General features: G+C 37.2%; 4 protein-coding genes, 1 long non-coding RNA gene, 2 other non-coding genes and 1 pseudogene across 29 annotated transcripts; 3 read left to right on the forward strand and 5 right to left on the reverse strand.

The window, feature by feature from the left end:
- Positions 1-54939: 54939 nt before the first annotated feature.
- Positions 54940-62704, forward strand: OSR2 (odd-skipped related transciption factor 2). Of its 6 annotated transcripts, none has more exons than XM_013064790.2 (6): positions 54940-55343; positions 58016-58834; positions 59151-59314; positions 59425-60193; positions 61263-61362; positions 62129-62704. In XM_013064790.2, the coding sequence occupies exons 2-6, from the start codon at positions 58434-58436 to the stop codon at positions 62309-62311; spliced, it is 1617 nt and encodes a 538-aa protein (XP_012920244.1). In that variant the 5' UTR covers positions 54940-55343; positions 58016-58433; the 3' UTR covers positions 62312-62704. The 6 variants fall into 6 exon arrangements, with proteins under 6 accessions (XP_012920244.1, XP_012920246.1, XP_004768963.1 ...); XM_013064791.2 differs by lacking the exon at positions 54940-55343 and having other exon boundaries at positions 55350-58146; positions 58238-58834; XM_013064792.2 differs by lacking the exon at positions 58016-58834 and having other exon boundaries at positions 54942-55343.
- Positions 62705-85607: 22903 nt separating this feature from the next.
- On the forward strand, positions 85608-101500 carry LOC101693355. Of its 3 annotated transcripts, XR_200666.3 has the most exons (5): positions 85608-85969; positions 93456-93492; positions 95845-96094; positions 96521-96618; positions 100190-101500. It is a non-coding gene; the product is annotated as an uncharacterized LOC101693355 (long non-coding RNA). The 3 variants fall into 3 exon arrangements; XR_001182197.2 differs by lacking the exon at positions 95845-96094 and having other exon boundaries at positions 85610-85969; XR_001182196.2 differs by lacking the exons at positions 93456-93492; positions 95845-96094 and having other exon boundaries at positions 85613-85969.
- A 50623-nt stretch (positions 101501-152123) lies between these two features.
- VPS13B (vacuolar protein sorting 13 homolog B) lies at positions 152124-914646 on the forward strand. Of its 9 annotated transcripts, none has more exons than XM_004768902.3 (62): positions 152125-152407; positions 152842-153020; positions 168836-168979; positions 203904-204024; positions 214438-214605; positions 219431-219612; positions 222718-222892; positions 229153-229421; positions 243251-243346; positions 243817-243939; positions 244406-244543; positions 245459-245546; positions 254284-254475; positions 257094-257263; positions 260076-260270; positions 272411-272535; positions 297861-298042; positions 373785-373919; positions 374674-374847; positions 457862-457971; positions 465444-465591; positions 503197-503324; positions 510338-510572; positions 534294-534514; positions 545804-546007; positions 564506-564677; positions 565011-565125; positions 566903-566969; positions 570952-571360; positions 580990-581101; positions 625735-625938; positions 638077-638203; positions 639631-639774; positions 696483-697170; positions 717270-717407; positions 740970-741362; positions 758535-758737; positions 761581-761782; positions 762055-762239; positions 810519-810715; positions 820268-820449; positions 821719-822068; positions 827266-827427; positions 852921-853076; positions 861613-861876; positions 862749-862832; positions 863010-863185; positions 863659-863829; positions 864416-864617; positions 865745-865933; positions 868331-868477; positions 870476-870759; positions 873261-873388; positions 873633-873832; positions 888265-888383; positions 892712-893520; positions 897470-897646; positions 899690-899860; positions 905963-906139; positions 908323-908425; positions 908961-909210; positions 913049-914646. In XM_004768902.3, the coding sequence occupies exons 2-62, from the start codon at positions 152874-152876 to the stop codon at positions 913295-913297; spliced, it is 11976 nt and encodes a 3991-aa protein (XP_004768959.1). In that variant the 5' UTR covers positions 152125-152407; positions 152842-152873; the 3' UTR covers positions 913298-914646. The 9 variants fall into 9 exon arrangements, 8 of the variants coding, with proteins under 8 accessions (XP_044933915.1, XP_044933917.1, XP_004768959.1 ...); XM_004768901.3 differs by having other exon boundaries at positions 465447-465591; positions 740967-741362; XM_004768900.3 differs by having other exon boundaries at positions 152126-152407; positions 740967-741362.
- LOC106007448 (thymosin beta-4-like) lies at positions 164904-165124 on the reverse strand. Its single transcript, XM_045077984.1, has one exon. It carries the CDS (start codon positions 165051-165053, stop codon positions 164919-164921), a length of 135 nt encoding a protein of 44 aa, XP_044933919.1. The 5' UTR covers positions 165054-165124; the 3' UTR covers positions 164904-164918.
- Positions 389079-389193, reverse strand: LOC123391512 (annotated as a pseudogene).
- Positions 459303-459408, reverse strand: LOC123391510. The gene has a single exon (XR_006606221.1). It is a non-coding gene; the product is annotated as a U6 spliceosomal RNA (small nuclear RNA).
- A 778-nt stretch (positions 914647-915424) lies between the features above and the next one.
- LOC101693169 lies at positions 915425-936605 on the reverse strand. Of its 2 annotated transcripts, none has more exons than XR_006606126.1 (4): positions 936466-936605; positions 935277-935403; positions 927825-927953; positions 915425-915536 (listed from the first exon to the last, which is right to left on the reverse strand). It is a non-coding gene; the product is annotated as an uncharacterized LOC101693169 (transcript). The 2 variants fall into 2 exon arrangements; XR_006606125.1 differs by having other exon boundaries at positions 935277-935400; positions 936466-936596.
- A 35045-nt stretch (positions 936606-971650) lies between these two features.
- Positions 971651-1097978, reverse strand: RGS22 (regulator of G protein signaling 22). 7 transcript variants are annotated; one of them, XR_006606128.1, is made up of 28 exons: positions 1097813-1097978; positions 1097269-1097297; positions 1083907-1083969; positions 1071812-1072033; positions 1063209-1063294; positions 1062304-1062472; positions 1058866-1058995; positions 1055889-1056507; positions 1053709-1053870; positions 1049989-1050163; positions 1048982-1049115; positions 1042939-1043053; positions 1041392-1041514; positions 1040298-1040399; positions 1010722-1010916; positions 1008681-1008773; positions 1005898-1006070; positions 1004813-1004975; positions 995301-995459; positions 992910-992978; positions 989935-990096; positions 986257-986436; positions 982227-982385; positions 978981-979079; positions 976959-977052; positions 976774-976854; positions 975927-976056; positions 974873-975596 (listed from the first exon to the last, which is right to left on the reverse strand). XR_006606128.1 is itself a non-coding variant. In XM_045077986.1 (27 exons), the coding sequence occupies exons 1-27, from the start codon at positions 1097835-1097837 to the stop codon at positions 974804-974806; spliced, it is 3837 nt and encodes a 1278-aa protein (XP_044933921.1). In that variant the 5' UTR covers positions 1097838-1097970; the 3' UTR covers positions 971651-974803. The 7 variants fall into 7 exon arrangements, 4 of the variants coding, with proteins under 4 accessions (XP_044933921.1, XP_044933923.1, XP_044933922.1 ...); XM_045077986.1 differs by lacking the exons at positions 974873-975596; positions 975927-976056 and adding an exon at positions 971651-974859 and having other exon boundaries at positions 1097813-1097970; XR_006606127.1 differs by lacking the exon at positions 1053709-1053870 and having other exon boundaries at positions 974874-975596; positions 1097813-1097971.
- Positions 1097979-1111089: the final 13111 nt, after the last annotated feature.

The raw sequence follows: 1111089 nt of genomic DNA on the forward strand, positions 1-1111089 counted from the left end.
CCCATCCCCCCCAAATCTCCCCCCGTCTATTCTTATATTTAAGAGCCTGTTTTTCATCAGGGAGGTTCAAATCAAAACCACATTGAGATCCACCTTACACCAGTTAGAATGGCCAAAATCAACAAGAGAGTAAACAACAAGTGTTGGAGAAGATGTGGAGAAGGCAGAACCCTCTTACACTGTTGGTGGGAATGCAAATTGGTGTAGCTACTTTGGAAAACAGTGTGGAGATTCCTTAAGAAATTAAAAATAGAGCTATCTTATGACCCTGCAATTGCCCTACCGGGTATTTATCCCAAAGATACAGATGTAGTAAAAAGAAGAGCCATCTAGGAGCACCTAGGTGGCTCAGTGGGTTAAAGCCTCTGCCTTTGAGTCAGGCCAAGATCCCAGGGTCCTAGGATTGAGCCCTGCATCAGGCTTTCTGCTCAGCAGGGAGCCTGCTTCCTCTTCTCTCTCTGCCTGCCTCTCTGCCTACTTGTGATCTCTGTCTGTAAACTAAATAAATAAAATCTTAAAAAAAAAAAAGGGAAGGGCCTTCTGTACCCCAAAGATGCCCTTCAATGGACTAGTGGATAAGGAAGATGTGGTCCATATACACTATGGAGTATTATGCCTCTATCAGAAAGGATGAATACCCAACTTCTGTATCAACATGGATGGGACTGGAAGAGATTATGTTGAGTGAAATAAGTCAAGCAGAGAGAGTCAATTATCATATGGTTTCACTTACTTGTGGAGCATAAGGAATAACACAGAGGACGTTGGGTGAAGAAGAGAAGAAGTGAGTTGGGGGAAATTGGAGGGGGAGATGAACAATGAGAGACTGTGGACTCCGAGAAATAAAGGCTTCTCTGAGGGTTTTGGTGGTGGGGGGGGGGGGTTGGGAAAGCCTGATGGTGGGTATTAAGGAGGGCATGTATTGCATGGAGCACTGGGTGTGGTGCATAAACAATGAATCTTGGAATACTGAAAAAAATAAAATAAAATTTTTTTTTCAAAAGAGCCTGTTTTTCTGTTTGTTGTTCATTTGTTTTGCTTTTTAGATTTCACATACAAGTGAAATTGTATGGTATTTGTCTTTCTCTGTCTGACTTACTCCACTTAGCATCATATCCTCTAGGTCTATCCAAGTTGGCCTAGTCTTGGTTCAGTTAATTACTCAGGGATTTTACACTCTTGGCAAGATCAGGCTCTGGTATATTATGAAAAGTTTATTCAAGTCCCTAAGGTCATTCTCTATAATGATGTGGTCAGTTACAACTGCATTATAGATGATTTGTTCAACACATTTCTCATTGTTAATGGGATACTTCAATTGTTTGAAATTTATTTAATCTCCTTTATAAGGCCATGCCCAACCACATAGGGAACTTGGGAGATGGTATTGCAGTACTCTCTGTGGCTTTAGGCAAAACAATTGTTTTAACAGTGGATCCCAATACAAACATAGTGATTCAAAGGGCCACATGCACACCAGTGTTTGTAATAGCCATGTCCACGATAGCCAAAATATGGAAAGATCCCAGATGTCCTTTGTCAGATGAATGGATAAAGAAGATGTGGTGTATATATACAATGGAATACTACTCGGCCATCAAAAAAAAAAATGAGATCTTACCATTTGCAATTACGTGGATAGAACTAGAGAGGATTATGTTAAGCGAAATCAGTCCGTCAGAGAAAGACAAATACATGATTTCACTCATTGGTGGTAATTAAGAAACAAAACAGATGAACACAGGGGAAGGAGGGAAAAATAAAGTAAGACCAAATCAGAGAGGGAAACAATCCATAAGAGACTCTTAACAGTAGGGAACAAACAGGCTTTCCAGAGGGGAGGGGCATGGGGAAAATGGGGTAAGTAGGCCTTATGGAGGACATGTGATGGAATGAACCCTGGGTGTCACACGCAACTGATGAATCACTAAACTACCTCTGAAACTAAGATAGATAGATGATGGATAGATAGATAAATAGATAGATAGATAGATAGATAATAAATAAATAAATAGATAGATAGATAAATTGTGGTACCAAAATAAATGCTTTAAAGGAAAAACAAAGAAACAAATACACAATGGTTCCCAGCATCACAAAACTTCTTGAAAGGATTCATTCATTGAGGTTGTAACTTGTACTATTTTGATACTGAGAAAATAATGGTGACCCCCCTCAAAGAAAGACATGGTGACCACCTTCATGAAGCTGATATTCTTAAGGCAGAGTCAAGTGAATCAAATAGTCACAGAGAAATACGAAGTTAAAACTGGATGGGGTGCCTGGGTGGCTCAGTGGGTTAAGACGCTGCCTTCGGCTCGGGTCATGATCTCAGGGTCCTGGGATCGAGTCCCACATCAGGCTCTCTGCTCAGCAGGGCGCTTGCTTCCCTCTCTTTCTCTGCCTGCCTCTCTGTCTACTTGTGATCTCTCTCTGTCAAATAAATAAATAAAATCTTAAAAAAAAAAAAAACTGGAACAAGTTCTATTCTTGTTCCAGTGCTCTGAAATTGTATAATGAGAGATTTACTCTAGTTGCTGGAGGTTGCGGAAGGAGAAGGGGAGGTCAGGGAAGGCTTCCTTCCCCTGAAAAGTCAAAGTTGAGCTGAGATTCAAACAACAAATGGGGTTTAATTAGTCAGGGATCAGATAAGAAATCAAAACCCATACCTGGCAGTGCACTAGAGGAGACTTAGTTTAGGCGATGGGTTATGAATCACTAGGGCGTGAAGAGCAAACATGAGAGTGAAGTAACTGACAGATTAGCAAGGCAGGAAGCTGTGGCCACCTCAGGGCTGGGGTCACAAGGTATCCTGCCCAGGAACCAGGGCTGGGGTGGAGGTGTACTGTCGTCAGCTGCTGGAACCATACAGGCCATACAGGGCCCACTAAGAGTTGCTGCACGAGCTTAGCAGGGAGGGCTTACCTGGCTTTTCTCCTTCCTTCCGCCCTCTAATTGTCTGCCGGAGCATTCCAGTGTCCAAATACAGCAGAATTCGATGGGAAAGGAAGCCTGGAAAAATGAGGTTTGCAAGGGTCAGCCCCCTACAACACAGAGCAGAAGAGAGGGAGGAAATAGATCTGGGCAAATAACTGGGGCAAAGCCAGTGGGGGAAAGAGGCAGAGGGAACAGGCACGGGATAGCATTCTGGGCAGAGGGGTGACCTGCAGAGTCTCCATGGCTAGTGGGGACACTACACAACTGAGAAATATGACAGAAGGCAGAGAGCAAAATGAAGTTTGACAGGAGGTAGGGCAAGACCAGGTGGGGAAAGCAGGCATCTTAAATGGTGGGCTTGCCCTTTTTTTTGAGAGAGAGAGAGCAAATAAGTAGGGAGAAGGGCAGAGGGAAAGGGAGAAGCAGATGCCCCACTGAGCAAGGGCCCAACTCAGGGCTTGATCCCAGGACCCTGGAATCATAACCCGAGCTGAAGGCAGACATTTAACCAACTGAGCCCCCCAGGCACCCCAAACTGTGGACTTTAATGGAAAAGCAGTGAGATGCCAGTAGTGTTTTAAGCACGGAGTCATTGTAACTGGCAACTATACTTAAAGTGAAAAATAAAAAATCTCAGTTATCCTGCAGAGTCAAGTCTATATACGTTCAGCAGGAAGATGTTATGAACACTAAGGACTAGTAAGATAAAACAAAACTTCAGTGAGCCTCCTAATCACCATAGTGAGATATCAGATGGAGCTGGCATGTAGACGGAGAGTTGGGACCACAAAACGTGATTCTCCATATCTAACTAACCATATCTAAGGCCTCTGCAATGGTAGCTGTAGCACTTTTGAGCACCTACTATGTGCTATGGAAAGGGCTGAAGGAAAAAAGAAGAAAATCAATAAGGATCCTATGAGATAGTTACAGATGAGGAACCAGAGGCTCAGGAGGAGTGTTCGAGGTCACCAGCTAGGATGTGACAGAGTCGGGGTAAGAACTCAAGTCTTCCTGACTTCGAAGTCTGACTTTTGGCTGCGACACATTCAGTCTCTTAGGCATTCCATTGTTAGCTCTGAGGAACCATGCTTCATACCATCCAGGCTGAGGTGATAAAATATGGCTTCCTGCCCAAAAGCAGTGTTTCCTACTGTGCTATTTCCCCGGGCCAGGCACAGTGGGCAATAACAAACGGAAGCAGGACACCTGAGGGGTTGCCATTTCCTTCTTTAAAAGAAAACAACCAGGCACCTGGGTGGCTCAGTTGGTTAAGTGACTATCTCCAGCTCAGGCCATGATCTTGGAGTCTCAGAATAGAGTCCTGGCTTCAGGCTCCCTGCTCTGAGTGGAATCTGCTTCTCCCTCTGACCCTCCTCCCTCTCAACTCTCTCTCTCTCTCTCTCAAATAAATAAATAAAATCTTAAAAAATAAATAAAATAAAATGGGACAACCATGAAACTGATGGGGGGAAAAAACATACTAAGGACCTAATGACTCATTTCTGGTAGAAGGCTGGCAATCAGCTTCTCTAAAAATGTAGCAGTAGAGATGAGTCTAAGGCAAGGAGCTGCTGGCAGGGGTGACACCATTCTGGACAACAGCACTAAGAAAAACACCGTATTATGTAGGTCTGGACAAATTACCACAAAGTCAAGTCGCTTTGAGGAATTTATGGTTCAGGAGGCCTCCCTGTCTTTTTTTTTTTTTTTTTAAACATTTATTTACTTAAAGAGAGATTGAGTACACAAGCAGGGAGGGGGGGCAGAGGAAGAGGGAGAGGGGAAGCAGACTTCCCATTGAATGCAGAGCCTGACAACATGGGGCTCCATCATGGGACCCTGGGACCATGACCCCAAGACAATGACCCAAGCCAAAACCAAGAGTGGAATGCTTAACCAACTAGGCCATCCAGGGGCCCCTAGTCATCTCTGTCTTTGTGTGAGGTTCTTGACAATATGATGAGATGCCAAATGATTGGAGACCAGAGTGAGACAGGGCAAGACAAACAGAGTATTCACACACGGTGGGAGGGGGGGGGGTGATCCAGAGAGAGCGATGGCTGAATCTGGAGGTAGTGGTGGATTTGATGTCTGAGCTGGTGGGCAAAAACAAGTAGAGATGACCAAAGGTGGTCCCCAGGGCCTCCAGTGTTAGAGGCTTGTTTTGTGGAAATGCAAGTAGACTAACTTGATTTATAGGGCAAGCGCTGGGCTGGATGCTTCTAGTCTAAACCAGTGGTTTTCAAACTTTTAAGGGCAGTGAAGCATTTTCTCCACAGGTCTTAAGGGGAAGAGTAAATAACCAAAAACAAATAAAGTGGAGTTGCTCTGGTGGAAGCAGGCAGTGGCGACCCCAGGTCCTGCCAGGTTAGACTTGCTTCCCCCCTCTGAAACCCCCAGTGGTCATACCCCCAGATGTGGAAGCAAAAACGATTCATAAATGCAGCCAGAATCTTCTCTCCTGAGAAGTGAGATGAACCCAGTTCTTAAGCATGCAAATTAACTAGACTGTCTCAGGCCCCTGTTGGAGGGAATCCCAAAGGGAAGACAGAATTAGCACACCAATAATCCTTTTCAGCTCGCTCTCTCCACAGCCCCCAGGGCCCCTGTAATTTAGCTGGTTAAACCTCTTCCTCAGGGCGAACAGCTAGGCTCAAGTCAGGTGGGCTTACACGCATGAACCAGTTCAGAGCTTACTACCCAAAGATGAAAGAGAAAAGCCTGCCAGCGTCTTCTGCTCACCCACAGGAGATTTCCAGGAGCAGAGCTCAGCCCTCCTTCTTTCCGGCTCCAAACACACAGAGGAGAGACCAGCAGCCGCCCAGGGCTCTCCTGCAGCCTTCTCAGACAGATTACACCAAAGCAAGCCAACGCGAAAGCAACTTCTTTACCAGTTTCATAAAGGAATTGCCTGCGAACCATTCCTTTTCAGACCTAATTATAAAGTCAGTTTTGAATTACAGAACAAGATGGTATGAAAGCCAGTGTTCAACAAGCAGAACAAACAAACACGCCAAGATAAAATGCAGTGGGCTTTTACCCGAGGGTGGCTGCCAGCGACAGCACGAACAGCTCTCTTTCACCGAGTTGGGGGTGCCCTGGAAAACTTCAGACCTTGCCAGGAGACGGTTTTCAAAGCCTCCCTTTACAAAGCACCTCCACAATAAATAAATAAACTACATTTCCCAGAAGTCTCTTCGCTCAAGCCTGGGGCTACAGTTCCAACCGCTCTGTAATTGTCCAAAAAAAAAGGTAGAAAGTTTCAAAATGTTTCAACGTGACAACCTTTTGACATAGAGTTGACTCAGCTCATTTCAGATCTCATTTTATCACAAGTTCCCTTGGGCATGTTTTTAAAGATAAAAATACCAAAATTGTGGGGGCGCCTGTGTAGTTCAGTGGGTTAAAGCCTCTGCCTTCAGCTCAGGTCTTGATCCCAGGATCATGAGATGGAGCCCTGCATCCAGCCCCGCATCGGGCTCTCTGCTCGGCAGGGAGCCTGCTTCCCCCTCTCTCTCTGCCTGCCTCTCTGCCTACCTGCGATCTCTGTCAAATAAATAATTAAAATATTTTTTAAAAAATCAAAATTATGGGCTATGCCAGGATCAGCAGCACTTAACAGAGCAGCAGTCTGGTGCTTTTTACACTCACTCTACAAGTTATGCTTTGTTCAAACATTAGCATGCATCAGAATCTCCCGAATGGCTGGTTAAAACACAAGGTGCTGGACCCCACCCCTTGAGTCAGTGGTTCCAAAGGGGGTCCCAAGAATGGGAACATAGCAGATTCCCAAGTAATGCCAATGCTGCTGGTCCCCGATCACATGTTAAGAAGTACTGATCTGGATGATCTATGTGGCCTATGTCAAAACTTTGGGGGAGGGCGCCTGGGTGGCTCAGTCGGTTGAGCGTCTGCCTTCAGCTCAGGTCATGATCCTAGGGTCCTGGGATCTGGTCCTGTGTAGAGCTCCCTGCTCGGGGGGGAGTCTGTTTCTCCCTCTCCCTCTCCCCTGCTCATGCTCTCTCTTGTGTACTTGCTTTCTCAAATAAATAAATAAAATCTTTTAAAAAGTAAAAAACCTGGGCGTGGCGGGGAGCCGACACACGGTTACTGATTTCTACTTACTCTGATTTCTACACGTTTTGAACCAGCAGTCTCTGTGGAAATGAAGACCCTAGGTTTCCCTAGCAGTGTTGGGAAGGGTAAAAAGCAAAGCAACGAGTTCAGGAAGATCCAGAAACTGACCGTGTCTGGCTCTACGCTTTTCATTTTCATAGGAAACTCAGACTTAGAGAGAATCTGTTTATTCAAAGTATCTCAGCAGTCTGTGGTTGTGCCGACACAAAGAACCCGAGGTCATGCATAGCTCCCTCTCCAGTGCTCTTGCCAGCGCTGGAGTGAAAGAAGACCAAGCAAGGACCTGGGACGCCCCCGTGATTCTGATTCATACCAATTTCTTCACTGGCTCCTACTTTGTCGTTGCCTCTGCCCTAGCAGAGTTAGGATCACTCTGCTCAGATCCCCAACCCAGGAAGCCCTATCCTCCCTTCCTTCTTTATTTAGCTCCTTTATAGTCTAAGGCTGGCAAAGTCAGGCAGCCAAATAACCACAACAGCCTTGAGTTACAATGCTTAGGTGGGTGAATTAACGAATGTAGAGCCATTGATTTACTTTCCTATCTATCCTGTCTAAGTAAGAGCAAGCAACGAGAGAATCTTTGCAAACACCAACCAGACCCTACACATCAATCTGCTAACAGAAATTAGCCTTCAGGAAAGATTGTTCGGGTGCACCAATCACTCCCACCAGCCACCAGGGGTCACAGAAATAGAAGTTTTCACTAGACCTTTCTAATTCACAAACCTACCCTCTTCCTCCCCAGTCCTTGGTCATAACACATAATTCAGCAGCTAGAATCCCTGGAAAAGGAAAAGAAAACACCTATAATACTAGTTTTGTTGTTGCTTTTTTTTTTTTTTTTTTAATATTCCAGAGACACGAAACCATTTAGAAGTTTAGGCCAGGGTTCACAACAATCCATTATCTGAAAACTTAGATATTTCGATAGACCGTTATTTTGGTAAAGATAAATACCACTCAGCTAGGCACTGTGTTTGTCCTTGAATTGAAGTACGATCACATGTTATTGTCTTAGCCTTGAGCATGGTTATCAATGCCAGGAACTGAGAGGCTTCATTTGAAGGATGACCAGGCTGTCTCCCTTGCAAGTGCCTTTATTCAATGAGCAGGGACCGCGGGCTTATACACTGTTGCGCAAGCGGAAAACTTCCCAACACTTTTTAAAGGTGCCAGCTAAGAGAGGCTGGTCGGTGGGCGAGGGCTGGGACAGCAACCACAGCTGCAAGGAGCTTAGCCCTTTTGCTAAGCTTTGTGTGGTACAGCTGTAGTATTGGCCAGAGAAAGTGCTGGCAGCCCCAGGAAAAACAGACTAATTCACTTACAGGAACTTTCCTCAAAGAGTCTTTTAAAAGGCATTTAAGGCAGACCAGGTGCACTTATTTTCTTCTTAAATCTCATTGCTTTGTCAGGTATTCTCACTTATAGTTGTTAATACTCTCTATGTGCAACATTAACTTTTCTTCATTGCATTATAAATTATAATAGAAACCTATAAAACATATTTAACTTAATGATAATTAATGTTTCTAGATAGATTCCTTTAGATGTGTAACATCTAATATCTGTGCTACACAGTACTTTGGATACATATTTGGAGAGTTATACATATGGCTATTTAGGTTGCCTGGAACTTTGTTAGATTTTGGAAGCCATGCATATCTTTTCTTTACTATAGCAGTGTCTGTGTGTGTGTGTGTGTGTGTGTGTGTGAGGCAGAGAGATATACACATTGCTCAGACATAAAAGTAATAATTGATTAGTAATTGAACGGTAGTAACTTGTGCAATTCAGCATGTCATGCTGTTAAAAGACTTCCAGCTGTCAACGACCTCCACTATAAAAAACAAGGTGGGAAGATTGGAATCCAGAGGGAAAAGAAATTGCTTAAAGGTGAAACTTCATAATGTGAGAGTCAGGAGGTTGGACTCAAGTCATCATGCAGGTGAAAATTGCCAATAACGTGAATAATTCTAGGAAATACTCTGTAGTCCTCCCCCAGACTTTGAAAGCACTTGGGTCACAAGCTCTACAGTTCTAGCACGACAAAAGACCTCCCTATGCCAGTAAAGGAAAATGAGTGCCAGAGCCATCCTGAAAGGTAAATATTGGGAGTAGGCAGCTGTTTGCATAATGTGATTTTAAGTGTGACAAGCATGCACCCCACCCAAAAAACAGCTATGCCACAGACCAACCCAGGTCATGGATGCCTGCAATTCTGCCATTAAGGAGTATTTCCATCCAAGTCAAAACTCAGGAATCATCCTTGACTCCTCTCTCTAGTTCTCTGACCCCATTCAATCAATCACAAATTCCTCCTACATAGCTCTTGACTCTGCCCCTTTATCTTCATTCCCTCAGACAGCGTGATAACTCAGGTCTCCATCAACTTCTGCCAGGGTGACTGCATGGCCTCCTGACTTGTCTCCGTGCCTGTGCCTTCATTCTGTTCTCCGAACTGCAACTAATGTGATCTTTTAAGATGCAAATCTGATTATGACAATCAGCTTAAAAGCATTAGCTGGCTCCTCTGAGCCCTCAGGATGAAGTCCAGGTTCCTTAACGGGGTTTACAAGGCCCATGTGGTCTGGCCCTTGCTGACTGTTCCTGCCTCACCTCCTGCCACTGCCTCCCATCAACACACTCACCCTTTCTTGGTCCCTCCTTCTCGCCTCTAGGGCTTTGGACACAACATCCCCGTTGCTTAGGACACTCCCTCCCACTTTCTACTCGCTCTTCTCAAAGACTACGTCACCCTAAATGTATCCCTATTTTAGCACTTTCTTACCATGAAAGTTTTACCCATTTCACTGTCTGATTTTTTTCCCAATTAGCATATGTATTCCATGAACGCCAGAATGGTCACTGATGCACTACTGTATTTCCGGGACTCAGCACAATGTTGGCTCCATGATAGTCACTCAATAAATATTTGCAGAATAGAGGAACAAGTGAATTCTATTGAAGGTCTTGGGTTCTATTGCCATTCTAATTTAGGGAATTTACACTTTTGTGTGATTTCCCTTACTCTAGCTGTCCTAAGATATGTTTGGGAGGGTTAATGAAATAAAGCCAGAACTGGCTCTGAAAAATCAGGGGATAGTAGAAAGACAATGATCAGCCAAGAGGAAAAGGCATGGCAAGGAAGGAAAGGACTGGTACTAATGGAAGAGTTAGAAGGGCCCTTCATGGGTATAAAGAAAATGGCAACCAAAACTTGCGTTTGGCCCTTGATATCATCCCTGAGGCCACCCCTAATGAAAAATTGGTTCCATAGATGGGTTCACCATCAAGATACCTGCATTTGGCCCAGTGGTTTCACTCAAGGCCTATTGCCAGAACCATACCATGGAGAAATGACAAGAGCAAGTCATAGAGGACTGGTCAGACAGACTAGTTTCATTTAGGCCAATCTAACTGAACTTGTCTAGACAGAGATGGCTACTTATTCCTTATCACGGCCGTTCAAAGCAGTGTTCAAATTTCACCAACCCATACCTCATGTATTTCCATCCCCAACCACACTCTTTTATCTCTGATCAGTGTGGAAGAGGATAATATGTAACACCAGTTGGTTTATTTTCCTAGTGACCTCAATCAATCATTCAGTGATGTTTCTGGGCAAGGGAAATAATATCTTATTCTTCCCACACCACTATTAGGAGCATTCTCCAAGCCTCAGCCATGAGCTCTTGATTTTTTTCCCTCTGGATTCTTTCCTTAGTGAATTAGTTTTATATCATGGCTCTCAGTTTTGGAATTGGGTACCATACTAATGATTCCTCAGTCTTAAACTTCCACCCTGATCTTATAAGCAGACTTCAGGCCCACACTCTTCACTGTCTAAGGACCTTTTTTCTTTGTCTCACCAAGAGTTCCAACTAAACGTGTCCATAATCTTGCACCCTCAAAAACAAAAAACAAACAAAAAAAATTGACCCACAGCTGCAACGTTCTTATTTTCACCAGCAGTATCACCATTCTCCCAGTCATATGTCAGAATACTTCACTCTCCCCACCAGCACATCAACTGTCTTCTCCTCAATGAGTCCCACCTTGACTACTTCATGTAGAATTGTAGCTCTTGGGGCGCCTGGGTGGCTCAGTCGGTTGATGGCTGCCTTCAGCTCAGGTCATGATCCTGAAGTCCTGGCATATAGAGCAGGCTAAGTCTTCAAGACCCACATTGGGCTCCTTGCTTGGGGTTGGCGGGGAACCTTCTTCTTCCTCTCCCTCTGCCCCTCCTCCCTGCTCATACTTTCTCTCTCTCTCTCTCCCAAAAAAATAAATAAAATCATATAATGAAATTGCAACTCTATAGCCCCAGGATTCTTGATTCCCCCCCCCCCACCTACTCCATTTGCTTTCTAACACTTACTACTCTGTACAGTACTACGTAATTATCTATTTACTATTTATCAGTCTCTCCCCAGTATTCACTAGAATGTAAGCATCATGAAGCTAGGAATCATGCCTGTTTTTATTTACTGATGTCAACTTAATGCCTAGAACAGTCCCTAACATATAGTAGTGCTCAGTAAATATTTGTTGGGGGCACCTGGGTGGCTCAGTCGGTAGAGCATCCGACTCTTGGTTTTGGCTCAGTCACCATCTCAGGGTCGTGAGATAGGGCTCCATACCAGTGAGGAGCTTGTTTGAGATTTTCTCTATGTTTCTCTTGTTTGAGATTCCCCCCCCCCACTCGTGCTCCCTCTCTCTCTCAAATAGATAAATTTTTATTAAAATATTAAATAAATATTTGTTAAATTAATTAGTCCACTCCACAAGTATGTATAACAAAAAGTATATTATAAAATACCTCTCCTAGGAGCGCCTGGGTGGCTCAGTGGGTTAAAGCCTCTGCCTTCAGCTCTGGTCATGATCTCAGGGTCCCGGGATCAAGCCCTGCATCGGGTTCTCCGCTCAGTGGAGAGCTTGCTTCCCCTCCTCCATCTCTGCCTGCCTCTCTGCCTACTTGTGATCTCTATCAAATAAACAAATAAAATCTTTTTTAAAAAATACAAAACTTTAAAAAATAAAATAAAAATAAAATACCTCTCCTATAAGTAGAACTTAAGTTCCATGAAGTATGGGACTTTGTTTTGTTCATCACTGTCCTTCAAAATCTGGATAGTGTCAGGTATCACAGGTATTCAATAAAAATCTGCTGAATCGGGGCACCTGGGTGGCTCAGTCAGTTAAATGTCTGCCTTCAGTTCAGGTCATGATCTTGGGATCTCAGGATCTTGGGATTGAGCCCTACGTTCAACTCCCTGCTTCTCCCTCTCCTTCTCCCCTTCTTCCCTGCTCAAGCTCTCTCTCTCCCTCTCTCTCAAATAAATAAAGTCTTCTTAAAAAAAGAAAAATATGTTGAATAAATGAATGAATGAGTAGGAACTCATTGAGTTCCCAGTACTAAGCTAGGTGCTTAGAGATTCAAAGATAATTTAAACAACTAACTGTCATACCCTGGGAGGGAGATATGTGATAGAAGTAGGAACAAAACGCCGTGGAGGCTGAGGAGTAACAAACAGCACTGAGGTTAATGCTTCACACCTGGGTCTTAAAGACTTAGCCTTCTCTATATGCCAGAAAAAGCCCTGGAAGGGATTAAAGTGTATGATATGGGGCAATGCTTCTCAAATGTTACTTGCATACCAATCACCTGGCCCATCTTGTTAAAACACAGATTCCAGTTCAGTGGACCTGAGGTGAGCCCTAAGATTTTACATTTCTGATAAGGTCCCCGGTGAGGCTGGGCCTGCTCTTACTCAACCTCATATTAAAAGAGTAACAAGTGGGGGTGCCTGGGTGGCTCAGTGGGTTAGGCCTCTGCCTTCAGCTCAGGTCATGATCTCAGGGTCCTGGGATCGAGCCCCACATCAGACTCGCTGCTCAGCAGGGAACCTGCTTCCCCCTCTCTCTGCCTGCCTCTCTGCCTGCCTCTCTGCCTACCTCTCTGCCTACTTGTGATCTCTATATGTCAAATAAATAAATAAGATCTTTAAAAAAAAAAAAAAGAGTAACAAGTATACTCAAACAACTCAGCACCCATTCTCCCTTAGCAGACTCTGGCTTTTTCCATGTATCTAACCATCTCACCTCCAGAACTTAGAGGAAGTGATTCTAGTGTCAGCCCAGCGTTAGTGTCAGACAGGTTTGAACTCAAAGCTTCTTCTGACTGATTCATGGGTGAGAATAGGGATAGGAACTAAGGATGCAGAGTCTATGTTTAGAGGAAAGGTTTCTCTTTCCCTTCTGCTTTCCTTTAAGAAAGAAACATGTGGCTTAACCACTACTGGCGGCCACACTATGTGAAGAGCATCATCTTAAGAGAAAGCCAATGCCAAGGGCGCTGAGTGGAGAGGGGGAGAGAACTGGGGTTTTTAAGGCTATCACTTAGCTGCTGACTGCCCTGAACCTAGAAGGTACTCTACTTGAAACCTTATGGAATAAATGTCCTTACGGGTTAAGTCAACTTGAGGTCAAGACTTCTCTTATTTGCAGCAGCAATCATCCTAAGGGTTACATTGGCCTTTTTTTAAGGCAATAAATATTTATTGAACATCTACTATGTCCCAGGAGCCATCTTAAGAAAACAAGACAAATATAATCCTTAGCCTCATAAAGTTTTACAGAAGATAAGTTAATTTGATAGTCTGAGTTGATGAGATTAGCAAAATTTCATTTTATATATTATTTTCTTCGATGCAGATTACTTCTTCTCCCCTGGCTCTGGTTCTGAAATTGTTCTTATTAATCATCTATTGCCCTGAAATAACTGTCCTAATCTGAAATCAGAGCTTTGTCTCCTCACACTTGAAAATTGCAACAATACCCTGATACCTTCCTCAGATCTAATATACAAACTCGTACCACATCAATTTTCCTCAACCATTAAATTCACACGGCAAAAATCTCCAGAGATACTTTTTGCTTATAGCAGAGATGTTCAAGTTCATTTTATTAAAGCAAGAAACTATTTCTTCAAAAGCAAAAAGTTTCTTGCACAAAGTCTCAATGTCTAAAAGGAATAAGCAAGCCAGTGTGCTGTGGAAGGAGGGAAGGGGCAAGGGCAGCCACAGTCTCCCCATCTCCACCGCCCAGCAGCGTCACCCGCCCAACACACCCAGTCCCCTGAGTCATGAAGTTCAAGTGCTGCTTTCATTTCCCATGGTTTCACAAACACTGATCTTGTGGTAGGGTGAAATTCCATTTGATAGTAATCTGCTTCTATCATCTGCCCCTGTTCTTGATTCACATCCGTCAGTCTTCCCACAACACTTCAAACACATACACTTGTTCTCAATCTTTGCTCATGTTATTTCTTGCAACAAGAACATTGTGGGGGTGCCTGGGTGGCTCGGTGGGTTAAAGCCTCTATCTTCAGCTCGGGTCATGATCTCAGAGTCCTGGGATCGAGCCCCGCATGGGGCTCTCTGCTCAGCGGGGAGCCTGCTCCCCCACTCCTCTCTGCCTGCCTCTCTGCCTACTTGTGATCTCTGTCGGTCAAATAAATAAATAAAATCTTAAAAAAAAAAAAAAAAAGAACGTTGGGTATCCATCCACCTCGATGTAAAACTGATCCACCTTCACAAGGAACCTGACAACACATTATGTAAGCTGCCAACACCCACAGAGAGGGCATTACCCATCAATCCTGATCCACCAGGCATTCTTTCCTGAGTCTGGTAGCATCACAATCCTTTCCCGTTGACATCTGTCAACCACTGTCAACCAAAAAACACAAAAAAGCAGCAAAACAAACAAATAAAAAAGTTAATTAAAACATTTTTTTAATTTTTAAAAATATTTTTTAATTAAAAAAAATTTTATTTTAAGATTTTATTTATTTGACAGAGAGAGAGAAATCACAAGTGGGCAGAGAGGCAGGCAGAAAGAGAGGAGGAAGCAGGCTCCTTGCGCAGCAGAGAGCCCGACGTGGGGCTCGATCCCAGGACCCTGGGATCATGACCCAAGCTGAAGGCAGAGGCTTTAACCCACTGAGCCACCCAGGTGCCCCCCCAAAAAATCTTTTTTTTAAAGAAATGTCCTGTTTAGGGCACCCAGGTGGCTCAGTTGGTTAAGCGACTGCCTTCGGCTCAGGTCATGATCCTGGAGTTGATGCAGGATCGAGTCCCACATTGGGCTCCCTGCTTAGTGGGGAGTCTGCTTCTCCCTCTGACCTCTCCCCTCTCATGGTCCCTCTCTTTCATTCTCCTCTCTCTCTCTCAAATAAATAAGTAAACCCTTTTTAAAAAATGTCCTTTTTAGCCCCTGTCACAACAATAGCTCTCATTCCATTGTTCTCTAGGCTCAGATCATCACTTAACTATAAAAATAATTCAATTCATATGGCTCCTCAGCGAGATTATAAATGGCTGGAGAGTAAAGACTCTATTTTCTCTTTCTTTCCCTTGAATTCCTAGCTCAGCTCTAGCCTTCTACTAGGTGTTCAATGAATACATACTTGGTGAATAAATATTAAAGTAAATATTAATTTGTTTCTTGTAAAGCATGCTTATATGATCACCACAGAGTGTCAACCCATGAGCTTAAAGAACTACATTAACAATCAGGAAACCTGGGGTGCCTGGGTGGCTCAGTGGGTTAAGCCGCTGCCTTCGGCTCAGGTCATGATCTCAGGGTCCTGGGATCAAGTCCCACATCGGGCTCTCTGCTCAGCAGGGAGCCTGCTTCCCTTCCTCTCTCTCTGCCTGCCTCTCTGCCTACTTGTGATCTCTCTCTCTCTCTGTCAAATAAATAAATAAATCTTAAAAAAAAAAAATAAAAGAATCAGGAAACCTGAGCTCCTCTCCCATGAGCACTACTAAGTAACCACGTGCTATACTGTCTCCTGGGCCTCAGTCTTCCTCATCTATAAGAATGGAGTTGATTAAATTATTTATTTTCTTTCTTTTTTTTTTTTAAGATTTTATTTATTTATTTGACAGAGAGAGATCACAAGTAGGCAGAGAGGCAGGCAGAGAGAGAGGAAGGGAAGCAGGCTCTCCGCTGAGCAGAGAGCCCGATGTGGGACTCGATCCCAGGACCCTGAGATCATGACCTGAGCCGAAGGCAGCGGCTTAACCCACTGAGCCACCCAGGCGCCCCAAATTATTTCTGAGGAATGGTGTGACAGATGGTCTTCAAGTTTGCTGGGAGCAGAAGCACTCAGATTACCAGGCTGCCATCTGGAAGTGGGGTCCTCAGTAGGCAAAGAAGATTACACAATCCATGAGGAAGGATCTAGGGCCTTCTCCATGTCACCGGCTGTATTCTGGGTCCCTGGACTTCCAAGCCAGGGCCATTTGCCAGGCCTCACGGAGAGCTGGAACAACCGCTCCTGACACAGAGCATGACTGACTACCCCTTCCTTGTGTGAACTCATCATCAGTTTATCCCGATCCAACAGACTCTGCCGGGTCTCACAGCAAATGCTGTCAAAGGCAGTTAACCTCCCACATCTCCAGTTTACACATGATTGTCTTTGGCTTGGACACCAGTCCCTGGTGTAATCAGCTGGGGCCAAGGTTTCAGGGTTGGTTTCACTCAGGGAATACTCTAGCAACTTTATGTAGGAAAGAACTGGTTTGGGCCACTCTTTTCAGAAAGGAGGCTACAGGTATGGCATAAACCTTGGGCACTTCTCTCTCCTTTTCCAAGATATTTTATGTTGTTTGACCAAATACTGCCAACCCTGATAAAACGGTATAAAGAAATATGCATTATGAATAAAAGATCAGCAGAATGAAACTTAGCAGTAACTTAACCTCTCTGCTCAGTATACAAGTATGTAGAAGTAGATACAGAGAAGAGGGAAACTCTACAAATGCATAAAATCAACTCCCTTTAAGGCCTTCTGGGATTCAAAGACCTCAAACATAAGAGAGTATTCCGTCAGTATTCCAAAAAATGGCATTTTAAAGAGGACACGGAGTATGAAAGGGTTTTATAACCTTCTAATGCATAGCTATTCAAGCACGGCCTGAAATGTATGCTAATTACAAATAGAAAGAACATTTTTCTCTCCCTCATTGTCATTGAGGGGTATAGCACGGTGGCGAAAAGTTTGGACTCTATGAGGAAGAAACCTAGAACAGAACCCTCAGCTTCACCATTCTATCACCATGTGACTTTAGGAAACTTTCTTAGCTCTCTAAGCCTCTGTTTATTTATTTGCAAAATGGGGATGATCATTCCGCGTCATAGGATTATTGCAAGGATTAAGTGAGATAAAAAAAAATCAAGGAAGCCCCTATGCTTTTATTATTCAGCATAAGCTTTTATTACCAACTACAACTGTTCTTAACTCTGAGCTTCCTCTCCCTCCCCATTCACATTTTCAGTTAATCAATGGCTTTACAGAAATATGCTTGGGGATTACATAGGTTTAAGAGAGAGCGAGGAGAAAGGGGAGAGAGAGGAGAGAACACGGTGGCTGGGCGGCCCTGCCGGACTCTCCGCCAGCACATGGCTCCCGCCTCAGCCTCAGTGGGAGCAGCAGGGGTTCCCAGGCTGAAATTCCATTCCCAGGTAGCTCACAGGGCAGAGCTGGTGGCTGCCGGGACATGTGGGCTGTGCCCACCTGCTCCCTCACGGCAGCCTCATTCCATGCTAGCTCCCTCGGGATGCCCGAAGCCGCAGCGGCCTGGGAGGGAGGCAGCTGGGGAGGGCAGGGCAGCTTTATGTGTTCTGGGAGAGCTTCTCAGTTGTCTGAAATCCTCAGCTTTTCAAAGTAGGGCTGATCCCGCATAGAAATGTGAAACTGCTGAGAGTCAAATAAATCATTAATACGCGAGCTGGGAAAGAATGGGCAGTAAAGAGGACAAAGGGTCACTGCTAGGCCTTCTCAGGAGGATTGACTTCACATGTGCTGCTCTCCACTTCTTCATGCCATTCACCCCTCAACTCACAAGATGATTTTTTGCTCTTCCAAGGAAGCCCTGGGGCCGTGCCAGGAAAACTCCAGAAGCATTCCACCCAGTTGAGCACTCCCTGCTTCTTGAAACTCTATTCTCTTGGCTTCCATGACGACGTCATCCTCTCGTGGGCTTTGTCTTCCTTCTGCGGCTCACCCTCCTTGGTCAGCCGTTTCTCCTCTACTTGACCTCTAAACGTCACAGTTCCTTAGGGCCTGGCTCTGAGCCCTGTCCTCTTTCTGAGCCTTCGTGCTCCCTAGGTGACCTCATCCCTTTTTAATCTGAAGTATCTATCTATATCCTCGTGACTCCTAAATCTTTATCTCCAGCTCAGACCTCTCTTCTGATGGCCACACCTGTAGATCCACTACCTGGACATACAAATTTCCAATCATCTTCCATAAGTTAGTAAGTCCAACCATAACTCCTCCAAATGGCCCCTTCCTCCAGTGTTCCTCCGCCAGTAAATCTTAGGCACACCCACATCTGCCCAGTGGTTCATGCATCCCTGACACTTTGGAAGTCATCCTTGACACCCTCTTCCCACACTGCCCCATCCAGTTTATTACAAATCCCTGTCAATTCCTCCTCGAAAGTATTTCTTACACCTTCCCACTGTCACCATCCTAGTCCAAGCTTTCTCCTCTGCTAACCTGCTAGCTAATCTCCCTGAGCTCTTCCATGTGGCAACCAGGGATCATTTGGAAACATAATAGATGGGGTTGCGTCACTATCTTACACAAAACACAACAGCTTCCCATTGCATTTAATAGTAACTGAAGTATCAGGCGCTGTGCAAAGAACCCTGCGTGCATCATCTCAATTAATCCTCAGAACACTGCACTTTCCAGCTTGTTTCATAGACAAGGAAACTGAGGACCTGGGAGATGAAGTAATTTTCCCCATATCAGCAACTAGAATGAGTTAGGATTTGATTTAGGGATTCAAATTTAGTTAGTCTGACCCCCAAACCTAGGCTCCTTAATTACTACTATTCTGCCTTTCATTTAATCCAAACTCTCTGACACAGGCTAAAAGACCCTGTGTGACCAAGACTCTACCCACCTCTCCAGCACCATCTCCACCACCACCTCTGTCGCTCTTTGTGTTGTTCTTTCAGTGATTCTAATACCCTGAGCTCTCTCCTACCTCAGGGCGTTTGCACATGCAGGTCCCTCTATAACATTTTTCTCTGTGTATGGCCTAACTCCTCCTCAACCTTTAGGACTCAGTTTTGCCATAACTTTCTCACCAAGAAAATTTTCCCTAATTCCTTATTAAGCTGTTTTCTTATATTATGTTTTCTTATTGCAACCTGTATTTCTATCATAGTCCTTACCAAAATAGGTACACAATGTGTCATTGTATCATATATCATATATAGACAATGTATAACTGTTTAATGTTTATCTCTCCCATAAACATAAACTCCCTGAGAGCAGAGACTATGATCGTTTTTCTACCCTATATCCCCTGAGCTTAGCATAGTAGTAGATGCTTAATTAATATTAGTTAAATAAGTAAATTAATTTATTTTTATGGGATAATTTATTTATGCCCGTCAGTAAGAAAAACACTACATTCCCTAGTAGATAAATAGGTAAATGATACCAACTGACAATTAACAAAATTGAAATAAAACAAATAAATGGGGTGATGTTTTATCTTATTACATAATCAGGTAGCCTGAAATGGAAATAAGATATATGTTTTTCATCTATTTCAGTATCTAAAATGAAAAAAATAAATATAACTTCTTAATGTTGATGGCGAAATTGGCCCATTAATGTTTTCATGGTGAAAGTGTTCATTGATTTTAAAAAAGAAAAACAAAGAAGAGAATCTTACCAAAAATAGTTTGACAAGTAATATTTATATCCTTCATCCTATCATTCTACTTCAGGAACTTTTATTGTAAGAAAATAATATTAGGACAGAAATTGTTTCATATAAAAAGGTCTTATTTCACATTATTTATATAGTGAAAAACAAATTATGATCAAATGTCTAACAATAAACTCTAGTATATTTACTGTGTTGTGCAGCCATTAAAATTATGTTTATCACAACTTCATAAAATAGGAGAAATGACAAGACTGCAACACCGAGTGTATTGAAGGAAAATGCACAATTGCTTATATTATATATGCCTGAATATAAGACAACTGTGAATACTACACCCCAAATTATCCTAATGAAAATTTGAAAACAACTGAGTTTTAGGGGCAGGGAGCACAAAACTGGAATTTGTAAATTTTTAGCAATGAAAATGAAATATTTAAGTATCCTCTTATAATATTTAATATATTAACTTAGATTAACATACATATTTATCCAAAATCACATACAAAATATACTGTTGGGGCACCTGGGTGGCTCAGTCATTAAGCCTCTGCCTTTGGCTCAGGTCATGATCCCAGGGTCCTGGAATTGAGCTCTGCATCAGGCTCCTTGCTCAGTGGAGAACCTGCTTCTTCCTCCTCCCCTCCCCCCTGCTTGTGATCTCTCTCACTCATGCTCTCACTCCCTCTCTCTCAAATAAATAAATCTTAAAAAAATAAAAATAAAAGGAAGAAAATATACTGATAGAAAAATGCTTCCACCCTCATATTCAATGAAAAAATTTTATTCATTCTTCAGAAACGTAATTGACATCAGTGTCCTCATGATCTATAAGGAGAGACCTACTTTTTTAAAGGTTTACTTACAAATATAACCAACATTTGCCTTTGTGCAGTGTATTAGACAGGCTCCTCCAGAGAAACAGAACCAATAGGATATAAGAGGAGATTTATCCTAAGAAATTGGCTCATGTGATCATGGAGGCTAAAAGGTCCTATTTGCCATGGTGGTGGAAGCTGGAGCCCCAGAAAAACCAGTGATGTAATGAAGAGAATGAAGGCCTGGAAAACTGGGGAGCTGGGGGCAGGAGAAGATGAGAGAAGCTCAAGGAGAAAGGCACGGAAAACGGTGATTAGTTCTTCCTTCCTCCACTTTTTGATTTATTCAGGCCCTCAGTGGATTGGATGATGCCAGCCTACACTGGGGAGGGCAGTCTACTGAGTCTACAGTCCAAATGTTAATCTCATCCCAGAAACACCTTCACAGACACACCCGGAAACAATGTTGAATCTGGGCCCCCATGGCGGTCAAGTCAATACATAAAATTAACCATCACACTCAAATGAATTACTTACTTCGCATGAAGTTCTTTACGAACGGAAAGATTTCAACAGTTGACTTCAATAAATGCAGAAAACTATCATTGACTGAAGCGTGTTTTTTTTTTTTTAAGCTGACATGTCTTCCCCCAAAAGATAATTAAGGGAGGACACCTATGATAGATTTTGTAAAGACCTGAACGGCGACTCTCTTTTCTGAAGAATAATTTTCAGGAAACCTGTCTTTTATTGGATATACATAGTACCTAATTTACAACTATGTTTTTAAATAAAGCCTTACCCCTATACAGCCTGCATTACTGGAGGATTAATTGCTAGTCCCCTCCCTTGTTGCTGGGTTGTAGGAGATTTCAGTGTTAAATGATATTGAACAGAAAGTGTTCCCAAAATCTATGCCTTGCCTGTGAGAGTATCCTTCTTCGACTCAGACTCTAAAGGAAGCAAGTCTTTCCAGCAAAGGATATTTAAGATGTCCTTCCCATGGTAATAGTGCTCAAGAGAAATCCAACATGAGAGACTATGGACTCCAGGAAACATGCTGAGGGTTTCAGAGGGTGAGGAGGATGGGGGATGGGTGAGCCTGGTGATGGGTATTAAGGAGGCATGGAGCACTGGGTGTTGTGCACAAACGATGAATCATGGAGCACTACATCAAAAACTAATGATGTTCGGTGTGGTGACTAACATAAGATAATTTTTAAAAAGAGAGAGAGAGAGAAATCCAACAAGACAGAGACAATATAGCCCCAAAGAGAGCCTGAGTGGGCTCACCAGAAAGAGCTTAGTGGGGAGCCAGCACACTCAGCAAGGGAAATGGAACAGAGGCATCACAGGGCTTCTGTTGGTGCCCATACACAGCAAGGCGACAGGCAGCCAACAATTTTGCAGATAGCTAGAAGGAGCACACTCTAGAAAAGGTTGTCACTTGTTCTTGGAGAGAAGGAATTAGGGATCAGAGTTAGATGATGCTGTTCTTTTTTTTTTTTTTTTTTTTTGTAGACTGTTGCATATAATCTAGTATATAAACTCTAGTTTTCTTTTTTAAAGTTTTTTATTTTAATTCCAGTGTCATTGACATACAGTGCTATATTGGTTTCACGGGTACAATATAGTGATTCAACAATTCTCTACATTGCTTAGTGCTCATCGTGGTAAGTATACTCTTTAATCTTTAGTTCTCTTTACAAAGAGTGAGTATGGTCATTTTCAAAAAAATTATTTTGTTGATTTCCCTGAAGCTCTAAGTTAAAGAAGCTCTCTTGGTATAGACAAATTAGGGGGACCACAACTAATTATTGAGTCAGGATTCTGCCTTTGGAGTGATCGATAATCTATCAGCAGCCCCTTTACAGAGTGACTAAGACAAGGGTGTGTTACCCATAGAAAATATTCTTAAGAATATATTCCAAAACATTGGCTTCAGTATCTTTTGAGTGGCAGTCTTATAAGAGCAATTATCCTAGTTTTCTCTAGTTTCCAAACTGTATTTAATGGGCATGTACTTGTTAATGAAAATAAATGAAATAAAAAATAAAAATAGCAAAGTTTAATCCTAAATGACTCATAGTGGTTACAGTTGATAGCAGTGCTATCTAGCTTTGAAATACGGATTTTAAAAAATTACCCCCACTTATAGAAAAAAATTAAGTTTGCTTATATGACATCATATCTGTGAAAATTTTAGAGCACTAAGCACTTTTTTCCCTTCTTGAATTTAAAACTAACCAAGAGATAGACACAAGAGTGGGACAGTTAAAGAGCCAAACTTTTATCTCGATTCCTGCCAAAACTGGACTGAAGAATGTGGACTGTGGGTCTCTGACCACAGTGGACTTACCCACACTGCGCCCACAAATTAAACTTATCTTCCTGGTCATGGGAAGAGCTGGAGAAGCAAAGGCTTTCCTGACAATGGAACATGTCCTGTTAATGTTTCTACATGCAGAGCAACCAGAGAACATGCTATCTGCAGGCCGCTGAGCTGAGAGGAAAGTGAAGTCCAACCCAGCCATACATGCCCAGTTCTTACACCCAACCTTAGCCAGAGGTACAGCAGTAGAAGGAGACTATTACTTTAAAGACTATTACTTTAAAGAAAGTCTTCTGCATGGAACTATGAGCCCAGGGGTAAAGAAGAATCCAAACCTGCTTGCAGGCATTATAAATGGGGAAAAAGCTCATTCAGATAACCAAGACTCTGGGATCCTAAGAAACAGACTTGATTATTTTTAAAACTAAATAAATAAAAATGTTGGCGTTGAGTAAACACACACACACAAAAAGCCATTCAACAGAAGAATCTCTTGTATTTTGAAAAACAAATACAAGCTTTCTTTAAAATGTGCGACAATATATTTATTTGACTTACGCTTCTTTCGTAATTCCACAAATTAAAAGTGTCTTGCCAATTAAATCGAAAGTTAGAAAAACACTGTTGTGTCGAATAGAATTCTCTCTCTCTTCCCTTAAACACTCCTGAGCCAGAGACAAAGAAATAAATACTCCTGGAAAAAGAGAATAGAGAAACGGTTGTTTTTTAAAAAGTCCAGTGTGAGGAATGTCCTGGTGAGGAAAAGCCCATCCTCTTAGCTAGAGTTGCCTAATCTTCAAAGATTCATCCCTGGAGAGTCATAACCAGGTATGTTGACTCAACACCCACACTTGCTGGGCAAGACTCTGGCCTTCGTCCAGGCTCCTTGGGACAAGATGTCCACAGGAGTCCCAGTGCCTCCGAGGAGATGCCAGGTGAGAAGATTTTTCACATGAGTATTTCAGTGTTCAAGTCTCTTGCACCACATTTGCCTACTCAGGCATTAAACCAAATCCCTTTCCACACGGCTGTGTAACCGAACAGGAGGGAAAGAATCTTCCACAGCGGGCACAAAGGAGGATCTCCGCTTGGGGGGAGAACCAAGTTGGGAGGTGGAAACAGAGTCTCCGCAGTGATTGCTGTTTAAAGCCCCGGGCTGTTACCTCTCTTGACTGAGAGGCCCCCGCACTCCTTCAGCTTCTACTTCCTTATCTCAAAAATACCAAAGTTGGATTTATCCAGCTGGAACTGCCTTAAACTTCTGATCCCTCATCTTTCTAGCCCAATGTTCTTATGGTAATACAATGCATGAAGGTGAAAATTATTTTGGCAATTATTCTCAGTCAGTGGCAATTTTTAAAAAGTCTGTAAGGTAGGCAGTGCATGCTCCTGCACACACACACAGACACACACACACACCCCACTCACAAGGTAAGCAGCTTGAATTATTTCAATTGTTTGTTCACACAGGCCCAAATTACTCAACCTTGCCCTTCTCATCGCTGCTATTGACATATTAATTATGCCAGGTTGTTTTTAGTCCTTTCAAACTGTCCTCATCTCTCTTTAAGTGGAGTAGATTTCTAAATGTGGGTCCTCAAAACAGGGTGGTTGAGCCAACACCGTGTGCTCCGGGATATGTAAGAACTAAATGTACTGATAGGCTGAATGTGTTCTTGAAAGATGGATCTATGACACGAGGACAATAAAAGTGGTTGATTGAAGGAAAATGTCCTGAAAAACTGAAGATGAACAAATCTTTCATTAAATGGAATCACATTGTATGTGTTGTTGAACAATTCCCTAGCTAGGATGACATTTTTAAAAGAACACGGGATTTAGCTCCAAATTTATTTCTGCCACATACCATGTAACTTTAGGTAAGGTCCTTAAGCCCTCTCCCTGAGCTTTAGTTTCCCCTCAAAGAGTGTAGACAAAAGACATACCTCAAATATTGGTTGTGAAGACTGAGTAAAAGACTGGGCTTAAAAATGGCTGAAAAAGCACCTAAAATACTCAAAAGTTATTTGGATATTAAAATGTTTGTTTTATCATTTGAGAAATCCTTTTGAAATGCAAATCATAATCAGCACTGATTTTGTATGTGTGTGTGTGACTTTTAAAACAGGGTCTTGTTAAAAAATGTGCTCTTGTTAAAAAATGGGACGCCTGGGTGGCTCAGTTGGTTGGATGACTGCCTTCGGCTCAGGTCATGATCCCGGAGTCCCCGGGTCGAGTCCCGCATCCGGCTCCCAGCTCCATGGGGAGTCTGCTTCTCTCTCTGACCTTCTCCTCATTCATGCTCTCTCTCACTGTCTCTCTCTCAAGTAAATAAATAAAATCTTTAAAAAAAAAAATGTGCTCAGGTAAGGAGTATTTGTCATTTTGTAAAATGTACACCATAAGGAATACAGTCAATGATATTGTAATAGCCGTGTATGGGGACAGATGGTAGCTATGCTTGGGGGAACTAGAATAATGTATAAACTTGTCAAATCACTATGTTGCATACCTGAAACTAAGGTAGTATTAAACACTGTGTCAACTATACTCAAATTTTAAAAAGTATCTGTTCTCCCTTTCTCTCTCTCTCTCAAATAAATAAATAAATAAATCTTTAAAAAAAAAAGTTGGGGGTGCACCCGGGTGGCTCAGTCAGTTAAGAATCAGGCTCTTGGTTTCAGCTCAAATCATAATCTCATGGATTGTGGGATTAAGCCCTCCCTCTGGCTTCATGCTCAGCAGGTAGTCTACTTGAAGATTCTCTCCCTCTGCCCCTCCCCCCACTTATTCTCCCCCCCCCAAATAAATAAATAAAATCTTTAAAAATAAAATTAAAATTAAAAAGTATCTGTCAGGTGTCTGGGTGGCTCAGTCATTGGGTGTCTGCCTTCAGCTCAGGTCATAATCCCAGGGTCCTGCAATCCAGCCCCGCATCGGGCTCCCTGCTCAGTGGGGTGTCCGCTTTTCCCTCTGCCCCTGACCCTGCTCCAGCTCTCTTCTCTCAAATACATAAATCTATAAAAAAATAAATAAAATAATTTTTAAAATACAAATAAAAAAGTATCTGTCATTCTGTCACACAGAGAACACACTACGCTAGGAGATAACGTCCCCCATCCCCTACACACACAGCCAGTTCTACAAGGAGCAGTTCCCTCCCCATCTCCTCTACAACCTCTACCTCCACTCCTTTATCCTTCTCCACCCATCACCAGTGACAATATGGTATCTCCTACTTTCTTTTCTAGTGATGTAAGGACACTTTTATTGTTTGTACAGTTAGTAGGACAGTTAGGGAGTCAGGGCCAGGGTCCCCAACAAGAAAATACGGAGTCAGGACAGCTAAGATCAAACAGCAGCAACATCCCATTTTGCAGCTTAGATGGGACTGAACTAGCATTCTGCTTTGTAGCCTTTGCAGAAATGACTTCTGCAAAATGTCCTAAAATAAAATAATAGGCCACAAAGCATTTGTCACCATCACAGGCAAGGGGCAGTTAAGAAATCAGCCCCCAGATGTGAGCAAAAAAGACCATCCAGTACATAGACGTTAACCTAATAGGTAGACAGATACGTGACGAAAGCCCTGATTGGCATGACTCAGCACACCCTGATTGCTGAAGATCGTTCTGCAAAAGAGCTCATAAAATCCCCTAAACTTAGAAACTCCAAGGACAACCATCAAGGGTCCCCTCCTCTTTGGGAGCTTTGTACTAATGCCCAATAAACTTTGCTTTGCTGCCCACCATTCTTCATCTGGTCTACGTCTTCATTCTTCAAGGCAGCATGACCAAGAACCATGGACAGACACTAAAGGCAGAGAAATACCGCAAGAGTGACAGAAGCAGAGGATTAAAGGGTCGTTTTACCCCTCCTTCTAGGATAGCTTTTCCAGAAATCATTAAAGGTAAAAGAAAATTCTTCCTGTTTCAGAGACCTACAAAGGAGCAACAGATCAGCATCTCCTGCTGGAAGCTCTGCAGAGTCTTCATTTACTGTTTCAAATGCACTTTTTTTTTTTTTCCTGCTGTGGCATGAGCTTGTACAAGCTCCAGAGGACAAGTTTCCTCAAGATAAAGGGAGTGGTAAACCCCCAGCTTCCAGCCTCTTACAGAATGTGCAGGGAAGGATGCAAAAAATTTTAAAAAGGCAAGTGGGAAATAAGGACCACAACTAGAGTTGGTCTCTACAACTGACAGTCAGTTTCTTTTCTCTAACATAAGTGTAATTGTCCTCCATGTCTCCCCTGGATATTAGGAGGACCACATGACTACATATGGTAGCAAAACATTATCCACATAGAATGCATTATTATTAACCATCATGCACGCAACAAATATTAACTGAGATCGCTATTCTAGGCTTCAAGGATACAGCATTAAATTAGCAGACCATGATCTCCATTCCTTGTGCAGCTTAGAAACTGTAAGACAATTTCTATCAGGGCTTAGCAATGGGTAGGAAATAAATAGGACAATGTAATTTAAAAAAATCAGAGGTAGGGGTACTTGGGTGGCTCAGTTGGTTAAGGGTCTGACTCTTGATTTTGGCTCAGGTCGTTATCTCAGGGGCATGAGATTGAAACCCTAGTAGGGCTCCAAGCTTGGCGTGGAGGCTGCTTAAGATTCCCTCTCTCTCTCTCCCTCTCCCTCTGCCCCTTCACCCACTCGTGTGCATGTACACCCATGCTCATGTCTATAAATAAATAAATAAATAAATAAATAAACAAAATCTTATTAAAAAGTCAGAGGGGACACTAACTTAACTAGCTTAATTCTAAGTTAGTTAGCCATTCTTTGTGCTTGGAAACTGTTGTGGAAAACTGAGCTTTGGGAAAGAGCCAACCAAGAGTGGATATGGGGATCGAGCATTCCAGGCTGAGAAGAGCATCTGCACAGGTCCTGAAATGGACATAAGCTTGATGTGTCAACGGAATAGGAAGACAGCCAATGTTGCTGGAGCATGGTGAGCAAATGCAGGAGAGACAGAAGATTAAGTCAGAAAATCAATGGAAGCCAGGGCATCTAGGTCATAGTAAGGATTATTTCAGAGACTTGCTGAAATGCACACATTTCTGAGAACCTATTTAATTGCATCAGTACATAATAGGAACTTAATAAATATTTAGATTAATTGACTTCCTATGCATAAGGTTTTGGATAAGTCTGTGATTAATAGCCATCTAAGTGACCAGGACTCTGAACAACTGGGAGGAATACCAGCATAGCTTTTTCAAAGAGGATAGCAACGAAGATTGCATTCCAGGAAGCAGAATCCAGAGGCGGGCTTCTCATCCATCTTGGTGGAAACCTTTCCCATCTTGATGTAGCTTCCAGATTCTAGCAACCCCTTGCCAAATACTAAGAACTAAATCCTTGGCCCATGTCTTCTGGGTCTGAAGACTCAGAAATCACCCCTGGGGGATTACTGTAGAGGAAAGACTCTGAGCTTAAGACCCCTCCTTTGCTTCTTACTAGCTGTGCAACCTTGAGTAACTTATCTAATAATAATAGAGGTAAATGTTTATGTAGTGCTTTCAATGGGTCAGGCACTGTTCTAAGGACCTTATTGCATCAATTCATTTAGCCTTCAGTTCAGCAAAGGTGGTATAATAATAGTGCTTACTTCATAGACTGGGATGTCAAGTGTAAAATTGATATACAGTAAATGTTTCCTTCCCCTTTTCTTTTAAAGCCTCAAATGACTGCCTTTAAAAGCACTCGTAGAGATCAAGTATGTTAAGCGCTTGGCCCATAGTTCGTATGCAACATATCACAGCTATAATGATAGCAATGTTATCAAGTCTTCCCCCAGTAAAACCAAGCCCTAGTTTACCTGAAGGATCAAAGCGCCACTGAGTAAGTTACAGAAGCCAGCAATTTGGGGTATCTTAACTGCTAACTTATCCTAGAAGCTAATTGAGAACCTGGCACATAATAGCTACTCAATAAATATTCTTTCCTCTGTACTGAAGCACGTTTTACTGTCAAACCAGGAACTACATTAAAGATTGCTGTTCGGGCGCCTGGGTGGTTCAATGGGTTAAGCCTCTGCCTTTGGCTCAGGTCATGATCTCAGGGTCCTGGGATCAAGCCCTGTATAGGGCTCTCTGCTCAGCAGGGAGCCTGCGTCCCCCCCCCCTTCCTGCCTCTCTGCCTGCTTGTGATCTCTGTCTGCCAAATAAATAAATAAAATCTTTAAAAAAAAAAAAAACAAAAATAAAAAAATAAAAGGTCTCTGTCTTACCTCAGAGAACACTGTTATCAATGAACCATTGCAAGAGTATTATCAACTATAGGACAAAATCTAAATCTTTTATTTAGGTGGTGATCTCTAATGTTCAAATTCATGCCTCAGCAGAGAGGCTGACAACTGCGACATGAAGAGGGGGCCTGGAGCCTCTGTCAGCCATGTCAGGACTGGCCGCAGAATAAGAGAGAGTAGCAGTGCAATAGCCAAGCAAGAGGAAGGGTTAGGGGAGCTTGGCTCAGATAGATGGGCCCAAAACAGTGAGAATAAACCCTGGTAATGAGAGAAGACGTAGAGTTCACAAGCAAAGATTTCTCAGGCGAAATGCGACTGTATACAAATCCTATATCCTTCCCTGGTTAGTACCATACACACAAGGTCCTATGGGTATGAGCTGAGGGGCTCCTCCTAGGTCTCCCCTACCCCCGCTGGCCCTAAGACCTCACTTTGGAAGAGCAACCCTTTGCAACTCATGTCTGTATCTCCACAGATCTTTGTGAAACTGAGATTTGACTTGAAAGGGGTAACACATCCATCCATTAGCACCTACCCATAGATGAGAGTGTATTGTCTCAGCAGATAAGCTGACTCCTGTCTTAGGAAACTGAGAGTAGAGTTCAAAGATAAGGCACAGATCAGAAAACTCTTGGTCAGTTCTAAAACAGGCCAAAAAAAACCTGAAAAATCAGAACAATGGTTGCCTGAGGGGATTGACCAGCAAAGTGCATGAGAGAACTTTCTGGGGATATGAAAATTTTATACTGTGATGCAGTGTAGGTTACATGGGTGGTGTATCCATTTGTCAGACTTGTACAGCTAAGAGCTGTGGATTTCTTTTTTTTTTAAGACTTTTATTTATTTATTTGACAGAGAGAGACCATAAACAGGCAGAGAGAAAGGCAGAGAGAGAGGGGGAAGCAGGCTCCCTGCTGAGCAGAGAGCCCAATATGGGGCTTGATCCCAGGACCTTGAGATCATGACCTGAGCTGAAGGCAGAGGCTTAACCCACTGAGCCACCCAGGCGCCCTGGAGCTGTGCATTTCAATGTACATGAGTTTTGCCTTAGAAAGCTACAAGAAAAATAAGAATGAAGTGGGGAGGGAAAGTCAAAGTAGAGATGATTTAAGAATGGCAGCCTGTGACGGGTACATTAGGGTTTATTGTACTATACGATTTCTTTTAATATATATTTAGAATTTTTAAATTTAATACATATTTAGAATTTATATATATTTATATATATTTAGATTATATATTTTATATATATTTATTTTATATCTATTTATATATAAATATATTTATATTAAAATTTATATATATTAATTAAATATATATTTAGAATTTAATATATATTTAGAATAATTTTTAAAAACCTTAGTCAGGAGCAAAGGAACGTACAACCAGGGCTCAGGAAGGGTCTATGTGGGACCCTCATCCCAGTCAAAGGGCAGCATGGGGAATGGACTAAGCACTCAGGGAGAGATCCCTTTGTCTCCTGCTCATTTTGTGTCAAATTTAATTCCACGTGTACTTTTTCAGCGGGCGGGAGTCTTATAAATCTGATCCCTTTCCATTGGCTTTTCTAACTGTATCAGAGAGAGCTAATACTTTTATGTATTTGTGCAGCCGCTCTTTTAATAGTTACAAGCACACTAAAGGAAGGCGAAGAGTGCACACACAGATCACCAGGGAAACCTGGTTTAAATGTGTCCTAGGCCAGTCCTGTTCATATCCAGCGAGAGACTTCAGAGGAGAAGGACCCACAAGCCCAAAGTCAAATTGCTCAAGAAACTTCCACTGGAAGACTGTTGTATTCCCAGAAATGACTCTCTCATCAAACACAACATCGGGGGTGGGGATGGGTTAGTGAATAGGCTTCATGTGTACACGGATCTCCCCACCAGAGATGGGGTTGACAGAACAGGCCTGCAAACTCATGGAAATTAGCAGTAATGAGACATAAACAGTCAAACCTCAAAATAACATCTTTGGCTTTTAGAATCAACACAGCTCTCCTGTCAGCTTGCACCTGGCCTGTCCGGCTGGATCCGGGAGCCAGTGGGGTTTTAGGCCCCTTTTAACAGCTGCCAAGAGCACATTACTCATGGCCAGGATGTCGGCCTTTTATGTTGCCACAAGTGGCCCGGCCGTTGTTGGGGCCTGGCGAAGTCCATTGACAGTTTTTTTTTCCCCTCCAGGACTGGGTCTTTGCTCTCTGATTCTTCTAGCAGCTCCCATTTGTTCAAATGTTACCAATGTACACTGAGTGAAACCCCAGGCTCCTGTGCAGGCTTACAGCCAGGCTTGCTTCCTGGCCCCATCCTTGGGTCCCTGAAGAGATAGGGCAAGAGGCTGAAGTCAGAACAGCAAAGGGCTGCAACCTCCCCAGTCAAACGGTTTCATCTGCCTTGTCTGTGCCTGGATTCCTACCACAGTGTAAATAGTCAGGAGGTGCCAATTAAATACAAACGGTCTACAGGAGCATCCCTGCGAAACTGCAAAAAAGCCTAATTGTACTACCTGTGTTCTAAGTACATCTCGAAATGCGCTGGTCCGTGGCATGGGTGGGTGGGTATATCGAGTTAAAAGGGTCCCACTTCCATCAAATTAGTAAGGTGCCTCCTGGATCAGTAGGGCCTGGTGAGACTGGATTTGGGGTTAAATCCTGATGGGGTCATTAGTATCTGATGATATAAACTCATAATTACCATGGTTATTTGTTTACCACTTATTTTTCCTTCTAGACTTTATATTATTCAAGGTCAGGAGTCGTGTCTTTCATTCACTGCTCTATTTTCAGGGTCTGGCCCCTAGAAAATCATCACAAAAATCTTTACCGATTGAAGGAATATGTTGAACACTGAATCTGCAAGTTACCACCACCCAGGAGGGCCTGGAGGCGTTTCATTCTGCGCTTGGCTTCTTGTTGACAGACACTGTTAACAGGATAGGCAGAAGTCACTCCCAGCCTCTTTCTGCCTTTCTCCCTCCCACTGTGGAGGTTGGAAAGTCTCCCTTGTGGCTTTGGGTCTAGCCCATAAGGTGAAAGTGGGACTCCGCTGAGGTACTTCCGGGACAGATTTTGCTTCCTGATTAAAAAAAAAAAGACAAAAGAAGAGATGCTGGTGTTGCCCTTCCTCCCTTCATTTTGCTCTGACTGTAGACTGACCGTCATCTTGCAACCAGTAGTGACAAGCATGGGGAGGAAAATGCAACATTTAAGGATTATTGAACAGAAACACGAGAATAACCAGGGTCTTCGGGCTTCACTGAGTCATGGAATCATCCCTGGAGCCACCTGCCTCTAATCTTCTTGTTAAGTGAGATGATATGAACACCTACACTCTTCGAGCCACAGGTAGTCTCATTTTGTTTTCTATCACCTACATTCAAATTCTTGGTAGCTGGTAATTTCTCTGACCTCATCTTAGATAGGAGGATGGAGACTGTTTTATTCAATTTGTTATTCCCAAGCACACAGTTCAGGACATTGTGAAGAGCTCGAGAATGAATGAATGAATGAATGAATGAACGAACGAACAAATCAGGAAATGAACAAAAAGGGATTGCAGAATTCATTTTTTTTTTAGAGATTTTTATTTATTTATTTGACAGAGTCACAACTAGGCAGAGACGCAGGCGGGGTGCAAGGGGGAAGCGGGCTCCCTACTGAGCAGAGAACCAGATTTGGGGCTCAAGCCAAGGACCCTGAGATCATGACTAAGCCGCAGGCAGAGGCTTAACCCACTGAGCTACCCAGGTGCCCCTGCAGAATTCATTTATTGAGCTTCTACTATAAACTAAGCAATGCTGGTTTCTGAATGAGGGCTGTTGTTAGAATTATTATTTAGCTGAGTATTTTAGAACTCTTAATTATAAGGTTTTGGTTACAAACTATCATGATTCTTGGATCTTGCTCTCTGATTTGTATAAATTATGGTTTATCAAAGTGCATGCTGTTTGCTTATTTTCTTAATGCATACATACTCATTTGTTTTTAAAGCCTGAAGAAAAATAACTGTTCCCCTATAGTGTTTATTAATGGAACAGTTTCTGTAAAATATGGAAACTATTTTTCTTCTTTGAAATTAGCTACAATTGGTTCCATTGAGGATTGACAAACCCTGGCTGTTTGCTAACATCATTTCATTTAGAGCACTAAGATAGATACTATCCATGGGTTTTCAAAATGTTTGATGTTTGGAGCTTCTAATTAAAAAAAATGTGGAGCCTTGATCAAATGGAAAGGTTTTAAATATATCTGTTGCAAATTGTAATGAAGCAAAATTCATACTAGTTGACAACCAATGACCCATGTTAGAAGAAGTTCTAAAATAACAAAAAGAACAGAAAAAATGCAAATATTATGTTAATAAATCTGGGGATTCAGTTTGTGGGGATTACAATAAAATTTCTCTTTTCCTTTTGTGCTGTTCTCTAGCAAGGCCCAACTAAAACAAGTGTAATAAATTTTCCATCAACAGGTGACAACATTTGTTGTTTTTTTAGTGTGGATTTGACTGCATTTCAGAACAAATGCACTGATAGCTGGTGAAGATGAATATAGATTTTTTTTTTTAAGCCACCACATCCAGAAATAATTTCCGCATGCCAACAAAATAAGAACTATGACAGAAGAAATCATAAAAAAACAACAAACAAGACTACGGCCCAGCACTACTTGCCTGAGAAACCCCAGGGACATTTCCTCAAAATGGATCCTCTCTGGGTTGAAACTACTTAGAGTCTCACAGAAAGAAGATGAATGGTCATACAGCCTGAGCTGAAGAATGAGATGGACTACTCTATACCCATTAAAACTCTTAAGTCTGGAAAAGCAGCCAAGATGTGGAAATGGATACGTGGAATAAAGTGAAAAAAGCAGAACATAAAACTGTGTGCACACACAGATCACCACTCTGGAAAAACACATGTGTGTATGTTGACAGTGATGAGAGAGAATTTGGAGGCATGTCAATGGTTCTATGCCAAGCCGACCAGTTCTTCCTTTCTTTCTTTTTTTTTTTTTTCTCTTCCTTAAGAAGTTGTTTAGATTCTCGATATAAGAAAAAAGGAGAACACTAGCACTAAAGCTGTCCACAGTTCCCTGAAAGAGTTAGGCTTTCTTAAGGGGCTACTGCAGGTTTGAGGGCCCAGAGAGCTCATGTCAGGAAAATAAGGAAGTATGAATACAAGGATGCCATTGTTGCCCCTGAAAACTTCAAGGAGGGTGCCCAGGAAGGGGCAGGCCTCTTGTTTCTTCCAACTGCACTTTGGACAGCCGGGAGAACCCTTGTCTGTTTAATAAATTTGTGAACAAATGGTGGTTGCTTCCCTTGTCAATAAGCAAACATTATCTGCTTCTGTTTCTCTACTAAATTGAATTTCTCCTTACTCTAACTGGTTATATAAAGACTTTATATACACAGGAAAAAGAAATGACAAGGTTGTGTAAGCAGGCAGCCCTGGGGAGAGTTGTGAAGTCTGTACAGTTTATTTCTTGGGGATCCTTGCTTCTCTTTTATGGGTACTTTTCCCTCTTTTCAAGACCCAGAATGCTCACAAAGCTACTATTTCCATCGTGCATCAACCTATTAAGTGACCATTGGATTATTTCTGTCCAGGATTTTTTAAATTAAAAAAAAAAGGGGGGGGGGACCATGACAAAGGATGCAGACAAAGGAATGAATCACCATCGACTGAATTTGGGGCAAAGAGGTAGGGTTTATATTTGGGAATAAGAACTTTAAAACAATCCACATAGGCAACAGTCCTTACAAAAGCCAGAACTGAAGGTCAAAGAGTTTAATTAACTGGCTCAAGGTTGAATAACTGAAAAGAGGGAAAGTCAGGAGTGGAAGTCAGGTCTGCAGAAAGCAGTAGGTACAATGAGAGGCTGTGAGAGTTCCCAGCTTTCACTTTCCATAGGTGAGTGGAATCAGGGACAGTTCCCACCTCTCCCAAGGATGGGCCCTGCGGCCATAAAATGCATTGGGATTGGGGGCACTTGGGTGGCTCAGTGGGTTAAGCCACTGCCTTCGGCTTGGGTCGTGATATCAGGGTCCTGGGACAGAGTCCTGCGTGGGGCTCTCTGCTCAGCGGGGAGCCTGTTTCCCTCTCTCTCTCTGCCTGCCTCTCTGCCTACTTGTGATCTCTCTCTGTCAAGTAAATAAATCAAATCATTCAAAATAAATAAATTAAATAAATAAATAAATAAATAAATAAATAATGTGTTGGGATTGTTGCTGATGTGTGATATAGGAATTAGTATGCCAGTTAGAAGGGAGAAGACAGGGGTGCCTGGGGGGCTCAGTCAGTCAAGCATCTAACTCTGGATTTCGGCCCAGATCATAATCTCAGGGTCATGGGATCCAGCATGGAGCCTGCTTAGGATTCTCTCTCCCCCTCTGCCCCTCTCCTCTCCCTGAGGGCATTCCTGTTCTCTCCCCCTCATAAAAAAAAAAAAAAAAAAAATGGAGAAGGAAGAGGATAAAATTCTCTAATTTTGATACGGTGGGAAGGGACAAGGGAAGAGATCAGGAGAAAAATTACAAACTACTCATACTAATCATTCGAAGACAGATTCCCAGTGGAAGATTATCCTGTGATGAGAACAGTGTTGCCAAAATCCAAACCCTTTCCAGGGTAGCTATGAGAAGGCCAGATGGCCTGAGCAGAGTGGATGTTCTCCAAAGTCATCCCCAGATTCCGACTGGCCCCTCTCTTTGCATCAGGTTGCCAGAACTCTCCTGACAACCCCTAAGACAAAGCTGGCATCCAGTTTTGGGCTCAGTAATCCTAATTTTCCTGGTAGCCTTAGGGTTAGTAGTCATTTGGTGTTCACTGAAAAATGTCACAAAATAAGGTATCAGACTTGTGGTATCCCAAGGCATGAAAAGACACTCACTGAAAATTAAAGAGAGAGGTTGCCTGTGTGGCGAAGTCAATTAAGTGTCTCAGATCAGGTCGTGATCTCAGGGTCAGGATCTCAGGGCCGTGAGACTGAGCCTTGGGTCGGGCTTCACACTCAGTGCTTCACACTCAGAGTCACGCCTGGGACTCTCTCTCCACCCAACTGCCCCTCCCCTCCCCGCGCTCACTCGCTCTCTCTCTCTGTCTAAGATAAATAAATCAAACTTAAAAAAAAAAAGAGAGAGAGAGAGAGAGAGAGAAAGAAAGGAAGAAAGAAAGAAAGAAAGAAGAAAGAAATGAAATAAATTTAAAGAGAGATACATGAACCTTCTGCAAAAAAGTCATGAGCTCTTTCCAGGTCATAAAGCAGATTGGCAGGAGAACCGGAAAGGAAACTATTTTCTGTACTGTATGCTTCACTCACAGCATTTATCTGAGGAACCAGGGTTTTTAGGAAACAGTGATTTAAAAAAAAAAACACACACACACACAACAAACAAACCTTAGCACTTTACGGTATAGAAGGCAGCTCCACGTCAAAAATCTAAACTCATTCAAATGCCTGTAATTTTAATTTTTTTCAGTCTCTCCATCTGAAATTTGTATTGTTGTTGGCTCAAACACCACTTTTTGATTGTCCTTGCTGCTTGCTGAGAATGCGATCTCCAAAGCACTCTGTTTAATCTTTGAATCCGCTCAGGAAGATGGAATTACCATCTCTGGAAAACTGCAGTTTAGTTTCAAGGAACTTGCTGCAGCTGCAACAATGAGATGGAAATGTGGCTGGTTCGGAGGAGGCGAGGATAAAGGTATGGGATTAAGACAGCCTGCGTGCCCCAGTGAGCAGAATGATCACATAAATCACAGGCTAACCTTGGCTCCACTCAGCTCGTATTAAAGTATGTGGTGTCACTGCCTCCCCATAATTAGGATTTGTCATCTGGAGCATCAGGATGGGAGACACAGATGCCAAATAGGGGGCAGAGAGAGAACAGAGGCTGGGGAGGAAATGAATAATTTTGGTGACAGTGACTACTATTTTGATAGGAACCAGAATGTCTGCAATATTTCAAGAACCTTGTATAAGGGCAAGAGCTGTTGGAAAAGTGCCTTCCAACTTCAAAATGTGCCTGACCATAAGAACGCTGATAAGCATGGGGGGGGGGAGCAGCTGGAACTCTGCGGGCTGCTTGTGTTTCCTTTCTTGATATTTATGCCGAGATCGAATTTGCAGCTGCTTTTATCTGCTCTTTAGAAGTTCTTGTATTTGAGGAATCATTAATTGTAAAATAAATACCTACTCAGTGACATGGAAATGTAATTTATGAACCAGCTACAGAACTGGCTATTACGTATAGGGAGTATCTGGAACTTTCCACCCTGATCAAGATGCCATTTATGGAGGAGAGTCAAAGTTATCGTGCCTCATGTTGTGTCCTTATTAGTGCCCTGGGCTAAGACATTAAAAATAATGCTCGCTTCAAGAAAAAAAAAGTTAAAAATTACGTTACCCAGTAATATGGTTAGGGACCTGGGAAAAAGTTTTTGAATTAGAGCCAGAGCCCTAAGAGAATGACCAGCAAAGAAGAGAGTTCACAAACGCAATGTAAGAGCAAGGCTTTTGAGAAACAGTGCAGAGCCCATCTTGTAAAAATGGAACCAACACAGGTTGGGATTTGAAGCAACACAAGAGGAAGTTAGGATAGAGCAGAGGTGACGCCATGAGAAAACTGACCCCAGGTCATCTAAGGCACAATGTCTTCTTATATAGCAAGCTTAAGTGTGGTCAGTATCAGCTGGTCCCAACCAGTAGGTAGGGAAATCTCCCAAGAGTTTTGTAGCAGCAGCAGTGGGCAGTAGTGTGGGTGTCAGTTAGAACCACAGGGGTCATGGGATGAGAATCCAGACCAGGCTGTATAAAGGCCATGACCAAGCAAAACGGAGTTCACAATGTGTCCCAGTTATATATAGGGTCAAGCGTTGGAGGCTAGGTCAACAAGCAGCTATCGAGCTGGAATCCAAACATCTAGATGGGCCCAGTCTTAAGAGAGTGAGAAAGATAATGTAGGGCTCCATGAAGCCCAGGGCTCAGCCTCTGAATGTGAGATGATGCTGGCAATCCAACTTCATTCCAGATCATAGTAGAGGGCACGGCTGAGGCTACCTGTCTCTTTCCTGCCCTGATGAGGATCATTGCAGGTGTTGGCCTTGTGGTGGCCATTATGTTCTTTGTCTACCCAAAAGCCCTTCCTTTAGGAATGATGTTTCTATGATTAACTCTGATTTGGATATTGCCCTCCCAGTGCACAAAGGTGGGAGTGTGACTCAAGTTTGGCTGATCAGATTACTTCACTCCCCCTCCCACCTTGAATTATCTAGAGATAGGCATATTCACAAGCCCTGCCCAAGCTTCTATTCTTCTCCTACTACCAGCATTTACTGAGTGCTTACCAAGTGCCAGGAACTATTCTAAAAGCTTCAGATGCATTATCTTGTTTCATCCTCCTATCAATTCAATAAGTTAATGCTATTATTATCTTCCCTTTACAGATAAAGGAACCGAAGCAAAGATAGAATAATTTGTCTAACATCAGACTTCTAGGTGGTAAAGAAAGTCTGTGTAACTAGGCAGTTTTGTACCAAGGCTTAGGCTATGGACGTGCAAGGAGAGACACACTCGCTTCCTCTGGGATTGTAAACCATAAGGATTATGTAAACTGGATACGAACCACCAACACCCCTGGCCTCAGAGTGGGAGTTGTCTACAGTAGAGGAGAATGAAGCCATATAGTGTGAAAAGGAAAAGGGAAGAAAGAGAGACTGAGAGAGAGAGACCTTTAGAATATGGCTTGAGCTCCTGGATCCAGCTTTGCCTGAAGCTGTTCAACCCAGGGACTTGTCAGTTATGTGAATCAGTAAACTAGCTTAAACTAGTCAGACTCGGGTTTTTGTCCTTTGCAAATAAGAGTCCTGATTAATAGGGGCCTCCCTGTAGGATACTTCGGCTGACACAGGGGAGGGAGGGAGTTGGGGAAGATCAGAACAGGAGAAATGAGTAAGAATGTTAAGAACAGGTTTGCATCCTGTGACATGCATGCAATTATTGTGGCAAGTACACAGGTCCAGTTGTCCTAACATGACAAGTGTGCCCTGCTCCCTACTCAGTGGTGGTCTGGAGGCATACTGACTGTACCTCTGCAGACACAGGTTCCTAGTCCCTGGAGAGAAATCTGAAGATAAAGCAGGGCTGTCGCCTCACTAGGAGAAAATGTTTGATCTGCCTTATCAATGACTGGGTTTACAGCACACTGCAGATAACCTGCAGAATCCTGCTTGAACACACACACGCACACACACAGAACCTTGGAAGTTGTGAAAAGCAAGATAATTGCAATGCGTGTGCTTTGGAATACACCTTTTAAAAGATTGGGGGAATGAAGGATTGGTTGGTTGCTTGTTTGCTTGGTCCCTGAAGAACAGCTAGATAGAGTCAATATTTGTTCCACCTCTGACTAGTTAAAAGTGGCCTTTGTCGATTCCTGCACTTACAGAGCAGTGTGGGGTGGTGTGATTTGGCCTTGAGCTAGTAACACAAGTGAAGCTCTTCGAACAGTGTCTGGCATGCAGTAAGTACTCGTTAACCAAACACCATTCTTTTTTTTTCCTCTCCTTGGTTTTCCAACGATTTTTCAATAACTGGCACTATTTTTCCAATGAACAGATTCTGTAGAGGAATGAGTGAGGAAGGGTTTAATACCTGGATGAACTATTAGAAAAGAATTATAAGCCATATTCCTGCACACAGACAAGTGGTAGAGCCAGAGAAGATTTTTTAAGTCAAACATCAGAACTGGGGAGACTGAGGGGAAGTGAGTACCCAGGGTCACACAGTTCATGAGTAACACACCGTGGTTAAAAGATCAGGTTGGTACAGTTAAATTGTACTGGCCTTAGTTTGCGTAGACAATGAGAATAATCAAATATTATACTTGTCGAGCGTGTTAGAATCCTAGTTTGAAAGTCGGAATTAATTATCACAATTTCCCCTGCCATCCGATGGACTAGCTTAAAAAGTAGAAAGTGCTTGCTCAACAGGAACCTGTAGAACTTTGTAGCTGAAATAAAGGAACTTTAGAAATCAAGTAGAGGTGGGGAAGACCAGATTAAGCAGATGGGTTTAACTATAGGACTGGGGTTCGGAGCTCTGGCTGTGCTAATGGGAGTTTTGATTCTCTAGTAGGAGATCTAGCCTGCAACTTATCTCAAGCACACATGACAATGGAATCTTTTTTCCTCAGCAAAATTATTAAAATCTTGAGGTGTCCCAAACACTGTCTAGAAAATGGTAGAGTAAATCTCTAGAGTTCCTGCGTTGGCTCACATTTTATCCTATAAATCCTAATTATTTTCCTGCTAGCTGAGGCCCAGAGTGACAGACCCTTCATTTTTCTGCCTGGTGCACCTCAACTCCCCTCACTACTAGGGTTCCTGCTAGGGCCTCCAGGTCCCTGTTCTCTCTCCCGTGCCCTCAGCATATGAGAGAGAAGCCAGAAACTGCAGCTGCCGGCCTAGGCCCCCCAACTCCATTCCCGCCACTGCGGTTCTAAATTCCCCCTGCGTGTAATTATAAAGTATGTGTTCGGTTATTTACTTTCCCTGTTCCATGCAGTGTGTAACTGAATAATACAGCTCACAAGTAAGCCCGGCTTTTCTGCTGCAAGGTCTGAATTAAAAAGATTACAACTCTCTATCATTCTAGCTTAAAAAGAAACCACTACTTATGAAGCTTAAAAAATAAATAAATAAAAGAGTAGAAACAATGATTCTCTGTCCTCTCAGAGATGCAAGCAAAATTGTAGAATTAAGATGTTTACAGGGTTTTTGTTGTTTCTGACGACCCTAAACTGCCTCGTTTAGAAAGGTAGAAAATAAAAATGCCTTATATTTCTTGAATTTCCAGGAACCAAGGCTGGCAGCTGGTTTGCTGTTGTCTTTTAGAGTTTGAAGAAAGAAAAATTACGACCAAAGTGGTGTCAATTTGCTCTATTTATCTTGGGAATTAACTTTAAAGCTTAATTGTCAGAGACAGTGACCTCTATACTCATGAAAATCCCCAGGGAATTACAAAAGCAGACTTCTTGAGTGGAATGTGCATGTCATTCTGGGGTGAATCAGCCCATGCGTTGCCTGAAGGAAAACTCAGCCCAAGGGAAAAGGAGCTGACCCCACAAGTTTTTGTACTTCATTTCTCAACACCCAGATCTGGTTCCTAACCCACTGCTTCTGTCTGACCCGTGTTTATGCCGCTGAGCCAGTTACAGAATTGCCTGTATATGCGCCTTGTCACAGAGAGACTGGGTATCTTGCAATGAGCTGAGCCTAGGTCCCACCATTGACCCCATTCAACTCCTGAAGGCCCCCCGAGGAGATGGTGCAGTAGGTTGACAAAGTTCTGGTTGCTTCAGAAGGTTCCTGAGCAGGATTTTCCCTGGAAACTTCCCCTTCCTCTGGCAGCATTTGGAACAAATGTTTGGCTGAAACCATATACTATCAAATTAATAGAATAATTGTAGGATAGAGAACAATAAGTCAGAAAACAAAAATGCAAGCATACAGCTCATAAAGTCTACTTTATGGAAGTAGCACAAAGTTGAAAAAGTACACTTTGTACTCAGTAGACTCACACCCCCCATCCCAACCCTGCCCCAGCCTCCTCCATCTTACACACATTTAACTTAGGGAAAAAGAGAGGGGAGGAGGAGGGCAAAAGCATTTGAGCAAATAATGCTCAGGCCTCTGGTGTGGTCAGTGGTAAGCCCAGATACTCAGCAGATCACATCACCGTTGTAATGAAGTAACAGTGAACAGGCAGAGAGGCACAGGGTTTGGTAACAATCTTTTCTACATACAGAAAACTCTGTTGACTGGCCCTGCCCTTAAAGCATTGCCTTGTAAGAGAAGAGCCCTCAGAATAAAAACAGTAACACGGAAATAGATTATGCTCTAGTATATACAACAATCTCCTTTTCTGGAATCTGTTAGCCTAAGAGCTGGGAACCATGGTTAAGTGCTTTCTTTTCTGTAAAAGTTGGAGCTCTCTAATTGAGTTAGCCTTGACTCACTCAGAGAATGTTGTTCCTTTTGACCAAAGCACAGCTCCAGAAGGGACTTGAATGGAACGATGAACTAGGGGGAGACTTGCCTTTAGCAAACCAGATGGGCCACATCAATCCCAGGGATCACTGGGATAGCAGATAAAACAGCCAGACCAACCCATGACTGGATGTCAGACTGGGCCTCCAGGAGAATTCACTCATATTAGCAATGATTAACAAAGAATTGGGGGCGGCGGGGGCAAAAAATATGGTCAGAAGAGAAACAGTTTTTATGATTTGGCTTCTAAGAAAAATAAGGTAGCATAGGTAAGTGCTCGCGGGTTTCCAGGATTTTCCTATTCTAAGTTATGCTAAAGCAACATTTTGGATCAATCATTCCCAAACAGCCAATTTAAGGACCCATGAAGGCTAGTCACCTGGAAAGATGTTTAAATATCTAGATTCTCAGATCCATCTATAGAGAAAGTCTAGTATACGGCCAAGAAAACTGTACAAGACTGGACCTTTAAAACATTTGGCATAGAAACAGATAAGCAATAGGAAGTCGTTATTGGTTCCCCAGGGATCAGAGGAAAATGATCAAACAAGTCTTTAAGGACAATCTGGCAGTAGAGACATTTAACAGACATTTAAATTTTTTCCCAAATTTAATCTACAGGGAAATCACTTAGGGATCTTGTTAACATTCTCATTCAGTAGGTCAGGCTGCATGTCTAATCAGCCCCCAGGTGAGGCCAAGGCTGCCTGTCCTCCAACCACCCTTGGAACAGCTAAGTCTGGAGGTTGGCTAGGGCTGGAGTCCCGGGACTCAGAGACTCCTGACGTGGCACGGCAGGCTGCTGGGCTCAAGTCAACATTTTTTCCTTGAAGGGAAACTGCAGCTCCAACCTAGACGAGACTATGAAGTAAAACAGAAAGAAGCCCCTTCTGAAACCAGGAGTCCCAGCTCTAGGCCATGGAAAAGTCAGCTAGCTCGAGAAAATATCTTTCCTCCTGGGCCTCTGAGGCCCTGTGGGTAAAATGAAGTTGTCTCTAAAACAATTTCTCATCCATGGTCCTAAATCCTCTAACCCCAGCACAGAGATAGAAGAGGGTCAAACCGACTTAGGTGGCCTTTTCTAAATCTGCAGGTTATTAGTAACTGTATTGTAAAGAATCAACACGAGTCTCTTACATCCTTTTGGTATGTTTGCTATAAAACATACATGTCCTGCCTATATACCAATTGTGTACATACTATTTAGACATGTAATTACACCTAAAAAGGGGTAAATACATTTGTATGTGGGGGGTTGATAAAAGAAAATGCTATTGTATACAGAACCGAAAAACATTATACTTTATTTTTAAAATATTGTAAGGGCTGGTATAAACAAGTCATAGCTTACAGATGTGTGTGAAAGCTGCACGAATTGGGCACATTTACTATTTGGAGGGGAAAAAAACCTTGGTTTTAAAAATTGTTTGGACTGTATGTTCTTTTCCTTTTTAGCAGGGTGGGGAGCCAAAGGAATAGAATTACAGGGTAGAATAAAAAATACCTCCTTTAAGGAAATAAATGTGTAATAGGAACTATCTAGGCAGTGCTCTCAGGCATGGGAATCCCCTGAGGCTCGTGTAAATGTATATAAGTATGTCCTCGGTGTCACTCCAGATGTTCTGCAGAGAAAGAATCCTTCTCGCCACACACTGGTGTTAATGCTCCGCATGTAACCTCCATCCATGCCCAGACTTGCCCCAAGTCAAGCAGCATCCTGAAGGGAGACCCCAGGTCAAAATGGGGATCCAGAGTCCCCTCCCGCCCCCCTCCTCCCACACCCGGACAGCTGCATGTGATGGTAAGTATTCTCTTAGGCTTGGAGGGGAGAACCAGGCCTGGAAGCATTACCACAGGGTAAGGCTCAGAAGTAAAGTCCACTAGGCAGAGAGGTTCCCCCGGGACAATTTTAAATGGTAAGTAAGTCTCCCCACACTTCTCTTTGGAGATTGTCTGCAGGCTACAGCTGTGGAGGAACCTCTCTGTTGTATTGGCCGGAGGGGGCTGGGTGGTGGTGGTGGTGTCCGCTTGTAGTTTTCACTCTGAGCTACACATTTTTGCAGCAGCCTCTGGGTGCTCAGGCTGTTAGAAGCCAGATCCTGGCTTCTACAGTTGCCCCCACCCCCAACCCCAGGCCTGCTTTACAGGGTGACAGGGCCAAGAAGAATCCAAGGCTCCCACTTTTCCTCTAGTATGCTCTTCTCATTTCTCACTCCATGTTCCAATACAAAAAAAAAGAAGAAGAAGAAGAAGTATTCCTGTAAAGTCCCACTCCCATAGTCTGCCTGACCCCTCAGGACCTATCCCATAAAGAGAATGCTGCCATGGGGTCCCAGTGGTATTCATCACAATACACAGACAAGTCCTGACAATTTGTGTCTCCCACTGTCTTTGTTCACACCTCCCCACTCTAAGTAAAAGTCACACACCAATAGCCACAATTCAGAAAGTAGTGACCACGCTGAGCTGTTCCAAAACAGAATCTTGCCACCCCACATAATGCTAAAAACCAGAAAAGTGGCAAAGGGGAAAATGAACCCCGTTCAGAACCAATGGCAATATTTATGGTGCCAACACATAGAAAACAACATATATAATCAAATATCAGTCCTAGACATCCTGTGGCAATCCGCCCCAATATCTGTTCTCTTCTTCTTTAGTAGTAGAAGCCTGCATTTTCGCAGGGGCACACAGCCACCCAGAATAAAGATTTCATTTCCCAGCCTCCCTTGCAGCTGGGTTGGCTATGTGTCTAGGATTTGGTTTCTGTAGAATCTCCTTAAAGAAATGGTGCTTGACCTTCATGCCTCCCTCTTTGCTCCTGGCTGGAATGCAATGATTTTGGACTACAAGGTGAAAATCATTTCTTCAGGTTAATGGAACAACAAGATAGAAGGAGTCTAAATACCTGCTAATCAAGGAGCTAGCCACCATATTGACTCTGGCTTGCCTATGTTTATGTGGGAGATAAATTAACTTCTCTGTTGGTGGGGCATGTGGCTGGCTTGCTCAGTAGAGCATGAGACTCTTGATTTTGGGGTGGAGAATTCGAGCCCCACATTGGGTGTAGAGATTACTTTAAAAAAATTTTTTTAAGTTTTATTTATTTATTTCACACACACAGAGAGAGAGAGAGAAAGAGAGAACAAGCAGGCAAAGCAGCAGGCAGAGGGAAAGGGAGATACAGACTCCCTGCTGAGCTGAGAGCCCAATGTGGGGCTCCATCCCAGGATCTGGGATCATGACTTGAGCCAAAGGCAGACACTTAACTGACTCAGCTACCCAGGTGCTCCAAAAAATAAAATCTTTTGAAAAAATTTAACTTCTTGGGGTATCTGGGTGGCTCAGTGGGTTAAAGTCTCTGCCTTCAGCTCAGGTCACAATTCAGGGTCCTGGGATGGAGCCCCACATCAGGCTCTCTGCTCAGCGGGGAGAATTCTTCCCTCTCTCTCTCTCTGCCTGCCTCTCTCCCTACTTGTTATCTTTCTCTCTCTGTCAAATCAATCAATAAATAAATCTAAAAAAAAAATTAACTTCTCTGTTGTTTAAACCTCTGTTACTTTAGATTTTCACATCTCACAATTCAATTGTATCCTGATACCATTTCCTTCCCCTCAAGATTTCATGTCAATGACATCCCCGAATTAATTGCATCATTGTGTCACTAGTGAAAATCTCCAAAATAGTAGCTTTGAAGCCTAAAAAAATTTACTCCTTGTAGATCTACTGCATGTATTCTCTAATTGCAATGAAATGAAACAACAGAGTACAACAAAATGTAATAGGACAGTATTCCCTCTTTTCAGTAAACAGTGAAAATTTCTTTTGGTAAAATCTTCCTGTAAAGACAGATGACTTTTTCTCTTGAAATACTTGGGGCAGTGACTTAATTTTTGTACTCTTGACCACTGGATACTAGGCACTGGGTCAAATTTCTTCCCCTTGGTCTCCTTTCCAAGTCCTTGGAGGGGTTTGAAGAATAATTTGGGGCTGATGAGGTCAGTTCATGTTAATAGATAAGAGAGAATCACAACTTCTTGTAGCACTGAGAGATACCCTTGTCATTTTACCCCCAGAGTATTTTTAATTAGCAGATTCAGGAACTGAGGCTCCAACAAGCGGCAAGACTTCCCCAAGACAATAAACTATTAATTAGGGATCTTGGATCCAGGTTTTCTGATTAATACTATATCATAACTACCTGTTTAGTTGTCTGTCTCCTTATTCATTGATATATCCCCAGCACCAACCTCAGGTCCTACTATACTAAATATCCCCAATAAATAAAACGGGTTAAATGAACTAACAAGTCTAAAATCCCACTCTGCCATTGCTCCCTTGCTCTGCAAGGGTTCTACAATTCAGTGCTCCTAATATATTCCAGGTCACTCCCAGGCCATATGGCCTGTCAAAAGAATGTGGTCAAGGCTGAGACAGAGGGGAGCAGAACTGGTGAACACACCCATATGACACACTCGTGTTCTCTTCCACACTCTCCTGGGCCTGGGTGGGCCCACCACGTAGGGCATTTGGATGTGTGCCTCATGGCTTGGGAGACAACTTGCACTTTGTGTACTTTTCCAGGGAAAGGAAAAGGCAACCGTGGTCTAACACATGTTAGAAATGCTGCTGCCTGGTGTCCTGACATCATAGCATCCACCCAGACTGATTCCTGGAGGCAGGCCCGTTTGCCAGGCATGGGCTGCGGAGGACATAGGAAGAGGGGTTAGGCACTGTGAAATGGAGTATGCAGCTAAGACAGGCAGTGTGACAACTCATTGTGACACAAAGCATGGGATACGAATAGAATGGAGCCTCTCCACTTCTCACATCCACGTGTCTTCAGATCCATTGACGTTATCTAAATTTTGAGCTTAGAAGCAAAGATAATAGAGCTCATTGTTCCTTATGAGATTTGGATTCTCTGAAGCGAGCTGCATCTGAGCTGATACCACTTTAATTTCTCCCAAGAAACAAGGAGGTTGGGGCCAACCTAGCTGTCTGCCGCTTCCTTTACTCCTCCTTCCAACAAGGGTGCCAGAAGAAGTGTTTCATGGCTCCTTACAGAGTCAGGATGTGAAAACAGGCTTGAGTAAACCAATGGTCACCAATCATAAGGAATCTACAGCTAAATTATCACCTGATGGAAATAACATTATTGTAAAATGTTGTCATGATATTAAGGTCTTCCAATTGGAAAACCAAAAGTTAAGGCTGTGCTGGCATTCATTTTCCAATAAATGAGCTGGCTTAAATACTGATTTTCTCTCCTTGACTTGTAAAAGTGATCTAAAAATGTAAGAGAATGTTCAATAAATGTTTTAAAGATTGCTATTAAGTACAAATACTTTAACAATTTAGCAAACCAGAAGAAACCAACCTTAAAATCCCACCTTTCTTGTCTTTGCCCCACCTCTGGGTCAGGATGAAATTCAGGGTCTCAACCAGTAAAACAATTGCTTAGAACCCGGTCCATAGCAGACACTCAAAAGTATTTGGTGACAAGGAATTCTATGTGCCTTATGAGCTGGCACCTCACAGTCTTTTTAGAGTTTGCTGAATTGGATTAGATTTAAAAATAGTGCATTAATCCTCTGGGGAATATTCACAGAAACAGCTACAGGGATATACATTTTCCTTTGTTAAAACTTGTATCTGCATTCAAATATTGGCCTTGGCATTTCCTAACTAAGTACTGACTGCTTTGAATGTTACTATGTCAAGCCATCTGCACTGGAAAGCAAAATCCTGTTAAGAAATATGATCACAGGTTGTAAAGAGATTATCATGTTCCTGACCACTATACATTTTATACTTTGAAAATCCCCATAAGAAAAGGACACATTAAAATAGCAGACTTTGTCACAATGGAGCTGAGTACCCTTACAGAATTTATGACTTAGGTCAATATATGCATTTTTTTGTGTATTTTCAGTGGCTTCCCTGCATTGGCTTACTAAAATGAAACTTTTTTTCCTGAATCTAAAAATAGACAAGAGGCTTCTAGTTAGACCCAGTTTTTTAGAGACCTGCCACTGCCTGTAAGGCAAAGTGCCTTCTACTGTTCTCACAGACCGCAACCAGAAAATCTCCCGTAGGGGTGGGGAGGAGGAGGAAGATGGGGGAGTACAACAAATGCTCCAGTGGAGGTGGCTCTTTACCTGGCTAAGAACAGAAGTTCAAGTCAACGTTCTAGAGAGAAAGTGCGAAGTGAAAGTTTAAGGGAGGTTAATTTGGCATAAGAAAACTACAAAGTGCCGGCTTCATTCGGATTTTTAGAACCATGGGGGTGGGACCGGGGAATAGAAGATACTTATATTCCCAAGTGAAAGGTAATGGGATTTGACTCAGTCTTCAGGTGACAAATCCACAGGTTGAGGATCACTCTGTCAACGCCCCGGGGACACCTGCTCTTTGGAAGCTGGGCAGCTGGGGATCCCAGGAGGCAATAAGGCAACGAGTTAGAGTGCGTGCAGATTCCGTGAGCAGAACTTTCGTGTCTGTTTCAGCTGTCCTAAGAGCGTCCCATACAGCCTCCGGGAAATCCAAAGGCACAGAAACTTCCAGCCCAGGTCCAGACACGATCCTGCCGATTGTGACACTCCCTTATCTCTGCCCGCGTCAGGCACTCTGACCTAGTCCAGGCAGGACAAGGGAGGGTGTGGGCAGTGTGTCAAGGTGTGAGAGGAAGCGTATGCTGCAGACTCACGAATCACTAGGCAGTGGTGATAGTACAAAGAAAATACTATCTCAAGAATACTGGGCGAGGGAAAGAGTGGGGAGTCCCCAAAAGTGAGAAACTAAAATAAGGTGCAATGCTCCTGAGTGGTCTCTAACAGGGACATTTCTTGAAATCACATCAATTCCAGTATTAGTTATAATCACAATAACAATAAAAAATAAAACACAATAACAAAAAAATTTAAAAACTGGCCATGAAATGGGAAGACACCTGTACTACTTTTTCTCCCTCGCTTTGCCAATGTATCCAGACCCAACTCTTTGAAGGGAGGGTTCACGCCTAGATCAAGTGACTCATCACAACCCTGAGGACTCGGGAGGTAATGGATGAATGAGAGCCAATGAATGAATGAATGAATGATAGAATGAATGAATTAGCTGCCCTAGGTCCGTCTCTGATGGAAAGGGAAATGAAGGCAAGGAGAGAGAGAGGAAGAAGAGAAGGAAAGATAAATTCCCCATGCCTACGATACCCCCCAAATGTCAATTTGATCTAAGTCAGTTGTTCTCAAACTTCCACATGCATCAGCATTACCTGATGGGCTTGTCCAAACAGATCGCCAGACCCCACTCTCAGAGTTCCTGATTCAGTAAGTGGGGCCAGGGAATCTGCATTCTAACAAGTTTCCAGATGTTGCTGATGTTATTGGACCACACTTTAAGAATTGCTGTTCTTGACAGTCACCTAGACCGATCCCTAGAAACGACCTTTGCAGCGAGTATAGGAAACTCAAAGGCAATCCAAGACGTTTTAAAAAACAGACGATAGAGAACCGAGAACACAGCTGCTAGGCTCCAGCTCGCTCACTATCGCATAGGAATTAGAAATCAAGATTTTCATGTGAGTTTTCTTAATGTTAAAGCGTTGGCAGGTAAGTTTGCTTGTTTGTTTGCTTTTTAAGTCAAAGCCTAACAAGAATAGGTTTGCAGATTCTGTCCTAGTCTTTTCCATTCATGGATCTTTTTCGGACGGAATTTGAGGGCTGGGACAGTCCCACGTTAGGTGGGTGGAGATGTCCCACCCAGAGATGTCCCAGAGGAGCACCAGCCACAGGGTCTTCCCTCCTGGGAAGCTCCTGGGTCTTGTCCTCCGATGCTTACGTCCCTTTAGTCACGAACACCAACGGGCTCCGTTAGAAAATCACCTTGAAGTCAAAGCTGTCCTTCGGAAGCATACGACTTGACCTGGCTTTCTCTTTCGAGGCGAACTGCAGGAGATCTGCTTCCAGGGGATGCGGGGGTGGGGGCGTCCCCCAGAGCGGAGAGCGCCCTGTCCCCGCTATCCTGGGAGCCTAAGCCGGTGCCCTTGGCTGGAGGCGCCTGCCTCAGGGCCTTGGAGCTCCACTCGCGCCCAGCACGTGCCAGTGCCAGCACGCGCTGCTGCCGGCCTCTGCCAGCCACCGCCGCCTCCGCCTACGACACCTCTCCGGACTCCGCGCAGCCTGAAGACGCGGAGCAGTTCTCCAGCGCCAGGGCCTTCGCAATATCACGCGACTCTAGAGGGGCGGTGGATCGCGGGGCGGCCTGGACTCCGCGCTGGGCCTTGCTGCTTCGCCCCTCGGGAAAGCCAAACACCGAAGGGACCAAGGCTTCCAGGAGGGTCTGTCCCTTGGCTTGCCCACCTCAGCTGTGGCCCCAAGGCTAACCTTCCGACCCGGTCTAAGGCCTTCGCAGGCAGCTGCCCCCCGTGCTGCCACGCAAGTTGGTGGCTGGAAGGGCCCTGCGGCCTCCCGCTGAGAGAAGCCCAGCGGTGCACAGGCGCCAGGAGAGCGCCAGTGAGCCCAGTACGCATCCCTCGCCCTCCTGCCGCCAGAGAAGAGCCCCGCAAGGCTGGGCCGGCCTCTGGTGCCTGAGGCTGAGCCGCCTGGGTCCATTCAGGAGGTGGCTGGGCCCAGGGATTGGATGGCTGGAAGCGGCGAGGGGGTCCTCAGGTCCCCCCACCGCTCCGCCCCCGCAAGGCTCGCGCGCTATCCAGGCGCCTTGCCAGACGCCTCTTCTCGCTTTCGGGCTTAAGGAGAGCATGGCCGGTCCAGGAGACCCATTCCCGACAGGGCTTCAAATGATGGGGTAGGAGGAAGCGTAAGTAGTAGGGGGGGTGGGTCAGCTTTCCTAACACGGCCCCCAGAGAAACCTCTCTTGCCTCTCCCACAGGGACAGTGTCCGAGGCCTTGGAATCTACTGGAATCTGAGCTCATGAGCGCCGGACCGCTCTCGACCTCCCTGCGCCGGGGTCAGAACTGGGGTCTTTCCCTGCCCCGCAAAAGCCAGAGTCTCCCGGAACGGCGCGATGAGCCCGATAACTCGCCTTGGAAAATTCCGCCAGGCAAGCAGTCGCTGTGGGGGCGGGGGGGGGCACATCAAGGCCCCAACGGTGGAGGTAGAGGGGCTTGTTGGCCCTGACAGCAGGCCAAGGCCTTCTCTCCAGCAACCCTGCAGCGCTCAGGACTCTTCATCCGCAGCAAAGGGGCCCAGGTGGAGGTGAAGGAATCCAACCGCCCGCGGGGTAGCTGGATGGCTAAGCACCCACACCGCGAAGCCGGCTGCCTGTGACTGCCCCCGGCGCCTGCGCCGGGTAGTGCTCGGCACTTGCCTCCAGGGGGCGCTGCGGCTCTTCCCGCGGCCCGCGGAGCTCTGCCCGCGGCCGCGCTTTCCCATCCCATCCCAGCGTACCGCGCCCACTGGAACATACTTTTCTAAAAGATAAAATTCTTAGTCTTTTGGTTCCTGTTCCACACCCTCAGTTCTGAGACCAGTGCCCGCGATCCTCCTCTAGGTTTTCGCGGGCCTCGTCTCTACTTCGGGCCTGCAGCACACACACCCAGAGAAGAGCTGGGCTTCTAGCTCCTCCGGGATCTAGGAAAAGCGGCAAACCGTGCCGGAGGTTCAAATGCACAGGGTCCCCGCCCTAAAGAGCCTGAGGAAGGCTAGGGAAAAGGGAGGCAAGCCCTCAGAAAGAATGGCAGCTGAAATCCCTGGAGAAAAAGATGGGGTTTTCATCATTTGTGTCTGAAAGGGTAAACATTTTGGGGATAACCGCAGTGCGCAGTCAGAGTGGGAGAGATTCGGAATCATCTGCAAGAAGCCTGTTGTCTGACACCTGCTCGTTGCTCAACTGGCAGAGCCTCCTGGGTGGGCCAGGGCGCGGGCTGGAGGGGCCTACTCTGTCGGACCCCTCCTACTCCAGCTCTGCGTTTCCTCTCTCGGGCCTTCACCCCGTCCTCCGGGGGCGGAAACTTTCGGCAGTTCGGGTTGGAACAGCAACTGTTCCCGCGCCTCTCGTCAGTCTGTTAGCCATTTCCCTGGAAGTGTCCTTGGTGTCGAAAACCCAGAACTCAGAGCGAGGACAGCAGATGACCGTGGCCGCGGAAATGTCAGAGTGAAGCGGGGGCACAGCTCCCGAGGGTGCGCGGAGGGAGTGGGGCGGCTGCAGCAGAGATGCAGATCCCCGGCAGCAACTGGGCCGCTATAGGCTCCCAGGATTTCCCTCTCCACACACCCGGACCCCACAACTCGCCGTGGGCCGGGTGGCCTATCTTTCCAGCGGAGCGTTGTCTCTGGGGGAGTCTGGCGGGTGAGGCTGCTCCTGGGTGGGCGCCACAATGAGTGCGCTCTAGCCGCCGGGGTGAGCAAGGGGCTCGCGGGGCTGAGCCTGGAGAAACTCAAGGGCCCGCCCGAGGTGGGTGCGAAGGTGGCCGGAGAAAGCCCTGCGTGCAGTGCCGCGAGGATCTCAGCCTCAGGCTCCGTCCGGGCCTGAGGCGCGCACCTGCCGGGTGCGGGCCTGGAGGCTGCAGAGGTGCTACCCGCCCCAAAGCCCGAACCTGTGGACTCTTTCCTACCTTTGAACAGCAGCCCTCGGGCCAACGTAGCCCAGACTCCACTGTGGACCTTGGCAAGCGGGGGTGGGCGAGGCAAACACGTTTAGGAAAAAACCTGGGCTCAGAAGGTTTGCGGAAAGAGGTGCAGATCGTGCCTGGTTAGAAATTCTGTCCACCCCGCAGGAAAAGCAGACGGTTCCTCGCGCACACACGTACAGGGTGGGAAGGTGTGAAACCTGCCGCTGGGAAGTTGCTTCCACTTTGGAAGAGGAAATACGAAGCGTAGAAACACTCTTCAGGTCACCACCCCGCGAGTGTGTGTCCTAGGGATCTGAAAGAAGAGAAAGTTCCCTCCAAATTTTCCAAATTGAGAAAAGCTGCGGAAGGAATGAGGTGGTTAGAGAGAGGGGACCACAGGCATCCCGGTAGTTGGAGCTCAGGACTGAGCGCTGAAATGAAAGCACCCCTATAGAACCCACTAGGGAAAACCTGTTTTGTTTTGTTTTTTGAAACCCCTGAATTCTTAGGCATTCTGCTACTTCCATACTGTTTGTCAAATCTGCTTTTTAAGCATTTAAATACTGAAATATATTAAACACGAGGGTCTCCATCCCAAGCTCACTTTTTAACCTTCGAGAACTGAAATTGGAAAGAAAGGAAAAAAGGATCTACAATCCCTGGATTACCTTTTACCAAAGGAACGAAAAATTCTATCCATCTGGGCATACGTAAAATAGAAGGAATTGTATATTAATAAAATAATATCTCGTAGCTTCTGCTTGGCTCAGCAGTCACTGGTTAACCTTTTGACAAGTTTTAGTCTTCTGCTTATATTCATCCACTACCCCCGCATGATGAGATTATTTTAATTGTCCTTTGGGGCTGCACATCCAAAACCATCTTTTGACGGAACACTTATATTGTACAGCATTTTGGCTGGAAGATTTGCGCCCCTCAAAGTGTGAACTTGCCAGGGGTTAACGCAAATCCCCTCTAGTGACTCGTCTGGGACGAAGGGCGTTTTGCTCAATGTTGTTCTCTCAGTTCTCATCTGGAAAGAGGCTGTTAAATGAGTGTGTCTTTCCCTTTCTGTCACTTGATCACCCTACTTACAGCATAGCTGAAGTGCGTTCTGCAGTTAGACTCACACAGGACCAAGCCTTTAGAAGAACCTGTAAAATGTATCTACACCAAATTCGATTACCTTTCCTCGAGACTGAGCAATGAAGTGTTTCTTTTTTGTTTTTGTTTTTGTTTTTTGTTTTGGGCTGGGAATGGAGATGAACATGTTTGAGAAGCTACAAGAGAATTTTCCTAAAATTTTAAAATGACTGTTCTTCACCCATTCCAGATGGAGTCTTTATTGTTTGCCAATGGGTTGCAGATGCCCACCCTTTGACCAAGTTGGTTTACTGCTTATAAAATGTACCTTGACTGAATAAACCTTAAATGTTGGAAGAAATTTCTTCTGGGGGAATCCCAAGTATGTCTTTGCAGTAATTACGGAATTAGTCAATTGTCACCTCTAAAAACAAACTTCGTTTTGAAAACAGCAAACAAAAGCAGACTGCAGATATTGTCATAATTGACAAAAAGTATGTACAAAGCTGTATTTAAAATTGAGGGAAATGTGATACATTTTGGAGAATCCAGTCTAGCACTGATTGACTTTACTGTACGAAAAAGATGGTTATATTAAACGTGTTAAGATGTGGAAATTAAGCTGGCGAGAGCGTCAAATAAGACTACAAAATGCTCTTTGGGTTTCTCTGCAGGGTCTCAGGAAGCAGAGAACCCGCTGTTCAGTTTCTAACAGTATAAGGAAAAGTGGCACCGAGAAGGAAAAGGGGGTGGGCTTTGCTTATGTGTGAGTTTTGAACTGAGTCACCTTCGGCTCATCTCTGGAGCAGGGAAACCTCGAGGAAACCTGTGCCTTTAAGACTCAGTTGCTATCCAAACACAAGTAAACAGAGTGGACCATTAGCGGGCGCCGGGCGCGGAGGCGGAGCCAGGCTCCGTGGGCCCCGCGCTGCCGCTGGACGCCCGCGCGAAGGGGAGGCGGGGCTGCTACTAAAGCCCGGGACTCCTGGCCGCGAGCAGCCTGGGGAGGGACGCGGGCGGGACAGAGCTCGGAGCGCTCGCTGCTGGAGGGTGATGGCCCTGCGAGACTGCGGGCTCCGACCTTACCCGGAGTCGGCGGCGAGAGGCTCGCGGAGGCGCGGGGTTCCGGGCGAGCGCTGAGCTTCGGCTCCAACAACCCCCGAGCTTTACCAACTCCACGTCCAAGGACCCGGACGAAGGCTGGGATCCGCTCTCGCTTTTGCTGCTCGCCGTCCTCCAGATCATGTCCGCGGCTCCCGGGATTCCGCTCGGAAAAAGAAGTTTGCCCCGCGTGGACCCAATGACCTTTCCGAGCTCCGCGCCTCACCACCTGGGCCGGGTCTGATCGGCGCTGCCCGGGCGGACCCTTCAGAGGGAGGTGAGTGTCCGCTCTGAGAAGGAGCTGCAGCCGCCTTAAGGAAGAAAGGGTGCAGGGGGTGCAGGGGACACTCAGCTTCTCGGTCAGGCGTGCCGCACGTTCAGAAATTGTGAAAAGAAATCGTACGGATGCAACCTTGGGGCATTGTGTTTCTCACTGTATCGGATCCCCCGCGCTCCACTCCCGCCTAACACTTAAGGACACACACTTTTATGTACTGTTTTTAGTTTTGTTTTGCGACATTTAATCTAAGCATTCAGCAAGGCTTCTTATAAAAGCTGATCGACGTATGCTGAGATAAAACCCCCTGATCCCGTGGTGTTTCCGACGGGCCGTAGTATTCCTGGTCCACCCGTCCCGGGGCAGGCGTGGCAGCGCAGCGCAGCGCCAACGCGCCGGGGCTCACACTGCCTGCCTAGCCGGCGCGTTTCAAGAAGGAAGTAATAATAGTTCAGACCTAGGTAATTTCTTCAACCTTGTTGCTGGCCTTTTGATTTCCCCCTCCCACCCTCCAGACCTAGGGCGAGGGGGGGTGGGATGCAGAAGGCAAATTCCCCTGGGGTTTAAACTCTTAGATTCTCGAGTAAGTGCTACAGAGAAAGGACTGGTGTTTGCAGGAAGGAGGGAGAAAAAGGTGTTTGTGGAGGGAGCGCGAGATCTGTCTCCCTACCTGTTAGCAGAGAACAAAAGAGGGTTGGCGTTTCCCGCAGCGAAACGGCACAGACAGCTACTTTCTCTGCTGAACGAACTGCAGTCCCGAGCAGAACAAGAAAATTACTCACGCAGGGGGAGCGAGGGAGCTGAGAGAAACAGAACCCAGATTATGCGGAAGGCATCTTAATTTAATTAACTCCTTGGGAAGGCAGAGGCGCTGCGAAGGGGCAGGAACTTCGCGGCCGTTTTCCTCTGTTCACCTGATCCAAGCTGGCCATCATTATTACTTTTTAAATGATCTCCTTAGATCTACTAAGACTTTCGCTCGGATTTATGCAAAATTCCACTGTGGCTTGGGCTGAAATTCAGCGAGTCTATGGATCCATCAGTCATTTCTCTCACACCAACCACAGGTTTTAGCAGATGACCCCTGACTGTATATTATATTTAGATAACTCAGTGTAATAACAGCATTACCAAAGAGCAAGACTCTATCAAATTACCGCGTACCTTTTTTTCTTCAATGTTTTGAAAGCTTCACTGAACTGAAATTAGTTATGTACACTTTTTTTTTTTTTTTTTTTTTTTTTTTTTACTTGTTGACAACCAGTGAACTAAATTTTACAAAACTTCTGTATATGCCTGGAAATCCCTATGAAGAAGACTGATGAGAGAAAACTAGTCTCAGTTCCACTGAAATATTAATGTCTTCATTGGTTCCTTCCTTGTAAAATTAAAAGTAACCAATGGTCGGAAAAGGGGTAGTGGAGAATTGACAGCAAAGGATGATGACCGCTGTTATTGCCTGAAACTCAGTGTGGGAATTACATGCTCAACTCTAGACAAAACGAAAGTACTTTAGATCTTTTGCGTGGACTTAAAATATCTTTTGACATACATTTCCAGCAACTCAGTAGAAGAGTGGAAATCTAAATTCTGTAATTATTTATGGCAAAAGTGTTTGGTGAATATTTAGAGTTGTTCTATTTCTAAAAGGGTTGAAGTCACCAAGGATTTGCTGTTCCTCTATGAAGAAGATCTCTGTCCTGCAAATTACTATGAGATACACTTTTGTGCCACTTTGAGCTGAACTGTAATAGAGTTGCTAACTTTTGTGTTATAAACCATTTGAAGAAAAGGGAAGGGAGATGGCATTCAACTTTCTGCTGGCAGAATTAACATGTAACGTTTAGGGCAGATTTCACTTTGTGCACGTAAAATGGAAATCACAGGTGGGATATTCCTCCAATTGACACCCTCTCCCCCCAACCCCCCCATAACAGAGGTAGGAGTCATACTTTGCCTCCTGTATTTATTTCTAAGAAATCTAGTCTGGGAATATACCCAAATATTAATTTCAGTTTCCTCTCTATGGGGGAGACCACTTTTTAACTCTAGGGAGAAGATAATATTTTGACTCTCCGGAAAATCCTCATTACACAAAAAGAAGGAAATAAAAGCATAACTTACTATTTTGATGGAAGAGGGAATAATCAGATAGATTACCATGAATGTTGGTACCTTTTTTTTCCTGCCTTTCTAGGAGGGCTTGAGGGTTGCCACTGAACAAAAATGAATCGTGATTTGTGGTGGGAAAATTTATTACTAATGGAGGTTTACAGTTTCGGTTGAATGGTCTGACTGAGCCCCTCTGACTGTTACACACCTCTCATTAACTTCCAGTCTGAACTCCCAGACCAAATACCACGAGGCAGAAGCGGTTCATTAATAAATCCCTGTCTCTGAGCATTCCAAACAGAAGAGGAGGGGGAGAAGGTGTGAGCCTCACTGAGAGGACAAAATTCTGCCTTGTCAGAGCGCTGTGTCATTAGCGCGTCCCCCAGGTCAGCCCTAGGAGCCCCGGGCAACACTTCACAGCGCCCTATAGAAGATTCAGACAACTAAAGGGGTAGATGATGAGGGTTAGAGACTGGACAAACCTTCCCACCTTCCCGCTGGGTTCAAAAGCTAGGCTGAAAGGTCTTTGGCTCTAACCGGCCTGCCGGCCCCCTTTCCAGGGAAAGCACTTAACTGTGAGTCCCGCACCTGGGGAGCTGCCCTCAGAGGCAAGGCCCAGGTCCGCAGAGCTGGCAGAACCATTGCTAAAAGGCAGCTGAAGTGGGCAAAGGTGGGCCCACCCTGAATGCAGGTGAGGTGTCCTGGGGAACCTGAGTCTGAAATCAGACCTCTCTGTTGTTATTTGGGGGGCAGAGAGATGCGAGTGCTTGCACCCTGCTTAGGCCCCAGGCCGCCCACGTCTCGGAGCAGATCAACGACCCTCCTCCTGGCGGTCAAAGACGCACTGTACCTCCTCAAACGATCGATCGCTGTGGCTCCTTGGCTGCCCCTTTCCTGTGCCTCCTCAGGGCGCCTACTCGCCCCTCCACTCCTCTCTGTTCTTCCCCGGAGGCCTCGCCGGTGCAGGAGCGGCTCCTAATGCCAGGCTGGGAAGCCGCTCCGGCCTCCCGAGAGCTTGGCACTCAGTCTGGGAGAAGGGGTTCGGGCCTCAGGGAGGTTCTCCGCCCACCCGCCCCTATTCCACACCACCGCAACTCACCCCCTGGGAGCCTGAACCATCTGGAAGGGATCTTGGTGGGGGGTGGGAGGGAACGGCCCCTGGGAAGGAGGAGGGGGCAATTCCAGGCTGAACCCGGCCCCCGAGGTGTCACTTTTCTTTCCTGTGGCCCGTCACCGCTGATAAATGGGACTGAGGCAGAGGAAGGAAAAAGAAAACGTCCGAGGTCAGCGCGGGGCGAGACTGGCCCCTCCGAGGGCCCGAGGGCCCTGCAGCGCAGAACGCACGGGGGCTGCGCTGCGGCAATCGCGGCGCGGCGGGGGTAAGCGCGGGAAAGGCGACCGCGGGGAGGGGCAGCGGGCTGGGGGCGCTGCAGGAGGAGCAGCCACAGGGGGCTAGGAGGGACCCTCCACGTCATTCCCCTGGGAGCTCGGAAGCGCCCCGGCAACAGAGACTCGGCCGCAGGCCTGCGGGTGCTGGTGTCTCGGCTGGCCGTCGGGTTTGCCGGAGCTTCTCCGCACAGGGTGGGGTGGTTGGGGTGAAGTGGGTGCTGCCTCTGCTGCACGACTCCTCCCCGCCCCCCCCCCCACCTTTCTTTCTCCCGTTCCTTGCGTGCTGGCATTCCGACCTTCCTGTAGGCGCCCACATAAAGGCTGCTGGGGTGCGGGGCACCCGCTCGCCAGAAGGCCACTTCCTGCCGCGTCTGACACCCTGGCCCCGGGGCCGAGCTCCGTGCTGACTCGCCTGGCAGGCGCTCTGCTGTTCCCTCACCACTCCTTTTGGGGACCCCGGAGTAGAGTGGGTAGGAAGACTTTGAAGGAAGGTGTGGTAACCCTTGCTGGCGCCAAAGGGTGGGCCGAGGGGGCTTAGATAATAGTCACAATTCTCCCTCTCTTCCCCTGCCATTTTTAGGGTTCGCTCTGCGTGCTGTTGCCTCTCTGGGTTTTCACCGGAGCCCCACGCCCACCTGCCTCCGAGTCCTGGAAGAAAGGGGCGGTTCCCTCCGCCCCCCAACCACCGGGAGAATGGGGAGCAAGGCCCTGCCGGCGCCCATCCCGCTACACCCGTCGCTGCAGCTCACCAATTACTCCTTCCTGCAGGCCGTGAACACCTTTCCCGCCGCGGTGGACCACCTGCAGGGCCTGTACGGTCTCAGCGCCGTGCAGACCATGCACATGAACCACTGGACACTGGGGTACCCCAACGTGCACGAGATCACCCGCTCCACCATCACCGAGATGGCGGCGGCGCAGGGCCTCGTGGACGCGCGATTCCCTTTCCCGGCTCTGCCCTTTACCACCCACCTCTTCCACCCCAAGCAGGGAGCCATTGCCCACGTCCTCCCAGCCCTGCACAAGGATCGGCCCCGTTTTGACTTTGCCAACTTGGCGGTGGCCGCCACGCAAGAGGATCCCCCTAAGATGGGAGACCTGACCAAGCTGAGCCCGGGGCTGGGTAGCCCCATCTCAGGGCTCAGTAAATTGACTCCGGACAGAAAGCCTTCCCGAGGGAGGTTGCCCTCCAAAACGAAAAAAGAGTTTATCTGCAAGTTTTGCGGCAGACACTTTACCAAATCCTACAACTTGCTCATCCACGAGAGGACCCACACGGATGAGAGGCCATACACGTGTGACATCTGCCACAAGGCCTTCCGGAGGCAAGATCACCTGCGGGATCACAGGTGAGGTGGGGAAAGAGGTTGGCCTTGGAAGGGAAAACGACTTTGGCCAGAGTACTGAGTCCTGAGAGACATTCCAGGGTCACTAAAATCCCCTCTGAACTAGAATATATCCCCAAAGGCCCTCCCCGGCCAGCTACAACTAATCCCGAACATTTACCTTTTTTCTCCGCTGTCTCTTACCGGAGTCCTTGTTTGGAATGCGGGAGGGCCTTTTCTCATCCTTGGGCAGTTGCAATCTTGTGGGTTAGTCTTGGTCCTGGGATCTGTTTCCCAGTTTTCTCCCAGTTGCTGTTGGGGAGGTGGAGAGGGTACAGCCCAGGGACCCCAAAGACCTCCCCATGGTGGGTATTAGTCCAGGTTGCAGTCAGACCATTTCTAATGTTCTCAGGCCATCTTCACTGGGTTCCCTCCCTTCACTATCTCCCCACCCCCAGGTGCACCCCAGAGCCTGCCAAGGCAAACTTTATTTTATTTTATTTATGAGGGTCTTGAGATCACTGAATTTAGAAACAGCTCCCCACAACCCTTCCACGACCTTAAACTCTGCATTCCTAAACGGCAACTGAAGAAATACTATAACGTAAGTGTTTTCATTGGGTGAAAACCTCCCAGGAGAAGGGCTGGTTTATCTTCTCTCTGGACTCTGCCTGCTGTTCCACAGGGTTAGAACTTCGGTTGGGATCTTCCTTGGCTATTTAGGGATTTGCTAAAAATCAGTTGCCCTGAATTCCACCTTGCCTAACGTCCTGATTTGGCCAGTTTAAGTACCAAAGAAAGCCGAAGAGACCAGGAAGGACACATTTAGCAGGATTTTGAGCTCCAGAATACAGCCAGAGAGGGCGATCAAGTGTAGATAAAGCCAGCCTTCGGTGAATGTTTGGAAGAATCTGTTAGTTGAGGTTAACCATAAACAGAATTACACAGGGGGGAAAAAACACAATCTGAAAACATAAATAATGGGACTCCCGTTTCTTTTGTCTTTTCACGACTTCCTCTTGAGTAACTGTCAAAAGAAACTCCTCACCGTGGTCATAAAACCATTTCAATGAAACCTTATATTGATTTACAGGTATATCCATTCCAAAGAAAAACCTTTCAAATGTCAGGAGTGTGGGAAAGGATTTTGTCAGTCTAGAACTCTAGCAGTTCACAAAACTTTACATATGCAGGTAAGTTTGTTTTCTTGTTTAAAGACAATGGCTGGTTTCGTTTTATGATTTTTTTTCTCCTTACGAAGGTGTTTCATGGCAGACTCTTTCTCTTAAAAGGCTCTGTTTAGATTTAGTTTTCTAGGTGGGGAAAACAGCACTCAACTTTTTTATAATCCCCCCCCCAAATTTAATCTTACTTAACACAAAACATGATTATATTTTTCTTAAAGAAAAGACCATTCTCTGTATTCTAAATCCTAATTTTAGAATTAATTTTTCCCCCATCTGATCTGCCCTGCATTTAAAGCTTTTGGGAGGAAATAAAGGTAATTTTGATAATGGAGGCATGGTGAAATCCCATATGCTCTTTCTCCCAGGGGCCTCATAATTTGTAGTTTTCTGAACATTGAGGAATAGTTTAATTTTCCAGCAAAGAGAAGCCTTATTGCCCGGGAGAATGTCGTTCCTTAAGAGAGGATTAGAGTTTTTCCTTCCTCCTTTTCCTGCCTGTGACACGGTGATGAAATGTAAAGACCTGGAAATCACAAAGCCCACCGGGGTGGCCACCAGCAGTTATCAGTGTAATCGGGGGCCCCTATGTGTGCCTGCGCCTGTGTTTTCGCGATTGGAGGATTAGGAGCCAGATTTGTTCCTGCAAGTCCCCTCTTTTGTTGTCGTGCGCGTGTTATGTTAACGCTTGTGATACCGATAAGACAGAAACTATTGAGAAGGGTGCGGTGGTGGTGTGAAGGATTAATCCTTTGCTTGCTTCACATCTGAACAGGAATCTCCACACAAATGTCCCACATGTGGAAGAACCTTTAATCAGAGAAGTAATCTGAAAACTCACCTTCTCACCCATACAGACATCAAGCCCTACAGCTGCGAGCAGTGCGGCAAAGTGTTCAGGCGAAACTGTGATCTGCGGCGGCACAGCCTGACTCACACCCCGCGGCAGGACTTCTAGAGAAGCCCAGGATGTGTCCCATGCCGCCGCTGCTCCCCTCCCCAGACACCTCTCCACGCCTCTCACCCAGGGGTTGCACCCCCCAACCCCTTACAGACCCCAGCTCTTCCCCTGCTGCAGCCGTACCTGCAGCCCTGGGGAGTTAACCCTTCTTCTTGAGGACTGAGAACTGTAGAAAGCCACACAAGTACATCCCTTCACAAAGAGCATATGCTAGTTCTTGTAGATATTCACAGCTCATTTTAGAGCTCTGTACATAATGTCGTGGGTCTTTGTTTTGTTGTTTTGTTTGTTTTTGTATCTTGTTGGATGCACCTAGATATGGAAAATGGAAGCCAAATTTATCTCTAAAGAGTGTATTTCCAAAATAAAACTCCTTCTTGTTTGTTTCAATATTTCTGCAAAAGTGTCTTGCTATTTAACTGATGCTTCTCCTCTGGGTTCTGGAAGAATAGGATACCTCCAAAATATTCAGTATAGAGGGTGTTCTCTATCCCTAAGTTTTTAAAGTAAGACTTTTCACAATTCTTTTACTGAAGCTTCAGCTCTTCCCTCTCTGTATTGTGGCATTTTGGAATTAGATGGTTTGGAGTTGGAATTTTTGTTTTTCGAAGATATTAAAATTGATACCCTTAAGGTTTTATTCCCCTTTGTTTATTCTAATTCTTTGTGGATTATTCCTTCAGATAAAAACAATATAATGATCATTGTTAATAGCACCCAACTCCAAGACTGCCCTGCCTGAAAGCACAAGGTGAGAAAAGTCCCTGACCTAGTGTCAAAGTTTACGATGGACAACTTCTCTTACCATTAGACTTTGAACACTATGATTTAGCACTATAGACAGTGACTTTATCCTGGTTTCAGGAGAGAAGCCTAATAATCCTCCTATAGAAGAATGCAGGAAGGTACAACCTTCAGAAGATGGCAGTTAAGAGGAGAAAAGAGGAACTACTTAGCTGTGAAAATATTTTTTTCCTAGGATAGAGATGCTTTCTTCTAGAAGGTTCAGCTTTCTCTGCAAAGCAAAGTGAGTTGGGTCACTTGCAAAGTCTCTTGTCACTGGTTGGCCTTCGACCCCTGGGAAAATGCCAGAAGTATAGGTACTCTGTATAGAGCTCATGGCAAGCATATAATAATCTTCTGAGGCATTTCAACCTTTCCCAGATGGTTCCTGGGGAATGTGACACTAATATCATGACAGACAACCTGGATAGGATTTAGGTGGAAGGTTTTGGACACAGATAAACTGTAGTACTAGGCAGAGGCTGGAAGGGAAATAACTAGAATTAAAGGAAGAACATCAGAGGAACCCATGGCCCAGTAGCCTAGTAGGTACTCACAGGCTTAATACTGAACAAAAGGGTGAATTAGGTACTCTTGGATTTTTTTTTTTCATTTTTATATTTGTGTTGGATGGCATGTTTACGTTTAGGGTAACATGTTCTATGTTTGTACTTTAGAATTCTCCAGAACGGTACATGGGGATTTACTTTTTTTTTTCTTTTTTTAAGATTTTTATTTATTTATTTGACAGAGAGATCACAAGTAGGCAGAAAGGCTTCCAAAAAGAGAGAGAAAGAGAGAGAGAGAGGAGGAAGCAGGCTCCCCACTGAGCAGAAAGACCAATGTGGGGCTTGATCCCAGGACCCTGAGACCATGACCTGAGCCAAAGGCAGAGGCTTTAACCCACTGAGCTACCCAGGTGCCCCAGTAAATGGGGATTTAAGGACTAGACTCCAAATTTTCACCAGTGCCTTTTTCAGTACAGCTTACAAAGAGATTTCAAAAAGTGTTCCAGATTCAATGCTTACTCTGTTCTCAGGGGAGCTGGCTGGAAATCACTTCTGCTTCTCATGAGAGATGTATTCTTTCCAACAAAGTGTCCACTCACCAAGCCTGTGTGTCTAATGCTCACACAAATGCATTTCTCAACATGGGATGGGCCCAGACCTTCACCAAGGAGAGGGGGCAGGGAAGGAGTGTGAGGGTGCATGTGTGTGTGGTATTTAGAGGACTGAAATTCTTGTTTGTTTTCTTGTGTTTGTACAGAATTAACTCAGTGACCTCCCTACCTCTACTCTCTCAAGATCCTGCCCACCTTGGCACAGAAGATCTGAATACTTTAGGGCAGGGTTACACATTGACTGTCCCTAGAGCTCCCCTAATCCTGCAGGCATTTTCCATGTAGTCAGTCTCGCTTCCCCACCCACCCCAACTGACTGCAAGCTGCAGAGTTCCATTGCACAGGGTTCAGTCCAATTATCAAAGGCCCCTGCTCACTATCAAGCTCAGGCATATCCGTGAAGTCACTGTCACAAGGATATGTACATCAGAATATGGTTCCTCCGCATTTACTTTAGTTGAAAAAATGGGAATCCAAAGTGAATGAGGAAAAAATAAATTGGAGAAAGCAGTTCCTACTCCCAGATACACACTATTTCACAAGTTAACATGAATTTGTTTATACCGTCATTAATTTAACAAATACACCTTTTAGAATCTTGACTAGTTAGAAAACTTAAACATCTAGGGTTGCCTGGGTGGCTCAGTCAGTTAAGTGTGTCTGCCTTCAGCTCAGGTCATGATCCCAGGGTCCTGGGATGGAGCCCCACTTGGGGCTCCCTGATCAGCGGAGAGTCTGCTTCCTTCTCTCCCTCTATCCCTCCCCTCAACTGGTGCTCTCTCTCCCAAATAAAAAAATAAAATCTTCTAAAAAATCTATAACAGGGCTTAATTTAATAGCTCCCTTCAATCTGCACTCTTATAGCCAGCATCCATCTAGACTTAGAAAGTGATCTAAGTGAACACGCTCTTTCCACAAGTCGTCATGATCTCAGGGGAACTTTTGAACAGTGGGCTCCTTCCTCTGCAAATTCAGACTTTGTTTTCTTCTTTAGAATGTTCAAGTATGCAGGAAATGAATCTTAAGTGAGAAAACTTATAAGGTATCATAAGGGAAATGGTATTTGGTAGCTTATGAAATTAATCTACTGAGGGTTCTTTTGGTGGGTTTTTGTTTTGTTTTGGTTTGGTTTGGTTTAGAGAAGAGTCATTATTTGAGTTTTAGATTAGCCTGTGTTTTCCTTACACCATCTACCATGGTCAACTCATGAATCAATACTCCTGGCTGGAGACCAGGAATGGGAAATATCACGAGTCATAACCACAGTGCTGAAGAACTTCATGTACAGCAGTTAAGTATTGAGCTGTGACTTTAATCTTATTTTGCAATCCATGTGTGAGATTTTAAAAATAACATCTAAAATTTATTATATTGTAATCAATTATTAATGTGAAATTATGAATGTGTATTAGGAGCTCTTATTGATGCTAGTATTGAAATGTAGATCTTCAGAGTACTAGTGCTTTATAATTAATTGCAGTAATTAAAATTGCTATTTTGCACAGGCATATCCTCTTTTTACATGAGGAAGCTTTCCAAAATTTAACTCTAAGACAAGTAAATGTTTAAAAAGCAAACAAGTGTAAAATTTCCAATTATAAATAGGCCTGGTCACTACTAGCGATGAAATCTGAAACATATACTGGAAGTTTCTTCTACTGTTCATTTGTCAGATGTTAGCATAGATATTTGAACCTTTTCACTTAAGTCATGTTCGGTCAGGTACCCTTGCCCTAGTTTTGATTCTGAAGGCACTTAGGACATTACTTCTTGAATACTGTCAACATGATAGACTATATGCATTTGGATTAAACAGAAGAGAAACTACAGCAAATTTTAATACGAGAAAGGGTATTGCCATGGCATAACGGGCTAACTTTCCTATTTCCAAAGTAATTTTCATATTATTATAATAATAATAAAAGACAAAAAAGATTGATGAAACCATATAACATTGCAAACAGGAATAACTTCTGTATTTTGGAGAATTATTTATGTTCACCTTTATGAGTATATTATGTCGAGACTGTATTTCCCAATTTTTCCTTCAGAAATGTAACTTTCCACTGACAGCCACCTCTGCTGACAGCAATGAGCAATAAAGGGAGTGGAGATTCAGAATGATTCAGCTTTGATGACCTGAGCTATTTCAAGTTTATTCCTGTTTCTTTATTGCTTGTCCCCTTTAACACAAATTGTGTTATCATCTAAGCTATATAACTTTTTCTATATAACTATCCAAGGCAACAAATGATAGTGAAAAACTGTAAGTAACACAAATAGCCTACAATAGGAAACAGTTGGGTAAATTATAATGCTGTATTCATTATGTATAGCATTATACTAGTTATACACTAGGCATATACTCCACTATTAGGTATAACCTTCTATTGCAAACAGAGAGTCTGACTAAAGGGGGCTTACACAATAGGGGATTTATTTTCTGACATTACAAGGAATCTCAAGGACGGGTCCAGAGATGCATAATTAATTGGAGTGACAAGATCATCCAGAGCCCAGTTCTTACTTCTCTCGTCTTCCATCTTTGTGTGTAAACTGCCTTCCTTCATGGCCATGAGATAGTTCCAGCAGCTCCAACCACCCGTTCTGGTGCTTCCTTTTCACACATACTTCATAGGCAGAAAAAGGATTTATCTGTCCTTGTATTACTTTTTCAGAACTAAGGATCTGGCATAAATCCAACCTGTAGGGTTGCCTGGATGGCTCAGTAGGTTAAGCATCTGTCTTCCGCTCGGGTCATGATCCGGGGTCCTGGAATTGAGTCTCTATCTGTCTCCCCACTCAGTGTGTGTGTATGTGTGTCTGTCTGTCTGCTTCTTCTTCTCCCTCCACTCCTTCCCCTCACTCATTTTCTCTCTCTTGCTCTTTCTGTCTTTCAAAATAAATCAATAAAATATTTTTTAAAAATCCAACCTGTAGACTTGCCCTCACAGCTTATTGGTCAAAATTAGGTCAGCCTGCTCCTCCCTCAGCCGATCACTGACAAGGACAATAGAATTATCCTATGATTGACTTAGGCTAAGTAAAACTCATCTTCTAAGCATAGAAATGGAGCCAGCCTTCCCTGAAGCCCTTGACTGCCTGAAAAACAAACCAAACAAACCAAACAAAAAAAACCAACACCACACACACACACACACAAAACACCCTGAGTTCTGTTAGTAAGAATGGAGAACTGAGTATTGCGAATATTAAGCAGATGTTAAAAATGAAGTTTCTATTGATTATCTTATGTTAGCAGATGCTTATGTTATAACAGAAGGGTATTTGGTAGCATATACAATATTACCCAAACTGTATAAACAAAATCTTGAAAAATCTAAGCGGAAATAAAGACTAGCAGAAAATACACCAAATTGTTAATAACAGTTATTCATGAGTAAAAAACTAAGGGTGTAGTTTTCTTCTCCTTTTCAACTCTCCCACAATAGGCATGTGTTAATTTTCTAAAGGAAAGGGTCATAAACATTATTTTTTTAAATTCAAGATAAATTCTTTGTTTCCCCACTATTTTTTTCATCTTGCTTTATTGCCTCTGACCAGCCCCTTTGCTTGTCTCCTTTCACACACAACTGCATATACCCTCTTACTTCTCCTAAACCATTTCTTTACTTGATTCACATCCTTACTTTCTAGTTCCTTTTCTTTCTTCTTTGATTTCTATTCAAAACTCTTTTTCCTGTTGTTTCTCTTTTCTTCTTTAGGTTTCTGTACTCTGGTTGGTTGTTTTCTTCCTTGTAAGAGCGTTAATAATTCTGGCCCAATGTTCCTCCAGGTGTGATCATTAGAATTATCCAGGGTACTTGTTTCTGGGCTCTCCTAATCCAGTGGATGACTTGGAATTCCTGGTGATAAAGACTCAGGACTCTGTATTTTAAACAAAGCCTTCAGGTAGTTCTTATGTGTAACGTAGACTGAGAACTTCTGCCTTAGCCTTTGACACCATCATTCCCTTTATCTTATCCATCAGCCATTTACTGTGTGCCTACCGTAATAAACATTAAACAAATTTCAACCCACTTTACTTATTTACTCACTGTCCTTGAAGTGGTGAAATTCTCCTCTGCCTTGATTCTTATTACTCTTCCATGGTCTCTCTGTGTACTTTTCTTTTCTATTGTTGCTGTCTCCAAATTAGATTTTTCTTTTTCCCATTAATAGACATCTTTGGCTTTGGTATTTTATATCTTTGTTCTTCTTTGTTCTCTTAATCCACTTGCTAATTTAAAGAGGCAGGAGAATAAAGAGAATGAAATAATCCATTAAGATGAGAAAATCACCGAGAGGTAAAAATGATTCTCTTTTCCATTAGTAGATTGAAATATCGTCACTGAATGACTTGTTACTTCAGCTTCTGTACAAAGAACATTAATTTTCTATGAGTAATGCTTCTGCTGAGGTGTGTGTTTGTGCTGGTTTTAAGATCAGAGCTAAAGAAAGTAGTTTTTTAGATTATTTATATTATTATGACACTTCAATTTCAAAGCAGGTAGCCATTTTATGATGGAAAAAGCTATGGACACGAAGTCAGAAGATGGATTTAATTTTTTTAAGGTCTGGAATTGTTTTTGGACAAAACATTTAACATCTTCGAGACTCAGTTTCTTACCTGTAAAATGAGAGTTTGTACTACATAATAAGGTCTTCTCCAGCTTGTAAAATTTGTGTTTCTCATTGAGGTAAGCATAAATGCATTGATAGATAAATATTTTACTTCACAAAAGCTAGAAAATGCCAAGAAATCATATCATTTCTCTCCATTAAATGTTATTAACCAAGTAAAAATAATGTAGGTTTACAAATTAATTTTCTACTTCAAACTGTCACAGCATCTGTTTTCTAAAACTTCTGAAATTTTAGGGGCTCTTTGGGTGACTGTTGGTTGAAAGTAAAGTTTTTTCATTGAAAAGAAGATGTATTTCTTTATAATTTTCAGTTGATGAAAACAACCATGCTTTTTGTAAAAAATTCAAACAATATAGAAGTATAGAAAGCAGAAGTCTCTTATTCCCTCACGCCCACTAACGACCCTCTTGTTCCATTTCCCAGAGGGAATTTTTGGTATGTTTTTCTGGACATTCTGCTGTTGATATGCAAAGGCAAGTGTATATGTAAAAACATAATACTATTTTGCAAACTTCTCCCCACATACACTTAAAAATAAAACAATATATATTGGATCTTTTCTCCTATCAGCATAAGCAGATATTCCTCTAAGGTAAGGAAAAAAAAGTCTAAAGACTTCTAAGTCTGAGGATTAATTCTTTTCATTAGAATTTAACATAAGAAATAGGAAAACTATTCTATTACTGAAATTATTTACAAAATGCTAACTTTAACTGACAAAACTTTAGTCCCATATCTTCATGACAGCAGCTGAGAGAGTGCCTGAGGGTTTTGAAGATTCTTCAAGGTGTGTCATATTATGGTTCACATCAGTGCACACTGATATACCTCCCTGGCAAGAACTGAAAGATACAGTTCTTAAATCCCCTGGTGACCCATTATCCATGGATCATTGACAAGATAGAATGTAATAGCTCCTGTCTTTTTACCAAGGTAAACTTCCCAGTGAAACTGTACTGTTCTTGCCCTGTGTCCTTTATTTAAACAAACAAAAAAATAATCTAGAAAAAAGAAACTACATTAAGTAGGTAATACAAATGCTCTCATAATTTTTATTGTATTTTAATGTTGATTGAATGAGGAAATATCTGTTAAAATATAGTAGCTGTTTAATAAAAAGTCCAAGACAGAAGTTTTTCCCACAATTTGGCATTCCAAATAGATCATCTGAAATTCAAGGCTAAATGAATTGCACAAGATCCAGCATTTATTTATTTATTTATTCATTCATTTCCTTCTTTCTTTTTTGTAATTTGACAGAGAGAGAGAGAGCACAAGGAGGCAGAGCAGCTGGTAGAGGGACAGGAAGAAGCAGGCTCCCCGCTGAGCAAGGAGCCCGATGTGGGACTCAATCCCAGGACCCTGGGATCACGACCTGAGCCAAAGGCAACCGCTTAAACAACTGAGCCACCCAGGTACCCCAAGATCCAGCATTTGGAACATCAAGTTTCACTAATAGATGTTTTGCCTATTTAAGGCAAGTAAGCAATTGTTCAATTGGCACTATGGAACAAAATTGAACATTTCCCATTATTTTGCTAGGGTCTAAAAAGTCAGTACTTCTCTATCCAAAAAACTGTTTCACTTTTGAACTGGCCCATCGTCCTAAGCTCTCAGCGACCCATTCACAGACATCTGCAATGTTTACCATGTGGCACTGTGTTTTTGCAACATCACATATTGACAGTGATGTGTTATAAATATAATGTGATGACAGGACCTGTTCATGTTTTTATGTGGTTCTCATCTAGATCCTGTCTGAAAGTTCCTTATTTTATGTTAATCTTCTTGACTTCTATAAGGATTCTTCCCCAATTCTATGGGTTTAGAGTTAGAAAATGTTAGAAATAGAAAGATGATGCTCTTGACAACTTGATTTCCTGTCCAGGCCACAGAAACAAAGGAAAAGAAAAGGAAAAAAGGCAATAACTTAACCAAAAAAACAAGTTGCAGAATGGGCAAGTATGTATCATTCATGTAAAGTTTGAAAGCATGATACAAGGCTTATATAAATATAGTAAAAGTACAAACCATTCTTGGAAATAATAAACATTAAATTCTGGATAGTGGTTATCTTTGGGGAGAAAGACAAAAGAAATTAGAGAATGGTACACATGGAAGGGGGACTTCAATTGTATTTACATTTTATTGCTTAAAGACATCTGAAGCAAATATTGAGATAGTTAAGGCTTGACAAAGCTGAGTGATATGTGTAGGGGCTTATTATATTCATCTATATGCTTAGAAATTTTCATAATAAGCCTTTTTTTTCAAAAAAGAATCTTATTTTAGAGCTTAAAAGGACTTTAAGAACTATTTAAGATTGATATTTAATGAGCAGCTTCTCTGTGATGTTAGAAATATACTGGTTTACCAGAGAAACAAGTTCTCTACACCCTTGGAGATATATTCTACTTGGAAAGAGGCTACATTTTTTAAAAATGTGAATACACAAAAAAGGATATTGATTAGGACCCCAATTGAAGATGAGACCGTTGAGGTAAAGAAAAGTGAAGTGATTTGCCTGAGATTCAAGCCTGTTGTAGAGTCTTGTCTTCCCAAATACCTATATTTCTCCCTAACTTAATGTTATTCTAATTATTGATGGTGTTAGGCACAAACACATTGACATTGTCTCACACTTGTTTTGTAGCCATCTCTAATTAAGATATAAGATAAAAATTACAAATGTGTCAAATGCTAAAACTTAACTGAATAAGCTTTAAAATTATTGAGTATTTTTGATATGACATTAAATTTACACAATTTCTTATTAGGTAGGTCAGCATTTTCTTCATTTCATGGGTGAAGAAAGAGATGAATGGGGGAGTAGTCATGGAGTGAAGTAAATTGCCTGAAGCTCTATAGGAAATAAAATGACAGGTTCTGGATCAGAATTCACAAAGCTGACTAATCTAATGCAAAATCTTGAGTACCTTTCTTTCTGATCTTTCCTTTCAGATCACTGTGCCTTACTTCCACACATTCCTGTAAAGCCAACACAATTCTTGAAAATTGTAAGAGCCCATAACATTAATATCTTGTCAGACAAATTGAGTATTTTTTCACCTCAGAGTTGCAAAATCCTATGATATAATAAAAATGTTTAACATAAGTTTTTGTGACCATCTAAGTGTGCAAACCCTTCTCTCCAGATGGTCTCAAAGAATGTTCAGGGAAATAATTTCCCAGACTGCAACTATTCTATTCAGAGCTTTGAAGACAAATATCAGGTGAGCTTTTATCCACTGTTGGCAAACAAAGGGAGCAGAAGAACAGAATGATTATGGTGACCTAAGCTACTTAGATGGTGTTATGGTATCCATTTTACTTATAAAATCCTAGCATTTTAAAAATTTCTATTAAAGAAATTGTCTTCATTTCTATTAAAGTAATTGTTTTAATATTATGATAGACAAAAATGATTGTTTGAGCTTCTTTCTGTATTCATTTTTTTAAGCTGTCCTTTGAAGAAATGAGGTCCTTATGGAAAATTATTCTGAGCAGAATTTAAATATTAAACATCAGAAGATAGTATGGCCTAATACTATTCCTACAGGAATTTATCAATAGATTTTACCCCTGTGTACTACATGTTTACTTACAAAGTTGATTATAGGTTTATGTTGTAAGTGCTTGATATTGACTGGTACAGGAACACTCCAGAATTACTTATCATCTTCATTTTCCAATGAATTCTTTCTTCCCTTGGTTGATGTGTGAAGCAAGGCTTCTAAGGACTTCTTCAGTGTCCTTATTAAGAACATCTGTAAAGAGCATCAGAATGAAGTGTTGAATTTCACCCATTTGGATTTCATTAAAGTGTCTATAGTTGTCAAGCATTTAGAAAGTCAAGACACTAAGAGTTTGGGGTTTGACCCAAAGGAAATTGGTCCTCATTTTAAGGCTAAACAGGAGGGATAACTGAGCCAAAGTTTTTTAGGTTTTTTTTTTTTTTTTTTTTTTTTTTTTTTTATCATTCCTTTCAGATACATGCCCCTAAAGACTGAACATTTAAACAGTCCTACTTTCTAATGGGAAGTTTTCTATCTTGCCAGAGCAGAGTGTGGGTTTATTGCAGAGGATCTTAACCTAGGGTTCATGGACTTCTAGTGGACCCATAGACAGACCTCAGAGAGTTCATAAACTTTGTAAAATTGTAAGCAAAATTTCATGTGCATATCCACATTGGTTTGTTGTTGTTGTTGTTGTTTCTGCAAAAAAGAAGCTGTAGCTTTCATCAGAATTTCAGGGACATTTGTGATTCAAAAAGGTTAAGAAATGTTGGTTTATTTTTGTATGTATTTAGGTATCTTAAAAATTTCAAAGTATCTAAACAAGGAGAATTTTCATTTCCTCTTTTTACTAAGATTTCATAGTATACATAAATGTACATAACTTCTAAATGTTAATAAGGTAAACTAATTTTATTTTATTTTATTTTTTTAAAGATTTTATTTATTTATTTGACAGATGGAGATCACAAGCAGGCAGAGAAGCAGGCAGAGAGAGAGAGGAGGAAGCAGGCTCCCTGCTGAGCAGAGAGCCCGATGTGGGGCTGGATCCCAGCACCCTGGGATCATGACCTGAGCCGAAGGCAGAGGCTTTAACCCACTGAGCCCCCGGGTGCCCCATGGTAAACTAATTTTAAAATACTTTTTAATTTTTTAAATTTTATTTTATTTTAATTTTTTAAAATTTTTATTTATTTATTTGACAGAGAGAGAGATCACAAGTAGGCAGAGAGGCAGGCAGAGGTGGGGGGTTCAGGGAGGAAGTAGACTCCCTGCTGAATAGAGAGCCCCCAGGCAGGGCTTGATCCTAGGACCCTGAGATCATGACCTGAGCAGAAGGCAGAGGCTTAACCCACTGAGCCACCCAGGCACGCACTAATTTTAAAATATAAACAAATGAACAGAATTTTGGTAATTTGTGAAATCTCAATTATAACTAAATTGTCCATATAAACATTCTGATCTGATCAGGTTTAATAAAAGTAATCTGTCTGATTCTTTGGAAAAAATAATATAAAAGGAGTAATTTGGTTGAAAAGTGAAAATGCACTGTATTGGCAGTACAGAGTGGTAAAGAAAAAAAAAGGAGCTTGAAGGTTTCCCCCTACATTTGGTAGTAGTAGTAGTTGTTGTCATTTGGTTAATTAATTATGCTCTAATTATGGTAAAGTGGCATTATTAATTTATTTATATTGTGCTTAAATCCACTTTGAGTAAAATCAACAACTTCGTTTTGTAAAGAATGCTAAGTGAAATAAATTCTGATGTGAAAAATCCACTGGGGATTTTTAAGTTTTCTAAAGTTTAAAATGAATAGCAAATAATAGGATCATCATTACACTAATTCTAGCTACATTTTATGCTTGGAACAGTTGGTAAAATTCAAGAGATCATATTTTAAGTTCAAATACAATACCATATTTCTTCTCTGCATGTGATTTTTAGAAGCCTTACTTTAACTGGATCCTATAATTGTATTTGTCTTTAGAAGTAGATTATTTAGTATATGTTGAAGGAGCAACCTTTTTTCAGTGTGGTTTTCCTGGTGAATCATTCACTTCTGACTGGAATCAAAACACAGAATACAGAAATATAGCATGAATCTTTGATTAGTAGGGTATATGCCATTTGTCTTTGTTTTATATCACAAGAATATACCTCAAGTTATTGTTCCCCTTGAGTTAAACTTTGGATACCAGTCTATTTTGATTTATCTTTGCTTCTTATGCAGTACGCCTTCTTTGACCACCTTCTTAACTCACCTGTCCTCTTAGACAATTCTTTAGCTTATTACATGTAAACCTGTCTTGTTTCCAAATTAACTTAGCTAAGCTCTTAATCTTTCCCATCCTCTCTCAGAAGCCCCAATGAGCCCTGTTGATATTCACCAAAACAAACTTATAGGCTTCACACTCCCTTGTTTCCCCTGTACTCTCCTGCTCGCTCTATCTATCTTTATAATATATAATATAATATATTATATATATACATTATATTACATTACATATATATGTAATATATGTATTAGATGTCAGTATTTCTTTTATTATTTCTCAGATGCCTTTTCTCTCCTTAAACTTTGTCTTTCTAACTTTGCCTCAAAATGTTTTCTTCTTTTCAAATTTATCTCACAAACATAAATTTAGATATTAATGAAATATGGGCTCTTGAAGAGTTGTTTGCTTTAAAGTTAAGACTTTTTGAGGTACCTGGCTGGCTCAGTTGGTGGAACTTGCAACTCTTGATCTTGGGGTTGTTAAGTTTGAGCCCCAGTTTGGGTGTAGAGACTACTTAAAAAGTAAAACCTAAAGGGGCATCTGGGTGGCTCCGTCAGTTAAGCTCAGTTAGTTAACTCTTGATTTCAGCTTGGGTCGTGATCTCAGGGTCATGAGATCCAGCCCAGCCCTGCTTCCAGCCCCATGTGAGGCTTTGCACTAAGCTTGGAGCCAGGTTAAGATTCTCTCTCTCCTCATCCTTCTGTCCCTGCTCAGTCTTTCTGTCTCTCTCTCTAAAAAATAAATAAAATAAAATATTAAAAAATAAAATTGGGGTACAGTAAAGGTTATAGTATATGAATTATATCTCAATTAAGCTATTATTCAAAAAAACAGAAAAGAATGAAGTGGAGAAAAAATAAAGAAATTTACTTGAAAGTGTTTTGAAAGATATAAACTGCAATATGGACCTAAATATTTTTCATTATTATAATTACTATTACATAATTATTTAGCTTTACAAATTCTCTGAAGCCTTCCTATAAACTGATAATTTAAACTACTTTCTAGCTCACTGCTCTAGAACTATTTACACAAATGCAAATTATGTGAAAGCTTCTAGCATAGTGGCTGGCATAACATAGGTATTCAATAAACGTTAAAAAAAAAAGAAGAGTTAAGGTATAATTGATAAAGTCATATATATTAATATAGGGTTCAAAAACTTGAGGAATTTGGGACACCTGGGTGGCTCAGTTGGTTAAGCGACTGCCTTTGGCTCAGGTCATGATCCCAGCATCCTGGGATTGAGTCCCACACTGGGCTCCTTGCTCGGCAGGGAGCCTGCTTCTCCCTCTGCCTCTGCCTGCCACTCTGTCTGCCTGTGCTTGCTCTCACTCCTCTCTCTCTCTCTCTGACAAATAAATAAATTAATTTAAAAAAAACTTGAGGAATTTAACCTATGCCTAAAAAAGTCAGGAGTGAATTTGAAGTTATAAAAAACCTTATTCTTTGATATTATTAATGATATATACCATTACAAAAGTAACATGGCTGGAAACCACCAGATTAAAATTCATTTTTTAGGCCTTTCTTCAAAGACTGTTATTAAAAGACTTAATAAGGTTGAAATTTAGTTTTGTGGACTATTATGGTAATTCCCAATCAGCTTTCTTTTCATGATGGGGATTCTCACAGCTCTGGTGACCAAAGAATATTTATTCCAATATGGTTCCTCCTTTTGGAAATAGAGAACAACTTTTACATTTTCTGTTAAAATATCCAACAGTGAGTATGTATGAGTTCAAGATGTTTCAGCTGTTTGGGAGGTATAATGTTTTTTCTACATTTCAACCCCACCTCCCTCTCAGGTTCTCAGAACCAGCAAAGAAGAAAACATTATGAAAAGAAGGTAAGTATCAGAGCTGATGGGACACTGGTTTGCTAGTCAAGATAGCTAGCCTGTTTTCAAAGTTGTGGTCTTCATTATGCTTTAAGAATAGTAGAGTCTGGGATGCCTGGGTGGCTCAGTCGGTTAAGCTGCTGCTTTCGGCTCAAGTCCTGATCCCAGGGTCCTGGGATCGAGTCCTGGGATCGAGTTCCTTGCTTGACAGGGAGCCTGTTTCTCTCTCTGCCTCTGCCTGCCACTCTGCCTGCTTGTGCGCTCACTCTCTCTCTCTCTCTGAAAATTAAATAAATAAATACAATCTTAAAAAAAAAAAGAATAGTAGTGTCTTTGGATTGGAAGGAACTTTAGTGTCTTTCTCCATCTTTCATATATTGACTGGAGGAACACTCACTATTTTGTGAAATCCCAGGTTTCATTGTTAGATTACTGAATGTTAGAAAATTTTATGCTCAACCAAAACCCCACCTAGTTGCACCTTCCAATGATGGATCCTAGGTCTGCCCTATACTTTCTCTAAGTTGCAAACTTGGGAGAGGAGGAGGAGAGTTCTTATAGAAACAGATGAGACCTTTGAGTTGAACTTCTCAAAACGTTTAGAATTGTTAGAAAATCGTGTCACCATACCATCAGTTCCCCAGAAAAATACATTGCTTATTCCTTCTTCTTTTTTTTAAGGTTGTATTTATTTATCTGAGAGAGTGAGAAAGAGCACGAGAGTAGGGGGAGGGGCAGAGGGAGAGGGACTTGCAGACTCCCTGCTGAGCAGGGAGCCCCACATGGGGCTGATCCCGGGACCCTGAGATCTTGACCAAGATCTTGACCAACCAACTGAGCCACCCAGATAGCCCACTTATTATTTCTTTATGTAGATTCCACACTAGGAATTTTTCATTTCTCTCATCCAAATATGCCAGTGAAATTAGCAAATTTTCAGACTTTCTGGGAGATCTGCCAACACTTATCAATGTATCAATGTTAGCACCTCTTAATGGGAGGAGGGAGAAGGAATTAGAAACTTCATAGTCCTATTTCCTCCTCTGGTGGTATGGTAGGAAGGAGGATTAACTGGTTAGAGCTGAAGCCTTATTGGGTATGAGTCTTTTAAATCCTTGGCCCAGATTAACTGAATGATCCCAGCACTGAGCACACATGTTGTCAGGAGTATTTGTATCACTCTGATTTGCCTAATAACCTATCTGTTTGCAACCTCCTCCACATTTAATGAGGAGGTTTCATTGTCCTCCTCTTGCAGGCTTTAACATGCTATATACCTACGTTGATTCAAAAGGACCTGAATTGCATGCTAGTATTTCAAGGTGTCAAAGGCCACAGCTTCTTCACTTTAAAAAAAGGTGGGGGGATGATTACAGATCAGGCAGCAGGACTCTCAGAGTCTACACCTGGCTGGCCCAGGTTTGGCTCTTCCTCATCTATTTATTCCTCTGAATAAAAACTTCAAAAAAAAAGTAAGAAAAAAAATGAGTTACCCTGGTACTGAGCCTGAGATAATGTGTATCAGCTTTGATCACATGTTCTGAGGTTTGGGAAAATGAATTACTATAAACCGGGTGTCATCCTCAGCTCTTCCCTGGAAACACTTTTCTTAACTGTTGCTTTTGATCATATTTTTTTATGTAATTAAGGATTCCTTTCCCTAGTCATGTTTTCTTTCTTGAGCTAAAACCTTATGGAAACAATCCAATAGAATTATATAGCTATGGTTCCACTCACAGGAGCTCTTGGTAATGATTAAGGTTGCCTGGACAAAAGAATATGGAATAGGTGTTTGCCTAGTGGGTGTGTCAGTGGTGGGGGTGGGGGAGTCCGTTTTATCTTTCTACAACCTGAGGTCCTATGAAGAACCCTAAGGCATATCTGCAACAAAGAAATTACTCTGATTGAGTTTATCATTTTTCCCAATACTTCTCCCTCATTTCATAGCCATTCGACAAATATTTGAGTATCTTCATGTGTTAAGCACTGTATTAATCTGTATAAGAGACAGATAAGGAGAAAGAAAAACATAAATAAAGAAGTAAATATGACTTTGGGGACTTCATTAAGATCAAAAGTTTCAGCACTACAAAGGAAACAGTCAACAAAACAAAGAGGCAACCCACGGAATGGGAGAAGATATTCACAAATGACACTACAGACAAAGGGCTGATATCCAAGATCTATAAAGAACTCCTCAAACTCAACACCCAAAAAACAAATAATCGCATCAAATAAATGGGCAGAAGACATGAACAGACACTTCTCCAAAGAAGACATACAAATGGCTAACAGACACATGAAAAAATGTTCATCATCACTAGCCATCAGGGAGATTCAAATCAAAACCACATTAAGATACCACCTTATACCAGTTAGAATGGCCAAAATTAACAAGACAGTAAACAGCAAGTGTTGGAGAGGATGTGGAGAAAGGGAAACCCTCTTATGCTGTTGGTGGGAATGCAAGTTGGTGCAGCCACTTTGGAAAACAGTGGAGATTCCTTAAGAAATTAAAAATAGAGCTGCCCTATGACCCTGCAATTGCACTACTGAGTATTTACCCAGAAGATACAGATGTAGTGAAAAGAAGGGCCATCTGTACCCCAGTATTCATAGCAGCAATGTCCACAGTCGCCGAACTGTGGAAAGAGCCAAGATGCCCTTCAACAGACAAATGGATTAAAAAGATATGGTCCATATATACAATGGAGTATTGCGCCTCCATCAGAAAGGATGAATACCCAACTTTTGTATCAACATGGATGGGACTGGAGGAGATTACTCTGAGTGAAATAAGTCAAGCAGAGAGTCAATTATCATATGGTTTCACCTACTTGTGGAGAATAAGGAGTAACACCGAGGACACTGGGAGATGGAGAGGAGAAGTGAGTTGGGGGAAATCAGAGGGGGAGACAAACCACGAGAGACTGTGGACTCTGAGAAACAAACTGAGGGTTTTGGAGGGGAGTGGGGGGGGGGGTTGGGAGAGCCTGGTGGTAGGTATTAGGGAGGGCATGTATTGCATGGAGCACTGGGTGTGGTGCATTAACAATGAATTTTGGAACACACACAAAAAATAAAATTAAAGAAAAAATTTTTTAAAAGAAGTAAATATGTTATGACCCAGATACGTGTTGCCATCTATGGCAGTAAGTAGGTAGAAGTTTTCCTTGTCAGTGTGGGGGGTGGGGAAGGAAGGGGATAAGGAGGACTCACTGGTGGAGATAAATGTGATTTCAATGATGACAGTGAGTTCAAATGACTTTCTCCAATGGAAGTATGCTATCCCAGTATTGGTAGTTTTCTTCAAAGCATAATCTGTGACACAAAAGTCTCTTTAGACCCTCTGAGATCAAAGGATTTTGTAGTCAAACATATCTGAAACTTCACAAACACATTAACAGTTAATGTCTCTTAAAAAACCAGTGGTAAACAGACCTGATTAACAAACTCACGCAGCATCTCCCATATGGCCCTGACCACAACGATCTTTTTATTATTGTTGGGGGGAGATGTACAGTCTCCTGACAGACACCATTAAAATTCTTAACCTAAAGACGATAATTTCCCATGAAAAATGGATGCTGTGGGTCAGTGAAATACACTTTAGCTTTTCTAAGTTTCATAGGTAACTATTACCATAAAAATGGTTCCTGGCGGGGCACCTGGGTGGCTCAGTGGGTTAAGCTTCTGCCTTCAGCTCAGGTCATGATCTCAGGGTCCTGGGATTGAGCCCTGCATAGGGCACTCTGCTCAGCAGGGAACCTGCTTCCCCTCCCTCTCTGACTGCTTCTCTGCCTACTTGTGATCTCTCTGTCTGTCAAATAAATAAATAAAATCTTTAAAAAAATGGTTATTGGCTATTGCTTTTAGAGTGGGCAAATAGGGCCACAACTTGGAGTCTCTTGCTTACTGAAGCTCTGTGAGCCCTCAAAAAATCTGCATAAGATCCTCACCTTAGAGGTAAACCAACTGGAGCCCTGGGGCAGAATATGTCTCTACATTCCTTGAAACAAGTGTGAAGAAACAAATAGAAGAACTGCCATTATGAATTGTACTAAAGCCATGATCAAAAGTCTCTATACTTTGAAATACCTAATCATATTACAGGATTAAAAACACATGAGTGAACACTAACCAATAATTTATTCATTTCTATACCTACTTACATCTTTTAATTTTGAAAACATAAATTTGTGGTTCTTTCTCATTTACACTGACAAAATCTTTCTCTTACTTTCAGTCTGGTAGATCTCTTTTGCTATACGTCTTTTTTGTTGGATTTGGACTATGGTAAGTTTTTGGCTTTATCCAAATTCACTTTTCAGAGTAACTTCTGAGTAGAAGATGGCCTAAGGGTAAAGAAAGATTAAGAAGAGCTCATACAAAAAGTCTCACCTTTTCTAAGAATTATGAAATATATGTAACTTTTATATGAATGTTGGGCTTATTTTGTTGTGTTCTACTAAGGCTCAGCTGTTGAGACCATACTCCTAGAGACAGGCATGTCCCCTCTAAAGAAAGTGGCATCCCCCATCAATCATCTGGAAGGAGCAATTCCTCAGACAGGTAGCAGGGTCTTTTGGAAGGTGGGTCTTGGGCTTCAATGAGAACTCTTGACTCCCTGTGGGATCAGTCTTTTTGGACTTCGAAGTATATTAATTGTTTGATGATGCTCCCTGGTGGTTTAGGAAAGATGACTTCCCCAAGAAGTTAGGCAGGAAGGTGCTACCTCTGTAGGAGATCCTGAAATGAAGTGATTTACTTTCAGTTTATCTAGCTTTCTGTTGCTTTCTGTGTTCAGTCCTATCTGGCTATGTCCAAATCTTTAGTAAGGGTTTATCATAAATACATTAGCCTGGGTCAGGTCTCAGTTGTGCACTATGAACCTTAGGTGAAAATTTGGAGTTCATGTTTCAGCCGAAGAACTAAAGAAGAGACAGTAGCCACTCAAGTTTACATAGTGATATGTGGTTTTAGTTATTTATAAGGATAATAACTATCAGGTATCTAGCACCCACTTTGTGCCAGGCATGTTACATATGCTATCTTATCTAATCTTTACAATAATCCTCAGAAGAAGTTTCTATTTTAGTTCTATTTTGTGGATGAGGAAATCGAGACTGAGAGATTATATATTAGCACATATCCCGTAGTTATTGAGAGGTGGGATTTCAATATAGGTTTCATCTGCTCCAGGGGCTAAACATACTCTAGTCAAATTACTTCTCAGCCCTTGAGTTTTTCTATACGAAAACATCTACCTTCTAGGGTTGCTGTAAGGATTCAATGAAATGATGTATATAAAGATCCCAGGTCATTGATTAGAAGATAATGGGTATCCCCAAAATGATGCTTTCTGTTATGTTTTCCTTCTGCATTTCTGGCCGTTCCTTCTTAGTATCCTTCAAGGTTTTCTCTTGCTCTGATGGCCTGCTAAACTGGTGTTTCCTGAATATGTTATTTAAAAACACTTCTCTTGAGTAACCTCACCAAACCCAGGGCTTCAGCTACTGTTTTTATGCTGCTGACTTATAAATCTTTACCCTCAGCCCAGATGAATATGTAACTCCAGACCCAGATATCCATTCATCTAACATTCTGCCTGGACATCTCAAAGATACAACAAAATCAACATACCCCAAACTGATCACATCATCTTTCTGTTCCAATCTTGGCTTTTCTCTCAGTAGGTGGCATAATCAAATCTCTAGATCCCTAAGCTCAAAGCCTGGGAATCTTTATTCCTCATATCTCACTCATCCCTCACACTCAATTAGTCATCAGATTCTCTCAAGTCCCCTTTTATCTCTTATATCACTCCCTCCCTCTCCCTCTATTTCATTTTATAGCCACTCTCACTGTCTAAATTCGGATTCTCATCTCTTCTATCAACCATTACTGCAATAGTCTCCTAACTGGTTTCCCTACAATCTTCCCAACCCTCCTCTCTGTCCTCAACATTACTGTCAAAATGATCTTTCCAAAATGCAAATTTTATCATTTATTTTCCATTTAAAATTTTTTAAGAGCCTCCTAGCTTTCAGGATAAAGTGCAGATTCAGCCCATACATTTCTTCAAGAATTTCTTGCCTGCTTCTTTAGCTATATTTCCCAATATTCCTTTATTTTCATTTTTACCATTTGATTTGTTTTAGAAAACCACCTGAACTTCTCTAAAGGAAGCTATTTCTATCCTTGGGCTTTCAGGTGTCACCGGAATGCCTATGGATTGCCTCCACCCCACCCCCTTGCCCTTGCCCAACTGCCCCTTTCCTTAAACTCCTTCCTTAAAGTTCAGCTTAAGGGGCACTCCTCTGCAGAGCTTTTCCTTGATCTTGACTCTGGTGTTTTTCTTAATGTTCCCCTGATACACATGTTTCAGTAGGGTAATAGCGTTTTCATACTACTCATTTCTCTCACTAGCCTGTGAACTGGACCCCAAAGTTTCTTCAACACTCATCCCCAGCACCCAATCCCTAGCATCTAGCTCATAACAGATACAGACTATTTATTAACGAAAGAGTAAATTCATGAAGAGAGTTTTTAACTCTTGGGTATGCTATATGTAGACCTAAAGCCAAAGGCAGAGCTTTGAGTTAAGGTGGCATGTTATTGGAGATGCCTTAAATCACATTTCTCTCTTCTCCACCCAGTCCTTTCTTCTCCCATTTACTTTTGACCAGGTTCTACCACTCACGTTAAGAAGAGTAAGACACAATAGCTTTTAGACACACCTGTTGAAACAAGCAATGAAGATGGAGAGTATCCCATTTAACAACATAGGGAGATGAGAGTGTGACCGGGACCTAGGAAGACAACACACACACACTGCCTTCTACAAACTTGAGCTCCAGTGTTCTTTTGTAATCTTGAACCAGAGGCAGAACTCTAAAATCTAATCTGTTTAGTTTTATTTTCACTGGGGGAAACTGGGTACGTTTTTAAAAATTACATTAATTGATCATTTTCTTTCTTTTTCTCCATTTTTTTCCATACTTCTCTGAGTGTGTTCTCCTTTTCAAATTTTGGCTGTTTCCCAGCTTTCCTTCTGTGAAGGTAATAGCGATAAAAAGGGTTAAAAAGAAGAAAAGCAAACCCAACTAACTCAAAACCTAATCAGATTTTTTAAAAAGTCTCTTCGTGGGGGAGATTCTCTAGGTTGAAAAAACCCACACCTATCACATAGCTTACTCAACAACTCTATTTAGTAAAGGATGGCATGAAGGGAAAGAGGGAGTTAGTGACTTGCCCAAAGCCGCTTAACCAGTTAGATTGTGTCCCTACGTCTCTCCTGTTCCAGTCTTGGCGATCTCTTCTTCCTGACTCTCTCCCCTTGTGCCCACGGCTAACACACATCAGGTAATCGGTAAGAATGAATTTACTATATACAGTGTATGCTATACATAATTTTTAAACAAACAAGGTCAACACACTAACAGAGCCGAAAGAAGCCACGTGGGCGACGCTCAGGGCTCTCTGCAATTTGCCCCTGGGAGAATAAAAAAGATCGCCGAAGGACTCTAGGCTCTAGGACACCACGAGCCTCGAGAGACACTGTTTCTCCCCAAAGAATGAGTCGTCGCGTGGAGGGAAACCCTGGGCCGCTTCCTCCCGCACGGCAGAACGGTTCGAGTAACCAGGAGGTGTGCCCTGCTCCCTGCCTGGTGCGAGACCGCTTCCAGGACCTGGTCAGCCGTAGGAGTCTGCGGGGAGCTAAGCGGGCCTCCCCGACGGGCGTCAGCGCTCAGCTTTGGGGCCACAGCTTCCGGGCTCCGCCGGGCCTCTGCGCGCAGGGGACCGCCGGCGCGCGGCTCGTGGCTGGGGGCGTTTCACGAGCCCGGATCCCCGCAACCAGGTTCTCCCCGTCCCGCCCGCCACTCACACCTTCGTGGGCTGCTTCCGGTCCAGTCCTGTGGGTCTCTAGAACCGAGCAGTGCCCTGGCCAGAGATGTAAAAGAACCGGCGGTCTGACCCTACCACCCGTCTACGTAGAACTCTCCGGTAAACCCCTTGCGTGTGGGGCATCCGTTTCCCTCCATCCTAGGAGTTTGATCTTTATGCAGCGCCCCTTGTATACAGCAACTGTGTTATGTACCGTAGGTTAAAAAAAAAAAAAAAAAAAGATGGGATTAGTCTCACATCCAGAGACAGTTTATTTTCCACATAAACTAGGAAACAAGTCATGAGGTAGTGAGCAATCCAACAGACCCACGTAGAGAGCGGGGTGGGGAGTGGCGCGGGAGGGGTTGGGAAGGGTAGATCCAGGCTAGACGGGAGAGACTCAGAGCGAGCGGGCGAGGAGTTGACAGGAGAGGGAAGAGCGTGGGAGAGGAGTCGGTCCGAGAGGGGAGAGTGGGCAGGGGGTTAGGTGAGAAGAGGAAGGAGGAAGGAGAGCCTGGAGCGGGGGGACAAGAAGGAAAACTGGGCGGAGTGGGGGGAAGGTGGGCGGGCATAAGAAGGGGAGGGAGAGGCCTAGTTTGGGTCCTACGGGCCTCCGCTCACTGCCCTCTTGCGTGAGAGAAGTCTCACGAGCCCCCCGAATACGCCACCGGGCAGCCTCCCAGCCTCTGCGAGCGCCGTCTGGCCGCTCCCCCTCGGCCTCGGAAACCCGCGGCGCGCACACTGTCACGGTGCGGGGCCACGCTGACTCTGGGAGCCAGACGGCCTCGCGCCTAAAGCAAACGGCCCTCCTCGACTGCCTCCCTCCCGACGCGGAGGCCAGAATCCAGGTGGGCTCGACCCGAGCGAGGCCCAGCGCATCCGCCGGAGCACTCAGCCCCGCGCCTCAGGCGCCGCGTGCGGTGGGCCGGGCGGAAGGATTCTCGGCGGCGACTCTGGGGAACTTGAGGGAAATGTCTGGGGAACTTGGGGGAAATGTCTGGGGGAAATGTCCCAACCCTGCGGACAGGCCCGGCGTCGACGGGGCCGGGAGCCGGGGTCTCCTCTGTTAACACTTATTTGAGCTACTTTTGTCTGTTTACTCGTTGATAAGCGCATTGGGGGATTCAAAAGGGAACTTGACCGGCAGCGCTCCCGAGGTGGTGGCGGGAGTAGAGCTAAGGCTCCAACGGGACTGTCGACTGCTCGCGACAGCTGTGGCCGGCGCCGCACGCGGAAGCTGGCTGTGGCGCGCGGGAGCTGGGGGGCGGGGCAGCGCCCCTCACTCAGCTCGGGCTTCGCGACCAGCCCGGGAGCCGCCCCTCACTCAGCTCGGGAGGGAGGCGCGACGCCTGGCTTGGAGGGGTCGCCGAGCTGGGTGGGAGCGCAGGGCCCACCGCGGACGGCCCGCACGAGCGGATAGACCGCGGAGCGCCCCGGGCGAGGCGTTCGGCGTGGATTGGGTAGGAGCGACGGGCCTGACGCTGAGGAGCTACGCCGAGGCCGCCACATCCTCGACCCTTGCCCTAGACGGAGCGGAGGCCTCACGGGATAAATGGGGCGCGTTTAAGGCCCCGGCTCCTTCTCTAGGTAGGAACCGGCCGCGCGTCCCGTCGGCGGGCGCTGGCTCCCAGCACCCGGCGGCCGAGGCCGCTGGCGTTTTCCCGCCTTGCGCGCGCAGCCGGGTGGTGAGCGCTGGGTGCCGCTCGGCTGGAGGAGGGCCGCGAGGAGGCTGGTGGCCGAGTCCTGGCGCTGCCCTTCCCGGCCGCCTGCACCCCGCCGGCAAGCCGCGCCCTGGGGCCCGGCAGGAGGCGCTGTGCGGACGAATTGAAACACAATACAAAGGTTTTAGGGATGGCGTTTGCGCATACTAGGACCGGACCCTTTAGTTGAGTGACCCGATTCAGACCTTCTTCTCCACCTCCTCCCTGTCTTTAATGTGTGTGTGTGTTGGGTTAGTCAGAAGGGTAAGACGTCAGCGAAGGAGATTGAAAAGTATAAATTCTTAAAATTCAGGTTCGCTGTTTTAAAAGGCAGATGTAAGGCAGATATTCTAATTCTTGGCTATAAAGGGCTCGCTTAATACTGCTGTTAAAGATCCTACTCCATTTGAAGGGCTGGGTTTAAATTCTTTTACTGAAATAAAGGTTCATACAGACTTTCTGCTTATTGCTATCTGAAAGATGTCATCAGTAACAAGAGCAAGAGGTAATTTCAATATTGAATTTACCATATAACAATATTATATTTGTGGTGTTTTATCAAACTATAACAATGCTATTTGTGAATATTTAGTGGTCTGTGAATCATTAGTTAGTCCGCAGGAACTGGGGCAGTTATGCAAAAATGAAATGTATTATTTCATTTATTGTCCTCTTAAATGTAGGACTAAATTCATACCAGGGAGTAATCTTATGAAAACTCTGATCAGAAATAAAGGGGAGGGGAAGGAAAAGGAAATCTCTGAACCCATTGTATATATGGCCAATGTAGACACTCGAGCCTTGTATAAGTAAGTGGTGGAGCTATGAAGAGATTAAATGGCGCTGCCTCCATTTTATATGTGTTCTCAGCCTCAAAGGGATCTGCCTTAGAGAGACTGGCCTCCTAGTAGAAGCTGGCATTCTTGGACTTTGTTTTTGCAAATTGATTTGTGTCATTTTGGAAATTATTCAGAGTGATTATAAATGCAAATTACTAAATGCATGGCATATAAAGAGACATTTTATTCTGCTAATAATTAGTCTCATATATGGAAGAATTAATTTCCAAACAATACTTCCACTGGAAAAAAAACCCTATGATTTTATGATAGTGTGATTTGGAAGGGACACTGTTCTATCTAACAAGTAACTATTTCAGGACTTCAGGATATTAAAGTTAAAATCAGTATGAAATTTTGGTAAAAGGAAGAGTTTATGGTGTAAACAGGTGCTTATTGTGCCAGGATAGATATCTACAGTGTTGTTCAAATACAGTGCTTCAGTCTGAGTGCAAGTTTATGATAGGGTGCTTCTACCTCTTCTTTGAACAAGTTAACCCCAAAATAAGTATAAGGTAAACCCTGGTTAAATAAAATAGTTCTTTTTTATTGGTAAAGATTAGGTTAGGTAGTAAAATTATATAGGAAGTTAGATATGTAATAATCACATTAGCTTACCTTTATATAGGATTTTGTAACTCATTAAGTGCTTTAAGGTCTATGTATCTCACTTAATTCCCACAATAAATTTTTAAAATTTAAATTCAGTTAGCCAACATATAGTACATCATTAGTTTTTGATATGGGTTCAGTGATTCATTAGTTGCATATAACACCTAGTGCTCATCACTCTCACAGTAAACTTTTTGACATAGATACCATTTTGTTGGTTTTATAATTGGGGAAACAAGCTCACAGTGGTGGCCTCTTGAATTTAATTCAATTAACTCTGCTATGCAGCTGGAGTAACCAGCAACCACTAATACCTTGACTTTCAAATTGCATGGAAAATTTGGTGTTCCTGAACCAAATGAATGGATTTTTGAGCTAGATAATGCAGAACTGAGGTCGTGATACAGTTTTGAAATGAGTGCGTGTGGTGGTGGGGTAGATGGTGTTTGTAGTATAAGATTTAATATATAAAAATACAAATTGTGAGTCCTTAAAAAGCGGTAGTGTGATAGGTTTACAGTTAAAATGATACTTCTTTCTTAGAAAAGAAACTGTGAAGCTCAAAATTTCAAGTCACAATCCTGAAATGTCTTTTTCGGTTAACTTAACTAAAGAAAGCAACTTCTAACAGTTATTTCCTTAAAGTTTGAGATGTAATATATTTCAGCTAGGTGACTTGAAATAGAAAACAGATAAAGATGACTTACTGGTTAGTGAAATACCAGTCTGAAACAGCCAGCTTACTTTTTTTCCCCTCTTCATTTCCCCTGGACCAGCTGTTAATGTTTAACCTTCATTTACTACTTCAAGAGTCATATTTACACTTCTCCAGCAACACTTTATCCATATGTTCCTTGGCCTTATACATTATATAAGGCTCTTTTAGGGCAACTTCCTAATCTTCTCATTAAGAAAATGTCACACTCACCCAAATAACCCTATAGAAGACGTCAGATGATATCACCACTAAAATAACTCCATAGAAGATGTCATCTGATATCACTTATAGGCTTCATTTTTGTCTGTAATGGTCTTTGTCAGGTTGTTCTTCCCATTTAGACAACTGGGATGTTTCCTTTCCTTTATTCAGTTGATGGGGGGAAATCTAAAAACACTTCACAATTCACTTGATATCAGGTAATGAATTCAGCTTTCTTGAGAGGAGCATGCTGCAAAGTTATTTTTTCTTTGTTAATAATCAGTTGTCTTACCTAAAACAAGTGATCATCATTTGGATCATAAGTTTCATACTGGAATGTTACTGCTTTACTATGTAAGGGATATGACAAAAAAGGACAGCATGGACTTTACCTCTTGTCTGATAACTTGCTTTTTCCTACTTTTATAGGTTCCAGAATGAATTGACAAATAAGGCTTAGGTAGTGTTTTTATGAGCAAATCAATCTCATTATTTTTACTTTGGTAACTCCTATCAGGTGATTTTATATATAGGGGAAAAGGTCAATGAATTTTCAAACTAATTTGTCTAGGTTTTGTTATTGTTAGTGGTTAATTCAGTGAAGTTGGAGTTAAGTTTTTTGTATTTAAAACTTATTATAATGTACTGATTATGTAATTGACCTTTAGCCATGGAATATCACCAAGTTCAAGGTTTTTATCTGTAGAGTAGATATACTCCTGTTTATCACCTTTGAGGAATATTTCTGGTTTAAGAGAGGCCAGATAAGTTCTATCATAATAATACATTTAATATATTACAACCAATTGCTAGATCTCTTGTACCTTTAAAAATTTTTAGTGATTTACAAATAATGTGTGATCTGAGTAAATGTGTCTTCTTCTTTTTTTTTTAAAATTTTAGGATTTTATTTATTTATTTGACAGACAGAGATCACAAGTAGGCAGAGAGGCAGGCAGAGAGAGATGGGGAAGCAGGCTCCCTGATGAGCAGAGAGCCTGATGTGGGGCACGATCCCAGGACCCTGGGATCATGACCTGAGCTGAAGGCAGAGGCTTTAACCCACTGAGCCACCCAGGTGACCCTAAATGTGTCTTATTCTTATCTGATTTTTCTTGGCTCAAGAAGAGACTTTTAGCCAGAATCTACCACTCCTTTCAAAATAGGCCCAACTGAAAAAAAATGGAATTGAAACTTAATGTGTCAAAAATAATTTCCTTTTTGCACAGAATTTGTTTGTCTCATCTAGGGCACTTCTGTGTAGTACTACAGTGCTGATTCTCCATGGTCTTACACTCTTTCATTTTTAAGTCTGTGAGGTCATCCCTATGAATGTTCATTTCTGGAATCAGGGTGATTGAAACTCTGCTTGAAAATCTAAAAGTCTAAAGTCTAAAGCAAAAGCTATAGTGATTTTCTGTATAACCTTTTGTGACTAATAGAATTATCTTACCAAATTATACAGGACTTCCTCTCCAGATTATAAATCATTATGCTGGGCGCCTGGGTGGCTCAGTGGGTTAAGCCGCTGCCTTCGGCTCAGGTCATGATCTCAGGGTCCTGGGATCAAGGCCCGCATCGGGCTCTCTGCTCAGCAGGGAGCCTGCTTCCCTCTCTCTCTCTGCCTGCCTCTCCATCTACTTGTGATTTCTCTCTGTCAAATAAATAAATAAAATCTTTAAAAAAAAATCATTATGCCAACTTTGACTGTTGCAAGATATTGACAGCTCTTGTTAAACTGGATTACGATGTTCACATGTGAACTTGCTACTCCCATATCTGACATCCTTCTTGTCTGAATCAGTACTTTTGGCACTTAGTCACAGATTTATATTTTAACATTTGTTTAAGGCTTTGTTCCTTTGAGACTATAATGCCCTTGAGGGCAGGTTCTATGTGTTAGATTTTTTAATGCCTCACAACTCCTGAGTAAAAGTTTTGGCGTATGGTATGTACTCAGTGAAGAATTATTCAAATAAACATGAACTTTTTTTTTTTAAGATTTTATTTATTTATTTGACAGACAGAGATCACAAGTAGGCAGAGAGGCAGGCAGGGAGAGAGAGGGGGAAGCAGGCAGAGAGAGAGAGGGGGAAGCAGGCTCCCTGATGAGCAGAGAGCCCGATGCGGGGCTTGATCCCAGGACCCTGGGATCATGACCTGAACCGAAGGCAGAGGCTTTAACCCACTGAGCCACCCAGGTACCCCTAAACATGAACTGTTTTTTATTGAGTGTTGTGAAGAGCATTTTTTTAGAAATATGAAGAATTAAAATACGTGGTCTCTGTCCTTGTGGTACATGTAGTCCATCTGGGTTCCACATAATTTATTAGATTCATAATCCTTTATGTATAATAATGAAGTCCAAAAATCCCAGAAAACTTACAGTGTTATGTTTTTGGTAATATTTTGTAGTAAAATCTAACCCAAGAGTAAGTCATTTGGCATAAAAATATGACTTGAACTAATGTGAAGCTATTTATAGTATTCATTTATTCTACTTAAAAAGAATATTCAAATGTTTTACCTCAGAAATAATTGATCCTTTAATTATGATGTTGTTATATTACCACCATGGTATATATATTATATTACCTTTTAAAATCTGAAAAATTCTGACTTCTGAAATACATCCAACCTCAAGAGTTTTAGAGACTGTGGATCTCTATGGATACAAATACAACTTATACAAAAAGTTAAATGATAATTAGTCAAATAACTAATATAATAATGGTAGAAATATCCAAAACCTGTCTTAGTAAGCTACTTAAACAGTCATGGTGTATCTGCTGGGTGTTCCTGCAACTGGGCATGCACTCAGTCTTGGATCCCAGGGACCAGAGGCAGATGACGTGGGAGTTTCTTCCTGACATGTCCAGGCATATGAAGAGCCAGAGGATCTGTACAATCTAAGTCCTTTAGAGAGCACAGAGGATCAAAACCAGGGAAACTAAGTTCAGTCATCCAAGAGTAAGAGATGACCTGAAAAATGACCCAGAGAGGCACTGGAATGGGAGGAGGGATTAAGGGTAAGGTGAGAGTCCTGGGCAGTTGCCATAGCCATGGATGATAGAGCTGCAACCCTATGCTGAATAAGTGGTTGACTTTGGTGTAAAGGGTAGATTTGGAACGGGCTGGTACAAATATTGTTGCATGGATCTGAAAGGGACCCTTTATATAATAATTTATGGCTGTGTCCTCTCACTATTTAAAAATGAGTGATCTGAAGTTCAATAATTATTTTTCAAACATCTAGTTAGTGGTTGAGCCACAGCACAAATCCAGGTTTTATGTTGCCTATCTAGTGCTTTTTCTAATACCATAGGGAAATAGTATTTCAATCTGGAGTAGTCATGAATGACTTTTCAGAAGTTTGAATTGAATTATAGTAGTTTGCCAAAACTTGAATTGAATTATTTGAATTGAATTATTATCACAGTTCCACAACACTTAGATCTCCATAAATCTCTGGCTATACTTTTATGTATATTTTTTGCATTTTTAAGTACCTTGGTGTCAAGGATTGTCTTAACTTTTTAAATCCCCACAGTACTAAAGAAGTGTTTTGCACGTAGTATAGAATGAGGAAAAAAAAGGGTTGAAATGGAAGCAGACCAAAGAATAAGTGTGTCTTATAGTAGAAAGAATACCACTGAGAATTATAAAACCCAAGTTCTTTTCTAATCTGGCACAGATTAACTGGATAACCTTGTGCAAATCACTGAACTTCTCTGAGATTCAGTTTCCATTCCCACCCCCACCAAAAAGGTCAAGTGACCTTTAAACTCTTTTACTCTGTATTTTAGTTTTATGTCTATATTTGGTTGAACAATATAATTACCATTAACACCTACTGGATTTAATTGTCTAGGTTTTATAAAAAGATAGGTGATATGGGCTTAGGTTTTGCAGGGAGCCTCTCCATAGAGATCTCTGAATATATCTGGGATATTGATTAAACTATTTTGGTAAAATTGTAAAAATACAAAAAATATCAACAATACATTCAACAATAATCATTTCACATTCAAGGCATTGAATAAGATGTGTTCTCTGACCTAGGATTTAGGAACAATTTACTTTAAATAGTTAAAAATGTAAGTAAGTAAACAAAACAAGCTCTGTGGAACTTTGATATGTTTAGCTGTAATGAATCAGCCTCTGAAACTGTGGTATGACTGGCTATTCAGCCTTTCATTGGAACTGTTTAAATTATTTAGCATTTCATAATATAAATATTTTGATACTGTGCACTACTTGATTAACATGAAAGTGGTTTATCATCTTTGAAGAAAATTGTAACCCTTACAAATCAACTCAGAGTATAATGTTTCTAATTGATTATCATCTGGGATAATATAACTATATTCCCAAAGCCCCTTTTCTGAGTCCCAAACATGTTAGAGAAGCTATCACATTCATTTCACTTTATGTTGTATTAACTAATGGCAAAAATATTTGGTTGGAACTACATAGCATTGTGATTGACTGGTGAACATTTTAATAGAGGAGATCTAAATAAAGATAACATTTTTCAAAAGAAGGACATTGCTGGTGCTTGACTACCTGTTCTGTAACACATTTATTCAGTCTTGGCAGTTAATTTAGATTAGAACATTTAGTTTCCAGCCGGTGGCCATCTTTACAGAATAAACCATTTCATGAAAATTTCTTATAGGTTATTTTCCTAAACAAGGTTTTTAAAAATTTTATACTGTTATCCACAGTATAAAATAAATGTACATTGTGACCTGGTACCCACATACATATATAGTAACTGAAATAAACTTTCATGAAATAATACTTGGCTTACTATGTGTGATGCACAGTGAGTTTTTTTAAAATTATGTTCTAATTTATTTTATTCTTTTGAAATAGTTTGTCAGAAACCCACTAAATTGATTCCTAACTCTCTGAAATGTCATGACCTATCATTTGAAAAGCTTCAACTTAATCCTTTTTTGAGGGCAGTTAATATTTTCTATTTAATTTTTGTTCCACAGAGCCGAGATCTGAGCTCAGCACATAGATGCTACTCAGGTAATGTTTCTTGAGTGATTTGTTCTTGATCTAGTTTCAGAAATATTAAAGTATCAGTGACACTTCTCTATACCAGTTGCATGAAGCTGTTGAAAGAAATTAGGAGAAAATTATTAGTAATTAGAAGATGAAGGTAAAACATATATGAGAAGAAGCAAAAGTAACCACACATTTAAAAAAAAATAATAACAATGTGTTGTTTCTCTAAGAAGTTGTAGAATCAAGTGCTGACTTGTATTTTTTTTTCAAATGCCACTATTTTAAACTCGGTATTCATTTTTCTAATAATTTAATCTTAAAACTATCACCTCATGACTATCGAGTGACTTTCTCCTAACTGCTGCTTGTGTGTGTGTGTGTGTGTATGAAACTTAACTTTGATTAGGTGTTATTTTTCTAAGAAAGTAAGATTTACATCTTGCAAACTAACTTTATCACTATTCTTTGAACAATATTCTGAGCCAAATACTATTTGTGAATAAATTACATATTTTTGCCTTTTTTGCCTCCTAATCATGCAAGGTTTTTCCCCCTATAGTAATGTCTGCTTAATTTTCAAGTATGGTCATTAGTAACTTAAGCTTTTCCATTTATACCCATTAATAATTTTGGGGGGGAGGTTTTGACAAATATTTTGGTTCCTTATAGGTTCAACTCAAATAAAATTCTGTTACAAAAAATATATTAGAAGTTTCTAAAAGATTGCTTGGTATTTTCTAGCTGATGACCTTTCCCTTTGTAACAATAATTTGTATACTAGAGTTTCTGCTTAGCAAAGAATTAGGCTACTTCAGTGAAATTTTCTGGGATATGATTAACCCAAATAAATAGAATATACATATCTTTTTACCATATGATTTGAGCAGGGTAACATCAATATATCAGGAAGTTTTCGCTACTGCTATTTTACGTTTAGTAGTATTTTATAATTATTCTAAAAATTAATGTTTTCTTCTCATGCTAAATTCTTTAATGGAATTTTATCTTCTTTCCTTTCTTTTGTTTTTCCAATTTTTCCTTTTTTTCCCCTCCTTCTTTTTGTATCACACAAATACTTCTGTGCTTTATACAATACTGAAACTCATTGAATGCTTGCTGATTAACTTTAAGCTAAGTTATTCCCTAAAACATTTAAGATCACTAGGGCTCTCTAATATTAATGTTATCTAGTGGATAGCAAATTGGGCTTAGAAGTTAGAGAACTAAGTACATAATTGTGTTTTTTTTAATTAACTCAATGATTTAATCTCTGTCCTTTTATTTTTTTTAATCTATAATTTATATAGGGCTAATAATTGCTTTTCCCTTTTGTCTATTTTACAGAAAAATGTAAGATCATGAGATAGTTATAAGGATTTTTTTTTTGAAAATTTAAAAGTATTCTACATGTATAATGTTTAGTGAGGCCCCTGATCATGGTTGTGATTAAATGAAAAAATGTACATAAAATAACAAGCACAGTGCTTAACACAGAGTAAGTACTTAATAATTGTGCCTGTTCTGAATATTATTTAACTTGTATTTGTGCTTATAAATTTCAGTTACTTTATATTTCACATTTTAAAATAGAATAGAGTCTAAGAATACTAAACTTGTCAATTTGTTTTTCATGCTTCTCATTTTATGTGGCTTTCTTCATTGAAATTCTCTCCCTTCCCCCAAATCTGGTCTTTTTAAAAATATGTATTTATCACTTTATAAGTTTTTACATATAAATAGTTAAAATTTATAATTGGATAGTTGAAAATGAAAATTATAATTAGTTCTATGCGATTATTTTGAATTATAACAATTTGAATTATTCCATATATAACCATGTAATAAGACATTTGGCTACTTGAGTAATAGCAGTTACTTTGAGTTATATAATTTCAATTAACTACATTTTGCCCTGTAGCAGATAAGTAAAATTTATATTGCATTATTTTTTATATATAACAGGTATTTTGTCCACATAGAGCAATTTTAGCCAGTTGAAGATAAAAACGTTCAAAAGCAATTTAAACTTAACAATTTAGATCTCATATAGTTAGTTATTTCTTACCTATTTATAACTTACTATAGCTCTCTTCATATTTTTTTTTCAAATTATGTTTTAACTGTTTTTCTTACCAAAAAAAGTGATCCCATTATAGTGATTGGAGGCTTCCTTTTCTAAACATTAAAGATACGTCATGCTTTTGCAATTTAAAATTGTTTAAATGGAAGTTATTCAAGCGGTTTATTACCTCTTTCTAAAGAGAAAAAAAAAGGTGTCCCTCCGTGTGTGTGCGCGTATGTGTGTATGTGTGTGCGCACACATGTCTGCATGTGTGTGTGACTTAATTAAATTATTTCTCTTTTTCCGTTCAGGAACCTTTCCCAAAATGTTAGAAGAGGGATAGAAAAACATTTGCAACTTTTGTTTCACTTGGTGAACGAGTCAGGAACTGTTTGTGCACAATAATCCAACATCAGTTTAAGATTTTTGGCTGTGTTTTCTCAAGAGCAAGAAAAGATTTTGCTTCCAATTCCTGCACATTATTTTTTTATTGGTTGGATTTCCTATTCAGCACCACTTTACTTTCATTATTTTGGTTATTAATCTGTTCATTTTGGAAGAGTAAGTAATTAAAACAGTTTTGAAAAGTTGTGTGTGTATGTGATATTTTGTTGGAGCATCTACAAAAGCAATAAAAATCCTTGTCCAAATCCTCAAGATGCAGATGGTGTCATGAATGTTTTGAAGGCAGGAAACCATACAGTCCTATTTTAAGAAATTCTATTTATTTTTAAATCAAATAAAAATTTTTCCTGCTCTTTAAAGTACCTGACTGGCAAGAGAACATTTATGGCATCCATTTACAGAAAAAGAAAAAAAAAAAAAAGAACACACAATTCTTTTAGTAGGTTGAGGTTTGAATACCACAGCTCTTGGAGACATAGAGATCTAGAGCTTATTTGGAGATAATTTACATTTTTACCTACTTACTTGCTGTCTTCTTAAAGATGTTAATTTTTCATTCTGTTTTTCCTTTTTCTTTTTCAGTATAATTGCATCATCTTCATAACCAGGAGAATTGCTGTCTGCTCCTCAGCTCTGTATCATTAATGAAGATCTTTGTCTGTTGGGTTTCCTTAGTACAGGTTAGTACTTGACTTTTAGTTTGCTCAGACTCATTATCAGGATTTTTCTGACTGTACTATCAGTGCTTTCTTTCTTTATGGTTCATGTGATGATTTCTTTCCTAAAACTTTAGTATTGCACTTTCCCATCTCTGTTCCCTACTTTATCTTTCATAGAGGTTCTAATAAAAACCAAGCAACCAATCAAGCAAAACAAATGAAAAGCCCCAGCAGCTTCCTGAAAATCTTGACTCTCTCCATATCTATTTACCCTTTTATTTCATTCCTTAATTATTACTACTTTTTAAAAAAAGATTTTATTTATTTGACATAGAGAGACACAGAGAAAGAGGGAACACAAGCAGGAAGAGTGAGAGAGGGAGAAGCAGGCTTCCAGCAGAGCAGGGGGCTCTCGATGCAGGGCTCAATGTGGGACTTGATGCGGGGCTCGATCCCAGGACAATGGGATCATGCCCTGAGCTGCTGAAGGCAGACGCTTAATGACTGAGTCACCCGGCTCCCCTTACTACTTTCGAAAACTACTTGGCATCTCCTTTAATCTCACTGCATCATACTGTTTTCCTAACACTTCTCAAATCTGCCGCTTCTATATCGGTGTTGTTATACAAAGTGGTCTGTCTAAAACACACATGTGAACAGATCACTCATCCTAAGAAACCACTTAATAACTCTCCAACACCTATAAAAGAAAATGAATCTTAGCATGGAATACAATGATCTAGCCCCGGCCTACCTTCCTGACCCTTATTTTGGCATTATGAGATTTCATGTAATCCCCAGAATGTACTATGCTGTTTCTCATCTCTGTACCTTGGCTCATGCCTAAAACTTGCCTAAAACTTTTACTTACCCTGTCTTTCCCTAGCTAGGAAGAAGGCTTTTATCTTTCGAGACTCTGCTTAAAGATCATGACTTCCAGCAGATCTTACTGTCTGGTCACATGACCCTCTGTCCTCACTGTCGTTCCTTGATTCTCCTAGCTCTCATTTATCTATTGCTATCATTCACTAGAAAATGAGCTCCTTGAGGGCAGGGGCCAAATTGTAGTTGGTTTTGTTACTGAAAGGATTGTAAAAAAAATCTTTTTTTTTTTAAGATATTTTGAGATTTTTAAGGATTTTTTAGATATTCTGAGAATTGAGAAAAGTTTTCTCAATTCTGTGTAAAAAAGTGCTAATTCTGTGAAAAGAAAAACACATTGCAGGTTTCTGATAACTTTATTGATAGAAAGCAACTGATCCAATAGCCTAAATTTCTAACTTTTTCCTATTCTGAATCCATTCATAATGAGGGAATGAGCCACAGCATTACACCCTGAAAATTCTGGATCAAGACAGTTTTTTTTTTCTGTTTGCTTTGTGGAACTGTCTGACTTGGACAGCTTTTGGCATGAGTAATAAACTCTCAGATTATTTTAGAAATGATGAACTCTGTGTAGCAGGTGTATTTCCCAGTGTATGCTGACAACAGAAAGAAAAATATAGCTACCTGATTCCAGCTCCAGAACAACCTCAGTCTGTAGTTATTCTCCAAGAGCCTTTGGCAGGAGATATACTGGAATGCTCTGACTGTCCACGTTCTTGGAAAGATGGCAATAGAAAGAAGTTGCTTTCATCAGGCCAATTTTCTTCATTTCTACAGTTCAAGAAGTTTAAGCTCTCAAAGAATGTTTAGAAGACAATGGAACTTTAAACATATCCAAGAAAGTACATTAACGTTAGTCTCTGCTTCCACCTGTTCTCATAGAACTTAACTTATTCCCCATATATTTTGGGGATGATGTAAATGTTCTGTGTTGTCCAGTAGGATAGCTAATAACTACCTGTAGTTCTAAAGCATTTGAAATATGGCTGGTGTGACTGAGAAACTGAATTTATAATTTCATTTAATTTTAATTAAAATTTAAATTTAAGGGGTGCCTATGTGGGTCAGTGGGTTAAAGCCTTTGCCTTTGGCTCAGGTCATGATCCCAGGGTCCAGGGATCAAGCCCCACATCAGACTCTTTGCTCAGCAGGAAGCCTGCTTCCCCTCCTCTCTCTCTGCCTGCCTCTTTGCCTACTTGTGATCTCTGTCAATTAAATAAATAAAATATTTTTTAAAAATTTAAATATCCATGTAGAGCTACTAGCTACCATATTGGATAGTACTGTACTAGGCTATACAATGCCAGCAGTAAAGCTTTTTTTTAAACATTTTTTTTTTTTAAGATTTTATTTATTTAGTCAGAGAGAGAGAGAGTGAGCACAGGCAGACAGAGTGGCAGGCAGAGTCAGAGGGAGAAGCAGGCTCCCCGCGGAGCAAGGAGCCCAATGTGGGACTCGATCCCAGGACGCCGGGATCATGACCTGAGCCGAAGGCAGCTGCTCAACCAACTGAGCCACCCAGGCGTCCCAGTAAAGCTTTTTTTTTTTTAAATAAAACACTTGGGTGTCAGAAAAGTATCATCCCTAATCAGATGATCCATTCTTTCCAATGCTGATTATGTGTCTTCCTCTTAGTTCCCTAATGCAAATTTTTGTGTACCTTCATGGCCTGAAAAACTCTTTTTAAAAGTTTTTATTTAAAATCCAGTTAGTTAACATACAGTTTATGTTTCAGGCATACGATATAGTGATTCAACATTTCCATACATCACCTGGTGCTCATCACAAGAGTACTTCTTAATCCCCATCACCTATTTAACCCACCCCCCCTTCCATCCCCTCTGATAACCATCAGTTTGTTCTCTATAGTAAAGATTCCATTTCTTGGTTAGCCTCTCTCTTTCTCTTTTTTTTTCCCCATTGCTCATTTGCTTTGTTTCTTAAATTCCACATATGAATTAAATCATATGGCATTTGTCTTGCTTTGACTTATTTTACTTAGTGTAACACTCTCTAGCTCCATCCATGTAATTGCAAATGGCAAGATTTCAGTCTTTTTTATGGCTAAGTAATATTCCATTGTGTTTATATGTACCACATCTTTTTTATCTATTTATCAGTCCTTGGACACTTGGAATCTTCCCATAATTTGGCTATGCTGCTAGAAACATCAGGGTAGATGTATCCCTTTAAATTAGTATTTTTGTATTCTCTGGGTAAATACTTAGTAGTGCCATTGCTGTATGTATTTGATATATTTAAGACAACTGGACATTTTAAAACGATACTGACATTGTTCTCAATGGATCTATAACTTGGGTATGAAAAAGACCATGAATGGTGCTACTTCTGAATTAAGAATTTTATAGACTAAGTGGCATCTTTTATAAGGTTCTTTCATTATATTTGCAAAGAATCTCTAAGACCTGGTTGACGTTTTTGGAAAACTGAGAGCCAGAAACTTTATATGCTAATCACCATCTAAGAATTTCACCATCGTGATAATGTAGTCAAACAATGTTGTTAAACTGAAGTCTGCACATTGGACTTAAAAGGTAGAGGGAATTCCCAAAGGAAGAAAGTTAAAGGGCAAGGGCAAAGGAAGGAATGAGGTAAATAAACTGGTTTGACTTGGGAACTGTGACATGATCTAGAATATGTGTGCAGATTTTTAACTACTCTCCGTTGTGATCCCCAACTGCTTCAGAGTTCTGGAAAGATGGATATTAGGAAAGTGAGAAGACAAAGAAAAATTGCGTGGAAGATACTGTTGCTGAGTGGGAAGAATGAGATTGGTGGATAGCTAGAGCAGTCCATCGCTGTCATCATTACCATCATCATCATCATCATCATCATCAGAAGCATGGTCTAACCACACCTAGAGCTTCTGTTGAACTGGAATTAAAATCACTTGAATTGCTACCCATTCTTTATCTCAACTGGTTCTTCATTATCTCATTTTGTCGAAGATTACTGTCTTCAATGAAAGTATATGATACATTTGCTATATAACATTTTAATGTTTCTTGATTGGTGCCTGAAGAAATTTTGCTATGTGAAAAGCCACTATCACCCTTCTCTGTAGCATTCTCCTCCAAGAGCCATCAAATAAGAAAACCAATTACAGTAATTTTCTACCACACATAGAGGTGAGAGTTCCACCAATCTGAAACTAAGTTAGCTATTCCAAACAGCAGGATGCATTATTGTAGAGTAAATAAAAAATGATTGAAGTCTTTACCCTTAATTAAAATAAAACTCATTTAAGAGACAAAATGCTTAGGGAATATAGTCAATAATATTTTAGTAACTTTGTATGGTGACAGATGGTAACTAGGCTTATTATAGGGATCATTTCATGATGTATAAAAATATCCAATCACTATGACGTACACTTGAAACTAATAAGATATTGTGTGCCAATCATATTTCCATTGGGGAAAAAAAAGGATTTGATTCATTTTCTCTCTGAGTCACATTAAATTTTTAGTGATGTGCATGTACCTCTGGGCAGACAGGTTCTATTTCGATTCTCAAGTAAAAAAGCCAAATAAAATGTCTTAAGACGTTCTTGGAACAGTTAGAAGCATGAAGTGCCAAAATATTTCATGAGAAATAGACAACCTGTTTTCTCAAGATTTCTAGTCCAACTAAGGAAATTCAAGAAAGAGGAGATTCTTAACTCCTAACATTATCTTTAAAGAGTTTGTGAAAGAGAAAATAAAGACCAGACGTTAAGTAACAGAGAGCAGAGTGGTAAAATGTTGCCACCTGCTTCTTTGCTTGAGAGAAGAGAAAGATGAAGTGTGTGCATGTGGGCATGCGTGCTGGAGCACAGATAGAAAGTACAAGACTTCAAGGGCTCAGGGTCAAAATAATGAGTGTACAAGCTGGTTTGCTTTCAATTTTTAATTTGTTTCCACTTCTTAAAATGGCATAATGAGGGGGGGCGCAGTGCCTGGGCAGCTCACTTGTTAAATATCTGTCTTTGGCTCAGATCATGATCCCAGGGTCTGCTTCTCCTTCTCCCACTCCCCCTACTTGTGTTCCCTCTCTTGCTGTGTCCCTTTCTCTGGCAAATAAATAAATAAAATCTTTTTAAAAATGGCTTAATGAATATAAACTATTCCAAATCATAATCTTTTTATTCATCAACATCTTTCTTATATCTTTTCTTCAAACCATAACAAGGACTTTATTAAGCAGCAATACAAAGACAAAAAAATCCTCTGCAAATATTGAGTCAACATTTGATTTTTTAAGGTCTGTCATTCTTATTTTTTTAATCACATATTAATTCACTTCTCTCATCAGCAAATTTTCATTCCTCTCAAGCCACACACTTATCTGTGTTTTCTTTCTCTTCTTTATTTTATAATGTGACATCAGAATTTTATACAAAAGTAACAATTTGTGAAAAAGAACTTGATTTTCTTTAGATTGTGTTTTTCCAATATATTCAATTATTTATTAATTATTATTATTATTATTATTTTTAAAGATTTTATTTATTTGACAGATCACAAGTAGGCAAAGAGGCAGGCAGAGAGAGGAAGGGAAACAGGCTCCCTGCTGAGCAGACAGCCCCATGCAGGGCTAAATCCCAGGACCCTGGCATCATGACCTGAGCCAAAGGCAAAGGCTTTAACCCACTGAGCCACCCAGGTGACCCAAGTCACATAAAAGAAAACTAAGCTACATATTTAATTTAAAGAAAATGAATACCTCTGTATCTACCCCCAACTTATTAAAATGAACATTACCCCCCAAAATGAACATTATCAGTTTTTTAAAAATCTCCTTATATGACACTATCTGATGATAAGTGCAAAAAAGCATCTTAGAATATTGTAGAAATGATGGTGGTTTTCTTTCTTTTTTTTTTTTTAAGGGTTTTATTTATTTATTTGACAGAGAGAGATCACAAGTAGACAGAGAGGCAGGCAGAGAGAGAGAGAGAGAGAGAGAGAGAAGCAGGCTCCCTGCTGAGCAGAGAGCTCGATGTGGGACTCCATCCCAGGACCCTGAGATCATGACCTGAGCCAAAGGCAGTGGCTTAACCCACTGAGCCACCCAGGTGCTCTGATAGTGGTTTTTCAGTGTAACTTAATTCAGTGAAAAAACAACTGTAGAGTAGAAAACTGGAGATTTATATACTAAAATGTGAGTAGTTGTTACCTCAGGTTGATGGCTTTGAGGGTGAATTTAATTTTTAATTTATAATTTATGTTTCATTCTTTTTCAGTTAATATGTATTAGGTTTGCAGTAAAAGTACATAAATGTTTTATATATATGTGTAAGTATATTATTATCTTCAGTGAAAAGCGTAGATTGAAAAGTCAAGAAAATCCCTTTTTTTTCCTTTGAGGCTGGGAAGACTATCAACAGAGACTGGAGAAGGGTTGTTTATGATTCACCATCAAACACAAAGGTCTTTAATTATTATTCTTAATCAGTATAACAATATTTTCCTTTTTGGCACAAGCTCTGTACTAGGTGAATGGTGCAAAAGAACTCTAAGTGTGTACGTGTCCTGGGTATTCAGATTAGACAGAGGAGATTCTCTGTAGTTGCAGTGGTCAAATAGCTTATCAAGGAGGAAGGCTTTGATTTGGACTTTAAAAGATATAGAAGATTTAGATCAGCATTGTCAAACTTTTTGGCCTTAGGACTCTTTTCAAATACCCTTGAAAATTATTGAGGACCCCAAAGAGTTTTTGTCTATGTGAGTTATATCTCTTTGTATTTATCATAATAAGTTGAAGTCAAGAAAATCAATAAATATCTATTAATTTATTTTAAAATAAATTACATGTTAACAGGGCGCCTGGGTGGCTCAGTGGGTTAAGCCTCTGCCTTCGGCTCAGGTCATGATCTCAGGGTCCTGGGATCAAGGCCCGCATCGGGCTCTCTGCTCAGCGGGGAGCCTGCTTCCCCCTTCTCTCTCTCTGCCTGCCTCTCTGCCTAGTTGTGATCTCTCTCTGTCAAATAAATAAAATCTTAAAAAAAAAAAAAATCACATGTTAACATAAATAGCATATTCTTATGAAAAATAACAATATTTTTTAGAACAAAACCAATTAATGAAAAAAAGTTTATTTTACATTTTATATTTTAATATATGGCTTAATAGAAGACAGCTGGATTCTCATATCCACTGTACACTTACAAAAGAATGAGAGTGAAAGGCAAAAAGCATCTTAGTGTTATTATGAATATACTGTTGATATTGTGAGCCCCTTGAAAACCACCTTGAGAATTACTGATTAAAATAGACTGGGAATAAAATAGAGGGATGGCATAATCTCAGAGCGGGGAAAGCATAAGCATATCAGAGAAAGTAAGCAGACCAGTGTGATAGTTGTAAAAGATTCATACAGAGGAAGGTGGGAGAGATAGGGCAGGAAATTTGGGTTTTGGGGAATGATATTGTGTCAATTAAAACATACCAGCTTCTTTATTTATAACTTTAGGCACAGATCTCTACTTTTGGCTTCAGAAATTTCCAGGGCAAGAATGATAGAAGAGAAATATACACTTAGTTCCAGACAATACTAATGTATGTGGCTGGCAGTTATTGATTTATTGATTGCTTTATTCATTCAGTTTATTTGGTGTCTACTACAGCCTAAGCATTAAGTAAGAACTAGTGATACAAAGATGAAAGTTACATAATCCCTACCCTATATATCAATTCTCAATTAAGTGGGGAGATTCAGATATTAAAAGATAAGTGATACATTCCTTAAACTGGAGAATCACAGAGCAAAGGGCAGCTAACTCTGAGAGGCATGGTGGACAAGTTGTGGGGTAGAGAGGAAATCTTAAAGGTTGAAGTCCCAAATATCAGCAACCAGTCATATCTAATCATGGTGAGAAATACTAGAATTATAGGGATGACAAGCACAGTAGCAGAGTTAATAGTAGATTCTGGGGTAATGCTTAGTACTGCAGAATAGTTTCCTGAATATATGTTCTCTTTTGGAAAGTAGAAATGTACTTTTCTGAAAGTCCTACAGAATCTTCACTGGCTGGCCTGGGTGACACTACCAATTACTTTTGTATCTCCCTTCACTTGCGCCACCTTTTTTGGTGTTTTGGCTCTCTTCTGTGATCAGTAACTCGAGTGAAGGGAAGGAAGAAATGTAATCACAACAGCTTTAAACCAGGTACGGAGAACACCTTTACTAGCCCAGATCTTCATGAGTAAGTAAACAAAGAACCTATCTCCCAGCACCACCTGCAGGGGACGAAGAAGTCTGCAGCAGAATTCAATACTCTGTCAAAGTATCTTTAATCCAACATTCCTTTACTGAGCATCTACTAAGAGACTGATTTTAGTAGCTGAGGAGAACACAAAGATCAATAAGAGACCATGCACCCCTCCCCTAAGGAACATTATTAGAATTGGGGGATTTTTGTAGTGATTAGAGTAGCTTGGAAGAAACTGATTCAATCTAAGAGAATCAGGTTTCTTTTTTGCAGATTGAATAATAATGCAAATACTGCATCGCTTTTTTACATCTGCCATTGATAGAAACCAAGAACAAAGGTAATTTCACAGTTTTAAGTAGTGAAGTAATGAAGTCTGCATTTGAGACTTCAAGTCTGTTGAGCTTATAAACATAATGAGAAAGACCTGTGTTGCATACTAATTTATGTGGGCCAGTTAAAATTGCTCTTTTCCTAATTTAAGGCTATCCCCCAACAGATGTCTTTTGGAATAGCTCTCTGCTGACTATAAGAGGGATTAGATAGAAGGAGATACATGGCACTCAATGTGTATTCTAGTAAGAACCTTTTATTTTATTTTATTTTTTAAAAAAATTATTTATTTGTTTGATAGAGATCACAAGTAGGCGGAGAGGCAGGCAGAGGGAGAGGGGAAAGCAGGCTCCCTGCCAATAGAGAGTCCCATGACACGGGACTTGATCCCAGGACTCTGAGATCATGACCCAAGCCTAAGGCAGAGGCTTAACCCACTCAGCCACCCAGGTGCCACAAGTAAGAGCCTTTTACTTTCCTTATCAAATCACGAAACTTTCCAAAAGTTCCTAGACTTTTATAGACTTGCAAACAACTATGAAATATTTTTCTGATTTCTAGCATTTAAAATAGAAGGAGAATGTACCAGGTACACGAAAAGCAAAATAAATGAAATGAGGATTGGTAATAGCATCCTTAGAGCACGAAAGACTCCTGTTGGGTGAATGATAAAGAATACGAATAAAGCTGATTTGCAGGATGGCTTACAATGTTTCCTTTGTCTAGATTTGGAGTCTTCTTTTATAGACAGGCAGGGTTTTTAGGGGGAGCAGCCAGTCAGCTATTACCCTTATCACCTATCCCATAACCCCAGACAATGCTTACGTGACTCTGAGTAATCATTTCCTATGTTTCCAGTCTTTTTAACTAAGGCATTTGAACTTTTTAATGCAGATTAAGTCTTGAATCAACACTCCCAATTAGACCTCTTTCCAAAATCACACCATGAGTTATAAAAGCAATGACATGTACTAATAAGTACTGTTAGAAGTAAGAGGATCTAAGATATTATGTAGTACAGTATTCTCAAAGTGTGCGTCCTCTATCTGCAGTAGAATTTTTTGCTTCATTACAAATGCAGACTTGGGCTACACATCAAATCTAGCCAATTTCAATTTCAATCCCTAGTGGTCCATCTAAGAATCTGCATTGTTAACTCCTTAAACTGATATGCGCATTAATGTTTGGGAAACCACTCATCTCATCATATTGCTTCATATTACAAATAAGGACATAATATCAGAGAAGTTAAGTGATTTGGCCGAAGTGACAAAGCCAGTCAGAGACAGGAACCAGACTCAAATCTTTTGACTCTGAGATTTGAATTTTTTTCAACTATATGTAGTTTATATTTATTTGTAAATTCCTAATAGATTTCAATGAAAAAGAATATATTTGAGTTCTTTGTTCCTTGATATTCCCTCCCAATTTGATGCTAATAACTTACCATTTGGAAGTTCCCAGTACTTGCTGAGTAAGCTGTTATGTTGAAATTTAAGGAATATCAACTATAGAAGCTGGTGGACAAAGGTATTGTTATCTTTTTACTGTCCCATTCCCCACCACAATAAGACAGGCAAGATCATTTATCAACAAGAACAAATATTCATTTTTCTTAAATCACAAGAGAACAATAAAATGTCAACAGAAAACCGTGCTACCAGTGTTGAACAAGAATATCCCACCCTCTATAACAACATACCATATGGTATTTCCCTACCTTGTTCAGTATTTAACCTAACAATTTATTGCTGGGTGTCTTGGCAGCAAGCTGTGCAAGTCAAAGTGGAATCTGATTGAGGTGAGTTAATTAATGTGGTGGCAGCTTGGAATGTTGTCCAGCTGCCAGTGAGAATTATGTTTGTTTGCCTTTGGCCCAAGTGTGAAATGGCTCGCTGTTGATTTCAGAAGTGTGAGTGTACATTTTTATATCTCACACGAATGAATACATTTTTTGTATCCTACACATTTGGGGAAATGCTAAAATTTATTGGGTAATGTTATTTACCACTTGTGTGGCAGAAAGAGAAAAGTGGAATTTTGCCCCAGAGGCTGACTTTGCATCTGTAGAAAAAGCAAAAGCAGGTGGCATATAAATCTATGAACAGGTAAATGAGCCATCTGAAATTAGGTCATCTGGGCTAATGTTTTCAGGAATAACTTTAAAAGGGAGGTAAGCAGGATTCAAATCAGAAAAGAATAACTCTTGTAATGATAAAAGGATTCTGAAAGTAGGAAACATAATTTTAAATTTCTCTTGAAAGGAATGGCTTTTGGATTTACTATGTAGCTACATTTAGAATTTTTGTTTTCTTTTTACCAAATACAACCCTCTATTGAAGACATCATCTCTCTGTGCAATTCTCCTTTCAGTCAACAGAGATGAGTCACTTCCTGTGATGTGTTTTTGACATAAAGGTTCTGAATAGTTTTGTCCATTGTTACTCACATGAGCAGTGGTTCTCCAAGTCTAGCAGTCAATAACTGACACGAAATCAACACAATTCCAAGTACATTCGCAGGGCATCAGATATTACTGTTTCCTTGTTTTTTCTACGTAAAATATCAGGAAGATAAGATGACTTGACAGAAGTTAACTTTAATACACTTTTCATTCTTTTATTCCATCATTTTGAAGAAATTTAAAACTTAAAACTAAAGGAAATGGCGGGCAGGAGATAATACAAAGAACCATTTGCAAACCTAACAAAACAAGTATTACCAGAATGCCTGTTTTGAAGTTTTGATGTTGCCATGAGACTATTAATGAAACTTAAAGTAGATGTGTTTACACTTCGGAAGATACTAAACAAAATTTAGTTTGTCAAGGAAAACACTAGCAAAAGTAGAGTTTTAAATGTAGAAAGTGTAGAAGTATATAGAAAAAAAAAACATAATGCAGTTCTTACGTCCTTTAATCTAAGAAAATACGATAATAGTTCTAAAACTTTTATTCAGATAGGTGAGTGTTACTTTGAGGTTAAGATTTCATTTTACTGAAAGTTAAGGCAAAGTAATTTTTTGGGTCATGTGAAATAATAGAATATGATGATGTTTCCTTTTTCACTGAGGGTATTTGCTATAGTATTATTTATGATCCTTTTTCCATGCTAAAGTTTTTATATTAAAAAGGATTATTGTGATTATATATAGCTACAGTTAGCCACTGGTTACTTTATTATTTTTCTTTATTTGATATGGCAATTTAAAATATGAGAGACATTTTGTGCCTCCTTTTCACATAAAAAGAAGAAGAAAGAACCTGGTAAATATTATTGCACTTTTCACATTTTAGTGTTATCATATCTTTGACCTTTCAGGCCAAAGTAAGCCTCTGAGTCTTGTTTTAGATTATATTACTGTCAGAGTGAATAAGAAATCAAACATTTTAATCTAATGTACACCCTATGGGCATCCCATAAGGTCAGACTTATCATAGAGAGCTGACCAGAGAATGAATTTTTAAAAATTATTTAGTTGCTGTTAAACTTCTTAAAATTTAATCTGGCATAGATACATTAGACAAAATATGTTCCCCTTAAACTTTCCTGATATTTATGGCATAATTACAAGTATATAATAACTATGGAGGATAACCATACTCCAAATTTGATCACATAAATTTTACACTTTCAAAGTTAATGTATTAAATGTTTTTGGTGAAATGCTAAGCTTAAAAAAGGTAGGTTTTGTTTTAGAAAAAGTAGGGCCAACTAATATTAAAGAAGGGTACTCCAATAATTCTACATTTTAACACCATGTCGTAAGTTTTCAAAATAGTATGAAAAAAATTATATACTTTTTTTTTAAAGATTTTATTTATTTATTAAGAGAGAGAGCGAGCGAGCACATTGGGGGGAAGGGCAGAGGGAGAGGCAGACTCCCTGCCCAGCAGAGAGCCCAACCCAGGACTGATCTCAGGTGGGATCATGACCTGAGCCAAAATCAAGAGTAGGACATTCAACAGACTGGGCCACCCAGGCACCCCCAAATTTGTATACCTTCTATGAACAAAGTGATATATCAATGGGGAATAATATAAGCTTAAATAAAGTCAGTTCTGCATCAGAGGTAATTTATAAGAAGTTTTTACTACCTTCAGTTACAGAGTTCTGCCAGCACTTTCTGCAGCCTCCTAAGTTCTGTGTGATAACATCTGAATCATTATAATGAAATGTTTAAATTATTGAGATTTTAAAATTATTCTCATTTTAGTGAACTTGAAGTTTTGTTAAGCAATAATTAATTTGAATGCTTCTTCATTTTTCCATGTGCTCTTTTCAGATATAGCTGGATTAATGAAAGAATAAAACCATGGATTCGTAGACCTTTAGACGTTAAAGAAACTTTCGTTTTCTTAGTCTGTAAAATATAAGGTGAATAAACCAATGTCTAGATTTTAAAGCAAACCATGGGAGGAGTCAGGTTTGGGACTCAGATCGGTAAGTCCAGTGCGCTTTCCATCTGCATTAAATATTTCCTTAATAACAATATATTTATTTTTTAGGACAGTTTTAAGTTTATAGGAAAATTCTGGAGACAGACATCCCACACCTAGTCCCCTTATTATTTACATTATACATTAATATGGATACATTTGTTATGTCAATAAAAACATACATTTTCAGATTTTCTTACTCTTTTCTGTTCTAAGATCCCATCCTGGCTCCCACATTACATTTGGTTGTCATGTCTCCTTATGCTTCCCTTGGTTGTGACAGTTTCTCAAACTTCTCTTTTTTTATTTTTGATGACCTTTGGAATGTCCTGTCAAGTGTTTTGCAGACTGTACCTCGTTTGAGATTTGCCTAACATTTTTCTCATGATTAGATTTGTTCTGGATTTTTCAAGAGAAAGACCACAGAGATAAAGGGCCCATTATTATCAATTATATCAAGGATCTGGGCTATCAATATGACTTACCACTTTTGGTGTTGACCTTAATTGGATGGCAGTGTCTGTCAGGTTTTGCCACTGTAGCGTTATTCTGGAGGAATTCATTGTGTGCAGCTCACACTTAGCGAGTGAGGAGTTATGCTCCTACTCCTTGACGGTGGTGTATGTGCATAAATTATTTGGAATTCTTCTGCAAAGGAGATTTGTCTTGTCTCCCTCATTAATTTATTCATTTACTCAATTTATTTAACTCAGTATAGACTCAAGAATGTTTATTTTATGTTCTGAGTTATCACCCAATGTAAGTATCCCCCACTTTTTGAGAGTTCACATTACACCACTTCATTTTTTCAAGAGACCTACATTAGTACATTTTTTTGCTAACTGAAAGATATCCAAAGAGTATTTTCTCTTTTACAAAAAAAAAAAGTGCAAAGCTAAAATAGCGTTCAGCGTTTGCTCTTCAGTGAGCAGTAATAGAGACAGTGTGCACCTGCACAGTGAGAGTAACACTGTCAACCTCCAGAAACTGCACTCAGAATCTTCCCATCAAGCCACCACAACTTTGACCTGTGTCTGTGAGACTCTGGGTTTTATTTCAATTTATTTTGTGCATCTGTTAGCAAGATGTGCCCTAAGATTTCAGAGAAGCTGAAGAGAGGTTATTTTTGGGGCCTGAGAACTCTCAAAGATTTTTTCCACATAAATTAATTGTATTTGCTTCTTCACTTTACACCATAAAAGGTTTCATGGGAAAATTCTACTTTTGGCTAAGAGGGGACACCTGCATCAAAGACTAATTGATCATATAGTTGTGGGTTTATTTCTGGGTTTTCTCTTCTGTTCTATTGATCTGTGTGTCTATTTTTATGCTAGCAGCATGCTGTTTTAATTACTACCACTTTGTAGTATAACTTTAAGTCTGGAATTGTGATACCATTTGTGATACAAACCTGGAGTTTTGTTTTTCTTTTTCAAGATTGCTTTGGCAATTTGGGGTCTTTGATCGCTCCATACAAATTTTAGGGTTGTTTGTTCTAGTTCTGTGAAAAATGCCTGGGTATTTTGATAGGGATTGCATTAAATGTATAGATTACTTTGGGTAGTATAGATATCTTAACAATATTTGTTCTTCCAACCTGTGAGCATGGAATGTCTTTACATTTGTTTGTGTCATCTTCATTTTCTTTCATCAGTGTTTTATAGTTTTCATGGTACAGGTCTTTAATCTCTTTGGTTGAGTTTATTTCTAGAAATTCCACTGGTTTTGGTGCAATTGTAAATGTGATTATTTTCTTAATTTCTCTTTCTGCTGCTTCATTCAGTATATAGGAATGCAACAGATTTCTATAGATTAATTCTGTATCCTGCCACTTTACTGAATCATTTATGAGTTCTAGGAGGTTTTTTTGGTGGCATCTTTAGGGTTTTCTATATATAGGGTCATGTCGTCTGCAAATAGTGATAGATTCACTTTGTCCATACTGATTTGGATGTCTCTTATTTCTTTATGTTGTCTAGTTGCTGTAGCTAGGACTTCCAGCACGATGTTGAATAAAAGTGGTGAGAGTGGACATACCTATCTTTTTCCTCATCTTAGGGGGAAAACTCTCAGTGTTTCCCCATTAAATATGATGTTGGCTGTGGGTTTTTTCATCTAAGGCTCTTATTATGTTGAGGTATGCTCCCTCTAGGTGCCTACTTTGCAGAGAGTTTTTATCATGAACTGATGATATACTTTGTTGAATACTTTTCCCGCATCTATTGAAATGATCGCATGGTTTTTATCCTTTCTTTTATTGACGTGACATATTGATTTGACATTGTTTTGTGAATAAGGAAACACCTTTGCATTCTGAGAATAAATCCCACTTGACTGGGTGTATGATTTTTTACTATATTGTCAGATTTTGTTGAGGATATTTTCAGTTGTATTTATGAGAGATATTGGCTTGTAGTTCTGTTTTTCTGTGGTGTCTTTTTTTTTTTTTTTAAGATTTTATTTATTTATTGGACAGAAGGAGATCACAAGTACACAGGATCCCGGGATCATGACGTGAGCCAAAGGCAGAGGCTTTAACCTACAGAGCCACCCAGGTGCCCCTTTTTGTGATATCTTTATGTGGTTTGGTATCCCTGTGGCCCAATATATTGAATTTGGAAGTTTTCCTTTCTCTTCTATTTTTTGGAATAGTTTGAAAAGGATAGGCATTAACTCTGCTTTAAATGTTTTGTAGAATTTTCCTGTGAAACTATCTGCTCCTAGACTTTCATTTTGGGGGAGGTTTTTGATTACTGACTCAATTTCATTGCTGGGAATTTGTCTATTCAAATTTTCTATTTCTTCCTGCTTTAGTTTTGGTAGGTTATATGTTTCTAGTTTATCCATTTCTTCTAGGTTGTTCAATTTGTTGGCATTAGGATTTCATCATATTTTGTTATAATTGTTTGTATTTCTGTAGGGTTAATTGTTATTGCCCTCTTTCATTAGTGATTTTGTTTATCTGAGTCCTTTCTCTCTTTATGTGTTGGCTAGAGGTCTATATATTTTGTTGACCTTTCCAAAGAAGCAGCTCTTGTTTTCATTGATCTGTTATTTTTTTTTAAGTTTCTATATAATTTATTTCTACTCTAATCTTTATTTCCTTCTTTACTCTTACTGGCTTAGGGTTTCATTTGTTTTTCTGTTTCTAGCTCCTTTGGGTGTAAGTTTAGGTTGTTCACTTGAGATTTTTCTTGCTTCTGATGTAGGCCTCTATTGTCATAAACTCCCTTTTAGCACCACTTTTGTTGCATCCTAAAGGTTCTGGACAGTTGTGTTTTTATTTTGATTTGTTTCTATGTAATTTTTGATTTCTTCTTTGATTTCCTGGTTGACCCATTCATTGTTTAGTGCCATGTTATTAAACCCCCATGTATCTGTGCTATTTCCAGATTTTTTCTTGTGGTTCATTTCTAGTTTCACAGTATTGTAGTCAAAAAAGATGTATGGTATGACTTCAATTTTTTTGAATTTGTTGAAGCTTGTTTTGTGGCCTAATATGTGATCTGCTCTGGAGAATGTTCCATGTGCACTTGAAAAGAATGTGTTCTGCTGTTTTAGGATGGAGTATTCTGAATATGTCTGTTAAACCCATCTGGTCCAGTTTATCATTCAAAGCCACTGTTTCCTTGTTTATTTTATGTTTGAATGATCTTCCCATCAATGTAAGTTCAGTGTTAAAGTCCCCTACTATTATGTATTACTATCAATTAGTTTCTTTATGTTTGTTATTAACTGTTTTTTTTTTTTTTTAAAGATTTTATTTATTTATTTGACAGAGAGAAATCACAAGTAGTTGGAGAGGCAGGCAGAGAGAGAGAGAGGGAAGCAGGCTCCCTGCTGAGCAGAGAGCCCGATGCGGGACTCGATCCCAGCGCCCTGAGATCATGACCTGAGCCAAAGGCAGCGGCTTAACCCACTGAGCCACCCAGGTGCCCCTGTTATTAACTGTTTTATATGTGTGTGTGCTTCCATGTTACAATTGTTAGATCTTCTTGTTGAAATGTCCCGTTTATTATTATATAATGTCCTTTTTGTCTCTTGTTTTTGTTTTAAAGTCTATTTTTGACATCCATTTGCATGATAAATGTTTCGCCCTCCCCCACTTTCATTCTGTAGGTGTCTTTTGGCATGAAATGAGTCTTTTGTAGGCAGTATATAGATAGGTCTTGTTGTTTTAGTCCATTCTGCTACCCTATGTCTTTTCATTAGAGTATTTTGTCTAACTACATTCAAAGTAATTATTGATAGATATGTATTTATTGTCATTTTTAACTTGCTTTGTTGTTTTTATAGATTTTCCTCTGATCCTTTCTTCTCTTGCTCTTTTCATGGTTTGTTGACTTTCTTTAGTGATATACTTGGATACTTTTTCTTTATCCTTTACATATCCATTACTGGGTTTTGATTCGTGGTTACTGTTAGGTTTGTTAAATAATTTCTTTTGCATATAGCAATCTATATTAAGTTGATGGTCACTTAAGTTTGAACTGATTCTTTACTACTCTGCCCCCACCCCTCACCATGTTTTAGGTATTTGGTGTCACATTATATATGCTTTTTTATGGATCCCTTGACTGATTTTTACAGAAATATTTTTATGCTTTTTTGCTTTTTACTTTTTATACTCTTACTTATGATCTTTCCTTTCCACTTAGAGTCCCCTTTAATATTTCTTGTAAGTCTGGTTTGGTGGCCTTGAACTGCTTTACTTTTTGTCTGAGAGACTCTTTATCTTTCTTTCTATTCTGAATAATAACCTTTCTGGATAGAGGGTTCTTGGTTGCAGATTTCTCTCTTTCAGCACTTTGAATATATCATGCCACTCCTTTCAGACCTGTAAAGTTTCTGCTGAAAAATTTGTTGATAGCCTTATGGGGTTTCCCTTGTATGTAACTGTCTTTCTTTTCTCTTGCTGTTTTTTTTTTTTTAAAGATTTTATTTATTTATTTGACAGAGATCACAAGTAGGCAGAGAGGCAGGCAGAGAGAGCAAGATGAAGAAGCAGGCTCCCTGTTCAGCAGAGAGCCCAATGTGGGGCTCAATCGCAGGACCCTGGGATCATGACCTGAGCTGAAGGCAGAGGTTTTAACCCACTGAGCCACCCAGATTCCCCTCTCTTGCGCTTTTAACATGTTTTTAATTTATCACGACTTTCTGCCATTTTAATTACAATCTGTCTGAGCATAGACTTCCTTGGGTTGAATTTTGGGGGGGATCCCTGTGCCTCCTGATCTAGATACCTATTTCCTTCCTCAGATTAAGGAAGTTTTTAGCTTTTGTTTTTTTTCTGGTCAAATAAATTTTCTGTCCCCTATATCTCTTTCTTCTTCTGAGGTCCCCATAATGCAAATGTTATAATGCTTGAAGGAGTTAGTGATTCCCTAAGATTATTCTCAATTTGCATAATTTCTTTCCTCTTCTTTGCTTGGCTTGGTTACTTTTCTTTACTCTGTCTTCCAGCTCCTTAATTTGTTCCTCTGCCTCATCTAGCCTGCTATTTATTACATAAAGTATATTTTTAGTTTTAATTATTGTGTTCTTAATCTCTAATGGTTCTTTTTTTAATCTCTGTTAAGGTTCTCACTGATGTCCTCCACTCTTTTCTCAAATCCCATGAGTATCTTTATGATCAATAATACATTTTTTAAAAGATTTATTTATTTGAGAGAGAGAGAGCACAAACATGTGAGTTGGGGGAGGGGGCTGAGGGAGAGAATTCAAGCAGACTCCCTGTTGAGCATGGAGCCTGATGTGGGGCTTGATCTCGCAACCCATGAGATCACAACCTGAGCTGAAACCAAGGGTCAGATATCTAACTGACTGAGCCACCCATGCACCCCTTTTTGATCATTACTTTAAATTCTGTCATATTACTTAAAGTCCATTTTCCATATTAATTAAAGTCCAAGGCTCCTTGCTGTGGTTTGATTGTGTTCTTTCATGTGGGACATATTTCTGTCTCCTCATTTTGTCTAACTCTCTGAGCCTGTTTCTCTGTGTTATGAAAGTCAGCTACTTCTCTTGCTCTTAATGATATAGCCTTATGAAGAAAAGAGCCTGTAGTGTCTTGCAGTGTAGTGTCCTCTGTTCCCCAGGATCTGTTGTTTCCATGAGTGTCTCCTATGCATGTTACATGTGCTCTGCTATTGAGTATTGACCTCTTTTTCCTTCATTCCATTTGTTTGAAGAGACTCTCTGCATAGGTTGGCAGTGTTTGGTCCCCAGCAGGGGTGGGACATGTGTTAACAAGGTGTGCAGTGGTCTGCTTGTAAAATGAGACCTGTCCCCACCACAGCTGGAACTGAAGTCCTGCAAAACCTGTGGGTGAGGGGATGTGGTATTGGCAGGATTTGTGTCAGTTTTCTGGGGGAGGGCATCTGTGGCACTGATACTGAGGCTAGTCTGACTGGGAAGGGCAGATAAAAAAGCTGGCAGGGGAGGGGAGGACAGGGCTTGGGATAAGCAAGTTAGTTAAGGAATGTAGGCACCCTGTTGGTTTCCACAGGTGGCTGTTGTTTATGCTGAGGGGACAGGAGAAAGAAATGGCACCTGCCAACTCCTTTGTTCTTGGAGGGGTCTCCTCATGATCCCTGTCTCTCTGGCCACACTCTGAGATGAGCAAATCACTCTCCTTCCACCTGCCCCTAGTGTTTCTCAAACTACTTCTCTGCTGTATGTGCAATAGTTGTTTGTCTGCTGTCTCTTTAAGGCAGGACTCTTCTTCCTAATGCCCTCCAGGTTTTCCCAGAGCTAAGCTTCAGGTTTTCAAGTTTCAGGCTTTAAGTCCTACTGGTCAATAAGAATTTGTGGGATTCCGTCCCTCTCACTTTCAAGGGAAAATATTATGGGGATTTATCCTCCCCATTTGTGGGCTCCATGTTGTGAAAGTCTTTTTTTTCCTGCTCTTTTCTCTATGCCACTGGCTACCCACCCCACCGCCCAATGTGGATGGTCCTGATCCATTTTCCATTTCACTCCCAAACAGTATCTTCTCCCTTCCTATCTTCTTTGATGGTTTCTTCTCTACCCTTAGTTGTGGAGTTAGTTCTGCCATTCTTAATATAATTTTCTGTGCTGTTTACACTGATGTCAGTGTTAACCATGGAAGGAGGCAAGCTTAGGGTCCTCCAACTCCACCATCTTCCTTTAGGTCTTTGAGTATCTTTAAGATAGTTTTAAAGTATTTGCCCCTCCCCCAACCAAATAAAGTCTTTGCCTAATACATCCAATATCTAGGCTTCTTCAGGGATGTTTTCTGTCATTTTTGTCCTGTGAATGGGCCACACTTCACTGTTTCTTTGTATCCTTTGTGATTTTTTGTAAAAAACTGGATATTTTGGAAACTAATGATGTATGATATTTTGGTTAATTGAATTTAAACAAAAAAAGTGGACATTTTGAATATTATAACTCTGGGAATCAGACATTCCCCCCTCCTCAGCATTTGCAGTTGTTGCTTATTGAGGGCTGTAGTCATTCATATTTCTAGTGACTTTCCCCTGTACTATTTTTGCAAAGAATGTATATCTTATTCATGTGTGATTACTTAAGTCTCTGTTCCATTATCTCAGTGGTCAGCCAGAAACCTGACAGAGATTTCCTTAAATGCTTGGAATGTAAAAGGAAAAAAACTCTTCTTATTTTTGTAGATTAGCATTGAGCAGAAGCGATCCTTCAATGCTTGGGCAGGCCATCTATAATTCTGATTCAGCTTTTACTCCTGCTCATGTGGACCCTAAAGATCAGCCAGAGATAGAAGCTTTTAGGGTCCACTCAGGTCTTTTCTGAGTTATACTAAGCTCTGGGCATGCCTGTTGCCTGTATCAGTACATTATCACTTTTATTGCTAAATAGTATTCCATTGTATGATATACCACATTTTATTTATCCATCCATCAGTTGATGGACATTTGGATTATTTCCACTTTTTGGCTCTTAAAAATAATGATTCTATGGCATTGTGGACTCATTTCTATTTTGAAAATGGACTGAGTTAGATAAGTTGATACACAATGAACTGATTATATTTAAAATTAATAATTAAATGAATTTTGAAATATGTATAAATCTGTGAATTCATCACCATAATTAAGAATAGAAGCATTTTCATCACCCTCAAATGTGTCAACACGTTCTTTGTAATCCACTACAACTCTGAAACCCTGTTTGCCTGTACTCACTGATCTATTTTCCATTACTAAAGAATTCTAGCATTGTATATTAATGGAATAACATCTTATTGCTCTTTTTATCTGGTTCCTTTTGCTCAGCATAATCATTTTTATTTTCTTCCATGTGGTTTCGTATATCAATAGTTTCTCATTAATGGCTGAATAGTATTCCCACTGCATGTCTATATATCTTATTTATTCATTTATCTGTTGAATATTTGAATTTTTTCTACCTTTTAAGCTATTACAAATGATCCTGTTCGAATGTTTTTCAAATTTTTTTGCAGACTTATTCTTCCATTTCTCTATGGTAAATACTTTGGAGTAGATTAACTGGTTATGGGGCACCTGGGTGGCTCAGTCAGTTAAGCATCTGCCTTCAGCTCAGGTCATGATCTCAGGGTCCTGGGATCAAGACCCAGGGAGCCTGATTCTCCCTCTCCCTCTGCCTGCTGCACACCCTGCTTGTGCTCTTTCTGTCAAATAAATAAATAAAATCTTAAAAAAAAAAAAAAAAAGACGAGCCTGTTTGTATGGTAGATGTACATTTAACTTTTTAGAAAACTGCCAAACTGCTTTTCAACAATGAAAAACAATGGCCTTTCCCACAATAGCCAACTATTGTATCATTTTACATTCCTACCAACAGGATATGAAAATTCCAGTTGCTCTACATCCTCACCAAAACTTGGTGTGGTCAGTCTTTTAAATTTAGTCATTTTTGTGTGTATACCAGTATTTTATTGTGGTTTTATATTATATTTTATTAATGAAAAATAATGTTGAACGTCTTTTGATGTACTTATTTGCCATACATGCATCTTCTTTGGTGAAGTGCATGTTCAAATCCTTTACCCACTTTTAAGTTGGTGTTTGTTTCTTATTATTATTGAGATTGAGGTGTGTGCGTTCTCAATATATTCTGAATAAAAGTCCTTTGTCGGATATATATTTTTTAAATATTGCAGTTTGTGCTTGACTTTTCATTTTCTTAGCAGTACTTTTATCAAATTAAAGGTCTGCATGTAGATAAAGAAGGAAGACTTTATATGACCACAGTTCATGTGGAAGACATGTGAGTTTTAGTTAATCATGGTGTTAGTACAAGTTAAGGGTGTGATGTGGCTAATGAATTCAGGATTCACTAATGAGTACATCTTGTAGATAATGAGAAGTAATACTCCTATGGTACTTTGTACTGATCATATCACATTATTATTTTCGATTCTGGGGTTAAGTGTTAAATGGAATATTGTCAAACTTAAGTACATTCAGAGGAAGTAGATTAGGATAGTAAGAAGACCAAAAGAACAAGGATTGAAGAAACTTGGGATAGTCTAGAAATGAAAGGACTAAAAGGAGAGAGAAATTTTTAAAAATTTGAAGGTCTTTCAGAGTAAAAGAAGAATAGTTAACTGCATGGGATATATATTCAAAGAGACATGGATTCAAATAGTCGCTACTCCTCTTTATAGTTATGTGCTATTAGGCATGGTTCTTAAAGGCTGTCTAAGTGTTCTCACTGTTAAAATTCATAGTACATATTAAATGCTCAACAAATAATACTATTCTTGAGCTCACTATGTGACAGTAGTGATGTTATGAAACATTTATTATAATATTTATTAATAATATCTAGTAAATCAAAGGATAATTGGGACATTCATTATATTATGGCATCCTTAACAAAGATGGCACTTCATTTGTAAGGTGCATCAGTTTTATTAGTTACTGTGTGGGAAACTGCCCCCAGAACTAGCAGATTAAAATAATCAGTATTTATTCTCTCACAATTTCTACTGTGTTTTAGGACTTTAGGAGCAGCTCATCTGGGTGGTTCTGGCTCAGGGTCTCTCATGAGGTTGCAGTTAAGAAGCCAGGTCTGCACTCATTTTAAGGTCGACTGCTGAGAGAAAACCCCAGTTTCCTCTTTGCTTTTGGCAGGAGGCCTCAGTTTCTTGCCATATGGACTTTTCCCTGAGTGCAGCTTGAATGTTCTCATGTCATAGCATCTGGCTTTTCCTAGAGCGAGTAATCCCAGGGAAAGAGCAAGGAAGAAGCCACAATGATTTTTATGTTCTCATTTCAGAAATCACATTGTCACTTTGGCCACTGTATAGCTCTCAAAAGTGAGTCACTAAATACAACCCATATTCAAAGGGAGAGCAATTAGTTTTCACTTTTTAAAAGAGGTGCTATTAAAGGATATGTGCACATATTTTAAAACCCCTGCAACCAATGAGGAAATTTGTGCAGAAAAAAGATTTTAAGGATATTTCTGGTGTTGCAGGCTTAGGAAAGAAAAGTGTTTAGGCCTAGTCTCCCTAACCAGGTTTCTGGATACAGATTTCCTATAAAATCCCCCCCAAATCTATTTTGCCTCAGTTTTCTTCCTAAAATATTGGGTCTGCCCCAGGTAAATAAATGCTTCAATTATTTAATTACCATAAAATCCTGACCTCATGGAGAAATATCCAGACTTTCCCTGTAAAAGAGTCCCCATTGGATTTCTCTCTTAAGTCTCTTGGCCATTCAAGATAAGAATTTTAATTTGTATTCTTCTGCTAGCTCAGGGTTAATCTTCATCTTATACAAAGAACATCTCTCTTGCCAGTCTGACTTTGTGTATTAGTTTACTGTGGCTGCTGTAACAAATTGTTATAAATTGGGCACGTTAAAACAAAAAAGTTTATTCACTTGTAGTTTTGGAGGCCTGAAGTCTGAAATCAAGGTGTCAGCAAGGTTGCACTTCATCTAGGGGCTGTGGGGGAATGATCTATTTCTGCCTCTTCCAGCTTCTTGTGGCTCTTGGCATTCCTTGATACATAGCTCTGTTACTCTAGTCTTTGCCTTCATGGTCATGTTGTCTCCTTTTCTGTGTTATTTTCCTTTGTCTCATTTAAAAAGAAAAACTTCATCATCAAAGTTTCAGAATTTTAATTATAAATGTGCAGAATTTCATCCAAGGTTGTCACCAGTTTCATCCAAGTTTCCACCAAGGGCTCAAGAAATTAAGGCCTCTGGAATTATCAAAGCCTAACAACTATTTTTAAAGACTTCACTGCTTATAATGGAGGAATAGGTAATGTGGGCCCATTACAAATTTCAATTTTTAGCCAATTGATCTTATTTGATTATTAGTAGCCATTTATAGAAAGTTCAATTTAACTGGGTATCTGCATAGAGTAATACAAAGATTTTGTAAACTAGTGAAAATTATGCAACCTTTAGATATTATTAATGTCTACACGTAGTTAACACTGCATTTTATTTTTTTACTAATTTTTTTCTATTAGTCTCTTTTATAAATAATTGAATTTTAAATTTTTTACAAATGACAAAATATCCTATTAGTTTCAGATACACATCATGGTGAGTTAGTATTTTTTAACATTTGGAGATGAACCCCATCATAAGTCTGGATGCCACCTGTCCCCATATAAACTTATTATAATACTGACTATATTCCCTCTGCTATACATCGCATCCCCATGACTTACTTTATAATTGGGAGTTTGTACCTCTTAATCCTCTTCATCTATTTTACCCTCCCCCATAGTAACTATCAGTTTGTTTCCTGTATTTATGAATCTGTGTGTTTTGTTTGTTCACTTGTTTTGTTTTTTTTAGATTCCACAATAAGTGAAATTATATGGTATTTGTCTTTGACTTATTTCACTTATCACAACATGCTTTAGGCTCATCTACATTGTTGCAAATGGCAAAATTTCATTCTTTTTATGATAGAATAATATCCATTGTATACATGTACAATATATTCTTTATCCATTCGCCTATTAATGGACACTTGGGCTGCTTCTATATCTTGGCTATTGTAAATAATGCTGCAGTGAACATAGGGGTGCATATATCCCTTCAAATTGGTATTTTAATTTTGTGTGGAAAAGTATCACAAAGTGGAACCGCTGGATTATATGGTCGTTCTATTTTTGATTTTTTGTCTCACTCTTAAAAGAACACTTGTCACCGGATTAAGACCTACTTGGAAAATCCAGGAGAAACTCTTCTCAAAATTCTTAATCACATATTTTTCCATACAAGGTAATATTCAATCTTTTGCCATATAAGATAAAAATATTCATAGGTTCTGAGGATTAGATATATCATTTTGCGGGCTACCATTCAGACCATTACACCTAGTCACTATTAATAATGGACTACCATTCAGCCCGTTACTCCTAGTCACTGGCAAAATAGGAGATCCTTAAATAGCCCTTAACATATGACTAAGACTTTTGTTTCTCTAAAACTTACAAAAACAATTAAGATACTCAAATATCTGTAAATATATAAAAGACTTCTTGGAAAAGGCGGGATTTATGATTCTTTAAAGGTGTGATGTGAGGTTGAGAAATACTGGTCTAATTGATTTTTCATCAGGTATTTTATACATATATAAAAACATAAAAATACCTATGTACCTACTAAACTTTATCAAATATTAATATTTGACTTATTTTGGAAGAAATGAAACATTACAGATACAGTTGAAGTACTCTGTATTCCCTTCCCCCTGTTTAATTATCTTGAATTTGCTATTTTTGTCATGAAAGTATCTAATACTATTTCTAAATATATATGTAGCTATCACAATATATAACATTTCAAGGAATGCCATATATATGTATATATATACATACATACACAATTGAATATATAGCTAATACATACTATATATGTGATATATTTTATTTTGCTACTAATTTTTTCTCGATGTTATATTTTTCAGATTTATTAGGGTTGATTAATATGTGACTTTGTTCATTGTTTTTTCAGACTGTTACAAACCATTTTGTAGGTTCTGAACTCTTAGAAAAAAAATAGAACAGAGAAAAGAGAATGCATCATATGTACTCAGTTTGAGTATAGTTTTGTGAGAGTTCTCAGTCATGGTGTAAACTATATTTCCAAATCGAGGTAAAATATTTTAAAGTAATAGTCCTAATTTATTCATTTTCACTACACATTTCATTATATGAATATACTACAGTTTAGTTAACCATTTTTCCTATTGATATTTTGAATTTTTCTACTGTTTTATTACTACAAACCATGCTTCAAAATACTGTTAAACATGTCTCCTTGTGAGGGTCTGAGTGGATCAGTGGGTTAAAGCTTCTGCCTTCAGCTCAGGTCATGATCCCAGGGTCTTGGAATCAAGCCCCACATAGGGCTCTCTGCTCCGTGGAGAGTCTCCAGTCTCTCTCTCTGCTTGCCTCTCTTCCTACTTGTGATCTCTTTCTGTCAAAATAAATAAATAAATAAATAAATCTTTAAAAAACAAAAACAAAAACCATGTTTCCTTGTGCACATCTGCAAGAGTTTCTCTATACTTACAGGTGGAATTGCTGGAGTATATGCATCTTCAGCTCTACTAGATGTTGCTAAATTTCTCTCCATTGTGGAGTTTTCACTAGCTGTGTAGTCATTCTAGTCATTCCATATCACTGATATCAAACACTGAAAATGTTGTCAGCCTGATGGGTATGAAATAGCTGGTCATCGTTTTAAATTGTGGTCCTCTAAATATTAGTGAAGTTGAGCATGTTTTCTTGTGATTATTAGACATTTGGGTTTCTTCTTTTATGAACTGCCCATTTTTCTCTTGGATTGTTTTTAACTCATTAATTTGTAGTTCGCTATAAAGTCTGTGCTCCAATTTTTTGTTAACTAATATACACTGCAATATTCTTCATTGCAATATTCTATAAGGCTGTGGCTTATATTTTACTTTATCATGTTCTTTGACAAACTTATTTAATTATCATGTATAAAACTTATTAAGCTTTTTAAAAGTTTGTCCTCTTTATGTGTCTTTGTCCTATTTTAAAGATTTTTAAAAAATTATTTATTTGACAGACAGAGATCACAAGTAGGCAGAGAGGTAGGCGGGGTAGGGGGGAAGCAGGATCCCCACTGAGTAGAGAGCCCAATGTTGTGCTTGATCCCAGGACCCTGAGATCATGACCTGAGCTGAAGGCAGAGGCTTTAACCCACTGAGCCACCCAGGCACCCCTCTTTGTCCTATTTTTAAAAATCCTTCCTCTCTGAGGAATAACAATTTTTTTCCTCCTATACAATTTTTATAAATTAAAAAAAATTTCCTTCTCACATTTCATTTTTAATTTATCTAGAATTTATTTTTTAAAAAGATTTATTTGAGAGAGACAGAGAGCAGGAGCGGGTAGGGGCAAAGGGTGAGGGAGAGAAAAACTTAAGCAGACTCTGCATTGAGTCTGGAGCCCAAGGTGGTGCTCAATATCATGTCCTGAGATCAGGGCTTGAGCTGAAACCAAGAGCCCCTGAGCTGAAACGAAGAGTTGGGTCCTTAATTGACTATGCTACCCAGGTGCCCCTGGAGTTTATTTTTGTGTTTGTTGTAAGCAAAGGTAGATTCACTATGAAATGAATGAAGCTTAAGCTTCAAGGACTGTTACTTGCACAGGCCCTTTGTGTCCCTGGAAGAAGCCCAAGTAATGTGTTTAATATGGGTTGTATGTTTTTATAAAATTTGAAATGTAAAATATTTTGCAATTTCTTTTCTTAAATAGGGATCCTCAAATTTTAAGTTACAGGCCCTATAAAATTGAACTTCATCCTAGGTCTGAGGTAGGAGTCTTATTTAAATTTTTTCCATGTGGATAGTAAATGCTTGAGTGCTAATTATTGATATTTGCAAATACTTTGCCATTGATCTAAAATGCTACTTCTGTCACATATCAAGATTCCATAAATGAGGAGCTTTATTTCTGACCCCTTCATTTTAGTCTTGTTGGTATACTTGACTGTCCTTCAGTTTATTTTGATCTAGTAGAGGTTTGTAGGACTGTTGGTCCTCAAGTAGGTCTTAAATTAGGCTAGTCCACTTGTGGTCATGTCCTTTTATTTCAGTGAGAATTACAACCAGGAAGTTGCACTTGTGTCAGGGGAAACAGTACACTGTTTTGCAATTGTTGAACTCTGCCTCGTTCTCCTAGCCTCTGACTAGCCGTATGAGAATCATACTACTTCATCAATAGGAAGTAACATGAAAAGTCATCTGCGGCTAATAACTCCTCTCCTAAGCCTTGACTGATTTTCTCATATAGTTCCAAATGATTTTTTCCACATCCCATAGCACTTTGTACATATTTCACTTAATCATATATTACTCATTTATCTCTGTGATTCCAATGAAACTGAGCTCCTTCCAGGTAGGCATGCCTTAGCACCTAGCACCTACCATGGTGTATGCCACATAGTAGGCATTCAAAAAATGTCTTTGAGTTCTGAGTAAATTCAGAATACCAAACTAATATATTTAAATAATTTGAAGCAACTGCTGTTATTTTCTATCAGTTGGACTTCTTATGAATTATTCTGTGCCCAGCTTTCAAGTGGGATAACACTTACATGACTTGGACAGATACTTGTTTACAGTTAAACTGAGACTACATTAAAAATCTTTAGGAAGCTAAAGCAGTCAGAAGTGGTTTTGTGCAGCTACTTAATATATAGTACTCTCAACTCAGAAAACTTCTTTTGTTGTTATTATTATTATAGTAATTAATGTTTTTTTTTTTCTTTTCTGTTTGTTTCTTGCCTTCTCAAAAGGGAAGAAAATGGAGACTTGAAGTCATAAGAGTTGGGTTGATTGTCTGTGACCATAGGCAGTTCACTTAAGCTTTCTGTAAGCTTCCTCACCTTGCCATACTTTTGTTATAAAAGGAAAAAGGTTAACATGTAAAGAGTATTCAGTGGGTAAATCATGATTATCTAGGGAAGTATATTTTAAAATTTAATTTTACAGCGATAATTTCATCAGTAAATCAAGTTATAATTTTAATGACCCTGAAGTAACAAAGTTGAATAGATTAAGTTCATCTCAAGTCTATTTTTTTACTTTTGTGTTACTTAACACTTCCTGCTATAACAGATACCCCCCCAATTTTAGTGATATAAACAGCAGTTTATTTTTCAATCATGCAAAATTCTTTTTTTTTTAATCATGCAAATTTTTTTTTCTTCAATCATGCAAAATTCTAATGGATGCTACTAATCAGCACTTTGTATTTCTCTAGCAATGATTCACAGACTTGGTCTGGTACTTTTTTTGTCCTTGGAATCTCTGCGGACCTTAGAAGTCCTCTGTTGCATTCTATTTATCTAGCTTGGTGATCGGGGAAAGAGTAAAAGAATAAGGCTGTTGCGGTCGAGGAGTCAAGATGGCAGAGAAGTAGCAGGCTAAGACTACTTCAGCTAGCAGGAGATAAGCTAGATAGCTTATCTAAAGATTGCAAACACCGGCAAATCCGTTGGCAGATCCAAGAGAAGAAGAACAGCAATTCTGGAAACAGAAAAACAACCACTTTCTGAAAGGTAGGACCGGCGGAGAAGTGACTCCAAAGTGACGGGAAGATAGACCCTGGGGGGAGGGGCCGGCTCCCGGCAAGCGGCGGAGCAACAGCGCACAAAATCAGGACTTTTAAAAGTCTGTTCCGCTGAGGGACATCGCTCCAGAGGCTAAACCAGGGCGAAGCCCACGCGGGGTCAGCGTGGCCTCAGGTCCTGCAGGGTCACAGAAGGATTGGAGGTGTCTGAGTGTCGCAGAGCTTGAGGGTATTGGAACGGGAAAGCCAGCTACAGAGACAGAGCCGACAGTAAGCTCACAGCTCGGTGTTACCTTGTACCAGCCGCAGGCTCGGTGAGCTCGGAGGGCGGCCAGAGGTCAGGCAGATGGGAGTTACTGGGTGCTGTTCTCTGAGGGCGCACTGAGGAGTGGGGCCCCAGGCTCTCGGCTCCTCCGGGCCGGAAACCAGGAGGCCGCCATTTGTATCCCCGTCCTCCGGAACTCTACGGAAAGCGCTCAGGGAACAAAAGCTTCTGAAAGCAAACCCCAGCGGATTACTCAGCCTGGGCCCCTGGTAAGGGCGGTGAAATTCCACCTGGGGCAAAGACACTTGAGAATCACTACACCAGGCCCCTCCCCCAGAAGATCAACAAGAAATCCAGCCAAGACCAAGTTCACTACCAAGGAGTGCAGTTTCAATGCCAAGAAGAGCAGCAGAATTCCAGAGGAGGAGAAAGCAAAGCACAGAACTCATGGCTTTCTCCCAGTGATTTTTTAGTCTTGCAGTTAATTTAATTTTTTTCTTTTTCATTTTTTTCTCTTCTTCTGCTAAAATTTTTTTTTAACTTTTATGCTTTTCTTTTTTAACATTTTTAACTAGTTTATCTAATATATATATATATTTTTCTTTTTTAAACTTTTCTTTATTTGTTTTATTTTTTTAATTCTTTTTTTTTCTTTTTCTTTCTTTCTTTTTGAACCTCTTTTTATCCCCTTTCTCCCCCCCCTCATGATTTGGGATCTCTTCTGATTTGGTTAAAGCATATATTCCTGGGGTTGTTGCCACCCTTTTAGTATTTTACTTGCTCCTTCATATACTCTTATCTGGACAAAATGACAAGATGGGAAAATTCACCACAAAAAAGAGAACAAGAGGCAGTACCGAAGGCTAGGGACCTAATCAATACAGACATTGGTAATATGTCAGATCTAGAGTTCAGAATGACAATTCTTAAGGTTCTAGCTGGGCTCGAAAAAGGCATGGGAGATATTAGAGAAACCCTCTCGGGAGATATAAAAGCCCTTTTTGGAGAAATAAAAGAAATAAAACCTAACCAAGTTGAAATCAAAAGAGCTATTGAGGTGCAATCAAAAATGGAGGCTCTCACTGTAGGATAAATGAGGCAGAAGAAAGAATTAGTGATATAGAAGACCAAATGACAGAGAATAAAGAAGCTGAGCAAAAGAGGAACAAACAGCTAGTGGACCATGAGGGGAGAATTCGAGAGATAAGTGACACCATAAGACGAAACAACTTTAGGTTAGTTGGGATTCCAGAAGAAGAAGAAAGAGAGAGGGGAGCAGAAGGTATACTGGAGAGAATTATTGGGGAGAATCTCCCCAATATGGGAACAAGCATCAAAATTCAGGAGGTTCAGAGAACACCCCTCAAAATCAATAAGAATAGGCCCACACCCCGTCACCTAATAGTAAAATTTACAAGTCTCAGTGACAAAGAGAAAATCCTGAAAGCAGCCCAGGAAAAGAAGTCTGTAACATACAATGGTAAAAATATTAGATTGGCAGCTGACTTATCCACAGAGACCTGGCAGGCCAGAAAGACCTGGCATGATATTTTAAGAGCACTAAACGAGAAAAACATGCAGCCAAGAATACTATAATTAGCTATCATTGAAAATAGAAGGAGAGATTTTAAGCTTTTAAGCTTCCAGGACAAAAACAAAAAAACTGAAAGAATTTGCAAACACCAAACCAGCTCTACAGGAAATATTGAAAGGGGTCCTCTAAGCAAAGAGAGAGCCTATAAGTGGTAGATCAGTAAGGAACAGAGACAATATACAGTAACAGTCACCTTACAGGCAATACAATAGCACTAAATTCATATCTCTCAATAGTTACCTGAATGTTAATGGGCTAAATGCCCCAATCAAAAGACACAGGGTATCAGAATAGATAAAAAAACAAAACCCATCTATATGTTGCCTCCAAGAAACTCATTTTAAGCCTGAAGACACCTCCAGATTTAAAGTGAGGGGTGGAAAAGAATTAACCATGCTAATGGACATCAGAAGAAAGCAGGAGTGGCAATCCTTATATCAGATCAATTAGATTTTAAGCCAAAGACTATAATAAGAGATGAGGAAGGACACTATATCATACTCAAAGGGTCTGTCCAACAAGAAGATCTAACAATTTTAAATAGCTATGCCCCCAACGTGGGAGCAGTCAACTATATAAACCAATTAATAACAAAATCAAAGAAACACATCAAAAATAATACAATAGTAGGGGACTTTAACACTCCCCTCACTGAAATGGACAGATCATCCAAGCAAAAGATCAGCAAGGAGGGGCGCCTGGGTGGCTCAGTGGGTTAAGCCGCTGCCTTCGGCTCAGGTCATGATCTCAGGGTCCTGGGATCGAGTCCCGCATCAGGCTCTCTGCTCAGCAGGAGCCTGCTTCCTCCTCTCTCTCTCTCTGCCTACTCGTGGTCTCTCTCTGTCAAATAAATAAATTAAAAAAAAAATCTTTAAAAAAAAAAAAAGATTAGCAAGGAAATAAAGGCCTTAAATGATACACTGGACCAAATGAACATCACAGATATATTCAGAACATTTCATCCCAAAGCAACAGAATACACATTCTCTAGTGCACATGGAACATTCTCCAGAATAGATCAAATCCTCGGTCCTAAATCAGGACTCAACTGGTATCAAAAGATTGGGATCATTCCCTGCATATTTTCAGACCACAATGCTCTGAAGCTAGAACTCAACCACAAGAGGAAGTTTGGAAAGAACCCAAATACATGGAGACTAAACAGCATCCTTCTAAAGAATGAATAGGTCAACCGGGAAATTAAAGAAGAATTGAAAAAAATCATGGAAAGAAATGATAATGAAAATACAGCAGTTCAAAATCTGTGGGACACAACAAAGGCAGTCCTGAGAGGAAAATATATAGCGGTACAACCCTTTCTCAAGAAACCTGAAAGGTCTCAGGTACACAACCTAACCCTACACCTAAAGGAGCTGGAGAAAGAACAAGAAAGAAACCCTAAGCCCAGCAGGAGAAGAGAAATCATAAAGATCAGAGCAGAAATCAATGAAACCAAAAAAACAATAGAGCAAATCAACGAATATAGGAGCTGGTTCTTTGAAAGAATTAATAAAATTGATAACCCCCTGGCCCGACTTATCAAAAAGAAAAGAGAAAGGACCCAAATAAATAAAATCATGAATGAAAGAGGAGAGATCACAACTAACACCAAAGAAATACAAACTATTATAATAACATACTATGAGCAACTCTACACCAACAAATTTGACAATCTGGAAGAAATGAATGCATTCCTAGAAACATATAAACTACCACAACTGAACCAGGAAGAAATAGAAAGCCTGAACAGATCCATAACCAGTAAGGAGATTGAAACAGTCATTAAAAATCTCCAAACAAACAAAAGCCCAGGGCCAGATGGCTTCCTGGGGGAATTCTACCAAACATTTAAAGAAGAACTAATTCCTATTCTCCTGAAGCTGTTCCAAAAAATTGAAATGGAAGGAAAACTTCCAAACTCATTTTATGAGGCCAGCATCACCTTGATCCCAAAACCAGACAAGGATCCCATCAAAAAAGAGAGCTATAGACCAATATCCTTGATGAACACAGATGCGAAAATTCTCACCAAAATACTAGCCAATAGGATCCAACAGTACATTAAAAGGATTATTCACCACGACCAAGTGGGATTTATTCCAGGGCTGCAAGGTTGCTTCAACATCTGCAAATCAGTCAATGTGATACAACACATCAATAAAAGAAAGAACAAGAACCATATGATACTCTCAATAGATGATGAAAAAGCATTTGACAAAGTACAGCATCCCTTCCTGATCAAAACTCTTCAAAGTGTAGGGATAGAGGGCACATACCTCAATATCATCAAAGCCATCTATGAAAAACCCACCGCAAATATCATTCTCAATGGAGAAAAACTGAAAGCTTTTCCGCTAAGGTCAGGAACACAGCAGGGATGTCCATTATCACCACGGCTATTCAACATAGTACTAGAGGTCCTAGCCTCAGCAATCAGACAACAGAGGAAATTAAAGGCATCCAAATTGGCAAAGAAGAAGTCAAATTATCACTCTTCGCAGATGATATGATACTATATGTGGAAAACCCAAAAGACTCCACTCCAAAACTGCTAGAACTTGTACAGGAATTCAGTAAAGTGTCAGGATATAAAATCAATGCACAGAAATCAGTTGCATTTCTTTACACCCACAACAAGACAGAAGAAAGAGAAATTAAGGAATCAATCCCATTTACAATTGCACCCAAAACCGTAAGATACCTAGGAATAAACCTAACCAAAGAGGCACAGAATCTATACTCAGAAAACTATAAAGTACTCATGAAAGAAATTGAGGAAGACACAAAGAAATGGAAAAATGTTCCATGCTCCTGGATTGGAAGAATAAATATTGTGAAAATGTCTATACTACCTAAAGCAATCTACACATTTAATGCAATTCCTATCAAAGTACCATCCATCTTTTTCGAAGAAATGGAACTAATAATTCTAAAATTTATATGGAGCCAGAAAAGACTTCGAATAGCCAAAGGGATATTGAAAAAGAAATCAAAGTTGGTGGCATCACAATTCCGACTCAAGCTCTATTACAAAGCTGTCATCATCAAGACAGCATGGTACTGGCACAAAAACAGACACATAGATCAATGGAACAGAATAGAGAGACCAGGAATAGACCCTCAACTCTATGGTCAACTAATCTTTGACAAAGCAGGAAGGAATGTCCAATGGAAAAAAGACAGCCTCTTCAATAAATGGTGCTGGGAAAATTGGACAGCCACATGCAGAATAGACCATTTCCTTACACCACACACAAAAATAGACTCAAAATGGATGAAGGACCTCAATGTGAGAAAGGAATCCATCAAAATCCTTGAGGAGAACACAGGCAGCAACCTCTTTGACCTCAGCCGCAGCAACATCTTCCTCGGAACATCGCCAAAGGCAAGGGAAGCAAGGGCAAAAATGAACTATTGGGATTTCATCAAGATCAAAAGCTTTTGCACAGCAAAGGAAACAGTGAACAAAATCAAAAGACAACTGACAGAATGGGGGAAGATATTTGCAAATGACCTATCAGATAAAGGACTAGTATCCAAAATCTATAAAGAACTTAGCAAACTCAACACCCAAAGAATAAATAATCCAATCAAGAAATGGGCACAGGACATGAACAAACATTTCTGCAAAGAAGACATCCAGATGGCCAACAGACACTTGAAAAAGTGCTCCATATCACTTGGCATCAGGGAAATACAAATCAAAACCACAATGAGATATCACCTCACACCAGTCAGAATGGCTAAAATCAACAAGTCAGGAAATGACAGATGCTGGCGAGGATGCGGAGAAAAGGGAACCCTCCTACAGTGTTGGTGGGAATGCAAGCTGGTGCAGCCACTCTGGAAAACAGCATGGAGGTTCCTCAAAATGTTGAAAATAGAACTGCCCTATGACCCAGCAATTGCACTACTGGGTATTTACCCTAAAGATACAAACGTAGTGATCCAAAGGGGCATGTGCACCTGAATGTTTATAGCAGCAATGTCCACAATAGCCAAACTATGGAAAGAACCTAGATGTCCATCAACAGATGAGTGGATAAAGAAGATATGGTATATATACACTGGAATACTATGCAGCCATCAAAAGAAATGAAATCTTGCCATTTGTGACAACATGGATGGAACTAGAGCGTATCATGCTTAGCGAAATAAGTCAAGCAGAGAAAGACAACTATCATATGATCTCCCTCATATGAGGAAGTGGTGATGCTACATGGGGGCTTAAGTGGGTAGGAGAAGAATCAATGAAACAAGATGGGATTGGGAGGGAGACAAACCATAAGTGACTCTTTTTTTTTTTTTAAGATTTTATTTATTTATTTGACAGAGAGAGATCACAAGTAGACAGAGAGGCAGGCAGAGAGAGAGAGAGGAGGAAGCAGGCTCCCTGCTGAGCAGAGAGCCCGATGCGGGACTCGATCCCAGGACCCTGAGATCATGACCTGAGCCGAAGGCAGCGGCTTAACCCACTGAGCCACCCAGGCGCCCCCCATAAGTAACTCTTAATCTCACAAAACAAACTGAGGTTTGCTGGGGGGAGGGGGGTTGGGAGAAAGGGGGTGGAATTATGGACATTGGGGAGGGTATGTGCTTTGATGAGTGCTGTGAAGTGTATAAACCAGGCGATTCACAGACCTGTACTCCTGGGGATAAAAATATATGTTTATAAAAAATTAAAAATTAAAAAAAAAAGAATAAGGCTGTTGCATGGAAGGCTTTTATGAGCCAGGCCTATATCTTCATCACTTCTCTCCACATTCAGGTAATTAGAACTTAATTATTTCACAACAGCTGACTGAAAGAGAGTCTGAATAGTAATCTTGCCATGTGCACAGGAGGAAAAGGAAAACAGATTTACTGAATAATTGTTAAAGTCAATCACTGCCACAACTTACTATCACAGAATATGCGAAGTGCTAGGATACAAGTCCCTGTACATGAAGATCTCATAATATGCTGCTCATAATAGAAAAATAATATTAAAATAAAGGTGCCTGGGTAGCTTAGTTAAGCGTCTGCTTTTGGCTCAGGTCATGATTCCAGGGTCCTAGGATTGAGTCCCATGTCGGGCTGCCTGCTTTCCAGGGAGTCTCCTTCCTCTTTTGTTCCTCCCCCCCTCATGTGTGTGCTGTCTCCCTCAAATAAATAAAATCTTAAAAAATAATAAAATAACAGGATAATAAATACTAATAAATAAAAAAATAAATATAAAATAAATAAATCTTTCTCTAACTTTTCAATCTTTTTAAAAGATTTCATTTATTTGACAGAGAGATCACAAGTAGACAGAGAGGCAGGCAGAGAGAGGGGAAGCAGGCTCTTGGCTGAACAGAGAGCCCCATGCGGGGCTCGATCCCAGGATCCTGAGACCATGACTTGAGCTGAAGGCAGACGCTTAACTCACTGAGCCACCCAGGCTCCCCAAAGGTAGTCTTTTCAACAAATGGTGCTGAAGCAACTGAACATGCACATGCAAAAAAAATAAATGTAGACACAGGCCTTATACCATTCACAAAAATTAAGCTAAATTGGATTGAAAACCTAAATGTAAAACACAAAATAATAAAACCCCTAGAAGTTAACAGGAAAAAACCTAGGTGACCTTGGTTATGGTGAAGACTTTTTAGATACAACATAAAGACATGATTCGTGAAAAAGAATTGACAAGCTAGAATTCATTAAAATTAAAAACTTCTACTCTGCAAAAGAAAATCTCAAGAGAATGTGAAGACAAACCACAGACTTGGAGAAAATATCTGCAAAACACACGTGATAAAAGACTTTTATTCAAAATATACAAAGAACTCAGCACTCAACAATAAGAAAACAGACCACCTGACTAAAAAATGGACAAAACCACAAATGGACAACTTACCAAAGAAGATACACAGATTGAACATAAGCATATGAAAAGATGTTATATGTCATTAGGGAATTGCAAATCAAAACAATAATATGCCACCGTACGTCTATTAGAATGGCCAAAATCGAACACTGACAACACAAAATGCTGGCAAGGATGTGGAGCAACAGAAACTCTCCTTTATTGTTGGTAGAAAAGCAAAATGGTATACTTTGGAAGATAGTTTGGCAGTTTTTTACAAAACTAAACATATTCTTAGCATGTGATTCAGCAATGGTGCTTGTTAGCATTCATTCAAAGGAGTTGAGAACTTATAGCCACACAAAAATGTCCACACATGGATGCTTATAGCTACTTTATTCATGCTTGCTCAAACGTGGAAGCCTACAAGATGTCCTTCAGTAGGTAAATGGATAAACTGTGATACATCCATACAATGGAATATTACTCTGTGCTGAAAGAACCTGTCAACCCATGAAAAGGCACGTGGAAATAAGGGAGTACATTATTAAATGAAAGAAGCCAACCTGAAAAGACTACACATATGTGATTTCAACTATATGGCATTCTGGAAAAGGCAAAACTACAGAGAAATAAAAAGTTAAGTGGTTGCCAGAGATTGGTGGAGAAAGGGATGAACAGGCATAGAAAATATTTAGGGCAGTGAAACTATTCTGTATATTGCAGATACCTGTCATTATACATTTGTCAAAATCCATAGACTGTATAATAGCAAGAGTGAACCCGGCTGTAAATTATGGAGTTTGGATGATATGTCAATGTAGATTCATTGATCATAATAAATGTACCACTATGATGGAGGAGAGTCCAGAGTCAGGACACTTTTGTGTGTGTAGGAACACAGAATATATGGGAATTCTGTACATTTAGTTCAATCTTTCTATAAACCTACAATTGCTCTAAAAAGAGTTTATTAAAGGGACGCCTGGGTGGCTCAGTTGGTTGGGCATCTGCCTTTGGCTCAGGTCATGATCCCAGAGTCCTGGGATTGAATCCCACATCAGGCTCCCTGCTAAGCTTCTCCCTCTGCCTACCCCTCCCCCTGCTTGTGTGTGTGGTCACTCTCTGACAAATAAATAAATAAATAAATAAATAAAATCTTTTAAAAAAAGTTTATTAAGGAAATCAAAAACATCATTTGACTCTGGAAAAGTATAGCTTATATAACCAATTTGCCTCAAAGTCTTCTTGAGAAGATTTAATAAATTTGGGGGGTGGGGAATCTTAAAATAAAGATAATATTGGAGATTTGGGAAAAGCTGTTCATTTGCCAGTAAAAGAAAACCATGAGGAATGAATGAAACATGTTAGTAATAACTAATTAAATTTATTTTGAGGAGGAGCTAAGATGGTAGCATAGAAGGGCCCTTGGCTTGTGTTATCCCTTGAACACAATGAACTATCAAATCATTCTGATTACCTAAAAAATCGACCTGAGAAGAAACTGCACAACTGAAGAGAGAGAAGAGGGCACATCAGGAAGGTAGGCTGTGCTGAGATGTAGTTTGGGGAGAAACAAATTACAGATTCTGTGGAGAGGAGGGAGTTCTAGTTACAGAAAAAGGCCAGAGAGTGGAGCACACAGGGATACACAAAAGCATACCTCCTCTGAGCCATTGGCTGGGAAAACAGAGACTGATTTTTGTGAGCTTTTGCAAGCAGCCCAACTCAAAGTTTGGAGTTTAAAAGGTCAACAGGCTTGGCTGGGATAAAGCCCTGAGGCCACTGTCTTAGTCCTAGAGAAGGCAGGCAAACAAGCAATGATTTGAGCATCACAGGGAGAGACTGTTCATTCTTCGTGGAGCACGTCTGTGAGAGGTGGCATTCACAGAGTTGCCTCTCCAGGGACAAGAGAGTCCTCAGGCACCATTTCCCTCTCCTGCCCCTGAGCATAGGTGCAGAGATACCTGCTGAGGGCAGCTAACCCAGATATTGCCTGCTTTGCTCTAAATCCCATACCCCAGTGCTTTGGGGGTGAATGCCCTTCTCATTCAAACCTGCATCTGTCCAAGTGCAGTGAGACACTCTCCCAGAAGACCACCACACCAGGTCCCTAAAGTTTGGAGTTTTATTTATTTTTTTTTTAAGATTTTATTTATTTATTTGACAGAGAGAAATCACAAGTAGATGGAGAGGCAGGCAGAGAGAGAGAGAGGGAAGCAGGCTCCCTGCTGAGCAGAGAGCCCGATGCGGGACTCGATCCCAGGACCCTGAGATCATGACCTGAGCCGAAGGCAGCGGCTTAACCCACTGAGCCACCCAGGCGCCCCAAGTTTGGAGTTTTAAAAGTCAGCAGGCTTGGCTGGGATATAGCCCAAAGTGTGCTGTGTTGCTCCAGATAGGCAAGCAACCTGGAGGCAGACTGCATGAAAACAGCGATCTGAAAAATGCCTGGGATGAATGAAGAGAAATAATTCCTTGTCTGGGAGTGCCTCTCTGAAAGCAACAAGCACAGAAAACCTCTCTGGGGACAAAGGAACTGGCTGGCACTACTTCCTCCACTGCCCTTCAGGATAAACCAACTTCTATAAACAGCACAGCGCCAACACTGTCTGCCTAACACGCTTACACCAAGTCCTACCCACCTGTACTCTGCTGGTATTGCTTTTCTTGGACAAGTAAGCCTAAGGCCCAGCACAGCAGGTCCCTTCCCCAGAAGATCAGCAGAATCCCCTCTCCCCATTCCTCCTCTCCACACACCACATCTCCTAACCAGAGAGTTCTGCAAGGCTTCAGTTCCAGTGGACATACCATCAGGCCTCACTTAATAAGCAGACCAGAACACACCTAGTTAAAACTTGCGACACTCCGGCCAAGGTCCAAACACTGCCCACGGCAGGCAAGGAGAGCCTCTGATGATGACTGGCCCGAGGGACAGAACAACCAAAACACAACAACAGAGTGCATGCAGCACACACCAGAGAAGTACCAGAGCTTGGACACTCTTCTTCATAAAGCCATTACTCTCAGGAGAAGGAAACAAAACTGGCTTTTCAAACACACAGAAGAAGACAGAGACTTAGACAAAATGCCAAGATGAAGGAATTCAGCACAAAAGAAAGAACAAGAAAAGGTCCATGGTCAGAGACCTAATTAGAACACATACAAGTAATATACCTGATGGAGAATTTAATGCAACAATCATAAGGATACTTACTGGGCTTTAGAAAAGCATGGAAGACATCAGGGAGACACTTAACAGAGATAAAAGAGTAAAAAACAATCAGGCAGAAATGAAAAAAATAACAACTGAGATTCAAAAAAGGCCACAAGAAGAAGTAGATCATGAGAAGAGACTCAGTGACTCTATCAAATGTAGTAACATTTATATCATAGGAGTCTCAGAAGAAGAGAGAGAAAATGAGAAAAAGGTTTATTTGAGGAAATAATAGCTGAAGACTAACCTAATCTGGGGAAGGAAACAGATATCCAACACCAGGAGGCAGAGAAGATGTCCATGAAAATCAACAAAAGCAGGCCAACACCAAGACATATTGTAGTTAAATTTGCAAAATAGTGATAAAGAAAAAAAAAATCCTAATAGCAGGAAGACAAAATAAGTCCCTAACTTACAGAAGACTCAAAAGGCTAACTGCAGATTCCTCCACAGAAACTTGGCAGGCCAGAAGAAAGCGGCATGATATTTTCAATGTATTGAATAAGAAAAATCTACAAAGAATACTCTATCTAACAAAGCCATCATTCAGAACAGAAGGAGAGATAAAGAGTTTCCCAGGGAAACAAACACCAAAGGAGTTTGTAACCACTAAACCAGCCTTGTAAGAAATATCAAAGAGGACTCTATGAGTGGGAATGAAAGAAAAAGTAAAAAAAAAAAAACTAGATTGTTTTGTGAGAGGTTGCTGGGGGGAGGGGGTTTGGGAGAAGGGGGTGGGATTATGGACATTGGGGAGGGTATGTGCTTTGGTGAGTGCTGTGAAGTGTGTAAACCTGGTGATTCACAGACCTGTACCCCTGGGGATAAAAATATGTTTATAAAAAATAAAAAATTAGGGGCGCCTGGGTGGCTCAGTGGGTTAAGCCGCTGCCTTCGGCTCAGGTCATGATCTCAGAGTCCTGGGATCGAGTCCCGCATCGGGCTCTCTGCTCAGCGGAGAACCTGCTTCCCTCTCTCTCTCTGGCTGCCTCTCCGTCTACTTGTGATTTCTCTCTGTCAAATTAATAAATAAAATCTTTAAAAAAAAATAAATAAAAATAAAAAATAAATAAAAAATTAATAATAAAAAATAAATTAAAAAAAAACTAGAAAGGAACAGAAAAAATCCTCAGAAGCAATGTCAAAGCAAGTAATAAAATGGCATTAAATGGTATTAAATACATATCTATTAATAATTACTCTGAATGTAAGTGGATTACACACTCTAATCAAAAGACATAGGGTATCAGAATGGATAAAAAAAAAACAAAACAAACAAACAAAAAAACCCAGACCCATCAATATGCTGCTTACAGAGACTCATTTTAGGCCTAAGCCACCTGCATATTGAAAGTGAGGGGATGGAGAAACATTTATCATGCAAATGAAAGTCAAAAGAAAGGTGGAATAGCCATTCTTGTACCAGACAAACTAGATTTTAAACCAAAGACAGTAATGAGATGAAGAAGGGCTCTGTAAATAATAAAGGGGTCTATCCAACAAGAAAATATACCAATTATAAATATTTATGCCCCCAATATAGGGGCACCTGAATATATAAAATAATTAATAATACACATAATGAAAATCATTGTTAACAATACATTAATAGTAGGGGATTTTAACACCCTAATTACATCAATGGACAGATCATCTAAGCAGAAGATCAAAAAGGAAACAATGGCTTTGAATGAGAAAATGGACCAGATGGACCTAACAGATATATTTAAAACATTTCGTCCTAAAGCAGCAGAAAACACATTCTATTCAAGTGCACACAGGACATTCTCTGGAATACATCACATACTAGGTCACAAATCATGCCTCAACAAGTACAAAAAGATTGAGATCATACCATGCATATTTTCTGACCACAATGCTATGAAACTCGAAGTCAACCTCAAGAAAAAATTTGGAAAGACCACAAATACAAGGAAGTTAAAAGCCTGCTACTAAACAGCGAATGGGTCAACCAGGATATTGAAGCAAAAATTAAAAAATAAAATGAAAATGAAAACACAAAGGTCTAAAACCTTTGGGATGCAGCAAAAGAGGTTCTAAGAGGGAAGTAGATAACAATATAGGGGTGCCTGGGTGGCTCAGTGGGTTAAGCTGCTGCCTTCGGCTCAGGTCATGATCTCAGGTCTGGGGATTGAGCCCTGCATTGGGCTCTCTGCTCAGCGGGGAGCCTGCTTTCTCCTCTCTCTCTGCCTGCTTGTGATCTCTCTCTCTGTCAAATAAATCTTGAAGAAAAAAAAAGATAACAATATAGGCCTACTTCAAGAAGCAAGAAAAATCTCAAACAACCTAAATTTATACTTAAAGGAGCTAGAAAAGGAACACTGAAGCCTAAAATCAGCTGAAGAGGGGAAATAATAAAAATTAGATGAGAAAAAAAAAAAGAGAAACTGAAAAAAAAAAAAAAAAAAGAAGAAGAACAGATCAGTGAAACCAGGATCTGGTGCTTTAAAAAAAATCAATTAAAAATCAATTGAAATTACTTAAAATTAATAAATATTAATTAATAAAAATAATAAAACTAATAAGCCCCTAGGTAGATTTATTAAAAACAAACGATAATCCAAATAAAAACCCAAATGAGAGGGGAAAAATAATAACTAACACCACAGAAATGCAAACAATAATTAGAGAATATAATGAAAAATTATATGCCAACAAATTGGAAAACCTGGAAGAAATGAATGAAATATGACTAGGAAACATATAAACTACCAAAACTGAAACAGGAAGAAATAGAAAACTTGAACAGATTGATAATCGGCAATGAAATTGAATCGGTATTCAAAAATCTCCCCAAAAGACAGAAGTCCAGAGCCAGATAGCTTCACAAGGGAATTCTACCAAGCATTTAAAGAAGGGTTAATACTTATTCTCAAACTATTCCAAAAAATAGAAAGGGAAGGAAAACTTTCAAATTTGTTTTATGAGGCCAGCATTACTGTGATTCTAAAACCAAAGACTCCACTAAAAAAGAGAACTACAGGCCCATCTCCCTGATGAACATGGATGCAGAAATTTTCAGCAAAACACTAGGAAATCAAATCCAATAGTACATTAAAAGAATCATTCACCACAATCAAGTGGGCTGCAAGGGTGGTTTAGTATTCACAAGTCAATCAACATCACAGACCACATTAATAAAAGAAAGGATAAGAACCATATGATCTTTTCAATAGATGCAGCATTTGACAAAGTACAACATCCATTCATGATAAAATTCTCAACAAAGTAGGGAAGAAAGGGAAAAAACCTCAACATAATAAAGGCCATATATGAAAAACCCACAGCAAATATCATCCTCATTGGGGAAAAGCTGAGAGCTTTTCCTCCATAGTCAGGAACACAACAGGGATGTTCGCTCTCACCACTGTTACTTAACAGAGTACTAGAAGTCCTAGCCTTAGTAATCAGACAACAGTAAGAAAGCATCAGATTGTCTGATCAGTGGGGAGTCTGCTTCTTCCTCTGACTCTCTCATGCTCTCTATCTCACTCTCATTCTCTCTCAAGTAAATAAATAAAATCTTAAAAACAAAGAACATTTATGAAAGAAATCAAAGATGACACAAAGAAATGGAAAGACATTCCACCCCAATGGCCTGGAAGAACAAAAACTGTCAAAATGTCTATATTACCCAAGGCAATCTACACATTTAATGCAATTCCTGACAAAATACCACCAGCATTTGTAGAACAAACAACCCTAAAATTTGCATGGAACATGAAAGACTCTGAATAGCCAAAGCAACTTGAAAAAGAAAAGCAAAGCTGGAGGCATCACAATTCTGGACTTCAGAATTCAGCTATAGTGATCAAGACACTATGATACTGGCACAAAACCAGACACATAGATTGGTGAAACAGAACAGAAAACCCAGAAATGAACCCACAACAATAAGCTCAATTTCAACAAAGTAGGAAAGAATATCCAATGGAAAAAAGACAGTCTTTTCAATAAATGGTGTTGGGAAAACTGGACAATAACATGCGAAAGAATGACACTGGACCACTGTCTTATACTATACACAAAAACAAATTCAAAATGGATTAAAGACCTAAATGTGAGGGAGTCAAGATGGTGGAGAAGTAGCAGGCTGAGATGACTTCAGATAGCAGGAGATCAGTTAGTTTATCAAACCATTCTGAACACCTACAATTCCAACAGGAGATTGAAGGGAAGAAGAGCAGCAATTCTAGAAACAGAAAATCAGCCACTTCCTAAAAGGTAGGACCAGCGGAGAAGTGAATTCAAAGCGTCGGGAAGATAGAGAGTGGAGGGAGGGGACAGCTCCTGGCAAGCAGCGGAGCAACACAGCACAAAATCAGTTTTTGGGTTGTTTTTTTTTTTAGATTATTTATTTATTTATTTGACACAGAGAGAGAGATCACAAATAGACAGAGAGGGAGGCAGAGAGAGGGTGGGAAGCAGGCTCCCCGCCAAGCAGAAAGCCCAATGGGGGGCTTGATTCCAGGACCCTAAGATCATGACCTGAGCTGAAGGCAGAGGCTTAACCCACTAAGCCACCCAGGCGCCCCTACAAAATCAGAACTTTTAAAAGTCTGCTCCACTGAGGGACATTGCTCCAGAGGCTAAGCTGGGGTGAAGCCCATGTGGGGACAGTGTGGTCTCAGGTCCTGTGGGGTCACAGAAGGATCAGGGATGTCTGAATGTTTCAGAGCCTGCAGGTGTTAGAGCGGAGAAGCCAGCTATAGAGACAGAGCTGAGGAGTGAGCTCTAAACTCGGGGTTACCTTAAACTGTGATCCGTGGCACACTCAGACTATTGCTCTGTACGCAGAGACCCCACAAGATCCTGGGAGACCCCCATGGAAGAGTGCAGGGATCTTCTGGGTTTGGAGACTTCAGGCAGGGCTGTGTGCCAGAGACAAAGACACTTGGTCACAGGCTGGGTGAGCTTGGAGCACAGCTGGAGGCCAGGGAGACGGGAGTGATTGAGCGTTTTTCTCCGAGGGTGCACTGAGGAGTGGGGCCCCAAGCTCTTGGCTCATTCTGGGCCGGAGACTGGGAGACTGCCATTTTCATTCCCATTCTCCAGAACTCTATGGAGAGCATTCAGGGAACGAAAGCTCCCAGAAGTGAACTGAGCATATTCTTAGCCCGTCCCCTGGTAAGGGTGGTACAATTCTGCCTCAGGCAAAGACACTTGAGCATCACTACAACAGGCCCCTCCCCAAGAAGATCAGCAAGAAATCCAGTCAAGATCAAGTTCACTTACCAAGGAGAACAGGGGAATTCCAGAGGAGGAGAAAGCAAAGCATGGAATCCATGGCTTTCTCCCCAGGATTCTTTAGTCTTGCAAAGTTAATTAATATTTTTAATTTTATTTTTTTCTTATGCTAAAATTGTTTTTAACTTCTACTCTTTCCTCTTTTAACGTTTTTTAACTAGTTTATCTAAACAATACCTTTCATAAAAAATATTTTTTGAAGCTTCATTATTATAGTCATATTTTATCCTTCATTGTATCTAACTTTATTTTTTGTATATACATTGGTTTTTTTCTTCTAAAAAAATGGGATACAACTTCTTCTAATAGATCAAAATACATCTTTAATCTAGCACAGGGCTTTGCTCTAGTCTCCAGCCTGAGAAAGTTCCCTCCACTTTCTTTTTCTTTATTCTCCCAACCAACTTATCAACTCCTTTTTTATTTTTTATTTTATTTTTTTTTAAAGATTTTATTTATTTATTTGACAGAGAGAAATCACAAGTAGATGGAGAGGCAGGCAGAGAGAGAGAGAGAGGGAAGCAGGCTCCCTGCTGAGCAGAGAGCCCGATGCGGGCCTCGATCCCAGGACCCTGAGATCATGACCTGAGCCGAAGGCAGCGGCTTAACCCACTGAGCCACCCAGGCGCCCTCAACTCCTTTTTTAGAAATTAAAAACATTTTTTTCATCTTTATAGACATATTCCATCCCTTCATCATATTTATCCTTATTTTATCCTTATTTATCCTTATTTTTTTCTTTAAAATCTTGGGAGGTAGTTTCTTCTAAGAGACCAAAATACTCCCAAAATTAAGTGGGTGACTCTGTTTTATTCACCAGTCTAATATATATATTCTTTTTTATATTTTTTTCTTTTTTAAAATTCTTTTCCTGAACTTCTTTTAACCCCCTTGCTACACCCCACAAGTTGGGGTTTCTTCTGATTTGGTTAAAGCACATTTTCCTGGGGTCTTTGCCACCCTTTCAGATTTTATTCACTCCTTCATATATTCTTATCTGGATAAAATGACATGGCAGAAAAACTCACCACAAAAAAAAAAAAAAGAATAAGAGGCAGTACCTAAGGCTAGGGACCTAATCAATATGGATATTGGTAATATGTCAGATCTAGAGTTCAGAATGATGATTCTCAAGGGGCTAGCTGGGCTTGAAAAAGGCATGGGAGGTATTAGAGAAACCTTGTCTGGAGAAATAAAAGCACTTTTTGGAGAAGTAAAAGAACTAAAATCTAACCAAGTTGAAATAAAAAAAGTTATTAATGAAGTGCAATAAAAAATGGAGGCTCTTACTGCTAGGATAAATGAGGGAGAAGAGAGAATTAGTGATATAGAAGAACAAATGACAGAGAATAAAGAAGCTGAGCAAAAGAGAGACAAACAACTACTGGACCATGAGGGGAGAATTCGAGAGATAAGTGATACCATAAGACAAAACAATATTAGAATAATTGGGACTCCAGAAGAAGAAAAGAGAGAGGGGAGCAGAAGGCATATTGGAAAGAATTATTATAGAGAGTTTCCCTAATATGGCAAAGGAAACAAGCATCAAAATCCAGGAGGCACAGAGAACCCTCCTCAAAATCTATAAGAATAGGCCCACACCCCATCACCTAATAGTAAAATTTACAAGTCTTTCTGACAAAGAGAAAATCCTGAAAGCAGCCCGGGACAAGAAGTCTGTAACATACAATGCTAAAAATATTAGATTGGCAGCAGACTTATCCACAGAGACCTGGCAGACCAGAAAGAACTGGTATGATATATTCAGAGCACTAAACGAGAAAAACATGCAGCCAAGAATACTATAATTAGCTATCATTGAAAATAGAAGGAGAGAAAAAAAGCTTCCAGGACAAACAAAAACTAAAAGAATTTGTAAACACCAAACCAGATCTACAGGAAATATTCAAAAGGGTTCTCTAAGCAAAGAGAGTCTAAAAGTAGTAGATCAAAAAGGAACAGAGACAATATACAGCAATAGTCACCTTAAAGGTGATAAAATGGCACTAAATTCATAACTCTCAACAGTTACCCTGAATGTAAATGGGCTAAATGCCCCAATCAAAAGATGCAGGTATCAGAATGGATAAAAAAATAAAATCCGGGGCACCTGATGGCTCAGTGGGTTAAAGCCTCTGCCTTTGGCTCCGGTCGGGATCGAGCCCAGCATCGGGCTCTCTGCTCAGCGGGGAGCCTGCTTCCTCCTCTCTCTCTCTCTGCCTGCCTCTCTGCCTACCTGTGATCTCTACCTGTCGAATAAATTAAAAAAATAAATAAAAAAAAAATAAAATCCATCAATATGCTGTCTACAGGAACTCATTTTAGACCCCAAAGACACCTCCAGATTTAAAATGAAGGGTGGGGGCGCCTGGGTGGCTCAGTGGATTAAAGCCTCTGCCTTTGGCTCAGGTCATGATCCCAGGGTCCTGGGATCAAGCCCTGCATTGGGGTCTCTGCTCAGTGGGGAACCTGCTTCTCTCTCTGACTGCCTCTCTGCCTACTTGTGTTCTCTGTCTGTCAAATGAATAAATTAAAAAAAAAATAAAGTGAGGGGGTGGAAAACAATTTGTCATGCTAATGGACATTAGAAGAAAGCTGGAGTGGCAATCCTTATATCAGATCAATTAGATTTTAAGCCAAAAACTATAATAAGAGATGAGGAAGGACACTATATCATACTCAAAAGGTCTGTCCAACAAGATCTAACAATTTTAAATATCTATGCCCCTAACGTGGGAGCAGCCAACTACATAAACCAATTAATAACAAAATCAAAGAAACACATTGACAATAATACAATAATAGTAGGGGACTTTAACATTCCCCTCACTGAAATGGACAGATCATCCAAGCGAAAGATCAACAAGGAAATAAAGGCCTTAAATGACACACTGGACCAGATGGACATCACAGATATATTCAGAACATTCTATTCCAAAGCAACAGAATACACATTCTTCTCTAATGCAAATGGAACATTCTCCAGAATAGATCACATCCTGAGTCATAAATCAGATTTCAACCAGTACGCAAAGATTGGGATCATTCCCTGCATTTTTCAGACCACGATGCTCCAGAGCTAGAACTCAGTCACAAGAGGAAATTTGGAAAGAACCCAAATACATGGAGACTAAAGAGCATCCTTCTAAAGAATGAATGGGTCAACCAGGAAATTAAAGAAGAAGTGAAAAATTTCACGGAAACAAATGATAATGAAAACACAATGGTGTGAAATCTGTGGGACACAGCAAAGGCAGTCCTGAAAGGAAAATATATAGTGATACAAGCCTTTCTCAAGAAACAAGAAAGGTCTCAAATACACAACCTAACCCTACACCTAAACGAGCTGGAGAAAGAACAAGAAAGAAAGCCTAATCGCTTCAGTAGAAGAGAAATAATAAAGATCAGAGCAAAAATCAATGAAATAGAAACAAACAAAAAAACAGTAGAACAAATCAATGCAACTGGGAGCTGGTTCTTTGAAAGAATTAATAAGATTGATAAATCCCTGGCCAGACTTATCCAAAAGAAAAGAGATAGGACCCAAATCAATAAAATCATGAATGAAAGAGGAGAGATCACAACCAACACCAAAGATATACAATTATAAGAACATATTATGAGCAACTATACACCAGCAAATTTGACAATCTGGAAGAAATGGATGCATTCCTAGAGACGTATAAACTACTACAACTGAACGAGGAAGAAATAGAAAAACTGAATAGACCTATAACCACTAAGAAGATTGAAGCAGTCATCAAAAATATTCCAACAAACAAGAGCCCAGGGCCAGACAGCTTCCCAGGGGAATTCTACCAAGTATTTAAAGAAGAATTAATTCCTATTCTCCTGAAACTATCCAAAAAATAGAAATGGAAGGAAAACTTCCAAACTCATTTTATGAGGCCAGCATCACCTTGATCCCCAAATCCGATAAGGATCTCATTAAAAAAGAGAATTACAGACCAATATCCTTGATGAACACAGATGCGAAAATTCTCACCAAAATACTAGCCAATAGGATCCAACAGTACATTAAAAGGATTATTCACCACGACCAAGTGGGATTTATTCCAGGGCTGCAAGGTTGCTTCAACATCCGCAAATCAGTCAATGTGATACAACACATTAATAAAAGAAAGAACAAGAACCATATGATACTCTCAATAGATGATGAAAAAGCATTTGACAAAGTACAGCATCCCTTCCTGATCAAAACTCTTCAAAGTGTAGGGATAGAGGACACATACCTCAATATTATCAAAGCCATCTATGAAAAACCCACCTCAAATATCATTCTCAATGGAGAAAAAGTGAAATATTTTCCATTAAGGTCAGGAACACGGAAGGGATGTCCATCATCACCACTGCTATTCAACACACAAGACATAGAAGGTTAGAAGTCAGCCTTAGCAATCAGACAACAAAAAGAAATTAAAAGGCATCCAAATCAGCAAAGAAGTCAAACTATCACTCTTTGCAGATGATATGATACTATATGTGGAAAACCCAAAAGACTCCACTCCAAATCTGCTAGAACTTGTACAGGAATTCAGTAAAGTGTCAGGATGTAAAATCAATGCACAGAAATCAGTTGCATTTCTTTACACCCACAAGACAGAAGAAAGAGAAATTAAGGAGTCAATCCAATTGCACCCAAAACCACAAGATACCTAACCTAACCAAAGAGGCAAAGAATCTATACTCAGAAAACTGTAAAGTACTCATGAAAGAAATTGAGGAAGACACAAAGAAATGGAAAAAGGTTCCATGCTCCTGATTGGAAGAACAAATATTGTGTAAATGTCTATGCTACCTAAAGCAATCTACACATTTAATACAATCCCTATCAAAATTCCATCCATTTTTTTCAAAGAAATGGAACAAATAATCCTAAAATTTGTATGGAACCAGAAAAGACCTCGAGTAGCCAGAGGAATGCTGAAAAAGAAAGCCAAAGTTGGTGGCATCACAATTCCAGACTTCAAGCTCTATAACAAGCTGTCATCATCAAGACAGTATGGTACTGGCACAATAACAGACACAAAGATCAATGAAACCAAATAGAGAGCCCAGAAATAGACCCTCAGCTCTTTGACAAAGCAGGAAAGAATGTCCAATGGAAAAAAGACAGCCTCTTCAACAAATGGTGTTGGGAAAAGTGGATGGCCACAAGCAGAAAAATGAAATTGGATCATTTCCTTATAACACACATGAAAATCGACTCAAAATGGATGAAGGACCTCAATGTGAGAAAGGAATCCATCAAAATCCTTGAGGAGAACACAGGCAGCAATCTCTTCGACCTTAGCCGCAACAACTTCTTCCTAGGGACATTGCCACAGGCAAGGGAAGCAAGGGCAAAAATGAACTATTGGAACTTCATCAAGATCAAAAGCTTTTGCACAGCAAAGGAAACAGTTAACAAAACCAGAAGACAACTGATAGAATGGGAGAAGATATTTGCAAACGACATATGACATAAAGGGCTAGTGTCCAAAATCTATAAAGAGCTTATCAAACTCAACACCCAAAGAACAAATAATCCAATCAAGAAATGGGCAGAGGACATGAACAGACATTGCTGCAACGAAGACATCCAGATGGCCAACAGACACATGAAAAAGTGCTCCACATCACTCGGCATCAGGGAAATACAAATCAAAACCACAATGAGATATCACCTCACACCAGTCAGAATGGCTAAAATGAACAAGTCAGGAAATGACAGATGCTGGCGAGGATGTGGAGAAAGGGGAACCCTCCTACATTGTTGGTGGGAATGCAAGCTGGTGCAACCACTCTGGAAAACAGCTTGGAGGTTCCTGAAAAAGTTGCAAATAGAGCTACCCTACGACCCAGCAATTGCACTATTGGGTATTTACCTTAAAGATACAAATGTAGTGTTCCGAAGGGGCACGTGCACCTGAATGTTTATAGCAGCAATGTCCACAATAGCCAGACTATGGAAAGAACCTACATTTCCATCAACAGATGAATGGATAAAAAGATGTGGCGCATATATATATATATATATATATATATATATATTATGCAGCCATCAAAAGAAATGAAATCTTGCCATTTGCAACAACGTGGTTGGAACTAGAGGGTATCATGCTTAGCGAAATAAATTGGTGAAAGACAACATCATATGATCTCCCTGATAGGAGGAAGTGGAGATATAATGTGGGGGGTTTGGAGGGGTAGGAAAAGAATAAATGAAACAAGATAGGATTGGATTGGGAGGGAGACAAACCATAAGAAACTCTTAGTCTCACAAAACAAACTGAGGGTTGCCGAGGGAAGGGGGTATGAAGAGGGTGGTGGAGTTATGGACATTGGGGAAGGTATGTGCTATGAAGTGTGTAAACCTGGTGATTCACAGACCTGTATCCCTGGGGTTAATAATACATTATGTGTTAATAAAAAAATAAAAAACTATGTATTAAAAAAAAAAAGACCTAAATGTGAGGGAGGAAACCATCAAAATCCCAGAGAACACAGGCTGTAACCTCTTTGACATCGGCCAAAGCAGCTTCTTACTGGATATATATATCCTGAGGGAAGGGAAACAAAAGCAAATATAAACTATAGGAACTTCATCAAAATAAATAATTTCTGCATAGCAAAGGAAATAATCAACCAAACAAAAAGGCAACCTGGAATAGAAGATGTTTGCAAATGACATATCTGATAAATGATTAGTATCCAAAAAATATAAAGAACTTATGAACTCAACACTGAAAAACCAAATAATCTAATTTTAGAAATAGGCAGAAGACAGGCAGTCATTTTTCCAAAGAAGACATACAGATGGCCAACAGACACATGAAAAGATGCTCAACATCACTCATCATTAGGGAAATACAAATCAAATTACGATGAGATCTCACTTCACAGCTGTCAGAATGGCTATAATCAGGAATGCAAGAAGTAACAGGTGTTGGTGAGGATGTGGAGACCCAAGATCCCTTGTGCACTGTTGGTGGGAATGCAAACTGGTACAGCCACTCTGGAAAACAGTATGGAGATTCTTCAAGAAGTTAAATATAGAACTACTCTACAATCCAGGTCTTAGAGATTCTCAGCAATTATCATGAAAGAATCTTACAAAGTGTGCCAGTTAGTCTGTACTAAAATTCTTTTTTTTTTTTTTTAAAGATTTTATTTATTTATTTGACAGAGAACACAAGTAGGCAGAGAGGCAGGCAGAGAGAGAGAGAGAGAAGCAGGCTCTGCACTGAGCAGAGAGCCCGATGCGGGGCTTGATCCCAGGGTCTTGTGATCATGACCCGGGCCGAAGGCAGAGGCTTTAACCCGTTGAGCCACCCAGGTGCCCCTGTACTAAAATTCTTAATTCAGAGCTAGCACCATTCATTGTCTTTTTTGTACCTGTTATAGACCCCTGAAAACAATGCTGGTATCTTTTAAAAATGTGCAGTTCTCTTAAATATATCAAATACATGCAGCAATCACACTACTAGATATTTAGCCAAAAGATACAAAAATACCAATTTAAAGGGATACATTCACCCTGATGTTTATAGTAGCATTATCTACATACCTAAATTATGGAAGGAGCCCAAGTGTCCACGGATTGATGAATAAAAAAAAAGATGTGATATATGTCACATCTATCTATCTATCTATCTACCTATCTATATAATGGGATATTACCCAGCCATAGAAAAGAACGAAATCTTGCTATTTGCAATGGCGTGGATGGAGACAGACAGTATGATGCTAAGGGAAATAAGTCAGTCAGAGAAAGACAAATACCATGATTTCACTCATATGTGGAATCTAAGAAACAAAACAAATGAACACGGGGGAATGAGAGAAGCAAATCAAGAAAACAGATTTCTTGTTTAAAGATTTTATTTATTTGACAGATATAGAGCAGAAGTAGGAAGTAGGAGCAGGGAGCCTGATGTGGGGCTCAATTCTAGGACCCTGGGATCATGACCTAAGCCAGAGGCATACGCTTAACCAATGGAGCCACCCAGGTGCCCAAATAACAGATTCTTAAATATAAAGACAAACAGTTAGTAGAGGGGAGGTGGGGAGATGGGTTAAATAGGTGATGGGTATTCAGGAGTGCCGCTGTTGTGATTAGCACTGGGTATTGTATCTAAGTGATGAATCATTACATTCTACACTTGAAAGTAACATTACACTGTTAACTGGACTTTAAATAACAATTTGGAGAAACAATTATTTTGACTTTTTACAAAACACAGTGCAATAGAATACAGGTTGAAAACCACCACTTTTGATTCTTAAAGCCAAACAAACAAAAAAATCAATGACCAAATAATTTTCCCAAGGCAGCCAATCTTGTTGGCTCCATAAGAAAAATGGGATAGAACAAAAAATATACCATGATTATTTCGTTTATAGGGCATAGTGAAGCAAATCTAAATATGTATTAGTATACTGCTCTTTCCCATTAAATTGAGACCTGTCAGAATGGCTAAAATCAACAACACAAGGAACAACAGGTGTTGGTGACAATGTGGGACTAGGCCCCTTTTCTCTAGAATAACAAGAATTGTAGTTCTAGAACAGTAGAGACTCTTTAAACAAGATTTCTGAGTCAGGGCTTCAACCTGTTTGCATTCCAAGTGGAACAGATTACTAAGAAATTTCTTAATTCACTTGGCTAATTCAATGGGTTTTAAATAAGACCTAGATTACTTGGGTTATTCATCAAGGGTTTTTGTGAGGGGACAGTTGCTCTGAATTAGCCATTAGCTACTTTTTTCTTTTGAAACTTATTTTCATTAGCATAATACATCTAAATACCTTGGGATCCTCACTTAAGCCTCTTTTCTATTGCATTTTCTAACGCTCTTCCAAGAAATCATAACTTGAATTCCAGTGAAGAGCTTAAAAAATTTAGGAATATTTATTAAATGCAACAATATTGGTGATTACTTTTTAAATAATTCTCACACTCAATGTGGGGCTCAAACTCACAATCCAGAGATCAACAGTGTCATGGTGTATGGACTGAGCCAGCCAGACGCCCCGTTTGTTAAATTTTTTTTTGTGGGGTGGGCATTTTAATCACTTTGTAAGGAAAGTCCATTTTCAAAACGCGGTGGTAGTTGTTTTCTGCAGACGTTACTATTTAAAAATCAGGGAGCATGTCCTATGCTACTCTTTTAAGCCCACTATGTTATTTTTCCGAGTTAGGTGTAGAGTTTCTCGATTGTGTTGTTTGAAAAGAATTGGAAGGAACGGTAATATTTTATACATTCATTTCAGCCTAATAAAACTAACACTGCCTCTTAAAACTCTTGAATTCCTTATTAGCTATGTCTTTTCACTTTATCTTTAGGAGTTTTCTTTCTATCCTTCCTTCTGATATTCCCACTGCGTTTCTGAAGTCCCACATAACCCTGCAATCTTATGGTTCTTCAAAATCTGCTCGTTGGCCATTCCTTCACCGACCCTGCATCAGCACATTTAGGGATACTTAACCACTCCTTTGCCAAAGAACGCGAAAGCTAGTCTGCACGTTTGGTCAAAATGCGTTCCCCTAAATTACGCACCCTAATTCCTTCATTTTCTCCACTACTCGGACCTTTCCGCAGCAAATGAACCTCGGATCTAAATTTAAATCTGCCCCCGCCTCCGACCTCCCCTGCTCCCACCTGCGGCTTTAAGGCTGCTGCCTTGCCCACTGAACCCACGCTGCTCTCCCCAGACCTTCCATTTCCCAAGAAAAACAACAGCCGCTTGTTTTCCAGGGCTTTAAACACCAGTACCCACTTTCTTTCTCCTCCTGCCCTCGGGCCCTCGGCGCTTCCCCAGCCGGATACTACCTCCACTACCAACAGCAGCTCTCTCCCTGGGCCGAGCGCCACTTCCGGATCGCCGGTGTCCCCGCTTTACCGGTCCGCCCACCTCCCCCGCGCATTTCCTAGAGCTTTGTCCTAAAACGCCGGCGGGGTCGGCGCGGGGACGCAGGCTAGCCCGGCACAAGAGGTCTCCTAGAAGACGCGGGGCTGGCTGCCCCAGCCTGGGAACTCCCGCCCCGCTCGGGAGCCGAGGGGTGGCGGTGGAGGGACAGTTTGTTTGGAGCACCGAAGTGGGTAACACCCGGAAGTCGTGCCGTACCCTAGCTGCGCCGCCGCCGGGGGCGGGTGCCGGGTACAGGGAGGCGGAGAGGAAGCCACCCTACTCTTTGGCGTGAGTGTCAGCGGAGGGGGCAGGACCGCCAGAGGCGGGAGCTGGCCTGGTTCTAGCCCACGTTCTACCGTGGTAGATCCGGCTGGGTTCCGGCAGGCGAGGGCCTCGTGGGGAGGCTGGGCTGGTGAAGGGTTGCGGCGGCCAAAGGGGATCTCGCTCCCTTCTTTCTCCCATTCTTGGGGATCTGCTCTCTTCAGTTCGTTAGTTTATTCCTCTCACTTTTCGCCCGGCGAGTTGAGGGGAGTTTTTACTAGCGAGGAAGTTTCAGCTGGAGCAGGGAATCCACTCGTGTTTTCGGCTTCTGGGAGGAGGCGAGCGGCTGCTTTGGTGGGGACTGTTGCTTTTCGGCCTCTTCAGTCCCTCCTGAGAAATGCTTTTTCCTTCGCTGCTCTGCCGACTCACTTACTTCTCATGTTTGCCTTTACCCCCTTCAGCTTCTGGCTTTGACTCCTCTGCACCTTAAAAGATGCTGGAGTCATATGTGACTCCAATTTTAATGAGCTATGTGAATCGCTACATCAAGAATTTAAAGCCGTCAGACCTACAGCTTTCACTATGGGGTGGAGACGTGGTTCTCAGCAAGCTCGAGTTAAAGTTGGATGTGCTGGAACAGGTAAGCTGTGTAGCTGTCACGAACTGGAAACCGTTTCCCCTAGTTTAGTAATAATCCCTTGTTTCCTGCACTTCGGCTTTATGCTTTAAAAACTTAAATTTTTTGTTAAAGCATTTTAGACTACTCTGAAACTACAGACCTGCCTTTACGGAAGTTTTTTTTTTTTTTTTTTTTTTTTTTTTCCCCCGCGGTTTGTTACTAGTGATGGTTTGTTAGAATTGGATTACCGAAACGTGCCTCAATACAGAAGAAAACAGTTTCATTGTTCTTGTCAGAATTGTTGGGTCTGCTTAGTTCGGAAGCATTACCGGATATGCTAATATACATTGCTAAGATTTCTCTATGAAGCTGTTAAATATTATATTTCCATTCTTCTTTTTGGGGAATGGAAGGGTCTGTCTGAAAGACAGCAAGAGACTTCTCTTAGTAGGAAAGAGGACATGACATTCTCAGAATCCAGCAGAAACTGAGGATGCCAGTACAATTGAAAACTTACTACTTATTCACTTTTTAGGTTTTTTTTTTCTTTTAACTTGAGTATGATCCGATGTAAATGAACTGTCACGTTAAAGTTCATACGTTTATTAATCCACTGAGTACATTTATTACTAACATTGTCAGGCAACTCTTTTAGGCCTGAAGATACAAAAGTTATCTGTGGAAACTCAGAAGAGCCAGACCAGCTGCTTTTTAGGAGATAAGGGAAGTCTTAATCTAATAGTGAAAGTTCATTTTTTTTCTCACTGCTCCCTTTATTATTGAATAATCTAGAGTATCACTAAGAAATAATACTCTTGGTTCCTTTTCTGTCTTCTCTCCAAGGTTAATTATCTTAATATTTTCATATTTTAGATATGACCACAAGTCCTAAGTTATGGGTCAGTTTATAATGTATGTATGCACGTGTCTAGCCACAGTGGAGATGAAATAGAGTATTTCCTGCACCTTAAATGGCTCCCCTTTGCAAGTCAGTGTCCCCACCCTCTAAAACAGGTGACTATTCTGACTTTTGTCAACGTGAAGAAATTATACTTGTTCTTCTTGAACCTTAATAAATTGGAATCACTTGTGTCTGGCTGTTTAACTTTAGGGCTAAGATTAGCCCTTGTTAATCTTATTAACCTTTATGGCTAAAATTAACCCTTGTTAAAGAGCTGTAGTTCTTTGTATTGCCTTGTATTTTGTTGGCTAAAGTTTCACAATTTTCCCATTGATGTACATTTGTGTGGCTTCTACTTTTGGCTGTTACGAAGAACGTTCTTGTGAACATTCTTCTATGTGTATATTGGTGGACATAGGTATTAATTTCTCTTAGGTGTTTACTGAGGTGTGTACATGTTTAGCTTTGATGCATACTGCCAAATAGTTTTCCAAAGTGATTGTATCAATTTCCATTCTTACCAATGGTGAACCTTACCAGCAGTGGATGAGAGGTCTAGTTACTTCAAATTTTTTGGTATTACTTGGCATGTTTGTTATTTTAATTTTAGCCTTTCTTGTGGGTGTATAGTGGTATCTCAGTTTAATTTGCATTTCCTTAATGGCTAATTTTCACGTGCTGCTTATTGGCTATTTGAATGTCCTCTTTTGTAAAATCTATAATTCGTTTGCCTTTTTTTTTTTTTAAATTGGGTTTTTAAAATTGATGTGGAGGGGTTCTTTACATATTTTGGAAATGAATCCTTCACCAGATATATTTTGCAATATCTTCTCCCAGTCTGTGGCTTGGCTTTTTACACTAAAAATTATCTTTGGCTGAATAGAAGTTTGTAATTTCATTGAGGTCCAAGTAGTCAGTCTTTTCCTTTGTTTTATGAAATTTTTGCTTATTCCAGGGACATGAAGATATTCTTTTTTTTGGTTTTGTTTTTATTTTAATCACCCCATGCTCTTCATGACAAGTGCATTCCTTAATACCCATCACCTATTTAACCCTCCCACCCCTCCTCTGGTAAGCATTGGCTTATTCTCTGTTAATTGGGTTGCCTTCCTCTTTTTTTTGCTCTCCTTTACTCATTTGTTTTGTTTCTTAAGTTCCACATATCAGTGGGATCATGTGGTGTTTGTCTTTCTCTGACTTACTTCACTTAGCGTTATACACTCTCGCTCTATCCGTGTTGTTGCAAATGGCAAAAGAGTTCATTCTTTTTTATGGCTGAATAATATTCCATTATATATGTACAGATATAGATATAAATAGCTATATCTATCTCCTTTATCCATTCATCATGGACATTTGGGCTCTTTAGGTAGTTTGGCTGTTGTTGATAATGCTGCTGTAAACATTGGGGTACATGTATCACTTCAAATTAGTATTTTTGTATCATTTAGGTAAGTACCCAGTAGTGCAATTGCTGGATCATTGGGTACTCAGTGGATTATTAAAACTTTATACTGTTTTCCAGAGTGGTCACACCAGTTCACATTCTCAGCACCAGTGCAAGAAGGTTCTCCTTTCTCTACATCTTCAGCAAAACCTGTTGTTTCTTACGTTGTTGAGTGTAGCCATTCTGACAGGTATGAGGTGGTGTATCTCAGTGTAGTTTTGATTTGCATTTCCCTGATGGTGAGTGATGTTGAACATCTTATCATGTGTCTGTTGGCTATCTGTATGTCTTTTTGGAGAAATGCCTATGCATGTCTTCTGTCCATTTTAATCAGATTATTTGTTTTTTTGGATGTTGGCTTTTATAAGTTCTTCACATATTTTGGATACTAATCCTTTATCAGATATGCCATTTTCAAGTATCTTCTCCTATTCCATAGGTTGCCTTTTAGTTTTGTTAATGGTTTCCTTTGTTACGGAGAAGTTTTTAATTTGATGAAGTCTCAATAGTTTCCTTTGTCTTTGGACATGTGTCTAGTGAGAAGTTGCTATGGCCAAGGTCAGCGAGATTGCCTCCCATGTTCTCCTCTAGGATCTTGATGGTTTCCTGTCTCACATTTAGGTCTTTTGAATTTATTTTTGTGTATGGTGTAAGAAAGTGGTCCAGTTTCATTCTTTTGCATATTGCTATCCATCCCTTGTTTTCTTTTAGAAGTTTTATTTTCTTTGATTTATCTAAAATTTTTCTGCAATGTGAAGTAGAGGTCAAAATGCACTTTTTGCTCTTTGATACTCAGTCCACACCATTTGTTGAATCATTCTTTTTCTACTGAATTGCAGTAAGTCTTATTGCAGATCATGTTGTCATACAATGTTGTCCACAATCACGTGTGTGTATTTATTTCTGAACTCTTTATCTGCTCAGTAGTCTGTCTGTTCTTGTGTCATTACCATACTTTCTTTTACAGTAAGTTTTGAGCTCATAATGTAATTTGTGTATCTCTGTTCTTTTTTCCTTGTAACTATTGTAGATCTATACATTTTAATTTCAATTTGTAAATTTTAGGATTAATCTCCCCCTAAAGGGGAAACGCAGTGACATTTTTGTTGAGGTTACATGCAATCAGTAGATTATTTTGGGACAGATTAACATTAACACATATTATGTTAACGTAGTATTGAGTTTTTTAATCCTGGCACAGAACATTGCTTTCTGTATTTTTAGGTCTTTAATTTTTCTCAGCAATGATTTGAAGTTTTCAAGAAAGGCCTTGCACATATTTCATTAAATATGATTTTTTTTGTCATAAGGAGCATTATTTCTTAAATTTCATTTTGTAAGTACATTACCAGTACACAGAAATACAGTTGTTTTAGTACATTGGCCTTCCATTCAGCGTCCTAACTTGTCTAGAATGGTTTATTGTTTTCTTTTAGATTGCCTATGTACACAGTCCTGCCATTTGCAAATAGTGATGGTTTTACATCTTCCAGTGCTTGTACCTTCTATTTCTGTATGGCAATGTGGAGTAGACATCTTGAAAATAATCTTTTTTGTTCCCACCTTTGGTGTGAAAGTGCTCAATATTTTACTATTAAGCATGTTGTTAGCTGTAAATACTCTTTACTGGGTAAGGAATTGCTCTTTCGTTCCTCCTTTTACAAGTTTTTAATAATCATGAATGGGTTTGAATTTTATCAAATATTACATTTAGTGAGTATCTGATTTTTTCTTTTATTCTGTTAATGTGGTAAATTTGAGTTTTTAGATGGAGTTTGAATTCCTGGTATAAACCCATACTTACTATGTATTAACCTTTTTATGTGTTAGCTTTGATATGCTAAATCTTTGTTTGATTTTATAGCAGCTATGTTTATAAGTGATACTGGTCTGTGATCTCTTGCAGTATCCTTATCTGGCTTGGCTAAGCATAGATATTTTGCTTCATTAAATTAATAGGTATTTCCTTTTTTAATATAGGAGTTTATGTAAGATTGGTATTAGTTTTTATTTTGGTAAAATACACATACCAATATTTACCATTTTTGCCATTTTCTTATTGTATAGGTATGTGGCATTGGTACCCTTTAAGTTGTTGTGCAATCATTACCACCATCCATCTCCAGAAATTTTTTAGTTTCCCAAACTGAACCTCTGTACCCATTGATCCAGTAACTTGCTATTCTCTTTTATCAGCTCCTGGCAATCAGCAACATACCTATGACAGGATCCAACTTCAAGTGGGTGTCTACTTTTCCAGTAACATTTGTTGAAGACTGTCCTTCCCCCTTTCAATGACCATGGCACCCTTCTTGAAAATCACTTGGCCAAAGATGTGAGGGTTTATTTCTGGGCTCTCAATATAGTTCCCTTGATGGTTTCTAGGTCTGTATCACTTTGGTCAGTATCACTAGGTCAATATCACTTTGTTTTGAATACCATAACTTTGTAGTAAATTTTGAAATCAAGATGTGTGTAATCTCCAACTTTGTTCTTTTACTAGTTTTTTAAATCTTAGGAAAAATGAATCTCCTGGAGTCATGTGGGTCAACGGTTTTCTTAGTCGGAAAGTTTTAAATGCCTGATTTTTAAAGATTTTATTTATTTGCAGGGGGTTGGGGTGGAGGAGGAGGAAGAGGAGGAGATGGACAAACGGACTGCATTGAGCATGGAGCCCAACTTGGGACTCCATCTCACAACCCTGAGATCATGACCTTAGCTGAAACCAAGAGTTAATACTTAATGGACTGGGCCACCCAAGCACCCCCATGATTTAATTTCTTAGCAGATATAGGACTATTTAGATTTTTATCTCTTCTTTTGTTAGTTTTGGTTAGTTATGTTTTCACTGAATTTCTCCATTTCTTCAAAACTGGTGCTCAGCAAACAATGGCTTGGACCTGCTTTTATAAGTAAAATTTTATTGGAGCACAGCTATTTGGCAGCTTTTGAAAACTAAAATGGCAAAGTTGAGTAGCTGGGACAAAGTACATGGCAAATACCTTAAATATATACTATCTGGCCCTTACTGAAAAATTTCCTGCCCCTGCTCAAAATTATCTGTATGTAAAGCCATAAAGTTGGGTTTTTTGGTGCATTTTAAAGTTGACTTATTTCTTGGGGCGCCTGGATGGCTCAGTGGGTTAAGCTGCTGCCTTCAGCTCGGGTCATGATTTCAGGTCCTGGGATCGAGCCCCACATCGGGCTTTCTCCTCAGCAGGGAGCCTGCTTCCCTTCCAATCTCTCTGCCTGCCTTTCTGCCTACTTGTGATCTCTGTCAAATAAATTAAAAAAAAAAAAAAAAAAAAGAGGGGGAAAAAATAAAGTTGACTTCTTTTTTTCTTTTTTTAATTAATTTATTTTCAGAAAAACAGTATTCATTATTTTTTCACCACACCCAGTGCTCTATGCAATCCGTGCCCTCTATAATACCCATCACCTGGTACCCCAACCTCCCCCCCCCCCCCGCCACTTCAAACCCCTCAGATTGTTTTTCAGAGTTCATTGTCTCTCATGATTCACCTCCCCTTCCAATTTGCCCTAACTCCCTTCTCCTAACACCCCTTGTCTTCCGTGATATTTATTATGCTCCACAAATAAGTGAAACCATATGATAATTGACTCTGCTTGACTTATGATAATTGACTCTCTCTGCTTGACTTATTTCACTCAGCATAATCTCTTCCAGTCCCGTCCATGTTGCTACAAAAGTTGGATATTCATCCTTTCTGATGGAGGCATAATACTCCATAGCGTATATGGACCACATCTTCCTTATCCGTTCGTCTGTTGAAGGGCATCTTGGTTTAAAAAAATCCTAGATTTAAAAAAAATCTAGGAACTGTTGTGATATTTTTTCCTTACTGATATTAGTGATTTGTATCTTTATCATCAATATTGTTAAGGTTTTATTAATTTTATTTGCAAAGAACTGATTTTTCTGATTTTTGTTATTGCTGCTTTTTTATTTTCCCATTCTACTTCCTTTGGATTTGATTTACTGTTTTCTCTAGCTTCCTGAGGTGGAAGCTTTTGTCATATTTATTTTTTCCTCCTTTTTTCTATTGAAACACATGCACTTAATGCATGTATTTAATGCATGTATTTTTTTTGTCCTCTACTTAACTTTATATCATAGAATTTCCTATGCTGTTTTTTTCATTATTTTGTTCAGAAAATTATTAATTTCCATTTTGACTTTTTTCTTTGATTCATGGGTTTAGAATTGTGTGCTTAATTTCCAAACAATTGGGGAATTGCTAATTATTTTTCTGTTACTGATTTCTAATTTAATTCCACTGTGGTCAGCATAGTCTCTGTATTATTTTAATCCACTATTATTTATGAATCAGTATGTGGTCATTTTTGTAAATGTTCTATATGCAATTGATAAAAAAGTGTATATTCTGCAGTTGTTGCTATATTCTTACATAAATATCACTTATCTGCTGTTCTGTCAGTTACTAAGGTATGTTAATATCTACAATTATGATTATTTGTCTACTTCTTAATTTTGCCAACTTTAACCTCATATACCTAGAAATTGTTATTAGGTGTGCACAAATTTAAGTGTTATCTTATTCAACATACTTAAAAATCATTCTTAAATGTGTCCCTCTTTCACTCTAATAATTCTTTTTGCTTTAGGTTTTTTTTTAATAATGATGTTTTAAAAATTGCTTCAGTTGCTGACCCCAAAGGTTACAGAATGGATATTTGACTTATTAGAGTCTAACTTAGTACTTTTACCATTTCCTGAACAATCTTACAACAGTTTGACTATATATACCCTTCTATTTCCCTTCATTTTGTTGGTATTGGGTACCAACTTTTTGCTTGTTCAGTTTGGGTTAGCTTGGTTTAGCTTGTTTTTCTGCCATTTCCGGTAGAAGTTTAGGTTGTTGATTTTGGGAGATTTCGTCTATTATAGGCATTTAAACAGCTATAAATGTCTTTAGCTGCAACCCATAAATTTTGATATTTTGTATTTTCATTTTCATTGAGTTCTGATGCTTTCTGATTTTCCTTGATGAATGTGTATTTTTGTGTTTGTTGGCTGGAGCGTTTTATAGATTTTAGGCTTAATTGGTTGGTAGTGTTCAGGTCTCCCATATCTTGGTTGATTTTCTTTCTGTACATTTTTGTGAGTATTAAAGTCTCTATAATTATTGAACCAGCTTTCTTTCCTTTTACTTTTGTCAGTTTTTACTCTATGTATTTTGGGGTTCTCTTGTTATGCTCACATATATTTTTATATTTTCTTGAATCAACCCTTCTATTGTTATAAAGTGCCTTCAAATGTTATCTTCAATAACATTTTTTTCCTTAAAGTCTATTTTCTTAATAGTGTACTCCATTTGTTCTGTAGTTGCTGTTTACGTTTTATATATATATATATATATATGTTTTTCTCAGTACACTGTTTTAATTGTCTTAACCTTTTGCTTCATGTTGTGTTTCTTCATGCCTAGTACCATCTCTTTGAAAGTTTTACTGGCATGTTATTTAGCTTTAACTACCTCTTCAAAATTCATTTTGTTCATTGTAGTTTTATCCCATGATGGGGATAAATTATTCATTTTGGAAAACAGTCATATGAAAAATAGGAATTGGGCACCTGACTGGCTCAGTTGGTTAAGTGTGTGACTTTTGATTTTGGCTCAGGTCAGGATCTCAGGGTCCTGAGATTGAGCCCTGTGTCAGATTCTCTTTCTCTTTCTCACCTACTTCCCCTTGCCTCCCTCTCAAAAAAACAAAACAAAACAAAAAAACCAAACATCCCCCCCCCCCGCCAAAACCCCAAAAGAACAAAACAGGGAGGAGGAAGCACTGCTGGAAATTAATATCATAGAAATGAAAATTCCGTGTATGCCAAAAAGAGAATCTATACCGTTTAAATAGCAAGAAAATGTTGTATTTCAGGTATTTCAGGCAAAAAACTGGGTCACATGACTTCCTCGGAGTTTCTTTTACTGCCTTTTTTTTTTTTTTTAAAGATTTTATTTATTTATTTGATAGAGATCATAAGTAGGCAGAGAGGCAGGCAGAGAGAGAGAGAGGAGGAAGCATACTCCCTGCTTAGCAGAGGGCGCGATGGGGGGCTTGATCCCAGGACCCTGGGATCATGACCTGAGCTGAAGGCAGAGGCTTTAACCCACTGAGCCACCCAGGCGCCCCCGTTTACTGCTTTTTAATTGACGTATAAGTGAAATAAAAGTATAATATTAGGTGTACTACATAATTTGATTTTTTAAAAAAAGATTTTATTTATTTATTTGACAGAAACATGATCAGAGGAAGTGGGAGAGGGAAAAACAGGCTCTCTGCTGAGCAGGGAGCCCATGGTGGGGCTTCATTCCAGGACCCCAGGATCATAACCTCATCCAAGGGCTGACTATTAAACGAATCAGCCACCCAGGCACCCCCAATCTTTGCCTTTTTTTTTTTTCACTTAATCTTTGCCTTTTATTTATTTATTTGATAGACAGAGAGAGATTACAAATAGGCAGAGAGGCAGGCAGAGAGAGAGGGGGAAGCAGGCTCCCTGCTGAGCAGAGAGCCTGATATGGGGCTCGATCCCAGGACCCTGAGATCATGACCTGAGCTGAAGGCAGAGGTTTAAACCGCTGATCCACCCAGGCACCCCTAATCTTTGCCTTTTAACTGGAGTATTGAATCGCTCCACATTTAATGTTTTTAATCATATGGTTGGATTTCTATCTACCATTTTTTATTGTCAGTATTTCTTTTGTTTTTTTTTTTTTTTGTTTTTCTTATCCTTTACCAATTTTTTATATTCAGTAGATATTTTTTAATGTTTCACTTTTATTTATTTTTTTTTTAAAGATTTTATTTATTTATTTGATGGACAGAGATCACAAGTAGGCAGAGAGGCAGGCAGAGAGAGAGGGAGGAAAGCAGGCTCCCCGCTGAGCAGAGAGCCCGATATGGGGCTCGATCCCAGGACCCTGAGATCATGACCTGAGCCGAAGGCAGCGGCTTAACCCACTGAGCCACCCAGGCGCCCAATGTTTCACTTTTAATTTCTTTAATTTTCACATTACTTTTTAGCGCTTACTCCAAATCTTACAATATAGATCCAGTTTTTTAGTCTATTTCAGATTAATGCTTTATTTGTTACTTAAAATACAGAAACTTTCTCCATTATGGCTCCATTACTTCCCCCTCTTGTGCTATTGTCATATATATTGCACTTTTGTGTTGTAAGTCCAACAGAACAATTTGATAGTTGTGTTTTAGGTAATGGCCTTTTAAGTCAGGAGAAAATATACGTTTATATTGTTCTTTAATGATTATATAATTACATTCATTGGTGCTTTCCTGTGAATTTGTGTTACTGTCTGGTGTTCCTTTCAAGTCTGATGAACTTTCAGTATTCTGTTAACAGTGAATTATCTGGGTCTTCATTTGGGTGTTCCTTTTATTTTGCCTTCATTTTTTAAGGATATCTGCTGGATATAGAATTTTTGGTTATTGTTGTTGAATGTCATCTCATTACCTTATTTTTCTTCTTCTTCTTTTTTTTTTTCTAGGATTTTATTTATTTGAGAGACAGTGAGTGAGAGCACAGCTGGGGGAGGGGCAGAGGGAGAAGGAGGAGCTGACTCCCTGTTGAGCAGGGAACCTGATGTAGGATTCCCTAAGCTGAAGGCAGGCACTTAACACACTGAGCCACCCAGGCGCCCATCTCATTATCTTTTTGCCATTGTGTGTAATGAGAAGTAAGCGATTTTTCTATTTCTGATTTTAAGATTTTCTTTTCATCCCTGGCTTTTCACTGTGATGTGTCAGGGTGTCAATTCACTGATTCTTTTTGCCAGTTGATGTTGAGCTCTGTTAGTGAATTTTTCATTTATTGTACTTTTGAATTCTATAATTTCAATTTGGTTGTTCTTGGCAATTTGTCTCATTGATATTTTCTTTGATGAATCATTGTCCTATATTCCTTGAATTATGTAAATATGGTTTCCTTCATTTCTTTGAACATAATAGATATTATGAAGTCTTTGCGAACTAAGTTTTACAGTTGAGCACCCTCAGAGGTAGTTTTTATTTAATTTGTATACTTTCCTTGTTTCAGAATTTTTGGTTGAAAACTGGGCAATTTATAGATAGTAAGTTATAGCAACTCTGAATTCGGATTTCCTCTATCCAGGGGATGATTATTGTTGATATTGGTTTATGTTTATTTTTTAGTGATTTGCCTTTGGTGTTTCCCCTGTAGTGTGTGGCCTCTAATGTTGATGCCCCCATACCACCTCCAGCCATTCTTTGTGTGTTCAATTCTGGCTTTCTAGGGATTACCCTGGGTCACTATAACAGTCATCAGCCATTATTGTTGATATTGGTTTATGTTTATTTTTTAGTGATTTGCCTTTGGTGTTTCCCCTGTAGTGTGTGGCCTCTAATGTTGATGCCCCCATACCACCTCCAGCCATTCTTTGTGTGTTCAGTTCTGGCTTTCTAGGGATTACCCTGGGTCACTATAACAGTCATCAGCCATTGATTGGCTAGAGACTGTTTTTACCATTGAACCAGTAAATCTAACTTTTTACATAGACTTTCTTCCACTCCTATACATATATTAGATAATGCTCACAATTCAGGGAATTTATAAATGTGATCCTTGCCCCCTCTTTTTTTAACTTACTGGATTACAAAGCCTCTTGGTTAACCATGAATGCATAGCTTGTTAGGTCCCTCTCCTCTAAGTAAGCACAACCTGTCAAATGCATATAGCTTTCTAGACTATCAGGGATATGTGAAATCATAGCAAGTCTATTAATTTTCTGGCCAGTCTGCTGTTTTGTTGATTGTACCAACAAATGCTGTGGCCTTAGGTTAGATTTCTTTTTTGCCCCTGATTTTTTTTCTTTCTTTTTTGACAACTTTGTCTAGTTTTGTGATTGCTTTTTGGAAAGAGGATTTGCCAACTTCCTAACTCAGAATTCTTTTTTTTTTTTTTTCAAGATTTTATTTATTCATTTGATGGACAGAGATTACAAATAGTCAGGCAGGCACGGAGAGAGGAGGAAGCAGGCTCCCTGCTGAGCAGAGAGCCCGATGCGGGGCTCGATGTGGAGCTCGATCCCAGGACTCTGAGATCATGACCCGAGCCGAAGGCAGAAGCTTTAACCCACTGAGCCACCCAGGCGCCCCCAACTCAGAATTTTTTTTTCACATTTTAAACTTTTTATTTGCGTATTAAAAAATTGTGCATTCCAATACTTAAAATCATTCAAAGAAAAAAAATGGCACTCTGACTAAACTTCAGTTTACTGCCCGGCAAGACACCTAGGACCAGCTTAGTTTTTACTAGTTGTGTCCACCCAGCTTCTTCCTTTGCCGGCATACAAATTATTTTCCTTTCCCTGCCGATGTATAGGAGGTTTGGCTTCCCAGTCAGTAGTTCAGATTCTTTGATAAGAACAAAGGGACCACAGTCATTTAAACTTGATCCAACCTCTTTGCATCTTAAAAGTTAAACAGCTAAAAAGAAATAAGGCAATGCTTGTGGAATGTATAGTGCGTATCAGCGGCTCCCACCTCATTATGATTCGCCCGCTTGCTTCTCCTGTTCCATCGTTTCTTTTGAAGGCAGTGGATTTTTCTCTTGTGTTTCTGTCTTCTTCAATTTAGACTTACCGAATTTCTCAATCTCAGCCATATCGGGTTTGTCAGACATGGTTGCAGAGGAAGCGGAGCGAGGTGCGCGAGCGAGAGAAGACCGGTCTGCTCAGGAGCCGCCACCGAATCCTAACTCAGAATTTTTAAAGTCCTGTCCTGTATTCATTTTTATTTTGTAGTAAAAAGCATGTAACATAAAATTTACCATCTTAGCTATTTTGAAGTATAGTCTAGTGTTAACTATATGCACATTGTTTTTAATAGATCTTTAGAACTTCTTCATCTTTCAAAAATTAAAACTCTGTAACCATTTAACAACTTCCTTTTTCCTTCTCCCCCCACAGCACCTGGCAACCACCATTTTACTTTGTATCTAAGAATTTTACTACTTCAGATGCCTTATATATGTAGAATCTTACAGTATTTGTCTTTTTGTGACTGATTTATTTCACTTAGTATAATGTCTTTACCATGTTTAGTCATGTTGTAGCATATGACAGAATTTCCTCTTTTTAGAAGATTGGTTATATTTGTTTGTATATACCACATCTTCTTTATCCATTTATCTTTCAGTGGACATTTAGGCTGCTTCTACCTCTTGACTATTGTGATTAATGCTGCAGTGAAATGGTTCTGCAAATATCTTTTTGAGATCCTATTTTCAGTTCTTTTTCATATATACTCAGAACTGATTTCATGTGGTGATTCTATTAATTTTTGAGGAACTTCCATAATGCTTTCTTTAGTGGCTGTATCATTTTACATTTTCACCAATGGCACACAAGCATTCCAATTTCTCTTCATACCTGCTCGCACTTGTTACTTTTTTTTTTTAATTTTATTTATTTATTTGACAGACCACAAGTAGGCAGAGAGGCAGGCAGAGAGAGAGAGAGGAGAAAGCAGGCTCCCCGCTGAGCTGAGAGCCTGAGGTGGGGTTCGATCCCAGGACCCTGGGATCACGACCTGAGCCGAAGGCAGAGGCTTTAACCCACTGAGCCACCCAGGTGCCCCACTTGTTACTTTTGATAATGGCCATTCCAACAGGTGTGAGATGGTAGGTCATTGTGGTTTTGATTTGCATTTCCTTGATTAGTGATGTTGAACATCTTTTCATATACTTGCTGGCAATTTGTACATATTCTTTTGAGAAATATCTGTTCATTTATCCACTTTTAAATTGGAATTACTTTGTGTTGTTTATTTTAGATATTCACCCTTATCAGATAAATGGTTTACATAAATTTTTTCCTATTACATAGGTTGCCTTTTTTCTCTTGAATGTTTTCTTTGCTGCATGAAGGTTTTTAGATTTGTCTATGTTTGGTTTTGTTACTTATGAAATTTAGATTTTTTAATTAAATTTTTTTCAGATTTATTTATTTATTTGACAGACAGAGATTACAAGTAGGCAGAGAGGCAGTCAGAGAGAGAGAGGGAAGCGGGACTCGATTCCAGGACTCTGGGATCATGACCTGATCCAAAGGCAGAGGCTTTAACCCACTGAGCCACCCAGGCACCCTAAAATTTAGTTTTAAAGTATGCTTGTATTCTGTTAGAATATTTTGTTATAGCCTACCTAGAATTAGGTTTTTGAACTTTTTAACCCCCTTCTTAAATTCTTCTTTACTGATATTCTTTGTGCAGTCATATATGTTCTGGTTTTTGGAATATATTTTTTGCAATGTATTTCTGAAGTTATAAGTGAATAAAGTATTTTAAACTTATACAGTTTATCTTGAAGTAAAAGGAATGAAACTTGTTTTTATAGTTATATTAAGGATGGTCTGTCTACTATAACAACATCCGTGTTTTGTCTTTTACAAGGCATAAATATATTCTCATTTTTCACAACTCTGAGGAAATGGGAATAATCTTGATTATAGTCAGATGATAAGTGTTCAAGTGGATTTCGATAGGGGTGATATGGCTCAAAATTCCGTGTTCAAATATAGAATGCTGCCTCTTGTGTTAGTGTTTATGTAGTAGTGGTTTAAGTTGATTAGCAGCATTCTGATGATACCGAGGTGCTTTTGACTACTTCCTGCAAAAATCCAATTTGTACCCATAAATTGCGACTGTGGTAGGCATTTCACAAATGTTCCTTTGTTACAGAAGTCAGGAAATGGTAGAAATGGCATTATCATGGGCTCATTGTCCAAATAGATGCATAACCAATGGAAAGGTATTAAGTTCTCATAATGGAAGTATAGATGAAGTATAGTTGTGGTGAAGAGGAAGGGTTCTGGCATCATATTTTCCAGTTTTGAGTCCTGGTTTTCCAAGTTGTGTCATTTTAGGAGGTTACTTGACCCTTCCATGCCTCAGATTCTTCATCTGTAAAATTGGTAGAATAATAATATTTACCTTTTGGGGGTCTTATAAGGATTAAATAATTGTATGCTGGTAAAGTGCCTGGTGCATGGTAAGTGCTGAGTAAACATTGTTTTTGATATAGATGCTGATGAAAATATAATTGGTTTATACTTCAGATTGATCTTTCAAATTTTAATGGCAAATACTTAAAGTGTGACACTCCATTAGAATAATATAGTAGAAATAGATTTTAAGTATTCTGCCCTTGGAGGAAAAAACGACTTCTGAATACCTACATGAGGCCCATATGTATATAAGCGTAGTTAGTGTTTTTGTAACAGTTATTCTTAGAGGAAGATAATATTCTGAGCACTTTGTATAAATTCAGTTAATTCTCAGTGATACTATTGTTATCCAGATTTTACAGATAAACTGAGACACAGATATATTCAACAAGTTTCCCAGTGGTTTGCCATATTGCCTATATTTAGCTATTTTGCTTTGTTACTAACCTAAGTAGATGGGCAATTGTGGATGAATAAGTTTAAAGTATATCTTAATTTTCCCAAAGAGTTGAAATAACTTAAAATGTGATTCAGGTATAATCTACACTGCAGTTTTTTCCTTTGTAAATTTTTAAGAATTTTGTCAGTGTAACAAGTTCGTACTAAAAAGTGATTATGGTGACATTTATGTTTTTATTTCTTACCTTCTTTCTAATAATAATGGAAATCAGTAAGAAAATATTTAAATTTTATAACCAGATATTATCTGGGTACAATCTTAAATTAGGTAAAACTCAGTACTTTTTTTATTTTTCAAGTTTGGTTAATTTTTATTTTGTTGGGTCACTCTCTTACCTTTTAACTCTGCTCTCTCAATTCCCTTTTAACTTGCCTTACAGTCCTGTTCTGTTAGTTTAAAACACATTTTAAAGACATGTTTTGAATGGAGATTTGAAACAATATGCCATTCAGTTATCTTAGTGCTACTGTCTACTGTGATTATTACAACCACTACTGTATATGAACTTCTGTTATGTACCACATATTTTATATTATATTCATTCAGCAGAAAAAGCAATGGAGGCCTAGGCGGGTTAACTAGCTTATTAAAAGTAACTTGTACAATAGGTTTGTGTTGTGTATCATAACCTATAGTTTAACAAGTTATTTGGTACTTTTTGTTGAATAGTATTTCTTAAAATATTTTTGTTTTAGAAATTTCTTTTTTTTTTAAAAGATTTTATTTACTTTTATTGCACAGAGAGAGAGAGACCACAAGTAGCCAGAGAGGTAGGCAGAGAGAGAGGGGGAAGCAGGCTCCCCGCTGAGCAGAGAGCCAGATGCGGGGCTTCATCCCAGGACTCTGAGATCATGATCTGGGCCGAAGGCAGAGGTGTAACCCACTGAGCCACCCAGGAGCCCCTTGTTTTAGAAATTTCATTTCTCTTTTCAGAAAGTAATGTGGATATTATAATGAAAAAATTAAGCACTTACTAACTTTTAATATTTTTGTTTTAAGGAACTGAAATTACCATTCACTTTTTTAAGTGGACATATTCATGAGTTGAGGATCCATGTACCCTGGACAAAACTGGGTTCAGAACCAGTAGTAATTACCATCAATACAATGGAATGCATTTTGAAACTTAAAGATGGAATACAGGTAAGTTATTGAACCTAGTTTTTTATGTTAACCTATTTTAATAGTTAATGGTGTTATTTCTTTAACTTTTGGGATATGTCACCTTTTACACAAAGTTTATATACACTTAGAGTTTCTTACATACCTATTAAAGTAACATAATTGCAAAAGGGTATTCTTATATTTGGATAAAACATCTAATGGTTATTTTCATACTGATTTCACTGAATCTAATCATAGCCATCATAGCGATCATGTAGATGGCTTATTATCTGTCTCTAGTAGAAGTAGGACCTGATTGTGTCCAATTTTCATGTGAAGTTTTTGAATTTTTGCAAAAGAGTTGTATGATTTTTTTATATTTACATGACATTTTTAAATGAGATGAACATTTCTCATTTTTTGAGATGAATATTTAAGTTAACATACAGTGTTACAGTAATTTCAGGTGTAGCATATAGTAATTTAACACTTCTGTACAACACCTGGTACTCATCACAAGTGCAGCCTTAATCCCTATCATCTATTTCACATATCCCTACACCCACCTCCCCTCGGGTAGCCATTAGTGTGTTCTCTATAGTTAAAAGTTTGTTTCTTGGTTTGCCTCCTTTTTTCCCTCTTTACTGATTTGAATGGATAAAGAAGCTGTGGTATATATATATACACAATGGAATATTACTCAGCCATAAAAAGAATGATGTGGATAGAACTAGAGAGTATTATGCTAAGCAAAATAAGTCATTGAAAGACAAATACCATATGATTTCATTCATATGTAGGATTTAAGAAACCTATCAAATTTCATTGTGTTTTTGAAGTTTCGGCATCAGAGGCTGATTTTTTTTTCTGACCTTTTCTCTGACCATTTTACATTTCTTAGTGTTTTTTCTTTTTTGTAAAGGTGTAATACTGATTTTTTAAGAAGTTTCTAGAAAAAATTATTTAATATAGGAAGGAAATAGATCTGATAGTAGTATATTATAAATTTTTCCTTTTCATAGAAAAGTATTGTCTCTTCATTTTTACTACTTTTTTGTTAGCCCATATTTTACTTGCAGTTTAAAAAATGCTTTCTAGAACCAAATGAGTTGATGATGATGAGATGAATATTAATTTTAACAATTTAATAATTTATTAAATGTTAGGGCAATTTTAGTGTGTCCTAAATATAACCAGTCTGTGAATTAAGGTTATTTATGACGTTAAAATAATTTCCTATTTTAAGAAGATATTTTGTCATATCAGGCCACTGGGCTCATCCTTTTCTCCTTTTATGAAATCTTTGATTCTAACCTTTTATCATCTAATTTGATGTAGTTTCTGGAAGTAAGTAGACCAATGCTATATTTCCATGAGAATTTATTTTGTAAACATGAAAAACATGGGAGATCTGTGAAATAGTTCTATTACAACAGAGTTTTATTTTACATTCATTTTAGGTAATACTTAAGTGGTCTTAATCATCATCTGTTCCTGGAATTTAATTTTTTTTTTTTTAGAAGTCTGGACTTGGTTATACCACCCATGGAGAGCTCCATATTAAAAGAGAAAAAAAATCCAGACACTAAGTATTTTTTCAATCGGAAGGTGGAAGTTTCAAGGCCAGATGTCCCATAAGAAACACATTTTAAAAGAGGCAAATTACAACTAATTATAGAGGCTGCAGAAAAAGATTTGTAACACATGACTTAGTGCAACCTAGAACTAATATTTGATATTGGACCATGCAGATGGCTACTGCAGGAATGATCAGGTTTCCTGCTTGCATGGTATTTGAGACTTGAATTTTGTGGTGTGTACAGCAAAAGGTCAAGTGTCATGAATGTAAACTACCCTCAAAACAAGTATTTTTTGCAGATGTTTAAAATTTTGAGGTAGAAAAGATTTTTGAAAATTGCAGTTGACATTTGGACAAATTATTCAGCAGTGTCCATCCCGGGAGAGTAATACTTAGGTTAGTGATTGGAATTAATTTTTCAGTAAGACATTGTAGATGAAACACATTTTTAAACAGTTTATTTTCCTGTTTTAGGCTTTGATTAGTGTAGTAGGAAATTAAGTTTAAAAGTTACACATGTACTAGTAAAACTGAATAAGTCCATATTTAATTTAAATTATTTCAAATTATTACATTGTAGAATCACATGAAGAAAATACTTATTTCATAAATTGGGAGGTTGATTAAATGAAGGGATCATTTAGAGTTATAGATATGAATCTTTTAAAAATACTACTGTTGATATTTGACAATGTAATAAACACTACTTAAAAGTTAGAAATTTGAGGTCTAATTCAGAAAATGTCATTACAAAAATATAATATTGCTAAATGCCTTGATAAGAAGGGTATGTCTAGTTTGTAAAGTTCAGTTTAATTCTACCAACATTTATTGATTTCCTGCTCTTCAGGGCACTGAACAGCATTGTCAAGATATTTATGTAACCTTCTAAGGAGACTTAAAGAAAGAGATATATGATGATTGAGGGTGACTCTAGACATAATTACAATATACTGCCTTAGCATGTCTCTGTAAGTCATTTTTTAAAGATTTATTTATTTATTTTTTCATGCAACGATATTTTATTAACATATAATGTATTATTTGCCCCAGGGGTACAGGTCTGTGAATCATCAGGCTTACACATTTCACAGCACTCACCATAGCACATACCCTCCCAATTTTCATAACTCAGCCACCCTATCCCTACCCACTACGCCCCAGCAACCCTCAGTTTGTTTTGAAAGATAAAGAGTCTCTTATGGTTTGTCTCCCTCCTGATCCCATCTTGTTTCATTTTTTCCTTTCCTACCCCCCACAACTCCTTATCCTGCCTTTCAAATTCCTCATATCAGAGAGATCATATGATAATTAAGACTTGTTTGTTTTAGCAAGTTCACATGCATGATCTTGGAGGAGAAGGAAAGGGAGAGAGTCTCAAGCTGACTCTCTGCTGAGTGTGGATCTCCATTTTTCTACCCTGAGATCAGGACCTGAGCTGAAGCCAAGAGTATGTAGCTCAACTGACCAAGCCACCCAGGCCCTCCGTAATTAGTTTTATAGAGATTTTTTTTTGATGACAGGGTGACCCGAGTTGTGTTTAATTTTTTTTTTTTTTTTTAAAGATTTTACTTATTCATTTGAGAGAGAGAGAGAGAGACAGCACCAGCAGGGGGAGAGGGAGAAGCAGGCTCCCCACTGAGCTGGGAGCCCAACACTGCACTTGATCCCAGGACCTGGAAATCATGACTTGAGCCAAAAGTCTGATGCTCAACCATCTGTGCCACCCAGACGCCCCCACGTTGTTGTGTTAGGTCAAATAAAGGCCACCATGATGCTCACACTGAATTCTTAATATTACTTTTAAATTAACATATAATGTGTTATTTGTTTCAGGGGTACAGGTCTGTGATTTATCAGTCTTACACAATTCACAGCACTCACCACACTTCCCAGTGTCCATCACCCAACTACCCCAACCCTCCCACCTCGCTCCCCTGTTTCTTGAAATTAAGACTCTCTTATGGTTTGTCTCCCTCTTTGATTTCGTCTTGTTTCATTTTTCCTTCCCTTCCCCTATGATCCTCTGTCTTGTTTCTGAAATTCCTCATATTCACACTGAATTTTTTAAATACATTGATATTTCACTCGGAAAATACTTAACTGTTAGCTCTTTACTCTGGGAGACATTTCTGTTATCTAGACCCTTTACACCCTTCAGATTTTACTTGTGAGCTTTTTTTTTTTTTTAACTTTGGTTGCAGAATTTCGTTCATGACACATCATCAGTGGTCCAGGTCTGACTTATTTAACTAGTTCACTCTAATGAACTATGTGGATCCAACACTTAGCTCAGTAACTTACATTTAACTATATGCTCCTCTCCTTTTGCATATTCTTGCTTTTCAGCCTCTGTGGGCCTCACCTGTAAAAGAGGGCAGGACTTGCTGCATAGTTCTTATTTTATGGTTGTGTGTGCTTTGCTCATCTTACTAATAATTCTTGCAAAAAAGCTTCTTCAACCTAGAGCAGTAGTACATTTTTTTTTTAAAAGATTTTATTTATTTATCAGAGAGAGGGGGGGAGAGAGCGAGCACAGGCAGACAGAGTGGCAGGCAGAGGCAGAGGGAGAAGCAGGCTCCCCGCTGAGCAAGGAGCCCGATGTGGGACTCGATCCCAGGACGCTGGGATCATGACCTGAGCCGAAGGCAGCTGCTTAACCAACTGAGCCACCCAGGCGTCCCAGTAAATTTGTTTTTAAAGAACTATTTGTTTGGGCCTATGTATGACCTAGAAAGTTTAAAAAACAAAAACAACAACCCCCCTCCAAAAATAAACCCCTATAAAATCTTTTGACCTGATAAATATAACTGCAAGGCTAATTATAGAATACTCACTGTTCATAAAAAAAAAATCTTTTGTACCTAAACCAAAACTTTAAAATTATTAGTAAAAACTGGGGATAAACAAACAGCTTTTTCTTAATATATATACGTACTTTTAGTCGCTGGTAAGTGCTTGGAGTTACAGGACAATCTTGTTGTCCTTTCTTCTTGCACATTTTGGTGTTGTGGAAATCCATTATTTGTTTAGTTAGTTTAGAAGAGGGAAGTGTCCTATCTTGTGCTTGAAGCTTGAGCACTATGCAGAACGAAGTGTTGGTAAGGCTATTAACAATATTTATATGGCCTTTAGGAAAAAATAACACACTTTAATTCTCTTAAATGAGGTGGGATTAATTTAAGTGACTACTACTTTAGTAGTCCCCCTCACTCACTTCCACACCTGCCAAAATTCATATATTGAAATTCTCCCCAAAGATAATTGTGTTAGGAGATAGGATCTTTGGGAGATGCTTAAGTCATGAGCCCTCATAAATGGGATTAGAGTCATCTAAAGAGGCTCCAGAGAGATGCCTGTCTCTTTTGCCATGTGAGGACACAGTGAAAAGGTACCAGCTATGAACTGGGAAGAGGGCTCTCAAACCAGACCATGTTGGCACCTTGATCCTGGTCTTCCCAGGCTCCAGAACTGTGAGAAATAAATCTGTTGCTGTTATAAGCTACCAAGCTACCCAGTCTGTGGTGTTTTTTATAGCAGCCCAAATGGACTAAGACAACTATCTTCTCAGAAATTTAACAGGGTTCCAAAATGCTGACTTGGACTGTGGAATTTATTGTACTATTATTGATTTCCTCACTTGCACCGCTGTGGGTTAATGATAGTGGTGATTACAATAGCAGATAATGTAGTCCACATTCTGTCTGTAGCTTACTCATGTAAAAAAGTGAGAAAGAATTCCCTATAAATTAAGGGTGTTGTCTTTACTCTCACAAGGGAACCCCTTTTATACTGTGAAGGAGATGAATACTCTGGTACACGTGTACATTGTTCCTGTGTAACAGTTCAGAGAAGCCACATAATTGTTGATAAAATGAATTAAAGTAAGTTCATATCATTTTGATCTAGGGAAGAATTTTATAAATGGAGTATATAGATAAATAATTTCCAATCTTTGGCTATATGTGCTGCCTACAAACTTCAGACCTTGGGTTTGAGTTCTTGTGTGTGGTGTTGTAACTGCAGTGGTGAAACAAGATTGGAAAGTGGGGCATTGACCTTTGTGTAAAGAAGGTGAATGGAGGATTCAGCAGAGAATCCTGAAAGTCCCTGGCAGTGATTCCTAAGTTATCTGCCCTGGTGACAGGCCACAGGAAAGGGTGGAGAAATTGAGTAATTCAAAACCAAGTAATACATAGAGGAGTGACAGTAGTAGTTATAAATGTTCCTTCACATTCTCAGCTGAGAGAAGAATAAGCCAAACCACATTTCTTTAAGATACACAGAAAAATAATGTTTTGCTGAAGAAATTTTAAATACATGAATCTGATCCTGAATTTACTTGCGCTCAGAGGTATACCAAATTCTTCTGGTAAGTGAGGTATTCAGTTTAGTCAGGTGCAGCAAGCATTAAGGTGCTTCCTATTCTTTGCTGTTTATCTTCAATCTTTTAAAATTAATACTGGAGATTATATTCGAGTCCATTTTGGAATGTAGTAGAGAAATAGATACTTCTGAGTTTCACTGTAGGTGGAATCCTTTATTTATATATTTATATATTTTGTTTATTGGCTGTGTTTTTTCATTTTAGTCCCACTTTTATGGAGATGTAGACAAAATGCATATATATATATATGGTGTAATTCACCAGTGAGTTACCTTTCTTGGGCTTTTCTTCATTGGGAATTTAAGTTTATATTTTAATTACTTTGTGCTCATCACTACAAGTGCACTCATTAATTCCCATTGCCTATTTCACTCTTTCCCCTACCCGCCTCCCCTCTGGTAACCAGGAAGTTTGTTCTCTATAGTTAAGAGTCTATTTCTTGGTTTATTGCTCTTTCCGCCACCTTTTGCTTGTTTGTTTTGTTTCTTAAATTCCACATATGAATGAAATCATATGGTATTTGTCTTTCTCTGATTGCCTTATTTGACATAGCACTATACTCTTTAGCTCCATCCAGTTGTTGCAAATGGCAAGATTGCATTCTTTTTTATGGCCGAATAATATTCCATTGTGTATGTATATACCACATCTTCTTTTTTGATTCATTAGTCAGTAGATATTTGGGCTGTTTCAACAAATTGGGTATTGTAGATAATGTTGCTGTAAGCACTGGGGTGTATGTATCCTTTGAATTAATGTTTTTGTATTCTTTGGGTAAATACCTAGTAGTCCATTTGGTGAATCATAGAATAGTTCTGTTTTTAACTTTTTGAAGAACTATACTGTCTTTCACAGTAGCTGCAGGGGTTTGCATTCCCAGCAACAGTGCAAGAGTGTTTCCCTTTCTCCACGTCCCTAAAAACATCTGTTTCCTGTGTTATGATTTTAGCCATTTTGACAGGTGTAAGGGTACCCTTCTAATTGTGATTTGCTTTTCCCTAATGAGTGATGTGGAGCATCCTTTCCTGTATCTCTCGGCCATCTGTACATCTTGTTTGGAAAAATGTCTATTCATGTCTTCCCATTTTTAATTGGATTATTTGTTTTGGGGGGTATTGAGTTTGATAAGTTCTTTATGGATTTTGGATATGAACTTTCTATCAGGGTTATATCAGATATGTCATTTGTAAATATCTTCTCCCATTCTGCAGGCTGTCTTTTAGTTTTGTTGGTTGTTTCCTTCACTGTGCAGAAACTTTTTGTTTTGATGAAGTCCCAATACTTTATTTTTGCTCTTGTTTCCCTTGCCTCGGGAGATCTAGCTAGAGAAAAGTTTTGACATCCAAGAAATTACAGCCTGTGCTTTCTTCAAGGACTTTTATGGTTTCCTGTCTCACATTTAGGTCTTTAATCTGTTTTGAATTTAATTTTTGTGTATGGTGTAAGAAAGTGGTCCAGTTTCATTCTTTTGCATGTTACTGTCCAGTTTTCCCAATACCATTTGTTAAATAGACTGTCTTTTTTCGACTGGGTATTTTTTCCTGCTTTGTTGAAGATTAATTGACTGTATAATTGTGGTTTCATTTCTAGGTTTTCTATTCTGTTCCATTGATCTATGTGTGTGGTTTTTATGTCAGTAGCATACAGTTTTGGCCACTACAGCCCTGTAATTCAATCTGAAGTCTAGAATTGTGATGCCTCCAGCTTTGATTTTCTTTTCAAGATTGCTTTGGCTATTTGGGGTCCTTTGTGGTTCCATACAAATTTCAGGATTGTTTTAGCTCTGTGAAAAATACTGGTGATATTTTGATAGGGATTGTATTAAATGTTCAGTTGCTTTAAGTTGTATAGAGAATTTAACAATATTTGTTCTTCTGATCCACTAGCTTGGAATATCTTTCCATTTCTTTGTGTCATCTTCAGTTTCTTTCAGGAGTGTTCTGTAGTTTTCAGAGTACAGATCATTTACCTCTTTGTTTAGGTTTATTCCTAGGTATTTTATGTTTTTTTGTGCAATTATAAATAGGATTGTTTTCACAATTTTTTTCTGCTGGTTCATTACTGGTATACAGAAATGCAACAGATTTCTGTATGTTGATTTTGTATCCTTCAGTAATATGCCTTTACTGAATTTGTAGATCAGTTCTAGCAGTTTTTTGGTGGGGTCTTTTGGGCTCTCTGTGTAGAGTATTATGTCATCTGCAAATAGTGATAGTTTTACTTCTTCCTTACCAATTTGGATGCCTTTTATTTTTGTTGTTTGGTTGCTGTGGCTAGGACCTCTGCTACTATGTTGAATAAAAGTGGTGAGTGTGGACATTCTTGTCTTGTTCCTGATCTTAGGGGAAAGGCTCTCAGTTTTTCCACATTGTGAATGATACTTGCTGTTGGTTTTTCATATATGGCCTGTATTATGTTGAGGTATGTTCCTTCTAAACCTACTTTATTGAAGGTTTCTATCATCAGTGGATGTTGTACTTTGTCACATGCTTTTTCTGCATCTATTGAAATGACAATATATGGTTCTTATCCTTTCTGTTATTGATATGATGTATCATTTGATTTGTGAATATTGAACCACCCTTGCAACCCAGAAATAAATCCCAGTTGATCATGTTGATTGATTTTAAAAGAAAATTTTCTAATATATCGTTGGATTTGGTTCACTAGTATTTTGTTGAGGATTTTTATATCTGTGTTCATCAAAGATGTTGGCCTGTAGTTTTTTTTTTTTTTTTTTTTTTTTTTTGTTTGTTTGTTTGTTTGCTTTTGGTGTCTTTATCTGGTTTTGGTATCAGAGTATGTTGGCCTCATAGAATGACCATGATCTGAGCCACCCAGGTGCCCCTGTTTTTTTTTTTTTGTTTTAATGATGTCTTATTGTTATTCTTTTAGAGTTTCTTTTTTTATTTTTGAAGTCTGCTCTAGGCCCAATGTGTGGGGCCTGAACTCATGATGACTCCAAGATCAAGAATTTCATGCTGTACCGACTGAGCCAGCCAGGTGCCCCTTGTCTTGATCCTTTAGCTATTTCTTTATCACTTTATTTTGCCATCTTAACTACAGTATGTCTTAGTTGATTTTTATTTAGGATTTTCTGTGCGTCCTTGATTTGTACCTCTGTTGTTTCCCTAGATTAAGGAAGTATTCAGGTATTATTTCTTCAGATAAATTCTCTGCCCCCTTTTGTTTCTCTTCTTCTGGGACTCCTAAGATATGAATGTTATTACCTTTGGAGTCACTGAGTTCCCTAAGTCTTTTCTCTTTTTACATAATTATTTTTTCCATCTTTTCATCTTAATTACTTTCCATTATCTTTGGTCATTAATTTATTTCTTCTTCTAGACTGTTATTCATTCCATCAGGTGTTATTTAGTTTATTGTACCCTTTGTCTTTGTTTTGTTATTCCTTGTTTCTGCTTTAATGGTCTCACTAATGTCCCTCACTCTTAATCCAGTGAGTATCCTTATGATCACTGCTTTAAATACTCCATCAGGCATGTTACTTTTATCTGTTTTATTTAATTTCCAATCATGTTCTTATTTATTTATTTTTTTTATTTGGGACGAATTCCTTGGGATTCTTATTTTGTCCCAAGTCTATGTGCCTGTTTCTGTGTGTTAGGAAAGGCGGCTAAATTTCCTGTTTGTTTTTTTTTTTTTTTTGGTTTGTTTGTTTTTTTAAGATTTTATTTATTAATTTGTCAGGAGAGCACAAAGCAGGGGGAACGGCAGGGAGAGGGAGAAGCAGACTCTCTGCTGAACAGGGAGTCTGACGTCGGACTCAATCCCAGGTTCCCGGGATCATGACCTGAGCCGAAGGCAGATGCTTAACTGACTGAGCCACCCAGGTGTCCAGACATTTCCTCTTCTTGAGGGTAATGGCCTTATGAAGAAGAGGTCATATAGTGCCCTGTTGTTTAGTGTCCTCTGTTCCCCAGGGTGTGGTGCTCCTGGAATGTCTCCAGTGTGTACTTTATGTGCTCTGCTGTTTTGTCCTGGCTGCTTTCTTTCAGGCCAGTCTTCAGAGGCTCTCTTTGCCTCTTGTGGGCTCTGGCCTGAATATGATGCGTTTTAACTAGGTGTGCTCTGGTCTGGTTCTGAAATGAGACCTGTTGCCTCTGCTGCTGGACCTGAAGACTTGCAAAATTCCTGGGTCAGGAGACTGTGTTGGCAGATGTTTGGGCCAGTTTTCTGGGGCATCCATCCACCATGCTTGTACTGAGGAAAGGGTGATTGGGAAGAGCAGTTTCACAGGAGTGTCATGGGTGGAGCTTTGTGTAAACAAGTTAGATAGTAAGTGTTGGAGCTGAGCTTGTTTCTGGAGGTGGTTCTGTGTTCAAGTTGAGTCACCCTGGAGGGAAATGGTGCCTGCTGGTCCCTGTGTTCCTGGAGGGGTGTCTCTGGGACCACTGTCTCTCAGGGACATGCTCCAAAATGAGTAACTAACCTTCCCACTGTGTGCTCCACATGCTCTTCAGATTGCTCTTTCCATTATGTATGTCCATGGGCTGTTTGTCCTGCTTTTTCTCCAAGAGCAGCCTTAATGTCCTGTGAGCTCAGGGCCAAGAACACTGACCTTTAAAGCTGTAGCTTAAATTTTTTGAAAAGAAATTTGGGCCCTCTTGCTTTCCAAGTAATTGCTAAAGTTGATCTTTTTCAAGGCTTTCCTATATCCTATTATATAACAGGTGTCTGATTCTATACTTCTCTCTAGAGATAAAAGTCCGAGTCGTCGTATAGTGGAAATTTGGGCCCTCTTGCTTTCCAAGTAATTGCATTTTCCTCCAGTGCTCCCTTGTGTGCTCCTTTGTCTCTCACCCTTCTCCACATCTATGGCTCATTCCCTGCTGCAGCAGTGGCCATCGTCCAGTTCTCTCCCAAGCCCTACATCTGCACTTCCTACTTTCTTCAGTGCGGGCTCTTCTCTGACTTTAGTTGTGGAGTTTGTTCTGCCAGTCTACAGATAGATTTTTGGGGTATTTAGGATGATTTGCTAGTTACTTAGTTGTATTTGTGCAATGAGGCGAGCCTTAGGTCCTCCTCCTTTGCTGTCATCTTCCTCTCTGAGATTTAAGATTTTAGATTACTGATTTGACATCCTTACCAGTTATTGTCTGTTCAAGTTTTTTATGTCTTTATGATTTGTATGTTTTTAGGTTATATTTCTAGCTATGTATTCACTTATTCTAGGTTGCCCAGTTTACTGGTATATAATTGTTCATAGTAGTCTCTTAAGATCCTTTATATTTCTGTGGTATCAGTTGTAAAGTCTCCTCTTAAATTTCTGATTTTATTTATTGGTCTTCCAGCTAAAGGCTTGTCCATTTTATCTTTTTAAAAGCCAACCTGTGGGGCGCCTGGGTGGCTCAGTGGGTTAAGCCGCTGCCTTCGGCTCAGGTCATGATCTCAGGGTCCTGGGATCGAGTCCCACATCGGGCTCTCTGCTTAGCAGGGAGCCTGCTTCCCACTCTCTCTCTCTCTCTCTCTTTCTCTCTGCCAGTCTTTCTACCTACCTGTGATCTCTCTCTGTCAAATAAATAAATAAAATCTTTAAAAAAAAAATAAAAGCCAACCTGTTTTGTTGATCTCTTTCTATTGTTTTTCTAGTTTTTATTTTACTTATTTTTGCTCTGACCATTGTTGTTCCTTTCCTTCTGCTGTCTTTGGGCTTAGTTCATTTTCTTGTTCCTTGAAGTATAATATTGGGTTGCTTATTTGAGATCTTTTTTTTTTTCTTAAGTAGCTGCTTGTGGCTGTAAATTAACTTCTTAGAATTGTTGTGGCTGCATTCATATATTTTGGTATGCTTTTGCATTTTCGTTTGTCTTAGGATATTTTTTATTTCATTTTTGAAGTCTTGTTTTGACACATTGTTCAGAAGTGTGCTGTGTAATTTTCATGTATTTGTGAATTTTTAACTTATCCTCATGTTCTTGCTTTCTAGTTCCATTGTGGTTGGGAAAGGTACTTGCTATTATTTCAGTCTTCTTAGACATGTTAAGACTTGTTTTTTTTTTTTTTAAAGATTTTTTTTTTTATTTATTTGACAGAGATCACAAGTAGGCAGAGAGGCAAGTAGAGAGAGAGAGAGAGAGAGAGAGAGAGGAGGAAGCAGGCTCCCTGCCGAGCAGAGAGCCTGATGCGGGACTCGATCCCAGAACCCTGAGATCATGACCCGAGCTGAAGGCAGAGGCTTAACCCACTGAGCCACCCAGGTGCCCCAAGTTCAGTATTTCTTTATTGGTTTTCTCTCTGGATAAACTATCTATTGTTGAAAGTGAGGTATTGAAATTTCCTACTAGTATCATGTTGCTGTATAATTCTGCCTTCAGAATTGTTGATATATTTAGGTGTTTTAATATTGGGTGCATGTATATTTATAGTGATTATATTCTCTTGATGAATTGACTTATCATTGTCTCTTGTTACAGCTTTTGAGTTAAAGTTTATTTTGTCTAATTATAACTATAGCTACCCTTGCTGTGTTTTGTTTTCCACTTGCATGGTATATCTTTTTCAATTCCTTCATTTTGAGTATATGTGCTAGGCATATGCTCTTCTAGGCAGCATGTATTTGGGCTGTGTTTTTTTTTTTTTTTAAACTTTTCATCCATTTAGTCACTCCATTTCTTTTGACTGGAGAATTTATTTGATTTACCTTTAAAGTAATTAGGGATAGGTATGTACTTATTATTGCCATGTATTGTTATCTGGTTGTTTTGCATTTCCTTTGTCCCTTTATTTCTCTCTCACTGTTTTTCTTTGAGATTTGATGATTTTCTGTAGTGGCATGCTTTGATTCCTTTCTTTCCCATTTGTTAAAGATTTATTTGAGAGAGTGCATGGGTGTGTGGGAGGGACAGAGGTAGAGGGAGAGGGAGAGAAAATCTCTAGCAGACTCCTCGCTGAGTGAGGGGCCCAACATGGGGCTCAAACCCACCACCTTTAGATCATGACCTGAGCTGAAATCAAGAGTTGGTTGCTTAACTGACTGAGCCACCTTGATTCCTTTCTTTTTATCTTTGTGAATATACGATATGTTTTTGTTTTATGTGATCATGAAGCTTTGATAAAACATCTTAATCTGTTTTAAGCCGATAACTGCTTAACTCCTATTACTTCAAAAAATGTTAGTCTTTCATTACTGCTCCCCCATATTTTATGTTTTTGATGTCACAATTAACATTTTTATATTGTGTATTCACTAAAAAATTACTGTAGATATTTTTTAATACTTTTGTCTTTTTGAAAAAGATTTTATTGATTTTATTTGAGAGAGAGAGTATGAGAGCAGGAGAGAGAATCAGAAGCAGACTCTGCACTGAGCACAGAGCCAGATGCAGGGCTCTGTCCCATGAACTCATGATCATGATCTGAGCTGAAACCAAGAATTGGATGCTTAACTGATTCAACCACCCAGGTACTCCAATAATTTTGTCTTTTAACCCACTGAGACACCCAGATGCCCCTAAATAATTTTGTCTTTTAAACGTTACAATAAAGTGATTTGTATGCATCACCATTACGGTATTAAAGTTTTCTGGCTTTAACCATATACTTACCTATTTAACAAGTTACCTATTTAATCTCTTTTCATTTTATCTTGAAGAATTCCTTTTTAACATTTCTTATAGTGTAGGCCTAGTGATGAACTCCCTTGGCTTCCCCGTCCGGGCACACCTTGACCTCTCTTTCATTTCTGAAGGATAGCCTTGCCTGGTAAAGTATTCTTGTTTGTCAGTTCCACTAAATAAGATATATTCAACACTTTTAATATACCATTCCATGTTCTTCTGACTGGGAAATCAGCTGATAGCCTTATTTTCTTTTTGTGTACGAGATTAGTTTCTTTTTTTTAGCTGCTTTCAAAATTTTCTCTTTGTCTTTAATTTTTGACAGTTTTATTATAGTATCTCTTGATTGAAGTCCTTTGCAGGTTGAATCTGTATGGAGACCTAGGAGTTTTATGTTCTTGGAAGTCCATTTTCTTTTCTCAAATTTGGGAAGTTTTTGCCATTATTTCTTTAAGGTTTCGGCCCCTTTCCATCTCTTCTTCTGACACTTCAATAATGTAAATATTTTGCTTTATGATATCTTATAATTCACATAGTTTTCTTCATTTTTCTAAGTTCTTTCTTAGTTTTTCTCCCTTGAATGGACAATTTCAAATGATTTGTTTTTGAGTTCACAGATTATTCTACTTGATCAAGTCTGGCATTGATACTGAATTTTTAAATTTAAGTTTTCAACTACCGGATTTGTTGAGTTCTTTTTTTATGGTTTCTTTCTCTCAAACTCATTTTGATCACTTTTTGTTTTCCTGAGGTCTTTGCGTGATCTGTCTGCTTTTGCAGTTCACTGAACTTCCTTAGAATTATTCTTTTAAATTTTTTTGTCTGGCAATTTGTAGGTCTCCATTTCTTTGGCGTTAGTTACTGGAAAATTGTGTACTGTTGATGGTGTCATGTTTCCTTGGGTGTGTGTGTGTTACGGCCTTGCACTGATGTCTGCATATTTGGAGCAGTCACCTCTTCCAGACACTTTACAGAATGGTTTTGGTGGGTCAGACCTTTACCTGTGGGTGGGTACAGGGGTCCTGGCTGGCTGAAATGATGTAGTTTTGGTCTGTGGTAGGCTTTATAGTGTAGTCTCTGCAGCTCCATTAGCTGAGGTCAGCATCAGTAGAGATTGCAGGAGGCCCCAAAGACATATTGCTGTGATGTCAACAGGTGTTGTCTCATTGTTAACCATTCATCCATTGAACAACTTTTTGGTAGCTTCCCATTGTTGATATTATAAATAGTGTTGCTCTAAACATTTGTGTACACATTTCTATGCTTCTATAAGTTTTCATTTCTTTGGGATATGTGCTCAAGGTCACTATCATTGCATCTGATGGGAAGTCCTTTTTTTTTTTTTTTTTAAAAGATTTTATTTATTTATTTGACAGAGAGAGATCACAAGTAGGCAGAGAGGCAGGCAGAGAGATAGGAGGAAGCAGGCTCCCTGCCAAGCAGAGAGCCTAATGCGGGACTTGATCCCAGGACCCTGATACCATGACCTGAGCCAAACGCAGAGGCTTAACCCACTGAGCCACCCAGGCGCCCGGGAAGTCCATTTTTATTAAAAGAAACTGCTGACTTGATTCCCAGAATGCCTACTATACATTCCCATGAGTAGTATAGGAGTGATCCAGTTTCTCTTTGTCCTCACTAGCGTGAACTACTTTTTATTTAGCTAGTCTGATAAGTATGCAGTGATAACTCATTTTGTGTTAATTTGCATTTTCCTTAGGATAATTATGTTGAACACTTCTCTATACTTATTTGCCACCTGCATTAGTAAAATGTGTATTCATGCTTTTTATTCACTATCTAATTTGAATGTTTGTTTTTTCAGTGTTGAGTTCTGAGAGTACTTTTGTGTATCCTAGAAACAAGTTCTGTCTCAGGTATATGGTTTGCAAATACTTCCTGCAGTTTGTAATTTGTCTTCTAATCCTCATAACAGGGCCTTTTGGAGAACAAAAGGTTTTAAATTTGACTAGGTCCAATTTATCAGTTTTTCCTTTTATGCATATGAGCTTTTGATGTCAAATCTAATAACTCTTTGCCTAGCAAAGATTTTCTTGTACATTTTTTTCTAAGAATTTTGTAGTTGTATGTTTAAGTCTTTTATGCAGTTTGAGTTAATATGCCTCCATAATGCCATTGTAAACACTTCAGCAAAGGTCAGTAGTAACATCACTGTTGCAAAAGTTAGTGGACACTTTTCATTTACTTTTCAATCCTCACTCAACTGTGATAGTTTATAATTTTGGTCTCTTTCTGAAAACTTGACTTTCTGTGGCTCCTCTGATTGTTTCCCCAACTCTTGGCACCAGTCTGGCTTCTCTTGTGACATCTTCTCTGCCTTCCATCACAAAATTTAAATTGAGTGTACTACGCTTTCAATATTTTAATCTTGTCCTTGGATAATTTTATTTTCTGTGGGTTTAGTTATTCTGTTAATTAATAAAATTCTTAGAGTTCAGTCTCATTTTCTGAGCTCTAACATTAAGAGCAAAATGGATCTTTGTTTATGTGACTGTTACAAATTGAATTAATCTAAGCCTCAAATCCTTTACTCCTTTTATAGTTCCTGTAAATAATAGTTCTGTTATTTACCTTCAATTCAGAAATGCTGAAGTCATCCTTAACTTTCTGTACTGCTTTTATTCAATTATTCATCCATTTCTGGATTCCACTCCTGTACTGTCTCTTGAGTATAGGTCTTTCAGTCGTCATTGGTACTTCTCTCCAAACCATTTTTAATATTGCCCAGGGAGGATATTCCTAAACTGTAGTCCTGATTGCTTAACTCTTGTGCTTAAAACTTATTAATGGTTACCTTCCTGTTGCTTCTGTAGTTCTTCTCAATCTTTTTAGCCTGGCTTCCTGGATCACTTTCTCTTCTCTTATATTTCAGGTTCTCTAAATCATTTGTAGTTCATCACACTGACACTGTATTGATAACTGTAGAACCTAAAGAAATACAATGTATAAAATAAGCATCTCATTTATGGACATGGATAATAGATGAGAATGATTTATCTGAGTAAATTTTCATTGCTTTATCAACAAAGTCCAGATGCTTTGATTCCCATTAATATATTGGCAAATTAGAATACCCTTACTTCAAGTTTAGTGTAAACAGTATCTTAAAATGTCTTTTGTCTTTATAAAAATCCATTGAAAAATTCTATTCTTCACTATTTATATATAATCTATTTGATGGATGAATTTCACAAAATTTATGTTTTGCCTCTGGCTTTTCAATACTCTCTAGAGAGCTTTGAGTAATTTAAATATTAGTATAAAAAAATCTGTTACTAGCAGCAAATCCACAAAACCTAAATACAAAAAATAAATTTTTAAAAAGTTTTTTTCATTTATTAGAGAGCGTGCACAAGCAAGGGGAATGGCAGAGGGAGGAGGGAGAACCAGGCTCCCTGCTGAGCAGGGAGTCCGATGTGTGGGGCTCTGTCCCAGGACCCTGGGATCATGACCTGAGCCAAAGGCAGACGCTTAATCGACTGAGCCACCCAGGAACCCCACAAATAATAAAAATTAAATACAGATTATTTTAGTTTTCCATTGCATTTCAACACTGCTATTTTCTTCTATTGGCATATAGATGATTAAGAATTTTGTTGTAATAATTGTGTATTCTTCTCTATGGGAACATGGAATTTTACTTGTATTACATATAAAAAGGTAGAAAGAGGGACGCCTGGGTGGCTCAGTGGGTTGGGCCGCTGCCTTCGGCTCGGGTCATGATCCTAGCGTCCTGGGATCGAGTCCCGCATCGGGCTCCTTGCTTGGCGGGGAGCCTGCTTCTCCCTCTGCCTCTGCCTGCCATTCTGTCCGCCTGTGCTCTCTCTCTCCCTCTCTCTCTGACAAATAAATAAATAAAATATTAAAAAAAAAAAGGTAGAAAGAGAATAGTGTATTTATTGATTTGTTATTTATTAACTTCACTTGTTTGCAATTGACAGTAATAAAAATCTCCCAAGATATACAAAATTAGGTATTTCAGTTTGTATATAGTTTGACTTTTTTTTTTTTTTAAGATTTTATTTATCTTAGAGAGAGAATGTGTGCATGTGTGTGTTGCTGGGGGAGAACAGGGGAGAGGGAGAGAGAGAATCTAAAGCAGAGTCTGCCCTGAGCATGGAGCTGGGACTCGACCTAATAACTCTGAGATCTTGACCTAACCTGAAACAGGATTGACACTTACCCAGCTGATCCATCCAGTACCCCTACTTTTACTTTAATAAATTGCTTTGTTCTTGATTTAAAAAAAACTACTGATTTAAATCCTAGAATTTTTTATTATGGCATATATAAGCTTAAAATATATGTCATATGAAAACCGAACTTGGTATAAACTGGGTTTTTGGTTAAATAGAAAAATTAAATTTACTGAGGATGTTTTAATTCCCATTTGCCATGTTGGATGTTTTCGAGGGGTCCTGTTATATTTGTTTTATCCTTGGAAAGTTTTTCCCTTTTGTTCTTTTGAGCTGAAAATGGTATTTTCATTCTCTTGTATCTTTTCTTTAGGAAGAAGAAAAGTCACATTTGGATTCAAATAAATAATGAAGTCTTTTACTTTAATGAGGGACTTTCTAAGAATGTTATGAATGAATGAAAATATGGGGTTGTAATAGAAGTGCCAGTGCAACCTTAATTACAGTATTCAGTGTTGTGGACACTATAATTTATATGTTTCAGTGCTGCAAACAGAAAACACTGCTAGTTTGATACTTTGCAGCTTGGTGGTGGTTGCATGTTCTCTTTTCCTTTCTAGCCTTAAGGCATCTCAATGTGTTGTCTGGCATTAACAATAATGAAGAACACAGACTGCAGCTTCTAGTATTTTACTTTTGTTTGATCCACAATCTAGTGTATAGGGTCCCTTTCTTTCTTTCTTTTTTTTTTTTTTTAATAGATTATTTATTTATTTGACAGACAGAGATCACAGGTAGGCAGAGAGGCAGGCAGAGAGAGAGAAAGGGAAGCAGGCTCCCTGCTGAACAGAGAGCCCAATGCGGGGCTCGATCCCAGGACCCTGGGATCATGACCTCCTGGGATCATGACCTGAGCCGAAGGCAGAGACGTTAACCCACTGAGCCACCCAGGCGCCCCTAGGGTTCCTTTCAATTAATAAAATGTAATGGTTTTCTGATTTTCCTTCTGATGATTACATACTGCTAATTTTCTTTTTTCTTGAATTTCTTCATTTTGTCTTTTTTGTTTTTTGTTTTGAAACTCTGGTTATCTAGTACTTAGAAACTCCTGAGTCTGTATCTGAACTGAGTTTTCTATAGACAGAGTTGGGTTTTACTAGTCTGACAGTTTATTAGTTGGAGTGTAATAGATTATTTATATTTTATGTGGCTTTTAGAAAGGTCGGTCTTAAGTCAATTTTCTTTTTGTTTTCTATTTGTCCCATCTAATTCTTGTATCTTTTTTCCTTTCTTGCTGTTTTTGGGTTAGCTGAATATATATGAACATTCCATTTTATTCTTGTTATTGGTTTATTTGCTCTCTCCAATTTTTAGTGTTTGCTCTAGGGTTAACAATGTGTGTGTTTAGGTTACATCATCTACTTTCAAATAATAATATACCACTTCAGGGGTAATGTAAATATTATTCTTTAGTGTGCTTACAACAGTATGCTTCTCTTTATCCCTTGCCATCATTTGTGCTAATGTTATAATAACTCCTCTCTATATATTATAAATCTGCAATATGTTGTTATTATGATTGCTTTGAATGGTCTGTTTTAAGAAATTAAAACATAGGAAAAAGTGTCTGTTGTATTTATCCACATAGTTCTCAATTTCATTATATAGATCAAAGTTTTCATCTAGCAGCATTTTATTATGCTCGAAGAACCTGAATATTTTTTGTAGTCATTTCAACTTACTACAGATTCTTTCAGCTTTTGTTTGTTTGAGAAAGTCTTTGCTGCTTTCTTTGCTTAACAATTCTGATTTCTAGATTTAACTTTTGGGTTAACTCCTGGTTATCTGCCTATGCCTAGGGCTTTTGTAATAGCAGTTCTGCCTACTTTGTATTTAAAATAGAACAGCAAGAATTGGAATGAGAAGAAAAATGGCTAACTCTAAGAAGATGAAAGGATTTTAGTGAAAGTAATAGAAACAGCTTAAAGTAATTCCTTCCTTTTTTGAACTCAAAATTTCAAGACTTTAACAAACTCTAGTACTTGTCAAAAATTTTCACTTTTGATAAGCTGTTTATCCTTATGAACTTTAATTTCCTCACTTGTTAGAAAACAGTATCTTATAGGATGTTTGTGATGATTATTAACAATGAATATAAAGCTTCTTGTATTGTTTATGCCCACAATACTTAGAATATTATTTTACAGTATGACTTATCTGTATACTTTTAAAAGATTCCTTTATAAATACTGTTCTGACATTGAGGACTCTTTCTTTTCCCACTTATCAGCTGGTGTCTCCTGCATCCACTGTGCAGAGTATCCTAAATATGCTCCTGTACCTGTTCCATTCTGTTTTACTATTTTCAGGCTCTTTTTTTGTCTAGGCTTAAGGGAGTCTTTTCCTGTCTCAATTTGCTTAACAATCACTTACTCTTTAACCCACTGTAATCTGGCTTCTTCCCTTACTACTCAAATGGATCTATTCTTTTAAACTTCTGTAATGATCTGTTAGTATTACTTGTAAGTGAATTTTTGTCCTTCTAATTTGAGGTGATTATAAAAGACTGTAATATTCAGAGTTGATATCTTTTTGGTGGAGATTAAATTTGTCCACATTGTCCAAAGACGGAGTAATTTTGAGAGCATCTTGTTTGTTGTTCATGGCTATTTTGTGCACCTGCATACACAGGTGCTTCTTCTAATCAGTATTCCTATAGTTGTTGAGATGCTCCCGAAGTCTAGGCTCACACCTGTATTACAGTGCTCTCTTTGATTCTCCTGGCAGGTTTTATTGTTTGCTTCAGTTTGTCTAAATGCAGACATCTCTGCAAATTAGATCTCATTCTCAATTTTAGTATCCTATTTATTAACACCATTATTTGCCTCTGAATTGCATTGTTTTATAGGGAAAATAGGAAATATCATTGAGTATATATAAAATTATTCTAATATATACAGTGCAAACAGCAATGTCATAGAAAGGGGAAGATGTTATTTAGGGTTTTTTTCTGTATTAAATAATTCTTGTTAACAGAAGTTTTTCATGTATCAGAGAAAAGCCAATAAGAGATTGGATACACCTTTATGAAATAAAAAATAATCATTATTGCTCTTTTTCAAATGAGACAGACTTTAAACTGCTAACTGTTTAAGCTGTTAAAGAGTATGGGCTCTGAAAAACAAGTTTATTAGATATATAAACTATAATTTTTTAATAAAGAATACATTGTTTTTTTCATGTGTCTGTTGGCCATCTGGATGTCTTCTTTGCAGAAATGTCTGTTCATGTCCTCCGCCCATTTCTTGATTGGATTATTTGTTCTTTGGGTGTTGAGCTTGATAAGTTCTTTATAGATTTTGGACACTAGCCCTTTATTTGATAGGTCGTTTGCAAATATCTTCTCCCATTCTGTCAGTTGTGTTTTGGTTTTGTTAACTGTTTCCTTTGCTGTGCAAAAGCTTTTGATGAAGTCCCAATAGTTCATTGTTGCCCTTGCTTCCCTTCCCTTTGGCGATGTTCCTAGGAAGAAGTTGCTGTGGCTGAGGTCGAAGAGGTTGCTGCCTGTGTTCTCCTCAAGGATTTTGATGGATTCCTTTCACACATTGAGGTCCTTCATCCATTTTGAGTCTATTTTTATGTGTGGTGTAAGGAAATGGTCCAATTTCTTTTTTCTGCATGTGGCTGTCCAGTTTTCCCAACACCATTTGTTGAAGAGACTGTCTTTATTCCATTGGACATTCTTTCCTGCTTTGTTGAAGATTAGTTGATCGTAGAGCTTAGGGTCTATTTCTGGGCTCTCTATTCAGGTCCATTGATCTATGTGTCTGTTTTTTTTGCCAGTACCATATTGTCTTGATGATGACAGCTTTGTAATAGAGCTTGAAGTCCGGAATTGTGATGCCACCAACTTTGGCTTTCTTTTTCAGCATTCCTTTGGCTATTCGAGGTCTTTTCTGGTTCCATATAAATTTTAGGATTATTTGTTCCATTCCTTTGAAAAAAATGGGTGGGGTTTTGATAGGGATTGCATTAAATGTGTAGATGGCTTTAGGTAGCATAGACATTTTCACAATATTTATTCTTCCAATCCATGAGCATGGAGCATTTTTTCCATTTCTTTATGTCTTCCTCAATTTCTTTCATGAGTACTTTATAGTTTTCTGAGTATAGATTCTGTGTCTCTTTGGTTAGGTTTATTCCTAGGTATCTTATGGTTTTGGGTACAAAGGGATTGACTCCTTAATTTCTTTTTCTTCTGTCTTATTGTTGGTGTAAAGAAATGCAACTGATTTCTGTGCATTGATTTTATATCCTGACACTTGACTGAATTACTGTAGAAGTTCTAGCAGATTTGGACTGGAGTCCTTGGGGTTTTCCACATATAGTATCATATTATCTGCAAAGAGTGATAGTTTGACTTCTTCTTTGCCAATTTGGATGCCTTTAATTTCTTTTTGTTGCCTGATTGCTGAGGCTAAGACTACTATCACTATGTTGAATATTAGTGGTGATGATAGACATCCCTGCCGTGTTCCTGACCTTAGCGGAAAAGATTTCAGTTTTTCTCCATTGAGTCGATATTTGTGGTGGGTTTTTCTTAGGTGGCTTTGATGATATTGAGGTATGTACCCTCTATCTCTACACTTTGCAGAGTTTTAATCAGGAAAGGATGCTGTACTTTCCCTTTAATCAGAAAAGGATGCTGTACTTTTCCCTGATGCCACATGACTTGGCATCAGGGAAATACAAATCAAAACCACAATGAGATACCACCTCACACCAGTCAGAATGGCTAAAATTAACAAGTCAGGAAATGACAGATGCTGGCGTTGGTGGGAATGCAAGGTGGTGCAACTACTCTGGAAAACAGCATGGTGGTTCCTCAAAAAGTTGCAAACAGAGCTACCCTATGACACAGCAATTGCACTACTGGGTATTTACCCTAAAGATACAAATGTAGTGATCCGAAGGGGCACGTGCACCCGAATGTTTATAGCAGCAATGTCCACAATAGCCAAACTATGGAAAAAACCTAGATGTCCATCAACAGATGAATGGATAAAGAAGATGTGGTATATATACAATGGAATACTATGCAGCCATCAAAAGAAATGAAATATTGCCATTTGTGATGATGTGGATGGAACTAGAGGGTATTATGCTTGGCGAAGTAAGTCAATTGGAGAAAGACAACTATCACTATCATATGATCTCCCTGATATGAGGAAGTGGAGATGCAACATTGGGGGTTGGAGGGTAGGAAAAGAATAAATGAAACAAGATGGGATCGGGAGGGAAAAAAACCATAAGAGACTCTTAATCTTACAAAACAAACTGAGGGTTGCTGCGGTGAGTGGGGTAGGGAGAGGGTGGTGGGATTATGGACATTGGGGAGGGTATGTGCTATGGTGAGTGCTATGAAGTGTGTAAACTTGGCGATACACAGACCTGTACCCCTTCGGCTAATAATACATTCTATGTTAATTAAAAAAAAAATAGGAGAAAGAGACACCCTTGCCTAAACTAAAACTCTCTGCTTTTCAAAACAAAAAAGAAAAAAGAGAATACATTGTTTTCTTAGACTAGTTAAAGGTAATTACATCTTTTCTTTATCATTGTTTAAAGCCTGAGTATAAGTGGATACTGAAATTTAGAATAGATGTTAGGGGGTTTTAAATACAAAATAAAGCATTTCTTATTGAAAGAAACATTATGGTTGTTGAGTTTTTCCTTTATTACCCCCTCCCCCCTTTTTTTTTAAAAGCCGCATACTTAGTATTATACCACTTCTTTAGAAGTAAGGGCCCCTTTCATAGCTAAAGCAAAAGGATTCATTATAATCTGAATATTTAAGAATTTATGAATTTTATACTTGCTAATGTTATAGTGTATAATTAAATACTTTTTAATATTTTCATTCCTTTAAAACACTTGAAATTCTTTAAAATATCAATTGATTTTAGTACTATTGAGAATGCAGTCACATTCTATTGGGACAATTCTGTGCTTCACCGAAAATTTATCTGAAATGCATTTTTTTTCTTATTAGAATATTAGGATATTCTGGGAGTATCCCCCCTTTTAGAATTACATATGATTAGATGTTTCCATTTTTTCCACCCATGTTTTTTTTCAGGTTACTTTTAGATCTTATTTTACCATGTTGGCAGCATTATCACATATATACTTATAAATATTTGGAATATGCTGTTTTGATAATATGCTGTAGTTACATATATTATTTCCTTGCAGAAATGCTTATGTATTTCTATATATATTTCTATTTCTCCTAGAAACTTAAGCCTATTTTCTTACCGCCACTTGATTTCCTTTCTCTTTTTGAATCTACTCTTTCATTAGAAGTTAGCCAAAAGGATAATAGTAGAAATGCCTTGTCTTCTTGGCAGTCCTTTTGCCAAGCAAAAATTCTTAGCTGTGGAGGTGGTCTGAATTTTTTCCCTTAAGGCAAATGATGAAAACACTGGGTTATAATGCAATTTCAAGTTGGATAAATGTTTATCCTGTACATTTCTATTAGGACAAATGTTTTAAAGCAGGGGTCATCAAACTACAGTGCATGGACCTACCCCCTTTTTTGGTAAATAAATTTTTTAAATACAGCCAGTCTTATTTGTTTACATATTGTCAATGGCTGTTTTCATTTTTTTCTTTTCTTTCTTTTAAAAAAGATTTTATTTATTTATTTGACAGAGAGAAAAAAGAGCACAAGTAGGCAGAGCAGCAGGGAGAGAGAGAAGCAGACTTCCTACTGAGCAGGGACCCTGGGTTCATGACCTGAGCTGGAGGCAGACACTTAACAGACTGAGCTATCTAGGCATCCCTGTTTTGATTTTCAACGGGCAATTGCGGAATTGACTTGTTGCAACAGACTATATAGATTGCAAACCTAAATTTTTATTGTCTGGGCTTTACGGGAAAATTCTGCCTTCCTTTTAAAGTATGTGACCATCCCAAATTAACATTTAATTCCATTGAAAGAGCATGAATACTAAATATTGCTTTTTCTAAATTGGTATGATGAGAATTTGTATGTTTTTGATTAGTGAAAATTTAGTCTACAGACATTTATGTTGAGATGACCTTTTCAGTGTGGACAGTAGAGTTTTTGTGTCTATATGATCTTTATGTAGAAATAGATAATTGGGAGAGGTAAGGTATCATTTAGTGTTAAATTATCACATACTCAGGTACCTTGCTTAAGTAATACCCCAATAATTTGAACCCTTAAATTAAATTTGGAGACAGGAAGAAAACAAGTTAATACTGAATGGTTAGAAATTAGGTTATTAGAATGTGTGTGTGTGTGTGTGTGTGTGTGTTCATGTTTAGTATGAGGCAGGCATGTGGTTAACTTGCTCTTGTACCATTTGAATAGTTTTTCTTCCCCTCTGATTTATAATGCCACCTGTCTCATATTCTAAGTATTCATGTCTGTCTGGATCTGTTTCTGGGCTGTCTTCCGTGCTGTTGGTTTGTTTAAATTTAATATAGTTTTTTATCATAATGCTGAAGGAGGAGCTATCTCTTTACCTCCTTTGTGTGGTGTATGTGTGTGTGTAGATATTATTCATTCATATCACTGTGTGAGGATTTTATTTATTTATTTATTTATTTAAAAGACTTTGTTTATTTATCCGAGAAAGAGAGGGAGGGAGCAAGCACAGGCAGACAGAATGGCAGGCAGAGGCAGAGGGAGAAGCAGGTTCCCTGCTGAGCAAGGAGCCCGATGTGGGACTCGATTCCAGGACGCTGGGATCATGACCTGAGCCGAAGGCAGCTGCTTAACCAACTGAGCCACCCAGGTGTCCCACTGTGTGAGAATTTTAATACATTTATTTTAAAACCTTCTAAATCTGTTCTAGAAGATTAACATAACTGTGAGTGCATGTCATTTATTTCTTTAGCTGTTGTGGCATTGGATTGCTTTGTGTGTTTTAGAATAGTGGTTTGTAAGATTATTTTGAATAGGGTCACTATCTATTTTACCACCTTTTCTCTCTCCAGCCCTTTTGCTCATCTGTTCTTGTCTAGTAGTTTTATAGTTAGCTTGTTGTGGCTTCTCTGGAGCTGTCTTATTTTGGCAATTTAGGGTTCCTAGGTGTTGATATTGGGCGATACAAAGTTATTTGTGTCAATTCTTATTTGCAGCTTCATGTTCAATTTTGACCTCTTTTCAAGAGTTGGAATTTTTTACTGTGTTACTGGTTTCAAGTGTTGAGTTTGGTAATGGTCTCCTTCCATACTTGGACCATTTTGAGTCCTCTTTATTCCTCACCTGCTTCAGTCAGCTCCTATACCTTGAGCATAACTGTATCTCTTCAGTCTGATTCACTGTTTGAACCTGGCTGAAATTTTTTCTTTTCTTTCTTTCTTTTTTTTTTTAAACTTTATTGTTAGCATCACCCAGCCTCCAATGTTTCCACTTAACCTAGTCTGCCATATTTTAGGAGCGTTAATCCTTATCTTTCTTTTTATTGGAAATCTAGTGGCTTCAGATATTGTCTCTATTAGGATGAGCCCCAAATCTTTAACTCTTGCTCTTTTGATCTTGACCTATACATGTTCAGTTCCCCTGTGGACATACATATTGGTGTTGATGTGCCTTCACCAGAAATGCTACATATCCAAAAATGATTCTACTATATACATGGATATTTCTTCGGTCGTCTGGTGCTTGGAGTGCAGTGTCCTCCTGTATGCTTCATGGTCAAGCATCACTCTGCCCTGAAATTTTCAAAGCTCATTAGCATCACTTTGCAAAGTTAGAGATCTAGAAGTTCACCTTTTACTTTCTTAGACCGAGAAGATGGTAGTTTTGTTGACTGAATTAGGATGTAAAGGACAGAGGATTTTTTTTTTTTTTTTTGAAATGGGGGTAAGGGAAAAGGAACAGTCTTTTGCAGAGTTTATTTTATGTGTGTTGACCCTGAGGTGCAGGCATTTAAAAGCATTCTTATTGCTACTTCCCACATTATCTAATTTCTAAACGTTTATAATATCCTGTAAATTGTTGCTATCTCTGCTTTTGCTTTCTGTCACAACCAGAAGATTCTTCTTCCTGAAAGAAGTACTTTATTTTGTTAATCTTCCACTCCTAAGTTTCATTGACTAACCAATATGTAGAATAAAGCTCAAATGCCTGTAAGGAAGATACTCACAGTAGAGATCATTTACTCTGGCTTTCTATAGCCTCATGTTTTATTGTTCTCTACTTAACCTAAATTGGACTACTTATTCTCTTCAATAGGGATACATGATTTCTTCCTTACTGCCTTTCTTGGTTCAGTGTCCCCCTTTTTTTTGTCCTGTAGTACACAGTCTTTTCAAACCTCATGTCCTTCATGACATTTTTCTGGCTAAAACTCACTGTGATCAGTTCCTCCTCCAAAGATATTGTACTCAGCACTGTGCTGCTACTTGGCCCTTTTTTTTTTCTTTTTTAAGGATTATTTATTTATTTATTTGATAGAGATATCAAGTAGTCAGAGAGGTAGGCAGGGAGAGAGGAGGAAGCAGGCTCCCCGCTGAGCAGAGAACCGGATGCGGCCAGATCCCAGGACCCTGAGACCATGACCTGAGCCGAAGGCAGAGGCATTAACCCACTAAGCCACACAGGCACCCCACTTGGCCTTTTTAATAGGGAGGAAGTAAAGCAACTATGGTTAGGATTATGTGATTTAATACCAGTGTGATTTTGAACCATTTAATCTCTTTATGCATTAGTTTCCTCATCTTTAAATGGAGATACTTTTGCATGGGGAATAGTGTCTAATTCATAGCGTTGTTCAGAGGATCAAGAGAGGTGAATGTAATGTCATTAGCAGTAGGTGACATTAGTAGAAGTCCCACAAAAAAATTTTTTTTTCCACTTGTCTTTTCCCCCTTTCTCTGCCTTTCTTCTTTTTCATTCTTCCTGCTTTTTGGTCTTCCTTTCAAGTTTAGGAAAGGGTTTATAGTAGGGGTTTTTCAGTCAGACAGAGCTGGGTGTTTATCAGAGCTCAGTCACTTGCTATCTTTTTGAGCTTGGCACCTCTTAAGCTCTAATTTCCTCATCCTTAAAATACTTGAGGCCTGGCCTGGCGCATGTAGTAAGTATTCAAGAAAGGTCATTGTTGAGGGCTCCTGGGTGGCTCAGTGGGTTAAGCTGCTGCCTTCGGCTCAGGTCATGATCTCAGGGTCCTGGGATCGAGCCCTGCATCGGGCTCTCTGCTCAGCAGGGAGCCTGCTTCCTCCTCTCTCTCTGCCTGCCTCTCTGCCTACTTGTGATCTCTCTCTGTCAAATAAATAAATAAAATATTTAAAAAAAAAAAAAAGAAGGGAGTGCCTGGCTGGCTCAGGTGGTAGAGCATGCAACCCTTGATCACCAGGGTCATGAGTTCAAAAAAAAAAAAAAAAAAGAAAGGTCATTGTTGTTTCTTTGCGACACCTGTGATTGCTGACTAACCTACATTGCTTTTAACCTTTTTATGCATATAAGGATTGTTCCTCAGGGAAGTAAAGTACCTGGATAAGGGCCATCTATTTACACTAGTTATTTTCTCTCTAGGTGTTTAACCCATACATACACATTGATCAGGTCTTTTTGCTGAAGGAAGTTATATGTAAGAGAAGTAGTTTTATTAATCTATTCAAGCGAAGGGAAAATTAGATAGTAGTATGTGTCTTTTTCCAGAATGCCTCTGTATATGCTTTTGTTCTTTCCTCTGTTGATTTCTGCCTATTTTACCTATCAAATATGAGTGGGTCTAACCAGTTCAATCCAGTGGCCTAAAAAGAGAGGAGGAAGAGGAGAGGTTGGCAATATAATACATGTCTAGTGATATGAGGGAAGGGGATGTCCTAGGCAATAATATAGGATAGATTTTTTCTTAAATGTGTTGCCGTTAATAAGCATAGTTTTCTGGTTGGGGCAGTATCTTGGGTTGGGTGTGTGTGTGTGTGTGTGTGTGTGTGTGTGTAAACAAGAACAAGTCTGGAGAAGAGATGGCTAATCTGGGGTAAATGGCTCTGGTCCTGTTATTTGAGTAGCGTGGATCTCAAACAGAAGACACGTTCCACCACACAGGTGTTTACAGTTAGTAGTGATGTCTTTAAATACATTATATGTTAATAAAAATAATTAGAAAAATAAAAAAAATGTGGCCTAATGAGTGTTTAGGTTTGGCTTGTCAGATTAGCTATTCCTCCTTTTTGGAGGATCAAGCAAAGGATTGTAAGAGGGCATCAACTTTCTTTTCTTGCCCAGCCCAACCTCTTATTCTCACACTTGATGGGCCAGAAGATGGATGCAGCCTCTTCTGTAGGTAAAGTTGGTGTGTGAAGAGATTGCAGGCATACATACCTTCTTGAATGTGCTAGGTACTTTTTTAAATGACTAAAATTAAGTTGATTAATATTGTTATCAGGGTAGAGGTGAGTCAGAGAGTCCCATTTTAAAGAAAAAAGATTTTATTTATTTATTTGACAGACAGAGAACACAAGTAGGCAGAGAGGCAGGTGGAGGGGGGGGGAAGCAGGCTCCCTGCTGAGCAGAGAGCCTGATGTGGGGCTCGATCCCAGGACCCCAAGATCATGACCTGAGCCGAAGGCAGAGACTTAACCAACTGAGCCACCCAGGTGCCCCGAGATTCCCATTTTTATAAGGAAAGTTAGTGAATGTGTTTTCCCTGGCTCTTTCTGGTGGTCTCCAAGTATCCCCCAGCTTTGGTGACTATTTGTGTGGTCTCTGAAAGTTCAGGTTTACTCTTAGAGATTCTTTATTGCATTTGACAATTGCTAGGGTACTTGCAACTGGAGAAGATAAAGGTGCATGTCCTGGGGCGCCTGGGTGGCTCAGTGGGTTAAAGCCTCTGCTTTTGGCTCGGGTCATGATCCCAGGGTCTTGGGATCTAGCCGCGCATTGGGCTCTCTGCTGAGCAGAGAGCCTGCTTCCTTTCCTCCCTCTCTGCCTGCCTCTCTGCCTAATTGTGATCTCTGTCAAATAAATAAAAATTAAAAAAAAAAAAAAGGTGCATGTCCTTACGATGCCTGTAGTAGTCCATTTGCAAGGCCCTCACTTTATATTTCAGTAGTTTTTGCTGACCAGAGCTTCCAGGTAAGCCACAGTCCTTTTCTGGTTATCTGCACACCACAAAGTTAAAGAGCATAAAGCACATCTTTTCTTAGTTCTACCTTTCAATTTTTTTTCTTCAATTCTTTTCTTGCATTTTAACCTCTTTGTTTATTTTTAAACCAGGAGTTAGAATGATTCAGCCACCTGTTTTAAGTCATATCCTCAATCTTATTCATACCATCGTGAATCTGGGGGTTGATAGGTTTCAAGTTTTAATTGATTCCCTCTTATAGGAGGGCTAAGGTGAAAAATATGCAGCCTGATCCTATGATCTGTCAGTATGAAAGTAATGGATCTATCTAAATACAGTGTTTACCACATTTTCCCTCTGTTAGGAACTTTTGTAAGGAAATGACATTCTTGCTTGTTTCATGAGGAGCAAAGGGCAGTATTTTCAGAAATAGCTATGCGGTCCCCAAGAGAAAACATTCTTTTGCCATGAAATATACTTACCAGACATTTTGGGAAAAATTGCAACCTAAATAAGAAAGATATAACTGTAATGTGTTTGGGGTTAAAAATTATCTCAAAATATTTTAGCTAGTATTTTTGAGAACGGGGTTTCTTTTATTAGAAATTAGAGACTTTTGATGAAGTAAAATGTGTCTAAAGTGATGCATACTGGTTAGAAGCAGATGGTGAACTCCTAATGATGGAAGTAATTCCAGTTTTAATGGTAAATATTGTAATTCTTGTTTTGCTTTATTTTTAATGTAGTTGGGATAGGATTTGAATGGAAGCTGACTTATAATTGATAAAATTAAAATGTAGTTGAAATGAAAACATGTTCAAGTTATTAAAAGAATTACTTTCTAATTGTATATGCAACCCTTATTTCCTAACCATAATTAAGAATTGTTTGCATTTGTACATTTGGTAGTGTTTGTTTTATAGAATATATTCCTATGAGTATCATGATTAATGATTTTTAAAGCATACTAAAATTTTAGGTTTATTATAAATTTTTAAGCAAATTATTTAGTTTTGTTTTTAAATAATCAAAATGTGTAGTTTGTAGGAAGCTTTATTCACGGTTTTTTTCTCTTAAACTATTTGAAGTTCTATGTTTAGTCTATGCATTTTACCCTTTTTTGCTGTTAATAACTTTTACAAAATAAAAATAACTTGTTCTTTTACATTAAAATGTTTGTCATCTCATGTATGCCAGATTTATTGGACTGCAGTAGTTTTAGTGCATTTTGGCTGGAATGTTTATTATGACATCACTGTAATCTATATACAGTATGTGATTTCAGATGGTTTCAGTGTTAAATATTTTCATAATTATGCTAGTTTTGGCAGTTCACTTGGAACTTTTTCACATTTCTTTAATGAACATGTTTTACTTCTGGGCTTTTGAGACAACCATATGTTTCAAAAATTAATAGTGTGCTTTTAATGTTAACATTGTACAGAAGTGTATGACTAGAGACATTTTTAAGGATGTAAGCTGAACTAAAAGTAATTACAGTAAGCTTTTATTCACAGTAGTAGTCTTTTAGTATTTAGAGACGATAACATCCCCCAAAATAACAGAAGATGTCATTATAAAGATTGAATAGTGAAGTTTTGTGGAATGAAACACTGTGAAGTTTGTTTTACATTAACTTAAAATGAACATAAATTCATGTGAGAATTTTTTTCTTTATGATAGCAAATCTTTTACTTTCTCCTTGTATTGAAGTTTCAAACAAATATTTTTTGTTTTGCAATATATCACTAGCATCTGAAGCCATGTTATCTTGTAAAAGATTAATACAATTAATAATTGTTTTGTTCTCTTGGTATGATTAATACACTTAATAATTGTTTTGTTCTCTTGGTATGGTATTGAATAAGAATTTTTGTTGTCTAAAGGTCTTATTCTAGTATCCTATTAGATTGGTAAATTTAGTGATTTTCCTTCTTAATCTTGAAATCTTATCTTCAAATATGTAAATATGTAAGTATATCTTCAAATATGTAAAATAGAAAAAACGAATTCCTCTCCATTCTTGTGTTAGAGTTTTACTTTTTTTTTTTTTTAAAGATTTTATTTATTTATTTGACAGGCAGAGATCACAAGTAGGCAGAGAGGCAGGCAGAGAGAGAGGAAGAAGCAGGCTCCCCGCTGAGCAGAGAGCCCGATGTGGGGCTCGATCCCAGGACCCTGGGATCATGACCTGAGCCGAAGGCAGCGGCTTAACCCACTGAGCCACCCAGGCGCCCTATAGTTTTACTTTTGATTAATGAATTAAGAGGCACAGTACACCGTGAGTTATCCTTTGTATTGAAACCTTTTATTTTTCTTTCTTAAGAGAGGGTGAGGGTGAGGGAGAATCTTAAGCAGGCTCCACCCCCCAGTGTAGGGCCTGACTCGGGGTTCTATCTCACAACCCTGAGATCATGACCTGAGCTGGTATCAAGAGTCAGACACTTAGCCTACTGAACCACCATTGAGCCCCTATATTTTTACTTTTGATCTTTCCTCATATATATCTTTTTTTTCTTTTTAAAGATTTTATTTATTTGTCAGAGAGAGAACACAAGCAGGGGGATTGGCAGGCAGAGCAAGCAGAGGGAGAAACAGTCTCCCCGATGAGCAAGGAGCCTGATATGGGACTTGAGCCCAGCATCCTGAGATCATGACCTGAGCCAAAAGCAGCTGTTTAACTGATTGAGCCATCCAGGTGTCTGTCCTCATATGTATCTTTTCTTTTGGCAGAATGTACTCTTTTATCCCCAAAACAGGAATAAGAAGATGCTAGATGCTTTTATTTTATTACTACCCTATCTATTTCCTCCCTGTATTGCTGGTCTTCTTGAAAGAGCAATTTATGTTTATTGTTTCCACTTTAATTGCTTTTTTACTCTTTGAACTATTTATTTACCGCTCCCACTCCTTTCTCTCTAGTAGAACTACTAAATCTCCTTTCTTATGTGTTATTGGCATCCCAATTACCAAATCTTGAAACATGACAAATAGAATGAAAACTGAGAACATCTTTTATAGTTCTTAATGTTAACCCATTTTTATTGTGCTGGTTCATGCCTGCAGCTTCAGTTCTTTCATCTTAAGCATTGCATACTTTGACTTCATTCAAGTAATCATTATTCCTTGTACATGCTACATACATATATGCTGTTTTGCTTTTGCTTACAGTTTCCCTCCATTTAGCCACCAATCTTAACCTAAAACATTCCTACATTCACTTTAGGAACCCGATCTCACTAGTTCTTTCTATTCCTAACTTAAATAAGAAGTACTCTGTAGAACTGGTTATATATGTTTTCAGTAGATTCTGAAATCTTTGAGGACCGGTATGAAATCTGATTTGTCTTTGTGTGTCCAACAAATTAGCACATATGAGTGTTATACAAACTTATTGAATCAAGGCAGGAAAAGAGTACTGTTTGCATTGAATATGTTTTGTTGAAGTTTTTGTTATTCATATCAAAGCCCAGTGAAACCTTTTATCTGATGTGGATAATAATTCAGTGAACATAATTAAATAGGATGCAAAGGAGTCTAAGGATGATTAAGATTAATCATTGAGGTGATTAAGAAAACAGCTTGGAGGGCGCCTGAGTGGCTCAGTGGGTTAAGCCTCTGCCTTCGGCTCAGGTCATGATCTCAGGGTCCTGGGATCGAGGCCCACCTCGGGCTCTCTGCTTGGTGGGGAGCCTGCTTTCCCCTCTCTCTCTGCATGCCTCTCTGCCTACTTGTGATCTCTCTTTGTCAAATAAATAAATAAAATCTTAAAAAAAAAAAGAAAAGAAAACAGCTTGGATTCTTTTCTTTTTTTTTAGAGGGAAGCAGGCTCCCCGCTGAGCGGAGCCCGATGTGGGGCTTGATCCCAGGACCCTGAGATCATGACCTGAGCCGAAGGCAGCGGCTTAACCCACTGAGCCACCCAGGCACCCCAACAGCTTGGATTCTTAATTTAACACACAAAATACTGAGGGCCTTAACATATAAGCAAAAAAATGGGGAAGAGTTGAGATCCTTTTTATTTATTATTATTATTATTATTTTAATATTATTTGGTGGGCAGCAAAACAAGGTTTATTAAGCAATAGAAAAGTGATAGTACAAAGCCCCCAAGGAGGCAACCCAAGAGAGTTGCCACCTGAGTTTCTAAGTCCAGGGGTTTTCATAGGCTTGCTGGAGGGCTGTTTTCATCTGATTAACCCTCCCTGCATCTGTCATCCAATCAGATTTTTGTTACATGTCTCTGTCATTTGAGACAGGGTGGAGGGCTTCTTCCAGGGTGGTGTAAAATCCTTTTCAGGGTGGTTTCCTCTTAGGGTTGGGGCCTGTTTTCCTGCCTGCCTTCCAGCTATCTGTCATTCCCCCATCTAAAGAGGTAACCCTGACTGCTGTTAGGGAAGAAGGGCAATGACAGATTGAAGCTACTTCCTGCTGGGGGATGGGGGGGGCATTGGATGGGGTGGCAGTCAGGGTTCCTTTCATCCTGATCTGTCAAGGGGTTTCCTGTAGATGTCTGGTTTTGACCTCCATGTGAGGCTCCATCTGAACCACCAATTGTAGTTTGAGGACCTTTATTTGGTTAGTTGTCTTTAATGATGGTGGAGATCCCTGACGAGCCCCCAGGAATGTTACAGGATTTTTTCTCTGTCAGTGCCTGCAGTTCTTGGTCACGCTGCTTCAAAGAATGAAGAGATAGATCAGACAGAGTGGTGGGCAGTGAAGCAAGGTTTATTGAAGGATAGTAAAGTGATAGTACAAAGTTCCCAAGGAGGGAGGGGCCATGAGAGGGTTGCTCCCTTTCCATTTATTTTGTATTCAGATGGAGAGTGTTTAAAAATTTCCATTAGTCTTCTTTTGTGAAAGCCATATATAAGAATTTTTTTTTGTGCCATCAAGTGGTTTGTTTAGATACCAACTCAAGAAAGGAAGAATTTGTGGTTTAAACTACTTGTTATTTTTAAATGGCATTCAAGAGTGAAAACAATAAGAATCGTTCAGTTATATAGATATTTTTAGACCTAAAAAATCAGAGTCTTAGCTAATCAAATTTAGTAACCATAAATTGTATATATTCAACTAAAAAACCTTTCCTAATTCTTAAATGGTGGTTGATACTTGACTTTTCTATTTTTTTTTTTTTTTTTTTTTTTAAATAGGATGATCATGAAAGCTGTGGTTCTAATTCTACCAACCGTAGTGCTACTGAGAACACGAAATCATCAGTAAAACCTCGAAGAATTCAGCAGGCTGCTCCCACAGATCCTGATTTACCACCAGGTAATTTCTAATGAGCTTGGTAAAACCAAAATTTCATTTGTTATTAATCGTTGTTGTAACTTGTATACATACTTTTAGTATTTAGTGTCATAGAATACTTGGACTATATGTGTATGTGCATTTCCTTCATGACATAAGAACGAATTGAGTCCAGAGCCCTCAAAAATGTCTTTCATTCAAATTTTGATGCTCTTTTGCTACAGGTTGTTTCTTAAGTTTCTTTCTTACATCCTGTCCAAGCAAAGACATGCCTCTGTTTTCTCAGTCACTCACTCTCACTTTTCCACCTTACCTAACAGGAGGACTAGTATCCTCTTTGTTCCCCTTGCTTCTTGATAAGTAGAAAAGACACTAGATTGTTCTGAGTTTCAGGAAACTATAGAAGTCACCAACAGGATCATAGAATTTTGTAACCAGCTCTTTCATTTCCTGAAATTTTTATTTACCTGGAATAGTAGTGGCTTACAAAGAACAGTTCCTTAGTGACTATTTAATGAGGAAGAATAACATAATCATGACATGTCAGCTCTGTGGTCAGAGTGCATTAATGCCTTTTTACTGTTAGGAGGTTTTTTTTTTTTTTCTTAAAGATTTTATTTATTTATTTGAGAGAGAGCAAAAGAGCGAGTGAGTGAGCGAGCATGAGCAGGGGTGAAGAGCAGAGGGTGTAGCAGACTCCCTGGTGAAGCAGATGGTTAACTGAGCTACCAAGATGCCCCTACAGAGAAAGTTTTTTTTTTTTTTTTTTTTTTTTTAAAGATTTTATTTATTTATTTGACAGAGAGAAATCACAAGTAGATGGAGAGGCAGGCAGAGAGAGAGAGAGAGGGAAGCAGGCTCCCCACTGAGCAGGGAGCCCGATGCGGGACTCGATCTCAGGACTCTGAGATCATGACCTGAGCCGAAGGCAGCGGCTTAACCCACTGAGCCACCCAGGCGCCCCGAGAAAGTTTTTATTACCATTCTCATTGCAATATTTATTCTGCTTCTGATATGAATTATAAGGGATAAAGTGGCCCTGCCTTTGGTTTCAAGGTGTTTTTGTCCTGCATTTTTTTCAGGGCCTTGCTCCTCAGAGTGTGTCCCAAGGACCAGTAGCAGCAGAACCTGATATCTTGTTATAAACGCAGACTCTTGGGGCTTCTGGGTGGCTCAGTTGTTAGGAGTTATTTTATCAGTCACCTCTCTTTTGATTTTATTTATCAGTCATTTCTTTTCCTCAGAGGTATAGTTGACATTGGTACTTATTTGTTTTCTGTGCCATAAGTTTGTAGGCTTTCTGTTGGTTTTAACATGGTTAATTTTTGAAAGTCTTCTGGTACCATCTGCTGAGAGACTGGAGTTAGATAAATCATTTCATAGCCATCCTCCCTCAGGTATGTTCCAAGGTACATTTGAATTGAACATTTTAAACTAGTGTTATAGTGATGCTATTGCTGATGCTTTATGTTCTTCTGAACCTAACAAGTCTTGGTAATCCCTCTGGCTTTAAATAGATTAATTGCTATAGCTGGAGAAGGTGCCAGAAGAAGAAATTTTACTTCTGAATGTTTCTAATTCTCCTTAGAGTGGTGTGATTGTTCCAGAACTTTCTAAATTTTTTCTCACTACTTAACTCCTTAGGAAAAAATCCTTGGTGAATGAAAGTATAAATTAAACTGTAACTTGTTCTTATTTATTAAATGGGCAACCCCTTTACCTCTCCAAATTTCTGACTGCATATCCCTTCAAAACTACCTATACTAGCTCATTGTACTGAATTCTCTCCATCAGTATCCTGGCAAAGAATAATCGGTTTTAAGTTTAATTGTTGAGTCTTGTAACATTTCTTTCTCTTTTGAGAAATAAGATAAATTTAATGCTTTTGTCGGTTGTTGATTTCACAGATAAAAATCTATTGGCTAACCCACATGTACTCAAAACAGGTCCCAGACTTTTAAAAGATTCTTTAGAGCCTTTATTAGCATTTACACTGATAATCAGATTTGGGAAAATTGGTCTGTTTCGGGGGAGCATAAAGTATAAAACTATAAAAACATAAACGTAATAAAAAAAATCCTATTTTTAGAGGCATGAAACAGAACTGTATTCTTAACTACTTGAGGTAGCATTTAGATTAACATGTGCTTTCCTGCCTTACCTAACAGGAGGACTAGTATCCTCTTTTATGCCGACATAAATCACAGTGAGAGAGTTGATTTAGGAAGTAACTGAACTTGTTGGGCAATTACTGGGAAGCAGAACAGTTAAAGTTAATCTTGCCAAAGGGGGAAAAAAAAGGATAATTTGAGACTCCAGCTGGATAATGGTAAATCATTTTATTTAAAGGTCGACTCATATGGTTATTTGAGGACTCCTTTCTGGCAACCTTATCCTGCCTGGAAACTACTATATTAAGGTCCTCCTATGGTAGAGATGAATTTCTGGTCTCAAAATTTTCTAGGGCAAAGATACAGCTGTGTTTACAATTTTGAAGTTTGAGCATTTACATAGATCCAGAGATGCTTTTTGAGAACAGTTTTGGTTTTGCCAATAGTCATTTGTTCTACACCCTTGAAGGATGGGTGGCTCTTGCATATGAAAAGAATATAAGTCAATATCTGATATCCTCTTTCCAGTCTCTTTTCTTGATATCTAGAACAGTCTTTTATTAAATTATGGATTCTGACCAATTAGTGCACTGGAAGAGCAATTTAGTGGGTAATAGTTAGCATTTAAATATATGGCAAAGAATATTTCCTGAGATTAAGAGTCTCTTATGAAACTGAGGGTTTCTGGGGGTGGGGAGGGAAAGGATAGGGTGGCTGGGTTATGGACATTGGGGAGGGGTATGTGCTATGGTGAGTGCTGTGAATGGTGTAAGACTGATGACTCACCTGTACCCCTGAAGCAAATAATATATTATATGTTAGTAAAAAAAATAAAGTATATGGCAAAGACTAGAAAACCTCCTAGCATAAAGGCATATAGTAAAGTTATTAGTAAAGAAACTTGTGGTTATATGTGCACTTGTGCTGGGTTACAATGTAATATTTCTTACTGGGAGAGAGGGTTCAAAATGGTTTGAATGTCATTTGAAGTATATGTGTTCTCTTTCAGTCAGTGATCTATAGGCTAGGACCTTTGATTATTGCTAACAGTTTTGAATTGTGGTTTTAGCATATCCTGTAAAATATGCTGATGATTCCTACTTAGAAAGTTTAAGGATGTTTGATTTATTTATTCATGCTTTCCTTTGTATTCTCCGCATTTTATCTCTGTAAAGTGAGACTACTTCTAAGTTAGACAGCTAGATTATTCAGTTATTTGCTCTCTGAAGCATACAGCCTTTGGCTTTTATCGAACGTCATTTTTATCTAAAATGACTTTAAAGGATATTGTTTTTTAATTTATTCAGTATCTTTTAATTTTTTTTCTTTTTAAATAATTACTCATTTTAAAAAATTTCTATTTGTCTGTTAAGAAATTCAAAGTTGAACTTTGTCTTCCATTGCATAGCTTCTTTTTCTTGGTTTTGTCATATAATTATCTTTTTCCTTTTCTTTTTGCCTTTTTACCCAGAATATATGTATACATATACATACACACACAGTTTAATAGAAATATTAAGGAAATAGATAAACTTTAAAAACCATGTTGCCTACTGGGTCTGAGGTTATGATTTAGTCATTTTTGATCACCATCTAGTAAAGAGGACAGCAAGACCTGTTTTGTGAAAGGCTTATTATTAAATATTTTTAGGATTTGCAAGCTGTATATTTTCTTTTGCAGCTATTCCATTCTTCTGATTTCACATGAAATCAACCATAAATGATAAACTAATGTATTGTGCCTGTGTTCCAATAGTATTTATTTATAAATGGATGGCAAAGACCTCATTTTGCCAGCCAATAGGCATTTATATGTTTGCTACACTGCACAGAAACTGAGCTGTGCAAAATCACTGTGTTTTCTTCAGACTTCAGTCTTTGGAGTCATAGTCATTGAGCTATGAAATAAGCTACTTAAAGATTTTCTGGCTTAGCAGTCTATCTTTTTTGGGACATGGACCCTTTGAAAATCTGTTGAAAATGTGGTCGACCCACATATGCACATTTGAAACTGCACATACCTTCAGGTATTCACATTCTTGCTGAAGTCCATCTCTAGCCCCTAGCCCACATTTTGTGGATAAGAAAATGGGAACTCAGATATTTTGGTATATAGGAGGAGAGGTAGTAGTATTAAGGTAGTAGTCATTCAGTGAAAATTTTTTTCTACAGAAAATATTGAATATGAAATGGAATATTATAGTTTGTGTGTGATGTGTATGTATATTTGAATGCTTGCCATGTTAGACTGTTAGGGCTTGGTTTTCTGAAAAATCTCTTGAAAGGGAGTTTAATAATAATTGAGAGTAAATGAGATAATTGAGGAATATTTGTAATATATCATCTCTTCAGGAACCTGAGCCAAGAATGGCAATGTCTTGTTACAGAAGATAGCATAGTCATTTCATTTCTGTCTGTGGGTGGGGGACCACAAGATTTTAAAGCTATTTAAACAATTAAGAGTAGAGAATATCTTATGGCAAATGAAAGAGAAATGCATTTCACATCTTCTATTTTTTATGCTTTTATTGTTTGTTTTTTTTTTAAAGATTTTATTTATTTATTTGTTAGAGAGAGAGCAAGTGAGAGCGAGCACAGGCAGACAGAGTGGCAGGCAGAGTCAGAGGGAGAAGCATGCTCCCTGCGGAGCAAGGAGCCCGATGTGGGACTTGATCCCATGACGCTGGGATGATGACCTGAGCTGAAGGCAGCTGCTTAACCAACTGAGCCACCCAGGCGTCCCAATGCTTTTATTGTTTTAATACCTTCCATTAACATGGAAGCTTTTTTTCCCCTCTAATAACAGTGATACATTGTGTAGGTTGTATTAACCCACTGGCTAAGTTCTTAGCAGTTAGCATTAACCTAACGAAAGTGCTATTTTGTTTACATACCAGTACAAAGATTCTTCTACCACAAGCCTAGGCTTTTTTTTTTTTTTTTTTTTTTTTAATAGGCTCTATGATCAGCATGGAGCCCAACACAGGGCTCAAACTCATGACCCTGAGGTCAAGACTTGAACTGATATCAGAGTCAGATACTTGACTCACTGAGCCAGCCAGGTGCCCCTATGCTTCTTTTTTGGGAGACTCTGCTGTGCCCTAGGCCAGACTTGGAATTCTGTTGCTTTCAGCCTTTCCAAGAGGACAGTCTGGAAAAGACCTTTTTACCTCTTAATTCTCCCATGCTGTAAGTGATATTCTGCTCAAATTTCACTGAAGAAAACTGTTTGCATGGACATTATGTATGGCATAGAAGTCCTTATCTCACTAATAATTCTACAGTCTGGAAGGGGAAGCACAAGATACTCATAGATAGTCATTTCTGAAATCCAGGTGTTCTTTAGTATAATGATATATTGATCCTTTTAAAAGGAGGTTATGCTTAAAACTATTCTGTCAATAACCTTATTTTGTTTATTACAGAAAAGGTGATAATTGGATAATTTATATTTCATTCAAATTAGATTGATTTTCAAAATATTGCTTAGTGCAGGCTTTTCAATTTCCTAAATCTTTCTGTGTGAACGGGGGCATGTTAGAATGGCTCACTGAAGACTGTACTTGTAGTTAAAGAATGAACTGCTTAATCTAGGAGTTTGTAAACACCTAACCACATTGCAAACCAAAGCCAAGGGGAGCTGTAAGGAAGCTCAAGTAATAGTTTTTGGATACTAAAAGGGAGGAGTGTTTATGTCCAGGTACATGTGGCTTCCAAAACACAAATGTATCACAGGCAGTCAGAAAAGATTGAAAATGAAAGGATGGGAAATAGTGTAACAGATAAATACTATCAAAAGAATCTGTCTTCACAGCATAAAAACCAGGCAAAATGAACCTTAAGGCAAAAGCATGTATCTATGTAATAGATACTAAATTATAACAGGTAAAAGCATTAATGGATATATGTAATAGATACTAAATTATAACAGGTACAGTTTTCCCCAAAATAGTATGATGACTTTGTATGGATCTAACAACTTGGCTATGAAATGTGATCAAGAAAACAAAATCCCCAAATAGGTATTTGAATATCAAAATCACTAAGATTATTTTAGTGTATACATGTAAAACTCTGCACCCAGCAGATAAAACAGTGTACATTCTTTTAATGCATACCTTACACATCTACAGACATTGTAAAAGACTTGATCAAAAAGGAAGTCTTGACAGATTTCAAAGAATCGCAATCATAAAGACCATCCTCTCTGGACTGAGCACAATTACATTAGACTATAATTACTGATAAGTTTGAATTTATCTCTACCATTTTATTGTTATATCTTTGTATGCTCTGATTGTTGTTCTTCAGTTTCCCCTCTCATGCTTACTCTTTATGTTCAGAGTCCAAAAATAGTTGTTCCATACATTCTTTCCAGGCTTTTATGGCTACATTCAGTGGGGCAGACAGGGTGGAATATGCTTACTTCATCTCACCCAGAACTGGAATCTCTTAACATTTTGACATACAAGCTTTTAGAGACTCTGTGTGTGTGCTTGCATGTGTGCATGTGTACATACAAATGCACACATTTTTCTTTTGTAACTTGCATTTTTTTAATATTAGGATCTTATTTCTGGGATATTAATTTTAAGGTTTGGGCATGTGTAGCCAAATTACGCTGTGAAAAGTTTAACAGTATTATCTTTCAAGCACTTTTTTGGTCTAATTCAGTCTTTTGTTTTTAAACATTTTTTTGAAACTTTTATGTATGGAAAATGCTGTCATACATTTTATTGTTAATTGGGATTACCATTTTTAAAGTTTTTATTTAAATTCCAGCTAGTTAACATACAGTGTATTATTAGTTTCAGGTGTGCAATTCAGTGATTCAGCATTTCCATACATTACCCAGTGCTTATCACAACAAGTGTGCTCCTTAATCCCTTCACTTTTTTAACCCATCCATTCACCTCCCCTCTGGTAACCATATCTGTTCTCTGTAGTTAAGAGTCTGTTTCTTGGTTTGCCTCTTTCTCTCTTTTTTTCTCCTATGACAGTCTTTTTTTTTCTCTCACTATTTTCTTTTCTTTTCATCACTTCATTATATAGGAAAGCTTAATTTTTTTTTAAAGATTTTATTTATTTGACACAGAGAGAGAAACCACAAGTAAGCAGAGAGGCAGGCAGAGAGAGAGAGTGGAGGAAGCAGGCTCCCTGCGGAGCAGAGAGCCCGACATGGGGCTGGATCCCAGGACCCTGGGATCATGACCTGAGCTGAAGGCAGAGGCTTTAACCCACTGAGCCACCCAGGCGCCCCAGGAAAGCTTAATTTTTACTGTTTTTTAGCTGATGAGTATTCAGTTGTGTTTTTTGAATATTCTGTATAGCATATAGTCATCTTTGTGTAATGGTAATTTTGCATCCTTCCCTGTCAGTACTTAAACTTCTGTTTTACTCTTATTTAGTTGTTCAGAACTTCTGTGACCATCAAAGTAATAATACTAATAGTATTGTGCAGTCACTACAGTTTTTCTTAGCTCCCACAGTAACTGCCCTAAGTTATCTTCTAGTTACCAAACATGATGGATGCTTTTTAAATTCATGTTTTACTGAATCTCCCTACCACACTGACAGTAAAGAATCCTTGTTCTTAACCTTCTAAAAAATTTTACTTTGAAATAGTTTCAACCTTTCAAAAAAGATAAGAGCGTTACAAAGAACTTCACTTTTCCCTATTTGAGTGTAAGTTGCCTATATGATGTTGCTTAACCCTCAAATTTATACCAAAACTACTCCAAAATGCTTTTAGGTATGGTTAACCAAGTGGAATTTGATTTTGAGCAGCTTGGCTTCCCAGTGACATTAGGATAAATAAATTGTAGATGTTTTCTCTTTTAACCAAAATTGATACATGTCATTTCATTTAAGAATATGAAGGGAATAAATAAGTTATTGTCTTTGCCCTCTAGGATTTCATAGTTTAACATAAAATAATTCTATGTAAACATGCACAAATGGCAGTAGTAACATAAGCCCAAGGAAAGTGGTAGAGACAGTCTTCTGAATGTTGTATAGGTTGGGGGACATTGGAGAGGAGTCTGTAGGGGAGAAAGATATTTATACTGGGCCCATAACAAGGGAGAATGGACAAAGTGTACTCTAAACCGAAGGAAGAGTATGAGCACAGTCCGTGAAAGTTCATAGTGTTTTATCTGGCCCTGTGGGCAGAGAAATATATGCCTTGAGGAATGGGATTTATGGGTGGGAGAGAGATGGATAATGATAGGAATTTCTGGAAAGTTTGATTAGAAACAGGTGGCTGTTTTAGAGCCATCCAGTATGACCTCCGGTATGACCTGGGGTTCTTACCCCAGAGTGCATTTTCAGATGCTTTTCAGCATGCTTAGGGAATAGACTTGGATTACTGTTATGTCATCTAAATACTTAGTGATGAGAGCTAGTAGATCTGCTGTTTGACACTCCTCTATAGCTTACTTAAAACTAAGTTGTTATGGAGGATTGGAGGGATAGTGTATCATTTTTTCCATTGGTTAGTTACTGTTACTTTAGTATTGCATTTTAAATAAGAAAATGTAATCTATGGGAGTAGTGCTTTTTAGATATTTTATTTCTAGTATATTATTCCTTGGTGAATTGGCTTCTTCATCTCAACTTGTATGCTAGTTTTATGATGAGAAACTGGGGGAAAATATTAAAAAATAGATTTAAAAAATCCATTACTAGTGTTCTCTTAGTTAAAATACATTAAAAGTATTGTTTCTATTAATTTGCATTTAATATTTTCTCCAGTTCTATCTTTGAGAGTTATTTTTTCTTTTGATGGTAATAAAAAGTCATGAACTCTTAAGAGGTTTTTATGAATTCCTTATGGATGCCACTTTTTTCAGAAATGGGAAAACCAATATAAGTCATGCTTCTTGACTTCTTAGAAACAGGATGTTTATTTTTATTTTTATTTTTAACATGTGTTGAGTGGTATTAGCATAGGGGAATATACATTCCAAGATTGAAACTTTTGATTTTTAAAATTTCTTTTGGAAGCTTAATTTTTTAAGCATTATTTTAGTGTTAACTCTCATGAAAGAATATTTATTACTTTAAATTTATTGATATTTTGTTAATTTTGTATCATATGATAATTGGTACTCTAAAAGCTGCTAAAAGTTTACATCTAGATAAGAGAAAAAATTGAACTTTGTTGTTTTATATTTTTTTCCTATGTGCATCCTTTAGGAATGAATGAAGGAGTTGGTTTTTGCAAAGGTGCTCTGGTTGAATGGATTTAAATAGGCTTCCTTTCAGCAGGATTTAGTGTAGTTGTTAACAATGTCAGTTGCTGACAGAAGTTGATTCTGTTTTGCCCAGTCAAGTTCTGAATATAAGCAGGATAGTTCATAAAATAGCTAAAATTTTAGTTACTTTTTAAATAAGTTTTGTAGTGGGAAATGCATTTGAATCAAGTGAAGTTTTTCATCTTTTTCTCCTGTGTCTTCTTAAAATGCTGTTTGTTTTTATTTATATTTTCAATTAAATTTCTTATTAATGTATCTGTATACACATTTATTGTGTGAGAAACTTCTGAGAATGTGGAGTATCCCAAAGTATTATAAAATTAAAAGAAAATTTTGGAGATTTTAGGCAAGCTATGACAAAAAAGAATGTTCACTAGTTACTTCTGTTGTTGTTTTTAACTATTTGTTTATTATTTCCCTGTGTTCACATTATGCTTTTCTCAGTTCTTCCATACTTTTCTTTTTTCTTTGCTTTCATTGTGTTTTTTGTCTCTGTTTCTAAATTCTGTCTATATTTTCTTCCTAATTTGTATTCTCTCCTGTACCCTGCTTCAGTATTATTAGTAAGTAGAAATACTCGAATCCATTATGGTAGTCATATTTTTCCTATTTTTCTTCCTCCCAGCCTAACTTTTGAATTTTCTTATGGCTATTTAGAGTGGAAAGAAAAGATGGCTCAAGAAGAAACTTAAAGAAGCAACACTTCTAATATGTTGTATAATCAGCACATAGTAACATTGTTTCATTGGGAAAATGTTCCTAAAATAGGCAGAAACCAGGCAAAATACTGAGTATAGGATTATCATTGACTGGGATCTAGTATAGTCTCTGTGATTTCTCTTAGTACATGAACACTTCCTTATATAGAACTTCTTCGTAATGGTATTTGGGGGCGGATGTTCTACTTATTAGTTGTGTCAGTTTTGCAATCCTATCTGTTTCCTTTTTGCAAAATACGCTAAATGATACCCACCTATAATATAAGTTAAGTTAAGTAACATTTTATGAATAATTCTTTATTGACAGACCTATGGCTAATTGAATCTTTTTTTTCCTCTATTTTATAGGTTATGTGCAGAGTCTGATTAGACGAGTTGTAAATAATGTAAATATTGTTATAAATAATCTCATACTAAAATATGTTGAAGATGATATTGTTCTTTCAGTCAATATCACTTCTGCAGAGTGCTATACAGTAGGTGAATTATGGGATCGTGCATTCATGGATATTTCTGGTGAGTATATATTAAGAAAAGTGTAGATTTTTCCATTATTGGAATAGTTATCTTGGTTTCTAAACCTTTTGTGGGCCAGCTGGCTCTGATAAACCTGATGAGAGCTTTATGCCTCAGCCTAGAAAAATGAACATATATAAGGTTTAGCATATCGGGTGCCTAGGTGATTCAGTTGGTTAAGCATCTGCTTTTGGCTCAAGTCATCCTGGAATCCCAGGATTGAGTCCTTCACTGGGCTCCCTGCTCAGCGGGAAGTCTCCTTCTCCCTCTCCAAATAAATAAACTCTTAAAAAAATTAGCATACAGCTATAGGGGGTTTAATAGACCCTCAGATTAGGAAACCCCAGACTCCATTTTTAATATTATTAATTTTTATTCTTTCTTACCTACCACATGCATGTTTCAAGTGTATCTTATAACATTTTACAGTGCATTGGGGTTGTAGTAATAAAAATAGTTAAAATTTTTAACATATTTGAAGGAGGAAAAGGAATACCTTGCTTTTGTGCTCCATAATGGCAAAACAATGTATCTGATCTGTGTTTTGGGTTTGTATATTCCAGAGTATATTTGGGACTTCTGGATAATCCTAAAGTCTCTTTTGAGTATGACATGCTGTAATCTCCTCCTGCTTATATTAAAAGAACTATTAAGTAATACAATTTTAGTAACTACCATTATTACTATTTTATTATGTTTTACATAGTAGGCATTGTGCTAATAAGCATTGAAAATACAGCTGTGAAAGAGATACTGCTTCATTTGTCAGAAGAGATTACTAAATCATAATATTGAGAAATATTCTGATAGGGTAAAGAGTGGACATTTTTTGAAAATATAGTGAGGAGGGGTGTCTGGGTGGCTCATTTAGTGTCTGCTTTTGGCTGAGGTCATGATCCAAGGATGCTTGGATTGAGCCCCACTTCAGGCTCCTTGCCCAGTGGGGAGTTTGTTACTCCCTCTGCTTGCTCCCCCTGCTTGTACTCTCTTTCTCTGTCAGATAAATAAATAAAATCTTTTTTAAAAAGATGAAGAAAAGAAAAGATAGTGAGGAGACTATTGTGAGTACCTTTTATCTTTGACTTGCCAGGGTATGTATTTGTTAACAGTGTGGGCACTAAAGCTAGCTGACCGGAGTTTGGATCCTGGTTGTCCCACTTAGTAGAACTATGTGACCTTAGGTGAGTCACTTGACCATTTCTTAGTTTCTTCATTTGTAAAATGGGGGTAAAATAAGAGCTTCCTTATAGAGTTATTTTATTAAATACATTAATGCACTGAAGGTACTTATAAAAGTATCTCGTACATAGACCTCTGAAAATGAGCTATTAAAATTTTTACATTTATTTTCTCAAATTCTCATAACTCCATCAAGTGATACTCTTTCTCATTTACTTATATATTCACCTGCTCATCTTAAGTCCTACTTAAAGGAAAACAGAAGGAAATTTAGTCTCAAGGTTACTTAACTTGCCTAGTTTGCCTAGTTTAGGCATACAACTAGGATCTAGCAAATTTGATAGTCTCATTTTTGTGTGTTCTCCAAACTTCAGTCTTTGCTTTTTTCCCCCTTTCTTTTGACAGTAGGCTCCACAGCCAACATGGGGCTGGAATTCACAACCCTGAGATTAAGAGTCATATGCTGTACAGACTGAGCCTGCCCAGGTGCCCCTTAGTCATTATGTTTTAAAATGAAGAATAATATTGATCTCACAGTTTTGTTGTGAGGCATTAATCAGTGCATATGCAAAGTCCCAAGCATTGTCTCTGAGACATTGTTAATGCCTCCCTCCATCCTCTTTGGCGAAAATATTTCATACAAAGACCACAAGGAAACATTAAGAAAAATGGAAAACAAGCAGGACTGGGTAATGCAGGATTGAATGAATGTGTTGACATTTTATGGGAAGAAATTTCTATGGTTTATTATACAACTAATGTAAATATCACTTTGGGAAATTATAGTGAATTAGAGTCTTGGGTTGGGAGTTGGGGCATCCTAGTTTGAGTCTTCCTTCCATCATTCTAACTTAGTATAACTTCAGGGAGTCATTTGTAAAATGTGAATTATCGTAACTACCAATATGCTGATGTCCTTAAGAAAATCAAGTATCATACCACATGAAAGTTCATGATGAGGATGATGATAAAAACAGCAAAAATAGTATCTTTCACTTGTTGAGTTCTTGTTAATTGCTGGGCCTGGTGCTATGCTTTTGTACATTATCTGTTTTTAATCTTTTACCTTCTGAGACAGTTACTATTATTTACCCTTTTATTTTTACTAAAACATTTTATATTTACAAAGATTTAGGTCACATATTTTGTTATTAAACAATATGATGAGCACCTTTCCTCTGAGTATCTAGAACATACACAGTAGTTTACCCCCACAAATGTGTTTTTCCTGATCTACTTTCCACCTAGATTTATCTGCTGTATTAAATTTTATCATTTAATTGCTTAAAAAAACTTGTGCTATAAAAAGCAATGAAGTACTAATGTATGCTACAATGTGGATGAACCTTGAAAACGTTCTAAGTTTTTAAAAGCCAGACAGAGAAGTTGTATATTGTATATTGCAGGATTCCTCTTATAAACTACACAGAAGAGCCAAATCTATATAGACAGAAAGTAGATTAGGGACTGTCTCAGGATTGGGAAGTAGGGAGGGCAAGGAGGGGATTGAAGGGATGATAGCTCAAGGGTACAGAGTTTTCTTTTCTGATGTGTTGTCAAAGTTTTAAAATTAATTGTGGTGCTGGACACTGAATATTCTCAGTATACCAAATGCCACTCTGTGTACCCTTTAAATTGTTAATTTTTTTTAAAAGATTTTATTTATTTGAGAGAGAGAGAGAGAGAGAATGAGCAGGGAGAGGGGGAGAAGCAGACTGCCTGTGGAGCAGGGAGCCCCATGTGGGTCTTTATCCTAGGACCCTGGGATCATGACCCGAGCTGAAGCAGATTCTCAACTGACTGAGCCAGCCAGGCACCCCTAACTTGTTAATTCTATGTTACATGAATTTTATCTCAATAAAAAAGTATCAGATGTGGATTATACACAAACAATGTATTACATGTATTTTTGAGCTTTGTAAAAAGTGTGCTCTATTTTGGGAATTTGAGGTTTGAGTAAAGCCTCAAAAGTTTCCTGTTTTCAATTAGTGTCATGCTTTTAATATTTTTCCATATTGTTACATGTAGTTATAGATCACTTATTTTTACTTGTGAATAATATTCTACTGTTTAAATATGCCAGAATTTAATTGTTGTGGTGATGGGCATTTGGGATGTTTCCCGATTTTTGCTATTACAAACAATGCTTTAGGAATCTTTGTACATACCTTTTGATGCATATGTGTAAGCATTTATTAAGGACATACACTTAGGAATGGGTTTGTTAGATGGGAGGATAGCAAATCTTCACGTTTTCAAATAAGGCCAGGTCATTTTCGAGTTCTCCAGAGTTGGGTAGACATAGTTATTATCCTCATTTTTCAGATTAAATTGCAGCACATTATCTAAAGTAAGTACCTGACCTAGAATTCATTTTGTTAGTTTTTAAAAGGTAGTTGTTATATGAAAAATTTAAGAAAAATATTTTCAAAGCTTTAATGATTTCCTTTGTCAGTGAATGATAATTTTCTAGAATACCCTCAAAATGTAGACCACCTTATGTTCTTACAGCGTAATTTTAAAAACCTGAACTCTCAAGTAAGGTTGCCAGAGTTCAAATGACGGCTCTGTCCTTTTTAAACTAACAGTAAATTCTTTCCCCTTACTCTGCCTCAGTTTTCAAATCTTTTAAAAAGAGGGATGTAAATATTAAAAGGTAGCAGAGGGGAGAAGACTTGTGTATCATCTGAGAGCAAACACTCAGTGAATTATTATCATAAAGAGAGGGAAGGAAATATCTAGAGGTTTTTTTCATTTCTAATTCTACTTTTATTACATATGTGTACACAAAGAAATATATCAGTAACTAAATGATTTGTTTATATACCATGTAAATCATAATAGATTTAGGCCTAATATTTATTTACCTAGGAATTGCCTATTAGGAATAAAACTTCTTATTGCTAAAGTTTTCATTTTCTAGTTTGATACTTTACCGGCAGTTTTATGTTTATTCCCTTGAAAACAAACTGTATGCTCTTATTGGTAATGTGGTACTTTCTTCATCAATTGTTTAGAGCAGTGATGTCCACTAGAATTTTCTGGGTCATGGAAATGTTTTATATTTTTACAGTCTAGTACTGTAGCTACTAGCCACATGTGACTATTGAGGACTTGAAATGTTGCTAATGTAGCTGAGGAACTGAAATTTTATTTTTGTATAATTTTAACTTTTATATAAATTTAAATAGCAGATATTGCTGGTGGCTGTTACTGGAGAGTATAGGTTTAGAGAAACTGTGGATTTTTAAATGTTAGACATTAAATGAGTGACTCCTGCTCAGAATGTTATTTTTAATGTGGTTTCTCAAGTATTATATTCAAGTTATTTGATATCTCATTGCAGACACAGAATATAGCACAAGTTTTTATAAATTTTGTCTTAAATTTGTAGTTAGATACCGAGCAAATTGGGGACAAACTATTTCACTTCTTTGTACTTTGATTCTTCCTACTTGCAAAGGGGATTTTTGTGCCTATTTCATAAGGTTGTTGGAGGATTTAAATAAAAGAGAAATTATTTGCATAGATTCTGGCATCATGTATTTAATGCTCTATTAATCTTACTATTTGTACTAATAAATAATTGTTGCTTTTTTTGCTAATTTTCCTTTTTACTTAAAATGTTTTTTTCTTTTTTTTTTAGCAACTGATCTGGTGCTGAGAAAAGTTATCAATTTTTCTGACTGTACAGTTTGTCTTGATAAACGAAATGCTAGTGGTAAAATAGAATTTTACCAGGATCCTTTATTGTATAAATGTTCCTTCAGAACTCGTCTGCATTTCACATATGATAACCTAAATTCCAAGATGCCATCTGTTATTAAAGTAGGTGTTTCTTTTTCTAGTAGTTGAGTTCCATGTCTCCATTTTGTTTTATTGGTTCTTGTAGGTGCTATTAAAGAAAAAATTAACCTCATAAAAATATATACCATTAGTTTTTGCTAGAGTTTTATTTCTATTTATAATTTTAGGTTATATTGTTTATTGTATATTAAAACTTTCTGCATTGTGTATTGTACTAGAGAGATTTTGGGGACTTTTTTTTCTCCCTGAAACTGTAGTTTCCTTTATAGTTTGTCCAACTGTTTATTCATTTTTTTCCTCTTTTAAATGAATAGAAGAAATCCTATTAAAAGTGTAATTATACACATAGTGGACTGAATATCAATGTATATTTCAATCTTTATAATTTATTTAATATGATCTGATAACTATAGTTATTGTCCCTCTTAGATGACTTTGTAAGGTTTAATATACTGACCTACTATCTTAGTTTATTGGTTCAGGAAATTTTAGTGTTTGATCTATGGATTCAGAATGTAATGAAAATCTTGCCTGTAGGAATTTTTTAGGTAATGTGAAAGTTTGTTCTCCCAAGATCCCGGAATAGGAATATATTTTCAACGTGTATAGTTAGTCTCTTCATGTAAATCTTACTTCTTTCCTCATATAACAGTTTTCTAAACTTCTATCCATATCTCAGTTTTTGAAAACGAATTCACGGAGTAGCTTGTGATCGTGTTAATAACTAAGTTTTAATGTGGAATGAATATTTATTGTTGAGTTTAATGCCTTTGAATAATAAAGTACTAGAATGGAAAAGCTGCCCCTGAGTCTGAACACAGGTATTGATGTGCCTGGTTGTATAACTTATTTTTTAGTACTGTCTTTTTAAAAAAACATGTCACTTTCTCTTTTCTGTAGCTTTACTATATATTTATTCATGAAATCCACTTACTTTAATTTGGTAGTGGTTCAGTCATCAGTGCTCTAGTTTTCTCCCCATTGTATACAATGCACATCAATTTATTGAAATTCTGTTACTTTTTCCTTCTATTTTTGAATTAGCTACTTTGCCGAAGATAAGCATAGGGAACTATTAATTCAATGGTATTGTTGCCTCTGTCTTGGGATAATGGACTTACTTTCTTTCTTTCACCTTGAACCTGCTAGGAACATTGGGGAACGTTAAGGGTAAATTCAAGATGCATTTTGAAAGCAGATACTGGATGCCTTACAGTATAAAATAAACTTATTGATCTTTAGTACAAATGTAATTACACATTCTAGAAGGTGGCTAAATTAGAGGAAAGTAAAAATAAATGAATTCGAGGGAAACTGAGTGTTGTCATCTAAGTTTATATTCTCAAAATTGATTAGGCATGATATATGATCTTAAAAAGCATCTTAATATTAAGTAAGTTTGTTGACATGGGGATTTTAACCCTGGTAATTGCCAAATATGGGGTTCCATTATGTTCAGCTGAAATAAAATTGAGTTTTTTATTAATAACATTGTGGTGTAAGATTTGCCATTTTAGTTAGATCTGTCTGTCATTCTTCTAACTCCCTAGGAGTATATATTAAAAGCACATGGGTAACCTCACTCATCACCTAGAAGAGAGGGGATTTCCCAGAATAGTCCAGATACTGTAGTTTTTTATTTAAACCTCTCACATATATTTAAGTGGTTTTTAAATTTATCTATATTTTGGGTTGGCTTTTTACAATTTTCTATATCTTAGGACAAATACATCCTATGTTTTGTGTCATCTGAGTTATATATTTTATGAGTATATAACTTACGTAACATTTCCCCTATTTTTGAAACATTTCTTTTTTTTTTCTTTTTAAAGATTTTATTTATTTATTTGACAGACAGAGATCATAAGCAGGCAGAGAGGCAGGCAGAGAGAGAGAGGGGGGAAGCAGGCTCCCTGCTGAGTAGAGAGCCTGATGCAGGGTTTGATACTAGGACCCTTAGATCATGACCTGAGCCGAAGACAGAGGCTTTAACCCACTGAGCCACGCAGGTGCCCCAGTGCCATACAATATTTTAAAAGGATAGATAGAAAAATGCCAAATTAAGAAGAGCTCGGCAGGCCTGCACCATACACTCTCTTGTCCTTGTACCAAACTTTCTTTTACTTTTTCTTGGTCTGTTTAGTGTATGATTTTTAAGTCAGTTTTAAGAAACCTGTACTCATAATTAAATATAGACTTTGCAGTTTTCTTCCCCTTCAAATACAAATGTTTGTGCCTTTAATCCTAAAAATATGATTACTATTACTTTTTCATGTTTCATAAACCCTCAAATACCTTCCAAGAGTCCTGGAAGTCAGAATAAACCTTCCAAGAGACTTGACTTTATGGCTTAATTGGTTTTATTCCATGTTTATATAACAGCAGGGAACATTACACTGAGACTGTTTTATATTTTATTAATATCTTTCTTTCTGTAAGGGTAACTTTGATTGCTGTATATCCTGTTTGTTAGTAATTAATCTTGTTTCTTTATTATAACTGATTCATGTTACAAATTTTATGTCCTATTTAAATCTCTTAAAACTTGTTTGGAAAACTTTTCTGAACATGTATGTCACTTGGTTTTCACTATTAGACAAAATTTTATTAAGTTCATACTTCTGTAGTTGTAATGTTAGTAATTTTCTCACTTACTACACTTTTGGAATGTGTATGTAGTCTTCTTGGTTAATAAAGCTGGAAAGAGTGATTCAGGTTTTATTAAAATGACATTATGAAACTTTTGTTCTTGGTGTGACAAATCTCTCTGATTTTGGGGGGAGTGCTATGATATTCTTCATACTATGGAGTTGATATTTTGTTTTCATAACTTTATTTCTGGAAAAATTATCTAGAAGTCTAGTGTGACTAACATCATCATTTCTATTTGTACTTACATAATTTGGCTTAGTACAGTTTCTATCTAACGTTGATTGGTCATTGTAGCAAATTTAATTCCTAAGATATCAGAGTAAATTATTTTGGCTTATGTATTGGAAATGTTTGGGACATTACTTTTCTTTTATGGTGTTCTCCATTTTAGGACTTTTAACATTTATCTATTTATGTTAAAAGGTACTTACTTTGAACATGCTTTTGTTGATGTTTGTTTTTTTTCAAATACAGATTCATACCTTAGTAGAGAGTTTGAAACTTTCTATCACAGATCAACAACTGCCTATGTTTATCCGTATAATGCAACTTGGGATTGCTCTTTACTATGGGGAAATAGGCAATTTTAAAGATGGGGAAATGGAAGAGCCTACCTGTCACAATAAAGATATGTTAGGAAACATTACAGGTAAATATAACAAAAACTTTATCTTTGAACTGTTGTTTATGTGCTTTTTCACCATTGTGGAACTTTGAAAACTAAAACATTAGATTGAATTTTCAATGTTTCAATATGATGGGATGATTTTATTTTGGTTGTTTGACACTACTTGATTTTTTCCCCCCTGTATATGCTGGATATTACTGTGATTTTCTTTTTACATTCCTAAAGTAACTCTAATATTTCTAATAGGTATACATGTTCAGAATGTATGTTACATGAAAATTAAGGTAATGCATCGTCAGTATTTCCTAATAAATTGAGGTATTGTTAATTTTTTGCAAAGGCTTGCCAAGAGTTACACAGGAGTTAGATATACTTAATTATTATATGTAATTATATTTAACTATAGTTACACTTAACTATGTACTCATTGGAGGATGCCTAGTTAATTAGACATTATTGATGGAGTGTATGTTTCATTGAATGATACTAGTGGGTTAACCTCAGTTATTCAGTTCATTATACTTGTACTTAAGTCTACTGAATGTACTGAACACTGGTAATGTGGGAAAACACAGATAAAAAGATGTGTTCTCTTCCCTTAAAACCACAGTGAGACATCACTGCAAGGCCACTGGCATGACTGTAATCAAAAGACACATAATGACAAGCCTTGGCAAGATTGTGGTGAAGTTGGAACCTTTATGTTGCTTGTAGGAATGTAAAATTGTAGAGCTGTTTCGGAAAACAATCTAGTTCCTTAAAAAAATTGAACATAGAATTACCACATGACCCAGCAATCTCACTCTTAGGTATATATGCAAAAGAATTGATAACACATGTCCATATAAGAATTTACATGTTAATGTTAAATGGAAACATTATTCATGATAACTAAAAAGTGAAACAACCCAAATGTCCGTCACCTGATGAATGGATAAATGATTGTGATATATCCATACCCTAGAATATTATTCAGTTATACAAAATAATGAAAAGCTGATACATGCTACATCATGATGAACTTCAAAAATATCTTAAGTGAAAGCAGCCAGTCAGAAAGGAAGACATGGTATGATTTCATTTATATGAAATGTCCATAATAGCCAATTCCATAGAAGTAGAAAGTAGATTAGTAACCAGGGCCTAGGGAGAGAAGGAAATGGAGAGTGACTGCTAAAGGTGTTCTTTTTAGAGTGATGAAAATGTTCTAAAATTGGATAGTGATATGGTTGCACAATTTTTGTGATTATATTAAAAACAGAGTTGTACACTTCTAAATGTGAAATTTTATATTTAAATTACAGCTTATGAAAAACTTTATGAAAAACCTTAAAAACTTAGGGAATTACATTAATAAGTGTATGTACCTAGAAAACATACCTTTATTTCACACTGGACAGTGAATTCTTGTTAGACAATGAACTTTTTTTTTTTTTTAAAGGTTTTATTTATTCATTTGACAGAGAGAAAGAGGGAGAGAGCAAGAGAGCACAAGGAGGGGGAGCTGCACAGGGAGAGGGAGAAGCAGACTCCCCTGCTTAGCAGGGACCTTGATGCAGGGCCTGGTCCCAGGATCCTGAGATCATGACCTGAGCCGGAGGCAGACTTTAACTGAGTGAGCCACCCAGGTGCCCCAAGACAATGAACTGCTGAAACAGGAATAATGTCTAACATATAGAACAAAACCTAGCACCAGAAGGTGCTCAATTTTTTTTCAACATGCTATTATGACAAATTTCAAATATATAGAAAAGTAGAAAGTGTATTATCCAGTGGACACCCATATACTCATCATCTAGATTCTATACTTAATATTTTGTTAAATTTGCTCTATCACATAGCTGTTCATTCAACTTCTCCATCAGTTTAACCAGTGCTTTTGATGGCTTTCAAAGTAGGTTAGACATCAGTACATTTCAGCAGCTAGACTTCAGCAGCTTATTGTTAAGTAGAGTTTGTATTTTTTAATGGTTCCTTTTATTTTTTTTTGAGGGTTTAATTTACAAAGTGAAATGAATAAATCTTAAGTATACTATTTAAGTTTTGAGAAATGTCTATACCTGTGTGTAGTTAACATTACGATTCATTCTTGGTATTTGACGTTCTATGGGTTTTGGCAAAGGCATGATGACATATGGTCATCATTATGATCTCTCCAGAATATTTTTGCTGCCCTGAAGGTGTAATATTTTGGAGATTCATCTGTGTTGTTGCATTTATCAGTAGTTTTTTCCCTTTTATTGGTAGATACATTGTATGAATATACCATAGTTTATTTTTGCCATTTTCCTGTTGATGGATATTTGTGTTGTTTCCAGTTTTGGCTATTATAAATAAAGCTGTCATGGACATTTTTCTACAAGCCTCTTGTAGATATGTGCTGTACTTTCTCTTGGGTAGATACCTAACAGTGGAATTTTATGTTGAGGTTGTGCTGGATGTGCTGTTTTACATTTCCACAACATTGTAGGAGAGTTCTAGTTGTTCCACATCTTTGCTAGCATTTGGTGTTGTCTTTTTTTTTTTTTTTTTAAACTCTTTGCCATCCTGATGGATGTGTTGTGGTATTTCATTGTGGTTTTGATTTGCATTTCATTGATGAGTAGTTATTTTGAAGTTTTTCATGTGGTTATTGACCGTTAATGTATTTACCTTTGTGAAGAGTGTTTAACTCTTTGACTATTTTTAAACCTTTGTTGGGTTTCATTACTGATTCGTAATTTTTTAATATATTCCGAATTCAAATACTATGTCATATACATGTTTTGGGAATATTTTTTGCTGGCTTGTGACTTGACTAATTCATTTTTTTAATTGGTATCTTGAGAAGAGTTTTAAATTTTGATTAAATGTAGATTTCAAATTTTTCCTTTATAACTGATTTGTCCTCTTAGAAGTGACTAGGTTTCTCTGTTAAAAAAGTGAGAAAGCAACTCTGTTTGCTTGTAGAGTAGTTGAAATTAGTTTTCTCATCTGTCTAAAGCAGGGTTCCTTTTATTGTGGGTATATGGATTCCTTTGGCACTCTGGTCAAGCCTGTGAACCTCTTCACAGAAGTTTTTAAGAATCTTGATTTTGATATGCAATGGTATTCTTTCTTCATATTACTTGTGTTTGGAATACAGTAGTTTTTAGGTCTGTAGGTTTAATGTTTTCATATATATTTAGAAAATTCGTGGGCATTATTTCTTGAACTGTTTTTCAGCTCTCTCTCCTAATAACATGTATATTAGGTTTCTTGAAGTTCAGCAAAGCTCTCTGATGCTCTTGTTCGTTTTTGTTCTCTTTTGGTTGTTGAGTTTTCCTTTTCTCTTCTTGTTCACTAATCATCTGTATCTAATGTGCTATTTATCATAGCTAGTTTATATTTCACCTCAGATACTGTATTTTTCATCTCTCGAAGTTTAGTTGTTAAAAAAACCTTATTTCTTATTTATGCTTTCTTAAATATCTCATTTTATTTATATAACTGTTTTAATGTCTGTGTTTACTAATGCTAAACTGTATCATTCCTAGATCTTTTTGTATTGACTTTTTCCCTTACCTGTGTTACATATTTTCTTCTTCGTATGCCTGATAATTTTTAATTTGATGCCAGGCATTGTGAACTTTATCTTGTTGGATGCTGGATATATTTGTATGTAGCAACAAGTTAAGTTACTTAGAAATAATTTAATTCACTTGTCTTGCTTTCAGTGTTTCTTAGTTGACATCAGAGCCGCCATTAGCTTAAGACTAGTTTTGTCTTACCACTGACAGTCAGCCTTTTGAGTACTTTCTTGATGAGTAATGAATTAAAGGTTTTTTTCTTTCTTTCTGTTGAGATCACAAACTAGTTCCAATTTTGTGTAAGTCTTAGGGTTGTTTTATTGCCTTTTTTCTGGTAGTTCTTTCTAGTGGCCTCAACAGTTTCCTTGCATGAAATTGAGTAATACTTAGCTGAGGCCTGGAGTGGGATGCTCTGCAGATATGACGAGCTCTCTCTGAACAGGTCTTTCATGTTCAGAGATGAATGAACATGTATTTTGATATTTTGAGATAGCTTCATTACTGATGTTTGAACTGATTTTTGTAGGTTTTGTAGTTAATGGTGATGCAACTGTGATTTATTACTTATATTTAGAATTAAACTATGCAATTGCAATTTGTTACCTACATTCATAATTGAAAGTGCTACATTTTAAATACTTAATATGTATTTTTCCATCACAATTCATGAATTTCCTGAATTCTGTTAGAGGGCCCCAGAAAAGTTGCACTCTTCCGAAGGAAAAGAATATTTTAGGAAATTCTATCCAGAGATTAGGGAGCTTTTTTTGTTTCAGGACTCTAATCCATTCTTTCTGCAAGGCAGTAAGCAAAGATTTGAAACTTCGGAAACATCTTTCATCAAAATCCCTCCTAATTTTTAATTAAGTATAAATTATAGTGGCCGATTTTTAGTGATGTTTCTTTTGTTTCACAAGATCAAGCAGTGGATACTTCTTCTGTTTTAATGGTTTAGACAACCGAGGTCAAGAGTCTAGCTCTGTGGACTCAACCTGGTCACTGCTGCCTGGGTGGAGGTGACCTGCCTTGTTTTATAACCAAGGTGATCATTAATGATGTCCATTTTAAGGTCTTACGGGGGCATTTGATAACAGGTTTTATTTATTCCCCAGCAGAAACTGATAAAATGTTTATGGCTAAACAGCAAGATATAAAGAATATACAAAATATTTTTTGGATTTGTAATTTTTATAATTTATTTTGAAGGAAAATGGCTAAAGTTTCTTAGTACTGTATATTAGGTTCTTTAGTTACTACTTATGAAGTCTTTTCCTTCCCACATGAACTAAGGTGAATGGCCATGTTTCATAAACTATACATTTAGGATATTCCAAGAGTCTCCTGCCATAAGGATTTAAAAAGTTACAAAGTTTTTCTAGCCAGAAATCTGGTTCTGAATGAAGATGATATTTAATGATTTATTTAATGATATTTAAAGATTTATTACTGAAGAGTAGATAGCTTGAATCTGCTGGACACTGCTTATACCATGAATTCTCTAAAAAAGTAATGTTTTTTCTAAATTCCATGATGAGCTTTTTTTTGTTTGTATTGTTAGGGTAATGTTAATGGAGTTTGGTGCAGTTTGTCTTTACAAAGGTAGAATGAATTGGAGTGGTTGGAATCTAAATCCTTTGCCAATTTCTAACCAAATGAAAGTAATTTGCTAAAATTTTTTCATATGTAGAATAGGAAAGTTACTAATATATGTTCCTACTAATAAGAAAGAATTACCAACAGTATTTTTTTAGCTTCATATAACAATAATTTTTAAAAAATTTTATTTATTTTATTTGTTTTAAAGAGTTTATTTATTTATTTGACAGACAGAGATCACAAGTAGACAGAGAGGCAGGCAGAGAGAGAGGAGGAGGCAGGCTCCCTGCCAAGCAGAGAGCCCAATGCGGGCCTTGATCCCAGGACCCTGGGATCATGACCTGAGCGGAAGGCAGATGCTTTAACCCACTGAGCCACCCAGGTGCCCCCATATAACAATAATTTGTTATAATAGTTACTTTCATCATTAAGGATAGTTACTTTTGAAGGGGGTTTCTTTTTTGTCTAGGAGTGCCTGACATTTTTATTGGGTGTATCAGGAAATAAAGAACTTTTCTTGAATATTTCTGACATGAATATGTTTCTGAGAAGTCAGTTTTTCAGCACGTTAGTCTTATTTTGGGGAGGAAGTTTTTAATTAGTGGAATGCTAAAGAATGAATTTATGCTTTGTATTTAGCAAATACATTTAGAGTTATTTTATAAACTATGCCCTATAGAACATTAATTGTGGACTATGATTAGTCCACAATTGAAAGGGGATTAACATAGTACAACATATAGAAACTTGAAAGTAGTAGGGCGCCTGGGTGGCTCAGTCAGTTAAGCGGCTGCCTTTGGCTCAGGTCATGATCCCAGGATCCTCGGATTGAGATCCATGTCTGGCTCCCTGCTCAGCCAGGAGGCTGCTTCTCACTCTCCTTCTGCTGCTCCCCCTGCCTGCATTCTCTTGCATATGTGCTCTTTCTCTGTCAAATAAATAAAAAAAAATCTTAAAAAAAAAAAATCAACTTGTATATAATGCTGTATTATTGGTTTCAAATAATAATAACCATTGTATAACTTATTTATATGTGGAAAGAAGGATGTGGGAGAAACATTTTTATAGAATTTACATTCCCAATTTTCCTTTTAGTTAAATCCTCTTGATTTATTTAAAATGACTTTATTTTGATAGGTGCCGAGGATGAAACGAGAATAGATATGCAGTATCCTGCTCAGTACAAAGGCCAAGACCTGTATTCACAGCAAGAGGATGAACAGTCACAGGGATGGGTGTCGTGGGCCTGGTCATTTGTGCCTGCAATTGTGAGTTACGATGATGGTGAGGAAGACTTCCTTGGGAATGATCCTACATCAACTATGCATCAGCAAAAAGCACAGACTTTGAGGGATCCCATTGTGTCTATAGGATTTTACTGTACAAAGGCAACTGTGACTTTCAAAGTAGGTTTTCTCTTTTTTGCTGTCATATTTCTTTCAATTTAATGCATAAATTTTGATTTCTGGAAAGGATCTAGTTTAAAGTTTGTTTTACACTTAGTAGATGTAAGATAGTCTAGCAATCTTTATTTCATAAAATTGTGTTTCTTCATCTAATTCTGAATTTTGATCCTTTTCTATCTCTTTAAGCCTTTTCTACTTTATTATTATTATTATTAATTTTTATCAGTTTCATGGAAGGTTTCTCTTCTCACTGAATCTTCAAATTGGCAAGCAAAGATGCCTTTATATTTCCATTAAAAATGAATTGCAATAAAACCTTTCCCTTGAATTCATATATACCTCGACTTACTGTTTGATCTCTGGCTTTTTCATTACAAAATTTCTTTAAAGCGCTGCTTACATAAAATTTCACTCTTTCCTCACCTTTTACTCTTTGAGATAGTCTTATTTCTTTTCTAGGTCCTCATTTAATTTGGGTGTTCAGTAGTGTTTCACATACTTAGATTACTTTCTCTATTAATAAATACATGTAAAGTGTATAGTCAAAAGAGACTATATAATAGATATTTTCCAGTTAAAGAATAGTAGAGTGAACACTTTAATTTTTTAATATTAAGTTTTTAATTCCAGTTAACATATGGTGTAATATTAATTTCAGGTGTACAGTAGAGTGTTCAGCCCTTGCATACATCACTCAGTGCTCATCACAAGTGCCCTTCATAATCCCCATCATTTTTCTCACCCATCTTTTTACCACCTCCCTTCTGGTAACCATCAGTTTGTTCTACATAGTTAAGAGTCTATATATTGGTTTGTCTCTTTTTCTCTCCCTTTGCTTGCTTGTTTATTCTTATGTTGCTTAAAATCCATGTAAGTGAAATATCTGACTGGCTTAATTTGCTTAGCATTATACCCTCTAGTTCTGTTCATGTCATTGCAAATGGCACGATTTCAATCTTTTTTATGGCCGAACATTCCATTGCATGTACACACGTACACACACACACACACATCTTCTTGAGCTGCTTCCATAATTTAACTATTGTAAATAATGCTGCAGTAAGCATAGAAATGCATGTATCCCTTTGAATTAGGAGCACCCTTTTATTTTAAGAAATATAAAATTATTAGTACTTTGGCACCCCATGTGTGTTCTTAGATCATATATTGTCTTATTTCCCTCTCAGTTATAGACCAAACTTAATTTCTAGTATTTATTTCTTGGCTTTTTATTGATAATATTATCACACATGTCATATCCTTGAATAGTATCTAATTCATTCAATAAATACTACTGTCTTCTATGTGCCAGGCCCCATTTTGTCTTTAAGGATACCCAGTGAACAGATGAGATAGATATCTCTTAAAATATAAATTGTTACTATAAGCAAGTAAGCTACTTAGTACCTACCCATTTATTATGGTAAGGGTTAAGTAGAAAAATAAAGAGGGAAGTGGAATAGTGAATGTGTCTATTGGATAGGAAGATATTAAAGAGTTTACATTTGGGTGGTCAGGGAAGGCCTTAATAGGAAGGGGAACCTTTAAGCAAAGACTCATGAAAGAAAAAGCTGTGTATATACATTGGAATGAAATTCTAAGAATTGCAAATGTGAAGACCCCAAAAGTTCAAGGAATATTAAGGAAGCCAGGGGGGCCAGAGCAGAGTGGGCTAAAACGAGAATAGTATTAAATCAGGTCAAAGAAGGGATGGAATTGGGGAGAGATCCATAAATTGTAAAACTGTGTAGGTCGTTTTAGGTTAGGGACTTTGTCATTAATCCTGGGTGAGATAAGAAGTTCTTGGACAATTTTTAGCATAGTAGTTACAGGATGATCTGAGTTATGTTTTAAACTGCATCACTCTGGTTGCTGTGTTACGAATAGATTGTAGGGAGCAAAAGCAGAAATAAGATCAGACTAGAGAGGATTTTGCAAGCAGGAGATAATGATTGCCACACTAGGATGATAGCAGGGGGAGGTGGTGAAATGTGGCTGGATTTTGGATGTATTTTGAAGGTCAAGAGGACAGAACTTCATGATAGATTTTATTGTGAGACATAAATGAAGACGATCCAAGGATGGTTCCTGAGTAACTAGAAGAATTGAAGATGGATTTTTTGACATGAGGAGGACTGTGAGAGAGATAAAATCAGGAGTTTGGTTTTAGACAAGTTTAAGATGCCCACTGTATATTGAAGTACAGCTGTTAGGTTGGATTAATGAATCTAGAGTTCAGATTAGAAGTTTGGCCTGGGTATATAAGGGAGAGTGAGGATTTTATTAAGATCGGAGCCAGCATATATATGTCTAAAAAGGAGGGGTTCTAGGGTCAAGTTTTGGGGCACTGTGATATTAATTATTTGGAAAGAAAAGGCAGAAATAGCGTGGGAAACTGAAAATAAGTTAGGCAGAAAACCAAGAGTGTCTATCTGGAAGCTGAATGCCATATTTTTTTTTTTTTAAGATTTTATTTATTTATTTGACAGAGATCACAAGTAGGCAGAGAGGCAGGCAGAGAGAGGGGGAAGCAGGCTCCCTGCTGAGGAGAGAGCCCGATGCGGGGCTTGATCCCAGGACCCTGAGATCATGACCCGAGCCGAAGGCAGAGGCAGAGGCTTAACCCACTGAGCCACCTAGGCGCCCCTACCATAAATGTTTTAAAGTTGACAATAGTAGGTCATTTGTGACAATGGATTATTGGATTTAGCATTGTGGGAATTTTTGGTGATCTTGATGCGAACAGTGATTTGACAGTGGTGGGATCTTAGGTGGAGTTGGTTAAAAGCAAATGGGAACCTGGTAGAAATTTAAAATGGTGCAGTCACTCTGAAAAACAGTTTGGTGGTTCCTCAAAACATTAAACTTAAAATCATATGACCCAGCAGTTCCACTTGTAGGTGCATACCCAAAACAATTAAACTTCACTCAAATAGTTGTACACGAATGTTCATAAAATGAACATATGTGATATGAACAAAATATGAAATAAATATGAACAAAAATATTCATATTTACGATGGCCAAAGAATTGAAACAGCTTGGGGCACTGGCTGGCTCAGTTGGTAGAGCATGGGACTCTTGACTCTTGAGCTCCACATTGGGTGTAGAGCTTAATTACACAAACAAAAACTCTTTAAAAAAAAACAAACAAACCAGAACAACAAAAACTCAAATGTCCATTAGTAGATGAAAGAATAATAATGATAACCTTTTCAGAAAATTGTTGGTATTCTTTTTTGATAGTACACCAAACTTAGTCGGTGGTAATTTTTAAAGACTACTTGTATCTCCAACTCTAGGCAATTGCCAGTATATATTCAACAAATAAATCTTCCATCCTTCTGCCTATCTCCTCATCTGCTTGCCATCTTCCAAAATTTTGGGATCCTCTTTAGGAATTTATTTCTTCCATTTTATTTGTCTTTGTTGGATTATTATAGAACCATTTTTCTGAAGGAGATAAACTCCTGGGGCCAGCCTGTGAAGTAATATTCTAGGTATTATTCCAGGTAACTTGTTAGGTACTGGAAATGTAGCATGTAGCACAGGAAAGAAAAAATCAGGTTTTTGCTCTCATGGTGTTTTTAATTTGGCTTGGATTGTTTAACTACTTGAAGTAAACTTTTTAAATCAGTGGTAAAGGTTTACAATTTATAACTACACTAGACAATTTATAACTACACTAGACAGTAGATTAAAAATATTTTAAATTAAGTAAATAGTCTTTAAAGACTTTTCTAATTAAAATCAAGTATTTCCTAATATGACGAACCCTGACAGATGTAGAAAATGAGTTTTAGCAAAAGTTGAGCTTGACTGATTTAGAAGATTTTTTTGGTAATAAAGTTGGAGCAAAAATGATAAAAATTCATTAGCTGTGCTATTTTACATTTCTGAATTTTTCTATGGAACCAATTATTTTTTATTATAAATTTCATAATTGAAATTCATGGATCTAGCTTTGGTGAAAAGAATTATCAGTCTGTAAAATTAAAAATAAAACAAATCTTTAAAATATATAATAGAGGGGAGCCTGGGTGATTCAGTGGGGTAAAACCTTTGCCTTCAGCTCAGGTCATGATCCCAGGGTCCTGGGATTGAGGCCTGCATTGGGCTCTCTGCTCAGCATAGAGCCTGCTTCCCTTCCTCCTTCTCTATGGGTCTCTCTGCCTACTTGTGATCTCTGTCTGTCTAATAAATGAATAAGATGTTTAAAATATATATATATATAATAGAAAAACTGGGGTGTCTGGATGTCGAGGTTGGTTGAGCATCTCACTTTTGGTTTTGGTTCAGGTCATGATATCAGGGTCTTGGGGTGGAGCCCTGTATTAAGTTCCACACTCAGTGTCGGAGTCTGCTTGAGATTCTCTCTCCCCCTCCCTTGATCCCTCCCACTTGTGCTGTCTCTCTCTCTCTCAAATCTTTTTATTTTTTATTTTTATTTTTTAAATTTTTAAAATTTATTCATGTTTTATAAACATATATTTTTATCCCCAGGGGTGCAGATCTGTGAATCGCCAGGTTTACACACTTCACAGCACTCACCATAGCACATACCCTGCCCAATGTCCATATCCCCATTCCCCTCTCCCAACCCTCCTCCCCCCTGCAACCCTCAGTTTGTTTTGTGAGATTAAGAGTCACTTATGGTTTGTCTCCCTCCCAATCCCATCTTTTTTCATTGATTCTTCTCCTACCCCCTTAACCCCCCATGTTGCATCTCTACTTCCTCATATCAGGGAGATCATATGATAGTTGTCTTTCTCCTATTGACTTATTTCGCTAAGCATGATACCCTCTAGTTCCATCCACGTTGGCGCAAATGGCAAGATTTCATTTCTTTTGATGGCTGCATAGTATTCCATTGTGTATATATACCACATCTTGTTTATCCATTCATCTATTGATGGACATCTAGGTTCTTTCCATAGTTTGGCTATTGTGGACATTGCTGCTATAAACGTTCGGGTGCACATATCCCTTTGGATCACTACGTTTGTATCTTTAGGGTAAATACCCAATAGTGCAATTGCTGGGTCATAGGGCAGTTCTATTTTCAACATTTTGAGGAGCCTCCATGCTGTTTTCCAGAGTGGTTGCACCAGCTTGCATTCCTACCAACAGTGTAGGAGGGTTCCCCTTTCTCCACATCCTCGCCAGCATCTGTCATTTCCTGACTTGTTCATTTTAGCCATTCTGACTGGTGTGAGGTGATATCTCATTGTGGTTTTGATTTGTATTTCCCTGATGCCGAGTGATATGGAGCACTTTTTCAGGTGTCTGTTGGCCATCTGGATGTCTTCATTGCAGAAATGTTTGTTCATGTCCTCTGCCCATTTCTTGATTGGATTAGTTGTTCTTTTGGTGTTGAGCTTGATAAGTTCTTTATAGATTTTAGATACTAGCCCTTTATCTGATATGTTGTTTGCAAATATCTTCTCCCATTCTGTCAGTTGTGTTTTGGTTTTGTTAACTGTTTCCTTTGCTGTGCAAAAGCTTTTGATCTTGATGAAATCCCAATAGTTTATTTTTGCCCTTGCTTCCCTTGCCTTTGGCGATGTTCCTAGGAAGATGTTGCTGTGGCTGAGGTCAGAGAGTTTGCTGCCTGTGTTCTCCTCAAGAATTTTGATGTTTTGGGGCACCTGGGTGGCTCAGTGGGTTGAAGCCTTTGCTTCGGCTCAGGTCATGATCTCAGGGTCCTGGGATCGAGCCCCGCATCAGGCTCTCTGCTCAGCGGGGAGCTTGCTTCCTCCTCTCTCTCTCTGCCTGCCTCTCTGCCTACTTGTGATTTCTGTCTGTCAAATGAATAAATAAAATCTTTAAACAAAAAGAATTTTGATGTTTTCCTTTTACACATTGAGGCCCTTCATCCATTTTGAGTCTATTTTCATGTGTGGTGCAAGGAAATGGTCCAATTTCATTTTTCTGCATGTGGCTGTCCAATTTTCCCAACACCATTTATTGAAGAGGCTGTCTTTTTTCCATTGGACATTCTTTCCTGCTTTGTCGAAGATAAGTTGACCATAGAGTTGAGGGTTTATTTCTGGGCTCTCTATTCTGTTCCATTGGTCTATGTGTCTGTTTTTGTGCCCGTACCATGCTGTCTTGATGATGACAGCTTTGTAATAGAGCTTGAAGTCCGGAATTGTGATGCCACCAACTTTGGCTTTCTTTTTCAATATCCCTTTGGCTAGTCAAGGTCTTTTCTGGTTCCATACAAATTTTAGGATTATTTGTTCCATTTCTTTGAAAAAAATGGGTGGGATTTTGATAGGGATTGCATTAAATGTGTCGATTGCTTTAGGTAGCATAGACATTTTCACAATATTTGTTCTTCTAATCTAGGAACTTGGAACATTTTTCCATTTCTTTGTGTCTTCCTTAATTTCTTTCATGAGTACTTCATAGTTTTCTGAGTGTAGATTCTTTGCCTCTTTGGTTAGGTTTATTCCTAGGTATCTTATGGTTTTGGGTGCAATTGTAAATGGGGTTATATCACTAATTTCTCTTTTTTCTGTCTTCTTGGTGATGTAGAGAAATGCAACTGATTTCTGTGCATTGATTTTATATCCTCACTACTAAATTCCTGTACAAGTTCTAGAAGATTTGGAGTGGAGTCTTTTGGGTGTTCCACATATAGTATCATATTATCTGCAAAGAGTGATAGTTTGACTTCTTCTTGCCTATTTGGATGCCTTTAATTTCCTTTTGTTGTCTGATTGCTGAGGCCAGGACTTCTAGTACTATGTTGAATAGCAGTGGTGATGATGGACATCCCTGCCGTGTTCCTGACCTTAGCAGAAACGATTTCAGTTTTTCTCCATTGAGAATGATATTTGTGGTGGGTTTTTCATAGATGGCTTTGATGATATTGAGGTATGTGCCCTCTATCCCTACACTTTGAAGAGTTTTGATCAGGAAGGGATGCTGTACTTTGTCAAATGCTTTTTTAGCATCTATTGAGAGCATCATATGGTTCTTGTTCTTTCTTTTATTAATGTGTTGTATCACATTGGTTGATTTGCAGATGTTGAACCAACCTTGCAGCCCTGGAATAAATCCCACTTGGTCGTGATGAATAATCCTTTAAATGTACTGTTGAGTCCTATTGGCTAGTATTTTGGTGAGAATTTTCGCATCTGTGTTCATCAAGGATATTGGTCTGTAGTTCTCTTTTTTTATGGGATCCTTGTCTGGTTTTGGGATCAAGGTGATGCTGGCCTCATAAAATGAGTTTGGAAGTTTTCCTTCCATTTTTTTTTTTTGGAACAGTTTCAGGAGAATAGGAATTAGTTCTTCTTTAAATGTTTGGTAGAATTTCCCTGGGAAGCCATCTGGCCCTCGGCTTTTGTTTGTTTTGAGATTTTTGATGACTGTTTCAGTCTCCTTACTGGTTTTATATGTCTCTAGGAATGCATCCATTTCTTCCAGATTGTCAAATTTGTTGGCGTAGAGTTGCTCATAGTATGTTATAATTGTCTGTATTTCTTTGGTATTAGTTGTGATCTCTCCTCTTTCATTCATGATTTTATTTATTTGGGTTCTTTCTCTTTTTTCTTTTGGATAAGTCTGTCCCGTGGTTTATCAATATATTAATTCTTTCAAAGAACTAGCTCCTAGTTTTGTTGATTTGCTCTGTTGTTTTTTTTTTTGTTTCTATTTCATTGATTTCTGCTCTGATCTTTATGATTTGTCTTCTCCTGCTGGGTTTAGGGTTTCTTTCTTGTTCTTTCTCCAGCTCCTTTATGTGTAGGGTTAGGTTGTATACTTGAGACCTTTCTTGTTTCTTGAGAACGGCTTGTACCACTATATATTTTCCTCTCAGGACTACCTTTGCTGTGTCCCACAGATTTTGAACCGTTGTGTTTTCATTATCATTTGTTTCCATGATTTTTTTCAATTCTTCTTTAATTTCCTGGTTGACCCTTTCATTCTTTAGAAGGATGCTGTTTAGTCTCCAGGTATTTGGGTTCTTTTCAAATTTCCTCTTGTCATTGAGTTCTAGCTTCAGAGCATTGTGATCTGAAAGTATGCAGGGAATGGTCCCAATCTTTTGATACCAGATGAGACCTGATTTAGGACCAAGGATGTGATCTATTCTGTAGAATGTTCCATGTGCACTAGAGAAGAATGTGTATTCTGTTGCTTTGGGATGAAATGTTCTGAATATATCTGTGATGTCCATCTGGTCCAGGTTGTTATTTAAGGCCTTTATTTCCTTCTTGATCTTTCGCTTGGATGGTCTGTCCACTTCAGTGTGGGGAGTTTTAAAGTCCCCTACTATTATTGTATTATTGTTGATGTGTTTCTTTGATTTTTTTATTAATTGGTTTATTAGTTGGCTGCTCCCACGTTGGGGGCATAGATATTTAAAATTGTTAGATATTCTTGTTGGACACATCCTTTGAGTATGATATAATGTCCTTCCTCATCTTTTATTATAGTCTTTGGCTTAAAATCTAATTGATCTGATATAAGGATTGCCACTCCTGCTTTCTTCTGATGTCCATTAGCTTGGTAAATTGTTTTCTACCCCCTCACTTTAAATCTGGAGATGTCTTCGGGTCTAAAATGAGTTTCTTGTAGGCAATATAAGATGGGTTTTATTTTTTTATCCATTCTGATACCCTATATCTTTTGAATGAGGCATTTAGCCCTTTAACCTTCAGGGTAACTATTGAGAGATATGAATTTAGTGCCATTGTATTGCCTGTAAGGTGACTGTTACTTTATATTGTCTCTTTTCCTTTCTGATCTACTACTTTTAGGCTCTCTCTCTGCTTAGAGGACCCCTTTCAATATTTCCTGTAGGGCTGGTTTGGTGTTTGCAAATTTTTCAATTTTTTGTTTGTCCTGGAAGCTTTTTATCTCTCCTTCTATTTTCAGTGACAGCCTAGCTTGTTATAGTATTCTTGGCTGCATGTTTTTCTCGTTTAGTGCTCTGAATATATCATACCAGTTCTTTCTGGCCTGCCAGGTCTCTATGGATAAGTCTGCTGCCAATCTAATATTTTTAGTATTGTATGTTACAGACTTCTTTTCCTGGGCTGCTTTCAGGATTTTCTTTTTGTCAGAAAGCCTTGCAAATTTTACTATTAAATGACGGGGGGTGGACCTATTCTTGTTGATTTTGAGGGGGCTTCTCTGTACCTCCTGGATTTTGATGCTTGTTCCTTTTGCCACAAAATGGAAATTCTCTCCAATAATTCTCTCCAATATACCTTCTGCTCCCCTCTTTCTTCTTCTTCTGGAATCCCAATTATTCTAATGTTGTTTCGTCTTACGGTGTCACTTATCTCTCGAATTCTCTCCTCGTGTTCCAGTAGGTGTTTGTCCCTCTTTTGCTCAGCTTCTTTATTCTCTGTCATATGGTGTTCTATATCACTAATTCTTTCTTTTGCCTCATTTATCCTAGCAGTGAAAGCCTCCATTTTTGATTGCACATCATTAATAGCTTTTTTGATTTTAACTTGGTTAGATTTTAGTTCTTTTATTTCTCCAGAAAGGGCTTTTATATCTCCCGAGAGGGTTTCTCTAATATTTTCCATGCCTTTTTCCAGCCCGTCTAGAACCTTGAGAATCGTCATTCTGAACTCTAGATCTGACATATTTCCAATGTCTGTCTTGATTAGGTCCCTAGCCTTTGGTACTGCCTCTTGTTCTTTTTTTTTTTTGTGGTGAATTTTTCCATTTTGTCATGTTGTCCAGATAAGAGTATATGAAGGAGCAAGTAAAATACTAAAAAGGTGGCAAAGACCCCAAGAAAATACGCTTTTACCAAATCAGAAGGGATCCTAAATTGTGCGGGGGAGAAAGGGGATAAAAAGAGGTTCAGAAAGAAAAAAAAGAAACAATTAAAAAAAGAAAATGAATAAAGAAAAAAATATAAAAAAGAAAAAAATATATATATATTAGATAAACTAGTTAAAAGACGTTAAAAAAGAAAAGGGTAAAAGTTAAAAAAAATTTAGCAGCAGAAGAAAAAAAAATTGAAAAAGAAAATTGAAAAAATTGAAAAAGAAAAAAAGAAAAAATTCACTGCAAGACAAAGAATCATGGGGAGAAAGCCATGAGTTCCGTGCTTTGCTTTCTCCTCCTCAGGAATTTCGCTGCTCTCCTTGGTATTGAAACCGCACTCCTTGGTAGATGAACTTGGTCCTGGCTGGATTTCCTGTTGATCATCAGGGGGAGGGGCCTGTTGTAGTGATTCTTTTTTTTTTTTTCAAAGATTTTATTTATTTATTTGACAGAGAGAAATCACAAGTAGATGGAGAGGCAGGCAGAGAGAGAGAGGGAAGCAGGCTCCCTGCTGAGCAGAGAGCCCGATGCGGGCCTTGATCCCAGGACCCTGAGATCATGACCTGAGCCGAAGGCAGCGGCTTAACCCACTGAGCCACCCAGGCGCCCTGTTGTAGTGATTCTTAAGTGTCTTTGCCCCACGTGGAATTGCACCGCCCTTACCAGAGGTTGGGCTGAGTAATCCGCTCCGATTTGCTTTCCAGAGCTTTTGTCCCCTGAGCGCTTTCTATAGAGTTCTGGAGAACGGGATTGAAAATGTGGCTTCCCGGTCTCTGCCCAGAGGACCTGAGAGCTCGGGGCCCCACTCCTCAGTACGCCCTCAGAGAATAGCACCCAATTACTCCTGTCTCCTTGGCCTCCGGCCGTGCTCTGAAGTCACTGAGCCTGCAACCGGTTCAAGGTAACCCCGAGCTGAGAGCTCACTCCTTGGCTCTGTCTCTGTAGCCGGCTTCCCCGTTCCAATACCTGCAAGCTTTGTGACACTCAGACACCCCCGATCTTTCTGTGACCCTGCGGGACCTGAGGCCAGGCTGACCCCACGAGGGCTTCACCCCAGTTTAGCCTCTGGAGCGATGTCCCTCAGTGGAACAGCCTTTTAAAAGTCCTGATTTGTGCTCCGTTGCTCCATTGCTTGCCGGGAGCCGGCCCTACACCCTGCGGTCTATCTTCCCGTCAGTTTGGATTCACTTCTCTACCAGTCCTACCTTTCAGAAAGTGGTTGATTTTCTATTTATAGAATTGCTGTTCTTCTCTTCGCTCTCCCGTTGGATTTGTGGATGTTTGCAATCCTTAGATAAGCTATCTAGTTGATCTCCTACTACCTGAAGTAGTCTCAGCCCACTACTTCTCCGCCATCTTGACTCCGTCCTCTCTCTCAAATGTTTAAAAAAAAATGTTTAAAAACACACACACACATAGCCAACCATTGCCAACTAATATTACATGTATTGTTAATTTTATTTTTTAAATGTGTTAACAAATTTTTTTTCATGATATTATCTCTGCATTTAATAGATGTTTTTGGCCATAATGATTTTAATTGCATTAATTAGGAGTATATTCAAATTTCAGTTCTAGAAGATAGAAACATCTTAGTAACAGCAGTGTGAATTAACATTGTGTTGAGAACTTAAATTTTACTTACAAGTTTTCTTGGTGTAATTTTTTTTTGAGTGTAGTTGATATACAATGTTACATTAGTTTCAGCTGTACCACATAGTGATTCAATATTTCTATACCTTATGGTATGCTAACCACAAGTGTAGTTACCGTCTGACACCATACAACACTATTATAATGTCATTGACTATATTCCCTATGCTGTCTGTGCCTTTTATATTCCCACGACTTGTTCATTCCATAATGGAAGCCAGTATATCCTTTACTTATTCATCCATTTTGCCTGTCACTCTACACTCTTCCCCTCTTACAACCATCAGTTTGTTGTCTGTATTTATTGGTCTGATGATTCTTTTTTGTTGTTTTTTTTTCATTTGTTTTGTAGATTCCACATAAGAGTTAAATCATATGGTATATTGCCAGTTTTAGTTGACCCAAAAGAAGTTATTTTTAATCTAATTTTGTGAGGGAATTTTAGGATTGTTAGTAAAGTTCTGCCTTTTCTGGTGATTTTTGCATATTTTTGTTCAGTTTGAAATTATTCTGGTATATATCTGCTCATTGATGAGAATTGTATTAAACTGATTCAGAATAGTTTGTATTTACACATAAAACTTTTATAGACTTTTAGAGCAGTACTTGTCATTAGTTAATACATCTTTTAAAAATTTAGAACATTTATGTTTCTAAAGTTTGTCTAAGTGAAATATGTTGAGATTTAGGAGGAAAACATTAGAATTCATTGTTCAGCTTAGATTCAAAGAATGTATGGAATTAATTTGTGGTTCATATTTTGGTCAGAAAATAAGGTCATGTTTCTAACATTAGCATTCTGAACAGTTGATATCAATCCAACAAAAATCATGCCAAATTAAATGTAGCATTTAAAAAATCATGTTGAAGATTGTTCTTGTAATGTTTGAGTCCTTTTAATCAATTAATTGCTTTTTCTGTACAATAATTGTAGACAGCTGAAGGGTGATCAAGTTTAAAATACTGAATTTTACTTTAGCATTTTATAGAATTGTATTTTAAAATAACAACATTGTGTATACCAGTTCAAGAAGCATCTAAAAAATAAGGGCTTGTATATAAACTTTTTGTTACAAAAAATAAAAATAATTAGTTGATTTTAAGCATAAATAAGTTATCAGGCTTAAAATGAAAACTTTCTGGTTTAATAAGTTCTATTTGACTTAAGTTAAATACTGTTTCTTTTTTTAATGTGATTTTTTACTTTGCCTTAATGTTTGAATAATATATCCATTTCACAAGAGTAAGGAAGGGTCTCATTAGTAAATATGGGCAGAATACCTTTGAAAAAATAAATACTTTGGATCAGTTTTAGGTTTACAGAAAACTTGCTACGTATAGAGAGTTCACATAGATTCCTTACTCAGTTTCTCCGTTGTTAACATCTTATACTATCATAGTACATGTATCAAAACTAGGAAGCCAACACCGGTGCATTTTTGTTAAATTCCAGATTTTAACTGAATTTCATAATGTTGTTTTCCCTAATATGATCCAAATCAGGATACCACATTGCATCTAGAAAAGTATGTCTTAAAAAATAATTTATCTAATTTTATCTAGATACATACAAGTAATGTGTTGTAAGCTTGAGGAGTGCAAGGGGTGTTGTTGTGGTTGTTGTTTTTGCAGTATCTAGATTAGTACTTGTTATGTAGCTCTCACTCATTAAGTATTTGCATGATCAAATGAGTCTGAGACACATACTTTTTTTTCCACCTATTTTTAAAATTTTTTTAATAAATATAAAATGTATTTTTATCCCCAGGGGTACAGGTCTGTGAATCGCCAGGTTTACACACTTCACAGTGAGACACATACTTTGAGAGTAAAAACCATGAACCTACTTCCCTCATAGAGCTAGATGAAGTTTTGTTAAATTTATTCGTGGGTGTTGTGTTGTGTTTTGTTTTGTTTTGTTTTAGTTTTCTTTCTGATGAAAACTTTGGGAGAAATTTTGGAAATGATTGAACTAACTGGTTGAATTTGTATGGTATATAAAATGAATAGAGGTTAAAACATATGTAAATTTTTGGCAGGACTATATGAGTTTTGGCAGAATATATGAATATATGAGACTGTTATAGCTACATAGCTTTTACCTTTTTAAGCAATATTGATGTGATATAAAGATGTTAAATAAAAATATGATGGTATTTAAATTCTCTATTTGAACTTATACTAGAATATTCAACCTTTATACCATGGATAATCTGTTACAGCTGTTTTTGTTGCACCTGTTTTCCTGCTTAATAATTAAATTTCCTGAATCTTAAAATTGGCCCTGTTTCCATCAATTCATCACAGTAATGACAGTTTATTGCTATCTAATACTAATTTCACTTATTTAATATTCCTTTATTTTTTTTTAGCTCACTGAAATGCAAGCTGAGAGTAGTTATTATAGCCCTCAGAAAGTAAAATCCAGAGAAGTATTGTGTTGGGAACAAGAAGGAACTACAGTTGAGGTAATCTTTCAATATTGAACATATATATTTAAAACTTTTTTGAATGGTCCTTATGTTAATATTTAATAAATGCAGGCTTTTATCATAGTTGTGTGTTTTAAAATATATTCACATTTTTTTCTATTTTAGGCATCAGTAGTATTGGGTTGAAATAATTATTACTTTAACAGATTCTACTATAACATGCAACATGAATTCTTTCATTTTTACATTTAACTTGTGTGAGCTCATATGTATGTGTGGATTAATGTTCATAAGGTTCCAGTCATTGAGGGTACAGAGATAAGTAAGATGTTTCTTAATTTAGTAGAGTTTATGATCTGAGGAGAATAAATTTGGAATGTCTATAATCCTAAAGAAGTTTCTACTAATTCAGTAATTCTACAAGGAAAGCCTGTAACTTTTTTGAGCCTGTAACATTTTTATGAAATTCAGATTCTTAAGTTCTAATGTTTCTTTCCCTCTTACAGGCCCTTATGATGGGAGAGCCTTTCTTTGATTGCCAGATTGGTTTTGTAGGTTGCAGAGCCTTGTGCCTTAAAGGAATTATGGGTGTTAAAGATTTTGAAGAGAATATGAATAGAAGTGAAACTGTAAGTCAAATTCACCCCCTTTCCCCCTTTTTTGGATAGAATACAAGGATAATGAAGTGCTTATTGAAGTGTTTAACCATACCAAAAAATCTGTTAGACTGCATATATCTTTGGCTTAAGAGAGGAACTTTACTGTTTTCCCCTGTAAGAAATTACAGAGCTCAGGGGAATTCAGAAAGTTGGTAGCACTTAACACCTGGACAGTAGTTCCAAATACTTTCCAATTCATAAATGTTTCTTCTTTCTTGTTTATGGCAGCTGCTTGGAGTTCCTTTTTAGTTTGTTAAAATGTTCTTTGCCAAGATAGGCAGTGAAAATGGAGACAGCATTCCTTGGCTTTTTACAGGATTTAAAGTTGTAGTGATTTCTATTGACTACTGAATGGGTTTTATAAAACCAAGGTTTTATTTTCTTTAACAGTTAAATGATTTTTCCTCCTGTTCAAAAATTTTGCATTTATTTTCAGGAAGCCTGTTTCTTTATTTGTGGTGAAAATTTGAGTATGAAAGGGTTGACATATCTTACAAATTCATTGTTTGATTACCGAAGCCCAGAAAATAATGGTACTCGTGCTGAATTTATCTTGGATGCAGCTCATCATAAGGTCAGAGAATATATATTTGAGCCAATTTCTAGGCTGTGTTTAGGTGGACATTTTGTGTGAATACTTGTAATTGCTATTTTTCTTCTCAAATAACACATTTGAATGCTAGTTGTTTATTGAAGCATTTAGAATATTTTTGTCCTGCTTCTACATCTAGAGAAGTTTGATTTGTACACAGAGCTCTCTACTTCTGGATACTGTGTAGTCAGTTTGTTTATCCGTTCCCAACTGTCAAAATAGTCATGGGGGAAACTTGTAGAATGATCTTTTAATTGCAGTTACTTTGGGATTTGGCATTAATGGGAAGAGATGAATTTCACATTTTATTATGTATGTGTCTTACTGTTATTTGAATTTTACATGTAAAATTAATGTACTTTTAGGGACTAAATTTAGAAATTCAGAAAAGGTTACCTGAAGATTAGTATAAAAGAATAAATAATACATATTTTAATGCTTTTTACTACATTTACTTTTGTAAAGAATTTAATTTTAATTTGCATATTTCCATATATTTTAAATATTTTAGGTATATCTTTAGTATTTGAGTTTCATATAAGCATACTGGAATATGTAAGGTTTAAATGTATTAGAGAGTATTAGACAGTTTTGTGATGGTCATGGTTGTACTATCCTATTCCATTATAGGTATTCATTAACCAGACATTACTGATAAAGTGGTCAAAATGTCTAGTAGAATTATGGATGCTTTCTTGTGTTGTCTTTAGTAGAGTTAACATTAACTTTCTTAGAAATGAATTCTTTGGATAGCATCTGTTCTTTTATTTTGGTAATCCTTTGAGTTGATATTTGAGTTCTATATAAAGATGTATGTTTGATTCTTGACTTATCAGGTTTTAAACTCAGTCTCTTTGATACAATGTGTGTTCTGTTTGTTTTCCTTTGTGCCCGCAGGAGATATACACTGAGATAGCTGGAATGCAAAGGTTTGGGGCTTTTTACATGGATTACCTGTATACAATGGAGAACATCAGTGGCAAAGGTACTAGTTTCTTTCCTTTATGTTTGCTTTTCCTTGAACAACAGAAACAAAAGACTGTTCAGGCTCAGTTGGTCCTCGACGAGCTGTAATCTGTTACATCAGCTTTACCTTCTGTTACTTTGGAGAATGGTGTAATTATAATAGCATGTTATAATTTTCTTAGACACTTAGATTTTTAGTCCTTTCTTTGTGTAGTTGATTGAGAAGACATTTTATATAACCAACCAGATTTCGTTCTGTTGTGTGCCAAATATTAAAATTTTGATACATCGGATTTCATGTTTCATTAAGTTGTCAAAAAGCATAAACATTTCCTTTTCTGTATTAAATACATTTCAAAGTTTATGTAGATCTTTTTATTTAAAAAACTGTTGTTTCAAGCAGAATAGTGGAAATAAATTCTTTTGAAGATTATGAATATTGTTTTATATGTTTTATAAGCAATCATATGTTTTTAAAAATTTTATTGATTCTTTACATGTTCATCAGTATTCTCTGTTGTGCTTCTTCTCATCTTTTTTCATATTGGAACCTTATGAAAATAGGTTTATCCTTTTTTGTTTTCATATATTAATGATTTTTATGTGTTAGATGATGAGTTTGATATAGTGAATGCTAAGAAGACCAAAGCATTTTTTAGGAGAATAATAGGTAGTGTTTATACACTTAAGTAAATGATTATAATATAGCACATTAAGAACAATAATTAAAGTGGAGAGTTAAGAGAGGTCTAGGTCAGAAAGTGACTACTTTTATGGATTGGGTTAAAGACTTCACAAAGGAGTTGATCATGAGAAATCATTGTTTTGTTAGATGAAAACAGAAGGAAAGAGCAGTAACTTTCTGTTTCCTCCTTTTGTAATAGATTTCTAAATGTTGGTATCTCATTGATCAAACCTTGGGTTTACTTCTTTCCCTAAACTCTTTGCTGAGGTTCTCTCATTCTTTTCCATTGATTTGTACCTTTAATATGTTGTTGATGCACATATTTATAATTTTAGTCCAGATTTCCTTCATTTAGAATTAAATATCCATTACATATATGGTATTTTTACTTCTTTATGTATCTCACAGATATTTCAAAACTGAATGTGTTCAAATAGAAATATTAAAATCCTTATGACTGCCCCCTGCCTTCTGCTTTTCCCTTAGTTTCAATATTCTTGTCTTGGAAAATTGTTCTTCTGTATTCTGGTTGCTCAAGCTAGAAGCCTAGGAATCATTGTGACACACTTCTCTCCTAGCTTCTGGTCCATCAACACATTTTTGTCACATTTCATCTATAGATGGTCAGTGACTTCTCATAAACTCCACTGTTACTACTCTCTTCTGATCTGTTGTTCTCTCTACATTTTAATAGCTTTTTACTGGCGTCTGTCTCCCCATGCTTTCAGATTAGTTTAATTCTGTGCATCAAACACTCACTCACTGACTTTGCATTGCTTTATTTAAAAATAATGTTTAAATTGTGTACCATATTTTGGTCTTGAGTTACTTGGAGGATAGTGATAACCACTAAGGAAGATAGATACAAGTAGGATTTTTGGAGGAAAAGATGTGTTTGGAGGTACCTATGGACATTGAGGTAGAGATATTCAGTAACCAATTATATATAGGAAAGGGCAACTAAGAACTTCACAAATTGTTATAGTGTCGTAGTTACCAAATACAGGATGGTAGGTTTCTTCTGGTTCAGTGTGAAGTCTTCTGCATGTGTTATGGATTCCAGATCTTGTGAGGAGGTGGAATATCAAGTAGTTGTCCTTCAGGGGAAGGAAAAAAGCACTAAAAATTTATTATGTGCATATGTTGCTACTACACTTTCAAAAAGATAGAAGCATAGTTTATATTTGCTTATGTATGTTCAGTGTGAGAAACTGGTAATTGGTTAACTTTTAAATTTTTCATATTTTTCATTTCCAAGAATAGGATACAGTGTTACAAATATTTTAGCCCTTAACTTTTTTTCCAACAACTATTAGAGTATAACATACAAATTGGAAATCTCTATATGTTTATATATGGAATAACAGAATTATAATGGAAATACCTGTGTGTAATAAATTTAAATTATTTTTTGTCTGTGGTCCTGAGACTAAAGATTAAACTGCAATCCTTTGTTTGAAATTATAGAAAAGTAATTTTGAAAAACAACTTTTAAAAAAGTTATTAGCAAGTGTGGACACAGGGGCACCTAGGTGGCTCAGTTGGTTAAGCATCTGCCTTTGGGTTAGGTCATGATCTCAGGGTCCTGGGATCGAGCCCTGCATCAGGCTCCCTGCTCAGCAGGGAGTCTGTTGCTCCCTCTCCTTCTGATTTTCCTCCCTGCTTATGCTCTCTCTGTGTCTCAAATAAATAAATAAATTCTTTAAAAAAGTGTGGATACAGAACTTTTGTGTTTAAATGGGCCTTCATAGATTCTAAAGGTATTAAGTGCTGGGAAGCCTTACTTGCCTATTTCTGTTTGAATAAATAAAGTGGCTTAAGAATTAGAAATTACCAAGCTGAGGAGTCCAGGAGTCCAAGGTGATGGAGGAGTAGGAGACTGTAGTTTTGTCTGGTCCTAGGAGTTCAGCTTAGATAGCTTTGAAATCATTCTGAACCCCTGCAAACATAATTGGAGATCTAAGAAAAGAATAGCTGCACCTCTACAAATAGAAAAGCAAATACTTTCTGCAAGAATGACAAGATGGAAAAACCACCTCCCAAAAGAGGACAAGAGGGAGCACTGACTACCAGGGACCTAATCAGTATAGATATAAGCAAGATGTTGGAACTAGAGTTCAGAATAACAATGATAAAGATAACTAGCTGGGCTTGAAAAAAGCATAGAAGACACTAGAGAATCCCTTTTGGTAGAAATAAAGAAATAAAATCTAATCAAGTTGACATCAGAAAGGCTCTTAATGAGATGCAGTAAAAATTGGAGGCTTGAACTCCAATTCTGAGGCAGAAGAGAGAATTAGTGATATAGAAGACTAAGTGATGGAGAATGAAGAAGCTGAGAGAAACACCTGGTTGGCTCAGTCAGTTAAACATCTACCTTCAACCCAGGTCATAATCCCAGGGTTCTTGGATCAAGTTCTCTATCAGGGTCCTTGCTCAGCATGGATCCTGCTTCTCCCTCTGCTTGCTGCTTACCCTACTTGTGTGCTCTATTGTTCTCTCTGACAATTAAATGTATAAAATCTTAAAAAAAAAAAAAAGTTGAAGAAAGAGAAAGAAACAACTACTGGATCATGAAGGGAGAATTCAAGAGACAAGTGATACCAGAAAGTGAAACAGTAGAGTAATTGGGATCCAGAAGATGAGGAAAGAGAGAGCAGGGTAGAAGGTATATTAGAGCAAATTATAGTGGAGAACTCCCTAACTGGGGGAAGGAAACAGGCACTCAAATCCAGGAGGCACAGAGAACCCTCCTCAAAATCAATAAAAATAGAACAACACCTCAATATATAATAGTGAAACTTGCAGATCTCAGAGACAAAATCCTGAAAGCAGCTTGGGACAAGAAGTCCGTAACCTACAAGGGTAGAAACATTAGAATGGCAGCAGACCTATCCTCAGAGACTTGGCAGGCCAGAAAGGACTGATATGATATATTCAGGATGCTAAATGAGAAAAATATGCAGCCAAGAACACTTTATCCAGCGAGGATGTCATCAAAATAGAAGGAGAGATAAAAAGCTTCCAGGACAAACAAACTAAAATAATTTATGATAACTAAACCAACCCTGAAGGAAATATTAAAGGGGATCCTTTAAGTGATCAGATAGCCCAAAAGTAACATAGACCAGAAAGGAACAGAGACAATATACAAAAACAGTGACTTTATAGGTAATACAGTTGAACTAACTTCCTATCAGTAGTTGCTCTGAATGTGAATGTACTAAATGCTGCAATCAAAAGACACAGGGTGTCGGATTGGATAAAAAAACAAGGCCCATCATACGCTATCTTCAAAAGACTCATTTTAGACCCAAAGTCACCTCCAGATTGAAAGTGAGGGTGTGGAAAACCATTTATCATGCTAATGGACATCAAAATAAAGCTGGGATGGCAATCCTTATATCAGACAAATTAGATTTTGAACAAAAGACATAAAAGATGAGGGACACTGTATCATAATTAAAGGGTCTATCCAACAAGATCTAAGAATTGTAAACATTTATGTCCTTAACATGAGAGCAGCCAATGACATAAACCAATAACAAAATTAAAGAAACACATTGATAATAATATAATAATAGTAAAGGACTTTAACACCCTCCTCACTGCAATCGACAGATCATCTAAGCAGAAGATCAAAAAGGAAACAAGGGCTTTGAATGACACACTGGAGCAGATGGATTCACAGATAAGTTCAGGACATTTCAACCTAAAGCAACAGAATACACATTCTTCTCAAGTGCACATGGAACATTTTCCAAAATAGACCATATCCTGGGTCACAGATCAGGTCTCAATTGGTACCAAAAGATCTCCAGAATAGATCACATCTTGGGTCACAGATCAGGTCTCAGCTGGTACCAAAAGATCATCCTCTGCATATTTTCAGACCACAGTGCTTGAAACTTGAACTCAATGACAAGAGGACATTTGGAAATAACTCAGATACATGGAGGTGAAAGAACATCCTACTAAAGAATAAATGGGTCAACCAGGAAATTAAGGAAGAATTAAAAAAATTCATGGAACAAATGAAAATGAAAACAAAACTGCTCTGAACCTTTGGGATGCAACAAAGGTGGTCCTAAGAGGGAAGTATGTAGCAATACAAGCCTTTCTCAAGAAACAAGAAAGGTCTCAAATAAAAAACCCAACCCTACACCTAAAGGAGCTGGAGAAAGAATGGCAGATAAAATCTAAAGCCAGCAAGAGACGAGAATTAAGAAAGATTAGAGCAGAAATCAGTGAAATAGAAACCAAAAGAACAGACCAGATCAATGAAATTAGGAGATGTTTCCTTGAAGGAATTAATAAGATTGCTAACCCCCTAGACAGACTTATCAAAAAGAAAGGAGAAAGGACCCAAATAAATAAAATAATGAGTGAAAGAGGAGAGACTAGTACCAATAACAAACAAATACAAAGAATTTAAGAACATATTTTGAACAACCATATTCCAACAAATTAGGCAGTCTGGAAGAAATGGATTCATTCCTAGAGATGTATGAACTATCAAAACTGAAATGGAAAGAAATAGAAAACATTAATGGACTCATAACCTGCAAGGAAATTGAAGCAGAAATCAAAAATTCCACAACAAACAAGAGCCTAGGACTGGATGGCTTCCCAGGGGAATTCTACCAAAAAGGTAAGTAATACCTGTTCTTCTTTCAAAAAATAGAAATAGAAGAAAAACTTCCAAACTCTATGAGGCCAGGATTACTTGATCCCCAAAACCAGACAAAGACTCCACCAGAAAGAATTACAGACCAATATTCCTGATGAACGAGGATGCAGAATTCTCACCAAAATACTAGCCAGTAGGATCCAACAGTACATTAAAAGGGTTATTCACCACAACCAAGTGGAATTTGTTCCCATGCTACAAGGGTGGTTCAACATCCACAAATCAATCAACATGATACACTACATTAATAAAAGAAAGGACAAGAACAGTATGGTCCTCTCAATAGGTGCAGATAAAGCATTGACAAAGTACAGCATACTTTCTTGATTAAAACTCTTCACAGTGTAGGTATAGAGGGAACATACCCCAGGATCATAAAAGCCATGTATCGAAAGCCCACAGAGAATCTTGTTCTCAATGGAGAAAAGCTGAGAGTTTTTCCTCTAAGGGCAGGAACACACAGGAATGTCCATTCTCACCAGTGTTGTTAAACATAGTACTAGAAGTCCTAGCTTCAGCAGTCAGATAACAAAAAGAAATAAAAGGCATCTGAGTGGGCAGAGAAGTCAGACTCTCACTGTTCACAGAGGACATGGTATTCTATGTGGAAAACCAAAGAACTCCTGCCCCAAAATGCTAGAACTTGTACAGGAATTCAGGGAAGTGGCAGGATATAAAATCAATGCATAGAAATCAGCTGCAATTTTATATACTAACAATGAGACAGAAGAAAGAGAAATTAAGGAGTCAATTCCATTTACAATTACAAATCCCCAAACCCATGAGATACTTAGGAATAAACCTAACCAAAGAGGCAAAGGATCTGTACTCAGAAAACTAAAAGAACACTCATCAAAGAAATTTGAGGAAGACGCAAAAAAATGGAAAAATGTTCCATGCCCCTGGATTGGAAAAACATATTGTTAAAATGTCTTTGCTGCCTAGAGGAATCTATCTATTTCAATGCAGTCCTTATCAAAGTTCTGTCAACTTTTTTCACAGGGCTGTAATGTACTAAAATTTGTATGGAGTCAGAAAAGTCCCTGAATGGCCAAAGGAATGTTGAAAAAGAAAACCAAACCTTGATGGCATCACAATTCTATTACAATTCTATTGTATTACGAGCTCTATTACGAGCTCTATTACAAAGTTGGAATCATTAAGACATTATGTTACTGGCACAAAAACAGCCACATAGATCAATTGAACAGAATAGAGAACCCTAAAATGGATCTTCAGCTCAGTGGTCAACTCATCTTCGACAGAGCAGGAAAGAATATCTAATGGAAAAAGGACCTTTCTCTTTAACAAATGGTGTTGGGAAATTGGACAGCCACATGCAGAAAAATGAAATTGGACTTTTCTTTTGCTATATATAAGAATGGACTCAAAGTGGATGAAAGGCCTAAAAGTGAGATCAAAATCCATCAAATCCTAGAAGAGAACACAGGCAGCAGCCTCTGTGACCTCATCTACATCAACTTCTGGCTAGACATGTCTCTAAAGGCAAGGGAAGCAGGGCAAAAATGAACTATTGGGACTTGACAAAGATAAAAAGCTATTGTACAGCAAAAGAAACTAGAAAAAAACAAAAGACAACCTACAGAATGGGAGAAGATACTTACAAATGTCTTACCAGGTAAACGGCTAGTATCCAAAATGTATAAAGAATTTCTCAAACTCAACACCCAAAGAATAAAAAATCCAGTCAGGAAATGGGCAGAAGATGTGATCAGGCATTTCTCCAAAGAAGGCCTACAAATGGCCAACAAACACATGAAAAAATGCTTCACATCACTTGGCATCAGGGAAATACAAATCAAAACCACAGTGAGATACCCCCTCAAACTGGTGAGAATGGCCAAAATTAACAAGGCAAGAAACAACAGATGTTGGTGAGGATGTGTAGAAGTGGAACCCTCTTATATTATTGGTAGGCATGTAGGCATACAGGCACTCTAGGAAACACTATGGAGGCTCCTCAAAAAGTTCTAAATAGGGCTACCCTATGGCACAACAGTTACACTATTAGGGATTTACCCCAAATATACCAAAGTAGTAATCTGAAGGGCCAGCTGAACCCCAGTGTTTATAGTATGATGTCCACAATAAGATGTGTATATATATACAATGGAATACTACTCAGCCATCAAAAAATATGAAATCTTGCTATGTGCAATGACATGGATGGAACTAGAGGGTATTGTGCTAACTGAAATAAGTCAGAGAAAGACAATTATAGAATTTCACTCATGTGGAATTTAAAAAACAAAACAGGGAATCATAGGGAAATAAAGGGGAAAACAAGATGAAATCAGAGAGGGAGACAAACCATGAGAGACTCTTAATTATAGGAAACAAACTGAGGGTTGATGGAGGGGAAGGGGGTAGGGGAATGGGGTACCTGGTGACACAATATTACTATGTCAGTTGTATCTCAGTAAAGCTAAAAAAAAAAAAAACTAGAAATCACCATATGTTGTCATTTATAATGTGGAGTTATGTATTAAGAACAAATCTCTAATGTATGGAGTATACATATTAGTTAAGGAGAAGCACCTGTAGGTAGAGCCAGTATTTTTTTTAGAAGATAGCCGTTGGTTTCCACTTCAGTATATGGGTAGATAAGGGATTGAAGAATTTGGGGTTTGTATCATGTAGTCATAGTAATTTTGGTTTAGAAAAAGTTGGTCATAGTAATTTTGTTTTAGGAAAAAGTTTAAAGCCAGTAAAACCCATTGTTGTCTTCCATGATCACTATACAACTGTCACAGTGCCCTGTGAACATTTTTTTCAGCAAAATTTCTAAGATGAAATAGTAAAATGTAATTTCTTCTACTCAGCCTTTCTAATTAACATCATAGTATTGTGTATAGAATTATTGGATATTAGCCAGTTAGATTTTAGAGACTAATTTTCTAAGAATGAGCATTTAAATTTTGTTGCACTTCTTGTAACATTAAATAGATTATGGGAATAATTGTTATTTGAAGCAATGTTTTTTTGTTAATAATCACCATCTCATTTGTGTAGAGAAAAATGTAGATTAACAGTGTTCTTTGTATTCAGTCAGTGGAGAATTTTTTTAAAAAAGATTTTATTTATTTATTTGACAGAGAGAGAGAGATCACAAGTCGGCAGAGAAGCAGGCAGAGACAAAGGGGGAAGCAGGCTCCCTGCTGAGCAGAGAGCCCGATGTGGGGCTTGATCTCAGGACCCTGAGACCATGACCTAAGCTGAGGGTAGTGGCTTAAGCCACTGAGCCACCCATGGAGAATTGGTTTTAAGGCATTAACCTATAAGCTAAAAAGAGAAGAGTAATATTACAATTTAGTGTATCCGATTGCTTAAAATATTAACATGAGATGTGGTTTCTTGTAGGTTCTGCAAGTCAACAAGACTTTTCTTCAGGAAAAAGTGAAGATATGGGAACGGTTCGGGAGAAATCTACAAAAAGCCTTGTTATAGGTCCTCTTGATTTTCGTTTGGATAGCAGTGCAGTACATAGAATTTTGAAAATGATTGTTTGTGCCTTGGAACATGAATATGAGCCATATGGTGGGCTAAAACCAGGTTTGTTTTTGTCTTCATTTTGAATCTCTTGCTAGTTGATTTGAATGATTATAAAATCCAGTTTGTTGTAGTTTGCTAAATTACACTTTTTTTGTGTAATTTGCCTGTCTGATTTTCATGTATTTAGTTGTATGTAGAAGTTATGGGAGAGGTCAAGATTTGGAAATTATTTATATAAGTACTTTATTTACCAGTATTTGTCAGGATTTTAGTACCACACTTTTGTATACTTTTCCTCATGTATATTTCTGAAATAATGATCATTTTCCCACTTCGTGGTTTCTGAAGAGCAGACATGAAGATGGACTCTGAACATACAAGCTTAGCTTTAAGGAGACATAGCTCTTACTGGTAAAAAACAATTTGTGGCTTACCTAATTTTTTCAATGTAGCATGAAGCTGTCAGAGTTTCCTAAAATACAAATTCATTTTTTATACAATAAAGCACTCTCTATTAGGACATAATAGCACATACAGGACCCCCCTGACATTAGACAATGGCTTGAATTCTGACTCCTGCTTTTAGTGTTAGGAAATTTAAGTAACATAACTGATTTTTCATTTCTCTTAGCAATGAGTTTAATTATTGGGCTAGTGATGGTTAAATTGTCTCCTCAATATCTATTATTCTCTTATTTTATAGTAAAAGAAGTTTCTATGATAGCAATTCTTTTTTTAAAAATTTTTATTTATTTATTTGACAGAGATCACAAGTAGGCGGTGGGGGGAGGGGGAGGCAGGCTTCCTGCTGAGCAGAGAGCCCAATGTGGGGCTCAATCCCAGAACCCTGGGATCATGACCTGAGCTGAAGGCAGAGGCTTAAGCCACTGAGTCACTCAGGTGCCCCCTATAATAGCAGTTCTTATGATAAAATTAAAGATAACACATTCCAAGTATAGTCACAGGACTTGAGGTTCTGACTACTGGATGGGAGCAGAACTTCAGTTAAGTGAATTTTGGGGCTGTGACTTTAAAAGGAAATACACACACTTTAAAAGGAAATACACACACCTTCCTTTTTTTTCTTTACCCTTCCTTCTGGGTGGAAAAAAATTATAATGGCAGGAGCTGGAGCTGCCATCTTTGACTCTGAAATGAAAGTTGCATGCTGAGGATAACAGCAATAAGATAGCAAGAACCTGGGTCTTTGGTTGCATGGTAGCACTGTTATCTCTTTACACTTAGATTGTAATATGAAATAAATTTCTGCTGTTCAAACTTTATTTGATTTTTGTCATAGCAAATTTATTCTTACCTATGTATTACACTGGTAGGACCAACTTCCAAAGATCAGTGCATGTAAATAGCATGTAACATTGTGTCTAGTGCATAAGAAGTGCTTGGCATGTTTCTGTAGTCATTTCTTATACTTTGCTTGCATGCCTACTTCATCCCAGACAGTCATAAAAGGGCTGGAATAGTATGTATGAGATGGTTAAAATAAAAGACAGTGATAGTACCAAATGGGGAGAATGTGAAGAAACTACATCACTCATCATTGCTGTTGGGAATGTAAAACAGACAGCCACTTCTGAAAACACTTTGGCAGTTTAACAACTAAACCTGTAACTACCAACTACTAACTACTAAATCTATAACTATTGCCTGTAACTAGTAGTCTAGCAACTGTGGGCATCTATCCCAGAAAAATGAAAACTTAGGTTCACACAAAAATCAATACCTAATTTGTTTTTCTCATGTGAAAATCCAAGCCAGTAGGTGCTCTAGTGGATTATGCTAAATGTTCCTTGAGGTTGTCTTTAGACCCAGAATTCTTTCTGTCTTAATATTCTACCATTCTTTGAGATGTATCTAATCTATGTGGTCAGTGTTGGCCCACTGTTGCAATATCTAATGTGAATCAACAGGAAATGTGGGGCAAGAGAAAATGGTAGTTATTGTGCTTTCATTTAATAATACAGCTCAGTCATCCTATTTACCAGAACTTAGTAGTTTCTAAATGGCTCTTTATGTAAAAGGTTTGCTGATGTTTGGTTTGCATGCTTGCCAACACTTAGTATTAGTTTTTTTCATTTTAACCATTCTAGTGGGTCAGTAATGCTGTCATGTGACTTTATTTGCACTTATCTAATGCCTAATGATGTTATCTAGCTTTCCAAAGGATTTTTGGCAATTTAAAAATACCATCCTTTGCTTGTTCAAGGCTTTGTAGCCCATTTTTCTATTCAGTTGTTTATTATTGGTTTGTAAAAGGTTTTACATTAAAAAATTTTTAGTATGCTGTGGGTCCTTTGTATTGATATCTGTATCCATCTATCTGTGACAAATATTATCTGTTTGTTGCTTGCTTTTGTATCATCTTAATGGTGTTTTTATTAACAGAAGCTGTTATTTTTTTAACAAAAGAGATTAAGAATTTCTTTAAAATATTTAAAAGTAATTTAAAATCAAATATGTAAATTTTTATATAGTAAAGACATATTTACATTCTACAGTAACTTTTATGAGTATAACTTATATTTGTTAAAGGTAACACATTATTTTGCAGTTGCTTCATTGTTGAAAAGAGAAATATAATTTGTCCTTAAAATTAGGGAACCAATTAATTCACTTATTTACAAATAATTTTTTATTAAATTTTCATTATTTTATTTTAGATATTAAGGATGAAAATGAAACAATACTGAATCCTGAAGAAGTGGCGTCTTTGGAGGAATATATTCCTACTCGACATACAAGTATTACTCTCCTCAAATGTACCTTCACTATTTTCATGGCTGAATTCAACTTGTTGGACCATTTGCTACCCGTCATTATGGGAGAAAAGGTATATTTTGCAGTTCACTACTTTTTTTCTCATACATGCATATTTGCAAGTCCTATGATACTGTAAGAGGGAGGTGATAGAGTAAAAGAATATGTCCTTATATAATCATCCATGGTGATGTTAAAACAATGTAACTATGATTGTTAATTCTTACATGTGTATATGTGTCTACATATATATTATATATAAATAACCTCAAGCTAAGGCTGTATCAAGAAATGGTGAAGAGAGCATGGGCCTAAAAGTCAGTCCATATACAAACTATGACACTTTGCTTTGTATCTCTAAACCTGTTTCTGAAAAACAAAACAAAACAAAACATTTGTCAAGTGGGCTGACAGACTGAGTTGGTAAAGAAGCAGTAAGCCTAGATGGCTTCAGGTAGTTTATTACTTACATTGTAAACATAAAAGCAAATCATTAATCGTGTCAGCTTGCTGTGTCCCTTTCAGGACAGTCTTGAAACCAGAAGGCCAAAGTGACCTGCAGCACACACGTGGCAGCAACCATTAAGCAGAATACCCTTTGTCAAGGATTCAATTCCATGTCTCATCTAAGCAGTTACAGAGATTATAGCTATACATTGAGAATAGTAAGTGGAAACACCATATGTCACCTGAATGTGGGATGCTGATGAGAAAATGTCTCATTGCAGTTTCCCTCAAAAGAAGAAGGTGAGACATGGTCTTTTAGAAGCTCTGCAAGTCCTCCTATCTTGATGTGTTGTGAGAGTAATGGGATGTTCTCCCAAGGCTTAGGTCGGCTATGGCTGCATCTTGCTTTGTGGTCTGCACGGATTTGTGTAAGATTGTCAGGTTGTTGGCACAGAGCTGTTCCCTTACAGTAGCTAGCTCTTAGAATTATTTTTAGTATTAGATGAGATAATGCACATAAGCCATATGCACATATTAGGAACACAATAATTACTACTTTATTGTTAATGAGGACTTACTAGATTAGGCCATTGCTTTCTGAGTTTGCCATATACATAATAAAGTATTATTTGTTATCTTTAGTTTCTTTTGGTTATATTTCTTTTGATATGTACATAATGATGATTATAGAAATAAAAATGTCCTAACTTTAAATAAGAACTTGTGGAAGTATGACAAGGAATTGACTGTGATACGATAGTTTCATGTTGTGAAATGTTTCATATTTGCTCCATATTGTCCACTTGTAATTGTTATGTTGCTGAGTAAAGCGATCATCTTGGGAAATTTCAGCAGAGAAAAAGCATGTCAGTATTAAACATTAACTTCAAAGCAGCTATGAGTAATGAGTTCAAGAAAGAGACAAAAAGAAAGAGACAAAAAAGTGGAAGATTTCAGAAGAGCCCTCAATCTATTAAAAAAAAAATCACATTCTGGAACTGAAAACTATAACACACATCAGAAATAAAAAGATGGAAAACAATTTAAATGCAGATCACAGAAAATAGAGTGTAGCTGTTTTAATACCAGGAAGTGTGAGCTTAAGGCAAAAAATATTATTAGAAATAGAGTGTTAACTCTATGAATGGAACAACATAGATAGTTCTTATAGATGGCATGTTGAATTAAAGCAGGCAGTCAGGAGCAGGTACTGCATGATTCCATAATGTTCACAAACAGGCAAAACAAGTCTGTGGTGATTGCAGTGCAAATATTGGCTGCTTCTGGAGAGAGTCAGCTGATCTATTGCCTGAGAAGGGATATATTCTAGAGTGCCTGAAATGCGTGATGGTTACATATGTAAAATTTTATTGAGCTCTCCACTTAAGATTTATGTGCTTTACCATATGTTATACCTTAATCATCCAAAGTAAAGTCGTTTAAAAGAGCAATTGCTTTAGTAAGTAGTGGTTTAAAAATTATTAATAAAAAGTTAAAAAAGCATGTTCAAGCAAATGGGTTCAACTTAGTCGATTTTAGGCCCAGTGTATCTCAATAATGGCACTTTTGGCTTTTTGGACTTGGAGAGTATTGTGTAGCATTTACTATTTTTAGCCAGTCTTTACTCTGCTAAGTGCTAGTACTGCTCCGCAGTTGTGACAATGGAAGACAGAAAGAACAGTGAAACCTCTCTCCCACAGATTTTCATATACATCTAAGGTCATACTGTTTCTCGTTGAGAACGACAGTATAGCATTTTAAGGAAGTAAGTTAGTTTTAGGACCAGCAGGGATTGTTTGCTAATCAGGGTTCATTCTGTGGACATCTTGATACCTACTTGCATTTATTTGGAAGCTTAGAAAGGTTCTGTAACACTGAAAGTACCAAGCCTAACTTGAGATTCTTAGGATTTTATGAGGCTTTAATGTATGTATTGTTAGATACGATATGTATTGTAGATACGATATGGATCAGAAGTTATTCCTCTTTGCGGGTTTTGCTTCTTGTGTCTGTGAAACTGTCTGGAGTAGTCCTCTTAGTCCCTTCATCATCTAAATGTGAATAAAGGACAAGAAGACAACTGGTGGGTGGCTCTGGGATATCCAGGTCAATATTTGGGAATGGTTGAGCTTAAGAAAATACCATTCAATGTAAGGAGGAGCACATAGTGAACTATCCCAGTTGGTTGAAAAATAAAAAGTTTAACCAAATGGGTAGTAAAAATTTTACAGTAAATATGCATTTTTTTGAAATCTAGGACATACTTAAAAATATATAGAAGACATTTGTATTTGGTTATGGTAAGAGAGTCCCATAGAAAATCATTTCTAGATTGATTTGATAACATTGCAAAATGTGCCAGTCTGAGGCTTGTGTGGGGGCATTGCATGTTAGTCACTGTTTTCCTGAGTTATAAAGTGAACTTTATTATTTTCCAGAACTCAAGTAACTTCCTGAATGCTACAAACTTCCAGTCTCTTCGGCCTTTGCCATCCATTCAGATATTAGTGGATAAAATTAATCTGGAACATTCTGTGCCAATGTATGCTGAACAGTTGGTGCATGTGGTCAGCAGCCTTACTCAGCCTTCTGATAATCTGCTTCATTATTGCTATGCACACTGCTATCTTAAGGTATGAAAAGTGAATTTTCTTGTTTATTAGTATGTTTGGCTTTGGGAAAATTAAGTATTTTTTTTCTTAGATTTGTAACTTCATGGAATTAGTACCCCCATAAGATGAGATTTCAATGATACGTATATATTCATTATTCAACATAATTAAATGAAAGTATACCTATTTTAAAGTTACTCAATTATTTGGGATTAGCTTGATGTTTATACGTGTATATGTTTATAATACACCTACAGGTTCATAATGTTAATTATGGTTTTTGAAGATTTTTTTAAAAAAATGTTTATTTTAGAAGTGAGGAGAAGGGACAGAGGGAGAGACTCTTCACACTGACTCTCTGCTGAGAGTGGAGCCCAATGCAGGCTCAGTCTCATGATCCATGAAATCATTACTTGGGCTGAAACCAAGAGCTGGTCAGTCAGAGGACTGAGCTACCCAAGCATCCTGATTTTGAAAATTTTATCTGTCATCAATGATAAATATAACTAGTGTGAAGGAATACTTAGTTTATAAGAATGTTTTAAAGAGTCATGATTTCTTTGAGGGGAACATTTTTGTGAGACAATGCTTTATAAAGAAGGTTTAACACTTTTGGTTGTTGTTTCTTTCCTCTTAACTGAATTCATGTTAATTTCTGGATACAAAGAGAATGCTTAATGAGTTAAATTGGGTTAGATAGCATTAATTATTGTAGGCTTTACTGAGCTTTTCCTTATTTTCTTGGTAAATAATACATCCCAGGGGTGCCTGGGTGGCTCAGTTGATTAAGCATCATACTCTCAATTTCCTCTCAGGTCATGATGTCAGGGTTATGAGATCCAGCTCTGCATTGGGCTCTGCACTGAGCATGGAACCTGCTTAAGATTCTCTTTCTTCCTCTCTGTGCCCCCCTTCTCTGCCCCTGTTGTGCACTCTCAAAAAACAACAATAAAAATATCCCATTGTAGGTACATAAAGATAAATTCAAATGTTGAGTAATAAGTGTTTTTGCAAAGCAAACACAGAACTATAGTCAAAGTGGAGTTAGCATATATCTAACCAAATTCTTTTATAGATTAAAGAAAACGTTACAAACATATTCAAGAATAAGAACTAAAAATATACTAAATTCATGTAAAGGACGCCAAAATTAGAGGAATCCAAAAGTAGATTTTACTGGTTCATGCTTCATTGTTCCATGTTTCAAAGTTCTTAAATACTTGCATATTTGTAGAATAAAAGGAAACAAATGTAAATATAAGTTTTACACCGCCTGTAGTTTTAAGATGGTGAAATTTGTTTTCAAATCATGTAGTGAAGATGAACATGTTTTCTTCTAGTCCATGCAAAGCCCATTTTTAAGAGGATGGAGGAAACTCCACTCCCTTGGTGAGAGAGTGACACTGTCATGTTGCGAAGGGCTGTGGACACCGGAAAGTGTAATTCATTAGGACCATTATTAAAATTATCTACCACAGTATTTTATGTCATATGGAGAGCAGGAGAAAGTAATTTTGAAAGCTAGATATGTAGGTAATATTTTATATTTGTGCCGTTTAATTCACTCCCATAATTATTACTTAGGTGTATTTTTTTATAATAGTATGACTTGAATATCAGATTATAATGTTGAGAATATTTGCCTTGTTATTGAAACAGGACTAATTTTAGGCAGTTCACTAATCTTTCCAAGGTATTCTACTTAGGTAGGATTCATCAATTTGGTAAATATTAGATTCCTTATATATTGCAGACACTCAGCATTGAAGATGAATAAGGTGTATCCTGTCCTTAAGGAGAATGATCACCAAAGCCATTGGTCACCAATCTAATATGATTGTACTCCATACTGAGATTAAAGTTACTGGGATAGTTGTTTACTACTATTGTTACCATGTTAAAAGCTCACTTAAATTTCCAGGGTAATGTAGGTGGTTCAGTCAGTTGAGTGTCTGACTCTTGATTTTTGGCTCAGTTCATGATCTCAGGGTTGGGAGATTGAACCTCTTGTTCAGATCGGTGCTCAGCTTGGAGTCGGCTTAGGATTCTCTCTCTTTTCCCTCTGTCCCTCCCCCTAGCTCATGCTATTGGTCTTTCTCTCAATAAATAAATAAAGTCTTGAAGAAACATTTTCAGGGTAATGTAAAAGTTAGTTATGGTGTAATCCAGATAACATTATGTTTTGGGAAAAGGTCTTGCTTTTTTTTTTTTTTAAAGATTTTTATTTATTTATTTGACAGAGATCACAAGTAGGCAGAGAGATGGGCAGAGAGAGGAGGAAGCAGGCTCCCTGCTGAGCAGAGAGCCCAGTGCAGGGCTCGATCCCAGGACCCTGGGATCATGACCCAAGCTGAAGGCAGAGGCTTTAACCCACTGAGCCACCCAGGCACCCCAGGTCTTTTGCTTTTATGCATATTACTATCTAGTTGTCTTTTGTATTTTGGTTAATTTGAGTAGAGCTCTGTTTAATGGATAAGCCAAATGTTCTAGGAGGTTTGGTGTTGGGCAGAGCAGGAATATTATATGTAGAAAAACTTGTCATTGATATTAAGAATATTGAGTATTTGGGGGCACTTGGGAGACTCAGTTATTTAAGTAGCTGCCTGTGGCTCAGGTCATGAGCCCAGGGTCCTGGGTTTGAGCCCTGAGTCAGGCTCTCCACTCAGTGGGGAACCTGCTTCTCCCTCTCCCTGCCCATCCCCATGCTCTCTCATGTACATGCTCTCTCTCTCAAATAAATAAAATCTCGAAAAAAAGAATATTGAATATTTTAAAAAGTAAAGCCTTGGGTATTGAATATATCATTGTATTTTTGATGCTTCTTTAGTGGCCTGCTCCTTTTTTTTTTTTTTTTTTTAAAGAATTTTTATTTTAGAGAGCTAAAGGGTAGTGGGAGGGTCAGAAGGAAAGGAGAGAGAATCAGACTCTCTGCTGAGCTTGTAGCCTGCCTCAGGAAGTGGTGGGAGGAGGTAGTGGGTGAGGGTTAGGGGCTTGATCCCAAGACCTGAGAGATAATGACCTGAGCTGAAATCAAGAGTCAAATGCTCAACTGACTGAGCCACTAAGGCACCCCTGGCCTGGTCCTTTTTTTAAAAAAATTTATTTGTCAGAGAGAATGCATACACAAGCAGGGGGAACAGCAGGCAGAGGGAGAAGCAGATGCAGGGAGGCTGATACAGGGCTCAATCCAAGGACTTTGGGATCATGACCTGAGCCGAAGGCAGATACTTAACCAACTGAGCCACCCAGGCGTCCCTGGCCTGGTACATTTTTAAATGGTCAGGATTTGGTAGAGAGTTTTAGTTTATATTTGTAGTATTTGGAACTGACTCAAAAATACTGATTTGTCTTAAAGTTTATAGCAGTTCATGTTACTTGGCGTAATTACTCAGACTTTTGAGGAGGTTTACCAAGATTAATTTTCCTATTATGGTGTTAAAATATTACAATAGAGGATTTAAATGTGTATTTCATGTGTGTGGCATTTTAGACCCTAAGTAATTTTCAGTTAAATACTGAAACAAATGCTCAAGTTTTAATTTTATATACCTAAACTTGACTGTATTGACCATATAATAAAATGGTATGTAGCACCTATTTTGTGTAATGAAATTTATTAATTGGGAGAGTTGACATGGATGTGTGAAGAAACCCCACAGGTGGAACTTTCATATGTCTTACCAAATCTTCTTTATTTAACTGGTAAAACCATCCTTTGACTATATATGGCATCATGTAGCTAAGTCATTGCAAAGCATCTGATGTTTGAAACATGAGTAAGTTCATGGAAGTGCCCTATAAGCTATAGAATAATACTTGAGTTTAAGGCCTTTTTACCTCACAAGGATCAGCTATGGCATGTGCTTCAGAGTGATCACAAAGATTATAGTAGTATCAAAATCCTTTGGATTTCTTAGATTTGGTAATTTTCAACCTCAAGAAAAAAATTTTCTCCAGGATTTGGAGAAATGGTGCTTTCATATGTGGCCGGTGGGTGTATAAAATGGTATCATTTTGGACAGTACTTTTGCAGGACCTAAAATATTTGAAAACAAATTTACCTTATACCCATCTATTCCAATTTTCAGTGTATATCCTATAACAGGGGTCAACAAACTTTTCTTTAAAAGGGCAGAGAGTAAATATTTTAGGCATTGTGGGCCAGGAGGCAAATAGGTACTTAGTTAATAAGAGAATAAATTTCCACAAATTTTGAGTTGATAAAATTAAAAATGTGATAGTCTTTTTTTGTAATTCAGTTTTACTAATGAGAAGAATGGGATTCTTTTTCTTGACATAACATTTCACCTCATTGGGGTTCCTGCTTAGTGTTTCCTATCACCAAACAGATTATAAATGTTCATATGTAAAATTATTCTTAGTTTGTAGGCAATACAAAAATAGTCATTAAGTGAAATTTGACTTGTGGTTTGCTGACCTCTGCTCCTGAAAAAATTTTGCATATGGAGATAAATACAACTAGAGATCTCTATGTGCTCACATTGATAGCTTTCTACAATGTAATTTTTGGTGGGAATACCAGAAAGCATAATGGTATATATATATAAATGTAATGCTATTTATGTAAATAAAACAAAATGCTAAAGATTATTCACAGATATAAAAGGGTCTATGGAGGTAGATACAACCCAAATTCTTGAGAGTAGGTTTAAGTGGTTTAGGGGTGGTGTGGGGACCAGGGGAACTAGTATGAGTGTCATGGTTAAAGTAGACTTTAGATATGTTTTGAGGTTTTCTTTTTTTAAATAATGACTGTTGATAAAATTTACATACCATAAATTCACCTTTTTAGAAGAATAGAAATTAGTAATATTTAGTGTTTTCATAATTAATGCAACTGTCACCTCTATCTAATTTCAGAACATTTTCATCAATCCCAAAAGAAACCCTCTGCCTATTAGCATTCACTCACAATTTAAACTCCTCCCCTCCTATCCCTTATAACCACCAGCCTACTTTCTGTTTCTATGTATTTGCATATTCTGGACATCTCATGTAAATGAAATCATACAACATATGATTTCTTTCACTTGGCATAATATTTTCAAGTTTCATTCATATCATAGCGTGTATCGGGATTTTATTCCTTTTTTATGGCTGAATAATATTCCATTACATGAATATAGTGTATTTTGTTTATCCATTAATCTATTGATGGGCATTTGTGTTTCAAAATGTCCATTTTGGGGCATCTGGGTAGTTCAGTTGGTTGAGCATCTGACTGTTGATTTCAGCTCAGGTAATGATCTCAGGGTCACGGAATCAAGCCCTGCCTCAGCTCCTTGCTCAACCAGGAGTTGGCTTGGATTCTCTCTCTCCTTCTCCCCGCTGCTAGCATGCACGCATGCTCATATGCATTTTGTCTTTCAAAGAAATAAATTTTTAAAAATGCGCATTTTGGGCTATTAATAATGTAGTTACAAACATTAATGTATGTTTTTTGAGTGATAGCAAGTTTTCATTTCTTTTGGGAATATACCTGAGGGTGGAGTTGTGTGGTCAAATGGTAACTCTATTTTTAACATTTTTGGGAACTACCGAACTTTTTCCCAAAGGGATTGTTAAATTGTTTTCCTGTCTTAATACCATAGAATTTTTTATTTCTTCACATCTTTATTACATTTATTACTGCCTGTCTTTTTGATTTTAGTCATCTCAGTGGTTGTAAGGTGGCAACAGAAAAAAAATAATTTATTTTCTCAGTTAAATTGTTAGTGGAAGAAGAGAAAATATTTAATTTCTCTTCATAAGAAAAATACATACTTAATCAATTTCACTCCATAGTTTCTTTTTGTTTTAGTGGATACATGAACAGAAACTAGATTTAGAGGGTTTAAAGAATGAGTAGACAATGAAAAAAATAACGTAGCATTCTCCAGGCTTCTTTCAAGATACTTGCTTATTGAAAGTGAGAAATGGAATCTTGCTATTGGTTAGAGGAGAGATGATGTTTAGAAAATTTGTTTTTTTCTTTAAGAATAAGTGGAGAATCAAGCATACTTTTTTGGAGAGGGGAAGGAGAAAATGGAGGAAGCAAGGCAGAGTGAAATTATGAGCTAATAGATGAGCTAAATCAAATGAAGCATCATATTGCTGTTCCAGCAATACGGAATTTTGAAGAAATCCTTTATCCTTTTTGGACTTCATTTTTTCCATATGTGAAATGATTTACTTAATCTCTAAGCGATTTTAGCTCTGAAGTTCTAATTTTTAATCTGCTAGATTTGATTCCATGTTTTTCTCTTGAAGGCTTTTCCTTCCCAAAATGTTCATTATTCTGAATGCAGAACTCTCATTTATAATCATTCTTTACTTAGTTTTTGGATGTGCCAGTGTATTACTGTATGTGAATTAACTACTCTTTTTATTTTTTATTTATTTATTTTTATTTTTTTATTTTTTTAAAGATTTTTTATTTATTTGACAGAGAGAGATCACAGTAGGAGAGAGGAAGGGAAGAGATCACAGAGAGAGAGGAAGGGAAGCAGGCCCCCTGCTGAGCAGAGAGCCCGATGTGGGACTCGATCCCAGGACCCTGAGATCATGACCTGAGCCGAAGGCAGCGGCTTAACCCACTGAGCCACCCAGGCACCCTTAACTACTCTTTTTAAAACTGTTTTACTTTTTTAATTTTTGTAAAATATGTTTGATATAAAAATTACCATTGGGACAATTTTTTGGTGTATAGTTCAGGGAGAGTAACTACATTCATAATTGTGTAACTGTCGTTACCATCCATCTCCAGAATCTTCTCATCAACCCAAACTGAATCTCTGTTAAAGAATAATTCCCCTCTCTCCACTGTCCCTGGGTAACCACTGTTGTTCACTCTGTCTCTGTGAATTTGATTAGTTTAAGTATCTCAGATTAGTGGAATCACACAGTATATATCCATTTCACTGTTGTATTTTATTAGGTTACTGTCTGTAAGATTCATCCATGTCATAATGTACTGTAAAGCTTGCTTAAAGTTAAGTCTGAATAATACTACATTCTGTGTATATACCACATTTTTTGTTAATCCACTCTTATTGATGAACACTTGGGTTGTATCCACATTTTGGGTAATACATATAATGGTAATATAAACATTGTATGCAAATACATGTTAACTTCACTGATATTTTCTGTATATAGCTTGAAATGAAATGCTGAATAATATTGTAACTTTATTTTTTAAAACACAGTATATAATTATGCATAGCAGCTATACTATTTTATATATATGTTTTTTCATCATTTAAATTTTTAAAAAACTTTTGATTTAAATTCCATTTAGTTACCATACAGTAAAATATTAGTTTCAGGTGTACGATAGAGTGATTCAACACTTCATACAACACCCAGTACTCATTACAGCAAGTGTACTTCTTAATCCCCATCACCTATTTTGTTTCACCCATTTCCTCATCCATCTTCCCTCTGATAACATCAGTTTGCTTTCTGTGGTTAAGAGTCTGTTTCTTGGGCGCCTGGGTGGCTCAGTGGGTTAAGCCGCTGCCTTCAGCTCAGGTCATGATCTCAGGGTCCTGGGATCGAGTCCCGCATCGGGCTCTCCGCTCAGTAGGGAGCCTGCTTCCTCTCTCTCTGTCTGCCTGCTTCTCTGCCTACTTGTGATGTCTCTCTGTCAAATAAATAAAATAAAAAATCTTAAAAAAAAAAAGAGTCTATTTATTGGTTTGCCTCTTTTTTTTTTCCTTTGGTCATTTGTCTTGTTTCTTAAATTCCACGTATGAATGAAATCATATGGTGTTTCTTTCTCTGACTGACTTACTTTACTTAGCATAATACCCTCTAGGTCCATCCATGTTGTTACAGATGGCAAGAGTTCATTTTTTAATGGATGAGTAATATTCCATTGTATGTGTGTGTATACCACATCTTTAGCCATTCATCAGTGGATGGACGTTTGGGCTATTTCCATAATTTGGGTATTGCAGATAATGCTGCTTTTTAATATCAAGCTGCATGTATACCTTTGAATTCGTATTATTGTATTCTTTGGGTGAACACCTAGTCTTGCAGTTGCTGAATTGTAGTATAGTTCTATTTTCAACTTTTTGAGGAACCTCCATACTGTCTTCCACAGTGGCTGCACCAGGTTCCATTCCCACCAATAGTGCACAAGAGTTCCCCTTTCTCCATATCCTTGCCAGCACCTGTTGTTGTTTTTGTGTGTGTGTGTGTGTTGTTGATTTTAGCCATTCCGACAGGTATGGGGTGATATCTCATTGTGGTTTTGATTTGTATTTCCCTCATGATGAGTGATGTTGAGTGTCTTTTCAGGTGTCTGTTGGCCATCTGTATATCATTTAGTGAAAAATGTATACTTTTGTCTTCTGCCTATTTTTAAATTGGATTATTCATTTTTTGGGTGTTGAGTTGTGTAAGTTATTTTTATATATTTTGGATAGTAACTCTTAATTGGATATGTCATTTGAAAATATCTTCTCCCATTCTGTAGGTTGCCTTTTAGTTTTGTTGATTGTTTCCCTTGCTCTGCAGAGGCTTTTGATTTTGATGGAGTCCCAAAAGTTTATTTACTTTTGCTTTTGTTTCCCTTGCCTCAGGAGATGTATCTAGAAAGAAGTTGCTATGGCTAGTGTCAGGGAAATTATTGTCTGCAGTCTTCTCTTGGATTTTTATGTTTTCAGGTCTTATATTTAGGTCTTGCATCAATTTTGAGTTTATTTATTTATTTTTTGAATTTATTTTTGTGTATAGTTTGAGAAACCGGGCAAGTTTCATTTTTTGCATGTTGCTCTCCAGTTTTTCCAACACGATTTGTTGAATAGACTGTCTTTTTTCCATTGGATATTTCTTCCTGCTTTGTCAAGTATTAATTGACCATATAGTTGTGGGTTCATTTCTGGGTTTTCTGTTCTGTTCCAGTGATCTATGTGTTTGTTTTTACGCCAGCACCATAGTGTTTTTATCCCTACAGCTTTGTAATATAGCTTGAAGTCTGGAATTGTGATGCCTCCAGATTTTCTTTTTCAAGATTGCTTTGGCTATTCAAGATCTTTTCTGGTTCCATACAAATTTTAGTATTATTTATTCCAGATCTGTGAAAAATTATTTTGATGGGAATTGCATTAAGTGTGTAGATTACTTTGGGTAGTATAGACATTTTAACAATATTTGTTTTTCCAAACCATGGAAATGGAATATTTTTCCTTTTCTTTTGGTCCTATTCAATTCCTTTCATTAGTGTTTTATAGTTTTCAGGGTATGGGTCTTTGACCCTTTTGGTTAGGTTTATTCCTAGGTGCCTTATGGTTTTTGGTGGAGTTGTAAATGGGATTGATCCTTAATTTCTCTTTCTGCTTCTTCATTATTGGTGAAAGAAAAGCCACGTATTTATGGATTAACTTTATTATGAAGGTAATGTTTTATTTTTTTGTTGGTCCCTTTAAGAAAGGAACATATCTTTAGCATGCTTGTTGTACTCTTATACTGAGTGTCTTATGATGAGAACAGCATAAAAATGATTTATTTTACATCACAATTACTATGTTTCCCTTCTCATTTACAGTTGGTATGTGATTTTTATAGCTTTTGCCTTTCATCATTGCAAATCCTAATTTAGCAAACTAATTTTTATTAAAAACTTACTAGGAGTTTTTTATATTTCTAAATCGACAGTTTTTTTCTATTTATGTTAATTCAAGAATATTGCGAAGTGTTAAGATGCAGATGATATTTTTATTTTGTAATTGGATTTTTCTTTAAAAGGTGGCCCTGCATGTTGAATTGTTCATTTAGTGTGATGTGTAAGTCTTCTTATTCAAGTTGACATTTCTTTCAGCTAAAATTTTTATTGGTAGTTACACTTACTGCTTTATACATTCTTACTGTTCATACTATTAGTTTGCAATGTTCAGTGCTTTTATTCTGTTTATGAATATATGAGCTATCCTTGGTGAAAGCAACTTCAACTCCTGTTGCATTGGTTTCCCTTTTTCTAGGTAAAGTTTTTGTAATTTTTTTTTTTAAAGATTTTATTTGTTTATTTGACAGAGATCACAAGTAGGCAGAGTGTCAGGTGGAGAGAGAGAAGGGGGAAGCAGGTTCCCTGCTGAGCAGAGAGCCTGATGCAGGGCTAGATCCCAGGACCCTGGGATCATGACCTGAGCTAAAGATAGAGGCTTTAACCCACTGAGCCACCCGGGCACCCCAAGTATTTATAATTTTGATCAAGCGCTGTTGACAAGTTAGTGGGTTATGTAGGTATTATAAATCTGTGTGTATCCTTACTGTAATATAAAGGAGAGTTGGAAATTGGCTATTTTGAAATTATTTTTGATGTGGTATTATAATTTATATTTGCCAGAATTTTCCCTTAGAAACATCTTTGGACAGTATGTAAATTTAGTAAAAGTTTAAAAAATATTACAGAATAAGATACAGTTTCCCCAGAGTCCTTTGCAGTTCTGCAAACATCCAGCAGGGATCTCCTTTACACCCAGTTTCCATCTGAGTAAACTTAATGATAGTGTCTGTGATTATACTGTTGGGACATTTCATAGAATATTAGAAAGTGGCTTGAGAGAGTTCTTAGTTGAACACAGATAATCTAATATAAAATATTACCCTTATTCATACTTTAGGAATATTTAGAGATTGGACATTGGTTTAAAAATGTTTTATCTTAAGTGGTATTAATTATTGTAAACTTCAGAATTCTTTAAATGGGCCTTTAAGAGGAAATAAGAAATCCATGAAATTGCACAGTGCCTGGAAATTCTTGGTATACAGTGTTGCTCGGAACAAGTCTTCAAAGATAGTGTGTGTGAATAACTTAATTTTTAAGGTTGATCATTTAAGTATTAGAATCATTTATTTTTCCTTCTCAATTTTGGATTTCTTGCCACTTGGCTGATTGTAGTACTTACAGGATAGTAGGTGTATCACTTTCATTTTCTTTGATAGTAATTAGGTAAGTATGTTCTTTGAACTGCAGTTTTCTCTAAAAATATGTCATTCTAACTAATGTCTTATTTCCAAAAAAATTATTTTGTTCACTTAGAACTGACTTTAGAGGGAGTGATTTCAGTTTGATAAATGGTAGGGACATAACAAACAGCTTTTTGAAACCATTTGGAAGTAGTGTAATACTTTTTAAGAAATTAGTCATTAGTTTATAAGTTCATAAATGAAAGTATTTTGTTTTGAAATTTAGTGATTGAAAAATCTTAAACATGTTTCACTGTAGAACTAATCAGTTAATATAAATCCTAGAGATAGGAAGGTCAGTGCTTTATGAACCTAAGGAATAAAAAAAAAATAAAGGTAAGTGTTAGGCTTAAGCTACTTCTATATGTTGTTGGGAAACAGTAACTCTATTTTGTATCCCTGTGTTAGTGTTTTTTGCTTGAGATGTTTATTTTTCCTCATTGGAAATAATCGGAGCAGAAATATAGTAAGTTCTCTGTAGTGTTTCATATATAATGTGATGTTATATTGGTTCTTCCGATTAAACCAAGTATACTGTTCAGGAATTTCCAGGAATGCTTATAAAAGTTTTGAGTGTGATCTGCTCATTTGAAGTATAAACATACGAAGAATAATTTATGCCATGTACCAAATTTCTGGGGGTGAAAAACCTCAGCCCTACAATTTTCACAAAAGAAAGGGAAAAGATGTAACATTTTAGGGTATATTTGGATATCCTTTTTGTGTGTCCATAATGTAAGTTAGAAGGCAAAAATACATTTTTTGATAGTTTTTATTGTAATTACTGTTCTTTTAGACATTAAGTGATATTAACAGCAAATTATTAAAGTTAATTTTTATAATGTGCACAATGCAGGCATTTTATATTAATAGCAACATGTGCATTGTAGCAGACAAACACTAAATGAGAATTATGTTTAGAAATAAAATGTGAAACAGAGTTAGTAAGAAACAGTGATCTTCCAGGGATGTGAAAGAAATACTATATATTTTAATCTCTTAATTTGGATTTAGTCAGTGTTAAATTGAATAAAAGAAAATGTTGATGTTTGGGAAGTGGAAAAAGACATTGGAACATATTTAGTGTGCAGCTGTTGTAGAGCAAATTGAAACTGACGTATTTCATCCTGTGCTTATTAAAACTTTGTCTCTGTGAACATTTGGATCTTTTCTTTTTGTTTCAGATATTTGGTTTCCAGGCAGGATTGACGTCTTTGGATTGTAGGGGATCTTACTGCTTACCTGTACCGATTATTCCTTCTTTCAGCACTGCTCTTTATGGTAAACTTCTGAAACTACCCACGTGCTGGTAAGTATTATGTTAAAATGTGGTTTATGGTAATTTTCATTTATTATGAAAGGGGGAAAACCCAGTTGTGTCTGTCTTATGCAAGTGTGTTAGTTTTATACAAAACCTTAGAAAAATATCTGAAGTTATACTGTCTTTTACTGAGACACTAAAAGTCTCTTTTTAATGTCTGAAGTGTACTAGATCATAGTATCTTTTGTGGTAGTGTTAAGTGTTGATGGGATACTGTTAATCCATGTTGTAACTATAGTAAACTCTTGCTGCTTCACACTGTGCTAGGAACTGCAAAGGCAAATACCTTATATTTTCCTTTTTGAGAGAGGCTACAAAGATATTAAAAAGTTGCAAATTAATACCAAGGCCCAAGTATTTGTCACTTAAATAACAATTTCATGTGTATTCCTAGCCACTAAGAAAAGCATACCCATAACATAGATTTAGAGTGTTTGATATGTCTGTAGTTGCTGCGTTTTGAAAGAAACTGATTTTAGGCCTTATTTTCATTTGGTTTTTGAATACTTTATTTGGAGGTCCTATTTCCTTAAATTGAAAGAGGTTATAGAAAGAAAGCCAACACTCACCATCCCTTGTTTTTTTTTTCTTTTTTTTTTTTTTAGTTGAGAACAAACTTTTAATATATTAAAAACAAAACTGTTGAAGATTAAAATAAGGTTTAAACACATGAAATTAAATTCTTGTGAAATATTTCTATATTTTTAAATTAGGTTACTTTTACTATTTAGAATATATCTTTGCTTTCCCCACCTGATAAGTAAGCTTTTTTTTTTTTAATAGGATGTATTTTCTATTATTTATAAAAAGCAACAGAAGTTATAGAAAATATTCTTTAAACTATTTCATTTGTTAAAAATATATTTCTTTAATAATATATAACTTTTAAAATGAAATTTGTATATTAAATGCTCACATCTTCAAAAAATTTTGCCTATTGGTCCAGAAAATTAAGAAATATAGAAGTTGCAGTTTATTAAGTCTTGAAATCAGTTCTTGTATAAAATGAAACCATTATTAAATGATCATTGTTATTTCTCTTGATAAGTTTAATTTTATCCTTAGTCATTCTTATTCCACACATGTTATTTATTATGTTTTATAGACATTCACTTTTTAACATTTTATTTGTCTATACATAGCATGTTGCATTTGAGCCAAATTTTATATTCTGATCTACTAGGAAATACCAGCAGATATGTCCCAGTGGTATGTCAATATCAAGTTTAATAAATGTGAGCACTGTTATCTCAGTTATGTGCTGATTTATTTATCTTTCACAACACTGAGATTTTTAGAAATTTACTATAGTGCAATTTACTATGGAAAATACTTGTTTTTTTTTAGAAAATAAGAAGCCAGAATTTTCAAAGTGAATTAATAGCCTTTATATGAAAAAATCTGACTATTCAAATAGGTAAGGGTTAGTTTAAAGATGTATAGGGCTTACTTTAAATATTGTCAAATGGGATATAAAATAAGTTTGCTGACATATAAAAGAAAATATTCCATTTAAATACTAAAAGCATGACATCACACAATGCTTGTATTTGGATGTGAATTGCTTTTTTGTATTTAAGACCACTTCTATATTATTTGAATGATACTTTTCTATGCTTTATATGAGTATATTGCTTTGAAATAGTTTCTTTACATTATTTTCCTTAATGACTATAAACTATAATTTGTTCTTAGCAACTCTAAATTGAAAGTAATACATATAAAACTCATTAAATTGAGAAGTGTCTTAAATGAAATGAGTAAGATACCAGATAAAGTACATAATGTATTTTATTATTTTATTTTATTAAGTCCCTGAGTTAAATCAAAATCATATGAGAACTAGAATTTTATTTAACTCATGTAGTGAGTGAAAATTATTTTAGTTAGCTACTCTGGTTGTGTCATTAGATGTCCATTCTGTTCCCAATAAGGTATTTACCTTTCTGAAATTATGAAGCTGTTTCATCTGGATTTTTAAAAATCACATTCCAGTTTCTTAAAGGACTTGTATGATGCTATTTATATCTATATCTGTATATTTTTTCAATGATGAGAAGAGTATGTTTACTGTAGGTCATAGCTTTTGAAACACATATATCACATTGAAAAAAATTTTAGTTGGTATGTTTTAGTTAGTGATGGAAATCTAGATTTTATGTAAAACAAAAATAGTTAATACTTCTTGTTTAAAAATGTCAAAATTGATACTAATTTTATATGAAACTTCAAACTAACATTTGTTTTAATTAGTTTGTTAATAAATTTTTAAAAAATGTGGCTTAAGTAACATTGAAAATAAATTATTTTCTCCCATTTGCATGTTCATGTTAATATATTTTAGCCTTAATGAAGAAGCTAATACTAAACTCCAGTTTCTTGGGATTTTTTTTTTTCAAAATATTTTGGTCATATTTTATCTTTCATTCTGTATTACACACTTTCCAAACATAAAAATATAAGCATTTCAAACACTTTTGTCTTCATTGCTTTACATCAGGTTAGCTTAATCTTTTAGTCCCTAGAACAGGACTAAAATATGTAAGGTATAATGGGAAAGACACAGTGACAATAATATTTAATGAGAGATCTTGAGCAATTAATTCAAATTTTAATTTTCTTCCTTTTTTAGTAAGGGGATGTTTAAAAGTGGGCAATAAAGTGTTGGTTGAATGGTAATAAAGTATAACTTTGTTATGACTAGTAGGAATAAACCTTGGTGTCCTGTAGACCGTTTTTAAAAAATTTCTACAGTTGTAATGCTTTTAGTTTTCTAGATACATTCTTGGAGTTAACTTTTTTTTTTTTTCCAGAACAGAGAAACTATAATAAATATGTCTACTCTATTTCTAAAATTTTAGTTGAAATATTATTTTGTAGAAAAGTGCATATATTATGGTATTTCATAAGTGAATTGGACCTTTAGTAACTACCAGAAAGATTAAGAAACAGAATAACATCATCTCATAAGCCTCTCTTACTTACCCTCTGGCAAGTTTAACCATTATCCTGATTTCTTCTAACATAGATTAGTTTTGTGTGTTCTTGGACTTAAATAGAATTGTCCATAGTCTCCTTTTTGGCTTCTGTCGCTCAATGTGTTTGTGAGATTCATTCATATGGTAGAACGTAGTTTCTAGATTGTTTGCTTTTGTCACTATACAGTATTGTATTACATGAACATCGATCATTTGCACATTCTTAATTTGCAATTTTATTTTGTTTTTATTTATTTTTTTTTAAAGATTTTATTTATTTACTTGAGAGAGAGAGAGAGTGCATTCACAAGCAGGGGTGTAGAAGAGGGAGAGGGAGAAGCAGGCTCCCTGCTCAGCAGAGAGCCTGATGTGGGGCTCCATCCCAGGACCCAGGAATCATGACTTACGCTGAAGGCAGACACTTAGAACTGACTCAGCCAACCAGGGGCCCCTTGATCTGCAATTTTAATTGAAAAATAAGTACATAAAGTATGTATTTATTTTTTATTCCTGTGCCATTTTCCCTTTTCCTTAAGCAGCTTCAATTATATTAGAGGACATTAGATGTCATTCATAAATATTTTTTGATTCTCTATATTTTGATAGACATTGTGCTACATGTTGGGATTGGGAAAAGAATATACTAGACTGCAGTGAGGGTAAGAGATTCCCCTGAGCATGACAACTTACATTCTAGTGGGAGAGGACACTAGACACATAAGAAAACGGATGTCTTTAAATGGCAAGATTGAGGCTTAAGAAAAATGCCCTGTTAGTTTAAAGAAAGTAGAAAATTGCCCTGGGATGTCATGGTTGGCTTCATAGAAATGGCCGTAGAATTGGGTTTTATTGGTTGAATTGGGTATTGAGGAGGTTGGTTTTGGGGTGTGGAGGCTTCCTGTGGGGATAATACTGTCTCACCAAAGTCAGGGTTGCTCTATTGAATCTGTGAACGGATGTCATGGGAGAGGAATTTGAAAGGCTACTTTTGGGCATAGGACTTTTATATGATTAAGGATGTCTGAGTTTAATACGAACACTTAAAAATTAAACCAGGTAATCAAAAACTCATTAACCAAATTTCCTCTTCGTCAGGCTTGTAATTCTACAATTATACTATAGTCTTAAATTCACGGACTCCTGTAATTGAGGGTTCAAAAATGTGATCTCGTTTATAGAGAGACAATACTTACAATATACTTGGGAAGTTCAGAGAATAATTACTTTGGCTTAGAAAGTCCTGGAGAACATGAAGATAGCAAGTTATAAGCAGGTTATTAAAGAATATGTAGGATTTGAAAGAAAATCCTTTTTAATGAAGCATTAGGTGTTTAGTTTAACAAAGTTTTCATAACAATCCTGTGAGCTGATATTCTTTTATAAAACTAAAATTCAGGGAGGTTACATAAATTGTCCAAAGTCACATAGTGGCTGGGGAAGGATTCTCATGGAAGCTTATCTGATTCTAAAGTCTTTGATCCCTTTTTTACCTGAAGGACTGAAGAGGTACATTATCTTTTGTTAACCATCTTCAAAGGCTCAGTGTGCTTTTTGCCTTGTAGTAAAAGTGGATTTCCATGTATTGTGAGGGTATTTGAGATAGTGCAGCTAATAAAGCTGAACTCTCCTAGTATGTCCTAGTATATAGGTAACAGTATATAGATACTATTTTGATGATCTCACATAATTATAGTTAATAGGGTCATGTGGAATCTTAGGTATTATCCTAAGTTTCTGAGTCTATGACATAGCTTTGATTTATAGCTGTCTATCATGGGTTGAACATTTTATTCAGAGGGTCTCAGCTCCTTTGTGAGGTAACTAGATTCCTTATTGGGCAGCTCTATAGTTCTTTCTTTTACTGAGTTAAAAAATCTGCTTTCATGTTTCTTCTCCTTCCTAATTATTGCTTATATATGTCATGAGTCATTTTATAGCCATAGGAATGTCGGAAAATACATTTATTTACAAGATTGAGGGATCCCTATAAGTACCCATTCCTTATTTAGCACAGTAACAGATGGGTTGGTTTTGATTAAGGAAGTTATTGAGCAGTTCATTTGTTTGAGGAAGATGTTTCTGTGGAATCCATCTTTGAGTTCAGTGTTAATTAGGAAATACAGGATTTGGTGGTGGTAGTGGGCTCATTGTAATTGACATGGTGTCTAAAGGAGAAGTGAGCAGATACTGATCCTTTTGTCTCCCTGAAATGGAAACTGAAACAGCCATTTTCCTGTGCTAGCTCTGAATAACACTAGAATAACTATATTGGAAGCTAGGCCCTTCAAGTCTAAAAAAACACCAATATTTATTTATCAGCAAATGTAGAGAATAAGTAACCACCCCACAGGCTCAAAAGGAGGTTTGCTCAACTGCCTTGTCCTTTATAATACCACAGTTTGAGAACATAGAGTTGAGTGTTTTTAATGCCCCTGGAGATAGAGCTTTTTAATTTCCTTTTTTCCAGAGCATAGATTATTTTCATCTGTCTGCTTTTGTGATCAACATTTTCTTTAACTGACTGTCTTAACACTAGTAAGACTTAACTGGGATGCTAATTCTCTTATCTCCACTTGAGTGGCAGCAGCCTGATAGTTAGCTTTGGTTCTTACATCTGGAATGTGCTCTCATGGAATGTTTTGAACTGAAAGAAACACTTTAATCATCTCTTAAAATCTTTTCATTTCAAAGATGAAAAAACTGAGTCCCAGAGAGTTCAAATTACCTAACCTAAGAGCACACAGTTAATATCAATGACCCAATTTGATCATCTTTTTTTTAAAAATCCTCATTTTATTGGTTCAGGCTCCTTCAACTCTATCACACTGCTTAAAAATTATTACTACTATTAATTTTTTTCATGGTAAAAGATGCAAAACATGAGATTTACCATTTTAACTATTAAGTGTATAGTTCATTAAGTATCTTCAGATTGTTGTGCTACTGTCACCCCTGTTGATCTCCGTAAATTTTATATTTTATAGCCAATAAACAGTAACTTCCAGTACTCCTTTCTTTGAGCCTCGGATAACTACTGTTCTACTTTGTATGAATTTGACTATTCTGGGTACCTCATGTATGTTAAATCATTCAATACTTGTCCTTTGTGTCTGACTTATTTCACTTAGCACAAGTTTTTAGGATTCATCCATGCTGTAGCATATGATAGATTTTTTTCTTCCCTCCCTCACTTACTCCTTGTTTCCCTCCCCTCCTTCCCTCTCTCTCTCCCTTTTTTTCTTTCCTTCTAAATTGATTCCATTTTAAGATTGAAAAATTCCATTGTATGTATATGCTTTGTTTATTCATTTAACCATCAGTGGCATTTGGCTTGTTTCCACCTTTTAGGTATTGATAATGGTGCTTTGAACATGAGTATACAAATATTTGTTTGAGTACCTGTTTTCAGTTCTTTTGGGTGTATACCTAGAGGTGGAATTGCTGAATCATATGGTAATTCTGTGTTTAATTTTATGGGAAACTGCCACTCTGTTTTCCACCGTTGCTGTACCATTATACATTCCTACTAACAATGCACAACAGTTCCAATTTCTCTCTATCTTTATCAACACTTTCTATTTTAGGTTTTTTGATAAAGTCATCCTAAAGAATTTGAAATGGTATTTCTTGATAGTTTTGATTTACATTTCTCTAACAATTAGTGATGTTAAGCATCTTTTCAGTTGCTTATTGATCATTTGTATATCTTCTTTGGGGAATATATATTCAAGTTCTTTTCTCATATTTAAATTGGATTGGTTTTGTTGAGTTGTGTTCCTTATGAATTCTGTGTACTAAATTTTTATTAAATATATGATTTGCAAGTTTTTTTTTTTTTCAATTCTGTCTGGAAACATTGCTTTTTAATGTTAAGATTCTATCTTAATTTATCTCCCAAGCCAGAAGCTTAATTTACATCTTTTATAAATCTTTGGCTTTTTGTTTTAAAAAGTTATTATTTACATTTGACACGGTTTTTCTTGAAAATTGGTATAACTTGAGCAAGTAAAAAGTGATCAAGTCCATATTTGGAATAGCTGTACTTTGGGGAGGAGGGGAAAGATAAATTTGTTAAACTTTAAACAACCCAAAGAATTCTATCTTCACAGTAGTTTTTGCTCTTAACATTTATGGAGATGGCTAACGTAGATATTTTCTCTGCAGATTGATTTTATACGTTTTTACAGTAAAGAGCTCTCTTTTCTTGATTGTCTTCTCTTAAAAAAATGTTTTAAAGATATTTAACTGTTAATTTCTTTCTTTCTTTCTTTTTTTTTTTAAAGATTTTTATTTATTTGACAGAGATCACAAGTAGGCAGAGAGGCAGGCAGAGAGAGAGGAGGAAGCAGGTACCCTGCTGAGCAGAGAGCCCGATGTGGGGCTTGATCCCAGGACCCTGGGATCATGACCTGAGCCGAAGGCAGAGGCTTTAACCTACTGAGCCATCCAGGCGTGCCTGTTAATTTCTTAAAAACTTAAATACAGTGCTTGACAGTCTATATGTTATAGACAAGTTTAATAATACTGAATACTGAATAGAAGGAAAATTAAAGTGAATGAAGAGATAAGATTAAATCAAATGAGTTTTCATCTGGTTATTTTATTTAGGATAGGCTTTAGGAGGATGTAGGTTTCAGAACCAGTAGGAAGATTGGGATTTTCATCACTATTTTAAAATGAATCTGTAAACACCTCATGGTTCCCATACATCTGGACTGACATATATGTGTATATGTGTATATATATGTGTTGCATGTGTGTGTGTATATATGTACGTATGTTCTATTTCCAAATTCATATGCATACTGGCTTATCACCTTTTTATTAGCAGTAGTGCTTGTTAATTGGAAAACAGGAGTTTTTTTTTAAAGTGGTTATATTAAGATATTAAGGGAGTCCAAAATTTTTGTGAGCATTATTCACTAAAAAGATACTATCACAGGCCTAGTGCTCACTGTTAATCTGTTTGAAATCTAAGAGAATACTGAAATATAGCTCTTTGAGGTTTTACTAAGTGGTAAATTAATTCAGCCAAAGCACTTAATGTTCTGATTATGAGATTATTTCTCTAATGATAGATGTTAACATTAATTTTAACTGTCTGGTGAAAGAATATATTTTAACAAATCCCAGCAGATAAAACACTGTTCTGTGTATGGTCACATAGTTAGGCATTTCAGGGTAGACTGAGATTTATATCAGTCCAGCATTGTTTGCTTTTTAGCTCTGTCAGACTCTCTTGAAAGGGACATACACTGCTGATGCAGGTTTCTGCTTTAAATGCAGATGAACCAGGGTTTGATTCATTCATCAAAATGAGATTCAAACTCATCAAAATGTGTGAATGACTTCTGAAATTGTATTTCTATATGATGGCTCTATAGTTCTTAAGAATATATGGATCTTTTAAAGAAGCTTAGGGCAGTTGAGAATGAGAAATACAGCAACCTTCATTTGTCTTTGGCTCAATTCTTGTATCTATTTCACATCCAGACTTGAATTTCTACACATTTAGAGATGGGTAAGTATAATCACAATGAAAATACACTGTCCTGATAAATTTCTCCATCATATAGCAGATTTGATTTGGGAAGTACATAGTACAAACTGTTCTCATACCAGCTTTCTCTCTTGATTTGGATAGCTTGTTGAAATAGTTCCCTGTGCCCCCATCCCTCTGCTTTTGTATTGGAATAACTCCCTTTGTAGCAGATTAGCTCCGTTTCCATCAAACTTCTGAAAGCAAGTGACTGGGTCTTATTAGTACTCTCTACTAAGGTGTAATAGTTTTATTTGAGCTGTAACCTCAGGTCAGGCATACAATAATGTGGACCACATGCCGGATGGCTCTGTGCATGATACAACTTCGTCTTCTATCTTATGGGATACTCTGTTGTATGACTTGGGAAATGCTTGCATGGTCTTGTTAACATAACTATCTTTGCATTATTAAGCATTTCCTTGCATATTTCTTAGAACCTTTCTTTGTTTTTCTCAAACTTTCTGTTTTTGTCCTCTACTAATTTTTTCATCATTAATGCTTCTTTTGTATCCTTATCTGGATCATTAAAACAGGGAAGGATGATCATAATAGGGTGCATATTTTCTTCAATTTTGTAAACAGTGTTCCCGAGTCAGTTTCAGTTTTTTGTTTTCTAAACTCTAGTGAGTTTCCCCACTGTTTTTCTGCCTTTTCTCACACTTGATAATGTTCTTTGCTCATTCATTCAGGCATGTTTCACAGATAGGAGATCAATGCCCACTATGTGCCAGACACTCTGCATGGCCCTCGAGAAGAAAAAAAATTAGCAAGATACCTGCCCTTATGGGGTTAGTTAAGGGAATTTTAAAATGGGGGAAAATTGATTAAAGAAAGAGACAGAGTAGATTGTCTTTTAAATCTAATTATATAAAATTGTCCTTTTTGTTGTCTTCAGCCTTGAAAGGAGATTTTTACATAGCTTTTTTAAAAAAACTTAATTCCAGTGTAGTTAACATAAAGCATTATATTAGTTTCAAGCATATACATAGTTTTTGATTGCATAATATTTTTAGTCTATGTTTTCTTATTTAATTTTGTTAGTGATTCCAATTTGAACTGAAAACCACTTAGTGATGAAGCAACTACTAATAGGTGAAATACAAGTTTTATAGAGAAATGAATTCGTTAAATTTATCATTGTTTTATTTTCCAGCTTTTTGCAACATTCTACAGTTATTTAATGATTTTGTAGAGTGTACTTGGTAATTCTGGACTTCAGCTTTTCCATAAACTTGATTTTTTTTTCAGTACTTATCTTCACATATATTATAATCTCCAGTATTTATGGATGTTAACATATATTAGAGCCTTTGAAGTCTGTTTATAAATATGTATATTTTAAATTTGTATACTTGCATTATACTCTTACTATCCATTATAATGTGCAGTGTGAATAAAACTCAGAAGTATGTAAACTATTTGTAATTAAAAGTTTTTTATTGTAAAGTTTTTAATATGTATAGTCATGAGAAGATAGCTTCTCTTTGATTGTAAATTATTGAGATTAATTTTGGGAGGAGCACTCAAAATGTATCATAACTTTGTAATCAAATCTCATTCTGATAATTTTTATATTCACTGAGAAATAGTTATATCTAACTTGCATATAATTTATATATTAAGAACTCATGAACAGAATTGTTTTTTCAACCTATGTAAGCAAGTAGTATGTGAGAAATTGATGGGGAAGTTTTAATACCAAATTTATAATAATAGCATAGATGTGTCAGGAATAGTACTAAGAGTTTTCTATGCATTATCTCATTTAATCTTCATAACAACATGACGGAGATACTATTTTATTCATTTTATATATATCTTTGTCTTATTAATCCTTATACATACAGTAAATAGTAAAATTGGCATTCACTTTTAGATCTCAGTCAAGACCCCAAATTAGCAGGCCCTGCTACCATTGATGAGGAGTATGTGGCAAGTTGGCATTACGTTTTTATCCTAAGGCATCTTTCCATAGGAATAGCTTTGCTAACTTACAATTTTTTAATAAACAGCTTTATTGAGTACTTTTTAAAAAAAAGATTTGTTTATTTATTAAACAGAGATCACAAGTAGGCAGAGAGGCAGGCAGAGAGAGAGGAGGAAGCAGGCTCCCTGCTGAGCAGAGAGCTTGATGCCGGGGCTTGATCCCAAGACCCTGAGATCATGACCTGAGCCGAAGGCAGAGGCTTTAACCCACTAAGCCACCTAGGTGGCCTATTGAGTACTTTATATAGCATAAAATTCACCCATTTCAGGTATGTAATTCAGTGATTTCTAGCACCTTAACTGAGTTATGTAATTGTTACTGTAAATCAGTTTTAGAATGTTTTCACCCTCCCAGTGAGATTTCTCAAGCCTGTTTATAATTATTCTCATCTCTGGCCCCAGGTAACCACTTTCTTCATAAAGTATCTTTTATGGCATATGAATGGAATCATGCAATATGTGGTATCTTGTGTCTGTCTTCTTTCACTTAGATAATGTTTTTGAGGTTATCTTTGACATAGCATGTATTAGTAGCTAACTTGTTTTTTATTTTCTACATCTGTCTGTGGCTTTCCTTAACTGAGTAAAATGTATTCAGTCTTGCATATAATTATCCATACTCTCAAGAGTATGCAAGACTCTCAGAGTCTTGCAAATAATTATCCATACTCAGAGATGTTTAAATTCCAGAGTTGATTAAGGGGTTTTCAAACTGTGTTATTGTTGCTGATGTAACTGTGACTTGGGATTTTCTGAGAATGTACTTTTCTGTCATTAGCCATTTCAAACCGTTTTGTTTTGTTTTAAAGATTTTACTTATTTCTTAGAGAGAGAAAGGATGAGCAGGGGAGGGGGCAAATGGAGAGGGGGAAGCAGGCTCCCCACTGAGCAGGGAGCCAGATATGGGACTTGATCCCAGGGCCCTCGGATTATGACCTGAGCTGAATGCAGATACTTAACTGACTGAGCTACCCAGGCTCTAGATACCCTAGATATCAGTTGTTTAGTCTCATCATGTTCTTAACTTTTTTGGGGAGGAATAATATTTGAAGGTGAAAACTTAATTTTTCATACTTATTTCTCAAAATATTCTTATATTTGTAGAATCCCTGTGAGTAAGGAAAAAAATTGGAAAACATTTAGAGGTCTGGCTACACCTGAAAATACTGTATGACTATAGCAAACTTTCATAGTACTTTAGAGTCGTGTAGAGATTGGTTTATAAAGTTCTCTATAATGGATTATTATATGAATTATACCCCTGTTTTCATTAACTTAGTTCTCATTTTGAAACCAGAGTATAATTTAAATATAGCAAAGTTTAGCAATTTTATGCATACAGATATGTATAGTCAGGTAGCCACCAAAGTTCTTTCTTGTCTCTTTGCAGTCAGTCCCTTTCTCTCTCCCTAGAGTGAATCAAATTTTTGGGGAGGACTGTTGGCTCATATTAAGGAGTGATGCCTGTTTTGATTTAGGGGATGACTGATTAGCTTGTTAGCTGGGAAACCCCACTGTTCCTTGCTTTGTTGTTCCATTCTTCACCCAAACCCATCAGACAACTGATTTCACTAGGGCTTCTGGGATTTCTCTAGCACACAGCTGCCGAAGAATGAGTCTCATAGCATTTTCAGTTGCATAATAAAAGATTTTCTACATAGATTTCATACATTCATAAATGAAAACATTCATAATTAATGAAGTCTAGACTCACTTCTATTCTCTATTTCTTAATTCCCCAAAAGAGCCATAAATATAATATGTATGGATTTATACAATGAAACTACTCTTCCTGATATGAACACACTGGTAGTTCGGACTTACTAAAAATAAGTTTTTACACATTCACATATTTTCATTTCATTGAGTGTCTTTCACTTAGGTTTTTAAAAAGCATAGTTTAAAGAGAACAATGAAAATAGAAAAAGGGAGGGGCACCTGGGTGGCTCAGTCAGTTAAGCATCTGCCTTCAGCTCAAGTCATGAACCCAGGTCCTGGGATCAATCCCAGTGTGGGGCTCCCTGCTCAACAGCCAAGTCTGCTTCTCCCTTTGCTCCTTACCCAACCCCTCCTCCTTGCTCATGTATGCTCTCTTTCTCTCAGATAAATAAAATCTTAAAGAAAAAAATAGAAAAAAATGTAATTTTAACATGGGAGATATTATAGGACTCTATTTTAAGTGACAACAAGCATAGTCTAATTCTTTAACAAGATTTAAACTTTTAAAAAACTTATTTTACTATTGTCCTGTGTATTTTAATTTGATTAATTTACAGCCTTGTATTTGTATCAAAATGAAAATTTGACCTAAATTGCATTTGCATGAATTACCAGTTTGTTCATATCAGAAAGAGTAGTTTCATTGTATAAATCCACATATATTATATTTATGGTTCTTTTGGGGAGTTGAGAAATAGAAGTGAATCTAGACTTTAATTAGGAATGTTTTCCCCCAAATATGTCATTGATTTTTCTGTAAATTTGTCTTGAGTGATTTTAAATAACTTACTTAAAAATTTAAAAAAATGCCTCTTAAGTAATCTTTATATGAGGAATAGTCCAGAATCTTAAATCTAATAAAATAACATGATTGGTTCTGAGCATGTTTTCATCAGATGTCCTGTTTGTCTCTTTCTTAGTACTAACTTTTAAGTCTCTGCTTATACTGTTTTGGGATTTAGTTTGGTTAATTTCAACTCTTGGAAATATTTTAGCTACAGTTTTCAATTATGAAATTATAAAGCCTGTCATTACTAATGATTTTATATTTTGCTAATAAAGTAGATTTACTTATTTAGAATATTAATGTATTATTGTTATTTAAAAATTCCCTTGAAAGAACAATTTTTATATTAACTCCTCCCAATTTTTATTTTTTGTCATGTTTTGGTTCTGATTTTGTAATGTGTTTAAGTAAATGACCTGTCAAAAAATACCTGCTTTTATAGTTCTTGAGTGTATGTGTGTGTGTGTGTGGGGGGGGGAGGTTAAAAAGACATGAAAAACACCACTATAGGTAAATAACATCTGTCTTTATATCAGTTTTCCCTTTGAAATTTTTTTAAGTGAATGCATGAAGAGCATGCAACACATGTTAACAACCAGAGAGTGTTGGTCCAATGAGAACAGAAGGTTTTCTTTGATTTTCCTGTCGGAAAACTTGATATTTTCCACATGCAATTTTATGATCAGTTGGGTGTGAAGTTGTATAGGCAAACACAATTTGTCTCTTGTTAAAAGTTTTAAACTTAGAGGTATCCAAATGAACATTTATAATTCATTCTTAGATTATTGACTTTAAATTTGATTTTTGGGATATTGGAGAATATTATTGTAAGACGTACATCTTTTTCTATGAGAAGAATTATGCTAGCTATTCCCCAGTATTTGGTTTTGTCTATGTACAACAGCAGGAGAATATTATCTTGTGACAGCATTTTATTCTAGTGACAGTATCTTTGAAATACGTCTGTGTTTCATTATTTTTGGGATCTGAAACTTAAGAGTATATTCAAAAGAATTCTAAGTTATTAGTATATTAAAAAGGAAATGTTTTGGTTAGAAATCACTCAGTTTAGGGTAAGGTTTTTTTTAATCAGTGTCTCTAAATTTCTTAACTGTGTTTAATTTAATCTCTTTTTAATACATTAATTTGAAATTTAAGAACAAATAATCATTGGAGATCCCCAAACCCGAAGGATTGTATAGTGCATACTTAGTGGCAGAAGATAATCTCTAAGAATAGCATCATAATGCTCTTGTATAGCATTTGTACTTCACTAATTCCACTACATACAGGGATTTATTTGAACCTCACAATGGAGAAGTCATCCGTTTTTTATTTTAAAGATGTGGAAATGAAGAATAAGGGAAGGTGATATGGTGGATCTAGAAAGATAAGTCACCGATTCTAGACATCTTTTAATTAGTTTGTGATGGAACCGTCAATAGCATGTTGGTAACTATTAGCAAGTTTTCAATAATAACTTTGTATTCTTTATTATGATTTATAACTTTAAAAAATATTGCCAGTTTCCTAGATGAATCTGTTAATACTTAGCTTTTTTCATCTGATTAATGACTCATTTATTTGTTTTAAAAATAATATTTTGGCACCTATCATGTGAAAACTTGTGTTGTAGGCCCTGGAGTCCCATTATGAATAAGATGCAGTCTTTGCTTTTTCTTTCTTGATTACCTAAGTATTTAGAGAGATGTTCTTTTCTTTTCTTTTCTTTTTTAAGGTTTCAAGTTCTAAAAAAAAGTTCTAGTCAGTTAATATATGGGGTAATATTGGTTTCAGTAGTAGAATTTAGTGATTCATCACTTATGTACAATACGCAGTGCTCATCACAAGTGTCCCCCTTATCACCCATCCCCCATGTAGCCCATTCCCCTGCCCACCTCCCCTCTAGCTACCCTCAGTTTGTTCTCTATGGTTGAGAGCCTCTTTTATGGTTTGTCTCCCTCTCTCTTATTTTTTCTTTCCCCTATGTTCATCTGTTTTTTTTTCTCTTAAATTCTACATATGAGTGAAATCATATGGTATTTGTCTTTATCTGACTGATATATTTCACTTAGCATAATATTGTTTAGCTAAATTGACTTCATTGCAAATGGCAAGATTCCATTCTTGTTGATGGCTGAGTAATATTGCATTGTGTATGCATACCACATCTTCTTTATTCATTCCTCAGTTGATGGACATTTGGGCACTTTCCATAGTTTGGGTCTTGTTGATACTGCTGCTATAAACATCGGGGTGCATGTGCCCCTTTGTAACAGTATTTTTGTATCCTTTGGGTAAATACCTAGTAGTGCAATTGCTGGGTTGTGGGGTTGTTCTCTTTTTAACTTTTTGAGGACCCTCCGTACTGTTTTCCAGATTGCCTGCACCAGTTTGTATCCCACCAACGGTACAAGAGGGTTCCCCTTTCTCTGCATCTTTGTCAACGTCTGTTGTTTCCTGTGTTGTTAACTTTAACCATTCTGGCAAGTGTGAGGTCATACCTCATTATACTTTTGATTCATATTTCCCTGATGATGAATGATGTTGAGTATCTTTTCATGGGTCTTAATCACCAGCTAACTTTTATATCTGCAGCCAGGTTTCTTTGATTGACTTGTTTTTGAAAGATAATTCTAATTATGTCCTTCTCCAGCCTAAAATACTTTGCTTCTCACAGCTTTTACAGTGAAGATTAAAATCTTTAAAACATTCTGCAATACCCTCAGTGATCTAGCCCTTGCTTAGTTATCTGTGTTGATCTGAATGTCCTCTTTAGCCCCTTCCACCTTTTGCCTTCTTCAGTTTCTTTTTTCACCAGGTCTTTTACCATATTGTTTTACTAGTCAATAGCCTAAATGACTTTTACTTACCCTATAGGTATTGGAAACTGACACTTTTCTCTGACTAGGTTACATCCCCCTAATATATTCCTTCATTGGATATCTGTTCTGTTTTTCACTGCACTTTTCATGGAAGTGATTTTACACTGGTTCGCGTGATTATTTAACAGCTTTCCTTTCTTTTTACTTAACCTCCATATGGACCATCTTTTTCTATAGAGGACATTTCTCTTTCAAACCTTGACTCTATTGTAGACAAAAATAAAAACTTATTGACATACAGCTGGTAATTTCTATAGTGATTTCATTTTTTTTTTTTTTTTTGGTTGTCTGATTGATGAGGTTTTAGATTATGTTTTTTGACAACTAAGTCTGTCTCCTGTTTACTTACATAATATGTGTAAAATGTGCTCTTGGTCAAAGGAAAAAAAAAGTGACTTTAATTACTGAACTTGACTAAAGTTTTAGTGATTTTTCTACTCAGAATTCTTAAGGTTGTGTTTGAATGTTACTACATACATAAAGTATATTCTATAAACACACTTCCCTTCTCTTTTTTCTTGAGTAGACATTTTTACTTAAGTAGGTGAATTGTTTATATTGAATAACTTGTATAGGAGATGATGAGAAAATGAAGGGACAACATTTTGTTCCTTTTGTATTTTGTTTGCTACTGTCCATAGTTCATTGTACAATATTGGACATTGTATATTATAATAATCAGAAATTGATTTTTATCTTAGTGTTAACTTTTTCTTTTTCTTTTATTTAATATTTAAATTGAAGTAGTATTTTAGAAATTTGAAAAATGCTGAACTTTTCAAATCTAAATATAACAAGATATAATTTGCATTTTATAGTTATTTGCAAATGCTACAATCATTGTGGTTAAAAAATGTACTGGTAAGAATGTTGTGAAAGGGATATTCTTACACAGTGCTGATGAATGTGAAACGGGATTCAAACTATTATGAAGTATGCATAAGATCACTGTGGAACTGTGTGTATTACTGTAGAAAGAACTTAATCTCTGAGAATGTAATTTAGTTAAAAAAAGCAGACTATAGACACTCCCCCCACAGAAACATACATACATAAGCACACATCCATTAAAATTTTAAGTATATATGAATGCATAAAATCAAAAGAGGTCTATAGTTGTGTATGCTAAACTTATAATAAGTAGTTATGTATCAGGGTGGAGTGGAATTAGAAGGAAAGAGGAACTTTAACCTTTCATTTTATCTACTATTTAATTTAAAACATTTTTTCCCCTTTTTATTGAGTACTGATGTATTGTGTAAGGTATATAGAACTAAATACAAATTTCTAAGCTTTTTAAACTGCTTTATTTTGAAGTTAAGTTGGTGAAGTTTTGTACTCATTTTGTTTTGGAAAAAGTGATCTAATTTTATTTTACTGTACAGGATATGAGTAATAACAAAAATACATTTTTGGAACCAATTTGTAGGTTCAAACTCTGCATTTGGGGACTCTATATAAATCTTTAGATCCAGCTGTTGCTGAGGATATTCTTTCAATTGCTGTGAGGTGTGTTGATTTTAAGAGAATGGATGGCTGTTCCTCAAGTGTATGTATGGCAATTGTTTAATTCCTTTGCATCAAATAGTAAAAACTATCTCCACATTCTTTATTTAAAATTTTGAAGGTAGAATTTTCTTTAAAGAAATGCCAGATTGGTCCAGAAATTTCATCAGCTCTGTATTATGATTTGTCAGCAGATGATACAAGTAGAGTCTTTTAAAGTATTTGTTAATTAGGGCATATTCATTTTCAATCTTTGCTACTACACAATCAAGACCTACTTGTTTCTGTTTCCCTCAATTTATTCTGGAGTTTGTCCAAGTTGGGTTTTAATGAGTTGTTTATTCCACTAGTTACATTAGGATTTATTTTTCCCTAGAGAGTAATGTTTGAATTGATAGTTTTAAAACCTATTCTGTAAAGTGAACATATGTTCAGACTAGGACTTCTCTGATACGTGAAATAGGCATAGTTAAATAATTTTATTTTTACCAACTTACATGTTAAAATGTTGGTTTAGTGATTTTTTTTTTTTAGGTATTTCCAGAATTTGTTAGATATTTTTCATATGAACTTGATCGAACTTTTTTTTAAAAAACATTAAATAAATATATAGTGGCATAAACCACAAGGAAAATTTTATTTTATTGTGCCTATTCACTACATTTTAAAGAGCCTCCCAAATAGCCTAAATAAAGTTGTAAAAACTATTGGTCTGTTAACTTTCTGAAGCAAATGTGGTATGATGTTATGGTTAGATGAATTGGGTCTGATGAAGTGGACACATGGGTATTTATTATTTTTTTATATTTGTTAACCTATTAGAAATATTTCAAAATTGACCAAAACAAAAAGGAATGAAACCTCTCTTCATTGATACCAACAGATATATTGTATAACCTACCATCTTTGGTCAAATTATTTTTAGTTCATTTTAGTTCAAATGCTACTGGAGTACTAAGCAGAAGCATAATAAAATGTACTTTTATTTGTGGTCAGCTACAGCTGGAAAATAAAACCACAAAAAATGTCCTACGTGTATGATATAATTTATTTGTTTATTATTGAATTCTGGCTTTTGTACAAAGTGGATTATTTCCTTTGATGTTAAATTGAATCTGAAGGAGAGGATTGCTCCCTACCCTTGGGTATTATTAAATGTAGAATAAATTAATCTTTTTGAATTTGCATATGTTTAACTTTTTATTCAAGTCCATGTTACCCATTTGGGAGCCATTTTATGTAACATATGATGGCTTGGAAGTTAGAATACCATATACAGTAGCTTAATTTGTTATGAAATAGTAAAGGCTCACTTATAAAAAGAATCCCAACTTTAATTTTGCCTTATAAAAGATTATTGCTGTAGTTATAAGAACATGGCTCTTGCTATTCTATAGAACTTTCTATAGTGTATTTAACTCTAATGATAGAGTAGTTTAATTGTACATTTTATATTGTTGGTGTTCCAAATTTTTTTTTTCTTTACTTGCTATCACTAATACATTTATTTTGGTCAGGAATTTTGAGAACTTAATATAGAAATAAATACTCATTTTTAAATGCTTATAAAATAACAATTTACAAAATGGTTGCATTGTTAAGAATGCAAAAGGAACAACAGTGACGTTATAAATTTGTGTATTGGGTCCTTTTTGTTTTAACATTCTATTTCTTTTAATGCCTGGTATTTTACCTGTTTGGTTTATAGAATCTTTTATTCAGTGCATGTTTGTTCCTTGGTCTGTTCATTTCAGCCTGTCGACTTTCTGGCAGAATGTAATCAGGATTGTGGTTGAAGGGTAAATCCAGGTAGAGCTACATATTGCTATTACATATTTGAAAATTGTATGGATAAGGTGGTCTGTGTATTATTAATGTGCAGTTGTATATTTAAATTGCCTGGCATGCTATTTAAGAGAGCTGGGTGATTTTGTTGTTGTTGTTTTGATATCTTTGAGTGAGAGAAAGCATATTTACTTAGACCACTGTTCCTAGGAACAGAGTTCTGACTACATGAGGGAGATTTTTTGTTTTAATGAGATGAAGTCCGCATTATACAACATTCACCATTTTAATTATTTTAAAATGTACTATTCTTTGATTTTTAGTATTTTTACACCATTTTGCAGTCATTGTCATTATCTGATTCCAGAGCATTTTCAAAACTCTAAAAATGAAACCCTGTCTCCATGAACATTTCATATGAACAAAATCGTACAATATGTGGCATTTTTTGCCTGGCTTCTCTCATTTAGCATCCTTTCAAGGTTCATCTGTGCTATAGTAATTATTACTACTCCATTCCTTTTAATGGCCGAATAATATTCTTTTGTGTGGATGTATAGCACATTTTGTTAATCCATTTTTCAGTTGGATTGTTTGGTTGGGTTGTTCCACTTTTGGGCTGTTGAGAATAATGCTGCTATGAACATGTATTTATGAGTTTTTATATGAACATGATCTCAGTTCTCTTGGGTATATATGTAGCAGTATAATTGCTGGGTCGTACAGTAACTTTATATTTACTTTTTTGATGAACTGCCAGATTGTTTTGCAGTGGCTTTAGTGTTATACATTCCTACCTCCATTGTATGATGGTTGCAATTCTTCAACATCCTTTCCAACACTTGTTATTTTTATTTTCTGTTTTTTTTTTTTCATTCTTTATAGCCATCCTAGTGAGTGTGAAGTGGCAGCTCAGTACAGTTTTGATTTTCATTTCCCAGATGATGTTGAGTATCTCTTAATGTGTGTATCTTCTTTGGAGAAATGTCTATTCATGTTCCAGTTCATTGTTTTTTAAAATATTTTATTTATTTGAGAGAGAGATAGCATGAGAGAGTGAGTGAGCATGAGCAGTAGAGAAGGGGAGAAGGAGAGGAAGCGGCAGGTCCCCCTTAAGCAGGGAGCCTGACCTGAAACTTGATCCCAGCACCCTGAGGTCATGACCTGAGTTGGCTTAATGGACTGAGCCGATAAACTGTTCTAGTTTACTTTTAAATTGGGATGTATATCTTCTTGTTGAGTTGTAGGAGTTCTTTTTTTTTTTTTTTTTTTTAAGATTTTATTTATTTGAGTCTGAGAACACGAGTTGGGAAAGGGACAGAGGGAGAGAAGAGCACGAAGCAGACTCTGCACTGAGCAGGTAGTCTGGCGCGGTGCTGTATCCCAGAACCCTGGGATCATGACCTGAGCTGAAGGCACTTAACCGACTGAGCCACCTGAGGTGCCCTGAGTTGGGAGTCCTTTACAAACTCTGGACAGTAGACTCTTTTACATATATGATTTACAAATATTTTCTTCCATTTTATTATCTTCTCACCCTCTGAATAGTAGCCTTTGGTATACAAAATTTTAAATTTTGATGAAGTCAAATATATCTTTGTCCTTTTTAGCTTTTCTTTTGGTATGATATTTATGAAACTGTTCTTAATCTAAGATCATGAAAATTTATAGCTGTTTCTTTCTAAGAGTTTATAGTTTCAGTTTTTTTTTTTTTAAATCAATTTTGAGTTAATTTTCATATATATGGTATGGTAGGGGTCCAACTTCATTTGTACTTGGATATCCAGTTGTTGCAGATTATTCATTCCCTAGTGACAGGTGGTGATTACACTTACTGTAGTGAGTATCGAGTAATGAATAGAATTGGCAAATTACTGTTTTACCACTGAAACTAATATAATATTTTATGTTAACTATACATCAATTAAAAAAGAGTATCCATTCCCCATTGATTGGTCTTGACAGCCTTATCAGTAATTGGACATAGATATGGGGATTTGTTTCTAGACTGAAGTTTTAGGTCACTGATTTTTTTGTCTATCCTTATGCCAGTATGGCACTGTTTTATTTTCGTACTAAGTTTTGAAATTTGGAAGTGTAAATTTTTGAACTTGTTCCTTTTCAAGACTGTTTTGACTATTCAGGATTCTTTGTAAGTCCATATGAATTTTAGGATTATTCACTTTTAAAATAGACTCCTGAGATTTTGATAGGGATCAAATTTAACCCATTAATGAGTTTGGGGTTTACTGCCATTTTAATAATATTCAATTTTTCAATCCATAAACATCTCTTACCATTTATTTAGATCCCTTCTGTAATTTCTTTCAACAATGTTTTGTTGATTTCAGGGCAACCGTTTTGTACTTCTTTGTTAAGTTATTCATAAGTATTTTTTGTTGTTGTCGCTATTATAAATGGAATTGTTTTATTTCCTTTTCTGGTTGTCATTTTAAGTAAATATATAACTAATTTTTTGTAATTCCCTTATATCTTTGAACTCAGTTGAATTTTTTAGCTTTAACAGGTGTGTGTGTGTGCGCGCGTGCGTGCGTGCTGCATGTGCGTGCACGTTTTAGGGTTTCCAATATATAAAATTATCTCATCTGTAAGTACTGATATTTTTACCTTTTCCTTTACACTTTTTTTTTTAGATTTTATTAATTTATATGAGTAAGAGAGAGAGTATGCACACATGAGTAGGGGAAAGGGAAGAAAAGGGAGAAGCAGACTCCCCGCTGAGCAGGGAAACTGATTTGGGACTCAATCCCAGGACCCCAAGGTCATGACCTTAGCTGAAGGCAGACGCTTAGCAAACTGAGTCATCCAGATGCCACTTTTCCTTTACACTTTGAATGCTTTTACTTACTTGTCTTGGCTAGAACCTATACTGCAATGTTGAATAAAATGGCAAATAAATGGCAAAAACAGAGATCTTTTCCTTTTCCCTGATCTTAGAGAACAAACCTTCAGTCTTTTATCACTAAGTATGATGTTTGTTGTGTATTTTTCATAAATGTCCTATATCATGTTGAAGAATTTGTCTTCATTCTTAGTATGTTGTGTTTAAATCATGCAAGACTATTGTATATTTGTCAAATGCTTTTTTCTGTATCAGTTGAGATGTACATGATTTTTCCCCTTCTGTAAATATGGTGTATTGCATTGATTGATTTTCTTTTGTTGAACCACTCTTCTATTTCTGGGAAGAGTGCTAGTTGTCACATTGTGTAATGTTTTAATTTCTTCTGATATGTTAGTATTTACTGAGGATTTTTACATTTGTGTTCACAAGGGATATTGGTGTGTTATTTTCTTATCTTTGTCTAGCTTTGGTTTCAGGGTAACATTGGCCTTACAGAAGGAATTAGGTTCCCTCCTCTATTTTTTTTGCATAAGTTTGAAAAGGACTTCTGCTATTCTTTTTTGAAAGAAGTTTGGTAGAATTCATCAGTGAAGGCTTCTGGTCTTGGACTTAACTTTCTTAAGACTTATACTTCATTTTTGGAGGATAGTTTTGCTGGAATTGTAATTACTGATTGACAGTCTGTCTTTTTGCACTGTAATATTTCATCTACTGCCGTGTGACCTCCATGGTTTCTGATTGGGAATGCCTTCAAAACTCAACCAGGCAGTTGACAATTCTGCCTTCTTTTCTTGTGCAGACTGTGAAAGTCAGTGGGAGGTAAGAGCCTCAGGCCTTTCTGTGGTCTTTGCTCTGCTAGTAAAAGAGTCAAGTGTGTGTATGGCCTTCTGTATTCCCAGGAAGACACTGGAACTTTTTAACCTTTTTATTCTCTAAAGCAACACTTCCCAGACTTTCCTCCCAAGATATTGGTTAATCTGTTTTTTGCCGCTTTTTTAATCCCTTGCCCCAGGAAGTAAAGGCTAATGTAATACATTTGGCTGTAAATGTTTTCTACAAGTGCTCCAGGGTGGTTTGTTTCTTTGTTTGTTTTTTAAGTGTTGGGAGAGTTCTGAATTAAAAGAGATAAAGTAAGCTCATTGAGTTGATCCTCGTAGCTACCAGATGGGTCAAAGCAAAAACCACAATTCCTTCTGAATAAGGTTTTCTCTCTTAACCACTACTTACTTGTACTGAGAATGTGGACGGTTAAATGCCACTGCTGGGCTGAGGGAAAAGGGATTCAACATGGGTAACTAAAAAACCAAAAAACTCACTGGTCTGAGAGTCAGCTGCTTTTTTTTTTTTTTTTAAAGTGTTCCCTGTTTGTTGCAGGATTTTAGTTAGTTTCCAGAGTTTTGAAAAAGTTAACTCTAGAGAGGTTTTGCCAGATTTTTGCAGCTTTTTTTGAAAGATAGACTAGTGTGCCTCACTCTGCTGTTTTTGCTGATGCCATTCCTCTTAGGGAGGTTTTAAGTGAAGGTCATTTCAGTGAGGAGGTAAGAAATTGATAATCCAGTGTTGGGTCAGGGAGTGGAGGTAGATTGATATGTTTAATGCTCATATCTTGGCGGGTTTTTTTTTTTTTGTTTTTTGTTTTGTTTGTTTTTTTTGAGAGCCAGCACGCATACTTGTGCACATACACACACGTGGGAGAAGGGGCAGAGAGAGAGCGTGAATCTCAAGCAGGCTCCATGCCCAGTGTAGAGCCCTTTGTAGGGCTCCAACCTAAGACCCTGAGCCAAAATCAAGTCAGACGCTTAACTGACTGAGCCATGCAGATACCCCGGTATCTTGGAATTTTAAAAATGATTTATGAAATTACTTCATTTGACATAATTTATGATTTCCTTAATTAATTCTGGAAATATTGTAATTTAAATTAAAAAGTAAAAAAAAGAGATTTCTATAAATATAATACAGATTTCTCAAAGGACCAAGCCAAACAATATAGACATTTATATAAGGAAAGGATAAGATGATATGAATCATCTTCCACTCTTATCTTACAGAAATAACTATTAAAAATTCTAGACAGGGGGTATCTGGGTGGCTCAGTGGGTTAAGCCTCTGCTTTCAGCTCAGATCATGATCCCAGGGTCTTGGGATCTAGCCCCGGGCTCTCTGTCAAATAAATAAAATCTTAAAAAAATAAAAATAAATTCAGGATATTGAACACTCTGGAATTAGGGTTAGATGAAATCTCAAGATCAATGGCTGTATAAAGCCTATTCAGGTATTTCTTATGGGTAGAACCTATAGAAAAACAATTGATTTAGTGAATTAGGTTATTATCAGGCTGCAACAACCATATGGCCTTCTTGCCATCCCAGTTCTCCCTCAGGAACTTTTCATTGACTATTCGTTTGCTTGAATCACTTTCTAGAGGTATTCACTCAGCTGGCTCTTAACTTCCTTCAAGTTCGCTCAAGTTTTGCTTGGAATTAGATCTGTTTTTTTTTTTTTTTTTTTCTTTTAAAGTCTGCACACATTATGAAATTGCTCCCTCTTCAGTTTCTATTTCATGTTCTACTTTTCTCTTACTGTCAAATAGGAACCTGGGTATAATGTAAATATTTCATAAATACTTATGAGAGAAGTAGGATAGAGGGCTCTGGATTAGAATCCCTGGATATAAGTTTTTGTATTTTTACTCTAAGATATTTAGAACAATGCAGAACTGGTAATAAATTTTCTTAAGTGTTGGCCTTCTGAGTGGCTCAGTTGGTTGGGCGACTGCCTTCAGCTCAGATCATGATTCTGGAGTCCCGGATCAAGTTCCGTATCGGGCTCCCTGCTCAACGTGGAGTCTGCTTCTCCCTCTGATCTCTTCCCTCTCATGCTTTCTCTCCTTCTCTCTCTCTCTCTCAAATAAATAAATGAAAAAAAGCTTTAAAAATTTTTTTTCTTAAGTGTTAACTAGTATTATTTTCATTGTTATCTTTGAAGATTATCTAGGTTGAAAAATTATAATTGAACAGAGTATATGTGTGTGTGTTTGAATGTGTATGCATGGACATTATTTTTATATTTATATTTTTTATTATAAGTTTTTGAAATAGTGAAATTTAAATTGTGGAGTTGCATATCTATTTGATTTAGTTGTATTTAAATTATTTCGAATGTCTGCTTTTTTTTCCTTACAGCCTAGTTCATTTTTTATGTTGCTATTTGTAAATGCTGTTTACTATACTGTTATTCTTTCTCTTTTCTTATGCAGGACCAAAAGATCTCAGATTGCTGTAACTGAAGGTATATTTGAACTTCCAAATCTCACAATTCAAGCAACAAGAGCACAGACACTTCTGCTCCAAGCAATATATCAAAGCTGGTCTCACATTGGAAATGTCAACTCTTTGTCAGTGAATGAAGCTTTGATGAATGAAGTTTTCCAAACTATAGGTAAGAGCACAGTCTTCTTGGCAAGTATTTGGAAAATTCTTATTGGTGGTGACTAATATTTTATTATTCAAATTCATAAGTATAGCCTGCTGAACTTAAATCGTGTACTAAAGTTCTGTGCAAGTGGATATTTACAGCTCCTGTGTAAAATTCAGGATATGAGGTAAGCCATTCAGTTTCATTCCCTGCCACCAATTTCTGGATATATTTTCAGGGTGTTCTTTTTTACCAACTTTTTGCACAGTTAACCCTCTCGCCTTACCTGGATAACTTCCAAGGGGATCAATGTAATGTGTATGTTTGAAATGATAGCCCAATCAAGCATAAGTACATTGTGCTTGAATATGCTGGTAAATATGAATAAAATCTTGTTCATAATATTTTAAGACTTGGTAAGCAAATTATCCTTTTTAAAAAATTTAAATTCAATTAATTAACATATAGTGTATTATTAGTTTCAGAAGTAGAGTTCAGTGATTCATCAGTCTTATATTACACCCAGTGCTCATTATATCACATGCCCTCCTTGATGTCCATCACCCATCTTCCCACTCCCACAAATTATCTGTTTTGTGTGAAAAACATTAGTCTTACACCTTGACTGGTTAAGTTTACTACTAAAAATAAAAAATCTGCTTTGATGCCACCATAGGAGATGTTATCTTTATCTTACACTTACTTTGCAGGTAAACAAAAAAATTTACAGAAGTTTATCTTCTTTTAATTGACTCAGTTTAAAATAATCATCTTTGTTTTGTTAGTAACACAAAAGTAGCTTTTAAAGAAGAATATATTTTTATTAAATGTAATCATCCTTTCAAATAATAACCTGTGAATTTCCTACTTCTCTTGCCTATGAAAATAAGACATTGGCTTTTTGTTTTTATATGATGCTTTTGAAGGTTTTAATTTCAGACCATACTGTGGGGGACTATATTATAAATTCTAAAAAACATAAAATAAAAAAGCATTATAATTAGAGCCTTTTTTTGACAAGTCTAATGACTAATATAAAATTTTATATAGTTTTGTGTTGTCAGGTTTTTAAGATTCTATAAAGAATGACAAGGCAAATGTTTCATTAGCCTAGAAGCTGTTAAACTTGGGGCTTATGAAAGGCCTTTAAATTCTTTGAATCTTCTGAAGTAGTACCCAAATTTTAGTATGTATGAACACTTAACTCTCCTACCACACATACATACATATTTATAATCTCTTTTTAAGTTGATTCTTTTATTAAATGTAGTGAATAAGTAATTCAGACAGTTTTGACTTTAATCTATTTTTTCTTATGTTATCATAGTTAACAGTTAACTTTCTTTTCTTTGGCATTGCCCATACTTCTTGCATTCTTTTACTTAAAAACTTTTAATGATTTAGGTGTATGTCTTGGAAAGAATGTAGATTTTTTTTTTAAAATATTTTATTTATTTATTTGACAGAGATCACAAGTAGGTAGAGAGGCAGGCAGAGAGAAAGAGAGAGAGAGAGATGGAAGCAGGCCCCCCGCTGAGTAGAGAGTCCGATGCAGGGCTTGCTCCCAGGACCCTGGCCAACATGACCTGAGCCAAAGGCAGAGGCTTTAACCCTCTGAGCCACCCAGGTGCCCCATAGCTAGATTTTTTAAGTGAAGTTTTATAGTCTGTCTTTTAGCTAATAACTTTAATCCATTTAGGTTGGTGTGATTGTTTTGTGACTTTGTTTCTATCTTACTGTTTGTCTATTTTTGTACTTTTTAAACTATATTTTGTAAAAAATAGCTATTCCTTTTTTCTTTTTTTTTTTTGTTTTTCCATTTCTGCTTTTTGGAATTGTATGTTGATAGTGAATTAATCGCTTAAAAGATAACTGCTGCTTAGGGAGAAAAAACTTGTGGTCATTATCTTTAAGAAGTTAAATGTTGAGGGGCGCCTGAATGACTCAGTTGGTTAAGCATCTGACTCTTGATTTTGGCTCAGATCATGATCTTGAGGCTGTGAGATTGAGCCCCACATCTGGTTCTGTACTCAGCACAGAGTCTGCTTGAGATTCTCTCTCTCCCTCCCTTTCCTCTCCCCACTTGGGGGCATGTTGTCTCTCTCTAAAATAAATAAGTAAGTAAATAAATAAAATCTTAAAAAAAAAGTTTTTGTAGAGATACCGTATGACCCAGCAATTTTACTTTCAGATATACACACAAAATGGACTACATACTATGTCCACCAAAATCTTGTACATGAATGTTCATAGCATTATTTTTTGCATGTAATTATTTTTTAAAAATTTTATATATTTAAGGATAGCATTCATAATGTTTTGATAAATGTGGTGAAATGATCACTTACAATCAAGATAATTAACCTATATATTTCCTCACAATTACTATTTTTTAAAATGTCGTGTGAGTATAAAAAATCTATCTTAGCAAATTTCCAGTGTACAGTATACAGTATTAACTGTAATCATCATGTGAGGCTGTACATCATATTTATAGGACTTACTCATTCTATATAACTGCAACTTTGTACCCTTTGACCAACATCTCATTTTGCCCATCTTCCTGCCCCAGTAACCATTATTATTTCTCCTCTGTGCTTACATGAATTAAACATTTTTAGATCCCACATAGAAAGGAGATCACAAAGCACTATTCTTAATAGCAAAGGTGGAAACAAAACAAAGGTCTATTAACTGATGAATGGATAAACAAAAATCTTCTATATCTGTACAGTGGAATATTTTTCAAATGTAAAAAGGTATGAAGTACTGATACCTGCCAGGATACGGATGAACCTTGAAACACCTTCCTAAGTGTAAGAAGCCAGATGCCAAAAGGTCACAAATTATGATTCCATTCTTATGAAATACTTATAATATGCAAATCCATAGAGACCAAAAGTACATTAATGGTTGCCAGAGTCTGGGGAAAAGGAGTAATGGAGTGACTATTAGAGAGGTAAGGTTTTATATTTTTTTTGGGTGGTAAAAATGTTCTGGAATTAGAAGTGTTGAACTTTTTACACTTGTGAATATGCTAAATTGCACATAATTGTACACATTAAAAAGGTGATATTTGTTACACTGATTTATCTCATTGAAAAAAACTTTAAGTTGTTGAATATTTAGACTGCATTATTATATCCTGTGATCTGAGTGTCTTTATGCCCCCAAAGTTCATATGTTGAAATTGTAGTGCCGAATGTGATGGTATTAGGTAATTGGGGGCCTTTGGAAGGTTATTAGATCGTGAGGATGGAGTGCTTAGGAAATTGAGAAGAGGCTTGCGAGTGTTCCCTTGTCCTATCCACTATGTGAGGACACACCAAGAAGTTGCCAATCTGCAACCTAGAAGAGGTTTTTGTCAGAATCTGACCATGCTGGCACCTTGATCTTGGTCTTCAAATTTCAGGAATGAGAAATAAACTTATATTGCTTATAGGTTGCCTAGTCTGCTGTATTTTGTTAGAGCAGCCTGAATGGACTAAGATGTTACATTACTACCATTCATATGACCATAATCTTATGTGGAATTACTGTACAAAATCTGTTCTTTTAGGTCCTTACCCATAAGGCCTACAGTCAGGCCTTCATTGGCCATAGCATTTATCACATTCTGAAATTATCTTTTTTGGGGGGCAAATTTCTATTTCTGAAGTGATGTTCTATCCAGAACTTTTTTGGTTTACTGTCTTAAAATATTAACCTACCTTTACTTAAATTTTTTCTTTTTGTCAACTGGCTTAGATCACCTTAAAATTCATATTAATAGGTATATGATGGTGTTATTTATGGCTATAATTTCCCTTTTTTTTAAGAGGTTTTTTTTTTTTAAGATTTTTATTTATTTATTGGACAGAGAGATCTCAAGTAGGCAGAGAGGCAGGCATAGAGAGAGGAGGAAGCAGGCTCTCCGCTGAGCAGTGAGCCCAATGCTGGGCTCGATCCCAGCACCCTGGGTTTATGACCTGAGCCGAAGGCAGAGGCTTAACCCAGCCACCCAGGCGCCGCTAATGTCCCTTTTTTCTAACCCAACTAATTTTATATTTCTTTTTCTGAATTTATCAAATGAATTGTGCTATCATAAAACATCTTATTTAAAATTTCTTTCTCTGAAAATATTCTGTCCTAACAGAATACTGGCACAGATATTACGAAATGGATCAGACAGGTGACTACAGGTTAACTGATTCATAATCTGATGTTTTGTTATTGAGAAACCTAAAATTAGTGGAAATAATTTTTGCAGCTTAGAGGAAGTGAGGAAAATGGAATATAGGAAGTTTTCCCTCTTTGCCAAGGAATTTTTTTTACCAAATTAAGCAGCTCTAAAATTGATAATAAATGAATTTCTCCCTCTCTCTTTCTCTGTCCGTCCATCCATCCATCCATCCACACACACCACATCTTCTTTCTCCATTCATCTATGATGGACATTTGGGCTGCTTCCATAGTTTGGCTATTGTAAATAACGCTGTAGTAAACATAGGGATGCATGTATCCCTTCAAATTAGTGTTTTTGTATTCTTTGGGTAAATTCCCAGTAGTGTGATTGCTGTGTTATAGGGTAGTTCTAATTTTAACTTTTTTTTAAAAAAGATTTTATTTATTTATTTGAGATAGAGAGAATGAGAGAGAGCATGAGAGGGGAGAAGGCCGGGGGAGAAGCAGACTCCCCATGGAACTGGGACCCCGATGCAGGACTCGATCCCAGGACTCTGGGATCATGACCTGAGCTGAAGGCAGTAGCTTAACCAACAGAGCCACCCAGGTTCCCAGTTCTAATTTTAACCTTTTGAGAATCCTCTATCCTGTTTTCCACCATAGCTGCACCAGTTTGTATTCCCACCAACAGTGCAAGAGGGTTTCCCTTTCCCTACATTCTTACCAACATCTGTTGTTTCTTGTGTTGTTGATTTTAGCCATTCTGACAGGTGTGAAGTGATCTCTTATTGTAGTTTTAATTTGCCTTTCCCTGATGATGAGTGATATTGAGCATCTTTTCATGTGGCTATTGGCCATCTGTATGTCATCTTTGGAAAAACGTCTATTTGTGTTTTCTCTTCATTTTTCAAAGTTATTTATTTTCAGGGATATTTGTTTTTTGGGTTTTGAGTTTATGACTTATTTATATATTTTGAATACTAACCCTCCATCAGAAATGTCATTTGCAAATATCTTCTCCCATTCTGTAGGTTGCCTTTTAGTTTTGTTAATTGTTTCCTTTGCTGTGTAGAAGCTTTTTATTTTGAGAGAATCCCCAAAATTTATTTTTGCTTTTGTTTTCCTTGCCTCAGGAGACATATCTAGAAAGATGTCAGAAAAATTACTGCCTGTTCTCTCGGATTTTTATGGCCAATGTCAGAGAAATTACTGCCTGTGTTCTCTCAGATTTTTATGGTTTTCCTATCTCACATTTTGGCCTTTGATCCATTTTGAGTTTATTTTTTTGTATGGTTTAAGAAAGTGGTCCAGTTTCATTCTTTTTGCATGTTGCTGTCCAGTTTTCCCAGCACCATTTGTTGAAGAGACCATCTTTTTTCCATTGGATATTGTTTTCTGCTTTGTTGAAGATTAGTTCGGCATAGGATTGTGGGTTCATTTCTGGGTTCTCTATTCTGTTCATTGATGTATGTGTCTGTTTTTATGCTAGTACCTTTCTGTTTTGATTACTACAGCTTTGTAATATAATTTGATATCTGGAATTGTGATGCATCCGGTTTTGTTTTTCCTTTTCAAGATTGCTTTGGCTATTCAGGGTCTTTTGTGGTTCCACACAAATTTTAGGATTGTTAGTTCTAGTTCTGTGAGAAAGGCTGTTGGTATTTTCATAGGGATTACATTAAATGTGTAGATTGCTTTGGGTGGTATAGACATTTTAATAATATTTGTTCTTCCAACCCATGACTATTGAATGTTTATCCATTTCTTTGTGTTGTCTTCAATTTCTTTCACCAGTGTTTTATAGTTTTCAGAGTCAGATCTTTCACCTCTTTATTATTAGGTATTTTATTGTTTTTGGTGCAATTATAAATGGGATTTTTTCCCTTAACTTCACTTTCTGTTGCTTCATTATTAGTGTATGGGAACACAACAGATATCCTTACCATCATTTTGTATCCTGTGACTTTACTGAATTCATTTACAAATTATAGTCACTTTTTGGTGGAATCTTTAGGGCTTTCTATATATAGTATTATGTCATATGCAAATACAGTTTTACTTCATCCTTGCTGATTTGGAGGCCTTTTATTTCTTTATATGTGTAATTGCTTTGGCTAGGACTTCAGTGGTATGTTGAACAAAAGTGGTGAGAATGAACATCCTTGTCTTGTTCCTGACGTTAGGGAAAAAGCTCTCAGTTTTTCCCCATTGAGTATGGTATTGATTGTGGGTTTTCATATAAGATCTTTATTATGGTGAGGTATGTTCCTTCTAGACTTACTTTGTTGAGGGTTTTTATTGTGAATGGATGTTGCAGTTTGTAAAATGCTTTTCTGCATCTATTGAAATGATCATTTTAAAAAAAAAAGATTTAATTTATTTATTTGGGAGAAGGGTCAAGAGTACATATAAGCTGAGGGGTGGGGACAAAGGGAGAGGGAGAAACAGACTCCCTGCTGAGCAGGGAGCCTGATGATGGGCTAGATCCCAGGATCCTGAGACCATGACCGGAGCCAAAGGCAGATTCTTAACCAACTGAGCCACCCAGTTGCTCTAAATCTTTTTTTATTTTTTTCTTTAATTAAAGAGCTCAAATCTTTTTTTAAAAATAATTTTTAAAATAATTAAAGAGCTCAAATCTTCTTTTTAAAAATAATTCACATACTATACAGTCAATTCACCCTTTTCAAGTATATAGTATTTACCTTATAGTATATTCAGAGTTCTGTTTCTATTACCAATACTAATTTTAGAACATTTTCATTAACTCCAAAAGAAGTTCCATTTTCCTTAGCCAATATTCCCCAAGCCTCCAGTCTACCCAGCTCTAAGCAATCACTAGTCTGCTATTGGTTGCTAGAGATGTGCCAGTTCTGGACATTTCATATCAGTTGGCCGGATGAAATATAGCACTTTGTGACTGAATTCTTTCCCTTAGCATGTTGTTTTTGAAGTTTGCCTATATTGTAGTAGGTATTGGGGCATAATATTCCTTTGTATCTATATACCACATTTTGTTTATCCATTCATCAGTTGATTGACATTTGGGTTGCTTCTATTTTTGACAATTCTGAATAATGCCATAAGCATTTGTGTTTGAGTTTTTGTGTAGACATATGCTTTCATTTCTCTTGGTTGTATATCTAGAAGTAGAATTGTTGCATCATATAGTAAGTCTGTAGGTAACCTTTTGAGGAATTGCTACACTGCTTTTCCGAAGCAGCTACACCATTGTATATTTCCACCTGTAGCATGTAAATGTTCCAGATTTTTCCATATCATCACTATACTGTAATTACTTGTCATTCTGGTTCTAGCTATCCTAGAACATATGAAGTAGGCTGCCTCATTGTAGTTTTTATTTGCATCTTTATTATGGCTAATGACGATGAGCAACTTTTCATGTACTTATTGGCTATTTATGTATCTTCTGTAGAGATATGTCTGTTCAAGTTCTTTGTTCATTTTTTAATTGGGCTTTTAATATTTTTGTTTTAAGCTGTAAGAATATTCAAGATACGAGTCCCTTATCAGTATGGTTTAGAAATATTTTCTGCAGTTGTGTTGGTTTCTTTTTACTTTTCTGATGTTGACTTGTCTATTTTTTTCTTAATTGTAGCTTTAGGTATATCTTTACATTGAATCTTATTATCATTTAGGATGCCTTGTTTCTTCTTTGTTATTAGTCCATTTTCTTTTATTTTTTGCTCTTTTAATTATTTCAGACTTTGTTACATGACAGAATCCTTCTTGCTCTTATTACTCAGCTTGATTGCAAGACCAACAATTTCTGTGATGCCTTCTAGATTAAAATTTTCCCTTCTCGTTTTCTCTTCTCCCTCTCTCTCCAACATATTCTGCTTGCAAGTAAGGCATTTCTGTGTGTTATCTCTACTACCATCAAAACAAAATTGTCATATCTGAACTGAACTGTTACTGATTTTAGTCATTTTTAGAAAGATTTATAATTGAGTTTCTCTTTTTTACCACTTCATTTAAATCCAGGTTGTGACTTACTATCTGGGTTTGAAATAACTTTGTTGGTTACTACTAAGAGTTGAATAGTATCAAATATAATCAAATAGAATGCATATAATATAGTTAAAGTATTATGGTTATTATATTTGCAAACATGAAAGATGTACATTGTTAGTAAATACAGTTATTGCTCTCTTTTTTCATTGGTGAGAATAGGAATTAAATGTCTGTGTAATTCCCCCTTGAAATTTTGAGTTTGGGAAATTCAGGATGGGAGAAATGCCTGAATAACAAAAAGAAAATATAGTATTCTTCTGAAGAGAGAGAGTTCAAATTACTTGATAATAGATAATTAGTGACATGTTTCAAATTCTAAAATTCCTTACCTAGAAGATATAGTATGGATATTTATGTCTTTTTGGAAAATGTGCTGGGGTATGGCACCATGTCACTGGTGAAATATATGTATGTAATCAAGTGTAGGACATTTCTGGAAAATTTTAAAAATGAAAAATGTTTATTCTGAAATCTTGATAGCTAAGAAAATATGGTTATTGGTTCCCTGATTATAATACGTAAGACTCTTAGTGAAGAGTGGTCAGTGATAAGTAGTAAAATAATTTATCCCTCAAAGGAAATAATTTGGTAGTCAAATTTTATATGTGTCTTATTTATTCTGCATTTTTGCATAGGAAAACTAAGGACAGAAACATAATGTTATTCTTGTTTTACAAGTATAGAATTATTTTACAGTTTAATTATCTTGATTGGTTTTATAAAAATGCCTATTTTATGCTGTATTTTTCCTTTTAATAACTGAAGCTGTTAAACAAGTATGTATAAAATAAAATAATGTTATGTTGAATTGCATTGGCTCTTAAAACAATATACAACAACTTTGTGCCTCAGTCTTCTCATTCTAAATGTTGGATTAATAATGGTACTTCTGAAATGAAATATAAGATTTAATTTCAAGCATCACATCTACAAAATGCCTTTAGGTAGAAAAGATGTTTTCTTTAACAAACTATATTACAGTCATAATATGTCACAATAAAAAGAGATGATTTTGGTTTGTTGAATCAGTTATTTCTATTTTCTGATTGGTTAATCTAAGAGTCTAAGAGAAAATGGGAACAATAATACATGTGCTAAAAGCTACAAAGACTTTTTTCTCGGTTCTTCTAAAAATTAGAATAAAATGAGAAGATACTAAGATAACTGATACAAAACTCTATGCTTATGCTTCTTAGAGACTTAATTTTATGCATTGAAAATTAATAATCTGTGTATTCTATAGATATTAGTGTAGTTTAAGTCCTGCTGTCTGTGTCCGGTGATAAGAATATTATCCTTGTTTAATAATTGAAATTTAGGAGAGAGCACTGAAATGTAGTATGGAAATCCTACATTTAGACATAATTATATGTCTAAAGGAATGTCATTTTTTTCATTGAGTTTCATTTAACTTTCTCATCTGTACAATGGTGATAATATCTTATTACCTACTCATAAAGTTCTTGTGAGTACAAAATATTGTTTGTGGAATTGATTTTTCTTTTCCTGGATATTGAATCCTGCTGGACTCACACATATGGGGATACTACCTGTGGAGGTTGTTCTAGGATACGAGGTTCTTGGAGATTGAGATAGCCATTGTCAGAATTGGGGTCTTGGTGATCTGTTGCTTGAGCTGGGAAGAGATAGGGCAAAGGTAAATTCAAAGAGTAAGGCAAAAGAGTAAAGAGGTTAATGAACAATAAACATGATGACTGAAGAATAAAATTCAAGATATTTATTAGGTGTACTTCTTTGGACTTACTAAAACTGTGCATTGTCTCCCTTTAAATAGCTGTTTATGAAGCCACACCTAGTTCACAAAAGCCTATGATGAACAATGTATTCTCTCTTCTGCTAGAGACTCCAAAGAGGAGTGGAGAAACAAATCTATAAATGGATGTTGTTGCAATATGGTGGGATAATAGAAATTTGAAACCTTATCCTTTTATCTAATTTTATGCATTTTTCCTCTAGTGAGCTGCATGCTGTAGTGACTGGATACCGTAAAACTTGCTTGAATCATCTGAATTGGCTTACCTTTTTTACGTTGATGTTTCTCATGCATTAATTTCATTGTCTTCTTACCAGTAATATTGATGTTGGCAGGTTATATATCCTGTGTTACACATGTGAAAATTTATGCTCAGAACAAGTTAGTGTTTTTCTTAAAGATTATCCCATAGATATTCACTGATTAATTTGGTTACGCTTAAAGTCCTTTGGACCTTTCTGTTACTATAATTTCTATTACATCAAACTCTCTCTCTGGTAAATGAGATAATTAGTTTGCTACTCTATTAGCAATTATGTAACAAAAAACTAGCAAGTATTAGGAGTCTAATTAAGATAATAAATCATAAAGGGGCACCTGGGTGGCTCAGTGGGTTAAAGCCTCTGCCTTCAGCTCAGGTCATGATCCCAGAGTCCTGGGATCGAACCCCATATCGGGCTCTCTGCTCAGCGGGGAGCCTGCTTCCTCCTCTCTCTCTGCCTGCCTCTCTGCCTACTTGTGATCTCTGTCTGTCAAATAATGAAATTTTTAAAAATCTTAGAAAAAAAGGAAAAGATAATAAATCATAAAGAATAAAGCAGAGCTGTTAGAATTTGAACTAAATATATATTAATTGGCATTTTTGAATTACATATTTTTGTTCATGTTTCTGATAGTACTCAAATTATTGAAATTCTAACCTTTGTCCTTCTCCAGAAGCCATTCTCCATGGCTATTTTTTGTTCAGGAAAACAAGAACTTGCTATCACTTTTCCCTTATTCAGGTAGTTCATTGTTTTGTTCACAGTGTAGTTCCATTAATAGGAAAATTGGTTTCAGACTTTAAAATCTGTGCTGAAGGTGATCAAATGGACATTTGAATCCCTCATTTAAGTGATGTCTTAATGTTAAAATAAAAATCACTTTCCAGAATGTAACTGTAAAAGTATTTTATGCAAGATTTCATGTGGGATACCTTAATGGTTGAATAATAAATTTTACCTCATAAAAATGAAATTCAATAATACAGTAGCTTTCTCAGCTCAGTAGCATCTGGTCTATTCTCATGAGAGCCAATATTTTCCAACTCATTAGGATCATGTCGTTCCGTATGTCGTCAACATTGACTTAGCCAAGCTACCTTTACTTACATAACCGCCAAACTATTAAATAGGTCTCTTGTGGAGTGAAGTCAAATATTCCTCTTACTTTACTTCTGCCTTAGAAGAGGGGAAGAAAATGTACATACTGTAACATTTAAACATCTGGCCTGAAACCACATCAGTGTAACTCCAAGCAAAGTTACGGATACGGTATTCTTCCCAGGTGTGCATATAAAAAGAGTTTTGGAGTTGTTGAATAGTTCTTTAACTATTTAGGAAAAAGATGTGGTATAGTGATATGCTTTTTTCTGTTCCTCTGTTTGCAAACTGCTTATTTTCCCTCATCTACAAAACACGTCCAGTATGTTCTGAAATACATATTTGAGCTGTTATAAAATTTTCTTTCCAATAAGGCATCAACAGTAAATTTGTCCGTGTCTTAAAAATAAAAATGTGTTGAATTAGATTTGCATTAAGAGATACCAGTAAGATTTCTTGATACTTAAATTGGGGTAAAAGGACTTTAGATTTATGAATTTTGTGAGTTTTAAAATGCCCCTGTATGAATTTTGCATTGATATGAATGTTGAATTTAAAGATTCCTTTTCACTTGAATTCATGTTCAGGTATTAAAGTTACAGTGTATGTATGTGATAATTTATTAAGAATTGATGAACCCCATAATTATTCTTTTTCTGTGAGTACAGTTTAAAGAATTAAGAATGTACTAATTGTTTTCTGCATATGAGCACAATCCTGAGTAATGAATCAGATTGGGCTGGTTTTGTGTTTAAGTGAATAAAAAGGAGGGCAGATGAATGCTCTGCCGGAATCCTGTTTATTTAGCTTCACTTATACGTTTATATTCTGGGAATCAGTATTCCCTATCTTTTGAGTAAGTTTCTAGAACAGAGTAGTTCATTTTACACTAGAGTTCTCTGTACCTCTGTCTTAGAAATCTTTTATTGACCCTAGTATTCTGAGACTCCCCTTCCACTGAGCTATGTTCTCTCAGAGTATACTTCTGTAGCACTCTACATTATCTTAGTATTGGCCACCACTGATTTCACTGGATCAGATCTCAAGTTGTTTTTGCAGTGTTTGTGTGTATACACATTATATATGTACATTCAGTGACCTTAAGTTACAGTATTCCTGAAAATGTGTTAGAAAGTTGAATGCCTGGGAGTTGAACATTAAACTTATATGTAATAAGGCCTTAAAAAAATGTTTGCTTGTCTTTCTTACTGCTGTGATATTCTTTGGTCTACAAAATTAAGGATTTATGTGAGAACAGTGACTATGGGATAAGAGATGGTACTTGGTTGTAGGAGGCTACCAGCCAGGCATCTTTATTTTCCCTAAGCCCATTGATTTTTTTTTTTTTTCACTCTCATCCTTATTGTTTTGGTAGTAAGGTAGGGCTACCACTGCTACAGAGGGAGTTAGATGATCATCTTTAGTTAACAGTTGCAAAAACTTTGCCAGTGGAGTTAATTTTAGAGATATCCTTATATAATGGGCAGGGGTTCACTACTAGGTATTTATCCAAAGGATACAAAAAATAGTGATTTGAAGGGGCACATGCACCCCACTGTTTATAGCAGCACTACCCACAATAACCAAAATATGGAAAGAGCCCAAATGTCCATCAACTGATGAGTAGATAAAGAAGATGTGGTATATATACTCAATGGAATATTACTCAGCCATCAAAAAGAATGAAATCTTTTCCATTTGCAATGACATGGATGAAACTAGAGAATATTATGGTAAGGGAAATAAGTCAGAGAAAGACAAATACCATATGATTTCACAGATATGTACAATTTAAGAAATAAAACAGATGGACATGGTGAAAGGGAAGGAAAAATTAAGACAGGGAGGCAGGATGTAAGAGACTCTTAACTATAGGGAACAAACTGAGGGGTGTGGTGGGGAGATGGGTAGGGAGATGGTATAATTGTGTGATGAGCATTAAGGAGGGCACTTGATGTAATGAGCACTGGGTGTTATATGCAACTGATGAATCACTAAATTTTACCCCTGAAACTAATATTATACTATATGTGAACTAACTTGAATTTCAGTAAAATCTTGGGGGAAAAAAAAAAGTTCAGATTCTATGAAACTATGGTACTTTTCTGTTACTAAACTTGTATGGTGATTTCCCCCCTTATTTATTTTGTTTCAGTTTTATTAAAATACAGTGGATATACAACACTACATAGTCTATTGTGTACAGCATAATGACTTAACCTGTGTTGTGAAATAATTACCTCATTAACTTTAGTTAGCATCTATCACCTCAGGTAGACATACACACACATGCACATATGTTTGCACACGCATGCGCGCACACACACACTTTTTCTTTGCGATGAGTGCTTTTAGGAACTATTCTCAGCAATTTTTAAATGTACCACGCGGCATTAACCATAGTCCTCATGTTACACATTACAGCTGGAAGTTTGTACCTTTTGACTACTATCATCTGGTTAACCTGCACCCCATCCTTCACCTCTGATAACCATAAATCTGTTTTCTTTTTCTATAAAATTTTCAGGTATCATATATAAGTGATATGAAACAATACTTGTCTTTCTCTGACTTCTTTCACAGGATAATATTCTCAATGTTCATCCATGTTGTAAATGGCAGGATTTCCCTTTTTTTTTTTTAGTATATGTGCTGCCGAAGTGAGCACAGGATTTCCCTTTTTTAATGGCTCATTAGTATTGCATTGTACACACACACACACCATTTTCTTTATCTTTTTGATTTGTTGTTGAGTACCACTTATGTTGTTCCATGTCTTGGCTATTGTAAATAATGCTGAGTGAACATGGGAGTGTAGATCTCTCTTTAATATGGCAATTTCTTTTCCTTTGGATGTATACTCAATCTCTAGATCATAAGATAGTTCTATTTTTAGTTTTTTAGAGGAATTTCCATACTGCTTTCCATAGTGGCTGCACCAATTTATAATCCCAATGACAGTGCACAAAGGTTCTCTTTTCTCCACATCCTTGCCAACATTTACCACTTCTTTTTGATGAAAGTCATTCTAACAGGTATGAGGCGATACCTTTGCCGTTTTGATTTGCATTTCCCTAAAGATTAGTGATGTTCAGCACCTTTTCAATGTACTTGTTGGCTATTTGAATGTCTTCTTTGAAAAAATGTCTATTCAGGTCTTTTGCCCATTTTTTTTTTTTAAGATTTTATTTATCTGACAGACAGAGATCACAAGTAGGCAGAGAGGCAGGCAGAGAGAGAGAGGAGGAAGCAGGCTCCCCACTGAGCAGAGAGCCCGATGCAGGGCTTGATCCCAGGACCCCAGGATCATGATCCGAGCTGAAGGCAGAGGCTTTAACCCACTGAGCCACCCAGGTGCCCCTTTTGCCCATTTTTAAATTGGGTTATTTTTTTCTCTTCTATTAAGTTGTAAGAGAACTTGATATATTTTGGATATTAAACCCTGATAATGAGATATATCAGACAAATTATTTGCAGTGTTTTCTCCCATTCTATAGATTGCCTTTCATTTTGATGATCATTTCCTTTGCTGGACAGAAGCTTTTTAGTTTGGTATAGTTCTACTCATTTATTTTTTTAATTTTGTTGCTTGTATTTTAAGTGTCATATCCAAAAATTTCTTGCCAAGACCCATATCAAGAGCTTTTTATCTTATACATTTTCTTCTAGGAGTTTTATGATTTCACGCCTTAAATTTAAGTTTTTAATCTATTTTGAATTAAAATTTTTAAGTGATATAAGATAGGGGTCATGTTTCATTCTTTTACCTGTGAATATCCAATTTTCCTAACATCATTTATTGAAGAAACTATCTTATGAGTATTTATGGTTGGTTTTTTTTTTTTTTTTTTTTTTGGTCAAATGCTTTGTCAAATGCTAGTTGGCTGTATATGCATGGGTTTATTTCTGGGCTCAAGTCTGTTTCATTGGTCTATGTATACATTTCTATGGCAATACCATACTATTTTAATTACTGTAGCTTTATAATAGAGCTTGAAGTCAGGAAGTGTGGTACTTCTGTCTATTCTTCTTTCTTAAATTGTTTTGGCTATTCACAGTCTTTTGTGGTTCCATTTCTGTTAAGAAAAAGTCATTAGAATTTTCACAGGGATTACATTGAATCTATAGATGGCTTCAGATAGTATGGACATTTTAACAATATTATTAATTTTTCTTCTTCTGTTTGTCATTGTCTTACAGTTTTAATTGTACAGATCCTTTTCTTCCTTGGTAAAATTTATTTCTATTTTATTGTTTTTGGTGCTATTATAAACAGGATTTTTTATTTTTTAGGTAATTTATCATTAGTGTATAGACATGCTATAGATTTTTGTATGTTAATTTCCTTCAACTTTACTAAGTTCATTAATTAAATCTAATAGTCTTTTTGGTGGAGTCTTTAGGATTTTCTGTATATGTCAGTGAGCAAAGTGTTGTGTCTCTGCTCTTGGCACTGCACAGAGAATTACAGATTGGTGCCCAAAGTAAATAAAGCAGCTTTATTAGAGCAACGGTATACTCTTAAGGTGGGAGAACCAGTGGAACAAGAGGTGGCAACTGCCCTGAGGCTACAGGGATTCTTTTTTTATGTGAGCAGGGTTCTTGTGTCATGGACAAGGTGGTCTATAATGGAGGCTGCTTCCAGTCATTTTGGGGGACTCCTCCTACAGGTTTGCAGGGGGAGTTTTTGACCCTACAAGATTTGTATCAGATCACTATGGCAGCCTTTCTTTCGCCATTGGTTGGGGCTATAACTGCAGTGTACATGCATTACAATGAGTCTAGGTATTACCTTGGGGCACAGGTGGAAGAGGAGAGGGATGCTCTGCACCTGTGGCTCTTGGTCTCTTAGCCCTAGGTTCTTTTAAGCCACAAGGTCAGGATGTTGTGCCCTTGGGCTTCTAATCTATAAGCTATTTGTCACCATCCTTGCCTCCAGCCCATGTCTAACTAACTGCCTACTTTGTCTTTCTCTCTTCAAGGACTTAGGACTTCCACTGTTCATGTCTTGCTTCTACCTAACCTGTATAACATCATGTCATCTGCAAATAGACCATTCTACTTTTTCCTGTTCAGTTCTGATGCCTTGGTTTCTTTCCTTCTTTTGTCTAAGTGCTCAGGCTGAGCCTTCCAGGACTATTTTGAATGGAAGTGATGAGAGTGGGCACCTTTGTCTTAATCTTTGATGAAAAGCTGAATCTTAGAGAAAAAGCTTTCAGCTTTTCATCATTGTATATGATGTTAGCTGTGGGCTTGTCATTTAAGGCGTTTATTATGTTGAGGTACATTTCTTCTATACTATACCTAATTTGTTGAGAGTTTTTCATGAACAGATGTTGAATTTTGTCAAATGCTTTTTCTGTGTCAATTGAGATTATTACATTTTTTTCTTTCATTGCATTAATATGATATGTCACATCTATTGAATTGCATATTTTGAATCATCCCTACATTTCAGGGATAAAACTCACTTCATCATTGTGAATGATCCTTTTAGTGTGCTGTTGAATTTGATTTGCTGCTACATAATTGAGAATATTTGCATCTATTTTCATTTGGGATATTGACTCTTAGTTTTCTTGTGGTGTCCCTATCTGGCTTTGTTTGTATCAGGTTGTAATGCTTGCTTTGTAAATGAGTTTGGTAGTATTCTCTCCTCTTCAGTTTTTTGATGAGTTTGAGAATCTTGCTGTGAACCCTGGGGCCTGACTGGTCAGAGCTTTCTGTCTTGTTAAGGATGGATGAATGGATAGATGATGGATGGGTGGAGTAGCTGTGGATGCCCAAAGCCTTAAACACACACATGGACACAGATTGCTAAGGGGAAGCATTTCAGTTAGCACGACAGCCTGAGACTGAAGTGTATGTGTGTCTATCTGTGTAAGAAAAAATACTTAAATTTTAATATTTGGCATATTCAAGAAGGAATGGCATGGAAGCAGTGAAATCAGATACATGCACCTCTGGATTCTGAATCTCAGGATATGGGAATGACTGTGCTTGAAGGCTGTGATGAGTCATGTGTTAGAGCATTTGTTCAATAAGACACTGAGCAGATTGAGTAACTGGCTTTTTGTCCTGTGGACCTTCTTGACAACACCATGACAATTCCTGATGTGGGATTGGGGCTGGGTAAGTTCATGGGTTTCTGGTTGGAAAACTCTGAGGAGGTGGCTTCATGATCTCTTCCCTGCCTTCCTATGAAGCCCTTCATCTTTTGGTTGCTGTTCCTGCCAAGACTGAATTTAGCTACCATTTCCTTCTTGTGTCTACTTAAGCACCTGTGGGGTCACCCTTTGTAAATGCTGCACCCAGAAGGCAAGAGTGACTCCATCACTTTTCTATTCAAGAATTGCCTTGGGTGCCTGGGTGGCTCAGTGGGTTAAAGCCTCTGCCTTTGGCTCAGGTCATGATCCCAGGGTCCTGGGATTGAGCCCTGCATCGGGCTCTCTGCTTAGTGGGGAGCCTGTTTCCTCCTCTCTCTCTTGTTTCTGCCTGCCTCTCTGCCTGCTTGTGATCTTCAAAAAAAAAAAAAAGAAGAAAGAAGAAGAAGAATTGTCAGTGGCTTCTCTTTGCCCTCGGGATAAACTTAAAACACTCCTGGCATGGCCCTTTAGGACATGGGCCCTCTCAGCCTCATTCCTCACTTCTGACTGGGTCAAATCTCACATACCTTGCTTTTCACATTTTCTTCTGTGTTTGCTAAAGAAATCATAAATGCTGATTACTTCTTTTCTATTTGAAATGTAATGTTAGTATTAGTATTTAGTATTAGCATTAGTATTTCCCCTGCAAATACTTTTTTCCATTCACCCAAGAAGAGTTATTGTCTCCTTTGTGGTATCATTGTGATTGATACATCACCTTAATTCAACAGAGCCAGTAAGTGCTAGTTTTGGACCCTGTTTTCAGAAGTTAAATTAAATATAGTATTTAATTTTGGATTACATATATTTTATACTGTAGTAACTTTTGTACTTAAGTATTATGACAAAATCTAGTGTGTTGTAATAGATTATATTTAGACACATTAAGTGTCTTTCAGTTCTTACCACTTAGTCATAATAATTGGATGAAAAATTTATTGCAGCTATCCAATTAAAATAAATGTAATAAGTCGCTGGTCTTAATTATCAAATATAATAACATTTACTCCAGATTTTAATATCAAAAGTAAAAAACAATCCTCTGACAAAAAACTTTTATAATTAGAAACAGCTTTTTTTGTTTTTTTAAGATTTTATTTATTTGAGAGAGCATGCTCAATCAAGAGCAGGTGGAGGGGCAAAGACAGAGGGAGAGAGAGAAGCAGACTACCTGCTGAACAGGGAGCCCAGTGTAGGGCTCTATTCCAGGACTCCCGAGTTTGTGACCTGAGCTGAAGGCAGATGCTTAACCGACTGAGCCATCCAGGTGCCCAGCTTCATTCTGTTTTATTAAAGTTTAATTGACTATGAGAGATAGCATTCGAAAATTTCATTTGATATTAGGTTAATATTAATTGTAAATTGGGAAGTGGAACTCATCATTTCTTCCCTATCTGATTGATCTGCTTTTGTGGATCTTTTTCCCATAAGAAGCAGTCACTTTTTGTTGTTGTTGTTTTTTAATTATTTCTTTTCAGAGTAACAGTATTCATTGTTTTTGCACCACACCCAGTGCTCCATGCAATCTGTGCCCTCCCTAATACCCACCACCTGGTTCCTCCAACCTCCCACCCCCCGCCCCTTCAAAACCCTCAGGTTGTTTTTCAGAGTCCATAGTCTCTCATGGTTCACCTCCCCTTCCAATTTCCCTCAACTCCCTTCTCCTCTCCAACTCCCCTTGTCCTCCATGTTATTTGTTATGCTCCACAAATAAGTGAAACCATATGATAATTGACTCCACAAATAAGTGAAACCATATGATAATTGACTCTCTCTGCTTGACTTATTTCACTCAGCATAATCTCCTCCAGTCTCGTCCATGTTGCTACAAAAGTTGGGTATTCATCCTTTCTGATGGAGGCATAATACTCCATAGTGTATATGGACCACATCTTCCTTATCCATTTGTCCATTGAAGGGCATCTTGGTTCTTTCCACGGTTTGGCGACCCTGGCCATTGCAAGAAGCAGTCACTTTATAGTAATTCTTCACTTGAGGAGCCTGTTTGATATTCCATACCCACCTTACTCTTCACTACAGCTAGAACTACTTGATCTCTCCATTTTTTTTTCAGCCTTGAGTTTGATACTATTATTAATCTGAAGGTGATTTAAGGAATACACAGTCAGGTGTGTATCTGCTCACCTTTGCAGCTAATTTGTTTTGACTATGTGCTTTAACTCTTACTGATTGAACTTATACTTGAGTTGGGAAAGTGTCATACTTACTTGCCGTTTGAGTTACTAGATGTCTGTTTGTTCTACTGAGCTACATTCCCTGTCTCATCAAAGACTAAGGTCATGGAAGCCTGGGATCAGTCAGTCAGTTGAGTTTCCAACTCTTCATTCAGCTCAGGCCGTGATCTCAGGGTTGTGAGATCAAGCCCCTTGTCAGGCTCTGTGCTCCCTCTCCCTCTTCTCAATCTCCCACTCATGTATGCTCTTTCTCTCTCTCTCTTTCTCTCAGAATCTTAAAACAAAAACAAAAACAGATACTAAAGTTATAAATTTACCTCTCCAGACTTCCATAGATTCTGGACGCTTTTCCTTACTTTTAATCTTCTGGATGTGCTACTGCCCTCTGTTACCAGACCTGTTTGAAGGCATCTATGCCCCCCCTCCTTTTATTAAGGTAATTATTGATTACATCACATTTGCTTGTTGGGGTACTTACTTCATTGTTTCTTATTGGACAGGCGTCTGCTCTGATCACTCGTCTCAACTTGGGCATTTTTCTCCTTTGTCTGTATCAGGACTTAGCAAATATGGCTCACTACTTGTGTTTAATCATTTACCCACAGTAAATGTCATCAAGTCATCAAGTATTGTCAGATTTATTTTCTAAGTACTATTTTTTTTAAAAGATCTTATTTATTTGACAGAAAGAGAGAGCATGCTGAGCAGGGAGCCTGATGGGGGACTCAATCCCAGGACCCCGAGATCATGACCTGAGCCAAAGCCAGTCACTTAACCAACTGAGCCACCCAGGCACCCCTCTAAGTACTTTTATAATATATCCATTTCTTTCTGTCTTTATCTCTGACACTTAAGGTCGACTTCATCATTTCTTTTCCCCCTTGTGGTCCATTGTCTAACATGTACTGGAGTGAACTTTGAAAAATTCAGATGTGATCCTAGTACTCTTTTCTTGCTTTTCTGTTAATTGTAGGATAAAGATTCAAATCTGGCCCTGTACTTCATTAACCTTTCAGCTTCTCAGAAGAGCTGTGCTTCTCTCAAGATATCCCAACTTGCTGCAATGCTCCTCTCCCTCTGTTTCATTACTTAATCTATTTTAACTTACCTCCCTGCTCAAATGTCAGTTCCTCAGAGGATTTTTCTTTCAGTAGAAAATAGGTTCCATCAGGGCAGGTACCACATCTCATTTACTCTCCTGTTACATGTTCAGCAACTAGTATTTACTTTGGAGAATATCTACAGATAAGTGTTTGTATATCTCCCTTTTTTTTTTTTTTGGATGAGTATTCAGAATAGAAATGGTTCACAAATTCCACCAGGTCCTAAGATTACTCCCTCTCTTCCCCCACACTTCTGACACCCTCTGTAGTATAGTGGATGGGAGCTAGGAGGTCTGTCCTTTTTAGTGAGTGAAGTCAACAAAATAAAGGATATAATTAAATTATGGGAGATAATTGTAAGAAAAGAGTAAATTTAAGTTACCTGTGAAAAATTACTAAAATAGAATTGCTGTGTGGATTTTCGTGTCTGGCGTTTCCAAGACCCCTACATTTGGAGATTCTCCAGAAGAATTCAGAGGATTCAGTATGTAGTTATACTCATGGTTAAGATTTATTATAGCAAGGTAATAAGAGTACATGTCAGATCACAAGGGAAAAAGACAGGAGAAATCCATATATGTGCTACTTCCTGTGAGGGGTATATGAGCATGCTCCAAAAGCAGGTGTTCAGTATAAGCCAAGTTTTTTATACAAAAGACTAAGCACAGTAAACCATTCTTACCCATTAGAGAATGGAGGCAAGGCAAGTTCCTATGTGCTCCCAGTGAAGGGAAAGTGGACCTTTTTAGGGATTGCGGTCTTAGGCTTGCTATTGTTAAGTCTTCTACATTGTTCTTACAACAGTATTTCACCTTATAATATCTATGATGTGGACCAAAAGAAGGTGAGGGAGGTAGAGTCAGAAATCTTCTTCAGTTGATTTATCAGGAGGCTATACTAGTGCTTGACAATACTGGATTCTTGTGGATTAGGTAGGGAGCACAGAGTGTCCATTAGATATTCTAACCTAATCTTGACCTGTTTTGTGACCTTTAGAAGAGAAGGCATACCACTGTTAGCTGGTAAATAGCCCGAAAAGCCAAAAAATATGTAACAGCTTAATGGTAAAGCTGTAACAGCTGAATGGTAAATTGGTGTGGTCAGAGAGCTGGTCAGAGAGCTGATCAGAGCTGATCAGTTAGGGGTTAAAGGTTTGAAGTAGTGAGTTTGGGAGAATTACATTGCACGCGGATGGGGTGGCAGTGCTTAGTGCAATGTGCCCTTTGCCACCACATTATAAATTGTTGACTTTGGGTGGTCATGAGTTGACCATACTGTGGTAACCTCTGCATTGGAAACAGAGTCCTTTACTTTCTGTGCATGCTATGGTGATGAAAGTTTTGGCATATCTGATGTGGTGATGGGTCTGGGCAGCAATGGTGGGCAGTCTGGGTGATACTGGTTGAATCAAGTTGATCTCAGGGTAAGGGCTCCTACTGTGGGCATCAAAAGATTCACAGATGATTTGATCAGCTGTGATTTTTTTTCCCCTGTAGTTTTTTTCCCCCTTTCTATTGTTTCTTTTTCTATACTATCTTCTTATTTTTTTTTTAAAGATTTTATTTATTTTTTTGAGAGAGAGAACGAGTGAACAAGCATGAGTCAAGAGGAAGCTACAGAGGGAGAAGCAGATTCCTTGCTGAGCAAGGAGCTGGATGAGGGGCTTGGTCTCAGGACCCTGAAATCATGACCTGAGCTGAAGGCAGGCACATAACCGACTGAGCCACCCAGGCATCCCTATACTATCTTTCTTCTGTACCTTGCAACACCAAATTTTTAGCTTTTACTCTGACAGTTTGTAGTTTTCCAGTGGCAGACCAAACAGCTAGGCCAAATACAACAGTATTTTAAATAAATTAAATTAAAACAGTAAATTTAATTTACTGTAAATTAAATTAAAACAGGATTTTAATCAGTAAATTAAAATAGTAAATCAAAACAGGATTTATCAAGGTACCATTAGGAAGAATTGTGTGAATGGCTTTGAATTCTGCTCACTGAGCTGGTTCACACATTGAGGGAGCCAAGGTTAAATAGCTGTAGTAGCACAGTGGACACCATTATGTTTCAGTTCAGATGAATCCTTACTAAATCTGGCATTTTGGGGAACCTCCATGTATCAAATGCCCCATTAAGCCTATGGCTTTGCTTCAAGAGGTGGAGTGGAGGTTAAGGTTCCCCTTGGGGATAGCTGTTCCTTTTTCACATAAATCCAAAATGTGGCCAAGCCTTGTATGGTCTTTTAGTTTGCTAATTCTGTTTGATTAGGGGTAGGTACCTTACCCATACTGAGTCAGTAATGGTGCCTACCTATAACTTAAAAGTCCACAAGTCCCACATTGTGCCAGTCAGAATCCTTGTCTGGGATTTTTGAACATGGAATCAGATAAAATGAGGTAAGTTTTTTTCTATTGGCAGAAGACATGGAATGTAGGGATTAAGAATTATCATTGTGTCTTGGTATGGTGAGAAATCAGGTCTTCAGAGAAAGCGATCTAAAGTGATAAGGAAAAAGAGTTCTGGAGTCCTTTGAGACTCTAATTACCAGTGGTTTTGAGGTCTGGTCTTTTCTTTATTATCACTGTGTTTTCGATCCTTCTTTGTATCCTATAAACCAGTTAATCCCAGTGTTTTGTTTAAACAAACTGGTTGGATTTGTTTCTGTCCAATATGAGTCCTAGGAAATATATATCATTGTATTACACAAAGAATAGTAACTGATGGTTTGGAATCTTCACTAGATATCTATTAATTGGTATTTTACCCAGACTCATTTTTATTTATTTATATTGATGTCATGATGGAAAGAATGAAAAATATATGCATGTTAATCTAGGTGTTATTTCTAAATTGATTGAAGTTATTCATATGATTTGAATTTCTAAGGCCAAAAAGAAGTGTAAAGATTAAAATGTGCTTTGGATTAAAGTAATAAAATTAAGATTTGATTGAGACAAAAAAGAAAAGTTACAGGTTATATTGGGCACCTATATTTCTCTCATGGAGAGAAACAAAATGTAATTTCGTACAAATGTCTAAAGTCAAGGCTGTATGTTAGAATATAAAGATCTGTTGAGATCCGGTGTTATTTACTTTACTATTCTAAATGGTATTTCTTTCAGATATTCAGTTTTACCCCCAAAATGATCAAGATTTGTCATCATTGGGACAAGTTAGAAGAATGACTTGTAGACCATTAATGTAGTCGTGAGGAGTACCAAAAACGTTTTGATCAATGATACAGTATTGCAGTTAACTTATGCCCACTTTGAATGACAATTCTTGTCTGTCTGGTATAGTCCAGACCTTATGGTTTAAATTTTTCTCCCAGGTTACTCCCTCCTCCTGGTTGCCATTTACTAATTGTGGGATCCTTAAGCGTGTTGCTTAGATTCTTTCAGCTTCTTCATTGTGAAATATGGATAATAATATATTTTTTATGGCTTGTAGTGATAAATTGCAGTACATGTGTTTTGACATTGTCCAAGGTCTTAGCCACTGTGCAGTCCTGCTGCATCTTTACTTTATTAAATCATAGCACAAATGATTCATGGATAGGGTGGCAATAATGTTGGTTACATAACTACATGAAATTTGTGATAACTGCTCTAGTTAATTGAGTACTTCTAATATGTAATGAAATATTTCCACATATATATATATGGGATTAAATACACATGGATTCAAACTTTGTCACAGTCTTTCTAAGTATTACATGAAACATTATTATTTTATCATGTCTTTAATATAATGAAATGTGTTTTATTTAAAAAATCAGTAGGGTGAGATATAGTTAATGTTTTCATTTCACCACATTGGCACCCATTTTTGTAAAAAAAGGAAATATTCGTAATTTATACCTAGAGAATGTTGGCTTTTTACATCATTCACAACTGTACTCTAAACTGTTTGATATTTTAGTTTTAGGATTTAATTTCTAACAAAAGTCATGTGACATTAGCAGTGAGGTGCAGTGAAAGCTCTCTTAGGAATACTCCTAATAGAAAGGAAGATTTTGGGTCTGTGAGGTTGTGTGGGCTTGAATGTGATTTTTATTTGATATATGAGCTGTGACATTACTATTGCATGACTGAGATGTACTTGTAAGTGCTGTACTATGCAGATGGGTTTTTTTTTTTTTTTTTTTCTGAAACAAAGCCAGAAACAAAATCTTGAATGTGTTCATTTAGTGGGGAAAGAATACTTCATAGAAACATATGGAAACATTTCTAAGTTTTTTTTCATTAAATGAGCCTTTTACTTTCTAAGCATTTTTATGATTGTTCAAGTTAATATGTCATTTGCCTCATATTTTCCAAGTTTAGTGAGACATGGAAGTCTTATAGACCTGGGATGTTTTGAAACAACCAGATCACTTTAAAGAATGCACATTTTAGGGTTAGGTTAGATCATTATTAGAAAATTAGGATTGAATCATGAATATATTTTTCATTAGATTATTAATCATAAGGCTGTACATCTTTAATTATTTTAATATTATGATAAAATTTGGTGAGGACATGTATAGTGGTTATTCTCTTTTTACTCATTTTTAAATTATAAAAGCATAGGACAACATTAAAGGAAATCATAAGAGGAGAAAATACCTCAAGTATAACATGAGTTTTTAATTTTCCATGTTCCCTTCTAACCCGTGTCCTTATACATAAAGTTTTACATCGTTCTATATTATGTACATACCATTTTATGTTATGTTTTTCTTTTATAATATTACATTAAAATTTTTTTCTTTTTGGTGGTCACATACTTTGGTCTCTCCCATTGTGAAATGCATACACAGAAAATTTACTTACTCAGTCCCCCTCAACTTCTCATTTATCTTCCTTTTTTCCCTCATAGAGAAATAACTTAGAATTATATACATGTTGCTTTTCTACTTAACTTTGGTGCTGAACCCAGTGTGTATTTTGTAGTTTTTATCTTCCTTGACTCCGTATTTGACACACTTAGAACTGTATTCTTGATTTGTGGGCTCTTCTTTGTCTTCTGTACTTTGACAAAGTACTTGGAGTAAGCTCTTCTGTGTGGCTCCACCTACCACTCATTCACTGACAACTGCTGCATTGAATTCTCTAGCCTAGATCTTCTTCCTGAAGCTGAGAAATTAATTTGCATGTACCAGCGTATCTAAAACTCACTAATATTCAAGATGAAATTTAATTCTTCCTCTCTCATCATAACTAAGGGTACCACCATTATTAACCTGTTATCTTACACAAAACATTTACAAGTCATCATGTTCTGTCAATTCTTCCTCTTTTTTTTTTTTTTTTTTAAAGATTTTGCTTATTTGACAGAGAAAGCACAAGCAAGGGAAGCAGAGGCAGAGGGAATGGGAGAAGCAGGCTTCCCAGTGAGCAGGGAGCCTGACGTGGGACGTGATCCCAGGGCCTGGGGTCATGACCTGAACTGAGGGCAGACACATAACCGACTGAGCCACCCAGGTGCCCTTCAGTTCTTCCTCTTAAATCTGACCTCTGTTTATCCAAAGGATCCAAATGAAGTGATTCAAAGGGGCACCTACACCCCTGTGTTTAAAGCAGCAATGTCCATAATAGCCAAAATATGGAAAGAGCCCAGATGTCCATCCATCAACAGATGAATGGATAAAGAAGGTATGGTATTGTGAATAATATTCCACACACAATGGAATATTATTCAACCATCAAAAGAATGAAATCTTGCCATTTGCAATGACATGGATGGAATTAAAGAGTATTGTGCTAAGGGAAATAAGTCAGAGATAGACAAATACCATATTGTGCTAAGGGAAATAAGGGAAATAAGTCAGAGATAGACAAATACCATATGATTTCACTAGTGTGGAATTTAAGAAACAGATGAACAGGTAAAGAGAAGGAAAAATAAAATAAGACAAAACAGAGAGAGGCAAACAATAAGAGACTCTTAATCAGAGGGAACACACAGGGTTGCTGGAGGGGAGTTGAATGGAAGGATGGGGTAACTGGGTGATGGGTATTAAGGAGGGCACTTGATGTCATGAGCACTGGGTCTTATATGCAGCTGATGAATCATTAAATTCTACCCCTGACATTAATAATACACTATATGTTAAATGAGCTGAATTTAAATTTAAACAATTAAAAAAAAAGAAAAAAGAAAAATGCTTTCTTTAAAAAAAAAAAAAAATCTGATCTCTGGCCTCTACTCTGTGATACCATGTCTTATTTTCAGCTGGGAACTTACTAAGTGATCTCCCAGTCCTTTCTTGTTCTTTTCCAGTTCTTTCTATTGCAGTCTGTGGTCTTTATAAAATGGAATTCTAATTATGTCCTTCAGTGGTTTCTCATTTGTCTTCAAGAGGAAACTGGAACTTCGTTGCAAGTTAGTACAAGGTCCTTTCGTGATCTCTCAGACCCATCTCTAGAAATGTTCTTCAGGCCCTTTCCTTTAGCTGTTTTGAAATACCAACTGCCCAAGCGCACATAAATCTCTCATCCTTCTTCATTGTTGCATGCTGTTGCATCTGTCTGGAACAGTTTCCTACCCTCATAATCATTTCTTCCCCCTGTCTGCTTAACTACTAATTTTTCTTTAAGACTTAACTGAAGCTTCATATACCCTGGTTTGAGTTAGGTGTACTTCTTTTCTATTCCCAGAGTGTGTCATCTACCATGATGGCAGATGTGTAGTCTATGCTTCAAAAATGTTTTTGAATTGAGCTTTTAAATAGTATTCCACTGAGTTAATTTTTCAGGGATTCATTAACAACTGGAATTTAGGTGATTGCTGGTTGTTTATTCGGTAAATCATTTTGCATCTTCATGCCTGTTAGTATTTTTAAAAGTTATTTTCCTGGCAAAAATATCCTAAGAAATATTGAATCAAGATAGGGACACTTTTTATGTTCTTGGACATCATTTTTTGTGTAATGCTCCTTAGTGTCAATCTTGCTCAAAATATATGTTGTAGGTTACTTATAGTGACTTCCAGAAATCAAAATTATTGGTTAAAAAAACTGGCCTTCAGATATTCATTAATTTTTGCAATTAGTAAGCATATATATGTCACACACAGGGTATGCCAGTCTTTGTGCCAGGCACTTTGTGCCAGGAACACAAGTATAGTCAGACTCTTCTCTCTGACTCTTTTCTTGGTTAATTGTAAAATACATTTACTAAGAGCTTTGAATAGAAATACACATAGTGTAATTTATACACATTTATTACACTGATTGGAGTTCCCTGTTAAATATGCAGACAAATCAGTGTTAAATTTAGTATATTAATGCTGTAAGTTTAACAAACTTTGTTTATATTTGAGAGTGGCTTTATTACTTGAAAAATTGCTTTTTTCCATATTACCATTATATTTTTGCTTTTATCCCTATGTTAGAGGAGGGTTATTTCAATTAGGATCAGATTTTAATGAGTAATAAAAATGAAATGTTTTTTTTTCTTAGAAAATATAATTAATAGATTGCTGGAGAAGTTCAATTTTATTTTTTTAACAAGTTGAACTATTAGTGTCTATAATATAGTTTATCTTTGTTTATTTCTTAAACTATTCTGGTATGTTTCATATTTCAATATTAAAATATAAACAGATGGCTATAGTATTTCTTTGTACATGATATCCACACAAGAACTCTTTGTACTGTTGGCAGTACTGTTACACAGTTCCTTACTACAGTAAGTAAATATATTACCTCAACTCTTAATCAGCCTACCATTGCCACTGATGACCCAATGCTTAAGTTGTAACACTATGCTGCTGACCCAGACTCTGGGGGCTTATTTTATTTTATTTTTTGATGCATTGCTGTAGGCAATTTTAAGGGTGTGGAACCAAGCCATTTTCTCCCTTGGACTCATTTCCACTTTTATTTCCTATGGGAGGCTTAGCCTTCCTTTAAAATACTAGGATTTAAAAATTGTTCACCTATTCTGTGATGACTATGTGTAGGAGTAATGCTGTTTGCTCGTTTTAACTCACTGAATTAAAAAAAAATTAGTATGGCTTAACCATTGGTGTTAAATAATTCTCAAAATTAAAATTTCAAATTCATAAAATACTTTTTTAGTAGACACTTTATTCTTTTGTGTATGTGCATTTTTCATGGTTTAGTTTTATTTTATGCTCAAATGCTAGTAATGTTTGGCTTGATGTTGTCCCAAGAGGGTATAATTGAGAACTGACAGGGTATATGAAGTTGAAAAGAAATTTAATGAGTTGTAAAAAGCAGTGCTTCATTTTTCCTTGGTAACTAATATATTATTTGTAAGGAAGTGTTCTAAAAAGTTCAAAATGAATAGGTTCTAAATTGTTCCAAAAGTTCTAAATTGAATAGTAGCTTTAAATTTTAACATATTAGCAACTGCCTCTCAAAAATAAAATGAAGTTTATTCACAAGAAGAATAAAGTTATTTTATTTTTAGTTTGGGGTTTGAATGTGCTGACTATAGTTATTTAACCTTACAGATAAAACTATAAAATTATATGCTTTTAAATTAAAAAAAAAATTAGTTCATTTTCTTTTGTCATTAAGGAATTTATGGAACATCTCACTTGAACCAGGGGTGGTTATAAGGTGCTGGGGTTATTAGGATGAGGCAGGTGTATATTGAAGGAACTGCATCCCTAATAGGGAAACAGACATAGAAGCACATAAGAATACTGTGGTAGGCAGCTAGATGTTCAAAAGGGAGTCACAAAAAAAGAACATTTGATTATATTTGAAGACTTCCTAGAAGAGATAACATTTGAATTAAGAATTATATGTAAATATAGTAACAATCTGCTAAGTGTCCTGTAGTTTTGTTAGGAGTTGAAGAGAGGGAGGGAGGCGGGGGAGAGAGCAAGTGTGTGTGTGTTTGTGTGACTGTAGTGGAGAATGAGGGTTGTGGTAACTGTTTCCTCAGATGCTTGATATGAAAGCTCTGTGCATCATGAAAAATACCATTTTAATTCATAGGCATAAGGAGTGATTTTTGAAATGGGAACACTGCCTGTTGGCTTCTTCAGGAAGCAGACACTGAAATGGAATTAGGATTGCTAAGGGTTTACTTGGGAGGAACACCAGTGAAAAGAAAAGAGTGGGATGAGGATTGGATCATTTTGTGATGCTGACTTGATCAAGCTGCTACCAACCCGACAGAGACCTTGGAACAAAGGTTGGAGAGTCCTCATTGGTTGTCTTCCACCATTTCTCAGGTGTTGGCTATGGATTTCCTGAGTGGAGTATGTCTTTGATTGAAAAGCTGAGGCAAACGTTAATGAAGCTAACACCTGGAGGCTGTCAGCTAATCATACTCCTTGCATCTGGGCAATGTGTCGTTTGTTGAAAAGTGATCTGTGGGGCACTTGGGATGATAACAGTTATTCATTAATTTAGTCAGTAAATATCAGATACTTACTGTGTGCAAGGGGTAGTGCTGGGCATGGATGATGTAAGCAAAGTAGGTATGTCCCTATTCTCATGTAGAGAGTAGATCTGGTGGCAGGATATTCCAAGCAAGGATATCCAGCATAGGGCCTGTGTTAATGTTGGCAAAACAGAGAGAAAGAAAGAAGGCCTCTTTCACTGGAGAAGAGAGAGGGAAAGAGTTGAGTCCAGAGAATTGGTGGGAGCCACCATAGCTTTGCAAACCACAGTAAGGAGGGAGTTTATTCTGTTGTAATGAGAAGTTGCTGGAGGACTTTAACCAAAGGAGTGAGACAATTTGACTTATAGTTTGAAAGCTTATTCCTGCTTATCACATCCCCCACTCAGTAGTCATGTTGGAAACATGTCTTGAGTTCTGACTTACAACATACTATGTAGTCACTTGGAAAATTAATTCTACATTGTTGGCAGTAGTATAACATCTATAGAAAAGATACACATACACACAGGCATGTCCACATCAAGTCCATTATCAGTTTGTTTTACCCATTCTCCATATTTCAGTAGTAACTCATTAATTTCTTTTGCTTTTAAGTAACTATTCAATTATAAGAACCAAATTTTAATTTTTAGTTGACTGTATAGAACTTGTTTATTTTTTGGCCTTAGCTCTGAAAAAGGCAAGTAAACTTCTTTGTAGAAATTTTATTTAGGCATTTCAAACTCTTCATGAGAATGTGTTGCTAATTTTTACAGTTTAACTAGTCCCTCACTGGATCCAGACAGCTCTCTGGTGTAGTACAGGACAGAATTTAAAGATCCCAGGTTTCTTGCATATAGCAGAAACCTGCACATTGCTGGCTTCCAGAGCTGCTCTTATTTTTCTTGGGATCAGAAGTTTACCTTTCTCCCATAGGAATTTTTAGGACTCCCTGTCTACCCTTACATTAACTTGCCTAGTTGAGAATGATTTTAGTTATCTTTGACTCTTATTTAAGACTTAAATAGTTTATTGGAAATTAAGTTCCAGTTTTGCCAAGTGTCTTGTGAGTGCTGGTTTGAACAGTGTTTAGTAATAGCATAACCATTTATTAATCATGTGACTTAGAGGTCTCTTTCAAACTCAGTTTCCTTCTCTGTAGAATGAGGAGGACCAGTGGTACAGCTTTATAAACCTGTAGTGAAAAGTAAGTGTAATAATACAGAATGTCTGGCACATCATACTATTCTAGAAATGAAAATTGTCCCTGTTTTTACTGTTAACTTAGATGTGATTATTGCTTTATTCGGGTGATATGCAAGTACAGATTCAGTTTGGTATTTATCTAAAATCTGCTCTTTGGCTTTAGCTCTGGTTTCAGCTTTTAAGACTGAACAACAGAATGGTTACTTCAGTGTCATTTCTGGCATTCTTCAATTTGTGTGTACAAACACTCACCATCATATATAATAGCCTAACAAAATCAATAAAATAAATGAGGCATGTTACTTAGATTTATTACTAATGTCTCAGTTTTCACTTTCAATTACAGGTGAGAATTCTCTGTATAATTAAGAATGAGCATTTTCCCATAGGTTTTATGTGTTTGAGTTCTGTCAGTGACTTGAATATCAATATTTATTATTACAAGAGTAAACTATTACAAGGATCAATAGTTGTGAAACTTAATTATATGCAGAACAGTAATATTTGAAAGTTTCAGTGATAAGGTAAAGAGATGGATAGTTATATTTATTTTCTTTCATTTTCTAGTTATTTAATTTTTTTAGCAATGTCTCTAAAGATAACGTATAGATTTCTATTTAAGAATTGTTTACATCTTATAAAGTTGAATTAAAGGCAGAAATCCAAAGGATTGAGGAGAGATAATTCAAAATGATACTCAGTAGTATCTAAGATCCTTGATTCAAATATAATAATGAAAAAAAATAGAATGTGAAAAGGAGGAAGTTTTAGAGAAAAATGAGATATCTAATACACATCCTATTTTCCCAGTTCGAATTAAGGACTCTTAACAAGAATACTTTATAACCCTTCCTATGGAGTTTTTAAACTATTTATTATTACAGAGGAAGGAAACCCCTTGGTAGAAACGTTAGCATCATCAGTGTTAGGGAAAAATTGCCTTATTTCCCCATTTACTTCCTTTGAAATTGAGCCTATATTGAATATTGCAAATGTGTAGAGACTACAGATATAACAGCTGACAGAAGGTGAGAGGATGTTTGTGTACTATACTGTCATATTAAGTCAGCTCTTAAAATGATTATGAAAATTTGTAGCAATAGTTACTTTATTAGAATTTATAGTTACTCTTATGTTCCAGAAATGTATTTTATTATGCTGATATTTGGCTTTTGCCACAGCTGAATAGTGTGCTATGTATTTTGTTTTTCCTTCTATGTGCCTAACATATTTATCAATTGCCCTAGTATACAGAATGTTGGGTAATTTTATAAGAGTGGATTTAGAGCATTAAAATACTACATTTTATTATATAAATTTTTTAAGGCTAGTTTCTATTTTAATTAACAATTAGTAGATTGTATATTATATATAAATTTGAAGGATTTCTTAGAGGTTTCAACACATATAATCAGAACCATTGCCAAATATTTTTCTTCTCAACTAATACATTACATTAAATCCACTTAAAAAAAAAAAGACCAAAATATCTTCCAATATAATTTATACACAAAGAATACTACCATAAAACATGTTCTATATGCTATTTCATTTTCCCTTAAGTCAATGCATATAACATTTATTTTCAGTTCCTTTGTGAGATACTTATTAAAACTACTTATTGTGAAATAGAGGGTGATCCATAAATAAACAAAATTTTGCTCTTTTGTTTTTGCTACAGTAGAACACTATGGGAACCTCTTATTGATTCCATTACCAGTTGGATGACAAAGAATAGTGTTTACTATGAGTGGGAGATGGAGATCTTAAGCTTTAAAAGCAGTTGTGTAGTATCCAAATAAATAATACAGGACACATTTTAACAACACTAGAACTGGTTTAATTTAATTAACTGTGGTCTAATGTGGTGTGCATCCCACTCGTGGTAAACCACAGTGGCATTTACTGGCTGATATTTCAAATCACTACTGTTGTCCACCCACTTTCATTGACCAAATGTGTCACAGAGGCATTGTCTAAGGTCTGGCAAAGATTTCTTATACAGTTTGATTTAATGATAAGTCTAAAATAGAATTCGTTTGTTGATATCAATTCGATGTAATTTTAAAAATCTGTTCCTAATGACTTAAATATGAAACAATAATGATTTTACCATGTTTGCTGAGGGAGAGAGCAGGTAAGTTAGAAGGATTTGTTTCTAGGTGCAGTCAGCAATGACCTACTATATCCATCCTATAAAACTGCTAAAAGAAAGCAAGTGGAGAATGGAGGAAAAAAGGATGGCATTTCCTATGTGTAGAAATTTCTGGAAACTATTGCCATTTCATAATGCTGTGTCAACTGTCCTGGACATGAAAACAGTTATGAAAAACTCCAGTTCTATAACCATATTTTAACTTTTGGAGTAAATGAGATACTTGGTGGTATATCTCCCCTCCCCACATAAATGTGCAGTGTTTGCTTTTATAGATCCTTTATGGATTATTTGGTAAGAATTTCAAAAATTGCTATGAAAATTGATGATTATAACTATAACATTCTTTTTTTTTTTTTTTAAAGGATTTTATTTATTTGAGAGAGAGCACAAGCAGGGGGAGTTGCAGAGGGATAGGGAGAAGCAGGCTCTATGCTGAGCAGGGAGCCTGACATGGGGCTTGATTCCAGAACTCTGAGATCATGACCTGAGTTGAAGGCAGATGCATAACCGCCTGAGACACCCAGGTGCCCCTAACTATAACATTCTGTCACTGTTATATTTTAGCATGTTGCCAATGCAAGGGTAACAATTAAGGCTTTTTGTGAAATTGGTGGGGGAAGTGACCAGGATAATAGGTTATTTTAGAAAACTGGAAAACAGGTCATGAAAATATATTGTTAGTGAGAAATGAGAAATGAGTAAATATTTAGTAAAAGGTCATGATTGAAACAGAAAAAAAGCAGGGGTATCTGGGTGGCGCCGTTGGCAGGCAGCCTTCTCTCTCTCCTTCTGCCTGTTGCTCCCCCTGCTTGTATGTGTGCTCTGTTTCTCTCTCTCTCTCTCACTCTCAAATAAATAAATAAAATCTTCAAAAAACCCAGAAAAAGTATTGGAGATGTTTTTGGACAGTATGTTATATCATAGTTACTTTATGTACTTTTGGTTGGTGGTTTTTTCACTTAGGAATGGCCACATTCCTCACAAAGCTTTTCGTGATCCCCATTTCTCCAGCTTTCATGTCCTGTGACATGAAAGTCACATGAGAGTGCTCACCTCTGTCACCCAAGCGGTTCCACTCCCACTGAGCTTCTGTAGTAGCTTCTGAATGTAGTCCTTGCTCTTTTCTTAGGTTTCCTTAAGTCTGTGACTCATGCTTTTTTAATTGCCTGGAGTATTCCAATTTACTCTACCCTCACCACTTTTTCTGGCTTCTCTTTATATTATTATTTCTGTAGATCAAGCCAAGCGCTCCTTTCTATATAATTGAAAAGCGTCCTGTGCTTCTCCTATTGTAGTACTTACTACATTTCATCGTAATTTCTTATTCAGTTATTCACTTCTTTAAATTAAGATCTTTTTTGTATGAAAAGACAGTGTTTGTGGTTAGTTTAGCACTACTGTTTTGAGTGAATGGATTCTGGTTCTAGTATTTACCAGTTTTTAAATGTAGGAAACATAAATACTTTAATGTTACCTCTTAGTCCAGCATGTGGGGATGGTGAAGGGGAGAGAACAAGTGGCCATGAGGCAAGGTTAGTATTTGTACTGAGTTTTGAAGGATGAGTGAATCTGGACCTGGTAGCTGGTTAAGTATAGATTAAATTTTGGCATGAATTTTTTTCTCCTGTGTATTCTGGCACCATTTTAGTACAACAAAAAGTCAAAGGATGTTAGACTGTAATAAAATTTATGTTGGAAAAGATAAAAATTTCGTGAGAAATTAATTTCATATGAAAAATCTAAAAATGTCTGAAAATATACAGATGCTTCATATTAATACTGACAGTTGTTGGCCAGTCTAATTTCATAGTCAACATAATTAAAACAACTAATTTTAAGCACAAAGAGATTAACTGGGCATTGAAGAATAACTAACATTATATACAAAGCACAGTATGCCTTATGGTGGCATTTAGTTGTTTTATAATATATTTAGTCTAGTGAATAATAGTATGTTTAGATATATTTGTCCTGTAGTAAAATTTATTTTAGGGTTTTACCAAATCTCTCTCTCCCACTCAAAAGTTCAACTCAGAGAGGAAGATATTTACTTGACTCAGTCAAATAACATCACAAAATATCTCAAACTTCCATTGCCTAGGAATCACTTTGGAGGTGCTGCTAAAATTCAGGTTCTCAGGCCCACACTCTTCTGTGTGACTCCTTCCTGTCTGACTTTTAATAAACATCTGGTTTTGATACTAATGATTGACCTTTACTCTCTTTACCATTTAGTGGTAGGACTTCCACATTTGTATAAATCTGAAGTTCTTTTGTATAGTCATATCCATACTGTCATGAACTAAGAATACTCTTAAGTACATTCAAGGGATGTTACTTATTTGAATGCATGAGGCTTCATATTTGGATTAATAAAATCAGTCAGATTACTTTATACTCATCCTGTGGTACTTAACTTTGCAACATAAGTTATGTTATAAGGGGTTTTGTTGATTGCAGTCCGTGGAAAATAAAAATGAGTAATATTGCTATAAGATATCTGAAATGTTCAGTAGTCTGAATGATAGTAACATTTATCTTTATACTGTACAGTTCATTTTGGTTTTTCTGGCATTCCTCCAGTGCCATATCGTGAGAGTATGTCTTAATAACCTTGGCAGTAAACTGTCAGTTTGGCTTTGGAAGCATAGTCAATATTAAAAAAAAGTTTTAATATAGTAGTATATATCCCTAATTGACTTTATAAGAGAATAATTTTCTTTTTTCTTGGCTAGTCTTTGATTATATATTGCTTATAAAAGATATAAAGCTTGGGTATTTGTTTTATATCTTTAAATTTTTTATTAAGTTAAAGTAATACATGTTTATTTTAACATGGGAAGCAATTTATGTATATATAAGGAAATAGTTTTTAAAGAGTTGATTTCCTTTCCACTCTTCCATTTTCTTTCTTTCTTTTTTTTATTTAAAAGATCTTATTTATTTATTTATTTATTTTTAAAAGATTTTATTTATTTATTTGACAGAGAGAGAGAGATCACAAGTAGGCAGAGAGGCAGACAGAGTGGTGGGGGGAAGCAGGCTCCCTGCTGAGCAGAGAGCCCGATGTGGGGCTCGATCCCAGGACACTGGGATCATGACCTGAGCCAAAGGCAGAGGCTTAACCCACTGAGCCACCCAGGTGCCCAAAAGATTTTATTTATTTATTTGACAGAGATCACAAGTAGGCGGAGAGGCAGGCAGAGAGAGAGGGGGAAGCAGGCTCCCTGCTGAGCAGAGAGCCCGATGCGGGGCTCGATCCCTGGACCCTGGGATCATGACCTGAGCCGAAGGCAGAGGCTTTAACCCACTGAGCCACCCAGGTGTCCCCACTCCTCTGTTTTCTATCTCACTTTCTCTATGCTCGTACAAACAATTGTGGATTTCTGCTGAATTTGTGCGTTGGATTTAAATGAGTTTGTACATATATTTAGGAACCTGCCTTTTCAGTTAATACCATTGTTATGGTTATTATTCCAGCATAATAGTAGAGATGTAACTTGTTCTACTGAACAGCAGCATACTATTTTATAGTATTTGAGTACTATTATTTATTCAGTCATTTCCTTCTTTTATTTTTTTAAGATTTTATTTATTTATTTGACAGGCAGAGATCACAAGTAGACAGAGAGGCAGGCAGAGAGAGAGGGGGAAGCAGGCTTCCTGATGAGCAGAGAGCCTGATGCAGGGCTTGATCCCAGGACCCTGGGATCATGACCTGAGCCGAAGGCAGAGGCTTTAACCCACGGAGCCACCCAGGCCTTCAGTCATTTCCTTCTTGATGAACATTTAGGATATTTCTTTCTTTTTGCCACTCTTTTTGTGGTAATAACAGATAATTTTGCATATGATTGCCATATAATTTTTATATTCTTTCTGTAAGATGGATCTAAACTATGGGAGTATAGGTCAAAAGGAGTGTGTATTCCCACTTTGTGAATTTCTTTTATTAGATATATAACATTTTGTATACCTTTTCTTTAAACACAAAAATACATTATAAAATATGGGAATTACTAGAAAACACAAAGAATGAAATAAAAATCATCTGTAAATCTACCAGCAAAAAGTTAGTATGATAAATTGAAGCATAACTTTCCAATTGTTTTTCTCTCTCTCTCTCCTTTTTTCCAGTTCATTACATCAGTTGTGTTTAAGCAGCTAAGTTTTATATTTACTTTAGGAGGAAGATTTGGCAGAGTAATTTCAAGGCCCTTATGTTTTAAATGTAGATTTGTCTTTATTTTTCCTACTACTTTTGCTTGGAACAGGTGAAAACTTCCAATGAAACTTGAAATATAGCCTAGAAAGTACATTATTAAAAGAGAGAGGAGAAATAGCTGTGAATCAAGACTCAGAAAACTGGAGTTGTGGATGTTGCTTCTCCCTGATTAGTCCTGGGGGTTCAGTTAAGTTACTTGACCTCTCAGAACCTCAGCTTCCTCTGCTGTTTCCAAATGATCTGTTGATACATGATCTTCTATGTCTTAGACCAGAAATGATTTAAGAGTATTTATATACCTTTGTGAGTTACTCCTGATCGGTTCTTGTTCTGATTTCTTGTCACTGTAGGTTAGTTTTGCCTATCTTTGAAATTCATGTAATTGTAATCATATAGCATGTATTGTTTTGTGTCTGGTTTCTTTTTTTCAATAGAATATTTATGTTGTACATATATATATATTGATGTTGTATATATATATACTATATATCCATGCTATGTATAATTATGCCATCCTATTTAATATCCATCATTTTTTAAAATAGGTAAGATTGGTTGATAGGTTTTAAGTAAAAAGTGAGTTACAGACCAAGATGTACAGCCCCATGCCAGCTTTATTGTAAGAGAATGATCGTTGTGCTCATGTATGTGTGTGTATACATGTGTGTATGTTAATGATGGATAGACAGGTCAGGTAGGTAGGTAATTTGATAGTTCTGTGTGGAAGGTGTTTTATGGTACATATAAAACAAGTACCAGTTGTTACATTTGGGGAAAACATAGGATATAGATGAGGTGGATAGTAGAGTATGGTATATCCCCTTTTTAAATAAACTTTAAAACCATGTAATTATGGGGGTTTTGCCTTTTTATGGTTTTTAGTGTTTGTTTTCATGGAAAAATTTTAAATATTCACTTTTCCCCCCATGTTCTTATTTCATTCTGTTATGTCCTGGATAAATGCATTCTTAATTTTTTTTTCTGTTTTGTTTTATTTTGTTTTATTTTATTTTAATTTTTATTTCCTTTCAGCGTAACAGTATTCATTGTTTTTGCACCACTCCCAGTGCTCCATGCAATCCGTGCCCTCTCTAATACCCACCACCTGGTTCCCCCAACCTCCCACCCCCCGCCCTTTCAAAACCCTCTAATTGTTTTTCAGAGTCCATAGTCTCTCATGGTTCACCTCCCCTTCCAATAACAAATAGCATGGAGGACAGGGGAGATGGAGAGGAGAAGGGAGTTGAGGGAAATGCATTCTTTAATTTAGCTCTTAGCATTATTAGCTCTCATCATTATGGTTATCCTGAGTGTTGTCTGTATGTGCATGCGCGCGCGCGTGCACACGCATATGTGTGTGTGTGTGTGTGTGTGTGTGTGTGTGTGTGTGTAGATAGCTGGCTATTCTAATCAACCCTGCTTCCTAGACTTCTAATTCATTTCCTTTTAAAAGGTCTCTTAGAAGTCCTAGTTTACTAAGTATAAAACTTCTAAACAAGTGAGATATGATTCATTTAGGTATATGACCAGCTTTTCAATATTTGTAGTGAATATTTTAAACTCCTAAAGATGTCTCATTTTTGGTTACTGAGGCAAACAATTAGAATTAATCCTCGATGTAGATTTAACTTCTAAACTTAAAAGGAGTCAGTGAAACAAACTTGAAAAAAATGAAATGTGAATCATATCTTGTTATGCCTTAATTACTATAACTTATAATCAAGTCCATACATACTAATAGCATTAATAAATAAAATAATTATTAAAATAAAATATTAAATCATTAACATAATAATTGGAAGCAGCACATAGCATTTTTAAAAAATACTGTGATTATAATGTTATAGCCAGTCTCCAAAGATGGCCATGGTCATGCTTCTCATTATTTATATCCTTCCATAGACCTGTCTCCTTGAGTTTGGGCTGGTCCTTTGATGACTCACTTTTGACCAATAGATTGTGCAGAAGGTGTTACTATATAATTTCTGAGGGTAGCTTGTAAGAGGCCTTGCAGCTTTTGCCTGAGTCACTTGGAATATTTGCTTTGGGTGAAGTTAGCCACCATTTAAGAAGTCCAGTGCCCCTCAGACTGTTATGTTGTGAGGAAGCTGAAGCTAGCCTCATAGAGAGGCTACTATAAGGAATGAAAGTGAGAGAGATGCTTGGTCTATCTGGCTGCCAAATGTTCTAGTCATCTTGACTGATGGATATGACATGAGTGATGAAACCATCTTGAATCTTTAGCTCAAATGAGACTTCAGATTGTTTTAGCCCCAGCCATCTGACTGGAGCTGCATGAGAGAGACTCAAGCAAGAACCACCCAGATGAGTCCAAAAATCTACACAATTGTAAGAGATAAAAATAGGTGGTTGTTTTAAGCCACCAAGTTTCGGAGTAGTTCCAATGGAATAAACAACTGGGACAGTTAGTATTAAATAAAATTTGTTGTAAATGTATTTTAATGTGGACATTGAATGCCATGATACTTGACTCATTCTTACCATTTGACACTTTTCTTGATGACAGAATTTCAGGCCAAAGGATACTGATGTAAATATTTGACACAGATTGTAGATAAAGGGCGGCTCTGAGGTTCAGAACCAAAGCTCAGCCTGATCCAGCCTGGAGTATTTAAGGCTACTAGGAAGCTTTAAAGAGCTATGAATCACACCTCAGGGACCCATCAGTAATATGGGGATCCAGGTTGAATTCCAAATATTTCCTATTTATTGTTACATAAAAGAACAAAATAAGACGAGATAATACACCTTAAAAGAATTTCAATAATTATAAGCCTTTTACTCCTTCCCTTTCATTTACTTTTATCTTTTCTTACTTTAGATCATACTTTTGTGATTAAATTAGAGTTATACTTAATAAAGTTAGGCTTCTAGTAGAAAAATGGAATTTGTATCAGACTAATATGATTTTAAGTTCCTTTATACCTTCCAGATAGAAGAAAATTTGAGTCGCCTGATGTCAGAGTCTGCTGGTGTTTCTTGATTACTAACTCTTTGACCTCAAGTTCACTGAAGATTAGTATATTAAACATAATGCATTCAAGCTCATTTTCTAAGTTATCTTTCATGTTTTGTCAACTGCCAGGTGGACTTTGAGCATTTTAGGGGAAATGTGGTTGAAGTAGTCATAATTATCAACTGCCTGAAGTGCTTACCTGGTATTTTAAAGAATATTAATAAGGTCACATTTAATTTGGTTGGGAAATTTCACATGAGTGCAAAGTGTTCATGTCTTACATTTTCATTTATTTCCAAGTCATTTGTAGGTTAATGTACTCTCATATCATACTTGAGAACTACATATTTGTTTATAGTTTAATGTTAACATAGCATGTAACTTCTTATAGTTAAATGTTCTTGGTAATTCTGGACAGAAATCACATACATTGTACATTAATCTTAAATGTATATGAATTGAAAAGTAGAATTATAGGTATGATAAAATAATGTATTATAGAACTGGTAAATGTTTTAAAGTATACTGATTATGATTTGCAAATATTATAGCCAAAGTATGCATTGGCAATAGCTTCCAAAAACTAAGACAGATCTGAAAACCTTTTCACATTTTTCAATTAATAAACCAATTTATAGATTATTGCTTATATTTAAGGCTAAAAAATATTCCATTTTTCTCTGACCATTCTAACAAAAACTTAATAAGTAGGCATTGCTTTAAAAATGACACAATCCACCAGTTATTTGGTAAGACTAGCATAATCATAAATTTCCCATCCATGCTTTTTCCAAAAATACTAACCCATATTGTTCTCCCTGGACCTGTTGTAAGGATGACTAATCCAACTGCTGAGGTCTCCCTTTATGTGTTTGATGGAACACTTGGCTTGCTGGACTACAGCTGTGTGTTTATGTGCAGTGCACACCTGCAGGGCCTGACAAATAGCTGTAGTATGCAGAGGATACAAAATTACCCTGGCAGTGCTGCACATAAGGAAGTTTCTGTTTTGAAGTCCATATGTGTGTGTGCTTGAGATGCCAGCTGGTGTATTTATGTTGCACGCACAGATGTAAAACTGCCAACTGATTTTATACCAAATAAAGTCTAATCTTTTTATACGTACTTTGTGTCAAAGTTATGAAGTGGTACATAAGAATGTTCTCACGACTTAGGTCTCTTAAAATAAAAGGTGCTATTAAAAATATGAACTCTTGACATGACTAGGAAAGAGGATAGTGACATACATGCATGGTATTTCTTAACTATTATTTTTGTGTGGAATGTTATTTTTGCTATATCATTATATAAATAAAGTCTTGATTGATTATAATCATTAATGATATGTATCCTTTTTTTGTGGCTAGAGTTAGTTGGGGCTGTGTTTAATCCAATTTATGAATCAGGATTCAAATGTGAATATGAAAGCCAAATTTATATAGTTACTTAACTTGAAGGTTTTATTTAGCCTTTCTGTATTATCAGTATACTTAATTTTAACAAGCTGAAATGATAGTTTTGGGTGGCATTTTTACCAGTGTGTTTAAATTTGTTCTGAAAAACACTGGTATTTATAAGGATAATTTAAAAAAAAATTATTTATTTATTTGACAGACCGAGATCACAAGTAGGCAGAGAGGCGGGTGTGGGTGGGGGAAGCAGGCTCCCTGCTGAACAGAGAGCCCGATATGGGACTCCATCCCAGGACGCTGGGATCACGACCTGAGCGGAAGGCAGAGGCTTAACCCACTGAGCCACCCAAGCGCCCTAAGGACCCTAAGGATAATATTTTTTAAGTCTAGGGAAATTTAAACATTAACATAAAAATGGTAGAAATGCCATTTATTCAGAAGTTTTGAAAGGGTCAGGATTTTGGTTTCTTTTAACATGTTACCTCTACCCAAATGAATATATCTGTTTTATTTAATGTGTCCATTCTAAACAAGAATAATAATTTGATACTTGGGAAAATTGATCTTCAGATTAATGCTTGCAAATTAGAATTCTCATGTCTGCTGCTTACCTGAAGATTTATTTGAGTTGGAATTCTTCTGATTATCAGTGTTTGATATAGTCATTTCCTCGAAGAAGTATCATGGCTTATCAGCTAATGAATTTTTCATATTTCTACTATTAATCAGCATGGCATGTTTCAGTTAATTTTTTAAAAGTATTGACTTTTACTATATTTCAAATATGTATACAAATTAAGAATTTTTTTTAGACATTGCACAATGAGAACTGGTTATCCGAATGGTTATATTCTGGTTTTGCTTTGCCTATAACTTCTAATGGTTTTTTTTTCTATCACTCTCTTTGATCTCTACTAGTTTATAAATATTTGTAAGGAGAGAAAAAGAATTCAAGTGCTCATCCAAAATCATTCATTTTAATTAGAAAAATTTAATAATAAAACTACGTTTGCTGATTCTATCCAGTTTTGCATTTGAAACATGCTGAATGTATTCTTCACATATTACATATAAATATATTGATTCTTATTTTGGCATTGATATGAGTCTGTTTTGACTTTGTATTTATAGACCTGCCTTATCATAGTTCCTTATTTATTTATATTTGTGCTGATGTTTTTTCTATGATGAGAATTACTATTACTGATAACACTAAACTTGTAATTATTATTAATGCCTTTACTTTTATTAAAGTAGCACTTTAGTAGGTATGATTTCTCTTTCTTGAGTAGTAGGCATTGCTTTGTCATAAAAGGATGTGCATTTGCTTTTATTTCCAGCATGAGTTTACTTGAACTTTATCATCTGATTTCAACAAATGTGAAAAGGGTCTGAGCTTTTATAGTTGTCCCTTAGTCTTAAAATTATGAATTTTGGGGGCATCTGGGTGGCTCAGTTGGTTAAGCATCCTACTCCTGATTTCAGCTCAGATCATGATCTCAGGGTGCTGGGATTGAGCCCTTTGTGTCCAGTTTGCACTCAGAGGGGAGTCTGCTGGAGATTCCCTTGATCCCTCTCCTTTTCTCCCTCTCCCTTGAAATAAATAAATGAATACATCTTTTTAAAAAAATATGAATTTTGATTGAATCAGGCTTCTCAATTCATGAAGACTGCTTCATTTGGGATAAATTTTTATATAATGAGACAGAGAAGTAGACTAGAAACCAAATCATATCTCCTTACAGCTAACCTGAGTGATAGAAGGGTCTGGCCTAATGTACAGTTAATCACACATCAGAAGTACATCAAGAGACTAGGAGATTCTGAGAAAAGGCAGAGCAGAGAGACAGTGTAGAACAGTTGAATGAGCTCTTGTTAAGGAGACAAAATGTAGCCTTGTTACTCAAAATTATGTGACATTAGTTCAGTTTCCTAGAATTATAGTTGAGTATTTCCACCAGGGAAAAGGAATAGTAATTCTATTTTAATAAAGTTGATGTATTAATAAGGTGATAGACATAAAACTTTTCCTGGGGTTAAGGTGTGGCGCATATAGAAGGTATTGAATAAATTTTGACTTTTTTTTTTTAAAGGCAGTAGTAGTAGGAGTTTGAAATAAATCAGTAATGTAGGAAGTAAAAGATAGATGTAAAGTTTACTCAAAAGAATAGAAACAGGGAAGATTGTTAATAAATAAAAGATTAATTATAAATAAAATAAAAGAATATTTTAAAGAAAGGACCAAACCTCAAATTTTTACAACTACAAGACAGAACCTTTTATTACTCATTTGAGAGATTATGTTCCATACATTGTTTGGTTATTTAGTGCCAGGGCCAGCTTCTTTTAGTAGGGTATCACTTCAAACACTGCTGCCGCCACTGCAGGTTGCAAGCACATGATTGAAGGCTTCTAGTTCTCAGCTCATGCCCAGATGTCTTTCAATAACTATAGCCAGTAATTTCTTCAAATTGCTCACTTTATCAGCAGCACATGTCATCAATCCTGAAGTGGTTGCTCAAGTCAAACTGCAGAATCTTTAGCTTACAGACGCAGCTGCAAACAGGTGAACAGGCAGAAAGTAATTTGTGCAGCTTGGTGGCTGTCAGACGAAAGACAGACAATCTGTGTTTAAAACAGATTGCAGGCCCTGTATGGGCCAGACAAAAGGGATTTCTCCAACTGCAAATAATTCCAAGGTTAACATATTTTCCTTTCTGCCATTAGGTGATTTGTTAAAATTGGAAACAATGAACATTATAAATCTACACAGAAACTGGAGACAAGATGAAAGAGAAAATCAGATCACTAAATAAGTTTACATTTGTCTTTCCAAAGAAGTACAACTGGCATTCATATAAGCTATTTTCCCACAAATTAATCCAAGTTATAAAATAATTCTTTGAAATTTATAAGATTATAAATGTTTCAAGTTGCATTGAGATTTACTGATATAAAAATATAATGAAACCTGAACCAGTGGAGTTTTTATAAGCATATTGGTTTCTAGAGTTAATTGTTAATTTGTGAATGTTACAGTTTACTTTTTCAAATATTATATGGTGTTTCCCTTGAAAGTTTATTAATGTAAATGTTAAAAGAAACATATGCCACATATATAAAACTTTTTTTTGGATATAAGGATATATCGTGATTACAGAACAAAAATTCTTACGGAGAAAAAAATTTTGAGGACTTAGGAATTTAAAAGAGTATTCCCGGATTTTATTTTCCTGGTGGTTACTGGCACATGGCTCTGAAAGGTATCTTCATCTGTTTGTAAGATAGTTGCATTTTAGAAGAATGTTCCACAGTTGCATTAAAAATATTCATTTTGTCTATGTATCTTAAAACTGGTAAACTGTGTTATGAGATCCTAAATCATCAGTGTATTTATTACTTGTCAATTTGTCCATAAAAGTGCTTACTAAAATAAACAGGAAGAACTATATATTACATTTAGCTTTATGAGTTCTTCATCATGGAAGACCTTCTTTGTTATTAGCTACCTGAGCTCATGTCTATGATATAGAGAGAGCACTCTAAATGAATGTGACTGATTTATTCTTATTCTCTGTCTCTTGTGCTTTTTCTCATGTTTCATCATCATTTTAGTGTTGTTGTAATTGTTTTTAGTGGTTAATGAATCTTTGTAATGCCGTGTTTAAATACATAGCCTTCAGTGTAAAACAGATGCAAGTCCCAATTTGGTCATTCTGTTTGACCTTGAACAAGCTCTCCAATTCTGTTTTTCAGTGTTGATAGTGCTATTTATGTAACTCAAGTTGTTTTTATATTTCAGGAAAAGTAATATAAAGCATTGTGCACAATTCCTTGCACATATTTGAAGGTTCAACATACTTTAGCTATTTTCTGCTAGAATTTAAACATCCTGGGTAGAGGGGATGTATTTGTCTTGATCCTGGCTGCTTCCTAAGCATTTGTCAACATTGCCTTGAACACTGTAGGAATGTAACTAGTCAGAAAGAATTTATAATTGGTTCTATAAATTTCAGAGTCTACTTTGCTGATTTTTTTTTTAGTGATAACAGTCTTTCTTTAAATACCTTGACTTTAGAAATTAGAACAATTCTGATATATTTTTTGAGTATAGACAAAATGGAGGCATAAGAGTATTTAATTTTTTCTTATTCAGTTTACCTAACACTAAGAATTTATTCTGGATTTTAGTTATTTTTCAAGTGTCATTGATTTTTTTCAGCTTCATTGGGATATAATTGATGTTTGTAAGATTTGAGATGTATTTTTAAAAATCATGATTTGATATACATTATGAAAGGATTGTGTCTGGGCGCCTGGGTGGCTCAGTGGTTAAGCCGCTGCCTTCGGCTCAGGTCATGATCTCAGGGTCCTGGGATCGAGTCCCGCATCGGGCTCTCTGCTCAGCAGGGAGCCTGCTTCCTCCTCTCTCTCTCTCTGCCTGCCTCTCTGCCTGCTTGTGATTTCTCTCTGTCAAATAAATAAATAAAATCTTTAAAAAAAAAAAAAGAAAGGATTGTGTCTATTTACCAGCTTCTCCCTGCTTCTAGCACTGGGCAACTGCCTTTTTTTTTTTTTTTTTTACTGTTTCTTTGAGTTTGACTTTTTTTTTTTTTAATTTAAAGATTCCACATTTACACATATCTTATAGTATTTTTTTTCTGCTTGGCTTCTCTTAGCATAATGCTTCCAAGTTCTATCCATGTTGTTATAAATAGGACTTCTTTCTTTCTCATGGCTCAATAATATTCCTATATATAGCACAGACACACCACGTCATCTATATCCATATTCATTGATGCACACTTACCTTGTTGTTTCCATACCTTGTAAATAATGATGTGAGGAGCATGTTAATGCAGATATATCTTTGATTCAAATATCACTGATTTGTAATGCCAGATTATTTTGTGAGTATAAACCTTTTGGTCTCCAGATTGGCCTACCGTTGTTCCCTTTCCTCTCCATTATTAGGCCAAAAATTGAGGGTGTAAACACACAAGTATTAACTTTAAGTCTGTAGGTTTTTCATATCAAAACCCCTTTGCCTTTAGAGCAGTAGTTAGAGCTTCTAAAATACAGTGATGTGCATGTCCCCACCAGACCTCTTAATTTGAAATCCCTGAGGGTGGGGCCTGGAGGTAGGCCATTTAAAAACAAAGACCAAAAAACTATTTGTTATCTTGTAGGTCCAGGCTTGAGAACAGCTGCTCTAGCACAGAGATTGGCGAAGGATGGCCCAGGGGTCAAATCTAGACCTTTGCCTGTTTTTCACTGGTATACAGCATGGTTATTTGGTTATTTGTTGAGTTACTGTCTGTGGTCTGTTGTGCTACAACAGTAGAGTTGAATAAGTGCAGCAGCGACCTTGTGGCTCACAAAGCCTAACACATTTGCTTTCTGGCCCTCTACAGGAAAAGTTTGACAGCCCCTGCTTTAGATGGAAGTTCTGACTCTCGAAGCTTTGCCAGTTTCCTAGCTTTCATGTTAATCTTGATGTGAATGATTGGTGAATTACCTAGATTTTTGGTTATATTTTTATTTCTTGCCTAGTGGATTGTGAACTGCTGGAGGACAGCACTATATTTTACAGCTCTTTGAATACCTCAACACTTAATACACTTAATCTTGCATTGTTGTGTCTAAGTAAATGTTCATTAATTGATTGATGCTAGCTGTGGACCTTAGGTCATTACATGAGGGCACCAGCAAGGGGCAGCATGGAGCTTTTGCCTTGCACAGTCAGTTATTTATTATTTACTCATTCATCTGTAATATTACAATATGTTAAAATGAATGTTATAGTATTTTACACTTATTACCAAGCCATAATTTTATAATTATGGCAAATATCCTAATTTTTAAACATTTCTTTAATTCCCTTGATTCTAAATTATTCCTTTTATCATTTGCTTTTAAGTTTCAGGTCTGTCTCAGCTACAGAATAGCATGCTACATTTTCATCATCACTGTTTTAAAATTTTCTCTTCATTCCTCCTTCAGGAACTTTTGGCAGTGACTGGAATATTTATGTCTTGCAAATATTTTGGGGTCTGGCAGATAGGAGATTGATCCAACTTTAATAATAGTTTGGCCCTACTTCCAGGCCTTTAATGGGTCAAAGTTAGCTTTGCTTTTGTTACTAATGTGGTTAAAGTAATTTTTTAATTGTGGGTTGCTTAAGAGAGAAAACAGACATGAAGGTATCCCATCTAGGCTTCTGTTTTATTCCCCTAGAATTATGTATTCAACTAGCTTTCAACTATTACTGCACAAAGTTTTTTTCAAGCATTGTCTTAGCATTTGTTTCACAATTACAGTTAGTACACGTGTGTGTTATATATTTATTAAGAAAGTAAGATCACCATCTTTAAAAGATTTTTTCATTTGAGTTGTTGAACAAAGTGAGTATGTTATTTAGGGCAGGGAAAAAAAAAATAACTGCACTCAGGCAGGTTGCTGACTGCAGTCCAAATGGCTGATCAGAGAGTCTTTATATGCGTCGGTAATGTGTTGTGCAATATAAGCTGAAATATATTCCACAAGGGAGGAAAACGGAATAGGTTACATACGCTGTTCCTAAGTGCAATGAATATAAAACTCCATTACTCACTTTAGGCAGGTGCTTTTTATATGAGGCTTTAAAGAAATATAAAACTGCTGGTGAAATGATTGGTTTGTACAGACACTACTTAGCTTCTAGTGTTTTGACCAGATAGAGACTGAAAGTATTCCTGCAAACATTTCTTGAATGATTCAGGGATTGAAGGTTAATATTCTCTTGGTGTAATAACCCATCAATATAAGCATTGTTTATAGTATATGAAATTTGTCTCTGACTTGGTTATGAAAAATTATTTTTCAGTGACATGGGAATAATGTTCAGATTTTTCTTCGATAATGATAAAGAAATGCACTTACTAAAATTTCTTAAGATATATGTATGTATTTAAAATGTTTTTGAAGAACTACTTAAATAATATTTCTTTGTGCTTTTCAATATTTGTTTTTCAAGAACTTTAGATTTTCTTTTTTGGGCATGATTGAGTAAACTTTTGGAATATAAAACACTCATTTTGGGGGTAGTTCTGCAGTTAGTCGAAGAATATCATGAAGAATTAAAAGGTATTCTAATTAGTTCCTAAAGATTTTTGGTGGGCTCCGCCATACAAGTGCCTATATTTCTCTTCCTGTTAGCTATTATAACAGGTACCTGCTTATATTTTAAACACTGAACATTCTTCCACAAGTGAATCTTCATAAACCTAACCTAAAAGGGAGATTGAAAGGATAATAAATAGCTGTTGTTCAAATTTGTTTGAGGTTTTAAATATGTGAATGAGTTTCTTTTTAAGCCTGTCCTAGATTGATTTATCGATAGATTTTTCTTTTCTCTTGTTCTTTCTCTCTGTTAATACAGAAGTGGAATTTGTGTTACATATAGTTAACAGTTCTAAAGTGTATAGTTCAATAATATTTAGTATATTTGCAGCGTAGGATAACTGCCAACTGTATCTGGTTTAAAAACCTTTTTGTCACTCTGTAAAAACACTGTACCCTTTACGTAGTTACTCTTCATGCCCTCCTCTGCTGTATCTCCTGGTAACTTCTAATCGCTTTCTGTTTCTGTGGTTCACCTATTTTGGACATACCATATAAGAGGAATCGTATAATATGTTTTGGGGTTGGCTTTTTTCTCTCAGTAGAATACTCAGGAGATTTAAGTTGTGTCTATCAGTAGTCTATTTTTATTGCTGTGTCGCATTCCATGGTATAGATACCTCATGGTTTGTTTAGCTGTATAGCCGTTGAAGGACATATGGGTTGTTTCCAGCTTTTGGCTATTACTCATAAAGCTGCTATAAACATTTTAGTGTATTCATTTTTGTGTGAACATAAGTTTTCATTTCTCTGGGATAAATATTCAGGAATTGTTAGGGTTGTTGTTAGGGTATATGGAAGTTGCATGTTGATTTTGAAAGAAGCTGCCAAACTGTTTACAGGAGTGGCTGAACCATTTTACATTCCCACCAGCAATATATGAGTGATCCATTTTTTCCACATCCACATCAGGATTTGATCTTGTCATTATTTTGTTTTAGCTGGCTGGGTAGGTGGGTAGTGATACCTTATTGTAGATGTAATTTCCATTTCCTTGATAACAATACAAATGATGTTGAATATCTTTTTAAATGCTTATTTTGCTCTCTGTATATCCCTTGAGTGAAATGGGGGTTTATGTTCTAGCCCATTTTCTGACTGAGTTGTTTGTGTTTTTACTGTTGAGTTTTGCAAGCTCTTTATATATTCTCAATATGAGTCTTCTGTCAGATAGTGGTTTACAGTTATCTTCTCTAGGTCTGTAGCTTGCCTTTTCTTAAAAGGGTGTTACCCAAAGCAAAATTTCTACTTTTTTTTTTTTAAAAGATTTTATTTATTTATTTGAGAGCGAGAGGCATGAGAGAGAGAGTGAGCACGCAAGTGTGTGTGTGTGGGGGGGGGGTGGCTAGAGGGAGGGGAGAAGCAAATTCCCTGCTGAGCAGGGAGCCGGATGTAGGGCTCCATCCCAGGATCCCCAGGACCCTGTGATCATGACCTGAGCCAAAGATATTTACCTGACTGAGCCACCCAGGTGCCCCCAAATTTCTAGTTTTGATGACAACCCATTTTTCCTTCATGGATGGTACTTTTGTTGTCAGGGAACTCTGTCTCTCACTAGATTGCAAATAATTTCTCCTGTTTTGTTTTGTATTTTCGCTCCTGAATTTCGTAGTTTCACATTTGTGCTTCAGTCCATGATTCATTCTGACATTTTTTTAGATAAGATATTAGATCTAGGTTGAGGTTCATTTATTTTGCCTTTGGGTGTCCACCTATGCCAGCACTTTTTGTTGAAAAGGCTATCTTTCTTTCATTGAATTGCATTTGCAGTTTTGTCAAAAAGTGTTCAGCACATGTGTGTATTTCTAGATTCTCCACTCAGTTTTACTGATCTGTGTGTCTGTTATCACACAAATACTGTAAAGTCTTGATTACTATGGCTATATAATAAGTCTTGAAATTAGTAGACTGATTCTTACCACTTTTTTGGGAATTGTTTTCCACTATTCTAGTTTATTTGCCTTTCTATAAATATTGTTGAGTCTCTGAGTCTATGAATACTGTATGTCTCTTCATTTATGCCTACATCAGCATTTTATAGTTTTCAGCATATAAGTCCAAATACTTTTACTTGTGTCCAGATTTTATTCATGTATTTCATTTTATTTAGTAATTATGTTACTGTATTTTAAATTTTAGTATGCATATGTATTTGTTGCTAGTATATATAAATGCACCAATTTTTTCCATTTTTGTTTTATATTCTACAGTCTTAAACTTATTTTGGAAGTTTAAAAAAATATTCATTGGGCTTTTTATACTTAGTTATATCAACTAGACAAGGGATAGGTTTTGTTTTTGTTTTTGTTTTCCTTTTCCCATTTATATGCCTCTTATTTCTCTTTCTTCTCTTGTTGCACTGGCTAGAACTTCCAGCAGTTTGTTGAATAACAGCAGTGGGAATTGGCATCCTTGTTTTTCTTCCAGTCTTAGTGCAAAAGCATTTAGTCTTTCACTATTAAGTAATTTTAGGTATTTTTGTAGTAGCTCTTTCTCATGTTAAGGAAGTTGCTCTCTTTTCCTATTTCCCAGAAAGTTTTTACTGGGAATGGATGTTGAATTTTGTCAGATGTGTCTTCTGCATCAATGGAGATCATGATTTTTTCCCTTTAGTTTGTTAATATTATAGATTCTATTGATTTTCCAATATTGAACTAAATATCTATCCTGGAATAAAATATTTATTTTATTTATTTAAATACTTATCCTGGAATAAACCCTACTTGATCATTGTATATTTCTTATATTTATACTCCTACAAACTCATTCCTGAATTCCATTTTCTAATATTTTGTTAAGTATTTTCACATGTATATTGATGAGGAGTATTTATATGTAATTTTCCTTTTTTGTGATATCTTTGTTTTGCCATCAATATAATAATAACTTCAAAAACTGAAACGGGAAGTGTTTCTTCCTCTTCTGTGTCCTGAAAGAGATTGTGTGGAAAGGATATTAATTCCCTTAAAAAATTTGGTGAAATTCTCCATCTGGAGTTTTGCATTTTGATAAGGTTTTGTTTGTTTCTTGACTTATTGATTCATATCATCAAAGTTGTCAGTATAGTTTATGATATTTTCTTATTAATTTTTTGATGCCTGCAGAGTTGGTAGTGCTATCCCATTTCATTCCTGATATTGGCTATTTATGACTTTTCTGTTTTGTTTTCTTTTCTCGTCTTGCTAAAGGCTTGTCACTTTTACTGATTTTTTGAAAAAGCCAGTTTAAATGAATTTCATTGATTTCTGCTCTCCTTACCATACTACCTCTGATTGTTTTGGGCTTATTTTATTCTTCTTTGTCTACATTTTTGAGGTGAGAGCCTAGGACTTGAGACTATTACTTTTCTAATATGTCCACTTGGTGCTATAAAATTCCCTCTCTGTACTGGTTTAGTTCTGTTCTACAGATTTTGTTATGTTGATTTCTGTTCAGTTCAGTGTATGTGTTTTATTTCCCTGAGTATTCCTCTTTGACTCGTGGAGTGTCTGAATTGGTTTAACATACAAATATTTGGAGATTTTCCTATCAGTTTTTTCTTATTGATTTCTAATTTGATTATGTTGCGGTAAGTGAACAAACTCTGTTGACTTCAATTCTTGTAAATTTATTGAGGTTCATTTATGCTCAGAATAATATGACCAATTGTGTTATATGTTCTTTAGGGTGTTGAAAAGAATGTATATTCTTTCTGTAATATCAAGAAAAGCTTATTGGTTGATAGTGTTTTTGGCATCTCCTATATCTTTGTTGGTATTCTGTCCAATTTTTCTGTCAGTTGAAAAAGGTTGAAAGAGGTTTGAAGTCTCCAACTAGAATTCTGAGTATCTTTTTATCACCTATGAGCTATAGTTTTTGTAGCTATGTTGTTGGTTTCATAACATTGATTGATATGTCTTTTTGGAGGATGTACTCTGGTAATTATTGTTTGTATTTTTGTTCTGTTAAGTCTCATTTATCTGACCATAATGAAACCATTCCTGCTTTTTTATTTTATTTTTTAAAGATTTTATTTATTTATTTATTTGTCAGAAAGAGAGAGCACACAAGCAGGCAGAGAGGAAGGCAGAGGCCGAGAGAGAGGCAGGCTCCCTGCCGAGCAAGGAGCCCGATGTGGGACTTGATCCCAGGACCCCAGGATCATGACCTGAGCCGAAGGCAGCAGCTAAACCCACTGAGCCACCCAGGTGTCCCCATTCCTGCTTTTTTAAAAAATTGAGATTAAATTCATATAGCCTATAATATGTAGTCACTTTAAAATGTGAAATTGAGGAGTTTTTATTATATTTGTAAGGTTTGTAGCCATCACTAGTTTTTATTTTAGTTTAAATTTTATCACTCAAAAAGAAACCCCACATCCATTGTTAGTCACTTCCCATTCCTACTTACTTTTGTCCCTAGCAGCTTCTAATCTGTTGTGTCTCAGAATTTACCTATTCTCAGTATTTCCAAAAGTGCAGTCATGCAGTACATAACCTTTTCTGACTTATTTCAGTTAGCATGTTTTCAAGGGTCATCCCTTGAAATAAGTCAGAATGTAGCATGTATCAGTACTTCATTTGTTTTTATGGCTAAATATCTCATAAAACTGGTTTTCTACATTTCGTATCAATTCATTGGTTGGTGGGCATCTGAGATTCTACTTTTTGACTATCAACAACAGTGCTATTATGAGCAAACTTAGGTGTAGACATACATTTTCAATTCTCTTGTGTACTTACGTAAGAGTGGAATTCCTGGGTGATACCGTATCTCTCTATGTTTACCTTTTTTTGATGAATTGCCAAATTGTTTCCCACAGCTGCTTTACCATTTTACATTCCCACCAGCAATGCATAAGAGTTCCAGTTTTTCTACATCCTTGCCAATACTTGTTATTGTTTCTCTTTCTTTTTTAGTAGCCATACTAGTTGATGTAAAATGGGACTTACTGTGTTCTCCTTTCTTTTGAGTAGTATTTATGCTACCTAACTTTTTCTGCACTTTCCCCTTCAACTTGCCCACATTATTGTGTTTGAAGTAAATTTCTCTTAAGATAGCATATGGTTTAATTGTATTTTTAGTCCAGTTTACCTGTCTTGTCTTTTAATTGCTAAATTAGGATCATTTATATTTAATTATTGGTATGTTAGGCCTTAACTCTGACAGTTTAGCTTTTTGTTCTTTGGATCTGTTTGTTCTTTGGATCTGTTTTTTATTTTTTTTTCCTTTTTCACCTTCATGTTGATTACTTGAACATTATTTAGAATTCCATTTTCATTTATGTGTAATTATTTTGAGTATATCTTGTTGGGAAGCTTTTTAAAGTGATTGTTGTAATGTACATTTCATGTATCTAACTTATTACAGTCTAACGGTATGTTTTTCAGTTCAAGTGATGAGTAGAAACCATACTCATCTTTATGTTTCTTTATTCTCCCCTATTTATAATGTAATTGTCTTCAATATTTCCGCTATGTATATTGAGACCACATTGAAGATTTTTACTTTTGCTTCAACATGAAACACAGTTTAGAACTAAACTCAAGAAATGAGGGAAAGTAAATATAATTTACCCTGTTTTTGCTTATTATGGTTTTCTTTTTTCCTAATATTCCAAAAACCTTTATCTTATTCTTCCTGTTTGAACAAGGAATGTTAATGTTCTATTAGGGTGGATCTGCTACTGAAATTTCATTGCTTTCAGGGTAAAAGCTCTCAACTTAAAGTTCTACTAAGTTAATACTTAACAAAATATCACAGAGTTTCTTAGTTTTCCTTCATTAGAAAATGTCTGGTTTTACCTGTCAGTCCTGAAGGATATTTTCAGCAGTTGAAAATGTTCCACTTCCTATAGGCCTTTATGGTTTCTAATGAAAAAGCTGCTGTCATTTGATTTGTTTCTTCTGTATGGGCTTCTTCTTCTCTTTTGCTCAAAGATGTTTTCCCCACTCTGTATTTAGTTTTCAAAAATTTATCCATGATGTATTTTTATCTCTCTCTTGTTTGTTAAAGATTTTATTTATTTATTTGACAGAGAGAAATCACAAGTAGTCGGAGAGGCAGACAGAGAGAGAGAGAGAGGGAAGCAGGCTCCCTGCTGAGCAGAGAGCCCGATGCGGGACTCGATTCCAGGACCCTGAGATCATGACCTGAGCCGAAGGCAGCGGCTTAACCCACTGAGCCACCCAGGCGCCCCGTATTTTTATCTCTTTGAGTACTCTGTTTAACTCAGCTTTTTAATTTCAGGTTTATGTCTTTTGCCAAATTTGGAGTTTTTAGCCATTATTTCTTCAAGTACTTTTTTCAGTTCTACCTTTCTCTTCTGGGACTCTGATGACATGAATGTTAGATTTTGTGTTAGGGTTGACAGGTTCCTGAGAGTCTGTTCATGTATTTTTTTCTATTTTCTCTTTAATTCAGATGATGTAATTTCTTTTGTTTTGTCTTCCAATTTAGTAATTCTTTCCTCTGTCTTCTCCATTCTGGTATTGAACCCAACCACTGAGTTTCTAATTTCTGTTACTGCACTTTTCAATTCTAAAATACCTATTTTGTTCCTTTTTAATGTCACTTTCCCTTTCTTCTCCTCTTACTATAACTTTCTGTTTCTCTGTTAAGATATTTCTAACTTTTTAAAAGATTTGTTTATTTTGAGAGGAAATGTGAGTAGGGGAGGGACAGAAGGAGGGAGAGGCTCTTAAGGACTCCTTGCTGAGTGTGAAGCCTGATGTGGGGCTCGATTTCATGACCCTGAGATCATCACCTGAGCCAAAACCAAGAGCCAGATGCTCAATGAAGTCACCCAAGTGCCCCTAGATCTTTCTGACTTCATTTGTTTCAAGTATACTTATAGTTGCTTACCTAAATATTGTTATGATGGATGTTTAAAGGCTTTTGTCAGATAGTTCTAATGTCTCTATCATCTCAGAGGCCTCTATTAATTGTCTTTTTTCATTCAGTTTTGGGTCTTGGTTTTTGGCATAAGTCATTTTCAGTTGAAACCTGGTTTTCTGAGACTCTGGATGTTATTTAGACTTCTGTTTTATCTGGCTTCATTTGATAATGCTCCAGCAATGGAGGGTGACATATGCCCTTGTTACAACTGGGTGGGCATGGAAGTCCAGGTATTCCTCTTGGTTTCCATTGTAATCTATGGCTGGAGGTGGGGGTGGTGAGGGGTCGGGAGGGGGGCAGTTCTTGTGACTTCTGGCCCAAGGTAGAAATTCTGGCTCTCATTTAGACCTCCATTGATACCTTTCAGTCTTGGAGTAGTTGGATAGCCTCATTACTGTTTTCCATGAGATTTGTGCTGACACAGTGGAGATGGTGGTGGCTCATTATTGCTGGGGGATGATGAAACTCCTAATTCTCTAGTAGGTCTCCTTGACATTTACCCAGCTAGAAGGTTGAGGGTGCCTCCTTATTTCCAGGTTGGGTTGGAAGTCCAGGCTACCAATTAAGTTTTCCTGTATGCTATCCCAGTGAGGAGTATCGGAGGTTCCTTGTTTTATAGAATGTTGAACACGGAAGTCTAGACTTCCCATTGACCTTCCTTGGTGTAGGTTTGGTGGGTATGGGACTATAGTTTTTTGCTGTGGCATTTGGCTAGAGTAGAACAGTTGTTGCCTAAAAATTTTCTGTCTTGCTGGTATCTCCCTTTCGGGTCCTTTAGCTAGGGAAAATTGGCTTTTTTGGAGAGGTTTTATGTCTCTACCTATATGCATTTCTGGGTTGTGGTGTTCTTCATCTTCAAGTTTGGGTTATTTATTTATTTATTTATAAGAGCACATGAGGGGCCGGGGTGAGGGTAGAGGTGGAGAAGCAGCCCCCCACCCTGAGCAGAGAGCCCAATGTGGGGCTTCATCCCAGGAACCTGAGATCATGCCTGAGCTGAAGGCAGACACTGAGCCACCCAGGTACCCCAAGTCTGGAAATATATTAGGCAAAAACAACCTGTGCACCTCACCTCACCATTGTTTCTTTCTTTGGGTCCTGAGGTGTCCCTGACTGGTCTGCCATTTTCTTTCTGCTTTTCAGAGTCGTCTTGTGTACACACATGAATACATATACATATGTATATGTATGAAATACTGTTTTTTTTAGTTGTATTTAGCATGAGAAATAGAGAAAAGTCTACCTATTTTCCTGGAAGTGGAACTAGTATATTTCTATAATAAATTAAGAAGTATTAAAAAAAACTTATTACTTTTTTTATTAGAATAAGAGTGAATATGACTTTGAAAAGCCTTCTGTTTGTTGATGGTGTAATTTTTTTCTTTCTTCTTCTTCTTCTTTTTTTTTTCTTGCCTTCATCATACCCAAGCTATGTAACATAATATTTTACTCTGAATTTGGCTCTAGTAAAAACACTTTTTCTTTGGGGACGTGCCTGGCACTGATTCATAAATAATTTTGAACTCTGCTTATTTGTAGATGGCATTATTTCTATTCTTTCTTTCCTTGCACTTATCTTTTAAATATCTATTTATTAGAGTTCTGATGTCTTCTGCCATTTTATTTGTATATTTGGGTTATTTATTGGAAAATCTTGGTGATATATGTAAACTTACACTTTGTATTCTATTCTCTGAAAACCATTTATAAGTTTGGATATATATATATCTAAACACACACACACACCAAATTAGTAGGATTTTTTAAAAAAGATTTTATTTATTTATTTGACACAGAGAGAGAGACAGTGTGAGGGGGAGCACAAGCCGGGGGAGTGGTAGGGAACCCGATGCAGGGGTCGATCCCAGGACCCTGGGATCACGACCCAAGCGAAAGGCAGATGCTTAATCAACTGAGCCACCAGGTGCTCCTAGTAGGATGCTTTTGTTGTTGCCTCCTTATTTTACTTACAGTGATTGCAGAGCATTATTTATCTTTAATATTTAAGTGTAAAACATTATTTAAGTTTCCAAACTTAGTCAATTTTTAGATTATATGTGGTTTTAAAAAGTTAGATTTTTCTTCATTAGTGGTAATTTCTGTGTAATTTCTAATGTTTTTTCATGTGTGGTTTTCACATAGTTGTAACCATACTGTGTGTAACATTTTATGTTCTATTGTTTACCAGTTCTTAATAAAATACCTTTTGTGTACTTAAACATCAAATAACACAGGTTTTTAGTAATAATGAGATCCTGATATTTCATAATGCACCTAACAGTTCTCTTCTTCTATTGTATCTAAGTGATTTCTGTTTTTTGCTGATGTAATTAATATTGCTAAAAACATTTTTTCCCTTTTTAGTTATTTTTTTGTGATAAATTTCAAGGACTGAGTAATTTGGTAGTGGATTATGAACTTAAAAAAGTAACATACAGTATGTATTTCTTTCCCAAGTAATTCCATGAATATATAATATAACTGGTAATGAAGGATAATGATTATTTTAATAAAGCCTTCACAGCATTAAATACTGTAGACTGCACATGCAAATGATGCATTACTTTTCCTTTAATTCGCTTCAGTTATGGCAAAATTGATCTTTTTTCTTATGTCTTTCCACTATTCATATTTCCTTTTAGATGAATTTGCTTTTATATTCCTTATCATTTACTGATTCATGGATTCATTTATTCAATATCTAAGTGCTTTTTTAAGTGATTCATTAAGCTTTTAGTGTATTTGTCAGAACTTTTGAAAGTTTATGTAAACTCTGTGGCTTCTCCCTGTGAATATTTATGCAGTCAAATTAGAAACATGTTACAGTGTCACGAGGGCCATCTTGACATTCATTTATAACAGTAAATTTCCCCACAGATTTTGTGTATAACACACCTCAGAAAAATTGCAGGTTTGGTCTAGACCCTGACAACAAAGCTAGTCAAATGAATTTTTTGGTTTCCCAGTTCATGTAAAAGTTATGCTTATAATATATTTTGTAGTTTGTTAATTGTACAGTAGCCTTATATCTAAACACACACACACACACACATATCTTAATTTAAAAATACCTTATTGCTAAAAAAAAAAAAAAGAAAAGAAAAGGTGAACATTATCTGAGCTTTCGGCGAGTTTGTAATCTTTTTGCCGTTGGAGCATCTTGCCTTGATGTTGATGCCTGCTAGCTGATCCGGGTGATGGTTGTAAAGGTTGAAGTGGCTGTGGCAATTTCTTAAAATAAGAAAACAATGAAGTTTGCCACATCGAGTGACTCTTCCTTTCATGAATGATTTCTCTGTAACATGCCATGCTGTTTGATAGCATTTTACCCATAGTGGAACTTCTTCCCAAAGTGGAGTGATTCTTTTCTAATCATGCTGCTGCTTTATCAACAAAGTCTACAACATTTCACCAGGACTATATTCCATTTTAGGAAACCACTTTTTTGACTCCTCTGTAAGAAGCAACTCCTCATACATTAGTTGTATCATAAGATTGCAGCAATTCAGTCACATCTTTGGGCTCCATTTCTAATTCAAGTTTTTCTCCCTATTTCAACCATATCTGCCATTATTTCCTCCATTGAAGTCTTGAACCCCTTGAAGTCATCCATGAGGGCTGGAATCAAATCCTTTCAAACTCATGTTAAAGTTGGTATTTTGACCCCTCCTATGAGTCACGATAGAATTCTTAATGGCATCTAGAATGGTCAGTCTTCCCAGAAGGTTTTCTTTTTGCCTAAATAATATGTCAGAATTAAAAAAAGTCAGAATTATTCGTTGATCCATGGGTTGCAGAATTGGTGTTGTGTTCGCTGGCTTGAAAATAACAATCTTGTACATCTCCAACAGAATGCTTGGGTGACCAAGTACATTGTCAGTGAGCAGTAGTATTTAGAAAGGCATTTTTTACCCGAGCAGTAGGCCTCAGTGGTGCATTTAAAATATTCAACAAACCATGTTATAAACAGATACACTGTCATCTAGGTGTGGCCTTGTGATTTTTAGAATGATGAATGAACATTGGCTTCAATTTAAAGTCTCCAGCTGCATTAGGCCCTAACAAAAGATTCTGCCTGTCCTTTGAAGCTTTTAAGTGAGGCAGTCACATCTTTATAGCTGTGAAATCCTTACATGGCATCTTCTTCCAATAAAGACTGTTTTGTTTATGTTGAAAATCTGTTGTTTAGTGAAATCCTTACATGGCATCTTCTTCCAATAAAGGATGTTTTGTTTATGTTGAAAATCTCTTGTTTAGTGTAGCCACTAATTATTCAATAGGATCTTCTGGATAACTTGATATAACTTCTGCATCAGCACTTCTTTATGGAGATGGCTTCTTTCATTAAATGTCATGAACCAATCTCTGCTAGGTTCAGGTTTTTCTTATGTAGCTTCCTTACCTCTCTTTCCTTCAAATAATTAAAGGCAGTTAAGGTCTTACCCTGGATTAGGCTTTGGTTTAGAGAATGCTGTGGCTGGCTTGGGCTTCTGTGTAGAACAGATTAAAAATCTTTATCCATATCAGCAATAAGGCTATTATCATTCGTATATTCACTGGGGGCTAGCACTTTTGTAACTTGGCTAATTGGGACAATAGGCCTACCTTTTCACCTAGCTTGGCTTTTGACGTGCCTTCCTTGCTAAGCTTAATCATTTCTAGCTTTTGATTTAAAGTGAGAGACATGTGACTCTTTTACTTGAACACCTAGAGGCTGTTGTAGGTTATTAGTTGGCCTAATTTCAATACTGTTGTGTCTCAGGGAATAGGGAGGCCCAAGGAGAGGGGAAGAGATGGAGAATGGCTGGTCAGTGCAACAGTTGGAATGCACTCAACATTTATTAAGTTAACTATCCTATATGAGTATGGTTTTTGGTGCCCCACAGCAATTACAATGGTAATGTCAAAGGTCAATGATCACAGATCGCCATAACACATATAATATTAATGAAAAAGGTTTAAAATATTTTGAGAATTACCAAAATGTGATGCAGGAACACGAAGTGAGCAAATGCTGTTGAAGAAAAATGGCCCCAGTAGACTTGCTTGAAGCAGGGTTGCCACAGACCTTCAATTTGTAAAAAACACAATTCGATTTGTAAAAAAAAATCGGTGAAGCACATAATGTAATAAAACAAGATACACCTGTAGTTACATAGTCAGTGATCTTACCTATTATTATTGTTATTATTTTTATGAAAATGGCACTTACGGTATATGGCCCTTTGAATAAGCGGTGTCCACACTGACCATCTGTTTGCTGTTCTCATTGTGACCTTGTGTATACAAGAAGTATTCCAGAAGTGTGAAACATTATTCCAGGTTTCTTCTTTTGGGTAGCTCCTTTGTCATAGCTTAGGTGGTATTTTCTTGACTCACCAGATTGGTTTAGTTCTTTCCTTTCTTATGGTTTTGTAGCATTCTGTGCTTCCTACTTTTGGCATTTTACACAAGATTAAGTAGGTACATGTTTGTGTAGTTATTGGTTTGATGACCAATAGTATTTCTCTCACTGGATTTTGGATTTCAATGGAGAAGATTCTAAAATGGTCTTGTCCACCCCTGTAACTCCAGTCTGTGCTTGGTGTATAGTAGTATACAGTAAAAACTTAATGAAGGAGTCATGTGAGTCAAGATTAATGGGTACATGAGGGACCATAGTAGATGGTCATGCTTAGGTATAGACAAAACTTATATTCTTAAGCCGGGGTGATCGCCTTCCACAGTGAGACAGTCCAGAATTATAGGTAGTAGATCTTTGATTTTATTACAGATTGGAGGTCAGTGATTGAAGTGGCAAGACTGAATCTTGGTTGCATGCTGTCAGAGTTCTAATGGTAAAGGAGTAGCTTGTCAGGATCAATGTTTCATAATGGTGAGATAATTAGCTGGGCAATTTTACCTTGTGGTATAATTGAGAGTGCCTTATGGCAGAGTATGAATTAACTAAGGAAGGAAGAATGACCTTGTCCTTCATAGAGTGAGTAAATGTTGTATTTAATTTTATTCTGGTGTGTCCTTTACCAATTCCCTTTAAACACATACACATTCATGTATACATGTTCACACATGATATTTCCTTAATTTAAAGATAGTTTTGCTCTTTACTCTGGCCTCTTTTACTTTGCCAGCTAGTCATTTAACATCCTTATGTGTGTAAAAAAAAGGTTTTTTGTTTTTTTTTTAAATGCTTGCCACAGTTTCCCTCTTGTGTTTATAATAAAGTGTTTTAAAATAGACTCTGGGCTTCCTGTGTGGTATTTTTAAATGATCTCATTTCATTTTTATTTAATGCCTACATAGTTGCTTTGTTTTTTTCTTAATTTAGTTGTGACTAAGAGTGATGGCTTCTTCTCTCCCTTCCCACTTTGACAGTCAGAATATGGAGTTTAATATAATGTGGCTTTTGCATAGTAGTCTTGCTTTGGATATTTTCACTAGTGGTTTTTACTGAGAATTTAATTTCTTATAGTTCCTTCCCATATGTGTCATAAAATTACTTAATCTTAGAAACAGGCACTTTATGTTTTCTAAGCATTTTATTATCATATCTTAAGTGTTTTTTATTAATGTTCATATATATATATGGATAATACTTGATTGTAACTAGTAATTGGGCATTATTTATTATTTTAGTCAAGAACTTTTATATGTAGAAAAACCACTCTAATATTGCATCACTTTGTTTTTTGTATTACAAAGAAATATTTGTCACTCTTCACTTGATATTTTAGCTCTGGAGGCTGGGGAAATATGAAATTTGCAAAAGTTATCCATGCAGTATCAGTTTGTAAAGAAATCTGTAGTTATCCCTTCACATTTTTTTCATGTTTCCCTATTGTCACTGACTTTATCTAGCCCGTATTTTTTTTTCTGTTATATATATAAAAACATGGTAACTGCTCCAATTAAAGTTTTCTCTATCTTTTAAAAAAATATATAGTATATGAGAATACCGCTTTCTTCAAAGGCTACTTTTCTATATTCCACCACATAGTAGTCATCTTCTACAGCTGATTATTGGCTTTTAGTGCTAAAAAAAAAAAAAAAAAAGAAAAAGAAAAAGAAAAGAAAGACAACATAGAATCAAGTCTAATCAGTCACTTTTTTTCCTGCAAAGAAACTGAGTCACAGGAGTTTTAAATCCAAAGTTACAGACCTATTTGGCAGAATTTACACTAGAATAAAGGTCTATTGATTAGTATATCTTTCAGTAGACTCCCTCATTATTCTCTAACATATGTAAACTGAACTTCCCCAATCCAAGCTTGTACTGTTTGTAACAACTTTGAAAATATGCTAGCTAACATTTATTGAATGCTTACATGCCAAATATTCTGTTGACCACTGTCCATTTATCATTTCAGTACTCAGGATTATTCTGCGAGATAGCTTTATAGCCCCTTTACAGATTTATACCACTTTATAGATAAGAAAACTGAAACAGTATAGTTCAGTTCATTTTATGGTTCATAATGTGTTTGACATTTCTGCATGCTCTGTTTTGTTTAACCTAAAAAATATTTGTTGCTTCCTTATCTATCATGAATGAAATCTTGTGGAGAAAATTTGTTTATAAGCTGCATTTACTTACTTTGTAAACATATAGTGTATCATGACATGACTTCTGTGCTTGGCAGCATGACATGCTAGTTAACCTGAAAACCTTTCCTCAGCAAAGGTGGATTAATATATAATATGCTAGGTAATATATAACACTTACAATTCTAAGTGAATTGCTGAACCTGCAGCAAAAAAAGAAAAGAGGAAACTGAAAACCAGAGTTGAAAGTAGGCACTTAAGCTTTTTCCAAATGGGCTGTGGCAAATTCATTTATCAGTGGGCTTGGTTTTTAATCACTGAAAAGGGGTGAGACAGGAAGGGAGGAATTGGGAGGTAATTTCCATTTCTATAAGCATATAACTTCTGAGTAGAAAGGTGGACTGTTTTCAAATATATGCCCCACTCTTGATTTAATAAGAAACTTCTCAGTTTTGGCCTTGATGGGGAAGAGGGCAGGGTGTTTTGCTTGAGAATTTATAACCACAGTCCTGTCATCACTCAGATTTTAGTTTCTTGTGTGATCTAGGAACCATCAATACAATAGCCTAACTTAAAATATGATCCGGTTAGACTTTTTACATCTCTGGGTACCTAGCAGTAAACACAGATATTTGATGTGGCATGTACCTTCAACTATGGCAATGTTTTTGAAGAAGAAAGCCTTGTGAAATGTAAACTCAGAATCTGGAATGACCAAGGACTTGAAAATAATCCACTAAGATCAAGAGTTAGCAGAGTCCTCCAATGATGACAGGGTGAATTCTAAGGTCTACATTTAAATGTTATGACAAAGATATGTAGGAGAGAGACTGAGTCATAGTTTTAGAGTTAGAAGCTATTTTGTTAATCTTTATATTATGAATTATGTCCTAAATGTGGTGACAGAAGTATGTTGTGTTAAATTAAGGCATCTCTTTTCATCACTCTTTCAGCATGAAGTAGAATCTTGTCAAATATTTGCCATCATTGATGTTTAAAAACAATTAATCAAAGAAGCAGGTCTGTAGACACGTGTTGGTCGGTAAATTCTTTCTGCTGGTAGTTCTAGAAGTATGGACAGGGAGGGATTGCTCAGATGGAAGTGAGGATGGAACAATGAAAAGTAAGCTCCTGCTGTAGAGGGCTTTGTGTTTCATTCCTTGTGATTATTTAAAATTCACCCTGTCATCTAATTATCACTGGGCACTACACTTTTGAGAGTTCTTTTTTTTTTCTGTGCTATTTAATTTGAGTGTGGTTCAGTGGTTTTTATTTTATATCCTGTTGAAAATACTAAATGATTGTTACCCAGACATTTTGGCTTAACTCAACCCTGGCGTGTCACTTCCTTTTTTTTCCCATGTTAAAAACAACAAAATCATTATCAACAACAAAATGACCACTTTCTTTTAAAGGTTGCTGTCTTCTGTTGGCTTATCTTATCAGAGGGAGCCATTTGCATGTAGTCTTTGTCACCTGTGTGTCTTAGGTGTACCCAGAAAGCTGATTGGTTCTGTCTTGTTCTTGCTTCTGCAGTCACTGCTGTTCAGACTTATGCTTTCATGTGATCAGTCTTTCTCTAGTTTCACTTTCTCCCTTTATTCTTCCCCTGAAAGGGTAAATGCTTACCTATTGTGATAATACCAACTCTTTGGCAGCTCTTTTTTACTTTATTTTGTGTAATGTTTTTTGATCTTGTCAGTGCCTATTTTAAAATAATTTTCCTCTTCCCTCCTTCAGAAACCTTTATTATTGGTTTACTATCCTGTTATTTTATTATTTATGTGTATCTAGTATGAGTCCTGGTTGCTTTATTTTAATAGTCTTTTTGGAATTTTTGGTTTCTAGGTATTTGATTGTTTATGCTGGTTTCCTAAATGGCACTTAATTTTATTTAAATTAGAGTTTTACAAGGCTTGTAACAAAAAGCACAGTCCTCTGGGACTTTCATCTTCACTGCTTTTTTAGAAGCAGTCTTTTCAGCTCATTCTTAGATATTTACTTCTAAATTTCTAAATAAAATGCTTGTGTCACAATTTTCTGATCTTTCATGTTTAGATATTATCTACATACATTCTACTACCACAAACTTAGTGGCTTTAAACAACATATATTTATCTCTTTACAGTTCTATAGTTTAAATGTCTGAAATGAGTCTTGTACTAAAATCAAGGTGTTAGCATGGCTATATTCCTTTTGTAAGCTTCCCAGAATCTGTTTCCTTGTTCTTTCTACCTTCTTAAGGCCACTTGCATTCATTGACCAGTGACGTTCATTCCCCCATCTTCAAAGCCAGCAGCATCACTGATGGTGCTTCTGTCATCACATGTCTTTCTTTGACTCTTCTTTTCTGCCCCTTCCTTTCATTTTTAAGGACTGTCTTGATTATACTGGGTCCACCAGGATAATGCCGGATAAACTCTCTATTTCTCCAGATCAGCTGATTAGCAAGCTTAATTCCACCTGCAACCTTAATTCTCTTTGCCATGTGAGATAACATACGTAAGTCTTGGGGTTCGGATGTGGACATCTTTGGAGAGGGGAGGCAGGTAGCCTTATTTTAGTTTTTAGGGTTAACACTCACTGTCTCCATCTTTAGTCTTTTTTTTCTCCTAAATTATCTAGGTATATAACAATTTTGCTTAAATTTATGTTTAATATTAATAGGTTATGACCATATATGGATGAATTGTAATAGACTACCATTAAATAATTTTTTTCTTGTGCAACTTTTATTCTAGGATTTAATAACTGCCCTATTAAAATTTGAGTAGTGTTCTATATATTTATTATTCATTCCCCATACTCTTCTAGAAATGTATCTTCTCTCAGTAGTTCCAATACATGAAGAGATAGTTTTAATTTTTGTAGTTACTGTTGTTTTAGTGCACTTTTTTCTTGTTTCAATTTCTTTTTGTTTCTAATCCTACCAGAGAGCTAGCTTGAAGTGTTCTTTTACCACATTGTCCTGGGAATTCTCTTTTTTCTTATGTTAGATCCCCTGTTTCTTGGATCATAGATGTGATTCTTTCCTGATTTACTCCCTGATTTTGCTGGAGTACCATTTTATATTTATCTTTCCAGCAGAGGAAGTAAACTTTTTTCAGATTTGGCATGTCTGATGAATTTTTCTTCTGCCTTTGTATGTGATTGATAGTTTCACTGTTTATAGATCTCTAGGCTGGGAGTAAGTTTTCTACAGAATTTTTAAAGTATTACTTTATTGTTGTCTCTTGTTTTCCGGTGTTGCCGTTGAGAAGGTTCATGCCATTCTAATTGTATGTTGTATATTTGTATGTCAGTTGTTTCATGTTTGCATGTTTCTTTATTTTTTATCTCAGAATCCCTTAGGTGCTTCTCCTTCAGGCATTGGGTTTCTGTGCGTATGCTTTTTCATTTGTTGTGCTGGATTTATGGTACACCTTTTTAATGAGAAACTCTTGTTCTGTAGTTTAGGGAGATCTTCTTGAATTATTTATTTTGATTATTTTCTCCATTTTATTTTAATAGTCTTTTTGGAATTTTTGGTTTCTAGGTATTTGATTGTTTATGCTGGTACTTTTTTTCTTTCTTTCTTTCTTTTTTTTTTTTTTAAAGATTTTATTTATTTATTTGACAGACAGATCACAAGTAGGCAGAGAGGCAGGCAGGAAGAGAGAGGAGGAAGCAGGCTCCCCGCGGAGCAGAGAGCCTGATGCTGGGCTCGATCCCAGGACCCTGGGATCATGACCTGAACTGAAGGCAGAGGCTTTAACCCACTGAGCCACCCAGGCGCCCCTATGCTGGTACTTTCATTGTATTGTCATTTCTCTCCCATTGTCAACTCTTGGGATTTTATGTTTTAATATATGGTAAATTTCCTTAACTCTAGTTTCTAATTTTTTTACTTAAAGAGAATTAATGTCATGTTTATCATTTCTAAGGGCTATTTTTTTCTTTGGAAAAATATATTTTTTAAAGATTTTATGTATTTGAGGGAGAGTGTGTGAGAGGAAGCATAAATGGTGGTGGGAGGGGGAAGGGCAGAGGGAGAGGAAGAAGCAGACTCCCTACTGAGTAGGGAGCCAGAAATAGGGCTCCATTCCAGGACCCATGAGATCATGACCTGTGCTGAAGGCAGGTCCTTAACTGACTGAGCCACCAAAACACCCCTTCTTCAGAAATTTTAAATAAACATCTTGTTTTTGTTGTAGTATCTTCTGTACTCTCTCTATTATTACTAAGATTTTTGCAATTATTATTATTAAGCAATTATTATTACTGAGATTTTTGTTTTTGGTATTTTTAGTTACCCTGTTTCTTTTCTGTGTTTTTTAATCTCTGTGTGTTATAGTGATTGCCACATGATATCTGGTGGTCCTTCATATTTAGAATAAAATACTAAATTTGTATTTAAGGTTGGAGCTTATTGAATTGCTGGTGTCATTGTAGGGGAATTGGACCCTACTTTTTTTTTTCAAAAGAGTTTATTTTTTATTTGACAGACAGAGATCAAAGGAGGCAGAGAAGCAGCAGAGAGAGAGGAGGAAGTAGACTCCCGGCTGAGCAGAGAGCCCGATGCAGGGCTTGATCCCAGGACTCTGGGATCATGACCTGAGCTGAAGGCAGAGGCTTTAACCCACTGAGCCACCCAGGCGCCCGGATCCTACTTATTTTTTGTTGTGGGATAGTCAGTTATCATTATCTCTGGTTCTTTTTTCTTGGACCGGCCAGTTTCCACTTAGAGAAATCCTTCCATTTCCTTCCTGAAGGTTTTAAGCCTGTCACTCAGAGTTCTTAGTAAGGAAAAGAAGATCTCACCCTGTAGTACATAAACTCCACATAGATTTTTAAGACTATCTGCTGTTTTTTAACATGCACCCTTTTCTTTGGTTGTATCCCATAGTCCAAAATTCTTGTGGTTTAACCTCTCAATAGTGAACCCTTAGTCTTTTGCCCGGATGAGTATGGGGAAGTTGCATGGCTCTGTGAATTAAGGGGATCTATGGTGATCTGTTAATTCATTCGCTAATCTTTTTGGCCTCATCTGCTTTCCTTCTCTCTGAACTACATGGCTTCTGTAATTTTTAATTTTTCAAAGCTTACTGCAGATTGACTTGTTCCTTAATAGAATAGATAAAAGTATCTGTGGGAAATTTAACAAAGTTGTCTCATTTCCACTTGTTCATCAGATATTCCCCTTTCAAAATTTTGATGATAGCTCTTGCCTTCTTGAGAGTTCCTTATTTAGCTATTGTCTTTTCATTTTCATTTCTTTTTGAGTTTAAGACCCTAAAAAATTTTAAGTCTTTTAGTGATGATTAATAGAGTGAACACAGGTAAAAGCTACATGGGGTTTGACTCCTTAATCTTTTACTTAGATAAACATGCAGATGTGCAGGTTATTCTCATTAGTTTATCTTTAATAATTACAAGAATGGTCATAAGCTGATTGTTGAGCACTGGAGAGTTGACACTGAGGGCTAAGGTCTCAGAGAGGTTGGAAGAATTGTGACAGGCAAGAAAGTTGGTAGAAGAACAATCAGTTAAACATGAAAAACCCACTGCAAATATCATTCTCAATGGAGAAAAACTGAAAGCTTTTCCGCTAAGGTCAGGAACACACGAGGGATGTCCATTATCACCACTGCTACTCAACATAGTACTAGAAGTCCTAGCCTCAGCAATCAGACAACAAAAAGAAATTAAAGGCATCCAAATCAGCAAAGAAGTCAAACTATCACTCTTTGCAGATGACATGATACTATATGTGGAAAACCCAAAAGACTCTACTCCAAAACAGCTAGAACCTGTACAGGAATTTAGTAAAGTGTCAGGATATAAAATCAATTGCATTTCTCTACACCAACAACAAGACAGAAGAAAGAGAAATTAAGGAGTCAATCCCATTTACAGTTGCACCCAAAACCAAAGATACCTAGGAATAAACCTAACCAAAGAGGCAAAGAATCTATACTCAGAAAACTATAAAGTACTCATGAAAGAAATTGAGGAAGACACAAGGAAATGGAAGAATGTTCCATGCTCCTGGATTGGAAGAACAAATATTGTGAAAATGTTGATGCTACCTAAAGCAATCTACACATTTAATGCAATCCCTATCAAAATACCATCCATTTTTTTTCAAAGAAATGGAATAAATAATCCTAAAATTTGTATGGTACCAGAAAAGACCTTGAATAGCCAAAGGAATATTGAAAAAGAAAGCCAACGTTGGTGGCATCACAATTCTGGACTTCAAGCTCTATTACAAAGCTGCCATCATCAAGACAGTATGGTACTAGCACAAAAACAGACATGTAGATCAATGAAACAGAATAGAGAGCCCAGAAATAGATCCTCAGCTCTATGGTCAACTAATCTTTGACAAAGCAGGAAAGAATGTCCAATGGAAAAAAGACAGCCTCTTCAATAAATGGTCAGAAAAATGATATTGGACAGCCACATGCAGAAAAATGAAATTGGACCATCTCCTTACACCACACACGAAAATAGACTCCAAATGGATGAAGGACCTCAATGTGTGAAAGGAATCCATCAAAATCCTTGAGGAGAACACAGGCAGCAACCTCTTCGACCTCAGCCACAGCAACTTCTTCCTAGGAACATCGCCAAAGGCAAGGGAAGCAAGGGCAACAATGAACTATTGGGATTTCATCAAGATCAAAAGCTTTTGCACAGCAGAGGAAATAGTTAACAAAACCAAAAGAAAACTGACAGAATGGGAGAAGATATTTGCAAACAGCATATCAGATAAAGGGCTAGTGTCCAAAATCTATAAAGAACTTATCAAGCTCAACACCCAAAGAACAAATAATCCAATCAAGAAATAGGCAGAGGACATGAACAGACATTTCTGCAAAGAAGATATCCAAATGGCCAACAGGCACATGGAAAAGTGCTCCATATCACTCGGCATCAGGGAAATACAAATCATAACCACAATGAGATACCACCTCAAACCAGTCAGAGTGGCTAAAATGAACAAGTCAGGAAATGACAGATGCTGGCGAGGATATGGAGAAAGGGGAACCCTCCTACACTGTTGGTGGGAATGCAAGCTGGTACAACCACTCTGGAAAACAGCATGGAGGTTCCTCAAAAAGTTGAAAATAGAACTACCCTGTGACCCAGCAATTGTACTACTGGGTATTTACCCTAGAGATACAAACATAGTGATCTGAAGGGGCACATGCACCCGAATGTTTATAGCATCAATGTCCACAATAGCCCAACTACGGAAAGAACCTAGATGACCATCAACAGATGAATGGATAAAGAAGGTGTGGTGTATATACACAATGGAGTACTATGCAGCCATCAAAAGAAATGAAATCTTGCCATTTGCAACGATGTGGATGGAACTAGAAGGTATCATGCTTAGTGAAATAAGTCAATCAGAGAAAGACAACTATCATATGATCTCCCTGATATGAGGAAGTGGAGATGCAACATGGGGGGTTTGGGGGGTAGGAAAAGAATAAATGGAACAAGATGGGATCTGGAGGTAGACAAACCGTAAGTGACTCTTTATCTCACAAAACAAACTGAGTGTTGCTGGGGTCGGGGGTTTGGGAGAGGGGGTTGGGGTTATGGACATTGGGGAGGGTAAGTGCTATGGTGAGTGCTGTGAAGTGTGTAAACCTGGCAATTCGCAGACCTGTACCCCTGGGGATAAAAATATATGTTTATAAAAAAAATTTTTTTTAAATTAAAAAAAAAAAAGGAATCAGGTAATTATGTACCACAGGACTAGGAATATGTAGTAGGAGTTGGTATTTTCCAGAAAAGAACCACAAGGAGAAGAACTAACAGTGCCTTATTTTATATTAAATTCTATTACAAAAAAATCAATGTTTTTCAATTATTTCATTGATAGTGTGTACAATGTAAAATTATATTTTAGTTGCAGTGTCTTAGAAATTCCTTCTTCTTGTCTTCTGGTGGAAGCAGCATTTGAATGAATATATGTGTGAGAGTGCTTTGTAGAGGGACTATTTTAAATTTTTTTAAAAGATTTTATTTATTTATTTGACAGACAGAGATCACAAGTAGGCAGAGAGGCAGGCAGAAAGAGAGGGGGGAAGCAGGCTCCCCACTGAGCAGAGAGCCCGATGCGGGGCTCCATCCCAGGATCCTGAGATCATGACCTGAGCCAAAGGCAGAGGCTCAATCCACTGAGCCACTCAGGCGCCCCGAGGGAGTATTTTAAATGTTAGATACTGTCATTATCTTTGTGATTGGCCTCTTGACTCATGTCAGCTGATTGTACGTCTTACCAAAATATTGCACCTCTTCTCTAAATTAAGTTCTGTGTAAAGAACCATTTTCTTGTTTAAATACGTTGAACAGTAACTACAATACTTTGGCCTCTCCATGTAACAATAATAAATAGTAGCGTGTCTTAAGCTACCTAATTACTCAGCTATGTTGTTAATGCTGCCTCTATCCAAAGCAATGCTTTTTTAATTTTGAGACCTTTTGTTCTTTTAGTTTTACCATGTTCCAGGAGATTTCCTTTCACACTTTCAGGAAGCAGCATTCATGTATGACACAATATGAATGGACTTTACTCCTTTCTGCTTTCTAGAGCTTACATTTGGGCATGTTACAAATTTTGACTTGAAGGTAGAATGGAAATAAACCAAGTTTATTTTTCAGTAAAGCTTTTTTTTTTTTTTTTTAAAGGGGTCCTGGCTGGCCCAGTTAGAGCCTGCGACTTCATCTCGGGGTTGTGAGTTTGAGCCCCACGTTGGGTGTAGAGATTACTTAAATAAATAAACCTAAAAATTTTTTAAAAAGCACTTTATCTTTTTAAAGAATGCGTTTAGGTTTGTGGTAAAATTGAGAAGAAGTTAGTTCCCATATGTGCCCTGACCCACATAAGTAGAGCTACCCCAGTATCAGCATCTTCCATCAGAGTGGCTTTTGTTACAATGGATGAGCATACACTCACATATCATAATCACCCAGATTCCATAGTTTAAGTAACAAGATATTTTTTTTTACTAGCAGCTTTTCTCCATTGTTGAAGTCAATCAAGAGATGTCTGTAATTTATTTTTTTAAAATCTCAGCTTATGGCATTTAAAATAGCTTTCTTTATAAAAAAGTCTTTATGAAGAACTTATGCATAATCATGTTTTAGTTATTTTTTTCATGATTTTATCTATTTATTTGAGAGAGAGTGTCACAAAGATAGCGACAGCACAAGCGAGCACAAGCAGGGAGGCGAGGGAGAAGCAGACTACCCACTGAGCAGTGAGCCCAATATGGGGCTCTGTCCCAGGACCCTGGGATCATGACCTGAGTGGAAGGCAGCCGCTTAACCAACTGAGCAGCCCAGGTACCCTGATGTTTTAATCATTAAAAGAAGTTTTAAAATACTTAAGAAATGTAATCATAAAAGTGTAAACTAAGTTTGTGAGAGTTAAAAAACAAGACGCTTTGTATGTAGATATATATGAGATTATTACCAGAAGAGGTTCCAGGCAACTTTTTCTGATAAGAATATTATGTACAACATGCTTTAAATATTAGCAAAGATCTATCATTTTTCAGGGCACTTGGCTCACTCAGCTAGATGAGTAATGCCACTCTTGATCCAGGATGGTGAGTTTGAGCCCCACATAGGGTGTAGACATTACTTACATAAATAAACATTAAAAAATCTACCATTTGTCATTAAAGATAGAGTCTTCAATGTGGTAGAAGCAGTGTTATAAAATAATTTAAAAACAAAGCCATTTTGGCCTATTCATATTCTTTTGTGTTTATATCTACCAGAACTAATTCAGTTCTTTTCATTCTGAACGCCATCAGCAACCCTTGAAAGTTCTATCAGTAGCTCTTGTCTGCTGATCTCTATCTAGGTTTTAATATATGTTTTTGAAAAACTGGCAGAGAATGAAAATCTAACAGTGGGGCTTGAGGACTGGGAGGAAGGTATCATTCTATTTTATATTTTCTCATCATCTAACATAATGATTAGAGCAGGGTAAAGTATCTATTGATTATAACTTCCCACAACTGCAGTAGATGTTAAATATGTAGGGTTGCTCAGCTTCCTGTTTAAGGAGAAATGTGATCCAGTTTTCTCACTTTCTGACTTGAGATTGGCAAAACCCTACTACTGTCTGGTTCTTGGTTTTCTCATATGTAAAATGGAATAGTAATGGTCACCTTGGGGTTTTGTTTTCTTTTGGAGATAAATAAAATAATAAACTAGACCTAGGGATTGACAGTAAGTGCTCACTGAATGCTAGGTGCTATGATAGCTAGTACTACCATTAAAATGTTATTACTATGACTTTGTTAATATAAATACTGTTGTCATCATTTAATTTTCTGAGATACTTCTTTAGATGTATGAGTCATGGATTTTGAGGATCTGAGAAAAATCTGTTATCACTGTAGAATATTGTCAAAATGCACAACAGTTTAGACTATTGCTCTGGGGACAATAGGTATCACTTCAAATGGAAACAACTGAGGTGGTGAATATTGGAAAATAGCAACCAGTCGATACACATTTATGTAATAACCACATAGAAATTAGTAAATGAACGGGCCCTTCTGAAGTGAGTGTTAGTGTGCAAGAGGGTGTTTCTTAAAATGATGTTTTTTATTTATTTATTTTTCAAGATTTTATTTATTTGAGAGAGAGACAGTGAGAGAGAGCATGAAAGGGGAGAAGGTCAGAGGGAGCAGACTCCCCATGGAGCAGGGAGCCCGATGTGGGAGTCGATCCCAGGACCCTGGGGATCATGACCTGAGCTGAAGGCAGTCGCTTAACCAACTGAGCCACCCAAATGATGTTTTTTAATAATTTGTGAATCACATAGTGTGCTGGTTAAACCGTAGATTCCTGGGCCTTGTCTCAGGAAGACACTTGGACAATTATGGGGCTTCTTGAACATACTAAAATTGAAATGGAAGATTTCAGAGTAATGTTCAATGGATCAGTCATAGAAAGTTTATGGTTTTAATTATTCATACATGTTTTACTTAGAGCTTCAGATGTGGAGAATAATATATATTTGAGCCAAATGTGGAATGTGGAAAAGGGAAATTATGATGGCAGATGTTGGTGAAAACAGGCAAAATGAATGGTCAAGTCTTCTCTATCAAATTGTATTAAATATCCTAGTTCTTTTGCTACTATAGAACTTAGAGCAAAATTTAACTAAACTCCTACAATTGAATGTATCTTAATCTGAAAGTGAGGATAATAAACATTTTTATTACAGTCCCATTGAGAGGATTGAATGTGATAACATGTGTAACACAGAATAAGTCCTCAGTAAATGTTAGTTGATTAGAGTTCTTCATCATTATCATTTTAGTGGTTTGCAATGCTGTCATTCTTAAGGTTCCCCTGCCTGTTTAATTCTCACCTACTGTTCAGGGGCAAAGTGGGTTTCTTCCTTTAGAATTAAATTTTCCCTACCATTTATTTCATGACAATTATTATAATAATAATTCTATGCTTCAATGTCCCTCAGCAAGTAGCATATAGTAGAGAAGTTAATATCTACTTTTTTGTTAATTGATATAGAATACCATTGATTTCTTTATCTGCACATGGTGTTTCAGTTTTGCTCATAGGCTATTGTATTTTAGCTTAGGAACTGTATTGTTTATCTCTCCTTATTCTACCTAAGATACTCTGGGCATTTGTTTACTCAGAAAGTTTCCTGTTTAAATTAAATGTGTCTCTAATCAAAACTCAATGTTTAGGTTAAATTTGTTTCAAAAATAAATATCTTACTCTTTCTTTCAAAACTATGATATTTTAAAGTTTTCCTGTTTTTTAAACAAATATTTGTTTTAAAATATTTACTTGTATTTCTTGATCTTGACTAATCAAAAGCTGACTGCATAAGTACAGTTATGAGAGTTCAGACTATTTATTTTAAAATTGCATCCTTTCACCTCCTAAATGCTAAACCATGAAACCTAACACAAATACTGTAAGAACATCTGAGGCAGATAATTAAAGTATAATTAAGTTTAAATGCCTTGGTGAAGGAGTATAAAAATTATTTAAATTCAATCGGCTAGTACATTTGCAGTTTTCTTTTATTAGGTGTGAAATCTAAGAATCCCCTGCCAACTCTTGAGGGCTCAATCCAGAATGTTGAATTGAAGTACTGCAGCACATCATTGGTCAAATGTGCCTCTGGGACCATGGGATCAATAAAAATTTGTGCCAAAGCCCCAGGTATGTGCAGCTGGACCGTGTAAAACTTTATTGCCTGTATAGGAGAATTGGCCTTGCATTTTACAAGGAGCGTTACTGAAACAAGAATTTGCTCATTGTTCCTATGAATCAGAGGTTTTAAGTTTTTTTATTTTTACTTTAAAAATTTTTTAATTGTGCCAGGATGATACTTCTTTAATAAATTAATTTTTATTTCAGGAAAAAAAGCTGCATAGTTATGAGAATGGTTATGAAGGAGAACAATTAAAAGTGTACTCTTACACTTTTGGGAGGAAATAGGAAGTATAGATATATATGACACTTAAAAATTAAATTAAAATGTTCATATAATAAGCAGATAACTGTTTTTCAATTTTTAAAACTGGCTTCACCTTCCTGCCAATACTTTATTTCATACTATTTTCCATAAACACTTGTAACTTAAAGTTTTTTCAGTGCAACCTAAATTTCTAGGTAAGTTTAAAGAGGTACAGATTTTGTAGAATATTTAGAATATAGTATGTTCAAATTCTTTGCTTTTACAATATCATCTGAACATGTTCTGCATTCATTAGCTAAATACTAAAGCTTAATTTGTTAAGAGTTAAAAGTGCTTTTAACTTTATCAGTCATGCTTTTTAGAGTATAAATGTACAGCTAAAATGACCAAATATAAATGAAGTGTTATATTATGATAATATATTTTAAGATCAGGCATCCTCAAGCTACTCCTATATTTTTTTATAGGAATTTTTTCATTAATGTTTCTCTTCAGGTGACAGTGGAAAAGAGAAATTGATTCCTTTGCTTCAGGGTCCTTCTGACACTAAAGATCTTCATAGCAGCAAGTGGCTCAATGAGAGTAGAAAGCCAGAATCTCTCTTAGCTCCAGATTTGATAGCCTTCACAGTCCAAGTTCCACAGTATATGGACTACTGCCATAATTCTGGTGAGTACAAATTTATCATTATTCATTTATTTTGCATTTTCTTTTCCAGTAAAGCTTTTAAAAAGGACTTCTTGGAAAAACCAATTTGTGTCCATTGAGATACTCTCTACAGTTGTATTCTTTAAAACTTCAAGTGAAGGGTTTTTGTGTAATTTTTGATAAGTCATGTGTTCATAAATAATAATGATTTTATTTTATATGAGAAATAAATAATTCAGTTTTCATTATAACAATCTTAGATTCATAGCTCCTAAATCCAACTGAGTTTTAAAACAAATCATATCATGTAATAGGTAGAAAGGACTAAAAGAAATTTAAAACATTGGAAAGAGAAAATATTTTTCCTTGGGATAGTAGCACTTTGTGACCCACCATTTGCCATACTAAAATTGGGTATTTGAGCCTTCTCTAGTTTTGCAGGAAGGAAGAAATGTTGATAGTAGAACCAAGAAGAAAAATCTCAGAGGTCAGGATCCTGTTTCTTAGAGTGATTTTTCTAGTAGTATTTTCCCTAGAATCTATTTCATTTTATTCAACACCACAATAGCAAAGCCACACCTCTTGTGTTGAAGGAGATACCAGAAGGATCAGTAAAGACTGGGATTAAAAAAAGATGTGGTAAGTAGAGACCATTATCACCCATGAGATCTAGTCACTGTAAGGTTAGTGAAGACAAAGTGGTCGAAAGGTCTAGAAATAAGATTGCTATATACAGATTTCTTAAAAGGGTGAAGGGTGCCAATTTTTTTAAAAAGAATTAAATGGCCAGTGAGGAAGTGCTTTCAAATAACTTCCTAAGAGTAGAGCTCTCTTAATATTTAACAAGTATTATAACTTATGGAAAATGTTAAGCATCACTGCATTAAGTTCAAAAGGGAAGACCATGAAAAGATTTATAATTAATTGACCAGACAGAATATGGAGGAGAATATTTGAAGCTGTGTACAAAGACATAAAAAATACTTGAAAGATGAGTTTTGTTACAGTAGCATTTGAAGCTGAACAGCATGCACACTAGAAACTTGAAATTAGTATCTTGAAATGTGAGCCTGAGGGTCCTCAGCATGCTTCTAAAGACAATACTCCTCAAAAAGAAGTTTCAGCCTGGTGAGAATTGGTATGGAACCCAAAGGAAAAATGTGAAGATGTGGCCAAACCCAAACTAAGACTGTGCATATGGATAAAATATCTGTCTTTTAAGGCAGAGACTGATAAACATTTTAATAAAGAGCCAGATAACTAATATTTAAGACCTTGTGGGCCGTATTTTCTCTCTGTTAGCTATCATTCTGCTATTATGGCACAAAAATAGCTGTAAATAAAATGCAAATGAATGGATAGTACTGTATTTCAGTTAAACTTTATTCACAGAAAACAAAGTGTGGGCCAGATTTAGTCTATGTCATTTACTTGTAGGGAGAAAGTTTTCGAGGTTAAATAAATATCACGATTTTTAAAATGCCTATTTAATCATGTTCCTTAAATATGCTGTTTGATAAACTTCTTTATATAGTTACCCAAATAGTTTTTTATTTTTAAGATTTTATTTATTTATTTACTTATTTATTTGCTTACTTACTTATTTGACAGAGGCAGTGGGAGGTGGTGGGGGAGAGGCAGAGGAAGAGAGAAAATCTCAAGTAGAGGCCACACTGAGGGCTGAGCCCAGTGCAGGGCTCAGTCTCACAGCCCGGAGATCATGGCCTGAGCTGAAATCAAGACTTGGATGCTTAACAGACTGAGTCACTGAGGCACCCCTCCATTTGGTAATTTTTGATAGGTTTTGTTTTCAAATCATCACATCATTAAAATGATATTAAAATGATCAGCCCATCCAGTTAGAATTTTTAGAATTAGAATTTAGTCCCTGAGAAGGGACTAAGTTTATTTGAACCTACCACATATTAAAGTTGGACAGGGCCTCCTCAGTTTTTGTTTTGCCTTATACACAGAAGTAATCAGTTTAGTTTATAATCTGATCTTTCTCATAACAATATTTTATATTATTATTTGTGATTGAAATCCGTTTCTAGGGTCATAAAAAAGTACTTGCATTTCCAATCTTTTATATAGGCCCAGAAGTAAACTACTGTTAAAAAAAATTTTATTTTTAGGGTGAAGTTTTACATTTTTTCTTATTGTAAGAAAATTTACCTAATCTTCACAATCGCTCTTAATGTTCAATGATATGTTTTTGGATTTCTGTGTAAAATTTTAATGTGAGGGCGCCTGGGTGGCTCAGTGGGTTAAAGCCTCTGCTTTCGGCTCAGGTCATGATCCCAGGGTCCTGGGATCGAGCCCCACATCGGGTTCTCTGCTCAGCAGGGAGCCTGCTTCCTCCTCTCTCTCTGCCTGCCTCTCTGCCTACTTGTGATCTCTGTCTGTCAAATAAATAAATAAAATCTTAAAAAAAAATTTTAATGTGATTTTATGTGTTTGATACTTTGAAATTACTTCTTTGGGTATGTTTCAATCCTAAAATGAAATGTGTTTTCACTTAAGCTACATTCACATACTTAATTTAGGGCACTTTTAAATTTAAATTTTCCATCTACCTTGAAACTGCCACCCACATTCATGGCTCAGGTATTTATAATATGGTGTTTATGATATGGTTACAAGAAAGCTTAGAAGTATTTTTTAAAGCCAGTTTTAAAATAATATTGATTAATCTTATGTTCTTAAGACAAGATTTAAATTGGAGATGTATATGTGTGTCTATGTATAACTCAGGAGTGGGCAAATCATAAATACATTTTAAATGAAAAAATAATTTTATTAACAATCCTTTAAGACCTTATTGAAATATCACCCTTTAGCAAGGACTTACATGGCCATTGGATACAAAATTTTTTTCTTTCCTAAAAACAGGTGCATGTACACATATGCACACACACATTGACACATACTTCTTATTTTTCTACTCTTCACTTTTTCTTAGTACTTACCACAGTTTTACCATAGTATGTATATTACTGATTTATCTTATTGATTATTTTGTCCTGCTCTTAGAAATTATGCTTCATTTAAGCAGGAAGTTTTCTGTTTTGATTGTTACTGTATTCTTGTGTCTAGAATAATATCCTGTATACAGTTGACTGTCAACAAATATTTAATGAGTGAATGAATAAGAAAGTGATGATCACGTTTACTTTTATTTGTTTTTTGAGATTGGATTATGTAAAGGAAATGACACAGCCAGAAGTCATTGCTAATCTTTCTTAAAAAGAGATTCTGGGTAGTTAAATCCTTCTAGTTGAACAATTAAAGGGAAGCACAAGTCATCCTTGCTGTCTGTTTCACAAACATATCCAGCTAAGGTTGTTAATGAACTTTTCCCATGGATTTATAGAATTTGAATGAGAAGTATTTGCATTTAGAGTAATAAGTGATCAGTCAAATGGTGTGAAACAAATTGTGTATTTTAGTGTTGTCTCTGATCATTATAATTGGCTTCTGAATATCAAGTGTGGAAGACAACTACCTTTATGTACCCGCTCCCACTGTGGAGGTGGGGGATTAAAACTAGGACCAGAACATGTTTTAGATGTATTGTAGAAGTCAGGAAGTAAGTTTTGAGAAAAGGTTAGTTAGAATAAAGAGGCAGCATGAGGGTTGAACCTAGGACCTGGAGATCAAGACTGATGCTCTTCCAGGTGAGCCAGCTGGCACCCTAAGACAGAGTTTTTTGATTCTGATTTCAGAATGTGAGGGATGGACACCTTTATTAATGGGGATTGGGTATTAATAAGAAATATGCTCTCCCTCTGCCCCTCCCTGGCTCCTGCATGCCTGCTCTCTTTCTCTCTCAGAGATAAATGTAAAAAAAAAAAAAAATAAAGAAGAAGAAGAAGAAGAATGAGAGAGAGGAAGAACCACAGCACTTCTTTGTTTTTGAAGACTCAGCAACTCCCTTAACTAACACTCCCCGGACTGCCCCCCTACCCTACCCTGCCCTGTTGCATTATCTGTTTAACTGTCTCTGATTGTAGTGAAGTAGCTCAAGGCTCTTGTGGGAGTCCAGTGTGTCAGCCCACATCCTGTACTCATTGTCACTATTCATGGGTATCACTTAGTGACATTTCTATTTCTTTTCTTTCCTATTTTAGAGCATGGGAACAGTGTTGGGGAGGGGCAGAAGGAAAAGTTGAGAATCTCCAGCAGACTCACTGCTGAGCATGGAACCCCAGGTAGGGCTCATTCCCAGGATCCGATGAAATCAAGAGTTGGTTGCTTAACTGACTTAGCCACCCAGGCGCCCTATGATGCTTTTTATATTTTACATTTGTGTAAATATTAGGAATCAAATAGAGAAATAAGCTGCTTTCTTGACTTCTTTGACTGAGGTAGAAGCACTTGGTGACTTGTTGTATGTAAAATATTTTAAGATGTGTTCTAAACATTTTTCCCTTTTTAATATAGACCAGCTCTTCTTCATATGCTGTATTTTGCCTATGGTTTATAGCAGGTTCTACTTGTTAAAAAGTTCTGAGTCCTTGTTAATCCATGTATTAATGTCTAAATAAATTTTGAGTGTCTGCTTTTTAAGAATATAAAATGATTACAAAGTACTATATAAATTTAGAATCAAAGGGTCTTCATTTCAATTTCTAAGCCAATGTTAGGTCTTTTTAAAATGTGTCTCCTTCTTCACGCTCTAGATCTCTTGGCCTTCTTTCAGTTTCTCATTGGTGATTATGCTTTTGTATATGCTGTTTTTCCTGCGTGGGATTCTCACAATTACCCTTAACTTTTCATCTTATACCTGTTTAATTCTAGCTTAGTCTTAAGATCATAGCTCAACTACTCCCTCTTCAAGGAAGCCTTCCCTGATACTCTTTACCCTATTTCCCACAACCCAATTTGATTAAGTAGTTCTGCTATATTCCTTTTTATAGTTAACTATACTTTGATAACACTTAATGACAGTATATATTTACTTAGTTGGGTGATTTGAATGCTGTCTGTCTTCACTACTTGATAGTGATTTGTGGGAGGGCAGAGTTAGTTACTGGTTGCTTGTCATTTTATCTCCAGGACTTACCATGGCCTGACACATAGGGAATGCTTTGAGAAATCATTTGTTGAATGAATGAAGAACTAAACATTTATGGCAGGTGGTCAAGGGTATAAACTTAATAAGTAGTAAGTCGTTAATAGTTGTTAATAGCCTTCCCCCTTTCTCACTCCTCTTTCTTCTCTTTATGTACATATCTGTTGATGGAGAGAATATCTGCTAGAATCTTTTTTTGTTAGATAGCTCTAATTACTATTAGATCCTCTGTTTGTTGTACTATAACTTCCATTTCTTGGTTTGATTTTAGTCTTTTAAATGACATGAAATAATATATCAGTCCTCAATAAACCTGACAAGACTTACTATCTTATTTTTCTTGCCTTATTTCTCTGTCTCAATTTTCATCATCTTTAGTCTTCAGAATTTACTTACGATCATATCCTTTCTGTTGAAACCTTAGTCTTTCTTGGCCACCAGTGTTAATACAGGAGTCTCTGTAGGTCTTTTGAGTTTATGTATATCTTGTGAATGGTGGCACGGATTGGCCTTTGTTCTGGAGTATCTATTCAAGGATGTTTGTATGGTCATCAGCCTTGGAAGATAGATTTAGTGTCCCTCTGGAGCCAGTGGAGGGTATGTTAACTGCCCATTAAAAAAGATTTGGTTCCTGGGGTGCCTGGGTGGCTCAGTGGGTTAAGCCGCTGCCTTCGGCTCAGGTCATTATCCCAGAGTTCTGGGATCGAGTCCCACATCAGGCTCTCTGCTCAGCAGGGAGCCTGCTTCCTCCTCTCTCTCTCTCTGCCTGCCTCTCTGCCGACATGTAATCTCTCTCTGTCAAATAAATAAATAAAATCTTAAAAAAAAAAAAAGATTTGGTTCCTCAACTCAGGATTCATTTCTAATCCTGCATCGCTCTGCGTGTGCAGACATCCATCTGGATACATCTTTGTCATCACTCCTGTGAAACTTGGGGGCAAAGGGTACTGATGCAAATGTGTTGATAGTCATGCTGTTTGCTCTTCCATTAGTAATAAAGTCCTTTGTCTCTGACTCAGGAGTCTTCTTTGACGTTATTCATAAGGGTGGTAGGGTAAAATCTTAGGCTCACAATTTTTGACATCAGAACAATGTAGGTCTCCTTGCCGAACCATTTACATGTCTCTCCTCAACTGTGGTAGTCCCTCCTTATCTCTAACACCTCTAGTGGAGGTCTGAAACTGCAGATAGTTTTAAATGCTGTATATACTATGTGTTTACCTATACATACATATATAATAAAGTTTGAGTTCTAAATTAGGTATAGTAAGAGTCTTACACCAATAATGAGTAATAAAATAGAACAGTTATACAATATACCATAATAAAAATTTTATGAATATGGTCTCTCTCTCAGAATAGCTTATTGTAATGTACTTAATCCTTCTTGTGATGAAGAGATGATAAAATGCCTATGTGATGAGAGGAAGTGAGGGGAATGATGTTGGCATTGTAATAACAGGCTACTGTTGACATTCTGAGGTTATGTTGGAGGAGGATCATCTGCTTCTGGACTGTGTTGACCATGGGTAACTGAAACCATGGAAAGTGTACCTGCAGATAAGGCAGGACTACCTCTATGTTTTTTTCTTTTGTACCTTAAATATAGGTCATTCATGAGATTTTGTTCCTAGTTTTCTTTCTACTGGGATGATGTAATCGACACTACTGTTTTTAGCAACCAACCATATGTTTATTTCTTTCCATTTATTTTCTTTTGAAATCCAGACTCGAAATTTCAGCCACCTCTTGACTGTTTCCCTGTGGATATTTTAATGGTGCCTAACACATTTAAAACTAAATTCAGTGTAATCCTCCCACCCCATTTCATACTCCATTATTCACTATTTCAGTTAATGGCACTACTTCCCTCTTAATGCTGTAAATTTGAGCACTAGTTCAATTGTTCCTTCTTTTTCCCCTGCATATGGTAGATGTTCCATAAAAGCTTTTTTTTTTTTTTAAACTTAATAGTCCAGGCTAAACATAATAAATTTATTTTAGTCATTTCCCTTATGATGTGTTCAGATTCATTGCGATATTGATTACTTCCGCTACTTGTTTGAAAATGTGTTTTTTAAAAAAATTTAACACAATCCTCCACATAGCACAAAGTAAAGAGTATATTTTCCAGATTTGTGTAGTGAACTTCTACTTAGTTACTTTTTGTTTTGAGCTTATGTGGCACTGGAAACAATTATTTTTCGCATAAACTACTCTTAAGACAATTTTTAATTTCATATATCTATACTATTTATGAGTATTGTTCATGAATTTACATGAAGAACTTCACACTTATTTCTACGAAAATTAGTTTATGAATTTACCTGTAGAACTTCATACTTACTTCTGTGAAATTTCATCTAATTGATTTGGGCCAACCATTAATAAGGAAGATATCTTTGAAAGTATCTATTTGACTGTAGTTACTTGTACAAGTAGGTTGGATATGCTATTTTTGCTTTTATATATAAAATGGAAAATAAGTATGTTCTCCTAATATTAGAAAATTAGAATTATTTGATAATGATTTTTAAAAAATAATGAAAAACAAGTGTCCCTCTTAAAATGTCATTTAAATAAAATAGTTTAAGCCAATCTTCCTAGTCCCCAGTGTACTCAGCTTGATAAATAAATACAAAATTTTTAAGTTTGCTAGTTTGTCATATAGTAAAAGTTATTTTATATTTTATCCATCAAATATAGGCAACTTTTGATCACTGTTATTGGTAAGGAAAGTCACAATTACAACTCTCATCTCTGGAAATTCAGTTAAATTGGGGGGTAGTTCTCTTTTTTGATTAAAACATATCAACATTTGTTGATACCAACAAATGTGCACAATCTTATTTCACCATTCACGTTGGTTGGTTAGAATGTGAATTGCTAAGGAGTTTCTAAGATGGAGGCAGTACTTTAGATTGTAAATTTTAATTTATGGGGAATGTTTTTTGTTCCAAAATAATTCTCCTTATAATGTAGAATTAAGTGAATTGCCTTGAAGTTATGTTTTTAGTATTTTTGACAGGACACATGAGTAAGAATGCTTATATATTGTAGCAATTAAAGACAATTCACATTTGTGGTTTGGGCATAAATGTGTAAAAATTATACCCATCTATCTTATTACATTTCCTCTCTCCTCCCCAAGGACTTTACTATGTACTTTATCTGTAATTGTTGCCAGTTTTCTATCATGTTCCCACTGGGCTTCTGGTGCAAAAAATCTTATCCTCTTGATGACAGAGCTTGCCTGAATGATTTCATGCTCCTAGCATTTTTGTTCACGGGAATTAGGGGCAAAATGTAACTACAGCTGAACAGAACGTCTATTTTTGTAATTTTGGAGTTTAGGCTCTGTTATTGGAACTAAATGAAGAGATGCAGGTGTTCTCCAGTCCTAGCCCTTTGGGAGTTTTGATGGTAGATGCTTGAAAAGAAAATGCATGTGTTTCCAGAGTCAAACAGCAGCTGTGAGACAAGGATTTATGTTTTTCTCAGAACTTTGGGATTTCAAAATGTTACATTTAATCACAAGCACAGAAAGGGGAGCAAATGTTAAAGATGTTACGCATAAAAGTAAGTTTGCTGATCTCTTTACCATACGAACTAGTTGTGGGAATATAGGAGCAAAGTGATTTTTAATCATAATATAAACAATTTCTAAAGGATTATGATAGTAACCAGGACATAGCCTTTTGAGAATGTTGCATTTATAGTGCAGAGAATTTTTTTAATCCTACTAATTACTTAAGTTTTCTTTTTTCCGTTAAGACATTCATGCACATACACTATGAAAGGTTTGGCAGAGTATTTGCCAAATGAGTTTTGACAATAATTATTTTTGGAAAAGTTTTAGTAATACCTTGTAACACAATGTTTAATATCTTGAAAACACAATGTTTTCAAGTTGAATAAGTATAAATTTCCATCTCAGATAATAAAGGGAATTTATACAGATATATTTAAAATATACCTATATTAAAGCTGATATGTATTTGATAGTATTAGTTACTCTGTCTAGAAATTACTCTATTTTAATCATGTTTTCCTTTAAAACTTTAAGTTTTTCTCTTGAGTCTTCTCATTTCCTACCTTGTTCTCTACACTCAACTGATCCCTATTAAAAATTTTCTTCAAGTTCTATAAACCTGTGTATGTGCAGTTTTGAAGCTAGGACTGAATCCTTTACCTTGTCCCAGAATGTTTGTGATTGAAATATCTCCTGGATGCCATGATGCTAGAAGTCAGGAACAGGCTCAATAGCAACAGGAAATTACTTTACTCCTTTGAAAGGTCCCAGATTCTGGAGGGAATCCAGGGGGAGATATCCCTTGAGACTTGTGGGTGACCAGTTGTTTCCTTCATTTATAGAGCAAGGTCAAAATTTTGCATTTTTTACTGCCTCTATAATAAAAAACTGGCATTCAAAGTAAATAAGTAGAGGCTTCATTTGTAAATAATAAATTATAAGAAGTGTTTCAGGTTGTAATGGACTTCAAGTGAATACTACCAGAAAATGTGTAATGTTTTATATATTTTTATGAATAAACAAGATAGCATTATTATTTCAATTTACATTTTAGAAAATGTTATGTTTTCAAAGCAAGTTTTTGGCTTTGCCTTTCCCATCCAGTTTTGAAGTTGGCTGTATAGTAGCTGTCATGTAGGCCAAAAGAAAAGTAGTGGTCTTATTGAACCAGTAGGAATTGATTTATGAAACACTTAGAAGTGAGATTCATACCAGACTTTGCCACTTAACTCTTCCCCATTTGTCTCATCCCTTGTAGGAAAAACTTGATTCTGTTGCTTTTACATTTCTTTTGCCAATACAGTATACATAGGAATCATCCTTATGCCATTGCTTTGTTTTGTGAATACATGATAGAGTCAGCTATCCATTAATGTGGGAGAGTTTAAGCACTTCTTTGGGAGTCTTCTTGTTTCTTTTATTTTCACCTTCCTCTGACTTTAGTCCTTACTCTTCCTCCTCATTTGCTTTTTCCCTTCCCAGTCAGTAACTCCCTTCTAAGCAGCACCACAGTACTTGGACCATACCACATGACAGACCCAACTATAAGATTTCTTCCTCTTGAGAAACTGAGTTCTTAAGGGATCATGACATGTACATGATGGGTATTTGGTACATACAGGATGGTCCAAAAGAAATGATTTTTTGCTCTTTGGGTATAGCCTTGTTGTCTACAGGCCCACATTATTTTATTTCTAAATTGGCCTGTGGGGGGAAATATAGTTTGGCCCCAGTGTGTTAAAGAATAATTAAAAAAAAAAGTACATTATGACTCTTGTGTAAATATAAAATGGACAGATGTTAAAGATTATTAGCATCATTATCAATGAAAGAACCAAGCACATGTTACAACCAGATCAAGGACAACTAAAAATAAGAAACAGAAATCAGTAATACTGTACTAAATTGGAAAGGGACACAAAACTAGCTTCTTCCATAGTGGGGAAAGACAGTCAGTTGAACTTATACATGACAGTTTATTTACATCTCTAGTCAAGAATTGCTTTGCATTGCTCTCAGTTATCTACAATGTTAATAGTTTTTAAGAAAGTTCAAAGGCAGTGAAAGGTGCAGAGTCTATAGATTCAGACTCCGATAACCTGGAGTGTACTCAAAACAATGCAGAGCTTTTCATTGAAGCACAATTTTTTTCCTACAAGCCTTACTAAATTCCAGATGGCTAGGCTATTTTTAGCTGTGGGTGGTTTAAATATAGAGTCAGGTCAAAAGTAATTTTGTGAGGCAAAGATTCAGTACATGGAGAGAAAATTAAAGGGAAATAATGCCACCGGCAGAGGGCAGTGATGAAGTAACAGTTTCCTCATGTTCAAAGGAGGTATTGATTGTTGAGTAATTGTGGGCTAATTCTGTAGACTGTAACTTGAGTTAACTTTTGAAACCTTGTCATATTAAGTTCTCTTCAGCCAGGTGTTTTGTCAGTACCTACCACTTAACAGGCAAAAAGTTGCTTTGGTTTTGTTTTGTATTAATTAAATAAATAAAATGTTCTAACCTGACTTTTAAGTATATAATGTGTTCTAATTTATTAAAAAGCTTTCCCATGGAAGGGATTCATACAACAAATATTTGAATATGTACTGTGTGTTAGGGACTGCTATAGGTATTAGAAAGAGGAGGGGAGGGGCTGTGTGTATACAAGAGAGAGGAGTTCCCAAAAGTCACAGAGGTAACGTTCTCTTGATTGTAACATTTTTATTTTAGTTGGTTATTTATTATATTGAATTTTTTCTTTTGAGAATTAAATCTTTTTTTGGGGGGGGTGGTAAAGATTTTATTTATTTGAGAGGTAAAGTGAGTGAGAGAGAGCACACAAGCTGGGGAAGAAGCAGAGGGAGGGAAAAGCGCATTCCTCTCTGAGCAGGGAGCCTGATGCAGGGCTCCGTCCCAGGACACTGGGATCATGACCTGAGCCGAAGGTTGGTGCTTAACCGACTGAGCCACCAAGGTGCCATGAGAATTAAATCTTTTATGTCATGTTAGCTAAATTAGAAGAGACCTTCTTCAAATGTAAAAATTATGTGTTATCTGATTTTTTTCTGCTGAAAATATAGAATTTTGAAATAATATGAAAGTAAGTGCAAGAGTATACTGAAGTTCTACAGAACTCAGTTACAGATAAATACCGAAAACAAAAATATAAATGCATCACAGCAAAATGTCTAAAGGAGACAAAAATAAGAAACAAATGATTAAAAATGCATGAAAAAACTCAAACTGATAACTAGTGAAAGAAATGGATGTTAAAACAATAATAAGGAACACTTTTGCCTGTCAAATTGATATGTAATAAATTATAAAGCTGAAAGCTGAGAAATTTCTGAGATGAGCACTTTCATAAATGTCTGGTAGGACCATAAATTGGTACAAATTCTCCAAAAATCAATTTAAAAAATTATTAAGGACCTTAAGAGTGGGCATCCTTTTAATCCCATTTACAGACTATATTCTAATGGAGTAATCTAAGATCCATTTAAAGACTTGAATCTAAGGCACAAGGGTATTCACGTCAGTTTAGTTACAATAATCATAAGTCATCTTTGTGGTCTACTAGTAGGCAAATTATAAAATAGAGTATATCCATAGAAGGACACCTTTTATATCAGCCAATAGAAAATATGTATTATAGAAAATATTCATTTTTTTTTTTTTTTTTTTTTTTTTTTTTGCAGAAAATATTCATTTTTTAAAAGACTTTATTTATTTATTGGTCAGAGAGAGTGCGGAAGCAGGGAGTGCTTTAGGCCGAACAGTCAGAGCAGGCAGAGGGAGAAGCAGACTCCCCACTGAGCAAGGAGACAGATGCGGGATGGGATCCCAGGACCCTGGGATTGTGACCTGAGCCTGAGGCAGATGCTTAACTGACTGAGTGACCCAGGTGTCCCAAAATATTCATATTAAAAGCTTATGTAGAAAATAAAAATATAAACCTACCTCTGATAAAGTTATATGTAGCTTTAAAATTTTTAAGCATACGAATACATGTTTACATATACTCATGTATTAACGTTAATAGAAAAATTACTGAATTTTGTGACTATCAGTGCTTGATGGGATTATGAGTCATTTCTCATTCATATTTTTATTCTCCTGTAGTATTTGATGTTTTCTGCAAGCATAAATATTTTTAAATAGTTTTTTTTTCCAAAATACTTATTTACAACTAAATTGTTCATGGGTTATTATGATTATTTTCCTTATAAGTAGGCATTCCTACACATTAATTCTTAATTCTTATATAATCCTTAATATTGAAATAAAATTTCAATTTGAAAGCACATATGTGCCCTGAAAGCCACAGAGTATACAGTTTAGTTTTTACAGGGGTTTTGAGGGTCTTAGTGTATATCTGAATAAAATACCAGATTTCAAGTCAGCATAATTTGGATTTCTTCTTAAGTAGTTTTACTCCAGTGAGTAAAATGTTTAAATCACTTTATTTTTTCTATAATTTATTTTCATTTATGATTAAAATATATTTTTCTTTAAATATAATTGAAATTTTATTTTATTTTATTTATTTTTTTTAAAGATTTTATTTATTTGTCAGAGAGAGCGAGCGAGAGAGCGAGCACAGGCAGACAGAGTGGAAGGGCAGAGTCAGACGAGAAGCAGGCTCCCTGCGGAGCAAGGAGCCCGATATGGGACTCGATCCCAGGACGCTGGGATCATGACCTGAGCCGAAGGCAGCTGCTTAACCAACTGAGCCATCCAGGCGTCCCTGAAATTTTATTTTATCGTTAATCAGCTCTCTGGGATAGTACAAAACAAAACCTTCAATTAATTTGATATAAGTGTTCACTTGAAAGTTAGCTCTTTAAAATATTTGAATGCATTTCTTATATAGGAACAAAGAACTGTCATAGGTGAAATCCAAGGCCAACTCAAATTTTTTGTTAAACTCAACAATGAAGTTGAGATACTCTAAATTTTTAATGAAAACTAGAAGGAATTAGAAATAGTACTTTATTTAAGAATAAACATATCTGAGTCATGTATTTAAGATAAAAGAAGACTTAGGAGAATGGAATAGTAAAAAAAAAAAAGATATTTTCAGAGAGACATTTAAAGATATTTATTGGCATTTCATGGACATCAGAGATTGATAACAGTGCTGCTTTGTGTGGTTTTTAGTCTGATTTTAAGTTTTACTCTGATTTTGTAGCTGACCATTGAACACAGGGTTTTGGGGCGTTGATTCCCCACATAGTAAATCCATGTGTAACTTGGCTCCCCCCAAATTTAGCTAGGTTCACCAGGAACCTTACTGATACCATAAAGAGTTAACACATATTTTGTATGTTGGATGTATTATAATGTGGTATCTCTCCTGATGGAATGGAGCAGCCTAATTGGGTGGAAGCCAGGAGTGCAGGTGGTGAAACAACTGAGGTCCAACAAAGGAGATAGAAGTTTATTGAATGCACCTCAGGAGGAGTGGTGGGCAGGACAGCAGAGGAGAGACTCTCTGCCAGGATGCAGTAGATGGGGACTGTATTTAGAGAGAAGGACCTATGGGTATATATGGAATTTTCTTTTTTCTTTATTATTATTATTATTATTATTATTATTCTTTTGTTAATTGTGTCTGATTTTTAAGTAGCCCATTGGCTAGTTAGGGCCTTTTTAAAAAATGCTTTTTTTTTAAATATTTCATGAATTTGAGTGTCGTTCTTGCACAGGGACCATGTTCATCTTCTCTGTATCGTTCTGATTTTAGTATATGTGCTGCCGAAGCAAGCGCAAGGGCCTATGGATATTTTGAAGTAGGTGCCTTCCTGGGCCTGTCTGTATCAGCCAGGGGTTTGGGGTTACTGTTGGCCCTTTTGCCTTGTTCTATAATCCATTGTTTAAGCCTGTTGCCCAGAAGGAGCCTTTACATTATATATTGTGTTCTGACAATAAAGAAGACTAGAGAAAGAAAACATTATTAAGAAGATCATAAGGAAGAGAAAATACATTTATAAACTGTATTATATTTATTGAAAAAAATTGCATGTAAGTAGACTCACACAGTTCAAACCTGTGTTCAGGGGTTAAACTGTAGTTTGTTTTTGTTTTTTGTTTTTTTTTTCCTTCACTCATGTATTATGTATGATTACTAGCTATGATTGGGGTTAATTCTGGACTGCAGTAGAGAAATAAAACATTTTCTTGGAGTGACTGGATAGGAAGTAGGAGAGGAACAGGAAAAAGAAAAGTCAAGAATTTAAAGTTCCCCCAAATATGAGCATGAAATTTTCTGATATAATGAGTTACAGTTGATGAAAGGCAGGCAGAATTTAGTGAATAATCTTTGGGGGAAGAAAGGAAGTGATGGGCAGCCAATGAATGGAGGGGGAAGGAAAAATATGCAACTTTAAACTAGCAGTTACTAGGTAAGAGGTGTTTCCCCCCCTTAAATCAGTTTGATATTGTTAAATTATTAATTGCCTGTTATCCTTAAAATAAGATTTTGTTAGAATTACTAATCTTGTGTAGAATACATAAATTTTCAGGGAGAGAAGAAAAGAATAAAGTAAACTTTTTGGGGTGGTCAAATGTCCTTAGGGTCAAGAGGTCTGATGTTCTTTTTATTAATGTATATTCATTTAAAGGACTCTTTCAGGTAACCAGGTAGTGATCTTCATTCTTTCAGCACAATTTACTTTGTACTAGGACTATAGGATATAAAGATGAAAAAACCCTTTTCACTTATTCATGAGCTTATAGTTCATTGAAGAGATACACACACACACACACACACACACACACACGTGTGTGTGTTTTTACTTATATGCTTTACATATACACACACACACATATATATGCATGTGTATATATGTAAAGCATATAACTAAAAGGTATTAAAACATCATTATAAAACAAGGTAGTATGAATCCACATTGAAGGAAGCTTTTACTCAGACTTGGGACTTGGGAAAAATTTCCTGGAATAGTCCACGTTTAAGATAAGAGCTTAATTATGAGCTAGAGGAGAAACAGTGGGTCAGGTTTGGGGAACCTGAAACTAAGTTCACTGGAATGGCAGAAAGGAACAAGAGTGTGTGAGTTAATGCCTGATGAGATCAGCAATCTCTGGACTATGAAAGGCCTTGAAAGCCATTTTAAAAGTTTTGGACTGAGTGCTAAAGAGAGCATTTGGAACTTTTTATCATATTTCTACTTCAGAAACCAATTTAAGGAGCAGGGTGGTTGAGGGTCAAAGAGAGGAGGCAGGGCTGGTAGGAGAATGTTGCAATATTGCAATGAAGAAAAGGGTAATGTTACTGAAGAGAGTTACACACATTTGTGGGATTGTAATGTGTTTGAATCAGTAGGAGTTGATGGTTAATTCAAGATGATGGCTAAGGGAAAGGGCACAGTAGGTAAACCTAGGGTCCTAGTTTGAAGAGCTGGGTACACAGTAGGGCCCCTTTCACTGAGATGAGGAACAAAGGAACAGGAATCAAGTTTTATTTAGGTCGTAGAGGCTATTGTATAATACTAATTTTCTTTTTAGTTCTTCCTGTGTTGAAGGAATTACTCCAAGCATTTTAACTAAGAGCCCCAGCAGTTTGACTTTAGTAGTTATATTCTTAACCATTACACCAAAGAGTGAAGACTGTGGAGAAATTCAGACCCTAAGTCATTGATTATTCAGTTTATTGAGTTCTATTTAGTTTTATTTATTGGCTGCTAGCTGCATGCACAACACTGCTAACGACTGATAAAAAAAGATATTCAGTACAGAGCCCCATTAATTTGTATACACATACAGCTAATTCTAAGAACAAGTTTACCAAATGCTGCAATTGGTTGGGAGGAGCGTATTATTTGAAAATAGAGAAGAAAAGTTAATTTGAATCAAGAAGGGAGGATTTAATGATATTAGCAAAGGTTTTTCAAAGAGGGTTTGCTGGAATGATAGAATGCGTATGAGATGCAAATTTATTGTTTAAGCATTACGAGTACTTTTAATTGTCCTATACTGTTTAGTTTTAGATGTTTGGTAGTTATTCAAGGCTGTATTTTTGTGAAAGTGTAAAATGTGTAATTGTTAAAAAAGTATTTAGTATATATTTATGGTGAAGTAGTATTCTTTTTAAGTATTTCAGTGTGTTCAGACAACTATAATAAAAAATTGTATTTAAAATTTTCTATTTCATAATGTAATTATAAAATATAAAGTATTTAGGATATTATTACTGTTTTTGTTTTCTCAGACAAATTTTTAAAGTTAAAATAAGTATTGGGACAATTTGATTGTATTTAGTTTTTATGTGGTTTAGTTTGGAGTTAATTATTAAGTAGAACTTGATTTTTAGCCTTGGAAAAACAAACGCATAAGTTAATAAGCCCCCTCCCCTTTTTTATTGGATTCATTGTTAACAAAGCATAGCATAAGTAAGTCTCAGTCAGCCTGTGAAAAGGATGACTTAACACAACTGTTGATGCATTTGGAGTGAAACATCTTTATCAAGTTAATACAAGAAGCAGTCATGCCCTACTTGAATTACTCATTTATTATAGCTGAACAGCAGCCTGCATGTGGACTTTGAAATCCTGGGAAAATAAGATGCCTACATACATCCAAATGTTGAAAGCCTTTACTCCTCGGCAGCTGGAAAATGTTGAGCTCTGTTGTCATCCATTAGGTTTTTGGCCTTCAGGGAGATGTGATCAATTTAATTACCGACCAGCTTTATCCATTACTTTTAATGACTGTAGCCTCTGAAGTAAGCCTCTGAAGTTTGTAGCTTAAATGATCATATTTAGATATTGTACACTTAAAATTTCTAAAAATTAAACACATAGACCTAGATAATTATACTTTGCTTATATGTTTGCCATATGTACTCAGATCCCTAAAAATAAAAAATAATTTAAATATATTAATAGAAGTAGCTTATTTACTTTAAGTGAAGTAAAAAATGTGTTTGTGATTAAGAGTAGCAAAATACGGTCCACATATTTGCTGTTCTGGGGTAAATTTTATATATTATATCCATTTGTGCACAAGATTTTTACATTTCCTAAAATACAGTCTGGGTTATTTTTAATCAAACAATTACTAACAAAACTGTTAATAATTATTTGTGCTTTTTGTTTATCTTCTTTTCACTACCATTGTGATGCCACGTCCAAGGGGGATTTTTAGAAAATATCATGGGGTGATGGAGCATTACTAAGAGAAATTAATATTATATGAAGAAATGTAGCTCTAACACTGAGGCTATTACTTGTGAATTCCAGTTCTAACTCTGGAAGTCATTCTTTATATAAATCACTTGGTCTCACTTTGACTATTTCTTAGTCCATTAAATGATTGCAGTAAATAACTTTGTGTTGACTGTCCCTTGTATAAAGACACTCCTTTAAAGAGGTCACCATTCATGTTACAAACCAAGGGAATTTGCTTGTTATTGTTCTTTATTACAGTGTTTTTTAGGTAGATGATAGTAAAATCTTTCTAACAAAATTGTGTTATGACAGTATTCAACAGATAGATGTAAAAATGAGAAAAACACCCTTTGGCTAAGTTGATGGTTATAAAACAATATTGTAGATACCATGTTTGACTAGTTTGTATATTTAAGTTGGTGTGTTAAAATATTTGTCATGATTAAGAAGTGTGAGATATCCTCATTGACAGACAATTGATGTTCATATATTTAGAGGCATTATGCTGGTGCTATACTGGGAAGAGTTTACAAAAAAAATAACTAAGCAGTAGAAAAAAGGGAGATCTATCAGAAAGTAATAGATTGTTAATACATATGATAGTTATTTACTTAAGTAATGACTTTGTGCACAGGTTAATGATATGCTTCTGATCAATATAGTTGGAAAAGAAGTAATGAGAGACGCATATTTTGGAATGTGTTATTAAAAAGGTTAAATATTAGTTTTTTTGGTCAGAAGGGTCCTGTTCTGAATTTGGAAGAATGAATCCAAGTGGTCATAAATCATGTCAAAATCAAAGCAACAAAATATGTATATAGGTATATAATATAAATAAGTGTTAACACTAAAGATGGGTTTAGAATTGAGTCACTTGACTTCTTTGTAGTTCTTTTAATTTTGTTTTCAGGTACTACATCTGTACTTAGATGGCATTTCTGTGCCAGACCAGGTCAAAGTTAGGAAGAGCATGTGTTGTTCTAGTACCCATACATTTTTAATAAACTTGTAATTGTGTTTAAACTTTTTTTTTTGGGTAAAATTTGAAAACTTGTGTAGCTATTTTTGTTGTTATAATGCTAACAAATGGGTTTTTGAAAAAAATTGTATGGATTGATTATGTTTCTAAGGGCTTATATAACAGATACCATTATTCACCATGTTCATATTGAATAATAAGTAAAATCATGTGCTAATTCATTCTTTTTCTCAAAATGAAAATGCTTTTATTATGCTGTTTAATGTGAAAATTCAACCACAATAGAAAAATGCATAGAATTATTAGCAATTATCTGAAATACTGTGACCTAAAGATGAACTAGTGTTGATATTTTGACACACATGCTTTTAGATACTTTTTATATGACTACATGTATAAATATATAATCCTGCATGAATAATTTTCATATCATATATTCTCTCTGTATCTGCTTTTTCACTCTCCCGTGTTTTAAAGCCATCTTTCTATGATAAATACAGCTTTTCATCCTAATTTTACATGACATTGTAGCATCCTGTTATATGCCAATATATATAATTAATTTCCTCATGGTAGATAGTATGATTGGTGGGTATTTGAATTTTTCTAATTTTATACTAATAAAAAAAGATGATAGGAATAATTTTGTTAACATTCATCTTTGTGAACTTGCCTAACAAAGTAATTATTAAAAGCATATTTTGGTGTATTATTTTGCACTTGAGAATGACATAAGTTTATTTTTCAAATACTTAATTAGTACTAAACAATTCTAACTACAAATTTTAAAATGCAGATGGTTAAGTTTGCATAGAATTCAAGTGAGTTTTTCTTGTCTGTCTTAATTCATTATTAACAGTAAGATTCTTTTTTTTTTTTTTTTGAAACTTCTGAGAGGTCATGCAAATAACTCAGTCATTGACATGTAAATTATTTTTTTCTAGAAGGTTTTAATACTTTCCTCAGAATTATTTAGTAAATCTGTTCTTCAATTTCATTTGCAGCATGATTTAGGAGGAGATTGGACTTTAGAATCGGGCAAACTTGTTGTCAAATATGAATTTGCTTTTACTCTTCTTATACTTGGAAAATATACTTAAATCTCCCTGAGTTCATTTTCCCATATGTCAAATATCTAAAACAAATCCACTTACTTGTAGGGTTTGTTTTGAAGATTAAAAGTAGTAAATATAAAGAGCTAGCACCTACTACTTAATTTTAGCTAAGCCTCCCAAAAACTTACTTATGTGAAGTACTTTGTGCAGTTTTGGCAATTTTTTTTATTACTAGTGTTTTTTAAATTTTCATTAACAGAATGATTCCACATTTAATGAGAATTTATGTTTTTAGTTTTTTATGCTGCTGAATTTGTAGATTCTTAGTCTATCCTTAACATTAAAAAAATTGGAATTAACATTAGCTAAGTAGTTTGCTTTGCTGTTTTTTTTTTTTTTAAGATTTTTGTTTATTTATTTATTTGACAGACAGAGATCACAAGTAGGCAGAGAGGCAGGCAGAGAGAGAGGAGGAAGCAGGCTCTCTGCTGAGCAGAGAGCCCGATGTGGGGCTCAATCCCAGGACCCTGGGATCATGACCTGAGCCGAAAGCAGAGGCTTTAACCCACTGAGCCACCCAGGCACCCCTGCTTTTCTGTTTTGATACATGATTGTGTAACTATATATAAACTGATCTAGAAGGAGCGTGTGCCACAAAGAAAAGTTTTATTTACAAGATCAGACTTGTATGTTTATAAATCTTTAAATCTTTAAATCTCCTTTGGAGTTTTGTCCTTTGATATCCTTCCCTGCAGCTGTCTTATTTTAGATCTCTAAGCAAAGTGTGTGTGTGTGTGTGTGTGTGTGTGTTGTGTTGTGTGTAAAGCCAAGGATGAACACAGTTTTGCAGGATTCCATAAGTTCATGCGCTCTTGTTTGATAATCTCTCTTTTAACTCCAGTTCCAAAGTACTATCCAAGCTCCCCTATCTCTGGCTATACCGCAGTGAGTAGCACATGGGCCATTAATCTGCTCTTTGGTAAACAGGTCACTGATTCTAATTAATTTTCTGTCACCTTTTGAAAAATAATTTGTCAGTTAAAAAATCTCAGTGTTGGGGGTGCCTGGGTTGCTCAGTAGTTTAAGCCTCTGCCTTCAGCTCAGGTCATGATCTCAGGGTCCCAGGATCGAGCCCCACATTGGGCTCTCTGCTCAGTGGGGAGCCTGCTTCCCCCTCTCTCTGCCTGCCTCTCTGCCTACTTGTGATCTCTATCAAATAAATAAATAAAAATCTTAAAAAAAAAATCTCAGTGTTGGCTATAGAATAAATACTGTAGCAGTGTGTGACTGCAGCATGGTAACATTGTTATGTTGGGTGTCTTCTGTATCCCCAACATATGATTCTTTGAAATCTGTTTAGACTTTACCCAACACAGTGAGTAGTAACAACGTTGTTGCTGTACCCACAAATCAGTTTGTGACCAACTCTGGTAGATGTTTGAATAAGAGTACAGGTTTCCAGATCCTAAATGCATTGCTCTTTCCCGCCTAAGTGTTACGAAAGGGAGTTGGCTTGCAGATATGATGGCTTTTTCTGTATTTCCTTACTAGTTCTCCTTTTCCTTTACCTACCTGTTCAAGGGCAATTGCCCTAGTGCTGGTCTCAAACCTCTATCATTTATTGGCTATTTGTCACTATGTGCTGTGTACCTCAAGTATTCTGTGTGTGTGTGTGTGTGTGTACCTCACGTATTCTTAACAGGGAAATGGGAATATTAATAAATACTAACCTACTTCATAGGGTTATTGAAAAGATCAGCTATGTTAATATAGAGATCATTTTTCATAAATGAATTTCTCTGCATATAATTAAAATATTAAATGCTTTTATTGGGTGCTCATTAGTGTCAGGCACTGTTTTAAGGGTGGTGTATCATTTTAGCATAGTATCTCCATTATGAAACAGGAACTTTGTTTTTTAAAAAGTTGAAAGTAGTAATTGTTATGTGATCCATAACACATATGTAAGATGAAGCAGAACTTGAATTTGAAGTTCTCAGCTTTATCTACCTCTAAAGATTTGTGAGAGAATGTACATTTATGTTTTATGTTTAAATAAAATGTTTAAGATATAGTTATGACTTCTCAATTTAACTGATTATATTTTCCCATCTACTAAAATACTACTTATAGTATCAAGTAGAGCTGTAGTTCTCTCTCTCTGTGACTCCTTACTTCAGCTGTGTCTGAGGGAACTCAGTCTAAGAAGGTAGGGTCATCCAGATTTTCTGCTGAACCAACACTGCTATCAAGATACCATTCAGGGGTTTGAAAAGAGTGAATTTTCTGCCCATTAGTATCCTTACCTGGCTATTGCTCCATAGTCCCCAGTCAGATTACTAGGACAATCCCCAGCTAAAAAATTTTAGTCATTCCTGGTGCTTCATATTAGCATTTCAGTATTTTGATGCCGAGTACCAGTAAAAATTAGGCCATTTGAATAACATGATGAAAAGATCTTAATTTGTCATGTAAAAGCAGCTAAGAAAGAGAAGAGATAGAGAAAGCCTGATTATTTCGCAAAATTGATGCTAGGGACAATGGGCACACATCTCCAATCTGGTTCAGACTTCCTTGTAATTCATACTGCTCTTTAACTTCATCACTCTCTGAATTTTCTCTGTAGCAATACCACCATTAAAGAAATTGAAGTATCATTAAGAATGAAGAATATTTTAAATACTTTGAAATCTCTTGCATTCTAGGATCAGTGAAACCAAAAGTGAAACTCTAGTAGTAATAAGATTTTGAAGCAGCTACAGAAATTCTGTGTGTAGCCTCCCACAGAGAGCAGCTTGAGAGTGCTTCTTTTGTGTGATCACTTGGTGTTGAGTGTGGCTCAGTGCCTGAAAGATTCTCATTAAGTAAAGATATGGTAGGGATTTCTCACTAGGAAGATCTGCTTTTCCATTAATGCTCATACCTACTTACTTGTTTCTATCTGTAGTTCTCCATAGCCTCTGAGTAAATTTTGGTGTTTGCATAATCCTAATTTTTTAGAGTAATATCATTTATGACATATGGCATAGTATAGTGGTTAAAAGCATGAGCTTTGAAACCAAGACTGAGTCCTGGTTCCACTATCCTATCTCTATGATCACTGGCAGATTTTTCGGCTCTTCAGTAACTTTTTTTTCTCATTGGTAAGATCAGAATAATAATAGTATCTATGAGATAGGCTTGTCATGAAGATTAAGTGAACTCATGTAAGTAAAGCATTTAGAATAAGATTTGGTACATACAAATGTCAGTAGTTATTTGTAATGACGGAAGTATATCTGGAACTCAAAAAACCCAAAAAAGTAGTCCATATTTCCTGGTTTATCTGAAATTACTTGCTATGAGAGGATATTCAGGTAGAAGGAAAGAAGGACAATTTTAATGAAGCTCATATTTTGTTGGCATATATAATTGCCTTCAAAGAAGACCATTCCCCCCCCCCCCCTAGAATAAAGCATTGATTCTAGTGGCTAAAAGGAGTTGATACTATGTGTTCAGTAATGAATTGTTCCAATCAGTTCTGTAAAGATAAAATGTTAAATTTGGACTCTCTCCTAACATTCATAGTGCCAACATTTTTCTTGAGCAGCAAATGATTCTTTGGTTAACTGTGAAAAAATTTCTCTTGGATGATTCACAGGCATGTTAGACTCAGCACTTCTAATTTCATTTCTCCCATTTTACTTCAAGCTTGCACTTTGACCTATATTCTTCTATATTGTTGAGTGATGGTATTGCCAGTCCAATCAGACACCTAGGGATTGCTCTAAACTTTTCCCTTCCTTCATTTCTCATCTTTCCTGTTTGTGCAGTCACCAAATCCTAAGGCTTCTCTGTAAAACTTTTCCTGGGAGAGAAATCCGATCCTTTCACTTCCTTTGAAAATATTCTTCAATGACTCCCTCACTGCTTTCTGGATAAAGTTCACAGACTTTTTAGCAGTATTTACAACTCTGATATCGTATAGTGTTTTCATATGCACACTGTTCTCCCACTATGTGGATCCATTTTCAGTTCCACAAAATGCCATTTTCATTTTTGTATACAATTCCAGTGCATGGGAAGCTCTCCCTGCTTTTCTCTTCCCTACCCTTCCTTTTCTCTTCCCTGTACTTCAACTGAAGCACTACTTCCATTGAAAACTGATTTGCAAATTTATTTTGCAAATAAATAAGGCACCTAAGGCAAGCTAGGTGCCCCTCATGTTTGCTTCTTCTTTGCATTCTATAACCTCTTCTGAATATTTTATTAAAGCAGTTACCAAAATTATGACTAATTTTTGTCACAGCCTTTCACTAAATTATGAGCAACCTAAGTACAGGGACTCTGTCTTATTTATTTTTTTAATTTTTATTTTTTAAAGTAGGCTGTACACTCATCCTAGGGCTTGAATTCAAGACCCTAAGATCAAGAGTCACATGCAGATTGAGCCAGCCAAGTCCCCCTCTTATTTATTTCTTAAAGTTTAGTATTTAGATTTAGGTATATGGTTTATGGTCAATAAAAGTTTGTTCAATTACAAAATAGTTTTGAATGAGAGTAACATCTTTGATAATGGTCACGTGGTAAGTTTGTCCTTATTGGGGGATAATGAGAATTAATTGCTAATAGTTATTCTCAAGAGGCAAAGATAAGGAAATGGACTGAAAGCCCAGTTTTTGCCCATTTGATATTAGTCATTCTGTGCATTTCTTCCCATTATTTATTTACCACTTTGACAATAACAGTTTTTTCTTGTCTGTTTTCATGAGTACTAGTCACTGTCAAAAATGTCTCTCTGGGTGCTTGGCTAGCTCAGTAGAACATGTAACTCGATCTCAGGGTCATGAGTTTGAGCCCCATCATGGGCATAGAGCTTGCTTAAAGTGTCTCTCATTTAGCCTACTTTAGAGCATCACTCTATTTAATTCTTGACTTTTTTATTTTAGTAATACATATTGTTGATTTTGTTTTATCAGATGACTAGAAAAATAAAAGTTTCCCTCCAGATGTTGCATTTTCATTGTAATAAATGCGAAGATGGTTCCTTGAGCTGATTTAAGGGCATTTGGCAAATTGGTTAGAAGTCTAGTCCTTGGAAGACATGAAGTCAGCGATTGGAATTTACAGGATAAGAGGTTGGACGGACAGGATAAATACATTTGGGAGTTTTCCCTGGGAGTGGGTAAGGCTGAGAATCAGAGTACAGAGGTCAGGGCTTTGTGGACAAGAGGTAAAAGTGGTATCTAGAGTGCAAGAAAGGCTAATGTGGTAGGGAGTATATGTCTTCACTATTATTTAGGGGTATCTGACTTCAGTGGGAAGAGAATGTTGTTTAGGGGAGGATGGCCTTGGTGGGCAGTGAATTCTTGTTAGAAGTTGATAAGAGTTTAGAAATACTGGAGCACCTTAGCTCTGGTAGTGGATGGGATATAGTTATGTTTATTTTACTGACACTACTTGGCTCAAGACTGTTTTTGCCTGTGAATAACCTAGTTTAACCTAGGCCTTAACTGAAAGTAAGAGACTAATGTTCAGATCTATTAAGTGAATAAATATGAGTAGTTTTCTGTGCCATTGGCGGAACAAATTAAACTTTCACTGGTTGAGTGCTTACACCTACACGTATAGTGTGGGAGGATTATCAGCCAGTTTGTCTTATTGGCTTATTGGCAGCAGAAAACTCTTAAACTGAGTTTTCCCATGGAAGAAGTATCTTGCTTGAAATCCCAGAACTTTTACTAAAAAATTTATGAAGTGGGATGACAGTAAATTACAGAAGCATCATCAAAGCAAGTATGTTATTAATTGACAATTTATTGACTTCATCCCCCGGGCCAGTTTAAAGAAAAGGGAGGGAGGGTTAGATTTCAAGCTACACTTTGAATGCTGTGTGAGGTCTGTTTGAGATACTTCGGTTAGGCTGTGATTAATTAACTCAATTAAACAAGTATTAGTACATGAGTAAAAGAACACTCTCTTTTGGATCTGTCAAAGAGGTACTAATGGGTTCAGTACTGATAAAATTGTGAATCTGAATCTGGTTAACATTAAAGGGCACACAAAAATTCACCTGTCATCTTTAATCTTTTGATAGAGAGCAACAATAATTCAGAGTTTCATATATGTATTCTATATTTTTTCTTGTATGGATAAGTTTGCATATTCATTTGAGTTAGAAATAATGGGATTAAGCTTTAATTTCCTTTTTAACTATATTTTAAAATGTTAACTTGTCAGTTTGACTTTTAAAAATTGTTAAAAATTACTATCCTTGGGCTTTATAGCTTGTGCAGTTATATAATTTTACAGGAAATGATGCACATAAAGGCAAAGAAAGGTTTTGAAACTTTCCATCTTAGTTTACTTCTTAAGAAAGGCGTGCTTCCAGTTTATGAACAAGAAAGTGTAATTTCTGAGCTAGAACTTTTTTGTTTTTCTTTTTTGAAAGCCCTGAATGTTGAGATACTGAGTCCCTTTTTATCTCTCTAACTATAATTTCATTTGTTCCTGTTAATTCTGAAAACACTTATATATTGTAATGACTGCTTATTAGTTTTACAATTTTCTATATCTTAACATCTCTTAAATTTAGAGGAGTCCTTGTGTAATCCGTTTTTTCTAGCTATTGCTAACAGCCTTAGTTGAGGTCAAGTTCTGCCAGAGAAGATATCAGTTTGCTTCTGCTTCTAATCTGGTGGCACTACAACTTGAGACGACTGTAAGTTAAGTTGTCTGCTTGAGGATTTTTTGGACTTCACTTGTAGTGTAGATTCAGACTGCAAATCTACATGAATACTAGTTTATGGTTCAAATTCCCAAAGATATTTGGATCTCTGCCCAATGTACAAACTATCTTTCTGCTTGGTGGCTTTATTTCTTATTTCCTGTTACACCGGCAGCTTTGATGTATCAACTTTATGCAAGACTTTCCTATTATACTTCATCAGATAATTAATAATATCTTAGATATAATAAAATATAGGGGCAGTGATGTGACCAAAAAGCAGCTGCATGGAGGCAATAGGAAATGGTTCATGGCCTTGGAGCAACTTCACTGGTGGCATAGAATGTACTTTGAAGGTTATCTTTTGTGGCTAAAAGTATTAATGGCTCCATCTGTTGTATTGCTTGCCATATTTATAAGCAAGACCTTTTTGATTGTGATCCCAGATCTGGAATACAACATAGCATATCTTGCACAGTCATTGAGTGAGAAGCCTTTGACCTGAACTTTAGGAAAAAAGTCTAGAGAAGCTGAACCACTAAATCATTATATGACCAGTGGCACCTTAGTTTTATCTGTGAAGTATAAGTATTGGAAGGCTTCTGTAAAACAAGGATTTGCCATGGGGCAAATTTTTAACTACTGTTTAAAACGTTTTGGGGCATCTGTGTGGCTCAGTCGATTAAGGGTCCATTTTGTGATTTCAGCTCAGGTCATGAACTCTGGATTGTAAGATTAAGCTGTGCATCGGGCTCTGGGCTGGGTATGGAGCCTACTTAAAATTCTCTCACTCCTTCTCCCTCTGTTCTCCTTCCCTCTCTTTAAAAAAAAGAAATAAATAAAAATCTAAAAAGGTTTATCATAATCTAGGTGTATGTACCACAGCTATGTAAAATCCATAAGCTAGTAGAGGACACTTGTTTCCTTTAGACATACATATATTTCTAAACAACTATTGTATTTTGTGTTAGGAAAATTAGGGGACCCTTGGAAAATTTAATTTATAATTAACACTTTAAACCTTGACTTTAGGATTCAAACTCAGATATTAAGCTATTGCCACTGTATGCCTACTCTAATTTACTATCTCTGCAAATTAAGACGATTTTTTGTGAATTTTCATATTGGATAGGAGTAATATTTGGGTCTACATACTCAATCAAAAAATTGTGAGAAAACATTTATAAAACAGTTGTATTGTATTATTCAGTTCACAAACATACTGATGTTAAATAAGAATGCTGTGGAATCAGTTACCATTCTGAGAACATTCATTGGACACTTAACCAGGAAATACAATAAACAAAAGAGATACCTACCTACTCCTGTGATAAAATATAGCTTCTATATAGTACCTTTAGTTTAGCTATTCCTGTCCTGCACACATCTCATCTTGAGAGAGAATAAACATATTTGAATTCTAGAATAAGAGACTTTAGTTCAATATAAGGAACTATTTTGCCATTGAGGGTAGCATACAAAAAATCTTCATGAGTAGAGTTGATTCTTTTAATTGGGATGGTTCTGATTGTGTTACAGTGAGGCCAAGAATATAGCCTAATTGTGTCACAATTAGGTGCTCAATGATACAGTGTTGTGGTTGTCAACCCTATCATATCTAATGTCCCTTTTTATGACTGGTATTTTCTAAGACTTTTTACTATCTTGATGTAAAATTCATAGTTAATGTACCTTTTTAAGCTGATAACTTATGGAGGAATCAATATAATACTGTAATCCTATTAAGGGAGAAATAAGAGGAAAGTAACATATATATTTTTAATATTTAGAATGTAACTAGAAGACATGATAAGACATTTTGTCTGCCATGTGTGTTACATTGGGACATTTACAAGTGCTGCTTGCCTACATGTTTGATAAATTGGCAGTGCAAACACTCAAATGAAATAGTCATGAGTGATTTTCTGAAATGGTAATGTGTCTTGGTCAAATTCTCAGTGATTGATATTTTTTCTCCATATAGTGAAATTTCTGGAACTCTTGGGGTTTTTTTAAAAGTGGGTGAAAACCACTCTCGATTTTGATGTAAAAACGGTGTTAAATTCTGGGTTCAAGTAATCATGAACAAATTTTTAATTCACACAAGTGCCTGGCAGGATGTTTGAAAACTGTGGAGGATGCAGGACCATTCTTTGTTGTATTGAGCTCTGAACAGCTTTTAACAATCTTGGTTGATATCTGATGTCTGTAGTGTCTCCTAGTGATTGTCACAACCAGAAACACCAATTTCAAAAAATTCCCCTAGAGGGTGATACAATCCTCATATAGAATATACTGACTATAGAATAAAGGGTACAGGCTGCAGGCAAGAGTCATAGTATTGGATTTGAATTTAAGTTCTTCTACTTAACTGACTTCCTATTGACTTTGTGATATTGGGCAAGGTAGTCAACCTCTCTTGGCCCTGGTTTCCTTTCTGGAAAACTGGGAAGATAATATCTTACAGAATTAAGTGGAGAAGATGTTTTATTTTAGGTACCTGACATGTGCTTCATGTGGATATGACTTTCTCTCAACACCATGCTGTTTTTTCAGTACTAGTAGGCACTTGATAAATACTTGCTTACTGTTATTGTTATTTAAAAACTCCTGTGTCACACTGTGTTCCAATTGAAAGTACGTGAGGAAGTGATTGCTTATAGTAGGCTCCAGACCTATCATCTGTGTCTTCTTGTGTTGTGGAACTTGTGAGTCTTAATCGAGGATGCTCTCTCTTCAGGATTATGACCTCCAGTTTCCCAGAGAACATTAAATTCAAAATATGGTGGTTTGCTTTCAGTTTAAAAGAGACCTGTGGGTAAGGGTCTACCTCTAAGTACATTAGTTTCCCAGAATCTTAATGTTTTTCTTACTCGCTTATGTAGTTTTACTAATGTCAGGGTGATGGTGGAGGCTGTGGTAAAAGGTTCAGGACCTTCCCTCCTTTGTTAATCCTGATCTTTGTTACATGGATTTTTAAAAATAATGTACAAATAATTTCTTCCTCCTTTTTAGCTCTCTTTCTTTTTCCTGTGATTTTGGCCAACTGAAGTTTATGTATTGTGCTTCCTGCGCAAATATTTGCTATTTTTGTCTGCTATTTGACTTGTTTAACTTTTATCCTACTTAATTCAAACTACTTACTCACAGACCAAGAGGAAATAGTACTTCTGGCAGTTTTAATGAGACTAATTACTTTGAATATGTTGGAAGGAACTCATAGTCTTCCTTTTTAAATTGCCATCCCATTTATTTAAAAGAGGAAGCATTTAATCTGTAAATGCTACTCTGCATTTTATAGAATGGTGATCCTTACAAATACTGCGGTTTTCCTCAAATGTTTATTAAAATTTTAACACATAAATATTTGATCATCACGAACAAGTTTGTTTAGTTTTGTTTTTTAATTTTTTTAAATTTATTTTCAGCATAACAGTATTCATTGTTTTTGTACTGAACAAGAGTTTTTAAAGCAGTTGTTTTGCTTTGATATTTGCAGCGTGAAAAAACTAAAATTTTTTCTTTTCTCTTCTGTTTTTTCTTCCAGGTTGCTTTTGGGTCAGGCATTTTATTGTTTTTCTTTTGCAAATCTGCTTGCCCTTGCTTGCCCTTTGGTTACTAAAAGTTTAAGTTTGGTTTTAAGTTGGTGATTGCTGCAGTCTTTAAAGCTAAACAAATGTTTAGCCTTCATATGATTTAACCAATTATTGTTAAACATTGGGTCACTTTTCTATAAGAAAAGTGGCTATATTGTCAGTTGCAGATTCTGTTATCAAAGTCTGATTCTGGAACATTCTGTAAAATGACTGAAAATCTATCTGACTAAAATTCATATTGGTTCACACTGTGTTAGGTTGTTTTAAAACCTGAAGATTCTTTTATATACAATTTTCTGAATCAGTTTAAATAAGTTCATGAGTATTTCAGATAATGACTGTGTTTTTTTTACCTGTTAAAAACTTAAAAATACTTTATTTTCAGTTTTGGGGCGCCTGGGTGGCTCCTTAGGTTAAGTGTCTGACTTGATTTTGGCTTAGGTCGTGATCTCAGGCTGCTGAAATCAAGCCCCTTGTTGGGCTCCATGCTCAGCAGGAATCCTGCTTCTCTCTGTCTGTTTCTTCCTTCCTTCCTAACTTTCTTTTAAAGATTTTATTTATTTATTTATTTGTTTGTTAGAGAGAGAGCGCAAGAGAGAGAATGAGTGAGCACAAGCAGGGGGAGCAGCAGGCAGAGGGAGAAGCAGGCTCCCCGCTGAGCAGGGAGCGGATATGGGACTCCATCACAAGACCCCAGGATCATGACCGGAACTGAAGGCTGACGCCCAACCAACTGAGCCACCCAGGCATCCCTCTCTGTTACTTTCTCTCAAATAAATAAATCTTTATTCTTAGTTTTTACACTTAGATATAATTTTATTTGTTTGCACTGCTAAGACTGTGAATTTTAAATGTGCATTTGAGTAGCATTTATAATTTCACTTTACTTGCAAATGACATTGTTTTGCTTGGTAAGCTTATGGAGCATTTATTTAACTCCTGTAGTACAGGAAATGTGATACGAGATATCTTGAGGATTAAGATTTAGCCATAACACATAATTGATTGTATTCAATCTCATTTCTATATGTTGCAAAATAAGGGGTTTCTAGACTTCTTAGATTTCTTGTGTGTATATGCAGGAAAGAAGGTGGGATTTTGTGTCCTTTGAATTACTGATCAAAGTGTAAATTCCTAAGTCTCTTTTTGCCTTTTGTGTCATAATTTATTGTAAGAAGTCGAACAGGTTGCTTTTAAGTGTTAGAGAACACAGTAAAATCAGGGCCTCTTTGCCTGTGTCCAAAGTGGTGTGCTCCTTAGTTGTATCATTCTAGTGAGAACCCCAGTTGTTGGTTTGCTTGCTTTTGTCTTTATTTATATAATTTCATTCTTAGAGTCATTTATTATTGACTGCTCTTTACTAACAGTATATGGCTAAATAGTTATATTTTTCATAAGGTACTTAAGATCTCCTGCCCCACTAAAATGTATAGGTACTCTATTAAAATATATTCATTGAGTAAGACCAGGTTAAATAATTAAGATTTAGGGTTCTACTAGATCACCAGTGTTTTCACTTAATTGCAGCTGACAATTTATTCTCAAGTATAGACTCTGTTCTCTGAGGTTTTACGGAACCAAGACTATGTTGCTGAACTTTATGTTGTTCTGGATGTATAAAGCTAACTTTGCATATAGAAGTAGTCTCCAAACCTTACTTAGGAGAACAGTAGAGAAATATAAAAATAAATTTTTAATTTGAGGAGTGTTCATGGTTTTTGGTCCTATTAGTCTAATGTGAACAATGATTACAGTGTTTTATTTGAGTTTTTAATATAATCAGTTTTCTTTTAAATTTGTTTGCTTATAAGATTGCAAGCATGATTAGTGAAATAGGTCAATCGGAGAAAGACAACTGTCATATGATCTCCCTGATATGAGGAAGTGGAGATGCAACGTGGGGGGTTTGGGGGGTAGGAAAAGAATAAATGAAACAAGATGGGATCAGGGGAGACAAACCATAAGAGACTCTTAATCCCACAGAACAGACTGAGGGTTGCTGGGGGAGGGGGTTCGGGAGAGGGTGGTAGGGTTATAGACATTGGGGGGGGTGTGCTGTGGTGAGTGCTGTGAAGTGTGTAAACCTGGCGATTCACAGACCTGTACTCCTGGGACTAAAAATACATTATAGGTATATAAAAAAATTTTAAAAATTAATTAAAAATAAAAGATTGCGAGCATAGAATGGTCACTAAATTGTTGAATTAGGAATTTAGTAGGAATATAGTCCACATGTTTGTATCAAAGATTTGTGTATATTTTTTATTAGAGGTGGGAGGCATTAATATACAAAGCCTTAGCTATTGTAAGAGTTGCATTTTGGTTTCTTTTCCTGTTCTATTTTATCTGAATTCTCAAAGGAATTTGGAGAAGTTGGAATGGATTAAAAGAAGAGGAATAGTCATTATTCATATGGAAATAAAGATATGTGGAAAACTTATAGCAATGGTTCTAAACATTCTTAAGTCCTTTATAGTTCCTTCTGATGTATGTTATTCTCCGCACCGTATACTAAATCACAAAGGTCATTAGTACATTTTTATCAGAGAAGTATTGAACAGAATCAGAGTATGATTTACTTTCCTTTGGGAAACTAGTGTAGGACAGCAAATGTGACCTGCTCTCATGTCAGTTCCCTAGGCGATATATATTACTCAGTTTGGGGCCCTCATCTTTCCTACCCATTTTTCTGGTAGAGACAATTAAGGCCTGGAAAAGTGATGATCCTTTCCAGGACCTGATGACAGTTCTGAGAAAGCTGTAATGCCTGGTACTTCCTAGTTGTCCAATAAATATTTCATGAAGGAACTCCAGTCCAGGGTATAATGAAGGTTTCAAGTTTCTTTGGGATGAATTTCTGTCCATTTTGGTAGTTTAAGAGTGGATAAAGTCCACTGCAAAGCTTCTTCAGAGGTCTGTAGCATGGTCAGCAAGGAGTGTGAAGATATATATTCAAGCATGGGCTATTCCACTTAAAGATACTTGCTTATAGCATAGTTATCCAACATGGTTTAATAATTGTCATGAAAGCCAAATACTAGCAATGCCAGTGACTATTAACTTGGAGGGTGACCATACAATACATAGGCCTGGCCAATTGGCCATTTCATATTCTGTCATTTCTGTTGAACAAAGGAAAAAGTGCAAGCGGATGCATTTAATAGGCGTATTTTCACTTATGCATATGCCACAAACTGTTCCTTTTACTAACTTTTTCCCTTTCATGCTCACCCTGACTTTCTTAACTCCATGACTATATATGCAGAGATGAGGTTTTTTATTTAGGGAAGTTATTAACCATCTCAAAGACACAGAGTTAATAAGTGGCAGAACCAGGAATTGAACTAGTATGTTGATGTCTCCAAGTGCTCTATATCATGCTGACTCAGATCAGGTGTCTGAATGATTGGAACTGGTTGTAAGAGAGTTACAAGCTTACAAATTATGAACATATAAATGTATAACTGTATGCATAATTAAAAACTGAGATAGGCTACCAGATACACTTGAAATCATACCGCTGTACTCTTCTCCATAAAGTTGTAGTTCTAAATAATCAGCTTGTGTTCTGATTAATGTTGATTTGCTCTGATGCAAATTTTTGCCTTTATTTGACTTGCAACCTGTTTTATAGAGTTAGTGATTTATTGAATATCTTGGAGGCAGGTCCTTGACAGGCAGTATTTTAAGGTGAAATTGCTGGGTGAGGATTTTGTTAACCTGACATTTTGTGGTTTCGCCTCATAAAACTGGCAAAAGACTCTCAGCGTGGAATGTTAATGGGGTGAAGTAATGAATGCAGGCTGGGGTACAAGCAACCAGACATGAGGAGTCCTAGAGTGAGTACTGCATGCTTCTTGGGGGAGGTCTTTGTAGACAGTAGCTTTTCTAAAAGATAAAAGCAGTAGGAGATCTTTTTAACTCAGCAGTTGATCAAACTCTTTTTCTGAAACTTAGAAGCCAAGCAATGGTATGAACATGGGAAAGCAATTAAAGTTAAGCAAGTGCAATCTCTCTTGATAGTTTTCACTTTCTCAAGCTATTGAAGTAAATAATTATTGAGTACCTATTTCCTCTCACCAAATATTAGCCTTTTTAAAAATTCCATTCAGCTTTTCAGGATTCTTGTTTTACTTGGGTATCCCAATCTGTCAATAAGATAACAAATTTAATGTGCAGATTTTAGGCTGTTTTATGTGGACATTTTGGAGCAGTTCTCGTGGGGCTGTTATTTCAGAACGCACTGTACTAGAATTGTTTGATAAAAGTTGAAGTACCTCTTACCAAAACTTTTTTTGATCATGTATTATATATTTTACACTCTAAATTACTTACAGTGTATGTTTAATTTTTTTTTTTTTTTACAGTGTCAGGTTAACAAAATCCTGACACAGGAATTTCAGCTTAAGATACTGCCTATAATGGACTTGTTTCCAAAATAGTCAATAAATCACTAACTCTATAAAGCAGGTTGCAAGTCAGATGTATGCAAAAAATTTGCATCAGAGATCAAGATCAGAACACAAGTGAGAAGCAAGAGGGTAGGGAGAAGGCAGTCAGCACATTTAGGAAGGATGCTAGTGGGACAGACCATGCTACCAGCATCCTGTGGCATGCGGTGTTTATGCTTTCTCTCCTTTGACGCTTATAGACTATTAGTTGATGATCTATATTTAATATGTCTTGTGAATTCTGCCTGTGTTTTATAAGCTGCTTTCTTACACATTTTATGAGTTCTACCTACCTATATCTCATAAGATATTAATTTATTGTCTATGGCTGACATTTCTTAGGAATTTTATCATCTTTTTTAAAAAATATCATAGTGTAATTGAATATTCTTAACCAATACATAATGTGCACTTTGTAGAAATTGTGCTTCATTCAAGGTTTAATCAGAGAAGTAGAGCACTTCAGAGATACACATATAAGGGATTTATTAAAAAGATTGCTCCATACACAAACAACTGTGAGAACTGTTTAAATGGTCTGTGGAAGTTTTTTCCTTCCTTTTTGGTGCTGTTATGTGAAATCAGCAAGGCAGAAAGTCAAGAAGGGAAGGCAGACATGAATTAAGGGGAAGCAAAGATAAAATGGGAACCTGTGAGCATCTGTGGCACTAGGTCTCTTCATATTTCCAACTTTGATGATACAAGTATCTTGTGAGAGAATATGGTATCCTTTATTACATAGCTAACAAGAACAGTGCTCCTAGTTCTGAGTCAGGTAAGTTGAAGAGGGAGGTTTGGCAAAAGCTGGAGTTGCCATGGCGCTTCCTGCAACCTGTGCCAACCAGGTGACCAGAGATTAGCAAAAACCTGTGTGAGCAGCAATACCACCTCTTGGCATTCTGAGTGTGAAATATGGCGGTTACTTCATTTCTGCCTTCCAAATCTTGCTGAAGATTTTTTAGAAAAGATTTTATTCATTTATTTGAGAGAGAAAGAGAGAGAGCATGTGCACTTGTATGTATGTGACTGGGGGAGAGGGAAAGGCAGAGAGAGAAGAAGCCCCCGCTGAGCATGGAGCTTGACTCAGGGGATGGATTCCAGGACCCTGGCTGGGATCATGACTTGAGCCAAAGGCAGGCGCTTAACAGACTGAGCCACCCAGGTGCCCCTGAAAACATCTTGGTAGCGTGCACTAATTTCGAGCTGTCTATAGAAGAGTATTGTAAGAAGTATACTTCTAGTTTTTAGTCAGGTTGGTATATTTAGATATACCATATGTTCTATTTGAATTTAAAGTTTTCTGAATTGATTGAACTCCTTTATGAGTAACTACACAGTAATCATTGAGAGCTTACTGTGTGTCAGACACCATCTCATGCTCTGTGCATACATTAGATTACTTAAATGTCACAATGATCCTGTGAGGTATATTTACTCTTCTCTCTCTCTCTCTTTTAAGATTTTATTTATTTACTTGACAGAGACAGTGAGAAAGGGAATACAAGCAGGGGAAGTGGGAGAGGGAGAAGCAGGCTTCCTGCTGAGCAGGGAGCCCGATGCGGGGCTCCATCACAGGACACTAGGATCATGACCTGAGCCGAAGGAAGATGCTTAACAACTGAGCCACCCAGGTGCCCCTTCTTTTTTTTTTCAACATGTGAGGAAACCATGGTGAAGGTTCATTAATTTACCTGAGGTTAAGGTACAGCTGTCAGTAATGGATGAAAGCATTAAATCTCAGAAAGTGTAATAGCAGTCTTTTGCTTTTAACCAGATATAGACTGCAAACAGGGGGTGGGGCATGTCAATGAGGATGGATTGGTATAGCATTCCACCAGGGAAGCCAAGTTGTAATTTTTAGGTAGTGTAGAGCCTTTGAGGGATGGAAAGGTCCATGTGCAACCTTAGTGGAATGGCACTAGTAGGTGGTAGGTTACTGCAAAGAATTTCATACATTACTCTTTTATTTAGTGTCTAGGTTAGGCTGCTCCTCAGCTAAGACCTACTGTGCTTATTTTGTCACTTGGAATACTCCTTGGCTTACACTGTGTATGCCTAGGAGTATAAATACCCTCCTTTGAGAAGTCCTGCTCAGGATGGTTTCTAAGGTTCTCTTAGTTTGGCTGTTCTTGGACTGTAGAAGGATTTTTCTACTTGTGAAGTATTATCTTACCAGTTTTTATGTGAAACATACTGAGTGAAATTTTAATTCTCTGGGCATTTTTTGAGAGGTCTAGAACCCTGTATTTTAGTTTTGTGCATCTTATTCTAAACTCCATTCACTTCAATAAATATTAAGGTAAGCAGCTATTGTGATTAGCATCTACACTATTTCAAAGCATATGTTTTAGTAAAATGAATAATATGGAAAAGATACATTTTGAAGGTATTTTGGAAGGAGAGTGTGATCTATATATCTTATTTGACAAAATCACTATAGGGAATGCTGAATCAAAATTTTTCATCTACATTTTTGCCCTGATGTCAGTGTGTGGTGTTAGAAGCTCAAGGAAATCCATCTGCATCAAGGGGAAAAAACCCCTGTTAGCTCTAAATTAGAAATAAAATTTACCTTTTTGCAGCATGACTGCCAATTTCAGTTTTGAAGCAGCTGATTTCTTTCTGAGCCATCAGCTGCAGTGGATTACATTAAACATAACCACTAAGCCTTCCTAGCAGTCTTTACCTTCCTGTTCTATGCCATGACAATATTCTCTCTGGGATTTCACTAAATAGTACCTTTCTTATCATCTTGACAGATTCTAGAAATAGACTACAGCACAGAAATTCTAACAGTAAGTAAACTTACTGGTTATTTCAGGTTACTTCAGTGTTCTTTTAGAGCAAAAAAAAAAAATGTTTTGATAGTGGCTTTATTGACATTTTGGACCAGATAATTCTTTGTTGTGGGGACTGTCTAGTACATTTTAGGATGATTTTGCAACATCTTTAATCTCTAGATAGTAGTCGTACCTTCCAAGTTGTTATAACCAAAAATGTGCCAGGGAAACTGCCACTGTTTGAGAACCACTTCTTTAGCATTCATGTTTTATAATGTATTTTTTAGCCAACAGAGATGCCAATTCAGAAGGGTTTGCCTAGAATTTTAGAAGAGAACTTAAAATATGGGCATATTTGGAGTAGCTATCTTGAGCTTTTAATTCAGAATGCACTGTAGTAGAATTGTTTTATAAAAGTTAAAATATTTCTTATCAGAACTTTTGAACACATATATGATACTAAACAAATAGTATGGTCCTTGTTCTGTTGTTATTGCCATTAGTAGAAAATATGAAGTACTAGTCAGGGGCCAGTGATGGGGTTGGTTTGTGTGTGTTTAATCAGCTTTCTTATTTGAAGGGTGTGATTTTAGAAGAGAAAGGATAATTTGGGAACTTAATCAAGTACTGAGTAAACAGAGTGAAAGAATAGGATTGCTCTTTTTTCGAAACATCATTTAAGATACTTGGTTCTTAACCCTGGACTCAAGTTTCTACTTATTCCTCCTGGGTTCTTCTTGATTCCCTTACCCCAACCCTCAGTCAGAATTAATTGTATCTCCTGAATGTTCTCTCCTGTGTCCTTCATTTTTTTAATATCCAGGAGTTGTCATCTATATTTTAATTTGTGATTGTCTCCTACCTTCCACCTTGTGGGAAAATGGAGTGCTAGGTTGAAAAGTGAAGTAGTTAGAAGGAAATCAGAGCAGTAGGAGGGGCTACATTAAGAAGTTAATTGATCTGGTCTTGTCTACATGGGTAATTTATTTTCGCTAGCAAATTGAGGATAATTTTAATTTGAAGACGGGCAGCTGATTATGTTAAAACATCTGGGTTGTATTTATGCATTTTTGTACAAATCAACACAGTGTACCTTTATTTTTTATTATTTTATTTTATTTTTTTATTTTTGGGGAGGGGCAGAAGGAGAAAGAGAATCTTAAGCAGGTTTCATGCCAGCACAGAGAAGCCTGACGTGGGGCTCCATCTCACAACCCTAGATTATAACCTAAGCTGAGAGTCAACTCAAGAGTCAGGAGTCGGACGCTTGACCCACTACGCCACCCTAGTGCCCTAACACAATAAACTTTTCAATGCGTGTTGACTTTATTGGAGTTTGGTATAGATAAAATTGTAAAAATCAAGGCTGAAAGTGAAATCTGAAAGCTGCTACAGAAAAACAGAACTTTATTGCCTGTGCACATGAGGCAGAAGAATACCTTGGTCTTATATTTTATAGATACTTGACAGAAGAAATTGTCAATATTTTGAGCTCCTCATTGTAACTACAGGATAACTTTAAGAATTTAAGGGAAATGAATCATTAATACCATATTTAGTTTAAATTCCATTTTGTTCAAAAGATATTTTGTTAATTTAAAATAATTTTTTAGGACAAAAAAGGTTAACATGCTCAGGCCTCTAGGTGAGATTTTGTTAAGTCATCTTACAATTAAGTATGAAATAACCAGTGATAAAATTTTTTTGTGCTCTATAATTAGGTTACTATAAAGTAGAATTAGAGTATCTTACCTTTTGTCCCCAAATCTTTGCTAATGTCTTCATATATTTCTTAGTATATTTTTGCCTCTTTAGGGGAGGGCTAAATAAAACAGTATCAATTAACAGTATCTATTAAGTATTTGAAGCCTAATTACAAAGTCAGTTTTTCAAAAGTTTGGGAATCATTGTAGCATTATTTTCACAACCTATATTAGAATAGAGGTTTGTTTCTTATCTATCTAAATCTTTGCAAATTTTTTAATTTAATTGAGTTTCAACAATATTGATAAATGAAGCAGAAGAGATTTGTCCTGTCTGGTATCCTGATGTGTGAAACTCTGTCAGTTAAACATCATGTAAAGACTTATTGGATCATTTAAATAATAGCCTGTGACTTACCCATTTTCTATTCTTTGTTTTTCAGTTCACAGTGGAAATGGCTGAATTTTAAACTCAGAATCATTGGATTAAAATATTTTTAACAGGTCTTAAATATTTTTAAGGAAATAGAAAAATCAAGAATCAGTAAGGCTAAGATTTACAGTTACCACATTAGTCTTTTCATTAAATGGCCATTTTATGCAAGTGAGAGATCAGGTAACTATTTTTTTTTTTAATCAATTCAAGTGTTTTAGGCCAAGTTAAATATTCTATGATATATTCTGAGGAATTCATTCAGTAAATTCTTTAAGTATGCCAAGGGGCTCAGTGTGGAAAGGATGTTTACAAGTACAAAGTGAATGTTACACTTACACAAACCTTACTTAACTTCAGTGCTTTATGTACATTGAGTTAGGTTATCCTTCAGAACATTCTTAAATGCACAGTGTGGGATTCAAGATAAAAGATGTAGATTAAAAGATTTTATCCATTCCTTTCTGTAGTCCCCACAATATTCTTCTTTGAATTTCCAATGTGAAAAAAAGGGAAAAAATTTCCTGTGTGAATTACAAAATTTTAAATATTAGGCTTCAATAACTTTCATTTTTGTGTCCATTTATTTGTCTTGAAATTGTACTGGTATTGCGTTAACCTCATTTTGGTAGTAAAGGAAAGAAAAAAATGGAGTCACATGTTTTCTGTAGCAGGGTAGTCAAAGGTAACAACATTGTGTAATTTCCTTAATAAGAAGCAGTCAAATAATTCCAGGGCCATTTAGAGAAGGATTTAGCCCTCTAGTAGTGGTTTATCATTTAATGCATATATGAAGGAATCATAATTGTTTAGATATATCTGTATCAGAATCTCTTTAAATAATAGTGCTTTGTCTCTTTAAATAGTACCACTTCCATGGCAACTTGGTAAGGAGAGTTTGGAAGGTTGTAGAGTTCATATATTTTAGAAAAGAATGAGATGTTTAAACTTGTAACTTTCCTATGGTCTTATAGCTTTAAATTACTACTTTCTTAGGGACATCAGAGAGACATAAAATTAGTGCCCAGAGAATCTGATTTTTGGAGAAAGATGTGCAAGGAAAGATGTACAAGGAAGATAGAGGGCATACATATGTTTTTAAAATTTTTAAAATTAAGCCTTTTATTAGAGATAACCGTAGATTCACATGTAGTTCTAAGAAATACTAGAGAGGGATCATACATACCCTGTACCCATTTTCTCTCAATGATAACATCTTTCAAAACTAAAATACAGTATCCCAATCAGGATATTGGGAGTTCACTAATCTTACTCAGTTTTCTTTCATTTTATTTGTGTTCCTGTGTGTGTATTCTGTGTAATTATTCTACATGTTTAGGTTTCTTAGATTTATGTATCTATTGCTGAAAAGTACAGAGCAGTTCCATTACCAGGATCTCTTCTTTCACATTTTATAACCATACCCACTTCACTCCTGCTTTCTCCTTCCAGCCTACTCCTGCCCCACATCTTTTTTTTTTTTTTATGATTTTATTTATTTATTTGACAGACAGAGACCACAAGTAGGCAGAGAGGCAGGCAGAGAGAGAGGAGGAAGCAGGCTCCCTGCTTAGCAGAGAGCCCGATGTGGGGCTCGATCCCAGGACCCTGAGATCATGACCTGAGCCGAAGGCAGAGGCTTTAACCCACTGAGACACCCAGGCGCCCTCCAACCCCACATCTTAACCACTGGCAACCACTAATCCATTCTCCATTTTTATTTTTTATTTATTTTTATTTTTAAAAAGATTTTATTTATTTATTTGACACAGAGAGACACAGTGAGAGAGGGAACACAAAGCAGGGGGAGTGGGAGAGGGAAAAGCGGACTCCCTGCTGAGCAGGGTGTCTGAAGTGGGGCTGGATTCCAGGACCCTGGGATCATGACTGAGCTGAAGGTAGACACTTAACAACTGAGCCACCCAGGCACCCCTCCGTTCTCCATTTTTATAATCTTGTTAAAGATTGTTATATAAATGGAGTTATGTATGTAGTGTGTAACCTTTTAGGAATGGCTTTTTTCATCCAGCGTAATTCTCTGGAGATCTGTTGTCTTTGTCAATATTTGGTGTAACTATTTTGATTTTATCTTTTCTACAAAGCATGAAAAGGTATCCCATACTGATAATTATTTGTTTTTATCTGATGACTAATAGTTTTAATCTTTTCATTTGCTTGTTGGTACTTGATACCTTCTTTTGTGAAGTTGGTTGTTTTCTATTGGTAGTTTGTTTTACTGAGTTGTTAGGGTTCCTGATATATTTTCATATGTGTGGAGGATTTTTTTTCCTAGTCTGGCAGTCCTACGAAGGACCAAAATTTAAGAATTTTGATGTAGTCAAATTTTATCAAGTTTTCTATGATTAATGCTTTTTGTGTTTTAGATTTTTTTCTAAGAAATCTGATAGTCTTATGAAAATTTTTTCCCAAAAACTTTATAGTTCAGATTTATTTTTAGGTCTGTGATATATCTTAAATCAGTGTTTTGTGACTAGTGTTTGGTTGGGATTAAGGTTTTCGGTATTATTTTTCCCTTTTTGTTTATTCAGTTGTTAAAACACTGTCTATTGAAAAGCCTTTTCGTTCCTCATTGAATTGCATTGACATCTTTGTCAAAAATCAATTGACAGTATATTTGTAGGTCTATTTCTGGAATGTCTGTTTCATTAATCTATTTATGTTTGTACCAATATCCATGGTCTTTGCTGTAGCTGTATCCTGAATCTTTTTTTTTTTTTTAAGATTTTATTTATTTATTTGGCAGAGAGAGTAAGAGAGAGAGATCACAAGTGGGAGAGAGGCAGGCAGAGAGAGAGGTGGAAACAGTCTCCCTGCTGAGCAGAGAGACCGATATAGGGCTCCATCCCAGGACCCTGAGATCATGGCCCAAGCTGAAGGCAGAGGCTTAACCCACTGAGCCACCCAGGCACCCTTTTATCCTGAATCTTGACATTAGGTAGTATGAGTCCTCTAACTTCATCTTTTTTAAAGATTGTTTAGGTTATTTTAAGTTCTTTGTTTGCCTTGTAACTTTTAGCATCAACTTGTCAATTTCTATTTAAAGTCCCGTTTGAGTTTTATTTGGGATTTCATTGAATTTGTGTAAGAGCTTAGGGAGAACTGATATTTTGCCAGTATTGAGTCTTTCAAATCCTGAACATGGTAACTGTCTCTGTTTATTTAGGCCTGCTGTAATTTTTCTTAGTAATTTTTTTACTTATTTCTTGCCTACTGCATTGTATTTTTTTCCTCTTCCCGTCATTCATTTCTTAATCTGTTAGAGTACCTACAGAATATTTCTTCTGCTAAGATATATTTATGTTTCAAATTTATGTAATTATAATTAGAAAAAATTTTAGTTATAATCAGTAATTTTGAAGATACCTGATTGTGTATTAAGAATACCTATTTTAGGGACGCCTGGGTGGCTCAGTGGGTTAAGCCGCTTCCTTCGGCTCAGGTCATGATCTCAGGGTCCTGGGATTGAGTCCCGTATCGGGCTCCTTGCTCAGCAGGGAGCCTGCCTCTCTCTGCCTCTGCCTGCCTCTCTGCCTGCTTGTGTGCTTTCTCTCTCTCTCTTTCTGACAAATAAAAATCTTAAAGAAAAAAGAATACCTATTTTATGCACTTTATATTTAAGTGTTTGCTTTTGCTTAGAATATAAGAATGAGGTAACTTTTAGAGCTAGTTAATGAAAATAGTAACGTACCAAATTATTTTGTTATATTGTGATGTTTATAGTATCCCATAGAAATATTATTTTGAAATCCAGTGTCTCATGGTAGTGATTTTGAAAATTGTATGTTGCAGAATTCTGTTGCTTTTGAAGCTAAGACATCACAACACTTTTGAACAATTGATGGAGATTGTTATCATGACATTTTAATACCTGTGATTAATAATGAGACCTATGATAGGAAGGCATATTATCCTACTCTGTCTATGGTAGATTAATAATTATTCCTCTTTTCTTTCTTTTTCTTTTAATTTTTTTTAAAGATCTTATTTTTAAGTAATCTCTATAACCAGCATGTGGGGCTTGAACTTATAACCCAGAGATCAAGAGTTTCATGCTCTTCTAACTGAGCCAGCCAGGGGCCCTTTTTTGAAATAGATATAAAAATAGAGAATGATATAATAAATATCTCAGCTTGAAAAGAAAATCATTACAAATATATTTTGGGTCTCTCTTTTTTCTTCCCCAGTCATATTCTTCTCCCTCTTTACCCTATTAGAATTGGCCGTGGTTCTAAAGTTAGCAGTCATTATTCCTGTGCCTGTGTATACATTTATACTTTTAGTCTATTAAATGTATGATTTTAAAATACTGAAATTTCATATTGTTTGGCATGTCTTGATTTCTTCATTCGTATTCTTTTTGAAAATTGCTTTTTTATTCAATTTTAAGTTTTTATTCCTCGAACACTTATTCAGTCATTTATGTAGTAATCTTTCTTATGAACATATTGCAGTTTATTCTCTCACCATGGTTATCATATCTAATCACAGCCTGTCTGATGCCATGTTTCTTATACTCCTGGGCAGTGTCAGGGATAGGACAAAACTCTTGGGTGACAACTATGCACAGAGTTAACTGTGCTCTTTTTGCTGGATAGCACCAATAAGCAGATTGTTAGTGATACTGTCCAGGGGTCCCCAGAACTCGAGCTAGGTGCCAGCAGACAGATTATGGTCAGTGATATAATCTCCTTTGACTTTTTTTTTTTTAATGAGTTTTTAAAAGTAATCTTTACAGCTGACATGGGGCTTGAATTCATGACTCTGATATCAAGAGTCTCACATTCTCCTGACTGAGCCAGCCAGGCACCCCTCTCCTCTGACTTTTATAAGGATCTGTAGGTCATTTAGGTCTTTCCCATTCCCTTTGTCAAAAGGCTTCAGGAGCTCCAGGTGCTTGCTGGTGGGGCTCTTATTTACACACTCCCCCTCACCACCCCCCCCTCCTGCCTATGGCTATTCTTAGGGACAGGGGCTAGTATGTATCTTGCCTGAGGTTTGAGCTCCACTTGGTGAAGCTCATCTGCACCTGGAACCTCCAGGTTGAACTTCCTGCTGTTCTTCCTCTCAAGAATTCAGTCCCTGAGGGGCGCCTGGGTGGCTCAGTGGGTTGGGCCGCTGCCTTTGGCTCAGGTCATGATCTCAGGGTCCTGGGATCGAGTGCCGCGTCGGGCTCTCTGCTCAGCAGGGAGCCTGCTTCCCTATCTCTCTCTCTCTGGCTGCCTCTCCGTCTACTTGTGACTTCTCTCTGTCAAATTAATAAAAAAAAAAAAAAAAAAAAAAGCTTTAAAAAAAAAAAAAAAAAGAATTCAGTCCCTGAGTTGAACCCAAGGATACCAGGAGTGGCCAGAGTTGGGATAAGTTTGGGGGATGCAGTGAAGGTATGAATCTTAGGGTTCATGTTATTTTGGACAGTGAAGTTCCTATTTTTAGGGAGTTATAACTGCAGTTTTCCTCTCTTTGATGTTCTTTTTGTTCTACTGGTCAGTACAGTGGCCACAGATGTTGGCTAGGACAAACACCTGTAGCCTATAGAACTAAGCATAACCATTCACTCAGTTGTGTTGTAGATGAATCTCAGTGCTGGTGGACTGGGATTTGCTCTTGAGCCTGTGAGCTAGCACCGGCTTGGTCACATCTGCTGTGTTCTCATAGCTTGAGTTGGTGCAGCTGCCAATCAGACCCACTGGATGTGCAGAGGACATTCTTCCTTCTCTGCCACAAAGTGGGCCAGAACAGGGTAAATGTCTCATTAATGTAGTACTTCAGCTTGTTGAAGTTAATTTCAGCTAGCTGGTTATAATGACAGCCAGGGTCAGGTACCAAGTGTACTTGATTTTATATGCAAGATTGGCCATGTCTCCTTGCCTTGCTTAACTTAGGTATTTCTTTGTTTTGTGCTTGTGAGAGTACATTGAAGGCCCCTGTTTGTGCAGATAATCATCATGTCAGTGTAGGAGATGGAGTCTACACCAGACCTATGCTACTCCACCATAACATTCATGCTGCCTTTCACTCAAGGATGACTGCCATTTTTAGGATTACATCCGTGGGTGATGTCTAGCTGGGGAGCATGCCGATAAGCTTCACACCAATTGTTTGGGGACTGCTAACTTCCAGGAAGTCCCAAATTTGCCATCCACAGTTTCAGCTTTCCAATGTAAATGCTCTATGGGCCACCACTGTTGGGAGTGTGGGAGTAAATGCCAATCAGAAGATTGCAGGTGCATAGTTTTCCAAGATGGTCTGGTGATTGATTTCAAATCAAGCCTCCTGAAGCCCATGCTATTCTTGGAAACTGTAGTTGCCAGAAATGTATACATTTCCTGGTTTATGTCTTTGTCCTGGTATAGATATTTCTTTCCCCTGAGAGGGTCTTAAGTGGCCATAGTGGATGGTGGATGGCATGGCCATTTGGGGCACCTACTGCTGGTGAACTGCACTGTGATGTCCTGCATGGTTCTGTAGTTGGGCTGCACGCAGCTACAGATATATCCCGGCCCGTTCAATCTCCTGGTTGAATGGGGTCATCCAGGTTGTCATACACAATCTTTTTGAGAGGATCAGAGGCAGATCGAATAATTTGTGAACAACGTTAATGTTCTTCCCCAGCAGGTGTACCCATTGGGCTCAGATTGTCTTATCTTGGCCCATTGGTACAGGACTACTGCTATATATTTCTGTATATAGGTATATGAGGTTTCTGCAGCTGCCTCATTAATAGGCTGTTAGGCATTATATTGTGGACTGACAAAAGATTAGGTTATACCTTACAAATACTTTTTTTTTTATGAAGTTTTCGAGTTCTGCAAAAATCTTGAACTTGAATTTTATTACTTTATTATTTTTCTTATTTTTAAGTAATCTCTACACCCAACATGAGGCTTGATCTCATGCCCCAAGATTAAGAGTTGGATTCTCTACCAACTGAACCAGCCAGGCACTCCTGTATTTGTATTTTAGTTGAAACTTGATTGAATTTATCTGTATTATATCTTGTGTATATGTTAGGATATGTTTGGGTGTCTCTTTTTATCATACCCTATGCCTATAATTTTAGTATTTTAATTTCTTATGTTTTAATTCACTGATGAGACTTTAAGCACTGGAAGTGGTGATTGTCAGCTCCTTCTATTTCTTTATTAAAAAAAAAAATCCTAGTGTTTCCCCAGAAAGTGTGATATTTTATTACAGTAGGTATGGTGTAATTAGGGGTGCCTGGGTAGCTCAGTCTGTTAAGTGACTGTCTTTCCTTCAGGTCCTCATCTTGGAGTCCTGGAACAAGCACCACATTGGGCTCTGCTCAATGGGGAGTCTGCTTCTCTCTCTCCTTCTGTGCTCTCTCTCTCTTGCTCTCACTTTCTCTGAAGTAAATAGATAAAATCTTTTTAAAAAGTATGATGTGATGAAAAGTACATACCTGGGAAATACCTTTTTTTTTTTTAAAAGATTTTATTTATTTGAAACATGGGGGAAGGAGAGGTAGAGCAAGAAGCAGACTCCCTACTAAGCATGGAGTTCGATGTGGGGCTCCATCCCAGGACCCTGGGATCATAATCTGAGCTGAAGGCAGATGATGCTTAACCTACTGAGCCAGATAGATACCTGGTAGATAATCTTAATTACACTGAGAAATTTTCATTATTAAACTGTACTTATAGCCTGGCAACAAACCTATCTTAGTCATGATTTATTTTTATATTACTAAATGATAATGGAATGGTGTACATCAACATTTTTGAGAGATAGTTAAAGCAGTGCTTGAAAATTATTTTTTATTCCCAAGTAATTATGTACATCATAAAGAACACATATATGTACATTTCTTTTGCTTATATTTACTTGCTGTAGAAGTTTTTCATTCTTATACTGTTCTTGATTTAGTATGAAAGTTTGCTAGACTTACGAATTGGTAAAACTTCCTAAGGAAGTTCTCTAGAAGAGTTTGTAAAAGATTGGAATGCCTTTTAAAATTTTATGAAATTTTTCTCAGAACAATTGGGTCCTACTCCTTTCTCCATATTTCCTCCTTTCCTCCTTCTCTTTCTTTCTTCCTCCTCCTGCTTTTAAAAAAATCCTGTTTTCTGTTTTTTTTTTCTTTCTAACACAGCAGCCTCATCTTCCTTGTTCCCTCTCTCCTCCACCTCTTCTACCTCCTCCTTACCTTAACATTTTTAACTACTCTTTCAATTCTCTGATAGGTGTAGGGTGTTCATATTTTCCATTTCCTCTTGAGTTTTGATAAATTTATTTTTTCTAGGATGCTGTCTAGAAAGTTTGCCTTATTTGAAACTAAAGTAATAGTTTATTTGGGTATAAAACTCTGCTTTATAGTTTCCTTCTTTTATTTGAGACATCTGCTGTTAGTCTGTCTTGTCATTTCTTTTTAGGTAATATGTCTATTTTTCTGTACTTGATTTTATCTTTTTGTTTACCATTCTTTTATGTAGTTTAACCCTAATTTTCTTAGTTTTGGTTTTCATTTTGTTTATCATACTTGGGAATAATTTTGCTGTCTGAATCTGAGAATTTGTGTCTTTTATCAATTCTGGAAAATTCTCAGTTTATTTCCTCAAATATTGTTTCCCACTCTTCTCTCCTTCTGAACCTGTGATAAAATATGTTGGATACAATCATTTTATCATTCTTGTTTCGATAGCCCTCTTTTATATTTTGAGTTTTTCTTTCTTTATGTTACGTTTTGGGTGATTTCTTCAAATTTACTAATTCTTATATAATCTACTTAGCGTATCCACTGGGTTTATAATTTCATTGAAATTTTTGAAAAATTCATTTTGAATGTCCTTCAGTACTCTTTTTGATTATATTTGGTTCTTAAGCTTTCTAGTCCATCTTTGAGTTATTTAAACACTATTTTATTATAATCTGCATTTAATACTGTTATTTAAAGTTTTGGCAGGTCTGTTTCTGCTCTTGTATTCTTTTGACCATAGCTCATGATGGCTTATTTCTTCACATTTCTACAAGTTTGAACTATTAGCCCATGTTTGACAAGCTCATTATCCAAATGAGTATTTTGTAGCCTATATTGAACATGGATATGTTTAACAGTTTTTGCTTTTTTCTTTTCTATTAGGTGTCAGATTTTATTAATCCTGTTCCTCCTTGTTGATTTTATTCTCTTCTAATTATGCAAATAATGTAAAATTGATCCTCCCATTCACTAGGCTTTAAAAAAACTATGCAAGATTTTATTTTGTAGTCTGTTTAGTAATATGTAGAAGGCCCTCTGTAATATCCTTATTTTATAGGAATTTTCTTTTAATTCTTTTTATCATTTTAAAAATAAACTTGGACATGCTAAAAGATGAAACCATTTCTTTTACAAGGACACTTCTAAATCCTTTTTTCAGCCAATGAAATTGAAAACTGCAAATTTCATTAAGTATCCCTCTATTTTTCCCCCCTTTCTCATTTTTTCTTTCTTCAAATCAATAGCTGGTCACTGCCTTGAACCTGGCACGTATCATTACTATGCATATTTTTATACCTTTGGTATTATATGGTATTCTTTTGCTTCATTCTAAGTGATATTGTGGTAGATTATAAAAATTGATGTAAATCTCTTTCTGTAACTCTTATAGTATCACATTATATATAGTCTATTTCTTCATTCCTCTAATTTGGATTGGCATGTGACTTGCTATAGCCTAAAGGACACTAGAAAACATGACAAAGCAGAGGTTTAGAAAGGAATTGCTTTCTGGTGCTTGCTTTTCTTTATTTGGAATCCTGAGATCATCATGTGAACAATTTTTAGCTAGAATATGAGAAACCATGGTGATGAGAGCTAAGGAGCCCTAACCCATAAATAGTCAGTGTCCAGCTTACCTGGCAACTGACTACAGATATCAGAGTCAGCCTCAGCTAAGATCAACCAAGGCTACCAGAAAGACTTTCCAGGTGGGGCTGCTGAAAATGGGTGACCTGCAGAATAACAAGCTAAGTAAATGATAGCTGTTCTAAGATTCTGAATTTTGGAGGAGTGTGTTACATAGCAAAAATGAGCTATTAATGGGGGGTGCCTGGGTGGTTCATTTGGTTAAGTGTCCAGCTCTTGGTTTTGGCTCAGGTCATGATCTCAGGGGTCATGGGATTGAGCTCCCTGTTGGGCTCCACGCTCCTTGTACATGAAGGTTCTCTCCCTCTGCCCCTACCCCAACTTGTGCACACATTCTTTCTCTTTCTAAAATAAATAAATCTTTTTAAAAAAATTAGCTGTTAAAGGTATCATGACATTTGTATTCTTTCTTTAACTTCATTTTCTTATTCAACTTACACATCTCTTAGCTATGTAACTGTGGTTCATTCATCTTCTTTCTTTATGTTATTACATTATCTGAATGTACCATAATATTTTTATTTTTTTTTCATGATTATTTAGGTTGTTAACATTTTTAAAATTACAAATCTCAGGGAGCCTGGGTGGCTCAGTCTCTTAAGTAACTGACTCTTGGTTTCAGCTCAGGTCGTGATCTCAGGGTTGTGGGATTGAGCCCCACATCAGGGTCCGTGCTTAGTGAGGGGTCTACTTGAGATTCTTTCTCTCTCCCTCTGCTCCTCCCCCTGCTTGTGTGTGCTCTCTCTCTCCAAAAAAGGAAATCTTTAAAAAAAAAATTGTAAATAATCCTCTCATGAACGGTTTTGCTTGTTTTCTTACACATGTGTAAGAATTTCTATAATATTTAAGTTTTAGATCTAAGTTTTAAAAAAAAATTAAGTTAGGAAATATTGTTCAGATCATGATATAACTTGCCCCTGTTCATTTCAGCAAGTTTGGGTTTACTGAACTGGTACTTTTACCTATACCAGGCACTTACCATTTTATTGTTATAATCTGCTTGTCTAGGGTAAAACTTGGACCCTAATACTGCTGAAGTGCATGTCATAAGATTCCTTTTTTAGTTACTAAGATTAATTTTACAGCCTCATGCCCCCCCCTTCGGCTTTATTGAGATATAATTAACAAATAGCCTTATGTTTTTAAGTTGCTAACAAAATAAACCATTTTTAGCCTATGTTTAGCACACCACATTTCTGATTATAGATGAAATCAAGATAGTTAAATAAAAGGATGATGAAAATAAACTTTTTCAGACGACATGCAGAAGTTATTTGTTTTACCTCTGCAATGCTAAACACCATGGACATAAAGTAGATGATGCTATTTCCCTGTGGAACCATATAAAATAACCCTCTATTCTAAAAGTCAAATAAGGTGATTTTGATCAGAGAACTAGGCTTGGCATTAACATTTTAAAATTTGCTTTAAAGAATGGCCATATTATTTATCTTCATGGAATAATAAAGTACAATCATCGTGATCTATGACTTAAAGTGAGGAACCTATTAAAATGTCTTCATTTTTCAGTTTTTCTTAGAACATTTTGTTCTTGAGTATAAATTCTTTGTATTTCTTCCATAATTTTAATGATAACACATTAGCATATAGTTTAAATATCTTGAAATGCACAAAGTTAAACTAGGGGCCTTTTTTCATAGCATGAAAACATTCTGCCAAGTGCCATCTTTAAATGTTATTTTGAGACAATTTGCAACTCTCAGATGGTTGCCAGTTTTTCATACTGAAAATAGATTATTTTCTGCCTCATGAAAAGGAAAATAGTTTATTTTTAAGGAATGTGGGACACTTTTCATATTTAAAAATAGCATGACTTTTCTTCCTCTCGCTATTTAGACTGATAGTTCCTTATTGGAGGCATAACTCAGTATCTCTTGCAAATATATCTTACACAAAATCTAGAATCCATAATTGAGAAAATCAAATCCAAAACAATATGCATTTGTAATCAGAGCTGCGATAAAATACAGAATGTCTCCTAAGAACACACAGCAAAATATTAACAGTTGTTATTTCTGGTGACTAGAGGGGAAGGTGGAAAGACTGAATTCTTTCTTATAATCTCTATATTTATTTTTAAATTTATTGTAGCATGTATACATTTTTTGTACTGAATATATTTGACCAATTTTCATTGAAGTGTTAAAGATATAGTGGATTACAACAATACCTGATACTTGCCCTTGTAAAACTTATAAGTGGGAGGCATATGTAACCACATAGATAAATATAAAATTGAAATTGTAATAGTATCACAGAGGAAAGAATCATCATGTTAGGAGAGATTATACACTAGGAAGATGACTTGGTTTGGAAAATTGTGGTAAGCTTTCCTGAAGTTAAGAAATCAGTTTATATATCAAGGAGTTATGTAGGCATATTATGTAGGTGAAGAGAATCTTGAAAAAAAGTAAGGACCACCCTCTGCTAAGACATGTATTCCCTGTAAGGAGTTCTTTTTCCCCCATCCATTAGAGCAATGCAAAGCATTGAATGGTGGTGTTGACAGGATCAGATTTGAGTTTTGAAAAGGTCATTTTGGCTGTAGTGTGAAGAAATGATGTGATAAGTACGTGTTGGCATGCGAGTGAAAGCTGGTAGACTAGTAGAGAGGATATTGTAGTAGTTCCTGCGAAAGAGAACTAGTTTGGTCTTGGTAAGGAGGCTGGAGATGGAGAGGTATAGAAAATTTGAGGATCATTTTAGGAGGTAACATTCTCAGTATTTAGTGATGATCTGTTGCAGTTATCAAGAGAGATATATTAAAGATAACATCTGGGTTTCTTACCTGCACACTGGATGCAATTAAGAGCAAGAGCAAAGGTGCACCTGGGTGGCTCAGTTGATTAAGCATTTGCTTTTGGCTCAGGTCCTGATCCCTGGGGTCCTGGGATCCAGGCCCACATCAGGCTTCCTATGGGGTAGGGAGTCTGCTTCTCCTTCTACTCATTCCCCCTACCTGTGCTCTCTCCTTTGCTCTTTTTCTCAAATAAATAAATAATTTCTAAAAAATAAAAAGAGTTGGGGCGCCCGGGTGGCTCAGTGGGTTAAAGCCTCTGACTTTGGCTCAGGTCATGATCCCAGGTCCTGGGATTGGGCCCCGCATCGGGCTCTCTGCTAGGCGGGGAGCCTGCTTCTCCCCTTTCTCTCTCCGCCTACCTCTCTGCCTACTTGTGGTCTGTCTGTCAAATAAATAAATAAAATCTTTAAGAAAAAATAATAAATAAAAAATAAAAAGACTCTGTTTTTCAAATAGAATAAACTAAAAGTAGCAAAAAATCTCCCCAGAAAAAACTGAGAAGGATACTTCTACTTTTAATTTTATATTTACCATCATAGTTCTTTTTTCCAAGAATATGGAAATATTTTATGATTTAAAAACTAATTTAAAATTGTATCAATTTAAAAGTGAACAGAACTATTAAATAACCAAAGTTAATTTCAAGGTAAGTAATTCTTAAAAAGGGATTCATATTACAATCTGCTGATTGATTTACCTCTTACCACCATAAGTAATTTCTCTTTGAGAAAACTCCAGGTGATTTCATTTTAGTTGCTAACCTCTCTAGAAGATTATGTTAAATGCTACTAGCTTTGCCATTTTTTAAAAAGATTTATTTATTTGAGAGGGGGAGAGAGAATGTGCATGCATGCACTCATGACCATGCGTAGGGGGAGGCACCAATGGAGCAGGAGAAACAGACTCCCTACTGAGCAGGGAGCCTAGGCCTCCATCCCAGGACCAGAGATCATAAACTGAAAAGTACATTCTTGATTTGAAAATACTATTCTAGAGGCACCTGGGTGGCTAAGTGGGTTAAATAAAGCCTCTGCCTTCCGCTCGGGTCTTGGGATCGAGCCCCACGTCGGGCTCTCTGCTGGGCAGGGAGCCTGCTTCCCTTCCTCTCTCTCTGCCTCTCTCTCTGCCTACTTGTGATCTCTCTCTCTCTGTCAAATAAATAAATAAAATCTTAAAAAAAAAAAACTATTCTAAAAACTATTTGTCAACTAATCCCTAAATGTATTTTTGCTCTTGTTTATTCTAATGTTTATTATATAGTACTTGTGACTTTTTGTTAAGTGTCTCTGTCTCCTTTAATCACTTTCACTTATTTATCCATCTTCCACACAGGTTCTGGTCAGGTAACTCCTTTGCTTCAAAACCATTTACAGAGTTGCCTGGGTGGCTGAGTTGGTTAAGCGTCTGCCTTTGGCTCACGGTCCTGGGATTGAGTCCATGGTCAGGCTACTTGTTCAGCAGGAAGCCTGCTTCTCCCTCTGCCTGCCACACCCCCCTGCTTGTGTTCTCTCTTTCTCTGACAAATACAATCTTAAAAAAATATAACATTTATGGATTATTCCTATTGCCCACAAGATTTGAGTTTAAGTTTAATTAACATAATGACATCACCTGTTTACTTTCACCCACTTAACTAGTTTATATTCATTCCTTTTCTTGTTCCTGAACTCTGTGTATGTTTGTGAGTATGTGTTTTACTGCTTTGTTATCTTGAAGAATGCCTACCTACCTTCCTGGAATCTCTTTTTAGTCTAGAAAATACTGACTGAACTTTCTAGACCCAGATCAAACGTTATCTCTCTTAAAGCATGACTACTGCCTGGGAGGCTTACCAGGTTTTTTTAAGTTTTGTTTTGTTTTATTTGTTTTGGTCAAATATCTCTAAATTTGCAGGTAGCATCCTTTTGATACTTATTCTACATAATATCATGAGTACCTTAATTACTTATTTAAATATCGATTCCCATTAATAGGAGTTTTCAAGAAAATTGGCATGTGATAATTGTTCAGTAAGCCTTTGCTGAGTCCTATTATAATGGAGGCAAAGAAAAAGTCATCAAATATCTTAGTATCTAGAGAGAAAAAAGACATGCATATCTTATTACAAATCAGCGTGGTAGTGTTACAGGGGATGATATAGTGTCCTTGGGAGTATGTGGAAGAAGGAATGGTTGGCTCTGACTGGGGAATAGTTCTTCTTCACAGAGGAGCTCAACTTGTCTTAATTTCTTTTAAAATAATATTATAATCCATCTTGCTTGTGTTATAGCAGATGGATTATTTTTTTTCTGCACTCTTCTTGTGGAATCTTATCATTCCCAAACATTTATAAAGGAAATACGGTAGGGACTACTGAAATGGGTTCACCTCCGTAGTTTAAAACTTTTGATTTCAAAGTAATACTAGTGTATTATGGGCAGTTTTCTTTCTAAGTAATTTTGTTCTCAGTAATTTCAAACCTACAGACCCTGATTGGTTATACCATGCTATTAATATTCCTGCTACTGGTAGTAGACAGACTTCACACAAACGAAATGACCTCATCCAGTGTCTTTCAAAAGAGTCCCATCACCTTATGTCCAGCCTCACTTTGTTTCTGCAGTCTTCCGGCTCAGCACATGGAGCTCTTTGTTCATAAATAGCTCCACAGAGTTTATTCTTAGGAGTGGAGAGTAATCAAAAGAAGCTAAATTTCACAAAGTTGAAGGAAAAGCTTGTATATAACCAAGAAAACATGAGCTTTGACCAACAAATAAAATAGAATAACTTTTTATGTGATTAAGGAAGGATTTTTCTTTTAAGAAATTCCAAAAGAAAAATTCAAAAAATTTTATGCAATAAAATCATAGTTTTGATTAAATGCCTTTTCTTTCAAATTCTAATTTCTAGTGAATTTACTTAAAAGCAGAAAAACAGGCAAAAACTTGTGTTCTTGATCATCACCCATTTTTTTTTCCTGGGTGGGAGCACAGGAAACTGATAAAAAGGAAAAGCAGTTCTACTGACTATTCTAAGGAAAACTACATAACAAAAGCTTATATAGTAAAACATTTAATCATGTGAAGTTAAAAGAAATAACCTCAGTACTTCAGTCCTTTGATATTGTAAAGTGGTGTAGTGAGGGGTTAGAGTGTGATTAATTTTAGGACCAGTAAAGGTTACCTCACTGATTTTTAAAGTCAGGTATAAGGCATACCTCACGGACAAGTTGAAGTGCTCCTCTGAGTAGATACATTCTTAATATAGCAAGCTTCTTCCAAAAAACAGTACACAGCACTTGCTGGCTAATGTTATTACTTAGGAAAAATAGCACTAGAGGCAGTGCTTGATCTGTTTCTTGTTGTAATGTGTACTTGACCTAAATCCCCTCCAAAGTCTCTTTTTAAAAAGTGTTTGAATGTATTTCCAAGTAAGGCCTGGGTTCCATATCCTTGAAGAAAGCTCCTTTATGATTTGTAGCAGTTAAAAAAATTAGAAAAAAAGATAAGAAGAACTTTGAAGAGTACATTGTTATTATATGATATTCTATGATATGTGATTTTTTTCCATTCTAAAAGTCTTATTTCATAGTAAAACTTAGGTGAGTTATCTAAAGCTGACTAAATATGATAATATTGATTTCCAGAATGATCAAACCAGTGATTAAGAAAATAACCTTGTTTCTGAGATTTGACTTGTTATTTCTACTCAGTTTTATTTTTGAAATTTACAGCACCCAGTAACTGTGAAGCATTCTTTTTTAGAGAAATAAAAATAGCATCACAGATTGCTTTTTGAGACTTGAGTAGTACTGGGAAACATTTGGTTAAGTTGAGAAATGATTTTTAATTTTTGCTCTTAATAATTAAAAACTTATAACTTTGGGGGGAAGTCATTTTTATGGGCTTGCTACTCTAGGCCTTTTTTTTCCTTTTGTATTTCAAAGTCTGTGCTTTCTAAACAACAGAGAAGAAATATCCTAGGATACAAAGAAATTCAGTTTAAACTAAAATTAGATATTTCATCAGATTCCTAAGAGTGGTTTTAATTTTCCATAGATGTTTTTAGTGTGTTCACATGCTAGGAATTTGAATATCTTTAAATAATATCCTCAAACTGTGTTAAAATTTGCCTACATTTAGAAAGCATGTCAGAATTGGATTTTTAAATGGAAATTGTCTGTTTTAGTCTAGATTATCTTTAAAGTTTTCATATATAGGGCAAACATAGCCTTCAGAAATCTCTTTGTGGAGAAATCTTTTGAATTGCCTCTGTCTAGAATCAAAACTTTTTAAAGTATCAGGAATGTTTAATGCAGGCAATGTCACTAGTCTTTTGAGACAGAAATTTAGTTCTGATTGAGCAACATCCAGAGTGGATTTTTAGCTGAGGCAGGGGAAAAGGAAAAAATATAGAACAAAGGAAGAAGCACTATCTAGGCTTGGGAGAAGGGAAGTTGGAAAGTGAGCAGTGGAAGAAGAGAGAGCCTCTGTAAGAGGGCAAGGAGTTTTATCAGAACTTTCTCTCCATAGTTGTTACTTATGGGAGAGAGTAATTTCCGTCAGATTTTGGGATGGGGAAAAGGTTAAATAGAACTAGACTCTTTTAGCTCCAGTTGGTGTCTCTGCTTTCAAGCTTCCAAACTTGATTTGCTGTTTTCTTTATAACACGCTCAGAGCGATTTTTTTTCTTTATAATAAATAAGTTTATGTTATTAGCTACCCTCTCTTTTCATCTTGAGTACAGAAAATTCCAACTGCTTTTCCTAATTTGAAAACCCCCTATCTCTCTGATCTAATCTATGATTCTCCCCCTTTCCTACTATGTTCTCACTACACTGCTTTTATGTTTCTGCTTAGGTCTTTTGTTTCAGCTGTGCCTTTTGTTTGGAATGATAGTCTTACTGCTTTGCACTTGGCCAGCTCTGTGTCAGCTTACATGTCTGTTTCCTAGAGTGATCTTCATGACCACTCAGTATCAAGGAGTCACTCAGTCATGCTCTTGGTATTGTAGTATTTTAAGTCTTTGAATTATCCTTATCACTATATGATAACAAAATTTAGTCACCATACTTCTGTGACATGTTCGTTCTTCTGAAAAGTAACTTCTCATAGGGTTGTCCTGAGCTTTAAACGAAATAGTTTATCTTTTCATGAAGCACTATACAGATTACTTTAAGTTTTCTCATTTCCCACAAAAAGATCAAGTATCTTTACCTGTTTTTAATTACAATTTTAAAAGGTGAGCTTTAGTTTTATATAATTTTACTACATGTACTTATACAAAGTGTTAAATACTAGAGAGGATCTCAAGCATTGCTTGTTGAATAGTTCATGAATCGCAAACTGGTTTATTTAAATAATTTCTTCTCCATTAGATATTTTTTTAAATTTCTGTATCTCCTCCTTTTTTCCTGTCATAATCAGCCAATTTCTCTTTGACCAGTTCTTCATGTAATTCGAATCTAGTTTCTTTTTGCTTGCTGAAATATTTATAATGGAAAATGTAGATAGTTAGCTAGAAATGTAGATATATTTATCCATCTCTAGGTTTTGAAGGCTTTGGAAGAATAAAGTCTGTTCAGCTTTTCTATGTTATTTTTTTCTGTGTAAAAACCTTTAATCATATTGATCAATGCATGAATGCACTTTACACTTTTATGCATCCATACTTTAACTCATATGTTATTCAGCTGCCCAGAATGTTTTCTTCTCCCTTCTCATTTATTCAAATGATTCCATAAAGATTCAGTTAATATCTGCCTTTTCTCTAGTGAGTTTCCCAACCTGCTGTATCTAAATTGATCTTAATTTTTTGTCAACTCTTGATTTCTTGATTGTAGTTCATCATATTTTACCCTTTCTGACATCTTTTTTTTTTTTTAGTTATTGGTGATTAATCATTTTATTTTTCCTACTATTTTATCTTATAATTTTCAATTGTTATATTTTTAACTTGGATTTCAAGCTTTTTGAGGTCTCTTTCTGTAGTGTCTGCCGTATCATTTCTATTCATTTTATGTGCTTAATAAAAGGTTTTTGTTTTTGTTTTACTTCTCATTAAACAGCCATTTATTTTACACTCAGAGGAAATAGTTGTGTTTTTTTCGAGTGGCAGTCTTGTGACGTGGTTAAGTGGCAGAGCTATTGTGGACATATTGCTTGGATTCCAGCTTTACCAACTTACTCATTGTAAAGATGTTACAAAGTCACTCTGTCTCTCTACCTCAATTTTCTCATCTTTAATGAAGAAAATACTGTATTTCAAGGTTGTTGTGTGGGTTAACTGGGAAGATAGATGTAAAATGCTTAATACATTACTTGGCATAAAGTTACCACTCAGTGTAATACTCTTGTCATCAATATTAGCATCGTCATTTTATGGCATAGCAGAAAGAGGCTTTGAAGTCAGTTAGGCCTTGCTGATTATGTGACCTTGGGCAACTATTTTTTTTTTTTAATCACTCTAAAATCCAGTTTGAGCATTGGTAAAATGGAAATTATTTAATTTGAGGATTAAATGTTATTTTCTATAAAACATGTATATATCATAAACCTGTAAGTATTGAGTATATATACAAATTAATAGAATAACTCTCTTTAGCAACTTTTTATTCTGAATTGCTGTTGTATTTCTAGAAACTGAACACTACTTTCTCCCTTCCTTCTTTCTTTCCTTCTATCCATGTGTCTAACAGGGACTTAAAGCAACTCAAGGAAGGATGACTTCAGCAGTTGGTTTAGTGCCCTTAGGACCTGAGCTCTGAGACAGCCTAACATGTTTTTCTAAGAGTCCGTTACATTCAGAAGATGAATAACTGTACAGAAATAAGTAAAAGTGTTAATATGGGAAATAGATTTTGAAAGTATGAAAATGGGTTTCATGATATGGACTATTATCATTGGTACCGTTGTCCCACATAAGAACACTGTTTATGAAGAACTCTTGATTTGTATATGATGCTAGTTTATTCATTGAGTATAAATTAGTAATTTTATTTGACAGCATAAAGACAGTTGCTCAGTTATCCTTTTTTTATATAAAATATTGTGACTGTATGAAAAAAATCTTGGTGAAAACCAAATGTTAATTCTAGACAAATTTAAATTCATAACCTTTTCCTACTACCAACAATAAAAACCTCCCCAATTTGTTAATGTTTTTCTTTTCTTCTTAGAACAGGGGATGTTATCCTTGGTATCCACCCTGTAGGTCCGAGAGTCTTACCTTATGCCACATCTGAAGAGTGGCAGTGGTCTATCCAGCCAGTTATAAGAGGATATTAGCACCATCTTGTGGTGCCTGCTGTTCCCTGCCATTTACTTTAAGTGCCCCGTCATTACACAGATCTTGATAACCAGGAAAGGCAAAAATAAGGAAGACATCTATTTAGCAATTACCTTTCCAAAGCATATTCACATTCTGATGATTGGACACTTTTTACTACTGAATTCATAACATTTCTGTAAGATTTTTAGTTTCAGATTTTCCTGGTATGGTAATAATTGATTTAGATAACTTTAAAAGTTAGAAATAATATTTGAGATACTCTGGAAGATATTACTTTGTTTTTCTCTGAATTATACAAGATTAATGTTAAATAAGTCCTTGCATATCTTTTTTTTTTTTAAGATTTTATTTATTTATTTGACAGAGAGAGACACAATGAGACAGGGAACACAAACAGAGGGAGTGGGAGAGGGAGAAGCAGGCTTCCAGCCAAGCAGGGAGCCCTGTGCGGGACTCGATCCAGTGACTCTGGGATCATGACCTGAGCCAAAGGCAGATGCATAATGACTGAGCCAGCCAGGTGACCCTCTACTGTTTTTTCAGTCTTCATAACAAGCCTATAAATTACATGTTGCTAGTCTCATTTCACATTTAAGAAAATCTGCAGTTAATTGATATGGTCAGAAATATATACAGCTGGTGTCAGTGACAGATTCAGGCCTATACCTTTGACTCCAAAACCTTCTGCCCTTCTGTGTTTCCATTAAACTTTGTGCATGTTTAGAACATTTCTTATTTATTTACTTTGGTGTCTTTACTAAAATACTGATAAGAGCAGTCTTCTGTTTTAATTTGTCTTTGTATCTTGAGATCCTATTCTAGTTAGAGCCTAATGAATATTGATTTAATCAATGATTGAATAACTGAGGGCAGATTTGATATATAGTGAATAAGGGAAGAATGTTCTTATGTAAATTAGGAGTCTCCCTTAATGGTATAGTATGAGTAAAGAGGGATACTTACTGTGAAGTGGGTCTTTCCTATAACTCAAGGGTTCTAGTGACATCATACATGACTGTTCTCTTTGGAGACTGTTGTCAAATCATTAAATATCTGAAGTATTGTTTTAGTTTATTCTTTAATCGTATCATTTTGAGGTAGGAATTCATGATCAGATCTAGAATAGTGGGTGATACCTGGGTACATATGAGTATTTTCTTTCCTCTCTCTCTCTCTCTGCATTTATGTCTAGACATATACATTTATATATATGTATACATGTATATATATTTAAGATTACAAGTAATTCAAAGTTAATAGATTATGATTATTAAAATGAGAAATTCACTGAAGCTTCGTTAGATCCTGTGTATAATATCACACACAAAGGTGAATGTATATGTGTGTGATTGTAGAGGCATTCTGTAGTATAAGCATTTCCCCCACAACACCATACATATATTCCTGAAAATCTTTGCATTTGGCACATAAAATTAACATGGCTTTTAGGGAAAATAGGGTTAGAGGCAATTATCACTCAAAAAGAAGAAGAAAAAGAAACAGCAGCAGCAATTACCACTCAAAACAGTAATTCTGGTAAACAGAGTACTAGGAAAAACAGTAACAGTTTTAATAAAACTACTAGCACAGTTAAATGTCTGGCTGTTGTAATGAGCGTCCTTGTCAGGATAGCCTTAAATCCTGGGGCTCATGGTTTGTTTGAGATGCAGATCTTTGAGGAAATTTGCTTTTAGTAGTGATTGGTTTCATAAAAATGAAAAAAATATGAATCAGTATATAGACTTCCTAATCAATTTTTTTTTAAAAACACAGGGTACATGTCTTAGCATATTCTTTATCTACACTCCCATTCTAAAAATAGCTCAGCATACGAAAGGTGAAGTGATTCATGAAGCCACTGAAGCAGTCACTACTGGCATGGAAGGAAAGTACTGTACTTCTGTGGGATTATCATCCTTTTCCTTAAGATCATTGTATATTGTAAAAGCTTTCCCTTTAATTGTGAGAAAGCTGAAGCTTCAAAAATGTGCTGGGAAAAACTGCATCTGAATCAACACAACTTTTGGTTATATATATTGGCTGATATCATTGCCCTACTTACAAATCACAATTGAAGTAATACAGATTTAAAGAAACATAAACTGTAGTGCAAAGACTGTTTAACATTAGGGACACTTGGATGGCTCAGTCGGTTAAGTGGCTGCTTTCCGCTCAGGTCATAATCTCAGCATCCTGGGATCGAGTCCCACATTGGGCTCCTTCTTTGGTGGGGAGCTTGCTTCTCCCTCTGCCTCTGCCTGCCACTCAGCATGCCTGTGTGCACTCTCTCTCTGACAAATAAACAAATAAAATCTTAAAAAAAAAAAGACTGTTTTATTTTAGGTTAAAATAAGTAGATACTGACTTTTTTTTTTCTGAATCCCAATGGGAAAAGTTTTAGCAGTGTTTTTTCCTAACTATATTATTAGTAATAAACACTACTTAGCATTAGAGCATGGAAAATAATGGGAATAGAGATAAAGTTTAAAAAGATGTAGGAACTGAAAAAGGTTCTAGCAAAATTTAATTGCATTAATTTAATTAATTGGAGGAAATAGTGAGACTTAGAACTTAAAGGACATGGGAAGGATAGGATGTTGATTACTTATTTTGTAAAACTAAGTTTTTAAAAAAAAAAACTACTTTTTTTTTTTTTTAAAGCCATTAGTGGATACTGGAAGAAAGAGAACTTATTTGAGAGGAATTAGAAAAAAAGTTGTAAGTGCAGGGCTTTGTAGTCAGACAGACCTGGTTTTGAATCTCACCTTCTGAGCTTTTTTGCTTTTATAATCTTGGTCATGTAACTTCATTTTTTTAGGGCTCACTTTTAACAAGTATAAAATTAGTTTAACATATAAGCTATTTCCTTCGCTTTTTGTTGAAATCAATGAGATAAAGCCTAAGTGTTTAGAGTAGTGCCTAGCTCATGAAAAATGCTATCATTTTTACTTTGCAACCCTGATCATATGAACCACAGTTTGATTACTCTTTTCTGTAGTCAGATAAAATAACAACAGCAGCTGTTTAAAGTTAGATTATTATTGTTCTAGGAAACTCTTTGAGATTAGTCAACGTGGCTATGTATCTTTCTAATCTCACTGTAATTTCTTGACCGCCCAAAAGTAGGTTCTTACTGCTTCATGGCAAATACCGCCCCCCTCCAGTTTATTCTTTGCATTCCTATACCTTACTATTAGATGTGATTTCTCTGTAGCAGAACATTGACATAATCCCAGAGAATCATCTTCAGACTATACACTAGATCTATAGAATCATAATCTGCATTTTAATGAAATTCCTCAGGTGATTCTTATGCACACTAAGGTGTGAGAAGCACTTTCCTTAAATCATTGTTTCTCACTTCTTCCTCTCTACAATCCAGCATCCCTAACTCCCTCCTCTTTTGAACCCATTTTGTGGATGATAAATTCACTTCCTACTTTTCTTTAAAAAGTGTAGGTATTAGAAGAGACTGGCATGCATTCACACAGCCCCTTACCTTTTCGTGTGTATAATTTGTACTCTGCCTTCTTGTTACTATAAATGAAATATCTGTGCTCCCATCTAAAGCTTTTCACTATCCCACCACTTCTCCCTACCCAAGGATCTTCAGTAAATCTGTACTCACTCAGTTATATCATTTAGTTTTTGCTATTAATTGGATCATTCTCTCCAGTGTAGAAACATGCTGGTTTTTTTTTTCTCCTGTCTCAAAAAAATGAAACAAAACTTTCCCTGAATCTCATCTCTCACCAGCTACCATGCATTTCTTTGTCCTCTTAGCAGTAAAATTTCTCAAAAGAATTGTGTATACCTGTCTCCATTTCTTTCTTCCTTCCTTTTTAAGATTTGATACATTTGGGAGAGAGAGTGAGAGCATGAGCTGGGTGGAGGGGCAGAGGGAGAGAGAGAAGCAAGCGCCGCACTGAGCAGGGATCCCAACATGGGGCTCAATTCCTGGACCCCAAGATCATGACCTAAGCGAAAGGCAGATGCTTAACTGACTGAGCCACCCAGTCATTTGCTCCCTACTCCATTAAAAACACTTATCCAAGTTCCTAGTGACCTAAACATTATTATATTCACTTGGCAGTTCGCAGTCCTTGTTTTATCTAACTTGGCAGCAATATTTAAAAAGTTGATCATTCTCTTCTTGAAATACTTTTTCCCATTTCCTTCCTTTTTGTGGTTTGCTCTTCTTTTTATTTTATTTTATTTTATTTTATTTATTTATTTGACAGAGAGAAAGATCACAAGTAGGCAGAGAGACAGGCAGAGAAAGAGGGGGAAGCAGGCTCCCTGCTGAGCAGAGAGCCCGATGCTAGGCTCGATCCCAGGACCCTGAGATCATGACCTGAGCCAAAGGCAGCGGCTTAACCCACTGAGCCACCCAGGCCCCCTCTTGGTTGCTCTTCTATTTCTCTGAGTGCTTCTTAGTCGTATTGTCTCGTTCCTCTTCATTTCCCCCTCAAAATATATGGTCTTTGTTGTCTGCCTTCTTTTACCTGGTGTGCTGTTTTCAAGGTTCATTCACATTGTAGCCTATATTAGTACTTCATTTCTTTTTTGTGACCAAATAGTGTTCCATTGTATGTATATGCCATAATTTGCTTATCCATTCATTCATTATGGGCATTTGAATTGTTTCTACCTTCTGGCAGTTGTGAATAGTGCTGCTATGAACATATGTATGCATATACTGTACATAAAATTAATAGATATATATCAGAGCACCTGTTATCAGTTTGTGGGGGGAATAAACCTAGGAATAGAATTAATGGGTTTATGTTTAACTTTCTGAGGAGCCTCCAAGTTGTTGACCTGGTAGCTGAACCATTTTGTATTTCTATCAGTAATGTACTGGGGTTTCTGTTTTTCTGTATTCTTGCGAACATTTATTATTTTCTGTTTCTCTCTCTCTCTCTTTTTTCATTATGGTCATGCTAGTGGGTGTGAAGTGGTATTTCTTTGTGGTTTGGAATTGCATTTCCCACAGTTAGTAAAGTTGAACTGCTTTTTATGTGTTTGCTGGGCATTTGTATGTCCATTTCTCTTTCTCTTGTCTGATGATTACCAAAGGAGACCCTCTGAAGACCTGTGGAGTTCTCTATATATGCAGCTAGCTCCCATATGGTACTCTTTCTTGAGAACTCAAACCACTCTGATCTTCCTATACTCTCAACACTGTCTCCTCTAACTGGGGAGAGTGCTGGGCTTTGGTTCCTCTTTCTGCCTCCATATCCTGGAAGTTGTCTCCAGGACAATTGTAGGGCTCACCCCTTCTGTTTTTCATATTTCAAGGTCACAGTCTTTGTGCCTGATTTCCAGTGTCTTGCATATCTTTGTTTCATATATATTTTCCAGTATTTTGGTTGTTTCACACAGGAGGGTAAATCTGGACTTGTTACTCTATCTTGGCCTAACGTGGAACTCTTTCATCTTTAAACTGGAGAAAATGAGGCTCAAACTGTGCCAAATTCAGATGAATTGTGCTGAGATTCCTATGAAGAATTCATGTCATCTTTCCATGTACCATCACCATCTGGGATGTTAAACATTTGTGCTTTGGCACTCCACTGGCTGGACTTGGCAGACTCTGGGGGTTGGGAGGGTAGATGTATAATCAATTGGTTTACTATGTCAGGGGTTGTGGACATTGATTATGATTCACCTGGGAGTGAAGAACTTTTTAAATGAAATTTGAATCTCTTCTATGACTACTGGCAAGAACTGAAAAATTCTCAATAATGAAAATCACATGTTTTAAAAGAAATGGACCGAAGAATACTTACTTCGTTTTAGTGATGTTGCATTTTCTCTTTATTTGTAATGGAAATATCTTTTCTTTCCAGGAATATTAAGAGACTTTGTGAGACAGACATTTTTTTTTTTTAATTAAGGAGCTTTGAATATTAGGAAAGACTTAAAAATTCACATTTGTTCAAAAACACATTTATGTAAGAACATGTCCTTGTTCTTAGTAACATTTATGTAAGAACACGTCCTTGTTCTTAGTAATACACACTGACATAGTCAGAAGTAAATGGGCAACATATATTGTGTATTTTCAAATGGCTCAGTAGAAGATTCTCATCGTGTGTGCACTGCACATATGTGCGGGCATGAACACCCACACAGATAGATGTGTCCATATGTGTAAAGGAATTAGGTCCAAGTTCAGATAGTTGGTAGATTTGGTTGAAGGATATTTTGGAGTTTCTTGTGCTATTCTGGCAACATTGAATTTTGGACTTACATTAAACTAAAATTTTATATTTAGAAACTCATAATAATATGACGTTAGTGACTCCCTAGGTGTGAAGTAAATGTCTTTTGTTTTTGCCTGTATAGATCCATTTTCCTCTTATCTGATAATAGTTCTAAGCTGTAAGACTCAAGTGGGATTGATTTCACAGGGTCGTGCTAGGACTGAACATGTGGTCATGCCTGGAACTCCTGTTTTGTTTCTGATTTGACCTGATAGATATGGCTGTGATTCTGTGAACCAACCTGGTCCAAGGAGATTTACTTATAAGACCTGTATTGAAGTTCCTGGGAAAGAGAAACTACTGTTGTGTTTTCAGATGAGTAGGTTATATTTTTTAACCTTATTGTGGCCATTTGCCACTGTTTGTAAGAGTTTACATGAGAACACTGAAACCAAATTAGAAGAAAGAGAACCAACAGAAATAAATAAATAATAAACCTTAGTAAAAAGATTGTTGTTATATACATAAACCAAACTATTTTAAAAGATTGATTTGATCAGCATGTGGTGCTTGGACCATTCTCTTGCAAGTCCTGAAGAAAAGGAAATGCGACATTTCTGTGTCCCAATTATATCTTTCTGAACATTCTTTAATTTCCTTTTTACATTTTTCCTTTGTTTTGGTGTTCTGTCATTAACCATCTCATTTCCTTGATGAATAGTCTCTAGGTTATTTTTTCTCTGGCCACAGTTTCAGCAATATTTACTTTCATTGTTTGTTATAGTGTATCATATTTAAATTTATTTCCGTTTTTGTTTTACATTAGGATTACAATTTGATTAATAAACTTCTTCCTTTTCTATAATTCAATTATAGTTCTAGCCTGAGAAATCCCACAAAAAATATATATTTTGACTACTAATAAATATCTTTACCTTGGTGTCCTATAGATAATCCATTTCCCATATTGCTATCTTCATCTTTTCCTTCATCTTTCCTTCATCCATTAATTATTTTAGTCCATTTCATCAGTAATTATACCACTGTATTCTCTGAGTGGCTCAGATAATTCTTATTTATAGCTTACATCTATTAGTTATAAAATATTTTTACCTTTCAAATAAGATATTTCTATCTGATTTTTACTATCTCAGCTTACACCTTTGTGGCATATTCCTGAATTTCTGGTTAGTTATAAAAGTAGTTTGTAGTAGTGTTGTTTATCCATTTTGTCTCTAACCCCTCAGTTCATGGTCCATGCTCCATTCGTTTTGATGTTTCTGAAATGCACAGTTGAGATTTCATTTCCTCTAGCTTTGAAAGTTGGCAATGGTATTTAACACTCTCAGAATAAAATATTAACTCCTTAAATGGGCATTCATGATCTACTCGTGGGCTCTACATTTCCTTAACTCTAGCCTTTTTAAGCTACTTGATGTTCCTAAATAATTACCATACTCTTTGTTATCCATGTTTCTACAAGCTCATCTCTATTCCCAAAATATCCTTTTTTGCTGCTTCTCTCGTTGGCAGAATCCTACTTCTTTAAAACTCTACTCAGAAATCACTTGTGCTGTGTAGCTTTCCCTCTTTTTTTGAAGCCTGTATTCTTACTATTTACATAGCTCTAAAACTGTTAATTTTCCCCCTTTTTATAACTGTTTATTCTCCCCCTCTCCCACCCCATTTCCACAAGACTCCTAGACATCTTAAGAATGCTGTTTGTCCTATTTATCTTTGTACTTTGAGAACCTAGCACAATCTCTTGTACATATTAGCTCTGTAAATGGTAGCTAAAGAATGGGAGAAAGGGAGGGGAGCGAAGGAGAGAGGGGGTTTTGTTTATTTGTTTTAACTACTTCTAAAAAATTAACATATAATGTATTTATTTCAGTGGTGCAGGTCTGTGAGGCATCAGTGTTACACAATTCACTGCACTCACCATAGCATGTACCCTCTCCAGTGTCCATCACCCCACCACCCCATCCTTCCCACCCGCATCCACTCTAGCAGCCCTCAGTTTGTTTTCTGAGACCAAGAGTCTCTTAAGGTTTGTCTCCTTCACTGGTTTCATCTGTTCATTTTTCAAGAGGGGTTTTGTTAAATTATATTCATGAAGTAAAATGAAATAGATACTTATTTTAAATAGGCACGTTAAGATCAGTTTAAGATACCTGCTTTCAGTCATGTGGGTATTCTTCAGGCAGGGCAATACATAACACCTTGATTGATAACCCCATTATACTATATGTGATTTCAGGGGAGAAGGTGTGATAATTCCCCAAAGAGGACTAGAGAGCTTTTGCCAGAAGCAGCCTTGGAAAAAGTCTTTTGCAAAAATCAGAGCCCAAGAGAAAGGTCCATGTGTTTCCATTATAAGGGATTCTAGTCCCAGGATTAAGGTTATAAATCAGGAAAGGAGGGTGATCTATACAGGAAGTATCTAATCATCTGCACTACTTCCCAATACAGTTCTTTCTGGAAAAACTTTTTCCAAAGGCTGAAATTGCACTGATAAAGGTTCCACTCCGCAGGGTACTATCTTTGTTACTCTTCCAGCTAGTGCATATGTTCGTGTGCACTGAGTGAGGTACTGCACTGTTCCGTATCTTAGGAGTCAGCTGGGAGGGAGGGCCATGATTCCAGAGGTAAGGGACAAGTCTGGGCTCTGTCAGATTACCTTGTATGGAGTTGGTAGGAGGCCATGTAGGGCTGGTCCCCACTGCAACTACTAGAATAAGAGAGGGTTTAGGTTCAAGTAAGAATTAGAGGTGTTTAATGGGAAAGGAATGCTGAAGAATAAAAAAATAAAAGCTATCTATTAAAATGAACACAAGAAAAGACTTAGCATAAAACATTAGGAAATGTGTATAGAATGTGTTGCCAGTTATGATTTTAGAAAATACATTTGTTCTTGGTTATCTGCTTCATGTGGCGACAGTGTAGACATGTTGAAGCAGCTGGGGTTTAAATTCTCAAATACTAGGTTTCTTATCTACACCAAACTGTTAATACTGATTGAAAATATTTTCTTTCTACATTTTTGTCGACTATAGAATATCTCTAATTACCCTATATTATTTATATAATCAGATAAAAGGCTTAGCACAAAAATAGTGTCACATTGGAATATTGGAAACCAGGCCAGGAAACAGTTCTATTTATTATCAGTAATCAAACTGTGTCTTAAATTAAGTGGTATTTGGAGTAAAGTTTGATTTGAAGCATATTTTCAAGTAATTGCTTCTGGATGAAATGAAGTTATATTTTATAATAAGTGCTTGAATGATTAAAGATAAATGTAATAATTTGTCATATGTTCATTCATTAAATTCAGTATTTTCTATGTCCCAAACACTGCCCTTAACTTTGGATATATGTAAACAGTAGAGATGGTCTCTGATCTTATAAGACTACATTCCATCTGAGGAGGTAGATAATGAGTAAACAAAAACTTACATAAATGTTAAAAAGAAATAGTGATACTCTGATGAAAAAAATACTGTGGGAAACCTTAATTTGATAGGTTATTAGAGACAGGCCTCCCTGCAGTTAACAGAGAGATGACTGAAGGGACAGTGAAGAATTTGATGTATTCAAGGATAGCTTGCATATACTTACTATCAGGAGAGGCAGAGATGTGATTGCAGAGAGGTGAGAGATTGACTTGGTTATGTTGTTTAGACTTAATGAGAGGGGGCTGGGAAGGCATTATTTAAGCAGAGAAGTAATAAAATCTGCTTCATCACCTAAACACATGAGGTCTGTAGATATTTAGGTACACTGTTTTAAATTGTTATTGATAAAGTAATTAAATCTTCAGTAAGTAAAATGGAAAGTTAAAAAACAAATCTAGAAAGTAAAAGAAAAATATTAACTCATCACCCAATCACAAACTATAAAAGTTTTTTACACATATTCTTCTAGTTTTATCCTAGTTTATTTTACCTGTTATTAAATATTGCATTTAAAACTTATGTTGTAAGAATGTTTCCATTAAGGCTTAAGTGGGTAGAAGAAGAATAAATGAAACAAGATGGGATTGGGAGGGAGACAAACCATAAGTGACTCTTAATCTCACAAAACAAACTGACGGTTGCCGGGGGGAGGGGGTTTGGGAGAAGGGGGTGGGATTATGGACATTGGGGAGGGTATGTGATCTGGTGAGTGCTGTGAAGTGTGTAAACCTGGTGATTCACAGACCTGTACCCCTGGGGATAAAAATATATGTTTATAAAAAATAAAAAATTAAAAATAAATAAATAAATAAATAAATCACCAAAAAAAAAAAAAAAAAAAAAAGAATGTTTCCATTATCACATAGTCTTCATATCCATGATTTTAAAGATTACACTATGTACTGTTTTGTCACTTGACTACATCAGACTTAGCTTAACCATTTCTCATTTTTGGAGATATAGATTGTTACAGATACTTTCATTAAAAATAACTATATATGAAATTCTTAGTATTAATCAATTCCTGTATTTCCCTAGCATAGATTTCTGGAAATAGAAATAATTAGTTATAAGGTACTAAGTTGGGGCACCTGGGTGGCTTAGTCATTAAGCATCTCACTTCAGCTCAGGTCATGATCCCAGGGTCCTGGGATGGAGCCTCACATCGGGCTCCCTGCTCAGTGGGAAGCTTGCTCCTCCCTCTCCCACTCCCCCTGCTTGTGTTCCCTCTCTCCTGTGTGTCTCTCTCTCTGTCAAATAAATAAATAAATAAATAAATAAATAAGATTTTTTTAAAAAAGGTACTAAGTTTTTATTACTAAATACATATGCACAACTGTAATTTAAACTATGACCAACAATGTTACTGGAGTTTGGGAACCTTTTCTTAGTTTCCCTAAGATAGTGCATATTTTAAGCTTGTAGGCCATATGATGTCTCTAGCAACTACTTAGTTCTCCTGTTTTAGTGCCAAAGCACCCATAGACAATATGTACATAAATAGGCATGGCTGTTTTCCAAAATACTTAAAAATTTTACAAAAATATCTCATTATCTGTGAATTGAAGCCTGAGCTATCAGTTATACCACATCCTTGCCAGTATCTAGATTTAACCCTTTATTGTATGCCTAGAAGTTATAGAATTAAGTAAATTTTGCAAACTTTATAATACTCTTAAATCATATCGCTCAAAGCTGTTTTTGTGTTTGAAAGTAATAAGGTAGTTTGAAATTAATATGCTTTACAATTGTGATTGGTTTTAATATCTATAGCAATAATTTGTTAATTTCTCTATCTATAGTAATAATTTGTTAATTTTCCTTGTGTTCTATATTTTTTATACCTGTTCCATATTAATCTTTGATATTCCAGAAGACTGTAATCCAATTTAGACTACCCAAATGGTAATGACATCTAAAATACTCTTTGAATGGTTGCAAGAATATATTTGATTTAATATTGCAGTGTTGTTCAGAAACCTGAACTCTAATTTTGTTACTAATTCTCACAACCAGGTAAGCTTTGTAACCTTACAACCTCTGTATAAGGCTTACTGTTGCCTGCTCTTCAAATTTACATCTTTACATTCTTTTTTTTTTCTTATTATTAGTTTCAAAGGTAGAATTTAGTGAGTCATCAGTAGCATATCACACCCAGTGCTCATTACATCAACTGCCCTCCTTAATGTCCATCACCCATTTACTCCAGCCCCCCAACCACCTCCCCTCCAGCAATACTCAGTTTTTTTCTTCAAGTGAAGAGGTTTGTCTCCCTCTCTGGTTTTGTCTTGTTTTATTTTTTATTCCCTTCCTGTGTGTTTATCTGTTTTGTTTCATAAATTCCACACATGAGTGAAATCATATGGTATTTGTCTTTTTCTGACTTATTTCACTTAGCCTAAGACTCTCTAGTTCCATCCCCAACATTGCAGATGGCAAGATCTCATACTTTTTGATGGCTGAGTAATATTCCATCATGTGTGAATATATATACTACATCATCTTTATCCATTCATCTTTTGTTGGTTGTCTGGGCTCTTTCCATAGTTTGGCTATTGTGGACATTGATGCTATAAACACTGGGGTGCAGGTGCCCCTTTGAATCACTCTGTTTGTGTCCTTTGGGTAAATTCCTTGTAGTGCAATTGTTGGATCATAGGGTAATTTTATTTTTCAACTTTTGAGGAACCTACATACTGTTTTCCAGAGTGACTGCACCAGCTTGCATTCCCACTAACAGTGTAAAAGGGTTCTCTCTTCTCCACATCCTCACCAACATCTCTTGTTTCCTGAGTTGTTAATTTTACCCACTCTGACTGGTGTGGGGTGGTATCTCATTTTAGTTTTGATTTGTATTCCCTGATGATGAGTGATGTCCAGCATTTTTTTTTTCATGTGTCTGTTAAACATTTGTATTTCTTTGGAGAAATGTCTGTTGTCTGTTCATGCCTTCTGCTCATTTCTTGACTGGATATTTTGTTTCTGTTTGTTTGGTTGGTTTTTGTTGTTGTTGTTGTTGTTTGATGTTGAATTTGGTAAGTTCTTCATAGATTTTGGATGCTAGCCCCTTACCTGATAATGTCATTTGCAAATATCTTCTCCCATTCTGTAAATTGCCTTTTCCTTTTGTTGACTATTTCCTTTGCTGTTCCAAAGCTTTTTATTCTGATGAAGTCCCAACAGTTCATTTTTGCTTTTGTTTCCCTTGATTTTGGAGATGTGTCTAGTAAGAAGTTGCTGTGGCTGAGGTCAAAGAGGTTGATGCTTGTATTCTCCTCTAGGATAAGTTTACATGTATCTTAAAGTGTTTTATGCCTATATTACAGATGTAAAAACTGGAACCAACCAGCAGAGACCTGCTACTCTTTATGGTGTTCTAAGTGGTGTAAATAGAATAAGATTCTAAATAACCATCAAGTACTCTTGAGTATATTTGGAAAATAGTAGGTAGTCTAAGTTAAAACATACACATTTATTTTTTGCCTCAGCCATCAGGAGCCCCTCCTCACCCACCCTCCCCAAGATAATTTAAATTAGGAGGAAAAGTCATTTTTAATCTGTTACTTAGTGAAAACAAATATCGGGGAGTTTTTTTGTGGTTGTTTTTGATACATACAGGAAAAAAATTTTACTAATTTTTTTTATTGTTGGGACTTGGTGATCCTGCAGTTCTTGTATTTTAAAAGCAGCTTGAATTTCTGAGAAATTGAAAGAAATAACTTGGCTGGAAAAGGATGGCTGATGAAATAGAGGGCTGTATCTGAGTCTTTGAAATGCTAGAAATTTATCTTATGATTTATGCAATGAGATTTTAGATGAAATGAGAGGTAATGATGTTAAGTACCCAGAAAATACATGCTTATCTGGTCTTGATTAAGAAAGCATTGCTTTTAATTTCCAAGTTAAGATTTATTATTATAAATAAAATTTTTAATATTCAAGTATTTCATAATTAAATCAAAATGTACACGCTGTCTCAGAGCTAGTCTCTTGAGTACTACCATGATTTCAAGAGTCCTTTCCAACTTCTACTGGTACATAGAGCTTAAAAGCTACTGGATGGATGGATGACTCTGAAGATTCTTCCAGTTCATTTTAAGAATCATTGTAATAACAAGCATGTATTTATTTGTTTTTAAAATGTTTATTTATTTATTTATTTATTTATTTATTTATTGGGGGAAAGAGCAGGAAAGAACATGAGTGGGGGGCAGGTAGGACCAGAGGGAGAAAAGCAGGCTCCCTGCCGAGCTTGGAACCCAATGCAGAACTCAGATTATGACCTAAGCCAAAACCAAGAGTTAGACACTTAACTGATTGACCCACTCAGGTGTCCCAGTAACAAGCATTTATTAAGCTTCTTGCTAGAATCTATAAAAGGAAATACAGCAATATGCTCTTTTACTTAAAATTCAAGCCAGATGTCAATAACTTCCTATAATCAGCCAAACTAAAATGCTAAATCAGTAAAATATATATTAAGTATTTAGAATTAAACATGATCAGAGATACCGGTATTGGTTTTAAATTATTGAACCATACGAATACTTTTATTCCAAATTACTATACCTCAATTCATGTTTTATGTTTTATTAAGTTAAAAGGTAATTATCATGTTTATACTGGCTTTATAATGGTCGTAGCCTCAAGCTATTTATTATATGCTAATACAATTAAGATATATTTTGGAGTTTTGGGTCTATTTATAAAAGATGAAGGAATACTTGAAATTAATAAAACTGACATAATATTGGACAATATTATGACAATATTATGACCTGAGCTGAAGGCAGAGGCTTTAACCCACTGAGCCACCCTGGTGCCCCTATTATTCCTACTCTAAATAGTCATGAGTGTTTTAAAGGAGATTTAAATATATATATTTATATAATATATTTGCATGTGTGTCTATATATAAATATAACTGTAACTGTATATATAAATAAAAATACCATATTTTAATGTACTCTTTATTTATATATTTAATCTCTCTAGTGCTCTTGATTCCTTTTCTAGAATTGAATTTCTACCTGGTATATTTCCTTTCATTCTAAAGCATTTCTCTTGATTTCTAGTAGTGCAGGTTTTTCGAAGACAAATTGTTTTCATTGTTTTGTTTTGTCTTCATTTTTAAAGCATATGTCCAGCGGGTATATAAACCTAGGTTGTCTTTTCTTATTTTGGCACTTTAAAGATACTAATCAATTGTCTCTATATCAGCATTATTCCTGATGAGGAAATATCCTTAATCATAGTTTCCTTATATATTTATTTTTTTCTGAGTGACTTCAAAAATTTTCTTTCTGGCTTTGGTTTCCTGCAGTTTGATCATGATGTGGCGAGATCTGTTTTTCTTTTTAATTATTCCTCTTGGAGTTTGCCTAATTTTTCTTTTAACCTGTCAATTGATATTGTTTATAAGTTTTGAAAAGAAATTTTCAAAGAATTCTTCACTTCCAATAATTACATTTTTTAAAAGATTTTATTTATTCATTTGACAGAGATAGAGATCACAAGTAGGCAGAGAGGCAGGCAGAGAGAGCGGGGGGGAAGCAGTTTCCCCACTGAGCAGAGAGCCCGATGTGGGGCTCGATTCAGGACCCTGAGATCATGACCTGAGCCGAAGGCAGAGGCTTTAACCCACTGAGCCACGCAGGTGCCCCAATATTACATTTTAAATCCTAACATTTCCGTTTATTGCTTTTTGATCATTTCTCTCTCTACTGCAGTTCTTCTTTGGTTCATGCACACCATCTACCTTTTCCACTATATTCTTTAACATATTTATCAGAGCTGTTTTAAAATCTTTTATAATTCTGGTATTTATGCTCCCTTTTGAACTCGGGCTATTGACTGTTTTCTTTTTTGATAATGAGCTATTTCTTTTTCTGTTACTCTGCTTCATATTTTTTAAAATGAATGCCAAAAGTTGTATATAAAAAGGAATAATAGTGCCTATGGTAGAAAAATGTTTATGCCCATAAAAGAACATGCTTCTTCTTCTGTAATGTAATTAGTATAGTTAAGTTGTGTCTGGCTTTTGCTTTCTTTTTTTTTTTCTTTTTATTATTTAGTTTTTATAAGTGAAGTATAGTTGACATACATTGTTATTTACAGGTTCATGACATAGTGGTTCAGCAGTTGTATACATTATACGATGCTTACCATGTTAAGTGTAGTTTCTGTCTGTCACCATATAACATTACTTAAATAGTATTGACTATATCCTCTATGCTTTATGATCTTTGTTTTTATTCTCTAGGTGACGTGGGTCTGCTTCTTGCTTTACTTATGTTGAGCTCACCGTAGGCTTCACATTTTTTGAGAGCAGGATCAGAATCTTCCTTTCAGTATTGTTTGTGATTTTGCTCTTGGTTCTTACCTGTGCGCAGATCTAACATGCCTTGTTTGCTTGTTATTATTTGCCTACAGGGGAATCTATCTTAGTTCCTCTTTTCTTCTCCTAGTCACAGATAGCCCTGGTTGGTGCTCACTGAAAAGTTCACAACGACTGTGGGATTTCCTTTAGTTTCCTTCTCTGCTCTCAGAAGTCATCAGGCTCCATGTGCCTGCATGTTACTGGGGTCTTCCTCATTTCTCCAGTCCTGTGCCCTGCCATTCTCATGAGTATTTGGTGGAGGTTTGTTGAAAAGAGATGTCAGGTGGGTACACTCCTCTTGTGTCTAGTATTCTCAGGGATTCTAAATTGTCGTGTCAGTCCCCAAACTCATCTTTAAACATTTGTTAACATTTCTCTTCTTTTCTTAACAACATGTTAAGAAATTCTGCCAATTTCTGCCAAGAATGAAAGCCACTATTCATTCCTTCCTGCCTTAGGGTTTTTCATTTTTAGGATTTTTGTTCATTAGGTTTCTTTGCAAACCCTGCTGTATGATGAATGTTGAAAAGCATTATATGGCTTGTTTTTGTTATGATGGAATAGAGTTCTCCTGTGATTTTCTATATGCTATGGGAAAGCATGATAATTTTTAATTAAGTAACATGAGCTACCGTATTCACATACCTAAAAGTCTTATGTTTCATTTATACTAAACTTGACAATTACCTTGGCTAAAGTTACCCGTGGTTGGCAGCTCATCCCTGCTCTGTCATTTCTTGCCTGTGATTACTCTATCTTACCTTTATTCTCCACCCATGTTTTTGATTCGTTCTTTTTTGTTTACTTAACAGGCTAAAATTCTTGAAATTATTCTTAAAAATTAAAGCAGCAAATAATTTCTTAAAAGCTGTATGAATCTAAAATACCCTTAATTTACTGTAGCTATGTAATAGAAAAATAGTGAGTTTTAGCCACTGAAGCTTAGATGAAGATGAATATGTCTGTGTTTTTTGTCTCATTCATTGATTTAACATAAAATGCAGGGTACTTGCCCACTTTTATACCTCAGTATTTCACAAGACCATCTCATTGGCTTGACAGAGTTTCTATAGCTGACAAGAAGCATGTATATTTAATTGTAATTCTGTGCACCTTTGGTCTCTCACTCTTTTTTCATTTTCATTTCATTTTCAGCTTAGGATGTAACTGAAATGACAGGGGTGCCTTGGTTTAACTAATTTGTGAAGTCTGGGTGGAATGTGCGTAAAGGAGCCATTTTTGGCAGTGAGCAGAGAAATAAAACACACTTTTCTTATTAGTTGTCTCCCAGGCTAAAATTAAACAGAATAGTATATTGCCAAGTTTTAGTGATTTATGAGGAATCTGTTCTGAGTAAACTCAGAATCAGACTAGTTGTCTGTGCGCTTACATGTCAGAATTTGTGGGTTATTTTTAAAGGTGAAGTCTCCTGAATTGAGTATAATATGAAAATATCCCTTTAAATTTAAAAGAACTTTATCTCTATAATTTCAACTAATTTGATATTAAGTTAATAGATTATTCTCTTTTATCACCTATGTAACATTCACAGAGGTCCAGTCTGGCTATGTGTCATTCAGTCATCTCTGATATAATGTAATCATATAACTTTTATGAACATTTGTTGAAGTATTTAACTTCTTTATAATAAAATAAGGCTTTTAAGGTTAGTTTTCACATGAAAATACTTATATGATGCATTTGTTTTCCTTTTCCTTTCTATAAAATCTCAATTAAAAAGGAATGCTACTAATTCACTAAGAAAGTTTTTTAAAAAATTTACCCAACACATTTAATTTCTGACACAGCTGAAAGGACTTTTACAATAACTTGCCCAATATGGAGAATGTCTGTAATTTTCTAATTTACTTTTGTCCTTTGAAGTTTTCATACTATTAAATTTATAAACTGCTTTGTATTTTCATCATAATAATTAAAAAAAGTTTGTGTTTATCCTGAGAATATGTATGTAGTGAGTTTGTCTGCACGGCTATGAAAAAGGGTAAGATTTCTTTGTCTCTGCATCTCTTATTAGACTCTCTGTGATGCACATCACATTGTAGTTAATGTTAATTTATAATAAAAAATGATTTCTTCCCCCCCAAAAAAGTAAAAATAAAAAAGTTTGTATGTGCCTTGTACTTAAGATGCATAATATTAGAACAAACTTATCCTGATATATTCCTTTTTAAAAATACATGTAATTTCTGTGTTTTCTTCATTATTTTAAACAGAACACTTTGTACATAGAAAAGAATATATATAACACATATAAATTTTGAAGTAAAATCATATACTCAATTCCATTTATTTTTTTTTGCTGAGAAGTTGATTGTTTGTGCTTTTAATCTCCAGATGATCATTCTTGTTGTTCAGGGTGATTTTTAAAAAAATCTTCTTTTCCCTTCAGTGTTTGTAGCTTCTTTCTAATTTGTTTAGCAAAATATGTTTATGTTTATTTTTTTATGTTTCATTTAATTTCCAGTTAGTTAACATACAGTTTAATATTAGTTTCAGGTGTACGATTTAGTGTTTCAACAAGTCCGTACAACATCCCATGCTCATCACAGGTAACCCCTTAATCCCCATCATCTATTTTACCCACCCCCTTACCCACTTTCTGTCTGGTAACTGTCAGTTTGTTTTCTAGTTAAGAGTCTGTTTCTTAGTTTGCCTCTCTCTCTCTTTTTTCCCTAATGGTTATTTGTTTCTTAAATTCCACATTTGAATATAGTCATATGGTATGTGTTTTTCTATGACTTATTTCACCTAGCATAATACTCCTTAGCAAATGGCAATATTTCATTCCTTTTTATGGCTGAGTAATATTCCATTGTGTGCTTATCTTCCATTCATTCCATTCCATTCTGTTCATCAGTCAGTGGACATTTTGATTGTTTCCACAATTTGCCCATTGTATATAATGCTGCTGTAAACTTCGGGGTGCTTGTATCCCTTCAAATTAGTATTTCTGTATGCTTTGGGTAAATAACTCGTAGTGCAATTCCTGGGTCATAGGGTAGTTTGTTCTATTTTCAACCTTTTTTTTTTTTTTTTAAGATTTTATTTATTCATTTGACAGAGAAAGAGATTACAAGTAGGCAGAGAGGCAGGCAGAGAGAGGGGGAAGCAAGCTCCCTGCTGAGCAGAGAGCCTGATGTGGGGCTCGATCCCAGGACCCTGAAACCATGACCTGAGCTGAGGCAGAGGCTTAACCCACTGAGCCACCCAGGCACCCCTATTTTCAACTTTTTGAGGATCCTTCATGCTGTTTTCCACAGTGGCTGGACCAGTTTGCATTCCTACCAGCAGTGCAAGGAGGCTTCCCTTTCTCCGCATCCTTGCCAAACCTGTTATTTCTTGTGTTGTTGATTTTAGTTATTCTCACAGGTTTTAGGTGATATCTCATTGTAGTTTTGAAATGCTTTATATGTTTTGGTTTTATTGAGTTTTATTTAGTTGTGGGGTTTTTTGAGGCTTAATGTCTTTCAACAATTTTGTAAAATTCTCAGCTGTTAAGTTTTTAATAATATTGCCTCTTCCCCATTTTTTGGTATCTCCCTCTGGACACATTTGATCTTCTTACTCAGTACTCATATCTCTTAACCTCATTTTCATAACCATTTTTCATTTTTGTGTTTTAGATACATTCTAAATGAGCTCGTATGCTTTCCCCATTTCACTTTTTTTCCTCTTCAGCTATAGCTGATCTGTCTAACCTGCCCAATGTGTTCTTTACACCAACAATTAACTATGTCATTTTTATAGTTAGTTTTTCTTTAAAGTATGTTCTTTCCTGATACTTTCTCTTTTTTGATACTCTGCATGAAACCATAGTTTTATACTTTAAATAGCTTATACATAGGTGTTTATTTTCTGTATTTGGCTATCTGCAGTCTAAATTTGAAAGTCTAAATTTGTTGTTTGTTGCTTTTTCTGACTCTCTCACAATGGCTTGCTTTCTGTAGTGTTGCTGATTTTTGGTGATGAGAACCCTTTACAGATCATAATTTGTGGTGGTTATATGACAGTGAATTGGAGACTTTTCAAACAGAAGATTTTATTCTGCTTTTTACTAATGGCTAGAGAGACACTCCTCAGCAAGAAAATTGAAATCTCATCTACCACTCTTTTCTCTTGACCCCAATTGAGAATCCTAATTGTGTTCTCCCTCATGGCAACTGTTCTTTTTTTGTGTGTGCCCTTTTCAAGAGGTAACACTTCTCAAATCTTTTCAATAATTATTTTGGTGTTTACTTCCATATTTTTAAATAATATGACTTCTCTTGCTCTTTCTTGGTCACTTTAGAGCAAAATTTATTGATGTCTTACTCTGGAAAATGATATTTAGCCAACACTCACTCTGTCCTGCTCACATCTCACATTCTTCTTATATATACCTACTTTCAAAATTGTTATATCATGTTTGATTAATCAGTGCATCTATTATTTTCAGAACTTACATATTTCTGGTTATAACTATTCATGATACAGTAATGTATGCTGTGATTAGTTATCATTTCCTTTATAGCATGTGTTTTTCCTGTATTTAATAATTGTGTTTTATTGCTTTTCTGGGGGCCTGAGTGGCTCAGTTGGGTAAGGGTTTGACTCTTGATTTCAGCTCAGGGTCACGAGATAGAGATCTGCATCCAGCTCAGCACACGTCTGTGCTGAGCATGGAGTCTGTTTGCGGTCCTCGCTCTCCTTCTCCCTCTGCCCCTTCCACTGCTCTCTCTCTCTCTCTCAAAAATAAATAATAAATGTATCTTAAATATTGTTACTACATTTTTCACGTACCTTTCACTAAATTACTGTTGTTGTTTGGGGATTCCTGTCACTTTTCTGCTGTATTGGATCTTTTGTCTCCTGGACCCCACATTCTTCTTTCTTATTGCAGTTGCTTTTTGTGGAACACATTTCTTATTATAAAATATGTATTATTTGTGGTGTCTTTAATATTTATGTGATATTAATTATAAAGCAAATTATATTACAGTGGGCTTATGTGGCAGGAAACACTTCACAGCAATTTAAACCTAACTATAATTTCATTTCTTTATATGGAATTTGGAAAAATCTTTTAACTTTTAAGACTGAATTATATATTCTTGAATTTAAATAAGAATTTTAAACTCTCCATTTAAAAGTATGTAATTAATTTCTTTAAAAGATTTTAATACTTCTTATGCATTCTGCTATAGAAAAAATTTATATATTAAATTATATTTTCTTTTTTTTTTTTTTTTTAAGATTTTACTTACTTCTTTGACAGAGACAGATCACAAGTAGGCAGAGAGGCAGGCAGAGAGAGAGAGAGGAGGAAGCAGGCTCCCCGCCGAGCAGAGAGCCCGATGCGGGACCCGATCCCAGGACCCTGAGATCACGACCCGAGCCGAAGGCAGCAGCTTAACCCACTGAGCCACCCAGGCGCCCTAAATTGTATTTTCTAAGTGACTTCAGTTATGACTCCCCTTTTCCAGTCATCCTGTATTTATCTTCTCCTATTCATTCCTTCCTGATATGTATTTGAGTAACTCATTGCTCAGGAGCACACGTATTGTTACATGTGGGAAGTGTTACATTTGGGAAGTTAAAAGTGGGTGGGATTTCTGTTGTCTCTGAATGCTGTCCAAGAATCTACACTGAATATTCAGAAGCACCAAAAGGTGGAATAGGAATACATATGACAATTTTTGCTCATTTGAAAATACTGTGCAAAAGTTTTTAAAAAGAGGATATTTCTCTTGCTTACTCTCCTCTATATTTCTATCTCTATCTCTGTGTGGTTCACTTTTCATAGGAGTTGGTACTAATAGTAATTGTATTTAAATAATATGCAATGTTATAGAATGAATGGGCTTTCGTACCTAATCCAGGAACTCATCTACCTTTTATTACGACTCTCTGTTCCTACCATATGGCCGTTACTTTTCTAGATACTGGAGATATAGTTGAGAGCAACATTGACAAATACCTCTTACTTGGTACTCCATATATCCCAACAGAGATAATAATATTTTATCAAAAAAATATATGTAGAAATGCAAAATGTATTCATTGAATGCACATAACCTGCACATAAATTATGAATGGGATATTATGCTTTAGTTAAGTTCGATGTGAGTTGCTTTTTATCACTGAGGGACTAAAATGCTTTGCTAGAATGGAATTGCAACTTGTTACACTTCAGCTTTGTGTTTTATGTCAGAATGTTAGCCTGTGTTTCATCTAGGCAGATCTCTTGCTTCTGTACGTTAAAAGCTATAATTTGCAGTGATTTATTGAGTGGTTATAATAATCCTTCCTTTCACATTGTGAATTAAGTTTGTAAAATAAACAAAAAAGGAGATAATATTCTGTTCTCATGACCAATATAGAAATTGCTTTTTGCCTTAAAAATAAAGCTTCTTATTATTAAAGACATATTCACTTAAAAAAATTTTTTATATATAAATGCAGTTTGGTTAACTTATACTGTATAATTTTTCAGTTTCTGGGATAGAATTCAGTGATTCATCAGTTGCATATAACAGTGAGTGCTCATTACATCAAGTGCTTTCCTTAATGTCCATCACCCAGTTACCCTATTCGCTACCCCCCTCCCCTCCAGCAACCTCAGTTTGTTTCCTATAATAGGAATCTTATGGTTTGCCTCCATCTCTGTTTGGTCTTATTTTATTTTTCCTTCCCTTCCCCTATGTTCATCTGTTTTGTTTCTTAAATTCCACATATGAGTGAAATCATGTGATAGGACATATTTGCTTTTATTGAGATAATTCATTTTCCATAAAATTCATTATTTTTAAAGCGCATAATTTGATGGTTTTTAGTATATTTGCAAGGTTGTGCAACAATCATCATTTTCTAATTCTGGAACATTTTAATCACTCCCCAAAGAACCTCGTATCTATTAGTAGTTACTTTCCATCGCCCCTGCCCCAAGCCCTGGCATCTGCTAATCCCACCTTTTTACTCCGGGGTTTTGCTTATTCTAGCCATTTCATGTAAGTGGAATCATCCAGTCTGTGGTTTTCTATGACTGACTGACTTTCACTTAACGTGTGTTCAAGGTGTGGTGCAGGCATGGATCAGTACTTTATTCATTGTGATGGACAAATGATTTTTCATCATGTGGCTCTACCACATTTTGCTTATCCATTCAACCATTCATGGATATTTGTGTTATTCCCACGTTTTGCTATTATGAATCCTGCTTTGAAAAGTTGGGTACAAGCTTTTGAGTGGACATATGATTTTAGTTATCTTGGTACATACCTAGGAATAAAATTGTTGGGTCATATTGTGACTGTATATTTTGCTTCTTGAGGAAATGCCAAAGTGTTTTTGAAAGCATTTGCATCATTTTATGCTACCATGAGCAGTATATGAGGCTGGAATTCCTCAAGATCTTTTTGTCCACCTTGTTAATTTGTCTTTTCTATTACAGCTGCCCTACTTGGTGTGATGTGATACAAAGCTTACTATTTTATAGGAGGAATTAACACAATTTTAAAATCTTGATTTTTAGGTGCTGTACTTCTTTGTAGTGTACAAGGAGTAGCAGTTAATATTGACCCAGTCTTATACACCTGGCTCATTTATCAGCCACAGAAACGAACCAGTAGACATATGCAGCAGGTAAGAAATTTTTATAATTTACTTTATTTATTTATTATTTTTTAATAATAAATAATAATTATTTTTTAACATATAATATATTTTTATCCCCAGGGGTACAGGTCTGTGAATCGCCAGGTTTACACACTATAATTTACTCTCTTAATGAATAAATCTTTTTCTTAGTCATTTGTTACAGTTATGTATTGTCGGAATTGATTTTTTTTTTTAAGATTTTATTTCTTTATTTGACAAGCAGAGAGAGAGAAATCACAAGTAGGCAGAGAGGCAGGCAGAGAGAGAGGGGGAAGCAGGCTTTCTGCAGAGCAGAGAGCCTGATGCGGGACTCAATCCCAGGACCCTGAGATCATGACCTGAGCTGAAGGCAGAGGCTTAACCCACTGAGCCACCCAGGCACCCCTGGAATTGATGTACCACAATTCCTTTGTCCTCCATTCTACCCCTTTCAAGCAATTCTATTCTTTCATTTCTAAACAGTAAGTTACTGTATCATTGACTATTGAAGTGAATTTCTATGCAATTGCTGGTAAAGCAGAAACACTGGAAAGACTAGTTTAGGTAGTTCTATTTTACTGACTTTCTTTCCTTCATAGTGCCTAGATGTTTGTTCTGAGTGTCTGATGTGTAGGAATTGCGTAGAAAATGTTAGCGTTTGTTTTTATTATCTCTGTATTTCCTCTTCATCTTTAGGTTTACTCAACAAGTATTCATAGAGTGCCAAACCCCTGGATTGGGATGGTTGGTATAAAAGAGTTGGGATGTATGCTTGCTTATTTATTTATTTATTTATAGATTAATAAATCTATAAATAATCTCTAAAATCTATAAAAATCTATAAAAATCTCCCCCTCAGAGAGAGAGGGGGAGAGAGCGAGCACAGGCAAACAGAATGGCAGGCAGAGGCAGAGGGAGAAGCAGACTCCCTGCCGAGCAAGGAGCCCGATGCGGGACTCGATCCCAGGATGCTGGGATCATGACCTGAGCCCAAGGCAGCTGCTTAACCAACTGAGCCACCCAGGTGTCCTGGGATGTATGCTTATTTAAAAGGGTATAAATTGCAAAGTAAAGAGTACCTAATTGTAGTTCCTGGAATGCTTAAGTGTAATTTTCTGTGTCATGATGCTTAAATGGAATTCTTAGAGAAGGGTTTTATTTTTCCCATTTTAAAAATGAAGAAACTGATGCTTATTGACATTTACCTACCTATTGTCACATGTAGTAAATGGCAGAACTAAATGTTTTTCAGGCCAAATTTATGCTACCTTGCATTGCATTTTCCTATTGACTTAATTGTAATTTTATAGTACTCTAATTGAATGACTTGGTATTTGTTTAATATGAAACATTTATAAATTTTCCTGTCATCCTTGCACAGGGGCCATGCTAATGTTCTCTGTATTGTTCCAGTTTTAGTATATGTGCTGCCAACGTGAGTGCTGCATCTTTTTTCTGAAATAACTTAAAGCTAGGTGATAGAAAAATACACAATTTCATAATTAAATAAGACAAAAATGGACTGAATATTTCAACCCATGTCTCAAGGAGTATCTTTTAAAGGATTTTCTTAACCCTGTCTTAATTTGAAACTACAGCTTCCATTCCCCAGTTTCATTGTTCTTTTTTATCAAATAGTTAGAGACCACAAGGCACTGTGCTAGATACTGGGGCTACAGAAATAAAAGTTAATTTTTAGTATATCCCTCCGTCTAGAGTTATTTACTGTATTTAGGAATATGAAGGAATATAGTAATGCCATTTTTAGAAATTGCTATATTAGATCTAAATAGGATTATGTGGAAAAAGATAAAGAAGAATAGTTCTCACCGGCAGATGAGGTTGTTAAAAGGAGGAATTAAGACCGTTGACTTTAGCATTATAGCAGTAAACCAGACCAGAAAGGTTGCTCTAGACTGAACTGTGTGAGCAGAGGAAAAACAACAACAACAACAACAAAAACACCCCACTAATTTGGTAAGAAAGGAACCTTCAGTGATTCCAGACTTGAGCCAATTTTTCTAGAGACTGGTAGGAATTGGAAACCAATTCATAAGACTTTTTTTTTTTTTTTTTTTTTTTAAATACAGAGTGTTTGCAACTTCATCCTGAAGTGTAAAGAAGAACTATAGGAATCTGATATAAAGAGATTTGAATTTTAGGAGGTTTTCTCTAACAGAATGTTGAATAAAACTAAAGAAGAAGAGGCAATACAGAGATAATAAAAATGAAAGTGAACATTTACTATGCAATTCTTATGCATCAGATACTCAGAACGAAAATCTGGGCACTATGAGGGCAAATAGGCCAGTAAAAAACAGGACCACCTTAACTAGTCTTTCCACCATCTCTGCTTTACCAGCAGTTGCATAGAAATCCACCTTAACAGTCAATGACACTAATATCAGGGTGCATTTGAGAAATATTTTAGATATAAGTTCTTTTAATTGAGCAATAATTGATGTCTTAGTTTTCAGGTATACAACATAGTGATTTGATATTTGTGTATATTTTGAAATTATCACCACAATAAGTAGTTAACATCTGTCACTACAGATAGCTACAGATTTTTTTCCTTTTTTTTTTTTTTTAAAGATTTTATTTATTTGACAGAGAGAAATCACAAGTAGATGGAGAGGCAGGCAGAGAGAGAGAGGGAAGCAGGCTCTCTGCTGAGCAGAGAGCCCGATGCGGGACTCGATCATGACCTGAGCCGAAGGCAGCGGCTTAACCCACTGAGCCACCCAGGCGCCCCGATTTTTTTCCTTTTGATGAGAGCTTAAGATCTACTCTCTTGACAAATTTTAAATATACAATATGGTATTTTTAACTATAGTCATATTGCTGTCCATTACAGCTCATAACTTATTTGTTTTTTAAGTGGAAGTTTGTACCTTTTGACTCCATTCACCTCAACTGTCCATGAGTTTGTCTTTTTTTTTTTTTTTAATATACCATATATAAGTGAAATCAATAGGTATTTTTCTTTCTCTTATTTCACTTAGCCTAACTACCTTATTACTTGGTCCATCCATATTGTCACAAATGAGAAGACTTCTTCTTTATGGCTGAATAATATCCTGTTGTACTGTAAATTTTCATTGGTTATTTTATAAATGACACAAATATGTCAAGTTATGCTAGAGATATCCCTGAAGATCAATGTTCCAGCATCTTTTTTTTTGTCCTAGCATCTTAAGTAGATCTATTCATTTGATTGATAACAACCACCTTTAAAGATTTTTATATTTAATTTTATTTTTAGTATAACTATTTAAAATTAAATGTAAATATATATTTTAAAAAATTCCAAGTTCAAAACAGTAGTTTTGTTTAAAAGTAATACTAACAAATACCCATAACCCTATTCATCCAGAGTTAAAATGATATTGGGATAAATATCTTCATAATTAAATCTTTGGATTTTTTTTTAAGTATTCACTTAGAATATATTTTTGAAAGTGTAATTAATAGTTAAAGGCATATACTGAGGGGCCCTGGTGGCTGATTCAATTAAGTGTCTGCCTTTGGCGTCAGTCATGACCTTGGGTTGCTGGGATTGAACCCCAGATCAGGCTCCCTGCTCAGCAGGGAGTCTGCTTCTCCCTCTTCCTCTCCCTCCCCCCTCACTTGTACTTCCTTTTTCTTTCTTTTTCAAATAAGTAAGTAAAATATTTTAAAAAATTAGTTAAAGGCACATATTTTTGAATATTTTGAAGACTTTGTTATATTGTGATTTACCTTTTACAGTTGGTTACAGTGTACATTTTCACCAGCACTTCACAGTATTACTATTTTACTATGGTTCATCAGTATCTCAAAAATATATTTTTAAAAATATACTTAACCTACTATTTTATTCTTACTTTTTTTTTTTAACATGGGTAATTGAGAGAAGAGCGTAATTGATCCCTGTGACTGTATCATCCAGCTTTAATAATTATCACTCATGACTACTCATCTTTACTTTTTAAACTCTATTGGGTGAAAAATGCTAATACTCAGTAGTGGTGAAAAAATAGAAAATTCATAAACTTACACTACTGTTATGAGTGAAAATCAGTGAATTAGCAATATCCAGTAAAATTGAAAATAGGCATTGGGGCACCTGGGTGGCTCAGTGGGTTAAGCCTCTGCCCTCGGCTCAGGTCATGATCTCAGGGTTCTGGGACTGAGCCCCACATTGGGCTTTCTGCTCAGCAGGGAGCCTGCTTCCCTCTCTCTCTCTGCCTGCCTCTCTGCCTACTTGTGATCTCTCTCTCTCTCTGTCTGTCAAATAAATAAATAAAATCTTTAAAAAAAACAAGTTTAGTCCTTACAGTTTGTTTTAAAAAAATTGAAAATAGACATAGCCTCTAGGCCCTAAATCCCACTTTTTTTTAAAAAAAAGATTTTATTTATTTATTGGACAGAGAGATCACAAGTAGGCAGAGAGGCAGGGAGAGAGAGAGGAGGAAGCAGGCTCCCTGCTGAGCAGAGAGCCCGATGCGGGGCTCGATCCCAGCACCCTGGGATCATGACCTGAGCTGAGGGCAGAGGCTTTAACCCACTGAGCCATCCAGGCGCCCCTCTAAATCCCACTTTTTAATAAAGATATGCTTTTAACACATATACTCATAGGAGCCTAAAGAGTCATGAATAAGCCTCTTACTGCAGTATTTATTGAAGCCATGTAAAACTGGAGACAACTTGAATGACTGTAAGGAAGTAGATAAAAAAAGTATGACATATTCACATGATAAGATAATTTATTAGTAGAGATTATATGATAGGTTTTAATATGTATGCCTCAAACTATACCTAATGCAAAAACCAGTTTTCCAAGGATATATGTAATATGAGAGCATTTATGTACATTTTCCCAAAACTACCCTTAGAAATAAATAAATGGTAAAATAAGTGGTGTATATGAGTATGTGTAAGTAAAGATAGTTGTTAAAACATGCATTTCACGGATTTTATCAGTATCATAATCGTGGGTGATTGCAAGAGAAATGGGCAGGTGGTTAGCAGTTGGAGGTTTTTTTGTTTTGTTTTTTGTTTTTTTTTAAATTTTTTATAAACATATATTTTTATCCCCAGGGGTACAGGTCCGTGAAACCAGTTGGAGGGGTTTTAACCATATCTGTAATACTTCATTGTCTCTTTTTTAAAAAAAAGGAAATATAAAAATGTAAAGAACCAGTAACTATTAGCTGTAATGAGAATGTGGATGTTGTTTTTCTTTATAATTTCCTATACTTTTACATTTATTAAATTAATAAGAGGGAGAGTTTTATATTAAATTAATAAAGAGGGAGAGTTTTTTTTAGAAGAACAGCAAAAGCTTTTAAGTAGTTTGAGATCATGGAATATTGATGCATCAAGGATAGGAGAAATATGAGGCTAGGATACACTGATATTTGAGGAAATATCTAGTACCAGAAGGTAGAAGATTATTAGTAGAAACATGGAAGCTGGCTAAAAATAAATATTGTTTATTTTTATATTTTTGACTGGAGTAGCCATATTTCCAGAAAAGTGGAGGAAATCAAATAATTTTACTCTATATCCAGTATCTCTTCTTGCCTGACATGTGGTTTCTGTATTAGTAATAATTCAGCAAATATTTATGGAGAGTCTTTTGGACACTGTTGTAGGTATTTGGAATACAGTTCTATAGGAGACATATCAGAGCCTGCTGTCTTATTAGGAGGTGTTTTGTTAGGGCTTTTAGTAAATTGTTGCCTTTGTGAAAAATGCACCCAGTTTCAGCCACCAAAAGGAAGGGTATTCCCAATATTAAGGCTCTTATGAATCTCATCTTTCAGCTATTTTTTTAAAGATTTTATTTATTTATTTGACAGAGAGAGATCACAAGTAGGCAGAGAGGCAGGCAGAGATGGCGGGGCTCCCTGCTGAGCAGAGAGCCCAGTGCGGGGCTCGATCCCAGTATCCCGGGATCATGACCTGAGCTGAAGGCAGAGGCTTACCCCACTGAGCCACTCAGGTGCCCATCTTCCAGCTATTTTGCTTGAGTTAAATATCACACTATGCAGAATATAATTTTTCTCTAATACATTAATTTGAATTTGAACATTGTTTATAAATGATGGCCAAGAAATTCAGGGGATTTTGGAATCACTAAATACTAGAACATATAGGGGTTTTTAAGTAGACATCTCCACTCCCATATTTTATAGTTGAGGAATTTTAAATACATCAAAACTTAACAATATGTCAAACGTTTCTCATCTAGGTCTTAAAATACTAATTTCCTATTCAGATTTTATAAATATCAGTTTTACTAAATTCTTAATATGCAAGTAGGTACTATACATTGTGATGTTTCCCACAAATATATTTAACCTTTCCATTTTCTCATTATCCGCTTCCTTGTCCTTTTACTCAGTTGAAGTAGCAACTTTAAAATACTTTGCCTTTATCCCCCCTCTATCTCATGGCTTGATTGATTTGCTGCATTGTTAGATAATGTTCAGAACCTGAGTTCTGATTGGGATGTTTTTATAATCGAATTAGTATTAAATAAGTAATAAATGTTGGGTGAGGCTTAAAGTTGGATCTTGAAGAATGTGGTGTTGTGCTGTTGAGAGCAACGTTAGACTGCGCTGCTCTCGAGCAACCCCTCCAGAGCTACCATCGGACGCAGCTGTGTTACAGTTAGCAGCTGTTGTTGCCCACGCTGCAATTGCCTTCTCAATTTGTGGCTAAAACCCAACATTTCATGATTGTTTTCCACCCAGTTCAACATTGATCTTTGATCCTGCAGCAAACTTTAAAAATACCTTTTTTTTCTTTTTTGCCAAAAATCTGACAAGATTGTATTGGGCGTCATCAGCAGTAACATCAGACTTTATTTCAGTGAATAAAGATGAAACAGCTGCTTTATTGTCCAATTCAGCACTCATGCATTCAATATAGGATCATAATGTTTTCCAGCTTTCTCTAACTGTGGATACTTTTCTGTGCTTTTTAAATATGCTACATATATCACTTTGTGAGACAAAATGTAGAGATTTTCAGCAATTCTTTATTAAGTTGAACTGTAACATGTAATTAATCACTTTATACAAGTATGTTTCTAAAGTATCATTTCATAAGGATAACTTTTTATTTTCTAATAACCACGATTTTCAAAGCTGATTTTAGTTTTGATTTGCCCTTACCGTATTATCTTTATGCTTCTTACTGAAATTTATTTTAAATTTCATTTATTTTCAAGCTATCTTAGTTTCATACAGAATTGTAATTTCACGCTGAAACTAAGTGTCCCTGTGTGAATCTGTGTGCATAAGAGAGAGAGATGAAGAGAGAGGGGAAAAACTGTGAAAAGTACAGTTGACTGATTGATTTCATGATTGATTTCAAGTAATAAACTTCAACACCACTTATGAAGGCTTTTCCTCAATGTCGCCATGTTTAACCTTCACTGCTTAAGAAATAGTAAATAATTCAGTGTTTCATTTGCCTCTCTCCAGCAGCCTGTCGTAGCTGTTCCTCTTGTTATGCCAATTAGCAGAAGGAAGGACGATGAGGTGTCTGTTGGAAGTGCACCTCTGGCAAAGCAGCAGTCATATCAGGCCTCTGAATATGCCAGCAGCCCTATAAAAACAAAAACAGTAACAGGTATGTGTCAAGAATTCTGAAGGGTCTGTGATTTTACCCTAACTCTAAGCTCAAGTAAGTTATCAGGTTATCCAGGCCACAGTTTCATGAATGCCAGCCAAAGACATGGGCCTCTTGGAATGGAGACAAAGGACTTTATTATCTTGCAGCATTAGCAGTAACCTAGGCTATTAGCATTTTCTTGTGTACTTGTCCTAAGCCTCATTCCCACAGAGTGGTACCAGGGAGGTTAGATGCCACCTATACACAGTGGATTATGTTAGAGGAGAGGAACCCTCAGTCAGGGAACCTGAACTTGCTATAATCAGTAGAAAACATGCCTGCCATTTTCTTTGGAGGGAGGCAGTATTTGTAACTTGCAAGGCCTAAGCCTTTACTCAAAAGGACTGTAGCTCTGTCTTTTGAGTCTGTATGCTGTACAAATATCCTTGAAAACTGGGCACAAAGGCACTCACTGCTTTACTTTTAAGACTTGCAAAAACACTAGAGATCCATAAAGAACCAAGTATGTTCTTTCTTAAAGTGAATTCTTGCGAAATATATCTCAATTTTCTCCCTCTCCTTTCTCTCTCTCAGCTAGATCATCTCTGCAAATAAAGAACAAAAATATTCTTCCATAAAACAATTTTTAAATCCCCATTTGTGTAATTGAAAAGAAAAGCACTTTATAATTGCATTTAAGTGGTATTTTCTTGGTTAACTTGTAATGTTTGTGATGATCGGTCACATCTTCAGGAGAGTTTATATTTTTCCTTAGATGCTAAGCTTTATTTCATAGGACTTCTGTATTCTGAAACATATTGGGAAAAGTTTCATATTTTTCACTAAACTAAAAACCACTTATTGAATGTCTATACTGGGCAAAACTCTGTTGTGATATGGAGCATAGATACATTAATAAGACATGATCCTCGCCCTTAAGGAACTTAACATATATATCAAACTAACATTTATAGTTTAGAGGAAAAGTACTATTTTCTGACCATATTTAACAACAATAAAATGGTAACATACATTTTTCTGGAGTTTTACACTTGTTATTTTACTTTTCCTAAAGTATTGTTGTTATGTTTATTTTGTGAAATTATTCAACTTCCACCTGTTAGCATCCACAAACCTTTTACTTTGTTGAGATTTTCTTTATCAAATGCCAAAATGCCTATGCTTAGTTTTTGTAACATAGGAAGCTGATCTGTAACTTAAGTATTGAACTTTTAATGCAGTATTATTTCCTTTAGATACTGTGCTAAGTTTTATACTTTAGATCTCTTGAAATGTTAATTTAGATAAAGATTTATAAATATCACTTTTTTTCTTTTTGTGGGTGTGGAGGGAAGAGGGAGAGGGAAAGTGACAGTCTTAAGTAGGTCCATGCCCAGCACAGCCCTGCTCTCAATGCAGGGCTAGTTTTTATGACCCTGAGATCATGACCTGAGCTGAAATTAAGAGTCAGACGCATAATATATACTGAGCCATCCAGGCACCCCATATAATTATTACCTCTTTTTAAAAAAAGATTTTATTTACTAATTTGACAGAGTACAAGCATGGAGAGTGGCAGGCAAAGGAAAAGGGAGAAGCAGGCTCCCCACAGAGTAGGGGGAGCCAGATGTGGGACTTGATCCCAGGTCGTGGGATCATGACCCGAGCTGAAGGCAGTCTCTCAACCAACTGAGCCACCCGGGCACCCATCACCTCTTGATAAAACAAGTAAAATGTCTACTAAAGAATCATTTGTTAAAAGTAAATTTAATCTTGTATGCATATTAACCACATATTCTGACCTCTTGCTTACTATTTAGTCATGTTCTTTGAATCACAGTTGATAATTGATTTAAATTAATTGTTAAGGATGAATATAGATAAGGGAAAATGCTTAAGATCTCAATGAAATTCCATGACAGAGGATAGAAATTATGATCATAGGTATTTATTCTTTATGATTTGTGTATCTTCCTACTTGAAGTCTCACTGTTTTTACTTCTCTGGAAACCTTGGTTTGTGGTAGTGCTCTCTTGAGAATGTTCTATGCTAACTAATTTCTTTACTTAGGATTAAATTTCAAAAATTTCAGGGGCGCCTGGGTGGCTCAGTGGGTTAAAGCCTCTGCCTTCGGCTCAGATCACGATCCCAGGGTCTTGGGATCCAGCCCCGTGTCAGGCTCTCTGCTCCGCAGGGAGCCTGCTTCCCCCCGCCCCCCTCTCTCTCTCTGCCTGCCTCTCTGCCTACTTGTGATCTCTCTCTCTCTGTCAGATAAATAAAATCTTTTAAAATAAATGATAAATAAATAAATAAATTTCAAAAGTTTCAGTTGTATTTTTAATTATATTACTTTTCCTCCTTCAGTTTTAATTTAAAAAATGTTTTATGAGTTCTTTGTATCATTTCTAAATGAAATTATCACTGTTGTATTCATTATTTACATTGCATCATGAATCGAAATGAATTTGGTAATTCATTCATAGCCTTTTACATATCTTGTTTGTTTTTTTTTTTTACTATTACCATCTTAACCTTTAAATTGTATAGTTCAGTTAGTGTTAAATATATTCATATTATTATGAAATGTACATTTAAATTTTTAGCTGAATTGTATAGTGGAGAACTGTCAGTGTTAATTTATGTCTGAATTCTTACTAAAATGAGTTTTTATATTTTCAACCTAAGGTCCAATCTTGGTCTTAAGTTCATTCCCAACAATTATGTAGCATTTTTGGCACATGAAGGCCAAAGCTTGGTGATACTGCACTGGCCTTGATTTTTGCTTGGTGATTATTCAACAAAAGCAGACATCTTCCTCTTCCAATCACAATTAACCAATGTTAAATAGCTGGCTACAGGGAGAACATATGTTTGATTGTTGGAAATGTGTTGACAGCAGAACAACACTATTTCAGTGATACAGGCACATAGGGCAGGCCAACCCAGAATAAAAGCATGTCTCACATGAAGATAATATATTATCACAGAATTCTAAGTAATCTTCTAGAGAATCTATTTTTGAAAACAGGGAAACCCCTAAAAACGATAACATCTGTTTACCCTATGTTTTGGAAATGTTAGGAAAATTCATTTGGAACTCTTGATGAAAATGTAATGGATATGAAAACTTTAAAAAGAAGAGTGCTCTATAAATGATAGCTCTTTAAAAAATATTAGCTATTTTTCTCTTGCATGTTTAGATATTACTTCTCAAGTCCAAAGCACTATAAGCATATGGTTAAAATAATAGAAGGCCTTTTAATTTGACTTCTCAGGTACTACAAAAATAGTACAAAAATTAAGATGTGATAATTAATGATGTAAATTTTAGTAGATAATGCTACAATTTCAAAGTATGGAAGTTTGGCTTCTGACCATGGTGGTATAATAGGGACTAGATTTATATTCCTGCTATAAATAAATAAGAAACTTGTCCAAATATATGGGAGAAAAAAAGCTTCTAGACATTGGACAGTAGGCTGTACAGGACTGTGAATCATCACAGAAAGGAAACAAAGCATCCTTTGGATTGCCTTGGCTTTCTGGCTAAAGGCACATTCCAGATCAAAGAACGGGGTGCGACGTATTAAGCTGAGCTCAGTGTCTTGCTGAATTGAAGTTTAGGGAGGCAAAGTGACTGAAGTAGTAGGAGGTGGAGATGATGGCAAAGCATGGGATAAAATTGTAGAGAGAGAAAGCTGTGTAGCAAAAGAACTCCAGAAATCAGGAATAGTGTTCTCATTGAGTATTTGCTAAATCGTAAGACATGCCTGCATAGGATGAAACTCTGAATGGTTGGGCAAAGGATGACCTAGAAACCATAATCTGAATGATTGCCAGAGCTCACACAGGGCTGGAAGGTATTCAGGTTCCTATTGTCATAGTCTATAATCCTGTCAGTTATTCAGGATATTCGGTAGAGACCTCAGGAAAGCCATACCCCCCGTGGTGGAACTAAACTATCAAAAATGTAAAGGCTACCTTAGATTCACCTTAAGCAAGTTTTAAAAAGCCTCTGAAGCAACAAAAACAGTAGTTTTAAGTGCTGGCAAAATGAAGCCCAACACTATTTTTTTTTCTTTTCTTTTCTTTTCTTTTTTGAAGCCCAACACTATTAAGAGGATTGTAAGAATATCCAGACATGTAACAGCTTAATATAATTTTTTATTTTTTATAAACATATATTTTTATCCCCAGGGGTACAGGTCTGTGAATCACCAGGTTTACACACTTCACAGCACTCACCAAAACACATACCCTCCCCAATGTCCATAATACCACCCCCTTCTCCCAAACCCCCTCCCCCCAGCAACCCTCAGTTTGTTTTGTGAGATTAAGAGTCACTTATGGTTTGTCTCCCTCCCAATCCCATCTTCTTTCATTTATTCTTCTCGTACCCACTTAAGCCCCCATGTTGCATCACCACTTCCTCATATCAGGGAGATCATATGATAGTCAGACATGTAACAGCTTAAAAATCACAATGTCAAGCATTCAGATGCATAGAGAAGCATAGAGATGCAAAGAAGTAGTAATCTATGACCAGGAGAAAAATAAGCCAATAGAAATAAACTAAGAAATGGCATAGATGATAGAATTAGAGGTGTATTAAATACTTGTACATTCAAACAGGTATTATAGCTGTATTCAGGTATTTAAGGAAAGATGAGTACATTTTGGAGGGAAATGGAAGACATAAACCAAGCCCAACTCTAGAGTTGAAAAATATATGGGAAGGGAGAAACTGACTGGGTAGAAATAGCACTCGAGTAGGCATTGCAGAAGAAATCGACCTTGAAGGCCTAGTAATAGAAACTTGCCAGAATGAAGCACAAAGAGAATAAATGGGGGGAAAAAGGTGTATCAAATTTTAGTAGACTGTAGGATGATAATTAATTTGAGTAGGCAGAGTAGGTCTCACTGAAAATTTGAACTGATATGAAGCCAGTAAAGGAGGGAGCCTTGCAAATAACTTTGGAAAAAACATACGGGATTTTATGTATCTTCGAATAAATTACCCAGTCTAATCCCTTCACTTTATAATTACGGAGATGGATAAATTGCTTGACCTCTTTATGAATAAAAGGTTAAAAATATTTAGTGAAAAAATATTTAGTTCCAGATGGTGTATTTCACCCATCCCACCACCTACCTCCTCTCTGGTAACCATCAGTTTGTATTCTATAGTAAAGAGTTAGTTTGTTGGGTTTTATTGTTGTTGTTTGTTTTGTTTTGCTTTTTGCTTATTTGTTTTGTTTCTTAAATTTCACATATGAGTGAAATCATATGGTCTTTATCTGTCTCTAACTGACGTATTTTATTTAGCATTAATACTCTTTGCCTCCATCCATATTGTTGCAAATGGCAAATTTCATTCTTTTTTATGGCTGAGTAATATTCCATTGTGTGTGTGTGTGTGTGTGTGTGTGTGTGTGTATCTGTGTATCATTCTCTTCATTAGTCAATGGGATAGGTAATGGGGATTAAGGAGGGCACTTGTGATCAATAGGTGTATGGAAGTGTTCAACCACTATAAATAAAAACTTAAAAAAATAAATCTCTTGATATGAATATTTATATTGCTCCTTGATTTCATCCTTATAAAAAAATCTTTCTCAGTTTGATTATTGTTTAACTCTGTTCTTCAGATTCCACTTGGTAAAGTGTTTTCTGGTGCTATATGAGGTGCTTTGCTATTTAACAAATTACAGAGAATAACACTTGAAAAGTAAATAGCACCCTAATTACGTTAGTTAACATTTTCTCAATGTGTTAATGCACCTGTAGCAGACTCATACACACACAAATAAAGTTCCAGATTATGAAGGCCATTCTGTGATTATTAGTTGCCTTCTTTCTTTACTTAACAGCACAACCAGCCGTAGGAGTCAGATCTGTGCAAATTTAGTCATCTACTATTTTCCCCTCTAATACCAAATATATAACCAGCCAACTTCAGAGCATTCTTTTTTGTCAAGGCATGGTTCTAATTTTTCAGTCCAGTCCCATGGGACTGAAATAGTGAAGAATTTTATATCAGAGCTACCAACAAGGTTATAGTGGGAAACACTAAACTTCTTTGATTAGCATGGAAGGATCTGCCACTCTTTAATTGATGTCACTTCAGTGTTGCAGTTAAATTGCTGGATGACACTAAGAAATGAAACACTACTGCTGACATATTTCTTTCTTCCCTAATATGTATGTTTATATATATCCCAGAATCAGCGATATATTTTAAGAAATAAAAAAGTTTATGTTTCTGATGCTTCCATTTCTCATCAGACATATGGAAATTCTATCTTATTTTCTCAAAGAAAATTAAATATGGAAAATCATGAAATTTTAAAATCACATTGTTTATATTACCAATAAAGGTTTCAGATTTTTTTGAAGAATTTTTTTTTTTGACAATGAACTTCGGTTATTAGGTAAAATATCTAATTGCATTTTTTTCTGATCTCATTTAAAAATATAGTATTTTTAAATTAAACAGTAGTTCAGTAATGTAGTTGTAATGATTGAGTTAATTTTGGCTGAAAATATCAGAAATCTCTCAATAGCAATGGTTTAAATAAGATTGAGTTTTGTCTCTCATGTGAAAGCTTAAGGGTATACACCCCAAGGTCATATGGCTCCCTAAGGTATATGACTCTTCAAGGTCAGGTACTTTCTTATTCCACTATGAGTGGCTCCTGTTCCAGGCTTGATGAATGGTCCACAATGGATGCTTCAACTGCTTATCATGTCTGCATTTCAGTGAGCAGAAATCAGTAACAACAACAACAACAACAAAAACAACAACAACAGAAAGAAGAAGAAGAGAACACCTTACCTCTTTGAAAACTATACAGAAGTTGTACTGTTCACTTCTGCTTGTATATTCTTGGCCGGAAAAACTAGTCATATTTATTTGATCATATGTGATCGTATCCAGAGCTGTATAGGATCTCAGGAATGTAGTCTGTATTTTTTAAAGCCTGGGTTTGTGTGACCAAAAGGTTTGGGTTCTAACTAAAAAATAGAGAAGAGTAGATAGTACAGGTTAATTTAGCTCATTACAGGTTACTTAGTACAGGTTATTCACTCTGCCATAGTAACTTAAAATGGAATGTTGTAAGCTGGAGTTTGGTGAGAAAGGTAGAAAATACTGTGCTTTAAGTGAGAATATCAGAAGACAAAGCTGGTAAAAGTGTTGTCTTGTCAGAGTGTTGCTTAGGTTTTTCACAGTGAGTGCTAGATTCATTGCCTTTGGGATCTTACACAGTCAAAGCCTTTACAAAGTGTGTGATCTCCCAGGGAAACTATATGAGAAGCAAAATGAGAAGAAAGCCCAAAATTAAATTCTTTAAAGAGTAAGTAGAATGAGCCAATGAAAAGATTGAGAAGCATCCTTCTGAGAATTAGGCAATGTAAGTGTATACATATGAATGTATACATGTGTATATTTTATATATATATATATATATATATGGCATAATGTGTGTGTATATATATATATATATATATATAAATAATATACACATGTATACACATGTATACACATCAAGATGAGGATGGGTAACTGCCTAGGATGCTGCAGATTCATTCAGAGCAATGAGGCAGAAATTGGCCAGAGAAGCTTTAGTTGTTAGGAAATGAATGGTAATTCAAACAGTCACTATGTACACCTCTCTTTTCAGAAATTTCACTGTACAGACACTTGGGTATGTCTAATGAGAGGTAAAGAGAGAAGGAAGAATTGGAGATAAAGGAACATTGGGTATAATTGATACAGTGACATCACAAATGAAGCAAAATATAAGATCTTAATAGATGTAGGACTTGATAGGAGAATTGCCTCTTCCTTTGAGACAGAGGTAAGAAGACTATACATCAATTAGTTAATTTTCTTTCCTACAAGAGTTATGTATTATTTTCTTTGCCCTGTTTGAGAATGTAAGAAATGAAGAAATGTGTAAGTTTTCAGCATAAGACCCTGTTTTGCATATACAAGGAATGTGTTCCTTCTAAGAAAACAAGACCTTACACTTTTTACCTTCTTTTTTGTTTTGTTTTGTTTTGTTTTGTATACATTTACTATGGTACTCCAAGTTTGACATTCTGTCAAGGCTTTAAAAAAATCATTTTATCCACAGCAGTATAACTTGTAGGATGGTTTGACGTTGCAAGATTTCCAATTATTGCTGGTAGTAGTTGCTTCTGAAGGCACTGATGTATTTTGGAGTAGTTTTAAGAATTGTGCATTATGAGTAAAATGGTTCACACCAATGTAGTTATTCATCTAAAAATGTTTAAATCATCCTTAATTTGGTTAAACTAGAATGTTGAGCGGGTATGTTCCTAGTTATAGGGTGGAATTAGTATTAATGTACAAGAAGTAAATATTTTTTGGACTTATGTATATTAGAAGTTGCTTACTTTAATCATGTAGTTTAGCATAAAATTTCATTCCTTTGTGATTAATTAGATATCCAGTTTCTTTGGCAAATGTTAAAGCATTGGAAAATATTGCATAATATGCAATTGATTTTATTCTCTCAGGGATAAAATGTGGTTTAAGGTATATTTTCCCCTTTTTGGAATAGAAAAGGGTTTAAAATAAAATGAAGTATATCTAATGAAGTACATAAAAAATTAAAGAAACTTGGAAATACCATCCAGAAAGTAATCAGAGAACTTAAAGGAAAATATACAGTTACTAAATTGCTTCTTCCATTAGTACTTTGTAAGAACAATTATTTTTATTTCTAAACCTAGAATTTATGAGGAAAAATATTAACAGTTAATATGTTAAGCAGAACTTAACATAATTTTTATAATTCAAATTATGTCTAAGTTAATTTCCAAGCTTATCTTTCTAAGACTTTCAACAGGTGCCCTATGATGATTTATAGCATCAGCCATAATAGTCTATATGGTTGTAGCTATAGAGTGTTTTTAACATTTTGATTTTTTAATGTTTCATAAACTGTCCATTCATCATTTAATGATATTCTTTTATAGACAGACCTGGTAATTACACTACTCAGCACTACTACATACCTGGATTTCTTGCATTGCTAGTGTTCATATGAGGACTCCTCAAGTAATTGATCAGTTTATAAAGAAATGTAATTTATGCTTCTTTAGTGTGTCTCCTAGTGTGTCTGGCAGAATGTCTTTTAATTCATGTAGAGTTTGTTAAGCAAACTAGGCTTATTGATTTTTATTTTTAAATATACTACAATTTGTATAGCATGCACATAATGTCTTTTCCTCCTGGAACTTTGATTCTTGAAAATTAGACTAGTAATTATTTCATATTTAAGTGGAAAAGATTTTTTGTTCTCCTATTTCCTTGGCTCATTTGTTATTTCTCTAGGACTGTAAAGCAGAAGATATATTTAGGTATGGTTTCTTTTAATATGTTCAAGTTTTACTCTGGTTTTTACTTTGAAAGTAGACTATAGAGTTTACGAATTTTGTCAGTGGAGATGGCTTTAGAAGGTAAAAATTTAATGCTGAGAAGTTAAGTTTTAAATTCTACATTCTGTTGGGATTATTTTTCTTTTGACGACTCCCGACTACCTCACTCCTTCCTCTTTTAAATGTCCTAATCCAAGCCTAGATGAAAACAAAGGGGAAAAAAACCTACAAAACCACTGTTTTTGGATTCCTTGAACACATCTGAGGCAGGCTCATATTTTGTTAAAAGCATTACTAAATAGAGAAGAATTAAAACAAGTACAGAGAACAGACTATTTAAAAATAGTCTTTGGTAGCCTTCTACCTTTTTTCTTAGTGTATTCCTTTCAGTAAAAAACCTTGAGCAAGCATCTGTAGTACACAATTTATTGATTTATGCATTAAGTGTCTGTATCACTATAGTAATATACTATAAAGCATGCAAGATAATTTTACTTTTATTAACATTTAAATGTTTTTATTCTGATAGAGTTTTAATATACAATCATATTTCAGTGAGACTAATATGCTTCATTTAAAAAACTTTTAATACTGTGTTATAGAAACTTAAAGGTTTGGTTCTTTTTTAATGTGTTTAAAAAAAATTTTTTTTTTTAAGATTTAATTTATTTTTTGGAGAGAGGGAGAACATGAGAGAGAGAGCACCAGCAGGGGGAGATGCAGAGGAAAAGGGAGAAATCAGCTCCCCCCTGAGCAGGAAGGATCATGACCTGAGCCCAAGGCAGACACTTAATTGAATGAGCCACCCAGGCACCCCAAGGTTTAGTTCTTAATTCACTTTATTTTAATAGTTGATTTTAGTAGCTGACATTGAAAAGTCACCTCACTGAGGTACATTTTATCTAAGAGGGAAATGGGCATCATTGATGCACTGAAGACACTTATTTTTTAGTCCTATTCATTTTATCAGGGTCTTTGTTGACATCAGGCTAGTAAGTTTCCATCTTCCATATATCAATAAGATATTCTTCTAAATTAATGGAAAGTGTTGCCTTTTCCTTTTCCTTTTAAATAAATTAGTGATATCTTTATTCCATATGTTTGGATACATGTGTTTTACATGGAATCTTTAAAAAATGTATATCCAAATTATGAAGATTAATTTAGTTAAAGGTAGAGAATAAAATTTGTAAATCTAATTAACTGTATGCATATAAATTATAATATGCCACAATTAATTGAAAACAAATGAAAGAGTGAAACCCTGCCATTTTGTTCTTGTTATTAAATGTCTACTCTTGGGATGCCTGGGTGGCTCAGTTGGTTAAGCAGCTGCCTTTGGTTCAGGTCATGATCCCAGGGTCCTGGGATCGAGTCCCACATCGGGCTCCTTGCTCGGCAGGGAGCCTACTTCTCCCTCTGCCTCTGCCTGCCTCTCTGCTCGTGCTCGCTCTCTCTCTCTCCCTCTGTCTCTGACAAATAAATAAATAAAATCTTTAAAAAAAATGTCTACTCTTCCTTCAGTATACTTAGCATTGTGTTTTCTGTAGCCTTATGACATGGAGAAGGACCTCAGTGTAATTCTACTTTACTAAATATTAACAAACTGTGTCTTTCTCATTTTTAGATAAAAATAAATATGAATAGATATTCTCGTATTTGTCCTCAGAATCTCGATGGCTGTTCTTATAGTTTTATACCCTACATTATTGGAGTTCACTGTTGTCTTAGGGTGTTACTATATGGAAATTTAGGGTTGTCTGTAGGAAGCCCCTTTTATAAGACACAGATGGGAGAGTGCCAAGGTAAACTGAGAAAAGTATTGGCAAATGTAGTTAAAGAAATCTTTTGGAGGTGGAGAAAAGATTAGAGGAGTAAAAATAGCATCTCTAAATACATAAGTTCAGGCAGAGTGTCTTAAGTACAATGGCCAGCGAATATGATAATGGAAGGACTGAGAGCCAAGGGAGGAAGAGTTTGAATAGTTCTTCTTGAGGAAGTAAGCCTGGGAAATGGGGAAGTAAACCCCATGGTGTGCTTGAGCATTTTGGAGTTTATGCAGGCTGTGTTATGATACTGCAAGGGCTGGGCAGGTACACCTATGGGGAAGGGAAGGAAAAATAAAAACAAAGAGGGAGGCAAACCATAAGAGACTCTTTTAACTCTAGGGAACAAATTGAGGGTTGCTGGAAGGGGTAATTCGATGATGGGCATTAAAGAGGCACTTGATGTAATGAGCTTTGGGTGTTTTATGCACTGAGCTCTACCCCTGAAACTCATAATACACTGTATGTTAACTAAATAGAATTTAAGTAAAAAAAAAAAAAATTTAAAAATTGCTGTTTTCCTTCTATAAGTGACTCCTTTACTAGGGAAGACACATTTCTAAATTATTTTTTGACACATTTCTAAATTACGGAGGACTCTCATTGTAAAAGACAAACATTTTAAAAATTATCTTAAATTTGAAAAGACAGAGATAGTTTCCTGATTTGCATAAGCAAAATGGTAAGAAAAGCAAAGATAGATCTTTTCCTTGGAATGATGTAGAAACAGAGACTCCATACCATTAGGACTTTTTTTCTTTTCCCGTTGGCTTAACTTAATTTTATGAAATAGGCTTCTTGACTTAGCAGTGTACTCAACTGTGATTTCTCTGGACTCACATACTTAATTCTCTGTGATCAAAGAGAAAGATCTGTTCTAGTATCTGTTGAAAACATACCGAAGAAGGATTTTGTTTGGCCTCCCTTAGGTCATGTGCATACATCTTAGACAATCACTATGACCAGTGCAGTTAGGTACTATGATTGGCCCAGTGGCAGCCCTTTCTGAAGTTAGGGGCATGAGATGTGACACCAAAAAATAGAGGGCGAGCAGAAACATGGCTCCTGGGAGTAATTTGTGAGTCAGCCATTCCAGTTTATGTCTACTAATTTTTCACTTTACAATTAGTCACAACAGATTTAAAACACAAAATGTTGATTATATAACACTAAATCACATTCACAGGTTTCTGAATAGGAATAAGGTAGATGTTTTATGAATATATCAAACACACAAGAATTAGGAGCCCAGGAGGAAAAGAATCTAGACTAGAAAGATATGGGATGCATAAAACAGATTGTGGCCTATAGTGGGTTTTTGTGTGTTTCTTAATCTAGAGATTATTCATTTGGAAGAAAGGAATTAGGAAGTGTTTTCATCATTCTGCTTTGCACAGTTTAGTAATTTTGAAAATTTGTTTTATTATAAAGAATTTTTTCTAGTGATTCATTAATTTGAATTACAAGATTTCAGTTAATTTTAAAGTTCTTTGAGAAAGCATTGAAAAGTTTTTGAATATAAAGTTCTTCTTTGGAAGTAAGTAAGTTATTTTAGTTTTTACATGAACTGGCAAGAATTCAGCAAAAATTCAACCAAATTGTTTTGTATGCAGTCTTCCTCCCCCCGCCTTTTTTAGCAGTCAGAACAAGATTATAGTTTCCAGATGAAATTCTGAATGTCACATAGTGATGACATATATTTTCCTGGTTGGCTCAGCATGAGATGCAATTTTGCATGCCATGTCACGCTGACTTGCAGTATCCAAAAAGCCATTATTTCCCAAGGGACTTTCAAGAGTGATAGTATCGAATGTAGTTTGTATTTGATGAAAAGTCTCAGGCATTAGTGTAGTTTCTATGGCAAGTTGCTTAAAGCTTTATGTACTATCTAAACTCCAAAAATTTAAAAATAGTGTTACTATATAAAAGTCACTTTTTCTTCAAGTTACTTAAATTTATGTTGCCAAAATAAGTTGCCAAAAATAATGATCAGTGTAAGATACACATCAATTTAGGAAGGTAAGGTGGAAAAACCAGTCGACTAGGGACCAAAAAATCTAGTTTTTGATCCTATCCCCACTCTCATGTCAAGCTAACCTCATACACCTGCATTTTCTTCATTTATAGTATGGTAATAAGTATACCAACAAGAGCTCACAGATTTAAGTATTGTTTTAAGACTTAGAGTAAGATATGTGAAAGTTCTATAAAATGGTAAAACACATTCAGATAGAAAGTAAATAACATATTCTTTATTTTTGCATTTTAATAGGAAAGGTATATGCTCTAAGTAAGGTGAAGCTTATTTTATCTATTAGCTGCTGATGTTGCAGTGTGATTTTAGTGTTTCTTTTCTCTGTTTGATTTTACTCTTCTTACATTTGCCTTAAAATGCAGTATTTCCATTCATGCTTACTTTACACTGATGATTTATTTTACGTTTGACTTAAATGAGTTGCTTTGTTAAATCAGGTTTTTTTTTTTCTTCCTTCCTCTTTCTTTCTTTCTTTCTCTCTCTCTCTCTTTTAAGATGTTTCATAACCATTTGTCTACATCTCCATTTAAGTATCTCAAAGGCCACTCAAGGGGTACCTGGGTTGCTCAGTTGGTTAACAGTCCAACTCTTGGTTCCAACTCAGGTCATGATCTAAGGGTCCTGGAATGGAGCCCTGTGTTGGGCTCTGCATTCAGTGTGGAGTCTGCTTGAAATTCTTTCTCTCCCTATCCCTCTCCCCTCCCCCTGTTCTCTGTCTTTCTCTCTCTCCCTCTCAAATAAATAAATAAATAAATCTTTAAAGAAATAGATTTAGGCATTTTTTTTTAAGATTTTATTTCTTTATTTGACAGAGAGAGATCACAAGTAGGCAGAGAGGCCGGCAGAGAGAGGGGGAAGCAAGCTCCCCGCTGAGCAGAGAGCCCAATGCGGGGCTCTATGCCAGGACCCTGGGATCATGACCTGAGCTGAAGGCAGAGGCCTTAACCTACCGAGCCACCCAGGCACCCCTAGATTTAGGTATCTTAAAGGCCACTCAAGCCTACTATCAAATCTTTAACAACTATGTACCCCCCCCCCCACCCACTGACCATGTTACACTATGAACCTTGGATTCATAGTGGCTTTTTTCTGTCCATTCTATTTATATGCTGCATCCCCAATCAGAGTCACATAATTTCTTCTACAGAATAAAGATCTGCTAAGTAGTCCCACTCATGTCAATTATCTCGTCATCTTTTCTCAGTTACTCTAGCCCATTGTTTAGATGACAGCAAGAATCATCTCATTAAAAATCTAAATTGGCCCCTGGGGATAAAAATATGTGTTTATAAAAAATAAAAATATTTAAAAAAATCTAAATTAGATCATTTAATTCCCCGTTTAAAATGCTTCAGTAATTTCTTACTGCATTTAAGGTAAAATCCAAACTTGTTCCCATGGCCTACAAAGTTTGACCTGATTTAGCTTCTGCTGGGTTCTTCCATTCATTGTTTGTCATTTTTCCTTACATTGATCCTTTAACATTTCTCAAACACTCCATGCTTTTTCTTGCCTGACATCTTTTGCATACACTGTTTCCATTTTTTTTCACATTAAAACACTCATAATTGATATATTTTATGTACAGTGAATTAGCATTAAGGTCAGTATCTTGGATATCTGCAGTTAAACTCCGTTTCTTGGATGACCCATTTGAGGAAGTTCACTTAATTGAACTTACTGAAGCCTCTATCAGTCACAAACTGATGGAAACACTGGCAGCATGTGTGGAGCCGTGTTTCCACATCAGACCATGCTGGTTTGAGCAGACGCAGCAAGAATGAGAACCCTGGCCACAGTTCTTTGCGTGGCCCCAGTAGAGCTGCTGCAGACCCACCCACCTTGCTCTCTTAGATGCACTGAGGCAAAAGGTTATTGCTCTTCTCATAGCTATATACTTTTCATGCTCCAAGTCTTAGGTTAAATGTTATCCTTTTAGTAAAGAAAGCTTCCCTGTTTAGTCTTTCTCAAATAGGTCTGTGACACTCCCCTAAGATTTCCTACCTTAGCACCTATTTTCTGTCCTTGTAACACCCATTAAAGGTTTTCATTCTTTGTTTTTCTTTCCCATTGTCTAGAATGTACATCAAGGACCATAGCTGACTTGCTTTCTTTTTTTAAAAAATTTAGGTGTAATTGATATATGTTATATTAATTTCAAGGTATACAACATAATAATTCAATATACCTGTACCTTGGGGAATGATCACAACTGGGCTTGTTAATATCCATTGCTATACATAGTTACCAAAAACTCTTTTTCTTGTGATGAGAATTTTCCTGATTTACTTTCTGAGAGACTAACAAATATGCAACATGAGATTGTTAACTATAACAATATGTTGTGCATCACACCCCCAGGACTTACATATTTTATATTGGAAGTTTGTACCTTTACACCCCCTTTACCCATTTCATGCAACCCTTCCCTCTGGCAACTACTGGCCTGTTCTATGTATCTATGAGCTTCATTTTTGTTTTGTTTTGTTTAGTTTTTAGATTCCATATAGAGGTTAGATGATATAGCAGTTGTCTTTCTCTGTCTGACTTATTTCACTTAGCATACTGCCCTCGAGGTCCATCCCTGTTATTACAAATGGCAAGATTTTCTTCATTTTTATGGCCGAATAATATTCCATTATATGTATGCATGTATCACATATATGTATGTGTATAGATCATATACATATGTATACACACTTGCATATGCATACATATCAGTGTGTGTGTGTGTGTGTGTGTGTGTGTGTGTATTTCTTTTTTCATTCATCCAAAAGCAGACACATAGGTTGTTTGCATATCTTGGCTAGTATTAATAGTACTGCAGTGAACACAGAGGTGCATATGTATTTTCCAGTTAGTATTTTCATTTTCTTTAGATAAATACCCCAAAGTGGAATTGATAGATCATATGGTAGTTCTGCTTTTTTATTTTTAATGAAGCGTCTATACACTATTTTTCATAATGGCTGCACCAATTTACATTCCCAGCAGCAACACACAGGGGTTCATTTTCTCCGCATCCTTACCAGCACTTGTTATTATCTCTTGTCTCTTTGATAAAAGCCATTCTCACAGGTGTAATGTTGTATGTTATTTTGGTTTTGATTTGCATTTTCCTAATGATTAATGATTTTGAAAATCTTTCATGTACCTGTGGGCCATCTGTATGTCTTCTTTGGAAAATGTTTTATATAGATCTTCTGTCCATTTTTTAATCAGATTGGTTTTTGGTATTGAGTTTTATGAGTTCTTTACATATTTTGGATATCAAGCCCTTATTAGGTATATGATATGCAAATATTTTTTCATATTCAGTAATTTGCCTTTTCATCTTATTCTTGGTTTCCTTTGCTGTGCAGAAGCATTTTAGTTTGATGTAGTCCCAGTAGTTTATTTTTGCTTCTCTTTCCTTTGTTTTTGGTGTCAGCTTCAAAAAAATCATTGCCAAGATCAGTGTCCCAGAGCTTGCTGCCTATGTTTTATGGCTCAAGTTTTAGTTTTAAGTCTTTAATCCATTTGAGTTAGTTTTTATGTATGGTGCAAGACAGGGTCCAGTTTCATTCTTTTGCATATGGCTGTCCAGTTTTCCCAACAATCTTCATTGAAGGGACTTAAATATCACATTCCTTAAACTTTTTTGCCCCCAGTTCTTTGATTTATATTAATGTACTGTAACTTTTCATGCCTCTCTCCAGATTTCCCAGGAATATTTATCAATTACTTAGGAAAAATAGTAGTATGTAGTACATTTTAAGTTGTTGCATATAATCTTGTAGAATATTCCCACTGTATCACAAATTTGGATATATTTTAAAATGTTAAATACTGGGACACCTGGGTGACTCAATGGGTTAATAAGCCTCTTCCTTCAGCTCAGGTCATGATCTCAGGGTCCTCGGATCAGGCTCTCTGCTGAGCAGGGAGTCGGCTTCCCCCACCCCCTGCCTGCCTTTCTGCCTACTTGTGATCTCTCTCCTCTGTCAAATAAATAAATAAAATCTTTTTTTTTTTTTAATAAAAGTTAAGTACTGACAGGAGTAGTGCACGTATAACCCAGGATATTGATGTTAGATTTTATCTTGAGTCACGTAATTGGTAAATATAATTTTGAGTTCCTACAGTGTTCTTAATTGTGTGTTAAGTACTTTGGGAAGTTGAAAGTAGTAGATGATGTGGCTCTTAGTCTCATGAACTTTAGGTTCTAACAGGAAAGAAAAAAGTCGAGTGCAATATGGTAGATTTTACAAAACTGAGGAAAAATTAGGAAAAGGAGCCATTATTACAGACTTTAGGAATTGGAAAAGTTTTCATTAGAGGGGTACAACTTGAGGTAGGTCTTAAATAGATAGGGTTTGTGATAATTAGGAAGGGACAGTTCACTTGGATGGGAAGAACAAGGGGAAGACATCAAGTGGAGTAGTTTTTTTCAGCAGAAGTAGCGGAAATTAAAGTTGAACAGATTCAGAGAGACTTTGAAAACCAGATGCAGAAATTGAATTTTCCTTATAAGATGCTATTTATTCTTGAAAGTATCCTGTGGTTGAGAGTAGTCTAGGATGGAATGGAAGGAGGAAGACCCTTTCTAGAAATGTGAAGTACCCTTCTTTACAGAGATGAAGATTTTCAGCAGGTTGGTAGCCATGGAAATGGCCAAAAAAAAAAAAAGATTTAGGTTCTTTATGAACCTGAAAATTGACCTGTTTTTTTTTTTCTTTTGCAAGAGATACATTTTTATTCTTTCTAAGTGACACCAAAATCATTATTTGGATTATGAATGTGTAATAGCTTCTTTTCTATGGCTATACATAATGTAATTTATAACAGAGTGAAAGTTAATTATAAGACTCTACAATTATTGCACTTCCTACATGGTAATAAAATCTTCTTAAAATAGCTTTATGCTACTTATCCATTTAGTAAGTGTGTCACCCATTCATTTCCCTTTTTCAAAGTTAAGGTCTTCAAAAGCACCACTTCAGTCTTCTACATCTTTGTTCCCCTTAAGTCCTAATACAAGTAAGGCACTCAGTCGTGCCTACTGAATTAAACTCTTACTTTTCCGTAGCTCATAAGTTTTGAAAGAAGCCAGTATTTTCCTTTATCTCATTTTCAGGTGTTTTCCAAGCCACACCAACAGAATGGAGGAATAGCTCTATAATAAGACTCATAGACTGGTATCGGTCTGCTTTTATTCTTGCTGTTCTAAAGTTCCCTAAATGCTTCTGAAATTTCCTACAGACTTGAGGAAATGGGGGATTAAGAGAAAGGTGGTGGGTTTCCTCTTCTACTGTGTTCTCTAACCCCGTATTTTTGCCAGTATTCTTACATTCAAGGAAAAGCAAGGAGGACAACCAGGCTGGAGCAGAGAGCACTGGGAAGAGGAATGGAAGAGGAAGTTAAAGAGACAATGGGGAAGAAAAGTCTGTATCAACTTAGAAGTCATTGTAAGGATTTGGACTAGTAAAAGCCTAATACAGGATGCTATAGGAGGGTTTTGATTAGAGAAATGATATGACTCTTTTAATGGTATCACTTCAGGTACTGTGTTGAGAATAAACTATAGAGTGGAAAGTATAGAAACAAGTAGACCTGTTGACCTGTGGCTTGTTGCCATAGTGAATGCCTGTTATCATGGTGACTTGGGTGAAGATAATATCACTAGAGGAGGTAAAGTCAAATTCATGATATATTTTGTGATGGAGTTAGTAAATGCCAACTATGTGGAGGTATAGTGTGTGAGGGGGCAGAGGGGTCAGTCATTTTCCCCTGAGCAAATGGAAGGGTGGATTTGCTGTTTTCTGAGACTTGAAGGAATTAATATAAAAGAAAATGATGTGGGGACAGAGGGAGACTCAGGAGTTTTGCTTTGGCCATGTTAAGTTTGAAATTCCTGTTAAATATCTGAATGGAGATGTCGAGTGGACAACTAGATGAATAGTCTGGAGTTTAGAGGCTAGATCAAGACTGTTTCCTGGGAATTGTCGCCATGTAGAGGATACTTAAAGTCATGACATTGAGTGAGCTCATTTAAGAAGAGAGTGTTTGTAGAGAAGGGTGATGGTCCAAAGGCTGAATCTTTAGGCAGTGCAACATTTAGAGATCTGGAAAATGAAGAACTAGCAAGAAAACCAAGAAAGGTGAGGCGGAAGAGAACATAGAGACAGTGGTGTCCAGAAGGAATTACGAAAGTGTGTCAGAAGGTGGCAATGATCAAATGTTTCAGTTTCCTCTAATAGAATCTATTATTCAATGTTTTCCACTGACTCTAGAAAAGAACCACAGAAATCTCAGTGTCTTGACACAATAGAATTGATTTCTTGTTCAAGGAAAGTACATTGGGGGTGTTCACAGTGTCTTAGCTCTTTTCCAAGCAGTGGCTCTGGGATCTTCTGTTCAGTCATACTGCTGAGCCTCTGATGTTCTGCATTCAGCCAGCAGGTAAGAGAAAGAAGTGAGAAAAGTGCACTTGTTCCTGATTGCCTATAAAGCTTAGAGAGAGGAACCACTTAACTTTAGGTCATACATTATTGGTCAGAATCATTAACATTGGCTTGCCATTTTCCCCTAATAATAATAGGGGAAAAGGTAGACTTTTTAATGGGGATTCTTGTCTCTGGCTTAAGGAGTGTCAGTGAATCTGGAGCTAAAATCTTCAAAGAACAAAGGGACGAGGGTGCTGACCTCAGGATCATATAGATTATCGCAGTTAGGAGTGATGGGTGTATAGTGATAACATGAAATCCAAAGCGAGGCTTTGGAGGAGGTACAGAAATAGACTGGAAGTGGCCGTGAAGATCAGGGAAATCCATCGAACCCACTTCCAGGCCCATTTCTCTGCAAGGTATAGTGGGGAAAGCTAGCTAGGAGTACTTCATAGAAAGCATTGTCCTCAGATTTGTGTGGAAAGAAGATAAAAGTAAGTTCAGAGAAAGTTTTAGGAAGATCTGGGAGATTTTTCTAATGATGTATTATGAGTTCTAGAGGGCAGAACACAAGAGACTTTAGTGTGGTAGAGTGAGAAATAACATCAGGTGGGATTACACAGAGGTCTTTGGTCATGAGGGGCTGGGTCATAAGGGATGTTCTTAGAGTTTGGGGCTTCTCCTGTTGGCTGATGTAAGTGGAGATAAAGGGCATGAAAGAATTAATCCTGGGTTTATAAGGTGGAGTTAGTTGGCAAGTTTTAGGGACTGGGGGGATGTGGTCTTTTCTGGATCTCTCGGGTTGGTTGGTTATTGGTTATCCCAATTATGTAATACATGTGTATGTATCAAGCACAATTCTCTGTTCTGTAATCAAGTGTGCAAAGTACAACTTTATTTTCTGTAGCAGAGATAAAGAACTTATCCGTGATCCTCAGATATACTGGGCTAAGAAGTAAGTAATCCAAAATCAATCGAGGGCTACCCAGAGTTGTGTCAGAGTTTTATGGGAATCATACTGAGGAAAGAATTTGACTCTCATTGTCTGGGTTCTCTGTGGCATCAGCCTTTCTCTCAGGCAATGAAGGTGGAATGCTTGGAGAGATCTTAAGAAGTAGGAACCTCAGTTAATCAATCTTTCTTTCTGTTTTTCTCTTTGAATATTTAAAACAAAGTTTAAAAAATGAAACTTAAATGATACTTTCAGCAAATACTTTAAACTATATACTTAGTGGATACTTAAAATGATTACAATTATATATGCCAATTTAAATCAGTGGCCAAAAGAATAATGAAATTTGTAGGCCTGGAATTCTCCTTTGGAGTTTAAGACCTCAAATTAGAAATCAGAACTTATTTTTCCTCCTATCCACTTAAAAGCAAAAGGATCATTTGCAGATCAAATAAACACATTTTGTGAATTGATTTAAATTAATATCTAGACAGTGTTCTGGGGTGATAATAGATCAATTCATAACTTCTATATCAGCAATCAAATAAAATGAGCAGTATTGAGGTTAAGCAAAACAGCTCCTAATTGGTCTTCTATTTTCATTCTCTCTCCCAATGACATGTATGTAGTCTACTATGATATATGTCCTGTGTTTATATCAGAATTTGCACTTTTGTTCTTTTTTTTTTTAAGATTTTATTTATTTGACAGAGAGAGATCTCAAGTAGGTAGAGAGGCAGGCAGAGAGAGAGGGGGAAGCAGGCTGCCCGCTGAGTAGAGGAGCCTGATGTGGGGTCAATCCCAGGACCCTGAGACCATGACCTGAGCCGAAACCAAGTCAGACGCTAAACTGACCGTACCATCCAGGCGCCCCCAGAATTTGCACTTTTAAAACCCAAATTTTATTACATCTCCTTGCTTAGAAATTTTTGCCATCTTCTTAGTGCCCTCAGGATAAACATTACGGTTCTCGGTATGGTATTTCAGGCCCTTCGCAACTAGACCTTACCCTTACCCTTACCTTTCCAGTCTGATTTCCAGTATATCAGTTTCATTTGCCCAGCAGTGGGCTTCACACTGATCTCCTCACTGCGTGCTTTGTGCCTCTGCGTCTCTCTTCATGATTCTCTCTACCCGCAACTCCTTTCTTGAATTAAAGAATTCCTTCTGAACCCAAATCTATGTTACCTCCCCTGTGAAGACTTTGCCGTGCTTTATTGAATTAGCCATTCTCTGTAATTTGCAGAATATTTCATAGTATAGCATTCATCAGGCTCTTTGACAGTTATACTTAATTTTATTTCTATCTCCTCTCTAGATTGTAAACTCTTAGAGGATGGGGATTGTGCCATATTTTGCAGCTGTTACTGCAGCATCCTGGTATATAGTAAATGGACATTGAATAGAATTTTTGAGTTTATGATGAGTGAGATTCCTATCTGCCTTCCTTCCCCTCCTTTCTTTCCCCTTTGCTCCTTTTGCTTTCCAAAACATAAATGTGAACATTCAAGGTCTAGTAGTGATCTGATTAAGCCAAGTTTTCTCACTTAACTTTTCTATAACCCCCTGGTTAGTTTATGTTAAGTTTCTCTCTGAGCTCTTAAAACTGTAAAGATCCAAGTTCAGGTTAAGACTTCATGTCAGAAGGAGAAGGAGTGTGAGGTATTTATGATGGACAAGCACTAAGTAAAACACCAGTTTACAGAACGACAGAAGCCGTCTTCATTAGTTTAAGGTTGCACTTTGAATAATTTAATCTTTGTCCAAAGTTAGTTCTGAGTGTAAGATACATGAAAAACAATACTAGCCTTGTCAAAAGTTGTAACTATAAGCAAGAGACTGCCTCTTCCAACTTAAAAATTCTTGATGATCCTCTAAGATCTCATAATGTTAACCGCAAATGCTTCATTTGCTCATTTTCTGCTGTGGCCTTGTACTTCTGGTGGTGATAGCATTGGCTGTGTTTTGGGTGCCTGCATGCTATAAGTCATGGAAGTGCAAACTTGTTGTTGTTAATTTGTTTTATTTTGGAATTAAGGCCAGGGCGAAAGAACATTAGTAGTCCGGTGGATCAGGGTGACAAGCTGTATGTAAGTTGAAGGGCGGATTCTAGAGCCATTCATATCTTGCTTTACTACTTGTGACATGTTGGTGTTACTAAGTAGTTCCTTTTCTCTTTTTGTCTCTTCTCTTCCTTTTCTCTCTCCCCTTTATTTCCTTCCATTTACTTTATTTCTCCCTTCTTCTTCTTCTTCTTCTTTTTTTTTTTTTTTTAAAGATTTTATCCATCTATTTGACAGAGATCACACGCAGGCAGAGAGGGAAGCAGAGAGAGAGAGAGAGAGGAGGAAGCAGACTCCCTGCTGAGCAGAGAACCCCCTGCGGGGCTCAATCCCAGGACGTGGGATCATGACCTGAGCCAAAGGCAGAGGCTTAACCCACTGAGCCTCCCAGGCGCCCCTCCTTTCTTCTTTCTTTACAGGTAGCACAATGCCTGCTCCACACCATGGTTTTCCTCTGGGATGAAGGCAGCCTTCAGTGCTTCTCTCTTGAGAGTGATGCATGAGAAACCTGAAAGTTAAATAGCTGAAGTGATTCTAGGATCGCATATCTTAAATTGGTAGAAAAAGTGTTACCTAGATTTCCTGGTTGCTAGTTTATACTTTGAGGAAGCTTTACATAAATATATTTATCCTATTAGCGTCTGAAATTTCACCACAGAGGAGTTTTTTTTTTTTTTTTTAAGATTTTATTTATTTATTTGGCAGACAGAGATCACAAGTAGGCAGAGAGGCAGGCGGGGGGTGGGGGGCGGTCGGGGAGCGGGCTCTCTGCTCAGCAGAGATGGGGGCTCAATCCCAGGACCCTGGGATCACAACCTGAGCCGAAGGCAGAGGCTTTAACCACTGAGCCACCCAGGCGCCCCCGTGGTTTGTTTTTTAAACCTCAAAGGCTTCCACATGTATTTTCTATGAAAAACCAACAGAATTCATCCTTGACTTTTATGATGTCTTTGTGAACAAGATAATGCAATCTGATGCTATAGGTCATTATTGTTTCTCTTCTGGGGCGTTTACCCTTCTTTCTCTTTCAAATTTTGTGTAGAAACCTAAAAAGTATACCACTCTAGATAGCCTAGTGTCTCCATTTGGTCTAGCTTTCCGAACTTGTAATGAACCAATCCTGAGTCCTGCTTCAAGTCCTACTGAAGTATTTCTCTCCCTTTCTGAGCTTATAGCTCTCCCCTCTTTATCTTTCAGGAAGCCTTGATTTTCCTTATGGATTCTGTTTGGTAGTCATCTTCTCTTTTTGTTTAAGATTCTTTAAAGTATGCTGTCTGTCCAGGATGATCTACAGGCTGAGTTTGCAAGGCTTATTCTCAAGAGGTTTTTTTGTTTTTACCTTAAATTTCCTTTCAGGTAATTCAACTCTGTTTAAGGCAGTTACCCCTTGGCATAATAATGTCATGGTTATGAGTACATGTGTGAACAACTTGATTTCCTTTAGAACATAAAGGAGAAATAAAGATTGGCATACTTTGCTTCTTGGTGATTATTTGAAATTTGAAATAAACATGAAGCTATAAATCAAAACTATATGCCTTACACAAAGTTGTATACACAAAGTTGTATTTCTTTTAAGGTTTTATTTATTTATTCCAGATAGAAGGGGTGGGAGTGGGAGGAGCAGAGGGAGAGGGACAAACAAACTCCACGCTGAGCACAGAGCCCAACGTGGGGAATTGATCTCAGGATCCTGAGATCATGACCCAAGCCAAAACTGTGTCAGATGCCTAACGGACTGAGCCACCCAGGTGCCCCCAAAGTTGCATTTTTTTTTTTTTTTTTACAAATGTCAAATAATATGCCACTAGGGAAAGATTTTAATAAAGTACACACAGGACTTTTTCTCTTTCAAAAAAGATACTGTAATGTATATAATTGGTGAATCACTATGTTATACATCTGAAACTAATACTGTATGCTAACTACAATTAAAATTTTATCAATTGAGTGAATCACCCAGTATTTACTGAGTAAGCCACTATGCTATTTCAGGCTGCTACATGAAATAGAAGAACCATAGATTGCCCTTTCAGTGAAATAAATACTGTCTTAGTTATCAGCATTATGAAGATTAGAGTGCATAAATATATAAATTGATGGTCAGATATCTTAAGGTTAAAGAAACAATGCTATAAGAATTTTTTATTCTTGACTCTCTTATTACAAGTCATTCTCCTTTTTCAATTAATTACTAAACCTGACCCACTTTTGTGATAGCACCTCTTTAAGGCATTTCAGAGCAGATGATGAAAACCCCAAACAAGGCTAAATTCTGAGAAGCACTTACTATGAGAAATGAATTTCATTGTTGTAGCTGGCAAATATTTTTTGACTCTTTAAAATCATGAAGTAACTTTTTTATTGTGAGAGTCTTGAACTCAGTAGCATAAGCTATTTGGTCCCAAATGCAGTATGTGGTGCTGCTGGTTTATGTATATTATAGAATACTTAAAGTTGCCATTTTATCATTGGCGTTATTACTCAAACCCTCAAAATAGGAATGGGGGTTTTGACAGACTTACTTTGAGTAATTGTTACCAGATTCTAATACAATGGTAAGAAGGAAAAGGAATATTCTGATGTAAATCATTGATATGTTGAAGCAAAAGTATATGATAATTTAATTATTTGGCTTGGGACTTTTAGCTTTATGATTTTTCAGCCAATTTTATCTAATTGGTTTACATTAATATGAATCTAAGATTATTTCTTATTGGAAGAGTACAGTGGTTAGTGGGGCAGAACTCAGAATATGTTCAAAGTTCAAGCATTAACAACTACCATTTATTACTATACCATGTTGCTATACTGCTTATTTTGGAGAGACAAATATTCAGATGTTTAATACAATACCATCAAGAATTAAATATGTTATACAGAATTATGTCAGAATTCTGTGAGATGAGAGAGGAAGGACCAAATCTAATTTGGGGAAATCACTGACTTTTTTTCAGAGGAAGTGGTATTAAAGGTAGAACTACAACAATAGGTTGATTGTGATAAAAGAGGAGGGTATTTGGGTTACAGATCTGATAACTTCTCAGTTCTTTTCTACAGTTTACAGTCAATATTTTTTCACCATCATTTTCTTATACTTGAAGTTCTTTAATGAAATATTTTTATACACATTACCACATTTAAAGTGAATAGTATATTGTTGACATTAGATGGTAGTAGTATTAATTTCTGACATTTAGATTAAATTGCTTTCCTTCATTATTATGGCAAGTGGGACTACTAAAGCACTCAAGTTGAGTCTGAGTGCAGTACCTTTCTTTTAGTTTTTATTTTTTTATTGTAATTCCAGTATGGTTAACATACAATGTTTTATTAATTTCATATGTACAATATAGTGACTCAATAATTCTTTGTATTATTTACTGCTTATCAGATAAGTGTACTCTTAATCCCGTTCACTTATTTCACACATGCCCTTACCCACCTCCCCTCTGGTAACCATCTGTTTGTTTTCTAAAGTTAAGGATCTGTTTTTTGCTTTGTCTCTTTCTCTTTTTTTTTCCTCCGTTGCTTGTGTGTTTTGTTTGTTAAATTCCACATGTGAATGAAATCATATGATTTGTGTATCTCTGACTGAATTACTTTGCTTAACATTATACTCTTTAGCTCCATCCATGTCATTGCAAACAGCAAATTCCATTCTTATCCTGAATAATATTCCAGTGTGTGTGCATGCGTGTGTGTGTGTGTACATTGTATCTTCTTTATCCATTCATTTATCGATGGACACTTAGGCTACTTCCATAATGTGGCTGTTGTAAATATTGCTTTAGTAAACACAGGAGTGCATATATCCTTTTGAATTAGTGTTTTTATATTCTTAGGTGAATACCCGGTAGTGTGTATAATACCAGATTATAGGGCAATTCTATTTGTAATTTTCTGAGGAAACTCCATACTGTGTTCTATAGTGCCTGTACTAGTTTACATTCCCCTCAGTGGGGCACAAGAGTTCCTTTTTCTCTGTATCATTGTTAATACCTGTTTCCTTTGTTTTTGATCTTTGCCATTCTGACAGATGTGAGATGATATTGTAATTTTGATTTGCATTTCCCTGATAATGAATGACATTGAACATCTTTTCATGTGTCTGTTGGCCATCTGGACGTCTTCTTTGGAGAAATGTCTGTTCATTTCTTCTGCACATTTTAATTGGATTATTCGTTTCTTTGGATGTTGAGTTGTATAATTTCTTTCTTTATATATTTTGGATACTAACCCTTTTGCAAATATCTTCTCCCATTCAGTAGTGTGCCTTTTGGTTTTGTTGATTGCTTGTTCCCCTGTGCAGAAGCTTTTTATATTTATTTAGTAGTCCCAGTAGTGTATTTAAAAAAAAAATTTTTTTTAAGATTTATTTATTTATTTATTTGACAGAGATGACAAGCAGGCAGAGAGGCAGGCAGAGAGAGGGGGGAAGCAGGCTCCCCGCTGAGCAGAGAGCCCGATGCAGGGCTTGATCCCAGGACCCTGGGATCATGACCTGAGCTGAAGGCAGAGGCTTTAACCCACTGAGCCACCCAGGCGCCCCACCAGTAGTGTATTTTTGCTTTTGTTTCCCTTGCCTCAGCACACATATGTAGAAATATGTTGTTATCGCACACGTCAGAGAAATTATTGCCTGTGCCTCTTGTAGAATTTTTGTGGTTTCAGGTTTCAATTTAGATCTTTAATCTGTTTAGAATCTATTTTTGTGTATGGTGTAAGGAAGTGGTCCAGTTTCTTTCTTTTGCATGTTGCTGTCCAGTTTTCTCAATACCACTCGTTAAAGAGACTGACTTTTTCCCTTTGGATATTCTTTCCTGCTTTGTCAAAGGGTAATTGACCATGTAATTGTGGGTTTATTTCTGTATTTTTTTCTTTTTTTAATTCATCGATTTTTCACTCTGTTCTGTATGTCTGTTTTTGTGCTAGTACTATACTATTTTGATTACTACAGCTTTGAAGTCTGGAAATGTAATACCTCCAGCTTTAGTTTTCTTTTTCAAGATAGCTCTGGTTATTCAGGGTCTTCTGTGGCTCTAGGCAAATTTTAGGATTATTTGTTCTAGTCCGATCTGTTGATATTTTGATAGGGATTACATTAAATCTATAGATTGCTTTGGATGGTATGTACATTTTAACAAGGTTTATTCACCCAATCCATAAGCATGGAGTGTCTTTCCATTCCTTTGTGTCCTCTTCAATTTCTTTTTTCAGTGTTCTGTGGTTTTCAGAGTACGGATCTTTCACCTCCTTGGTTATGTTTATTCCTAAGTAGTCTATTTCTGGTGCAATTGTAAATGGGATTTTTAAAATTTTTTCTTTCTGCTGCTTCATTATTAGTATATAGGAAATGCAGCAGATTTTTGCCCATTAATATTGTATCCTATAACTTTACTGGATTCTATCAGTTCTAGTAATATCTTGGTGAGAATTTTATTTCTTCCTTTCCAATTTGGATCCCTTTTATTCCTTTTTATTGTCTAATTGCTGTGACTAGGACTTCCAGTACATGTTGAATAAATGTGGTAAGAGTGGACAACAAGAGTGTCTTATTTTTTACTTTAGTTTTTCTCCTTTGAGAAAATGCTCTCAGTTTTTCCATTATTGAGGATGATTTTAGCTGTAGTTTCTCATATATGGCCTTTATTGTGTTGAGGTATGTTCCTTTTAAGTCTACTTCTTTAGGGTTTTTATCATGAATGGATGTTGTACTTGGTCAAATGCTTTTTCTTCATGTATTGAAATAATTATATGGTTTTATTTTCTCTCTTATTGATGTGATATATTATGTTTATTGATTTGTGAATATTGCACCACCCTCTCAACCCAGGAATAAATCCCACTTGATCATGATGGCTGATTTTTTTTTTTTAAAGATTTATTTATTTGACAGAGAGAAATCACAAGTAGACAGAGAGGCAGCCAGAGAGAGAGAGAGAGAGGGAAGCAGGCTCCCTGCTGAGCAGAGAGCCTGATGCGGGACTCGATCCCAAGACCCTGACATCATGACCTGAGCCGAAGGCAGTGGCTTAATCCACTGAGCCACCTAGGCGCCCCGATGGCTGATTTTTTAAATGTATGGTTGGGTTTAGTCTTGCCAGTATTTTGTTGAAAATTTTGCATCTATCTTCATCAGAGATTTTGACCTGTAGTTCTCTCTCTCTCTCTTTCTCTCTCTCTCTTTTTTTTTTTTTTTTTGTAGCATCTTTATCTGGTTCTGGAATCAGGATAATGGTAGCATCAAATGAATTTGAATTTGGAAGTTTTCTTTCTTCTTTTCTGGTTTGAGAAATAGTTTGAAAAGAATAGGTTTTAAATGTTTGGTAGAATTCATCTCTAAGTCATCTGGTTTTGGGCTTTTGTTTGGGGGGAGTTTTTTGATTACAGATTCCATTTCATTGCTGGTTATTTGTCTATTCATATTTTGTTTCTTCCTGATTTAGTTTTGAGAAGTTATATACTTCTAGGAAATGATCCATTTCTTCTAGATTGCCCAATTTGTTGGCATATAATTTTCCACAATATTCTCTTACAGTCCTTTGTGTTTCTGTGCTGATGATGGTTTTTATTTTTCCTCTTTCATTTCTAATTTTGTTTATTTGAGTCCTCTCTCTGTCTTGCTCTTTTAAGTCTGGCTAAAGGGTATCAGTTTTGATCTTTTCAAAGAAACAGGTTTTGGTTTCATTGATTTTTTGTTTTTTCAGTTTCCATTTCACTTATTTCCTGTTCTAATTTTTATTATTTCATTCCTTCTACTTGTGTTGAGTTTTGTTTTTCCTTTTTTTTTTTAAGGCTTTTTATTTGAAATTTTTCTTGTTTCTTGAGGTAGGTTTGTATTGCTATAAACTTCCCTCTTAGAACTGCTTTTGCTTCCTCTCAAAGATATTGGATTTTCATTTTCATTTGTCCTCATCGTTTTTTGTTTTTTGTTTTTTAAATTTCATCTTTGATTTCTTGTTTGACCCATTCATGGTTTAGTAGCATGTAATTTAACCTCCCTGTATTGGTGCTTTTTGCAGATTTTTTTTCTTATGCTGGATTTCTAGTTTTACAGCATTGTGAACAGAAAAATGCACAGTTAATCTTCAGTCATTTTGAATTTGTTGTGACTGGTCTTCTGGCCTCATATGCAATCTTTTCTGTAGAATATTCCACTTGCACATGAAAAGAAGATGTATTCTTCTATTTTAGAATGGAATGTTGTGAATATATTTGTTAAAATCCATCCGATTCAATGTCATTCAGAGCCACTCTTTTCTTGTTGGTTTTCTGTTTGGATGATCTAGCCATTAATGTAAGTGGTGTGTTAAAAGTCCCCCACTATTAATGTAGTATCAGTACTACAGTATTGACTATTGATTATTTCCTTTATGTTTGTTGTGAACTGCTTTATGTATTTGATTCTTCCATGTTGGGTGCATAAATATTTAAAATTGTTATATCTTCTTGTTGATATGTTGTATTTATGATTATATAGTGTCTTTGTCTATTGTTATAGCCTTTGTTTAAAGTATTTTTTGTCCTATGTAAGTATCACTACTCTGGCTTTCTTTTCACATTCCTTTACATGATAAATGCTTTTCATTCCCTTCACTTTCACTCTGTATGTGTCTTTAGGTCTGAAATGAGTCTCTGTACACAGCATGTAGATGCATTTGGGGTTTTTTTAGTCTGTTACATCACACAATGTTTTGATTGGAGTGGTTAGTCCATTTATATCCAAAGTAATTATTGTTAGGTATGTATTGTCATTTTGTTACTTTTTTAAGTATTTGTTTCTATAGCTCCTGTCTGTTCCTTTCTTCCCTTGCTCTCTTCTCTCATGGTTATTTGGATTTCTTTAATAGTATACATGGATTTCTTTCTGTTTATTTTTTCCATATATATTACTGGTTTTTAATTTGCAGTTACTGGTAGGTTTGTACATAAGATCTTCTGCATATGCAGAAGATAGTCCATAGTAAGTTGATAGTTGCTTATGTTTGAGCCCAGTCTTTACTTCTCTCCACAGCACGTTTTAGGTATTTGGTGTCCTACTCTACATTTTTTTATTTTGTGAGTCCCTTGACTAATTCTTACAGGTATATTTATTTTTGGTGCTTTCCTGCTTCCTTCTTTTCTTAATCTTACTTATGTCTTTCTTTTCCATCCAAAAAGTCTCCTTTAATGTTTCTGGTAGGACTGATTTAGTGGTGAAGAATTCTTTTAACTTTTGTTTGTCTCAGCAACTTTGTTTCTCCTTCTGTTTTGAGTGATAGCCTTGCCATCTAGAGTATTCTTGGCTGCAGACGTTTTTCATTTCAGTGCTTTGATTATATCCTGCCATTTTCTTCTGACCTGGAATTTCTGAAGAAAAATCATTTGGTAGCTGTATGATATTTCCCATGTATATAACTGTTTTTGTTTCTTCTATTGCTTTTAAAATTATCTCTTTACCACTGGCGTTTGCCATATGAATTACTACATGCCTTGGTGTCGACCTTCTTGTGTTTACTTTGTTTGAAGTGCTCTATGCATCCTTGATCTGGATTTCTATTTCCTTTCCCAAATTTGGGAAGTTTTTAGCTATTATTTTTTCAAAGACATTTTCTGCCTTCTTTTCTCTGTCTTCTCTGTATGAGATTTCTGTAATGCAGGTGTTATTTGCCTGATGGTGTCATTTCATTCCCAAAGTCTGTTCTCGTTTTGTATAATTTTTTTCTCTCACCTGGTCAGCTTGACCAGTTTCCATTACTCTATCCACCAGGTCACTGATTCTTCTGCTTCCTCTAGTGTACTATTTATTACATCTAATGTATTTTCAATTTCATTGAAATTGAATGTTCATTCAATCTTCATCTGTGATTTTTTTTTTTAAATCTCTGTGTTAAGGGTCTTACTGATGTCCTCCACTCTTTTCTCAAGTCCCATGAGTGTCTTTATATGATAACTACTTTAAATTCTCCATCAGACATATTACTTATCTCCATTTTGCTTTGGTGTCTTGCTGTGATTTTGTCATGTTCTTTCATTTGGGACATACTCTTTTGTCTTCTCATTTTTTGTATAACTGTGTCTATTTCTGTGTGTTAGGAAAGTCAGCTATGTCTCTTGCTCTTGAAGGTAATGGCTTTATGATGAATAGGTCTTGTAGTGCCCTGCAATGCTGTGTACCCTGCTCATAGAACCTGAAACTTCAGGGGTGTCTCTTATATACATTGCTTACATCCTGCTTTTGTAGCGGAACCACTTTATGTCCCAGGTGCTTTTGAAATTGCTGTTTCTATGCTTATCTCTGTGGACTGTCTCTTTAAGGGAAGGGACGGAGTCTCTCACCAGATGGGATCTCCCAGAGCCCAGCCTGGCTGATATTTTAAAGTTGCAGGTTTTAAGTCCCACTGGTTCTAAGAACTCACAAAATTTGGCCCTCTGGTTTTCAAAGCCAAATAATATAGGGATTTGTCTTCCCTATGTGGGCTCCTTATATGAGGGTCTGTTTCTCGCTCCTTTCTATGCCTATGGAGTCCCTCCCTCCTGTGGACAGACCTAAGGATCCCTTTAGCTCCTGATTGTGTATCTGCCCATTTCAAATCTTCTTGGATGCGGCCTCTTACCTCTTTTTAGTTGTAGAGTTTTTACTGACAGTCTTTGGATTGTTTTCTGGTTTATTTGCACTTATGTGAATGTTACATACTATATTCATGGTTTGAGGTGAATTTCGAGCCCTCTTACTCCACCATCTTCCCAAAAACCCAGTGCAGTGCATTTTCCATGGCGCAGACATGAAGGATTGATATTGCACCAAGTTGGACAGTACATACCCAAGAACAGATTATTATTTTAATCAGTAAATATTCAGTCTCAAAAGTACCTTATTTATTATTATTAAAAGTACGTTATTTATCATTGTTGCAAACAGGAAGTATAATAGATATCAGACTACAATGCTAAATCTAGGTTTTTTATAGCTCCAGGGAGACTGAACAAATCTGATGATTTCTGAACAATTGGTGGTACCATAATCTTGAGTAAAAATATGATACATTCACTATTTATTTGGTAGAATTCAAAGTTACAGCACAAGATTCAAAAAACAGAAGAGCTGCCATAGCACAGTTGTTAAAAACATGGACTTTGGAGTCAGACTTCCTGGATTTACATCACTGTTTAGCCACTTACCAGCTGGGTGACTTAGAATAAGTTACTTAATCTCTGTATGGTCAATTTTTTAATCCAAAAATGGTGAGAATAAGAGTCTAAATAATGGTGTTATTATGAGACTTAAACCAAGTAGTATTTGTTAAGTTTTTAAGGCAAAGACTTGGCATGTAGCAGCTGTTAGAGGTTTTGATTAAATAAAATATAGATAAGATTGGCAGAATTTACGATAATTTTCATATCCTACCTGTGAAATATATATAACTACAAAAAATTGTCCTTTTTAAAAATTATCTTCCTCACCTCTTTTAGAAAATATGGATTAAAAATTAATGTATCAAAAATAATGTGATTTCACATCTCTAATAACCAGAATTTTATGGTATTTATAAGTAACTGATATTCTATATTAGATTTTCAAAATTTGACCATAGAAATTTCTTTGAAAACCTTTGGTGTTCATTGTTCAAAGAATTTTAAAATTTTGATTGCTACTAAAAATGTATTTTTATAGAATTTATTTATTTATTTTTTAAGAGAGCAGGACCTGGGAGGGGCAGAGGGAGAGGAGTGAATCTCAATTCCATGCTCTCAGTACAGAGCCCAACATGGGGCTTGATCTTGCAATTGTGAGATCATGACCTGAGCTGAAACCAAGAGTAGGATGCTTAACCCAAGTGCCCCTAGAGTTTATTTTTTAAAGCAGTTTTAAGTGCTCAGTGAAATTGAGAAGGTACAGAGGTTTCCAATGTATCCCCTGCACCTACACATGCATTATCATTATCAACACTCTCTACAAAAATGTTACATTGTTATCATTGATGAACTTACCTCATTATCATCCAAAGTCCATAGTTTACAACTCACTGATGGTGGTGTTCATTCTGTGGGTTTGGCCAAATTTATAGTGAACCTGTATCCACTATTGTAGTACCTTACAGAGTAGTTATACTGTGCTACAATCTTCTGTGCTCTGCCTGTTCCTTGCTCTCTCCTCCTTACCTCCTAGTAACTAGTGATCTTTTTACCATTTCCATAGTTTCGTCTTTTCCAGAAAGTCATATACTTTGAATTAGTATGTAGCCTTTTCAGACTGGCTTCTTTCACATGGTAAGATGCATTTAAATTTCCTCCATGTGTTTTTATGGCTTTGGTAACTCATCTCTTTTAAGTGAAAGATAATATTCCATTTTTTGTATGTACCACAGTTTATTGATTTACCTACTGAAGGACATCTTAGTTGCTTCCAAAGTTTGGCAATTGTGAATAAAGATCCTGTAAATTTCCATGTGCAGGTTTTGTGTGGTTGGTCTATATTTAAGTCAGTTATTTAATTTGGCAGAATTCTACCATGGGTTTAGAACTAGTAATGTACAAAAGAAAGTGATGAAGTCTACGGGAGAAGAAAGCAAATTAATGTGTGTTTTATTAAGAAAATTATAGTAGGTAATTCATTGTTGTAAAACATTTAATTAATTCTGAGATATATGGAATATAGTGTTAAATACCCCTTTCCTCTTACCCCTCATCAATTCTGTTTTACTCCCCTCAGAGGTAACCTCTACTATGGGTTTGCTTTTTTAAAAACTCTTCTATAACTCTTTTTGTACGTGGGGTAGACAGATCACACCCAAACCCACACATTGTTTTAAAAATATATTTGGATTGTACTACACATATGTATTTTTCTCATTTCACAAGTAATCAAAAATACACTTTCGGGGCACCTGGGTGGCTCAGCGGGTTGAAGCCTCTGCCTTCTGTTTGGGTCATGATCCCGGGATCCTGGGATCGAGCCCTGCATCAGGCTCTCTTCTCGGCGGGGAGCCTGTTTTCCCATCTCTCTCCGCTTGCCTTTCTGCCTACTTGTGATCTCTGCCTGTCAAATAAATAAATAAAATCTTATAAAATACACTTTCTTTTATACCTATAACTGTTTCTCATTTTAAATGAATGAATTAGGGGTGCCTTGATGGCTCAAGAGGTGAAGCATCTGCCTTTGGCTCAGGTTATGATCTTAGGGTCCTGGGATTGAGCTCCACAGAGGGAACCCTGCTCAGCAGAAAGTCTGCTTCTCCCTCTCCCTCTGCCTGTCACTCCCCCTGCTTGTGTTCTCTCTGTCAAATAAATAAATAAAAATCCCTTAAAAAAATGAATGAGCATAATCTTCATTGTGGATATTAAAAAATTAATTTAACGATTTTTTTCCAATGGTCAGATAAGTTGCTTAGCATTTTCCCTCTCCATTTCCCTTCTCTTCTTACCCGCCTCCCCCCCTTTTTTTAAATTAAGATTTTATTTATTTATTTGACAGACAGAGATCACAAGTAGGCAGAGAGAGAGGAGGAAGCAGGCTCCCCGCCGAGCAGAGAGAGCAGAGAGCCCTACGCGGGGCTTGATCCCAGGACCCCGGGATCATGACCCGAACCGAAGGCAGAGGCTTCAACCCACTAAGCCACCCATGCGCCCGTGCCTCCCCCTTTTTTAAAAACTGTTTCAAATAATAGTGTGGATACTGACCATTCTTTAGAAGTTGTTTGTATGCATTCACTCTTGACAAAGACTTGACAGGTTTAAAAAACTAAGGATTTATTTTTTTCCCTTCTGGATTCTCTTTCTCTTACAGCTCCATTCTTTGATCTGCTGCAACCTAAAACCTTGGAGTCATCCTTTCTTCATCATTCTCTCTTAATGTATTTGTAGTCCATCAGTAAGTCCAGGTGGCTATAGCTTTTACATGGATACAGAATTCCATCACTGTTAACTACCTTTACCGTAGCTACCATCTCTTACATATTGTCTTCCTGTTTTAATACTTGTAGCCTATTTTTCTACAGAGTACCCAGAGAAAAATTCTATTAAAATATGACCAGTAATTTTATGACTGTATTTAGGATCCATTATCTTATCCTAGCTTTTTCAAGGCAAAAACCAAACTTCTTCCCATGACCTATATAAGCGCTGTATGATTGGTCCTTATTTATAGCTCTGACTTCATTCCCTACTTCTGTCATTCTTTACTTTGCTGTGGCCCTCATTGCCTCTATACTGTTTCTTGAAAATCCTAAGTACGCAGCAGGGTACTTGGGTGCCGCATGTAGTGACTGCCTTCAGCTCAGTATTTTAGGGTCTTAGGATCAAGCCCCAAGTCAGGCTCCACACTTAGCAGGAAGTCTATTTCTCCCTCTGCCCCTCCCAAGTACACATAACAGAGGACTTTTTTTTTTTTTAAGATTTTATTTATTTATTTGACAGAGATCACAAGTAGGCAGAGAGGCAGGCAGAGAGGCAGGCAGAGGAGGAAGCAGGCATCCTGCTGAGCAGAGAGCCCAATGCGGGCCTCCATCCCAGGACCTTGGGATCATGACCTGAGCTGAAGGCAGAGGCTTTAACCCACTGAGCCACCCAGGGGCCCCTAACTGAGGAATTTTGCATTACTGTTTTATCTGCCTAGAATGCTCTGCTCCCAAATATCTCCATGGATCGCTCCCAGACTCTTTTTAAATAAACATTCTTTGAATTTCTAACATGCATAATATGGTAGACTTGGGTTTATAAGTATGAGGAAAAAGGTTTATGCTCCATGACCTTAAGGTATTATTAATCTAATACAAATCCAAATAAACCAAGTTGAGGAGATGGGGAGAGAATGAGATACGGCAACGGTAGATCATGTAGTAGTGATATGGTAGCATTTACTTTGGAGAGAATTTTAGGACCATCAGACTTAATCAGATTCTTAAAGAGCAAGATCTGATTTATTTTATGCTATTTAAAAAGTACCTAGGGGCGCCTGGGTGGCTTAGTGGGTTAAGCCTCTGCCTTCAGCTCGGGTCATGATCTCAGGGTCCTGGGATGGAGTTCCACATCAGGCTCCCTGCTCACCGGGAAGCCTGGTCCCCCCCCCCCCCGCCTGCCTCTGCCTACTTACGATCTCTCTCTCTGTCAAATAAATAAATAAAATCTTAAAAAAAGAAAGTACCTAAAGTGGTGCATAAAAATTACGTATTTGGATTAACATATATTGTATAAAATATATATGGATCTGTTTGGAAATAATACATATTGTTATAAGTTATTATTAAATTAAGAGTAATTTCTGAAATTTTACATTAAAGTTATTGAGATTCTCTGATTCTTGTAATTTAGGTAGATAAAATTTTGATAACATGCTATATGGAGTGGAATATCACATTTTCTTAATCTACAAATCAGCTTTTTGTATAATGACGTACTTCTCTTGGTTACTTTCAAAAATCAGCTTTTAAACTCGAGAGGGTCTATGGATAAGCTTTTGTTCAGGAGAATTCATATGTAGGAAGACTTGTTTCTTACCCATTTTAGATGAATCAAATGTTTTGTTGTTGAATTTCCTTTACCTTTTTTTAAGTAAAGCTTTTATTGCAGTATTATCTTAATACTGAGAAATGGGCAGATTGTTAGGTTACAACTTAATGAATTTTTGTTAAGTGGATATATCCATGTATTCAGTAAATAGAATATTAGATTATAACATTGTTCCAGAGTCACCTCCCAGTCACCAATTCCTGATAAGAGTAACCCAACGTGCCCCTGGCTTTTAACAGATCAGTTTTGCTTATTTTTGCGTAGTTGCAAAAATCAGTAATTCTATAATATAAAGTGATCTAATATAGTATTTTGTAATCTCACTTGGAAGTATTAAGCAAGGAAAGAAATAGTCATGGAAATATTTTCTGTATATTTTTATGAAACAGTAAAGTACATGTGTGTTAACTGTTCTTGTACTTAGAATCCCGACCATTGTCAATTCCTGTGAAAGCCATGCTGAATCTCTCTGAAGGCTGTCGAAGTCCTGAAGAAAGAATGAAAGAATTTATTGGATTAGTGTGGAATGCAGTAAAGAGTCTCACACTACAGGTAAAAGAAAACCATGGTTTTAATTTCTGTAATTTTTTATAATTTTCAGTACCTTAAATATTGGTAAAAAATAATTGCACTGGTAACACTTAATATTGATAAAAAAGTAATCTCACTCTTAACACTTGTGTATGCCATCTCATTTCTGTAACTTAGATGAAAACTCTTGGCACATTTTACACGTTAACACAATTATGTGAATACATATAATGTGTTCTTCTTGATAAAGTTATAAAAATACACAAATTTTGAGCTTTTTCTTAAAAAATTAATTTTACTGTTTATTTTGAACATTATTTAAAGGATTTTAAATATTCAGTATACAAATCAGAAAACACTAGACAACGGGCCAAATTGGACATGGTCAATGGTCCCTGGGATGTTTTTTTAAATATTTTATTTATTTATTTGACAGAAAGAGAGCGAGCATAAGCAAGGGAGAGGGACGGGAGAAGGAGAGGGAGAAGCAGGCTCCCCGCTGAGCTGGAAGCCTGATGTGGGGCTCCATCCCAGGACCCTGGGATCATGACCTGAGCTGAAGGCAGATGCTTAACCTACTGAGCTACTCAGGTGCCCCATCCCTGAGATATTTAACATAAGGTCAGAATGGCCTAGTTACTGTTGGTTTTGGGGAATGAGAGGAAGGAGGCTGTCTAAGTGGTATTCTAGGGACCAGTTTTAGCCTCTGGGTGGATGGTGATGCCATGAAATGGTAAAAGAAAACAGCTTTTCAGAGTTAGGGGCAAACAGGAAGTTTATTTTATGCATTCATTTGAAATACCTGTGAGGGGGCACCTGGGTGGCTCAGTGGGTTAAAGCCTCTGCCTTCGGCTTAGGTCATGATCCCAGGGTCCTGGGATCGAGCCCCGCAAAGGGCTCTTTGCTCAGTGGGGAGCCTGCTTCTTCCTCTCTCTCTGCCTGTCTCTCTACCTACTTGTGATCTAATAAATAAAAATCTTTAAAAAAACCAAAAAACAAAAAACTGATCTCACTCTTCCCACATATATATTTTAAAAAATAATAATAAATAAGAAATACCTGTGAGATAGCCAGGTTTCTATTAGACCATAAGATATTCATATTTGGAGGCTAAGGAAGAGATTCACAGTAGAGATAATAATTTTGGGAATCATCTATAGATGGTTAAAACTAGGAGAATAGTCATTCAAAAAATATGTAAAGTTGAAAGAGCAGTGGGCCAAGGGAATGCCATGTCTAGAGTAGACACTGAGAGTGTTCTTGAAGCTGACTGTGAGAGAGAGATCAGAAATGTAGATGGAAAAGTCAGAAAGTTCATGGAAGCCAATGAATGGTGTGTAGAATTCCAAGAAACCTGTACTTATTAAATTCTTGATCTTAACTATGGACTTGATTTTACTTATCTGTAATATGAAATGGTTACATGATGTTTAAGATTATTTCCAATTCTAACATCCTTGTGGGATTCTTTTGGTTCTTTTGTTTGTTTTATAATGATACAGTGCCTTCATAGCTTTGTCACCAACAAAAACTTAATCTTATATGTTATTATGGATTAGTTATAAGTAGAGATACTGATGTTCCTCCTTTTTTTCTTCTTTTAAAAATTTTTAATTGTGGTAAGATACACTAACATAAAATTTGCTATGTTCACCATTTTTATGGGTGCAGTTTAGACTGATGTTCCTCATTTGACTAAACTTATTGAGTATAAATGAACATATAATTACAGGAGTACTAATGATTATATCTTTGTATAGGTTATTTTGTATATGACCTAGGCACTTACTTGTTTCATTCCTAGTCCCAGCTGTGTATTATACATGCTGTTTATTTAGATATTTTCACATGTTAATGTGTTCTGGAAGGGTTGAAAGATAAAACTTGATTCTGATTAAATGATTAAAATCTAGGCCCTAAATTTCTGAGTTTTAAAATTTTCCAAGATAATTTTATGAACCAAAATATAAAACAAAATGCTGGAGTTGTCATCAGATAAAACAGAACATCATACTTGAAGTCATCAAAGTGTTTGGAATCAGAATTTCTGGAAAATTTTTTTTGCAGCCAAACTTGGTATTTGCTAAAGCCCATGTTTTCTTTTACTTATGATAGACATATCTTGTATTTAGACATAAACAATATTCACTGTAACTTACTTGTTTTTCAGTGGGAAAAGTAACTTCCACATTTCATCTTAACGGATTATGTTATAGTACTTTATGTAGTCTACAGTTTTTTAAAATGTGAACTTGGTTTGAGGGCCTTTTTCTTGAAAGATTAATATAAACTTAGTTCTTTGCAGTTTTTCTCTATCAGCTGATCTGCAAAGATCTTATCTATTATACTTCAAAAAGCTACATTTTATTCCAGAAGCACATGATTGGCAATGGCATGCAGTTAACAAAATAGAAATATTCTGGCCTAAAATTCACTAATAAAAGAGAACATTGCCCTAGTTTTTGCCAGACTCCTTTTTATCACATTAAAGACCATGTTTCTGTTACATGGCATTTTCTAGGTGTTTCTTTCATTTCTGAAGCTTTCTGAGTAGACTATATAATAGAGTGGAGTCTTTATTTTCTATACCAAGCCTCTTGGTCTCCTTCTTCTGCTAATAATGCTTAGAGAACTACTTCCACATTCCTTGATTTTGATGTGTCTTAGGTCCCATAAACTAGTTGAGCTAGACTTCTTGAGTTCTCTCTCCCAAGAAGTTACATATAGAATATGATCAGTGATGCAATAATCATATTGCATGATATACTTGATGTCCTTATATCCAGTGAACTTCCTGGCCTATCTCCATGATTAAACAAGGGTAAGCATTTGAGACTAGACAGATCAACTACTAACCACCTTATCTGTAAGAGTAATTATTTACATTTAATGCTTAAAATTTTGCAAGGTTCATATTTTTATTTATAGGCATTGAGAAGGTGACCACAATTGCATGGGGTAGTTTGTTAGAAGAAAGAAGTCTGGAATTTCAGTGTTAGCATTTTTTCATGTTTTCTCTTAGCAGATATTTATGGAAAAATGTGGATTTTCAACAGTCTGGAAAAGACAACTAAGGTGCACTTTTGAGGTTTTTAACTTAATGCCCTAAAGTGGGTATATTTAGATTTCCTACTATATATGATGACACCCCAAATATTTTCATAGTGTATTAAGAATTTATAGAATAGGAAAACTGTGATTTAGTCAATAGTTAATATATTTGTTATCATGCAAATGGAATACTACATGTCTGATGGCCTCTATATATGTAAACAGTTATATCATAAGTGCAAGTCTTTTTAAATAAAGATACCGTGAACATCTCTTATGAGTCCATGAGAGCTAATATATGGATCTGTTATAGAAGATGATCAGTGTATGTTCACTGATTTTATTTTTAGCAAACCTTCAGGTGAGAATTAATACATTGCATCTTTAGCTTTTTTTAAAGAATTTATTTATTTATTTGACAGACAGAGATCACAAGTAGGCAGAGAGGCAGGCAGAGAGAGAGAGGGGGAAGCAGACTCCTGCCGAGCAGAGAGCCTGATGTGGGACTCAATTCCAGGACCCTGAGATCAAGACCTGAGCCGAAGGCAGAGGCTTAACCCACTGAGCCACCCAGGAGCCCACATTGCATCTTTATATCAGAGCTGACACCTCCCCACCCCCCATTACAGATAAGGAAGCTAAAGTTATAGAGAGATTAAACGACTTGTCAAAGGTTCCACAGCTGGAGTTGAACCCATCTGGCTGACGTGTCAGTTTTATTAATTACTAGGTTTTCTCTGTAGAATGAATGATGAACATGAACTAAACAATTATTTTAATTAATATCTGATGCTAATAAAACTAATTGTGTTTACTTATTTAATAATTAGTCAGTACCTAGTACATGCTAGTCACTGTACTATGTACTGAGACTGTAAACAAAATAGGCAAAGTATCTGACATTACAGACCTTATATGCTCTAGTGAAAACTCTGTAAGGCTATTAGTATTTTAAAACCCTCTTGTTTCAAGTTTTTTAAGAGCTGGGATTATATCTTTTCTATCTGTACAACTGACTTTCAGTTTATGTGAGGTATTAAAGAATGCATGAATAAAAGAAAAAGTGAACGAAAATATAACCTGAAATGTTCCTTCATATTTGTTTTTATTTGAAGCTGTTTTCTGAAGAATAAAATTCATACAGAGAACATTTCATTCTTTAGAAATTTTACAAAATACAGTCATCACTAAAGTTTCAGTTTTAAAGAAGGAAAACGTTATTTGGGAATAGGAAATAAGAACGTTATTTAAAAGTACAGAAAATATGATATAACATTTTAAAGCATTAAAATAATGTTCTATATGTTAGACAGTAGGCTAATTAAAGTGTTCAGATTAATGTGTAAGTGAAACCTATCTTAGTCTCCTCTTTTTAACTAAGTTGCGATCATAGTTACATAGCAAACAAGGTAGAAGAATCTAAGTTTACCAGACCTTACATATGGGCAATGGGTTGGGGGTACACAAAGACATACATCTTTTCAAATGGAATGTAAACTTGGAACTTTCAAAAAATGCATGACAGTCATTTCATTTATTAAAATAAGAATACCAAATAATTTTTACGTTTATTGGCTTATTCTCAGTGTATCATACTTAGATATGTAGCCCTTGACCTAATAGGAATCAAAATAGAGGCGGTTCTACCTCAAGAATTTGTAATAATCCCTTCACTTTAACACATGAATGTGTTCAATATTGGCGAAAGAACACGTTGCTACCAAAACTGAAATAAGATCCTTGAAACAGAAAGGATGTTGCCATGGAAAAATGAAGTAACACTCAGTGCAGCTGTGATGCATTAATGAATAGGATATTTTTTTAAAAGATCATTTGTGTTTGGTGTGGCTCAGAGGGTCCCAACCAGATGGTTTCCATGAACATGATCTGACCCCCAGTTTGAGGACTTCTTACTGGCAGATTACTTCATTTTCTTTCCCTTGGATTGTCAGATCCTTACATTAATACAAAATTTACTGCTACAGATTTATATTCACTTATATAAATCACTCAACATTTTACATTAAAACCACAATTTTAGACATACAGTTTTACAGTTATTTTAAAAGTGTAAAAAGATTTATGGGATAGCTATAGTATATATAATAGATGTAACATTATAATAAGTTTGAGCAATTTGGATTATGTGTATGTTTTGGTTCTTATCATTAAAGGACTCTCCATAACACATATTTTAGAAAGTTTATTTTTTGGAGTTTTGTGTATTAGGCTAAATTTGATGAAATAATTTATTTTTGAATTAGTGGAATTTTGGAATATATTGTGGTTTTGGAAATCTTGGCACAACTTAAATTTATTTCAGCGGGTACACATGTATATATCTGTATGGTGTGGCTTATTATACTAATTACCTCATATTGTTGAAAACATTTTTTAACATGGCTTCAGTATCTACATGAAATGTTAAATACTGACTCTTTCTAGTTTGACACTAGAACCATAATTAATATGGGAGGATATGTTCTCAGTTACTATATTACCTTGTACATTGGAACATCAGTAAATTATATTAAATATCTTAAGAGTTAAATGTAATGCATCTGAGACAGTGTATACTTCTATTTCAAAATAAAAAATGTTGTAATCTTAATGAACTGCTTCACATATATACATTTATAATTAAGTTGCAAGATGAAATTCTAGAACTAAGAAATGAGGTCATACTTGATGAACCAATGTATTTATTTTTGCAAAATTTTACTTATATTTTTCTTCACTGAATTCATCAGTGCATTTCATGCCCAGAAATGTTGAAGTGAAGATGAGTAAATTAGCTCATTTATAAGGTTGGCAAATTATTTATTGTCTCAAGGAATTCCAGACCTGTTACATATCATGCTCTCACTAAGGACTGTATTAACCCCAAGGGAAGGTATATTACTGTATTCTTAGTTATCTTTTATAAAATACATTCTCATCATTTGATAGAGTATTCAAGCATTTATCAAACAAATTTTAGATTTTTTTACACCTTCAGATAATATCTTTGTATGCCAAATATTTTATAGAATATTAACAGATGATATTTTACATTTTCTTAAGAATAATTTAAGTATGCTAGGATAATTTGTGAACGAGGTTACAAAATATTACTTTGTAAGAACCAACCAAGACTGATAAACTTTATGTTGCTTTTGAACTAAGAACTCATGGATGAATTTAATTTTTTTAATTGGGTTTTCTTAGTACTATTTTTAACTCTCTAAGAGCCTGGCAACCTAAGTCACCACACTGGAATAAGAAAGCATAAAAATTGCACATGAAATCAACATTTAAATATAATTTGAGGTATGAGAGTAGCAAGGAATAATGCTCTGATTTTTAAGTCCTCTCAATTTTCTTCATTACCATGTATCTTTATATATAAAATGTGATATACACTTGAATGTTGATATACATGTATATAAAAAAAGTATGTGATACATTTTAATGTTTGTCTAGAAATATAATCTGAACACTTAAACATTTTTTCTTAAGTTTTAGTCTATAAAGTAAAAAATAAAAAGCCAAATTCATATAGAAATAGCTGTGTGTGTGTGTGTGTATGGATGGATGGATGGATGTTTTAAGTGAGTACAGTAAATGCTACTTGGTTCTAAGGTCTTAGCTGGTGTTAACAAAATCTAATGAACTGCAAAAGGAGGAGGATTTTCTCACCTTTTTTTGCCAATAGATTTTCTAATTCAGTCATGTTTCTTGGAAAGAACTGTGGAAAGGCAGATATGTTTTAATCCCGTGTCACTGTGCCTTTTTGATCAAATTTATAGCAAGAAACAACATCTTTTTAAGTGTTTATTGTGTTCTTTAGTAAACATAACTTGTAAAGCCATAAGTATGGCCCATTTCTTTTTTTACCTTGCCTGTTTATTTTTAAAGATATTGGGTATTTAAGGGTATGGTTACTCTTTTATTTAGTCCATTCCCAATATTTAATTTTGCTTTTTTTTTTTCTTTTTCTCTAGCTTGACGTACAGTCTTGTTGTGTGTTTGTTCCAAATGATAGCCTGCCTTCCCCAAGTACAATTGTATCTGGTGACATTCCTGGAACAGTAAGAAGTTGGTACCATGGACAAACCAGCATGCCAGGAATGCTTGTCCTCTGTTTGCCTCAAATAAAGATTATTAGTGCTGGCCACAAGTACATGGAACCTCTGCAGGAGATTCCATTTGTCATTCCACGACCCATCCTCGAAGAAGGTACATTTAAAAATAAAATTCTTCCTATAATTGTTATGTTTTGTAATAATATTTTTAGCTTTGTTTTTTCAATATGCCAATCCTTATGTAAACCAGTCTTCTCAGTCAAAGATCCACATGAAAATGGATGAAGTGTTCTACAAAGTGGATCTAAAAAGAAAAGTGTACCACGCATATGAACTAAGTGATGCCATTTATTGACATTCGCAACTTTTAATCATATTCATGTATGTATAAATGGAGACTACAAAAGATCATATGCAATACAGAATAGTCACTAAAATGGCAAAGGAGAGACACATTGAGAAAGTTGGTTTGAGATGTTTTCATTAGGCTGAACAAGAATGATAAGTAGATCTTCATTTAAACTACTTGATTTATTAAAAGAAATATATAATAAAATGAATATACTATTTACATCAAGCATAATGTATTTCTAGATTTCTCATTTGTTAAAGTGGATGATTGTGTGATGATTTGAAACATGACTCCTTAGAAAAACTTGATTTTCGATATTGCAAAGTTTTCGGTTGCAAATTTATACCCTTTTGAACTTTGACATATCCATCTCAAACAATATGTGAATCTGGAAAAGTTTTGAGTCACAAAGTAAATAATGTGAATCTATATATTAATAACAGGGTTCAAATTTTTTACAGTGCTAAACAGTTCTGCACCTTGTTCATATTATTGGGATGTAAGAATATGAATGCTGACATCATTCAGATTCTACACATACTATTATTGAGAAGTGGATTTAGTCCACACAGGACTTTTACTTTGACTTGAATTTGATTTCTCTCCCTTTCTCTGTATTGGACTTTGCATTGAAATGTAGTTTTCTTAGGTTTATCAGAAGTGGGAATGATTTTGCTGCCAGAAATGAATGGTGGTACTTAATAATATGAATACCATTATCATAAAATCAGAAAATTCTAACCATTAGAAGGAACTTCTTTAGAGCTCTTCTTGTGTGATGTTTATCTTGATGCAAGGATTCTTTCTCTAGTGTATTGGATATATCCATTCTTTGATATTTGCTTTTGGTTATTAGGAGTTCTTTATTATCTTTATTATCACAGCAGCTATTGTATATCCTATTAAGTATATGCTAGCCTCATAAAATGAGCCAGGGAGTGCTTTCCCCTTTCTTTCTTTCTTCTTCTTTTTTTTTTTTAATTTTTTTTTTAAAGATTTTTATTTATTTATTTGACAGATCAGAAGTAGTCAGAGAGGCAGGCAGAGAGAGAGAGAGGAGGAAGCAGGCTCCCCGCTGAGCAGAGAGCCTGATGCGGGGCTCAATCCCAGGATCCTGAGACCATGACCTGAGCCAAAGGCAGAGGCTTTAACCCACTGAGCTACCCAGGCACCCCCCTTCTTTTGTTTTAAGTCTGAAATAATTTTTGTAAGATTCAAATAGTTTGTCCCTTAAGTTTTTCTTCTTTTTTTAGAGCCGGTGGGGTGGAGGTGGGGGCAAAGGGGAGAGAGAATCTTAAAAGGTAAGGTAGGTAGAGGAAAAACTAGGATGCAGTACTATCATGGAAGACAGATGATTCAATCATTTTAAATATGGCAGAAGTGCTCAGTAAGACAAGGACTAAAAGATTTGTAAGGGATTTGACAATTTTAGGTGATTAATTCTCTTATCACAGTATTTTCAGAGTGCTATTAATGCAGTTCAGATTATGGTGGTTTAAGGACTAAACAGAAAATGAAGAATTTTTTTATTCACATGTACTTGACATAAAATATTAGTTTCAGATGTATGGTAGTGATTTCATGTTTTTATACATTAAAAGAGATCACTACTCTAAGTCTAGCTACCATCTGTCTCCATACAAAGTTACTATAATATTATTGATGATGCTGTACTTATGTCTACATGACTGTTTTAGCACTGGAAGTTTGTACCTCTAATCCCCTACACATATTTCACCCCTCTTCCTACTCTTCTCCTTTTGGTAATCACTAGTTTGTTTTCTGTGTTGAGTCTTCTGTTTTGTGTCTTCATTATTTTCTTTTTCAGATACCATATATAAGTGAAATCATATGACATTTGTCTTTCTTGGTGTGACTTACTTCACTTAGTATAATGCCCTCTAGGTCCAACCACAGTGTTGCAAATGACACAATATCCTTTTTAATGGCTGAGTAATATTCTATTGTATGTGTATACCACATTTTCTTTATCCATTTATCTATCAGAAAAGACTTAGGTTGCTTATATACTTGGCTATTATAAATAATGCTGTGAATAACAAAGAGGTACATAGATCTCTTAGAATTAGCGTTTTTATTTCCTTCAGATAAATATAGAAGCAGAATTGTTGCATTCCGAAGATTTTGGAAATTTGTGTTACTGTTTTCATTTTTTCTCAAATTATTTTTTGCCGTCCTCTTTGATTTCTTCATTGACTCATTGGTTATCTAGTAGTATGTTGTATAGTCACCATGCGTTTATGCTTTATCCATATTTTTTCTTGTAATTGATTTCTAGTTTCATACCTTTGTGGTTAGAAAAGATACTTGATGTGATTTCAGTCTTCCTGAATTTATTGCAACTTGCTTTGTAGCCTAACATGTGATCTGTCCTGGAGAATGTTTCATGTGCACTTGAAAAGGAGTGGTGCTTCTACTTTAGGATAGAATGTTTTGTATATACCTTTTTAGTCCTTCTGATCCTTAAGGTCAGTATTGCCTTGATGATTTTCTGTCTGGTTTATTTCTTCATTGATATAAGTAGAGTATTAAAGTCTCCTACTATTATTATACAGCTATTTCTGTCTTTACTTCTGTTAGTATTTGCTTTGAGTATTTAGGTGTTTCTATATTGGGTGCATAAATGTTGATAAATGTTACATCCTTTTGTTGGATTGACTCTATCATCATTATATAGTGCTCTCCTTTGTTTTAAAATCTATTTTGTCTGACATAAGTATTGCTAACTCAGCTTTCTTTTCATTACCATTTGCATGGAATATCCTTTTCCATCCTCTCACTTTTAGTCTGTGTGTGTCTTTAGATTTGAAGTGAGTCTCTTGTAGGCAACTTATATATGGGTTTTGTTTTTTTTTATTCATTCAGCCATTCTGTGTCTTTTGATTGGAAAGTTCATTTACCTTTAAAGTAACTGTTCATAGGTTCCTGGCTGTTTTTGTATCTCCTCTCCATTCCTTTTCTTCCTCTTTTTCTCTCTTGTGCTTTGTTTGTTTTCTATAGTGTTTTTTTTTTTTTAAGATTTTATTTATTTATTTGACAGAGAGAGGTCACAAGTAGGCAGAGAGGCAGGCAGAGAGAGGGAGAAGAAGGCTGCCTGCTGAGCAGAGAGCCCCATGTGGGCCTCAATCCTAGAACCCTGAGATCATGACCTGAGCCGAAGGCAGAGGCTTAACCCACTGAGCCACCCAGGTGCCCTTTCTTTAGTGTTATATTTAGATTTACTTCTTTTTTTCTTTTGTGCATTTACTATAAGTTTTCCTTTGTAAACCATGAGGTTTACATAACCTTTTTATGTATATAACAGTCTTATTAAAGTTGATAGTAACTTAATTTTGAACATGTTCCAAAGCTTTATATTTGTACTTTCCCTCACCTTATGTTTCATATTTTTAATGATACATTTTACATCTTTTTATTTTGTGTATCCCTGAACTTAATTATTATATTTTTACTTAATTTTGCTACTTTTTTCTTTTGCTCTTCCTACTTGCTTTGTAAGTGGTATGTCCACTACTTTAATCATTTATTTACCCCCTTGAAGCAAGATTTTTACTTTTGTGTGTTTTCTTCTTATTAAATAGTACATTTTATTTTTAGTTTTGAGTAGTCTTTTTAACATTTCTTATAAGGCTGTTTAAGTAGTGATGAACTCCTTTAGCGCGCTTGCTTTTCTGGAAAATTCATAATCTCTCTGAATGATAACATCTGGATAGAGAATTCTTGGTTGACCATTTTTTCCTTTTAGTGCTTTGAATATGTCATGCCACTCTTTTATGGCCTGTAAAGTTTCTGCCAGAATATCAGCTAATTGCCTTATGGGGTTTTACCTATATGCAGTATATTTCTTTTCTCTTGCTACTTTTAAGATTTCCTGTTTCTCTTTTTATCATTTTATTTTATTATTTATTTTAAGAAGATTTGTTTTTTGAGAGAGAGAATGAGCAGGGAGAGAAAGAGAATATTTCCAGTCGAATATTCCAGTTGAATATTTCCTGCCGAGAGCAGAGCCAGATGTGGGGTTCCATCATGTGACCCATAGATTGTGACCTGAGCTGAAATCAAGCATCCAACGCCCAACTGACTGAGCCACACAGGTGCCCCTACCTTTTACCTTTTTTTTTTTTTAATTTTTTTTTTTAAGATTTTATTTATTTATTTGACAGAGAGAGATTACAAATAGGCAGAGAGAGAGGAGGAAGCAGGCTCCCTGCCAAGCAGAGAGCCCGATGTGGGACTCGATCCCAGTACCCTGAGATCATGACCTGAGCCGAAAGCAGCGGCTCAACCCACTGAGCCACCCAGGCATTCCACCTTTTACCTTTTTAATTAGAATACGTCTTGGGGTGTTTGTCTTTGAGCTTATTTGGGCCTCTCTGATATTCCTGGACCTGGATATCTGTTTCCTTCTCCCAGATTACAGAGTTTTTAAGCCATTATTTCTTCAAATAATTTTCTTGACTTTTCTCTCCTCCTTCTGGGACCTGGGTAATGAGAATGTTACCTCTTTTGATGTTGTCCCAGAGGTCCCTTAAGATATTCTCACTTCTTTTAGTTCTTTTTCTTTTAAACTTTATTTTTATGCTTTATCTTGTGTTTTCTGTTACTTTTTTTTCCAGCTCACTGATGATGCTTATGTTTCATCCATTCTGCTGTTGAATACCTTTAGTGTACTTATAAGTTCGGTTTTAATATCTCTTTTGTGTTTTCTTATTTTCTATCTCTGTGTAGATGCTACTGTTGTGTTCCTCCATTGCTTAGATAGGTGAGCATCTTTATGACTGTTATTTTGAACACCATCTGGTAAATTGTGTTCCTCCATTTCATTAAGATCTTTTTCTGCAGATTTTCCTTATTTTTTGGTTTGGAATATATTCCTCTGTCTACTCATTTTGCTTGTTTATCTCTATATATTAGGTTAAATGGCTACTTCTCTCAGTCTTGTGAAGGAGCTGTTTTGTGCGGCCCAGAAGCACTATCTCCTGTGGCTGCCAGAGCTAGACACACTGTGGCTATCCCTTCTGTGGACTGTTCATCCACTAGCTTTCATAGGGCCGCCACTGTTATGTGTGAAAGGTAGGGCTCTGGGTGCTCGTCTGGCTTTTTCTTTGTATCTTGGCTACTGCATGGGGAAAATGGGCTTCCAGCTTCTTGCCTATCCTGGCTTGCTCTCTTGGTGGATTGGGCATGGCCTGGGGCATTTATCTGGCTTTTTTACACCTTGCGTGCCACATGGGAGTGGACAGGGCAGGAGGCTTACCTGATCTGTTCATGGTAAGTGTAGGCAGACCATCCCCACCTACACCAAAGCACATTCTAAATAAAATGGTAAAAGGTAGGGGTGCCTGTGTGGCTCAGTCTCTTAGTCTTTTCATACTTAATTTTAGCTCAGGTCATAATCTCAGGGTCAAGAGATTGAGCCCCGTATCTGGTTCCAGCAGACTAAATGGGGTCCACCTAAAATGGTACCTTTTGGCTTATTCACCAACAAGGTAGGATGAGATTGCAAAAATGACTATTGACAACAACCTTTCTATTCACTGTTAAAATCCTTCCAGATTCATTTTTAAAATCTCTTAAATTTATTTATCTATTATTTATTTATTTCCTTGCAGATTTCTGTCTCTCTGGTAGCCACTTTAACATTAGTAAATGGGTCTTTCTCTCTTATGGTCTAAATGTTTTTTATTTCTTGCTTTTGTGATGGATCACAGGGCAAATATGTTTGGGGGGCAAGTGCTTTGAGAACAGAACTTTATTTCCTAACATACTATGATTCACCTGGTCTTGATCATTGTTGATACTAAAAACTATACATTTTAGACCTTGTCTTTACTGTGCCTGCCCTTAAGGTCAGGATTACTGATGTGGGGCACAGTCCCTTAACTTTTCCAGGGAGTGTTCTATTTGTAGGACCTCTTCCACTTGTGCTTCATCTGGGGTGGTTTTCGGGCAAGGCCATGTCTGCCTCTTCCACTCTTCTACATGTCTCTCTTTTGACTTTTGTGTGAATGTGCTGCTCATCTAGGCCTCAGGTCCTTTTTAGGGAAAAACAATGCCATATGTGGTTTTAAGTTATTGTGTCTACAGAAGGAGGTGAGTTCAGGGTCTTCTTATTTCGCCATCTTGAACTCTCTCATGAAAAATTGGTAGGAAAAGTATACAGTAGGTTTGTTGTTGTCATTTTGTTTTGGTTGGGTTTGGTTTTTTGCTTTGTTTTTTAAGGTATTTGAAAAAGACAGGAGAGAGCAGGTGGTATCTAGATGTGTATATGCCTCAATATTTTTAGGTTGCAAGGAACAGAAATCTAGTCAGGATAATTTAAACAAAAATGGAACTTAATGACTCTTTCTTTTTATATTCTATTATAGAAAGCAACTTGGAGTTTTAGTTAAAATTGGAGTTTTAGTTAAAATTTTGAGATTAATCCCACCATTTGACTCTGGTTATGAACACCATATTTTCTATTTTAAAATTTTATTTATTTATTTATTTGACAGGCAGAGATCACAAGCAGGCAGAGAGGCAGGCAGAGAGAGAAAGAAGGAAGCAGGCTCCCTGTGGAGTAGAGAGCCTGATACAGGGCTCGATCCCAGGACTCCAGGTGCATGGAACACCATATTTTCAATTAAACCTTTTTCTCTTTTTATTTTCTTATTCTCACAAGACCTGCTTAATTATTTTTTTCTTGCTCTTTGTCTTTGGTGTTGCTTGGTTATCATTGTGAGTTCTAGATTTCTATGAAAACTGTAACTTATTGACACCAGTTATTTAAATTTATGATGGAATGAAGAACAAAGAATAGAGTTTCCTGTGTAACCAAGATTTTGTGCTTCAGACCTTTTATTTTGATGGAAATACTTTACTATATTGCAGTGTTTGTATTGTTGTGGATCATAACACCCTGTTATTTAAAAAGGAAATTCAGGGGACGCCTGGGTGGCTCAGTTGGTTAAGCAGCTGCCTTCGGCTCGGGTCGTGATCCCAGCATCCTGGGATCGAGTCCCACATCGGGCTTCTTGCTTGGCAGGGAGCCTGCTTCTCTCTCTGCCTCTGCCTGCCATTCTGTCTGCCCGTGCTCGCTCTCCCACCCCCCCCCCCGATAAATAGATAAAATCTTAAAAAAAGAAATAAAAAAATAAAAAGGAAATTCATATGCGGTATTTCTTTAGAGAAAAGTAGGGCCACTCTTCCCATTGCTAGCTACTACCCAACCCCAGCTTTAGTATCATCTTCTGTGTTCTTTGAATAAAGGACATCTCTGTCCTACTGCAGGACTTTAGCAGATACTCCATAGGTGACAACCTCCTTCTTGATCTCTTTTCTAGTCTTTCTTTGCATTTTTCAGGCTTCCGTGTACTTCACTTGCTAGGTCCTTCTGTTCTGTGCTCTTACTGCTTTTGACTCATCACTCTTAATACTCCTATCCCAATTTTAGTTATTTTTATTCAGCACCTGATGTCCTTACTCGGGTGAAAAGGGCAAGAAGCATATGTCTTGTTCGTGGTGTTATTCCTATCACCTAGCACAGTGAATGGCACAAAATAGGGCTCACTAATTCTAGAGTATGCTGTTCAGTACATAGTTTTTGGTTACTCTAAGGAGCAAAAAAAAAAAAAAAACTTTAAAAATGAAAAGGGCAACTTCTCACTTGTCTTCAAGTTCATAAATAATTGAAAAAGAATTCTTTGTCATTATGAGTTGAAAAAAAGTAAAAAAAAAAATATTACAGAATGAACAAGGGGTGAACAAGACATAGATTTCAAGCTTACTCTGTACTGAATTTAAGGTTCAAAATGAGGAACCATTTGTTGAGCTGTCATCTGATTTCAATTGCCATGGAAAGGGAGAGATGATGTCTAATATAGTCAGATCCAATCTATATAGGGTATTTGGGTCAAAATCAACATCTTGAGTTTCATTAGCAGGCATTTGCAGTGAGGCTTGCAGATGTAATTTGCTACATCCAGCTCACACCTCTGAGCAGATGGGTCTCTACACTGTGCCTAGCAGAGGTTTATTTTTTCTTCTTTGAAAGAGTTGCCTGCAACTTTAATAAAATATTTTGACAGAAATGGAATATTGAGATCATTTATAAATTAAAACTCTGCTCTTGTTGGATTTAGTGAATTTACATAGAAACTGATGTTAAAATTGTTGAGCATCTGTGAAAAACAGAAAGGCTATTTTTCCATGTAATTTTTTTTCATCCTACTGGTTTATATTTGTTCCATTTTTGAAATTTTTAATATCTTACTTTGATAAGTATAATTTCCACTTGTTCTGAAAGATGATGCTGTACTATTATAATAGTTTTCTTGTTTCCAGTTTTACTCAGTGTCTGTGACTTTAGTTTTTAATCCGTATGTAAATGAGATACCTTAGGGAAAAGAAGCAGCTCAGAAAAGAGCTTAAGATTTGTTCTTGATGTTGCTGCTGTTAAATAAATCTCTTTGAGGCCATCATATATGTATTACAAATTAAGTTAAGCTGTCGAAATGCCTAAATGTAGTTAATATAATTGTTATATACATTATTATGTTCTCAATAGCTCACATCCATCCTGCTACCTCATATGTTCAGCTGTGGGTTCTGTGACTCAAAGGTTTGAAAATGAACCTTACTTTATTTATTTCCTGTCAGTCAGTTTTGTATTTCCCAACAACTCTCCTCCCTGCTATGCACGCACACATACATGCACACACACACACACAAACTTATTTTAAAAACAAAACCAATATGGCAGATCCAGTGTGTCATATTTTTCCTTTAAAATAAAATATGTAATTTATATTGCCTAGAGATCATAAAAATGTGTTTTTTAAATGATACCAAGGTAACATATTCTCATTAAAGGACTTTTTAAAAAATGGGGATATAAGTGGCATGTAGCGTTGGTTAATTTAGGGTATAGAACATGTTGATTTGCTGCTACCTTTATATATTGCAGTATGATTACCATCGGGGTATCAGCTAACACTTCTCTAGGTCACATAATTATCATTTCTCTTTTATGGTGAAAACTTTTAATACCTAAAACAGCTTTGAAGTATATAATACAATATTATTGACCATAATTGGGGAGTCATGCATTAGGCCTCCAGAACTTCTTCATTTTCTTGTTGTAAGTTTGTAACCTTTAATAGAATATCCCCAATTTCCCCACCCCCCCCAGGCCCTAATAACCACCATTCTACTCTATGTTTCTGTGAATTCACCTTCTTTAGACTGCATATGCACGTGATATTGAGTATTTGTCTTCCTCTCTCCGTCTTAGCTCACTTAGCATAATGTCCTCATTAATGGAAATTTTTTAAAGTAAGAATATATATGGGGCGCCTGGGTGGCTCAGTCGTTAAGTGTCTGCCTTTGGCTCAGGTCATGATCCCAGAGGCCTGGGATGGAGCCCTCCATCGGGCTCCCTGCTTGGCAGGAAGCCTGCTTCTCCTTCTCCTACTCCCCCTGCTTGTATTCCCTCTCTCGCTGTGTATCTGTCAAATAAATAAATAAAACCTTAAAAAAATAAATAAAGTAAGTAAGAATATACAGATGAAAAGAAAAATTACTTTGATGATAATTACTATTAACAGTTTAATTTGTATTTCTTCCCAGTGTTTATTCTTTCTGTTTTGTGTGATAAATATATACAGACATATACACATAAAATTTTCATTATGTAAACTGATTGTATTCATAATGTACAATTAGGATAATTCCTGACAAAATTTTCAGCACTGTTTTTTTTTTTCTTTTACTATATTATCATGCACATTTCACATGGGCTTACCATATTTTGAATCCATTTCCATCTAAAAGTAAGAGGATTTTAAAGAATCTGCCTTAACTTTTTATTTTTTTATTTTTTTATTTTTTTAAAGATTTTATTTATTTATTGGACAGAGAGAGAGATCACAAGTAGGCAGAGAGGCAGCCAGAGAGAGAGGAGGAAGCGGGCTCCCCGCTGAGCAGAGAGCCCGATGTGGGGCTCGACCCTAGCATCCCAGCACCCTGGGACCATGACCAGAGCCGAAGGCAGAGGCTTAACCCACTGAGCCACCCAGGCGCCCCTGCCTTAACTTTTTCTTAGTGTTTAGTGAATGTGGACTTGCTCCTTTCTGTAAATTGTATTTTCTTGGGTTGCAAGGAAGAAAGAAAGTCCAGTTATCTTAGGAAATGGGGGTTCAGTGATCTCTGATGGTTAACAGGAGAATATCAGAAGCGATCTTTAGTGGCCCAAGTATGGCAGACAGAGAGTGGGATGTAAATGAGGACGTACCGGTCGTCCTGCTTACCCACTGACACGTTGGGCTGGGCTTTTTTCTTCTCTACTACTGTCCTTAACATCTTTAAACACCTTTTTTGAAGTATAATTTACATTCATGACATTTACTCATTATATGAGAACAGTTCAATGATTTTTAGTAAATTTATAAAGTTAGGCAACCATCACCACAACATAGTTTTAGAACATTTCTATCACCTCAGAGTTCCTTTATGTCCATTTTGCAATTTATTTCTGTTCCACATGCTCCAGCCCTAAGCACCACTGATCTCTCTCTTTATAAATTTGCCTTTTCTTGACATTTAATATAATGGAATCATACAACATGTGGTCTTTTTCATCTTTCTTAGTACCTTATATACTTATGTATCAGTGTATTCAGGGTACATTGGGTTTTTTTGTTTAGGATAATATTTTTTAAAGTTCATGATGTAGCATGTGTCAGTAGTTTGTATTGCTGAGTAACATTTATTCTATAATCATACCACACTTTGTTTATTAATTCGGCAGTTGATATTAAATTGCATTGTTACTAGTTTTTGACTGTTATGATTAATGCTACTGTGAACATTTGGGTACGTGGTATATGGACAGATGCTATAATCCATATGGATAGAGTCTTTGGAGTGGGATTACTGGATTTTATGGTGAGTTTTTTTTGAACATTTAGGATAATGGCCAAATACTTCAGAAGCAATTGTACCATTTTTACATTCCACTATTAACATGTTAGGTTTTACTTTCAATATATCTTTGCCAGCACTTGGTATTTTTGCCATTCTAAGAGAGTATATGGTACTTTACTGGGGAGTCACTTTGCATTTCTGTAATGACTAATGATACTGACTGTTTTTTTCATGTACTTAATGTATTTGCTTAGGGAAATGTATATTTAAATTATCTTATTTTTAAGTTGTTCTAGATGTGTATTTTTTCAGATATTTTATTTGCTAATATTTTCTGTAGATTGGGGCTTTTATTTGCATTTTCCTTTTTTTAAAGTTTTTATTTAAATTCCAGTGAGTTAACATACAGTGTGCTCTTAGTTTCAGGTTCAGCAGTTCCATGCAGTGCCCAGTGTTCTTACAGCAAGTGTGCTCCCTAACCCCATCACCTCTTTCACCCATCCACCCGACCCACCTCCCCTCTTAACTGTCAGTTTGTTCTCTATAGTTAAGAGTCTGTTTCTTGGTTTGCCTCTCTTTTTCTCCCCTATACCACTTTGTTTTGTTTCTTAAATTCCACATATGAGTGAAGTCATATGGTATTTGTCTTTCTGATGGACTTATTTTGCTTAGCAGAGTATTCTTTAGCTCCTTTTATGTCATTGCATATGGCAAGATTTCATTTTTTTATGACAGTAATATTCCATTGTATATATATACCACATCTTCTTTATCCATTCATCAGTTGGTCGATAACTTGCTCTGTTTCCATAGTTTGCATTTGCATTTTCTTAATAGTAAATTTTGAAACCAATTTTAGAATTTGATAAAATCCTCTTTTATCAATTTTATTAACTGCTTTTGGTATCTTAGTTTTAGCCTTAGAGTTTGGTATGTGGTCATTTTGATGTATTTTTTGTATATGGCGTGAAGTAAGAGTTGAGAGTCTTAAGTTCATTTATTGTATGTGGATATTCCTAGCATTATTTGTTCAAAACACCATCCTTATGGAATTATCTTGGCACCTTTGCTGAAAAATCAACCATAAGTTGATTTGTTTTGTTTATTTTCCCCTGGACTCTCAATTCTATTCCATTAATCTCTATGCTGTCTTTGTCCTTGTAGCACATGATGTTGATTACTGTGGTGTGTTATATTGTCTTTAAAATTATGTGAGATAAGTCATCCAACTGTCTTTTTTCCTTAGAAATTATTTTGTCTATTTTAGGCTCTTTATATCCTTATGCAAATTTTAGCATTAGTTTATGGGTTTCTACAAAAAGCCTGCAAAAACCTTGGTAGGAATTGCATTTAATTTATAAATAAAATGTCATGATATTTGCCATCATAAGACTATTTATTTAGACCTTCAGCCTGTGGTCATAGAATGTTTCTCCTTTTATTCAGTAGTATTTTGCAAATGTCAGTGTCTTACCTGCCTTGTATATCCTTAATTACATTTTTAAAATGCATTTTATATATTTGAACTTGCTGTGAATGGAATTATGTTCTTATTGTCATATAAAAATATAATTCTGTATGTTTCCCTCATATCCTGGGATCTCACCGAACTTGTTTATTCTAGTTGCTTTTAGGATGGATTCTCTGAAAATTTCTATATACCTTTCTAGTTCCTATGAACTATGCCATCTGTGAATAAAGACTTTCACTTCTTTCTTTCCAATCTGGATGTCATTAATTTTTGTTTTTAGTTTAGTACACTGGCTAAATCTCCAGTACAGTGCTGCATAGAACCAATGAGCGCACGTGTCCTTGCCTTGTTCTCGAATCTAGAAAGAAAGCCTTTAGACTGTCACCACTAAGTATTATGGTCGCTGTGGACTTTTCGTAGATGTCTGCATCAGGTTAAGAAAGAACATTTTTTTCTCAATTTATTGACACTTTTTACCATGCAATGGATTGGATTTTTTCAGATGCTCTTATGATCTATTGAGATACTGGCTGTGTGTGTGTGTGTGTGTGTGTGTTTCACTTTATACTATTAATGTGGTATATAACTTAATTTTACATAATTAAGTGATTAAATGATTAAACTAATCTTGGATTTGGAAGATGTATCTTGCTTTCTTATGGAGTATCATTGCCTTATATGGTGCTGGGAAGTTTGCCTTTTGACTTTTTTCTTACGATTTTACTAGTTCTTGAAAGAAAGAGTATGTGAGCCAGAGGTGGGGGAGGGAGGGGGAAGAGAGAGGAAGAGAATCTTAAGTAGAGTCCACCCAGAGTCAGACAGGGAGCTCAGTCTCATGACCCCAAGATCGTGACTTGAGCTGAAACCAAGAGTCAGACACTTAACCACCTGAGCCACCATGTGCCCCATGCTTTTTTTTTTCCCTAATAATTTTTGTGTATATATTTATGACAGATTTTACTCTATAGTTTTCTGGCAGATAAGTTCTCCTTATCTGGTTTTCATAACAGGACAATTCTGGCCTTGTAGAATAACTTGGGAAATCTTTCCACCTCCTCTGTTACTGAAAGTGTGTGGAGGAATGGCATTATTTTGTTAATGTTTGATAGAATTTACTCTTGTGACTACAGGGAATGGGTGGACTGCTTTTTTTTTTTTATAGAAAGTTTTTAAATTAATAATTCAGTCACTTTTTTTGTTTTTAGGTCTATTCAGATTTTCTATTCCTCTTCTAGTCAGTGTTAATAAATTCTAGTCAGCGTTAATAAATTGTCTAGAAAGTTATCCATTTATCTAAGTTCTCTTAATTGTTGGTGTATACAGAGCTCATAATACTGTTTTTTATCCTTCTTAGTTTTATTAGGGTTGGTAGTCATATTCCTTCCGTAGTTATTGATTTTGGTAATTTGTGGATTATCTTCTTTTTGAAGTTAAAGAGTTGTCATGTTGCTGATCTAGTCTTAGGATCAACTTTAGTTTTATTGATTTTTTTCTGTTGTGTTTCATTCATTTCTGCTATAATCTTAATTTTTTTCTGCTTGCTTTCTGTTTGATTTTCTTTTTTTCTGATTTCTTAAGGGGAAAACTTAGATTTTTTTTTAACTTGGTTATTGATATAACAGTTTATTGTTTTATGATATAGACATTAAATGCCTATAAATTTTTCTTTAAGCACTCCTTTAACTGCATTTCAGAAATTCACAAATATTGTTGTTCTTATTTACTTTACAGTATTTTATAATTTTCCTTATGTTTTCTTCTCTGGCCCTTGTGTTATTTAGAAACACTGGGTTGTTTAACTTCCAGATACTTGAAAATTTCATGGATTTCTTTTTGTTGCTGTTTTCTGATTTAACTATAGTCTAGAACATAGATTTAATAATTTAATCCCTTTAAATTTATTAACCTTTGTGTTATGGTCTATCATATGGTCTATTTGAGAGACTGTTCCATATGTGCTTCAGTGGTTTCTCTGTGGTGTGTCAGTAAGGTTGAATGGGCTGATATTGTTGTATACTCATCTATAGACACAGTGACTTCCTATCTATTTATTTTATCAATTATTGAGAGTGGAGTATTGAAATATTCAGGTTTTACTGTTTAGTTGCTTATTCTTTAAATCCTGTCAGTTTTTGCTTCTTGTATTTTGAAGCTCTGTGGTTAGATGCATATGCATATGTAATTAATTGGTAACAGCTTCCTAAAGTATTGACCCCATTATCACTATTAAGTGTCTCTTTTTCTCTCTGTAATACTCACTTTTAAAAAAAGATTTATTATTTATTTGAGAGAGAGAGAGAGCATGAGTAGGGAGAAGGGAGGAAGAGGGAGAGAGAGAGAGGATCTTAAGCAGACTCCCTACTGAGCATGGAGCCCAATATGGGGCTGGATCCCAGGACCCTGAGATCATGACCTGAGCCAAAATCAGAGTCCGATGCCTCACCGACTGTGCCAAGCAGATACAATATATACACCTCCTGCTTGCCCCCCCATCTCTTTCTAAATAAAGAAATAAATATTTAAATTGGTCATTTGCTAATTATTGTCTCTTTCTTTTGTGTATTTTGTACCTCTACCTCCTATATTTTAAATGTGTATTCTAGTGTACCATTCTTTTTTCTCCAATACTTACACAATGTACTTTTTCAATGGTGACTATATAGGGATTGTATTATTATGCATCTGAATTTATCACACTCTAACTTAGATCTATTTTAACTTAATTTTTATGAATTATAGAAAATTTGTTCTAACATATTTTATTCTCTACCTCATTCTGTTCATATAGATTACATCTCCATAAATAATTACCCAACAATAGTCTTATTTATTACTCTCTGCCTTTTAAAGAACTTAAGAGAAATGGGAAATAATACATTTATAGTCTTTCATATTAACCCACATCTTGTTCATATCCAGTTCTCTTCATTTTTTCCTGTCAGTTTGAATTAATATCTGACGGACTTACTTTAGTATTTCTCATAAGGCACTTTGTTAGCAATGAATCGCTCTTGCTTACCTGAGATTGTTTATCTCAGATTTTATTTTAATATTTGGAATATAATTTTTCTGGATATAGTGTGTTTGCCTTGACAGTTCATTATTTACTTTCCTATATTTTTTTCATCTCTTCTGGTATTTGAATGTAATTTCTCACTCCTTCTTTTTTTCCCCCTTAGGGTCTTTTTTTCCCCCCAGTTTTTATTTAAATTCCAGTTAGTTAAGATACAGGGTAATATTAGTTTCAGGTGTAAAATTTAGTGATTCACACTTACATACGACAGCTGGTGCTCATCACAAGTTGTGACTCCTTAATCCCATCACCTATTTAACTCAATCCCGTCACCTCTGCTCTGGTAACCATTAGTATGTTTTCTATAGTTAAGAGTATGTTTCTTGCTTTGCTTCTTTTTCCTCCCATGATCATTTGTTTCTTAAATTCCACTTATGAGTGAAATCATCTGGGATTTGTCTTTCTCTGACTTATCTCACTTAGCATAGTACTCTCTAGCTCTATCCATGCCATTGCAAATGGCAAAATTTCATCTTTTTTGATGGCTGAGTAATATTCCTCTGTGTGTGTGAGTGTGTGTGTATGTGTGTGTGTTTATCAGTCTTCTTTATCCATTCATCAGTCAGTGAACATTTGGGCTCTTTCCTTAATTTGGATATTGTTGATAATCTGCCTTCTGAACTCTATTATTTTACATAAAAATCAACTTTAAAGTGTATTGATTTTCTCCTATATATAATGATTTTTTTTTTACTGCTTTCAAGAATTTCTCTGCTTCTTTAGCTTTCACCAATTTCTCTATATTAAATCTAGGTATTTGTGTGTTAATTTTCATCCTATTTGGGCTCTGTTGAACTATTTGAATGTTATGTGTTAATGCTGTTTATCAATTTTAGGATTCTTCAGCTATTGTTTCCTCAAATATTTTTCTCTTCTTTTCTCTGTTTTCTCCTTCTGGGTCTTGTGTTAAATTTGTATCAGTATGTTTGATGTTGTTCTTCAGGTCTCTGAGGCTTTGTTAATTTTTTCAAAAATTTTTTCAGATTGGATAATTTCTATTGATATGTCCTCCATTTTTTAAAAAGATCCTTTCTTCTTTCTCTTTTCTTTTCCCTTCCCTTCCTGTCCCTTTTCTTTCTTTTCCTTTCCTTTCTATTTGTTAGCATGAGCAGGGAGAGGGACAGAGAGGGAGGGAGAGGAAGACGGAAAGAATCTCAGGCAGACTCCAGAATTGAGCGTGGAGATCAATGCAGGGCTTGATCTCATGACTTAGAGATCATGATTTGAACTGAAACAGTCACTTAACCAACTGCTCTACCTAGATGCCCTGATAAGTTTCTTAAATATAAGTGAAATAATATAGCTCTTTTCATTCTCTGTCTTATTTCACTTATCATAATACCCTCTATGTCCATCCATCTTTTCCAAATATATGCTCTCATTCTTTTTCCTGGCCACGTAATATTCAAGTGTGTTTCTTATCAATTAATCTGTTGATTGACACTTAGGTTGGTTTCATGTTTTGGCTCTTGTAAATAGTGCTGCAGTAAATGTAGAGGTGCATATATCCTTTTGAGTTAGTGTTTTTGTTCCAATAATTTCACTATTGGGCAAAATACCCAATAGTGAAATTATTGGATCATATAGTATTTCAATTTTTAATTTTTTGAGGAATCTCCATATTATTGTCCACTGTAGCTACACTGGTTTTGCATTCCCACCAATAGCACATGAGTGTTCTTTTTGTCTACATCCTTTCCAATACTTGTTTCTTATGTTTTTGTTACATTTTGACAGGTAGGAGGTGACATCTTATTGTGGCTTTTGATTTGCAGTTCCCTGATGAGTGAGGTTGAGCATTTTTATGTATCTGTTAGCCATCTAGACGTCTTCTTTGGAGAAATGTCTATACATGTCTTTTGTCCACTTTTAATTGAATTATTCATTGTGTGTGTGTCTTGTATAAGTTATTTATATATTTTGGATACAAACCCTTTATTGGACATGTCATTTGCAAATATATTTTCCCATTCCTTAGGTCTCCTTTTAGCTGTGCTGTTTCCTTTGCTGTGCACAAGCTTTTTATTTTGATGTTGTCCCTATGGTTTACTTTTGTATTTATTTCCCTTGCTTCAGGAGAAAGTTAGAAAAACGCTGCTACAGCAAATGTCAGAAAAATTACTGCCAGTGCTCTTTTCTAGGATTTTCATGGTTTCTGGTTTTATTATTTTATTTTTATTTTTATTTTTTTCCCCACTCTGAGTAGAATTTTAATCACACATGCTTTATGTAATCTGTACACAGGACATAAACAACTTACAAGACAATAAATCTGAAATCAAATGTACATATTGATATTTGCTTCTGAGATATGATTTGGACACCTATCTAGAAGGAAAATGTCATTTCTCTACTCAGTACTACATTTAAGGAAGTAAATGATCTGTACATCTTCCATCACCCACTGGTTATGTACTCTTAGCTTCATCCATGACAACCTCAACACCAGGTCATCTTTGAACCAGCCCTCTGCTCTTCTACAAATACCAGGTTTTCATGCTTCCCAGGGCTCCAGTCTTCATACATGAATAATTCTTGATGTCCCCTTGTGGGTTCCTGGGTTAAAATGCCCACTGTCTATTGCTTTTCTCTCCAAAAGTTACTCACTGTTTTACCTCTTTTTAAAAAAAAATTTACTTATTTTCAGTGTAACAGAATTCATTGTTTATGTACTACACCCAGTGCTCCATGCAATACGTGCCCTCCACAAAACCCACCACCTGGCTCCCCCAACCTCCCACCCCTGCCCCTTCAAAACCCTCAGATTGTTTTTCAGAGTCCATAGTCTCTCGTGGTTTATCTCCCCTTCCAATTTCCCTCAACTCCCTTCTCCATCTCTCCTTGTCCTCCATGTTATTTGTTATGCTCCACAAATAAGTGAAACCATATGATAATTGACTCTCTCTGCTTGATTTATTTCACTCAGCATAATCTCTTCCAGTCCCCTCCATGTTGCTACAAAAGTTGGGTATTCATCCTTTCTGATGGAGGCATAATACTCCATAGTGTATATGGACCACATCTTCCTTATCCATTCATCCGTTGAAGGGCATCTTGGTTCTTTCCACAGTTTGGTGACCGTGGCCATTGCTGCTATAAACATTGGGGTACAGATGGCCCTTCTTTTCACTACATCTGTATCTTTGTGGTAAATACCCAGTAGTACAATTGAAGGGTCATACAGAACTCTATTTTTATTTTTTTTTAAAGATTTTATTTATTTATTTGACAGAGATCACAAGCAGGCAGAGGGGCAGGCAGAGAGAGAGGAGGAAGCAGGCTCCCTGCCGAGCAGAGAGCCCGATGCTGGGCTCGATCCCAGGACCCTGAGATCATGACCTGAGCCAAAGGCAGCGGTTTAACCCACTGAGCCACCAGGCGCCCCTCTATTTTTAATTTCTTAAGGAATATCCACACTGTTTTCCAACGTGGCTGCATCAACTTGCATTCCCACCACCAGTGTAAGAGGGTTCCCCTTTCTCCACATCCTCTCCAACACACGTTGTTTCCTGTCTTGTTAATTTTGGCCATTCTAACTGGTGTAAGGTGCTATCTCAGTGAGGTTTTAATTTGAACCTCCCTGATGGCTAGTGATGATGAACATTTTTCCATGTGTCTGATAGCCATTTATATGTCTTCATTGGAGAAGTGTCTGTTCGTGTGTTCTGCCCATTTTTTGACATGATTATCTGTTTTGTGTGTGTTGAGTTTCAGAAGTTCTTTATAGATCCTGGATATCAACCTTTTATGTGTACTGTCATTTGCAAGTATCTTCTCCCATTCTGTGAGTTGCCTCTTTGTTTTGCTGACTGTTTCCTTTGCTGTGCAGAAGCTTTTGATCTTGATGAAGTCCCAAAAGTTCACTTTCACTTTTGTTTCATTTGCCTTTGGAGGTTGAAAGAAGTTACTGTGGCTTATATCGAAGAGGTTACTGCCTATATTCTTCTCTAAGATTCTGATGGATTCCTGTCTCATGTTGAGGTCTTTTATCCATTTCGAGTTTATCTTTGTGTAAGGTGTAAGAGAATGGTCCAGTTTCATTCTTCTACATATAGCTGTCCAATTTTCCCAGCACCATTTATTGAAGAGAATGTCTTTTTTCCTATTTTTATTTTTAGGTCTTTAATCTATTTTGAATTTATTTTTTGTGTTTGGTATTAGAAAATAATCCTTCAGGGGCACCTGGGTGGCTCAGTGGGTTAAGCCTCTGCCTTCGGCTCAGGTTATGATCTCAGGGTCCTGGGATGGAGCCCCACATCGGGCTCTCTGCTGAGCCCGCTTCCCCTCTCTCTACCTGCCTCTCTGCCTACTGGTAATCCCTCTTTCTCTGTGTCAAATAAATAAATAAATAAATCTTTTTAAAGAAAAAGAAAAAAAGTAATCCTTCATTCTTTTGCTTGTAGCTGTCCAGTTTTCCCAGTACCATATATTGAAAATACTGTCTTTTCCTCATTGTATAGTCTTGCCTCCTTTATCATAGATTAGTTGACCATATAAGTATGTTTATTCCTGGGCTGTATATTTGGTTCCATTAATCTTTGTGAATATTTCTGTGTGAGTACATACTGTTTTGATAACTACAGCTTTATTGCATATCTTGAAATCTGGTATTGTGAATCCTGCAACTTTGTTCTTCTTTCTCAGGATTGTTTTGGTTTTGGGGGGGTTTCTGTAATCTATACAAATATTGTTATTCTTTGTTCTAGTTATGTGAAAAATGTTCTTGGTATTTTGATAGGAATTGTATTGAATCTGTAGATTGCTTCAGGTAATATGGACATTTTAACAATATTAATTCTTCCAATCTGTGAGCATAAACTATCTTTCTCTGTGTTTGTGTCGTCTTAAATGTCTTTCATCAGTGTTTTACAGTTTTCAGAATACAGATCTTGCACCTCCATGGTTGTTTACTCATAGGTATTTTATTCTCCTTGGTGCAGTTTGAGTGTGTGTGTATAATACATATATAATTTTCTTTGTTATCTAAACCAGTTTTTTATCTTCTGCTTCTAGTATCATGCAAAATCAGTAACATATTACAATGTAAGGAAATCCACTGTGTGTACTTTTTTAACGCTTTTCTCGTAATAAGTGAATGTTATCTAATAAACTCTAGTGCTCTCTTCCTCATTTTTGACACATAACACAGTCTTACTGAGTTTTCTTTATGTATTTATTTTTCCCCAAAGCCTGGTCCTATTCATGCTCTTTCAAATTATTTAATCTAAATTAAAACAGTGTTGTGTTTGTCATTTTCATAATTATCTTATTGGTATCTTTTTCTCTGTCAGTAATAGAGTTTTCACAAATTCACACAGAAATGGAATTATAAGTTTTGTTTTTCATTTTTCTTAGTTCTTTAGATCCTTTGAAAATATCTGAATTCTGCCAGCAATAATTTATCTAAAATAAAACATGTTACTGCATTAGAACTTTACAATTAAATTTTAAAATACTGGTCTTGAAAGTCTCAGAATAGTTCATGGTTCTGGCCTGCCATGTATCATATGAACATGAATGTGCCAGGTGAACATATTTTAGGGAGTCCCTAGAACATTATGTTCCCAGTTTCATAAATAGGTAAGGTGTTTTTATTTTGTTTGCACCTGTATTCAAGAGGAATACTTGTGCAGCTAATGATTTGCTGTGTTTTGATAATTTTTTTCTCAATGATTAATTGTGGGAGTTATTGTCATTACATGTTAAGATCCCAACTTGTAGGTGGAGTTTGCTTTTTAAAAGACAACCTGCAGGGGGCCTGGGTGGCTTAGTTGGTTAAGAGTCTGTCTTTGGCTCAGGTCATGATCCCAGGGATCCTGGGAACAAGTCCTGCATTGGACTCCCTGCTGGGAGCCTGCTTCTCTCTCTTCCACTCTTCCTGCTTGTGTTTCCTCTCTCGCTGTATCTCTCTCTTTCAAATATATAAGTAAAATTAAAAAAAAAAAGAAAGACAATCTGCAGACTAAATAAATGGGCATAAAGTACTGCTTTAAAAGTTCTGTTTAAGACTTAGAATATGATAAAACAAATTTCAATTTATTGGTCTCATTCCAAAAGAGAAGCAGAGATACATCTGCCATAGTACTAAGGTTGTTTGAGATTTTATTTTTAATTTGACAAATTTAAATTCAGTGCTCTTCATCCAACATATCCACCATTTAGCCTTTCTTGGATAACATAAAATTTGAAAAACTATATATAGCTCACTACCAGTTTTAAAATATCTAACCTGAAATCATTCCAGAATATTTTAAGACAAATTTGGCAAAGAGTTTATTTTGTAAAATAGCATGGAACTTTGTGTAGGTTTTAAAATAATTTTAGAATTAGTTACAGATAATTTAAAGTTTGTCATTCTTTCTTGGGGGCAAATATTTTAAATCTTAAGACAGGCAGAGTACCACAGTGCTGACCACATACTATTATGCAGTTTTCATTGTTTCCAGTCAAGTTATTGTGCCCTACTATGTAGCTAGATTTATTCTAGTATCCAGGTCTCAATTTCAAGGATTCCAATTTTAATCTTATGAACTATATTTGGTCAGGACATTTTGAGTATTCAAACTTAAAAGAACCTATCCTGTAGTATCTACTCAATATCACCAATCATAGTTCAAATGGTTACTTATATTCCATGTATATGTGTGTATATGTATAAATATATAGTCTGATCCAGTTTGTAATTCACTTGGTATTTTTACTGTCACTGGAAGATAATCTGAATGTAAAATTACAGTATGATCCTGCTTCTGCATGGGCATATCCAGCAAAATGCAGGAAAAAAAAAAAGACATGAAGGAAATATTAGTTGCATTAATAGTTGTTATTGGGAGTGGCAAGGTTTTGACTAGTTTTGATATTTCTTCTTTATATATTTTCTAATTTATCTTTTGCGATGTATCAGTACCTCTCATTTTGGCAAGTTTTGATTTTTCTTCTTAGATATAAATATTTTCTGCTTAGGAAAATATTTTTAGGACTGGTTTTGATTTTTCTTTACATATTGTCTAACTTATATGCAGTGAGTTATTCTTCTCTATTTAGAAAAAATGTATTTTCAATTTGCTTAAAAATAATTTAGCTCTCATAACAATGTCTATAATGTTATACTTATAAGTGCTAGTAGAATTGCAAAGTCAAAACTGTAAATCATAGAAACCTATTTTTCATTAGTTGGCATCTCAAGAGTAAATGTTAATAAATACTCCAATACTCAGTATACTTGAAAAAATCATTTCACAAAGTACTTTATAACCACATTAAAATGGTTTTATCTCGTAATTTTTGTTCATGAATTAATCTCTGATACATAAATAAAAGAAAAAAGTATAAAAAAGGAAAGGAATTTTACTTTTACTCCTGATATTTATGAGTGCTTATTTTTCATCAAGTATATTTTATTTTAAAATAACATATTATACCTAACAATCACCAGCAGAAAATAACAAAATGCATCTTGGGTCTTACCCCCAGAGATTCTGCTTAAGAAGGTCTGAATTAGAAACCAAGAATCTATGGTTTATATGTGCACCCACATGATTTTGGTGCAGATGATCCAACAGATGATAATAGATTATTCTTTTCCTCTCTTATTCCTCTGCTAGATCTATGGTCTCCAAGGTATAATGACTACATCCCCAGCAATTGTACAGTACATCCCACTAGGATGAAGGAAAACGAAGTTAGAATTTCTATTTATATCTCCATCTCATTTCCATAAGTTCTATTTCTATATGTTTCATAATGTATAAAATTACTGATATATACAGTATATTATACTGATACAATACAGTATAATACTGTATTATTTCTGTATGTTTTATGATGTATATAATTCTTGATATGTAGTATAATTAATACAAATATAAACATTTTTCAAAATTACTTTTAAACAGCATATAAATGTTGAGCACATTGGTCTCTGGTATTGTCGCTTTTTTGATGCTGTATTAAATGTTTTATATTTCAAAATTAGATGATAGACCCCTTATTATCAAGTGACAACTGTATTTTTATATGTGTGCTTATCTGCCCCCTTTGTCCTTGTTACCAGGTAATGCTTTTCCTTGGACTATCAGCTTGCATCATTTCAGCATGTATACCCTTTTTGGTAAACAAGTGACACTTTGCCTAGTGGAACCAATGGGTTGTACCTCTACTCTAGCTGTTACATCTCAGAAACTACTCGCTACAGGACCTGATACAAGGCATTCATTTGTCGTCTGTCTCCATGTTGAGCTAGAGTCACTTCAGATAAAATGCTCGAACCCTCAGGTTAGTATAGTTGATTCATGAAAGGAAATTTAAAATAATGTGATTTAAGGACAATTGTTGTGAACTTTATAAAGGTTTCTCTTCTGTTTAGTGACCTAAATGATTTTTCACAGAGCCATCAAGATCAGAATGGTTAGATTAAGAATTGCTTTGAAGCTTTCTCAAGTTTTGTAACTTAAACTCTTCTGAAAATGTAATGATGGCAGCATAAATGAATCTTTTGGCTGAAAGAATGAAATCAGTTGCAGGTATAAAGTGTTTAAACACTGAAGGACTGCTTTATTATCAACCTGGAAGAGTCTTTTAACATGATCAAATACAATTTCAACAAGATTCTTACTCAGAACTTCTTTTGCTCTATATATACATAATATTTTTAAAAAGCACTGTTAACTACTTAAGAAATATATTTTACTAATCTCATAACATTTCAGTTGGTATGGGCCAAGGGTGTTGAATTCTGTAGTGTTACAATGTAATGTGAATTCCACTCTCCCAGATTTATACAAATTATTGTGTATAGTTAACTTGTTTCTTTAACCTTAAGCAGACTGTGTTATACTTTCTACATAGATTGTCAGTGTTGAATACCACTGAAATTATATTTTAAAAAAATTATTTTTAGATAGGTATTCGATCTGACAGGTCAATATTGATAAATCTGTGTTTATCTCAGCATTAGTGGTTATAAGCCATTAACTAAGCTCATTTTTAGACTGCATTTTTTTAAAGTGGGTTCAAATATTATTTCATATTTTATACAGCCTCCTTACTGATATCATCCTCCTTTCTCCTCTTCTTCCTGCCTGGTTAATGGAGGATTAAAGGGACCTAATGGCTGCCAGATTTCTAAATATCATGTGAACTGGTACAGTGTAAACTCTAATTAGACTATGAAAATTTTCAACATAGAATCTTCTAAAATAACTACTAAAAATAAAATGTAAAAATACAAAGAGATATGGCTAAGAGATATATTAAAATGGAATACCAAAAGTATTCAAATGATCTTAAAAAAAGTCAAGAAATGGTAACAGAGTTTAAAAACTGGATAGAAACAGAAATGAAATTTTACCATTTGCAACGATGTAAATAGCTATAGTCTATTATGCTAAGTGAAATAAGTAAGTCAGAGAAAGATAAATACCATATGATTTTACTTATATGTGGAATTTAAGGAGCAAAGCAGGTGAACATAGGGGAAGGGGGGAAAAAAGAGGGAGGCAAACCATAAAAGACTCTTAACTATAGAGAACAAACTGAGGATTAATGGAGTATAGGCAGGCAGGGCATGGGCTAAATGGGTGATGGGTTTTAAGGAGGGTACTTGTTTTGAGGAGCCCTAAGTGTTATATGTAAGTGATGAATCACTAAATTCTGCTGAAACCAGTATTACCCTGTATGTAAAAAAATTAGTATTTAAATAAAAACTTGTAACATAAATAAATAAATAAATAAAATGATAGAGCTGAGCTATTCTCACCAACAGTGTTAAATGTTAATGATGTTAACTAGGAGTGTTTAGATCATTAGTTAGCAAACAATAGCCTGCAGGCCAAAAACCCAGTTTTTATATTTTGTCTGAGGTTGCAGTTATGCAGAATTAAGTAGCAGCCCAAGAAAACAGTTTGGCTCACAAAGCCTAGAATATTTACTATCTGACCCTTTAGCAGAAAGTTTGCTGACCTCTGGTCCAGCTATTCCTATTAAAAGGCAGAGATTTATAGAGTAAGACTCCACTGTATATTGCTTCAAAGAGAAGCACTTGAAACATAAAGAAACAGATATAAATAAATGCATAGGAACAGTATACCATACAGACAGTGTAAGATGGCTGGACTTGCTTATTTTAATATCAAATAAACTAAAGAAAAAGGGTATTTTTTTTTTTAAAGATTGTATTTATTTGACAGAGAGACCAAAATAGGCAGAGAGGCTGGTGGCGAGGGGGGTGGAGTTGAGGGGTGGTTGGGTGGAGGTGTACAAAATTTCAGCTCCCTGCTGAGCAGAGAGCCTGACGCTGGGCTTGATCCCAGGACCCTGAGATCCTGAACCTGAGCTGCAGGCAGAGGCTTAACCTACTGAGCCACCCAGGTGCCCCAAGAAAAAGGGTATTACCAGAGATAAATAATGACATGAAACAAAAATGGGTGGAATTAAAGAAAAAACAGATGATTCTATTCAGTACTGCATAGTAGGAACTTTTTTTCACAATCTCAGCAGTTTTAAAGCAACTAGAAGAAAAATAAATACCACACACAGTAGGGGAGTTTATAACACCTTTCTCAGCAATTGATAAAGCAACCAGATAAAAGTAAATAATTGGAGATATAGAAGATGAATGAAAAATACTACACACCCATCTTGATCTAATTGACATTTATGGAACACTGTATCTAACAAATGTGGACTACATGTTTTTTTCAGATGTACATTGTCTCATTTTGTTTACAAGATCAAAATAAAGTATATTATCTAATCATAATCAAAATGTATTAAAAATCAGTAATAAACTGTAGAAAACCTGTATATATCTAGAAAATAAAGATGCTTCCAAATAATCTATGAACCAAAGACAAAATCACTTGGACTTAAGAAAATATTTTGGTTGAATGACCAAAAAAAGTGGACATAGTAAAGTAATCTTCAGAGGAAAAACATAATTTTCAATATTTACATTAGAAAGGAAAAAAGATCTTAAGTCATTCACTTAAGGGTCCTCTCTAGAAAGCTAAAAAAAGAACAAGATAAACCCGAAAGAAGTAAAAGGCCAAAAATAATAAAGATAAGAGCAGAGAACATTAGTACAATAAAAAAAGAGAGAAAGATAAAATGCAAATTACCCACTTGGGAATGAAGGAGGTTTATCACACAGATCCTATAGACTTTTAAAAAAATAATAGAATATGAATAAGTTTATGCCAGCAAGTGTAATAATTTAGATGAAATAGAAATTTTTACTGTAAAATTACTGTACAGAAAAATATAAAAAATAGAAAATCTGAATATCCTTTTAATTCTATAAAAGAAATTAAATGTGATATCAAAATAAGTTTTAAAGAAAAGTTCAGGCCCCAGTGGGTGAATTTTACCAAATATTCAAGGGGAAAAAAATAGGAAATTTTTACAAATTTTTTTCCAGAGATATAGAATGAAAGATTCCTTCCCAAATTGTTTTATTTATTTTTTTTAAAGATTTTATTTATTTATTTGACAGAGAGAGATCACAAGTAGGCAGAGAGGCAGGCAGAAGGTGGGGGGGTAAGCAGGCCCCTTGCTGAGCAGAGAGCCAGATGCGGGGCTCTATCCCAGGACCCTGAGATCATTACCTGAGCCAAAGGCGAGGCTTTAACCCACTTTAACCCCATTAATAAATGGTGATAAAGTAGGATTCATCTTAGAAATTCAAATTTGGTATAATATTAAAAAATCATTTAGTAGAATTCACCATATCAATAGAAGAGCTGAGAAAAATCCTATGAAAATTTCCATAGATGCAAGCAAAACATTTGACAAAATTTAACCACCCATTCATGATAAAAACTCTAAGCAAATTACAAATATTAGAGAACTTTTCGAAGCTGGTAAAGGATATATGTAGGAAATCAAATATCATATTGAATTATTTTCCACTAAAATACAAAAAAAGCCCACAATGCCTGATTTTATTACTTAATCTGTATCATACTAGATGTCCTAGCCATTCCAATAAACCAAAGGAAATTAAAAGGCATAAAGATAAGGAAAAAGTAAAGATCTTTCTATTTGTTTATGATAAAATGTTTTATAGAAAATCCTAGAGGAATTAACAGCCTATTAATAAAATTATCAAAGTTGTAGGAGACAAGAGTAATGAATAAAAATCAGTTGTATTTTTGCATAGTAGCAGCAAACAACTAGAAACTGGAATGAATCCATTCTACTTACATTGATGCCCAATAACATGAATAAATGAATCTAACTAAAGATGTCCAAGTTTTACTGTGAAAACCAGAAAGCATTGCTGGGAGAATTTAAAGAACCTAACTGGAGAGATATACCTATTCATAGATTGGATCAGTCAATATTGTTCAAAGGGCAGCTCTTCCCAAATTGATTTTGATATTGGGCATAATCAAGTTTAAAAACATTTTCTCTTTTAAAGACACAATAAGATAGCAGAAAGTCATATACTAGGAGAAAGTGTTTAGTTTGTTTTATAAAGTTTTAAGGAGTGCCTGGGTGGCTTAGTTATTAAGCGTCTGCCTTCAGCTCAGGTCATGATCCCAGAGTCCTGGAATTGAGCCCCACATTGAGCTTTCTGCTCAGCAGGAAGCCTGCTTCCACCTCCCCCCACCCCCGCCCCGGCTCATGTTCCCTCTCTCACTGTGTCTTTCTCTGTCAAATAAGTAAAATAATTTTTAAAAATTAAAAAAAATAAAGTTTTAATGTATTAGACCATGCGTGGCTTGGGGGGCTGTGGAGGTAGGAGAAGCAGAGGGAGAGGGAAGGAGAGAATCTCAAGTACTACAAGTCCAATACTATAGACCTCATCCAGAAGTGAGGAGAACAAAGATGAATAAGATAAACACATTGTTGGGGAGCAAGACTATTCTGTCCCTTCAAGGTCCTTCTAGATGGACTAAGAATCAAGTTGACATCAGAGAGATTAACAGAAGAAAATCAAATTTAATATTTGGGTTGAAAGACTTAAATGTGAGAAAGGAAACCATCAAACTCTTAGGGGAGAACACAGTCGTACATACTTATATACATATGATGGAATATTACTCAGCCATCAAGGAGAATGAAGTATTGCCATTTGCAAGGGCATCTATGGAGCTAGAGTCTATTATGTAAAGTGAAATAAGTCAGTCAGAGAAAGACAAAACCATATGATTTCACCCACATGTAGAATTAAAGAAACAAAACAGATGAGTATAAGGGTGGGGAGGGAGAAAGACGGAAGCAAACCATAATAGACTTTTTTTTATATGATTTTTTATTTTTTATAAACATATATTTTTATCCCCAGGGGTACAGGTCTGTGAATCACCAGATTTACACACTTCACAGCACTCACCAAAGCACATAGCCTCCCCAATGTCCGTAATCCCACCCCTAACTGTAAAGAACAGAGGGTTGATGGAGGGAGGAGGTGAGGGGTAGGCCAAATGGGTAATGGGCACTTATAATGAGTACTGGGTGTCATATGTAAGTGATGAATGACTAAAATCTATCCCTGAAACCAGTATTACTTTATATGTTAACTTAGTAAAATTTAAATAAAAACCTGAAACAACAATAAAAAATAGCATATGTGTGGAGAATTCACAAGAAATAGAAATTCCAAAGATAGGCAAAATGAGGTATATATGTCATCTTGGACTAAGGTGAAGGAACAGGGGTTTGGACTTCAGAGGAAAGGAATGCAATTTATAGGAAGATGAAAAAGAGCAAATGTTTAGTAAATGAGTATTTGCTGGGCCACTCAGAAACAATGGGACATAGAGGAATTTGATCAAGCAGGCCTTGCTCTATGTTCCTCCCAGTCTACCAAACCTCGTTCATAACATACTATAGTTCTTAGTCTCATAGTTCTCTTCCTGGAGCAGGTCCTCTGCCTAAATGCTTTGAGGCAGTTGTGGGGGAGGTAAAGAGCTTTACCTGAATCTACCGGGTTTTGATTGCTTTTGAATTCAATATAATCTTCATGTCAGAGTGGGCCATCATGGGGCGGCCTGTCCTTGGCCTATGCAACATGAAGAAGGCCATGCCTGCACACATCTTAATATAGCTGTTAAAAGCCACAGATAAAGAGCAAATCTTGAAAGTACCATGAGAAAAATAATGCATTACTACAAGAGAACCAAGATTTGATTGATTACTTCTCCTGAGTATAAAGATCTAAAGAGCAGCATCTTTAATTTTTTTTTAAGATTTTATTTATTTATTTGACAGACAGATAGCATAAATAGGCAGAGTGGTAGACAGAGGGAGAGAGAGAAGCAGGCTCTCCGCTGAGAGCCCAGTGCGGGTCTTGATCCCAGGACCCTGGGATCATGACCTGAGCCGAAGGCAGCTGCTTAACTGACTGAGCCACCCAGGTGCCCCTAGAGCAACATCTTTAAATTGTGAAAATAAAAAAATAAAAACAGCCTATCAACCCAAAATTCTAAATTAAAAAATAATGTTTATGAATAAAGACTAAATAAAGACATTTTCACATAAAGGAATCTATCACCAGTAGAACTGCACTGTGAGAAATCTTAAAGGAAGGGCACCTGGGTGGCTCAGTTGGTTAAGTGGCTGCCTTCTGTTCAGGTCATGATCCCAGGGTCCTGGGATGGAGCCCCTGTTCAGTGGGGAGCCCGCTCCTCCCTCTCCCTCCCTCTTCCTGCTCCCCCCTGCTCTCTCTATGTCAAATAAATAAAAAATCTTAAAAAAAGAAAATAAAGAAATCTTAAAGGATGTCTCTCAGGCTGAGGGGAAATGAAACCAGACGTTCAAGCATCTTTTTAAATGTTCATTGGCCATTGTGTTTGTGAATTGACAGTTCATATTATTTACATTAATTTGTATTTTCCTGTTTATGAATAAGGTTGAACAGTTTTTGAATGTTTATTGGCCAATGAACTTGTTTTATGAATTGATCATTTATATAATTTACCTACATTTTCTATTAAATTTCTTAGCAATTTGAAGAACTTCCCTTAGGCTCTATAAATACAAACCCTGTATTTGTAATGCAGTTATTTGCCTTCATGGCCTCTTTTACCAAAAATGTTTAATCTTTCTTACTGAAATATATCTATAGGTCTGTTTTTATTTTCTGGATATCCTACCTTACAAAGAATACCTTGGGCCCCTAAAATGCATCCACATGCATCCTAAAATTTATCATTTATTTTTAAGATTAATGACTCAAAATAACCTTTTTTTTTTTTTGAGTGGTTTCTCACTAATCCATTTGTTTTGGTTTTGTTTTCGTGAATGCCAGTACTTCTTGTTCTTTTTGTGCCATGGACTTCTTTGAGAATCTGATAAAAGCTATGAGGCTGTTTCCTAAAGTAATGTATATACCCACCAAATTTTGCATACGTTCTCAGAAGCTTTATGGAGTATTGATTTATAGCCAGTACATAAGATTCTTGATTCCGTTTTAAGAAAATATTTCCTTCATAAATACCAATTTTTGGTTTACCCATTAGAATGATACCAGAAGTTTTGATACTGGAATATTAATTAATTTGATTCATTATTGCTTAGATACAAAACCTTCAAGTAGTTTATATATTTTAAAATAAAGGGCAAGCTCTGTATGTAGGGCATGCCCAGAACAAATTCTTTATCCTGTTAGATGTTACTGTAGGTCTGTATATCAACAATGGTGAACTGAACTACTGTGTCAGTTCTTAGAACTCATTGCTGTTCAAGGGCCTTAGACAGTATAAATATTTAACCCAGTTGAATATTCAGAGTTTTTTTTTCTAAGGGTGATTTTCATTAACCCGTCCCTTTAACTTAACTGTTCAACAGTTACCAAAGTTACACAATTCTCTTTAATGTCTTTAGAAACTAGTTTCTTTGATCTTAAAAATTATATTTACTCTAAAATTAAAAGACCCTGTAGAATCCTGTTTTTAATATAAAATTTCCCTTTAATATAATAAAAATTTCCATTAGCCAATAAATTGGTATATTTTATTTTCTTATAAGGCATTTCTAGGAACCTAAAGCCATCTTTACATTTTTGGGTTGTGAGTATGTAGAACTAGAAAAAGAATGGGTTTATGCTTTTTATCCTGTTTATTCATAGTTTTTATTGCTGTAAGTTATGTTCAGTTTTAAGAAGGGCTCTGAAATTTGACATTAGTGTCTAGGAAAACAGCACTGAATTTAAACAAAACTGGGTTTGTATCCTAGTACCACTCACTCATTCTTAATTTTTCTGAGCCCCTGATTTTCATTTTTATCTTTAAGCAAAATTAGACTGGGTAAGGGTTATGCTTTATATGAAGAGTCTTTTTAAAAATATTTTTGGAGGCAAGAACTTTTTTTTTTTTAAACTGAGCTCCAATAATTAGTGATAACCTACTTGCCAAATGAGCTAGACTTTTTAAGTTTGTATTCACTTAGAGCTCTGGTGTTCACTGTGGATTAGTGATCCTTTGTTAAAATTCCATTCCTGCTTGGTTTCCATTGAAATTGTGTATCCGTGGTTTTCTTCTATCTGTGGTTACTCTTTTATCTGAGTCTCTCTCCTAATACCCTGCAAAACAAGTTCTTCCTGCCTAACTGGATAGAACTTTTCTTTTCATGCCCCTATATCATTTCCTGCACTTGGCTGTTGCTCTTGCTAGTCTTGTGCCTGGAATGGCTTTGCCTCCACTTAAATTGCATCTGCCCTTTAGGAATGTATCTCCTTGAGAATTATCTCAGCCTCTCCAGTCCAATTAACTCTCCTTTATGATTGGCTATACATTAAATGAAAAAGTAGGGCACCTGGGTGGCTCAGTGGGTTAAGCCGCTGCCTTCGGCTCAGGTCATGATCTCAGGGTCCTGGGATTGAGTTCCGTGTCAGGCTCTCTGCTCAGCAGGGAGCCTTCCCTCTCTCTCTCTCTGCCTGCCTCTCTGTCTACTTGTGATCCCTCTCTGTCAAATAAATAAATAAAATCTTTTTTAAAAAAATGGAAAAGTATATGTAAAGTTAATTTTTAAAAAATAAAAAAAAAAAGTAAAATATTACATTTTTTATATTCAGTAAGTTTTTTATATATAAGGTGTTAATATTTAGTCATTTTCAGAAATATACATAAAACCTCCTCATGGGGCACTCATTTTTAAGAAATTTTTAAAATTTTATTAGGATATTCTTAAATGCAATAAACTGCACGTTTAAATTATCTAATGCTATATAATTTGGCACATGAAACCATTCTCAGAATCAAGATAATGCATTCATCCATCCTCTTCAAAAGTTTCTTTCTGCTACTGTGTTATCCTCTGTTTCACTTCTTCTCCTGTTCCAGACAACCACTGATTCTGTCTCGGATTAATTGTCATTTGCTAAGATACTGTATAAATAGAGTCATACAGTTGTATTCTGTGTCTCTAACTCTCCCCCCGCCCTTGTTTTTTTGCCTCACTTCTTTGATTCAGCATAATTATTTTGAGACTAAGCCTTGTTTTTCATGAATCCATATTGATTTCTTTTTACTCATAGATACCATTCTTTTGTATGGATATATTGCATTTTGTTTATCTACTTGTTGGTAAGCATTTGAGATTTTTTCCAGTTTTAGATTACTATAGAAAAATTGCTATGAACATTTGTGTTCACGTTTTCGTGTGGACATAGACTTTCATTTTTCTAGAGTAAACACTAGAAACATTTCACTAGAGTGAAATGGCTGGATCATATGGTAGGTATATGTCTTTTTCAGAAGGCACCAAACTGTATTCTGAATTCTGCATTCCCATCAGCAGTAAATGAGAGTTTCAGTTGTTCTACCTCTTTGCCAATACTGGTATGGTTAGGCTTTTTATAGTTAGCCATTTTAATTGGTGGGTAGTGGTAGCTCATTGTGGCTTGAATTGGCATACTTTTCAGTACAGCTTGGAGGATAAGAATTGAACATTTATCTTTAAATTTTTTATGTTTTTAAAACCTTTGAATTTGGCAAGTCTGAGTTCTGTGATAGCAGCTCTCTCCTTTGAAAATAAAAATATGTTTAAAGTTTATGTCCATGATTGCTTGGTACATTAACTATACAAGTACTTAGTGACATTCATACAAATTATTTAAGGCTAATTGTTAAAAGAAATAAGAAATAGTGACAATAAAAACATCGGTTCTCTTAAATAAATAAACTGTATGCCCTTAGAAGTATTTAGAAATTGTTTTCTTTGGTTTATGCTTTCCTTATTTGTCAGTTTTTATTCTTTAAGAAAAAGTAAAATAATCTTTTTTCAAAATATTTAGCAACAAAATTTTTTCTTTTTAGTTGGAACTTAGTCTTGATTATGAAGGACAAAAGAATTTGAACTAAAATTTTTCTAAGAGGTTTTTTGTAAGATCTCTAGCCATTAGAATATTTTTTTAAGCAAAAAGAACTATAACCTGAGATTTGAGACTTCATCACACACAAAGCAAGAGAAAACTGTAACCCAAGTACTGTTTTATATCAAATAAGGGTTGACAACAGTGTTTTTATGCATCTGTTCTGCCCACATAAGAAGCCAGCTTTATCATCTGGATGTGTCCTGGGGCTGAAACTTCTTATAAATATGAGAATTTCACTTTTTTTTTTTTATGGCAAACGGAATATGGTATCCAGCTGTGGATTTGCTTATATATTTTGTTTGCATTTTTTTCCTTGGGCTTGTTTTATACAGTATATGGCAATATGTTGTCATACAAATTCCATGATTAATGCTTATTTATGAAATCTTATGTAAATATCTTAGAACTTAGTCAAACAATGTGCAAGTTAAACAGTTTTTTCTCTGAATATTGGAATGACAAATCCAAGGGGAATAGTAGGTTGGATAGTTTATGTTCTTTATCTATAGCAAAGTTTCATATGTAACATTTTCCTTTTACTATTCTATGTTATGTCATTCTTTTTCACTTTATTTTGCTGGGCAAGAAATTCCATTTCAGTTTTATCCCTCAGAAAAATAAGGAGTATTGGAATGTGGAAATCATTTAGAAATAAAAATGGTAATTAAGTAATCATATTTACTAGTATATATTTGATATGAAATTCTGATATTGACCTCTGCTTCAGAGGCATTTCTTTGTGTATGTTCTATTAGTCATATATTAAAAGCAATCCACTGCCCCATAATCAGCTGTTTTGTTAGCATTATTATCATATTAACATGATTTTCCCACAAAAATGCTAAGTTGCTCATAAAATATCACAGTATGAATATGTGGCAAACTTTATGGGTAAATTCATTTTATCTCCAAATTCAAATCATGATAAAATGCTTAAAGTTATAAACTTGTTACATGAATTTTCTCTGTATATCTCATCAGAATCATAGTATCATAAAATATTTATGATCATATGTATAATTATACTATATAATATAATATTTTATAGATCACAATATAATATGATTAGTGGTACATTAACAGATTTTTATTTCCATATATTTATTCCATTTATTTATTTTTATTTCCATATATTCTTGTTTCCTTAGACTTGTTTTAATTTTCTCACATGTAGTAATTTAGTTAATTGTCACTAGAAGTTGAAAGGCTTATTTTCCCTTTTTTTCTTTTTTCCTTCTGCTCAGGTGCAGCTCTTATATGAGCTAACTGAGATCATGAATAAGGTCTGGAATAAGATTCAGAGGAGAGGCAATCTCAGTCCTTCCTCAGCCTATCCGGAAACCATGGCAGGGCCGGCTCCTGGTTCTCCGGTGAGAAGCAGCGTAGGCACAATTCCTCCAGATACCAGCACATGCAGCCCATCTGCTGAGGTTGGAACTACTACTGAGGTAAGTGTTTCTGAAAAATTCTGTTGCCAGTGAAGGGTGATATATACCGCAGAATTCTGTACCAGGATTGAGAATGAAGATGACCTCACTTCTGTGGAAGCTGGCAGGTTCTGAAGGCTCATGGAGAGCTGTGGTAGCAGTGGCTCTTTATTAATGTTCCTTTTAGGTCCCAGAATTCTAATTACTTTCAGTATGTAGTGGGGTAGTTCAGGACAGTGGGGGGTTCTCTGAAATGGAAAAAACTGAGACACGGTAAAGGTATGTTTCCTCAGATGTATGGAAACTTAGCAACTGAATGAAAATGAAGTTCATGCTCCTTTCCCCTGCCCCCTCTGTCCCTGCCCGTTTTGTAAACCACAGTGTTCTTACCATCTTTCCATTAGTGGTTTTTAATCCTGTCAGACCCAAAGTCTTCTCCTTCTCCCTTACAATCATAGAAAACCTTCTTTTCATTTTTAGCACCCTAACTTCAGCCAACATGCCAGTGCCCTTTTAAAACAAATATTTTATAATGTCCCTTTACTATCCTGAAATGAAAATAAAAAATAATATAATCCACATATTTTCAAAAATATCTAATATCTTAAAATATAAAAGATTAAAGAATATAATTCAAGGTATAATAACATGTATTTCAATATACGTACAAATGTTCAGACAAAACTATGTTAGAAGAAGATCTGATGAAGTAGTTAGGTACATATAATTATTGTGAATGTGAGTGATACAGATAGACTTGTGAAGGTCTATATCCAATATCACAAGTAGTACTGTTGTGGCATCATTTATTGGTGGTGTCATTTTCTGAAATAGTGGCAACCCTGGTAAAGATTTGAACAAAACAATATTCTTTTCATTTCAGTAGTTATGTTTCTAGAACTGTTGGTATTTTAAAAAAATCGTGCAGAAAATGCCAAAAAAATAGTGTTTAGATCTAAAACTGAGGTCAATTTTATTTCCAAAGTTGATACACAAGATTTTCAGTTGTATAAATTTTCATGAGCTAGGGAGCACCCGTGTGACTCAGTCAGTTAAGCATCTGCTTTGGCTTATGTTCCCAGGGTCCTGGTATTGATCCCCATGTTGGGCTGCATGGTCGGTGGGAAATCTGCTGCTCCTTCTCCCTTTGTCCCCTCCCTGCCCTGCACATATTCTCTTTGTCTCTCTTGAATAAGTCAACAAAATCTTTTAAAAAAAATTTTTCTAAGATAATTTTTGTTTTTCAGGACAGTCTTATTCTCACAGAACCTCTTGATTCCCCTAGTCCAAACCTTTAAATGCCAGTAGTGACACCCAGTCATTGAGTCAAAGAACAACATCCTACTACATTTCCAAAACACACGCTAGGGGGCTGAAGTTGCGCCACTGAGAACTACTGGAAAAGACAGAAGTAGAAGTTATGTTTGTGCATAAAGATATCATTTCCTGTGGAAATAAAGAATTGGCAAAATACAGAATTGAAATAAGAAGCAAGTAAAGGAATTTTTTTTTTTCAAACAAATCAGTAAAGGCAATCAAACTCACTTAAATGGGCTTGTTTTGAGGCTCTAGTATTAGAATAGATTTATTAGACAACAGCACAAGCAACTTCTCTGACCCTGCTCATTCAAAATTCTGAAAAACACAGTGACCTGAGTGATAGGTATTACTTTGTTCACCCCCCACCCACCCAAATGAGGCATAGGTCAAGAATCTAGAATTGTGCCATATGAAGTTAATGGGGCATATCATTTCTAGGGTAAAAGTGGTGAGTTCTTTCTTGGAGATTCCTAATGTTCTTAGAATACAAAAGCTCCTGCAGTTTAAAACAACAACAACAACACTATATTGAATGCAGTAGTGTCCAAACTTGCTTAACCAAAGACTTTTTTCTGCATATTAACATTGCACAGAATACACTTTGTGAATATTTTGGAAGAGTAATCAAAGCTTGGAGTGATAAATTGCTAGACAAAGGATAGTACAAGTGAAATTGATAAATGAAGTTAGATAATAGAGACATTTCCCTGGCAGAAAGGAAAGTGTTCCATTAAATGATTGTTTGCTAAGTACTTTATTTACAGGAATGTTCAAATGAATGTGACTACCTGTTTTGGGGAGTGGCTTTTTATTAGAAAGAAACATTTAAAAAACACTGAAAGACCAGTAAAGACAGCACTCTCATGGAATGGTCCCATTAGGGACTGCCATTCACACAAAGTACAGTATAACCTACTCAAAAGAACATAATGGCCCTGTACAAGATGTAATGGAGATGAACATGGCCTGTAATTGTAGGAGTATGATTAACAGATTTATTCTATGGGATCTATGGGGATTTTACAGAGAAGGTGACATTTCAGATGGATCTTAAAAATGATACGACATTAGTAACAATTTTGCTTTAGTAAATGTATTACAATATGATAAGATAAAAGAACAATGTCTTCATTAGCCAAAATGGGAAAATTAACAAAGGGAAAGATTAAAAAGGGGAGATTTTTTTCCAATCACATAAAAAGAAATTAATTCTGATTTTAAAAATAAATTCCATACATTACTGAAATTAATTTAAATTTAGAATGTTGAGAATTCTTTCTGATTGAGTTATAAACATTAACAATGAAAATGTTCTAGTGGATTTATTAGTTTTGTGTTAGCTATGGATTTTTTTTTATTAACATAAAATGTGTTATTTGTTTCAGAGGTCCAAGCTTGTGAATCATCATTCTTACACAATTCACAGCACTCACCATAGCACATACCCTCCCCAGTGTCCATCACCCAGCCACCCTATCCTTCCCCCACTACCGCCAGCAACCTCAGTTTGTTTCCAGTTTCGTTTTTCTGCATGTGGCTATCCAATTTTCCCAACACCATTTGTTGAAGAGGCTATCTTTTTTCCATTGGACATTCTTTCCTGCTTTGTTGAAAATTAGTTGACCATAGAGTTGAGGGTCCTTTTCCAAGCTCTCTATTCTGTTCCATTGATCTATGTGTCGGTTTTTGTGCCAATACCATACTGCCTTGATGATTACAGCTTTGTAATAGAGCTTTAAGTCTAGAATTGTGTTGCTGCCAACTTTGGTTTTCTTTTTCAACATTCCTCTGGCTATTTGGGGTCTTTTCTGGTTCCATATAAATTTTAGGATTATTTGTTCCAGTTCTTTGAAAAAAAAAATTGATGGTATTTTGATAGGGATTGCATTAAATGTGTAGATTGCTTTAGGTAGCATAGGCATTTTCACAATATTTGTTGTACTAATCCATGAGCATGGAACATTTTTCTACTTCTTTGTGTCTTCCTCAATTTCTTTCATGAGTACTTTATAGTTTTCTGAGTATAGATTCTTTGTCTCTTTGGTTAGGTTTATTCCTAGGTATCGTAGGGTTTGGGGGGCGATCGTAAATGGGATTACTCTTTAATTTCTCTTTCTTCTGTCTTGCTGTTGGTGTATAGAAATGCAACTGATTTCTGTACATTGATTTTATATGCTGACACCTTACTGAATTCCTGAATGAGTTCTAGCAGTATTGGACTAGAGTATTTTGGGTTTTCCCCATAAAGTACCATATCATCTACAAAGAGTGAGAGTTTGACTTCTTCTTTGCCAATTCAGATGCCTTTTATTTCTTTTTGTTGTCTGATTGCTGAGGCTAGGACTTTTAGTACTGTGTTGAATAGCAGTGGTGATAGTGGACTTCCCTGCTGTGTTCCTGACCTTAAGGGAAATGTTCTTAGTTTTTCCCCATTGAGAATGATATTCACTATGGGTTTTCATAAATGGCTTTTATGATATTGGGGTATGTACCCTCTATCTTTACACTGTGAAGAGTTTTGATCAAGAAAGGATTAGCTATGAATTTAATCTGACCTGTGTGAAGATGATGTGTAAATGAAAGAATCTTACTGCAGAAGATTTATTTATTGGAGGAAGACCATGTAAAGCAGCTTACAGATGGTAACACAGACTTATGGAAGAAAAAGTAGCAAATATTTTCAGAATGTACCATCTTCTCTTGTTTACATAGTGTGGTCAAGAAAAGAGGTGAGTAGTCTGATATGGTTTTGAAACATACAATTACTTGTGAAACTTGTTCTCTGAGAAATATCTTAAAATAATTTAGCTGCTTTATTTCCATACATGGCAGGAAGATATTTGTGAAGACTGTTATGATATGATAACCAGTATTAGGGCTGAATCTAACTTTACAAGTAAAAGGTGTCTGTGTATTAAATATTAAATATTTAACTTCCCTCCATGCTCTCAAGATAATAGTTGTTAGATGGAGATCAGGGTTAGCTATGTATCCTTTGAGTTTAAATTTCTCCTTAGAGTATTAGCCTATAAATGATGACATCTGAAAATACAATCCTTGTTTTCTCCTGTGTGTATGAATGCTACATCTATGACTCAGTCTGTGGTTTAATTTATCCAGAATTCAAAATTTGTGTCCAAGTTTTCATTTTCTGATTTTTCTTTGTTTATTATGCAGCTAGAATTGTGTGTAATGGTCTTTGTAATTTTCGTTACTTTACTTTTGAGTTCTAGTATGTTAGGTATGTTACCATGATCCCTTGAATTCCATTTTTTAAATTTTTTATAATTTTGATGAATGTGCCTGTATATTACTTACTAAATGAAATAAACTTTGTTCTCTCACTGGAGAAGCTACTTAATAAATGGGGTTAGGAAGGACAATGAGTAGAGTGTACACATATATTTTGTGTTAATCCATTTTAAAAACCTTTCTTCCTATTTGGACATGGCATTCCTGGAAAGCTCTTAGCATCCCTTTGCTCCTTTTGGTAGTTATCATCCTAATAATCTTTTGATTCTAAGAAGACATTTTATGAACAATACTGTCATGTAAGCAACAGAAGTCTCTTTATACAGATTTAAGTATAAATTGTGTGGTTAGTTAGAGCAGTGCTTCCCTACCTTTTTCATGCCATTGAATATATAGAAAATGATATTTGTGTATGAAGTTATCAGAAAAATTTCTAAGTCACTGGAAGTTCCATTTACCTCAGATCCTGTCTGATGATTCTGAAAGTCAAGGGATCTATGTCTCAGCATAGTTGTGACACATCCCATTGTGTTTCCACACAGTAATCAGGAAGCTCTGAGTTTACTTTTAATATTTTTGTTATTGTCCCATAACTAGTTGTTGTTAGATTTAAATAAAATTGTTACATTGAGATTGTTTTATAATTATTTTCTACCTTGCTCTCCCATTATTTCAAAATAGTAGTATTATAGAAGCATAGGACAATTGTGATATATGCTTTAATTGTTGTGATACACTCTTCTTCATACAGTCAGGGCCAAGGAGAAAATTAAAAGTTAAATCATAATGACATAGTTATTTAATCCAAAACAGGTTTTAGAAAATCTGTTGTCAAGTTTCATGGGTTATTTGACTGATTACTTGACTGCTTAGTTCTGAGTACGTCCCAGTATTGTCCTCATCTTTATAAGAGCTAGGCGCATAAAAAGCATACCCTTGATTAAACTGAAAATGTTGCCATTGCATAATTTATATATAGAAATATGGCTGACCTCAGGACCTAATGCAAAAATTTTATGGAGGAGATTTACACTAGCTTTATATTTTGGAGTACCCACTAAACTAAGTATTTTACTAGCAGTATTTCTTTTTTTTTTTTATTTAATTAATATATAATGTATTATTTGCTCCAGGAGCACATGTTTGTGAATCATCAGGCTAACACATTTTATAGTACTCACCAAAGCACATACCCTCCTCAATGTCCATCACGCAGCCACCCGATCCTTACCCCGCTTCCCCCAACAACCCTCAGTTTGTTTTGTGAGATTTAGAGTCTCTTATGGTTTGTGTCCCTCCCAATCCCATCTTGTTTCATTTTTTTCCCTCCTACCCCCCATGACTCTCCACCCTGCCTCTCAAATTCCTCCTGTCATAGAGATCATATGATAATTGTTTTTCTCTGATTGACTTTTTTCATTCAGCATGATACCCTCTGGTTCCATCCACATCATTGCAAATGGCAAGATTTTATTTCTTTTGATGGCTGCATAGTATTATATTGTATATATGTACCACATCTTCTTTATCTGTTCATCTGTTGATGGAAATCTAGGTTCTTTCCTAGCTTGGCTATTGTGCACATTGCAAGCAGTATTTCTTTTAATTCTCAAACCAATGTTATGAGGTGGGTAATATTATCATTTCCCTTTTAGACTAAAAAATCTGTGGCTACAGAGGTTAAGTAATTTGCTTGAGGTCAGAGAGAGAATAAGTAGCAAACCTGAAATGAAAATTTCTGCATTTCTACCCAAGTCTATAATGTATACTGTCATATGAATTATGGGACACAGTGCATTTGATAAATCTTTCTTTTTTTAGTAAATTGGCCACTAAGTATAGATGTATTATTTATCCCACTCAGCACTTGTGGTTTTGTGGTATATATTTTTTCAGTTCTGGAATGTTCCTGGACAATATCACTTGAGAAAATTCTTCTACATTATCTTTAGTCTCTCTTTCTAGAACTTTTTCTCTTTCCATGTCTTTGAACCACTTTTTGTTTTGTTTTGGTTTTTGGTCTTTCCCCTTTTTTCACATTCATAAGCCTCTATTTTCTTTCTAGGTTATTTCCTCAATTTCACTATTGTTATTGTCAACTATTGTTAAATATTGACATATTGTTAATTATGATTTTATGTCCCACTTAACTTTTCTATGTCAATTTTTTAGTGTAAATTACACCAATAAAATTACATTTTATTGTAAAATACACGTAAAAATTACCATTTTAACAATTTTAAATGTACCATTCTGTGGCACTGTTGTGCAACCATCACCATCATCCATACATTTCATCAACTGAAATTGTATACCCATTAAATAATAACTCCCCATCTTAACATTTAAGCTTTCCAATCCATGAACATGGAACATCTTTCCATTTATGTGCATATTTTTTTCATTTCTTTCGCAGTATTTTATAGTTTTCAGCATACAAGAGTTAAACCTCCTTGGTTAAGTTTATTCCTAAGTATTTTGTTCTATTTATTTATTTATTTAGAGAGGGAGAGAGAGATTCTTCAGCAGGCTCTATGCTTAGCATGGAGCTCAATGCAGGTCTTGATTTTACAACATTAAGATCATGACCTCTTTCTTCTGTCTTGCTGTTGGTGTAGAGAAATGCAACTGATTTCTGTGCATTGATTTTATATCCTGACACTTTACTGAATTCCTGTATAAGTTCCAGCAGTTTTGGAGTGGAGTCTTTTGGGTTTTCCACATATAGTATCATATCATCTGCGAAGAGTGATAATTTGACTTCTTCTTTGCCGATTTGGATGCCTTTAATTTCCTTTTGTTGTCTGATTGCTGAGGCTAGGACCTCTAGTACGATGTTGAATAGCAGTGGTGATAATGGACATCCCTGCCGTGTTCCTGACCTTAGCGGAAAAGCTTTCAGTTTTTCTCCATTGAGAATGATATTTGCGGTGGGTTTTTCATAGATGGCTTTGATGATATTCAGGTATGTGCCCTCTATCCCTACACTTTGAAGAGTTTTGATCAGGAAGGGATGTTGTACTTTGTCAAATGCTTTTTCAGCATCTATTGAGAGTATCATATGGTTCTTGTTCTTTCTTTTATTGATGTGTTGTATCACATTGACTGATTTGCGGATGTTGAACCAACCTTGCAGCCCTGGAATAAATCCCACTTGGTCGTGGTGAATAATCTTTTTAATGTACTGTTGAATCCTATTGGCTAGTATTTTGTTGAGTATTTTCGCATCTGTGTTCATCAAGGATATCGGTCTATAGCTCTCTTTTTTGGTGGGATCCTTGTCTGGTTTTGGGATCAAGGTGATGCTGGCCTCATAAAATGAGTTTGGAAGTTTTCCTTCCATTTCTATTTTTTGGAACAGTTTCAGGAGAATAGGAATTAGTTCTTCTTTAAATGTTTGGTAGAATTCCCCCGGGAAGCCGTCTGGCCCTGGGCTTTTGTTTGAAAGAGATATTAAGGAGTCAATCCCATTTACAATTACATCCAAAACCATAAGATACCTAGGAATAAACCTAACCAAAGAGACACAGAATCTATACTCAGAAAACTATAAAGTACTCATGAAAGAAATTGAGGAAGACACAAAGAAATGGAAAAATGTTCCATGCTCCTGGATTGGAAGAATAAATATTGTGAAAATGTCTATGCTACCTAAAGCAATCTACACATTTAATGCAATTCCTATCAAAGTACCATCCATCTTTTTCAAAGAAATGGAACAAATAATTCTAAAATTTATATGGAACCAGAAAAGACCTCGAATAGCCAAAGGGATATTGAAAAAGAAAGCCAACGTTGGTGGCATCACAATTCCGGACTTCAAGCTCTACTACAAAGCTGTCATCATCAAGACAGCATGGTACTGGCACAAAAACAGACACATAGATCAATGGAACAGAATAGAGAGCCCAGAAATAGACCCTCAAATCTATGGTCAACTAATCTTCGACAAAGCAGGAAAGAATGTCCAATGGAAAAAAGACAGCCTTTTCAATAAATGGTGCTGGGAAAATTGGACAGCCACATGCAGAAAAATGAAATTGGACCATTTCCTTACACCACACACAAAAATAGACTCAAAATGGATGAAGGACCTCAATGTGCGAAAAGAATCCATCAAAATCCTTGAGGAGAACACGGGCAGCAACCTCTTCGACCTCTGCCGCAGCTACATCTTCCTAGGAACAACACAAAAGGCAAGGGAAGCAAGGGAAAAAATGAACTACTGGGATTTCATCAAGATCAAAAGCTTTTGCACAGCAAAGGAAACAGTTAACAAAATCAAAAGACAACTGACAGAATGGGAGAAGATATTTGCAAACGACATATCAGATAAAGGACTAGTGTCCAGAATCTATAAAGAACTTAGCAAACTCAACACCCAAAGAACAAATAATCCAATCAAGAAATGGGCAGAGGACATGAACAGACATTTCTGCAAAGAAGACATCCAGATGGCGAACAGACACATGAAAAAGTGCTCCATATCACTCGGCATCAGGGAAATACAAATCAAAACCACAATGAGATATCACCTCACACCAGTCAGAATGGCTAAAATCAACAAGTCAGGAAATGACAGATGCTGGCGGGGATGCGGAGAAAGGGGAACCCTCCTACACTGTTGGTGGGAATGCAAGCTGGTGCAGCCACTCTGGAAAACAGCATGGAGGTTCCTCAAAATGTTGAAAATAGAACTGCCCTATGACCCAGCAATTGCACTATTGGGTATTTACCCTAAAGATACAAATGTAGTGATCCAAAGGGACACATGCACCCGAATGTTTATAGCAGCAATGTCCACAATAGCCAAACTATGGAAAGAACCTAGATGTCCATCAACAGATGAATGGATCAAGAAGATGTGGTATATATACACAATGGAATACTATGCAGCCATCAAAAGAAATGAAATCTTGCCATTTGCAACAACATGGATGGAACTAGAGCGTATCATGCTTAGCGAAATAAGTCAAGCAGAGAAAGACAACTATCATATGATCTCCCTGATATGAGGAAGTGGTGATGCAACATGGAGGCTTAAGTGGGTAGAAGAAGAATAAATGAAACAAGATGGGATTGGGAGGGAGACAAACCATAAGTGACTCTTAATCTCACAAAACAAACTGAGGGTTGCCGGGGGGAGGGGGTTTGGGAGAAGGGGGTGGGATTATGGACATTGGGGAGGGTATGTGCTTTGGTGAGTGCTGTGAAGTGTGTAAACCTGGTGATTCACAGACCTGTACCCCTGGGGATAAAAATATATGTTTATAAAAAATAAAAAATTAAAAAAAAAAAATAAAATTAAAAAAAAAAAAAAAAAAAAGATCATGACCTGAGTGGAAAGCAAGAGTCAGACTTTCACCTGACTGAGCTACCCAGGTGCCCCAGTATTTTATTCTTTTTGATTCAGTTTAAATGGGATTGTATTTTTAATTTCCTTTACTGATTGTTCACTGTTAGTATATAGAAACACATTTTGCTGAATTTATTAATTCTAAACTTTGTGTGTGCGTGTGTGTGTGTGTGTGTAATCTTCAGGGTTTTCTACATAGAAGCTCATGTTTTTTGTGAACAAAGATAATTTTATTTCTTCCTTTCCATTTTGGGTGCCCATTATTTCTTCATCTTCCCTAATTGCTCTGACTAGGACTTCCAGTAATATATTAAATAAATATTCCACTTAAAGTTTTAAATATTAGATAATATTTTCAAGATGGACATAATTTTCTCTTTTGCCAGTAATTTTGTGTGAAGGGAACTTTGTTTTAGATCTAATAAATTTTGTACAAATAGCAAAAGACATAGTGAAAAATTGATGCTTTTTTGCTTTTTCTGTTTCTATGTTATATGTGCTTTTTATGCTGTTTTTTATCTGAAATATGTGTTAAGTTTTTAATAAGGTAGAGTAAAATGATTTAGACTGAAAGGCTTCCATTGATTCAGAGGTAAAGATGTCAAATAATGATTATATTATTTCAGCACTATACTAGGTGTGAAATAAAAACTCTCTACTACCATCCATTCCCTGTTATCTTTCTATCAGAGGATAACCCTAAGTTAAGTGATCAGTACAGTGCTTGGCGCACAGCAGGTTTCAAACACATTGCTATTGAATATGTGGATGTTACATGAATTGGAAATGTCAACTCATTATGACTAAGTTAAATCTGATTTATTATAGTACAGGGCATGTATATAATTTACTAAGTCACTGTAAATATATTTTTATATAAATTCATAAAGCTATATAATGAGCTTTTTATTTTTTTTCCTATTGTTGTTTTAAACAGAAGTATTTTTTTTAATCAGATCTGTTGTCTGAATATTTTGAGAGTCTAATCTTTTGTTTGTTGTCTTTTTAACTTTTATTCATAATAGATTGTTTCCTTATGTGTTATGTAACCTTGTATTGGGAGTGTTTCATAGTGTAACTTTATCTATGAGACTTTTATATTATGGTTGAAGCCTTCTTCCCACAAAAGGATTTTGTGTGTTTGCATCCTTGAGGGAATCCAGGTTACTAGCCTGAAAACCCTTTACTGCTAATTTTGTAATGAGAAGTTTCTTTTAAACATTCTGGCAGTATAAAATCATTGAGCCCCATATTGGGCTCTCTGCTCAGCAGGGAGTCTGCTAGAGATTCTCTCACTCTTTCCCCCTCTTCCGTTGCCCCTCCACATACTCTCTCTTGAAATAGTAAATTTTTAAAAAAATGCATTTTTTCCTGTTTTATCCTGTAGGTTTTTTTTTTTTCTTTTTTTTCCTTTTTCTAATTTAGAGAGAGATGGGGAAGGGCAGAGGGGGAGAGAGAATCTTAAGCAGGCTCCACACCCAGCACAGAGGCCAACGCGGGACTCCATCCCATAACCCTGAGATCATGACCTGAGCTGAAATTAAGAGTTAGACACTTAATCAACTGAGCCACCCAGGTGCTCCTGTTTTTTTCTAATCTCTTAAATTGGATACTTGGCCTAATGTATGTTCAGCCTTTTACAAAATTTTAAATATTTAAGATAACATTCTTTATCCTTAGAAGAATTTTAAAATATTTGAATTAGGGCATGGATATGTATACACGCATAATAGACAGGTGGACCAGGAAATTTAGTGCATAATGGATTCTGTTTCCTAGAGACAATTCTGTATTATACAGAAGGGGGACAAAAATTTTAGTATGCAGCAAAAAATATAAAATACTGAGTCCATGTTAGAATATTGATTTACAACTCAACCAAAAGTAAAAATTGACAGATTAACCTCTCATGTTGGAAGCTTTGGTTCATGGCAGAATTTGACTTCTATTCTTCATTGATTCAGGGATTAAAATAGCTTTATGCAGCCTAGCTTAAAGAAAATATGAGACACACACACACACACACAAGTATTACTCAGCCATGGAAAAGAATAAAATCTTGCCATTTGCAACAATATGGATAGAGCTGGAGAGTATTATGCTAAGTGAAATAAGTCAGTCAGAGAAAGATGATTTCACTCATATGTGGAATTTAGGAAACAAGACAAAGGAACAAAGAGGGGGAAAAGAGAGGGAGGCAAACCGAGGAACAGACCCTTCATGAGAGAGAACACAGTGGTGGTTAGCAGGGTGGAGGTGGGTGAAGGGATGGGTGCAGGAGATGACGGGGATTTGTGACAAGCAAATGGTGTTGCTCAGCAAAGGGCTGAATCACTCTGTTGTACACCTGAAACTTATATTACACTGTATGGTAACTAATGAGAATTTAAATTAAAAAAAAAATCTTACATGAGGTGCTTCATTTGTTAGTCTGCAGTAATTATTTAAAACATTTATTTTCAGTTAAATTTAAAGTGACTAATAGGAAAAATAGTTACGTGTGGCCAAAAGCCAAAAACTACCAGTTATAAAATAAGTCCTGGGGATATAATGTACAGCAGGGACTATAGAGTTAATAATACTCTATTCTGTGTTTGAAAGTCGGTGAGAGAGTAGGTCTTAAAAGTTCTCATCACAAGAGAAAAATAACTTGTTACTATGCATGGTGATGGATGTTAACAAGACTTATTGTGATCATTCACAGTATATACAAATAATGATCTTGTACACCTGAAACTATTACAATGTTACATGTCAGTTATATCTGTTGAGATATTTATTGAAAAACAGAAGTGAATATTGGACTGAGAAGTTGTTTGACATTAACTGCTATAGCAAAACTTTTGTCAGTTTTTTACTTATTATGGTACAATAATATTAAGCAGTAAGCTATGTCAAGATATTATTTCAAACAACCCTTTAGAAAGTAAGTTTAGTTTGGAGTACCTGTGCTTGGCTTAGTCAACTTCAGCTAGGCAGCTATCTCTTGGTTTTGGCTTAGGTCAAGATCTTAGGGTCTAGAGGGTATCACGCTTAGTGAAATAAGTCAATCAGAGAAAGACAACTATCATATGATCTCCCTGATATGAGTAAGTGGAGACGCAACATGGGGGGGTTAAGGGAGTAGGAGAAGAATAAATGAAACAAGATGGGATTGGGAGGGAGACAAACCATAAGTGACTCTTAATCTCACAAAACAAACTGAGGGTTGCTGGGGGGAGGGGGGTTGGGAGAAGGGGGGTGAGGTTATGGACATTGGGGAGGGTATGTGCTATGGAGAGTGCTGTGAAGTTTGTAAACCTGGCAATTCACAGACCTGTACCCCTGGGGATAAAAATATATTATATGTTTATAAAAAATTTTTTTAAAATATTAAAAAAAAAGATCTTAGGGTCATGGAATCAAGCTCAGGATTGGGCTCAGTAGGGAATCTGCTTGAAGATTCTCTCTCTTCTTTTCCTTCTACCCCTCCCCTGTTCATGCACATGCTCCCTCTTTCTCAAATAACTAAGTCTTTTTTTTTTTAAAAAGCTAAATTTAGTTTGAATACTGAGTTGTTATTTTAAGAATGTATTGTAATCGTTTTAAATCTTCCCCTTTAAGTAGACTTGTTTCATTCAATATTTATCTTTAAATGATTTTATATTCAACATATAGGAAGACATTTTTATTCAAAATGTGGGAATCATGGGGCACTTGGGTGGCTCAGTTGGCTGAGCATCTGACTTATGATCACAGCTCAGCTCTTGATCTCAGGATCGGGAGTTCAAGCCCTATATTGAGCTCCACTGTGATGGTGGAGCTTACTTTAAAAAAATGTAGTTTTGCATTTAGATTATCATCTGATCAACTGAATAGCTGTTGGAAGACAAAAATAATATATCAAAATAGATTAGAGAAGTGGAGCTTATTTTTTAGCCTTTGCATACATCAACAAAATACTTTGTTATGCTTTTCCTATTTCCAAATAATCATATTCACATATTCACCATCACAATTATTGATTTACTTGATTTTACTTTTTAAATCTAAAGAGTTATATAAATTAACCTATCAATCTGAGCTCACCTTACATTTTTTAAGGTTTTATGTAAATTCCAGCTAACATACAGTGCAATATTCATTTCAGGCGTACAGTATTTGTCTTCCTATGACTTACTTTTTTTTAGCATGATACTATGTAGCTCCACCCAGGTTGTTACAAATGACAAGATTTCATTCTTTTCTATGGCTGAGTAATATTCCATTGTATATATATATGCCACATCTTCTTTATCCATTCGTCAGTCAATGGACACTTGGACTCTTTCCATAATTTGGCTGATAATGCTGCTATAAACATTGGGGTGCTTGTACCCCTTTGAATTAACATTTTTGTGTTCTTTGGGTAAGTACCTTATAATGCAATTGTGGGGTCATAGGGTAGTTTTGTGGGGTTTTTAAAGACTTATTTATTTGAGGGCTGACTGGGTGGCTCAGTGGGTTAAGCCTCTGCCTTTGGCCCAGGTCATGATCTCAGGGCCCTGGGATCGGGCTCTCTGCTCAGCGGGGAGCCTGCTTCTCCCTCTCACTCTGCCTGCCTCTCTACCTACTTGTGATCTCTCTCCCTGTCGAATAAATAAATAAAAAATCTTAAAAAAAAAGATTTATTTATTTGAGAGAGAGAGTGGGGGGAGGGACAAAGGGAGAGAAAGGGAATCTAGAGTAGACTCCATGCAAAGCTCAGAGCCTAACACGGGGCTCAGTACCACAATGCTGAGATCGTGACCTGAGCCAAAATCAAGAGTTGCACACTTCACCGAGCCACTCAGGTACCCCAAATTTTATAATTTCTTTATGTGCTTTAGATATGAACCCTTTATTAGATATGCCATTTGCAAATATTTTCTCCCATTCTGTAGATTGCCTTTTAGTTTTGTCAATTGTTCCTTTGCTGTGCAGAAGCTTTTTATTTTGATCAAGTCTTAGTAGTTTATTTTCATTTTGGTTTCCTTTGCCTTGGGAGACATATCTAGAAAGAAATTGCTGTGAAGCCACCTTACATTTCTTTTTTTTTTTTTTTCTGTCTTTAAGGTTTTTTTTTTTTTTTTTTTTGCCACCTTACATTTCTTGTGCTTATTTATATCAATTATATATCTGGGAAATTTTTTGAAATCACAGTTTTGAATTTTTTATTTCTAATATCTGCATTCAAAAACATTAATAAAAATTTTAAAACATTTACTATTTAAAGTATTGTTTTTCTTGCTGAGTCAGGCCAAATATATTAATTATTTTGGCTATAAAGAATTCACTATACATGAATCTGGTTTTAAAAAGCACACTCTTTACAGTTGTTTGTATTAAGAAGAAGAGAAGTATTTGTTTATATGAACCTTGGGTGATTTATACTTTAAACTATGAGTAATTCTTTTTATGTTGACATGTTGATAGGAAGTACCATACTTTTCAGTGAATTTAACTCTAGCTTCCTGAATATCAATCTGGATGGTTGTAGAGGGGGAAATAGGAGTAAGACGCGTAAGTACGAAGCTTAAAAACAGTTCATCGTTTTTCCCACCCTTGCATTGAAATAGTGAGACCAAAGGTAGTGGAAACCACAGCAGGCCACTTGTTACTGTTGACTTAAGTACAAACCGTGGTGGAAGTGTTTAGCCCTTTGGGAAGTTTTGTGATTGAACAAGAATGCTGGAGTTATTTTGATAAGGGAGAGTAGCAGTGTGGCCAAAACTATGATCATCCCTGAGCTCTGAAGCAGGCCAAGGATGAAGGGCTGCAGTGTTTGCTCTTCCAGATGAACAAAGATAAATTCAGCTAGAAAAATAAACTCAGTTCTTTTGGTCAATTTGCGACAAAATGGTGAAAGAATTGAAATGTATATTTTAGAACTTGGCATAAAGAGGTGTGGGAAAATAGTTCAGCATCTGCAATTCTGGCTCAATTTTTGCTATAGATTTGGAAATCAAGCAGAAAATTAATGCACAAACATATTTAACAACACCATACCAAGTGTTGTAAATCCAAAAGGAAAATTGGAACTGTGTGAGGAAGGAGAGCAAAAGTCTTTTTTAGGAGTGCTTTCTTATTAAATTTGAAGCCACAGTTTTCTTAACATTCCTACTGAACATACCTAATAATACTTTTTTAAAAAACTAGGTCATATTGACTTGAGGTGCCGTTTTCTCTGCAGTTCCCATTCCTGGGAGTATGATGTTCTTCTAAGTCTTGAAGGGTAATTTAATTTATGAATGCTTCTGCTCTAAGAACCTACCCATAAAGAAAGGCATCTTGACTACATTATGTGTCTTTTATTGAATTTGACTTCGTAAAATACATCCTTTTCTGGGATTAGTTTGTGCTTTTCATTAGGTGTTGTGTTACTTCAGGCAGCAACCAAAACCCTGAATTTTTGTATACCTTCTCAAATTGTAAGAATTTCAAGGATAGCAGAGTTAGGACTACTTACTTTGGAAAAGAATTTATGTGAGAACATAAATTCTCAGTGAGCTGAGACAGAGTGAGCTGTCTGCTTTGCTTGATGATGTGGAACAAGGAGTGACTACACTATCTTCAGATTTAAGTCTATAATTTTCTGTCACAGTACATCATAGGACACTTTTGTTTTGCTATGCCTGGGCCTGAGTATTCCAATAATAAGTACTTGTCTGTTCTTTTGTGAAAATCATCCCCATTTGGTCTCCTTCTGGGGATTCAAGGAAATTAAAATCTCCTTCTGATTGACAGGTATTACAGAACATTGATTCAGGTAAACACTTCATGTAGACACTAAATAGACCTGAGTAGATGGTATGTTTGTGGTAGTGAGAGCACAAATTGTGGTTTGGTTTTGTATGAGATTTTGCTCATTGTCCCTGCTCTGAGTTGCCAGATTAGTGGCTTCTGCTCTGAGAAACTCTGCATAGAAAACAGATATTCAGCACATTATGTTATCTTCTTATCAAATTTTAAGAAATTTCTTGTTCTGCCTGTTGACTACTGGTCATGACTCCTTAGCATCGGAAGTGAACATCTTGTTTGAGACATTCAAAGCAAAAACAAACTATTATAAGTGGAGGTCATATGGCAAAGGAAAATGTGTTAAAGTTAGAAAGATAACAAAATGAGAAAGGCAAGAGATGTTAATACCAAATTCTGTAAGACTTTTGAGTATACAATTTCTAAGTTGTGGTTCAGTTTGATGGTGATAATTATACCTACTAATTACAAATTTCTTATTATGTGTAAATCACTTCACATTTATGTTCTTATTTCTTCTTACCAACTCTAAAAGATAAATATCAAAATAACCATTTTGCGGAGGAGGAAACAAACTTCAAGAGATTAAATCCCATGGTTAGGGTCTAAAGAAGTCCTTAACCCTAATATATCATGCTGCCTACCAGACTGAGTTTAAGTACATATAACTAAAGTTTAAAAGTACATACACATCTTTTAAAAAAATAAGCATGCTATAGTGTATTCGATCAAATCTCAGAGAATGTGTGTTTTTCAAGGTTTTAAATGGACAGCAAAGTTGGAATTTTAAAAACCCAAATACTTGGTAGTTAATCCTATAAGAATAAAATATAGGAGTGACTGATCACTGTCCCCGGCACCGTGTCTTCCTGCTTCTGAGGCTGAAGCTATTCAATTCCATACCAGGATTTATTTTTCTCTAGCCCACTTAACAGCTGCTGAAAAGATTTAACTAAAACTATGATGACCAAATGAACCTTTTACAGAAAGTCTGTTAGTACCAAATGCGGGAACTTACATATTTATAATTCATTATGTATTTGTTGAATTGAATAAACTCATGCTCTTTACCTCTAACTATTTAGCCATATGAATCATTTTTAAGAATCTGTTGTTGGGACATGTGCCTGGCTTAGTAGTAGGGCATGTGACTCTTAATCTTGGGTTGTAAGTTTGAACCCCATGTTGGATATAGAGATTACTTAAATTCTTTTAAAAATCTGTCAAATCCAACTTTTTAATGTCTTCTTATATTAAAATATGCGAGGCATGATAAATGTTCTGTTTCTTAAGCCATGCTAATTATGCTAATCAATTTGCTATGGATATTGTAGATTCACATAAGTACTTCATAGCAGGGGTAGACAAACCTCTGGTTTCTATAAATGACTAGATTTTAAATATTTTAGGTTTTGTGGACCATAGCATCTCTATAGGAACTACCTAACTGCTACGTGGCAGCCATAGGCAATAGGTAAATGAATGAGTATGGCTGTGATCTAGTAAAACTTTATTTCCAAAAATAGACAAGATTTGGCCCCTGGCTGTAGCTTAGCTTGCAGACCCTGTTCTCTAAGGAAATACCCATTGGTACAACCCAAACTTGTTCTGGATCTTAGTACTCTTGAGAAGACTGGAATGACATGCCTGGACATTTCAACTATAAAAAAACGTGTGATTAGTACATATATTATTAACATGTATCAGCATAAGCATTTAAATGTTTATTGTTAGCAAATATATGTTATGGAAAACTTATCAGTGGTAATTTCAAATTTTATGTAATTTTTAAGGTTATTTTTATTTGTTACACAGTCATTTTTTTCTCATCCCAGGGAGATTCTATACAAGCAGGTGATGATTCACCATTTTCAGATTCTGTGACTTTGGAACAAACTACAAGTAACATTGGTGGAGCCAGTGGACGGATTAGTCTGTGGATGCAGTGGGTGCTCCCCAAAATTACTATAAAACTCTTTGCTCCAGATCCTGAGAATAAAGGCACAGGTACAGGGTTACTTCTCTTTTCTACTGGAAAGATAAAATATTAAACACTATTTTTAGAAGAAATAGTAGACTTTAGTTTTATTTATAACTGTCACATAAACATCATTAGATCTAACTTAGGTGATTTCTATTAGCAGTACTAATATATTGAATATAATACCTGAATTTTTATTACTTTTCCTTAGTGTTATAGGATCTTATGTGGTTAATGAACAGAAAGTCTCACTTCCTCTGTAGATATCAAGAATATATATATGAATTTAATCTAAAATAGAAGGTTTTAATATTGATTGTGAGGCCTATGCTTATTTTAATGTTTGCCTCTTGTTGCAGAGCTTTGCATGGTCAGTGAACTAGAAGACCTCAGTGCTTCCATAGATGTTCAGGATGTATATACCAAAGTGAAATGTAAAATAGAGAGTTTCAATATTGATCACTATAGAAGCAGGTAAATAATGTGTAATGAATGCGGGAAAAGCTATACTTTATTTGGACACAGTCTATATAAGAATTTTTATATTTTAATTTGGGTCTTTTTAAAAAATACTGTACTTATTTCCAAAGAGGGTTCTTCACAGATAAATTGATCAGTTTTCCTTGGAATTCATTCATATGTGGAATATAACAAAGTTTTGTTTCATAAGATGGCAAATCTGTTCATGAAGACCCATTTTGCCATATTAAATGAAATAAGCTGCTTTTTCTGTCGTCTCACACAATTTTTTATTTTGTATATTTGCAAATTTGCTGGAGACATGATTGATAGCTTTGGTTTTTGCTGTGTACTCTCCATCCCCTCTCCATACTAGAATAATCACAGATTGAAATGGAGTAGTGACATCTCATGGCCCTTTGTACTTCAGAGACTTTTCTTGTCTCACACATGATTAATATACATGTGGTGAATATTCCTAGAACCAAATTTTTCTTTCCCTAGTAAATCTTTATCAAAAGTATGATGTAAACAATTATAATTTATACTTAAGTTATATATATTTAATATATACATATTTGTTATAATAATAAATAATGGTAGTAAAAAAGTAAAGTTTTAGATATCTTCACAAAGATGCATAGCAATTTTGTCATTAATTTTTCCCAAATGAAGATAAAAAAATACTTTTTGTATTTTATGTTTCCTTTTTTATTTTGTTTTTGTTTTTTGCTTTAGAATACAACTCTGGAATTTGTATTTTTTAAATTGAAATATAATTTACATACCATAAAATTCACACATTTTAAAAAATTTTTACACAGCATCATATTTTCAATTTCATATTGGTGTAGAAACAGCCTTAAAGTGTATTTTTTCTTGGAATTTATAATATTCATTCAGCAGTTATTTATTGAATCCCTGCAGAAGCATATGTTTCTATACCTTTACTGTTACATCATAGAACCTAAAAATAGAATGTTTTTTATTGAACATGTTTCTAATTCTACATTAAAAACATTTGAATTTTGATTCTTTATCATATTGCTTATCACTTACATTGTATTGCTTATGTCAGTGACCATCACATCTGTCCAGCTAAAACATTGTGTCATAATTGTGAAGTTCAAAATATTTTGCTGGCTATATATTAAACTCTGTTTTATTAGTAGTATGTTACAAAGCAAATGATAATTGTTTTTATTCTTTAGCCATGAATCATGAATTGCTCTTTGATAATGGAATGTTCAGTTCCTTAGGTCCTCATGAATAGCATGTCTTTATATGAAAGTGATTTCTGCAGATGATACATGATTATTATGTTATAGCTGAGATCATTTCCTGATGATGTGAATATTATAATGTATCTTCTATTATCATCAGTGACTTTACTGTTAAATTCATCTAAGTTTTAGATAATTATTCATTCACTTAGTCAAAATATTTATTGGGTGTGTATTATGCACACTGTGCTAATAATAAGCACTGGGGATACAGTGTTTGAGAAAAATTGATGTCAGTCTTGCCCTTATGGGCCTGATAGTTTTATGGATGAGATAGAAATAAATAATCAATCAGTAAGTATACAGTTTTACCATTAAGACAAATGCTTCCATGCAAAACGACGAGCATGTGGTGCTAATATAAGTTGTTCTTGATTGCATTGTCAGATCCGTGTTTTAGTTCAGTGTAGTGCTGTTTATATAATAACTTTTTGAAATAGTTATGTATGCTCAATTTTTTAACTCAGAAAAATTGAAGAGAACAGATAAGGTGAACTTATGTTTTCCAGGCCAGGGGAAGGTTGGCAGTCAGGACATTTTGAAGGAGTATTTCTACAGTGCAAAGAAAAACCTGTGGTGAGACTCATTTAGTAATTATGATTTTTAAAAAATATATTGTAAACTGTTTATCTTTGTTCTTTCATGCAATAGGACTAATGGTTATAAGAATTAGAGCTCAAAGTATATTCTTTTTGACCTGTTCTTCCAAAAGTACATTATAAAATAAAATTGTTCCTTTAAGCTGTTTGTGTTTTGTAACCATTTTCCTGTTATAGGTATTAAGAAAATTTTTCAAACAGCAAAGGTAGGATTGCTTTCATTAAAATACTTTATCATTAATGTATTATTATGTTGACTTTTTAGAAGTTCCTCCTATTCATAAATGAGTTCTTGTTGGATTGTCCTTTATGATAAACTAAGAGTAGTACTTTTATACTAAAAGCAATTATTTTTCATTTACTTCCATTAACAATGCTTTTGCAGAAGATGGTCTAGACAGAGGCCATACCTAGCAGTGGCTCAAACCTGAACCTATGCAAACTTGAGCAAAATTTAAAGTATCTAGATTTTTTTGCTTATGGCTTTTATTGCTTTTTGTCTTTTCACCTTCTTTGCTCCTGTCCATCACCTCAAGCCTTGGGGAAGAGTGTTGGTCTCTGGGGCAATGTGGAGGTGTCTTCCTTTCCTGTACCGACAAGCTGAACAGACGCACCTTGTTGGTTCGACCCATCAGCAAGCAGGACCCTTTCAGTAATTGCTTTGGCTTCTTTCCTTCTGTAAGAAATCATTTTAAAATTATGCTACAGACTCCCACTAACAGGAATCCAGAGGAGGAATTCAACTACCCATAGAGTCAACTCTTGATTTTCATCTTCCTCTGTATGATCCACTTTGTCAGTGAACTCTACTGCACTTTTAAATCATACACTGGTTTTCCACTACGATCTTATTTGTTTCTGGGTTACTTGCATATCCTGTTTTTCACTCTGGTTTTGTGATTACAACCCAATTTTACCATAAGCATAAGAAAATCAGAGTGTAGGACATTAAGTACAATGTTTTTTAAATTGTGCATGTTTTGAATGATCAAGAGTTGACCAAACTTTGATTCTTATTTAGCTTGCTTTTTTCCCCCTTTCAATTATGCCATTTCCTTCTTGCAACTAATTCAAAGTACCTTACTTGGTGACCTCTTGAAACTGGACAAGGCTGTATGCTCATCATTGACTGGCTGGAAGATGAATACTAGACTGCACACCAGTGGCTTTTAGATGTTTAAAACCCTGTTTTTTTTCTAGTGGTACAATATATCTGGATATGTTATTAAGCTAATTCTTTTAAGCGACATTGTTTAAGTCCATACAAATGTATGTAATTTTAAAATATTAAGACCAGATTATCACAGTGGTAATAGCAGTTCTCTTAAGAATTTATTAAATTCCTGCAAACATTATTAGATATTTTCTTAGCATATGAGAACTATTTCCTCTTTTTTTTTTTTTTGGTAAAGGAATTTAAGACCTATATCTTTTTAAAAAATGATAAAAATTATCCAAATATTTTAACTAATTGTGTTCCTAGATTTAATGTTTAATATTGTATTTGCATAGCAAATGCTAGTTTGTGATTTGATTTTTTTATGTTTTTAGGGATTTTTGGTCTGAAGAAAGATGTCTGTAAATGTGGCTTTTCTATCAGCAAAAGTTCTGTTCAGATTTATTTTGATCTTTTTGATTGTTATTAGTGTCTATGAGAAACATTCTTAATTTTTTTCACATTTTGAATAACTTTAATGTACAATCATGAAAAACCCCACTAATTAGTGCCCTTTAAAATTTTTCTTTATCAATTTTCTAAGGTTTTAAAAATTTTACTAATATTTCTTTAATTATTTTCTAACCTTTCATCTTAAAGAGTATAAGATACTATTCCTGTATAAAAGGTAATATTTACATTATCTCAACTCCAGCTAGTATTCATTGATTCTTTTTTTTTTTTTCCCTCTTACATTAAGGGAATTGAGAATGCAGTAGTTCAACAAACTTCATCTCATGGGAGTTTACCTTTCAAGAGTACCTACATTCAATATGTTTAAAATATATTTTCTAAATCAAAGCATTCATACAGCGAAACACCTTTTAAGCATTTTCCAGGATTCATGTGTTGCTGTTGTGAGGATTATTTGAGCTAGGTTATGTAGATTAGTGGTTGATGGCAGCTTCCTATAGCCTGCGCCCCCTAGAGCCCAGTTTAGAGACCCAAAGACCATGTTGCTGTGTGGCCATACCCCAGCCACCCCTCTCCATCCCGTGTTTCCTGCTGTTCAGCAAGATAGTGATAAGACTGGTGGCACTTTTTCCTGTTTTGCCGTATTTCCTTTTGAATGTAGAAAGCAAAAGGAAAGAGAAGTCAGAGCGGCAACAAGGAGATTGGGAACGATTAAAGAAATGTTCTGAGGGCAGGACAGTTATATGAAATATGATTATTTTGTACATCCATTCAATGCCTACTTCCCAAGTTCTTTTTTTTTCCCCCAAATATTTTATTTATTTATTCTACAGACAGAGATCAGAGAAACAGGCAGAGAGAGGGGAGGAAGCAGGTTCCCTGCTGAACAGAGAGCCAGATGCAGGGCTCCATTCCAGGACCCTGGGATCATGACCCCAGCCAAAGTCAGAGGCTTTAACCCACTGAGCCAGTCAGGTGCCCCATCCCAAGTTATTTTTAATAGTCAGAAAATTAGGTTAAAAAATAACATATATGAAGGTAAATTTAATCTCACCATTCTTCATTGTAAAGTCCAGACTAAAAGCAAAATTAACAGTAACAGCTGCATTGTATTCTATTTTCCCTCTTGCTTTGTCACTGGATGACAGGCAGCTGCATGAGAGGAAGGAAATGGAAGCCAAAGCATAGCATAGGCCTGGACGCATTGCTGCTTTGCCGCTCTCACTCTTTTCCTGTTTGTTCTTCTTTCTCAGTTTACTTTCTCTCTTAACATCACACATTGGACCCTAATAACCTAAAAACTTTGTTTTTAGGCCCAGGGAAGAGAGGTTGGAAATGTGGAGTATAACAGCTTAACTGTAATTTTATGCTGAGTAATTTACAAAATGGGATTTTATGTATATTTCATGGTTCAGGAAAACTTTCAAGAGCTGTCCTTTTCATACGAATACAAAGTATGCATTTTTACTTCACTCTTAAAATATGCTCTTTTACTATAATTTGTTTAGAGTGTGTAATTTGAATGTAAGTTAATTGGACAAGTTTGGTCAGAAATATTGATGTTATGATGATAAAATTTTTTCTCAAATGTTGTATGCATATTAATATAGCATTTAACCCAAGGAATATGAGTTTGAGTTGTAAGAGAGCTGGTACTTAAGTTTTATAAACAGTATGATAGCCAGTGAAAATAAGCAGATTCTAAAAGACAGATGTTTTATTTTTTGTGTTATGTTACTATTTCCAGTAAACATGCATTAAGTGGTTGTTTTACTTATCAAAGCATGGTTTCAGTGAGGTTCTTTTTATGGGCTTGGTCATCATATAAATTAGCCAGATTATCTAAGGAAAAGCTGTTAGGTCAAGGGAAGTCAATCATCTTTTTTATTCAGGTTGTTGGTTACAAGTGGAAATATGTAACATGGTTATTTCAGTTTCATCTGCATAAACAACCTCTCTCTGACCCATGTTACAACACCAAATTGGTACTGTCAGTGAAGAATAATCAAGAACAAAAAGGTAAAATCCAGAGATGTCTTGTTCCAAATTCTGAAAGTTACAGAAAATGTAGAAATCATAGACACAGACACAACAAAGTTTAATTGCCTCTCCAGATCTAGAACTAGAACTCAAGATTCCTAATTTTCAGTTGAGTCATTCTAGTTTTTAGATGGTTTTGCCCATCTGTGGAATTGATTAGTAATGTGCCCATCAATGGATATAGACATAATATAGGTTATAATACCAACTAAGATCATTTTCTGCTTTCAAAAAGTTTTTTTTTTCTTTTTAATGAAGTGTGTATTATGATTTCCTTTTTCTGGAACAGACAACAGCAAAACTTCTAGATGGCTCTCATCAGCAGCATGGATTTCTCTCTTTGACATACACAAAAGCTGTAACAAAAAATGTCCGCCACAAGTTAACATCAAGAAATGAGCGAAGAAGTTTTCATAAGTTATCTGAAGGTTTAACGGATGGTTCCCCCCATTTTCTTCATGAAATTCTTCTTTCAGCACAAGCTTTTGATATTGTCCTTTGCTTTCCTTTGCTTAATGCCATTGCAAGTATATTTCAAGCAAAACTACCAAGGACCCAAAAAGAGAAAAGAAAATCTCCCGGTCAGCCCATGAGGAGCCATACATTGACTTCACGCAGTTTACCTTTGATTTATATCAACACAAGCGTAATCAGAATTTTTGTTCCAAAAATAGAAGAAATGCAGCCAAGTATTGAAGGTATTGTCTTTCAGATTTTTTTTGGTCTTATTTTACAGAACCTCCATGTAGGGGGTTAAGTTTCCATTTTTTAATATGATTGGGGGTTGTATTTTGCACTTCAGTGTGTTTTAGAAAAAGTAATTATGGTATAATCATTCTCAACTAAATCTTTAGGAGTTATTTCAGAATAATGAGTATGTTTCTGACTCAATTAGTTACTAGAATAAGAAGTGGATTTTTTTTTCATCAGGGATTTTGGTAGCAAAGCTTATGCTTATTGTCGTTTTATTAAACTCAAATGTTAGGTTCTGTATACCTAAGGTAACTAGAAATTAGTTAAAAAAAAAAAAATGGCCAACTCTCCAAGGCTCCTGTGGCTTCTTCGAGGCATCTAGGTGCAGATTATTATAGGTTTTAAAATGAAGTGAATTTATAATCCTACTGCCTCCACCCATGAGAGTAACTTTTAAATTTTTAGTTTCCCCCATGCTATGAAACAGTGAAGAACTTTAAGGACTTTTTAGTGAAATTAGAGTGTAGTGGTTCACAAAGTATGAACTTTGGAGTTACAGAGACCTGAGTTCAAATCCAAGCTTTGCTAATTATGAAGTATAAAATCTTGAGCAGGTTAATCTGAGTTACTATGTACAAAATGGTAATAGTGGTATTTAACTTGATAGGTCTTCCGATAGCTTACTTTCCAATGATGACTACATGGAGACTATGTTAATAGTACCACTTGTTTAGTAAGCTCTCAGTAAATGAGAGCTGAATCAGGAGGAGGTGTGCCCTCACTTTCAAGGTAGAATATTTGCAAGTCCCACATTTCACTACTGCTTGTACTTCATTGGCCAAAACTTAGTCAAATGGCTATACCCCACTGTGAGAGAGCCTGAGAAACTGCTGTGTTTCCCTCGGCAGAAGAGCACCTTGCTCATAAATTAAGGCCCTATGAATTTGAGAAAGAAAAGAGAATGGTATGAGAGGGATAACTAATAGCTTCTGCCACATGAGACTAGTAAAGCCTTTTTCCTTTTACTTGTGATGTGGAGGAGGAAGAGCTTGAATGATCAGTGATGGTATATAAAAAAGAAAAGCACCTAGTTCCATTCTCTTTCTTCTTGGGAGTCTAGTCTGTCTCTTATTGTGTCTCACAAACACATAGGGAAGATTATTCTGCCTAACATTATAACTAATTAAGTTTTTTTTAAATTTTTTAGTTTTTAATAAACATATATTTTTATCCCCAGGGGTACAGGTCTGTGAATCCCCAGGTTTACACACTTCACAGCAGTCACCATAGCACATACCCTCCCCAATGTCCATAACCTCACCCCCCTTCTCCCAACCCCCCTCCCCCCAGCAACCCTCAGTTTGTTTTGTGAAATTAAGAGTCACTTATGGTTTGTCTCCCTCCCAGTCCCATCTTGTTTCATTTATTATTCTCCTACCCCCTTAACCCCCCATGTTTCATCTCCACTTCCTCATATCAAGGAGATCATATGATAGTTGTCTTTCTTCAATTGACTTATTTTGCATATTTGACTTATTAAGCATGATACCCTCCAGTTCCATCCATGTTGTCGCAAATGGCAAGATTTTATTTCTTTTGATGGCTGCATAGTATTCCATTGTGTATATATACCACATCTTCTTTATCCATTCATCTGTTGATGGACATATAGGAACTTTCCATAGTTTGGCTATTGTAGACATTGCTGCTATAAACATTCGGGTACACGTGCCCCTTCAGATCACTACGTTTGTATCTTTAGGGTAAATATCCAGTAGTGCAATTGCTGGGTCATAGGGTAGTTCTATAACTAACTAAGTTTTGATAAAAATAATGGTCCTTTTTAAAAAACATTATAAATAAAAAATTATTTGTAGAGCTTTATAGGTCTTAATTACAAAGATGTCTAGAGATATATTCCAGCATATTATACAAACTAGTTCCTGTTCTTTTCCTTCTGATTCTTTATAAGAACTATCATAAAGTTGATTACTTTGAGATAAATTAGTACTCTCTGCATTGCTATATTCTGAGAGCAACTGCCAAGTTATTTTCATTTATTCAGATAGTTTGTAGAAACACATGAATGGTAAAGAATAAAGTAGTCTTCACTGAGCGAAGTGATGAAGATATGAAGATATGATATCTTAAGTGATCTGAGAGGAAACAGCAAACCAGAAAAGCTTATATTCACTGCAGAGACACTGACCTTTATGCTTTTTCCTTATTGTTATCTAATGAATGTTTTAGATTGTATCAGATGAATGTTTTATTGAGTATCTAATGAATGTTTAGATTGTTATCTAACATTGCTATCTAAATTTATATTAAAGTTACGTAGGTTTAAAAAACCTGTATTTTTTAAAAAAATTTATTTATTTGAGAGAAAGAGAATGCACCTGCAGAGGGAGGGACAGAGGGAGGAGAGAGAGAATCTCAGGCCAGTCTCCCCACTGTGCATGGAGCCTGACTCAGGACTCCATCCCAGGACCCTGAGATCATGACCTGAGCTGAAACCAAGAGGCAGATGCTTAATCAACTGAGCCACTTTTTCATAACCACACAAGAGAACAGACATAAAAGGTCATGGAGATTTTCAAACCATCTTTTGGCCTTTTCAGCTGAGAGTAGGGGGAAAACACTGGAAGCAGAAGTAGTTTGGCTTTGTCATTAGAGGAAACATGATTATTTTGGTAAAAGTTGGGAGTAGTCCATTACATTTCAAAAATATCACTGTATTACTGTATCTATAACTTTTTCCATTAAAATAAAATGGCAGAAAATTTGAATCTAGATAAAATTAAAAATGAAGTCATATCTATATTATAAAAACGTTCTAATTTTTTTTAACAATTAATATATTGTTTTTTATTGATATATCTCTCTAGTTAGTATAAAAGTATTTATTTTCCTAACCAGAGTGGGTTTCTGTAATTTCACTTAAAATAAGGTATGTTAGTAAGCTTTTGTGATTTCCTGAAAATTCTTTGTAGTGTATATTTTATGTATCCCTAATTTTCTGATTATTCTCATTTGAATGTAAACAGTTGGTAAGGCCAAAACTTCATTGAGCCCTAAGAAAAATGGTTTTATAGGAGACAAAAAGTTAGGATGAGGTGGAGAGAAATACAGAAAGAGAGCTGTATGATAAAATTGGGAAAGGTCGTGCAGACAAATTAGGAAGCAAAGCAACCTTTCTGACTTCATGATGCTTTAGTACTGATATAGAAGTGTTCAGGAATTATAAATGACCTTCAAATTATGGGACTGAGCTGGTCTCTAAATAGTAATTGCATGTAAACTAATCCTAAGTTGAATCCTTTTTCCTCTAGTGTCCCTAATGCTATTTTAATATAAGGTTTTACACATTAAATTTCACATCTGAAATATCAGTAGTGATCACAAATACAAATAACAAGGGAAAAAAAACAATGTATATGCTTCATCTCCCATTTAAATTTTGAAATTAGGCCTAGAATATAAAGCAGTATCAGTGTGTTGCTTTTTCAAGACATGCCAGTCTGGCTAAGACTTAAAATAGATATTCAAGAATGTTTATACTGGTACAACTTCCAGAATCAGACATAGCTGTTTCTCAGTGTGTGCATTTGATCTGCACTCAGCTTTTGCTTATTCATTGTGAAATGATATCTGTTTGATATAATGAATGATTTGGGATGTCTTTGACTGGTACTTGTTAATACAGAGGACATTTTCACAGTAAATTGTTCTTTCATTTCAGTTTAGATGTTCATTCCAGGGCTCCTTTGAATAAAATTTTTGTAACAATACATGTGAGAGAAATTTACCTGGCAAACTAATTTTCACCATCCATATCAGTGTCATAGCCCTTAGGTGGTCATCACTAGGTGTATCTTATTTATAATGTTAAATGTTTCTTCTTAAGACAGATGTAACCTGTAAAATATAAATTGTCTTGATCATTGAATTAGAAGTCTTTCCTTTTTCATTTTTTTAATTGTGGTAAAATACATATAACAAAATGTTTTCCATTTATAATTATTCAGGGGTACATTAATGGAATAAATTACATTGACAGTGTTTTACAACAGTAATCACTATTTATTTCCAAATGTTTTCATCATCACAAATAAACTCCGTTTCCATTAAGCAATAACTCTCCCAGCCCTTGATAACCTCTAATTTACTTTCTGTCTCTGTGAATTTGCCTGTTCTGGATATATCTTGTAAGTGGAATCATAAATATTTGGCTTATTTCACTTAGCATGATGTTTTTAAGCTCCATTCATATTGTAGCATGGTATCAACTTTATCTTTATGGCTAGATAATATCTCACTTTAGGGATTTTCCATATTTTGTTAACTTACATCTCTCAGACACTTGGGTTGTTTCCAGCTTTGAGTTGGCTATTATGAGTAATGCTGCCATGAACACTGGCATACAGGTGTCTTTTGGAGTTCGTTTTCACTTCTATTGGATATGTACCTAGGAATGGCATTGCTGGATCATACGGTAATTCTGTATTAGAATTTTTTGTTTTTGAGGAACCTTTTTGAGGAAAAGGTTCCTCAAACCTCCAGTATATTAGAACACCTTTTTGATGAGGACAGAATTTGTGGCATTTTCTGAACAACACTAATGTGCAGGCATAGTTCAGCCAATAAGAGGGCTCACTCTTAGTAAGCTTGGGAACGTGTGTACACTGAGCGCCCCCGAGCACCTCCACAATGAGACAGAGGTCAGAAGTTCTGTAGTGAACTCTAACTTCCTTTTTCTGTCCTATGCAGCAGTGGTTTATTGGGACAGGTTCTCTGCTTCAGTAATTTGTGTACATGTCAGAAAGAATAAAAAACCTGGCTCTTTGAGAAAATGGAGGGAAAACTGCTTTATATCTTGATTTCTTTTGCATTTTTGTCTTGTTTGTTTTTTTCTTTTTGGTTTACTGTGTTAAATTATAAGTTTTAAATTTCCCATTCAACTACTGTAACTAGAAAAATCCCCAACTGATTGTAATTGCAAAAATATTTCCAGACTTCTGCTACCTTATTTTTTAAAGTTGCTTCTCTCTCTCTCTCTCTCTCTTTATTTTTTTGGTGGTGGTTGTGATGGGATTTTTAAGGTCTAATTTCAAAATTCAGATGCCTAAGTACTTCCTAAGCAGGTAGCCTTGAATAAGAGCGTACAGAAAGGGGTGCATATTGTTATGGCTATTTTGAAAAATATAGTCTGCCATGTTTCTCTGTGAACTTTTGGTTAATTTTAATCTTTTGCTTATATAAACTTTTTGCAATAAACACCTTTTTAGGGGCGTTTTTTCATGACTTGGTTGAGAATGTATATAAATAAATTGCTAGCAAAAGGATTACTAGATCAAAGTGCATGTACCTTTAAAATGTTTAGGAGCTGTCATGTTAAATTGCCCTTCTAAATAGCTGTACCAGTGTTGTTTCCTTCCGCTCATCCTAACAGAGTTTTCCGGGGTTTTGTCAGGCTCATTAATGAAAAGCACACTGTTTTTCTAAGTTGTTCATCTTTTCCTTATCACTTAATAAGAGCTCTTTGTGTATTAAGTTTTTTGTCTGGCCTATACTGTATTGCATACATATTTTTTTGCCCTCTGCCTCTGTTTGTGTCTGTTTATATATCTATATTTGTATTTACATGTATGTATCTTTATTTACATCTTTATAGTTGACCCTTGAACAATGCAAAGATTAGGGGCACTAACCCTCCCACTCCTGCAGTTGAAAATCCATGTATAACTTTTGACTCCCCAAAACCTTAACTACTAATTGGTTAGATGGGAAGCCTAACCAATAACATAAACATTTAACACATATTTTGTATTACATGCAATATTCTTACAACAATACCTAACTTTTCCTTAGTTGTTTCAGTATTTCTAGGCTCCACAATTTGTCTTCATTTCAAATTGTTGTGTATCTCTAAATTGTTTCCAGTATACTTATTTTTTTTTAAATCTACATAGAAGTGGACTCACACAGTTCAAACCCATGTTGTTCAAGGGTCAGCCGTACTTCTATCTCTACCTATACTCTCTGAGAAGTAATGAATTTCCAGAATGCATTCCTGTCTATAAAACAGTTATAAAAATGCATGCCAAAAGTGCAGATATTTTGGCACATTCTATTAGATTTTTTTTGACACTTTACCTTTCATTATTGCTACTCTTAATTCAAATGATAAATCACCCATGAAAAATTTTTCAATGAGTAAAATGCATATAATGTAAAGTTTGTCGTTTTAGTCACTTTAAAGTAGAGACAAATTTTTAAATGTATATTTTATTTGGGAGATTCAATGTTTTCATTCAGTACATTTTAGAAGATATAATGTGACTAAGGAAAACATGATTGAACAGTAATTTGACTAGAAATAAATTACTTACATGACAAGATCTCATAAGAGTCAAGAGGGTAGTAAGCATTTTACTCCAGAAAGGTGTTAAAAAGTTTGCTTGAGTTACATTTGTATCGGATGAAAGTATATGTGTAAATCATGTTTTGTTGAGTGTGATAGCATAACTAAATAATGCTATATCTGTACTTCTCAGCAGAAACTATACTATAAGCAGTATCTCCAAGTAATTTGTTCTGTAGACCAGAGTTAATTGGCAAAATAGACACAACTATATTTCCCACTAGTAAAATAATAGTCACAAGGTTTTTTTGAACCTTCTTTTTGTCTTCAACTGCAAATATGGCAATAACTACTAAAACCTTTTGTTGCTAGGTTTGTGTAGGGTTGTCACTACAGTTATGACTTTATAAAACTATAACATTGCACAGTAGCAAGTTCAAATACTCTTGAGACTTTACATGTTTTACTGTGCTGAGTTTATATTGAGAATCTTAAAAGGAAGCTGAGATCTCCAAAATACTTTTATTTTTTGTTGACTTTAAGAAAACTTATTTATAAGCAATAGTCTTATGTTACCTGACAGTTGCAGGAAAATTCGGCTCTTTATTTAAGTTCTTGGTTACTTAAGCTCATAACTTCACAGTTGTTCATAACATTTTCATTTTCAATACACACTCTCTTGCCCCAAGAAAAGATAAAATCTTTCGAACTTATATTTCACATTACATTAAATGTGAAAGTTTTTAATAGTTCATGTGTGAAATCAGTTAATAATAAAAATATATTTAATGTTCTAATATTTTATATAAACAAATGATATTGAAAGTCTGGTTTTCAACTTGAATATTGTTTGTATTATGTGCAATCATTATCAGGATCCTGAATCTACAGGTGTTTGACTTCCAGTTTAAGCTATTTATTTCAGAATAGAGGACTGTTTTTTGGATCTAGTATGAGTCTTCCAGAGTAAGTAGTTCCGCATGAGCCTAAATTTTTAAAAATACAGTTCAAGCAAAGAAGGAAGGCATTCATTTTCATGTTGAAAATGCATCTAGAGGGAACATTTCCTCATATGGTCCAACTATTGAATGCAGGTGAAATAAACCAAAAAAGGGGAAGCTTATTTTTTTCCAATTATAAAGTAACTAAAGAACTGAATAAAGACATTTTTGATAAATACTTATTTTTATTATTTTTCTTATATCTCAGAGGTAGATTTTGATAAGCTAACTACTCTCTATAAAAAGATTATTTTTATTTACTTTGTGAATGATCTGCATTAAGTGCTTTTTTATTATTATAACTTTATAGTCAGTATAATCTAGTGAGAACACTTTTGGCTCCAACAGAAACAGAATTCTGTTCTTGGATCTGGCTTTGTATGTAACACCAAGTACGTCATTTTTCTTCCATATGTACCTCATTTACTACAGTGTTTCTATTACATTTCAGACTTCATATGGTGGGTAGTATCTGCAGCCTGGGAGAACAGTTAGCAAATACACTAATTGCACCTTTTGTGGTATGGTCTATTCTCCAGGCTTACTATTTATTGATTTAATTGATGCCTGCTGCTTAATCAGAGGTTTTACCCACATGGAACTATTTGATAAGCTTGGCATAAAATGCAAGATCTGTGAAATGTAAACACTGTTCATAGTTTAAGGACCTATAATCAAGCCAGACCTCTAGTCATTTGAAAATAGCTGTATAGAAGTAGTTTTGTATTTGATCTTTTTTGCTGTGGGCATTTAAAAGTGCAATCTTTATTGTAGCATCTGCATGCTAATATTTATTATGATAGCTCATCTCTCTCTTCCCCTTTTTCTGTCCTTCTGACCCCCACCTCCCTGCTGTTTTGCCACTCCCTTTACATCTTCTTCATCTTTTTCTGGTTCCTTCTTTTCCTCACTGAATATCTTCCTTCTAATTTTTTCTGATTTTCTTAATTCTGACTTTCTTTTTTAGACTAATCCAAGTCAGACCATACTGAGTGAACTGCTGAAGCAGCTGGAAATAATCTCTTAGCTTTTGCATTCTTCGGGCACCACAGTTTGCGAAATCTGGATTGTATGCCTTTGTAGGCATGTTCTGTTCAGGATATTCCTGAGATTTTGCAGCCAGTCCTTTTCGGTCCCATTTGTGGCAGATGATAGTTTCTTGAGAGAAATTATGAGTTTTATACATGTTTTCTTCAAAACCCAGAAAGTTGTATATTGTTAGCAATTTTAAACGGTTTTTAAACAGCTAGTACAGTGAGATCATTTGTTGGAGAAGAAGGAGTAGAATTTAATATAAATTAATGGGGCCATGAAGAACCTCTGTCCATCTCAGATAGTCCTTAGAAAAGATGTTGGATTAGCCAGTGATTTATAGAAAAATTGTTGAACTTTATAAGAACATGGTAAAATAATGCTTTATTCAGTAGAAAGGATCAGGTTCTATATATAGCTAGATAGAGATATCTTATATCTATCTATATTTATATATATCGATATATATATAGATATCGTTTTAATTTTTATTGTTTTTGAGAATACTTGCCTTAGTGATAGATTCCATTAGAAGTAGAACTTTTACACAGGTGTGAAATTACTATTTCTCAAACAATTTCACAGCAAAAATTATAAAATATTAAAAAGTGCCTATAATGGCAAGTTGAAATATCCTTGTATAGTAAACAATCCCTTGGTTTTTTCTTTCTTCACCATTGCACCCATTTTGTTTTCTTTGGGTCTTCTGACATGTTAGAGCTTGAAGTGCTGTTACTGTGTGTGTGCATGTATGTGTATATATTGTATTTAATTATTATTTATCATGTAAATTTAAATGGCTTTGTGAATCTATTCTTGACTTTATAGTGATCTTCAATTTATTTGTAGACTGTAGTATATTTGTACACAGCAGTGCGGTGTTAAAAATCCTAGGGCTAACCGTCACCTGGGAGAAAGATGTAGTAGTCTAAGATGATGAAATTTGATAAACGTACTACTTCAGCACTACTTATATGTATTTAACATATGTTTTAATGTTGGGTTGGAGTTGGGTTTTTTAGTTGCTATTTTAATCATGTACAAGAGAAAATGGGTATAAAGGAAATAGTTTTTAAAAGCATCAAATGTTTTTATTTTTAGTAATTTTTTTCCTTGTCCTCATTTACTGGTTTTTATCTTAATGTGTCTCTACCCCATTATTCAAAGATTTCTCTGTTTGCTTGAAGTTAGACACAGACCCACTTTATACTTCATGAGTCAATTTCTTTTGTTACAGTTAATCAGGCAGCAAAAGAAGACACCATGGTTTTGAAGATTGGCTCTGTTGCTATGGCTCCCCAAGCTGACAATCCGCTTGGCAGATCTGTCCTCAGGAAAGATATTTACCAGTAAGTTTATTTTCTTACATTCAATCTTGCAACAATTTCATCCTGCAAAGAAGTACACTGATCAATAAAACTTGCTTCGTGTGGCCTGCAGAAATACTTTTCATTTGGAATCTTTTGATATTTAAAACCAGGTTTTTCTGATTTCCTTCAGTTGTGGGTTTTTAAATTCATTCAGACAAATCAAGTATTTCTGTGAAGTGTTGATGAATAACAGAATGTAAGCACCGAGTCACCATGAAGTGCAGTTTGGAAAAGTTTAGCAGACTTTAAATTTGACCAAATCTCTAATCACATAAGAAAATGAAGTTCTCTCCAGAACTACCACATCCTACTGTAGTCATGTTTTATCAAATTGAAGCATTTTCTTAATTTGGCTAAAAGCCATTATTTGAAATGTAGGACTGTGGATGTCATATGGAGCAAAGCTGTAGAGAAAAGCAAACTTCTAAGGAGAAATTTCACAGTAAACACTTTCTGTGAAAATGCCATGCTCTGGATTTTGTCACTGGGTCTATTTGCAAACCACACCAAGCATCTATGGACAGCTAAACTGGTGAACATATGTAATCAACGTGATAAAAATAATACATCATTCGTACTGAAGTTGGCACTGCTGCCAGACATAAAAGTACAGTTGCAAATAATACCAAGTGAGAAAAGTCACAGAAACACAGATGTATGAGTGTCTTATTAATCCTGCTGGTCTGCTTCTCAGATGAGGTAGTGTCAATTCCTACTGTCTTCCAATAAATGTTCCTGTTAGGAAGGATTCTGATTTTTGTAACGCACATAACCACCTCAAGGTTGACAGAAATTTTTACTTTGGGGGGGGGGGTCCTAGGGATTTTATTTTCTTAAATTTTTCTCTTATTTGAGTTGATAGGTTTTTCCTTTGAATTATGTAGCAGTTCTCCTTCTTGTATTATTTTGTTGGTAGCTTATAATATTCATCCCTTACTTAAGGTTTTTGTCTTTTTGTTTTTGTTTTGCTAGCTTATGTAGAATATTGGGTGGTGAGAACTGAAGGAGGTCTTAGGAATTTCTAATCCCACTGCCTTATTTTATGCATTAGGAAACTGAGGATCCAAAAGAATAGTCGTTTCTAGTCAAGTAATGATGGAAGACCATAACTTGAACTATTTTCCTCTCTCAGGATCTAGAGAAAGGATCACAGTAGAATTCTTTCTGGGTGAAAATAATTTTCTAACACCTGAAAAATTTTTCGGGTATATTTGTCTTTTCTACCTCATTTGTCTATCACTTCAGAAGTAAGTTGTCCTCAAAGAGGGTCCTGTTTTACTTTTGGTGAAAGAAATGTGTTTTTTATTAAAAGATCCTATCACCATCAATAAAGTGAACCCCTGAGATACTTCCTTTCCTCCTCTGCCCTCTGAGTAGATGACATGGTCTTGTATATAGAAAATCCTAAGGAATCTGCTGAAAAACCATTGGGTAAATAAGTTCAGCAAGGTTGCAGGATACAAAATCAATATATAAAAATCAACTCACCATAACACAGTGAACTTTCTAAAAGTCAAATTAAGAAGATAATTCCTTTTATAATCTCATCAAAAAATTAAATACTTATGAATAAATTTACAAAAGAAGTACAAAACTTACACTTTGCAAACTATAAAACATGGTCGAAAGAAATTAAAGAAATTAAAGAAGATCTAAACACATGAAATTATACCTCATGTACATAGATCCAAAGACTTACTAATGTTAGATGACAGTACTCCTTCAAAAAATTTGCACTCAACATCATCCACATCATAATTTCAGCTAACTTCTTTGCAGAAATTGACAGACTGATCCTAAAATTCATATGGAAATTATTCATATGGAAATTCAAGGGACCCAGAATAGCCAAAACTATATTAGAAAGGAAAAACAAAAGTTGGAAGGCTCACACATTGTAATTTCAAAACTTATGATAAAAAAAATAGAAATCAAAACAATGAAGTACAGGCATAAGGATAAATATATGTCAATTAATAGAATTGAGATTCTATAAATAAACCATCGCATTTACTATCCATTGGTTTTTGATAAAGAAGCCAAGATAATTAAATGGCAAAGAATAGTCTTTTCAGCAGATGGTGTTCATGTTACCTGATATCCAAATGACCATGGACATTTACCTTACACCATACAAAAATTTAACTCAGTATGGATTGGATACCTAATAGCCAAAAGTGGAAAACATTCAAAGGTTTGTCCGCTGACAAAGGCCTAAACAAAATGTGGTATACCCATACAAGAATATTAGTTTTTACCAGAGAGAGAAATAAAATGTGTGTTATAACATGGATCAACCTTGGAGACATGTAAAGTGAAGGAGACCAGACAGAGAAAAGCCACATATTATGTGATTCCACAATGACCAGAATAGACAACTCCATTGGGACAATAGAAGAGCGGTTGCTAAGAAAAGAGAGAAGAGTGACTACTAATGGGTATAGAATTTCTCTTTGGGGTGATAGTAATTGTCTGGAATTAGATAGTAATGATGTATAATGATTTGTAGAATGAGTACTTGTACAATGAGTGAGGTATAGTGAGTACAAGAGAATATATATAAAACTGAACCATACACTTCAAAAGGATAAATTGTATGGGATATAAATTATATCACGATAAAGCTGATTTTTTTTAAATCAAAGATTGTTGTCACAAAGTGGTCCCTAGGAATTAAATACCTGGGAGAGAAATGCCCTTCCTAGTAGGTGCATGGAGACTAGATGCTCCTCACCTCTCGAATTATTTGCCTTATCTGGCTATGACCAGAGGGATTTTCTTGTGGAAGGGAGGAAACCAAGGAACACTTGGTCATATGGGCTAGAGGGACATGTTGGAATCTGCAGGAATCCCAAACACAGTCATCCACAGTGCTTTTTTTGAGTGTTAGGTGGGGAGAGGAGACTGGTAAGAAGAAACTGAGTTTCTCAAAGTTTCACATTTCTTAAAAGATAAAGCCATGTTATAGGTGCACTATTCAATACAGTAGTCACTATGTAAGGCTCTTCTGCTTTTGAAATGTGGTTAGTCCAAACTAAGATGTGAAATGTGGTTAGTCCAAACTAAGATGTTCTTTAAGTATAAAATATACACAAGATTTTGAAGAACTAAGAAAATAAAATATCTCATTAATAATTTTTATATCAATTTTATATAATGATGACAATATTTTTTTAAATTTTTTTATAAACATATAATGCCTTATTAGCCCCAGGGGTACAGGTCTGTGAATCACCGGGTTTACACACTTCACAGCATTCACGATAGCACATACCATGATGACAATATTTTTGATATATTAAGTTAAATACATTTTACAACTATTTTCCACTGATTTTTAAAAGCCTTTTCAGTGTGACTACTAGGAAATTTTAATTTATATACATGGCTCTCAGTTGTGGTGGTGCATTATATTTCTATCAAATAACATAATTCTATTGGAAGAAGCTTGCAACAAATACAGGACAAGTCTTCTACTTGGGGCCTTTAAAACTAGAGGTGAACTGCGTTTAACTAACATTGCAAGCCAACCCCAGCCTACCTCAGTTAATGATTGAATTGAAATTATCCCACACTTACCCATTCTGCCTGGAGGAAAAAGTGTGCCTTCTCTGGGAGAAAATAACGTTAACTTGTCTTTTTATACATGATGTCTAATATATAATCAAAAATTATAAGATACCAAACAAACACAATTTTAGACTCATTATCAGGAGAAAATTTAGCTAGTAGTAAAAGACCTACAGATGACTGAGGTTGTTGGAATTAGTGGACAGGAGTTTGAAATAACTGTTAATAGTATTTTAGAGAAAAATGTTGAAAAGATGGAGATTTCATAGAAATGAGATCTACTTGCTTTCTCCATCACCAGGAATTGGAATCAGACATGCCAATTACTTTCTTGTAATACTAATATGCTGATTTTTAAAAAATTTTTTTAAATAAACATATATTTAAAAAAAAAAAAAGAAATGAGATCTACTTAAAATTCTAAAACTAGGTACCAATATCTGAAGTTAAGGATTTGTTAGATAGCTATAACAGCAAATGGACAAAGCAAAAGATAGGATTAGTGAACTTAGACATAGCTAAATAGAAATTACCCAAACTGAAGCACAGAGAGGAGGAGAAAGGAAGAGAAAAGAAAGGAAGAAGAAAGAGAGCATGAAAAACATGTGGATCACTGCACTGTCAAATGGTCTAATGATGTTTAAGTAGAAGAAAGAATGGAACCAAAGGATAATTTAAAGAGATAACCCTTGAGACTTTTCTAAAACTAGTAACAGTCATTAACCAGCAGATCCAACAAACCCACTACCCTATCCCCAATATAAACGAAGTAAGTGTAAGGAGAACTATGTCTAGACACAATATGGTCAAATTACTGAAAATCGAGAGACTTCTCCCTTATCGGCTGAAGGAGAATGAGAGAGAATGCAACACCTACCTCCCCCAATACAGGTTTCAAGGCCCAATATAGAACTTGGGAGAGAGGATATGCTTTTATTTTTAATAAGGTTGGATATTTTCATTACTAAAATATATATGTATGAGTAGCTCAGTCAGTTAAGCATCTGACTCTTGATTTTGGCTCAGGTCATGATTTCAGGGTCATAAGATCAAGCCCTATTTCAAGCTCTGTGCGGGGCGTGGAGACTGCTTGGGATGCTCCCTTTCCTTCTGCCCCCTGCCATTTGTGCTCTCTTTAAAAAAAACTAAGTATGCATAGATAGATAGATAGAGAGAGAGAGAGAGAGAGAGATAGGTAATAAATATAAATGATATATAAATATTTTTATATAGAAATAGAAATTTATATATAGAAAATAAAAAACAGAAAATTCCTAAGTGCAGCCAATAAAAAAAATACCTTTGAAGGAACAAAAGTAAGACTGGAATAGGGACACCTGGGTCGCACAGTGGGTTAAGCCACTGCCTTCTGCTCAGGGTCCTGGGATCAAGTCTCATATCAGGCTCTCTGCTCAGCAGGGAGCCTACTTCCACCCTGCCCCTTCCTGCCTCTCTGCCTACTTGTGATCTCTCTCTTTGTCAAATAAATAAATAAAATCTTTAAAAAAAAAAAAAGTAAGACTGGAATAACTAAAGATCTTAAATTTGAAGGTGAGAAAACCAGGGGACATAGGACTATTCTTTCAATACTTGACCTATCATGTATCACAGGGAGTGGTTTTATTTCTCCTGAAACTAAGACCCAAGATCTTTAAATAAGTGGATATTACAATGACACTAACTGTAGCTCAACAGGTTGAAGATCTTTCAGTTATAAAAATTTAAAAATAATTGGGGCTATTTGTTCACTATTCATTATTTAATTTTTTTATGAGCACTTTTCTAGGTATTAGGTGTATGTCAAGACAAAGAAAAATCCCTGCTATCATGAAACTTAGATTTAATGGGGGAGACAGTTAAATGTTGTAGTATATTCTAGTACATGTTGTGGAGGCAGGGAAGAAGATAGGAAATGGGGAGTTAGAGAGGGACATCATGGCCTTATAAGAGGGAGTGCCTCGCTGAGAAGGCAAGGATCTTAAAGCAGGAGTGTGCAAAAGAAGCCAGTGGTAGCTGAAGCAATACAGGCCTGAGGCAGCATGGTAGGCCACAGGGGAAGAGACATGGAAGAACCGACTAGGCAACTGTGAAGAGTTTGGCTATTATTTGGATGTGGTTGTGGGGGAAGATAATCCACACATGCAGAATTTTGAAATAATGGTTTTGTTGTTTATGAAATATCTACCTGTAAAAAGAAGTGAAGGGATCATCAGGAGGGACTACAAATACACATTTAAAAAGAGGTGAAATAAGCCTTTAAAGTAAAGAGAGTCATAGTTCAGAAGAACAAATGGGAGTTTGATATTGCTCTCTAATGTAGTCATGGTAAGGATTATTTCTGTTTTTTGAATTGACTGAATGTGTGATATGAAACCCTTCTAATTTTTAAAAGGTTGATTTCTCCATCAGATGAGAAACCCTCAGGGGTTGAACTGGAGGAGTGGCAGGATCCAATTCATATTTAAGCAGATAATTCAGGCCAGTATGTGAAGACTACACAGCAGGCAGGGAAGGGCAAGGGTCTGTGACTGTTTTACTAATTTTGGCAGGTGATGATGGTGGTTTGGCTGATGGTAGTGGCTGAGGAGGTGATGAGAAGTGGTCAGATTCAGGAGATATTTTAGAGGTAAAGCCAGGAGAAGTTGGATGCAGATGGATTGCACCTGGGATTTGAGATGAAGGAGATAAGGATAATTCCGTTGTATGTCCTGAGCAACTGGAAGGATGAGATTAATAGAGGGAAGGAAAAAGATGGGAGGGTTTAGTTTGGGTTTGGAGGGTGGAGATGAGGAGTTTATTTCTCTCTGACAAATAAATAAAACCTTTAAAAACAAATAAACTAAAATGTTGATTATCTTCGGAGGTACTGAGCCCAGCCCTGCCACAGTGCTAATGTAGCAAACTGATGAACCATGTAAAAGGCTTAGAGGGGGTTATGATTTATGTTGAATTAGACCAGTGCTTCTTAAACTTAATGTGAATACAAATCACCTGGGGATGTGTTCAAATGCAGATTTTGACTTGGAAGGTCTGGAATGGCCTGAAATTCCACATTCCACCAGCACCCAAGTGAGTAGGACACTGATACTGAGGGATACTGATGTACCCCTTCAAGGCCTACACTTTGTGTAGCAGATGAGGTGAAGGGTTTCCAAGTCTTCCAAACAAAGAATATTTTTAAAAAATAATTTTAATAAATGCTAATACTTTTTTTAAAGATTTTATTTATTTATTTGACAGACAGAGATCACAAGTAGGCCGAGAGGCAGGCAGAGAGAGAGAGGGGGGGGGGGAAGCAGGCTCCCCGCTGAGCAGAGAGCCCGATGCGGGACTCGATCTCAGGACCCCGAGATCATGACCTGAGCTGAAGGCAGCGGCTTAACCCACTGAGCCACCCAGGCACCCAATGCTAATACTTTTTAATGCCAAAAATTCAAACATTATGAAAAGCTCTATGACAGCAAAGTAAGTGTCCTCCATCCCCACACTTTTCCTGCTCCCTAGCAAGAACCCCCTCAGTGGAGTCTTTTTTAAGTTCAAAATTTTTACATACTTGGAGTTGATAGTAGTTGTTACTGTTGGAAACTGTGATTCAAAAAATGTAAAATAAAACCTGTATTAAATTACTAATACCTTATATGAATTTTTACTTTATTACTCTCAAAAGATCTGATCCACTAAAGACAACTGAACATACAGAATAAGTTATTTATTCAGAGTTCATGGCCAGCTCTATATTGTCATGAGTTCCTCTTTTGACCCTCTACACTCTTTACCTACTTCCTCCTTGCCAGTTGATCTTCCTAGCTTCCAGCTGCTAATGCTAGTTCCTGGACAAGATCATCTTCCAGTTTCCTTTCACCTCTTCCTGAGATTCTCCTATGATGTGTTCAGCTTTTTTTTTTTCCTGACTTATACCCATGTTCTGAAGCATAGTCTGGGCTAATTGATTTTCCTCTGTCTTATTACTTATTACTTTAATTCATTTATTAAATATTCATCGATTACTTATTTCAGTTATTCAGCAGATATCTACTGAATGCCTATGATGTACTTGACACCAATGATATATATATACTTCTGACTAGAATTTAATGGTACCTCTCTTCGCTGATCTCAAGACCTCAACCACTTTGAATAGATGCAATTATGTTGTGAAGCTCTGATAGATTCGATAGCATAATAATTTCATACTTTGTCTACAACACCTCCCATCATACCAGGATTAATGAAATAAGCAAAATCAGAAGTTATGAACTTGTACCCTAAATTTTTTTATGGTCCCATTTTAAAATTTTTTTTATTTTTTAAATTTCTTTTCAGTGTACTGGAATTTATTGTTTGTGCACCACACCCAGTGCTCCATGCAATACATGCCCTCCCTAATACCCACCACCTGGTTCCCCCACCCCTTCAAAACCCTCAGATTGTTTTTCAGAGTCCATAGTCTCTCATGGTTCATCTCCCCCTCCAATTTCCCTCAACTCCCTTCTCCTCTCCATCTCCCCATGTCTTCCGTATTATTTCTTATGCTCCACAAATAAGTGAAGCTATATGATAATTGACTCTTTCTGCTTGTATGGTCTCATTTTTACTGTAAGGGTCCTTATAGCATTATGTCTTACATCTTCTGAAAATTATTAATATGAGGAAAGAATGATTCCAGAAGTTCCATCCAGATTTGTAGTTTTCATAGGAAGAAATAGAGAAAAGTGTTCTTCATTTTCATTCCATGATTTTTCTTTTTAAAAGTAGAGGAGAGAGGGTCACCTGGGTGGCTCAATCGTTAAGCATCTGCCTTCGGCTCACGTCATGATTCCAGGGTCCTGGGATCCAGTCAGGATCGAGTCCCTCAACGGGCTCCCTGCTCAGCAGGAAGCCTGCTTCTCCCTCTCCCACTCCCCTGGTTTGTGTTCTCTCTCTCACTGTGTCTGTCTCTCTGTCAATTAAATAAATAAAATCTTTAAAAAAAAAATAGAAGAGAGAATAGAAACATTAACATTAGTTATCAATGAGTCTAAGTAAATGTATCACTTTTTCAGGATATTTTAATGGTGTTTTTTTAAATCCTTTTTATATTCCAAATTTTAAAAAGTTGTTTATAGTTTAGTTTATCCTTATTCAGAAATCTTGTTATCAAATTAAAATATAAAAAGTTAAAGTAAGATTTAAAAAAATAACATGAATTGTTAGAATGATATATTTTATAGTAGACCTACCTTTATTTTACTCTCTAAATAAGCCTATATTTAGGTTTTTAAAATAAAAGTGTAATAGTGTTCATTTTTTTAATTAAATAATACTGAATTTTTATGTGCCTAGAGAGTAGAATTCCAGTGCTATTCTGATTGCTGACTACTTCCTTACTCTGTGGCCATTGTTAACAGACTGACACTTTTTTTAGACCATTTCTAAGTGTAAGGGAGAGAGACTGTCTCTATTTGTCTTAAATAATGGGTCTACATAGTGTTCTGCAGCTTAAATTGGTTTTAACTCGGTAGTATGCATCATATTAAGAAATGCTTGCCTGTTTTTGAACTGTTTTCAAAGTCGGTTGTTTTAGGGGTGTAGATCCAAAGACTTTTTAAAGACTACCTTTTTGTTTCTAACCCAACAAAATGTTCTCCATTACCAGAAAGCTCTGTCATAACTTTTGTAGATCATATTGTGACCAAGACTTCCCAGAGTTGAGAATGTTACTGAACCTGGGAAATTGTAAAAAGAAAATTTAGTTGCTTTCCTCAGTGAGATAGTTGCTGGGTGGTCCTTCAACAAATATATCAGTACCTGAATACTGAATTATTGCAGCTAAAGAAAACTGAAATGATTACAGCTGAAGTATTCTTTGTTACTGTTTGAATTGAAAACACCAAGTAATTCACAATTCAGTACTACCCGCATGAATTAAAATGGGTGCATTTGGGCTTTAACATCGCACTTTGAAAATCCGTTCAGCATCTAATAATGCCCAATTTTTAACGTGACAGAATTTCTGTCTTTTAGTCCAACAAGCATCTTCTTCCTTGAGCTGATATCAACCTATATTTGAAATCTTACCACGAATTGTTTTCTTACATAAGACTCTTGTTCAAATTAGATATTTTGTTTAACCAAGAAATGCTTAGTATGTTCTATTCTGTGGCCCTTGTTTTTGTATGCATTTTCAATTTTCTTGAAATACAGCTTTCTTCCAGCTTAGCCTTTCAAAGAGTTTTTGTTACAAAAAGTTTACATTGGAGAGATTATGGATCCTTTAAAAATCTTTTTCTTTGGTCTTCAGCGTTGTTAATGTAAAAAAAATTCCCAAGAATCATATCTGTCTTTTAATGTCTCACTTAAATCCTTCTCTTTTTTGAAAACTTTCATAATCATTTCACTTAAATGTCTTCTTTCTTTGGCCTTCTATACCAGTGCCTGACCCACCTTTCTGCACTTAGAATGTAATAGGAAGAGTAATAGCTAGCATCAATGGAGTGCTTCTCTCGTGTCAAGGATTCTACCTGATGTTTCAATGCAATGCTTATTTCACTATAACTTTCAAGAGCCAGGTGTCATAAGCATCTATGCTTTAGAGAAAAAAACTGAGTCTGCAGACAGGAAGTAATTTCTCCTGGGTCACAAATAAATTAAGTGACAGAACCAGATCCCTTTACCCATGCTCTTTACCACTGCGTTTTGCTACTCATAACTGAGTTTCTTGTAAGACATTGGCTTTAACTTAGAGTTAACCAATATATGATTCTAAGTTTGAACTTAATTTTTTTTAAGTTTTGCATTCATATTTCGTTATATTTTTATCACTGTTTAGATGTTAGTTTTTTTCCTTCCGACAACATTCTTGTTAACAGTGAGTAAATTGAATAAACTAATAGGCCGTAGTTTTAGTGCATTTTCCTTAGGTTCCCTAAAATATTCAAAGCTAGGATGGACTTAATTATAGATATTAGAAAAAAAGATTATAGATGTTAGAACTATAATTTATTATGAAAACTCATATAACCCTCGTGTTTGAGTTCCTTGATCCTTAGGAGTACTTGAACATATAATCTATTTTAAATGAGGTTTCATTAGGTTCTAGTTCATACTACATTTGATTTACAGAAAATGGCTCTCCTTTATAATCCCCAACTAATGATTTTGTCATCAAGCATTTTCTTCCATCTAGCTCCGAAATAGTCATGACCAGACACAAATATTAATATAGATTTGCTGATTAGTAGACTATATATTTCTGTGATTTGTATTTCCTAAGAGATATTTTAAGTCATTATAAAACATAAATCTTTCTCTTTACCTTAGTATAATTTAATTATTTCTCTAGTTCTGTCTCAAAATTATGAAAGAGATGGAAAAAGGTTGAAACTCTTTTTTCTTTCTTGTATTACTCTCTACTTCCCAGAGTAGTCACATATATCGTAACTTTTCTCTAAATTATGTGGGAGAAAGTATTGCTTTTCTTATTTTACAACAACTATGTTCTATTAGCTCATATGTATTTTTTATATACCAAAATTATATCAAAGTTGAGTAAGTATATTTTTATAATAGTAAAGCTTTATACTTTTTTCCAGAATATTTTGTTAGAAGCATTTTAAATTATTCAAAACAGATTCTTTTCTTTTGTAGTATTTTTAATTATAAAGTTTCTTAATGTTCATCCTTTACTTGAGAGAACTATATTCTTCTTATAATTGAACATTTGCAAACTTCTGCATACAGCTTTTGGTTCATACCATAAATATTTGTGGGTCTTCTGATGTCCCTTCTGGGATTTTATCTGTGACTAATTTATCCCATAGCTTTTAAAAACTTTGTCAGTTGAATTTTTCAGCCATTTTTTCTTTGCAGACATTTGCTAATCCTTTTTAGTGCCTTCAGTACTTAATAGACTTGAATCTAGTATTGAGTTTCAGTTTTTCTCCACAGAGAATTCCATTCTCTTAAAAATTGTCTACAAGCATTATATGAAAAATTCATGGTAATTTTGGCTAACTTTTTAAAGACATCTTTCGTAAATGAGGTTTCTGACAGGTGTACCATATATGTGGCAGTTTCACTTATGGAATTTTACTTTGAAAGAATTAGAAAAGTTAGGGGACCTGATTCATTTTACTCTTAGAAGACTTGCATTAGTAGTACTCTACTCCTCCAGCATTGTTATCCTTTTATTGCCTTTTTTATGGACTTTTGCAGTAGTGGTTGCTATCCATTTCTCACTGTGAGCCTGATCTGCTACCACCAGTCACAGAGTTTAAAAACATGCTTTGTTCTTATTTAGTTGATGAGAAAAATTAACTTTCATTACAAAAATTCGTTTTGTGGCAATTTTGGTAGCATAAATATTCAACACAAAAAATGCTTTTTCTAAATGGGAGCTTTACTGGAAGCTTGATAAACAAAGCAGAATTTTTTTTAACTACTGTAAAAATGTCTTAGTTTTTTATTTGCTTTGATGTGCAATCACATAAATATTTTTTTAAATCATTAAATCATAGTTTACTAAAATTCAGGAATCAAGTATCTCACTTAAGGTTTTAAATAGATAGACCTTGATGCAATCCAACATATAAACATTTACATCCAACAGAATTATATCACCTACATTAAAGCCTTGACATAATCTTTTTGTAATTTTTAATCATCTAATGGTCATTCTGACTTCTCAATATGAAATAGCATTAAGTTGATGTAACCAGTGAAATTCATCGTTGAGATTAATTTACTGTTTTACTCTTGGGGATTTACATGTATATTTCAACAATATACATAGGTCCAAATAATTGCTGATGGAAACATAAAACCAGTAGAAATTCATAGATGAGATTAACATCTTTTCAAAGATGAGCTTACCATCATGAAAAACTGTGCATATATGCTTTGAAAAATTTTCTTTATTTACAAACAAATTATTCTTTTTCTGGAAATATTAATACCTTTCTTTATTCCTAATGAATATGAATACTACAGCTCAGGGTGTGGTATTTCTTCTCCATATCTTTACAGTTTCACTTAAAACATAGCTTACCTTCTACATTAGCTCTAAGCCATACTTTGCAGATACATTGTAAAGATTAAATTTTACAAATCTCCACACAACTGTGCCCCTCCACTCCCCGCCTTTAATTTATTTCTAATTTTCTTTCTATTTGAATGTTCTCAAAATAGCCATTGTTTTTGGTTTCATGCAAGGTATGTTTCATATCTAGTGACGTTATGTCCCTAATCCTATAATGCTTAGTGTTGGTTTCAGATAACTCCCTTTTAGCAAATCAGAGAGATTGGGATGGTAGGTATTTAGAGTAACTTGTCTAAAAGCTTTGTTCAAAAATACCATTGGCAGACTTTAGTCCCTGTCGTGTTTTTCAGCTGATCTAGTGTGAAGGCTTTGGATTTATATTTGGCCCTCTCCAAAGTAACTGTGTCTTTTGTGGCTTCCTGTAGCAGGATGTAGGTTTTCCATGAATGTATTTCTGTTTGTTGCCAAAAGCTACCTCAATAACAGTGTTGAAATGACTGTAAGTTTAACTGTCATAGATTTTGGAACGTTATATATATTTAACCCTTCTTACTGATATTTTTGATCCTGTACCCTAGAAATTCAAGTTAGAAAGAAGCTGCAGAGTAATAGAATATGTTTAGTTTCATATCATAATGGTTTTTTATTATGAACTTGGAAAATCTATCTTATATTTCTTCCAAGTGCATTTTGGTTCTATAAAATATGCTGGATATATAATAGTTGCATTTCTGTATTTTCACTGAGGCACTAACATTACCATGGGATATTATTCTCTCAACCCTTCTGGGCTGAAAGACAAACAGGAGAAAATATAGTTTACCTTTAAGATACATTTCTAGAGTGTATGGATAATGATGGTTATTTAACAGAACCACTGACTTACAAGGCCGTTCTTTAAAGAATAGTAAAAATTGCTATTCTCTAAGTGTCTGATGTAAAGAAATTGCATTTTTTTCTCTCATTAAAAACAAAGACTGCATATTGTAACTGAAAAGTAACTCTCATTCTTATGATAATGAGGCAAGTAACCCTTTATTCTTAGGGTTATCTATAGAATGTACTCTGTTCATCAGTATAAAAGAGAAGACAGAGAGGATAGAAGATAGGTAAGTAAGTAGCTTTTAAAATCTTGGTTGCCTAGCTGGTTCAGGTGGTAGAACATGCAGACTCTTGATCTTAGGGCCATGAGTTTGAGCCCCATGTTGGGTCTAGAGCTTACTTAAAAACAAAAATCATGTTTTACTAGCTTTGAGTTGAAGAGACTTGTACATGTGAGCTGCAGTGTTGGCTTTGTAATTTTAATTTGAGGGAGACCCCTTTTACTCTGTATTGGCTTCTATGTCTATTTTCAACCAACACTTTTTATCCTCACTATAAATATAGAAAGAAGCTAATTAGAAAGCATCTATGCATTCATTTAATATGTACAATTAATAATAAATTACCTCTACACATTGTATTAGAAGACTGGCTAGCCACAAATTAGATGCTACTACCCCCCAAAATGCTTGAGTTTTTTGCGTGAGAACAAGTAAATTTTCATTTCCCTAAACTACCAGTTTAAAAACAGCTATTAAATACAGTTCCCTGTATTTCTTATATTAGTCTGTATTCACTGAGTTTCTTGACCTAAAATAAAAAGTCCAATTTTACCTAGTTTAGAAAACTTACCCTCTGCAAAAGACAGGTATTTTCTCAATCTGAAATATTTTTCTTGCCCATCATTTTTAACATTGAGCTTTGAGCAAACACAAGATACCTAAAAATTATTCACATTGACAAAAGTAATAAAAATACAAATGTGATTCCAAAATAGATAAAAATTAGCACATAGCTTATTTTCTCTGGCTTGGACTTTTTTTCACATCTTTATCTTGGGTTATAACTTAAATTTGGGAAAGTGCGTTAATCCTTTGCATAAGCTTGATGAACTTTTACATACATATACAGCCATGGTACCACCACCCAAAAGTCCAGAAGCTTTTCCTCATTTCCATCCCACCCAGGGACCTCCACTCCAAACGTAATCATTATTCTGATCTCTATAATCATAGATTATTTTTGACATAACTCAGTGTTAACATGGACTTTAAATTGTGAACACTTTTTTCTCAAAATAGCTTATGTATAAGTTGCCATAGTTTCTGAGCCAGTGTTCAATCATACAACTCAAAAATAAATGATTTTGATTAGAATTAAAGTACAGCTTTCAATGTCAGTTGGTCATACCTTAATAGCAAATTGCATATTCATTCACTATGATAGTTTCCATCTGAATCATTAATGAATGCCAGGAAAACAAAAACGTCACATATGAAGATTAAAAATTTTTTATTAATAAACATCTCTATGCATTAGATTCTGAGGATACACTTTAATAACTGTGGTTATAATGTGAGCTTTTGAACCAGTTTCTATGAATTGTATTTATGGCTATAGTTATTTAATGCAAGTTGTCATATACACATATGTGACTTTTGTACAGCATAGGGTATATAGCTTCTCAAAAGGAAGTGTGACTTTGTATTCCAGGACTCCTGTTGTCCTCTAACTGAATTGACTGTCGTCCAGGTATGGGTTTGATAAACTGACACAACAGTGAAAAAAGTCCCTGTCCCATGTCAGCTTATCAAACACACTGTGGACAGCATGTCTTTGGCATTGAACACATTCCCAGTCATTTAAGTTCTGAACAGAAGTCACGAAGCTCACGTTCAGTGAAACACAACCTCAGTATTTCCAGGTGATTTTAAAGAACACCTGATAAAACTGAGGTATAGTACCACAAAACTTGAAGAATTATTCACAAACTAGGAAAAAAATTACATGCTTAGAATTATAGAATTGCAATGCCATTGGTTCATTTTGGTAAAAAGCAGTATTAATGAAATATTAATTTCTTAATATCCTGTCAATTCTGTTAAACGGTGTCAAATTATACTGTAAACATTTATACTGTAAAATAAAACAATAAAGTCCAAGTATTTTTTTTTAATCTTAGTTAATATCAGAACAGATATTTCCCAGGAAAAGTTATCTGTCCATCTGGATCTCTCACTATTTTTTTTCCAACTTCATTTATTGGAAAATATTCATCCTTAGAAATTTAGCAGCCTTCATTTTGCATAGTGTGCCAGAATCACTTGTTCAGTTTCCAGGTTAGGTATGGGCATATTAAAAAGATAATTTTACAATTTATTTTTAGTCCCATAAATATATTCTGATGAAATGCTAACTTACAAGACGATTTAGGTCAAAACACATTTACTTACATAATGTTTCACTTTACTGACATATTACAAAATAAAACAGCTATATCAATACTCTTTATGAGTGACTTTGCCTGACATTGCATCATAAAAACTTAAGAACGTATTTCGTTCTCATTTTTCTCTTCTTTGTTAACCCTGCAAAGAAGAAATGGCATGATGCAGTTACAGTACCTCATCAGTGGGGCTCCCCTGCCGCGCCGCAAGGACAGATGACACACGGGAATGTTGAGCAGAGGGTGCTCTCTGGAGAAAACTACAGTCTCCAAAGAGCTTTTTTAAGTAGGGACTACTTTTAAAAGTGTCTGGTCACCTCAAAGGCTATGTAGAGCATTTCCTGCCAGTAGGATTAGAGGAAGGAAGCACCAGGCCAAAATGTTTGATGTGTGATGTACTGTAATTCCTTTCATGTGTTCGGTGGCTTTCATATGTTGATCAATGTTCTGCTACCAATTGTGACCCTGGTGTGGTCCAGGTCATTAAAGTTCTACGTTCCTTAATGTATGGGGTCATTAACTGTACCTAGCAGCATTATTATAATTAAGGATACTGTTTGCTTTTAAATAACCACCTCTCATTTTCATTAAAGTATTTATTTTTCATAATTGGATAATCTTCCTGGGGACTGAGTCCCACGGAAGAGATGATTCAGTGTTAGAAGCTGCCAGTACCAACATCACTATGGATAGCTCTTTGTTTCCTCGCTTTACCTTGTGTACCTGGTTTTTATTTTTTATTTTTTTATTTTTTTAAAGATTTTATTTATTTATTTGACAGAGATCGCAAGTAGGCAGAGAGGCAGGCAGAGAGAGAGAGAGAGAGAGAGGAAGAAGCAGGCTCCCCGCTGAGCAGAGAGCCCGATGTGGGGCTCGATCCCAGAACCCTGGGATCATGACCTGAGCTGAAGGCAGAAGCTTTAACCCACTGAGCCACCCAGGCACGCCTGTACCTGGTTTTTAAATCTGCATTTGCTTTCACAGTCTCCCTTGGGCATATAAACTTTAAGAAGGAAACTGGCCTCATAGTGTCGTTTTCCTGGGTGTATGAGTCTTAGAGGCAGTAGGAATAAGTATTGACAGAATCTCCATCAACAATATTATGTATCTTTAATGAAACAAAATTGACAATTACACATGTTCTTTATTCTTCTAAGATCACATTTTCTAAAGCTAACCCACTATAGCTTTAGGCTGTTTTGTTTTGTTTTGTTTTGTTTTAAACATAAATGAGCAGCTGTGGCTGGTTATCTCTATGGTAAAGATTTGGTAACAATCTCAACACTCAGCTGTAGAGGACAGGTTAATATATTAACAGTATATCCATGCAGTAAAATTCTAATCAACCAGCATCACAAAGGACAATAGTGTGTCTATTTACTAACATGAAATATAATTTAGATATATGGTAAGTGAACAAAAGGTTTTGAAAAACTGCATGTATAGCATGATCTCACCTACAGACATGTTTACATGTTAATGGAAAATAGCATAGATTGTTACACATCTGATTGTTAGGGGTGGTTACCTGTGATCATTTGTCTGTGGCAAGTTGTTTTCCCTGTTTTTACTTATGGACATTTTCTAGATTTTTTAGACTAATTTAGTTGCAGTTTTAAAAAGTAGGAAAAATGTTAGTTTTATATTCATTATATCTTTAAGTCTTCGATAATTTTTTAAGTTTTTAGGGTTTAATTTTTCTGTCTCCTTAATGTAAAATATATGAAAATATCTTCTTTATTCTTTCATATTTATCTTTTCTATGACATTTATATTTGCTTTTTGGATCTTTTTATACTCTTAGTATAATATCATTAGATCACCCATTAGTTATTCAGCACTCAACAATGTTGGTTCTAAGGAAATATATGCTCTATTCTGGGTGCGTGCGCGCGCATGTTTGTGTGTGTGTGTGTGTGTGTGTGTGTGTTGAGGATTACTTTGCTTATTTGTTTGAAGAACCAGTTTACTCTCTTCCCCTCCTAGGAGTACCTGGATATTTTCAGTTTTTGTCTTTTGTCTCTCTTGCTGAATATATCATTAATACATTAATTTTACCAAGACAATAGGCAGGTACTAAATTCCAAACAAGTTCTTTCTATAATATTGAGACAATAAGTTGTCCTTCTTCCTTACATAATCCGTTTTATTATGTTATTTATTAATTTCCTCAAAAATATTTGTGAGTGCGGGCACCTGGGTGGCTCAGTGGTTTAAGCCGCTGCCTTCCGCTCAGGTCACGATCTCAGGGTCCTGGGATCGAGTCCCGCATCGGGCTCTCTGCTCGGCGGGGAGCCTGCTTCCCTCTCTCTCTCTCTCTGCCTGCCTCTCCATCTACTTGTGATCTCTCTCTGTCAAATAAATAAATAAAATCTTTAAAAAAAAAAAAAAATTTGTGAGTGCTTACAATTTACCAGCTATTTGTTAGATGTAAGGATACATACACCGCATCTAAAAAATGTAATAAAAACTTTCACAATCTTCACCTTCATGAAACATAGTTTAGTCACCTTTATAATTATGTTTAAAGTATATTAATTGATTCTGAAACATAATTTTCTCTAGGTAAAGAAATATATGGTACATTAATAATATAAAATAATTCCCTGAATTTTTACATACATAGTATACTAATGTAGCATCTGCATTCATCTTGTCAGAAAATATTTCACTAGTTTAAATCAATTTCAGATCATGGGTTATGATGGTAATATTTAGGATCAAAATAATCATGCTTATGTTTTAAGTGTAATAGCATACAAAGTAAAAAAGTTACTTTTTAAAATTTTTATTTAAAAATTTTTTAATAGCTAAGATCTTTTATCAATAACTTGTCAACAGTTATTTAATTGACCCTCTAAAAAAGGTGCAATAATTTTCTGCAATTCTTTTTCGTTTTTTTCCAAACATGTTAAGGTTTAGATATGCAACATGTATAATTTAAAAACATATTAATTTAAATGAGAATTCTGGATTTTAATCTAATAAAACTGATGTAATGAGTAAATGTACATAATTGTTAGAGCAATTGGTGATAGGAAGGATGCTTATAAGCTACTTTAATATTGCCCTCTGTTATTGGAAGCAGCCACTCTTGGTGAAGGAATATTCTTTCTTCTTTTTGGCACCTTAAAGCAGAAAACACATCTTCATTTCTATAAACAGTTAAATTTAAAGGAGTTCTTTATGGTGTTCACAGAAAGAGGAGATTTGAAAATCATCACCAGTTAAACTGGGAGTCCTTCTGTAGCATCTCTTTAACAGCTGCTTGACCTCATTATTTCTCAGTTCATAAATTTTATTTTAAATGCTTTTGCCTCAGCACACATGCTAAGGTGTGAGAGAAAAACCTTTTTTCCACCACTTTTATATCTCAGTTTTATTGGCAAAATATTTTCTAGCTCTTCCATCACATTGGGCCATGTCTTTTTCAGAAATAAATTTTTGTATTCGGAGAATTCTTTGGTAAAATAAAATTGTATCTCCTCTAAATCAGTTTCTTTTTTATTCCCTTTGGGAGAGGAAAACTTCTTTGTTTGATAATTATTTTATAACCCAAATCTGAAAACTACATAACTGTTCTCTGTAGTTTTAAGTCCCTGTTTTGAGCTATGCTATTGCTCAGCATTGTCTGTTTCAAGATTTTATTCTTAAAATGTCACAGTATAGAATCACAAGTTCTGAAGTTTAAATATTTTTTGTCGTTATTGTTCTGTTTATAAAAACTGCTAAATTTACATTGTTAGATTGTTTATATGTTGCCTTAATTTTCCCTTTTTCTTTTCTGTTTTAATTAAAGCTTGGAAAATGTCCAGGGGTAATGTACTTTGAAACTATACTGTATATTAATATTACTTATCTGATTTTAAGATTATAAATTAAGATTATAGTTCCCTGGTATCAGTTAAAGCTTATATAAAACTTATTAGCAGAATAAATAGTATGACTTAAATATTTTGGTTAAATAGTTCATATTTTGCTGACTGAAATCAACACTGTATTATGACGGCACATTTAACTCTTGGTATACTATTAAGAAAAAACCTATCACATTTATTATCTATATTTTTATATTTCTTGCCATGCTAAGACATTGATGCCCAAAGTAAATAAAAATATCTTTATACTTTAGAGAATAAAATAGAGGAAAAGATTTTTATGTTTTTATTTTCCAGAGAAAGAAAAAATACTTCCATAATAGGAATCTTGTGTGTTACACTTCCTGAGAAAAATAGTGATTTATTTTCAGCTTCATTAATTCCTGAATGCATAGATAAAATAATATATTTGGAATTCCTGTCTAAAATAATATATAATAATCTGAATTCAGTTGTTTCAGGAAATCTGAATTGTGTTCAGTGCTAGTTTTAACTGAGATCTTTCTAGAAGCTCATCTCATGAGATTAAATTTCTATAAGGAAAAGTTTCCAAAAGAATAAAATTTTAATGCCAAGTCTTGGAAAACAGGTAGCACGTTGTCTTGGCACTATGTACATTTATTATTGGCAGAAATATTCTTAGAATATCCTTGTTGCAACGTTGCTATTTAGAATCACAGAGTGTCCTAATTTATATCCATGTAATTAATCAGGTCTTGATCATAGATGTTAGGTAAGGGAGATTTTTTCCAAGGAGAAGTCTCTTGGGGTTATGGTAACCAGAGAAATTCTCCATGGAGGAGTTAGAACTAGGAGTTAGCAAATATGCCAGACGAAAAGAAGGGGTCAAAGAAGGAAGGCAGATACATTTAGAGACATGAGCAGTCTTGTATCAGAGGACTGGTTACAGGGGTGTAATGAGAGAGGGGTGGGGGTAAGTGATGTGGATCAGATTGTAAAAGCATTGAATTCCTGGTTAAGGAATTTGTGCTTCATTGCCTGGGTGAATGAGGAGATTCTGAGTATTTATGACCGGTTTGCACTGTTTGGGGAGGATTAAACACAGTGCCTGCCAGCCATATAATAATTATTTGAAGTGCACAGATTCTGGTATGAGACTGCCCAGATTCAAGTTTCAGCTTTTCACTCACTAACAGAACATCTTTGGTCAACATAAGGTACTGGTTGCCTAAAATTTCTAATCTGCACTGCAGGGATAATACTACCCTATAGGATTGTTATGAGTACATGCAAAGCATGCATGAATACATGCAAAGCATCTGAATTTGGCACATAGTGTTGAGAAATATTTACTGAATACTTGTATGTATTAGCTGCTATAATTATTATTGTGAATATTTTTAAATAATTACTTAATCTGGCTGTTCCATATTGATTAAATTGGGAGAAAGATTGAACCTTTAGTCTTTATACAAAGTTAAGTAAAATCTCAATGACAAACTAAGAAATTGTAATTTTTTACATACCATAAAAAAAAAATAGCTTATCCAACCTATTCAGATGGTTTATATAGCTTTGAAGTTCCCAGATAATTTCCAGTTTGTAGTTTAAGCCCTATTTAATACTAACATTTCATAGCATTTTATAGTTTACGGAGTACTTTCACACATTTTATCTCCTTTGGTTTTCACTTCAGTCCTAGGCACTCCTTCGTACTGTTACTCATATTTCACAAGAGAGGAAACGAAGCTCACGGTTGCCCCAAGATCATACAGCTCTTAACCACTACATTGTAATTCTGCTTGCCCCCCCTCCTTTTTTAAAAATTCAAGGTTAATTAAACAGTGTCATGTTTCAGGTGTATACAGTTCTGTACATTACTCAGTGCTCATCACCGTAAGTGCACTCCTTAATCCCGTTCACCTATTTCACCCATCCCCTCACCCAGTTCCCCTCGGACTAACGCCAGTTTGTTCTCTATATTTAAAGTGTCTGTTTTATCACTTGTCTCTTTTTTTCTTTATTTTATTTCTTAACTTTCACAGAGGAGTGAAATCATATGGTATTTGTCTTCCTCTGACTGACTGACTAACTTCACTTAGCATTATACCCTTTGGGTCCACCCATTTTGCTGATTTCAAAAATGGCAAGATTTCATTTTTCTATGACTGAGTAATATTCCATGTATATGGCATACAACATCTTCCTATGTAAACCACATCTTCTTTATCCATCTGTCAGTGGACATTTTGGTTGCTTCACTATCTTGGCTTTTGTAAATAATGCTGCATGAGAGGTACATATATCTTTTCAAATTAGTATTTTTGTATTGTACTGGTAAATACCCAGTAGTAGAACTACTGGATCTTATGGTAATTCTATTCTTAATGTTTTAGGAACCTCCATACTGTTTTCCACAGTGGCTGCGCCAATTCTGCATTCCCACCAATAGTGCAAGAAGGTCCTCCTTTCTCCACATCTTTGCCAACACTCATTAGTTCTTGTGTTTTTGATATTAGCCATTCTGACACATATGAGGTGATATGTCATTGTGGTTTTGATTTGCATTCCCTGATAGTGATGGTGAGCATCTTTTCATGTGTTTGTTTGGTCATCTCTGTCTTGTTTTGGAAATATGTCTGTGCAGTTGTCCATTTTTTTTATTGAGGTATTTGTTTTTTGAGTGTTGAGTTGTATAAGTTCTTAATATATTTTGAATATTAACCCTTTATCAAATATATCATTTACAAATATCTTCCCCCCATTCAGTAGATTGTCTTTTTGTTTTGTTGATGATTTCTTTTGCTGTGTAAAAGTTTTTTATTTTGATGTAGTCCCAATGATTTAATTTTGCTTTTAACATTTAAACATTTAAAGAAGAGTTAACACCTGTTCTTCTCAAAGTATTTAAAAAATAGAAAACAAAGAAAAGCTTTCAAATTCATTCTACAAGCTGAGAATTACCCTGACGCCAAAATCAGATAAAGACTCTACAAAAAACAAAAACTATAGGCCAATATCTCAGATAAACAGAGATGCAAAAATCCTCAACAAAATATTAGCAAACCAAATCCACCACTACACTAAAAAAAAAAATTCATTAACCACAATCAGGTGAGATTTATTACAGAGATGCAAGAGTGGTTTAATATTTACAAATCAAGCAATATGATACATCACATTAACATGAGAAAGGATAAAAAAACACATGATCATCTTGATAGATGCAGAACAGAAGTATAACATCCATCCATGATAAAATTTCTCAACAAAGTAGTTTAAAGGAAACATACCTCAATATAATAAAGGCCATATATGAAAAACCCACAGCTAACATTGTACTCAATGGTGGAAAACAGACTTTTTCCTCTAAGATCAGCAACAAGACGAAGAATGCCACTCACCACCTTATCCAACTTAGTATTGGAAATCCTAGCCACAGCATTCAGACAAGGAAAGCAAAGAAGTAAAAGGCATCCAGACTGATAAGGAAGAAGTGAAACTGTCACTATCCACAGTTGGCATGATAATGTATATGGAAAACCCTGCAGAGTCCACCAGAAAACAACTAGAACTGATAAATTAATTTAGTATAGTTGCAGGTTACAAAATTATTACATAGAAATCTCTTACATTTGTATATAGAGTAATGATCAAGCAGAAAGAAAAATTAAGAAAATAATCCCACTTACAATTGCACCAAAAGAATGAAATACCTGGAAATAAACTTAACCAAGGAGGTGAAAGACCTGTACTCCAGAAACTATAAACCACTGATGAAAGGAGTTAACGATGATACAAACGGAAAGATGTTCCATGCTCATGGAATGGGAGAACCAATATTGTTGAAATGTCCACACTACCCAAAGCAATCCTAGATTCAATGTGATTGCTATCAAAATACCAAAGCATTTTCACAGAACTAGAACAAATAGTCCTAAAATTCGTATGTAACCCCAGAAGACCTGAATAGCCAAGGCATTCTTAAGACCAAAGCCAGAAGTGTCATAATCCCAGATTTCAAGATCTATTACAAATCTGTAATAATCAAAATAGTATTGTTTAGCCTTTTTATTGAAGCAACTATGTCAGAACAATATACAAAATAAGAAAGTATGTTGGATACCCACTACCTACCGCTGTTCTGCACCTTGCCTTTTTTTCTTTTTTAACTCTACCTTTATTCATGTTAAAACTTAACACTCAGATATTCCTAATTTCATTCATGGATTTTTACTTCTTAATTGTCCATTGCCTCAGTATGCCAGGTGTTTTTTCTTTCCTCTAATAATGAACATTGAAATTTTCAGTTTTTCTCTATCACATACAGTGATGAATATTCTTCAGAATTCTCCTTGTATACATATATAATATTTTCTTTTGAGTGGTGCTTTATAAAAGAACTTGCTGTGATCATGGAAATATTCCTGTATCTGCTCTAATATAGTAGCCACTAGCTGAGTGTGACTATTGAATGCTTGAACTGTGATGGCTACAACTAAGGAACTACATTTTTAAAAATTGTGTTGAATTTTAACTGACTTAATTTTCAATAGACACATGCAGCTAGTGGCTATTGTACTGTACAGCTTGGGCTCTGGGGTGTACATCTAGGAGTGGAATTGCTAAGTCCTAGGTTAGGCATAGCTTCAGTGCTGCAAGGAGTTACCACCAAATCATTCTTCAAAGTGGATTATGTCAGGCTTACCTTTCCAGTAGTTCAATATGAGTTACCATTGCTCTACATTCTGATAGAAACACTTAACATTAATACTGGTTTTGTGTTTGTTTTGTTTTGTTTTTTATTAGTACTGTTATATTAGACACTATAAACAACTACAAACTACAAATTAGACATTACTTTGACATTTTACTATGTCTTAGGACTAGAAGTGAGTGGAAGGCCCTTAGGTAAAAACATTTGCTCCTTACAACTAGGGGTAGTACTTCAAAGCTGTGATGCCCTGGTATGATTAGATACATAGATATGTACCCTCTAATATATGGTGATGAAAGGGTAGTACCTTGCCAGACGATAGGGAAAATATACCAAACTGTTAAAGCAAACGTGAGACTATGTACCAGTTACTGACTAGAAGATTGTTGATTGGTACCTTTCCTTAAACAATCTTTATTCTGATTATTTTGCATTTTGAACTCTTCATATTTTTAAGATCATGTATTAAGAGATTACTCAAACTATTGATGCATTTTTTTAAAAAACTACTATTTTCCTTTATAGTAGAGTGTTACTTAATATTTATTTTACAGAAGTTTGAGAATCTTGACTCCTGGTCTCCAATTTTGTAATAAATATTGGTCTGAAGTAGCTCAAATAATATGGCAACTTTTTTTTAAATCAGTGATTTGTTATATGCCAGGTCTAAAGGCTCCCTCCCCTGTCAAATGTCTTATTGTAAATCTGCTCTAGTCTATAGTCTTGGAAATACTCTTTATTAATTTGAAGTCTCTCAGTTTTTCATCCATCTATATACATTTACTTTAAAAAAGTATAATCTGTGTTTTATTTTGAAAAACAATTCTGTTGTTAAGTATAGAAAAGTCTGAATTTATAATCAGAAAGTGTTGCTTCCAGTTTGGATTCTGCCTTTACCCAGCCTCCTTACCTAAATCATCAGCATCTGTAAAATGATGTCTACGTATCACATCCTGTGCGTGGTGATTAGTAAGAGGTAAATGGAAATGGCTTTGTTAGGAATCATATTGAAGATTTCCCAAGCAACTTAATATGAAGACTATGCTACATGTAGTCCAACTAATTCAGCTGCAGTTTGCTTTTTTAGAAATATTTTTATAAGGCTAAAGGTTTTTTCCTTATTACAGAAGATATTTATAAATGTAGTAAGAACTTGCTTTTCCTATCTAATAATGTACTATGAACATTTCTCTGTGTCATTAGTCTTTCAAAGCTTTGTTTTTAATTATTTACCAGTGTGATTGAATGCTGCAGTTATTGCTAAAAAATCATTAGTGGAGATTTTTAATAAATGGGAGCCAATTATGAATCCTGATTTAAATGATTTTTGAAAGGAAGTCTATTTTTGTAAACATAATTTTAAGAGTAGGAGATGATGGATAATGATGGATTAATAAAGATAGAGGAAATGTTAAAATGGTAGGAGAGTTTTATAGAAAGTTTCAAATAGGTTACTCGAATTGGATTTAGAAATAAATAGGAAACCCATTAACTACCAAGGCCGATTATTTTGAGTAAACAAAATGAAAAAAAATTGATAAAGATTTGAAGAATATCTGAATGAAAAAGGATGTTAACAGTTGGAATAAAGGATGTTAACACACAATTCATGATTCACACAATGAATGTTAACACAATTCATTTACAATTCATGATTTATATAATAGGAGTTGATTTGCAGCCATGGTAGGTATTATAGAAGAATCATAAATCAGGAATCTTGCCAGAGATATGTTGTAGAAACATTAGAAGCAAGTCGGAGGTCTGTCTCTTTAATAAAGACACATTATAAATTTCATCTCTTTAGTGTATTACCATCTTTTGAAGCCTAGAGAGATGAAATTTAAATAAACATGAAGAATGCAGGATTTTACTACATTTACAATTAATTTTTCAAAGTCGCCTATGTGAGAATTATAGTAAAATATACTGCTAAGTAAGACCATTCTAGGTTCTAATACATAAATGAAGTTCACTTTTATGGCAGATACTTGGATATTTTGAAAATCTGTGATGATTTTATATAAACACACCTGTAATATAATATTGTAACATTCTAAAAAAAAGAACTTTGATCTCATGTTATCAAGGAATTATTGCATATTATTTGAAATGAAACTATTCAAATAAAATTTATTCTAAAATTTAGTTTTTAAAAATTAATGTAAGAATAGTATGTAAGAATTACACTACTTTGTTAGTGTAATAAGGAAGAGTTTGCCTAATCCTCTGAAACTTTATAGTGTATGCATGGTATGTGTTATGCTATTTAAAAATTAAAAGGCTGCAATGACATTTAACAATGGTTTTGATATTTCTTTTCTTTCTCATAAGCCAGCCTAACTCTTCTACGCTTTCTTATGTTGTTCTTATTTCTTTTCTTTTCTTCTTCTTCTTTTTTTTTTTTTTTTTGGTGAAGTGTTGTCAAGCAATCTCTTTCACATACTGTATTTGTAGAGTTGGCTGTTTGAACCTATATATGGAATTTTGCATTTGTTCCTCTTAAATTTCATCTTATTAGTTTTGACTCTGTTCCAGTATTTTGAGGTATAGTATTATATATATTTGTCATTTGAAAATTTGATAAGGCTGATTTATATGAATTCATTAAAATTAATGCTAAAAGCTATTGAATTGAGCCAAATCCTCTGTCATGTTATTAGGAACTTGACTCCAAATAGTTATTATTTGGATTTGGTAATAAGCCAACTCTAAATCCATTTTACTATGTTTTCGTCAAGTCCGTATTTCTCCAATATATTTTTAAAAGTATTTAAACTTAGTCATTCGCCCATCTTTATAGCATCAAGTTTTATAATAGTGATGTTGTCTTCTCAACGTTATCATTAAACCAAAAAAAAGTAGGTTTGGCCTGATTTATTCTTAGCTAATTCAAACCATTCTTAATATAGATCACTTTATATCCTTGCATGGTCAAAAACCTGATAAATGAATAATCAAAGTTACTAAAGATCAGTAATATAGGGGGTAGCTGGGTGGCTCATTTGGTTAAGCATCCAGCTCTCGATTTCAGCTCAGGTCATGTTCTCAGGGTCATGGGATTGAGTTCCATATTGGGCTGCATGCTCAACAGAGAGCCTGCTTGAGATTCTCTCTCTCCCTTACCCCTTCTCCCATGCTTTCTCTCTCTCTCTCTCTCTCTCTTTCCTTCTTAAATAAATCAATCTTTAAAAAATAGATCAGTAACATAGTTAGTTTACAAAATTGAAGTAGCATATTCATTTCTCTATATTGTAGTGTGTCTGTCAGTAATTTCTCTGAGATCACATAAGGGTTCTTTGATCACTTCAACAAATTTTTCAATGTAGTACATGTTCAGTTAATTCATTTCTTTGGAATATATTTCTAATGTGATGAGAATTGTTTGGGGTAGTTTGATATACTTTTCACTTTGACCATACATTGTATACCCTGTATCTTCTTACATTGTCTTGTAAATATATACCCAATTTATATACTTGTGAGCAAAAGAGGACTTACCAGCTGAGGTCTGACTGCAAGAGGAAAAAAAAAAAAAAAAAACCTTCCAAAGCTCATATATTTTCTTTAAGATAAAATGTGAAGATCTAGTTTCTTATTTTCTTAACCACTGAGGACATTTTGAGAAACTTTCAGAAAAAGGTATTCTTTATATTAATGAAATTGCCTATAATTTACCCATAAAAAAAAAAAACTGGTAAATACTGCTGTCATGTCATTATTACTTTACACTCTATTTTGTGGATTTGTGTACATGATCATTTAATTTTGTATAACTGAAAAAAGTGAGTTTTATTATTGCCCCATCATAAAACCATTTGTTAAAGTGGAATTTATTTATTAAAAGTTTGTATTAATTAAAAATGAATTTTAGTTTCTAAAAGTTATGAAATTATTTTTTTTAAAGATTTTACTTATTTATTTGACAGAGAGAGATCACAAGTAGGCAGAGACGCAGGCAGAGAGAGAGAGGAGGAAGCAGGCTCCCTGCTGAGCAGAGAGCTCGATGCGGGACTTGATCCCAGGACCCTGAGATCATGACCTGAGCCGAAGGCAGCGGCTTTACCCACTAAGCCACCCAGGCGCCCCAAGTTATGAAATTCTTAAAAAATATTTTTGCTCCTTCTTTCTTATGAGAATGTGAAATACATGATGAATATTTTAGTGTTCATTTTATCACTTGGACTAGAAATCTAGAGAAATCATTTTGTTACGTAATGTTCTATTTATACTCAAGGAATTATCATAGGGCCTGTTTGTTTAAACTAAAGTCTCTGTATCATCAGTCTATTTTTGGATTTTATAAGTGAGACGAGTGGATTCAGTCTGAAAGCAGACCAGTGGATTCTTTCTTATACACTGTAGTAATAACATTAACCAGGTGACATGTATGGTTAGTAAACATGTTAATTAAAATTATAAGATTAAATCCCAAAGAGATCCTATGTAACTAGGTACCACTATCCCATTAGAGAAGATACTGATATTCATTGAGTTAGCTGACTTCTCCAAGGATCTATATCTTGTAAATGATAGAACCAGAATTTGAATATAATTTTGATATTAAGATTCAAGCTCTTTGGGTAACTGGCTGACCCAATCAACTAGAAGAACATGTGACTCTTTTTTTTTTTTTTAAAGATTTTATCTATTTATTTGACAGAGAGAGATCACAAGCAGGCAGAGAAGCAGGCAGAGGGAGAGGAGGAAGCAGGCTCCCCGCTGAGCAGAGAGCCCGATGTGGGGCTCGATCCCAGGACGCTGAGATCATGACCTGAGCCGAAGGCAGAGGCTTTAACCCACTGAGCCACCCAGGCGCCCCAGAACATGTGACTCTTGATCTTGGCCTTCGACGTTCAAGCCCTTTGTTGAGTGTAGAGATTACTTAAAAGTAAAATCTTAACAAAATAAAAAATAATATTCATGTTCTTAATACAGTTTAATTATACTGTGCTTTCTTTGACCATGGAACTCTAGTAGTAGCCAACTGTTTTTTAAATGTATGCCATTCATCATAAAATGGGCTGGGCCAGAAAATGTAAGGGGATTCTAGGAAACCTATCTCCTTCATTGGAAATACAGTTCAGGAGTACATATAGTGGCATTTGTGAATCAGTCATGCTACTGAATATATAAAAAACATAAAATCTGAAGATGGAGCCCTAGAAGTCACTAATATTGATGGGACAAACAGAAAAAAAGAATTCAGTAAAGGAAATTAGAGAAGGACAGTTGAGGGAGTGTGGAAGTACACAAGTTCATGGAAGAAAATTTTAATAATGAGAAAGATTATTATAATAATAGCTTCCAGTATATATTAATCATTTACTCTATGTCAGGTATTACTTGGAATGAAGGAGCTCATTTGACTTCACTTTTCAGATGATTAAAATGAAGCACAGTAAATTTAATTTGCTCAAAGGTACCCAATGGTAGGTGGCAGAGCTAGAATCATCCATCCCAGCAGGCTAAGTGTGCAGTCTGTGCTCTTCACCAGCGTGCTCTGCTGCCATTTTGAATTGTCAAATACCCAGAAAAGACAGGTGAGTTAATGACTAAAAGTCATCCACTGGATCCGATAATTAGAAAATCAGTTGGGGATCTTTTCAGGAAAATTTCAGAGGAGAAGGAGGGGTGATACCTGATTGTGAGGAAAAATAAATTGTGAGGAAATAGAAATACTGAGAGAAAGATAAGTTTCTTTTTTTTTAAATTTTTTAATTTTTAAAAATTTTTTAAAAACATATAATATATTTTTATCCCCAGGGGTATAGGTCTGTGAGAAAGATAAGTTTCTGGTTAAAAGGGACTGTGAGAGAAAAGGTGCTAGCCGGAGATGATGCAGGGTCTTAGGGAGAGCCTCTTTCTCTTCCAAGGAGACTAACTTCAACATAATTTGTCTGAAGGTTCAAGTTACAGACGAGAAAAAGAAAAAAATGATTGCTTACAGTCCTCAAGAGAAATAAAGGAAAGAAAGAAGAATATTAGTTATTTATTTAACTTGATATATTAAAAGCCTCCTGTGTGTCAAGGCTTATGGGAAAGTACATGGAAGTGAGAAAATAGACACCCAGCTTTCAAGGGTGAAGTGAATTAGCAGAGACAACTCTGTGAAGGAAGCAGGACAAGTATTAATTTCTCTAGTTTATAAAAGAAATAGCCTTGGGTTTACTGGTTCTTGTCTTTGCTCCTTTCACTTCAGATACTAGATTTATGATGTTCCAGGTCAAAGAAGTATTGCTCTCAGTATTAGAATTTGGTTTTAAAATCAATAAAAATGCTAGTTTGCATTCAAACAAACAAACAAGGGAAAAGGCATATTCCTCAGTCCCAGTCCAGACCTGCTGAATCAGAATTTCTGCAGGTGGGAACTTAACATTTTTAACAAGCTCTCAGGTCATTCTTCTACCCTCTGAGGACAAGAACCCCTGCGATTGGTCATGGAAATCAGCAGTAGTCCTCAGCCCGATCAACTATTTAAATCCCCTACCCTGTATACTCTCAAAATTACTGTTGCTATAGATACTTGGTGATAAAAATGCAGATTAATTTAATTGAGTCAATGTATATAAATTTTACTTCTTTTTATATTCCTATTTTCTGGCTTGTTTAACGTTTTGTAGATCTCAACTGAGCTGTAAGTAATGAATTCTATTTCTTCACAGTGAGCTCGAAAGATATGCCTATTCAGCAGTGAGCAGTATAAATGGTTCAACATGAGCTGTTCCTTATGTAAACATACAAAAGGCCTGACCCAGACTAAATCAATTTAAAAAGGAAAACATTAAAGCTATGTTTCCTGTTATATACTTAAAGTCTTCTTTGGTTCCTTATGATTATATTATTGACCAACTATTGCAGACTTTAGTTTATCCTCCTACACCACCTGCTGAATGGTTCAAATGGTATGGGAGATGAGTTTCGGAAGGGCAAAGCAATTACAATTATAACTCCTACATTTTAGCCAATAAAGCAGCTTTTTGTGTTAAGGGCAAGGAAGTTATGGGCATCTTAACTCACCCCCTTTCCTGATTTGAATTGCTAAAAGGTCTTAAAGACTGTAATAAGGATAAAGAGCAAAGTTCATAGAGCTTTTTAGATGTATGTGAATTTAAGACAAAATTTTATTCCATTTATGATATCAAACATTTCTAGAAAAAAACTTAATTAGGAAGTAATATAATATAAGCTTCTCTTAAAAAGGTATTTATGTATTTTCTCCCAGCTTTATTGAGATAAATTGAGAAATAAAAATTGTATATGTTTAAGGCGTACAAAGTGATCATTTGATATATGTATAGTTTGAAATTATTACCACAATCAAGCTAATTAGACACAGCTTTCATTTTACAGTTATCTTTTTTTATGAAAGTTCTTAAGATCTTCTCTTACTGTATACCATTAACTATCATCACTATGCTATACACTAGATCCCTAAAACTACTTATTCATCTTATAACTATGTTTGTATGTATATTGGCTTTTTCCAGTTTTATTGAGAAATAATTGACATACATCACTGTAAGATGTACAGAATGATGGTTTGATTTACATATATTGTGAAACGATTAAGACCATAGATTCAGCTAATATCAATCTTTTCATATAGATACAATATAAAGATAAGGAGTAAAGGGGAAAAGATTTCTCCTTGTAATGTGAACTCCTAGGATTTACTCTCTTACAGCTTTCCTGTAGATCAGATAGCAGTGTTAGCTATAGTTATCATGTACATTATATCCCTAGCACTGATATGTGTTAGAACTGGAAGTTTGTACCTTTTGACCATGTTTCTCCAATTTCCCCTTCCTGTCCCTAGCCCCTGATAACCAATCTGATTTCTTTCTCTGATCTCTCTCATTTATTTCCATTGCACATATAAGTGAGATCACACAGTATTTGTTTTTCTCTGACTCACTAGCATAATGTCTTTAAGGTCCATCCAGGTTGTTGCAAATGATTTCTTTGTCTGTGTGTGTGTGTGTGTTTATGGCTGAATACTGTTCTGTTGCATGTATATGTATGTCACATCTTTATCCATCCATTCATCCATTGGTGGACACTTGGGATGTTAGTTTTATTTTGTAAGGTAGGTATTATTACTATTAGGCATCCTGACCCTCGCTAAAGCTCTTTTCCTCCAATGAGTTTTCTAATAAAGTAACATTTTATTAGAATTCTTTGCTCTGATGATTTTGCAGTTGTTTCTTATGCTATGAAAATGCAGTGCACTAAATCAAAGCTCTCTTGATTAAAATGTATTTTTGTTTTTGGCTTTGAAGTAAAATTGTTTTTCACTTGTAACTGGCTATTTTTTTTTTTTTTTTTTTTTTTTTTTTTTTTTTTTTTAATTTTTTATTTTTTATAAACATATATTTTTATCCCCAGGGGTACAGGTCTGTGAATCACCAGGTTTACACACTTCACAGCACTCACCAAATCACATACCCTCCCCAATGTCCATAATCCCACCCCCTTCTCCCAAACCCCCTCCCCCCGGCAACCCTCAGTTTGTTTTGTGAGATTAAGAGTCACTTATGGTTTGTCTCCCTCCCAATCCCATCTTGTTTCATTTATTCTTCTACCCACTTAAGCCTCCATGTTGCATCACCACTTCCTCATATCAGGGAGATCATATGATAGTTGTCTTTCTCTGCTTGACTTATTTCGCTAAGCATGATACGCTCTAGTTCCATCCATGTTGTTGCAAATGGCAAGATTTCATTTCTTTTGATGGCTGCATAGTATTCCATTGTGTATATATACCACATCTTCTTGATCCATTCATCTGTTGATGGACATCTAGGTTCTTTCCATAGTTTGGCTATTGTGGACATTGCTGCTATAAACATTCGGGTGCATGTGTCCCTTTGGATCACTACATTTGTATCTTTAGGGTAAATACCCAATAGTGCAATTGCTGGATCATAGGGCAGTTCTATTTTCAACATTTTGAGGAACCTCCATGCTGTTTTCCAGAGTGGCTGCACCAGCTTGCATTCCCACCAACAGTGTAGGAGGGTTCCCCTTTCTCCGCATCCTCGCCAGCATCTGTCATTTCCTGACTTGTTGATTTTAGCCATTCTGACTGGTGTGAGGTGATATCTCATTGTGGTTTTGATTTGTATTTCCCTGATGCCGAGTGATATGGAGCACTTTTTCATGTGTCTGTTCGCCATCTGGATGTCTTCTTTGCAGAAATGTCTGTTCATGTCTTCTGCCCATTTCTTGATTGGATTATTTGTTCTTTGGGTATTGAGTTTGCTAAGTTCTTTATAGATTCTGGACACTAGTCCTTTATCTGATATGTCGTTTGCAAATATCTTCTCCCATTCTGTCAGTTGTCTTTTGATTTTGTTAACTGTTTCCTTTGCTGTGCAAAAGCTTTTGATCTTGATGAAATCCCAGTAGTTCATTTTTTCCCTTGCTTCCCTTGCCTTTTGCGTTGTTCCTAGGAAGATGTTGCTGCGGCAGAGGTCGAAGAGGTTGCTGCCCGTGTTCTCCTCAAGGATTTTGATGGATTCCTTTCGTACATTGAGGTCCTTCATCCATTTTGAGTCTATTTTTGTGTGTGGTGTAAGGAAATGGTCCAATTTCATTTTCCTGCATGTGGCTGTCCAATTTTCCCAGCACCATTTATTGAAAAGGCTGTCTTTTTTTCCATTGGACATTCTTTCCTGCTTTGTCGAAGATTAGTTGACCATAGATTTGAGGGTCTATTTCTGGGCTCTCTATTCTGTTCCATTGATCTATGTGTCTGTTTTTGTGCCAGTACCATGCTGTCTTGATGATGACAGCTTTGTAATAGAGCTTGAAGTCCGGAATTGTGATGCCACCAACGTTGGCTTTCTTTTTCAATATCCCTTTGGCTATTCGAGGTCTTTTCTGGTTCCATATAAATTTTAGAATTATTTGTTCCATTTCTTTGAAAAAGATGGATGGTACTTTGATAGGAATTGCATTAAATGTGTAGATTGCTTTAGGTAGCATAGACATTTTCACAATATTTATTCTTCCAATCCAGGAGCATGGAACATTTTTCCATTTCTTTGTGTCTTCCTCAATTTCTTTCATGAGTACTTTATAGTTTTCTGAGTATAGATTCTGTGTCTCTTTGGTTAGGTTTATTCCTAGGTATCTTATGGTTTTTGATGCAATTGTAAATGGGATTGACTCCTTAATATCTCTTTCTTCTGTCTTGCTGTTGGTGTAGAGAAATGCAACTGATTTCTGTGCATTGATTTTATATCCTGACACTTTACTGAATTCCTGTATAAGTTCTAGCAGTTTTGGAGTGGAGTCTTTTGGGTTTTCCACATATAGTATCATATCATCTGCGAAGAGTGATAATTTGACTTCTTCTTTGCCGATTTGGATGCCTTTAATTTCCTTTTGTTGTCTGATTGCTGAGGCTAGGACCTCTAGTACTATGTTGAATAGCAGTGGTGATAATGGACATCCCTGCCGTGTTCCTGACCTTAGCGGAAAAGCTTTCAGTTTTTCTCCATTGAGAATGATATTTGCGGTGGGTTTTTCATAGATGGCTTTGATGATATTGAGGTATGTGCCCTCTATCCCTACACTTTGAAGAGTTTTGATCAGGAAGGGATGTTGTACTTTGTCAAATGCTTTTTCAGCATCTATTGAGAGTATCATATGGTTCTTGTTCTTTCTTTTATTGATGTGTTGTATCACATTGACTGATTTGCGGATGTTGAACCAACCTTGCAGCCCTGGAATAAATCCCACTTGGTCGTGGTGAATAATCTTTTTAATGTACTGTTGAATCCTATTGGCTAGTATTTTGTTGAGTATTTTCGCATCTGTGTTCATCAAGGATATCGGTCTATAGCTCTCTTTTTTGGTGGGATCCTTGTCTGGTTTTGGGATCAAGGTGATGCTGGCCTCATAAAATGAGTTTGGAAGTTTTCCTTCCATTTCTATTTTTTGGAACAGTTTCAGGAGAATAGGAATTAGTTCTTCTTTAAATGTTTGGTAGAATTCCCCCGGGAAGCCGTCTGGCCCTGGGCTTTTGTTTGTTTGGAGATTTTTAATGACTGTTTCTATCTCCTTACTGGTTATGGGTCTGTTCAGGCTTTCTATTTCTTTCTGGTTCAGTTGCGGTAGTTTATATGTTTCTAGGAATGCATCCATTTCTTCCAGATTGTCAAATTTATTGCCGTAGAGTTGCTCATAGTATGTTCTTATAATAGTTTGTATTTCTTTGGTGTTAGTTGTGATCTCTCCTCTTTCATTCATGATTTTATTTATTTGGGTCCTTTCTCTTTTCTTTTTGATAAGTCGGGCCAGGGGTTTATCAATCTTATTAATTCTTTCAAAGAACCAGCTCCTAGTTTCGTTGATTTGTTCTATTGTTTTTTTGGTTTCTATTTCATTGATTTCTGCTCTGATCTTTATGATTTCTCTTCTCCTGCTGGGCTTAGGGTTTTTCTTTTCTTGTTCTTTCTCCAGCTCCTTTAGGTGTAGGGTTAGGTTGTGTACCTGAGACCTTTCTTGTTTCTTGAGAAAGGCTTGTACCGCTATATATTTTCCTCTCAGGACTGCCTTTGTTGTGTCCCACAGATTTTGAACCGTTGTATTTTCATTATCATTTGTTTCCATGATTTTTTTCAATTCTTCTTTAATTTCCCGGTTGACCCATTCATTCTTTAGAAGGATACTGTTTAGTCTCCATGTATTTGGGTTCTTTCCAAACTTCCTTTTGTGGTTGAGTTCTAGCTTTAGAGCATTGTGGTCTGAAAATATGCAGGGAATGATCCCAATCTTTTGATACCGGTTGAGTCCTGATTTAGGACCGAGGATGTGATCTATTCTGGAGAATGTTCCATGTGCACTAGAGAAGAATGTGTATTCTGTTGCTTTGGGATGAAATATTCTGAATATATCTGTGATGTCCATCTGGTCCAGTGTGTCATTTAAGGCCTTTATTTCCTTGCTGATCTTTTGCTTGGATGACCTGTCCATTTCAGTGAGGGGAGTGTTAAAGTCCCCTACTATCATTGTATTATTGTTGATGTGTTTCTTTGATTTTGTTATTAATTGGTTTATATAGTTGGCTGCTCCCACATTGGGGGCATAGATATTTAAAATTGTTAAATCTTCTTGTTGGACAGACCCTTTGAGTATGATATAGTGTCCTTCCTCATCTCTTATTATAGTCTCGGCCCCGGGTAAGGGCGGTGTAATTCCGCCTGGGGCAAAGACACTTGAGAATCACTAAAACAGGCCCCTCCCCCAGAAGATCAACAAGAAATCCAGCCAAGACCAAGTTCACCTACCAAGGAGTGCGGTTTCAATACCAAGGAGAGCAGCAGAATTCCAGAGGAGGAGAAAGCCAAGCACGGAACTCATGGCTTTTTTCCTGTGATTTTTTTTAGTCTTGCAGTTAATTTAATTTTTTCTTTTTCATTTTTTTTTTTTTCTCGCCTTCGGGTAAAATTTTTTTTTAACTGTTACCTTTTTCTTTTTTAACGATTTTATACTAGTTTATCTAATATATATATTTTTTCTTTTTTACATTTTTCTTAGGTGTTTTCTTTTTTAAAAAATTCTTTTCTTTTCTTTTTTTTTTTTTTTTTTTTTTTTTTTCTTTTTCTTTTTTTCTTTTTTTTTTTTTTTTTTCTTTCTTCCTTTTTGAACCTCTTTTTATCCCCTTTCTCCCCACTCACGATTTTGGATCTCCTCTAATTTGGTTAAAGCATATTTTCCTGGGGTTGTTGCCACCCTTTTAGTATTTTACTTGCCCCTTCATTTACTCTTATCTGGACAAAATGACAAGACGTAAAAATTCAACACAAAAAAAAAGAACAAGAGGCAGTACCGAAGGCTAGGGACCTAATCAATACAGACATCGGTAATATGTCAGATCTAGAGTTCAGAATGACAATTCTCAAGCTTCTAGCCGGGCTCGAAAAAGGCATGGAAGATATTAGAGAAAACCCTCTCGAGAGATATAAAAGCCCTTTCTGGAGAAATAAAAGAACTAAAATCTAACCAAGGTGAAATCAAAAAAGCTATTAATGAGGTGCAATCAAAAATGGAGGCTCTAACTGCTAGGATAAGTGAGGCAGAAGAAAGAATTAGTGATATAGAAGACCAAATGACAGAGAATAAAGAAGCTGAGCAAAAGAGGGACAAACAGCTACTGGACCACGAGGGGAGAATTCGAGAGATAAGTGACACCATAAGACGAAACAACATTAGAATAATTGGGATTCCAGAAGAAGAAGAAAGTGAGAGGGGAGCAGAAGGTATACTGGAGAGAATTATTGGGGAGAATTTCCCCAATATGGCAAAGGGAACGAGCATCAAAATTCAGGAGGTTCAGAGAATGCCCCTCAAAATCAATAAGAATAGGACCACACCCCGTCACCTAATAGTAAAATTTACAAGTCTCAATGACAAAGAGAAAATCCTGAAAGCAGCCCGGGAAAAGAAGTCTGTAACATACAATGGTAAAAATATTAGATTGGCAGCTGACTTATCCACAGAGACCTGGCAGGCCAGAAAGAGCTGGCATGATATTTTCAGAGCACTAAACGAGAAAAACATGCAGCCAAGAATACTATATCCAGCTAGGCTATCATTGAAAATAGAAGGAGAGATTAAAAGCTTCCAGGACAAACAACAACTGAAAGAATTTGCAAATACCAAACCAGCTCTACAGGAAATATTGAAAGGGGTCCTCTAAGCAAAGAGAGAGCCTACAAGTGGTAGATCAGAAAGGAACAGAGACCATATACAGTAACAGTCACCTTACAGGCAATACAATGGCACTAAATTCATATCTCTCAATAGTTACCCTGAATGTGAATGGGCTAAATGCCCCTGTCAAAAGACACAGGGTATCAGAATGGATAAAAAAACAAAACCCATCTATATGTTGCCTCCAAGAAACACATTTTAAGCCCGAAGACACCTCCAGATTTAAAGTGAGGGGGTGGAAAAGAATTTACCATGCTAATGGACATCAGAAGAAAGCAGGAGTGGCAATCCTTATATCAGATCAATTAGATTTTAAGCCAAAGACTATAATAAGAGATGAGGAAGGACACTGTAACTGGCTATTTTTAAATTAAAAGTCATTTGCTTAGGGAATATCACATTTTAAAAGCTGTAAAAGGATTTCCAGCATTTGAAAAAATGAAAATTAATTGTCTTCAAATTGTGACTATATGTATTTACACCTTTAAAAAAGATCTAATTAAATACATCTTTCACAAGACATCTTCCTCTCAGCTCAGAGTGCTTAAGAAGAGTTTACATCTAGTATTTGAATGAAAACATTTTGAATGGTTTTTTAAATTTAGTATTGAAAAATAAATTACTTGAATGTCCAAAATGGGCATCTTATACTTTAAAAAATAAAGATCAGTGAGTATTTCAAGATGAGGGGAAAAAAAAAAACCAAAAACAAGTACTTTGTGGAAAATGAAGTAAATCAGTGAGCCACTGTGTGTTTTCTGACTTTAAAGAATTGAAAATAAGTCATACAGATTATGTAATTAGAAAAATTAGATTTTATTATCTAAGTCTGAAAGAAATTACCCTGCATTTGTTTCTGTCAGAGAAAACTCAAACCAAACTTACAAAGTTTGTGAATAAGAGCTAATCTTAAAATATATTTCATCTTTATATTAACCTAAGCTAATAAGCCAAATGGCCTACCTATATTATTTGTAACAGTGATTTACATTTTATACTTGGGAAAATGTACAAGAATACATTCTTTCCTGGCTTTGATATCTCAGGAGACTAAGAAATTATTGAAGAAAATCTGTTTTTTAAACAGTTTGAAAGAACTGTTTCCTGTCTTAGAAAGTCGGGGGTTTATTACAAACTAACCCAGAACACTATTAAAATGTTTTTAGATTGATGAAACAGAACAAATTAGAACACTTGGGTAGAGGGGCCCCTGGGTGGTTCAGTCATTAAGCATCTACCTTTCGGCTCAGGGCATGTTCCCAGAGTCCTGGGATCGAGTCCCTCATTGGGCTTCCTGCTTATCAGGAGGCCTGCTTCTTCCTCTCCCACTCCCCCTGCTTGTGCTCCCTCTCTTGCTGTGTCTCTCTCTGTCAAATAAATAAATAAAATCTTAAAAAGGGAAAAAAAAATTCGTTGGGTGAATTCACTCACTTAATTCAATGGAAGGTCAGTGCTGCTGTTTGCTCTAGGCTTTTGTTTTTTCAGAATCCGAATGTGTACTTTATCCGGTAAGTCTTTCTTCCTCTCGCTTTCTAATTATTTCACTGTTATTTAATATTTTATACAGAGGCTGAAGAGAGAATCAAAGTAGGATGATTTTTTTTTTTCTAACAGTCACTGAGATTTTTATGATGTGTCAAGTTGTATGCTGGGCTCTTTATCTCACTTAGTTCTTAAAATAAGACAGAAACTCAGATCTCTCTCTAGTCTTGACTACTGTGCTAATACATAATTTCTGTAACCTTTTTGCCAGAGGAGAAAATGCCAATTTTCTAGGCAAGTGTGACCTGTGGGCCACCCCTCCACCCCCAAAGTCTGGGCCTGGTGCTGTTCTCGGACGCTTTCTGATGGAAGGGCCTGTCTGACTTGAAGCCTCACTAGTCTGTGACTTTACTTCCTTCCATACATCTCTCCACGCCAACAGTTCAGAACATTTTCAGGTTTTCTGGACCCTTAAACCTCTTGTTTCCTCTGTCTGAGATAATTTTTTTTTAATTTTTTCATTATATGGAATGAAGTTTGGTGGTTTTGAACTCCCTTAAGCACTGCTTTCTCTTTCCTGGGTCCCTTAGATCTGGGTCCCGTTTTTGTACTTCCAGTTGCATTCTATACCTAACCTTTTATAGCATTAACTCTTTTTGCTATTCCCTGTAAATCCCCAATGAGACTGTAAGCTGTATTAGGGCAGGGACCACAGAGGGATCCAGCATCCCTAGGGCCTTGTCACAGGGCCTGGCATGCAATGTTCGCTAAATACTCTCTGAATGAGGGAATGCAAATTTGCTTAGTGGCCTTTGAGATAGGAAGATAGAGTTGACAGTCTTAAGTAAGGAATGGAATAGGGAAGTACACGGTTGCTTTTCACTAGTTCTTACATGACCAGCAGGTTTAACTGTCAGGATATAGTTTTAAAGTAGTCATTTTTACATAAAAAAAGAACTTATGAAAGGAGAAAGTAGCATTATATGCGGTGGAAGAAATGAGAGGGCAGCCTTTATATTCATCCCATGGTGAAAGGTTAAGAATTATCTTTGGGGACAGTGAGAAATTAGATAAGAGATTTTTTTTCCCACAATAAGTTGTAAAATCTTTGTTACTAGAAATCTTACTAATATCCTCTTATCTGTTTAGTCTCTGCAGCATCATAGTTGTGGGGGTTTTTTAATTGCAAATTTAGTTTCTTAGGCTTTCTGTCTTTAGCTCTTTTTTTTTCCTCTTGACTACTGGAGGTTTATCTATTTTAGGCTTTGTTGATCCTTCCCTGTCTTTTTTATTTCATTGATTTCTGTTCTTATTTCCTTCTCTCTATTTTTTTTATTTTTATTTTTAAAAATTTTTTTTAGTTTATTCTACCTTTTGATGTGTAGCCCATTACTTGGGAGCTTTACCAACATCCCCCACCCAGCAGAGTTGTACGTAGTTACAACTGCTGGACTATGGTGACACATCATAATCATGCAGACTCCATGGTTTCCATGAGGATTCACTCTTGGCATTACACGTTGTGTAGATTTGGACAGATAAATAACATATGACACATATCCATAATTACAGTAACATACAGAGTATTTTCACTGCCCTACACTGAGCACCTTTTCATTTCCCTGTTGGCCATTTGTATGTCTTTGGAAAAATGTTTATTTCAGATCCTTTCCCCATTTTAAAATTGATTGTGTTTTTGCTACTAAGTTGTAGGAGTTCCTTGTATATTTGGGATAGAACTCCTTACCAGATATAGGGTTTGCAAAATTTTCTATTTCAGAGGTTGTCTTTTCATCTTGTTGATACTTTTCTTTGATGAGCAGAAGCTTTTTAATTTGATGTACTCCCACTTATTTATTTTTGCTTTTGTTGCCTTTTGCTTTTGGGGTCAAAACCAAGAAATCATTGCCAAGACTGATGCCAAGGAGCTTATCCCCTATGTTTTCTTCTGAGAGTTTTGTCATTTTAAGTCTTGCCTAACCTCCTGCATAACTGTAGTACAATTTCAAAACCAGGAAGTTGACAATCAGTATAGTCCACAGCTGTATTCAGATTCAGCAGTTCTCTGGATTCTCCTTGTGTTTAGGTGTGTATAGTTCTGTGAAGTTTTATCACATGTAGATTCTTGTAACCACTATTGCAATCAAGATCCTGAACTGCTCTATCACCAAGAGGCTCCCCGGGAGGGCTGTTTTTAATTCACACTTTGACCACGTATGTAGCCCTCTGTGACCCCAGCTTTATATGTAGGGTCTGCAATTAAGTTGATTCATCATCTTGGGTGGGCCTTGAGCTTTATCTCCCATGCAGTTATCAGAGCAAAAAATCAGTGTCTGCAGGATTCAGCAGAAAACCTAAGAGCAAAAGCTGGCTTTGGCAGGTGCTTATTTATTAGTTTTCCTGGTTTCGCTTTGGGAGGGGTTGGCGGGGTTGGCGGGGTCAGCGGGGCGGTGGGGGGTACTTTGAAGTTTCTGTTCTCTGGTGCCACCTCTAAGATGTGTTTAAAAAGGTAACTTTAAATTTTTGTCAAGCATTCTAGATAAGAGAAATACAGCTCAATTTAAGACTAAGAAAAAAATGTAGGATATTTCTAGTCTACATGAAAAACTCTGATATGAAACTCAGTGTTTTGTGGTTTTAATCTTGTGATTATACAACATCCATGCACCAAGGGAAATAGACTGATGTTAATGCTGGGCTGAGTTACTTTGTCTTTTAATATAGCACTGACTGTATTTCTTAACATACTTTTTCTTCAAGGATTCTTAAAGTATTTTAGTTCACCTTAAAAATATGTTTAGGGAATTTATTTAAAGTGCAGAAAGCATTGGCTAGTTTAAAATAAGGAAATGTAACTTTTGTATGGGGATTAATAATCTAAGAAATAGGCTATACCACTAACTGCCCAAGATGTTTACTGTATATCTGAATTCATGTGCATCTGAATCAAAAAGTTTAAAAACTGTTTTCTTACTGCTATGTACATATAGGTTCTCCATTTGAGATTTGTCAAGATTTGTGTCTGTTCAAATCAGTGAACTGAAACAGCATTTACTGATAGCTTGATAGGAGAGTTAGTTCTTGACTTCAAGAAATGTATGATATATTGGGAAAAACTGACATGTCATTGTGATGTTATTGTGCTTTTAGTATAGAGAAACCCCAGGAGCACAGATTTGAGAGAGATGAGTTTGGAGAAAGGTTGGTTGGGAAAGGCTTCATAGAAAGTGAAGTCTGAGGTGGGCCCTTAAGCAGAATTATACCGATACTAAGGTAAAACGAGAACATTGTACCAAAATGGGGCTATTCTAAATGTTATGCCCTCCCATCTCTATCATCATGCTTTCTTTTTTCTTTACTTTCATCAGGACAAATTGAAAAGGTTCATATCCCATTTTATGGGCTGTATTTCTAATGTAATTATTTGCTTCAAGTAAAATTTTAGGCTATTTTTCTTTGCATCCCCGTTCCTAGATTGCAATTCTTGTTAAGTTAGAAAAGAGAAGGAAAACAACAACAAGTTGGGCTCTTAACTTTAGAAATGAGAATTCATCCCATTTCCTTCTCTGGCTTCTGCTATGGTTTCTAGACTGACGCCTATTTGTTTCCCTGTTCTCTGTTATAACTCTCTCTGATTTCACCCTACCTGAACTGCCTGCTCATTCAGCTCCAGTTCTTTCCCAGCCCCTTTCTTCACTTGAATTCATTAGCTTCAGCCCGTACCTTGTCTGGCGCAGTAGAACCTCGCCTGGCCCAACAGATGCTGTCTCCATTCCTCAGCAGTTGGCCTAGACCCCTGCCATCTTGAGTCGCTGCAGTTACCCACCTTCCATCAGTATTTGACCAGCCTTCGGGGACATGGTCTGACCCACACTGCTTAACTTAGCCACCGCACAGTCTTAATTGGAGTTTCTGTAGTTTTCAGAAGAAGACCCATTCTTCCTTCTCCCCACCCCACCCCCATCAATTAATTTCTTTAGTGTTCAGTTGATGTAATTAGTTTAATTGTATTTTTTTCAAATAGCTGCAGTTGTAGGTTTTTTTAGTACTTGTACTAGTGAAGTTATTTTTAGTCTCTATATCACTGTGTTCATTGAAACTTTCATAGGGACCTAATATTATTTTCCTTTTGATGACTCACTTTAAAACATTTGTGAACCAACAAAACTAAATGTTCCCAAACTCATGCAAATATGTTTATCTAGCCTCCAAACCCTGAACGCAGTTCTTTTCTTCTTACCATATTTCTTTGCTATTTTCATTCTAAAACCCTCACAAAAAATGTAATAATTTACTTCCTCTAATTTAGGTTTATGCCACTGATGATTTTATTTCTTTGTTTAGCATTGGGTCCAGTAAAGTCAAAGTTTCAACTCTGTATGGGCCAATAATCCACACTGTGTGTTTCCATATGGAAACAGTGTAGTCTTCTCAACAGTTCAGTCTGTGTGGCAACTGGGTTGTCAAGTTGCTTAGGTTAGGGCAAGGGTTAGGGAAGTGCAGTAGATTGACAAATTTCTATTCTCTTTCCTCAGGAGACATGAAAGGTCTTAAGAAGGTAGATGATTAGCCTTGGAAAGAAGACTGAGTTTTGAGTTAGAAAGCCTGGGTCTAAGTTGTGGTTTTGTCACAAACTACCTCAAACTACCTCAGTACCTTTCAACCTCTCTGAATTATCTTCTCTTTAGTAAAAATGGTGATAAAAATAGAGCCTCCACAGTAGCTCAAGAACCGAAATCATGGATGTGAAAGCACTTAGAAAACAGTACATTGCTGAGAACAATGTAAAAAATCATTATAGGGTAGATTACTGTAAGTTTAGGGTACATTTTCAAGTCATCCTACTGGTTACTTCCTAAAACCTGCCTTGGAGATTTGATTAACTCAGTGAGTCCATCAGTAATCCAAAGGAAGAAAAAATGGTAATGATACTATGTTAGTGAACAAAATAAACAGAATATTTTATGTGTTTACATTTTTTCATCGCCTTTACAGGAGAGCTTTGAACTTGGGAATTCTTCGAGACCCTGGATCAGAAATTGAAGACAGACAATACCAAATAGACCTGCAGTCCATCAATATTGGTACTGCACAGTGGGATCAACTAAAACCAGAGAAGGAAAGTGGCACAGGAGGAGTGCTAACCGAGAGTGAAAGAAATTCTCAAAACCCAGCCCTTGAGTGGAATATGGCCAGCAGGTAGGAAATTATTAAGAAACATTCTACACTTTCTACTGTTTCATTGCCAGAAGAACGGTTGGTGCTGCAGTCTTCAGCATGCCCAACCTAAGTTTTGGGGTACCCCTTCTGCATTAATGATTTTGCTTGGAAATCATCTGGTCCTACCAACTGTTACACTGGACTTATTACAAATTTAAGGTTATGTCAGCTTTTTTTTTTTTTTTTAAAGCTTGCTATTTGATGAAGGGTTACACTTCAGACTAAGGATACATTCACATTTTCCCTTGAAATTCACTGTATTCAAGCTCAGATTATTTTTTCTAAGTTTCTCCTTTCTGTTTATGATGATAAGAAGAGAAAAGTAACAAAAGCTCTGGGTTGCTTTTATTTTTTTAGCCCACTTTAACTTGAAGCACCTATGTTTATAGAGAACATTTTTAAAGGAATTCGTCCCGAACGAGAGCAATAAGATTTGTAGAGCTATTGCCCTCTCACCCAGGCTGCTCATGATTTCTCATCAGAGTTAGATAGAACTGTTTGCTAGAACAAAGATACTAGGCATTGAAAATACTTTTATAGGGGCGCCTGGGTGGCTCAGTTGGTTAAGCAACTACCTTCAGCTCAGGTCATGATCCTGGAGTCCTGCGATCTAGTCCTGCATCAGGCTCCCTGCTTGGCAGGGAGTCTGCTTCTCCCGCTGACCTCTCTCTTTTCATGCTCTCTCTTTCCCTCTCAAATAAATAAATAAAATCTTAAAAAAAATTTTTTTTGCATATTGTAAACCTGGAGGTCTTTATGATTTTAAAAATTGTTAGCTATTTTCTCATTTTTTAAAATATATTTTTGCTTATAAAATTTACTAACATCTGTTGCTTATAACATACCATGCTGATTTATTTGATTGAATTTCTTTGAAACATTGTTTATATATAGACTTTGTTGAATCCTTTTGCAATGCTGATTGCTTTGGGGTTCTGTCCTTTTACCACCAAAAGTGTATTTATCTATGTCTTGACATTAATAATAGCAACAACTTTAATAATGGATTATATAATACTTATCACTTTACTGAACTTATTTAAATTAATTTTTGTAGTAATGATATTAGATGAGAACTATTTTCGCTAATTCTACATGAGGAAACTGAGGCCTAACCAAGATAAATAATGTGCCTAAAACCAAATCCCAAGTAGTAGTCTGTGCTCTATATGAGCTTCTTCTTCTAGAGCTACCCTCATTCTTTTCTGATTTCCCTGTGGCTCTGTTCATAATGAGCTTTTTTCAGCTTCCTGAAAATAAGGTTTGTCATTTGCTATTACACCTTGATACATGATCCCTGCCTGGAGAGTTCCCCCCTCCTCTCTTTCTCTTGCCTAACTCCCATCATTCATCAAGCCTCAGGAAGCCTCATATTTTCCAGGAAGTCTTTGCCTAAGCCTACACAAGAGCAGGTTAATACCTCTTTGGTGTGCTCTTAACATACCATTTGAATATTTAATTCTAATTATCTCTATACTTTGTCTTGATCCTGAAGACAGATCTTCACCATCCTTGTCCATTGATTTATCCCTAGTACAGAGCACTTTCATAGTGTGAAACGTATTGTCAGCAGGGGCACCTGGGTGGCTCAGTCAGTTAAGCATCCAACTCTTGGTTTCAGCTCAGGTCCTGATCTTTAGGTGGTGGGATCAAACCCTGTGTCGGGCTCCGTGCTCAGCAGGGAGTCTGCTGGAGGTTCTCTCTCTCCCTCTCCCCCTCCACTCTCTTTCTCTCAAATAAAAAATATAAATGTATTATTACAGCCTTTCATTGATAATTGATTGAACATGTTCCTGAATAGGGGTGCAAATTTGAGTGAAAAATTTCCCACATTTCAGGAGAGGAATGCAGGCAACACTTCCAGCAGCTGGTCCTGCATGGTGGATCTGGTGCACACCTTACATGCACTACACAGTTGGGCCCTGTTTTCCTAGGAAACTTTATGACCATCTAGCCTTAACTCAGCTGTATCTGTCCTATTTATTCCTTTAATTCATTGAAATAAAGTTTGTGTTTCTGTGTGTTTTAATAACAGAGTTTGAAATTCACATTACACAAAATTAACCATTTGAAGTGGACAACTCACTGGTGTTTTGTACATTCACAATATTGTGTAACTACCACCCCTATCTATAACCACCATCTCTGTCTCATTCTAAAATATTTTCTATAGCCTAAAGTAAAATTCCTTACCCATTAAGTACTTTCTTCTACATCATTCCCTTCTCTCCATGGTGACTGGCAAATTGCAATCTGCTCTCTATTTCCATGGGTTTATCTATTCTAGATATTTCATATGAAAGGAATCATACAATAGGTGTTCTTTTGTATCTGCCTTATTCACTTAACACAATGTTTTGGAGGTTTTACCACATTGAGGCATGTGTTGATACTTCCCAGGACCCTGGGATCGTGACCTGAGCCGAAGGCAGGCACTTAAGCAACTGAGCTACCCGGGTGTCCCATCAATACTTCATTCTTAGTTACTGTTAAATAATATTCCACTGTAAGTAAATAATACCACAGTTTGTTTATCTGTTCGTCTGCTGATGGATCTTTGAGTTGTTTCTGCTTCTTAGCCATTATGAATAATATTGCTGTGGATATTTATGTACAAGTTTCAGTACCTGTTTTCAGGTATTAGGAATATATATCTAAGAATGGAATTTTATGGTCATATGGTAATTCTGTATTTAACTTTTGAGAAGCTGCCAAACTCTTTTTCACAGCAACTGAACCAAATTTCATTCCCACCAGCAATGCTCAAGGGTTCCAATCCCACCACATTCTTATCAACATTACTTTTCTTTTCTTTTTTTTTTTTTTAAACTATAACCATCCTATAGGGTATGGTTTGAATTTGCATTTCCATAATGATTAATGATGTTGAGCCCTTCATGTGCTTTTTGGCCATTTGTATATCTTCTTTGGAAAAAATGTTTACTCAAGCCATTTGTCCATTTTTAAATTGAGTTGTTTTTTTGTTGATGATTTGTAAGAGTTCTTTATTCTAAATGCTATAGCCTTATCTGATATATAATTTATAAATGATCTCTTCTTGATAATGATCTTTGCACAGGTTTTTATAATTGATCTAAGAATCCATTGCTAGATCCAAGGTCATGAAGATTCATCCCTATGTTGTAATTTTTTTTATTTGCATATAGTTGACACACAATGTTGTACTAGTTTCAGATGTACAACATAGTAATTCAGCTTTTCTGTATGCTATTCTGTGCTCACCAGAAATGTAATTACTATCTCTCACCATACAGTGCTGTTAAAATATCCCTACATTACCTATGCTGTGCCTTTAATTGCTTTTGTTTCCCTTGCCTTAGGAGACCTATCTAGAAAAATGCTTCTGTGGCCAATATTGGAGAGACTATTGCCTGTATTCTCTTCTAAGATTTTTATTGTTTTAGGTCTCACATTTAGGTCTTTTTTTTTTTTTTTAAGATTTTATTTATTTATTTGACAGACAGAGATCACACGTAGGTAGAGAGACAGGCAGAGAGAGAAGGGGAATCAGGCTCCCCGCTGAGCAGAGAGCCCAATACGGGGCTCGATCCCAGGACCCTGGGGTCATGACCTGAGCCGAAGGCAGAGGCTTTAACCCACTGAGCCACCCAGGCGCCCCTCACATTTAGGTCTTTAATCCATTTTGAGTTTATTTTTGTATATAATGTCAGAAGGTAGTCCAGTGTCATTCTTCTGTTGTTCAGTTGTCTCTTTACCATTTATTGAAGAGAGTACCTTTTCCCCACTGTATATTCTTGCCACCTTTGTCATCGATTGATTGACCATATAAGCATGGGTTTATTTTTGGACTCTCTATTCTGCTCCATTAATCTGCTTGTCTGTTTTGTGCTGATAGTACATACAGCTTTGTAGTGTATTTTGAAATCTGGAATTGTGAACCCTCTAGCTTTGTTCTTTTTTCTTAAGATTGCTTTGACTACTGAGGGTTTTTTGTGGTGCCATACAAATTTTATTATTATTTGTCCTAGTTGTGTGAAAAATCCCTTGGAACTTTCATAGGATTGCATTGAATCTGTATATTGCTTTGGGTAGTGTGGACATTTTAACAATATTAGTTCTTCCAATCCATGAGCCTGGACTATCTTTTCATTTTTTTATATCTTTAGTTTCTTTAATCAATGTTTGATAGTTTACAAAGTATGGATCTTCAAACTCTTTGGTTAAATTTATTCCTAGGTATTTTCTTTTTAGTGACTTGTGTCTATGTTTTCTTCTGAGAATTTTATGGGTTTAGTTCTTATAGATTATGGGTCCATTTTGAGTGTTTGTGTGTATGTGTGTATATGGTATGAGGTAAAAGTCTAACTTCCTTCTTCTGCATATGGATATACAATTGTCCCAGTGCCATTTGTCCCAGCATAGAGACTGTTCATTTCACCATTGAGTGACCTTGGCATGCATATCAAAAATTAAGATTTGAACATCAGTTATATGCCCTAGAATGTCTTTTACACAAAGAAAAAAAAAAAGAAATAATTTCTGATATGTTCCTGTCCCTTACAGAGCTCAGCATCCAATCAAATTACCTATTTGAGTAATTACAAATCTAATTACCTATTAGAGTACAGGGAGTAAAGTGCTGTGGTAAACGTAAGTAAGGGATGTTTAGGATTACAGAAGAGCCACATCAAAATCAGAATGAACACCTTCCATGTACATAGGACATCACAGGCTAATAAATATGACAGACACATTACACAAGAAATCTAAAATTGACATAGGTACAAAATGGAAAATTTCAAGAAAGAAATGAATGATTCACTCTGTGAGTGGGTTTTCAGGGAATGTCTCACAGAGTATTCAACTTCTGAATTTGTTTCCAAGGAGTCTGAGTGTCAGGAGAAGTGAGGGGCATTTTGAACTAAGAAAGCAGTAGATCCAAAGGGTAGGAGTATGAAAATGTGGCATGTTTTACTCACTTCTGAACAGCCAGTACTTAATATTATGCTTGGCACATAATAGCTACTTAATAAAGAGCTGAGTGAATTAATGAAAGATTGAATGATACACGACTAAGAATAACCAGTAGGTCAAGTAGCGGAATGTTTCTGAGAGATCCTGATTCAAATGAAGACAAGAGATTTTAGATCTGATATGGCCTAGTAGTGCCGATTAATCTTGCTAGAAATATAAGCAGAATCTTAACATGATCCTATTTTTGCTTTTCAGTAGGGATTACAGGTAAAATTCAAAAGATACTCCATGAAGAATAATTTGCTCCCTCTCTTGACCAATTTTAAATAATAGCCTTTATAATGGTTTTCATTCATTCCTGCTGCACCCATTACTTAGCTTTTGTCTTTAATCAAAACATGTTTCTGTGTTGGGGGAGAAGGGAGTTTCTATATGTTGGGGGAGAAGGGAGTAGGGAAGTTAAGCATAAAAATGATCACATTTTAAAATTTGTAAATCTTTTCCTTCTAAAACCTCAATTTTGCAGTTGAGAGAATACATTAGGATTCAGTCAGGGCAGCAGAACCACTGTAAGTGTTCTAGCCTACAGGGTTTATTTTAGGAATATGGCCTTGCTAAATTGTGGGAGAAGCTGTGAAGTAAGGATCTAAAGGGGACTGTGGATCAGAGACATGTCACAGGCCAAGCCAGCCACTGGAGGGAACACCAGAGTTTCGGAGTGAAGTCCTTGGGAGGCTGTCGCCTCTGTGGAGGGGGTAAGCCTGCATAGTCAGCAGGGTCAGTGATCTGGAAAAACAGCTGGTCACAGAACCGAGAAGAGGGAAAGCAAGCTGGAATCTGCCGGCACCACTGAGTCGGAATTTCACTCTTTTACAAAGCATGACTTTGAGAAAATATTGGCCATCCTTTAGTTCCCTCATACCTCTAGATCTCATGCAATTTTCTCAACTCTGGACCATTCTTAGCAAACTGTTACAAAACAAAACCATTATAAGAAACCAAGTTTCAGGAGGTTCCATGCCTTGTGTAGTGTCACTTAAAAGTAGAGCTAAGTATAGAAAGAACCCTGATTTCCTCTCATTCAACTCCTTTTTTATACTTGGTGTTCTGATGCCTTTCACTTAGACTAAAATTCATTGTTAGTGAATCGCTTTTGGTTTCTTTTTCTCTTAGCAGCCATTTTTACTATGTCTAAGCGTATTTTATAGCCTGAGGAAATGAAGTACTGAGAACTAAAATAAACTGTACTAGTGTCCACGATATGCAGGTTACACACCTCATCACTGTTGCCCTTTTACATGGTGATTGGCGCTTGTATGTATGTGAGGGTAAGGAGGCTGTGGTTTTTCTTCCGTACATATCAGTTAAGGGTGTCCTTGGCAAACTGAATAGGTGGCATATAGATATAAGAACAGATCTGTCTTGGCCAGTCTTCTTCTTTGTTTCTTAGCACAGTTACTGACAGTAGGTACTCAAAAAATCAGAAAATATTTAAATAGAATATAATCATCACAGTAGTGTATCATAAAATTTTAAAACCCTCTATAATGTCAATTAATTTGTACTTCTTACAGTCCCTAACATCATACTTGTTAAATGGATGGTTGAATTGATAGATCAATAGATCGATAAATAGATAATAATGCCCTGATTGATCCAAAGCCTTAAATAGCTAGGTTGCCTTCCTTCAACATTTTGTTTTTAAGTGAAGGATCCAAACAAGTTTATGTCAACATTTACTTAAAAGTATATGTACAAGACATAACTTCTACATATTATGCAGTATTATTCTGTGAGCACTGCACTTGGAACATTAATACATATTGTTAAAGCTTTAAAAATGAAATAAAATAACATAAATCCCCTGTCTGTTTTTCCCTTTGTAGATTCCTGTTGTTATTCTCAGTTTCTAATGTCCTTTTCTGTGAGAAACATTTAGCAGTCCTCTGACTTCTCCCTCCTCCATGAAATTTTATTTTGAAGTTTTTCCTTGAAAATAGAGCTATCAAGTAGAATTAGATGCAGGCGTTCCAGACTATAGATATAAACAACTGGAAACTATGACCAGAGCTGTTAACAATTGAATATCTCTGTAAAATTGAATTAGGTTGATATTTCAATATAGCTATACCCTTAAGACCTTCTTTTAGAGACTGAAATGAATATAATACTTGTGATCTCCATCACAAATATATTAACCTTAGTTTTGATTTGTTTGTTTGGGATAGTTTTTGTTTATTTCTCCTTGTTTTCTTTAGAGAATGAGAATATTTTAACATTATTGCATTTTGCCAAAATAAATTTGTACTAGCATTTTATTTGAATATACCTTTAAAATTATCTTCATTTCAGGTTGTAGTTCTTATACCATTATTCACAGATATTTTGTGTCTTCACAAGGTAATCGGGTCCCCTACTGGAGGTTTCCACACATGCCTGTTTTTTCCTTATCATTTTTCTTATCCTACCTTATGATTCTTTTTAGTTATTTTTTTATGCTAAACTGAGCTGCACACATTCATCTTAGCAGCACCTAGCAGAGGGCCTGGCTCAACGGTGGACACTCAGTCCATGTTCTCAAAATTTCACACAGTGATAAATGTCATGAGAGTAATGTGGCAATATAATGGGATAAGGGTCCCTGGGAAATGTCTATATATATATATATATATATATATATATATACATATATACACATATTTTATTCCTTTTTTATTGCTGAGTACTATTCCATGATATGGATGTACTCTGATGTGGGGTGTTTTTTTTTTTTTTATGTTATCTTAGTCACCATACAGCACATTATTAGTTTTTGATGTAGCATTCCATGATTCCTGAGAAATTTCTTTACATTAGGCCTAGTCTAATACCTGAGGGCAAGAATGACCCATTTGCAAGAAGTACCCATGCAAATACTCCTGGAGTGCTTGTGTCGAGAGTGTTCTGGCAGAGCAGAGATCTTTGAGCAGAAATCAGTTTTACACACATAAGACTATGGCTGGCTGGGAGGAAAAGAATAATAAGGAAAGTTTAGGGTAGGGAAGGGACTAAATTATGAATGGCCTTATAGGTCAAAGAGAGTTTGGATTTTATTTTAACTGCATTAGATCTCTGGATAGTGTTTCATTTGGAGAAAAAAAAAAACCAAAACACCAAAATAGGTTTAAACTCTTAATTATATATTTGATTTTTAAATTATAAACAATTCATATTATCTTCAGGAACCTTCTATCTAGGTAGCTGGCTGGCTTAGTTACGTGTGTGACTCTTGATCTTGGGTTTGCGGTTGAGCCCCACATTGGGTATAGAGATTGCTTAAATAAACTTTATAAATAAATATTCTTTATCTAAAACTAAGAAGAATCTCTACAAATAAGTACAGTTAATAAAATTATAACAGCTTTCCAAATAGTAGACTGTTAATAATAAGTGGCTGTGAATATTACTGTTTTTTATATTGAGAAATAACCACTGCAAGGGGTTTACCAGAACAAGACTTAAATAAGTATTCTCTGGTCACGTATCTTCTATCTGAAGCTCGGCTGTAAAGCCATACCAAGAAAGTCTTCCTGTTCAATAGAAACTGTTAGATGCACACACAGACCATCTAGCACTTTTTATTCTTTTTAGTGGAATATTTTGGAAACCTTAGTACCGTTTTTCCTGTTTATATATGGTCTTTTATAATACGCAATTTTTGAAATAGGATTCTTAAACTGCTTTAATATTTCCCATAGTGTCATTCCAAAATGTATGGAAGATGGGCAGAAGAACTGAGCATTATTTTGCTGAGCCCAGGAAAAATGACCACAGCCTTCCTAAACATGTATTTTCACGAGTACGGGTGGCACATCGCTATGCCTTCTTGCATACTAACAATTTCAGAGAACAATACTTTTCCTTATTTACCATCTGCTATTCTCAGAGATTAACTGAATAGTTTTTGTTAACATATATGATTACTTTCCTATTACTTGTTTAGCACTTTTTGATTGTCAATTTTTTTATCCTCACACAGGGTTTTATAAATTTCTGTGGGTTTAAGATTCATTTTTTTAAATTTTTATTTATTTATTTGTCAGAAAGAGAGAGAGCACAAGCAGGGGGAGCGGGAAAGGGAGAAACAGGCTTCCTCTGAGCAAGGTGCCTAATGCGGGACTGGATCCTAGGACTCTGGGACCAGAGCCTGAGCCAAAGGCAAACGTTTAACTGACTGAACCACCCAGGTGTCCCAATTTCTGTGTGTTTAATCCTCTATGTTAGCTGACAGGTACAAATAACTGTTCCATTTCCGTGTTTCTGTGGACAATGTAGAAATACATTAAGTCACTTTCCTGGTATACCAGAGAAATATTTTTCCACAACTCTCCTAACGTCCTATATCTTAGCATACTATACATCATCTGTTCTCTCTAGCTGGTTTTACTATCTTTCATTCATCATAGGTGATCAGCTCTTTGACCAAGAGATACCTGATTGTGAATTTTATTGTATTTATCTGAACTGGCACTCATTACACTTTTAGAATCCATGGGCTCTTACATTTCATCAGTTTTGGAGAATTCTCAGCCATTAACTCTCTGATACTGTTCCTTTTCCTTACTTTCTATTCTCTCTTTTTGGAATACAAATTAAATATGTTGGACCTGCCCCTCCATGTTTCTTAACTTTTCTTTTAAACTTTCCATTTTAAAATTTACTTTAGCACATTCCTGGAATTTTCTCAAATGTATATTCTAGTTTGTTATTGATTTTTTTTTTCTTGAGCTGTATCTAAAATGCAGTTTACCCATGTATTATGTATTTTATTTTAGTGAGTCTGTTTTTCATTTCTGGAAAAATTTAAAATTTTAAGCCCTATCTCTTATCTAGTAAAACATGGTGATTTTTTTGAGTATTTATTTCTTTGAAGTATTTCAATCTATAAAAACCTTTAATGATTTAAAAAACATATATGATTACCTCAAAGACTTACAAGAAATAACACAAAAGAAAATGTTATGTACTGGAAAATTATAATTTTAGAGGACTATTGACTTAAATTAAAAAAATTTTTTTTTATTTCTAAGGTCATAGGTCTTTCATATGTTGTGTTACTGATTTAATTCATCACATAATGGGGAAAAATATGATATGTATAAATACTCTTTTTTTTTCTCCCATTGGGTGTTTTCGTTAATATTTGCTCTTATTTGGTTTCCTGCTGTCTTTTCCATTTTAAGGTATTTTTAATACATCATATATTTTAACATTCCCCTGTGAGAGCACATCAGATGTTACATGTTTCTCACATTGACCATTTTATGGAACTTGAGCTATTAAGCTATAATTATGGTGTCTCTCAGGATCATAACCTTTCCTCTGTATTCACAAATTTTAATACTTCTTCCTGTTACCCTCCATTCACCAGATCTCTTAATTCTTTAAAATTGACTTTCTTGAAATCCAATACTTATGTGTCACAGAACCAGATGATCCAATTTGCTTTTTTGGCAGACACCATGTAAAACTTTGCCCGTTGCAAATTTGAACAAAAGATACTAGCACTTTCTACTTTCTGCTTTCTAGACTACTCTGGTAGAAAAGGATGTAGAAAGACTTGAGTTCATCTGGACTTTTTCATGAGATAATTTATGCCAGTTCTCTCATCTCATTTTATCACTATATAAGTGAATAGTAGGGACATATTCATAAGGAATAGTTGATGGTTCCAAGAAACTTTGGAGGTACAGATTGCTAGTAAAATGTAGAAATATATTATTTCATAAAATGAAAACTTAGAATATGGATAGGGAAACTTGAAGAACTGTACTAGCACAAGCTTTAGTTTCTCAACAGTGTTTTCCAGTTTCAATACTTCCTTTATTTAGCAATTTTGAATGTAAAGTAGAAATATTGTGCTAAGTAAGTGATCAAAGATGAGAATGTATAAGGAAAAATTAAAATAGAGACCAAATGCTATTCTGTTGCCAGGTCCAACAATGGAAACTTTGTTCCCATTAGGTGGCCTTTGCATAGCCCTTGATCCTCATTTCCTTGTAGGTAATATGGGGCTAGTAATGAATTTTACTTCGCATACATGGTTGTTGTGAAGAATCATTCGATATCAAAGTCACGAAAGCTATTCATGAACCATATGTGCAGTAATAATCCATGAGCTGAAATGGTTCTTAGAGCTTAAAAAAGGAGGTCATTCAGAGATTAAGAGGAGATACTTATGAACCTAATGGGTTCAGAAGATGGCAATTGTCAACTAGGTCAGAAATAGGAAATTAAAAATCATCCTAAAATAGGAAGGTTATTATTGGTAATAAAAGATTAAACTATTTATAAGAACAAAAGGAATTAAAAACCAAGTAATTTGTTGAAGGGATGTGAATAATATGAAATTAAGTACATCTGGATTTCTCAGTAGTTTTATGCTATCTTTTATTAATCTGAAGTTACGAATTGAAGTATGAAACTATGACTATAAAATGTACAAATAAACACTCTCATAATAATAATGTAATTTTGTCATACTTGTTTATAGTGAAGACTTACACAAATTTTTTTTATTTTTTTATTAACATATAATTTATTATTAGCCCCAGGGGTTCAGGTCTGTGAATCGCCAGGTTTACACACTTCACAGCACTCACCATAGCACTTACCCTCCCCAATGTCCATAACCCCACCACCCTTTTCCTCCCCCCCCCCCAGAAACCCTGTTTGTCAGTTTGTTTTGTGAGATGAAGAGTCTCTTATGGTTTGTCTCCCTCCTTATCCCGTCTTGTTTCATTTATTCTTTTCCTACCCCCAAACCTCCGACATTGCATCTCCCCTTCCTCATATCAGGGAGATCATATGATAGTTATCTTTCTCTGATTGCCTTATTTTGCTAAGAATAATGCCCTCTGGTTTCATCCACTTCGTCGCAAATGGCAAGATTTCATTTCTTTTGATGGCTGCATAGTATTCCATTGTATAGATATACCACATCTTCTTTATCCATTCATCTGTTGATGGACATCTAGATTCTTTCCATAGTTTGGCTGTTGTGGACATTGCTGCTATAAACATTCGGGTGCACATGCCCCTTTGGAAGGACTTATATAAATTTAATGAAAAGAATCCTTGAAAAAAATGAAATCACTAATAATTTTTTGCTTTATCTCTTAGCATACGGCGACATCAAGAAAGAAGAGCAATTCTGACTCCCATTTTAACAGATTTTTCTGTCCGAATTACTGGAGCACCTGCTATCATTTTCACCAAAATAATTTCTCCAGAAAATATGCACACTGAGGTGAGAACTTAATTTAGGTTTCATTTTAGCCTATATAATGGAATAGCTTCTCTTTGTATATTAGGGATATTTTTTAGCTTTATGCACAGGATGTCAAATTGCTAATTATTAATGTTATTATTGTAACCAAAGATTAATGAATACTTTTTAATACTTATTGCCTTTCATGTAGTTATTTAATCCTCATAACAATCGATTGACTTCTTCTCTCTTTTTATTATTTTTTAAAAATTTTTTATTTTTTATAAACATATATTTTTATCCCCAGGGGTTCTTTTTATTATTTTTTTTAAAGATTTATTTATTTTAGAGAGGGAAAGAGCACACGTGTATGCAAGAGGAATAAAATAAGGATTCTAATTATAATAAGTAAATACAGGGAACTTGTTGTGGGGAGAAGGTTATTTAACCCAAAAAGCAAAAGGAATATTCATTTCCAACATACTATTCTTTATAGCTGTGTTAAAATCTATCCTAAGCTGTGTAGTTTGCATTGGGACCCATCGTAAGACTTCTTAAATCCATTCCCTTCGATGACACTAGTAAGAAGAAGGTTCTTTGGACATTTTCAAGCATTTGAACATTGTCCACATTCTCTTCCTGACAGGAGGCAGAACTTCTGCTTATTAAGTGAAACTTGGGGTCTGGTATTTTTCTTCTTTTTTCCCTCCCTGAATGGTTTTCCAGTGATGAATGTTGAAGTGACTCAAGTTACGCAGAACAGCATCAGTTAAACGTGGACTTCTACATGATGCAGCCAAGATTTTAGCAGCTCAAAGAAGAAGTGAAATTAATTAGTCTAGTTATCTTTGGCTTCAGCATTATTTTGTTATAAATCATTTGGAGTGTACTTTGGAGAATACTCAAACAATACCACTTGTGATTGTCATTCCTTGCCTATAATTGGCCTGTTTACATCTGTCTGCCCAACAAGATTATAATCTCCTCAAGAGCAGGTTGCCATTCAAAGCTAACCTTCCTCTTTGTGCTATCCCTAGCAGCTGAGTATACTGCATGTTACTTAGGAGATGCTCAGTAAATATTTGTTAGTTTGAATGAATGAACAGGATTATGCTAAAGAATTACATCATCACTTACATATGGGAATGATGTTAGTAGTTTGAAGTATAAAAGCCAAATGTATATGAAATGTTAAAAAAAAATTGTGTTTGTGTTGTTAGTTTGTTTCCCTGCAACCAGTGCATGGCCCAGCACACAGCAGAACCTCATAAATGTTTATTAAATTAATCCATTAAACTACGTGGAGTGGCTGTGCTCTCCATTTCTGCTATTCTCATTAACATATGAACTTGAGTCCCGGGAGAATTCATCAACATGGTAAAGGTCAAATAAGTAAGAATGATAAATTATCATCTAATGGCTATCATGTATCTTTATCTGTATTCAACTTTTTTTTTTTCCTTCAGGAGATTTTAGTGTGTGGCCATTCCTTGGAAGTGAATATAACCACAAATCTGGACTTCTTCCTAAGTGTGGCTCAAGTTCAACTCTTACATCAGTTAATAGTAGCAAATATGATTGGACTGGAACCATCAAGCAAGGCCACAGAGGTAACTATTACCTGATTTTGATTAGTCTTACTGCATCTCTCCCAACTTTACATTCATAATAGGAAAACTATAATTAAATACTTTCTGCTAATTATCCTGTATTTAATTTTATTCAAAATATGGTCATAAATTACTTTTAGACTGGTGTTCTTTATTTTTGAAATTTGTTTGGTCTCTTTTCCTGTCATGGACCTTTGCAAAATTGCTGTGGCCTAGCCTCAGAAAAGCCTCTTAAAAATATGGTTTTAGTATCCTGCTTCAGTTTTTTAAAGTACAACGTAAGAAACCTGGTATAGCTTTCACTTACTCAGATACATTACCGGGCTAGGGCCTCTTTTGGAAGTGACCTTTGTGATAGTGCTATGGGAATATCTTCAATAAATAACTTCCAAAGCATTTGATTCCCATGCTCAGTGAAGAATGGACACAATCATAAAAGTTGAATGCCTGCCTAGAATTTTAATTTTGATCTGGTGTTCATTGGAAGCCTACATTGAAACCACAAAGCATGTCAGTATGAAACAAAGAAAACTGCTTATTAGATGCTTTTCAAGATATGTTTTCTTTGCTTTTTGTTTCCATACTTCTATAATGCTATCTGTACTTAGAATATATCTCCTATAAAAACTCAAGTGAAGAAGCCATTCATCTGTGAAAAAGACATTGGTTTTATTTTTGTCAAGAGTTATACAGAAGACTGAGTTCTATTTATTAAGAAAGAAAGAGGTGTTCTTTGAGAGTTCCTAGATGCTAGGCAGTGTGCCAGGCATTTTCATGTAAATTAACTCAGTGTACCTTTGAGTGTGTTATCACAACCACTTTCTGAGGTTCATATGGGCATCATTATCATTTTACATATTAGGGTCTTGGGGCTCAGAGATGGTAAGTGACCTGCCTGAAATCATTCATACATAGCTAAAAAATGGTGGAAGTGAAATTTTAATATTTAAGTCCTTCAAGTCAGTGCTGTTTCCATGCTATCACGGTGTGTGGATTATAACTATTCCATTAATCTGTCTTCTTTATTTAAAAAAATATTTTAAAATGATAAAGCTTTTAACTTTTATAAATGATTCTCTGACAGACCATCTTTTATCACCCATGATTTCTGTTTGCTCAGTATATCTTTTTTTTTCTCTTTTGTTTTCTTTTGTTTTGTGCGGGGAAGAGAGACAGGGGAGAGGGAAAAAGAGAGGGAGAATTTTAAGGAGGCTTCATGTCCAGGATGGAACCCAGAGTGGGGCTGGGTCTCATAACCCTGAGATTATGACGGGAGCTGAAGTCAAAAGATGCTTAACCAACAAGCCATTCAGGCACCCTTTGCTCAGTATCTTTTTTAGAAGGGCTATAAAGCTATGTCCTCTCTAAAATATCAGCATTTTTCTAATATACGTTAGATAATCCATAAGGATGTAATTATATGACCTGAAAGTAAATAGAGCACAAAATATTTCCCCATGGCATTTTCAATGGGGTTCTTGAAGCAAATTGGGTTGGAAACAATATTTTACGTTCCTATATAATTTGGGCCAAGTTTATGAATCAGTGAAACAAATTCATCAGTGAAATCGAATTCATAGATTTCTGATGTGTTTTAGGAATTTATACAACTTAGCAAATTTGTTGTTAAGTCTTTACCTACTTTTGGCAATTAGGAGTAAAGCTACTATGAACATTCATCTGCAGACTTTTGTGGGGACATAACTTTTCAGCTCCGTTGGCAGATAAAAAGGAGTGTGATTGCTGGATCATATGATCAGAATATGTTTAGTTTTATAAGAAACCGCTAAACTGTCTTCCAAAGTAGCTTGTACCATTTTGCATTCCCACCAGCCCTGAAGGAGGGAGTTCCTGTTGCTCCACAACTTTAACTAATGTATGGTGCTTTCAGTGGTCTGTACCTTGGACATTCTTTTAAGTGTGTAATGGTATCTTTTATTGTTTTAATATGCATCTCCCTGATGATATATGAAGTGGAACATCTTTTCCTATGCATATGCTTATTTTCCATCTACATAGCTGCTTTGGTGAGGTATCCATAAAATTCTTTGCCTTATTTTTTAATTGGGTTGTTTTCTTACTGTTGAGTTTTAAGAGTTTCTTTGTATATTTTGGATAACATCCTTTATCAGATGTGTCTTTTGCAAATAGTTTCTCCTAGTCTATGGTTTGTTTTCTAATTCCCTTGATACTATCTGTCACAGAGCAGAAGTTTTTAATTTTAATTGTCTCTTTCATGGATCATGTCTTTGGTGTTGTATCTAAAAAGGCATCACCATACCCAAGAAACTAGGTTTTCTCTCATGTTCTCTTCTAAGAGTTTTATAGTGTATGTTTTACATTTACGTTTATGATCCATTTTGAGTTCATTTTTCTGAAAGGGTTAGATCTATATGTAATTTTTTTTTTTTTTGCTTGTAAACGTCTGGTTGTTCCAGTACCATTTGTTGAAGAGACTGTCTCTGTTCCATTGCATTGCTTTTGCTCCTTTGTCAAAGATCATTTGACTGTATTCACGAGGATCTATTTCTGGCCTCTCTCTTGTGTTCCATTGACCTATTTGTCCATTCTTTCACAAGTCCACACTATCTCGATTACTGTAGCTTTATAGTAAGTCTTAAGGTATGGCAGTGTTAGTCCTCCATTTTTGTTCTTCTCCATTATTATATAAGCTATTCTTATATAATAATTTTGAATCTTCTTATCCATGAACATGGAATATCTCTCCACTCACTTAGTTCTTTGATTTTATTTGTCAGAGTTTCCTTATATAAATCTTGTATGTATTTTGTTGGATTTTACCTAAGTATTTCATTTTTTGGTGCTAATATAAATGCTGTTGTGCTTTTAATTTCAAATTCCACTTGTTCATTGTTATTATATAGAAATGTAATGTAATTGACTATTGCACTTTAACCTTATATCCTGCAACCTTGCTATAATCACAGTTTTCATGTTGATTCATTCAGATTTTCTACTTGGACAGTCCTGCCATCTGTAAACAGAAACAGTTCTTCTGCCCCAATCTGTAATAATTTTATTTTCTTTCCTTGCCTTATTTTACTAGCAAGGACTTCCAGTATGTAGAAAAATAGTGGTGAGAAAGAACATCCTTGCCTTCTATCTGATCTTAGTGGGAAAGTTTCAGGTTTCTCACTGCAGGTTTTTTGTAGATAATGTTTATCAAGTTGAGGACATTTCTGTCTGTTCCTAGTTTAGTGAGAGCTTTCATCATGAATGGGTTTGGATTTTGTCAGATGCTTTTTATGTATCCATTCATATGATCATGTGATTTTTTTTTCATTTTAAGTTTGTTGTTGTGATGGATTACATTAATTGAGTTTTTGTTTTGTTTTGTTTTGTTTTGTTTTTAATTTATTTGACAGAGAGAAATCACAAGTAGATGGAGAGGCAGGCAGAGAGAGAGAGAGGGAAGCAGGCTCCTTGCTGAGCAGAGAGCCCGATGCGGGACTCGATCCCAGGACCCTGAGAGCATGACCTGAGCCGAAGGCAGCGGCTTAACCCAGGCGCCCCACATTAATTGAGTTTTAATTGTTAAACAAGACTTGCAATACTTGGGATAAAGGCCACTTAGTGTAATATGTAATTCTTTTTATACACTGTTAGATTATATTTGCTGGCATTTTGTTGAAGATTTCTGGTTTTTTGTTCATGAGAGATATCAGTCTGTAGTTTCTTGTTCTTAAAATGTCTTTTTCTGTTTTTTTTTTTTTAAAGATTTCATTTATTTATTTGACAGAGATCACAGTAGGAGAGAGGAAGGGAAGAGATCACAGAGAGAGGAAGGGAAGCAGGCCCCCTGCTGAGCAGAGAGCCCGATATGGGACTCGATCCCAGGACCCTGAGATCATGACCTGAGCCGAAGGCAGCGGCTTAACCCACTGAGCCACCCAGGCGCCCTCTGGTTTTGTTATTAAGGCAATGCTGGCCCCGTAGATTAAGTTAGGAAATACTTCTCCTGCTTCTGTCCTCTGAAAGAGATTATAGAAAATTGGTATAATTTCTTCCTTAAATGGTGCTAGAAATCATCAGTGAACCCATCTAGGCCCGATGCTATCTTTTTTGGAAGGTTATTAATTATTCCTTCAGTCTCTTTAATAGATAAAGGTCTATATCTATTTGTGGTTAACTCTTTATCTACCTACTTTCGGCAATTAGATCCTCTGTTTCTTCTTGTGTGAGATCCTCTGTTTGCTCTTGTGTCAGTTTTATCTGATTGTTTTTCAAGAAATTGGTGGATTTTCTTGAAATGGTTATCAAATGTATGGGCCTGGAATTGTTTATAATATCCCTTTATTATCCTTTTAATTTCCATAGGCTCTGTAGTGATGTCCCCTCTTTCAGGTCTGATATTAGTCATTTGATTCCTTTCTCCTTTTTTTAGTTAGCCTGTTTAAAGGCTTTTACTGATTTTTGCTCTAATTCTTATTATTTCTTTTCTTCTGCTTATTTTGGATGGTGATGATATTTCTAATCTTTGACAAAGTTTTATTTGAAAGATTAATTTTAAAAGTTATTCAAGAATGTGGTGGATGATTTTTATTAGTAGAGGAAACATTTACACCATAAACAAAGGGGGAGAAAGATGGAAAAGTCTTTGGAAATAGAAGTGAAAAACAGTGGAATAATATAAGGATTATTGCGAAAGCCAAGATTTAATATTAATTTTGATTGTATGGACAACTAACACAAACTTTCAAATACATATTTAAGGAGAAGAACTTTAGGCAATAAAATGACCAGCTTAATAGTTCAGGCAAATTGCCTCTCTTGTTGATTAAAACTTTTCCAATGTTTTCACTCTGAAAAATGTACTCTATATAGGTGAGGCCACTGGATCAATCAGCCTGTATTTGTATTCTTTGATTTTCATTTGTCCATTTAGAGTGTTATGACTTTCATGATTGCTGGCTTCCAGAATTATTTCTCTTTTTTAAATTATTGTTTTCTCTATACATATTATGATAGGCCAAGAAAGAACACAAGAGAAACAAACATTTAATATTCAAAAACCCAAAGTGCATTCCATATGTACAAAGTACATATCCTTTCATACTTCATTCTATAATTCCTCTCTATGACAACAATTGGTTGTTTAACCCTACAACAACAGGAATGTTACTTGGGTTTCTTACATCCTAGTTCTCTGCCATTTACATGAGATCAGAGTCAGGCTTCTAGATAACTTCACAGTCAAACCCAAATATACAATTCAAACTTTTCTCCAGAAACAGAGCTCCACTATTCATCCTTGATTTCTGGTTAGGGCTGTGGTGATTTACACAGTTGGTTTACAGTTTAGAGGTTTCTTTACCTCTTGCAAGATAATCTTGTTCTCATAAAGGCCCAATTATATAAAAATGGTTATTAGTAATATAATCATGACATTCATGCAATTATAATTAACAAGAGAGAAAGTTTGGTAACATGTACCAGTAAACATCAGGAAATTTCTGAAAGAGAATATGAATAAACAAAGAGCTAAAGAATTTTCATTTGTGCAAGTCTATTTATAGAAGAATAATGCAGGCCATTTTTATATGATAAAAGGAAACTAAAAAATCCGAAGTTTTCCTAAAGCTGTTAGTATACAGGACATTGTAAGGAATCGTTCAAAAACAGAGCAAACATTTTATTTCATTTTATTTCAGTTGCTGTCATATAAAAAAATACAGCTAGAAGAAAATTTGCATCAAATTTTTAAAGTAATAGACTACTTTAAAACTGAGATGAAAGCTGAGTGGTCTATCTGAAATCTGTGAAATTATAAGCAATATAGATAAAGTACTAAAACTAGTGTGTTAACTTGAAATAGTTTATTATTTATAATGCAGTTATTTTTATTAGTAACTAATATGATATGTGTCTAACATAGTTTGCTTGGGTGTTTTTACAGTGTGCTATGGGACAATATAATATGTTGGATCTTTTTTGCTATGTACTATGATTGAGTTTGCGCCCTATAGAATAGTGTTCAAAGTTGTTTTCTTGATGGCATTATTACTATTTTATCATAGAAATAATCTTCTTTGGGGTTATTCCTCAGTTAGGAAGGGAAATCCTTATTTTTCAGTCAGTGGTAAAAATTTATACAAGACATACTTGACCAACTTAAGGATTGCTAGGAATAATTAGAACTAGAAACTTAAGAGTAAAGAAGAAAAGAAGGGACTTTGAGTGGTTGTATAGTAACAAATTTTTTGGAGTAGAACATTAGGCAAGATGAGGGAAATAGAGGCAAAAAGTATACCCGGAGAACACAGGTGAGCAGAGGTGAGGTTTGGAAGTAGGAACTAAAACCAGTATGGGAAAGGATATTGTTGTTCTGTCTGTCTTTCTGTAGGTGTGAATGGGAAAGCCCATGTCGGAGGCTATATATTTCTGTATTAAAAAAGGAGGTGGGGATTTTGGATGATGTACATGTGGTGACTTTCCATCGGTGTTGCTATGCTGAGTATTTGTTTCCCTTCAGAGGCACCTGGATCAACTACTTGTAACCAAGCAATAAACACAGGCACCAATAAAATATGGATTCAAGCAGAGCCTTAAATGGACAAGAGGGCCTATGAGGAAATAGCCTGAATTTCTTACAATCTAGACCTGGAAAAGTTATTAAGTATTTTATTGCCTATCCTCTCCAAGAGAAGGACTTCTTAGGTACATTGAACTATCACACCTGTCGCAATTTTACTTAGGCCTTGTAGATATTAAAAATCGCCTAATTGTCTCCTGATAAACAAGCTTATGCTTAGAGAGAAGTGCATCATAGTTGCTGCAGGGTACATGCTAAACATCAAGAAAACCATAAAAATCTTAATTTTCCAGCCATGCTTATGTTTATCTCATACAGATTTCTTGACCAGAAATCCAGTGAATGCTTTAAGTTTTCCTAAGGCTCTCTTAAACTATCTTTCCTGGTTGTATTCAACAGTATTCACTGAGGGCTTTCCATATACCAGATATACTGAATACAGACTGGAAAAGGTATGAAAAATAAGTACACTATTGTTCCCACCCTGTAGGATTTCATAATCTTGTTGAGACACAAAACATAGAAAAATGAATTGATAACTAGGAACTCAAAGCAGTAAATAAGAAGTGCTAAACATGCTATATGAAAAATGAGTGTTAGAGGAGTGATTCACAACAGGAAGAGAAGACTTTAGGCCAGGCAGTCAGAGATTTAGCTTCATGGGGCTGTTGGAATGGAATAGGCAGAGAAGGATGACCTATTCATTTACTTAATAAACACTGAACCTTTTCTATATATCAAACACTATAATGGATACTAGAGTGACAGCATTAAACAAGAGATAAAGTTTGTGCTTCCAAGTTCTAGCGTTCATATATTTTATGAGGAAGATAGGCAATGATAGTAGAGCTTGATCAAGATATATAATCATATCCACTTGTATATGCACACACAATTAGTTGCATACATCAGATATATTCACTTTCCATTTGCACAAAGTTAGTCATGTGGTCACACCTAGCTGCAAGGGAGGCTGAGAAATATAATTCTTCTAATACATGACCACGTGCCATGCTTAAAATTATTTTACTATGAAAAAAGAGGATGATGAATATTGGGATACAACTGACAGCCGGGGCCACAGAGATTTCAGGATTCCCAGGTAACCAGATCTAGAATACTCCTCAGAAAGTAGTTTTGGCTCTCTTCAATACTTTAAACATAGTGTCAACTAAAGCCTAATGTTACATACCATATGATATGGCAGAAATAATGTTGGCTTACCAATTGTTCACTGCTGCTATAGGGACAAGTATTTTTGCCCAGCATTTCTAACCCTCTTCAATCTGATAGTAGAACCTCCTTTCCTTTGGCTAAACAACATTCTCCTATATAGTTTCAATAGGGGTTCCCATTACAGGGTAGACATGAGACACAGGCCTGGTTAGTCATTGCACTCCATCCCCCTATCAGTTATTGGCCCAGATATGGACACACTACTCAGACCAGGGGAGTGTTCTCTATGAGTACCCCGAGAAGAATAAAATCTCTTTCCTGTGGATCATTAAGTCCAGACGTTACCATATTGGAGATTTCTTTGACCATACTGCTTTCTTCTCCTTTACCACTATCACATGAAGAAAACCTGTCTTTTTAAAAAGAGAAAGATAAAGGAATTGAACTCATAGAAATAAGGAAACCTGAAAGATGTAAAGAAAAAGTCTTTGACATCATCTGACATCCTTTGACACAGTCCTAGCCAATGAGATATAAAAAGAACTTTACAACAGATTTCTGAGAAAGTCTTCACCTTCTTGCTTTTCCACCTTCTTGGAATCATGACAATGGAAGTGACCAGCTACTGTGACCATCAGGCAAAACATGATGACCAACATGAGGACAAAAACCACACACTGAGGATAGCAAAGTGGATATATAAATCTGTATGTTTCAGTGTTCTAAGACGGAGATGGTAAAGCCCAAGTGAAGTGCTGAACATACATACAAATTGATGCTGAATAAATGCTTGCAGTATGAGTTGATCAATGGACTCCTTAATTCATAGGAATTCCTATTTCTGTTCATAGAGATAGAAAAGATAGATCATGCAACATACACATCAAAAGAACTGGAAGGTATTGGTGATTAATTGTATGTTTGAGGAGACAGGTTGGGTACAATTTGTGGAAGGCTTTAAATACTGGACTGAAATGTTTGAAGTAAGCAATAGAGAGGAGTTGAAGTTGGTTGAATGTACAATAACTTAAACAGATGTCCTTCTAAGCTCAGATCCATTTTAGACTGAACCTCTCAGTTTTCCTCACATGTTGGTAGTTCAAACAAATATCATAGCTACATTTTTCTCTATTCTACTATAATAAATATATTGTACTCTAATGTAGTATCAGATTATTTCAGTTAGGATTTGAAACAGCTGTATGTAGCATATATTATATGGGCTGTATATTTCACCCACGATTTCTAAGAGCTACAGTTATTCTTTAAAAAAGGAAGGAAAACAATGCACACACTTAAAAATTGACTAAACAGAAGGATGAGAAGGCTGAGATTGCCCTGGGTTATGTTCTCTTGGCTGAAGTAATTACTGTGTTATTCCTGGCTAGCAAGTAATCATCTTATTAAGCCTACTTACAGAAGTAGTGTATATAAGGAGTAACACATGCTCATTTTCAAATCAGTGTTTTAGAGTAAATAAAATTTTTATAGCAAAATAAAAACCATATTTTTAGGGGGCAAAGAATAGAACTGCATCACTGGGGATCTGAAGGTGGGGTTCTTTGATCCACACACTCCATATCCTGAAGAAGAATGTAGACAATTATAACACTAATTGAGCATTTCTTCCTTTGCCCTCTCTCCTTCCTCCTCCTCTTAACCACTTGGTCTTAGCCACTTCCTTAGATCTCCTTTCCTTTCAGTTTCTGCTAATGACTGACTTGGTAACCCATCCTGGGCAGGCTTGGTACCTGTTCTGACAGTCTCTTCGATGGCTAAACAAAAATCTCATTTACCAAAAAAAAAAAAAAAAAAAAAAAAAATTACTTTTGGCATCAGAAAACATACAGTATTTAGTCCATGTTTCTTCAGTATTTCTAAAGTAATGGATATTTCCACTGAAGTAAGATTTCTACTTCCCCAGACTTTTTGCTATTATTTATTGTATTTGGCTTGCCTACAACTACCTAAAGAATAAAGAACTACATAAACCACCATATCCAACTGTCTATGAAGCATGATAAAGTTACACTGCAAAAAAAATAATGTTACAGTCAAGCTGATCAGAACAGGTAAAACTCCCCAAGCTTTATCTTCATCCTCAATTAGCTCCTCTCCTCTCAAGATTGTTATTTCTTCTCATCTGTTCTTTTATTTCATATTTTTTACTATTCATAATAAGTTATAGGTCTTTTCTCTGACTCTAAATCCTGTCTCTTTAATCTGTGCTCATTTCTCATATTTTTTTGAATTTCCAGTGCTTCCTTTTAATACCTTATTCCTCATGACCTACCAAAATGTTTGTATATAAGGAGAAACACTCTAGGAAAATAGTTCATAACTGATTCATTATTATCTTTTCTGAATAAAAATATGATAAATGAGCTAACTGTTCAAAATAACTGAGGGTCCATGGTTTGCTGGGTTTTATATATGACAGTTTGTTCTAACAAGCAAACTTCTGGGATTTCAGTCACTATTCCATAAAAGAACCAACTTTTTAAAAATATTAACATCAGAGCCATGGGAATGTATATAATTCTCATCTAAGATTTCATACATTTTTAAATTGCTTATTTCTAAAACTTTGGCTCTTCATCAAAGGTTTTCTGTAGCAAATGACTAAAAATCTTCTCACAGAGTATAGAGGTATATAAAATAAACACCAAAGCCTAAACCCAATAATCTTCCTTCTACACTTTTGAAGATGCCTGGACTTTTGCAAATGTGCTATAGTTGGCTTCCCACCTTTCTTTCTAAAACTTGGCCATTTCAGTAATGCCCATTTGGAAGACACAAAAGGATACTGGGGAGATGGAAGTATTCTGTATTGTGATTGTGGTGGTGATTACACAACTGTATATATTAGGTAAAGCCCAACCCACTGTACATTTTTAAAAGTAAATTTTGTTATTTATAAATTACACTCTGGTAAACCTGGCTTAAAAAAATGTGTGGCCACTCAGCTTTGGAACCCAGCTTCGGAAGACACAAAGTCCACTCCTTGGCAGCAGTGATTTCCATTAACGTCAGAATGTGTGTTATACTTAGGTGGCCGCCCAGAATCTGTAACACCAGCTACCACTCATCAGATACTCACTGTGTGCCAGATGGTCTAAGTGTTTTATACAGCTTAACTCCTTTAGTCCTAACAATAACCCTCTGAATTGGGGGCTTTGTCTCAGACTGTACAACTATAGAAACTGACTCTCAAGAGAGTCACATCATTTGCCCAAAGTTATATAGTTAAATAAGTATCCAGGCCCAGCTACTTGAGAATGTATTGGGTTAGAGGAGTTGTGAGAGGCAGCTCAGTGACCTAACTGGTCTGTATGTGGGTGTTTCCTCCTCTCTCTCTGCCTGCCTCTCTGCCTACTTGTGATCTCTCTCTGTCAAATAAATAAATAAAAATCTTTAAAAATAAATAAATAAATAAATAAAATAAGAGCGTGACATGATCAGGTTCACATTTGGAATGGTTAGAGGTGGATTAGTTTGGGAGCTCACTGGATGCTCTAGCAGTAACACAGGTGATGAGAGCCTGAATTGAAGCACTGATTTAGGGAAGAAGGGAAGAAAACCAGTAATGGGCAATCTCGGCATTTTCTTGAAAAGGTGTATAAAAGGAGGAAAGCCCTAGGAAAATAGGTTATAACTAATTCATTACTATCCTTTCTGAATAAAAATATGATAAGTGAGCTGGTTCGTCTCAGTGCATATGTTAATGGGAAGATAGTACCCTGGATCATTCTTTCTCTAGCTTTTCTCAATTGAATGACACAGGGCAATGAGTCTTAAGCTATGTGTTTGCTTATAGGCATCAGTCCTACAGAGGCCACAGATTAGGATTCCCCTGCATTTTGTACCTTCTTGAATTCTTGAGCTCTGAATTTCATTTATGCCTCCAAAGAAAAATGATGTCGGAGTGGACCATTGTTCTTTTTAAAGACTCAAGAAAAGGTTATTATTTAGTTGTTGACTGGTTTTATTTCTAAATATGGAAAAGACAATGTTGTTTAAATGTCAGTGGAAAGGATTCAGTTGGAAGGCAGGTTGAGATATCCTGGGATGAGAAAGAAAAATCAATAGTGTACCATTCCTAAAGTAATGAGAACATAATGTCCTACAAATGCAGCAGAGTTGATGTTAGGAAGAAGTACACGTCTTCTAATAGAATCAAAGGGGAGGAAGAGAGCATGATCACATGCCGTAAGTAGATGTAAATAGATTCAAGAGTTTAGTAGTAGGGAGTTGAGGAGGTGCCCATTTGATTCTTTTTTACTCCAGAAAGAAGATGTAAGATATCTGTTAAAGAATGATACGGGGCTCAGAGATGGAAGGCAGAAACTGTTTATTTTATTTAAACTTTTTTTACCTTGTAAATATAGATTAGAATCTATGGAAAAGCATACAAATAATGGTAAATATAAAGATTGCTAAAAATTAAGATCAGAGGAACAAAAAATACAACATAATTTCAGGTCATAAGGCCTGAACCTCAGATTTGACTCTTAACTTCCTGGCATGTCAAAGAAGAGGAAATTCAGATTCTAAAAAAATTTACATAAAAGTTTGCTGACTTTTAGAATGTATCAGTCTTTTAAAATACATTTCCTATTTTAGAATAGTTTTAGATTTACAGAGAAGTTGTTAAAATACTATAGAGAGTTCTCAAATACCCTGCATCCAGTTTTCCTTGTTATTAACATCTTACATTAGTACTTACGGTGAACTAATATTGACATAATTATTAACTAAAGTCTATTTTAAAGTGTATTTTCTTTATTCAGAGTTTCTCAGTTTTCCTAAGAAAATTTAATGAATGTTCTTCTCTGTTCCAAGGTCCCATTAATGATACCATATTACATTTATTGTTTACATTTATTGTTATGTCTCTTCTAGACTATGACACTTTCTCATATTTTCCTTGCTTTTGAGGACCGTAACAGTTTTGAGGAGTACTGGTTAGGTGTTTTATAGAATTTCATTTAAATTGGATTTGTCCGATGCTGGGGTGGGGCATAACAACTACATAAATCATTTTGAATTGTTCTATACAAGACAGTTTTCTATTCTTCATATAGGATATATATTATAGAATGAGTGTGCCTTTCATATTCAAAATTATATTGATATAAATAGTATCAAGTACAACTGTGGTTAATCCCTTATAATGCCAGGCATTTTCTTAGTCCCTCAAGCTCTAGAATCACCTACAAAATGAAAGACTAAGATTTGGCTTTCACCTCCCTTTCTAGTCTTTCACTTGTTTTTGATGACCTGAGGGAAAGCCCAAGACTGACCTCCAGTGGTAATCTGTGCTGTTCTCCAAGAAATAAATACTTGTTTGTTGACTTGAGATGAATTTACACAACCAAATCATTAAGAAAAAGTAACCCTTACTGCAAGTTGGTTTCTAATTTACTTATTTATTGATAGTTAATGACAAATTCAGTTTCTCTATACTATGATTAAAGACATTTCTTTCTAGAAGTGAAAATATCCTTTTTCTGTTCTGCAGTTAGAACCATTTGGGGAAAGATGAGTCTAAATTCTCTTCATTATATAGAAAACTCTAATTCTGGATATAATCATTCCATAAATATCTTTTATGCTTTGGTGATTTCCTCCCAGTAATTTAGTAGAGGTTTTTTTTACAGTCATTAATTTTAGTACTCTTAAAATATTTTCTGGCATTGAATTCTCATTTTTTTCCTGAGGCTTCTCTGTCCTCATGGAACTATACTCATATAAATATTAAGATATTCCACCACCACCACCCCCTAATAATCTCAGAAGGTATCTGTGAATCTGCAAAAGTTGGGTATATCCCTATGGGGGGAAATCCTCTAATACTGTATTTAGCATTCTCCAGGAGTGGATCTGTGTTTTCTGGGACCTGAAAATGGTCTTTTTAAAAAAGAATACAAATTATGTATATAAAATAACCAAGACTCAGGGTCTTGTAAAATGCCCTGTGCAAGCCAAGAAGCCTTGAAGCTGAAATTTCTTACTAACTTTGTGGTAAGTCTCCCTCACACAGTCTTGGATGAAAACTGATATGACCACTGTACCAGCTTTCTATTACTGCCTTTTGTAGAAGCCTCCTGCATTCCTTGGCTCATGGTCTCCCCTTTCCATCTTTAGTGCAATGACAGGATGACATCTTTATGACCTTTTACCATTGCATCTCTCTCTAATCACAGCAAAGAACAGTTCTCAGCTTTTAAGGACTTGCGTGATTAGATCAGGCCCACCCAGATAATCTAACATAACCTCTCCATTTCAGGATCTGTAACCTTAATCACTTATGCAAAATCTCTTTTGCCATATTTGGTAACATATTCAGATTCTGGGGTTTAGGATATAGGCATCTTCAGGAGAACAGCTTTCTGCCTAACATACCACATAGGGGTATGATTTCAACCTTTTCACTTGATGATCATGTCCAATGACTTAGTCTCACTGACTCAAAAAGCCAACAGTGAGCTACCAAACTCATCCAAACCCAGGCATCTTCTCCAGAGTCAACATAAGAAAAAGCCTAAATGTGTCTGTTGGGAGAAGACATGATACAGAGAAAACTATGAGAAATTTTTTATTGTGTGTCCAGTTTGAATTTGGAGGTTAGTGTCAGTGCTGTTGTAGCAGTTTGTTCCTAACTTAAAATAAAAATTTTTATTAAAATCATATTGTCCAAAACAAAAATGATTTCTGGCATTGTCTTGATTATGGAATCAGAAGAGGGAGTATTTTTTTTTTTAAAGATTTTATTTATTTATTTGTCAGAGAGAGAGCGTGAGTGAAAGCGAGCACAGGCAGACAGAGTGGAAGGCAGAGTCAGAGGGAGAAGCAGGCTCCCTGCGGAGCAAGGAGCCCGATGTGGGACTCGATCCCAGGACGCTGGGATCATGACCTGAGCCGAAGGCAGCTGCTTAACCAACTGAGCCACCCAGGCGTCCCAAGAGGGAGTATTTTAACAACCTTTAAGATAATTGTAGGTATTCTTTGTTACTACAGTAAAACTTGAGATATGGTAGTTTCCCATTTTATCTACTTTATTGACATTATATTTTTAAGGGTTTTTTTGAGATATAATCCACATACCATAAAATTAACCCATTTTAAGTGTGCAGTTCTGTGGCTCTTAATATATTCAAAGTTGTGCAGACATCACAATTTTCAATCATTTTCGTCACCCCAAAATAAAACCCTATATCCCTTAACCATGATCCCCCAATTCTCCCATTCTCTCCAGCCCAGGCAACCACTAATCTACTTTCTTTATCTATGGATTTATCAATTTTGGACATTTCATATACATGGAATTGTATCAAATGTGTTTTTTATGGCTAACTCCTTTTACTTCACATGTCGATATCCTTTTGTTTTCTTTTTATTAGATGCTTCATTTCTTTTTATTGACAAATATTCCATTGTATAGAGGTTTACCACATTTTTAAATCCATTATTCAGTTGGTGGACCTTTGGTGAGTTTCCATTTTGGGGCTATTTATAATAGTGCTGCTATAAATATTCACAAGGATGTCTTGTGTAGATACGTATTTTCATTCGTCTTGAGAATATACCTATAAGTGGAATTGCTGGATCACATGGTAACTCTATGTTTAATTGTGGCAATTTCTTAAAAGATTAGCTACATATGAAATGTGAAGCCATAAGAATGGGCTTTTCATATTCTGTTATCTTACAGTTGACTTTAGTACCTTCCATGCATGATTTTCTACCATCATTCATTTGGAAAATATTTGTTTACTTGGTTATGCAGATCTTCCAAAAGTTGACACATTTTATTACATGCCATCAAAATTCACATTTGTTGATATTTTGACCAGTCCCCTCATTAGAAAAGTCTAAGTACCGGGAAGTGTCAGATTCATGAGAGCAAATATAAGTTTTCTACAATGCTTATTTTTGCTTGAAAGTTTAAATATTCAGAATTGGGTATTTCACAAACATTTTCTCTAAAATGAATTATTACTTCAAGGAAAACAATAGATAATCTTCATTGGCAATGATAAAAACCATAGTTTTGTCAGTCACTTTCAATTAGAAAGGTGTTTTCAGGAGTCAGCTACTATCGCTTGCAACTCAGTTGCACATCTGCTTTCCCTCAAGACAGCTGTCGTTCTTTGGTATGTAGCAGCAGCGCTTGATGCACACTGCCCATTTCATCACACCAGAGATTAAAAAATATCTGTTCATTGGCTAGGATTTAATAAATAATTTTTACTGCTTCATCAAGGACATTTTTACATGAAACTTATTTAATTCATTCTGTACTAGAATTTTATAGTGAAGAACTAGCTCCTTTTGCTACTACTGCCTTGATTCTTGGTAAGGCACTCACCATTGCTTTTGCATTATCAGTGCAAATGTCAACATAGCAGAAAAGATGGATATGTCTTGGTATTATTACAAAATTAGTTTTGACTTTAAGGATTCTTTGATAGTGTCTCAGGGACCTTGAAGGATTTGTGGACCACACTTTGGAAACTGCTGCTCAAACACCAAACTTTTTATCTCTGTTTCTCTTTATCAAAAAACAAAAACAAAAAAAAAACCCACACACAAAAAGGATATTTTTCAGAAATGTTAAGATTAATGAAAAGTCATAGTCATTTTAAGTAGGAACAAATAAATTTTTGTGACTTTGGAATATACTATTGTTTTCTTTTCCTATCAGAACCACATTTAGTAAGTAAATAATCTTCACTCTCATTTTAAAATGAGATAAGATTGGAGATCAGTTTTTATTTATTTGTCTAAGGTGGGCCAATGAGCTTGCTGTACATTTTAAGTTGAAACTCAAGCATTCTAATTCATAACTCCAGTGCTTTAGCTTTTATAGGCTACTTTACTGGAAAACCTATATGAAACAATATGATGCCTTAGTAAAAGTTGGAAGCTTAGGCTTAAATTGCCTCATTTGTCTTATTGAATAATCTTCAGGTAATCATCTTTCAGGCTTCGAAGGTAATCACGTGAATACTCTTAGAAACGGATTGAGGAAAATAGGTCATGGTGGTCAAAGGGTACCAGGTTCTAGTTATCGGATGAATAAGTTCTAGAGATCTCTCGTACAGCATGGTGAACTATGGTTAACAATATTGTATACTTGAAAGTTTGCAAGGAGAGTAGATCTTAAATGTTCTCACCACTTAAAAAAATAATGATGACTGTATGAGGTGATATATTTGGAAATGATTACTATGGTAATCATTTCACAATGATATGTGTATCAAATCATCATGTTGTATAGCTTAAACTTATACTGTGTTATATGTCAATTATATCTTAAGAAAGCTGGAAAAAATATTTTTAGATTAGAAATTACATATGAATTATGCTGACATCCCAACATTCTCAAGCTAAATTCCTCTAAGCAGTGTTCTATGGGAAATTAATTGATTTAAACAGAGTAAAGAAATATTTTAAGAATGAAATATAAGTGTGTGTTTATTCCTGGACTCTGTATTCTGTTCCATTGATCTATTTGTCTGTTTTTGTGCCAATACTCTCCTGTTTTGATTACTGTAGCTTTGTAGTATATCTTGAAATCTGTAATATTTCCAGCTTTGTTCTTTCTCAAGATTGCTTTGGCTCTTTGGGGGTCTTCTGTGGTTCTATACAAATTTTAGGATCATTCATTCTAGTTCTGTGAAAAATACTGTTGGTATTTTGATAGAGGTTGCGTTGAATTTCTAGGTTTGCTTTGGTCGTATGGACATTTTAACAATAACAATATAAATTCTTCCAATCCATGAGCATAGTGTATCTTTCCATGTGTTTGTGTTATCTTCAGTTTCTTTCATCAGAATAAAGGTCTTTCAACTCCTTGGTTAAGTTTATTCCTAAGTAGTTTATTCTTTTGATGCAATTGTTAATGGGATTGTTTTCTTAGTTTCTCTTTCTGTATTCTTTGTATTAATTTTGTGCCCTGTAGCTTTACTGAATTCATTTATTAGTTCTAGTAGGTTTTTCTTTTCGGTGGAGTCTTTATGGTTTTCTATATATAGTATCATGTCATCTGCATATAATGAAGTTTTACTTCTCTCAGATAGTGTTGTATGGTGACAGATGGTAGCTACACTTGTGGAAATAGCATAACATAGAGAGTTCTTGAGTCCCTAAGTGGTACATCTGAAATCACTGTGACATTGTATGTCAACTATACATCAATAAAAAAATTTTTAATTAAAAAAAATGAATGAGATGTACCTTTACGTAAAAAGCTTCTAATTGCTGCAAATATACATGAATTTTACAATAAGCTGAATGGATTAGTTATATAAAAATCTATAAGTTTTCAGGCACCTGGGTGGCTCAGAGGGTTGAGCCTCTGCCTTTGGCTCGGGTCATGATCTCAGGGTCCTGGGATCGAGCCCTGCATCGGGTTCTGTGCTCAGCGGGGAGCCTGCTTCCCCCTCTCTCTCTGCCTGCCTCTCTGCCTGCTTATGATCTCTGTCTGTCAAATAAATTTAAAATATATATATATATACTTTTTAAAATCTATTAATTTTCTTTATAAAATATAAATATAAAATAAATTGTATATAGATAGTATATTAATTAGCTGGTTGAAATCTGATTTTTGTCAGTGCTTTATTTGTGATTTAGTTTTTGGCAGAAATGATACTATTGGGAAGACTTTCAAAGTGCAAATGTATGTGTCTTAAAATTCTCAAGAATCACATGTTATCAGTAGTGATGATGAAGATAGCAATGCGTAGTATGTACCATATATGCCATGTACGATCCTGTGTTACTTACTGCCTTATCTCATTTAGTTCTCTAATAGCTATGTTGGCTACATGCAGCTAGTACTAAGAATAAATAAACAAAAGTCCCACAACTTTTGAGTTTGATAACCTCTGGCATATATTTATTTACCTTAAAACAGCCTTTTCACTCTTAAGTAGTCTTATTAACAGTCTTCTTTGTAAGAGCAGGGATTACTTTGTGGTAGGTATTTTGCCTTTTATTTTTTAAATCAGTTCTTTAACATAATCTGACTTTTCTATTTTTAACACTAGTGAAATGAACTGGAAAGAATCCTAGCCTTTCTTTTTTTTTTTTTTTTCTAAAGATTTTATTTATTTATTTGACAGAAATCACAAGCAGGCAGAGAGGCAGGCAGAGAGAGAGAGAGAGCAGGAAGCAGGCTCCCCGCTGAGCAGAGAGCCCGATGCGGGGCTCGATCCCAGAACTCCGGGATCATGACATGAGCCGAAGGCAGAGGCTTTAACCCGCTAAGCCACTCAGGCGCCCAAATCCTAGCCTTTCTATAAACTTAAAAAATAATTTGTTTTCTTTCCAGAAATAATATTCTCATAAAATGGATATGATATAATTTTTTCATAAAAAATATAGATGTAGGATAAATTAATGTGTAAGAATTTTAGGAGTTCATATCTGAGGACTCAAAATGGTAAAGATGGTGGTGATGATGATAGTCATTCTTTGTATACTTATTAAATGCCAAGTATGTTAAGTGCTGTATAAGCATTATCTCCATTCTCTCTATAACCCCATAAAATATAGTTACTGTTTTTATTTCAGTTTTTCAAAGGGGAAACTGATTTATTTATTAGCTAGTTAGTTTTTTTTCCCTCAAGACTATATAATTAGTAAGTGATGAAGCCAGGACTCCAACCCAAATTATATGTTTAAAGTACTTGCGACCTTTGCCACCAGGCTAACAATCTAAGTTCCTGATGCTGGCTTTAGGGCGTTTCTTAACTTCTTCAATTTCTTCATCTATAAAATGGGAATAAGAGTAGTTCTTAGCATTTCATAACTTTTTGAGGGTCACAAATGTTTTGGGTCTTTGGGGACTTTGTGAGGATAAATGAGAAAGCAAAACTTCTTCAATTTCTTCATCTATAAAATGGGAATAAGAGTAGTTCTTAGCATTTCATAACTTTTTGAGGGTCACAAATGTTTTGGGTCTTTGGGGACTTTGTGAGGATAAATGAGAAAGCAAAATTCCTTGCACAAAGAAGTGCTCATGGTGCTAAATGATATTACCTATAGCAATAAGAGACTGTTTCATTATTATTACTGCTATAGACATGGTCATTTACTGAGCATTTCTGTGTACAAAGAATTTTTCTTGAAGACATTGCTTTTTCAATGAAGACTCCTGTGGCATACCTCATCTCCAGCCATATTACCCTTACCACTGTGCTACAATATTAAATAACTTCTTGACTCTGCCTTCTGTCTCATTTTAGGCAGCCCAATATACAGAGCAGCCAGGAGTAATCATCCTAAAGTTTATTTAGGGTCATAGCACTCCTTTATTCAAAAACCTTCAATTCTTTCCCTTTGCCTCTTGAATTAAATAAGATCTCAGCCTAAAACTCAAGGCTCTAACTTCTCTGTCTTGTTTTATCTTTTTTACACAGAAATCTGTGTACTTTTCATCTGGGTGAGGATACAGATTTGGAAACACTTGAGGTTGTCAGGATTTCTGAGGATCTACAATCAGCATTTAGAGTGTTCGTGGCAGGGATGCTCAGTGTCTTTCCATGAGCATAACAGCCTCAACACAAAGTCTCGCTCAAATGTGGGTAGTCAACCTGTTGTACCTCCTGATCCCTGAACATACTCCTGATTTTCCTATCATCATTCCTTTATCCTGTATTTATTTGACTTTTTCTACCTCTCCTCCTAAATCTAAGGTGTTTGCCATCTTATCTAGACTTCAAGGCCAAGTTTAAATGTTACTTATACTCCCAGATCCCTCCAGTTTCTACATGAACCACTCTTATATTTTTTAATGTTTACTTCTTAAATCTCTTTTCATACCTGTTTGCAATTATTTTTAGTGAAGGAGGTATTTACTACCCTGCAGCCTTTTTTGAAGGAAGGCTCAAAGTCTGATTTGATCTTTGAAAGTCCCAAAATGTATAGCACTGTCTGTTACACCTTGCATTTATTTCTGAAGGATAAAGACCCAATCTTCAATTTTTTGGTAATGATCTTATTCAGCTCAGCATTGCTGGCGCCTCAGATAGTGCCAGGCCAATAATGGCTTATAAACTCATGTTTTTTAAATCAGTGTTCTCATCTTAACAAACTAAGAGTATTTTTGAGAAACATACAGCAATATTTATTATTTGTTTGTTTAACTTGTTTACATTCTTATTCATCTGTCCATTTGCTCATCATCTGCTTCATTCAACAAGACTGAAAATGCTGTCAGCAGCATCTCTACTTCACTCTGTACTTCAAGCAGAAGACAGCATAATTCCTTTTATGTACCAAGTGCTTAATATGTTTTATTAAATGGACTGATTGGGAGCCTAGAGCATAAGTGAAAGGTGTAGATGTTTTCATGCTTTCATAGTTTTTGGTGGTAAAGAATCATAGATGTGCAAGCACTTCAGAACCTGCACGATAGGTTCTATAAATGTAAAGCTGGATAGTTACAGTTTATTTTAATATGTTGGCACCCTATCAAAGTGTAGATACTCTGAACAAGCCATTTTGTGTCCTAGAGACAAAGACCCCCCAAAAGTATTGGTTTTTCTTTATGGGAGTGGGAGCTTCTTAGTATTTACTTAATTTCTACTGCTCCTCAATTAGATAAAAAATAAACTAAATGACAAATTCAGGGATACATAGATATACACTAAGATATTACTTGTAGCCTGCGTAGACTAATTTGATTTCACTAGAGAAAAATAACTGCATAAAAAATCTTTTATCTTAGTTTAAATTGTTCCTCTTTTAAAAGGGTTTCACTATGAGAAGGAAGCTTCATGGGTTGTGGTGATTTTAATCTGAGTGTGACATGGGGATTTGGACTTGATCCAGATCATTTAAAAATAGCTCTACAGGGGCACCTGGGTGGCTCAGTGGGTTAAGCCTCTGCCTTTGGCTCAGGTCATGATCTCAGGGTCCTGGGATTGAGCCCTGCATCTGGCTGGTTGCTCAGCAGGGAGCCTGCTTCCCCTCTCTCTCTGCCTGCTGCTCTGCCTACTTGTGATCTCTCTTTCTGTGTCAAATATATAAATAAAATCTTTAAAAAGTTTTTTAAAAATAGCTCTACATTATTTGATTATTTAAAATGGAATTTTATGCTTTCATTATTTGGATTAAATATAAATTTATTTTATTTTGTATCATACTAAAGTGATAATGTAGAAAAGAAGGCAGATGCCTTTTACCAAGTTTCATTGTAAAATTTTGCTGCAAAAATCATTGTCAGGACATTTTTCAAATCTATTGAAATTTGCCTTTGTCTCACTGCAATAATTGAACATTATATTAGTAACTATTATTGTTAGTCATCTTCTAAATGCGGTGATACACATAGTACAAAACGCATAGAATGCTCAGAAAAGCTAGGTTCAAATTCTAGCACTACCATTTAATGTCTTTGAAAGGTAGACATACTTTTTATTTCCCTGAGCCTCTTTCCTCATCTGTAAATTTGGACTAATACTCCTTAATTCTTAATATTATTGTGAAGCCTAGATGATATTATGTGATTAAAAAATTAGGTTCAGTTCTTAGTAGATAACCTTCAGGTGTTGTAGTATTTGTGACTGCTAGAATTTGCTACCGTAGGGTAATCTACAAGTTTTTTTAAAGAGTTTATTTCTTTAATAAGGAAAACTGCATACTTAAATGTGTTTTAATGATTTATATTTGATAATTTACTAAATTTCCTTTGGACTTTTCTGAAAATCTAAACTGAATTGAAACTTACACACTGTGATATTATGGAAATCTGAAACAAGTGTCAGAGAAATTGCTGTAAAATTTGCTTTGGCATGCCACTAATGGTAGAATCTTGGTCAAGTTATTTGTGCATTGTGGGCCTTAGTTTCCTCCAGTGTAAAATGGGAGAGTTGGGGCAAGTGAGTGGGAGTAAATGAAATTAAAACCTCTTTCAGGTCTAGAATTCGTTGATTATTTTTGGAATATTATTATTCTGATTCATTCTGAAGGTCCAGCTTCTTTTCAGTTTTTTATTGTTCATGTTTTTTTATTGATGCTAACATATGTTATATAATATGTTACATATATACAAATGTGTGTAAATAGATATTTTCTAAACATGATGATAATCACCAAGGGTGCTCATGAAAACTATTTAAGAATCTCTAGAAATTCTGATTCAGTACATTTAGAGAAGGTCACAGGAATCAGTAGTTTAATGTGTCCCAGGTAATTCTTATCAACCAACTTTGAATTGCTGTGATATTTTACCTTATTTGATCTAAAAGCTAATTTCTGCTCTGTTTGGGGGAGAGGAAGAGTGAATATGCCGCTTGGATGCTGAGATCCAGCAGCCTGTGGAATTTTATTTTATTTTATTTTATTCAACACCCAAAACCAGTATTACACTATATGTTAATGAACTAGAATTTAAATAAAAACTTGAAAAACAAAACTGCTATGAAAAAGAAACAGTCTTTGCAGTAGCCAAAGTGGAGGAAAGACATAAAAATTATAATGCCAGCAGACTTGTTGGAAATGCAAACCAAAAGAGAGTGGAATAGCATCTTTGAAATACAGGAAAACAAAACATGTCAACCTAAAATTCTGTATCCAGAAAAAAATATATTTTAAAACCTGAGAAAAAATCATAATTTCTCTCAGAAATACTAAAGCTGAAAGAATTCATCACCAGGAGACCCACATAACAAGGAATGTTAAGGGGACTTCTTTAGACAAATGGAAAATGATAATAGGTAGATATCTGCCTCTACACAAAAGAATGAAATCATTGGATATAATTATGTGAGTAACTGTAAAAGGCTTTTTTCTGTCACTTTTTAAAAATGGAAGTATGCTTGATATACAATATTATGTTAGTTTCAGGTGTACAACAGTAATTTGATAGTTACATACATGACAAAATGCTTACCATGAAAATGTGGTTACCATCTATCACTAAAGAAAGTTTTTACAGTGTTATTGTTCCTTATGCTGTACTTTTAATCCTTCTGACTTATTTATTTTATAATTTGAATTTTATACATCCTAATCCCTTTCACCTATTTTACCCATCCCCTACCCCTCTCCCCTCTGAAAAGGACCAGTTTGTTCTCTGCATTTGTAAGTCTATTTCTTTCTTGTTTGTTCATTTGTTTTGTTCTTTAGATTCCACATATAAGTGAAATTATATGGTATTTCTTTTTCTTTATGACTTATTTCACTTCTAGATTTACCCATATTATCACAAATGCAAGATTTCATTCTTCCTATGGCTGAGTAATATTTCATTATTTTATATATAGCATATCTTCTTTATCCATTCATCTATCAATGGACATTTAAGTTTGCTTTCCTATCTTGGCTATTGTAAATAATGCTGCAATAAATATAGGTATGCATGTATATCTTTTCAAATTAGTGTTTTTGTTTTCATCCAGGAAATACCCCAGAAGTGGAATTACTGGTCTCATGGTATTTCTGTCTTTAACTTTTTGAGGAACCCCCATACTGTTTTCCACAATGGCTGCACCAATTTATATTCCCACCAACGTCCTTGCCAACACTTATTATTTCTTTTATTGATAACTAGCCTTTCTGACTGTGAGGTGATATCTCATTGTGGTTATGATTTGCATTTCCCTAATGATTAGTGATTTTGAGTACCTTTTCAAGTGTCTTCAGGCCACTTGGGAAAATGTCTGTTTAGTTTCTCTATCCATTACTTAACTGGATTGTTTGTAGAATTTTTGCTGTTAAGTGACTTTTTTTTTTTTAATTTTGGGGGTATTAATCCCTTATCTTTTCCCAATCCATAAGTTGCCTTTTTGGTTTATGGATGGTTTCCTTCACAGTGCAAAAGCTATTTAGTTTGATATAGTACCAATTGCTTAGTTTTGCAGTGTTTCTCTTATCTGAGGAGACAGATTCAGAAAAATATTTAAGGCTAATGTTCAAGGTATGACTATTTTCTTTTAGGAGTCTAATGGTTTCAAGTCTTGTATTTAATCCATTTTGAGTTTCTTTTTGTATATGGTATAAGAAGGTGGTCCCGCTTCATTCTCTTGCATCTAGCTCTCCTGTTTTTCTAACACCATTAAATGAAGGAACTTTCTTTCCCCCATTGCCCCCATTGTTTCTTCTTGCCTTCATTGTCATAGATTAAATGACCATGTAAGTATGGGTTTATTTCTGGGCTCTCTATTCTGCTTCATTGATCTATTTGTCTAATTTTGTGCTTGTTCCATATTGTTTTGTTACTACAGATTGGGAGCATAACCTGAAACCTGGGATTGTAATACGTTACGTTCAGTTTGTCCTTTCTTAAGATTCTTTGACGACTTAGGGTCTTTTGTGGTTCCACACAAATTTTAGAACTATTTGTTCTAGTTCTGTGAAAAGTGCCATTGATATTTTGAGAGAGATTACATTGAATCTCTATAGATTATTTTAAGTAGTGTGGACATTTTAATAATACTAACTTTCCAGTCTATGGACATGATATGTGTTTCCATTTTTTGGATTGTCTTCAATTTCTTTCATTAAATTTCTTATAATTTTCAGAGTACAGGCCTTTCACCTCTTTGGTTAAACTTATCCTTGGGTATTTCATTCTTTTTAACTCAATTGTAAGTGGCATTATTTTCTTTCTTTTTTTTTAATTTTTTATTTTTTATAAACATATATTTTTATCCCCAGGGGTACAGGTGTAAGTGGCATTATTTTCTTAATTTCTCTTTCTGCTACCTTGTTTTTAGTGTATAGAAATGCAACCAATTTTCATATATTAATTATGTATCCTGGAACTTTACTGAATTCATTTATTAGTTCTAATAGATTTTTGATGGAGTGTTTAGGGGTTGTTTATATATAGTATCACATCATTTGTAAATAGTAGCAGTTTTACTGCTTCTGCATGGGATACTTTACAATGTGGATGCCTTTTACTTTATTTTATTTTATATCTATATTTAAAATAAAGTTATAGTTAACATATGGTTCCTTTTTTTTTTTTTTTTGGTCTAATTGCTGCGATGCTGTGGGTACGACTTCTAGTACTATCTTTTTTTTAATTTATTTTTTTTTCAGAAAAACAGTATTCATTATTTTTTCACCACACCCAGTGCTCCATGCAATCCGTGACCTCTATAATACCCACCACCTGGTACCCCAACCTCCCACACCCCCGTCACTTCAAACCCCTCAGATTGTTTTTCAGAGACCATAGTCTCTCATTATTCACCTCCCCTTCCAATTTACCCCTACTCCCTTCTCCTCTCTAACACCCCTTATCCTCCATGCTATTTGTTATGCTCCACAAATAAGTGAAACCATATGATAATTGACTCTCTCTGCTTGACTTATTTCACTCAGCATAATCTCTTCGAGTCCTGTCCATGTTGCTACAAAAGTTGGGTATTCATCCTTTCTGATGGAGGCATAATACTCCATAGTGTATATGGACCACATCTTTCTTATCCATTCTTCCGTTGAAGGGCATCTTGGTTCTTTCTAGTACTATCTTGAATAAAAGTGACAGGAGTGGGTATCTTTGTCTCCCTGATCTTAAAGAAAGAACTTTTAGCTTTTCACCATTAAGTATATTCTTAGCTGTGGGATTTTTCATAATGACCTTTGTTGCAATATGTTCCTTCTAAATCCACATTGTTGTAAGTTTTTATCATGACTAGATGTTGAATTTTGTCAAATGCTTTTTCTACATCTAATGAGATGATTATATGATTTTTATCTTTCATTTTCTTCATGCAAGTTATCACTTGATTTGTTTGCAGATATTAAACCATCCTTGCATCCCTGGAAAAAAATTACACTTGATCCTGATGGATGATCCTTTTAATGTATTGAACCCAGCTTGCTAATATTTTATTGAGGATTTTTGCATCTGTGTTAATCAGGGATATTGGCTTATAATTTTCTTTCTTTTTTTTGTAGTTTTTTTTTGTTTTTTGTTTTTTGTTTTTTGTTTTTTGTTTTTTTGTTTTTGGTCTGGTTTTGGTATCAGGGTGGTGCTGACCTCTTAATGATTTTGGAAGGATTCATTTGTCTTCAGTTTTTTGGAGCAGGTTGAAAAGGATGGGTATTAGCTCTTCTTTAAATGTTTGGTAGAATTTACCTGTGAAGCCTTCTGGTCCTGGACTTTTGTTTGTTGGGAGTTTTTCAATTACCAATTCTATGACATTATTAATAATCAGTTTGATTAGATTTTCTATTTCTTCCTGATTCAGTTTTGAAAGATTGTATATTTCTAGGAATTTATCCAGTTCTTCAGATTGTCCAATTTTTAACATACAATTTTTTGTAGTGGTCTCATAATCCTTTGTAGTTCTGTGGTGTTGGTTGTAACTTCTTTTCATTTCTGATTTTATTTGAATCTTCTCTCTTTTCTTCTTGATGATTCTGGCTTAAGTTTTATCATTTTTGTTTATGTTTTCAAAGAATCAGCTGTTCCTTTCACTGATCTTTTCTATTGTCTTTTTGGTCTCTATGTCATTTATTTTTGCTCTGACCTTTATTATTTCCTTCCTTCTACTCATATTGTTCTTCTTTTTCTAGCTTCTTTAGATATAAGGTTATATCGTGTATTTGAGATTTTTCTTGTTTCTTCAGGTGACTGTGAACTTTCCTTTTGGAAACTGCTTTTGCTGCATCCCAAAGATTTTCAACTATTGTATTTCCATTTCCATTTGTCTCTAAGTTGCTTTTAAATTTCCTCTTTGGTTTCATGTTTGACCATTTGGTGTTTTTTTTTTTTTTTAAGATTTTATTTATTTATTTAGTTGACAGACAAAGATCACAAGTAGGCAGAGAGGCAGGCAGAGAGAGAGGAGGAAGCAGGGTCCCTGCCGAGCAGAAAGCCCGACGCAGGACTCAATCCCAGGACCCCGGGATCATGACCCGAGCCGAAGGCAGAGGCTTCAACCCACTGAGCCACCCAGGCGCCCCCATTTGGTGGTTTTATAGCTTACTGTTTAGCATTCACTTATTTGTTTCTTTCACTTTTTTTTCTTTGTTTTTGTTCTTTTAGAGTAGGGGGTGCAGAGGGAGAGAAATAATCTTAATTAGGCTTCATATCCAGTACAGAGCTCGATTTCACAACCCTGAGATTGTGATCTGAAGCAAAATCAGGAGTCAGACACTTAACCAGCTGAGCACCCAGGCACCCCTTCCTGATGTTTTTAGATGGAATGTTCTGTATATATCTGTTAAGTTCATTTGATTTAGTGTGTTGCTCAAAGATGCTGTTCCTCATTGATTTTCTATTTGGATGATCTAGTCCATTGATGTAAGTAAGTGTCAAAGTGTCAAAGTCCCCTACTATTATGATATTGCTGTATATTCCTTCCTTTACTTTCCCCTCACTTTAGAAGTCTCTCTCAGTGACAACTGACTGAAGCTAAAATAAATAAAATAAAATAATAACAGTGTAGTAGGGGTTTATAACACATATGGAAGGGATAATACGTTACATTCTGTTCAGTACATTACACAATTGATTATTACATTTTTGTACAATGTACAAAAGCTGACATAGGAGGAATCAAAGTGTACTCTTACAAGGTTCTCGACTATAAGCAAAGTAATATAATATTATTCTGATAAGTTAATTTTTAAAATAACTTCAACAGATACAAAAAGCAATTGAAAATCGTAAGATTTAACAACTCAGATGGGTGAATTAATTTGGAGCTAAGAATTGTATCTCTCTGTATTTCAAAAATAATTCCTCACATATTTGTTTGATCTACTTTAAGATTAGAAATGGAGGATGATTGTCTGAGATACCTACAAATAACATTGCTTTGAAATAGTATAACCTATATTTTTTATTCATACATAGCTTGCTCTGGATTGAGTTGAGTATAACTCTTATAAGAAACAAGAGGACAACATGAGCCTGTACTTAGACATCCATCACACTGAAAGATTTATAAACAACTTTTCTACCGTCATTTCTAGGCTTTATTGTCTTAAGAAGGCCAAGTGAATAAATAGTGCCAGCCCCAGCTCCAACTAAATTGTTAAGCAGAAGAAATGTGTTGTCCATTCCCTCTCTTCTCCCACTTTTGTTGGCTACCAACTATATATCCAGCCCTGGCTACTGATCCATGATATCTGAGCTATTGCATGTGTTAATTTTTGATACCCTGTTTTTCAAAAAAGTAGGCATCTTAGTAAGCTACACTTTGCTTTCTAAAATAATAAATACTAGCTTTAATATTAATATTAAATTCTCTGTGACATTTTGGCAATTATTTTAGCATTATTTCTTGTCTAATAGTGACTTATTAAAAAAAAAAGAAAACTCATGTCAGTGTGCAGTAGCAAGCATACTGTATTTCCTTAATCATTCCTTACATGTGTGTTTCATGAATCTGCAATCCTTTGCTATGTAAAGCAATCCCATGGATTTTCAGGTTTGGAAACTATACCCTAGAAAGGCAGATGTCAAGGGTAGTCCAGTAGAGCTAGTACTAGAACTTGGGTCTGCTGACTTCTAGTTTAATTAAATTCTTTTTTTTAATATTAATTTATTTATTTTCAGCATAACAGTATTCATTATTTTTTCACCACACCCAGTGCTCCATGCAATCCGGGCCCTCTCTAATACCCACCACCTGGTACCCCAACCCCCCCCCCGCCACTTCAAACCCCTCAGATTGTTTTTCAGAGTTCATAGTCTCTCATGATTCACCTCCCCTTCCAATTTACCCCAACTCCCTTCTCCTCTCTAACTCCCCATGTCCTCCATGCTATTTGTTATGCTCCACAAGTAAGTGAAACCATATGATAATTGACTCTCTCTGCTTGACTTATTCCACTCAGCATAATCTCTTCGAGTCCCGTCCATGTTGCTACAAAAGTTGGGTATCATCCTTTCTGATGGAGGCATAATACCCCCTAGTGTATATGGACCACATCTTCCTTATCCATTCATCCATTGAAGGGCATCTTGGTTCTTTCCATAATTTGGCGACTGTGGCCATTGTTGCTATAAACATTGGGGTACAGATGGCCCTTTTTTTCATGACATCTGTATCTTTGGGGTAAATACCCAGGAGTGCAATTGCAGGGTCATAGGGAAGTTCTGTTTTTAATTTCTTGAGGAATCTCCACACTGTTCTCCAAAGAGGCTGCACCAACTTGCATTCCCACCAATAGTGTAAGAGGGTTCCCCTTTCTCCACATCCCCTCCAACACATGTTGTTTCCTGTCTTGTTAATTTTGGCATTTCTAACTGGTGTAAGGTGATATCTCAATGTGGTTTTAATTTGAATCTCCCTGAGGGCTAGTGCTGATGAACATTTTTTCATATGTCTGATAGCCATTTGTATGTCTTGATTGGAGAAGTGTCTGTTCATATCTTCTGCCCATTTTTTGATATGATTGCCTGTTTTGTGTGTGTTGAGTTTGAGGAGTTCATTATAGATCCTGGATATCAACTTTTTGTCTGTACTGTCATTTGCAAATATTTTCTCCCATTCTGTGGGTTGCCTCTTTGTTTTTTTGACTGTTTCCTTTGCTGTGCAGAAGCTTTTGATTTTGATGAAGTCCCAAAAGTTTATTTTTGCTTTTGCTTCCTTTGTCTTTGGAGACGTATCTTGAAAGAAGTTGCTGTGGCTGATATTAAAGAGGTTACTGCCTATGTTCTCCTCCAGGATTCTGATGGAACCCTGTCTCACGTTGAGGTCTTTTTTTTTTTTTTTTTTTACGTTGAGGTCTTTTATCCAAGCAAATATCATCCTCAATGGGAAAAAGCTTGCAGCCTTCCCGTTGAGATCAGGAACAAGACAAGGATGCCCACTTTCACCACTCTTGTTCAACATAGTATTAGAAGTCCTAGCTACAGCAATCAGACAACAAAGAGAAATAAAAGGTATCCAAATTGGCAATGAAGAAGTCAAACTCTATCTATTCGCAGATGACATGATTCTTTATATGGAAAACCCAAAAGACTCCACCCCCAAACTACTAGAACTCATACAGCAGTTCAGCAATGTGGCAGGATACATAGTCAATGTGCAGAAATCAGTGCTTTCTTATACATTAACAATGAAAATACAGAAAGGGAAATTAGAGAATCGATTCCATTTACTATAGCACCAAGAACCATAAGATACCTGGGAATAAACCTAATCAAAGAGGTAAAGGGTCTGTACTTGAGGAACTACAGAACACTCATGAAAAAAATTGAAGAAGACACAAAAAGATGGAAGACCATTCCATGCTCTTGGATCGGAAGAATAAACATTGTTAAAATGTCTATACTGCCTAGAGCAAACTATACTTTTAATGCCATTTTGATCAAAATTCTACCGGTATTCTTCAAAGAGCTGGAACAAATAATCCAAAAATTTGTATGGAATCAGAAGAGACCCCGAATCGCTAAGGAAATGTTGAAAAACAAAAATAAAACGGGGGCATCACGTTACCTGATTTCAAGCTTTATTACAAAGCTGTGATCACCAAGACAGCATGGTACTGGCATAAAAACAGACACATAGACCAGTGGAACAGAGTAGAGAGCCCAGATATGGACCCTCAACTCTATGGTCAATTAATCTTCGACAAAACAGGAAAAAAATACAGTAGAAAAAAGACAGTCTCTTCAATAAATGGTGCTGGGAAAACTGGACAGCTATATGTAGAAGAATGAAACTCGACCATTCTCTTAACACCATACACAAAGATAAACTCAAAATAGTTTAATTAAATTCTTAAGAGTAGAAGGGATTTGGTGACAAAGTGGTTGTCTCTGGGTGGGGTACTGCTGGCAAGATCTCATCCAGGCTTTTAACCTGGCAAGAATTCAGTCCTTTATAATCTTTGATAGAAATATAAGGACTGTTGTTTAAGGAGGGCCTGGGAGTTCTGTGCATGAACAGCCTCAGGAAACTGCTGTTGCTGCTGCTAACTCCAACCCCGGAATGAAGTTGCAGAGTACTTACTAACCACAGCTTCCCCAACTCAGTGAATATAATCCTTAACTGTGTTCTCTTTTAGCTGTTTAGTTTTTTTTGTTGTTATTAATTTTGTTTTAAAGTATCATTCTTCTGACTGATTTTCCCAATCAGCTATGATGTCTATGACCACAAATAACAGAAAAGCCAAAAATATTACACAGTAAGGAAATTTATTGGCTTTTATAACTTGGACTTCAGACCTAGAGTACACCTGAGGGTTATCTCACTCTAATACAGTTTCCTATCTCTTGACTTCCTCTGCTACACTCTCGGCTTCATTCTTAGACTGTTCTCCTCATAGTCACACTATAGCTATAATAGTTGTATCTGTACTTCCATGCATCCAGTTGTTTCCCAAAGCTCTCTGTAGGGGTGAGGAAGGTTTTCCCCAGAGGTCCTGAGGAAACTTCTTCCCATGAATTATTAGACCAAATTGGGTCACATGCCCATTCCTGAAACAAGCCCTGTGATTTAGGAAGTACCCTGTCTGAATAGCTTCAGCCTGTATTTCCGAACCAATCACAGGAAAGGGACTTGTTGCACCCCTGAAAACTGGAGGTGAGGTTGGGGTTTAGGAGGTGAAAAATTAGATTTCTCTTAGAGTAGGGGAAATTAAACTAGGATGATGGACAGGTAACCAATAATGTCTGCCTCAGTTGTTTTGTTTTGTTTCCTCTTTTGGCTTTTAGGATCAGTATGGAATATTAAAGACTATTAGTTTGGGCTTAACTCTAGCTTTCAGAGAGCTGCTATGGCACTTAGCCATGTTCCTTAACTCTGTACGCCTCGGCTTCCCTAGAAGAGTTTTGTAGGGATTAAAAATAATGTAGGTATAGGACTTACCACATAAGAACTCAATAAAGGTATAATTATTAAAATTTTGTTGATTTGCAAAATTATAAATAATCAGTTTATAAAAGTACCTTTTTCTTTCTGCTGAGACCCATTCCATCCCTAGACAGTTATTAAAACAAGTGAACAACAACAACAACAACAACAACAAAAAAAACAAGTGAACAACAAAAAAATGTTCTTTAGAGAATCTAGGTTGTAGGTATACAGATGCTTACTATAAAATTATTTCATCTTTTTGCATGTTTGAATATTTTCATGGTGACATATTGAGAATAATGAATTTACAGGAATCACAGCGTTGCAATAAAAAACACTAAGGGTGACTCAGAAATACCAAGCCAAAATTCCTCTTCCCAAAACAGCAAAGTGTAATCTAAATGACCATTCAGGTTAATTGCCAGAATGATACTGTTGCCTTATATCCCAAGCATTTCATTTCTTTATAAGGAAATGTTTGGCCTGAAATTCTGGGTTTCCTGTCTTGAAATTGCTTGGCATTCATTAACGATGTTTTGTGAGCAGCCCATGACACAAAGGGTTAATGAAGTATATATAAGATCTCACTCCTACAAGAGCTCTGGAGTTAGCCTTTCAGAAGTAAAGAAGTGGGAGAATAGAAGGAGAATCAGGAAAATGACTTTTATTAACTCTCTATAATGTATGTTCCAGCGGCTCTGTGGTTACAAGGATGACTATAATCTTCCCCGCCTTGAAAGGGTTCACACCTTATGTCAGAATACACCCCCATCAGTAACTAAATGAAGAATGCCCTAGTAAAATTGTGTCTGAGAACATAGTGCAGAAAGAATTACTAAAGGATCCTCATCACAGACCCCTCCAGTTAGGGAAAAGTTGTTAAAGCTTGAGAGTATTTACCACAATTTTGTTTAATAACACAGGAATCTGTTCAACAGAACAGCTAACTCATTAAGATTCGTAAGAAACCTTCACCTTCCAAAACTGGGCACCTACCCTCTTTTGTCAGCAAAATTCCAAGTCTCTCTCCATATGATCATATGTTTGAGTAAGATTACTTGCATACTGTCTCTTCTCCATAAATAAGAATAAAAGGCCATCAAGGGCAGGCCAAAGTTCCTACAAAATAAATTGACAGTAGTCAGGGCCAAGACCTTGACATTAACCCCACTCCTTCCTCTCCTGCCATGTATCATTGTTCTTGTCTTTCACAGGTCTTCTGAAGAATTTGCTTTGCTCTGACTTTGCTCAGTCCAGTTGACTCTTTCAATAATGTGTAACATGGCCCACTTTTCATTTCTGTTTCTATTTTATCAGGCTACCTGCTGTTATTTTACCAGGGCTTTTTTGTCCTTTCATTTTCATGTGGATGTTTGGTTACAGAATTCATTGTAAAAGAACATAGTGCAGAAAGAATTACTAAAGGATCTTCATCACAGACCCATCCAGTTAGGGAAAAGTTGTTAAAGCTTGAGAGTAACCACAGTAACCACAGAGCTGCTGGAACATACATTATAGAGAGTTAATAAAAGTCATTTTCCTGATTCTCCTTCTATTCTCCCACTTCTTTACTTCTGAAAGGCTAACTCCATTGTAAAAGAATCAGTCCTACATAAGATAAATCATTAAGGCAACTTATCTAAGCAGCCCTTAGAAGAGCATAGGGTGAAAAGTTTGTTAAGAGATCATTCCAAGAACTTCCATCTACCTTCATTCCTTTTTGTAAGATGGAGGGATACATGAGTGAATAAATGAATGAGCAAAAACAGTAGAAAAGTCATGTGTGAAATCTAACATTGGTATAATTTTTTACAATGCATAGAACTCTTTCACTTACAGAATTTCACACCATCCTATAAAGTAGGTGTATTCTTTATTTTATGTATCATCAGTGAAATCCAAAGATGTTAAGGTCTCATCACAGCTAAGTGAAAGACCAAAGTTTGACCTATCGATCCTCAGATTCTAATTCTAGAGGCATTTCATCTTGTCCAAATTGTTCTTGAATCTAGGAGACAACAAGCTATGAACACATTTGTTTTGGTAAGTGAAAGACAAGCAGGAACTTCTCTTCATTTCTAATTGGTAGACTAGAATTTCCAGCTACTGCAGTGAGAGAAATGTTGGTTCTAATGAATAAAAGATATATAAGGCTTCCAATACAATTCTAGCTAGAAGGCCTAAAAATATAAAAGGCCATAGACTTCTTTTTAATCTACAAATAAATGCATGATGAGGAGAATGAACTGGGATGGTAATGAGAGGATTGTGGCATTTCACTGTATGAGGTTAATATGTTCAAAATGGAACTCCTGATCTCTCTCTTCCTTCAGACCTACTCCACCCATAGTCTTTTTTCATATCAGTCATTGACAACTCCCATTTTTCCATTTGCTAAAGCCAAAATTTATGAAGTCATACTCATCTCTTTTTCTATTATACATCATATCTAATGTGTCAGAAAATCCTATGGGCTCTACCTTCAACATATACCCAGAATTCAACTTCTTACCACCTTTGCTGTTTTGTCCTGGTCTAAGCCATCACGTGTCACCTAGATTACTCAGTAGGTAGCTTCCTGACTCATCTCCTTTTTTGCATTCTATTCTTCCTGCCTCGTATTCTCAAAACCACAGCCAGGGGTCCTTTTAAAACTTGAGCTAAATGATCCTGTTGTCCCCTCAAAAGCTTTATTCTCTGGCTCCTGTTTCTCTCAGAGAAAACTTAAAGCCTTTACAACAATGACTTTCCAGGTACTGTACGATCTGGCCCCTCCATTAGTCTCTGACCTCCTCTCCTAATGCCCTCTCCACTGCTTACTCTCCTCCAGCCACACTGGCCCCCTGGCTGTTTCTGGAGTATGCCTGGCATGATTCCCACCACCAGGCCTCTGTGGGGACTGTTAGCAGCAGCCGCTTGCTCAAATGTCTCCTTCTTAATGAGGCCTAGCATGACTACTACCCTTTTAAAAATTGCTATCCTTCCTTAGAAATCATGGTGTCCCCTGACTGCTCTTTTCCTCATACCATCTATAACTCACCAACATACTATATGATTTACTTATTGTATTTATTACTTCTACTTCTTAGAATATAGGCTCCACAAGAACAGGTTTTGGGGGTTTGTTTCAATTTGGCTTTTTGTTCACTGACACATCCTCCATGCCTAAAATTATTGAGCACATAGCAGAAGCTCATAGGCCGGTTCTGAAAGTAGTTGACCAACATGATGCCCCATGTGAAAAAAAAATCACTAGAAGTTATAGAAGTAAGAGAGAAAAAAAAAAAAAAGAAGAAGAAGAAGAGGTAAGAGAGATCAGTAGAGCTGAACAGTTAGTCCAGTTGCAAAACTTCTCAGGTAAAGACTGATGATCTCTGTTTTTCAAGGGAAAGAATAAAGTATGATGTAATTGCTGTGGCTTCTGAAATATTACTTATATAGCTCTTGACATGATATCACTTTCCCAGATTTATATAGGAACCAGATATTTTGCATTCATTCATTCAACAAGGATTTTTCAACATGTCTATATATATATACAGTCTATATATATACATATATATATATAGTACCAGGCACTGTATAACTAATTTCAAATTAAAACTTGCAGCAGGTGCAAAGAATATACTTTAGTGTATCTGTATTTAATGTAGGAAAATGAAAGTTTCACTGTTTTATTAGTTTCAGTTGCCAGCATTGCTTGTTTGCATTCCCTCAGCTTTTTGAAAATCAGATACTCTTCACATGCAGAGGTAATCGCACTCACCTATCATCAGTAGGACATATACTTAGACTCATTCTTTTGCAATAATAATGTGAATAGTGGCTCATACTTGTAAGAACGTAAGCCTGAATTAGGGATGTAGGTTATGGCTGTGAACAGAATTTTTTTTTTTTTGTATGACTCTAACTTAACTGACCCAATACTAGATGAACTAACTTACCTGAGCAATCTATTATGTGGTCTCATAAGATACAGAGATTGGAAAAGGTCATTAGCCAGTTGTGTCTGTCACTTGGTGGCCAGTGCTTGTTTGATCCTGTTTTTTTAATGCTCTGAACAGCTTAGTTTTTTGGGGTTAAAGCACCATTTCCCTTTTAATGTAGTAAGCACTTTTTCCCCTATAAAATAGCCCATTCTTTGGAACGGAAACAGCATTAGGTCTTTGTAACCTGGGTAGTTTTTAGCACTGGATTGTTTAGTTTGTAAAAATATTTGATTTAGACTGAGCTTGTGGCCTGATGATGTTTAGAAGAGTGCCAAAGTGTAACTCATAGAAGATGCCAGTAAAAACCATAGCTGGGAGAGGTGAATAATGGTTGCGTCATTTTCCTGGTAGGTGTAACCAGGCCTGAAAATCCATCACTGCCATTTTTTAAATGTGTTCCTAAGAATAAAGTCAGCTGGTATTCTGTGAACTACATTAAGTATCAAAATAAAATATCTGCCAGTGCCTTGAGTCACTGTCCCACTGTCTTTACATTGTTAAGGAAGCTTTGTTTCATCATTGTGTTTTACTGCCAAAAATAGCAGTAATATTTTTCCATGACTTTTAATGAGCATTTTAGTTCCAGTGAAAATCTTGAACATACCAGATTTTTCATTGTGATTTAACTTTCATATCAAGCAAATTCTTACTAACAAACAAGTTCTTGTAAAGTATTTTAAAACTTCAATTCCTAAAATATCCTTTCTTAAATAAAGTCTAAAGACCACAATAGCAGGAAAAAATAAGCACATTTGGTTAAAATAAAATGAAGTCTTGTGAGTAACATGCAGTAATCAAGCCAACACAACAGATCAGATTTCCAGACTAATAAGGTTCAAATAAAAGATTTTAAGGTTCAAATAAAGTTCATTAAAATATATTCAGTGTTCCTTGATTAGTGGAGAGTTTTTCTAGAAATATTGAATATACAGTTTCCTGACCCCTGTTGTGAATGAAATACACTGCAGTAATTGATAAAAGTGTATTTGTTTGTCTGCATACATGCCTTTGGCTCTGATAGGAAAATCAGGGCACTGAAACAGATGGAATCAAAAAACCATCTCCTGCTCCTTGAAGAGTACAGGAAGTGTAAGACTAGGAAAGGACAAATAGAATAGAAAGTGAATTACTGGCATCTCATAGATTTGGTTCTGATAAAGTTTGGGAGGCAAGTAGCAAAAGGGAATAGTGTGACCCCATTTTTTCTTAACCCCTTAGACCTGTAACTTCTCGTTCAAGAGTAAGGATATTCCTTCTCTCTCAAAAGGGTGGCATCCTACTAAGGAATGCGGTCTTCACTGGAGAAGAGGATGTGCACAGGTAGAGTTGGAGCATAGAATATAGGACCCTGCCCCATGGGAAAGTCAGTAACCCATGAACACAGACTGCTTCATCCACGGAAGTTCTTGAGAGTATTTCTCTGTGACCTCAACCACATTTACACTTGTTTATAAAAGAATAAGAGTTAGTGAAAGACCCAAATGAAGGCTAATTCTTACACTTTTTTTGTTAGTTGGCAAATATTCTCAAAAGCTTTTTTTCCCCACGAATCTCGCCGCAAGTGTGTCTCTTCAAAGTTTATATCATCCTCATTTCACTTTTTTACTTTATATCTGAGGCCAGACCACAAGGAATACTCAAAGAGAGGGTACTGGGAGGAAGCTGGCTAGAACCCTCAGGAAATCCCATTTCATTCCAGGGCTCTTTGTATGTGACCATATAATTTATCATCTGAACACAAAAATTTGAGAAATAATACTGCATACTATTAATAAATAAAACAATAGGTAGGAAAAGAACTGGCTTGGACCATCCCGTACAATGTGGTCATAGAAAGGAAACTCCTACTGCTTTAGCCCCAAACTCTTCACTTTTTCTGTGACTTCTGTTAAATGTCAAGGGGAGATAGAAAAACAATAGAGATAATTAGCAGAAACAAAACTCAGCTCTTTAAAAAGACCAGCAAAAGTGACATGGGGAGTTAGAGAGGAGAAGGGAGTTGGGGGAAATTGGAAGGGGAGGTGAATCATGAGAGACTATGGACTCTGAAAAACAATCTGAGGGGTTTGAAGTGACGGTGGGGTGGGAGGTCGGGGTACCAGGTGGTGGGTATTAGAGAGGGCACGGATTGCATGGAGCACTGGGTGTGGTGAAAAAATAATGATACTGTTATGCTGAAAATAAATAAGTGAAAAAAAAGTGACAAACTCTTAACTAGACTTACGAAGAAAAAGAAGACTCAGATTACTAAAATCTGAAATAAAAGAGGGGATATTAATACCAACTTTATGGAAATAAGAAGCGTCACTTACAAAATTAACACAAAATGGATCAAAATCTAAATGTAAGAGCTAAAACTGTGAAACTTAGAAGAAAACATAGGCGTTTATTTTTGTGAGCTAAGGATTAGGCAGTGATTTTTTAAATATATAACACAAAAAGCACAAGCAACCTAATTAGTTAATAGGACTTCATCAAAATTAAGAGAGTATAAAAACAGCCCACATAATGGATGAAAATGTTTTCATATCACCTATCTAGTAAGAGATTTATATCCAGAATATGTAAAGAATCCTTACAGGTAAATAATAAAAAATAACCCAGTTATAAAATAGACATTCCTCCAAAGAAAATATATAGATGGCCAATATATACATGAAAAAAACTATTAGTACCATCAACCATCAGGGAAATGCATATCAGTACCACTATGAGACACTGCCTTACACCCAGTAGGATAGCTATTATCATAAAGACAGATGATAGCAAGTGTTGGTAAAGATGTGGAGAAATTAGAACCTTCATACATTTGGTGAAAATGTAAAATGTTGCAGCTGTTTTGGAAAATGGTCTGGCAGTTCCTCAAAAGATTAAAATAGAGTTATGTATATATAACCTAACAGTTCTTCTCCTACATATATATAATCGATAGAAATGAAAACATATGTCCACCCCAAAACTTGTCCCTGAATATTTATAACAGCATTATTCATAATCACAAAAAAGTGGAAGCAACCCAAGTGTCCAACAAGCTAATGAATAAATAAATAAAATGTAGTATATCCATAAAAGGGAATATTATTCAGCCATAAAAAGGAAAAGAGTCTTGACATTTGCATTGACATGGATGGAGCTAGAGAATATTCTGCTAAGTAAAATTGGTCAGTCAGAGAAAGATAAATACCATATGATTTCACTCATATATGGGATTTAAGAAAAAATCAAACATGGAGAGGGGGAAAAGAAGAAAACCAAGAAACTCTAGAGAATTAACTGATGGTTATCAGAGGAGAGGTGGCAGGGGGTGGGTTAAGTAGATGGGGATTAAGAAGGGCATTGAGGTGAGTACCAGGTGTTGGATGGAAATACTGAATTACTATATTGTATGCCAAAAGCTAATATTACACTGTATGTAAACTGGAATTTAAATAAAAACTTGGAAGAAAAAAAGCATTGATTTGCACACTTTAAATAGACCATATAGCATATCACAATAAAGCATGTATTTAAAAATATGTCAAGCATCTTTTGTGGTTCTATACAAATTTTAGGATTGTTTGTTCTAGTTATGTGAAAAATACTCTTGATATTTTGATAGCGATTGCATTAAATGTATAGTTTGCTTTGGATAGTATGGATTTTAACAATGTTTTTTCTTCTGATCCATGAGCATGGAATGTCTTTCCACTTCTTTTTTTTTCCTCTTCAATTTCTTTCATCAGTGTTTTACAGTTTTCAGAGTACATGTTTTTCACCTCTTTGGTTAAGTATATTCCTAGGATCCTCTTATAATTTGGCCAGTTGCAAATGGGGTTGATCCCTTCATTTCTCTTTCTGCTGTTTTGTTATTGGTGTGTGGAAATGCAACAGATTTCTGTGCATTGATTTTGTATCCTGCGATTTTATTAAATTAATTGATAAGTTAGAGTTTTTTGGTTGAATCTTTCAGGTTTTCTATATATATTATGTCATCTGCAAATGGTAAAAGTTTTACTTCTTCCAATTTGGATACCTTTTATTTCTTTTTGTTGTCTGATAACTGTGGCTAGGAATTCCAGTGCTATGTTAAATAGCAGTGATGAAAGTGGCATTCCCTGTCTTGTTCCTGACCATAGAGAAAAAGCTCTCAGTTTTTCCCCATTTAGGATATTTGCTGTGGGTTGTTCATATATGGTCTTTATTATGTTGAGTAGGTCAAACCTACTTTGTTGAGAGTTCTTATCGTGAATGGTGGTGTATTTTGTCAAATGCTTTTTCTACATTTATTCAGGGAATCATAGGATTCTTATCCTTTTTTTAAATAATGTGTATCACATTGATTGATTTGCAAATATTGAACCACCCTTACAACCCAGAAATAAATTCTACTGATTGCAAATTTGTATGGAACTACAGAAGACCCTGAATAGCCAAAGCAACATTTTAAAAGAAAAAGGTGGAGGCATCACAATTCCAGACTTAAGCTATATTACAAAGCTGTAGTGATCTGAGCAGTGCTGACACAAAAATAGACACATTGGAACAGAATAGAAAACCCAGAAATGAACCCATGACTATATGTTCAATTAATCTTTGACAAAGCGGGCAAGAATATCCAATATGAAAAAGACAGTCTCCAACAAATAGAGTTGGGAAAACTGAACAACAACAGGCAGAATGAAACTGGACCACTTTCTTAGACCATACACAAAGATAAATTCCAAATGGATGAAAGATCTAAATGTGAGACAGGAAACCATAAAAATCCTAGAAGAGAACACAGCAGTAACTTCTTTGACATAAGCTGCAGTCATTTTCTTTCTGGATAAGTCTCCTGACTTATCCAAGGATAGGGAAACAAAAGCAAAAGACTATTGGGATTTCATCAAAATAAAAAGCTTTTGCACAGCAAAGGAAATAATCAACAAAACTAAAAAGCAGCCTACTGAATGGGAGAATATATTTGCAAATGACATATCTGATAAAAGTCTAGTATCCAAAATATATAAAGATCTTATACAACTCAACACCCCAAAAATGAACAACCCAATTAAAAAATGAATAGAAGACACGAATAGACATTTTTCCAAAGAAGACATCCAGATGGCTAACAGACACATGAAAGTATGCTTAGCATCATTCATCATCAGAGAAATGCAAATCAAAACTACAGTGAGATATTACCTCACACCTATGAGGCTAGAATCAACAATACAAGAAACAACAGGTGTTGGTGAGGGTATAGGGAAAGAGGAACCTTCTTACACTGTTGGTGGAAATGCAAACCTGTGCAGCCACTCTGGAACATAGTACAGAGGTTCCTCAAAAAGTTGAAAATAGAACTACCCTGTGATCCAACAGTTATACTACTAGGTATTTACCCAGAGAATACAAAAATACTAATTCATAGGGATACATGTACACGAATGCTTGTAGCAGCATTATCTATAATAGCCAAATTATGAAAACAGCCAGATGTCCATCAAAAGATGAATGGATAAAGGAGATGTGGCATATATATACAATGGAGTATTAGCCATAAAAAGGAATAAAATCTTCCCATTTGCAATGGCATGGATGGAGCTAGAGAGTATAATGCTAAGCGAAATAAGTCAGTCAGAGAAAGACAATACCATATGATTTCACTAGAAGGTAGAATTTAAGAAACAAAACAGTTGTGCCAAAGGAAAAAAAAGAGAGAGATACAGAGGCAAATCAAGAAAGAGACTCTAAACTACGGAGAACAAACTGATGGTTACCAGAATGAGGAGGAGGTAGAGAGAAGGGTGAAATAGGTGATGGGGATTAAGGAGTGCACTTGGTGTGATGAGTGCTGGGTGTTGTATGGAAAGGTTGAGTCACTGTATTGTACACCTGAAACTAATATTACACTGTATCTTAACTAACTGAAATTTAAATAAAAACGTTTTAAAAATTATATCAAGGGGTGGTTGACCAATAGCAGATCTGAGTTTTGTGGCCCTCAAATCCACATGCTTATCACATTCATGATAAAACCATCCTTGGGCAACTTAGCTTTTATCTGTTTTCCATATTGTGCATATTGACTACCTGTCCCTCACCCACTACCCCAACACCCCATAGGATTTTCTTTGAAGAAAGAGTACTATGGCTAAAAAGTAGTGTGAAAATCTCTGGAAACAATGAGCTCCAGAACCTCTTCCAGCTCTAAGAAGCATGATTCAGATACATTGAACTGAGAATTTGAATTTGGCCTAGATTACCCTATTTTATAACTCCATGTCAACAAAAGGAAAGCTGTGAACAAAGACAGTTTTTTTCCCCACATAGTGCACACAGGTGTGACTTAGTGGAAACAGTGGAACTCAGCCAGGTCTTCAGTTCCCTAGTGTAGTGCTCTATCTCCCAAGCTCTGCTTCCTGTTCTTGAATACAGTGATTTGCTAAAATAGACACACCTGGTCCCAGCACCTTGAAAATGGATTTTTCCTTTCAGTATTTCACAATACATTCATGTATTGATGAAGGCATTCTCTGGGAAGCCATCTGTCTGAAATTTGCAGTAATAAAAGCCTTGCTAGTCCTTTAGGTGCTCATAATGGTATCTGTTACTTCATTCCTCTACTCTTTTCTCCTACTTTTTTTTCCTTATTTTTTTTTCATTCATTCATTCATTCATTCACTGACAAGGCATGTGTTTGTGGAGGATCTACTGTGTGCCCACGAGGTATGTATTAGTGAACAAAATTAACTAGTCCCTGAAATTATGGATCTTGCCATCTGGTAGGAAGACATAGTAACAAAAACAAAAAGGTTTAAAATTTTCTGAAATGGAGAGTACATAGATTATGATTTTAAAGTGACCTCTGGAGAAATATTCCCAATGTTCAAATCCCAGCTACACCATTTAACACACATTTTTGTGATTTTTGTGTAATTTTGAGCAAGTTATTTATCTGGGCCTCAGTTTCTTTATCTTAAAATGGGGATAATAATAATTAATACCCACTTTACAGAGTTCTGAAGATTAAATGAGTTGATATAGAGTAATGCCTAACATATACTAAGTGCACATAGAAAAATACCAGGCACATTCTAAGCATGCAGTAAGTGTTATCTGTGCATTGATATTGCTTAGAGAATATTAGGGAATCAACTAGTTAGGTGATCAGTATTGCCATCTTAATCACCATTATCACTGTCATCCAATATACGCATCTCACCTTATATACATGGTTTGTTCTCAGGATCTACAAAAATGGACATAGGGGTGCCCGGTGGCTCAGTGGGTTAAAGCCTCTGCCTTCAGCTCAGGTCGTGATCTCAGGGCCATGGGATTGAGCCCCAAATTGGGCTCTCTGCTCAGCAGGGAACCTGCTTCCCCCTTTCTCTCTGCCTGCCTCTCTGCCTTCTTGTGATCTCTCTCTCTGTCAATTAAATAAAAAATCTTTAAAAAAAAAATGGACATAGCACATTTCTGGACCCAAGAGTCCTGCAATCTAGTTAAGAGAGCGAAAGGCTTAAAAGAAAATATCAGTAGAAGGTAAGATATGCTAAGTACCAGATAAATTATATAGTATGTCCTACAGGATTATAGAAGAGAGGAGTTATTGTGGGTTCATAAAGTGAAGGCTACATAGAGGAAATGCCCACTATACCATCTATTATTTAATTTCACATCCCCATGTTGGTCATCTGGCCAATTACTTTGTCATTGGCAGTGCTACCTGCGGTCTCTCTGCCCCCCAGTCCCTACTCCTACTGCACATTTTGATCACATTAATTTTTCTCAAGCACCACTTGTCATTTATTTACTTGGCAAGTTCTTTTAATGTCCCATTGTATATAGCAGTGTTTCTCAAGTATTAGTGTGCGTAAAATTATTCAGAGTTTGTAATAAATGTAGGTCACCAGGTGTCACCCTCAGGTAAGATACTTTTGGCATGGGCCCTGACAATCTCTATTTTAACAGGTTATTTTGACTCTAATGGTCAAAAGACTCTGCTTTCAAGAAGACTGGCAAAAAACCTAAGAATTCCATTTTCTTAACCTAGAATCTTGCCTTATCCGCCTTTGCAGGCTCATCCTCCACTATTCCCATTAAAATATCTCTTTTATTTGAGCTAAATGGGGCATTTCCTTTGCCATACATTTACCCATGCTCTTTCCTATCTTTTGTCTCCTCATTTATGTGGCTCCTTCAGCCTCAGTGTCTTTACTGCCATTTCAACAAGTCTAAATCCTGGTTTCTTTCAGTCTTGGAACAGGTGTGTCCTAAAAGCATCTTTAGTAGAGTATCTCTAACCTAGAAGGTAAGCTTCGAGTTTAACTGATCTTTGTGTCAACTCTTTCACGTGGGAACCTAAATAAGCACCTTGCAAATGATTCATTTCAATTTTTTCTTAATTCATTCATTAAGTATGTATGGGGTGCCTTCTGTGTACCAAGCACTATGCTGGGTGCTGGTGATAAAGTAGAAAAATAAACATGCAAAAAGTCCTCTGTTTTTATGGACCTTACATTCTAGTGAGACAACTGTAAGTAAATATTTTAAAAGTTTTGAGAAGAGTAATCTGGCAGTGTTATATGGAATAGGTTAAGAAAGGGAAAGACCAGTGAAAGAAACTAATTAAGGAACTTCTGTAATTAGCCAGTGGAGAATGGAGGGCCAGTGAAGAATAAAAAATACAAAGGAAACAGCAAGAATAACTAATGAAGTGAAAGAATGACTAATAGTATACTTGGCAGGGACCAGGAAGGTATATTTAATATTTGAGCCTTTTGGGAAGGAACAAATAAGAACTTAAGTTGTAAAGGTGATATTTTGGAAAAGATATTTTAGAATGTTATGGTGATCTTTTATTTAATTTTTTATTTATATGTATTTATTTTTGGACCAGTATAAGCTATTTATTCAATCATACCCCGCCATGAGCAAAGGGACGGAAGATCAGTATACTGGGCAACATCTGATATAAGTAAGGAAGGTGAGCTTAAGGTCCCATTTACTTTTCTGGTCCATGTACAGAGTCCTGGTCCAAACCAGTGCTGTGGTCCACATTGAGTAGTGGTCCAGGTTCTCTTTATTCATCTTCATGACCTGTTGGACATGGATTTACATGAGAGTTACAGTATAGAGTATGATTACCATCTCTCCAGGGAAAGGGCTTGGACCTGATGTGGAGATGAGGGTGGGAGATGAATTCAGGTCTCTTGTGTTTTCTGTGATGCCAGGTTATAAAGATGTTCAGCATGCTCACTCCTACACTGAAGAGTGCTAAGAAGTAGATGAGGGCCTTCCACATGCCAGCTGAGCCCTCCTTGCCATGGGCATCACTCTTTGACTTGGACTGCCCAGCTGTGCCCTGGACCACCCTAGCAGCCCAGAAACCCACTACCCACCTGCCATTGCCATTTTCAACTTGGACCTATGGTGATCTTTTAGATGCATGATACTCATAATGGAACATCTAAGTAGAAATTTTCAAAGACAGAAATAGTAAGGTCTTGTAACAGTTCATCCCTCCCTTCTCCCCTTCTGTAACTCAGCTTCACTAGTATTCCAGTAGTCTCAGCTGTCTCAGGGCCAAAATCCTCCCAAGAAATATTCTACATCTCATTTTGATTTTCTGGGGATGTGGCATGACTCCATGTCTTAGCCCACTATTCTGTTCTCCAAGTATTTGTGCAGAATGAGGTCTAGGCCCAACCCCAGAAAACCATCTCTAATTATAGCCCTCCCTTGAATTGTTCTTAGCTGATTGGAGGTTTGGTTTGCTAGAAGAACTAGGAAGTCATCATAATTAGAGAGTCCTTTGGGACTTTGGGTATGGTGGTGAGGGTCATCATCTCCCTATGTGAAGATCACTGTGTCATTTATGATTCTTGGGAAAATAGGCAACGTTTGGAAGTCAGATTATGAAAGCATTGGCATAACACATAGATGGTTTGGGAAGCTGCTTGCATAACCTGGAAAATCCTCTTTTCCATTCTTACAAGTGCTCAGGCAAAAAAATTCAAATCATTTTTGTCTTCTGTCTTTCTCTCATAATAGTCCAACAGTCCAGTCACTAGCACATACAGGTGTGTGTGTGTGTGTGTGTGTGTTTCACATAAATTTTATGATCTGATTTCCCCCACTAAGGTGTAAACTCCATGGAGGCAAGAACTTTGTTTCTGCTGTATCCCTAGCAGTACCTGGAACATAGTATATACTCAATAAGAATTTGTTGAATGAATGAATAATGTGAAATATTTTTATGCATTTTGCGTAATAATTTTGATATTGGCTCTATCTTCAGTAAGCTTAAGAAGTCTTTAATCCCAACAGAATTATTATAGCTTAAGTCCAAACATTAAGCATACTCACTGAGTGACATTATCTTACTACTATCATTTAAAAAAATCTTTATTCTTTACGTAGTTTAGAGACATGTAAATTTTAAATACTAAGAACACTCCACTTTAATGATGCTAATTTATTGCTAATTCATGCTAATTCACTGTTGTGAATATGATCTTCTGAAATTTAGTATTAACAGGAGACATTCTGATAAGATCATCTAGTAATCATATAATAGCTATTATTAAAACTTATTAAAAATTTATTTAAAAGCTTTTTGAGAACGTTTTCTCAGGAGTTTCCAGACTTACCTACAGGTTTAATGTTTATAGAGATGATGCTTTATACTTGGGAGGACTTATCGCTTCTCGGCCTTTTGGCTAAGATCAAGTGTATACTTGGGAGGACTTAATGTACACTTTTCTTCTTAACTTCTGAACGTTCATTCAAGAAATTCCACATAATCAAGAATATCCTTAAGATATGTGTTGGATTACCTTTGGATTACCATTAAAATACAAAAAAAATTTTTTTCTCAGAACAGCAAGAATTACTTAGGACATAGCAACATATGAAAATTAACTGATGGTGTAGGACTAGCTGACCTCAGCAATTGTTAGGAATATTTACCTGATTTAGAGAATAGATCAGATTTGTAAGGGTTCAAGGGAGAGGTTGTGATCTAAGTAGTTTGTGCAGAAAGGTATTTTGGCCTAGTGATGATTTTTATGGAGTAACAGCACAGAACAAAACTTCTAATGGAAAAGAAGAATCAGCTGCAGGGCATAAGCAAATGTTTTTCTCTAACATCTTGACCATTTTGCATTTCAAGCCCGTTGCATGCATCATTAAGGTATTGACAACATGAGAATCAATACAATACACAGAGAATCAATATGTAGCTTGAGCTCAGTGTAAATTTGATCTGCAATCATGGAGTTAAAGTGTAGCCAGGAAAAGTTTGTAACTGACCCTCTATTCTATGTCTTGATGGACTTCAATGAAATTAGCTACAGAGTAGAGAATACTGAGATTCAGGTTTAATTTGAGAAGAATCTATAGTTAACCTGAAGCAAGTTTGTTTAGATTTAGAAAATAAAATATATAATAATGAAAATCAGTTCAGTATTTTTTTTTTTTTTTTTTTTTATTTTTTATAACCCAGGGATATATGTATATAAAAAATATATGTTCAGTTCAGTATTTTTATTGAATAACCATGTTCTATTTGGCAGTGAAAACCAGCTACTGGATAAAGTTAATTATGGATATGCTGAAACCATTTTCATTATTTTTAACTTGTACTAAACCTAGGGGAAAATTCACTTTAAGAACATGCTCTTGCTTCATTTCCATAAACCCTACATAGTTTCCATAAAGGAGTATATGTGATTTGAAGGATAAAATAATCAAATAAGAATATGTATGTATTTTTATCAATAGAAAGTTCTCCAAGTTCAACTGTAGTTTTCTTAACAGAAAATCAGGTTCATAGTTGCAAGGCAAAAGCCCACTAGAATGGTTAATAAGCATACTCTACTTCTGCCGTCCTGCAGAAACTAAATGCAAACTTTTCTGTGACTCTTAACGGAGAATGCATAGGCTCGATAAACTTTCATCTGCTTCAGGGTCAGGGCTGATTCAATCTTAAGGCAAGTTTATGAGAGTGGCTGATGTGATACAGTTGTTTCTAGTAAAATCAGACTAGCTCTAAGGAGCCAATCTAAGTCAGTCTCTGAGTAAAATTCTATGAGAAACAGACTCCAACTCAGACACAATTGTAAACCCTTATATAATAAGGACTTGCCGCTGATTTAATCCTATTGAAAATCTTTAAGCAGCCATGAGACAAAATGGTTTCCACATTGACATCAATGGAATGAACCTTGGATTTCATCAGTATGAAGAGTAGTTACCTTGTAACACACAGTAGCCACTTTTTAAGAATTAACAGTGTGGCCATTTCAAAGCAGGTTGTTGTGTCTGAGGTAAAGGCATCTGTTTTGATTACAATTCAAGTTCCCAGAATGTGTCAAGTTTTATTTTTAAAAAACAATTTATTACAAAAAGCAAACAAGTCAAACTTAAAATCAGAAGTTAGTATAAATCAATGAGATCTAGTCTCCTTAAACAAAAATGACCGACCTCTTCCAATTTTATATGTGACAGAGAAAGAGAAGGAAAGAGAATGAAAACTTCTGTTTCTGAATTAAGTTCTTCTATGCAAAGTTTCACCTGGAACTAATTTTTTTTTCATGAATTTAGAAGCTCCTGAAAATGAGCTTATGCTATGAAATCATATATGTATAAAAGGACAGACAGACACAAAAGTTTAAAGGTCAGTACTGCAGATAAAATCTCAATAAGTAGGATTTGAACTTGTGTGGGTATGTTGGTGTATATACTTTTTAAAATTTATTTGGCTTATCATATTGAAACACACTGATAATGATCAAGGTATTATAGTCCATTTAGCACTAGAACAGGTCCCTTTTTGTAATTTACAACTTTAATTAGAACAATAGACCAAACATGGACTACAGTAAAACACAACCTTGCCTGAACTATCTCCATGCTTCTTTTATTGCATTTAGTGCTGGTCTTGAAATGTGAATATTTGAACTGATACTTAGCAAACAGTAGTGGCCTCATACTGTTACTTCAAAGAGCCGGAAAAGTAACTTCATGAAAAGGAAAACTTGAAACTATAGTACTCTTTACCATTCTATTTGTTAAGCAGTGATGGGTATCATTAGTTCTGCTCTTTTGCATAATTATTGCAGTATTGTGAAAACGTTTTTGCCATCCAACTGGGAATAATTATATTATGTGGGATCTGGTAGAACATTTGGCTTAGAGAAATAAAATATTAAAAGCCCTGATTTTCTAAACACTCTATCCATAGTACCAAGTACACACAGTGCTTGTGCAAGTTTGGTTTTTAAGTAAAAATAACTTGGATTGGTGACACTTACGGAGATGTTTCATGCAGAAGGCAATTTATTCTTATAATTTTTTAAATTAATGTGCTTAGATAAATTTTACCTAGCATGTCACTGACCTACTCTGGTAATTCATGTATAAAATAACATGTTTATTAAGTGCGATGCTGATATCACTGAAAATTTGAGACCTAAAGATATATATTTTCTTATTTACTTGCTTAAATGTATTCATCAAATTGAATTCTCTTGCTGATTGTTACAAAAATTTGCTAGTTATGTAAAGTTTCCAGAATATGCTATCTCTGTGTTAAAGGTATATATAAATACCCTCTCCCAGCAACACCACCCCACCCCAACCCCCAAACCAAACTTCTAAAAGATACAGTTAGAAGAGTATGTTTGCAACGTTTAGACAATGAGGCATATAATTTTTTCAAGTTTGTAAAAACTGCTTTGTAATTCCAGTATGTGAAGCCATTAAAATAGTATAACTAGTTTTTTAACTGATTTTTTTATTGTATTTGATTTTGTAAGATCTTTACTTCTTTGAAAACATTACTACATTTTAGCAAGGACAGTAAAATTAGAATAAATGTCACAGTGATATACAGATGTGTTTGTCACTTTGATTTTGTGGTTTCACACTTGATTTTTCATAATTTAGAAGATATGAGAAATGATCTCGTGATTGGCAAACGATACTCTGATGAGGATTAAAGTATGACTATTGCATGGTGGAAATACTACTTCAGTATTGCTGTTATAGAACCATAGTTATGGTAGGAAGGTGGGAAAATATGTAGATATATCTATGCTCATATATAGTTAAGGTTTCCTTAAAATGATCAAGAAATTAAAAGAAGTAATGCAAATTAAAACATTGAAGTAGATGCCAAATTACCCTTTGTTGTCATTCATCAAAGCAAAAATTGTATTTGTTTTATACCTGTTCGTTCTCAAGAGGCTGGTTTTGATATATTTTTCTTTAAAAAAATTTAAATATCCATTTATTTGCAGCATTTTTATTAGTGAGGCAGACTCTTTGAAGGTGCTCCTAAAAATGTCAATATGACCAAACCGGAAGTCTCAGTCAATCAACCTTATCTTTCTCTGCTCCACAAGGCCACGGAAGAACATCTAACTAATGTCATTTGAAATTATTGTAATGCTTTCTTTGGTACTGTCACATACTTGAGTGTGGTTTTCGCCACTGCTCCTGAGATACTGTGGCTCTTGCCAGACTCCAGGGTGAGCTTGGAAACTTACCTTTCTCCATACATGAAAAGGAGGAATTAGCTACAGCTCCCCAGCTACTAGTACAGCTTTCAGCACCTTCTCCATGGTGGCTCATATCTGTGCTGTGGAGAACTGTGAAAGGATGGGAAAGTGCACTGAAATGATCGAAGAAGTAAACTATCAACTTGACATGTTTTCCCAGCCCTTGAAAAATCTTCTCATATTGAAACCCATTGATGGTGAAATTGTAGAATTCCTCTAAGTACCATCTGGTTGTGCTCAAGGCTTTAAAGCTGTTATCTCCGCATCCAATTTCAGAGTCCTATCCTTTTTTCTTCACCAAACTATCCATTTGTAAGCCACAAATATTTTTCCAGCTCTTTCAGATTTTATCTAAAAGTATATTTTAACAGTATTTAAATAGTTCTTAAACAATAACAATTTATCTTGATAGATGGCATGCTGTGTTTTTTCATTTTATTTTAATTAGCCATTGTGGAACCAAATTCCCTTTTGTTTTAGCCTTTTAAATATTGTTTAATTATAGTTATCATGCCAGATATCTTAAAGGTTATTTTACCAATACAGTTTCATTTAACATAACCCATATGGAATCAATAGCCCAGTTTCCTAAAGTGAATGCTTGGAAAATCTTACATTCATATGTTAAGAGTACACATCCTTTCCTCATTAGTTGGAAAGTACAGGGATTTTGGCACGGGTTCTGTGTGGAAGCATTGTGCAGCTTTTATATGGATTTTGTTTTTAGCCTTTGATGACACTGTTTAGAATAGGAAGTATCTAATAAGTAAAGCATTTTGTCTCAAGTGCTGCCAGTGTGTTTAATATATGCCTGGAGGTCTGAAACATTATCTTCTTCACTGCAGTAATATGCATTTAATTCTCTGAAAGCAGAAGGTCGAACTTTTAAAAGGGACGCAAAGTACATTTTCAAACAGAATAATTCAAAACATATGGAAGAGGGGACCAGCGTAATGTACAGTTGGTTTTTATGGTTTAATCATGATCATGTTAATGCACACCAGTAGCTAATTAAAGAAAACTTTTATTGTTCATTTTAAATGAGTTAGGTAAAGAGTGGGCGAGCTGATATAACAGCACTGCCCCAAGATCCGTGTTTCTGCTGCCTTCACTAAGAGCAAGCAGATACTGCTCTTTTTTGACAACTTAAATTATTAGTCCCTTCAGACGATAATAAAGCAAAAGTTATTTTCAGAGTTACTACACTGTGAACTTTTCTTTTCCCACAAAGGAATAGTAAATTGATGCCCAAGTTTAGGGCTTAGCACACATAATTAATTATAAAGCTTTTCTCAAGAGCAGGCCAGATACTCTTTAGTATAACAGATAAATCTGCAATGAACTGGTGACAAACCAATGGATTTTTAAATATGTCTCAAAAATCATCAGCTTATTTATTTCAGTGCTGCAAATAGTGTGGAAACTTAGAAAAATGGAGGAAATCTTGGCTTTTAACCCAGTTTGAAGAATTTCATTGCCCAGGACTGAGAAAGTTGTACTTTTTTTTTTTTTCCTCTCCCCAATAAGAGTCAGAGTCTTTCATCTCTGGGTCATTGGTTCAAATTCCATTCTGCTCGGTAGTGACTAGAATTAGTTACCATCTGACTTCTGTTCAGTAACCTGTGTGACCCAGGCTGATAGCTGCCATCCTGCCCTTGCTGGTTATTTATATCTCAAGATCAGGCTACTTGACTTTCACTAGAGCTGAATGTGGCAATCTCAACACCCACTAGGGCTGGACACTGAGTATCTATCTATGGGCAGTTTGTTTTGTCACGTTAACACCATTAGAGAACCCTTACTTTAAGGAAGGAGAGACCAGATTTTCAATACAAATCTCTGAATTATAAAAAGAAAATACAATTCTCGATGCATAGAAAGTAGTGGAGTTAAGTGTGGTCGCCTTTCCTGATGGAATGAAAATGGTTGAGTTCTGAATTTGAGTTTGCCTCAGAACCCAATAAAGGATTTCTTTATTATGTTGTATACAGGTACTTGGTTTGTAATATGTCAAAACATGGCCAGTAAATCCTAGACTAGTTTTTTCCATGTATTATTTGAGAATTCCTAGTTGGTAATGGATTTGAATGTATATTTGAACTTTTTAAACGGGGAAAACTAAAAGCTTTAAAATTAAATTATTTTGATAATTGCCATATTTTTTTATTTTACTGAATTTTTCAGTTAAATACGTTCACTTGTTTATTCAGTCAGCACATAATTATTAAGCTCTGCTATGTTATAGGGAGTATGGTGTATGCTAATAATACTAGTGGCATTCTGTCTTACCCATAGCCTAATATCAGACTGACCTTGGACTTATTGATTCATCTTTCTAAGCCTCAGTTTCCTCACCTGTGAAATGGGAATAACACTACCCTCTTCAGAGGGTTATAACACTTTGTATAGAAAATGTAGGTGTGTGCTAACAACATTTGGCAAATAACAAACATAACTCAGTGGTATTTTTTATCTTCAATTGCTTGCAATTGAATTGCTCTGAGACAGGACACAGTGTGAAAAGTGCTGTGACAATAAATATTAGCTTGTTATGAAACTGTAAAAACGGAAAAGACTAGCACCTTCTGGAAGGGTTAAAGAAGTCTTCTCAAAGAAGGTGACTTTTTTTTTTTAACTTACCCTTTATTGCATGCCGCTATGTATTATGTTCAACACATTAACTCGGGCGCCTGGGTGGCTCAGTGGGTAAGCTGCTGCTTTCAGCTTAGGTCATGATCTCAGGGTCCTGGGATTGAGTCCCGCATCAGGCTCCCTGCTGAGCAGGGAGCCTGCTTCCCTCTCTCTCTCTCTGCCTGCCTCTCTGTCTACTGTGCTCTCTCTCTGTCAAATAAATAAATAAAAATCTTTAAAAAAAAAAAACAAAAACACATTAACTCATTTAATGCTGAAGCAACTTTGTGTGTTGGGTATTAATGTCCCCAGTGTGAAGTTGAGGACCCAGCAGAAACTGTGAGAATAACCAAGTAGAAGTGTGATCAGCCCACAAGGTAGAGAGTACAGATCAGGAAGGAGCCCATGAATATATCTGGAAAGACCTTAAAGACTACAGCATATGGGGAGGTCTGTGTCCACATGTATGTATATGCTAACAATCATGTGTTCCTAATCTGCAGACCAATTTTTTAATTTAATATTCTATCAGAAACCATCATCAAACATTTATGGATCCTCTCTGTAGCATGCCAGGCTCTCCTGTACTCCTTAGTGGTACACAGAAGCCACATGATGTGGCCCAGTCCCTCTAGCAGTCCTTCACCTGGTAAAAGACAGGCTTGTGGCAGCTGCCCATTATTGAGTATTTACTGTATACCAGGCACTGTGCTGACCTCTTTAGACAAATTAGCTCATTGAATCCTCATACTCTTGAGATCAAATTTAAATCCCTGTTTTACAGATGAGGTTATACAACCTTAGAGAGGTTTGTAATTTGTCTAAAATCATACAGTCAGAAAGCAGTGAGCTTGACCCCACATCCATCTGCCTCTAAAGCCTGTAAATGTTTTAATCTAATAGTGCCACTACAGAACATTGTAGGTATAAATTGAAATATGTGTAAAGTGTTAGGATGGCCAAGCAGGAAAAGAATGAGAGAACAATTCTCAGACAAGTCGCATTTGTTCTGATCTTGATGGGATAATCTATGTTTGCTGGCTCAGGAGGGGCACTCCAGACAGTGAAGTAGCACTCTAGAGAAAGAATGGATGAAAAGGACATAGTGTCTTCAAAGAACAGGACTGTGTTGTTTTTGCTTCATATAGTTCATATTGGACTTTTATTAACAATATACATCTCCTTCAACCACTTAAAAATCAATAGGCAAGAAGTATTTTTAAAAATTTAATGACTGTTACATCATTGTCTTGAATGAATTAACAGCCCTTTAACATTTTCATAAACAACTCATGAAAATTCACACCATGTGGAAAAATGATACTATATTTATTGATCAAATTAAAGAAAAGCCTAAGAAATGATAAGCAATGCCCAGGGGACTATTTTTCCTTTGATGGTGCTAATATAAATTAATGTAGCCTTTTTTGGAAGGTTGTTAACAATATTGGTAACCTTAAACTTTCCTATAACATTTACCTAATAATTCTACTTCTAGAAGACTTTTCTAGGGGCACCTGGGTGGCTCAGGTCATGATCTGAGCCACCTGCCTTCGGCTCAGGTCATGATCTGAGCCACCTGCCTTCAGCTCAGGTCATGATCTCTGGGTCCTGGGATTGAGCCCCACATCAGGCTCTCTGCTCAGCAGGGAGCCTGCTTCCTCCTCTCTCTCTGCCTGCCTCTCTGACTACTTGTGATCTCTATCTGTCAAATAAATAAATAAAACCTTAAAAAAAAAAAGAAGCCTGTTCTAAGGAAATGTTAGATGTTTTTCATAGAGATTTTTTTTGTCAAAAAGTAAAAACTGGAATATCCAATTATATGAAAATGGTTGAACAAATGTTCCCAACACTAATTATTATGCAGCTTTTTCAAACAGCTATGAAGAATAATTAGTATATGCCAGATCGGGGTACAGTTTAGCTCTATGGTATGATCATAACCAAACAGGGGCTGGGGGGGAGCACCTTTGCACAGGTGGGGAAGAAATGCTGAAAATGCTCTAAAATATTACCATTGGCTATGTTTGGTGATAAGACTGTAGTCAAGAGGATTTGGGTTTTGTTTGTTTTTTTTTTTCTCAGATTGGCCATGGTTTCTTAGTAATGAGTCTGTTTTACTTGGAGGAAAAAGCAAGTGAAACATCTAGCGTATCACAAACTGATGGCTGGGAAGACCTAGGAAAGGGAAGCCAAAGAAGCAAAGTAGAGATCTCAGTGCTGTGTGGCCCCCAAGTTGTTCTCTGTTCTCCATGGAGGGAGTGATTAATGGAAAATTTTGAAAACAAGTAGCCTTTAGTGCACAAAGGAAAAATCTACCTTCGAGGACTTTAATTACTTATATTTTGCTTCATCACTTATGTTTACTCTTGTTCCAAGTCCTACGACAGAGGAAAATAAACTTCATTTTGAATAAAATAATTTTATTTTAGTTTACTTTTCTTTGTTCTTCATAATTTTTTTTTGACAGGTCACACGTCCAACCTTTTATTTTATTATTTATTTATTTTTTAATAAACATATATTTTTATCCCCAGGGGTACAGGTCTGTGAATCGCCAGGTTTACACACTTCACAGCTTGTTTTTCATAATTTAAGACTCTTGACTTTTACCTCTCTTTCTTCCTATCCAAAATCTTACAAGTCAATTCTATAATGACAAGGGCAAACAATATAAACTGCTTCTGCCTAAAATATCATTTCAACCAATAGTAATAATGATTTGGAAATAGTTTATTGCACTACTTGAAAAATCACAATGAATACTAACATAATTCTTTAGAGAGGTATTTTTAAGTATATACTACTGTTAGTCCAAAAAAATAGACTCCAAAGTCTCCTTCAACAGTAGAAATGTAATGTGATGCTTTTTCCCAAGTATTTCCTTGGCATTTTAATATGAATAGTTTTTTGAAGAGTCCCTTTGTTTTTATGATCACTCTGGTACAAGTTATGCTAGAGCCATTTTTAACATATTTATAACACCCTTTATATATAATAACACTTGGAATGTAACCAGTTTGAAATACTTTCTTTCTCCTTACAGATCTCTAGACAAGAACAGAAAAAAACAGATATATTTGACGGAAGCATGGCTGAAACCTCCTCCCGGTACAGTGGCGCTCAGGATAGTGGAATCGGCAGTGACAGTGTTAAAATCCGAATAGTACAAATAGAACAGCACAGCGGTACCAGCCAGCATCGCATCGCCCGTCCCTCACGCCAGTCGTCAATCGTAAAAAATCTCAATTTTATTCCCTTTGACATATTCATTACTGCAAGTAGAATCTCACTAATGACCTATTCCTGTACGTCCATACCCAAATCAAAATCGCAAGAGCATAAGGATAATGAAAAAACAGGCAAGAGTTCATTAAATCTCCCAGAAGTTGATTCAGATGTTGCTAAGCCCAGCCAGCCATGTATTTCTACTGTAACAGCGGAAGATCTCTTGAGCCCCAGCGTAGCTTTTCCTTCGGGGAAAAAACTAGGGGTCATCTCTCTTGAAAGTCTTCATGCGGCCACAAGGTCATCTGCTAGACAAGCACTCGGTATAACTATCGTTCGGCAGCCTGGACGGAGAGGAACCGGTGACTTGCAGCTGGAACCTTTTTTATACTTTATTGTGTCCCAGCCTTCTTTGCTTCTAAGTTGTCACCACAGAAAGCAGCGAGTGGAAATATCCATTTTTGATGCTGTGCTTAAAGGGGTAGCCTCTGATTACAAATGTACAGGTAAGAGCCTTCGAATTTACTGGAGTGCTAATAACTACTACTACCTAGTAAGTTTTATTCCCAACGTATCAAGATCGATCAAACAGAAAACAGCTGGCAGACCAGACAAGACTTCTTTTCTCCGAGGAATACGTAAATATGTAAAGTTCACGTCCCACAGCTGAATCACGTTTAAGAAAATGTTTGAAATGTATCGAGGTTTAGCCTCAGCGTTCTTACCGTGCCTCTGAATATTCATTTTTTATTTCAAGAGCTGAATGAAAGGGGTTCTTTCTGGCCTATAGAAATGCTTAAGAATTTCCACTGATTGGGAAGTCAAGCTTTTTTTTTTCGTATTAATACCCCGTAGGTATGCTTTTTTCATATTAATGCAGCTGTTCAGGTTGAAAAAAAAAACACCTTAGAAAATGGAAGTTTATTGTTTTGGTATTCTTTTAATCTAATCAGCTTGCTCTAACCGCGTTATAGTAAATGTATTTGAGAAGGTTTATTAGTAAGGTAAGATGGTTTAAAGATGTTTATTACATGTATAGCAAACACATTTATTTGTGGTATTGGCCAACTGGCTCTTGTTTCTCCATCCATACCTCTCTTATAACCAGAGAGAATCCTATATTATAATAATTATATTGAACTTCAGAAGCTTGTTGTCTTTTAAGACTAAGAAAATGATCAGGAGTTCAGATTTAAAACGTGTTGGCTATTAAACAGCAAGGGCCAGTGGAAATAGGGTCAAACAGGGTATAGAGACCTTTTCCCTGAGTTAATGTAGAATTAGAGATTCGGCAGGGAAACTGGAAAAGGTAGTTGGGCCATCTAAGATTCAGTATTGGAAGAAGGTCCTAGCAAGCTCAGGTATAAATCAGGCATTTTATTGCTATCAGGTGGTCCCATCTAGCAGATGGAAGCCAGCAGTGAGGCATTTGGAGAATCTGTCCAACAAGTCAAGCTGGTTCGTTTTTGGCATTAAGGAGAACCATTTTACACGGCAGGCTCCTGGAGAGAAGGTGACAGGTGTGGGGATCAGGATTTCATTTCAGCCCAAGGAAATAAGGTCAAAGGGGCCTTTGGCTTTTGCTGAATCATCGTACGGGTCCTCTACTTCAGAAAAGAGAAACTAGGCTGTTTCTAAGGAAGAGCATATCCTAGGGTTACCTCCTAGACGGCCTGCTCGCCCTCTCTCCATTGATGTGCTGGAACTAGCTCAAACTGGCTTGCAAGGGCCAACTGTAAAATTTTTAGGAACTTTGAAAGACAGTTGTTAAACCACTGGTAGTTTAAATCGGCTACGGTGAGAATATTTCTGCCACATATGTTGGCAAATGCCATCAGTCAACTCTCCTCCTCTGAGAGCCAGTTGTTAAACGTTTACCAGCAGGCACTGACTGCCTCCTTTCCTCAGACAAGTCCTCGTTTACTGAGTGCCTACAATGCAGTGGGGACTTCAGGGGCACCGAAGATGGACATGGTGCTGAGGTTGATGTTTTATATGATTCAGGAACACATGCCTGTGTACCTGATCCCTGTTTGGGGGGTCTGCTCAGCATTGGCCAAAACTAGGTGCAGGAATGGGAAAATAAATCTGAATTCCAGGGCCCTCCTGAAATTCTTTAAGCTGTCGTTGCTTGTAGGTGGGTCGCTTCACTGACCTCTACTAAGAGATACTAATAACTGAGTTCAACAGAACTATCAGGACTCATATCAAAGATGTGCAGTTGAATTATAATTAGTTCTTAGGCTGAAATATTATAGTACTTTGTGTTTTAAAAAAATCCTTTGGGGGGTGCCTGGCTGGCTCAGTCGGTGGGACATGCAACTCTTGATCTCAGAGTTGGGAGATCTCTACACCATGTTGGGTGTTGTAGAGATTACTTTAAAATAAAATCTTAAAAAAAAAAATAAAAAATAATTGGGGAGGGTATGTGCTTTGGTGAGTGCTGTGAAGTGTGTAAACTTGGCGATTCACAGACCCGTACCCCTGGGGATAAAAATATATGTTTATAAAAAATTAATTTAAAAAAATAAAAAATATATTTTAAAAAAGTTTTAAAATGCTTGTATATGGGCCAACATGGAACCCAGTTTCAGTAGATGAAGCTTAGAGTGAAGGTTATGAGCCAGTTGACTACAGGGGGTTCCATGTGGGAGGAAAAAGACTCCCATACCTTCCCAGGAGCATGCTTTGCATAATATCCTTGTGGGTGCCTTTCTCTACACAAAATGTGTCTACTTGGACATGTACATTATCCAAAAAGAGTTATCAGTATAAATGATCACATTTCTGAAAAATGAATTTCTTTTTTTTTTTTAATTTTTTATTTTTTATAAACATATATTTTTATCCCCAGGGGTACAGGTCTGTGAATCACCAGGTTTACACACTTCACAGCACTCACCAAATCACATACCCTCCCCAATGTCCATAATCCCACCCCCTTCTCCCAAACCCCCTCCCCCCGGCAACCCTCAGTTTGTTTTGTGAGATTAAGAGTCACTTATGGTTTGTCTCCCTCCCAATCCCATCTTGTTTCATTTATTCTTCTTCTACCCACTTAAGCCTCCATGTTGTATCACCACTTCCTCATATCAGGGAGATCATATGATAGTTGTCTTTCTCTGCTTGACTTATTTCGCTAAGCATGATACGCTCTAGTTCCATCCATGTTGTTGCAAATGGCAAGATTTCATTTCTTTTGATGGCTGCATAGTATTCCATTGTGTATATATACCACATCTTCTTGATCCATTCATCTGTTGATGGACATCTAGGTTCTTTCCATAGTTTGGCTATTGTGGACATTGCTGCTATAAACATTCGGGTGCATGTGCCCCTTTGGATCACTACATTTGTATCTTTAGGGTAAATACCCAATAGTGCAATTGCTGGGTCATAGGGCAGTTCTATTTTCAACATTTTGAGAAACCTCCATGCTGTTTTCCAGAGTGGCTGCACCAGCTTGCATTCCCACCAACAGTGTAGGAGGGTTCCCCTTTCTCCGCATCCTCGCCAGCATCTGTCATTTCCTGACTTGTTGATTTTAGCCATTCTGACTGGTGTGAGGTGATATCTCATTGTGGTTTTGATTTGTATTTCCCTGATGCCGAGTGATATGGAGCACTTTTTCATGTGTCTGTTCACCATCTGGATGTCTTCTTTGCAGAAATGTCTGTTCATGTCCTCTGCCCATTTCTTGATTGGATTATTTGTTCTTTGGGTGTTGAGTTTGCTAAGTTCTTTATAGATTCTGGACACTAGTCCTTTATCTGATATGTCGTTTGCAAATATCTTCTCCCATTCTGTCAGTTGTCTTTTGATTTTGTTAACTGTTTCCTTTGCTGTGCAAAAGCTTTTGATCTTGATGAAATCCCAGTAGTTCATTTTTTCCCTTGCTTCCCTTGCCTTTTGCGTTGTTCCTAGGAAGATGTTGCTGCGGCAGAGGTCGAAGAGGTTGCTGCCCGTGTTCTCCTCAAGGATTTTGATGGATTCCTTTCGTACATTGAGGTCCTTCATCCATTTTGAGTCTATTTTTGTGTGTGGTGTAAGGGAATGGTCCAATTTCATTTTTCTGCATGTGGCTGTCCAATTTTCCCAGCACCATTTATTGAAAAGGCTGTGTCTTTTTTCCATTGGACATTCTTTCCTGCTTTGTCGAAGATTAGTTGACCATAGATTTGAGGGTCTATTTCTGGGCTCTCTATTCTGTTCCATTGATCTATGTGTCTGTTTTTGTGCCAGTACCATGCTGTCTTGATGATGACAGCTTTGTAATAGAGCCTGAAGTCCGGAATTGTGATGCCACCAACGTTGGCTTTCTTTTTCAATATCCCTTTGGCTATTCGAGGTCTTTTCTGGTTCCATATAAATTTTAGAATTATTTGTTCCATTTCTTTGAAAAAGATGGATGGTACTTTGATAGGAATTGCATTAAATGTGTAGATTGCTTTAGGTAGCATAGACATTTTCACAATATTTATTCTTCCAATCCAGGAGCATGGAACATTTTTCCATTTCTTTGTGTCTTCCTCAATTTCTTTCATGAGTACTTTATAGTTTTCTGAGTATAGATTCTGTGTCTCTTTGGTTAGGTTTATTCCTAGGTATCTTATGGTTTTGGATGCAATTGTAAATGGGATGGACTCCTTAATATCTCTTTCTTCTGTCTTGCTGTTGGTGTAGAGAAATGCAACTGATTTCTGTGCATTGATTTTATATCCTGACACTTTACTGAATTCCTGTATAAGTTCTAGCAGTTTTGGAGTGGAGTCTTTTGGGTTTTCCACATATAGTATCATATCATCTGCGAAGAGTGATAATTTGACTTCTTCTTTGCCGATTTGGATGCCTTTAATTTCCTTTTGTTGTCTGATTTCTGAGGCTAGGACCTCTAGTACGATGTTGAATAGCAGTGGTGATAATGGACATCCCTGCCGTGTTCCTGACCTTAGCGGAAAAGCTTTCAGTTTTTCTCCATTGAGAATGATATTTGCGGTGGGTTTTTCATAGATGGCTTTGATGATATTGAGGTATGTGCCCTCTATCCCTACACTTTGAAGAGTTTTGATCAGGAAGGGATGTTGTACTTTGTCAAATGCTTTTTCAGCATCTATTGAGAGTATCATATGGTTCTTGTTCTTTCTTTTATTAATGTGTTGTATCACATTGACTGATTTGCGGATGTTGAACCAACCTTGCAGCCCTGGAATAAATCCCACTTGGTCGTGGTGAATAATCCTTTTAATGTACTGTTGAATCCTATTGGCTAGTGAAAAATGAATTTCAAGATTTGGAGACATTCATCAGAAAGTAACTAATTAAAATAGAACAGTGAAAAAAACTGAAGAAGCAACGAGCACTTACTGAGTACTCGTTCTGTGCCAGACGTTGTACTAACTTCTTCAATGCATTATCTCATTTAATCCTTTTAACAGCTCTATGGGAAATGTTATATATAATCTTAGAGAAAAAGAAACTAAAGTTTGCAGAAGTGAAATAACATGTCCAAGATTATAGATCTAGGAATAAACAGAGCTAAAATTCAAAACAAGATCTGTTGGATTCCTGAGTCTGGTCTGATGAAGCTAACTTTCTAAGAAAGGTCTGGAAAAAGTTTATAAGTTAAAAATGAAAGAGGTGACGTATTATATCTTTCTGCAGTACTTATACTCTTTTTTATTTATTGAGATACAGTACAATATTATATTACTTTGAGGTATACAACCTAGTGATCCAACATTTGTATACAGTATGAAATGGTCACCACAGTAAGTCCAGTTAACATCTGTCACCTTATAGAGTTAGTATAATGTTGTTGACTGTTTTCCCTATGCTGTATATTTTATCCCCAAGACTTAACTTATTTTATAACTGGAGGTTTGTACTTCTTAATTTCCTGCACCCATGAAGGCCTCCCTTCTGGTGACTGCCCAACTGTTTTCTGTATCTACGAGTCTGGGTTTTGTTTTGTTTTGTTTCAATTCCATATGTTAAGTGACATTATATGGTATTTTTCTCTGTTTGACCTATTTCAATTAGCATAACACCCTCGAGGTCCATTCATATGTCACAAGTAGCAAGATTTCTTTCATTTTAATGGCTGAGTAGTATTTCAGAGAGAGAGAGAGAGTGTGTGTGTGTGTTGTATACACGTGGTAGCTCTAACTTTTTGAGGAACTTTCATTCTGGTTTCTGTAGTGGCTGCACTAATTCACATTCCCACTAACAGTATACAAGTGTTTCCTTTTCTCCATATCCTCACCAACAGTTGTTATTTCTTGTGTTTTAGGGAATAACCTTTCCCACAGGTGTGAGGTGATACCTCATTGTGGTTTTGATTTGCATTTCCCTCATGATTAGTGAGGTTGAGCATCTTTTTATATGGCTGTTGGCCATCTGTATGTCTTTTTAGGAAAAATGTCTCTTCAGATCCTCTGCTCATATCTTAATCAGATTGTTTACTTTTTTGTTAAATTATACAAGTTTTTATGTAATTGGATATTAACCCCCTATTGGATGTATGACTTAAATGTCTTCTCTCATTCAGTAGGTTGTCTTTTCAGTTTGTCAGTGATTTCCTTTACTGTGCAATAGCTTTCTAGTTTGATATAGTCCTTTGTTTATTTTTGCTTTTGCTTCCTTGGTCTCGAGTCATATCTAAAAGACATCGCTAAGGCTGATATCAAGGAGCTTGCTGTCTAGGTTTTCTTCTAGGAATTTTATGGTTTGAGTTCTTATATTTAAAGTCTTTAATTCACTTTTAGTTGATTTTTATATATGGTGTAAGATAGTGGTCTAGTTTCATTCTTTTTGCATGTAGCTGTCTAATTTTTCCAATACCATTTATTGGAGAGACCATCCTTTCCCCATTGTATAGTCTTAACTCCTTTGTTGAACATATATGCATGGGTTTATTTCTGGGCTTTCTATTCTTTTTTTTTTTTTAAAGATTTTATTTATTTATTTGAGAGAGAGACAGTGAGAGAGAACATGAGAGGCGAGAAGGTCAGAGGGAGAAGCAGACTCCCCATGGAGCTGGGAGCCCGATGCGGGAGACTCCAGGACCGTGACATGAGCCGAAGGCAGTTGCTCAACCAACTGAGCCACCCAGGCGCCCCTGGGCTTTCTGTTCTAAGCCTGATCTATGTATCTGTTTTTATGCCAGTGCCCTACTGTTTGTTTGGTTTTTTTTTTTAAGATTTGATTGATTTATTTGACATCACAAGTAGAAAGAGGGGCAGAGCGGGTGGGGGAGGGAAGCAGGCTCCCCACTGAGCAGAGAGCCCGACGCAGGGCTCTATCCCAGGACCCTGGGATCATGAACTGAGCCAAAGGCAGAGGCTCAACCCACTAAGCCACCCAGGAGCCCCCCCGCCACTGCTACTGTTTTGATTACAATATTTTTGTAGTATAGTTTGAAATCAGGGAGCCTGATACTTCTGGCTTTGTTCTTCTTTCTCAGGATTGCTTTGGCTATTCATGGTCTTTTGTGGTTCCATACAAATTCTGGGATTATTTGTTCTAGTTTCATCTAATGAAAGATGTCATTAGAATTTTGTTAGTAACTGTTCTGATTTATAGATTGCTTTGGTGGTATGGACATTTTGATAATACTAATTCTTCTAGTCTATGCACATGGAATATCTTTCCATTTATTTGCATCATCATTAATTTGTTTCATCAGTGTCTAATCATTTGCAGTGTACAGTTCTTTTACATCCTTGGAATACTTTATTCTTTTTGATGCAATTGTAAATGAGTTTGTTTCCTTGATTCCTCTTTCTGCTACTTTCATTATTAGTGTATAGAAACACAATACATACATATTTTTGTATATTAATTTTTTATCCTGCAACTTTCCTGACTTTATTTGTTACTTCTAATAGTCTTTTTAGTGGAGTCTTTATAAGATACTGCTCCACTGTTTTCTTTCCTCTGTGGCTTCTGATGAGAAATCCATAATAATCACAATCATTGTTTCCACATATGTAATGTATTGATTTTCTCTAGCTGCTTTCAAGATTTTTTTTCTTTATATTTAGATTACTATGGGTTGATTATAATGCATCTAGGCTTGATTTCTTTGAATTTATCCTTTTTGAGGTTCTCTGAGCTCCTTAACTCTATAACTATGCTTTTTAAAACCAAATTCAGAAACATCTTAACTATTATTTCTTTAAATATTTTTCTGCACCAATCTTTCTCCTCTTCTTTTGAGGACACCAACATTTAAAATTTTAGAATTATTCCACAGGTCCCTGAGACTCCATTCTTTTTTTTTTTCTTTTTTCCTACTTTATTTCTTCTTCTCTGTTCTTCATATTAAATAATTTCTATTGAATATTCCAGTTCTAAAATTTGAATTTGTTCCTTTCTGTAGTTTCTCTTTCTCTTCTAAGAACTTATGTATTTCCATTCATTCAAGCATATTTACCTTACCTCCTGAAGCATAGTTATAACACCTGCTAGAATCTTAAATGCTGTGTCATTGCCGCCATGGCCCAGCCATTACATTAGCTGCCCCCAACCGCCCACCTGCCCAGACTCACTGTGCCCACCCTTGGGGCAAAACCAGGAAAGAGAAAGAAATATAAAAGGCAGGGGTGCCTGGGTGGCTCAGTGGGTTAAGCCTCTGCCTTCAGCTCAGGTCATGATCTTGGGGTCCTGGATCCAGCCCTGCATCAGGCTCTCTGTTCAGCAGGGAGCCTGCTTCCCCCTCTTTCTGTCTGCCTCTCTGCCTACTTGTGATCTCTCTCTCTCTCTGTCAAATAGATAAATAAAATCTTTTTTAAAAAAAAAAAAGAAATATAAAAGGCAGTGGGTTTTCCTATGCCCTTGAAACCACAGGAGCCTTGTTTCCCAGACGCAAGGACTTTAGCTGTTCTTGCCATCACTGCACACCACAACCTAAGACTCCCTCTCAAAGTAGAGAAAAGAAGAAAAACAAAACAAAGCAGGAAACCCATCACTGTAGGGGTCACATCTGCAAGTTTGACTGCCCTCCTCAATCTGCATTATTGTTGTTTACTTTTTCCCAGTCCTCAGGCATTTATTTTTTGTATTTTTTCTCAAGTTTTTGATTGTAAGCAGCATGAGAGTTAGGTTGCAGTGAGCTTATTATGATTCTGGCTGGCACCAGAAGTCCCGCAATTGTAAAATAATAAAACTGTTTTGTAGACTATTTGCCAAGACATGGTTTTCTGAGAAACTTAGTATATGATTTCCTCCAAAAGTGACACTTCAATATCTTTACATCTGTGAGCACAGATCAATTAATATATTGTAATGAATAAACTGCTTCCAGGGAATTGTCAGCATTAGCTTGATTCTGCCCATGTCACCATCAAGCAAAGAACATGTTCAGATACTCAGGGGGTGGTAATTGTGTTATTTCTCTGTGGTCCTGAGGGATATCCTTTCATATATTATAAAATCAAGTTAGAAGTTAGAAGTGCTGTGAAATTCATTGTCAGTCTGTCTTCTCAGCTCATGTGACTGATACGTACGTGTGTGTGTGTGTGTGTGTGTGTGTGTGTATTATTATATATGCCATTTATGCACATACCTGTTGAAAAACCTGAATTCTATGAGAGCCTACCCAGAACAGATGCTAAATGAAATCTATATTTGTACCTATCCCTACACCTTTTTTTTTTTTTTTTAAGAAACCTGAAGTGAAACAGAAGTGATGACATTTACTTACAGTTTTGAAAGATTAGGGGCACCTGGGTGGCTCAGTGGGTTAAATCCTCTGCCTTCAGCTCAGGTCATGATCTCAGGGCCATGGGATTGAGCCCCAAATTGGGCTCTCTGCTCAGCAGGGAGCCTGCTTCCCTCTCTATCTGTGCCTGCTTCTCTGCCTACTTGTGATCTCTGTCTGTCAAATAAATAAATAAAATCTTTAAAAAAAATTTTTTGGAAAGATTAATAAAGTATAATCCCAATCCTCATAATTTAGTGATCTTACATTATGCCAGCTTTACCTATAAGTGTATATATGGTGGTTTGTTTATACCTGTAAGTGTACATATAATTTTAAAAAGCCTAAATTATCTCAAGCCTAAATTATCAACTTGAATTTCTTTTATGACTGTTAATATCCTGTGCATGATCTTCCATCTAGTCCCAGTAGATAATACATCTGTGAGTCAACAAGTTTCTTTTTAAAATGTGAAAATAATGTGACAGTGGGCTTTCCCATGTCCTTACCTGGAGCAACCTCTAACAGAAATGAGATCTTCTGCCAGCACCTCTATATGCAGCAGCTGTAATATTGGCAGTTCTCATTTAAGTAAAGATGTATGTAGTTGTTTTTAACATAATCGTATTAGTTGTGTTTATAAATATTTAAAATTTGGTATTTATTTTTTTTTCCCTTTCTCTGAGAACTGTGTTTTTTTTTTGTTTTTTTTTTTTTAATTTTTTTTTTTTTATTTTTTGATACCCCTGGGGATAAAATTTGGTATTTATTTTATTTTAAGGTAATGTAGTCCAGATTTGAAATTGCCTCATATCTTGACTATGCAGCCCAGGGCAGACTTAAAAAGTCATTTCTCTTCTTGTTTGTTTGGGGCTTTTTGTTTATTTCTGGAGAAATGACTGTGCCATCTGGTCAGTTATGAAGGATTTGAACCATTCCGAGGGAATTTAACTAACCCCCACACTTCCTCAGCACATGGTCAGTTAGTCCGGTAGCTTATTACTCATTAGGTAACAGGAACAAACCGATTTGAAGACAGTTGCTTCAGCCATCCTGCAGCTTCCTTACCTTCCTGTAATTTTTCAAACATTGGGTAGACTAAAATACAGAAATTAAACTTGATTAGAATTTATACTGAAAGATCAGGTAATCATCTATTTCTGGGTATGACAAAAATATCCACAACATTTTATCTATAGTATGGGATACTTTCCACATTTTAAAGTCTTATAAACATTACATATATGACTTCATATCTAATTAAGAGGCAAACACGGAATAGAGCTCAAGATTTGGAGTCAGTCAGTCCTGAGTTCTAATCCCAGCCTGGCTTTTCTTAACAACCATGTGACCTCAGACAAGTTATTTAGAATAGGTGGTTAACACTTACCGAGAACAGGCGGAGAACAGTGGTAGCAACCTTCTAGAACTGATGTGAGAATTAAGTGATATGTATGTATGGATGGAGCACTTAGCTAAGTGTGTAGCACAGGGCTCCAGGAATGTTAATATTGCCATTGTTGCTTTTATCATCATTCTTAACATCTTTAAGTTGAGTTTAAAATAGTGGTTGTAATTAACCCCCCCAAAAAAAATTTCACATCATTTTAGTGCAATTTATGGCTATTGTGTAGTTTTGAAATTTTCAGTCACAGTAATTGGCTTCTTTATCCTTTCATGAATAGGTCTGCAAAAAATGTGCTGAAGACATCTGAGTAAACCAACAGTTGGAAAATCATAAACTGCCTTCTTACACCTCATAAATCATATCTTGATTTCATTTAGTTATTGTGACTTTAAGAGAAGGATTGAATTACATGTCTCTTTAGAATTAAAGGTTTTGCTAATGTCTCTGGAAAGGCTTCGAATTAACCTGTGACTTTAATGTCATAATGATCACAACTTGAACATTTATCTGAAAATTTAGCTGCTGGGAACATTTCTTGCTGGCCAGTAATATGAAATGAAATTACTGCTTTGACAGAAATCAGCAAGTAAGTAGGTCTCATAAGTGAGAGAAACTCTAGTGGATCACTCAAGGAGAGTTGTGGGGAGACTGTTACATAAGAAGTTGACCCCAGCGAGCAGAGGGAATTAACATATGGCAAAGGATATTGGAATGGAAATCAGAAATTTTGACTTTTAGTTTTGGCTCTAATACCAAGATTCTTTGATGCAAATAAGTAAAGTTCTTGGTGTCTTAGTTTCCTTATATCTAAAATGGGTTTAATAATACCTGGTCTTTGTAGTTTCATGGTTTAATCTTAGCTCCAAATGAGATATTTATGAAATACCTTAGAACTATGAAATATTATTCAACTGCAAGTGGGGACTTCTGTAGTTATTAGGAGTTGAAGGAAGAGCTTACTAGACCTCACTTTTTGAGCAGGAGAAAACTACTATCCTGGCCCTTTTGGCATCCATCCCAATCATCAGCATTTACTTAAAATGAATGAGAAATAGGAGGAATTATTTAAAGCCACTGAATTAACTTTCAATGCTACAGAACTCAGACTTTGCTCAGAACAGACAAAAGGCTATTAGGATTAAGTTGAAAAAAAATATATATATATATAATCAAATGTACTGTAAAACATCTGAAACCCATATTAGAATTTAACATGAAAACAGCCAAATAGGAAAGAAATCAAGAATACCACAAAACAGCATAGAAAATAAATTGAAAGGACTTCATTGAAATGATATTTCACATATTATCTGCTGGTCAGCATCATCAAATATAAATAATGTAGTTCCTCATAGCAAGATATGGAAGACTTGTTTCTAAAAGTAAGAGCCAATGGGCACTGATGATCACACACATGTAAAGCAGCCACTTTAATCCTTCCTCTTCCTCTTCTCCTAGGCTCCAGGCTTGGGATTTCAAACTAGGAAACTTCCTCTTTCCCTTCCCATCACATCTTATGAGACACATGGTACAGAGCATAGGCCAAATGCCTGGGTATCAGCAAAAAGATGGTGGCACTTACCTCGCTTCCGCAGCAATTTAGAACTGGTTTCTTGATTGATTTTGTTGTTCTGACATTGAATCTTGACTGTGTTTTAAGGATCTGGGTTCCTTCACAATTTAATTTTCAGGCATTCTGAGGATTTTATGGACTACATTTGCTTCTGTAGCTACAATTTTTAAAAAAAGGAAAAGAAAAAGATAGCCATTTAAACTAAGGATCATGAAATAAATATAGAAAATATGAGAAACTCAGTAAGCCTGTATGTAGCTTTGCCTTTTTTTTTATAGATGGTGGTCAAAAGGTGTCTGTTCTGATTATGACCTCTCACTGTAGGGAGAGACACTTCCAGCCTCTGAGTACAGGCAAACCAAGCACACTAGTGGCTTCTAGAAGAGGACCCTTTGGAGCTTTAACAATATCAATTTCATAGGTAGAGGTAAATACATCTGTAGATGCTTTTCTTGAAATTTTATTCAAGTTCTTTTAAGAAACACCTTTGTGTATTCTTGACTTTGCACAAAAGGATTAAGGTAAAAGACCATCTAGGAGCATCTTCTCAGTGAACTTGGAGAGAGGATGGGAGAATAGGGAATCTCTCTAAGACGTCACCTACTAACCTGCTTCTCTTATAGGTACTTTTTCCCTTTCCCCTCTGACAAGCTGTTAACTCTGCTTGATCCTCTTTAACAAAAGAAAGCTGTATGAAATTGAAATTCTGATGCACTGACCATGTTTTTGAACACCGAAAATGATTTTAAAGTGTCATTCCAATCTTTTCTTTGTATAAAACTTGATATACCCAGATACCTTACTAAAAGGAGTCTCGAACTCCTGGTTTAAAAAATGGAAAGGAGTCTGTTTTGGCTTACAGATGATTTACTTCCTTGATTCATACATAGGCCAGACATTTCTAAGGGATGGAAAAGAATGTAAGACTATAATTTTGATAATTATCAGAACCCAAGTGCAGGGAAATGTTTAGGTCAATAAGTTCTCCTCAGCCAGGAGTATTTAATAGAGAAGTGAACTACATTGACTAGTAGTTTAAACCTAAGTAGTTATTATTTTAGGAATTAAATATAAATAAGCTTACTCTGTTTTTTAAGATTGAAATTGGATATAATTTCCACTAATAGACAGTGTTTTATTTTTTATCTGTTATATTCCTCTTCAGATCAGTGAAAAAAAAGATTTTTCAAAATTGTAGAGCAAAAACAAAAACTGGGAAGAGTAGACTTTGAAAGACACTGCATACACGTACTCCTCTTTTCTTTAAAGGTTGTGTTTTAGAAACAAAATAGTGACTGTTCATTGAAGTCTTACCATGATGTGTCCCACACAAACCATGTTACACATCTTATCTGATATAATATTCTCAACAACTCACAGCCCATTATCCCCATTTTTGGAAACTAAGAAACTGAGACTCTGTGAGGTTAAAATTAAATTTACCCACTTTAAGGAGTCAGGACTTAAACCCAGATCTGTATGCCTCCAAAGTTCACGTTATTTTCATTACCCTGAATTTTCTACTGTTTTATAAACTGATGTAAACTCTTCTATGGAAAAAAATTGTGAAAAAGCTCAATGAAAGTAGGACTGTCCATGTTCAGTAAATCCTAGGTCAAATGGCAATCTATTTCCTAAACCTCTTCCCTATGACAGTATCCTTTCATCTGCTGTTTGTCCCTCAAGAGTTCATCAGAAGTCACTTAAATGTTATTTCATAAACATAACAAACCAGCCTACCTCAGGCCAAAGAGAACCAGTCTCCCTGAGCAGCTATCCATGTGCCTTTGGCCTGGGCTCATTCACTATGGCAGACTGCAGCCTGCTTGCAACCATAACCGGTCATTGGAGACTTTGCAAAAAGTGAATAAAATCTAGTCTTCTTTCTTTTAAAAAACAGACAGTAGATCCTTTTGGACTCTGTGGAACTAACGAAATGAAGACAGAACTAAATCTTGAGGCTATTTGCAGTGCTACATCATACAAGCGTTTTATGCTTCCGAGGAATTGTACTGTCAGAAAACAGTGCAATATGGCATTGGAGCAAAAAGTTGCTGAAATTTAAATCTGCAACAGTAGCTTAGGGAACACATTAATTTTAATCATAATGATTTAGGGATGGTAACATTAGCATCAATAGGATTAGAAATTAAAGCATGATGTAATTTCAAAAGTTGTTACTAATATTGAGCAGGATTTTGTTACCCAGGACTGCCAGCAGCAACAGGATCAGATTAATTAGATGAATATGGCAAGAAGCTAATACTGAGAGGGAGATGGCAAACTATTTACTTACTGGAGAAAACATGGTTAAAATGAGGGATGCCAAAAGACAATCAAATGTTTATTTTTCAGTACACATCCCCCAAATTTCAATTAATAACATTTTTTTTCCAGAAACATAAGTTTATGAGAACTTTCCATCAAAGGAAAATTTTGTGTCCTTGACTTTGCTCTGTATTTGCGTTAGCATTCATTTTCTGCAAAAATGTAAAGGAAAAAGGTATCCCGAGACAGTTGAATCAAAGGGGCAAAAGCATTATTGCAACTATAGTTAATTGCATCTTGCACAACAAAATCTTTGCCTGGAACTGCCAGGGAAATCACCACTGGGCTAACTACTTTCTGCCTTCCTTAATCAGCCTACTTATGGAGATGTTCTTGAGCACAAAAGTGGCCAAGGGAGAGCAGAAAGAGGCACAGATTATCAACTGTTCTGTAAACCCAAGACTGATAAAAGTAAATGTTGTGGAAGAGGGAGAGAATGATGAAGAAAATAAAAGAGAGACTTAGCTTTCAAATAAATTCTTATGGCATGGGGTTTTTAAAAAAATTCGAAGTTCATTATTCACATGGCGAAAGAAATGAAAACATTGTCTCTGCAATGGCTAACACTTAGAAGTATCTGGTATAAAAGTAGCTGGACTTCATTCAGTGTTAAGTCAATCTTTAAATGAGGAAATTATCACTGACATCTGGGAAATGTCTTCTCATTGGGACCTTAGTAAAAATGCAGCTTAGTTATGGGGAGAAAAAAAAAAAAACCCAGAAAACAAAAAACTCCTGCCACACAGTGTAACAAAGCAAAGTAGAATAAAGTAGTAGAATAAAGCTTACAAAGTCTGTAGCATGCAGCTGTTCTATGAGAGCTTGGGAAACAAACTTTTTGTTAAGTAGAAGATTGCAAAGAAAGTAAGAGTTGGTCACGCTGAATCATGTTATATTTTATATAATTCAAATATTAGACAAAAACATACTTTGTGAATATTTGCTAAGGTTTAAAAAATAATAATAATAATGAGCAGCAGTACAAAGACCACTTTTATCAGATTCAGAAGAGGACCTCCCAAGCAGTTAAGTGACATGAAGGTTTGTGAAGAAGAGCAAGTAATCTACAAATACAGAGAATACAATCTGAAGTAAGTCTCTGTGTAAGCTAATAATATCTTGATCCATCTGTGAATGGACTGGAGACTTCCTGAATCTTCTCTTTGGGTGTTCTTTGTGACTTGATATGAAGAAGTATTTTCTTTTGAAGGCCGGGTCAACCCAGAAGGAAACCAAATAGTATAATTTTGTCAATACGATTGTCTTGTTGAAGCGAATTCCCATTGATTTTGAACAAAATTTATGGCTATGAGCAATTTGTCATTTGTTCTGACCCATTTACCCCACTCTACAACTCCTAATGCCACTATCTGGGGCACCTGGGTGGCCCAGTGGGTTAAAGCCTCCACCTTCAGCTCAGGTCATGATCCCAGGGTCCTGGGATCGAGCCCCACATCGGGCTCTCTGCTCTGCAGGGAGTCTGCTTCCTCTCTCTCTCTCTCTCTTTCTCTGCCTGCCTCTCTGCCTACTTGTGACCTCTGTGAAATAAATAAATAAAATCTTTATTAAAAAAAGAAAAAGATACCACTATCTCCTGTTTCTTAGGTTTAGGGACAACAGCATAAATGTGCTCATCGACATCAGCAGGAGTTTACTCTGCCCGAGAGCTTCCTGTGCTCAAATAAATAGATGTTTGCTCAGTACAGAGAAGAAAACTATCAAAAGTCTGAAGGAGCTTCCAGTATGAAGTAATCATCCCTATCTGTCATTCTATTTATATTATATTCACAGGCTCCTCTAATCTTAGCTTATCTGGTACTTTCCCAGCTACATTGACCCTGAGGAATGTGTAATATGAATCTCATTTTTGAGACTTGATGATGGAATTAAGGAGAAGTTAAATTGAAGACATTACAGAAGTCTAAAAGTCATGCCCCTCATCATCTAGCCAGTAGAACATAAGGGACTAAATAGTGACTTCCAGACTTGAGCTATTTCTGTGGGATTCTGACAGACCTTTCTGCTACTACTGCCGCTTCATCTAACTGCTGTGACTAGAGGCATCTCCCAGTAAAACTGGGAGAGTAGCCACTGTCCTGTCATACATCAGTATTCATCAACCATGCAACCTGTATTTTCCTGAATATTCCTCATTTTAGTTATTCTTTTCTGTCAGCTCTATAAATACATCTGTACTTTCAAATCAGTTGTGTAGCCATATTAAACCAACAATATCATTAAACCAGTAATTTGGGGGGAAAACAGTCTTTGAAAGTTTGGCACTTTGCATGGATTTCCTAGACTTTCACATTTTTTTAAATTCCAAATTCCTATTCTGCTTCCTACTATTGCCAGTTTGTTTATTCCATCTCCATTAAGTCATATCCCCCTGTAATTGCCCCAGTGCAGACTCCAAGGCTGGGTGCCAGATGGCCAGGCTCTGTAACTTCTATGAAAAGAGAAGCAACCTGCACAAAACCTATCTTCCCTACTTAGAAAACCCTCATCCATAGTATCAGAATATTGTGCTTCCACCCTCTATACCTTGATGAACATAGAACATCAAAATATCCTTTGACATGCTTTTTTTCTCTCCTCTTCACTTCAGTTTTGTTTTTTTTTTTAAGATGCTTGGTGCATCTTCCTGTTTTCCTCTTCAGCTGTGAATGTAGGTCCATATATCATTATATGCTTAGGATTGTCCTAAAGATGATCATCCCCCAATATGTACATATATATGTATGCAGGTAGATGTATTTCTTTAAGGTAGAGTCCTTTGTGTGGCCTTTCTCATTACAAGGGCATGGATATTTAGGATTTGGGTAGACACTCATTTTCAACCTCTCCCCTACTTGTGTAGAAATACAGTATTTACACTCTTATCAACCATACATAGGAAGATCCATTTCTCCTCTTTCTCCCCCATGCAAGATATTATCAGTATTTTTAATTTATGCTAAGCTGATGAATTTTAAAACCTCTTGCTTTAACATGCTTATGGTTGATTGTCAGGCTGAGCATTTTTTCCCCATTTTTCATAAAACAGTGCTCTCTAGAAATACTAAACAGCTAAAGGCAAAAACAAAACGTTAAAAATGTTTTAAGAAACTATAGGAAAATATGTGATCACCTAGGGATAAATCCATTAAATAAAAGTTAATAGATTTTTGTTCACATCTATAAAGTATGCTTGCAAAAAACATCAGAATTTATTTTAAGGACAGCTACCATACCAAGAGGAAATACTTTCTACATGTGACAAACATTAACACTCATTAACTAATAAAAAAAAAAAAAGAGTGGGTAAATATTTTGTAGAAGAATCAAACGGCCAGTCAATGAAAAGATGCTTAACCCACTTCGTTTTTTACTATTAACAATATAAAATGGCTCTTACTATGTCAGTATATATAGATTTTCTTGATTCTTCTAAACAATTTGATGGATTACTATTGTTTATTTAGGCATCAATCCTTTGATTAATGTCTAAGTTTTCTACTGTTTGCTATGATTAGCAACTCTATAGTGTATGTGCACACATGCATATGTGTGTGCATGTGTATGCATGTATGTGTGAGCTACATATGCATTATCAGTTTTTTAGTCTTGGCCTATCTGATATGTGAAAAATTCTACTTATTTGAAAAAAATTTTCTTTGATTATTACTAAGATTTAGTATCTCATGTTTATACTTGAAAATGTTTATATGACATCTGTTTTCTTCATCTGATATTTCTTTATCAATTTCTTCATTTAATAATCACTTATTCTTTCCTCTACCCATTTTTCTCTATTAATATCTACATCAACTGTATGAGCTCTGTATAATGATCCCTCTTTTTTGTCACTTGAGTTTGAATATGTGATTCCTATAACTCGTTTTGTTTATCCTAAGTTTTATTTGCCAGTCTTTTTTACACATCATATAGATATTTCTACATCAGTTTAATTCTTCTCTGTATGTCATTTATTTAGTTACATCACTTATGTATGTTTCTCTGTTAGGTCATTGTTCTCTCTCTAGATTTTATTCTCTTCAAAGTGAAGAATTAAACCTCCTCATACAGGTCTAGCACAGTACCATCTACTTAATAATAACTACTTCTTGATGATGGCTACACAGGTGGGACCCTAGAAGAAGACACTCAGGTCCTGTCAAGTTACATAGCTCCTACAGATTGATTATAGAACCTACCAGCAATAGACTGCTATTATTTCACAATACTTGACCATTATATTTGAAAGAGAGAATAGTATAGTGTTACTATGTAATGGATCTACTATGCATATTCTCACTGCTTTAAATTCACTGATCATATAAAAAGAGAAGAATGCACTAGCTTGGTGTTTGATCTTTACCACATAGATCTAACGTCATGATCAATTGCTTTCAGTATTTTCTTTGAAATCACATAAAGGTTCATATGTGCCAAATTTCATAAGAATCACATGATAAGGTCAAGAAATACAAATTCCAAGGCAGAATTTATATGCCCAGTTCACATATGACAGTAATACTATATAACCATATGTTGAATATAATACACTGTATGTAAATGCTATTCTTGAAAGCAATCCAATCAATAAAACTTAAAATAAATAACACTTTAATAACACATTTCAAATCGACTGAAAATGGAATAGATGGACTCTGTGGCAAGAACATCCCTGTAAAATTGACATTCAGAGGCTATTAAAACACAGAGAATAAAACAATCTTGAAACTAAAGAAAAACTGTGAATATTTAGAAGTTTTTTTGTAAAAAGCCTACTACATCATATGCCAAGATATAACAGTCGTTTTTATTTAAAGAGCTATTTCAATAAAAACCGGATTGCCAAGCAGTAAAAAGCAAATTCCGTTTGCATTCACCAATAGCTAAAAAACACTTTTTAAAGAATATACTATATAAACCAGAAAAAAAAGGTTAAAAAAATACACAGTAACAGAAAAAGTCAAAACAGAAAAAAAGTCACTATTTAGTCATAATTGGGACTAATAAAAGATTGACCAATCTTTATCATTACAGAAGGTTATGGGAAAGCTACTGAAGTTAACTTCAAAAGCCTAGCAGTAAAAAGTGATTGTAATGTCAGTAAAACTCTGAAACAGATCAAATAGACCCTAAGTAGTACTAATCCACTGCATCTTTGAACATATATATTTGGTGTTTTTTTTTTTAAGCTGAAAAGCTTTTCCTTTTTTTCTTTAATTTGTTTCCAACATCCTGTTTAAAAAAAAAAGAAAGAAAGAAAGAAGAAGAAGGAGGAAAGAAATCCAACTGTACAACTATTAGCAGCAGCTCAGAGTATAGAAACTTTACCTTCATTCAAAGATAATATGAGTTAAGATTTGAAATGTCTTTTCCTTTTTGGCCTGGTTCTGGAAATCCAATGTAGAGAGAGAGAGCTTCTCTCTGTCCATACAAGTACTTATGTGACAAGGATATATACAAACAGATGAATCAATGGAAGTTACAGAAGTGAATTTAACTATTTTTCCTTCCTGTTTGTCAGCTTAAGTTCTCAGATCAAAATGAGATGTTTGTGATGTGATTGACATTTTTAATTTCAATTTCAATTTTTTCCCTTCAGATCCTGGGAAGACTCTGCCTGAAGCCCTTGATTACTGCACAGTTTGGCTGCAGACAGTGCCTGGAGAAATAGACAGCAAAAGTGGTATTCCGCCATCCCTGATAACACTACAAATTAAAGACTTTCTTAATGGACCAGGTAAGAAAGTCATAATTCAAATGTGTATACACTTTCTTCATGTGAGTATATTAACATGTACTTATGTTCTGTTAGAAATTGTGACCTCCTTGCAAAAAACAAATTGTTTGTTTATTTTCCAGAAGTGTATTCTTCTCAGGCTGACCATTTTAAAGATTAAAAGACAAATATTAATATGCATTAAAAATTACCTTTGGTCTGGAGTGCCTGGGTGGCTCAGTTGGTTAAGCATCTGCCTTTGGCTCAGGTCATGATCTCAGGGTCCTGGGATCAAGCCCGGAGGCAGGCTCCCTGCTCAGTGAGGAGTCTGCTGCTCTCTCTCCCTCTGGCCTTTCCCCAGCTTGTGCTCTTTCTCTCTCAAATAAATAAATAAAATCTTTAGAAAAAAATTTCCTTGGTTCTGACAAAAAGTAGTTACCAAAGAATAATGGACTGTAAGCCAAAGACCAAAGACTTTATTTCTACCTTTTCTACTAATTGTGTGACCTTAGGCAGTTGATCTAATCTCCTATGCCTCAGTTTCCTTACTGTAAACAAAAAGAATAAAATAGATGGGTGGTTGGATGGATGGATGAGATACATGATATATATACATAAAATAGTATACATAGATATATTCGATTAGTTAAGTATACTTATTTCAAATACTTATCAATGCACTTGAGAGATTAACACTCAGTTTTAGGTAGATAGATATGGTTATCAAAATGTACTGAGTGTTTATCAGTCCCAGGTACTAAGTACTTTACATACTCATCTAGACCCAAGGAGGAGGCACTGTAATTATCCCTGTTTTATGAATTAGGAAGTTAAGACTTAACAATGTGAAGGAATGGCAGTGGAGCCATTCAAACCTAGGTCTTTATGATTCCAAGACCTAGATCACTTCTGTATTACATTGATTTTAGCATAACCATAGATTTTTCCTCTCTTCTCTTTTTCCTCTTCTTTCTTTTTCCTGCTCTGTCCTTCATGTCATGCTCCTCTTCCTCTTCTTTTTATTATTATCCCTCCCTCACTTCTGTGAGATCTTAACGAATTATTTAATAAAAATTACTACATTTTGATTTGTTTTATTTTATACCTACATTGCTTCAAAACATATTAGTCATCAAAGGAATATTAGTTTCTTCATTTTAATTTAAAATTTAAAACAATGGTGTTAAACTGTCTTGAGATCTCTAGCAATATTATGCAAGGCATGAATTTTGAGGGGTGAAAATATCCCTGCATAGACCTGGTTTAGAGTGTATCACAGCCAACCAATGCACTCATGAGCCGTAGCGACAGATTGAAGAAGGCCACTTGTCAGTATGTATGGAGTAAAGAGAGCCTAAAGCCATCTACACTGCCCCTTTCACTGGGGTCCTGTTCTTTCCAGTGCTGGGATTTAAAAGGTGCAGAAGTAGGAAGAACTATTTCTGATCATTATAGGTATCTAGACATGGTTTTAGGGACTCAAAGGAAAGCAAGAAACTGATTATGAAGGCTAAGAGAGTCATTAAAGTTGGAAGAAGGCTTTGGGGTGAGGTAATGGATAGATTGAGAATAATATGAGTCCTAGTACTTGGCTAGTGAGTGTGAAATACCATATTTCATTGAGTCCAAGCCATCATCAATTGTAGGAAAAACATTTTATGTACAAAGAAAAAAAATCTGCTATTTAAACTATGATACAGTGCTTTCTTATTGTATACATTTCATGGCACTTCCTGACTTCAAAGTTGTTCACATGTAAAAGACTGAACGTGTTAGAATGGGTGAACTTGGGTGAGAACATATGGTTAGTTCATGGAGAAGTGAGAAAGAAACTTGGGTTTCCCTCTTTTCTTTTTTAGTTTCAGATTTTTTTTGCTTTCAGGCACAGTCTTTCATTCATGGGATAGAAAGTTCATTTCTAGTTTATATTTGATTGACTTGTTAAAGAATGGGATCTTCAAATCCATAGTTGTGTACCATATTTTCATGGCAACAAAAGAAATTGAATTTCAGGAGAAATGTCAGTGAATGAATGGAAAGTCATGTTTATAATTCTAGCATTTAATGTGAATAGTAGAAATGTGATTTTTTAAAATAGATCTACTTTTGTGTTTCTTGTGCTTCAAGTTAAACATTACATATATGTCATTCTTAATTTTATGTTTATTCAATAAGAGTGATAATCTTTCTGGAGATTCAAACTTTTAAACAAATGGGTTGAAATCGTTATTTTATAGTAGAGCTTCTCAGACTCAAGTGTGCATCTGAAGCATCTCTGGTGAACATGTTCAAATGCAAACGGTTTGGGATGCCTGGGTGGCTCAGTTGGTTTTGCATCTGCCTTCTAAGCTTAGGTCACAATCCCAAAGTCCTGGGATCAAGTCCCATGTTGGGCTTCATGCTCACGAGGGAGCCTGCTTCTCCCTCTGTCTGCTGTTCCCCCTGCTTGTGCGCTCTCTCTAATAAGCACATAAAATCTTTATTAAAAATGAAAATGGTTTAATAGTTCTAGAAGGCGGGAATGAAATTCTACATTTCTAACAAGCTCCCAGGTAAAGTGGGATTAGTGCTGGGGACTACACTTTTGTAACGAGCTTTTATGATTCATGAGTGAATGAATGAATGAATGGATACACAAACAAACAGACACATAGACACACACACACACACACACACACACACAGCTGTTGAGGACCAAACTGCAGATATTTTGGGGCAGGGCATAGGAGAGAGGAATTCTTTCTAAAGAATGATGAGTATTTTTTTTTAATGGTACTTTTATTATGAAAAATCAAATACAGTATCTAATTAATGGTTTAGGTTTTTCAAACTCTAAAACATTTTAACCAAGAGTAGTTTGCTTTGAGGGAAGATTAGTGGTGTGGAATTCCACTACCTACTAACCTAACATCTTTGAACTGCTCCAGAATTTACTATCGTAGACAAAAATGTCCGAAATGCAAATAATTTCTCATGTAAAGTCTATAAGTAGATGTTAGTCCATAGACTAATCATATTCTCTTACTACACAGCCAAATTGCCATTCTGTATTAATTTAGAGATCAATAGAAATACAGGACACATAAAGTAATTTTTATATTATTTTATAGATTTTTGGCAACTCAAGAAAATTCTCTTTTTTCCAGATTTTAGAAAATAGTATACTAAGAGGAATATCATTTATGCTAAGACTATGGGAACAAGCTTCAGCTTTATAATATTCCATAATGTCATTCACTTCCTTTAAAAAAAATAAAGTATTTTGATTTGTATGTGGTGTTATCATTAAGAATCTTTTTCTACCATTAGTTTTTTAATCTAGATGCATATCCTATTTAAGTAACACTCCCAGAGTTTTATACTACAGATCTAAAATGGTATTTTTACACTTATTCTTTCCTTGCTCCTGAATTAACATTTCAGGAGCAATAAAAGTTATGACCCTGAAGAATACAGGAAATTCAGATTATATTATATGGGTTTTCTTCTTAAGGCGCAAACTTAACAGCTTTTGAATTCAGCCATACAGATTTATTTTGCAGGGATTATTTGTCTAAACAATGTGATACAAATGCTGCTCTTCAGCACTTGTTTTTGGAAAAATAATTCAGAGTTCTTGAGTATTCCCTTATTTCCTCTGTTCACTTAATAGTACATTAGAGCAAATAGTAGGTCCCAACTTCTACATCAAAAAGCCCTTCAAAGCTCTCTCACCCCCTTCTCCTTCCTTCAGAGGCAACAGTTGTACCCATTAGCAAGGTCAGTGGCTTGGAGAAACCTGGAAAGCAGCAGCTACCAGAAACCCGCTAGAATAATATCTCCAGCAGGTGATAGATTAGTTGGAACAAATTGGAACCATTGCAGTTCAGCAATCCTGGTTTCTTTCAAGCTGTTTTTAAAATGTCGTCATTTTAATACACAATCTAAGCCCTGCGGAACAGTCCACAGCAGGTTAATTTGAATCATATGATGTGTCACTGCCCTCAGCTGACATGAGCTCTATTCCATGTGTGAAGCCATAATAAATCCATTCCCAACCGAGGAGAATTCCCCGTGAGAAGGTGAACTAATCCAGGCCTCACACTGGCATGCTAGCCCCCTGTAATTGAAAGCAGGGCCACCTGTTCCCAGCACAGTTAGCCTATAGAGAAAAAATTAGCATTAGATCAGATACTTCTTATATTGAAAAATCATTCATAGTTCTTGCAAATTCAAATTCAGCTGTGAACTGCTTGGTATGACATCATACAAAAACGTAGGAATGTGCCCACTTGATCCCAGTTTAAAAGTTTTGTTAACCATAGGATTCCTTAACTTTGAAATGAGAAAAAAATTTTTTTTAATTTAATGAGAGCTGACACGTGAGAAGAAGAACTGAGAAGGGTGCATATTTTTCTAATTAACTCAGGGTCATTTGTAAAAACATTTGAGCTCCCTGGTATTTTTTTCATTGTTCCTTTGCAGACATATTTTTGAACACTGTCACTGTTATGACATTTAATGAAATGACATTTAAATGACAACAAAGAAAAATTTGTGCCAAACTGGGAGAACATTAGCACATCATTTATGTTTTCTTATAAATTAATTAGCATACTGCAGTCTTCATATAATTTAAGTAATAGGGTTGCATCAAACACGGTTATGACTGCAATTTCACATTTATTTTAATATATGGTATACTGGTGTTTCTAGATGAAATACATAACTGCTAAAATCTTTTTCTTTTAATAAAATCATTTCTTTAGCCTCTCCCTGTTTACCCTGCTCATTAATTTGCCTGTATAGTTTTCATGTCATTTTAATTTCATTCTGGCTTTGGATTGGTTTCAGCTCTGGTTTTATTTGATTTTTGTTTTAAAAATTTCACTTTTTTTTTTTTAATTTCACTTTTAATGGGTTGTGATCCTATTTTAAACACTTTTCTCATGTTTTATGGATTAACATACTGTTTTATAGGTTGTGATTCTAATTTTTATTTTTACAGAATTTCTGAACATCTTAGTATAATCCTATTTGCATAAACTTCCTTGATTTGAATGAAAAAATACGTATATTTTAATGTATACTATTACATAATGTAAAATATTACTTTAAAAAACTCAGATACAGTATCACACCATTCATATAGGTTTATGTAAATAGAGATTTTAAGCTATTTACCTCCAGATGTGAATTTTTGAAATGTTTTTATTTTTCTTGGTGAATTCTGCTTTTATATTCTTTTACTACTGAATTAATTACTCAGTGGGGATTAATTCAGATATGCCTTGAAAGTACTTGTTCAGAGGACTTAAGGCACCTAAAAAGGATGACCCAAATAACCTGTTGACATTTTCTGGAGTAAAATAAAGACGAAGTAAGAGAATATTTAAACACAAGAAAATTTCAGTGTGAAAGAAAGCATCTTAAGGAGCTCATTTTAATTAATTTCTCTTCATGCATCCCTGATAGTTAACCCTTTGCCTCTTTTCTCTTTCCAGAAATGGAGCCAAGGCCCAGGCCCTCAAGTTCTATCTTAATAATTCACTTTTACAACCATACTTGCAAGCTATCTTCTACATTTAAGAAATGTAAATGAGTTAATAAAACAATAAGAACCTTGACTTCTACATTTCCCCAGTTTTATGGGTTCCAATTTGCAGCATCAGCATTACATTATCATAGTTCATTTTCCCCCTGACTTACCGAAATGGTAAACTTGATGTCAGGGTGTCAAATAGGGAATGGACCAAGAATTTTGAGACCCAAGATAGCCTTTCATTATTTCAACCTTACTTTTTCAACTCTAACTTGTACCTTTGGAAAAAATGAGAAAAGTGGATGACTTCTAATTTTTAAATGTTTTTCTCTTACTCCTATAACAACATGATTTTAATAACAGATTTTCACTGTACAACCAGGAAGCCATATTAATTTTCGTACAAACACTGTACAGTGAGGGGACTTGAAGTCTTCTTTGAAAGCTGGGTGACCATGGTACCTCCAGGGGACTATACATGGCTAAGTAATGGTACTGGAAGAGTCACGAAAGCTGGTTGTGAGTGTGGCCAGATGGTAAGAAGCAGTACAAGGTCTCCTGCAGGGAACTCAGTGGTATGTCAATTACTTAGATTCCTTATTTCTTCATGTGGTCCAATTCTGTCAGGATTATTTCTTCTACTAAAGAGAATGAGGGTAATTGAGGGGATATCTTTCTAGGATCATGCAGCAGGCGAAGGTGGAAGAAAAAGAGAACATTATTTGGCTTCTACTGACTGTAGCCTTGCAACTTTGTGCTTGTATGCAGGACTTCTTCCTCTCCAACCTGTGCCTTTCCCGGGGACACAGTACGGGGCCTTCTGTCCATCTCTCTATAGACAGTAAGCTCAGCTGTCTCTTTTATGCTAAGAACTCCCAAATGCCTAGCTCTAGTTTTGGCTTATTCAACTCCAGAACTGTTTCCCCATATGCCCATTAGATGTGTTTAGTTATTTAAAATTCAATATGTTTGCATTAAATTAAACCATTTTTCTCTCCTCTCCTTATTCATCCCTGCCCTTAGGTATAGTCTTCAAATTTCTTCACATGTGCTAGTGATAGCAACACTATTCCAGTCATGTTTTCTCACAATTTTACTATCACTTTTGGTTCATCCTGTTTTCTTTTTAATTTTAGGTCCTCTTCATTTTTCCCTTGAAATGGTCCTCCATTATGTTTACTACATCCCTAGTTTAGGTTTATGCCCTATTGACTTCCTCAGTCTGTTTACTGGCAGCCTTCCTCCAGATTCTCCTTTTACTCACGAATCCTGTCGTCCCCTGTGCCCTTGCTAAATGAGGCTCCCCTGCCAAGCTCCTATGATGTTGACCATCCAGCTCCCTCAGTTCATCTGGTCAAAGCTCTCCTCAGCCCTAAAGGCTCTCTCTAATCTGGTATCATCTGGTTTAGCTGTCACTAAGCAGGTGATCCTAGGTAAGATTATTTTACTTCTTTGAGCCTCAGTATTTTCTTCTATAGGAGAGCTATTTTAAGATTCCTTCAGGTTCTAAAATGATGGCTGTAATCCCTAACGGAACTCTTCATTTATTTTCACACCAGATATTGTGAGCAATGGCAGTATGCTCGGTGTTGTTCTAAGCAGTGCCTTCTCTCAAGAAATGCACATAATCAGATAGAAAAGACAGAGTTTGTTGGCGAAATCATCATGCAAAGTAACATATAATGATAAACCAATATATGTTTCATGAAGTTCCGTGGATTCATTAGAAGTTCAGGGAGGCTTCCCGGAGTAACTGACCCTGCATGGGACACAAGGGAGTTGACCAAGGACCTCAGAGGGGCGAGTGGATTTCTTGGCAGATATGTGCAAAAGACAGGATGGAGAGAGGCATCATGTCAGATTACAGGAAATGAAAACAGGGAGGAGTGAGGGAACCAGTGCTATGAGGTAAGACTATAAAGAGAGGCAGAGACCAGGCCTTACTGACCATAATCAAGGATTTGGGGGTTTTTATCTTAAGAGTGGTGAGGAATCATTAAAGAGCTGTCAGCAGGACATGTATGTGGTGGGGGAGGGAGGAGGTGTGTGTGTTGATATGGTTATATCTGCATTTTGAAAAAATAACTATTTGCAGGGTGGAGAACACTAATAAGGGCTGAAGTAGATGCAAGGGAGCAGTTAGGAGAATATTGTAGTAGTACTGGTGAGAGGTAATTATAGGTCGGATCAGGGAATGGTGATAAGAAATAGAGAAAAGTGAAAGAATTGGTAGATATTGGGAAGGCAAAATCTACAGACCATGGTAATGGAGTGGGGAGAGAATGGGTAAGGGAGAAAAACATGGCTTCTGGGTCTCTGACTGTCTAACTGGATGAATGGTGGTTTGTCCCCACAAAGTTCATGTGTTGAAATTCTAATATCTACTATGATGGTATTTGGAGATGGGGGCCTTTGGGAGTTAATTAGGTTTAGATGAAGTCATGAGGATGGTGGCTCCCTCGTGATGGGATAATACACTTATAAGAAGAGATGCCAGAGAGCTTGCTGTCTCTCTCCCTCTGCCATGTGAGGACACATTGAGAAGGTGGCTATATGCAAAAAGAGAGCCTTCCCCAGAAACCAATAGTGCTGGCACCCTGATCCTAGCATTCCAGCCTCTAGAAATGTGGGAAAATAAATTTCTGTTGTTTAAGCCACCAGGCTCTGGTATTCTGTTACAGCAGCCCAAGCTAAGACAGGTGGTAATTGTGATTACTAAGATGAGAATACTTGAAGAGAACCACATTGTTTTTAGTTGGTTTGGTTTTCATTTGTGAGAATATCGAGAGATCATGAGTTTTGTCCTGGATATGTTGAGTTTGTGGCAGTTATTCATACAGATCTGGGGCTCACGAGACGAAGACCAGTGATAAAAGATTGAATGTTTTAGAGTCTTTGGAATATAGATTCTAAGTCAAGCCATGGCCTAGATGAGAGATTACTCAAGATAAGAGTAGAGGGGAAGTAGAGAAAAGAACCTAAGACTGCATGTTGAGGAAGTCCAATCAGGATTTTTACTGGCCAGAAGGGAACTTGGGCCAAGGGGAGAATTTGAAAAGCATAATGTCCAAGAAGCCAAATCATTAGCGCTTTGAGACATAGAAAGATGAGGAATTGAAAATATCTTGTAGATTCACAGTCGTTGTGACTAATAGTGTTTTCCCCCATCAGGTTAACCTGGATAGAAAATAGTCTAGAATGCATTGAGGTAAATGGGAAGGGGAAAAAAAAATAGTAGAAGCCAAGAGTATAAATAACTCCTTCAAGAAGTTTGTGAAGAGTAGTAATAAAGGATAGTATATGAAGGAACTCCTGGGGTCATGGTCTGGGGATTTTGTTTTTATGATGAAAGGAACTTGGGTTTTCTCGTATTTAAATGTTCACAAGAGGAATCTAGTTGAGAGAAGAATTAGGTAAACTGAAAAAGAGAAAAGATCAATGAGGTGCCCAAGAAAGAGGGAAGGAGAAGTATCCAATACATATTTGAAAGACCCAGTTTTAAATTAGAGAAGCAACAGATTCTCTAATTTTCATAACAGGTTAAGGAAGGGAATTGGAAAGGGGCATATGCAGGTAGATTTTTAGTTTGATAGCAAGAAATTGATGGAAATCTAATGGCTTTAACTTTCTCCCTGAAGTTAGAAGCAAGATCACCTATTGAAGTTGAAGAGGGACAAGGGTGTGATGGTTTGGAGGCAGAACAGCTTGACATCATGTTCCAATGTGACTTTTTCATATGCCATGTGCATTCTCATCTCTGTGTCTTTTTTTTTAACTTTTACATCATGGAAATTTTCAAATATATACAAAAGTATACTACGTAAGTAATTGTCAGCTGTGGGCAGTATTGTTTCTTAGTACACCACTTCCTCACCTTCTGTATTATTTTGAAGCGAATCCCATGCATCATATCACTTATAATATTTCAGTATTATGTATCTCTGTAATAAGAACTTTTAAAAACGTGACCACAATACTATTATCAAACATGAAGATAATCATTCTTCAGTGTTATCAAATATATAGTCAGTGTTCAAATTTCCAGTTATCTAATACATATGTGTGCAGAGAGGGGAAAGGGAAAAATGTATGTGGATGTGTGGGTGTTTGTGTTTATGTGTATTTCTTGGGATTTTTTTTAAAGCAGAAGCCACATATGTTCTGCGCATGACTATTGGTTGATATGTCTTTCTATTTTCTTTTAATTGTTAGGTTTTCTCCTCTATCATTTTTCATCTCTTGTAATTTTTATATTGAAGAAGATCATTTATCTTATAGAGCTTACCACAGATTGTATTTAGCTATTTAGTTGAGAGAGGGAGAGAGCGAGCTAAGAGAGGGGGAGAGGGAGAGAGAATCCCAAGTAGACTCCCCAATGAGTGCAGAGCCCCACACAGGGCTCTACCTCACAGTCCTGAGATCATGACCTGAGACGAAATCAAGAATCAGACCCTTAAACTGACTGACCCACCCAGGCACCCCATCACAGTTTGGATTTTGTCTATTCCCCTGGCTTCTGTATTTGCTACATAAAAATTGGTAGTTGGTTTAACCTATTCAAGTTTGCTTATTATTGTTATTTTTTTTAGTAAGACTATTCTGTAAAAGGGTTTGGATTGTTGCATCAGAAAGCACATAATATCTGAAGGTCTCTTTTTGTATTGTTAAAGGCCATTGATGCTAAATGCCTGATTTCATTGGAGATTACAAATAGTAATATTTTCATACTAATACTCCTTGTCCATTGTATTAACTAACTAAGATACTTAAAAGAAACATTCCTTCATCTACTACTTGTTTACTCAATACCATTGCTCATCTAAGGAAGGTAGGATAAATACTGAGTTCTGTTCCTTTATTTAAAATGAGTTTTTTTTAGAATGAGTTGATTTTCAGAAGAGAACTTTTTTACAATGTATGCATTTATCAGATCATCATAATGTATACTTTAAATAACTTAAAATGTCATTTTTCATTTGAATCTTAATAAAGCTGGGGAAAATGAATTATTTTTCTGGTGTATTCCATTAGTAGCCAATTAGTTGTTGCTTGGTATTATTCTTAAGTCATTATTTTTAATGCTACTCCAATTATCTCATCATTGGAAGTGTGAATCTCTAGAAATTAGATTCTTCATGTTTTTAATCTTCCTTCACTGTGGGATCTTTGTTCCCTTATCATGAAACAGAATTTGGCTGTTCCCAAAAAGTAGCTCTGCTGTGTCCAACCCAGGATGAGTATAAGCCATCACTGAGAAAAGCAAAAGAGAAAAAGAAAGGACATAGACATCAAAGGAGCAGCCAAAATTATTAGAGCAATAGAATATGCTTAGCCCTTTTTTTTAAAAAAAGATTTTATTTATTTATTTATTTATTTGTCAGAGAGAGAGAGAGAGGGTGCGTGCGCATGCAAGCGCACAAGCAGGCAGAGTAGCAGGCAGAGGCAGAGAGAGAAGCAGGCTCCCTGCCGAGCAAAGAGCCCAGTGAGGGACTCGATCCCAGAACCCTGGAATCATGACCTGAGCTGAAGGCAGCGGCTTAACCAACTGAGCCACCCAGGCGTCCCATCCCAAAAAGGCAAGCCCTTTTTGATGACTGTTTAAAGAGAAAAGTTCATTTAGAGAAGTTAAATTTAACATACTCATTTTAGAAAACCAGTACATTTACCCTAGAATCAGAGCATTTATGTTGTGATTGGAGAGGGGGGATAAATGTAGTCAAAAAAGTCAATGCCTGATTATAAGAATATGTGTACAAGAATAATGCTGGTGGTAATGATGCCCACATCCCTCGTGTCAACACTGTGAACTGCCCCAGCTGACCTGGGCAAGAACATGTGTCAGGCCATGTCTCTGAGCTTCCTCAACAGCACGTGGGACAGTTTATTCCCAGTTGCTCTGGTCTCCCATTGTTAACTGGACTACTCACATGTGCCACTACTGAGGTCTTTACACTTCACACCTTCAATAAAAATACATTGATCTCATTGTCATTGGCAACTTTCCAGGTTTTCTAGTTCTCACACCTGTGAATACTCAGTCTCCACTGTCCATTATCATCAGGAGTATGTTTACTTGGACACCATTGTAAAAATCTGAATTTGAATTACTAAATAAGAAAAAAATGTTCTATGACCTAATAACAAAAAATATTTTTTATTAGAGATACTATAATTCATAAAGTCAAGGTTGATTACAGATTTGTTCTGTTTTGCATTTACCTCTCTAAAATGGGGGTAAGGTGTAGGAAGCACCATCATTCCTATGCCTGTACATAGCCACCACCACATATGTACTGTTTACTGAGCAAGCCTTACTGGTCTTAAAAAAAAGTGTCTCTTACAAATAAAATTCCAAAGGAAGAAACACTTAACAAAGAAGTTTTCTTTCATAAATGTTATGATTTGGGTATAACAAGCCATATTGAATCCATTGGGTTTTTGGTAATAGATTTCAAAATACATCATAAATGTAAGTAATATGATGACTAATGGGTCAAGTAAAGTTGGAACATTTTAAATAAGAAAATAGCTGGAACAGTTTTCAGGAAACTTTTCCAGTTGATGTTTGGTCCCCCACAAGGTGTGTATTAACATAAACTTAGGGGAATCACCTCTGGGGCTTGAATTTGCTCTCTGATTTCATTACTACAATATGATTCTTTTCCTTTCACTATTAAGTCATCTCCTAGGGTGATGGGAGCGTAAAATAAGTGTAATTTATTTGTATTTGTCTAATCTCCTTTTAACTCAATAGTCATCTCATCATTCCGTTTCCTGGTAGCTATTCAGAAAGTTTTGAGGGGTGATTAGAATCTGATAATTGACAGGCATGCATTTGCTTGGTAACTTAGAGATATAGACTGTGTTCTGGGGATGATGAGAAATTATATCTGGCAAAGGCACAGATGACTCAGCTGGCAGATTGTCTATTACTGCATATTCTCAAAACCTGAACTTTGAAAGTAATCCATTTATTAAAATTTGATGAGGATTATGAAAAAAATCTAAACCTTTTAAAACAATCTGATAATAACTGGAATAAAATCCACATTGACAATTTAATGGCTGGTTCTTTATCCAGGTATAATTCCAGTTCCTGTAAAACATTATATAGCTCCCACTGTGTCTCTGTTGAAGAAAACTTTTCTAGTCCATTTTTATTACTGTTTTCATCTTAATAATGAAGTTAATGTTTTTCATCACTTTTCAAGTATAAATACTAGAAAATACAAACTACATTGCTCATTTTTTTTTGTTTAAAAATGCCAGACTCTTTTGTTGCATAATTTTTCCCATTTGTAAAAATCATCTTCCTGTCATGATGAAACTGAAAATATTTATAATAAAGGCACTAATTTTTCTACCCAAAAAAGTGATTGCTAGTTCAAGGATGTAAAAGTTTTAAAGGCACTGGGTGGGTAATAAATGTAACAGTACAAATTTGTAACACTTTCAGATATGACAGTAACTTCATGATTTTAGTTGAAGGATTCATACATGTTGATGGACTTTACCCAAACCTTAACAGGCACGATTTCATTTGTGGTGCTTTTCATTCTGGTACATGCTTCCTGTCTCTTGGTACAGCTAGTACTTTTGAAAGGAATACCTGGTATTACAGAGTAACCTCATTTTTGCTCTGCTTTAGGGCTCTTGGCTTTATAGCACTCTCCAGCTTGTCCAAATGGGACTGCCCAGTCTCTCTGTTTACACCTGGATGCAGCTCTAGAGGGGCAGGGATGAGGGACTGCATGTGCTGCTTGGGGGGCACCCTGCTGAGATGTTGCACCATATGCAAACAAACATACAAAAAAAAATTTTTTTAAGGTGAATTACTTAAATGTTCTAGATTTCTATTTGTTATAAAAAGTTAACAATAGTGGTCTTGTGCTATGTATATATAGTTCTATTAGAGTTTTGAACTTTATGAAAACTTTCACCAGCTGCTGTTCAGTGACTGTGAGATTGTACTCCTAGGTTGAAGATTACCCAAAAAATGAAGTTTTGATGTATACATCAGTTTTGACATGACCCCCCCCCCCAGGAAGGATAAGTCAAGCGAACGAAGTGTCCAAAGAAGCCCTCCTTGACCAATCCACTGGTTTGAGAGAGGGTTGTCTAGAAACCAGCACCACAAAAATTTAACATTAAAAATTCACATTTCAAATTCATTAAATAAAAGAAATATGAAAGAAATTTAAGTAACTAAGCTTTCAAAATATTTTAAAAATCTATGGCATTTACACTTCTGAAGTTCTTAAATCTTAAAGTCACACTGACACTCTTGGGACAAACTATATGAGAAAGGAAAATCCAAGAATATCTTTTTCCTAAAAATTATTGAGTCCTGATGAATTGTTATGTATAAATTAGTGACCTAATAGAGATTCATGACTTTTAAAGATAGGACAAGACGGGCAACTGTATTAATTATATACTTGTCATCTCTGTTTGACGCTGTTAGAGTTGAATGCAGTATGTATTGTGGGCTGTCCTTACTGTCGCTTGGGAAAGTGGATCTTACTGATTTCAGACTAGTCAAAGTAGTTATATTTGATAAAAATAAGGTCAATAATGTGACTCAAATAGATTCATAGTTGAAATTCAGCAATATAATTAGATTTTAGTACACATTTCTTTCTCTGAATTACCAGCATTTGAACTCTATTGACAAAAAGAAGCCTTCTTTCAAAATGTATTTTAGGGATGCCTGGGTGGCTCAGTGGGTTAAAGCCTCTGCCTTCAGCTCAGGTCATGATCCCAGGGTCCTGGGATCGAGCCCTGCATCAGGCTCTCTGCTCAGCAGAGAGCCTCTTCCCTTCCTCTCTCTCTCTGCCTGCCTCTCTGCCTACTTGTGACCTCTGCCTATCAAATAAATAAATAAAACTCTTAAAAAAAATAAAATACAATAAAATGTATTTTATAATACAAGCTAGGTCCTATGAAAGAATATATTTTCAGTTGTGAATTAACCTATTTTAGATAGCACCACTGACCTGTGCTTTTGAGTTTTACCAGCTTAACTGATTCTAGTCTAGCTTTAAAGCCCCTAATTTTAATATGCCTCATTCGGTGTTAGTAAGATCAAGAAGTGTCCTGTGCCTTCCCTAATACATAGGAATAGCATTCCATTTTTTTCACCTTCTACAGAAGGGCCACCAACAATGTTCTACTCCCTTGTTGGAGGGGCCATGGAGAGTGGAAAGCAAACCTCAAAAACTAACCTAGTACGCATTTGTTTAACACATAGACTTAAAGCGGGCTTCCCGTACGTATAGGAGCCATGGACATATTCAAGCTGTTTGGCCTTTTGAGGAACACATGAGACTAAAAATTAATGAAATGAAATGAAATGAAAAAAAAAATTATTCTATCATGCATATGACAAAGTCATTGAAATAACATTGATTTTTTATTTTTTTTAATTAATATACAATGAAATCCTTTTTTGGTGTACGGTTCTATGAATTTTAATACATATGTAGATATACATGACTGCTACCACAATCAAGATATTGAATGGTTCTATCATCCAAAAAAAAAAAAACCTCTCACCATATTTCTTCATAATTATACCCCCCCAAGCCCTAATCTGTGATAACTGCTCTCCATCACTTTAAGGGGTTTTGTTTGCTTATTTTCCCTTTTAAGGAATGTCATACAAATGGAATCCCATAGCATATAACCTTTTCAGACTTGCTTCTTTTGCTTACATACTGCCTCTGAGATTTACCCAAGGTGTTACATGTATCGGTAGTATATGCCTTTTTATTGCTGAGTAGTATTCCATTATGTGGATGTACCACAGTTTCACAATTCATCCATTGAAGGGCATCGAAATTATTTCCAATTTTAGTGTTTACAAATAGAGCTACATCAAGCTTTTGTGTGTAAATTGTGTGCACATAAGTTTTCATTCCTTTATGATAAATGCCGAGGTGTGGGATTGGTGGGTTATATAGATCATATATGAAACTGCTAAAATGTTTTCTGGAGTGGATGTATCATTTGGTGTAACCACCAGAAGTGCATGAGAATCCCACTAGCTCCAGCCTCTCTACTGTACTTTATGTCAGTATTTTTTATTTTTGTCATTCTAATAGATAGCCCATTGTCATTTTAATTTTACTTTTCTGATGACTAATGATGTTGGGCATCTTTGTAATGTGCTTATCTGTCATGAATATATCCTCTTCAGTGAAGTGTCTATTCAGGCCTTTTGCCCATTGTAAAATTAGGCTATTTGTCCCTTATTACTGAATTTTGAAGATCTTTATTTTGGATACACATTTTTTGTAAAATAAGCAGTTTGCTAATATTTTCTCCCAGTATATAGCTTGTTCTTTTCCTTCTCTTAGTACTACTTTTTACAGAGCAAAAGTTTTTAGTTAAGAAGTCCAATTTATAAATTTTTTTAATTGAATCTTGGTTTTTTGGTACTGTATAGAAGAACCCTGCCTAATCCAAGGACTCGAAGATTTTCTCCTCTGTTTTTATGTAAAGTGTTGAAATTTTACATTTTGCGTTTAGATCCATGATCTTTGATCCATTCTGAGTTAATTTTATATAAGGTATAAGGTTGGGTTCAAGCACTTTGTTTTTTGTCTTTTTTTTTTTTTTCCTATGGGTGGCCAACACCATTTGTTAGTAAATCTATCCTTTCTTCATTGAACTGCCTTTGCACCTTTTCCAAAAATCATTTGACAGTTTTTGTTTGGACTATATTTTTGTATGCTCTGTTTTGTTCCACTGACATATGTGTGTATCCTTTATTCAAGACTATACTGTCTTGATCGTGGTGAGCTTCATGCTAAGTTTTAAAATCTTTTAAGTCCTCCAGTGTTCCTCTTCTTTTTCAAAGGTGTTTTGGGTATTCTAGTTTGCTGTCCTGTAAAAATTTTATAATCAGCTTTTCTATATCTGAATAAATACTGCTGGGATTTTGATTGGAATTTTTCCAAATTTATTGATCAGTCGGGAGAAGATTGACATCTTTACTGTGTTGAGTCTTCTGGTCTATGAATATATGTAGATTATGTGTCTCCATTTACTTAAATCTTTTTTGATATTTCATTAGCATTTTTTAATGTTCAGCATACATACCTGTATGTATTTTATTAGAATTATACCTAAGTATTTATTTTATTTAGAACTATTATAAGTGTAATTTAAAAAAAAATTTATTCCATCTGCACACTGTGGTTTGTAGGAATGGAATTAGTTTTTGTGTGGTGATCTTGTATTCTAAAATCTTGCCAAATTTTATTTATAAATTCAAGGAGTTTTCTTGAAAAACTCCATGGAGTTTTCTACATGAGCAATCATATCATCTGTGAATAGACATTTTTTCCTCCCAGTCTTTATGCCTTTTATTTCTCTTTCTTGCCTTATTGCACGGGGTAGGATGTTTAATATTATTTAGCATTACATAGAGTATGAATAGTAAGAATGCATATACTTGCCTTGTTTCTGATCTTAGGGAACAAGCATTTGATCCTTCATGATTAAGTATGATGTTAGCTGTAGGTTTTCATCTATGAACTTTATCAGATTAAGGAAGCTCCCCTCTATTGGTACTTTATTAAGAGTTCTTACCATAAATGGATACTGAATTTTTCAAACTTTTTCTGCATCAATTAGTATGATCTTTTTGTTTTTTAAACTGTTAACATCATTACTTTGATTTTCTAATACTGAGCCAACCTCATAATGGGTATTTACGATAGTGGTATATTATTGGTATTACATGTTACCGGTTTGATTTCTAGCTTTCTTTGAGGACTTTTATGTCTCTGTTCTTAAGGTCTGTAGTTTTACTGTCTTTATCTGATCTTAGTATCAATAATGATGATTTCATAAAATGGGTTGAGTAATATTCTTTCCTCTTCTATTTTCTGTGGCACAAGAAAATGAAGGAAAGAAGGAAAAGAAGGATTTTCATAGTCCCTGTTGTGAGCACTAGGAATTATCTTCCCATTTCCTGAAGCCAGAAATAGAGTTTCTCCTAGTATTCTGTCCTTACTTCTCGCCAGCTTTTAGGTTCTGAACTTTTAGATTTTGAACTGCGTTTAGCACAGGCTGTGGAATACAGAGGGAAAAATGACAAACTCACCTCCATTTTGGTAGTATTTTGCACTCTAATCATCTTCTACAGTCTTCTGCTACATTTACTTTTCAGTGTCCTCCAATAGCTATTTTTGTTTTTAGGTTTTATAATTGCATTCTCTCCACTTTTGGATCTACATAGAGTGGGAGGGATAGGATTCTATCTTCCCTGGAATCCTTAAATAATGTTATTTTTAAGAGAGATTATGCATGAGCCAGGGAAGGGGAGAGAGGGAGAGACAGAATCCTAAGAGGTTCCCTGCCCAGCCCAGAGGCCAATGTAGAGCTCCCATCTCACGACCCGGAGATCATGACCTGAGAAGAAATCAAGAGTCAGATGCTTAACTGACTGAGCTACCAAGGCACCCCTGGAATCCTTAAATAATTTCTTTTTTTAAAAAAGGGAACTGGCAACTAGCAAAGTGCAAGGTATATTAGATGTTTTTGCTTTGGAAGAAAAGGTTCAAAAAAAAAAAAAAAAAGCTGAAATATTCCTAAGCCTTGAAACTTCATTTATACTCACATTAGGAACTCAGAATGTCATGTGAGTAAATATGTTTTGGGATTTGTGTTCGTTTTTCTACTGATGAGTAACAGATTAAGCACAAATGTAGTGGCTTGCAGCAACACAAAATTATTATCTCGCAGTCCTCTAGGTCAGAAATCCAGGCCAGTGCAGATGGATTCTTTGCTTGGAATCTCACCAGGCAAAAATCAGGGTGTCAGTTGAGCTGGGCTCTAATCTGGAGGCTCCAGAGAAGAAACTCGGTCTAGTTGTTTGCATAATCCAGTTCCTTGTAGTTGTAGGATCGAGGTCCCTAACTCCTTGTTGGCTACCTCTCAGTTTAAGAGCCACTCATTCCTTCTCACATGACCCCCTCATCCTCAAAGTAGCAATGGTATATAATAGAGCCCTTTTCAGGCTTCAGATGTCTCTGACTTCCCTTTCATATGCCTTTTAAAGGTTTTATATATTTAGGCCTACCAAATCATTTATGTCTGAAATTCAACTGGCCTAGGCTTTTTATCACAACTGTAAAATCCCTTCATAGCACAGCAGTACCTAAAGTAGTTTGTGATTTGATCACTAAGGGAGAGGACTTGGGCAGGGGAATCATCTTTAGAATTCTGCCTATGACAGAACCAGATTAGAATGTTCTGGGGTGCTCTTGCATGAAGTGACCAGATATGTACTTGTGCTGAGTTGGAGACCCAGTGCTGCATATTAATGATGAAAAATAGACACTCACAGAACTTGTTGATTGGCAGCAGATATAATCTCACAAAAAGATACTTGTGCAAGGCCAGGTTTTTGGACCAACTTCTGCAGAAACTGCTGAGCAGTACCCTGAACATTCAGCATTAGGTGTAAAAAGGGTCCAGTAGAAAAGGAGAAACATGAGCAAAGGCCTAGTGGTATGACATAGCAGGAACTGGGAGGAGCAGGCTCTATAAACTCGGATATTTCTGGAACCTTATTGTGTGAGGCAGGCAATGATGGCAGATAAAGAAAGGCAGGGCCTTTTTTTTTCCATTCTAAAAGGAGCTTCGTCTTTTATACCATAGGTAAAGAAGAGCCAATAGAGAGTTTTAAATAGAGGTGAGCCAATCAGGATTGCATTTGAAGCAAATCATTTGGAAATTACTCTGGAGACTGTATTAGCAGGAATTGGTCTAGACAGAGAAATCATTCAGGAGGTTTTATAATAGCTGAACAATATCAAAGCCATGGAGGGAAAAAATGGGGACTGGCTGGAATGCTGGAGAGGAGATTGGATTCAAGCGATATTTTGGAAGTAAAATTGACAGAACTTAATCTTTGAGTGGATTTGGACCAGGAAAAGAATATGAAATGGGTTTAAAAAAATCAGATTTCTGATTTGAGTCACCTGGTAGATTATAGAGCCATTAACTGAGACAGGGAATAGCGCATGCCCAAGAGGAATAAATGGAATGTTTTAGATAAAATGATTTGATGAGCCTAGGAGAGTTCAATAGGAAGGAAAAATTCATTCATTTTTTTTCCTTCATCACATCATTAAATACCCACTTAGTTTAGTACTCACTGTGGACCAGACAGGAGCTTAGGCACTCAGAATACTAAGATGTAGGAGAGCCCATACTGTCCGGGAGCTCACAGTTCACTGGCCTGGGACAGATACATAAGAAGTTAACTCTAAAAATTATAATAACTAGGTGGCTGTCGAGCCACTGTGCACAGGGTATTCTGGAAGCAGAGGATGGGCAGCATCTTCCTTGGCTATAGGGTCAAGAAAGACTTCTGAAGGAACTGATTCAAGGACTACGTCTCAAAGGGTGAGATAGGCAAAAAAAACAGAGGTTTAAATGTTTTTTTCCTGTGTCACTGGGACCACAGTGATACCTGAGATTGGATCCTTGTCAAGGTAGTAGTCAAGCGACTCTCTGAAGATATGGCAGGTGTATATACATACCCTTCCACTAGTGCTTTAAAGTCTTCAGTTAGGAGACGTGGATCCCTTTGGTTCAGCAGTTGGCTTAGGTGGCCATTTGGGCAACTTCCTGAATGGATCACTAAATTGGTTCTATGACTACAGAAGGAACACTTCAGACTCTTAATTTAAGTCTGCGTGTTACAAATCCAGACCAAAGCAGGTCGCTCTGGCCACCATATTTGAGTCTCCTATCTGCTGTAGCTTTTGTTTCGGTTTCCTCTTGTTCCTTTCATCTCTTAAGATTGTCTTCTTTTTTGCATTGTTGTAAAGGTGGCATTATTTACTGTGAGGCCACAGAATTTGGAAACCCACATGAAAGGGTAGAGAGGCAGAACAAATAAATGTATGGGTTGTTTGAACCATCCAGTCCTCCTAAAGTATTTTGCCCACCAGCTTCTTTCAGTACTCCAAAATCTACAAATCAAAAATAATGCCTTTCAATGTATGGGGCTGGTATAACCAGATACTTCCCTGAAGAAGAATAAAGTCGGGCCCCTTCCTCACACAGTACTTACACTCACACAGTACTCAGGAGTTAGTGCAACAAAATCATAGACCTGGGGCACCTGGGTGGCTCAGTCAGTTAAGCATCTGCCTTCAGCTCAGATCATGATCGCAGGAAGGGATCTAGTCCTGCTGCCCACCTCTGGCTGCCTGCTCAGCAGGGAGTCTGCTTCTCCATCTGCTCCTCCCCCCAACTTGTGCTTGCACACACACACTCTCCCTCTCTCTCTCACTCCCTCTCTTGCAAAAATAAATAAAATCTCTTGAAAAATAAATCATAGACCTAAATGTAAGAGGTAAAAACTATAAAACTTAGAAAAGAAAACTAAGTGTCAGTCTTTGTGACCTTGGGTTAGCAATGGTTTCTTAATATGACCCTAAAAGCACAAGCAAAATAATAAATAAATTGGACTTCACAAAAATTAAAGTCTTTTGTGCTACAGATAATACCTTCAAAAACCTGAAAAGACCATCCACAGAATGGGAGGAAATGTTTGTGAATCCTATATTTGGTAAGAACTTGTATCCAGAATATAAAGAACTCCTACAATTCAGTAATAACTCCTATAATTCAATAACTCATTTTAAAATGAGCAAAGGATGTGAATAAACATTTTCCCAAGAATATATACATATGGCCAATAACCAAATAAAAAAGCACTCAACATCATTCATCATTAGGGAAATAGAAATCAAAATCACGGGGCACCTGGGTGGCTCAGTGGGTTAATCCTCTGCCTTCAGCTCAGGTCATGGTCTCAGGGTCCTGGGATCGAGCCCCACGTCGAGCTCTCTGCTCAGCAGGGAGCCTGCTTCCCCCTTTCTCTCTGCCTGCCTCTCTGCCTACTTGTGATGTCTCTTTGTCAAATAAATAAAATAATATCTTTAAAAAAAAAAGAGAGAGAAATCAAAATCACCATGGGCTACTACTTCATACCCACTAAGATGACTGTAATCAAATATGACCCAGCAATCCCACTCCTAGGTAGATACCAAGAGAATTAAAAACATGATCACATAGGAGCGCCTGGGTGGCTTAGTGGGTTAAAGCCTCTGCCTTTGGCTCAGGTCATGATCCCAGGGTCCTGGGATCGAGCCCTGCATCGGGCTCTCTGCTCAGCGGGGAGCCTGCTTCCCCCCTCTCTCTCTGCCTGCCTCTCTGCCTACTTGTGGCCTCTGTCTGTCAAATAAATAAATAAAATCTTTAAAAAAAAAAAAACATGATCACATAAAAATTTACACATAAATGTTCATAATGGCATTATTTATAATAGCCAAAGAGTGGATACGACTCAAATGCCCATTAACTGTTAGTGGATGAACAAAATGTGGTGTATCCATATTTGGGTGTATTATTCAGCCACAAAAAGGAAGAAAGTACTAACGATATGTGTTTCAATGGGAATGAACCTTAAGAACTTTTACTACACTAGCTAAAAGGAACCAGACCCACAAGGCAAGATATTATGATATTATGTAATTCTGTTTATACAAAATGTCCAGGATAGGCAAATCTATAGAGACAGAAATTAGATTAGTGATTTCCTGAGGCTAGAGGTAGGGAATGTGTGGGGAGGGACTGCTAAGTGGTTTGGGATTATTTTTGTTGTGGTGATGATAATGTTCTGGAAGTAGATAGAGGCAGAAATTGCACAATCTTTTGAGTTTGCTAAAAATCATTGAACTGTACACTTTAAATAGGTAAATTCAATGGTGGGTGAGTTAACCTATCGATAGGAGGTTTAAAAAAAAACCAATTCCTTTAAGTTACTATGTTTTTTCTGTTTAAGAAAATACGGGGAACAGGGAGCATTTTGGTATTGCAAAGGGTGACTCAGATGTCTGATCCTTTCTGGTGGACACCTAGCCAGAAGCAGGACTCTCCGAGTTTTGCTGGGCCCAATTAAAGAATCACATGAGAAGACACACTTTAAAAGAATTACCTCAGGGAACATGGATGGCCAGGAGAAAACTGTAAGGCGCTAACACCTGAGGAAGGTGAAAAGAGGTCCTCCTTATGAAGAATGATATAGAAACTAACTTTATCTGCTTAATAATCTTGCCGTTAGCTTCATATGGGATTGTGTCTTATATCTACTCGGTCTTCAGTGAAAAGAACACCTGTGAGGTTCAGTACGCTCAAACATAGGCGAGACACAGCGTGCCAGGCACTGGGTATAAAGACATATGACATGCCCTGCCTTCACAACAATTATAGTCTTAGGTCTTACTGATCATGAAAACAGAAATAAGAAGGCAAAAACAGAAAAGTAAAGCTGGTCCGTTTAAAAAAAAAAAAAAAAAAGCTTGTCAGTCTCTATGTCAGGTGCTGAGTAGCAAATAAGGACAACACCTGGTGTCTGGTGCGTGTAAAATGGACTGAGGGTTTGAAGAGATCTCCGTGTACACGTTACATTGGATGGGGTGTTTAAATGTTTTAGAATGCGGAATGTAGGGAACGATGTAAGGGACCCTCCTGGCTCTCAGCAGGGCACAAAGGGGAAGCAAAGCTTTTCTACATACACTTGATCAGGGAATAGGGCAGAGAAGGCTACTTCAGCTAGTCAGTTGGACAGATATTTATTGACACTGTATTTGTGTCAAACTTTGTGCTAGATCCTAGGGGAAGTCCTTTTACCTTGGAAGAAAGAATGTCAGTTCCAGTAACAAACTAAAATAGCTGCTTAATTTTGGCTCAGAGTGGGAGGGCGGAAATAGATGTCCATGCGTGGCCTTCACCCTATCAGGAACAGTCACATGGATTGAGACACAATGGAAGGCACGCGAGTAGTCCAGGGAAAGTGGTCCTTCAAGTAACGACATGGGAAGAACAGTTAGATGACGAGTAAAAGAATTCCAACACCTGGCATCCTACTGAGTCCATCGTACAAGTGTGGGGAGACTTAAACAGGGAAGCAAGGGTTTCTATTCAATGGCAGTGCTTCAGTAATTTTCTTCTCTTTTTCAATTCTATAGCAGACATCAACTTGGACATATCAAAGCCTTTGAAAGCAAACCTGAGTTTTACCAAGTTGGATCAGATAAACAATTTATTAAAGAAGATAAGAAGTACACACAGCAAAGAGACATCAGCGCCATCAGACACCTCACTGAATAAGGATGAGTTTCCAACCTCAAAATGTTACCGTGGAAAATTTTCAAAATCTAAAGTTCATGGTGATGGAACACAGAAGATTCCATTTCAAGAAAACATGTGGAGAACTGTTTCTTGCTTTCAGAAAGTTTCTGTCCATACTACTCAGATTGTGGTCTCCATGGAAACTGTCCCCCATCCTAGTAAACCATGCCTGTTAGCATCTTTGTCAACCCTCAGTGGAAGCCTTAATGTCAAAGCAACACAGAAAATACCTGGTAAGTCACAGAAAGGGGGAGAGGGAGATGATAATATGGTTTTTGGCATCTGAAAATGCGTAATTTTAAAGATTCATGTTATGTAGAGTTAAAAGGTTTTTTTTTTCTTTTTTTTAGAGGTTAAAAGTTTTAAGGACCATTACAGAGGGGGACATTTTTTGTGATCTTATTTTAAGAGCTAAGTTTGTAACAAATCCTTTGAACCTAAATATTTTATCACCTTAAATGAATCTGTTGGTATCCATCTCTTCGGGTATGTTCCTACAAATGTCTGTAAAATCATCCACTTCTGAATTCCTTTTTACCTAAAATAGCATAGTGGAACAGTAGAATATCAAGTTTTGTGAACCCTCAGAGCAGTGTTTCTTGAAGCATGGTCGCAGAACCAACAGCATCAGCATTACCTAGGAACTCGTTAGAAATGCCAGGTTTCAGACCCCACTCCTGACCTACTGAATCGAGAACTCTGGGTGTGGAGCCCAGAAATCTGTGTTCCAAAAGCTCTACAGATGATTCTAATGCACTATATGAAGTTACTGGTAACAGTTTATTTAAAAAGAGAGAAGTTGTTCAGGTGGCAGCTATGCTACACAAAGTGTAGCAAAAACCAAGGTTCAACTTGGCAAGGACAATGCCATTGACCATGTCAGCAATACCTGGAAGAGAAGGGCTATGCTTCAGTACCTAGCCTAGCACAGGGTGGTATGGGGCTCTGCAAACTGGATGGCAGTTGATGGGTGGAGAGGTGAGAAATTAACAGGCATCTGCCTCTTTCTCTTTTGTTACCATGACGAAAATGTTAATTTGCTTTTTCACACTGAAAAATGGTAGGCAGAAAGAATTGGAGGAGGGGAAGAGAAAAGACAAGGTACAGGTGGGAAATAGCAGTTTTCAGTCACAGAACCTGCTACTGGAGGAGTCCAGGGCACAATGCCAGAAATTCTACTTTGAAAGGCAAAAGTAGCATAAAGGAAACCTTTTTTTCCACTTTAATTTGCAGGAAAGAATTGGGGCTAGAGGGATGGTGTAGGGGATAAAGTAAATTCGAAAACTCTCTATAACTTAGTTGCTTACTAAAAAGTGGTTAAGTGGCAGCTGGAGACCCCCCGGAACATAGTTCCATATAGCCAGTTTGGGCACAGTAGTTTAAGAGATAAAGGAAAAGTTTTATGGTTGAGAAGTATGAATTTTAGGCCAAAAAGTAGATGATTTATTTCTTTCTCACCAGAAATATTTGTGACCAAGCCAGCTAAAAGCACTGTATTTTTTTTTATTGTCTTAAAAGTTAGAAATGAAAAATGTAAGGTCCATGGGACATGAAAGACTATGAAACACTGGAGGCTGCAGTGTCTGATTTATCCACAAATAAATTGCAACCCAGACAACACTGACCGGTTCCCACGCCTTTCCAGTTGTACCTTAATCATAGCAGGGAAAGGTTAGGACGCAAACAGAGGGGAAGAATTTAAATGGACTGTCCTCAATTCTAGGTCCTTTTCTGTCTTGTTTTATTCGTTTGCTACTCATATTTTACCCACTTTTAATGGTGTCTGTCCTCAATAAACATCTCTATAATGTCGTTAAAATCCTCTCACTGAGCTCCACAAGATAGTGGACTCATTCTGCTTTTGTAGCTTGTTTCCCCCCCGACCCCCTTCATCCTGGAAAAACTACATACCCCATCCCTTTTACAATTATGCCCTTCAATCTAGTTAAACACAGAAACAGAAACTATAGCTCCTACGAAGACAGATTGTATACAAGTGTAATGTGTAGTGTCCAACAAACGTTCTCAAGGAGTTACTTGTGTCAACAAACCAAACCAAATTGAAGTTAGCTATTCAATGGGAACAATTTTATTATGAAAACATAACGAATGCCAAATCTGTTTTCTCTACATTTCTTCTTCATGGAGCAGCATGCCCAGTTTAAAAAGATAACAACGTTAGCAAGATAATCATTAATTATAATCAAATAAAATAAGAGTGTGTTAAGTTCTAGCTATTGCTAATAGCTGATTTCAGGGAAATTATAATTGCAAGATTATAACATATTTTTCAAAAATTAATTTATAGCTTAGCAAAACTTTTTAAAAGCCAAATATCATTTTGAAGCCTTGAACATTAATTTCATTATATAGTTGAATACCTTAAAAAGTCATGCTTTTCAACCTGGATGAAATATACTCAAATATACATGCAAGATATATTTTTGATGAGTGGTAAAAAGTATCCCTCACACCCTCCCTCCAAAAAACCCTCCTACCAGTAGTTATATTTCTTTTTGTATTCTGCAAGTGACATCGTTCTGCATTGAACTAAACTCTTTTATAGTATATCTTTGAGCTGAACCGAGTTAATGTCAGATTTTTATAGTTTGAATCTAATACAGAAATACCTAACTGTGTCTTTGATTTTACAGTTTATATAACTATTGTGACCATCTGCAGCAGCTGCACTTTTCAAATTATTTGCTGAACCAAATTGAGCACAGTGACAAAAGTAGTCATCTCAGATGTACTATTAAACAGAGAGAGAAAAAGGAGCTTTGCCTTGGTACAGTATAGCCATCTGCTGTACAGATGTTATTGTATAGAATGACTTAAGATAAAATAATTGTAGAAAATTTTCATTAAAACCTCAACAATTTGCACTTGTTTATGTGAATCTGCATAACTCCCCAATGAGACAACACACTTGGGGTTTCTTTGGTTCTCACTCACTTTCCCTTTGATCCTTTTTGATGTGCTGACTTTAATAAACACAGTCAAAAACACTGCAAAAACATCATGGAAAAAACTACAAAGGAACAATTATAGCAGCAGAAACTACTCTAATCCCTAACTTACGCAAGCTATTTTTAGTGAAATATTTTTTTTAACACTCTTTATGTGACAATGTTATATAAACAGGGTAAAACAGTCCTTTCCAGATGAGTTTTAATTTAGGAGCTGAAATAGATTTGTAATGCCAGAGGAATCTTATGTTCTAAGTAATATTTAGAGAAACACAATGGGGAATGTGTTGTAGGCATGTTTCCTTGCTTCTGAAAGGTACAAAAAATATTTGAGTTCATTTAATGATTGTATTTTTTATCATCGAAACTGTCATAAGCTTATGGGACGAGTATGGGGGAAAGGGAATAATAAAAGCATGAGAAAGGAAGGTTAATCTTCTTCCCAAGACACTGGCAATACACTTAAATCTAGGATGGTTTCGTATTCATTTACTGGTTTTTGCAACAAAATATGTACAAATTATTTGCTGAAATGTTCTCATCATTTGAACCAATATGAAATGGTTGAATATTTTCAATTTAAAAAAGAAAAAAAAATCCACAAGTTCTTCTTAGCCTTCTGTACTATGCTGTGACCCTAAACTATTAGAGTTTCAAGGGACTTAATTTTTTTCCAAATTCTACTCTGCAGATGCTAGGGTAACAACAACTTATAATAACCTGACTTTTATTTCTGCTAGAATAGTTACCTTCTCCCATATGTCTTTGGTAAAATGGCTCTGAAGTCTGATTCTAGTAGACGTAGTGCTTTGATTTTTTCAGTTGGTATATAATACTGAAAAAAATAACAAAATGAATCCCATTTAGAGATTCTATCTTATTTTCAGAAACATTTTTATTTTGGAAAGGCTGATAGTCTTTCTTTTGCTGTCTATTAAATCCATCCCATTCTGTAGTATGTTCTTTTAAAAACGACCCCCTTCCCCCCACCTACACACATAACACAATCTTTTTTTGCCGTTTGAAGTATGTCGTTTTAAAGAAACCATAAGTATATAGCTATAAATTGTGAACACAGTGTAGCACTTTCCACAGGCAGGGTGGGGAGTGAGCTGCAGACTTTAGCTCCCCTTGTCAGAGTAAATTATGGCTCTATTAGGGCGGCACTCCTTTAGATTTTGGCAAAGGAGGGTACACGATTCAGGCTGTGGAATGGCTATGTTTTAGGCTGCCTCGCTGTTGCTCAGGGACGCTTAGATTAGCAAACTCCATGGAGATAAGAAAAAGGGAAATGGGATATGAACAAGTTCAGTGACACAAAGGATTGGGGGAAGAGCCTAAGTGAGGCCATCTTGGTTCTCATTTTAGTCAGAAATTGGAGAAAGTTGCAAGGATTCCCTATCCATAGGCACTTAGGGGACTTGTCATCCATGGCAGAAACAATGAGCTGAACTCCTTCTGGTCAAAGAGCTGTCGTTTAAATAGCTTTCACCATCCCCGCCTCTGTCATCCAGATGCACTTATCTATGTGTATAAACAAAAATAGAGAGAAAGAAAGCATAGCCGCATTATTTTTCACATAGACAAATGCCTCTTCTCGTGTTCACCGAATTCAAGAGCAATAAAACATAAAGAAAAAAAGTTCTTTTTCATGTACTGAAAAAATGAAATATGGTCATTAATTGATGCAAAGTGGAGCTCCAGCTTTTCATTCCATAGTTAACTGGATCTCCTGAGGAAAATCTCTTAAGGCCTTGTCATAGCTGTTGGATGCGGCAGAAATGCAAGTAAGCCTAAGGGGAAATAAAACATTAAATTAGATATGACTACCTAAAATAATATGTCGCAACAGCAAGCCATTTACAACACCCCAAAGACTTTTGTTACTTTTAAGAAATAGCTTCTCTTTCCAGTGCCTGAACAATAGGAGATGAATGCTTTGACAGTTAAAGCCGGAGGACACACTTGACTTTCAAGCTGCCACTGAGGATTGAAGTGGAGGCACAGCTTGTAGACAGCTATACAAATCACTAACAAACCTTAATGAATATTGGGTGTGGGCATCAGGGTCCTGTCATTTTTGACACTATATCCCAAGTAGCATAAACCCAACACTCAAGGAAAGGTGGGGACCTCATCGAGTCTGTAACATCTGGGATTTTATTTGTCATTTTGGCATACCCCGCAAGCGCAAAAGAAAGAGTAAAAGGGGATTATCTTGACAATGAAATGAGTTACTGAATCTTGTGATAATGAAAAGCAGAAGAATTCTAATGCCTTTCTATAGTCCCTGAGGTAGAGGTGCGTTTATAGTTTTGCAGAAGTAAAATGGAGGCAGGCAGAACAGATGGCCTAGAGTCTGTGAAACATGACACCCCTCACCCCACAACTGAGTACCACTATTAATCCTGGTCCGATTCTCTCTTATTACTTTATAACAAGGTTCAAAGTTGCTACTGATGAACTAGTGTGTCCCTCTTACTTTACTCTTAAAATTACCTATAGATTATGGATTCTCTTCAGCAGTGATACTTTCCTGTGTATACTGAGGACTGTTGAGACATTCAAAAGAAGTAGAATAGGAAGTTCTAAAAATTAAATGAGAAATAAGGAGAAAAAAGTAAAATTCTCATTACTTTTTTCCAAACTAGTGTTTCATATTGTTTCTCTAATATGGTGGGAAATAAAAATCATAAGTGTATAAGATGCTGTCTGGGGGAGTAATTCTCTTGTCCTCTTCTTAGAAAAATCACACACGATGGAGAAGAAATCCCACCATGCAAATTTTATTCCCCTTGTTGTAATTATTACATCCAATAATATATGATTAGCTGGAATTTTGGATAATAATAGGTAATATTAATACTATTACCTTTGATCTTTTTTCGCACCCTTAGAAAGAGAGGTAACAGATCAGGAATATTTGATGTTTTGTTTTGTTTTTTTTTTTTTTAAGTCAAAAAACCCACTGGGAGATGAATGCTGTTCAGACACATTTACTGGGATATTTAAATATTTCTGTTTCAAAAGCTTTGTGCATTTTTTAAAATGTCTTACATGATTATTATTCTTCACATACATTTTTTGTTTTAGTGCTAGGTGGTCACCGTAGCTGCTTTGGATTCTAACAGGAAACCTTTAAAATACATAGGATAGTTACTTTAGAAATGAAGATGATAACTACTCAGTTGCATTTCTGATGTGTTAAAAATCCTCTAATAAGCAAACAGCTTCAGATGTCAAGCACTGTCATGTGCTCTGTGTAGTGAACATCGTGTACCTGCCCAGCCTTTCGTAGAGGGAGATGAGCTCATCTCAGAGAGATAACCATCTCTGACTTTTTCTTCTGATTCATCATCGACCTGAACTCCATTTGAACCTTGTTAGACAAAAAACAAGCAGAATTCCTGGCCCAAACTATAAAATATAATTAAGCCCTTTTGAAATGATGTGTAAAAGAACATTGCTGTACCCCCACTTATAACCACTACCACCACCACAACCAATAAAGTTAAATCAAGCACTGCCTGTAATGGATTAAAATAATAAATGTTCCTGGATTTCAGTGTTTGAAGTACTTGAAGAAAACAGGCTCCCAGCAGCCCGGGTAGCTGAATGCAGGAGAGACATTTATTAATGACGAGTTCAAGGATTTGGCCTGTTTAAGATCATTACTTTCTGTTTACCGTGTGTTACACATCTTTTATATTTTTTACACAGCCCACATGTGTCCACATGCAATAATGAAAGCTTTTTTTCCAACAAAAGAATTGTTAATTGTGTAAATATGGTTCTCTTGGGGAATGTGAAGTCTTCATAGGACTCTGCTTCCTCCTAATGAGAAATCCAGTACAATTATACTCTTCCAAGTCTATCCACCTTCAATCTTGTCTCTAGCCACATTGGTCTATTTCTTCCTATTGTTTTTAGTTACCAGATTCTAAACTTAATCTAGACTGCTAGAAAACTGTTGGCCGTAGGTTCGATACGTTAGAGTTGTGTCCCATTGCATTGGACTTTGTATGTTTTAAGTAGTATAGGGAAAAAAGTGCTCTTTATTTCTTTTCCTAGTTTTCACAAAGGTATGGTAAAGAATGATTTTTCTAGTTTTAGGTACATTTGGGAAGGGGAAAGGGCAACTGATAAAAATTTCCCATATATACATTTTTAAAACAATGTTCTATAGACAGGAGAAAAAAGGGCCTTTGAGACAACACAAATACTATCAGTTGACATAAAGATATCTCACTTCAAAGTGCTGTTAGAGAAGAAAGTTTCCAGTCCCAGTAATGAGGAGATCTCAGTAGCCTCTCCTCTGCATCTTAATGGTAGCACCCTATAGGTCAGTAGTAGGTGAAATGAACAAGAACTGTTGTAGCCCTCCATGCTGGGACAGTGGAAAAAGTGAAGATTAGGAGGAAATCTCTCTCCCTCACTCTACTGAACTTGTGACAGCATTTAGTTTTGCCTATGGTCACAGCATATTGCCCTCCCATCCACATCAGCCATGAGTAGGCTATTTGCTAGGAAAGTTTCTGGCCTAGCAACGTTGTCAGTGATGAGTGACTGAGGACACATCCTAGATGTTCTTTTACTTTCTGGCTGGGCGTCTGGACCTGTAGGCTATGTTGGCATAACATACTGAGGCCATGCAGGACAGCTGAGGACGGGAAAAAGCATTTATTCACAACCCTGTTGCCAGTTGGAAAAATGAAATTACTAAGAGCTAACTAAATAGCAGTAGTTTTTATAGAGCAACCTGGTTGCTGGAAGGAGGCAGACAGAATCTGAATCCTAGCCTTGCTACTTACTGGCAGTTGATGGTGGTAAAAGTTACAACACAGCTCATTTCCGAAATGAAGGCAAAAATACTGAATTCACAGGCCTGCTGAAAGGATTAGGTGAAATAATGTACTCAGAATACCCTACACATTCCTTGGCACAAATGTATTAAATTCCTCAATAAATATTGGTCTTTTTTGTATCTTCCTTCCTTTCCCTCTCTCAGCACCATGTGAATGCTGAAGTCATAGGTCATTAAATTTTCGAGTTGCAAGTTATCTTAAAGATCATCCTTTTCTTTATCAAGAACCCTTTTTTTTTTTTTATCTAATTCTCTCATAGATCTCATGATCCAAACACATTGCATTTAGGATGAGATAGCTAACGTAACTACACCAACTCGATATGACTGTAACCAAAAAGAAAAATTTACTGCACTTCCAAGCTTGTTTCAGATAGATTCATGATTTCTTTCGGGGTCTTTGAAATATGGAAAATACCTCATGAACCACCCTTACTATGTGGAACTCTCTCAGGTCAAAGAACCTCAGGTGGAGGCCCACTGAGCTAATCCTAACTCCCCCCTTAAGCTAAGGATGAAAGATTAAGTGATTTGCCCAGCGATATTCTGAGGTGGAGTGAGGACTAGAATAGGTCTCCTGGCTTTTGATTGGTCACTTATATCAGACTTAAAACACCTGGATTATGCAGATCAAGACAAATTTCTAAGCAGTTGTAGTAAATTGTTAAGCAAGTCATTTTGCTTTCAACACTGTTTGAGGAAGTTTATACCAATTCTTCCATCCCTGTAACTTACTTAAAAAAACTTTGATTCACAGCAGTCTCCTCACATAATTAAATTAACCAGCTACCACATTCATCTAAGGAACTTTTGAAGTGTGTATTTACTGTTGTTTCTTCCTCTGTAAGAAGGTTGCTATACACGTTCCAGTATGCATGGTCGGATCTGCCGGTCTGGTTATAAGAAAGAGAGAGAGAAAGGAAGGAAGGAAGGAAGGGAGGAAGGAAAAAAAAGAAATGGCTACATGGTCCAATAAAGTTTTATTTTTCTAATAAACTGACACAACTGTGAAAACAGTGAGCATTGTGGCAGTTGGAGAGGAAGAAAGAGGCCAAGCTTATCCTCCATTACCCTTTTTGGTATTTTTTTAGTTTAGTTTTTCTAGAATCTGAGAGTTCTAAAACATTTCTCAAAAAATACCTCTCCCAGACAAAGACCAGATAAAAATAACCAACTTGTAGACATTTTCATCTTTGATGAGTAATTCCCTCTTAATTTATGTGAAAGAAAAAAAAAAGAAGTCCCATTTCTGTTACTTGTCATTTTATTATGGCCAAAAGAGGTTTGTGTTAGAGCCTTAGAGCAGGAGGATGGCAGGGGCGGGGGGGAGGGTGGTTATTCAGCAGTGAGGACTGGGTGAGAGTACATGGGGATTGGAAACCCCACCCATGGCAAATCATCAGACTGGATGGGATACATGTTAGCAAGGGGACCACCCGGTTAGGCTAGACTTTGTAGTAAATTTGTTCAAGAGCATCAGCAGCACTTTCAACATAAATGTAGTTCTCTAACAGCTTTGTTTTGTTCTGTTTCATATATTCATCTTGTGCTGTATTTTAGTTTATATTAATCTTATGCTACATTTTAGTTTACTACATTAATAGGTATAAACATATAGGCATATTATAAAATAGAATGTAATTAAATACAATCTGATCAACTTACATATTCTGATGGGGTTGGGGACAAGGTTTATTTATTTTGTTCATGGTTAAAGTACTCAACTGCCATTTTTTTATGTACTTTAACATAATTAGTTGAAGGAACTAGAAATGAGAAGAGTTTTAATCATCTCTTTATGAACCATACTTAGAAAAAATTTTTGGTTATCTCTTTATGGATCATCTCTTCGTAGGTCTTTATAAAAATTTGTTTCTTCCTCACTTTTTTAGGCACCCTGATGCTTCACTATTATGCAAATTGACCTGTAGCTGTATCTAACCCATGCTTGCTGATTTTCTGGTAGCCTTAGATTGTTTCCAGCTGTATAAAAAAATACCTGGATGTGTTTTGCTAGTACATGTCATCACTGAGTACTCTTCCTCATGACATACAGAAGCCCTAATTCGGATTGCGTTTTGCACAGTCAGCATGTAGAGAATAGGAGCCTTACCAAGTGTCTAGTAGAGACTGACGATGCAGAGCTGGCAGCATTTTGTAAACATTCTCCAAAACAAGACTAACCTATTAGTCTTCCGAAGAAGGATTTGAAAGGTCATGAAACTACTTGTTCCTTGAACTAAATTTTTACACTCAATGAAGAGTATGTCAGTATGCAAACCAAGCAAGATTATTTCTGTTTATGGTACCAGTTGTTTCTGAAACTGCTTCTCAATGTTGTTACACCTCATTTAGTTTAATTAAATATCTGCCTTTAGTTTGCTAGGGCTGAAATTAAAAATATAAACACAGATTTTTGAAAGAGGCCAATGGAAAAATCAGGCAGAAAAGCATTCTTTTGAATAGAAGGAAGTAGAAGAGGTTATAGACTCGGTCAAAATGACCTGATCACACAATTGCTAAATGCAGTGTGGGGTCCTGGATTGGATCCTGGAGCAGGAAAAGGACATGAGGGGAGTAATGTGAAATTCAAATGAGGTCTATAAATTGATAGTATTGAGATTAACTTACCGGCTTTTGAGAATCATATTATAGCTGACGGAAGTTAGCTTATGTAATTGTTAACTTGAAGGGAAGCTGAGTGAAGGGTATCAACTTTGCTGTAAAAGCCTAATATTATTTCGAAGTTAAAAGATTTTTAAAATGACCTGATAAGTGTTTGAGTAACTTTACTAATATTCATGCTTTAAAAGTTTAAGTGACCATTTAAAATCTTACATTTCCACAGCATAGTTCTTTAATTTTTTTTCTTCTCTCTATATTGTTTTTGGAAATTTAGGAGGAAAACGAACAGTTCAGAAGATGTAAAGGATAACCTATATATCTGCCAGCTGAAACAAACGTAAACGTATTGTCCTATTTGCAGTGTGCGCGCACACACACGTACACATAGAGATAAAATGAGATAAAATGTCACAAAATCATGTGGCTTTTTCTAGCGCTAAGAAGATAGCTCTTTATAGTTTTTACATGTAGTCATTTTATCCAACAGCACATTCATAGTCCACTAGGAAGGAGACAAACACATTCCTTAATGCACTTTCTGTTGCCATTTCTACCAGATTTGAAATGTCTAAGTATCCAGTTTACATGAACTCTTGAGTATTCTCCATGGCCCTGGATGTATGTGTGTGGCTGTACATAAAACAAGATTCATTTCATCCCAAGGAAGGTATTTAGCATGTTTCCTGATAAAAAAACAAACAGGAGAGGACGATGTCCCATAGGCTAGCTTCTCACAGAGTGAAAGAAAGGGAAAAGGAAAATTAATAACCTTGTCACGGGTCCCAGGGATTACTTTCATATTTTGTGGTAAAAGTGTGAAGTTTGGTTTACCATTTATAAATGACCCTTTGTGAAATTTATCACCACTCTTTATTATTAAGTGATCATCATCATCTCTTATTACTGGTCATTTACGCCAAGATTAAAACCACTTGAACTAACACTTTTTTTATTATTTTGTTGTAGCTTTTAAAAAAAAAAAAAGAATAGCAGGAATTGTTCAAAAGGGAACAGAGACTCTGTTTTAAACTTAAAAGCTGCTACTTGTGGGCAACCCTTTCTGTGGTGGCACCAGTAACCGGAACCCCTTACTGAGGAGCAAAGCCGCAGCCCACTGGTGTGTGTAGTCAGTGTGCTGGGCCAATGGGCATGTGGGGGTTGGGTTAAATCAGTTGCATAAGCTTCCCAAGCAAACCACACCTCATTTCCTTGTAGGTGTATGGCACAGAAGAACAGAGAAGGGGGCAGAAAGGATCAAGCAGGGCACACTTATGTCTGTGCCTTTGGACATAGACTTATGTCTATGCCTGTGCTCTGTCCTCACTGCCAACATAAGCATCTTCCATTCCCTTTGGCCCCTGTGTGTTTAAGCAAGTCCACAATCCGTGCTGCTAGACCTGCGATAGAGGCAAGTTCAAACTGTAAAAGGATGACAGAGGTTTAAGAAGAGAGTGAGAAGTAGACTTATTATTGGGGAAAAGAAAAGAAAAAAATGACAAGAGACTTAAATATAGGTACACAAATACTTGATTAGAGTGAAAGAATTAACAGTACAAAGAAGAATACAAAGCAAAAAAAAAAAAAAAAAAAGATTTGTTTGATAGTAGGGAAATGTCCCTGTTTTTTAACAGTGTCAATATTACACATGATGTTGGTTGTGTTTTCCCCTCTAGTACTTCCTGAGATCTTGGAACTTGAGGCTGATAAATTGCCAAGGAAAAATCTGGTGTGAGAAAAAAATGCAAATTATTTACTTTACCTTCGTATACCCAGTATGTTGTAGATAACCTGTAAATGTTGGTTGAGTAATGAATCCATGTACGCATAAAAACCACGGTGGAGGTGATCTCAGATATCCAGAAGGCTCACAGTTAGAAGCATGGGAGTAGCACTGGCTTAAGAAATTAGGCATGGTTATGAATTACTCTCCTAAGAAATTGTCCTTAAAGCCTTGAGGGTAGAGAAATTCACTGGAATAAGGGATTAGAGGTAAGGAGTAAGAATAGAAGATTGTGGGTTACCCTTGGCAATCCCTTTACTTAGAGACTGTATATCAGGTGGGATGCTTTGGCTTGTAAATGACAGAAAACCCAACCAAAGCTGATTTGGGACTTGGCACTGTCCTTAGGCGTGGCAGAATCCATTAAATCTCCCCTCCCTGTTACATAGCTTTGGCCTCAGACGCCACATAGGGACTGCCAGCAGCTCCAGCGCCTTCATTTTCTTAACTTCAAAGCCAGGGAGCAAGAGAAAAGGTCACTCTTCCAAAGGTATTACTGTACCTCATTGATTTTCATTGAATCTCACACACATGCCTGAACCAAAGCCAACTCCGAACAGTATCAAACACGAAAATCAATAAGTCTGGCCAGTTTCCAGCCCTACAAGCCTACTTTCTGGCAAAGCAGTCCTTAGATTCTATTATCGCTGAAATAAAGCTACAGCTGGAATAGTGCCTACCTCAGTTGTAAGGTCTCTGTATCTCGGGTACATTGTGCCTCCTCCTGCTCTCCTCACCACACACCTGAGTCTGCCTGGCTTTCCTCTTGTTGCAGGCTCCCAGGTGTTGGCCTGACCATTGGCTTCCTACTGGGCCATTTTTCTGAGATCACAGTCCCGACCTTTATCTTTATTCTCCCACGGATTCTAGGTATCCCATTCTCTCTACCAAGCAAAAAAGAATAGGATTTGTATGACTACAGTGAAGTGTTCATGCATTTAACAGTGTTTGCAGTGACACAAAAGCTGTCAGTATTTCTATATTTATTTGTAATAATTCAAGTTTAGAATTTTTTCTCATGTCCTTCCTCACCCCAGGCGATAAATACTTCTAATTGTATAACTTTGGGGAATTAAGAAAAGCCTTCTATCAACCCTACTTAAGTTCTTTGAGAAGAGATAGATACTTTCTGAGAATATACATAAGATGTAATAATGTAAACTTTGTCATTCCAGTACTAGTCTTTTTTTTTTTTTTTAAGCAAAACCTCAGGAACTACTTTAGACAGTACAATATCAGTATTTGAGTAGTTCCTGCATAGTAGAACTATCTAGTAAGATCCAAATTCTGTATGTATTAAGTTACTTCTAAAAAGATTTTATCATATGCTTGCAAATATCTTTGTATAAATGAAAGGTATTATAGAGTGAGAAAGGTAATCTTCATCTGTACGCTCCAGACAAAATGTTGTCAAGCCCATTCTTAACAAGACTCCTAGAGATAGATATTAGCCCTTTCTTTTGGTAGACTTTTCTTTGGTAATTACTTTGCTCCCATGAAGCTGTCCTTTATGTCTGTCTTAGTTCTTCTGCTTTAATTTTCACCACTTCAAAGTGATATTCCAGGGATAATTAGAAATCAGCACATTAGAAGGGGTGTTCAGCAAGTTTCTTACTGTCATAGGAAGAGGTACAAATAAGGAAAGAGAGAAGGCTAGAAACCACTCTCTAGTGCCTTATAGGCTTCGTAGCCCTCTCTGCTGAGATGGCCTAGAAGCAGTGAAGCCCTAGTAACAGTGAGCTTACCTACCACCCAGATTTTGTTTTCTAGATACCATTCTTCAGCAAAAGAAACTCTTTTTGGAGAAATGGCTGATGCCATAGGTGAGATGGGAAAAATACAAGATAAACCTAAAACATCTTAGATGACCAGAAAGTGAAGAAGTTCTCAAAAAATGTTGGGGGTATATCAGAAGGACACAGGACCCAACTTGAAGGGGTTCTTAGTGCCCAGAACTGGGCAGAAGCAACAAAGTAAATGATAGTATTAAATTATAACCCATAAAATAAAATAAATACCCTCGAGTCCATACTAATAGAAATACAGAGTTGAACTAATAAATGGGGTAGAAAGGACAGCTCTTTTTACCACAGAATGCTAATTAATAAATGTAGAAGAATAAGAAAAAGGAAAGAATAAGAAAAGAACAAGAATGGAAATAAAAGAATAAGAATAGAAAGAATAAGAAAAATGGAAAAGCAACATGATCACACACCACAGTAATAATCATTGCATGCACCAACCATTGATGGTTGCTAAAACATTAGCAGGTGAAAATCTGATGTAAAAGAGGATACTTGCATGATCTTCATATATCTCCCACAAGATAGTTGTTATTTTCATAAAAAACAGCAGTTTGGTTTTTTTTTTTAAGATTTTATTTATTTGTCAGAGAGAAGAGGGAGAGAGAGCGAGCACAGGCAGACAGAATGTCAGGGAAAGGCAGAGGGAGAAGCAGGCTCCCTGCCGAGCAAGGAGCCCGATGCGGGACTCGATCCCAGGACGCTGGATCATGACCTGAGCTGAAGGCAGCTGCTTAACCAACTGAGCCACCCAGGTGTCCCCAAAAAAGTGGTTTTACAGTGGCAAAACCTGGCAGATGCCACTTTAGTCATACAATCAGAGTTAATATTGCCAGTAGTGAAGCATCAATATCACATACCCCAGTATATGGTAACATGGAGAAGAGTATCACTTCTCGGGGGTTCTTGCCAAAAATGTATAACTTCATTCTAAGGAGAAAACATCAGATACACTCAAATGGAGAGACTTTTGGCAAAATAATTGGCCTGGATTATTCAAGAACATCAAGGTCATTAAAGACAAAGAAAGGAGACTAAGGAGACTGAGAGCTAAATTCAGTGGGGATCCCAAGTTTGGATCCCAGACCATCAAAGGACATTTGTGGGGGAAATGGCAAAATTTACATGAGATCTATAGATTACTTACTGGTATGCTATCAGTGTTGATTTCCTGATTTCTGTATATCTGCTCAGGTTACATAGGTAAGAGGTATATGCTCGGGAACTCCGCACATTTTTGCAAGTTTTAGGTGCTTCTAACATTGTTTCAAAATAAAAAGGATTTTGTGTGATATTTTTTAGAGGAGGGGGCCTTGGCATAGATGGCTTCTAAGGTCTTCTCCATCCTACCTTATTATTCTATGACACAGTGATGCAAAATGAAGAATGGCAAATATTTAAGCACTCTGCTGTTTTGTTTGTCAATTAAAACATATGTTGAGACATAAACATTGGATCACATTTTATACTGGCAATTCAGTTTGGTGGGGTATTTCTTGAAGGGCTATTCTTGTGCCCAGTCCTATACTGAATCAGATGGTCTTGCCTCCGGAATGGTCAGTCTACTAAAGCTTGAAAGTGATGTGGTCTACATTTCAATCATTTAGCTTACCAAAGTCTCTCTTCCTTGGTGTTTTAAAATAACGGAGATAGACAGAATGATCTAGAAATTAAGTCATGGAGATAAGAGAACAAGAGCCCCCAAAGTGGGCCCTGAGTTTTTTTAGTCTGGGTGTCTGGCCAGGTAATAATAAACCTTAAATGAGGTAAGCAACCTAGGAGGCCCTTGGTATTAAACATTTTGTGTATGAGGAACCAAAAGAATATTCACATTAAGATTACTACCAGATAATTGGGTATTTCACTCTAGGGCAGAATGAAGATGCATATATTGGGGAATAAAGGGAAATATAATTCTAACATTCCCTTACTACTCATTTGCTGGATGACTGTACTGAATCAAGCCTATACTTCCATAATCCCCATTATGAGAAATTTTGGAATAATTAATTGGTATGTTTCATTTAGCAGATATTTACTACTGAGAAGTAAATATTTCAGGAAATGTATTGCAATTAGATCAGGAAGTTATGGCTTGTGTTCTAAACTCCATTAATGGAGATAATTTTTGATTCTTGGGTATTTGGGGACCTGTTTGTTTCTTTTTTTTTTTTTTTTAATTTTCTGTTTTATCTCTTTTCTTTATCTAAATGAGGGGTAGTTGTGAATCAAGAAAGTTGTATAAATGAAATGGAAATCTTGGTGCCATAATAGAGTTGAAATTTATGAAACGGATTTCTGCCATCCTAAATTTTAACTGAAGTCTTAGCCTTAACTTACCTGGGTATGATGTCTTCCGTGGAAGATTAGAATTTATGGTCTTATTTCTGCAGTAGGAGCATACAACCTACATGAAGTTTTCAACTCTCCACAGAGTTGAAGAGTCAGTGTGGGTACTGTACTCTGAAACGTGTAGACTATGGGCCTAAGGTGTTTTTTAATCTTTCATCTCTTTTAAGGATCAAATATCATTAGAAAAATAAGCCATGGGCATTACAAATGTGGTCTGGTGAAATTCAATATTCACAATGACAATTCAGAATATGAGCTCCTTGGGGGAAAGTTAACCCACCACTCTAACTTTGCATCCAAATATCTTAAAGTGTGCTGTTGGTTTTATGAAAAGGTTTTGATCTACACTTCTAGTTTAAGTTCAAAAGAAAACCTACAATTTAAAGTGTATTCCTTTTCTGGGTATATTTACTTTGAACTATAGCATATAGTTTTTCTCATAAATCTAACCTGCCACTATCTGTTTTTAAGACTTTGTAAACTTCAAGTGGTTATGATGTGTGAAGTTTGGATTAAACTAAAATTTTTAGAAAACACATGTTATATATTTTGATTGTTTTGAATTTTAACATAGGCCAGTCAAAAACTTGAGTGTCTAGCAAAGTAATATACTTACTTTGTTACTATAAGAAATCACGGAAAATTGCCCTTTCCCATCATGTTAACAATAGACAAATGAAGCAGCTGTTCTTATTCTTAATGTAGTTGTTTGAAAAACTTGCACAATTTAATGAAAATGTCTCTACTCATAAAACCTAAAATGCTCACACATGGAAAAAGTCATAATGTTTTGGCAAATATTTTTTTGTTAGGAATGTGAAAGAGGCATACCTGCTTCATTACTAGAATTCTATGTAAGTAGCGTAAAACTGTGGGAGAAAGCCAACTGAAAAAGAAGACTAACAAAGGATAAATTAATGCTTTTTAAAAATATGGATAGTTCTTACTCAAACATACTTTTTTGACAAAGAATAATTATAACCTATACCCCTCTCCTTTTTTTTCTTTTCCAGGCGTAATTCTTGGGTCTTCGTTTCTACTCAGCATAAATGATTTTCTGCTTAAAACAAGTCTTAAAGAAAGAAATCGGATTCTGATAGGACCATGCTGTGCTTCTGCCCATCTGGAAGCTAAGTGGTGTAAACACAGTGGCAATCCAGGCCCAGAACAGTCCATACCAAAAATAACCATTGATTTAAGAGGAGGTCTGCTACAGGTTTGTGGGGATTGGCCACATTTTTCCCCTAATTTTCAACTAGCCTTTTTTCATTTTTTGAACTGTTTCACTAAATCTTGATATGGTGAGAAAGAGTATTATCCGATTGATCTCTCTCTCTCTTTTTTTTAAGATTTTATTTATTTTTTATTTGGGAGAAAGAGAGAGACAGAGATAGTGAGAGGAGCATGAGAGGGGAGGAGGGGGAGAAGCAGGCTCCCTGGGGCTCCATCCCGGGATGGTGAGATCATAACCTGAGCCAAAGGCAGATGCTTAATCGACTGAGCCACCCAGGTGCCTCTAAATGATCTCTACTGAGCTTTTTTAACAGCGTTATTGAGATAAATTTCACATACCATATAATTCACCTAAATAAAGTGTATGATTTAGTGGTTTTTTTTTTTTTTTTAGTATATTCATGACGTATGCTCATCACTATAATCCACTTTAGAAACATTCACACAACACCCTCAAAACCCTGTACCCATTAGCATTCATTCCCCATTACCCTCTAATCCTCTCTAGATCTAGGCAACTACTAATTGTTTTCTGATTCTGCATATTTGATTGTTCTAGACATTTCATGCAAGTGGAATCACCTAATCTGTGGTCTTTTGTGACTGGCTTCCTTCACACAATATAGTGTTTACAAGACTCATCCATATTGTTGCAGGTGCCAATACTCTGTTCCTTTTTATGGGCCAAATAGTATTCTGTTGTAGGGCCATACCGCATTTATCTATCAGTTGATGGACATTTGGATTCTTTCCACCTTTGGGTATTATGAATGATGCTTCTAGGAACATTTGTGTTAAGCTCTTGTGTGGACATATGTTTTCCTTTCTCTTGGATATGTGATTAGGAGTGGAATTGCTGGGTCATTAAACTTTTTTCTAATTATAGACTTTGCTAGTTATGAAGTAGCCAACGTTGTAAGTGTCATCTCGATATATAAGTGTCTCAAGCACAGTGTCATCAGCAATATATAAGAACCACTTGCCAATGGTAGGTTCTTTAGGTATTATAACACCTGATGATTCACACTTGGCATATAATCAATTACAGCCTTTTACACTTTTGATTTATAGCTATGTATGGACTGTGTGAGGATATTTAGTTTATTTCTTGGTAACTTTCTAGATGGTTAGATTTGAATGTATTCTTTATATGATTTGATGTCCCCTAAGTTTAACATAAATCCAAAAACCTTGAGAAATTCACAATTATGAAAATGTAAATGACTGATTTGTTAGTAACAGAGGCATATTACATATGAATTTCTTGTTTTTATCTACAGGTCTTGTTGCCTTGACTTTTTCACCAGTTTTCTTTCTGACAGGGAGCTAGATGTGGAAAGATTCTAATAACTTACTGCTTTGTATTGCTTTGTGGAGATTTTTGGCATCTATCAGAAATTTTCATGTATTTAATAATAAGTGTATCATTTCATGTTGTTTTATCAACAATATTAACAGTATTACCATTTTCCCAAGACAGCAAAGTAACTCCTCATTAAAATCAACAATAAGACAAAAACATATTATCTCTACATTATAAAGTCACCGTCTCTTGACAGTTAAAGCCTAAAGCACAGTGTTCAACTCCCCAGCTTGGGGAGTTTTTCAAGATCCAATAAAAACAAGATTGAAGAGAACACAGTAGACTTAGTATCATATCTCTTACCTTTATTTCTGTTGCCTTAATTCCAGAGAGCAGGACCCAAACTTAGGTTTAAAGTTTACCCACACGTGGGATGCCTGTGTGGCTCATTTGTTAAGCATCTACCTTTGGCTCAGGTCATGATCCCGGGGTCTTGGGATTAAGCCCCACATTGGGTTCCCTGCTCCATGGGAAGCCTGCTTCTCCCTCTCGCACCCCCCTGCTTATGTTCCCTCTCTCATTGTGTCCATCTCTGTCAAAAACAAATAAATAAAATCTTAAAATAAAATAAAATTTACCCACAGGGGTAGGGTTATTTTTTCCTACTTCGTTATATTTTTTCTCTTTTCTGTGTTAATCTGGTTCTCTTAGAAATAATGGTTGTATTGCCTTTATCCAATATATACAGACAAGTGTAATATTATTTACATTTTGAGTCCTCTGACATTAATCATTATTACCCACTGGTCATACTTCTGTTATGGACTAGTACTCTTCACATGGAGGAAAAAAAGAGAATTTGATCCACTTTATTAGAAAAAATACCAAGGCCTTTGTCCTGAAACTCTACTGTATCTCCTCTATAGTTGATTATCAGAGGCTGAGGAATACTGTATGTTGGTACATTCTCACTAAACACAGAAGTTGGGAGCCTTGTGAGTTCAAGTTCATTGAGCATCTTCTCTCTCTTTTTCTCTGAAGAGTAAAAGTGCAAAGAATGGAATCTTATAATTAAGAGGTGTTTGTTAAATCTCATGACAAGGAAGCTATTCCACAAGGTTATTATTCCACAAGGTTATTATTATTCTTTCTTTTATTAACATTTCAGCCTAGAAGATCTTCATTACCTTCTCTCGGACTGTAATAGATACTGTTTTCTCACTTAGGCAATTTAACTCATAAACATTACCTTGCACTAACATAATTTCATTGGTAACCCAGCATTGAAAATTGATTGTTATTCGCACAACATATGATGTAATTGACTTTCTTGTTTTTATGTATTTACTCAAGTAATAGAAATTCATCCCATAGGTCACTTAGCAATTATAGTTAAGTTATTGTCAATAATTAAATTGAATGTAATTATGGTCTCACCTTAACTCTGGTATGATTGTGCCTAATTATCCTCATGAAATGTTTGTATTTAAAAGTCACTAAAATTTTTCATATGATTCTTAAAGGTTTTCTGGGGTCAAGAACATTTGAACTGTTTAGTGCTTCTACATGAATTACTCAGTGGATACCTCAACGAGGAGGGAAATTTTGAAGTTCCTGAAGCAGTTCCACACATGCCATCTCCTGTGGAAAAGAACCAGATGTTTCAAAGTGAACAAAGTTCGGATGACCTACGGACAGGCCTGTTCCAGTATATACGAGATGCTGGTAAGTAGCAACAGCTTCAGCGTGAAAGAGAGTTTTTACTGCACGTTCACTAACACATCAAGATCGCTTGAAAAGTATGTTAATAGCTGCAGTACAAAAATAGTACATTACCATTCAGTCTGTCTTAGGGGAAAATTCTTAATTTGTTCCTGTCCTAAAGCATCTAAAAATGGCCAGCCAGCTTCTTTACATTCTTACCTTTTATCCTCATAATGTTTCTGTACCATGTTCCATTTCAAAAGCATGCAGTTAATTATTTTTTCCTTTAACAGAACCTTTGAAAATGCCTGGTGTCTATGAAGTCTTGTTTTACAATGAAACTGAAGATAGCTCAGGGATGATGTTATGGAGATATCCAGAACCCAGAGTGCTCACCCTTGTACGGATAACTCCTGTGCCCTTCAACACCACGGAGGATCCGGATATTAGCACCACAGACCTTGGCGATATGCTTCAGGTAAGTAATGACTATTCATTTCAAATAGAAGCACTGTGGAGTAGTGCTGATTAGATACTAGGAAAAAAGATTAGAGGAACGCTTTGGTGGCTCAGTAGGTTAAGCCTCTGCCTTCGGCTCAGGTCATGATCCCAGGGTCCTAGGATCAAGTCTCGCATTGGGCTCTTTAAGACTCAGCGGGGAGCCTGCTTCTCCTCTGCCCACCTCTCCCCCGACTTGTGTTCATGTCCTCTCTGTCTCTCTCTCTCTGACAATTAAATCTTTAAAAATAATAATAATTTAAAAAGATTAGAGCATTCCTGTTTTTTCCATCAATAGTATCAGAGAGAAATGCGCACAAATCTACGTGTGTGTTTGTGTGTGTATGGATACATACATATGTATATACATATCCACAAAATAGAAATTTTAAAATAGGGAATAATGTAATTCAGATTCATGATTCGTGGCAATTTTGAGAATTCTCAGTTCTGCTCTTAGCCCTTTTTATAGGTAGGTTATGTCACATGTTCTCTAATTGTAATGGGACAGGTGTCATTCAGTTCACCACACATTTTTCGAATACCTACCATGTGCTCACACTCTTCATCATTTCTAGAAATAAAATAGAAATAAATATGAAATAAATAAATAAATAAATATGAAATAAAATGTCCACGTAAGGCCAGAATGGTTGACCCAGTTTTCATCTTCATTTCCAGAGCTGACAATGGTCTTGGGCTTGAGGTCGCTGAGAGGAAAACTATCTAACCAGTGATCATGTTCCATGTGACTTGATGAAAGTTTGTTGCTTGTCATTTCCAGAGTTTAATGTAAATGTCATTGAGGTTATCACTACATTAGCATTCTGCTGATCAGTATTCTACAGATCTGAATTTCTCCAAAAATGTGTTTTCCTCTTAGTGCCCCACCTATCACTAGATCACAGATCAGAACAGTGAAATTGCTCTCTTTCCCTGACTCCCCACATCTCCTCATCAATAAGTCCTGTCAGTTCTTATTATCCTGATGCCTCAGAATACATCCCTATTCTATCTACCTCCCTCTTTTTATTGGTACAACTGGAGTCCAGGCTGCCACCTCTCTAGTCACTGTTACAGTAGCTTCCTCACTGGTCTCAAGGATTCCATTCTTGACTCCCTGTAATGCATTTTCCAAATAGCAGTTAAAGTGATCTTTTAAAAACATAGATGAGGTCACATCACTCCTCTAACTTAGAACCTGATGGTGCCTTCCTCTACTTCTTAGAACCAGAGTCAACCATCTTGCTATAGCCTATAAGGACCCGTGATGTGTGCCCTGCCCACCTTGCTGACTTGGTCTCATGCCGGTCTCCCTATTCCTTACTATGTTCCAGCCATACTAGCTGAGCATACCACTTGAGAGTCATTTCTCTTACTCTGTTCCCCCACTTTGTCAGTCAGGTGCCAGCCCAAATGTTCTGTCATGGCTGGGTAAACTACCACTTCTTTATTCTAAATTATTACATTACTTTGTTTTACTTTTGTCATACTCTGATTACTATTTAGTTATTGTATGCATTTATTTATTTACTTGCTCATGGTCTTTCTCTCTCTACCATTAGAAGATAAGCTCCCTGGGGGTACCTAAGTAGCTCAGTTGATTAAGCATCCAACCTTCAGTTCGGTCAACCCTCACGGCTCAGGTCATGATTTTAGGGTCCTGAGACCAAACCTTGCATTGGCTCTGTGCTTAGCAGGAAGTCTGCTTGGGTTCTCTCTCACATTCTCCTTCTGCCCCTCCCCCCACTCATGTGTGCGCTCCCTCTCTCTCTCTCAAATAAATAAATAAATCTAAAAAGAAAAGAACCTCCTTCTATTTCTTGATCACTTTTATCTAGCCCTTGTTATGTAGAGGTATATTCACCAATTTTTTCTTTCTTTCTTTCTTTTTTTTAAGAGAGGGAGTGTGGGGAATGGAGAGAGAGAATTTTTTTTAATTTAATTTAATTTAATTTTTCTTCAGTGTTCCAAAATTCATAGTGTATGCAACATACCCAGTGCTCCATGCAATACGTGCCCTCCATAATACCCACCACCAGGCTCCCCCAACCCCCACCCCCCTCCCCTCCAAAACCTTCAGTTTGTTTCTCAGAGTTCACAGTCTTTCATGGTTTGTCTCCTCCTCCGATTTCCCCCAACTCACTTCTCCTCTCCGTCTCCCAGTGTCCTCCATGTTATTCCTTGTGCTCCACAAGTAAGTGAAACCATACAATAAATGGCTCTCTGCTTGACTTATTTCACTCAGCATAATCTCTTCCAATCCCATCCATACTGATACCAAAGTTGGATATTCATCCTTTCTGATGGAGGCATTAATACTCCATAGTATATATGGACCATTCCATATATACTTTATCCATTCATCCATTGAAGGGCATCTTGGTTCTTTCCACAGTTTGGCAACTGTGGCCATTGCTGTTATGAACACTGGGGTACAGATGGCCCTTCTTTTTCACTACATCTGTATATTTGGGGTAAATATCCAGTAGTGCAATTGCAGGGTCATAGGGAAGCTCTATTTTTAATTTCTTAAGGAATCTCCATACTGTTTTCCAACGTGGCTGCACCAACTTGCACTCCCACCAGTAATATTCCCCTTTCTCCACATCCTCGGGTAGAGAGAATCTTAAGCAGGCTCCATGCCCAGCAGGGAGCCCAACATGGGTCTCGATCTCACAACCCTGACATTATGATCTGAACCAAAATCAAGAGTCAGAAGCTTAACTAACCAAGGCACCCAGATGCCCTCCCCAATTATTTTAATGAGTGCTCTCTACTTTTTTTTTTTTAAGATTTATTTCTTTGAGAGAGAGAGAGAGAGCATGCATGGGGGAGAGGGACAGAGGGAGAAAGAGTCTTAAGCAGACTCCGTGCCAAATCCAATTTGAATCCAAAATTCATACTAACATATTAACATTAACATATCATATTCTTGTTAAAATTTCTAATTATATTTAGCCAGATGTTCACCTTCTGAATTGATAACAATAAAATGTGTCATCATTTTGTCAAGTGAACTTGAGTGTGCCGAAATATTTGATTTGACAAGATGACAATGGTCTTTGATTTTTTTTCTTGTGATGAGAATTTTTAAAATCTACTCTCTTACAACTCTGCTTTGATTCTTTAAATCCTTAAATTTGTTTCCTCTCCCGTTAAGATCATATTCATGATTACCTTCTCTACCAACATTCATGGATTATTTTTGCTATGTAAAACAGCAGTATCTTTGACTGCTACTGCCTTACTAGACTTGCTCAAATGCAGAATGTCTTTAGTATCTTCAGTTAAAATGAAAATACATATCAAAGTTTCAGCCTCATATAAGGGCTTCTTTCTAACTGCTTTGTGGGTTCATATTTGTTAAATGTGAACTAACATAAGTCTGGTAGCTATCGTAGTATTGTGCCAGTTGTATTAAAGAAGGCATTTGAGTTAGTACATTCACCTGTGACGTGTTCTCTATCTTCTCACTGACATTGGAGGGGCAGAAGAGCATTCTGGTTAAGCTCTAGCCAGAATGCTAGATGTCACCTTAGACAAGTAACTGAAGCTCTCAGCCTTGGGTTTTTTGTTTTGCTTTTTTTTTTTTTTAATCAATAAAATGAGACTATCGATAATGTGATGATTATAAGAGGGAATATTTGAAAGGCACAGTGAACAGTGCCTGGCACACAGCGTGTGCTATGTGATACTTAAGTATGAGTACTACCAATTACTACCATGGTGACAATTGTCCAAAGTCTTTTCATCTAAGAGAAGCGCAGGCTAGACCAGAGAGAGTGGGGGCCGATGATTCTAGTAGCAGTCCAGAAGAGCTGGGGCAGTCCCGCAGCCCAGAGACTGTACTTTTCACATAAGCAAAGCAAAGCACTACATGAAGGAAGCCTGGCAGGGGGCAACAAGCAGAGAGTTGGTATCAAAGAGGTGTCACATCTTATTGAAGAGATAGGAACTGTGTTTGTGGGTAGAGTTCAAAGACAGGGATGCTAGTCTAAGAAGGAAGAAAGGCTTGACCTCCTGTGAGTTGAAAAGGAGAGCTTGATCCCAGCAGTAAGAACACCCAGAATCAACAACTGGCATGGAAGAGTAAAGCAGGACTGACCCTTTTGTTCCCCTGATGAGGAGCAGAATTTGACCCAAGGGTTGGGGCGAGCCTTACTAGTAGAAATAACCCTCTGGGTTGCAATCTTAGAACTGTACAAACTATTTTGTTTCCTTGGAGCTTCTGTGGAGAACAGAAAATATGTTGCATGAATCACAGCTCTGATTCGATATGACAGCTTTTTCCTTGAGCACTTGCAGTGCCAGACCTTGGGCTTGCTTCTGGGGATTCAGGTCCTCAACTGAATGCTGGAGTTAATGTTATTTACCTTTCAGAGACATTACAAGAATTGAGTGAAATATTATAGCTAAAACAAATAAATGCCTTACACATAGTGAGCTTTCAATAAGTGCTCATTTCGTTCCTGCCACTCCTCCTTCACAAGCAGATGTCTGGACCACTAAAAGAACCTTCTAAATAAAATTCCAGCTTTGGTCTTTCTTCCTTTATGCTATCCTGCTAAGTTCTTCAAGAAACAGGTGGATTGTATCAGTTCCTTGAGAAAGGCTTTCAATGGTTCTGTCACCCTGGTCAACTGACCTTGAGGGTCCTGCATAGCCTCCCCACCCCCCACCCAGCTTTACATTTCACTCCATTACACATGACTTACCCTCCAGTCAGACCGGCCTGTCCAGCCTTTACCAAAGCTGCCAGTGACAGCCCACTTCCACACTTACTCCTTCTTCATTTGAATCTTCCCCTTTCTCTGCTGAGATCCTACCCGCACTTCCAAATAGCCCATATGCCCTCAACTCCATGAAGCCTTACCTGGATGCCATCTCCACACATAGTACCCCCTTCCTCTGTAGTCCTGCGACACTCCATAGCACCACTTTTATGCTATTTCTTACCTTACTCCTCACATTTTATGTGTTCATATCTTGTCTCCTAGATTGTAGGTTTCCAAAGGCAGTGATTGTATCCAATCTGTCATTATGTCCCTTATAGTAGCCATTGCCCTGGAGATGCTCAGTATAGCAAATGGATGAATGAAAGCATGAGTATCCATGTTTCTGTTTTGTGTTATTCCAAAGTATTACATTGTTTGTCATAATTGTGTGGGGCTATTGAATGAGTTTGGTTTTACAAACTGAATTATGTCAAGATGCATTGTGTTATGCTTCACTGGTATTATCTACCATAAACACACAGTCTAATGTCATTACATTACATAGGCTTTTGGTGAGATCATTGAATATACTGCCAAGCCCACTGCCCCCTAGATAGAGGCTACTTCTTAAATACAAAGATAAGTTAATCTCTTTGGTTTTAGTCCTGAAAACAGAATCAAGTTTGGTTGACTTCTTCCTTGAGGACCGTTTAGTTCATAAAAAAACTGACCTTATAGAGTTCACTTATACAGCACCCTCAGATTTGTCCATTTATATATCTTTCCATGACTGAAAATGGCATTTATAAAGTCTCCCCATATGAATTTATGGAATTTATTTTGCAATTGTAATGAAAATTTGGAAAACACGTTTATAATATTAAATCAAACTAACCAGGTTCTGTATAAAGACCCGAAATTAATGTTCACAGAAAGTAAAAGGAGCCTATTTTATGGTCAGTTCATAATTTTAACATGTTAATATTAAGTATTAGCAGTATACTTAGGTATTAATAGGATTACAACTTGTAGGGTAGAATAATGCCATCAACCTAGAAGGAATATTGTATCATTTTAGTGAGCTTAACTGTCAGAATTTCTGGCCCTGTGTCTGGCACGTTCTAAATTTTCCTTTCCTCATCTTGTGTACACTGCCTACTTAGGATTCAATTTTGGAAATACACAAGTACCCAGATTATAAAATTTTAATCCATGTTTGGAGTAAAGTTGATAATGGGTATTTTAATTCTCATGCAGATCTGTCATGGTACTTGTTTTTATTCTCTCAGTACTGTGTTATACTTGTTTAATATTTGTTTTCATCTATGCGTTGCACTAAATTTTGAGATATCTTCATTTGGTATGTGAGAATAGGCCAAACTGAGTATCATCTTTCCTCAAGGATCTTAAGAGTATAAAGTTTGAGCATTATAATTCAAGACAAACACTAAAGGAGTGGGATCACTGAAGCAATTTAAACAGAGGGGAAGCAAAGTTAAGGAAGTAAATTGGAGGATGAGTTTGGCATTGATAACATACAATGTAGATTAAAGGAAAAGAGGTAAAAGCTAAAGTCAGGAATTCCTCTAATGTAAGAAACATCTAGGGTGTATATAAAATTCCTAGCGTTAAAGCCAGAAGAGAAGGATGGGACACCTGGGTGGCTCAGTTGGTTAAGCATCTGCCTTCTGCTCAGATCATGATACCAGGGTTCTGGGATCGAGGGCCACATCAGGCTCACTGCTCAGTGGGGACCTGCTTCTCCATCTTCCTCTGCCTGCTGCTTTGCCTAGCTGTGGTCTTTCTCTTCTCTCTCTCTCTGCCAAATAAATAAATAAAATCTTTTTTTTTTCTTTTTAAGTCAAAGGAGAAGGAAAGAAAATGTTCAAGTAACTTGAGGAAAAGTAAACACAGGTTCACAAAAGTTTACACCAAAAGAATTAATTAATACTTAGATTCAGATCTATACTTTCAGAAAATGTGCATATAATTAACAAATGAGGTAATCATCTCTGTCATTTTTATTTCCACTTCTCCCCAACATTTGTTAGCATTTCTCCCCAACAAAGAATTATTTGATATCTTCTCAATTTAGTGTAGGATACTATAATGTATGGACAATGAGGAAATAAAGAGATTGATCTGTCCCTATTCTTACAAGGTTTATAATCTACTTGAAAAAAAAGAGGGCATAATTACATACACTGCAAACTCGTAAGATAAAACAGCTAAATATAAAGATAGACCCATGCATTTATATAGGAAGAATCATGTAATTTGGGAAATTCTAACATCTGAAAGTAAGCTGAATTAGTTGGTAACAAAAGAATTAATTTGTGACAAAAGCTGTAGGATTTCATAGCACTTTCTCAGTGAAAAAGGCATTTTCAAGCTTGGGAATTTAGTGCAGAATTCTTATGAAAAAAACATGACTAGAGTCCATAAATGATATCTTCACAAGGATAACAGGAAGAAAAAAGACAAAAGCAAGCTGTGTCATTTGTTTATTTCTGGTGGAGAAGGAGAACAGTAAGCCAAAGAAATCAGTGCACTCTTGTAGGGTTCATTTTTGTTTATTCAGTTCTCAAAAGTCAGGGAAATTATTTTTTAAAGTCACACTAATACGATTATAAAAATCAAAGTGAAACCACATTGGAAGAATAATGAAGAAAAAATTACATAATTCATACTTGGAAACCAAGGAGAATCTAAATGGTTAAGTTAACACACTTTTGCTCCAGTGTGTTATGATCTGTGTTTCACACCCAGAACTGTGCTAGATGCTTTGCATAATAACCTTGGTAAATCTCATTTTATCCTGTGAGGTGCGCGTTATCCCCACTTTATAAAAAGTGAGGAATCTGAGGCCAAGAGAATTAACTTGTCCTGAACTATAAGACTTAAAAATGGGAGATCCAGAATTTTATCCCAGGTCTTTCTGACCCCAAAACCTATGGTTTTTACCCTATTTATACAACATTGGGATGATAATACCGTAGATGATACATTCAGGTGATAGTGAGCTACTCTGTTGAAAATGTGAAAGAAAGAGAATAAAATTATCCTTCTACTTCAAACTATGAAAGCATGAAATCATGAATCTGACCCCAAATATGCAAAATAACCTTAAACAAATAAAAGGACTCCTAGACACACAAGATGGATTGGATATTAAGATAGCTAAAGAAAGAATGTTTCCTTCAGAAGGAAACTGGTCAGCTCTAGAAGCCTAGTAAGGTCGCAGAAGCATTTGTTGGCAAAAGCTCTCCAGGCAGCATCCAAAGAAATGGTGCCCAAACGTCTGGTTCACCTGGTAGCTAAATCCTGTCTCTGGAGATGAATATAGCAGCTGTCAGATCTCCGTGCCTAACATTCAAATCATCTAACTACCCAAACAACCTTCTAACACTTTGGCTCCCAATGTAATCTGTCTACAGAGAGAATATCGTATATTGCTCAGGCCAGCATCAGTATCCAGGCCGCTTGGCAGTTATACATCTCATGGTAAATTAATAACTTGGCATCTGGTTTATATATCAGTCTCTAGTGAACTGTGTTGCATGACTCAGCATACCTAAGTCTAGTCAGTGCTGGCGCACCATGGAAATCTCCTAAGACTGCAAGACCAATGGCCAGATCTTGAACGATGGCAAATCCATCATGTTGAGTACCCTCTTGTGGAGCCCTGCCTTCCCAGCGTGCTGGTCCTTCCCAGATGACATCTCTGTTTTTGCACTGTGTCACCAACGTTCCCAAACAAAATTCTACTCTCACTACCATGAAGAGTAGTGAGATATCTACCATGAAGTAGATATGATGTATGTAAAGCACCCAGCCATACATAGTTCGGGGCTTAGTAAGTTATTATTACAACACACAGTAAATGGGAGCTGCTGTCAGCATCATCATTATCGTCATCATAGCAATTGATCAAAGAACCTACTGTGTAGACCAAGAAAGCCCTGTTTTCTGAGAAAGACTTTTTTTGTATTTATAGCCTGTTGATGTCATAACAGTTGTTAGGAGTGCTGTGCCTGTGATTAATAGCGTGCTTTCACTGACAGAGACTGGTTGCTGTAAGAGGCACTACCTTCCCGAAGCTACATGGTCAGGCCCTCCGAGGTAGTATGTCAGCTCCAGTCCTCCAGGTTGCAGGTAGCAGAAACCCCTCTGAAGCTGACTTAAAGAAAAATGGGGGGGGATCTAGTATCAAGATACAGTGGGGAGTTGGAGAGGCCAAGGGCAGCAGGGCCTCTCAAAGGATGAGGCCAGGAATGGAAGATGGGAACCGTAGGGAGTATTTATACACTATCACTTTTCTCTGCTTCTTTCCCTATGTTTGCTTCATTCTTCCCTTTCAACAACTAGCTTTCCTTCTCAGGCCTGCTGCCACAATTCCCAGAGCCAAACTCAAGAGTCACAAGTACAAGTCTAACGTCCAGTTGAGTTCCACATTCTTCATCCACCTAGAGGGGTGTCAGGTGTTCTTGGTTCATTCAACTATGGTCATCAGGTGGGGTCACATTCCCCAACATGGCTGTGAAGTAGGGGTCATTGTGAGCTCGGTAGATACCCCAAAAGGGATCCATTTTATATTGGATCTCTCTTACTCTTCTCATTTTTCACTCTGCCTGGTTTGGCCAAACTCATGCTCTGTACTGGCCTTACACTGTCAGCTGCTTCTTTCCAGCCTAACTCTGAAGGTCTGTACAGCATGTCGTGTTCTTCCAAGAGGGAAACCTTTTACATATGGTCTGTGGTTTAGAGAAGCTTCAATGCGGGCAGAGGGTCTCTAGAAAGACTGCCTCACTAAAAAAAAAAAACTTGATTCCTTTTTGCTATGGTTTTTCCAGCTTTTCCCTTTGCTGCTATTGACAGAGCTGTTTCTCTCTCTACATCAAAGGCTGTCTGCATCTGGAGAAAAACCTCACATCACTTCTTAAATCTTCTCGTTGTCCTCTCCTAGCATCCTCCCAAAGTATCGATTCAACAAGCTCCTATGTCTTACTGACACATAGGAATTATTTTCTTATCCCCCAAATGCTTCAAATCTATGTCTTTCTTGGTCAGCCCTTCCTTTTTAATGCAATGACTGTGTAGCAAATTAGCAGCTTCACAGATTCTCTGCTTTCCCAGGTCTAATGAAGTGTAAGAGCGTCTCATATAAAACCGTTTTCTATTTTTGAAATCAGGTTTACGATGGGATGCTTTGTGCCTGTCGCTTAGTGGTGATTTAATCGTGTTTGGTTTTCTGATAATATCCTATCTTACATACTTACCCACAGGTGGAATTAAAGCATCATTAAACCTTATAGATATGTGGGTGCTATTCTTTTTCATAATTACATGGGAAAATGTCTCATGTCAGGCAATGATACTCAGTATTATCCAATAAATGAGAAACTGGACTTTGCTGCTTTAAACTTGATTTTATAAGCTTCCTGTAATTCTAAAGCACATGTACCTGATAGGCAAAGGTGATGATATTAGCACCTGGTGACATGACATAAAAAGAATCCTTCTGAGACTTACTTGCAATCCAATACGATGTACCTCTTCCATGCACAGCTTAAAAAGAATAAAAGGAAGTGTTCTTGGGTGTTTCTTTTCAGCTGTGTTGGGCGGTTCACTTAGAACTGCAAATATCTTCCCAGAATCCCGAGCCTTTTTATTTTATAAGCAATTCGAGCCCACTGGCAGCTGTACTAATGTGTCCCAGAAGGCTTTGCTCCTATCCATCATCTTCAGAAGGGGTGCTCAAAGCCCAGATATGAGATTCATTGTTGTTGAAATGCAGAAATTAAAAAAAAAAAAAAAAGAAGTCCTGGGAGCTTAAGGGAAGTAAGAGGCAGAGCCAGAGTCTTAAGAAATAAGGGAAAAGCAAAAGTCCTTTGTACCCCATGGACACAGTAATAAATGGTTCTGAACGACAGGTCACTGGGCTGGATCGACTAAGTGTCCCACATCCAGAAGCATTGCCTCCTTTTTTGGACAGGGAGGGAGGAACCTAAAATAGAGTATTCCCTGAGGATACTTTTAATCATGCTGTCTTTGTGGTGTTGTAAAAGTAGGAAAAAAGGATCTAGGAATATATTGAAAAGAGCTCTGCTTGAAAATGTTGAAGTTAATGCAGAAAATACAGATAAAAGGACCTGGGTTAGGGCCATGAAATGTACAAAGGTCGATGAGGCTCTGGTTCTGCTCTCAAGGCATCTCTAGTCTTTCAGGACGGAATAAGTACACAAAATGAGGCGAGGTAGAACCATCAAGTGCCACAGAAGAAACAGAGAGAATGTGCCTTTTTAAACAAGGAGAGCTTACATCTGCCTGGAAACAGTAGGAAAATGCTTCATAGAGGAGATGGCAATTGAGGGACTCCCTAAAGGCTGAGTGGAGTCTCAACATAGAATGAAGGGAAAGGGGAGATAAAGAAAAAATCAGTCTGAGCACAATTACAGAATTGAGAGTAAGAGAAGACATATCTGGAAGGTGGCAAATAATCTGATTTGGCTAACGTAGGTTATACAAATAAGGGATTCATGGAAGGGTGGTAAGCGGCAGACGTATGTTTTTTAGTCCGTGTCCTTTCCATGGAGGGAAAGAGGAAGGCAATACATTTTCTGTGAACCTAGAATGTACCAGGCACTAAACTTGTCCTTTTGTATATTGTGTCCCAATGATCTGCACTACGATGCTGCATATTACATACTATTATCTTTACTTTAGAGCTAGGATTACTCAGGTTCTGAGAAGTCATACAATTTCCCCAAGAGTGCAAAGCGAATAAGGAACTAAAATCAGGACTCAAAGCTAGGTTTGTGTGAATTTTTTTCTTCTGCGTTGTGCTACCTTGACTCCTTTTGGATAGAGTTGTCTTTAATTTGATAGGCATTGGAGAACCCTTGGCAGTCCAGGCCTTCAGGTAAATTGATTTAGAAGTCTGATAAAGAGTAGATGGTAGAAAGAAGAGACCAAACATGAGAAGCCCTGTTGGGGATCTCAGAGAGGAGACAACAGAGGCTGTAATAAGCTGGAGTGGGGTCAGAGGGTGGGGATATGAGGAAAAAGAAGTGATCGGAGGAGATGCTGTATGCTCTATGCTCTTGACAACTAATTGGGTAGTTTAATGACAGGGAATAAGAAAAGTTATAGATGACTGCTAGATTTAAGATCAATAGGCAGCAGGATGAGACTATTTACAGAAATAGCTTGGCACTATTCACCATGCCAAGTACCTTAGGCAGATTTCCTACTTCTGAAATCAGCTCTGCAGAGGTGAATGTTCTCCCCTTATTAAGGAAAGAAAGCTGAGAATCTGAAAAATTCAGTGACTTGCCATGGGCCTGTTCTCCCTGAAATGTATGTGAATGAACATAGATTTAATGTGCAATTTCAAGAAACTTTATAGATTATAGATTCCTATAAAGTTTTTTATGAATCCTTGAGGTGGAATCCCAACAACACAGGAAAAAACATTAGAGCTATTCAGATCTGCATCAACTAGGATTAGGTTCAGATATGAGAGACAGAAAATACCCAATGACAGCAACATAAACAAAACCGATGTTTCTTTTCCTGTCCCATGTGAGGACAGCCTGAAGGTAGGTGGACTAGGACTGTCAGTATCTCTACAGAGTCATGAGGGTCCAGGCATCTTCCTGCCTCCCGCTACTCTGCTGTCACTCAGGCTCTTGCTTTGCCTTCATGGTCCAATATGGCTGCATGACCTTTTAGCATGTTGTTGCCATTCCAACCATGAGAAGAGGAAGGGACCAAACTTGAAACCCACACTCTGAACACTGTGCTGCTAGCATCCCAGAGTCTGGAACTGTGTACCTGGCCGCTCCAAGTGTCAGGAGAATGAATTGGGGACTCATTTGCTAAGGAAGAAAGGAAGGAGAGCTAGTGAGGCACAATAAGCAATTCCTACTGGTACCACCGCTGTGATTCCTATGGGTCCCCCCTGCTGTGCTGCTCAGCCCTGGGGCCCACACCCACTTCTAGCCTGCTGGGGAGTCAGTGTTCCCCCTGGGAAGCAGTAAGAGAACTCGCTTTCGAGTTCACTAGTGAGCTGTCTGCTGAAGCAGAATTTGTAAAGAAAACTGAAAAAACAAATGAGATTTTAGATAGATAGATGATAGAGTAGATAGATGATAAAACAGATAATAGAGTAGATAGATGATAGATGATAAGATAGGTGATAGAATAGATACATGATAGAGTAGATAATAGATAAATAGATAGGTTAAAATGCTAGCATTCCTTCAGCTCTTTGAAAAATGCAGGTGGAATTTTGATCGGAATGGCACTGAAAGTACAGATTGCTCTAGGAAGTATAGACATTTTAACGGTGTTTATTTTTCTGATCCATGAGCACGGAATGGTCTCCCATCTTTTTGTGTCTTTCATGAGTGTTCTGTAGTTCCTCAAGTACAGCTCCTTTACCTCTTTGGTTAGGTTTATTCCCAGGTATCTTATGGTTCTTGGTAAAGCAAACAATCCTAAAATTTGTATGGAATCAGAAGAGACCCCAAATTGCTAAGGAAATGTTGAAAAAGAAAAACAAGAGTGGGGTCATCATGTTGCCTGATTTCAAGCTTTTACTACAAAGCTGTGATCACCAAGATAGCATGGTACTGGCACAAAAACAGACACATAGACCAGTGGAACAGAGTAGAGAGCCCAGATATGAACCCTCAATGCTATGGTCAAATAATCTTCAACAAAGCAGGAAAAAATATACAATGGAAAAAAGACAGTCTCTTTAATAAATGGTGCTGGGAAAATTGGACAGCTATATATAGAAGAATGAAACTCAACCATTCTCTTAAACCATACACAAAGATAAACTCAGAATGGATAAAAGACCTCAACGTGAGTCGGGAATCCATCAGAATCCTAAGGGAGAGAACATAGGCAGTAACCTCTTTGACATTCGGCCTCAGCAACTTCTTTCAAGGTATGTCTCCAAAGGCAAAGGAAACAAAAGCGAAAATGAACTTTTGGGACTTCATCAAGATCAAAAGCTTCTGCACAGCAAAGGAAATAGTCAACAAAACAAAGAGGCAACCCACGAATGGGAGAAGATATTATCAAATGACAATACAGACAAAGGGCTGATATCCAAGGTCTATAAAGAACTCCTCAAACTCAACACACACAAAATAGATAACCATGTCAAAAAATTGGCAGAAGACATGAACAGACACTTCTCCAATGAAGACATACAAATGGCTAATGGACACGTGAAAAAATGTTCATTCTCACTGGCCATCAGGGACATTTAAATCAAAACCACATTGAGATACAACTTTACACCAGTTAGAATGGCCAAAATTAACAAGACAGTAAACGTGTGTTGGAGAGGTTATGGAGAAAGGGGAACCCTCTTACACTGTTGGTGGGAATGCAAGTTGGTGCAGCCACATTGGAAAACAGTGTGGATATTCCTTAAGAAATTAAAAATAGAGCTTCCCTATAGCCCTGCAATTGCACTACTAGATATTTACCAAAGATACGGATGTAGTGAAAAGAAGGGCCATCTATACCCCAGTGTTCATAGCAGCAATGACCACAGTCACCAAACTGTGGAAAAAACCAAGATGCCCTTCAACGACGAATGGGTAAGGAATATGTGGTCCATATATACTATGGAGTATTATGCCTCCATCAGAAAGGATGAATACCCAGCTTTAGTATCAACATGGATGGGACTGGCAGAGATTATGCTGAGTGAAATAAGTCAAGCAGATAATAAGTCAATTATCATATGATTTTGCTTATTTGTGGAGCATAAGAAATAACAAAGAGGACATGGGGAGATGGAGAGGAGAAGGGAGTTGGGAGAAATTGGATGGGGAGACAAATCATGAGAGACTATGGACTCTGAAAAAAAATATGAAGGTTTTCGAGGGGCGGAGGGTGGGATGTTGGGTGAGCCTGGTGGTGGGTATTATGGAGGGCACAGATTGCATGGAGCACTGGGTGTGGTACATAAACAATGAATTCTGGAACACTGAAAAGAAATTTTAAAAATAAATAAAAATTTTTAAAAATGCTAGCATTCCTTGCCCTTCAAAAAAAGGAATCTGTCAGTAAGACCTGCTTTTAAAATAAATGGAAAATACTTGCAAACTGGAAGAATAGTGAAGTCATTTTTGTCCTATTACTTTAATGGTGGTAGAAATTTTGTATGTTTCTCTTTTCCTATTGCTGTTGCATTAAGAAGTTGGGGGAAACATTTCTTTTTGGCAACAAAGAACTATCTGCACCTAGCAATCAATGCATTTGATGTTTATGTTTACTGCTCAGTCTGAAAAATGTCTGGGGTCTAAAAGAAAAAATGAAGGATAGTAAGTATGAATGGATAGTCTATGATCATCTTTGTATGAATTATTCTCCCCCAACTAAGTATTTTTGCTCTGTGAAGGTCACATTAAAACCCCTTATTCATAAAGTATAAATTATTTCTTGAAAGTTACATTGTTGAAGAGAAATAGAAATGCAGAAGGAGAAAAGTACAGAGAGGCAATATAGCCCATTTGTTAAGAACAAAGATTCTGGAACTAAAGTGGCGGGGTCCAGATCCAAGTACCTTGGGCAAGATACATAACTTTTCTGTGCCTCAGCTTCCTTATGTATAAATTAGGCATGATAATAGTTCATAACTCTTTGAGTTGCTAGGAAGGATAAATATTGCTAGATGTAAAAAGCACCTAAGATAGTTTCTCACACATAGTGCTTTACAAATGTTAACAATTATTACTTTCCTCTCAGAGCTTACCATCTCCAGATGCCAATTTGCCTCTTGTTCTATCCTAGATTTATCCTAGAATGTTGGAGGAAAACTGAGTATTTATTACAAACTATAAATTCTTTATCCCTTTGCCCATCCTTTTCTTAAAGGCATCAGCCTGGAAAATTCACTTTTGTCATACATTTTCAACCATGAGTACCTTCCATTTTTTCACTCAACTCCTTTTTGGGAAAAAAGAAATGAAATTTCAGAAACTTATTTGTTTTGTAGGAACATCTTTAAATACTACATCAAAATTAAGATTCTTGGTTCTCTTATGCTGCTAGCACTTTTTTTTTTTTTAGCAGCTTTACAATTCACATACCATACATTTGAACCCCTTAAAGGGAATCAGTCACTGGTTCCTAGTCTCTTCACAGGCTTGTGCAATCATCACGACAATCAAGTTTAAAGCATTTTATCATCTCAGAAAGAAACCTAGTGCCCTATAGCTATCACCCTTCCCAGCGTCCCCCACCTCTACCCCTAAACAACCACCAATTTATTTTCTGTGTCTACATATTTATCTATTCTGGACATTTCATATGAACAGAATCATTTAATTTGTGGTCTTTTGTGACTGGCTTCTGTCATTTAGCATGATGTTTTTGCACTCCACCCATATTGTATCATGGATCAGTATTTCATTCCTTTTTGTTATCAAATAATATTCTATTATATGGATAAACCACATCTTACCATTCATCAGCTAAGGACATTTGAATGCTAGCATTTTGTGAATCCTCATCTGCTTTACTTAGCCTCTGTTCTGTGCTACAAACTTGGACCAAAGATGATAATGATGATTAATAGTATTTAGAAGGTTTTCTTGCAAGCATTCATTCAAAGAGCTTATAGTCCAAGCTTAATGAAGCATCTATATCAGCAGCTATCACCCAGCATTGTACAGTAAATTTTAATGGAAGTGCAGAGAAAGAAGTTAACATAATAGTTGATGAGCTTGAAAAATAGTCTTAAAGCCAGGTAGTGGAGTGTTTTCAGTAACATGCTGAAACATTTGGGCTTTATTCCATAAGCACTTTATTCTGTGAGAGTAATCATTAAGGGTATCGAGCTGAGTAACAACCATGGCTGATTACAGCAGGAAAGATGAATTAGAGACTAGAGGTTGGGCTGCCTGGAGGCCTGTTCAGAGCACAATCACTCAGCAATAACAAGAATGATGGTTGGAATGGGAAGGAGGAAATGCGTGTAAGAGAGAGACATCTGGAGGTAGAATAAATAGGTCTCAAAGTCCAGATGCAGACGATAATAGGAGGGGAAAATTAAATGACTCTAGCCTGAGTGACTGGATAGATGGAATACTATTAATGGGAACTGGAAATGTCAGAGAAGAAATAGGGTAGTCTAGGATTGTGGAAGAGATACCAAGCTCTGTGTTGAACACTCGAAATGTAAGATTTTAGAGGACGAATTATGATGAAATGCCTGCCACATGTTTGGGAATGTAGGAAGCCAATTCAGAAAGGGGTCAGGTTATTTAAGAAATGGTTTAGCAAGTCATCTCCATGGAAGTAAAAATTGAAGCCACAAAAGTGAAATAAGAGAAAGTCACACAGAGAGACTCTGTGTGAAGAGCTTAAAGATAAGAGAACTGAAAATAGAACCATGAGAACTCTCACTGTGTCCAGTAAATAAATAGTAGGTTAGGAATTGTGGGGCTTGAATTGTATCCCCCCCCCACCAAAATTCACTTCTACCCAGAACCTCAGAATGTGACTTTATTTGGAAATAGGGTTTTGCAAATGTAATTAATTTACAATGAAGTCATACTAGATTAGGGTGGGCCATAATCTAGTGACTGGTATCCTTGTAAGTAGAGGGAAATTTGGACAGAGACAAATACAGGAAAAAGGCCATGTGAAGACAGAGGCAGAGGTTGAGGTGATAATAGCCACATGCCAAGGAATACCAAGGACTGCCAGGAGCAGCCAAAAACGGAAAAAGCAATGAAGGATTCTTCCCTAGAGCCTTCAGTGGACCATGGCCCTGCTGACACCTTGATTCTGGACTTTTGGCCTCTAGAACTGTGATAAAATAAATTCCTCATTTTTGGCTTTTTTTTTTTTTAAGATTTATTTATTTTTGTTTTAGAGAAAGTGGACGAGCAGGGTGAAAAGCAAAGGGAGAGGCAGAGGGTGAGAGGCAGACTCCCAGCTGAGTGAGTACCCCAGTGTGGGACACAATCTCACAATCCTGAGACCATGACCTGAGCCAAACTCAAGAGTTTGTCACTTAACTGACTGAGCCACCCAGGTACCCCAAATTTCTTTGGTTTTAAACCAGCAAGTCCGTGGTAATTTGGTATGGAAGCTTCAGGAAACTCATACAGGAATCAGTGAAGAAGTGGTTAGAGAGAAAAGTCTAGGGACAACAGTGTCAGCAAATCCAGGCATAGTGAAGAGTTTAAGAAGCATGGGGGATGCAGCAATCTCATGACTACTTACAGAGGACATGGTAGACTGGAAAAAAAGAGAGCTTGACAACTTGAGGTCACTGTTGACTTGGAAACTTTAGTCACCAAGGCACCATGGCAGAGCCATTTCCCTATGATAGCCCATCTCCTTCTTGAGTTCTGTGATTGGGTCACATTGGGTTTAACTGTTTGACACCCTGACTATACTGTAAGCTCCATGAGAAAACTGCACTGCTCCTCATTCATCCGTGTTTCCCAGGTGCCTAGACAATGGAACATAGTAGCTGCTCAGTATTTGTGGGGCAGGAATGAAGGACAGAGAGAAGAAGCTAGAAATTAGAAAAGAAGTTATTAATTTAGTTTCTGCTTGATTCTATGGAGGAAGTTATTGGTAGGAGGTCTTCTAATTAGAGAGTTGAGTGATAGGATTCATTCTTTAGAGATAGAAGGTATTAGAGACAAGATAACTTAAAGTTATGAGGTGACAAGACCTGAGGTTTTGGTCTATATCATCCATATGCTGTTGTATACTAGCCAATAGAATTTGATAAGCAGTAGCATGCTGAGGACCCCAAAAAAAAAAAAAAAAGGTTGGGAAAAGACCGTACAAGTTTCAGGATGAGAAGAGGTAATTTCTTTACTCCTCCCGCTCCATTTACTGTATTCCTATTTAGAGCAATCCATAGTGCTAAAAGCATTCTATCATAATCTCACTTAATCCTCACAAGGCCCATAAGAACTGTTATCACTCCCATTTTACAGATGAGGAAACTAAGGGCCACAGAGATTAAATAACTTTCCCAAGGGCATACCACTGCTGAATAGCAAAGGCAGGATCCTTTCTCAGGCCTTTTGATTCTAGAATCTACATTTTTAACCACAGGGATGGAGATATTTTAGATTGGTGGGGAAAATCAATGTCATGTTGATTTGAAGGTACTTCAGGGGTTCCTGTTGAAGATGTCCTTCTTGAAACACACTTTCACATGTAAAAGTCAATGCTTCTTAAGTATTGCCTGTCTGTGGGATGGTCCAAAGCAGCAGCTTCCTGCCAACAGACTTTGTAAGCACCTCTTATTTCCCATTCAGATTCTATATTCTACTCCATAATGCATTTTTATTAGCTTTACTATTATAAAAGAGTATTCTAGGTCATTAGCTACACTATTCTTTAATGGAAGAGATCCTCTTGCATTTTATAAAGTTGACCTAAGCCAGAGCATATGTCAGACAGTTTCACTGTCTTGGTGTCACATTTCGAAAGCCTAAACTTTTGTCAATGAGTAACTGCAGATGGCAACCATTTTTCCACAGCTCTATCAGGCACATCATGCTGAATCACTGTGTGGAGATCTCCAAATGTTGCCAAAAGCAGCTAAATAATATGTTGGTTTTAGGTTACTATTAGAAGGAATTTTGGTGAATGTGTTTTCTTGTTAACAGTTCTCTTACGTATTGGACTGGAATGGTTTGCTTACCTGCAGGACAGGAGACAGCCTCTTTGAATTATCTCAAGAAAATAATACTCTTCAAAGGGCATTTTCATTGAAGAGAGATGGCTGATGTGGCTCTTTGCTTTCCTGAGTGTCACCATATATAAGCTGAACCAGGATTCTCAAAGGACTCATTTTCACCCCAACCAACTTCCTTAACACCCTCCCAAACTTCATTTTACTGCAGTGATCTTGAGATGTACATAAAGTACATTCAGTTTCATATTTGTTGATTGAAAAATATTTTGCCTTAGAAAAATATTTGCTACATAAGCCAACTTTGAGCCATTGTTTGAAAACAGACAATAATTCTGTTAATCTTACCCATGTATTCACTCTTTATCATGACCGCTTTTTTTTCTTCTGTGAAGAGAAAATAATTCCAAACATTGACTAGTAGTTTTTCCTCTTTAGTTAAATCACAGTGTATCTGTGTAAAATAGCAAGCTTTCAAACCTGCTTCCTATCTCATTAAAAGTTCATCTTAAAAGATGAGCACTCAAATGAGTGATTTTTTTTAATTTTTATTTTATTTTATTATTTTTTTTAACTTTTAATTTTTTATTTTTTATAAACATATATTTTTATCCCCAGGGGTACAGGTCTGTGAATCACCAGGTTTACACACTTCACAGCACTCACCAAAGCACATACCCTCCCCACTGTCCATAATCCCACCCCCTTCTCCCAAACCCCCTCCCCCCAGCAACCCTCAGTTTGTTTTGTGAGATTAAGAGTCACTTATGCTTTGTCTCCCTCCCAATCCCATCTTGTTTCATTGATTCTTCTCCTACCCACTTAAGCCCCCATGTTGCATCACCACTTCCTCATATCAGGGAGATCATATGATAGTTGTCTTTCTCTGCTTGACTTATTTCGCTAAGCATGATACGCTCTAGTTCCATCCATGTTGTCGCAAATGGCAAGATTTCATTTCTTTTGATGGCTGCATAGTATTCCATTGTGTATATATACCACATCTTCTTGATCCATTCATCTGTTGATGGACATCTAGGTTCTTTCTATAGTTTGGCTATTGTGGACATTGCTGCTATAAACATTCGGGTGCATGTGCCCCTTTAGATCACTACGTTTGTATCTTTAGGGTAAATACCCAATAGTGCAATTGCTGGGTCATAGGGCAGTTCTATTTTCAACATTTTGAGAAACCTCCATGCTGTTTTCCAGAGTGGCTGCACCAGCTTGCATTCCCAAGAACAGTGTAGGAGGGTTCCCCTTTCTCCGCACCCTCGCCAGCATCTGTCATTTCCTGACTTGTTAATTTTAGCCATTCTGACTGGTGTGAGGTGATATCTCATTGTGGTTTTGATTTGTATTTCCCTGCTGCCGAGTGATATGGAGCATTTTTTCATGTGTCTGTTGGCCATCTGGATGTCTTCTTTGCAGAAATGTCTGTTCATGTCCTCTGCCCATTTCTTGATTGGATTATTTGTTCTTTGGGTGTTGAGTTTGCTAAGTTCTTTATAGATTCTGGACACTAGTCCTTTATCTGATATGTCATTTGCAAATATCTTCTCCCATTCTGTCAGTTGTCTTTTGATTTTGTTAACTATTTCCTTTGCTGTGCAAAAGCTATTGATCTTGATGAAGTCCCAATAGTTCATTTTTGCCCTTGCTTCCCTTGCTTTTGGCGTTGTTCCTAGGAAGATGTTGCTGCGGCAGAGGTCGAAGAGGTTGCTGCCCGTGTTCTCCTCAAGGATTTTGATGGATTCCTTTCGTACATTGAGGTCCTTCATCCATTTTGAGTCTATTTTTGTGTGTGGTGTAAGGAAATGGTCCAATTTCATTTTTCTGCATGTGGCTGTCCAATTTTCCCAGCACCATTTATTGAAGAGGCTGTTGTTTTTCCATTGGACATTCTTTCCTGCTTTGTCGAAGATTAGTTGACTGTCGAGTTGAGGGTCTATTTCTGGGCTCTCTATTCTGTTCCATTGATCTATGTGTCTGTTTTTGTGCCAGTACCATGCTGTCTTGATGATGACAGCTTTGTAATAGAGCTTGAAGTCTGGAATTGTGATGCCACCAACGTTGGCTTTCTTTTTCAATATCCCTTTGGCTATTTGAGGTCTTTTCTGGTTCCATATAAATTTTAGAATTATTTCTTCCATTTTTTTGAAAAAGATGGATGGTACTTTGATAGGAATTGCATTAAATGTGTAGATTGCTTTAGGTAGCATAGACATTTTCACAATATTTATTCTTCCAATCCGGGAGCATGGAACATTTTTCCATTTCTTTGTGTCTTCCTCAATTTCTTTCATGAGTACTTTATAGTTTTCTGAGTATAGATTCTGTGCCTCTTTGGTTAGATTTATTCCTAAGTATCTTATGGTTTTGGGTGCAATTGTAAATGGGATTGACTCCTTAATTTCTCTTTCTTCTGTCTTGCTGTTGGTGTAGAGAAATGCAACTGATTTCTGTGCATTGATTTTATATCCTGACACTTTACTGAATTCCTGTATAAGTTCTAGCAGTTTTGGAGTGGAGTCTTTTGGGTTTTCCACATATAGTATCATATCATCTGCGAAGAGTGATAATTTGACTTCTTCTTTGCCGATTTGGATGCCTTTAATTTCCTTTTGTTGTCTGATTGCTGAGGCTAGGACTTCGAGTACTATGTTGAATAGCAATGGTGATAATGGACATCCCTACCGTGTTCCTGACCTTAGCGGAAAAGCTTTCAGTTTTTCTCCATTGAGAATGATATTTGCGGTGGGTTTTTCATAGATGGCTTTGATGATATTGAGGTATGTGCCCTCTATCCCTACACTTTGAAGAGTTTTGTTCAGGAAGGGATGCTGTACTTTGTCAAATGCTTTTTCAGCATCTATTGAGAGTATCATATGGTTCTTGTTCTTTCTTTTATTGATGTGTTGTATCACATTGACTGATTTGCGGATGTTGAACCAACCTTGCAGCCCTGGAATAAATCCCACTTGGTCGTGGTGAATAATCCTTTTAATGTACTGTTGAATCCTATTGGCTAGTATTTTGTTGAGTATCTTTGCATCTGTGTTCATCAAGGATATTGGTCTATAGCTCTCTTTTTTGATGGGATCCTTGTCTGGTTTTGGGATCAAGGTGATGCTGGCCTCATAAAATGAGCTTGGAAGTTTTCCTTCCATTTCTATTTTTTGGAACAGTTTCAGGAGAATAGGAATTAGTTCTTCTTTAAATGTTTGGTAGAATTCCCCCGGGAAGCCGTCTGGCCCTGGGCTTTTGTTTGTTTGGAGATTTTTAATGACTGTTTCAATCTCCTTACTGGTTATGGGTCTGTTCAGGCTTTCTATTTTTTCCTGGTTCAGTTGTGGTAGTTTATAGGTTTCTAGGAATACATCCATTTCTTCCAGATTGTCAAATTTATTGGCATAGAGTTGCTCATAGTATGTTCTTATAATAGTTTGTATTTCTTTGGTGTTAGTTGTGATCTCTCCTCTTTCATTCATGATTTTATTTATTTGGGTCCTTTCTCTTTTCTTTTTGATAAGTCGGGCCAGGGGTTTATCAATTTTATTAATTCTTTCAAAGAACCAGCTCCTAGTTTCGTTGATTTGTTCTATTGTCTTTTTGGTTTCTATTTCATTGATTTCTGCTCTGATCTTTATGATTTCTCTTCTCCTGCTGGGCTTAGGGTTTCTTTCTTGTTCTTTCTCCAGCTCCTTTAGGTGTAGGGTTAGGTTGTGTACCTGAGACCTTTCTTGTTTCTTGAGAAAGGCTTGTACCGCTATATATTTTCCTCTCAGGACTGCCTTTGTTGTGTCCCACAGATTTTGAACCGTTGTATTTTCATTATCATTTGTTTCCATGATTTTTTTCAATTCTTCTTTAATTTCCCGGTTGACCCATTCATTCTTTAGAAGGATGCTGTTTAGTCTCCATGTATTTGGGTTCTTTCCAAACTTCCTTATGTGGTTGAGTTCTAGCTTTAGAGCATTGTGGTCTGAAAATATGCAGGGAATGATCCCAATCTTTTGATACTGGTTGAGTCCTGATTTAGGACCGAGGATGTGATCTATTCTGGAGAATGTTCCATGTGCACTAGAGAAGAATGTGTATTCTGTTGCTTTGGGATGAAATGTTCTGAATATATCTGTGATGTCCATCTGGTCCAGTGTGTCGTTTAAGGCCTTTATTTCCTTGCTGATCTTTTGCTTGGATGATCTGTCCATTTCATTGAGGGGAGTGTTAAAGCCCCCAACTATTATTGTATTATTGTTGATGTGTTTCTTTGATTTTGTTATTAATTGGTTTATATAGTTGGCTGCTCCCACGTTGGGGGCATAGATATTTAAAATTGTTAAATCTTCTTGTTGGACAGACCCTTTGAGTATGATATAGTGTCCTTCCTCATTTCTTATTATAGTCTTTGGCTTAAAATCTAATTGATCTGATATAAGGATTGCCACTCCTGCGTTCTTCTGATGTCCATTAGCATGGTAAATTCTTTTCCACCCCCTCACTTTAAATCTGGAGGTGTCTTCGGGCTTAAAATGAGTTTCTTGGAGGCAACATATAGATGGGTTTTGTTTTTTTATCCATTCTGATACCCTGTGTCTTTTGACAGGGGCATTTAGCCCATTAACATTCAGGGTAACTATTGAGAGATATGAATTTAGTGCCATTGTATTGCCTGTAAGGTGACTGTTACTGTATATGGTCTCTGTTCCTTTCTGATCTACCACTTGTAGGCTCTCTCTTTGCTTAGAGGACCCCTTTCAATATTTCCTGTAGAGGTGGTTTGGTGTTTGCAAATTCTTTCAGTTTTTGTTTGTCCTGGAAGGTTTTAATCTCTCCTTCTATTTTCAATGATAGCCTAGCTGGATATAGTATTCTTGGCTGCATGTTTTTCTCGTTTAGTGCTCTGAAAATATCATGCCAGCTCTTTCTGGCCTGCCAGGTCTCTGTGGATAAGTCAGCTGCCAATCTAATATTTTTACCATTGTATGTTACAGACTTCTTTTCCCGGGCTGCTTTCAGGATTTTCTCTTTGTCACTGAGACTTGTAAATTTTACTATTAGGTGACGGGGTGTGGGCCTATTCTTATTGATTTTGAGGGGCGTTCTCTGAACCTCCTGAATTTTGATGCTCGTTCCCTTTGCCATATTGGGGAAATTCTCCCCAATAATTCTCTCCAGTATACCTTCTGCTCCCCTCTCTCTTTCTTCTTCTTCTGGAATCCCAATTATTCTAATGTTGTTTTGTCTTATGGTGTCACTTATCTCTCGAATTTTCCCCTCGTGGTCCAGTAGCTGTTTGTCCCTCTTTTGCTCAGCTTCTTTATTCTCTGTCATTTGGTCTTCTATATCACTAATTCTTTCTTCTGCCTCATTTATCCTAGCAGTGAGATCCTCCATTTTTGATTGCACCTCATTAATAGCTTTTTTGATTTCAACTGGGTTAGAATTTAGTTCTTTTATTTCTCTAGAAAGGGCTTTTATGTCTCTCGAGAGGGTTTCTCTCATATCTTCCATGCCTTTTTCGAGCCTGGCTAGAACCTTGAGAATTGTCATTCTGAACTCTAGATCTGACATATTACCAATGTCTGTATTGATTAGGTCCCTAGCCTTCGGTACTGCCTCTTGTTCTTTTTTTGTGTTGAATTTTTCTGTCTTGTCATTTTGTCCAGATAAGAGTATATGAAGGAGCAAGGAAAATACTAAAAGGGTGGCAACAACCCCAGGAAAATATGCTTTAACCAAATTAGAAGAGATCCCAAATCGTGAGGGGGGAGAAAGGGGATAAAAAGAGGTTCAAAAAGGAAGAAAGAAAAAAAAAAGAATTTTTTAAAAAAGAAAACAAATAAGAAAAATATAAAAAAGAAAAAATATATATATTAGATAAACTAGTTAAAAAACGTTAAAAAAGAAAAAGGTAAAAGTTAAAAAAAATTTACCAGAAGGCGAGAAAAAAAAAACAAAAAATGAAAAAGAAAAAAATTAAATTAACTGCAAGACTAAAAAAAATCACGAGTTCCGTGCTTTGCTTTGTCCTCCTCTGGAATTTTGCTGCTCTCCTTGGTATTGAAACCGCACTCCTTGGTAGGTGAACTTGATCTCGGCTGGATTTCTTGTTGATCTTCTGGGGGAGGGGCCTGTTGTAGTGATTCTCAAGTGTCTTTGCCCCAGGCGGAATTGCACCGCCCTTACCCGGGGCCGGGGTGAGTAATCCGCTTGGGTTTGCTTTCAGGAGCTTTTGTTCCCTGAGCGCTTTCCATAGAGTTCCGGAGGACGGGAATACAAATGGCGGCCTCCTGGTCTCGGCCCGGAGGAGCCGAGAGCCCAGGGCCCCACTCCTCAGTGTGCCCTCAGAGAACAGCGCCCAGTCACTCCCGTCTGCCTGACCTCTGGCTGCGCTCCGAGCTCACCGAGCCTGCGACCGGTTCAAGGTAACACCGAGCTGTGAGCTTACTGTTGGCTCTGTCTCTGTAGCCGGCTTTCCCGTTCCAATACCCGCAAGCTCTGCGACACTCAGACACCCCCGGTCCTTCTGTGACCCTGCGGGACCTGAGGCCACGCTGACCCCGCGTGGGCTTCACCCCGGTTTAGTCTCTGGAGCTATGTCCCTCAGCGGAACAGACTTTTAAAAGTCCTGATTTTGTGCGCCGTTGCTCCGCCGCTTGCCGGGAGCCGGCCCCTCCCCCCGGGGTCTATCTTCCCGTCGCTTTGGATTCACTTCTCTGCTGGTCCTACCTTTCAGAAAGTGGTTGTTTTTCTGTTTCCAGAATTGCTGTTCTTCTTCTCTTCGATCTGCCGATGGATTTTCAGGTGTTTGCAATCTTTAGATAAGCTCTCTAGCTGATCTCCTGCTAGCTGAAGTAGTCTCAGCCTGCTACTTCTCCGCCATCTTGACTCCTCCTCCTCTCAAAAATATTTTTTTTTTTGAGGCTTTTTATTTTTTTTTTATTTTTTTTTATTTTATTTTATTTTTTTTAATTTTTTATTTTTTATAAACATATATTTTTATCCCCAGGGGTACAGGTCTGTGAATCACCAGGTTTATACACTTCACAGCACACCAAATCACATACCCTCCCCAATGTCCATAATCCCACCCCCTTCTCCCAAACCCCCTCCCCCCGGCAACCCTCAGTTTGTTTTGTGAGATTAAGAGTCACTTATGGTTTGTCTCCCTCCCAATCCCATCTTGTTTCATTTATTCTTCTTCTACCCACTTAAGCCTCCATGTTGCATCACCACTTCCTCATATCAGGGAGATCATATGATAGTTGTCTTTCTCTGCTTGACTTATTTCGCTAAGCATGATACGCTCTAGTTCCATCCATGTTGTTGCAAATGGCAAGATTTCATTTCTTTTGATGGCTGCAAAGTATTCCATTGTGTATATATACCACATCTTCTTGATCCATTCATCTGTTGATGGACATCTAGGTTCTTTCCATAGTTTGGCTATTGTGGACATTGCTGCTATAAACATTCGGGTGCATGTGTCCCTTTGGATCACTACATTTGTATCTTTAGGGTAAATACCCAATAGTGCAATTGCTGGGTCATAGGGCAGTTCTATTTTCAACATTTTGAGGAACCTCCATGCTGTTTTCCAGAGTGGCTGCACCAGCTTGCATTCCCACCAACAGTGTAGGAGGGTTCCCCTTTCTCCGCATCCTCGACAGCATCTGTCATTTCCTGACTTGTTGATTTTAGCCATTCTGACTGGTGTGAGGTGATATCTCATTGTGGTTTTGATTTGTATTTCCCTGATGCCGAGTGATATGGAGCACTTTTTCATGTGTCTGTTGGCCATCTGGATGTCTTCTTTGCAGAAATGTCTGTTCATGTCCTCTGCCCATTTCTTGATTAGATTATTTGTTCTTTGGATGTTGAGTTTGCTAAGTTCTTTATAGATTCTGGACACTAGTCCTTTATCTGATATGTTGTTTGCAAATATCTTCTCCCATTCTGTCAGTTGTCTTTTGATTTTGTTAACTGTTTCCTTTGCTGTGCAAAAGCTTTTGATCTTGATGAAATCCCAGTAGTTCATTTTTTCCCTTGCTTCCCTTGCCTTTTGCGTTGTTCCTAGGAAGATGTTGCTGCGGCAGAGGTCGAAGAGGTTGCTGCCCGTGTTCTCCTCAAGGATTTTGATGGATTCCTTTCGTACATTGAGGTCCTTCATCCATTTTGAGTCTATTTTTTTTGTGTGTGGTGTAAGGAAATGGTCCAATTTCATTTTTCTGCATGTGGCTGTCCAATTTTCCCAGCACCATTTATTGAAAAGGCTGTCTGTTTTTTTTTTTCCATTGGACATTCTTTCCTGCTTTGTCGAAGATTAGATGACCATAGATTTGAGGGTCTATTTCTGGGCTCTCTATTCTGTTCCATTGATCTATGTGTCTGTTTTTGTGCCAGTACCATGCTGTCTTGATGATGACAGCTTTGTAATAGAGCTTGAAGTCCGGAATTGTGATGCCACCAACGTTGGCTTTCTTTTTCAATATCCCTTTGGCTATTCGAGGTCTTTTCTGGTTCCATATAAATTTTAGAATTATTTGTTCCATTTCTTTGAAAAAGATGGATGGTACTTTGATAGGAATTGCATTAAATGTGTAGATTGCTTTAGGTAGCATAGACATTTTCACAATATTTATTCTTCCAATCCAGGAGCATGGAACATTTTTCCATTTCTTTGTGTCTTCCTCAATTTCTTTCATGAGTACTTTATAGTTTTCTGAGTATAGATTCTGTGTCTCTTTGGTTAGGTTTATTCCTAGGTATCTTATGGTTTTGGATGCAATTGTAAATGGGATTGACTCCTTATATATCTCTTTCTTCTGTCTTGCTGTTGGTGTAGAGAAATGCAACTGATTTCTGTGCATTGATTTTATATCCTGACACTTTACTGAATTCCTGTATAAGTTCTAGCAGTTTTGGAGTGGAGTCTTTTGGGTTTTCCACATATAGTATCATATCATCTGCGAAGAGTGATAATTTGACTTCTTCTTTGCCGATTTGGATGCCTTTAATTTCCTTTTGTTGTCTGATTGCTGAGGCTAGGACCTCTAGTACGATGTTGAATAGCAGTGGTGATAATGGACATCCCTGCCGTGTTCCTGACCTTAGCGGAAAAGCTTTCAGTTTTTTCTCCATTGAGAATGATATTTGCGGTGGGTTTTTCATAGATGGCTTTGATGATATTGAGGTATGTGCCCTCTATCCCTACACTTTGAAGAGTTTTGATCAGGAAGGGATGTTTGTACTTTGTCAAATGCTTTTTCAGCATCTATTGAGAGTATCATATGGTTCTTGTTCTTTCTTTTATTGATGTGTTGTATCACATTGACTGATTTGCGGATGTTGAACCAACCTTGCAGCCCTGGAATAAATCCCACTTGGTCGTGGTGAATAATCTTTTTAATGTACTGTTGAATCCTATTGGCTAGTATTTTGTTGAGTATTTTCGCATCTGTGTTCATCAAGGATATCGGTCTATAGCTCTCTTTTTTGGTGGGATCCTTGTCTGGTTTTGGGATCAAGGTGATGCTGGCCTCATAAAATGAGTTTGGAAGTTTTCCTTCCATTTCTATTTTTTGGAACAGTTTCAGGAGAATAGGAATTAGTTCTTCTTTAAATGTTTGGTAGAATTCCCCCGGGAAGCCGTCTGGCCCTGGGCTTTTGTTTGTTTGGAGATTTTTAATGACTGTTTCAATCTCCTTACTGGTTATGGGTCTGTTCAGGCTTTCTATTTTTCTTCCTGGTTCAGTTGTGGTAGTTTATAGGTTTCTAGGAATGCATCCATTTCTTCCAGATTGTCAAATTTATTGCCGTAGAGTTGCTCATAGTATGTTCTTATAATAGTTTGTATTTCTTTGGTGTTAGTTGTGATCTCTCCTCTTTCATTCATGATTTTATTTATTTGGGTCCTTTCTCTTTTCTTTTTGATAAGTCGGGCCAGGGGTTTATCAATTTTATTAATTCTTTCAAAGAACCAGCTCCTAGTTTCGTTGATTTGTTCTATTGTTTTTTTGGTTTCTATTTCATTGATTTCTGCTCTGATCTTTATGATTTCTCTTCTCCTGCTGGGCTTAGGGTTTCTTTCTTGTTCTTTCTCCAGCTCCTTTAGGTGTAGGGTTAGGTTGTGTACCTGAGACCTTTCTTGTTTCTTGAGAAAGGCTTGTACCGCTATATATTTTCCTCTCAGGACTGCCTTTGTTGTGTCCCACAGATTTTGAACCGTTGTATTTTCATTATCATTTGTTTCCATGATTTTTTTCAATTCTTCTTTAATTTCCCGGTTGACCCATTCATTCTTTAGAAGGATGCTGTTTAGTCTCCATGTATTTGGGTTCTTTCCAAACTTCCTTTTGTGGTTGAGTTCTAGCTTTAGAGCATTGTGGTCTGAAAATATGCAGGGAATGATCCCAATCTTTTGATACCGGTTGAGTCCTGATTTAGGACCGAGGATGTGATCTATTCTGGAGAATGTTCCATGTGCACTAGAGAAGAATGTGTATTCTGTTGCTTTGGGATGAAATGTTCTGAATATATCTGTGATGTCCATCTGGTCCAGTGTGTCATTTAAGGCCTTTATTTCCTTGCTGATCTTTTGCTTGGATGACCTGTCCATTTCAGTTAGGGGAGTGTTAAAGTCCCCTACTATCATTGTATTATTGTTGATGTGTTTCTTTGATTTTGTTATTAATTGGTTTATATAGTTGGCTGCTCCCACATTGGGGGCATAGATGTTTAAAATTGTTAAATCTTGTTGGACAGACCCTTTGAGTATGATATAGTGTCCTTCCTCATCTCTTATTATAGTCTTTGGCTTAAAATCTAATTGATCTGATATAAGGATTGCCACTCCTGCTTTCTTCTGATGTCCAAAATATTTTTTAGAGTTGGTTTGTTTGAATCAAGATCCCACTGAGGTCCACACATTGTTTGATAAGTATGATTTTTTACATATACATCAGTTCTCTTAGTTTCATTCGTTTCTTCTCCTCCAGTTCATTTATTTGTTGAAGACATTGGATTATTTGACCTATAGAATTCTCTAAATTTTACATTTTGATTCACAATTTATCTTTATAATATTGTTTAAATTTTCTTGTTTTCTGTGTATTTTCTGTAAGCTAATAGTTGCTGTGGTGGCTTGATTATATTTCACTTGCGTTTTTACTTTTTTTTTTTTTTTTAAGAATACCCCCCAAGAGACACAATATTCCCTCTATTGCATCACAAGCAGACTCACATGGTGTCTGCTTATTTCACTTCTGGTGATGTTAAAACTGATCAGACATTATCAGTCTGATCCATCATTATCAAGTTCTCTGTCAACCTTTTACACATTGATTATTCCATAGTTTGTCAGCATATTTTCTCCAGCCCACAGAAGTAAAATTCACTGATTCATTCTTCACTAAGAGGGAAGAAGCAGCCTGCATTTATTGGGCAATTTCTGTGTGCCAGAAATTTTGCTGGGCAGTTTTCCTACATTCTTTCATTTGCTGTTTCCAAAATCTTTGTGTATTCCATATTGTCATTAGAGTTTAATAGGTAAAGAAACTACAGATAGAATTTACTCAAGATCATATAGCTAGTAAGGGAACCCAGTTATGCTAGGTGTTGTTGTTTTTATTAAAAATTAACCTAGAAAATAGTAATTCTCATTTATATGTAGAAGTAGATAAAATAGATCAAAGCTGAAGACCAAACTTAATCAGAATGGCAATGTCTACAGCATTTGTATTACCATCAATAGAGTGATGTTACTGTCCTGTAAGCTAAGTACTTCCCGTGGCCCAGTTCTGTACCACTGGAGCCCAGCTACTAATTTCTCTCAGTCTTAAATATAGCTTTAATGGACTTTATAAGCTCTATGGTAGTTCATCTTATGGAAGGCCATGATGTCTGCCAAATAACATTTTTATAAAATGAAAACTATATCGTAAAGCATTTTCTAATACTGAGGCATGTTAAGCACTCCAGTTTTGATGAGATAAATCTTGAAATATTTTCTACATGTCTTAAACATCATTTTTCTTCACAATTTGGGGTTAGTGTCCAGAGCACCAAGTTGATGTCTATATGACCTCCCAAAGTCCTTTACAATCCTGTGATTCTCACACTGATGAATTCAAACAGGAAAGGATTATTGGGCCAAAACTTGGAGTATCTTCAGAGCCAGAATGTAGGAAAAGTTACAAAATACAGATGTCTGTCAGGGATGAGGTCCAAAGGGAGAAGCGGGCCAGAAGTTAGATATGTTTTTGTACAAAAAAAAAAAAAAAAAGGCTTTATATTTGGCTTTTAGCCAAAGGAATTTTTAAAATACTTAGATCAAACTATTAAGCTGTAATATCCAGTTGAGATATAATAAAGCCCTGGGGTTGAGGATATATAGTTTACAAAAATCATAGCTTATTACATTCACGGAAACTCAGACTTGTGCCAGATTTTACCTTTTAGAGAATCTATAATCCTATATTTTTCAGTCATGGGCAAAATCATCCTGATTCCTTTTGGAATTGTCAGCTTTTGTATATCAAGAATTATAAATGAAAATCAAAGCCTTTAAATATTGTATAATCATGGAAAATAAGGCAAAAATATTTATACTTTTGAACCCTAAAAATAAGCCATTCTCTTTGTTTTATGGAAAACTATAAAATTAATACCATCTATTTTAATTGTTTACTAAAATTTTAAGGACTGCTTATATTAGGGAATATAAAAGAATTTGTCCTTTGTGGGTTGTTTTTTTTTTTTTACTTTTGTAAGAGTGACATGTTCCAAGAATACTTCTTTTCCCTTGGGCAGTAGGGTCAGAGTAAGAAGATCGTAATGGGGAACACCCACGAAGGTGCTGACCATTTCTCTGTGAATATAAAAATTGACCTATGGGCACAACTGTTTGTTGGGTCTCTTTTTTTTTTTTTTTAACTCTTGTCCGTACTATTTGTTAGTTTTCTGTGTTATGTGTTTTTTATTTCTGTGAATCTTATTAGAGAAAAATTTGCCATGCAAAGCCAGTGATGTACCCCTAAACAGCAAATTAGGTGTCTGTGGCTTTTCTTCTAGTCCATGATGTGTTATGAATTTAACTAAATTGTCTTAAAAAACATTCCCCAAACTCATCTTTTCCACATTACATTCTTTCTACATGATGATTCGCTTAACAGGACATAGGTCACCACCAAATAATGGTGGTCAGTACAGCCAGAAATTCTATCTGCTAATTTATGAAGAAAGAGCCAGTCATTCTAGCCCAGGAAATTTGCCGCTCTGTAGATTTTTTAAGAGATGATTTTGCAAGTCTTAGAAAATTATGGGTGTCTATGAGAGCCTTCTTTGTTCCCTTAGCCACCTGAAACCTGAAAACAGACCAAATGAACAGACCTATGGTCTGATATGTTTGGTTGGTATGTAAATACACATTATTTTCTAACACCCTGTGGCTGTTCTTAATGGTAAATCAGAGAAGTATAAGGCTAAGAGTGATTGGCACTAAACTACTCGAAGTCATTATTTCAGGCAAATTTGACATGACAGATAATAGGAAAAAATCGTAATCAATGTCAAAGGCATTTACGTTTTCTTGGTAAGAGTATATATCATAGGTATCCCTGACTCCTTTTCTTTTGCATTCCACTTTAGGGCTATAGTGTTGAGGTGGTCATTTGAGGATATGATTGTCTTAGGAATCTATACAGTCTACTTACGTTTGCTTTATCAGATTTGAACATATATTTTCAAATTCTAAGTATTTTATGTGCGGTGAACAAAATTTTATTAGATACCTAGTAACACAAAAATTAATGTTTCCTGATTTTCAAGTTTATCGTAAAATACATTTCATCTCTTTTTTAAAATAGATACTCCCCAATGGTTTGTGCCAATTAAATTGTCACTTCTTATCAGCTAGATTTATGTATATCTGAAAAAAATGACACTTCACATTTAATTTAATGGTATGAATTTTGTATACATTTATAATGTAGTATTTCTAGGTAGGGAATGCCTTAACTTGATCTTGAAAAGATAAAACATATCTCGTACATGTATGAATTTGTTACTTTTATATGTTCATTTCTTGATCCTTCCTCGAGGAAGCCTTCCCTGGTATGTCAATCTCCCTGCAGGCTGGGAATGTTGCCCCTCTTTAGAACACCCATATTACCCTGGGCCTCTTTATAGTACTGATTCCTTCCTTTACATCGGACTTCTTGTGGGCAGAGTTTGTATGACATCTACCTTTGATTTCCAGTACCTTTGATTGTGACTAAAAGTCTAAGATAAAATAGAATAAGATTAGCTTAATGCATTGAGACTGTCTCCTCAAAGTAATCGCCAAAGTAAGGCCCTATTTTCATGATCTCTTTGTAGGTCTGTGAAGCCTACTGAATGAGCAGGGTGAAGACAAGGAGATCCTTGCAATAGTTCTGTTAAAAGTTTTGAACAAAGAGAGTAGCAGCTAAGGTTATGTACTTATTCTACCCAAAGTTCCTTTGAAGAAAGGCAGAAAGTTACAGTGATATCTAAGCTCGAGTTCCGTGTGCAGATATACATAGATAACCACAACACAAAATAGTATTACCTAATGCCATAAAAAGACTTTAAACTATGTATGTTTTGGGAGTTCAGAAGAGAAATCACTTCTAATTTGGATGAGTAGAGAAGGGTGTTTTGTTGTTTTCTTGGGAGGAGGTGAAGAGAATAGTTTTGAAAGGTGAATGAGATTTCAAGAAGCTCTGATGGAGCAAATTGAAGGCAGCTAAAGGCATATGTAGTATAAAAGTAGGAGATTAGTCTAGGAAGATGGGGAGGGGCCAGAATTTGGGCATAATTCCTTGGGAATGTTAATGGTATTTGCATATAATATCATTTTAACATGCTGAGATTTATTCTCCTAGGACATTTATTCAGAATATCAGAGGTCAATTAAGGTTACTATTTTGAAAATTACACAGGGCCACCTGGGTGGCTCAGTTGGTTAAGCATCTGACTCTTGATTTCAACTTAGGTCACAATCTCAGGGTCATGAGATTGAGCCCTGCATGGGGACTCTGTGCTCAGCACAGAGTCTGCTTGTCCCTCTCCCTCTGCTCCTTCCCCCACTCACATATGCGTGCTTGCTCTTGCTCTCCCTCTCAAATAAATAAAATCTTAAGAGAAAGAAGGAAGGAAGGAAAAGGGAAGAGAGGAAGGGAGGAAGGGAAGGGAGGGAGGAAGGAAGAAAAGAAGGGAGTTAGGGAAACTACACAGTATAGTCTTCCCCTTAATTAGGAGCTGATTAGGCATTCTTAGTATCTTTAATTTTTTATATTTTTTTCTTTTTCCTTTCTGTATGTGTCAGCAAATAACTCTTTTCATCATACTTCCATCAGAATCAAAATCATGAGTCACTCTTGCCTGGTTATTAGTAGCTTGCCTTTATCATAGAAACAATACCATTGAATAAATTAAGAATAATTGAGAGGTTAATTAATCTCATTCTTATACACACATTTATGTATATGTGTGATATATATGAAACATATAAAATATATATTAAATAAATGTAAATATTGTCCACAATTGTGAAGAGTCTAAGTTTTACCTCGCTTGCAGTCTAACAGCTTAGCCTGCTGCACTCCCATGGATACTGATAGAAAACACAGAAGTGCTGGATGAATGGCAGCTTAATACCTACAACAGAGTGCATATGTGCTGGTTCATCAAGCCCCAGTTTCTTTAGGGCAACATGAAAAGAGCCAGGTGACACTTGCATACACAGTGAGTTACATTATAGAAGAGGAACCCAGAACTTGGGAAGCCTGAATCTTTTATAATGGGAGGTAAACATGCCTGCTCTCTTTTTGTAGGGAGACGTTATCTCCGTCTTCCATGGCTGTTTGCTGTACATATATCCTTGAAAAGATAGTCTGGAGCAAAAATAATGCCTTTACCTCCAAGACATGTGGAAACATTAAAGGCTTATGGAGAATTATTTCCCAAAAGACATACTCTAAAGGACCTCTGTAAAGACAACAATATTCATCTAAATGAGGGATCAGCAAGCTACATGGCCTGAAGGCCAAATACAGCCCACCATCTGTCCTTGTAAACAAAATTTCATTAGAACACAGACATATACTCATTTAGGTATTTTCTAACTCCTATAATAGGGAAAGTCATGTAGTTGAAACAGATATCACTTTATTTGTGTGTGTGTATATATATATATATATATATATTGAGATATATATGTATGTATATGTATCAAACACTTGAGGTGTGTATGTATATATACCTCAAGTTTGTTGACCCCATTCTAGTTTAAACGTTTATGACAAGCCTTTACAAAATACACTAAACTTGCTTTTTGTTCTAAAATATTTTAAGATTTTTAAAAGTTACTTTATAATCCCTTCTTCTTTCCAATTATTGAAGGTTATACTATCTGTATGATAGTTCTCTTTCTTATTGTAAAGGGTTATTAAGAGTGGTTATCAATGATTATTTTATATTTTATTAAATATTTTATATTTAACTTTTTTAGTTTTAAGAATAATCATATAGCAAATTATTACAGCATAAGTATTTGGTTTATGAGCATTGCTTATTTGTCAGGTTGCATAGTTTTTAAATCCTGCACAATCAGGTAACTAAAATATGGGAGTCAGTACAGTAGAGTGAATAAGCTCCCTGGGTTCTAGAATCCAATGGTCCAAGACCTATAATTTATTATCACTGAGATCCTTGGCAAGTTGTGTAACACTTTGGATCTTTCTTGTCCTCATCTGAAATGGATATATCCTTAACCAATTTACAGAACTATCACTAGGATTGGAATAAAATTATGTAAATTTGGGCTCACAGTGTATACTTTAAAATATGAACTCTTTTCCTAAAATATAAACTTTAAGAAGCAAACCCTATATCCATACATTTATATTTATATAATACTGTACATATATATTTCTTTATGTATTTATATATTGCTTTAAAATTGGAAAGAGCTAGAATAATCTTATCCCATCATCCTAATTTTTTAGAGGTAAGAAAATTGAGGCTCAGATTGGTTACGTGACTTCAACTTAAGGTGACAAAAGCAGCTAGCAATTAAATTTAGACAAGAAGTAAGCTCTCCCTGATTCTCAATTAATATTCTTTACTGTATACCATGTTCATTTCATCATTTCATGCACATGAGTAAAATACCTGAACAGTTAGAGATGAGAGTAGAGCACAGTACTGAGTTTAGGACTTGTATTCTTATTAAAAGAAACCATAAAATAGTAAAGTTGCCTCTGCTTTAAGTTAGTTTTGACTCAAAAATTCTTAATATATTTTTGTTATTTCTTTTTAAGGAAAAATATTATCTTGAAAGATGTCATATTACACACCTGCATTTGCTTGAAACTTGGTAGCTTGATAAATTGATAAGATAACTGGGTCATATGTTAAGTTTTTTGAAAAACCAACCCAAACATAGATCCTAATAAAAGAATGTTACATATTTCCTTTTAAAGGCTAAAAAGTATTTCTCATGGCTCTTAAATTACCATATTTTGATACCAAGGGAAAATAAAATCTGGACTTAGAGTCTTGTTTGTACTTAGAGGGTTTTCCAGACAGGAAGGCAGTCTTGATGCAATGCAGTAAGCCACAATACCAGTGGGGCATTACAGGTGAAAACTCTGCAGCTGTACCCCTTCACCACAATGTATTACAACTGTACGCTGGAATATTTCCTGTACAGAAATAGGGTTTGGTTAACTTTGTTTCCCAAGAGTAGATCACATTCAAATGTTATAAAATCATGATTTCCTGCATTTGAATACTTGTGGTTTCTCAACTGGTTCCAATATTTTAAGTTGGGTTTTTTTTTTTTTTTTTGGTATGACTTCTATTAGTTGAAGATGTATAGAATCTTTTCTTTTCCTTCTTCAAAATCAACTAAAAAAGCAGGTACACATAAAAAGAAATAGTATTATAAACTAAAAACATTTGAGATTGCAAATATATTTGTATTCTGTGTCATAATTAAATGATAGATTTATACTTTGAAGTAGAAACCAAAAAATCAGCAAATTCATTGTCAGAATATGTTTTTATTCAAGATTTTTATTTATTCATTTGAGAGAGATTCAGAGACAGAGCACAACATAGGGAGAGACAAATGGAGAGGGAGAAACAGACTCCCCGCTGAGCTGGGAGCCTGCCATGGGGCTCGATCCCAGGACCTGGAGATCATGACCTGAGCTGAAGGCAGATGCCCAACCATCTGAGCCATCCAGAATACATTTTTTTAGGTGCCCCCAGAATACATTTTTAAATATATTTTAATATAAATATATAAATTTTACATTTTTAATAACTATTAAAAACTAATAACTATTGGAAAGTATCTTTACTCAGTTGCATTTGTTCTGAGTAATGAATGTTTCTCCTATTGTTATTAAAAATAACTGATTATAAGAAATGTTCTTCATATTTAGTACAGTTACATCCAATCATAATTATAAACAGAAACCTCTTCTGTATGGTATTTTTTCAGCTTATCAGGTTTTAATGATTATATTGTCCATTTATACCAATTTCTACATATACATTGTCTCTTCCAGTCACACTTCATCAACTATTTCATGCTCAGACCTTTCTTTATTTTAACTATTTACTTACATACTCTCTTTCAGTCATCACTTAAAAACTCTATAACCTATCTATCTCTAATCTTTCCAATGCATTCCCCCTGTGGAATATATTTAGTGTTAATACCACTTTGATATTGTTATAAATGGAGTGTATACTCTTAATGGTTAATAAGATAAAATAACTGTCTATTACAAAAAAAGAGTTTCACTACAATTACTTTTTCAAAAGTTATCAACTAGGAATATTCCAGTGTGAAAAGTCTCTGCTCCACCCCACCCCAGGGGTAGATGTCAGGAAGCATTTGAGGAAATTGATTAGTTTTAAGGCTGCTTAAGGCTGTGGATAACAGATAAACTTTTAAGCTAACCAAAAAGTTTAAAAGGAAAAGCTGCAGAATGAGATGTTTACAGAAGCTTTGAAAAGCTCCAGCAGATACCTGGGAAACCATAACAGCATACGGATGCTTAGGGCTATGTTCTTGCCCCAGGCTCTGCACTTGCACAGCATTGACCTGAGAAGGCCCTACACTCTCACCTCTGACTAACCTTAAGGCTCTGCGTAAGCAGGAAGGGAGGGCTAAGACAGAGTTGAAAGCATGTCCAACAGCACATAGAGCATCTCAGCAGATATGGGGGCTTATTGGTTCTAGACTGTTAAGGAAATCTGTAATCATTAACTGACCACTAAGCTCACCAACTAGAGACTTAAGTGACCATATGATAAAGAATACATACTTTTTAGAACTGGTTCATAAATGTTACTAGACACAAACAGTTACAACAAATAGCAATGACAAGAAGCCTTGGGCAAGGGAGAGAATCTGATTTCCACAGTTGCCACTGTTTATTAACAGTACAATAGTAATAGAGTTAATACTCATTAACATAATAAAATTTTGTGTCATTTTAAATGACTAGTTTTCAAGAAAAAAATATGTAATATGCAAAGAAACAAAGTATGGCCCATAGATGGGAAAAGTAATCAAAAGAATCTGTCCTTCAGAAGCCCAGATGTTGATCTTGCCAGACAAAAATTTAGCTACGTATTTTAAATATGTTCAAGAATCTAAAGAAAGTCATGTTTAAGGGACTAAAGGGAAATATGAGAATGACTTTGTACCAAATATATCAATAAAGAGATAGATATTATAAAGAAAAAAGAATCAAATAGAAATCCCAGAGTTAAAAGGTATAGTAATTGAAATGAAAAATTTACTGGACGGTCTCAACAGCAGATTTGAGCAGGGAAGAAAAAATTAGTAAACTTAAAGATAGGTTTGTTGAGATTATTGAGTCTGAAGAACAGAAAGAAAAAGAATTAAGACAAATAAACAGAGCCTCAGAGACCTATGGAATACCATCAAGTGTATCAAGCTATACATTATGGGAATCCTAGAAAGAGAGGAGAGAGAGAGAAAGAATATTTGAAGAAATAATGACTGAACACTTTCCAGATTGGATGAAACTTAGTGTATACATCCAACAGCTCAGTGAACTTCAAGTAGGATAAACTCAACTCAGACTGTCAAAAGACAACTTTTTGACTCATCATATATACGTGGGATGATTGATAAGATCAACAACTGATTTCTCATCAGCAATCATGCAGGCCACCGGGAGAGGAATAACATATTCAAAGTGCTGAGAGAAAAAGAGAAAACATTTGCCCAATTAAGTAACTAAAAAGACTGGGATAAATGATAAAGATTAAAATGGATCCCACATTCAGATTTCTTCCCAAGAATCCACTTTAAAAAAATGGGAACATGGAAATTGCAAGTAACACATTATTAGGTGTGTTTTTCTTCTTTAAGGGTAATGAGTTGAAGAGCATAAAATCTATAGCCAGTAGGTCTCTCTTACTAAATATGTGTTCTTGAACATGATACCTGACTTCTCTGGGCCATAGTTAACTTATCCTTAAAATGGCAATAATATTTTCCTCACTAAGGTAGTGTATAAGAAAAATCTTTGTAAATTGTACGGGACTATTTACAAGGTAGTTTCTTCTGCCACAGCTGCCATCAGTATTATTATTACAAAAACAAAGGTGATGTTGAAAAAAGCAGCTGTTCTTCCCCCTAGTCACCTGTTGACTTGGCATCCTGGGAAATCTGGAAATGTGGTGGGGAGAGTAATAAAAGTGGTGTCCTCTGCTACAACCAGGTTTAATAACTAGTCCTGAATGAAAGTTACAGCTTTATGCTCGCTAACCAACCCAATGTAGCCACTCTGCCTCTATTTTGTCTAATACAAACTAAAAGACAGTTGAAACAAGACTGATGGAATCCATCACTTGCTAGATCTCCTCCTCCCTACTGACTCTTTATTATACACATAAATATAAGGAAGATACTTTCTCGGTATCCTTTTCCTAGGTTGCTTATTATGACTGTGTGGGCAAAAGGGCAGTGGCCCAGCTTCAGCAGGCCCTGCACAAAGAAATCAGAGCGATTTATCTATGAGGACAGATGGGCACTTGCAACCTTGCTAATAGTCTTGGCAGTGCTATTGAGTAATAAAAACAAATTAAGTGCCAAAATATTCTTTGTACCAGAAATATTTTTAAATAGCCAACACACATGCAAATCTTCCCAAATTAGCCATCAAATGGAAACAAATTGTGGAATAACAGTTTAAATGCAAAAATACATGTGCTCTTACCAACTGGCAGATATACAACCTAAAATATATTCATATGCAAAGACCACATATGCTTAGAGTACAGTTTATTATGTATGGCTGGCTAATTTTTTAGATTCTGTCAAATAATGGATAGGAAAACAAAATGTTATAAAAAATATATATAATCTTGACAGTCATTTGAAATGTACCATGTGTTACATGTGGAATGTTTTCCAGTGAAACCAATTTACTTGTTCCCACTTCCCATGACTCAGTATTAGATATTCAAGCTTTCTAAACTATTTTTTGGCAACCCAACTTCCTTGGAATAGTCCTCTTTCCTTCAAGTTATTCAGCGCAGGCATTAATAATAAATCCTCAGTTACAGATAGGTAACTAAAGATCATTCACATCATCTCTTTCAGACCTAAAAGCACATAATAAAGTTATTTAAATAGATCACACAAAACAGAGCCCAGAGTTATTCCTTGAGCATAATTAATTGCTGCCATATGAAGCACAATATGACTGCATTCAATTTGTTCGTTTAATTGTGGTACTACTAACCTAGAGATTAGCTGGGCAATGTCAATTCCTAACTGAAAGGCAAAGGAAGATTAGTGAGCTAATGAAAAGTTTGTTCAAAGTGGATGTGATTGCAGAATAAAATGGAGGGGCTCAGTATATATAAAACAAGATCGTTGTAGAATAGAAGACTGTTTAGGAAGGTGAAAGTGTTAACTTTTCAGCACCTAACTACATTCATTAGTTTAAAACGTTATTAAGCATATATCAGATACCAGATTTTGTGCTGTGAATTCACTGGAGAAATAGCTGGAGTTCTTTAAGAATCCCTCTCAGAGAACACACACAATGCAAGCCAGACCTCAGGAGCAAATAGTAGCATAACTTTTAGAACCACAACCATTGTCTCTAACCCTCCTAAATCAGGACTCATTTTCAATACATGGCTCTCTTCCCTCTCTCCTAGTCACTACCTGAACTAGGAGATTTAGCCCCTCTTTTAAATAAATAAATAAATAAATAGGCGCCTGGGTGGCTCAGTGGTTAAAAGCCTCTGTCTTCAGCTCGGGTCATGATCCCAGGGTCCTGGGATCGGGTCCCATGTCGGGCTCTCTGCTCTGTAGGGAGTCTGCTTCCTCTTTTCTCTCTGCCTGCCTCTCTGCCTACTTGTGATCTCTGTCTGTCAAATAAATAAAATGTTTAAAAAATAATAATAAAATAAATAAATAAATAAAAGATTTTATTTATTTCCTTACTTATTTGACAAAGAGAGAAGGAGAGAATGCACATGAGTAGGGGTAGGGCAAAGGGGAAGGGAGAAGCAGATTCTGTCCTGGGTGGGAAGCCCTATAAAGAGCTTCATCCCAGAACTCTGCAGTTATGACCTGAGCTGAAGGCAGATGCTTAACCAACTGAGTCACGCAGAAACCCCACAGAATTATCTCCTCTTGTATGGATAGACACTGACTCGCATCCCTTTTTCCTCCTCTCATCGACCTTCTTTCTACCTCCCAGACCCTTCCACTGAGCCCTCTGGACACTTGATTTGTGAACTCCTCTAAACCTCCATCTCTTCTTTAAGCATTTCCCCTGTCCCTTTACCTTAGATAAAAGTCTTGCTGTCCCCTGGGACTCTGTGCACCATTGTAACCCTCTGAGGTGGAGACTTCATTCCCTCCATCTCTTTTTACCTCAAGGTCAGGAGATAAGATGTTCTTGTTCACCAGTGCCACTTGCCTTTGCTCTTCTACCCTCGTATAAAATCTCCCTGCTCCTTTGAGACTCATTCCATCTAATTAATTGTCCTCCCCACCCCTCTTTGTTGTTGTCACCTACTAACTTTTTCATCACTTTTCCAAATTCTCAGAAGTCTCTGGCCCAGGGCTTCTTTTTTCTTTCTTTCAATTTTTTATTTCTAATTAGTTAACATATAGTGTAATATTAGTTTCAGGAATAGAATTTAGTGATTCATCACTTACATATAACACCCAGTGCTCATTACAAGTGCCCCCTCAGTACCAATCACCCATTTAGCCCACCCCCAACTGACATCAACATCCTTGCAAATGACCCAGCCAACAGCAAGTCCTGGACCTTGCTTTCATCCCAAACTGTTCTGCCTCCTCAATCACTCATTCCAGCATCTCATCTCACTTGTGGTCTGTCTCACCAGCCTGCTCACTCAGCAGACTCCACTATGGTCATTTGTTAAACTATATATAAACCTGTAAATATCACATAGAAACCTATCCCTTCTCTCTCCCTGTCCATCAGCTCACTCTGTTTTCTCATCCCCTTTCAGCCAGTTTATATTCTTAATCCATCATTTAAAACACCCTCTTGCCAATAAACACCCTGAACTCTGATGCTCTGTCTTTCCATTACACTCTCCAGACAAAAGGCTAAGGCTGGGCAAACCTAGAGCCATGTATCAACACATTAACTCCCTCTTCTACTCTTTAGAATAGCCAACTCCTTACTGCAAATTTCCACTTGAATACCTCATTGCTCCTTCTAACTCAGCTTGCCTAAAAATGAACTCATGATCTCCCCTCCTCTACCCCACATATACCACAAACCTACTCCCCCGTGGGACAGATGAGTCTTACCCAACTTTGTAAATGACCTCAGCACTCACTGAGTTGCTTGGGCCAGAAACCTTGACATCTCCCTCTCCTTGTATCTAGTCGGGCGATAAAATTTTATGTCCCGGGACGCCTGGGTGGCTCAGTTGGTTGGACGACTGCCTTCGGCTCAGGTCATGATCCTGGAGTCCCGGGATCGAGTCCCGCATCAGACTCCTAACTCCATGGGGAGTCTGCTTCTCTCTCTGACCTTCTCCTCGTTCATGCTCTCTCTCACTGTCTCTCTCTCAAGTAAATAAATAAAATATTAAAAAAAAAAATTTTATGTCCCAAGAATCTCCCACACATCACTCTGCTGCCACCAACCATACTCTAGGTATAGACCACAGTACTCACTTCCTGCCTGGTCCTTTCACATCCAGGCTTGCCCTTTTTTAATCCATTCTCTATACAACATTCAGAAGCTTTTAAAAGAAACATACATTTGGCCCATTACTTCTTTGCTTAAAACCCTTCAAAGATGTCCCACTGATGTGAAGGTAAAGTCAAAAATCCTTAACATGGCCTAAAAACAATAGTTTTTGTTATCTGCATTTCTCAAATGAGGGAACTGAGGCTCAGATTCATTAAAGAATTGCTCAAATTGTAGAGCCATGACTTAAGATTTCATCCCATGGGAGTGCCATACCAGAAAGACATTTTAAGATGGAGAAATAAAACATAAAGATTCTATGTGTATGGTTTATAAATTTATGACTCAATGTGTATCTGAATGGATAATTGACTAAAATTACCTTTAAAATACTAGTTATACTCATTTTGGCTTTCCATCAGAAGTCTTGAAGACAAATACATCCTTGTAATGGTGGAAGGGATCAAATATGCTTTAGCAAATGTACTCACAGACATCCAATGTAGTACGATTTTTTTCAACAGAAGTTTATTTGGAGTGAATTTATTAATATCCCTTTGTTAACCAAGAAAAATAGGATGTACAAAGGCAAATCCTAACAAACACATAGCTGAGATATTTGGGGATTTATTTCTCTAGTAGTTTTCTATTGTTGTCTGAATCTTCAGAGTTGTCTGTAATGTTCAAGTTGAAGTATGTAACCACAGAGCCAGCCTCACACAAAGTTGTGAACTAAATAGTTTGTCTTTGGCTCTCTTCCAAGTCTTTCTTTTTGAACTCTCCATAACTCCTCCTCCCCTAAGTGCCAGTGTTGGTACAGTCCAGTTTCATTGCCCTTAAACTGCCTCATGGCTTCCCACAATGGTTCCCAGCTTGGATTGCCTTATATTATGGACCTATTCCAACCCTCGCCTTGCACATCAAAAATTACTAGATTTTTCTTCCTTAAAGCCCCACTCTGCTTTCCAATGTGACAGCCAATTTTCATAAGCTATTATATATTAATTTTAATGGAGAACTTCTGGAGACAATACCAGAAACAAGTCTTTTCTTTTCACTGTACTTTCTGTGTAACCTCCCTACCAAGAAGATAATTTTGAACTTTACATTGTATTGTTTGCATTACAGAAAAACAATAGGTTTTTAAATATGCTTTTCTAAACTCATTTGCCCTCTTCCACATCTTACCCACCTCTGGTTATGACTAACCTAAACCAAAGGACTGACTCATTGGCAGTCACTGGCAGTCCAGAGGGAAGATAAGCAATGAGATGGTCCTTTATCTCTCAAGTCATAGCCAACATGGAGGACCATGTTTTAATAGGCGTGTAGCAGAAAACTGTATTGAACTATGATTACAGTGTTCCTGCCTATCCAGGTTCAAGGCTTATTATTTTCTTCTTACAAGCCCAGCCCATCGTTAAGAAATCTGGCAAGTAAGACTGCTTATCACAAACTCACAGCTCCTGGTAAAGATGCCCAAGTTTCAGAAGTGTTCTTTGAGCATGAAAAGGATAAGTAATTCATGGCTAACACTTCTTAAGCTTTTACTTTGTGGTATTATATGAGATGCTTTGTCTCTTTGGATTCTCACAATTCCTGAGATAGTTCTGTTACTCTTTCCTTTTTAGAAATAGAGAAAGTGATGTTGGAGAAATGGATTTGCCCAAGAAGTCATAGCTAGGAGCTAGGAATTGAATCCTGTTAGGTTTGACTCCAAAGTTCATGCCTTCATCTTCTCTACTTCTTTGTGGAGAATTTTTAATGTGCCAGAGAAGGACTGAATCACCCAGTTTGTGTATATTCCTTCCTTCATTCATTCATTCATGAATTATTCATTCAGCAACTTTTTTTTTTCTTGAACATTCACTGTATACACTTTGCCAGGGGCTATGAAAATCCAAAGCTCAGCCAAATGGAAATCATTCCCTCAAAGAATGTGCCTACCAGGAAAGATGTCATGTATAGAAATAACTATAACATGAGGTATACAGACATAAGAGCTATGAAACAGACTCCCTTTTAAAAAACTATTAGAGTTCAGGGAAAAAAAGAGAGCATTTCTCCATCTGGGGAGGTGAAAAGGCTCGAAATAAGGTGGTATTTCATTTGGACCTTGATAGATGGGAAGGATTTAAATATGAGACAATAAGAAATGAAGGGGTATGCAGGTATTTTAGGCTGAGAGAGAATATAGGAACAAAGACCCAGAGAAGGGAAAGTTAGAAAAATGTAGGTCATGGAAAGCATGAAGGGAGAGAGAATTTCAAGAAATGGTGGGTAAAGTGGATTACTATGAATGTGTTACTTGTCCTCATCACTAAAGAGAACATATGCTTCTGTTGCATCCCCCTGTCTCTTACTCATATCCATTTTGTTCCCCCTTTTTCCCAGTAAGCATCTCTCCACACACCGATGCTCAAGTCCCTCTTTAAAGAAAAGAAACTGTTATGGGTGGAGAGGTAACATTTATTCCCATTGAAAGATTAGGAATCATTATTTAGGGGGAAAAAGGAGAAATCTATTCATTTAGGAAGCTTCTGTTAAGATCCTAGCATGTCCAAAAACTGTTAGATGCTAAGAAAAATTTTTTTACATAATGTGTCATTTTTGTACAAGGATCTCAGAGTTGACTAAAGGAGACAAACATGGAAATAGGGAATTACAAAGTGTGATGAGTTTTATGATAAAGGAGTGTATTAGAAATAGTAGTGACACAAAAGAGGCAGCAATCAGCTCTGAGGATGGTAATTAGGGAATGTTTCCAAAAGAAAAGACGTACCTGAGGACAGTCCTTTTTTTCTTTTTTTTTCCCAAAGACAAATGGGAATAACCCACATGTTCTATTTTAAAGCTTTTTTTTTTTTAAATTAGTAATGTACCTTGGATGTCTTTTGTGTTAGTGTATATAGATATTCCTTATTCATTTTAGTGGTTGTATAGTAATCCATTTATAGATCTTCATGTGATATTTAACTAATCCCCTATTAATGGATATCTGATTCATTTCTAATTTCTTACTAATACAGCCAGTGCTGAACTAAATTCACACTTGTATTGGAATCTCTGTAAACAAATTCTTAGACATATACTTCCAAGCATTTAAGTGATATTACCAAATTGCCCTCCAAAAATGCTGGATGGAAATGCTTATTTCCTTACCCATGCAGACATTGGAGCTGTTCGTCTTTTAAAACTGCCAGAGTAACAAATAAAAAACACTATGTTGTGAATTTGAATTTGAATTTACGTATTAGTGAAGTTGAGTATCTTTTCAGGCTTACTGGCTGATTACTTTTCTTTTGCTGTGAACTAATTAGTGTCAGAGTCTGCGATTTTACCATATACCAGCTAATAAATCAGCCTGTTAGTGTTCTCTGGCGACTGGCAGAAGATGTAAGACTCATGGGTCAAAAACAAAGAACATTATTACTCCGCGCACAACAAGTAACATGAGCATCATGTTTGTACTGGTTCCTCTTGCCCGCAGGTCCCACAAGGGCAATGCAGAAGGGCCCTCGGGGATGGTAGGCGTGCAGTGGGTATGTGGGACAGCCAAGGAACACGGAGCTTGTCAAATCTACTCCTTTAGAGTGAGTCTTCTTTTTGTCCTGCAGAGAGACTTTCCCACATGCCTCAGGGTTCTTCTCTGGAAACACAACCTAAGAACTAGCCCCAGTTAACAGCTTTCAGGGCCTTGCATCCTAGTCATACCTAGCAATGACATGCAGGGAAGTTCAGGGCCCATCGCTAATTGCCTTTTCCAACATACTTCCTTTTTAAATTTTTTTCTACATGCTTATTTATCATTTTGTCATTGATTTGTAAGATCTCTCTGCTACCACAACAGTTACTCCTGGAACTATCATAGAATATCGCCTATCTTACCCAGTTTGCTTTTTTTAAAAAAATTTGATTTTTATCTACTGTTGTTTTGTGCGGTTGATGGGTTTCATGCGATACTTATAAAAAACTGCCCTATTATAAAAGTATTAACCAATTTTTTTCCTCCTCTGCTTTCAGTTTTGGCCTTTAATATTTTTATCCTTTGGGAATCTACTTTCGTGTAGGAATGATGTAGGGACCCACTTTGGTTTTACCAAATGGCTGGACAGTTCTTGTAGCTTCATTTCTTGTCTTTCCCTACTTGTTGGAAATGGTATCTTCCTTACATACTAAAATTTATCAGTACTTATATCTTATACTATTTTGTGTTCTGTTTCTTCTATTTGTAGGCCATTACTCAAACCTTATCTTTTAACTGCTATAGCCTTATAATAAACTTAACACCTGGTAGGTATTTGTTCCTCATTTTTTTCTCTTTCATTTAAAAACTTTCTTGGCTTTTTTCATATATTTTTGAATGGGTCTTTTAAAATAAAGTAGGTAAACAGGGTAAATACAACTATGAAAGAAATTTTGAACTACTGTCTTACAGACATCCTTTTCTAAAAGTCTTATTCATATTATAACTTGGATGATTTAATTTGCATTTCAACAAATATAGAACTGTATCATAGTTTGTATTTGCAACTTCTAAAATCTTTATTTTAATATAGATTCCTTGTAGTTTGGAATACTGGGATGAACTCCAGAAGGTTTTTGTTGCATTTCAAGAATTTAGTCTGTCTGAAAGCAAAGTTTGTGAGCTACAGTTGCCAGATATCAATCTTGTGAGTGACCAAAAGAAACTGGTATCCTCGGATCTTTGGAGAATTGTCCTGAACAGCAGTCAAAATGGTACTGATGACCAAAGGTAAGTTGGCAAAAAAATGAAATAGTGACATTATGCTGGGAAACGGTCATTAATTCCTCATATCTAGTGACCCCTTGCTTAGTCGTATCTTAGCTGGCTAGCAGCTGCATCTGTACAAACCACAGATGAGAACTAGGACAGAAGACAGAAGCTGACATAGCAAAGTCTGCATACTAAAAATCCTGTGTTATATGCATAATATAGCTCTGTGAGCCCTCCTGATAAGAACCTGTTCCTTCAGTATAAAAACAAAAAGTTCAAAAAACAAACTACCAGAAGAAAAAAAAAAGAGCCATCATGAGCAAAAAAGTGTAAAGAAAAGAACCATTAATTCTTTAACAGACTCTTAATGATGCAGTAAATAATATGTGTTAATGATAACCCTGGGACATTAAGAGAAAGGTTAAATAAATCGTATTGTCTCCTTCTAAAAAGGTAAATTTTGGAAATATTTCTTAAGTGGCTTAATTTTTTTCTTAAAGATTTTATTCATTTGAGGAGGGGAGAGAGAGAGAGTGTGTGCACAGCTGGGGTGGGAAGTGGGGGAGGAGAAGCAGATTCCCCAGTGAGTGGGGAGCCTGTTGCCTGACCCCATCCCAGGACCCTGGGATCTTGACCTGAGCCAAAGGCAGATACTTAACTGATTGGGCCACCCAGACACCCATCTTAAGTGGTTTTAAGAAAAAAAAAAACTTTAAAATACCTCTAGACATTTTAAAAAAAAAAACTTGGCTAACCAAAATGACTTCTATCAAAGGCTTTCTAGGTAGCTCTACATTGTATTTGGCCATAAAGAATCTTAGAACTGAAATAAATTTTTTAAAAAAGAGGGGGGGCACACCTGGGTGGTTCAATAGGTTAAAGCCTCTGCCTTCGGCTCAGGTCATGATCCCAGGGTCCTGGGATCGAGCTCCGCATCGGGCTCTCTGCTCAGCAGGGAGTCTGCTTCCTTCTCTCTCTCTGCCTGCTTCTCTGCCTACTTGTGATCTCTGTCTGTCAAATAAATAAATTAAAAAAAAAAAAAGAATCTTAGAACTGTAGACTTCATCATGTGTTCTGTATCATGTCCCCACAGCTTCCTGTCCCACATCTCCTACAGGATATCTGATTAGTGGCAAAAGAGGGCCAGACTGTCTGTTTTCTATGTCTGTCTGCTTGATATGTGTACTAACTTAGAGTAGGAAAAAAATTGGCTTTGGTAACCTGTTCTTCAGCCTATCTTCTCATTTACATGTCCCTATTAGTCAAGCCTTTCTGTCCCACAAAAGACAAGAAAAAGATACTAAATCCGAGTCTGTGGGATAGTTTTCTTGGGTCATATGATAATGCGTGTACCATGGGCTCAGGCCTGTCTTGCCGTCTGTCACTCTCAACATCCTGTTCCAGTTCTCCTGATGAACTGGCTTTAGCATTATCTTACTCCTCTTATATAATCCATTCTTTTCTCTCCCCCAAACAATAGTCTGGCACTAACAAAGAGAAAAAACACCCATCCTTCGTAACATCCCACAAATCAGCTGTTTTCTCTTTTCTGTGTTACCTTTATTTTTGCCCATGAGTGTATGCCTTTACAAGGTTATAATCATAGCACATCATTTAGTGTTCTGATTCCTTCTTTATATTATAAAGAGTTGTGAATGCTGTCTCTCTTTGTTTTTGTTAATAATACTATCTGTTCATTGAAGAGTAGGAAATAAAGAGAATGCCATCACCCATGATCACATCACACTGATAACTTCTATTAACATTTTAGCAGTAGCTTCATTGTCTTTTCCAGTTATTATTCTGTGTGATTAATAATAATAGTGTGTCTTTATACTTTATATGTTCTATTTCCAGGTCATGTGGGCTCTTTAAGAATAATTGCTTTCCTTTTATATTACCTATTGATTATAAGTAGTAAAAATATAGTAGAGGTGTGGGATCTTAATTTCACCTGTATGTGGAATTCACTAATGAAAAGAATACCCTTCCTGCAAGAAGTTAGCAAATGCATAGGAAAACTGCCTATTCCAAGCACAGGTTACCTAGTCAGAAACCAAGAAATCTCAGAAAATAGAGTTGTAAGTAACAAAAATGTTTTTTTTGAGTTTCATTAATAGTATCAAGTTAGAAATCATTTCTTGATTCTAATTATGAAAGAATGCATTTTCAGCACTGGAAGAAGCATTTTCGACAAGGTTAATTCCTCTGAATCTGAAACATTCATAAAAATTACTTTTGTGGTAAGCTTAGCACTACAGAAATGTGGAACCTTTAGGGAATGGAAATTTATGCAGACAATCAAATTCAGGCAATTTTTCACCAAGCTTTTTGACATTGTAATCATAGATCTTTTGTCCTCACCTGGGATTTTTCAAGTTACCTAATATTTCACAATTGATCTTGCTTTGTTTGACATTAACCATTTTTCAGATAGAATTTGATATTAATGAAATTAAATTTAAAGAGCTATTTTAAAAGTCAACTTCGTAAGACCCTACTAAGACATTTTGCAAAAGGGATAGTAAATAAATTTCATCCAGTTTCTAGAAAGTAAAAATCACAGCTTCAATAATATGTTAGCATTGTATGCAGGAAGAAAACTGTTTCAGTTAGCTCCAGTACATTCTGTCGTGAGGAATTTAGAACTAGACAAAAACCTGACCCTTTATGATTAGAGATTATCTTATAAGTAATATTCTCAGTGGTTTGAAAAGGACATGCATCAGACTGTTGTACGTTCCAGGAAGAAAGTTCATAAAAGCAAGTCTTATGAAGCTTAATCTTAAGAAGAAAAAAGAGGAAGAAAAAGCAAAGAGCATCTTGCCCATAATTGGCATAAAGCTGCAACAGTGTAGGGCAACGCCGTGGTAATGGCATCACTATATGTAAGTAAATGGAAGCACTATTTAATGGAGAATTGCAAATTAGAGGACCTGGATTTAAGTCCTGGCTCCATCACCAACTAGGTATTTGACTTTGAGAAACAAATTTCTAAGCTGAGGTCCTAAGGAATGATTAGGCGCTTAAGTCCAAAGGGTGGGCAGTTAACCTTTATTTAAAAAGGACTGGAGGGGCGCCTGGATGGCCCAGTGGGTTGGGCCTCGCCTTCGGCTCGGATAATGATCTCAGGGTCCTGGATTTGAGTCCTCTGTTGGGCTCTCTGCTCGGCGGGAGCCTGCTTCCCCCTCTCTCTCTGCTTGCCTCTCTGCCTACTTGTGATCTCTGTCTGTCAAATAAATAAATAAAATCTTTAAAAAAAATAAAAAATAAAAAGGACTGGAGACAAAAGAGCCAGTCTCTTAAACCTTAGTCTGTTTTTCCCCTAGAGGTAGATTATCTTTAATTCAGTGCCTCTGTATTTGTAATAAGTACATTCCACCATCTTTAAGCAGTGGTTTGCTTGCTCATATGAAGAGGAATGATTGGCAATGATTGTGTTTTTTTTTGAAGGCAGCATTTGAAGTAGAGTAACTTCAAGCTTAGTTTCCACCACAGTATTGACCTTTTAGGAGACTTGTCCTATTTGCAGCACACTGGACAGAGGCAAAAGATACAACCTTTAAGCCCAGATCAAGATAATCCATTTCAGCTATTTATCTTTAATCTAATCATGTATGTATTTGCCCATTGAGTAAGCCTAAATAAACCCCCTTTATCAGTTAGGTACTGACAAGAAATAGAAGGCACACTAGAACTTGAAGATTGTGGCAAGTTTAATGAAAGGACTATTTACAAAAGTGTGGGCAGGATTAAGGGACAGTGCAGTACCCTGGGGCTAAGAATCCTGGGGAACCATCCCGCTCTTGGTCCTGAAGGAGCCTGGGGAATACATACCCTCCCTCCATCTCCTCTCGCTTTCTGATCTCCTATCGGCACCTCCTGCTGGCTGAACCAGAGAATAAGACAAAGGACAAAGCAGCTTGTTGAGACAGTTGGTTGGCAGAGAAGAGGATGGGGAAGGGTAGAAAGTGTGGATCCAGTGAACAAACAGAAGGTAGCCGGCAACTACACACTCTATTTGGGATATATAATTTCTTACTCAGTAACTGGTCCTACAAGAGGAAAAGGCAAACAGAATGGTGGGCCCAGCTCGCAGGTTTTGGGCTACTCTGCTAGGTTCCCTGGGTTTAGAATCAATTTGATGTCTTCTGATGTACCAGAACAAACATCTAATTTGTTTTGATCTCTGCATCCCCACCCCAACCACCCCCCCAACCCCGCCTGCCTTACTCTCATGCCAAATGACTAATCCTAGGAGTCTGTGACTTTGTAAAGTCCTACAAATTATAGGCAACTATCTGTAACATGATAATAACTGCCAATCTTGATATATAGGTTCAGTTAACTTCATTACCAGCTGATAATGGTCAACTGTGTTCACCTTCACCAAGTCCTTGGTGGTTTGTTGTGCGTGTTGCTTGATCATTTCTCCCAACATGAGAACGTATGAAAGCAGATGACTTAAAAGGACTGTCTATGCCCACCCCCAACATGCTGGTTAATGGAAGAAGGCATCTTAGAAAAAGAAGGGGCCTAAGGACCCTCTTTCTTTGCACCATGAAAATGGAAACTCTGGGGAGTTTTTTGGTGTACTTGCATTTTTAGATGTGCCACAACAAAGTATTTCCTCCTACTCCCTAAACATCTTGTAAAAGCAGCCCCCGTCTATTCATATTAGGCAATCTTCGAGATAGTGGTCAACAGCTTTTTTTTTTTCCAAAGAGGAGATGCTTTTCATTTTTCAAAGCCTTGATTCTTGCATAGACAGACAGTGGAGGAATTAGATGAAGAGCACGTGATGATCAAGTCCTGGAGTGTTTCTCTTCTCTCCACCAGTTGAACTTTCTCCTACCAGAAGATGACTGTGGCTTCCAGATACTCTTTCCTTCCATTTGGCTGCTTGGATGTCTACTTTTAATGTACTTAAATTTGTTGAGTACTGTTTTAAAAGAACCTTTTGATGTTCATAAACCATTCAGGTGTAAACCGGAATATTCTACCCCGAGCTAAACGAGAGCTTTGCCTTTTCTACCTTGGGTAGAAGGGATGCTTGTATTTTTCCCCAAGTGTCTTTTTGAAGCCTTTTACTACTTCCTTTTAGTTGATGATTGAACTCCATGTAACACCAGGAGTTGGTCTTCTGCCAGCTAACCCTTTTCCCTGTACACATTCCCCAAAGTAATCAGTTTTCCTCAGGGCTCACCTAAAATTTTAGGCTGGTGATATAAAAATGACTCACAAGTCTCTGTGTCATGGTATTTAGTCTGTGTGCTATGGAAGATTCTCTCTTTTTAAAGTCAGATACAAAGGAGTCCTTTACCTGAGGGCCTATTTAAACCTGTTGCATTTTTTTAAGCCATGGATTACAACCAGTTAGTGGGTCATGAAATCAATTTAGCAGGTTGTAGCCAGAATTTTTTTAATGAAATAAAAAATATTGGTGTGAAAAGGACAATATGTATAATTCTACTTATGTGAGATACCAAGAGTAGCAAATTTTTAGAGACAGAGTAGAACAGTGTGTTCATCAGGGGATGGGAAAGAGGGGAAGGAGGAGTTCTGGTTTAAGGATATAGAGTTTGAGTGCAGGAAGATGAAAAACCTCTGGAGATGGAGCACTGATTTGTCCACCAGAGCAGATGTCCTAAATGCCACTGAATGTGCACTTGGGCAAAACAGTAAATTTATGTTATCTATATAGTTCATGACAATTTTTACAATGTCAGTGGGTATCATATTTTTAGTAGACTTAACCTCCCCCCTCCACCGTTTTATATGTGTCCTAGAATACAGTAAAAGTGAATTTTTTAGTTTGGTTTAAAGCATTTTAAAAATGATGATTCTAGGGCGCCTGGGTGGCTCAGTCATTAAGCGTCTGCCTTCAGCTCATGATCCCAGGGTCCTGGGCTCGAGGCCCACGTCAGGCTCTCTGCTAGAAAGGAAGCCTGCTTCACCCTCTCCCACTCCCCCTGCTTGTGTTCCCTCTCTCTGTCAAATAAATAAAATCTTTAAAAAAAAAAAAATGATGATTCTAATGACGAGAGAGAACTTGGTGCAAGAGACTCACATCCTTCCATCTTCTTAACCATGCAGCCCTCTCCCAGGACGGATAGAGCAGTGTTTTGGCAGTAGGCAGGAGGAAGTTTGGTGAACCAGTATTGAGAGACCATGCCACAATTACATGAATGTCAGTGTGATGTTACAAGACCTGTCTTGGGAACTAAAGGCATCACCCACAATTAACGTGTTGTGAACTACATGACCAGGATGGTACTCTGCTTACCAGCCAAAAAAAGCAAGACGGCATGTTTTTCTGCTAATGGGTGTTAGATAATATGCTGAACAGTTCATAGGCAGCATCTCCTTTAATACTCAAAGAGTCATTCAATTACTGTACTCATTTTACAGGTGAAAAAACGAGTTTTATCCAGGTGCTGATACAATTTGGTGAAGGTTATGATATAAAAGATAGAAGTGCAAGTATCTTCTCTAGGTTCTTTCACCCAGTTATTCTCTGCTTAATCTCTCTGCTGTATTTTACTGTATTATAAAACCCTTCTTACTACAAAGGGGTCCAGGGAAAAGCTCAAGCCTTCATCCATTAAGGCAGATTTTTGGGTTCCGGCACCGCCATAAGGGTTTGCCCCAGAATGGCACCAGGGATGAATCTTCAAGGACCATGCCTTGGTCCCAGGAATGCCTATTAATCAGTCAAAACATAGACTTACTAAGATACTCCTTGTTTAAAAAAGAGTTGGTACCCTTCTGTAGGTCATCCCTCTATAGGACAGCTGATAAGTAACATTTTGGTTAAAATGAGGATATGACTGTGTAAAATTCCTGCCATATTTTCCACATTTTAGAATATTTCCACTATCCTAAGAATTTGAGTTTCCATTAGGATCTTAAAGATAGTTCAACTAACCCCTGAATCTTGAGTTCTGTGTATTAATGTTTGAGAGGTGCTGCCCCAAGGAGTCAACACTTTTACTTTCTTCTCTATTTCTGCTGGTTACACATCTCATAAATTATATTTTTCCTTTTGACATCTGGATCAGGGTTCATTGTACCCAATTAAGGAAATTATGTCAGCATAGCTGCTCTAAGTATCCCTAACAGGGTCATCTCTCTCCTATACATGACTGGTTAGCTCTATGATGATGAGAGCTATGATGACATTTACATCACTTTAGTCCTGGTGTAAGAGGTAGACATATATATAAATATATATAAATATATATATGTGTGTGTGTGTGTATATGCTGCCTTTATAATACATAATAATGATCAAATTGCATATCAAAAAAACTATAATTTTACTGAATTCAAAATACATTTAACGTATATTCAGGTTGTATATACCATATTAATTTTGTGATTAAGAAATTTTAATTTTGATAGGAATGTAATTTTTTGTAGGTCTGAATTTTTCATATATAGTTTAACTCAACAACCATTTTAGTTAGGATTTTAAGATTGAAAGACTATTGCTAACTACTTGAGTATTTTAGGAGTTACTGTATAAGCCCTAAAATATCTATTTTTTAAAATTTATGTGTATATTTAATATAGGAAGAACTAAAGAATTTATCAATTTGTTATGAATAAATAATGTAGCACATACTCCTGTTTTAGCAGCCTTTTTCAATATATGTTATACTATCTGCTACTCTCAAGATAGAAAAATAAATCTTGGAAAATCTCAGGAGTGTCAAAAATTGTAGTTGGCAAGAAAAATGCTTCAGTTAAACACCTCAAATTGTGTACTCACTGTTTTAAAACTGATCTCATAGAACTCTCGCCTGGATTTTTAATAATATTTTGACTAACATTGTATCCTATTTCTAACAACTTATGAAAGTAGTTCAAATGTGTAAAACACATGTACACCTAATACACTTTGCTCTTTCTGAATAAATACAAGTTTTAATTTTACCTAGTCAATGAAATCTGTTATTTGTAACTGCACAGATAAATTTCTGGAAGGCTGTTTAAATTAGTATGCCCATTTATAGAAGCTTTAGAGTATACTTAGGTGCATTCCTTGCTCATAGCATTGAATCAGTAACAAATTGCCCCAGAGGTTTTTATTTTCTTTGTAGGTACTGGAGATTTACTAACATTGCTGTAAATACCACCATATAACTATAAATTTCTTAAAATTAAAGGCTCAGTAAATGTGTTGGAATGCTCCTAGCTTTCATTTTCACCAGGCTTTTCACAACCTCTTTCAAATCTTAGCTGAAGATTCATGCTCTGAGAATCCCACGCGATGCACCTCACGCCGTCCTGTATTCCTCTTGGGTTTCAACTCTGGCAGCACCTCCAACCTTTCTGTACCTGGGTGGTGGTTCTGTTTGATGAGGTTTTTTAAAGGTCTACATATTTTATATCACCAGTTAGATGGTGATATAAAACCAAGGATTTATTTCCTTAGTTTTTCCTGTCATGGTGCTCCCAAGGATACTGTAAATCACGATGTTTCTTTCTAGGCTCCTCATGGACTTGGATGCCAGGCTCCCATAGCTCTAGAACAAATTTCAGATTTGGAAAGAAGAGAGCAGAGGACAATGAGAGAATGGAGCAGCAGCTATTCAGTGACCCACTGTCACCATAACACCCCTCACACCATCCCACTCCCCAGGTCCCATGCGTCTGCTAGCACTGAGGCCCGGCAGCTAGGCAGCATGTCTCCCGTGCACATCAGCAGCTGCCATGTACAAACTTCTTCCCTCCTACAGATGCCTTCATTATTCCTTTTAATGAGATTTTACTTATTTCAAATGGCAGTAGGCAGATGGGCAAGTGAATAGAGGGCCCATGCAGTGTAACTGAGTGTAACTGTCCATGGGACCTTGGTGGTCCTAACTTTTATGGCACCTATTACAGCACTTACTGGGTGTTCAATAAAGAGGAGTGACTAACTCATGGCCCTCTGGATATGGACAATCTGGAGAAGTAAAACAAAGTGAAACATTTATGGTGATGCTGGAAGTATTGAGTTTTTGAACAGCAGAGTCATACTCCAAATTGTGTTGGTCTTGAACTAATAGAAAAACAAGTTGTCTGTAAATTGCATGAGATGCGGATGGAAGAAAATTGGGTTGGAGGTAGGTCAGCATGACCTGGGGTTTAAAGAATCCTTTGAAATTTTTCTGCTGCTAACTTATAGACAATAATCAACTTGAACTTAATTTTTAAAAACAACTAGTTTATGTGAGTAAATTTCATAAAATTTCATGATAATATATTAACTATAGGATTATGGGTGCTAGCTTTAAAAACCCTTATAGAGGGGTACCTGGGTGGCTCAGCGGGTTAAAGCCTCTGCCTTCGGCTCAGGTCATGGTCTCGGGGTTCTGGGATCGAGCCCTGCATCGGGCTCTCTGCTCAGTGGAGAGCCTGCTTCCTCCTCTCTCTCTGCCTGCCTCTCTACTTGTGATCTCTATCAAACAAATAAATAAAATCTTTAAAAAAAAAATAAAAACACTTATAGAAAGACATTTCACTTATATGGTATTGGGAAATCTAGGTCATTGATTTTCTTTTATTACTTATTTCCCATAGCTCTGCAAGTGAATCTGGTTCTCAAAGCACTTGTGACCAACTGGTAACTCCAACAGCCCTGGCTGCCTGTACCAGAGTCGACTCCTGTTTTACTCCATGGTTTGTCCCATCTCTTTGCATTTCCTTCCAGTTTGCTCACCTGGAGTTCCATCTTTGTCATCACCTTGATCAACTAGGCACAGGTACTCTTCTCTTTAGCATCTGAATAACACCCACTTAATATTTACTGTTTTTCTTGAGTGTTCTCTGATACACAGTTCATTGATTTTTACCCAGATAATTTATTTTCTTTTCATGAAGTGAAAAGACATGGAAGGGTTTTCATCCTGTGTATTACAGTATTAGTGATGTTTCGAAGTGCTGTGATTGCTAATCACTCCACCACCCAAAGCTCTTTCCCCACTGACTACCGCCCATGTGGTGGTGGAAATTTTTGGAAGAGGCATTCATTTCCCCCAACAGTGAGCACTGGCAAAATTATTCTGAAGTTGACTTCATCTAACAGATGTACCCCTTACTTTTGAACCACCATATGGACCTATTATATAAATTACCAGTAGTATTGAACTGACATGATTTTGCATGCTTCCTAATAAGAATTTTCAAGGAAGTTACAAAAATTGCAGGTTTTACTGTTTTTCCAATTGGGATCTTTTTAAAAGAAATACATCTGTTTCTGTTCTGTGTCCTGAGCTACTACATTAATGATGGAGAGATTCCAAAAGTATTCGATATTACCTGATTTCAAAAGCATGAATACATTCTACAAGGGATGGGCAAAGTCTCCAGAAATGTGAAGGACTGTCATTTTAACAAGCTGATGAGGTGGAGTCTTATTAAATTTTGCCACCACCGAAAGTGGTCTTTTATAAATTTGCCAGTCTTACGTGAATAATTACTCCTAAGTCTATACCAAATGTTTCCTAGTTAGTACATTTTGATTTAGGTTTTCAACCCGACATGTAATGGAAAAAGGAAAAAAATCAGATTTAAAAAATCAGATTAAAACTAAACACAGCTGCTGTTAAGCATCTTGCCTTTTCAGCAAAAAATGGAATTTAACCTGCTTTTTCTAACTCTCGAGTCATGTTTTTGTTTTTGAGATTTGGTTGGTAGATACAGAGCATTTCATAAAACTCTCCTTCAATAGTTGCCTCCTCTTCATTGTACTGTCGTCTTACCATGATCAAATTTTTGTCTGTGAAACTGAATGTGAACTTTAGATAATATATGTTTGAGGCATACCAATTGAACAAAAACCATTTTGTTGGCAAATATCAAATGGTAATTCAAGAGATCAAATGCCTTCAAGAGAGTGTTTGCATTTTATTAAACTGCAAATCACAAAACCGGTAAGCTTTAAAAAGTTAATAGCTTAAACGTCATGTCTTTCTTTCCATAAAATATTGTCTCATCCCAACTGCTGTTTCTCCTGGTTATTTTTTCAACAGCTCCACCGCGGTACCTACGTCCATTTATTTCTGATAAAAATGTGCCATCTGAACTAGAATACATGATTATTTCCTTCAAAGAACCACACCTGTATCTCCGGCAGTGGAACAACAGTCCTGTCTGTCAGGAGATCCGATTCTCAGCTCAGGCGGACTGTAAACTTCTCGAGTGCAGAAACGTCACAATGCAAAGCGTGGTGAAACCCTTCGGCATCTTCGGGCAGATGGCCGTTTCCCGCGACGCGGGGGAGAAGCTGCTTGACTGCTCCATCGTAGTGGACTCTGTCTTCGTCAGCTTTGGGCAATACGTGGTTCATTCTCTAAACACTGCAGTACAAGCTTGGCAACAGGTATGCACATCCTAGAACAGCTTACAGTTTGTCTGTGTGTGATCTTTCACTAGACGCTTTATGTTATCACTTCTAATAGTAAGCGAAGCACCCACCAAAATGTGAGAGAATGAAGAATTTGATGGGCACCATAATATTTGGGGTTTTCTCTGTTTAGCAAAGTGATGCATGTTATTTTTAAAAGCTTTGGAGAATATGGGTTCTCTACACATGCATAGGAGACCATGCCCACATTTTTGTGACTAATGTACCACATCTGTGTGGAAAGGAACATATTCCCAGGAATTTTTTCCAAGTATTATGGCTTTCCTTTGCCAAAGCTTCAACTTAGTTATGTATCAAGTCGTCTAAGCATCCATTGCAGAAATGAAGAACCTGTGTGAGCCTCGCCGATAGTAAACATTTCATCTTTTCAAATGGAAAAAGCAGCGAGAAAAAACATGCAAGCCCACCGAGTCTAAGTCTTTTCCCTTACTATCATTCTGCCATTTTTTAATCAGTTAAAGACTCTCAATTGATTATTTTCTTCCTTTCATCTCTTGCCAGAAATTAGCCATATCAAACAAGGGGATGAAGTGTAAGTCTGTGCTGCATGGTGTGTTTAAGATGAGGAACCTGTCCGTGCCACGAGCATGAAAATAATTTCACAGAACGTTTGGATAATACTGTAATTTAAGAACAAATCATTTCCACTTCCATACTGATTTTTGGTATAATATTGTATTTCCATCAAGTTTGTGTTGCTCTTAAAGCTGGGACACCTACCCCCTACCCCCAACTTCCGTATGTGCTACCTACATTTGAGCGGAGCTGGCCCCCCAGGGGAAATGCTCTCCTGTCCTTCGCTGACCTCATGTGGAGACAGGCCTGGGTGGGGGTGTGCTGGGGGGACTTGGAGTTCTCTAACTTAAGAATTTTTATGGGAATAAACTCTTCTCTTTATATGCATGAAGACCTATATAAGACTAAGGAATTAATTACCTAACATGGCACTACAATAGCAAAGGGAAAGAAGATAACACATCTGTTTTTTATTTTAAAATTCTTTTTTAAGGGCATTCCATGGTTTTCTTGTTGCAGAGGACATGCGTAAAATAAGAGCTAGTGTGATCTAAATCTTTGCAGCTGGTTCGAATAGTGATGTGAAAAAAACCTCCATGGCTCCAATTTCTGTTTTTTGTCATATTTTGAACAATGCATTTAATAAAAAACAAACCTAGAAAATATAAAAGAGTCATTGATAGAGCATTTAGACCCAGAATATGTTTGTCTTGGTATCAGGGCCATTCTAAGAGGACTCATGTGTAGCAACTACTGCAAAATGGCCTTCAGAAATACCAGTTTCCTCCCAGGGTAAAAATATTCTCTTAGACACAGCTATACATATAAATAAAATACGGTGCATAAATATTTAAATGTTTTAAACCACATCAGAGTGCGAATGACTGACTGGCTAACACAGTGCCTTGAAGGAATATTCTGGGGTTTTTTTTTTAAATGGAATTGTATATTTGATTAAGTAGAGCCATATGTCACGTAGCATATTGCTGACAGGTACATTCTATGAATAGTTGATTCTGATTTATACAGGGATTTGGCAATGTTAACATGAGCCACAAGAGGATATACTTCTGTAATTGTTGCTGTAATTTTCTTGTTTCCTCCCATGTCAAGGGTACTTGCCACCAAGTTTTAATGTGGTAGGCATCTAACCCTACGCATTCTAAAGTAAATACAAAAATGCACTACTTTGAAATTACAGGACATTTGACATTGAACTGGGTTTATAGAGGGTTATTAAGTTCATTGTTTCTAAGATGTTCTCAATGTGGTTTATTCCCTTAGTGGGGAAGATTAGTTTCCCAAGCTTGGAGGTTATTGGTGTGTTGTCTCATATGCAGTCTAATTATTGCCGATGAGAAATATGAATTTAATAAGCAAGATAAGTTATTCAAGTTCTCTGCATACTTTTATTGGATTCGTATCTGAGACAAGTCATTTGTATCCAGTGTGGATGGACCAGACAGTTGAAGAATGAAACAATTTGGCCTTTCACCTTTAGGTCACAAGCTCAAGATTAACAGAAGCCTTCATCATGGCTTCATCAAGCCTTTCTCTGGCTGTGATTTTTTTTTTTTTCTCTTTGGCACATGATTAATGTTTTGTGAGACCAGATTGAGGACACAAAATGTCACTTGCAACTCGCTTTATGTTTCAATGCCATATCCCTACATTTGGACAAAATGACATGTAAAGGGGATTTTTATTTAAAAATGAAGGTCTTGCTTAGGTGTCTTTATCTTACACCGGAATGATGTCTGTCTCTGTTTAATTGCAAATGCCTGGACAACACTCCAGCATGAATCTTAAATGTAGATAAGCCATCTTTTAATTACAAATCTGAATGAGCATCCTGAGACTTTGACTAAATGATGTCATATAAAATGTGCACAAACTGTTTTATTAAAAATACACCAGAATTTAAGACACTCCAAGAAATGCTTAAACTTACTACAGTTATAATGAACTCCACAGATGAAGGAACAGTAGAGAAACAGTTCTCTGAGGAGTTTGAGTATTCTTTAAAAAAATGTAAACAACCCCCTTGTGTTCTTTCATTTACATTTTTCTAAAACACTCATCATTTATTAAAGGTCAGTTTTTGGAGATGAGGGAAAGTAATATGTGCTTTTTTTTTTCCTTCTCAAACCCCATCTGGTAACTTAACCTCTGTGTTACCAGAAGATTGATCCCAACTCATTAAGAAAACTGAATTTCAGTCTCAGTACATCTAACTGGAAGTTTGGAATCATATCCCTTTCTTCATGTTTGCACTCTTGGGCCTAAAGGAGAGAAAAAAGTTTATGAGAGCAGTTTATGTTGATTATATAAGGACAAATGGAAAAATGTCTTTAAAATAATTATACACTGGACTCCAATTTGATTAAAGGTTTATAAACCTTTAAATAGGTAAGACATATAAGACAGAATTAGATAGGATAGACCAGAATAGAAACAGGTAGGATACTCTGAAGAGATTAAAATTGCTAGAAGAAAATCCACCAAAATATTAACAAGAGTTATTTGTGTGCAAAATTAGAGACTTTAAAAAAATCCCTACTTCCTATATTTTCTAATTTTTCTACTGTGAACATGCATTCACTTATAATTTTAAAAATTAAATTTACTCATGTATTTGCTTCATAAGTGTTTACTGAGTACCTACATGTCAGGCATTATGCTGAGTACTGGACATAAACTGGTAAAAAAACACAGACTTGGTTCCTGCCCTCTTGTACCTATAGACTCTAGTGATGGAGACAAGAGTGAACTGAGAATCAAACAAATAGTTTCTTAGTCTCAGGAGGGAAAGTGAAAAGTAGGAGTGTGAAGTGAGCCTAAACTGGAGGGACATGACCTGATCTGGAGGTGCTTCCAGAAGGCTACCCAGAGAAAATGACTTGAAAACAGTTAGTTAAGTGTGAAGGAAAACAGGTCCATGCAAGGGAAAGGCACTGAGGCAAGAAGGAGCTTGATGTGTTGAATGAGTTGAAAGGGGGCTAGGGCGGTGTTGGAGGGACAGGAAAGAGCTCGTGCAGCTGGGGTTTAGCAAGCAACTGAGGAGTGGCTCATGATGCGGCAGGGGTTGAATCGGGCAGGACATTCAACCCCACTGGAGTCAAGGTCATGATTAAAAGCCACAGCGTAGAATATGGTAAACAACAGATAATTGTTGCTCCTAGTTACTTTGATCTCTCTTAATCCAAGACTCTTTTCTTTTTTATTTATTTATTTATTTTTTTTTTTGTGATTAGTGTGGCTGTCAAGCGAGGTTCCACTCTGAGAATAGGGAGATTGGTGAGAATCAGTGGGTGACAGAGTGAGTCCCCAAGGGTATTTGGAAGAATGAGGTGTTTCAGGGCCCCTTCATCAACTGCAGCCAGAAAGTACTGTCCACCTTACTTAGGGGACCTTGTGCATGACTAGGAGTGGATTCTGCCCCACAAGACACCTGTTCTGGATGAGGTTCTAGATTGGGTCTTGTTCCAGGCTGGATTCCAGGTACTTTGTCGTTATGACTCCTCAGGCCTCATAATCACTTAAATCACTGTGCTTGTGAGTTATATGTCCCCTTTTATTCTCCCTCCCCTTGGGAAAATGGCAAGTGACCTAGTGCAGCATTATGACATTTAGCTCCACAACCACAAAATAGAGGCCACAAGAGAAGTATCAGTTCCAGTGACCTCCCCTTGTCTGCAAATGGATTGGCTAATTAAGATTTTTTTTCTTGCATTCTCAGTTTGAGCATCTATTCAACTATTCTTTTCATTTACTAAAAAGATATGTTTATTAGTTTTTAAGCCATAACCTAACCAGAGGGATAGAAGAGGAAACACAGAAATGCTCAATCACTTTGTCGGTGTCTGGATATAACAGCAACAGACAGAGACACCATGAAGTGGAGAAGGAAGGTCTCAACACAGAAACATATTACTAATTTGTTGAGCCTCAGCAGATGAATGGAAGACATGAGCTGATGGATGACTCTTAGCTGACAGAGACACCAACAACTGTTTTTCAATGAACATTATCTTTCTTAAAAACTGCAACTTGGCTTACACTGATTCCAGAGCTGTTCAGCCTCTTAACAATAGAGGGAAAGTTATGGTTTTATTTACATCTCTCCCTGAGCAGATTTACACACACACACATCCACCCTCCCCCTTAAGGGATCTGGGGATGTATTACCTAAATGATCCTTACTTTCTGTAGGGTACAAACTGTGGCTTTGGTAATTGGTCTTGATTGTCGAGTGTAGAAGGCCAGGAACATGGTAATTCTAGCCTCCAGTACTCTGCTCAGAAACGTGCACTACTCCATACTGCATTCTTTGTAGCATGTTAATTCATTTTAAAATGTTAAAAGTTTGAGGGATCTCATTGTTCTTTTACTCTTCTGTGCGTATGATTTCTTTTGCAGGAGTATAAATCAAAACATATTCTTGGAACATTTAAGATCTCTTTTTAAGGTATTTTTTGTGCTTATCCTGGAAGTATAGAATACTTTGTATACCAGAGCTAATGACAACAGATCTTTTAGTGTTTCTGTGTTGTAACAATCGCCACTGGGCAGACAGCTGCCAAACATCTTGCAATTAATCTGATGCACGTTGGCTTTCGTATTCTTTTTCTTTCAGAACAAATGCCCTGAGGTAGAGGAGTTGGTCTTCAGCCATTTTGTGATCTGTAATGACACACAGGAGACACTGCGGTTTGGCCAGGTGGATACTGATGAAAATATTCTGCTGGCGAGTCTCCACAGTCACCAGTACAGCTGGCGCTCCCACAAATCCCCACAGGTATTTGAGAAACAGCCTTACAAACACAGCAATTGTGAACGTTGGGGATTCGTTTATTCTGCATTTGTGTGCCTGTGTCCAGTTATTTCCCTTTTTAAGTTTCCCAAGGAACCACACGGCGTAGCTGCCTCTGACTGAAACCCAGGAAGGGTTTGAGGTGGGAGCCCAGCACAACCTTGCTTCTCTTGGAAGGGAACAGTCTCCTGGTTATCACAGGTGCTGCAAAGGCAGCTCGGTGTGACCGTGATGCGGTTGGACTCTAGAGCCCAAGTTTGTAAGCTTTGATCCTGGCTTGGTAACCTTGCTTTGCTCTCTGGGCATCTGTTTTCTCATCTATAAAATGCGGATAATGGTAACACGCATTTTTGTAGGGTTCTGAGGACTAAGCCAGTTACTGTGTATAATGGCACTAGAATAGTGCTCGAGATACTGTAAGCATTACACATTGGCTATTATTACTTAGGCATTTGTTCAGATTTTTACTACATACCTACTCTGCCCGGCATGGCCAGGGACATGCAAAGACAGGGAAGTCACGGTCCTTGCCCTCCAAAGACAGCTCACAGTCTGTGACCAAGGGGGCACTGAGAAAAGACATACCAAAGGATGTCTGTTTTCCAAGTAGTATAATTCCATTTTCCTGTCACTTTAGATGGGAATAATTAGAGGGATGTGCCCTGCAGGGATAATATGAGGATGAATTAAATACAAAGATGTGGTCTTAAATGAGTAAAAGAAATCCTAGGAAGTCATCTCAAGAATAATGTATTTCTAAAACTCTGGGTAATAAGGAAACTACTGCTTGTGATTAAAAGAAAGTCATTAGATTAGAGAACAAGTTTTCCCATCTGGTCTATAGACCAGCTTCAGAATATGTTATGCCCTCCGGGTCCCTTTTGCTTCTCCCCCGCCCCCAGTAGCTAGATTCTGATTTTTTGCTCGCTTTTTCATCATACTGCCACACTGCTAGGATAGAACTTGGAAAGGTAGACACAGTACATTCTTATTTAAGAATATTTATTTAATTCTAATAAACCTGACAGGACATTAGAACCACATAAATCCTTTTTTAATAAAACTTGTTAGGAACATTTCTCAGATGAGATAATGTTGTATTCATCTTTTTTAGAGTGAATGACATGCCCTCTCTAGAAATTTCCATGTTCTTAAGTGGTTGAGTTGTTTGCCCCTTATAACATAGTTAAAAGCCAGTTTGTTTGCTTGTTTGTTTGTTTCAAAATATCTTTTTGGGTTTTTGTGTTACTAATTGCAGAAGTGAAAACATACAGACATATGGCAAAAAAATTAAAGCAAAAACAAACAAACAAACAAAAAAACCCCCAGAACTCCTATAATGGCAACCATCCAGAGACAACCCATGTTAATACTTGTCGTATAGCCTTTTAGATGTTCAAAAAGTTTCCACAGTAATTGCATTTTTTAGGGACGGGAGAAACCTCTGGGAAGGCTCAGCTCCATGTAGCCCTCTACTGTGCCCATGGCCACGGCACCCACACCCACACCCACCCACACTCCAGCCTCCGCCCACAGAAAGCAAAGTGCAGAAAGCTTACCTCCCTTCCCAGTCTCTTTAAGAGACCCTTGGTGACCCTCAAGTTTCCCAGATACTGGGGACTCCCCCATGGTTCAGTTGGTTAAGCCTCTGCCTTCAGCTCAGGTCATGATCTCAGTGTCCTGGGATCAAGTTCCACATCTGGCTACCTGCTCTGCAGGGAGTCTGCTTCTTCCTCTGCCTGCCGCTCCCCCTGCTTGTACTCTTTCTTTCACTCGAGCACTCTCTCTCTCTCTCAAATAAATAAAATCTTAAAAAAAAAAAAAAAGATTTCCTGATACTGGAGCCAGGATGAGAAGGGTGATCTTAAGAGCAGCTGGCTCAGAGGTGTGGAGAAACAGGAGGCTTCATGTTATAGACATGCAGTATCTGGGTGGGAAGGAAAAAAACAGGAAAGAAGCATGGCTGACCGCTACCAGCATGACACCTGCATATTTTACTCTTTCGCAGGTTTTTAATGTCCTTTTGTATTTGTTACTAGTTTTGTTTTCACAATATCCATGTGCGGTCCACATCCACGTGTGTTGTATGTGTGTTATAACTAAGGAGACAAATGGAAATGTTAGGTTGAGATGGTGGTAAAGTTGGGACTGAAATCCCTATCTTTGGATTCTCAATAGAGTGTCATTTCTACGTCATTGTCCAGCTCTCTTAGGTTTGGGCTGCATGGTTTGTCTGTTAGAATAGCAAAGCTGTAAGGTTTCAAAAGATAGGCTGAGAATCGCTAGTCTGATACTCCATGTTTAAAGCCAGACTAATGTGGAATTCTTAGTCCAAGTAAATCCCTTGCAAAGTCTTAACTTTATTACCAAAAATAATAAGAACCTTTTTATGACAAACTGGACTCAAGACAGATATCTATTAAACTTTTCTTTTTCCTTTTCAATTTGCAACGGCATTCTCTGGATACAAATTTTAATGAGCTGTAAGCATTATAATCTTCAAGCTAAAACTTAGATCAACTTTGTTTAAGAAAGAAAAAAATGGTATCTCTTTACAAAACTCTGTAAGTTGAAGGAAGTGTGTTTTAGGACCCTCTGAAGCCAGAAGTCTTAATGGGCCCAGAGGGTCTTCATGGAATTCCTTACATCCACAATTGCGAATTCTGATGTGTTCTAATGAGAGGTTACATCTGAGGCCCAGAAAACCTAACCGCTTAGCTTCAGACTGCACCTGGAGGTAGTCATAGCCTTGTAAGTGAGCAAACTGTTGCTTTTTCCAGACTCCACGTCATATCCTGCGTTGCCCAGCAGGCTGCGTTTTAGGAACATTTGTGTCTGCATGTTTATGCTACCTTGGGTGTTAGTCAATTCATAACCTCAGGGAGGATTTCCAGAGGTCATAGAACTTAACTCCACTAAACAATGTAGCTTATATTGCAGAGATCAAGAAAGTGGCAATGACAGCTGGAAAGGTTTCAAAGAGGTCAGCAGATCTTAGAACCACACAGGAGGTTGCTAACAACAGTAAGTCTCAACAGAATGGGAAGAAACATGGACACACCAATTCCAGAAATCCAAAGCCGATTTTAAAATCAAAAAGTTGTAAACTCTCCTTATAGTTTCTAACACATGGTCTGAGGCAGAATCATTTAAAATGTTGGATATCCCACAACCGTTGCTTGCCTAAATAAACAAAGGAAGAACAAAACTAATTCCCAGGGAACAGTTGAACATACTCGGCTGCACAATCATAAATGCCATCCCAGAGGCCCTCAGATATCCCAGTTCAGTAGACTTCAGATCCAGTTGAGTGAGAATAACCAGCAAGCGACTGGTCTTCAAAGAAGTGCTTCATATTGTAGGAAGTTGACTCTAAGGACTAACAGGTGTGAGTTGATGGTATCTTTCCCCAGAATATGGGTAGTAGGTGCAGCGTAAGGTTAAGGAAGGATTTGTTTAATGTAGCCAAACTGAATATAGGGACACTTCCATCAGCCAGTAGGATGCATGTACAGGCTGTTCAAGTTGACTTTCTTTCCTTGCTGATAGAGAGCACTGTTGGCTAGTTAAACTTGAAATAGAAATGCCTCTACCTTGGATGTAAGGAATTACATGTGCTTTTATCCTCAAAACATGCACAATTTATAGATGATGTGTTTTTTAGAATTGCAGAATTTCGACTACCAGTGACTTAATTTCAGTAATCAAACCATCTAGCAAGGTGAAAATGGGCTCTAGACAGAGCTATAGAAGTTAATAAAATTTTACTCCAAAAGGGACTTAATAGAAAAAATGGCAGATATTTTAAAATGCAAAATATAACAAGGTAAGAATTTTGAAAAGCAGCGGAGCATCTGGGACATACTCATTAAAATAGTCAGATTTAGTGAAAAAAATAGAAAATTGTATATTACTCCAAGACAGAGGTTGGCAAACTTTTTCTGGGTAGGGCCATGTGCTCCATATTTTAGGTCTTTTGGGGCCTGCATGTCTCTCTCGCAGCTATTCCTCTCTGCACAAAAGCAGCCGAAATGAAAGATGTGGCTGTGTTCCAATAAAACTTTATTTATAGACCATGAAATTTGAATTTCAGTAACTTTCACACATCACGAAATAGTATTTTTCTTTCTTTCTTTTTTTTTTTTTTTTGACCATTTAAAAATGTAAAAACCATTTTAGCTTACAGGCTGTACAAAAATAGGCAGTGTGCCCCATTTGGCCCCCAGGCCATAGCTTGCCAGTCTCGCTTGAAGGCCTCTCTGTTGACAAAACTCAATTGATGGTCAGTTGTCTCACTCTGACCTAAGTATTTCTGTCACTTGAAAACTTGGAAAAATGTTTCAGAAATTATGAAGTGACAGGTAATAGTTTAAATCTAACACATATGACCAACCTGTACTCACCACATAACAGTAAGATATGTTTATTTTACTTTTTCTGGGCTTGTACAGATAGAAAATCCTCCAGTTCACTGTATATAAAATTATTTTAAAGTGAGATCTGATCACTTTTCCTCTTGTCTAAAGGGATAGTAATAGGTTTTGAGTATCTACCTCTCTTATGGTGAGTCCAGCCTGTTGTCAGCTTCATTAACTACACTGTAACTCTCATTCACTTCACTCTTTCCATATCCATTTACATAATGCGTATGTATATATATGTCATAAAGAAAGAGCACATTCCTTATTGTTAGAGTCACAGTTTTAAAAATTTAAAAGCTGGGGCGCCTGGGTGGCTCAGTGGGTTAAGCCTCTGCCTTCAGCTCGGGTAATGATCCTAGGGTCCTGGGATCAAGCCCCGCATTGGGCTCTCTGCTCAGCAGGGAGCCTGCTTCCCCCTTGCTCTCTCTGTGCTGCTCTGCCTACTTGTGATCTCTCTCTGTGTCAAAGAAATGAATAAAATCTTTAAAAAAAAAATTTAAAAACTGAGTTAGGGAGATAAGGAAATATTCTATGTTGGCAAAACTGTTTAAAGTGATAAATTTTTCAGGTATTTGCCTCTATTACATGGCACATGGTGTGCATGTTAAAGTTTGTTTAGAAGATGCAAATGGAATTAATTTTTCCTCTCTAGAAAGCAATTTAATAAGCACAAAAGCTATTAAAATGGTCACAACCTTTGATTTAGTAAATCCCCTACTAGTAATCTACTCTCAGGAAATAATCTAAATCGAAACAGAAGTTTATATACCAAAAATGTTTATCACAGCTTTATTTATAATGTCAATTAAAACTCAAAATATCAGGGCACATGGGTGGCTCAGTGAGTTAAAGCCTCTGCTTTAGGCTCAGGTCATGATCCCAGGGTCCTGGGATCAAGCCCCACATCAGGCTCTCTGCTCCTTGGAGAGCCTACTTTCTCCTCTCTCTCCCTGTCTGCCTCTCTGCCTACTTGTAATCTCCGTCTGTCAAATAAATAAATAAAATCTTTTTTTTTAAATGTCACTTTTAAAGCTAAATTTGAGTAAAATTTAACATATCTGAATAATAAACAATTATTAGACCTTCAGATTTTTACAGAGAGGAAGTGGTAGCACATCCTCTCTGTAAAGGAAAAATCTCTGTAAAAAAAAAAAAGTCTCTGTAAAAATCTGAAGGCCTATCAGTCAGAAAACAGAATATAAAATAAATATACAGATATAGATACATATAGTATGATCTTAGCAATATAAGAACAAATGCATAGAAAATGCTGGAAGAATATATATCAAAATGTTGCCAGTGGTTGCATCTGGGTGGTAGGTTAAGATGATATTTTTCCAGTTTATTACATTTTTATGTAGGTCTCAAAAAGGGTATAGATTACTAAAGCAGAAAGAAATTAAGTAAAAACCCTGAAAAAAAATTTATGCACAGACTACAGGGAATTTCAAACACTAACTGGAAGAGTGGCAAGTGCAGTGACTTATCAGTAGTGGTTATCTTAATTCTTATATGAACGACTGCAGGTTTCTCTCAAATATTCTCTTAGTTACAGCTTTGCTGCACTCCAGTCTATCTTGCAGACTACATCTCAAGAAACTTCCCTGAATAATGCTTTAATTATTGCAATTTCCTGTCCAAAAATCTTCATAACCTCCCCATCTTCTATTAAATATCCAAATTTTCTGGCATCCAAGGCCTTGACTCAGTCACTCAAAAGCCTTCTTGTCTGCCATTAATTCCATCTAGCAGCTGATTTGGTCTCCCAGCCTCCCATTCAGTTTTAATCCACAAATGTTAATTTATTGTGATCTCTTGTGTGTAATTAAATATGTTCATTTTTTTGTAAAGAACTTACTGTCTAATAAGGGAGTCAGAAAAGTAAACAGATTTTTATGGACATGATCAGTATCTATCAGGACATTATTGCAGTAATTCAAAACAGGGGGAAATGACGGGTAACTGAATTAAAATACTAACCATAAGGAAGAAAAGTGAGAGAATCAGGAAGTACAGTCCATTGCTTCTGGATATGGCCAAGGTCTGGATGGGAGTGCAAAGAAAATGTTTCCAAGTCTAACCTGAGGATGAGAATCTGGCAAGGCTTACCGGTAGAGGGGATATTTGTGTGGAAGTTTAATGTTTAAGGAAGAGTTAGGCCGATAAAGTGAGGGTGGCAGTGCTGGTGTTCCAAAAAAAGGAGTCAGCTTGTGTGAAAGCTTCAGAGAGAGGACACAGCCAGGCCCGTAGGACAGCTGGACTGATCTGACTGCAGTAGAGAGAACACGTGAATCCGCAGGATGGGAAAGTAGGTAGGAACCCTTGTGTTCTGTGCTAAGCAGCTTTAGTGCTGTCTCGAGACCATGATAACACAAAGAAAGGCAGGAGAAACTAAATACTTGAAGAGGTCAAAGTTGGCTTTCCACGGAGGCTGGGTTTGAAGGTCAAGCAGAAGTTGGCCCAGTGAACAGTAGTGGAGGAAGGACATGACACAGAACCAGGGAGATGTAGATATATTGGTAGCATGTCATGTTAAGGGGGATTCGGATTTTGTTCACAGTAACTCAGACATAAAAACTGAATGCCCCGCTGAAGAGATGTGTGTTGGTAATGTGCTCTTGGCTGTGTTGGGGAAGTCCAGATATGGAGGAATGGCTAACCTTGGTGGGGTGAATGCTCCCACCATAGCTGATCTCAAGCTACCAATGATTTAACAACCAGACCACAAAATTCCTGACTGTTCAGCAGCGCTTTTTCACAAATGAGTTCGAGCCAGCTCCAGCACACCACAGTTCGCAGGAACTGTGTTCTGAAGAAACCGGCAGTCCATCTGAGGAGATCCATCTGTATGTGATGGGTGACTTTTGCCTGCGGAAGGCTCACAGGATCCCAGCTGCATCCTGGAGAGATCCCTGTGGTGTAGTTGGAAAGACAGTCTGGAGGACACGGAGGATGCCAGCAGGGAGCAGTGTGGCCCTGGCCACAGAGCCCCGGCGTGACAGAAGTCATAGCGACTGAGTCAAGGCAGAGGAGAAGTCAGCACTCAGGGTAAATGCCTAGCAGACCCATCCTTCTGTGAATAACAGCTATAAATTCTGAGGAAAACACAAAAAGAACTACTTCTGGAGACTGAACAAAGGCAGGCAGATTTTGGAGGGGAACCAAAACTCAGAGCAAGCGTCCTGCAGAGTGAATTCCCCGTTGTTTGGTAGCTGTGCTGGATGGCAGTTGCAATCGTTTCAGTGCAGGGGTAGCCCGTTGTCTTCCTGGCTCCAGGTAGCAGGGGAAAGAGCTCAGGCCACCAAGGCTGCTAGAGAGTGAGGAGAAAATCTTGGATGGGGGGAAGCCAGAAAGTGGGAAAATAATTCGGCCCAACTGTCCACTGACTGCGGAAGCACTGGGCCTGCGGAAAACTAGAAGCAGCTTGTACCCAAGGCTTCAAGAACCAAATGAAACCCAGCAGCCACTCGTCCAGGTATGAGAGTTTTCCATTTGAGTCTTAATGAATTGAGTACTTATTAAATCAAAAACATTAACACTCTGGAGCAGTTACAAGAAAATCCAGAGTTTCCACAACAAAACGTTGACAGTGTCCATAATACAAACCAAAATTATACAACAAATCTCAAGAATCACCCCCCCAAAGTAGTTCAGTTTCAAGAGAAAGATAATTAACAGATGTCAACACCAAGATGACCTAGAATTAAGAATGACCATATACTTTAAAGCAACTATAACAAAGGAGAGGGTATTTTACAGTTGTTATTAAGGTCCCAAATTAGTTGATTTTTAATCAATCAAAAGGGAGAACATTTTGTGCACCTAACTGAATCAGATAAAAGCTCCAAAAGAGGGGCTGGGCCCTTTTGTGAGGAGAGAGAGAGAGACCCATAGGCTCCTGCTGGCCAGGAAGTAAAATATCATGTGGTGAGTGCCTACAGAGAAGGCCAGGGGGCAGGGAGCTGTGGGAAGCCTCCAGGACCTGCAGGTGACTGCCAGCCCCAGTCATTAGTAAGTCAGAGTCCTCAGCCTGTAGCCACAGGAGAAGACATTCTGCCAACAACCTGAGTGCACTTGGAAGTGGATTCTTCCCTACTTGGACTCCTGACCCACAGACAGAGTGATGGTAAATGTGTGTTCTTTTAAGCTGCTAAATTTGTGGCAATTTGTCTTTCAGTAATAGAAACATATACAACATGACAGAGAAGAAAAGGCAGTAAACTGGAAGATAGGTCAGTAGAAATCATCCAGTGTGAAAGAGAGAGAGAAAAAGATTCAAACAAAATTATTCGAACTGCAGGGACCTGTGGAACAATTTCTAAAGGTCTAAATATGAGTAATTACCATCCAAGAATGAGAAGAGAGAGGGAGAGTTGGGCCAAAAAAATTAAATTAACTCAAGAAACATCCCAAGTTTTGTGAAACATAAAAATTTGCAGGCCCCAGAAGCTCAGAAAACCCCGAACAGACATTTCAAAGAAACTCACACTGAAGTACCTCATGAGGAAACTACTGAAAACCAAAGAGAAAGAGAAAATCTTGAGGATTAGCTGTAGAGAAATTGTAGGGAAAACTATTGGAATAACTATGAACTTTTCTTTAGGTATCAGAAAGGCTAGAAGGGAAGGTTTGTGCTGGAAGTGATCTGTTCAGAAGTCATTTGGGAGTTACAATCACCAGGATTTGGTTACTGGTCATGGAAGGGAAGGGCCTAGTTTAACTCTGAGGTTTCGGAATTAGGGGACAAGTTGGCAGTGTTGCTGTTGGCCCAAGACAGGGAACTGAGTAGAAAGACAGTGTTTTAGAGACAGAGGATGGAATAGGACTTGAGAACACAACAGGGTGACTCTAAAATCCATGTTGGACATGTTGAGTTTTGGGTTATTTGGCAGGGCAGAAAGGATGATATATTAGAAAAAACACAGATTTGTAGCCATACGTGCCTGGGTTTCACTCCTAAGGCTTGTTAGCTATGTAAGACTGGAAAAGGTTCTTGATTCCTTGGAGCTTTGTCTTCCTCTTCTGCAAAATCAAGAGATTTTTGTGACTATCCCATGCAATAACATTTATAAAGTTTCTAGTGGAAAACTCCGCTCTCTATAACCAAAGGTTCTTTCCTTCCCTGTTCCCTTTCTAACCAGACATCCAAGTGGCCATGTAGAGGAGGAGAATGAATGAGAGTCAGAATGTCATAAGAATAGTCTGGCCTAAGAGGTAAAAATTGGGTTTGTCATCAGTGCCTAAGTAGCACTGGGAGTAGATCAGAATGCCCAAGGAGGCAGGGCTAAGAGAAGAGGACTTTGTTAGTTATCTCTTGTAGTGGAACAATGTACAGCATTGGTGTACAGGCAAAAAGATGGCTACTGCAGACACTCCCATTCATAAAAGGAGAAAAGGGAGACCCATAAATTACTGGTCCATAAAAATTCTAATATCCAACCAGATAAATGTCAGAAGTTTTTTGATTAGTAATCATTCACACTCCTGCTCAAGAGTAATTGTCCATGGCTCATGGCTTTGGACTCTTGGCTCAAGCCTCCTCGAGTCATCCATCCTTTTTCTTGAAAAGTATCCTTTGTTTGCACTTCATAGTCTGCTCAGATTTTTTTGAGTAGTTTTCATAGTTTTCAAAATTCAGTATAATTTTGAAGACTCAACAGGCCTCTTTACCATCTTACACTTTGTGTCTTTCAGTCAAAATTGGCAGTGTTTATGTGAATACAATTCTTTAAATGACTCTGTGGGTCTCTTGTTAATCTTACTGAGATTTACTACAGTGGACAAAATCATGTATCTCTTCAAGATAATTCCTTTCTGCTTTGGGTTTTGCTCATGCTGCTGAGTGTCTTAGAAGCCCTTGTTTGAATAGTTTACTGGGACAGCAATTTAGATCTTTCTGCAATCCTAACAAAGGATTTTATAGCCTCATTCTTAGCTTCATTCCTAAACCAGCTTTCCTGGTCATGTCCTGGAATTGATCTTTGCATAGAAACCACTTCTTGATTTTAGCATCATTTGCCATCTGAAGGCTAGAAATGTTGAAAACTAGCAACTCCTGCCTCCTTTTTATCTAACACTTACTTCTTAAGCTTCTGTCAACCCCTCTCAGACTTTAATATAAGCAGCAGATAGAAGCCAGGAGCTACTTCAGCACTGCCCGGAAATCTCCTTAGCCACATCACATAGTCGATTAGGCACATTTATACTTTCCATGTCACTCTAGTTTATAGTGTTGCTAAGCTCTCTGCCATGACATAGCAATGTCCCTTCCTCCATTGTCCAACATCATTGTCCTCATTGACAGCCTCCTCTCAGGCCATTAAATAACTATTAAGAGTAACTTTGAAGCACCTTAGATAGTCACCAACACTCTTCTCAAGTCCTTTTAATTTCTGCCCACTTGCCTGCTCCAAAGCCCCTTGTGTTTTTCGGCTTTTGTTATAGTAGCACCTCACTTGGAGAAAACAAAATCTATATTAGTTACATATTTCTGTTTAATAAATTACCCCAAAACCCAAGTAGATAATACAACAGACATTGTTTTTAATCTCCATTTTATTAGCCAAGAATTTGAGGAGTAGTTGAACTGGGTAGTTGTAGCTCAGAGTCCCTGAGAAGGTCACAATCAAGACATCATCTGGAACTGTAGCCATCTAAAGGCTTGACTGGGCTTGAGAATCCATTTCCAAAATGGCTCACTCACGTGGCTCTTGGCTGGAGGACTTGGCTCTTTGCTACAAGGATCTCTCCATAGAGTTGGCTGAGTATTCTCATGACATAGCCGCTGGCTTCCCCCAGATCAAGTGATCCAGATCAATTTAGAACAAGACAGAAGCCATAGTGTCTTTTATGACCTAAGCTCAGAAGTCATTCATTGTCATTTCTGTGATATCTTAGTGGTTACACAGATCAGTCCTATTCAGCATGGGAGGGGACTATGCAAAAGTACAAATAGCAGAAGAGGGGCGCCTGGGTAGCTCAGTGAGTTAAAGCCTCTGCCTTCGGCTCGGGTCGTGATCCCAGGGTCCTGGGATCGAGCCCCACATCGGGCTCTCTGCTGGGCGGGGAGCCTGCTTCCTCCTCTCTCTCTCTCTGCCTGCCTCTCTGCCTACTTGTGATCTCTGTCTGTCAAATAAAATAAATAAAATCTTTAAAAAAAAATAGCAGAAGACAGGGATCACTCATGCGATCTTGGAAGTGTGGTGTCATAAGGAAATTAGGCTAAGAAATGAGATCCACTGGAAGGGGTAAGAGGTATAAGAAAACTAAGATATAATAGGAAAAGCCAGACATACAGTGTCCTAAATTAAGCCAAGAAAGGAGAATATCTGAGGGGGGGGGACTTATCAGATGCCATACAGAGATTGAGTAAGACAAGAACTGAAGAAGCCATTGTAGTTGGCAACTGAGAGGTCATTGGTGGCTCCTAGAAAGCATTTTCATGGCAAAATATGGATAGAAGCCAACTTGAAGTGGATTGAAAATGAATAGAAGGTGAGGAAATGGAGAGAATCAGCATGAATTTTTTTTTTTTTTTAAATCTTGACTGGATGTTAACTAGAGAAAGCTGCAGTATCAAGCAAGGGTTTTAAATGGAAGAAAGTTGGGCATGTTCTATACAGAAACAATGAATAGCAAAGGTTGATATGCAGAAGAGAGAAAAAATGATTAATGGCATACGGTCTTAGAATGGGAGAGGAGGAAGGATCCAGACCACAGGTAGAAGGATTGACCCTACATGGGAGGAGGTTTGTATTGGATATCCACTGCTGCTTAACAGAGCACGTCAAAATTTAGTAGCTTAAAAAAATGCATTAGCTCAGGGTGTCTGGGTGGCTCAGTGGTTTAAGCCTCTGCCTTCGGCTCAGTTCGTGATCTAAGGTCCTGGGATTGACCCTCACATCCCGCTCTCTGCTCAGCAGGGAGCCCGCTTCCTCCTCTCTCTGCCTTCTCTGCCTACTTATGATCTCTGTTTATCAAATGAAGAAATAAAATCTTTTAAAAAATGCGTTAGCTCATGATTCTGTTGGTCAGAAACCTAGATGCCCTCAGGAGGTTTTTCTGGTGTCTGCACTGCTCACTTGTGGTCCAAGATGGCCTCACCTACATATGTGCAGTTGTCAGGCTGTTGGCCAGGGTACTCTTGGTTCTCTTCCATGTGACTGCCCCCAGCAGACTAGCCCAGACAGGAAAACCAAAGCAGAAACTACTAAACCTGTTGAGCCCAAGCTTGGAGCTCACACAGCATCTTCTGTCACCATTTCTTCTTGGGCAGGACAAGTCACAGAGTTAGGCCAGATCCAAAGAATAAGGAACTAAGTATTACCTCTCATTGAGAGTTGCTGAGAGAATTGGGGGCCATTTGCAACTCACCAGGAAATAGGAGAGAGAGAATGAGCATGAATGTGAATGGAGATGAGGTCATAATGGGTATTTGCTGAAGGTAAAAAGAAAGAAAAAAAGAGTAAGAGGCTTTAAAAAAAAAAAAAAGGAATTTTCCACAGCATCTAATCCTATAGCCTGCTCATATTAGGCATTTGGTAAATGTTCACTGAGTAAATGTTTTCATTACTTATTTATAACATTTCTGACATTTTTTCAAGAACATAGACTTAAAAGCTTAATTATTTTAACAATATGAAAATTATAAACTTGTTTCAATCCAATTGGATATTGTGTGTGTGCTATACAGATACACAAAAAGAGGTCTTGTGATCTCAAAATGTATCTTCTGTATACTGTCAGTGAAATTGGGCTTTTAATTAGGAGTGGCCCCTGGTCTCCTCTACCTCCTCCCCTTTGACCTCCCAGTGGCTTCCAGTGAAAACAAAGACAAAACTAGGACATCACTACAGGGGGGAATTCACAGTATTCTCCAAAGGAGAGTACCTTTCGAGTCCATGTGCATGTCCAAGTCTTCCCAATTTGTTCTTTTTTCATTTTTTTTAAGTAAACTCTACACCACACATGGGGCTCAAACTCACGACCCTGAGATCAAGTGTTTCATGCTCTACTGACTGAGCCAGCCAAGCACCCCCAACTCTTCCCAAATTAGCTGTGAAAAATTCTTCTTGTTTGTCATAAACTAAAAGTACTGTCGTATAGTTAACCAAATGTTCCCGATTTAAAGTAAATCATTTCAAGTTAACTTTGCCACACATAATCTCCTTTTCTAGCCATGGAAGTCAATTCCCAGAAACCTCCAGTATGGCTCTTGTTGTGTAGGGCACAGCTGCCTGCAACTAGCAATTCCATGTGGGGAGGAAGGATTGTGTGCCTTTGCTCCCCAGTGGCAGTAACAAGCTTCTTTTTACTGTTGCTGACATTAAGATAGCTAAAATCAACAGTGAGGTAAACACTTCTTGGGACCATCTGGCAAGGATTTTAATCCCAAATATTCTGTAAACACTGACTCCGTTTGAGTACCCGGAACCTACTGTCCAGTCACCACCAACTGCGTCTTTATTTCAGTTTTAGGCAGTAATTGAAAGAGCAAAGCAGTAGACTGGAGACTCTGTCCTTTCACCTTTCTCTCTCAAATATTTCAGCTTCATGAGAGACTACAAGAGATTTACATTCTCTGAGGAAGCTTAGAGGGCCTTATGAAGTGACCAATAGAGGTAAATGGGGCCCTAGCAGTTTTGGTCATTAAGTATCTGGTAGCTAAAGCGTACTTGGAATGTCTTCATTTTCTGTTGGGAAATGCATTCACTCTAAATGAGAGGCAGAGCTTTGGGGCTGAGTTTTATTTTTCCTGTATTTTTCAAAGTTTCTTCGTAAAAATGATTTGCAGTATAACCTAGTTAAGACTTTTAAAGTCTTTCCCCAGAAATGGCAAAGATAGGATTGTGATAGGGCACTTTATTCAGTCCCAAGGCTGATTTCTGGAGTTTTCTACAAGCCTGCATGAAAAAGAACAACTGGGGATTATTTCAGCTGTGAAGCACCCAGCGGAATGACTGCTGGTGCTGCTAATGGTCTCTCTGTCCCTCCTCTGGCAATAAATTTTAGATATTGAAATATAGCTTTGGAGAAAAATGTACTGAAGATTCCTTAAGCTTTTTACAAGACACTCAGAGGTTTTTCACAAGCCCGTGCTCTGGAAATGTGAATTCTTGATGTCTAAACATAAAGGTCCTTTACTGAACTAGTTTTAAATGTGAATTTTCATACGGAGTACTTGGAGAAAGGGAATGCAGCTGGACCATTAAAGCATGGTATTTTGCCATTTTTAAGTAATGGGAAATACTGATTAAGAATGGTATAAAGATTTCAGCATACATAATGTGATTGTCTCTAATCATAACCTATTAGCACAAGTCTGTAACAAAAGCATTAGCTCTGTTAAAGACAATGGCACACCTATTATACTGTGGTACTTTTTAATTATTTCCATACTGAACAGGATATTGAAGAGCTTATTATCTAAAGGTCAGAATAATGCCCAAGACATGGCCAAGCCCAATGAGTGTCAGATGCATGGAATGTTGGATGACTTCATAGTTATGAAATTATTTCATTTCTCATGATAATTCCTGACTTGCCAAGTTAGTGAATTTTAAGAACTCTGAGAGCAGATTTTAAGATAAATGTGAAATAATCCATACTTTTGGAGTCAGGGACTTCCCTTCAGGCATTAGTTCATATTTGACTTGCTTGACTTACACTTGGGGATAAAATGAGTTAGGACAAGGTCTAAGATACCACATTCCCTTACTGGGAAAGAAAACCAACTTGCACAACTTTGGCTCATGTTTCTTGTTATACAGGCACTGAGAAGCAGCGGTTGCCATGAAATACTTTATTTAACCTTTACAAAAATGTTTTCTTAGTATGGCAAGGCAGTTTAGTTAAATGAAAATAAATAACTATAAAAAATTTTGATTTCTTTAAATCCATCTGTTGAATTCTTTTTTTTCTAATTAAAAATTAAGGATAACAATTATAATTGTCTAAATTGCCATGATGACTAAAAATAAAGATTGTGTCAAACTGTTTTATCCTTTCTTAGGACACGTGTTGGCATGTCTTCTATTTTACACTAAAGGAAACTTTGCTGAATGATGAATGTTACATTTGAGAACAATTTAAAAGAAAGTTTTTTAGGTTGGGTTTCTCTATTGTTTATATTTATATTTAGTCAAAATTGATTTTCAGACAAAACAGTTTTGCTCACAAACTCCAAATATTTTTCCAAACCTGAATGACTATTAAACAGTATGTCTAGTTTTTGTCTTACTGGTTTCCATTCTCAGTTCACCTAAATTAATCTTTATTGTTTCTGTCCAACATGCTCTTTTCTCTTCCACTGAAAAGTTGGGTCCAACCAAGGGCATGGTGACCATTGGCTATCATTCTGTCAAAAGAATGTATCTATACAACACTGAAATCTCCTGGCTGTTGGAGATTAAGCAATTGAAGTTGTTATTTGATTTAATTAGTTTAAAAGAAAATAAGAATTATCTCATATTTTATGGACAGACTATCCTTTTCTGTACTCACACGTGCAGATACACGTACATATCACATTTTCTGAATCTTCACTTTTCAACACTTTGTGGCAGTTGTTATCTTAAAAATACACAATTCTGGATATAAGGCAGCCATTAGTATGTTTTTTCAGTCACATATCATTTAAATATAGGGAAGTCCACGCCCTCTAGAAACATGGAAACAATATATATGTGTAATGCTGAACTGAGTTCTTCAAAACCAGTATGTCCTTTCATACGTCTTTTACTATGTGCCTTTGTATCTGATTTTATGATTAAAATATCCCAAAAATTATACATAAAATTATATTTTTAATATATGAGAGAATTTGCTCACGACATCTTCTTGCAAGAATTTTTTTGATGTATAGAATTTTTCACTAATTTAGATAATTTGGATTTAGGTAATTTTTTAGTAAAGAATATACTTGAAGCATCTCATTGTTTTGTAGACAATGTATAAATCAGAAGTACCACAATTATTCACCCTACTCTTACTTCCTTTTTAACTTCTTTTTCATAAGTATATAATTTTTAGCTGGATACTGAGCAGAGACTGATACCTGAACAGTGAAAAACCATAAATGAATTTTTTAATTTGGATTTCTGTTTAGAGTTACTTATAAAATATAATTCTAATTTTAGAAAGATTCTATGATTTGCTTATAGATACGTTGAAACATGGATAAGCCTTAATGTTTGCTAGAAATGTGTGACATTTGACATCCTATTTACCCATGGAAATTCAAATAATTCACCATAAACTATACGATGGAAGGACACAATACACTGTTTTAAAGCTATAGAGCCTTATAGATGGAGGATATGATTGAATTATTTCTTATTTATATTAATTGTGTATATTTTGTTTTTCTTTCATACCCTGACATTTTCTGTCCTATTTCTTTATATATTTGTTTTTTAAAGTTTTCCCTTTTTTTTTTTTTTGTAGCAGTTATTCCTACTTGCTCTACTTCTGTCAGTAGGAATCCTTATTCTGCAAATGCATTTTTTAGTTTTTCCTGCATTTATTGTTTTATCTAATTACCTTTTTATATCACCTATTTATTTTAAGCTCAGGCTTTTTTCTGTTTTTGCCAGAGTGTTCCTTCCTCTCAGTGGCTTTCTACAGTTTTACAAAAATCATGTATTTTTATACAGTTTAAAGAAGACCAAAAACTTTCTTGATATTCTTTGCCTGAATTCTGCAACAGGGTGTTTATGGTAACCACTCTCTTCTGTTCACTTTTTAAGATGCTATCCTCCTCCCTTTGCTTTGTAATTTTTTTTCCAGTGGTCACATGGGTTATTTTCAGTGTTTGTCAGTGATTATAGTATATGGATTGTCCCTGGTTAGAGTCTGTTATCACTTGAGGAACAATGAGATTGTTATTCTCGTCCCCAGCTGCAGGGCAGAAGGACAAAGTCAATTTCTGTCTCACTTCCCGCTTTGTAGCTGGCATGTCCTACTATTTCTCAGCTATACAGAGGTGACACCTTTTCCTACATCTTTTCATGGTTCTTGGATACCCCAAACTGTCACACTTTATGAAAAACTACAGTTCCACTTGTTCGCATCCGTTTTTGTTGCTCCTGAGTCCTCCTTCCTCTGTAACAATTATCTCATGATGACTGCTCATAAAATACAGCAGCGCATGGCCACAACCTGTTTCTCCCTGGGAGCTACTCTCCCTCTGTAGATGTTGAAAGACCAGGGAGATAGTGAAGAGCAGGACATCAAACAGCCTAAGAAACTGTCAGTTACTTTCTGCTGCATCTCTAATGCTCCGTCAGGTCCCTGGTGTTTACTGATGACTGATGCCCGGAGGGGAAGCAGCAGCCACTGACGGCGAATTCTGTGCCTCTTTCGCCTCTCTTTCCATACCACTCCCTCAAGGGCAGGTCCTCTTCTGACCCTCACGTCTCCTCAACCCCAAGAACCTACGCATGCCTCTGCCTGTGTAAGAGCAAGATCTGGCTTCCTAAAATGATGATTTTTGTTCCAGTATGACTCTTTCCTTTCCGGGATCAAAATTCAGTGGTTCCATTTGGGTTAAGATCAAAGCTATCAGAGGATTGTAAGCCGATGAGTTCATACTATAAAGTGAATTTTACAAATTACATTGACAAGAAGTAGGATAAAAAGTTGTTTGTTGGCAAAAACGGTTTGAAGCTATAGCTTGCTACTTTTAGAACCTGTCCCTGTTTATAATGCAGTCAGTGTGCTTTGTGGACGTTGATTTTGTGCAGAAAGACCCACTCCAAGTTAGGCTGGCTGTCGCCTGCTTTTGTTTAGCAGAAACAACAGCCCTATCTATCTTTTATTTACTCTATTTCAACATGGTTTTTTCATGTTATTTCTTTTCGTAACTAATATGTCCTCTGGTCAATCTTTTAACTCCCCAAGCAGAATACCTCTGGAGTCCTACAACAAATTTTCCTTCCTCTCATAAAATTTTGCAGCATAATTTTTCTTGTTAAATATCTGTTTCTTCCACTCCATTCTGAGCATTTCCAGTGTGAGTAATGTGTCTCGTTCATCTCTATATCCACCACGTGTGGCTTAGTTCATTGGCTTATGGTAAATATTTAATAGATGTAGATCCTAAAAATATTTGCTATATTGGAAAAATAAAAAAAAAACTATTGCCCTGGGGAAGAAAGCTCAAGTAATTACATTAAACTGCTCCAAGGATTATGTGAATAAGTATTAGAGCAAACCAGACCCTCTGGGAGGGGCTCAAAGGCTACAGAGATGAACTGACCATCATGTCACCCTTTTTAGCAAAGCGGCTGCAGTGCAAATGAGAAAGTGGTGACACAGACTGGGACAGAGGGGGAGACTTCAGGCAGGAAGCTGAATCTGAGTTCCTAAAATAGAAACGTGTCATTTCTTTTCCCTTAAAATGTAGACTCTGTATGCTTTCTATCAGACGTTTTTCTTTTTAATAACATTAATGTTTATCTGATTGCAAAATAATACATATTTATAGTATGACATTTGGAAATTACATAAAAGCACACAAAACACATACACAAAGGACTACTTAAAACACATAACCCCAAGATAACCACTGTTAGCATTTCAGCATATTTCTAGCCATTTTCTCCCCTAAAAACATGCACAAGTACTTTTTCTTCATTTTACAAAAACGGAATGAATGTATACTGCACATGTCTTTTTATAATTGCTTTTTTCCCATTACTCTATCGCTAACATTCTCAATGTTTTTTCGTGCTGTGATTGTTTTCTTCAGTAGTTTGAGAGGATTCTACAATCTAAGTGTGGTTAAGCACACCAGAGTCAGCACCACTTACTCTGAGTTCTGATCTTATCCCTGCCCTCCCAGCGTGGTGGCCCTGGGCAGCTCGCACAGCCTCTCTGTGACCTGGTTTGCTTTTTCATCTGTAAGATGGAACAACAGTACCTACCTCATAAGATTGTTTTAAGGAATAAATGAGAAAATGTATAAAATGCACTGAGGCCAATGCTCGGCACATAGTACGTGTCTAACAAATGATAGCTTTCATTGTTTTTACAATATTTTATTTGACAAAATATTGTTTCCTAGCAATGCCTAATTTTTATTATTAAAACAGTGCTGGAATAAGCTTACATCCAGGTAAATCTTTGCACGTGTGTATGATTATCACCCTACAAGAAATTCCTATGTAGAATTGATGAGTCAATATCTGAAACTCAAGATTTTTGACAAGGGCTAGACTCCAGCGACAGTGTTCATTCTAACGTGTGTTGGGACTGTGCCAGGTTTCCCTTTTTGTAACAGGTTGTTCTGGGCTGATTTCACAATATTTGTGGCCTTCCTTGAATTCAGTTACGAGGGCAAACCTACAACTACTCCTCTTTGGTGGAAGAGCCAACAACCCAGCGCTCATGTGACGACAGAGTGGCCTCTGTTATCTCACCTCCTGGACCACTGATTTGGAAAGCTTGCTTTCTCTTTCTCCTTTTCCTTCCAAAATACCCTGCATCAAAGAGTCCAAGTTATCCACTAGAAAATAAATCAACATGATTTATTTCCACTCTTCTCGTTCTTACTTGTAAGATTGTGTTCTATAAATAAATGTAAAAGAATATAGAGGGTCCTGAGAGTTCCAGTATTGAATCAGGGTGACATGAGGCATTAGCCATTATCTAACAAGTTTTCCACTTGGTTTTTTAGCATTACATCAGATACTCTGAACATCCTGAAATGTAACTGCCTTGACAAAACAGTAATGAGCAACATATTTCATTTTATTTTTATGTTAATTTATTAGGACGGCATATACTATCGGTTCTTTTTTTTTTTTTTTTTTTTTTAAGATTTTATTTATTTGACTATCACAAGTAGGCAGAGAGAGACAGAGGCAGGCTCTCTGCTGAGCAGAGTGCCCGACGTGGGACTCAATCCTGGGACCCTGGGATCATGACCTGAACTGAAGGCAGAGGCTTTAACCCACTGAACCACCCAGGCGCCCTGTACTGTCAGTTCTGCTTGCACATTCCAAATAAGCAATTAAACTTGGATCTGTATAATTTGATCTACCGCTTTCCAGATATTATTTTAGATAGACAAGAAATTTTAAAACTATTTTAACTTAATATTCCTCCAAAATGCTCACCTACTCTATCATTTGGGATCTACTTTTGGCTTTAATATCAGTATTACTGGGTCTGAATTGTGGATTGGAAGGATTACATTGATTTGTAATTTAATCTAGTATCATCATCCATGTGAAGTAAATCTCCTGTGTTGAAAGGTCATTCAAAAACTTGGGATTGTTTTTAAGAGTACACTTACAGTTGATAAGCACTTGATAAGTACTAAGAGTACACTTACCTTGATAAGCACTGAATAATACATGTAACTGTTGCATGACTGTATTGTATACTTGAAATGAATAATACTATCTATTAACTACACTGAAATTAAAATTTTAAAATTTTAAAAATACAGTGAGACAAAAAGAAAAATATTTTAAAAATGGGAATTATTTCTAAATTTTTATTTAATACTGTATTTATGACATTTTATGCACAGATACCACAGATATCACTAAAAATTTTTAATGTCTACTTTGGATTATTTTTCAATAATCCTCACTCATTTATTTATTCAACAAATATCTGTTGAATGCCTACTATGCACTAGGTTCTTGGGATATAGTGATAAGTTTAGAAGTTTAAAAAATACACATGATGCCTAAGCTTTAATATATATTAACAATACATATTTAATAGTTTATTTCACTTGGATTGAATGTTAATTTTTTTAGAACACCTAAAATTTCTACCAAGCGTATAATGGATTGGGAAAATTTTTGAAGTTATTTCAATTTTCAATTTCTTCTTAGAACATTACATATTACTGTACAGTAAATTATAAAATTCAAAAAAGTATAAGTGAACCTGAAGACATTTTTTATTTGTGATTATTTGGGTAGGAATCATCTTGATGACAGTTTTAAAACGAATAGTGAAATAAAGTTCACAGACAAGTATCTGGTACCTTCACTTATGTTTAGGATATAATTTAAAAAATAGAGCCATCCCCCTTTCTTTCTTTTTTTTTTTAAAGATTTTATTTATTTATTTGACAGAGAGAAATCACAAGTAGATGGAGAGGCAGGCAGAGAGAGAGAGAGGGAAGCAGGCTCTCTGCTGAACAGGGAGCCCGATGTGGGACTCGATCCCAGGACTCTGAGATCATGACCCGAGCCGAAGGCAGCGGCTTAACCCACTGAGCCACTCAGGTGCCCCCCCTTTCTTTCTTTTCCTTGGTGCACTGTTTTCCTAGATGTCGTCTATTTTTCTTTCCTCTGTAACTGAATCAGGAATTCTCCCTTTGGAGGTGACTATGGGTGGTCTTGAGAGCTGACCCCAGGCCTCTGATCAATAATTCAGTTTTAACTTTTATTTTGTATTTAAAAAAATGACCAGAGAGCTGCACATGCTCCCATTTGAGATCTTCAGTGGAAAAACCATGAATTTAGTCTGGCTGCCCTGGGGGGTGGTGGGGCTGCTGGAAAAAAAGAAAATGCAGCCCATTGGGACCTTCCAACAAGCGTGGCCACCGTACAACCTGCCTTATTGCTTAGTTTCAGTTCCCACTGAGAAGTTCAAACAAGAGTTCCTATTTTGGCTTTTTCCCCCAGTGGAAAGTATTAGCACTAGCTAAGTAGGCCAAAAAGAATGAAGAGCCTGAATAGAAAGAATGGTAGAGGAAGTGAGTCAGTAAGGGAAACTTAATAGGGAAGAGGAGAAAGAAAGTTTCCAAGTTGATAAGAGAATGTAAAAATACCATGGGCTCCAGGCAACAAAGGATAGTTATGTGGGGCCCAAGGCCATTGCTTCATCTCTCCTGTGTTTGCAAGTTTCTGGCCCATCTTGCCTTTCCTCCTGACTGTGACAGTTGCCCTCCCTCCACACTCCACTCTGAATCTCCTTTCAACACAATCTCCTTACTTAGTAAATCAGTGCTGGCCACAATCTAGATCTCCCTGTTTGACCTTATTATCCCTGACTCCCGTTTTTCATGTTCCCTTTTCTCCAGCCATTCCAGATTGTTAACCTTGCCCCCAAGCATACCCTCTGGCTTTCACATCTCACGTTGTCCCTTAGACCCAGAAAGGACCCGCTGTCTTTGCCAGTCGAAACCCTGTGGTAACTCTGAGCCCCAACTGCTTCCGGAAGCTTTCCTAATCCCACCAGCCTGAAACAAGCTGTCCTTTCTCTAGACTCCTGTACCATGTTGTATCTCTCCAAATGCCTCTTGTTTTATTGTGCATGCTTTATTTTCCCCATAAGATCGTAAGCTCTTTGCAGGACAGAAGACACGGTTCTTCCTCCTTCCTTCCTCCTTAGCGGCTAGCATATCAGCTTTCTTATAGTATCTGAGTAAGAAAATATATCAGAGGAATGATAGAAAGAAATCACATTAGGATCAAGTAGTCTAACACGAATTTCACCTTCTTATTCCTGAATTTAGTTCCTTCAGTATAGAAAGAAAAGCAGATCTATGAGTATTTGTTTTTTCAGTACCTGGAACCATGAAATGTAGTCATTTAGGGTGCCTGGGTGGCTCAGCAGATGAAAGGCTCTGCCTTTGGCTCTAGTCATGATCCCAGGGTCCTGGGATCGAGCCCCAAATTGGGGGTCTCTGCTCAGCAGGGAGCCTGCTTCCCCTTCTCTCTCTCTCTCTCTCTGCCTGCCTCTATGCCTACTCTGGCAAATAAATAAATAAAACCTTCAAAAAAAAAAAAAGAAAGAAAGAAAGAAATGTAGTCATTTGGTTCAACAGAACAGAACTCCCCCCACTCAGTGGAGGTCCATGAGCGTCCGCATTGCTGTCTAGTGCCTGAAGTGGACACACCATGGGAAGGATGACCCAAGTAGGGTTGGGCCTTCTCAGGTCCTTTTTGTAGGTTTTCTCTCTTAGGAATGCAGTTCCTTCCCTAATAAATGATATATGTCTAATAGCTATTTAAATGCTTTGAACAGTCCACCAAACATTACAAATATTGTACCAGTGATGCATGTGGGAAGAAGTGTGATGTTTTTCTCCCACCTGACTTTTCTGTGTGAACTAATTCCAGACATATCTGGATTTTCATAATTCAAAGAAAATATCTACGCCAACATTTTGAGAACACATAGGTGCCAAGCGAAACCCAACAACATACTCCTTGGTGACATTCAGTCGGTTGAAGCTGTGTACACAGAGGGAGCCGCTACCTAAAATTGAGCTCATATGCAAATGTGAACACTCCTCAATTCCAATTACGTTGTATACATTAAACCTTTAGAGGCTGTGGAATTTTCAGGAAAAATATAGCCGAGCTTGACCTTAAGTACCTTGCCTCATTATTTTTTTTGTCATTTCCAGCTACTAGTCTCTCCAAAGAAAACAACTTTCTTGTTTCTTTTAGTTTTGTGTATGCCCTGAGCTTTATTCCCAGTTGCTGCTACAAAAAATTGAAATGGTTCCAAACACCACTATTGTTTTTCTTTTTTTTTCTCTGTAACTAATATTTAAAGATCAAAGATAACTCTGGTACTTTTATGTTGTAGAGTGTATATAAGACCAAATTTTCCCTAAAGGTATTTGCTGTCTAGGACTTTTTCCTTTTTTTCTTTATTCCCTTTCTTTCCCTCCCTCCCATTCTCTTTCTTTCTTTCTTTCTTTCTTCCTTTCCCTTGTTACCTTTCTTTTCTAGAAGTCATCTGGATGGTAGCTTTTTGATTTCCCAGGGTCACTGGAAGTTGCATGGAGGAAGAATTGGAGTGGGGCCATATGAAAAGCAGGGAGATGAGTTAGGAGGTTTTGAAAAAATACTTTATTAAGGTGTTTCAAAACAAAGAAATAAACAAATCCTCCCTTAACCTTCCACCAAAATCATATTGTGATAACTAGTGACCTTGGGAAATGTTTTAATTTAGGTACTTTCTAAAGGCTCCTTCTAATGGTAAAGCAGAAAGATAATCTTTCTGTCAAAAGACTTTTATTATTATGACAATTCCCATGTAAATTCTTAATGTATTTATTTTAAGGGCCCATTATGATAGCTCTTATACAATGTTTTTATAGTTTTATTCATTCTGTTAATTGGGAAAATGTTTCATACTATCAGCCTTTGGTTCGTTCTTTTAAAAAATTATATACGACATGAAGGAAATCGTTTGTATATTATACAAATGTTTTTCCTAAGATGTCAGTTTTATTTCTTATTCTTAGTAATTGGATAGAACACTGTTTATGTTCATTTAAACATGTATCCTAAAGAAGCAGTAATTATTATGTTGTTTTGGAATACTTGTTCAGTTAAACTGATTTTCTTCATTGCATTTAGTGGGTAGGAGTGGAAATAGAAAATATTTGATGATCATGGAAGAAATCTAAATATTACCACAATTGGCAATAATGTGTGAATAAATATGAATGTGAATCAGGAGACTCGTTTGGTAAATGCTACAATAAATAACATGGCTAGCAAAAAGTAAAACAAAGACATTTTTTCATACATTCAAAATGTTGAAGATAGTTCTCATATGATATATGTGATCTCATAGAGTATATTGAATGAACTGCATCCTCAAATTGCTGTTTTGTTCTTTATCAAAAGAATAAATAAGGAATGGCAATTTAGGGTCAAAAATAATGCAACAAATGAAATTTTACTTTAATTACTGTCTAGCCATAAGAGGGAATAAACTATCAGCCAAGACCCATGTTCTTTGATCTCACACTTCGACCTTCTTGTCCTCCAGATGAATGAAATGGGCTTTTCTCAAATGTTCAACAGGCATTTTACCATTTGATAGGACAATTATTTTTAAGAAGCTTTAAAATGTGATCTGGAAAACCACATTGACTCTCTGTGGCATATTTGCTATTCTTAGCCTGCTTGAATAAGCTGGAAGTGGATGAATAATGCAGGTTAGAAAGAAAACAGATGCTAAATATTACAAATAGGAAGGTTTTCCAGCAATGAGACTTTCATTTTAGGACTAGATTTTTGTTGGCACTTTTGGCATCGTGACGATTATTGTTTTTCTCTCCAGCTGTTACACATCTGTATTGAAGGTTGGGGCAATTGGCGCTGGTCAGAGCCCTTCAGTGTGGACCACGCAGGAACGTTTATTAGAACTATTCAGTACAAGGGTCGGACTGCTTCCCTCGTCATCAAGGTTCAGCAGCTCAGTGGAGTGCAAAAACAGGTGAGTTCCTTGTGTTCGTGACCCAGACAGCTCTTAATTCTTTGACACAATTAATGGAAGTGAAACTTAAAGAAATGAAAATAATTCATAATTTAAAAACCCACAGTGATAAGCCTGGGTATTTTTTCTCCCACTTCGTATGTGCTTGTTGATGATCCTGAGGATGGTGATGGCTTCAAACCCTTTGTCCCACATCTTTTACAAGAGCTGCTAACGAGCAGTAAAATTTACTGATTTTAGTTTCACCTCTTCTCGCTGTCATCACCTACCTTCTGGTGGAGGTGCTAATGAGCTGTGAAATAGCCAAAAGGCCTTTATTAAGGAAGAAAAGAAGCACTGGGTGTTGGGGACTCTGGATAATCCAACAGCGGATAACCAGGAGTTGGTTCTCAGACATATCAGAATAATCTTCGAGAAAGTGTGATACCTCCTATGACAGAGTGGGCCTGGGTCTCCAGCAAGCTTTCTTTTCCTAGGAGTTAATATTAACTGCAGTAAAAATTCACTACGGTCTAACTCTTGGCATATAAAACCTCAGCTCTCAGCACATATTTTTACGTATTTTATAAAACTTCCTTTTGGCTGTTTTTGAAGTTCTAAGACTGCAAAGGGGAAAAAAGTATCTGACACTTTTTTTGTGTTCTTAAGATGTGAAAATGTGGTTTTTAGAAGATGTTTTTCAAGCATGGCGCATATGACAAGAGTAGAAAGGAAAAAAGGAAGTATTAAAATCTGAAAACTGGCTTCACTGCACACATCATAACTGGATTTGTCATAAGAGTTTTAACATATACATCTGCATCTGGACTGTAAGTCTACCCAGAGCTTATGTGAACTGAAGACATGATAGAAACAGCCCTCAGTCCCTGGGAAAGGAAAAGGGGAGCTTTTCTTATCAAGCAACATGGGCTGGTCCATTGCCGTGTGCCAGGAGCAGACAGGAAGCAAGTGGTGAGGTGAACAGTAGGACCTGTGCCATATACGTTCTTGATCTCCACCTAATCAGGGAGCTGGACATCATGTTCTCATTATTGTGGGCTATTATTCTTTTCACAGAAGTGAAAAGAATAGAGCAGAGGAATCTTCCCAATGAATTGACTATTCCTCAAGTAATTATGTATTGCCTACAGTAAAACAGAGTGAAACGAAAGACACTATGTGACACAATCTTTGCTCTTAAGCTGCAAATTTATATAAACCCAACTGTATGTCGGGCACCGTGTGTGTCACACAACTGACAGTAAGTGTGAAGGGAATTTAGAGGTTTCACTAGAAAGATATGATTCAAGTTGGGCTTTGGAAAACAGAATTTGGATTAAGAGAAGACATTCCAGGTAGACAGTATAATATAAAGATAGGAACATGGGACATATCGGTCTTATGGGGACCCATGATGAGATCAGCCTAACTGAGCATGAGCTTTGAGCTACAGAGTCCTGAGAACAAGATGTGTCACTGACTTTCATCTGCCCTCAGAACTGTCGTACTTGGATATGCTCTCAGTAAATATCTGCTCAATTAATACATTCTGGTTTTCTGATTCTGTCACTCATGGTCTTTGAAGAATGCCTTATCCACCTTCGCATTTACCAGCATTCCTAAGAAATGGTCATTCAGCATCTGTTTGAATACTCCCAATGATAAGAGGCTCATTTCCTCACACGGCAGCCCTTCCCATAAATGATTACTTCCATCTCTAAAGGAAGCTCTTTCCTGATTTTGAACCCAATCTCTCACCGTTCAGCCAGTTTTTACCACTCTTCAGAACTTGGGAGATGTACGCAATAGCTTATGGTGAGGACTAAGTTATCTCTCCTCTGTATTACAGCCCTTCCAAAACACAAGGGAAGCCAAGATGTTTCCCCTGTGCTTCCGTTAGGCCAGTGGTTCTCAAACTTGCATGTATGTCAGAATCACCTAGAAGGCTTTTTAAAACATAGATTGCTGGGTCCCACCCTCAGAGCTCCAGATTCAGTAGGTCTTGGAGTGATGTGCCAATTTATATTTCTAATAAATTCTCAGTTGTTACTGATGCTACTGGTCCAGGGGACCACACTTTGACCACTGTGGCTCTGGTCTGAACTTTCCCAATTCATTCAGCTCTTTTGCATATGGTTGCTAAAACAGTTACCAGTTAATGGAATGACAGGGTCACTCCATGGAGAAATATTTTTCCACAGAATATCATTGGTGGTTAAGATCATAACCACTCTGGCTGTGTATTCCTTGCTAGCTATGTGATCTTCAGGTTAGTTAACCTCTTTGTGAATCAATTTCCTGACCTGTGAAATGAGGATAGTAATAGTGCCTTTGTCATAAAGTTAGTGTGAGAATTAAATGAGTTTGTATAGGTAAAGTGCTTAAAAGTAGCACCTGGCCTACTGTCATAACTCCGACTATAGTTACAAGAATGAAATAGTCCCAGGAATCCATACCATTGGTTAGACTTTGTTGTCTTAACACCAATAGTGCCTTCTTCTGGGGCGCCTGGGGGCTCAGTCGGTTAAGCATCTGACTTTGGCTCAGGTCATGATCTTGGGGTTCTGGGATGGAGCCCTGCCTCTGGCTTCATGCTCAGCAAGGAGTCTGCTTTCCCTCTCCTTCTTGATCTGCCCCTCCTCCCCCTCACATTCTCAAACTCTCTCTCCCCTTCTCTCAACTATATAAATAAAATCTTAAAAAAAAAAAAAAAAAGACAGGGCACCTGGGTGGTTCAATGGCTTAAGGCCTCTGCCTTCAGCCGGGGTCATGGTCCCAGGGTCCTGGGATCAAGCCCTGCATCGGGCTCTCTGCTCGGCAGGGAGCCTGCTTTTTCCTCTCTCTCTGCCTCCTTGTGATCTCTGTCTGTCAAATAAATAAATAAAATCATTTAAAAAAATACAAAAATGATAGTGCCTCCTTCTTGCATAGATATTATATACCTTCAAGGAGTAATATTAAATTTTAGGGATAAATTAATATATACTGTGTTCCTGTACACATTGCAACAGTAGGTCATAAGTCAGAAGAGTTGGCCATGGAAAGTACCTTTTTTAAAAATTCCCACAAAATGTTACTTACCTTTTCTTCCCTCTGACTAGAAGAGATTTCCCAGCTCTAATATCTATTACCTAATATCTCAGGCAAATTTCTTAACCTTTCTGAACATCATATTCCTTTTGCAAAATAAAGCACCCAGTAAATATTAGATCACTGTTGTTATTTTTGTGTTAACTATTTTAAAATATTTCTGAAAACACAGGAAGGTCTAAAGTAGAAAAGAAAAGTACCCATATTTCTGCCACCCAAAGATAAATACTATTACTACTTCAGTGTATCTTTTTCTACTTTTTTTCTATGCAGTTATTTTTAACCAACTTGAGATCTGGTTATATAGTTTTCAACCTGTTTTTTCACTTAACATTATATGATGCTTATGTTCTCGTGTTATCTGCAGAGCTGAATTATCTTTTTAATGGTTGCATAATTTGCCACGTGGTTTGTTGAGACCCATTTGGGTATCCCCTTGTTGCTGCACCTTTAGATAATTTCCAACTGGTTGCTAGAATAAATCCTTAAATAAATATCTGTGTGTATACATATGTATGTCAGAATGTCTGGATCTGTCCTCAAAATGATTTGCTATAAAATTTAATTACCTGAGCAAAGGATGTGAATGTTTTTGTGGTACTTGATACATCTTCCCAGACTAAAAAAGATATACTTTATTCTTTAACCAAAATACATTAATCCTTGAAATAACTAAATATGTATATTTGTCCCAACCAATCTACTGACTCTCTGAGTTTTTCAGACTATTAGAATTTCTTAAAAATCTTAGTGTAAGGAGGGGTTCACAAAATTTGGGGACTCACAGAAATTTCCCATGCATTAGAAGTTTAAGGAATCCTTTTAATCATCCTCTCTGTTAATGTCAAATCAACAGATTTTAAGGCATCTGGTGACAAATCACATTTCAGGATTTCCAAATGTTATTCATACCATTGGATGTGTAGTAATTATTTTCTGTAGGGACTTCCTCTCACACTTTTCTCTGCTTCTATCTTATTATAGTAAATTATCTTACTTTTTTAAAAAAAATGTAGAATGTAGCCAGGCAGGAAAGAACCTTTCGGAAATCCATAATGGAAGCATAGCCACGCTCCCACTGCATTTACTTATTTACTTTTCTGAAAGAAGTGCCGTCTTACTGGCAAAGTCCATTTCCAGCCCTCTGTCATGGAAGACATACACACACACATTCATACACACAATTTACACTTTGAGTTTTAGCATTTATTGTCATAGCCAAATGAGATTGTGCTCTAAATGAGGGCCATTTTAGTCACTCAGCAGAACCGTGAGAAGTGGAGCACAGAAACAGCAATTCATTTTAACTGAGGAAGAAGCAAAATGTAAAATGGTTGGTACTGAACGCAGGTAATGCTGAAAGGTTCAGCAGACCACCAACTTCAAAATAACTGCTGCATTGTTGTGAAAACCCTTTCTAGTCTTTCAGTTGGGTTTAATTTCTTATTGTCAGCATAGATTAACTAAAATTCAGGTTAGTTCCAGTTAAAGTACATCAGAGACATAGGATTTCCTCAATTAGCCAGGTTGGGAAGGAAGATAGGAATCAAGGTTTCAGAAGAGCTTCGTGGATTCCTGCCTCTCTAACATCTTGGCTTCTTTCCTTCTACCCAACCTGGGTTGGGAAATTTGCAATAAACCACAGCTGCCTACTTTCAAAGATTTTGGGAGGTGAGTGTGTGCGGCTCACTGATGGACCATAACTGCATTAACACGCCCCCGGATAATGGAGAATTGGCTGATGCCTGAACAATAAGGTTTGGTTGTCTGTACCCTGCCTTTCGTATACCCCTGGCATTTCTCCAACTGAATGATAATTGACCACATACAAAATTTTCAGGAACTTTGTACATAACACAGCTACCCACGAACACACAGTGACTTCCATGTATCCTATCCCCTCATTGAGAAAAGCTTTACCACTCTAAAAAACGTAAATGTACATATGTATGTATGTATATATATTGTATCTTTATACATACACTTTTAATCAGGGCTAAGATATCATTTTCCAGTGCATCTGGTGCTCTGGAGTTATTCTTTAATATCACTATTCTTCTTGGCACTGATCTAATAAGAGTTCTGAAACCTGCTAAGTAAAATCATATGTGGAAATCTTCAATACACATCTTTGTGGCTTTGGGGAAAGAGGAGAATTAGTGTGAAACCTGGAAATGTGTATTAAAGAGAAACCCTACATTAAAAAAAATTAAGTAGCTGTCTTCAACTGATAAATTAATCTTGAAATTCTAACCATAATTTTCAAAATAAAGGCATTGTAAGTGTTGCCACTTTGAAGAAAAGCAGACATGGCTCTCACTGAACCCTGTGTGGGAGCAGCTCTGAAGAACACCATTCTGAGGAGGAGCCATTTTGGATTTTCCTTCATTTAAGTAGCCCTCTCTCCCTGGCCACTTTTAAGGGTTTTCTTTTTATCATATTTGAAAGCCTATTTAACAGGCTTTATAGTTGAAAATGAAACTATAAAAACCCACCAAGAGGATCTTTGTCTTTAGACAAAGTGAGTCCCAGATGGTTGCAGAGATTCTGTGGTTTCTGTGAGAGACAGCAAAATTCTCTCCTAAATCTCATGGGGCCCAAAGGTTCTAAAGCAAGAGCAGTGTGCATACATTGCCAGACCTGGGCACATCAAGAGGAAGAACAGAATTAAATACTGCCTCAGAGCCTTCACGTGTTTATTTAAAGTTAGATGATGCTAAGGCCTCATAAGACTTAACCGTGAGTGCCTAGTAACCCCTAGCATATGCTGAAGAAAAGCTTGCTTGCTAACTCAGGACTCGTGGTTCAGTTGACTTATGTGTTTGTTATTGAGAAAACATTGTTTTAAAAGATTCTAACAGCCAGAGTGCCTACAAGTAATGTACAGTTAAGCACGGCTTGGTTTTTACAGATGTACTCCTTCTAAAGAAAAGTCAAAGGAATAGATAGTTGGAAAATAAATGTTTAAGAAAATGCTAAACTTTACTGTTCAACTAATGAAACAACAATGGTCTATCAATGTAGCAGGTTTCTTTATAATGAACTAAATAATAGTTCATTCATAAATAATCATATATATTTGTATAAATAATAGTTTACTTACAGTGATGTCTACAAAATACTCTTAATACTCTTACAGTGATGTCTACAAAATACATATGAAAATGTATCCATTAGGGTGTTTTTAGTCTGAAGTAACAAAGTAGGCTTTTTAATCTTCATAGTAAGCTAGTGAGGCAGATACTGTTATTATTCCTATTTTATATTTATTATCTCATATAATAAGAATGAGGAAGGCAGGTTAGGTGTTGGTTAATTAAGCCACTCAGGGCTGTGTCTGCTTCTCCTCTATCCTCTTTGATTTGCCTTTTTTGTCTCAAGATGGCTACAGAAGCTGTATGTACATACATATATCCTCTCACAACTTCTTCCATGGCAGACAAGAAGCGGGCTTTCTCTTCTCAAATTCTGTCCCTTATCAAGGAGTAAAATCTTTCCCAGAAACTTTTAGCAGTCTTTCCTTCTCATATCTTTAGCCAAACAGTGCCCCATGTTCACCCCTAAAGTAATCACTGGCAAATGGAGAATGGAATTACAAGGATCAGTTTGTTCCAGCTGTGACACAGACTGTGGAGGCCATGGAGGTGTCCACCTTCCCTGAGTACTTTGCTCCTTTTTGAGACCTAAAACGAATCAGGGTTATTAAAAGGGAGAAGGAGGGACCACCTCTTTGGAATGGAACCAGTGACATCTGTCGCATTTGCATTATTATGGGCAGTCTTCATTCTCTTTTTTATAGTTTCTAGGCTTTCTTAATTCATAGGTGTTAATTTTATGAAAGACAGATCTTCAGAGTGACTATCAGACTCTGGGCCGGAGAGTCTGGGTAACACCGTGCAAGTCATCTGACATCATTCTCCTTGTTAAGATGACAAGTCTTAGTAACACCTATTTTATATAGTTACTGTGAGAATGAGAGAGTTAATGTGTAAAAATGCCTTGTAATAGGATGTATGTATATATTCATACAGATTTGTGTGTATGTACATACATGTGTATGCAGAGAAAGAGAGGGAGAGATTTCTTTTCAATTGGCTCACACGGCTGTGGAAGCCAAAACCCAGCAGAGCTGACATGTAGTTCCTGCCTGAAAGCCAGCAGGCTAAAGACCCAAAAAGAGCTGATATTTTTTAGCCCAGGTCCAAAGGCCAGGAAAGACCGATGTCTCAGTTCAGTCAGGCAGGAGGAGTCCCTCTCACACAGGCTCTTTGTTCTAGTCAGGTCTTCAGCTGACAGGGTGAGGCCCACCCACAGTAGGGAGGGCAGTTTACCAGTTTACCAGTTCAAACGTTAACCTCATCCAAAAACATCTTCACAGTCACACACAGAAAAATGCTTGGCCGAGTATCTCTGCAATCGTGGCCCATTCAAGTTGACACATAAAATTAACCATCACATGCTTGGGAAACCACATATATATTGGTGTGCCTATGAATGATTACTATTCATATAATCTAGAAAAAAATATTACAAATAAGAAAATCCAGTACGTGAAAGTCCTATATTTTCCAGTCATGGTGAATATTTGTATTACAGTAGGACTCACTGCATAGGAATAAAGTTTTGCATTATCTTTTCAATTTCAACCAATTTAAGAAGTATTTCTTAATGCCTACTGTGAACTGTACTCTTAGCTGGAGGAAAAATGAATCCATGAATCTTTGGTTCATTCTGTGTGTTTTACAAAGCCACATGCTTCTACTCTGTGGGAAAACCTGAATAAAATAAACTATAATTAGGCATCTGACTTAACAGTTGTTTGTATTACCAATTTATAAAGTGATCTCTTATTGTGTAAGACTGCAAGAAACCCTTGGAAACATAAATCGCCAGTTGGCCTCTCAGCCACGAGAGCTGAAGCCTTGTGCTCGGTCCCCATCCTTGGTGACTGCCACATCACGTGACATCACTGACTACCCCTTCCTGGTGGGCCTTTTCTCGGGACTTCAGCTTCCCCTGGTTTACCGCCACAGTCCTTTGCCTCTTCTTCTCGGGCCCCTTCCCTGGCTCTTTGCCCCTGAATCTGACGCTAGGCTGTTGGTCAGTTGCTGGTGTAAGCCTGCACCTCTTTTCCAGGTCCGCTCTCTTCCACCTCTGCGCATTCGCAAGGCTTTCATTCCGGAGGTCGGCTGTCTCCAGCCCCACCGCCCACTCAGGCACACACCCAGCATTTCCAGCTGGCTGCTGCGGGCCCTGCCTGTGCCTGTCCTTTGAGTGCGGTAAACCTAATATGACCAAAGCAAAATCCCTTTCTCCGCCCAAGCCTTTCTTCCCGTTTGCTCTAAACAAGCTCATGGTTTCACATTCTTTCCTTCAAAACCAACACAGGTAATAACAGTGAACATGTCACCAGTTCAGGAAATCCAAACGGGTGAAACTTTATGTGTGTGTGTTTATTGTGTTTTAGATTATCATCTGTGGAAGACAGATCATCTGCAGTTATTTGTCTCAAAGCATAGAACTGAAAGTCGTTCAGCATTACATCGGTCAAGATGGACAAGCTGTCATTCGAGAACATTTCGACTGCCTCACAGCCAAACAGAAATTGCCTTCATACATACTGGAAAACAGTGAACTGACGGAGTTGTGTGTAAAGGCCAAAGGAGATGAAGACTGGTCAAGAGACGTGTGCTTGGAATCTAAGTCCCCTGAGTATAGCATTGTCATTCAGGTACGAGATGTGCGGCAATCTGGAATAGAGCAGTTTTGTGTTGTTTTTTTTTAAGATTTCATTTATTTATTTGAGAGAGAGACAGTGAGAGAGCGCATGAGAGAGGAGAAGGTCAGAGGGAGAAGCAGGCTCCCCGTGGAGCTGGGAGCCGGACGCAGGACTTGGGGCTCATGATCTGAGCCAAAAGCAGCCACTCAACCAACTGAGCCACCCAGGCGCCCGAGTAGAGCAGTTTTTAAAATTAAAAGTTTCTCCTTTTGCTCTTTATTCAGTACAGCGCTTTATTTTAAAAATGACTGGTACAAAAGAGGGAGATCTGAAGTAAGATAAAAAGACTTGGGATATTGCTTCCTCCTGCCCCACAGCAGCACAGCTGTGGTATCATTTCCAGGTGCCTTGAGAGCCACGACGCTGCCTTTTTCAGGTGGAGACAAGTTATATTTTGAGAAAGATCCTGATGCACCAGGGCTTGGGATGGGGATGCAGGGGGAAAGTAGGGAAGGAGGGCCCCCCCCGACTTGAGAATCTTCACAAAGGTCTACTCCTTTTTTATCTCCTTGTCACACTCCACCATCGGCACTTTCCTTGCCACAAAGGACAAATCCTCCCCGCCATTCTCCCACCCAGTCTTGTATCAGCCTCTCCTCTTACGGATGCCTTTGTCTTTAAGAAAGCGCTGGCCTCATTGACTTGCTGCACATTCACTTTATGCCATAATGAAGTCTGGTTTTGCTTATTCTCTGTTTTTAATGGCTTTTTTCTATAACTTTAAACTTTTTAATCTTCCAAACTGACATTCGATCTCTGCCTCATTTTGATTAATTAGTAAACTGTTCGGTATTTAACAGAACCCTTTTCTACCTCCTGTGCAGGTGCCATCTTCAAACAGTTCCATTTTTTATGTCTGGTGCACAGTTTTGACATTAGAACCCAATTCTCAAGTGCAACAACGACTGGTGAGTGCTTTCCAGCCCTAAAATATGGTATATGACTCTGACCTTTCCTGTTCTGAAATAAATTAAGGTCAGAGTGACCCAGGGAAGAGATTTATTACAAGTTTGTTTCAGCATCAAACAGCTGGAATACTGCAACAAAGCAAATATGAAAGTTGTTCTGTCCTTTTATTTTTATAGATTGTGTTCAGCCCTCTTTTTATCATGAGGAGTCATCTTCCAGACCCCATTATCATACATTTGGAGAAAAGGAGTCTGGGATTGAGTGAAACACAAATTATTCCAGGAAAAGGACAGGAAAAACCACTGCAAAACATAGAACCTGACCTTGTGCATCACCTAACATTTCAAGCAAGGTACTGGAAAAATCCTTACGTTTTCCTAAGAGAGAAGAAAAGCAACCTATACTATTGGGGGAAGAAGGCAGATAGAATATTTTGTATGATTCCCTTATCTTATGAGAACGTTATTTTAAAATTGCCCTGCCTGTGTTCCCTTATCTTCTTCAGTGGTTTTGGATAAAATTCAGCCTCTTTCATTAAACTTAGATATAAACAAGAGGGATTGGAAGATTTAATTGACATAATTTCTCTGTGGAAGAAGAAATGAATAGAGCTCTCACCCAAGCATGTGGGGGAGGGGGACAGGGAAAAGGGGTCAGGGCCCAGATCATCCAAAAACTGTGTCACTAATCCCTAAATCACCAAAAAAGTTGACTCAATGTCACAAAAGGTATTGGTCTATGATACATCTATAGTTCGATTTTTTTCAATAAATTCACTTTAGAAATCTGATATTCACTCCTGTTTTATTCTTTTCCATTTCCTAGAGAAGAAGATGATCCTTCCCACTGTGCCGTTCCCATCTCAACCTCCCTCATCAAGCAAATAGCCACTAAGATACACCCTGGAGGCACAGTTAATCAGATCCTTGATGATTTCTATGGGCCAGAAAGTTCCCTTCAACCCATGTGGCCCTATAATAAAAAGGATTCTGACAGGTAACGGTCCCCAGCAACCTTTTTCTACAAACATTACTCAATATTGATAAATAAATGACCATTCACCAAAATGTTAGAGGTTAAAAGGTTTTTAATGATTGATTGATTCATTTGTTGATTGGTTGATTTTAGAGAGAGAATGGAAGTAGGTAAGTGAGGGGAGAGGTGGAGGAAGAGGGGTGGAGAGAGACTTTCAAGTAGACTACCCACTGAGCGTGGAGCCTGACATGGGGCTCTGTCCTAGGACCCTGAGATCATGACCTGAGCCAAAATCAAGAGCCAGCCACTTAACTCACTGAGCCATCCAGGCACCCCAAAAAGTCTTTTAGAAAGGAAATATTTGCACGTATCTATCAGATTCCAACCTTCTATCGTCTGGGTAGATGTGCTTTATGGACCGCTTTACTCATAATCTAGAACATAATTGCATGAGAAGTTTCTCCAGAATGCAGATTCAGCATTGGATGGTTCTGGTGTGAAGAAGGGTCATACAAGAGCATTGTGTGTCTGGAATCCTTAAACATATTTCATGAACACTGACGTCATTGTATTTCATTGAGTCTCTTGGATGTGGTATTTGGAACAGGAGTGAACAGCTGAGTCAGTGGGATAGCCCAATGCGAGTGAAGCTGTCAGTCTGGAAGCCATATGTTAGAGCCTTGCTGATAGAGCTTCTACCCTGGGCCCTGCTCATCAATCAATCCAAGTGGGACCTCTGGCTGTTTGAAGGGGAGAAGATTGTTCTACAGGTTCCTGCTGGCAAAATTATTATCCCTCCTAATTTTCAGGTACTATAACTTATTTTTAGTTAATATGAATTCTTTTCTTTTAACAACTAGACTTTATTCTGAGGTCACATTTATATTCTTAACAGAATCAGTTGTAGAAAACTCTCCTCTTAGATGCATATGTAAGAGGTATGGAATGTGCTTTGATATTCAAAGACATTTCAGATGTCTTTTTTTTTCCCCCCCATCAGCAGTATTCATGCTTGAGTTATCATTAAATTTGATAACTTGTACTAGTTACATTTTCATTTTCATTTTTACTCTGTACAGGATATTTGACAAGCATTATGATTGGCCTACTCAGGGTATGTTAAGGATATAGAGCCATATTCTGTGCTAACCCACTCCCTAAATACACTTGGGGTTCTTAGGGAAATTCTCAGAGATCTTCAAGGCTTTCTGAGCAACTATTTTTATCAGAGCCCCTTTTCCCTTATAAAGACCTGGATGTCCATAATCATGGATGTCCACCTGGTTGTTGATAATAACAATATGGAGTCATTACTGGCATTGGGGGTGGGACCCTAATATAAAACAGAATTTCACGGCAAGACTGTATTCCATCACAAGAGAACTTTCTTGATAAGGCTAACCCATTTCAAGAAAGCACATAAATCTGTAGGAAAATAGAATGCAAAGAACTCCTAAATAAAATGTTTTCCTGGTGGGAAGCAATTGGAGAGGCCTTTTTTTGAGTTCTAGTTCATGAACATCTTTATTCAATTGCATTTTTCCTGTGTGTGTTTGTGTTTTTTTAAAATAATCGGATGATGTTTCCTTATGGAATTGGAATGCTGACCTACATGTACCTAAGGTTGCGTATTATTCTCTAGTCAAGTGAAATGAAGCCCTTCATTTTTAAGTTTTTGTTATTTATAGGGGAGCCACAGTTTGGGTTAGATTTTTTTTTTCTCCCCTTCCATGAATATAAATTCCATTGTGAATCAAAGAAAACATTGAGAACTATAATAAAATGTATGTTGCCATTCCAAAAACAAAAACACAACTCATAAAGGGATTTGGTTGCCTAAGTAGACCTATTATATAATATAAAAAATTACTCTGAATTGAGGTAAAACTATCAAAGTTAAGAAAAATACTTTATAATTGAGGCATTGTTTTTCCAGGAGGCTTTTCAAATTGGAATATACTGGGCAAATACAAACACTGTGCACAAGTCAGTAGCAATTAAACTGGTCCATAACCTGACATCTCCAAAGTGGAAAGACGGAGGTAATGGTGAAGTTGTGTCATTGGACGAAGAAGGATTTGTTGATGCTGAAATAAGACTTGGTGCTTTCCCAGGACATCAGAAGGTAGGATCAAAGTCTTCATGGCTCGGGGGGAAGAGCATGCCATCCCCTCAACCGGTTTAATATGAGGCTGTCCTTTTCTTTTTAATCCCTTCTCGGTGTCACATGCTCTAGACCATTTATAACAGTAAAACACGCGATTTCTTAGACCTCTCTGTTTCACAGGTTTTTTTTTCCCCCTTTACCAGTGATAAAAGCCATGTCACATAATTTATCCAATAACCGCTCTGTTTCAGAACACTCAGCAGTCACTTGATGGATCGTATGTGGGGGGAAAATGAACTTATTCCAAAATATCCACAAATGGTACTTGGCCTCCTTTCCTTGGAGCAGGAAGTAGAGTTGCTAACATTCTGAGCACGGAGGGAAAGGACAAACCTCCTATAGCAAAGATTATGTTCCTGGAAAAAGGGTACGCTGAGCAACAGCTATGCTGATCTTCCCGTAGAACCAAAGGTTATGAGGGAGTTCTGTTCCTGAACAGAGAACTGGTACCCATGACTATATGAATACAGAAAACCTACTTCCTCGGTAATTGAGCTAAATACTGATGGTGTGTGATTTTCAGCCTCCATCTTTTCGAAAGTCTATGAAAAGCAATTAATTTGAGTAATACGGTCACAAATGATATTAACCTGTGTGTTCGGCAGCACAATATCATAGTGTCTCATGAGGTTTCATGCTGCACTTCCTACCTTCTTCATTATCTCAGCCCTCCCCAGTCAGACGAAGGGCTACTTCATCAGAGTAGCGCGATTCAGAATGACCTTACTCCGGGGAGAAGTTCAATTTTGACGGGCGTCTTTGAAGAGCTTCTTGAAAAGAGTTAGTGTCATTTGGTGACTTTTTAAAAATAAATTTCTCCGATACAAAGAAGTTGTTTCTCTTCAGTATTCAAGGCTGGTATCCATTTCCTCAGAGTTGTCTGGGCAACACATGTTTATGCGCTGCCGGCCAGAAGACTGTAACATGGGTGTAAATGGCAAAGAACTGTAAGCGTGAATCACCCAAAGCTGAAGACTTGTAAGTTGAGATCGACCATCAAAACCTAGGAAAAATGTCACAATACACCATCCAACACCCAGTACCTCCTGCACCTCAGAGAGTGGCCACAGCCAAGTGCTACATGAATGTGAACAAATGAACGGACTGCTGGAAAATACATTATTATATGTATTGATGTCTCCTTATTCTTTCCTAGTGATTCTCAAACTTTTTAGGGCTGGGACCCCTTTATTCTCTCCAACATCATTGCAGACCTCCAAAACACTTTTATTTATGTGGGTTTTAGCCACTGGTATCCATCAAACTAGAAATGAATACAAAAACTTTAGAATGCAAGAATACGCAAGCATACATTCTGCTGGCCGTGACAGTGATGACATCATAGGTCATAAAACCCCTGGAAAACTCCATGGTACACTCATTAGAGAATTAGAGTAGAAAAGACAAGAGCATCTAGGTATTATTATGAAAACAGTTTTGACCTTTGGACCCCCTAAAAGGATCTCAAAGACTCCCCGTCTCACTCACATACACACACACACACACACACACACACACACGAGTCCCAGGCCACTCTTTGAGAACTGCTGTCCTGACATTACCACTTACTAAGTGGAGATCGTCAGGCAACGGATATCTTCTCTGACCACCTGTCAGTACTGCGGTGAAGGAATGACAGGGTACATGGGGGGTAAGAGAAATACCACAGAGTCAGACTGCATGGTTTCCAATCCCAGCTAAACCGTCTCTGTCTTTATGACCGTGAGCAAGTTACTTAACCTCTTTAAGCCTCATTGCTGTCTTCTATAAAATGGGGATCATAGTAGCTGCCCTAAGTGGGTTTTGTAAGGATTCTGTGAGTTAACACACATCAAAAAGCAGCTCACAAGAAAGCAGCATATGAGGGCCAAGCATTGATTTTTTTAATCATCATCACTGTTCCAAGTCCTCAGAACACCCAGTGGTCCCCACTAGGCCTTTGGCGAGGGAGCTGCTGTGATAAGCATGAAGAAGGGGAGAGGAATGCTTAACTGAATTCTTTATGTTGAAAAGATGTGTGACATCTGTTAAGTAAAAGTGTTTATAGATAAATATTTTGTGAGGAAATTGGTTATAAAACTTGAAAACAATTCTCCATCATTGTACCGTAGCAGCAGAAAGAACTGGTTCACTGGGATCCCCTGTTGTAATAGTGGCCCCTTTTAAGGGCGGGGACATTTTTGAGACTGAAAGGGGACACCAATAAATACTCTGGAGCAAAAGGTAAAATTGGTACTGTCCAGAGCAAACCAATAGATAAAATGACCTTTTAAAAATAAGAAAGTTTGATATGCCTTATATTTTTTTGCCTTATTGTATTTTATGAAAATTATTCTTTCCTCAATTGTTTTACAGCTATGTCAGTTCTGCATCTCCTCCATGGTACAGCAGGGCATACAAATTATTCAGATTGAAGACAAAACCATAATAGTCAATAATATGCCATATCAGATATTCTACAAGCCGCAGTTCTCTGTCTCCAAACCCCAGTCTGGAAAGGAGGTAAGCCTTTCAGAATATGATCGATTTGTCGCCTTCAGTTTTGATATATCAGCAATAAGTAAGATGAATTTTTTAGCCTAGAGAAAACTGTGACTGAATATAGGTAAAAAGAAATTTACTTGTTATTGAATTAAAGCACAGTTGTCCTGGTCAGCACTTCCAAGGTAATTCATGAGCAGAAATCCTATGAAAGCAGCAGATCCTGACACGCAGCCGGATCAGTGCCGCCTGCACCCCATCTGCTCGGGGCTGGGGCACACACTTCCAGCACGCTCGCTAACCCAGAGCCCCCCCAGCAGGGCCAGGGCCTGAGGACTGGCTCCTGGGGCTCATGGAAAAGACCATCTGCCTCCCAGGCTGCAGGGCTGAGAGGAGCCATGTGGTCAGAGGCTCGGCCCCGCAGAGCCGGGATCTAGGAGCCCAGAGTTCTCTGCCCACGAGGAGAGTAACTGTGAAAATGTCCCTGCTCATTTATGTGGACATCTCGCTGGCAGGATATGCAGGAAATGAATCCAAGAAGGGTTTTTTTGATTCACTTCTTTATACAATTAAAATGAACACTTATGTTTTGGGAGAGTAAGGAGATCTTTTAAAAGGACTTGAACACGTAATATGCTAAGTGGTCTGCTATTGTTTTATGCTATTGAAACGATCACATAGGAACATATTTCTTTCTTTACCTCTGTCTGCGTTTATTTTTATCCCTTTCAGCTCCTAAAAATTACATTAGAACAATAAAATAGGATGGAAGTCTTATACTTCTAAGCTCACAGTGCATTATGGTATTGCCAAAAATGTCAGAATAATAGAATTTCATCTTGGTTCACCGAAGTACTGATAGAATAACTGGGTGACCAGAAGTCCCCAGCTGGGGGGTACAAGTCAACAATGTTCACATTTTAGGTGAGGATTTGGCAAGAGAATCAGCATATGTGCAGATAATTCTCCTGCTTCTTCCCACCCTAGTGCTTTCTGAGACATTGGGTCAGGGATTTCCATGCTGACATTTCTTCATCTGAAAATAGGCATAATTTCACATTCCTTGCAGGGTTTTGGTGGCAATTAAATGAGATAATATGAGTAAACAGGTGAGGCACTCAGGAAATGGTGGTACCCAGCAGCAGCCACACCACGAGCATCACAATGAACTTACCTCAGCTTCCTGAAGACAAAGGGAAGGCCCAGGTTCTTCTGGGCAGGTGGGGAGTGTCCCCTCTGTCAACCCTACCCTGCATCAGGCACGTGTGGGAACTTCTTTAAAGACATGGTAATCCCTGGCCTCTCAGGAACACCATGTGGGATAGTGGTAAAACCACCAAATAGGAAGCAGGAAGCCCGGCTCTGGCTGGGCTTTGCCACTCACCATCTCTGTGTTGTTGGACAAGTCATCAGTTCTCTGGAAAGCAGCTTCCTCAGATGTGAAAGGGGGGTTTTAAATAAAGTATCTCTAAAGGTCCTTTTTAAGTCTGAAACCCCAAGACTCTCTACCTGTGCCAGAAACCCTGTGGAACTTCAACTGAGGGTTGGGGTCAGAGTTTCTTCCTCCCTCAGGATAAGCCTTACACAAAAATTACCTTCTAAGCTCCCAGCTCATCAGCTCTCTTCTGCCCAAGGCCTCTCAGGGCTCACCCTTTCTGTTTGGCCAATCCCTATCCAAGAGGACTCCCTCTCTAGCACATGGCATGTCTCCCCTTACGACATCTGGATTTTTGCAGTACCTGGGGTATATTGAGAACTTTGCATCACCTTCTAAATCGCCCCGGCCTTATCATGTTTCATTATGTCCAGAAAAGCAGACCCTGCTCCCACTGCTTGTAATGGTCTCATTAGGGCTTTCTCTTGGGCCTGGGATTCTAACATACCCGAGTACCCTACTTGGCTACCTCCTGAGAATCCACAGTTATGGTTTTTTAGAAGCTGTGCCTTCAAAAGCTTAACTTCTCTCCATTGTTGTAGCCGCTGTGCTATCTCAGCATTGTCTTTTTCTCTTTTTTCCAGTATTTTCATGTTCCAGACAGTGCTACTTTTAGCATTTGCCCAGGCGGAGAGCAGTCTGCTGTGACATCCAGCTCCCTTCCTTGCTGGGACTTAATGCCTGATGTCAGCCAGTCACCACTGGACACATCCCTGCTTCAGAAACAGATCTTGCTGGCCTTTTCTCCTGCGGCAGGTGCCGCTGGCTCCCCGGGCTGGAGCCTGCCGGCCATAGTTAGACAAGAGTTTCCCAGACAGAGCGTAGCAGTGCCCCTCAGAAACCGTGGGGACAATGGCTTCTGCACCAGGTACCTCTGTGTGAATGCCCTTCTTTGTTTGTCAGTGCGGCTCTTCGTCCAGGTGCTGGGAGGGACAGAGGAACGGCTGCAGGGCTCCCCAGATGTAAAACTAGGTTTTACTTTTATTTTTCATGACTTCTAGATATTGTAGGCAATTGGGCAAATGCTTTGATCACATGTGGATTGGCCCAGTATCCTACCGGTGAAGATTTTTCCTCTACTGCTGACACAGCTTATCCTTGGGGGGGGGGGGAATGATAGTGTTTGTCCCATAGATTGGTGGCAACACAACACAAGGAAAAGATCACCTTCCAAGAGGACTTCTTAGCCTCTGTCAAGGGTTAAAATATGAGGGAGGCAAGTTGGAAAACCTTTCTCCTTTGCCATATTTTACATCGACTTCAAAATGGAATTTTTCTTTAAAAGCCATTAAGAGAGATAACTTAGATAAACACAAGTCACAGAAGACTCTGTTCTGTGGTTGTTCCTGCACGCAAGTTGCTCCAATTACCGATTACCAATTATGCAAATAACAACCACAGAATCTAGCTGGAGACATGTAATGGTTTGTGCATACTGGACTTTTAGTCTGTGGTTGTCTTGCATGCAGTACGTTCCTTCTGTAGCTGTCAGGAATAACTTATTTATGGTATATGTAAAAAGGACAAAAGAACACATACTGTGATCTTACCAGAGGTGCCTTCTTCCCATGATTGGGAATTTACAGACTTTGAGACTTTAGTTCCCTAACTTTTTGATGTCTACAGAGATTTCTAATAGTCATAGTTTAAAAGATAATTTCCTAACTCATGTCATCCATAATAGTGAGGCCCTGCTCCCTACACACACCCCTTCGTCATTCACAGCATTCAGAAATATCCCTGATTTTATAAACACTTTTCATCCCCTGATCCCCTGATCCCCTGATCCTGGAGAGGAGTGGTTATATTTATATTCTGGCTGGAGAAGCTAAGTGTGGTGAGTTTAAGGAAGCATTTTTTAAAGCGATGTGAACTTATGTCGAGAAAACAAAATTTATTTTTAAAACAGAAAGGCAAAATCTTAAATAAAATTGCATTTGGGATTGATGTTTAAAATTCTAAGAATTGGAAGACATGATTTTATTAATATAATTTAATCTTATCTATGAATACCAAACTAGATATTCGATTGAAAATACCATATGTTAGTCCTGGCTCCCAGCTTTCTTGGCTAGCAAGAAGAAATTCTCTGAGGTTGGCTTGCCCCAGCTCTTTCAAAATTAGGCTGGGAAAAAAACTTTGGTATGCATCCAAGGCCTGTACTCTGCAAGTGAATTCACTTCCTACAGCCCCATCTCCTCCTGTCTCTGTCCTCCCCTCACTCCGACCCTGCACATTTGATGGTATTTTTTTTTAAAGATTTTATTTATTTATTTGATAGACAGAGATCACAAGAGAGTCAGGCAGAGAGAGAGAGGAAGGTAAGCAGGCTCCCTGCTAAGCAGAGAGCCCGATGAGGGGCTCAATCCGAGGACCCTGGAATTATGACCTGAGCTGAAGGCAGAGGCTTTAACCCACTGAGCCACCCAGGTGCCCCTGATGGTGTTCTTAATATGATTTCGCCAAATGCTAATGGACAGTTCACTTTAGCATTTCAGACAAATATGATCTTTGGGGAGGACTCACACTGGTGAATAGGATAAATGGCAAATGAGAAATTCTTCAGTACACTGTCCATCCCTCTCCATCCGTGTAAACTGAGGGCCACCTTTGGCAAATATCCAATTCCTTTCATTAATTTGATCAGTCCATGCAATTTAAACTGCAGAGAGGATTTTTTTTTTCCTGTTTTGATATGAAATGTTGTTTGGTCATCTGTGGTGTAAACTGGAAAATTTCAGTGTCTCCATTGCCTATGCCCACACAGCAGTTTTTCCAAAGCCAATTAAGACAGTTTTGCTCTTGGTAGTCAAAGTGGAAATCACGTAAAGTTCGACAATGTTGTGCAAATTGACAGCAGGCATCATGAGCCTACCTACTTTTAGAATATAAAAAGACCAAGGACCCAGATTCTCTGGCACTCCTTCTAAAAGCACGTCAGCTCCTCTCTTGCCAAGACTTACCAGGCACTGTTGAGGAGGACGGGACTGTGCATGAAGAGCTTAAGGCACATTTGCCCAGAGAAAAGCAGAGCAGAAAGCAGGGTTATTAGTGGAAGGTTAGCTGTAATTCTAAGTGGTAGAAGTTATGTTTTTTCCCTTTTAAATATTTTTTTACGTCTTTGAATATTTTATGATAATCATGTGCTAACATTGCCATGAAAAAAAAAATCGGTAAAGCTATAATTAGCGTATGATGGTTAGTGGGTGAGAGGATGGGCTCCTTTCTCTGGAAGCATTTCCTCTGGTGGATAAAAGAGAAGAAGATGTGGGGTGGTGAGTGTTACAAATCTGAATAAACACGTACCAGGAGAGTAAGCATTCATCTTTTTCTAAACCACTTCTGTCATTTGATTTGATTTCATTCTAGGGCAGTAGTACTGACATATCAAGAACACTGTGGAGTGACTTACTTAACCCTCTCTGAAGACCCTAGTCCTCGAATAATTTTCCACAACAGATGTCCAGTAACAATCCTTATAAAGGAAAATATCAAAGGTATATTTTGTCGCATTGAATTTAAATAATATTAAGCCTGTATTCTTTCTGGAGGTTTTTATTTATTTATTTTTTTCCAGAGGTTTTTAATTCAGTAGCTACCCGTGATCCTGTGAAGAATGTTTAAATAAAAGTATCATTCGTCCCTCTTCCAGAAGTTTCTCCTGCTGCATTATGTTTAATATCTCTTCTCTATGTCTTCAAGGCCTAAGTCTTCATGTGCCTTTTTTTTTTTTAATTTCAGATATTCCTAAGTTTGAGGTTTATTGCAGAAGAATTCCTTCTGAGTGCTCAATTCATCATGAACTATATCATCAGATTTCCAGTTATCCAGACTGCAAGACCAAAGACTTACTTCCCAGCCTCTTCCTGAGAGTGGAATCTCTAGAGGACATAACAAGCGAGTGGAGTGATGCCATTGACATCAACAACCAGGGGACACAGGTCAGTGAGCCACGCATCTTCCTGCCATGGCCCAAACACAGATTCCCTTTTCTAAGGCTTCTATGCTTGTCTGGTTTTTTTATTTTTGTTTTTGGGGTTTTTGTTTGTTTGTTTGTTCATTTGTTTTTAAAGATTTTATTTATTTATTTATTTATTTGACAGAGAGATAGAGAGAGAGCCCAAGTAAGCACAGTGGCAGGCAGAGGGAGAGAGAAAAGGAGGCTCCCCGCTGAGCAGAGAGCCCAATGCAGGGCTGGATCCCAGGACCCTGGGATCATGACCTGAGCCGAAGGCAGCAGCTTAACCAACTGAGCCACCCATGCCCCCGTGCTTGCCTGTTTTTAAACAGACTTTTCCAAATGCTGCACTTCTTGTCCCTGTGTGAGGACGCAGGTGTATCCATTTTTCCATCCTCATTAGGTTATAAATTCTCAGATACAAGTCTGGGTTTCCCAAATGTACTTACAACTGTTAACCAGCAAGGAGCACTTCGTAAAGGCAAGCCCCTCTTGGGTCTAATCCAAGGTCAAGAATGAAATAAAATTGTTAGACTTCTCTACATAGAGGGTGGTCCTACTGTCCAGATTTTAGGAAAATCATAATGGCAACCCTAGATACATCCCCTCTTTAGAAAATTTCAAAACTTAATTTAAAAATAGGCATATTTTTGCTAAAAGTACATAACAGTCTGCAAATATAAGTACAGTTTAAAAACCTGGAACAGATAAATGTCCCAATTTGTCTGTCTTGCTCTCCATGTTGGTGGTGGTTTATTTTTGTTGAAAATGGCGTATGAACCTAGCATTTCATGTCTCCTATACTTAAAATTTGCCATCTTTCGGTGTATAACAAAAAAGTCACTATTATATAGCAATCACCTCTCTCTGGTCCATCCTCTAGTCCATCCTCCCTCCACTCAGCCCCCGGGGACCACAGCTATCCTTGGCGCTCTGAGCTTGTCAGGTTCAAGGCACCACCTGTGAGCGGAACCACACCACACAGGTCCTGCCACCACGGCCTGCCATGCCGGCTCATTTCCCTCAGCGTAGTTAGTGTCTTCGGTGTCAGTCCGTGTCATGGCGTGTGATGCTGCTTTCTTCCATTTTAGGGCTGAGTGATCTGTGCTGTACTTGGTTACAGATCTTCCACACCTATTCATTCATTAGTAGGTCCCATTCACGGTAATGGTTACAAGACATCTATTAAAGTTACAAATATATTTACTGTAATAATGATTATCATTTAATAATCGTTTACTGCACACCAGGCATCATGCTGAGCTCTTGTCATTCATTCCTCTCTAAGTCTACGTAGCCATAAGAGACAGGTCAATGGTCCCCATGTTACACGAGTGAAAACTGAGACCTCCAGAAGTAACACAGCCCAATTCCCTGGCGTTACTAGAAAAATGACTGGGATTTGATCCAGACGTGCCTGATTCCAAAGCACTGTTCCATACCACTATGCTATGAATCCTACTTCCCCACCTGGGATTCCTGAACACCCCTTTTCCCCAGCTGGCACATTGTTTCTCATCTCCTGACAGACTCTCTGTCTTCCCCCTACTGTGAAGTCTCCTCCCCACTACAGGCCCCCCATTTGTTCATATAACACTTGTAACATTGAATTGCTTTTTTTTTTTTTTAAGAATTTATGTATTTGAGAGAGAGAGCAAGAGCAAGCCTGAGCCAGAGGTGAGGGGGTTAGAGGAGCAGAGGGAGAAGCAGACTCCCCGCTGAGCAGGGAGTCCGATGCGGGGCTCAGTCCCAGGACCGCAACTGACTGAGCCACCCAGGCACCTCTCTAGATATTTCTTTAAGTGATTTCCCACCAAGTTAGATTTCCTGGCAGTCAGATACCTGCCTAATTCCTCCTCGGCCTGTGGGAGAGTGCCTGTCGGCATGGTAAGAGTAAATATCAAATCCGTAAATGAAGGACTGAATGAAAGACTGACTGACTGAATGAATGAATGAGAAGATGAGACTAGGCTAGAGAGGTGGTGTGAAGGAGGGCATGAGAGCCCCGGGTCTAGCCTTGGGAAAGGCCAGCGTGTCAGTGCAGAGCAGCAAAAGAGACGGAGAGGAAGAGGCAAAGTGGCAGGAGGACCACCAGGCAGGGGAGACAGAGAGCCCCCGAGGAGCAAAGTTGACAGGCTGGAAGGTGGCGGAAGGAGGGAAGCAAGGTAGCGATTGGAAATGACAAGTTCAGAGTGAGCGGAAGGGAGGGAGGGGAGGCACATGTGAGAACTGTGTTTTCCAGGAGTGGGGCCATGCAGCGGAGGAGGCCGGTCTCTGTGCTGCAGGGGTGGAGGCGGTCAAGGAGAAGTGGAGAGGTCAGTGAAGAGTGCCCGGGAGACAAGTCCAGGGCCCCAGGAGTGAGGTTGCGCTGGAACAGGAGGACCTCATCCTCTTCTCTGCCTGCAGGAAAGAGGTGGGCAGAGGTTAGGGAGAGCTGCTTCGAGGGAGGGACCGGGACATTGAGGGAACTGATGCACTGAGGACTGAAGTTTGAAGCACGGAGTAAATCACCTGCTGAGGAGAGAGGGAGAGGGCTGGGGGCTCTGGGGAGTGAGTTAGCAGTGGGATCAGGTGGAGGATGCAGCCAGGGACAGGTGCAGGACAAGCCGAGCCACCAGGGGCCACATTCACCTTGGAGACCTGCCTTTGTAGTGGTCCCCACCCTAGAGGGGTATGGTTTCTGTCCTCAGCACTCATGGGCTGCACACTGAGAACCTGCTAGATCTGCGCAGACCCCGAGATGCTCCTGGTCTCATTAACTTACAAAATAAAGATTGCAAACTTCCCAAGGGCTCCTGAACTCCTCTGCGTCAGTTTGAAAATTTTTCAAACCTTGCTTGCTTCTCTGTGTCTAGGGAATTCTTGACAACAGGCCTTCTGCCTGCCAAACCTTATTTGAGGGATTCCCATTCACTCTAAATTTCCTCAAACCTTTGTAGTCACAGATACTTCAAAGCTAGGAGGAGGTATTCTTTCCAACACCCTTATCATCCCTGGTCTGAGGACCCAGCAAAGGCTCATGTTCCCATTAATCTTTGAAGAGCTGTGTGCCATATGTCCAGCAGACCACAGTTTGCTTCCTACTCCAGAGGAAGATGTGTTTCAGAGCCTCACCGACATCTCAGGAATACACCAGCGTGTATAAATCACTGGGGAGTAAAGGGAGTTGTGTCCTCTGATGAAAGGAAGCAGCCCTTCTGTAGAAGTGAGTTCATTTTCCAAGAGCCTTTCCTCAGCCCTGGGTCTGAGGCCTATGATGCAAATTTCAAAGCTTACCTTAAAAAGCAGGATAGGGGCGCCTGGGTGGCTCAGTTGGTTAAGCAGCTGCTTTCGGCTCAGGTCATGATCCCAGCATCCTGGGATCGAGTCCCACATTGGGCTCCTTGCTCCGCAGGGAGCCTGCTTCTCGCTCTGCCTCTGCCTGCCACTCTGACTTCCTGTACTCTCTCTATCTCTCTGACAAATAAATTTTTAAAAATATTTAAAAGAAAAAAAAATGGCAGGATAAAAACACCGTAAAATCACCAGTTTGCTCAAGGAAGACAACTCCTTTAGCTTTTGCCAGTGATCGCCCCTTGCCTCAGCTCTGGAAATAAGACAGTGTCATGTCCTATACTTTTGAGATGGAATATGACAGGGTCAGGCGGAAAGTAAGTTTATAATAACATAAAGAGGTGTTCTTTAGATCAGGAATTCCTGGGAAGATCTGATGGTGTGTAGGCCATAAAATTCTGACCATTGTTCATGTGGGTTTTCCTGGGCTGTGTTACTAGCTGACATGTGGCTAGAAGACATTCCCTAGTTACTCACCAGAGGTCCCAAAGCAGCAGCGGGTGCTCTTAGCCTTAACTTTTTATCAGGTGTGAGCCTGACTCTGGGGGAAACATCTCTAGATTCTGAATAAATAAGAAGACATTTTAAAAAATGAGCTTATGTGGACCATTTTAAGTCACAGTTTTGATCCCATCAGGGAGACACATTGGGGAGACAAATAATAAGCAAGTGCTCCCAAGGCTATCGTGTTGGGAACTCTGGGGGCAACTGTGAAGGGAAGGTCAGTGGTCCTGCTAGGGTGTCCAGCAGATGAGCTTGGGAGGCTAAGAAGAACCTCTCCAGTAAGGGAACCTCTCCAGTAAGGGATCCTCTCCAGTAAGGGATCCTCTCCAGTAAGGGATCCCGTACTTCAGATTGAACAGGCATGAAGTAGACAAGAAAGTGGGAGATTTTTTCTGGGCGAAGAAAGCAACGTGTTTGAAGCTTCTGTGCTCAGACAGAGAGCCTGGTCCCTTCAGGGATCTAAATGCCAAGGTGGCCAGAGTGCCAGATGAAGGAAAAGGGGCCGGGACAGGGACCAGTGAGGCAGTTCAAGGCCAAACCCGGCCAGATTCAGTATCTGCAGCCAAGGATTTAGGTTTTTATCTTAAGAGCCATGGGAAGTCTTTGACTTGTTTATGAAAAGCAATTTCTGAGCCATTGAAGCAGCAAAGAAAAATGAGCCCGTAAAAACCCCAGAAGGTTTGCAGGTGAGTTTTCTTCTAAAAAGATCCAGTAAATTCTCACTATCTTTGATGCTTAGCAGAAGTGTTCGGTGGAGTCAGCATCACCAGGGTTTTCTTTTCCATGTGTGTGGAAGAGGCGGAGTAACGGTCCTTCATGTTTCTGTAGCTCTCTGCCATTTACAAAGTACTTGCGCATCCACAGTCTCTATTCTTCCGTTCATTTATTTGGCAAGTTTAATGGAGGAACTATCCAGGGCCAAACCTTTTGCCCTGAACAAGGCTTTACTCCTGCTCCAAGGAACTGAGCAGAAGTAAGTAAATCCAGTCAAGTGGTATAAGTCCCAAGACAGAGCGTTTGATCACGGCAAAAATTCTAGGATCATTAGGGCAATAATTTGTGTGTTTCTTTTCCTGATGAGAAGATTGAGACTTAAAGAGTAATCATCTAGGTGGCTTATAACTAAGCAGGATCAGACTGGAACCGGGATGTGCCCACATGTGACCCAGTCTTGTTTTTCCTGTACCAAGTGGAGGTCACAGTCTGTCCTTTGGAGTCCAGCCCTGGCTACAGGAATTGCTACCTGAAGGTTCATGAAAGCACAGGTTAGAAGAGGTTTTCTACTTTCCCCTCTATCCAGGGCAAGAGTCCCTCCCGTGCCATCTCCCCTCAGTCTTCTGGCTCAGTTTCATTCCAGCAGTGACTATAGGAAAGTTTCTGCCCATGTCGAACTGAAAATCCTCCCTCCGTGGCATCCACTCCTTCATCCTTGTTTTACCCTCTGGGGCATCACAGATTGTTTACTTCCCTCTAATATAGCAACACTACAATTATTTGAAGGCCGCCTCAACATCTTCTCTAAGTGTTCCCTTATCCAGGCCAAACATTGCTGGTTCCTTGAATCATTCCTTCAGTAAATGTGATTTCCAGACCCATCACCACAGTTACCCTTGTCTGAATACACTAGTGTGTTATGTTCCCTTTTAAAAATCTGGCAGCCAGAATTATACATACTATTCCAAATGTGGTCTAACCAGCTATTACCTCCCTGTGCTTCCATTAATAAAGTGGAAGATTGAGTTAGCTTTTTATTAACAAGTTCAGACTGTTTGTTATTATTGAACTTGTGGTCAACCACATCCCCCAGGTCTTTATCATATGACTCGCTGTACAGTTGACTTTTTGAACCCAGTGACAGGACTTTGCATTTATCCCCAATAAATTAAATCTTGTTGCTATTGGCCTCGTCCAGCTTGTTGAAATCACTTTAAAAAAAATTTGTGATGCTGTCATCCAACATATTAAGTATCGTTGGTAGCTTTATGTCATCTATAGATGTGGTGAGCATGCATTCTACGTGTTCGTCCGAGTCATTAATAAGTATGTCGAACAGGACAAGTCCAAGGTCTGCAGGCTGTGGTAAATCACTAGGTACCTCCCGAATGCATGGGTTCAGTTAGCCACTAACACCTCAAAATGCACAGTCATCTGGCCACATCTCTTAAATAAGAAAATGCACCTGAAAACGTTTTTTAAGCCATACTGTTTAAGGTGTTGCTTATCTTGCTTTCAAGGTTATCATGACACTTTGCTAAATGCCTTGATGAGCCAGGACTCAAGTAATGTAATCAGTCCACTTGGTGCAGATCAGACAGAGGGAATAACCCTGAGAACTACCGCTTGAAGAGCATGTGGTCATTTTCCAACATACCCTTAGCCTCTGTCCGGGAACCTTTACATAGAAGAAGACTTAATCAGCCCAAGGGAGTATCTGATTTCTAAAACATGCAGTAAAGCTATTTTGGCTTTTTGTTTACTTCCCTCGCCTTCCCCTACATCCCATATCAAGGATAGAACAGACATCAGCTAGTTGGTACCCACTTCTGCATATCTGCCAAGTGCTGTGGTCTAGAGTCTTCTATGTGTCTACAGTTTGTTCCAGCTGAGACACACCTGCTCTTAAAGATACTTGGGAGTAGGGATTCCCCTAGATATTTTTCAGCTGTATACAGAGGGAAGACTTATACTCTGAACATCGCTATTTTGTTTTCGCCCTTATCCATCATTTTCTCATTTTAGAAACTGATCATTTTAAAAATTCATCTACCTTTTTTCCTCTTGGAGATCAACTCTCACTGCTTTAGCTACCAGCTATCATCCAGTCACTCAGATCCATCTCGGGCCCCTGCATCTCTCCTAAGCTTCAAGTCTTGTTCTTCGCCAACCACCAGACATCTCCACCTGAAACTCACAAGCACCTCAAACCCAGCATGTCTGAAACCAAAGTGACCATTTTCCACTTCTAAGAGAAGCCAGCTTCTCTTAGAGTCGCTCCTTCCCACTATAGAAACCTTAAATAAGATTTTTGTAAATTTGTATTGAATTCCTGCTTTACGTCAAGCATTCTACAAATATGATCTTTAGTCCCTGCCACATTCCTTAAAGGCAGATACTACCTGAAGCCCAGGGAGGTCACCTTTCACAAAGCAAGTGGCCTGGGATCCAAACTCTAGCTGTCAGTCTTCTGAGCCTATATTTTTCCTGCTGTACCCCAATACCTTCCTTTCCCTCTTCCTCCTGCCCCCACACATCCCCTAAACCACCAGGTTCTGGCAGAAAGTCCTCAGAAGTTTCTCTGGATCTGCCCCTTCTCTCTGTGACCATGGTCTACTTCAGGCCTTTTATCCGTCTTCCCTCTCCCAGAGTTTGGCAGTAGCCCCTCAAAGGACCTCTGTGTTGTCAGCCTCATCTCCTTCAACTCGGTCTCTACAGCTACCACCCAAGTGATTACTAAAACACAGAGTCCAGCTCAGAGAAGGCTCTCCAGGCCACTAGACTGCTTAAAACAGGCCACCACCTGAGACAAACAGGCTGCGTGTTACTTCCATACCCCCTCTGTAGGTAAGGGGTCTGTCCGGCCCCATAGCACACACGGAACTCTCTTCTTCCTTTCAAAGCCTAAGTCTTAACTTGGTCCACATCATGGCTTTCCCTCTTCAGATATTTTCTTACAAGTCACTTCGTCTAGAAATAGGAGTACTACTTCTCAATTTATTCCTTCCCAAAATAGGGAGTAAAATTCTTTTATGAAAAAGAAATGTTAGCCAAAGGTCAGAACAAATAGAATGGCTAATTACCTGCAGATCTATTTACGGAGGCTGAGTGTCTGCCATCTGCCGGCTGGAGACCCAGGAAAGCCATAGTGTGATTCAGTCCGGGTCCAAAGGCCTGACAACCAAGGCAGCTAAATTCAGGAGGAGAAGATGAAATGAGATATCCTAGCTCACCAGTGAGGCAGGGGGTAAAGGGGGCAGATTATTCCTTCCTGCACCTTTTGCTCTATTAGGGCCCTCTACAGACTTCCCCCCACATTGGGGAAGGCCATCTACTGAGTCTGCTGATTCAGATGCTAATCCCATCCAGAAACATCCTCACAGACACATCCAGAAATAACGCATAACCTGGGCACCCTCTGGCCAGTCAGGTTGACACAAAATCAGCCATCACAGAAAGAAAGTAAAAATCTAAGGTGGGAGCACAGGAGTCAGGTAAAAGAAAGAGAATTGGAAAGGGAGGAGGCCCAGCAAAGTGTATCCTGTGGCTGTTGGAGCCCAGATGAAGAGGAAATGAGTAAAATATTAGAGGAGGAGAGCCCAGAAGTTATTTTAGTAACAGGTGAACCTATTATTGAGGTCTACCTCAGCTTCTGTGCTGGGGTGTTCTCTGCCTCCCTCCAGATTTTCCCTGGATTGCCACATAGAGCCTGCAGGGAAAAAGAGGGAGACCTGGAAAGAGAGACTTTCAGGAATTCATCCTTTCATTTCCTGTGTCCCCTTGTAACTTATTAACTTAGTAAAGTTAAATTGATATCATTTTAAAAAATATTGTTTGCTGGACATAAATCTAATAAGCATTTTAATAAAGATAACTGGATACATAGGAAAGCACAAGTTTATTAAAGTGTTTCTTACTTGTAATCGTGGTAAAAGACCACGTAGTAAGTGGCGGGCAGGACAAAGGCCTGGAATGATGTTCTTATAAGCACACCAGTGAGAGAAAGTTTACTTGATCAGAGTAAACAGACACAAACAGATACAAACGACAAAATACAGAGTATCCTCCCAGGGTTTAGTGGTCAGAGCAGCAAATCTACCAGATGTTGCCTGATAGCCTCCTCCCCCTTCCCCCCCACTCCAATGTGAAGTGAAGAAAGAACAAACACTTAAGGGATGGCACTGATCAGGACAGACTAGCTCATTCGGCAGTAACAGCTCTGCAGCAACAACAGAAAACCCCCTTGGTCATCAGTCATATCATCGTCCCTTTTCTACATGTGAAACAAACAAATTGCCTCCCTGGAGCTCCATCCAGTCACCACATCCCACTGGAAATCCAGGACTCCTGAGCAATGCTCTGAGTCTGCGCAGGACTCCCTTCATCTGGAGAGCTGGGAGCTTGTGGCCTCCTCCCTCTCCCCTCATTTTACAAGACAGGATAACCATTATAACCCCTCCAGAATGGAAAGGAGAAGAAAGAGAGACATAACAGCAGCCCCTTATCCGTGACAATTCTGAAAATTTTCTGAGCACGTAATTGTGGGGTTTCTACCCTGGAGCAGGATCTAGTCTCTGAGCCCCGTTTCTATTCTTGGAACTGCTTTCTTAGCATTTTTCTTCTAGTCCCTGGATCTACCCTCAAGAGCTCTTCCTCGAGCCCATCTCAAGCTTGTATTGCGTTTCAAGCAATCACAGTCTCTTCCAGTCTAGACTTGTGAGTTGATTGGGCGGTAGTCATTTCTTAAGAACTATTTGATTCTCAAGGATTCATGTACTGATAACCACACCCATGGTCCTTCTCAAGGCATATTTCTGTGCTATCTTGCTTCTTCGCTTCTCTCCAGATTTAAGAGAGTTTCTGTGGCAAACATATACTTTTAAGCTGAACTTTCTTCTGAGTCACTTGAAAAACTGACCAGTTCTTTCCTGATATCTGAGCTCATCTCTTCTTGAATACATTGCCAGAGACAGCCAGCAGCAGCCAACACACACTACTAATGTTTTGTTCCCGAACCTCATCTTCTGGAGGCACAAATGGATTAGGTTTATAATCTGCCTCCCAGGTAATATCAGACAACAGTCTTACTAAATGTCTTGCTACTTTATAACATGAATTGCCACTTTAATATCTTCCAGTATCAATTCTTACTGCCTGACCATTAACCCAAGGACTCCTATTTTAGGTTTTTGCAGGAACCCTACTTCTAGTATCGATATTACATTAGTTAGCTGGACGAGGCTCTGCAGCCTTTCCAAATCCTAGCATTTACTGCTTGCTCATGCTGTGTGCCCAGGGCTCATGGTCACTTTCCATGGTCACTCAGGGATGCAGGTTGATGGAGTCTCCGTCACCTTCTGTGTGCCCCACTGTAAAAAGACACCCCCAAACCTAGAGGCTTAACAATGAAGAACATCTCAGGAGTCTGAAGGTTTGTTTGGGTGACTTTTGTGCAGGATGAGCCTGGGATCACTCATGCAGCTGTGTTCGGCTGGAAGTTGGCAGAGGGAGGAGTTCAGCTGGACCGTCTGGGCATCTCTCTCACCATGTGGTTTTTCTTCTCTAGAGAGGCTAAACCAGACTTCTTCACATGGTTGGCAGGAGGGCAAACCCCAGGGATTAAGCTTTATCAGGCTTCTCACCTCTCATTTGCTGATATCCCGTAAGCTGACGGCAGTCACAGCCAAGCTGTAGATCAGCAGAAGGAACCAAGCAAAGGCCTGGAAGCTGGGTGTGCAGCTCCCTGACTGTGCAACCGTCTGCCACAACCAGCTAGACCAGGAAGCAACAAGCTTTTCTTCAAAAAGTTTCTTCTTTTTCTTCAGTAAGCATTTTCAGTTTTGCATGCAATACAGTCTCTGTCACAATTTCTCCACTCTGCTGTTACATAGAGACAGTATGTAAATAAAGGAGCATAGCTATGTCTCCACAAAACTTTATTTACAACTAACAGGCCGTGGATTGGATTTGTCCTGCCACTGATCTAGAGCATAGAACCTGTATTCAGCCTCCACAGCAGGGGAAGAAGACTAGCTCTTTTATGCTTTGGCTCAGAAGTAACGTTTGTCAATTCTGTCTTTAGCTCATTGGCCAGAACTTAGTCACGTGGCCACACCTAACTGCAAGGGGCTGAGGGGTAGAGTCCCGCTCTGTGCTGGGCGGAGCTCGGTACGCATGGACACTAGAAGTCTCTACCCCAGCAGCTACATTGAGAGGATATCCATTCAGGTCTTGACTGCATATCAGGTGCTGAAGAAAATGGACATAAAACCATTGTCCTCATGAGCTTATACAGAGATCATAATGATTAATATATGAAGAGGGAGAAGCATTTATACATCTTTGCCCTGAAATCATTAGTTATTATCCCATCATTTGTGTACTTGGCTTTGTTACCAGCTAAGCTGAGAGCAGTTTGAGGGTATGATTAGATCTTCTCGGTCCCTGAGGCACCTGGGTGGCTCTACCGGTTAAGCATCCAACTCTTGATTTCTCCCTGGGTCATGATCTCAGGGTCATAAGATGATCTCAGGGTTGTGAGATCAAGCACGGCATCAGGCTCCCTACTCGGCAGGGAATCTGCTTCTCCCTCCCTCTTCATCTACCCCCCACCTCATGTGCTCACTCTCTCTCAAACAACTAAATCTTCAAAAAAAAAAAAAAAACCTTCCCTATCCCTAATACAGTGCCTTGCTCTTTGTAAGAACACTTTAAGTATCAAGTAATTGGTTGAATGACTAAATTACCATCAGACCAAAACAAGGATTTGTTTTAAAACTTCTGAGGTAGGTACAGATGCCTAATTTCCCTGGCAGTTAACTAACTAACTAACTAACTAACTCCCTAATCCCTAGAGCTGCCGCTGTGCAAAATGCTTGGCATTGTGAGCGAGTGGAAGGAACACCCAGAAAAATTTTTCTCCAGAGTCCAGATTTTTTATGAGAAGTACCTTAAAGGTTTAAGTCCATTTGCTTGCTTCAAAGTCCCTTGGGCAGTTAACAAAAACCATCAGCTTGATTTATCTTTCCTATCTTAGAAGGAACCAGTATCCTTCCTCATTTCATGATGCCTAAGGATGACTTTGAGTTTGAGCAGAGCAGTAAATATTTCCCTTTTTGAGCCTCTCCTTCCCTCCTTTGAGGGTTGATAGTTCTCTCCTAAAACCCTGGGATATGCACTTAAGTTATAGTCACTGAGAGAGGGAAATACAGATGGGAGCACAGGGCCTTAGAAAGGTTTGTGCTGGGGCACCTGGGTAGCTCAGTGGATTAAAGCCTCTGCCTTCCACCTGGGTCATGATCCCAGCGTCCTGGGATCAAGCCCCACATTGGGCTCTCTGCTCAGCCAGGAGCCGCTTCCTTTCCTCTCTCTCTGCCTGCCTTTCTGCCTACTTGTGATTGCTGTCTGTCAAATAAATAAATAAAATCTTAAAAAGAAAGAAAGAAAGAAAGGTTTGTGCCAAATGAATAATCTCACGTCTATAAACCTAGTAGAAAAGCAGTTGACTAAGGGCACCTCGGCAGCTCAGCCAGTTGAGTATCCCACTCTTTATTTCCACTTGGGTCATGATCTCAGGGTCGTGGATTCGAGCCCCAGGCTGAGCCCACTTCAGGCTCCACGCTCAGCAGGGAGTCTGCTTCTGTCCCCCCTCTCTCTGTCTCACATCCATGGGTTTTCTCGCTCTCATTCAAATAATATATATATATATATTTATATATATTTTTTTTTTAAAGCAGTTGACTTACTTTATATATCATACAAAATGATAAATATGAGTGTTTTTGAAATAATACCTGTCTTGTTTTAGATTCATGAGCTTGGCCATTTATTAAGTTGACTGCATTCTAGATTTTGTCCAAGTTCATTTTTTTTTAAAGATTTCATTTACATTTTTGAGAGAGCATGAGCACGAGTGGGGTGAGAGACAGAGAGAGATGCAGCCTCTCCTCTGAGCAGGGAGCCTGAATCAGGGACTTTGGGATCATGGACCTGAGCTGAAGGCAAACGCTTACCCGACTAAGCCACCCAGGTGGCCCAGGTTCAATGTTTACCTTAGAACAGACAAGGAAAATTCAGGATACAGGATCTTTTAAAACATATTTTTTAAAACAGTTCATGTGGGAAACACGTCCGTGGAGCACAAATGGACCCCACTCCTGCCATGAAGAAACTGACAGTCTGATCATTGAGTCAGGTGTGTAAACAGGTGACTGTGCCATGAACAATACAGAATTGTAACCAAACAAGTGCGGTTTAAGTACTTTAGGAACATAGAAGTGAGTATCAAGCTGAGGAAAAGAATAGGAAAACTAGAGGGGACCTTCGTGGAAAGAGATATCCTTAAGGAGCAGGTGCAAAGATATATAGGCTCTCGCATGGGGTGCGGTGGGGGGTGTCTTCTGGGCCCCAGGGGTGCTGAGTCGCAGACAAGGGCCTAAGCTGAAGCAGTGGCCGTGGAGCGCAAGAGAAGGCTCTACCAAGGAGCTGGCTGAGCGGGAGCGTCTTTGGACTGCTGGGCCGCAGGACATGGGCAAGAGGCAGACCTGATGGCCAGCTGCCTGACCCGCCCCGGGGTGCCGCCCCCAGTCAGGATTTCTGAAGGAGGAGCGCTCGTGCACCAAAGAAACCCCGTGCCATTGAAGTGACGTCTGGGGTTCTCTCTGCAGTTCTGCGTCCACTCTTTCCAGGGCCTCCTCAGCCGGTCAGAGTTAGAGTACCTTCATTCCCTGGCAGGCAGGCACCTAGCTCTGTTCCTTCCCCCAGGAATTTTTAGCCTTCCTTTTCTTTACTGTCCTAGCAATAATAAAGGGCCCAGATTTGGCTGAACTGATACCGCAAATTATCACAAAATCAGCGTTCCCAAACATAGGTTCTTGCCTCTACTCTCAGGTAAGGCTGGCCATGAACATGATGTTCTTGGAGTTGTTTTTCAAATAGTTCTGTTCTGTTTTTCAAATATTTATCCATTTAAGCAACCTCGGTATTTCATGCTGAGAGGACATCTGTTCTGCTGGCCTGGCACCTGGCTTCTGAGATAGAACTTTCCTGGGGCTTTAGTCCACCTTCCCATGGAAGAAAAATTAATTTTGACTCCAAGCAAATGAAGTTATCTGACATTGTTACAAGTATGTGAGGGGCTGAGAGACCTTGAGAAGATTATGGCATGTCTTGATAGGTTTTCTGGTACGTTTCTGAGTCCTCCGGATAGATGGGCATCCTCATGGTAGCGAGTCAACACTCGAGAGTCTGAAAGTTTTTTCATTTTGCATTTCAAGTCCTGAGTTTCAGGAGATTATTTTCCACAGAGATCCATAAACACACATCAGGCTGGCCCATGGCTGGACTCCAGCCCACACAGAGCTATTTGCCAATTCCAAAGGAGGAGAGAATAAAGACACTCGTGCTCTGTCATCATCCATCATTGTTTTTTGCTATGAACCTTACAGCTGGATATTGAAAAATCTGGATTTGATCTTTCTTTCTTTTCTTTTCTTTTTTTTTTTTTTTTTAAGATTTTATTTATTTATTTGACAGAGAGAGATTACAAGCAGGCAGAGAGGCAGGTAGAGAGAGAGAGGAGGAAGCAGGCTCCCTGCTGAGCAGAGAGGCCGATGCGGGACTCGATCCCAGGACCCTGAGATCATGACCTGAGCCGAAGGCAGCGGCTTAACCCACTGAGCCACCCAGGCGCCCTCTTTTTTTTTTTTTTAACAAGTCAGCTGAATAGCCTATATACATACATAGAGAGAAATATAACCAGCAAGTGTTTGTGGTATTGAATCAGAACTTAAGACGTTGGAAGGCAACCATTTCAGTAGTGGTTCTTACTTCTTTTTCATCAGATTTTGAATATTATTCTTGTAGGTTGTGTTCCTGACTGGCTTTGGCTACGTATATGTGGACATTGTCCTCCAGTGTGGCACGGTCTTCATCACTGTGGCCCCAGAAGGAAAAGTGGGATCTGGTCTAACTACTACCAACAGGTAGGATTAATTATTATCCCAGTGGCAGTATGGTAAGCTTTCCCATTGTGATATCATAAACCTGCTATTTCCCATTCTTTATCATCTCTATATATACATTATAGCTTTTGGTGAATTATAATGTAATCCATAGGATATGCTTATTAGCATTAAATCCGACCTATAAAAAGTAGCAAGATATGATCTTTCGTACCCCTTCCAGTGATAAGTTGAATAAACTGGTTTACCAACTAAAACATGCATTAGAATTATATATTAGCATTAGCATGAAATGCAAATTAATACTTCTGTATCCAGTTGATAATCTAGTAGTTAGTAATCTGACTTAGCAATTAGAGCTACAAAATAAATTCCTCTCTTAGAGGGTTGCCATCAGGTTTTACACTCATGAACCAAAGAGTTAATATGCTTAATTTAAAGGAACTCCTATAATTCAGTCAGAATAGTATGAAACTAGCCCCTCCTTCTAAAAGTGGAGGCGCATGCATGACGAGGAAGTTCTAGGAAGGGGAAATACAAGAATCAAAGACATGCAAATTTAAGTAAGACATTACCAAAGTTAACAATGATGTGTCATCACCTATGATTCAAGTGGAAGTGTAAACTACTGCATTTTCTGGAAAGCACTTGAGCAACCTCTGTTATCAGCTTTATAATCCCTTTGGCTTGTGGGTGCCTGGGTGGCTCAGTCAGGTGTCCCACTCTTGATCTCAGCTCGGCCTTGATCTCAGGGTCATGAATTTAAGCGCTGCGCTTGGCTCCCTGCTGGGCGGGCTCCAAACTAGGCATGGGCCCTACTTGAGAAAATAAAAGAAAAACGCTTTGGCTTAGAAACTCCTTTTTTTTTTTCTTTTTTAAGATTTTACTTATTTGAGAGAGAGTGCGTGCATGTGCTCGCATGAACCTCAGGGAGGAGCAGATTGAGAGAGAGAGAAGCAGACTCCCCAATGAGCAGAGAGCCCAATTCAGGACTCCATCCCAGGACCCTGAGATCATGACCTGAGCCAAAGGCAGAGGCTTTAACCCACCGAGCCATCCAGGTGCCCCTTGGAAACTCCACTTTTAAGAATTCTGAGAATGTAAGAGATAAAGCAGTAGTGAGAGAAGTGGACAAAGACAGAATGAGAGAGATTTATCATATTGCCACTTAGAGGGGCAAAATATTTAGAGCACAAATGCCCAGCAGTAGGGGAACAGATGATACATAAATGGTATATCCACAGAAAAAAAGGCTTACAGTGGAATAAATTAATATGGGTGATAAATCTAAAATAAAGCAAACAGAATATAAAATTGAATATACAAATACAACCAGTCCTATATCATACACAGATGAACAGACACACACACACACACAGACATAAATACTTCTCACACATGTTCACACATACATGCACAGAAAACATTCCAGGAACTAAAACTCAAAAGGAGGAACCAAATTTTTAATAGATAAAGGGGTAATAAGCGATTATCTAATAATTTTCTGCACTTTAATTTTCTACAAGAAGAATTTAGTTCAGCATCAGTTTATTATTAAAATTTTATAAAATTTTTAATAAATTTTTAATAAATTTTATAAAATTTATTAAAATTTTATTTAAAATGTAAACTAATAATACTAACTTCCATACATTTATTTAAGCCCTTTTCTTAAAAAGTTCCTCTGCCTGCCTCTCCATCTACTTGTGATTTCTCTCTGTCAAATAAATAAATAAATAAAATCTTAAAAAAAAAAAGTTCCTTGCTTTTTGTATATGGTTAGGAAATTACTAGTTACAACGTTTGTAAAAAATCAACAGCATAACAAAATTGGAGACATAATATAAAATTACATAACACAGGGGCACCTGGATGGCTCAGTGGGTTAAAGCTTCTGCCTTCGCCTCTGGTCATGATCCCAGGGTCCTGGGATAGAGCCCCACATCAGGCTCTCTGCTCAGTAGGGAGCCTGATTCCTCCTCTCTCTCTGCCTGCCTCTCTGCCTAATTGTGATCTCTCTCTCTCTCTCTCTGTCAAATAAATAAATAAATAAAATCTTTTTTAAAAGATTATGTAACACAAAATTTCAAGCCTATACAATAATTTCAGCAATATTTGCCTAGGGCATTAATAGTGCATTATTAATCATAGTAGCAAATTATACACATAGTGGTAGAAGTAAGGAAGGGACAGATATTTACTAATATTCCCTTAATTCATTTATTCAAATATTTTTCAAGTGCTTACTGGATGGTAGGTGCTATTCTAGGGATGAGGACACAATGGTGACCAAAAAGAACAAAATCCCAGCTCTTGAGAAAATGATCATGTTCTTGTAGATATAGAATGGAAGACAAAGAATAAACATAATAAAAAAGGAAAATTGAAGGTACTGCAGAAGGTTGGCTTTCTGCAAGGATAAAAACAACTGGGTAGAAAGACCAGGAATGCTGGGGCCTAGGGACAGAGAGAGAATAATTTTTAAAAAACCAGTGTAGGTAAGCCTCCCCACGAAGCTGACATTTGAGCAGAGACACAAAAGCTTGTGCCAGGGGGTTAATAATATGGCTATCTGGTGGGAAAGCTTTCCTGACAGAGGGCGCAGCCGGTTCAAAGGTCCGAAGTAGCATGCCTGACATGTTGGAGGAGCAGGGAAGAGCCCAATGTGGGCCAAAGTGGGCGAAAACCATAGCGTCTGAGGTCAGAGAGAAAAGGCTAGAAGAGCAGGACTTGTGTCGGGCTTAGTTTTGATTCTTGACATGGGGAAATCACTTCACTTGAGTGAAGAAATGACATGATCTGACCTAAATTTTTAGAAAATTGTTGGCTGGCTCATTGACATAGACCATAGAGAAGCAAGGGTGGAAGCAGAGACTTGTTAAGAGATTGGTACAGTTGTTCACACTAGAGATGCCAGTGGCTTAGACTGTGGTGGGATCAGTGGAAGTGGGAAGAAATGGTCAGATTCTGGATGTGCTTTCTAAGAAAAAACCAGTGGGATTTCCCTGATGCACTAGGTAAGGACTGAAACGAGAAGTATCAAGAAGGACTCCGGCATGTGTGTGCTAACAAGTGATGTATGTGGTTGCCATTCACTGAGATAGGAAAGACCGTATGTAGGCTGGGGATGGGGTAAGAGCTGGAGTTTGATGCCACATGACGAGATGAGATGAGTGCCTATATAAAGAAGCAGTTAGATATCATAGGCTGGCAGTCGGGTAGTTCTGAGCTGCCCATGTGAGTGGGAGCCCTTAGCATGGAGATGACATATCAGGCCATGAGACAGGGTGAGATCTTCAAGGGGAGGGCAAGAGCTGAGCCTTGGGCACCTTCATCTGCAGGCATCAGGGAGAAGAAGACACCACACAGCAGCTGATGGGGGACCACAAGTAGAAGAGCTAAGAGAAGACAAATGGAGGGAATGTTTCCAGACAGGAGGAGTTATCGATAAGGTGAAATGCCATTGTGGGTCTAGTGAGCCACAGACCCAAAAGGCTGCCAAGTGAAAGGCCAAGTGACAAGGAAGTCACTTGGTGGACTGTGGGGGCAGAAGCCCGCTTGGAGCAAGGTGAAGAGGGAATGGAAGGCAGCCAGCAGACAGTGTGTATAGAAGTTTTTATGGGAGAGGGAAGCAGAAAACTGAGCAGTAGCCAGTAGCTAGTAGCCCCAGGCCTCAGCCCCAGGGCCTGTAAGAAATCCAGCTGCAGATAGTTAGTAATGAAGAAGAAAATGAGGCTGGACGAGAGGGAGGCTGGAGTGATGCCCCAGAGCAGGGGAGAGCAGGAAGGTTCAATGCACCATGAAGGGCTTGGCCTGAGGCAGGAGCATAGCAGGTCAGCTCTAGAAATGGTGGAGGAGCAGAACCCACAGCCGATTCATGGCTAGATAGGCGGGAGTCCTGGTAGTGAATGTAAGTTTTCTTCTGTTTGCTTTACTTCACCGTGAGGAATTTTGTTATTTGATTTTACCTTTGTGCCTTGAGATGATCGTGATAGAGAATTAGGGCACAAACACCAGAAGACGTATGGAGGAAAAATCTGGTGTTGATAAGGGAAGCACATAGAGAACATGACAAGAACTTGTAATAGTCCCATAGGGAACATTTCCCAGAGCTGTTGGGAGTGTGACGGGTTCTGTCCAGACACCATGAACTGAAAGTTGAGTTCTTACTTGCGTCTTAAGAGAATCTGATGAGATGTCAGGAGGTAGGTAAGAAGGCACTATTGGAAGGTGGGGCAGGAGGAAGGAAGGAAAAAGGCAGGAGGGAGGGAAGGAAGGAGAGAAGGAAAGGAAAGGCAGAAAAAGAAGAACAGGGGGAAGACTGATGTTCTTTTCCCTTTCTCCTCCAGAACTCTGGAGACGATTGTGACACTGAAAATGTTCATCACTCAACTGAGCCTGGTGGTGTTTGATGACCTGACTCACCACAGAGTGTCGTCTGAGCTCCTGAGACTCACGCTGGACAGTGTTTTCCTGCACGTGGCCCCCCTGGCCGGCGCCCTGCCCGGGGAAGAGGCAGCCGCCGCGCCGGTCCAGCTTCACTGTGTGGAGGTCTGCTGCGGGGACCTGCAGCTGGACAACCAGCTGTACAACAAGTCCAATTTCCACTTTGCCGTGTTGGTCTGCCAGGGGGAGAAGACGGAGCCGCTGCTGTGCTCCCGGATGCAGAGCCTCCTCGTGCCCAGCAGAGACCTGGAGGAGTACAAGAAGAACTGTTTTATCAGACTCAGCCTCACCCTCGCCGAGGGCAAGAGCTGCTTCTTTGAGGACATCAACGAATTCCGTTTTGAACTGAAACCCGCCCGCTTATACGTGGAGGACACGTTCGTTTACTACATCAAAACGCTCTTCGAGACCTACCTTCCCGAGGGCTGCCTGGCGGCGCCCCCCGCAGCCCCGGGGGCCGGGGGGCAGGGGCTGCCCGCGCAGGTGGGCCAGCATGCCCGGGCCCTGGCGCACCCCGTCAAGCTGCGGAGGCTGCTGATCCAGCCCGTGAGTCTCCTCGTCAGCATCCACGCGTCCCTCAAGCTCTACATAGCGTCTGACCACACGCCGCTGGCCTTCTCCGTGTTCGAGCGCGGCCCCGTCTTCACCACGGCCCGCCAGCTGGTCCACGCCCTGGCCATGCACTACGCTGCGGGCGCACTGTTCCGAGCAGGTGAGGCCGCGGTGAGCCAGAGCCCCGGTGAGAAGGAACTGCTTGCGGGGGGAGGGAGGGTGCTTACCGACCTTCAGACCCCGGGGAGCAACATGGCAGGAGGGAAGAGTGCGGGCTTGGCCATTGGTCAGCGCTGGATGGACATCCACACTCTGCCCCGCACTTAAGAAACACTCAAGCTACCAGGAGCGTCGATATTAGCTGTTACATCACTTAGAACTTTAATTCCTTGTAGCAGGCACCTTTGCGCAGCCCCTGCAGTACAAGGCTCAGGGTGAGCTCACTGGTGTGGTCCGGAAAACTAGCCCAGGCCTCAGCCCCTGGGCCTGGAAGAAACCCACTGTAAGGTTGTTAGCCTCCTCATTAGAGCCCATGAATAGCCATAGGTGAGCAATTCAGAGGATTAAGACCCACAAAGAGCCTTCTACGCATCTGGCCTGTGTAGACAGATCGCAAAAAGAAAGTGGTTGGTGTCTCAGCTTCTCCACAGACCTGAGATGGAAAAGTCAGGGTGGGGTGAGGGGGTTGAATATGTATACAAAAGGTCGGTTGGCAAGTACTATATGCTGGTAGAGTGCAGGGGATGGAGTGGTCTGAGGACATTCTATGCAACAGAAATCATCGAAACACGGGTTCCTCGCCTAAATTCACTCCAACACGGTTTCAGTGTGATTCTCCAGCCCCTTATGTTCCCAGGAATTCAAGCAACAAACCCCAACCAGAGTTGGTCTTGTGGGTTCTTCCTAGCAATGAACATGACAGCCTTCCTTTCAGAGAATAACAAAGGAAAGAACATTTATCACATTGTACTTGGTGAAAGCATTCCCATATAAGCTAACATTGTAGCAGTAAATGACCCGTGTTGTTGCCAGACTGGGGAGATTACATTTTCTCTGTAATGAAATTCACAGAGTTAATAAGGTTACCCAGAAGTTCTTAACTGAAAATGACAAGATCAGGGGAGGGCCCTGCTGGGACTATTGTTTTGATAGCTTGCACAACAATGAAAAAAATATTTCTCTCTTGCTAAGAAATCATTTAAAAATAAGCAGTTAACATTTCACATTTAATAGATGGGTATATTTATAAACAATTCCAGAAACTTAACCTTTCAGGCAGTTTTTGCTTTTAACATGAGTAGCAGGCATGTAAATTACTGGGCTCTGATCTGGGGCCTGCAGAGGACTAAGGCTCCCATCAGGCCACCAGGTAACGCTGAGGTGTGGGGGGCACCCATGTAGGTAATGAACTGGCAGAGAAACTCCCAACTGTGGCACCAAGGAGCCATGTCCCTGCAGCCTGTGAGCTACAAACGCTCTCTCTTTGTTTTGTTTTTTGTTCTTAATGAGCTTTCACAAGAACATTCTGTTTGGATTTTTTGTAATCCACCTAAAATCCTCTAAGCTGTTGTCCCAACCTCATTATACACTGGGACAAGAAATTCTAATACAGAGAGCCAAGTTTTTAGAGCCCGTTGGGAATTCTGTCATTAAAAACCTGCAGGCAAAGTGAGAAGATGGTAGAAGTTTACCAGTGCCCCAGCAGAAGGGCATTCAAGAGAATGTACTAGCATTCTTGCAGAGGAAGGAGGAAGGGTTGACCTGGGGATGAGCAAGTTGCAGCTGCATTGCATGTGGGGCAGGACTCACCCATTGAACTTGCCTAGAAGGTTCCTGCTTGGGATGGTCAAAATATCCTGACCTCATTTCTAGGAAAGTTTGTGGATTCACCTTGAAAAGTTTTTAAAAATAAATTAGAAGTAGATAGGAGTAGCCCTATTTGAAGGAAAGCATGTGGAAAGCAGTAGCTTTCTAATTTCCTGGGGCTCCTCTACACCCAAGTCTCAAACTGATGGGAAGTCAGACAGATACTCTTTTTCAACAAAGTTTTCAAATGAATAAGCAAGAGATAATTGGCTTTTGGAGGAAAATAGAGAAGGAGTGCCCTCGGATACTTACTGTCCTTTTCTGGCTAGTTCAAATGCCTCTGAGAAGTACGTTGGGTCCACACGTAGCCCTCCTGTCAGGCTGTGTTCCTGACCCAGGAGTACCACACCCCACATCCCGCCTTCTAGTAGCTTGGTGGAGGGCGGCGGTGAGCAGTGAGCCTGGGTGGTGTCTCTTCATGCTGGGCCTGCTACACTGGTCTGTGTAGATGGTCTTTGCTTGGCAACAGCCTACATACTCCCCTTTCCTTATCTGTGAGTGTGAAATCTATGGAGAGAAAGAGAATTAAGATGTTTCTAGACCAATTTGCTGCCTGCAGGTGGAACCTCATAACTATCCCAGACCAAAGGGAGCTTGCTGTTTCTTTACCTACAGAGAGAGCTCTGCAAGGAACCATATTCCACAAGCCTCCCTGATACCCTGCCTTCCTCACTGCAGCCTGGGCTCACGGAGGGTGGGTGGGCTGTGCAATCAGGGAAACCTGGGTTGGAGACCCAGCCCCCGTGTCTCAGCAGCAGGAAATTGCGAAGAGTTGAGCCACACTTGCCTCCTCATCCTGCCTGGAGAAAGTGGAAGTGGAGACAGGTTAACACTGTGTCAGATTCGCCTCTCCCCTCCACCTGCTATATCACTGCCCCCAGGGAGAGGTTCAGTCATTAGCTCCTCTGAATTTATGTAAAGGGAGGTAATAGTACTTCAGGTGCATAGTTGCTGGGCACATTAAATAAGCTGAATGTCTGATACCCATAGGCTGGCCCTTTATAGTCCACGTCTCTGGAAGTGATTCCCTCATGTCATCCTCCTACTGTCCCAGAGAAGAGAAGTAGGCTCCAAATTTAAGACTGTCCCTCTCTGTCTAGGGGCTGGGCCTAGAAACCACCAGGGCTCTGCCTTGCTTCTTGCAGCCATACCTTCCTGAGCCTCTGGGACCAGTGACTTGACTGAGGGTCTGTCCCAGGCTTGTCCTGCAAGAACCTGCTGCTGAGGCAGGATTGGCTCCCACACGAGTCCCGGTCCCACGGCCTCCCTGATGAGAGAGCGCTCTCAGCCCCAGGCTGGGGCACCCGTGGTTCCCCGAGGAAGTTCCCTATCTAGAATCCTGCACTTAGCCCTTGGCCTTGCCTGCACCTCCAGCCCCCCCCCCCCGCCCCCTGCCGTGAGCATGCTGAGCCCCCCTCCCCAGGGAGGAAGGTGAAGGGAAGCCGCTGCTGGAGTTCACACCACAGCCCCATTCCCACGAGGCAGCAGACACCACAATCAGGCCACTGAGCAGGCCAGCCCCTGGCAGGCCCCCTGCTCGAATAGGAAACCAGATCCAAAGCTCCCCTCCGGGGACCCTGGAAGGGAACACTCCCCTCTCGCTAACCTAATCAGTATGTCCATGTCACCGGTGTTTACACAACTGAAGCTGGGGCTGAAGGGGACATGTTTGTCTGGCTCCAGCTCAGCTCCAAAGGGAAGCACTCAGCTTGGTAGGATTGGGGATGATTAAAAATAACTCCTCCATCCTTGTCAGAACTTTGCATCTCCTTTCCAACACCCCATTTAGCATCTGCCTCCTCCCCTGACCAGACCAGACCTCCTCCTCCTCCCGGTGCCTCCGCTGCCCTGAGGTGGTTTTAAAGATAACTTCCCAGCCTGCAAACACCTGCGCCCTAAGAGACCCCCTTTCCTTCTGGCGGGGGTGGGGGGGTGGGGGGGGCGTGTGTGTCCCCTTGCACACAGGTCCCTTTTAGCAGGAACGGGAGGCTCGGGCAAGGAAGTCAGAGTAAAGCTATTTGCTAGGCTGCCAAAAGGATCACTTTGATTTATAAAGTATGAAAGCTTGCCATTTATGAATTCACAGTGAATGAGTTATTTCCCATATTTTGCTCCAAAGGAGCTTATTACATTCTCAATTCCAGTGTGAAAAATGAATTGCAGGGAAAATGGGTCACTTTTCCCAAATGTTCAAAGTGCTGTATTTAAGGTTTCGGTAACCCCTTCCCTTTGGTCTCTCACAGGCTGGGTGGTTGGATCTCTGGAAATCCTCGGCAGCCCCGCAAGTTTGGTGCGAAGCATCGGGAATGGAATTGCCGACTTCTTTAGGCTTCCGTACGAGGGGCTGACCAGAGGCCCGGGAGCCTTTGTGAGTGGCGTTTCCAGAGGGACAACATCCTTCGTAAAGCACATTTCCAAAGGTAGCTGTTTCAGTTCCTTTTCATAATGCCTCATTTTCATTCCTTCCCTTATTTTTTAAGTTTTAAAGAACACGTTGACGTTTTCGGTGTGTGAAGGGTGCCTCTACCTTTGTTGGGCCTGTTAGGGTGCAGTGAACTGTTGGATTTTTCACAGAGCTCACACAGAATGTCTTATGTTTAAAACAGATTGCTATTTGCCTGCAGTGTGTGAAAATGTTTCAGAAACTTCAGAATTTTAAACCTCCCACTGGGAAAACAAGGATTGGCTCAACTGTTATTCCATGTGATAAATACAGAAATATTAAAGGTGTTCAGGACTTCTGCTAAACATCAGAAACCCTACACTGTGTTGCCTCATCATTTTTTTTTCATGTAGATACAGTTGTCATAACTTTTGGAAGAATATGGATACATTTTGACATGGAAACAGCTTTGGAGGTTAACAGGCAGCTCTCCGCCAGCAAGCCACATCAACAGTGCCATCTTGTGGCCCAGATGGTCCGTGAGGCACAGAAGCCAAAGTGCTGCCCACATGAAGGGGCATGTTTTTGTTTTATCCGTGTGTGCCTGGCAATATTTTGGTCAGGCTGGCAGTGACTCGGGAACTAACAAGGGCCATCTGAGTCCCCTTTTCTTCTCAGCAGGAGGCAGGGAAAACAGGGCAAAGGGCTTCTTCCCCATAAAAGGCTTTTTAATGTCAACAGTGCTGCAACTCTGTGATGAGTGGGCAGGTTATAGAAGTCTCTGGAAAGCTCCAAAGAAGAAGAGCTTGAAATATGAGCACCCATCCTCCTTGGAGGGGGGCACTGGCAAGGGGGACGCATGAGCGTCAACCGAGTTGTGTGGACAAGGACAGGCCTACTCCCCCAGGCCCCAGCCGTCCGGGAGGCCTGCGAGCTGAGAGCCGAAGGAACTCGCAGATGAGTCACTGGTGGATTTCTCACTCCTGACACTTGAATCTTTGTGGTTCCGATGTTTTTATTTTCAAATAAGACACCCAACACCTGCTAAATTGAACCCCGTGGTAATTTACACTTGTTCTCTCCTTCTTCTCTTAGCAAAAATCCATTTCCTTTTTTTTCCTTTTTTTTTGGTATTTGTGTGTACACAGACTTTTTAGATTGCTGGTAAAGATGCAGCTGCAAAAGTGACATCCTCTGGGTCTTCCTACAGCTTGGTGACCACTAATGAAGGCACTCATTTGTCAGCTTCAGGATCTGTCCATTGATGTCTTTCAGTCTTGCCTCACTGAGATCTCCGCAGACTCTTTTAGAGGGGTTGGGGACTGTTTTAAGCAGGTTGCTGAGATAGCTGTTCTTGGGAAAACGAGACAAAATCATGGCTTTCACGTGATTTATTTCCTTTAGTGTCCTCACTTTTTCCAGCTAAAATCCTGAGAATCAAAACTGTACATCTTGTCTGTGGCCCAATCACTGGTTTCTCAGAATGTCAAATGATAAAATTTAATGTCATCCTTTGCACTAAGAAGGAAATACGTTTTATTCCTAAGTAGAAACGTTTCTTTACAGTCTGTCTCAGATTCAGCAGCATAACCTTAACCTTTAAAATCAGAGCAAAGTTTAAGCTTCAACACTGGGCCTCAAGGAGGACTTCAAAACTGTGTTAGCCAAGCATGGACAATCCTACCATAATGATGGCAGTTTCATCTGAAACTCAGGGCATTTTTCTGGCAACAGAGATTTTTATCCTACCCCTTTTGAGGTATGCCATCACCCTTATAAACAAGTGTTAATCTTCACCTCATTTTTTTTTAAAGATTTTATTTTTAAGCAAGCTCTATACTCAAACTCACAACCCCAAGACCACGAGCCGCACGCTCTGAGCCAGCAGGCACCCTTCACCTCATTTCCTTAAGGCTTTTGCTTCAAGCTGCCCAGAGGAAGCTGCCGTCACTCACCACCTGGGCATGTCAGGAAGGGACAGATGCGCTTCCACTGCTCCCCCCTAGCCCTTTGGGGAACCACTCCCGGGGGGTCCACCAGATTGGTGACCAGGCCAACCTGTGTTCCCTTGTGCCCTCAGGTACCCTCACCTCCATCACCAACCTGGCCACAAGCCTGGCACGGAACATGGACCGCCTCTCGCTAGACGAGGAGCACTACAACCGGCAGGAGGAGTGGCGGCGGCAGCTCCCCGAGAGCCTGGGCGAGGGGCTCCGGCAGGGCCTGTCCCGGCTGGGCATCAGCCTGCTTGGTAAGGGGCTACCGGAACCCACGCTGGACGAGGAGGGTGGTTGTGAAACCTACATCCTTTCTGCAGACAAGGCTGAGGCTCGTGGTAGCTGGAGGCAGGGGGCGGCAGTTGAGGCGCCCTGGCACTGGGCCTCCATCCCAGAGCCCTTGCGCAGCTCTGAGAGGAAGGCCCACCTGCACAAACGCCCACGCTCTGCCCTCCCTTGCTTCTGGTAGGAAACCCATCCCTGTCCTCAGGGCGGGTCTCCGGAGAGCCTCATGCCAGAGGAGGCGCCCTGAGCATTGGGTGGCGCGGGGCAGGGGGCGGGGGGTGTGGGGTGTCAGCACAGGGACAGCAGCCCAGGGCCTGTGGCTTGTGAAAGTGAGTAATGGGCCGCCGGCCTTCTAAGCACCCCCATCCTCTGCCCCGACCACATCCTTCAGACGCTCTCACCTTTGTTTGAGAAGCTCTCAAGCAACGTGCAAATGTCCCGTAAACTTCAGCAAGGAGCCCGCTTTCGCCTTTTATTTTCTTTTGAGAGTGCCGGCTCGTCCGGACGCAGAGTAATTACAGTTGTCAAGCGGCCAGATGGTATAGTTCGAAGTGAAGATGGCTGCGGGTATTTCCAAATACTACAAATGTTCAAAAAATAAGCTGCTTTGGAAAACTCTATAAAAAGGAAGCTTCAGAGCTGAGATTTTGCAGAGCAGGATTTTCAAGGGTATCTTTTGTTTATTTGTTTGCCGAGGAATTTAAAACTGTATTGCTTGGCAGCCTGCCTGCTCGCATGGGAAGGAGTGTGCATCTCCTGCAGATCAAAGTACCGCAGAGCAGAGAGAGCAGAGGTCAGAGAAGATGAGCTTGAAAGGATTTGCGCTCTCTCCAGCTTGCGCTGCTAGCCGCAGCCCTCAACCCACAGCACAGCCAACTGAGGCTCTGGAAGGAAGTAATAAGATGTTATAAGCTCAGGTTAAGTTACTAGAAATTGTTTAAGTCATAACATTCTGTGGCGATGCGTGGAAACTGGGAGCTTATGACCTGGGATGGAACTACAGGGTAGAGGAATGGTCTGGAAGGCCAGGGGAAGGCATGGGGGTAGACCACATTCTGGAAAAGACAACAGACCCCAGGCTAGGGTGTCCAGGTCCTTTCTTTGTGACCTCAGGCACGTTCTTACCTTCTCTGAACCTGGCTTTCTCCTTTGTAAATTGGGGCTGGTGGTAACATTAGAGGTAATAATACTGGTCTGTCATGGGCCCGGCATAGGGTCTGTGTTTGGTAAACAGCACTGCTCACGTCATGCCCTCTTCTCTGGGCAGAAGAGCTTCCTTCCCTCCATGCGAGCTCTTCTTGGAGTTGACAGGCTCAAGTAGACCTGAGCTGGCCGGCCTGTGGTTATATCCATTCCAACCAGTGTGTTCTCTTCCAAACAGAGATGCCCTCACCTGCCACCCAGTTGCCACTGTTGTAAATTGTCCCTGATGGTAGAAACCCATTACAGGAGGAGCCATGATCCTCCCATCGTGTTGTCATACTTTTTAATATGGCGCCACTGTTAACCAGGCTAGAAAGTCCTAAAACTTGGATCTCTGTGGTAGTCACTCCTTATACAACATCATCCGTGCAAGGGACTTATTTCGTCCTTAAAACCTCAGTGTGCTTGCGGTTTTTCTGCCTCTCTGGTCATTTCCAAAAACTCAGGGGTTCTGTGGACGACCTAAATCCCTCCCAGGTGTGCAGTGCCTCTCCCTGCCCCCCGTGGCCTGATCCTGGGCCCCCGCGCAGCACCACCTCCAGCAGCTCGCCCTGAGCCACGTGCCCATTTCTATGCCCCTCAGATGGGTTAGTTCTCAGTGGGCATCTCAGAGCTGGCTCGAACCCACTTCCTTCCCTCTCAGAATACTCTGTGTCCCACTTAATCCCTGGCTTATTTCAAAACATCCTGGCCAGAACTACCTGATGTGGGGCAGGAAGACAAGAGAAGGAGTAGCACCGATCAAGTCCCCTCACCTGGAAAAGCATAGATTTATCACCATTTAATTTATCCCCAGATATGGTATTTAAAACTGCTAAATGCAATTAGGTGCCTGGCTGACGTTAGAGCTGTTATCATATTGTTTGAAAACCATGCTCAGTGGAATCAAAATAGTACTTCCTCAGTTTCCTCCTCTATGAGAAATACTAACAACACAGCTAGTAAAAATGTGTCTCAAGAACACTTCAGCATTGACAAAGCATTTTCACGGGTGTCGTCTCATTTGATCTACAAACCCAGGCATGGATGTGATGGGGAGTGACTTGCCCAGGCCAGACCTCCACCGGGACAAGAGCCTGGGCTTTTCCTCCTGTCCCCCAGCCTGGAGGGCTCCGAGCCTGGAAACAATCAGGATGTGGGGAGACAGAACAATTGAAGGTTCCAGGGTAGGAAAAACACATTTCCCCCAAATGTTTATGGGATTCGTGGGCCTTCTTGCCTCCGTTTTGCTCTCGTGAGGACACTGTGGAGTGTTAGGAGGTGCTTGAGAAATCAAAGGGAGCCTTCAGCTGCCATGCCCAGCCGCATGGCCCCGAGTCAGCGAGGCGGCATCAGCTGGCCCAGAGATGCCGCCGAGGCTCTGTGATGAGCCTCCCCCACAGTCTTGAGGAGGCAGTGGCTTTGGGGAAAATTCTGTTTAGCCTGAAGAATTGGTATGAAGGCTTTCCCACATTTATCAGAACTGTTCCCCCAGACACCCCCCTTTCTGTTGCACCCTGGAGCCTGTGCCGAGCGAGGATGTGAGCTCTGTGTCACTGTCATACTCCATGTTCCCTCTCAGACGTGACTTCTCTCTCAGATGTCAGCCCTCGCCTCTCTGATCGCCCTCCTGGGCTGCTGCCTGATGTATGCAGCATCGCTAGACTTCCGGTACCCACACCCTCAGTCTCCACAGCCACTCTCGGTGTGCCGTGCGGAACCCCCACAAAATGGGCCTCTACCAGGTGCATCAGGATGTTCTTCCTGGAGTGAGAGAGCGAGCAAGTGAGCCAGGCACTGAGATGCAGCCTTTTTGAGCCGTTCTGCTGCCACAATCAGCCATTAGCGGAGTGGCAACAGTTTGTGGGGAATTTTAGGAATAACAGAAGTGTTTCCTTCTCCGTCAATTAATCTGTTCTGGCCCTAAAAGACTAGCCACAGGCTAGAATACTTACTCTCCGCTGCGTGTAGGCCTCGTTTGTCTCTGAAGTGGTGAGCTGTAGTGCCCCGGCCTAGGCCTAGGCCTCTGCTGTTGTGATTTTAAAAATAAATAAATAAATGCCCCAAAATAAAATTACAGCGTGCAGTGAGGGCAGCACCGAAGAAGCCACAGAGGAGCTTTCTAGGTCAGTAAGCCAGTATTTTCTGCCGGAGGCTGGGGAGCGAGTCCTGAAAGAGGTAAGGGAGGGCCATTCCAGTTCCCTCGCTAACAAAGAAAGGCCTTCTCCTTCAGCTAGAGGGGAGCGAAGGAGACGCCCCCCAGTTTCTGCCTCACCCGGCACACCGGAGTCCACGGAAACTCCCCGCCCTCCGAGGCGCGCTTCCTTCCTCTCCTGCCTTCATCACATCACAGCCGTCTCCATGTGGCCGCCCACCCCGTGGGCCGGATGCCAACAGACAAGTTTGGAGATCAGTTTCCACCACTTAGAGCCTTGGAGCAGAGCTCGAGTAGATGACAGTAAATAATTTACCAGTCGTGGGATTTAGCTGGATTAGACTTAATAAGCGAGCCTTCTGAAACCCTCCAAGAAGCTGCCTCTCTTCAGGCACGGCGCAGACACAACGGAACGGCTGCTTGTCTCTCACGGCCACTCTGGTCTCCAGCTCGCACCTGGTGACCAGCGAGGTGTTGGTGTGTGTGACAGACTTTCCCCCGCCAGGGTCTGGTGCTGGGTGAGGGCATGCGGTCTGACAGCTCCTTCTCTACCTCTCAGCATCTAACACCTTGTCATGAGGCTCAGATTTTCCACTCCCTGGGCTGCCCAAATAGTCCATCTGTCAAAGCCCCAGTAACTGAGCCTTCGGTGTGGCCAGTGGCTGGAGAAAGTAGAAGATCAAAGGGCAGTTTCACTGTGATATCTGTTTGCACTTAGATAGGCCTCAGAGCTCGGTGTGGGGACTCACCGTTATCAAGGCTCCATGTTCCTGGTCCAGGGTGGGCCTGGCACGTTAAAGGAAGTGGGAGGTTCTCAGTGAAGTAAGCACCTGGCCCCCGGCAGGATCTTAATAGTCTTAATGGAAATCTGCACTTGAGAAAAGGCCTTTCTTGAGTGACTTAATCCATTGGCGAATTTGTAATTATTTACCTCAGTTGACCTACGAATTTAAGCATAGAGACCTTTCAAAGAAATCAGATAATGACACCACAAAAGCTGTGTTCTCTGATTTGATGCTGTTTACTTGGAACTGTCTGCTGTGAGAAAATTCGAAGAGAAGACCCCACAGTTCTTGCGTGCGCTGGGCACCAAAGGCGGCCACCACCCCCATTATTAACGCTCCCCAGCCCAGGTGCCAGGATGGAGTGTGTTGAGGGCCCTGATGCAGTGAACCCCTCAGCCCTCCACAGCCAGGGCGGCTGGGGCCAAGGGCAAGCAGCTCCCTCTGCCTCCCCAGTCAATTCTTTAGAAGGTTTGGGAAGCCCTGGGTCTAGGCTGAGAAACAGACCTGTCGCCTCAGGTCATTCTTAATCTGTCAATACATAAATTTAAATGGCTCTATCCAAATTCAGAGGAATGGAATCTACGAAGAACATTCCCTTTACAACTGACCTGAAGGAACCAGCCTTTGTTTTACTGGATTTTGTTCAGGGGAATATTACTTGAAATTAGCAGGTCATTAACAGAGACCTGGAAATCTCCATTTACCCAAGAGACTTTGAATTAGTGGCATTTGGCATAATGGGATTTGACATGTACTAAAATTTCTACCAGGGGGACTGTGCATTTTCCATTAATCCTAGCAAGTTTGAGTTGAAAACAAAATTCCATCAAGAACTGTAATGAAATTTTTACCTCTTACTGAGCTAGAGAACCTCCTGCTCCATCACTGAAGGAAAAAAAGAAACTCAGGACTGGTGGGGCCTTTAGTAGATATCCTCACAGGCCCCTCAGGGCAAGGGGAGCAAGGAGGAAGGAGCCACCACAGGAGGCACAGGAGGCTGAGGGACCCCCCCACACACACACTTGGTACCTGACCCTGCCGCCCTCTGGGAAAACCGCTAGAGCAGAGTAGTGAGAGCAGGCTTTTGTAGCTGTTCTAAAGTAAAGAGTAAATGGCCAAACCTCATTTGAAGTGGGAAGTGGGGGAGTGTTTCTAAGACTGGCAGAAGGAAGTGCCTGTTTATAAACAGGATCGGTGAAGAGCTTGGTGGTGAAGAGCTGGCCTGTGACTGCCTCTCTAGACTCAGATCCTGGCTCAAGCACAGGACAGCTGTGTGACCTTGGGGCAAAACTCCTTAACCTCTCTGTGCTCTGCTGCCTTATATAGGAGCTGAGGATAAAAACCATGTCTGACTCCCAAGATTATGAGGATTAATGGTCTCATACAAGTAACACTCTGGATACAGTCCCCAGCAGATAGTAAGCACTCGAAACAGATTAGCTATTATACAAGTAACTGCAATATTAACACTCTTACATATTAATATCTTGATATTATCAAAGAATGGTCTTATCATTATTAAAAGGGAGATGGCCTTTTCCAGTTTTTTCTCCAAATTAGTGAAAATTGATTAGGCTGAGCAGGCTTGCCCTCTCCTGAGCAATCATTAGCTCTCTCCTCTAAACTGTGTTGCCTGGTTTCTGGACAAAGGCATGTGAGTGTCACTTTGGAATAGTCTGACATGTTTATGAAATTCTGAACTGAACTTCTCAGATCCTCACTGGAATGGACCAAACCCAGTCTGAACATTGTGTTTTGATGAAGATCATAAATGCCTAACTCAGTGCCCAGTGAGCTTATGTAATTGGTAAATAAATGTATAGTAAAGAACATGATAATGAGGGTAGGTTTTCATTTTCAATCCAAAGAAAGCCATTCTGGATTGAAGGTTTTCACTTTTTCAGGATTTTAAGCCTCAGTCCTCACAAGGGGCTTTTGCTGTTTTTCAGGTGCAATTGCTGGCATAGTCGATCAGCCTATGCAGAACTTCCAGAGAACTTCTGAAGCTCATGCTTCAGCAGGACACAAGGCCAAGGGTGTCATCTCAGGTGTGGGGAAAGGAATCATGGGGGTGTTCACAAAGCCCATCGGAGGGGCCGCTGAGCTTGTGTCACAGACTGGCTACGGTAAGTTGTGGGGCACCTGTCAGGCCAGCTCAGATATCACCGACCTACTTGCATTATTATACCAAGGACTCTGAGATAATCTAGGCCTTCACATGGCAAAGCAGTGGGGAAAAAAATGGATAAATCCATAAGGAGAGAAATAGCTGTCTTCCTCACCTCCTTATGCTTATTTATGGGAAGAGTTGAATTGTACTACTAATGATAAATTTAATAATTGTAGACCCAAGAAATCATTTAGCAGGTTCAATAGATCTACCTCACAGATTCTTTTTACAGCACATCTAAAAAAATAGACTCCAGTGATGGCTTCTCGGCCTTTTGGCTAAGGCCGAGAGTAAAAGAGACTTGAATGAGAATAACCAGTCAGAGGTGGAGGGCAGTTGAGAGCAATACGTAGAAAATATTGAAGCAGAGACTAGAATGACAACTTGTCTGATGGCCAGTTAGAAAGGAAAAATAGGTGATAAAGCAGGAAGATATCTGTGAGGAGGTGTGTGTGTGTGTGTGTGCGCGCGCGCTCGCTTTAGAGAACGAGAAAGAAGAGCGCGCGCGCACACACCCACAGAGCCTCCGGTGCATTGCCCCCGGGCCGAGTTCCTGGCCACTGGCAGCAAAAGCAGGTGACCTACATCTGAGACCCCCTTCCCCAAGCAGACAGTGGGGCTGGGGGCACCGCCAGGCATGGCCAGGGGCGCGCTGGGGCCTCTCCCCGCTGGGCGTGCACGCGGGAGTAGCGGGTGCGAGTGAGCGGAGGAAGCACGTCTTCCCAGGCTGCTTTGCTGCGTTCTTGGCGGAACCCGCTAAAGTGACTTCGTAAACCGGGACTCGCCACGGTCACCTTTTTCCCCCAAATCGGTGTCATCGCTTTGGTCAGGAAGCGGGCTGCCTCGCTGCTATCCCAGACCACAGGCACGCGCCCTGCGTCTGGCCGTAGTCGGAGGGGCCCGTTTCACCGCGGGCACCTGCCCCTCAGATCTGACAGAGGCGGCCCGACCAGGGCACAGAAACCGTGTCTGAGGGGGAGAGAGTCTGAGAGGGAGAGAGCGGGAGACGAATGCCCACACTCAGGCAGCCATCCAGAGGGCTCCTTTAAGAGACCACACAGGCGCGAACATGTGTTCCTCTTGGCTGTTCCCCTCGCCGCCCCCCTCCCGGGTCTCTCTCTCTCCTGTGAGAGACGTTTTCACTCACAGGGAAACAGACAGAACCGCTGTCCACCCACCCCCCCCCCCCCGTCGGCCGGCCCAGTCAGACTCCGCTTAGGCGTTCATAAAAGTGGGATTCCCTTGCTGTGGACCCCAGGGAGGCGAAGTCCACGCAGACTTCACCGATTCCTTTGGTGTGGAAAAAGCCATGGTTCCTCACCACGAGGTTTCCCAGGGCTGAGGATCTCCCCCTCACGGAAGAGCATCTCAGCACAGAGCTTCACATGGCCTTGTTGCTCTCCATCATTCTTGTAAAAGTTTTATTACTGCACTGAAGGTTTTACAAACCACTAACTCTTCGTCTAATGACTGTGCCTCGTTTATAAACATTTACAAGCCCTCGGAAAGCACACATGCTGTACCATCTTTGGTTCTGGAGCGTCTCCTCCGAGGCCTGCATGGCTGCTGCTGGGTGCCCTCGTTTGGTGCCGGCTCTGGGGAGAGCGTGTAATAAACCGGGGGCCCCCAGAGTGCTCATAAATGTATATGGATTCATGTTTAACAGCTGGATTAAGTCACCTAAATACGGTATCTAGGCAAACCATGTGCCTTTGTGTGCATCTCTGTGTGTTGTGTTTTTTTATGTGCCCGGCCCCAGCACAGATACAGAAGTATTATAACATGAAGCAGGGAAGTCGACTAACAAGCATGGCTTCTTTTATCACATAAATTGTAACAGTGTGTGAGCGATTGCGCAGGACTGATTACTCCTAGGAGCGTTAGGCTTCCATTAATTGCCAGTCCGGTCGATGCTTGGACTGTGGTTCATTCATTTTTCAGTTTGTAGCTGATGTAAGAGCGCCAGAGGTCAGAGCACTGTGGTGTTTAATGATTATCTATACACTTGCTTCCAAGGATTTGACATCATTTTGGATCTTGCAGCGCTTTATGGATGACTGTAAGCAGATGACATCACTGCAGCATGGAACCAGTTTCCAGAAGACAACTAGTAAAACTCCCTTACTTCTCTTACCACAGGTATTTTACACGGAGCTGGACTTTCTCAGCTTCCCAAACAGCGCTATCAGCCAAGTGATCTACATGCTGACCAGGCTCCAAACAGCCACGTCAAATATGTCTGGTAAAATTATCTAGACGCCTGTTCCACGGCACATGGATGTTAGGGGGCCTGCTTTGCTCTCAAGCTGAAGGGCCCTGCTTCTGGGGCAGCCCCAGACCGCGTTCGGCAGCTCAGGCAGCACTGGGGCACCTTAGGGCCCAGGAGCGGCTGCCGCCCCCAGATGCGGGGCTGGCCGCACCCCGGCCTCTCGCACACCCCTCGGGGAGGAGGCGCGCTGACAGAGGAGCCCAGGCCGTGGGAGGGGACCCAGGATTCCCTAGAGAACCAGCCTCCTTCTCGGGGTGATGTTTCTATAGGGAAGAAAAGGAGCCAAGGGAAATCTTTATCCCCAGGAGCTGGGTTCTGTTGACCAGAATCAGTTTGAGAATTAAAGTGACAATTACATTTTAAGCTCAAATTAATAATCAGATGGGTGAGAGCCCTCCACCTTTGGGGAACCGTGTGTGGGAATGCCCCAGCCTGTGGTACCATGAGCACTGCTGTATGACCATCTTTTCCAGCCGGCTTCCCGCCTCACTTTTCTCCTTGGAAACAGGAAAATGCTTCAGTCTCTGGGCAGACCAGAGGTGCACATGGCCCTGGAAGTCGTTCTGGTGAGGGGCTCCGGCCAGGAGCACGAAGGCTGCTTGCTGCTGACGTCGGAGGTGCTCTTCGTGGTGAGCGTCAGCGAGGACACACAGCAGCAGGCCTTCCCTGTCACAGAGATCGACTGCACCCAGGACAGCAAGCAGAGCAACCTGCTCACCGTGCAGCTCAGGCAGCCAAGAGTGGCCTGTGACGTGGAGGTACATTTCAGGGGACAGGGTGACTGTGTGGCTGACTGCCGCGGCAACGGAGACGCGGGCTGGCCGCGGGTACGCCGCTGGCCTGGCTGCTGAGACGAGGAGGGCTGTCAGAGGAAGCGGCGTGAAGGGACGTGGGAGCCAATGCAGAAGGAAGTTGGGAAGCCCCAGCCCAGGCGTGTGTGGGAGCCCTTCCTAGGGGAGCGCGGCAGCAGGCCTAGTGGACTCAAGGCCTGGGGTTAAACCACTGTATGAACCGGACAAGGCTTGGTTGTCATGGGGCAGGGGTTCTGGAGGAGACCGGGCAGGACAACAGAGCTCCAGCACAAACTGGTCTGTGCGAGAGGGCCAGGGCCGAGGCGGCAGTTCCCTGCCGCAGAGAGCAGGCACAAGTCTGCTGTAGCCGACTGGAGATACAGGAGAGGACCGCCACCGAAGTGGGGGTGTCATGAAATGAGGTGCAGCCAGTAGGCCAGACCTTCACAAGCTCACAAGCCAGGTCTCAGTCCCTCCCCCCGCCCCTCCCTGCTTTCCACCCCAAGACTTCATGGGTCAAAATTCTGTTCATAGATCTTTCCTTCCTGCTCTGTATTCTGTGTGGTTCTGTGTTCCCTTTCCCACAGGGCAGATTCCCACCCCCTAAATACTGTGGGGTACGTCCTGGGGGGAACGCTCCTTTGGGTCTTGAGGCCGCTCCCTGGCCACACAGCTTCCGTGCTGGATGCTGGCTCCCGGCCACACATAAGCTGCTGTGGAACAGATGCTCATGCAGGGCAGAGTGATGTCCAGGGTCAGAGGGGAGCCCTGCCCAGAGTGGCACCAGCTCCCTACAGGCCAGTGTTGGGTGAGCAGGTGCACCCGGTGGAAAGCAGGGTCTGCTCCTGCCTCCCTGATGACTGCCTGATCCAAAGGGGCTGTAAGAGTTGACCTAAGAAACAGACATCTTTTTCCACACAGCAAGATGAGTGTAAGTCAGTGGCAAACTGGAGCCTCCTTGTCCTAACCTGGGCCCTCGGTGGCCCCATCCTGCCCAATTCATTATCTTCTCCCTGGTATGGGAGCCTGTGCTTCCCTCACACCACTGTTTGGGTAAAATTATCTGAGAAGATGGAAAGCAGCCAACCACAACAACTCTGAGATTTCTCTAGCTTCTTGGATCCTAATCAGTCAGGCTTTAAGCTGGGGCTTGGCACTAGGCATACATTGCTGCCTCGAGTTGATGACTTTCTGGGAATAAACAGAGGTCAGATGTCCAGGCTGACTTTAGATCTGCCAAAATCTTCTGATCCAATTGACAATAAAGCAGCAGTGATCTGGCTACAGGACTTGGCAGGGCATAGTATCATTATCTTCAAGTCCTTGGTCCTTAACGAGAAACTTCCAAGGCCCTAAGGAGTATCTAGGGCCATCATTATTCCTTAGCTGCTTGGGAAATATTTCATATCTTAAGCTGGGACTGGAGATTCTGCTTTTGCTGTTAAACTATCTTTACCGTCTTCAACTGTGATCCTTCTCTCTTTGGCTTTTTTGAGGAGGATACTTGGGGAATTATCATAGCTGGAAGGGAACAGCTCTGCTTCTCGAGGGGCTAATGAGATGATAGCTGGAGTCACCACTCCTAGAAGCTGCCAAGGCTGAGACCATGGAATCACGGAGTTAGAGGCAGAAGCACCACTGACACACTGGACATCATGCCCAGCACTGGTTTCCCACCGGTACTCGGGTATCAGCTGGGGGCAGGGGCACTAGGGCTAAGGGATGGCTACAGAAGAGGCAGGAAAAGATGACTGAAAGCAGAAATACTGCAGGGCAGCATCTGGCAAGGGACAGAAAAGGTGGATATCAGGTATGCCTTTAGCCCCCAAATTCTGCTTTCTCTAAATCTATCGCAATTTACCTCTCCCCTCAACTCCTCCTAATTAACAGGAAATAACTGCCTCCTCAGTCCTGTATTCTAAACCCTAACCCCTCCCCTACTCACACCAAAGGAGACCCAAACTATAAGGAAAAAAAAAATGCTCATTTCTTTTCTGAGACAGTACGCCCTTCGTTAGGAGTGCCCTAATCCAGTGTGTTTGCAAAACGTGGGGTGGGGAGTGGGGGTGTCCCTCAGCAGGGCTGCTTGACATAGTGAATTTTCCTCAGTTGTCATGCTTGTGTCAGTCCATACCCGTCACATGCCAACCTGATGCGTAGACATAAAGCTGGGTCTAAGAAGCCTACCTGCTGTCTTCCAGGGAAAGCTAAGAACAGTATTTTTAAGACCTTTATAGAAAATGGCTTTTCTGGTTTTCTTTAGATGCTAGGAAACACAGCTCCTTTGAATTTTGGAAGGAATTAATTTGTAGATGACATCATTCAGTATACTGAAATGTGGCAGGATTCAGATTTTTTAAATCAGCATTTGCTTTTCTTGGTTAAATGCAGCCATTTTTAGGGTAATAATTGCTTAATATGCCTGGCACATTATTGAAATCCCTTATGAGAGAAGCTCAAAATGAGTCAGAAGGTCAATTTATTCCTTGGCCAGGTTCCTTTCACAGCACGGGTTTTCCTGTGCTGCTGTTCAGGAGGAGCAATTAAGACTTTCTGTGTATTCAAAGCTTTCCAGCTGAATTCTGGCCCCATCAAATGATATCATCGGAGTTCTGGCTTTTGCCTGGTGGTACACAGCTTTCATCTGTCAGCGAAACTTTGGGGGCTTTTCTTTTCTGTCCCAGGCTTAAAAATACGAGATCCAAACCGTACCAGATGCCCTACTTACTTCTCTGGCAGCCCCAACACTCCTTACCATCCCACTGGCTTTTGCAGCTTTTAAGACACCCTCGGCTGCACTGTTTCCATGCCCTACACAGAAACACAGAAATTCTTTATATTACTACTTGAGGACTCGAAAGCCCTTGTTAAAAATGTTTTTAATTCTTCCAGAGTGATCTTGCCAACATTTGGTAGGTACAGACCACTGAAAGGTCAGTGGCTACCTGATTCCCACAGATCAGCGGCTTACACTGGAAACGTCTCAGTCCACATATCTACACATTAGACAGTTACAGAATTTCAGGGGGGGAAGAATTTATAGCTCCAGCTGCCTTTGATGGGTGCTTTCTCAGAAAATCGCACTTAAGAACTTGGGTAGTATATCTCAGTTCTCCTGTTCAAATTCCACTGAAGATGAGCCAGACTTTTATGAACCATAAATGTACTTTGCATCCTCCCGTTTTTTCCATAAAAATTTCCCCTTCTTCTGCCCAGTTTTTTTATTTTCTCTGGCTTTAAATCCTAGTGTTTATAAAAACAGAAAATGTTACAGTTCAAAAGGTATTTATTTTTTTAAAGGCTCTGTCCAAAGCCACTGGTTTGAAAGAGGTTCTCTTCTCCACTATTTTTTTCTGTCAAACTGAAGAGGTTCAAGGAGACAAGCAAACAGAACTTTTATTTCAGGTGCAAGTTTAATGTTGATTTAAGCAGAGGAAAGACACTTTTCTCCTTTGTTCCTGAGCTCCTCAGTAAAGAGCAGTGAGAGATGTTTAACAGTTAATGAGTAAAATGTTACTAAATTTGTCAGCTTCAGACATCAGAATTTTACACACCAAATGCTTATTCAAAGGAGGCCGTTCTAACAGTCTCCTGCAGAGTGCTTCTGTCATACTCCTGCAAGTGCACTGTTATTACCACAGCTCAGAGGAAAAATAAAAAGCACTGTTTGGGACAAAATGGCTTTATTAGAGTACCTAAAGGCATAATGTATGGATGTATTAAGGCAACAACAGAAGGAATAATTTGTCACGAAATGCCATTAGGAGGTTTTGGCAGCTGAAGAATCTTTATTTTTGGATCCCAGGTGGACGGAGTCCGGGAGAGACTGTCGGAACAACAGTACAACAGACTTGTGGACTACATCACAAAGACATCTTGTCACCTGGCTCCCAGCTGCTCTCCCATGCAGGCCCCGTGCCCAGTGGTGGCTGTGGAACCTCTCCCCTCCACTGTGAAAACATACCATTATCTGGTTGATCCGCACTTTGCTCAAGTCTTCATTAGTAAGTTTACCATGGTGAAAAATAAAGCCCTAAGGAAAGGGTTCCCTTGAGTCCCCTCTAAGGTGGTGCTGGTCCTGCTTGTGCAATTTATTCTTGAAAAGAAAACCTAACTAGCTCTAGTAACATCTAATATGGACACAAAGCCAGTACTTTACTATAATTATAGGTAATTTCCCAGCCTCTTCTAAAATTAATTCAGATTCTTCTCCCTAAGAAAACACCTTAAAATGCAATGATAAAAAAAACTTGTTCCTTTCCAATTTGGAGGCCGTGATTAATGTTGTCATCCCATCACATAAATATACTACCTTTTGCTGTTTATGGTATTTGCTAAAATGTTTACTATAATTAAGATCTGTTAACTCTGCTCTAACAAAAAATGTGGTCAGGCCTTAGAATGGAGAGACTGGTTAAAACTTCATTCCCAACTGCATCTGTTTCTAGGCTAAGACAGTCTTTTCCTTATATTCTCATCTGCAAACATTTGGAATCTTTAAACGCTTAGGATTTTATTAACTTGTTAAATTTATTACTTAAAATGTGATGCTCTTCTTTAAGTGAAACCTGCTATGCATATTCCTCCTTTAAAGCCTGCAGGTTACTGAAATTTATGAGACCTTCTCATGACTGTCCAGGTACACTAGAAAAAATGTTTTGCCAGTTAATCTTTTAGCAAGCAAGCTTATGTGTCTGCCAGAGAAAAGCGACCCAAAGGGCTCAGGTGAGTTTCTCTAGTTCCATAAAGAAAATGTGCTACTAGGAACTAACACCCTCTTGTGGAAGGGGTTTAGCAGAAGGATATTCATACTGCCCTGGTGTACTACAGGGGAGTGTTAACCTTAACAGTGAACCAATCCAAAGAGTTTATTTTTAATTCCTTAACCACAAAATATTTCCAATGTGTGATATTATTTTTCCATTTTTAAGGATGGGTTTTTATCAGATCTTGGGTCACCAGATATCATCTTTAATATTCAGTAAAAATCTCACTCTGATTAAAACACATTTTTACTGATTACATCCCAATCTGGATCTATAATCTATTATGTACAATTTTGAGATGCTAAGAAAATTCAATTTCAAATGCCTACTAACTTTTAATCAAGTCTCACATGTCATCAGGCATAAGAAGTCACTGTGTAATTGTTTCTGGAAAGCAAGACTATTTATGAACAATTCAGGCTAAATATGAAAAAAACTGATTTTTCCATTAGTTTGTTGTGTTATACTCATTTAGGAAAGTGACAGCTTTGTCAACCTCAAGAATTAACTATTTTTAAGAATGTAAATATGTATTAATTAATGTATCTTTTATGGTCATTTTGCATACTACTTCTAAGAACTGTTATATAAATTGCTGAAAATAAAAGGAATCCTTGAATTACTGACCACACATAAATGTGTATTGTCACCAGGTGTTTTTCACCAATTCCTGGGTTTAATACAGCTCACATTATTAGGACCAAGAATTTTGCATTAGTTAAGAAGGCTAAGAAACAGTTTTTGTTATCCAGTTATAAAATCAACTTAGGTTAAAATAGACTTAATTTTTCAAGCTCTCTGTAGTATCACTTTGATCACAAAAAAAGCACTAATAATTAATATGGGGGTAAAGATCCTCCTAAGACCTCCCCCCAAAGTTCCCATACTCTTATCATTAACTGTGACTACTCTAATACTTTTTCTGGACTAGGCATATATTCCATATCCATAAAATATATTATGGTATTTTTCCTAGATACACACACACACACACACACACATATATGTATATATTCTAACTTATATACACATACTGGTAACTCTTCAAAAGCAACTGGTATTTCAATTATCTACTGAAACTGGTGGTTGATCCATCAGGGCTACTAAACAGTGACAATGAAACCCAAGGACATATTTTACTGAAAAGATGTTCTCTGTTCCTTCTAAGAGGAAAGAGTATAGTGAGTGGTCTTACAGACTCATGTAGACCCCCTTAAATCCATGACCCAGGACGAAGAAAGTGCACCTACCAGTATTTCAGTGAATTAAACACCAGAGCAATGAAAAATATTCAAAGACAATGGTAGTTTTAAGAAATGTTAAAATCAAGTTAATCATCCTAAGGTTCATAAACACAGTTAAAATCTCCAACCCTGAATTATCAGAATAATTAAACAGAAACCTACTGTCCAAAGTATGTGTTAGTTGTTTATTTATCAAGACAATTCCATAACCCAATATTCATGCTTCATAGTTCAGGAACACAGGTCAGTGACAAACTTCAATTGAACTCAACCCAAAGAAATTCTGTGGGAAAAAAAAACAGTGGCTTAAGTTAATGACAAGCATTCTCTTAATACCTCTCCACCGTTAAAGTCACATGAGGTCTACTCCTACTAGTGGAGCCTACACTTTGCTCACTCACGTTCTGCCCAGGAGAAAACCATTTCTGGGCACAGTACACCTTACTCTAATTTCTTATTTTTCATTGACCAAATTTTACCTTTTTCCTCCCTCTCAAGTCCTCTCTCCTCCATTCCCATCTCATACCCACCTGCTGTTCTTAAAAGCAGCAGCCCACCTGTTCTAAACAATATTTCTATTCCTGTCTCCAAATCTGTTTTTCTCACTGTTCCCCACCCCCCCTTACTGGCTTTTTTTTTTTTTTAACAAGAATACAACTTCCTATTTAAAAAAAAAAGTAAAAATGTAACATTTACAAATTAGACTGTTAACATCTGATGATGAAATGCATACCCACTGTAGAAATTGTGAAAATGTCAAAGCTGCAAGAAAACAGCAATGTTAAGAGTCCATACAGAACCATTAATATTTTCTTGATCTTTTTACCTGCAGTCTTTTTTCTGTGCAATTTTTATTAAACAGGGATCACCTTTATGTAAAATATTTTCTATTTATATAACCTCATGCTACTTTGTGAATATCATTTCTAATGGACATCATGTCCGTGGTATGAAAAACTAATTCCTTATCAATTTTCCAATGGCTGGAAATAAAGTTCTTCCTATTTTTTGTAAGTAATAAAGTACATACTTTGTGCATGCATCTATCTGCATTTCAGATAGTTCCTTTAATTTTAAATTCGGTAGAAGTTACTATGTTCATATTATCCTTGAGTCTTCTAAAAAGCTAAAGTCAACTGCAGCAGGTCTTCATACCCCAGGAAAATCATACATACATATACATGCATACACATGTATACACACCCACACACCACTATGCACACCACAGCTGGAATGTTCTTAGGCAGAAACATTTTGCCTAAAAAAACAGCTGACTGACATTTCCCTTGTCACATCAAATTCACATAGGGGTAGTGGGTGGAATCATTACTTAAATTGTTCTATATGCTTTTATGTTAAGCTTGAATAAAGTTAAATACATGAATGACAAGATTGCAGAGTATGAAACGTTTCACATGCTCTCAGATTCAGTGGACATTTCATCAGCACACAAGTCACTAATTCATTGTCAGCAGAATCTTATCCATGAGGCCTAAGGACTTTGTGGATTTAACAAACCAAATCAGAATCTCTGGAGGGCCACCTAGTCACTTATGGAATGGACACCTAGCTAAACTATAAAAGGAGTCAAAATTCTTTTAAGTACTTCTGAAAGTACTTTAAAGCACATTTTCCTAATGCCAATCCAGCAAGCAACAATAGCATAACATGAAAAGATTCTGAATATAAAGAATTGTGAGAACACTAGAAACCAGTTAAGAAGCTGCAGTAACCAAACATTAATACAACAAAAAAAAAACATAAAAGGCCAGGAAATTTCATGAAATTCTTTCTCACTCTTGCCTCACCCCCTCCTTGGTGCAACACAATGTGATCAGAAGGAAACTGACCAATTCCTGGCTCCTCCCACAGGATAGAAGGTAAAAATTAAAATTGCTTGCAACATTCTGACTTGTTTTCACAATAAAAGCACTCAACAAAATACCTAGGAATAAATCTAACCAAGAAGATGAAAAGACCGACACTCTGAAAACTGTAAGACATTGATAAAAAGAATTGAAGATGATACAAATAAATGGAAAGTCATGGATTCAAGACCTTGAATTGTTAAAACATTCGTATTCCTCAAAGCAATCTAGAGATTCAATGTAATCTCTATCAAAATGCCAACAGCATTTCTCACAGAACCAGAACAAAAAAATCCTACAATCTGTATGGAACCACAAAAGATCATGAACAGCCAAAGCAATTGTGAGGAAGAACCAAGCCAGAGATATCAATCCCAGATCTGAAAATACACTACAAAGCTATAGTAATCAAAACAGTATAGTACTGGTACAAAAACAGACACAACAAAGATTAATGGACGAGAATATAGCCCAGAAATAAACCCATACTTACGTGGTCCTTTAGTCTACATGACAAAGGAGGCAAGCATATACCAGGGAAAAGACCATCTCTTCAATAAATGGCGCTGGGAAAACTGGACCACTTTCTTATGCCACACACAAAAATGAACTTAAAATAGATTAAAGACCTAAATGTGAGACCTGAAACCATGAAACTCCTAGAAGAAAGCATAGACAGTAATCTCTTGAATGTCAGCTTTAGCAACATATTTATGGACGTCTCCTCAGGCAAGGGAAACAAAAGAAAAACTATACAAAGCTTTTGCACTGCAAAGGAAAAGCATCAACAAATAAAAAGGCAACCTACTGAATGGGAGAAGATATTTGCAAACCAAGTACCTGATAAAGGGGTTAATAAAAGTATATAAAGAACAGCAAAACAACAAATAATCCAACTAAAAATAGGGAAATGATCTGAACATTTTTCCAAAGACGACACACATGGCCAACAGACATACTGAAAGATGTTCAATATTACTAATCATAAGGGAAATGCAAATCAAAACCAGAATGAGATAACACCTCACACCAGTGAGAATACTAGTATCAAAAAAAAAAAAAAAAAAAAAGATAACAAATGTTGGTGAGGACGTGGAGAAGACCCTGGTGCCCTGTTGGTGGGAATGTAAATTAGTGCAACCACTATGGAAAATAATACAGAGGGAAGAACAAAGATGGCAGAGGAGTAGGAGACCTAAATATCATCAGGTCCCAGGAGTTTAGCTAGATAGTTATCAAACCATTCTGAACACCTACAAACGCAACAGAAGATCAAAGAGAAGAGCAGCAATTCTAGGAACAGAAAACTGATCACTTTCTGGAAGGCAGGACGTGCGGAGAAGTGAATCTGAGGCTAAATACAGGAAGAGAGACCGTGGGAGCAGGGACCAGCTCCCAGCAAGCGGTACAGCAGTGGAGCACAAAACTGGAACTTTTTTAGAAGTCTTCTCCACTGAGGGACGTCACTCCAGAGGCTAAGTGGAGGGTGGAGCCCTTGCAGGGACAGTGTGGTCTCAGGCCCGGAGGGGCCATAAAAAGACCAGGAGTGTCTGAGTGTGACAGAGCTCCCAGGTATCAGAACGGGGAAGCCAGCTGCAGAGACAGAGCAGAGAAGTTGGCTCTCAGCTCAGGGTTACCTTAAACCATGATCCAAGGTACAGTCAGCCACTGCTCTTCAAGCAGGAACCCCACAAGTGGCAGATCCAAAGGGATCCTTGTCCTTCCTCCTCTAGGAGGAGTGGTATGGGAGCACACTGCAGGAATCTGCTGGGTTTGGAGACTCCAAATGGGACCATGTGCCAGAGACAGAAACAGTCACAGGCCAGGTGAGCATGGAGTGTGGCCAGAGACCAGGGAGACAGGAGTGACTGACCTCTTTTCTCCGAGGGTGCACTGAGGAGTGGGGCCCTGAGCTCTCCTGCTCCTACAGGGCCAGAGATTGGGAGGCTGCCATTTTCATTCCTGTCCTCCAAAGCTATACGGAAAGTGTTCTGGGAATAAAAGCTATCGAGAGCAAACCTGAGATTACTTAGCCTGGCCTGGCAAGGGCAGTGCCTTGGGCAGACATCAGTCAAGAACAAGTTCACAGATCAATGACAACTGCAGAACTCCAGAGCTAGGGGAAAGCAACACAAAGAATCCAGGGCCTTTTCCCTAGTCTTTCAAAGTTAATTTTTTTAAAATTTTACCTTTCTCACTTTATTTTTTAAAATTTTTCCTCTTTCCCATATTAACGTTAACTATTTTATCTTAATACCTTTTTAAAAATTTTTAAATTTTCATTGTTATAGTCATATTCTACCCCTTCACTGTATTTAACCTTATTTTTTATATACGTATAGCTTTTTCTTTAAAATTTTGGGATACAGTTTTTTCTAACAGATCAAAATATACCCTAAATCTAGCACATGGCTTTGTTCCAATCTCCAGCCTGATCACAGTCTTTCTTTTTTTTCTTTTTTTAACCAACTCATCAACTCCTTAGAATCTTTTTTAATTTTCATCTTCACAGTCCTATTCCATCCCTTCATCATTTTTACCCTTATTTGTATATATATATACAAGTTTTTCTTTCTGTAAAATTCTGGGAGGTAGTTTCTTCTAACAGACCAAAATATACCCAAAATCAAATGTGTGGCTTTGTTCTATTTACCAACATACACACACACACACACATTTTTTTCCCTTTCTTTTTTTTTTTTGTTGCTACCTTCTTAGTATTGTGCTCTCTCATTCATCTATTCTTACCTGGATAAAATGACAAGGCAGAAAAACTCACCCCCAAAAAAGAACAAGAGTTAGTACCAACAGCTAGGGATCTAATCAACATGGACATCAGTAATAATATGTTAGAACTAGAGTTCAGAATGACGATTATCGAGGTGCTAGCTAGGCTCAAAAAAAGCATGGAAAATACTAGAGAATCCCTTTCTGGAGAGATTAAAGAACTAAAATCTAACCAAGTTGAAATTTAAAAAGCTATTAATGAGGTACAATCAAAAATGGAGGCTCTTACTGCTATGATAAATGAGGCAGAAGAGAAGTTAGTGATCTAGAAGACCAAATGATGGAAAATAAAGCTGAGAAAAAGAGACAAACAATTACTGGACCACAAAGGGAGAATTCGGGAGATAAGTGATACCATAAGACGAAACAGTATTAGAATAACTGGATCCATCCCAAAAGAAAAAGAGAGGGAGGGACAGAGGTATATTGGAGCAAATCATAGCAGAAAATTCCCCTAATTTGCCCATGGGAACAAGCATCAAAATCCAGGAGGCACAGAGAACCCCCTTCAAAATCAATAAATATAGGTCCACACCCTGTCATCTAATAGTAAAACTTACAAGTCTCAGAGTGACAAGGAAAATCCTGAAAGCAGCTCAGGAAAAGAGGTCTACAGCACACATAGAACAGGGGATATTAAATCAGATTGGCAGCAGACCTATCCACAGAGACCTCTCGGGCCAGAAAGGACTGGCATGATACATTCGAGCACGAGAAAAATATTCAACCAAGACTAATATACCCAGCTAGGCTGTCACTGAAAATAGGAGGAAAAATAAAAGGCTTCCAGGACAAACAAAAACTGAATTTGGAAACACCAAACCAGCGCTACAGGAAATACTAAAAAGGGGTCCTCTAAGCAAAGAGAGAACCTAAAAGTAACAGACCAGAAAGGAGCAGAGACAATAAACAGTAACAGTCACCTTACAGGAATAAAATGGCACTAAATCCGTCTCTCTCAATAGCTACCCTGAATGTAAATGGGCTAAATGCCCGAATCAAAAGACACTGGTTATCAGAATGGATTAAAAAAACAAGACCCACTGATATGCTGTCTACAAGAAACTCATTTTAGACCCAAAGACACCTCCAGATTTAATGTGAGGGGGTGGAAAACGATTTACCATGCTAATGGACATCAAAAGAAAGCTGGGGTGTCAATCCTTGTATCAAATAAATTAGATTTTAAACCAAAGACTCTAATAAGCGATAAGGAAGGACACTATATAACACTTAAAGGGTCTGTCCAATAAAAGATCTAACAATATTAAAGATCTATGACCTAATATGGGAGCAGTCAATTATATAAACCAGTTAATAACAAAATCGAAGAAACATCATCAATACTACAGTAATAGTAGGGGACTTTCACACACACACACACACACACACACACACACACACCCCCATCGAAATGGACAGATCATCTAAACAAAAGATCAACAAGGAAATAAAGCCTTTAAATGACACACTGGACCAGATGGACATCACAGATATATTCAGAACATTCCATCCCAAAGCAACAGAATACACATTCTTCTCTAGTGCACATGGAACATTCTCCAGAATAGATCACATCCTGAGTCATAAATCAGGTCTCAACCAGTACCCAAAGACTGGGATCATTCCCTGCACATTTTCAGATCACAATGCTCTGAAACTACAATTCAATCACAAGAGTGAAGTTGGAAAGAACTCAAATACATGGAGGCTAAAGAGCATCCTACTAAAGAATAAATGGGTCAACCAGGAAATTAAAGAATTGAAAAAAATTAATGGAAACAAATGAAAATGAAAACACAACTCTTCAAAATCTCTGGAACACAGCAAAGGCGATCCTGAGAGGAAAGTATACAGCAATACAAGCCTTTCTCAAGAAACAAGAAAGATCCCAAGTACACAACCTAACCCTATACCTAAAGGAGGAGAAAGAACAGCAAAGAAAGCCTCAACCCAGCAGAAGAGAAATCATAAAGATCAGAGCAGAAATCAATGAAACAGAAACCAAAAGAACAATAGAACAAATCAACGAAACTAGGAGCTGGTTCTTTGAAACAGTAAGACTGAAAAAGCCCTGGCCAGACTTATCAAAAGGAAAAGAGAAAGGATCCAAATTAATAAAATCATGAATGGAAGAGGAGAGATCACAACCAACACTAAAGAAATACAAGCAAGTATAAGAACATATTATGAGCAATTATACATCAGCAAATTTGACAATCTGGAAGAAATGGATGCATTCCTAGAGAGAGACATATAAACTACCAAAACTGAACCAGAAATATCTAGAAAACTCGAAGAGACACATAGCCAGTAAAGAGATTGAAGCAGTCTTCAAAAATCTCCCAAAAGGGCGCCTGGGTGGCTCAGTGGGTTAAGCCGCTGCCTTCGGCTCAGGTCATGATGTCGGGGTCCTGGGACTGAGTCCCGCATCAGCCTCTCTGCTCAGCAGGGAGCCTGCTTCTCTCTCTCTGCCTGCCTCTATGTCTACTTGTGATCGCTCTCTGTCAAATAAATAAATAAATAAATCTTTAAAAAAAAAAAAATCTCCCAACAAACAAGAGCCCAGGGCCAGATTGGCTTTCCAGGGGAATTCTACCAAACATTTAAAAAAGAATTAATACCTATTCTCCTGAAACTGTTCCAAAAAATAGAAATGGAAGGAAAACTTCCAAACTCATTTTATGAGGCCAGCATTACCTTGATCCCCAAACCAGACAAAGACCCCAGCAAGAATTGCAAACCAATATCCTTGATGAACATGGATGCAAAAATTCTCACCAAAGTATTACCCAATAGGTCCAATAGTGTATTAAAAGTATTATTCACCATGACCAAGTGGGATTTATTCTTGGGCTGCAAGGGTGGTTCAACATCCACAAATCAATCAACATGATACGTTAATAAAAGAAACATCAAGAACCATATGATACTCTCAATAGATGCTGAAAAAGCATCTGACGAAGTACAGCATCCTTTCTTAATCAAAACTCTTCACCGTGTAGGGATAGAGGGTACATACCTCAATATCATCAAAGCCATCTATGAAAAACCCACAGCGAATTCTCAATGGGAAAAAACTGAGAGCTTTTCCCTTAACGTCAGGAACACAGCAGGGCAGTCCACTATCACCACTGCTATTCAACAGAGCACTAAAAGTCCTAGTCTCAGCAGTCAGACAACTAAAAGAAATAAAAGGCATCTGAATCAGCAAAGAACTCAAATTCTCACTCTTTGCAGATAACATGATATTTTATGTGGAAAACCTGCAAGACTCCACTCCAAAACTGCTAGATCTTGTACAGGAATTCAGTAAAGTATCAGGATATAAAATCAATGCACAGAAATCAGTTGCTTTTTTATCAGCTGTATTTCTATACACCAACAGTAAGACAGAAGAAAAAGAAATTAAGGAGTCGATCCCATTTACAACTGCACTCAAAACCGTAAGATACCTAGGAATAAACCTAATCCAAGAGGCAAAGAATCTATACTCGGAAAACTATAAAGTACTCATGAAAGAAATTAAGGAAGACACAAAGAAATGGAAAAATGTTCCATGCTCATGGACTGAAGAACAAATATTGTGAAAATGTCTATGCTACCTAAAGTAATCTATACTTTTAATGCAATCCCTATCAAAATACCATCAATTTTTTTTTCAGAGAAATGGAACAAATAATCATAAAATGTATATGGGAAAAAGAAAAGACCCCCAAATAGCTAGAGGAATGTTGAAAAAGAAAACCAAAGCTGATGGTATCTCAATTCCAGACTTCAAGCTCTATTACAAAGCTGTATTCACCAAGACAGTATGGTACTGGCACAAAAACAGACACACAGATCGATGGAACAGAAGAAAGGGCCCAGAAACAGACCCTCAACTCTATGATCAACTGATCTTCAACAAAGTGGGAAAGAACGTCCAATGGAAAAAGAAAGTCTCTTCAACAAATGGTGTTGGGAAAATTTGGACAGCCACATGCATTATGAACAAAACTGGACCAATTCCTTACACCACACCAAAAACAGACTCAAAATGGATGAAAGACCTCAATGTGAGACAGGCACCCATCAAAATCCTTGAAGAGAATCCAGGCAGCAACCTATCTGACCTCAGTGGCAGCAACTTCTTCCTAGAAACAATGCCAAAGGCAAGGGGAGCAAGGGCAAAAATGAACCACTGGGACTTCACCAAGATAAAAAGCTTTTGAACAGCAAAGGAAACAGTCAACAAAACTAAAAAAGACAGCTGACAGAATGGGAGAAGATATCTGCAAATGACATACCAGATCAAGGGCTAGTATCCAAAATCTATAAAGAGCTTATCAAACTTAACACTCAAAAAACAAATAATCCAATCAAGAAATGGGCAGAAGACATAAACAGACACTTCTGCAAAGACATCCAAATGGCCAACAGACACATGAAAAAGTGCTCAACATCACTGGGCATCAGAGAAATACAAATCAAAATCATAGTAAGATACCACCTCATACCCATCAGAATGGCTAAAATTAACAAGTGAGGAAACAAGAGATGTTGGTGAGGATGAAGAGAAAGGGGAACCCTCCTACACTGTTGGTGGGAATGCAAGCTGGTGCAGCCACTATGGAAAACAGTATGGAGGTTCCCCCAAAAGTTGAAAATAGAGCCACCTTTCAACCCAGCAATCACACTTCTGGATGTTTACCCTAAAAATACAAATGTAGTGATCCGAAGGGGCACGTGCACCCAATGTTTATAGCAGCAATGTTCACAACAGCCAAAAACTATGGAAAGAACCGAGATGTCCATCAACAGATAAATGGATAAAAAAGATGTGGTATATACATACAATGGAATACTATGCAGCCATTAAAAAAAAAACCCAAATCTTGCCATTTGCAACCACGTGGATGAAACTAGAGGATATTATGCTAAGTGAGATAAGCCAATCAGAGAAAGACAATTATCATACGATCTCTCTGACAAGAGGAATTTGAGGGGGGTATTATGGTGGGTAGGGAGATAAACTGTAAGAGACTCTTAATCCCAGGAAACAAACTGATGATAGCTGGAGGTTTGAAGGGGGGAAGGATATGGTGGCTGGGTTATGGACATTGGGGAGGATATGTGCTATGCTGAGTGCTATCAATTGGGTTAAGACTAATATTTACAGACGTGTACCCCTGAAACAAATACATTGTGTGTTAATAAAAAAGGAAGGAGAAAGAAGGAAAGAAATAATACAGAGGTTTCTCAGAAAGTTAACAATCAAATTACCATATGATCCAATAGTTCCACTATTGGGTACACACAACTATGCACGCATAGAAACATACATACATGGTGAAATACTATGAAGCCATAAAAAGGAATGAGATGTTGCCATTTGCCACAACATGGATGAATCTACAGGATATTATGCTAAGTGAAGCAAGTCAGGAAACAGACTTCTAAATACAGAGAACTGGGTATGGGGAAGGAGAGGTGTGGGGGATGGGAAAATAGGTGAAAGGTTTTTAAGAGCTACAAACTTCCAGTTATACAACAAGTCATGGAGATGAAAAATACTGTACAGGGAGAAAAAAATAAATTAGGAACAAATGCAAACTACAGCAACATAATAAAAGCTATATATGAAAAGTCCACAGTTAATATCATACTCACTGGTCAAAGCCTGAAAGCTTTTTCTCTAGATCAAGAAAAAGATAAGGATGCCAACTTTCACCACTTCTATTCCACAAATGACTAGAAGTTCTAGCCAGATCAGACAAGAGAAAGAAATAAAAGACATCCAAAGTGAGAGGAAAGATGTAAAACTATCTCTGTCTACAGGCCTTACATGCATAAAATCCTAAGGATTCCACACAAAAAACGTGTTAGAATAGGGGAGCCTGGGTGGCTCAGTTGGTTAAGCATCCATCTCCATTTTGGGTCATCATGATCTCAGGGTTGTGAGATCAAGCCCTGGATCAATGTCCACACTAAGCATGGAGCTTGCTTAAGATTCTTTCCCTCTCCCCCCAGCTTGCCCACAGCGCATGCTCTAACAAACAAAAAAAAACCTGTCCGAATAAACTAAATGAGCAAAGTTGCAGGATATGAAATGAACACACAAACACCAGCTGTGTTTCTATCCACTAACAATGAATAATCAGAAAAAAAAATTAAGAAAACAATCCCAATTACGATAGCATCAAAAAAAATATGTACAAATACTAGTCAAGAATGCAAAAGACCTACATACTGAAACCACAAAACACTGCTGAAAAAAATTAAAGACATAAGTAAATGGAAAGGCATCTCATGTTCATGGAGTGGAACACTTGTAATTGCTAAGATGTCCGTATTACCCAAAGTGAGCTACATAATATAATTATCAACATCCCAACAGCATTTTTGCCAAAGTAAAAAAATCCACCCTAAAATTCATAAAAACTATCAAAGGACCCTGAATAGCCTAAACAATTTTGAAAAAGACAACAAAGTTGAAAAACTAACACTTCCTAGTTCCGAAACTTACTAAAAAGCCACAGTAGTCAAAGTAGTGTGGTACTGATATAAAAACAAATATAAACAAATGCAACAGAACAAAGCCCAAAATAATCCCTTACATATACAGTAAAAAAATTACCAGCAAAGGTGCCAAGACAAATGCTAGTGCGAAACTGGATATTCATGAAAAAGAAAGTTGTACCCTTTTTTCTTACCTCATATCCAAAAATTAACTCAAATGGGTCAAAGACCTAAAACTATAAAACTTACAAGAAAATGTAAAAGTTTCATGACATTGGATATGGCAATGATTTCTTATAGGACACCAAAAACACAGGCAACAATAAAAATTACATAGACCCCATCAAAATTTTAAATGCCTGTGCAAAGATGACAATCAATGGAATGAAAAGGTAATCTACAGGATGGGAAAATATATTTGCAAATCGTATCTGGTAAGAGTTTTGAAGAACTACAACGTAACAACAAAAAAAACCCCAACTAATTAAAATGGGTGAAGAATTTAAGTAGGTATTTCTCCAGAGAAGACATATAAATGAGCAACAAGCATGAGAAAAGATGGTCAACATCATTACCATTAGGAAATGCAAATCAAATACCCATAGCACCTCATACCCATTAGGATGGCTACTATGAAAAATAATAGAAAAAAACGTATTGGCAACCATGTAGTGAAACTGGAACCCTTCTGCACTACTGACAGTATAAAATAGTGCAGCTGCTATGTTAAATAGAACAGTGTTTTCCTTTCGACATTAAAAACAGAACTACTATATGATACAGCCACTCCACTTCTGGGTACATACCCACTATTAAAAGGGGTTTTAAAGAGATACTTGCACGTATCATAGCAACATCATTATGATTTGGGGTAGGGGGAGAAAGCAGGCTCCACACCCTGCTCCATCTCACAACCCTCAGAACATGACCCAAGTGAAAATCAAGAGTCAGACACTTCACAGACTGAGCCACCCAGGCACCCCTATCATAGCAAATTATTTACAACAGTCAAAAGGGGGAAGCAATCCAAATATCCATTAGAGGTGAATGAATAAGCAGTATGTGGTATATACATACCATGGAATGTTATTTAGCCTTAAAGAAGAAGGAAATTCTGACACATACTGTAATGGATGAATTCTGAGGACATTATGTTAAGTAAAATAAGCCAAATATTATAGCCTATCAAATACTATATGATTCCACTTAAATGAAGTACTTAGTCAAATTCGGAGATACTGAACAGAATGGTGGTTGCCAGGGGATGAGGGAGTAGAGAGTAATTCAAAAGGTCATCCTGCAAGATGAAGAGTTCTGGAGATTGGTTGTATAACAATGTGAATATACTTAACAATCAACGTATTTTACCATAATTTTTAAAAAATTTTAAATAGTAATTCCAACAGCAACATTACCTTTACATTCCAAAATCACTTTGCACTCTGAAAGATACCAGCCCTCCTCATCTCCTCAAAATCTTTCAAGGAATCGTAGTTTCTGTAGAAATCTGCATATGCATTCTTTCTTGGTTCGGCCACAGCAAACTAAAAAATAACATATCCCATTAGGGCTTATTTTTTAAGCCATTTTAGAAACAATATCCAAAGACAACATAAATCATGATGTTTGTGTTTACCTTTAACTTGAACTCTGTATTTCCTAAGACAAAGCTGGAAGCCCTGACACAGATGCAAGGGAGGATAAAGCAACCTCATGGAAACTACTCAACAAAGGGGCCTTCTTCACCTGGGGACAGATTATTCCTTTTGCTGGGTGTGGGTATGAAGACTGGTTAAGAGCCAAAGGAAGATACCCAGAAAGCTGAAATGCTTTAGGGAGAAGACAGCAGCATTCCCTCCAGCAAAACCTAGTATCTCCAAAGCAGACACATGCTAATATGTTCTTGCTCAATTTAACTTAATTAACTTATATTAACTTCAAAGAATAAGATCAATTCTGTCCCCATCAGCCTCTGAAAGACACCCAAAGCTTTCTATCTGGCAAAAACAGTTCTGGGTGATTTACACTTCAATATCATTTAAACCCTGAGGATATATATTGACCTGTTTTACACAGGAGGAAATGGAACTCAGAATATAAGTGACCCAGTTAAGGTCTAGGAAGAAGCACTAGGTGGTAGGTGGGTTCAACCAGGATTCAAACCCAGGTCTGTCATGTGGTTCCACAAAACACTACCTAGTAGATTTCAATGTGTGGGTTATAATACAAAATCATATCCCATCCTGCATAAAAAAAATTCAAGTGCCAATCTACTTCCATTTAGGTATTGCAGAAATAAATGGAATCATGACCTTTGGTACTTACAATCAGAGTCCTTTACTTGACCAGTTTTCCTGCCTCACCTCCTATGAAAATTCCCAACTTCTTCCAGTAAGACCACGAGACAGGAGACCCAATGCAACCCTCTGAACCGAGGCCAGCATATAACCCAGAAGGCAACTGAGTATTTGTTAAAATAAGAATATTTTCCTCTTGGGGCGCCTGGGTGGCTCAGTGGGTTAAAGCCTCTGCCTTTGGCTCGGGTCATGATCCCAGGTCCTGGGATGGAGCCCCGCATCAGGCTCTCTGCTCAGCAGGGAGCTTGCTTCCTCCCTCCCTCTCTGCCTGCCTCTCTGCCTATTTGTTATCTCTGTCAAATAAATAAATAAAAATCTTAAAAAAAAAAAAAAAAGAAGAAGAAGAGTATTTTCCTCTTAAAAATATGGTAGGATGGGGCACCTGGGTGGCTCAATCATTAAGCCCATCTGCCTTAGGCTCACATCATGATCCCAGGGTCCTGGGACTGAGCCCCACATTGGGCTCCCTGCTTGGTCTCCCTCTCCCATTCCCCCTGCTTGTGTTCCCTCTCTTGCTGTATCTCTGTCAAGTAAATAAATAAAATCTTTAAAAAATATATAAAATTATGGTAGATTAAAATAAAGTAAAAGGCTCAGCAAACCCCAAAATAAAAGCAAATGGATGTTATAACCCCACCTAAATTATTTTGTTTTCTATTACACTTAAGACTTTTTAAGTCTGAAAAATCCAGACTTCAGCAACAAAAAGAATACAAACTATCAATTTAGATCCACTACTCCATGAGTTCCTTGAAACCCAAAAATCTATATATGAGGCCTTATACAGATAAGCAAATACCTGAAGATTTAGGAAAGGTCTAATTCATATAATAGTAATTACCTATGAGGAAAAAAATCTACTCAGGATAAGCACTGCTTATTTGCCTCAAAATCTAACCCGTATTAAGGAATTTAGACTTAGGAGATTAACTTAATCAAAATGATTTAATGGATGGTGACTTTATGTAAAAGGCAAAGAAGCTGATCAAAATTGGAAAAATCAGTTAAAACTGAGAACAAAATAAAGGCCAAATCTTTAAAAGCATTCAACACCAAGTGCATAAGGGATATGAAGGATGCAAGCATCTACCAAGGGAACAAAGTTTACACCCACCTCACTCTTTAATAACTCTAGATCCCTCAGTGCTTTCTTCTTCTTTTTTTTTTTTTTATAAAGATTTTTATGTATTTATTGGACAGAGAGATCACAAGTAGGCAGAGAGGCAGGCAGAGAGAGAGGAGGAAGCAGGCTCCCTGCTGAGCAGAGAGCCGGATATGGGGCTGGATCCAGGCATCCTGGGATCATGACCTGAGAAGGCGTCAGAGGCTTAACTCACTGAGCCACCCAGGCGCCCCGCCCTCAGTGCTTTCTGAACTTTCCTTCCACTCAAACACTAACTATACACAACACTGACTAATCTACCAACCAAATTTTAAAATTTTTCATTCAGAATAGACTGACAATTGGTCTGACATGGGCTCTTAATTTAGTAGAACAGACACAACCTGAAGCAAATATTACTTAAAGCACAATGTTTCCAATATTGTACAGTCTTGGTACAAATGACTGAGAACCTGCCAGAACACTACCAACACATGTGGAGGAAAAGGCTGCAACTCCAAAAAATAACATTTGAGTGGGCCTTGAGGATATACTGGAATCTGCCACACAATGGGATGAAAGACATTCCTGTTGTGTACAAACCCACGGGAGAAAGCAGAAATTTTCTAATATCAACTAGTTATAAAGTTTATAAAGTTATAAACTTTAACTTTATAACTAGTTAAGTTTATAACTTTATAAACTTTATAAAGTTTATTATAAAGCTGAGTTTATTAGGACTGCTGGGAAGAGGATGGAAAGGCAGAAAGAGCTAATCACAAAGTATCTTAAAATCAAGACCAAGTTTCAGCAATCACCCAGAACCCATTCTAAAGTGATGAAACCACTTCAGAAGACTGCAGCCAGTAGGTGATACATTTCTTACTGTAAGTCAAAATTTTGAAAGCCACTGCACACTACACATGCAGGAACTCGATACCATAAACAGATCTATTCTACAGGCTAAAGTCAGAAGTGGCAAGAATCCACACAAGTTACCAAGGCCTGAAGTTTGATAGTGACAATGAGAGTGAAGAAATGACTTCCCCAAATTCCTCTCCTCACTCCCACTTCATTTACTCATCCATCCATCCACCCTTTTCCCCAAACATTTATTTCATGCCCACTACATGCCAGGTAGCAACTATCTCAAGGAGGATGTATGTAAAGGGTTTACATTTTTATGCCGGTCTCCTCATAGGGTCCCAAAGCACAGACCTCTTAGTGCTTTTGCTCAAGTTGTTCTCCCTCCCCTCAGCACTTCAAATTCACCCTAACTTTAAAGGCATAAATTCAAGAATTTTATAGAAAAAAAGTTGTAAATATAAAATTAAGACTTTGAGAAACACAAAATGCATAGAGCATTCTGGGAAAAAAGTGAGAGTAGGAACACCAAGAATCTCTCACCACCAACACAACTGCCCTAGCACAATCTGTTTAATGTAACTCTCCTGAAACTCTGGATCTCTTAAAAGCATACAATTTCCAAAGTAAGGCTTAAATCCTAAATTGTGGTCAGGTTAATTTCATTCACTTTCAGCTTTTAGCAACTTAACAGCTAACCATTCCCCATTCCCAAGGCAGACAGCTGTGCAGGTGCTCCTGAAGCAGTTTACAGGAAGCCTTCTGGAACAAAGATGGGCAAGCAGGACCCTCTCCTCCCTATACCAGGGATCTGTACTCTGATAGCTAACGCTACTTTTGTTCAGAGACCCAGACTGAAAAGGATAGAGCACCTTTCTTCCCCTCTCTCATTTTTCTCATTTTCTCCTTTTGGGAGCCTGACATTAAAGACTAGCACATTCAAAGGCATCTACATACACTCCTCACGGAACTGCAGAATGGATTTAAAAATGACCCAACTATATATGCTGCCTGCAACACACTTATTTCAGATCCAAAGACAAAAACAGAAAGGAAAGGGTGCAAAAAAGATATTCTATAAAAACAATAAAAAAGAGACCAAGAGTGGCTTTACTAATATCGGACAAAATAAGACTTTAAATCAAAAAAGACTACAAGAGGGATGCCTGGGTGGCTCAGCGGGTTAAGCCTCTGCCTTCAGCTCAGGTCATGATCTCAGGGTCCTGGGATGGAACCCCACATCGGGCTCTCTGCTCAGTAGGGAGCCTGCTTCCCCTTCTCTCTCTGCCTACTTGCGATCTGTCAAATAAATAAAAATCTTTAAAAATTTAAAAATAAATAAATTTAAAAATAAATAAATAAAATCAAAAGGTCACAAGAGACAAAGGAGGACTTTATATAATCATAAAAGCTTCAACACAGTAAGAATTTATACAATTAGAAAAATATACTCAACTAATAACACCAGCAAAGTATATAAAGCAAAAAGTGACAGAGTTGAAGAAAAAAATAATACTATAGTAACACCTGAACATTTCAATACCCCAATCTCAATGACAGGTAAAACCACACCAGACCTAAATAAGGAAAGAGGACTTAACTCATTAAACCAACAAAATCTAACACACATACAAAGAACACTCCACCCAACAACAGAATACGCAATCTTTTTCTAAAAACAATGATTTACTTATTATTTATTTATTTGAGAGAGAGAGAGACAGACTCCACAAGCAGGAGGAGGAAAAGACACAACCAGTCTCCCCTGCTGAGCAGAGAGCCTGACGTAGGCCTTGATCCCAGAACCCTGGGATCATGACTTCAGCTGAAGGCAGACACTTAACTGACTAAGCCACCCATGTGCCCCCAGAATACACATTCTTCTCAATTACACATTGGATACTTTCCAGGACAGACCATGTATCAAGCCATAAATATAAGTCTCAAAAGATTTAAAAGGACAGATATTATACAAAGTATGTTCTCTGATCACAATGGCATGAGACCAGAAATCGTTAACAGAAGGAAAACTGGAAAATTCACAAAACTGTGGAGATTAAGCTACACACTTAAACCACCAATGGGAGAAAGAAGACAAAACGAATGAAATCAGAAAATATTTAGAGACAAATGAAAGAACAAAACACACCAAAATTTAGAGGACACAATGAAAGGAGTGCAAAGGTGGGGCAATTTTTGGCTAGAAACACATATATTAAAAAACAAGAGAGATCTCAATCAACAACCTAACATTACAACTCAAGGAACCAGAAAAAGAACAAGATAAACAGCTAGAAGGAGGGAAAAAATAAATATTAGAGCAGAGATCAACAAAACAGAGACAAGGGGGGAAAAAAAAGAAATCAACAAGGCCAAAAAAACGGGTTCTTTAAAAATATCAAGAAAACTGAAAATCCTTCTGAATAAAGAATACCAATCCTTCTGAAATCTTTCCAAGTAGCTGAAGTAGAGGAACACTTAACTAATTTATTTTACGAGGCCAGCATTACCCTGATACCAGAAACAGACAAACCACTACAAGAAAATTACAGACCCAAATCCCCTACAAACACTGATGCAAAAGAAAAAAAAAAATCCCTTAACAAAATACTAGCAAACTGAATTCAGCAGCATATTAAAAGGACTGTATCCAATTAACAAGTGAGGTTTATTCCAGGAATACATGGATGGTTCAACATACCAAGGGTCCAACATACAAAATCAATGTAATGTCTATTAACAGAAAGAAAAAAAAAAAAAACAAAACAAAGAAATCTCAATCCAAAAAAAGATTTAACAAATTCAATATCCTGTCATGATAAAAACACTCCAACTATAGGAACAGAATGAAACTTCAACATATCCCATATGATGTCTACTCTTGTCACTTCCATTCAACACAGTATTCTAACTTCTACCTATAAAAGGTATCTAAATGGGAAAGGAAGAAACAAAATCATCTGTTTACAGACGATATATGCAGAAAACCCTAAAAATTCCAGAGAAAAAACCTGCTGGAACCAATAACTAAATTCAACAAAGTAGCAGGATGTAAAATGTCAGACAGTACTACGGAAACCACCAGGTTGCCTGAAAAATTACACACAGAATTACCATATGACCTACTAATTCTACTTCTGGATATATACTATAAAAAACTAAAAGCAGAGTCTTAAAGAGATACCTGTAACCCATGTTCATAGAGGCATTATTCACCATAGCTAAAACATGGAAGCAACTCAAACGTCCATCAAAAGTGAATGAATAAGTAAAATGTGGTACAGATATATAATGGAATTATTTTTAAAGATTTTACTTATTTGACAGAAAGAAAGCACAAGCAGGGGGAGCAGCACGGAAAGGGATAAATAGGCTCCCCACTGAGCAGGGTTCCAGACGCAGGGCTCGATCCCATGACCCTGGTACCATGACCTGAGCCAAAGGCAGACACCTTACCAACTGAGCCATTCAGGTACCCCATACAATGGAATATTATTCACTCTTTACAAGGAAGGAAATTCTGACATATCCTACAATATGGATAAACCCGACGGTCATTATGCTAACTCAAATATGCCAGTTAAAAAAGACAAAATAATATGTATTACTCCATTTACATAAGGTACCTAGAGTGAGTCAAAGTAAGATACAGAAAGAAATGTTTGACAGAATGGATAGAGAAGGGATGGGTTTATTGTCTGATGGATATAGTTTGTTTTACAAGATGAGTTATAGAGACAGGTTGTGGAGATGGTCATACAACATTATAAATGTAATTAATACCACCAAACTGTACACTTAAAAATGGCTAAATTTTATCTCTAGTTTACCGTAATATAAAAAATGTATTTTTAAAAAAGCCCCAAAAGGCATAATGTTAAAATCCACAGAAGGCACAGCAGTTAAAAGGCAGTTCTGTGGCAACAAATTCTTCAAGCTGCCAAACACCACCATCCCCATCCCTCTGCTTGAATAAAATTATATCCTTGTGTTACGAGCTGAATTGTCTTCCAAAATTCATATGTTGAAGTCTTAAAACCATAGTACTTCAGAATGTAACAGTATTTGGAGATAGGTCTTTAAAGAGATAAACTAAAATAACCCTTGGAGGGTGAGTCCTAATCCAAAATGACTAGCATCCTTTCAAGTGTAAATTCAAACAAAAACATGGTAACAGAGAGACTGTGTGAACACAAAGGGAGAAACCCTTCTACACACCAAGGAGAGAGGCTTCAAGCAATGGTATCAACCTTGCAGCCAAACTGATCTTGGATTTCTAGCCCCTAGAACAGTAAATACACTTCTGTGTTTTAAACCGCCCAATGTGCTGTACTTTGGACCCTAGCAAACTAATACAGCTTCCTTGAAAGATGGAGAACAAGCTATGTAGAGAATATGAGGAATTTTTCTCTCACACTGAGTTAAGTGGGGGAAGGAAGGGGGCACATTAGGAGTTTCTTTAAAAGATTCAGAACTACTTATGAAAATATTTTCAAATTTAGAACACACATTTTTGGACCAAAATAAAAATCAAACATACATACCTTATAGAAAGCTGCAACCCCCAGGGATACAACGAAGGCTCCAACAACGTGAAATCGCAGACGCTTGGCCAGAAGGCCTCGCATCTGAGGTTTCGTCAAAGCACTGGAAGTCATGGTAGTTATTCTGCTTTATAAGTAAAATAATAAGAACACCTCTGAGAACACAGTAAGATATCTAAAGAACTCTTACACAGAATTCATTTTAGTACCTAGAGGAGCACAGGCATAATTCCTCCCACAAAACCTAAAGTGTTTGTTTTGATTATTATTTTTTTAAGCCTAAGGTGTTTAAAGGTTTAGTCCGCTTCAGGGTTTCGCTGCCTCCCGCACCCCCCCAACCCCGCCCCACACGCTGACCAACAATCCTAAATAAGCAAGGTGACTGCAGCACAGTGGGGAGCAAAAACTACAAACAAAAATCTCCCAGTCTCAGTTCAGATAAGCAGGGGCTCTAGACTGACAAGTGCAAACGCATTTACAGACATTTGCTCTTCTGAGAACTTAAGTATCAGCTCATTAGTTCCATTTTATTGACCAGAAAATTAGGGTACATGGAGGTGACGTATAACTCTTCCAAGGTCACGGGGTAAACGATTTACACTCGGGCAGGAGCCCAACCCTGCTGCGCTGTCCCACAGGCCTTAGGCCCAGGAGGCTGGAGCTCTGGGAGGCTGCAGGACGCTCACCTTTCCCTCCGCCCCCCTCCCCGCCATCAGGCACGGTGACCCTTTTCCAGCTTATGCAGGCGAATCACCAACGTTACCACACAGCAAGCAAGCACCGACCGCGGGTAGACGCTGCTGTTTTCCCCACATTGCCCCTTAGCCTCACGACCCCTCTGAGGAAGAAACCACCACTCCCTTTTCACGGGTGAAAACCCTGGCGCCAGACAAGTCAAATGACCTAACCAAGGTCACACTGGGGGAAAAAACACAGCGGAGGCCAGGCGGGCCAGCCGCCTCCGAATCCCAGTTGCTTCCTCCAGACCGCTGCAGCCCACCTGGCCCCGGCTGCCCGCAGCTTTCCTGAGGCCGCGGCGGGGGCGTGCAGGGGTCGACCCCTATCAGAGGTGAGGCTCCCCGACCGCGGAAATACGGGCAGCACTCAACTCCAGGGATGAGCGAGGGCAGGCAACGGAACGCAGCAGGTAGGTGAACCCTGAGGAAAAACGCAAACCAACGCGACTCACCTCTACACCAACCTCAAACCTAACGTCCTTCCTAACTGATAATGAAATGGACGGCGTTCCAGCCGTGCGCAGGCGCAGAAGAAGAAGCGGCGGAAAGGACCCTGCGACGGTGGCCGGAAGAGTTCAAAAGACCTCCGGCGCGCCTCCGGACTTTCACAGCTCTATTTGAAGTGCATGTAGTTAGTTTCTTCCCTTTAAGACCTTGGACTAAAGGCTTGACCTTTTAAGTCGGTTTCCATAGTAATTTGGAGATATTAATCTTACTCATATACAGAGTTGATATGAGTTTATTAGAGATACAAAGATATTCAGTATGTAATATTTTTAAATGTACCTTACAAATACAGTGCAAATGATCCTGGGCCCATGCATCCCGCAAACCACGTGCACAAACTGTCATTTTCATTATTGACTAACCTTATGCGAATAATCGTTTGGTTTGGGTAAAGGGTTACTAAGACAGCCAAGTTCTAGGAGCTCAGAGCCCAGCCAATGAAACCGACATAAACAGATTAGTATCAGTCCCAAGTGGTGGGCGATTCCATAGAGACATGACCAAGCTACTGCAGAAGGAGTTACCCGTCTAGCAGAGCTGAACAAGTTCTAATGGATGTATTTGTGAGAGGGTTTTTGTTAAGACGAGTGTTTTAAAAGAAAGCAACTGGAAGTTGATGGAAAGTGGTAAGGGTAAGGCAGTCGTATTGTAGGTGTGTCAGGCTTGATTTTCATTGAAATAACTTGGATTTATAGCGTTAAGTCAATTCAGCAAGCTCTGTGGAAAATACATTAGGATACAAAATATACATTGTATAGATTCAACATATATTGATGAAGCATTTACTATGTACCAGGTTCTGCTGTATAGTAGGACAAATCTTCAAGGAGGTACATTCTTATCAGAGAATCTTTGTTCTCAACAAACACTGTTGGAGTGAAACCTTTCAGCCACACAGTAAAGGTCGGTGCTCACTGAGGGTCCAAGCGGGTTTCTACCTCAGTAACATTTTTTTCAGACCTCTTAACAACCATCTACCCAGCTAAAAATCTTTACATGGGATTTGCCCAGGTGGTAACATGTTCCCGTTTCCCACTCATACAACTGGCCCAGAGAGCGAGCAGTAAATTTCAGAATTCATAGGGATTGTTGTGTGTTGAATAATTAGGGAAAGCTTTAGGGAAGTCATGGAAGAGATGTGAATGAAGCTTAGTCTAATGGAAAGGCCTGGAGAAGTGGAGAAATCTAAGAGACAAAATTGGTCAGAAGAATGTGGCAAAGACAGATACACTCAGGGAACAGAGCCTTGCCAGGATGGAATGCTGAGTGGTGGTTTACAAGCACTGGATAGCGAGAGCAGCACAGGGCCAATCATAATAATCCAAGGTGACACATGAATAGAACCTGAATGATAGTGGTGAATAAAGAGGATGGCTTATGTGGGTTCTGTTCGAGAGCCTATCAGACCTGGATTTGAGTCTCAGCTCATGACCCCTGGCTGGCAAATTTCTTAATCTTTCTAAGTCGCTTTCTCCTCTCTGAAATGGTATCCTTTTTACTTTAATGACATATGTAACCCAACATATAATTTTATTATTTCAAAATATTATTATTTCAACATATACTCAATATAAACCTTATTAGTAAGATCTTTACATTCTCTTCCCATACTAAGTCTTGGTGTCTATTTTTCAAGTATAGTACATCTCCATTCAGATTAGTCACATCTCAGGTTCTCAAAGGTGTATATTGTATTGGACAGCATAGTTAAAACAACTTAGTCATAGGAGAATGCTCAAGATCAATTGCTAAATAAAAAGGCAGGCTACAGCGGCACCTGGGTGGCTCAGTAAGTGTTTAGCTTTGGCTCAGGTCATGATCTCGGGATCCTGGAATTGAGACCCGCGCGGGGGTCTCTGCTAGATGGGGAGCCTGTTTCTCCCTCTCCCTCTGCCCTTTCCACCGCCCATACTCTCTCTCTCTTTTTGTTGCAAACAAAATCTTTTAAAAAGGCAGGCTGTAAAACTATGCTGCATGATCTAATTTTGTAACACATGCATGAAAAAATATATATGTACTGATGTGCAGAAAATAATGTTGAAAGGGTCCACAACAGAAACTTGTATTAGGGATTTTTTTATATTTTATTTGTCAACATCAAATCAAATGTATTCTACATTTGATTTCCTTTTATATTTAGAAAAACAAATGTGATTTTCTAAAGGAGAGATGTGTTTGTTTCTTATTATCACTGTAACAAAGTGCTACAAACGTACCTTGAGAAAACACACATGGGGCGCCTGGGTGGCTCAGTGGGTTAAGCCTCTGCCTTCGGCTCAGCTCATGATCTCAGGGTCCTGGGATCGAGCCCCACATCGGGATCTCTGCTGAGCGTGGAGCCTGCTTCCCCCTCTCTCTCTGCCTGCCTCTCTGCCTACTTATGATCTCTCTCTGTCAAATAAATAAATAAAATCTTAAAAAACAAAAAAGACAACACACATTTGTTACCTTACAGTTCTGTAGTACAGAAGTCTGACACAAGCCTCCCTGGACTAAAATCAATGGGCCTGCAGGGTTTTACTCCTACTGGACGCTCTGGAGCAGGATGTTTCTGTGCCTTTTCCACCTTCCAGTGGCTGCCTACTTAGGCAGTGGCTTCCTTACTTAGCCCATGGTCCCCTTCCTCCGTTTTCAAAGTCAGCTGTGTTGCTTATCTCTAACCCTGCTTCTGATGTCACATCTCTTACTCCGACTTTCCTTTTCTGCCTCCCTCTTCCATATTCTCCCTTGGAATTACATTGGGCCCACCTGGACAATTAAGGATACTCTCCCTACTTTAATGTCAGCTGATGAACAACCTTAACTTCATCTGCAACTCCATTCCGCTTTGCTCCATAACATAACATAATCCAGGAATTAGGACCTGAACAACTTGGGTCATTATTCTGCCTACCACAAAAAGCCTGGTTTTGATTTGTACAGTCTAACAAATATTTCTGCTCTCCTCTCAGGCATGTGGTAGGCCTATACTTTCCTAATGCCTTGAAAGTTGGGATATGACTTGCTTTGGCCAACACAATACGAGTGGAAGTGACATGTGTCACTTCCGGATAAAACCACAGCATCTGGTTTGCCATGTTCTCTTTGCCCTGCCTTTGTTATAAGGAAAGTTTTGAGTGAGATGGCACCTACGTCTGCTGGATCTGAGAGAAATCAAGATAAGCAGAGCCTGCCTACTGTCTTCCACTGGCCAGACTCAGTGAGTGAGGAATAAACTGTATGGTTGTGTGTTATTCCACTGAGATTCAGGGATTATTTGGTGTCATGGACAAACTTAACTTGTCCTGACTGGTAGAAGAGGTTAAGAAATGTATTTAGTTAAGGGAGTGCATGTGTAGGTGCTGAGACAGGTAAGTGATAGAGACCGTGAGAGTGTGAAGAGGAAACAGGGACATTAAGCTGACATTGAAAATAAGCTATGTTGATCACCACGCCTTCTCCTAAGTTGAAACAAAATGGCTCATTCATGTTAGAGGCATCCCTGGGCCCACCTTTGAGCTCTAGAGAAGCTTCGAGGTTCTCAGAGAAGCTCTGAGTTTTATAAAAGAACCCTTCTGCTGCTCAAGCCCTCCGGCTGCCAGCCCAAGGGAACACTGGATATGTGGGGCCCTCAGGAGAGTTTTTCCTGAGGCATCATCTCCTTAAGGCTTCCTAGGCTGATGAGGTACTGGATTCTAGGGGACTCTGGGCCTCCCTGAAATGTGTATGTCGATCAGGGACATGTTTTTGGGCTACCCCTAGGCTGAGTTGCTGCCTTGCTCTATCTGTAAGCCCTATGTAGCACCCGGTAGTTTGCAAAATACATTCATGTTTGTATTTTCATTTTGTCCTCTCAATAATTCCATGAGATGACAGGGATTCTTGTTCTTTTAGATAGAAGATGCTGAGAGATACAGTGGTAGAAAAATAGCAGAACTGGAACTAGAATCTAGAGGGGGATTCCTCCCACGTCACGGCTGTGAAGAGGACCTCCAGAGAAACAAGTCTCCCTCAGTGGGCACCATTCGTTAGTTGATGATGATTTGTTGAGCACCTGTTGTGGGCTCTGTGTTGCTGTCCCCAAAATGGCTGAAAGCATAGTCCAGGAAGCCACAGAGGACAGTCCCCAAATTAGTCGATCATTTCATAACCATCCATTTCTCCTTTGTTGAATAGATATATCCTCCTAGTCCCACTTAGAAAACCTAAGAAGTTATCAGTTCAGACGAATAGTAATGAGGTGCTTTTCTGACCATTTCAGAGCTAGCAGTAATTAAAACAACTTTTCCAGAATTGAACTGACATCACTCAAGAAGCTGTACGCAGAGATACTCTAAGAAAGCCCTTTATGAAACAAAGCTATTAAGTGAAAGAATAATGTGAACCTTGATCGCATTAAGAACACAGAGAGAGCATGGGATGTCTGGGTGGTGCAGTAAAGTTAAGCCTCCAATTCTTGGTTTCAGCTCAGGTCCTGATCTCAGGGCTGTGAGATCGAACCCTGTGTGGGCTCTGTGCTCAAGGCAGTCTGTTTGGCTCTCTCTCCCTCCCACTCTCTGTCCCTCCTCCCTGCCGTCTCTCTCTCTCTCTAACTAAATAAGTAAATATTAAACAACAAAAAAAAAAGAATACAGAGAGGGTAAAAAAGAAAAACTCAAAGTTTACTAGGTAGAAACGAAAAAACAAACCTTGCATGAGAAGGCAGAAATACCATATTTTAACTTCTAAGAGGACACAACAGAGCCAGAAGATATAAATTATCACTCTAAGATAGGACACTTGGTAATTTTTTAATTCATTTGAAAAAAGGGGTCTCCTAGTAATTACTTTGGGATTCCACTTTGAACTTGTGTTGATGTTAATTTGTGGATATGTTGAACTAATCAAATTCCGTAAACATGGATATCTGTAGCATCCACACACTCCTCTGGGTAGACAGTCACTGTGTGCTGGGGCACACAGCCATGGGGGGATTGCATGGTCATCCTGACTCTGGGCCACATTTAAAATGGGCAGGGGAGCAAGCAAACATTTCTGAAAGGCCATCTCACCAATCACTGTCTGAAAAATGGATAGCCCTGGCCCCATTTATACACTTACCCCTCCCACACACACACACATTTACCTGTAGACTTCCCTGGATTAAAAAAAAGCCTGAATTTTAAAAGTACCCAATATTTAAATTACAGCATATGAAGGATAAACCAATCAGTATGTGGCATTTTAAGCTTCATTTTAAAGCATAAGTTAACCCAAATCTTCCCACTATAATTCAGAAAAAACTTACATTGCACTTTGTTCCCCAATCTGTGCCAGCCATTACGGAAGATGGTAAGACATTGTAAAACCCAGCCTCTGTACTCTGGTAGCTGGTAATTTCATTAAGGAAAAGACTCATGAAACCCTATACAAAAGAAAAAAGTTCAGACCAAAATGAGATGGAAATAGTTCACTCAGAAAAAAGTTTGGAAGAGGAGAGATTAGTGTGACACTGACCATTCATTCATTCAACAGATATTTACCAGGCATGAAGTGTGTGCCAAGCACTGTTCCATACACCAGAGACACGGTGGGAAAAAGACAAAGTTCTTGCTCTCTTGGAGTCTATGTTGTCACATGGGACACAGAGAGCACACCAGAAAACATATAAATACATTCTATCACTTCCGACAGTGGTAAATGCTCTGAAGAATGAACAGAGTGCTGGGGTGGTGGTGCCTTTGTAGAGGGAGGGGGGGCGGAACACTGTCTCCAAGGAGGTGAACTTCGAGCAGAATCCCTACTGATGTGAGGAAAGCTGCCGCATAAAGATCTGGAAGTGTTTTCTGCAAAGAGAACGGCAACTGAGTTGACAAGATGTTGCTGTGTTCCAGAACGGCACAAAGGCTGACAGGGCTGGAGCTGAGTAAGCACAGGGGAGATGTCCAACCTGGCCCAGGAGACGTCCCTCAAGAGATGAGATTTGAAACAGGATTGGCTTGTCAGCCTGCCAAATGGAGAGAGCGTTCCAGCTGAGGAGTTAAATTTCCACCACCTGGTGCCATTAGGACTTACAAGTGGGTTAATTAGAGAAAAGTAGAATTAGAGAGTTGTATTTTCTACATAGCTATAGGGCTTACATTTGAGGATTCTAGTTAACACTTTCCATAACATCTCTGTTTGCTCATATCATTTGGTCTCTTATCAACTTTTTGTTTTAAGATTTTATTTATTTATTTGATAGGGAGGGATCACAAGTAGGCAGAGAGGGGGTCGGGGGGAAGCAGGCTCCCTGCCGAGCAGAGAGCCCAATGCGGGGCTCGATCCCAGGACCCTGAGATCATTACCTGAGCCGAAGGCTGAGGCTTAATCCACTGCCACTCAGGTGCCCCTCTTATCAACTCTTTTGAGTTGTAATTGCTTGCACTTTTTAAAAAACCCATCTCAGAAGGATGATGATAAAGAGAGCAGAATGGGAGTGAATAATCCTGTCTCAGAGTGCCTGGGCAGCTCAGTGATTTAAGCATCTGCCTTTGGCTCAGGTCTTGATCTGGGGTTTCTTGCTCAACAGGGAGCCTGCTTCTTCCTTTCCCTCTGCCTGATGCTTCCTCTGCTTGTGTGCTATTTCTCTCTCTCTCTCTCTCTGACAAATAAATAAATCTTAAAAAAAAAAACACCATTGTTTTTAAAAAATAAGAACTATGAACTTTAAAATTCATGTCCTGTGAAATATAACTCTGACCCCCGTAAGTCTGCAATTATTGGTTGTCTTATTCAGTAAATTGGACCCTCATATTAATACTTGAATTGACATCACTGTTTTATGAAAAGTGTAAATAACTAAGACATTTCTTTTACAAGTTCCTTCTTCTTTTATTCATGAAAGTAAAACTGTTCTATGTGTTGAAGCTTTTTTCAAATAAAAACTTGAAACTTTATTTATTTTCTATCTCCCCAATTTTATAATCTGTACTTTAGTGGGGGGGGGGCAGGTGGTTCTACCCTCAAGGGTCTTTTTAAATTATTTATTTTTTTTAAATTATGGTAAAATACATGTAACATAAAATTTACCATCTCAGCCATTTTTAAGTGTGCAGTTCAACAGTTTTATGTATGTTCACAATATTTTGCAATTTCCAAAACTTTATCTTAATATAAAATTAATAAAAATAAAATCCAAACTCTATCAAACAATTCTCTGTTCCATGTTCCCATGCTCTAACCTCCTCCCCATCCCTCAAAGTTCCTGGCAATTACAATTCTACTTTCTGCCTTTATGAATTCTACTACTCTAGGTATCTCATATAGATAGAGCCATACAATATTTGTCTTCCTGTGACTGGCTTACTTCACTTAGTATAATGTCCTCAGGTTCATTCATGTTGTACCATGTGTCAGAATTTTCTCTTTCTTTCCTTTCTTTGTAAGACCATTGTATGTATTTACCATGTTTTTTTATCCATTCATCTATCAGTGAACATTGAGACTGCTTCCACTTTCTGGCTATTTTGAACAATGCTGCTATGAACATGGGTGTGTAGATACTAGTTTGAGACATTGTTTTCAATTCTTTTGTTTTCTGAGAACTCTCTCTCTCTCTCTCACCTCTCTCTGTCTCTCCTCTCTCTGTCTCCCTCAAAAATATATATCTGAGGGTACTAATTATAATTTGTTAAAGTTCTTTTTTCCATGAATCAACTCCTAGGGATTAATTTTTGTTTTGTTTTGTTAATATTACACAGTTCTGCCTCTGAAGGCTTTGGTTTCCCATCCATACTTAAGAATGAAGCAATAGTGGGGCGCCTGGGTGGCTCAGTGGGTTAAAGCCTCTGCCTTCGGCTCAGGTTATGATCCCAGGGTCCTGGGATGGAGCCCCGCATCGGGCTCTCTGCTCAGCAGGGAGCCTGCCTTCTCCTCTCTCTCTCTCTCTCTGCCTGCCTCTCTGCCTACTTGTGATCTCTTTCTGTCAAATAAATAAATAACATCTTTTAAAAAAATTTAAAAAAAAAAGAATGAAGCAATAGAAAAGCTCATCATCCGCTATGTGTCTGTGGCAGGGCTTGTCAACTGGCAAGCATCATCTTGGTTGAACAGATGGGGGCAACCATTCAGCTTTGGGCCTCATAAAATGGAAGGAGAAAGGGCTGTGTGCCGAGGCACTAATTCACATGCTCACCGCCCAATTTCTTGTGAGACAGTTCTTCCATTTCTTTACTTTTTTGGTGCTTTTGTTGGTTTTGTTTCAGGAATTTGCTTAAATTCTGCCCCCCCCCGCTTTATTAAGATTGAAAAATAAAAATTGTATTTATTTAGGCTGTCCAATGTGATTTTTTTGTCTTTTTAAGGTGTACAATGTGATGATTTAATATACATATGCTTTGTTAAATTATACACAATGAAATATTATGCAGAAATAAGAAAGGAAATCCTGCTGTCTGGGACAACATAGGTAGACCTTAACAGCATCATGTTAAGTGAAGTAAGGCAGATACAGAGAAACAACTATTACATGATCCCACTTATATGCGGAATTTTAAAAGGTCAGACTCATAGAATCAGAGAAAAGAATGGCGGTTGCCAAGGTGGAGGGTGGCGAGAAATGGGGAGATGTCAGTTAAAGGGTGCAAACTTCCAGTTATAAGATGACCAAGTTCTGGGGATCTAATGTACAGCATGGTGACTATAGTTATTAATATTATATTTTGTTCTTAAAATTTCCTGAGACTAGACCCTAAGCTTTCTCAAAATACATGCGCAAAAAAAAAAAAAAAAAAGGATCTTTCCATTTCTTTTGACACTGACTCAATTAATCAATCAATCAATGTCTCCCTCTCACTCTTTCTCTGTGTCTCCCCCTGCTTGGAGAGAGTGAGGCATTCTCTGCAGAGATGCGTCCGCTGTTGAATATTCTATCTACGGACTTTCCAGTAAATTCTCTGTTTTCAGCCCCATTTACTGCTATCTCTGCAGACCTGGAACTTCTTGAGTTCTAAGCCCTCCAAACTTCTGAGAGAGATCTGTACGGTCTCCTCTGCTACAACGCCCACCATGCATTTTTAAGTGATGCTTCCTCCTCCATGCCTCATTCAATATTTACTCTATTTCCCACTTTGGTCTCCAGAAATTTGTTGAAACCTCTGGTCAACGGATGCCCTCTATTTATTTTTGTGAGCTCATTCATTCATTTGTGAGTACAGTCATTTTTAGGGGTTGGAAGGAGAGGAGCTGAACACACATACTTAATCCACCATATTGAATTACAAGCCTGAAAGTGTAGTTCAGAAATCTTACCATTTCCACGGCTTTCTTTCCTGCAGATGCAGGCTCCCATCTGGGATCATTTCTATTCAGCCCTGGGAACTTCCTAAGTATTTCCTGCAGTACAGGTCTAGTGCCAACAAATTCTCTCAGCTTTTGTTTTTCTGAAAATGCTTAGATTTGGCCATCATTTTTCCATTTAAAAAACATTTTTACTTTGAATTAATTTTAAGCTTACAGAAAATTGCAAGAATAGTACAAAGAACTCCCAAGAGTTATTTTTAACTGGTGACATTTAATTGTTAACATTTTGCCACATTTGCTTAATCATTTTATCTGTCTCTTTCTCTTTCCTGCTCTCTGTCTCTGTACATGCTCCATATATATTATAATTTTTGATATTTATACATAAAACAATTTTGTATAATATACATACTAGTATAATCATTTGAAAGTAAATTGTGAGAAAAAAGTAAGTTTGGATGTAATAACTCTGATTTAGGGAATTAACGTAGAAGCAATACTATCAGCTAATCTACAGATCTCACTCACGTTTTACTGATTATCCTGATAATACTCATTTTTTTCTAAAGAGTGAGCACATTTTTTTTCAAAGATTTTATTTGTTTATTTGACAGACAGAGATCACAAGTAGGCAGAGAGGCAGGCAGAGAGAGAGGAGGAAGCAGGCTCCCTGCTGAGCAGAGAGCCTGATGCCTATGCAGGGCTTGATCCCAGGACCCTGAGATCATGGCCTGAGCCGAAGGCAGAGGCTTTAGCCCACTGAGCCACCCAGGTGCCCCTCCTGATAATATTCTTTAAAAATTTATAATCCCATCCAGGATCACTTATTGCATTTAATTATCATGTCTCTTTCATTTCCTCTAATCTGGAAGATTATTTCTGTTTTGTCTTTCGTGACCTTGATATTTTTGAAGAATCTATGCCACTTATTTTACAGAATATCATTCAGTTTGGGTTTGTCTGGTATGTCTTCATTATTCAAAAGAGGGTTTTTTTGTTTGTTTGGTAGCAATAACATGGAAGTGATGTTGTGTTCTTCTTGGTGCATCCTATCAGAGGGTGACAACAATGACAGTTGTCTCATTACTGATAATGTTAAAGTTTACTATCTGGTTAAGATGATGTGTATATCCCTAAATAGCCAAAACAATCTTGAAAAAGTTCGAGGTCTCTTTTCAGTTACAAAGTTACAGTATCAAAACAGTGTGGTATTGGCATAAAGACAGAGATGTAGGCCACTTCAAAGAATAAAGAGCCTTAAAATAAACCCTTACAATACAGTCAAATGATTTCCCGCAAAGGTGCCAAGAACATTCAATGGGAAAAGGCCAGTCTTTTCAAAAAATGCCCTTGGGAAATTGGATATTTACATGAAAAGAAAGAAGCTGCACCCTTCGATTATATTATATTCAAAAATTAACTCAAAATGGATCAAAGACCCAAATGTAAGAGCTAAAACTATAAATCTCTCAGAAGAGAATATAAGGGAATCTTCATAATATTGAATCTTGGCTATGAGTACAAAAGTACAAGCAGCAACAACAAAAGTTAGACAGAGTAGTACATCAAAATTTAAAAATTTTTCATCAAAGGACATAATCAAGAGAGTAAAGGGGCAACCTACAGAATAAAGAAAAATATTTCCAAATCCCCTATTTCACAAAGGGTTAATATCCAGAATATATAAAGAACTCCTACAACTCAACAAAAGCAACAATTAAAAAAAAAATTCAAAATGGGGAAAGGACATGAATAGATACTTCTCTAAGATGTCCAAATGGCCAACAAGCACATGAAATAGGTTCAATATTACTAATCACTGGGAAATGCAAATTAAAACCACAATGAAAAAAAGGAAAAAACCCCACAATGAAATACCATTTTACACCCAGGATGGCTATTATCAAAAGCAAACAAACAAACAAAAAAACAAAAACAAAAAATGAGAAAACAAGTGTTGGAGAGGATGTGAAAACACTGGAACCCTTGTACCCTACTTGTGGGAATATAAAACGGTACAGCCTCTATGGAGTATGGTATTTCCTCAAAAAATTAAACATGGAATTAGCATATGATACAGTGATTCTACTTCTGGGTACATACCCAAAAGAGTTGAAAGCAGGTTCTTGAAGAGATATCTTTACATTCATATCCATAATAGTATTGTTTACAATAACCAAAACATGGCAGCAACCCAAGTGTCCATTGATGGATGAATGGATAAACAAAATGGGGCATATACATTAAATTGAATATTATTCAACCTTAAAAAGAAAGGAAATTCTGATACATGCTACTACCGGGATGAACCTTGAAGATACTATGCTAAGTAAAATAAGCCCCATCACAAAAAGACAAAAAATGTGTGATTCCATTCATATGAAGTACCTAGAATCATCAAATCCATGAAGATAGAAAGTAGAATGGTGGTTGCCAGAGACTGTGGGAAGTGGGGAATGGGGTTTTATTCTTTGACCGGTGCATAGTTTTACTTTGGGAAGATGAGAAGTCTCTAGAGATAGATTGTAGTGATAGTTGCACAACATGTGAATGTACTTAATGTCACTGAACTGTACACTTAAAGTGTAAATTTTATATTATGTAGATTTTACAGTTAAAAAGATGGCACATGTCATGTTTCTCCACTGTAAAGTAAATAAGTAATATGTATCTTGTAGTAACCATATTTTGTTACTTCCTTTATTAAATATGAAATATGAAAATATTATTCTCATTATCCTCATTTTATTGTGTGTCAGTCCTCTTGAATGTAACCAGTCTCTCAAACATATCAACCATCTCCTACCTCTGCCTCCACCAACCATGCTAATCAAATCTTTGACCCTGTCCCCACTGATGTGGTAGGAGAATTCTAGCCTGCCACAGAAGTGAGACAATGACCTTAAATTTTAGAGGATATTTTCACTGGATATAGAATTTCCGGTTCACATATTCCTTTCTCATTCATCACTTTAAAATATGCCAGTCCATCTGGCTTCCATTGTGTCTGAAAAAAAGTCAGCCATCATTCTTATTGTACTCCTAAATGTATCATGTTTTTTTCTCTGGGTGTTCTTAAGGTTTTCTCGTTGACTTTGGCTTCCAGCAGTTGGACTATGGTAACTATAATGCTTGGATAAGCTTCAATCTCTCTTCTTCTTCCACAATGGCCCTGGAGGTTCTGCTTTTAAGATGACCACATTATAAGAGAGAAGAAGCCTAGAAATCAGAGTCAGTGTTTGAAGAAGAGCCATGAAGGAAAGCTGACTGTCCCGCTGAGACTGAGATTGGTAAACAAGCAAATAACAACAATAACAACAACACATTATATGGCTTTAAGTTACTGAGATTTCAGGGTTTACAATGGCATAGCCTGGCCTATCTTGACTAATGTATTAATCAAAGCGTGTAATAAGATTATTTTAACAAGTAAAAAGGAAGCTAGGTACCATGCATATTGTTATCATCCATGAACAATACCATGCGTATATGCTACGTATTGGTATTTAGATGAAAACTCACACACATGTGCACATGCACACACATATTTAAGTTGCCATACCATTAAAGATCATTAGAGATCATTTGAGAAATAACTTCCATATTTAAAAAAGATTGACTTTCTTACTTCAAACCTTGAGTTCAAGCGGCTAATCACGTACATGACTGATAACACAAGTCATACTCACAAACACTGTATTATCCATGTATTTTGTAACAGAGGGGGAAAAAACTATGTCTTCAAAGTTAGTATTTTTAGGCCAAATACTGGAGTCTAAACCAAAGTCAAACATAACATTTTAGAAAAATCAAATACTTCTAAGGAGATTATTTCACCTGTCACAGAGGTATGAAATTGGTACTTACTGGTTGACTCTATTCCATTTCTAGGAAATAAGCACTGTTGTTATTAAGACCAATGAGAAGACTCCTTTGGTTAATATCAGGATTGTACTTGATTTCTCCCTTGACACTGAGGCTAGTGGTTAGAACGCTACAAATTTGAGGTGGTATTAGATAGGCTGAAAAGGGAGTTAATACTGGAAGGCCTCATGATTTCATGATATAAGCCTTATAGTGTAATTGTGCATAAGTTAGTCTCTTTGTGCCCCAGTTATCTCACTTATTGAGTAATTTTTGCTAATGGTTCTGGTTCTTGTGAGAAATGGAGAACAGGGTGGTGCATAAAAGCCACTTAGTGTTGCAGTCATGATCAGGGTCAATATCCTGATCACTCTAGTAAGGGAATTCAGATGTTATTAGTACTGACCACAACTTTGTCATCCACTTTGTATAAGAATGTGGAAAAAAGAATGTAGGCAACATCATTTTGGATCTTTCTTTCCTCCTAGAGTAAAACACGAGTATCACTATAACTAGCATACATGTTAAACACTGAGAATTGTGACAAGTGTCTTAAAAGTAGAAATCAAGGAATACATTTCTAAACCAGGTTTCTCTAGATTTCAAAAGAAACTTTCAGTTAGATGTTAGAAAATACTCCGATGGCATCTGGACATGCCATTGCGGAAAGATACTTTTCAATTGTGAGGAAATCAGCCTTAAGCAAGCCATATACCGGTTTTTTTCCTTATACTTAAAAAAAAATTGTTTTGGAATCAACTTGTGATTCCTTTGTGTCTACACACTGCACACATTAGACAAAACACAGGGGTTATATTAACACAATCACAGCCAATCAAACCTCAAGGTAAATGCATTATAAATTACCTTTTCATTAGTTAATCCTGGATACCAAAGTTCTTGGAAATATGGTGGAATCACATTTATCAGAAGGTCTCAAGGGACACATAAAGCTTTCAAATATGTGAGGATTTGAAAAAGTAACCTGGCAAATAGAGCTTTGAACTTGGCAGTGTAGCTTGTTCCATCTACAGCACAGATTCGCAAAGTATCCTTTCCATCTCCCTTGGTTTACAGGTGGCCAACTTACATGGCCAAGTCAGCCCACAAACTAAGGATGTTATGTTCCAGGTTCACTGAACTTGGCGTTTCAAGAGTAGCTTGTTTTTCCTTTTCATCAGTGAGCTAGGGTTGGAGAAATCCAAGAGTCGAAAATTTAACTATAACCTCAAGAGCTATAAAGTACAATGCTTATAAAACCACCCAGGCTATCTCTTCAAAGACTTACAACCTACGAAAAGGCACACCTCACAAGCTGCTCAAAACACCCTGAACTCACGTGTTCCGGCACCACCACAAGACAGCATGCAGAAAAGGTAACCTTAAAACTAACCAAAAATAGATGGTACCTTATGGATCTGTTAAAATCTTTTTTTTTTTTAAGATTTATTTATTTTAGAGAGAAAGTGAGAGCAGGGGGAGGGGTGGAGAGAGAGGGAGACAGAATTCTCAAGCAGAATCCCTGCTGAGTTTGGAGCCTGATGCTAGGTTTGATTCAGGACCCTGAGATCATAACCTGAGCCGAAATGAAGAGCTAGAGGCCTAACCCACAAATCTACCCAGGTGCCCCTCTGCTAAAATCTTGGTAGGCAAATTAATACAATTAATTTTAGGTTTATTCAACTAAAATATGATGGATGTATTATAGCATTAACCAAAACCTTTAAATTTGGTCACAGACCAAGTGTCTTCAAGCATACAGATGCATATTTGAGCTTGGTTGTCTGTATAGGATTCGCAGGCAGGCCAAAGACCGGAGGAACTGAATTTATCCCTTAAATTAGTATTGGTTAAGACACTCATGAGGGATTTACAAAGCCATGGAATTGTCCATTTTATAAAGCTAGAATGCTGTTGGTTTAAGCATTATTTGGGACTTTTAAAAGAAAATCATAAAATGACTTGTTTTCAGTTTATTGTTTTTTCTTGAAAAAATCTAATTAGGAGAAAGTAGATCTCGTTATTTCTGTTGCATTGAAAGGTTTGAGCTTCATGATTAATAGTATTGGCAGCAAATAGAGTAAACAGGCTTCCTTAAACGTATTTTGATTAAATACATTTAGAGTTCCAGTTAAGATGCATTTTGCCATGTTCAATATGGTGCTAGACATGGGTGGAAAAACAGCGAAGGTTTTTCCAAGCAGGAGGCATGAGATTGCTAAAATCCTCAGCCTCCACCACAACATTAATTAGTGTGTTTCACCAACCAAGGCTGTAAGATTTGTAAATGAAATTCTAGAAGGGGCATCAAGCTAGAACAGGATATGGAAGCCAAATGGAAAACATGAACCAATAAAAGAAAAAAGCTAAACTAGCTAGAAGTCTTAGTTTAGTCTTTGAAGTCAGTTCAAGTCTTGCATGCTTTAATTCTGATGTAATCTTAAAATGGTGGGTACAAACAAGAACTCCGAAACAGCTTTTGTAACTTTTGGACCAACTGCTCATGAATCAGTTTGTTGATGGCTATAATGATTACACAGTGGTCTTTGCTGAATTACATCTGAATTAAAACCGTCATTCTCCTCAGGCCAAAATATAATGAATACTTATGAACAAGAACAACCATCGTCCAAACACATTCACCACCCCCTCCACAGGCACACTTATAAAAACTTTTACACAGTATGTTACATTTTGTTGATATATCACATTATTAGTCTTAACAGCGTAAGCTTTTGCACGCCAGCACATTCTTCCTGGATGACAATGTGTTTGTTCCTTCTTTGTCCTGTCATTTGTCTCATTTCACGTTCTAGTTAATGAGATGATTGCTTTTCTGTGTGCAAGAATAGTTTCCTGAGAAGATATAATTCTCTTGATTTGAAAAAAAAATATATTTCTGGCAGGATAAGAACTTCAAACACATATGGCATAGAGGACCATGCCCATAATAATCTTAATGGACAAAAAAATTCTTCAATTAGAACCACAATCCATTAAGTGTATCCTTCTTCTTGTCTGCTGACAAGACTTAAGACTGAATAACACACAAAATGAAAAAATGCACGCTGATCTTTTTGTAACATCCATTTGAAATTCTTAGATGGAATAAGTGTTAGCAGTATATTATAAAGAGTCTTTTCTTAATAATTATTATTTTCTTTCTTGGAAAGAAATTTAAATTATTTTCTTTTGATGATAAATGGAAACGTTTAGTTCATATATGTTATTTTGACTTAAAAAGAAGAGTACATAAAAGATAGATTTGATTAAAAATACACGTGATCAGTACTCAGGATGGGAATTGAATAGGTGGATTTATATTTATTTATTGAATGTATCTGTGAGTAGTTAACAAATAAGGGCACCTGAGAGCCACAGTTATACAGAAGTGGGTAAGCCACATATGCAAGTGCAGAGTCACATGACAGCAGTGCTATTGTATTTAGATAGAAAATAGCCCACACAAGTAAGAAGAAATCCATAACCATGATTTTCTGGTAGGCAATTATAAAATTTCAGCCTCACTAAGTTATTGAGTGCCTAATAAGTACCGAGAATATGCATATGCACAACAGAAAGTGTAACAGAACTGATAAGTATGATAGAAAGATACGTACAAGGTACACAAGAGAGAAAAGAAAAAGATCAACTCAGTTGAGTTGTGAGTGAGGGGTATCCAGGGTCAGAGAACGCTTCGAGGAGGAAAGAAGGTTTGAATTGGGCCTTCGAAAAATGAGTAGGCCTACAGCCCAGCAATAGTACTACTAGATATTTATCCAAAGGATACAAAAATAGTGATTCGAATGGGCACCTTCACCCCAGTGTTTATAACAGCAATATCCACAATAGCCAAAATATGGAAAGAGTCCAGATGTCCACTGATAGATGAATGGATAAAGAAGAAAAAGAATGCAATCTTGCTATTCGCCATAACATGGATGGAACTAGAGGGTTTTAAGCTAAGCAGAATAAGTCAGCCAGAGGAAGACAAATACCATAGGATTTCTCTCATATATGGAATTTAAGAAACAAAACAGAGGAACATAGGGGAAGGGAAGGAAAAATGAAATAAGATAAAAACAGAGAGGGAAGTAAACCATAAAAGACTTAACTATAGGGAAAAAACTGAGGGTTGCTGGAGAGGAGATAGGTGGAGAAATAGGGTAAGTGGGTGACGGACATTTAGGAGGGCATGTGATATATTGAGCACTGGGTGTTATATGCAACTGACTAATCACTTAATCATACCCCTGAGACTAATAATACACTATATATTAACTAAATTTAATTTATATGAAAAAATTTTTTAAAATAAGTATGGTTCTGCAGGTAGAAGAGGGAAGGTATTCTCAAGCAGATGGACAGGTATGAAATTACCATGACCTATTTGTGAGTTGTAAGTAATGTTCACTGGTTTTTAAAGTGTGGTCTGTAGCCTCCTCTTTAAGGGGGTCCATGAAGTCAAATACATTTTCATAATAAGATGTTATATGCCTTTTTTACTGTGTTGATATTTACACTGAAGATACTAAAGCCGCAGTGAATGAAACTGCTGACCTCTTTCTAGATATTAAGGAGGTAGCACCAAAATGATGACATTTTTTACTTTTAAAGAAAAAATAAGTTTCACTTAAGAATGTCTAGAAGTGGGCACCTGGATGTCTCAGTCAGTTAAGCAGCCAACTCTTGACTTTCGTTCGGGTCATGATTCTCTGCCCGTGATTCTCTCCCTCACCCCCTGCTCCTCCCCCTGTGTGTGTGCTCTCTCTTTTTCTAAAATAAATAAATAAATATTGGGGAGAAAAAAAAGAATGTCCAAAATTATTAACTTCACTAAAAGTTGACCTTCCAGTACACAACTTTTTGATATCCTAATTGGCAAAATAGGGAAGTAAACAAACAGAAAGCACGCCTGCTGCATACCAAAGTATAAAGGTTATTTCCTGAAAAAGCACTTGCACAGTTGTTTGAGTTGCCAGCTGACCTAGCCACTTTTTTCATGGAACACCACATTTTCATTTGAAAGGATTAACATACAAATTATAGTTATTTGGCAGATGTTTTCTTAAAAAAAAAAAAAAGTACAAAGTGAGACTCTTACTTCAAGGAAAACAACAGGCAATATTTTTTTCTGATAATAAAATATGAACTTATAAATGAAAATCAGAATTTTTGAAAATTATGTCTACCACTGTGAGTTTGACAGCTTCCTAATACTTAAAAGATTTTTCTGATGAGATTAGAACTTTGATATTGTACAATAAAATGTCAACATCATCTCCATAACTCAGTGAACTGGTTTTTTTTTTTTTTTCCCAAGAACCATTATATGAGGTTACAAAATTATACATGGATAAAAGATCCATTCAAAGAGCAACATAGACCAATGGATTTTGATGTAACCAAATACTGAAAGTATTGATATGGTTTCAGATTTTATATGCCAACTAAATTTAAAGAATATATCAGTATATTAAAGAGTATACCAGGGACGCCTGGGTGGCTCAGTTGGTTAAGCAGCTGCCTTCAGCTCAGGTCATGATCCCAGTGTCCTGGGATCGAGTCCCACATTGGGCACCTTGCTTGGTAGGGAGCCTGCTTCTCCCTCTACCTCTGCCTCTCTGTCTGCCTGTGCTCACTCTCGCTCCTCGCTCCTCTCTCTCTGACAAATAAATAAATAAAATCTTTAAAAAAAAATAATAAAGAGTATACCAGTTAGTGTAGTATAGAAAATACCCATATTTATCTGAGAAAACTATAAGGTTATTCAATATCCCTCCCTTTTCCAACTCTGTATCTGTGTCAGGCCGGATTTTCTTTGTATACTTTGACCAAAACAACATAATACAACAGACTGTAAAGAGAAGCAGTTGTAAGGATCCAAGCATCTTTTTTTAAGCCAGACATTGAAGAGATTTGCGAAAATGCAAAACAATGGAAAACAAAACAAAACAGTGGCATTGTTTGTCTTAAAAGGTAAATTGTATTGTCTCAAAAGGTACAGTTTTAAAAAATAAAAATGTATACTTGATGATGACATGATTTAATAAATCTAAATAAAAGATTTGATAAATCTTTTTGAAAGTTCTATTTTAATTCATAATTCAGTAACTATCAATAGACATAAACCAAATAAGCAAAAGATCCTTGGGGTCCTTAATATTTTTAGGAGTATAAAAGCAACTTGAGAGCAAAAATGTGGAGATTCTGGGATTTTTTTTTGTATGCAAAGAGAGATAGACATGATAAGGTGTGTAAGATAATAGAGGAGCATGTGCTTCATGCTAAGGCCTATGGTCATTTCCTAGAAGAAAGGGAATCATCTTAATAGCCCTTTGATGATACCAGAAAAACACTTTAAATACAAATGGAAAGTAAACATACGCATAAATATACTTTTTTTGGTGTGTGCAATTGAGTAATGCAGTAATTTTTTGTACATTGCTTTATGGAGGTATAATTTACATACCGTAATATTTATTCACTTTAAGATTCAACAATTTCTTAATTCTATTGAGTATTGCAGCCATCACGACAGTCCAGTTTTAGAACATTTCCATCTCTCCAGAGAGATCCCTTATGCCCATTTATGTACAATTAATCCTTGTTTCCATCCTTAGGCCCCAAGCAACCACTAATCTAATTTCTGTCTCTACAGATTTGCCTTTTCTGGACATTTTACATGAGTGGAATCATATAATAAATGCTATTTGTCTGTCTTCTTTCACTTAGCATAATGTTTTTGAGGTTCATGGATGTAACATGTATCAGTTGTTCATTCTTTTTTGTCACAGGGTAATATTCCACTGTATACATGGGCAACATTTCATTTATCTGTTCATCAGTTGATTGATTTTTGTGAAATTGTTCACATTTTGGCTATTATGAATAATGCTATGTACATAAGCATGCAAAATTTTTTATGGAAATGTTTTTGTTTCTCTTGGGTAGATTCCTTGGAGTCGAAATGCTAAGGAGTATAGTAAATATATATTCAACTTTTTAAGGAACTGCCAGATTTCTTCAAGGTGCCACTTACATTCCTACCAGCAATATATGAATTTCTCCATATCCTTGCCCTGACTGGTTAATGTCTTTTTGATTATAGCTACCCTGGTGAGTGTCAGTTGGTATCTCATTGTGGTTTTCATTTGTATTTCCCTAATGACTAATGATGTTGGATACCTTTTCATGTGGTTATTGGTGACTCACATATTTCCTTGGTGAAATGTTTATTCCAATATTTCGATGATTTTAAAACTGCATTGTCTTCTCATTATTGAATTACACTCTTTATATATTTAGACACAAGTCCTTTGGCAGAAATATTTTATTCCAGTCCTTGGTTTGTCTTTTCATTTATCTAATGGGATCTCTTTGAAGTACTAAGTTTTCAATTTTATGAAGTGCTATTTCTTTTTTTCATTTATGGATCCATTATGTAGTTGATTTAATATTGAGGAATTCTTTGTCTAACCCAAGATCATGAAGATTTTTCTCCTGTTCTCTTTTGAAAGTTTCAGTTTTATTGCTTCAATTTAGGTCTATCAAAATTTTGAGAAAAATTTTGCATAAGACAAGATAATTCCTCACTTAGAAACTTCATTGAAAATTAAATGATGATAAATATAAGGATTTATTTCTAGACTTTCAATTCTGATTTCAATACCATACTTACTTGATTACTGTAGTTGTAGAATATATTTTGAAACTAAAGTGTAAGTCCTCTAATTTTGGTTTTATCAAATTTATTTTGACATGGATACTTTAAATTTCCATATAAATTTTAAAATCAGCTTATCAATGTCTATAAAAACATATGAAGAACTTTGATAGGGATTATGTTGAATGTTGATAAATTCCAGGAGAATTAGAGTTATGACAATATTGAGTCTTCCATTTCATGAATATATAATGCCTCTTCATTTATTTAGTTAGTTTCAAGTTTTATTTAAATTCTAGTTAGTTAATTTATAGTGTAATATTGATTTCAGGCATAGAATTTAGTGATTTATCACACATATAATAATCAGTTCTCTTTACATTAAGTGTCCTCCTTAATACCCCATCACCCATTTAGTTCATCCCTCACCCACCTTCCCTCTAGCAACCTTAAGTCTATTCTCTATACTTAATAGTCTCTTATGGGTTGCCTCCCTCTTTTTTTGGTTTCCTTCCCCTATGTTCATCTGTTTTGTTTCTTAAATTCCACTGAGGGAAGTCATATCATATTTGTCTTTCTCTGACTTACTTTGCTTAACATAATAAGCTCTATTCACATAATTGCAAATGGCAAAATTTCATCTTTTGATAGCTGAGTAATATTCCATTGTACACACACACACACACACACACACACCATCTTCTTTACCCATTCATCAGTTGATGAACATTTCAGCTCTTTCCATAATTTGGCTTTGTTGATATGCTGCTATAAACATAAGGGTGCATATGCCCCTTCAAATCAGTATTTTTGTATCCTTTGGGTAAATACTGGGTATTTTCAGTAAAAAAAAAAAATGATTTGGGCAAATAAATGCTGGGTCATAGGGTGATTCTATTTTTAGGTATAGAAACCACCATAGTATGGTTCTATTTTTAACTTTTTGAGTAAACTCCATACTGTTTTCTAGACAGGCTGCACCAGTTTGCATTCCTACCAACAGGATAAGAGAGTTCCCATTTCTCTGCATCCTGACCAATATCTGTTGTTTTCCTGTGTTGTTAATTTTAAACATTCTGACAGATGTGAGGTGGTATCTCATTGTAGTTGTCATTTGTATTTCCCTGATGATGAGTGATGCTGAGCATCTTTTCATGTATCTGTTAGCCATTTGTATGTCTTCTTTGGAAAACTGTCTATTCAGGTCTTCTGCCCATTTCTTAACTGGATTGTTTTTGGGGTGTTCAGTTTGATAAGTTCTTTATAGATTTGGGATACTAACCCTTTTTCAGATATATCATTTGCAAGTATCCTCTCCTATTCTGTAGGTTGTCTTTAAGTTTTGTTGATTGTTTCCTTCACTGTGCAGAAGCTTTTTTCTTGATGAAGTTCTAATAGTTCATTTTTGCTTTTGTTCCCCTTGCCTCCTGAGATGTGTCTAACAAAGAAGTTGCTATGGCTGATGTCAAAGAGGTTGCTGTCTGTGTTCTCCTCCAGTATTTTGATTGTTTTCTGTCTCACATGTAGGTCCATTTTGAATTTATTTTTGTGTACGGAATAAGAAAGTCATCTGGTTTCATTCTCCTGCATATTGCTGTCATTTTCCCCAACTCCATTTGTTGAGGTTCCCCCCCCCCATTGGATATTATTTCCTGCCTTGTCAAAGGTTAGTTGGCCATAGAGTTGTGGGTCCATTTCTGAGTTTTCTATTTGGTTCTCTTTATCTATGTGTCTGTTTTTGTGCCAGTGCGATATTGTCTTGATGACTACAGCTTTGTAATATCTTGAAGTTTGAAATTGTGATGCCTCCAGCTTTGCTTTTCTTTCTCAAGTTTGCTTTGGCTATCAGGGTCTTTTCTGGTTCCATAGAAATCTTAAGATTGTTTGATCTAGCTCTGTGAAAAATGCTGGCAGTATTTTGACAGGGATTGCATTAAGTGTGTAGATTGCTTTGAGTAGTTTAGACATTTTAACAATATCTTTTCTTCCAATCCTTGAGCATGGAAATTTTTTCCATTTCTTTGTGCCATCTTCAATTTCTTTCATAATGTTCTATAGCTTTCAGAGCACAGACCATTTACCTCTGTGTTTAGGTTTATTCCTAGTTACCTTACAGTTTCTGGTGCAAGAGTAAATTGGATCAGTTCCTTGATTTCTGTTTGATTTCTCTTTCTGCCACTTCATTATTCGTGTATAGAAATGCAACAGATTTCTGTACCTTGATTTGGTATCCTGTGATTTCGCTGAATTTGTGTATCAGTTCTAGCATATTTTGGTAGTCTTTTGGGTTTTTCTACATAGAATACAATGTCATCTGAAAATAGTGAAAATTTGACTTCTTTGATGATTTGGATGCTTTTATTTCTTTTTGTTGTCTGATTGCTGAGGCTAGGACTTCCAATAGCATGTTAAATAACAATGGTAAGAGTGGAAATCCCTGTCTTGTTCCTGACCATCAAGGAAAAACTCTGTTTATCACCACCTAGAATGGTACCATTTGTGGGTCTTTTATAAATTGTTTTTATAACATTGAGGTATGTTCCCCCTAGCCCTACTTTGTTGAGGGTTTTTATAAGAATGAGTGCTGTATTTTGTCAAATGCTTTTTCTCATTTGAGAGAATCACATGGTTCTTATCCTTTCTTTTATTAATGTGGTGTATCATGTTGATTGATTTGTGAATATTAAACCACCTGTGTAGCCCAGGAATAAATTCCACTTGATCATGGTGAATAATTCTTTCAATATACTGTTGAATTTGATTTGCTAGTATCTTGTTGAAAATTTTTGCATCCATGTTCATCAGGGATATTAGCCTATATTTCTCCTTTTTAGGCCTCATAGGAGAGTTTAAAGTTTTCCTTCCATTTCTGTTTTTTGGAAGAGTTTGAGAAGAATAGATATAAACTCCTCTTTCAATGTTTGGTAGAATTCTTTTATTAAGCCATCTGGACTTTTGTTTGTTGGGAGATTTTTGATTATAGTTCAGTTTCTTTGCTGGTTATGGGTCTGTTCAAATTTTCTATTTCTTCCTTTTCAGTTTTGGTAGTTTATAAGTTTCTAGGAATTTATCCATTTTTTCCAGATTGCCCAATTTGTTGGCATATAACTTTTCATAATATTCTCTTATACTTATTTGTATTTCTGTGGTATTAGTTGGGATCTCTCCTTACTCATGATTTTATTTGTTTGGGTCTTTTCTCTTTTCTTTTTGATAAGTCTGGCTAGGGTTTTATCAATATTATTAATTCTTTCAAGAACCAGCTCCTAGTTTCATTTTTGATCTGTTCTACTGCATTTTTTGTTTGTTTGTTTCCATATCATTTATTTATGCTCTACTCTTTATTATTTCTCTTCTTTTGCTGGCTTTAGGCTTCATTTCCTATTCCTTTTATAGTTACTTTAGGTGTAAGGTTAGGTTGTGTATTTGAGACTTTTCTTGCTTCTTGAAGTAGGCCTGTATTGCAATATACTTCCCTCTCAGAACTGCCTTTGCTGCACCCCAAATGTTTTGGACTATCATGTTTTCATTTTCATTTGCTTCCATGTATGTTGTATTTATTCTTTAATTTCCTGGTGAACCCATTCATTCTTTAGTAGGATGTTCGTTAACCTCCATGTATTTGTGGCCTTCCCAAATTTTTTCTTGTGGTTGACTTCAAGTTTCATAGCATTATGGTCTAAAATATGCATGGTATGATCTCAATTTTTTTGTATTGGTTGAGACCTGCTTTGTGACTCAGTATGTGATCTATTCCAGAGAATATTCTATGTGCACATGAAAAGAATATGTATTCTGTTGCTTTAGGATGAAATGTTCTGAATATGTGTGTTAAGTCCATTTGGTCCAGTGTGTCATTCAAAGCCATTGTTTCCCTGTTGGTTTTCTGCTTAGATAATCTGTCCATTACTGTGAGAGGGGTTTTTAAAGGCCCCTACTATTACTGTATTATTATCAATGAGTTTCTTCATGTTTTTCTTTAATTGACTTATATATTTGGGTGTTCCCAAGTTGGGGGCATAAATATTTGTAATTGTTAGATCTTCTTGTTGGATAGACCCCTTTATTATGATATGGTACCTTTCATCTCTTGTTACCATCTTTGGTTTAAAATCCAGTTTGCTTGATATAGGTTCAGCTACTCTGGCTTTTTTTTCTTTTTTTAATATCCATTAGCATGATAGATGGTTCTCTATTCCCTCACATTCAACTTGCAGGGGTCTTTAGCTCTAAATGAGTTTCTTACTCAGGCAGCATGTGGAGAGGTCTTGTTTTTCTATCCATTCTGATACTTTATGTCTTTTATTGGAATATTTAGTGCATTTACATCCAGAGTGATTATTGATATGAATTTAGTGTCATTGTATTACCTGTTAAGTCATTGTTTCTGAAGATTTTTTCTGTTCCTTTCCCATCTTAGTTGCTTTTGGTCTTTCTTTCCTACTTAAAGAGTCCCCTTAAATATTTCTTGCAGGTCTGGTTTAATAGTCACAAACTCCTTTAGTTTTTGTTTGTCTGGGAAACTCTGTCTGTCCTTCTATTTTGAATGACAGCCTTGCTAGATAAAATTTTCTTGGCTGCATATTTTTCCCATTCAGCACTTTGAACATATCATGCCACTTTCTTCTGGCCTGCCAGTCTTATGTGGAGAGGTCTGGTGCTAACCTTATTTGTCTTCCCTTGTCAATTAGGGATTTCTTTTCCCTGCTGCTTTCAAGATTTTTTCCTTATATCTGAATTTTGCAAATTTTACTACAATATATCTTGGTGTTGGCCTGCTTTTGTTGATCTTGATGGGAGTTCTCTGTGCCTTCTGGATTTGGATGTCTGTTTCTTTCCCCAGATTAGGGAAGTTTTCAGCTATAATTTGCTCAAATAAACCTGTTCCTTTCTCTTCTTGTTCTTCTGGGACTCCTATGATACAAATGTTATTATGCTTTATGGAGTCACTGAGTTCCCTAAGCCTACCTTTGTGATCCAATATTTTTCTTCCTCTCTTCAGCTTCATTATTTTCCATAATTTTGTCTTTTAAAATACTTATTTGTTCCTCTGTTTCTTCCATCCTCATAGTCACTACATCCAGTTAGTTTTGCATCTTGGTACTAAGCATTTTTAATTTTGGTCTGACTAGTTTTTATGTCTTTAACCTCTGTAGTAAGGGACCTCCTGGTGTCTTCTATGCTTTTCTCAAGACTAACTGGTATCCTTATGATTTTTTAAAAAATTCTGGATTAGGTATATTATATCTGTTTTGATTAGATCCCTGGCCATGACCCATTTTTGTTCTTTCTTCTGGGGTAAATACTTCTGTCTTGGCATTTTGTCTAGGTCTCTGTCTTCTTCTATTCATTAGGAATGCTTGGTATATTTCCTGCTCCTGAGAATAATGACTTTATTAAGAAAAGATCATACACTATGCAGGGCCTGGTGCTTCAGGATGTGTTTCCGGAGAATGCTGTGTGTACTCTATTGTGTTTTGGCTGCTCTTTCTTTCAGTTCAGTCTTCAGAGTTTCTCCTTACCTGCAGTGAGGAGTGTTTGGACCTTGTCTAGTGTGTGGCAAGTTTACCAGTGTGTGCTTTGGTCTGCTTGTTAAAGAGGTCAGATCCTATTTCCAGTAAAGCTGAAATTTTGCAATGCTTTATGGTTAGTAGATGTGTGCACAAGGGGGTTTTTGCTGGGCTTTTGGGAGAGGGCCCACTTCCACTTTGGGTCTTAGGCACACTTACCCCAGTAAAACGTACCTACTGAGTGCAGGGGGCTGGGCTTGGTGTAAGTGACTCAAGCCTTCAATGTGGGTGGTGAGCTGCTCACTGAAGTCCATCTGTGCTGATGGGCTAGGGAAAAATAGCATCAACCAGCTCTTTTGTCCCCACAGAGGGGAGGTGCCACTCACCACTGTCCAGGAAGCCCTCAGATAAGAGCAAACAATCTCCCCTCACATGTCCCAGGCAGCTCTCAGACCCCTCCCTTCACCCTGTCTGTGTTCTGTCTGCCCACCCAGTAGGACAATGCTCCTGTGTTTAATTTCAGGTGTGCCAATTGAGTTTCAAAACTCCATATTTTAGGGACCTGGTGTGGTATGGATCTGCACTGATACTCTGGGGGAGGGTCTCACTGCCCTATGGCTGGTGCTGGTTTGTCCCAGTAGGGTAGTTGCATGAATGCACAAGGGCTTGCAGTTTATAGTAAAATACAGCAAAAAGCCAGTGTCCAGGTTAGCTGCCCTTAGCAGGTGTTTCTGTCCCTACGTTAATGAATTGGGCAGCAAAATGCTGGCTCTTTTGTCCCCTCAGAGGCAGTGCTCTGAGAAGGGGAACTATTTTTCCCAAGCAACCAGGGGATCCTCAGACCATGCTGTCTGTTTCTGGGCCTCTGCCCTCTTTCTCCACAGGAGCACCACTACGCCCGTCAGGCTCCACACCATGTGGTTTTTGAAAACTTCAGTCTTTGAGCCCCCCTGCTTATAAAAATTCACTATAATCATCCCCTCTCATTACCCCATCAGTGATTTGGGGGAAATGTTTTTCTTGTGCGATTCCCTGCTCTCCCCTCAGACTCCCTCCCCTCTGTAGCTCATTCATTCCCCCCCACCAAACCCAAATCATATCTCTATAGCTCCTACCTTCCACAATGTGGCCTCTTCTCTTCCTCTAGTTGTACAATTTGTTCTCTTGTCCTCAGATTGATTTCTTGGGTGTTCAGAATGATTTGCTATTTATCTAGCTATATTCAAGGGATGAGGCAAGCATAGGATCCCCCTACTATGCCACCATCTTAACTCCCCATTTCCAGTTATTTAGATCTTTAATTTCTCCCAGCAATGTTGTGCAGTTTTCAATGTCCAAATCTTATACTTCCTTTTGATATTATTCATAAGTCTTTAATTCATCACGGTGAATAAAATGGGTTTGGTGTGTCTGTTTTGGTGTCTTTTTATTGCTAGTACAAGAAGATACAGTTGATTTTGTGTTTTGATCATGAATTCTGCAATCTTGCTGAACTTTCCATTGCTTCTAGTTTTTGTGGATTCCTTAGAATGTTCTACACAGAATCATGCCATCTGCAAATAGACAGTTTCACTTTTTACTTTCCAGTACAAATATATTTTATTTTTCTTGCCTGATTGTAATGGCTAAACTCTCTACTATAAGGATAAAAAGAAGTGACAAGAGTGGATGTCCTTGCCTTGGTTCTAATCTTGGTTTTAATCTAATCTAATCTAATCTAAACTATGAGCTTTTAGTCTTTCACTATTAAGTATGATGTTAGCTATAGGTTTTTTTTTAGATGATCCTTATTAGTTTCCCTTTTGTTCCCAATTTGTTTAGAGTTTTTATTAAAATGGATGTTGGGTTTTGTCAAGTGCTTCTTTGTCTATTGAAATGATCAAGCTGTTTTATCCTTTTTAAATCAAAATGTATAACACTAAGTGATTTACATCTAATTTGCTTTTGAGATCCTCAGATATGTAGATTAGTGTTTTCCATTATTTGGGGGATTTTTTGGCTACTATTTCTTACCTCTTTTTTTTTTAACTGTACCTTTCTTTCCTTTCTTTCGGTGGCTCCTCTAATACATATATTGTGAACTTGTTGGTGTTCCACCTGAGGTTCATTTATTTTCATTCTTTCTTAAGTTCTTCAGATTGGCTAATGTCTATTGATCTACCTCTAAGTTCACTGATTCATTCTTCTGCCTACTCAGATATGCTGTTAAACTTCCTGGTACATTTTAAAAATTTCAGTTATTGTATGTTTCAACCCTAGAATTTCCATTTGTTTAAAAACTTTTAAGCTTATATTCTGTTTCATTACTATCAGCATTCGTTAATCATTTAAAGTTTCCCGTTTTAATTTAAGCATGTTTATTATAACTGATTTGAAGTTTTTGTCTGAAAGGTCTAACACATATGTCCCCATACAGTTTCTATTGATCACTTTTATTCCTATGTATAGGTTATACTTCCCTATTTCTTTACATGTCTTTATTTTATTGTTGAAAATTTGGCATTTTAGGTAATATATAGTAGCATCTCCACATTCTGGATTCACCATGCATCTTGGGGGTGTTGTTACATTTGTTATTTGTTAGTGACTTGCCTGGACTAATCCTATAGAAAAGACTCCGCTATAGTGTGCAGCTGCTTATGCCTCTGTTGTTTTTTACAATAATATTTTTGCTTTTGCTTCTAAGCCATTTTCCTAGGAATTGCATATGGATTAGTACAATTTAATGATTAGCCAATGATCGGTCAGAAGTAGCACTTAAATACTTGGAGCTTAGTAAGGCTTTTGTTCATTGCTGATGCTTTGATGTATAGTTTAAGGACTGCATTCAAAGTTTATACAGTCTATAAGATAGAAACAACTTTTACTTTCTGACTAAACAGGCCTCATGTTAATAAACAAACTATGAGCAGACAGAATACTTTCTGATTTCTGTTGAACATGTGTGTAGCAAGCCTACTAGATTCCAAACCACTAGGGATATGTAAAAGTTTTCCAATGACCGCTATGCCTCCCTCATGCCAGATGGCTGTTTTATTCCTAGCTGGTCTGTTAGTATGTAGCTTGCCCAACCAATGGGCATGACCTTCTGGCCTTCCTAGATGTTTGCTATTATTCCCAGATTGCCCTACTGTTTTGAAAAAATTCCTGGGCATGAGTTTTCCCATGTTTCAAAAATCAAATCAAATCAGCAGCAAGGCTGCTGGTTCTTATGGCCTACTCCACGCTGGTAGAACTACTGTATCATGGAACAGGATGGAGGGAATGAAAACAACCCTAAACCAGGCCCTGAAAGTTAGGGCATCCCAGCTGTACCTGAGGTTAAGGGGTTTTCTTGAATAAACACTATTTGTTGTATATCTTTTTTTCCAATTTCTAGAATTCCCAAGTGGTTGTTTTGACAATGTTGTCTAGTTTTATTGCTTCTATTTGGTGAGATGATTTGTTGAACTTCTCACTTAGCCATTCTAGAAGTCCCATCATATTTAGCGATTCAGTAGTTTTTTTTTTTTTAAGTTGCTAAAGACACCAAATTTCATATGTCAAAACTAAATACATGCTTTATAACACCTCTTTCTAAAAGTCCCACAGATATGATAATAAAGAAGCACAAAGAGAACGACTATTTAACAGTACTGAGGTAAAGGAACTTGTTGGTGGCCCAGAAATTTCAACATCAGTAGAAAGCTGATGGGATCAAGTAGACATATAAAACAAAGCTGAGAACAGAAGCTACAATTATGATGCTTTGAAAAGGGAAGAATGGACAACACATAGAAGCCACAATTCATCTCCTTGGCAGGAACTGTGAAAACACCTTGCATAATGGACTGAATTTTTATGTCCCCTCTCAAATCACTCTATTGAAATCCTTATTGCTAATACATTAGTATAGGAGATAGGACTTTTGGTGTGACAGAAGAGCCCTAATGAGTGAGATTAGTGCCCTTATGAAAGATAACCCAAATCTCCCTTCTCCCTTCTGCCATGTGAGTAAACAATAAGACAGCCTCCTATGAACCAAGAAGGGGTTCTCACCTGACACTGAAAATTGCTGGGGTCCTCTAGATCTTAGACTTCCAGCCTCCAGCACTGTGAGAAATAGATTTCTGTTGTTTATAAGCCACACAGTCTAAAGTATTCTGTTGTAGCAGCCTGAACTAAGATACCTTGTTGGATCCTGATGCTACCCCATGGGGGAAACAACTTTTCCCTACTCCTTTGGGGTTGCTGGCTTTGCTTCCCGAAATAAATCTTCCTTATCTATTATCCTCTAGGCTACATCTGTAATTGGCATTGGAAAGTGGGCCTCTTTGGAGGTTGTACAAATTTCACAGCCTGCTTTCTGATGATGCAAGTTTGGGGGCCTGGTGGTTGTTTTATAGATTGAGAAATTACAGACATTTTCAGGCCAGGCTTGTGGTTTTGTTGAGAATACAATTCCATCAAAATTTAGTAAGCTTTCAGTCTATTTACTACCAGTTGGTTCCATGTCAAAATCTCTTTTGGTCTCAGTTTTTAAGCCTGCCAACTCTCTTATTTTACTTATTCACTTCTATACTTAGCACACTTCCCTGTTATTTTAATAGTGGCTATTGTAAGGTCATATAAAACAACAGGCTAGATTAAGAAGGCAATCCCTCCACTTTGACCTTTGTTACAGGGCCACTACTCTCCAGAAAGAGGTCTTACTGAGAAACATCAGAAAGCACACTGACCAAAGACTCTGCTTAATGAGGCATAGTTGCAGTTGACTTTTCCAACTTTGAAGGGTCCAAATTATTAGACTTTATATCAATTTTAATTGCAAGCCATAATTATAGAATATAATTCCCTTAACTTCCATTTCTACTTGTTTACAGGTTAATTCTTGCCTGATATATCTCTCATGGTGCCTAGCTAAAAGCAACAAGGACCAACAATGCATAAACACACCAACATTCTATCCTTTTTCCTTTTCTTTTTTGACCACTTCTTTTAGAAAGCTGTGGCTCAGCAGACACATGGTCTGCCTTCCAGCTTACCAGAAGTAACAGCTTCACCAAATATTTAGCCATGACATTACAAAAGTCACCAGTTTTCTTACTTTCAATTATGTTTCCTGGTGCCCATGACTGATTGCTTCATGGACTTCACACTTTAGGTTTTTGTTATGGCACTACCCTACTAGCAGCAATTTTTATATTACTTAACATCTAGGATAAGCTGTTGTTAAAAAAAAAAAAAAAAGGCACAAAAATAAAGTGACTCAAACAAAATAGGGATTTTTCTCTCACATAATAGTCCAGAGTGAGACATCTCTCCTTCAGGAGGTCATCCACCCACCCAGGCTACATAATTCCTTAGGGAGGTATCCCATCTATGTGGTGGGATATTTCATTAAAAAAAAAAAACAACAACAAACCACCTCAAATGGATGTTTCACACTTTTTCCCAAAGCCCTCTGACCTGACATTGTTCACATGGCAATGTCTATCTGCAGGCTAGACTGGGAAATGACAGTTAACAGTCAGGGACACAGGGGTGCCTGGGTGACTCAGTTGTTAAGCGTCTGCCTTCAGCTCAGGTCATGATCCCGGGGTCCTGAGATCGAGCCCCACATTGGGCTCCCTGCTCAGAGGGAAGCCTGCTTCTCCTTCTGCTTGCTGCTCCCCCTGTTTGTGCTCTGTATCTCCCTCTCTGAGAAATAAATAAAATTTAAAAAGAAAAAAACACCAGTCATGGACACAGCTAAAACTTAGGGATTCCATTATTAAAAGGAATAAGAGGTGGACAGATGCTGGGAAACAGTCTCTGTCACAATGGGGGTAAAGAAGGGGATTGCCATTCAATATCATCATGTACTGTTGAATTTTTTCTTTTTTTTCCTAGGTACATATATCAACATATATCAATTTCCTAGGTACAAATATCAATTTTTTCCTAGGTACATATAATTATAATAAAGAAGAGATTTCTGAAACAGTAACTATTTCAGAACAAACCTTCACCCTAAATATTTGACTTTGGAAAAGGAAACAGCACAGAAGCAGAATTTTTTCATCTTTGTATCCAAGGTTCTAATTCAAAATATAGAAACAGTTGTTCATTGAGAAATACACCAAAACTCGATAGTTACACATTAAAAAGCCCCAGTACTATAAACTCACAAAATCACATACTATTAGAGCTAAAATTTAAATAAGGACCCTTTGAGGTGCCTGGGTGGCTGAGTCAGTTAAGCATCTGCTTTTGGCTCAGGTTATGATCCCAGGGGCCTGGGATCAAGTCCCATGTCAGGCTCCCTGCTCCACAGGGAGTCTGCTTCTCCCTCTGTCCCTCTTCCCAATTGTTCTCTCAATTGCTCTCTCTCTCTCAAATAATAAGTAAATAAAATCTTTTTAAAAGGACATTTTGCTCTATACATATAAGTAAATGGAGACTCAAGACGTAAAATAAATGGCCCCACATCAGAAAGGCAGTTACAGATCCAAGATTAGAATCATTTCTACTGAGTCATTGGATATATACTAACAGAAATTTTTTTTAAAAAGATTTTATTTATTTATTTGGCAGAGAGAGATCACAAGTAGGCCAAGAGGCAGGCAGAGAGAGAGGAGGAAGCAGGCTCCCTGCTGAGCAGAGAGCCCAAAGTGGGGCTCAATCCCAGGACCCTGAGACCATGACCTGAGCCGAAGGCAGAGGCTTTAACCTACTGAGCCACCCAGGTGCCCCTAACAGAAATTTTCTGAAGCAGAAAGTTCACTGTAATTTTTAAGAGTATTCCAATTAAGAAAAAACCCACATTTATTCACAGATAATACACTATAAAGTAATTTTCAATTATATGATAAATGATAAAGATACACATTTAAGAACTATAACATGAATTAGATTATACCTTTTTTTAAAAAGATTTTATTTATTAATTTGAGATACAGAGATCAAGAAAGAGAGAGCATGAGCAGGGGGTAGAGGCGGGGGTGGGGGAGAAGCAGACTTCTGACTGAGCAGAGAGCCCGAGGCAGGGCTTGATCCCAGGACCCTGGGATCATGACCTGAGCCAAAAGCAGGTGCTTAACCAACTGAGTCACCCAGATGCCCCTAGATTATACTTTTAATACTGAATCTGTTTATTTGAAAATAATATACACAAGCTGAAATCTGACCCAACTGACCAAATTACTTTTGGATCATTTCACTATTATTTTTATTTCAAAATATCCTTACTCATCCCAAACAATAATATAATAAATTTTCCCATGTTTTGAAGGGTATAAGTTGACAAAGTATACATGTTAATTTATGTGTTTTAAAATGCAAGTCTCTTCCAAAAGTAAGCTTTTTTTTTTTTTTTAAATGAGAACTCAACTCATAAAACCATGAAGCACATCAGATATAAATGGCACAATCAGAATGAACTTATTTATTTGTACAAACCCAAGTCAGATTTCAGGGCATTGTTAAGATTACCTAACATATATATTTCATTAAACGTAAGTAAGGAATTTAAGTTTTATTAATTCAACAAATATTGACTGAGCATTTCCTTTAGGCAATACATGTCCAAAGATTATGTAAAAGAAGGGAAATTATTCAAATGGTTATAATACACATACCACAAAAGAAATAAGTCATCTGTTAGAATGTACTATTGGTAGTGTTTTGGGGCTAAGTACTCTGATACTTTTTTAAAAAGGATATGCTGGGGTAACTAGAATTTAAAGGTTCCATTGTAAGTAGAGATCTCAAAAAATTAAACATAAAAATGTTCCAAAGTCTAAAGCAGTGGTTCTTGACTAGGCATGATTTGGCAATATCTGGAAATATGTTTGGTTGTCACAACTGGGGAGGTACTACTGGCCTCTACCGGGTAGGGGCCAGGGATACTGTGAAACATCCAGCACTGTGTAGGACAGCCCTCTCTGCAACAAAGAATTAGTTGGCCAAAAAAGTCATAGTCCCAAGGTTGAGAAACCCAGGCCTCAAGTAATTTAAGTGATTTAGTGTGATTTAATAAGCACTAATTTCTTTTCTGAAAGACATGATGACACATAGGTATATTTTCATAAACATGAAAAATGACATAGACTGAAGTTTATATACTTTACATGGAATTGTAACCTTATTATGTATTTTAACTATAAAAACGCCAATGGTAAATTTTTGTGAATGACATTGTGTTGACCATTCTTACATATGCAGTGATTTTTATCTGCCTGTGATTTTTACAGTGGAGACATTTCCTTCATTTTTTCAAGAAATATTTAATGAACATCTATTTTCTAGATATTCTATGTAAGGTGCTGGAATGAAAGTTCAAATAGCAGCTTTATTGGGGAAACAGGCATGTGAACAAAAATTAGAATCCATATGGCAAAAATTATTATAGAGGAATAAATAAGTCACAGAGTGGTAAGACAGAAGAGGGAGTGATAACTACTGTAGTCTTGAGGGCAGGGGGCTAGGGTAAGAGAAGAATATGAAAGATAGCTTCCCAGAAAAACAAATGCCTGATCTGAATATTTATATCAGAAGACAGGAGGGACTTATACGTATGTCATGGTAACTAAAGAATTTCTTGGGGCACACAACACTTGGGTGGTTCAGTTGATTAACCATACAACTCTTAATTTCAGCTAGGGTCGTGATCTCAGGGTCAGCGCCTGCTTAAGAGTCTCAATCGCCCTCTCCTTCTCCCCATCCTCTCTGCTTGCACTCTCTCTCTCTCTCAGAAAAAAACAAAAAACAAAAAACTATTTTATCAATAACAAGTTACCAATCATCTTTTTTTTTTTAAGATTTATTTATTTATTTATTTGAGAGAGAGAGGAGGGGCAGAGGGAAAGGGAGAGAGAGAATCTCAAGCAGACTTCCTACCGAGCATGGAGCCTGATACAGCTCTTGATCTCACAACCCTGAGATCATGATCTGAGCCAAAATCAAGAATCAGACATTTAACCGACTGAACCACCCAGGTGCCCCACTGATCATCTTAATGAAGCTTAGGCAAGGTAATGTAATAAGAAGGTTTGATTTTATAAAAAATATCATCAAACACAGTTGGAGGATGGTGAGGCAGAAGAGAGAGATACTAATTAGGACTCAGATTCAAGGTGATAAGAATCTGGAATAAGGCAGTCATCCTATGGGCTTGGAAGAAGGAGATGAATGAAGAGTTGTTAAGGAGAATCAGTAGAACCACAGTCAGAAGATACTTCTGAGCATGCTAATATAAGGAAATTGTCTCTAGTGCCAAAAAGTTGAGATTAGCCCATGCTGGGGGATGCTTTGAGAATAGGCCAAAACGAACATGTTAATATTTATAATATAAAGGTTGCCATCAATTTCATACATATAACACAATAAAAACAAATAATTTAAATTTTCTTAATTTTATCTTAAAAATTAAACGGACTACAGAATTCTTTAAAATACTGGTGTCAAACTTGAGGGTCCTATCCAATATGGTAAAGAGCTAGAAGTCATTACTACCGTCCTCAACAATAAAAAAGCTGAACAAACTGAAAAATCAACAACTCTTCTTGGATCCTTCAAAGAACTGTGGTAACAGGGCAGTCTGATGCCCCTAAAACTGGAGGGAAAGACAGGCAGATACAGAGAATTCCAGCTTACCAGGAGCAGAAGCCAGCAGCTGGAGTTAATTTGGGGAGAAATTCTTTAAGTTGTAATTAATGACTTGCTCCAGGGCTCAGGGCAGACCAGCTTGAAAGGGGGCCTTTCTTTGGTCGGGGAGGGGTGTCCACAGTCTTGGTTGGGTTTTACTTCCAGTAGCTCCACCAGGTTCTCACTATAAAGATCAGAGAAAAATCCCCTCCTGCCTCTGGTAGAGGGAGTGGTTAAGAAACATTTTGGAATATACCCAGAGTTCTCTTCCGAGGAATGCCTCCCCTCAAGGGAAACTATTTCACCAGAGCCTAATGAACTGGGGTTTTACTAAAGCCTAAATGACCTGGGGGAAGAGAAATACCCAACTTAGGTTCACCAGAAGACTGACCTATAACCATCAGAATGTAAAACACTTCCCCTCCTCCTACACTTTACCACATCAACAGGGTTCTGGTGTAATAACTGTGATTGCAGCTAAGAGAACTGCAAGCCTCAGACCCTATCAAGGAGACCCCAGGAAAACCCCAAACAACAGAGGAGACAAAAACAAGGACATACGGGAAATTTCAGCCTATAACACCACAGCCACAGCAAACAGTAAATACACCTAATGCCTAGCCAGATAAACACAAAACCTCACACTCAAGGCCCATATAACCTTAGTTCCTTTTATCATGTCTTGCTTTCTATAAAATATTACAAAGCATGCTAAAAGACAAGGAAAAAAAAAACAGTCTGAAAAGATAAAGCAAGCAGCCGAACCAGACTCATATGTCTGAGATTTTGGAATTATCAGACCAGAAATGTTAAAATGATTAATATCCTAAGAGATCTGGGAAAAAAGTGGATAATGTGTTAGATCAGATGGGTCATATAAGTATAGAAATGTAAGTTCTAAGACAAAATCTAAATGAAATACCAGAAACTGAAAAATTGTAATGGAAATGAAGAATGCTTTTGGTGGGCTTCCCAAAGGATTAGACACAACTACAGAAAGAGTAAGTGAGCCTGAAGAAAGGTGAATAGAAAATTCCAAAACTGAAATGCAGAAAGGAAAAAACCAAAACAGTGGAAAAGAACAGAAAATCCAAGAATTGTGGAACAGTTACAAAAGGTGCAAAAGGTGTATCATGGAAATACCAGAAAGACAGGAAATATCAGAAGGAAGATAAGTAATATTTGAAGTCATAATGATGAAGAATTTTCCAAAATTACGAAAGACACCAAACCACGGATCTAGGAAACTCAGAGAGCGTAAGCAGGATATGTATCAGAAAATCTACTATATTTGAACTATACAAAGTCACAAAGAAAATCTTGAAAGAAGCCAGGGGAATAAGATAAGCATTGTATTTGATTTCTCTTCTGAAAACATGTAAGCAAGAGAAGAGTGGTGTGAAACATATTAAGTGTTGAAAGAATAAAACCAGTAATCTCAAATTCTATATATGGTGAAATTATCCTTCAAAAGTTAAGGAGAAATAAATACTTTCTAAAACATACAGAAATTGAGGAATGTCTCCAGTAGACCTTCCTTAAAAGAAATGATGAAAGAAATTCTGAAGAGAAGGAAAATGATAGTAGGTCAGAAACTTGGATCTACATAAAGAAGGGAAGAGCATTAGAGAAGGAATAAATGAAGGGAAAATAATGTTTTATTCTTCTCATTTTTAATTGACCTAATAGCAAACCATTTAAAATAATAATAGCAAGAATGGATTCCATGGTTACAGCTCATGGACAAGGAAATTGACTGGTAGCAAGGTAATAAGGGACAGGAGGGAGGAAATGGACACGATCTGTCTTAAGACACCTGCACCACCCACAAAGTGGTACAGTAGTACTTGGAAGCAGTCTTTTATAAGTTGTAAATGTATGTTGCAAATTCTGGGGCAACTTTATTTAGAAAGAAGTATAATTGACATGCTAAGAGAGGAGAGAAATGGATTCTTATAAAATGTTCAATTAAAATCAAAGGAAAGCAAAAAAAAAGAGAGAGAGAGAGAAGAAAGGAAGAAAGGAAGGGAGGGAGGGAAGGAGGGAGGAAGCTAGGAAAGGAAAGGAAGAAACAATGATCAGGTGCAGAGCACAGAAAAGTAACATACGTCACAGCCCTCCCTGCCCCGGTGTGGACCGGAGTGGAAGCAGAGGAAACCCAAAGGGCTCTTAAGATTTCACAAGTGTCCAAACCACTGCTTTAGAAGAAAAACTCTCTCTGAAGTGTGTCTCCTGATCCTTTCCCCCTTTAAAATGTTTCTTGAATACTCTTTAGAGAATCAGGAATAGCAATTTCTACTTTGAAAATACTGTCTGGGGTTCTGAGAGAGCGGAAGTCCGTTGCTTCCAGTCCGGTAATGCAGGTCACAGTCTTTTAGAGCTTCTGCGTCCCAAGGCCTACAGCTGGTGAAGTTCATTGTCCCGCATCATTTCTGACACTTTGTCCTTTCTCTCTGGGAAAGAGGAAAAGAGGGTGTATATCTGGGCTCTCTCTGATTCATGTGTGACTCCAGTTAATAGGGGGGCTTTTGCCATTTCAAGCTCCTCTTTTTTACCCTCACATTCATTGCAAAGAGTGATCCGCAGAGCTCCTCTATCAGAATCCCCTAGGATGTCTGTTAAAGGAGGGAGACTCATGGGTTCTGCCCAAGACCTACTGAATCAGACTCTCGGAGGGAGAGCCCAGAAATCTGCCCTGTGGGCAAATGCCTCAGGTGACAGTTACACACACTAAAGTCTGCATTTAAGAACCACTGCTTTACTGTAAGGTTCCTTTGGAGCTGGGGAAAGGGAGGGGGCTTGAAGTCACTTCTCTTTAGGTACTGGGTGAATGTCCTCCTTGGAGTATTTGCCCCTAGCCCCCTGCTGATTATGTCTGCTAATGAAAGAGAGTAAATGCTCCAAGGATATTTACTGGAAGATTACCCAAGGAGCATAACATGGGACTTTCTTAAGTTCAGTGATTAGCAAACCATTTTGATTCTTCTAACCTAGATGGAAGTCATTTTATTCTAAATAAGTTTTTTAAAAATTTTATGGTCTCATATGTCATGTGTACAGAATAGCTATCATTTTAAAACTATGAGAGTACAACATGCCAAACTTTATTTAGATGGTAGGCTTGCTCTAAAGCAGGCCATCAAGAAATCACTTGAGCTTCCATATCAGTTAAATTTGGTTTAAGGGATTCCTGCAAGAGAAAAATAAATGGTTGAAAACATAAACAGCTATGGAAAATCTAACTTGAAAACAAACAAAAAAAAAAACTTGCAAAGAGTTGTAATAAGGATCCCCCCAAAAATGAACAGATAGGTCAGCAAACCCTCCAGGTTGAGACACACTGAAGATGGTCTAAGGGTTTGGGGAACTTGCAGAAGGGTGAAGTGGCTAGGATAAACTGAGAGAAAAAAGATGAACTAGCTAAGAGCATAAAGGCCTGCTCATCAAACCCTCCCAAGAACCAGAAAACCAAAATCCACAAAAAGTTAATCAGGAAGATAGAAGAAAAGAGAAACAGGACCTTTACTGGGTTCTTCAAATACTGGTTCCACCGGTCACACATGGGCTACACTATATTATTGTGTTACTTTGTAAAGGCACTGACGTCTTTCGATTAGCAGCCAGTCCCAACTGTAGGGTCCTATCAGTCTCTGCAGGAGAGAAGGACTGGGCTCGATTTCCAGTTCTTTGTTTTTTGTTTCTTCGTGTATTCCCAACTTGGGGAGATGGAGCTTGGAAGAACTCTGCTGGAAATAACCTGGGGAAACTGAGCTAGAGCCTCATCTTCTGTTGTTCTTTGTGGAAGAAAAGAACAGAGACGGAGTAAATAGAAGCAATAAATGGTCATGCCCCGAAGCTTTCCTTTTCAGGGGACTGGGCCACTTGGAAGGGACACAACGTGCTCACTCCTTCCCATCGGTTTGTTAGCAGGATGTGTGTGCACGTGTGTATGGTGCCTGCATGGTGTGTGCATGTGCATGAGCGTGCGTGTCAGAGGGACGTGTGTGGCACTGAACAACTTTCAGTGTGTGACTTACCTTGCATTTGGTAGCAGTAGGTTATACCCACAAGAGTACTGTCACTTTGAAAACGGGATGGAGGGTTAGGTTCTCAGCAAAGGAGAAAAAACAGAAAGGGAGACAGAACACACGCACACATGCATACACACACATGCACACACGCACACACACACACGCACGCACGCACACACACACATATACTGAAGTTCTCCTAAGCTGTGAGTCAGAGCAGTGGGGAGGGAGGCAGTCTTTATCCCTTCTTGCTGTCTCTGTGCTAATGGCCTCCTGGAAGGCTGGATTCTAAGGAAGAAAGAAAGAATGGCAGGTAGACTATTGCTGGAAACTCACTCTGGATGTTGTGGGAAGATACGGTCTTTTTCAAAGACAGAGCTGAAGCAGGAGTCTTAAAATTTGTGAAAGATGATGTGGCTGTCCAAAAATAAGAGAAAGAAGTAATCATCAGCAAAATCCTCTAGAACTAATCCATGGTAGAAGGTAACCAAACAACCCTGTAGGCAAAAAGCAAACATTACCTGTAAATAACTTTTTTTCCATCTCTTCTTGAATTTTAAGAAGAATCCTTTCCTGTTCTAAGGCTTCTATGTACTTGGAGTAGCACCAGGTTGGCTAGAAAGACAATTTTCAAGCTTAATTTTGGAAATGTTTGAACAAGGAAATAAACTGAAGGTAAAATGGTTTATATAAGCTTCATTTAAACCTTTTAATGAAGATAACTAAATTCAATAACAGATCATTGAATATAACTATTCAATGATGTGCCATGACTATATGTGTTACAACTATTTCTTAATGAATCAACGTTGCAAAAGCTTTATGGATTTCTTGACAGCTATGCAGGCACCTACATTTATATTTAATTTGATTGTGAACGTAGATGCCTTTTTTTAAAAAGATTTTATTTATTTATTTAACAGGCAGAGATCACAAGTAGGCAGAGAGGCAGGCAGAGAGAGGGGGGAAGCAGGCTCCCTTCCCAGCAGAGAATCTGATGCGGGGCTCAATTCCAGGACCCTGGGATTGTGACCTGAGCCGAAGGCAGAGGCTTAACCCACTGAGCTACCCAGGCACCCCTGTGAATTTAGATGCTTAAGCGAGGGTATTTTACATTTGGATTAATGGCAATTCTTAAATGTGCAAAATCTGTCTGAACAAATGTATATACAGAGCATTCACACTTGCAAAATGACAGTGTATTATTACTCTACCAATTGCTGGAATAATTCACATGGATTCCTTCAATAGCAACAACAATAGTAATTTACATTTATGGAATGCCTTTGGTTTCCAAAAGCTTTTAAGGTTTCTTTACAAAACTCTTAAGATATATGACAAGAGATCATCACCATCATCATCGTCATTCCCTTCTCTCTCCCCTTTCTCCTTTTAACAGATAAAGAAACAGGCTTAAAGCAAATTCTGTGATTTTTTTTTTCAGGCTTCCAGGTAATACAGACTTGTAAATGACAGTGAAAATTAGAAGCCTGTTATCACAAATTCCACATTTCCCCCTTTATTTTTACATGGTGTTTCTGAGATTTAAGGCTACCCATTTGCTAACGAGTGTTCTTCCAAATGGCATTATTACATACCACACACTTTTAGATGTTACCTTTTTCAAAATATGGTATTACAAAATTGGACATCTCCTTTCTTCTCAATAAAAAAAAAAAGTTTTATAGTCTATCGGTTATCTTAGCTGAGTGGCTGAATTTATTTGACATTCCTAAATGCCAAACTGTTTCTTGGGCTAGTGTTATCCTAAGACACAAATACTTTTGACAAAAAACATTAAAAAATAGACATGAATTAAATTTATGAAATGTCATAAAAGTGATATTAATGTACAAGTTATAAATGTAAATATAAACATAAAACTTGAACATATTGTTGATGGTCATTTACTGGCCAATTTTATGACCACTTCAAAGAATTAAAAAATTGACATTAAGGTATGCCTGGGTGGCTCAATGGGTTAAGCTGCTGCCTTCAGCTCAGGTCATGATCCCAGGGTCCTGGGATTGAGTCCCACATCTGGCTCCCAGCTCCACGGGGAGTCTGCTTCTCCTTCTGACCTTCCCCCTCTCATGCTCTCTCTCAAATAAATAAAATCTTAAAAAAAAATTTGACATTAAGCCTTTGATGTTTTTCTTTCTTTTTTTAAACCCAAGAATATATCAACCAAATGTATTCTACCTTGTTCTCTATCTGCCTAATTTTTTCCCTTTTCCAATAAGAGTCATTTCAACTTCTGCCTCTTAAATCTTCTTCGTATGTATCAGAAAGTATTTTCATTGATTATATTGTCCAAGATGAGCTGAAATTTTAATGTTCTCTGAGAGCTCATGGAAAATCCCTTCCAACCTCTCCTAATATAAGTTTACCTTCATTTTCTTTTTTTTTTTATTATGTTCAGTGAGCCAGTGTATATTTGCAAACAAGCACACCTCTACTATAGCAGAATAACTGAGTGACTGCATTCTACTATCCAATGCTTAAAAGAAGAAGTGGTATCTGGAGACACCGTGACTGCTTACCTGTCGACCATATGCTTGTAGGCCGAAAACTGGGTCAGTGGCTAGAGTAACTGTTTTGATAGCAGATGCTGAAGAACTTGCATATTGTCTGAGTCCATCCTGTAATTATATTAAATGAAGTTATTCCAAAAAGGATTAACACGATATTAGTGTAAACTTAAAGTAAAGGAGTCATAACATCAGATGAAAAAATATTCTGTGGTGAGTACCATACCTGTGGTTTCATCAAGTCAATATTAATTACTACTATAACATAATTCATGAACTCTTTAATTTTCTTTCATACTAACATAAAATATTTTGAAATAAATAATAAATTATGAAGAACATAAAAATCACTCCCAAAATCTGGCATCTAAGAAAAACCCTTGTGAACATTTTCATAAACATACATCCAAACTTCTCATCAGGGAAAGATATAATTTATAATTTTAATATTTATTTCTCATTATCTAAATTTCATGGAAATGGGATCACGCTATATGTCCTCTCCTGAAATATCCTTTTCACGTTAAGTGTTGTGAAAATGCTTCTACGTTAATAAATATAGAATAAATATAAAGGGGAGGGTCTTTGTATCAATCACCAGTATCCCTACCATATAACATATTGTATATACCCGAATATTTGGATGATGAAATGAATACATCATCGTTTCCACTGATGAACTGTCCTATGCACTCAAATCCTGAATGATAAAAAAAAAAAACTATATCATCACATTAACAGGTGAACAGTAATCTAGTGAAAGTATGTACCATAGATAATTCAATCAATGCCTGCTATTAGAAACTTAAGTCATTAAAACCTTTTTATTATTATAAGTGATGCTGTGTACATATTTCAGTTGCTGACAGTGCTGTCCAAGAAATTCAGTCATGAATCAGAGGAAAACCATAAAACAAACTAAATATTCCTATAAAAAATATTTGCATATATGAAATAATACCCCATACCATAAATGCAGAAACTCAGTCCCAAAGTAGACCAAAAATATAAAAAGGAAATATAAAATGACAGTTCACTGAACTTAAAAGAAGACAAAAGAAAAAGATAAAAGTCTCTCAAAAGTGAAGCTACAAGGTACTCAAGGGAGAAGAAATTTGATTGGATAGGGGATTTAAACACATATTTATGTACATTCTATTTCTGATCCATGTAAATGTATATAAATGATATATAATATGTATATAAATCATACATATGGATCAAAAGATTTATATATACATATACATGCACACACATATACAATATGTATATAAATCCCCCCAAAACTTAGCAAAAACATAAACCTATAGACTCAAGAACCGATCAATCCTTAACACAAATCCAAAGAAATCCACACAAGACATATCATAATCAAATTCTGAAAACTAAAGACAAAGAAAAAATCTTGAAAGTGGTATGTGAGAAACAATACCTTATCTATAGGGAAAAGGAAGAATAAAATAACAGATCTTGGAGCATCAAGAGGGAAGAAAAATTGAAAGAACAAAATTATGGGTTAATAGAATAGACTTTTCTTCTCTCTTTGAGTTTCCTCATTTATGTTTGAGGGTTGAGGCAAAAATTATAAAATGTCAGAGTTTTCATTTTGTTTTATTCTTATGATGGCTTTATATAGATATCACCTGTCATTTTGAAATGACTTATATTTTCCTCAACCACCAGTAATAGTGATGTGGTTTGAAGTGGTTCTCAGTATAGGTTGAGGAAATATTTAAAATAAGTATAAACAGGTGAGGGAAAAAGACTTAAAGGGGGAGAGTAATTCCTAGACTCTAACTGGTAAAATGTCAACACTAATATACTGGGAAAAATCACATATCTATAATGTAATATCTAAAACAACCACTAAAACATCTAAACAAAGATACACCCAAATAAAATTCTAAGAAATAGACAAGTAATCCATAGGAATGCAGACAAAGAAAACAGAATAAAATGAAAAACAGAAGGAACAATCAAAACAAGAAATAAAATGGAATACTTAATTAACATATAAAAAACTACACTAAAGATAAAGAGACTAAATACACCAATTAAATGACAGAAGATTAGCAGAATAGAGTTTTTACAAAACCACCATGACCCAACTCTATCCTGTATATTTGAATAGAAAAAGATACACCATACAAATATCAAAACAGAGCAAGCTGCTTCTGCAGCTTTGGAGGAGTTTGGCAGTTTTTTGAGAACCTCTATAGTTCTCTATATTGTTTATGAAACTGTATACATACATGTATAAAACACTATCTTTAAAAAGATCTGGAAGAATATAGCCCAAGCTTAGTGGTTGTTCTTGGGAATAGGGAGGGTAATAGAATTCAGAACTGGGATTAAGAGAATTTGCTCTTTCTGTAGGATTTACTCTTTCTGAAATATTTTAGGGAGGAAAAAAAAAATGAGGCAAAATGTAAGCAGTGTTTATTTTGACCTGTGTATATATGAGCATTATTATATTACTTCTGCATCCTTCAATAACTTTTAAATTTCTTTTAAAAAATAGAATAAGCATAAGCTTATAAATAAATAAAACGCATTAGTTGGGAGCCTTTACCCTTTTTCAATTCAAAGAAAATTGATAAATATAAGGATATACAGATGAATGGATGAATAAATGGACAGACTAACAGACAAATAGGAAGGTTGGGCAATTTATAATTCATATTTATAAATTTCACAGTGAGTGTATCATACTATAATTTTAATACTGAAATGCTTTACCATGAGTTCATGACATCTTTTCATTCATTCATTTTTTTTATTCCTGATTTACTCAGTAAACAGTGATTAACAACTGAACATGTGCTGGACACTGGTCTATGTGCTATGATCACAGATGCACAAGACAGATACTATCTTTGGGAATCAGTCCTGTGAGGATGACAGATGAAAATACTTGTTCGTTCATGAGGCTATATAAAGCATTCTCCAAGAGAGTTAGGAATGCTACTACATGTATGTGAGCTGCTTGTGTTGCCTATCGGGGTCAATGAAGCTTCCACAGGGAAGAGGTGATATTTGAGATGAATTTTGAAAATTTCACAACAAAGGCTGAAACCTTTATAAAGGATTAAAGCCACTAAAATCTGTATTCTATAATGTCTCTGCATTTTTCCCATCACCCAAATTCTTCTATAAATTCACACACATCACATACCTTTTAAAAGTATGATTCAAACCATAGAAAAAAGTAACTAAAAAATAAAAGTATGGTTCAACTCAAAATGAGTCTTGTCTTACCTTTGCAAATTTTTCATCTTCTATGACTGCCAATTTTTTTTTCTGCTTATTATATTCTTGTCTCCTCTCTAAAACACTCATAATTTTTTCATCAGTTAAGTTCTTCCTAAACTCACAAAACTGAGGCCAAAATTTAAATAGAACCCCAAAAATTGTCATCTGTATAAAAAACAATGTCTCAGGTTACAATTTCATACAAATGTACTGATTTAAACTCTAATTCACCATAATAATGAATTAACTATTCTATCTTTAATATACAGCATGTTTCCTCCAACTTATTGTCTCCAGACATCTTGGTATAGTTTAGCTCAGCACATGCTTATGATCAATGTTTTTTACTACCAATGAGAAGTCTTAAAAAAAAAAAACACTTAAAAGTTACTTTATTCTTTATGTTTCCCTAACCAATTGATTGTATTAATAAAGAATCCATTAGGTCTTTTCAAATAAGAAATTTATGTCTTCTTTTAAAACATACACTAGTTGATCTGCCACACACTCTGCTGTTTTATGCAAGTATTCCAAATATTCGGTCCATCAAGAGGAACTCGTCTCTGCCCGCCCCCCCCCTTTCTTTCTTTTAGAGAAAGGAAATACCTCTGGAAAAGCTCTTAAACAAAGCTGCAGATCTAAGAATAAATCTTGAGTAACTTTTAAATGATATAATCTCTTTTATGTGAGAGCAAGAAAAGTAACATTTAAAAAGCAGGGTGGTATCCTGGACAAATGCTTTCTACGAGCACATTCTACATTAAGTGATTAATTGTGATATTTATAGAGATAAGAATTGTTGCTCAAATTCCCATGCCAAGTATTTCCATTAGTTCCAGAGGCATACATTACTTCCAAGAAGGTAGGACTTGCCACATCAGATCAAGCCCAACATCTTGTTGCAGGGAATGACCTTTACCTAATGCCCCGGAGAAAAATGAACCATCCCATTAGGCTCCAAGCCAACTGTTCAGGGGAAAGGAGGAATTTTTAAAAAAGCAAGCACTGCAGTGATCAAGAGTCCTCAACTGGTTGGTATATTTCATTATTCCTTTTTTCTGTACACGGATATTATCAGTAATTCTAAAATTATTTACTCCTTTTAAAATACAGTTTATATACAACTAATGAATCCTTGTGCCCTACACCAAAAACTAATGATGTAGCCAATTATATGTTGGCTAACTGAATTTAAATTAAGGGGGAAAAAAAAGACAGTTTTATCATTGAATTCTGTAGTCTCTTGGTATTTTGTATACAAAAGCTAAAGATCCTTTATTTGATGAAATATAGGCCTTTTTAAAAATTTCATTTACATTTACCTGCCATGCCTTTATTTAAGTAAGTCCCTGCTCCAATGTCAAGGGATTATGGTGGTTTTTATGCAAACTTCTTAAACTTAAATACTCTCCCTCTTCTTCCTCTATTTACCAACTATTGACCCTAAATCTCAGTTATCTCTCCAAAACCTGAGTCATTCCTAGCTCTCAAATACATTGACTTCAATCTAGAAAGTCTTCCAGTAGAAGTCATCCAAGTAGAACACAATTTTTCAATAGGAGACATAAAACTGCTCTATTCCTAAAAGGTGCAATTACAATTTTAGGTTAATAACATATGTGCTAGTCATGAAAATTACCCCGTGCCTCCAGAACCTTAAAAGAAATCAAACTGTATGTAACAAAAGGTTTTAATAATTTTAGAACTACTTTGCTCACTGGCAGGTGATGGGCAATGGCTTTAGTATGAATAAAAAGGGCCAGTGAAAATTTGGCTGGATGAAGAAAACTTTAAAAGTTTTGCACCCAGTTATTAGGGGTGCAGGTGGGGGACAGGCAGAGGCTAAGCTGATAACAATACCGGAACAGGCAACAGGTTTTTAAATCTACTATGCAGCCCTTTCACTCAAGTTTGCTCTCATTTCCAATTTGATCTTACTCCTCTCTGTCACAAATGATCACTTCTCATGTTCAGTCATCTATGTGTTCAAAAATGCCTATTCTGTGCCAGGATTTGGGCCACAAGGGTAAATAAGAAACATTCCCTACCTCAAACACCTGACAATCTAGTGGGAAAGTCAGCAGGAAAATAGGCATTTTCAGTTTTGTGTGATAAACAGAGACATACACAGGATCTTACAGAAGCACAGGGGAGAGGTGATAATGCAAAAAACTCAGGAGGGAAGAGAGTGAGTCTTGTCTGTGGAACTATAGATATGTCAGGAAGACTGGGGGTTGGGTAGTAGGTAGTGGTAGGAGATATGCCTAGAGAGATAGATGAAGATGGTCTTCATGCTGAGGACAGTAGGAAGTAACTGAAATAGAAAGCAGAGAAGCGACATGATCAGATAGACATTTTGAGAAAGGTCGCTCTGTCTGCAGTGAGTTAAATGATTTTGAGAGAGCCCAGAGGCACGTTTGGCAGTTAATGTGAAGTATTGCAGATGTGAGCGGAGGTAAATGGCATGGAGTCAGAAAAAAGTAGATAGGATGAAAGATAACAAAGAGACCAATGGATAAATTTTAGGGACTGCAGATATGGGGGTAAAGGAATAAAGGAGAAGGAAGACATAAAGATGGCAATCAGATCTTTGGCTTGCACACCTGGGTAGAAGGTGATGCTATTCTCTGAGCTTCCTTAGGAAATGCAGGAGGAATCATCAGTTTGGTGGGGTGAAGACTACAAAGATTCTCTTATTTTCTGATGCTCCAAAGACTCCAAAGACATGTCCAGGACTCCATTTTAGGAAATCAAGCAGAAGGCATAGACTAGAGGACTCCAGTAGAATTTACTGGCTTCAATCCCTGGTATGGCGGAACCAACCAATATAAGCAGCTCCAGACATGCACTTGGAGACTCAAGGTCTTTGAGCTACATGGGCAAGCCCTGGTCTGGTTATCCAGTGACCTATGCTAGGCTAAGTGACCACTAAGCTCTTTTCACTAACAGATACTCTAATTCTGGCACCATGTTTTCTCTATTTCTCTCCAGCACATCCTCAAGGGATCCTCTATATTTTTACTTATTTTAATGTAAAATTTGGATTGGGAGTCCATTTTCAGTTTCTTAGAGGACTTAGAACACAGCTGGTTCACAAATGAATGTTAAGGAATAAGGGCCTTTTTTCCATGCTCAAGGGCAATCATATCCTAAATCTCTGTTTCATATCACTTAAATCATGACATGGCCTTCCCTATTACCTCTATTATAATTTATTTTTCTTAATCATTTTTCAGGAACAACATCACTAAAAGGCTTTTTAAAAATGCAAATAAATTATGTTCACTGTTTTCTATTATTTATCTTAAAAAGAAGTAACTTGAGCAGGTTAACAGGCATGGTTTTCCTTTCATGAGCGTGTGTACTTTATGCTGGTCGGGTACTTACATCTCCTCTCACTTACTTTATGAGCTATGTGAATATTCCAATCTTTAAAAATACACAAATCTTGGGACACACATATTTTACCACATATTTGTGGTAGCAGATTTTTCTAAAGGAAATAAGGATGGTGGGAAACGAAGGAGGAATTGGCTGGAGTTCCAGAAGTTAGAAACAAAAACGATAATCATGGAGAGTCAAGGATAGTATTTAAATAATTGTATTTGCCATATAGTCTCAACAAAATAATAAGTTACTAGTTTCTTATGATCTGGGGAGTATGCAAAAGTTTTTAAAGATTTTTCTATCTGTTTTAGGGGGTGGGCAGACAGAGAGTGTGAATCTCAAGCAGACTTCTTGCTGAGCACAGAAGCTGAAATGGACTCGACACAGGGCTCAACCTCAGGATCCTGAGATCATAACCTGAGCCAAAATGCAGAGCCTGACACTTAGCCACCCAGGCACCCCCGAAAATTTTTTAATTAAATAGAATAAACCCCAGTATTAGGAAGGTTGGAACCTTGTCAAATATGAATAATGCAAAAGCCTTAAAAGGATATCTAGATTGTTCATCTATTTTAAAATAAGCTTAGCTGCTTATATATATATATAAAATAAAATAAAATACCCTTAGCTGCATACCCTCATCTCTTACCTGTGCCTCTCTAAACACATATGGTCCTAACTCCTTCCTGTGTTCAATAATCTTCTGGGCTTGCTCTACTGGAATGTCAATTTGTAAAGCTGGTGGAATACTAGAATTAATAAAGCAGTGGATAATAGTCATGATCTTCTTATGAATGATGGACTCATCACAATGCGAATGGCACAAGTCCTGAGTAAGGAGATAAGATAGAACAATATATCATTAATGCATTCCTAGAATACTTTATAGAATTGTGCCAACATATCTTTTAGTAATATATACTGCTTAGCTGCAGGTCAAGAGGGCACTAGAACATGTGAAGGCTATCTTAAAAAAAAAAAAAAAACCAAACACCATATCTTTTATTTCTCTTGGGTTTGAGGAACCTAACCCTTTGGTGCATATACCCTATATAAACATGTTTCACTTGATCTGGAGTGCTTCTACGGTCAGGAGAAGGAACAGCTTCAATGTCTATTTTCACTCATTGAATGAATTTATATGGAATGCCTGCTGTCTACCAGTTAAGCCCCATGACAGAACCTGCCCTTTAAAGGCTCAATCTTCCTGGAGGAGAAGCAAGAGAACACATTATTTCAATCTGAGCTAGCTAGGAAGTGCTAGAGTAGAGGCCTACATAGGGTCCTAGGCAAGCGCTGAAAAGAGGCACCTAGCTCAACAGACGGGCTGGATGCAAAAGCTTTTCCAACCAGAACTGCTTCTACTCCAAGGTGACAGGCACAAAAAGGCAACAAAACCAGGATGCTGGCCATGACAGGTATGTCATTATGTATCTCTTAGTATTTGCACGCTTATAGTTAACCCATTAAATTATCCTCCTTAAAACTAGTGATCATACTTTAAAAAAGAGCCACTTTTATGTCACAGTTGTGGGGCTATCATTTTTTAAAATAAAGAGGTAGCTTAGTTTGAATTATGCCATTGCTCTGTCAAAGACATTGTTCTCTAAATTGCTAGGAAGCAAACACATTTGGAACTTGTCATTCCAGGCTGGAAATGAGCTAACACTTATTAATTACTCACTGTGTGATGGGTATTGTTATAGTTATCTTATGACAATACAAAAGAAAGAAAAATTGAGTGCTGGCCATACAAAATCTTGCAAATAATTTGGAATAAGTTATATATATGAAACAAGCTTGATACAAATGTTACATTAAGACAAAAGTTAGCCTTTTTTACTCAATTTAGCATACCCTCAGAAAATGCCTATTTATATCACATATGTTTCATATGTTACCAAGAGTGTATTGTTTTCCATTACTCATAAGATATCATATATAATTGTTTGGTGAGCCTGATTTATAATTATGGAATATGTCTTGTGAAATAAAAACAAATTTTTGGAGGGATAAAAATCAGAATTGAACTTTTTTTTTCTAATTGTTCTGCCCTACTATCTCATCAGCCTAGTGAACCTTTTACCTATCATTAAGGTCTCAGTTTAAACAATTTAAACAGGTTAATCAAACACTGTTCTGAATTGTGAAAATTTGGGAAGAATCTAGATCTCAATTTCTTGGCATATTACCATAATCACAGCTGGGGGGGGAGGGTGGAACATAACTTAGTGTTTAAGGGCATGAGCTTTAGCAACCGAATGCCTTGGTTCAAATTCCAGCTTACCACTTCATTAACTACATGATGTTAGAAGTTTCTTAACCCTTCCATGCCTTAGCATCTTGATCTGTAAAATGGCAAGAATAACAACTTTGACCTAATAGTATTCTTCTGAAGAATAAATTCGGTTACATGAAAAGAATTAAAACAATATCTGGCAGATAGTAAACATTTAATAAGAGTAAGCCATATCAAAGTGAGCTCAGTAAGATTTCACCATACCAGGTAAAATGCTTTCTACCTAGCAAACTCTCTCAAGACCCAATTCAAATGTTATCCCTGCCGAGAATTCCCTGACCTACAACCCTCTCTGTATTATTCCCACCTCGGTGCCAAAACTGTATCTAGTTAGAACATGGATCATAATCAATATTATGTCATGATATTTGTTTTCATGGGTGTCTCCCTCCTTGAGGGAGGGCAAGGTGCTGCATTCACATTTTTATTCATACGATCTAGCCTAATAGCTGGCACAAAAGTTACTTAATAAATGCTAGTTGAATGAGCAAATTCCCTCCTATAGCAAGATTTTGACTAGTTACCTAGAATTATATGTCCTCCATTCTATACCACAGAGAAGATTTTTAAATAAAGACCAAGGGCAGCCTTGAAGGAGAAACAGTTGCACAACTAAGGATTGACTTTGAATGAATGGGTGGTTCTTTTTTTTTTACTTTATTTACTTATTTATTTATTTAATTTTATTTTTTCAGTGTTCCAAGATTCACTATTTATGCACCACACCCAGTGCTCCATGCAATATGTGCCCTCCTTAATACCCACCACCAGGCTCACCCAACCCCCCACTTCCCTCCCCTCTAAAACCATCAGTTTGTTTCTCAGAATGGGTGTTTTTAAATATCTTTCGTGCAAGGATTATTGCATTACATGAGTAAGTTGGGCTTACTCATATTCATAGCAGCTTAAAAATAATTCTGCCCATTCATATTACTACCTATTCTGAAAAACAGACTCTACCTCCTTCTTAATTCTCAAAAAAATTTTTAATATTGCTTACCTGTGACAGATTTTGAAAAATTTTATCGCAAAACATTTTTTTTTCTGAGAAAATTTCTAAGGTGAGAATACTACAAAAATTGCTCATAACAGAAAAAAATAAAAAATAGTTTCATGGTAAGTTGGAGAGAGTTTGAAAATAGATTTTATCAAGCAATTAGTAACTATATAGAATAAAAATGCCGCAGAATATTAGTATTGCATAATTTATACTTAGAGTATAGACAAATTGAAAGTATTATCATCTTAACTTCCGGTTTTATTTTTATTCTGTACCTTTATAATGGGATAAATAGGCTGCTCATCCAGAAATGAATCTGCTCCCTGTGGGAGCATGAAGCAGAGTCTGGATGCCTACTCTTAGGTATTTCTAGATAACATTCCCATATTCAAGTCTAGATTATAATATCTAGAAAGTTCTTTCCTTTCTTCAATGCAAAGATGCAATATGGTTTCAATAAACACTTAAACTTAAACCTAAAAATAAACTACCTTTGCACCTAAACTTGTTCTTTCAATTAATTGTTTTGTTAAAAATTTGACCATTCTTCCTAATACAAAAGCTTTTCTCATCTCTGTTGGTTTATTTATCTATAATTGTCTATCTTTGATTACCATTGCTGACAATATAGTTGGGAGGAATTCCGGTAAAGAGATCTTGGTTAAAGTACGAATATGTATGGTCCATTTATAGAGGAGTGATAGGCAAAAAATATAGTTAAAATTCTTTTCAGGAAGGTTCTCATTAAATCATAATATATGTGAATATGTAATATATGTGACTATGTTGAAAAATCTAATTCTATCATTTCAGGGCTCACTCTTACTTTTCACTGTATAATAAGAAATGTGCCTAACATAGAACAATAAACACCTTAATATTTATATATTGGTCTGAAGATGAAACAATTGGGATATCTCATAAAAATCTTGTCTATGGAGTCACAGGTAAGAATCTGATGTGTTAAGACATTTCCTCCACACACACACACACAAAAAGGTGGTTTTCTCAAGTTTCTAATATGATACCTTATATTTTTGTACTTCTTGCCAAAAGAGTACATCATTTTCCAATAAATCTCCTTTTAGTGCCACAAACCGTTGAAACTGTCTTGCAGTAATTGGATTCAATAATGCTTTACGAAAAGCAATGATTTCACAAGATGAAGATATCCACTTACTCTCCACAGGCTGTCCAAAGTAGATAATACAGATAATTAGCTGTATTCTAAAAAGTAATAATTAGGTCATTTATTAGGTTAAAAATTACCAACTTTAACTTCCTTTATTTTGGGCTGTTGGAATTTATGGCATGGATACAACAGAATTTGGCAACTTCTACCTCTCTGTTCTTTTCTCTTTTGTCTCCTTCATATTTTTATGGCATCATTTTTTTTCATTTGTGAATATTTTTATTGAGGTGTAATTGACATGTAACATTATATTAGTCTCAGCTATACAACATAATGATTCAATATTTATATATGCTGCCAAATGTTTACCACAATAAGTAGTTACTATCAGTCTTCATACAATGATACAGAACATTTCTGTTTATGAATATAGCATTTAAGATTTACCTTTAGTAACTCTCAAATATGCAATGAAATACAATGTTATTGACGCTAGTCACCATCCTATAAAATTATATCCCCAAGACCTACTTATTTCATAACTAGAACTGAAACCTCTTGACTCCTTGTTCTCCTCTGGGAACCACCCTTCTGGTTCTCTGTATGCATGAGTTTTATTTGATCTTGTTCAATTTTTAAAGAGGTAGAGAGAAAAAGAAATGATTGGATGATTCAGAACATATAACCACATTGTTTAAGAATGTTAAGAATCATTACAGTTTGGGACTATGGTGAAAAACTACATTTTAATGCATTGTGTGAATTCTGTACCTAAACAGAAAAATGCAGCCATAATTTTATGATTACATATTGTTACATTATTATTATGTATTTTAAAACTACATATTATTATACATGTATCATATTATATATTAAATATAACTCACTTGCCTTTTTTTTTTTTAAGATTTTATTTATTTATTTGACAGAGAACACAAGTAGGCAGAGAGAGAGAGAGAGAGAAGCAGGCTCTGCACTGAGCAGAGAGCCCAATGCGGGGCTCGATCCCGGGACCCCGGGATCATGACCTGGGCTGAAGGCAGAGGCTTTAACCCGCTGAGCCACCCAGGCACCCCACTCACTTGCCTTTTAAAAAATAAGACCACTAGAACATTTAAGATATTTTTTCTAAATTTTACAAAAAAGAATTACCAATTAATCCTGTTAATTTAAACAGAAAATTTGCTGTGGAGCTTCTAACTAGAAAACAAATCATATTTTTAGGTGAGACATCTTCATATTATTTTAATAAAAACTGTTATTAATACTTGATAACAAGAAGAAAAATCATTACTACATTATTTTTAGTAAGAAGCTTCTTCTGACTGAGGATTTACTTTACATAACAAAAAAGCCAGATGGACCTATGGTGTGTTAGTAATGCTTACAAGTATTACTTAGTTTGTATCTTCACAGTTTTGAAATACAAGATGTCTACTTTCTAAGTTTTGACCATTTTAGATCACATATCCATCCCTCTTTAGCCTCTCAGATTAAAAAACATAAGACATAGACTTTACTGAATTTACTGAATAAACATTTCTTTTTTACTGGATAAATTTTATTGAAGTTCCCCAAATCTGAGTTTAGTCTACAATCATGCAAAGAAGCACCATTCCAAAGGCAATGTTTTAAGTAAATTTAGGAACTACAGTAACTCTCAGTCAAAACACATGATAAATATCCATTACTGACAATGCATAAAATAAATTTCCTGAAACAAATCATGTGTAACTATCAGCATAAGTGTTGAAGAAAGTTATGTACAAAGCACTACGGGAACACAAAAGGAGTCCCCAGAGGAGCAAAAGCTTTGCAGAAGGGTCTTGAGGATAACATTTGAATTGAAAACTGAAAAGGGAAGGCAATACTAGGCAGTTGAGGTGAACAGCAGTGCCTTAACCCAGATAAAGTGATTAGATACCTAACATGTTTTAGTGAGGCACATATTCTCTAGTCAAAAAGTTAAGCCCTCACCATACGTTCTGTATTAAAATTACAACCCTATAAATAGGAACAACTATGTATTAGACTGGGATGTTTATTTAAAATGCACTCAGCAAATAATGTTTTAAGACCTACTTCTTAATATACAAAACTGAGTAATTTAACACAACAGAAAATAACATAATATATAATGCACAATAAATGAAATGTAAGCCCAGCTTCCTTAACACTTCAACAAAAATATAGCAAAAGACAAGCATAAGAATGGTTTATTTCCTTTCAAGAGGAAAATATAGAAAAAGAGCACCCTAACAGATACATACAATCCTCTAATAGTCAAATAAAATTTTATGTATGTAGGGGGTCACCCGGGTCTAGTCTGACATTCCAGAATGATCTGTAGAAGGATGAATACATATAAATGTATAGGCTCAAAAGGAAGACTGTGTTTATCATGCTTGTTAAGAAGAAAAATGGGCAATTTCTAGTTAGGTATCCTATTATAAAATGATAGTTTTTAATCCTTTTAAAGCCAAAATGTAACTTTCAACAGAGTATAATGCAAGATAATTTAATTTGCTCATTCTGTTGCATAACTATTCTTTTTGTGCAATTCACGCTCAGTAATCAATAAGCTTACTATATGTTAAAATGAACAGCTTGCCTCAATAAATCCACCACTAGCAAAATAAACTAAAGTGTATATTTAAAGTCCAATTCTAGGGTTTAGCAGGTCGAGAGGGCTTTAAGAAGAGGGCTCTGGCAGAATCACCCTCTCCCCCAGATTCCATCAGCCAATTAAACAGAGTCAGTGGCTTAGAAAGCAGTGCCTACAATGAGGGTCCTTGAACAAGTAGGGGAGGAAAAAAACAATACTTTGACGGAGTGGAGGGAGCAAGAGGAAGACTATAACAAACTACTTGCCTTCCAGACCCCGATCTTCCTTTCATGCTTCTGTAACAAGAGCTCTTCGGCTATGTCCTTCATCTGTACCTGAAAGCAAAACCAATTATTTTATCCCAATTATTCAGAATGTTTACACTTTTTTATGTCATTTACTAATTTAATAGCTTTTATTTTATTTTTTAAAAATATTTATTTCTTTCTTTAAGAGTGCACACTAGTGGGGTGAGGGGCAGAGGGAGAGAGAGAGAGAGAGAAACTCTCAAGCAGATACCATGCTGACCACAGAGCCCCACGTAGGGCTCAATCCCACCATCCTGAGAACACAGCCTGAGTGGAAACCCAACAGTTGGCCGCCCAAATGACTGCACCACCCAGGTGCCCCTAATTTATCAGCTTTTAAAAGTGAGGTAAAGGTCAGCATGGATAAGACATAATGCAGTTTTGGAGAAAAAAGACCAGACTTAGAAAGGGAAGCTCTCCCTAGGTGCCTGGCAAGTCACTCAAATTCTCTGAACAGTTTCCCCGTCTGCAAAATTAAGCTAATAATATCTAAGTGTGTTGCCCCAAATGTGGGTAACAGGTCACTTTGGGTCCCCTGGAAATTGAAGCGGGAGATATAATTAGGATTTCCCAGATTTTTGTGCTATTTTCTAGCCACAACTAATTTTAGAAAAGCACAGAAGTTATTCAACACAGGGAGGAAATATAGTGGATATTTCTGGAGGTTATTACCTATATGTTCTATCTTCCCTTGGGAACCACTCCTGCAAAATCTGGGCTATGTGAAACTACCTCCCTGTCCACAGCAGATAGATAGGAACTGACCTAGAGAGACCACTACTGGATCTTAGGTGCTGCTTTTTTATAGCCACAGCTAGAGAAAAGATCCAGGAACTTCTGCTGGATGTCCAGGGCTGTCCCAGCCCCTGGCCTTTCTAGAGCTTGGGTGTCAACACTTCCCCTCAGTGTGTGAGATGTTCTAGCACCATTTTATAACAAATTCTCTCCTTTCTCCTTGGCTGAAGGTTGCCAGAATCGGTTTATGTTGTTTGCCACCCAAAGAACGCGAAGTCAGTCAGGAAACGGTTATAAGTTACAAAAAAGTTATTGTGGTCAACATAGTGAAAAAACGTGGTAAATAATATTAGTAAGCCAAAGCCTAAAGAAAGGAAATGAGGAGATTTGAGTTGCCTCAAAGCTTATTTCCAGGAAATTTTTACCTAAAACAATTCAGCTCTTCTTCAGATTATAAATTCTATTTTTCCCAGCTGTGTTGTGTTTTCCATAATTTAAGGTGCTCTTAAGACTAAGGATTATTTCCACATAAGTAAGTCTCAAAGTTTTTGATGAATATAGAGGACAGTTCTTTTAGATTCTTCCTGATCAACACTAATGGCATGTACTTTTGCATACTAGAGCCCAAAATTTCACCTTCTGTCCCTTTATGTTATTTTTGTAAAGATCAGGTTTGCCTGTGTTTGGTGTGACAATGACATTTTAAATTATCAAAGTAACACAAACTTTTTATAAAGTGCAAACAAAGCAAAAACCAAACAAAAACAAAAAACACCCCATTTCACAAAGTAAAAATTCTTCCTATCCCCAGGAGGCAGTTACTTCTAGACTTTTTTTCATAAACACAAATACAGATAGATAGAAAAATAAATACATAAATCGATACAGAGATATAAGAACATGTAAAAGGATTATCGTCTACATGCTATTCTGCATCTGCTTGTTTCCCTCAAGAAATAATCTTTCATATCAGTGCCTGTGGAAATCTCATTTTTATATTTTAATCTCATTTTATAACCCCATTTTATATAGAAATCTTCATAGCACAGAATTATCATAAAGCATTTAACTATTCCCCCTTGTTTGTCCTTGCCCGTTTATATGAAGACTTCATAACAATATAAAAATAACACCTAGATTAATAAGTACTATTTGAATCGTCGTTGTGTGCAAGGTACCACGCTAAGAAACTACACATACCTTTTTTCATTTCATCTTCACAATTATCTTAGGAAGCAATTACTCTTATTAACCCCAGTTATTTTTCAAATGAGGAAACTAAGGTTATAAAACTTAAAAGCTGTTGGGGGACCTGGCTGGCTCAGTCAAGTAGAGCGTGAGACTCTTGGGGTCATGTGTTCAAGCCCCATGTTGAGTATAGAGATTACGTAAAGTGTAAATGAATGAATGAATGAAATACACTTACAAAAAAACTAACAAAAAACCTTGAAAGTGAACAGTTAACACATGGCAGGGTTGAGGCAAAACCTTGGGAAGGCTGACTCCATGCTCTTAACACCATAGAAGTTCAATGGCTGGGTCCACGGGTAAATACATGTGATGTTTTAAGAGGTACTGCCTATTGCTATGCAAATATTCCACTAACTGATATACCTTTATCTTTTGGCGTGCTGCAAACTGTTCACTTGCAAGAAACAATGGCAGCCACACGTTTTCCAGCTTATTGAGGATGTGCTTCTGAACTTCAAGCAGGACAGAGGCATCAAGCTGCTCATGGAGCATCCTTCCCCAGCCACCACTTAGATTCATTATCTAAGAAAATACAAAGGAAACAAAAAAACTGCAAACTCCTGTTTTAGTGAAGAAACACTAATAGTCATTCATTTATCCATCTACTCCCAAATCGTTTCCCAAGCACGCGTTAGGTAGCACAACTGTCATTTGCTGAAAGATATCTCCTGGCTCTATTGTGGATGGTCAAAATCTAGAACTCCCGAGGGAGGAGTCAAGATGGCGGAGAAGTAGCAAGCTGAGACTGCTTCAGCTAGCCGGAGATCAGCTAGAGAGCTTATCTAAAGATTGCAAACACTTGAAAATCCATCGGCAGATCGAAGAGAAGAAGAACAGCAATTCTGGAAACAGAAAAACAACCACTTTCTGAAAGGTAGGACCGGCGGAGAAGTGAATCCAAAGCGACGGGAAGATAGACCCCGGGGGGAGGGGCCGGCTCCCGGCAAGCGGCGGAGCAACCGCGCACAAAATCAGGACTTTTAAAAGTCTGTTCCGCTGAGGGACATCGCTCCAGAGGCTAAACCGGGGCGAAGCCCACGCGGGGTCAGCGTGGCCTCAGGTCCCGCAGGGTCACAGAAGGATCGGGGGTGTCTGAGTGTCGCAGAGCTTGCGGGTATTGGAACGGGAAAGCCGGCTACAGAGACAGAGCTGACAGTAAGCTCGCAGCTCCGTGTTACCTTGAACCGGTCGCAGGCTCGGTGAGCTCGGAGCACGGCCGGAGGTCAGGCAGACGGGAGTAACTGGGCGCTGTTCTCTGAGGGCGCACTGAGGAGTGGGGCCCTGGGCTCTCGGCTCCTCCGGGCCGGAGACCAGGAGGCCGCCATTTGTATTCCCGTCCTCTGGAACTCTACGGAAAGCGCTCAGGGAACAAAAGCTCCTGAAAGCAAACCCGAGCGGATTACTCACCCCGGCCCCGGGTAAGGGCGGTGTAATTCCGCCTGGGGCAAAGACACTTGAGAATCACTACATCAGGCCCCTCCCCCAGAAGATCAACAAGAAATCCAGCCAAGACCAAGTTCACCTACCAAGGAGTGCGGTTTCAATACCAAGGAGAGCAGCAGAATTCCAGAGGAGGAGAAAGCCAAGCACGGAACTCATGCTTTTTTTCCTGTGATTTTTTTAGTCTTGCAGTTAATTTAATTTTTTCTTTTTCATTTTTTTTTTTTTCTCGCCTTCGGGTAAAATTTTTTTTTAACTGTTACCTTTTTCTTTTTTAACGATTTTTTACTAGTTTATCTAAATATATATATATTTTTTTACATTTTTCTTAGGTGTTTTTTTTTTTTAAAAATTCTTTCTTTTCTTTTCTTTTCTTTTTTTTTTTTTTTTCTTTTCTTTTTGTTTTTTTTTCTTTCTTCCTTTTTGAACCTCTTTTTATCCCCTTTTTCCCCACTCACGATTTTGGATCTCTTCTAATTTGGTTAAAGCATATTTTCCTGGGGTTGTTGCCACCCTTTTAGTATTTTACTTACCCCTTCATTTACTCTTATCTGGACAAAATGACAAGACGTAAAAATTCAACACAAAAAAAAGAACAAGAGGCAGTACCGAAGGCTAGGGACCTAATCAATACAGACATCGGTAATATGTCAGATTTAGAGTTCAGAATGACAATTCTCAAGGTTCTAGCCGGGCTCGAAAAAGGCATGGAAGATATTAGAGAAACCCTCTCGAGAGATATAAAAGCCCTTTCTGGAGAAATAAAAGAACTAAAATCTAACCAAGGTGAAATCAAAAAAGCTATTAATGAGGTGCAATCAAAAATGGAGGCTCTAACTGCTAGGATAAATGAGGCAGAAGAAAGAATTAGTGATATAGAAGACCAAATGACAGAGAATAAAGAAGCTGAGCAAAAGAGGGACAAACAGCTACTGGACCACGAGGGGAGAATTCGAGAGATAAGTGACACCATAAGACGAAACAACATTAGAATAATTGGGATTCCAGAAGAAGAAGAAAGTGAGAGGGGAGCAGAAGGTATACTGGAGAGAATTATTGGGGAGAATTTCCCCAATATGGCAAAGGGAACGAGCATCAAAATTCAGGAGGTTCAGAGAATGCCCCTCAAAATCAATAAGAATAGGCCCACACCCCGTCACCTAATAGTAAAATTTACAAGTCTCAATGACAAAGAGAAAAATCCTGAAAGCAGCCCGGGAAAAGAAGTCTGTAACATACAATGGTAAAAATATTAGATTGGCAGCTGACTTATCCACAGAGACCTGGCAGGCCAGAAAGAGCTGGCATGATATTTTCAGAGCACTAAACGAGAAAAAACATGCAGCCAAGAATACTATATCCAGCTAGGCTATCATTGAAAATAGAAGGAGAGATTAAAAGCTTCCAGGACAAACAACAACTGAAAGAATTTGCAAATACCAAACCAGCTCTACAGGAAATATTGAAAGGGGTCCTCTAAGCAAAGAGAGAGCCTACAAGTGGTAGATCAGAAAGGAACAGAGACCAGATATACAGTAACAGTCACCTTACAGGCAATACAATGGCACTAAATTCATATCTCTCAATAGTTACCCTGAATGTGAATGGGCTAAATGCCCCTGTCAAAAGACACAGGGTATCAGAATGGATAAAAAAACAAAACCCATCTATATGTTGCCTCCAAGAAACACATTTTAAGCCCCGAAGACACCTCCAGATTAAAGTGAGGGGGTGGAAAAGAATTTACCATGCTAATGGACATCAGAAGAAAGCAGGAGTGGCAATCCTTATATCAGATCAATTAGATTTTAAGCCAAAGACTATAATAAGAGATGAGGAAGGACACTATATCATACTCAAAGGGTCTGTCCAACAAGAAGATTTAACAATTTTAAATATCTATGCCCCCAATGTGGGAGCAGCCAACTATATAAACCAATTAATAACAAAATCAAAGAAACACATCAACAATAATACAATAATAGTAGGGGACTTTAACACTCCCCTCACTGAAATGGACAGGTCATCCAAGCAAAAGATCAGCAAGGAAATAAAGGCCTTAAATGACACACTGGACCAGATGGACATCACAGATATATTCAGAATATTTCATCCCAAAGCAACAGAATACACATTCTTCTCTAGTGCACATGGAACATTCTCCAGAATAGATCACATCCTCGGTCCTAAATCAGGACTCAACCAGTATCAAAAGATTGGGATCATTCCCTGCATATTTTCAGACCACAATGCTCTAAAGCTAGAACTCAACCACAAAAGGAAGTTTGGAAAGAACCCAAATACATGGAGACTAAACAGTATCCTTCTAAAGAATGAATGGGTCAACCGGGAAATTAAAGAAGAATTGAAAAATATCATGGAAACAAATGATAATGAAAATACAACGGTTCAAAATCTGTGGGACACAACAAAGGCAGTCCTGAGAGGAAAATATATAGCGGTACAAGCCTTTCTCAAGAAACAAGAAAGGTCTCAGGTACACAACCTAACCCTACACCTAAAGGAGCTGGAGAAAGAACAAGAAAGAAACCCTAAGCCCAGCAGGAGAAGAGAAATCATAAAGATCAGAGCAGAAATCAATGAAATAGAAACCAAAAAAACAATAGAACAAATCAACGAAACTAGGAGCTGGTTCTTTGAAAGAATTAATAAAATTGATAAACCCCTGGCCCGACTTACCAAAAAGAAAAGAGAAAGGACCCAAATAAATAAAATCATGAATGAAAGAGGAGAGATCACAACTAACACCAAAGAAATACAAACTATTATAAGAACATACTATGAGCAACTCTACGGCAATAAATTTGACAATCTGGAAGAAATGGATGCATTCCTAGAAACATATAAACTACCACAACTGAACCAGGAAGAAATAGAAAGCCTGAACAGACCCATAACCAGTAAGGAGATTGAAACAGTCATTAAAAATCTCCAAACAAACAAAAGCCCAGGGCCAGACGGCTTTCCGGGGGGAATTCTACCAAACATTTAAAGAAGAACTAATTCCTATTCTCCTGAAACTGTTCCAAAAAAATAGAAATGGAAGGAAAACTTCCAAACTCATTTTATGAGGCCAGCATCACCTTGATCCCAAAACCAGACAAGGATCCCACCAAAAAAGAGAGCTATAGACCGATATCCTTGATGAACACTGATGCGAAAATACTCAACAAAATACTAGCCAATAGGATTCAACAGTACATTAAAAAGATTATTCACCACGACCAAGTGGGATTTATTCCAGGGCTGCAAGGTTGGTTCAACATCCGCAAATCAGTCAATGTGATACAACACATCAATAAAAGAAAGAACAAGAACCATATGATACTCTCAATAGATGCTGAAAAAGCATTTGAAAAAGTACAACATCCCTTCCTGATCAAAACTCTTCAAAGTGTAGGGATAGAGGGCACATACCTCAATATCATCAAAGCCATCTATGAAAAACCCACCGCAAATATCATTCTCAATGGAGAAAAACTGAAAGCTTTTCCGCTAAGGTCAGGAACACGGCAGGGATGTCCATTATCACCACTGCTATTCAACATCGTACTAGAGGTCCTAGCGTCAGCAATCAGACAACAAAAGGAAATTAAAGGCATCCAAATCGGCAAAGAAGAAGTCAAATTATCACTCTTCGCAGATGATATGATAGTATATGTGGAAAACCCAAAAGACTCCACTCCAAAACTGCTAGAACTTATACAGGAATTCAGTAAAGTGTCAGGATATAAAATCAATGCACAGAAATCAGTCGCATTTCTCTACACCAACAGCAAGACAGAAGAAAGAGATATTAAGGAGTCAATCCCATTTACAATTGCATCCAAAACCATAAGATACCTAGGAATAAACCTAACCAAAGAGACACAGAATCTATACTCAGAAAACTATAAAGTACTCATGAAAGAAATTGAGGAAGACACAAAGAAATGGAAAAATGTTCCATGCTCCTGGATTGGAAGAATAAATATTGTGAAAATGTCTATGCTACCTAAAGCAATCTACACATTTAAGGCAATTCCTATCAAAGTACCATCCATCTTTTTCAAAGAAATGGAACAAATAATTCTAAAATTTATATGGAACCCAGAAAAGACCTCGAATAGCCAAAGGGATATTGAAAAAGAAAGCCAACGTTGGTGGCATCACAATTCCAGACTTCAAGCTCTATTACAAAGCTGTCATCATCAAGACAGCATGGTACTGGCACAAAAACAGACACATAGATCAATGGAACAGAATAGAGAGCCCAGAAATAGACCCTCAACTCTATGGTCAACTAATCTTCGACAAAGCAGGAAAGAATGTCCAATGGAAAAAAGACAGCCTTTTCAATAAATGGTGCTGGGAAAATTGGACAGCCACATGCAGAAAAATGAAATTGGACCATTTCCTTACACCACACACAAAAATAGACTCAAAATGGATGAAGGACCTCAATGTACGAAAGGAATCCATCAAAATCCTTGAGGAGAACACGGGCAGCAACCTCTTCGACCTCTGCCGCAGCAACATCTTCCTAGGAACAACGCAAAAGGCAAGGGAAGCAAGGGAAAAAATGAACTACTGGGATTTCATCAAGATCAAAAGCTTTTGCACAACAAAGGAAACAGTTAACAAAATCAAAAGACAACTGACAGAATGGGAGAAGATATTTGCAAACGACATATCAGATAAAGGACTAGTGTCCAGAATCTATAAAGAACTTAGCAAACTCAACACCCAAAGAACAAATAATCCAATCAAGAAATGGGCAGAAGACATGAACAGACATTTCTGCAAAGAAGACATCCAGATGGCCAACAGACACATGAAAAAAGTGCTCCATATCACTCGGCATCAGGGAAATACAAATCAAAACCACAATGAGATATCACCTCACACCAGTCAGAATGGCTAAAATCAACAAGTCAGGAAATGACAGATGCTGGCGAGGATGCGGAGAAAGGGGAACCCTCCTACACTGTTGGTGGGAATGCAAGCTGGTGCAGCCACTCTGGAAAACAGCATGGAGGTTCCTCAAAATGTTGAAAATAGAACTGCCCTATGACCCAGCAATTGCACTATTGGGTATTTACCCTAAAGATACAAATGTAGTGATCCAAAGGGACACGTGCACCCGAATGTTTATAGCAGCAATGTCCACAATAGCCAAACTATGGAAAGAACCTAGATGTCCATCAACAGATGAATGGATCAAGAAGATGTGGTATATATACACAATGGAATACTATGCAGCCATCAAAAGAAATGAAATCTTGCCATTTGCAACAACATGGATGGAACTAGAGCGTATCATGCTTAGCGAAATAAGTCAAGCAGAGAAAGACAACTATCATATGATCTCCCTGATATGAGGAAGTGGTGATGCAACATGGAGGCTTAAGTGGGTAGAAGAAGAATAAATGAAACAAGATGGGATTGGGAGGGAGACAAACCATAAGTGACTCTTAATCTCACAAAACAAACTGAGGGTTGCCGGGGGGAGGGGGTTTGGGAGAAGGGGGTGGGATTATGGACATTGGGGAGGGTATGTGATTTGGTGAGTGCTGTGAAGTGTGTAAACCTGGTGATTCACAGACCTGTACCCCTGGGGATAAAAATATATGTTTATAAAAAATAAAAAATTAAAAAAAAAAATCTAGAACTCCCCTATAACATCAAACAGACAATTATGGGTTATGTGATTTTTTTTTTTTTGATGTCTGATTTTGCTCGTGATATGTTTCAGAGAACACAGGAGTTGGGTTTTTATCCTGTGTGACTACAAGCAATGCCATTTTTTTTCCTCCACAGCCTCAGCATCTTCAACTATGAAATGAGGGGAATTGTTAGTCTATGTGTTCTCTAAAGGCTCGTCCAGGTCTAAGATTCTATGAATCTGTGATTCTGGAAGTTGACTAGTTGGAGAAAGCGTTTTCTTTTGTGTATGAGGAAAATGGGGCATGATTTACTTAGGAGACAACCTTGACTCATAAATTCTAAATAGGCACAAACAAATGTTGTGTTGGACATGGTGGGATGAGGATGGTCCTAGCAATGCAAGGCTGCCGCAACAACTCTGAAGAAGAAAACAGAAGCAGTAGAAGTAGAGAGAGACCAGGGTATACAGAGAAGAATCTCTGACCTGCACAGTGACACCTTTTACAAAACATAATTTCTTGGTGGCCAAGATCTTCCTTCTGTAGAAGTCTCAGCTTCAACAAGCCACAGATGACTATTTCCTGCTATAAATCTCTGTTTTCTGCCTGTTTCTGTGCACACACCATTCAAAACTTCTGGGTCCCTCACTGGAAAAACTACCTCCTTCCTAATCTTACTAATAAAATAATTGTTTTGCATAAAAACAGATGAGAAACCCTCATAGCCATCCTTTAATAATACTGATTTTTTTAATATAAAAAAGGAAGAAAAGAGGAAAAGACTGCTTTGCTGATAAAAATGCAAACTTGGCCCACCCAGCTGAAATTAGAACTAGCAAGATCTATATGGAATGTAATGTGATATGAATATCCCTAAGTATAAAATACTTAAACAAAAATAAAAGTAAGGCCAGAGATGAGGAAGAAAGGTCACTGAGGACACTCTCTGGAGTAAACACAGTCATTTGCTGTGATAGCAATGAATCACTTTTTCTACTGAATTTGAAGTTCTCAGCATGTTCTAGTATGGAAGGTTCACACAGTAGCATCAGATACCAGGAACACTCATACAATGTAGCACAAGCCAAACAGAAAACAAATGCCTTCCATGTGTTTATTTCATACTTGTGCTTATTGAGATACCCAATACTTTTGCTAATACAGCCCAGATTTGGATCTCAGGGAACTAATGGCAAGGCATTTTGTCAAGGTTGCTTAATTCCAGAATTCCTTCTCCTTCTTATTCCCAAAAAGTATTGCTTATTTTACCCCTGGAAGATCTAGCTTTTTAATGTGGTATGCCCTACTTATGAACACGTCTGAATTTTTCCTTTAACTTACTGAATTTAGTATGAATCTGAAACTTGGATTTTTTGGAAGTACACCATTAAAATAGGTATCCTTTTAAACTACCAAAATAAAAATATCAAACACTATACATTTGATCTCCAGGTAGTAATGTGGTACTAGCAAACTTCAAATTCATTATAACACTTAATTCTTTACATTTCAAAAGCATAAAAATTGAACAATATTTCATGTGATCAAAGTGTTACATGAACATTCAGTCGCACTGCTGAATTCTCATCTGGCCTTTTTGTCATAAATAATGACACTGTAAATAATGACATAGTGTAATAATGACAAATAGCAATAATGACAGTAATATTATAGTAAATAATGACACCATATATCACAGGTATTCATATTTGATGAATGAATGGATGAATGGATGAATAAAAGCTATTTTTATTCTATAAATTACTTTAAAAATAACATTATTATACTATACTGGAGTGAATTTTAAAGGCATTTAATTTGTAGATACTTAGAAATAACTTAGAAAAGTTAAGATCTTCAAAGTATCTAACATATAAATCATAAAAGCAAAGGACAAAATAGATGACTTTCAAGTTGTTGACAAAAAGAAATAAATTACTGGTTTTCAACCACAATGACTTCACACCAGTCAGAATGGCTAAAATTAACAAGTGAGGAAACAGCAGATGTTGGTGAGGATGAGAAAGAGGAACCCTCCTACACTATCGGTGGGAATGCAAACTGGTGCTGCCACTCGGGAAAACTATTCGGAGATTCCTCAAAAAGTTGGAAATAGAGCTACTCTACAACCCAGCAATTGCACTACTGGGTATTTACCCTAAAGATACAAACGTAGTGATCTGAAGGGGCACATGAACTCCAGTGTTCATAGCATCAATGTCCACAATAGCCAAACTATAGAAAGAGCCCAGATGTCTACCAACAGTGAATGGATACAGAAGATGTGGCGTATAAATACAACAGAATACTGCTCAACTATCGAAAAACTGACATCTTTCCTTTTGGAATGACGTGGATGGAACTAGAGGATATTACGATAAGCAAAATAAGTTACAGAGAAAGACAATTATCATATGATCTCACTGATATGTGGAATTTAAGAGACAAAACAGGATCACAGGGGAAGGGAGGGGAAAATAAAACAAGACGAAACCAGAGAGTGAGACAAACCAGAAGAGACTCTTAAATCATAAGCAATAAACTGAAGGTTGCTGGAGGGAAGCGGGCTAGGGGGATGGGGTCACTGGGTGATGGACATTTAGGAGGGCACGTGATGTAATGAGCACTGAGTGTTATATAAGACTGAGGAATCACTGAACTCTACCTCTGAAACTAATAATATACTATATGTTAAATAACTGAATTTAAATTTTAAAAAATTACTGGTTTTCATACTTCACCAAAGAATATATGTTTACATATTAATACCTGGTCCTGCTGATATGGAGAAGCTGGACTTTGGGGGCCAAAGAAATATTTTTTATTAAGGTATTTGTTTTTAATATATATAGATTTTTCTTCCCTTTGCTTTTGGTCTCCATAAACTATTCTTCTGAACTGTTCAATGTCCGTCCAGCACATAAGGTCCATACTAAAATGAAAACAAAAACAAAGTACAGGTCTTTTTTATTTTTTTCTCTGAATGCTACTAACCCACCAAAAAAGTTATTGTCTTGCCTAGTTAGCCGAACTGATTGGATCATGAAACCAATGAGTTCAATAATATATCTAATCCTGGCTAAATATATGAATGAACACAGGAGTGCTGGGATCAGAAAAGAATCTGCTACTGTTATTGACAGGGTCTCAGAGTTCCTCCATCAATGCTGGACTTATATTGTTGATATCAAATCTGGGAAAATTTCCATCTACTGCATCTGTATTTGGCAATATGCTAAATTCACAATTCCCATCAATAAGAAGGGAAACTATATATGTGAAATTTGGCTCCCAGGTCTAAACTTTTTCTGCTAACTTGGGAGAAAATTATTGGAAAAATATATGATCAATATTTCAGTTTACATTAGATAAATATGTCATAAGTTTCCAAGATTCTGTGCAAAACTAGTATTTCATTGATGTATTAGCTAATAAAAATTATAAGTATTATGGTAATAATTTCAACAGTTTAGAAAAATATAAGGGAGATACTTTTTAGAAATACTAATTAAAGCAGCTGTCTAGAAAAATGCAAAAGAAAGGGTAGAAAAGCAAAAGAATAAAACACATTGGTGTTTTTATTTAGCCAATGCTAAAAACTACTAACAAATCTTATTTGACGACTTGAAATAACATTTGGGAGGTTGCTCTTATCAAAATGCACTCCCCAACAAAAAGTTACCCATACAGATTTCAGAGAGGTATGCTCATTACTTTTTACTGTCATGGTGAAATCTTGCACCAAATCACTTTTATGATATGTTCAATCAAAATAAGTAGCTTAAAAGCATAAGTAGCTTAGAAAATGATGCTTTAAGGGAGAAATACATTTTTTAAATGCTTATGTTCCTTACCTTGAAGAATGAGCCTCAAGAAACTGGCGGAAATGTTCAAACTCCAGTTTGTTGTTAAGCAGGTCATTAAAACTAAAGTGCTTATATTCTTCAGGAACATTATTCCAGTATTCTGGTTTTTTAGAGACCTCAGGAAGCCGTGAAATACCAGTTCCAATTTCACCAGCAGTGTCCTAGTGAAATAAAATTTTTCATTAAAAAAATCTCTTAAATACAGCAAATTATTTTCCAAATCTAGAAAGGGAAGTTGAAATAAAAATGAACAATTAGGCCAAAACCATCTAACAATGCAATGGTAGGAGTAGGTGAGGAATCTAGAATCTAGAATCTGGCTCTAACTCCTCTCAACTTCTGTTCTGATCCTTGCTGTTCCATTTGCTTCTTTTTAGGAACACTTAGCAAATATTTACCATATATTTGCTTATAAAATATTTAATTTTCTTATTTTTGTTAGTACAAGAGTAATATATCTTTTGTAATAAGAAAACAAAAAACATACATTCTACTTACTATCCCTCTCAGAGACAACGACCGCTAACATTTTAAAATACAAATCTTCTAGTCTTTTTTGGGTACACACATGTAGTTTATTAAAAGCCAAGATAGGACTGAACAACTATGTATGGTTTTGTAACTTCTTTTTCTTAACAATGTATTATGAACATAAAATGTTCTTTTATATATAGCAATTTTGAAAGTTATAGAATAAGGCAACATAGTTTTCCAATAGCACATTCTTTACATGTAAACTTCTTCATATAAAAGTTAATGTTTAGGCATTTTAAGACCTGATGTTCTGCAGTTTATAAGTTCTATTTAAGGGCAAAGAGCTAGAGAAGCTTACTCTTTGAAAAACCCTTCCTTTCCTTAAGGAATTCCTTATATAATTAATTCACCCCTCTATTTGTGTTTGAAAAGCATCAGACCACGAGAGAGAATACCAATATTTAAAAAATCAATTTCCAGTGTGGAAAAGGATTATGGGGAGAATTACACATTTTAGTTCATAAATTTTTAAAAACAACCTAAAATACAACTAACTACATTTCAGTTCATAAGGTTAAAACACAAACGTAAAACACAATTTTATGAACATTTTCATTAAGTTTAAAATGCAACAAAATGTGCTACTTTTTTGGATTTTTATGTAGTCTTTCCAAGATACTAATAAGTAGTTTCTCAAATAAAGAACTTCTGTGTTAAAAAGGCAACTATCATGAAGATTACATTTAACCATCTGAGCCCACCAGGTGCCCCTCATGAAGGTTACATTTAAAAAACTCTCCTGGGACACCTGGGTGGCTGAATCTGTTAGGTGTCTGACTTCAGCTCAGATCATGATCCCAGGGTCCTGGAATCGGGCTCCTTGCTCAGTGGGGAGTCTGCTTCTCCCTCTCCCTCTGCCTGCCACTTCCCCTGCTTGTGCTCTCTCTCTCTCTGACAAATAAAAGCTTAAAAAAAAACCTTTACTGTTTGTGTAAAATTTTATTGTAAAACAATAAAAATTTGAGATAGGGGGGCGCCTGGGTGGCTCAGTGGATTAGGCCGCTGCCTTCGGCTCAGGTCATGGTCTCGGTGTCCTGGGATCGAGCCCCGCATCGGGCTTTCTGCTCAGCAGGGAGCCTGCTTCCCCCTCTGTCTCTGCCTGCCTCTCTCTCTGCCTACTTGTGATCTCTCTCTCTCTGTCAAATAAAGTACGTAAAAAAATCTTAAAAAAAAAAAAATTGAGATAGGCACAGAGGAGAAAGTAAAACTATCTCCTGAAAAAAAAAAATCAGTTAAACCTTATCACTCAGAGCTAATGGTCTTCAACATTTTGGTGAACACCTTTCCAGATACCTCTCTTTGCATACATGTATACATGGAGAAATACATACATATAATTTTACATAAATAGGATTATATGAAACCAGTATTTTTTGTTCCCCATATTTTTAAAAAAGATTTTATTTATTTATTTGACAGACAGAGATCATAAGTAGGCAGAGAGGCAGGCAGAGAGAGGGAGCATGAAGCAGGCTCCCCATGAGCAGAGAACCCGATGCAGGTCCTGATCTCCGGACCCTGGGATCATGACCTGAGCCGAAGGCAGAGGCTTTCACCCACTGAGCCACCCAGACCCCACCCCCATTATCTTTATATAATAATATGTCCTGGGCATTTTCCATGTTAATAAATGTGAATATGAACTCTCACTTTTATGTAGATATACAAATTTCATTTTATGACTTTCAGGTTCTACCATGGTTTATGTAGCTAATCCCAAATTTGCAAATTTATAAATCAAAATAACACGTTACTATCCTAATTTATCCTATGATCTTTTTACGGACTCCCCCAGATCCCTTCCATATTTTATCCTTTATTGTTTTGCCTATTGCTGTCACAAGACAGTTCCCTTTCTGTTTGGAAAACTCAATTTAACTCTTTTTTTGAATTGACAATGAATAGAACAGTTGCCATACAGAAAATAACCAGAAACATTCGAAGGAATAATGCGGCTTGAAGGCTCTTAACTAAGTCAGGCAAGTGGCTTGGCTCCCCTACATTACTGCATCTGCTTTGTTCTTTGGGCTCTGTTGTTTAATGTGTCAGTATAAAGTGATACCTGTCAAACGCAGCATCCTAGGCAAAGAAGTAGCAGAGGAATGAAACGGCCTATTCCCTACTTTATCAGGATATGATCTTCTCAATATATGATCCCTCTGCCCCATGCCAATATATACAGCGGTAATCCTCTCCAGGATAAAAAGTTGATTTTTCTAAGTAGAGAGCTGTCTTACCTCAGTTTTCTTGGAAAATGTCTCCTTATGCAAAGCCTGTAGCTTTCTGAAGTATGTGGAATCTAACTGTCGAGTTTCTTCTATCAGCTCCACCTAATAAAATAATAATAAAGCTCGTAACATCAATAGAATGTACATTATGAAAAAGTGGGGAAAGAATGCAAAATTTGCCAATAACAGTGGGCTCAAAAATGAATACATTTGCCAATAAAATAAACTGGTTTGGCGGCAAAAGCAGCAAGACAAACATAAAAATATTAACTACAAATTCTTACTTTGCATGCATGTGATAAAATATTTCTACGTAATGATCTAGTGACACCAGAGATCATTCCTCCTTTCTGAACACCCCATGCGAACTAACAAACACTGCACACATGTTGGGTCACATTTCTGTTTTCTACTCATTACAACAGGGTAAGGGTCACAAAGACAGGCATTGCTAGTGTTAATAATCAAATAATCCACAGTAGTACAAGAAATGACTGCACTCCATTTGTAATACTCTGTGACCTAAGGTTTTTTGCTGTAGCAAGAAAGGAGTCATTTATCAGATTAACCTCATTGTACATCTCCTGCTGCAGAGCAAGTTTTGCACTGTTTTAGACAGCCACGAAAACAAGCTCATTCTCAATTTCTCGATTCCAGGGAAAAATCAGTTTAGTGGACTGAGAACTTTCTACATTTAATAACTAGCTTTGGTAGTCTCCTTAATTATCCTTTTTGGGAGCAAGTCTACATAATCAAGTCAACTGGACTTTAAGAGAAGTCCTCTGGGTTGAATTTAAGGAAGTTTCTAGTTTCCTGTTAAAAAGAGTGTATCATTTTTCCACACATTTTATAAGAGTCATCACCAAAGCCAAAACTTTTTGGTTTAGGGAAGTTAGTTGTAATTCTAAATCTTTTTTTTTTTTTTTTTTTTTTAACATCTCAGGACCCTATCTCAGGTTATGCCATGCATTATATTTAAAATAATGACTGGAGAGAATTTTTTAAAAATCTCATACAATAGCCTAACTTTTCTAGTGTAATAGATGTATTTTTGTAGCAGAAAAGTTGGGATGCTAATTTTTGAGGACAAAGAGAATTTAGGATGGAAAATTTAATTTTCATCACTGAATTTAGTAAGCCCTGAGAGTTGTTCAATCACAATCCAATAAGGTAATTCTATCCAGGGTGTTTTGGTATTAATTTTATCTTAGTTTACCTAAGCTATTCTTTCTGGTAGAAGACAAGACTAAGAAGTGGTTGAGGAGAGAGGAACAAAGAACAGCAATATGAAGACAGCAGAGTTCCACTGAGAGGGACCTGATGTACAAGGTCCATGCGTTAACTTCATAGGGAAAAAAAATGCCCAGGAATGGTTCAAATCTGTGGTTCAAAATAAATACTGAAAGAAATTTCCTCCACCCCTCAATAAGAATAGTGAAAACATTCAGGCACTGAGACTTAAAATGACCTCTTTGGGAATTAAAAAAGTTGTGTTGAAACTCGTATCCAATCAAACAGCCCAATATAATGAACATTTGGAGTGCCTTCAAATAGCAATACTGAAGTTACAGAATGTGTTTCCCACAATATATACGGAACATTTCTATTTTCCATGGGTGTCATATTTACCATAACTCATCCAGGAGAAAATTAAATGGGATTTTTCCATTAATCTAAATGAAGGCCACTGCTGAGAAATGGCGAAAAGGGACAAAGCCAGGACATTATCACGGCAGATTTTGTTGGTTCGCAGGAAACCAAACCTCAGATTTCTCTCTGCCGACATAATTGTACAGAGAACTAAAAGTGACAAAGATTTTAGTCTTTTGTTAGAAGACAATTGAGAAACTGGCAAAAAATGAAGTTAATAAATACTTTCGCTGCTCCAATTTTGAGCCTGCCAAATCTTAACTCTGAGTCCCTGGCCCATATGAGATCTTTTCCAGTTTTTCTCTTTTTCCGTTTTTCTCTTGTGAGTTAAGAACGTTGCTTATCCTCAGTTTTGTAGTAAACCTGAATGGTCACCTGCCATTTCTTAGTGCCACAATACCTTTCCAAAAGCAGCCTGGTCGAATTTTACCATTTTTGTCCAGGGCTCAAGAAGGAGGAGGAGGATATATTCTTCTGCCGTGTCAAAAAGGTCTTCAAATGGTGGCTGTATTTTCATATAGATTTCTTTTTTCTTTTCCTGTTGGAGTCCAATGTCAAGAGTAGCCGAAGGAGCAATGTATGTGGCAAAAAGATACTAAGGGAGAAAGGAGAGAAAGAAAGGAGAGGATATTGGGAGAAGCCATAATGGTGAGTGGGTTCCTCAGTAAAGGCATTTAAAAAATGTAAGAGAAGGGAAACAAGCTCAAGTGATGTCTTTTTCTTGAAAAGATGCATGGAACTACTTAAGTCAAAGCACTGTGTTTATTCTCATTACTTTTCCTATTTCTTCAGTAGTAATTAGTCAGTTTGTAGTAGTTCTTACTCAAGAGTATATCATTTGGATATTCCACCTTTTTATCAGATTACTTCTATGTTTTATTATGATTGACTTCAGGTTATAGGTCTCCTTTTCCCCTTATGTTCATGATATTTCTAACATATTATTGCTACCTCCCAAAATGGCTTGAAATGCCCATTTGGAAACAAGAGGCAAGAATCACTGGGGCTGAAAAACTGGCTATCAGTCTTCTAGGACAGGGACAAGAGACTACCTGCCCTACCCAACAGAGCTGCAGAGTTCTTAAAACTGTAACAAGTATCTCTTTCTGCTGTAAAAATATCTCCAACTGGTGTCCAATGCTGTGGAAGAGATATGAGAAGGAAGTAGGAGTGAATGGAAAGATACACAGATACACGTGGAATTTCTAAGCTTCCTAGAAAAAACTGCATAAACGTCTATTCCATTCTACTCATTTGTCTTTTCTCCAAATGACAGCCATTTACATCTGAGAAGCAATTTAATAACATTTTATTTTTAAAATATTATATACCAAATATGTCATGCTCTGTGTATCAGATTTAAATGTAGTTTTACTAACAATCTCTAATTAATTGCATTCAATTTTAATTTTATTTTTTGACTTAGTTTTGGACCTGATCATGTCCAGATTCAACCCAGGCAATAGACAGATGACAGATGGATAGATACATTTGTACCAAATACAAATAATAGTATTCTGTAAAATAATCTTCTTAGAAGTTTTAAAGGGTCCGCACTAACAACATAAGCACTTACTGAGTATCCATTACATCTTGGACACGTGGATAGCTGCTATGTAAGCAACGATTAATGATTAAGACCCAATACCTACTTGAAGGAGCCACTGGTGGTGACCTCGAAATGAAAATAGGTCACTGCAATACAGTATGATAAGTACTACAATAGAAGTATGCATTGTAAATAAGATCATCAACGGTTGCCTGTCCATTCTTTTTAAACTCACATCCCATTAATTGCCTTTAAAAATTTACACTCAAATACCAATTCTTCTGTTATTTTCCTAAACCTTGTTGTTTTGCCATTCCATACCATTGCATATATTGTTTGTTTGATCTTGGATATTCACCTTACCCCATGCACCTTGTCTGCTTGATAAACTCTGATTTATTCTTTAAAAATGAACATGGATTTTTCCTCCTCCAGGAAACCTTCACTGACACCCTCCTCCCAAAATCATTTTCTACTGCTATCCACACCACACTATAATGAAGTTATGTATTATGTATCTTCTTCTAGAACGAGGTCCTTGAGGGCAAATACTGCAGCTTATTCTTTTGTCATTCTCCAACTCCTAAAACTGTTCTTGGCAGAGAGAAGATGCCATAAATGTTTATTGAATTGTACTAAATCCGCAGAAAAGACTCATTTATGTCTTGGAATGGGAAAGGAAAAGATTCCCGAAACTTTTCCAAGAGAAGATAAGTTTCTTTTATTCTTAATCCTTCAGCTGAATCTTTAAAGATGAGTTGGAGTCAATCAGGCAAGGAAAGGGAGTTGATGAGAAGGATGGTTTAAGGAGAAAAATATGGGCGAGGCGTGAAGGCTTACAGAAGTTTTATGACCTATGGAGAGATTCTGGGCTCCAAATAGATACCATTGGCTAAAGGAAAGAAGTAGAATAAGAGGGGATGCTAGAAAGGGAAGCAGAAGCCAGAACGTGCGTATGACCTTTTGTCCCTTGGTGAAGAATTTGAATTTTTACTTAAAGATAGGTAATGAGGTCTCTCTGAGGAGTGACATCATGGGATATAAATCTTAGAAATAAATCACTATGGTGTCAGGAAAGAAAAACAGTTCGAGTAAGATTTGGAACTTATTTCAATGGCCAGATAAATTATATGACACCTTCATCTCTCACTTGCTTTTTTGCAATAGCCTCTTAACTGGTCCTCAAATATTCCTCTTTGCTTTCTTAGTGTCTTTTCTTTTCACAGCAAACAGAGAAGGCCTTTTGTCTATCACTCTTCTGTTCAACTCTTCAGTGACTTCTCCTCTTGCACACAAAAACAGCCAAAGTCCTTATGACTCCCTATAATTGGGATTTTTGGAAGTTTCTCAATACCAAGAGGACAAGGACTATAGTTCAGGGCCTGCCATTGGGGAAGCCCCTGTAAATACTTTAAGCTCTCAAAACACCCTAATATCAGAGCTGGACCAGGTATAGACTCTAGTCTTGAATCTTTAAAGTGCCAAGAGAAAATAACTGCTAACCTGTAATTCTGTACCCAGCAAAAATATCCTTATAAAGTGAAAAGAAAACAAGGATGTCATAAATCAACAAACAGCAGCAGACAATTCATCACCAGCAGACCTGCGCTATGCCTATGAAACAAAGGTAAGAGCAGGATGGAATAGAGAACAACAGATGCATAAATATATAGGTAAAGATGAATAAATACTGATCGTAAAGCATAGTAATAATGAAGTCAGAGGAAATAGTAAAAGAGCTGAAGAAAGAGAAGTTGAGATTAAAAGGGTAGGTTAAGATGCAATTGAAATGATATATTGGGAGCTTACTGTAGGGAGGAAAGCAGATGAGGTTAGAATCAGGATAGTAATAACAATATGCAGAAAGGAATTTCAAAGAATGAGAGTGAATGAGGCACCTGGCTGGCTCAGTCAGTATAGTCATGACTCTTTTTTGTTTAAGTTTTTATTTAAATTTGAGTTATTTAACATACAATGTAATATTGGTTTCAGGAGTAGAATTAGTGGTTCATCCCCTTCATCTAATGCCCAGTGCTCATCACAAGTACCTTCCTTAACCCCCTCACCCATTTTGCCCATCCCCCATCCACCTATTCCCCAGCATCTCTCAGTTCATTTACTACATAGTTAATAGTCTCTCATGTTTTGCCTCCAGAGTTATGAGTTCAAGCCACACGCTGAATGTAGAGCTTACTGGAAAAAAAAAAAAAATAGAGTGAAGATAAGGGAGAAGGACCTGTAGAGCAGTTAAAAGGGAGTATTTATAAAGTTCAGTATATAATGTGGCACTCGCTCAATAAATATATGTTAAATGGATGAATGGAAGCTTAATGTTCTAAAGTGAAATGATGATCTGAAAGAGGAATTTCAGAGTTCCAACATTTAAACCTGAAGTCATTCTAAATTATGATGGATTCTAACACATGGCTATCTCCATAACATGGGGAAAATGGAGATAAAAGATATTGGAAGGGCGCCAGGGTGGCTCAGTGGGTTAAATCCTCTGCCTTTAGCTCAGGTCATGATCCCAAGGTCCTGAGAAGGAGCCCTGCATCTGGCTTTCTGCTCAGCAGGGAGCCTGCTTCCTCCTCTCTCTCTGCCTGATTCTCCGCCTACTTGTGATCTCTGTCTGTCAAATAAATGAATAAAATCTCTTTTAAAAAAAAGACATTGGAATTGGGTGAGTTAAAAAGCACTCTAGCACAGATGTAGTGAAAAGAAGGGCCATCTGTATCCCAATGTTTATAGCAGCAATGGCCACGGTTGCCAAACTGTGGAAAGAACCAAGATGCCCTTCAATGGATGAATGGATAAGGAAGATGTGGTCCATATACACTATGGAGTACTATGCCTCCATCAGAAAGGATGACTTCCCAACTTTTGTAGCAACATGGATGGGACTGGAAGAGATAATGCTGAGTGAAATAAGTCAAGCAGAGAGAGTCGATTATCATATGGTTTCACTTATTTGCGGAGCATAACAAATAGCATGGAGGACAAGGGGAGATGGAGAGGAGAAGGGAGTCAAGGGAAACTGGAAGGGGAGATGAACCATGAGAGACTATGGACTCTGATAACAACCTGAGGGTTTTGAAGGGGTGGGGGGTGGGAGGTTGGGGGAGCCAGGTGGTAGGTATTAAGGAGGGCACGTATTGCATGGAGCACTGAGTGTGGTGCAAAAACGATGAATACTGTTACGCTGAAAAAAACTTAAAAAAAAAAAAAGCACTGTAGCATATATGCTATAAGGGTTATTTGTACAGATGCCAAAAAAGCTTCATATGATAAACAAAAAAGAGAGAGAGAGAAATTTCATGATTTATTCATTCTGACTTTCTAGATAGAGAACTTAAAAGGTCTTTTGGCGGCATTAGTGGGACTTAGGATAGGGGCTATTAGTAGATGGAGCTACTTAAAACTTTTGAAGTATTTAAAGATGAGTCTTGAACAGCAGCAGAGAACCTCTCTTTATTCCTAAGTGTTGTGAAATGTGGGAGAAGGGGCATATTTAGGAGACATTCTGGATATTCTATTTAATTAAGCAATCTGCAGCCTGGAAATTTCCTTCCCTAAGACAAAGAAACATAGTCCATTAGGCAGAATAGCAGAGATTAAACCATCAAATGATGGTTCATACCAAGTGATTATATATATAATATTTAAAATGAAATTTGCTTTGTACACATACAATTTTTTCTAAATTTGGGAGCTCGTTTTTCAAAATTTTTAATTTAAATTCCAGTTAGTTAACAAACAGTGTAATATTAGTTTTAGGTTTTAGGTGTATAATATAGTGATTCAACATTCCTATTCAACACCTGGTGCTCATCACAAGTGCCCTCCTTAATCCCCATCACCTATCTTACCCATCCCCCCCACCCACCTCGCCTCTGGTAACCATCAGTTTGTTCTGTATAATTAAGAGTCTGTTTCTTGGTTTGCCTCTCTCTCTCTCTCCCTTTTTTCTTCCCTTTGTTCATTTGTTTTTTTCCTTAAATTCCACATATGAGTGAAATCATATGGTATTTGTCTTTCTTTAACTGACTTATTTTGCTTAGTGTAATACTCTCTAGCTGCATCCATGTTTTTGCAGATGGCAAGATTTCATTCTTTTTTATGGCTGAGTAATATTCCATCATGAATATATACCACATCAGCTCTAGCCATTCATCAGTTGATTGGAACTTGTAATCTAACCAGTCTAACAAGTTAGGTTTGTATCAGGTTGAAATCTATTCTTAAAGATTTTCTAAGCTGGAGATTTTTTAAATATATAAATTAAAATAATGTCATACTAAGGTAAATTAAGAAACTAAAGACAAAAATGATCAAATTCACAACAGTAAGAATGTCTCTAAAATTTGCTTCAATAATTTCAAATTACCTCAAAGAAGGGTATATTTGACTCCCCAAATCACTTCATTTAAAAATTGGTGGTCAGGTTTTATTTGGGGTTGAACAACTTCTAATGGAAAAATAAAGCAACTGCTTAATCATTGGGTCAGCTCCACTGAAAGTATAGTATAAATAAACACTTGATGTGACACATATCAAACTCTTTGTGTAGAAATCAGGACAATTTCTTTGATTTAAAAAACACAGTAACAGTGAAGAAGGTAAAGTACAAAAGAAGTTGAAATGGTGACTAGAATACCAGTGATAGAAATGATAGCTTTTGGTGGACACCCCAATCCATCCTTTTCCCTTTCTCTCCCAGTCTTGCCTTCACTCTTCTTGTCTTTCAAGATCTGCTGCTATCCACAGTCTTGTGAGAAACTCTAGGTGCTATTTCTATTGTCTATCATTATACCTTGGTGGACATTTCACAACGCCACGGCAAGGCCATTCAGGTTATAACTATCTCCAATCAGTTTGGGCTTTTACCTTCTGAAATTTTGCTTTATGATTTTCTTCAGAATGAGTGTCAGTTTCCTTTACCAATTACTATATTAATGGTACAACTTCTTCTCTCTGAACATTATTCTTCATCCTTTTATACCTCTCACCAAGCTTTTCTTTACCTTCAGCACAATCTGTAGCTTCTTCCTGTCTTCCAGATAAATGGGGTCACCACCTAGTTTCTCTTTCTTTCTTTCGTGATCGGGTCTGAAGATTGCCCATCATTTCAAGTACACTCTTAAAACATCCTTAATTCCTCCCATCTTGATCTTCTGCCCAATTCTGAGTCTGCCGAATCATTTATCCACTTTTCCAACTCTGTCCTCGAGCTCCCAATAAAAACTATGACAACTGGCTTCATTATATATAGATTTAAAAAGAAGAAAAAGAGGTACCTCAGCCATGATCACAAAGCTTGGTAAGTTTTTGCATATTTCTAATCAAACCTTATCTCCCCATTTCTAACCTTTGCCATTCTCCATAAAGTTCCCAACTGTTCCTTATACTTCTTCACTTTCAGAAGATTGATCTTCCACTTAACTGGGAAAAACTCTGGTATGGATACCCTCAACTTTCTCCTCAAGAACCTTCTAAATATTTTTTTTTTCTCTGATGTTTCAAAGAAAGACTCCTTTCCAAGATAAAATCATTCATGTGTGGCCTTGACTCCCTTCCTCCCCAGAACCTTGCAACATCAATTATTTCCTTAGTGCCGATATCCTTAATTTATATTGCCATTGATTCCATCTTCTCAGACTCTTTTTTTTTTTTTTTAAAGATTTCATCCACTTATCTGACAGAAATAGAGATCACAAGTAGGCAGAGAGGCAGAGACAGAGAGAGGAGGGAAGCAGGCTCCACACTGAACAGAGAACCTGATGCGGGGCTCGATCCCAGGACCCTGAGATCATGACCCAAGTCGAAGGCAGAGGCTTAACCCACTGAGCCACTCAGGCGCCCCTGATTCCATCTTCTTTCTGACGCTACAAACCTGTTCAGGTGAGGTGTCTCTCCCTTTTTCAAATAAGTTTCTTGGCTCTTTTGCCTACAAACTATCACCCTTCTCTCTTACCCATCTCTACAAATCTTCTTACTCCCTTTTCACCCACTTCTCTGTCTGCAGTAATCTGGTTTTCAGGCCAATGAAACTGATCTCCAAGATCACTAACAACCATACAAACACCAGTTCAATAGTTTCTCTCCTTAATCTTCACTATACTGTATTTCCTTGCAGCTTTTACATTGTTGATTACCTCTCCTTGACCTCAACAGTGTCTCCTGATTCTCTATTTCCACTCTTAGACTCCTTTGGTGATTCCTTTTCTCTCTTTCCCCTTAAAGGAAAGCATTCATTAAAATTCTTTGTTTAGAGTGCCTGGGTGGCTCAGTGGGTTGAGCCTCTGCCTTTGGCTCAGGTCATAATCTCAGGGTCCTGGGATCGAGGCCCACATCGGGCTCTCTGCTCGGGGGGCAGCCCGCTTCCCCCCACTCTCTGCCTGCCTCTCTGCCTACTTGTGATTTCTCTCTCTCTCTGTGTCAAAGAAATAAATAAATAAAATCTTCATTAAATTCTATGTTCAACTATACTTTCTTCTCAGTTCACATTCTTTCAGTTTCTCACACACGCCACACACCGTCTCACAGGACTTTCACACTATGTCTTCTATGCTCTCTATGCACTCCAGCCTTATCCTCTTTCTGCTTTTTGCTCAGTCTGACCCCTGCAGTTTGTCTTCAGGATCATTCATACATGCTCCGATGGGGCCTTGTACTTGCATGTTTCTCCCACTGGACCACAAGGTCTATGAAGACAGATTAGGTCTACTTTGTTACTGTATCCCTAGCATTTTGTGTAATGCTAAATTTAGGATGAACAAACAGATGAATAAAAGACTGTGTCCATTCCCAGAGATTTAACAGTTAACTATTTGTAGAAGAAACCCAAATATATATAGCTTTAGACCTGATTTCTTTCCCAAGCTAAAATCTCTGCTTTTAGTTGCTAACTTATTACTACTACGTGGATAGGCTCTAGACTTTCACACTCAGTGACTCAATAATATAACAAATTGTTGTTTCAGAGCCTCCAAGTGCCTCCCTTCCTTCTGTATTTCCGGTTTCCATTAATAACATACCACTCATTGCACAGCCTTTGACTATTTCCCACTTTGCTTCCTCAAATGCAAGTCCTCTGAATTCACTTCTCTACATTGAAACAAGGAGTAACTGATCAGAACAAATATAAAAATGTGAGGAGGAAATAAGAGGCAGCAGTTCCATTCCCACAAGAAGCAAAATATAATTCAGACTTCGGCCAAGCTCAGTGAGACTCTTCTCAGGCTACTATCTATGACCTTCCTTCCTGACCTCACACTTACTTCTCTCTATGAAGCCCCAAGGGCCCATGCATATTTTTTGTTATTGTTGTTGTTGAACTATTTTTTGTCTAGTCTTACTGAGAAATAATTGGCATACAGCATTGTCCAAGTTTAAAGTAGACAGCATAATATGACTTATGTATATTGTGAAATAATTACCACCGTAAGTTCAACCATCCATCATCTCATAATGATACCAAAAAAAGAAAAAATTTTCTCCTTGTGAAGAAGGGAATATCCACTCTCTTAGCAACTTTTGTATAAACCATACAGCAATGTTGACTGCAGTCATCATGGTGTACATTACTTCCCCAGTACTTACTTATGTTATTCCTGGAAGTTTGTACCTCTGACCACCTTCATTAAGCTTCCCCTTCCCTCAACCTCTACACCTCTAGTAACTACAAATCTGATCTCTTTTTGATGAGTTTGGGCTTTCGCATATTATTTAACTGTCTATTCCCATAGTCTCAAGAAGCTCTAATGAGGGTAGCCATATAATCCCATTCTAGTTTAAGCCTACTGTTCTGGCATAATTATTAATAGTTTCCCTTTCACTCTGAAAAGAATCCTGGTTTAGATAATAAATTATATGTTCTCCCCATATTTAACCAACACCAGTTAGATAAAACTACAATATTTCTCTAAAACAAGAATCGTAGACATGCGCAACACATATTTAGAGCTGAACATAAAGGAAAGACAAGCAGAAAATATTACTTGCTAAGAAACACACATTCATCTGATTGCAATCATGTGAATTGAATAGCTGTTACCCAAGCCAAAATCCCAACCATTTTATTTAGAACTTGGATTGAAGCTTCACAGACTTCTCTGTTAAGACTAAATGCATTAGGAACATCTGGCTGGTTCAGTCAGAAGAGCATATGACTCTTGATCTTGGGGTTGTGAGTTCAAGCCCCACACTAGGCGTAGAGATTACTAAAAAAATGTTGCTTTTTTAAAAATTATTTTTAAAAGATTTTATTTATTTATTTGACAGAGAGAGAGTCAGAGGTCACAAGTAGGCAGAGAGGCAGGCAGAGAGAGAGGGAGGAAGCAGGCTTTTACCGAGCAGAGAGCCCAATGCGGGACTCAATCCAGGGACCCCGAGATCATGACCTGAGCCGAAGGCAGAGGCTTAACCCATTGAGCCACCTAGGTGCCCCAAAAATATTTTTTAAAGAATGAATACATTAGGGGTGCCTGGGTGGCTCAGTAGGTTAAAGCCTCTGCCTTCGGCTCAGGTCTTGATCCTGGGGTCCTGGAATTGAGCCCCATATCAGGCTCTCTGCTCAGTGGGGAGCCTGCTCCTTCCTCTCTCTCTCTTTCTGCCTGCCTCTCCGCCTACTTGTGATCTCTCTCTCTTTAAAATAAATAAATAAAATCTAAAAAAAAAAAGAATGAATACATTAAATGTAAATCTTAACAGAAATTTAAAAATCTTTCCCCTCTCCATCACACCTAACTTTAGATACTTGTTTGTCTTCTTCTCACCTGTTTTGGGGGGAGGGCTTCCTCACTGTTTATTGAACATTATTCATTATCACATAAGCAATTTCTCTTTGTTCAAGTGTCGATCCTTATGATAACCAGCACAATCCTTAGGAAGATATATACTTCCCACCACCTTCCTGATTCTTTACCAGTATTATAAAATTAAAGAACTGAAAACATTAGAAAAGGGCTTGAAAGATCATCCTTTCCAGAGTGTCCCAAGATCACATAATGCACGTTTATTATCTTCTTTTGAGACTCAGTCTCGGGACTCTCTGCTCCCAGAGTGGTAGGGACAACAATGGGTAAGGGGATAAGAAGGGAAAAATGGATGTGACTGTCAATTCTTTATTGGGCCACTCTGTAAATTTATAGTACATTCAACTGAATTATGCCGCTAAAATCTGACAATGTCTTTCTAGTACATTTCTAATCATCCAGGGACAATGTATAAGGGGACTGACAACTGACTACATATAACAAATACAAAGGCCAAAGAACACCTTTTAAAACCGTATAAAGACGATGAAGATCATTTTTAAGTTGACGTGAACTTACTTGAAGGAATATGAAGACTATGCTATGTGATCACTAAAAAATAGAGTTTAATTGTGGTTTACAAACATTGCTTCAGTGTCTTGGGTCATTTGCCTTTTTATTGGCCACCCAGTTCTTCCTTTCTAACCACTGGAGAAATAACAATGTAGCTAATGTTGGAGAAGAAAATGCGCCCTTCATAGCCCAGTCAGTGACTCTGATTCACATTAAAGCAGAGATTCACTCATGCACAGCTGTGGCCGACAAGATTCCAATTTAAACATGAACCTGTGATGTTTTAACGACCCAACAGGAAAGTTTCTGAGAAGGGACAGAAGCACTGTCTGTCCGTGATCAGACTGCCTGGCACTGCACACTGCACAGCTCTCGGCCCCATCTCTCCTGGAGATGCTCAAAGGTTATGTAATCAGGAAATGCACGATGGGCGGCTTGCCCAGACTGCTCTACACCTGTGCCTCTGACTCACTTTTTTGGCCTCTCTATCAGATGGGGGGGGCGGGGGGAAGCAATGCCTCCCCTTAAAAAATCCCTTACGGTCTTGAAATTCTGGGAATGAACTTTCTTGTTTAACTAATCTCCGATGAACATAGGATAGCTAACCAGCCCGTCAAGAAAAACATGTAGGATGGATACTGTGGAGACATGAGGAAGAAAAGCTGAATTGGAGAGAGGAATGGAGAAACAAACGGAGAAATGAAGACAAAAGAGAGAGAAAGAAACAACATTTTTGACAACCGTTTTGTTTTGCTTTCTAAAGAATGGCAAAATGATGGACAGTATTTCACCTAAATTACTTATGATACATGTTAGTTTGTTGCCATTACAAGAAATAAACCATTAAAACGTTTCTATGCTTGCTTCTTCAAGGAAACCTCTGATGCTTCATTTATTAGAGCCAATATCCTAAACGAGACGAGCATATCACCAACTCAGGAGATGGCTCAAATTATGCAATTTCCCATTGTGATTTGCATTTTTTTCCAACCTTAAGGTAATTTTGCATGTCAGATTTCAGCCCTGCCGCTTAGTACTTTTCAAAATCATTCTGAAATGGTTATGATAAATTTACATGGTAAACATATTCTTGGATGGAAATGGACCCCAATCTCCTTTCAAATATACCACAATGTATTCCAGGCTTAGTTTTCTCACATTTGATTCATTCTCATAGGCCCTGGAATAGACTGATGTTTTCTTACTGCATCACAAATCCTAGGAAGACATACCTGAGACAGGACAACTGCAGGCTTATTGAATTTATTTTTGTTATTTTTAACAATGTCAAGAGCAAAATATAAAATGATTTCCACAACCGCCTGTGCTATTTGGCTTTCTCATTGTACCAAAGACAAAATGATGACAGCTACCGGGTAAGATTCCAATTGCTGTGCTGTGGAAGCACCCAGCGAAGCGGTCTTTCTGGGCGGAAGATGTGCTAAGTCTTTGGGAAAGCATCTTTCCCATAAGTAGGGGCCATTTGATGACCTTCAGCCTGATGCTCATCTGTGCTCCAATGAAAACAAGAACAGTTTCTGTGTAACCTTAAAAGGCGAAGTCAAGAATCATAGCAAATGCTGGAGCACATGTGTTGATTTGTTATGTTACATTTCAGCTGTTAGTTATGTTAATGGAACAGTTTCACATATTTGGTTTTGAAGGATTTGTTTTAATGATCGTGTGTATGTATCTTTCTGTGATTGCCTGGTAACACTGATTGCATGATGTTCTGCTGTCACCACCAGGCCAGGAGTGGAAGTAAGGGGGGGAAAAACATAGAGCTTTGACTTTAGAAGTGTACAGCTTAAAGGCAGTCCCTCAGTACAACAGGGACAGGATGTGTCAGAACCTATAGGATGTCAGGCCTTAATACTAAATCTAGCAGAGCCTATCAACAGGTTAACTAAAATCGGGGACATTTAAAAAGTGGATTTTCAATACAACCTATTAAAGTCTGCTAGATATTAGGAGAACACGCTTATGCTTCAGCCTTTGGTGTTATTTGCAAGCCCATTTTTAAAAAAATATTTTATTTATTTGACAGAGAGAGATAGATCACAAGTAGGCAGAGAGGCACGTAGAGGGGGTGGGGGAAGTGGGCTTCCTGCTGAGCAGAGAGCCTGATGTGGGCTTCGATCCCAGGACTCTGAGATCATAACCTGAGCCGAAGGCAGAGGCTTAACCCACTGAGCCACCCAGGCGCCCCACAAGTCCATTTTTTCCTTAAGCTGTCTCACCCTGCTGCAACAGTGAAATAAGGGATTCTAATCATGTAATTAGTAAGGCTGCAGGAAGATGTGTATCTTTCACATTCTTCTGGTGAGTGTCCAAGATGCCCACCGAGAGCACAGGATATATAAAACTGTCTGCTGCTATTGCCTTCTACTTATTGGGAGGCAGACTTAGTGTTCTGCCAGATGGACTGACAGGGTGATATCAACAAAGCCCTAGCCGAGAAGAAGACATATTCCATAAAACCCATGACACTATTGCAAACACCCTAAAGATAAAAGAAGAAAAGAGTTTTTGGCTACTGAAATACACAGAAATTTTCTTTTCTTTTCTTTCCTTTCCTTTTCTTTTCTCCTTCCTTCCTTCCTTCCTTCCTTCTCTTTCTTTCCTTTCTTTCTTTTTTCCCAGTAAGCTCCTTCTTTCAGTTCATAATAAACAAACTGTGCAGGACCTAGAGATTCTGGAGCAAAGTGATGCAGCCTTCTTTGGTAGGTATAGACTAAGGGTTCATAAGCAGTCTCTAAAGCACACAACGAAAATAAAAGGTGGAGGGTAGCTGTGACATGAGAAACTTAAAAGGGGAAAGGCTCAGAGTGGAAGTTCTCATCATCTCTTTTCCTCCGTCTTAAGCAATGGTACACTGGAACCACCTCGTCCCAGTTCATGGATTTTTCAGGGATTACGTGAGTAGGTTTTTATTTTATTTTATTTTTAAGATTTTATTCATTTATTTATTTGGCAGAGAGAGAGAGAGACAAAGATCACAAGCAGGCAGAGAAACAGGCAGAGGCAGAGAGAGAAGCAGGCTCCGCACTGAGCAGAGAGCCCGATGCGGGGCTCGATCCCAGGACCCTGAGATCATGACCCGAGCTGAAGGCAGTGGCTTAACCCACTGAGCCACCCAGGTGCCCCGTGAGGTTTTTAAATGCAGTTATTATTCAAAGCTAAATTATATAAGCCTGCAATGAAATCAAACTGGAAACAAAAATAATACCCAAAACTCATCACTTCCCAATGATTTTACTGTTTTTACTATCCATCCATGCTCTTGAGGTTATTTACTCTATTACAACTGAATGGTGGAAATACGACTGCCTTTTCTACTACACATCCCTTCCCAGCTCTGCATTCAGTGACGTCATGTCAGCAGCTTGAAATTACCCATGGTGAGAGTGTTGCAAATCTGCAAATCTGTGAATCAGGGGTGCCTTCCCCTTTTGGGAGAGCTGGTTGTTAAATATTTATCATCATGCCAATGATTACAAGGCAAATATACTTCTCTTTTCCTATCATGATCGCTAAAGAAAGACAAATAGAGGCACATGGGTGGCGCAGTAAGCTGAGTGTCAGACATCTGATCTTGATTTCGGCTCAGGTCTTGATCTCAGGGCCATGGGATCGAGCCCCAAGTTGGGCTCTGCGCTCAGCAGAGGATTCTGCTTGTCCCTCTCCCTCCCCCTCCATCCCCACCCACTCCTTTTTTTCTAAAATAAACCAATTTTTAAAATCTTTTTTAAAAATTTTTTTTAAAAAAAGAAAGTAAGTTGGGGGGAAAAAAAGGCAATCGACATCAAATAATTCAAATACCCCCTGAAGGCAAAGTCATATACTGGAAAATACCAGTTCATACCAAAATATGCCAATTTCTAACAGTTTACCTAAATAGTGTTTAACTGACATCCAATTTTTAAAAATATGAATATGCTAAAGTTCTTTTTAGTAGTTCAATTGCAGCAAGGCTGAACTACAAGAAGAGAGCCAACAAGTTCCTCTTTGAAACCTGACATCTTGAATAGCCCTTACTTAGAAAAGGGCAAAGCGAGCTTCGACGTTCAATTTCCCTTTAGTCCCTATTAGTACATCAGAGGCGGTAAGAGTTTAGTAGGGAAAAGCTTATAAAATTGTCCTCCTGAGAGAAAATAAGGAGCAGCTATGAGGATGAAACACGAAGCATCATGAGAAATAAAACCGATGCTAGCGCATCTTGATATAATGTCTGGCCCCAAAAAGCCCCCACAATGGCTTGACCGATAACCTCAAACACAGCAGAAAAGACATCCGTTGTCCCAGGTCATCAACACCTAAACATATCGCTGTGCTTGAAGGCAAACAGCAATTAATGTAGGATCTTCTCAGCTGGGCTCAATAATTCCATCCTTGGAATTTATATGAAACAATACAATGAAACTGTGCTCCAAACAGCTAGAGGCAAAGGGTCCCCAGAGGGGTTTATAAGAGGACCATAAATGCCCTGATACGTGACACTTTCAGAAATTACAAAATATTTACTTCAACAAAAAGTGAGGTCTGTTTTCATAACCATTGACAGCTCTGCCGGGCATAGAACATCATTATCTGAGTTCATATGAGACAGAAAAAGAAAATAATGAGCATGTTCAGGCAATCCAGTATTGTTTTTTTATGAAAAAAGAGGAAAATATGATGGTTTTTAATGACCTCTCAAATCCCAGTAGGAGCTCAAAAACATTACTGAGGAGCTACGCCGAGAGGGAATAAATTGCAGATGGAGCTTTCCACAAATGGTTTTTCATGTGAAGGACCTTGGGGTTTTTCAATTAGGAATCTTCAAGATTCCTAAAGATTGCAACACCCTGATACTGAGAGGCAAACCACTGCAGAGATCACCACAAAATGGAGTTGCACACAAAAAGATAATGTGATGACAATCAATCTGAGAATTTCTGGCAATTACTCCGACTCTATTATAGAAGAACTCAGTGCAAAAGAGAATCTAATGGAAAAAAAAAATGCCGGTAGGATAGATAAAAGAATGAGACAAACTTGAATCATTTTGGACTGAATGAAAAATCAGAAGGGAAAACAGAACATGTTTAGAAAAGCCAAAAAACAAGCCACAAACTTAAGGGACAAAATATACCAGGCTTAAGAACAACTTGGAAAAAAAAAGAAGAAAAAAAAAGAATAACTTGGGCCATTGCTTCAGGTACTTTTTTTTTTTTTTTAAAGATTTTATTTATTTGTCAGAGAGAGAGAGAGGGAGAGCGAGCGAGCACAGGCAGACAGAATGGCAGGCAGAGACAGAGGAAGAAGCAGGCTCCCTGCCGAACAAGGAGCCCGATGTGGGACTCGATCCCAGGACGCTAGGATCATGACCCGAGCCGAAGGCAGCTGCTTAACCAACTGAGCCACCCAGGTGTCCCTGCTTCAGGTATTTTAAACATAACTGATTAATACGGAATGGAAGGAAGTAAACAATTACCCACAAAAAAGTTACTTCTATGTAGTTCAAGGCATACTAAGCAAAAAATAAGTATTTTATTTTGGTAATTTGGGGATTCATTTTAAAAAATCCTTTTAACTGACAAAAGCAAAATATGTGTTTAAACTAATGGAATCATTTCACCTCCAATAAAAATAATTTCTTTAAAGTCAGTGAACAAAGAATAATTCAATGAGAAAAGCATGACTATATTAACATTTTCAGGCTTAAGAAAAAAAACAACCCCCAAACCTGTCTCACAAGGAAGCTAATCCACACAAAGAAAGAAAGAGCAGCTGATCATGAAACCAGATCATTGAGGGATTACTTGACAATGAGAAAATCAACCATCAGACAAGTTGGATGTTTATGTCAGCCAGCCCATCCCCTTAGAAACAACGCTTAAATGTAGAGGTTGCTTACAGTCAAGTCAGGGAAATTAACTATGGCACCCATGAGTGTTCTCTCTGTGGGATCTATTAGACTAATCAGGTGCTCACAGGAGTGGACTTGCTCAGGAGAGCGCTTCTAGTGCAAGGTCAAGGTCAGCCTCTGCAACACTTCCCTTTCTGGATGCACTGTTGACTAATGCTTCCCCTTGACGGGAACATATTTTCTTTAAATGTCCCGGTGCCTTCATGTTAAGTCTTGCAGGCCTGTGAAACCATTCTCTAGACAATAGCTCCGTTTTATTTACTTACTGTTTTACACAGTGATTTCATAGTTTCAGTTTCAGGAAACAGGCTTATTTTTAAGTTCTTTGGGTGAGGTGGAAAGGGACAGGGAGACTTCACTGATGCTCCAGGGAAATCTCTTAAGAGCTTTTTTTTTTGTTTAAAGATTTTATTTATATATTTGAGAGAGAGAGAGTGTGTGTGTGTGTGTGTGTGCACAAGTGAGGAGGAGTAGGAGGGAAAGAATCTGAAGCAGACTCTGCACTGCTTCAGTGCATGGAGCCTGAGGTGGGGCTCAATCCCACGACTGATTTCAAGATCATGACCTGAGCCAAAAACAAGAGTCAGGCGCTTAACTGACTGAGCTACCCAGGCGCCCCAAGAACCCTTTTTTTTTTCTTTTAAGAATTAATTTATTTATTTGACAGAGAGAGAGAGATCACAAGTGGGCAAAGAGGCAGGCAGAGAGAGAGGGGGAAGCAGGTTCTGTGCTGAGAAGAGAGCCCAATGCAGGGCTTGATCCCAGGACCCTGAGATCATGACCTGAGCCAAAGGCAGAGGCTTAACCCCCTGAGCCACCCAGACGCCCCATCCAAGAGCTCTTCTTTAAAAGTAAACTTGGGCTATGGACACAGCATGCCTAGAAAAAGTCTTGATCATGGTTGAAGCTGGGTGATGATATTTTTATTTTTTTAATGTTTTTAAATAAAAACACTTGGCTGGCAGTCATATATAATCAAAGAATATCTATAATTAGGTTTATAATATGTTGCTAAGGATATAAATATGCCAATGAGTCCATTCAGTCATTTAATCAATATTATTAGAGCATCTTTTATATCCCGGCTCCAGTTTTGAAGACACGAGGTAAAAAAGGCAGTCTTCTTGGAGCTTACAATCCAGTGGGGGAAAATGTTAAGGGTGAAATTTGGTATTTTGGCATTTGGTGTCTATAAAGATATTACCCTGAAAGATTAAACAAGGTGATAAATAGACACTCCTTTTTCTAGAGACAATAAGAAAGCAAAGACTTAGAAGTTAAGAGTCTGGAGTCCACATATTTGGATCTAATCCCAAGTTCACTAATTGCTGAATGGATGGCCTTAAGAAAGTATTCGATTCCTACAAATGTCAGTTTCCTCATCTGTAAAATGGGGAAAATACCAACATCTGCTTGGTAAGATGGGAAGAATTAAATAAAACTAGCCTTCTAAAGTGACCACCAGAGAAGCCAAAAGATAGTAAACATTAAATAAATGTCAGGTAGGATGCTAATGATGATTTAGAGAACTTCATATGGTGACTTTTCCAGAAACAAGATTAAAAGTGGATCTTTGGAGATCCTTTTTTGGTTCATAATCCTATAATATTCAAAATCTGAACACTGAATGTAGATGGTTGGTATAAACATCAGGAACAGGAGAAATGAATGAATAACCATACACCAGAAAGTGAGCTATTATATGTGTTCTTCCTGAATTCACTAGCAAGCACGATAAAATGGGATGTAAGATGAGAACCCTGCTGATTCTGTGCTCAGTGGTTCATAGTGCTCACGATTCCAAGCCTGGCTGCTACTTGGGACACCATCTCTCTGGTAACAAAAATAAGCAATGTAATAAAGCCTGAATAATAAGTGCCCAGCACACAAGAAGCAGCCTAATTATAAAGACACTGCAACCTACCATAAAGCTATGAAGAAGTACAGGATTTTCCACATTTAATCACCATCCCAACCTCACCCCTCACCCATGCCCATTCATCTTTCAGGAAACACAGCGTGATTCTTAAGGCTGCTGCTATATAAAGAAATAATGAGCTCTGTTAGTGCACCTGAAAATACACCATCAGCCTAGACAGAGAGCACTTAGCTCATAGCACTTTAATGAAAATGTCAGGACCACCCTGAAGTATTTAAGTCCTGTAAATGCCAAGGAAGGAGAAGAGCTAAACAATTAAGGTCATGGATGACAGCAAGCAATGAAAAAAAAAAAAAAAAAAAACTAAGCTGATTATCAGAAAAAAAATTTGACACTGCCCCTCTTGTGCTATAAGTTTTTTTCAAAGGAATTTATGGTAACACCCAAGGATTTGGTTACCTAAAATTAGCTCAAACTGTGTCGAGAACCATTGTGAAGACAATGCAGAATTTATGGGGGAAAGAGCCACAATGTCTCCTCTTTCTCAATATTCCTAGTCTTTTCTGGAAAAGTGGGCAGAAGAAGAGTACCTTCTTGGACCTTGACAGAACTTGAGTAGCAACACCTGTGTGTGCTTTGTTCCCCAATGTGCTCCCATCATGGATCAGAGCCTGGTATATACCAGATGTTTGATAGATGTTTGTGAGAATGTCAGCATAAAAGTTTTCAAACTAGGGAAAATGTGCTTGTAAATGGTCATCTAACAGCTATCCTGCTTACATTGATTTTTTGCTTCCACACTAACAGGAGTAACAGCAAAGGAGTCAAACACAGACACACCTGTACGTAGGTAGGTAGGATTATGCTGCCCAATTTGGTCTGAACTTCATTTGGCTCCACACTATGTCTGAGATCACCTAATAGGAAACTAGAGTGATTTGGGCACAGAGAGAATGAGATGGATAGCAATAAATAATTGCTGAATGAATATATTGATGAATTCTGCATTATTATCACATCATAAACTTATGGCTTCCCTAAAAATAATAATGCATAATACAGGTCTTGATGACATTTACTGACTCAGATTTTGTGTTTTCTTTCTCTCTGGTGAAATTTTGTAAACCCAAGGGTAAGCCAATGGCAGTACTACAGACTAGGTAGATAGGAGTAGTCACTTAGACTGATATTATTTGCTAATATTATTAATATTATTTGCTATGGGATTTGCATCAAGTGATTTCTTTGTAAGAAAGTACACACATAGGAGCAACAGTCTCTCACAAAAGCATTAGGTCGGAATATTTCCAAGCTATCAAATTACTGAGGGATATGTCAGGAAAGAGACTTCCAAATGTCAAGATTTCATCTAGTTATGGTAAAAGATACTGCAAAGATTTGAGATTTAGTCTAAAGTTGTTGATCCAAATAAAACATGACATTATAACTTTTTGTTTGAAGTGTTGTCACCCAAAAGAGATTTATTTTGTATTGTTTCACGGGTGAGAATAAGACCAAAGCATGAAAGGTTTTGGCTCAAAAGTGAGAAAAAAAGGAAACCATTCTCTTCCTCCTATGGGTATTTGAGAAGAAGCCAATGATTATCTTTTAAAAAAAAATACCAAAAACACTAATTCAAAAAGATATACTCACCCCCATGTTAACCAGCATTACTTACCATTGTCAAGATATGAAAGCAACCTAAATGTTCATTGGTATATGAATGGATAAAGAAGATGTTTGGGGGGTGGGTGTGTGTATTACTCAGCCACAAAAAGAATGAGAACTTCCTCTTACAACAAAATGGGTGGAGTTAGAGGGAATTATGCTAAGTAAAATAAGTCACACAGATAAAGAGAACTCCCATATGATTTCCTTTGTATGTGGAATCTAAAAAACAAATGATCGAACAAACAAACACACTCTTAAATACAGAGAACAAACTGGTGGTTGCCAGAGGGAAGATGGGTGACGGGATGGGTGAAATAGATTAAAAAAAAAAAAAAGGTTAAGAGCTACAAACTTCCAGTTATAAAGAAGTCACAGAGAGGAAAAATATAACACAGGAAGTATAGTCAATAATATTGTAATAGCTTTGTAGGGTGACTGTACTTATCATGGCAAGTACTGAGTAATGTATAGAATTGTCAACTCACTCTGTTGTATACCTGAAACCAATATAACAATGTATGTAAATTATACCTCAATAACTTTGAAAAATGGGAAAAAAATAACCAACTGTTACCTGCTGGTGAAGAAAGAACTGATTTCCAGTTAAGAACTTAATCTTAACTTAAAACTTAACCCCAGTTAAGATGCTATTAATTTGGTTTTATTTTAAACATAATCGAAGTACTTCAGTAATTATTTCTCTCCCCACTAGAAAGTGAGCTCTTTAAGCCAAAAACTTTTTTTAGTATTTATTTATTTATTGAAGATTTTATTTATTTGACAGAAAGAGACAGAGAGAGAGGGAACACAACCAGGGGGAGTGGGAGAGGGAAAAACAGGCTCCTCACCATGCCACCCAGGAGCCCCTAAGCCAAGAACTTTGTCCCAACCATGTCCTTATTCATAGAACGTTGCCTGGCACATAGAAGCTCTCAGTGAATATTATTTAGTAAGTAACAATATTGCAAAAGATATTCTTTAAAGGTTGTGATTCTATGAATTGTATTTTTGAAAACTCAGTAAGTTCTAGTATTGATTGAATGAACTCCTAAACTATGAATTTAGGAGTTGCTGCTCTTCCATCCTGTTTGTTTTCAGAGCCCCAGGTTCCTCTGTTTCTTCCCCATTATCTAGGTAATGGAGAGAACCTTAGTATGGACTCTAATAATATTTATCTATTCCGTAGAGTGCTCTACAGTATACAGGCAAACCTCTCTTATTGCACTTCACTTAACTGTGCTTTGTGGATACTGCATTGTCTTTTCGAACTGCAGGTCTGTGGTGACCCAGCATGGAGCAAGTCTATTGGGACCATTTCTCCCAACAGCAGTTACTCGCTTTGTGCCTCTGTGTCATGTTTTGGTAATTCTCAAGATATTTCCAACTTTTTCATTATTATTATATTTGTTACGGTCATCTCTGATCAGAGACCCTTGATGATACTGTAATTATTTCGGAGTGATAGACCGTGCCCACATAACATCGCAAACTTAATCAATAAATGCTGTGTGTGTTCTGACAGCCCCATCACCCAGCCATTACCCCATCTCTCTCCCTGTTCTTAGGCCTCCCTGTTCCCTGAGACACACAATTAGAATTAGGTCAGTTAATAACCCTACGATGGCCTCTAAGTGTTAAGTAAAAGGAAGAGTCAATCAATGCAGCAAACTTCATTGCTGTTTTAAGAAACTGCCAAAGCTACCCCAACCTTCAGCAACCTCTACTCTGATCAATCAGCAGCCATCAATGTCAAAGCAAGACCCTCCACCAGCAAAGAGATTGACTTGCTGAAAGCTCAGATGATGGTTAGCATTTGTTCGCAATAAAGCATTTTTAATTAAGGCATATACATTGTTTTTTAGAAATAAGACTATTACATACTTAACAGACCACAGTGTAATGTAAACATAACTTGTATATGCACTGGGAAACAAAAAAAATTCACTGGACTCACTTTATTTAATTTTATTTTTTTAGAGAGAAAGAGTGTGTGCAAGTGGGAGGGGAGGGGTAGAGGGAGAGGGAGATAGAATCTTAAGCAGGCTCTACACCTAGCACAAAGTCCCAGTGCGGGGTTTGATCTCATGACCCTGAGATCATGTTCTAAACCAAATTCGGCCACTTAACCCCACTGAACCACCAGACACCCCTCATTTGACTCACTTTATTGTGATATTTGCTTTACTGCTGTGGTCTGGACCAAACCTGCCATATCTCCAGGTATGTCTGTATTACTACAAGATATTCCCACCTACATTGTCTTACGTAATCCTTACAGAAGTCCTGTGAAATAGGCACGAGAGCTTTGGTAGGGTAAAGGAGGCAAAGTGCAGCATTGAAATCAGTTCTGCATCTCAAGTTTGAGCTTAATTTTGTTTCTAGCTATGAAACTTCAGCAAGGTTAACATTTCAGAGATGCAGTTTCTTTTTATCTATAAAAAATAGGATAAAAATACCTGTATGATGACTGTGGGTATTAAATTGGAAAATACATGACTGCTTCCTTTTTGGGTATGCTGACAGGCTAGATTAGTTGAAAATCTTTTCTCTATAAAATACCTAAAAATACTGGATAAAGTATAACAAATATTCTTCTAAACATGTGGCTGGATAGGAAGGAAAACCAACATAAGGGCCAAAATTAAGGAATATACTAAAAATCAGGATGATAAGCATGAGCTGCCAAAGGGAGGACCAGGGGGCAAACTGGGATTAAGAACGTGGATTTTAAGAGTCACTGGGTACAGGAGACAAGGCCTTGGATCCTCACTAGGGTGGAAAAGTTATACTAAGAGCCATACATACCACAAGGTCTTTGAAGGGTCATACACAATGTGAAATGCAGAATGGAAAAAAAAAATGCACACATGGGTGTATCTCTATGTCTGTCTCTATCTCTGTCACTACCTACATCTACACTGACCAAACCTAGGAAACAAAATGGAAGCTTCCTTGTCCTGGCCTAGACTCCATGCAAAAGAATAAAAGAATAACTCCTGAGGATCTGTTATTGTAAATTTACCATCTCGTGAGTTTGTTTTTCAAGATTATACTTGGCAAATAAGGAAACTTCACAGTGAGAAATCAGCAATAAAAATGTGCCTAGGATAAGCACCATAGGTAAAAACCTCACTAAAGAGCTCATAATTCAGACTTCCAGTACCTACAAGAAGGAATCCAACATGTTCACAGAAATAATAAATAACAAAATTGGTTCTTCCAGGAACTACAAATTATAGAATTATTGGATGCTTAGCATCAGACTCTCAGTGTCTCCTAGTGCTCATGCCCTTTTGTAATTCTCTCCCTGTGTAGGCCTATAATGCAGGGCTTGCTTCTGAGCAACAGAACACAGTCATAGTCATGAGATATATGTGGTTTTGTGTATCTGGTTATGTTACACACAACGGTAATGCCTGTCTTGCTAAGAAACTCCTTTCCTTGCTGGTTTTGGAGAAGCGAGCTACCATGTTGTGATTTGCCACCATAGAGAGGGCCACGCTATATGGCACAGAGCTGTATAGCCTCTAGCTGACAGCCAGGGAGAAAATGAGTTCTCCTCAGGCCAGTGGCTGCAAGGACCCAGATGCTGCTGATAACCATGAAGCAGATCCTGCCCCTGTGGGGCTCCAGATGAGAAAGCATCCCTGACCAACTTCTTCTTAACTTACAGCCTTGCAGAAGATACAGCAAAGCTGTGCCCAGATTCCTTAACTGTATAAACTGTGAGATAACACATGCATATCATTTTAAGCCACAAGCTTACAGTAATACTCTCATGCCATGCAGAAATAGATAACTAAGACAGCTAGACTATAATATATGTTAAAATGCTTAAAGACATAAAGGAAAAAATTAAAAACTTAAAAAAAAAAGAGACGAAAACATCAAGAAGACTTGAAAAACAAGCAGAACATCTAATAATAATAAAAAAAATTCTTAAAATAATTGAACTCAATGGATGGGTTAAATAGCTGTTGAAAAGCTGTAAAAAGACAGAAAAATGGACACTGGGGAGGCTCAGTCAGTAAAGCGTCTGCCTTCAGCTCAGGCCATGATCCCAGAATCCTCAGATGGAACCCACATTGGACTTCCTGATCAGTGGAGAGTCTGTTTCTCCCTCTGCCCCTTACCTCACTTGTGCTCTCTCTCTCTCTCTCTCTCTCAAATTTTTTTAAAAATAAAAACGCAAAAGAGAGATTAAGAGAGATAGAGGATTGACAGTCTTGACCAGACAGGGAATCCCGAATGTGGCAAACACAGAAAAGAGAAGTAGAAAGACTGAAAGAAATAACAGCTAAGGACTTTCCAGAATTGATGCAAGACATGATTCTTCAGATTATAGAAGCCACTTAGACCCAAGAAAGATAATCATGATAAACACACTGACATGAAATATGGAACACTGAAGTCTAAGAGAAGATTAAAAATCAAATGAGGAGAAAAAGCAAAGGAGCAACAGGAGACTCTTCAAAAAGAGCAACAGAAACCCTAAGACCATAGAGTAGTATCTTCAAAGTGCTGAGAGAAAATCGTCAACCTAGAATGATATATTCAGCTATATGACCGATGAGAGAATTAAACTTTTGCAGACAAATAAAACCTGACTTTTACCACTAGTAGATCTTAATGGAAAACTTACTAAAAGATATTCTTCAGAAATGAAGCCCAAAGGAAGGAGTATGATGCAAAGGGCAATGGTAAGCATGAAATCAATGTATAAATAAACCTACACCAGCATCAAAGGTCTTAAAACAAAAGTGATGAAGGGCACCTGAGTGGGTCAGTCATTAAGCATCTGCCTTTGGCTCAGGTCATGATCCCAGGGTCCTAGGATTGAGCCCAACTTCGGACTCCCTGCTCAGCGGGAAACCTACTTCTCTCTCTCTTCCACTCCCCCTGCTTGTATTCCCTCTCTCACTGTCTCTCTCTGTCAAAGAAATAAATAAAATCTTAAAAAAAAAAAGTGATGATAGCTACTTGGTAGGTATATTTTAAAAAATTTAAATGCCATACAAAAATGATACATAAAATGGGCAAGGTGTGATGGAATTAAAGTGTTCTAAGATCTTTAGATTATTTGAAAGGATAAAGATAATGATTAATTGTAGACTTTGTTAACTTTGGTATGCATGTTAAAACTATAAAGGTGAAAACAGAAATAAGAAAATAAAATGTGGGGGCGCCTGGGTGGCTCAGTGGGTTAGGCCGCTGCCTTCGGCTCAGGTCATGATCTCAGGGTCCTGGGATCGAGTCCCGCATCGGGCTCTCTGCTCAGCAGGGAGCCTGCTTCCTCCTCTCTCTCTGCCTGCCTCTCTGCCTGCCTCTCTGCCTGCTTGTGATCTCTGTCTGTCAAATGAATAAATAAAATCTTTAAAAAAAGAAAGAAAATAAAATGTGAAGCATTATTACCACCCACATTTTATAAGACATGAAACTGAGGCTTACTAAACTGACTGACTTGACTAAGTTTACCCAGCTAACAACTAGCATAATAAGAGCATGTGATGTAAATTCATTTCTTTCCACTCCAAGTCTGTGATTTTTTATTCCTTCTATGTCATACACCCTCTGATCTAGGTGACACACATTCCTTTGAATAAGTCTAAAAATCTCACACTATTGCAAGAATATCTTTATATTGAATAACACTTTTTAGTAAAAATAAGCAAATCCTCTTATTCCTCATTTCCATTTCATTCTTACCTACCCTCTCCACTCATTAATTCCTACATACTCCAAATAATTTTTCTCCTGGGCTCTAATTTTTACTGTTTTTTTCCCTCTCTTCCTCTTTCCCACTTAAATATGCATGTGATTAATAACTGTCTGTACACATGTGTAAACATGTGCAATATTTATGATCATACTTGTTTTCTATTTTCAAAAAAATTCTCAACATATATGCTGTAGAGAGTGGTAAATTTTAAATGCATAGTTTTTGATGGAATGCATTTTGTTTGAAAGATTTCTACAAAGATGGAAGACGTCATAAAAGATAGTGCTACCCAGATCTGCTTCATTCTATTGTAGTGCTCTATCATTGAAGGGAGTATGTAGTATAAAAAAAAAAAAAAAAGCAGTAGGGGGCGCCTGGGTGGCTCAGTGGGTTAAAGACTCTGCCTTCGGCTCAGGCCATGATCTTAAGGTCCTGGGATTGAGCCCCGCATGGGGCTCTTTGCTCTCTGGGAGCTTGCTTCCTCCTCTCTCTCTGCCTGCTTAGGATCTGTCTGTCAAATAAATAGATAAATAAATAAATAAAAGGCAGTAGGACTATCTGTGGGAACAATCTAGGCTCCAAATCTTAGCAGTGGTTCATGCTCCCCTGGCAAACTCTTGTTAGAGTCAAAGACTTTACCTCTGCACTACAATAAGTGATTCCTTTTCTCCTTGCCAAGACCATTTCCATTGGCTTCTAACTGAACTATTCTATCTTGAAACCATGCAGTAAAATCTTCAGTATGTGCCCAAGATTTCAGTTCAAACTGATTCCCCATCTAGTCTGCCTACAGATACTTCTGCAATATTTTATGAATCAATAAAACTTCAAGGTATGTAATTTGCTTACTACGATACAGGAAAAACATGTAAGTCTCTTGGAACCAATTCTCAGTTTCCTACCATATAACTTGTCAGATGTGTAAAAACAATATAAAATCAAGTTGACAGTGACTTTAACATAGTGCTACCTGATTACATTCTGCATTAGCATTATTGATCCAAATATTTGTACTGTAAATATACTCTTGAAGAAGGCCATATGACATTTCTGTTATAAAGAAATGATTGAGAAACAAGACAGAGGATCATAGGGGAAGGGAGGGAAAATGAAACAAGATGAAACCAGAGAGGGAGACAAATCATAAGAGACTCTTATTCTCAGGAAACAAACTGAGGGTTTCTGTAGGGGATGGGGGCAGGGGGGAGTGGCTGGGTGATGGATATTGGGGAGGGTATGTACTATGGTGAATGCTAAGAATTGTATAAGACTGATGAATCACACAAACCATAAGTGACTCTTAATCTCACAAAACAAACTGAGGGTTGCTGGGGGGAGGGGGTTTGGGAGAAGGGGGTGGGATTATGGACATTGGGGAGGGTATGTGCTTTGGTGAGTGCTGTGAAGTGTGTAAACCTGGTGATTCACAGACCTGTACCCCTGGGGATAAAAATATATGTTTATAAAAAATAAAAAAATTAAAAAAAAAAAAAGACTGATGAATCACAGAACCGTACTCCTGAAACAAATAATATATTATAGGTTAATAAAAAGAAAAGAAATGAATGCCATTTCATACTGTGAAACAAATCTAGAGGATTATGGTATTAAAGGTGATTCTTATATCTAGAGGCACAGAAATCTTGGATAATTAAAACCTAAACTAATCTAGACAACTTGCTCCATTAACCAAAAAATAAAGTAACCATAGAAGTAAAAAGCAAACAAGCCAAAAAAGAAAAAAATCACATGACTTGCTCCTTCAGTTTCCTGCTATTCACCTGAAGGCAACTTTCTCCATTGTTTCCCTCCTTCCACTTGCTGCGACTCCCCAAAAGATAACCTAGGGAAGAATAAGTGAATTCATAGGGTATTTATATTTCTCTGTCTGGCTTATCTCACTTAGCATAACACCCTCTAGGGTCCGTTCTTATAGGTGGAATCTAAAAAACAAAATGAACAAACGACAAGAAAACAGATTCTTAAATACAAACACAAATTGGTAGTTGCTGAAGGGAGGGGAATGGGAGATGAATAAAATAGATAAAGGCAAGTAAGACATACAAACTTCCAGTTATAAGTCATGGAGAGGAAAAGCATAGCATCAGTAATAGAGTCAGTAATGTAATAACGTTGTTTGGTGACGGATGTGACTATACTTGAAATAATGAGCACTGAGTAATGTACAAAATTGTTGAATCACTATGTTGCACACCTGAAATGAACCTAACATGGTATGCTAATTATACTTCTATTTAAAAAAAAATGTCTAGAAGATAATCTAGAGGAGGATAAAAAGCTTACAGACCTTGATGATCCCCCAAAAGAATAATCCATCTCAGAATAAACAAAATCTGCCTGTATCCTGTTTCACAATACTTCTACAGCATGTAGAATAAGATCATCACTGAGACCTATTAAGTCTACCAAACTTAAATAGAATTTCCACTTTTACAAGTGCATGGAAATATGGTGACTACAACAACAACAGAGAACTCACTTGACAGAGCAGCTGAAGATGTTTGGAGGAGTGGGCTTTGCAGTAGTGAAAACATAATAAATAACAGGTGGTACTTTTCCAGACAGGAGCAATATGTGAGGGGGAGGAGGAGCGGTAGAGACCCACAGGTCAAGGATGAACAAGCAAAAGAGCCCCATGTGTGGTCTCAAAAAATGGCACTGGCAAATTAGGGCTAAAACTTCATGACGGCATCGAGCCAGATCTGGGCTGGGTAGCTGCTGAAACCCTTGTTCTCATAGTAAAAGTACAAAGCTCTGTCAGCTGATTTACAACACCAGAGTCTGGGTGGTGGAAGTAACAACAAACATCCAGCAGCAGCACTCTCTGAGAGCCTGAATAAGAGCGTAAGGTAAAACACGATAGGACAAAACTATCTCTGCATCATCTGGGGAGAGGGTCTCCTGAATGGGGTTATTCCAGCTAGAACCACTTATGTGGTCAACAGATACAGAAGTGATTAGCGGTTTCCTAGGCTTGAAGACTTCCTTCCATAAGATATCCTAAGACCCTGGGGTCCCAGGGTGGCTCAGTCAGTAAAGTGTCTGCCCTGGGATCAGGTCATGATGGTCCATGTTGGGCTCCCTGCTCAGCAAGAAGTCTGCTTTTGTCTCTCCTGCCCACCACCCTGCTCATGTTCTCTCTCTCTCTCTGTCTCTCTTTCTCAAGTAAATAAATAAAATCTTTGGTGGGGGGAAGATAATTAAGATCCTAAGAACAAAAAAACTGAAAAGATTAAGTCAGACTGAGTCATAATTCTATTCTTTTTCCTTCTTCCCCCTCAAAAGAGGCCACGGCTCTGTCTCCCTTTGCAGAGAATCTTCCTCTGTTCTGCTTCAGGGTGATCTTGAGATGTTCTTTCCTCTACCTCTCGGTCTCTGTCTTACATAGTGTGTAGTACAGAAGCACAGGGGATGACATGGAGCCTACAGAACACAGTCAACATTCTTCCCCCACTTCGAGGTCACCAGGCTGAGGATGTCCAACAGCTGATTTCCACAGTAAGCTCAGAGAATAGCTCTGGTCTATGCATCTGCTCCCCGTCACTTCAGTGACTTGTGGCAAGTTCTCTCTCAGGGTCCTCTTTTTAAAAAAATCACTCACAACCAAACCAAAAAGACATAAATTACAAAAAATATGGGATGTCCTTTATTGGCAGAACAAGTAATTGTCAGCAAAGAGAAAATAAAGCGAACCAAATAAAACAAATAAAATGGAAACCCACAAATCAGATTATAAAATAATATTCTACTGACATTTAATGAAGCAATCCCATGACAACAGTTTAACTGCTGCCTTTTTGCCTGTAGTCCCAGATTTCTTTTGTTTGGAGCTGGACACAAATTTTTCATTTCTTTGTGTACTTAGAGCCGCACATTGAACCCTAATTAGTTACTACTTACTTGGGCTTGTTTGCATACTTTAAAAGGGTGAAGTGTTTCTCCATAGAAAAGCTGATGATAAGCCTGTAGGTCAAACCAAAAGTACACACAGTTCTTCCACAACTGTAGATAGAGAAAAATATATAAATCATTACCACCCAATTATTAAAGCTCTAATTTCAAATATAAATAAATTTTTTAGCTTCTTGGTGTTACCATAAATCAGGTTCAATTTAAGATGGTCTTATCTTCTATTACAAACTGGCAATATAGAAAATATTATTGGTATTGTCACTAAAATACTGTATTTTTGCATGTATGTCTCTTATGTAATTAGCCATTAAAACAGAAAGCAATCTAGTTAAAAAGAGTAATCACATATTTCTGGCATGAAACCAAAATCTGGAGGTATTTTGATATATATGGACAAATATATATCATACTAAAACCAAACACCACTCTAATAATTGAGCTAGTGAAATATTTTACATTTAAGCAAAATGAGAAGAAAACAAAACTGGCAATGGGTTTTATTAATTAATGCACTATCCATTGCAACTTCTAATCGTAAGAGCTATTAAAAATGAAAATTAAAGGATTCATAGAAATCAACTCTGAATTTAATATATATTACATGGAAACAAAAACTCATGAGAATAAAATATTGTTAACAATGCAAGTCAAGGAGCTCCTGGGTGGCTTAGTTAAGTGTCCAACTCGATTTTAGCTCAGGTGATGGTCTCTGGGTCCTGGGATCAAGCCCATGTCTGGCTCTATGCTCATTGAGGAGTCTGCTTCAGGATTCTCTCCCTCCCTTTCCTTCCTCTGCCCCTCCCCTCTGCCGGCACACTCTTTCTCGCTCTATAAAATAAATAAGTCTCTAAAAAAATAATGTAAGTTAATCCTTTAATTTTCTTTGTAATTCTAGTAGGATAGTGAACCAAGAGAATTACAATAGAGATGTTCATATTTTCACTAAATATTTAGCATAAAATTTCTTACCAGAAGATACAGGAATTTTAATATCAAATGTAATTATTTGAGCACTGAATTCCTTCAATTTTTCTTACTTTAAAATGAAGTAAAGGCATAAAATTAAAATCATGATCTTCTACCTTGTTTCCTGAATGCTCACAGAATTTAGTAAAGAAGAATCCAGCTCTATTTTCTACATACAAAGATTGCAACAAATTTTCCATGTCAAAGCCTCCCAAGGCACCATCAGCCATGGCTTTAACCTAGATAACAAAACAGAAGTCCATGATCCATCCAGAAACATGATGATTTTTTAATGACACTGTACAACACGGTTTCATAAATTATGCCAGGCTATCATTTTCCTGCTGGACTCTAAAATTTTTTTGTACCATATAACTAATTAATGCAGTATGTTTGCATATGACTATCATTTAAGAGTCATTTATGGAGCCAACTATCGCAACAGACTGCCTTCTATTATAAACCAATCTAATTTCAAACTTAATGTTAGGGTAACTTCTCAACCTCTATTATTTTCACATTTCAGGCATAGCGAAACCATTTTAGAAGTCTTCCAGATCTCTGTTGGTGGCCTCGTTCCTACATATTTACTGTTATGTTAGCCTTGAGGTGATGCTGTAATGGCTACAAGAGAGTTATAAAAAGAACCATCTTCAAGGCCTCTCAGTGCTGCTCATTAACTGTCCTCAGGGGGCCCTCCTTAGACAGTCTCCCCCTGTACAGGTCACAGCCTTCAGAATGTAAATGGTAATATAAGTTATCATAAAACTCTGTTATTTGGGGGCCTCTGTGCCAACAATGCTGGCAACCCTAATACCATTCTTGAAACACAGAAAGCTGGCTACTTTCCCAAGTATAAGAGTAACTTTAGAATACAAAAAAGCATTTACTGTTCATAGGAACTCTTTGGTATTTGCTGTGTGGAACTCAGACTTCTTTGTAATCTTAAGATAACGGTGGCATGAACAATTTAAGGTATTGTTATAGTGTTTCTCTGCCTCTCTCTTTATCCCTCTACTAAACATATTCTAAAGTGAAACTTTAATGTTTTAATGATGTTTAACTGTTGGCATTCCAAAAACTAAAAAAAAAAATTATTTTGGCAGGAAAAAAAGCTCTTCTTAGAAGCAAAGAAGAATTGTTTGCTTAGAATAAAATAAAAAGTTATACAAAATTATAGCTAAGTGATCAGACTATATTGGGACTACCAAAGTTTCTACATAAAGTATAATCCTTAGGGAATATAAAATTGTTATCCCTAACTGGTGTAGAAAATCCACATTATCAAGGTAGCCACACACTGGAAATACTCTGCTTTATAAAAATTCTGTTTCCAAAACATAACATCAAAATTGTTTTTTATCAACTATTAGCAATTTAATAAAAATAATGGATGGTCTTATTTTGTACCTAAGGTGTTCTCACACCAAACCAGAAGACTGCTGTCCTTGAAGATAGTAATCAATGGAGTATATAGCAACATGGTATTACAAAAGGAAACACAGAGAAAATTTTTGGATAAAAATCTTTTTGGAAGGAAGAAATAAAATGTGTTGTTTAGTAGAGAAAAAATACTACGGTAAATCAATGAAAACTCTCTAAAAGCAGGGGACATTGGTCAGTTAAATGAAGAATCAGATAAATCAGTTCTCAAAATACTTACCAAAGGTTCTTCTGTGTAAGTGTATCTTCTATCCAGCTGGGGCTTCAGACATTCAGAAATGTCAGTAAAAGATGTTAAGCGAATAACATTGCTGCTTTCCAACCTGTGCCTCAGCCTAAATTATAAGGATAAGAACTCATTGATCAATATGTATTGAGCACCTTTGGTATATATGACACCAAATCTTAGGAATGCATTTGAGCACTGTAAGAGAATAGGGGGGAAAAACAGTGCAAGTTATCAAGTCCAGCCTTTTAAGAAGTGGTTGAGAAAATGAAGTATAGTCCTACAGAAAGAACTCTCAATATGATTAACTGCTGGTTGAATGAATTCAAGAATATATTATAGATGTCAAATGACTGGGATGGAAAACAGTGAGAAGTCCCTTTGAGGTCTATTAGTAATTAAAGAAATGGGATTTCCCTGAAAAATGGGTAGTGTGTATGTGTGTGTGTATGTTCAGAGGGGTTCTTGAGATGGCAAGAAGAGTGAGAAATACGTGAAAGTAGATAAGGAAATTCTTGTTTAAAAGGCAGCAAGTTAACTGATTTGCTTAGGGCAAGAGGACACTAACAGTTAAGTAAACACTATATAACACAAACCAAACACTGTGCTAAATACAATTCACATTATCATATTTAATCCTCACAACAGGTGGGATTCATAAGGATTTATATGTGGTAGTGTGGGGTGAGATAATGGAAGACTATGAAGCTAGACTAATGACTTGGCACATTACCTTTTTATACTTTCATATCCAGCTCCCTCGCCTTACCTCACTGCAATTATTCTGATCCTTACTTTCCAGCTCCATAGAACATGGTGATCCACTTCACCAATATATCTGCTCCAATCCAGCAGCGGATTGCTTTGCAGGCTCTTCTCAGACCAAAGAGAGGTATGACATGCTTCTGTTTCCATTCCTCTGTTGACTGACTGGCTAACTTAGCACTCATTCCCGGTGACATGCCTCTGTAACTAGCACCACTGAGATACTGAGAAAGCTAAATATTCACTTTCTAAGACTGACTTGCTGGGATGGATCATGTGACACAGTTATGACCAATGAGATACAAAACAGTCTGCTGGGGAGCTTCTAAGAAAACTTGCTTTCCCAACCAAAGGGAAATATTTAATGAAAATTGCCCTTCTTCTTTATGATTTGAAAGTCTGATATCAGGAGCTATAACACGAATGAATATGAAAGAATGGCCAAGAACATTACAAAAATTCAGGACCTAATATTTCCAGTCCAAGGAACGAATACTGGCAGTTGCCTACCCTCAGATTTCTTCCTCTGTGAGAAAAATAAGCCCAATTTGTCTAAGCCATTATTATTCAAGTTTTCTGTTATTTGCAGCTGAACAGTCTTAAATTACTATCAACAAACATATCCACCTATACCTATCCTTATTTCCTTCCATCCTGTCTCAGGAAAAAGTATCCCATCTCATAGCCAATGTTAATCTCGTGGCTTTTGTTCTTGAATCCTTCCTTCTATTCTCCTTTGAAAATACAGAGCTTCTTTGTTCTTGTTGGTGTTTTAACTTTTCCCTTTCCACTAGATACTACCTTAGGCATATAAACAGGCTCAAGTCTCCTCCACTTTAAAAATATTGTTTTCTGCTTCAGAAAGTCATCAAATCACAAAGGAAGAGAACAAGAAAAAAAAAAGGAACAAGGGAATTACAAAATAGCCAAAAAACAATTAACAAAATGACAGTAAGTCGGTACCTATCAATAATTATTTTAAATGTAAATGGACTAAACTCTTCAATTAAAAGACACAGAGAGGCTTGAATGCACTCATACATGCTGAAAGGAGTATATTGTTACAACTCTTATGAAATATAGTTTTGTGATTTTTAAATCACATGAACTTTGATTTAGAAATTCAACTTTGAAAAATTAATCTTGCAGACATATGCATACATGAAATACATCAAATGTATAAGAATATCCATTGCAGCATTGTTTTTAATAATGAAAAATATTGGAAATGATGTCCATGTCCCTCAATAGAATACAAATACAATGTTTGGCATAAAATCAAAGATAACTAGATATAAGGAGAGATAAGATTATAAGAATAAGAAACAACAGAAAAAACACATTATAGTATACCTATAACTAAACTAATAGATAGCATGTACTGCTATGAGACACCTTCTCCAATGAATTCAGTAAAAACAAAAGTATAGAATAAGTGGATAGCATGTAACTAATTTTCAACTGTGCATATATTTCCAATTTTGAAAATAAAATAATTTAATTTCAGCAAATGACACAAAAACTTTCTAGATATTTTCCACTGCATAGAAAATAATCTCCAAACTCCCTAATGTGACACACAAAAAATTGACTATCTGAACCTCATTTATTGTTTTAGCTTGTTTCTTGCCTTTTCACTGTAATATCCTATTCTCTAGTCACAAAAGACATAAAAACTATGCATAGTTCTCAAAATTAAACTTTTCTCTCAATTCATACTTGTATATTTTTATCACTTGAAAAATTAAGGTAATGCTTTCTTCATAGGGATGCAGTAAGAACTGATATAATGCAAACAAAGCACACCAAAGCTCATTAAGTGCTATTTCTGGAAATGGCAGGGAGGGTGATTTGGCCCAACTCTCCCTTTGAAGACTAATTAGATAAACTTAAAAATACAAAAATTAATCTGCTAAAAGAAATTTGAGTGCTAACAATGTAGTTAAGAATTCTAGGGCCAACAGAAATAAACCCACAATTACATGGTCAATTAATCTTTGACAAAAAATGCAAGAACATGTAATGGGAAAAAAACATTCTCTTCAACAAGTGGTTGAGGAAACTGGGCAGTTACATGCAAAAGAATGAGACTGCACCAACTTTCTTACACCATACACAAAAATAAACTCAAAATGGATTAAGGACCTAAATGTGAGACCTAAAACCATAAAACTCCTATAGGACAGCACAAACAGTAATTTCTCAGACATTGGCCATAATCACATTTTTTTGGATATGTCTTCTGAGGCAAGGGAACCAAAAGCAAAAATAAACTATTGGGACTATACCAAAATAAGAAGCTTCTGCACAGCAAAAACAAAACAACAAAACAAAAACAACCAACAAAAACTAAAAACAACCTATTGAATGAAGAAGATATTTGCAAATGATATATCTGATAAAGAGTTGGTATCAAAAATATATAAGGAACCTATACAACTCAAAACTTAAAAAAAAGAGTCCAATTCAAAACTGGGCACAAGACATGAACAGACATTTTTCCAAAGAAGACATACAGATGGCTAACAGACATGAAAAGATACTCATCATCACTCAGCATCAGGGAAATGCAAATCTAAACTACAATGAATATCACCTCACACTTGTCAGAATGACTAAAATCAAAACCACAAGAAACAAGTGTTGGTGAAGATGTGGAGAAAAAGGAACCCTCTTTCACTGTTGGTGAGAATGCAAGCTGGTGCAACCACTGTGGAAAACAGTACAGAGTTTCCTCAAAAAGTTTAAAATTAGACTACTCTACAATCCAGCAATGGCACCACTGGATATTTACCCCCAAAATACAAAAACACTAATTCATGTATGTATATTGTACATATACAATAGTCAAATTATGGAAGCAGCCTAAGTGTCCATCAATAGATGAATGGATAAAGAAAATGTGGAATACATACATAATGGAATATTACTTGCCCATAAAAAATGAAATCTTCCCATTTGCAATGACATGGAAGGACTTAGTATAATGTTAAACAAAATAAGGCAGTCAAAGAAAGACCAATACTAAATGATTTTACTCTCGTGCAATTTAAGAAACAATACAAACAAGCAAAGAGAAAAAGAGTGAGACAAACCAAGAAACACATACTTAACTATAGAGAACAAACTGATGGTTACCAGAGGGGAGGTGGGTGGGGAAATGTGAGAAATGAGGTGTTGGGGATTAAAAAGTACACTTAGGGACGCCTGGGTGGCTCAGTTGGTTAAGCAGCTGCCTTCGGCTCAGGTCATGATCCCAGCGTCCTGGGATGGAGTCCCACATTGGGCTCCTTGCTCAGCAGGGAGCCTGCTTCTCCCTCTGCCTCTGCCTGCCATTCTTTCTGCCTGTGCTCGCTCTATCCCCCTCTCTCTCTCTGATAAATAAGTAAAATCTTTAAAAAAAAATAAAAATAAAAAGTACACTTATAATGATGAGCACTGAGTAATGTATAGAATTGCTGAATCACTATATTGTATACCTGAAACTAATATAATACTGTATGTTAACTACACTAGAATTATAATAAAAAAAAACTTTTAAAAAGGTAATATAACTGACAATATAAAAAAAGAGGTGGTTTATATTTACAATGAATATTACTCAGCTATAGAAAAGAGTGAATTCTTGCCATTTGCAACAACACAGATAGATCCAGAGAATATAATGCTGAGTGAAATAAGTCAGTCAGAGGAAGATGAATACCATGATTTCACTCACATATGGAATTTAAGAAAAAAAAAAAAGGCAAAAAAGAGACAAACTAAAGGAACAGACCTTTAACTACAGAGATTAAACTGATGATTATGGGGGAGGGATGGGTGAAACAGGTGAAGAGGATGGAGAGTACACTTACCCTGGTGAGCGCTGAGTAATACATGTAACTATTCAATCACTATAGACTAATATATGCGGAAACTAGTATAATATTGTAAGTTAACTACATTCGAGTTAAAATTAATAATAATAATAATAAAATTTTAAAAAGGAATTATGGGGCCAAAACTCATTGAGGAAGTAAAATTCCCAGAGGCAAGGAATCTGGGAAGATATCAGAGTAGGAGGTACCAGGAACCTGCTTCCCCACCAGATCACAGTTTCACTGGCAGGATCTAAAGTAACTATTTTGGAACTCTGGAGTCTTTGCTTAAGGCTTTCAACTTCCAGAGGAAGGCTTGGAGAGTAAACTGTGGTTCATTTTGGTCAATTAGAGTTGCTGGCACAACAGCAACAGCTAACCTTCCCCTACCCCCAGCCCTGTGGCAGACGGCTGTGTCTGTGTTCTGGAGCATTCTGCATATAGCTGCAAGAGTCAGGCCAAGCAGAAAGGACCCTGTCTACCAAATCTCAAGGATCTGAGCTCTGATCTCTGCTGCTACAGATCAAAGAGGTGCAGAAGAGGCACGTGGCCCCTGGGGTTGCTCCTCTCCTCTTGGTTGCAAGCCCAGTCCCCTTCGGGCTGAAGTGACTTCCGGGGAATTTAAAGAAACATTGCCCTTTTTACTTCATTTTTCTCTTTTGCCTCCTTTCAGAAGCCAGACATGAAAGATTAGAACATTCAAAAGCAAAATGCATATTCAGGAAAAAATTAGAAAGAGACCACACATGTCCAGGAAAAGGCACATACTAGAAAGACCTAAGAAGACCCTAAGTTTTACCTCAGGCTGACCTTTGGTGCAGTCTACAATTTAAAAAAAAAATTAAAGATAAGTTTAAAATGGTGAAATTCATGTCATATGAATTTTATCTCAAAGGAAAAAAAAAGAATAAAAGTGAAATAACAAATTAATGGACCAGCAGATCCCACACCAAAGTTAACACCAAAGGGTACTTTTTTAGGTTGAAGGAAAATCCCATTTTAAATAAAGAACAGTGAAAAGAGTATGTATGTGGGCAAATCTAAATGATTAATGTAATATATGCTGTCTTAAGTAATGACAAAATTCTTGAGAGTCTTAGAAGTTTGCAAGTTTGAGAAATATTGAACTACTGAATAAGGTCAAGGAGGAACTGGAGGGAAATCTCAGAAGCCTTTGACCATACAGCTCATAAGAGGGTGGAGATCAGAGGCACCATTTATTTCAAAAGACTAGTCTCAGGAGTTCTGCCCCTAATTCAGAGTATGCATGACTCTAATATCTATCACCAAAATATAAGGAACTCCTATTAAAAAAAAATCAGTGTATTCAGGTTTTAATTTCTATTTAATTTTTCAATTCCTCAAAAATCTTATCATTGCAAAATAACACTTGACACATACAAAGGTGTACCTACCCTTTCTCAGTCACATTGCCCTTCGAAGAAATTAGAGACAAAGACTTGCTCCTCCACGGTTTTTGAACTGCTGTTTTTACTCGAGGGGGTTTCTTGGGAGATTTAGGACGTTGTAATAAATTGGACTCTTCTTTCTAAAAAGTTAAAATAATACGCAAAGTGAAAAATGAGCCATAGGAAGGGGGGAAAAAAAAGGCCGGAGACTAAAGCATAGCTCTGCCCATCCACCTTAAATTTGTTTTGTGAGCTTGCACAGTGGTGGAGGGCATCTGGGTCATCCTACCCACATGTACTCATACATGTGCTCAAAGAGACACCTAAAGTAAGTGGGGGAACACGCCACATGGATATCTGGAAGAACAGTGCTCTGAGTGAAGGGAACAGCAAGTGCACCACTTCCAGATTTTTGCCTCGTGTGTTCCAAAAACAGGAGAGAGGCCAGTGTGTTTGGAGTAGACGAGGTTCAGGAAGACAGGAAATGAGGCCAGGAGGACAGCAGGGATGTGTTTAGCTGTGTAAAGACCTTGGATTTATTCTGAGTGAGAGAGGAGGCCCCTAGGGAATTCTGAGCAGGTGAGTGACCTGGTCATACATACATATATATATATATATATTTTTTTTTTAAGATTTTATTTATTTATTTGACAGAGAGAGTTCACAAGTAGACAGAGAGGGAGGCAGAGAGAAAGGGGGAAAAGCAGGCTCCCCACTGAGCAGAGAGCCCGATGCGGGACTCGATCCCAGGACGCTGGGATCATGACTGGAGCCAAAGGCAGAGGCCCAACCCACTGAGCCACCCAGGTGCCCTGGTCATATATTTTTAAAGGCTCACTCTGGCTGCTTGGTAAAGAACAGACCATGGATTTTTCCTAATGTGTAATTGTTGCAACATGTACATTAATAACAACCCCCCAAAAAGTTAACATAAGTATTAGTGCACAAAACACAAGCATGGATATTTTATCATAAACTTAATAAAGAGATCAAAGTATCAATGTCTACCTGACCTGCATATCAGATATCTGTGGAATACAAGATTTAGGTCTTAATGGCAAGAGGGTTGCCATTTGTGGAAAAGGGTCAACATCCTTCCTTGGTTTCTCTTGACGGAGGTGCCAGAATTTCAGTTCAGCACTAGCATGTTTCACTGAGGATGAATGAGTAACACAGAATCTTGGTGCCCTAGTCAAAGGAAAAACAAATTTAAGATTAAGCTAGGCAATAAGCCTCAAAAATTGAAAGCCTACAAAATCTAGAATGCCAATGCTCACTCACAATTATGTCTTACCAAAATCCTTTTTCTAAAAATTCCCACTTTTTTATTGCTGCCTCACCTTTAAAAAAAATGTTTTTCTATGATATATCAACTGCCTGAAATCACACTCACTCAAAGAGGTGATATACATTAGGAAAAAAATAATTAATAAAACTACATTCAAATTACTATCTGCTTGATAAGAAAAAGAAATCTATATACCTATTGATGAAGGAATTTTTTAAAATAACTTTCAGTTTCGAGTAAAATGAACATAAAATTCACCTGTGATCATTTTAAAGCAGTAAAAAGAAGGGGCACATGCATCCCAATGTTCATAGCAGCAATGTCCACAATAGCCAAACTATTGTGGAAAGAACTGGGATGCCCTTCAACAGACGAACGGATGAAGAAGGTGTGGTGCATATACACAATGGAATACTACTCAGCCATCAGAAAGGAGGAATACCCACCATTGGTACTGCCATGGATGGAACTGGAGGGGATTATGCTGAGTAAAATAAGTCACCGAGAAAGACAATTATCGTATGGTTTCGCTCATATGTGGAACATAAGAAATAGAGCGGAGGACCATAGGGGAATGGAGACAAAACTGAATGGCAAGAAATCAGACAGGGAGAAAAACCATGAAAGCCTCTGGACTCTGGGAAACAAACTGAGGGTTACAGAAGGCAGGGGGCTGGGAGGATGATGTTTATGAAGGACGGTACATGTTGGGATGAACACTAGGTGTTATACACAACTAATGAATCGTTGAACACTACAACAAAAATTTACAATATACTATATGCTGGCTAATTGAACATAATAAAAAAACTGGTAGATGAAATTCACATTTTAAAATACACAAACATGGGACACCTGGGTGGCTCAGTGGGTTAAGCCACTGCCTTCGGCTCAGGTCATGATCTCAGGGTCCTGGGATCGAGCCCCACATCGGGGCTCTCTGATCAGCAGGGAGCCTGCTTCCTCCTCTCTCTCTGCCTGTCTCTCTGCCTGCTTGTGATCTCTGTCTGTGAAATAAATAAATAAAATCTTTAAAAAAAAAAAATAAAATAAAAAAAAAATAAAATAAAATACAGAAACATTTTTATAATGTTTAACTACACAACTGAAGTGGATTTTGATTCATACGTTCTATTTTCAAGCCTTAATTTTAAAGATAAGAATTGGGATTGGGAGGGAGACAAACCATAAGTGACTCTTAATCTCACAAAACAAACTGAGGGTTGCCGGGGGGAGGGGGTTTGGGAGAAGGGGGTGGGATTATGGACATTGGGGAGGGTATGTGCTTTGGTGAGTGCTGTGAAGTGTGTAAACCTGGTGATTCACAGACCTGTACCCCTGGGGATAAAAATATATGTTTATAAAAAATAAAAAATTAAAAAAAAAAAAAGAATTAGTTTTACACAATTTATATAAATGACAGACCAACACTACTTCCAGAAGCCCAAGAAAAAGAATGTTTGGCACAATGTCAAGGCCACGGTTAATTGGATGGCTATCCTGGTATTTAGTCTGTGAGCTAACTCTTTATTGGCTGTAGAGCTAACCCCAGCTGTCAGGCCTGATGCTAATTGCAACTTAGACCAGGTTTTCCCCCTGATGCTACAGCCCAAAGATGAATTTTCTCTCCATATTTCAGGTCCTGGCAAGAAACTCCCTTTAAAATAGAAAGAAAGCAGATATTGCCCTGATGTGAACACAGGCTGGGAGTGGAAGAAAATCCAAAGTTCATAATTACTTTAGATTCAGAGAGAACACTGTACAGATCTGGGTGGTCATCCTAACTATATTTCAGAACCTTTACTTGCAGACTTGGAAATACCCCAAATGACCTCTTATGTCAACCAGTAAGTGGGAATATCTATAAGGTCCTCATCTAGTAAAGCAGACATGTGCTGATCAGAAAACCTAAGTGTCTCAATTTTCTGATTTCCATCATTCTACTATACTCATATAAACCCCCATAAGTCTTTGTTGCCCCACCATTATAATCTTGCATAATTATTATTTCATTCGTAGCATTAATTTTTTATTAGCCACTGTGTAAATTCATCAAATATTGTGGTACAAATAAATAAAATATTAAAAAAACTGGTGTTGTATTATTTTTCATGCTTCCACCATATGAGCTCTCATATACACTGTACACATCTTAATTCTCAAACTCTAGAGGGTGGGAGAAGGTATCTGTCACATAATACCATCAAATGAACTGGATTCAACATGGTATGTGTATGTATGTGAGTATGTACATATGTGTGTGTATATATATCCCAATAGAAGAATGGGCAAATGAGATAAATAAGCAATTCATGAAAATTGAAATCCAAATGACCAAATGACCAATCATGGAAAAGATTACCAGCCTCATTAGAACTCAGGGAAATGCCAGTTATAACCACAGGACATCAATGACACACCAAACACATAGGCAAAAATTAAGTCTGACAATGTTAAATGTCACCATGGATTTACAGCAATGGGCACTCTCTTATTCTGCTGATGAGCGCCTAAGTGGGTACAACTGCTATAGAAAAAATGGATATGTATAGAAGAATATACATTATAGTACTGCTTTTAATTGTGAAAAGTAGGAAACAACCTAAATGTTTAAAAAAATAGCAATTATCATATATTCAAAAAGTGGAATACCAATATACATCAATGAAAATCAATAAAACTCTTAAACACAATTACAGACAATTCTCAAGTGTAATGTTGACAGAAGACACAAAAGAATGCATACAACATGTTTCCATTTATATCAAGTCGTAGAATAGGCAGCAATAAGTATAAGCTTAGGTATTTATTTGCATATATGGTTGGTAAAACTATAAAGAAAAGTAAGGGGGGGTGCCTGGATGGTTCAGTCAGTGGAGTGTCTGACTTCAGTTCAGGTCACGATCCTGGAGTCCTGGGACCCAGAGTCCTGCATCAGGATCCCTGCCCAGCCAGCAGCCTGCTTCTCCCTCTGCCTGCTGCTCCCCCTGCTTGTGCACTCTCTCACTCTTTCTCTCTGTCAAATAAATTAATAAAAATCTAAAAAAAACTTTTTTTCTTAAAAAAAAAAAGAAAAAAAAAGTAAGAGGATGATAATCACAAAAGTCAGGATAGTGGTTACCTCCAAGGGGGAGTGAGGGTGTTGTGATTGATAAGGGACCTTCAAGGGTCTTGGCAATGTTTTATTTCCCAGCCCACGTAGTGGTTACATAAGTATGTGCTTCATGATATTCATTAAACGGTTGTTTGTTGCTTAAATTCCACATATGAATGAAATATAAGGTATTTATCTTTCTCTGACTGACTTCAAGGAAGGCAAAAGATAGAATAATCTTATCATTTTAAATCTCCATAAATTATAAATCAGTAAGACAAAAAAGTGTAACTTGTAACTCGCCTAGAAAAATTTAAAGCAATTAAGTTTGATTCACATTATTTTTCTTACCAATATAGAAGTAAGGGTTTTACAACCTCAGTCTGAATATTTCTTAAGTGTTCTTCATTCCACTGAGATGCATCCAGCAGCTTAAGTTTTGATAATATTTCTGTAGAAAGGTAGCAATCTCCATTGCTTACCAGATAGTATTTTTTCATCCTCTCAAGATGTCTAAAACAAAATAAACCCACACACATTGCTATGACATTCAACAAGCCAAATGTTTTCAGTTCTAAAATGTTTCAGATAAGTAATGAACTATCTCAAAACCAACACCGAGTTATGGGAGTACCAGTGTGGAGATAAAACTATTTCTTACAATTATGGGAATAGGAAGAGTATTTTTGGTAGGTTGAACAATGGTCTTCCAAAGATGTCCATGTCCTAATCCCCAGAACCTCTGAATGTTACCTTATATGGTTAAAGGCATTCTGCAGATGTGATTAGGATATATTTTTTAAGAATTTTATTTATCCATTTGTTGGGGGGGAGCGGACAGAGCGAGCATGAACAGGGGATAGGCAGAGGGAAAAGCAGACTCCCCACTGAACTGGGAGTCCAGTGTAGGCCTCGACACGGGGCTCAACCCCAGGACCTAGAGATCACAACCTGAGCAGAGGCTTAACCATCCTAGCCACCAGGTGTCCCACTGCAATTAGGATTTTGAGAAGATTATTCTAGATTATCTAGATGGCCCTAATGTAATTACAAGGGTCCTTCTAAGATGGAGGCAGGAGGGTGAGTCATTGAGAAAAGACGTGAGGCTAGAAGCAGAGGTCAGAGAAAAGATGCTATGTTCCTGGCTTGAGGATGGAGGAAAGTAGGTGACCTCTGGAAGCCAGAAAAAGCAAGGAAATGGATTCTCCCCTAGAGCCTCCAGAAAGAATGTAGCCCTGCCCACCCATGTTAGACTTCCTAATTCCAAACTGTAACAGAATAAGTTTCCATTGCTTTAAAAGCCATTACATGTGTGGTAATCTGCTACAGCAACAATAGGAACTAAAACAGTATTGATCCTGAAGAATTTATATAGGTTGCTGGCATATAACTTCCCTAATACATCCTGAAAAGTGGTAGTGGCTTTCTCCTCCATGATCCATCAAGTCATGGTTGCAGAATCAACCATAGGGTAACCCCTGATCCTGTAAGTATGTACAACAATGAGCTCTATGATCTGCATGCCACTGAAATAAGTGGAATAACCCAGTTACTAGTATATACCCTGTCAAACCCTTCCTAGGAATTGCAACCTACTGTAGTTGATCTGCTTCAGAGCAGAAAGGAGAACACAGTCAGGAGAAAACGTTCCTAAAGCAGAGTCCTCTTAAGGTTGTTAAGTCTTACTGTGATCTAAAGCACATGAGATAGCCAAACAAGGACCTGGACGCATCGGACAACCAGGAGGCTCTCTAGAGGATATCTCGTGTATCTAGGAAATACCTTATTCAGATATGTCTGTTGAAGTGGCATTCCACCCAAGATCATGAGATTTGTCAACTGAGCAGGTTGCTAGGAACAGCAGTCTCTTAACCATGGCATAAGGTACGTTTTATATAAGATATCTGAAGCCAGCAGTTTTTTTTTTTAAGATTTTATTTATTATTTATTGGACAGACAGAGATCACGAGTAGGCAGAGAGGCAAGCAGAGAGAGAGGAGGAAGCAGGCTCCCCGCCGAGCAGAGAGCCCGATGCGAGGCTCGATCCCAGGACCCTGGGATCATGACCCAAGCTGAAGGCAGAGGCTTTAACCGAGCCACCCAGGCACCCCTGAAGCCAGCGTTTTATATAAGATATCTGAAGCCAGCCAGATTCAAAGATATCTGGAGATATCTTTTATATAAGATATCTGAAGCCATAACAAAAAAATGGTTTTTTCTACAAAAATGTTTATCACTACAGTGTTATAAAAATAAAACAGAATGATTGACTTGAAAGCAGATTTAGAATCCATGGGAAGAAGTATTATGTAAACCCAAACAGCTACCTTTATTTGCATCGGAAAATTATGAAATCACAGAAGTAATAAAATTACTATTATTATAATAAAATGAATATTATTATTCATTCCTCTAAACGTATAATTTACATTTTTATTTCTATTTCAGGCTTTCTGTCGGTGCTTTAGGAAGTAAACTAATATTCCAGAACTAAAAAAAAAAAAAACCATTGAAAGTAAAACTAGACATACCTTTGATGTCTTCCAGGGTCCTTAAGAACTTTCAGCCTCTCGATATCCATCCATAATGACCAATATCTCTCTCCTAATGTATTTTTTATAAATTTCTTAAATCTTTCAAACTCCTTTCTATTGCCAATATCATAGGTTTTGTGAGACATGCACCAGTCAGCCCTGGTTTCTGGTCCAATGCTCTCACTCTTTGAACTTGATTGTTCTAACATCTCTTTTGACTTTTCATTTGTGATTTGAAATGTTTCACTTAACAAAATATTTCTGCCAAAGTGAGGCTCAAAACCCTCCTCGAGCACCACTTCTGTTACCTTGTTGAAGTTTATATAATCTGGGCTTTCTATCAGTGGCTCTTCAAAAATTTGATAAATTGCTACTCTCAAAATAAAGGCTATATAGGATCTTAAAAATTCCTCCCATGTTGAGAAACTCAATGTAAGGCTTTCATCATCATCCTGTTGCTTCTCAAGGTATATTCTCAAAAGGGCTTGAGAAGGAGTGTCTTGTAGAGAGATGGAGCCCATGTCGTCGTCTTCTTCAGAACGAGAAGTTAATCTAACGGATTCAGATGAGTCCCTTTTTGTCCTTGGGTGAATTCCATCATCAAAGAAAAAGCTGTCTGCATGAAATCGTAAAGGGCTATTAGATCAGATATGAATACAAAGTTGCTTTTATTTTTAACTAAAAGGGGCAGAGCCAGAATGGTCAATGGATTTGGCATGGGTCGTGACTATGTACATGACAGAAAGTTCTGGAGCCGCATTTGATACCGTAGAGAATAAACTGCCAGCAGGACTGGCCATGTCTTCCTTGGACATGGAAGTGAATAATGGTGGCAGATGAACAAAAACTTGACATCTCTAATTCAGAAGATCTTCAAGAAGACATTATGCACTTTTAAAATGTCATATTTGAGGCTGACATAGAATGTCAATATGTAAAGGCCAAATCTATTAAACAATTAGAATGTGTACATTAAACAATTGTATGTATTCTAATATGTCATGCTAGAAGGTAAAATAAAATTAGACAATCAATGAACAGATCAGAACTAGAGTCTGAAATATCAGTAATTTTCAAAATTCACTATTTTATCAGAAAGCTTCAATTACTATCATACTTACAACTTACCATCAAAATTACAAATGGCGTAAGGTACTTATGAAGGCTTATAAATACAAATGGACTGTTTTATACTCTTTCTAAAAATAGAGTCTTTAGCTCCTGTTTTCTCCTTCATTAGAAATTGTGAAATAGGGGCGCCTTCGGCTCAGGTCATGATCTCAGGGTCCTGGGATCGAGTCCCGCATCGGGCTCTCTGCTCAGCAGGGAGCCTGCTTCCTCCTCTCTCTCTCTCTCTGCCTGCCTCTCTGCCTACTTGTGATCTCTCTCTGTCAAATAAATAAATAAAATCTTAAAAAAAAAAAAAGAAATTGTGAAATATTAGATGTCAGTGCTTTCTTCCACATGGCAAATCTACCACTTAAAATGCCAGACAGCAGGAAAACTGTTGTCATCTGCATTGCACTTCAATGGCCATTTTCTCAGTAATAGGTTTCAAATCCCAATGAGCTGGAGGGGTTTTATTACAATTTGTATTGAAAATGAAGATACTAAGTCCCCCCCCAGTATTAAGAGACTAGACTTTTGCAAATCGATGCTGGGTATACTCAACCCTACAGAAGCGGAGGGAGAGAGCAAGGCTAGCGTTTCTGTTCACCGGGCTCCTGCTACCCTTCCTCTTCTTGTTCATCATCTTCACTATCTTTGCTCTCCTTTACTCTTTGGGGGAAACAGCAAGAAACCTATAAATTCAGCTATTTGCAACTAAGTAGAGTAGTTTCCTCTTTACCCAGATTTAGGTTCAGCTCTAAAGAACCCAGATTTATTGTCTTCAGAGGTTGTTACACTTGTCAAAAGAATTAGGTAAGAATCTAGTGAATTGCTAAGTTCCTCTCCTGAATGACATTGCTAGATTTTTTTCCTCTAGCAATGTCATGGTGATGATACCCATTTCTGCAAGTTTCCTTCTGTATCTATGAAAAGTTGGTATTGTCCACAAAAGTTCGCCAAAGTAGAAATGTACCTGTTTTTCAAGGAGAAAAACAAGTCTGAACTCAAGGAAAACTCAAGCTGCATGAACGATTACATACTTTCAAGAAGAGAGAAAGGTTCCACCCACGTAAACTCAAATAGTTAATAATAAGAATCTGTAAACTGTCACAGGAAGTAAAGACAAGACAAACATTTACTAACTGCCTATGAGGGACGGGGCACTAGGCTAGGCCATTTCTAGACATGTAGAGTGTATTATTGTTCTCATCTTACAGATGAGAAAAGCAAGGCTTTCTGAATAACTTCAAAAGTCACATGGTTAATAAGCATTAACCCATCTAAACCCATTCTCTTGGGCTGCCTGGGTGGCTCAGTGGGTTAAGCCTCTGCCTTCAGCTCAGGTCATGATCTCAGGGTCCTGAGATTGAGCCCCACATTGGGCTCTCTGCTCAGCAGAGAGCCTGCTTCCCTGTCTCTCTCTGCCTGCCTCTCTGCCTGCTTTTAATATATCTCTGTGACAAATAAATAAATAAATCTTTAAACCCATTCTCTTCTTCCCATGTCAAGCTGCCTCTCAAAAAACAGTAGAAGGGCGCCTAGGTGGCTCAGTCAGTCAAGTGTTGGTCTTTTGATTTCAGCTCAGGTCACGATCTCAGGGTTGTGAGATGGAGCCCCACGTTGGGCTCTGCATTCAGGGGGAGTCAGCCTGAGATCCTCTCTCTCCCTCAGCCCCTCCCTCAGCTCGATTTCTCTCTCTCTCTCAAACAAATAAATCTTTAAAGATAAAAACAGTAGAAAGTGAAGCGGGTAGGGGGTAGGAATGGAGATTCCTCCCCACCACCACGTGTTGTACTGAGAGAGCAGAACAATAAGCAAAGATTTGAAAAGGAGTTCTGAAATCATTCTTCTCCTTTCTGCTTACCAGAAACAGATGAAACAACCGGAGTTTCCAGTTTGCTGTGGACTACGTAAGTTGGTAATGAAAACGTGGATGCTGTTTGCAGACTCTGTTTCGCTAAGGCAAACCAATCTTTTGTTTGAGTATAGGAGGCCTAGGAAGAAAGGAGCACCTTTGTTTAATGTTGAGATTAGCCGTGTTCTCCCAATCGCAGACCTCGAGTCGTCCTTAGAACGTTAAATTTGCACAGTACAACATGAAAGGGAAACTGATGCCATGGAAGGAAAGAATGCCATACAGAAAAAAGTTCATTACCTGAGACTAATGGGAAGGAAATTTCAACTCAGATTATCTGGATATTAGATGACCAAAGGTAAAAAGGAGCCCAGTATCCACTAGCGCCTTCTCCACTCTTCCACCAGAGGCATGCAGCCCTCCTTCCTGGCTGCATTATAGGGTCATGCCATCCCACGCTGTCTTGGCAGTCATCTGACTCCTCGGTTCTTGGCTGTATCTTTTGCCAGCTACTCCCACATTTATAACTTCCCAATTATTTCCTATCCCTAATTCTGTCTGATCTGGCTCTGTGTTTTTTACCACACCGCCCTAATATCACAGACTTAGTCTCAGGAGTACTGAACCACCCCCACCCCACCAGGCTCAATGACCCACGCCTTTGACTGTTTTCCCAGCTTTGCTTGGATTGTAGGCTTCCTGACAACTGATTCCTGACTCCACCTGACCCTGGACGGAGCCTTCAATTTTTCCTTCGCTTTGTGCACCCTCGAGCCAGCTGACCCAGTTCCCCAGCTGACCTTCAGCTTCCAGAATCCCAGTCCTGAGAAGCCTGTTTCTCAGCTGTCCTGGGAAGATTCCTATGCCTGCCTCTCTCAGTAATGTCCTCACAATCTTTCTAAGATAATCCAGATTGTTCAACAGAAGCAGAGTGGGGGGCGTCCAGCATTACTCAGCATTACTCTCCTTTCTCCAGATAGGTTGTCCCCAGGTTGGCCCTTCACCTCAGGAATTCGCACAAGAGGCAGGCCTCAAATGGAATGGGTATTGTTCTCTGACTGTGATACAGAATTAGCAGGGCAAGTTGGGCCACACAAGGAGATCAGAAAGCAAGAGAGAGAAATGAAAAGTGTCACCTAGGTAGTCACTGCCCCTCTTAGAAGTAAGGTTTTCTACATAGATAAAAGCTTTGAAAGATTCTAATTTCCTTTTGTTCTCTCTTTTCCTTCCTTTAAAGCTAAGTCATTTGGGTACCTGGGTGGCTCAGGTGGTTAAGCGACTGCCATTGGCTCAGGTCATGACCCTGAAGTCCCAGGATTGGGTCCCTCTTTCTCTTTCATTCCCTCTCTCTCTCAAATATATAAATATAATCTTTTAAAATAAAACCAAGGCATTTATTATTAAATTAATTTATTAAATAATAAATTACTAAATTTATTATTAAATATGTTCATTCAGCATATATTTATTGAGTGACTACTCTCTTCCAAGCAGTATCCTAAGCACTGAGAAGGCCAAAATAATGAAGACCTGTCAGGGAATTGAGAGAGGCCAATATACAAAAGTCCATGCTATTTCAACTTGGCAAAAAAGATTGCTGAGTAAAAATTAGGAGAGAAGTCGTAAGTAGTCAGTCAGACAACCACTTAATATGTTTAAGAGATGAGTCAATTGTTCGTGTTTAGGTGGTATAACGAAGACTCAAAAGAAATATGAACAGTTATCAACATAAAGATTAATCTTTGTCCATAGTCATGATTTAAATGATTCAGGGACTCAAAGAATTTTGAGTCCTCCAAGTTCAAAAGCTATTAAGAAAATATCAGTTGGGCGACTGGGTGGCTCAGTTGGTTGAGCAACCAACTCTTGATCTCCTCTAGGGTCATGATCTCAGGATCGTGAGATCAAGCCCCATGTCAGGCTCCAAGCTTAGCATGGAGTCTGCTTGTCCCTCTCCCTCCTCCTCTGCCCCTACCCCTCATTCTATCTCTAGAATAAATAAATAAAAATAAAATCTTTTTTAAAAAGTATATTAGAGGGTGTCTGGGTGGCTTAGTTGGTTAAGCAACTGCCTTTGGCTCAGGGCATGATCCTGGAGTTCCAGGATCAAGACCCACATCAGGCTCCCTGCTCAGTGGGGAGTCTGCTTCTCCCTCTGACCCTACCCTCTCTTGTGCTCACTCTCTCTCTCTCTCATATAATAAAACCTTAAAAAAAAAAAGGATATAGGTAAAGCGTCAATCAAGTGGAGAGAATTGTTTTTTCATACAGAAAATAGCAAAAGTAAACTCGTTTAAATCTTACTCTTACATTCAATTTAATTTACATGTAAAGAATCAGATCTTATTTCCCAAGATTGATTCTTCCTGTTGTATATTTACTGACCTGTACTATCAGTACATTTTTTATGACATTCCTGACATTTCTATAATACATAAGAAAAAAAATACTTAAAAATAAGTATAAAGAGAGATATGCTTTTAGTACATTCCCAGCATGAACTCAGTGGAAATAACGCAACTGGCAAAATTTCAAACACTTTTGCCAAATACTAATGATAGAAATGCCAAACTACAAAATTAAATAGGAACTACGCATGAAAATAAATGGTCAGGTAAGACAGGTTAAGTCTATATATTCCAACAGAGATGGTAAATGGTTTTCCTTTTGTATGACATCTTTGATCAATTGGAAGTGCTTGCCTAGAGGGCTGTGTTGAAAAGAATTTGGAGCCAAGTTTTAGCTCAGCAGGAAAATTGCCGTGATTGATTAGCAATGTCTGTCATGAATGGAAGCTAGGAGAGCAGCAACACATGGGCCACATATTTGCAATTCCTGGTTTTGTACAGAGCTGTGTATAGGAAATGTGTTCCCAGAAAGAAGGCCTGATAATTAGAGGCCAGAGATCAAACAACGGTTTTCACTACAACATGACTCTCCAGAAAGGTATTTGATTCTAGGTTAGATCTCTTCCAATGCACCCATACCAACCCAGCATTTCTTCACGGAGGACAAATTTATCTGATAACAGTGAAAGGGTCATGCCTTTTACTGCTGAGGAATAATCCTGACAATAGGGAGGAGAAGACCCAATTTATCATCATTTTGTACAAAAATTAGAGACTCCAAACAATGACAATTTTGGAATGAATAATGAAACCATGGATACAATTCAAGTTACCCTTCCTTGCTTCCTGGGTGACTCTGAGCCTATTATTCAATCTTTCATTTGTTCCTCTATACACATGAAGATAATAATACCAATTACATTTCGAGTGAACAAGTGCAGAGCAAAGGCGTCAGCATAACTCCACAAAAAGTTTTGCTACTGCCTTAGAAGTACTTGAAATCACTTCCCCTGTTCAAGTGGTACAAATGCAATTCTTATCCCTAAAATGAGAAGTCTCCTTGAAGTGCCAAGTCATGAAGAAACACTCATACTTTTACCTCGCCAAGAGAAATGTAGAACTTTTTCATGATGATAACATTCTCTTCTTCAGCAACAGGTGGTGGTGGGCTGGCTGGTTTTTTCAGGACCCACGGGGAAAAATCTGCACTGAGTGTGAAGTTCATACCTGATCCACTCCATCTCACTTGTGAGACCAATTTGGCTAATCTGCATTTTAGAAATCATACAAAACATGAAATAAGTTTCAAAGATGGTAGAATTCAGGGGGGAAAAAAACCCTAAAATTTTATTTTATTTTCAAGTCAATCTCCTCACTTTGCACAATGGTTCTCTTAGGATCTGCTCCAATTAATGGCTTATTCACAGAACTACTAACTAATAATGACTCTTTTATTTTACTTGATTTTTAAAATGGGATTCTAAGTATAGGTCAAATTTCAGTAAAATTTCAAAACGTTTAGGTATTTACACATCTTAAGTCAGGAAATATAAAAGAAAAACTTGATCCACTATGACATCCCTTTTTATGACATACTTATATTTGTTTTTTAACAGCCTGCACCATTATAACAAGTAGATAATTTTTTTAAAATCTTTATTTTTTTAAATTTCTTTTCAGTGTTTCAGAATTCATTGTTTATGCACACCATCCATGCAATACGTGCCCTCCTTAACATCCATAAGTAGATAATTTTTAAAACATAATGATCAAAGAAGCACAGCCGAAGTACATTTATTAAGAACTATTCCTGTGAGTTCTCTTTGGAAAAGTTAAGTGGTTTTTACAAACGCTCTATCACTCACATACTATAGCAGGTGGGATACAAACTCCAGTGGGTTTAAAAGTATACAATTTTATTAAGAAAGTACAGAAAAATGATTTTAGGTGGGAAAAAAAAAACCAGGCAATTAAAAACTAGGTTTGTTGATGGGACTACAATACCTGTATTCAAAGTAACAATCACTTTCCAGGAACGCTGGAAGTCTTTCTTTTTTGATCCACTCAATACCTTCTTCACGACTGAGACACTATTAAGAGGACAAGTGAAAAAGAAAAAGAGTCAAAGAAAATCACATTTCAGTACAGTCAAGACCTAGTCACTAGAGTAGTATTACCCGGAGCCCTGCGTCGACCTTCTGTTTCACAAGAGAGAGCAAGGACCTTGGAATCACACATTTGAAGCCACTACTTGCTTAATCTCTCAACAACCCTGCATCAACTATTAGCCCCATTTACAGATTAACAAACTGAACCCAGAGAAGTTAAGTAACCTACTGAAAGAAGAGATGTGAGAAAAAAAAAGTCACTTTCCATATTTGCACAGTTGCAAAATTGATTAAAAAAAAAAATCACAAACAGAAAAAGAGCTAACCAGAACACTTGATAAGACCACTGTGGTCATGACAGTCCCCTGTCCCTCCAATTTTAGAAAATTTGGTTAACTGTTTAACATCCCCATGCACTATTTGGGAATACCAAGGTTAGCAAGAAAGATAAGGCCCTGAGGGGCCTGGGTGGCTCAGTCAGTTAAGCTTCTGCCTTCAGCTCAGGTCACAATCTCAGGGTCCTGGGATGAAGACTATCGGGCTCCCTGGTCAGTGCAGAGCCTGCTTCTTCCCTCTCCTTCTGCCTACTGCTCCCTCTCTCTCTGTCAAGTAAATAAAATCAGGAAGGAAGGAAGGTGGTAAGGTAGGAAGGAAGTGGGGGAGGAAGGAAGTGTCTTTAAGGAATTTACAGATAATTCACTAAGTAGTAGTAGTAGAGTGCTGTGCCCAAGTTCGGGTTTCTGTTGGAGAGCACCAGGGCACTAAAACAGTGAAGGTTTTCCCAGAGAACAAAGGCGGGAAGCCGGCTGGAGAAGCAAGCAGGCATAATTACGATGCTCTTTCCACTGACATTAAGGCGTTCAGATTTTATTTAGAGGTTGTGAGGACCATTCAAAGTCATGGAAAAGTTACTGAGTTGCGGCTCATTCTCAAATTTTTAGTCACTAATGATTCTCTTTTTATCTTATATGCACTTTTTCCCCAGAAATCTAAGGAATGTCAGTTCTTTGAACACTAAACAAATGTTCCTGGATAAGTAAAACCACTGGTACAGCACACGTCCCAGTGAGGCAAGGGTGGAGGCGTTTATGGGACTTCTGTTGCTTATCTGCTGAGGCAACGGTTGTGCTGGGATATTAACCTCAGTCAGCACAGCCCACGGCTCACTGTGAGGAGATGAAAGGCTCACAGAGCAGCGCTGCCAACATCTGACGGGCTGATGTTCTTGAGCGTGCACCTGTGCTCAACACTGCTCGCACGTGGCATGAAGTCCTTAAGCTCCCCGCGGCTGGAGAACAATGCTTTCCTTCTGTTCAGCCCAAAAACAGCTATTTGGCCCTGACCAAAGACTATCTTCTGGGTAATGAAAAAACAGAAGAAACTTTGGAAGCAGCCAGCACCTGAACAGTAGCGTCTTGTTGATAGTCTTATTGCTTATGAGTGAGATCTGAAGGACATGTGCATCTTGTAGTCAGAAAAACTCCAAAGAGGCCTCCACATAACGCTACACACAGACAGCCACACATGACTCTTGGATTCTCGTTAGCAATGCATTCAGTGCGTCCCAGAAAGACACCAGACCACATATTAAGACCGGTACACACCCTTGAGGAATACTAAAAGGTTGTCAAGACTAGTCAGTCATAAAAAATCAATTTGCCTAATATTTACTTAATGAACATTTCACTGATAACTCATCCCCTTTTGAATGTCTTTTTATCTATCTGACCCCAAAATGAAATGGAACGAAAAGTTTAAAAGGACTAAAATCAAAACGGATGAGAAGTCTTTAGTCAGACTGCCAAAATGTCCCTTCAAGGTGTTTACAAATAACTAAAATATAAAGACCAAAAAAAAAAAAAAAAAAAAACCCAGAACAATCTGGCCAAACATAAAATGGGAACTTAATAAATACCTATGAAAAGCACAGAAATAATTTACCTAAGGGAAAATTATTTACTCCTTAAAAATAAAAAATAAAAAAACACAAAAAACAAAAAACAAAACAACAACAACAAAAAAACATACACACAGCAAAAATCCATCCTTTTTAGGTACCGGCTCTACACATTTTAACAAATACTTAAACAGTTGAATAACCATGACTAGAATCATAGAGGAGTTCCAACATCCTCCAAACTTCCTCCTGCCGCTTTGCATTCAATGACTCCCTCTAACCCCAGGCCCTGGCAACCACCAACTGGTTGTCCGCAGTTGGGCCTTTTCCAAAGTGTCTTATAAGTGGAATCAATATAGGACGTAGCTTCATTTAGCATGATGCATTTGAGATTGACCTATGTTCTTAGACGGATCGCTGGTTCGTTCCTCTTCATTCCTCTTCAGCTGAGTGGTACTCCACTGTCTGGATGAACCACGGTTTGTTCATTCACTCCCCACTTAAAGGAAATTTGGGTTTATTACAGCTTTGGGTGATTATAAAGGAACTACAGAATTTCACATACAGGTATTTGTGTGAACGGAGCTGTTCATTTTTCTTTGGTAATATCCAGAAGTATGGCAGATGTGTAGTATGGTATATGCTTAACTTAGAAAGCTAACTGCCAAACTGTTTTCCAAAATGGAATTCTCATCAACAATGTAAGAATTCCAAATGCTCTGCATGTTGACTGGTACTTGGTATCACCAATGTGTGTTGCATAGTTTACTCATTCTAAAAGGTGTGTAGAAATAGTTCATTGAGATTTGTGGATGTGTGTATACATACACATTGCCCTTTATTATAACTTTGAGATATAATTCACATTTCATACAATTCACTCATTTAAAATATATAATCCAATCGTTTTTAGTATATTCCCAAACCACCACCATGATAAAATTTCATCACTTTCCAGAAAACCTCATATCCATTAGCAGTCACTCTCCGTTCCACATCAAGTCGCCACCCCTATCTCCCTGTATTGACTGCATTTCTCTTATGATTAATGTTGTGGATCTTCTCATATGCATTTTTGTCATCTGTACATCTTCTTTGGAGAAACGTCTATTCAGATCCTATGTCTATTTTTTAAAACTGAAGTATAATGAACATACAGTGTTATATTAGTTTCAGGTGTATTATATACTGATTCAACAATTCTGTACATTATTCAGTACTCAACCCAGTAAGTGTACCCTTAATCTTTTTTATCTCACCCACCTTTCTACCCCTTCCCCTCTGGCAACCACCAGTTTGTTCTCTATAGTTGAGTCTGGTTTTTTGTCTCTTTTCATTGTCTGTTTTATTTCTTAAATTCCACATATGAGTGAAACCATATGACAGTTGTCTTTCACTGACTGACTTATTTCACTTAGCATTATACCCTCTAGATCCATTCATGTTGTTGCAAATGGTAAGGTCTCGAAGATTTCATTCTTTTTCATGGGAATGATTCAGCCATATATAGCACATCTTCTTTATCCATTCATCTATCAATGAACAGATGGGTTGCTTCCATATCTGGCTATTATAAATAATGCTGCAATAAACGTAAGCATTCATGTACCTTTTTGAGTTAGAGTTTCCATTTTCTTTCGGTAAATATCCAGTATGGCATTACTGGATCATAATGGTAATTCTATTTTTTAATTTTTTGAGGCAACTGCAGAATGTTTTCCACAGTGGCTGCACCAATTTGCATTCCCACCAACAGTGCATGAGGGCTCCATCTTCTGCACATACTTGCCAACACTTACTATTTCTTGTCTTTTTGAGGTATCTCACTGTAATTCTGATTTGAATTTTGCTGATGGTTAGTGATGTTGAACATATTTTCAGGTGTCTGTTGGCCATCTGTCTGTCTTCTTTGGAAAAATATATTTTCACGTTCTCTCCCCACTTTTTATTTTTTTTCAAGTTTTTATTTAAATTCCAGTTAGTTAATATGCAGTGTAGTATTAGTTTCAGGTGTAGGATTTAGTGATTCAACCCTTCCATACAACACCCCATGCTCATCACAAGTGCACTCTTTAATCCCCATCACCTGTTTCACCAATCCTCCCATCCACTCCCCTCTAGTAACCATCAGTTTTTTCTTTTTAGTTAAGAGTCTGTTTCTTGGTTTGCCTCTCTTCTTCTCCCTTATATTCATTTGTTTTGTTTCTTAAATTCCACATATGAGTGAAGTCTGTCTTTCTCTGATTGACTTATTTTGCTTAGTATAATGCTCTCTAGTTCCATCTACATTGTTGTAAATGGCAAAATTTCATTGTTTTTGATGGCTAAATAATATTCTAATATATGAATATTAGATAATATATTAGAATATATATATATACTAGATAATATATTAAAATAATATCTATAAATACACACACACAAACTCCACATCTTTATCCATTCATCAGTTGATGGACATTTGGGCTCGTTCCATAATTTGGCTATTGTTGATAATGCTACTATAAACATTAGGATGCATATATCCCTTCAAATTATTATTTTTGTATCCTTAGGGTAAATACCTAGTAGGGCAATTGCTGGATCATAAGGTAGTTGTTTTAACTTTTTAAGGAAACTCCATACTGTTCTCCAGAGTACTCTGCCCATTTTTTCTTCTTCTTCTTATTATTTTTTTAAGATTATTTATTTATTTATTTGACAGAGAGAGATCACAGTAGACAGAGGCAGGCAGAGAGAGAGAGAGGGAAGCAGGCTCCCTGCCGAGCAGAGAGCCTGATGCGGGACTCGATCCCAGGACCCTGAGATCATGACGTGAGCTGAAGGCAGCAGCTTAACCCACTGAGCCACCCAGGCGCCCCAACTCTGCCCATTTTTTAAATTGGATTGTTTATCTGGTGTCAAGTTCTTTATATATAGCCTGCATATTAACCTCTTATTGGATATACTATTTGCAAGTATCTTCTCCCATTTTTGTTTTAATGATGGTTTTCTTTGTGTGCAGAAGCCTTTTATTTTGGTGTAATCCCAGTATTTTAATTTTGCTTTTGTTTCTCTTGTCTGAGGAGACATCCCTAAAAAAATGTTTCCATGGCTAAAGTCAAAGAAATTACTGCTTATATTTTCTTCATGTTTCAGGTTTAGGTCTTTAATCCGTTTTGAGTTTATCTTTGTGTTTGGTGTAAGAACAGGGTCCAGTTTCATTGTTTCTCATGATGTCGTCCAGCTTTCCCAGCACCATTTGTTGAAGAAACTGTCATTTCTCCATTGTATATTCTTTTTTTTTTTCTTAAAGATTTTATTTATTTATTTGACAGAGAGAGATTACAAGTAGGCAGAGAGAGAGAGAGGAGGAAGCAGGCTCCCTGCTGAGCAGAGAGCCCGATGCGGGACTCGATCCCAGGACCCCGAGATCATGACCTGAGCCGAAGGCAGCGGCTTAACCCACTGAGCCACCCAGGCGTCCCTCCATTGTATATTCTTGCCTCCTTTGTTGTAGATTAACTGCAGGGTCTTTGGTGGCTCTACACAAATTTCTGTATTATTTCTTCTAGTTCTATGAAAAGTGTAGTTTGTATTCTGAGAGGGATTGCATTAAATCTGTAGACTGCTTTGGGTAACACAGACATTTTAACAAAATTGGTTCTTCTAATTCATGTGCATGAAGTATCTTCCCATTTGTATCTTCTTCAATTCCTTTCATCAGTGTTTTATCCTTTTCAGAGTATGGATCTTTCTCCTCCTTGCTTAGGTTTATTCCTAGGTATTTTATTATTTTAGTGCAACTGCAAATGGGATTGTTTTCTTAATTTCTCTTTCTGCCACTTCGTTTTTAGTGTATAGAAATGCAATAGATTTGGGGGGAACACTTACATAGGATTTATTTTATATAAAAACTGAATCATATTACATGCTTTAATTTACAAGTTGGTTTTTCCAGTGAACAATAAAACATGAGCATCTATCTCATCAGGACAACAGACATGGCTCAAACACATTCTTTCTAATAGTCATATACTGTTCCACAGTTCTTCAGTTGATAAACATATAATGTGTTTATACTTCTGACATCAGTGCTGCAGTCAGCTCCTATACATACACATTTATTTATATGGGATAAAAATCCCAAAGTGGCTTCCCAGACATAAGTCATAGTACTTTTAATTTTAACCAATTGTGCCAGATTAATTCGCAAAGATTGTAGCAATTAATATTTTACTAACACTAGATGTTATTTTTTTTAAATTATAGGCCCATTTCATGTGATGTGGTGAGTACTGTACAATACTATATGCAGCTGAAGAATTATCAAACTCTACTTCTGAAACTAAAGATGTACTATTTGTTGGCTGATTGAATTTAAATTAAATAAATTGTAGGTCAATTTAATGTTTTAAAAAATGGTTTCTGGCTCTACTTACATTTGCATATTTAAGATCATTTGTGTTATTAAACATCTTTTTATTTGCTCATTTTCCATTTTAATTACTCTCTTGTACATAGTTTGTTGAATTACTTCAATTATTTTACTGGACTACTTGTCTTTTTCTTGACTAAGATTGGTAAGAAATTAAGTAAAACGCATTTCCTCAAACTTGAAATTTTCTCTTTTTCTAAATCATTGCTTTATGTCATTTTCTAACATGTGAAATATTTTAATTTTGGTGTTCAGGTTTTTTATTATTTTGAGGATTCTGGAGTCCTTGATTTTATGAGAGGATGGCTCAGATGTTAAGTTTACATACAAATTTTAACGGATTTTATTGTAATATTTCAGTTTTTAAAACCATTTATTTATTATTATATAAATAAAGACAATTCAGCTTACTCTTGCAAATTGATAGTAATTATTTATATTTATTGTGTTTAAGCTTTGTCTAGGAAGTCTAAAATAATTTTGAATTAGTAATAAAAATATACTTTTTCTTTTCTTAGGATCTAATGGAGACGGTTACAGTATTTCACCATATACAGTGTGTACTATTGATTTTGGGTAGGCTTTAACATTTTTTTTTTTAAGATTTTATTTATTTATGTGACAGAGAGAGATCACAAGTAGGCAGAGAGGCAGGCAGAGAGAGAGAGGAAGGGAAGCAGGCTCCCTGCTGAGCAGAGAACCCGATGTGGGGCTCGATCCCAGGACCCTGAGATCATGACCTGAGCTGAAGGCAGCGGCTTAACCCACTGAGCCACCCAGGTGCCCCGGCTTTAACATGTTTAAGCAATTTATTTTTTAATGAGTTTTTATTTGGCATGAGCTTTCATGAAATGCAACAGATTTATGTATACTAATTTTGTATCCTACAACTTTACTGTATTTATTTATCAGTGCTAGTAGTTTTTTGGTAGAGTCTATAAGGTTTTCTACATATAGTATCATGTCATTTGTAGTTAGTGGAAGTTTTATTTCTTCCTTACCAATCTGGATGCCTTTTATTTCTTTGTCTTGTCTAATTGCTATGGCTAGTACTTCTAGTGCTATGTTGAATAAGAGTGGTAAGAGTGGACATCTTTGTCTTATTCTTGATCTTAGAGGAAAGGCTCTCAATTTTTCCTGATTGAAGATAATGTTAGCTGTGGTTTTTTCACATGTGGCTTTTATTATGTTGAGGTATGTTTCCCCTAAACATACTTTGTTGAGAGTTTTTATCGTGAATGAATACTGTAATAATTTATATGGTGTTTTATAGTTCAGAATATATTTCCTTGTTCAAACTTCAAAATGATGCTATAACATGGTTTTTTATTTTTAGTATTTATAAAAGCATTTTAAAGACTTATAATTATTAATACATTTAATGTGATGAAAGTAAACAAGAAAGAAATATACTGGAATTCAATAAAAGAAACACTGAAGAACTTTCAGGCTGGAAAAGAACTATATCAGAAGCACTGAACACATTTTAGTCTAGTTTCATCAGACACTTCAAATCATGGAAAATGTTAAACATTCATTTTATTTTCAGTTGATCCACAACAAACCTAGTAGGCAGTGAAGGAATCATCTGACAGGTGATGAAAATAAGGTTCATCATAATGACTTGTTCAAGAACACAGAGCTGGTAAGTTAAAGAGTCAAGATTAGAACCTGGGCTTGTTTTTGTTTGTTTGTTTGTTTTTGTTTTGTTTTGTTTTTAACCTCATGTTAAGGAGACAAAATCCAAAATCCAGAAGCTGAGAGTAGAATTTAAGGCCAGGGAGGTCAGGGTCACATAGTGTAACTTGAGGGTCAGAAATCAGAATTCCCAACTGCTTATTAGGATAGAACCCAAACCAGATAAATTCACTGTATACCCACATTTTCTAGAATGCATCAAAACTATAATGGATACACATATTTCTGCTGCCCCAAATTAACCTGATATCCTAAATATTCAAAGGGATTTATATGAATCTTCTCATATTGAAAATCTAAAATCAACAAAATTGCTAGATTAAATTGGCCATTTGACATGAATAAGATGATAGAATAACAAATACTAAGGTTAAGTACAACAAAACTTAATATAGTTAAATTTCAGAAAGTTAAGCCCAAGGAACCTCATGTTAGTCTTACCTAATGTTTTATATACCTTGCAAGATATAAACTCATACTTTCTTACCATGATATTGTAGTTGATATTAATGGTCTTATCTTCATAGGGGTCATTCATCTGAACAGGTTTAACATCATTCTTTCCTTTCCTTATGACATCATAGATGGGATTTCGAGGTTGTTGGTTTTGTAGAATTTTTTTCAGTTGCTTTTCCAGAAGTTGTGGAGCATTGTTAACTATTTCAAAAACTCCAAAATCCACATTAAATCTAATTGCCTCTGAAAAGGTCTGCAAAATAAATTTGCAAAAGTAGACCTTAAATTTCTATAAACCAGAAACTCTAAGAATACTTGACACTTAATAAATGCATGCACACACACACACACAAAGACACACACACACACACACACACACACAGTTTTGTGTACTTAATCATTAGCTCTTTAGGAGCTTGGAAATCTCTTACTACAGATAAGGGAACCCACTGAATCCTTCCTTTCCGATGTACTTACACCAAGAAGTCAGGATGTATTACAGCAGAAATTCCCTTTGCATAAACATCTTATCCCTGTGCTTTTTTGGAACTAGAAAGAAATACACACCTGGTCTCTATGAAGCAATGTTATTCTCTTAGGAGGGGGTGGATTACTAGGGAAGAATGAGTAAAGGAAGAAGAAATAACACTCCCGTTATCTCTTTCATCCCCAGGAGCCATGAAAGCTAAAGTCTCCCTTGCCCAAAAGGATAAAATTAAGTACAATGTGTTCTTCATTTAAGACTATTTCAACACCATTCCTGTCACTGTGAAAAAAAAGAAAGAGAGAGAGAGTGAAAGACAATAACATTTCTGAGCATTTCTCAGTAATTACTAAATGCTGCCAACTTTTATTTAAAGTCAGTCTGTTAATATACAACAGTCAGGCGTCTTGAGTTTAAATGCCAGCTTGCCAATAAGTAGCTCTGGGACTTTGAGTGAATCTTTAAACATGTTTGGAGCCTCCATCTCCTTAACAAATAAATAGGGGATTGGCTGTCTGTGTCTTTTCCCATTTTGCCTTCTACATCTAGAATCAGGTTCCTCTTTCAGAATTTGAACTTATTCTAGAATACCTTTCATGAACTATGTACTTGTATAGATTAATTTATATATTTTTAGCTAGGTGATAGAAGACATCTAGCCCTTCCCCTTGGATCAATAACTGTTCTAGGGAGAGAATCAATTCTTTCAATTTTACTAAGAGATTGCTAGATATAGTTAAAATTTAATGAATGGCAGGATGTCATAAAATTGGAGTTAGAAATATGTATGTGCATATGTATAATTATCCACATATGTGTGTGTGTATATATACATATTCTTCTAATGTCAGGTAACATCACATCTCTAAAGTCTGACTGACTCCCCTTCTGAGGAGTTTAATGTGCATGGACAATAAAGTTCAATATGGGAGAGCCTGAGTGACTCAGTGGGTTAAGCCTCTGCCTTAGGCTCAGGTCATGATCTTTGGGATTGAGCCCTACATCGGGCTTCTGCTCAGCAGGGCCCCTGCTTCCCCCTCTCTCTCTCTCTGCCTGCCTCTCTGCCTACTTGTGATCTCTCTCTGTCAGATAAGTAAATAAACTTTAAAAAAAAAAAAAAGTTCAATATGAATGGCAGTCTACAGGCCTAAAGGCCTCAGGGCTAAGACTTCTCCCTCAAAAATGACAAGTATAGCTCAATGGACAAGTACCAACAATTACAAGTATAAGATTTCTTCAATAAACATATTTGATTGCATCTGTCTTTCAAACATGAGATTCACACAGGCATCACTTATCTGAATGTCAAATATTATCTCTGAATTATACTATCACTAAACTAAACAGATTAATGAGTCTGCTGATAACGGAGTCAAGATTCAATGGGTAGGAGAAAGGAACTGAATTGAACTTGGTAGAAAATGGACATAAAATATTAACCAGAGAGGGGAAAATGGTGTAGTTGATGGCAAAAGACCATCTGGAAAAGATTTCTTCTAGTTCTGAGTATCCAGGGAATAAGAAAGCAGGTTTGGCCTTTGTTTGTTTTCCTTTCTTATTTCTGCCTCTTACCCTCACACCTGGTAGACAGAGGAACACAAAGCTATGAGAATCCAAAGCAAAGAATGCCAATTAGTTCTATGAACAAATAAAACATCTCCTACTACCCAAGTTGAAAAAATACTGCTCCAGTAAAAAAAAAATTAAAAAAAAAAATTAGAGGGACTGTGATGCTCTGAGCCCCTGAGTAGTCAGTGTTACCCATTAGTAAACAGTGACTGTACAGTGGGTAGAATACTAGGACTGACAAGAACTACTGTTTCCTGGACTTCTACCTAATGTGCCAGGTGTGTGACAGACACTTCAAATGCTCTATCTCGAATCCTTCCACATCCCTGTGATCAGTCTTTATAGAAAGTGGACCCTCACGATGGTTATATGATAGGCTATGGATTCAGAGCTACAAAGTGCTAGATTAGGGCTATCAAAACAGGTCTATCAGGTCCCAAAGACAGCACATTTCCCCTTCTTTACCATCCTATTGTCTCACATATGATAAAACTAACGCACACTCACCTCCCTCTCTAGGTCAGGCACCGTGCTAAGCAATATCCTTATACAGTTCACGGAACTGGGGTTCAAACCAAGGTGTTTAACCAGTAAAGACACAGAGTCTTAATGCAGCATGGTGTACGTGGGTCATTGTAAGCAGTTCCACCCAGTTAGAATATAACTAGACTAGTTCATTGTTAAACAGTTTAAGGAACAGAGAAAAGACTTGAGGTGACTGAGGTAGATAGGACCAGATCATGGGAGGCTGTGCGTGGCATTTTAAAAAGCATAGGCTTATCTTGATGCTGTGGGAAACAGTGTGAAATGGGAAAATCCTAAATTGGAGAGTAACACAATCTGATTTGGGTTTTGGGAAGATTCTCCAGGTAGTAATCTGGAGTGTTGTATGTAGGCTCTGAGTTGGTGAGGCAGGAAGCTTGCATCCCACAAGCGAGAGTCATGGCTGTGCTCTGGGGAAGCTGGCTGGGACCTTCCAGCCGCTGCCATGGGAACCAGGCTCCATGTGGTAATTACTGCCTCTCTTGGATGGGCTCCTGTCCCAAGCACACACATGGCCCAGGGCAGGCTTTAAGGCAGGTAGTTAGCAATTGCTTTCATTTTCAACTCACAAAGCCAAAATGCTGCTGAAAAAGGTTAAGTAATCTCTTTGTGGATTTACAGCAAGTCCTCTAGTGAGCTCGCTACAGAACTCTGGGCTCACGATGACAACCTGCTTCAAACCCAGGCCTGACACATAATGTCAGTAGGCATCCACGGATGCTGTGGATTAGCTCACTCGGGACCTGTTCCAACCTCCTGAAATGTAGAATCTGGACCACTAAAAGTTGTATCACCCAGATCCCTTGCAGGTCCCGCTTCACGTGTGATTCAGGTTCTGCTAGTCGTGTGCATGAAATGCTTGAATTCTGAAGAGAGTCTAGTGGGGAAAGAGGCAGGGTCTGCCCATCCTGAGGAAGGAAAGCTCAAGGACATAAGCACATGAAAATGAGGAAAGAAACTGGACAAAAAGAAATACTTTATGGAAAAACTAAAATAAAAATAACTAAAATAAAATAAGCCCATTTACTGTGTTCATGATTAAATGACATGAAATGATCCTAGTTATATTTTTAAAAGAAATGTAGCTATATGTTAAAATACTTACAATTTCTAAACTTAAGAATTTATCTCAGTGGAATTGAAATGTGATGAGATATTTACCACAGGGAAATAAGTGTTTTCCTGCCTCCTTTTTTTTTTTTTTTTAAGATTTTATTTATTTATTTGACAGAAAGGGAGAGGAGGAACACAAGCAAAGGGAGTGGGAGAAGGAAAGCAGGCTTCCTGCCAAGCAGGGAGCCCGACACAGGGCTCAACGGACTTGGGGCTCGACTTGGGGCTTGTCTTGGGGCTCGTCTTGGGGCTTGATCCCAGGATCCTGGAATCATGACCTGAGTGGAAGGCAGACGCTTAACGCCTGAGCCACCCAGGTGCCCCAAGTGTTTTCCTGCTTTAAAAGCTATGATTTCCAGTGGCTCTCTGGAGGTCCATAGCAACACTGTGATTCTAAGTTTATAAAAGGGGTAAACAACTGATTCAAAGCTTCTCCCAGTTCACTTATTTTAACAAAAACAAAGCATGAATGCCCAAGTGCCATTAGTGTCCCAAGCAAAGAGGATACAAGCTGAATAAAACACTGTTTTATCGTCTCTCAGGAAACACCATGGTCTTTCAAGGGGGTGGGGTGAGAAGAAGAAAAAAGACCCTGTATGTTTTCTTTGTTTTTTAAGATTTTATTTATTAGAGAGAGAGGGAGAGCAGGATAGTAACAGAGAGCATAAGCAGGGGGACAGGCAGGCACAAGGAGAGGGCGAAGCAGGTTTCCTTCTGAGCAGGGAGCCCGATGTGGGGCTCAAACCCAAGACCCCAGGACCATAACCTGAGCCAAAGGCAGATGCCTAATCAACTGAGCCACCCAAGCATCCCAAGTCTGTATCTTCTGCTTTCTAATAAAATCAACCAATTCCACTGTTCTTTTGTTATTTTATTTATTCATCAATAAGTATTTATTGACTCCTTATTAAATGAGATACCATGATAGATGATACACTGTTACATTGAGTGAGCCAATTCAGAGCATTCTTCACAAAGGTCCAAATGAAAAGAACGTGACACAGATCTGGTCTCAGCTTAGGCTGATCCAACAATAAGAGAAGAAAGATGCATAAGTACACAGAGACAGTAAAGACTCATCCCATAAAGCAATGAGTCCTACAGGGGGCATATAAGGCAAAATCACATTTAGTCAAAATTACCCCTTGAAATCCTTGAGAATACCCATCACGTGCAATGTCGTCCTACCTCTCAAGAAGCTGCTCACAGTTTTCCTCTGGTCTTGAAATGGGTCGTGGATTCTTCAGTTAGGAACCAGATGAAATGGTGGGCTTGTGTTTAAAACTCATGTAATATAGAGATGCCTGTTTAACACTAGAATCCCCCTCAGCACCATCAGTTGACTACACTAGGAAAGGCAAGCAGGGAGAGACCGCCGAGGGAGCAGCAGGCTCTCATCTTCCATCTCACACCCGCATCAGGATGCTCATGAACTGGTATATGTGTGTTTATGGATTAGTACAACAGATAAAATCATCCTCACTCTTTAAATCACCCTCACTCTCTCTGCAGAGCACAGATAATTCATTTTGAGTAATAACACATGTATATTGATGAACTGCAGCAGTTTGACATTGCTCAAGCTTACTATTCGAGGGGGGAATAAGATATAAGCCTAGAGAGAAACGCAGAGGACGAGCTCATCAGGGACTTTCTGTTACATGCCTAACTCTCAACTGAATTCTCTCCAATCCCTGGTTCTCAGACTGGGGTGCCTGGACCTGCAATATTGGCATCACCTTGGGCCCTGTAAGAAATGCAATTCCCAGGTCCCTCCCTATAATCCCGGCACTCTGTGTTAACAAATGCTCAGGTGACTCTGATGCATGTTCAAGTTCGAAAATCACTGCTTTAGGAGGACGGGGAGCCAGTGAAGAGTTTGCAACTGGGGAGAGACGGAATCCTGGTCAACACCAACTTCAACGCCCATCTCTGTCCACTATTTCCTATAGACTTTGCTGCATATTCACGTAAGTGGAGGGGCCGGCCATCTATGTTCTATATGCAGAATAAAGAACCCTGGTTTTTATCAGGAAAAGTCTTATTGTCTGCTTTAAAAAAAAAAAACAAAAAACTCTCTCATGAGATTAGATCCTTTGTTTTCACCATTTTCAGCCTATCCACAAAACTCCTACAGATGGGTTAATATGTGACAGTAAGACACATGTAAGGATGGGGAGTGAGGAATGAACAATGTAGGAAGTCAGTCCTTCTCCCAAAAAAGCTGAGTAGGCTGATTCAGAGAACACTCCGCTTTTAATCATATGACAGGAAAAATCTTCAGTTTGAGCCTCAAACCCAACCCTCCACAAGCTGTTGCAGACTGCTCTTTCCCTTACTTAATTTTCTTATTTCAAGGGTATCATATTCCAAATGTTCTAAAATGCATTGACCTGAAGGTGGTGAAAGCTCACTTTGTAGTACCAGTCATCCATGTGCGAAAAATATTTTCACAGAAAAAGCAAGTGCACGAAAATATTTTTACCAGAATAAATTGCTGGTTCCACATTTCTTTGAGAAGAGGAGGGGGGAAAAAAAAAACAAAAAACCTGTGAATAATTAGTGATGTGCTTAAGCTGCCAGCAGAGCACCACTGAAACTTACTGGGTGCCAAATTATTTAGCTGAACAGTATTTAAATTAAAAACTAATGACTAGGTTAATTTAATACATGTTCATCTCTGCTCCAACTCCATCTCTACTAATTGAGCTCCGAAGCTGTATTTTAAACATGCATCCTAGTCGGCAATGAAAAACATGTGACTACTTGAATATAAGAAGCCAGGCACCAATGACTTCTATCAATCTAGTTTTTATTGTCATTTTAGATGTTTAACCATGAACTATTTACTGGACACATTCGCCAATGGGATGGAAGGAGTAGTGTGCTACATAAAATGCAGGGAAAATATCCTTAGTTATTAAAAGCAGTTACATTAGGTCATTTGAGTGCTTTATGTTGGAGCTACAAGGCTTATCAAAACACCCAGAGGTGTAAACACTGAACTAAGCAGTACCACCTAGACTCCATCAACACTTTTAAAAATCAATCTCTGAGTATTTAAATTTTGGCAGCGGAAGACCCGCGCCCCGCATCCCGCTCCGTACCACAGATTCCCCAAATCTCTCCTCTCTTTCTCTCTCCTTCTACTTAACCCAACAATCCACCCAACATATAAATCCTTCATAAAGCTGCAAGAAATTATAATAGTTTACAGATTAAAGACAAAAAGTGTGGAGAATCAGTCCCAAAAAAAGAAGTTCTGGTAAAATTCCAAAGGCACATAGCTAAGTATGGTCTGGCAAACACATGACATACCTATCCTTGCAAGGAGGGTATGGAACAGGCCACCCCTCTAGCTTCTGCAAACCATAAATGTCACAAACATTCTAAACCACCCACAGAGGACCAACCTAAATCTGTATGTGGGCTCATCTACCCAATTCCACAACAGTCACTGAGCATAAAACACACAAAACAAAACCAAAAGGGGAAAAAAAAAAATGTTTTCACACTATAGCACAGAAGAAAACTTAATAAGCAAACACTTACCCATAAAGAGTTGACAGCAAAAAAAAGCAAAACAAAACAAAACAAAACAAAAACCTTCCCAGGCACCAAATGAAAACAATATCTGAATATGAACCTGGCAAGAGAACAAACAGAATGAAGTTATGAAAGCTCGGATTTGGAAAGTGCCATAATCATTTATAATAGCAGCAACTGTCCTGGATTCCCCTCATCAAAATAACATGGAGGCAGGCTACCAGCCATCAATTTCTGGATCTTACAATGTGTCCCACGTGTGTAATGGGGTAATGGAAAGGAGAAGGGTGGGAGCCAGAAAGCCTAATTCCTAGGCCCTTTTCTGCCACAATCCGGTTCTGGGACCTTGGGCATGTCACCACAGATGTGGAAGAAGACTCAGAAGTTTCAGAAATTCTAGATGACTGACTGAAGGGACATTTAGGTTGAGAATATTGCCATTTTTATCTACACTATCTCAAGCTTAGACTGTTGGGGTTTTGGGGTGGAGATGGTGGAGGAGGCAAGGCAGAAGATTAGAAGGTTTACTTGTTTATTTAAAAAAAAAAAAAAAGTCTTACATAGAAGATGTAGAAATAAAAAACCAGAATCATCCTCAAGAAGCTTTGGGGGATATAGAAGAAAGGGACCTATCCTTGGCCCCAGGAAATTTACAATGTAGCTCCTAAGATAAAAATAAACAGAGAAGAAGATTAATCAAGTTTTCTTTAGCTGGAAAAGTGCAATCTCCCACCTGATACATATATCTCCATAAAACATTCTATCTGAAGATCTCTAGTCACAGGAAGTTTACCCCTGTGAACAATGCCAGACCTATTGTGCTGTTCTATTGTTAAAAAGCACACTTCAAACATCTTTCTTCCAGGGGAAAAGAAATCAATATCCTCATAAATGCTGGCCTTGGTTCTGCGTCTAGATTCACAAAACATGTTAACCCCTCTTCCTCAACCAGATCTTGAAATATTTGGTAAAAGCTGGTCTAATTTCAACCCTTCTACTCATTCCCCAACTGGGTTCAACACCCACATTCTTTCAACCCTTCCTCATCTGATGTGGTTTCAAGAGTGTTCATTAGCTGAGTCTCCCTAAATCTGGTTTGAAAGACCAACTCTTAACGTGAGGCATCAAGAATGGAACACAATATTCCAACTGTGTCCTGACAACTCAATATGATTCAAGAAAACACTGATTGAGTCCCTTCTATGCTCCAGACTAATATTTTTCTTGATTTTAACTATACTTCTGTTAATGCATCCTAAAAACACATTGGGTTTGTTTTAGACCATTTCAGATTACTTCAATAAAAATAAGATCAGATTTTGTTATTCAAACTATCAGTTTATTCCTCTGCTGTCAATTCTATTGACATTACAGGTAGTAGGAGAAGTTTCTGAGTCACGTGGACCTGGGTAGACCCTGTCACTTACAAGCTGAGTGACCTTAAGCTGGAAAAACACTTGTTCACTTTTGCAATGTTTCATCCAAGAACCTGATAAAAATATATATATATATATTGTGAAAAAATCTGCCAATGGCATATTTGTGTGGCACAGATTATTCTCTAGATTGACAATGATCCACCAGTCTAATTAAGGAGTGACTGCCTTCATGTTTCAGGAATGGAAGATGAAATGGTCCAGTCAGTGAAGCAAAAAGAAAAAGAAATGCTAATTCTGTGCCAGGCACTTAAAGATTAGCTCTTTTCACTACAACCTTATAAGACAGTTATATTGTTTTCACAAAGGAAGAAACAAAGGAACTCTAATTAAAGAATGTGTCTAAGATCACATGGGTAGTAGGCTGAGAAGCTAGGCTCAAACACAGTTCTGCCTCGTTCCTGTTCCTAACCATTACACTGGGGGTATACGTGGAAGAATACGTGTGGTCGGTGCGGGCAGGAGGAGAGGGCTGGGGTAAGGCAGGAAGGATGGTGCAGGTGACACAACCAATATGAGGCTAAAGGTAAAGCCAGGAAGGGGAGATGGAGACCACATTGCAAAGGATCTTGAACTCCATGCTAAGGAATGTGGACTTAAATCTGCAGGCTAATAAGAGTCAACCCTACTGCTATAGTTAGAGAATCCGTTCAAAGATTTGACAACTAATTTCACAGATAATGATAAGGGGTTTGGAGACAAACAAAGCAGCATAAAGGGAGCATATATTATTTTAGCCAGGATTGGAAGGGAAGGTTTCCTGAGTAGAAGTGACTTAAAGCAGGGAGAAGGTGATACAAGTATTTCAGGGATGAGCACCCCAGCCTGAAGGGCCCTGAGTACACTTGGCATATTCATGGGTGAGAAACATGAAGAGGGCCAGTTAGGCTGGGAAAGAATTAACAAGGGGAAAAGGGAGAGGAGACAAAGACCAGGGGATGAGAGGGCAAGAGCCAGATCATATAGGAATCTGGATTTTTATTCTTAATGTAGTGAGAAACCACTTGCGAGGGCTTTGAGCAGGAAGTAACATGGTTCCATTTATCTGTATTATTATTATTGTGGCTGTTATTGTTATTATGCTTTACTGAAACCATAATACATTAAACTTATGGTTCCCTAAAATGCACGTCCATGACACTCCAAAAAAGAGAGGTCAGTTTGGCACACATCTTCTCAGTAAACCCATGCAGGCTTCTCATTCTTACTCAAGTGTTTATAAACCACATATTACTAATCTGTTCTAGAACCTTGCCCAGGGCTTGGTTTGAGAATCCATCAATCTTCCTCCCCCTCTTGTCCCTAAATTCTTCTCTGGAAACCTGTGACCCTATTTTCCCTTCTCCCATATATGGCGCGAAGCATAGGTAGTTAATAGGCAGACTGTATGGTACCATATGCAGATGCAAAGGAATGGGAGATGGTAGGGGTTGGGGGGTGGAGAATGAAAAACAGAAGGATTTGGAGAGACAGAAAACGGGTGAGAAGTGTCCCCAGTGGGCTGCAGGGGACATACGAGAGGGTGAAACTGCAGGGGTCTGCTGGGGTGGGATGAACCCATGACTGAAGAGACACTCTGTCATCTCATCTAAACTGTGAAAGGAATCACACAAAAATGATAACGTTGATCCTGACTGGATGGCAAGACTGTGGCTTATTTTTTCTTACACTTAAGATAGGTTTTCCCTAGTGTTCCTGTATCAGTTCTGTAATTTAAAATAGATTTAAAGGGGGCGCCTGGGTGGCTCAGATGGTTAAAATAGATTAAAAAAAAAAAAAGAAAGAAAGAAAGGAAGAAAGAAAGGGGAATTTACATTCTGGAGCAAGTAAAAGTCAAGATAATCACAAATCTTGAGACAATGAAATAGAAATCTTGAGAAGCTGCAATCAGACCCATTAGAGGGATTTTTTTTTCTTTAAAATGTCCCCAAATTGGAGGAAGAATGGAGAATCCAGAGCCTGGAGGAAAGACTACATAATCTGGAAGAGTAAAATTCTGACAGTTTTGTGATACTGCTGGGGTTTTTATCATATAAAACTGGATGATAAAAGTTGAAAAATCAGACCAAATAAGAACCCATCAGGTATCCTACAATATCACTCAGGCCTGTTGCTGGAAAGAGAAAGGTGTCTCAACCCCCATACTGTTTCCAGAGGCCCAGGTCGGCCAAAAGGAAGAGGGAACACAAATTCTTTTGGAAAAAAGAAAATAAGACAAAATAACAAACCTGCACACATAGATACATACAGACATAGAAAAACTAATCTAGGCGAGAAAGGGCACCTAGTGTTTTCCTTTTAAAAGACATTTTCAATGGCTAGGCTTTAAAAGGCTTTACATACTACTGCCCACTCCCTTTAAAATTACTTGTGGGGTGCTTGAGTGGCTTAGTCAGTTGAGTGCCCTACTCTTGATTTCGGCTCAGGTCATGACCTCGGGATCTTGGAGTCAAGCCCCAGGTTAGGCTCCATGCTCAGCGGGGAGTCTACATCAGGATTCTCTCTTTCCCTCCCTTCCTCCCTCTGCCCCTCCCCCTCCCAGCACTTTCTCCCTCCCTCCCTCTCTATCAAGTAAATAAATAAATAAATCCTTAAAAATAAATTTAAGAAAATAAAATAACTTGTGACTCTTTTATATTCCAAAATTTCCCTCGTAAATGTTAATGAAAAAAGGTTTTTGCATTTTTATAACAAATAATGAAAATCTTATCTTTTATCTGACATTCCTGATTAACTTTATTTACTAAGTAATGTGTTTTTATGCACTTCCATCTCACTTTTCCCAACCCTCTGCAATGCATAGTCTATCAGTCACTGCTCCTTAAGACGAAAAATCTATTATTTGGAAAAAATTAAAATTCAAATAAATAAATATATATATATACATATTATTTTGCATCCACCTATGTCTTATTTACTAATGATATTAAATGCTAGTTGACTTAAACACAAATTACACTTTAATATCTGTCCAAGGGGATGCCAACAATTGCCTAAAGGCAAGAAATATAGTTTCTTAATTTTTTTGATATTTTGTCCTTACCTCCTCTGTTCAAAGCCAGCAATGGTGTCAAATACAACAGCATCAGATTTTGTACAGAAGACTTTTTTTCCTAGTTTAGCCATATTTTTTATTACTATTTATTTAATTTTTGTACAGAATACTTTTAATGGCTAGAAAAATTCCAGCTTTCATATCATCATCCATCCATTCATTCATCTTTATTGTATATAATTGACTCAGCTTTCTTCAGTAATTCCTAAATATGATTCAAACCCAAATGATTAACTCCATAAAAAGATACGAACTTTACCTAAATGCTTTAATTAAAAAACACTATCCCTGATAAATTTGTCTTACAAGATAATCCAGTAATTACAATATTTTGATTTTGCTTTGATAATTAGTTCCGTAGAACGTAATAATACACTCACTGGAAGGCTAAGGAATTCATTAAAGTAGTCCACAAGGAAATCATCTGTTGCCAAAAAATCTTCCTGCAAAAACATAAAACACAATATTATGCTTATACTAAGGTGTTTTAAAACATGTCAATATTATTCTCTAATTCTGCTTATCAATAGATTATAAGGTAGATCTTCAGATCTTTTTTAGTCTGTCCACAGCGAGTCCTTGCTATAAACAGAATACAGTGCTACAATCTCTGGAAGGAAGACACAACAAAATAAAACAGAGCATACTCTTCAAAGATTTTGCTAGTATGCCAAAGTGGAAAACAGAGCTCGTGAAAAATACAGCACACTACATAAACGAAATGTAGTACAAACCATCATACACAGTCAATTTCCCACAAACTTATTTTCCTACATTGATGTATATATATTATTTATATTTATATTATATATATTTCATAAAAATCATGGCAGAATCAATAAAGGCAGAACCAGTGTTCAGAGTTAAAATGAAATTCCAAATGTATATTTCTTAAATTGACCCCATGGAAGTGATAAACCAAGGAAAGAAAATACTCTACTGCTTCCTCCTCAGAATGAGATAGCTTTAGTAATTTGCATTGTTTAACTTTTACGTGAAGAAACTTTGACAATGCATGTGTTCTAAGCATAGAGATTGTATATATTTTTTCAATAACCATCTCATCCACCAACATAGTCGCTTTTAAAATTGGCAAAATTGGAAAGCCACTGCCAAGAACAAATTCTCTCTTCCAAATAAAACACCTTATTTTGTTAGCAATTGTTTCCATTGTGTCAAAAGCACATCAGGGCATACTCTGTTATATAGAACATGTGTTTATTTTGTTATCCATAATTATATTTCCACTTTGCAAATCTAACATGAAAGTTGACAATATGTCACAATGCTATTATTTCCACATGGCTGATTATTTTCTTCTTATATTGGTCAATTTAAAAAATTTGTTGAATATAACGTTGTGGTAAAAGGAAGATACTGTAGAATATTGGAAAATACATTTTTCAGGGTAATTTCTTTAAGTATCTGTAGTGCAATTGGAAAATAGGGTGATAAATAACTAATAGGACGTATATCAAGAATTTACTAAAAATCTGTGAGCTTTTAAAACCACACCAAACTAAGGATTTCATTTACTAAAAATCTCAACTGATTAGAACAACAACAAATAACCTAGGATCTCATAAATCTTTTACATTCATAGTAGTGCCTCAGTAATATATTCTCTAAGCTCTGACTCCTGAAGATCCAAAAAAGCAGAACAAAGCAGGTAACATCTGGTGAAAGCTCCATACAGCTAATAAGCTTTCAAATTTTACCTTTCAAAGTGACTTTAATTTTCTGGACTTTATTTAGTGAACTGCCTACTCTCTGCTAACTCTTGGGAGAAATCAAATGAACTTAAACAATTTTAGGAGCTCCAAGATGGAAGAAGGCACTATGTACCACAATAAGGGTGACCAAACTGCACTCCTGGGCTCATGATCAAAAAAATCTGCAGATGGGGAGCGTGAGTATTTTTAATTAATAACAGTGGTGGAGTACAGTCCCTTGCTAATTTCTCTAAAATAGCATCGTATTTTTAAATTTCATCTCTAAAACAGAACGTATATTTCACAGAGTCAGGTGGACCTATGTATTGCCTAGAATTTGGCTGGCCACATAGCCAGAAACTTCTACCTAATCCTCAGATTCATATATTCATTTCCTGATGCCTCACCCTTCTCAGAGACTATAACTCAGTGATTTCTAAACTCTCTGTGATGAAGTAACTGTTTTGTTTCCTTCCCTAATCCTCAAGTTTCAGACAAATAACTTGTAAAATATAGTAAGAATGGATTAACTAGAAAATGAAATAAAAGATATACATAATATAAAAGGCCAATTGTTGATTACTAAGTTCCATAGATAAACGCATACTGTCAACACACCATAAAGTTTCTAAGCATTTTCTCTCGATTTCTGACTCATCTTAGCAAGGACTAAGAGTCTTGGGCGGCTCTGGTCCACAGACCTTCATCAAGCAGCAGTGTCCCAACACCCTGGTGAGCAGTTTGTTTCCAGTAACCTTGGGTCCCCCTGAAACCGAGCCACATGGTAGGGCCTTTCCTGGGCTTCAGCCACGCCCTTGGGTTTGCATCCACAACCACAGAAACTCAAAGTATTCAAAAACATCAAAATCTGGATTTCTTTTCTGAAGTTTTATCTTAATTTCTCCCCATATGAAATACCAGCACTCCTGCTGCTATTAGGAAAGTTCTGCAATAGAAATAAGCATGAGGGGCACCTGGGCGGCTCAGTGAGTTAAGCATCTGCCTTCAGCTCAGGTCATGATCCCAGGGTCCTGGGATGGAGGCCCCTGCTGGGGGTTCTGCTTCTTTTCTGCCCCTCTCCCTGCTCTCTCTCTCTCTCTCTCTAATTCTCGCTCTTGCTCTCGCAAATAAATAAATAAAATCTTTTAAAAAAAGAAGAAGAAGAAGAAAGAAGCATGGTCTTCGAGTGCCATTTTCTCTGTCCTTCTGCTGCGCTTTAACAGGAAGGCCTGCACTTCTCTAAAAAAATGAGCATTGGGGAGCCTGGGTGGCTCAGTGGGTTAAAGCCTCTGCCTTCGGCTCGGGTCATGATCCCAGGGTCCTGGGATCAAGCCCCACATCGGGCTCTCTGCTCAGCAGGGAGCCTGCTTCCTCCTCTCTCTCTGCCTGCCTCTCTGCCTACTTGTGATCTCTGTCTGTCAAATAAATAAATTAAAAATCTTTTAAAAAATGAGCATTACTTTCCCACTGAAGTTTCTAGACCAATGCATTCAGACATCTTGTCATAACAAGAATCTTGATTCAACCCTTGACTTACTATTTCTTTATCCTTATTTATCAAGGATCTTAATAAACCCTTTATTCTCAAAACTCTTTATTTAAAAAAATTTTTTTTCTAAGGCCTTGATCTAAAGAAGCAGCTCAGTTTCTCTAGTAAGTCTTCACAATCTAGTCATGTGGCTCTATTAAAAGGAACTAAGTCGCCATATTTGGGATTAATATATTCCAAATAACCAATAAACTGGTGATGGTTATTAATGGTACAATCAAGAAGAACATGGAGTTGCAATCAATTCCTCCATTACATCATTCCATGAACCCGGCTGCAAAATTTGCAACACAGATTCTCCGCTGAATGATGCAATGGAAGGCAGGAACGTTTTTTCAGAATACACACTTGAAACCTGTTTTTTCATGTACTACAGGTGTGCCATCTGTGAAAGTGAAGTCAGCTTTTCCGTTTTTAGGCCAAACTTCTCAAGTTTCTTCCTGAAAGAGGGTTAAGCTAAATAGTTTTTATGTGCTGGCTAATTATGGTGGACAAAAATTTTTTTGCTTAAAAATTTATTTTGCTGCACCCTCAAATCAGATAAACTACAATTAGTTCACCACTCTAAAAGATGCAAGATATGCAAAGAAGACCTTGTAAACAAGAAGGATGACATAAGACAAAGACAGACAGAAACCAAAGTCCAAGAAAGAATATGATACATACCAAAAGAAAATTACAATATTAAATGTTTCCTCTCAAAGGAAGGAAACATACTATCTGGTAGGAGGAATCAGAAGAGAGTCGAGTGGAAAAATCAGCATTTGAAATAATTTCAAATTCTATAATTAGAAATACATTTATGAGAGGCAATGATGCAGAGTACAGAGAGAAATGCATGAGCAAAGAAAGGTGGAAAGCAAAACATAGTAAAGGTGATCAGTTAGCTAATGGCAGAAGTAGAAAAATAATCCAAGTTTCCAACTTCCTTTCAAGCCATTCACACATTAAACCAAAGCCATTCGTCTAATTTCCAATGCAGAATCCAGTACTGATAAACTTTAGATTAGGAATACTGTCATCAATCAGTGGATAGGACAGACCATATTTCCAAAAGGAATCCACCATATTTCCAAAAGGTGCATCCACCAGGACGCACCTATTTTTGCTGTTTCCTCCTAAAGTACACATAGCCTTTCTTTTCTCCTTTCTAAACAGAGCTTCCCACTAGGATGCAATGACACAGTGATGTGCAGACAACAGAATTCAAGTCAAAGTGGACCTCTTCATCCTTCAGGGCAACCAGGCACAGCCAGGGGTGACTAGAGCTCCCAAGATCGTGACCTCTGGCTGTGAGCAACCTGGTTTGGGACTCCTCGTGTCCATCTCCCTCCCCTGGAGAAGGCAACTGATGAGTTATATCCCACACCCACTGCTCCTCTGTAAAATGCTGAGCATAGCCAAGGCGTTGCTCAAGCTCCTAGACATAGATTTATTAGCTATCTGCAGAGCATATCAGTGTCCCACGAAGCTGCCAGAAGAGTCTGTTTGAGATGTCCAAGAAAACAGTGCACAGCCAAAGGTGCTGACAGCCTGGAGGAAGAGGGAAAGGGAGACCATGGAAGGCTGCAGATGATCACCCCAAATCTCTGCCTTCACATACATCAGATATTTCTGTCTATTGGCAACTGATGTATGCCTATAGTATGCCTAGCCAAGCTAGATACAAGGTGATAACTCAAAAAAAAATGTATGCATTATGGACATTGGAAGGGTATTGCTATGGTGAGTGCTGTGAAATGTGTAAGCCTGATGATTCACAGACCTGTACCTCTGGGGCAAATAATACAGTATATGTTAATAAAAATAATTTTTTAAAAATGTATGCATATACTGTTTCATATACATAGTTTCATCATATGAAACATTTTTTTGATTGCTAAATCAATCTGTTTGCCCTAGGAAATTCTGACATTATATCTGTCATGAGAAAAATAACTATTACATTTTAATTTCAACTCTTACAATTTGGAATGGTTACAAAAAATAGTCTAGGGGCACCTGGGAGGCTCAGTGGGTTAAGCCTCTGCCTTCGGCTCAGGTCATGATACCAGGGTCCTGGGATCGAGCCCCACATCCGGCTCTCTGCTCTGCAGGGAGCCTGCTTCCTCCTCTCTCTCTGCTTGCCTCTCTGCCTACTTGTGATCTCTGTCAGATAAATAAAAAAAAAAATCTTTAAAAAAAAAATAGTCTAAAAAATTTTAACTCTTACTGGGTAAAACAGTTTCTTAACAGCAGAGACTATTCAAGAATTTTAAGAGATCACCATTAAAAAATCTTGATTAGTAACTGCATGCAGACATTTTGACTATACAACTTAATATTAAAAAGTTACCTACATCCAAAAAGGAAATTAAGAAAATAATTTCATTTACAAAGAAATTTGCTGCAAAGAAGAGAAGACATAAATACCTGGAAAGACATACCATGTTTATGAATTGGAAGACAGTATTATTAAGATGACAATACCACCCAAAACAACTTACAGATTTAGTACCAAAATCCCAATAACATTATTTATAACAGATCTCCACCAAAATCCCAATAACACTATTTTTTGCAGAAATAGAAAAACCCATCCTAAAACTCATATGGAATTTCAAGGGACCTCAAATAGCAAAACCGTCTTAAAAAAGAACAAGTTTGGAAGATTCACATACCCTGATTTCAATACTTACTTACTACAAAACTATAGTAATCAAAACAGTATGGCATAAAAAACAGAGCTACAGACCACTGGAATAGAGTCCATAAATAAACCCTCTCATACATGCTCAAATGATGTTTAACAAGGGTGCTAAGACCATTCAATGAGGAAAGGACACTGTTTTTCAACAAATGGTGCTAGGAAACTAAATATTCATATGCAAAAAAATGAAGTTAGACCCTTACTTTATACCATACACATAAACTAACTCAAAATGGGTGAAAGGCCCAAATATAAGAGCTAAAACTATAAAATACTTCCAAAAAACATAAAGATAATTCTTTATGACCCTGTATTTGCCAAAGGATTCTTAGATATTACACCAAAAGCATGAGTAACCAAAGAAAAATTGGACTTCATGAAAATCTTAAAATTTTGTGCATTGAAGGCATCTCTTAAGAAAGGGAAAAGACTGCCTACAGAATGTAAGAAAATATTTGCAAATCATACACCTAATAAGCAGGAAAAAGATAAACAACCTAAATTTTTTAAATGGGCAGAAGTCTTGTATAGATATTTCTCCAAAGAAGATATTCAAATAGTCAATAAGCATGTAAAAAGACCCTTAACATTACTAGCAATAAGAAATTAAAATCAAAACCACAATGAGCTATCACTTCACATCTATGAGGTGGGCTGCAATTAAAAAAAAAAAAGTAAAATAACAAGTATTAGTGACGATGTGGAGATTCGGACCCTTGTACCCTGCTGGTGGGAATGTGAGATAGCCTAGCTCCTATGCAACACAGTGTGGCAGTTCCTCAAAAAATTAAATACATAATTACCTTATGACCCAGCAATTCCAGTTCTGGGTATATGCCCAAAACAACTGATGGCAGGGACAAAAACAGAATTTTGTACACCCGTGTTCATAGTGGCATTCATTATTCATAATAGCCAAAAAGTGGAAACAACTTATATGTCCACAGACATACCAAGGATAAACAAGATGTGGTATATACTACATGGAATGTTATTTAGCCTTAAAAAGGAATGAAATTCTAATTCATACAACAACATGGATGATCCTTGAAAATGTTATGCTAAATAAAATAAGCCAGACACGAAAGGACCAATCTTTTATGATTCTACTTATATGAGGTACCTAGAATAGTCAAATCTGTGAAGACAGAAAGCAGATTAATGGTACCCAGAGGCTTGGGAGGGTGTAATGGGAAATTATTGTCTAATGAATACAGAGCCACCCAGGTGGCTCAGTCAGCTGAGCATCTGACTCTTGATTTTGGCTCAGGTCATGATCTCAGGGTTGTGAGATTGAGCCCTATGTTGGGCTCTGCGCTGGGAATGGAGCCTGCTTGGGATTCTCCCTCCCTCACCTTCTGCTCTTACCCCCCAGCCCCTGCTTGTGCTCTCAGTCTCTCTCTAAAAAAAAACAGAGAGAGAACTGTTTAGGGTGCATATATATCTTAGGGTTGCCTGCAATTTACTTTGAAACAGATTTAAAACATGGATTGATGGATAGATGGCATGGTAGACAGGATAGAAACATGTAAAAACATATGTCTCAAAATGTTAATAACTGTGACATCTTGGTGGTGGGTATAGGGGTTCACTATACAATTCTTTCAATTTCCTTGTATGTTTAAATTTTTTCATAGTATAAAGGAGTGGAGACTTATGTACAAGGAAACAATACCCAAGTCTCTTGGCACCTTACGGACAGCCTTCTTAGCTTCCTGTGTACTGAATGACAGATCCAAATCACTATCATTCTCTCTGGAATAAACCCCTGGACATCTGAACATCTTCTGACCACTACCCTGGAATCCAATCCACTAAGGGTCAGACCCCTAGCACCTCTGTTCTACCCTCCTGGTCATAACATGCCAAACTTCATCTTCCCTACCCCTCCTTAATCACACCACACTATGAGTCAGATTTTCTAACCACATCTCAGTTAATACAAAGAGATCCACCTGTCCCCTAATCCCCAATCTTGGTATCACAAAAAGTTTATGTTGAATGCAATTTGGCTACTGCCGAGCTCTCCGATCCCAACTCAAACTACCATACTTCAGTCATAGCAATTTTTTTTTACAGTTCTGCACCTCTGTACATGCTAATTATTCTACCTAGAAAATCTTTTCTTACTTTATTCTATCTATCCTTTTCTTTCCCAAAAGTATCTATATTTCCCCATCACAATCTTTAATACTTCATACTAAAACTGCCTGTTTACACATCGCACCCACTGGATTGTGAACTTTTGGAAGAAAAAGACTCTTTTTAAAAAAGATTTTATTGGGCGCCTGGGTGGCTCAGTGGGTTAAGCCGCTGCTTTCGGCTCAGGTCATGATCTCAGAGTCCTGGGATCGAGTCCCGCATCAGGCTCTCAGCAGGGAGCCTGCTTCCCTCTCTCTCTGCCTGCCTCTCCATCTACTTGTGATTTCTCTCTGTCAAATAAATAAATAAAATCTTTAAAAAAAAAAAAAAAGATTTTATTTATTTATTTGACAGAGAGAGAGAGAAAGATCACAAGCAGGCAGAGAGGCTGGCAGAGAGAGCAGGGAAGCAGACCCCCTGCTGAGCAGAAAGCCCGATCAATGCAGGGCTTGATCTTAGAACCCTGAGATCGTGACCCACGCTGAAGGCAGAGGCTTAACCCACTGAGCCACCTAGGCATGCAAGACTGTTTTTTATTCACTTTTGAAATTCCCAATGCTTTTTGAAATTCCCAATGCACCTGGGTGACTCAGTTGGTCAAGCACCTGACTCTCAATTTTGGCTCAGATTATGGTCTTGGGATCCCAGCATCAAGCCCACATTGGCCTCTGTGCTCAGCATGGGCTCTGCCGGAGATTCTCTCTCTCTCTCTTCCTCTGCCCTTACCCTGCTCTCTCTCTCTCTCTCTCAAAATAAATAAGTAACTCTAAATAAATAAATCAATTCTCAATGTTTTTAGATAACAGATGATTACAACATTTTTGTTGAATGAATGCTTGAACGATTACACTAAAGACATGAAAGCTGAAAAGACTAATAACTTAATAAAGACTCTAATAAAACAATATTAATAAAATAAAAAAGAGAGATACTGTTAAAAGATTAAAACAGTCAGAAAAGGAGGATACAAGATGAAACAAACTCCACAAGTAGCTTGCTGAAAGGGGCTTGGCTAGAGGGAAGTGATGGTAAGAAGCATTCACTTTATCACTTTTATTATCTGGATCATTTATAAGAATATTCATACATTGCTTTTGTAATTAAAAATACTCCCCCAAAGAAAATTGAATGTATTAACATTTTGTATGTATTTTCCCTAAGAGAGAATTATCAAAAACCAATCAAATACAAAATTAACAAAGACACTGAAATGGAAGAATGCCGAGAGAGGTGCTTGAGAAATATAGAACATGTATCAAAAGAAACTTGGCAAAAAATGTTAAGTGAAACATAGCATAACATATAGAGAAGTTGAATCACTGTGTTGTACCTCTGAAACGAATGTTAACATTGAGTGTCAACTCTAAAAATGTTTTAAATAAAACAAAATAAAAAATAAACACATCACACTATCATATATGAAAATACCCATCAGCCAAAATTTATATCATCTAATAGCACATTCTGGACATTGTGCTACACACCACAGGGAATATTAAGTTGTCTGAGACCCAGTACCAGCCCTGCAGGAATTCACAATTGCGTGAAGAAATTGCAAATTATACACATAAAAAGTTAAATAGACACAACGCAATGTGTCCCTGACAACAAATGATTTATTCTAAAAGACTACGTTTTCTAAGCTTCCTTGCAACTAAATGTGGTCATGTAACCAAACTGTGGTCCATGGAATGTGAGCAGACGTGTTGCATCTCACTTCTGGAAAGCTGATGCCACTTCTACCTCATGATCCCAGCTGACTGCTTCAGCTCAATCATCACATCCTCATTCCAGTCATCAGGAAAGAAGAAAAGGGCATCTTTGTGTGTGAGATAGAGTCAGTTAGACCCAGGTTCTAACTGTGGCTTGACCAGGTACTAGCTGTGTGACATAGTGGTTGGTTATTTAATCTGTGTAAACATTAGCTAGAAAATGAAGTCTAATCTAGAAAGCAATGTGTCTAGCATATATTGTGGGAAAGGGTAGAATCGATCTGGGGGTTCCAGAGAGCTCTGCCACATTATTTTTCTAAGAATATTAATGAGAAAAAATTATTTTGACTACTTTTGAAAAACAGAAGTAAATAGATGTGCAAGGCATGCATTATTTCATCTATGGATAATCCTGGGTGAGCACTTGAACTGGAGAAGCTGGTCACAAACTGGTATCTACCACAAGCGGCAAGAGGTTGGTCAGCTGTCCTTGAGGAGGTGAGCTGGGCCCTGACAAGAAAGATTGGGAGAGAGGCGGGGAGGGCAGCTGAGACAAAATCCCGCGGCAAAGGCAAGGAGGAGCAGTTCGCATTTCGGCTGGAGCAGAAGAAATGTGGAAGTACTTTATAATCCTCAAATGGTATGAACATTGTCTATCACACGGAAAGTGTTGGGAGGTAAGGTTAAAAAAGGCTAAAAAGTTATAGAAAAGATTTTGAATGTGGAAGGGAGGTGTTTGATATTCTGGCTCTGCCGGTTCCTAGATATGTGGCCTCAGGCCAAGTTGGTGAACAGTTGTGGACTTCAACTTCCTCATCTGGGAAACGTGGGTGATTAATAACCACCTAATGGAGTTGTTTTGAGGTTAAACACTAGCCTGTAGTCAGCAGTCAATAAATAGTAGGATTAACAAAAGAGTTGAGCAATCAAGGAATATGGTCATTCTTTAAAAGAGTTAATAGCAATCTGACAGCTGGGGCTGGAGTGATAGGGGGAGAATCTGAAGGTAGACAGAGCAAAGCAATATCATCCAGTGAAGTCAATGCACAGGAGTTTGCACTTTAAGCTTTAGGCCAAGAAAAATTGGAGTCGACAGAGGAATATTGGAGGCAGTGATATCAGTTAGGACGACTGCCAGAGTCCAGGCCCAGGGATGAGGGCCTGAAATAAGACAGTAGCTATGAGTATAGAGAAAAAGACCCAGCTAAGAAAGGAACTTGGTAAATGATTGCAGGTGAGAGGGAAGAAAGGGGAAGAAAGTTCTGGCTATGACAGAATGGCAGTGGCACCATGAACAAAAACAAGAAAAAGGGGAAGAAAAACAGCACGGGGCTGAGGGGAGCAGAGAGATAAGCTCATTTTATCATATACTCTTGAGAAAGAGTGTGTGGAATATGACTGTGGTGGTGATGCAGGGGCATCCAGCTGATGAAGGTGCCGCATAACCCAACAGATATCAAGGTCTGGCATCAGAAGATGCATCTGGGCTGGAGAGGTATAGATCTGGAAACCCTGGGAAGTAAGAGTAGCTAAAACTATAGGAGAAGAATTGCTCCATGAGAGGGAGTCTGTGGAACAGAGTCCTAAAGAAAGTCAACGCTTTGATGGGCAAAGAAAGAGAAGCCAGAAATGAGGACAAGAACAGGAGAGATGGGAAACCAGGAGATGGTGGTATTGGAGACACCAAGACAAAGAGGAGTGGCCAGTAGAGTCTTCGAGCTGTTATGAGTTCCCAAACAGCTACAAAGACCTGAGGGGTCAGAGGGCTATTCAAACAGTTAAGTGCAATGCTGCTGAGTGCTCCTCAGACAGTTTATGGAGGAACTGTATGGGAAAGATTGGCTCCAGAAATGTTGACCTCCTGCGGGAATGAAGAACAATCTGGAAGGAGTTAAAAAAAAAAATCTGCCACCATAGCCAAACTATGTAAAGAACCTAGATGTCCACCAACCTAGATGTGAATGGATAAAGAAGATGTGGTATATATACACAATGGAATACTATGCAGCCATCAAAAGAAATGAAATCTTGCCATTTGCGATGACGTGGATGGAACTAGAGGGTATCATGCTTAGCGAAATAAGTCAATCAGAGAAAGACAACTATCATATGATCTCCCTGATAAGAGGAAGTAGAAATGCAACATGGAGGGTTAAGGGGGTAGGAGAAAAATAAATGAAACAAGATGGGATTGGGAGGGAGACAAACCATAAGTGACTCTTAATCTCACAAAACAAACTGAAAGTTGCTGGGGGGAGGGGGGTTGGAAAAAGGGGGGTGGGGTTATGGACATTGGGAGGGTATGGGCTATGGTGAGTGCTGTGAAGTGTGTAAACCTGGCAATTCACAGACCTGTACCCCTGGGGATAAAAATATATGTTTATAAAAAAAAATTTTAAAAAAATCTGCCACTACCCAGGGTTACGCTGAGGCAACAAGAAGATGGGTGGAGTTTCTGGCAGGCTGTTTGTCTCTCTAACTTGATGTTTTTCTGTATGTCTCTCTCTCTCTCTCAGTAGTGGACCAAAGGTCCAGAAGGGTGAAAATGGAAGGTGCTAACAGATGGAGTCCCTCACTCTCTCCTCTCGCAGCCCCTTCTGCTAGACTGCAAACTTTTCGAGACTTCTCTTCAGCATGTAGTAGTGACTGTGAATACAGAGGCACTCATGTTTGTTGAATAAAAAGCCAAAAGCAAATAAGATAATTGGCCAACAAGAGAAATAAGTGTTAGAAGACATAAGTGAAATAGCACAGAGAAGTGGTGAAGGGGAGGAAAAATTTTTGTCTGCCCTCAAGGTCTTCCAGCATGACTAAGAATTACATTTACATGAGACAAATTAACAGAAGAAGATCAGATTGAATAGTGTGCACACGGGGAATCCACAAAGACATGGAAATTCCAAAAACAGGCAAAATGAGGCATATATGTTGTTCTGACTTAAGGAGAAGGGTAGGGGTCTGGGACTTCCAAGGGAGAGAGTGCAATTCATAGGAAGATGAACAAGTAAATGGTAAACAAATGTGTCCTGGGACACTTGGAAACAAAGGGACATGAAGGACTTGGATCAAACAGGCCTTGCCAGGTTCCTCCCTGTCTACCATACCTCGTTCATACCATCATATCGTTCTTGGTGGTGGTGGTTCTCTTCCTGGATTCTCGACCTAAATCCTTTTTAGGCAGTTGTGGGAGAGGTAAAGAGCTGTTCCTGAATCTGCTAGATTTCAGGTGCTTTTTATCCCAAAATAATCTTCATGCCAAAGCGGCCCATATTGGGGCAGCCTGCCCTCTGCCCCTACAGGGCCCCCTAACCAGGGCTCTTGGAATTGGACTCCAACCTTAGAAAGAAAGAAGCTCTGCTACCTTCTATCTAGCTGTTTGAGCAAGTTCCTTAATAATCCAACAGGAGTTACAACAGAACCCATCCTAAATATAGCACTCACAGAAATGATCATGTATATCAAGTACTAGGCAAAGTACTTACTACTACTCAACTCACCAGAAGTCTGACGTGAAAACATTTAGTACCTTTTAAAAGTAATTACAACTATAAATTGACCACTTGTTATCAATCAGTGCCATCTACTAATGTTTACAAAACCAGGAACTGCACCCCCACCTGGCAATAAAACCATGGAGATAAAACCTACCTCTCACGGAGTCATGAAAGAGTTTAGATAAATTAAATGAGGTCATTTATGTAAAAGAACTTGAACAGTAAATAGCATCCACTATAAAAATCCGCTGGCCTCTTCTTAAAAAGGTACCTGTTCAAGAATGTAAAAATGCCTTATACTCACCACCGCGGTTAGGAAGCCAAAGCTTCTATTATATTCATTTGGCAAAAAGGAGAAAAGAAAATATACAGCTTTTTTTCCTACAAACTATGATTTTAAAAAGCCAAGGGGTGGAGGGAATGGCCCTCTAAAATTGTACTTACAAATCCTTCTTCTGTAATATCTGGTGGCTCTGAAACAAGATAAAATATGACATTATCTCACTCAAATCTGATTTCCTTTTAAAGTAAATGAAATAATTTGAGACAGCACCTAGCCCTGCCTTATACACGGGCAAGCTCAGGAAGATTTTGGCCCTCTGTTCATTCCCTGCACATGGATTGAATTTTAAGTTGGAATTCAAGGTGGAAGTGGGGAGGAAGGGCCTCTGGAATCCAGCATGGCCACTAATTCACTGTGACCCTGAAGTTAACCTTGTAGGCTTCCATTATTCCAGCTGCAAAACGGAGAATTAAGCAAGACAAAATAAGACGGTGCCAATGAGGCGATGCAAACGGGGGGTCGTCCGGGGCGAGGGGAGGGGGTGTGGTGGGAGGGGGGTGAGATTCGCAATAAAACGCTGAGAGAGCGCAGGGGAGCCAGGTTTGGGGAAGTTTGGGGGCGTGGGGGGGGGGGGGCGAGGGGGACGCCCGGGCGTGAAGTCACGTCCAGAGGTGGGTGTGTGGTCCCCGCCGCCGCCGCACCTACCCGCGGTGAGCCGCTTCTCGGGCATGCCGCCGCCGTTGCCCGCGCCCGGCGCCCACGCGGGCCCGTCAGGGCGCCATCGCCCGGTAGCGCCGGTCTCTCCCCGGCAGCCGGAGCCGGAGCGCACGCCGACGCCGCGCAGCGCGCGTGGCCCCCGCCGCCGCCGAGTTGCTATGGAGCTGAGACAATGCGGGCAGGCGGGCGCCCGAGGCCAGGGCGGCGGCGCGCGCCTTTCCCGGGGCACCGGCCCGCCGCAGCGCGTCCTCCTTCCCGGCCAGGGGCGGACGCCGCCGCCACCGGTGGGGGGACCCGCGCGGCCTCCCCCGCGGAGACACCCGACTTGCCCGGGCTTCGTGCCGTGGTGTCCGCGGCTCCGGCCTGTTCCCTCACGTCGAGACCTTGGCCTCACCGTCCAGGAAATTGGGTGACTGCTTAGCTAGAAATGACCGGCCGGCGAGCGGGTGCGGGTGAGGGACCGAGAGGGACAGATGGGCTGGTCCTGAGAAGGGGAGCGAGAGAGGGGAGTCGGCCCTCGCGGGTTTCCTTGATACCGACGGAGGACATAGCCACACACCGCGCCTGAACTCATCCCCACTTGTAGGAAATGCCTAGTCAAAAATTAAATATTCGTGAGCTTTAGGAACGAGATCTGCCCCACGTTTTTTCTTCAATCGGTTACGACTCTTGCATTTTCAAGATATTCCAACTTTAAAAATGACCCGAGGAGGCTGTTGAAGGACAATAAACGGAGGATGGCCATAGTGTGTGTTCCTAGAAAGTTAGGATGGAAGTAAAAAGTGAAATTCGAAAAAAGAAAAATGGTATTTCTGATTGAGGGGAGGGGAAGGGAAGAAGGGAAGGAGAAAAAGATTTTTTGGAAAAGTCGTAGTCAACTCAAATATCCAGTCCAACCAGATTTCCACCTCAGGCTCCCCCTGCTCCTAATAACCCTAAATCCAGTTTCTTCCTGTACCTACACAGTGGGCTCGTCCTTGGATGTTCCAAAATCAAAATATCCAGCAGGAAATCTACATTTCTCCCCATTACTTATCTTCAAATTTCTTCTTTCTGCATAAATCCCGTGTTCAATAAGTGATACCTTCATCCACCAGGTGACTCAAGACAGAAACCCCATATTTAGACAAGCACTAGGTCCTGCCAATTCTACATTAAAATATTTCTGGAATCTGGAATCTTCTCTCCACTCCCATGAGCAACCATTGCCTTAGCACAGGCGTCCATGTGGACTGTTGTGAAAAGCCCCTTAACCTGTCCCTCTTTCACTGTTTGCTTCCAGTGGAGATCCCCTTAAATCCATTTCCCCTGCTGAAGAAGAAACCATCTCTATAATAAGGATCTGACCTACTTAAAACCTTCAGTCTCTCCACATATTCCTCCTACACTGTGGGGGACATCCAAAGCCTGTCAGGGTCCTGCAGGTATGTGAATGCGTGAGCAAGCATGGAGTCAGACAGTGGTTGCTTGTAGTGCGAAGAACCACAGTACGTGCCTAGTTATAGTTACTGCCTTTTCTATAGTACAAAGAGAGAAAAATAAAACTATAAACCACTACTTGGACCAAACAAACAAAATCAGAGGGCCAAATGAAGTCAAGGGTGATAGTGGAAGCAAATAGAAGGGCAAAGGGAGGTGTGAGGCAAAAAAAACCATGGAACCTTTTGGTTGGCCCTTGTAAGGACCTCAGCTTTCATCCCAAGTGAAATGCAAACCATAGAAATTTTGAGCAGAGAAGTACTATGATTGTATTTTTATTTGAAAAGGATCACTCAAGGGGTGCTTTCTAGAGAATGTAGATGGGGAGAGGTTAAGAAGTGTATGAGCCTTACAAGTGAAGATTCTGAATTTGCAGTTGCTATAGACGCCTGGAAGTTAGGAGATGTAAATTTGGGAGCTGACCTATCAATGGGCCTTTTAGGCATTTATTTGCTTGCACGGTTTCTGCCGCTAGGGAAGCTCTTCTGGCCTTTTTCAAGCAAAATTTCTCATTCTTCAGTACTCAGCTTAACTGTCATCTTCCCTCCGTAGCTTCCTATGAATTCCTTTCATTGGCCTCTCCTATTGTTCCTGTATATTTGGTAAAAATGACGATCTTAAAACCATATTAATATTAAAATAATCTGTACAGAGAGGTACCTCCTGTACCATCTAGCAGACAGTAAATTCCTGGGGATAGAAAAAGATCCATCTTACTTTACCCCCACCCCCCCTTACTGAATGCCTGCCACTCAGTACATATTCATTGGAATATCTTCTCTGCCTTACAATCAATCTACACTGTGCCCTGTTCACAGAAAAGATCTGTTTATCCCTGTTTCAGATAACCACACCAATAAGTCAATTGTTTTGTCATCAAGCGTGGCTAACATTGCACACTTAACTATGGGCCTCTAACAATACCCCTAAGACATTGGTATTATTCTTCCCAACAATCTAGGAAACTGAGACTTCCAGAGATGAGATAATTTGTTCAAAGACAAACAGCTTTAAAGTGTTAAAGCCGCAAGTTGATCCAAGTCTGATTCCAAAGCCTTTGCTCTTTAACAGCACTGCTACGCAACCTTTCCCTCTAAAAATATTCTCACGCGATTTTAAAAAACAACCCAAGAATCACAAAGACCGTAACTTGAGTCCACATGAGTAGGTTATAAGTTATTCTAATGTTTTGATTTAATTTTTTTGTAATCGCTTTATTGAAATGTAATTCATATATCATACAATTCATCTATCTAGAATATACACTTCAATGATTTTTAATATAATCAAAGTCATCCAACTATCCTTTCATATCAAAAAATCCATTTTAGAACACTAATTGCCTCAAAAAAGACCTATACCTTTAGCTGTTATCCTCTATTCATCCCTCGCCCACCCCTAAGCAACCACTGACTTATCTTCTGCCTCTATGTATTTTCCTGTCCTGGACATTTCAGATAAATGGAATCATACCATCTGTTGGGCTTTCATGACTGGTTTCTTTCACTTAGCATGTTTCTAAGTTTCATCCAAAATGGGGCATGAATCAGTATGTCATTCCTTCGTATTGCTGAATAATATTCCATTGTGTGGATATATCAGTTTGTCCATTCATCAGTTGGTAAACATTGGGTTTTCTACTTTTTAGCTATTACGAGTAATGCTTTATGAACATCCATGTACAAGTTTTTATGTGGACATATGCTTTCACTTTGAGTTATATATACCTAGGAGTGGAATTGCTGGGGCCGAGGGTAATCTACTGTTTGTTTGGTCACTCTGGTTAGCTTTTTTTTTTTTTTAATTTTTTTTTTTATAAACATGTATTTTTATCCCCAGGGGTACAGGTCTGTGAATCAGCACTCACCAAAGCACATACCCTCCCCAATGTCCATAACCCCACCCCCCCTGCTCCCAACCCCCCTCTCCCCAGCAACCCTCAGTTTGTTTTGTAAGATTAAGAGTCACTTATGGTTAGCTTCTTAAGGAAGTGTCACACTGTTTTCCGTATTGGCTGAACCATTTTATATTACCACCAGTGGTGAGTTAAGGGTTCTGGTATCATCACGTCCTCACTAACATTTGTTATCATCTAACTTTTTTATTGTAGCCATCCCACCAGGTGTGAAGTGGTTATCTCTTGGTGGGATTGATGTGAATTTCCTGATGACTAGATTTAATTTACTTTTGAAATATTTTATTCTGTCTCTGCCCCCCGACTAGTTCATTTTTCCAGAAACGCCTTTTTCTACAATTGGTCTGTATCATTGTTGAAAGCTGGTGCTGTCCAAAACCAAAAGTTTATGATGGGAATTGTATCTACATAAATGAAATTAAGTTTCTGTTTACTCTGATTCTGGACATATCATTAGGAAATTTGAAGGTTGTGCTCAAGAGGGCCTTTTTTAGAAACAGACTGTGTAATATACCTGTCCTTCAATTTGGGGAACTCTGGAGAGCATCTCAGTCTCCCTGAAAAACAGCTAAAACTGTTAATGAGAAGCCAACATGACCATGGGACAGAAGCGATACCATGTTAAGCTGCTGTGGACAAAGAAAAATGATCAGGTTTCAGATGTAAGCCCTAAACCAAATGTTTCAAAGGCTGACCTAAATTGCAAACGTTTATTTGCATTAGGGCTACTTTGTGACCTGCTCAGGAGGAGAAGCTGCAAGGATTTATTCAACGATTCTCCCAAGTACTATTGGAGAGATATGATATGATACTGTGTGTGTGTGTGTGTGTGTGTGTGTGTGTGTGTGTACACTACCAAAAGCATGATTTCAGGCATCATACCTATTTAATGATTTAGAAGTACTAGTCCTTTCTTGAATTTGATGTGGTAGGGTCCCACTTAAGCATAGTTCTAAACTTTTCTGAATGTGAACAGAAATAGTACCAAAGTCTGAAATTTATATCCCTGTGATTTTAATTTTTAATGGTAATGAGATTTAATGGTAATGAGTCTCATTTAATGGTAATGAGTCTGAACATACAAATGGACAATGGCCAGACCATATATGCCAATAGAACTCTCTCAAATCTCTGCAGCAACCAGTCTTGGAAACCAACCAAACCACAACCTTTACAGCAGTAGACCCAGAATGGTCAAGTCATGGTCAGTAACTGTCAGTTTCCCTAATTTTTGTCCCTATTTCTGGTTAAGGACCAACCAGAGAAAGCCAAAAAACTTCCCAAACCAATCACATAGGATGCCCTGTAGATTACAGTTAGCCCCCAGGCCAGCAACCTTCGGTCAGAACACACCTGAATCTTCCCCTTTCTCCACTCCACAGCTTTCCCCCTCATGCCTGCCTTGGAGTCTCTACCAAATGCATATGGTGGTGGCTGACTCCCTTGCCAGAGCAAGCTCTGAATAAATGCCCTTTGCTTGCTCTTCTCTGGGTTGTTTTCATTTATTTCCACATCGCTAAACCATTTTTTAATTTTTACACACACAACAACCAGACTGACAGAGCAGTGTAGTAGAACGTTTTTCCTAGGAGATGGATGGCAACTCAACGTCTAATAACATATTATACCAACGCCCACCTCAGTCCCTAAAGTAACTGCCCTTGTGGCAAGATCAGAAACACAAATTACAAAATTTATGTGTTGTTTATTTCCATTCTCTTTTTGACAAACATTATCTTTCCTTTTTGTGAAATTGCATATCTATATTTAATAACAACTGCCCACATTCGTATCACATTTAACTAGAAAACAGAAGTTTTTTTCTATTTCTGAACAGTTCATGATTTTTTGAAAAAGGAATATAATTAGTTTAATACATTCATTAGGCAATTTCTTAACTTATCCAAGATAACTACCATCTGGACCTGCTGGTTTAGATTTATTATAATTGTCGATATATTCCATTACATTACTTTGCTTCTTGCACAAACTGATGAGATAATTCCATTTTTAACCCTTCCCTAGTTAAAGTTTTAAAACTCTAATATTGCTCCAGGATGTTGCAGTTTTTACAAATAGAGAATACAGTTGAACCTTAAACAATGTGAGGTTTAGGGGCACCAACCCCTCTGCACAGCTGAAAATCCACATATATCTTTTTTTTTCCACACGTATCTTTTGACTTCTCCAAAACTTAACTACTAATGGCCTTCTGTTGACCAGAAGCCTTACCGATCATATCAACAGTCAAATGACACATATTTCGTATGTTCTATGAATAACATAATGTATTCTTATAATAAGTAATCTAGGGAAAAATATTAAGAAGGTCATAAGAAAGAAAATATACTGACAATAGTCTACTGTATTAAAAAAAATCTACATAAAAGTAGACCCAACCAGTTTAAATCCATGTTGTTAAAGGGTCAACTATACTGCAAAGTTGTTCTTAGAGTAGATCTTAAATGTTCTCATCACAGAAAAAAAATGGTAATCATGGGTTGGGATGGAGGTGATAGCTAACACTATGGTGGTGATTGTTGTGAAATATAGAAGTGTATCGAATCAATGTTGTACACCTTAAACATCCACAACGCTCTATGTCAATTATATGTCAAGCTGGAAAAAAAGGAAAATCACTTTTCTTCCTTTATTTAATATAAGCACAATGTCTTGAGTATATATTTCCTTCTTTTGAATGCCAACACAAAAATATCTTTGCTGCCCTAGCACATAAAAATTTAAATGTCACGTTAACTTTCTGCATGGGTAGTTTTTTACCATTTAATTCTAAAGTGATGCATATTTCACCTCTAAAGGCAATATGCTCTGCCCCTAACAGCCAATGTATATATACACTTATACATATGTATGTATTTTAATTCCCACTCAGCATATCATTTTCATATGGTTCATTATCATATCATGTGACAATCATTAATTCAACAATTCAATTAATATTTGCTCTATCATCTATCATGTATAAGACATTCTGCTCAAGGAGGTAGAGAGGTGAATAAAACAGTTCTGCTCTTAAGGAGCAAAAGTTCTTAAGGAACTTGCTAATGGGGGAAGACTACAAGAATGTATTTATTTATTTATTTATTTATTTATTATTTATTTATTAAGATTTCAAGAATCTAACACAAAAAGGACATGTCAGAGACAGTACAAGAAAGACATAAACACTAGATTGAAAGGAGGTAAAAATTTCATCTTGTTGGAGAGATCGTCAAAGATGATTCATGGAAAGAACTAAGGATTAGCTGGGTTCAATGGGATTTAGTATGGCAAGAGAGAGGAAAGTGGGAAAAAGCAGAGTGGAAATTTAGGAAGCAGTAAGGAGTCTAGTTTGGCCAGAACAAAGTGTACAGAGTGGAATGGTGAGAGAGATTGCTAGAAAGTTAGGACCATTAGGAGATCCTAAATTCAGTTACATTTTTAATAGGAAGCAATATAATTGGAGCCACATTTTAGTACAAATAACCTGGCAATGGCTATTTAGGACAGATTTAGATGGGGACCAAGTAAAAGCAAAGAGACCTGTTAGGAAGCATTTACAGAATCTAGGGCAGACTGTGATTAGGACCTGAACCAAGCAAGCACCACTTTTCTGCAGAAATGAGAATGCCAGAAGGAAGTAATTGGTAGCACGCCACCATCGTTCAAAACCAGAACTCACCTCCATGATTCTACTGCTCCTTCCACTCTTCTGGCTCTACTGTCGATGAAGAGGGAGCCAGGTGGGCAGAGCTGTTGGGCAAGTAAATACAGATGGCCAAGGCACAGACCCACCCGCCAACAAGGTGTTCTATTAAAAGTCATCCCAGGAAACAGAGCAATCTTGCAAGCCAGCTAAAATGTTTTAATTAGTAACGCTGAGTAATAACTATTAACTAAATTTATTCTGTATGCATTTTTAAAATTAAGTCAAGGAACACTTCCCCTACCTGGCAACGTCACAGTACATTAGCGTCAAATATATAAAAGTTAATTAACTTTTTTGAAGAAGGGCCAAAAGCACCATAAATGAGTCTTTGGTGCCCCCTTGTGGAATGTTTAGTGTGATCTTTGAAATACTTCCCTTTGATACAAAAACAGTAATGTGTTATTTCCATATTTTAAGACATTTAAAGTACTTTCTGTATATGTTACACTATCCCTAAGGGACATAATTTAAAACAGGTCATATAAATAATTTAATTCAAGCAAGAAACATAAGAGACCAAATGTTGAAAATGTTCAGTAAATTTTTGTCATTTTGTGAATCGTAAATTAAACAAAGGCAATGGAAAAACTTAGCTTTACACCATGCTAAGTATCAAAACTGTTTTCTCAATAGCACTTCTATTCTTAAATTATTGCCAACAAATCCATAAGACTTTATGAAGTACTTAAATATCTGAAATATTGTAAACGTCCATATTTGTGCCCATAGAAATGCTAGTATTAAATGATCAGGTGACTTTTTAAAAAAGATTTTATTTATTTATTTGACAGACAGAGATCACAAGTAGGCAGAGAGGCAGGCAGAGAGAGGGAGAGGCAGGTTCCTCACCAAGCAGAGAGCCTGATACAGGGCTGGATCCCAGGACCCTGAGATCACCAAAGGCAGAGGCTTTAACCCACTGAGCCACCCAGGGGCCCCTAAATGATCAGGTAACTTTTAAAGTGTTTTTTTCTCTTTGTGTCAATTATGACAAGTTTCTGACCATTTATTTTCCAAACTAGGGAATGAAAAATAGTTAATTCTTGTCTTTCCTGGAGACAAGAATTTCCTACTTCTACTATTTCCTACTTCTACTTAGAAGTCAAAATAGAAAAAATATTCTTATTCATTAGCTAACACGACTGTCAAGGGGGCAGACCACAGTCGGGAGAGATAGATTATCCTAAACCAGTAGAAGGTTAACTGTTTGCTCCTCCTTTCCCTTATGTTCTTATTAAGCAGTGAGAAAAAAAATACAAAAATGAAGTGTGAAATTTAATCATCCAATGATTGAATCATACAATTTAATCTTATATTGGAATCTTCTTGGAAACACAGAGTAGACTTATCAATAACTGGTAAATTTTTTCTTACTACTTTCACTCAATAATCAAAAAGTAGTGATGACTGGAATGTGTTAATGCTTATTTTCATGACTTGTGTCTTTAATTACAAAGACCTTGGGACTAGAGCAGTAGCCTTTCTCTGGAATGGAGCTCTCAGATAATAGTATATTTGTGCAATCCATTTAGCTTTCCAAATTACAAAGTTGTGAGGAACTACGGAGCTAAGGAGCTACTCTAGGGCAGAACTGTTTTAAGTTAGAATTTTTTTCCTGACATACCAATAGATTTTTCTTTAATGGCAAAACAATCTTCCATTTAAGACACGGTAATTATATGCATATTGAATTTATCAACAGGGATTCTGCAGAGTCTTGTCATACAAGTGGCAGACTACCTCTGGTTGGAATGTTGGCTTCCCCACTTGTTATCTGAATGATCTTAGATTATTTAACCTGATTCTTGACTTCCTGATATATAAGAGGAATAAGATAATAACTGCCTTATAGAGTCAATGTGAGGAATAAATGAGTTAACACAAAGGGATTTAGGACAATGTCTATCCAGAGTAAACACTCAGTTTATGGTTAGTTGAATTTTTTTAAGATTTTATTTATTTGTCAGGGAGAGAGAAAGGAGAGAGAGCATGAGCAGGGGGAGTGGCAGGCAGAGGGGGAAGCAGGCTCCCTGCTGAGCAAGAAGCTTGATGCGGGACTCTATCCAAGGACCCTGGAATCAGGACATGAGCAGAAGACAGAGGCTTACCTGACTGAGTCACCCAGGTGTCCCTAGATGAATGTTTGTCTGTCTGTTTTGGATTAATTTTTTTTTAGAATTTATTTATTTATTTGACAGAGATCACAAGTAGGCAGAGAGGCAGGCAGAGAGAGGAGGGAAGCAGGCTCCCCACTGAGCAGAGATCCTGATGCGGGGCTCGATCCCAGGACCCTGAGATCATGACCTGAGCCGAAGGCAGAGGCTTTAACCCACTGAGCCACCCAGGAGCCCCTAGATTAATTTGTTTTTAAGCAGACATTTTTTACAAACAAGCTAGAGACTGGTTTTATAGTTTTATTCAGCATAATGTGAAAGATATCAAGATCATATATTCTAGCCCCACAAATGGTATTTTGTTTTATTCTATCCATATTTAGCCAAAAGCATAACAGAGAGATTACTGTAACACTTAGAGTTTCAACAGTGATCAACTCTCTTAATTTCTCTCATTTATAGACAGCAGAAATCAGCTCAGAATCAATAAGTGATTTGCATAAGGGCACAGCTAGTAAGTAGTTTAGAATACCCACTCTGGCTTTTTGACTCCTAGTTTAGTGTTCTTTCCATTACACTCTAACAAACTGTAAGAACAGTAGCTAAAAGGAGTAAATCAAATAAGTCAACTGTTTACATGTGTGAAGCATTTAAGAAATCATTTAGGGGGTACATGGGTGGCTCAGTTGTTAAGCATCTGCCCTTGGTTCAGGTCCCAAGGTCCTGGGGCCGTGCCCTGCATCAGGCTCCCTTCTTGGCAGGAAGCCTGCTTCTCCCTCTACTCTCCCTGCTTGTGTTCCCTCTCTCCCTGTGTCTCTCTGTCAAATAAATAATTAATAAAATATTTTTTAAAATTTAAAAAAGAAATCATTTAGATCTCACTTTTTTGTGTAATGAAGCATTAATCACTAAGATCAAATATTATGAAATTAACAGATCATTAGGATTGAGTTGTAATGGTTTACTTGATAAAAATTACTAGTCGCACTAAAAAAATCAACTCATTCAATAAATACTTACTATGTACCTTCTACTTGCCAGGCACTGGGCGAGGTGCTAGGGATGCAACAGTATTTAAATCAAACAAGATATGGTTTCAGTCTTCTTTCTTTCTCACAGGGAAAGAAAATTAACAAACGATCTGAAGAAAGTAAACTCAGTCCTGTGACAGGGAAAGCACAGGGCACTACAGGAGCAGACAGCCTGAGATGACAGCTCCAGTCAGCTACTAGAATACATCATCAATCACAATAATAAGGATGCCGATTATTTTCTGGGTAGCTAAAGCCTTTGTTTACTAAAGTTATTCAGGAATACCGTGTGATTTTCTTCCAGTTAAACTACTTCTTAACCCCATCACACATATAAAGCCTACAAATAAAAAGCTTATCTTTGGATTTCCTACTCTGATCTTTTTCCTTCAGAATTTTTATTATGAAATCATTAGAATATGTGGTATTAAGTCCTTATACTATTTTACTCATAACTACTTGATCACAGTACTCAAATCCCAATCAAAATCAGAAATATAAAAAATGTGAAACTCCGTTGCTAACAGTATCTGCTGTAGACAAGAATATAGATATGAATATTATTGATTTCTAAAATGAAATGTGGTAAAATCTACATTTTCAACAGCAGAGTAAGATAAAATATTACATTGGAATAGACTGAGTAGCCACAAGACCAAAAAGGTGATCACACTACTGGGGCAGTAGGATCATACCACACAAAGCAATCATTAGTTCCCTAATGGACAGGAGATAGGAGTCCAGATGCTTACAGTGCAATGCTAACAATTTCAAGTATAAAGAGTCAAAAGAAATGCTTGTCCTTCCTTTTTTATTTTCTGTAATAGAATAATAAAAATCCACAGGACATTGGGAAATAAACATTTTAAATTATATAAAATAGAAAATCTTGCATTTCATTTTTAAAAAGCATACCATGAAACTGGATCTGTGATGTTTACAACTTAAGAAGTCACTTCTGGGTACACCTGGGTGGCTCAGTAGGTTAAGCCTCTGCCTTCAGCTTGGGTCATGGTTTCAGGGTCCTGGGATCAAACCCCCATTGGGCTCTCTGCTCAGCAGGGAGACTGCTTTCCCCTCTCTCTCTGCCTGCCTCTTTACCTACTTGTGATCTCTCTCTGTATTAAATAAATAAATAAAATCTTAAAAGGAAAAAACAAGTCACTTCTGAAATGTCATTTAGGCCAGGCAGAAATCAAGAACATAAAATAACAAAAATGTTCATATGCCAGAAGAGGATACGATCTGATCTAAGCCCCAGAAAGAGAGGTCAAGGAGTAGTCTTCATAAATCAAAAGAATCAGGACTGGGAACAAGTTTCCTAAATGCAAAGAAACTTTAATTAACAATATTTATTAACATTGTTAGTAAGTATATTGACCCTGATGTGGAAGATACCTCAGGAAATTAAGCAGATACTGAGAACTCAACTTGATTAGAATCAACTGAATCAGAAAATTTGATAGAAAATATATAGACTTTGTAACTTATTAAAGACAACTGACAACTTACTTATATTTATATTTAGCCTCCAAAAATTCTTTGTGGAATTAGAAATCATATAGATAAAATGTAATATTTAGCAGCTAAAATTTTTAGTGAGTTAAACAACAAATTAAAATTTAAGACAGATTTTTCTAAAATATTTATATCTGAGGGTGACTGGCTGGCCCAGTCGGTTGAGGTCATGATCTCAGGGTGGTAGGATAGAGCCCCATATTGGGCGCCACACAGAGTCTGCTTATCCCTCTCACTCTGCCTCTAGCCCTACTCACCTGTCCTCCACCCTCTAAATAAGTAAATAAAATCTTAAAAAAAAAAACAAAACAAATGTATCTATACCCAATTCACAATTTTAAATTATCTTATTAAAATACTGTATAAGAAGAGCTACATTTTAGGGGCACCTGGGTGGCTCAGTGGGTTAAGCCTCTGCCTTCGGCTCAGGTCATGCATGATCTCGGGGTCCTAGGATGGAGCCCTGAATCAGGCTCTCTGCTCAGCGGGGAGTCTGCTTCCCCCTCTCCCTCTGCCTGTCTCTCTGCCTACTTGTGATCTCTCTCTCTCTCTCTGTCAAATTAACAAATAAAAAATCTTAAAAAAAAAAAAAAAAAGAAGAGTTAGGGGCGCCTGTGTGGCTCAGTGGGTTAAAGCCTCTGCCTTTGGCTCAGGTCAGAATCCCAGTGTCCTGGGATCGAGCCCCACATTGGGCTGTCTGCTCCGCGGAAAGCCTGCTTCCTCCTCTCTCTCTGCCTGCCTCTCTACCTACTTGTGATCTCTGTCTGTCAAATAAATAAATAAAATCTTTAAAAAAAAAAAAAAGAAGAGTTACATTTTAAATCTGTGTGTATAGTGTGTACAGAGAGATATACACACATCAGTTACCTAAAGACAAAGAAATATGAAACTGTCTTCAAATTTCCACTGGTTGTAGTAATTTGTTCAACAATAGAACTTAGCTCTTTCTTGCTTCTATTCTATAAATGGAACATGCTACCCCCAATCATTTTTGGAAAGTGGTACATTATAAATAATCCGGTAAACTTTGTTATTTAAGAAACCAAATCCAGGGGCACCTGGGTGGCTCAGTCATTAAGGGTCTGCCTTTGGCTCATGTCATGATCCCAGGGTCATGGGATCAAGCCTGCATGGCACTCCCTTCTCAGTGGGAAGCCTGCTTCTCCCTCTCCCACTCCCCCTGCTTGCGTTCCCTCTCTCACTGTGTTTCTCTCTGTCAAATAAATAAATAAAATCTTAAAAACAAACAAAAAGACCCAACCCAAAACTAACTGTTGAGAAAAAAAAAACCCAACAACAATCTTTTCTAGCTAGTCCAAATTTGTCACAATGCTGATACTGAGCCTAGATTAAACAAATGGAGGGGCACCTGGGTGGCTCAGTTGGTTAAGCAACTACCTTTGGCTCAGGTCATGGTCCTGGAGCCCCAACACTGAGTCCTGCATCAGGCTCCCTGCTCAGCAGGGAGTCTGCTTCTCCCTTTGACCCTCTCCCTTCTC

The sequence above is a fragment of the Mustela putorius genome, unplaced genomic scaffold (genome assembly GCF_011764305.1).
Source record: "Mustela putorius furo isolate JIRA1106 unplaced genomic scaffold, ASM1176430v1.1 tig00000228_pilon_pilon_pilon, whole genome shotgun sequence".
NCBI lineage: Eukaryota > Metazoa > Chordata > Mammalia > Carnivora > Mustelidae > Mustela > Mustela putorius.

Bases quoted from the DNA above. Each gene is read 5' to 3' on its own strand.
- RGS22 (XM_045077985.1), bottom strand. From the start codon at position 1,097,837: ATGCCCGAGAAGCGGCTCACCGCGG. The intron at 1,053,871-1,055,888 runs GTATGTCTAGTT...ATTTTGTTTTAG, and splicing joins GACCCTGGAAGACATCAAAG to ACATCTTGAGAGGATGAAAA. The intron at 1,040,400-1,041,391 runs GTAGAAGATCAT...CTCTATCTACAG, and splicing joins GTGAGCATTCAGGAAACAAG to TTGTGGAAGAACTGTGTGTA.
- OSR2 (XM_013064790.2), top strand. From the start codon at position 58,434: ATGCCAGGCTGGGAAGCCGCTCCGGCCTCCCGAGAGCTTGGCACTCAG. The intron at 58,835-59,150 runs GTAAGCGCGGGA...ACCTTCCTGTAG, and splicing joins GCAATCGCGGCGCGGCGGGG to GCGCCCACATAAAGGCTGCT. The intron at 61,363-62,128 runs GTAAGTTTGTTT...ACATCTGAACAG, and splicing joins ACAAAACTTTACATATGCAG to GAATCTCCACACAAATGTCC.
- VPS13B (XM_004768900.3), top strand. From the start codon at position 152,874: ATGCTGGAGTCATATGTGACTCCAATTTTAATGAGCTATGTGAATCGC. The intron at 534,515-545,803 runs GTTAGTATAGTT...CCTTCTGCTCAG, and splicing joins TAAAATGCTCGAACCCTCAG to GTGCAGCTCTTATATGAGCT. The intron at 865,934-868,330 runs GTAGGATCAAAG...ATTGTTTTACAG, and splicing joins CTTTCCCAGGACATCAGAAG to CTATGTCAGTTCTGCATCTC.
- LOC106007448 (XM_045077984.1), bottom strand. From the start codon at position 165,053: ATGTCTGACAAACCCGATATGGCTGAGATTGAGAAATTCGGTAAGTCT.